The following is a 1,153,433-nucleotide window of genomic DNA, read 5'->3' as shown; positions in this document are numbered from 1 at the left end:
TTGATAAGAAACACACTGTGTCAGATACGTTCCAGCCAGCAGCAGCCCTGACATTTACAATGTATCGTGGAAATGTTCAGCTCAGTATTGGTATTACTGCAAACATTTTTAAACTTTCAATTGTTAACTGGTAGTAATGAGTTCCTTCAATACTACCTCACTCCCACCCCAATACTCTTGCCATTCCTCAATAGGCACAAAACAGTCTGAGGTCACTCAGCACCGAAATGTGACCTTCAATAAACCACCTCACGTTGATGCAGTGATTTGAGCATGAAAACTGTCAAATAAAAATTGAAAGAACTGCGGGTGCTGTAAATCCGGAACGAAAACATTAATCGTTGGCAGCATCTGTGGAGAAAAAATAGAGTTAACGTTTCGGTTCAAATGACCCTTCTTCAGAATCGTCATCCATCCAGGTGGCTATGAACATACTGAACTGCCCTGTGTAGGGTCCGTTCCCTGAATGACCATCCTCATCCAGCTCAGGGTCTGGTCATGAACAATTTCCTACAATGTGAGCACAGGCGAGTAGTCATTCCTACTCACCCCTGCTTTCCAATAATTCAAAATGCGAGCAAGATGCAATAAAATTTCCAAGAGACAGATGCACTAAAATTCCCAGCAAGGTCTTGAACAGCTCTGATGTAAGTATATTATTTCTATTGGAATTTATGAATTTATATAAACTTCTCCCTGTGGTGTAAATTACAATTATTTTTTGGACAGACATCCCGTTGACAATCAGTGCAATGATGTCCCACACCATGATACAAAGTGCATCATGCTATATCAGACTTGACAGATGATCCATATTCTTTTAGCGGTGTGCTCCTGATGATCTACGAATCAACTACTGATTCATTTACAGTTTCCGACTCACCGAATCAGTCAATACTGAACATCAGGCCACCTGGAGAGCACAGCAGCAGGACGTATTTTCTCTCTTTATGGGGCTGGAGATTCTTGATCCAGATTGGAGCCTCAGAGCAGCACAAAAATATCAAAAAACCTAAACCACATTTCAGTCACCACAAACTAACTTGTCTTTCATCAATGAAAACAAAATTCTGTTGTATCACCCAATCTCCACCGTTCTGAGGCCTCTGGGCCAGGTACAATAAAAGAGATTTCACAAAATTGATGGAGTACTGAATTCCATGGTGTAAGACTATGGCCATACAATGAATTGGCCTCAAAACACTTCCAGAGTATTCATCTGCAAAATGTCAGTACTAACAAAATAATAATAACAATAACAAACTGTTTTCCAAATTGATAGCCAAAACTGAAATAACAATCACAAACAAATACATTTGGGAGCACCTTCATATGGAGAGAAAGTGAGGACGACAGAGGCTGGAGAGTCAGAGTCGAAGAGTGTGGCACTGGAAAAGCACAGCAAGTCAGGCAGCAAGAGAGGACTGATGAAGGGCTTATGACTGAAACATCAACTCTTCTGCTCCTTAGATGCTGCTCGACCTGCGGTGTTTTTCCAGCGCCACACTTCTCCATTCTGAATCTCCCTCATCTGCCGTCCTCACTTTCCCTCAGTCACTGTAGACCTTACTGCGAAGCCTCTTCCAAGCAAGCCCACCTTGAAGAAGTTCTCCTGCTTCCTATACAAGTACATTAACAGAGACGATTATTATTTGGAGAACGTGAAATGATAACGGCAACAAAGGGCAAGGTGGTAAACATCCTGATAGACGAAGTTGTATGATCCTCTATGGGAGAGCTGCTGCCACTACACACCAGATCTCAGCATTTGTCCTATTAAAGTCCGCACCACAGTGTTGTGCATTGTTTTACCAATGGCACAACTGGCACGTCTTTTTGACAATCAAATAATTCAAAAATACACATTATAATTGGAACCCTGTACCCAACACTCATCCCAGTGATGTGTCCCTCACAAGTACCAGGTCCCCACACATGCATTGACTGATAAAAAAACACTCAGGATGGTGGAAGCCATCAGTATTGACCCTCAATTATCACTACATAACAACCTTCTGAACCACATATTGTCAACATTGTACTTGTGGTCTTATTTGGAACAAGTTGCCTGAGTGAGCTCCAGCAACAAAATACCTTCACTTCAGGAATAGGAAACACCAGGTATGACTTAGGAGGTGGGTTGTTACGAAACGCATCTGACCGAGAGCAGGCTTTGAATTGCCACAGAGAGAGAGAGTCATTTGCTGCACACATTATAGCAATCGATAGAATCCCGACAGTGTGAAATGAGACCATTTCGCCCAAGTCCACAGCAACCCAGTAAAGAGTAATCCACACAGACCTATTCTCTATACTCCACAGTACCCCTGACTAATGAACCAAACTGACACTACTCCCTGAACAGTGTGGGCAATTTAGCATGCCCAATCCACCTAACCTGCACATCTTTGTGGGAGGAAACTGGAGGACCATGAGGAAACCCACATGGACACGGGGAGAATGTGCAAACGCGCATAAAGGCCGGAATTGAACCTGTGTTCCTGGCGCTGTGAGGCAGCAGTGCAAAATGCTCAATCACCATGTGCCTCAATATAGGGTCTGTGCTCAGCCAAATTTCATCAACCTGGCCTCAGTGTAAACCAATTCTGCACAGTATGGAGAAACAGACAATACTGTACATTACTGAGGAGCCTCCTAACTGAAAAACTATTCGCTTTAAACTCCGTAAGTGAGGACATTATGATTTGGCTCGGGATTTGCCTTGCGAAGTGGAAACAAAATAGTTATCAGGCATACAGTAGAAATGTGGATATTTATATAACTTAATTGGTTAAAAGACTTAATAGGCACACTAACAACGGGAAGGATGATGTTGTACATTTTAAAAATCCTTAGCCTTGGATAATATTTATTGTTTTTTTGTGAAACACTGTCTCCTTTCCGACAGATGACAATCGCTCAGCATTGGAGAATTAGCTCGTAATTGGACATGAGGCAATTCCAGAGACTGTCCTATCTTGTTTGGGGTCTCCACTGGGAAAATATTATCACACTTTCATTATCTTGCAAATCGTTTTTGAACGAAAACACGTTTATTTTAATGCAGTGATATCAATCTTGAGTACTCCAAGGACTGGATTAATCTGATCTTTTTTGGTCTGAAATGTTCATTGCAATTTGTCTTCAAACAACCAGACTTGCATTATTTCACTCACTATCAGTCCCATCAATTTCAAAATATTTTTCGATATTCATTTCAGTGATGACCGTCATTTTGCTGAGTTTATTCAGTCATTCATTTCCTCTTGTTTGTCGAGCTCATTGAGAGCTATTCTACTGCACCCCATTGTCCCACTGCTTTCCTTGTTAATTCAGTTTTCCAACACCATTGGGAAATTCTATCTGTGAATGAGAATTCCAACAGAGAACCTGAAGCTGATATTGACCACAACAATACCTGGAACGTATGCAAAGTTTCTCAAAACAAATACAAGAATCAAGGAAACTAATTCAGAGCCTGCACTGCAGAATTCTAGAATGATAGAATCACATTGAACAGCAGAGACCTTTCGGCCCATTGTGCTTGTCCCACTGAAATGGCACTAAATCTACAGCATTCTCACTTTCCAGCATTTGGCCCATAAACTTGAATGGTATGACTTTTGATGTGTTCATCCAATTAATTTTCTGAGGTTTTGCATTTCAATTGCAGGCCCGTACCACCCTGAAGTTGAGGAGAGTTATCCTCATGTCCCCTCTGACGATTCTGCCTTTCAGCTTAAACCACCCTGTTATTGGCCATTCAACTGATGGAAACATCTCCTTTCCGTTCACTCTATCCATGCCTCGCATAGATACTCTTAACTCTGTTCTAAAGAAAGCAACCTGTGTTCATCTAGACTTCCCCTTCACAGCCGAATTGCTACAGTACAAGCAACATTCTGGTGAACCTGTTTGGTTTCCATTAATGCAATTGCATGCTTCCTGTGGTGCACTGACCAGACTTGCATACAATAGAACACAGAACAGCAGAGTTCCTTCACCCCACAATGTTGTGCCGACCTTTTCTCCTACTCTAAGATAAAACTAACCTATGTACTACTATTACACATGTGCCTATCCAAAAGTCGCTTAAATGTGCCAAATGCACCTCACTCTGCAACACGACCGGCAATGCATTCCATGCACTCACCACTCGCTGTGTAAAATACCTACCTCTCACATCTCCCCGAAACCTTGCTCCAGTCACCTTAATTACTCCAACAGGACCTCCCTGCTCTTATTATCTGTGTTTTGAATTGTGAAGGCACATATCCCATACGCCTTTTTAACTATCCTATTAACCTGTTCTAATACCTTCATAGATCTGGTAACAAGCTTTTCAAGACATTTTTGTTCCTTTGCCCTTCCTAGTGTTGTACCATTCATTGAGTGCTGCCTTGTCTTGCAACGTCTGGCAAAGTGTATCATCTCCAGTTTGTCATGGTTAAATTCTACCTGCCAGTGATCTGCCCATTTGACTAATCTGCCTATTTCTATTTGCAATCTAAGAATATTTTCCTCACTGTCAATCACCTGGTCAATATTTGTGTCATTGTAAACTTACTTATCATCCCCAACCATCCCACCCCCACAACTCACAAACACAATCAGATACACAAACACACGCTGACACACACTGACACACGCGCACTCACATACAAAAACATAGACATACACACATACACACGCGTTCACACATAAACAGGCACACTTTTCGTTATCTGTTATGTATATCTCAAACAATAATGAATCCAACATTCATCCCAGTGATACACCACTGGACACCAGCCTACAATTACATAGCAGCCATCTGCCTCCTCTGACTCAGCCAAATATGGAACCAGTTTGCTAATTACTTCTGGATGCCATGTGCTTTTGCCTGAGTTATCAATCTCCCATGTGGGGCCTTGTCAAAGGCTTTGCTGAAAATCATATAAACAGCATCAGTGGACCTACCCTCATCGACAAACCTGGTCAAACCTTCGAAAAATCCAACCAGATCAGCGAGTCATTTTGTCCCTCTAGTAAAGCCATGCTGACTGATCAAGCCTTGCCTCTCAAAATAGACATTAATTCTCAAGTTTAGAATTTTCTCCATGTATTGGGAATCACTGATCTGTAGTTCCATTTCAATCTCCATCACCCATCTTGAAAAGTGGGAACACATCAGTTGTGCTGATGTCCTCTGACACATCCTGAGTAGCCGAAGGGCAATTAAAGATTTGGTCACAATACTTGTAATTTCCACCATCATTTCCTTGTTTACAACTCCTGCAGACCTCAGGACCTGTTCACTTTTAAGCTTTCCAAACCTACAGTATAGAATAGAATCATTACAGTGTGCAAACAGGACCTTCAGCCCAAAATGTCCATACCAACTCTCTGAAGAGCAACCCATCCATTCTCAACCCCCACCCTCGACAAATGCACCCGACCTACTCAAACCTGAACACCGTGGGCATTTCAGCTTGGCGAATTCACCTCACTAGCACACCTTTGGATTGTGGGAGGAAACCAGAGCACCTGGAGGATCAAGACATTCCAACGTCCTTTAAGACTAAGTGAAAGAAAGAATTCTTAATAAAACACTCATAATGTGGAAGAGTGTCTGAGGTGTTATAAACACACACACATACACACACACACACACACACACTCACATGCAAACAAACACATAGCACATACACCTTACACACGTAAATTATTCTTCAACGTTTCTACTTAGTACATCCCTTTGCACGGATAAACATTTCACTGCGTTCATCCATGATTCCTTCAGGATTCCCACTGAGCAAATATCCATCTCAGTCAGAAGCAAACTTGATGCTCGCACAATTGTTCACAGTTAATTCAATTTAGTATAATTTTGAGCCCCACTTTGTCAACATTCACATTTTCTAGAAACTAAATAACGACAAATTAATTCTACTCTCAATGATAAATACCAATACACAAAACCCTAATTTTTGTTATTGGAACAAAAGCATCACATTCGGGTTCTAAATATTCAGATTCTTCAAATCTGTTATGATGGATTCAGATCAAGTCTTATCATGATTAATTCATCCTGATGAAGGGCTTTCGCCTGAAACATCGATTTTCCTGCATTTCTGATGAGCGGCCTTTTCACAAATGTCAGTTTTCCTTCTCCTCGGATGCTGTTACAGCACCACTTGACTCTAATCTCCAGCATCTGCCGTACTCATCTCCGTCAAGTCTTATCATGACGAATTCCGGAACTTCAGTTGAATAAATAATTGGCATTATGATTGCCGCTCCCTCAATCATAATGTCATATGTCAGAATCCTTTAACACAATTGGTTATACGATTGATGTGAGATGTAGAGAGGCAAGATGATCCTTAGGTTAAGCTTAGCAGCAGGTGTCTCTCTCTGATTGAATAGCTCTCGGAACTCGGGTGATTCCAGGACAAACAGAAAGACAGCTCACGATCCACATCCATGAACACCAACTAGGCACGAAACGACACGACCAGCTATCCTTAGCAGCCACACATGTAGATGACAAGCAACATGAGTTAGACTGGGACAACACTACTATTATAGGCCAAGTCAAACAGAGAACAGCCAGGGAATTCCTACAGGCATGGCACTCATCCACAGATTCAATCAATAAGCACATCGATCTGGACCCAATATATCGACCACTGCGACGGACAGCTGGAACTGACAACCGGAAGCAGCAGATTCAAACCACTACAAATGCCAGAGGAAAGATCACAGAAGCGTTTCTCAGGAGGCTCCCAAGCACTCAGGATGTCACCTAGACAGAGGACGAAACGTCTGCAAAACAAATTCCCAGCTCGGCGAACAGAACCACAACAACGAGCACCCGAGCTACAAATCTTCACACAAACATTGTTGTTGATGTTTTCTCAGCAAAAGAGTCATAGCAAGACTTCTGAAAGTAGAGATCGCTTTACGGACAGAAAGAGAGATTCCTATGCATAGTCTTTGCCGTTTCTTCCTCAGTACACCCTCTAAGTGGTTCAACTTAGTAATATGGCAGCAGGGAAGCGTGTTGTGGGTAAAAGTTAATGGGAATCAATAGGATGTGCCCTGGCCCATATTTGATCTGATGCAATGAAATCATTGGTCCAGGTGTCAATGATAAATATTGCCTGGGAAACACTTTTCTAACTCTATTTCACAATGCTGCTCTGTGCCAAGTTGTTCCAGGACAGTTAAAGCACTGGTATTCATCTGACAATTGGGCAAATTTCCCAAGGTGGGCGGGTTGTTGGAGGGAATCCTGAGGGATGGGATTTACATGTATTGGGAAAGTCAAAGACTGGTTTGGGAGAGTTAGCATGGCTGTTTGTGTGGGAACTCATGTCTCACAAACTTGACTGAGTTTTCTGAAGAAGTCGCAAAGAGGATTGATGAGGGCAGAATGTCGATCTGATTTATATGGACATCAGTAAGGTATTCGACAAGGTTCCACAAGGGAGACTGATTAGCAAGGTTAGATCTCACAGAATACGGGGATAACTAGCCTTTTGGATACAGAGCTGGCTCAAAGGCAGAGGGTGGTGGTGGAGGGTCGTTTTCAGACTGGAGGCCTCTGACCAGCGGTGTGCCACAGAAATTGGTGCTCAGTCCACTACTTTTTGTCATTTACATAAATGACTTGGATTTGTAAATATGAGGCATAGTTAGTAAGTTTGCAGATGACACCAAAATTGAAGGTTTATTTGACACCGAAGATGATTACCTCAGAGTACAACGGGACCATGATCAGATGGGCTAATGGGCTGAGGAGTGGCAAATGGAGCTTAATTTAGAGATATGTGAGGTGTTGCATTTTGGAACAGCAAATCAAAGCAGGATTTATACACTTAATGTTAATCTTCTAGGGAGTGTTGTTGACTAAAGATACCTTGGACTGCAGGTTCATAGTTCCTTGAAAATAGTCACAAGTACACAGGATAGTGAAGAAGGCATTTGGTATGCTTTCTTTTATTGGTCAGAGCATTGCGTATAAGAGTTGGGAAGGCATGTTGTGGCTATAAAGGACATTGGTTAGGCCATTTTTGGAATATTGCATGCAATTCTGGTCTCCTTCTTATCGGAAAGATGTCGCAGAGCTTGCAAGGGATCAGAGAAGATTTACAAGGATGTTGCCAGGGTTGGAGGATTTGAGCTGTAGGGAGAAATTGAATAGGATGTTACTTATTTCCCTGGAACTTCAGAGGTTGAGGGGTAACCTTGTAGATGTTTGTAAAATCATGAGACACATTGCCGGGGTAAATAGACAAAGTCTTTTCCTGGGGTGCGGAGTCCATAACTAGAGGGCATAGGTTTAGGGCCAGCGGGAAAAGAGTTAAAAGAGACCTAAGGGGAAACCTTTTTATGCAGATGGTGGTGGGTGCACGGAATGAGCTGCCAGAGGTACTGGTGGAGGCTGGTACATTCAACAGGCATCTGAATGGATATATGAATAGGAAGGTTTTAGAAGAATATACTGGCCAGGTGCTGAAAAATGGACAGGATTAAGTTGGGATATCTGGACGGCATGGACGACTTGGACTGAAGCGTCTGTTTCAGTGCTGTACTTCTCCATGACTCAAAGTATCAAAGGCAGGAAAACCTCAACCTAACCATTATCACTTTATTTGTCTACTCTCCAGGAGTACCAAAGCAATGGAAAGGATCACTATTAAAAAATACTTGCAAAGCTAGGACACGTTCAAAGGCAATCAGTCAGGTTTCAGCCAGGGCCAGTTGCCTTCCGACCTCATAATAACTTTCGTTGCAGACATGGGAAAAGTGACACATTCCAGAGATGAGGTGAGAGTGACTAACCTTGACACAAAGGTCAAATTTGACTGAAAACTGCATCAAGGAGCATTACCCTTCCTCAGGGTGGTGCCGTTGGCCCAACCACCTTCAGTTGCTTCATGAATCACCTTTGTTCCAAGAGTAGGACACTTGCTAATGAAAATTAACAAAAACGCATAGCACAATTGTGAATCATAAAGTATAGAGATGTACAGCATGGAAACAGAACCTTTAGTCCAACCCGTCCATGCCGACCACATATTCCAGCCCAATCTAGTAACATTTGGTAGAACTTGGCCCATATCCCTCTCAACCCTTCCTATTCAGGTACCCATCCAGATGTCTTTTAAATGTTGTATATGTACCAGTCTCCACTACATATTCTGCCAGCTCATTCTATACATGCACCAACCTCTGCGTGAAAAATTTGCCCCTTTGGTCCGTTTTATATCTTTCCCCTCTCACCTTAAACCTATGCCCTCTATTCTTGCACTTCTTCCACCCCAGGGAAATATCTTGTCTGTTTACACTGCCCATGTCTCTCATGATTTGATAAACTTCTATAACGTCACCCCTTAGTTTCCCATACTCCAGGGAAAGCAGCCCCATCCTTCAGTTCATACCTGGCAACATCCTTGTAATTTTTTTTCTGAACCCTTTCTGGTTTCACAACATTCTTCCCACAGGAAGGAGACAAGAGTTGCACGCAATATTCCAAAAGTGACCTAACCAATGTCCTATCGAGCCACAAGATGACCTCCCAACTCCTGCACTCAATGCTCTGACCACTAACTGAAAGCATACCAAAGGCCTTCTTCACTTTCCTTTCTACCTGCGACTCTACTGTCAAGTACCCCTCAATTCCTGAGGCAGTCCATGTCCAAATTGTGCAAGACCTGGACAATATCCAAGCTTGGGTTGATAAATGGCAAATAATGTTCACGCCACACAAGTACAATATCCATGTCTAGCAAGAGAGAATCTAACTCTTAATCACTGTGTATCAATGGCATTGTCGATATTAAATTCCTTCTTATCAACTAACTGACAGTTACCATTGACTAGAAACTGAACAGGTGCAGTGATACAAATAGTGTGGCTCCAAGAGTTGTTCAGATGCTCGGAATCCTGCAGAGAGTAACTCACCTCCTCAAACCCCCATCTCCCAGAACCTGTCCATCACCTACAAGGTGGGAGCATGACGGATAACTCACCATTTACGTCGATGAGTGCACCCCAACAACACTAAAGAGGACTGACACTCTCCAGTACAAAGCAGCTCCTTGATTGGAACCACGTCCACAAATTCTCATTCTTTCTATCAGTTATGCTTACTGTGCAATCCAACATCTCCTGCAGGTTCTCAGTTTGCTTTGGAAAATATTCTGGGCAGCTTCTTTAATTTCTTTGTCGGCCTCTGGTCTACAGGAAATCACCAACGGGGAGAAGCATGTATGGAGATTCAGTGACTTTGATATAGGGTGGGTGCGTAATGGAGGAACTATAGGGGGATGCAGTTCCGTTTTTTTGCAGAAGCACAAGGAAGTCCCATTAGATAGTGTCCATGGCAGGGGTGCAAAATTAGGAGACTGTACGTTTGCTGAATTAAACATTTGATCTGTGTCAGGCTGATATAAAAAAAAGATGCATAAACCAGACTTCTTTTAATAAACACAACTCATTTGTAATCAAACACAACTTACTTAATGAAGATGTAAGCCTTGATTAAGATTATCATCAGTAATAAAGAAGCATGAATAGTCATCTCTTTATATGATCTCAGACACATACACACACGTATAATAAACCAAAATCAGCAGTTGGTGTCTTTCTGAGGTAAAACAAAGCAATGTTGTCCAATGGATTTCTGTGTTCTTGGAGTGAAAAATAAGACCATATATGGATTTTTGATGTCAACTCGAATTTTGTGTTTTACGTCTTACAGACATTATCCATGATGCATAGAATTCATTGCATGGTCTGGGCAGACTCAACATACTCAGAAATTAGAGTGTTGAGAAGAATTTTCAGACACTCCTTGATAAAGCCATGTAGATTTGTCATTGAACTCAGAAGGTAGCATTTCAGCAAAAAGAAAAAAATGGTTACTCAGCGTCATCACAAGCTACTTGTTCCCCCAAACAAATTTCCGATAGTCACAGAAACACTGTCTAGTCTAGTCCTTATTCAAAGAAACCCAACAGCGTCCTAAAGCAGAGTCTGGCCTTCAGTTCTCTTGGATTTTCCCTGCCATTGGCTCCAGACCTCCCGCCGTTGGGACAGTGTGGTGGTTGGAACAGGCAGCTTCCATCCCAACCCTGACCCATCCTCAAGTGAATCTGCAGCTGGAACATCAAGAGCCTGATGGATAACCCCAACAACAATAAACCAGAATGATACACTGTTGTCATCACCCAGCATTATAACATTGACATCACCACATTGAGTGGGATATGACTGGCAGGAGAAAGGCAACTTAAAGGACAAGATGGCGGGTACACCTTCTTCGGGAAAAGCAAATGCAGAACACTGTCTCTACGGAATCGGGTTCACCAGAACAAAATCGTCAGACGGCCCAAAATATCCTCCTGTTGATGGATGACCTCTTCATGACACTCTGACAAACCCTGGGCCAGAAGCAGTACATCAGAGCCATCAGTGCCTCTGCCCTCAATCTAGACACAATGGAGGAGACAAAAGATTGATTCCACACCAGCCTCAAACTATCGCTATCCCGCTGAAGGAAGTGTTTCTCAAGCAGTGTCTCACAGCCGACTTGATGGTGACGAAGATACCTGAGTCACAGAGTGTCCACAGCATCTGACCTGCCCGAAACCCCTCCCAGTGGGGAGCACGGTGCACAGTTGTTAGCACTGATGTCTCACAGTGCCAGATACCTGGGATCAATTCCTGCCTCTGGCAACTGTCTTTGTGAAGTTTGCTCATTTTCTCCGTGTCTGTGTGGGTTTCCTCCGGGTGCTCTGATTTCCTCCCACAGTACAAAAATGTGCAGGTTAGGTGAATTGGCCATGCTAAATTGCCCCTAGTCTGAGGTGAAGGGGGAAATGTAGGGGAATGGGTCTGGGTGGGTTGCTCTTCGGAGGGTCGGTGTGGACCTGTTGGGCCGAAGGGCATGTTTCCACACTGGAAGTAATCTAATCTAATGGAATCAGTCAGAAGCTGTGTGGATACTCTTGACCTCTCGACTAGGAAACCCTAGGAGTGGTTCTGTGAGAATAAGCTGTAGATCCAGGAAATCCGAGACTGCAAACGTGAGGTATTCCTGAACCGGCAGCTCCACCATAACTCCAGCCAAAGGAAACAAGCGGAGACGCAACAGAAGGCCAAGGTTTAACAAAGAAGCCAGAGACTAAAGAATTGATGTTGGGTGGAGAGAGTCAGCTGGAGATTCACTAACTCCCTGACAGCCACAATGTGTGCGGCTTCTTCAGCGCAATCAAAGCCATCTAGAGCCCGAGTACCCAGGGAGTGACCCCACTGAGAACCAAACATAGAGAGTCCCTTATCAAAGACTGAGAGGTAGTCAGCATTCGCTGGAGAGAGCACTATGAGGGCCTCTTCCACCAATCAAAGCAATCAGCACAAGTATTCCTGACACACAGTACCCATCACCACCTCAGTGAACCTCTAACCCATCCTGACAGCAAAATACTTCCAACAACAGAACACCAGCAAAGCCACCGGCACAGATGGAATCCCCAGTAAAGGACTAAAATATGGTGGACAGTCATTCTTGACATGAATCCACCTCACCATCCTTGTCTGGAATGATGGGAGCATGCTGGGAGATCTAAGAGACGCCAATACTGTTAACATCATCAAGAAAGGTGATAGGTTCGACCGTACAGAGAGATTTCCCCACTGTCCATCATGGGAAAGGTCATCGTGAGAATCCTCCTCACTCCCCCCCCCCCCACCCCCCGCCAGTTGGCTGAAGAGCTCCTCCCGAGTCTCAGTGCAGCTTCCGCAATTCAAGGGGCAAGATGTCCAGAATTATCAGTGTGAACAAACCCAAGCAAAGTGCAGGGAACAGCAGATCACAGAGGAGATCTGCTCTCAAAACAAGACCAAGGGAACTAAGCTCTGTTGATCCTCCAACGTCCACTAAAATAAATAAAAACTTATATTCCTGTATTTTCTTCACCTACACTCAGTAATGCACAAAATATGCTTGGAATCACTCCACTGAGTGGTCTTCCAAAATCCAAACTGAATTCTATCCACATCATTAGGTGTCCCTAACAAATGCAAAAGTACTAGTGCCTGACTTAAGCAGGTACTGCGGTCACCCCGCAAACCACCCTTTGACCAATAGGGATAGCCAAACATATCAAGCAATAGGGTGGTAAATCAATTACTACTTATTCTGTAGCATCACTGCCCCATTGCCATGGAGTTAGCAGGCTCCATAGTGTCACAACAATGTGATACAGTGACCAGGACAAGTGAACGAGACAAATCGCCGATTTAGTTATTCTCCTCCTGCAATTTTTGATTAGCTAAAAATCAATTCCGAAGACTGACTTTCAGATTTTGACAATCAAGATTCAGGCCTCCAGTCTGAGAAACAACCCTCCACAATCAAGATTCCAAAATACAGAGTTAGGAACAGGCTTTAAAGTTAAACAACCGTAAATTGATAAATTGGTTAAACAAGGTTAAGATGAAAAGAGAGGCTTGTAGATCAACTACAGAAGGGAAGACAATGATGCAATAAGAAGGACAAAGCAGCAGAGTACAGTTTGTAAAAAGTCTTATTGTGTTCGCACCCTGAATTATAGATACGCAAGACCAAACTGGCAAATTTGCTCAATCTGTTCAAGGGTGATACGGATGTAAATGCAGTAATATTCTGGGAATAGCCTGAATATGAATGGCTTCTGTTAAAAGATTGAAAGATATGGCTATCTGTCTGATGGAAGTGACAAACAATTGAACAATAATCAAGACGCCCAATTACCTTTTTAGAACCCTATGTTTTTGAAATGTTTTCCTCCGGGAGTCACTGTCAAATTCCAGGCCAACAGTCCGAACCAGTCCAGGGATTTCCCATCTCAAGTGAGGTGAGCGGTGTTTTCTTTATTGGGATGGCCAGAATGGGACCGAACCAAGATGCAAGTTACAGATAAAACATATTATATCCAGCGCCCTTTCGATTCCAAAAGCCATATGCTAGCCCTGATATGGCTGATTGGAATCAGGATACCCACTGAGTGCAGAATGTACCTCATGTACCTCACCGACGACTACTGCTGGGCAATCTTTTCCTGAGTGGATCCTGAAAATGGGGACAGGAATTCCCCAGCACTTCACATTTGAGATTGGGAATAAGGCAGCAAAAACCCCATGCGTCGCCATTGCTTTAACTGTTGAAATGTGGCCAATGTGGAGTAATGAGTCTTTAATGTTACCTCGGAAATGATGTTGGGAATAGACATGCTTTCATCCTATCAAAAGGAAAATCTACTAATATACATTGACTCTTCATTGTGCTTTTAATATGATCCATGATATTCGAGCGTTGTGGGAACATTGAACAGTTTTAACCCGCCAAGTGGCCAGTGTTATGGTAATGCAATTTTTTACATACATTGTGACGATTATCAAGATGTTCAGATCATTCTGATGAAACTGATCCAGATTCAAATGTAGTGGGCAAGTATATGCAGCTTCCAAGCAGGCAGCCTTACACCCAAAACTTTTGATCCACAGCAAAATCCGGTTAGACACTAAAGATGGATATGTTCGACCTGGGTAAGGTGCAGAAATCACATGGGAATGAGACTGTCTGTGCAATGCCAATTCACAATGTTGAGGTTGATTTTTCTTTTGCTTACTGTCTGTAAGGAGGTTTAGTGTTTGCATCGTTTTCCATATTGTTGAGAAATTTGGAAGTAATTTGTAAATTACTACTCCTGAAATAATGCAGGCACTTTATACTACAACATACTACTGACTGAATTATCAAGTGATTTGATTTCATACATGGACACTAAGTGTAAATGTTTTTCTTTTGTGTATGGAGCTTACAAGAATGCACACTGGTTGATTTGATTTATCTTTGGACTGGGCTGTTAGATCTAAGGAGGAGTGTCTGGCTGAGCTATTATTCGATATTTTGTACTGAGTGAGATCGTTTATAATTTTAAGGCTGTACCAATTTCCAAGTTCTAGGGTTAGCTCAATATTAGAAAATTTCAGTGTAGTTTGAAAGCTTTATGTCGTGTTACCATAATTTGGGCACAGCATTTCCCTCCAGCCAATACTCATCACAAACGCTTCAGCTCAAAATCACCACCAGATTTCTACACTTAATTGTAAATGCTCTTAACTACAGCTGTAGATCAGTCCATTTGATTGGCCACAAGGTTAATGTATGTTTTTAAAAAGAATACAAAACATTGCGGAACTAATATGAATTTTAGGTAATGTTGATTTTTTTTTTGGTAGCAAAACTTCGTAGATTATTACCTCTTAGCGAAGCTGGATTTATAAAAATTAGGTTTGCTTAATTCGCCCATGCCGGGGATCCTCCAAATAAAGTAAGAAAATAATGGGTAAGAAAGAAATATGTCGTGCAATGAATAAAATGAATGAGCCTTTTGCCAGTGTGGGCAATATGTTTACTGAAGTGGGCTATTTGAGTTTGATTAATTTGTTACAATGGACACCTCATGACCTCCAGCCTTGTTGGGAAGGACCCTTCCTGGCCTCCTCATCACCCCAACTGCTGCGAAGGTCGCCGAACGTTCTGCCTGGGTTCATCTCCATCATTGCAAGCTCAACAGACAGGCCCCTTACAAGACGGGGGGAGGGGGGGAGTGGGGGGTTTGATAAAAATCGAACTTGCCTTATTGTGTGGACTTGCCATTGTCACCTTTGACGCACAAGAAGGGACAGTTTTCCTGTGCAATCCTGAACACCCAGAGACTGTGTACCATCTATTCCGGGAAGATGTTCTTATGTGCCGAGAGACTGAATGTTACTAAGAATGATGATTGCAGTGGTCAAATGAATCAAAAAGAATGAACAGTTCATTTACAGAACGCGTCTAAATGACCTTTACCTCGTAAAGGTTCTGTGTGCCCGTTTGATTTCATTTGTACTATGGGCAACTCTGGAAAGCCTTGTCTCTTTTCAGATAGATCACGTTATACAAGAGAAAACGTGGTGGGCGGGGGTGGGGGGGGGAATGTTATCCTTCACTAGCAATTTGTTTCTAGAAACCCTTAATAAAATATTTGGAGAGAATGAAGTTACGCCCTTACTTCAACAATAGACTCCCTGAACCGTTTTCGCCTTCCAAATCCTAACATGGATGTATTGAATGGTTCGAAAGTATTTACAGGATTGTGGACTCCCTCCAATAAATCCGTGATATCCGATTCAAATTTCGACACGAGGAAGGGATGCGGGTGTACAGATGGGGATGTGCTTATGTAAGAATGCCTAACATTATCCTGTGCAATGATTAAACGTATCAGTTGTCACGGTTTCCCTGAAGGACCCCGCATCCCATGCGTATGCCTTGAGGAGGAATGTGACTCAATTACCACTGGTATTCAAACCCTTTGTGGGGTGTGTAACAACACCCACCTTCATTATGACACTCCTAATGGCACTAATATTGTCCCTTCTGTTGGATGGGTACAACAATTTTGGGATGTCGACCACGTTTTTTATCAAGAGATCCACCTCATTCAAGTAAATGGTTTCCAGCCTTTATGTTCAGGACCAAACTGTGTTATCATGGATTACCCAGATACTCTGGAAAGTCACAAAGATAGGCCCAACGTTCCCTCCATTATCTATACTAAACCTGTATTATTTAGGAAGGCATCTAACTATTTTATCCTGAATAGAGCGAGTACTCCTCATGCTGTCATATTTGGAGATGCCGATGAACAAAGTTAAAAATCACACAACATCAGGTTATAGTCCAACAAGTTTAATTGGAAGAACACCAGCTTTCGGAATGCTGCTCCTTCATCAGGTGGTTGTGGAGGACACAATTGCCACAGAATTTATAGAATAAGTTTACAGTGTGGTGGAACTGAAATTATACGTTGAAAAATACCTTGATTGTTTGTTGAGTCTTTCATCTTTTCGAATACCATGATAGATTAACTTCTTTCATGTGTAAATCACAAAACAATTTTTAAAAAGTTGCATTCTCAGGTTAACTGTAACAATTGATGTTAGGAAGACAATATGTTCAAGGTGTTAGCCCCGTGTGTTCTCTTTTTGTGCCATAATGTTTAGACTGATTGTAAGCTAAAATGTGAGATGTTAGAGTCTTATATGAATTCATGCAGTTTTTGAGCAAAGTGCAATGTAGCTTTTCAATCCAAATGCACCCTACAAACCTATATGTATTATAGGTGCATGTGGGTCTTTGTGTGTATCTGTCTGGGTAGCGGGTTTGAGAGTGTGAGAGAGAGTATATATATGTGTGTGTACTTGAGTGCAGAGTGCCTTAAGTATGTGAGGTAGTGCATGTGTGAGTGTGGGAGTGTGTGTTTCTGTAGGAATGTGTGTGTTTGTCTGGGAATGGGGGGGGGGGGTTGTGAGTGTCTGTGTGAGAGAGTGTTTATGTGTATGCGTGAGTACAGCGTGGTCTCAGTCTCTGAGAGGATGCATGTGAGTGTGGGAGTATGTGAGACTGTAAGGGTGTGTGTGTGAGTGCCTGTCTGCGTGTCTGTATATATGTGCGACTGTGTGTATGTGTGTGTATCGGAGTGCCTGTGTGTGTGTATATGGTGTCGAGGTGGTCACCTGTAGTGCGACATGACACAATAATTATTGCCAAGAAAACAATTAGGTGCATTCAAGGGGAAATAATTGGTTATCCTTAAAGTGCTTTGACTAAGTAATAATATGATCCTGCTGTGATAATCAGACTCATCATTTGGGTGCTATGTTTTCATTAGATTTCAGTCTTAAAATTGAACTAAACAAGTGAGTGGATTTGTTTCTTGGGCAATCAAGTGTCTATGATAAAAAGATTTATCATCTTCAAGAATGATACTTTGCTGTTAATGATCAATACGATCTTGAAAACATCTGAATAAAATTTCGAGTGTGATCGCACACAATAATGTTAGTAGGGATCATGCTGGACATCCATGTAGATGAACAACTCTGTTTGGACACTGGGATGTTGGACCTGACAGGCACTGGATATTGTTGATAACGGATTCAATGCAAGGTGCTATTTCATCCATCACTTTTCTAAGCCCTTCAATAAGGATCTGCTCCAAAGTGGAGAGTTATGAAGTTTATGTGACATGCTAGTTGTCATCAACATGGACAAACTTACCAGACATGGTCATTGTCAGCTCTGTGCTAGTCCATTGGCCAATCTGCTGCATGCACTTCCCCCTTGTTCAAGGGCGAAACTAAATTGTTTGTTGTGAGGAAATGTTTGCATCACTGTCCAGATCCAGTTTGGGAGCTGTCCTGAGATATTTAGGAGCTGGTCACTCTTTACTGGAGGTGCCAGTGTGATCCAGGAAGACTGTATTACTGTATTTAGATTCCGGCCATTTCAATTATATTTTTGATGGAAATGATCGTGAAAAAATCACGTGTTTACTCATCAAAACATGAATCAGTTTTTGACTGCTGTTATTGAACTGAGCAATAATCAGCTTGTTACTACAGTTATTAAAGTTAGAAATAATTAGAAGTGCATTCTGATTATTGAAGTGAATAATCGCCAACGGAAAAAAAATAGTTTGGTTTGATTTTAAGAGTCTAAGAAATAAAGTGGAGTTAACTCTTTATTGTATAAAACTTAAACCTGACGTGCAGTATATTTGTCACAGATTAGTCCAGCAACAATTGATATTCGTCTCGCTCATGGAATCCCACTTTCCAGACAATATGCCAGACAACACGATGGTCATCTCAGGGCACGTCCTGTCCCACTGGCAGGACAGAGCCAGCAGAGGGAGCAGCCCCGTGGAATACAGTCAAGGTGAGGGGGTTTTGGTTGGGGGGATTTTGATACCATGGAAGTGCTCATATTGATGCCTGTCCCCATGAGGACTCATGGCATCAGGCCATGGGCACGGCCACGGGCACGGAAACATTCTGCTGATTATCAATTACCACATCACTCGAATTTCTTTGTTTGTGCACAACATTGAAGGTGGAAATGACAGAGAAGAGACTCTGTGAAGGAGGCTTCAGTGTCGATTTCCAACACAGGCTCAGTAGCACCACCTACTGACAAAAGTGGGACATGGAAAAACTATTTTCACCAATCTGCCAGCCAAACATTGAAAAGACACTGCATTATGTGGTGTGGCACTGAGTATGTGTTGAATGAGGCAGACTTCAAACAGATCGACCAACTTATAGCAAAGTGTCCATGAAGTTCAGTGGGCCATCTGCAGCATCAGATTAATACATTGGAGCAGGAGAATGAGGGGTGACGTTATTGAGGTGTATAAAACATGAGGGGGAGAGACAGGATGAATTCTTATATCCTTTTTCCCAGGGACGGAGAATTGAACACTGGAGGGCAGATGTTGAAGGTGAGAGGGAAAGATTTAGAAATGACCTGGGGGGGGGGGCAATTGTTTCACACAGAGAGTGAATGGAATGAGTTGCCAGAGACAGTGATTGAGGGAGGTACAATAACAACATTTAAAATTCATTTGAATACGTACAGGGATGGGAAAGGTTTAAAAGTATATGGACCAAATGCAAGCAATTGGAACTAGCATATGGTCAACATTGAGCAGTTTGGGCCGAAGGGCCTTTTTCCAGACTGTATCAGTCTATGACTCTCTGACCAGAAAAAAAAACACAAGCTGAAAGGATGTTCATGGATTGTTGACATGTCCTCTTCATTCACGCGTATGTCATTCTATGAAAAATGCCTCAATGAAATAGTTCCTTGTTTTTCGTAATGATAGGTAACTAAGGACGCCATTGTGGAACTGGGAAAATAATATCTAGTAAAAGGACTGTGGATATTTGAAATCAGAAATCAAAACAGAAGCTGAGTTGGATACAATTGAGAGCGTCTAGTTCCTAAGCAGTGACAATAACCAACAATCTGTTCTGACCACCCACGGAGATGCGATGGTCAAGCAGTCACAATAATGCTCCTTCTTCCTCAGGATGCTTGGGAAATTCGGCATTTCCATAAGGACCCTTACCAACCTTTTCAGATACACTACAGAAAACATTCCATCTGGGAGCATCATGGCTTTGTCCAGACACTTCTCCACCCAGGATTGTAAGGAAGTTGTGGACATGGCACAGACCATCACATAAGCCAACGTCCTGTCCACTGGCTGTACCTGCACTTCTCGTTCCTGGAAAGGCAGACAATATCATCACATATCGCTCCCATTCCAGATATAATCTCTTCCACCCTCTTCCACCAGACAGAAGATGCAAAAGCTTCATTCCACGTACCAACAGGATCAAGACCAGCATCTTCCCTGTTGTTATTTGACTGTGAATAGATTTAAAATTGAGCAATCCAATGTTGATCTTGCGTTTGTATCATCACGTGTTGACGAAACTTTGTCTGCCTCCATTTGTTCAATCACCCTGTTATTTGTACGTCCTTGCATGTTATGATTTGCATGTACCGAGCACGAAACAAAACTTTTCATTGCACTTAGGTACTTGTGCTAATATCAAATCACATCAAATAGCTGCAAAACTTCAGCTGGTCTGGCACCATCTGTGGAGTGAAGTCAGAGATAATGTTACCGATCCATTTATTGAGAAAGTGGAGATGAAACATTAGCTCAGATTTCTCATCTCCCGATGCTGCCAGACCTGCTGAATGTAACAAAGCTGTTGCTTTAATAAGTTGATTTTGTCCATGGGATCTTTTTCAGAGACATTGTAAAAGACCCAGAATCTGGAAAGTGTTAGCTGAAGGGTTTTAGGGTCAGTTTGATTATAGCTAAGAGAGACTGCCTCATGCAACAGGCTTTCAAGTTTTTGAAATTGAAACCCTTGCACAATGAAAGAGGCCCGTTCTCTCAGCTCAGCTTCTCTATGGTTTGTTTTGGATTTTAGCACCAGTGTTTTGAATCTGCTGGACCCACATTTGAAGGTCCAGCCTGGTCCTCTCTCTTTGACTTCTGTCCTGTAAGACCTGGGTTTGATTTCCCTTTTGTGACAAGTTTTATTTATGGGGTGTGTTGCATGTATTGGAACAACATCATTTAATTGGGATAATCTTTTTGGTTTTCGATTATGTTAATTTATTCTGTATTCTGTTCGGTTTTGTTTGTGTTCCATTCAGAATTCTTGGAAATAAAGTTTGTTTTGTTTCGAACTATGTGCTTAGGCCAGATATTTCGCTCTGGAATATCTACTTTACACCTGCTTAAAACAACTAACGAAGTGAGGGTTTGGGCTACCTTCTTGAAATATTTGGATGGCGCTAGCCATTTCCATTACAGAGTGGGGGCTCATCTAGGAATTGTTCCATAGTTCCGATCTGGGATGAAGGTTGTTGGTCTCGAAGGCAGCGAGTGGTAGTTGTTAGTATCTTTTGTTCTGGGTTTAGAATTCGATTGGTTGAAACAGTGTTTGGGATAGCAATGGGTCTTTCAGTTACCAAGAGGTTTCTGGAGGTGGAAAAGATGAACTTGGGGGTTTGCAAAAGGTGATTAAGACCATACCGCTGGAATTAGCAGACAGGATGGGGTGGGAGCTGCCTCCTTCCGTGAGGAAAGCAGAGATAATTACAGCAGGAGCTCAGCATTTACATTAAACGACATCAAAATCTTTAGAGACGGCTAAAATTCAACTGAAAGTGAAGGAGCTCGAGTTAGCGACAATAGACAAGGCAAGGGCAGCAGAAATTATCTAGTTTGAATTATGAATAAAAGTAGAGAAAGGGAAAAAATAAAGAATCGCTTTAGCAGAACAAAAAAGAAAAGGAAAAAGAGAGAAAAGGGAGAAAGAGAGAGAGAAGAGATAGAAAGAGAAAGGGAAGAGAGAGAAAATGAGAAACAGGACAGGAAAGGAAGAAAGAGAGAGAGAGTCCAAACTCCAGAAATTAGAACTGAAACAGGAAAGTCACTTTAAAGGATGGAGATGAAGGCTGAAAATAAACTTATGAGGATTAGCAAACACATGGTAGCCAAAGGCCTGAAACTACTTAAATATATTCACCATTGTCTAAATTTGATGAGAAGGATGTGGAGGCTTTTTTTTTTCAACTCATTTGGAAAGGTGGCTAAATAAATGTGGTGGCCATGTGGATTTATTTGATCCAAACAAAGTTTGTAGATCGGGCGAGTGAGGAATTCATCACACCATCAGAGGAAGCATCTGGGGCTTATGAGGAAGTAAATAAAACCATCTTAATTGCATATAAGCTTGTGCCAGCAACCTACATACAATGTTTCAGGAATCTAATGAGGGACACTGGTCAAATCGATATTCAGTTTGAACGGAAAAATCAATATCATTTCAATAGGTGGATTAGAGCATTAAAAGTAGAGCAAGTCTAGAAAGACAATTATTTTGGAGGCGTTCACTGCTTCCAGAAGTAATAAGAACTCATATTGAATAGCAGAGAATGAAAAATGGCGAGGTTAGCAGCTGCAATGGCTGATGATTATCAGGTGACCATTAATCAAAGTTTGGCTTCCAGAATCAGTTTCAATCAATGACGGGTACAAGCTGGGGAAGAGACAAATTCCCAACGTGGATAGGGAAAGGAAGATCTCAGTGAAGGTCATTCGGATAACTTATCATATGGTAAAAAGGAAACTCTTGTAGGGACAGAGGTGTTAATAAGTTCTGGTGTTTTCTCTGAAGTAAAGTAGGTCACATGAAATCATAGTGTTTTTGGGTTAGGGAAAGTACTGAGAAGCCAGAGGTATGAAAACAGGATAAATCATTGAATTTTGTTGGAGTTGTAATGGAAAGCACAGTGAAGGTTAGAAAGCTGCACCAGAATGTACAAGCTGTTCGAAGTTTGGTTAAGGAGGAAGTGCCAGATCTTCTTAAACCGCATACCTGTGAAGGTGAAATTTATTTTCATAGGCCAGGAGCACCAACTAAAAAGGTTGCAATCTCTGATGTTGAAAGGTTAAGAGTTATGTACCTCTGAATGACTATTGCCAGAAGGGTACTGGTAACAGGAATTCACGGTGAGACAAAAAGTGCTCAAATATGTCAAGTGAGGTTCGAATGCCCAGGGGTCATGTTTGAGTACTGGCTCTCAGTTCCAGGAATAAAATTGGTCCTTGCTAATGATATAACAGATTCATTGAAACACCACTGAAAACTCAGGCAACTGTTGCAGGACACATATCCTGGAATCTTTCCTGACTGAGTGGTAGCAAGGTCAAAAAGTCACCAGTTGAAAAAAGAGACATCGATGTGTGCAGATAAGGAAGTTGAAGTGGATTTAGCAGAGATCCTGTTTGATCTGATGTTTGAGTCAAACCAGGAGCAGATAGATGACAATGCAGACTTCTTTAGGTCAGATAACTTAAATGAGTTACAGCAGAAAGGTGGAAATTTAAAGCAGTTGTATATAAAGGCATACTATGAAATGGAGTCTGGGTGGATCCCTGAATGCAATTACCTTAAAACTCATGCCTTAATGAGGAAATACAGAACATTGCATATTCAGGCAGATGAGAAATGTGCAGAGGTTCATCAAATCGCATTGCTAGTGGGTTATGGGAGAGGAAGTGTTGCAATTGGGAAATAAGCTACCATTTGGGGGCATTTGGAAGTGAGGAAAACACAAGCTAAAATACAAAAACATTTGCACAAGGATGTATTTGAATTTTACCAGATGTGTAATACATGTCAGGTAATTGTAAAACCACAGGCAGTTATAAAACCCACACCTTTAATAACTATTCTTGCTCTTGTGGAAACGTTTAATTGGGTGCATCGGTCCACTAACTCAAACAAAAAGTGGGAATCAGTATTTGTTAACAATAATGGATGTGTCATCTAGATTTCCAGAAGCCATTCCATTACACAATATCACAGCTAAAAGAATTGTAGAGGGATTACTCAAACTTCTCACAAGATACGGACTACTAACAGAGATGCAATCAGATCCAGAGTCAAACATCACATCCAAACTATTCAAGTAGGTTATGGATAGTTTGAGAATAAAACAAGTCAAATCTACTGCATGTCATCCAGAATTGCAGGGAGCGCTACAAAAGTGGCATAAGACATTAAAGACAATGTTGAGGGCTTATACTCAAGACTATCCTAATGATTGGAATAAGAGAAATCCGTTTATGCTTTTTGCAATCAGAGATACACCAAATGGATCAACCAAATTCAGGCCATTGAATTAGTTTTGGGCCATGAAGTGAGAGGACTGTTAAAATTAATGAAAGAGAAACAGGTAAGTCTGAATGTAGAGACCATATATCTGGATTGTATGTGAAATTTTAGGAAGAATTAATTAGAGGTGGGGAGATGGAAGGACAGCATTTAAAGGTATCGCAGCAAATGATGAAAGAGGAAGCAGACAAGAAATCAAAAAATTACAAGTTTGCTATCAGTATTATTGTTACTTCCAGTGATATGTGAACATTTAAAAGCAAGGTTTGGTGAATCCTATCATGTCAAAAGGAGATTGAGTAAAGTGAACGACTTGATAGGGACTCCAGACAGAACGAAATCTCACAGAGTGTGCCATACGAGTATGCTCAAAAGGTATTTTGACAGGGAAGGAAGGCATATTTGACCAAGGTAAAAGCTATCTTGGCTCTCAGCCTTTCGAGTTAATATTAGGAATATCTTGAATTAGGAAATTACAGCTGGGGATAAAGACTGAGATTGTGACATTATAATTTGATGAAATGTAGGGAGATTATCACAGGCTATCACTATATGCTTGAGCTCATTAGCTTATCCTTCCTTGAAAATCAAGATGACAGCTGCACTGTGCTTATTTTTATTTTGAATTATTGCAAAGTTCGGAATGTCAGCAAAGTTGTTTGTATTTTTGTAAAATTATAGACTGACTGTTCAGCTCGAGAGAGTGCTGTGAGACAGTGGAGAATGGGTGACAGCCTCTCCATGAATTCATGAAAAATAAAGCTTCTTGAAACATGACTCAAAGTCTCAGACTCAGTAATTTCCTCGACAGAATCTGGAGTAGTCAGGCAGATTCCCAATTAATTTGTGATCAGAAAAAAAAGCCAAAGTAAAGAAGGAAACCGTGGAAATAGTGGGCGGGGCAGTCTTGGCTGAAATGGGCCTTGGCCTGGTGTTACCCTCACGGACGTGTAGTACAGGGACCATCTCGCATCTGGCAGGTGGCTCCAGCTGGGTCAGACGACTAAACATTTGAGGCAAGTTCGTGGAGAAGACTAAACTTACCAGGGCAGTGAGAGAGACTAAGAACTGGGAGGTACCCAAATGAAATTTGCTCGAGACTTCAAGATCTTGTTGTCAAAAGAGAAACATCAGTGAGCACTTATACTAGATTAGTGCATGTGGGCGCGGTAACAGTTTGTTTCCACTTTTCTTTTCTTGGTGGGTAACGTCTCTTTGTAGATTACTGAAATCGGAAATCGAGCCAGCAGTCAGGGCCTCTCTGAAGAAGAAGGCCAAAAGATGGAAAAGTGAACAGAACAAATACATTTTAAGGTGATAAGATCATGGCAACAGGTAGGAGACCCGATCATTCCACCTGGATTACCGACAGATACAGTGCTCCGTGAAATACAAGGTTCCGGGTATGTGAATCCTTTTTGTCATGATCTTTATGGATAGTGCCAGGGCTGTTGGCGCCTTGGAGGCTCTTTTGACTTAAAGTAAGAAATGGCAAAAAATTACTCTGGAAGGAGGTGGTGATCCCATTTGGAACAAATGTTAAATGATGCATTGATTTGTTAAATGGTTAGAGGTTGCTAAGCATCATATTACAAATTGGCTATCTACAGAGATTCCTTAATCCATCATTGCCAATTTATACATCAACCCTTTGATGTTCTCATTCTCAAGTTCCATAAACAATTCTTGCATGTTATGTTCACTTTAACCCAATACAATTTGATTGGTAATTAATACGATATCATTGCACAACTACCAATCAGAATAGCCTGTTCTCAAGTTTCTTTCTCAATAAGTTGGGTTGAAGCAACATCACATTCAGACTTCAGCAAATTGTCCCCAACAGCGTCATTGTTAATTTAGTGTGTACAACTTGCATGTTGGTTAGAATCAGCCACGATTGCAGGCATACCCTGACTATCCACTGCTTAATGCCTCCTTGTCTGTCTCTAGCACTGTGTTTGAGTCTATCGACAAATGCTGCCTCTACTTACTGGTTTTTATATCTCCTATCTTCACCTGTACAGGTTCAGTTGGCAGTTAGAAAGTTAAATGCAATGTTAGCATTCATTTCAAAACAGCTAGAATACAAAGAGCAGGAATATCCTGCTGAAACGGAATTCTGCTGAGTTAAGTCTGCATTTGGTATTTTGTGAGCAGCTATGGGCCCCAAATCTAAGCAAGGATGTGGTAGAGTTGAAGTTGGGTCGAGAGGAAGTTCACAAGAAAGATCTTGTGAGTTGAAGAGTCTGTGTCTGTAGTCAATGGAATTTAGAAGAATGAGTGGGGATCTGATTGAAAACTAAGGAATACTGAGAGACCTTTAGACAGCGTATGAAGGAGATGTTCCGCTGGAAGGAGCGATTCAGATGCAAGAGCACAGCCTCACATTTAAACGACGATCCCTTTGAAGTGAGGTGAGGAAGAATTTCTTCAGCTAGAGGGTTATGAAACAGTGGAATTCATTGCTGCAGAGGGCTTTGAGCAGTAAGTCATGGTGTGGAAGTCAGAAGGCTACTGATAGATTCTTGATTGGTAAGTGAATCAACATTTAACCGGTGAGGACAAGAGAATGGAGTTGAGAAACATATCGGCCATGATGGAATGGTGGGGCAGACTCTATGGGCTGAACAGCCTGATTGCACTCCAATATCTCCTGGTTTTAACTCTGCGAGGCTCCAAGAAGCAGAGATGGATACAAAGGAGATGAGAGACCGAGGCTGCAAGGGCAAAAACGAGAGATTGCAAGTGAGCGAAGAGTAAAGGAGGGAGCTCCGGCTGGAATTTGGGAGAAAGATGTTTGATGGAAAAGAGGAGCCAAGACAACTGGAAATCAGTGAGACATGAATTTCTTGCAGCTTTGTTTGTAAGGCGCATTTATTCCTCTGGTGCAATACTGGGCGAGGCAAGGAAATGCCTGTTTTCTGATAAGCACTGGATCCGTTATTCAGTTTCAAATGGAGATTGAGATCTGAGATCTCAAGTGTGGAACTGCTATCTGTTCAATGGAAATGCATCCATTGTGATCCCATTCAGTGGAACACATGTTCAGCAGAACAGATTTCTGTGTGCAGAGATATGTTGGACTTTTTAAAGAAAGTATACTGAATTGCTGCCTTCTCTTTTCTGTGTTCTTGTGTAAGGTCAATGCACTGATATGTAAGAGGTAGTTTTTCAAGTGTACGTTATGACCTTGGGTAGTTGTATTTCGAGATATCGATGTATTCTTCCAGAGGTCAGTGTCATCAAATACAACAAGTGAGCTTCCGGCAGGAACTGCACCACTTCACCCAAACATGATTGAAGATCTCGGGGAAAACAAACTGCATCATTCCACAAAGAGTCCTGCCCCTGAATCTGTGAGGCATGGCAGGGTAGTATTTGATCCTGAAGGCGAGCATTCGGAAGCATGACATTCTTATAAGTCTCGAAAGTCTTTCAGCTGCTTTTCTCTTTCATTCACAGATTTTCTACTTCACTTGACCAGCATTATGTTCTTCCTGACTGAGTTTGATTTCAAGATTGAAGCCCTCTGACATGTTCGATTAAATACTCCACAACAGTAGGAGCATGTCTCCTTAGAAGGGTTGCAGACCTTATTCTATTCAGAAGAATCCAACATTTCAAAGTTATTCCATCGCACTAGCTCCAGAAGCATCATCAACATTCAAAATGTTCAGAGGCCTGCTCCTGGCACATTTTCGTCGACTGAATGAGCAATCGGTGTAACTCAGGGTTCAGTTTTTCAATCTCTTGCCCGACTCCTACAATTCTACTATCAAGAACCCGCTGCATTTACGACCTGTGCTGTTTGTAATGAGGTCGGTCAACTGGACATCAGAGTATATGAGCTCCCTGACTGCGGCTGGTAGTCTGAGTTCGTCAGGAAGACCTGGCTGTCATAAATTGCTGAGTGTCAGGGATATTGAGATGCTCAATGCGAGATTCAGGGCGAGGCGATTGTCAAAGGCCAAGCATTTGTGATTAAATGGGTAATTGGTGATCAAACCTTGTTAATGGCACTGCAACCTCGGACCTCTGAGTCTTTACTTTCTACACTTGCCCGTTCACGCCTCTGACCCCATCCCCATGCACCCCCCCCCCTCAAACGTTCTGATGCGGTTCAGTGTCCTTCTTGATGCTGGAGGAACACAATTTAGGCAGCTTCAGGAGGTAATGACAACCTTTTTTGTGTAACTCTTCTGACCTGAAGAAGGTTAACACCCCGAAAAGTCGACTTCTCCACCTCCTGATACTGCCTGGCTTGTTGCATTTTTCCAGCCTCCTGCCTGTCTATTTTAAATTCCAGCATCTGCAGTTTTTTTTATCTAAAGCTCCTTGATTGTTATCGTAATATTTCGCCCTGGACTTGATCAAGTGTGTTTGTTCATTCAGAACTAGTCAGTCAGCTTTTTTCAGTTTCTTGACTGCCATAATCCCATGATAGGAGAAAGTGAGGACTGCAGATGCTTGAGATCAGAGCTAAAAAATGTGTTGCTGGAAAAGTGCAGCAGGTCAGTCAGCATAAAAGGAGCAGGAGAATCGACGTTTCGGGCATAAGCCCTTCTTCAGGAATCCAGCAACACATTTTAAAGCTACAAACCCATGTTAGCATGGCATCGACTTTGGCTTCATAAACATTGGGAAGGGAAAAAAGAGCAGGCACTTGAGAGTCCATTCCCATTTGAGTGCAGCATATATTCATCAGGAAGACAACTGGACAGCAAGGCTTCATTGATGACGGAGTCAAATCCCACTAATCCAGGGCTCTATTCCTCAGATTGAGAAGGATCTTAGAGGATGAAAGTTGTCAAGAGAAAAAAAGGACACTGTTGGAAATTTATGGACAGAAATCCTCTTGTTGCAGTGTGATCTATGATTAAGGTCATCATCTATACATCGAACAATGGCCTGAAATTCTTTCAAGACTGAAATTAAGAAACAATGCCTCAAGTTCTCGGCATTTTAATGCACAGATTATTTCATGCTGACTGACATGAATATGTCCTTTCTCTTTTCATTGCTTCTATGTCCTTCTTGGATTTGACTGTCCCACCTCACATTGCGTCATCAGCAAACGTAATAGTTGTATTGATCATCTCAGTCATTGAGAGAGATTGTAAGTAACTGCATCTCGAGTAATGGTCGTTGCAGTGCCCAATAATGCCAGCATGATAAACTGAAACTTACTTGTTTAATCCTTACTTATTTTCTGTCCAAACTGTTCTATCACATTATCAATCAGCTGTGTTAGGTTTATTCACTATTCATGTCCAGTACACAGAAAATAACGGAGAATAACTCACTCCTATCTCCTGCTCTGTTGCTGTTATGTGTCTCAGAATCAGCCTCTCTCTGCAGGTCCAGTACACTACAGGCAATAGAGAATGAATCATTCTTAATTGTTGCTCTATGGTTTCGTGTGTGTCTCAGAGTAAGCTCTGAAATAATTCTAGGACGGTTTCTTCCTGGTCGGATGATCTGTATTAGTTAGAGCTGATCTAATTCTTGAGGACATCTTTCGCTGAGTTATTTAACTCGTTTAAAGGTTTGCCTTAATTTGTGAAATTATAGAACATAGAACATTACAGCGCAGTACAGGCCATTCAGCCCTCAATGTTGCACCACCTTGTGAAAGCAATCTGAAGACCATCTAACCTAAACTATTTGGGGCAGCATGGTGGCTCAGAGATTACAACTGGTGCTTCACAGAGATGTGGATCTGGGTTCGATTGCAGCCTTGGGTGACTGTCTGTGTGGAATTTGCACATTCTTCCTCTGTCTGCATGGGTTTCCCGCTCTGGTTTCCTCCCACAATCCAAATATTTGGAGGTTCAGTGAATTGACCATGCTAAATTGCTCATAGTATTCAGGGATATGTAGGCTAAGCGTATTTGTCAGAGATACTTGGGGGTAGGGGAATGGGTCTGGATGGGTTACTATTCGGAATGTCGGTGTGGACTTGTTGGGCTGAAGGGCCTGTTAATACTGTAGCGATTCTATTAAAATCGAATTCTAATTCCATTCTCGTCCATGTGTCTATCCAATGACAACTTAAATGTCCCTAAAGGTAGCGAGTCTACCACTGTTGCAAGCAATGCTTTCCAAGCCCCTACTACTCTCTGAGTAAAGTAACTACCTCTGATGTCTGTCGTATATCTTTCATCTCTCAATTTAAAACTATGCCCTCTCGTGCAAGCCATACAATCCTAGAAAAACAGCTCTCACTTTCCACCCAATCTAATCCGTTGATTATCTTATAAATCTCAATTAAACCTCCTCTTAACCTTCTTCTCTCTAACAAAATCAGTCCTTCAACTTTTCCTCATAAGATCTTTCCTCCGTACCAGGAAACATCTGAGTAAGTCTCCTCTGCACCCTTTCCAAAGCTTCCACATTTTTCCTATCATGTGACAACCGGAACTATCCACAATACTCCAAGTGCAGCTGCACCAGACATTTATGCAACTGCAGCTTGACTTATTGGTTTCGGAACTAAATCCCTCTCCCAATAAAAAACTAACATACCATATACTTTATTAACAACCCTATCAAACTGGGTGACAACTTTCAAGGATCCATGTACATGGACACCGAGATCTTTGTGCTCACCTACACTATCAAGAATCTTATCATTAGCCCAGTACTCTGCATTCCTGTTACTTTTTCCACAGTGAATCACCTCACACTTTTCGGCATTAAACTATATTGGATAAATCACTGGATCCTTGCATTGTGAGGAAATCTGTTGAATGTTGGATTTGTAAACACCTACAATGTGTCATCTCAGTAACCAACTCTCATCACTTTATGGCACAGTCTCTATTAAACTGGGAAGCCACATCCCAGTGTTGAGGAGAACAGTTCTCAGAAGGCTACTTAACAATCTGAATTTCATTACCAAATGGTCAAAATCCACGTAAATAAAACGAGATTTCAACGTGGGATGGGTAGCATCATGTATCAGTATCATGGCTGCATTTCCAATATTTTTTATTGACGGATTGAAATTTGTATAAACCAGTAAATCTCATTTCTACAATGGTTCTGTCACAAAGGGAATTAAATCACGGTCGTCACCTGTTTGTTCAGTTTCTTAAATCAAACAATTGAACCACAATATCACTGTCCCGAGGTAATGCCAGAAGGTAGAAATGAAAGCCTTTGTGGAAATATCACCTCGACATTTAGTACAGTAAACTGCCTTTACAAAGAGATTTGTGTGAAAATGCATGTTCCCATTTCAGCAAGAGCAGAGAGAATTTCACACGACCCTTCCAATCGTAGCAACTCCTGATAAGTACCGTAAACCATTGAGTGTGCGCGAATGTGTCTCCGGATTCTTTGCAGTTTGACTCTGCCACTGACAATGAGACATGAGCATTTTATGGCATCCCTCACACAGGAGCAGATAATCTGTGATTTAGTCTCAGATTACAGTAAATCTGCGGAATCCCCATAATCGCAGACTCCACGGGAATTGCCTGGGAAATGAGACTTTCTGCTGTGCAATGCATATCTCTTTACAATCTTCTGGAAATCTCCATTTCAATCAGAGACGAGAGTTTCAACTGAATTAATTAAAGCATCCAGTTTGGATACAAGTGATCTAAACTTTGGTAATTTTCAGTAGAAAGTGCAATAACATTTTAAATGTATTTGGATCTGGTTTTTGAGTAAGTAGCCGCTGGACTTCTCTGCGCATCTTAAGTTAATAGTTAATTTGCAGGTGTTTCTTTAACCACAGCAATTTAAAGAAACTCGTTTCAAACTTGATTGAAGACTGAATGGCTTTCTGCAAAAATAAACTTTCATTTGTTTTCGAAAGATTGCCACCATGTTACTAATAAAGTCTCAAAGCTGTGTTAGAGAATTCTATAATCTGGTGTTAAGGAAAAATCGTCAATTAGAAACCTTTTTCTTTTCCGTTTCAACCTTGGGTCATTCCTTCAGTACTTGGTAGACCTTGGAACTGGGTGGATGCAAAGATCTGTGTTCATGAGAAGTGAATGATAGATTTACCAAGTTGGATGAGTGAAAATTTGGTGTTCACCCCAGACCAGAAGGTTTAGCACTGAAGAAAATAGTGAAGAGATTACTTAAAGCTGAATACAATAAATCTCAGTTGTGTGTTAGCTCCTGGAAGAATTTAGTAGCTCTAGTTAAAAGATGGAAGTCGCAAGTAACTTAACCAAATATTACAAGCAGAGATTACGGGGGCAAGTGTGAGGTCATACACTTTGGTAGGAAGAAGAGAAACATAGACTATTTTCTAACTGGGGAGAAAATTCAGAAACAAAAGTGCAAATGGACTTCAAATTCTTAGTCCAAGTTTCTCTTAAGGTAAACTTGTAGGTTGAGTTGGTAGCTCAGGAGGTAAATACAAGGTTTGTGCAAAGATTTGTAGCTCGGGTGCTCGTTGTTGTGGTTCTGTTCGCCGAGTTAGGAATTTCTGGTGCAGACGTTTCCTCCCCTGTCTAGGTGACATCCTCAGCGTTTGGGAGCCTCATGTGAAGCGCTTCTGTGATCTTTCCTCCCGCATTTGTAGTGGTTTGAATCTGCCGCTTCCGGTTGTCAGTTCCAGCTGTCCACTGCAGTGGTCGGTATATAGGGTCCAGTTCAATGTGCTTCTTGATTGAATCTGTGGATGAGTGCCAAGCCTCTAGGAATACCCTAGCTGTTCTCTGTTTGGCTTGGCCTGTAATAGTAGCGTTGTCCCAGTCGAACTCATGCTGCTTGTCCTCTGTGTGTGTGGTTACGAACGAAAGCTGATCGTGTCGTTTCGTGGCTAGTTAGTTTTCATGGATGCGGATCGGTAGCTGTCTTCCTGTTTGTCCTATGTAGTATTTTGTGCAGTCCTTGCATGGGATTTTGTGCACTACATTGGTTTTGCTCATGCTGGGTATCGGGTCCTTTGTCCTGGTGAGTTGCTGTCTGAGTGTGGCTGTTGGTTTGTGTGCACGAAACACTGAATAGGACAAACAGGAAGACAGCTCCAGATCCGCATCCATGAACACCAACTAGTCACGAAACGACACGACCACCTATCCTTAGTATCCACACACACAGAGGGCAAGCAACATGAGTTCGACTGGGACAACACTACTATTATAGGCCAAGTCAAACAGAGAACAGCCAGGGAATTCCGAGAGACAGGGCACTCATCCACAGATTCAATCAATAAGCACTTTGACCTGGACCCTATATACCGACCACTGCAGTGGACAGCTGGAACTAACAACCGGAAGCGGCAGATTCAAACCACTGCAACTGCCGGAGGAAAGATCACAGAAGCGCTTCACAGGAGGCTCCCAAGCACTGAGGATGTCACCTGGACAGGGGACGAAACGTCTGCACCAGAAATACCCAGCTCGGCGAACAGTACCACAACAGGTAAATACAATGTTGTCATACACATCGCGGGGACTAGAAAATAAAAGCAGTGATGTACGTCTGAGGCTTGAAAAGCCATGGCCAAACCACATTTAGTGTACTGTGAGTAATTTGGGCCTCAGTTCTCAGGATGGATGTACTGGCCACGAAGCAGGTCCAGAGGACTTTTACAAAGGTGATCCCAGGAATGAAAGGGTTAATATAACAATCACGTTTGCGGACTTTGGGACACTTTAGAAAGATGACTAGGTATCTGAATACTAAATGCCCTGTACAGAGTGGACGCCGAGACGATTTTCAATTGGCAGGAGAGACTCGGACCCGAGGGAACAGCCTTCCAGAAAAGGGAAGACACTTTAGTTTGGAGACAAGGAGAAACTTCTTCAGTCAGACAATGGTGAATCTATGGAATTCGTTGCCATGGAAGGCTGCGGAGGACACGTCATTGAGTTTGTTTGAAACAGAGATAGGTAGGTTCTTGGTTCTTGAGGGCTTCAAAGCAGATGAACGTTTTTGTAAAAACTGACCAGCCACGATTGAATGGCTGAGCAGACTTCATGGGCGGAATGGCCTTATTTCTGCTCATATGTGACATGGCCTTATGGCCTTCTGAATTCATACGGATTCTACAATTTTTTTGAATGGACCTGCACCAAGAGTGGTGCATTGTATTGCAGAGAAATGATGGTTTATTTTCAATTGAATGCATGCATTGTCTTGAGTAGGGTTACAAGTACATGATTTTGGATTATTCTAATTTATCAGTTCAGTTTGGTTCTCAAAACAGAATTTGTTGCATTGTGTGGTTATGACTCAGCAGGAGGTCACTTAATTAAAACAAGAACAAATAAGGTTCTGATCCAACAAGCTATTTTCAGTCTGAGATCTAAGTTATTCTGCAATTACATCAGGTGATTTCATGGTTGACGCTTAGCATAAATCCTGAGTAACTGGATCCCACATTCGATCAGAGTGAATTCCTCCAGATTAACGACCTGCCCCAGATCCCGACCAGACATCTGGGATACAATTCCATGTCAGCTCTCCCAACATTACTGCTTGCTCACACTGCACCAGACCCAGAACTAATTCCCTCACTCCCTGCAAAACATGCAACACTGTAACGGTGAGGATAGAATTGCACTGGAAGAAAGTACAGGGGAGACTGACAGGAATGTTCCCAGCACAGGGAAATTGCTGCAGCATTTACAGGAAGGTGAATAGGATTCAGGTTGTTTCTTTTCGATCAGAGGAGGCCGAGGCTACTCGTGATACATGTGTATGGAATAACAAGGCTCTTGGACAGGGACTTGTCACCCCGAATGGATATGGCCATTCATCAGGGAACAGAGACTGAGGGTGATTACTGGAAACACCATCCGGGACACGACAGCAAACCCCTCTCCTGAAAGGATAGTGTTGTGATTTGAATTCGCTGCTCAATGGTGGAGCTCGAGTTGATAACTTGCAAATTATTTAATGGGAGCCAGCATCTGCAACTGAAGAGAAGGAACCTTCACGGCTGTGGAGCAGCTTCTGGAAAGGAGGATTATAATAGGTATCTGAAGCAGACAAGATGGGCTTAGTAATCTCTTTCTCTGTCATAACTTTCCTGCTATTCTGTGCGAAAGAGAAAAGTTGAGAATTGTTCAAGTGAATTCCAGATGGCGATGGCTACCTGAAGAAATGCTTTTACTTCATAATTTTGATAATCCACGAAACAATCTTTCCCGGGAAGGAAAACATAAAGTAAGTTCAGAACATAAGAATTTATGAATTATATCATTAGATATCTACTACCTACCTTGTTTAATTATTGTCATTATATAAAAAAATTACAGAATTGTGAAATCATTTTGCCTCGTTCTCTATATGAACTGCTGGGTATACAGATCATCAGTTTAAATATTAATAGCCCCAACGAGATCAGAGTACAGTAGAGATAGAAAGAGAGAGAGGCTAATTCTTATTATATTATGTTTTACTCCACACAGTCTTGGAGCAGTGACAATCAGTAATTGCACTCCTGAAACGGCCGTTTAGATTACGTTAGTGTGGAAACAGGCCCTTCAGCCCAACAAGTCCACACCGACCCACCGAAGCGTAACCCACACATACCCCTACATTTACCCCTTACCTCACATGACGGGCAATTTCGCATGGCCAATTCACCTGACCTGCACATCTTTGGACTGTGGGAGGAAACCGGAGCACCCGGAGGAAACCCACGCCGACAAGGGGAGAACGTGCAAACTCCACACAGTCAGTCGCCTGAGGCAGGAATTGAACCCGGGTCTCAGGCGCTGTGAGGTAGCAGTGCTAACCACTGTGCCACTGTTTAATGTTGCATTATGTACTTTATTTATAAAATATCAACAGTTACATTCCGAAAGAATTTTAATAAGAATGCAGAGAATGAAAGAAAAGCAACATATTTCCCTGTTTGTGTTTTGCAATCTTTGCTGAGTCAGTGCACGTGCCAAAGTATAACATTTGCTGAATACGTCAAGGAATTGTTGCATTTCCAAACCGTGAGCAGCTCAGTGAGTTAACAGATCCTCAGTTCATCATGACAGAGAGCTCTTAGACAATGGCTTATTCCCTTAATAATGATACAAAATGTTCTCGTCTTTTATCAATCAATCATTCTCCGGCAAACAATTACATGTTCTTTAGTGTATCCACACATGGTTTTTTGCCATAGGTCATCAGAAGCACACCGGGCTGCTCAATGCGTTCTAACAAATATTCCACAGTAGATGAATAACAAAACTTTGTATTTCAATCCCTTTACGAATGAAACCCTCTCTTTTGGTTGCAATGATATAGTCTTGTAAGGGGAGAAAACAGCTAACGTTTTGACGACAGAGACCCTTATTCAGAAGAATCTTTCTGATGAAAAGTGATTCTGGAAAAGAAACATGAACTCAGTTTCTCTTTCGACAGATGCTGTCTTACTTGATTTTCTCCAGGTTTTCTGTTTTGGTTCAATGTTTCCAAATTTACAGCTCTTTGATTTACTTCATTAAGATGTTAACTTCCCACCTGCCTACCAGGAACAATTCTTCGTATTGTGGAAACCTACGGTGCAGAAGTGGTCCATCCAGCTTCTGTTATTAAAGAGACACTAAATATACACCTGTCCCAATTCTCACACGTGGATTCAGAGGCTCGAATGCTAGGAAGCTTTGAGTGATCATCCAAATACTTTTGAATAGGTTGTGAGTTTTCCCACCTCAACTATGCTCTAAAGCAGTGCATTCCTGACGCCCACCACTCTCTGAGTAAACATTGTTTTCTTTAAATCCCATTTAAACATCCCGCTATGCACCTTCCAAACAATGCCACCTTGACGTCATGTCAATTCCCTGAGCCGACGTATTCAAAACCAGGACTGTGCAGCTTCGACATTAGTCAGGATTGGAGCTGTCCTTTTTAGCTTAGTGCGCTGAACCATCCCCACCGACCCATTTAGGTACAAAGATATTGTATTGTTTTCTGGGCTGATGTGGAGAATAATTGTTCAATAATCTCCAATTTCATTTTTACCTTTGTCTCTTACAGTTAATATAGCATTGATTCTGGTTGTCGCACGGAGAAATTGTTGTCTTTCTAACTGTAACATTTGTTGCCTGATGGCCATGGCAACAGCAGATCTACTGTTCATTGTCACTAACATCATACTGATGTGACTCAATATGTATTACCTCAAGGTGCTTCCTGGACCTCGCCCCTGTGGGCCGTGCTCTCTTTGTCTTGGTTTTGCAGCCACAGACTGTTCCACCTGGTTCACTATCCTTTTCTCCTTTGATCGTTTTGTGACCATTTGCTGCCTGAAACTGGAAAGAAACTATTGGACAGAGAAAACATTGGCTGTGGCTGTCGCTACGACTGGGACAAAAAACATTTCCTTTCTATTTTCAGTTTCGACACATGAATGTAATTGACAATGTTCCATGGTATTGCTGGATAAAGTCAAAGTACTTCACTGACCCGAGGTGGCTGGGATTTGAAATGTTTGACAATATTTTAACCCCGTTCATTGCGTTCGTGTTAATTATGTTGATGAACTCTCTGACGGTCAGGCATATTTTAGTGGCCAGTCGAGTCTGGAAGACACTGAGGGGCCAGAGCAAGGGAAAGTCACAAAGACGCAGAGATGGAGAGCCGCAGGAAGTCTGTGAATTCCCACTTGAGCATATCCATCAGCTTTTTACTTCTGTGGTTAGTGTATTGTCTCAACTTCTTGTATGTTAAGGTTAATGGAACTACTCTTGGAAAGGGCAATACATTGCCGTACATCGGATATATGATCAAGGATTTAAGCTGCAGCACAAGTACATTATTGTATGTGGTAACTCTGTCCAGATTCAGAGAGAAGATCAGAAATGCAGTGCAGAAACTGATCTCGGAAATTGTTCACTTAAAGACAGTAAAGCGTCCGAATGCAGTACAGAGACAACCACAGTGTTTACAGTTCAGCAACTTCACACAAACAGGCAGGATTTCATCAGCAGAATCACATGGATCTGAGTATAGCACCAGCAGTGGATCACGCACAGGAACACCCTGTTTTCCGCTAATGGATTCATGGAAACAGAGGTAATTAGCAGCAGTAGGTCATTCAGCCCTTCGAATCTGGGATAGCCTCCATTCAAGTGTCACATCAGATCCACATTCCCATCTGCCCCAGAGGACTAACCTTCTATCGGCCTCTACCTTCAACAAAATTGAAGGACATGACAGTGAAAGCAGGTAAGAAGGCACAAGGTAACTATTCGTGGTGATGTAAGATATATAAAGACTGGAGAATCCTACAGTGTGGAAACAGGCCATTTGGCCCAACAAGTCCTTACTGACTCAAAAGAACATCCTACCCAGGCTCACCCCTCTGCCCTATCCCTGTAACCCTGCATTTCCCGTGGCCAGTCCATCTAACCTGCCCATCTCTGGACAGTGGGAGGAAACCCACATAGTTCTGGGGAAAGTGGTGCACGGAGTTTGCACTTTCTCCCTGTGTCTGCGTGGGTTACTTCAGTGCGCTGGGTTCCCCCCACAGTCTAAAAATGTGCAGTTTAGGTGGATTTGGTCATGCTAAATGGCCTATAGCGTAAGGTGCATTAGTCAGGGGGAAAGGTAGGGAAATGGTTCTGGGTGAGTTGCTCTTTGGAGGGTCGGTGTGGACCTTTTGGGCCGAAGGTCTTGTTTCTACAAATTCGGGAATATAATCTAAACTCCACACTCACAGTCATGCAAGGCCAGACTTAATCCCAGATGGAGCTGTGACACAGTCCAAATCACAGAGCCCCCGTGATAAGAAATAATTGGCTAGCTGAGAGTGATGTGTTCACCTGGAACATAGTGTCTTCACAGAGTGCTTTATGGATCCGTGTTAGTGATCTGCAGGAGCGTTTGCTGCACTTCCCCTGAGGAGAGGATGGTCGGGGCAGAAACAGTCCTGGACAATGATGATTGTAAGACTCTCTGCTTAGCTGGCAATAAAAGACTGCGTGTGCTGTGGATTTTCTCTTCTGAACTGATTAGTTCATGCACCTCTGTTTATTTTTGAAACTCAATTCCTTGAACTCAACGCATGTATAATCCAATCCAGTCGAGGGCTGGTCACAGCTGTTGCCTGGGGAATTCAGTCTCGGGTTTGTCACCGCTGTTTCCCGGGACCATCCAGTCGAGGGTTGGTCACCAGTGTTACCCAGGCAATCCTGTCTAGGTCTGGTCACCGCTGTTTCCCGGGCCATCCAGTCTAGGGTTAGTCATCGCTCTTTCCCGGTCATCCAGTCCAGGACTGGTCACCGCTATTTCCTGAGCCATTCAGTCTCCGGTTGGTCATCGCTGTTTTCAGGGCCATCCAGTCTAGAGTTGGTCACTGCTGTTGCCTGGACCATTCAGTCTAGGTTTGGTCACCATTGCCTGAGCCCATGAAGAGGAGAACCACCTGAAACTGTCCAGCAGCACACAGTTGTGAGACTCAAAATGGCAGGCTCAAGTCGTACTTCAGCCGCTAGGAATGACTGCCTTCGGTTCGAATGTTCCAACCCCGACGACGACTCCACCCCTCTTCAGGCACCGAACTAAACGCCTGGGAGTAAAGACCAATTATCACCCAAACATGACCATTCACACCTGCAGTAATGCCATGCCTGGTGTGGTTGGCTCACTGGCCATCAGCACTATGGCCCACATGTATGGGAAGTCCATGTTTCAGCTTAAGACGAAGCAGGTATTCCATCTGGGTGTGCAGAATGGTCCGTCTGTGGGAAGGACATTGTTCCCCATCGTCGCTTGGAGATCATGGACCAAAGGTATGTGATCTCCAAAGTCTTGCCGTTTATTGGCAGTGAGCTCCCCCTCCCACATCTCTAAACTCTTGGGGAAATGTAGTTGGGTTTGCTGCTACTCCTGCTTGGTGTGAAGGACCCTGCCATCAGACACATGTACTCCTTCTGGAGCCAGGTGTTCACCAGACTAATCCGGGAGCAGGTCACTTCAGGTTAATTCACCATGTCCAGCGAGGGTGTGGCCAACCGTGCATTCAGGACAGCATGCAGCATACGGTGCCACTTGTGCTGCGGCGTGGGGCAGGTTAGGAAGCACTGCCGCACCCAGAAGGCAGCCCTGCCCACACCGGTGATCACAGCTGGCACTGCTGCACCCACTCCCCCTCTGTTGCCTCATGGATGGAATACCATGCTCAGGGCCCCTTTCCCCCCGGAATTGGACCCTCGATCTGGCCCCAGCCCAGTGCAACAATGTCCCTGCGACAGACCCAGCACAGGCCCAGGATCCCTTCCCTCAGCCCCCAATTCCTTGCCTGAACCCCGCCCCAATGTGTCTGCCTCTGTGCTTGATCCTCACCCTGCAACACCTCGCTACGGGGTCCCTGAACCCGAGCCCGAGCCCCATCCCACTCCTCCAAGCCCCAGCTCTGACCTCAGAGAATCTGCGGCTGCAGCCCAATCTCCTGCTGTGTCTCTGGGTCCTGGGCAAGAGGCCGGCCCCCTGACCTGCCCAATCTCACCTGATGACCAAGGGTTGGGAGAGGAAGCGACACGGCTGGCTCTCACTGCCTTCGCCACAGCCCCAGTCTTCCCCCAGCCAACACTCCCCCAACTAGCACTGCCACCTCCCAAACACACATCAGTCACCTGGACTTCAGATGTACAACACTCTTAATGTATCATTAATTTCTCCAGCACTGCTCTGAACTGGTACACCTGCCTTCAATCCCTCCCTTTCAATAGACATTGGCATCCTGAGCATCTTTGGAAATTATTGAATACTCAAATACTAATCACTTACCTTCCCGCCCAGCTATGCGCTCCAACCTCACTTCCGCTGCCCGCTACAGTTAAGTAATTTTGAAACAAACTGTCTTACCTTAGCTGTAGTCTCCCGGGTTCGCTTTTCCTCGGCCGCTGCTCCCACTCAAATGAACGTTGGTGATTAAAGGGTGTGTATTTATACTCACAGTTCTCCTTCCCGGCTGCCCCTCTGTTTGCCGTCACTTCCTCTGCTGCTCCCGCTCTTTTTGTGAAGAGAGAGAAAAAAAAACACCGCTGCCCGCTACAGGTAAGTAATTTTGAAACCTTAGCTGTAGTCTCCCGGGTTCGCTTTTCCTCGGCCGCTGCTCCTGCTCAAATGACCGTTGGAAAAGAACGTCCTGGTGGCGTAGGACATAATTCTGATATAACGAATGGTAGGGCCTTAGGGAGTGTTGCAGAACAGGAGAACCTGGGTGGGTGGTAGTGGGTATACTACATTGTTCTTATTTAATTAATTGGAGGACATTGGGTGAGTATTGTAGAACAAGGGGAACTAGGGGTGTAGTACATAATTCTTACATAATTAGTGGTATGGCCTTGAGTAGTGTTGTAGAACAGGGCGACCTAGGAGGTGTAGGACATAATTCTCACATCATTCTTTACAAAATACAGGCAGTGCCTTGTGTAGTGTTTGTAGAACAGAGGGACCGAGGGGTTGCAGGTCATAATTCTTATATAATAAATGGTAGGTCCTTGTGTAGTGTTGTGGAACAACGAGACTGAGGTGGTGTAGGACATAATTGTTAAGTAATTTTTGGTAGGGCCTTGGGTAGTGTTATAGAACAGGGGAACTTGGGGGTGTATGACACAAATCTTATATAGTTAATGTCAGTGACTTGGGGAGTGTTGCAGGGCACAGCGACCTCAGGGGTGTGGACATAATATTTATGTAATTAATTGTAGGTAGTGGTGTAGAACAGGGGACCTAAGTGGTGTAGGACATAGTTCTTAAAAAAAAATTGGTAGGGCATTTTGCAGGACATAATTCTGAGATAATTAATGTGTTGGCCTTGGGTAGTGTTGCAGAACAGAGGGTTCTGTGGTGTGTAGGACATAATTCTTTATAATTAAGTGTAGGGCCTTGGGGAGTGTTGTCACACAGGGTGACCCTCTGCTGTAGGACATAATTATTTCATAATTAATGGTAGGTCCTTGGGTAGTGTCGTAGAACAGGGCGACGTAGGGGAATAGAACATAATGTTTGTACAATTAACAGTAGGAACTTGAGTCATGTTGGAGAACAAAGCACCAAGGGTGTGAAGGACATATTTCATATATAATTAACGGTGGGGCCTTCAGCAAGTTTGAAGAGCAGGGGGACCTAGGGGGTGTAAGACATAATGTTTACATAATTAATTGTACGAACTTGGATAGTGTTGTAGTACAGGGAAGCGAGGCAATGTAGGATATATTTCTATAATAATTAATTTGTAGTGCTGTCGAAAACACAGACCTAGTGGGTGAACATAATGCTTGCGTAATTAATTGTATGGCCTTGGGTAGTGTTGTAGTCTGGTGGATCGAGGTGGTGCAGGACACAATTCTGATATAATTCATGATAGGGCTTTGGGTTTTGTTGTACAACCAAGGGACCTTGGGTGTGTTGTACTAAATTCTTGGACAATTAATGGCAAAGCTTGGGTCTTCTTTTTGGACGGGGGACCTAAGGATTGTTGGACATGATTCTGATGTAATCAATTTTTAGGACCTTGGTTGGAGTTGTAGAACGGGGGACCTTAGGGTTGTAGGACGTAATTCTGATATAACGAAGGGTAGGGCAGTGGGCAGTATTGCAGACAGGGGACCAAAAGCGTATAGTACACAATTCTTATGGAATTAATGTTAGGGCTTTGGGTAGTGTTGTAGAACAGGGTGACCTCAGAGGTGTAGGGCATAATTCTTATATAATTACTGGTGGCACCTTTGTAGTGCTGTAGAACAGAGGGACATAGGGGGTGTAGGATGAAATTCTTACGTAATTAATGGTAGGACCGTGGGTGGGGCTGTGGAACACATAGATCTAGGGGGTCTGGGACATAATTCTTAAAAAATTAAAAGCAGTGCCTTGTGTAGTGTTGTAGAACAGAGGGGCCTAGTGGTTGTCGGTCATAATTATTACATAATGGAAGGTAAGACATAATTCTTTGTAAATAATTGTGGGGCCTTACGTTGTGTTTTCTAACAGGTGATCCCAAGGTGTGTAGGACATAATTCGAATATACTTAATGGAAGGTCTTGGGTAGTGTTGTAGAACAATGCATCGTCGTGAGTGTAGGGCATGATTCTTATATAATTAATTGTAATGCCTTGAGTAGTGTTGTAGAACCTTGGTGATTGAGGACATAATTCTTATCTAATTAATGGTCGAGCCTGGGTACTGATGTAGAACACATGGACTTTGTGGGTGCAGGACGCATTTATTATATAATTAATGGCAGGGCCTTGCGTAGAACAGGGGTCTTCGTGGGTGTAGGATGTAAATCTTGTGTAATTAATTGTCGTGTCTTGAGTAGTGTTGCAGAACACAGGAACCTCAGGAGTGTAGTACATAATTCTGAGATAATGGATGCGTTGGCATTGGGTAGTGTTGCAGGACAGAAGGTCCTGCGGACATAATTCTTTCTAATTAAGTGTAGGGCGTTGGGTAGTACTGTTAACCAGTGTGACCCAGTGGTGTGGGACATAATTCTTTCATAATTAATCGTCGGTCCTTGGGTAGCATTGTAGAACAGGGCAGCATATGAGTTTAGGACATAATTCTTGTCCAATCAACAGTAGGACCTAGAGTCATGTTGGAGAACAAAGGACCAAGGATGTGAATGGCATATTTCATATATAATTATTGGTAGGGCCTTGGGGAATTTTGAAGAGCAGGGGGACCTAGGGGGTGTAAGACATAATGCTTACATAAATAAGTGTACAGCCTTGGGTAGCGTTGTAGAACAGAGGGACTTAGTGGGTGTAAGACATAATACTTTCGTAATTAATTGTACAAACTTGGATAGTGTGTAGTACGGCGGAGCGAGTGGATGTAGGACATATTTCCATAATAATTAATTCGTAGTGTTGTAGAACACAGAGACCTAGTGGGCGTAAGACATAATGCCTGCGTAATTAATTGTACAGCCTTGGGTAGTGTTGTAGTACGGCGGATCGAGGTGGTGCAGGACACAATTCTGATAGAATGAATGTTAGAGCTTTGGGTTTTGTTGTACAACATAGGGACCTTGATTGTGTTAGACAAAATTCTTGGACAACAATTGGCAAAGCTCGTTCGTGTTGTAGGACGGGGGACCTAGGGGGTTGTAGGACATGATTCTGATGTAATTAATGTTTAGGGCCTTGGCTAAAGTTGTAGAACGGTCGACCTTAGGGATGTAGGACATATTTCTGATATAATTAAAGGGTGCAGACCACAGGGACCTGGAGATATCGGACATAATTCTAATATAACAAAGGGTAGAGCTTTGGGCAGTATTGCAGACGGGGACCAAAGGCGTATAGTACACAATTCTTATATAATTAATGGTTGGTAGGGCCTTGGGTAGTGTTGAAAAACAGAGGGACCTCGGGGGTGTAGGACATAATTCTTATGTAATTAATGGTAGGGCCGCGGGTAGTGTAGTAGAACCTAGGGATCTAGGTGGTTTAGGACATATTTATTATATAATCAATGTTAGGGTCTTGTAAAATTCTTTGTAGAATACTGGGATCAAGGGGTTGTAGGACATACTTTTTACGTAATTAATGTTGGGCCTTGGGTAGTGGAGTATAACGGGGAATCTATGGGACTTTGAACATAATGATTATATAATAAATGGCAGGAGATTTGATAGTGTTGTAAAGCAGAGGGGTCTGTGGGATGTAGGACATATTTATTATATAATTAATGCTAGAGTCTTGGGAAGAATTGTAGAACACATGGATCTAGCGGTTATAGGATATAATTCTTACATAATCAATGATAGAGCCTTGGGTAGGGTTGTCGAACAGAGAGACAATGGGGGTATAGGACGTAATTCCTATATAATCAACGTTAGGGCCTTGGGTAGTGTTATCGAACACAGGGACCGAGGGGTTGTAGGACATAATTTTTACATAAGTAATGGTTGGACCTTGGGTAGTGTTAGAGAACAGATGGACCCAGGGCATATAGTGCACAATTCTTATATAATTAATGGAAGGGCCATTGGTAATGTTGTAGAACTCGGGGACCTCGGATGTGGAGGACATAATTCTTACGTAATTAATGGTAGCGCCTTGGGTAGAGTTGTACAACACAGGGAACTTGGGGATGTAGGACTTAATTATTACAAAATTAAAGATGGGACCTTGGGTAGTGTTGTAAAACAGAGGGACCTATGGGCGGCTCCGACATAATTCTCATATCACAAATGTTAGGCCCTTGGGCAGTGTGGCAGAACAGAGTGGCCAAGTCCATATAATACGCAATTCTTATATAATTAATGGTCGGGCCTTGGGAAGTGTTGTAGAACAGAGGGACATAGGCCTTTCAGGACATAATTCTTGTGTAATTAATGGCAGAGCCTTCGGTAGTTTTGTAGAACACAGGGGGTGTAGGACATAATTCTTACATAATTAATGGGCAGTCCTTGGGTCGTGTTTTGGAGCAGATTATTGTATAATTAAGGGTGGGGTTTGGGTAGTGTTGTAGACAGGGAGATTTTGGAGATACAGTACGTAATTCTTATAGAAATTAATAGTAGGACCTTGGGTTGTGTTGTAGAACACAGGGACCTAGGTAGTCATAATTCTTATATAATTAATGATAGGGCGTTGGGTAATGTTGTAGAATAGGGGGACCTGAGGGTTATCGGAATAATTCTTATATAATTAATTGTCGGACTTTTGGTAGTGTTGTAGAACACAAGGACAGTGGGATGTATAGGAGAAATTCTAAAATACTTAATGATAGGGCTTGGGGTAGTGTTGTAGTACAGGGCGATCTAGGGGATATAGGATACAATCATTATATAATTAATGGGATGGCCTTGGGAAGTGTTGTAGAACAGGGGGACCTCAGAAGGTTCGGACAAAATTCCTCTATAATTAATGATAGACCTTCAGTTGGTGTTGTGGAGCACAGGGACCAAGGGGGCGTAGGACATAATTCTTATATAGCAGGGTCTTGAGTCATATTGTCGAACAGAGGGGCCTGGGGGTTGTAGTAAATAATTCTTAGGTAATTAATGGTAGGGCCTTAGGTAGCGTTGTGGAACAGGGGGACCTACTGGGTGTAGGACATTATTCTTACATAATTAAAAGTAGAACCTGGGTCGTGTTGAACAGAGGGATTTCGGTGTGCAGGACAAAATTCTCAAATAATTAATGGAAGGGTTTAGATTCGATTAGATTACTTACAGTGTGGAAACAGGCCCTTCGGCCTAACAAGTCCACACTGCCCCGCCGAAGTGCACCCACCCATACCCCTACATTTATCCCTTACCTAACACGACAGGCAATTTAGCATGGCCAATTCACCTGACCTACACATCTTTGGACTGTGGGAGGAAACTGGATCACCCGGAGGAAACCCACGCAGACACAGGGAGGACGTGCAAACTCCACAAAGTTAGTCACCTGAGGCGGGAATTGAACCCGGATTTCTGGCACTGTGAGGCGCTTGGGTAGTGTTGTAGAACAGGGGAACCAAGGGGGTTTTGGACATAAATCTTACATAATTAATAATAGAGCCTTGGATAATGTTGTAGAATAGGCGGACTAGGGAGTGTAGGGCATATTTCTTATATAATTAATTATAGGGCCTTGGGTTGTGTTATAGAACAGGGGGACAAATGGGATGAATGACATAAGATTTATGACCGATACTCCAAGTAGTACCTTGAGTTGTGTTGCGGAACACAGGGTCATCGTGGGTGAAAGGCATAATTAATAATAGAGCCTTGGGTAGTGCTGTTGAAAAAAGGGGAACTTGGAGGTGTGTAGGACATGATTTTTATATAAATAATGGCAGGATTTTGGGTTGTGTTGTAGCACAGGGGGACCTGGGGGTGTCGGCATTATTCTTCTTTCATTAAGAGTCGGGCCTTGGGCAGTATTGTAGAATACGGGGGCCCAAGGGAGAGTCGAACATAATTCTTATATAATTAATTGTAGGGCCTCAGGTTGTGTTGTCGAACAGGGAGACCCAGGAGTGTAGGACATAATTCTTAGATAATTAACGGTAGGACCTTGTGTAGTGTTGTAGAACAGAAGGACTTGGGGATTTAGGAGAAAATTCTCAGCTAATTACAATAATCATAGGACCTTGAGTATTGTTGTAGAATACAGGGATCTCAGGGGTGTAGGACATAATTCTTATAGAATTAACTGTAGGGATTTGGGTAGAATTCTAGAACACAGGGACCAAGTGCGTGTAGGACATAATTCTTTCATATTTTATGGTATGGTCTTGAGTAGTGTTGTAGTTCAGAGGACCTTGTAGAATAGGTCATAAATCTTATGTACTTAATGGTAGGGCATGGGTAGTGTTGCAGAATAGAAAGACATAGGGGTTGCAGGACACAATTCTCCTATAATTGAAGGGAGGGCCTTGGGTAGTATTCCTGAAGACAGGGACCTAGGAGGTGCAGGACATAATTCATATATAATTAATGGAACGGCCTGAGCAATGTTGTCGGTATTATAAATAAAAAAGGGATGATCACCTTAGTGGGATTCTAATATAAACGCCCCGAAAGGTCAGTGGGAAATTGAGAAACATATTTGTAAGGAGATCTCAGTTATTTGTAAGAATAGTCGGGTGGTTATGGTAGGGGATTTTAACTTTCCAAACATCGACTGTGGCTGCAATAGTGTTAAGGGATTTTAGGTTCATAGAGATGTACAGCGTGGCAACAGACCCTTCGGTCCAACTCGTCCATGTCGAGCACATAGCACAACCCAATGTCGTCCCACCTGCCAGCACCAGGCCCATATCCCTCCAAACAGTTCCTACTCATATAGCCATTCAAGTACCTTTTAAATGTTGTAATTGTACTAGCCTCCACCACTTCCTCTAGCAGCTCATTCCATACACGTACCACCATCTGCGTGAAAAAGTTGCCCGTTTGGTCTCTTTTTTATCTTTCCCCTCTCACCTCAAACCTATGCCGTCTAGTTCCCCCAGCCAAGGGGAAAAGAAACTTTGTCTATTTATCCTATCCACGCCCCTCATGATTTTATCAATCTCTGTAAGGTCACTCCTCAGCCTGCGATGCTCCAGGGTAAACAGCTCTAGTCTATTCATCATCTCCCTATAGCTAAACTCCTCCAACCCTGGCAACATCCTTGTAAATCTTTTCTGAACACTTTCAAGTTTCCCAACATTTTCTGACAGTAAGGAGACCATAATTGCAAGTAATATTCCTACAGTGGCCTAACCAATGTCCTGTCCAGCCACAACATGACATCCCAATCCTTCACTCAATGCTCTGACGAATAAATGAAAGCTTACCAAACGCCGCCTTCACTATCCTATCTACCTGTGACTCCACGTTCAAGGAACTATTAACTTGCACTCCAAGTTGTCTTTGTTCAGCAACACTCCCTAGGACCTTACCATTAAGTATGTAAGTCCTGCTCAGATTTGATTTCCCAAAATGCAGCACCTCACATTAATCTAAATTAAACTCCACCTGCCACTTCTCAGCCCATTAGCCCATCTGGTCAAGATCCTGTTGTAATCTGAGGTAACCTTCTTCGCTGTCCACTATACCTCCAATTTTGGTGTCATCTTCAAACTTACTAACTGTACCTCTTATGCTCAAATCCAAATCATTTATGTACATGGCAAAAATTAGAGGACCCAGCACCAATCCTTGTGGCACTCCACTCGTCACAGGCCTCCAGTCTGAGAAACAACCCTCCACCATCACCCACTGTCTTCTACGTTTGAGCCAGTTCTGCATCCAAATGGCTAGTTCTCCCTATATTCCATGAGACCTAATCTTGCTAACAAGTCTCCCATTGGTGGACCTTGTCGAACGCCTTACTGAAGTCCGTGTCGATCACATCCACCGCTCTGCCCTCATCGATCCTCTTTGTTATTTCTTCAAAAAACTCCATCAAGATTGTGAGGCATGATTTCACACGGATAAAGCCATGATGACTATCCCTAAACAGTCCATGCCTTCCAAATACATGTACGTCTGTCCCTCAGGATTCCCCCCAACAATCTGCCCACCACTGATGTCAGGCTCACTGGTTTATAGTTCCCTGGCTTGTAATTAACAACTTTCTTTAAAAAGTGGGACCATGTTAGCCAACGTCCAGCCTTTCGGCACCTCACCTGTTACTATTGATGATACAAAGCTCTCAGTAAACGGCCCAGCAATCACTTCCCTGGATTCCCACAGAATTCTAGGATACACCTGATCAAGTCTTGGGGATTTATCCACTTTTAAGCGTTTCAAGACATCCAGCACTTCCTCCTATGTAATATAGACATTTTTCAAGATGTCAACATCTATTTCCCTACATTCTATATATTCCATGTCCTTTTCCACAGTGAATACTGATGCAAAAATGTTTGTTTAGCCTTGCTCCCATTTTTTGCAGCTCCACGCAAAGGCCGCCTTGCTGATCTTTGAGGTGCCCTATTTCCTCCCTCGTTAACCTTTTGTCCTTAATGTATTTGTAAAAACCCTTTGGATTCTCTTTAACTCGATATGCCAAAGCTATCGTATGTCAACGTTTTGCCCTCCTTATTTCTCTCATAAGTATAATCCTACTGTCTTTACACTCGAAGGATTCACTCGATCTCTCCTGTCTATCCCTGACATATGCTTCGATATTTTTCTGAAAGAAACTCTCGATTTCTCTAGTTATCCAGCATTCCGTAGTTCTTGCCTAATACCAACGCAATTGATCATATTCCAAATTAGAACTTCAACTTTGAGATCTGGTCTATCCTTTTCCATCACTAATATCAAACTAATTGAATTATGGTCGCTGGCCCCAGAGCGCTTCCCCACTAACACCTCAGTCACCTGCCCTGCCTTATTTCCCAAGAGCAGGTCAAAATTTGCACCTTCTCTAGTAGGTACATCCACATATTGATCAGAAAACTTTCTTACAAATACTTAACAAATTTCCCTCCTTCGTCTAAACCCTGAAAACTATAGCAGTCCCATAGTGTTTGGAAAGTTAAAATGCCCTCCCATAACCACCTTATTACTCTTACAGATGACTGAAATCTCCTTATACATTTGTCTCTCAATTTGCCACTGACTATTCTGGGTCTATAACACAATCCAAATAAAGTGTCTTATTTCTCAGTTCCATCCTAATAACTTTACTGGATCTATTTCCAGGAATACGCTCCCTCAGTACAGCACTAACACTGTCCATTATCAAAAACGCCACTCCCCCTCCTCTCTTGCCTCCCTTTATTTCCTTCCTATAGTCTTTGTATCCTAGAACATTAAGCTGCCAGTCCTGTCCTTCCCTGAGCCACGTTTCTGTAATTGCTGTGATATCCCAGTCCCATACCCTGAATTCATCTGATTTCACTGTTCGGCCTCTGCATTGAAATTATTGCAGTTTAACTTATCATTCCAGCATTGTTCTCTGCTTTGTCACTGCCTGCCCTGACTGTTTGCTTCTTTTCTCAACTATACCAGTCTCAGTCTGATCCCTTTTCTCAGTATCTCCCTGGTCACACCAACATACCGCATCCCTTACTAGTTTAAATCCTCCCGAGCATCTCTCGCAAAACTTCCTGCCAGTATATTGGTCCCCTTCCAACTCAGGTGGAATCCGTTATTTTTGCACGGGTCACTTCTACCCGAAAAGAGATCCCAATCATCTAAAAATGTGAATTCTAATACCATGGACCAGCTCCTCAGCCATATATTCATCTGTTCTATCCTCCTATTCCTGCCCTCATTAACTTGTAGAACCAGCAGTATTCCAGATATTACTACACCGAAGGACCTCCTTTTTAAAATTCCTACCTAACTTTTGATATTCCCCATTCAGAATCTCATTCTTTTTCCTTCCTATGTCGATCATTCCAATATGTACAACACGACACGAGGCCCTACCATTAATTATCTAAGAATTATGTTCTAAACCCCTGACTCTCCCTGTTGCACAACACAACCTGAGGACTACAACTAATTATATAAGAATTGTGTTCTACACTCCCTGGGTCCCCGTGTTCTATAACATTGGTGATCCTGCTCCCCTTTGAGAACATTCTGCACCCTCTCTGAGACAGCCTTGACTCTCTCACCAGGGAGGCAACGCACTATTCTCATTTTTTGCTGCTGGCCACAGAAACGTCTGTCTGTCCCTCTTCCTCAAGAGCCCCCTAATACAATCGATCTCTTGTGTTAGGGACCCTGATATCCCCCTCATTACTTTCGAGACAGTCTCAATACGAGAAACTTGGTTGTGCGACATTCCCCTGAGAATCGATCCTTCCCAAAATTTTCTGAAACAGCATTCTTGTTTGGGATGTTGAGAGTCACAGAAGACTCCTACACTACCCGTCTACCCCTCCTACCTTTCCTGAGTTAACCCATCTATCTGACTGTATCTGAGATTTTTCGACATTCCCATAATTGCCATCCATCACACCCCCTTGCTTTTGTAAATACCTCATTGCTTTTAACTGTCGCTCCAACCAATGTATTCGATCTGATAAGGACTCATAACCAAAGACATTTATTGCCGATTTAATCCTCAGTAACACGTAAAATACCTTAAAACTCCCACGTCTACAGGACCAGAAAATAGCATTGTCTTATTGCTCGACAAAACACTGCTCCAGGCTAACTTCACGTGTATGGCTTATATTTTTAAAGGTTAATCAAGTAACAGATCTCAAAAAAACACATAATCAAGAACCCACTGCACTCATTCTTGAAGATTTACAGTAAGGCTATAATTAAAACTATTTACTTATTTATTTCAGTGCTGTGACTTCTCCCATAGAGGTTCATTCGAGATCAGTTGTGAATTTCGCTATTTGTTAAGTTTCCCTGGACGTAGTCCGATGTCCATTGATACATGAATTCAAACAGCAAAGGCAGTAGGTGGCTAAAAATATCATTACACAGAGAAACATATAACGAACAGTGTGACAATAATTATGTGTAACTGTCTGACCCGATCTTGGAAATAATGAGATGACGTTTTTGCCCATAAAAAAGTGAGCATTATTGAGATTTAAATTTTCTGAGTAAAATGTTTTATTGATGGAATATCGTCAAATCAGCAATGCAACTACGTATTATTTGCACAATCCTAAATTAGTAGACGTTTTAACCAACACAGAGCGTGGTACATGTATGGAATGAGCCGCCAGAGGAAGTGGTGGAGGGTAATACAATTGCAACATTTAAAAGGAATCTGGATGTGTTTATGAACAGGAAGTGTTTCGAGCAATATGAACTGGGTATTGGCAGGTGGGATGAGATTGGGTTGGGATATCTGGCCGGCATGGACAGGTTGGAGCGAAGGGTCTTTTTGGTGCTGTATATGTCTATGACTATGACTCTATATATTTTTGGAAAAACCTAACTTGATCCAATGAAAGTGTAAGTCCGCCATCTAGTGACTATTTGCTAGTATAGCATCAGCTGAAATAACTGTATGAACCCTTGTAGCTGATTTCATTTCGGAACAGTTCATTGACTGCTTCCCATGGTATATGTGTGTGTATATACATTGTGAATAAAGTTGGTCAATACTGATGGTCTCTTATCGAGATTTCCTTCAACACTCATCAAATAAAAGCTTTTCTTTCTTCTTCCTAATTGTTTGATGTACTTGTCCGATAATTATTTTTTATTTGTATAGGTCAACCAAATTGCCCTGTATCTCAACATTCTCCAGTCTTCTTCAGTTAATGTATATTTTGCTTGTCTTTGATGAATACGAGATGCTGAAATCCATCTGCTGTTTTTGTTTACTCACCTTAGCTATATGTTCCCAATGGAGACTCTTACTGTTCGACTCATTAATTTCCTTCCTGACTCTGTATTAGTGTGAGTACAGTTTGTAATGATGAATGTACCAGCACTGACCTCGAGTTATAGTTTAATGACCTGCAAATGACCCATTTTTCCTCCATATGTTTCTCATCATGACTCAATTCTCGCTCGAAACTCGTGCATTCACCTCATCACCATGTGCTGTGAGAACGGAGTGTAACATTATTTTTAGAATATTCTATAATATCCTTTAGAAAATCAAGTACGCTACATCTGTAGGCCACCCTTAATCCATCCTGTTTGATTTATCCTCCTTGGTTATGGAATAATTGGCCATCATGTTTTGCCTTTCATAAAACACTGTTGGCTTTGCTTCATTTTGAAATATCTTACAACAACCTCCTTAAAAAAGGCAGTGTAGCAATGTTTTCTTTGACGATGACTGTTAGACTGACACAGACAATATTTCATGGTTCTGTTTTCTACTCGGGTTGAGGAGGAGAGTCCATCGTGGTTATCTCAATCAGTGAGAGGCATTGAACCTCAGTCAGTCACAGGGATTGAAGCTATGCTGTTGGCATCACTGTGCATCATAAACCAGCTGAGAAGCTAACCAACCCTCTCTCAGAGGTACAGGTCAGAATAGAATCAAGCTGGCAATTCCAATCCATCTAGGAAATGGAGATGAGGCTGTGCAATTCAGAGGGCTGAACTACTGTTCAGGATTAAAACAGCGATGCTGCTGAATGAAAACAGGTTGTTGTGATGTTTAAACAGTGACAATGAATTGACTGGAGACAGGGTAAACACTATGACGATTATTTCATCCTGAGAAATGAGCAGGCGTACAACTTGAAACAGTGTATTTCGGGAAGGTTTAATTTTCACAAGTGCAATCCTCAGCCACATCAGAATAGGCTATTCTGAGTGAGAATACAAGCGAATATTTATTTAGTTTTAGAAGAAGGTTTTGGTTTCACTTTTCTTAATCAAAACCAATATCATTTCTTCCCTGAATTTGGTTTGTGGAGCTACATAAATACATGGGTTTGTGCAGGAACTCAAATGCATGAGAATGCACCCAGACTCAGTGGCAATATCCATGTTGGAGCTGTGTTATCCCCTCGGTAATACACTGTTGTTGTGAGTTTGCTGGTTAAAAGGTTAACGACTGCTGTTAGCCACAATAGGGCAGTAACACGATGGATTTCCTTCTGCTTTTCATCTCTGGGTCGGTGCTGTTCTCATTGCTGAGATCCCGCAGACCTCTTAGGACTTTGCTGGCCACGAAAATACGCTGGACGGTCAAAGAGTTAAACAGTAATATCAAACCGAAAGGCAGCCATGCAACTAAAATACTTTTCAGCCAAGAGTAGGACTCACCTGCAGGCGATGTATAAAAGGCCATGTTGGAGCGACATCCCCAGGCAACACTGGAGATTATTCGGCTGGGGTCATATGCAAACCAGAAGTGTATGTTCTCCAAAGAAATAAGGGCAGAGAATATGGTTAAAATCACAGTGGCAGTTCTCACTGTACAGTAGTTTGATTTAAACTTCTGACAACAGATTGTTGCAAACCGGTCAATTGTAAAGAAGACAGACAGACGTATCCACACAGACGTATCCAATGTCGCAGGATTAACGCAGAGAATGAACTTACAAGCAACAGTGTAGGAGAGAAATGAATGTGGAAACTGATAATTCAAAATGTGATACACAATGACATTGAAAAGTATCACCAGGATACTGCAGTTGCCATGGCAATCATGCAAGCAAAGAAACATTTAGAAAGTCCAGAATTCCAACAGGAGAGAATGACAATTTTCAGTAGATTTGCTGTAAGAGGGAGAGAGAAGAGAAAAAAATATCACAGGAAATGTTTGGGTCATAGTCAGAGGTGATTTTACATCGAGTTTCCCAAATATTTGTTTTTATAAAGTGGACGAATGCACTGACAATTTGACGACAAAACAAGATTGAAATTTTAATGTCTGTGCTCTTAAAAGAAACTTTATATTTAATTGATAGCAATGTCTAAATCATTTCCAGATAATTGCTAAATATTTCTTGATTACAACGAAATATTTAGTTTGGACACAAACATTGCAATAATGTCCAAGAATTGATTTTGTTTGCACATACCCATCGTGGAGGAACTGCTTGATAAATGTGCATCACCAAGTGTGTTTTCCCCAGTTATTTCTGATGGATAAGCAACTCTGCAATGAGGACTATTCCTGAAATCTGTTACATGAACAACATGAAATTCACTGTCCATGAAGAAAAATAACATTGTCTTACCAAGAACACCAAAGGCTGCAATAGCAGGATCGCAAGTGTTCTTTATATGGAGTATTGTTACCATTCTTTCATGAAGAATGAAAATATTCCCTCACATTCTCTGGCTCCTTGTGAAATTCATCTGAGATCCTTAAATTCAACGCCTTTATACAGCAAGTCATCTCCCTGAGACAAAATGTGACCATACAATAGCTGTGGCAATAGAATTAGTGGCAGTCCTGCAAAAAACAAGGTGTGGCTTTCTATGTCAATGCGGCTGGATCATTAAGGCGATAACTACAAAGCTCAGGCCATGACTTTTCAAATATTAAACTTGGACAAGGGAAGATGAACCCAAAGTGCAGGAGATAGTTCGTGAAGGCTGGATAGGTAATTGCTGTTGTGGAACTGTGCTAGTTAAAGCAAATGTTCAATAAATTATTTAATGATATTGTATGGTCCAAGAATGATAGTGTAATATAATGGCACCGACTTTGTTCCTCACAGTATAATGCATTGTGTAATGTCATTAGCAGTGATGGTAATGCTGACTCAAGATTACTCCTGGTTGGCACCTGCTCATCTTTCTGCAATGCATGAAATCTTGCATTAACGTTAACTTGACGCTAACAGAGCACAGGAAGTACTCTAACATGGTGTAAAGGACAAATAACCCTTACGATGCAGACGTGTGGTGGCACGCGCACCGTTGCACACACAGGCATGCATACAAGCAAACACACACACACACACACACACACACGCACACACACACACCCATGTACACACAGGCATGCACACAAGTATGGACACACACACACGCATGCACACAGAACAGTTTCTAAGGAACTTTGAATTCAAAAGACTATTTGGATTTCTGCAATTCGAGTGTGTCAGATTAACACAGGAAATTCACCCAGCTGGGTCAGGCTCAGGATCCACTTCCCATGTAATGGAAACTGTTCATGTGGACGTTTCGAAACAGGAACCTAACAAAGCAAGATGGAGAGAATCAAACAACGATATTTGCAGTGAATTTACAGAATGCTACCATCCTGTTGGGAATGTTAGAAAGGTGATATCATAGAATCATTGATTAATACCATACAGGAGGGACAATGCTACCCATCAAGTCTCTGCCACCAAAAGCACACTCATCCCTACACTAATCCCAGTTTCCGCAACGGACCGATAGCCTTGAATATACCATGTGCTCATCCAGGTGCTTTTTAAAGGTTGGGAAGTTTCCTATCTCAATTACCCTCTCACACAGTGAATTCCAGATTCCCACCACTCTCTTATAGGAAACTAATCCTCAAACTCACTGTTTTAAATGCTCCTCATTTTAATTTTAACAGTGTACCCGGGGCATTAACCCTTCAGCTAAGGTAATTGACCAAATGGTTGAACAGATGAAGTTGTTGAATTTGGGACAGTGTGTCTCCGCACAAGGATGTGTGGCAGTGTGGAAGAGCATGTGACTACATCTGTGTCAGTGACTGAGTGTGCAAGGACATGAATGAGCATGGCGTGTGTGTGTGTATCTGGGACTGCAGTGCACATTGTGATTTAATGGGAGTGACTGAATATCTGTGAGAGGGCTGTGACTGTGAGGCAGTTTGCTGCAACGTGTGAGAGACTGAGTGATGGAAATTGAGATTGAGAGAGCACGTGGGTGTGCCAGAGTCGGTGTTTCTGTGTGACACAGTGAGAGCAGTGGGTGATTGGTATTGAGTGTCAGAGTGTGTGCGAGTACACAGGAGTCTGTATGTTTTATGAAGTATTACTAGGACAGGGACAGGTTGGGGTTTATAGACAATTACACTGTGGGATCATCGACATTCAGACTTTGCGCTCGGAAGGACACATGCAGGCAAATCGGCACTGACACACATCAACATACTCAGGAAAAAAATTCGAAACATACTCTCTCTCACACACACACAAACAAGCACAAAACAACAGCGTTCAACATCAATCCTATGAATCATAATAATAAACATTCAGATATTGATTTGTTACACAGAAGCACATGGAACTGGAACTGAAGTCGGTCACTTGCTCGCTAGAATCGACTTCACCATTTCAGAAGGTTATAGCTGGTGAGTGTACATTTACGGCTCTGCATTCCCATCTACCCCGAGTAACCTTAGACACTTGTTAGGCAAGGAAATAAATTTACCTGTAACTTATACATATTCATTCTCCCCACCCCGATCACTTTCTGGGACTGTCAGCTCCGACGTTACACAGCCCTAAAAACAAAATTCTTCTCTCTGTCCAAAAAGGGTGCCCCACCCCCACTAATTTTAAAACCATGTCCCCAGTCTGAACTCACCCACAAGTAGAAACATCTATTGCCCATCAACTATGTCAAGATTATTAGAGACATTACACACTTTGATCAGGCCTTCCTTAACTCAACTAAACTCCGGCAGAAACAAGCCCAGACGGTCCACCTATCCCCAAGCACAAGTCACCCATTCAAAGGGATTAATCGATTAAGATCATGAGAGGCGTGAATAATGCTGATAGCCAACAGCTTTTCCACAGGGTAGGAAAGTCTAAGACTAGAGAGCATGGAGAAGTTGGGCCGAAGGGCCTGTTTCCATGTGATCAACCTCCATGACTCAATGACTCTGTGAGGAGCGTGTGGCTCAAGACAATGTGATTGCGAAACAGTGATCTCGGTGGCACCAAATTCCATGTGGCATCAAGCCTCTGGCTTAACCGACCATTAGTCAGGGATAACATTTATCAGGGCAACGAAGCAGGTCTACATATTAGCCTCATCGTCTGCTTTGGTGGTACCCAAACCCAGTTTCCTCACAGGTGGCTCTGTCCTACAAAGTTCAGTACAGCAACATTTACATGGTCACACTGTCCGGCCCAGGTGGAGAGAGCTCGCCATTGCATCTGACCATGTACTGTACCCGTCCTGGGGAAGCTCGAGGCTGAAACTGGCGAGTAACATGCGGGACTCAACGTTAGGGTCATGTACAGTGAGCGGAACACTGTATCTAACCCTGTGTTGTACGTGCCATGGGAGTGCACAATGCTGAAATTGGGTAAAAAGTGGGAGAGACTGAATAGGCTGGGGCTTTTCTCTCTGGAGCGTCAGAGGCTGAAGGATGACCTTATGGAGTATTATAAAGTCATGGTGGGCATGAGGAGGGTGAATAGCCAAGTTCTTCTCCTCAAGTTAGAGGAGCATAAAACTAGAGGACATTGGGTTAAGGTGACAGCGGAAAGATTGAAAAGGGAGCTGAGGAGAAGCGGTTTCATGCAGAGGGTTGTACCTGTATCGGCTGAGCTTCCAGACGAAGTGGTGGGGGCTGGTACAATAACAACATACAAAAGTCTATCGGGATTCCGATGTGAATAGGAAGGGTTTAGAGGGGTATGGGCCAAGTGCTGGCAAATGGGACTCGATCATTTTGAGAGATATGGTCAGCATGGACGAGTTGGACCTAAGGATCTCCTTCCGTATTGGGAGCATTCGATGCTGACCCTCGGGAGAACTGGGGAATATTCTGTCAGGGTAATGTAGATGAAGCTCTACACTGTGTCTAAGCTGTGCTGGACCTTTCGAGGTATAACGTTTTGCTATCAGGAATTAAATATACCAGACAGCAGAAAGCATTTGACTTTTTATTTATCACATTACAATTCATAAATTATCCCGAGCACAAAGAGAAATAGAGTCATGCTCGTCAGCATTGCACAGTGGGTTCACCAGGTCAAAGTTGCGTATTTTTTAAGCCGCTGGAGTGAAACCTGTCGCCGATATTTTTTCCAGGATGTTGTTCACCCTGCTGGCTTTCAAATTCAGTTCCAGCAGGAAGACACTTGACAGTGATCAGAAGCAGGAACCCTGGCTGCTTTCCCCCAGCTCTCTCTCTCTAACCCAGGGGATCACTGGACAGTGATCAGGAGCAGGATGCATGGCTTCTTTCACCCCGATCTCTGTCTCTCGAACCTGGAGGATCACTTCCTGATTTCTTCGTGATTTCGCCTCTGTCACTAACAAAGGAGTCTCTGGGATGTGATCAGGAGAAGGAAATTTGATTCATCTCCAACCTCCATCCCAGAGAATCACTGGACAGTGATCATGAGCATCCTGACTGATTTCCACACTGACTCTAACACAGGAGTCTCTGGACAGTGATCAGGCGCTGGAATCCTGGTTCTTTTACTATCCCTAACTCAATGAATGACTGGACAGTAATCAGGGTCAGTCCAAAGATGTGAAGATTAGGCGGGTTGAACAGTCTACATTTACCGTGGTAGGTGGATTAACCCTGCATCATCCTCAAGAATCCCAAGCTTTGTTTTGTAACTGAGGGTGGATTTTCAATGTCCGTACACATTTCCCATCTGATGCATTATATAAGGCCCAAGGACAGAAAGTCTCTCATGTCCCTTTGTGGCACAACTTTTATCTGTGATTGAAAAGAATATCAATGAATGGACTGAAAAAAGTATCCCGGTCACAGAAAGATGGAAAGGTAGTCTCTTGCTTCTGAAATAAAACAGACTTTGTTGAGAAACCGATAAGGTTAGACAGCATCCAGAGAGAACAGTGTGATAGCAGTGGGCAGGGGAGAGGTTAATGATTGGGTTATTGGCGACTTCAGTCGCACTGACAGAAGTTGGAAAAGTAACCGTTTTTACATCAAGTGCTGAAGAAAGAAATTGATAGTCTGTAATAGAGGGCGGTTGCTGAGATGAAATGACAAAAGGTTTAATGGAATGAAATCCAAATGGATTGGTCATTGGTTCATTCGTGAACTCAAGGAACCAGAAAATTGGAGCAGGAGGAGACCTTCCCATTCAGTCTTTTCAACCAGTCGTATGGTAGTGGCTGATTTTTTTACTTAAAATACTGCCTGCTCCCCATACCCTGTGATTCTTTGAGATACCAGCAATCAGTGTACTCCCACCTGAAATGTACTCAGTGAGAGAACATCCACAATCCCCAGGAACAGAAAAATATCAAAGACCTGGAGACTCTTTGAGAAAATTGCCTTCACTTCATCTGAGTCCCACAGAAACTGTTCCTTATCCTGAGATTGTGATTCAGATTCCCAGAGCATGGGAAGAATTTCTCAGCAGCTGCTGGATGAAGCCTCTGTCCATCAGAACCTGATACATTTTAACTAGATCATTTCTCAATTTTCTGATCCCTGAGAATATGAACCCCCAGCAGTAATCCTGACACCAAATAGGAAAACGGATTTTGCAATCCATTTATGGGTTTGTGGCATTTCTGGTTGGGCAGCATGTTTTGCTCATATATAGTTTATCCTGAGAAGTGTCCATGAACCGCTTCCTGAACTGCTGCTATCCATTTGGTACCGGTCAACCCACAACGGTGGAAGGACACTCCTCTCATTACATACGTGCAATCCAAAAATAAAACATCAACCCCAATTTTATCTTCCGTGCATGTGAAGATCTCGGTGTCACTCGGATCTGCTATCGGTCAAAGGAACATTAGTAATTCGGTCTGGTTCTGCAAGATTTCACACTTCATTCAATCTTGGCCGGGCACAGGTTGTTCAGCAACAGGATAGACACTTCTGTGTTCCTAGGAGAAAGCTGCGTACATAGCTTAAGGCAAAGACGTTTTTTATGCGCTTTTTGAAAAGAATTACAGCCATGGTTACATTGCAAATTCAGACAATCACCAATCAAACGTAATAAAATGATATTATTGACAGCCACTTAGCCGAATGATATTTCCTGGGAACCGACATTGTTTTACACAAACAAGCTTCTTTATCACCCTTTGCACCTGCAATATCAAGGTCAGTTAGGATGGCTTGTAAATGTCTTATCTAGTCTAGTCATTTCTATGCTGTAAAGGAAGCATTGTCAGCTAATCTTTGATTCAGTACTCAGGAATGCAGCTTTTAGCAGGGATAAAAAGCCATTTTAAGTGGTATTGTCAATTGCATTTTGTCATGTTACTTTCATTCAGAAGCCATTTTTTTGTTAGTAAGAGCATGTTTTAAATAGTTGCTCATGACAATGTATTCCTGTATTCATATTTTAGATTCACACATTAACTAATCGTCAATGCATTCTAATAAATTAACACGAAACATTGTGGGCTGCTAACTTCAGGAATAACTTTTAATAACATAACTTATTGAGTGCCTTCTGAAAACCCAACATTTCCCAATTCCCCTTTATCAATTCTGCATGTTATATCTTCCAAGAGCTCGAGCAAATTTTCAAACGTGATTTCCTTTTCCCAAAACTATGTTTTTGATTATGTTACACATTTCTAAATGTCCAGCTCCGTCTTTCTTAAGAAAGAATTCTCACATCAGCAACAGATTTGGGTGAACTGGTCTGCAGTTTCCTGTTTCCTGTCTCTCCTCCACATTGAACAGGGCCGTGATATTAGCAGCTTTCTAATTTGCTGGAGTCCTTCTGGAATCGAGTCAATTCTGGAATATTTCAGCCTAAACCTGGACTGTCTCTGCAGCCACTCCTTTTTAGCCCTTCGAAACAGATGATCAGAGCCTGTTGAGATGGATATCTTCAATCCAATTAGTTGGTCAAATGCTTTGTCCCTCGTGATATGACTTATCATATATTTCCTTAGCACCTTCCTTAACTATAATAGAGGCATCGAATCATACAGCATGGAAACAAGTCCATGCCGAACATCATCCCAAACTAATCTAGTCCCACCTGTCTGCTCCTGGCTCATATTCCTCCGAACCTTTCCTAGTTATGTGCTTGTCTTAGTGTCTTTTAAACATTTGTAACTGTGTCTGCAACCCCCACTTCCTCAGGAAGCTCATTCCACTTACACTAAATAAAGTGCCCTTAAATTTTCTTTTTAGACTTTCATCTTCATAGTATGTCCCCTCGTCTTGTAACCCCATATCATTGGAAAAATACACCCACCAGTAACTAATCTATCCCCCTCATGACTTCATAAAGTTACCATTCAAACTCCAACATTCCAGTGAAAAAGGTATCCGCGGATTCAGTCTTTATAAATCAAACCTTTCATACCCTGCAACACCCTGATAAATCCATTGTGAACCCTGTCTGACTTGATAATGTTCTTCCGATAGCAGTGCGATGAGAACTGGACATGGTACTCCAGAAGTGTCCTCACCAATGTCCTGTACAACCTCAACATGACTTTCCAACCCGTGTACTCAGAGAACTGAGCAGTAAAAGCATGCATGCTAAATGTCTTTTTAACGACTCTCTTTGGGATGTTTACAGCATCCTCCAGGATGAAGACCAATGCAAACTATTGGTTTGTTATTTGTCATTTCCCTGTCCCTCATTATTTATTCCTCATTTTGGTCCTTCAAGCAGCCCACACTTCCTGAGTGACTGTGCCGTTTTTTAAATAATCGGGAGAAGGTCTTGATATTGGTTTGCACCAAAGTATTTTCATAATTATTTTTTTCTTCTTCATCAATTTTTCAGCCTTCCAGTAATGGTTCCTTATTGTAAAAAAAAATTCCCAATGCTCTTACCAATCGTGCGATTTTACTGCATTATGTGCTTTTGTTTATGACTGGATATTATTTCATTTACCACAATAGGTTTATCCTTGTCATTAAATTTTCCTTTTTAACTGAAGTCAAGTTTTAGTGAGCACTATGAAATATTGGCAAAAATGTCTGCCCTTGCTGATCCACCGCCTTCCCTCTTCCTACTATCCCAGCATGCTTTAGACTGCTGTTATAGTGATTACACTTGTCATTGCCTTCATTAAAGTTGAAGACAACTCTGATTCCTGATGAAGGGCTTATGGCCGAAACGCAGATTCTCCTGTTCCTCAGATGCTGCCTGACCTGCTGTGCTTTTCCAGCACAACATCCTTCAAAACTGGTTTGAGAACCAATTTGCTCAACCTCAAACATAATTTGAAATTCTCCTATAATGGAGGTTTGTAGAGGTTTATAAAACTATGACGGGCATGTGTAGCATAATGAAACAAGGTCTTTTTCCTGGGATGGGTGAGTCCAGAACTAGAGGGCATAGGGTTAGGGTGAGAGGGAAAAGATATAAAAGGGACTTAAGGGTGAAAATGTTCACACAGATGGTGGTGCGTGTATGGAATGAACTGCCAGAAGTAGTGGTGGAGGGTGTCACAATTGCAACATTTAAAAGGCATCTGGATCGGTACATGAAAAGGAAAGGTTTAGAGGCATATGGGCCAAGTGCTGAAAATGGAACGAGATTAGTTTGGAATATTTGATCGGTATGGACGAGTTGGACCGAAGGGTCTGTTTCAGTGCTGTACATCTCGATGACTCTGTGACTCTGTACGGAACTGAGATTTTTTTGAAGTCAGGGTGGTGAGTGGTTTGATGTGTAATTGTCAACTGGTGGTTTTCCGTGTATCTACTGTGCTTGCATTCTTGATTACAGTGCCATGGTTCGGAAGCTGCTCTGTACGGAACCTTGGTGAGTTTCCACAGTGCATCTGGTCAGTGGGACACACTGTTGGAGACAGTTTGTGGCAGTGGTGCTGAGCAAGTGCACTGCAAGTTTTTTATCCTTAAATATGGAGACCACATCCAGATGTGGTCTCAAAGTATTTTGGGCAAAATTATTTTTGTTAAGTCCATTTTATTCTGTTAAATAAAAATGCCGAAAACTCCGTGCAGTGGCGCGGAGAGGCCAGCACAGTGTGGCATTGTATCATTTTTAACACAAGACGGTGCAAACGCAGACCGAGGGTGTGTCCCGCCATTCCCTCCATCTCCTTCCATCTTTCTCTGACTGTTTACTCCCTGTCTGCATGTCTTCTGTCTTTTTTCCCACCCCCTCACCTCCTCCCGCGATCAACCGTTGGTGTAAATTTCTTCTGTAATGTCATTCAAAGACTCCATCTTGACTTACTCGCTTTTTGGAAATGATTTCAGAAAGTTGGTTACATGCTGCGGAATCTAAGCTGTTGCACAAACACATTTATTCACTCAGCAACATCAAAGAGCAGGAATGCAATAAAATGGCTGTTTACATGAACTCCCTGTGTTCGGAATAAATAAAACTCTTCACCGAAGCCCACAGAAGGGACCTGTTGTCTCCAAAACGTAAATAAAATTTACAAATTCATTCATGGGATGTTGGTGTTACTGGCTGGGTCAGTGTTTATTGTACGCCCCTAGTTGCCTCCATTGAGAAGGTGAGGGTAAGGTGCTGTGCGAAATACTGCAGTCCATCTCCTGTCGGTCGACCCACAATGTTGTTAAGGAAAGAATCCCAAATTATTGACGAAGTGACACTGAGGAAACTGTGATATATTTCCAAGTCAGGATGTTGAGGGGCTTGTGGGGGGTGGCCATCCCATAAATCTGCTGCGTTTCACCTTCCAGATGGAAGTGATCATGGGTTTAGAAAGTGTTGTCTCAGCATCTGTGGTGAATTTCTGGATTTCTGGAGTACATCATAGAGATGGTACACACTGCTGCTCTTGAGCATCGTGGTGAAGGGAATGAATGGTTGTGGATGTTGGCCGATCAAGAGCTGCTTTGTCCTGGCTGGTGATGAGCTTCTTGAGTGTTGGAGGTACACACATCCAGGAAAATGTGGAGTTTTCCCTCACACTACCTGACAGAGAGTCCTTATCCTAGTGCAGGAAGACAGTTAAACTGGGAATCTGCAGATTCCCTATCTCTGCACAATCCAAAGGAATTGTCCAGCAAAATCGAATTCCATCGTGCGTAATTGCTATTAGATTGGAGCCCTATCTAAGTCTCTATCACAATCAAATCCTTCTGAGGATTCTCATGGAATTAAATAGAACAGTACATCGGAAAATCGGCCGAGGAGTGGCAGATATGGTTTGATTTAGATGTTGCACTTTGGAATGGAAAATCAAGACAGGGTGTCTACACTTAATCACTGGATCATGGGAGGTGTGACTGAAGAAAGAGACATTGGGATCCAGGGTCATAAATAGACAAGAGTCTATTTGAAGGGAGAGTCAGAAATAGACAAGATAGTGAAGAAGGCGTTTGGTCCACTTACCTTTATCAGTCATTGCATTGAGTTTGGAGTGGAACTTTGATTTTGCAGCTGTAAAGTGCAATTGGTTAGGCCACTTTTGGAATATTACGTCCAATTCTGGTCTTCCAGCTATAGGAAAGATGTTGTCAATCTTGAAAGGGAACAGAAAATATTTACCATGATGTTGCTAGGATTGGAGGTCTTGAACGATAGGGAGAACGATCGTCAGAATAGGCCGAGGCATTTTTCCCTGGAGTGTCGGAGGCGGAGATGAGACGTTATAGGGGTTTATAGAATTATGAGGAATGTGGATCGGATAAATAGCCAAGGTCATTTTCCCAGATTAACCAATGAGTGCATCAGTGGCTATTCCAACATTTCATGCCCATCCCTAAAACACCCAGAGGGCATGTTACTGTGTGTCTGGAGTCACATGTAGGCCAACCAGGAAAGGATGGCAGTTTCCTTCCCTGAAAGACATTCGTGATTCAGATGGAATTTACCAACAATTGACAGCAATTTCAGGGTCCATTTTTATATTGCATTGAGATTCCACCATCTGCCGTGGCCAGATTCAAACCCAGGTCCGCAGAACTTTATCTGGTCTCTGGATTAACCATCTAGAAATAATTCCACTAGATCATCACCTCCCCTGCTCCTGACTCATGTTCATTAATGCTGGCCACTCTACTTTCTTTTCCAGAATTAGAAACAGAGGAACAAACACATGAGGGCAGACTCAACAAACAATCAAAAACTCAGTGAAGCCAAGAGGTTAGGATGTTAAGTTGTTCAGCACAGTGTTGATTCCAGCTGCCGTTTCAGAATATTAATTTCTCACGCTGAACTCAGAGAAGGCAGTCCACACATTTATTTCTGCAATCTCCAGACCAAGAACACTATCTTCACTCTTCGCCTAATCGACATATTAAAAGGTTCAGGTGAAACTTTGTGATGCCACCACTGAAAGGTCCAGCCCAAATGGGCTAAATGGCCTTCTTCTGCGATACTGTCTTATGTACTTATGGATTGAAGAGGGGCCACTGTGAGAGAAGCACTGCATCAGACAGAATTCGGTTACTTCATTAATGAATTAAAAGTCTCGCCTTTACAGGGAGCCAAGAACCAATCATTCAGAATAAATATAGAGCAAGGACAACCACAGGCCAAAGTTGAGCAGAACAGTCCTGAGAGTCAAGCTCATAGCTTGGAAATTTAAGTACCGAATGTCACCAGTTAAAGGGATGAACCACTTTACAGAGCTCCTGTCCTGCCACTCCATCCTTGAGACGTTCATTATTGACTGGTCACAATCGAACGCAGGATATTTCTCAAACACTGAATGGACAAGTTGAAGGTGATGGGATGAGATGAGCTTTGGAAATGCTACTGTAACAGTGTGAATTCCAATTTCCAATCACATTCAAACTCAGAAAACAGGGCATGGGAAAAATTCATTGCAGAATTCTCACCATTTGCCTAGTTCCTGTCGTTACCTCACTGTCAGCTCTAAATATATTAATGAGGGTAACAGTCAGGATGGAGGGACTCTCTATCTGCGCCAGTAGCTCTTGTGTTCAAAACGATACAAACCCACCCCCTGCTGGCCTCCCTGTGCAACTACACAATGACCTGAGTGACTCAAAGGAGCAAGGGACTGCATGGTGACGTCACCATAAAATGGCCACCCCCATGGGAAAGGATTGACAAGGAGGAAGCGGGCGGAGGAAAGAGGTGACATGGGCCAGGGCCATGAAGTGAAGCAGAGCGGCTCCCTCTGTCGGAATGAATGAAAACCGGAAGAACTGTGGATGCTGAAAATCAGAAAATAAACAGAAGTTGCTGGAAAATATCAAAGTTAAAAATTACACAACACCAGGTATTAGTCTAACTGGCTTATTTGGAAACACTAGCTTTTGGAGGGCCGCTCCTTCATCAGTCCAGCTCCTGCGCCTCCAAGTCACAGAAAGGATCTGCAAATCTGGCAGCTTCTGTGAAAAGAATTCAGAGTTAACATTTCGGGACCAGTGACCCTTCCTCAGAACTGGGGGAAGCTGGGAAAATGTCACTTTAAATGCAGAGGATAGGGTAGGGGGAGGGAGTAAGAAGTAAACGATGGATGGGGACAGAGCCCAAAGAGAGAGAACAGTTGGATAAAGGAGTGAATAATGAGCTGGCTGGGAGGGTGAATACCTGTTAATGGAGGTTGTTCGTGACTAATAATAGGTAGTGCGTAAAAGCAGACTAAGTGATAACAAGGCCTCGTCGTGTTGAGTAGGGGGATAGGACATGGGAGATTTGAAACCATAAAGCTGTTGAAGATTAGATAACTTACAGTCTGGAAACAGGCCCTTTGACCAAATAAGTTCACACTGGCCCTCCAAAGAGCAACCCACCCAGAACTATTCCACTAACTAATGCACTTAACTCTACAGGCAATTTAGCATGACCAATTCACCGAACATGCACATCTTTGGACTGTGGAAGTAAACCAGAGCGCCCACATGAATCCCACGCAGACACAGGGAGCAAACTCCATACACACAGTTGCCTGAGGCAGGAATTGAACCCGGCTCTCTGGCTCTGTGAGGCAGCTGTGCTAACGACTGCACCACTGTACCGCCCATGAACTCGATCTTGAATCCAAAAGGCTGCAGAGTCCCCAAGCAGAAAATGAGATGTTGTTCTTCCAGTTTGCGCTGAGCTTCGTTGCAACACTGCAGCAAGCCTGAGACAGAGATTTTGGCGAGGGGTGGTAAAGTGGCAGGCAGCTGAAAGCTCAGGATCTTTTTGGAGGCTGAACCTTGATGTTCTGTGAAGCAGTCACTCGGCCTATGCTTCATTTTCCTAATGTAGGAGAGACCATTTTGTGAGCAGCAAATGCAGTATATTGGATTGTGGGAAGTGCAGGCAAATCGCTGCTTCACCTGGAAATCCTGTTTGGGCCTTTCGATACTGGGGAGCGAGGAGGGGAATAGGCACGCGGTGCATCTTCAGCTGTGGCAGGGGAATGTGCTGGTAGGCTGTGGGGGCAGCGAGGGATGCTGGGAATGAAGGGTGGAGCAGGGTATCCCGGAGGGAACGGTGACTGCAGATGGTGGGGAAGGGAGAGGAGGGGAATTTACAGCATCTGCAGTTCTTTCGGAGACAGATAGAGTGGGGGGTTTAACGCCATGTCAATCAATGAATCCCCCAAAACAACAGAGAGACCATTGAACAGAGAAACAGACACAGACAGACACACAAGCACTGATTCACATACTGAGACACACAAAGGCAAACATATCCCTACAGACAGATGGTCAGACAGAGATAGACAGGCACACACAGATAGAGAGTCACTGGGACATACAGGCACACATATGCAGAGCCACAGACAGACACGCTGACACACATGTAGAGATACGCAGAAACACACCCTTCTTCTCTTTTTAATACTGAAGATGTGTTACTGGAAAATCGCAGCAGGTCAGGCAGCATCCAAGGAACAGGAGAATCGACGTTTCGGGCATAAGCCCTTCTTCAGGAATGAGGAAAGTGTGTCCAGCAGGCTGCACACTCCTGAAGAAGGGCTTATGCCCGAAACGTCGATTCTCCTGCTCCTGGGATGCTTCCTGACCAGCTGCGCTTTTCCAGCAACACATTTTGAGCTCTGATCTCCAGCATCTGCAGTCCTCACTTTCTTCTCTATTTAATACCCAATCTCACAATCTCACTTTCTCTCTCGTACAATCTCTCCATTCTCGCTCATGCACAATATCACTCTCTCTCTCGACACCAAAACAGGAGGTGCACTAAACAGTAAAGAGGGATACCTCTGATTACAACATGATCTTGACCAGATGGGCCAATGGCTGAGAAGTGGCAGATGGAGTTTCATTCAGATAAATGCGAGGTGCGGCATTTTGGTAAAGCAAATCTTAGCAGGACTTAATGGTTAGGTACTAGGGAGTGTTGTGGAATAAAGAGACCTTGGAGTGCAGGTTCATAGCTCCGTGAAAGTGGAGTCACAGGTTGATAGGATAGATAATAAGGCATTTGGTATGCTTTACTTTATTGGTCAGAGTATTGAGTACAGGAGTTGGGAGGTCATGTTGCAAATGTACTAACGTTCATTACTTCCTCTGGCAGCTCATTCCATGTACGTAACACCATTTGCGTGAAAAAGTTGCCACTGAAGTCTCTTTTATATATTTCCTCTCTCACTCTAAACCTATGCCCTCTAGTTCTGGACTCCCCCATCCCAGGGAAAAGACTTTGTCGATTTATCATATCCATGCCCCTCATGATTTTATGAACCTCCATAAGGTCTCCTCTCAGCCTCTGTCACTCTAGAGGAAGTAGCCACTGCTTAGTCGACCTCTCCCGATAGCTGAAATACTCCAACCCTGGCAACATTCTTGTAACTTTTTTTCTGAACCTTTTCAAGTTTCACAACATGCTTCCGATAGGAAGGAGACCAGAACTGCATGTAATATTCCAACCGTGGCCTAACCAATGTCCTGAAAAGCCACAACTTGACCTCCCAACTCCTGTACTCAATACTCTGACCAATAAAGGGAACCATACCAAATGCCTTCTTCACTATCCTATCTACCTGAGAACCCACTTTCGAAGAGCTATGAGCCTGCACTATAAGGTCTCTTTTTTTCAGCAACACTCCCTGGGACCTTACCATTAAGTGAAAAAGTCCTGCTAAGATTTGCTTTCCAAAATGCAGCACCTCTCATTGAACTAAATTAAACTCGATCTGCCATTTCTCAGCCCATTGGCCCATCTAATCAAGATCCTGTTCGAAGAACAACACTGCATAAGAATCAAACAATCTACACTTTCAGAGACAGATCTCTGTTGTTGGAATCTTGTCCAGATTCCAACATTAATTGGGCAGTATGCAATTCGCATTGTGAAGCTTAACTTGCTTACTTCTGCATGCAATAAAGTTAAAAAAATTGTTGCAATACTTATAACATAAGAAGCAGAAGCAGGAGTAGGCCATCTGCCCTTCGAGCCTGCTCCACCTTTCAATATGATCATGGCTAATCTTTTCATGGCCTCAGCTCCTCTTAACCGACCTTTAACCATAACCCTCAATTTCTTTCCTGTTCAAAAAGTCATCTACCTTTGTTTTAAACATATTCAATGGGTTCGTCTCAATGGCTTCACTGGGCGATTAATTCCACAGATTCACAATGTTTTTGTTAAAAAATGTCCTCCTGAATTCAGTCCTAAATCTGCTCCCCCTACATGTGAGGCTGTGCCCTCATTCGTAGTTTCACCTGTCAGTGGAATCATCATCACTGCTTCGATCTTATGTATTCCCTTCATAAATTTATATGTTTTTATAAGATCCCCTCATTCTTCTAAATTCCAATGGATATAATGCCAGTTTGCTCAGACTATCCGTCATAAAGCTAATCCCATCACCTCCCGAAACAGCCCAGTGAATCTCCTCTGCACCCTCTCCAGTGCCAGTACATCCTTTCTCAAGTAAGGAGACCAAAACTGCACGCAGTGCCCTATACAGCTGCAACATATCCTCCCTATTTGTAAACTCTATCCCTGTAGCAGTGAAGGACAACATCGAATTTGCTTTCTTCATTACCAGTTTCACCTGCAGACCAACCTCCTGCGATTCATGAGCAAGTACGCCCCTGTATCTTTCCACGGCTGCAACGTTTTACTGTTCAAACAATAGTCCTTTCAACTGTTATTCCTACAAGATGGAAGACTTCATATTTATCAACATTGTACTCTATCTGCTGGACTTTTGGAAACCCACTTCAAGTATCTATATCCCTCTACAAACCTGATTCCCTGTGAGATTTCTGAATATGTAGCCAAATCAAAAAAGAATACTACACTGTATTCATTGCTAGTCATATGCACCTTTAGTGATAGGAGTGACTGCTGAAAGCTGTGATTGGCATGCTAATCGATCGGCTGTTTGTCCGATGTGCAGCTTTGTGAGTGTTACACTCAGTGTTGTATTTGAGCTGCTCTCAGACAGATATATGGAGAGCATTCCTTCCCAGCCCTGAGCTGTGCCTCCTGGTTGGAGGACATGAATTGGAGAGGCATTGTCACAGTAATCAGAGTACCTGACACGACACCTGTGGCCACAGCAATGACAAGGCTGGATCAGGCCATTTTCTTGCCAATGGTTGGCCCAGATTGTCGATAGCCATGCATTCAGTTATGTTACAAAAAGCCAATGAGAGATGAATAAATTCTGACCTTTTGAGATGGTCATTGTCTGGTGCTTGTGAGATGTGAATGTTATTTGTCAATTATAATCCCAAGCTCGATGATAAATTACTGTATATGGACACAGATCTCTTCTTTATCTAAGGTATTGTAAATGTTACTGAACATTGTGCAATCAAAGAAAACATCTCCAATTTGGAGGGAAGGGCGTTGTTAAGGCATTTTCAGATTTTAAAGCCTCGGTTATGAACCTGACAAACGACTGCAGAAATGTCCAATGGTTGAAATGATTGAACTTCAAAAGCTATAACCATCTTCACATGTATTCAGGTTTGTGGGATATAGGTATTACTTCTGCAACTGTACTTGCTTAGGTAAGGTGAATGAACTATCCTACGCCAGTGTATAATTGTTTCAACAAAGAGCTGAGTTAGGTAAAATGTGCATACAAGAATAAAGACTATGCAAACGGATACATAGTTTCTTCTGAGTTAGCTAAAATGTGCATACAAATCTGGAACGTGCCTGCAAACAATGGAAGATGTTACAAACAGATAAATTGAAAAAGAACATCAAGATATTCCAAGCTCAGCAAATTTCCCTCATGTCAGCATTGAAGCGAGCCAAGTCACTTATAAGGGGGAGGGTCGCCCGGCTTGGAGTAGGGGGAGAAGTAAACAAGGGCAGAGCGCAGCTGGGCAGGGGCAGAACACAATAAGGAATATTGATAGGTTTGAAGGTCAATGAGGTAAACGGGGAATTACCGAGAAATAAACTGTTTAAATTGTGGAGTAATTTCTGGATGGGGGTGGGTACTTGCTTAGTCATCCCTTCTTGCAATAAAAGTCTCTGCTTCAGAATTTGGCTCGGACTGAAATTTATTATATTGTGAGCTCTGTTTCTCACAGAATGAAACCAAAGAGACTTTTAATCTCATTGACTCCAGTTTTTCAAACGTTCCTGCTATGACAGGGGGTAAACTCTCCTGTTTAATTTAAACAAGCAAAAATTGAAAAGTTTTATCCTGTACAGGGATCTGTGAAAATCCGACAGGCCAAGAATTATTCAAAGTAAAATTTAACAACTTTATTTCCTGAAGTATAGTAAAGAATAAATAACTAACAAATATTTATAACTCCATCCTCGAACCTATTGCTTACCTTCTCCTTCCACAATAAGCGTCTGAATCAACTCCCAATTAAGACTAAAAAACAACAAAACTTATCTCAAAAGCAGGCAGATTTCGGTTCGCTATCTGGATTTTCTAAAATCTTCTTTTCTTCATTGGAGGGATTTTGCTTCAATGGTTACTGATTGATAAAGGTATCTTTAAGAGAGTTATTTTTCAGGCAGTCTTTTCATATGCTGGTAGATAGGCAATTCTCCTCCTGACTGTTCAATTTTCCCTGGTCTTATATTCCCAAAGCATCAGGTTGTGTCATTGGCTTTTAAGATTATCAATGTACTCATTTCAGAACAATGTGTTGCACGAAAAGAGCAGCAGGTCAGGTAGCATCCAATGAGAATCGACGTTTCAGGCATAAGCCCTTCTTCAGGAATGAGGAAGGTGTGCCAAGCAGGCTAAGATAAAAGGTAGGGAGGAGGGAATTGGGGGAGGGGCGTTGGGAATGCGATAGGTGGAAGGAGGTTAAGGTGAGGGTGATAGGTCAGAGAAGGGGTGGGGGCTGGGAGGTCGGGAAGCAGATTGCAGGTCAAGAAGGCGGTGCTGAGTCCGACTGTTGGGACTGAGATAAGATGGGGGAGGGCAAATGAGGAAGCTGGAGAAATCTGTATTCATCCCTTGTGGTTGGAGGGTTCCTAGGCAGAAGATGAGGTGCTCTTCCTCCAGGCGTCGTGTTGCCATGGGCCTGAATGTCCTTGGCGGAATGGGAGGGGGAGTTAAAATGTTCGACCATGGGGTGGTTGGGTTGGTTGGTGCCGGTGTCGCAGAGGTAACGAACCGGGGCAAGTGATGGGCTTGTTCGTGGGTGAGCATTTTGGCGATGGTAACTACAATTCTGTGACTTTCACCTTGGTTATGGAGAGAGATAGGTGCGTGCAACAGGGTAGGCTTTGCAACTGGGGGAAGGATAAATACGATGCTGCAAGACATGATCTGAGGAGCATAAGTTGGGAGCATAGGCTGTCAGGGAAGGATGTTGTTGAAATGTGGAATTTTTTCAAGGAACCAATACGACGTGTCCTTGATATGTATGTACCTGTCAGGCAGGAAAGAGATGGTCGTGTGAGGGAACCTCGGTTGACGAGGGTGGTTGAATATCTTGTAACCAGGAAGAATGAGGCTTACATAAGTTTGAGGAAACAAGGTTCAGACAGAGCGTTGGGGGGACACAGGATATCCAAGAGGGAGCTGAAGAAAGGGATTAGGAGAGCTAAGAAAAATCTTTGGCGGGTAGGATCAAGGATAACCAATGAGAAACATGAGAATGACGAGAACGAGGGTAGGTCCGATCAAGGAGAGTAGTGGGATACTGTTTATTGCGTCGGAAGAAATAGGAGAGGTCTTGAATGTGTACTTTTCTTCAGTATTTACAAATGAGAAGGACCGTATTGTTGAAGAGGAGAGTATGGAACGGACTGGTAAGCTAGAGGAGATACATGTTAGGAAGGAAGATGTGTTGAGCATTTTGAAAAACTTGAGGATTGACAAGTCCCCCGGGCCTGAAGGGATATATCCTAGCATTATGTGGGAAGCAAGAGAGGAAATTGCAGAGCCGTTGGCAATGATCTTTTGGTCTTCACTGTGAACGGGGTTGTTACCAGGGGATTGGAGAGTGGCGAATGTTGTGCCCCTGTTCAAAAAAGGGAATAAGGATAACCCCAGGAATTACACGCCAGTTAGTCTTACTTCGGTGCTAGGCAAAGTAATGGAAAGGGTAATGTGGGACAGGATCTGTGAGCAGCTTTGTTAATGCTCATTTTCAGTGGAAGCCACACTGTTTTCTCCTGCCGGCCAGTTCTCAATTCCAATGCTATTGAAACTTTCTGCCTAGTTTGAGCTCAGATATTTCAGCTAATGAAAAGAACATTCGTTTCTTTTTGCTCGGAGTCAAAATCCTGATCAGAGTCTGTTCAATTAAATGTCCACGCACGGAGGTGCTGTGTGACTAAGATTATAAATCTATACACTCTCACACAGGGCCTCAGGCCATACGGATTAACAATATCATGTCCAAATTTTATGCCCAGCCTTTCATATATATCTGGTCTACCCACGCATTTGCTACTTCGCCAAATCTGATTTCTCTGAGCACCCACTTCCACTTCTGACTAGCTTTTGAGGGTTGGTGTCCCATTGAGATCTACCGACATTTCATCAGCGTTTTCCTGACTGCATTTAATGTTACTCCACCATTCGTGATTAATTGGTAATTTTAGTCAGGTTTCATGTTCCTTAAAGTTGTTTGTATCATGAGTTTCTATATTATTTTTATCTGATTCTCTCTCTTCCTTTTTGTGTGAGTGAATTCCTTTCGAAGCACATCATGAGCTCAGATGAGAATAAAATCAATTAAAAGCTTGACTTCTGTCAGCGGTTATGTCGATTTTGCTTACAAAGCCTCATCAATGTTGCCTCTGATGAGAGATATCAACACTCAGTTAATCTCATCGCAGAGCTCCATATAGTGTTTGGGATTTAGCGGCCAGCATACCTTTGGGTAGCCACTTGCACAATCCTTACATATACATTATTAACATGGTCAGAGTGGGAATGATGTTGATTGACTTGAGATGTTCATTAATGTAATCTGCATTGAGCTTTCTAATGTTACAGTCAGTTAAAACTATCTAAGTGTGGTTTACATGAATGATTTAGACTTAATTTCAGAGAGATTGTTGGATGCTAAAATGTTGTGGGGTGATAAATAGTGATTACAAGAGGATATAAGCAAGCTGGTTGGATGATTTGATCAGTGGTTCATGGAATTTAATGATGAGCATTGTGGGGGATGCACTTGAGGGAGACAAACAAGTCAAAAGGAAGACAGGGCCAACACAATCGGCTTTTACACAATGGAAAACGGGGATATGGCATAAATTACAAACATTTCCAAATATGGAGGAAAGGCTTGCGCACAGCAGAGAAATGACTTCAAAACAGAATAATACAATAAAGATTTATTAAAACATGAGAGGTAATTTACAAAATTTAATTGAAGACGCAACCAGGAGGATTATTGTTGAATGTTAAACATATTGGTTTTGAAAATGTTTTTCAGAGGAATGCAACTCCACACTGGTAAAAAAAGGTGACAGAACATCACTCAGTGTGACAAAAAGATCTTGAATTTCTTGATTTTGACTCTAAAGGCAGGAAAAGTATTTGTGAACGCAAATAATTAGCAAGAAATTCACTATACAATTAAATTGAAATATGAAACACTATAAAAAGATAATGAGGTTCATTGAATAATAAAATATGCTGTAAACAAAACGATAACTTTAAACAGTTTTGCTGCATCTTCAAATAAATAATAAAGACAAGACGTATTTGTAAAAGAAAAGATAATGTGTGTCTTAGAGGTATATACAGTATTTATCTATTTCAAACATCAGAAGATTGTCTTCATTAAAACCAATTTTTCTGGTCGTGTTTTAACACATCAAGTAATTTAATTCAGGTTTGAAGTGTAGAATCATTTAAACAGTTTTATTTTCTCACTGCATCTGTTGAGCACAAATAGCGTAAACTAATTTGACTCACTCACGATAACAAGAAACACTGGATTCTGCAAAGGTGATAGCTCCTGATAACATTCCAACTGTGATACTGAACGTTTGTTGTCCAGAACCAGCCACACCCATTGCCAAGCTATTTTTGTGCAGCCCAGGAGAAAGTGAGGATTGCATATACTGGAGATCAGAGTCGATGAGTGTGGTGTTGGAAAAGAGCAACTGATCAGGCAGCATCCGAGGAGCAGGAGAGTGGACGTTTCGAACATTAGGGGTGGCTCAAGGTAGTTGAGAGATAAATGAGGAGGTGTAGCTGTGGGGAATGTAGCTGGTAATGTTATAAACGCATGAAGGTGGGGTTTAGGTGATAGGTCTGAGAGGACGATGCAGCAGATAGGTGGGAGGGAAGATGGACTGGTAAGACAGTTCAAGAGGGTGGTGCCAATTTGGAAGGTTGGATCTGGGAGAAGGTGAGAGAAGGGGAAATGAGAAAATTGGTGAAAACCATATTGATCCCGTGTGGTTGGATGCTCGCAAGGTGGAAGATGTGGTGTTCTTCATCCAGGGGTCGGGTGGAAGAGTTTGACCGTAGAGGAGGCCCAGCACTTGCATGTACTTGGTTGAGTGGGAGGGGGAGTTAAATTAGTTGGAGGTTGTTTAGTGCGTGTGTCCCAGAGATGTTCTCTGAAACTTGCCACACATTACCATCCGATCTTCCCAATGTTAAGGAGACCACACTGAGAGCAATGCCTCACCTTCCATCCCGGGACCCTCCATGGGTTCAATGCGGATTTCACCAGTGCCCTCATTTCCCCTTCTCCCATCATATCAGAGATCCAATCGTCCAACTTGGCACCACCTTCTTTACTTAACCGAGCTGTCTATCTTTGGTCTCGCGCATCCGCTTCACCCTCCTCTCCGATCTATCACCTTCACACCTATCTTTGTCCAGCTATCGCATTCCTAACTAACTTTCCCCCATTCCCACCGCCTCCTCCTTACCTCTCAGCTCCCTTGGGCCACTCCCTCGTTCCTGATGAAGAGCTTACGCTCGAAACTTAGACTTCCCTGCTCCATGCATGCTGCCTGACCTCCTGGGCTTTCGCAGCACCACACGCATTCAACTGTTTTATTATGGCTTCAATCTTTGTTCAAACTGGAACATGAAAGTCGCAAATGGCATGCTGTGAATGAAACTCAAGCAGAGAAAAAGATCCTATCACAAATAGGAAAGCATTTACCCAGTAACAACTTGTTGACAAATATTCACGTTGTATTCCATTAAGAACGCTCATATTTTGACCATCTTATCAAACACGAACAATGATTTGATCTCCATCATTTGTTTGAGAATAATGAGACTTTATTTCAAGGCTACATTTGACTGAATTCCAAGTCGAGCAATTTCAAACTGCTTCATCAATGTGTGACCATGCTGCCACTTTAAAAATGTTACTTTATGTCCGGTGGGTTTTTATTTGAAGAAAGAATGTAAAGGCAGAAGCACTGAACTGACTACTGGAGGTGGCATAACTCAAATTTTTATGTTTTTTTTATTTTAAACAATGGAAAGAAAGTGGCAATCTCCAACAGGCCAGGCTTTCTCGTTTCTTTTTGCTGTGGCAGTCAGAAGCTGTTTGGATTCTCAGAAGAGTTGAAGCTTCAGTGAATTATCCCTAGCTGCTACTTACTTTAATATTGTTTCCTTCTGCATTGGATAACTGCATGTGAGAATCTGTATCAACATTTACTGTTTTTTGCCAAGGGGTGTGTTTACGTGATATTACTATATTCGACAATTAATTAGTAACAGATCCTATTGAAGAACATAGAACATAACAGCGCAGTACAGGTCCTTCAGCCCTCGATGTTGCACCGCCCTGTCATACTAATCGGAAGCCCATCCCATCTACACAATTCCATCGACGTCCATATGCCTGACCAATGACGAATTGAATGCACTTAAAGTTGGCGAATCGACTACTTTTTCAGGCAAAGCATTCCAGACCTTTACTACTCTTTGAGTAAAGAAACTACCTCTGACATCTGTTTTAGACCTATCTCCCCTCACTTTAAAGTTGTGTCCCCTCGTGTTTGCCGTTCCCACAGTTGGAATCTTGATGAAGGGCTTTTGCCCGAAACGTCGATTTCGCTGCTCGGTGGATGCTGCCTGAACTGCTGTGCTCTTCCAGCACCACTTATCCAGTGTGAGTCTCTCCCTGTCCATCCTATCTAACCCTCTGATTATCTTGTATGCCTCTATTAAGTCACCTCTCAACCTTCTTCTTTCTAACGAGAACAGCCTCAAGGCTCAACCTTTCCTCGTAAGACCTTCCTTCCATACCAGACAACATCCTAGTAAATCTCCTCTGCACCCTTTCCAAAGCTTTCACATCCTTCTTATAATGCAGTAAACAGAACTGTACACAATACTCCAAATGTGGCCGTACCAGAGCTTTGTACAGCTGCAGCAAAACCTCCTGGTTCCAGAACTCAATCCCTCTATTAATAAAAGGCCAAAACACTGTATGCCTTCTTCACAACCCAATCAGTCTGGCTGGCAATTTCAGGGATCTACATGGACACCGAGATCTCTCTGCTCATCTGCACTTCCAAGAATCTTACCATTAGCCCAGAACTTTACATTCCAATTACTCCAACCAAAGTGTATCACCTCACACTTGTCCACATTAAACTCCATTTGCCAACTTTCAGCCGAGCTCTGCATCCTATCTATGTCTCTTCGCAAACTACTTCGTCACTATACACAACTCCACCGACCTTTGTGTCGTCTGCAAATTTACTAACCCACCCTTCCAAGTCCACATCCAAGTCATTCAGTTAAGTTTTCCATTTATAAATTTAGTCTAGATTCCTATTCCTTTTGTTTGTATTTCAACTGTCGTGTTTAAATAAACGATATTTGCTGAACGTCAGATAGTTTGACGAGTCGCATAACACCTGGAACACAGATCATACCGAATTTGAAAATAAGATAAAATGTAGGGTCTGGGTTATTTCTTAAAACAACTTGAGGGTTTGCTTTGATCTGGTTCATTAAACAAAAATCCCTTCCATCAGAAGTTCAAAACAGGGGTGTTCACTGATCATTGCATGATGGTCATTCGTGAGTCCCACTAATACTGACATAGTCCCTTCTCAACTGAAACAAAACCTGGATAATATTAGGTTGCGCCAACAAATATCAAACAAGGTTAGGTCCACGCCAGCGCCAGCTTTTATACAGATTAATTCAGAAATCTGTTACGTATAATGCGAAACCAACTCCATGAATTTCTTGCGCTTGTGTAACGATAGAAGGAGTGGAATGCAAAGACAAATATTGCCTTCAGTTTTTATCTATTGCATAAACCTATTTATTAGAAATACTAAAACTTAGATTACTGGTACTTAAGCACATGAAAACTTCTACTTTTACTGTTATGTTATTGGAAGAAACAACCTGGATCACACAGCTTATGTTTGACTCTGCTTTCTCTCGTTGTTCTTCTACGGAGACTTTTAAAATCCATTCGTGAGAAGGAAAGTCTCAACACTTTAGTTATGCACAGTGATCATTTACAGTACTCTGCAACCGTGTTACATGCTGTGTGTAAAACCCCATTATAAAACATCAGTTTATGTGTATCTCAATTAGACCAACCATAAAAATTCAATGGACACAGATGAGGTGAGCAATTAATGTTTCTGCAACGAGTAACTGACTTCATGTAGCCCTAAAACCTGTCCATTCTTTCAAGAAAAAGCTCAGATGTATTATAGTCATAGTGTATATAGAACGCAAACAGACTCTTCGATCCGTCCAGTACATATTATTTTTATTCAATAGTGATCACTTGCCTGGATAAGCGCAGATTTAAAAACATTCATAGAACATAGAACACAGAGAAATACAGCGCAGTACAGGCCCATCAGCCCTCGATGTTGCGCCAAACGAAGCCTACCGAACCTACACTCGCCCAATAACCTCCATATGCTTGTCTAATGTCCGCTCAAATGCCCATAAAGAGGGAGAGTCCACCACTGCTACTGGCAGGGCATTACATGAACTCACAACCCGCTGAGTAAAAAATCTATCCCTAACATCTGTCCTATACCTACCACCCCTTAATTTAAAGCTGTATCTCCTAGTAACAGCTGACTCCAGACACGGAAAAAGGTTCTCACTGTCAACCCTATCTAAACCCCTAATCATCTTGTACACCTCTATCAAATCTCCCCTAAACCTTCTTTTCTCCAATGAGAAAAGTCACAAGTGCCTCAGCCATTCATCATACGATCTTCTACCATGCCAGGCAACATCCTGGTAAACCTCCTCTGCACTCGTTCCAGTGCCTCCACATCCTTCCTGTAGTATGGCGACCAAAATTGCACACAATACTCCAGATGAGGCCGCACCAGAGTCTTATACAACTGCAACATGACCTCAGGATTCCGGAACTCAATTCCTCAACCAATAAAGACCAGTACACCATATGCCTTCTTCACAGCACGATTTACCTGGGTGGCAACATTCAAAGATCTGTGTACATGGACACCAAGATCCATCTGCTCATCCACACTACCAAGTAGTCTACCATTTGCCCAGTAATCCATCTTCTTGTTACTCCTACCAAAGTGAATGACTTCACACTGAGCTACATTGAATTCCATTTGGCACCTTACTGCCCAGCTCTGCAACTTATCTATATCCCGCTGTAACCTGCCACATCCTTCTTCGCTGTCCACAACTCCACCGACTTTCGTGTCATCCGCAAACTTGCTCACCCAGCCTTCAAACCACTCCTCCAGGTCATTTATACAAATGACAAACAGCAATGGTCTCAAAACAGATCCTTGTGGAACACCGCTAGTAACTGCGCTCCAAGATGAACCTATACCATCAATTACTACCCTCTGTCTCCTTCCAGCCAGCCAATTCCTCATCCAAACCTCTAATGCACCATCAATGCCATACCTCCGTAGTTTTTGAATTAGCCTGCCATGGGTTACCTTATCGAACGCCTTGCTAAAATCCATATACACCACATCTACTGCTTTACCCTCGTCCACTTCCTTGGTCACCTTCTCAAATAATTGAATAAGGTTTGTGAGGCCCGACCTGCTCTTCACAAAACCATGCTGACTTTCTTTGATCACATTATTCCTATCCAGATGTTCATAAATCCTATCCATTACAATTCTCTCTAAGACTTTGCGCACAACAGAAGTGAGATTGACTGGCCTATAGTTACTCGGGCTATCCCTGCTCCCCTTTTTGAACAAGGGGACCATATTCGCTATCCTCCAGTCTTCTGGCACTGTTCCCGAAGACAACGACGACCTAATAATCAAGGTCAATGGCTCCGCTATCTCCTCCCTAGCTTCCCCGAGGATCCTAGGATAAATGCAATCAGGCCCAGGGGACTTATCTATTTTAATCCTTTCCAGTATTCCCCAGACCTCTTCCCTACTTACCTCAAGGCCATCCATTCTAATCACTTGTGACTCAATATTGACATCAGCAACAGTGTCCTGTTCCTGAGTGAATACTGACGAAAAGTATTGATTTAGTGTCTCACCAATCTCCTCCGCATCCACACACAACTTCCCACTACTATCCTCGACTGGACCGATACCTACCCTAGTCATCCTTTTATTCCTGACATACCTATAAAAGGCCTTTGGGTTTTGCCTAATCCTACCAACTAAGGACTTTTCATGGCCCCTTCTCGCTGCTCTTAGCTCTCTCTTTGGATCCTTCCTGGCTACCTTATAACTCTCAATCGCCCCAACTGAACCTTCACGCCTCATCTTTACATAGGCCACTCTCTTCCCTTTCACAAGGGATTCCAATTCTTTATTAAACCACGGCACCCTCACAAGACCCTTTACTCCCTGCCTGGCTGGTACATACTTATCAAGGACACCCATTAGCTGTTCCTTGAACAATCTCCACATATCATTTGTGTTCTTCCCTTGAAGCCTATTTTTCCAATCCACGCATCGGAAGTCATGCCTCACCGCATCATAATTTCCCTGCCCCCAGCTATAACTGTTGTCCTGCAGTGCACACTTATCCCTCTCCATCACTCGAGTAAAAGTCGCCGAGTTGTGGTCCCTGCCCCCGAAGTGCTCACCTACCTCCAAGTCTAACACCTGGCCTGGTTCATTACCTCGAACCAAATCCAGTATCACCTCACCTCTTGTTGGCCTGTCGACATATTGTGTCAGGACATCCTCCTGCACACATTGGAAAAACACCGACCCATCGAACGAACTCGAGCTATAGCTTTCCCAGTCAATATCTTGGAAGTTAAAGTCCCCCATAACAACCACCCTGCTACTTACACTCTTCTCCTGAATCATCCTCGCAATACTTTCCTCTACATCTCTCGGACTATTAGGCGGCCTGTAGAAAACTCCTAACAGGGTGACCTCACCTTTCCTATTTCTAACCTCTGCCCACACCACCTCAGTTGGCAAGTCTTCCTCCAGCAATCTTTCTACTGCTGCAATACTATCCTTAACAAGCAATGCCACACCTCCCCCTTGTTTACCCCCATCTGTGACCCTACTGAAACATTTAAACCCTGGAAACTGCAACAGCCATTCCTGTCCCTGTTCTACCCACGTCTCTGTAATGGCCACAACATCGAAGTCCCAGGTACCAACCCATGCTGCAAGCTCACCTACCTTATTTCTTCTACTTCTGGCATTGTAGTATACACACTTGAAGCCACCTTCCTTTTTAAAGGCACCCTCCTTCGAGATCGATGCCATGTTCCTAACCTCCCTACACTCAAGGTCCTGTACCCTAAAGCTACAGTCCAGGTTCCCATGCCCCTGCAGTGTTCGTTTAAACCCTTCCAAAGAGCACTAGCAAACCTCCCCCCAAGGATACTGGTGCCCCTCAGGTTCAGGAGTAGACCATCCTGTTTATAGAGGTCCCACCTTCCCCAGAAAGAACCCCAGTTGTCCAGAAACCGGAATCCCTCCCTCCTGCACCATCACTGTAGCCACACACTTAAATCTTCTCTCTCCCTATTCCTCGACTCTCTATCACGTGGCACGGGTAACAAACCAAAGACAACGATTCTTTTCGTTCTAGCTCTGAGCTTCCAACCTAGCTCGCTGAAAGCTTGTGTAACATCCTCACCCCTCTTCCTACCTATGTCGTTGGTGCCAACGTGGACCACGATCTGGGGCTGCTCCCCCTCCCCCTTAAGGACCCGGAAAACACGATCAGAAACATCACGTACCCTTGCACCTGGGAGGCAACATACCAATCGTGAGTCTCTGTCGCCCCTGCAAAACCGCCTATCTGTGCCCCTCACTATTGAGTCCCCAATAACTATTGGTCTACCTTTCTCCGCCCTTCCCTTCTGAGCAACTGGGACAGGCTCCGTGCCAGAGGCCTGAACCTCGTTGCTTACCCCTGGTAAGTCATCCCCCCGACAAGTATCCAAAACGGTATACTCGTTCTTGAGGGGAATGACCGCAGGGGGTCCCTGCACTGGCTGGTTCTTCCCACTGCCCCTCACTGTCACCCATCTCTCTATAACTTTCGGAGTAACTGCTTCCCTAAATCGCTGATCTATGACCACCTCTGCCTCCCGAATGATCCGTAGTTTATCCAGCTCCAGCTCCAGTTCCCTAACACGGTCTTCGAGGAGCTGGAGATGGATGCACTTCTTGCAAGTGTAATCAGGAGGGACACTAATGGCTTCCTTCACCTCATACATGTTGCAAGAGGAACATTGCACTGCCTTCGCTGCCATCCCTCTAAAAGAGAAACTTTAAAAACTAGATCTAAAGAAACAAACAAGTAAAATGCAGCACTTACCTGTTTGTCACAATGGGTCTTATTATTAGGTTAGAGGAGGAGAGCGGGTGGGAGGCTCTACCCCTGTAGTGCCTCGGGTTCCTCGCCTGCGCGCTTTTATAAGAAAAAAACCTACCCAGGTAAGCTAGTGCGACACCAGCTTCCGGGTCCGCGAGGCGCTTAAAAAAACTTTAAATTTTAGCCGTTAAAAAAACAATAACTGGACTATACCGTGACTGACAAAAACACCACCCAGACAGCTGTTACCTGCTCTGCTGAGAGATTGAGCAAGAAGCTCAATCCGATCCAGAGCAAAGCAATTCACGTTGACAGTCATCAAATTTTAAGTATTGTTTCTCTCTGATAACCATAGGCACGGGGCTCATTCTGTAATATGTACAACATGGATTGTAGCAAATTAACCACACTGTTTCAACCACACTTTGTGAGCTTCTACCTGTTATTCTCAGATGGAAAATGGCAATAGACAACTCCACAACAGGCAGTTTTCACCACCAAAACATGCACCATCCTGATTTGGAACTATATCCCTGTTCCTTCACTTATGCTGGATTAAAAACATAGTATGCAATTCTACAACATAGATTGCTGCCTTCAAAACAACAGATCATCACAGCGTTCAGAAGAATAATCAGGAATAAAAATTATATGCTGGCCTTGTTATCGAAGCAGACATTCCTTGAATTAATTGAAAAGAACAAAAGCGTATTGCAATAATAAGAGCCATGCAATATCTGGGTACAAATACACATGAAGCATATTCGCCTTGGTATGTTTTTTTTTATTGTCAGAGGAATCAAGAACATATGTAACAACAGATTCTATTTTGCGTACGTGCTTTATAGAATCAGAGATGTACAACAGGGAAACCTTGTTTTGGTCCAACCCGTCCACGTCCACCAGATATCGGAGCCTAATCTCGTCCCAGCTGTCAGCACCCAGCCCCTATCCCTCCAAACCCTTCCTATACATATACCGATCCATATGCCTTTTACATGTTGTAATTGTACTGGCCTCCACCACTTCCTCTAGTTCTGGACTCCCCCACCCCAGCGAAAAGACCTTGTCTATTTACCCTATCCACACTCCTCATGATTTTATAAATCTCTATAAGGTCATCCCTCAGCCTCTGACACTCCAGGAAAAACAGCCCCAGCCGATTCAGCCTCTCCGTATGGCTGAAAACCTTCAATCGTGGCAACATCCTTGTAAATCCATTCTGAACCCTGCGAATTTTCACAACATCCTTCCATTAGGAAGAAACCAGAATCTCATGCAATGTTGCAAAGATGGCCCAACCAAAGTCCTGATTAGAGTGGTGCTGGAAAAGCACAGCATATCAGGCAGCATCCGAGGAGCAGGAAAATTGACGTTTCCAGCAAAACCCTTCATCAGGAAGCCCTTCATCTTCTCATTCCAGATGAAAGTGTTTTGCCCAAAACGTCAATTTTCCTCTCCTCGGATGCTGCCTGACCTGTGGCTTTTCCAGTATGACTCTAATCTTGACTCTGATCACCAGCATCTGCAGTCCTCACTTTCGCTTAACCAATGTCCTGTACAACAGCAACGTGACCTCCAATGCGTTGTTCAGATTTCATCACATTTATGCAAAACTAAATAATTGGTATGGAAGCAGGTCAGAGGATGTTCAGTCCACCAATTTATGGAATGAAGGGTTAATCTTGGCACAAGAGTTTGAACAAGTTCTATCAAGGTCGATAGCGTTTCAATCTCTGCCTTGAAGACATACAGCGTCCCGGCCTCCACTTCACTCCACGGCAATGAATTCCACAGGCCCACCACGCTCTGGCTGAAGAAATGTCTCCAGATTTGTGTTCTGAATTTACCCCCCTCTAATTCTAAGGCTGTGTCCACGGGTCCTAGTCTCCTCGCCTAACTGAAACAATTTCCTAGCATCCACCCTTTCCAAGCAATGTATTATCTTGTAAGTTTCTATTAGGTCTCCCCTTAATCTTCTAAACTCCAATGAATACATTCCCAGGATCCTCAAACGTTCCTCGTATGTTAGACCTACCATTCCAGGGATCATACGTGTGAATCTCCGCTGAACGCGCTCCAGTGCCAGTATATCCTTCCTGAGGTGTGGGGACCAAAACTGGACCCAGTACCTCAAATGGGGCCTAACCAGAGCTTTATAAAGTCTTAGTAGCACAACTGTGCTTTTATATTCTAACCCTCTTGAGATAAATGACAACATTGCATTCGCTTTCTTAATCACGGACTCAACCTGCATGTTTACCTTAAGAGAATCCTCGACTAGCACTCCCAGATCCCTTTGTACTTTAGCTTTATGAATTTTCTTAGGTTAGAAAGTAGTCCATGCTTGTATTCTTTTTTCCAAAGTGTAAGACCTCGCATTTGCTCACATTGAATTCGATCAGTCATTTCCTGGACCACTCTCGCAAACTGTCTCGATCCTTCTGCAGCCTCCCCACATCCTCAGTACTACCTGTCTGTCCACCTAACTTGGTATCATTGGCAAACTTCGGTAGAATGTCCCCAGTCCCTTCTTCCAGATAATTAATATATAACGTGAACAGCTGCGGCCCCAACACTGATCCCTTCGGGACACCACTTGTCACTGGCTGCCATTCCAAAAAAGAACCTTTTATCCAAACTCTCTGCCTTCTGTCAGACAGCCAATCCTCAATCCATACCATTAGCTCACCTCGAACACCATGGGCCTTCACCTTACTCAGCAGCCTCCCGTGTGGTACCTTATCAAAGGTCTTTTGGAAGTCTAGATAGACCACATTCACTGGGTTTCCCTGGTCTAACCTACTTGTCACTTCTTCAAAGAATTCCTACAGGTTTGTCAGGCACGACCTCCCCTTACTAAATCCATGTTGACTTTTTCTAATCCGACCCTGCTCTTCCAAGAGTTTAGAAACCTCATCCTTAATTATGAATTCTAGAATTTTACCAACAGCGGAGGTTAGGTTAGTTGGCCTATAATTTTCGATCTTTTGTCTTCATCCTTTCTTGAACAAGTGGGTTACAACAGCGATCTTCCAATTATCTGGGAATTTCCGTGACTCCAGTGACTTTTGAAAGATCTCAACGAACGCCTCCGCTATTTCCTCAGCCACTCCCTCAGAACAAGCATAAGAGATACAGTTAGTAAGTTTGTAGATGACAAAAACATTGGAAGTGTCTTGGACAGTGAAGAATGTTACCTCAGATGACAACAGGATCTTGATCAGATGGGCCAATGGGCCGAGAAGTGGCAGATGGAGTTTAATTTAGATAAATGTGAGGTGTTGCATTTTGTGAAAGCAAATCTTGGCAGGACGCATGCACTTGGTGGTAGGTTCCTGGGGAGTGTTGCTGAACAAAGAGACCTTGGAGTGCAGGTTCATGGCTCCTTGAGGGTGGAGTAGCAGGTAGGTGTGATTGTTAAGAACGTGGTTGGTTTGTTTTCTTATGTTGGTCAGAGTATTAAGTACAGGAGTTGGGAGGTCATGTTGCGGCTCTACAGGACATTGGTTAGGCCATTGTTGGAATATTGTTTGCAATTCTGGTTTCCTTCCTATCAAACAGATATTGTGAAATTTGAAAGGGTTCAGAAAAGAATAACAAGGATGTTGCCAGGGTTGGAGGATTGAGCTATGGTGAAAGTCTAAACAGGCTGGGGCTGTTTTCCTGGACCGTCAGAGGCTGAGCTTTTGTAAACCTTATCGAAGTTTACTAAACTATGAGGGCATGGCAGGATAAATAGACAAAGTATTTTCCCTGGGGTGGGGGAGTCCAGAACTAGAGGGCATAGGTTTAGGGTGAGAGGGGAAAGATATAAAAGATACCTAAGGGGCAACTTTTTCACAGAGAGAGCGGTACGTGTATGGAATGAGCTGCCAGAGGAAGTGGTGGAGACGGGTACAATTGCAACATTTACGAGGCATTTGGATTAGTATATGAATAGGTAATGTTTGGAGGGGTACGGGCCGGGTGCTGGCAAGTGGCACTAGATCAGATTGGGATATCTGGTCTGCATGGATGGGTCGTCCGAAGGGTCTGTTTCCATGCTGTACATCTCTATGTCTCTATGACTCTCATGTCCTAATGTCATTCAATCCACATTCCAATGTCTGCAAATTGCTGCATTTGTTGCTCCCTGTAATAACATGGGGACGGCTTTTATTGTTGGAAACTGGTTTGAATCTTTTCCTCTCCAGCTTTTGATGATTTTATTTTTCTATATAGAGTCATGTATATATGTGGATCTATAACGACTTAGGAATACATATCTGATGATCTGAAGAATGCTAATTAAAACCTCAATATTGTAACAGGTTGATTAACTAATTCAAGTGAAGCAATTAATTAGGATGAAATATTCGTATCTATGTAAGCAACTGCGGCTGCACATTCAATAACCTTGATTATACAGAGAGACCATTATTCTACGTTAAGCAACTATCTTCCCAAGTTCTCTAACTACTGTCAGCCATGTTCTGCAACATTAACCATTGGCCGTTTTTTGCTGCTCAAAACACCCTCTAAACATTTCTTATTCATGTTCTTCTCTAAATGTCTTTTAATCCACCACTTCCTTTGGAAGCTCATTCCACACAGAACCATTCGCTGTGTAAGAAAGTTGCCACTCATATTTTATTTAAACCTTCCTCCTCTCACTTTAAAAATACGGCCTCTATTCTGGAAATCACTTACCCGAGGGAAACGACATCTGCCATTAACCTTATCTAAGTGCCCCAGGGTTTTATCAGTCTCAGGAAGGTCATCATCTATGCTCCAATGAGAAAGTTCCAAGCTTATCCAGCTTCTCCTTATTATACAAACTTTCCATTGTCAGCAACATCCTGACAAATCTACACTGAACCCTCTCCAGCTTAATAATACCCTTACTATAACAGGGTGCCCAGAAGCAGACACAGTACTCCAGAAAAGGCATCACCAACATCCTGTACAACCTCAACAGGACATCCCAACTCCTATCCTCAAAACGACTGAGCAACGAAGGGAAGCATGCTAACTGTCTTCTTAACTACCCTGTCTTTTTGTGATGCAAACTTCGAAGAATTATATAACTGAAGCACTCTGCCCTACAACACTACCAAAGGCCCTACTTTTAATTGTGTAAATCTTGCCAAAATGCCATATCCTCATATTTATCCAAATGAAATGCCATTTGCCACTCTTTAGTACATTGACTCAGATCTAGATCACTATGTAATCTTAGATAACCTTTTTCACTCTCCACAATATCACCAATCTTGATGTCATCAGTCAACCGACTAAGCATGTTTTCTATATTCTCAAGTACATAATTTATTAGATGACAAACAAAAGTGGCACCAGTACCAGTCCCAGTGGTCATAGGCCTCTGGTCGGAAAATATCACTCTCCGCCATAATATCAATTTTGTATTCAATTGGAATGCTCATCCATGTGGTCCAACTTTAGTAACTAGTCTACCATGCAGAAATTTGTCAAAGACTTCACAAATGTCCAAGTCAACAATGTCTACCGCTCTGCCCACATCAATCGTCTTGCTTACTTTCACAAAAAACTCAATCAAAATTGTGAGATGCAATTTCCCTCACAAACTAAAGCATGTTGACTATACCTAATCATTCATTGCTTCTCTAAATGTATCCAAATTCTATTTTTCTAAATCATTTCAAACAATCCAACGCCAAAGTCGGACTCACCGGTTTATAATTCACAGGCTTCTCCTGACATCCCTTCTTTAACAAAGGCACAGCATTGACACTCCCTCGTCATATGGCACCTTACTGTATTTATAGATGCAACAAATATTTCTACAAAGAGCCCCACAATTTCCTCCCTAACTACCCACGAAGTCCTGTGCGACACTAGATCAGGTCTCAGAGATTTATCCATTTTTGTATTTTCTATGATTTCCAGCACATTGTTCTGCAACGTGAACTGATCTCAAAACACCATTTTGTCACTGAGTCCTTTAGCCTCCACCTCATTTTCCATCGCAAAATCTGATGCAAAATATTCTTTTAATATCTCTCCATTCTACTGAGATTCAACACAAGGACAACCTTGTTGATCTTTAAGGAGACATACTCTCTCTGTAATTGCATTCATACTCCTCATCAACTTGAGGAATCTCTTAGGATTATCCATAATCTTACTTGCCGATAATATCTTATATTTTTTCCTTGCCTTCCTGATCTCCCTCTCAAGTATGCCCCTATACTGTTCAAGAAATTCATTGAATCCACTTGTTTATAATTAACACATGATTCTTTTTAAAATTCCTGATGAGAATCACAATATCTTGATTTATGCAGTCATAGAGGCAGAGCGATATACAGCACGGAAACAGACCCTTCTGTACAACTCGTCCATGCTGAACAAATAAACCAACCCAATCTCGTTGTACCTGGCAGCACTGGCCCATATGATTCCAAACACGTCCTATTGATGTGCCCATCCATATACCTTTTAAATTTTGCAACAGTACCAGCCTCCACCACTTCCTCTGGAAGCCAATTCATTGCTTATACCACACTCTGCGTGAAAATGCTGCCCCTTAGGTCTCATTTATATCTTTCCCCTCTCACCCTTATCCTATAATCGTTAGTTCTGGACTCCTACACCCCCATCTATGCTCCTCATGATTTTAAAAAAACGTCTATAAGGTTACCCCTCAGTAACCAAACCTCATGGAAAAACTACACCTCGGTTATTCCATCTCTCCCTATAGCTCAAGTTCTCCGGCCCTGGCAGCATCCTTGTACATCTTTTCTGAACCCTTTCAAATTTCACAACATCTTTCGATAGGATGGAGACCAGAACTGTACGCAATATTCCTGAAGTGGCCTAACCAATGTGCTGTACAGCCGCAACACAATCTCTCTATCCTGTATTCAAGATTCTGACCAATAGAGGAGACCGTACCAAATGTCTTTTTCACTATCCTATCTACATGCGACTCTACTTTCATGGAGCTCTGCACCTGCACGCCAAGGTCTCTTTATTCAGCAACACGCCCTAGAACCTTGCCATTAAGTGTATAAGTCCTGCCAACATTTGATTTCCCAAAATGCAACACCTCGCATTTATCTAAGTTAAACTCCATCTGCCACAACTGAGCCCATTCGCTCATCAGATCAAGATCACATTGTAAGCGGAGGCAACCTTCTTCGCTGTCCACTACTCCTTCAATTTTGTTATCATCTACAAACTTCCTATCTATACTTCTTATACCTCACATCCAAATCATTTACATAAGTGATGAACTGTAATGGACCCAGCACCGATCCTTGTGGCTCACCACTGGTCACAGGCTTCCAAACTGAAAAGCAATGCTCCACCACCACTCTTTCTTCCACCTTTGAGCAATTCTGTATCCAAATAGCTAGTTCTCCTTGTATTCCATGAGACCTAACTTTGATAACAAGACTTCCATGGGGAACCTTGTCGAATACCTTTACTGAAGTCCATGTAGATGACGTCAAACACACTGCCCTCATCAATCCTCTTTGTTACCTCTTCAAAAAAATCAATCAAGTTTGTGAGATATGATTTCCCACGCGCAAACCCATGGTGACTATTCCTCATCAGTCGTGCCTTTCCAAATAAGTGTACATCCTGTCCCGCAGGATTCTCTCCAACACTTGCCCACCACCGATGTCAGTCTCACCGATCGATAATTCCCTGGCTTGTCCTTACCACCTTTCTTAAATAGTGGCATCACGTTAACCAACTTCCAGTCTTCTGTCACCACACCTGTGACTATCGATGATGCAAATATCTCAGAAACTGGCCTGGCAATCACTTCCCGAGCTTCCCACAGATTTCTCGGGTACAACTGGTCGGTTCCTGGGGATTTATACACTTTTATGCTTTTTAAGACATCCAGCAGTTCCTCCTCTGTAATATCGACGTTTTTCAACATGGCATGAAATATTTCCTTACGTTGTTTATCTTCCGTGTTCTTTTCCATAGTAATTGTTGATGTGAAATATTCACTTCGTAACTTGCCCCATCTCCTGCGGCTCCACACAAAGGCCACCTTGCTGACCCTTGAGGAGACCGATTCTCTCGTTTGTTATGCTTTGGGTCTTAATGTATTTGTTGAAAAAAACCTTTGGATTTTCCTGAACTCTATTTGCCAAAGTTATCTCATGTCCACTTTTTGCCTTCCTGATGTCTCTCCTGAGTAGACTCCTCCTGCCTTTATACTCTAAGGATTCCCTTGATTTATCCTGTCAATACCTGACATATGCATCCTTCTTTTTCCTTTGTTCTCTTGACCTTCTAGCCTTACATTTCATTCTAACAGAAACATAACGACTCTGAATACTCGTTATCATACTCTTGAAGGCTTTCCACTGGTCAGACTTCCCTTTACCTGTGAACAGTTTACTCCAATCAATTTTTGGTACTACTTCTTTCATACCTTTCAAAGTAACCATGAGACAATTGCCTTGTTTGTGTGCTATGCAGAACATTTGCTGAATCCATTAGGACGGATGCCAGCCTGAGAGGGGTGACTATTCCAGGCAGTGGAGTCTGAAGACCAAAGCCTCCCTCTCAGCGTCTGAGACCAGTTGGAATTGGCCTCAGGAGCCAAGGTAATTCGAGGCAATGATGATGCTCTTTTGGAACTGTGCTGACCGATTCTTTATTCCCTTTACCATCAGGACAGATTACTGGAAGGTGCTGGGAATATGGTTTGAATGGGCCGGTACACAAATTCTTGAGGGAGCGCATTGCCAAATTGAAGCAGAAATAGGCCTTTTGGGAGCACGGATCCCTGTCCATTGAGAGTAAAAACCTGGTCAGCAGGTGTGAGACACTGTGTTATTGGAAGTGGCACAGGTCTAGCCCATCCACCCAAACTGTACTGCTTCAGTAACCAAAGCCATCTTACACTTCATCTGGAGGGCTAAGAAGGAGTGTGTCTGCAGGGACTCCTTACACAAAACTCTCGGTAAAGGGAGTGAAGAACGTACTCAATGTCACCCTCATCTTGGTGGTCACATTTGTGTGTGACAGCATCAAGCCATGTGTCGACCCTTCATATGCAAACACCAAGTGTCACAACCTACTAAGGTTAAACCTGTACCCAGTGCTGTGAAGGATGAGATTGTGCTCTAGGTAGTTGGATCATTCTGTATCATCTGTTCTTCGTGCAGAGATATGTATAGGAAAAGATTTTTGACCACAAGTCCATCAGGGAGTGGTCAGCATATAGCGTCCTCAAGACACTGCCAGAAAAGGAAGGTGGATCCTATTGGTTCGTTCCCTGAACAGACAATAAAGTAATTTGGTAGAATGCCTCATTACCAGAACTTTCCGATAAGCCATTCCAAATAACATTGCTTGGATTGTGGTGAGAAGGGAATGACCTGTCAGATTCTTTGTGTACATCTGGGTCTGCCTACGCCACTGCAAGCTGCCACCAACACAGAGCAGAGAATGAGACTGTCGCACACTGATTCTTGAAGGTGCCTCTGCAAAGGAAGTCTGGAGAAAGATGCAATCGCTTTTGTTGAGGTTTGACCCGAGCAGCTCTGTGATGTTCGACTCTGTGGTCGACAGACTGTTCCCCAGGTTGCACACCGAGACAAACATCAACAGCGTGTGGGAGTCCATCATCTGAGTGAAAAACGCTCGTTGGTCTCCCCAAAACGTTGCTGTCTTCCAGACCAAATGGTAAACCGGGATCTGCAGACTTCCACATTCTAAGGTCAAGAATTATATTGTGAAGAACGCAGGAAAGCTTTTGGCAACTGTCACCAAGGAACAGTGGAGAATGACAACGGTCTGAGGTTAAAAAGGAAAATTTAAATAGGGGATCATTCAGTTACAAGATCCTTCAAATATATAACACTGTAATCGTTACACATGGAAGAAATACCTTCAGTTGTTGTTGGCTGGAGTCCAATTTCAATGTTTGCTTTGTTGCCTTCATATGCTATTGCACAGAGCCAAAATATATCAGTAGCTATGTATATTTGTAGGTTTTTATAAATAAAGTATACTTTTGAAATAAAAATCCATCCATAGATATCAATAAATTTCAGTCCGAGTCAAATTCTGAAGCAGCGATCCTTCTTGAAACATTCTTGCAAGGACGGGTGGCTAACAAGTAGGCCCTTGTTTACTTCTTCCACTACTCTAATTCTGGCACCCCTTACTCTTGTTTGTTGTATTCCTTCTGCGTCTTAGTCCTGGTTCGTTTTGCTGTCTACGTGAAGGTAATCTGCTGAGCTTGCATGACTCTTATTTATTTCCTCTTACTTCCGGTTCATTCCCCTTCTGATGTCCGTTTATATGAACTATCGCTACATCTCTCGGGATTAACTGGGATTCTAGTATTTGTTTTATCAATTCCTCATGTGCTAGTTCTTTTCCTCTGCTATTGATTAGTCCTCTTTTTTGCCAGTTTTTTCCGAAGCTGTGTGTCAATCTAAATGTATAATTGGAGTCTGCGTACACCGTTCTTTCCATATCTTCTAAGGCTCTGAGAGCTCTTTCTCGGGCATAGAGTTCACAAATTTGGTCTGACCAGCCGTTCGGCCGAATGCTTCCCTCTATCCCATCTACTACAGCATGTCCATTTTGTCTCTTACCCTCAATCATCCAAGAAGACCCGTCGATAAACAACCGAGCTTCTGCTTGGAGCGGGATGACCCTTCGGTCACTCCATACTTTCGTCAGATATTCAATAATATCAAGGCAATCGTGTTCGGGATTGCCAAGGGCGCCGCCCTCGCCCCGCCACATGAATGGAGCTGGATTTAAGCAACTATCTGTGACTTACACAAGGTCATTCTTATCTAGTAAAACTGCCTTATATCTCAAGATCCGAGAGCCTATGAGCCATTGTCCTGCTCTCTGACTTAATATGGTCCATACCTGATGTGGGGTGCTTCCACAAAAGTAAGTTTCTGACTTCCCTCTACCAAGAAGGCTGAAGCTGCCACTGCCTGCACGCACTCTGGCCAGGAATGTAGCTTTCCATTCTTTAATTAACAATGAATATAATGCAGTCATGTTTTAAATTAATCATGAATCAGCATGACAGGTCACTGAAAATTTGCGAAGGGATCCTGCCAATTAATTTTGATTCAGGCTAATACAATTAATTTATGACAAATATTAGTAATATAAATAATGATATATAATTAACAATAAATATTTATAATAATAAACAAAGTAATCATTATCTGCAATTCAGTGTGGAACCCCAACAAGTGATTTAAACATTTTACAAACTGTACTCTGCTGCTTTATCCTTCCTATTGCATCATTCCCTTCCCTTCTGTCGTTGATCTCCATGCCTTTATTTTCATTTTAACCTCATTTAACCAATTCCACAATTTACGCTTGTCTAACTTTTAAGCCTGTTCCTAACTCAATCTTACTTGTCATAACCTCAAAGTTAATTTTAGGATTTGAATTTTCAGCTAAGCAAAAATTGCAAGAGGAGAATAAATAAATAGGTGATGGAGCTCATTCACTTCTCTTCGTCATTGAATCACATAGGTCTGACATTATGGAGCTTGCAAACTTCATGAAATGGGACAGTGATACTACAAAAGAAATAATGATTGGTATATCACCCTATTCCTCGATATGTTTGGCTGACCTTATTTTCCAAAGGTTCGAATGCTGGGTGACAGCAGTGCCTGCTTAAGTCAGGCAGTACTCCTATTTCATCGGTAGGGACACCTAATGGAATTCAGCTCGAATTTTGGAGAGAGCGCTGAGTGGAGTGGTATCAAGCATAATTTATGCATTACTGAGTGTGGATACATCTGAAGAAAATTATGGAAAATAAGGAAGTTTTCAATTATTGTTGTGGACATTGGAGGATCAACAGAGCTTAGTTATCATTGTCTTGTTTTGAGAACAGCTCTTCTTTGTGGTAATATATCAATGGTCATTTTGTAACAATATATCTGAGTAACATGCAACCTTGTTGTTTTCTTATTTAATTTATAAGTATATATTTATATATTATATATTATACATAAATTGGGAATTAATTTATTCAGTATTTAATACGTAAAATGCATACAGTTCCCAACTTTGAAATCCACTATAATTACCCAACTTTAGTCCCTTAATTTAAATCCAAAATTAGTTTTCTTTAGTAGTCCTAACCAGTCCTTGCTTAATTGTAATTCTATAGGTCATGAAATAACCGGAGTTGCCTTAAAATTATTTGTCTATTCAAGTTAAAAAAATATTCAAATGCATGAATTATGAACGAACCCAAGATCACAGGTATTAACCATAGGATTTTCCCTTGATTATTTATTACAATCTAATATTGAACTGAAACTTCAACTGTTATTGAGGGAGGGGACTTCCTGAATAAAGCTACGGCTGACACATCATAATCACCAATGAAACACATCAGTCTTAAAATTAAATGGAAACGAATGAGTCTGAATCACAAAAAAGGTCATAATGTTGTTTTCCTCCATATTCAGCTGATTTGAAATCGAATAAGGTTAGCTTTTATGTAAGGATAAAAAAGGTAAGTTAGAAACTGACAGTAAGGCAGTCATGACCTGTAAAAAGAAGAGGAGCTAATATTTTATTTCATAATCACTAAAATTCCATAACCTTAAAAAAAAACATGTTAAATTTCCATAATAGAAATCAGATTCAAAACAGTCCTAGATCTCAAGCTTCAGGAAACAAAGCACAAACATTCAATCCCCAACGAACAAATGTGCATTCGAACCGTATCACAAATGGTTAAACTTTCCATTTGGAAATACAGCTCTTCTTTCTCTCTCTCTCCCGCTCTGTCTCACACACAAACACACACACACCCACCATATCTAACAGACATTTTATGAGCTTTCCGCTAAATCTCCTCTAGAGCCTTCTCGCTCCACTCCTCTATCTTTTGAATCTTTTTCATGATTTAGTTATGAAGTGTATCCTCAGTAGCCCGTCAGCTACTAGCTCTTCCTGGTCCATCCCGGAATACTTTCTCGTAGCATCTCTTAACAAGTATGATGTTTCCAATTCCTCAACATCCTCCCCAATGGACTTTCTGGAAGTACGTTGTCAGGGACCCCACCACCATTTCCATCTCCTTTTTCCCCAGAGGCTATTTCTTTACTCCCATGTGCCAACCCATGTTGAGTTCCTTCGTCAGTCCTCTATTAACTACCAGAACTCAATCCCAGCCACTAAGGCAGTACTTAAAAATCAATTTTCTTGACTTGGTCCGTGCACGGACTTGCCTGGCTTGACGTCTCCTTGTGCCAACTTAAATTTCTCACTTCACAACGATTTCGCCTGGTTCAGATAGACTCACACTGGATCTTGATCAGTCAACCACAAGCGGGAACCCACCGCTGAGGAACACGGAACTGTTCTAAAAGGAAAGTAACATGTCTTCCCGGCTGTCAATGGTGCCTACCCCGCTAGCGATGATGGACATCCCAGACGAGCTGTCAAATTGCGAGGAACGAAGGTCACGTATGAATAAATTTCAGTCCGAGTCAAATTCTGAAGCAGCGAACTTTATTGAAACGTTCTTGCAAGGACAGGTGTATAACAGGTAGGCACACCGATCAGAAAGTTACATCGCAAGTAATGCAGTTTGGCTGAGTCTCTCGGTACTTTCTAGGTTATTTCATTGGCTTAGCATATAACGTGTTAACCCTATCACTATTCCCTATTGTATTCCGCCCCTGCCTCGCTGCGCTCCATCCTTGTTTACATCTCCCACTACTCTAAGACTAGCACACCTTACTCTTGTTTGTTGTATTCCTTATATGTTCGTTCTGCTGCCTATGTGAAGGTAATCTGCTAAACTGGCATGATGCAGTGAACTTTTTCCTTCATACTATCCTTTTTACCGACTTGTCCAAATGATTTGTATAACATGTTCCATTGTTGCTCATCCGAATCGTAACTGACTCCCTTCCTTTGGTTTCTTCTTTGCACGCAAGGCGAGCCAGGTAAGCTCTTTGCAGAAGCAAGTATGCAATTGTGCAAGTTAGCTCAGCTCTTTGCAGAAACAATTATGTAATTTGTTTTCCAGCTGCAGAAGCAACACTAGTTCACCCATATCTCACACCCATTAACAGAACAGTCTCCGCTTTTCTCCTTCTAATCCCACTTTCCCACATTGTACTCCAACCGCCAACTGAACCTTTAGAGAATCCTGAAATTGGACTTACCCCCACCGAGTATCTTTGACTATGTTTCAGGTCTGGCAGCATCTTCTCAGAAAGAGATAAAGCAGAGACAACGTTTTGACTCCGGGGACGGCCATCTTTCGGCACTTTGGAACTTGACACTGGGACACGCAACTCCTTCATCACTTTCACCTCTCTGCCTGTGAGGAGTTTTTATTCTGATCCATATCATTGTGTTTGGCTACCCTCAGAGTCGGCTCTTTTTGTGTTTTAGTTTTCTCCCCGAAAGGGTTGTGTCTCTTTAAAGAGTTTTTTTTTCTCCTGAAGCAGCTGCTAACGGTCACGTGGGGCACGAGGGCGGCCGGAGACCGCCATCTCCCGCGCGCGGGCCCGAGGGGGCGGGGCCCGCAGCAAAAATGGCTGCGGCGGCCGGTCCCAACCAGAAAGAAGCAGCGTTGGATGGAAAGCGGACTGTGTCGGCAAAGTCCTGTTTTTGGAGGTTATGATAGTGGTTAGTGTGGGGAGAGCGGAGAGATTCCTCTCGGGCCCATAGCCCTCTCCCTCAGTGGGTCATCTTGCCGGTAAGTGAGGCCGGGGTCCGTTACCGGTTTTATTTTTTATCTTCCGACTCTCTCTCTCACTCACACCCGAGGATCTTTATTTAAACTGGACGTTATTCTTAAATCATGCATTCTGACTGTCCGGGAATAGTCACTGTCCATATGGCCATTTCTACAGTCGCCAAACCCTTTTCCCACCCCTGGATTGTAACAACAGCTAGTCCCCTCCCTCGCGTTGTCCAACACCAGGGCGACAATAATTGACTCTCCTTCCCTGTCACTGTTAAACATCAGGGCGACAATGATTATTCCGCCATCCTACACACTGTCCAACACCAGTGCGACAATAATTGCCTCTCCCTTCCTCTCACTGACCACCACCAGGGCGACCACGATTGTCGCTCCCTCCCTCACACCATCCAACACCAGGGAGCCTATGATTCGACTACAGCTAAGGTAAGACAGTTTGTTTCAAAATTACTTACCTGCAGCGGGCAGCGGAAGTTAAGTTGGAGCGCATAGCTGGGCAGGAAGGCAAGTGACTAGTATTTGAGTGGGTGTGTTCTAGACCCCAGGTCCTGCTTTCGTAGGGCCTCCCTCCCACCCTCCTCCTCTAACCTAACTTTAAAGTCCACAGGTTATTGACTCAGTGTTCTTGTTTTTGGAGACAGTGTACAGTCATGGCAGCGCAGGCGGTGGAATGTTCCTCCTGCAGGATGTTTGTGGTTGGGGTGACCACCGATACTCCTGCCGACTTCGTGTGCAGGAAATGCAGTCAGATCCTGATCCTCACCGAACGAGTTAGGGAACTGGAACTGGAGCTGGATGAGCTGAGGATTATTCGAGAGGCTGAGAGGGTGATCGATAGCAGCTACAGGGACATAGTTACGCCGGAGAACAGAGGTAGCTGGGTAACAGTTAGAGGATGGGAAGGGGAAGAAGCAGGCAGTGCAGTGTTCCCCTGTGGTCGTTCCCCTAAAAAATAAGTATACAGCTTTGGAAACTGTTGGGGGGTAAAGCCTTTCAGGTGTAAGCTGCAGTGAAGGGGTTTGTGGCTCTGAGATTCAGAAGGGAAAGGGGGAGAAGAGGAGAGCGCTAGTTATAGGGGACTCTCTAGTTAGAGGGACGGACAGGCGGTTCTGTGGACATGGGCGAGACTGTCGGATGGTTTGTTGCCTCCCGGGTGCTAGGGTCCGAGACATCTCGGACCGTGTCTTCAGAATGCTTAAGGGGGAGGGTGTGCAGCCAGAAGTCGTGGTACACATTGGCACCAACGACATAGGTAGGAAGAGGGGTGGGGAGGTCATTCAAGAGCTCAAGGAGTTAGGCTGGAAGCTAAAAGCTAGGACAGACAGAGTCGTCATCTCTGGGTTGTTGCCGGTGCCACGTGACAGTGAGGCAAAGAATAGGGAGAGAGTGCAGTTGAACACGTGGCTGCAAGGATGGTGTAGGAGGGAGGGCTTCAGATATTTGGACAATTGGACTGCATTCTGGGGAAGGTGGGACCTGTATAAACAGGACGGGTTGCACCTGAACCAGAAGGGCACCAATATCCTGGGGGGTAGGTTTGCTAGCACTCTTCGGGGGGGTTTAAACTAATTTGGCAGGGGGATGGGATCTGGACTTGTAGTCCAGCAAGTAAGCTAGCTGTGTGTCAGGATGTCCAAGACTGTAGGGAGGCTGTGGAGAAGGTAGCACTGACAGGAACTACTTGCGGACACAGAGATGGGCCCAAGTACGTATACTTCAATGCAAGGAGTATCAGAAATAAGGTGGGTGAACTTAAGGCGTGGATCGGTACCTGGGACTACGATGTTGTGGCCATCACGGAAACGTGGATAGATGAGGGACAGGAATGGCTGTTGGAGGTTCCTGGTTACAGATGTTTCAGTAAGATTAGGGAGGGTGGTAAAAAAGGAGGGGGTGTGGCATTGCGAATTAGAAATGGTATAACGGCTGCAGAAAGGAAGTTTGAGGGGGATCTGCCTCTGGAGGTAGTATGGGCTGAAGTCAGAAATAGGAAAGGTGCAGTCACCTTGTTGGGTGTTTATTATAGGCCCCCCAATAGCAGCAGAGATGTGGAGAAACAGATTGGGAAACAGATTTTGGAAAGGTGCAGAAGCCACAGGGTCGTAGTCATGGGCGACTTCAACTTCCCAAATATTGATTGGAAGCTCTTTAGATCAAGTAGATTGGATGGGGCGGTGTTTGTGCAGTGTGTCTAGGAAGCTTTTCTAACGCAGTATGTAGATTGTCCAACCAGAGGGGAGGCCATATTGGATTTGGTACTCGGTAATGAACCGGGACAAGTGGTGGGCTTGTTAGTGGGTGAACATTTTGGTGATGGTGACCACAATTCTGTGACTTTCACCTTGGTTATGGAGAGAGATAGGTGCGCACAACAAGGAAGTTTTTACAATTGGGGGAAGGGAAATTACGATGCTGTAAGACAGGATTTGAGGAGCATACGTTGGGAGCATAGGCTGTCAGGGAAGGATGTGGTGGAAATGTGGAACTTGATATGTATGTACCTATCAGGCAGGAAAGAAATGGTCGTGTGAGGGAGCCTTGGTTGACGAGGGAGGTTGAATGTCTAGTAAAGAGGAAGAAGGAGGCTTACATAAGGTTGAGGAAACAAGGTTCAGACAGAGCAGTGGAGGGATACAGGATAACCAGAAGGGACCTGAAGAAAGGGATTAGGAGAGCTAAGAGAGGGCATGAAAAATCCTTGGCGGATAGGATCAAGGATAACCCCAAGCCATTCTATGCGTATGTGAGAAACCTGAGAATGACGAGAACGTGGGTAGATCCGATCAAGGACAGTGCTGGGAGACTGTGTATTGAGTCGGAAGAGATAGGAGAGGTCTTGAACAAGTACTTCTCTTCAGTATTTACGAACGAGAGGGACCGGATTGTTGAAGAGGAGAGTGTGAAACGGACTGATTAGGAAGGAAGATGTGTTGGACATTTTGAACAACTTGAGGATAGACAAGTCCCCCGGACCTGACGGGATATATCCTAGGATTATGTGGGAAGCAAGAGAGGAAATTGCAGTACCGTTGGCAATGATCTTCTCGTCTTCACTGGCAACGGGGGTGGTACCAGGGGACTGGAGAGGAGCGAATGTTGTGCCCCTGTTCAAAAAAGGGAATAGGGATAACCCCGGGAATTACAGGCCAGTTAGTCTTACTTCTGTGGTAGGCAAAGTAATGGAAAGGGTACTGAGGGATAGGATTTACGAGTATCTGGAAAGACACTGCTTGATTAGGGACAGCCAGCACGGATTTGTGAAGGGTAGGTCTTGCCTTACAAGTCTTATTGAATTCTTCGAGGAGGTGAACAAGCATGTGGATGAGGGTAGTGCAGTGGATGTAGTGTACATGGATTTTAGTAAGGCATTTGATAAGGTTCCCCATGGTAGGCTTATACGGAAAGTCAGGAGGCATGGGATAGAGGGAAATTCGGCCAATTGGATAGAAAACTGGCTAACCGGTCGAAGGCAGCGAGTGGTGGTAGATGGTAAATATTCAGCATGGAGTCCAGTTACAAGTGGAGTTCCGCAGGGATCAGTTCTGGGTCCTCTGCTGTTTGTAATTTTTATTAATGACTTAGATGAGGGAGTCGAAGGGTGGGTTAGTAAATTTGCAGATGACACGAAGATAGGTGGAGTTGTGGACAGTGAGGAGGGCTGTTGTCGGATGCAGAGGGACTTAGATATGATGCAGAGCTGGGCTGAGGAGTGGCAGATGGAGTTCAACCCTGCCAAGTGTGAGGTTGTCCATTTTGGAAGAACAAATAAGAATGCGGAATACAGGGTTAATGGTAGGGTTCTTGGTCAGGTGGAGGAACAGAGGGATCTTGGGGTCTATGTACATAGATCTTTGAAGGTTGCCACTCAGGTGGATAGAGTTTGTAAGAAGGCCTATGGAGTATCATCGTTCATTAGCAGAGGGATTGAATTCAAGAGTCGTGAAGTGATGTTGCAGCTGTACAGGACTTTGGTTAGGCCACAGTTGGAGTACTGTGTGCAGTTCTGGTCGCCTCACTTTAGGAAGGATGTGGAGGCTTTGGAGAGGGTGCAGAGAAGATTTACCAGGATGTTGCCTGGAATGGAGAGTAGGTCGTACGACGTTAGGTTGAGAGTTCTCGGCCTTTTCTCGTTGGAACGGCGAAGGATGAGGGGTGACTTGATAGAGGTTTATAAGATGATCAGAGGAATAGATAGAGTAGACAGTCAGAAACTTTTCCCCCGGGTACAACAGAGTGTTACAAGGGGACATAAAGTTAAGGTGAAGGGTGGAAGGTATAGGGGAGATGTCAGGGGTGGGTTCTTTACCCAGAGAGTGGTGGGGGCATGGAATGCGCTGCCCGTGGGAGTGGTAGAGTCAGATTCATTGGCGACCTTTAAGCGGCATTTGGATAGGTACATGGATGGGTGCTTAATCTAGAATAGAAGTTCGGCACAACATCGTGGGCCGGAGGGCCTGTTCTGTGCTGTATTGTTCTGTGTTCTATGTTCTATGATTGTCGCTCCCTCCCTCGCACTATCCAACACCAGGGAGCCTATGATTGTCGCTCCCTCCCTCACACTATCCAACACCAGGGAGCCTATGATTGTCGCTCCCTCCCTCACACTATCTAACACCAGGGAGCCTATGATTGTCTCTCTCTCTCTCCCTCACACTGACCAAAACCAGGACGACAATGATTGTCCCTCCCTTCCTCACGCTGTCCAAACGAAGGGCAATGATGATGCTTCTCTGTAGTCTCCATCTCTCTGATCTGGGATCCTCATTGTTCACTGGGTTAGTGAAAACTACTGGCTGCAAGTGGGAATTGCAGCCACCCTGCAGAAATGCTCAGAGTCTGTCAGGTTCAATGAACAAATACAATCTGGTCTGTACACTGAGCACTCATTTTGTAATATATTCAGATTGAGAAATAAATCAAGATTTTACATAATACAGCATATTGTTTGAATATTTTTGAGTTACAGTTTATTTCTAGCGGCTTCTATCATTGATTTAGGTTCCCAACGGCGGCAGTATCTCACTTTGTGACCGAAAAATATCCCGGTGGTTCAATAGACATTTAAAGAAGGAATGGGAAGCAGTGGCAAAGGAAGATTCCGAGATGGAGAGTGTGACACTGGAAAAGCACAACAGGTCAGGCAGTATCTGAAGAGCATGCCCTTTTTCAGAAAATAATGTCTGAAACGTCGATTCTTCTGCTCTGGGACCTGTTGTGCTTTTCCTGCACCACACTCTGAACTCTGATCTCCAGCACCTGCAGTTCTCACTTTCTCCAAACAGAGGCTTTCCGCATAGCTTCTGATATGCTGAGCAATGCTGCCTGGTTCCACATTGCAATTTCACAGAATAATCATCAGAAAGTGCAAGCAGCAATCTGATGGATCTATTTGATATATTTATGCACTTTTCGGCAGAAATCACCAATAAATCTCACCTTGAGATTTTTCCTTTGAAAATCGCCTGAAAACTTCAATCTTGAGATGGCCAGGAATCAATCCAGGGTCAACTGCTTGGAAGGCAGATATGTTCCCCACTATAAATCATCGCTTTGACAGCAAGCTTCTCAGTATTCCAAAACGCATTTAACTTAACAGTGATCATGACCAATTGAATGGGGCTGAAATAAATACTGAATTAACTGGAAAAGCTCAGCAGTACTGGCAGCATCTGTGAAGTGAAATCAGAGTGAAACTCTTCAATCACCAAACCAGAAATGTTCACTCTGATTTGACTTGTCAGATGCTCCCAGTACTGCGGAGCTTTCCAGCAACTCCTGAGGTTGTCATTGTGTTTTAGATCCTGAATCCCCGCTATCTCAGCATCTACTCTACAAACCCTCTGTTCCTCAGAATCTGATACATACCAATGAAATCTCCTTTCAATTTTTATGTATGTAGTGTCAATATTTTCTTATGCTCAGCGTAGGACCACATACAATACCAATTAGTCATGCTTTTTTAAAATGATTATTAATGTGTTTGGGTCACTGATGGCTGGGACACCGCCTATTTCTCAAACCTAATTGCTGTGTTGAAGGTGACGGCGGGTTACCGGTTTGAACTACTGCAACCAATTTGTGCAGGTGAACGCACCAAGGGAGGGAGTTCCAGGACATTCAATCAATGGCATTGTGGAACCGAGATGTTTTTTTCCAAGCTAAGGTGGTGAGTGGCTTGTCGTGGAATTGTCAACCGGTGGTGCTCTTGTGCATCTGCTGTGCCTGGCGTTCTAGAGTATAGGCCATGGGTCTGGAAGCTGTTGTGTAAGAAACCTTGGTGAATTTCAGCAGTGTATCTTGTCTATGGTACGCACGGCTGCTCCTGAGGTCGGTGATGGAGACAAGGGATGCTTGTGGCTGTGGTGCTGAGCAAGCTGCACTGTAAGTGTATTCCATCTAAATATAGAGAGCAGAACTACTCTCCATCATCTTTAATCCATTTCACAGACGGACACCCAGTGTTTACACAGATCTTTTGTAAAAGCCCGATAATTGTCGAAATGAACATGAGATTTCAACAGATTCAACTCTTCCCTCACAATAGGCTGAGGGACATGACATAACTGTTCCACTTTCTCATCTGTAAAACCTGGGGGTAAGCTGATTGACACAGTTTGTGTTCCAGATGGTTAAACTCAGGGAAGTGTCAGTTGCTGCATACAGGATCCTATATGTATCTGTTTCTTATATGTATGTGTGTCTGCTCAATAGTTTCTGCGTCTGTGTCGATGTGAATCTGTCTAGCTATCTGACTGTCTGCGTCTACGTGCGTGTGTGTATCTGTTAGTATGTATCAGCGTTGTACGAATATTTGTCTCTATGTTTGAGAGTCTCTCTTTGTCAGTATCCCTCTGCAATGGGGTCTCTGCTTTGGTATTTGTATGAATTGAAATTTCTCTGTCCATTTTTCTTGTGTTTAAAGTGATACGACGCTCTTGGTCATGTTGATGTGTCTCTATGTGTTTTCTGTGTGTGCGTGCCCACCTCTGTCTGCAGTGGGGCACAGCTTGTCCTGGAGTGAAGTTTGCTTTGTTAATTAATTTAACGAATTCAATGAATCAATATCTCTGACTCTCTGTCTGTCTCTCTTGTGTTCAAAGTGCTGGCCTCCCCACACCACGACGCAAGCGGCAGATGTTTGTTTCCTGGGGACAAGTTGCTCCTGTCCCTGTTCATTCTGTTATTTCTGACACTCACAATGATCTGAATGATGAAAAGGCGCAAGGAACTGTGCGGTGACGACACGCCAATAGGGCCACCCTCGTGGAGAAGGTTAAAAATAAAACAACACCAAGTTATAGACCAACAGGTTTCATTGAAAGTACACTAGCTTTTGGAGCGCCGCTCCTTCATCAAGTAATAGTGGATTCCAATTAAACCTGTTAGACTATAACCTGGTGTTGTGTAATTTTTAACTTTGTACACCCCAGTCCAACACTGGCATCTCCAAATCCAAACCATGGAGAGTGACCGACAATAAGGAAGCAGGAATAGGCAAGAGGTGACTCAGGCCATTGCAGTGAGGCGAGATAGAGAGACGACTGTCTCAAGGAATAAAACTTTATTAATCGAAATGGCCCATTGCGGCCTCTATTCACCTTTTACCATCCTGTGAGAAGGCAGCAATCATACCCTGAAAAACCAACATGAATTATTTCAACATAGAATATGTATCACTGTGAGGAAACTCAGAAGTATGATAATTTTCAACTTTGTTGTCAACATTATCCAAGGATATGTAGGCTCGGTGGGTGAGACATGGGAAATGTTGGGTTCCAGGGATAGTGTGGACAGGGGATGGGTCTGGGTGAAATGCTGTTCGAAGGGTTTGTGTGGATTCGATGGGCCAAATAGCGCTTCTCTGTCCTGCTAGGATTGTATGATTCTCAAACGAAACGTGTGGTGATGGCAAAGTAGGCTGGTTAGGCAGTATCAGAGAAGCAGCAGAGTCCACATTTCATGCATAAGCCTTTATCTGAAATTACTCCGTGATCCCCATTGCATGATTCCCAGCTGGATGGCTGCTTGGTGATGGAGAGCGGTGCCCACAGCAGGGGCTGAGTTGCCCATACCAGCTGAGTTCAGACTGAAGATCCTGCCTTCTCAACACGGTGGGGTCAGTGTGGTCTCTCTTGGGTCAATGACAGAGACACAATGGAGTCAGTGTCCTCCCCTTACCCTGTGGGAGGGGCAGATGATGCCTTTCCCCAAGTATTCGGACATGCTGCAGGCAGGGCTATGCTCTCGAGTACCATGGGCAGGTCAAGGCTGGTCTCGTCCCATCGAGACAAATGCAAATCTTTGTTTAATTGCTTCTGGGAGTATTATCCTTCTCAAATAATTCTTCAGGTTGAGCAAATCGTCCAAACCCTCCAGGATAGCATTGTCTGTGGTGAGCATGATGGAGATTGGGAGCGGATGAAGGATGCACTGTTTGTGGTCTACACATCACACTGTCCAGCATTAAACAATGTTCTGTACTTCAAAAAAGTCAGACTGTGAGGAAACTAGGGAAGAGATTGCTAGCCCTCTTACGGAGATATTTGTGTCATTATCAGGGATGGGTAAGGTTCGAGAAGATTGGAGGGAGGCTGATGTGGAGACATTATTTAAGAAAGGTGGTAAGGAAAAGCCAGGGAACTATAGACCTGTAAGCATGACATCACTGGTGGGTAAGTTTTAACAAAAAAAGACTTACTTTCTTTTGAAAATGTAAAGAAGGAATTATCTTTCATTGAAAGAGCTTGTGGAGAGGCTGACACAGGTGGACAGTTCTGAAGAGAGTTTATTTTAATCCGGAGCTTGAAAGCTGAATGTTGGATTATTCGAGGAGGAGTCACTTAGTTGGTTTATTCAATTGTGGTTGATTTCTTTTCAACAATCATGCTTTTTTTCTATTTTTTGTGTGTGTCATATTAGATATGTGGGAAAGGAATGTTAACTTATTTTCCTTTATAAGGTGCCACAGTGAGCTCTACTTCGTAACTTAATCCCACTGAGAGCAATCCTGAGAGACTGAGGGTAAATTTAGAGAAGTTATAACACAGCAGCATCAGCCAGATAGATTATTCCCTGTCAGGAAAGGTACGAGAGTTGTTCAGAACTTTCCTGCTGCTATTCTTCTCTCAAGCACATATTTTATTTTGTGTACTATTGAAAGAGAGAGTCTCTCAAAGGAACATAGTGCCCATGTCTGATGATCACTTCTAAGAATAAATCTTGTGTTCAATGGTTTTTTCAAGATTTGAAAGAATCATTGTTATGGGTCACTGCTGTCAGAGGCACAGACAGAGAGTCCGTGGCAGTGAGCATGAACCTTGGACAGTATGTTGTGTTTTTTTTTCTGGTGCCAGTGTGAAAGACGTCTCAAAACGTGTGAAGCATATTGTCAAAGGGGAGAGTAAGAAGCTGGACGTAGTTGTATACGTTGGGAGGAATGGCATGACAAGGAGTGAGTGTAAAAGATTGGGTAGAATGTTAAAATACAAAGCATAAAATGTAGTGATCTCTGGTTTCCTTCCAGCGTCAAGGTCAAATGAGGGAAGGATATAGCAGATAAATCAATGGGTCAACGAGCAGGAATTATGTTTCTTGGATTTTTGGGATCTCTTCTGGGGTAGAAAAAGGATGGCTTTCATCTGAACTGGAAAAGGACCAATATCCTGGCAGGGAGATTTGCTCGTTCTCTTTTTCGAGCCTGTAAACATTTCGAGATTGGGGTGGGGGCTTCCGAAGTAACAGTGAAAATAAACAGAAAGTGAGAATCTGAAATAAAGGTAATTCGAAAAGACAGACAAGAGCCAGTCAGAGAGCAAAGTCACTTTGAATTAAACCACATTTATTTCAATGTGAAAGTCTTACAGATAAGGCTGATGAGCTCAGTACATGGCTGGGATATCATAACTATTACAGAAGCTTGGCTGAGGGAAGGACAGGACTGTCAGTTCAAAGTTCTGTGTTTTGATGTTATTGGAAGGATAAGAAGAGAGGCAAGAGAAGAAAGACCGTGACAATATTGATTTAGGAAAACATCACGAGTATAATTAAATTAGATATTTCTGAGAGAACATTTAGTGAAAATATATGGTTTGTAATGTAACTGAGGCTGAGGTGTGACTTTACAGAGATTTATAAAATCATGAGAGGCATTGATAGGTTAAATAGATAAGGTCTTTTGCTTGGAGTGGGGGATTCCAGAACAAGAGGGCATAGCATAGCGTGAGAAAGGAAATATATAACAGGGACGAAAGGGGCAACGTTTTCACACTGAGGTTAGTGCCTATATGGAATGAGCTGGCAGAGTAAGTGGTGGAGGCTGGTACAACTGCAACATGTAAAAGGCATCTGGATGGGAATATGAATAAGAATGGGTTAGTGGGTTATGGGCCAAGTCCTGGCAAATGGGACTAGATTTGATTATGATATCGTGTTGGTTTGGATGAGTTGAACCGAAGGCTCTATTTCTGTGCTGTACATCTCTATGCAACTATAACTGGACCTGCACGTCACACTTTCTCTGGCAGTCCATTTCAGTCCTCAAAAGGTCTTCACTGATCTATTCTCCCTGATACCTTTTTCAATTCCCTTCAAGACAAAAACTTCTAAATCCATTCTCCATCTATTTTTCACATTTACCTGAATAGTTGAAGGAGTTGAGAAGCAAACAGGTAGAGATCTCAAATATATGTAAGAACAATAAGCTTGTAGCAGTAGAGGATTTCAAATTTCCAAACATTGATTGGGACAGCCATTACTTTAAAGGTTTGGATGGTGAAGAATTTGTAAAATGTGTTCAACAAAATTTTCTTTATCAATATATAAATATTCCAACTGTCGAAGGAACAATTCGTATTCCTGTTGTGGAAGCAGTTTCTTTGACCCAACAAGCCACATCAACCCATGGAAGAGGAACCCATCTCCATATCCCTTCGTTCACACACCTAACCTGCAAACCATCAGAAACTAAGCATGGCCAATCTACCTAACTTGTGCATCTTTGGGCTTTGGGAGAAAGCCCACACAGACATGGGGAGAATACAAACTCTATCACCCAAGGGGGGAATCAAACCCAGACCCTTTCACAGTGAGGTAGCAATGCTAACCTTTAAGCCACCATGCCACCCTATCATCTGTTTGAAAATTAGGCTGGGGAAGTGACTGAAGAGTTAATGGGGGGCACGTTGGGACTAGTGATTATAGCACTGTTAGTTTTGACACAGTTATGGAGAATGATAAGTCTTGCATAAAAGTCAAAGATCTTACTTGGAGTAAGGCACATTTTAAGGGTAAAGCATGAGCGTTGAAAAACTGATTGGAGTAAACAGTCCACAGATAAAAGGACGACTGGCAAATGAGAGGTGTTCAATTGTCTGATAACGAGAGTTCAGAACCATTGCGTGTCTGTTAGAGTGAAAGGCAAGGCTAGTAATATGAGGGAAGAATGGATGAATAAAGATATTAAAGTTCCCGTCACGAGGGATTTAAAAATCAACCGAATCTCTCGAAGAGTGTAAAGAGTGCAGGGGCATTCTTAAAAAGGAACTCAGGAAGGCAAGGAGGGAATGACATAACCTTGGCAGATAGGTTAAATATGATCCAAACAAATTCTTTATGAGCAAGAGAGCAATTTGAGAGAGAGAGAGTAGGACTCGCAAAAGATCAATGAGATTGTCTTTATGTTGAACCTCAGGAGTTGGCAGAGGCATGAAATTAATATTTTGTCAGTTACGACTGCTGAGAAAGAAATGGGGGTTAGTGAACTCCGGGTAATACATATTGATGTTTTGAAAACAGTTCACATGATGGAAGTGGAAATACTGGAGATCTTAAAATACATAAAGGTAACTAAATCTCCAGGAACTAATCAAGTGTATCCTAGAAAGTTGTAGGCTCCCAGTAAAAATACATTAATCACTGGGAAAGATGGGTGAAGTAGCGTAGGACTGGAGGGTGAAAAAGTTTACCTCAGAGTACAAAAGGATCTTGATCAGCCGAGTCAATGAGAATAGGAGTGGCAGATGGTGTTTAATTTAGGTAAATGTGAGACGCTTTCCGTTCTTGTGTCTGCTATAGGAAAGGTATTGTTCAACTTGAAGGGATTCAGGAAAGATTTAAAACGGTGTTGCTGGCATTAGAAGGTTTGAGCTACAGGGAGAGGCTAACTGGGCTGGGGCTGTTTTCCCTGGAGCGTCAGAGGCTGAGGCTGGTAACCTTACAGAAGGTTACAAAATGATGAGGGGCGTGGATAGGGTGAATTGCCAAGGTAATTTTTTCTCAGTAGGAAGGAGTCCAAAATAAAAGGTATCGGTTTAAGATGAAAGGGGCAAGATTAAATAGGGATGGAAGGATAACATTTACACACAGAGAGTGGTGAGAGCACAGAATGATCTACCAGAGGAAGTGGTAGAAGCTGGTACAATTACAACATTTAAAAGGCAACTGGATAGACATGTAAATAGAAAGAATTGAGAGGGATAGGGACCAAATGTTGATAACTGTGACTATATTACATCTGGATATGGGTTTGGTGTGGATGAGTTGGACCAAGAAGTCTGTTTCGATGCTTTACAGTTCTATGTCTCGAGAAACATGCTGAATAAGACCTTTAACTCTAATTTGATATGATAATGTTGACCTATCCAAGGTGATATTTGGTCAGATCGAAATACCTTACTCAAGGAGATAAATTACAAAGAGCATCTTATTCCGGAGAATGAGCTGGGTAATCGGAAGATCTGAGAAGGGGATGTGGACAAGAAGTGGATGCATCTCATTAATACAGGATTATCAGTCCCACAGTCAAAGCCCATCTGAATTCCCCTTCTCACTCCCTTTCCCACATGACTATCCTTGGCTTCCTCTATTACGACAATGAATCAAGCCACAAACTGGAGGAACAACACCTCCTATTCCGCCTGGGACGCTGACAGCCGGAGGACTCAACATTGAGTTCTTCGATTTGAAATAACCTCTGTTCACATCATTCAACTTCCTTTCAAAACCCACCCAACTCCTCAATCCCGGGCTCCCATCCAAGCCCCTCCCCCTTCCTTGCATTCATTTCAGTCACCTACCAGATTCATCCCTCCCATTTACCAATCAGGTCTTTCCCACTACCTGTCTTCACCTGTCTCCACCTCACCAGACTGCCGCGCCAATCACCTTACCTGCAGCTTCCCCCACACCAACCCCTAGTCCTGAACAAGTGTTACATCCAAAATTTTGCCTTCTGATGCTGCCTGGCTTGGTGTGTTCTCCCACTCACCCCCGGTCTTCATGCTTGTATACCTTGTGATTGCTTTTGGCATTCTTACTTGCCATGTCATTCGCTTAATTCTGTGAAATCTATAATTTCTTTAATCATCACACCGTAGGTAACATTTTACCATCAGAATGTCGAACAAATTCATTCAGATGTTACAAGACAAGATTTATACAAGTCCAAGAAAGCGATGAAATCTGCAGTTGATATTGGAACATTTGGAATAAAAGAGTGAGAATGTAAAATTGAGAATTTGGAGGACAACATGTCTGCGTAGATCACTGTGGTCAGTGGATTATCCAGAAATGGGAATTGTTGATAAAACACACCAGGAGTGGGTAAGAATTTGGACGAAGTAAATGTATGCAGTTTACAATCTAGAGGCAGGCCTATAAGATTCCGGGATATAAGGATCCAGTAGTAACAATGGAACTGGTTTCAAAACATCAATATTTATCTCCCTCTGTTCTCTAATCTGCATTCCTTTCTCAACAGTCACAGCAGTTTCATCAAATATGAGCTGAGGTAGGCATGGCTTTAAAAGCTGTGTTGCAGATGGAAATAATAATTCTTAGTGATGATGTGAATCGCCTTTTGAGTTGATCTCAAACACCAATATGAAACAACAAGCAAACAGGGTTCGTCTGAAATCAGTTCCCACTGAGCTCCATGGAGTCAGTAAGAGCCAGAAACTAAATTCACGGAAGCACTGAGGGTGTCAGCTCATGGCTCACATCCAACTGCATTCCCGATCTTTGGATCCCGTCTGTCACCGAGCCCTCTGGGCTGTGGATTCCCCATCAACACAGCAGCAGATTGTTGGAAAGAAACAAATAAAGAAAGGGAGTGATAACAGCATCAGGACGAAGAGGTGGGGGTGGGGCGTGGGGGCAGTTGGACTGGAACAAATACATTTGTCATCCAATACACATTTTTAAAAGTATATTATTTAATCTTTATAAACAGGAAACTTCTCTCTTTTTTTACTTATGTTCCATTATTTACTGCAGCTATTATTGAATCTCAGTTGTTTGGATTTATTTATCATTTGAGCTACTTTTAAAACTGGATATTTCACAGCATACTTTAACTGGTCTCTGAAATTTTTCTGAGTCACCACATAAATACAAGCATTTGTGCAGCAATTGAAGTCTCGCAGCATATATGCGACTTGTTGAAAGAGATAATATGCAGCAGAATCTAAGGAACGAAGCACATGAAAGAAATGTAAAATATACCCCAACCAGAGAAGGATGAAGCTGGCAGATATGGCAAAGAGTAAAATCATAGATTGCTTTCTGCTCTCTGTCTCTGGGTCATTCTCTACGTTTCTCTGACCCCTCAGTCTCTTATGCACCTTAGTGGCCTCAAAGATATGTCTGACAGTCAGAACATTGATAAAGAGAATAAAAACGAATGGCAAAAATGGTGTTAAAAATTGTTCAAAATATTTAAAACATGCGAATTGCTGGCCATATTTATAACTTTTACGAGCAATACAATACACTGGAACATTGTTGATGATCCTCCATGGTCGAAATCGAAAGTAGTTGGGAATGTTCTTGAAACAAAAGAAAATACAGATTGTTGCGAGAATCCTCATTGCAGTTTTCTCTGTACAATACTTTGTTTTAATTTGATGTAAACAAATGATGACAAATCGATCAAAGGAAAAAGCAGCAGTGAACCAGACAGAACAATCAATGGTCAAGCAGGTCAGGGCATTGATAACACAACAAACAGGAGTAATGTCCAGGAAACACCGTGGATAATAATAATGCGCAAATCGATTAAGTACGACTTCAGAAAGAATGAACAAGAGATCAGATATTACCATGGCCACCAGATAGCGAGTGCTGCATGCAGAAAGACCACTCTTGCCTCGAACTAAAAATACAATCACCACGAGACTAACTGTAAAAGAGAGAAAGGAGACATGAAGACTAGAAGTTACTAATCAAACATTCGCAATGCCTGAGCCAGGACTGGAAGCAATAGCTGCAAGATAATTGTTGCTCTGTGTCATATGAAATTTAACGAATCTGTACAACAGCAGCAAACTCTTGTCGAAATGAATCATTTGCACTTTTAAAAGACAGAGGGAAGAACATGATTGTTCACAGAAATATGATCATGTACTCAATGTTATTTTTGAGACTGGCAGTGTTTTATTTCACCTGTCTTATAGGTCACTCTGACTGGCTGGAATTTCCCCTAAGACCACAACATCCACACAAAGACACATGGGATCAGAAAAACAAAGAACAGGAGACACCGAATACAATGTGGATTAACAAATGATTGCCGATTGAGTCTCTCCCTTGTGAATGGAATTGAACATCCTGACAATTTGAAGTCTGAAATTATTCATCAATGAGTCCAACCACCATGATCCAGGGTGGATTCCCACCACAATTCGAAGAACTACTTCAACTTTTGGTATGACTCCCCTCTCATGTCCACAATCCTGGCCCAAATGGAAGCAAAATCCATGCAGCTTTGGTAATTACAACTTTCTGGATTACTAATTACACACTTTACCTGGGATTAAGCAAAGCTTCCTGCCTGATATACAGGCTCATTCGCACAATCCCCTGTCCTAGGTCCTCTCCTTGACAATGGAGATCCCCTTCCCAGATTAGATGCACTCACCGCGACGAGAAATTCCCATAGTTTACCAATCACTCTGCATGGAAATCACCAGAACTGTACCACAGCTTGTTCTAGGAAACCCAGACATTGTCCTATTGATGGCATCAGAGCCTGACTCTCTGGATTCAGGTCAATACCAAAGGTTATGGGAAATGATGTCCAAATGATCTTATTACCACAGTATTAACTGCGATCGAGGTAACGATCTGGGACAATGGGTTCAATGTTTACCATGGCAGATTGTGGAATTTTTGTTAAAAAAATATCTGGACCTCCAATGTCTGATGATGACAATATAATAGTTAGCAGTTGGTGAGGGATAATTAAAAAAAACTCTCCCTCATATGCTTTCAGGAGAGTAATCTGAGATCCAAACCTGGTCTAGATTGATGTGACTCCTGATCCACAACAATCTAGGTAACACTTACCTGCCCTATGGGAAATTAGGAAAGAGTGTTAAGTGTTGGCCTCACCAGCGACACCCACTTCCCTTCAATGAATGAAAGAAAATGGAGGTCCCCAAGCGCAGTCAACTCCCTTGCACAGATGACTGTTCCCTTTTTAGACCATTCTCTGGGATTGGATGTCACCACAGTAAATCCACTGTCACTGAAATGAATCTTCCAGAATTGATCCACTTTTGAAGATAAGAGATCCTGCCCATGATTCAGTACAGTTACCAAGATGAGGGAACAACAACACAAAGATACATAGAACCGAGGCAAAAGGATCTGCCTCTTGGCTTGAGACCAGTAAGAGTTGGGAACCGCGTTGGACTCAGCAAAATAAGTGATGTTATAGATTATCCGCTGGGATTGCTGATGTCCTGAATTTGGTAGAACCTCAACAGCAAGCATCCAACCTTTCAACTTGGACACTTCTCCTGCTCTCTCCTTTACAGGACATTCCAATGGACAGTAATCATTCCTTGGATTCAGAGGTATCCTCATGCAGATTTAGGAATAGTGAGTATTATTAAAGTACTAATGCAATCCGAGTTTAGGGAGCTGGCCCAACTATTCGTCTTTGTGATGGTGTCGGCTTTGTGAACATCTCCATTTCCTGATGTCCTGAAAATCAAAAGTGCTTTAGGGGAAGAGTTGCTATATGTTTTCCACAGCAGCAATGGTAGAATGACAATCGTTTCAAAGTCACAGAGGAATCTAACTTGAAGGCGAGCTTTCATGTGGTGGCGTTTCTATGTAGCTGTTGCCCTTAGAACATAGAACATAGAACATAGAAGAGTACAGCGCAGTAGAGGACCTTTGGCATTCCATGAACTCACGACTCGCTGAGTAAAGAACCTACCCCGAACATCTGTCCTATGGCTACTACCCCTTAATTTAAAGCTATGCCCCCCTTGTGACAGCTGACTCCATACGTGGAAAAAGATTCTCACAGTCATTGTTCTTGCAGATGATGGAGGTCAGAGGCTTGTAAGGTGCTGACAAAAAGAGACTCGGTCTGCAGTTGGTATTCATCTTGTAAGTGATATTCATTGCTGGTCATGCTGTCTTTGGTTGAGGAAGTGAATCCTGAATGTGGTGATTGGCACACCGATCAATCACCTGTTTGTCCTCCACAATATGGAGCTTAATTCTTGCTTTGGGTGCGAGAGTTCCGGGGTTCTTTTCCCAGATGTGACTCCAAACTGCTAAAACACAGCAGTAACCTTCTGCAAATTAAAACAAGCACAGAGATCTGTTCAAGTACGAATGACAGAGAACTCCCCAAATTCCACTATTTAAAATGAAAATAATTTTACTCTGTTTCTCTGAAAGTGAACATTAGACAAGCTCTAAGGTTCTTTTCACTGAATGGTTTGTTTCTATCCCAACTCAAGAACAACATATTATACGAATACAAATCCCTGTTAAAATTACTTCAACTTAATATTCAAAGCCGGACAGTGACTATTGCTGTCGGTGTCGACCTCTTTTCAGCTGTAGATCTCCCTAGGTGGTCTTCGGTCTTTCACTGCAAAGATGTTCATATGAAATATGTACTTTGACAGAGAGTGTTTTGAATGACAGTCTCTCACTGCAATGCACTTTATCAGTCTCTGGTAAACGCTGAAAAATGACTTCTTCCTTATAACCCAAACACCGATTTACCTCATTTCTTCAAGGTTGACATAAACAATAAATTCAAATTCAATTGGTTTTTGTATCCGAGGGCATAGTTTAAACTGCTTGGTTCAATTCAAAGCGTTGTGAAGACGGCCAAATGTTACATATTTTCAACTTTACAGTACATTCTGCGCCTGCTAGTCAGTCACATGACAGATGCCTGCAAACTCTCAGCAAAATACAGCTTTCACACTGAAAACCTCAAAAGAGTGATTGTTGCCTTCAGTGTTGTATTTGAGCTGCAATCGGACAGATACATGAGGAGTGTTCCGTCCCACCCCTGACCTATGATTTCTGGATGGTGGATATGGATTGGAGAGGCAGGCAGGCAGCCTATTATTAAAGTAATCAGAGTGTCTGACATGGTCCTGTGGCCGCAGCAATTTTGTGGCTGGAGCAGGTCATTTTCCTGACAATGGCTGACCCAGGTTGTTGACAGTCTTGCATTCAGTGAAACCAATGGGAGATGGGTAGATTGTCACTGCTTGGAGATTGGTAATTGCCTGGTGTTTGTGGGCTATGAATGTTACTTGTCGATTATTAGCCCAAGCGAAATGTTATCTCACTGGATATGGACACAGACCTTTTCTTTCCCTAATTGTCATAAATGGTCATGAACATTGCACAATCCTGAGAAAGAAACTCTACTTTGGAGTGGAGGGCAATGTTGAGACATTCAGATATTGGATTTTAGATCATGACCCTGAAGAACTCCAGTAAAGATGTATGATGTGTCTGATGATTGTCCACCAACAGCCATAACCATCTTCATCCGTAGTCAGGAACAAACATAAGAGAGTTATAATATCATTGAGTTCAGTTTATTGGAAACACCTTATTGTGAATGTGTTAATAATTTATATGTTCAAGATTACGAATTATGTTTAAACTTTTACTGTAGAAATGGACACATCTCATTGAGAAACATAACCAATCCTTACGTAAAGGATCCTTATGCAAACCTGAGTTTGGTGAACCACAGAGTTCACATGCAGTTGTGTTGGAAGGGCATGGTACTGTACAGAAAACAGGCAATGAGTGACAGAGATTTGGCTCCCTGGAAGAATCCGAATGTTTGTCATTATCAGAATAAATGAGCAATGATCCTAATTCTGGTAATTGGATTAGATTGCCATGTTAGTTTAGAGTTGTGTAGAATAGACATAGAGTATACAGAGTATAGTTATTGAGGGAGAGAGCAACTGAAGTTTTTGAATATGGAAAACATGGTAATGGTGGAATTGTGTATGACAGATAAAATGTTCTGTATTCTGGACTGTTGAATTCGATATATTGATCTTCAACTCCAGTTGTGAACTCGAGTCATAATATTGTAGATTCTGAAGACACATTTTTTTATGTTGAAACAGACATTTTTATTCCTAACACAACAAGTAATTTTTATTTATAGACATTGCTTTAAAACTGACTCGTGGGTGATGCTAATCAAAATCTCTTCCACCCAAGGAGAACATACATCACAAAGTGAAGAGCAGCAATTGCTGGAAGATTAACTGTGCGCAGATTATTAATTACAGATTCACCAATTGTTAATCCAAATATAATGAAATACAGAAGCGAAATTGTGTCAACGTTTCCAGCTCTCTATTCATCTTTATTACCGTACTGACAATAAACAGATATAGTCATGTCTCACTACGCGTCCTAACGTTGCTGGAAGATTAATCATTAACAAAAGTATGATTTGAGTGAACAAAATTTGTCTATTGTACATTTTATTGAATTAACATTGTTGTTCCTTCGTGAAAAATGTCACAACTGTTTGTCTTCAATGGGACGTTTCACTTTGTAAATTTAACATCAAACATATCCAACCAGCTGTGACGATTTTCTCACTTGCAATCTATTTTTATACTTGCAGACTGGAGCGTCGGAGACTGAGGGGTAACCTTATAGAGGTTTACAAAATTGAGGGGCATGGATAGGATAAATAGACAGTCTTTTCCCTGGGATCAGGGAGACCAGAACTAGAGGACATAGGTTTAGGATGAGAGGGGAAATATGTAGAAGAGACTGAAGGGGCAAAGTTTTCACGTGGAGGGTGGTGCGTGCATGGAATGAGTTGCCAGAGCAAGTGGTGGAGGCTGGTACAATTGCAACATTTAAGAGGCATTTCGATGGGTATATGAATAGGAAGAATTTGGACGGATATGGGCCGTGTGCTGGCAGGTGGGACTAGACTGAGTTGGGACATCTGGTCAGCATGGACTGGTTGGATATAAGGGTATTTTTCCATGACTCTATGACTCTATGACTAGAAATCCCCCATAAAGGCGCTGTAGGTTAACACAGTGCAGGTGGACCACAACAGTTCAAGAAAACAGCTCACTGCCACCTTCACAGTGGCAACTGGATCAGGCAATAAATTCTGGACAACCAGCGACACCTCCATCCAACAAATGAATTAAAAACACAGCTGCAGCAGTGGACTGAACAGAAAAAAAGGAATGCCATAGAAATGATGTATTGCATGGTTCGTATTGCTGTGGTCCTAGTTCCCACTGCGGTCCGATATTTCTATTCATTCAGTTCTCCACAAACAGGTATATTCTATCGTCTGATGTACTCCTACTTACACAACCCACTGAGTGGGTTGTTCCTCTCCAGTTAGTAATGGCTTTGAGGTGCCAGTGTTGGACTGTGATGAACAAAGTTAAAAATCACACAACACCAGATTATAAACCATCAGGTTTACTTGGGAGCACGAACATTAAGAGCGCTACTCCTTCATCAGTTGGTTGTGGAGAATATTAATCAGAAACTCCTGCTGAACGAGTAGTTTTCTGAAAGCTAGTGCTGCCACTATTGGAAGCATGTTTGGATGTTGAACTATTACCTCGTGAAGTATGATTTCTCCCTTTGTCTAGTTAGTAGCGCATACTCAGTGTAATTTTCCTTTGAGAGATGTTCCCAGTAACACATGGATACTGGGGTTAGTTCTTCCTCTTTGGCCCGGAACCCATACACGGGAAAAATCTAACTGAGTTCAAATACAGTTCTACAGTGAAAGATATTTACGGTAAAAGTTGCAATTACGTTGCTCTCCTCTTTCAGCTCCACATTTATGACAATGCTGCATTTACACATACACATAGTAAAGCAAGAATACGGGGTCAGTAGGTCATATTTGCTCATTTACCCACATTCAGTACAACGCTGCAATGATGCACCCTCTCAGCAACATGAGATCACAGCAATCAGAGAGTCCAGCCTGAGGTTCATTATCCCCATTCAATCCAATTCCACCATCAGTAACACCTGGAGATCGGGATCAACCGTACACAATATTCCAGTCAATTACTGAATAATGCAGAGAGCCCGGGAGGGACAGACAAAAGTCTTATTTTCTCTCAATTGAGGAATTACACCACAGAGTTAATTTACAAATTGATATCACACATTAGGAACTTGCCCTGCCCCTGACAGTGCCCGTTAAGTCAAGGGTTAAATGTAACCATCATGCACAGCTGCCCACATCAGTAAGTAAGATGCCCTGGGGAGGTAACCACTGAACTTCAAGAGAAGAATAAAAGACTCGAAGAGAGCACAGTACATAATGCTAGTTTTTTTGCAGTGTATTAACTTCTGTCATGATGGCAGTGACACATGTTCTCTGAATCTTTCAGAGTCTTATCGGATAGAAAATTAAATTAATTTGATACCTTGCCACCCAACACTCCATCGACTGCATTTTCCCTCAAGTGAACTATTTTGGAATTGAAGAAACAGGTCATATTGCATCAAAGAGTTTGATCCACTGTGTTTGATGTAAAACGCACTGTGCCAGGTATGTCCCAGCCAGCAGGATTCATGCAGTAGCCCTGACATTTACAATGTGCTGTGGGAATGAAGAGCTCGGTATTATCAATACTGCAAACATTAAAAACCTCCCAGTGCTAGCTGGGAGAAAGTGAGGATTACAGATGCTCGAGATCAGAGTTGAAAAGTGTTTTGCTGGAAAAGCACAGCAACTCGGGCAGCATTCGAGAAGCGAGAGAATCGATGATTCAGGCGTAAGTTCTACGTCTGGAATATGATGGGGAAAGTGGGAGAAAAGCACTGGGAGATAAATAGGAAGTTAGTGGTGAGGCTGGGGGGTGTTGGGGTCAAGGTAGCTGGGAAGGCCACAGGTTGATGAAGGTGGGAAGTGATGGTGAACGGTCGGAGGAGAGGGTGGAGGAGATAGGTGGGAAGGAAGATGGACATGTGGGACAGTTCAAGAGGGCGGTGCCGAGTTGGAGAGTTGGATTTGGGATGAGGTAGAGGGAGAGGAGATGAGGAAACTGGTGAAAACAACGTAGATCCTTTGTGGTTGGAGAGTCCCAAGGAGGAAGATGAGGCATTCTTTCTCGAGACATTGGGTGGCTTGAATTTGTTGCGAGAGGAATCCCAGTATTTGTGCGTCCTTGGTGGATTCCGGGGGGCAGTTGAGGTGTTCGGCCACAGGGCAGTGGGGTTTTTGGGTGCGTGAGCCCAACCATGTTCCATGAAACATTCTGCAAGTTGCTGCCCGGTCTCTCCCTGTAGGGAAGACCACATTGAGAGCAACGGACTCAATAGATGAGGCATTTGGATGTGCAGAATGATCTCTGCAGAATGTGAAAGGCTCCACTGCGGCCCTGGATAGAGGTGAGACGGAAAGTGTGGGCAGAGGTTTTCCATCTGTTAACGTGCAAGGTAACTTGAAATGACTGGAAGGTGGTTTGTTGGGGGCACGAATCTAACAATGAAGTTACAGAGGGAGTGGCCTCTGCAGAATGCTGATCGCGGTGAGGAGCGAAATATATCTGTGGTGGTGAGGTCTGTTTGTAGGTGGCAGAAATGGTGAATGATGATGTGTTGTATCCAGAGGTTGGTGGGGTTGAAGGTGAGGACCGGGGGTTCTATCCTTGTGGTTGGAAGGGGGGAGGTGCCGAAAGTGGAGGAGATGACCTGGCGATAATTGTTGACCACATGAGAGGGAAAATTCCTCGCTGGCGATTTTGATCGCTCAATCATCACAAAACTGTCCGGGGTTACTGAGCATCGAAATATGACCTCCAGAAAACCATCTCGCCTTGATGCAGCGACTTGAACTTCGGGCAACATTTCAGCTGAACAGAAGGAGCTGAACACACTGAGCTGCCCTGTATGGGGTCAGTTCACTCAATGACGAGCCTCAACCAGCACAGGGCCTGGTCACGAACAATCTCCCACAAAGTGACCACAGGTGAACTGGCATTCCCACTCACCCCCGCTGTCCAGTCATACAGAGGGCAAGGAAGATGCGACAACATTTCTAAGATGCAGGTTGGCCCAATATGACCATCGAGATATTGAATTACTTCAATATAAGTACAGTAAGTCACATTATAGATATTTTTGTAAAACTGTCGCTGTGGTGTCAACCACAACCACTGTTTAGACTGGCATCCTGCTTGGCAGTCGATGCATTAATGTCCCATGCCGTGAGGCAAAGAGCATCATGTAAACCAGGTTGGACAGATTCTGATAGCATTATGCTGCTGATGGGCTGTGAATGAATTGGTGACCCTGACACAGTTTGCAAGAGCTTCAGTGCTGAATATCAGGTCAACGGGAGATCACAGCAGCAGGGCTGACTTTCACTCCGTATGGGGCCAAATGTTCTTGATCGTGACGGGACCATTGGAGCAGTACAATATCAAATATCCTAAATCACACATAAGTTATCCCAAATCAACTTGTTCTTCATGAGAGCAAAAGTCCTGTTCTAGCATCTAATCTCCACCGTTTTGAGGCATCTGGACCAGATGCAATAACAATAATTTCATAACGTTGATGGAGAACTGCACTCCGTGGTATAACACTATTTTCTTACAGTGAAAACAATAATCAAATTCATAAATACGTAGCTACATTGGTACCCAAACACTAAATGACAATCCCAAATAAATTCCTATGGCAGCACCTTCACACAGATCTGTATTGTTCAGGGATATCAAAAGATAACAGCAACAAAGGGCAAGGTGGGAACCATTGTGGGAGAGCTACTGCCCCAACACTCCAGAACTCAGCGTTTGTCCAATTGAACTCTGCAATACACTACTGTGCATTTTTTACAAATGCCATAACACACACTTCTTTTTGGGAATCTGATAATTCAACAATAAACATCATAATTAAACCCGGTGCTCAACCCCCGAACCCAGCGATCTGTCCTCACAAACATCACGTCCCCAAACATATCCAGTGTCTGACGAAAACATGCAGGATAGTCAAAGCTATTCATGCTCACCCTCACTGATCACTCCACAACGGACTGCCCAACTCGCCCATTGCCCACCTGTTGTATCTGGGCTCCCATTTGGAGCGAGCTGCCTGCGCAAGATCCACCAACACAATCCCTTCACATCAAGGAATGGGAAGCACCAGGTTCACTAAGGGTTGTTACAAAACCCATCTGAGCAAGAACAGGTTTGGAACTCCCTCAGAGAGAGGGTGGTCTTGCTAAACACTTTCTGGACGAGCCAGGATCGGTGCATTGCAAACCCCATCAGTGTGGACTCAGGGCAAACCCATTCTGCACAGTATAGAGAATCAGGCAACACTGCAGATGACTGAGGAACCTTTTAATCAAACAACTGTTCTCTTTAAATTCAGCAAGTGAGGACAGCATTGCCGGGCATCCATATTTGCCTTGCTAAATGGAAATAATGCAATTATCAGTCATAGAGTGGGAATAATTCTGCTTTAATGCAGAGATTTGTACAACATAAGTTGGCACAGTCCTTACCAGGAACACTGATGACGACAAGACTGCTGTAGTACCATTTAGAGAGCATCATCCTGTCCGTTATTGCTGCTGGCATTCTGTCGGGATTGGAGAAATCTCTCGGAATTGGAGCTGGCATAGCTCCAGAGACTCTATTTTATAGTGTATGATATCTCTACTGGGAAACTGTGATGACACCTTCAATTTTAACAATTATTTTGAACAAACACATTACGACAACAGTTCTATTTCAATAATGTGACAACATTGAGATTTGCCTCTGTAATGAATACCCAAAAGACCGGATTAATCTGATTCTGTTAGGCCTCGGATGTTAGTTGCAACTTGTCTTCAAACAATAATACTTGAGTTATTTCACACAAACTGTCAGTTCCATCAGTATCTCAATATCTTCTGATATTCTTTGCAGTGAATCCTTTCATGTTGCTGAGCTTATTCAGTTATGCACTACCTCATGTTGTAGAGCTACTTGAGAACTGTTGTACTGCAGACTGTTAACCCACTGCTTTCCTTGTAAGTTCAGTTTTACAATACATTTGAAAATTCAATCTGTGAGTGAGCACTTGCTGAAGCTGATACTAACCACAACAACAACTGGAACTTACACATGGTATAATTTTCTCAAAATAACGATGAGAAATAAATGATTTTGCAACCTTAATTGTAAAAACATAGAATGATAGAATCACACTGAAGAGATGAGTTTGCTCATTCCATTGAGTTTGTACCTCCAAAATTCCTCTAAAACTGCACTTTTTTCAATTTCCAATCCTTGGTCAATAGTCGTGAATATGATGACAAGTCCTTTGTAAAGGGTTTGAGGTTTCACACCTCAGTTACCCTCCTGAGCAGTGCAGTGCAGACTCCTACCATCCTCTAGTTGGCATCTTCCCTCGAACCCGACTCCTTTCAGATTCACATTACACCAACTTCTCATTGGCCCTTCAACTGAGGGGAACAACTGCTTTCTATCCACCCGGTGCATGCTCCTCATAGTCTTATATATCCTGACCTCTGCTTGGAAGAAAGCAATGCGACCTTATCCAGCTGCCCTCTTCACAGGTAATGTCTTGCTCCCAAGCAACGTGTAGGTGAATCTCCTTTACACTCCCTCGTAAGGGATCGCATCCTTCCCATTGTGCAGTGACCAGAATTGGACACATGCTCCAGCTGTGACCGAACCAAAGGCCCATACAGCTCCAACAGGGCCAGCCTGCCAATATCGAAATGGAAAGATCAGTGAATGCTGTCAATCAGGAACAAAAAATGGAAATTGCTGGAAACGCTCAGCAGGTCTGGCAGTATGTGGAAATAATCAGATTTCACGTTTCAGGTCTGGAGAGCCTTCCTCAGAATTGATGCTAGCTATGAACTTGCTGGTTGATATTCGGAAGACAGAGTGGGGTCAGCTGGTAAGGAGTAAATTGTAGATAGGAATAGAGCACATAGAGTGAGAAAAACTGTTGAACAGACAAAGGAGATGGTAACAATCAGGCTAGGAGACTGATCAGCTGTTAATAGAGACTGTTAGCATTTAATAATGGGTCGTATGCAATGGTAGGCAATGTGATAACAAGGCCTGGTGTGTGGAGTAGGGGGTGAGGACTTTGGAGAGTTCAGGCCCTAAAGTTATTGTATTCAATATTGAGTCCAGAGGGCAGCAAGGTAACCAAGTGGATGATGAGATGTTGTCGTTCCGGCTTCGCTGGAGCACTGCAGCAAGCCTGAGACAGAAACGTTGGCCAGGGAACAGGGTGGTCTGGTAAAGTGGCAGGCTGCTGGAACCTCAGGGCCTTTTTTTGTGGGCAGAATGCCGTTGTTCTCCGAATCAATCACCCAATCTACGTTTACCCAATGTAGAGGAGACCGCATAATGTGCAGTAGGAAGTGCAGGTAAAATGGTGCTTCACCTGGAATGTAGGTTTGGTCCCTTGAATACTGAGAGGCAGGAGGTAAATGGGGAGGTGTTAGACCTTCGACAATTACAGGGATAGTGCTGTGGAGATCTGGGATGGTGTTGGGAGAGAAGAAAGGATGAACCAATGTGTCCCAGAGGGAACTATCCCTCCAAAAGGCAGACAAGGGAGGTGGGGGAAAATGTGTCTGCTGGTCTCATCTTGCTGAAGGTGATGGAAATGGTGGCTGATGATCTTCTGGACGGCAATTCTGGTGGGTGCTGGTTAAGGAGAAGGAGATCCCTGTCCCTCTTGTAGGAGCGAAGAGAGGGGGTGAGGATGGATGCAAGTACGTGAAATAGGTTGGAAATGGATGAGGGCCTTGTCAACAACGGTGCTGGGTAATCCTTGTTTGAGGAGGAAGGTGGACATTTCGAGGCTTCTTTATTTAAGATGGGCTCATCGGAACATTTGACAGAGATGTAGGAACTGGGAGAATGGAATGGGGTCTCTACAGGACGCAGTGTGTGAGGGTATATAGTCCAGGTAGCTGTGGGAGTCAGTGGGTTCACAGCGGATGTTAGTGACCAGTCTATCTCTAGAAATGGAAACTGAGATATTGAGTAAGTTAAGGGAGGAGTCAGAGATAGTCCAGGTGAAAGAGAGGGATGGGCGTAAATTGGAGGCGAAATTGGTTATCCTTTATAATTCCAGATGAGAGTGGAAATCAGCAGCGATGAGCTGAGTGGCAGCTCTCAGATACATCCTTCTATGTTCTTCTGGACCACGACCAAACCCACAACCCTTTCTCTGATATATTGGCAATATTACCCGCATTGCCTCATTAATTTGCTTATTTAATTAATATATTAATTTGTTGCCAATTTCTATCCTTCTCTCATGTTCCGCTGATATTTTACTGACATTTCTTTTCCTTTATCCCTCTGTTTCAATTTCTAGGGATAGGTTCTACATCAATATTCCGACTCTCACGTTTTCCTTGGATACCCTTCTTTCCATCCTGCTCCCTGTGAGGACTCCATTTCATACTCCCTGTTACTCCACCTCCATGTGTTCTGATGATGTCACCTTCCAACACCGTGAATCCAACATCTGCTCCTTTATCATCAACTGAAGCTCCCCCCCCACCCCTCCTCCTCCACTCTAATTAACTGGGCCCTCACTGAAACACTGAATGAATCAACAGAAAAGGTGATAGAGTTCAGCTGAGAACTTTATAAAATGTGGCACGACGTGGCTGGTAGTTTACTGTCAATAACCAAATCCTCTGAGTAAAACAGCAGAGCAATATGGAAGACATTTCTGAATGTTAAAACAATAGACTAGGCGTGCTTGGGTATTTCTACTCTCAAATACCAATTGGGATATGAAAAGAGTGAAAGGCACTGAGAACACACAATTCTTTAATGGTATTTGAATTACCTCTTCAGCAGGCAAGGGAGAGCCATTCTTGATTTATGAAATCAAGCTTGCCATGTGAATAAATTGCCAGAGAGAGAAACCATTTTCAATTCAGCGACAGTGCATTTACATTTTGCAGAAATACAGCACGACACAAAGACCACAAGTGTAGAGCTCTGATGCTTGGTTTGGACAAATCTTACAAATCTGAGAGATTTTCTGGCGATATCGGACTGGATGCGGATATTTGAAGCAAAAATATTGACAATGGGAGGATCTCAAGGGTGAGATTCCAGAGAAACAGTGTAAGCATGACCCAACAACAGAAATCATTCTACTTTCAGATCTAGAGCCCCAGAGGTATTCCCAAGTATAAGGTGAGAGTAATCAATAAAGTTAAGATATTGAAGATGAAAAGATATCCTAAGCTTATCAAGAGCTTCGTAAACTATGAAAATGAATCCTCTCAAAGTAGTTTCAGATGATTGATGTAAGCCAAAGCACATTCACACACTAATACACATTACAAATTAAATCCCTACCATATTGTCTGATTAATCATTGAGATAGCCCCAATAAGGGGCGAAGCCACATTGGATTTGGTACTGTGTAATGAACTCAGTCAGGTGTTAGATTTGAAGGTAGCTGTGCACTTTGGTGGAAGTGAGCATAGTTCAGTTATGTTACTTTAACAATGGAAAGGGATCGGTATATAGAGCAGGGCAAGAGTTATAGCTGGGGCAAAGGCTGTTATAATGGGATGAGGCAAGATTTAGGATGCATGGTGAGGGGAAGAAAACTGCAGAGGGTGAGCAGAATTGAAACGTGAAGCATATTGAAGGAACAGCTACTGCATATCTTTGATAAATATGCAACTTTCAGGCAGGGAAGAAGTTGTCAATCGACGGAGGTATGGTTTATTAAAGTTGAATCTCTTGTCAAGTGGAAGGAGGAGACGGAAAGGTCCAGGGTTCTTAAGTGTTACAAATTACAGGAGGGACTGAAAGAGAGAACTAAGAAGAGCCAAGAGGGAACATGAGAGTTCTTTGTCAGGTAGGAACAAGTAAAGTTCTAAAATTTTCTCGAGGTATATCAGGAATAAAAGAATGAGTAAAGGAAGAGTGAGATCTGTCAAAGACAATAGTGGGAGGTTGTGCATGGAGTCCAAAGAGATATGAGATGCGCTAAATGGATATTTTTGTCAGTATTCACACAGGAAAGAGATAATGTTATCGAGGAGAATACTGACACACAGGCAATTAGACTAGACAGGATTTAGGTTCACAAGGAGGTGGTGTGAGCAATTCTGGAAAGTGTGAAACTAGAAAAATCCTCTGAGATGGCTGAGATTTATCCTAGGATTGTCTTGTGAAGCTGGAGAGGAGACTGCTGAGCTTTTGGCTTTGATCCTTATGTCATCATTGTCGACAGGAATAGTGCCAAAAGACTGGAGGATAGCAAATATGATCCCCTTGTTCAAGAAGGGGAGGAGAGGGAACACTGGTAATTATATACCTGTGAGCATTACTTCAGTTGTGGGTAAAGTGTTGGAAAGGATTCTAAGTGATAGGAGTTATAATGAACTGGAAAGCAATCATTTGATTAGGGATTTTCAACATGGCTTTGTGAAGTGCAGCTCATGTCTCAAAAAAATTTTGATTTCTTTGAGATGGTGACCAAACAGGTGGATGATGTTAAAGCGGTTGATGTTTGTATTTGGTTTTGAGTAACGCATTTGGTAAGGTTCCCCATAGTAAGTTTTTGCAGAAAATACACAGGCTTGGGATTGAGAGTGATTTAGTGGTTTGGAGCAGAAATTGGCTGACTGAAAAAGACAGAAGGAGGTGTTTGATGGGATATGTTCATCCTAGAGTTCAATTACTGGTGATATACCTCAGGAATCAGTTTTGGGTGCACTTTTGTCATTTTCATATATGACTTGCATGACAATGTTGAAGGATGTGTTACTAAATTTGCCGATGAAACGAAAGTCGGTGGAATTATAGTCAGCTCAGAAGGATGTTGCAGGTTACAGAGGGACATAGATAAGCTGCAGAGCTAGGCTGGGAGTTGAAAATGGAGTTTAATTAGAAACGTGTGTGGTGATTTACTTTGAAGGGAGTAACAGGAATACAGAGTATTTGACGACGATTCTTGGGAGCATAGATGAGCAAAGAGACCTCGGTGTCCATGTAAGTAGATCTCTGAAAGTTGCTACCCAGGTTGGTAGGGTTGTTAAGAAAGCATACGGTGAGTTATTTTTATTGGTAGAGGGATTTAGTTTTGTAGTCATGAGGTCAAATTGCAGCTGTACAAAACTGTAGTGCAGCTGCACTTGGGAGTATTGGGTGCAGTTCTTGTCGCCGCATTATAGGAAGGACATGTAAGTATTGGAAAGAGTGCAGAGGAGATTTTCCAGGATGGTTGGTATGGACGGAAGGTTTTATGTGCAAAGGCTGAGAGATTTAAGGCTGTTTTCGTTAGTGTGGATGTTAAGTGTTAACTTAATAGAGGAATGCATGATGATCAAAGGATTAGATAGGGTGGACAGTTAAAGCCTTTTTTCCTCGGATGGTGATGGCTAGCACATGGGGACATCGCTATAAATTGTAGATGTCTGTGGTAAGTCGATCGCTGGAAATGGAGATGGAGAGGTCCAATAAGGGAAGTGAGGTGTTGGAGATGATCCAAGGGAATTTGAGGTTGGGATAAAAGGTGCTAGCGAAGTGGATAAATGGTTCAACCTCCTCATGGGAGGACGAGGTCGCGCTGAATCAGTCATTGATGTTGCAGATGGACGGGTGGGGGTGATGCCATTGTAACTGCAGAAGATAGACTGTTCCACATACGCGATGAGGAGGCAGGCATAGTCGGTGCCTCTAAGGGTGCCGGTGGCTACCCTTTTGGTTTGGAGGAAATGAAAGGCTTGAAAGGAGAAGTTGTTGATTGTGACGACCAGTTCAGCCTGGTGGCTAAGGGTGTCGGTGAAAGGATACTGGTTTTGACGGCGTGGGAGGATGAAACGGAGAACTTGGAGGGCTTCGTGGGGCCGCAGGGCAGACACATCCTCCTACAGTTCCTTCGACATGATCTCACCTCTCATCAGCAAGCCATCATTTCCCAGATCATCTTATCATCTCAGGGGATCTCCCATCGAATACCTCCAACCTCATAGACCGGAACCCCACACCACACAGTTCTACCTCCTACTGAATATCCACAAGCCCGACTGCCCAGTCAACCCATTGTCTCTGCCTGCGCCTGTCACACTGAACTCATCGCTGCATGCCTTAGTCCAGGAACTCCCCACCTACGTTCGGGACACCACTCACGCCCTGCACCTCCTCCAAGCCGTTTGTTTCCTTGACTTCCAATGCCTTAACTTCACCATGGACAGCAAGTACCTGTACACCTCCATCAGCCAGGGCCAGGACCACTAAGCCCTCGACTTCTTCCTCTCACACCGTTTCAATCAGTACCCTTCCACCAACACGCTCATCTGCCTGGCTGAACTGGTCCTCACCCTCAACAACTTATCCTTCCAATCCTCCCACTTCCTTCAAACACAAATGGGAGCCATGACGAAAACATGGGTCCCAGCTTTGCCTGCCTCTTTGTCAGGTGCATGGAACAGTCCATCTTCTGCAGCTACACCGGCACCAGCCCCACCTGTTCTTCTGCTACATAGATGATTGCATGAGCGCCACCTCGGGCTCCCACGAGCAGGATGAACCATTTCCCAACACATTCCACCCTGATCTTAAATCCACCTGGACCATTTTCGACACGTCGTTCCCCTGCCTGGACTGCCATAGCAACCGAGGCTGCACCTCCTCCCAACCTACCTCTTGGTAAAATACTATTTCTTATTCCCAATCCCTCCGACTCCACCGCATCTGTTTCCGTTATGACCAATTCCTCCTCAGAAAAACCCTGATAGCCCCCTTTTCCAATATCACAAATTCCCTTCTACATGGTCGACGATGCCATCCAGCGCATCTCATTCATTTCCTGCACCTCTTCCTGTGAACCTCACCCCTCCCAACAAAGACAGAAGACCCCCCCGGTCCTCACCTCCCACCTCACCAACCTCCGCATACATCGCATCATCGTCCACCACTTTCGCCACCGATCAACAGACCCCACACTAGTGATATATTTCACTCCCCATTCAGCTTTCCAGAGAGACCATTCCCTCCGTTACTCTCGTCAGATCCACGCCCCAAACAGCCCATACCCCACACCCAGCATATTTCCCTACCACCACAGGAAGCGCAAAACCTGCGCCCACACCATTTCTCTCATCTCCAACCTTCCATATCCAACAGAAATTTATCTGCATCTCTACCAACGTCATCTACTGCATCCGTTGCTCCCAATGTAGGCTTCTCGACATCGGGGAGACAGGAGACCAATTTGCAGATTGTTTCAGGGAATATCTCTGGGACACCTGTACCAACCTACCTACCCCACAGTCCTGTGACTGAACACTTTAACACCACCTTCCACTCCCCCAAGAGCATGCAGCGCCTGGGGCCTCTTGCATTACCAAACCAAAACCACCCAATACCTGGAGGAAGAACGCCTCATCTTCCACATTGGGATTCAGCATCCATATGGGGTCAATGTGAAATTCACCAGTTTCTGTATTTCCCCTCCCCTCACATTATCTCAGTCTCAAGCCTCGAATCCGTACCGCCCTCTTGACCTGTCCATTGTGTTACCCATCTATCCGCTCCACCCTCCTCTCCAACTTATCATCTTCTCCCCCATCTCCACCTACATATCGAACTCTGAGCTACATTCACCCCAGCCACACCCCATTCCCATTTATGTCTCAGTCTCCTCAGCTCACAGCCTCATTCCTGATGAAGGGGTAATGCCCGAAATGACGATTGTCCTGCACCTCGGATGCTGCCTGACCTGCTCTGCTCCATCACCACACTTCGACTGCTGGCTCATCTGTTACATCCAACCCCATTTCAAATTTCCGATTTGATCTGCCGCCAAACCCGCTGATTTCGGCTTGGTTTCCCCATCAACCACATTAGTGTTGTTTAAAGACAGATCGTGAAAAAAAAAACAAGGAGAGGAATGCCGTCAGCCGTCAGAGCACGGTGGATTGAATGGAAAAGCACCAAGTCAAATATGGATGAAATTACATTGTAATAAACAGGTGCAGATTTTTTTCTACAGTTTATGTTAGACTACTTATGTTAGTTTCCAAACAGCACCTTTTAAAAATATTTTTCTCCAGATATATACATTAGAGAATTCTGTGAGCGAGAGGGGCCTGTCACTCTGGGGTGAAGTGAACAATGATTCTTTCCTCCAGATCATTTTGTACCCAGTTCACTTATTGAGAACTGGTGAGTGTATGACTTGTGCATACCAAATTCCTCTTACTGTTTTGCTTTTGTATTGCAGCAGTTTACTGACTGTTGCTCCTTGCTGACAGAACTTTACACTGGTTTTACTCCTGCAGTCTCTTTCATGTTGCCCCTGATATGGAGTCACGCCTTGCCCCTTGGTAAAGGAGTGTTATCATGTTGCAACTCCTCCTTCTCCTTTCTGTCCATTCCCCATGTGGACTCCTCGTTCCATTATCTGCTGCAGCTGATGTTGACTCTCCGTTACTTGGATTTATTCACCAATTGGATTATTTTTATAACTGGATATTTCACTGCATACTTAAACTGGCGTCTGAAACGTTTCTGTGTCATCACATAAATCACCGCATTGGTGCAGCAACCTAGGTTCCTCAGCATATATGCAAGTTGTTCAAAGAGATCAAAACTATCTTTTTTATCACTGGCACCATATAAATAAATATATAATAAACACCAACCAGAGCAGTCTGAAGCTGGCAGATATACCAAGCAGTAAATTCAGAGTTTTTTTTTCTGCTCTCTATCTTTGGGTCATTCTCTTGTTTTCCTAACCCCTCAGTCCCTTTCGCGCCTTATTGGCCTCGAAGATGTGTACAACAGTCAGAACATTGAGAAACAGAACAGAAATGATGGGAGAAGTGGTGTCATAAATGATTCAATGTATCTATAACTCATCCACAGAAAAGAACATAGAGATTATTGGCAGTATTCTCTGTGCAATACTGAGCTTTCATCTGATGAAAACAAATGGCGACAAATCGATCAAAAGAAAATGCGACAATGAACCAGACAAAACAATCAACTGTGAAGTCCGTCAGAGCCCTTTTTGCATGACAAACAGAAGTAATGTCCAGGAAACAGGGTGGATAATAATAGTAAGGAAACTCATCAAGTACCATGTTCACAATGATGTAAAGTAGGTCCGAAATTGCCCTCGCGACCAGTTAGCGAATGGTGAATCTCGAAAGACCAGTCTTGCCTTGAGACAAAAACACAATCGCTGCTAGACTAACTGTAAGAGAGACAATGGAATAAAAGGACGTAAAATTGCTGGTCAATCATTGTCTATGCCTGATAAGTTTTAGCACAAAGATGATTGGTGTTCTGTGTCAAATCACCTGAACCACTACAGTTACTAGTGTCAAATAAACCATTTTCACTTTTAAAAGACGTAGGGAATCAATGAGGGGCAAATACCTCCCTGAAACATGGCTATGTTGTCAATACTTCTTGCGGTCGACAGTAGTTGAATTCACATACTTTATAGATTACTCAGACAGGCTGCAGTTTCCTATAACTCAACAAAATCCAGATAATCACACCTGGGATCTGTAACGTAAAGAATGGAAGACACCTAACACGGACCTTGCCTGCAAAATGTCTGCATTCTGTTGTGGAGACTCGGCACCTTAGATCATCTTCAGAATTGTAAACGCACACCAGATGAGTGACAGTTCTGGGCATTGAATCACTCCATAATATCCAGGAATAGACGCCCTTCACAACGTAAATTAACAAATGATAGGGTATTGAGTCAGAGAGCATGTAATGTTCGGAGGAACCAGGTTTGATGTCTGTTACTGCAGGTGATGAAATGTGAGTTCAATAAAAATATGGATTAAACAGTCTGACTGTGACCATTAAATGGTTGTTTTTTCAGGAAATAAAATAACGTTTCTTCACAAACATGCTTCAGATTGGGTTTTCTTTCATCCAAATGTGGTCTGGCCTACGTGTGACCCCAAATCCACAACAACCTGGTGACTCTGAGGCGCCCTGTGGGCAATTAGGGATGGGTGGTCAATCAGGATCTAGCTAGTGATGCCAACATTCATTGAATGAATAATAGAAAATGGGCTCCCTGCACACATTTAAAGATAAGAGATCCTTCACTTGCTTCAGCATAGTATTATGGAGTAGGAATCACCAACACATCTCCCAGGACCCAGCACAAACAACCCAGACAAAAGAATATGTGTCCTGGCTTTGAGACGAGCAACAGTTCGGAAATTCATTGGATTAGCAAAATGAGACATGACACTGAGTATGCCCGAGTATAGCTGATGCCACGAATTCAGCATGATCTCAGTACCAAGCATCCAACCTTGCACTTTGGGTATTCCTCCTGGTTTCTGCCACACAGGAAACTCCCTTAGACATTAACTGCTCGTACTGGTAGTAATAGAGATTATATTTAAAAGTACTAATTGAATGTAAGCTTTAATGCCCAGGCCAGTATTAATTGCCCAGCTGTAATCGCAATGTTGATGATGATGGAGATCTGCTTTTTCAACAGCTGTATTGCGTGGGGTGCAGGAAAACCTGCATCGGGGGAGAAATGAAAAGTTATTACTCAGATACTGCGATGATGCAATGATGAGTTTCAAAGTTGGAATTAAATCTGTCTTGAAAGGAATGTTGCATGGTGTTTCTGGACCTCTACTGCCTTGATCATGGGCTACGTGTTTGCGAGGTGCTGGTGGTAATCCCAGTTTCCAACCTTTCGGTGGGATTCATTGGTGGTCTTGCTTGTGAGAGAAGGGAGAGAGTGCTGACTGTGGTGATTGACACAGTAATCAACCGACTGTTGGTACTGCTCAATGTGATGCTTCCTGAGGGTTGCACTCATGTGTTGCGATTGATCTGCTATCAGACCAATAGATGGAGAGCATTCAATCTCACCCCTCAGCTATGCTAAATGGTGAACACAGGTCGGAGAGGCAGGCCCCAGTCATCAGAGAGTCTGACACACTCCTGTGACTATATCCCTTGTATGGTTGGCTCAGTCATTTCCACATCCCGTTGTTGCTGTTGTTGCAGCCATTGCTGTCCCTCGCGACATCACTAACCTGAATGCAGCCGATAACATCGCTGATGTCATATGGTCAATGATGTCTGCCTGCACTGACAGTGCCTCCGTTATACATTCCGCGACTGTATTTGCAACCACAACCACCCCCACCCCACCACCACCCCACATGCATTGACATCACTCACCTGACCACCACTGACAGCATCGCAACATCTCTTCCACTCCCTCCATAGATCCCACAGGCACCTCTTCCCACACACCCTCGACTCCCAGGGTGAGCGGTAGTTCTATTGGTAATGTCATCCTTGACCACAACCATGCCCACTCCCGTGAGAGTCTCCAGCCCCACTGACAGCCCAACGGATCCCAGCTCCCATCTTTGCCGTGTTTTTCCACCCTACCAGGTTTCTCTATTTCTTGCAATGAACGGTCAATTCTCAGTAAAGGTCTCACCTTCAATCCCCCTACGCTCCCAGATCAATTAGTTCAACAAGTGTTGCGACATCGAACACTTCTTCCACCGCCCTCTGGACTCTTTTTTCCAGCAGGACTCCCGCCCACACTCTGAGGAACCCTTCCCGACTCCAACACACCCCATCCACCTGGAAACCCTGTGCCAGTCTGTTACCTACCCTCCAATCTCTTTGTTTCCAACTGACACTGAGAAATTGGCAGGCTCAACCTGTCTACCCCATCCCTCAATCCAACCTCTTACCCATGCAACGCGTGGTCCTCCACTCCCTTCACTCCAACTCCAACCTCATCGTCAAACCAGCGGATAAAGGGGGTGTAGTGGTAGTTTGGCACACCCACACCTACACCGCTGAAGCCAGGTGCTTACTTGTGGACACCTTCTCCTACTGCCTCCTCTCCCATGACCTCACCTGGCATCAACAAACCATCATCTCCCCGACCATACACAACCTCATCACCTCAGGGGATCTTCCATCCACAGCCTCATACCCCATGATACATGAACCCCGCACCGCCTGATTCTACCTCCTACCCAAGATCCACAAGCCTGACTGCCCTGATTGATCCATTGTTTCAACTTGCACCTGTCCCATCGAACTCTTCTCCTCTACATTCCTTGACTCCATCCTTTCACCAATAGTCCAGGATCTCCCCACATATGTTCAGGACGTCACCCACACACTCCCATAGTCCATGGTTTTCGTTTCCTTGGCCCTCAACGCCCTTGGACATCCAGTCCCTATATATATGCATCCGACATGATGGAGGTCTCCAAGTCCTCCATTTCTTCCTCTCACGCTGAACCAACCAATACTCTTCCACTGACACTCTCATTTGTTTGATTGAATTGGTCCTCTCCCTCATCAATTTCTCCGTTGAAACCTCCCACTTCCTCCAGACTAAATGGGTAGCCATAATTAATTTCTTTGCACTCTGTACTCACCACTTAAAACACAAAGATAACGTCCTTGCTCTTTTGAGTGCCCTATCCATTCTTCAGTTGCCTCCCTACTGTTAGTGTATTTGGAGAATCTCTTTGGATTACCTTAGCATTATTTGCCAATGCGCTCTTTGCCTTGCTATTTTTTAAAGAATACCCTGCACAGTTTATATTGATTTGGGCATTCAATTGAATCAGGTTGTCTGTGTCAGAAATAAAACTTTCTTTTACTCTTGACTCAATATCTTTATTTATCCATTTATCTATAACCTTACCAACCCTACCCTTCACTTTAACAGGAACAAAATCCCTCAGAATTCGAATAATAATTACTTGAAAGCTCCCACTTGTCTGGTGTCCTGTTACCTGCGAATTTACTGATGTCTAGGTAATGAATCAGAGTAGCCATTTTCTACAGCTTGTCCTGTAGTTAAATATTGATGTAAATTAACACTGTTACTATGCTACTTTCACTTCATGCTAAAAGGTACATTTGGTACTTTCCAATGGGACATTTCACTTTGTAAACTTGTGTTGCAATCTATCCAAACAACGGCAAAGATGTTCCAATTTAAAATCAATCATATTTCCAAACTACATTCATAGATTTGTCAGTGAACAGCTCAGAAAGAGAACTATAATATGAACGATGCATTCCATGGATTCAATGAAATTATGGTTGTAATTACCATTCTGGTCAGATATTCCCTTTCATTCACCTCACCACAAGCAGTTAAACTCTACACCCAGAGATTTTCCTACTTGCATATGGCCACTGAGGTAAAATGTTCCCCTGCAGTTCGTAACCCAAAATTGGTGTGATTTTACTTTGAGATAACTCCCAGTAACACTGGGGAGAGTTATCACTCCTTGGCTGGGAACGCACCCTCGGTAAAATTATATTTGAAAGCTGCTCACTGAATCACAATGCACTGGAATAATCCCACCAGGCTGTTGACGCAAACACAATGTAGTTCTCCAGTGAACGATATTCTTATTAAAACTTGCAATTGGAGTCACTGGTATACTCCTGTTAGTGCTCCACACAATGCTGTTTTTACAGATACCTGCAGACAAGCAAGAATACTGGGTCAGAAAAGTTACCGACACTCAGCGCAATTTTATACTGGCGCATTCTCCCAGAAACATGAGGCCTCAGCAAACACAGGTTCCAGCCTGAGGTTTGTGATTCCCATTCAATACAATTCTACGGACAATAACACCTTCATTCAGAGTGATTCATGGAGATATGGATCAATACTACATAACATTCCAGTCAATCTCTGTATAATGCAGAGTACGAGGGAACTACAGAGAGAGTTTTTTTTTTCCACAGGTGAGGAATTATACCACAGAGTTAGTTTGGAAATGTGAACTCCATGTATTAGTATCATGCATGAGGAACTTGTATGAACCCAGTTATCTGTTCTTGCAAATACCATGTCCCCACACACTCACTAACTGACAGAAACACACAGGATAATCAAAGCTATCGGTACTGACCCTCACTAATCACTCCATAATGACCTCCTTAAGCCACCTGTTGTATCTGGGCTCCCATTTGGAGCGAGCTGCCTAAACAAGATCCACCAACGCAATCCCTTCACATCAAGGAATGGGAAACACCAGGTATCACTAAGAGGAAAGATGTTACAAAACCCATCTGACCAATAACAGGCTTTGAACTCCCACAGAGAGAGTTTGGTCTTTCTGAACACTTTCTAGACGAGCCAAACCCCATCAATGTGGCCTCAGAACAAACCCATTCTGCACAGAGTAGAAAAACAGTCAATGGTGTACATTACTGAGGAACCTCTTAAACAAGCAAGTACAATAATCTAGCATTGGAGTGTGCCTTGCTAAATGAAAATAAAATAATTATCAGTCATAAAGTGGAAATAAGTCTGATTTAAAGCAGAGATTTATACAACTTAAGTTGTGACAACACTCACCAGGAACACCAACAACAGCAAGGAAAGTGTACTATACTTTTTCAACCATTTGCCTTGGAAAATGCATTTTGTTGTTTGTGAAACAACTGCTGTGTTCCTGCTGCTGGCAATCTCACGGAATTGGAGAATTCTCTCGGAGTTGGTGTTGACACAGTTCCACAGATATTAGTTTATACTGTGTGATACCTTCATTTGGAGACTTTGAATGCACCTATAATTTTTAAATTCATTTTGAAAAAATAGATTGTGTTAACAGGTTTGTTTTAATGATGTGACATCATTGAGATTTATGTCTGTCAATGAATACCCCAAAACCTGTCTTAACCTGATCCTATTTGGTCTCAAACGTTAATGCAATTTGCCTCCAAACAACAATGTTTACATTGTTTCATTCACTATTTGACCCATCAATATCGAAATAATTGTTGATATACTTTTCAGTGATGCCCTTCATTTTGCTGATGTTATTCAGTCATTCAATACCTCATGCTGTCGCGCTCATTGAGAGCTGTTCCACTGCAAACTGTTATCCCACTGCTTTTCTTGTTCATTATACAACTCATTTGGGAAATTTTGTCTGTGAAGGAGTATTCAGATACAGAACCTAAATCTATTACTGATCACAACAACAGCTGGAATATTTTCTCAAAACAAATGCAAGGGAAAGAAAAATCTAATTCAGAAACTTACTTTCAGAATTATAGAATGACAGAACCAGGTAGAACACAAGAAGCCTTTCGGCCAATCGTGTTTATCCTCTCAATATTACCTTCAACCTACCCCAAGCCCAATTCCCTGCATTTGGAACAAAGCCTTGAACGTAATGACATATTAAGTGTGCAACTAAGTATTTTTTAAACTTTGTGTGGTTTCCATCTCAATCACCTGCACAGACAGGGCATTTCAGGCCCCTAATATGGGGCCTGGTGAATGTTTCACACTGTCGAATCATCCGTTGTCGAAGCGTCTGCTGGGTCTCACCAATGTACCATACCTAGGGGCAACCATGCCTGCCGGAAATGAGATAGACAACATTGGCCAAGTCACATGAGTACCTGCCATGTACATGGTGGGAAGTGTCCCCACGTGTAATGGCGGTATACTTGTCGACACTCTGACACGTCTTGCAGTGTTGCCATGACCGGGTTGTATGGTGTCATGCTCGATGTTTTCCTGAAGGCTGGGCAGTTTGCTGCGAGCAATGGTTTGTTTGATGTTTGGTGGTTGTTTAAAGGCCAGAAGTGGAGGTGTGGAGAAGGTCTTGGTAAAGTGCTTTTCCTCATCAATAATGCGTTGCAGGCCACGAAGAACATGGTGCACCTTTTTGGCTCCTGGGAAGGACTGGACAACGAAGGGTACCCTGTCAGTTGCAGCACGTGTCTGTCTCCTGAGGAGGTCATTATGGTTTCTCACTGTGGCATGTCAGAACTGGCAATCGATAAGTTGAGCACCATGCCCTGTCATTATGAGAGCGGCCTTGAGCACTTTCAGGTGTCCATCATGTTCGTCCTCATCTGAACAGATCCAGTGTATGCGTAAGGCCTGTCTATAGAGGATGACTGTTTTCATCTTTTTCGGATGGAAGCTAGGGAAGCTCGGCATTGTAAGTCTATCTGTGGGTTTGCAGTCGAGTGAGGTGCTGAGATGGATAGCCTTGATTGAAATGCATGTGTCCAAGAATGAGACAGATACTAAAGAGTAGATCATAGTCTGATGGGAGGATAAAACTCGTTGATAACACGTTGAAGATCCTGTGCAGCAAAGAAGTCTTGTTCGAGCTTGTTCATGAAAATATTGGCATACTGGGGTGCAAATTAGATCCTCATGGCGGTTCTGTGTGTCTGGATGGAGAGCTGGTTGTTAAACATGAAAATGTTGTACTTGATGATGAAGCGGATGAGTTTCAGGATGGTGTTTGGAGATTGGCAGCTATTGGTATTGAGTACAGTACAGTGTGCAGCTTGCATGGAACTTGCAGATGGTGCTGCCTTCATGTGCTTGTTGCGTTTGTTCTTCCAGGCTGTAAAGTCTTTGCTAGATCACGATACACCAAATTCAATAAATATGTGTGCATCATTTCAGTGCATTTTCTATAACATTCACACAGCTTGCACAGTGCATTGCCAGCAGAGTGAGTGGATCCAGTTGTTCTCTGGATGATGTCGAGTTGCAAGTGTTGATGGAACGGCACTGATTCAGACAAGAGGGAAACATTCCATGATATTCTTGGCTTGGACCTTGTAAATGATGGACATGCATTGGACTAACAGTTCAGTGACATTTCTATTAAACACTGTGGCACAGTGGTTAGCACTGCTGCCTCACAGCGCTGGAGACCCGGGTTCAATTCCCGCCTCAGGCGACTGACTGTGTGGAGTTTGCACGTTCTCCCCGTGTCTGCGTGGGTTTCCTCCGGGTGCTCCGGTTTCCTCCCACAGTCCAAAGATGTGCAGGTCAGGTGAATTGGCCATGCTAAATTGCCCATAGTGTTAGGTAAGGGGTAGATGTAGATGTAGGGGTATGGGTGGGTTACGCTTCGGCGGGGCGGTGTGGACTTGTTGGGCCGAAGGGCCTGTTTCCACACTGTAAGTAATCTAATCTAAACCATTATCTCCTAACATCCAGTACCTTAATGACAAAGAGAGAGCCTGAAAAAGTCAAGCATCACGATGAACACAATGTGTAGGTATCATCGGAACTTGCAGTCAAGAGGTTTAGTCTGTGGCGGTAATAGACCAATTGTACATTGAACGTGAAAGTCCTTCTTGCTGAGAAACGCTGCTGATTGCTCTGTGGAAGATTCAACCGATGGATATATGCACGCAGTCAATGGCACACAGCAAATGCTACAGGCCCTGACAAAATACTAACAACAGGACTGAACACATGTCCTCGAGAACTTTTCACACTCCTCGCCAAGCTGTTCCAATACAGCGAGTGCATCTACACCACCATAGAACATAGAACATAGAACAATACAGCACAGAACAGGCCCTTCGGCCCACGATGTTGTGCCGAACTTCTATCCTAGATTAAGCACCCATCCATGTACCTATCCAAATGCCACTTAAAGGTCGCCAATGAATGTGACTCTACCACTCCCTCGGGCAGCGCATTCCATGCCCCCACCACTCTCTGGGTAAAGAACCCACCCCTGACATCTCCCCTATACTTTCCACCCTTCACCTTAAATTTATGTCCCCTTGTAACACTCTGTTGTACCCGGGGAAAAAGTTTCTGACTGTCTACTCTATCTATTCCTCTGATCATCTTATAAACCTCTATCAAGTCACCCCTCATCCTTCGCCGTTCCAACGAGAAAAGGCCGAGAACTCTCAACCTATCCTCGTACGACCTACTCTCCATTCCAGGCAACATCCTGGTAAATCTTCTCTGCACCCTCTCCAAAGCTTCCACATCTTTCCTAAAGTGAGGCGACCAGAACTGCACACAGTACTCCAAATGTGGCCTAACCAAAGTCCTGTACAGCTGCAACATCACCTCACGACTCTTGAATTCAATCCCTCTGCTAATGAACGATAATACTCCATAGGCCTTCTTACAAACTCTATCCACCTGAGTGGCAACCTTCAAAGATCTATGTACATAGACCCCAAGATCCCTCTGTTCCTCCACCTGACCAAGAACCCTACCATTAACCCTGTATTCCGCATTCTTATTTGTTCTTCCAAAATGGACAACCTCACACTTGGCAGGGTTGAACTCCATCTGCCACTCCTCAGCCCAGCTCTGCATCATATCTAAGTCCCTCTGCAGCCGACAACAGCCCTCCTCACTGTCCACAACTCCACCTATTTTTGTATCATCTGCAAATTTACTGACCCACCCTTCGACTCCCTCCTCTAAGTCATTAATAAATGTGGAAAACCACTTCGGTATGCCCAATATGTAAGAAGCAGAACAAATCCAAACCAGATATTTATCACCCCTTCAGTCTGTACTCAATCATCAATAAAGTGATAGAAGGTGTAATTAAGAGTGAGAGCATTATTGGTGACATCACTCGTACTGGCACCTGCTCAGCAAAAACCTGCTCAGGAACACTCATTTTGGGTTTCACCAGGACGACTCAGCTTCTGACCTCATTACAGCTTTGGTTCAAACATGGACAAAAGATCTGAATTCCAGAGGTGAGGGAGAAGTGACAGCCCCCAACATCAAGACCGCATTTGCCTGATTGTGGCATCACAGAGCCTGAACAATACTGGAATCAGTGTGATTCTCTGTTCGTTCGTCATATCTGTGACATAGGACTTTGACTGAGATTGCTGTTAGTCAATCATTTTAGATCCTGGACATCTCTGCAGGGGTTCCTCGGGGGAGTGTCCTTGGGTCAATCATCTTCAACTGCAAAATCAATTACCGTCCCTCTATTAGAAGATCAAAAGTGGGGAGATTCATTAATGACTACATAATGTTCAGTACCATTCATAAATCTTCATGTACTGAAGCAGTCCATATAGAAATTCAGCAAGAACTGGATAATATCCAAGATAGGCTGACAGGTGGCAAGTAAAATTCACACTGGAGAAATGCCAGATAATATCCAACTCCAATGAAAGACTATATTACCACTGCCCCTTCACATTCAACAGTGTCACCCTCTATCAGCACCCTCCAATTTGGCATTGAGCAGAAATTCAACAGGACGCACCATTTAAATACAGTGACTGCAATAGCAGGTCACAGGCTAACATTGCTGCAGGTAACTCATCTCCTGACTCCCAAAGTCTGTCCACCATCTACAAGGCCCCAATCAGGAGTGTGATGGAGTCCTCTTCAATTGCCTGGATGGTTGCAGCTCCAAAAATAAAAGAACCTCAACACCATCCAGGACAAAATATTCTACTTGAATGACACAATCTCCAAAAACACACTCCCTCTCCACCAATATTTAATAGCAACATTACATACCATTGACAAGTTATACCGCAGAAATTTGTCAATGATACGTAGCAAATACCAAACCCAGCACCACTTCCATCTAGAAGGACAGGGGCAGCAGATACATGGGAACACCACAAGCTGCAAGTTCCCTTCCAAGCTACTCGCCATCCTGATTTGGAAATATATCACAATTCCTAAAGTGTCATTGGATCAAAATCCTGGATTTCCCTCCCTAACAAAATGTGGGTCCACCTCCAGCATATGGACTGCAGTGGTTCAAGGTGGCAGCTCAACACCAACCTCTCAAGGGAAACTAAGGACAGGCAATAAATGCAGGTCCAGCCAGCAATACCTTCATCCCACAAATGAATAAAAAGAAAAAGCAACCTGTCCCTGTAATGTAATGATGGCCTTGAGGCCTGCAGCCTAACTTATTACATTTGTGCTAAAACGTATGTATTGGTCAGTGCTCTTAAAATAGTGTTGACAATGTAAAAATCCACATGTTGGGAATTACTACGGAAGTCACCAGTATATTTTTGGAATTAACCTGAGATGCAGAAAGTCATAAATGTCAACCAGCATTTCGTATTTGCCCGTTCCATTGAGCTCAATTTATCCTCCACTGTACCTTGCTATTTAATAATGGCTTCCCTGGAGAGGCATTGTCTGCAGCAACACAGCTGTTCTGATCCAGACAGAAAACCGCTGATGGTGAACCTGTTTAGTCTGTGCACAAAAGGGTCACTGTGTGCTTCTTTGTCCCCTCTTCTATGCTCCTTTCCTATCCGCAGTTGTTGCAGCTTTTAATGGTTAAATTTTCAATCGTATTGTCAGTAATAATAAAAGCAAATGGGAACCCACAGCGGTACAAAGGAAGGATAGGTGCGCAGGAGATGCACTATGAGCAGGATAGCACATGCCTTGGGCAAAATATGGACAGTAGCTGGGTAAACTGAGGGTGGAGGGTGGGGGGATGGAGGCCCCGTGGAATACATAAGACAGTGGAATGCATAAGACAGGTGAATGATAAAACACTGCAATACATCAAATTGACATGCTTTGTATGAAGCTTGTAGGTGTGCATTATTCTGCAGAATTGATAAGACACTTCAGCAATAAGACTTGCTCTCCTTTCGTGTGCATGAAAATAAATGCTCATGTGCCTGTTTCGTGAATTTCTTATTAATTTGTTGAGTTGAGAGATAGGAGCATCTGAAGGAGTCAGCAGTTTCCGATGCCACATCCCCAGAAACATCATTGCATTGAGGCAAGAGTGTTTTAATTTACCACGATTGGTTAGGGCAGAGAGCCACAGCAGGCAGAGATGGATACTAAATAGATAGATAGATAGATAGATAGAGTCATACAGCACAGAAACAGACTCTTTGGTTCAACTTGTCCATGATGACCACATATCTTGAACTGAACTAGCTCCATTTACCTGCCTTTGGCCCATATCCCTTGCAATCTTATACCAGTCCAAATGTCTTTTAAATTTTGTAATTACACCAGCCTCCACCACTTCCTCTGGTAGCTCATTCCATGCATGCACCATCCACTGTGTGAAAAAGTTGCCCTTCAGGTCACTTTTAAATCTCTTCCCTCTCGCCTTAAACCTATGGCCTGTAGTTTTTACTCCACTACCCTTGGAAAATAGACCTTGGCTATTCACCATGATGACCACGTACCTTGAACTGAACAATGCTTCTCATTATTTAAAAAAATAGATATTTGTAAGTTCAGCCCACAGCCTCCAATGCTCCATGGAACAGAAGGACTAGCCTATCCTAATTATTCAAATCCACCATTCCCGGCAACAAACCTTAGAATGATTTTCAATCCCTTTCCAGTTTAACAACATCCTTCCTATAGCAGGGCAACCTATTTAAACAGTGCAAAATGACATCCCAACTCCTTTAATCAGTGCTCTGACTGATTGTTCATCATTTATAGCTAAGATTTGGATGAGTTTGCGTATGCCAACAAAATTGATGGTGTAGTGCAACGTGAAGAAGGTTATCTGAGTGTACAATGAGATTTTTATCAAATGGGCCAATGGATTGAGAAGGGGCAGTGGAGTCTAATTGAGATAAATGCAAGGGGTGCATTTTAATGAGGAAATCACGCAGGGCTTACATCATTAATGGTAGTTTCCTGGGAAATGTTATTGAGCAGAGAGACCTCAGCATGCAAGTTCATGATTCTTGAAAGTGGGATTGCAGGTAGACGGGTTAGCGAAGAAGGCATTTGGCACAATATGCAAAGAATCTGAATGAAGACTTTGGACAGTCCAGGTCATGACAGAACCAAGCAAGTGAGGTGATACAGAGGGAAGAGAGAGACAAAAATCCGAGCAGAGAGGGCACATCCCTCAATAATTACAAAGGGAAGAGATAGGCCAAAGTCAGTCAGAAAACTAGGCTGCGTAGGCAGGAGAAAATATGTCAACCTGGAAAGAAATTAGAAGGACAATTTAAAAATAACTAACAAGGTTAATTGATGCTGATCAAGAAATCAAGACCTCATTGGGGGGCTGGCTAATGTTTGAAGCAAGACACCTCCCCTTGCTGTCCAGCCTGGTTTCTCAATTTGCAGTTGGGACAGACAATAGAAAGAACAAAGGATGAACAGACAACATTTTTCTAAGGAAACATTTTTCTTTAAAAAGCATTCAAATTAAAGGAAATTTGTTAGTTATTGGAATTTTGAAATGTGAATTGATTACAGGAGTTGATACGTTGCTTTTGGAAACCGACGATGCACAAATGTAAAGAAGGAACCGTCAAGTAATGTTAGTGCCTGGAATCAAATAGAAATGTTTCATTTTAAGAATATTGTAAGAATACTTTATTAGATAATAAAAGTTCCCTGAGAATTACGAATAACCCAGAATGGAAGTCATGAAATGATCAATTAGATGAGATGAGGGAAACAACAAATACGTTTTATTTTGTGAACAAGGAATAACTTATCAGACTGTAATTTGGAATTTATACAATTTTAACCTTGTGTAAATATGGTCAGTATAAAAGGGATAACATCTGGATTGGAACAATTAATCGTTTGGGAACTACAATGAGGATAGTAAGAAATATCAGCAAGTTGGATGCACATTCGGGTAATGTGAAGAATAGGTCATTTTTAGTTCTTTTTTTGGGTCGATCAAGCATTTTGATTTAAATGCCGGTAATTAAAAAGTAGGAATAATGTCTATGAGAGTGAAGTAGTCTGGAGGTAGGCAATACCATCAGAAACAGCGAGTAACCATCACAACATCAGTGTGAAAGGATGAAGAAATTACACTGTTAAACCAAATCAAAACTTCGGATCCAGATTACTACACTCAATGTGCTACCATACTCAACAGTCTAACAGTTGATATTACTTAGCATCCTTGTTGTCATTCCCAAACGATTGTTTTTTCCAATCTAATCTTTTTCCCTTATATACTGGACTTATTTGTATGTCATTATAAATGTCTAAACTCCAAATTAATGCGCTCAATTGAATTATTGTCTGATAAATTATTGGGTTGTACATTTTTACCCAGTGGCGCCGGGATGAGGAGAACATCACTTTGGAAGAGACACATCTCGAGCATGAGACAGTAATTAAGGAATTAGAAGAAGCTGCGTTAGGGCCACCAGAGGTTACAGCCATAACTTTTAAAACATATCAGAATGGAACAGGCTTCACGAGTTAGGTAACTGATGAGCAGATGTGGCATAAATAATTGCTTCAGACCTCGAAACAACAAGTAATAGCAGCAGCAATCGAGTTTGAGGAAGTGCAAACTAGAGATCTAAACAGGGATGTGGAAGAGGAGGAAAGAAAACAAAAGCAAAAGAAGAAACAAGGATGACAAAAAGGCACCAACGAGCCCAGTGAAGAGAGGAAAGGTGCCAGCACCATTTGCATTCAGAATGAACTCAGCATCCCAAGAAATACACACCACAGGAGGGAAGCCATGTTGGGGAGGAAGGGCAGATTCTTTTGGGGGACGGAGGTGTAGGAACGGGAAGAGACGTAGAAAAGCACTATGTTGCTGCATGGAATGTGCTCAGTATAACCTGCGAACACCAGTCAAGGTCACACTGTTATACCACCTGCAAACAAAGGAGCCATGGGAACGGTTAGAAATCTGTTTATCAGGACCATCAATTGAGACACAGAAACATTCATTGTTTGGTTACTATTGACCGATATGCAATATGGGTGAAGCCTCTTTCACACGATTCCTTGTTCACCCACACCATCACTCAAGGAATGCTAGAAGAGGTTATCTCATCAATGGTGAATACGATTAGAAATTGATTCAGATCATGATGACGTTTTAAGGATTAACGAGTGATTAAAAGGCAACAAGTAATTAAGAAGGTGAAATAATTTTGATCTTTATTGCTGGGGTGAGAGTGTTAGTGGTGGTGGCTTGGAGCTTACATGAGAGAAATCTGTCAACAACTATGCAGGGCTTGCACGCAGATTAAAATGCCCAGTTTTGTACCTTGTATTTAAGAAAGGAGATATCAGCATTGAAGGCAGTTCAAAAGTTGTTCACGACGCCAACCAGTGGGATCAAGTTGTTTGACGGCAAAATCGATTAGAATTTTATTATTTTATTTGTCAAAAATGATTTAACATTTTATTGAAACACACACGATTTGGGGGATGTGGGAAGGGGCTCAAGACTGTAGATATTAAAAGATATTTCCACTGGTAGGGGAACCTCAAACTCAGGAATTTACTTACTGAATAATTTAAACTAAAGACAAAGGAATTGATTTTCCCAGAGAATAGTGAATGCTTGGAATTGTCCACCCCAGACAGTTGTGGAGTTTAGATCACTGCAAGTTCTAAAGAGGAATTAGATGGATTTTTGAAGTATCAGGAAGTTAGGGGCTATGAGGAGCGAACACCAAAGATGCCCTGGGTCTTGGCAGATCAATATTGATATTATGAGTGATTGGGCCATGAATTGAGAAGCAGAGTGGCCTATTTCTTCTCCTTTTTGCTAAGCAAGCTTATAGATTGTGTAGAAATCAAATCGTTACTGCTGTTGTGCAGCTGGCATCACCAAATCATGTTGCCTGTCACAATGACTGGTAATTGCAAGAATGACCTCATACTCAGAATGGATACTCACTTATGTCGAGGTATCTCCTTATAATGGAAATGTAAACTTTGGGAAATCACTTAATTGCCTGTTAGAGGGTTAATTACTTTTCCACTGCCTTCAAGCATGACCTCCTGTCAGTCGGGCCACCTTCAGTAATATCCACTTCCAAAGTGAAGGCCTTTCCTCCGCACGACCTTTGCAGCCATTTTTACACCAATCCAATCCTCAGCCCACCCCTACATTGGTTAGCCAGTTCAGGGTCAAGTATTCAAACCTTCCAATAATTTATCGCCTTTTTGTTGCTACCATCTGCATTTTGTTATTTTTCCTTTCATACGTTCTATTTCTCACATTCCACTTTGCTTTGTCCTCCCTGTCCATGCTCACTGCCCAAGTACATTTTCTTTTCATTCAGTCAGTGGACTGGGCATTGTTGGCTGGTATTATTACACGATGGTAAACTCTTCTGCTAACTAAACCAAACACACAGAAAGGCTCACCCTGCCTTGTAACCTGTAAAAGAATGAGTGACACAGAACTACCCAAGTTCCACCGTTTAACAAACAAGTCAATTCTATTCTTTAACTCTAAAATGAACATTAAAAAACTATTCATGACTCTAAGCCTCCTTTCTGTTCAAAAATTGTTATCTATCTCCCACTCTGTAACAATATACTGATCCAATAAGGCCCCTGTTAAATTTGTAGCAACTCAAGTTTCAAAACCAGACAGCGGCTGTTGTCTGTGGTATCAATCTTCCTCAGTTTGTAAATCTTTCTGGGCTGTCTCCAGTCTTCTGCTACAAAGATGTTTCCTAGGAAAAGTGTACAGTTGACAGAGAGTGTGATGAATAGCAGTCTTTCAAATGGTGCTCTTTCTGGCTAACAGTCCAAAATGCCTGTTCTTTATACCACAAACATCAGATCATCTCAGTGTTTTGATGCTGTCAAAACGGTAAAATTTAAAATCGATTGGATTTTATTGTCTTTGGGCATAATTTAAACTGACTGGTTAAATTCGAACTGCTGTGAAAACAAGTGGTATCTAGGTTCCAGCCAAAGGTTACATCGTAAGGTTACATCTTTCAATTCTCCAGTACCCTCTGTGCTTGTTAATCAGTCATGTGACAGTTAAAGGTACATTTCACACCTTCAAATTCACAACACTGGCCAGCATTTATTGTCCATTCTTCGATGCCCTTAAGAAAATCTTGGAAATCTACCTTCTTGAACTGCTGCAGTGAACATGTTTTTTGAGCTGCAATGCTGTGAGGGAGGAAATTCGAGGATTCTAATCTGGTGGCAGTGAAGGAATGGCAACAGATTTCCAAGTCAGAGTGTCTTGGAGGGAATTTGTAGGGGTGTTGTGCATGTGTTTCTGCTGGCATTACCATTCTAGGTGGAAGTGGTCATGAATTTCGACGGTACTGCCTCAGGATCTTTGGCGAATTTTGGCTGCTACCGAGCGCTTGTCGTGGTGATGGGAATGGATATTCGTGGGTTTGGTGCTAATCCAGTAGGCTACTTTGACATTGATGCTGTCAAGCCTGAATGATGTTTGAGCTGCACCAACCCAGGCACATATATTACATCACACTTCTGACTTGTGACTTGCACATGGAGTCAGGAGATGAGTTACTCAACGCAGTATTCCTTGCCTCTGAACTGTTCTTGTCGGCACTGTCATTATGTGGCGAATCCAGTTCAGTTTCAGGTCAATACTAATCCCAAATATACTGGAAGTAGAGGATTCAATTATTGAATGTGGTTAGATTGTCTCTTATTGGAGATGTTTATTGCCTAGCATTTATGCATTACAAATGTTTTTTTTTCTGAAAGTGGGTTGCATACCTAGCTTTTTTCAGTTCTGAATAAAGTTAACATCACTAAAACAAAATGTAATATGGTCCTGATTGATATGGATCACAGCGAGAAACCTGGGAGAGTTACAAGAGAATTCTAACGAGGACTATCTTGACACCTGTCTTGCTGAATTTTCCAGGTATGGAGAACAGAGTCTCGCTCGGGAGTGACGAAATGCTTATTACGGGTGATCACTCCTTGTTGTCAGCCTCCTTAACTGCATCAACACGGAACAGCTCTGATCCATTAACAATCTGCTTGTGCCCTTTCAAGCTGCATCTCAGGACGCACCAGAGATTAGCATTGCAATGTTGCTGCAAGGACACTTTATGCTCAGTGACAGGCACCGAGCTGATGGATCAGTCCAGACTAATTCTCAGACTCAAAGTGACTGCCTGCTGTCCGAATGTTTACAGCATCCCTGCCCTGCTTTGCACTGCTTTTTTACACGTTGTCCCTTTAGCCAAAGATACGAAGCTCACAATACTGTTTATTGTTCTGTCATTTACAGAAGTAAAGCAAGGAAATTTGTATCTGTAAAGCAGGGTACTAAATTCCCCTTATCTGCTATGTCAAGGACAAATGTCAGGGGATCTGCGAATGGCATTTCTGCACTGACACTGCTTGTCAGGATATGCACCTACCTTTTAAAGATACACTAAGGATGCCAATCCATTCTCGGACATGTGGGTAGTGGCGGGTGGTGAACTTGGGCTCACGACAAATGAGAGATGCACTATCGGAGCAGGCTAGGTAGTTCATAAGATTGGGATGACAGTGCAAGAACACTCATATGGTCTCAGAGACAGAAACCGTGTATGAAACATGATAAAATTGCCAAAATAAAGAAAGATTCAGCCTGTTACTCTCTTCATACAAGGTCATTAATGAAAAATTTAAAAGTCAATTCTTACAGGCAGGAAGGCCAGGAAATAATCAATTTACCTTTCCCTTGTCTGCAATTTGATACAGATGCAATCATATATTACAGCATTAGATGTCAATATCAGATGTTCTTTTATCGACCAACAGATGTGATATAGCATTTTTTATAGTCTGCCTCACGTCCATTTTCACTGCCACTGTTTGATATTAATAATGTAAAAGATACCCCAATATATAAAATTATAGATAACACTATTCCTGATGACAATGATAATAAACATTGTCAGATATCCAGTTATGACATTGTAAACAGTGCCTCATTCTGTGCTTACTCCAGTCTCTCTATTTTACAATCTGGATTCTGCAGAGCTGCACAGTAATCTCATAACGAATTGCCCAGTTCAGTAGAATTCAGTCTAAACAGAGAGTGTGAGAAAAATGCATTAATAGGCATTGAATTTTCACTAGGAGACTGAAAAACAGGAGCTAGTTTTGGTTTTGGGTTAATTTAAATGCATTATATTTTGATTTTTCTCTTGTTTTGATTGTGGACTGAAATAGGAAAGAAGGTTGGTGTAAAAACAAAAATTGCGGAAGGGATTGCAACAATAAAAAGCAAGTTACCAACACTTATATTTAGCATTTCCACTGATGCTTTGTTAAATCAGTGAGGATGATGACTGCAGATAGGCTGGTCCCACTGGTTGTGTACAATATCAAATTTGGCCGGCAACAAGTAGCTGATTGCTTTGTAGAGTGTGACCAGCTGTGGATGACAAAGCGCACCTCTCTGTCAACAAATGTGTGATTGGTTTCTGGGGAGCTGAACAGCTTGTGGATGTGCATGGCACCAAGTTTTCAGACATCCTGAAGTGTGGGTCGCGGGGTGTGGGGTGGGTCTTTCTGCAGTAGAAAATATTTGAATCTTGGGGAAAGCCAATGTACTTTGCATCACTATTTGTTGTAAGGTATTGCTTTTAATCAGTAAGTCAGGCATTTTATAATTTGTAAATCGTTCATTCAATACTTCCTCCAAGGAAGTGAATTGAGAGAAGAGTGATTGAAGAACGGCAAATCTTGGCAAGTCAAATCATCATCTGCGTGATCTCAACGGAATGGAACCATTTTGTGATCTTCACATTTCTATCTCCTCATCCATAACACCATTTCGTTTTATTAGGTCTGTATGTTTGCAAGTATAGAAGGAGTTTTGTAACATTGTTTGAGTTTTAATTAGCAAAGGGATACATCAACAATTCATAGTTTGTCAAAAGTTTTACTTCTGTTTAGAATCCTTTATATCACCTGCAAACTAGATTAATACACCACCTGAATTAAATTTATTCCTGCACCTTCAACTGAAATCCGCGAGGAGAGTTGCTATTAGCTAACTGCAAACATTCATTGGATATTAAAATACTGGACTTGAATTCACATTAATCATTGGCGACTTTTTAAATAAAAAATATATTTATGACTTTCTTTTCTCATTTTCTCTTCCTGCTTTCTGAATATGAGTGTGTGCGTGTGTGTGTTTACGTGCTTAGGAGATAGTGAGGACTGCAGATGCTGCACACCTTATCTACTCTGTGTGCGCGTGTGCTGCATATGCATTTGATGTGATCTATCGCCCGTTGTCTGTTCGTATAAATCAAACTTTAAAACAAAAATTAATCCCCATGCGTTTTTGAGTGCCTTTAATAAGTTGAACTTGACGGACATAAATTTTGGGCGATACAGCATCGCCCAATTCCAAAAGGAAAATACAGAAGAAAATATATTAAAACGACCTTTGGGACAGACAGAACAGTAAAAAAAACAACTCTCAATTTCTGTTCACGTTGATATCATTCCATAATAATCAGGTTTAACTTCCAGAAGCACTGTGACTGCCACTTTTTCCAAAATTTGCCTCATCTTGAATGTTACAAAATCTGGGAATTTATCAGAATGACACAATTTTCGATGAATTCAACGATAAAATCGCAATTTCTTGAACATAATAACCGTACATCATTTTAATCTTCATAACAATTTCCGGGGGAGTAATATCATTCAATCATTTTAACAGTTGCTATAAAGTCCATTCCACTGGATTTTATTAAAGGAAGAAATTTTATTCTCTGTCATGACATTGTTGAAATATCGCTGTTCTGTTGGTTTGGCGGGAAGGGGAGTTTCCCACTTGATACACTATTCAGCGGGCTACATATTTACTGCAGCTATTGTTATATTTCAAGGGGATTTCTGGGAATTCCCGGCTCGTTGCAGATGCTCAATTATGGGACTCGACTGTTAGAAAATTAAATCAGAGACTATCCCTTGAGTGCAAGATTCGATGATGTGCGAGACAATCAATGACTTTCTGAACTTTGTTCCATACAAATAATTAGACTTGAAAAAGCAATCTTATAGTATTATCTGAATTTAAAATATTGCCCACTCCTTGTAAGACACCAGTGTTTTATTTCTGATGCCATTTTGGTCAACTTCCCTAGTGATCTATGCATCTTAAATTTATGTTCGAAATTATTTCTCGTATTTTTAAAAATATGTTTCACACCATTGATGCTTAACGTACTTGGAATATCTATATTATAATCTTGTCAATAAATACCATATTTTTCCTTTTCATCTCACTGGAGTTTATATTTTATTTATGCAATTTTATAAGGTAAAACTGAAGCAACCCGATTCATATTTTATTTATTACATTAAAAATGAGCGTAAATACTCACACAATTTCCTGTAATCTCTTACAAGTTTTTATGAGGTGGGTGAGAAAGGGGAAGGATTGGTCTGTGAAGGAGTTTCGTGACAGATCCAAATACTTCAAAGTCTTTTGTACTGACAGTAGAGGCAAGGTCCTCGGCACAAGGATCTGTGAGATGATTATAGTGGAGTCTGCGGATCAGAAGGAGCAAAATGAGAAATGAGGGTATTGCAAGGTTTGTGAAGGTTGGAAGCTCAGGTTGAGATTTAGGGTGTAGGTTTGCTCGCAGAGCTGTAGGTTTGAGATCCAGATGTTTCATTACCTGGCTAGGTAACATCATCAGTGGCGACCTCCAAGTGAAGCGAAGGTGTTGTCTCCTTCATTCTATTTATATCTTTCTCCTGGATGGGTTTCCTGGGGTTTGTGGTGATGTCATTTCCAGTTCGTTTTCTGAGGGGGTTATAGATGGCATCTAGATCAATGTGTTTGTTCATGGCGTTGTGGTTGGAGTGCCAGGTCTCCAGGAATTATCTGGCATGCCTTTACTTAGCCTGTCAAAGGATAGATGTGTTGCCCCAGTCTAAATGGTGGCTTTTTTTCATCCCTGTGTCGGGCTACGAGGGAGAGTGCTGTGTCTTTTTTGTGGCTAGCTGGTGTTCGTGTATCCTGGTGGCTAACTTTCTTCCTGTTTGTCCTATGTAGTGTTTGTGGCAGTCCTTGCATGGAATTTTGTAGATGACGTTGGTTTTGTCCATGGGTTGCACTGGGTCTTTTAAGTTTGTTAGTATTTGTTTGAGAGTGTTGGTGGGTTTGTGTGCTACTCGGATTCTGAGGGGTCTTAGTAGTCTGGCTGTCATTTCTGAAACTTCTTTGATGTATGGTAAGGTGCTTAAGCTTCTGGCTGTTTTTGGTTCGCTTGTCGTGGTTTGTTTCTTGAGGAATCTGCGCACTGTATTTTTTCAGTATCCGTTCATCTTGAATAAATTGGTTCTCCTCTGAGTTGCGTAGTTTCTCTGTGCTGCTGTGTGTAGTGGCTCGTTGTGATAGTGTTCTGATACAGCTTCGTCTGTGTGTTTTGGGATGGTTGCTGGTGTAGTTAAGTATTTGGTCAGTGTTTGTCGTCTTTCTGTTTTTGCCTCTGAAAGCGAACAGGAAATGACATCACCACAAACCCCAGGAACCCCATCCAGGAGAAAGATATAAATAGAAAGCAGAAGGCAACAGCTTCGCTTGACTTGGAGGTCGCCACTGATGATGTTACCTAGCCAGGTAACGAAACGTCTGGGTATCAAACCTACACCCTAAATCTGAACATGAGCTACAAACCTTCACAAACCTTGCAGAACTGTTTTAAAAATATTGACTAATGTAAGTATATTCCCTAATTGAGAGATGGAAACTGAACAAGTGACTGAAACATTTCACTGTTAAATCAGACAGATTTTCATATTGCAAAAATGATTCAAATCTGCTTCGGGTTGTATACATTAAAATGATCAGGAGTGTTCTATTATGCGCAATTTTCATTCTGATATTAAATTACAATTTTCTTCCTATTGAGTATGAGATTTTATAAGAATATTCAATATAAACTGGAAATTCATGTATTCAAAATCTAATTTCAGCATATAACACCAGCACAGTTTCCAACTCTGAAATCCATTAAAATTATCTGGTTCGAGACTCTCAATTTAAATCCTAAGTTTGTTTTTCTTAGCGGTTCTCATCAACCATTGTTCATTCCTGTTGTTATCGGCTGCGAAATGACTGCCGCTGCTTGACTGCTCACATTTTTTTTGAGAATGTGGTAAGGTTCATGGTAACAAAATGCTTATTATTAACAAATAATGATTAATCTAAAGGTACAAATTTTAACAATAGCAAATTGGTTGAAAATAATGTTGAGCTGAAACTTCAGTTCTCATTGAGGAAGTGATATTGAATTGGAATAAAACTACAACTGGCACTGCGTACTAACATACGGAAAGTTTATTCAGAGAAAGTGTGTTCAGCCAGTGGATGGTGCGGGTCTGGAAAGTTTGCCTGGGAATATAGTGAGCATAACTTTCAGATACACCCTTCCTTGAAAGTGGTGTTACAGGTAAACAGGGTGGTGAAGGCAGTGTTTGGCACATCAGCCTTCATTGATCAGAGCACCGAACATAGGAGCTGGGATGCCTTGTTGGTAAGGCCACTTTTAAAACAGTGCATACAGTTCGGGACGCCCTGCTTTAGGAATAATATTATTAAAGTAGAAGGGGTTCTGAAAATATTTACGAGGAGGTTACCAGGACTGGCCGGTTTGTGTTACAAGGAGAGGCATGACATGCTGGGACTTTTTCCCTGGGTGATGTGGTGACGGGTGATGTGCTGCCAGGTGATGTGGTGCCAATCAAGCGGGTTGCTTTGCCCTAGTTTGTGTCAAGTTTCTTGAGCGTTATTGGAGCTGCGTCTATCCAATCAAGTGGGGAGTATTCCATTATACTCCTGACTTGTGCCATGGAGATGGTGAATATACTTTGGTGTGTCAGGAGGTGAGTTACTCACCACAGCATCCCTAGTCTCTAACCTCCTCTTGTAGCCACTGCGTTTATGTGGTGAGCCATTTGAATTCTAGTCAATGGTAATCCCAAGGATGTTGACAGTTGGGAATCCCGTGATGCTAATAAAGTTGAATTTCAAGGAGAGTGGTGACAGTGTCTCTTATTGGTGATGGTCATTGCCTGGCATTTGTGTGGCGCAAAGGTTACTTGCCATTTGTCGACACCAGTCTGGATATTGTCCAGGTCTTGTTGCAGTTGAGTACAGACTGCTTCAGTATCTGTCGAGTCACGAATGGTGCTGAAGACATTTACAATCATCAGCGAACATTCCCACTTCTCTCCTTATGACATTGATGATGCAGCTGAAGATTGTTGTGCCTCATGAGCGACTCCTTGGGGTGTTCTGAGGGACTCCTGCAGAGATGTCCTGGAGCTGAGATGACTGACCCTCCACACCCACAACCATCTTCCATTGTGCCAGGTATGACTCTAGCCAGCAGAGTGTTTTCCACCCGATGCCCATTGATTCTAATTTTTCCCGGGCTCCTTGATGCCACAATTTGTCAAATGCAGCTTTGATGTTCAAGGTCTGTCACTCCCACCTCACCTGAGGAATTCAACTCTTTTGTCCATGTTTGAACCAAAGCTGTAATGAGATCAGAAGTTGAGCAGCCCTGGCGGATTCCAAACTGGGCGTCACTGAGCAGGTTATTGCTGAGCAGGTGCTGCGTGATAGCACTGTTGATGATCCCTTCCATCACTTTACTGAAAGGCGGATCTTTTTCTGGAGGTTGCCGATATAGTCCACATCAAGGTAGTGCACGATAAGGTAGGAGGTGTTCCGTACGTGGTACTGGGTTATTGGAGGGAGAGAGAGAGAGACAGAGAGAGAGACAGAGGGAGAGAGTAACAGAGAGTCACAGAACAAAAAAAAACGACAGAGAGAGAGAGATAGGGTTGGGGGGAGGGAGAAAACGAGAGAGAGGGAGAGACAGACCGGCAGTTATACAGTGGAAAAGAGACGAAACAAACAGAGAGGTTAGGGGTAAAGGGAGAGAGTGAGAGAGAGACGGGGAGAGACAGAGAAACAGAGACATGCCGATGGAGAAGGATATCGTGGGAAAGAGAGAAAGGGCGATAGAGAGAGAAAAGAAGGAGGGAGGGAGGGAGAGAGTGAGATAAAAAAAACATAGACACAGATGGAGATAGAGAGAAGGAGCGGGAGACCGGCAGACCAAGAGAGAGTGTGTGTGTTGAATGGTGGGAGGAGGAGGCGGTGAGCAGAGAGGAAGCAGTCCAGAGATAGAGGAGAGAAAAGGACAGGAGGAAGGAGGGTAAGAGTAAGAGTTGCAGAGAGGGAGGGCTGAGGAGAGGGAGGATGGGAACTGAGGGGGGAGAGAGGGAGGGACAGAAGGGTGTAGAGGTGCAGGTAGATGGAGGAAAGAGAGTTGGGGAAAGACAGAGGGCAAGATTCAAAGAGGGAGAGACAAAGTCAGACACAGAGTTTGAAATAGAAACAGAGATAGCAATCATTGGATGCAATGTTAAAATTCACTGAACTCTCACCAACACCCCGTTTTAATACCCCATCATTGAATACCAATCCTCACTCTGCTCCTCCGCTGGCTCTTCTGATGCCGAGCCCATTGGCCTGGAATCCTCTCTCTGGGACAATCAGGCTCCTTCCCTCTCATCATTCCTAATTATCCCCAATCCGACCTTCAGTTCCAACATGGCAACTTCACACTCCCACCAGAATGGGAAGAAATAGAGATTACATTAGAGACAAATCTGTCGAGGCAGACTGATCGCACTGTCTTGTCCTTGAGACAGAGAGAGAGAGAGGTAGAGACCGGGAATGAGAGTCAGAACGAGGGAGAATCTGGGTTTGTCATTACCATCAGTGGTTAGGGATGTTAACTGGGTTAGTGATTACTGACAGTGGACAGGGTTGTTAACCAGGTTCGTGATTGCCATCAGTGGTGAGGGACATTAATTGGATTTGTTTTTACTGTCCGTTTTTCTGGATGTTAACTGGGTTAGTGATTACTGTCCCTGGTTAGGGACGTTAACTGGGTTAGTGATTACCACCAGTGGTTAGAGATGTTAACTGGGTTAGAGTTTACTGTTTGTGGTTCTGGATGTTAACCGGTGGGTGGGGGTGGGGTGGGGTGGGGTGATTACTGTCCGTGGTTAGGGACGTTAACGGGGTTAGTGATTACTTTTGGTGATTAGAGATTTTAATCAGGTTAGTAATTATTGTCAGTGGTTAGGGACGTCAATTGGGTTAGTCATAACTGTTGGTGGTTAGGGATGTTAAACGGGTTAGTGATGACTTAAGGTGGTTAGGGATGCTAACCGGGTTAGCGATTACTGCCGGTTGTTAGGGATGTTTAGCGGGTTGGTGATTACTGTCAGTGGTTAGTGACGTTAACTGTGTTAGTGATTACTGCCGGTGGTTAGGGGTGTTAACCGGGTTAGTGATTACTCTCGAAAGGTAGGGATGCTAAAAGGTTGGTGATTTCTGTCAGTGGTTAGTGATGTTAACTGGGTTGGTGATTACTGTCAGCAGTTAGGGAAATTAGCGGGTTAGCGATTACAGTCAACGGTTCGAGATGTTAACTGGGTTAGTGATTATTGTCAGTGGTTAGGGACATTAACCGGATTAGGGATTACTATTGGTGGTTAGGGATACTGACCAGATTATTGATTAATGTCTGTGGTTGGGGATGCTAACCGGGTTAGTGATTACTGTCAGTGGTAAGGGATGGTAAACGGGTTAGTTATTACTGTCAGTGGTTAGGGACTTTCACCAGGTTAGTGTTTACTGTGGGATCACAATAGGGATGTTAACAGGGTTAGACTAGATTCCCTTCAGATTAGATTACCTACAGTGTGGAAACAGGCCCTTCGACCCAAGAAGACCACAGCGACCCTCCGACGAGTAACCCACCCAAACCCATTTCCACTGACTAAAGCAGCTAACACTATGGGCAATTTAGCATGGCCAATTCACCTAAACCTGCTCATCTTTGCACTGTGGGAGGAAACCGGAGCACCCAAAGGAAACCCACGCAGATGCGGGGAGACTGAGCAAACTCCACACAGTTACTCGAGGCCAGAATCGAACCTGGGTTAGTGATTACTGTCCGTGTTTGTAACCATTTCACTCACGCTCTACCAGACAGTCACTGAACTTTCCTCAGAACTGATGGTAACAAGGCAAATGTTGGTTTATATGTAGATGATAGGGAGGGAGAGTAGTTAAGGGTAAACAATAGATGGGGTTGGAGCCCAAAGATATGGAACAGTTGGACAAGGAAGTTGATAATGAGCTCGCTGGGACAATGAATGCCTATTAATGGAGACTGATAGTAGTTAACAATAGATAGTGTGGAATAGCAGACTATGTGATAAGAAGGCCTGGTATAAGGGGTAGGGGACGAGGAAATGGGAGAGCTCAGGCCCAAAATCTATTGAACTCGATGTTGAGTCCAGAGGGCTGCAGCGTCCCCAAGCTGAAAATGAGGTGTTGTTCTTCTAGTTTTGCTGGAACACCGCAGAATTCCTGAGATGGAGATGTTGGCCAGGGAACAGGGTGGTGTGGTAGGCAATTGGAAGCTCAGGGTCTTTTTCTTGGACAGAAGGTAGATGTTTTCCAAAGCGGTCACCTTTTTGCAGCAGAGAGCGGCGGGAGCCTGGCGGAAGTTCAGGCGGAGAGCAAAGCCGGTCGGGTAGGTAAGTGATTGCTATTAGAGTGGGTGTGTTCTAAACCCCAGGTCCTACAAAGTAGGGTCTCCCTCCCTCCCTCCTCCTCTAACCTAAAATGGAAATGGATTTGAGGTGTTTCCCATCAGCCATGATCCTGTTGAATGGTGGAGCAGGCTCGAGGGGCCGAATGGCCTTGCCTGCTGCTATTTTTATGGACTTAATCCCAAGTTATATTGTCTTACATTTCTCAGTCATTCCTCTCAGGGCAGTGTTTGAAATCCTCTCTTTTTTTATTTTGTTGACCCTTCATTGGACACATTCCTCCTTCTGGAACCAAGCCTGAAACTATTCACAGTCGCCTCGACGGTTTGGAAATGGATTGTGTCGAGTGGATAGTAACATGACAAATACAACCAGGACAGACCATGCTTCACAAACCTCACATGGATTCCAAACATCAAAGTATTGCACAGAAAACATAAAATACAAAGCTCCGAGTTGATGTTGTGAGTCATGTTCTGATGGAATATTGGGGTCGGGAGTTATAAAGGTAGATTGGAGGAGGTGGATACACAGATAGGGCGGTATGTAAGGGCTGGAGATGTTTCCAGAGATAAAGAGGAGTTACTGAGATAAGGAGAGATATAGAGGATGGTGGAGGTGACAGAGATCGAGAAGTGTGCGGGGATGGGAAGAGGTTACAGATATCGAGAGGGTGTAGGTGCTGGAAAAGGATTCAGAGATAGGGAGAGGTTTAGAGGGTTGCTGGAAGTAACAAAGATAGGGAGAGATGTTGAGGCTGGTGGAGGTGACATTGATGAGGAGGACGTAGGGGATGGAGGAGATAATAGAGATAGCGAGCGGTGTAGGGGCTTCAGGAGGTTACAGAGATAGGGGTGGAAAGGCTGGTGGAGGTGACAGAGAACGGGAGAGTGCAGGGTGCTCCGGTTTCCTCCCACAGTCCAAAGATCTGTAGGTTAGGTAAATTGGCCATGTTGAATTGCTCACAGTGTTTAGGGAGTATAGGTTAGGTGCATTAGCCAGGTGTAAATGTAGGGTTGATGGAATGCACCTGGGTGGGTCACTCTATGGAGGGTCAGTGTGGACGTGTTGGGCTGAAGGGCCTGTTTTCACACTGTAGCGATTCTACAATCTATCCTGACGTTCAGTGCAGAAACAATGAAGCAATATTTCCAATGCTGCTCTGAAACTGGACATTTGGTTTGATGTGTTCGGGATTTTATTGAGCAGAATGAGATGTTATCCACTATGCGCCATAATGCTCTGTTCTGCTCGGTTCGATGTTCAGTACCAGAAGTTCAGCAGAAAGAAGTAGCACAAATGCCAGCAGTCACAACCAGTACAAGGGTGCTCCTCACTGACCTCATTTTTCTTTTGAAGGACAGTAAGGTTGTTAGGACGATGTCATTGCTCACAGTATGCCTCTGATGTTTGGCCTCCTGGGGAATTTGTAACAAAACCATTGTGTCGAAGAGAGTTCAATTCAACCAGCACACGTTCTCTATTTCCAGTTGGATCTCTGCATTTATGATGGAAACTCATGGCAATGATGGGGTTGCCTATGGGCTCACACACTTCATTTTGAAGAATTTTGTCAGGATATCAGAAGGTCCGTGCTAAGGGAGTGCCGCACTGTCGGAGGATCAGTATTGATAAAGAGACACACTAATACATTACAGGCTGCAACAAACCCCAGGAGCAGGGTCAGTCCCTCATGGGAGAGTGGGGCTGGGACAAACCACTGAGGGAGAGCTGACACCAACTGAATAGTGAGGATCAGCCCTTCAGTCTGTCCATGTCCCAACTTCATGTTTGTATTTGTCTGACATTTCCCCGGTGCCCTCAATCTCTGGCCTTCTCTCTCTTTGGCCTCTCCCTCTATCTCTCCCTGTGCTTTTGTCTCTCTCTCTCCCTTTTTCTCAATCTCCACTCTCTCCATCTCTCTTTCTCTCTCACCATCACTATCACCCTCTCTCCTTTTCTCTTTCAGACCTGAAAGTGCTGACCCAGTTTTGCACTCCCAAAACGATTTTGTCCTTCAATTCCATTCCTCTCTCAAAATCATTCACTCATTGAAATATTATGCTCCCCGTCAAGATTGCCCTGAGCCCCACTCCCTGGGGCAGAGGAAAATGAGTCTGGAATGACCGGTTTGTGACTGACCGCTTTACTGCACAGCAAGATTCCATTCACAGTGTTACAGAAGATTTATGACAGACATGGAGCCCCTTCTGTCCGTCGTATCTGCCTCTACCCATTGAATGTTCCCAGTCATGTCTGGCTCCTCAGGATTTGACCCTGAATGGCCTCATTGCATTCCCTTCCTGTGGACACAGCTCCTCCCCTGTGTTTTACATTCTGCCTCTTGTGCACGCTCCTCCATCTTAGACAGTGGGGGTAATAGACTGGGAGGGAAAAGACATAGAGAATAGACTGGGGAGGTGGAAGATGATGGGGTAAATAGACATGGCGAATAGACTGGGGGGAATCGACATGGGGAATAGGCTCTGGAGGGGATTAGACATGGGGAATAGATTGGGGAAAGATGATTGGGGGAATAGATATGGGGAATAGACTGGTGGAGGATGATTGGGGAAATAGACATGTGGAATAGACTTGGGGGAGATGATTCGGGAGAATAGACATGGGGAAAAGACTGTTGAGGAAGATGATTGGGGGAAATAGACATGAGGATTAGACTGGTGGGGAAGATGATTGGGGGAATAGATACATGGAATAGACTGGGTGAGGATGATGGGGGAAATTGACATGCAGAATAGGCTTGCGGGGAGATGATTCAGGGAAATAGACATGGGAAATAGACTGTTGGGGAGGATGATTGGGGAAATAGACATGAGGAATTGACTGTTGGGGAAGATGATTTGGGGAATAGATATGTGGAATGGACTGGGGAGGATGATACGGAAATACACATGGTCTGAATCGATGAGGGAAATAGATTTGGAGGGCAATAGGTGGAAGAGAAAACAATGGAGAGGATAGATAAAGGGGAATAGATTGCGCAGAAAGACAATGGGAAAAAAGGGGTAAAACAAAATGAGAATAAGGACATGGGGAAAGGACCGAAATATGCTTGCTTGTGTTTGTGTATGGGTGTCTCTGTGTCGGTGAAGATGTATGTGTTTGTGAGTGTCTGCGTGTATATGTATGTTTGTGTGTCTCTGTGTGTGATCTATGTGTGTTTGTCTGTGTAAGTGTTTCTGTCTGTTTATGTGTCTGCATTTCTGTGGGTGCATGTGTGTCTGTTTCTGTGTATATGTGTGTGCCTCTATCAATGTATGTTTCTGTACCTGAGTGTGTGTGCTTCTGTCTATGCATCTGTGACATTGACTACCGATGTCTATCTGCGGACATGCATGTGTGTATGTTAGTGCATATTAGCGTGTGTCTGACAGTGCATATCTTCGGTTGTGTATATCTGTGTGTGTGTGTGTGTGTGTCTGTTTATCTCTATGTTTTTATCTGAGGAATGGGGGTTCTGCAGAAGAACGTATGCCTGAAACGTCGATTCTCCTGCTTCTCGGATACTGCCTGGCCTGCTGTGTTTTTACCAGCACCACATTTTTCAACAATGGCGGTTTCATGCCAGGATACCCACTGAGACCCAGACAACTCCTAATAGTCACCACATACCTCCTGATTCTCGACTCCCGACTTTGGTCCTGGCATTTTTTTACTTTAATTCATTTCAAAGGGCTTCTCACTTCATGCCTGAATATTAACTCGAAGGGACTGAAGTGAATAGGTTCGGTTGGGCATCTCTAATGGCAAACATTACGAATCATTTATCCAATCATTTGGGTAATCCTGACATGTATGCTCTCAACATGGTCTTCAAGGTCTGAATGCCACATTTCTAAAGGTCCCTTGGCTTCAGAATTTTATGCACTGGAGTTAAAGTGCTGAATACTGAAGCTATCCATAACCTCCTTAAACAGCCTTGCAGTAAAATTTGATCCTTGATACGAGTGAATATTTTTGGGTAGCCCACACCGTGTGAAGAAGGCTACAATCTCCTCTACCACCCTTTTTGCCTTCACACTCCATCATGGAGTTGCCTCTGAAAATGTGGTAGTCACATCCATTATGGTTAACAATATTGGTTCCCACGTTTGGTTCTCGGGAGCAGACAGACAGAATCAATTATGACCCACGTGAAAGGTTCTTCGGTAACGGGAATTGGCAACAAAGCTGCCTGCCTTACCATTTCGCATGTATCACCTGTACAGCAAAAATTAACCGTATCCTGATGCACTCCAGGCCAATAAAAATGTTTTTGTACCTTAGCCTGAGTCGTTCATAAACCTCAGTGACCTCCTACAGGTAGTTCATGTGCTATATGTAACACCTGTGTGTATGCCACTGACAACACAATCTGGTGCACTTCGGACCAGTTCTCCTCTGCACTAACCTGCCATGGTCTCCATTTTGACTGCAGGATTCTATCTTTCAGATAATAACCCTCAGGAATATCCTCTGACTGCTTTTCGGGGTATGCATCTACACACATATCGTTTTTCGTCTTGTCTTCCTGTTGAAAGATTCTGAGCCTTTCAGGAATAAGCAATTCTGTCTGACCCTCTGCCTGTTCAGGTTTTTCCTGCACCATTACAGCAAACAGGGTGTCTACTAACTGAACCTCAACTCCTTCATCTTTCTCTTTAGTTTTTGCTTCATGCTGTGATTTATGATAGTGGTATCTAGCTGCTTAACAGTCTGGGAAAATACCAGGATATGTCTGTTTCAACTGCTCAGTTTCTTTGTCATCCTTGGGCTTCTCCACAACAAGGGACCACCTTGGGCCCAGCCAAATCATTCCCACGAACAAACTGGATTCCTGGAACTAACATTCCGCCAATCACCCACACTGCAACTTCCCCGGTCTTGAGTTAGCATTGCAACCTGACCTTACATAGGGAACGGTTACTTTCTGTCCATTTACAGAGGAATCTCGATTATCCAAACGAGGTGGGTAGGCACTATTTCGCTCAGATAATTGATTATTCGGTTAATTGATGTCCTCTGGGGCTCGGGGTTTTCTGTGAAGTTTTTTACCTGTTCAGGAGACTAGGCACAGCACAACGTGCGTGTGTTCCACAAGCCCCCATTCTAGCTCCCGCCCCCAACCTCTTCCAATCCCCTGACCAGGTTCCCAAACCTATCCGTCCCCAACCCCCAACCACAGCTTCCCCCAAACTCGACCCGCCCCAACATCATCCACCACCCGCGCCCTCTCCCACCCGCACCCCCAAACCTGCACTCCCAACTGTGCGCCCCTGTCCGAACACCGTCCGAACCCTCGCCCCCCGGCCGATGCCCCCAACTCCTGGGCAGATGGACTGGACACCAGCAGTAAGACTGCTGCTCCTTTTGTGGCGTAAGTTTCCAATAGCGCGCACACAGACACACACACACATACACACATATACATTCTACGGCAACTTTTTGGAAGGTTCTATCTCTGCTCTGTACAGGACAATGTTGAAGAGTTTATCTGGAGAAGGGGGTGTTCAGGCTTCACCCATATGTAGACCTCCAGGGAAAGTGTGGGGAAAGAGAGAGAAGGCGGGAGGTCAGTCATTTAGAGACGGTGCCTGGACTCTCCAGAACTGCTCCTGGACGCATTTCAATGAGCCGGGTTTGGTTTTAATCATTGTACCTTGAAACAAAAGATGCGATCAGCTTTAAAACAACTCTTTGACGTAATGTTTCTATTTGGATCTTGAGATCATCTTCTGATAATCGGCGTTCCTGTGTATTCCACAAATTACCACACTCTTGAGTAACAGACCAGGAAGAGTGCAAATTCACTCATCTCTTTCTGGTTAAATTCTGTATCTCTCAAAATTATAACTTCTTGTCGTTGAGCCCTTGTTCTTTCTGAGTAAATTTCACCCCGAGAAGTGAATTCTTAGTAAGAGATCAGGAACTAACTCCATATCCAGTTCCTGCCTGGTCTGTGCACTCTCTTGCAGCTCCTCGGCTCTTCTTGGAGTCCCCTCACTAATTCCACCGGCAGAGTTTCATTTACCACATCTTTTCCCGCAATGCCTTTGTTTAACAACCAGCACTGTGACTCTATGTGTCCAACTTCACCACAGTGTAAACACTGAGGCCTTTCACCTACTTTCCACCCTCTTGGCTTCTGCCTTATCCTGTGGTAAATTCTTACAGTGATCTCTACTCTTGGCTTCATAGTTTTTTTATCTTTCCTTCTTCCAACTTCTCTCCAACATGGATGAAATTCTGGCTAAAAGCTTGTCTTATGCACCAACATGCACTCATCTGCTAATTCTGCTGCCCTTATCACTTTCTGACATTTCAGCCCCTTCATGTGATTTCGTACCATCTGTGGAAGTGAGTTTTTAAACTCCTCATGCAGAATAATCTCTCTTAGATCCTGAAAGGACCTATCGTTTTTTAAAAGCAAGCACCTATCTATCAAAATTACTATGTTATCTTCTTTCAAACTCAACGTAAGTCTGACATGGTTCCTTCTTTTTGTTTCTGAACTGCTGTCTGTATGCTTGTGGTACTAATTCATAAACACTTAAAATTGCCTGCTTGACCTCCTCATAATCTTTCGACCCCCTCATCTGGTATCACGAGCTCTGCCTCTCAGTTTAGTCTGAACTAGCTTTACTCATAAATACTCGGACCGCACCATCTGCCTAGCCAATTTTTCAAGTGAAATAAAAAAGGTCCCAACATCTTTCTCATCAAAACGGGGCAGAGTTTTGACATATCTGTACATATCATGACCTCCTGTTATAATCTCCACCCTGTTAACTTGACTTTGTTGACCAAGTCGCAACTTGTCAAATACAGATTCTCTTTCTTTTTGCTCAGTTAACACCTTCTCTCTCTTTTTCCTCTCTCGCGCTCTCCCTCTTCCTCTCTCCATTTCTCCTTTGCTCAGGTAAGAATCTTCTTTTTCTCTCTTTTGCTTCTCTCTCTTTCTCTTCCTTCTCTCTCTCCCTTTGTTTATATTCTCACTCCATTTTTCTCAATTGTAATTCAAGTTTTTCCATCTCTACTGCGCTTGTCTGTTTCTCTGACACACAAAAGTGTTTGATTAATTCTCTTATAATTTCCACTTTTGTCCTTAGTTAAACCCAAATCTAAGTTCTTTGCTAATTCTAGAAGTATGGCCTTTTTCTTTCCTTCGAAACTTTCTTGGCAAATTTGAGAATCATCTTCAAATCCAAGAGTCCCTTTGGCAATTTTAACAGCCATTTCTCTTAGTTTTAATTTTACTGATTTCAAGTCATCCAACTTAAACAAATTGCCTCACCTATCTTTTATTTAAAGGCCACTAACCCTGCTAGTTTTTAAATCAACTGGCCTTTTTTGTATCTCGAATCTATTCAAATCTGTCGAAATCTCAGAGTGGATCTCTATAAACATTTTCAAATCACGATCGTAAGCCCCCAAACTGTTATGGTATGGAGTAAATCCCTCTGCTAATTTACACTAGCAACACAGAAAACATTTAGCCCATGCTGTAACAAGTTAAAACTCGAAGAACTATCCAACAGTTACTATTTAATTGAAAAAAAAACAACTTTATTCTTTAAGTCTAACAGAAAATAGGAAAACCAACATCTATTCTTAACTCCTGTCTCTTAGACTTATCTTTTACCCCCCACTCTGCAATACTTGTCTAACAAAAATATCCCGATTAAGAGTTACAGTGAAAAAAATCCCGTTTCAAACCCAGTCAGATTTGCCGAATTTCCTTTGTATATTTGCCTCTGTAGATTCCCTCCAGGCCGGCTTCAACGTTCTGCTGTGCAAACTCCTTCCCCAGTTAGGTAACTTTCGAAGAGCTCCTGAGCTAGCAGTCTACATGGCAGTTCTCTCTCAACTGTTCAAAAATGTCTGGTTTTATATCCCAAAACATCAGATCGTTTCAGTGGTTTTAATATTATTAAAATATTAAAATCAAACTTCATTGGAGTTTGGTGACTTGGGGCACAATTCAAACTGACTGGCTGAATTTGATATGATTTTTGTCTCATAGAACCGAGCTGCTCTATTTGTGTCAACCATGTGTTACATTGTTATCTTGTTTAGAACACTTTGTGCTATGTCAGGCAGTTTTGCTAGCTTTTCAACTTTCTGAAAAGCACAGTACCTCTACACTCCCTTCACAACACTTTCGACCATGAAGCCAAATTTGGATCCAGTTGGCTAGCTCTCCTGGATCCCATGAGATTTAACCTTACTCAACAAACTACCCTTGCGATACCTTGTCGAACGTCTTGCTAAAGTCCATGTACAAAATGATTATCGCACTGGCCTCATAGAACTTCTTGGTTGCCACTTCAGAAAATAAAAATAAAAATAAAAAAAAGAAAATAAGAAAAAATTGTTTCAGGAATAAGGAAGAAGGGCTTATGCCCGAAACGTCGATTCTCCTGTTCCTTGGATGCTGCCTGACCTGCTGCACCTTTCCAGCAACACATTTTCAGGACTTTATTTCGGCCAGAGTTGGAGAATTGTGTGCAGTTCTAGTCACTGCACCAGAGGATGGAGGTGATTGGACTGGAGGGAGTGCAAAGGAGATTGTCCCAAATTGTAGTTGAAGTTGTCACAATGCAGATGTGATGAGGGTGGCTTATAAACTGTGGCTGCTTTCTTTAGAGCAGGAATCGGGTTATATAATACGATAAGGGATTTGGACAGTGCGGAGAAACAGTAGTTTTTTTACCCCTTTGTCTAAAGGCCAATAACAAGGCTGGAAAACTTTAAGCTGAAAGGCTTAGGGAAACATGAGGAAAACTCTTCTCACCTCGAGGATGGAAGGGGCCTGCAACACATTGACCGGGAGGGTAGTTGAAATGGGAAACTTTTAAAAAACCTTAAACAGCAACCTTCCTAAAATACTTGATGAACACTTGAAATATCATAACATTCAAGGCAATTGACCATGTCCTAGAAAATGGGACGACTGGAGATTCAGTATAATTTTGGGGGGAACAAACATGATGGGCCGCCCAGCTTCCTCAGTTCTATGTGATTCTGTTATTCTACAATTCTGAAGGGAAGGTTCTGAATTAGTTTCTTTTCTCGTATTTGTCTGAGTGTAATACCAGTTCTTGTTGTGATCAGTATCAGCTTCAAGTTCAGTATTAGAGTACTGGTTCACAGATCGAACTTCCCAAATGAGTTGGAAAACTGAATGAGCAAGAGCAGCAGTGGGATAATAGTGTGTAGTAGAACAGCTCTCAACGAGCTGGGCAGCATGAGGTACTGAATGACTGAGTAACGTCAGCAAAATGAAGAGCTTCACTGAAAGGACTATCAGATCTGAAATAAATACTTATGGTATTGATAACATCTGAAATAATATAAGTATTGTCGTTTGAAGACAAATTGAAATTAACTTTGATGCCTAATAAGTTCAGATTAATCCAGCCTTTGTGGTATTCAATGACAGAGGCAAATCTCAAAGATATCACATCATTATAATAAACCCGTTGACATAATTTGTTTGTCCAAAATGATAGAAAACATTTGACGATATAATTACAGTTTCCCAGTGGAGATGCCATGCAGAATATTTTAAAAAAATCACTGCGTCAGTTCCAATTTTGAGAAAATTCTTCTGGTCCGACAGATTGCCAGCAGCAGGGAGAGGTTGTTTCACAAGTAACAAAATGCATCGTCCAGAACAAAAGGTCGCCAAAGTATACTACACCATCCTTGCTGTTGTTGGTATTCCTGGTAAGTCATGTAATAACGTAAGTTGTATACATCTCTGCATTAAATCAGACTTTTTCCCCTGCATGACACTTAATCATTTTATTTCCATTAACGAGACAAATACTGACGCCAGGTGTCAGTATCCTCACTTACTGAGTTGAAAAAAAAAATGATTAGGCGGTTCCTCTGTATCATTGTATGTTTCTCTATACTGTGCAGAATGGGTTTGCCCTGAGGCCACATCGATGGGATTTGGCTGAGCACTGGCCCTGGCTCGACTAGAAAGTGTTTAGCAACACTTCTCTCTCTGGCAGTTCAAAGCCTGAAATTGGTCTGAAGGGTTTTGTAACAACCCACCTATTTGTGATACCTGGTGTTTCACATTCCTTTATGTTAAGGGATTGTGTTGTTAGATCATGGTCAGGCAGCTCCATCCAAATGGGAACACAGATACAACAGGAGGGCAACGATCGAGTTGAGCAAGTCATTTCAGAGTGATTAGTGAATGTTAGTATGGATAGGTGTAACCATCTTGTCTGTTTCATTCAGTCAACGCACGTGTGGGGGCAAGAGATTTATGAGGACGGATCACTGGGAGGGGGCATTAAGCACAGTGTTCCAATTATGATGCATAATGTTAAATTATTTGACAGTCAAATGATGAGTGAGTTGCGCCATTTGGTAATGTTGGACAGTGTGGTGGTGTGGAGTTTATTCGGAAAAACACTGCGATTTGGAGTACAGTGGTGGCAACTCTCAAGCAGAGGATCAAACAGCTTTGTCCAACAGGATATTTCCCACTTTGCCCTTTGTTGCTGTTACCCTTGATATTCCTGGAACAATATTGGTCAATGTGAAGGGGCTCCCATGTACATTCGTTTGGGATTGTTATTTCGTCTTTGGTTGCCAATTTGATAAGTCTTATTATCATTTTGATTATTGTTATTGTTGTTTTGTTGGTACTGACAGAAGAATCCCCTGGATATTTTTTTTAGATCGATCCACTGTGAGGCCATAGTGTTGTACCATGGAGTGCAGTGCTCTGACAACTTTGTGAAATCTCTGTTTTTTTACCTGGTCCACAGAACTCAGAACGGTGGAAATTGGGTGGTTCAACAGGATTTTTCACTGATGAAAGACTGGTTTGTTTTCACTGATGGAAGACTGATGTGCGATTTAGGATATTTGTCATTGTTGTGTTTCTCGCGATCAAGAACATCCGGCCAAGTTGACTGATAGCTGACTGTTGACTATAATGACTTGCTCAACTCGATCGTTACCCTCCTGTTGTATCTGCGCTCCCATTTGGAGGGAACTGCCTGACCATGATCGATCAACGCAATCCCTAAACATAAAGGAATGGCAAACGCCAGGTAACAACCCAAAGAGATGGGTTGTTACAAAACCCTTCTGACCAATTTCAGGCTTTGACCTCCCAGAGAGAGAGAATGATCTTGCTAAACACTTTCTAGATGAGCCAGGGCCAGTGCTCAGCCAAATCCCATCGATGTGGCCTCAGGGCAAACCCATTCTGCACAGTATAGAGAAACATATAATGATGCACACTACAGAGGAACCACCCTACTCTTGGGATCTTCAGTTGACCTGATGTTTAGTCCTCAGGGACTCAGTGAGTTGAATGACAGACCTGCGTCCCCAGTTGAATCATGTCCATCAGTCGCACACAGCTCAAAGAATATGAATTATGATGTGTGTTGTTGAATTCTTTGATTGTCAAAAAGACATGCGCACTGTTGACCTTGGTGTGCATAATGTTCTTTGCCCCATAGCATGGAGCATCATTGCACCGATTGTCACACGGGATGATTGTTCAAACAGTGATTGTGGTTTACAGGTGGGGTGGTTTATTGGAGATGACATGTCGGTGATGAGTAAACTATTGATGAATGGCAATTGTGTTGAAATGGGAGTGAGTTAGTATTGAAGGGACTTTTTGTTGCCAGCTAGCACTTGGAAGTTTATAAAATGTTTGAAGTAACGGTAGCACTGAGCTGAACATTCCCACAGCAGATTGAAAATGTCTGGGATACATACATATATACAATGGGAATTATCTGACACTGTGCGTTGTACATCGGGGGAGTAGCACTCTGGATCAAACTCTTGATTGCAAAAAGGTCCCCTTTCTTCAAATCCAAATAGTTCCCTTGAGGGAAAAGGTTATTTCTGGAGTGTTGGGTAACTAACATCAAAACGAATTTCATATGGTATCCGACAAGACAATAAGATTCAGAGAACATGACTGCCATAGTGCCAGAGGTTAGTGCAATACAGAAAACTGTGTCAACAACAATACCCCCCCAAAAAACAGATATTTCTGGAAAACGTCAGCAGGTCTGGCAGCATCTGTGTAGAGAAATCAAAGTTAATGTTTCAGATCCAATAATTGAAGCTGAAAGTTTCACTGTGATTTTTCTCCACAGATGCGCCAGGCCTGCTGACCTTTTCCAGAAATTGTTTTTCTGTTTCTGATTTCCAGTATCCACAGTTCTTTCAGTCGTTTTTATTCGAAGAGACAGTGTTCTGAAACATGAACATTCTGTTAGTGGCTGCCCTTGGAGATTTGTCTTATTCTTCTCTCGAAGTTCAGTCTGTACTTCCCCAGAGGATCCTTCTCACTGATGTGGCGTGCTGTGTGATCCACTGCTCTGCATGATGGATTTATCCCTTGATGTACTCAGCACTGTAATGGCGCAGTGTCGACAGTGTGGTGTTGTAAAGGCACAGCAAGTCAGGCAGCATTCGAGGAGCAGCAGAATCGACATCTCAGGCATAAGCCCTTCATCAGGAATGACACTTGTGGGGCGAGGGGGGAGAGAGATAAACGCGAGGTGGTGTGGGGCTGGGGTGTAAGGTAACTGGGAATGCAATAGGTAGATGAAGGTGGGGGTGAAAGTGATAGGTCGGAGAGGAGGGTGGAGCTGATAGGTGGGAAGGAGGATGGACAGTTAGGACAATTAAAGAAGGCAGTGCCAAGTTGGAGAGTTGGGCCTGCGTTAAGGTGGATGTGTGGAAATGGGAAAATTGGGAAATTCAACATTAATTCTAGGCCGTTGGAGGGTCCCAAGGAAGAAGATGAGGCGTTCTTCCTCCAGGCGTCGGGTGATTAGGCTTTGGCAATGGAGGAGGCCCAGGACCGGCATGTCCTTGAGGGAGTGGGAGGGACAGTTCAAGTGTTCAGCCATTGGGCAATGAGGTTGGTTGGTGTTAACTTTCCTGCTTAATTTAAAACCAGCAACACATTAAAGATTTGTCTGTGATCTGTAATATTTCGAAAGGCCAAGATCTATTTAAAGTGAAAATTAATTATTTTATTTCTCAAAGTATAAAAGTGAATAATTAACTGACAGCTATGTACAAATACTTACTCTAACCTATCTTTTACCTCCTCTTCTATAATACTAGTCGGATAAAACTCCCAATTAAGATTTACAAGACAACATTTCTCATCGCAAAACCAGGCAGCTTTCAGTTTATCTATTTGGATCTTTCTGTGTCTTCTTCATAGGAATTTCTACATCAGAGGTTACAGATTGAAAAGGTATTTTTCAGACAGCTATTTTTTCGGGCAGTCTGGTTAAATGCTGGTGGCTTGGCAGTTCTCCTCCCAACTGTTCAATTATCCCAGTCATATACCGCAGAGCATCAGATAGTGTCATTGCGTTTTAAAATTGCTTATATTCTCAATTCAAACTGGATTGGAGTTTGATAATTTTCGTTCTGTAATGTAAACTGATTGGCCGAATTCAAATTTGTTTTTGACTCCAGGCAATGAGCTAATCCAGTTGTTCGATCAAGTATTACCTTACTTAGAAGATTTGGTGTTGTGTCTGGTCGTTCTGCTGCATTTAACCCTCTTAACGTGCACCCACATGTTCATAACAGTTGGTGTGGGAGTCTCAGAGATGTTCTCTGAAATTATCCGCAAATTGGCATCCTATCTCTCCGATGTGGAGGAGACTACATCATGTGTAATTGATACAGCAAATGACATTTGTGGATGTTCAGGTACATTTCTGCCGCAGTGCAATGCTGAGTACGTCAAGTGTTAAATCCATCATGCAGAGCAGTTGATCACACAGCACCCGACATCAATGTGGAGGATCCTCTGAGAAAGTAAAGACTGACCTTCAAGAGAAGTTTAAAAAAATCTCCAAGGGCAGCCAATGACAGAATGTTCATGATTCAGAACACTGTGTCTTCGAAAAAAACTACTGAAAGAACTGTGTATACTGGAAATCAGAAACAGAAACAGCAACTTCTGTCGAAGGATCACTTGGGGCCTTGGACAGAGGTGAGAGGAGAGGTGTGGGTGCAGGTTTGGCACTTCACATCTCTGGGACCTGAACCGACCAATGCCACCACCCCATGGCTGAACACGTCAACTCCCTCTCCCACTCCACAAGCACATGCAGGTCCTGGGCCTCCTCCATTGTCAAACCCTAATAACTGACACCTGGAGGAAGAATGCCTCATCTTCCTGCAATTTTGGATCTTTGAAATTGGATCAAATTTGGAGTTGATCATTTCATATTTGTAACGATGCACTCAGTGTGTTTATATCCAATCCCAGAGAAAGCCAGAAAAAGGGAGCAATGGCTGCAGCAGGGAGTTGGCTGTGCATGAGAAACTCCATTTTTTCTTCATTGAAGGGCTTTGGGTGTCGCTGTGTAGGTCGACATTTGCCACACTTTCCAAATTGCCCAAAGGGCAGGTAAAAGTCAACCTGGTTTTCATGGGTCTGGAGTCGCAAGTAAAGCCGATGAGGTAAGGATGGCACATTGCCCTCCCCAAAGAACATCAGTGAATGAGATGGTTTTTCTTCTGGACAACTGGTAACCGTTTCATCGTAATAATTAGACATATTGAAATTCCGCTATCTGCCATGTGGAATATTTAACCCAGCTCCCCAGATCATTGCCTACCTCTATGAATTAACAGTCTCGTGATAGGTCCATTAGGCCATCGTCCTCCAACATCTTTGGTAATGGTGTGAATCCATAGAGATTTAAGGGTGGCATGGTAGCACAGTCGTTAGCATTGTGGTCATTCAGTATTAAAGACCTGGGTTCGATTCCACCGTGAATGACTGTGAGGAGCTGGCACATTCTCCCCATGCCCGCTTGGACTTCCTTCAGGTGCTCTTATTTCTTCTCGTAATCCAAAGGTGTGCACATAAGATGGGTTTCCCCATAGTGTCCAGGATATTAGGTTAGGTATGGTGTTTAGGATGCTCTTCAGAGGTTTCCTGCTGATTTGATGGGCCGAATGGCCTCTTTCCACACAGTAGGGTTTCTATGATTCTATCACAGAAATAGTCTCTGATAATTGCCATGGAGCATGCTAGTTCGGTGATGGGGATTCACAGCTGCAGTGTGTTTCTGGAATCTGGGAGGGGGATCTCTACTCACAAGGAGAGAAATTTGGGAGCATGAGCCTGGACATCAAGCAGGAAGTTTCACTAAATCCCTGATAAATTGTGCATTGTCTAAAACCAGAAAGTTGCAATGAACAATGCAGCATGGATTCAGGGTTTGTTTGGATCGGGGCTGTGGTGTACGATATTGGACATATGGGAGAGTCCATGTCAAATGTTGCAGTGATTATGATTTTAGTGGGTATGCAGTTTGAGACATGATGCTTGGATTCACTGCTGAATACTTCCATGGTACGGATTGTCAGAATGTTCAATCCTGTCCATGACAGAGTGATTCTTTGCCCGATCATTTGTTCATCCACATTGTGGATAGCATTCATTCCTGTACAGTGTGGAGTGATTCAGTCATTCAGAAAATGGGGATATACAACTCTGGGGACAATCTGAGGAGGGGAGACTGCAAAACCAAAGATAGAAATTTTGCAATTAACGTCAATATTAGGTATCTCCCATTTTTTGTTTTACTGATTCAAGGTGTCATTGTGTGGAATTTGTGGTCTCAGGGAAATCTCCAGCCATTCTGAATAAACAATAAAACAGGTGAAATCAGCGGCTGCCAATTCAAAAAAACATTGTGTCTATGACGCGTTTTTGTTAGTAATCTGCTGTTCATGTTTTTCCCTCTGTCTTTTAAAAGTGCAAGTGATTCATTTAGTGAGAGGTTGCTGTTGTGGTTCAGCCTCTTCAAGTTTCATCTGACATGGAGCAACAATCATCTTTGTGCCATTATTTTAAGTCTGGGCTCAGGCATCAGCGAATATTTAATCAGTAACTTCAAATCTGTTTATTCCTTTTTCTCTATTAGAGTTAGTCTAGTGGTGATTATAATCTTAGCTCGGTGGAAGTGCAATCTTTCGACGTGCACCACTTGCTATCTGGTCGCCATGGCAACATCTGATCTATTGTTCATTGTTTTCGACGTCGTACTTCACCGATTTCCGTATTATTATTATCCACGGTGTTTCCTGAACATCACTCCTGTTTGTAGTGTTATCTATGTTGTGGCCTGCTTGACCATTGATTGTTCTGTCTGGTTCACTGTCGTTTTCTCTTTTGATCGATTTGTCGCCATTTGTTTTCATCAGATAAAAAGTCAGTATTGTACAGAGAAAATTGCAAAGAGAGTTGTTGCAACAATCTGCATTTTCTTTTCTTTAAAGAACATTCCCAACTACTTTCGTTTTGAACCTGAAAAGATTATTAACAATGTGCCATGGTACTGTGATACCAGGTCGAGTTATAATCGTGACCGGTGGGAAAGTTTTCAATACTTTGAACATTTTTTAACACCAATGTTACCATTCACTTTTATTCTCTTTCTCAACATTCTAACTGCCCGACACATCTTCGAGGCCGTGAAGATCCGTAAGGGACTCATGGCTCAGAGAAAAGTAGAGAATGACTCAGAGATAGAGAGCAGAAAGAATTCTGTGATTTTACTCTTTGCCATAACTACCAGCTTCATCCTGTTGTGGTTTCTGTATGTTTTAAAGTTCTTTCAAGCTGGTGATTCCTTGATTTACAGAAACTACCGTCTCTTTAAAGAAGTTGCATATATGTTGCGGAATCTAAGTTGCTGCACAAATGCAATTATTTATGTGGTGACACAGAAAAAAATCAGAGATCAGTTAAAATATGCAGTGAAATATCCAGTCATAAAAATAATTCAATTGATGAGCAAATCCAAGTAACTGACAGCCAACATTAGCTGCAATAGATAATAGAACGAGAAGTCCATGCGAGGCATGGACGGAAGGAGAAGGAGGAGCTGCAACATAACAGTCCTTTCTCATGGGCAATGAATGACTGCATCTGAGGAACCGAGTTAAAGAGATTGCATAAGTAAAGCCAGTGTAAAGTGATGTTAGCAAGGAGCAACAGTTAGTAGAAAGCTGAACACCAACAGCAAAACTGAAAGAGGAGGTATACATGAACGAAAGATACATTCAGCTCAAGCTCAAGCATTCAGTTCTCAGTGGGTGACATAGATACATGAATAAATGAGCTGGAGGAAAGGATTATTGTTCACTACAGGCACAGAGAGAGAAACACACCGACAGAGTCCTCTCCACTCTTCCTCACTGAATTTGCTGATCCATACGTCTCAACAAAAGGAAAAAAAAACTTATTTTCTAAAAAGTAAATCATGCCCTGTAAATATTTTGCAAGTTTATTTTCAGCAGTAACATACTTCATTTCCATCCTATCCGTTGTATTATTGCATTTCTTTATTCCTTCCTTCCGATGAACCAGCTGATGTGTTGGTGGGGAATCCAAGCCCAACCAGAGGGATTTCTGGACTCTCTCTCTGCACCATCCAATGACCCAGCTTCTCCTTACGATTTAAGATGTTCCTGGAAATCTGCATCGTTATATCAGTTACTGCCACGTGACCTAATATCACCTTCAGTGGATCAACATCAGCTCTGTTTAATTTTTCGTGATAAAGGTCTGTTTGAAGCGTATTTGGAGATTATGTTGAGTTAAAGTGGATATTGATGATGCTATCGTGGTGAGTACAACTGCCGTCCAAACAGGTGACCTGTGTTTGATTCCCAGCAATCGCAAGTTATGATTTTGTCATCGATCAAATCGTAACACCCAAAGACAAAAGGAATTTGATCAGGATGACAATATATGCAACTTTCATTCCAAGATAGTAAAATGTTAAGCAGCAACAGACAGAAGGCAATCGGGACCTGCTGCTTTCTCTCACAACTCTCTCCCTTGCTTCCTCCCTCTAATCCCACCAAAATGACTCTGGCTGTGCTCCATCACTGGGGAGGTTTGCCACAGGGAGAGGTAGCTTGCAGCTGACTGGATGAGCTGGGATTTGGGTGGAGAGGGCATCTTTGAGTGACACACCTGGGGCTATTTAAAACAGGTTCTGGCAGCCACGATCGCTTTCGCCATGTTCACTGAGCAGGGAGTGAGTATTTGTGTGGTTCTGTCTCTATGTATGGGGAGTGTTTGTATCTCAATCCTATTTTGAACCTCTAATACCCCATTCCCTCCCTGAACTAGCCCCTCCTAAAGCAAGTCCCTGGAGCAGGGTCAATCCCCGGGGGAAAGAGGGAGTGTGGGAGACCATCGAGAGAGCTTGGACCAAACTGGATGGAGAGTATCATCACGTTAATCTCGTCATGTCTTTCTTTTACTCGTGTTTATCGCTCTCTGAGCTTTCTTCTTTTCTCGCTCTCTCTCTCTCTTATGTTCCACATTTCTCTCTCAATCTTCTCTCTCTCACACTATCTCTCTATCTTTCTTACTGACAGCCTTTCTTTTAATCTTTTTCTGCCCTACTTCTGTTTTCAACTTTGTGGATATTTTTTCATACTCATCCCTTCTTTCTACATGTTTCACTTTCTCTCTCTCTTTTTGCGCACCCCACCCTGGCAAATGTTGCAGTTTCACAAACTTAGCACCTTCCCCTTCCATGATCCCGACCTAATTCCCTTCCCCTGTATGTCTTAACCTCCCTTTAGCCGCCCATTCTGTCGATCCCCAGTTGCACACTCACTGTGTATAAGAGAACCTCTGTGTCTCCAGCCATCCACAACACTCCCCATGCATTGTCCCAGCCCGCTTGATGTGGAGGACAAAGGGAGCATGTGCAGAAATTAATCTGTCATTTGACTGCCTGCTGTAATGTCATAGACACACAGAGTCATAGAGTACAGAAAGAAACCCTTCGGTCCAACCTGTCCACACTAACCATAAACCAATCTAAAAAGTCCCACCTGCCATTGCTTCGTCTGCATCCCAATAACACTTTCCTGTTCATGAACTTATCCAAATGCGCATCTTGGAAAGGAAAATCAGGGCAGGACCTACACATTTAATGAAAAATTCCTGGAGTGTATTGCTGAACAAAGAGACATTGGAGTTCAGGTTAACGTAGAAAGTCGCAGGTCCAGAAGATAGTGAAAAAGGCATTTGTAATGCTTTCCTTTATTTGTCAGAACATCGAGTATAGGAATTAGGAAGTCATGTTGCGGCTGTACAGGACATTGGTGCGACCACTTTTGGAATAGTACGTTCAGTTCCGGTCTCCCCCCATAGCAATGATGTTGGGAAACTTGAAAGGATTCAGAAAGGATTTACAGGGATGTTGTCAGGGTCGAAAAGTTTGATTTTTCAGGAGATGCTGAATAGGCTGGGCGGTTTTCCCTGGAGCATTGGAATTTGATGTGTGACCTTATTGAGGTTTATTAAATCATGATGGGCATGGACAGGTTAAAACAAGAGGGCATTGGCTTACAGTGAGAATTAAAAGATTTGAAAGGGACGTAAAGGGCAACTTGTTCACACAGAGGGTGTTGCATGTATGCCTGAGGAAGTGGTGGAGGATGGTTATATGAATTGGAAGTGTTTAGAGGGATATGGGACAACTTCTGACAAACGGGAAAAGATTTATTTAGGGTATCTAATCAGCATTGAAGAGTTGGACAGCAGGGTGTGTTTTTGTGCTGGACATGTCTGGGACTATCTGCCTTTTAAACGTTGTAACTGTATCTGCAATCATCATTTTCCCTTGCAGTTCTTTCCAACACCCAAATCACTCTCTGGGTAAAAATGGTCCCCCTCATGTCCTTTTTAAATCTTTCTCCTTTCACCTTTAAATATGACCCCTTACTCTGAGCTTCCCCCACCCGATGGATAAGATCGTGTCGTTTACCTTCTCTTTGCACCTCATGGTTATATAAACCTCAATAAGGTCAACCCTCCACCTCCAATGTCCGAGTGAGTAAAGTCCGAGCCTTTCCAGTCTATTTTTACCTCGAAAACCCTCCATTCCGTCAACATCTTGGGAAATATTTCTTGAACCCTCTCCAGTTTAATCCTTCCTGTAACAGGGCAACCAGAATTGCACACATTAATCAAGAAGAGGCCTCCGCACACTCTGCTGGCCTCCATTTCTTTCTCAACAGTAAAAACTGATGCAAAATATTCACCTGACGTTCAACACAAACATGAACTTGCTAGTCTTAAACGGGTCTTGCTCTTTCTGGAGTTGCTGTCTGGCTGGTAATGTCTTTGTAGAACCTGTTTGGATTATCCTTGACCTTCTCTGCCAGGGCTATCCCAAATGAATCTTTGCCTTCCTGATTTCTTTCATAGGAAGGGCCCCATCCTATTTATCGCCTTCAAGAGATCCAGTTTTCCCAATATTCTGTATCTAATATATGATTTTTTTTATTCTTGACGAGAACTTCAATACTTTTATTCATCCATTGTTCCCTAATCTCACCAGCTTTGCCTTTTATTTCAACAGGAGCAACATGTTCTGAACTCTCCTTACCACATTTTTCCAAATGGTGCCGGATTAGGAAAATTATCTTCCCTGTTATTATAACATTAAGATTCTAACATACATTTTAGATCTCAACATATTTTCTACTCGATTACACACTGATTACTGGGGGTCCGGGAGTTCAATCCTATCAAGGTGATCATTTCTTGCTCATTTCTCATTTCAAACCATAGATTTTCACTACATGGTTCTTCAATAATAGCTGCACAAAGTACAGTGGTAATTGAGTATCTGTGATTCCACGTTTAAACACTCGAGACGCCTCAGTTAGATTCTAGACTGTAGTTCACTTCCCAGTACGGGATAATTAGTTGTGATCCACGCTATATATACTCGAATATACTCCAATCTATAACTCACTCCCAGGTACCCGTTACACTGTATATTAAGACCCCTCCTCTCTTCCTCAATCAAAAATGCTATCCCCCTCCTCTCTTGCCTCGCTTTCTATCCTTCATATAAAATATAAAACCCAGAACATTGAGCACCCTGTCTTGTCCTTGCCTGAGCCACGTTTCTGTAATCTCTCTGACAGTCGAGTTCTATGTTGCCAGACAGACTCTGAGTTCATCAGCCTTATCTGTTCAGAAATAAATAGTTAATTTTTTCAGATTTCCATTGGGCTCTGAATTGCTGTTGACTATCTTTTCTAACTAACTTGCTCTTTTCTGATTCAGGACCATCCTCATCTTTCTGTCTATTTTCACTATTACATAGGAAAGCCCCAACCTCCCCCTTCACAAAACAAAGGGTTCACAGCCTCTCGAAATAGAACCCACCAGAATATAGGTCTCTTCGCATTTCAGGTGAAACCCTCCCTTTTTGAACAGGCCGTTTCAGAACCAGAAGATATCCCAATCATCCTAGAAACGGAATCCCTGCAAATTTTCAGCTGTGATTTATCTGCCCTGTTCTCTTCTCATTTGAAATTGGGACCAGTCGTAAATCTCCTCTACTTTTTGTCATTTACATAAATGCTTTGGATTCGAGCACAGGAGGTGCAGTCAGTAAGTTTTCAGATGACACCAAAATAGGAGGTGTAGTGGACAGTGAATAGGGTTACCTGAGATTGCAACAGCATCTTGACCAGATGGGCCAATGGGCTGAGAAGTGGTAGATGGAGTTTAATTCAGATAAGTGCGAGATGCTGCATTTTGGGAAAGCAAATCTTGAATGGACTCTTACACTTAATGGCAAGGTCCTAGGGAGTGTTGCTGAACAAAAAGATCTTGGAGTTTAGGTTCACAGCTCCTTTAACGTGAAGTCGCAGGTAAATAAGATAGTGAAGACGGCGTTTAGTATGCTTTCCTTTATTGGTCAGAGTATTGAGTACAGGAGTTGGGAGGTTATGTTACGGCTGTACAGGACATTGGTTAGGTCAATGTTGGAATATTGCGTGCAATTCTGGTCTCCTTCCTATCAGAAAAATGTTATGAATCTTGGAAGGGTTCAGAAAATAATTACAAGGATGTTGCCAGGGTTGGAGGATTTGAGCTATAGGGAGACGCTGAAAAGGCTGGGGCTGTTTTCCCTGGAGGGTCAGAGGAAGAGGGGTGACCTTATAGTGGTTCACAAAATCATGAGGGGCATGGATAGGGTAAATAAGCAAAGTCTTTTTCCTGGGGTGAGGGAGTCCAGAAGTAGAGGGCATAGGTTTAGGGTGAGAGGGGAAAAAAATAAAAAGGACCTCAGGGGAAACGTTTTTCACACAGACAGTGGTACGGGTATGGAATGAGTTGCCAGAGGAAGTGGTGGAGGCTGGTACAATTGCAACATTTAAGAGTCATTTTGATGGGTTTATGAATAGGAAGGGTTTGGAGGGATATGGGCCGGGTGCTGGCAGGTGGGACTAGATTGGGTTGGGATATCTGGTCGACATGGACGGGTTTTCTGAATGGTCTATTTCCGTGCGGTACATCTCTATGACTCTATGTTCTGTTTCATTTATCTTCGACCCAAGCTCTTACACTCACTCTGCAAAGACCTCACCCTTGCCGTGATGATTTCATTCCTCCCAATGTACACAACAACTTCCAGCTTCCCACTCCCCCCTTTGACAATCTGCATCAATATTTTGCGATGTCCTTCACATTGGCACTAGAAAAGCAACATACTATCCTAGGTTCACATATACTTCAGCGAATTGTCTTCACTGTGCCCCTGACAGGACCATCTCCTGTAACAATTGTTCTTTTGAATCTTGACAAACCGGTTTAACACGGTTCATTTTTGCTGCCCAAGCTCTGACTCCTACTTCTGCTTGCCCCCGAGAGACTTGAATACCTTTGCTAACTTTTATAGGTGCGCCATCGAGAGCATTTTGTCTGGATGTATCCCTCCCTAGTATGGTAACTGTACCATTCAAGATTGGTGACGGTTACAGAGATGATGAACTCGGCCCCCGGATAATCACAAAGCCTAACCTCCCATCTATAAAATCCATCTGCCAGACCTGCTCTCAAGGAAAGGCTGCCAGCATTCTCAAAGATCCATCCCGCCCTGGAAATGTTTTTCTACAACCTCTACGATCAGGAAGAAGATACATAAAGCCTGAACACACGCACCAGCTGGTTTTGAAACAGTTTCTACCCTACTGTTTTTGGAATATTGAAAGGACTCACAAACTCTTTGCATTCGCCTGTCCCTTTGTTTTTTTTTGCCACTGTTTACCTGTTATTTCCTTATCGTTACAACTTAACTCTATGATCTGCCTGTATTGCTTGCAAGATAAAGCTCTTCACTGTGCCTCGGGAATTGAATAAATGAATTCAATTCAGCTTCAATTCAATTCAAAACGGAATATCTGCTTGAGAGAGGAACAGCCACATGAAAACTCCGAACTACCCTGTTACCTATCCAGACAGTCAATTATCTATCTTACTGATCCTGCTGTGTAATCACTTCTGTATATCGACTCTGATGTCGGGGAGCCGGTGTTGGACTGGGGTGGACATGGTTAAAAATCACACAAACCCAGGATATAGTCCAGCAGGCTTAGTTGGAAGCATTAGATTTCGGAACACTGCTTCTTCATCAGGTGGTTGTGGAGTCCGATCATAAGACACAGAATTTATTGCAAAAGGTTACACTGTCATGCAACCGAAATGATATAGAACATAGAACATAGAACATAGAACAATACAGCACAGAACAGGCCCTTCGGCCCACGATGTTGTGCCGAACTTCTATCCTAGATTAAGCACCCATCCATGTACCTATCCAAATGCCGCTTAAAGGTCGCCAATGAATCTGACTCTACCACTCCCACGGGCAGCGCATTCCATGCCCCCACCACTCTCTGGGTGAAGAACCCACCCCTGACATCTCCCCTATACCTTCCACCCTTCACCTTAAATTTATGTCCCCTTGTAACACTCTGTTGTACCCGGGGAAAAAGTTTCTGACTGTCTACTCTATCTATTCCTCTGATCATCTTATAAACCTCTATCAAGTCACCCCTCATCCTTCGCCGTTCCAACGAGAAAAGGCCGAGAACTCTCAACCTATCCTCGTATGACCTACTCTCCATTCCAGGCAACATCCTGGTAAATCTTCTCTGCACCCTCTCCAAAGCTTCCACATCTTTCCTAAAGTGAGGCGACCAGAACTGCACACAGTACTCCAAATGTGGCCTAACCAAAGTCCTGTACAGCTGCAACATCACCTCACGACTCTTGAATTCAATCCCTCTGCTAATACTCCATAGGCCTTCTTACAAACTCTATCCACCTGAGTGGCAACCTTCAAAGATCTATGTACATAGACCCCAAGATCCCTCTGTTCCTCCACCTGACCAAGAACCCTACCATTAACCCTGTATTCCGCATTCTTATTTGTTCTTCCAAAATGGACAACTTCACACTTGGCAGGGTTGAACTCCATCTGCCACTCCTCAGCCCAGCTCTGCATCATATATTGAACAAACCTAGTTGGCTGTTAAGTCTTTCATCTTTTAAAGTTATTTCCAGAATGTGACGTTAAAAAAAACTCTGGGATTTACATATTAATGAACCAAAACCTGCAATCCATTCTAAAATATATTAATTCCAGTCAGTATCTCATTTCTGGGCATCTGCTATTCTATATCTAAAATCCCCTGAAATCAGATTCTAGCCTGGATGTCTCTCCCAAGTCTACATTATTCTATAAATAAATGCTCCAAACCCTTAATTACACAAGTCTCCGAAACTTTCCATTAGATACCAGCTCATATCTCACTCCTGAGTATGTGTGATTCCATGTTGAAACATCATAAACTCTTCAGTTAGATTCCAGTCTGTACCTCACTCCCCGGCATTGGTTAGTCAATTGTGAACCACGTCATACCCTTGACTATACTCCAATCTGTAACATATTCCCTGTGACCTGTTACTCTGAAAATTCATCCCCCCATCTCTCTATTAGATTTCCGACTGAAACTCACTCTGCAGTATATGATGCAAGACATATACTCGCTGAGACCATCGAAGAGATTTCAGTCCCTCATTCAGTAAAAACCAAATTTCTTTACGTATTAGAAGGGGAGCAGAAGCACAGAAAACTATGATTTAATTTCTGCTACATTCTGTTGCTCCAAAAACATTAGTTTGAAGACGTGCAGTGTTTCAATAAGGCAGCTCAATGCCACCTTCTTAGGGCTGAAGAGAATGGCGGATAAATGTTGGGCCCAGCCACTGATGCGCACATCTCGTGAGCCAATGACCATGAACAATCCCTTTACCTTGCTAATCACTTGCTGCTCTTGCAGACTACATCCGCAGATAAAGCAAGGCTTCCTCACTTCCCTAATCCCATGCCTTCGGAATAATCGGCAAACCAGCCTAATACTTCGTGACACAAGCACATTAGATTATTGTGATTTATGAACAAGGATGCAGGAAATAATGTTTAATACAAAGTCCTGGAGTGAAGGGGGACTTGACGCAATATTGCAGGGCCCTAGTAACAGGCAGATAGACTGACACAATCACTCACACAAAGACACACACACGCTCACAGATACACGCACACTCACACACGCACACAGGCACACACAGACACACAAACGTACATCAACGCAGACAAACGTGCACCGGGACCCGCACAGACACACACAGAGATACACACGCTCGCTTCCACAGTTACACAGGGACACAGAATGATAAAATAATGTTGGAATTGTCAAATATTACAGCTCCACTAAACAATCCCTGGGCGTCAGATGAACACAGGACATTCATACACCTGGGTCCGGCTCAAGACTCACCTCCGTCTGACACTGAGAGTCTCCTAGGGGATACAGTAAAGGCAGCTTTATTGTGTATCTAACCCCATTCTGTCCTTTCTGAGAGTGTTTTATGGGGACAGTGTTGGGGATCTTTATTTTGGAGCATTGGAAATTGAGTAGGCCATTCAACCTCTCCATCCTGTTCCATCATTCAATGGGATCATGGCTGATCTGTGGCCTAGCCCCATATTCCTTTCTTTGGCCCATTCCCTCAATACCTTCATTGAATGAAAAAGTATCCATCGCAGATGATCCTGCATCCACTGCTATTTGTGGAAGAGAGCTCCAAATTTCTCTCATCCTTTGTGTAACAAAATGCTTCCTAACATCTCTCCTGAATGCTTTGAGCCCGAATTCTCAGACTTTGTTCCTTCTTGTTCTCGAGTCTGCAGCCAGCAGGAATCGTTTATCTTGATCTAGCCTGTCTCACCCAGTTTATATCTTGAAGGCTTTGATCAGATCACCCACTTACATTCTCAATTCCAGAGCAGCAGGCCTCCTTTGTATAATCTCTCCTCAGAATGTGACCCCTGAAGTCCAGGATCATTCTTGTAAACCTCCTTTATACTCTCTGTTTCTACTCCATTCACTTGCTTGCAATGATGTCCATCTAACAGATTTTCCCATTAGCCCAGTCTATCAATATCCCTTTGTAATTCCAAGGTACCATCTGCACTGTCTTCGCTGCGTAATTTTGTAATTAATCCCGTGCTGTTGCCAACCTGGGAGTGCAAGCCAGGAAATGTAGTGAGAGGTTTACTCTGCATCCTGCCCCATGTTGTACTGTCCTGTGAGTTTTGGATGGGACATTGCAGAGGGTCTTTACTCTCTATCTAACTCGCTGTTGTCCCTGTCCTGTGACTGATAGGAACAGTGTAGAGGGAGATTAACTCTGACTAACACCAAGCTGACCCAGTCCTGGGAGTGGTTGATGGGGACAGTATCGAGGGACCTTTACTCTGTATCTAATTCCATTCTCCCAATCTCCGGGAGATTCAGATAGTGGTAGGATACAGGAGAGGTAGGAGCCTGTTTAGGACACAGGCTCTGTCTCTAACCCAGTGATCGAGCGGCCCTGATTATGTTTGATGGGAACTATATGGGGGAAGTGGCTGATTGAAGCAGTATCTAACCCCACACTGAACACGGCCAAGAATTTGAGAAGTTATAGTGTAGAAAGAGCTTTACTCTGAAACTAACCCATTCTCTATCTGGTCTGGAATTTTAGATCGGACTGGTTAAGGTTTGGGGAGTCTGATGAGTTGGCAGTCAAACTGAAATAATATGAGATGTGAAACGATGCTTGTTGGAGGCAGGATAAATTAAGCTGTCAAATGTTCAACTGGGAGCAGTAACATAGAAAGCTGCTGGTTCATTTCTGTTCTGTTACATATCTCCAAGTTTCAGTTTGGTGATGAAACACTGTCCCTGTGGGCAACGTCTCTAAAGCTGTGTCCTGTCCTACATTATTGCATGATAAACATGTGAATTCTATTTCTAGAGGTTTGGAAATGGAGAAAGCTATTTGAAGGTGATTTAAATGCAAATTCCAGAGCTGTTTACAGTAAATGCCTGAGACAAAGTCACCCTTCAGCAATGTTTCCCTAACTTTGCATGATTCTGAAAGATTCCAATGTACATAAACTGAAACAGCTATCTGTTATTCTGTACACAAACCACCTTAAATTCCTTGATTAGATTCCAGTCTGTAACTCACTCCCGGTCTCTGTTATTCTACATATAATACCCACCTCAAACCCCTCCATAGGATTGCAATATAGAACTCATTCCCGAGTCTCTGTTATTCTACATATAAAAACTACTTCAAAACCATCGATAAGATTCCAATATGCAAATCACTCCCGGGTCTTTGTTATTCTACATATAAAAAACACCTCAAACCCTTTGCTCGAATTCCAATATGCGACTCACTCACATATATCTGTAGCTTTTTCCGTTCACCACCTCAAACCCCTTGATTAGACTCCAGACTATATCTCACTCCCGGGTATCAATTATTCCAGACATAATACACATCAATCCTCTCAATTAGATCTCAGTTTGTAACTCACACTTGTGTGTCTTCTTTTTATAAATAAAGCCCATTCAATCGATTAGATTCTAATCTGTCCCCCACTCACGTATATCAGTTACTCCATATCCAAACATTATCAAAAGCTCGCTTGGATTCCAGTCGGTAAGTCACTCCTGATTATCTGTTATTCCATATATAAACTACCCCAAAAACCACAATTAGATTCCAGTCTGTAACTTATTCCCGGGAATCTGTTATTCTGTACATAATCCACCTTAAAACCTTCAATAGGTTCCATTTTGAAACTGATACACACTCACATATATCTATTAGCCCACATATAAATCACCTCAAAAACATCAATTATATTCTCGACAGTATCTCACTCCTGGGTATCTGTTATTCTACATATTAATGAACACAAGCTCCTCAATCAGATTCCAGTCTGTAACTCACTCCTGGGTATATATTAGTCCATATATAAACCAACCCAACTTCCTCGATCACATTCTATTCGATAACTCATTTCAGGTATCTGTTCTTCAAAATCTAACCAGCTTCAGGCACTTCAATTAGATTCCACTTTGTAACTCACTCCCAGGCATCCATTATCCTATACATAACTCATCTCAAATCCCTCAATTAGTTTCCAGTTTGTATCTCATACTTGTTTATTTAATATAAAAATAAACCGCCGGATTCATCAATTAGATTCCAGTCTGTAAGTCATTCATGTATATTTGTTATTACACATATAAACCAACCCAACCTCCAAAATTAGATTCCAGCGTGTAGCACACTCCTGAGTATCTATTATTCCATATATATAAACCACCCCGAATCCCACAATTAGATTCTAGTCTGTAACTGATTGCTGAGTGTCGGTCACTGTACAAGTAAGCCACTCCAAATGTTCTCAATTAAATTCCAAACTGTTACTCACTCTTGGGTCTGTGGTATTTCATATATAAAGCATGAAAATGTGTTGCTGGAAAAGCACAGCAGGTCAGGCAGCATCCAAGGAACAGGAGAATCGACGTTTCGGGCATCAGCCCTTCTTCAGGAATGAGGAAAGTGTGTCGAGCAGGCTAATATCTGAGTTTTCTCCAGTTTCCTCATTTCCCCTCCCTCCCACCTTATCTCAGACAAATTCCTGGAACTCAGCACCGCCTTCCTAACCTGCAGTCTTCTTCCTGACCTCTCCGCCCCTCACCCGACTCCGGCCTGTCACCCTCACCTTGACCTCCCTCCACCTATCGCATCCCAACGCCCCTCCCCCAAGTCCCTCTAACCTACCTTTTATCTTAGCCTGCTGGACACACTTTCCTCATTCCTGAAGAAGGTCTGATGTCCGAAACATCGATTCTCCTGTTTCTTGGATGCTGCCTGATCTCCTGTGCTTTTCCAGCAACACATTTTCAGCTCTGATCTCCAGCATCTGCAGTCCTCACTTTCTCCATATATAAAGCATTCCGAAAAGCTTAATTAGATTCAAATTTGTAATTCGCTCCCATATCGCTGCGACTCTCTACATGAACCCACCCAAACTCCTGGATTAGATTCCAGTCTGCAACTCACTCCCGGGTATCTGTTATTCTGTCTATAAAGTTCTCAATCAGATTTGAATCTGTAACTCGCTTCCATGCATCTGTCACTCTAAATATAAACTACTCTGCATCCCTCAATACGATTCCTACCTCTAACTCACTCCCATGTTTCTATGTCTCTGCCCAACAACCGCAATGAATCTCTCGATGAGATTCTGGTCTGTAACTCATTCCCTAGAATTTGTTCGTCTCAATATAAACCGCCCTGAACTCTTCGATTATATCCCAGTCTGTAACTCACTCCGAGCTATCTGTCATTCGAGAAAAGAGCACTTCGATAAGACATCACGCTTGGACAATGTTTTACCCACTCACTTACCATCTCGACATTCAAATATCCACCTGCCAAACCATGTCCTTTTTTCAGCGAGTGACTGTCTATCTGTTTCACTCTCCTCTCCCAGAATATCAGTAAATTGCCATATTTATCTGTCAGCTATTTTGAATTGATTCATGGTGTGAGTGGAGGAGATCATTTACTAGGGGACAAAGTGCGAGGGGGACGTTGAAAAGAGATGTGCAAGGCAAGTTCTTCACACGAAGGGCGGTTTGTGTCTGGAACGCGCTGCCAGAGGAGGTAGTGGATGCAGACACAATAGCAGCATTCAGGAAGTACCTGGATGAAGACATGAGTCGGAAGGGAACAGAGGGATTTGGATGAACCATGTGAAGGCAGCTTTAGTATGGAAGGGCAAGGTGTGGCATCGCATACTTGGAGGGCTAAAGGGCATGTTCCTGTGCTGTCGTGCTCTTTGTTCTTATGTTCACAGTTATTTGAAAGTGGAGTTTTGGTAGATTGAATAGTGAAGCAGGTCTTTGGAATGCTTGTCTTTATTGGTTAGTACATTGAGTGTCGGAGTTGGGGGCGTTCATGCTGCTGTTGTACAAGACATTGGTTAGGCCACTGTTGGAATACTGTGTGCAATGTTGGTCTTCCTGCTACAGGAAGGCTGTTGTGAAACTGGAAATGGTTCATAAAAGATTTACAAGGATGTTGCCAGGTTTGGAGAGTTTCAGCTATAGGGATAAGCTGAATCTGCGGTGGCTGTTTTCACTGGAGCATCGGAGGCTGAGGGGTGATTTTATAGAGGTTTATAAAATCATGAAGGTCATGGATAAATTGAATACATAAGTTCTTTTCCCTGGAGTGGGGGAGTCTAGAACTACACAGTATAACTTTAGGGTGAGAGGGGAAAGATATAAAAGGTACCTTAGGGGCAACATGTTCACACAGAGGGTGGTGTGAGCTGCCAGAGAAAATGGTGGAGCCTGGTACAATTACAGCATTTAAAAGTCATTTGCATGGGTACATGAATTTGAAAGGGTTAGAGGGATAGGGGCCCAGCGCTGGCAAATGGGACTGGATTGGGTTACGATATCAGGTTGTCGAGTTAAACTGAAGGGTCTTCTTCTGTGTTGTCCACTTCTGTCTCTGTGACTCTGTGAGTTGTCAGTTGAACAGGACGCTGACTTTTATTTTACATTTCCCCAGAATATTTACCCCTGTAACTTGGTTGATGCTTTGAACAATTCAATCACTGCAGTTTCTTGTGGGCTATCTTTGCAAGTGGGATGACGAAGCAAATCCTTTCCCATCGTCCTGACTGGAGAACAGTCTCTCCCCCGTGTGAACTCACTGGTGTATGCTGAGGTGGGAAGAACACTTGAACCCACCTACCCTGTGACAGCATCTGAATGATCTTTCATGCATGAACAATGGATGGGAAATCAGATCCCCGCTACTGTTAAAGCATTACAGTGTGTGGATCGTGAAAAGGTCAGTGTCAAGTTGCTAATGTGTCAGTTAACACATTCTGCGCAGGTGAATGATCCCCCGCCCATGGCCCCACCCCTGCCACGTCCCGGTGTGAATACGGTTTGATGAGCTGGTTGCCTGAAGCCAGGTCTGCAGTGAGATATTCAGGGTGGCCTCTCCTCAATGTGTACACATTAATGGTGTGTGACTTCCAAAGCACTTTTACTCCATTTCCCATAATTTGGATATTTAAACGCCAACTCCTCAGTGTGAATGTGATCATGTATTAACAGTTGGGATGATTGAGTTTATCCCTTCCCACAGTAAGGAACAGCAATGTGGCACACTGCTTAGCAATGCTGGCTCAAAGCTCGAGGGACCTCGGACCAATTCCAAGCTTGGCTGAAAATATAGAATGTGGGGAATTGGATGGTGACATCTTGCAAAATGGCCGTATGACAGAAGAGGAGGTGCTGGTTGACTTGAAACGCATTCAAGTGGCTATGTGTCCAGGAGTTGATCAGGTGTGCCCTGGAACTTTGTGGGAAGAGTGGGAAGTGCTTTCTGGGGCCCTTGCTGAGATTTATGTTTCATTGATAGTCACAGGTTAGGTGATGGAAGACGCGAGGTTGGCAAACGTGATGTCACTGTTTAAGTAAGGTGGTAAGGACAAGCCAGGGAACTATAGACCAGTGAGACTGACGTCGGTGGTGGGCTAGTTTTTGGAGGGAATCCTGAGGGAAAGTACTTACATCTACTGAGAAAGGCAAGGGCAGATTAGAGATGGTCGACATGGCTTTGTGCTTGGGAAATCATGTCTCACAACCTTAATAGAGTTTTTTGAACAAGTCGGAAAGAGGATGGATAAGGGCAGAGGAGTGGACGTGATCTATTTGGATTTCCGTAAAGTGTTCAGCAAGGCTCCGCATAGGGGAATTGGTTAGCAAGGTTAAATCTCATCGAATATGGTAAAACTAGCCATTTGGATGCATTTGGATTCTGGTCTCATTCCTATCGGAAGGATGTCGTCAAACTTGATAGAGTTCAGAAAAGATTTACAAGGATATTGCCAGGGTTGGAGGATTTGACCTAGAGGAAGAGGCTGAACAGGATGGGGCTGTTTTCCCTGGAGCATCAGAAGCTGAGGGGTGACCTTATAGCCGTTTACAATATTATGAAGGGCATGGATAGGTTAAATACATAAAGTCTGTTCCCTCGGGTATGTGTGTCCAGAACTAGAGGGCATAGGTTTAGGGTGAGAGGAGAAAGATATAAAAGAGACCTAAGAGGCAACTTTTTCACACAGAGGTTGGTATGCGTATGGAATGAACTGCCAGAGGTAGTGGTATAGGCTGTTGCAATTACAACGTTTAAGAGGCATTTGGATGAATATATGAATAGGAAGGGTTTGGAGGAATTTGGGTCGAGTGCTGGCAGGTGGAAGTAGATTGTGTTGGATATCTGGTCGGCATGTACGGGTTGGACCGAAGGGTCTGTTTTCATGCTGTACATCTTTACGACTCTATGCCTCTAACTAGAGATATTAATAGACACTGGCCAGCCAGCAACTCCCAAATCCCATAAATGTATGTTTTTAAGGGAAAAGAAGTTCACCGTAACCAGATGGTGGATGTTACTCTCTCTATTTGTTTGCTTCTTTCTGTGAATCAACTGATGTGTTGGTGGGAGAATCCAAAGCCACCCGAACTGCTCGGTGGGAGACAGAAGCTTAGGAATGTTGTTGGATATGGCATATGATCTTAAGCTTGGGAATGGGGTCGGATGTGGCAGATGATCTGACATCCTCAGCAACTTCATGAAAATGTTTTTTTGACAGCATCTGTGGAGTCAAAGCCGAGTAAATGTTTTGAGTCCAGTGACTCTTCTGATAGAGCTGCCACGTTTTCCCAGAAACTTCTGTTTTTGTGCTGGATGAACCGCGTTTGCTTGTGGCTTCGAATTAGAACCTGAGGTAAATTAAAAAAAAAAGATATTTCCACCATCACCAAGAATCGTTGTTTCTATCTGCAAAACATCTCCTAAATTAATACTGAAAATAAGAAATGCTGGAGATCACAACGGGTCAGACAGCATCCGTGGAGAGCAAGCTCGTGATTCGAGTGTAAATGACTCTTTATCAGAGCTGAAGTGAAGTGTGCAGGGACAGTATTGATGCTCTAGCCTGTGGGGCTGGTGATGTGGGTGTCACTGGAGCATAAATGCTGTCACTCCATACTTCACTTCAGATCTGATGAAGCATCATTTTGACTGGAAATGTTAGCTTGCTCTCTCTCCATGAATGCTGCCCCACCCATTCGTCGGACAGACTTGCTGGCCAGGTCAGGATTTCATATCTTTTCCTAATTTCCCCTAATTCATACCGAGCACAGACCAGGGAAGGATGGCAGATTTCCTCCCCAAAAGGGTATTAGTGAACCAGATGGATTTTTTTGGACAATCAACAATCGTTTCATGACCAATAGATTCCTAATCCTAGTTTTTTTTATGAAGGAAAAAAAAGATTCCACCTCTGTCAGAGCAGGATTTGAATCCATGTCCCCAGAACTTCACTTGGGTCGCTGCATTAATAGTCCCGTGTTAATACCACAATGCCATCAGCTTCCCGTTGTAATAAAGTTTCAAATAGTTTACAGTGTATCAGAGGGGAGGATTTGTAATCAGTAAATTGAAACCAAAGTTCACATCTGGATTTGAGAGAGTCACCCAGTTTATTTTTGTAACCTAAATATCATCGCATTTTGAACATGAAAGGGAAGAGCATGGTTCAGTGCTTTTCAATTCCCTGTTATTCTACCTGCTTCATAACACCTTCCCCTGAAGAAAACAATGCACCATCATGATGAAAAGATGGCTTCATTTCTTTTCCTCGCTAAATCTTCACACTGTCATTGGGAGAAACATAAGTCATTAATGTATTGCTGCGTAAATATAAATATTTGACTATATCAGTTCTATCTTATGTTCACGTTGTCTTTTCATACCGTGATTACTCATCTGCGATGACATTCATCCGACCCACAACAACTTCAATTTGTCGCGTAAAAGCCTGCAACATAAGACTCCAATGAATTAGTCTCACATTTTTTGTTTTTCAATTTGTCCAAAAGTGTGAATGGATTTTGTCCGTGTAAACAACTATCTCCGAAACATTGTTCTGAACGTAAAGATTAAGATGTTGTAAGGCCTGTACAAACTTAATAACTCTTTTAGGATGGTGGAACAGTTTCTCTGGTGTACAGTGAGTTTCTTTGAAAAATACCCAGTTGCCCTTTCAATTCTAACATCATGCACCAACTGGCATCGATTGCAACTTTAAAGGGTTTCAAAAAATTTGGATTAGCTAAAATTAGTGTGGTGGTTAACATGGCTTTTAAATTCTCAAATGCCTCCTGGAGTTGTTTTGTCTGCCAAAATTTCGTGTTCCTCATTCATAAATCTGTCAGTGGTAACTCAAAAATCGAATTACCTCTATCTTCAATGATGGTTGTGGAAATTCCCTGATGGCTTTCTGTTTCACGTTCCTTCGGACAACCTTCCCTGTTCAGTGTTATGTCTTAGAATTTCACCTGTATCTTCACAAATTATGTTTCTTTAAGCTTATATCCGGTTTTTCTCTTGTTATCATTCAAAGAGATCTGCCAACTGTATCATGTGATCTTTCCATGAGGGGTTGAAGGTCACTGCATCATCAAGCGATATGGCACAAATATTTAATCCTGCTTCAACTCTCTTCATGAGTCTTTGGAATGTGGTGGGTGCTTTCTTCATTCCAAAAGACATCACTTTGAATTGATATAGCCCATTTGGGGTTACAAACACAAGTTTATTTCGCTTTCTCTGACAACTTCCATTTTCACTTACTAATAACCACGCAGTAAGTCTAACCTGGCGAGGTAAAGTGGCTTCTCCAATGTTCTCCATACAGTCCTCCAACCTTGGCATTAGAAATGAGTCTGATTTAGTTACAGTGCTGATCTTCTGAGAGTTCACACAAAACTGTTGAGTCTCATCAAGTTTGGGAATTAACAAGATCAGCGAACTCTTCTCACTCTGACTTGGCTTGATGATATCTTCTGGAGTAGAGTGGTGTTGGAAAAGTGCTGCAGTTCAGGCAGCATCCGACGAGCAGGAAAATCAACGTGTCAGGCAAAAACCCTTCATTATCATCTGCAGTGATGGATTTTACATTGATGATGTCTTCGTTGAGCATCACATCCACTTCCTTCTGGACCTGTACAGATTTAAGTGGTGTCGGCCTGTAGGGGTGTTGCATAATTGCAACACCATTCCCTACATTTCTTTCAGGCACAATTGTATTAGTCCTCCCCATTCAATTTTTACATGTGTCCTCATACTCGTGCAACAAACATTTCAACTTAGTTTTTTTTACTGCTGAGAAAGACAGCTCATTATCCTATCCAATTCTTCAAGCTCTTCCTCATTAATTTATTTTGAGACATTATAATCCATGTCATTCTCTGTGGCAGTAAGTAACATATGTTTTTCTGGAGACTTTCCTAACCTTTGGCACATTTTACAGGAAAGGCAAAATTCAACCACACCCTAAAGCATTCTAGGCCATGAGATGTGCTTTTGCACATTAGCCTGAGAGTCTTCCTCACACCTAGATCACCTCCTACTGGATGCCACCTATAATATTTCGGGTCATAGATTCATAGAGATGTATAGCATGGAAACAGACCTTTCAGTCCAGCCCATCCATGCTGACCAGATATCCCAACCCAAACTAGAACCACTGCCAGCACCCGGCCCATACCCCTTCAAATTCTTCCTATTCATTGACATCTAAATGCCTCTTAAATGCCGCAATTGTACCAGCCTCCACCGCATCCTGTGGCAGCTCATTCAATAAACGTGCCATTCTCTGTGAAAAGGTTGCTACTCAGGTCTGTTTTATATCTTTCCCCTCTCACCCTAAACCTATGCCCTTTATTTCTGGAACCGACGACCCCAGGGAAAAAAGTTTGTCAATTTATCCTATCCATGGCGCTCATAATTTTGCAAACCTCTAAAAGGTTTCCCCTCAGCCTCCGGCGCTCCAGGGAAAACAGCCCCAGCCTGTTCAGCCAATCCCTGTAGCTCAGATCCTCCAACACTGGCAACATCCTTGTAAAAATTTTCTAGGCCCTTTCAAGTTCCACAACATCTTTCCGAAAGGAAAGATACCAGAATTGCATGCAATAATCCAACAGTGGTTGAACCAATGTCCTGTACAGACGCAATATGATCTCCCAACTCCTGTACTCAATACTCTGACCAATAAAGGGAAGCATTCTTCACTATCCTATCGACCTGCGATTCCACTTTCCAGTAGCTATGAATCTGCACTCCAAGGTATCTTTGTTCAGCAACACTCCCCGGGATCTTACCATTAACATAGAACATAGAACATAGAACAAAACAGCACAGTACAGGCCCTTCGGCCCACGATGTTGTGCCGAACCTCTAACCTAGATTAAGCACCCATCCATGTACCTATCCAAGTGCCGCTAAAGGTCGCCAATGATTCTGACTCTACCACTCCCACGGGCAGCGCATTCCATGCCCCCACCACTCTCTGGGTAAAGAAGCCACCCCTGACATCTCCCCTATACCTTCCACCCTTCACCTTAAATTTATGTCCCCTTGTAACACTCTGTTGTACCCGGGGAAAAAGTTTCTGACTGTCTACTCTATCTTTTCCTCTGATCATCTTATAAACCACTATCAAGTCACCCCTCATCCTTCGCCGTTCCAACGAGAAAAGGCCGAGAACTCTCAACCTATCCTCGTACGACCTACTCTCCATTCCAGGCTACATCCTGGTAAATCTTCTCTGTACCCTCTCCAAAGCTTCCACATCTTTCCTAAAGTGAGGCGACCAGAACTGCACACAGTACTCCAACTGTGGCCTAACCAAAGTCCTATACAGCTGCAACATCACTTCACGACTCTTGAATTCAATCCCTCTGCTAATGAACGATAATACTCCATAGGCCTTCTTACAAACTCTATCCACCTGAGTGGCAACCTTCAAAGATCTATGTACATAGACCCCAAGATTCCTCTGTATAAGTCTTGCGAAGATTTGTTTTCCCAAACTGCAGCACCTCACATTTATCTGAATTATACTCCATCTGCCACCTCTCAGCCCATTGGTCCATCAGGTCCAGATCCTGTTTTAATCTGAGCTAACCCTCTTCGCTGTCCACTACACCTCCAATTTTGGTGTCATCTGCAAACTTTCTGACTATACCTCTTATGCTTGCATCTAAATCATTTATGTAAATTACAACAAGTAGAGGATCCAGTTCAGATCCTTGTGGCACTTCACTGGTCACAGGCCTCCAGTCTGAAAAACAACCCTCCACCACCACCCTCTGTCTTCTGCCTTTGAGCCAGTTATGTATCCAAATGGCTAGTTCTCCCTGTATTCCATGAGATCTAACCTAGCTAATCAGTCTCCCCTAGGGAACCTTGTCGAACGCCTTACTGAAGTTCATATCGATCACATCTACTGCTCTGCCCTCATCAATCTTACTTGATACTTCTTCAAAAAATCTCAAACAAGTTTGTGAGAGACGATTTCCCATGCACAAAGCCACGTAGACTATCAGGAATCAGTCGTTGCCTTTCCAAGTACATGTACATCCTGTCCATCAGGATTGCCTCCAACAACTTGACCACCACCGATGTCAGGCTCACCAGTCTGTAATTCCCTGGTTTGTCTTTACCACCCTTTTGCCAACCTCCAGTCGTCTGGCACTTCACCTGTGACGATCGATGATACAAATATCTCTGCAAGAGGCCCAGTAATCACTTCTCTAGCTTCCCACAGAGTTCTCGGGTACACCGGATCAGGTCCTGGGGATGTATACACCTTTAACCATTTCAAGACATCCAGCACTTCCTCCTCTGTAATCCGGACATTTTGCAAGATGTCACCATCGATTTCCCTGCAGTCGATATGTTCCATATCCTTTTCCACAGTAAATTCTAATGCAGAATATTCATTTAGTATCTCCCCCATTTTCTGTGGTTCTACACAAAGGACGCCTTGCTGATTTTTGAGTGGCCCTATTCTCTCCCAAGTTACCCTTTTATCCTTAATATATTTGTAAAAGCCCTTTGGATTCTCCTTAATTCTATTTGCCAAAGCTATCTCATATCCCCGTTTTGCCCTCCTGATTTCCCTCTTAAGTATACTACTTTTTTTTATACTCTTCAAAGGATTCACTAGATCTATCCTGTCTACACCTGACATATGCTTCCTTCTGCTTTTTAAACAAACCCTCAATTCCTTTCGTCATCTAGCATTCCCATACCTACCAATCTTCCTTTACACCCTAACAGAAATATACTTTCTCTGGATTCTTATTATGTCGTTCCAGCTGTCCCTTTACCTGCGAACATCTGCCTCCAATCAGCTTTCAAAAGTTCTTGCCTAATACCGTCAAAATTGACCTTTCTCCAATTTAGAACTTCAACTTTTCATCTGGTCTATCCTTTTCGATCACTATTTTAAATCTAATAGAATGATGGTCGCTGGCCCCAAATTGCTCCCCCACTGACACCTCAGTCACCTGACCTGCCTTATTAACCAAGAGTATGTCAGGTTTTGCACCTTCTCTAGTAGGTACACCCACATACTGAATCAGAAAATTGTCTTGTACACACTTAAGAAATTCCTCTCCATCTAAACCTTTAACACTATGGCTGCCCCAGTCGATGTTTGGAAAGTTAAAATCCCCTACCATAACTACCCTATTATTCTTACAGATAGCTGAGATCTCCTTACAAGTTTGTTTCTCAATTTCCCTCTGACTATTGAGGGAGTCTATAATGCAATCCCAATAAGGTGTTCACCTCTTTCTTTTTTCTCAGTTCCACCCAAATAGCTTCCCTGGATGTATTTCCGGGAATATCCTCCCTCAGCACAGCTGTAATGCTCTCCTTTATCAAAAATGTCACTCCCCCTCCTCTCTTGCCTCCCTTTCCATCCCTCCAGTAGCATTTATTTCCTGGAACATTAAGCTGCCAGGCCTGCCCACCCCTGAGCCATGTTTCCATAATAGCTATGATATCCCAGTCCCATGTTCCTAACCATGTCCTGAGTTCATCTGTCTTCCCTGTTAGGCCCTTTGGTTTAAAATAAATGCAGTTTAATTTATTAATCCTACCTTGCCTGCCCTGACTGTTTGACTCACTTCTGTTCTCAGCTGTAGCCCTCTCAGATCGATCTCTTTCCTCACTATCTGCCTGGGTCGCTCCCACCTCCTCTCCCCCACCCCCCGCCAAGCTTACTAGTTTAAATCCTCCCAAGCAGTTCTCGCAAAATTCCCTGCCAGTATATTAGTCCCCTTCCAATTTACGTGCAACCCGTCCTTCCTGTATAGGTCACTTCTACCCCAAAAGAGATTCCAATGATCCAAAAATGTGAATCCTTCTCCCATACACGAGCTCCTCATCCATGCATTCATCTTCTCTATCATCCTATTCCTGCCCTCACTAACTCGTAGCACGTGAGTAATCCAGATAGTACTACCCTTGAGGACCACCTTTTCAAATTTCAGCCAAACTCTCTGTAATCTCCCTTCAGAATCTGAACCTTTTCCCTTCCAATATCGTTGATTCCAATGTGGGCAATGACCTATTGCTGGCCCCTCTCCCCCTTCAGAACATTCTGCACCCTCTCTGAGACATCCTTGATCCTGGCACCAGGGAAACAACAAACCACTCTGCTTTTTCTCTGCTGGCCATAGAAACATTTATCTGTACCTTTGACTACAGAATCCCCTAATACAATTGATCTCTTGGAAGACGATGGACCCCTCGTTGCATTAGAGCCAGTCTCAATACCAGAAACATGGCTGTTCGTGCTCCGTTCCCCTGAGAATCCATCACCCCCGACATTTTCCAAAATAGCATACTTGTTTGAAATGGGTATATCCACAAAAGTCTCCTGCCTGTAAGCTAGCAGCAACACAATCTGGTGCACGGCCACCAGTTTGTCCTCTGAATTTACCTGCTGTGGTTTCCATTTTCACCTGGGGATTCTACCCTTAAGATAATAACCCTCAGGAAAACATTATAATTTCTTTCCTGTATATGTATCATATTAGGGATTTTATTGCCTCATCTTTCCGTTGTAAATCCATTCGCCTTTCAAGACTAAAGACCTCTGCCTGACCCTCTACCTGGTTAGCTTTTTCCTACCCATTTTCCTCATGCGTGGTGTTGGGTAATTGAATCTCAACACCTTCATTTTTCTCTTTAGATTTTTTTTTTTGCTGTAACTTATTACAGTACAGTTTGGAAAAGGTCCAGGATATTTTTCTTTTTAACTCCTCAGTTCACTGGTTTTCTTTGGATTGCCCACCACAAGAGGCATCACTCCCAACTTGGATCCTGCTAGATTATTTCCAAAAACAAACTGTATTCCTGACACTCTGTTAATCACTCCAACTATCACTTTCCCAGTCTTGATTGGCTCTCCAACCTGATCTTACATAGTGGGATAATCATTCCTATCCATCTATTCCAAACATTTTAGGCCTTTTTGTTAATATGTGAGAAAGAGTGCAAATACTTCCACTTCACACGATAAGAGATCGTTCAGATACTGTATCCCTTAAAATTACAACCTCGTTCCCATCTCCCCCGTTCTTCCTGAGTACGTTTTAACCACAGAGGTGGTGTCTTTATAGAGATGAGTCACTAATTCAATACCCAGCCCTCGTCTGTGTACTCTCTTGTCTCTTCATCACTTTCCTTGGGGTTTCCTTTGCTACTTGCACTAATTCTACTGTCTTGTTTTTTTTTGCCACGTATTTTCCCACAATACCTTTCTTCAACAAACTGCACTGGGACTTTTTGTGTCCCACCTTACCACACTGGAAACACTACTTTTTTCACGTGTGACTAGCTAGTTTTAAGTTTGTTGTGGTTCTGTTCTCTGACCTGGGAATTTGTGTTGCAGACGTTTCGTCCCCTGTCTAGGTGACATCCTTAGTGCTTGGGAGCCTCCTGTGAAGTGCTTCTGTGATCTTTCCTCTGGCATTTTCCGGAGGAAGGATCACAGAAGCGCTTCACAGGAGGCTCCCAAGCACTGAGGATGTCACCAAGACAGGGGACGAAACGTCTGCAACACAAATTCCCAGGTCAGAGAACAGAAGCACAACAGCGAGCACCCGAGCTACAAATCTTCTCACCAGTTTTAAGGTGATATTCTTTTCTCTGTTGTGGTAAAGGATCTCCCCTTCTCCCGATTTGTATCCCTCATGGGATTAAATTCCTGTCGGAAACAGAATTTTGCTCTCTGCGCAATGTGTATTCGACTGCTGTCTCTGCAGCTCTTGTCACTTTTGAACATTCTGTTCATCCACATGAATTCTTACCATCTCTGGAATGAGTTTTAAAACTCCTTAAGTGGAATAGCCTCTCTTACAGCCTCACATGACTTGTCTGCTTTAAAGGCCCACACCTATCTATCAAAATTGCTCTGGTAATTCTTTCAAACTCAAAGAAGGAATCAGGTCAGACTTATGGTTCTGGACCTCTGCCTGTACACTTCTGATACCAATCCGTAGACAATTAACATTGTCTGTTTGACATCTGCATCATCCTGTGAGCCCTTATCTGACGGTGCTGCAAACACCTCACTCGCACTGGCCTACCGGCTAAGTCTGAATTAACATTCCCCAAGAGTTCTCTGACCACTCCATCTGCCGAGCGATTTTTAAAAATGAAATAAAGTAGGCTTCGAGAGCTTTCTCATCAAAAGGTGGGAATGTTTTAACCTGTTAGTATGTATCTCTACCTCTCCCTTCGCCTCCCCTTTTGAATTGACTTTCCTGATAAATTTGCAACTTCTGAAGTTCAAACTCTCTTTTTCGTTTGCTAATGTGTAAGAACAGAATGTTGAAGAAGTGTCAAGAGCCTCGCTCTCTTTCTTTCCCCTTTGCTTGTAAGCATAATTCAAACAGTTTCATTTCCCTTTACATTTCTTTTTAATTTGCCTCTAAATCAAGCTGCTTCATTTTAAATTGAATTTTAACTATTGGCAAAGATTCTGATGACTTTTCCAGCACATTAAAATGTCGAGTTATTTCTGTAACAGCTTCTTCTTTCTTCACAGACAACCCCAGCTCCAGCTTGTCTGCCACTTCCAGCAGCTTTTCCCTGCTCACCTTCTGTAAAACTCCCCAAGTTTCCTTTCCCACTCCACCCCCACCAGCGCCCCAGCAAACAAGTAACTGAAAGTGGCATTTCTCTGACTTTTCATCGAATCAACCACAAATAACCGAAATTAAACAGGTATCATCACCTATGGTTTATCTAAATATTAGGACACTAATCCCCAAGTCTCTTTGAATCTGTCCAAATCCATTCAGATCCGTTCAGGTCCTGTAATGAACCAGGCAGATCTCAGAGTTAAATCCCTACCTGGGACCTGAACACACAATTATTTCAAATCCTGGGCGACAAGTGCTCAATTTGTTACAACATGGATGTCGAACCTCTCTGATAATTAAAACGAAAACGCCCAAAAAAGTTCACCACACCAAGATCTCCTAAAACTGTAAGAGAAAGAAACTCCTGATTTTCACGCTTTAAAGAAAAAGTAACAATTCATTTTTCCTAACACTAACAGTGAACACTCGACAAAACTATTAACAGATCTGAACCCCCTTTCTGTTAACTAATTGCGACCTGATCCTGATGATATTAAAAAGTTGCTCTAATAAGACAGTTATTTAACATGAAATCAACTTAATGTCTCAAAGTCCATACACTCTCTCTTATGCTGTCTTCCATCCATCCTTCCGATTCTGCTGTCTTCTCCTTAGATGAGTATCTTACTTGTTTATGTTTTTAATGGAAAAGGTATCTTTGATAGATAGTGCCTTCGGAGATTTCCTTTTGAGAGCCCCTTTCAGGTGACACGCGCTGTCTGTTTTGATGAGCAGTTAGCAAGGACCAACTTCCAAAAATCCCGGTTTGATGTATTCCTAAGGATGCACAAAATTCTTGCAACGTGATTGGTTTCATGCTGTAAACACCATCAGTTTCTAAATACATTTGGCTTTGAATGGCTGAATGTTAATTAATTGGTCAATTAATTGGTCAACTTCAACTTGTTGTCAAAACAACAGCAATCCTCAGTTATCCATTAACAGAGCCAAATGGTTCCGTTTTAGAACAGTCTGTCTTCTGTCACTGCTCACAGTCCCCCTGTTGAAATCTAAGCTTAAAGTTTTGGTGTCGGACTGAGGTATACAAAGTTAAAAATCACACACCACCAGGTTATAGTCCAACAGGTTTAATTGGAAGCACTAGGTTTCAGAGCGTCGCTCCTTCATCTGGTGGTTGTGGAGGACACAATTGTAAGGCACAGAATTGATAACAAAAAGTTTACAGTGTGATTTAACTGAAGCTATACATTGGAAACTGTCTTGATTGCCTGTTGAGTCTTTCGTCTGTAAGGCATTTTATTGAATCAATATTGTCGCTCTGCTACTTTCCCCTTATGAAAAAGACATCTCATCTGTTTATCTCCATCGGGACATTTCAGTTTGTAAACTTATTATCAAAATCGCATTTTGAGTGCGAGCATCAGCGGAGGTCAGACGAACCCGGAAAATTGCAGCTCAGGTAAGGCAGTTTTAAAAAATTACTTATCGGTAGCGGGCAGCGATGTTTTCTCTTTCACAGAAGGAGCGGGAGCAGCGGGAGAAGTGAGGAGGACCAGAGGGGCAGCCGGGAAGGAAAGCAGTGAGTATAAATACTCACCCTTTGACCTGGAGGAGAACTTTGGGATGGTAGTTTGACCACGTATCTACTAGCCTGTCCTTCTAGATGATCAAGATCTTGGTTTTGGATGGTACTGTCTCAGGATGTTTGGTGAATTTCTGAAGTGCATTTTGTAGATGGTACACACTAATTCTGAGCATCAGTGTTTGCGACAGCGGACGCATGCGGATGATACCAATCAAACGGGCTGATTCATCCTGATGGTGTTAAAATTCCTGAATATTGTTGGAGTTGCACCCATCCAGGGAAGTTGGGTTAAATTCCATTGTACTCCTCATTTTTGCTTTATTGATGGTGGACAGGCTTTGGGAATCAGGAATTGAGGAATTTACTGCGGTATTCCTAGACGCTGACCTTCTCTTCCAACCACTGTGTTCATCATGTAAGTGCAACGATTTTCCACTCAATGGTAATCCCCAAGATGTTGATAAGGACGGATTCAGGAATAGTAGCAGTGAATGTCATAGGGTGGATATTAGATTGGTATTGTCATCATTATTGCCTGGCATTTATGTGGCATAAATATAAATTGCTGTAGCCATCACCTCTGGTGGCATTGTGCTTATGATTGCTGCCTTGCAACGCCAGGGACCCAGATTTAATTCTAGCCTTCGAGGACTGTCTGTAGGACTTTAGACATTCTCCCCATGCCTGTGTGGGTTTTCAGCGGATGCTCCAATTTCCTCCCACAGTCCAACTGTGTGCAGTCAATGTGTCGTAGCTTTGATAAATGCAGGATTATGATGGTACAGTGGGGAATTTTGGTGGCATACTCTTTGGAGGGTTAGCGCAGACCTGATAGACTGAATGGCCTCTATCTGCAATGTGGGATTTTATGATCCTTTGATATGATCCAGATTTTGTGAACAAAGTTAAAAAGCACATCACACCAGGTTATAGTCGAACAAGTTTAATTAACAATCATCTGATGAAGGAGCGTCGCTCCGAAAGCTAGTGCGCTTCCAATTAAACCTGTTGGACGATCACCTGGTGTTGTGTGATTTTTAACTGTGTACACCCCAGTCCAACACCGGCATCGCCGAATCAGATTTTGTGACGTATTCTTTAAATCTTAGAAGTCTGATCTGCTCCTAAATGAATTTTGTTTGTGATCTTTCCACCCAGCACTCCAACAAAAGCATTTCATTCTCATGAAATATTTTGGAATTGAAGACACAAGTTGTTATTGCATCAGAGAATCTGATCCACTGTGTTACTCCCTTGATAAGAAACACACTGTGTCAGATGCGTCCCAGCCAGCAGCAGCCCTGACATTTACAATGTATCGTGGAAATGTTCAGCTCAGTATTGGTATTACTGCAAACATTTTTAAACTTTCAATTGTTAACTGGTAGTAATGAGTCCCTTCAATACTACCTCACTCCCACCCCAATACTCTTGCCATTCCTCAATAGGCACAAAACAGTCTGAGGTCACTCAGCACCGAAATGTGACCTTCAATAAACCACCTGACGTTGATGCAGTGATTTGAGCAAGAAAAATGTCAAATAAAATTTGAAAGAACTGCGGGTGCTATAAATCCGGAACGAAAACATTAATCGCTGGCAGCATCTGTGGAGAAAAAATAAAGTTAACTTTTCGGTTCAAATGACCCTTCTTCAGAATCGTCATCCAACCAGGTGGCTATGAACATACTGAACTGCCCTGTGTAGGGTCCGTTCCCCGAATGACCATCCTAATCCAGCTCAGGGTCTGGTCATGAACAATTTCCTACAATGTGAGCACAGGCGAGTAGTCATTCCCACTCACCCCTGCTTTCCAATAATTCAAAATGCGAGCATGATCCAATAAAATTTCCAAGAGACAGATGCACTAAGATTCCCAGCAAGGTCTTGAACAGCTCTGATGTAAGTATATTATTTCTATTGGAATTTATGAATTTATATAAACCTCTCCCTGTGGTGTAAATTACAATTATTATTTGGACAGACATCCCATTGACAATCAGTGCAATGATGTCCCACACCATGATACAAAGTGCATCATGCTATATCAGGCTTGACAGATGATCCATATTCTTTTAGAGGTGTGCTCCTGATGATCTATGAATCAACTACTGATTCATTTACAGTTTCTGACTTACCGAATCAGTCAATACTGAACATCAGGCCAACTGGAGAGCACAGCAGCAGGACGTATTTTCTCTCTTTATGGGGCTGGAGATTCTTGAGCCAGATTGGAGCCTCAGAGCAGCACAACAATATCAAAAAACCTAAACCACATTTCAGTCACCACAAACCAACTTGTCTTTCATCAATGAAAACAAAATCCTGTTGTATCACCCAATCTTCACCGTTCTGAGGCCTCTGGGCCAGGTACAATAAAAGAGATTTCACAAAATTGATGGAGTACTGAATTCCATGGTGTAATACTATAGCCATACAGTGAATTGGCCTCAAAACACTTCCAGAGTATTCATCTGCAAAATGTCAGTACTAACAAAATAATAATAACAATAACAAACTGTTTTCCAAATTGATAGCCAAAACTGAAATAACAATCACAAACAAATACAATTGGGAGCACCTTCACATGAAGAGAAAGTGAGGACTACAGAGGCTGGAGAGTCAGAGTCGAAAAGTGTGGCACTGGAAAAGCACAGCAAGTCAGCCAGCAAGCGAGGACTGATGAATGGCTAATGACTGAAACATCAACTCTTCTGCTCCTTAGATGCTGCTCGACCTGCGGTGTTTTTCCAGCGCCACACTTTCCATTCTGAATCTCCCTCATCTGCCGTCCTCACTTTCCCTCAGTCACTGTAGACCTTACTGCGAATCCTCTTCCAAGCAAGCCCACCTTGAAGATGTTCTCCTGCTTCCAATACAAGCACATTAACAGAGACGATTATTATTTGGAGAACGTGAAATGATAACGGCAACAAAGGGCAAGGTGGTAAACATCCTGATAGACGAAGTTGTATGATCCTCTATGGGAGAGCTGCTGCCACTACACACCAGATCTCAGCATTTGTCCTATTAAAGTCCGCACCACAGTATTGTGCATTGTTTTACCAATGGCACAACTGGCACGTCTTTTTGACAATCAAATAATTCAAAAATACTCATTATAATTGGAACCCTGTACCCAACACTCATCCCAGTGATGTGTCCCTCACAAGTACCAGGTCACCACACATGCATTGACTGATAAAAACACTCAGGATGGTGGAAGCCATCCGTACTGACCCTCACTTATCACTACATAACAACCTTCTCAACCACATGTTGTCAACATTGTACTTGTGGTCTTATTTGGAACAAGTTGCCTGAGTGAGCTCCAGCAACAAAATACCTTCACTTCAGGAATAGGAAACACCACGTATGACTAGGAGGTGGGTTGTTACGAAACGCATCTGACCGATAGCAGGCTTTGAATTGCCACAGAGAGAGAGTCATTTGCTGCACACATTATAGCAATCGATAGAATTCCGACAGTGTGAAATGAGACCATTTCGCCCAAGTCCACAGCAACCCACTAAAGAGTAATCCACACAGACCTATTCTCTATACTCCACATTACCCCTGACTAATGAACCAAACTGACACTACTCCCTGAACAGTGTGGGCAATTTAGCATGCCCAATCCACCTAACCTGCACATCTTTGTGGGAGGAAACTGGAGGACCCTGGGGATCCCACATGGACACGGGGAGAATGTGCAAACGCGCGTAGAGGCTGGAATTGAACCTGGGTCCCTGGCGCTGTGAGGCAGCAGTGCAAAATGCTCAGCCACCATGTGCCTCAATACAGGGTCTGTGCTCAGCCAAATTTCATCAACCTGGCCTCAGTGTAAACCAATTCCGCACAGTATGGAGAAACAGACAAAACTGTGCATTACTGAGGAGCCTGCTAACTGAAAAACTATTCGCTTCAAACTCCGGAAGTGAGGACATTATCATTTGGCTCGGGATTTGCCTTGCTAAGTGGAAACAAAATAGTTATCAGGCATACAGTAGAAAGGTGGATATTTATATAACTTAATTGGTTAAAAGACTTACCAGCCACACTAACAACGGGAAGGATGATGTTGTACATTTTAAAAATCCTTAGCCTTGGATAATATTTCTTGTTTTTTTGTGAAACACTGTCTCCTTTCCCACAGATGACAATCGCTCAGCATTGGAGAATTAGCTCGTAATTGGACATGAGGCAATTCCAGAGACTGTCCTATCTTGTTTGGGCTCTCCACTGGGAAAATTTTATGACACATTCATTATCTTGCAAATCGTTTTTGAACGACAACACGCTTATTTTAATGCAGTGATATCAATCTTGAATACTCCAAGGACTGGATTAATCTGATCTTTTTTGGTCTGAAATGTACATTGCAATTTGTCTTCAAACAACCAGACTTGCATTATTTCACTCACTATCAGTCCCATCAGTTCCAAAATATTTTTCGATATTCATTTCAGTGATGACCGTCATTTTGCTGAGTTTATTCAGTCACTCATTACCTCTTGTTTGTAGAGCTCATTGAGAGCTATTCTACTGCACCCCATTGTTCCACTGCATTCCTTGTTAATTCAGTTTTCGAACTTCATTAGGAATTTCTATCTGTAAATGAGAATTCCAACAGAGAACCTGAAGCTGAAATTGACCACAACAATAGCTGGAGCGTATACAAAGTTTCTCAAAACAAATACAAGAATCAATGAAGCTAATTCAGAGCCTGCACTGCAGAATTCTAGAATGATAGAATCACATTGAACAGCAGAGACCCTTCGGCCCATTGTGCTTGTCCCACTAAAATGACACTAAATCTACAGCATTCTCACTTTCCAGCATTTGGCCCATAAACTTGAATGGTATGATTTTTGATGTTCATCCAATTAATTTTCTGAGTTTTTGCATTTCTATTGCAGGCCCGTACCACCATGAAGTCGAGGAGAGTTATCCTAATGCCCTCTCTGACGATTCTGCCTTTCAGCTTAAACCACCCAAATGCACCTCACTCTACAACACGACCGGCAATGCATTCCATGCACTCACGACTCGCTGTGTAAAATACCTACCTCTCACATCTTCCCGAAACCTTGCTCCAATCACCTAAATTACTCCAACAGAACCTCCCTGCTCTTATTATCTGTGGTTTGAATTGTGAAGGCACATATCCCATACGCCTTCTTCACTACCCTATTAACCTGTTCTAATACATTCATAGGTCTGGTAACAAGCTCCTCAAGACAGTTTTGTTCCTTTGCCCTTCCTAGTGTTGTACCATTCATTGAGTGCTGCCTTGTCTTGCAACGTCTGGCAAAGTTTATCAGGGTTAAATTCTACCTGCCAGTGTTCTGCCCATTTGACTCATCTGCCTATTTCTATTTGCAATCTAAGAATATTTTCCTCACTGTCAATCACCTGGTCAATATTTGTGTCATTGTAAACTTAATTATCATCCCCAACCATCCCACCCCCTACAACCCACAAGCACAATCAGATACACAAATACACGCTGACACACGTGCACGCACACACATGCACACGCACACACACACACACACGCACTCACATACAAACACATAGACACAGACACATACACACGCGTTCACACATAAACAGGCACACTTTTTGTTATCTGTTATGAATATCTCAAACAATAATGAATCCAACATTCATCCCCGTGATATACCACTGGACACCAGCCTACAATTACTTAGCAGCCATCTGCCTCCTCTGACTCAGCCAAATTTGAAACCAATTTGCTAATTACTTCTGGATGCCATGTGCTTTTGCCTGAGTTATCAATCTCCCATGTGGGGCCTTGTCAAAGTCTTTGATGAAAATCATATAAACTGCATCAATGGACCTACCCCCATCGACAAACCTGGTCAACCCTTCGAAAAATCCAACCAGATCTGTGAGTCATTTTGTCCCTCTAGTGAAGTCTTGCCTCTCAAGATATACGTTAATTCTCAAGTTTAGAATTTTCTCCATGCATTGGGAATCACTGATCTGTCGTTCCAGGTTAATCTCCATCACCCATCTTGAAAAGTGGGAACACATCAGCTGTGCTGATGTCCTCTGACACATCCTGAGTAGCTGAAGGGAAATTAAAGGTTTGGTCACAATACTTGTAATTTTCACCATCATTTCCTTGGTTACAACTCCTGCAGACCTCAGGACGTGTTCACTTTTAAGCTTTCCAAACCTACAGTATAGAATAGAATCATTACAGCGTGGAAACAGGCCCTTCAGCTAAAAATGTCCTCCGAAGAGCAACCCATCCATTGTCACTCCCCCACTCTCGACAAATGCACCCGACCTACTCAAACCTGAACACTGTGGGCATTTCAGCTTTGCCAATTCACCAAACTAGCACACCTTTGGATTGTGGGAGGAAACCAGAGCACCTGGAGGATCAAGACATTCTAACGTCCTTTAAAACTAAGTGAAAGAAAGAATTCTTAATAAAACACTCATAATGTGGAAGAGTGTCTGAGGTGTTATAAACACACACACACACACACACTCACATGCAAACACACACACAGCACATACACCTTACACACGTAAATTATTCTTCAACGTTTCTACTTAATACATCCCTTTGCACGGATAAACATTTCACTGCGTTCATCCATGATTCCTTCAGGATTCCCACTGAGCAAATATCCATCTCAATCAGAAGCAAAATTGATGCTTGCACAATTGTTCCCAGTTAATTCAATTTAGTTCAATTTTGAGCCCCACTTTGTAAACATTCACATTTTCTAGAAACTAAATAACGACAAATTAATTCTACTCTCAATGATAAATAGCAATACACAAAACCCTCATTTTTGTTATTGGAACAAAAGTATCACATTTGTTATGATGGATTCAGGTCAAGTCTTATCATGATTAGTTCGTCCTGATGAAGGGCTTTCGCCCAAAACTTCGATATTCCTGCATTTCTGATGAGCGGCCTTTTCACAAATGTCGGTTTTCCTTCTCCTCGGATGCTGTTACAGCACCACTTGACTCTAATCTCCAGCATCTGCAGTACTCATCTCCGTCAAGTCTTATCATGACGAATTCCAGAACTTCAGTTGAATAAATAATTGGCATTGTGGTTGCCACTCCCTCAATCATAATGTCATATGTCAGAATCCTTTAACACAATTGGTTACACGATTGATGTGAGATGTAGAGAGGCAAGATGATCCTTAGGTTAGGCTTAGCAGCAGTTGTCTCTGTCTGACTGAACAGCTCTCGGAACTCGGGTGATTCCAGGACAAATAGAAAGACAGCTAACGATCCACATCCATGAACTCTAACTAGGCACGAAACGACACGACCAGCTATCCTTAGCAGCCACACATGCAGATGACAAGCAACATGAGTTAGACTGGGACAACACTACTATTATAGGCCAAGCCAAACAGAGAACAGCCAGGGAATTCCTACAGGCATGGCACTCATCCACAGATTCAATCAATAAGCACATCGATCTGGACCCAATATATCGACCATTGCGACAGACAGCTGGAACTGACAACCGGAAGCAGCAGATTCAAACCACTACAAATGCCGGAGGAAAGATCACAGAAGCGTTTCTCAGGAGGCTCCCAAGCACTCAAGATGTCACCTCGACAGAGGACGAAACGTCTGCCAAACGAATTCCCACCTCAGCGAACAGAACCACAACAACGAGCACCCGAGCTACAAAACTTCACACAAACATTGTTCTTGATGTTTTCTCAGCAAAAGAGTCATAGCAAGACTTCTGAAAGTAGAGATTGCGTTCGGGATAGAAAGAGAGATTCCTATGCATAGCCTTTGCCGTTTCTTCCTCAGTACTTCCTCTTAGTGGTTTAACTTAGTGATATGGCAGCAGGGAAGCGTGTTGTGGGTAAAAGTTAATGGGAATCAATAGGATGTGCCCTGGCCCATATTTGATCTGATGCAATGAAACCATTGGTCCAGGTGTCAATGATAAATATTGCCTGGGAAACACTTTTCTAACTCTATTTCACAATGCTGCTCTGTGCCAAGTTGTTCCAGGACAGTTAAAGCACTGGTATTCATCTGACAATTGGGCAATTTCCCAAGGTGGGCGGGTTGTTGGAGGGAATCCTGAGGGATGGGATTTACATGTATTGGGAAAGTCAAAGACTGGTTTGGGATAGTTAGCATGGCTGTGTGCGAGGGTAATCATGTCTCACAAACTGGACTGAGTTTTCTGAAGAAGTCAAAAAGAGGATTGATGAGGTCAGAGTGTGGATCTGATCTATATGGACATCAGTAAGGTATTCGACAAGGTTGCACATGGGAGACTGATTAGCAAGGTTAGATCTCACAGAATCCGGGGATAACTAGCCTTTTGGATACAGAGCTGGCTCAAAGGCAGAGGGTGGTGGTGGAGGGTCGTTTTCAGACTGGAGACCTCTGACCAGCGGTGTGCCACAGAAATGAGTGCTCAGTCCACTACTTTTTGTCATTTACATAAATGACTTGGATTTGAAAATATGAGGCATAGTAAGTAAGTTTGCAGATGACACCAAAATTGAAGGTTTATTGGACACCGAAGATGATTAGCTCAGAGTACAACGGGACCATGATCAGATGGGCTAATGGGCTGAGGAGTGGCAAATGGAGCTTAATTTAGAGAAATGTGAGGTGTTGCATTTTGGGACAGCAAATCAAAGCAGGATTTATACACTTAATGTTACTGTTCTAGGGAGTGTTGTTGACTAAAGAGACCTTGGACTGCAGGTTCATAGTTCCTTGAAAATAGTCACAAGTACACAGGATAGTGAAGAAGGCATTTGGTATACTTTATTTTATTGGTCAGAGCATTGTGTATGTGAAGGCATGTTGTGGCTATAAAGGACATTGGTTAGGCCATTTTTGGAATATTGCCTGCAATTCTGGTCTCCTTCTTATAGGAAAGATGTCGCAGAGCTTGCAAGGGATCAGAGAAGATTTACAAGGATGTTGCCAGGGATGGAGGATTTGAGCTGTAGGGAGAAGTTGAATAGGATGTGACTTATTTCCCTGGAACTTCAGAGGTTGAGGGGTAACCTTATAGATGTTTATAAAACATAAGGTGGGGGAGTCCATAACAAGAGGGCATAGTTTTAGGACAAGCGGGGAAAGAATTAAAAGAGACCTAAGGGACAACCTTTTTACGGAGAGGGTGGTGGGTGCACGGAATGAGCTGCCAGAGGTACTGGTGGAGGCTGGTACATTCAACAGGCATCTGAATGGATATATGAATAGGAAGGTTTTAGAAAGATATTCTGGCCAGGTGCTGGAAAATGGACAGGATTAAGTTGGGATATCTGGACGGCATGGACGACTTGCACTGAAACGTCTGTTTCTGTGCTGTACTTCTCTATGACTCTAAGTCTCATAGGCTGGAAAACCTCAACCTAACCATTGTAACCTTATTTGTCTACTTTCCAGGAGTACCAAAGCAATGGAAAGGATCACTATTAAAAAAATACTTGCAAAGCTAGGACACGTTCAAAGGCAATCAGTCAGGTTTCAGCCAGGGCCAGTTGCCTTCCGACCTCATAATAACTTTCGTTGCAGACATGGGAAAAGAGAGGCATTCCAGAGATGAGGTGAGAGTGACTAACCTTGACACAAAGGTCAAATTTGACTGAATATTGCATCAAGGAGCCTTATCCTTCCTCAGGGTAGTGTCGTTGGCCCAACCATCTTCAGTTGCTTCAGTAAGCACCTTTGTTCCAAGAGTAGGACACTCGCTAATGAAAACTAACTAAAACGCACAGCACAATTGTGAATCATAAAGTATAGAGATGTACAGCATGGAAACAGACCCTTTAGTCCAACCCGTCCATGCTGACCACATATTTCAGCCCAATCTAGTACCATTTGGTAGAACTTGGCCCATATCCCTCTCAACACTTCCTATTCAGGTACCCATCCAGATGTCTTTTAAATGTTGTATATGTACCAGTCTCCACTACATATTCTGCCAGCTTATTCTATACATGCGCCAACCTCTGCGTGAAAAATTTGCCCCTTTGGTCCGTTTTATATCTTTCCCCTCTCACCTTAAACCTATGCCCTCTCCTCCTGCACTTCTTCCACCCCAGGGAAATATCTTGTCTGTTTACACTGCCCATGTCTCTCATGATTTTATAAACTTCTATAACTTCACCCCTTAGATTCCCATACTCCAGGGAAAGCAGCCCCATCCTTCAGCTCATATTTGGCAACATCCTTGTAATTTTTTTTCTGAACCCTTTCTGGTTTCACAACTTTCTTCCCACAGGAAGGAGACAAGAGTTGCACGCAATATTCCAAAAGTGACCTAACCAATGTCCTCTAGAGCCAGAAGATGACCTCCAAACTCCTGCACTCAATGCTCTGACCACTCACTGAAAGCATACCAAAGGCCTTCTTCACTATCCTTTCTACATGCGACTTTACTGTGAAGGACCCCTCAATTCCTGAGGCAGTCCATATCGAAATTGTGCAAGACCTGGACAATATCCATGCTTGGGTTGATAAATGGCAAATAATGTTCACGCCACACAAGTACTAATGTCCATGTCTAGCAAGAGAGAATCTAACTCTTAATCACTGTGTATCAATGGCATTGTCGATATTAAATTCCTTCTTATCAACAATCGGACAGTTACGATTGACTAGAAACTCAACAGGTGCAGTGATACAAATAGTGTGGCTCCAAGTGCTGTTCAGATGCTCGGAATCCTGCAGAGAGTAACTCACCTCCTCAAACCCCCATCTCCCAGAATCTGTCCATCACCTACAAGGTGGGAGCATGACGGATAACTCACCATTGACGTCGATAAGTGCACCCCAACAACACTAAAGAGGACTGACACTCTCCAGTACAAAGCGGCTCCTTGATTGGAACCACGTCCAAAAATTCTCATTCTTTCTATCAGTTCTGCTCACTGTGCAATACAACATCTCCTGCCGGTTCTCACTTTGGTTTGGAAAATATTCTGGGCAGCTTCTTTAATTTCTTTGTCGGCCTCTGGTCTGCAGGAACTCACCAACGGGGAGAAGCATGTATGGAGATTCAGTGACTTTGATATAGGGTGGGTGCATAATGGAGGAATTATAGGGGGATGTAGTTCAGTTTTTTTGCAGAAGCACAAGGAAGTGCCATGAGATAGTGTCCATGGCAGGGGTGCAAAAGTAGGAGACTGTACGTTTGCTGAATTAAACATTTGATCTGTGTCAGGCTGAAATAAAAAAAGATGCATAAACCAGACTTCTTTTAATAAACACAACTCATTTGTAATCAAACACAACTTACTTAATGAAGATGTAAGCCTTGATTAAGATTATCATCAGTAATAAAGAAGCATGAATAGTCATCTCTTTATATGATCTCAGACACATACACACACGTATAATTAACCAAAATCAGCAGTTGGTGTCTTTCTGAGGTAAAACAAAGCAATGTTGTCCAATGGATTTCTGTGTTCTTGGAGTGAAAAATGAAATACCATATATGGAGTGTTGATGTCAACTCGAATTTTGTGTTTTACTTCTTACAGACATTATCCATGATGCATAGAATTCATTGCATGGTCTGGGCAGACTCAACATACTCAGAAATTTGAGTGTTGAGAAGAATTTTCAGCTACTCCTTGATAAAGCCAAGTAGATTTGTCATTGAACTCAGAAGGTAGCATTTCAGCAAAAAGAAAAAAATTGGTTGCTCAGCGTCATCACAAGCTACTTGTTCCCCCAAACAAATTTCCGATAGTAACAGAAACACTGTCTGGTCTAGTCCTTATTCAAAGAGACCCAACAGCCTCCTAAACAAGAGTCTGGCCTTCAGTTCTCTTGGATTTTCCCTGCCATTGGCTCCAGACCTCCCTCCGTTGGGACAGTGTGGTGGTTGGAACAGGCAGCTTCCATCCCAACCCTGACCCATCCTCAAGTGAATCTGCAGCTGGAACATCAAGAGCCTGATGGATAACCCCAACAACAATAAACCTGAATGATACACTGTTGCCATCACCCAGCATTATAACATTGACATCACCACCATGATTGGGATATGACTGGCAGGAGAAAGGCAACTTAAAGGACAAGATGGCGGGTACACCTTCTACGGGAAAAGCAAATGCAGAACAATGCCTCTACGGAATCGGGTTCACCAGAACAAACTCGTCAGACGGCCCAAAATATCCTCCTGTTGATAGATGACCTCTTAATGACCCTCTGACAAACCCTGGGCCAGAAGCAGTACATTAGAGCCATCAGTGCCTCTCCCTGAATCTAGACACAATGGAGGAGACAAAAGATTCATTCCACACCAGCCTCAAACTATCGCTATCCCGCTGAAGGAAGTGTTTCTCAAGCAGTGTCTCACAGCCGACTTGATGGTGACGAAGATACCTGAGTCACAGAGTGTCCACAGCATCTGACCTGCCCGAAACCCCTCCCAGTGGGGAGCACGGTACATAGTTGTTAGCACTGATGTCTCACAGTGCCAGATACCTGGGATCAATTCCTGCCTCTGGCAACTGTCTGTATGAAGTTTGCTCATTCTCCCCGTGTCTGTGTGGGTTTCCTCCGGGTGCTCTGGTTTCCTCCCACAGTCAAAAAATGTGCAGGTTAGGTGAATTGGCCATGCTAAATTGCCCGTAGTCTGAGGTGAAGGGGGAAATGTAGGGGAATGGGTCTGGATGGGTTGCTCTTCGGAGGGTCGGTGTGGACCTGTTGGGCCGAAGGGCATGTTTCCACGCTGGAAGTAATCTAATCTAATGGAATCAGTCAGAAGCTGTGTGGATACTCTTGGCCTCTCGACGAGGAAACCCTAGGAGTGGTTCTGTGAGAATAAGCTGTAGATCCAGGAAATCCGAGACTGCAAACGTGAGGTATTCCTGAACCGGCAGCTCCACCATAACTCCAGCCAAAGGAAACAAGCGGAGACGCAACTGAAGGCCAAGGTTTAACAAAGAAGCCAGAGCCTGAAGAATTGATGTTGGATGGAGAGAGTCAGCTGGAGATTCACTAACTCACTGACAGCCACAATGTGTGCAGCTTCTTCAGCGCAATCAAAGCCATCTAGAGCCCGAGTACCCAGGGAGTGACCCCACTGAGAACCAAACATAGAGAGTCCCTTATCAAAGACTGAGAGGTAGTCAGCATTCGCTGGAGAGAGCACTATGAGGGCCTCTTCCACCAATCACAGCAATCAGCACAAGTATTCATGACACACAGTACCCATCACCACCTCAGTGAACCTCTAACCCATCCTGACAGCAAAATACTTCCAACAACAGAACAACAGCAAAGCCACCGGCACAGATGGAATCCCCAGTAAAGGACTAAAATATGGTGGACAGTCATTCTTGACATGAATCCACCTCACCATCCTTGTCTGGAATGATGGGAGCATGCTGGGAGATCTAAGAGACGCCAATACTGTTAACATCATCAAGAAAGGTGATAGGTTCGACCGTACAGAGTGATGTCCCCACTGTCCATCATGAGAAAGGTCATCGTGAGAATCCTCCTCACTCCCCCCCCCCCCACCCGCCAGTTGGCTGAAGAGCTCCTCCAGAGCCTCAGTGCAGCTTCCGCAATTCAGGGGGCAAGATGTCCAGAATTATCAGTGTGAACAAATCCAAGCAAAGTGCAGGGAACAGCAGATCACAAAAGAGATCTGCTCTCAAAACAAGACCAAGAGAACTAAGCTCTGTTGATCCTCCAACGTCCATTAAAATAAATAAAATCTTATTTTCCTGTATTTTCTTCACCGACACTCAGTAATGCACAAAATATGCTTGGCATCACTCCACTGAGTGGTCTTTCCAAAATCCAAACTGAATTCTATCCACATCATTAGGTGTCCCTAACAAATGCAAAAGTACTAGTGCCTGACTTAAGCAGGTACTGCCGTAAACCCGCAAACCACCCTTTGACCAATAGGGACAGCCAAACATATCAAGCAATAGGTTGGTAAATCAATTACTACTTCTTTTGTAGCATCACTGCCCCATTGCCATGGAGTTAGCAGGCTCCATAGTGTCACAACCATGTGATACAGCGACCAGGACAAGTGAACGAGACAAATCGCTGATTTGGTTATTCTCCTCCTGCAATTTTTGATTAGCTAAAAATCAATTCCTCAGACTGACTTTCAGATTATGACAATCAAGATTCCAAAATACAGAGTTAGGAACAGGCTTTAAAGTTAAACAACCATAAATTGATAAATTGGTTAAACAAGGTTAAAATGAAAAGAGAGGCTTGGAGATCAACTGCAGAAGGGAAGACAATGATGCAATAAGAAGGACAAAGCAGCAGAGTACAGTTTGTAAAAAGTCTTATTGTGTTCCCACCCTAAATTTTAGATAATGGTTAATTTATTTATTATTTTAAATTAATATTTTATAACATTTATAATCAATTGTATTAGCCCGAATCAAATTTAACTGGCAGGGTCGCTTGGTTTTATTTCTTTATGCATTGTCAGTGACCTGCCTTATTGCCCCATTGGTAACCTGAAATATGGCTGCATTAATTCATTGTTAATGAAAGAATGGAAAACTATCTTACTGATGAAATTCTGCATGCGATTGGTGGATAGGGATATATATATATAGATGGAACACCCAAAATCAATGGAGGTGACCCTGAATGTGTATGTGTATGTATGTGTATGTGTGTGTGTGTGTGTGTGTGTGTGTGTGTGTATGTGTGTGTTGTGTGTGTGTGTTGTGTGTGTGCATGTATGTATGTATGTATTGGGACATGAGAAAAGAATGCAAGGTCACTAAGGTTGAAGAATATATAAATAAGGGTAAAGCAACAATACGATCAAATAAAGAACTTAGTTTATATTCGGATTCCCGAGCCTATGTCTGGCATCCCGAATCTTTTTGATGATTGGGATTGAGCCCCTAACATCTCCTGATTGTCCCCAGCCTTAATTTTAATCACCAACCTGTTACAAACCTTTCTTTTGCAAATGAAGCATCCAGCCTTCATAGCTGATGTCATGGGGATAAATGTCCTGCGCCATCCTAAACCAGGCCCCATTCCCAGAAACTAGAGATACGTTAATGAAGCATGCCCCTGACCGCAAGACCAAACTGGCAAATATGTTCAATCTGTTCAAGGGTGATACGGATGTAAATGCAGTAATATTCTGGGAGTAGCCTGAATATGAATGGCTTGTGTTAAAAGATTGAAAGATATGGCTATCTGTCTGATGGAAGTGACAAACAATTGAACAATAATCAAGACGCCCAATTACCTTTTCAGAACCCTATGTTTTTGAAATGTTTTCCACCGGGAGTCACTGTCAAATTCCAGGCTAACAGTCCGAACCAGTCCAGGGATTTCCCATCTCAAGTGAGGTGAGCGGTGTTTTCTTTATTGGGATGGCCAGAATGGGACCGAACCAAGATGCAAGTTACAGATAAAACATATTATATCCAGCGCCCTTTCGATTCCAAAAGCCATATGCTAGCCCTGATAAGGCTGATTGGAATCAGGATACCCACTGAGTGCGGAATGTACCTCATGTACCTAACCGACGACCACTGCTGGGCAACCTTTTCCTGCGGGGATCCTGAAAATGGGGACAGGAATTCCCCAGCACTTCACATGTGAGACTGGGAAAAATCAGCAAAAACCCCATGCGTCGCCATTGCTTTAACTGGAGATATGTGGCCAATGTGGAGTAATGAGTCTTTAATGTTACCTCGAAAATGATGTTGGGAATAGACATGCTTTCATCCTATCAAAAGGAAAATCTACTAATATACATTGACTCTTCATTGTGCTTTTAATATGATCCATGATATTCGAGCGTTGTGGGAACATTGAACAGTTTTAACCCGCCAAGGGGCCAGTGTTATAGTAATGCTATTTTTTTACATACAATGTGACGATTATCAAGATGTTCAGCTCATTCTGATGAAACCGATACAGATTCAAATGTAGTGGGCAAGTATATGCAGCTTCCAAGCAGGCAGCCTTACACCCAAAACTTTTGATCCACAGCAAAACCCGGTTAGACACTAAAGATGGATATGTTCGACCTGGGTAAGGTGCAGAAATCACATGGGAATGAGACTGTCTGTGCAATGCCAATTCACAATGTTGAGGTTGATTTTTCTTTTGCTTACTGTCTGTAAGGAGGTTTAGTGTTTGCATCGTGTTCCATATTGCTGAGAACTTTGGAAGTAATTTGTAAATTACAACTCCTGAAATAATGCAGGCACTTTATACTACAACATACGACTGACTGAATTATCAAGTGATTTGATTTCATACATGGACACTAAGTGTAAATGTTTTTGTTTTGTGTATGTAGCTTACAAGAATGTGCACTGGTTGATTTGATTTATCTTTGGACTGGGCTGTTAGATCAAAGGAGGAGTGTCTGGCTAAGCTATTATTCGATATTTTGTACTGAGTGAGATCGTTTATAATTTTAAGGCTGTACCAATTTCCAATTTCTAGGGTTAGCTCAATATTAGAAAATTTCGGTGTAGTTTGAAAGCTTTGTGTCGTGTTACCATAATTTGGGCACAGCATTTCCCTCCAGCCAATATTCATCACAAACGCTGTGCTCAAAATCACCACCAGATTTCTACACTTAATTCTAAGTGCTCTTAACTACAGCTGTAGATCAGTCCATTTGATTGGTATGTTTTTAAAAAGAATACAAAACATTGCGGAACTAATATGAATTTTCGGTAATATTGATTTTTTTTTGGTAGCAAAACTTCGTAGATTATTACCTCTTAGCGAAGCTGGATTTATAAAAATTAGGTTTGCTTAATTCGCCCATGCCGGGGATCCTCCATATAAAGTAAGAAAATAATGGGTAAGAAAGAAATATGTCGTGCAATGAATAAAATGAATGAGCGTTTTGCCAGTGTGGGCAATATGTTTACTGAAGTGGGCTATTTGAGTTTGATTAATTTGTTACAATGGACACCCCAATACCTCCAGCCTTGTTGGGAAGGACCCTTCCTGGTCCTCCTCACCACCCCAACTGCTGCTAAGGTCGCCGAAACGTTCTGCCTGGGTTCATCTCCGTCATTGCAAGCTCAACAGGCGGGCCCCTTACAAGACGGAGGGAGGGGGGGAGTGGGGGGTTTGATAAAAATCGAACTTGCCTTATTGTGTGGACTTGCCATTGTCAGCTTTGACGCACAAGAAGGGACAGTTTTCCTGTGCAATCCTGAACAACCAGAGACTGTGTACCACCTATTCCGGGAAGATGTTCTTATGTGCCAAGAGACTGAATGTTACTAAGAATGATGATTGCAGTGGTCAACTGCATCAAAAAGATTGAACAGTTCATTTACAGAACGTGTTTAAATGGCCTTTACCTTGTAAATGTTCTGTGTGCCAGTTTGATTTCATTTGTACTATGGGCATCCCTGGAAAGCCTTGTCCTTTTTCAGATAGATCACGTAATACAAGAGAAAACGTGGTGGGCGGGGGTGGGGGGGGGAGGTGGGGGTGGGGCGGAATGTTATCCTTCACGAACAATTTGTTTCTAGATACCCATAATAAAAATTTGGAGAGAATGAAGTTACGCCCTTACTTCAACAATAGACTCCTTGAACCGTTTTAGCCTTCCAAATCCTAACATGGAGGTATTGAATGGTTCGAAAGTATTTACAGGATTGTGGACTCCCTCCAATAAATCCGTGATATCCGATTCAAATTTCGACACGAGGAAGGGATGCGGGTGTACAGATGGGGATGTGCTTATGTAAAAGTGCCTAAAGTTATCCTGTGCAATGATTAAACGTATCAGTTGTCACTGCTTCCCTGAAGGACCGCGCATCCCATGCGTATGCCTTGAGGAGGAATGTGACTCAATTACCACTGGTATTCAAACCCTTTGTGGGGTGGTTAACAACATCCACCTTCATTATGACACTCCTAATGGCACTAATATTGTCCCTTCTGTTGGATGGGTACAACAATTTTGGGATGTCGACCACGTTTTTTATCAAGAGATCCACTTCATTCAAGTAAATGGTTTCCAGCCTTTACGTTCAGGACCCAACTTTGTTATCATGGATTACCCAGATACTCTGGAAAGTCACAAAGAAAGGCCCAACGTTCCCTCCATTATCTATACTAAACCTGTATTATTTAGGAAGGCATCTAACTATTTTATCCTGAATAGAGCGAGTACTCCTCACGCTGTCATATTTGGAGATGCCAATGAACAAAGTTAAAAAACACACAACATCAGGTTATAGTCCAACACGTTTAATTGGAAGCACACCGGCTTTCGGAGTGCTGCTCCTTCATCAGGTGGTTGTGGAGGACACAATTGCCAGACACAGAATTTATAGAAGAAGTTTACAGTGTGGTGGAACTGAAATTATAGGTTAAAAAATACCTTGATTGTTTGTTGAGTCTTTCATCTGTTCGAATACCATGATAGAGTAACTTCTTTCATGTGAAAATCACAAAACAATTTTTAGAAGTTGCATTCTCAGGTTAACTGTAACAATTGATGTTAGCGAGACAAAATGTTGAAGGTGTTAGCCCCGTGTGTTCTCTGTTTGTGCCATAATGTTTAGACTGATTGTAAGCTAAAAAGTGAGATGTTAGAGTCTTATATGAATTCAAGCAGTTTTTGAGCAAAGTGCAATGTAGCTTTACAAGTCCAAATTCACCCTACAAACGTATATGTATATATGTGCATGTGCGTCTTTGTGTGTGTCTGTCTGGGTAGGGGGTTAAAGAGTGAGAGAGAGAGTGTATATGTGTGTGTACCTGAGTGCAGAGTGCCTTAAGTATGTGAGGGAGTGCAATTGTGAATGTGGGAGTGTGTGTTTCTGTAGGAGTGTATGTGTTTGTCTGGGAATGGGGGGGTTGTGAGTGTCTGTGTGAGAGAGTGTATATGTGTGTGCGTGAGTGTAGAGTGGTCTAAGTCTCTGAGAGGATGCATGTGAGTGTGGGAGTATGTGAGACTGTAAGGGTGTGTGTATGAGTGCCTGTCTGTGTGTATGTGTATATGTGCGACCGTGTGTATGTGTGTTCATCGGAGTGCCTGTGTGTGTGTATATGGTGTCGAGGTGGTCACCTGTAGTGCGACATGACACAATAATTATTGCCAAGAAAACAATTAGGTGCATTCAAGGGGAAATAATTGGTTATCCTTAAAGTGCTTTGACTAAGTAATAATATGATCCTGCTGTGATAATCAGACTCATCATTTGGGTGCTATGTTTTCATTAGATTTCGGTCTTAAAATTTAACTAAACAAGTGGGCGGATTTGTTTCTTGGGCAATCAAGTGTCTATGATAAAAAGATTTATCATCTTCAAGAATGACACTTTGCTGTTAATGATCAATACGATCTTGAAAACATCTGAATAAAATTTCGAGTGTGAGTCGCACACAATAATGTTAGTAGGGATCATGCTGGACATCCATGTAGATGAACAACTCTGTTTGGACACTGGAATGGTGGACCTGACAGGCACTGGATATTGTTGATAACGAATTCAATGCAGGATGCAATTTCATCCATCATTTTTCTAAGCCCTTCTATAAGGATCTGCTCCAAAGTGGAGAGTTATGAAGCTTATGTGACATACTAGTTGTCATCAACATGGACTAACTTACCAGACACGATCATTGGCAGCTCTATGCTGGTCCATTGGCCAATCTGCTGCATGCACTTCCCCCTTGTTCAAGGTCAAATCTGAATTCTTTGTTGTAAGGAAATGTTTGCATCACTGTCCAGATCCAGTTTGGGAGCTGTCCGGAGATATTTAGGAGCTGGTCACTCTTTACTGGAGGTGCCAGTGTGATCCAGGAAAGCCAATATTACTGTATTTAGATTCCGGCCATTTCAATTATAATTTTGATGGAAATGTTCATGCAAAAATCACGTGATTACTCATTGGAACATGAATCAGTGTTGACTGCTATTATTGAACTGAGCAATAATCAGCTTGTTACTACAGTTATTAAAGTTAGAAATAATTAGAAGTGCATTCTGATCATTGAAGTGAATAATCTCCAACGGAAAAAGAACAGTTTGGTTTGATTTTAAGATTCCAAGAAATAAAGTGGAGTTAACTCTTTATTGAATAAAACTTAAACCTGACGTGCAGTATATTTGTCACAGATTATTCCAGCAACAATTGATGTTAGATTAGCTCATGGAATCCCTTTTTCCAGACAATATCCCAGACAACACTATGGTCATCTCAGGGCACGTCCTGTCCCACTGGCAGGACAGAGGGAGCAGCCCCGTGGAATACAGTCAAGGTGGGGGTTATTTTGTTGGGGGGATTTTGATACCATGGAAGTGCTCATATTGATGCCTGCTCCCATGAGGACTCATGGCATCAGGCCATGGGTACGGCCACGGGCACAGAAACATTCTGCTGATTATCAATTACCACATCACTCGAATTTATTTGTTTGTACACAACATTAAAGGTGCAAATGACAGAGAATAGACTCTGTGTAGGAGGCATCAGTGTTCATTTCCAACACAGGCTCAGTAGCACCACCTACTGACAAAGGTGGGACATTGAAAAAACTATTGTCACCAATCTGCCAGCCGAACATTGAAAAGACACTGCATTATGTGGTGTGGCACTGTGTATGTGTTAAATGAGGCAGACTTCAAACAGATCGACCAACTTATAGCAAAGTGCCCATGAAGTTCAGTGGGCCATCTGCAGCATCAGATTAATACGTTGGAGCAGGAGAATGAGGGGTGACTTTATTGAGGTGTATAAAAACATGAGGGGGAGAGATAGGATGAATGCTTATATCCTTTTTCCCAGGGACGGAGAATTGAAAACTGGAGGGCAGATGTTGAAGGTGAGAGGGGAAAGATTTAGAAATGACCTGGGGGGGCAATGGTTTCACACAGAGAGTGAATGGAATGAGTTGCCAGAGACAGTGATTGAGGGAAGTACAATAACAACATTTAAAATTCATTTGAATACGTACAGGGATGGGAAAGGATTAGAAGTATATGGACCAAATGCAAGCAATTGGAACTAGCACATGGTCAGCATTGCGCAGTTTGGGCCGAAGGGCCTTTTTTCAGACTGTATCAGTCTATGACTCTCTGACCAGAAAAAAAACACAAGCTGAAAAGATGTTCATGGATTGTTGACATGTCCTCTTCATTCACGCGCATGTCATTCTATGAAAAATACATCATTGAAATAGTTCCTTGTTTTTTGTAATGATAGGTAACTAAGGACGCCATTGTGGAACTGGGAAAATAATATCTAGTAAAAGGACTGTGGATATTTGAAATAAGAAATCAAAACAGAAGCTGAGTTGGATACAATTGAGAGCGTCTAGTTCCTAAGCAGTGACAATAACCAACAATCTGTTCTGACCACCCACGGAGATGCGATGGTCAGGCAGGCACATTCTTCCTCTGGATGCTTGGGAAATTCGGCATTTCCATAAGGACACTTACCAATCTTTTCAGATACACTACAGAAAACATTCCATCTGGGAGCGTCATGGCTTTGTCCAGACACTTCTCGACCCAGGAATGTAAGGAAGTTGTGAACAAGGCCCAGACCATCACATAGCCAACGTCCTGTCCACTGGCTGTACCTGCACTTCTCGTTCCTGGAAAGGCAGACAATATCATCACATATCGCTCCCATTCCAGATATAATCTCTTCCACCCTCTTCCACCAGACAGAAGATGCAAAAGCTTCATTCCACGTACCAACAGGTTCAAGACCAGCATCTTCCCTCTTGTTATTTCACTGTGAATAGATTTAACATTTGAGCAATGCAATGTTGATCTTGCTTTTGTACCATCACGTGTTGACGTAACATTGTCTGCCTCCCTTTGTTCAATCACCCTGTTATTTTTACGTCCTTGTATGTTATGATTTGCCTGTACCGAGCACGAAACAAAACTTTTCATTGCACTTAGGTACTTGTGCTAATATCAAGTCACATCAAATCGGTGCAAAACTTCAGCTGGTCTGGCACCATCTGTGGAGTGAAGTCAGAGATAATGTTACCGATCCATTTTCTGAGAAAGTGGACATAAAACATTACCTCAGATTTCTCTCTCCCGATGCTGCCAGACCTGCTGAATGTAACGAAGCTGTTGCTTTAACAATTTGATTTTGTCCTTGGGTTCTTGTTCAGTGACATTGTAAAAGACCCAGACTCCGGAAAGTGTTAGCTGAAGGGTTTTAGGGCCAGTTTGATTATAGCTCAGAGAGAGACTGCCTCATGCAACAGGATTTCAAGTTTTTGAAATTGAATCCCTTGTACAATGAAAGAGGCCCATTCTCTCAGCTCAGCTTCTCTATGATTTGTTTTGGATTTTAGCACCAGTGTTTTGAATCTGCTCGACCCACAGATGAAGGTCCGGCCTGGTCCTCTCTCTCTGACTTCTGTCCTGTAAGACCTGGGTTTGATTTCCCTTTTGTGACAAGGTTTAGTTATGGGGAGTGTTGCATGTATTGGAACAGCATCATTAAATTGGGATAACCTGTTTGGTTTTCGATTATGTTAATTTATTCTGTATTCTGTTCGGTTTTGTTTGTGTTTCATTCAGAATTCTTGGAAATAAAGTTTGTTTTGTTTCAATCTATGTGCTGAGACCAGATATTTCGCTCTGGAATATCTACTTTACACCTGCTTAAAACAACTAAGGAAGTGAGGGTTTGGGCTACCTTCTTGAAATATTTGGATGGCGCTAGCCATTTCCATTACAGAGTGGGGGCTCATCTAGGAATGGTTCCATAGTTCCGATTTGGGATGAGGGTTGTTGGTCTAGAAGGCAGCGAGTGGTAGTTGTTAGTATCTTTTGTTCTGGGTTTTGAACTCGATTGGTTGAAAGAGTGTTTTGGGGGTTTGCAAAAGGTGATAAGACCATACCGCTGGAATTAGCAGACAGGGTGGGATGGGAGCTGCCTCCTTCCGTGAGGAAAGCAGAGATAATTACAACAGGAGCTCAGCATTTACATTAAACGACATCAAAATCTTTAGAGACGGCTAAAATTCAACTAAAAATGAATGAGCTCGAGTCAGAGACAAGAGACAAGGCAAGGGCAGCAGAAATTATATTGTTGGAATTATGAATAAAAGTAGCGAAAAGGGAAAAATAAAGAATCATTTAGCAGAACAAAAAGGAAAAGTAAAAAGAGAGAAAAGGGAGAAAGAGAGAGAGAAGAGATAGAAAGAGAATGGGAAGAGAGAGAAAATGAGAAACAGGAAAGGAAAGGAAGAAAGAGAGAGAAAGTCCAAACTCCAGAAATTAGCACTGAAACAGGAAAGTCACTTTAAAGGATGGAGATGAAGGCTGAAAGTAAACTTAGTGAGGATTAGCAAACACATGGTAGCCAAAGGCCTGAAACTACTTAAATATATTCACCATTGTCTAAATTTGATGAGAAGGATTTGGAGGCTTTTTTTTTCAACTCATTTGGAAAGGTGGCTAAATAAATGTTGTGGCCATGTGGGTTTATTTGATCCAAACAAAGTTTGTAGATCGGGCGAGTGAGGAATTCACCACACCATCAGAGGAAGCATCTGGGGCTTATGAGGAGGTAAATAAAACCATCTTAATTGCATATAAGCTTGTGCCAGCAACCAACATACAATGTTTCAGGAATCTAATGAGGCACACTGGTCAAATCGATATTCAGTTTGAACGGAACAATCAATATCATTTCAAAAGGTGGATTAGAGCATTAAAAATAGTGCAAGACTAGAAAGACAATTATTTTGGAGGCGTTCAACTACTTCCTGAAGTAATAAGGACGCATATGGAATAGCAGAGAATGAAAAATGGCGAGGTTAGCAGCTGAAATGGCTGATGATTATCAGGTGACCATGAATCAAAGTTTGGCTTCCAGAATCAGTTTCAATCAATGACGGGTAGAAACTGGTGAAGAGACAAATTCCTAACGTGGATAGGGAAAGGAAGATCTCAGTGAAGGTCATTCGGATAACTTATCATATGGTAAAAAGGAAACTCTTGTAGGGACAGAGATGTTAATAAGTTCTGGTGTTTTCTCTGAAGTAAAGTAGGTCACATGAAATCATAGTATTGGTGGGTTAGGGAAAGCACTGAGAAGCCAGAGGTATGAAAACAGGATAAATCATTGAATTTTGTTGGAGTTGTAATGGAAAGCACAGTGAAGGTTAGAAAGCTGCACCAGAATGTACAAGCTGGTCGAAGGTTGGTTTAGGAGGAAGTGCCAGATCTTCTTAAACCACATACCTGTGAAGGTGAAATTTATTTTCATAGGCCAGGAGCACCAACTGAAAAGGTTGCAATTTCTGATGTTGAAAGTTTAAGAGTTATGTACCTCTGAATGACTATTGCCAGAAGGGTACTGGTAACAGGATTTCACGGTGAGACAAAATGTGCTCAAATATGTAAAGTGAGGTTCGAATGCCCAGAAAAGAACGAAGGGGTCACGTTGAAGTACTGGCTCTCAGTTCCAGGAACAAAATTTGTCCTTGCTAATAATATAACGGATTCACCGGTACTGTGGTTGAAACACCACTGAAAACTCAGGCAACTGTTGCAGGACACATATCCTGGAATCTTTCCTGACTGAGTGGTAGCAAGGTCAAAAAGTCACCAGTTGAAACAAGAGACATCGATGTGTGCAGATAAGGAAGTTGAAGTGGATTTAGCAGAGATCCTGTTTGATCTGATGTTTGAGTCAAACCAGGAGCAGATAGATGACAATGCAGACTTCTTTAGGTCAGATAACTTAACTGAGTTCAGCAGAAAGATAGAAATTTAAAGCAGTTGTATATAAAGGCATACTACGACATGGAGTTTGGGTGGATCCCTGAATGCTATTACCTTAAAACTCATGCCTTAATGAGGAAATACAGAATATTGCATATTCAGGCAGATGAAAAATGGGCAGAAGTTCATCAAATCGCATTGCTAGTGGGTTATGGGAAGGAAGTGTTGCAATTGGGAAATAAGCTACCATTTGGGGCCATTTGGAAGTGAGGAAAACACAAGCCAAAATACAAAAACGTTTGCACAAGGATGTATTTGAATTTTGCCAGATGTGTAATACATGGCAGCTAATTGTAAAACCACAGGCAGTTATAAAACCCACACCTTTAATAACTATTCTTGCACTTGTGGAAACGTTTAAATGGCTGCATCGGTCCACTAACTCAAACAAAAAGTGGGAATCAGCATTTGTTAACAATACTGGATGTGTCATCTAGATTTCCAGAAGCCATTCCATTACACAATATCACAGCTAAAAGTATTGTAGAGGGATTACTCAAACTTCTCACAAGATACGACTACTAACAGAGATGCAATCAGATCCAGAGTCAAACATCACATCCAAACTATTCAAGTAGGTTATGGATAGTTTGAGAATAAAACAAGTCAAATCTACTGCATGCCATCCAGAATTGCAGGAAGCGCTACAAACGTGGCATCAGACATGAAAGACAATGTTGAGGGCTTATAGTCAAGACTATCCTAATGATTGGAATAAGAGAAATCCGTTTATGCTTTTTGCAATCAGAGATACACCAAATGGATCAACCAAATTCAGGCCATTGAATTAGTTTTGGGCCATGAAGTGAGAGGACTGTTAAAATTAATGAAAGAGAAACTGGTAAGTCTGAATGTAGAGACCATATATCTGGATTGTGTGTGAAATTTTAGGAAGAAGTAATTAGAGGTGGGGAGATGGAAGGACAGCATTTAAAGGTATCGCAGCATACGATGAAAGAGGAAGCAGACAAGAAATCAAAAAATTACAAGTTTGCTATCAGTATTATTGTTACTTCCAGTGATATGTGAACCTTTAAAAGCAAGGTTTGGTGAATCCTATTATGTCAAAAGGAGATTGAGCGAAGTGAACGACTTGATAGGTACTCCAGAAAGAATGAAATCTCACAGAGTATGCCATACGAGTATGCTCAAAAGGTATTTTGACAGGGAAGGAAGGCATATTTGACCAAGGTAAAAGCTATCTTGGCTCTCAGCCTTTCGAGTTAATGTTAGGAATATCTTGAATTAGGAAATTACTGCTGGGGATAAAGACTGAGATTGTGACATTATAATTTGATGAAATGTAGGGAGATTATCACAGGCTATCACTATATGCTTGAGCTCATTATCTTATCCTTCCTTGAAAATCAAGATGACAGATGCACTGTGCTTATTTTTATTTTGAATTATTGCAAAGTTTGGAATGTAAGCAAAGTTGTTTGTATTTTTGTAAAATTATAGACTAACTGTTCAGCTCGAGAGAGTGCTGTGAGACAGTGGAGAATGGGTGATAGCCTCTCCATGAATTCATGAAAAATAAAGCTTCTTGAATCATGACTCAAAGTCTCAGACTAAGTAATTTCCTCGACAGAATCTGGAGTAGTCAGGCAGATTCCCAATTAATTTGTGATCAGAAAAAAAAAGCCAAAGTAAAGAAGGAAACCGTGGAAATAGTGGGCGGGGCAGTCTTGACTGAAATGGTCCTTGGCCTGGTGTTACCCTCACGGACGTGTAGTACAGGGACCATCTCGCATCTGGCAGGTGGCTCCATCTGGGTCAGACGACTAAACATTCGAGGCAAATTCGTGGAGAAGACTAAACTTACCAGGGCAGTGAGAGAGACTAAGAACTGGTAGGTACCCAAATGAAATTTGCTCGAGACTTCAAGATCTTGTTGTCAAAAGAGAAACATCAGTGAGCACGTATACTAGATTAGTGCATGTGGGCGCGGTAACAGTTTGTTTCCACTTTTCTTTTCTTGGTGGGTGACGTCTCTTTTTAGATTACAGAAATCGGAAATCGAGCCAGCAGTCAGGGCCTCTCTGAAGAAGAAGGCCCAAAGATGGAAAAGTGAACAGAACAAATACATTTTAAAGTGTTAAGATCATGGCAACAGATAGGAGACCCAATCGTTCCACCGGGATTACCGACAGATACAGTGCTCCATGAAATACAAGGTTCCGGGTATGTGAATCGTTTTTGTCGGGATCTTTATGGATGGTGCCAGGGCTGTTGGCCCCTTGGAGGCTCTTTTGACTTAAAGTAAGGAATGGCAAAAAATTACTCTTGAAGGAGGTGGTGATCCCATTTGGAACAAATGTTAAATGATGCATTGATTTGTTAAGTGGATAGAGGTTGCTCAGCATCATATGACAAATTGGCTATCTACTGCCAACCTTTTAACAGAGATTCCTCAATCCATCATTGCCAATTTATACATCAACCCTTTGATGTTCTCATTCTCAAGTTCCATAAACAATTCTTGCATGTTATGTTCACTTTAACCCAATACAATTAGATTGGTAATGATTGCACAACTACCAATCAGAATAGCCTGTTCCCAAGTTAATTTCTCAATAAGTTGGGTTGAAGCAACATCACAAGCAGACTTCAGCAAATTGTACCCTACAGCGTCATTGTTAGTTTAGTATGTACAACCTACATGTTGGTTAGAATCAGCCAAGACTGCAGGCATACCCTGACTATCCACTGCTTAATGCATCCTTGTCTGTCTCTAGCACTGTTTTTGAGTCTATAGACAAATGCTACCTTTATTTACTGGTTTTTATATCTCCTATCTTCACCTGTACAGGTCCAGTTGGCAGTTAGAAAGGTAAATGAAATGTTAGCATTCATTTCAAAAAAGCTAGAATACAAACAGCAGGAATGTCCTGCTGAAACTGAATTCTGCTGAGTTAAGGCTGCATTTGGTATTTTGTGAGCAGCTGTGGGCCCCAATTCTAAGCAAGGATGTGGTAGAGTTGAAGGGGGGTCGAGAGAAAGTTCACAAGAAAGATCCCAAGCTTGTCGGAGAGGATCAGTTGAAGAGTCTGTGTCTGTAGTCAATGGAATTTAGACGGATGAGTGGGGATCTGATTGAAAACTAAGGAATACTGAGAGACCTTTAGACAGCGTATGAAGGAGATGTTCCACTGGAAGGAGCGACTCGGATGCAAGAGCACAGCCTCACATTTAAGCGACGATCCTTTTGAAGTGAGGTGAGGAAGAATTTCTTCAGCTAGAGGGTTGTGAAACAGTGGAATTCATTTCTGCAGAGGGCTTTGAGCAGTAAGTCATGGTGTGGAAGTCAGAAGGCTACTGATAGGTTCTTGATTGGTAAGTGAATCAACATTTAAGCGGTGAGGACAAGAGAATGGAGTTGAGAAACATATCGGCCATGATGGAATGGTGGGGCAGACTCTATGGGCTGAACAGCCTGATTGCACTCCAATATCTCCTGGTTTTAACTCTGCGAGGTTCCAAGAAGCAGAGATGGATACAAAGGAGATGAGAGACCGAGGCTGCAATGGCAAAAACGAGAGATTGCAAGTGAGCGAAGAGTAAAGGAGGGAGCTCCTGCTGGAATTTGGGAGAAAGATGTTTGATGGAAAAGAGGAGCCAGGACAACTGGAAATCAGTGAGACATGAATTTCTTGCAGCTTTGTTTGTAAGGCGCATTTGTTCCTGGGGTGCAATACTGGGCGAGGCAAGGAAATGCCTGTTTTCTGATAAGCACTGGATCCGTTATTCAGTTTCAACTGGAGGTTGAGATCTGAGATGTGGTAACAAGTGTGGAAATGCCGGCTTAATATCTTCCGTCTGTTCAATGGAACTGCATCCATCGTGATCCCATTCAGTGGAACACATGTTCAGCAGAACAGATTTCTGTGTGCAGAGGTATGTTGGACTTTTTAAAGAAAGTATACTGAATTGCTGCCTTCTCTTTTCTGTGTTCTTGTGTAAGTTCAATGCACTGATATGTAAGAGGAAGTTTTTCAAGTGTACGTTATGACCTTGTGTAGTTGTATTTCGAGATATCGATGTATTCTTCCAGAGGTCAGTGTCATCAAATACAACAAGTGAGCTTCCGGCAGGAACTGCACCACTTCACCCAAACATGATTGAAGATCTCGGGGAAAACAAACTGCATCATTCCACAAAGAGTCCTGCCCCTGAATCTGTGAGGCATGGCAGGGTTGTATTTGATCCTGAAGGCGAGCATTCGGAAGCATTACATTCTTATAGGTCTCGAAAGTCTTTCAGCTGCTTTTCTCTTTCATTCACAGATTTTCTACTTCACTTGACCAGCATTATTTTCTTCCTGACTGAGTTTGATTTCAAGATTGAAGCCCTCTGACATGTTCGATTAATTACTCCACAACAGTAGGAGCATGTATCCTTAGTAGTGTTGCAGACCTTATTCTATTCAGAAGAATCCAACATTTCAAAGTTATTCCATCGCACTAGCTCCAGAAGCATCATCAACATTCAAAATGTTCAGAGGCCTGCTCCTGGCACATTTTCGTCGCCTGAATGAGCAATCGGTGTAACTCAGGGTTCAGCTTTTCAATCTCTTGCCCGACTCCTACAATTCTACTATCAAGAACCCGCTGCATTTACGACCTGTGCTGTTTGTAATGAGGTCGGTTCACTGGACATCAGAGTATATGAGCTCCCTGACTGCGGCTGGTAGTCTGAGTTAATCAGGAAGACCTGGCTGTCATAAATTGCTGAGTGTCAGGGATATTGAGATGCTCAATGCGAGATTCAGGGCGAGGCTATTGTCAAAGGCCAAGCATTTGTGATTAAATGGGTAATTGGTGACCAAACCTTGTTAATGGCACTGCAGCCTAGGACCTCTGAGTCTTTACTTTCTACACTTGCCCGTTCACGCCTCTGACCCCGTCCCCATGCAACCCCCCCCCCCCCAAACGTTCTGATGCGGTTCAGTGTCCTTCTTGATGCTGGTGGAACACAACAATTTAGGCAGCTTCACGAGGTAAAGTCAAACGTTTTTGTGTAACTCTTCTGACCTGAAGAAGGTTAACACCCAAAAAAGTCGACTTCTCCACCTCCTGATACTGCCTGGCTTGTTGCGTTTTTCCAGCCTCCTGCCTGTCTATTTTAAATTCCAGCATCTGCAGTATTTTTTATCTAAAGCTCCTTGATTGTGATCGTAATATTTCACCCTGGACTTGATCAAGTCTGTTTGTTCATTCAGAACTAGTCAGCCAGCTTTTTTCAATTTCTTGACTGCCATAATCCCATGATAGGAGAAAGTGAGGACTGCAGATGCTGGAGATCAGAGCTTAAAAATGTGTTGCTGGAAAAGCGCAGCAGGTCAGCCAGCATAAAAGGAGCAGGAGAATCGACGTTTCGGGCATAAGCCCTTCTTCAGGAATCCAGCAACACATTTTAAAGCTACAAACCCATGTTAGCATGGCATCGACTTTGGCTTCATAAACATTGGGAAGGAAAAAAAGAGCAGGCACTTGAGAGTCCATTCCCATTTGAGTGAAGCATATATTCATCAGGAAGACAACTGGACAGCAAGGCTTCATTGATGACGGAGTCAAATCCCACAAATCCAGGGCTCTATTCCTCAGATTGAGAAGGATCGGAGAGGATGAAATTTGTCAAGAGAAAAAAAGGACACTGTTGGAAATTTATGGACAGAAATCCTCTTGTTGCAGTGTGATCTATGATTAAGGTCATCATCTATAAATCGAACAATGGCCTGAAATTCGTTCAAGACTGAAATTAAGAAACAATGCCTCAAGTTCTCGGCATTTTAATGCATAGATTATTTCATGCTCACTGACATGAATATGTCCTTTCTCTTTTCGTTGCTTCGATGTCCTGCTTGGATTTTACTGTCCCACCTCACATTGCGTCATCAGCAAACGTAATAGTTGTATTGATCATCTCAGTCATTGATAGAGATTGTAAGTAACTGCATCTTGAGTCATGGTCGTTGCAGTGCCCAATAATGCCAGCATGATAAACTGAAACTTACTTGTTTAATCCTTAATTATTTTCTGTCCAAACTGTTCCATCCCATTATCAATCAGCTGTGTTAAGTTTATTCACTATACATGTCCAGTACACAGAAAATAACGGAGAATAACTCACTCCTGTCTCCTGCTCTGTTGCTGTTATGTGTCTCAGAATCAGCCTCTCTCTGCAGGTCCAGTACACTACAGGCAATAGAGAATGAATCATTCTTAATTGTTGCTCGATGGTTTCGTGTGTGTCTCAGAGTAAGCTCTGAAATAATTCTAGGACGGTTTCATCCTGGTCGGATGACCTGTATTAGTTAGAGCTGATCTAATTCTTGAGGACATCTTTCGCTGAGTTATTTAACTCGTTTAAAGCTTTGCCTTAATTTGTGAAATTATAGAACATAGAACATTACAGCGCAGTACAGGCCATTCAGCCCTCAATGTTGCACCACCTTGTGAAAGCAGTCTGAAGACCATCTAACCTAAACTATTTGGGGCAGCATGGTGGCTCAGAGAATACAACTGGTGCTTCACAGAGATGTGGATCTGGGTTCGATTGCAGCCTTGGGTGACTGTCTGTGTGGAATTTGTACATTCTTCCTCTGTCTGCATGGGTTTCCCGCTCTGGTTTCCTCCCACAATCCAAATATTTGGAGGTTCAGTGAATTGACCATGCTAAATTGCTCATAGTATTCAGGGATATGTAGGCTAAGCGTATTTGTCAGAGATACTTGGGGGTAGGGGAATGGGTCTGGATGGGTTACTATTCGGAATGTCGGTGTGGACTTGTTGGGCTGAAGGGCCTGTTAATACTGTAGCGATTCTAATAAAATCGAATTCTAATTTCATTCTCGTCCATGTGTCTATCCAATGACAACTTAAATGTCCCTAAAGTTAGCGAGTCTACCACTGTTGCAAGCAATGCTTTCCAAGCCCCTATTACTCTCTGAGTAAAGTAACTACCTCTGATGTCTGTCGTATATCTTTCATCCCTCAATTTAAAACTATGCCCTCTCGTGCCAGCCATACCATCCTAGAAAAACAGATCTCACTGTCCACCCAATCTAATCCGTTTATTATCTTATAAATCTCAATTAAACCTCCTCTCAACCTTCTTCTCTCTAACAAAAACAGTCCTTCAACTTTTCCTCATCAGATCTTTCCTCCGTACCAGGAAACATCCGAGTAAGTCTCCTCTGCACCCTTTCCAAAGCTTCCACATTTTTCCTATCATGCGACAGCCGGAACTATCCACAATACTCCAAGTGCAGCTGCACCAGACATTTATGCAACTGCAGCTTGACTGATTGGTTTCGGAAATAAATCCCTCTCCCAATAAAAACTAACATACCATATACTTTATTAACAACCCTATCAAACTGGGTGACAACTTTCAAGGATCCATGTACATGGACACCGAGATCTTTCTGCTCACCTACACTATCAAGAATCTTATCATTAGCCCAGTACTCTGCATTCCTGTTACTTTTTCCACAGTGAATCACCTCACACTTTTCGGCATTAAACTATATTGGATAAATCACTGGATCCTTGCATTGTGAGGAAATCTGTTGAATGTTGGATTTGTAAACACCTACAATGTGTCATCTCAGTAACCAACTCTCATCACTTTATGGCACAGTCTCTATTAAACTGGGAAGCCACATCCCAGTGTTGAGGAGAACAGTTCTCAGAAGGCTACTTAACAATCTGAATTTCATTACCAAATGGTCAAAATCCACGTAAATAAAACGAAATTTCAACGTGGGATGGGTAGCATCATGTATCAGTATCATGGCTGCATTTCCAATATTTTTTATTGACGGATTGAAATTTGTATAAACCTAAAATCTCATTTCTACAATGGTTCTGTCACAAAGGGAATTAAATAACGGTCGTCACCTGTTTGTTCAGTTTCTTAAATCAAACAATTGAACCACAATATCACTGTCCCGAGGTAATGCCAGAAGGTAGAAATGAAAGCCTTTGTGGAAATATCACGTCGACGTTTAGTACAGTAAACTGCCTTTACAAAGAGATTTGTGTGAAAATGCATGTTCCCATTTCAGCAAGAGCAGAGAGAATTTCAACGACCCTTCCAATCGTAGCAACTCCTGATAAGTACCATAAACCATTGAGTGTGCGGGAATGTGTCTCCGGATTCTTTGCAGTTTGACTCTGCCACTGACAATGAGACATGAGCATGTTATGGCATCCCTCACACAGGAGCAGATAATCAGTGATTTAGTCTCAGATTACAGTAAGTCTGCGGAATCCCCATAATCGCAGACTCCACGGGAATTGCCTGGGAAATGGGACTTTCTGCTGTGCAATGCATATCCCTTTACAATCTTCTGGAAATCTCCATTTCAATCAGAGACGAGAGTTTCAATTGAATTAATTAAAGCATCCAGTTTGGATACATGTGATCTAAACTTTGGCAATTTTCAGTTGAAAGTGCAATAACATTTCAAATGTATTTCGATCTTGTTTTTGAGTAAGTAGCCGCTGGACTTCTCTGTGCATCTTAAGTTAATAGTTAAATTGCAGGTGTTTCTTTAACCACAGCAATTTAAAGAAACTCGTTTCAAAATTGATTGAAGACTGAATGGCTTTGTGCAAAAATAAACTTTCATTTGTTTTCGAAAGATTGCCACCCTGATACTAATAAAGTCTCAAAGATGTGTTAGAGAATTCTATAATCTGGTATTAAGGAAAAATCGTCAATTAGAAACCTTTTTCTTTTCCGTTTCAACCTTGGGTCATTCCTTCAGTACTTGGTAGACCTTGGAACTGGGTGGATGCAAAGATCTGTGTTCATGAGAAGTGAATGATAGATTTATCAAGTTGGATGAGTGAAAATTTGGTGTTCACCCCAGACCAGAAGGTTTAGCACTGAAGAAAATAGTGAAGAGATTACTTAAAGCTGAATACAATAAATCTCAGTTGTGTGTTAGCTCCTGGAAGAATTTAGTAGCTCTAGTTAAAAGATGGAAGTCGCAAGTAACTTAACCAAATATTACAAGCAGAGATTACGGGGGCAAGTGTGAGGTCATACACTTTGGTAGGAAGAAGAGAAACATAGACTATTTTCTAACTGGGGAGAAAATTCTGAAACAAAAGTGCAAATGGACTTCAAATTCCTAGTCCAAGTTTCTCTTAAGGTAAACTTGTCGGTTGAGTTGGTAGCTCAGGAGGTAAATACAAAGTTTGTGCAAAGATTTGTAGCTCGAGTGCTCGTTGTTGTGGTTCTGTTCGCCGAGTTAGGAATTTCTGGTGCAGACGTTTCCTCCCCTGTCTAGGTGACATCCTCAGCGTTTGGGAGCCTCATGTGAAGCGCTTCTGTGATCTTTCCTCCCGCATTTGTAGTGGTTTGAATCTGCCGCTTCCGGTTGTCAGTTCCAGCTGTCCACTACAGTGTTTTGTGCAGTCCTTGCATGGGATTTTGTGCACTACATTGGTTTTGCTCATGCTGGGTATCGGGTCCTTTGTCCTGGTGAGTTGCTGTCTGAGTGTGGCTGTTGGTTTGTGTGCACAAAACACTGAATAGGACAAACAGGAAGACAGCTACCGATCCGCATCCATGAACACCAACTAGCCACGAAACGACACGACCACCTATCCTTAGTATCCACACACACAGAGGGCAAGCAACATGAGTTCGACTGGGACAACACTACTGTTATAGGCCAAGTCAAACAGAGAAAAGCCAGGGAATTCCTAGAGCCAGGGCACTCATCCACAGATTCAATCAATAAGCACTTTGACCTGGACCCTATATACCGACCACTGCAGTGGACAGCTGGAACTAACAACCAGAAGCGGCAGATTCAAACCATTGCAACTGCCGGAGGAAAGATCACAGAAGCGCTTCACAGGAGGCTCCCAAGCACTGAGGATGTCAACTGGACAGGGGACGAAACGTCTGCACCAGAAATACCCAGCTCGGCGAACAGAACCACAACAGGTAAATACAATGTTGTCATATACATCGCGGGGACTAGAAAATAAAAGCAGTGATGTACTTCTGAGGCTTGAAAAGCCATGGCCAAACCACATTTAGTGTACTGTGAGTAATTTGGGCCTCAGTTCTCAGGATGGATGTACTGGCTACGAAGCAGGTCCAGAGGACTTTTACAAAGGTGATCCCAGGAATGAAAGGGTTAATATAACAATCACGTTTGCGGACTTTGGGACACGTTAGAAAGATGACTAGGTATCTGAATACTAAATGCCCTGTACAGAGTGGACGCCGAGACGATTTTCAATTGGCAGGAGAGACTCGGACCCGAGGGAACAGCCTTCCAGAAAAGGGAAGACACTTTAGAATGGAGACAAGGAGAAACTTCTTCAGTCAGACAGTGGTGAATCTATGGAATTCGTTGCCATGGAAGGCTGCGGAGGCCACGTCATTGAGTATGTTTGAAACAGAGATAGGTAGGTTCTTGGTTGTTGAGGGCTTCAAAGCAGATGAACGTGTTTGTAAAAACTGACCAGCCACGATTGAATGGCTGAGCAGACTTCATGGGCGGAATGGCCTTATTTCTGCTCATATGTGACATGGTCTTATGGCCTTCTGAATTCAGACGGATTCTACAATTTTTTTGAATGGACCTGCACCAAGAGTGGTGCATTGTATTACAGAGAAATGATGGTTTATTTTCAATTGAATGTATGCATTGTCTTGAGTATCATGGGATAATCCATTTACTTTGTGTACATTGCCGTTGAATCTGGGTTACAAGTACATGATTTTGGATTATTCTAATTTAGCAGTTCAGTTTGGTTCTCAAAACAGAATTTGTTGCATTGTGTGTTTATGACTCAGCAGGAGGCCACTTAATTAAAACAAGAACAAATAAGGTTGTGATCCAACAAGCTATTTTCAGTCTGAGATCTAAGTTGTTCTGCAATTACATCAGGTGATTTCATGGTTGACGCATAGCATAAATCCTGAGTAACTGGATGCCACACTCGATCAGAGTGAATTCCTCCAGATTAACGACCTGCCCCAGATCCCGACCAGACATCTGGGATACAATTCCATGTCAGCTCTCCCAACATTATTGCTTGCTCACACTGCACCAGACCCAGAACTAATTCCCTCACTCCCTGCAAAACATGCAACACTGGAATGACATAAGATACTGTGTAGCTCATAGCTGCAGTTTTCTACACAGTTCTCGTCACCATGTAACGGTGAGGATAGAATTGCACTGGAAGAAAGTACAGGGGAGACTGACAGGAATGTTCCCAGCACAGGGAAATTGCTGCAGCATTTACTGGAAGGTGAATAGGATTCAGGTTGTTTCTTTTCGTTCAGAGGAGGCCGAGGCTGCTCGTGATACATGTGTATGGAAAAGCAAGGCTCTTGGACAGGGACTTGTCACCTCGAATGGATATGGCCATTCATCAGGGAACAGAGACTGAGGGTGATTACTGGAAACACCATCCGGGACACGAGAGCAAACCCCTCGACTTAAAAGAAAATGTTGTGATTTGAATTCGCTGCTCAGTTGAGGAGCTCGAGTTGATAACTTGCAAATTATTTAATGGGAGCCAGCATCTGCAACTGAAGAGAAGGAACCTTCAAGGCTGTGGAGGAGCTTCTGGAAAGGAGGATTATAATAGGTATCTGATGCAGACAAGATGTGCTTAGTAATCTCTTTCTCTGTCATAACTTTCCTGCAATTCTGTGCGAAAGAGAAAAGTTGAGAATTGTTCAAGTGAATTCCAGATGGCGATGGCTACCTGAAGAAATGCTTTTACTTCATAATTTTGATAATCCACAAAACAATCTTTCCCGGGAAGGAAAACATAAAGTAAGTTTAGAACATAAGAATTTATGAATTATATCATTAGATATCTACTACCTACCTTGTTTAATTATTGTGATTATATATAAAAAAATACAGAATTGTGAAATCATGTTGCCTCGTTCTCTATATGAACTGCTGGGTATACAGATCATCAGTTTAAATATTAATAGCCCCAACGAGATCAGAGTACAGTCGAGATAGAAAGAGAAAGACAGAGAGAGAGGCTAATTCTTATTATATTAAGTTTTACTCCACACAGTCCTGGAGCAGTGACAATCAGTAATTGCACTCCTGAAACGGCCGTTTAGATTACGTTACAGTGTGGAAACAGGCCCTTCAGCCCAACAAGTCCACACCGACCCACCGAAGCGTAACCCACACATACCCCTACATTTACCCCTTACCTCACATGAGGGGCAATTTCGCATGGCCAATTCACCTGACCTGCACATCTTTGGACTTTGGGAGGAAACCGGAGCACCCGGAGGAAACCCACGCAGACAAGGGGAGAACGTGCAAAATCCACACAGTCAGTCGCCTGAGGCAGGAATTGAACCCGGGTCTCAGGCGCTGTGAGGTAGCAGTGCTAACCACTGTGCCACTGTTTAATGTTGCATTATGTATTTTATTTATAAAATATCAACAGTTACATTCCGAAAGAACTTTAATAAGAATGCAGAGAATGAAAGAAAAGCAACATATTTCCCTGTTTGTGTTTTGCAATCTTTGCTGAGTCAGTGCACGTGCCAAAGTATAACATTTGCTGAATACGTCAAGGAATTGTTGCATTTCCAAACCGTGAGCAGCTCAGTGAGTTAACAGATCCTCAGTTCATCATGACAGAGAGCTCTTAGACAATGGCTTATTCCCTTCATAATGATACAAAATGTTCAATCCCTTTACGAATGAAACCCTCTCTTTTGGTTGCAATGAAAATAGTCTTGTAAGGGGAGAAAACAGCTAACGTTTTAAGGACAGAGACCCTTCTTCAGAAGAATCTGTTCTGATGAAGAGTGATTCTGGAAAAGAAACATGAACTCAGTTTCTCTTTCCACAGATGCTGTCTTACTTGATTTTCTCCAGGTTTTCTGTTTTGGTTCAATGTTTCCAAATTTACAGCTCTTTGATTTAATTCATTAAGATGTTAACTTCCCACCTGCCTACCAGGAACAATTCTTAGTATTGTGGAAACCTACGGTGCAGAAGTGGTCCATCCAGCTTCTGTTATTAAAGAGACACTAAATATACACCTGTCCCAATTCTCACACGTGGATTCAGAGGCTCGAATGCTAGGAAGCTTTGAGTGATCATCCAAATACTTTTGAATAGGTTGTGAGTTTTCCCACCTCAACTATGCTCTAAAGCAGTGCATTCCTGACGCCCACCACTCTCTGAGTAAACATTGCTTTCTTTAAATCCCATTTAAACATCCCGCTATGCACCTTCCAAACAATGCCACCTTGACGTCATGTCAATTCCCTGAGTCGACTTAGTTAAAACCAGGAATGTGCAGCTTCGAAATTAATCAGGATTGGAGCTGTCCTTTTTAGCTTAGTGCGCTGAACCATCCCCACCGACCCATTTAGGTACTAAGATATTGTATTGTTTTCTGGGCTGATGTGGAGAATAATTGTTCAATAATCTCCAATTTCATTTTTACCTTTGTCTCTTAGTTAATATAGCATTGATTCTGGTTGTCGCACGGAGAAATTGTTGTCTTTCTAACTGTAACATTTGTTGCCTGATGGCCATGGCAACAGCAGATCTACTGTTCATTGTCACTAACATCATACTGATGTGACTCAATATGTATTACTTCTCAAGGTGCTTCCTGGACCTCGCCCCTGTGGGCCGTGCTCTCTTTGTCTTGGTTTTGCAGCCACAGACTGTTCCACCTGGTTCACTATCCTTTTCTCCTTTGATCGTTTTGTGACCATTTGCTGCCTGAAACTGGAAAGAAACTATTGGACAGAGAAAGCTTTGGCTGTGGCTGTAGCTACGACTGGTACAAAAAACATTTCCTTTCTCTTTTCAGTTTCGACACATGAATGTAATTGACATTGTTCCATGGTATTGCTGGATAAAGTCAAAGTACTTCACTGACCCGAGGTGGCTGGGATTTGAAATGTTTGACAATATTTTAACCCCGTTCATTGCGTTCGTGTTAATTATGTTGATGAACTCTCTGATGGTCAGGCATATTTTAGTGGCCAGTCGAGTCTGGAAGACACTGAGGGGCCAGAGCAAGGGAAAGTCACAAAGACGCAGAGATGGAGAGCCGCAGGAAGTCTGTTAATTCCATTCCCACTTCAGCATATCCATCAACTTTATACTTCTGTCGTTAGTGTATTGTCTCAACTTCTTATATGTTATGGTTAATGGAACTACTCTTGGAAAGGGCAATACATTGCCGTACATTGAATATATGATCAAGGATTTAAGCTGCAGCACAAGTACATTATTTTATGTGGTAACTCTGTCCAGATTCAGAGAGAAGATCAGAAATGCAGTGCAGAAACTGATCTCGGAAATTGTTCACTTAAAGACAGTAAAGCGGCCGAATGCAGTACAGAGACAACCACAGTGATTCCAGTTCAGCAACTTCACACAAACAGACAGGGTTTCATCAGCAGAATCACATGTATCTGAGTACAGCACCCAGCAGTGGATCACGCACAGGAACACCCTGTTATCCGCTGATGGATTCATGGAAACAGAGGTCATTAGCAGCAGTAGGTCATTCAGCCCTTCGAATCTGGGATAGCCTCCATTCAAGTGTCACATCAGATCCACATTCCCATCTGCCCCAGAGGACTAACCTTCTATCGGCCTCCACCTTCAACAAAATTGAAGGACATGACAGCGAAAGCAGGTAATAAGGCACAAAGTAACTATTCGTGGTGATGTAAGATATGTAAAGACTGGAGAATCCTACAGTGTGGAAACAGGCCATTTGGCCCAACAAGGTCCTTACTGACTCTCAAAAGAACATCCTACCCAGGCTCACCCCTCTGCTCTATCCCTGTAACCCTGCATTTCCCGTGGCCAGTCCATCTAACCTGCCCATCTGTGGACAGTGGGAGGAAACCCACATACTTCTGGGGAAAGCGGTGCACGGAGTTTGTACCTTCTCCCTGTGTCTGCGTGGGTTCCTTCAGTGCGCTGGGTTCCCCCCACAGTCTAAAGATGTTCAGTTTAGGTGGATTTGGTCATGCTAAATGGCCTATAGCGTTAGGTGCATTAGTCAGGGGGAAAGGTTGGGAAATGGTTCTGGGGGAGTTGCTCTTCAGAGGGTCGGTGTGGACTTTTTGGGCCGAAGGTCTTGTTTCTTCACTTTCGGTAATATAATCTAAACTCCACACTCACAGTCATGCAAGGCCAGACTTAATCCCAGATGGAGCTGTGACACAGTCCGAACCACAGAGCCCCCGTGATAAGAAATAATTGGCTCGCTGTGAGTGATGTGTTCACCTGGAACATAGTGTCTTCACAGAGTGCTTTATGGATCCGTGTTAATGATCTGCAGGAGCGTTTGCTGCACTTCCCCTGAGGAGAGGATAGTCGGGGCAGAAACAGTCCTGGACAATGATGATTGTGAGACTCTCTGCTTAGCTGGCAATAAAAGATTGCGTGTGCTGTGGATTTTCTCTTCGGAACTGATCATTAGTTCATGCACCTCTGTTTATTTTTGAAACTCAATTCCTTGAACTCAACGCATGTATAATCCCATCCAGTCTAGGGCTGGTCACAGCTGTTGCCTGGGGCATTCAATCGCGGGTTTGTCACCGCTGTTTCCCGGGACCATCCAGTCGAGGGTTGGTCACCAGTGTTTCCCAGGCAATCCTGTCTAGGTCTGGTCACCGCTGTTTCCCGGGCCATCCAGTCTAGGGTTAGTCATCGCTCTTTCCCGGTCATCCAGTCCAGGACTGGTCACTGCTATTTCCTGAGCCATTCAGTCTCCGGGTTTTCATCGCTGTTTTCAGTGCCATCCAGTATAGAGTTGGTCACTGCTGTTGCCTGGACCATTCAGTCTAGGTTTGGTCACCATTGCCTGAGCCCCATTAAGAGGAGAACCACCTGAGACTCAAAATGGCAGGCTCAAGTCGTACTTAAGCCTCTAGGAATGACTGCCTTAGGTTCGAATGTTCAAACCCCGACGACGACTCCACCCACCTTCAGGCATCGAACTAAACGCCTGGGAGTAAAGACCAATTATCACCCAAACATGACCATTCAAACCTGCAGTAATGCCATGCCTGGTGTGGTTGGCTCACTGGCTATCATCGCTATGGCCCACATGTATGGGAAGTCCATGTTTCAGCTTAAGACGAAGCAGGTATTCCATCTGGCTCTACAGAATGGTCTGTCTGTGGGAAGGACATTGTTCCCCATCGTCCCTTGGAGATCATGGATCAAACGTATGTGATCTCCAAAGTCCTGCCGTTTATTGGCAGTGAGCTCCCCCTCCCACATCTCTAAACTCTTGGGGAAATGCAGTTGGGTTTGCTGCTACTCCTGCTTGGTGTGAAGGACCCTGCCATCAGACACATGTACCCCTTCTGGAGCCAGGTGTTCACCAGCCTAATCCGGGAGCAGGTCACTTCAGGTTAATTCACCATGTCCAGCGAGGGTGCGGCCAACCGTGCATTCAGGACAGCATGCAGCATACGGTGCCACTTGTGCTGTGGCGTGGGGCAGGTTAGGAAACACTGCCCCCACCCAGAAGGCAACCCTGCCCACACCAGTGATCACGGCTGGCACTGCCGCACCCACTCCCCCTCTGCTGCCCCATGGATGGAACACCAAGCTCAGGGCCCCTCCCCTCCCAGAATTGGGCCCTCGATCCGGCCACACCCCAGTGCAACAATTTCCCTGCGACAGACCCAGCACAAGTCCAGGAAATCTGCCCCCAGCCCCCGATTCCTTGCCTGAACCCCGCCCCAATGTGTCTGCCCCTGTGCTGGATCCTCACCATGCAACACCTGGCTACGGGGTCCCTGAACCCGAGCCCGAGACCTGCCCCACTCCTCCGAGCCCCAGATCTGACCTCAGGGAATCTGCGGCTGCAGCCCTATCTCCTGCAGTAGCTTTGTCTCTGGGTCCTGGGCAAACATCCGGCCCCCTGACCTGCCCAATCTCACCTGATGACCAAGGGGTGGGAGAGGAAGCGACATCGCTGGCTCTCCCTGCCTTCGCCACAGCCCCAGTCTTCCCAGCCAACACTCCCTCCGCAGCACCGCCACCTCCCAAACACACATCAGTGACCTGGACTTCAGATGAACATCACTCTTAATGCATTAGTTCTCATTAATTTCTCCAGCACTGCTCTGAACTGGTACAAATTGCCTTCAATCCCTCTCTTTCAATGGACATTGGCATCCTGAGCATCTCTGGAAAATAATTGAATGGAGCTACAGTGCTGTTGCACGGATGTTCAGATTCGGACTGCTTCTTTCGGTTCTATATGAATGATTTGGACTTGGATTCAGGGGACAGAGCTTCAGGCTTTGCAGATGACATGCCAATTGTCTGTTGGAAGATGCAGGTACTCCAGGGAGACTGACAAAGTTACAGAACTGAAATACTGTGAGATGCGAATTGATGTTATTTATAAAATAGACTGAGGAGACTCAGCACAAACTAACTGGTCAAATGTTAAACCAGGAACAGAAACAGAGAAAGCAGCAGTTTAACTTCTGTTTCATTCCATTTTTCGAAAAGCTCAGTTTGACTCTGGAATTCTGTCAGTACTTCAATGAGGTAGCTTAGTACTACCTTCTCAAGGGCTGATGGGAAATGGGGGATAAATGCTGGACAGCCAATTTAGCTGACATTCTGTTAGTGAATCAAATTAAACACCAATAGGCTTAACATCTGTGGTGGATAATTTACTTGAGAAGATTCTGAGGGATAAAATATCCATGCATTTGGAAAGACAAGGGCTTATTAGGAGTAGTCAGCATGGCTTTCTTCATGGGACATAGTGCTTCACAAATTTGGGACTGTTCTTTGCTGAAGTGACCAGGAAGATTGATGAGTGCAGGCCTGAAGACATGTTCTATATGAATTTCAGAAAGGCTTTTGATAAGATTCCACATGGTAGCTGCTCTGGTGACTAGTTGTGTACCTCAAGGATCGCTGCTGGGCCCGTTATTGTTTGTTATCTATATCAATAATTTGGATGAGAATGTACAAGGCATGATTTGTAAGTTTTCTGATGATACTAAAATAGGTGGTACCATGGACATGAAGGTTATCAGAAATTGCAGGACCTTGATCAGCTGGGCGAGTGGGTTGAGAAATAGAGAATGGAGTCTAATCGAGATAAGTGTGAGGGCTTGCATTTTGGAAAGTCAAATCTAGGTAGGGGTTTCAAACAGAATGGCAGGGCCGTAAGGAATGTAGTAGAACAGAGGGATCTTGGAGTTCAGGTGCACTGTTCTCAGAAAGTATAGTCACAGGTAGTCGGGGCAGTGAGGAGCAATTTTAGTGCAATGGCCTTCATAAGTCAAGACATTGAGTATAGAAGTTGGGAAGTAATGTTGCAGTTGTACAGAATATCGGTGAGGTTGCACTTGGAGTGTTGTGTTGAGTTTTGGGCACCTTGCTATAGGAAGGAACGTATTACATTGGAAACAGTGCAAATAAAAAGTGCAAGGATGTTGCAGGACTCAAATGTCCGAGTTACAGGGAGAGGTTGGACAAGCCAGAACATTTTCCTTTCGAGCATAGGAGACTGAAGGGGGATCTTTTAGAAGTGTGTAAGATTATGAGAAAGATGGAAAGGGTGAACATGCTCATACATTTTGCCCAGGGTTTCGCAGACAGAAAAGGGGGGGGGGGCGTGGATAAATGTGGAAAGGAGCTGAACGAAAGGCAAGAAAGGATATAGAGGGGCAGTAAGTTGTCATGGAAAGTCAAGGGGCGAGAGAGCAGTTAACAGAGAAACAGATGTTTAGACAGGGATAACGTAACTGCGCCTTGTGTCCATTTGCAGCAACGTGCTCAGCTGAGCAGCTGTGACAATACGCATCAAACACGAGGCACAAATTCACACTCACACTCTCCCTCTGCTGGCCACTCTGTCTCTCTCTCTGTCTGAGACACACACACACACACACACACACACACACACACACACACACACACACACACACACACACACACACACACCTGGAACAAAAAGAAGAGCAGTTCGTTGATGCCTGCAGTCAGGGACCGCAACTTACAACCAATCCCGTTAGATGGACACAGGAACTGTATAAATTTATGCTCTCTCAGTCAGTGATGAGAAACTGGTGTATAATGAACACAGTACATCCCCAGGAATAACTATTTGCCAATTGTAACTATGATGTGATCAAGGACAGGTTGACATGGGATGGTTTGAAATGGAATAATCTATTGTTTATTTATTCCAAACAAAATCAAAAGGACAAAACCTTTTAGAACAGAAGTGGGTTGTTCACTCATGGGAAGCGTCTGCAATAGTTCACCAAATGCCCATTGACTGGATGGTGGAGTGGGAGTGGTTATCACTGGACCATTAAGCTCATGTACCGAGGGACCACTTTCGAATCTCATCATGGCGCTGATTAAAATTGAATCATATTCAAAAAGTCTAATGTCAGATGTATAAATGCTGTTGATTACCCCGATCCGTTGGTGGTGGTGAAACAAGGGAATAGCTCCTTCATTAATGCCCTCAGCGAAGAAAATTACCTGGTCTGTTTTTCACGTGACTCCAGATTTATTTCTAAGTGCTCTCTGGAAAATCAGGTTTGTACAGTAAATCTTGGCTTAGAATCCTACGAGCAATTATTGCACATATTAACTGATTGGTTTTAGCTGACAAGAGCCTAAAATCAAAGGAATGGAATTTGGTCTTCAAAGGAATGAGTGACTTTAGTCTGCCCTTCTAAATGCTTGTGAAGTCTGTTTCAGGCGAGATGGGCTCATGTTCAAAAGAAAGGTGTTATTTCACAAATTCGTCAGCAATGCCTAGCTGCACCATGACCAACAACATTTTAACTAAGAACAGGTTAGTTCTCATCCTAAATTGCTTATCTGTGGCACTTTGAGCTGCCTGATGGAAAGAAGCTCCTTACATGATAACACAGACCGTCCTGCAGTCAATAATTACAGAACCACAATACAGACAGAATCTATGATATGCACATGAAGAGCCATTTCACTTCTGAATCAAACAGTAACATACACGGGCTCGCACAGATATACATGCTCAGGTAAATACACACTCAAATGCACAAACATGCAGATCTACACACACGATTGCATACTGACATACGCACTCACATGCACAGATACACGCACAAAGTCTCTCTCTCTCATACACACGCACACACACACAGAGTAACACATGCAGACTCACATAGTCACACGTGGACTCATACATGCAGATACACAGGCAAAAATGTAGACATACACAAATAAACACTCACACACATACTCGCACACTAACAGTTCCACATATACAAACATTGACATGCACAGATTCTGACATAACCACACATACACTCACACAGAACTTTCCAATAATCACCAATTCATTGCTTGGCTGGTGATGAGAAGACCACGACCTGCGAGATCCTTTTTGTATGCCCAGTCAGCCTGTGCCACTGCACCCTGCCCTTGAAGCAGCTGTGGAGGGATAGACAATGTCACACACCTCTTTTCTCAATTGTGTCTTTGCACAGAAAGTCTGGAGAAACATGCAGTGGTTTTTGTCGCAATTCATCCTAAGTAGCTCCACAACACAGGACATGGTGCTCTCCAGTCAGTTCCCTCGAATGCACACCAAGACAAACACTGATTGCGCCTGGAGAACCATCAAATCAAAGAAAGACGTTCTTTGGTCTGCCTGATACTTGTTGGTCTTCCAGAACAAGGAGTTGATCCTGACTGAGTGTTACAGACTAGCACATTCCAAGGATCGGAGATATGTGTTCAGGGACACATTAAAGTTTGAATCAGCTGCCATCAAGGCGCAATGGAAAAAGACCATTGTTTGAGGTCTTCCTGCTAAAGTTAAATGTATATCTGTCGTGTTATTGGACGTTCCCAGTATCTTAATTATATGGAAGTATAATCTGAAAGATGAAAGAGATGCCTTTGATTTCTTTGTTAGATGACCAAACTCCAATGTTTGTTTAGTTGAAATGTTAATGTACAGAACTGAACTGCGTTTGTGACTATGTATATCTATAAAGGTATTAAAATCATGGAGAAATACAGCATGGACACATGCCCTTCAGCACGAACTGATCCACGCTGATGATGGTGACCAGTTAGCTAGTTCTAACTGCCCACATTTGGTCCATATCTCTCTCAGCTTTCCCATCCATGTACCTGTACAAATATTTTTAAATGATGCTATCGTACCTGCAAATTCAAACACTTTCTGCGTGAAGAAGTTGCCCCCTCAGGTCCTTATTAAATCTTTCGCCTCTCACCTTAAGCCTCTGACCTCTACTTTTCAACTCCCATCCCTGGGGAAAAGTCTACATGCATTCGTCCTATCTATGCCTCTCATGATTTTATGGACCTCAATAAGATCATCTCTCATTCTCCTACAATGCAAGAATAAAAGTCTTATCCTGGCCAAACACTTCCTGTAGGTCAGGCCAACTCGGTCTGGCAACATCCTCGTAAATCCTGTTTGCACTCTTTCCAGTTTAATTAGGTCTTTCGTTTAACATGGTGACCAAAACTGTGCACAATTTTCTTGATGAATAAAATATAATTTTGAAATTAAAGGAAAAGTTAGATTGAGAAGACATGGTAACCTCAGCTGATGCAGGAGTTGGACCATACTGTTGGTATCGGATATGCAGCTGTTCAGCTAACTGAGCTAACATATAATTCAAAGAGGGTTTTTGTTGCACAGTGGTAGTGATTCAGTGACTCTGAGCCAGGAGGTGAGGTTTCCATTCTCAATCGTTTCAGTGGTGTAAAATAACATCACTGAACAAGTTGATTAGAAAATCTTGATCAATACAAGGGTACAGCTGTGATTGGAAATTTTTTGGTCAGGTCTGATGAGCTCGGAGTATGTGCAGTGAGTCTCACACTCAGTCGTTTTGTTTTAGTTAAACACCCATCAGGTGACACCGCAGATTTGCATTTTCCCAAGTCCCCACTTAACCTGTCTATCTCCCACTCGATCACCCTCCAACTCCAGGCATATGAAGAAAACATGCCAGGTCTAGTAGTGTCCTCTCTCCCCATGGAAACCAAGATGTTAATTAAAATCAATAACCCTCTCCCTCTGCAACGTGGAAATGATTTGACTTTGCGTATATTTCATGAGACAGAGTGTATACATTAAGGTTTATTTCCACAGCAAATGTGCTCAGATATTCCTGAGTGAACCATCATGTAAGGACATGCATTTTTTAATTGCACATTCTGGAACGTACAATTTTGTTGTGATACACTCTGACCAGTAATACGTAAGAACGAATTCCAAATTTTTAAATGAGACCCAATGGTGGAGCTGGTCAACCATGGGCATGTCCATCTCTTTAGGCAATATCTCAAGGTCAACACTGCAAGGGATGAGACAAACTGCTGTCTATCTGCAAGGAATGCTTTGACGCATGAAACAATTGTGCAATGTGAGAGATTCACAGTCTTTAATGCAGTCTCAAACAAATGGCAGACCAGTGGCTCAGTGGTTAGCCAGACATTCACGTTGGATTCCATCTCTTTCCCCTCAACTCGCATAATCCCTTTCCACTCTATATCCTCTCCCCACCGAATATATTGATTTGTCCTCTTTCAGCATTGTAGTTCCCTTTGCATCAAAGCCTTCTGACAATGTTCCCACAATTAAATTCCCATGTTCCCTTCTGGAGCAGCAGCCCTGATCATCCTTCTTGACTTTTCATGAATGGAGCCCAAGGAGAGATCAAGCTCCATTCTCATGACAAACTTATCAGGACAATGAGCTCCCCAACTGTGTTCCACGACAGGTTACACCTGGATCGAGAAGGCAGACTATGACCCACTGGAAGGCACTGAAGATGTGCAAAACACTTATTCTGATTGTTGTTGACTAGACTGCTCTTTGACCACATCCAAACTGCTGGACAGATATCAGGTACTGCACTTGACTTATTGTACAGGTTGACTGAAGGGAGTCGTCTCAGACGTGAAGCATCAGTTTTTGAAGAATGACCAACTGCTTGTAAAATATACAGCATATTTAGCATTCTGATGCAAAGTCACCAGACTTGAAACGCTAACTATTTTCCCCCTACAGTTACAGCCGAAGATACTTTGACTAAACAGCACAGCAAGACAAAATTTGGTGATCTTTAAGGTTATTCTGAGGGGCCAAAATGCTAAAAGGCAAAGCAATGCAACAGGGAAGCACAAGAGTGAGCATGACGGTATCAACAGAGATGCAGCCTCATCTCGTCTGTGAGCTGGGTACTTGATCTTTTGTGCAAACTGTCCTAGCAGCTTGCTGGTACAAACATGTATTGTCAGAAGGCGGAGGTGGGTACTGCAGATGCTGATGATTAGAGTCAAGATTAGAGTGGTGCTGGAAAAGCACAGCCGGTCAGGCAGCATCCGAGGAACAGGAAAATCTGAAAACTTTTTGCCTGAAACGTCGATTTGCCTGCTCCTCGAACGCTATCTGATTTGCTGTGCTTTCCAGCACCACTCTGATCATGTATTGTAAGAAGGTTTTTGCTTTGCTGCGAAGATGCAGAAAGGTTAGCACATATGAGATGCGACATGTTGCATATCAGTGTCCATACACATGGGGTGCATGTGGCCGTTGCCAATTGACCACACACTGAGATGGCAATGCTGAGTATCCAAGGTAGATGTCCAGAGAAATAAGTGGCGAGCTGGTGTCACAGGGAATCACTAAATTTTGTGTCAAAAGTTTTCGACACCTCGTTTCCATTTGGCAAGTGGTAAAATAGGATACTGTGTATTAATAAGGCAAGGTTAAGTAATAATGAGCATTGTACCGAGCAATAATCCCCAATAGGTCTCTCGCCATTTACGAGTAATAATCTCATCTCATCCCCCAGGAATTTGCTTGGTAAAGGTGACTTGATGGTGTGAGTGGCAAGAAAGGCCTCACTTGACATCGAACGCAATTCTTCCAAATGATATGCTATTGTTGATTTTTATTGGGGTGTTTGGAATCACAAAAACCCAAAACAGGCAGTCAGCAATTTCTAAGTTTTTTTTTCCATTGTTCATTCAGTTTTCAAAGCATCAGATTTTGTATGATGCATCAGTTAACTATAGAGTCACAGAGATGTACAGCACGGACACAGACCCTTTGATTCTAATCACCCATGTCCTCCAGATATCTTAAATTCATCTAGTCCCACTTGCCAGCACTTAGCCCATATACCTCTTAACCCTTCTTATTCATTCACACAACCAGATGCCAGTTAGATGTTGCAATTATACCAGCCTTTACCACTTCTGCTGGCAGCTCATTCCATACACGCACTACACTCTGCGTTAAAAAAGTTGGCCCTTAGGTCCCGTTTAAATCTTTCTCTCTCTCACTGTAAATCTAAGTCCATTGGTTCTGTAACACCACCCCCACCTCGCCACCGCCCCCACCCCCCCCAAGGAATCCCAAGGAAACATGCTTTACCTATTTACACTGTCCATGTCACTAATGATTTTATAAAACATATATAAGTTCACCCCTCAGCCTCCGACACTCCAGGGATAACAGCCCGAGCCAATTCAGCAACTCCCTATAACTCAAACCCTTCAACACTGTCAACATCCATATAAGTTTTTTTCTGAGCCTTTCCAAAAATTTCACAACATCCTTTCCAGAAGAACGAGATAAAGAAAGTGTACAACAGTGACAATTGGCATTAGTACTGATACCAGAGAACACATAAACTGTCAATATGAAATGTTCCAATTTCATTAAAGGATACAGGACAGGACCTGGTTTCGCATGGAGGTGGTAGGGAACTCTTCTCTCGGTCTTCTTCCTCTTCTGGTCCATCTTTCACCTGCCTGGTGAGGACTGCTCAATGAAGATCGCTCTCTGGGAACCAACTGATGAGAGGTGCTGCTGACAAAATCTGCTTGATGAGAACTGTCCTTTGACAGAACCTCCGTCTGCCCCAGTCCTTATTACTGTATTATATTTCCAGGGGCAGCTAACTTACACTGTGTTCTGTTGGCCAATGGCTAGGGGGCAACTGCAGTTGGTTGAAAAGGTGGGTAACGCTCTTTTCGATGTGGACACATATGGGTTTGAAAGCGAGGACCAAAAGGATCCTCTCAGTTTTTTGGGAGGGAAGAGAAGGTGATGGTGACGGCAGAAGTGCAGGAAATGGATGGGACATGGCTAAGGCCCTGTCAATCCCAGCCGGGCCTCATAAAGATCCACTTTTTAAACTTAAATGTGGATTCCACTGCCACCAACCATCTTTGCTTAATTATCATCGCATGGACATAGGTACAATAAAAAAGTTTTGTTTTGTGTGCAGGACAGGCAGATCCTCCCATACCATACAAAGTGTATTAGGGTAACAGAACAGAGGGAAGAATACAATGTCACAGCTGCAGACAGAAGGTGCATTGTGAGTAGGATTAACATTAAATTTAACATTTGAGAGGTTAATTTGGAAGTTTCATAGTAGTAGGGAAGATGTTGTTCTTGAATCTGCACATGTTATGGGGTGGCGTGGTGACTCAGTGGTTAACAAAGCTGCCTCATAGCGTCAGGGACCAAGGTGCAATTCCAGCTTTGGGTGACTGTCTGTATGGAGTTTGCACATTTTCCCCATATCTGCGTGGGTTTCCTCCGGGTGCTCCGGTTTCCTCCCACAGTCCAAAGATGTGCAGGTCAGGTGAATTGGCCATGCTAAATTGCCCGTAGTGTTAGGTAAGGGGTAGATGTAGATGTAGATGTAGATGTAGATGTAGGGGTATGGTTGGGTTACGCTTCGGCGGGGCGGTGTGGACTTGTTGGGCCGAAGGGCCTGTTTCCACGCTGTAACTAATCTAATCTAATCTAATCTAATCTAATCTAATCTAATCTATACAACATCTCTTCTTCCTCAGGCAGCTGAGGGATTTTGGAAAGATGGCAAATACCCTTGCCAACTTTTATAGGTGCGCCATTGAGAGCATCCTGACTTGATGTGTCACTACCTGGTATGGCAACTATGCCATTCAAAATCGAAGGCAGAGAGAGTGGTGAGCTTGGTCCAGACAATCACAAAGGTCAACCTCCTGTCTTTGGCATCCATCTACCAGTCCTGCTGTCAAGGGAAGGCTACCACCATCCATCCCAACCTGGCAACGCTTTTCAACCTCTACCATCGGGAAGAAGGTACAGAAACGTGAACACACGCACCAACCGGTTTCAAAACAGTTTCTACTCTACTGATCTTAAAATACCAATTTGACTCACAAACTCGTAAAATTCGCCTGTATCTGTGTTTTTGTTTTTGCCACTTCTTACCTATTGTTTACTTATCTATGCTACTTAACTGTGTGATCTGATTGCAAAACAAAGCTTTTCACGTGACAATAAATTCAATTCAATTTAATACAATATGTTTTGCCTGATGCAGGCAGGTGGACGATAGTGTAATTGGGACGGGAAGGGTGCTTGTCGATGTCGGTTGCTTTCCTGAGGCAGCGGGAATTTGAATTGGAAGACTTGTTTGTGTGATGGACTGGGCGGTGTTCATGATTCTCTACAGTTTCTTGTCATTTCGGACACAGCAGCAGCCACGGCATGCTGTGTTGCAAACGGATTGGATGCTTTCTATCTGCGTCCAAAGGATCATTGGCTGCTATTTCCACCAGCTCCAGTGAGATACCACCACGTAACAAATATTCCCCTCCCCTGCCTTGTCAGCATCCTGAAGGGACCGTGCCGTCATGGACACCCTGGTCCACTCCGTCTCCACTCCCAACCCACGTCCCATGGCATCTTCCCATACAATTACGGATTTCCCGTTTACCTCGTTCCTTCTCATTGTCCAAGACCCCAGACACCTTCCAGGTGAAGCAGCACGTTGCTCAGGAGAAAGTGAGGACTGCAGATGCTGGAGATCAGAGTCGAGAATGTGGTGCTGGTAAAAGCACAGCATCTCAAACCGCATCAGAGGGGCAGGAAAATCGACGTTTCAGGCGGAGGGCTCTTGCTTGATTCTCCTGCCCCTTGGATGCTGCCTGACCTGCTGTGCTTTTGCAACACCATACTCTATACTCTGCACTTCACTGAACTGAGTTCGTGGTATTCACTGCTCACAATTGGCTCTCCTCTATATCAGGGAGACGGGACACAGACTGTGACACCCCTTTGCAGGGACACCCATGTTTTGGAGGAATGAGGCCAAGCTTTCCGGTTGTGCTGCCACTTACGCACAGCACCGTGTTCCCTGTCCCCAACATTAGATTCAGGGCCTGTGGCAGGGCTCCAGCAGGCTCAGCACAAACTAGAACACAACACAACATGCTCACTTTCCCTGCAGCCTTCAGGGATCAATATCAAGCTCAACAATTTTAAAGGCTCAGCACCTTGTGCAACATCCTTTCCCCGCAGCCCAAGCCATTGTCATGACCTGGGCTGCTTCAGGCACAGCCGGTCCCATTATCAGCTATTCTTTTCTCTGCCTCACAGTGATCTAGCTCTTTCTCTGTTTGACTGCTCATCTATCTCTTCCTGAGCTCCACCTTCACCTTCTGCAGCAGTGACAGCCCTCACCCTCACCCCGCCGATCATCTTCAGCATATATACCAAATTTCTGAATCCGAAATGAGACCTTTGCTTTAACTCCACAGATCCTGCCAAACATGCCGAGTTTCTCGAGCGATTTCTCTTTTCTCCTGCATTCAACTTCAGGAGATGTTCCCAGGGCGGCACCTTCATTCGTATTGGCCATGAACAGGAGACTGACAGACTTCCTGACCAATCGGAAATGGATGTAGAGTAACGCCCCGCCCTGAGGCCTCACACAGAATCTCGAGGCGCGGGCATTGAATGGACACTGCGCGAGCTTGCGGCGGGCATGGCCTCGCACTTGGAAATGAGGAGTTTATTTTTAAAACTTTCCAGCGAACTTGAAAAATCAACTTAAATATTTATCAGCAAACTTTTAATGTGCAGGTATACGGTAGTGAACAGGGAAACTATCCGAGACATGTTACTGCCCAAATAATGTTAGCCCTCGGGCTTAGCGGGAAACAGGACAGGATTAGATACACCCGAGGTTTCTGAGTGAAGTGAGAGGAGAAACTGTGTGACCACGGGCTCAAATATTAAAGTCTCCCCTGGACTGTGAGGAGCGGTCAGGAGACTGGAGGATTGACAGAACAGTCTCCCCAGACAGGGAGGAGGTGTCAGGAGACTGGAGGATTTATATTAAAGTCTTCCCAGGACTGGGAGGAGGCATCAGGAGACTGGAGGATGGACATTACAGTCTCCTCAAGACTGGGAGGAGAGGTCAGTAGACTGGAGGATTGACATAACAGTCTCCCCACGACAGGCAGGAGGTGTCAGGAGACTGGAGATTAACATTGCAGTCTCCCCAAAACTGGGAGGAGGCATCAGGAGACTGGAGGATTGACATTACAAGTCTCCTCCTGTCTGGGAGGAGGGGTCAGGAGACTGGAGGATTAACATTGCAGTCTCCCCAAAACTGGGAGGAGGCATCAGGAGACTGGAGGATTCACATTACAAGTCTCCTCCTGTCTGGGAGGAGGTGTCAGGAGACTGGAGGATTAACATTGCAGTCTCCCCAGGACTGGGAGGAGGAGTCAGGAGACTGGTAGATTGACATTACAGTCTCCTCTGTACTGTGAGGAAGTGTCAGGAGTGTGAGGAACGAAGCTCATGAATTAATAAATTTCAGTCCGATTCAAATTCAATAAAGTGAACTTTATTGAAACGTTCTTGAAAGATGGGTGACTAACATGTAGGCATAGCGATCCAAAAATTACTTCACACTTTATACAGTTTAACACAGTCTCTCTCGGTCATTCCCCGTTGACTTCATTGGCCTAGCATATCACGAGTCAAACCTATCACTATTCCCTATTGTATTCCGTCCCTGCCTATCTGCGCTTCACCCTTGTTTACTTTTCCTGCTACTCTAAGCCTAGAGCCCCTTACTCTTGTTTGCCATATCCCTTATTTGTAACTAACTTGGATCATTCTCGTCCCTATGTAAACTTAATCTGCTGAGCTGGCATGGCTCGGTGACCTTTTCTTCCACCTATCCTCCTTATCTCCTTGTCCGTCTGATTTGCATAACATGTTCCATTGTTGCTCGTCCTAATCTTAACTGACTCCCTTCATAAGGTTTCATCTTTGCGTGCAAGGCGAGCTAGCTCAGCTCTTTGCAGAAGCAATTGTACAATCGTGTAAGTTAGCTCAGTGCTTTTCAGAAGCAATTATGTAAATTTGTCTTCAGCTGCAGAAGCAACACTACTTTAGCCATATCTCACAACTTCCCATTTTTATTAATATTTGTTGTCTTTGCATTTCCCTCATATGTCGCCTCCAAGTTGTGAGCATCGTCCCCGAAATTTAATTTAATTTGGAAACCTCCCCGAGGTCACTCATGCCCCCGTCGTTCACCTTCTCCCCGATTGCGCTTTAGGGGCATTTGTGAGGCCAAATCTATTTCAATCAACCTTTGGGTTAGTCCTTTTGCGCAAGGTATGATACAGCATCCTATTGTGGTCAGTACTCCTGCCATCACGACTAAAGAGGTAAGGACTGAGTCCACCACACCCTTCCACTTTCCAAACCACCACTCCAGCCACCCGGTGAGTGATGTGTTGACTCCTGAGTTTGCGGCTAGTTCTTCCACCAGTGTTGTTAGGGGCCGAATAATAAATCCATCTGGGGCTGTGTTATTTGGAATAAAGGTACAACAGCTCCCTCCTTACAACACACACACACACACACACATTCTTTTTCTGCTAGGATCATATCTTGGGCCATGCTATTCCCGCAGGCCATTTTACTGGTTGCATCAATTTGCTCGGCTGTGCCTTTCATTGTGCCTCTTGTGCAATTAATGAACCTTTGCTGATTACAGAAAACATAATTTATCCAGTCCACATCCTTGTTCACTGTTACCCATCAGAAGAGAGCCGATTCAAAACCTGCTATGATCTGGTAACGAGCCTTGAACTCATCGGGTACCCCTCTTGGAAATACTATAGAGTCCATATATATCCGATTATCAAATGATTTATCCGATAATGATCTCTTACTCCGTCCCCCTTTCTTTGCTGTCTTTTCCTTTTCACATGCCAGGGTGAACGGAATTGCCAATTGCACAATCGCACACATGCCCCTCCAATCTGGAGGTAGTGTGGGTCTCAATATTTTCCCTCCGCACTACCACCACAGGTCAGCTCGGGGAATCCTTAGTGCTGAGTAGTTCCCTCCCTTGTCCGTTTCCGTCACGTAGTCAATTTTGGTACATGATTTCAGCTCCCCCAAGGATCTGGATCGATTTGATCCTCGTCTGTTTACACACGATGTGTGATTTCCAACCACGGCAGAAAACGTGGGGGATTGGGGCGTGGAGGGAGATGTTTTAAAATCTTCCTTCTTTTAGGGAGGGAACAATAATGGAAAAGGCGTACAATTCTCCATGCGGTCTCATCCTGATTCAGGGCTATCATGCATGTCATGCCCCTCCTGTGTCGCTTCCACCGAAGCAGAAAGGGGACAACTTGGGCCATTGGTGGCCCAGAGACACATGCATAACAGTTGCTTTTATTCCGACTTTTCGCAGTGCAGTTTACCCATTCAGCCCAGGCATTTGTATCCCCATATCCTGTTTCTACTTCAAAGGTCTGTTTTAAGTCTTTTACCTCTACAGTTTTGATCACCTTTGCATCAGAGTAAGGGACTTTACTATTCGTTTCTTCTGCTTGGGTTCCGTCTTCCACCTGTTTATCGAAACAACAGCCCAAGAAATCCGTCTGCTTTCATCTCTATCCCGAATGTTTTGTTTAATTGGACCTAATAGGTTTCTCCCCCAAGAAACGCTTTATGTCATAAGGTTTTCTTTATTTTTAAATATATCGGGTTGCACTTTTTATCGGGACAGTCAAGAGCTGGCCCAGAAGGGGCCCCGATGTACTGTGACGAGTGGATTAATCAAGAGATCACCTTCACGGTCTTCCTGCCTCTGCCACCCTTTACATCCTCCATCCCAAAGATATCCTTTGTACTTATTTCTCCGTGACACTGTCGTCCCGTCAACCCTACCACATGCACCCCCCACCCCCCACCATCACCTTTGGGGGCGTTTTCGTAGAACTTAAGATGTATCTCTGAGTTAAAGTGTTGCCTCTGACTTCTTACATTCGCACAATCCACTCAGCTGCAGGCATCCATTTCTATGACTTGTGAATTTGCACTATCACTTAGTAAGACGACCACGCCAGGGTCTGACAGAATCCTACGATTAGAAGAGCAAACATCGTGTACCTACACCTAGACAGGGGACGAAACGTCTGCAACACAAATTCCCAGCTCGGCGAATAGAACCACAACAACGAGCACCCGAGCTACAAATCTTCTCAAAAACTTTGAACTAATAACATTATCAATATATCAGAGAAAGCGTTGTGGGGTTGGGCGTGGTCCAGAGGAACAGAGAAGGAGGCATTTGAGAGATGCCGATCAGTTCATCACTGCTGCTCTCCACTCTCATCTGGAATTGGAAATGGTCATTGATTTCGCCTCCAATTTACACCCAGCCCTCACTTTGACTTGGTCTTTCTCTGACACCTTCCTAACTTCCTCGACATCTCTGTTTCTACTGTCGGAGATAGACTGGTCACTAGCATGCACTATAAACACACAGCTAACTGGACTATATATCCACACACATTGCTTCCTGTAAAGACACCATTCCATTCTCCCAGTTCCTCCATCTCTGTCATATGTTCTGATGAGGCCAACATAAACAAAGAAGCCTCGAAATGTCCACTTTCTTCCCCAAACAAGGATTCCCCAGCACCGTTGTTGACAAGGCCCTCAACCACAACCAACCCATCTCCCGTACTTCCACCCTCACCCCCTTCTCTTTCCTCCGTGGCATAGTTCCCCTTGTCTTTACCTAGCGTCCCACCAGCACTGCCGTCCAGGAGATCATCAGCCACTATTTCTGCCACCTTCAGCAAGATGCCACCAGCAGACACAGATAACCCCTCCTCCTTTTCTGCCTTCTAGAGGGAAATTACCCCCTGGGACACCTTGGTTCACTCTTCCTTCTCTCCCAACAGCCTCCCAGAACTCCACACCACCTTCCCCTGCAATTGCAAAAGGGCTAACAACTGCCCAGTTACCTCCTTCCCCCCACAGTATCCACGGGGACAAACCCACCTTCAAGGTGAAGCAGCATTTTACCTGCACTTCCAAAATCTAGGCCACTGCATTCACTGCTCACTATGTGGTCTCCTCAACATTGGGTTCACACAGACTTTGTGACTGCTTCGGAGAACAACTTCATTCTGCCCACAAAAAAATACCTTGAGATTCTAGCTGCCTGACACTTTACCACACCACCCTATTCCCTGGCCAACATCTCTGTCTGAGGCTTGCAACAGCGTTCCAGCGAAGCCGGAAGAGCACCATTTCATTTTCGACTTGGTTACCCTGTTTCCCTGCGGACTCAATATCGATTTCAATAACTTTAGGGCCTGAACTCTCCAATGTCCTCGCCCCAACTCCATACAACAGACCTTGTTATCACACAGCCTACCATTACACACTACCCATTGTAAAACACTAACAGTCTTCATTAACAGCTATTCAGTCTCCGAGCCTGATTGTTCCCAACTCCATTGTCTATCCATCAGTTCTCATTTTTCTACTTTATTTCCAACTCCCATTTATTCCTTACTCCCTGCCCCACTCTGCCTTCTGTATAAACAGACATGTTCATAACTAGCATCAGTTCTGAGGAAGTATCACCAGACCCGAAATGCTATCTCTGATTATTTATAGATACTGCCTGACCTGCTTAGCTTTCTCAGAAATTTCATTTTTTTCTGTTCCTGATTAACAGCATTCATTGTTCTTTCTATTTCTATATTGGCAGACTGGTTCTGTTGGAGCTGTTGGCCATGTGTTGGCCTTCGATTCATCCACAGCTGGAGTATGTGTCCAGTTCTGGTCATTGCACAATATGAAGAATGCGATCCTATCGGAAGGAGTGTAAAGGATATTCACCCGCACGTTGCTTGGATGCAGCATATAAGCTGTGAAGAGGAAGGCTGGATAAGGTTGTATTGCTTTCTTCCGAGCAGAGATCAGGATATGTAAGACTATGAGGAGCATGTTCAAGTGGATAGAAATCAGTTATTCTCCTCAGTTGAAGGGCCAATGAGAAGGTGGTGTAATGTGCAGTTGAAAGGAGCAGGTTGAGAGTGAAGATGCCACCTAGAGGATGGTAGGAGTCCGCACTACACTGCTCAGGCGGGTAACTGAGGTGCCAATCCTCAAACCCTTTACAAAGGACTTGGATGAGCACAATAAAATGTCATCATATTCACGACTATTGACCAAGTGTTGGAAATTCGGAACGGTGCAGTTTTTATAGGAATTTTGGAGGTGAAAACTGAATGGAATGAGCAAACCCATCTCTTCCGTATGATACTATCATTCTATGGTTTTACAATTAACGTTCCGAATTAGTTTATTTCTCATCTTTATTTTGATAAAATATTATCTCGAGTAAGTTCCAGCTGTTGTTGTGGTCAATATCAGCTTCAGGCAAGTGCTCATTTACAGAAAGAATTTCCCAATGTGTTGTAACACTGAACTGACAAGGAAAGCAGTGGGATAAGTGTGCAGTACAACAGCTCTCAAGGAGATATACCACATAAGGCACTGAATAACTGAATAAACTCAGCAAAATGAAGGGCTTCACTGAAAAGACTATCAGTGGATATTTAGGTACTGATAGGATTGACCATGTGTGTGAAATAACTCAAGTATTATTGTTTGAAGACAAGTTGCAACTAACATTCCTGACCTAACAGAATCATATTAATCCATTCTTTCGGGTAATCATTACAGAGGTAAATCACAATGATATCACATCATTAAAATAAACCTGTTGTCGTAATCTGTTTGTTCAAAATATTTTTTTAAAATTGAAGGTGTAATCACAGTTTCCCAGTGGAGATACCACACAATATAAAATAGATTCTCTGGAGCAGTGTTATCTCCAATTCTGAGAGATTTCTCCAATCCTGACAGAATGCCCGCAGCAGGAACGGAGAGGATGATGCTCTCTAAAGGGTACTACACCAGCCTTGTCATCGTCGGCTTTCCTGGTAAGGCCTGTACAAACTTATGTTGTACTTATTTTTACATTACCTACTGTGTAGAACAGGCCCTTCGTCCCAACCAGTCCACACCGACCCTCCGAAGAGTAACCCACCCAGACCCATTTCCCTTTGATTAACTGACCGAACACTATGGGGCAATTTAGCACAGCCAATTCACATATTTAGACTTTGGGAGGAAACCGGAGCACCCGGAGAAAATCCACCCAGACATAGAGAGAATGTTGAAACTTCACACAGACAGTCAACCGATGCTGGGATCGACTCTGGGACCCTGGTACTGTGAGGCACAATGCTAACCATTGAGCCACTGTGCAGTAGACTTTTGCCCACTCTATGACTGATGACTACTTTATTTCCATTTGGCCAGGCAAATACTGATGCCCCACCGATACTATCCTCACTTGCTGAATTAAAAGTGAACAATTGTTTGATTAGGAGGCTCCTCAGTGATGCGCATTTTTGCCTGTTCCTCTATACTGTGCAGAATGGGTTTGCCCTGAGGCCACACTGATGAGGTTTTGCTGAGCACCGGCCCTGGCTGGTCTAGAAAGTGTTTATCAAGACCATTCTCTCTCTGCGGGAGTTCAAAGCCTACTAATGGACAGATGAGTTTTGTAACAACCCACCACTTTGCGATACCTTTTGTTTTGCATTCCTTGATGTGAAGGGATTGTGTTGGTGGGTCTTGCTCAGGCAGCTCTCTGCAAATAGGAGCTCAGATACTACAGGTGGGCAATGGGTGAGTCGGGCAGGCCGTCATGGGGTGATCAATGAGGGGCAGCATGAATAGCTTTGACCATGCTGTATGTTTTCTTCAGTGACTGGATGTGTTGGGGTCAGGATATTTGTGAGGCCAGATCGCTAGGAGCGGGGTGTTGAGAACAGGGTTCCAATTATGATGTTTATTGTTGAATTATTTTTTTCCCCAAAAAAGGTGTGTATGTTATAGCGTTCGTAAAAAGATGCACAGTACAGAGTTTAATCTGACAAACGCTGAGATCTGGAGTGTTGGGGTAGCAGCTTTCCCACAGAGGATCAAACATCTTTGTCAAACAAGATGTTTCCCTCCTGGCCCTCTGTTGCTGTTATCCTTTGATATTTCTGAATAATACACGTCTGTGTGAAGGTGCTCCCATGGGAATTTATTTGGGATTGTTATTTAGTATTTGGGTACCAATTTAGATATGTATTTATGTTTTTGATTATTGTTTTCAATGTGAGAAAATAGTGTTACACCACGGAGTGCAGTTCTCCATCAATATTGTGAAATTCCTGTTATTGTACCTGGTCCAGATGCCTCAGAACAGTGGAGATTGGGAGGTACTGAAGGGTTTTTCCTCTGATTTAAGACAAATTGGTTTGAGGTGACTGATGTGTGATTTAGGACATTTGATATTGTTCGGCTCCAAGGGTCCAGTCAGAATCAAGAACCTCCAGTGTAAGTCAGCTCTGCTGTTTTGATCTCCCTTTAATTTGCCATTCAGCACTGAGGGGCATGGTGAGCTGGGAATCGTGCCAGGGTCACCAATTCATTCACAGTCCACCAGCAGCACACTGCAATCAGAATCTGTTCACCCTGGTTTACATGGTGCTCTTTGCCTCACGGCATGGGACATTAATGCACCGATTGTCACACGGGATGTCAATCTGAACAGTGATTGTGGTTTACACCACAGGGACAGATTTATAAAGATATTTATAATGCGATTTACTGTACTCATATTGATGCAGTTCAATATCTCACTGGTCGATTTGAGCCAATCTGCATCTTAGAAATGTTGTCACGTCTTCCTTGCCCTCTGAATGTCCAGACAGTGGGGGTAAGTGGGAATGCCTGTTTGCATGTGGTCATTTAGAGGGAAGTTGTTGATGTCTACACCCTGTGCTGGATGGGAATGACCATTCAGGGAACTGACCCCACTCAGGACAGCTCAGTGTGGTCCGCTCCTTCTGCTCAGCTGAAATGCTTCATGTAGTTTAAATTGTGGAATCAAGGTGTGGTGGTTTATTGGAAATCACATTTTGGAGCTCAGTAACCCCGACAGTTTTGTGACGATTGAGGGATCTAAATTGCCAGCTAGCAATTGCCACTCTCATGTGCCCAACAATAATCCCCATCCTATCTCCTCCACTTCCTGCACCTACCCCCTCGAACCCCATCCCTCCAAGTGCAACAATGATAGAATCCCTCTGGTCCTCACTTTCCAGCACACAAACCACTGGATACAACCCATCATCCTCCACCATTTCTGCCACCTATAAACAGTCCACACCACCAGAGATATATTTCTCTCGCGGCTGCGATCAGCATTCTGCAGAGCCCATTCACTCCACTATTCCATTGTTTGGCTGGCGCTACCCACCAATCCACCTTACCTTGCCACCACTACCACCAACTAAGACCTTCAAGGAGCCTTCCACATTCTGCAGAGATTATCCTGCACATCCAAATACTCCATCTACTATGCTCTCGTTATGGTCTCCTCTGCATTGGGGAATCAGGACGCCAAGTCATGGAATGTTTCAGGGAACACGCACCCAATAGCCCCACCGCCTTATGGCCGACCACTTCAACTGCCCCACCCACTCCACCATGGACACACAAGTCCTGGGATTTATACAACCGTTAAATCCAAGCCACCCAATGTCTGGAGAAAGAATCCCTCATCTTTCACCTTGGGACTGTTCAACCACATGGGATGAATGTTGATTTCACCAGTTTCATCATCTCCCCTTCCTCCACCTCATCCCAAGTCCAACTCTTCATTTAACTGCCATCTTGAATTTTCCTACCTGGCCACCCTCTCCTCTGAACTATCACTATCATCTCCCACCAGCATCTACCTATGGCCTTCCCAGCTACCTTACACCCCCTCCACCCCCCCATGGAGCCTTACCCCTATCTTGTTTACAGTAATGTTTGCGGTAAATGTTGCAGTAATGATAACACGGAGCTGTTCATTTCCACAGCACATTGTAACTGTCAGGGTTGCTGCATGAACCCTGCCTTCTTGGACATATCTGGCAGAGTGTCTTTCACGTCAGGGGAGTAACACAGTGGATCAAACTCTTTGATGCGATAATGATCTGTTTCTTCACTTCCAATACAGTTCACTCGAGGGCAAATGCAGTTAATGGGGGCAAGATATCAAAGTAATTTCATTTGCTATCCGGGAAGACTGTGAAAGCTTTAGAGAATGCATGTCACTGCCATAATGCCAGAGGTTAGTACAATGCAAAAAGGCTGACTGTTGTGGAAACTAGCATTTTGTAATGAGCTCTCTTGGAGTCTTTTATTCTTCTCTTGAAGTTCATTGGTTACTTCGCCAGAGCATCTGACTCACTGATGTGGGAAGCTGTGTTTAATGGTTACATTTTACCCTTGATTATTGGGCATTGGCAGGGGCAGGGCAAGTGCCTAATGTGTGACAAAATGTATGCTATTAATATTTTCAAACTAACTCTGTGGTGTAAGTCCTCAATTGAGATAAAATAAGACTTCTGTCTGTAGTTCCTGGGCTCTGCATTTTCCAGGGATTGACTGGAATATTGTGTATTGTTGAGCCCGATTTCCAGGAATCACTCTGAGTGAAGGTGTTACTGAATGTGGAATTGTATTGAATGGGGATCATGAACCTCAGGCTGGACCCGCTGATTGCTGTGGTCTCATGTAACTGGGAGGATGCGTCATTGCAGTGTTGTGTGGGTACCTGAGCAAATATGATCTACTGACTCAGAATGCTTGCTTTTCTGTGTGTGTCTGTAATTGCAGCATTGTGGTAAGTGTGGAGCTATAAGAGGAGATGACTGTAATCGCAAGTTTTATTGGGAATATCTTTCACTGCAAATCTGCATTGTATCAATTAGAACTTATCCGAGTATGTGTTCCTGGCCAAAGACGAACAACTAACCCCAGTATCCATGTCTTACTGGGAGCATCTCTCAAAGGAAAATTACACTGAGTATGAGTTACTAACTGGACAAAGCCAACAATCACATTTCACCAGTTTATAGTCCAACTTCGAAATATGGTTCCTAACAGTGGAAGCACTAGCATTCGGAGTACTGCTCCTTCATCAGGAATTTCTGATTATTGTTTTCCATAACCAACTGATGAAGGAGAAGCGCTCTGAAAGCTACAGCTTCCAAATAAACCTGTTGGACTATAACCTGGTGTTGTGTGATTTTTACTGTGTCCACCACAGTCCAACACTGGCACCTCCAAGTCATTACAAACTAGAGAGAGTCAACCAACCTCTGATGACCGAACTTAACTATTTGTTGATATCTGAATGAAGTGAAATATCTGACTGCATGGGAACTAGGACCACAGCAATATGCACCGTGAAATCCATCACTTCTATGACATTCCTTATTTCTGTTCTGTCCATTAATGCAGCTGTTTTTTAAAATTCATTTGTTGGATGACGGTGTCGCTGATTGGCCAACATTTATTGCCTGTCCAGTTGGTCTTGAGAAAGTGGGAGTGAGCTGTTTTCTTGAACTGATGCGGTCTACCTGCACTGTGTTAAGCTACAGTGCCTTTCGGGGGGCAATTCCAATCAATATAGTTAGTAAATGTAAAAATAGATTGCAAGTGAGAAAATCATCACAGCTGGTTGGATATGTATGGTGCTAAATTTACAATGTGCGACATCCCATTGAAGACAAACAGATTGAACAGTTTTTTTGTTAACTCAAATAATTAGTTTGGTAATGATTAATCTTCCAGCAAGGTTAGGATATGTTGTGGGACATGGCTACATCAATTTATGATCTGCACGTTAATAAAGATGGATATAGAGCGGGTAACGTTTACAAAATTTCGCATCTGGTTATTCATTATATTTGGATTAACAATTGGTGAATTTGTAATTCATAATCTGCGCACAGTTAATTTTCCAGCAATCGCTGCTCTTCTCTTTGTGACGTGGGTCCTCCTTTGGAGGCAGAGGTTTTGATCAGAATCACCCATCAATCAGTTTTAAAGCAAGGTATAAAAATTTTAAAAAAATTGTTGTAATAGAAAGAAAAATGTCTGTTTCAATTTAAAAAAACACTAGCTTCAATACCTGTAATATTATGACTATAGTTAATATCTGCGTTGAAGAGCAATATGTACAATTAGCAGCCAGATTACAGAACATTTAATGTGACGCACAAGACTCCTCCATTTACCATGTTTTCTAACCCTGAATGAATATTCCATATTCATGAACTTCAGTTGCTGTCTCTCTCATTAACTACACTCTATATTCATCTGTGTGCTCTATGTCTACTCAACACAACTCTATATTAAGATGGCTATCAAATCCAGTTACCAGAATTACAATCAATGCTATTCTTTTAGTGAGATAATGACAAACATTTGGACTCTGCCAAGGAGCCTAATCTCTGTCACTCGTTGCTTGTTTTTTTTTGTACCTTCCAGCACAACTGCATGTTAACTCTGTGGTGCACGAAACTCAGGTTTGCGTAAGGATCCTTTATGTAAGGATTGATTATGTTTTTTTTCAATCAGATACGTCCATTTCTCCAGTTAAACATAATTCGTAATCTTAAACATACAAATTATGAACACATTAACAAAGAGGAGTTCGCAATAACCTGAACTCAATGAGATTAAAACTCTCTTAAGTTTCATCCTGACTGCAGGTGAAGATGGTTATGGCTGTTAGAGGAGAATCATCACAGCCATCATACGTCTTTACTGCAATTCTTCAGGGTCATGTCCTTCAATCCAGAATCTGAACGTCTCAACAATGTCCTCCCCTCCAAATTAGAGATGCTTTCTCAGGATTGTGCAATGTTCAGGACCATTTATAGCAATTAGGGAATGACGAGGTCTGTGTCCATATTCAGCATCCAAGGAGCCGGAAAAACTACGTTTCGGGCATAAGCCCTTCTTCAGAAAATCAGGAATTTCCCTGAAGTAGGGCTTAAGCCCGAAACGTCGATTTTCCTGCTCCTTGGATGCTGTCTGACCTGCTGCGCTTTTCCAGCAACACATTTTTCAGCTCTGATCTCCAGCATCTGCAGTCCTCATTTTCTCACTGTTCCATATCCAGTGAGATAACATCTCGCTTGGGCTGATAATTGACAAGTAACATTCACAGCCTGCAAACACGAGACACTGACCATTTCCAAACAGTGAGAACCTACCACTCTGCCAAAGACTTCACTGAATGTATCACAGTCAACAACCTGGGTCGGCCGTTGACAGGAAAATGACCTGCTCCAGCCACTCAAGTGCTGTGGCCACATCAGCAAGTAAGATACTCTGATTACTTTAATAATAAGCTGCCTGCCTCCCACTCCAATCCATGTCCACCATCCAGAAAGCATAGTTCAGGGGTACGATGGAATACTCCTCATGTATCTGGCTGAGTGCAGCTCAAATACAACACTGAGAGCAACACTCACTTATGAAGTTGAAGAAGTGTACTGTACCTTTCAGAGTGAAAGCTGTGTTCCACTGAGAGTGTTCAAGTATCTGTCATATGACTGACTAATAGGCTCAGAGTGTACTGGAAACTTGAAAATATGCAACATTTGGCTGTTTTCGCAACACTTTGAATTGAACCAATCACTTTAAACTATGCCGCAGGATAGTAAAACCCAATTGAATTTGAATTTATTGTTTTTGTTAAACTTGAACAAAAGAGATAATCCAATGTTTCAGTTGAAAAGAAGTGGATATTTATTTAGCGCTAACTAGAGAGTGATAAACTACCATCTAGACAGAGACTGCCATTCAGAACACTTTTCGACAAATTTACCTTTTTCATATGAACGTCTTTGCAGCAAAAGTCCGAGGACTATCCAGGGAGATAGGAGGAGGACACTGACGACAACAGCCACTGTCTGGTTTTGAAAATTAAGTTGATGTAATTTTAACAGGGGCTTTTATTGGTATAGGATATTGTTACACAGTTGGAGGGAGATAACAAATCATTTCGATGAAAGAGGCTTAGAGCTGTGAATAGTTGCTGTCTAATGTTCACCTTTGGAGAAACGGAATAAAATTGATTCTTTTGTCTTTCGTGGAATTTGGGGAGTTCTCTGTCATTCATACTTTAACAGATTTCTGTGTCTTTGGTTTAATTAGCAGAAGGGCTTACCGCCGTATGGTAACAGTTTGGGATTTGAATCCCGGAACTCTGACACCCAAAGCAATAACTGAGCTCCACATTGTGCAGGGCATACAGGTGATTGATCGGTGTGCCAATCACCACATTCAGGATTCACTTCCTAAACCAAAGACTGCATGACCAGCAATAAATATCACTTATAAGATGCAAACCAATAACAGACCAAGTCTCTTTTTGGCAGCACCTCACAAGCCTATGACCTCTAGCATCTGGAAGAACAAGAGCAGCAGCTACATAGAAATGCCACAACATGAAAGCTCGCCTTCAAGCTGGATTTAGTTGTGACTTTTGTCATTCCATCACTGTTGCTGGGAAAACATTCTCCAATTCTTCCCCTAAAACACTGTCGGCTTTCTGTACACCAGGGAAAGTAGATATTCAAAAAGCCAAATTGCTAACACCATCGCAAAGGAAATACAACTGGGCTAGCTCCCAAAGCTCAGATTACATTAATACGTTTAAAAATAATCACTATTCCTAAATCTGCATGAGGATACCACTGAACTAAAGGGATGGTTACTGTCCATTGGAATATCCTCTATGGCAGAGAGCAGGAGAGGTGCCCAAGTGGAATGGCTGGATCCTTCATGCTGCTGAGGTCCTACCAAATTTAGGGCATCAGATATCCCAGCGGATAATCCGTGACATCACTTATTTTACTGAGTCCAACGCATTTCCCAACTCTTGACGGTCTCAAAGCCAGGAGGCAGATCCTTTTGCCTCGGTTCTCTCTGCTTTGTACTGGTCTTTGCTTTGTTGTTTCCTACGTCAGATAACTGCACTGAATCATTGGTAGGATCTCTTACTTTCGAAAATGGATCAATTCTGGGAGATACATTTCAGTGATAGTGGATTTACTGTGGTGATATCCAATCCAGAGAATGGTCTAAAAAGGGAGAAGTCATCTGTGCCAGGGTGTTAGCTGTGCATGGCGACCTCCATTTTCTTTCATTCTTTAAAGGGATGTGGGTGTCTCTGGCTAGGCCAACAATTACCACCCTTCCCTAATTTCCCACAGATCAGGTAAGAGTCAACCAGATTGTTGTGGATCTGGAGTAGCATCTAGGTCAGACTAGGTATGGACCTCAGATTATCCTCCCAAAATGAATGAGATTTTTTTTTCTTTTTCACCCCAACAACTGCTAACTGTTGGATTGTCATAATCAGACATTGGAAGTCCAGTTTTTGTTTAACTGAAGTTCCACAATTTGACATGGTAGACACAAAACCCAGCTCCCCAGTATATTACATGGATCCTCATTAATACTATGGTGATACGATCATTTGGACATCATCTCCCCTAACCTTTAGAATTGGCCTGAATCCAGAGAGTCAGTCTCTGATGCCATCAATAGGATAATGCTTGAGTTTCCAAGAACAAGCTGTGGTACAGTTCTGGTGATTTCCATGCAGAGTGCTATGAAAATTCCTAGTCCCGGTGTTTGCTTCCAATCTGGAAGGGGGTTCTACGTTCACATGGAGAGGAGATTGGGTGTATGAGCCTGAACATCAGGCAGCAAGCTTTGCTTAATCCCAGGTAAAATATGTGATTTGTAAACCGGAAAGTTGCAATGACCGATGCTGCATGGATTCTACTTCCATTTGGGACAGGATTGTGGACATGAGAGGGATGTCATATCAAATGTTAAAATAGTTCTTCCGGATTGTGGTGGGAATCCATCCTGGGACATGTTGGTTTGACTCATTGCTGAATAATTTCATGCTTCAGATGGTCAGGATGTTCAATTCCATACACAAAGTACTCAGTGCCCGATCATTTGTTCATTCACATTGTGGACAACATTCATTTCCTGACACTGTGGAGTTGTTACTGTTTACAGTTACTGTTACTGTTGTTCATACAGTGTGGATATACAACTCTGGAGGCAATCTGAGCTGTGGAGACTCCAAAACCGAATGCAGGAATTTTGCAAACCCTGCCTGAGTTAGGTGTCTCCTATTATTTGTTTCACTGATCCCAGGTGTATTTGCGTGAGTGTTGTGGGAAACTCCAGCCAGTCAGAATGACCTATAAAACAGGTGAAATTAAAGACTGCCAATCTCAAACAAAAAAAAAACACATTGAGTACTTGGTCATATTTCTGTGTTCTGTTCTTCCCTCTGTCTTTTAAAAGTTGAAATGTTTCATTTAGACAAGAGTTTGTGCTGTTGTTCAGATTCTTTAAATTTCATATGACACAGAGCAACAATTATCTTGCCACTATTACTTACAGTCTGGGCTCAGGCGTTGAGAATGTTTCATTAGTAACTTCAAGTCTTCTTGTTTCCTTTCTCTCTCTTACAGTTAGTCTCGTGGTGATTGTATTTTTAGTTCGGGGCAAGAGTGGTCTTTCGACATGCAGCACTCGCTATCTGGTGGCCATGGCAACATCTGATCTATTGTTTATTCTTTCTGAAATCGTACTTAATCGATTTATGTATTATTATTATCCAAGGTGTTTCCTGGACATTACTCCTGTTTGTAGTGTTATCTATGCCCTGACCTGCTTGACCATTGATTGTTCTGTCTGGTTCACTGCTGCTTTTTCCTTTGATCGATTTGTCATCATTTGTTTACATCAAATGAAAACAAAGTATTGTACAGAGAAAACTGCAATGAGGATTCTAGCAACAATCCGTATTTTCTTTTGTTTAAAGAACATTCCCAACTACTTTCGATTTAGGCCTTGGAAGATCATGAACAATGTTCCAGTGTATTGTGTTACTAGTTACAGTTATACATATGGCCAGCAATGGGCATGTTTTAAATATTTTGAACAATTTTTAACACCATTTTTGCCATTCGTTTTTATTCTCTTTATCAACATTCTGACTGTCAGACATATCTTTGAGGCCATTAAGGTGCATAAGAGACTGAGAGGTCAGAGAAACACAAAGAATGACCCAGAGACAGAGAGCAGAAAGAAATCTGTAATTTTACTCTTTGCCATATCTGCCAGCTTCATCCTTCTCTGGTTGGGGTATATTTTACATTTCTTTCGTGTGAGTCGTTTCTTAGATTCTGCTGCATATTATCTCTTTGAACAATTCGCATATATGCTGCGAGACTTCAGTTGCTGCACAAATGCTTGCATTTATGTGGTTACGCAGAAAAATTTCAGAGACCAGTTAAAGTATGCTGTGAAATATCCAGTTATAAAAGTAGCTCAATTGACAAATAAATCCAAATAACTGAGAGTTAACATTAGCTGCCGTAGATAATGGATCATAATTTTAAAAAAATGAGAATGTTCCTGTTTATAAAGATTAAATAATATACTTTTATAATGTGATTTGATGACATATATATTTTCAGCTGTACTTTGTTCACATTCAGTTCCCCCAACTCCCTCGCCCGGAAGCTGCCATCAGTCCCTTTCTTTATTTGTTTCTTTCCACCAATCAGCTGCAGCATTGATGGTGAAAACCACAGCCCAAACAGAGGGGTCTGTGACAGACGGGATCCGAAGCTCGGGAATGCGGTTATGTGAACAATGAGCCAACACCCTCAGTGATTCCAAGAAAATAGTTTGTGACTCTTACTGACTCCATGGAGCTCAGCGGGAACTGACTTTGGATGAACCCTGTTTGCTTATGGTCTCACAATGGTGTTTGAGATCAATTCAAAAGGGCATTCACATCATCAACAAGAATTATTAATTCGATCTGCAACACAGCCATCCCTACCTCAGCTCATAATTGGTTAAACAGCTGTGACTGTTGAGAAAGGAATGCAGATAAGAGAACGCAGGGAAATAAATATTGATGTTTTAAAACCAGTTCCATTGTTATCTCTGCATCCTAATATCCCGCAATCATATCGGCCTGCCTTTGGATTGTAAACTCCACACATTTACTTTGTCCAAATTCTTACCCAATCCTGGCGTGTTTTATCAACAATTCCCATTCCTGGATCATCCACTGACTACAGTGATCTACACGGACATGTTGTACTCCAAATTCTCAATTTTACATTCTTTCTCTTTTATTCCACATGTTCCAATATCATCCGCTGATTTCTTTGCTTTCTTGAACTGGTATGAGTCTTGTCTTGTAATATCTTAATGAACTTGTTAGACATTCTGGTGGTAAATGTTACCATCTAATGTGATGATCAGAGAAATTATATATTTCGCAGAATTAAGTGAAGTGACATGGCAGGTAAGAATGCCAAAACAATAACAAGGTATACAATCGGAGGTGGGGGAGAGGTGGGTGGGAGAACACGCCAAGCCAGGCAGCATCAGGAGGTCGAGAACGCAACATTTTCGGTGTAGCACTTGTTCAGGACTTGTGGTGTGTGTGGGGGAAGCTGCAGATAAAGGTAGTGGGCGGGGCAGTGTGGTGAGTTGGGGACAGGTGAAGACAGGTAGCGGGGAAGACCTTATTGGTCAATGGGAGTTATGAATCTGGTAGATGGCTGAAATGAATGCAAGGGAGGGGCGGGGCTTGGAAGGGAGCCTGTATTGAGGGGTTGGGTGGGTTTGGAAAGGAAGTTGGATGATGGGAACAGAAGATATTTCAAATCGAAGAACTCAATGTTGAGTCCTCCGGCAGTATGCTGCCCAAACGGAACAGGAGGTGTTGTTTCTCCAGTTTGTGACCTGATTCATTGTCGTAATAGAGCAGAAAAAGGATGGTCAGGTGGGAAAGGAAGTGAGGCGGGAATTAAAATGGGCTTTGATTGCGGGACTGACAATCCTGTGTTACTGAGATGCGTCCACTTCTTGTCTGAAACCCCCTCTCAGTTCTTCCGATTACCCAACTCATTCTCTCGAATAAGATGCTGTTTGTAATTTATATCCTTGAGTACGTTATTCTTACCTGACCAAATATCACCTTTGATAGGTCAACATTAACTCTAATGTGATATGATAAAGGTCTTATTATAGCATGATTTTCGAGACATAGAGCTGTAAAGCATGAAAACTTGCTTCTTGGTCCAACTCATCCATACCAAACACATATCCTGATTTAATGTAGTCCCCGTTATCAACATTTGATCGCTATCCCTCTGAATCTTTCTATTTACATGTCTATCCAGATGCATTTTAAATGTTGTAATTGTTCCAGCTTCTACCACTTCTCCTGATAGATCATTCCATTCACTCACCACTCTCTGTGTGAGAATGTTCCCCTTTCGTCCCGTTTTAATCTTCCCCCTTTCAGCTTCAACCTATGCCATTTAGATTTGGACTTCTTTCTACTGTGAAAAAATGCCTTGGCTATTCACCATATCCACACCCCTCATCATTTTATAACCTTTTATAAGGCCACCCTTCAGCCTCTGATGCTCCAGGGGAAAAAGCCCCAGCCTATTTATTCTCTTTTGGAGCTAAAACCCTCTATTGTCAGTAACATCCTTGTAAATCGTTTCTGAATCCCTCCGAGTTGTACATCTTTGCTATAGCAGACACAAGAACTGAAAGCACCTCACATTTACCTAAATTAAAATCCATCTGCCACTCCTGTGCTCATTGGCCCGGCTGATCAAGATCCTGTTGCACTCTGAGGTAACCTTTCTCACCCTCCAGTTCTACGCTACTTCATCCATCTTTATCAGTAATTAATGTATTTCCACTGGGAGCCTAAAATGTTCTGGGACACACTTGATCAGTTCCTGGAGATTTAGTTACCTTTATGTTTTTTAAGATCTCCAGCATTTCCACTTCCATCATGTGAACTGTTTTCAAAGCATCAATATTTATTACCCTGAGTTCACTAACACCCATTTCTTTCTCAGCAGACACAACTGAAAAAAAATATTCATTTAATGCCTCTCCCATCTCCTGAGTTCAACTGAAAGACCATCTCATCGATCTTTTTAGAGTACTACTCTCTCTCAAATTGATCTCTTGCTCTTAAAGTATTTGCATAATGTGTTTGGATTATAGTAAAGCATATCTGACAAGGCTATCTCATTCCCTCTTTGCCTTCCTGAGTTCCTATTTTAAGAATGCCCCACTACACTTCATATTTTTCAAGAGATTCGGTTGATCCTTTTCTTTCCCTCTTAATGAGAAATTTAATATATTTATTCATTCATTGTTCCGTAATCTTACCAGCCTTGCCTTTCACTCTAACGGAAACACAATGGTTCTGAACTCTCGTTATACACAATTGAAAGGCTTCCATTTGTCAGTCGTCCTTTTATCTCAGAACTGTTTACTCCAATCAATTTTTTAAAGCTCATGCCTTATTCCAAGTGAGAACTTTAACTTTTATGCAAGACTTATCCTTTTCCATAACTGTTTCAAAACTATCAGTACTATGATCACGAGTCCCAAAGTGCTCCCCATCAACACTTCAGTCACTTCCCCAGCCTAATTTCCAAACAGATGATAGGTTGGCATGGTGGCTCAGAGGTTAGCATTGCTACCTCAAAGTGAAAGGCTCCGGGTTTGATTCCACCCTTGGGTGAGTTATCCCATTCTCCCTATGTGTGTGTGGGTTTTAGCCCAAAGCCCAAAGATGTGCAAGTTGTGGGGATTGACCATGCTAAATTGCTGATGGTTTGCAGGTTTAGGTGTGCTAACTACAAAATATGGAGATGGGATCCTCTTCCATGGATTGACGTGGACTTGCTGGGTCAAAGAACGTGTTTCCACACAGGAGGAATTGCTCCTTCGCTAGTTGAAACATTTATATATTGATAAAGAAAGCTTTCTTGAACACATTTAACAAATTCTTCACCATCCAATTCTTTAAAATTATGGCAGTCCCAGTCAATGTTTGGACATTTGAAATCTCCTACTATTACAAGCTTATTGTTCTTACATATATTCGAGATGTCTACATGTTTGCTTCTCAATTGCTTCAACTATTCAGGTAAATGTGAAAAATATGAAAAATAGATGGAAAATGGATTTAACACTTGGTATCTTGAAGTGAACTGAAAAAGCTATCAGTTAACCCCTTCTGACTATTGGAATGGACTGCCAGAGAAAGTGGGAAGTGCAGGTGCAGTTATAGTCATAGAATTGTACAGCACAGAAACAGAACCTTCGGTTCAACTCATCCATGCCGACCTGATATCGTAACCTAATCTAGTCCCTTTTGCCAGCACTTGGCTCATAAGAATGGCTCATAACCCTCTAAACCATTCTTATTCATATGCCCATCCAGATGCCTTTTAAGTGGTGTAGTTGTACCAGCCTCCACCACTTCCTCTGGCAGCTCATTCCATACAGGCACTAACGTCTGTGTGAAAACGTTACCCTTTAGGTCCATTTTATATCTTTCCTTTCTCACCCTAAAGCTATTCCCTCTAGTTCTGGACTCCCCCACTCCAGGGAAAAGATCTTGTCTATTTACACTATCCATGCTTCTCATGATTTTATAAACCTCCATAAGGTCACACCTCAGATTCAGTTATCTTACAAGCCATATATTTTCATTCAATGGTCTCTCGGAAATATCTAATCCAATTATACTCGTGATGTTTTCCTTAATCAAAAATGCCACCCGCTTTCCTCTCTTGCCTCTCTTCTTATCCTTCCTGTAATATCTAAAACCCAAAACATTGAAATGACAGTCCTGTCCTTCCCTCAGCAAAGCTTCTGTAATAGTTATGATATCCCAGCCCCAAGTTTCCATCCATGTCCTGAGCTCCTCAGCCTTATCTGTAAGAAGTCATACATTGAAATAAATGTTGTTTAATTCATCAAAATGACTTTGTTGTCTGACTGGCTCTTGTCTGTCTTTTCGAATTACCTTATTTCAAGATTCAGAAGCATCCTCACTTTCTGTTTATTTTCACTGTTACTTAGGAAGCCACCACCCCAATCTCTAAATGTTTACAGGCTCCGAAAATAGAACGAGCAAATCTCCCTGCCAGGATATTGGTCCGTTTCCAGTTCAGATGAAACCCATCCTTTTTCTACCCCAAAAAGACCCTAAAGATTCAAGAAACATAATTCCTGCACGTTGACCCATTGATTTATCTGTTCTAATCTTCCCTCATTTGAACTTGGGGCTGGAAGGAAACCAGAGGTCACTACATTTTGTGGTCTGCATTTTAACCTTCTACCCAATCATTTATACTCACTCTGCAAAGCCTCAACCCTTTCCTTGACAATATCATTCCGCCCAACTTATACAACAACGTCCAGCTTCTTCTTCTCCCATTTGGCAATATGCTTCACACGCTTTGAAACGTCCTTCACCCTGACACTAGAAAAGCAACATACTGTCCAAGGTTCATGCTCACTGCCACAGAATCTCTGTTTGTGCCTCTGAAAGGAGAGTCGCCAAAGCAATGATTCTTTTAAATCTTGACAAAACCATTGAACACAAATTTATTCTTAGAAGTGCTCATCAGACCTTGGCCATTATATTCCTCTGAGAGACTCTCTCTTTCAATAGTACACAAAATAAAATATGCGTTTGAGATAAGAATAGCAGCAGGAGAGTTCTGAACTACTCTCTTACCTTTCCTGACAGTAAATCATCTATCCGACTGATTCTGCTTGTGTAATCCCTTCTCTAAAGTTACTGGTCATCGCACTCAGTTTCTCAGGGTTGCTCTCAGTGGGGTTAAGCTAAGAAGTAGAGCTGTCAATGGCACCTTATATATGAAAATGAGTTTCCATTCCTTTACCACAGATCTAATATGACACACAGAAAAAATAGGAAAAAACATGAATGTTGAAAGGAAATCAAACGCAACTGAACAAACAAAATAAATGACTCCTCATCGAATAATCCAACATTCCGCTTTCAAGCTCCATATTAAAATAAACTCTCTCCAGAGCTGTCCACCTGTGTCATCCTCTCCACAAGCTCTTTCAGTGAAAGATATCTCCTAGTTTACATTTTTTTTAAAAATATTTTTTGTTAAAACTTTCCCACCAGTGATGTCATGCTCACAGGTGTATAGTTCCAGGCTTTTCCTTTCGACCTTTCTTAAATAATGGCACCACATCAGCCTCCCTTCAGTTCTGGAACCTTACCCATGCCTGACAATGACACAAATATCTCAGTAAGAGGGCTAGCAATCTCTTCCCTAGCTTCCTCACAGTCTGACGTATTTGAAGTACAGAGGATTGTTTAATGCTGGACTGTGTGATGTGAAGTCCACAAACAGTACAACCTCCATCCCCTCCCAATCGAAATCATGCCTACCACAGAAAATGCTTATTGGAGGGTTTGGACGATTTGCGAAACGTGGAGAATTCTTTGTGAAGAATAAAACTCCCAGAAGCAATGATCCAAAGATTTGCATTTGTCTCGATGGGACGAGACCAGCCTTGACCTGCCCATGGTACTCGAGAGCATAGCCCTGCCTGCAGCATGTCCGAATCCTTGGGGAAAGGATCATCAGCCCCTACCACAGGGGAAGGGGAGGAGACTGACTCCACTGTTTCTCCGTCATTGACCCAGGGGAGACCACGCTGACACAGGGGAGACCACACTGACCCCACCATGTCTCGGTCACTGTCCCTGGGTACACTGCACTGACCCCACTGAGTCTCTGTCACTGACGCAGGGGAGAGCACACCTAACCCCCACTGTGTCTCTGTCACTGACCCAGGGGAGAGCACACCCAACCCCACTGTGTCTCTGTCATTGTCCCAGGGCAGAGCACATTGCCCCACTGTATCTCTTTTACTGACCCAATCACCATTGTCCTGGAGGTCATTCTCTCATTTGATAGAGACGACTGGTGGTGAATTTAACCTGAGGTTGATAACGCAATATCTTCAGGCTGAACTCAACTGGTATGGGTAACTCAGTCCTTGTTGTGGGCATCGCTGTTTATCACCAAGCAACCATCCAAATGAGAATTATGCAATGGGGATCACGGAGTAATTCCTGATAAAGACTTATGCTCGAATTGTGGACTCTCCTGCTTCTTAGATGCTGCCTAAGCAGCTGTACTCTACCAGCGCCCCGCGTTTCGATTGAGAATCATACAATACTGGCTGGACATATGGAGGCTATTTGGCCCACTGAATCCACACAAACCCTTCGAACAGCATTTCACCCAGACTCATCCCCTCCCCACACTATCCCTGTAATCCTGCATTTCCCATGTCTCACCCGCCGAGCCTGCACATCCTTAGACAATGTCAGCAACAATGTTGAAAGTTGTCATTCTTCTGAGTTTCCTAACAGTGACATATATTCTGTGTTGAAATAATTTATGTTGGTATTTCAGGGGGTGATTGCTGCCTTCTCACAGGATGGTGAAAGGAGAATAGAGGCAGCAATGGGCCATTTCGATTAAATTAGTGTTATTCTTTGAGACAGCGGCTGCTGATTCCTCCTTCTGGCTGACCGATGGAGCCGCTCTCCCTCGACTCACAGGAATGGCCTGAGTCACCTCTTGCCTCTTCCTGCTTCCTTGTTGTCTGTCCTTCTTTATGGGTTGGATTTGAAGTGCTAGACTGGGGTGTGTGCAAAGTTAAAAATCACACAACACCAGGTTACAGGTTTCATTGGAAGCCACCATTACCTGATGAAGGAGCAGCACTCTGAAAGCTAGTGCACTTCTAATTAAATCTGTTGGGCGAAAACCTGGTGATTTTTAAACTTCTCCATGGCGTCACCGCGCAGCCCCTTGCACCTTTGCATCACTCAGGCCATTATGAGACTGTCAAAAATAATGAAAAGGGACAGGAGCAAATTGTCCCAGAAACAAAAATCTTCCGCTTGTGTAGTGGTGAGGGGAGGCCAGCACTGTCTCAAGAGAGACAGACAGAGACAGTAATATTGATTCATTGAATAGTTAAATTAATTAAAAAGCAAACTTCACTCCAGAACAAGCTGTGCCACATTGCTGGCAGGGGTCGGCACACACACAAAACAAGTAGAGACACATCAACATGACCAAGAGCGTCGTATCACTTTATACACAAAAAAAGGACAGAGACATTTCAATTGTTACCAATCCCAAAGTAGTAACCCCATTGCAGAGAAAATGCAGACAAAAGGTGACTCTCACACATAGACATAAATATTAGTACAACGCTGATACATACTAACACATACATAAACACACACACACACACAGACACGCACACAGACACGCACACACAGATAGTCAGAAAACTTAGACAGATTCACATAGACCCAGACGCAGAAATACATACATATAAAAATACACACACATAGGATCCCAAATGCAATAACTGACACTTCCCTGAGTTTAACCATCTGGAACACAAATTATGTCAATCAGCTTACACCCAGCTTTTACAGATGAGAAAATGATGTCCCTCAGCCGATTGTCAGGTAAAAGGTGAATCTGATGAAATATCATGTTCATTTGACAATTAACAGGCTTTTACAAAAGATCTACTACTGGGTGTCCATCTGTGAAATGGATTAATGACGATGGAGAGTAGTTGTGCTCTCTATATTTAGTAGAATACACTTACAGTGCAGCTTGCACAGCACCACAGCCACAAGCATCCCTTGTCTCCATCACCGATGCTCAGGAGCAGCCTTGTGTATCATAGACAAGATACACTGCAGAAATTCACCAAGATTCCTTACACAAAAGAAGTTTATCCAGGATTGATTCCTGGTCATCTTAAGGTTGCAGCTTTAAGGCGATTTTCAAAGGTAAAATCTAAGGTGAGATTTATTGGTGATTTTTGCCGAAAAGTGCATAAATGTGTCAAATCGATCCATCAGATTGCTGCTTGCTCTTCCTGATGATTATTCTGTGAAACTGCAATGTGGAACCAGGCAACATTGCTCAGCATCTCAGAAGCTTTGCAGAAAGCTTCTGTTTGGAGAAAGTAAGAACTGCAGGTTTTGGAGATCCGAGTTCGGAGTGTGGTGTGGAAAAGTACAACAGATCGCAGACCAGGAGAATCTACGTTTCAGACATAATTTCCTGAAAAAGGGGATACTCTTCAGATGTTGCCTGACCTGTTGTGCATTTCCAGTGCCTCACTCTCCATCTCGGAAGTCTTATTTGCCACTGCTTCCCATTCCTTATTTAAATGTTGTTTGTAGCACCGGGATATGTTTTAGGTCAAAATGTGAGCTACTGCTCCCGTTGGGAACCTGAAATTGTGATAGAAGCCGCTGGAAATAAAGTGTAAACAAAAGAGAAAATGCTGGAAAATCTCAGCAGGTCTGGCAGCATCTTTAAGGAGAGAATAGAGCTGACGTTACGAGTCTAACTGACCCTTTGTCAAAGCTGACAAAGCTGATCAGCTTTGACAAAGTGTCAATTATAATCGAAACGTCAGTTCTTTTCTCTCCTTACAGATGTTGCCATACCTACTGAGATTTTCCAGCATTTTCTCTTTAGGTTTCAGATTCCAGCATCCGCAGTAATTTGCTTTTATGGAAACGAAGTGTAACTGGTCAAGCTCAAAAATATCCAAACAATATTCTGTATTATGTACAATCTTGTTTTATTTCTCAATCTGAATATATTACAAAGTAAGTGCTAGTGTATAGACCAGAATCGGTTTGTTCACATGAGCTGATTCATTGACCCTGACGGACACTGAGCATTTCTGCAGAGTGGTTGCAGTTCCCACCTGCGGCCAGTAGTGGTCACTAACCTGCGGAACAATGAACTTCTACGTTCAGAGAGATGGGGACAACAGGCAATCATCATTATTGCCCTGGTGTTGGACAGTGTGAGGGAGGGAGAGTCAATAATTATCGCCCTGGTGTTGGACAGTGTGAGGGAGAGGCAGACAATAATTATTGCCCTGGTGTTGGACAGTGTGAGGGAGGGAGAGACAAAAATTATTGCCCTGGTGTTGGACAGTGTGAGGGAGGGAGAGACAATTATTGTCTCCCTGGTGTTGGACAGTGTGAGGGAGGGAGAGACAATAATTTTTGCCCTTGTGATGGACAGTGTGAGGAAGGGATAAGCAATAATTATCGCTCTGCTGTCGGAAAGTGTGAGGGAGGGGACAGGCTGTTATTGCATTTCCAGGGTTGGGAAAAGTGATTGGAGACGGTAGCAATGGCCAGATGGGCAGTGACTGAAGAGTCAGAATACATTTGCTAAGAGTTATACATATATGTTTTACTTATAAATATATGGCTGGCTGCGAGTGTAAACATACTCGGCATTCGGGCAAAACAAGGTCACATGGGCTCGGACATCCGCGAACGTTAGGAGGCGGAGAATGGAGTCAGATCAACAGCCAATCAGAAGATAATCCCACCTCAGTGATTGCATGACGTTTTTTATTATATAAAAAGACTGGGTCAGGGACAGAAAGGTGTGTAACTTTCTGAACTGATACACCATATAGTTTGTCAGGGACAGAAAGGTCTAGACCCAGAGCTCTGTATGCTTGATCCACTTACTGCTAAAATAAACTAAAAGTGTGAGACCAAATATCTTCTCCTGTTGCTTCATTTAAAGATCACGCAGAAATTGGCTACACACATTGAAGAAAGTAAGTTAGTAGATTGAGCCAGAGTCCGACAGAGTACAGTTCAATTTAGACAAAAGGTTTGTATGAGAGAGGGGAAGATATAAAATAAAATCGGGAACGGTCCCCGGCCTCAGTTAACGGGAAGATGACCCACTGATGGGGAAGGGTATTGGTACCAAGAGAAAACTCTCCGCCTCCCCCCTAGTCATTCAGGAACGGGACTCTGCCGACACAGTCCGCTGTCCCTCCGACGCTGCACCTTTCTGGGTGGGACCGGCTGCTGCTGCCATTTTAGCTCCGGGTTTCCCCCCCCCCCCTCCTCCGTCTATGCGCGCGGGAGGTGGTGGTTTACGGCCGCCGCCATTTCAGCCTAAGGCCACGCTCCCTCAGGCCCCGCGCGCGGGAGATGGCTGTAAACGGCCGCCCTCGTGCCCCACGTGACCGTTAGCAGCTGCTTCAGGGGGAAAACACTTGAAAGAGAAACAACCCTTTTAGGGAGAAAACAAAAACACCAAAGGAGCCGACTCCGAGTGTGGGTGAACACAATCATATGGATCAGAATAAAAACTCCTCACAGACAGAGAGTTGAAAGTGATGAAGGAATTGTATGTCAGAGCATCAAGTCCCAAAGCGCACTGTCCCGAAGGACGGCCGCACCCCGGACTCGAAGCGGTCTCTGCTTTATCTCTCCCTGGGCAGATGCTGCCAGATCTGAAACAAAGTCAAAGATACTCGGTTGGAGTGCGTCCTCGTTCAGGATTCTCTGAAGGTTCAGTTGGAGGGTGGAGTGCAATGTGGGAAAGTGTGTGAGGTTATGCACTGCGATTAGAAGAAGAAAGGCGGAGACTGTTTTATAAATGAGTGAGAAATGGGTAAACTAGTGTTGCTTCTGCAGCTGGAAAACAAACTACATAATTGCTTCTGCAAAGAGCTGAGCTGGCTAGCTTCTGCAAAGAGCTAAGGACTAATAAATAGCAGAAGAAAAGAACTCGCACATGAGGAATTGATAGAACAAATGCTGGAATCCCGACTCCTCCCAAGAGAAAAAGCTAAAGTTCATATCAACGGACATCAGAAGGGGAATGAACTGAAAGTAAGAGGAAATAACCTGGCCGTTGAGGTAGCTTAAAAAGCAGCCTTGGATCCACAAGGAACAGTGATATTCTCCCTAGTACATACAATTCCAGATTTTCAGGGTGCCCCGTTATTTACTGCAAAGGAGGAAAAGAAACTAAAAGATTTAGGGGGCTGCAAAGACAGGGCGCTGGGTGTTAGCCATTGGGAGGGAAATGTTGAATAAAATGATGATGCGAGAAATTATGGCTGTCCTACATCAGGGGAGTGCAAGCAATGTGTGATTTAGTCCTAAGGAAAAGTGGATGTCAAGGGGTATATGCGATAGCCAAACAGATATGTGAGGGACGTATAACATGCAAGAACAGTAATCAAGAAGGTGTAAAGGAAACACGTCCCAGGAGGGAGAGAACCTGGACTAAGACCATTTTAGAGCATCCAGGTATATTCTACCGAATTACCCCGGGTGGGAAGACTGAGGTATATGCTGGTAATAGTTGATCACCTATCTGGATGGGTGGAGGCGTATCCTTTAGCCACTGCCACCGCAAGTGGGGTATCCAAGATAATATTTGAACACATAATCCCCAGATACGGGATAGTGGAGTGTTGGAGTGTTCAGATTCAGAACAGGGAACGCATTTTACATTCAAAGTACTCCAGGGAACAATGAAAGGGTAAGGAATCTTCTGGGAGTTCCACACCCCTTAGCACCCACCTTCATCAGAAATGGTTGGGAGAATGAACCAAACACTCACGAGCAGTTATCTAAATTTGTAATAGAAACCTGAACTCTCTTGGAATAAATGTTTACCTTTAGCTCTTTTGCGTGTGCGAGTGGTCCCAAGGAAATATATAGGGCTGTCCCTATTGTTTGGCGTGAGATATTGTTTGGTGTGCCCTATTTGGGAACGAAAGGGAACTGCCAACCCTGGAGACTAAACATCTGTTCTTAAGGAAGTATATACTGGGCTTGTCCTCTTTGTCTTTCCTCAGGACGCAGAGTTTATTGGCACAGACCCCACCTTTTTGAATTCGCCGTCCATCCGATCTGACCGGGAGATTGGGACCAGTCATATCATGGACTGAGACTAAATTGCAACTGGTCTGGGCGGGGCGGTACCAGGCTCTTTTGACTACTGAAATGGCCATAAGAACGGCGGAAAAAGGCTGGACTCACTACACCCGGATTTAGGGGCTTGTGGAATCTCCGGTTGAGAGAAAAGTCTGGACAACTGAATCGACAAAAGAACCACTTGAACTCAGGCTATAAAGACTTTAAGTAACTGATTATACAGTGGAGATGCGAGCTCGGGATATTTTCTATAGTATGGTATGCTAAGTCTCTCAGTGCTTCAGTACCATTGTAGAATGAGGGTGATGTTTAGGTACACGGTATTCACTCTTCTAACCCTAGGATTTTGTCAGATCCTGGTGTGATCGTCTTACTTAGTAATAGCAGCTCCAGTCTCGTGGATTGCGGAGATGTAAGAAGTCAGAGGCAATACAGTCTATCAGAGACAGATCTTAATATCTACGAAAGAGGCTCCGAAGAGAGGGCACAGGGTGGGGTTGACGGGAAGAAAGCATCTCGGAGAGAGAAGTGTAAGGGATATCTTCGGAATGGAGGATGTAAAGGATGGTGGAGGCAGGAAGAGCGTGAAGATGATCTTTTGATTAATCCGCCCGTTACATTACAGCGGGGGCCCCTTCCGGCCAGCTCTTGACTGTCCCGATAAAAAGAGCAACCCAATATATTTAACAATAAAGAAAACCTGATGGCATGAAGCGGTGTTTTGGGGGAGAAGCCTATCAGGTCCAATTAAACAAAACATTTGGGATAGAGATGAAAGCAGATGAGAAGGATTTCTTGGGTTGTTGCTTCAATATACAGGTGGAAGACGGAACCAGAGCAGAAGAAATTAATAGTAAAGCCCCTCCCAATGACCGAAGGTGGTAAAATTGTAGAGGTAAAAGACTGAAAACAGACCATTGAATTAGAAACAGGACACGGGGATACAAATTCCTGGGTTGAATGGGTAAAGTAAAAGCAATTGCTATGCATGTGCCTCCGGGAGACCAATGGCCCAAGTAGTCCCCTTTCCACTTAAGTGGAAGCGAGACAGGTGGGGCATGACGTGCAATATACCCTGTATCAGGATGAGACCGCATTGAGTACTGAGAATTGTATACTCCTTCTTTTAATGTTCCCTCCCTGAAAGAAGGAAGTTTAACACAAACCCCCCCTCCCATCCCGCGCCACCCCACGTTTTCTGCCATAATCGGAAATCACACACCATCTGTAAACAGACAAGGAACAAATTAGTCCAGACACTTGGGGAGCTGAAATCATGTACAGAAATTGAGTACGTGACGGAAACGGACACAAGAGGGAACTACTCGGCATTAACGATTCCCCGAGCGGATCTGTGGTGGTACTGCAGAGGGAGAATATTGAGACCTACCCTACATTGGAGGGGCATTTGTGTGACCGTGCAATTGCCAATTCCGTTCACCCTAGCATTTGAAAAGGAGATGATAGCAAAGAAAAGGGGATCAGAACTTGCACACGAGGACTAACCCAAAGGCCGATTGAAACAGCTTTGACGTCACAAATGCCACGAAATAGCAGTCGGGGAGAGGATCTCCACCTTTTGAACACGGGGGGATGAGTGACCTCGAGGAGGTTTCCAAATTAAATGAAATCTTGAGGATGATGCTCGCCAACTTGGAGGCGACATATGACGGAAATACAAAGACAAGAAATGTAAATTCAAACAATGGGCTATTGTGAGATGTGGCTAAAGTAGTATTGCTTCTGCAGCTGGAAAACAAATTACATACTTGCTTCTGCAAAGAGCTGAGCTGGCTAGCCTTGTGTGCAAAGATGAAACCAAAGTAAGGGAGTTAGTTCAGGTTAGGACGAGCAACAATAGAACATGTTATACAAATCAGTCAGAGAAGTAGATAAAAAGGATAGTATGAACGAAGAGGTCAGTAAGTCAAGCCAGCTCAGCAGTTTGCCTTCACGTAGGCAGCAAAACGAGCCAGGAATAAGACATACAAGGAATACAACAAACATGAGTAAGGTGTGCCAGACTTAGAGTAGTGGGAGAAGTAAAGACGGGCGGAGCGAAAGTAGGCAGGGGCGGAGTACAATTGGGAATAGTGATAGGTTTGACGCGTTATATGCTAAGCCAATAGAATAAACAGGGAAGTACTGAGAGACTCAGCCAAACTGTATAACTTGGGTTGTAACCTTCTGATTGGTGTACCTTTGTATTAAGCACCCGTCCTTGCAAGAAAGTTTTAATAAAGTTCGCTGCTTCAGAATTTGACTCAGACTGAAATTTATTGATGCATGAGCATCGTTCCACACAATGGAGAAAGGTTTCGAAAACCTGAAACTCAAAGGGACTTGTTGGTCTGTGTTCAGGGCTGTCTTCAGGTTAAACTGCAGCTTCAATTGACAGTAAGGAAGGAATGTGTAATGCTTTTATTTATTTGAGGCGGTTAGAATACAAGAGCAGGAATGAACTGCTCAGGCTGTATAAGGCATTTGGAATATTGTGGACAGTTTTGGGTCCAGTATCTCTGGAAGGATTTTTGTTTCAAAAGTACACTTTCTTCATTAAAATCTACAAACTACATAGCTGCTGAAGCATTTTGGCTCTGTACAATAGAATATGAAGGCAACAAAACATACATTGAAATTGGACTCCAACCAACAACTGAAGATATTTCTTCCTCGTGTAAAGATTATGTTGTCATATATTTGAAGGGTCTGATAACTGAATGATCCCCCATTTAAATTTGCCATTTTGAATTCAGACGGTGGTCATTCTCCACTGTCCCTTGGTGATAATTGCCAAAAGCTTTAGTGCATCCCACACAATGTACTCTTCGATCTTAGAATGAGTCAGTCTGCAAAACTCGATCAACTGTTTGGTCTGGAAGACAGCAATGTTTTAAAGGGACAAACGAGCGTCTTTCACTCAGTTGATGGACTCCCATGCGCTGTTGATGTCTGTCTTGTTGTGCATCCTGGGGAACAGATTGTAGACCAAAGAGTCCTATATCACAAAGCTGCTCGGGACAAGCCTTAACAAAACCCATTGCTTCTTTCTCCAGACTTCCTTTGCAAAGGCACATCCCAGAATCAGTGTGCGACGGTCTCATTCTCTGCCCTGCATTGAGGGCAGCTTGCAGTGGCGCAGGCAGACCCGGATGTACATGAAGAATCTGAGAGGTCGTGCCCTTCTCACCACAAGCCAAGCAATGTTGTTCGGAATGGCTTGTCGGAAAGTTCTGGTAATGAGGCATTCTACCAAATGACTTTACAGTCTGATCAGGGAACGACCCAACAGGATCCACCTTCCTTTTCTGGCAGGGTCTTGAGGACTCTATATACAGATCACTCCCTGATGGACTTGTCGCCAAATGAATTTTTCTTTGCCATTTTTTCACGAAGAACAGATGATACCGAATGATCCAACTACCTAGAACCCAAGCTCATCCTTCACAACACTGGGTACAGGTTTACCTTTAGTACGTTGAGACATTTGGTGTTTGAATATGAAGGGTCTACGCACGGCTCGATGCAGTCACACACAAATGTGTCCACCAGGATGAGGGTGATATTGAGTATATTCTTCACTCCCTTTACCTAGAGTTTTCTATATGGAGTCCCTGCAGACACACTCCTTCTTAGCACTCCAGATGAAGTGGAATGTGGCTTTGGTTACTGAAACAGTACAGTTTGGGTGGATGGGCCAGATCTGTGCCACTTACAATAACTGAGTTCCTCACACCTGCTAACTAGGTTTTTACTCTCAATGGGCAGGGAGTGGTGCTCCTAAAAGGCCAGTTTCTGCCTCAATTTGGCAATGTGCTCCTCTCAAGAACTCATGCACTGGCCCATTCAAACCAGATTCCCAGCACCTTCCAGTAGACTGTCCTGATGGTAAGGGAATAAAGAATCTGTCAGCACAGTTCCCAAAGAACCTCGTTATTGCATCGATTTACATTTGCTCCAGAGGCCAGTTCCAACTGGTCTCAGACGCTCAGGAGTCTTCGTACTGACAAAGGATCGGAGCAGAAAACAATGACGTTGTCCATGTACAGGGAAGCTTTCACCTGCAGATCTCCGCTGCCTGGAATGGTAACCCCTCTCAGGCTGGCATCTTTCCTAATGGACTCAGCAAAAAGGCTCTACACAACACAGAGACAAGGCAATTGGCGTATGGTCACTTTGAAGTGTATGAGACAAGAACTGCCAAAAATTGATTGGAGTAAACTGTTCACAGGTAAAGGGAATCTGATCAGTGAAAAGCCTTCAAGAATATGATAACGAGCATTCAGAGTCATTATGTTTCTGTTCGAATTAAGTGTATGGCTAGAAGGTCAGGAGAACAAAGGGAAAAGAAGGATACATATGTCAGGGATTGACAGGATAAATCAAGTAAATCCTGAGAAGAGTATAAAGGCAGGAGGAGTCTACTTAAGAGAGACATCAGGAAGGCAAAAAGTGGACATGAGATAATTTTGGCATATCGAGTTAACGAGAATTCAAAGGGTTTTTACAAATGCATTAATGACAAAAGGGTAACTCGGGAGAGAGTCGGGCCCCTCAAGGATCAGCAAGGCGGCCTTTCTGTGGAGCTGCAGGAAATACGGCAAGATACGAAATGAATATTTTGCAACAACATTTACTGTGGAAAAGGACATGGAAGGCATAGAACGTAGGGAAATACATTGTGCCGTCTTGAAAAGTGCCTCTATTACAGAGGGGCAAGTGCTGGATGTCTTAAAATGCATAAAAGTGGATATATCCCCAGGACCCGATCAGGTGTACCCTAGAAATCTGTGGCAATCTAGGGAAGTGATTGCTGGGCCCCTTGCTGAGATATTTGCATCATCGATAGTTACAGGTGAGGTGCCAGAAGACTGGACGTTGGCTAACGTGGTGCCACTATTTAAGAAAGGTGGTAAGGACAAGCCAGGGAACAATAGACCAGTAAGCCTGACGCTGGCAGTGGGCAAGTCGTTGGAGGAAATCATGAGGGACAGGATGTACACCTATTTGGAAAGGCAAGGACTGATGAGGGGTAGTCAACATGGGTTTGTGCGTGGGAAATCATAACTCGCAAACTTGATTGAGTTTTTTGAAGAAGTAACAAAGAAGGTTGATGAGGGCAGTGTGGTGGACGTGATCTATATGGACTTCAGTCAGGTATTTGACAAGGTTCCCCATGGGAGAGTCGTTGGCAAAGTTAGGTATCGAGGAATACAAGGAGAACTAGCTATTTGGATACAAAACTGCTCAAAGGTGGAAGCCAGAGAGTGGTGGTGGAGTGTTGATTTTCAGTTTGGAAGCCTGTGACCAGTGGAGTGCCACAAGGAGCGATGCTGAGTCCATTACAGTTCATCACTTATATAAATGATTTGGATGTGAGGTATACAAGGTATACTTAGTAAGTTTGCAGGTGACACCAAAATTGAAGGAGTAGTGGACAGCGAAGAATATTGCCTCTGATTACAATGTGATCTTCATCAGATGGTCCAGTGGGCTCAAGTGTGGCAGGTGGAGTTTAACTCAGGTGCTACATTTTGGGAAAGCAAATCTTAGCAGGACGTATACACTTAATGGTAAGGTCCTAGGGAGTGTTGCTGAACAAAGAGACCTTGGAGTGCAGGTTTATAGCTCCTTGAAAGTCGAATCGCAGGTCGTTTGGACAGTGAAGAAGGCATTTGGTACGCTCTCCTTCATTTGTCAGGATATTGAGTACAGGATAGAGAGGTTGTGCTGTGGCCTGACAGGACATTGGTTAGGCCACTTTAGGAATATTGCCTACAGTGAAACTTGAAAGGGTTCAGAAAAGATGTACAAGGATGTTGCCAGGGTTGGAGAATTTGAGCTATCGGGAGCAATTGAATAAATGAGGGCAGTTTTACCTGGAGTTCTGGTGACTGAGGGGTAACATTTTAGAGGTTTTTAAAATCATGAGGAGCATAGATAGGGGTGTGGGAGTCCAGATCTTGCGATTATAGGTTAAGGGTGAGAGGGAAAATATATAAATGAAACCTAAGGGGCAACATTTTCATGCAGAGGGTGGTATGTGCGTGGAATAGGCTGCCAGGGGAAGTGGTGGAGGCTGGTACAATTGTAACATTGAAAAGGCATCTGGATGGGCATATCAATAGGACGGGTTTGGAGGGATATGGGCCAGTGCTGCCAGGTAGAACGAGATTGGGTTCGGTTATCTGACCAGCATGGATGAGTTGGACCGAAGGGTCTGTTTCCGTGCTGTATATCTCTCTGCCTCTATGACAGTATGAATCAAGATATTTTGGTTCGCATCAGGAATTTCAAAAAAAAGCATCATATGTTAATTATAAACAAGTGGATTCAATGGCTCTTTTGAACAGTATAGGGACATTCTTGAGAGGGATATCAGGAAGGCAATGTGAAAATATAAGATCGTCTTGGTAAATAAGGTGATGGATAATCTTAAGAGATTCCTGAAGTTGATAAGGAGTAAGAATTCAATTACAGAGACAGTACGTCCCCTTAAAGATCAACGAGGTTGTCCTTGTGCTGAATCTCAGGAGATGGGAGAGGTATTAAAAGTATATATTTTGCGTCAGTTTTTGCGATGGAAAAAGAGGTGGAGGCGAGAGAACTCAGCGAAAAAATATGTTTTGAAATCAGTACACATTTCAGAACAATGAGCTGGAGAACATAGAAAATATACAGATAGATAAATCTCTGAGAACTGATCTAGTGTCACACAGGACTTCGTGGGTAGTTAGGAAGGAAATTGTGGGACCCTTTGCGGAAATATTTTTCGCATCTGATAAATACAGGAAGGTGCCATATGACTGGAGAGCGGCGAATGGTGTGCCTTTGTTTAAGAAGTGATGTCAGGAGATGACTGGAAATTATAGACTTGTGAGTCTGACCTTGGCGGTGGATTGTTTGAAATGATTTGGAAAAGTAGGATTTGGCTACATTTGGAGAGGCAAGGAATGATTAAGGATAGCCAACATGGTTTTGTGTGAGGGAAATTGCACCTCACAAATTTGACTGGGTTTTTTTGAGAAAGTAAGCAAGAAGATTGATGGGGGACGATCGGTAGACATTGTTGACTTGGACATTAGTGAAGCCTTAGGCAAAGTTCTGCATGGTAGACTAGTTACTGAAGTTTTACCACATGGATGAGCTTGCCAATTGAACACAAAATTGACATAATGGCGGAGAGTGATGCTGGAGGGTTGTTTATTGGACCGGAGGCCTATGACCAGCAGTGTTCCAATGGATTTCTACTGGTGCCACTTTTGTTTGTCATCTTATAAATTATGTAGATGAGAATATAGAAAACATGGTTACAAGTTTACAGATGACAACAAGATTGGTAATATTGTGGACAGTGAAGAAGGTTATCTAAGATTACATCATGGTCTAGATCTGAGTCAATGTACTAAAAAATGGCAAATGGTATTTCATTTGGATAAATGTGAGGATATGGCATTTTGGCAAGATTTACACAATTAAAAGTAGGGCTTTGTTCGTGTTGTATAACAGAGTGCTTCAGGCACATAATTCTTTGAAGTTTGCATCACATATAGACATTTAGCATGCTTACATTCATTGTTCAGTCGTTTTGAGGATAGGAGTTGGGATGTCCTGTTGAGTTTGTACACATTTTGGGTGAGGCCTTTTCTGGAGTTCTGTGTCTGCTTCTGGGCATCCTGTTATAGGAAGGGTATTATTAAGCTGGAGAGAGTTCAGAGAAGATTTATCAGGATGTTGCTGACAATGATGAGTTTGTGTTATAAGGAGAGGCTGGATAAGCTTGAACCTTTCTCATAGGAGCATAGGTGATGACCTTTCTGAGACTGATTAAAACATTGGGCACTCAGATAAGGTTAATGGCAGATATATGTTCCCTCAGGTGGGTGGTTTCAAGACTAGTGGTCATAGTTTTAAAGTGAGAGGAGGAAGGTTAAAAGAAAATATGAGTGGCAAGTTTCTGACACAGGAAGTGGTTCTGTGTGGAATGAGTTTCCAAAGGAAGTGATGGATTAAATTAGATTTAGAGAAGATCGTGAATAAGAAAGGTTTAGAGGGTGTTTTGAGCAGCACAAAACGGCCAATGGTTAATGTATCAGAACATGGCCTACAGTAGTTAGAGCACTTGGGAAAATATTTGCTGAATGTCGAATATTGGTCTCTCTGTATGATCAAGGTTATAGAATGTGTAGCCGCAGCTGCTTTTATAGATACGAATATTTCATCCTAATTAATTGCTTCACTTGAATTATTTAATCGATCTGTCATATTATTTAGGAATTAGCTAATATTCTTCAGATAATCCAATGTGTATTCTGAAGGAGTTATAGATCCACATATTTACATGATTCTATATAGAAAAATAAAATCATTGAAAGCATGAGGGGAAATAATTCAAACAAGTTTCTAACAACAAAAGCAGTCCCAATATTATTACAGGGAGCAACAAATGCAGCAATTTGCAGACATTGGAATGTGGATTGAATGACATTAAGACACAACTTACAGTCATAGAGACATAGAGATATACAACATGGAAACAAACACTTCGGTCCACCCATGATGCTGACTAGATATTCCAATCCGATCTAGTCTGACCTGCCAGCACCCGGCCCATATTCCTCCAAACCCTTCCTATTCATATACCATTCCTAATGCTTCTTAAATGGTGCATTGGACCAGGCTCCACCACTTCATCTGGCAGCTCATTCCATTCACTTACCACCGTCTGTGTGAAAAAGTCGTCCCTTAGATCTCTTTTATATTACATTAGATTAATTACAGTGTGGAAACAGGCCCTTCGGCCCAACAAGTCCACACGGCCCCGCCGAAGCGCAACCCACCCATACCCCTACATCTACCCCTTACCTAACACTACGGACAATTTAGCATGGCCAATTCACCTGCCCTGCATATCTTTGGACTGCGGGAGGAAACCGGAGCAAACCCACGCAGACACGGGGAGAATGTGCAAACTCCACACAGTCAGTCGCCTGAGGCGGGAATTGAACCCGGGTTTCTGGCACTGTGAGGCAGCAGTGCTAACCACTGTGCCACCGTGCCGCCCAATATCTTTCCCCTCTCACCCTAACCCTATGCCCTCTAGTTCTGGACTCCCCCACCCCATGGAAAATACTTTGTCTATTTATCCTCTTCATGCCCTCATACTTTTGTCAACTTCGATAAGGTTTTGTAAACCTCAGCCTCCAACGCTCCAGGAAAACAGCCCCAGTCTGTTAAGCCTGTCCCCATAGCTCAAATCCTCCAACACTGGCAACATCATTGTAAATCTTTTCTGAACCCTTTCAAGTTTCACAATACCTGTTTGATAGGAAGGAGTCCAGAACTGCATTAATATTCCAACAGTGGCCTAACCACTGTCCTGTACAGCCGCAACATGATCTCCCAATTCTTGTACTCAATACTCTGACCAATAAAGGAAAGCAGACCAAACACGCTCTTCACCATCCCACCAGCGACTCCACGCTCAAGGAGCTGTGAACCTGCACTCCAACGTCTCTTTGTTCAGCAGCACTCCGGAGTACCCTTCCGCCAAGTGTATGTGTTCTAGCAAAATGCAACACCTTACATTTATCTGAATTAAACTCCATCTGTCAATTCTCGCCCAATTGGCTCATCTGGTCAAGATCCTGTTGCAATCTGATGTAAACTTCTTCACTGTCCACTACACTTCCAATTTTGGTGTCATCTGCAAACTTACTAACTGTACCTCTTATGCTCACATCCAAATCATTTACGTAAAGTACAAAAAGGGAGGACCCTTCACCGATCCTTGTGGCACTCCACTGGTCATAGGCCTCCAGGCTGAAAAACAATTCTCCACCACCACCATCGGTCTTCTACTTTTAATCCAGTTCTCTATCCAAGTGGCTAGTTCTCCAATTATTCCATGAGATCTAACCTTGCTAACCGGTTTCCCAGGGGGAAGCTTGTTGGACGCCTTCCTGAAGTCCAGATAGATCACAACTACCGCTCGGCTCTCATCAATCCTCTTCGTTACTTCTTCAAAAACTCAATCAAGTTTGTGACACATGACTTCCCACGCACAAAGCCATGTCGACTATCTCAAATCAGTCATTGCCTTTCCAAATACATGTGCATCCTGTTTCTCAGGATCCCCTGCAACAATTTGCCCACCACTGACGTAAGGTTCACTGGTCTATAGTTCCCTGGCTTGTCCTTACCACCTTTCTTAAACAGTCGCCCCACGTTCGCCAATGTCCAATTTTCCAGCACCTCACCCGAGACTATCGATGATATAAATATCTCAGGAAGAGGCCCAGCAATCACGTCTCTAGATTGCCACAGAGTTGTAGGGTACACCTGATCAGTACCTTGGGATTTTTCCACCTTTATGCATTTCAAGAAATCCAGCACTTCCTCCACTATAATATGGACATTTTGCAAGGTGACACCATCTTCCATATCCTTTTCAACAGCAAAATGCTCATGCAAAATACTCGTTTACTATCCTACCCATTTTTTGAGGCTCCACACAAAGATCGCCTTTCTGATTATATCCCTCGTTATCCTTTCGTCCTTAATGTAATTTTAAAAACACTTTGAATTCTCATTATCTGTATTTGCCAAATCTATTTCATGTCTCCATTTTGCCCTCCTGATTTCTCTCTTAAGTATACTCCGTCGGCCTTTATACTCTTCTAAGAATTCACTCGATCTATCCTGTCTATATCTGGCATATGCTTCCTTCTTTTTCTTAATCAAATCCTCAATTTCTTTAGTCATCCGGCATGCCCTATGCCTACCAGCTTTTCCTTTCACCTTAACACTAATATACTTTCTCTGGATTCTCGTTTTCTCATTTCTGAAGGTTTCCCATTTTCCAGCCGTCCCTTTACCTGCGCACATTTACCCCGAACCAGCTTTTGAAAGAGCTTGCCTAATGCCGTCCAAATTGGGCTTTCCCCAATTTAGAATTTCAACTTTTCAATGTGGTCTATCGTTTTCGATCACTATTTTAAATCTAATAGAATGATGGTCGCTGGCCTCAAAGTGCTCCCCCACCGACACCTCAGTCACCTGCCCTGCCTTATTTCCCAAGAGTAGGTCAAGTTTTGCAGCTTCTCTAGTAGGTATACCGACATACTGAATCAGAAAATGTTCTTGTGTACACTTAACACATTCCTCTCCATCTCAACCCTGAACACTATGGCAATCCCAGTCAATGTTTGGAAAGTTAAAATCCCCACCATAACCACCTTATTATTCTTACAGATGGCTGAGATCTCCTTCCAAGTTTGTTTCTCAATTTCCCTGTGACGATTAGGGGTCTATGATACAATCCCAATAATGTAATCATCCATTTCCTATTTCTCAGTTCCACCCGACTGACTTCCAGGATGTATATCCTGGAATATCCTCCCTGAGCACATCTCTAATGCTATCCCTTATCAAAAACACCACTACCCCACCTCTCTTGTCTCCCTATCTGTAGCATTTGTATCCTGGAGCATTAAACTGCCAGTCCGGCCCATCCTTGTGCCATGTTTCTGTAATTGCTATCATATCCCAGTCCCATGTTTCGAACCATACCCTGAGTTCATCTACCATCCCTGTTCGGCACCTTGCATTTAAATAAATGCAGTTTAATTGATTAGTCCTACCTTATCCCTGCCTGGCCTGACAGTTTGACTCGCTTCTGTTCTCAATTGCACCTGTCTCAGATTGATCGCTTTCTTCACCTTACTAGTTGAAATCCTGCCGAGCAGCTCTAGCAAATGTTCCTGCCAGTGTATTCGACCCCTTCCAATTTAGGTGCAATCTGTACAGTTCACATCGACCCCAAAAGAAATTTCAATGGTCCAAAAATGTGAATCCTTCTCCCATACAGCAGCTCCCCAGCTATGCATTCATCTGCTCTCTCCTCCTGTTCCTGCCTTTACTAGGTCGTAGCACCGGTCGTAATCCAGATATCACTACTCTCAAGGAACTTCTTTTTAAATTCCTGCCTAACTCTCTGTAATCTCCCTTCAGAATCTCAACCAATTTCCTTCCTATGTCGTTGGTTCCAATGTGGACAACGACCTCTTGCTGTCCTCTCTCCCCCGTGAGAACATTCTGCACCCTCTCTGAGACATTCTTAATCCTGGCGCCAGGGAAGCAACACACCATTCTGATTTTTCGCAGATGGCCACAGTAACGTCTGTCTGTACCACTGACTAATTAGAGTGTCCCCTAATACATTTGATTTCTTGGATCCCGACGTATCCCTAGTTGCAGTAGAGCCAGTTTCAATAGCTGAAACTTGGCTGTTCATGCTATGTTCCCCTGAAGTGTTACTATCACTGTATTCTAACAGATGAAAGGCTTAACACGCAATCAGTTCTCCAAATGTTTAATTTCAGTTACATCGCACTGTAAATTCTTGCTTTAAATTCTGGTTTAGGATTGAGCCTTCCATTATCACCTGATGAAGGAGCGTCGCTCCGAAAGCTCGTGTGCTTCCAATTAAACCAGTTTGACTATAACCTGGTGTTGTGTGATTTTTAACTTTGTACACCCCAGTCCAACACCGGCATCTCCAAATTATGTTCCCCTGAGAATCCATCACCGCCTACATTTTCCAAACGTGCATACTTGTTTGAAATGGGTATTGCCACAGAAGGCTACTGCACTAGCTGCCTACCACTCTTACCTTTCCTGGAGTTAACCCATCCATGTGACTGTATCTGAGACTTTCCACCCCTCCTATCACTGCCATCCATCACATACTGTTGCTGTTGCAAATTCCTCATTGCTTCTTACTGTCTCTCCAACCAATCCATTCGATCTGATAAGATTATCAATCAACAGCATTTATTGCAGATATAACCGCAGAGCCCTTAAACTCTCTTTGAACTCCCACATCTGGCAATAAGTGCATATCACTCTACTAAAGGCCATTTTTGCTCCTTCACAATTTACAGACCCAGAAATTAATACCATCTTATTCCTGCCCCAAGTTAAATTAACGGTTATGGCTTATATTTTAAGTTTAATCAAGAGGTATATCTCAAAAGATATGTGATCAAGAAAGCACCCACTCTACTCACTACTGCAGACTTTCTGTAGATCCCACTTAAAAACAATACACTTACCTGCTTCTGTGCTGTGAACTTCACCCAAACAGTTCCTTCAAGATTAATTGTGAATTTCACTGTTTGTTAATTGTACCAGACGCACTCTGATGTCCAGTGATACATGAATTCAAGTATAGTTTGGGATTATGGTTAGCATGGACTGGTTAGACTGGAAGGTCTGTTTCCATGCTTTATGACTGTGTAAGACGTCATGGAGGGTTGTTGGGGCTGCAGAGGTTACAGAGATACGGAAGGGTGCAGGGGATGGAGGAGGTCAGAGTGAAAGGGAGGTTTTAATTTTCTGGAAGATGGTACAGACATTTGGTGTGGTATTATTGCTAGAGGAAGTTACACAGATGGTTCAGGCTGCAGGTCATGTTGGAGGTTACATAGATATGTTCAAGAGTAGGGGAAAGGAGGATGCAGTGCTATGGAGATGCGTATGGACAGGAGGTGGCTACAATGGTTGGGTGGGATGTAGAGTCTTGAGGGTGTTACAGAGATAAGCAGTTTTGTGGAAAAAATAGAGATGGGTGGGTAGCTGAGCTGCAGAAGGTTACAAAGTGGGGAGAGGTGTTTGTGCCCGAGGGAGGTTACAGAGATAGGTAGATGTGTCAGAGCTGTAGTATTTTACAGAAATATAGAGTGGTATAGGAACTAGAGGGTTTTGCAGAAATAGGTTTGTTGGACATGGAGAAGTCACAAGAGATAGGGTGGGATGGTGACTGATGGAAATTCTCATCTCCCTCACAGAACAGCTTTTTGAAGCCGTTGGTGATCACCAATGACTGCTTATTAGTGCCAAATACTGGGTAAAGTCATGCAAAGACACAAAAGATGATGACGATCCCATCACGCATACACCACAATGTCTATGTCTGAAAGAGCTTTCTGCATGCAATATGAACATATTGTAACCTGGTGACAGTGAGGGTTTCAGTAACTCCCTGTTTGATCGCAGTGAGACTCCTTGCACGGGACAGATAAAGTGTGACCTCACAGAACCAATGTGACCTCACCGCGTACATCACAGTGATAGACCTGACATCACAATCAGTTTGTAAACTGGCTTCGTCTGAGACACGAGGCTGCACGAGAAAACACAGGGAAGACAAGATCGCTGCACTGATTGTGTCTCAGGCTGATCTGACTCGGAGTGAGTGTGATCAGAGAGAAGATCAAAACTGCTTCACTTTACAATGAGAGAACACAATGCTATGAAAATAACATCAGCGAGGTGATCAGACAGAACATGGCAAAGCTTAAAATGTTAGCCTAAAAATATTCTTCTGCACTAATTGAGGGTCTGGGTGGAATGGAGAGTTGATATTCGGGAGATTTATTCTGAGGAAGTTTGGAACTTACTTAAACTGGTAGCATATCCGGAACTGATTTTTAATGTGGAATTAAAACATTAATCACAAATGGCACTCTTTTCCGCTGACCTAGGCAATCCCTATATCCCTACTATTGAAGCGCATAACGAGTGGTAAGCACTGGACAATAAAGAACTGGAAATAGGAGAAGAAATTGAGGTGGAAATGGATTGACTAAGGTGGAGCTGGATGTGATTGATTAGCATGGGCGAGGAATTGAAATGAACACAAAGTTATTTTTCTCTCACATTATTCCAAAAACACGCTCAAGTTCATTGATTTGTCTCAGGAATAGATCATCTCGAGCTTTTATTGATTCAGCTTTATCTGACAGCACTAATTGTTGGAAGTTCCGATTCCTATGCTCTTGCTTTCATTGTCCAGAACTAAACTCCAGTTCATATTTTATCTTTGATCAGTCTTCGCAGTGTGATTTCTCCCTCTCTCAATCCTAGAGCCTATCGCCAATCCTTCCTTGCCTGGTCTGTGGGTAAGAGGGCAATTCTCTCTCGATCTGTCTCTCTGTCTTTCTCTCTGTTTCTCCCACCGCTTAATCCTGGATCCACCCCAACAGGGTTCAGACGTCTCTCTGGATAGTAACTTTGAGTGTTAATTTTTGGTTAGCTCTGAAATTCTGCGTGCTTCAGCTTCCAAACTAAAAGACCATAGACGTAAATATCCAAAGATAAAGAGGTCGTTGTCAAGTTCCAGACACACACAGGTACCCATCAACTGATGACATCACACAAACCTAAAGTGAAACTGTGTTGTATTTCTCTCAACATTATTTGATCGAATAATCCCTGTAATCCTGAGATTTATCCATGCCGCTCGTCCACATTCCATCAGAAATAAGAATTTTCTCCAATGCCAAAGTGTTTCACAGAAAATGAAATCTATTAAGTCGTGATGTGTCGTCCCTGTTTCAATGGAGGGAAATGAAAGTTACATTACACACACCGACCTTCCACAGACAGTAATATCGTCAGAACCAGGTCACCTTGTGTTTCTGTGAATCTTCTATTGTGAGGAAGAATCATTGACCACGAAACAATAGGAATATTCCTGACGCCTTTCTTTCTGTCGTGATAGAGATTAGGTTACTTTGAGAGAACAGACGAGGCCCTTGACTGAAATTGCGGAGACAATGAGCTCTGTACCTTAACCAGTCAGTGAATCAGACACTGAGAATTATCCTAATATCGTGCGGTTCTCTTGTACGACTGACCTTCCAACAATACGTCACTCCCTCAGTAATAAAACTGACGAGCAGAGAGCTCGTTCAGCATTGACCTTCCTTTTGTGTCTCACACTGTCAGTACTGCTACGTGAATTGTAGCTTTTATTGTACAATGTGCTGAGTCACAAAGGTGTAGGTGGAGGAATTCAGACAAGAGCTATGTTAGCAACATCTGTGTGCAGCTCAGCTGGATAGGAAGGGAGGAAGAAGAGTGGGCACACAGTACTGACAGTGGGTTCTTTACTTACGGGAACAGGGTGGAGTTTCTACAGCTATAAACATATCTTCAGCATGTCATGATAACCTTCTTGCTGCCGGGGCCAAAAACTAACTGCAGGAAATTCTGCTGGAGCAGGGTCAAAGGACATCACTCCATGTTGGACAAAAAGACCTCAGGCGGAAGGTGGGGATGTGCTCCATGTTAGTTACGAAGACATCAGTAGGAAGGTAGGGATGTACTCGATATTCGTTACAAAGGCCTCAGCAGGAAGATGGGGATGCGGTCCATGTTGGTCACAACGACCTCAGTAGAGAGGCAGGGATGTGGTCCATGTTGATTACAAAGACCTCAGTAGGGAGGCGGGGATATGCTTCAGGTTGGTTAAAAAGACTCTGTCGGAAAGCGTGCATGTGATCCATGATGATCATAAAGACTTCAGTATGAAGGTGGGGTATGAACCATGTTGGTGACAATGACCTGAGGAGGAAGGTGTGGATATGAACCATTTTGGTTATAAATACTTCAGTCCGAAGGCAAGTAGAGGCATTTAGTCCATAAATCAGATTTCAGGCAACTCGCAGTAAAGTTGAAAAGTAGGACCAAGAACATAGTAATCTCAGAATCACTGTCAGCCCCAGGTGTTGATGAGAATAGAAGTGGAATAATTGAATGGATGCACATATGGCTGGAAAACTGGGTCAGGAGGGCAGGCAACATGTTACGGAAGCTTTGGAACTAGTTGTGGAGCACGTTAAACCTCAATAAGATGGACAGTTTACATCTTGGCAGGTCTGGAGTGAACATCCTCACAAAGAGGTTTGTGAGTGATATTGGGGAGGTGACAAATGGGATCGGAAATGGCCTGGGAATGCAAATGGGTTCCTGGCTTCAATGGAAGGCCAAATTCACATTCTGTTCCTCGTGTGATCATTTTGTGGCTCATCCTTTTTAGATCCTAAATTGCTACCAATTGTCACGCTTAAAATTGTTTCTGGGTAGAGGCAATAAAACTGCAGATGCTGGAATCCAAAGTAGTCAGGCAGGAGGCTGGAAGAACACAGCAAGCCAGGCAGCATCGGAAGTTGTGAAAATCGAAGTTTCAGGTGTTGTCGTTCTTCAGGACGGCAGGTGTAGAAGTTGACATTTCAGGTATAACCCTTCTTCAGGACTCTGACTTCTACACCTCCGATCCTGAAGAGGGGTTACACCTGAAACATTGACTTCTCCGCCTTCACATGCTGCCTGGCTTGACGGGTGTTTTTCCATCCTCCTGCCTGTCTACTTACTATTGTTCCTGCCATTATTATCTACCTTTCCGTTTGACTAAGTACAATATTGTTTGTATTTTATTTCTCCATCGTACCAGCTGGTAACATTTGCATCACAGAAGAACTTTGAACACTTTCATGTGAAGTTTCCAAAAGAACATTTACACCAATCCAAAGATGTAAAGAAATGACTGGTTGACAATGGGACACATTGAAGAGACGAATAAACATTTAAAATTGAGAATTTGGTGGAGATTATCCCTCTGTAGGTTATTACGGTCAGTGGATGACCAGGGAATAGGATTTGTTGAGAAAGCAAATCAGGAGGATGGAAGAAATTTGGACAAAATAAATGTATGGAGTTTATAATATAGAACATAGAACATAGAAGAATACAGCGCAGTACAGGCACATCGGCCCTCGATGTTGCACCGATCAAAGCCCACCTAACCTACACTAACCCACTATCCTCCATATACCTATCCAATGCCCGCTTAAATACCCACAAAGAGGGAGAGTCCACCACTGCTACTGGCACGGCATTCCATGAACTTATGATTCGCTGAGTGAAGAACCTACCCCTAACATCAGTCCTAAATCTACCCCCCCCCTTAATTTAAATCTATGCCCCCTGTAATCTTTTGACAGGCTGATGCAGCGCTGGTTACAATTGTCCAGAGGTAACAGTGGAATGAATGACTGATTCACCAATTATGAGCTGACGCAGGGATGGATTTAGGAGCTAGGATAAATTACTGCAGATGCTGGAATCTGGACTGAAAGCAAATAATGCTGGAGGTCACAGTGAGTCAGGCAGATTTCATGGAGAGAGAGCAAGCTAACATTTCGAGTCGAGGTGACTCTTCATCAGAGCTGAAGTGAAGTATGGAGGGACAGCATTTATGCTATAGTAACACCCACATCACAGACTATAGCATAAATAAATACCCTCCACACTTCACTTCAGCTCTGCTAAAGAGTCACTGACATGCGAAGCATTCGCTTGCTCTCCGTTAATGATAACTGACCCATTGTTATCTTCTGCATTTATTGTTTTCAGGATGGGTTCAGGGGCTGTTTTACAGATGGCAACATAATTATTTGTGTTGGTAAAAATATCTTTTTTTTAAATTTTACATCAGGTTCAAACTTGAAGCCACAAGCAAACAGTTTTCATCCCGAGCAAAAAACAGAAGCTGCTGGGAAAACTCAGCAGCTCTAGCAGAAGAGTCACTGGACTCAAAACATTTGCTCTGCTCTGCCTCCACAGTCGCTGTCAAAAATACATTTTCTTGAAGGTACTGAGGATGTTGGATTAACTGCCACATCCGACTCCATTCCCAACATTCGGATCATCTGCCACATCAAACACCATTCCTAAGCTTCTGTCTCCCAACGAGCAGTTTGGTTGGCCTTGGATTCTCCCATCAACACGTCAGCTGATTCATACAAAGAAAATGTGTAACATCATCAATCGGGTTACAATGAACTAAAAACATACATTCATGGGATTTAGAAGCTGCTGGCAGGCCAGCATTTATTTCTTGTACCTAGTTGCCCTTAAGAAGGTGGTGGTGATCTGCCCCCATTAATCGCTGCAGTCCACCTGCTATGGGTTGATCCACAATGCCATTGTGGAGGGAATTCCACGAGTTTGACCCAGGTCAGTGAGGGAACGGTAATCTATTTCCAAGTCAGGATGGTGAGTGACTTGGAGGGCAACCTGCAGGTGTTGGTGTTCCCAAGTATCTGCCGCATATTTCCTTCAAGATGGAAGTGGTCGTGGGTTTGGAAGGTGCTGTGTAAGTATCTTTCGTGAATTTCTGCAGTGCATATTGTTGATGATACACACTGCTGCTACAGAGCGCCGGTGGTGGAGGGATTGAATGTTTGTAGATGTTGTGTCAATCAAGCGGGTTGCTTTGTCCTGGATGGTGTCAAGCTTCTTAAATGTTGTTGGAACTGCACCCAACCAGGCAAGTGGGGAGTATTCCATCAGACCACTGACTTGTTCTTTACAGATGATTGACAGACTTTGCAGCGTCAGGAGGAGAGTTAATCACCATAGTATTCTTAGCCTCTGACTTGCTCTTCAACTGCTGTGTTTATGTGGAGAGTCCGCTGAGTTTGTGGTCAGTTGTAACTCCATATCCCATTGTTGATAGTGGGTCATTCAGTGATGGTAACACGATTCAATGTCAAATGGTGGTGGTTGGATTGTCTCTTACTAGTGATTATCATAACTGGTCATTTGGTGTGGAACAAATGTTCCTTGCTGCTTGTAAGTCGAAGCCTGTATATTGTCCAGATCTCGTTACAATTGAACCTGGGCTGCTTCAGTGTCTGAGGAATCGCGAATTGTGCTGGAACACTGTGCAGTCATCAGCAATTATCCCCAAATTTGAAGTTCTAATGAAGGGAAGGTCATCGATGAATTGATGAAAGAGATAAAGATGGATGGTCCAAGGACAGTACCGTGATGAACCCCCGCAGAGGTGTCCCGGAGCTGAGATGACTGACTTACAACAACCATGACCATCTTCTTCCGTGTCAAGTTCGACTCGAACCACTGGAGAGTTCGTCCCGACACGGATTGATTCCAGTTTTACTAATACTCCTTGATGCCACACTGTGTCGAACGCAGCCTTGATGTCAAGAGTTGGAAGTCTCACTTCACCTCCGAATTTAGCTTTTCGTCCATGTTTGAACCAAGGCTGTAATGTGGTCAGGAGCTGAGTGACCCTGGTGAAACAGAAAGTGGGCGTCAGTGAGGAGATGCTGCTTAATAACATGATGACCACTTCCATCACTTTACTGACAAGAGTAGACTGCTGGGGTGGTAATTGGCCAGATTGGATTTGTTCTGCGTTTTGTGTACGGTACATACCTGGACAAATTTCCATATTGTCAACAGATCTTAATATTGCGACTACACTGGAAGAGCTTGACCTTGGGATTGGCACATTCTGGAGGACATGTCTTAAGTGCTACTTCCAGAATATTATCAGGTGTCATATCCTTTGCAGTATGCAGTGCCTCCAATCGTATATTCATATCACATGGAGTGAATTGGCTTTGCTGAAGGCTGGAATTGCTTCCCTGGTGCCAGGATCAAGGATGTCTGAGACAGGGTGCTGGATGATCTCAAGAGGGAGAGGGGCCAGCAGGAGGTCGTTGTCATCATTGGAACCAACGACAATGGAAGGGAAAATGTTGAGATTCTGAAGGAAGATTGCAGAGAGTGAGGCAGGAATTTAAAAAGGTGGTCCTCGAGAACAGCAATATCTGGATTACTCCTGCTGCTCCAAGCGATTGAGGCCAGGAATAGGAGGATAGAGCAGTTGAATACATGGCTGAGGAGCTGGTATATGGGAGAAGGATTCACATTTTTGGATCATTGGAATCTCTTTTGGGGTAGGAGTGACGTGTAGAAAAAACGGATTGCACATAATTTGGAAGTGGACTAATATACTGGCAGGGAGATTTGCGAGAGCTGCTCTGCAGGATTTAAACTAGTAAGGGTGGTGTGGTGGGACCCGGTGAGATAGTGAGGAAATATATCAATCTGAGACTGGTACAGTTGAGAACAGAAGCGAGTCAAACAGTCAGACCAGGCAGGGACAAAGCAGCGAACCAGGTGGAATGATAAATTAAACTCCATTTATTTAAATGCAAGGGACTTAACGGGGAAGGCAGATGAACTCAGAGCATAGTAAGGAACACGGGAGAGGGGTATCATAGCAATTACAGAAAGGTGGCACAAGGATGGGCAGGACTGGCAGCTTTATGTTCCAGGATACATATGCTACAGGAAGGATAAAAAGGGAGGCAACAGGAAGGGGAATTGGAGTTTTCGATAAGGGATAGCATTACAGCTGTTTCAGTGAGGATATTCTCGGAAATACATCCAGGGAAGTTATTTGGTTGAACTGAGAAATAAGAAATGGATGATTACCTTATTAGGATTGTATTATAGACCGCCTAATATTCAGCAGGAAATTGAGAAACAAATTTGTAAGGAGATATCAGCTATCTGTAAGAATAATACGGTGGTTATGGTAGGGGATATTAATATTCCAAACATAGATTTGGACTGACAAAGTGTTAAGAGTATAGATGCAGAGGAATTTGTTAAGTGTGTACAAGAAAATTTTCTGATTCAGTATGTGGATGTACCTACAAGAGAAGGTGCAAAACTTGACCTACTCTTGGGAAATAGGGCAAGGCAGGTGACTGAGGTGTTAGTGGGGGAGCACTTTGCGGCCAATGACCATAATTCTATTATTTTTTAAATAGTGATGAAATAGGATAGATCAGACGTAAAAGTTGAAGTTCTAAATAGGAGAACGGCCAAGATTGACGGTATTAGGCAGAACTTTCAAAAGCTGATTGGGGGCAGATGTGCGCAGATAAAGAGATGGCTGGAAATTGGGAACCCTTCAGAAATGAGATAACGAGATTCCAGAGAAAATATATTCCTGTTATGGAGAAGGGAAAGGCTGGTAGGAATAGGGAATGCTGGATGACGAAAGAAATTAAAGGTTTGGTGAAGAAAATGAAGGAAGCATATGTCAGGTATAGAAAGGACAGATCTAGTGAATCCTTAGAAGAGTATAAATGCAGTAGGAGTATGCTTAAGAGGGAAATCAGGAGTGCAAAAAGGGGATATGAGATAGCTTTGGCAAATAGAATTAAGGAGTATCCAAAGCGTTTTTACAAATGCATTAAGGACAAAAAGGATAACTAGGAATAGAAAAGGACCCCCCAAAGATCAACTAGGCGCCCTTTGTATGGAGCCACAGAAAATGGGTGAGATACTAAATGAATATCTTGCATCAGTATTTACTGTGGTAAAGGATATGGAAGATATAGACTGTAGGGAAATAGATGGTGACATCTTGCAAAATGTCCAGACTACCGAGGACGAAGTGCTGGATGTCTTGAAATGCATAAATCCCAGGACCTGATCAGGTAAACCCTCGAACTCTGTGGGAAGCTCGGGAGGAGATTGATGTGCCTCTTGCTGAGATATGTTTATCATCGGTAGTCACAAATGAGGTGCTGGAAGACTGGAGATTGGCTAACGTGATTGTTAAGAAGGGTGGTGAGGACAAGCCAGGAAACAATAGACCAGTAAGTCTGATGTCAGTGGTGGGCAAGTTGTTGGAGGGAATCCTGAGGGACAGGCTGTACACTTATTTGGAAAGGCAAGGACTGATTAGAGATAGTCAACATGGCATTGTGCGTGGGAAATCATGCCTCACAAACTTGATTGAGTATTTTGAAGATGTAACAAAGATCATTGATGAGGGCAGAGCGGTAGATGTGATCTACATGGACTTCAGTAAGGCGTTCGAAAAGGTTCCCCATGGGAGATTGGTTAGTAAGATTAGACCTTTTGGAATACAAGGAGAACTTATCGTTTGGACAGAGAACTGGCTCAAAGGTAGAAGACAGAGGGTGGTGGTGGTGGAGGGTTGTTTTTCAGACTGGAGGCCTGTGCCCAGTGGAGTGCCATAAGCATCGCTGAGGGGTCCGCAACATTTCATCATTTATATACTGATTTGGTTGCGAGCATAAGAGGTATAGTAAGTAAATTTGCAGATGACACCAAAATTGGAGGCATGGTGGATAGCGAAGAAGGTTACCTCAGATTACAACAGGATCTTGATCAAATGGGCCAACAGGCTGAGAATTGGCAGATGGAGTTTTAATTCAGATAAATGTGAGTTGTTGCATTTTGGGAAAGCAAACTTTAGCAGGGCTTATACACTTAATGGTAAGGTCCTGAGGAGTGTTGGTGAACAAATATACCTTGGAGTGCAGGTTCATGGCTTCTTGGGTGTGGACTCGCAGGTAGATAGGGTAGTGAAGAAGGCGTTTGGTATGCTTTATTTTATTGGTCAGAATATTGAGTACAGGAGTTGGGAGGTCATGTTACGGTTGTACAAGACATTGGTTAGGCCACTGTTGGAATATTGAGTTCAATTCTGGTCTCCTTCCTATCGGAAAGATGTTGTGAAACTTGAAAGTGTTGAGAAAATAATTACAAGGATGTTGCCCTGGTTGGAGGATTTGAGCTGTAGGGAGAGGCTATACAGGTTGGGGCTGTTTTCCCTGGAGCACCAGAGGCTGAGGGGTGACATTACAGAGGTTTACAAAATTATGAGGGACATAGATAGGATAAATAGACAAGGTCTTTTCCCTGGATTAGGTTCCACCCCCACCCCCCAGGGAATCCAGAGATAGAGGACGGAGGTTGAGGGTGAGAGGGAAAAGATATAAAAGTGACCTGAGGGGTAAGCTTTTCATCCAGAGGGTGGTATGTGTATGTAAAGAGCTGCCAGAGGAAGTGGTGGAGGCTGGTCCAGTTGCAACATTTAAGAAGCATTTGAATGGGTATATGAACAGCAAATGTTTGGAGGGATATGGGCCGAGTGCTGGCAGGTGGGACTAGATTGGCTTGGCGTGTCTAGTCGGCATGGACGAGTTGGACTGAAGGGTTTTTCTGTACTGTACACCTCTATGACTCTGACTTTAATTCACAGTTGGTCATAGGAGGACTCATAATCAGGAAATTGAAAGCAAAGTGGACATCAAGATTTTAAGAGACACCCAGTTTATTATTGTAACCTGAACACCTTCGGGATTTCAACATGGAAGGAAAGAGCATGGTCCAGTGTTGAGAAACCACACACTTTTCTCGACATGGACAAGGTTTTATCTGATCATGTGACCCGTCAAACAAAAATTGGACCAACTATGGGGACCAACTATGGAGCTTGTGAGAATAATGCGATGAGATACAGATCACTATCTGAACTGGAAAATCGTCAAATCAGTCTTGCCATTCTTCTGTTCCAGATCGAATCACAGAATCCATACAGTGCAGAACGAGGCTACTCAGCCCATCCAGACTACACCAACCTTCCAATGATCATCACACTCAGACCTAGCACCCTACCCTATCCCCATAACTCTGGACTTTAACGTGGCCAATCGACCTAACCTGCACATCTTTGAACTGTGGTGGAAGACCGGAGCACCTGGATAAACCCATGCAAACACAGGGAGAACACACATACACCACTCAGTCGGAGAGTCATAGGGATGTACAGCGCAGAAAAAGACCCTTCGGTTCAACTCCTCCATGCCGACCAAATATCCAAAGCAAATGTAGTCCCATTTGCCAGCACTTGGCCCAAATCCCTCCAAACCCTTCCTATTCATACACCCATACAAATGCCTTTTAAATGCTCCAATTATACCAGCCTCCATTGCTTCCTCTGGTAGCTCATTCCTTACATGCCCCATCTTCTGCGTGAAAGTTGCCTCTAGGTCCCTTTGAATGTTTCCCCTCTCACCCTAAACCTATGCCTTCCAGGTCTGGACTCCCCCACCGCAGGGAGAAGATTTTGTCTATTTATCCTAAATCATGCTTCTCATGATTTTATAATCCTATAAAAGGTCACCCCTCAGCCTCTGATGTTCCAGGGATATTAGCCCCTGCCTGTTCAGCCTCCCCTTATAGCTCAAATCCTCCAACTCTGGCAACATCCTTGTTAATCCTTTCTCAAACCTTTCGGGTTTCACAACACCCTTCTGATCGGAAGGAGACCAGAATTGCAAGCATATTACAAAAATTGCAATCCAATGTCCTGGTACAGCCGCAACATGACCTTCCATTTTCTCCACAGAATGTTGGAAAAGGATTCAGTCATTGATACAATTGGCTGGCACATCAGTGAGTTCACACTGATTTTCTAACTCGCCACACACTGAAATACTTTAAAAGTAGCGGGGATCTGAATTCCCATCCATGTGTTCGCACATGAGAGACCATTCAGCTGCTCTCACAGGGTGAATAGGTTCAAGTGTTTTTCCCAGCTCAGTGTACACCAGTGATTTCACACGGGGGAGAGACTGTTCTCCAGTCGGGACGATGGGAAAGGACGTCATCCCACTTGCAAAGATAAAACTCAGTTCGCAAGTAACGACAGTGTTCTCAACATAAGTCCAGTTACATGGGTAAGTGTTCTGATAAATGTCGAATAAACGTCAGCGTCCTGCTCAATTGACATGTCATGTCATAGCATCACAGAGACAGAATTGGACAGCACAGAAGAAGACCCTTCGGTTCAATATAACAAGCAGATATCCCAACCGAGTCTAATCCCATTTGTCAGCACTTCGTCCATATCCTTCTGAAGCCTTCCAACTCATCTGCGCGTTCAAATGCCTTTTCAATGCTGTAATTGTACCAACTTCAACCACCTCTTCTGGCCACTCATTCCATAGATGCACCATCCTCTGCGTGAAAAAGATGTCCCTTATGAACCTTTTAAATCTTTCTGCTCTCACCCTGACTCTCTGCCGTCTAGTTTTGGACTACCCAAGCTCTGGGAAAGGGCCTTGTCTATTTGCCCTATCCATGTCCCTCATGACCTTTTAAACCTCAATAAAGTCACTCCACAGCCGCCTTTGCCTCAGCCTATTCCACCTCTCCGTTTAGCCAAAACTCTCCAAACGTATCAACATCCTTGTAAATCTTTTCTGATTCCTTTCAATTTTCACAAATTCCTTCCTACAGCAGGGAGACCGAAATTGCACACAGTATTCCACACGTAGCCTAACCAATATCCTCTACAACCACAGCATTTTCCCCCTCCTTTCTGAAACTCAATTCACTGACCAATAAAGCCAAGCCTACCAAAGACTTTCTTCACTATCCTAGCTACCTGCAAGTCGACTTCCAAATCACTGTGAATGTAAGAGCAAAGAACAATACAGCACAGGAACAGGCCTCCAATTCTGTGCTGCCATACCTTGCCCTTCCATACTGAAGCTGTCTTCACTTCGAGCATCCAAATCCCTCTATTCCCTTCCTATTCATATATTCGTCCAGGTACTTCCTGAATTCTGCTATTGTGTCTGCTTCCACCACCTCCTCTGGCAGCGCGTTCCAGGCACAAACCACCCCTTGTGTGAAGAACTTGCCTTGCACATCACTTTTAAATGCCCCCCCCACCCCGAACCTCACACTTTGTGCCTGTGTTCCCTGGTAAATGATCCCCTCCACACACACCATGGACCTATGAAAAATGGCTGACAGATGACAATTGCAATTTCCCGATATTCTGGGAGAGGACAGTGAAACACAAACAGACACACACTTACTAAAGGAGAGTGTTTGACAGAAGGATATTTGGATGTAGAGATGGTAAGTGAGTGGGTAAATCAGCCGGAAATCTAATCGGAGTGGTTTGTAGTGTTCTTGTATGAAACAACAGATAACCCAGGAGTGAGTTGCATACTAGATTCTGATCGAGGAGGTTGGGTTGGTTGATATATGTATTAACAGATGCCCACGATTAAGTTATAGACGAGAATCGGATTGAGTAGATTGGGTTGGTTGATATATGGAATAACAGATGCCCAGGAGTGTGTTACGGACTTGAATCTGATTGAGTAGATTGGGGTGGTTTATATATGGAATAACAGATACCCAGGAGTGAGTTACAGACTAGAATCTGATCGAGGAGGTTGGATTTGTTTATATGAGGAATAACAAATACCCAGGCATGAGTTACCGAATAGAATCTGATTGAGCAGATTGTGTTGGTTTATATATTGTTCACCAGATACACAGGAGTGTGTTACAGACTAGAATATAATTGCGGTTTTTGAAGTGGGTTATACACGAGATAACAGATATACGTAAGTCAGTTGCAGATCGGAATCTAATCATTGGATCAAGTGGTTTATTTATATTAAAATAAATCCCAAGTGTGAGTTTCAAAATGGAACCCATTGAAGGGTTTGAGGTGGGTTAAATTTAAAATAACAGATTGCCGGGAATAAGTTACAGACTGGAATCTAATAGAGGACTTTGGGTTGTTTGTATAAGGAAGAACAAATATCCGGGAGTGAATTACAGACCGGAATCTAATCAGGGGGTTCGGAGTGTTTACATATAGAACAACAGATAGTCAGGAGTGAGTTATAGACTGGAATATAAGCAAGCTTTCGATATGGTTTATGTATGGAGTAAGATATATTTGAGTTGGGCTACAGATTAGAATCTAATCGAGTGATCGGGGTTTATTTATTTTAATAGATACCCAAGTGTGAGTTACAAACATATCTAATTGAGGGGGTGAAGGTGGATTACATCTGGAATAATTGATACCTGATAGTGAGATACAGTCTGGAATCCTATCGAAGGGATAGGAAGTTGGTGAACGTCATCAGCCACATATAAATGATGTAAGTTACATATTGGAATCCTGTTGAGGGGTTTGAGGTCGTTTTTAGATATAGAATAACAGAGACCGGAAGTGTGTTACAGACTGGAATCTAATCAAGGGTTTTAAGGTGCTTTGTATATAGAATAACAGATAACTGTTTCAGCTTTTGTACATTGGAACCTTTCAGAAGCTTGCAAAGTAAGGCAAGCATTGCTGAAACATGACATTCTCTCAGACATTTACTGTAAATAGCTTCTGGAATTTGCATTTTAATCACCTTCAAAGACCTGTCTCCATTTCCAATCTCGACAAAGAGAATTCACATGCTTATAATGCAATAATGTGGGACAGGAAACAGCTTTAGAGGCATTGCCCACAGGGACAGTATTTCAGCCCCAAAAAGAAGCTTGGAGATGTGTAACAGAAGAGAAATGAACCAGCAGTTTTCTGTATTCCTGCTTCCAGTTTACATTTGACCCCCTTAAATTATCTTGCCTCCAACAAGCATCTCACATCATTTCAGTTGTCCAGCCAATTCATCAGACTCCCCATTTCTAAACCAGTCCCATCTAAAACTCCAGAGCAGTTAAAGAATGGTTTAATTTCAGAGTAAAACTCTCTCTATACTGTAACTTCTCAAATTCCTGGCTAGGTTCAGTGTGGGGTTAGATACTGATTCAATCACGCACTTCTTCCATCCTCTCCCCATAAAATACACTTAGGACGGTTCCATCACTGGGTTAGATACAGAGTCTGTGTCTCTCGACACTTCCTCCATCTGAATCTCCCAGAGTTTGGCAGAATGGGATTAGATACAGAGTAAACGTCCCTCGATACTGTCTCTATCGACCAGTCCCAGGACAGGGACAGCACTGGGTTAGATAGACTAAAACAGCCTCTGAATTGTTGCTATCAAATACTCCCAGAACAGCAACAGCTTAGAGTTAGATGCAGAATAAAGACTCTTCCACACTGCATCCATCGAACGCTACCAGCACAGGTGCAGCATGGGGCTAGGTCAGAGGAAATCTCCTCGACACTGTTCCTATCAAACACTTCCAGAACAAGGACAACATCGAGTTAGATACAGAGTGAAGACCCACTACATTATTCCCATCCAAAATTCCCAGGACTACAATATGGGGCTGGATGCAGATTAAACACCGCTGAGACGTAGTAGTTTGGCACACCGACCTTTACACCGCTGAGGCTAAATGCCAGCTCACGGACACCTCCTTCTACTGCCCCCTTGACCATGACCCCACCTCCCACCACGAAACCATCATCTCCCAGACCATCCATGACCTCATCTCCTCACGAGATCTCCCATCTACCACCTCCAACCTCATAGTCCCATAACCTCGCACCTCCCGTTTCTACCTCCTGCCCAAAATCCACAAACCTGACTGCCCCGGCCGACCCATTGTCTCAGCCTGCTCCTGCCCCACCGAACTCATCACTGCATACCTCGACACGGTCCTGTCCCCCTTAGTCCAAGAACTCCCCACCTACGTTCGGAACACCACCTACGCCCTCTACCTCCTCCATGATTTTCGTTTCCCAGGTCCGCAACGCCTTATCTTCACCAAGGACATCCAGCCCCTGTACAACTCCATCCCCCATCATGAAGAACTCAAAGCTCTCCGCTTCTTCCTTTTCTGCCGTTCCAACCAATACCCTTCCACTGACACCCTCCTTCGACTGACTGAACTGGTCCTCACCCTGAACAACTTCTCCTTCCAATCCTCCCACTTCCTCCAAACCAAAGGAGTAGCCATGGGCACCCGCATGGGGCTCAGCTATGCCTGCCTTTTCGTAGGGTATGTGGAACAGTCCATCTTCCGCAGCTACACTGGCACCACCCCCCACCTTTTCCTCTGCTACATCGATGACTGTGTTGGCGCTGCCTCGTGCCTCCATGAGGAGGCTGAACAGTTCATCCACTTTACCAACACCTCCCACCCCGAACTCAAATTCACCTGGAACTTCTCAGACTCTTCCCTCCCCTTCCTAGACCTTTCCATTTCTATCTCGGGCGACCGAATCAACACGGACATTTGCTATAAACCGACCGACTCCCACAGCTACCCTAGACTACACCTCCTCCCACCCTGCCCCCTGTAAAAACGCCATCCCATATTCCCAATTCCTTCGTCCCTGCCGCATCTGCTCCCAGGAGGACCAGTTCCAATACCGTACAACCCAGATGGCCTCCTTCTTCAAAGACCACAATTTCCCAGCAGACATGATCGATGATGCCCTGCACCGCATCTCCTCCACTTCCTGCTCCTCCACATTGAGCCCCGCCACTCCAAACGCCACCAGGACAGAACCCCACTGATCCTCATCTACCATCCCACCAACCTCCATATACAGCGTATAATCAGCCGTCATTTCTGCCACCTCCAAACGGACCCCACCACCAGGGATATATTTCCCTCCCCTCCCCTATCAGCATTCCGAAAAGACCACTCCCTCCGTGACTCCCTCGTCAGGTCCACACCCCCCACCAACCCAACCTCCACTCATGGCATCTTCCCCTGCAACCGCAAGAAATGCAAAACTTGCGCCTCCATCTCCCTCCTTATTTCCCTCCAAGGCCCCAAGGGATCCTTCCATATCCGCCACAAATTCTCCTGCACCTCCACACACATCATTTATTACGTCCACTGCACCCGGTGTAGCCTCCTCTATATTGGGGAGACAGGCCGCCTATTTGCGGAACGTTTCAGAGAACACCTTTGGGACACCCGGACCAACCAACCCAACCACCCCGTGGCTCAACATTTCAACTCCCCCTCCCACTCCACCAAGGACATGCAGCTTCTCGGACTCCTCCATCGCCAGTCCATAGCAAACGACAGTTGAAGGAAGAACGTCTCATCTTCCGCCTACGAACCCTCCAACCACAAGGGATGAACTCAGATTTCTCCTGTTTCCTCATTTCCCCTCCCCCCACCTTGTCTCAGTCAAATCCCTCGAACTCAGCAACATCTTCCTAACCTGCAATCTTCTTCCTGACCTCTCCGCACCCACCCCATCTCTGGCCTATCACCCTCACCTTGACCTCCTTCCACCTATCGCATTTCCAACGCCCCTCCCCCAAATCCCTCTTCCCTATCTTTTATCTTAGCCTGCTGGACACACTTTCCTCATTCCTGAAGAAGAGCTCCTGCCCGAAACGTCGATTCTCCTGCTCCTGGATGCTGGCTGACCTGCTGCAATTTTCCAGCAACACATTTTCGGCTCTGATCTCCAGCATCTGCAGTCCTCACTTTCTCCTTAAAGCTCTCTCTACGCTGTTCCAGCCATACACTCCCAGGACAGCAACAGCACGGGTATAGGTACAAAGTGAGGCAGCGTTTTAGACAGTGCAGATGGTACCTTGGAATTAAGGAGCAATATTTATTGACTGGTCTAAGGGAAAACCTATGCCAGTGCAAGCAAGTGAGTGTAGTATAAAGAGGGAGCACAAAGGAGCTTTACAAGAATGACCCTAGACTTCAGCGTTTACATTATGAGGGGAGATTATACAAAGGAGACCTGTTTCCTCTGGAATGGAGAAGGTAAAGGAGTGATCTGATAGAAGCCGTCAAGATATAAACAGGGTGAGACAGGAGAGATCAAGATAAATGATTCGATAACAAGAGGGAACAAAGGGATTCCAGAACGTTCAGGAGAGATGTTCAGAAGAACGTTGAAACACAAAAGATGGGAGAGGTTTGGAACTAACATCCACAAACAGCAGTGGATGCGGGATCATCTGCAATGGATAAATATTTGTTCAGTGAAGGTATTGAGAGATATGGGCCCAAGGAAGGAATATGGGGTTAAGACACAGAACGGCCATGATACAATTGAATGATGGCACAGTATTGAGTGGCCGAACAGTCTACTCCGGTTTCAAAATAAAGATCCCGCTACACTGTCCCCATCGAACACTCTCATGAAATGGACAGAATGGGGTTAGATACACTATAAAGCTGGAATTACTGTATCCCCATCAACTGCCCCCAGAAAGGGACAGCACAGCGTTAGATACAGAGTGAAGCTCCCTCGATGATTCCCAAATCAACAATTTAAAAACGCAGTGTAATCTGATAAAAGATACTGATTTAAACTGACTCTCCATCTTACACACAGACATAACAAAAACAGAACTACTCCATAAATTCAACAGCAAGGTTTTTTTTTTAAATTCCCTCTATTCTGTTCTGATACCATTAGATTGCTGGTTCTGAATATCTACATGGACAGTCGCCTTCATCCCATGATGCTACGTCCTGCTCCCAAACACAGCATCTGATTCCAATCCGGAGTGTGAGACAGGAGCCTGTCAGTGTCAGAGCGAGGTGAGTTTTGAGCCTGACCCAGGTGTGTGAATGTCCTTTTGTTCATCGGACACGCAGGGACTGTTTAGTGGACTTTAATATTTGACAATACCAACATTACTTTGTCATTCCGTGTCCCTGTGTAATTGTGTGACTGAGTGTGTATGTGTGTGCCCGTGTGTGAGTGAGTGTGAGAGAATGTGAGTGTGTGTGTGCACGCGCACGAGAGTTTGTGTGAGAGTGTGCATCTGTGTGTGTGCCTGTGTGTGTATGTGTGCGAGAGTGTGTGTGTGCACGCGCGTCTATGTGTGTGAGAGAGAGTGTGTGCATCTGTGTGTGTTTGTGTCTGTCAGTCTGTCTGGCTGTTACCAGGCCCTACAATATTGAGTCAAGTCATCGTTTACTCCAGGAGTTAAGTATTAAACATTATTTTTGACATCTTTGTTCACAAATCACAGTAACCTAATGTGCTTCTGTCACTAAGTATTAGGCTTGTTTGCCAATTATTTTCAGTGCATGGGACTACGGACGTGAGGAAGAGTGCAGCGAGTAATTTTCTTATTTCAAAAATATACTTAATTCATAAAGATTATATTGATATCTAAAGAATTGGTGTTCCCATTCATATATATACATTGTCTTTCTTTCGATACAAGATCGGCCTTAATCATTCGTATATACAAGTCTGTATATTAACATCCAGGTATTTGGCTGAGGTGGCAGTGGAGCCCAATTACTGGGTTGGCCCCTGTTCTTCGTTGGCAGGCAGAACTTACATGGTAGTGTTTCCCCACCAAGCCTTGGCAGCAGCTGCCCCGAGCTTCAACGCATCCCTCTACACGTAGTCCTGGACCTTGGAATGTGCCAGTCTGCAACACTCAGTCGGGGTCAACTCCTTCAGCTGGAAGAGCAACAGGTTTCGTGCAGATCAAAGAGCGTCTTTGACCGAGTTGATAATCCTCCAGGCACAGTTGATGTTCGTCTCAGTGTGAGTCCAAGGGAACAGTCTGGAGAGCATGGAGTCCCATGTCACGAAGCTTTTCTGAACGAACCTCGACAAGCACCACTGCATTCCTCTCCAGACTTCCCTTGCATAAGCACATTCCAGAAGGAGGTGTGCGACAGCCTCATCCCCTCCACAGCCGCTTCGAGGGCAGTGTGCGGTGGGGCAGAGAGTCCAGGCATGCATAAAGGATCCTACCGGCAGAGCCCTTCTCACCACCAGCCAATCCATATTTTGGTGCTTGTTTGAAATTTCTGGCGATGAGACATTCTGCCAAATGACTTTGACAGACTGCCCAGGGAACCACCTCTCCTTTTCCAAAGGTCTCAAGGACACGACGTGCTGACCACTTCCTGATGGACTTGTGGTCAAAGGTGGTTTTCTTCATAAATGTTTCCACTAAGGACAGGTGATATGGAATGGCTCCACTGCAGTGAAGGCAGGCATATCCTTCACTACACCAGGGACAGGTAGTACCTCAGCACGGAGTGACACTTGGTGATTGCATATCTGGGATTAACACACAGCTTGATGCATTGGGAATGTTTATTTTTTGCCCCGTTGCCCAGATCTTTGTAAATTCGTGTGCCTTTGGACATGGTCCATCTTGATCTCCACATGAAGTGGAAGATGGCCCAGGTGACTGCGGCGGCACAGGTTCTGGGAATAGGTCAGGCCTGTGCTGCATTTCACAACACTGACAGTACCTCACAAATGATGACCAGGTTTTTACTCGCGATGGAGAACAACAGTTTCTCCCATCTGCACAGTTTCTGCCTAACTTTACTGATATGCTACTCCCAAGACTTGGCGGACGTCCCAGCCCCTCCAAACCAAATAACCAGCACCTTCAGTCCTGATAGTGAAAGGGATAGAGGATTGGTCGACCCAGTTCCCGAAAAGCATGGCCTCACTCTTGCCTCGGTTTACCTTGGCCCCAGAGGCCCATTTGAACTGGTCGAAGATGCACCTGAGTCTGTGCAAGCCCAATGGATCTGAGCAGAAAACGGCGACATCATCCATATACATGGAGGCCTTAAACTGTAGGCTCCAAATGCCAGGAGTAATCACCCCTCTCAGAAACGCATCCTGATGGACTCAGCAAATGGTTCTATGCAGCACACACACAAGGCAGGAGAGAGAGGGCAGCTCTGCCTGACTCCAGATCTGACTGGGAGGCTATCTGATTCCCACCCATTGATTGAGACTGCATTGACAATGTTGGTGTAGAGCAGTTGGATCCTATTGCAGATTCCCTCCCTCCCCAAAGCCCATTTTGGACAGAACATCTCTCATGCACGTTTGCGATATCCTGTCAAAGGCTTTCTCCTGGTTCAGGCTGATGAGACCCCCCTGTCCACCCCCCTGTCCTGCACGTAGGCAATTGTATCCCTGAGGAGTCCAAGTCTTTCAGCGATCTTCCTACCCGGTAGAGCACGGTTTTTGTCATGGTGAATATCCAATCCTAGACCAGACCTGACCCATTTAGTGATGACCTTTGAAGAGATTTTGTCATCTACATTTAGTAGCGAAATTGGTTGCCAATTACTAATTTCCTCCCTCTCCTGCTTCTGCTTGTAAATGCTGTTAATGATGCCTTTCCTCATGGTTTCGCTCATGGTACCTGCTAGAAGCATACCGACATATACCTCCACCTGGACCTGGCCAATGAAGTCCCATAGACCAGAGTAGAACTCAATTGGTAATCCTTCGCTTATGGGAGTTTTATTATTTTTGAATTACTCAAGGGCCTTTGTCAGCTCATCCAGAGATAGTGGCTGGTCCAGCCCATCCCGTGTTCTGTCGTCTAAGACCTCCATTATCGAGGACAGGAATGACTGGGAGGCCGCGTTGTCAGTTGGCTTCGAGTCACACAGACTGGCATTGAAGGATTTGATGATACTCATGATGTCAGCATGAGATCACATTATTGAGCCATTTTCTTCCTTTAGGCTGCTGAGCACGGAGCTCTCTTTGAGCACCTTCTGGAAAAAGAAACGTGAGCACTTCTCTTCCTGTTCCGTGGAGCGGACTCTGGACTGTAAGATTATCCTGGACGCCTCCAAGGCAAAAAGCGAGGCTTCCTGGCCCTTCACCTCCTGGAGGCTCTCCGCGACATCGACCCGCATCATTTCCAGCAGGATCAGGTTCTGCATACTTTACTTTAGTTGGGACAGGTTTCTCCACCTCTCTCTTGCCTCCTGAATAACTTTGAGGATGAAGAACATCTTGATGTTCCCTTTAACATTTTCCCACCACTCCGCTGAGACTCAAAGAGGGGCTTCACGGTTCTCCAACCTGTGCAACCCCTCTTGAGCTCCTCAATGTTGCCTGGGGTCAACAACTTTGTGTTCATCTTCCGCGTTCGCTTACCAGCCCACTTCTCGTCCTGTAGGTGACAGTCAGCCAGCAGGAAGCAGTGGTTATAAAAGAACACTGGCTTGACCTCGGTGGATCTGACCGAGAAAGTCGGGACTCAAACAGGTAATCTATCCTTGAGCATATAGACCCGTCTGCCCATGACCAGGTGTATCTACGCTGCACTCTGTCTGCCGGCATGCTGAAGACGTCGTTCAACTTGGCATCTTTTACTGTTTCCATCAGGACTCTGTACGTGGCGTCCAGTTGAATGTCCCAGTTTAGTGTCGATGACGCATTTGAAGTCTCCGGCCAGAATGATCAGCCTGGACATAGCCAGCAACAGTGGAAGCCATTGCAGGACGGCCAACCGTTCACTCATACCGGCTGGTGTAGTCTCAAACGACATTAATTAGTCTCAGAGGAGCATTCCTGGATATGACATCGGTAACAAGGAGGCACCCGCCCACCACCTCCTTAACCTTGGAGATGGTAAAGTTGCCTCTTCGCAATGGATACCCAGGCCGGAGGAATGGTTATCATTGTCCCCCGATCAATCTGACTGCCCATGGGCCTACAAGCTCGACCATCCCCTGTAACTGCTGAGGTATGGTGTTTCACACACCTGCAGGCAATCAGCTTTAAAGTTGGCCAGGAAGGCCAGCGTAGAGGCACATCGTGTACAAGACAATCTCTACACACGTTAATACTGGCAATTTTAACTCCCATTTTATAGTTTATAAAGTTACTACTGTCCGTTTGTCGATGGTCCTGCCCCTGGGATGGCTGTCTGCATCCCCATGGTAAAGCCGAACTGTTAGACCCTCGTGGGCATGAGGTACCTGTCCGCCTCCTCACCGGCGTCATCTCCTCGCTCAGGTGTCATCAGGCCATGACCAGGGTTCGCACAGTCCAGTTCCAGGTAGCTCCTGGTTCTCAGCGGGCGGTGCATGGTCTTTACCAGTCACCTCAGACGGTTCAACGTTTCCTGCTTGGAGGTGCTGTCCTCCTTTCTCCCCACAGCATTCTGCCTCTTTTGGTGATGACCCTCCTTACGGCCATCCTCACCATCTGACGAGCCGCCCATATCCTCCTTGTGCAGCTGCAGTTCCCCCCTTTGCTGGGAGGATTTGGAGACGTGGCAGGTTTTCCTTTTCCTGTTTTTCAAGTTATCCATTCCCGTATCTCCTTTGTTGCCTCCTCCTCCATTGCCTCCATCTGTCCTGTAGGAGCTTGGATCAGCTGCTGTTCCTCTCCGCTGGCTGTCACCTAGTCCACTCCAGTCCGTCTGTCCTTCTGGGTGTCACCAGACTCCATTCCCTTGTTGTCTGGTTGTACCTTGTAGGTCTTTGGGTGTCCACAGCTCACCTTGCCACCTCCAGCCGTCTGTGCGGACTCTCGTCTTGGGCAGGCCTTGAATCTGTGGCCCACTTCTCCGCACAGATTACAGTTCTTGGCCTCTTTGCATTCTTTGTTCGGCTGACCATCCTGCTTGTTGTTCCAACAGATAGTGACCTACAGTCCGCCGCCACGTGGCTTGACCTCCCGCAGATTCAACACAATTTCGGCTGCCCTGTGTATGTCAGGTGACCGCTGCTTCCTCTGATTGCGAAGCTAGAGGTTGGGTGGATGATGTCCTCACTGGCGTCAACCCTCAGTGTTACCTTGACCTGCCGCCTACTGGTCCAGATCAGTGCTTTCTCCCTTGACCTGGCGTACCTTCTTCAGGAATGTGATGACATCGACTGCTGGGACATGGGGGTTTAACATATGAATAGTAACAACCTGATTCCTCTCTGCAGGAAGCACACACAACAGGGCCAGCCACAAGATGAAGAACAGAGACTCTCCTTCCTTCTCTTTGAATACCTTCAGGAGCTGCTCACACTGCTTCACGCTCCAGAAGGACAGGTCAAATTAGCATGCTCCGGAGAAATACTGTATATTTCTGCTGCTTGGAATCCATGCCACTCCAGCAGAATCTTCTTTACACCCACCATCCGATCAACTGACATAGACTCCTCCTCCTTCTTCACAGTCACCCTGAAGATCCACCAAGAACAGGTCAGCACAACTAAATAATCCTCCAACATCCAATCAAAATTCGTCAGTGATCTCTACTAGCTCTGATGATGACACAAACATGAGGACAGCAGATGCTGGAAACCAGAGTTTAGATCAGATTCCTGATGAAGGGCTTTTGCCTGACATGTCCGTTTTCTGGCTCATTGGGTGCTGCCTGACCTGCTGTGCTTTTCCAGTATCACTGTGATCTAAACGCGAGCTCTGATGACTCGCAACTCGACGCCAATTCTTATAAAAACAGGCACTCGATCTTAGCCAAAAGGCCGAGAGGCTGGTCATTGGTAATCGCAAGATGTTAATCGTGGGTAATTTAATGAGTTAAATCTACAACATTACCTTGATTGAACAGAAAGTGGAAAGTTCATACAGATCGCATTTCCTTTGTATGTTCAGGACAATACTGCCCAGAAATAGTCATTTGGTGGAAGTTATTGCAGTGGACGAGAATTCAGCATAGTAACAACCTATTGATTGGCTATTACACATTTGGCTATAGCATTGCATGTGAGCAACCCAACGATAATCATCCAACTTGCAGAGCGAAAACCTTATCTTACACCCTCACCAACAACATTCCTTGGGCAATTTCAAATGGGCGACAAGGCCAAAGGTCAGTGATGTCAACAACCTATGCTGTTCTGACATGGGTTAACTGAAGATATTTGTTTAATAACCGTGATTAATATCAGTCTCCAAACAAACAATGAAGGGTTGCACTCTCATATTAATAAGGGACTACTATCAATGTATTCTTCCATTGCATCAGCAAGAACATCACCTCTGACACGAAAAGAGATCAACAACTAGAAACAGAGAGAGGCAGAGACAGAGAGAGCGAATGTTAACTGCCTGCCTCTCTCTGTCTATGTCTCTCTCTCTCCCTCTCTATCTCCACCTGTGTGCCACTCTTCAAATCTCTCTCAATCTATCTGAATTTCTGTCACACTCTCTCTCTGCCTGCCACTCTCACTCACCCTCTATCTATCTACTTGCCAGTCTCCCTATCTCTTTTGCTCTATGTGCCTACCTCTCTCTCTTTCTCTTTGTCTACCTGCCTGCATCTCTCTCTGTCTCTCTTTTTCCCTCCCTTTGTGCCATTCCCTCTCTCTGACCACCTGTCTGCCACTATCACACTCTCTCTCTCCCTCAGCCTGCCCCTCTTTCTCTTTCTCCACCCTATCTCTCTCTCTACCTCTCTGCTAATCTCTCTCTCAATGCCTCTGCCTACCTGCTTGCTACTCTCTCTGTCTCTGTGTATCTCGCTCTCTCACGACCTGCTTGATCCCCATTTGTTTTTTTCTCACTTTCTCTACCTGCCTGCTACTCTCATTTTATTTGCCTGATTGCCTCCCTCCCTGCCTGCCGCTCTGTGTGTTTGTATGTGTGTGTGTGTGTGTGTGTGTGTGTGTGTGTGTGTGTGTTACCTGCCTGACACTTTCTATTTATCTCTCTATTTCTCTCTCGACAACTGCCTGCCTCTCTCTTTGTCTATCCACCTGCCTGTCCGTCTCTATAAATACCTTCCTCTTTCTCTCTCTCTACCTGCCTGTCATGCTGTCTCTCTCTCTCTCTCTCTTTGTCTCCACATGCCTACCTCTCCCTTTCTCTCTGACTACCTGCTTGTCACTCTCTCTGTCTCTACCTGCCTGCCACACTCTCTCTCTTTCTACTTGCCGACTCTCTCTCAACTGCCTGTTACGCTCTTTCTATGTATGTATATGATTGTCGGCTATGCACACTCTCTCTCTTTACCTGCCTGCCCCTCTCTCTCCCTCCTTCTCCAATTGCCACTCTCACTCTCTATGTCTGTCTCTATCTGTCTGCCACACTCTCTCTCTCTCCACCCGCCTGCATCTCTCTCTCTCTCTGTCTGCCTACCACTCTCTCTCTCTATCTGCCTGCCACACTTTCTCTCTCTCTCTGCCTACCTGCCTGCCACTTTCACTCTCAGTCTCTCTCTCTCTGTTTCTGTCTACCTGCCTGCCAATCTCTCTGTCTCTGTCTACCTGCCTGCCAATCTCTCTCTCTCTTTCTTTCTCTCTCTGTCTACCTGCCTGCCAATCTCTCTCTCTCTTTCTTTCTGTCTCTCTGTCTACCTGCCTGCCAGTCTCTCTCTCTGTCTCCATGTATCTCGCTATCCCTCTACCTGCCTGACCCTATCTCTGTTTTATTTTATTTCTCTCTCTCTCCCTCTCTGCCTGCCACTTTCACTCACTGTCTCTCTACCTCTCCGCCACTCTCTCTCTCTAACTTTCTTTTTTCGTGCCTGTAACTCTCTCTCTCTCTCTGGCTACCTACCTGCCTCTCACTCTCTCTGTCTCTCTCTCTCTCAATCTCCCTGACTCCCTCTCACTCTCACTCTCGCATTCTCTCTCTCCCTCTCTGCCTGCTACTCTCACTCACTGTCTCTCTATCTCCATACCAGTCTGTATCTTTCCCTCTCTCTGTATCTAACTGCCACTCTCTCTTGCTCTCTCTTTCTATCACTCTACCTGCCTACCTCTTTCTCTGTCTCTCTATACATGCTTACCTATCTCTCTACCTCTCTGCCAATCTTTCTCTCTCTAACTTTCTTTCGTCGTGCCTGTAACTGTTTCTCTTTCTCTCCCTCTCAATACCTGCTTGCCACTATTGTTCTCACTCTCTCTCTCTCTCTCCCTGCCCCTCCCTCTCTCTACCTGCCTGCCACTCTCCCTCCCTCTCCCTCCTCTCCTCTCTCCTTTTTTCTCTATCTGCCTGCCACTCTCTCCCCCTCTCTCTCTCTTTCTCTCTACCTTGCATGGTATTTTGTAAATGATATTAGTTTTGCTTGTTGTCTGTGTAGGGTCTTTCAAGTTCATTAGCTACTGTTTTAGTGTGTTGGTCGGTTTGTGGGCTACCATGATGCCAAGAGGTCTGAGTAGTCTGGCAGTCATTTCCAACAACAAACACTACATTAGACAAACAGGCAGAAAACTAGCCACCAGGAAACAAACACCAACTAGCCACAAAAAGAATGACCCTCTCTAACTAGTATCCTTACACTCAGATGAGAAAGGACACCACTTTGACTGGGACAACACATTCATCCCTGGACAAGCCAAACAGAGAAACGCAGAAGAATTCCTTGCAGAATGGCATTCCAACCGGAACTCTATCAACAAACAAATCGAGTTAGATCCCATCTCCTACCCCCTGAGAAAAATATCACAGGAAATGATGTCCCCACAGGAAATGACACCACCAACACAAGGAAACCTGAAGAAACATATAAATAGAAAGCAGGAATTATCAACAGTGCTTCACCCGGAGGCCCACTGAAGAGGTTACCCAGTAGAGCGATGACATGTCTGGAAATGAACCTTCCAGCTCAGTGAGCAAACCTACATCCAGAACGTCAATCTGAACTACAAATCTTCTTAAAGCTCACACTCTCTCTCTTTGTCTACCTGTCGGTTGCTCCCTTTCGATATAGTCATATGTATACCTTCCACTCTCTCTCTATACAAGCCTGCTTCTCTCTCTTTTTAGCAAACCACTTTATCTACCAGCCTCTCTCTCTCTCTCTCTCTTTTTCTGCCTGCCTGTCACTCTCCCTCTCTCTTTCTCGACCTACCTGCCACTCTATTTCACTCTCACTGTCTCCCTGCCTGCCTCTCTCTCTCTCCCTCCCTCCCTCCCTCCCCGCCTCTCTCAACCTCTATACACCTCTAACTACCTGATTCTCTCACTCTCTGTCTGCGACTGTCACTCTCTGTCTCTCTCTGCCTGCCAATCTCTCCCCTGTCTAAATGCCTGCCACACTCCCTCTCCCTGCCTAATCTCTCTCTCTCTTGCTCTCTCCTTCTCAACCTCTGTGCCATTCTCTCTCTTTCTCTATACATGCCCGCCTCTGTTTCTCTCTCTCTCTGTCTCCTCTCTCTCTCCTCTATCGACCTGCCTGCCATCCTTTCTCCCGTCTACCTGCCTGCCCCTCTCACTCACCCTCTCGAACCTGCCTGCCCTTCTCACTCGCCCTCTCTACCTGATTGTCCCTGTGACTCGCCCTCTTTTCCTGCCAGTCCCTCTCACTAGCGCTCTCTAGCTGCCTGTCCCTCTCACTCACCCTCTCTACCTGCCTGCCCCTCTCTCTCCCACTCTATCTGCCTGCCCCTCTCTCTGTCTCAATCTCTCTCTATCTCCATCTTCACCTGCGTGCCACTGTTTATCTCTCTCTATATCTACCTGACTCCCCCTGACACCGCCCTCTCTCTCTCTGCCTGCCACTCTCAATCACTCTGCCTCTCTCTACCTACCTGCCATTCTCTCTCTCTCTCTCTCTCTCTCTCTCTCTTACTCTCTACGGGCCCACGTCTCTCTTTGTCTACCTGCCTGCAACTCGCGCTCTCTTTCTCTCTCTCTATACACCTGCCTGACACACTCTCTCTCTCTCTCTACCTACCTGTCACTATCTCTCTCTCTCCACCTGCCTGCCACTATCTCTTTCTCTTTCTACCTGCCTGCCACTCAATCTCTGTTTCTCTGTCTCTACCTACCTGCCTGCTTCTCTCTCTCTCTCTCTTTCTGCCTGCCACTCTCACTCTCTGTACCTGCCGGCGTCTCTCTCTCTCTCTCTCTCTCTCTCTCTCTCTCTCTCTCTCTCTCTCTCTCTCTCTCTCTCTTTCTCTGTCTCTCTCTCTCTCTCGTAAACTGCCACACTCTCTCTCTGTCTCTCTTGACCTGCCCGGATCTATCTCTCACTCTCTCTCTCTCTACCTGCCTGCCACCCTGTTGTCTATCTATTTCTCTCTACGTGTCTATCTCTCTCTCTTTTTTCTGTCTACCTGCCAGCCACTTCCTCTCTCTCTCTCTCTCTCTCTCTCTCTGTCTCTCCCTGCCACTCTCTTCTCCCTGCCTGCCACTTTCTCTCTACCTGCCTGACACTCACTCTCTCTCTGTCTCCCTGCTTGTCTCTGCCTCTGTCTCTCTCACTCTCTCTCTTTCCATACATGCCATCTGCATCTGCCTCTTTCTCTTTACCTGCCTGCCTCTCTCTTACTGTCTCTCATTCTCTACCTGCCTGCCACTCTCTCTCTTTAACTGCCGGCATCTCTCTCTCTCTCGTCTTACTGCCTGCATCGCTCTCTCACTGTCTTTTGCTCAATACCTGTCTGCCTCTCTCTCTATCTACCTTCCACTATCTCTTTCACTCTCTCTTTGTCTCTCTCCCTGCCTGCCACTCTCCCTCTCTCTTTCTCTCTCCCTCTCTCTCTCTTTCTCTCTACGTGCCCACCTCTCTCTCTGTCTACCTGCTGCAACTCCCTCTCTCTCTCTCTCTCTCTCTCTCTCTCTCTCTCTCTCTCTCTCTCTCTCCACCTGCCTGCCACTATCTCTTTCTCTTTCTACCAGACTGCCACTCAAATCTCTGTTTCTCTCTCTCTACCTACCTGCCTGCTTCTCTCTCTCTCTTCCTGCCTACCACTCTCACTCTCTGTACCTGTCGGCGTCTGTCTCTCTCTCGTAAACTGTCACTCTCTCACCCTCTCTCTCTCTACCTGCCTGCCACCCTGTTTCTCTATCTATTTCTCTCTACGTGCCTGCCACTCTCTTTCTCCCTGCCACTTTCTCTATTTCTGCCTGACACTCACTCTCACTCTCTGTCTACCTGCTTGCCTTTGCCTCTGTCTCTCTCTCTCTCACTCTCTCTCTCCATACATGCATATTTCCCTCTTTCTCTTTACCTGCCTGCCTTTCTCTTGCTGTCTCTCATTCTCTACCTGCCTGTCACTCTCTGTCTTAACTGTCGGCATCTCTCTCTCTCTTCTTTTACCTGCCTCGCTCTCTCAGTCTCTCTTGCTCAATACCAGTCTGCCTCTCTCTCTCTATCTGCCTTCCACTATCTCTCTCACTCTCTCTCGCTGTCTCTCTCCCTGTCTGCCACTCTCTCTCTCTCTCTCTCTCCCTCTCTCTCTCTCTCTCTCTCTCTCTCTCTCTCTCTCTCTCTCTCTCTCTCCCTCTCTCTAACTACCTGCCTGCCCAGGTCTCTCTCTTTTTTGACCTGCATGTCACTTTCTCTCATTCTCTACCTGCTTGCTCTCTCTGTCTGTGTCTACCTGCTTGCCACTCTCTATCTTTCACTCGCACTCTATCTGACTGCCACTCGCTCTGTATGTCTCTCTCTCCACCTGTCTGCCACGTTCTCTCTCTCTCTTGATAACTTCCTGTCCCTTTCTCTCTCTCTCACACACACTACTTCCCTGCCTTTCTCTCTATGCCTACACTCCTGCCCCCACTCTCTCTCTCTAACTGTCTGATTCTCTCTCAATATATATGTATATGTATGTCTGCCACACTCTGTCTTTACCTGCCTAGCTCTCTTTCTCCCTCTCTGCCTGCCTCTCTCTCTCTCTCTTTATTTCTCTCTCTGTCTGTCTGATCTTACCTGCCTGCCACGCTGTGTCTCTATACCTGCGTTCCTCTCACTCTGTTGTCTCTCTGCCTGCCTCTGTCTCTCCCACTCTCTCTCTCTCTCTCTCTCTCTCTCTCTCCATATATGTCTTCCTCCCTCTTTCTCTCTACCTGCCTATCACTATCTCTCTCATTCTCTACATACCCGCGTGCCACGCTCCCTCTTTAACTGCCGGTCTGTCTCTCTGTCTCTCTGTCTCTCTCCCTGCCTGCCACTCTCTCTCTCTGTCTCTCTCTACTGGTGTCTTTCTTCCTCTCTCTCTCTCTCTCTCTCTCTCGTAGACCCTTGGTGGTTGAGGACATAATTCTTATCTAATTAATGGTCGGGCCTTGGGTCCTGTTGTAGAACACAAGGACTTTCTGGGTGCAGGACATAATTATTATTTAATTAATGTAGTGTTGTAGAACAGGGGTCCTCGTGGGTGGAGGATGTAAATCTAATATCATTGATTGTAGTGTCTTGGGTAGTGTTGTAGAACAGAGGGAATTAGTGGATGTAAGGCGTAATGCTTACGTAATTAATTGTACAAACTTAGATAGTGTTGTAGCACAGGGGAGCAGGGGGATGTAGGACATATTTCTATAATAATTAATTAGCAGTCTTGTCGAACACAGAGAATTAGTAGGTATACCGCATTATGCTTGCGTAATTAATTGTACGGCCTTGGGTAGTGTTGTAGTACGGGGGATCAACGTGGTGCAGGACACAATTCTGATATAATTAATGATAGGGCTTTGGGTTTTGCTGTACAAAATAGGGACCTTGGGTATGTTGGACAAAATTCTTGGACAATTAATTGCAAAACTTTGTCGTTTGTAGGACGGGTTACCTGTGGGTTGTAGGACATGATTCTGATGTAATTAATGTTTAGGGCCTTGGGTATTGATGTAGAACGGGGGCCCTCAGGGGTGTAGGACATAATTCTGATTTAATTAAAGGGTACAGGGATCTGGGGATATCTGACATAATTCTAATTGCAGGCAGGGGGACCAATGGCTTATAGTACACAATTCTCATACAATTAATGGTAGGGCCTTGGGTAGTGTAGTAGAAACTAGGGAACTAGGTGGTTTAGGAGATTTTTTATATTTAATGTTAGGGTTTTGGGTGGTGTTGTAGAACACTGGGATCAAGGGGTTGTAGGACATAAGTTTACATAATTGATTGTAGTGCCTTTGATAGAGGAGTATAACAGGGGGACCTATGGGACATAGACCATAATATTTATGTAATTAATGGCAGGAAATTAGGTAGTGTTGTAGAACAGAGGGGCCTTTGGGATGTAGAACATATTTATTATATAATTAATGTTAGGGTCTTGAGAAGAATTGTAGAACACAGGGATCTAGTGGTTATAGAACATAATTCTTACATAATTAATGATAGGGCCTTGGATACGATTGTCTAACAGAAAGACCTTGGGGGTACAGGACGTAATTCTGATATAATTAATGTTAGGACCTTGTGTAGTGTTACAGGGACTGAGGGGTAGTAGGGCATAATGCTTACATAAGTAATGGTTGGACCTTAGGTAGTGTTGGAGAACAGAGGGACCCAGGGCATAGTGCACAATTATTATATAATTAAAGGTAGGGCCATGGGAAATGTTGTAGAACAGGGGGACTTCGGAGGTGGAGGACATAATTCTTATTTAATTAATGATAGGGTCTTGTGTATTGTTGCAGAACAGCGGGACCAAAGGTGTATAGTACACAATTCTTATATAATTAACGGTCGTGCCTTGGGTAGTGTTGTAGAACTGGGGACCTAGGGTTGTAGGATATAATTCTCATGAAATTAATGGTCGGACCAATTAGGTTGTTGAAGTGGGGTCCCCATCTGTGTAGTGCAAAACTCTTATATTATTAATTGTAGGGCATTGGGCCTTGTCATCGACCAGGGGGACCAAGGGGGTGTAGGACATAATTCTTCTATAATCAATGGTCCGGCCTGGGGTCATGTTGCAGTACAGAGGGACCTGCGGTGTGTAAGACATAATTCTTACCAATTAATTGTGGGGCCTTAGGTAGTGTTGGATTACTGGTGCTGGAAGAGCACAGCAGTTCAGGCAGCATCCAACGAGCAGCGAAATCGACGTTTTGGGCAAAAGCCCTTCATCAGGAATAAAGGCAGTGAGCCTGAAGCATGGAGAGATAAGCTAGAGGAGGGTGGGGGTGGGGAGAGAGTAGCATAGAGTACAATGGGTGAGTGGGGGAGGAGATGAAGGTGATAGGTCAAAGAGGAGAGGGTGGAGTGGATAGGTGGAAAAGAAGATAGGCAGGTCGGACAAGTCAAGGAGACAGTAACTGAGCTGGCAGTTTGAAACTAGGATGAGGTGGGGGAAGGGGAAATGAGGAAGCTGTTGAAGTCCACATTGATGCCCTGGGGTTGAAGTTTTCCGAGGCGGAAGATGAGGCCTTCTTCCTCCAGGCGTCTGGTGGTGAGGGAATGGCGGTAAAGGAGGCCCAGGACCTCCATGTCCTTGGCAGAGTGGGAGGGGGAGTTGAAATGTTGGGCCACGGGGCGGTGTGGTTGATTGGTGTGGATGTCCCAGAGATGTTCCCTAAAGCAGGAGGGGCCCAGTCTCCCCAATGTAGAGGAGACCGCATCGGGAGCAACGGATACAATAAATGATATGAGTGGATGTACAAGTAAAACTGTACATTGATGCCCTGGGGTTGAAGTGTTCTGAGGCGGAAGATGAGGCGTTTGTATAACAGAAGGACCTAGGGGGTTTAGGACAAATTTCTCATTTAATTATAGTAATCAAAGGAACTTGGGCATTGTTGTAGAATATAGGGATCTCAGGGGTGTAGGACATAATTCTTATAGAATTAAATGTAGGGATTTGGGTAGAATTCTAGACCACAGGGACATGTATAAACATGTAGGAATAGAGCTGAGTGATGGTCCTGGGAACTTGCAGCTGTTTCCTGTCTTTTTTTGTGAAAAACTGACCCAGTGACAGACCGAAGATCCAGTAGTGCGAAGGGTTGCAGCACATGATATGCAGGATCTCGTTCTCCTCAACGTGTCTGAAAACAGCTGCTGCCACCATCTGATCCTCAAAATACCTGTTGAAATATTCCTTTCGCTTATCCCCAACAAATCCCAGGATTTCAGCCCTGATCTCAGCCTTTTCCAGTAAATGGAGTGCAGCGGGACGGCTGGTCACAAGCACTGAACAGCCTGTACGGAACTTGTGCTGGATTAAACTGCACACAATGTCAGACACTTCACAGCAGCATTCAGGATCCATGCGCATGAACTGTGGCTCTATATTTCTGCGATAAGAGAAATCAATACTGTCTTTGAATTCATCCAATCCATCGAATATAAACAGCAAACCTTCTGGGTTCTTCCAGAGCTCTCCCAGAACATTCCCAAAGTAAGGAGACTGATCCAGTATCAGATTCCTCAGGTTTCTTCTACAGTTAATAGCATTCAAATCCTGAAATTTAAAACTGAAAACAAATTGAAATTCTGGGTATATTTTCCCAGTGGCCCAGTCATAAACAATCTTTTGTACCATTGTTGTTTTTCCGATCACTGGGACTCCACTCAGTGCCGCTGAACACCCAGACTTAGATTTTCTGACAGAAAAGCTGCTATAGGACAATTGATCAGCTCGGATTTTTTTCAGTTCAAGACGGAGATGTTTCTGTCTCCATGCCTCATAGTCTCGGCCTCTCGTCAGCAGTTCATGTTCTACAAGTGTCCGATCTCGAATAGGAGAAATAACTGTTAGCTCGGCGTATTGATCGACCAGCCGGAAAAACAAAACCTTCTCCTTTATTAGGATGATGTTCTTTCTCAGTGTGAGAGTTTGGACACGGAGCATCTCCTTTTGCTTCTGCTGAACATCTTCAATTAGAACAGACAGAAAGTGGTTCTCATTGTCAGTGATATTAACATCAACTCATGAAAACACCATTTGAAAGTGAAGGATAGTGGAGAAAAAAATTCTAATTCTTTTAGTTTTGGTAATTACTGAACATGGAGATTTCCTTCTAATGGTTAATGTGTTATTAGATTAAAAAAAGGAATTGCACTACATCACAAGTAATGTTCCAATTTCGACATAATAAACATGAAAGAAATGTTGTCCAAAAAATTCTAACAGAAGTGGAAAGTTATCTTTATAGGCTAAGACTTATCTCACTCAAAGCAAAAGGGCGAGGTTCACGTAATAAAGATATTTCATATTATGAACATGATCTATGTACAGAGTAGATGGACAGTGGAGAAGCGTTGAGGTATCCATTTGAGAGCGAGAGGACTTTTTTGGGGGGGGGCGCGAGGACGTGGGGGAGAGGGTGGGGTTGAGCCAGTGGGGAGGAAGTGCGAGGGTGGGGGGAGCACACAAGGGTGGGGAGAAAGCAAGGGGGGGCGCGGTACAGAGAGGGGGTAGAGAGAGAAAAGGGGAGAGATGGGATGTGAGTGAGAGTGGAAGCTCTTATTTGTCATTTCTACCACATGCAACGGATACAGTAAAAACTAAGACAGTGTTCCTCCTGGAACGAAGTGCTGCATGGATAGCACAAACTACACAATCGCACACAGTATAAAGTGCATGAGAAGTGTAAATCACACAAGTTACAGTGTAACAGAAGAATGATGCATAATAGACATTTTTCTTGCAGCAATACGGAAGAATTCCAGATTGGAAAGTGTCCGTTTATACTGCATTGAGGAGCCTGTTGGCCTGGTGGGAGAAACAGTTGCACAGTCTGGCCGTAAGAGAATGAATGCTCGGTATCTTCTGCCAGATGGCAGGAGGGAGAAGCGTTTGAGTAAGGAGTGTATGGAATCTTTCACCATGCTCTTATCCTTTTGGATGCTGCGTGTGGTGTAAACGTCTGTAACAGACCTCGATGATCCTCTCAGCTGTCCTCACTATCCGTTGTATGGTCTTACGATCCGAGACTGTGCAATTCCCAAACCCGGCAGTGATGCAGCAGCTCAGGGCACTTTTGGAAATAAAGGTGGTCACCCATCATCCCAGAAGGTAATCCAGGTGAAACATCATTACCACAGAGAGATTTAGAATGCAGGTCTCACTGCAAAAGGAATTGGTCAGAAGAATGCACAGATGAATGCTGATGAACCAATGGGAAGGCTTACAGGTGAGAGAGGGCATGTGAGGAACACTTAAGCCAAATGACCAATTCCATGATGTAAACCTAATGCCAATTCAAGGAGGCAGTGACGTCATGGTATTACAATTAGACTATTAATCCAGACATTCAAGTCATGTTCTGGGAACCTAGTTTCAAATCCCACCAGGGCAGATGATGAAATTCAAATTCAATAAAGAACCTGGAATTAAGAGACTAATGACAACCATGAATCCACTGTTGATTTTTGGGAAAAAAACTCCTCTGGTTCAGTAATGTTCTTCAGGGAAAGAATTCTGTCATCCTTTCCCAATCTGGTCTGTGTGAGAATGTGACCCACAGCAATGTGATTGACTCTTACCTCGTCTCTGGGCAAATGGGGATGGGCTGCAGATACTAGCCAGACTGGAGACGGCCAAGCTCTGAGAGTGAATAAAGAAGTGTTTCAATTTACTTATTTTCACATCTCTGTCCTCTATCAGAAAGACATAACCAAATATATCTAACTGAAAGTGTTGTTATTTTCAAATGCCAGGAGCATGGGACGAGGGTTGAAAGTGTATCAGGATCCAGCCGGGTGTGTACAGGGGTTCACATGGTATTGCAATCCTCTGTCTAAAAGTCATATATAACAGTGATCAGCAGGCTCATTTGATGAAATAATTCAACTCCCACCCACTTACAGCATACAGGAGAAACTGTATCAATTCTTTATAAAACGGCTAAGATTTGAAGGACGATACAATTACTGATAACTGTGTTTCCCAGCTTCTGAGCTTTAGATTATCAGATTATAAAACTCCAAATAAATGGTTAAAATCAAACATTTTGTTTTACAGAAATGAAATACAATGCTTTGAGATTTCCACGTTGGTCATTACCTTTCAGATGACTGGATATTTCGGATATAATTTGGATGGTATCCATATCACGAACTGGATCAGAACCTGTCCAAATTATTTAGATTTCATTAATTCAGATCTGTGTAATGCCACAGCAAAATATAAAATGCTCCAATCTGAAATTAAATAATGTGAGATTTTACTGTTCCTCTATTTCTTTCCGTATTTTATCCAACTTTGGTAACCCATGGCACATTTTTACAATGGCTTCCCACATCACCCTTTGGGCCTGAGGGCCTTTCTCCATCACCAGGTTTTGGAGAAGTTTGGAACCATCTGGGACCGATGGGATTTATCCTCGGATTCTCTGGGAAACTAGGGAGGTGATTGCAGAGCCTTTGGATTTGATCTTTATAAGGTAATTGTCTACAGGAATTGTGTCAGAAGCCTGGAGGATACCAAATGTTGTTTCCTTGTTGAAGAAGGGGATTAGAGACAACCCTGGTAATTATAGACCAGTGAGCCTTACTTCAGTTATGGGTAAAGTATTGGAAAGGATTATCAGAGGTAGGATTTATAATCATCTCGAAAAGAATACATTGATTAGGGATAGTCAACATGGTTTTGTGAAGAGTCGATCTTGCCTCACAAACCTTAATGATTTCTTCAAGTAGGAAGCCAAACAGGTGGATGAGGGTAAAGTGGTTGGTGTGGTGTATATGGGTTTCAGTAAGGTGTTTGATAAGGTTCCCCACAATAGGCTATTGCACAAAATACAGAGGCATGGGATTGAGGGTGATGTAATGGTCTGGATCTGAAATTGGCGAGCTGAAAAATTGATGGTTGATGGGAAATGTTCATCCTGGAGTTTAGTGGTGCTGGAAAAGCACAGCAGGTCAGGCAGCATCCGAGGAGCAGGAAAATCAACGTTTCGGGCAAAATCCCATCATCAGGAATAGAGGCAGGGTGCCTGCAGAGTGGAAAGATAAATGCCATTCTATGCTACTTTCTCCCCACCCCCACCCCTTTCTCATTCATCTCTCCACTCTGCAAGCAACCTGCCTCTATTCCTGATGAAGGGCTTTTGCCCGAAACGTCGATTTTCCTGCTCCTCGGATGCTGCCTGACCTGCTGTGCTTTTCCAGCACCACTATAATCTGCTTTCTAGCATCTGCAACCTTTGTTTTTACCAATGTTCATCCTGGAGTTCAGTTACTACTGGTGTACCAGAGGGATCAATTTTGGGGCCACTGCTGTTGTCATTTTCATAAATGGCCTGGAAGAGGGTGTAAAAGGATGTGTTAGTAAATCTGCGGACGACATAAAGGTCAGAGGAGTTGTGGACAGTGCGGAAAAATGTTGCTGGTTACACAGGGACATAGATAAGCTGCAGGGCTGGGCTGAGAGTGGCAAATGGAGATTAATGCGGAAAAGTGTGGGCTGATTCACTTTGGAAGGAGTAAGAGGAATGCAGACTACTGGTCTAATGCTAAGATTCTTGGTCACATGGATGAGCATAGAGATTTGTGTCCATGTACATTGATCCCAGGTTGACAGGGTTGTTCAGAAGGTATAGGGTGTGTTCGCTTTTATTGGTACAAATCTTTGGTGTGGCCACACTTGAAGTATTGCGTACAATTCTGGTCACCGCCTTATAGGAAGGATATGGAGGCATTGGAAAGGGTTGTGGAGATTTAAGAGGATGTTGCCTGGTATGGAGGGAAAGTCTTATGAGGAAGGGCTGAGGGAATTGAGGCTGTTTCGTTAGAGAGAGGAAGGCTAAAAGGTGACTAGATAAAGATATACAAGATGACGAGATAGGGTGGACAGTGAGAGGCTTTTTCTTCAGGTGGTGATGGCCAGCACAATGGGACATAGCTTCAAATTGAGGGGTGCTAGATATAGGACAGATGTCAGAGGTAGGTTCTTTACTCAGAGTAATAAGGGTGTGGAACACTCTGCCTGCAACAGTAGTAGATTCACCAACTTTAAGGACATTTAAATGGTTATTGGATAAATATAAGAATAGTAATGGAATAATGTAGGTTAGATGGGCTTCAGAATTGATCCATAGGTCAGCGCGACATTAAGGGCCAAAGCGCCTTTACTGTGCTGTTATGTTCAAATTGGAAATGCCAACAGAGTTGGCTAAGCAAGCCACTCAGTTCAAGGACAATTAGAGGGCAGCACGGTGGCTGTGGTTAGCACTGCTGCTCACACCACCAGGGACCTGGGTTCAATACCAGCCTCGGGTGACTGTGTGTTGAGCTTGCACATTCTCCTCTTGTCTGTGTGGGTTTTCTCCAGGTGCTCCAGTTTCCTTCTACATGCTAAATCACCCATAGTGTTCAGGGATCTGTAGGTTATGTGCATTAGTCAGGCCTACGGATTGAAATAATAGGTGGGGGAGTGGGTCTGGGAAAGTTACTCTTCGGAGGGTCAGTGTGGACTTGTTGGGCCAAATGGCCTGTTCCAATGCTCTTGGGATTCTACGATGCTAGAAATGGGCAATAAATGCCAATGATTCCCACACCCTGTGACTGATTCCTTTGCAAATCACAGCGGTCCTCCCCCTTTTCTCTGAAATCACTTCAAGTACCCAAATATCTCCCCCCTGCTCAAGGTCTTAACCTGCATTGTTCTGCCGCATATTCCTTTCCTCAAACAGATCAGTGCAAAGTGATCCAGAAATCATCGACCCTCAAATCTTGTCTATTCCTTCTTGTGCTCAATTAGAATATTCCTTGAGGAAACACAATGCTCTTCCTTTTGGTACTAGGGAGGTGAGAGTTCATGACTTTCTAATCGTCCGAATCTCCTGATTGTAAGATCTCCAACTTTTTGTTTCCTTTTCCTTTGTTCCACTTGCCTCTCACTGATGCCCCACACGGGGTGGTCTCCTTGGTGTCTCATTGTGGTTCAGGGATACCCTGCTATGATTACTACCTCCATCCACCTTCCCGTCCCAATACCAGTTACCAGCTGGGCAGTTCCAATACTGAGGAGCTCCCCCTACCTGTGACCGTAACAGCTTTCAATATAGAGCCAGAGTTGAGTCTGTACTCACATAACTACCACTAAAAAGTGCATTAATCACAATTGTCCCAAATAGTTGAAATGTTATGATATTTCAAGTGCTTGTCCAAATTTCTTTTAAAAGTTATAAGGTTTGCAGCCTATATTACCTGCACGGGTATTACATTCCAGGTTTCCACCACCCTGAGTGAAAAGGTTTCTTTTTCTCAGATTCCCTCTGAATCTCCTGCCCCAACCCAAACTATAACCCCATTGTGACAGAACTTTCAACCCAGGGGAACAACTGCTCTATATTCACCCTGACTATACTCATCATCCTATACACTTCAATCTTTCCCCCTCAATCTTTGCTGTTCTAAACAAAGCAACCCAAGACTGCAAAGACTGCCCTATAGCTTAATTGCTGCATCCCAGGGGATATCCTGGTGAATCTCCTCTGCATTCCCTCTAGTGCGATCACATCCTTCCTGTACTCCAGCGACAGGCTAACCAACACCATTACCTTCTTTCTGGATTAGTGGTGCTGGAAGAGCACAGCAGTTCAGGCAGCATCCAAGGAGCTTCGAAATCGACGTTTCGGGCAAAAGTCCTTCATCAGGAATAAAGGCAATGAGCCTGAAGCGTGGAGAGATAAGCTAGAGGAGGGTGGGGGTGGGGATAAAGTAGCATAGAGTACAATGGGTGAGTGGGGGAGGGGATGAAGGTGATAGGTCAGGGAGGAGAGGGTGGAGTGGACAGGTGGAAAAGGAGATAGGCAGGTAGGACAAGTCAGAGGGACAGTGCTGAGCTGGAAGTTTGGAACTAGGGTGAAGTGGGGGAAGGGGAAATGAGGAAAATGTTGAAGTCCACATTGATGCCCTGGGGTTGAAGTTTTCCGAGGCGGAAGATGAGGCCTTCTTCCTCCAGGCGTCTGGTGGTGAGGGAATGGCGGTAAAGGAGGCCCAGGACCTCCATGTCCTTGGCAGAGTGGGAGGGGGAGTTGAAATGTTGGGCCACGGGGCGGTGTGGTTGATTGGTGTGGATGTCCCAGAGATGTTCCCTAAAGCAGGAGGGGCCCAGTCTCCCCAATGTAGAGGAGACCGCATCGGGAGCAACGGATACAATAAATGATATGAGTGGATGTACAAGTAAAACTGTGATGGATGTGGAAGGCTCCTTTAGGGCCTTGGGATAGAAGTGAGGAAGGAGGTGTGGGCACAAGTTTTACAGTTCCTGCGGTGGCAAGGGAAAGTGCCGGGATGGGAGAGTGGGTTGTAAGGGGGCGTGGACCTGATCAGGTAGTCATGGAGGGAACGGTCTTTGCGGAAGGTGGAAAGGTGCCCTCCAACGCATCTCGTCCACATCCCGCATGTCCGCCCTCAGAACCCACCCCTCCAACCGTAACAAGGCCAGAACGCCTCTGGTGCTCACCTTCCACCCTGTCAACCTTCACATAAACCAAATCATCTGGCGACATTTCCGCCACCTCCAAAAAGACCCCACCACCAGGGATATATTTCCCTCCCCACCCCTTTCCGCCTTCCGCAAAGACTGGGCACCTCCTAGCAGAGCGCTTTAGGGAACATCTCCGGGACACCCGCACCAATCAACCACACCACCCCGTGGCCCAACATTTCAACTTCCCCTCCCACTCTGCCAAGGACATGGAGGTCCTGGGCCTCTTTCACCGCCACTCCCTCACCACCAGACGCCTGGAGGAAGCATGCCACATCTTCCGCCTTGGAACACTTCAACCCCAGGGCATCAATGTGGACTTGAACAGTTTCCTTATTTCCCCTTCCCCCACCTCACCCTAGTTTCAAACTTCCAGCTCAGCACTGTCCCTATGACTTATCCGGACGTGTCCTACCTCACTATCTCCTTTCCTACCTATCCACTCCACCATTTCCTCCCTGACCTATCACCTTCATCCCCTCCCCCACTTACCCATTGTACTCTATGCTACTTTCTCCCCACCCCCACCCTCCTCTAGCTTGTCTCTCCACGCTTCAGGCTCACTGCCTTTATTCATGATGAAGGGCTTTTGCACGAAACGTCGATTTTGCTGCTCCTTGGATGCTGCCTGAACTGCTGTGCTCTTCCAGCACCACTAATCTAGAACCTCCCTCTGATAAAGCCAGGCTGACTGTCCTAAGTTAATGCATGCCTTTCCATGTGAATATTAATTCTCTCCTTTAGTGATGTAAAATTCAGGAGTCTGTATTTTCCTCGTTGATCTTTATCATCCTTCTTGAAAACTGGACCATAGTCGCTATCCTCCATTCCTCAGGCACCTAATCCCCATGGCTGGAGAGGCATTAAAAATTTGTGTCAGAGGCCCTGCAATTTCCTGCCTTGCCTCCGTGAGCAATAGATTTGTCTGTTTTTAATTACCAACATGACAGTTAAGAGTCAATCACATTGGTTTTGGTCTGGAGTCACATAGGCCAGACAAGCTAGGAAGGCAGTTTCCTTCCTAAAGGAGATCAGTGAACCAGATGGGTCTTTCTGACAAATTATAATGTTTCATGGTCACCATTAAGACTGATTTTCAGATTTTTATTGAATTCAAATACCACAAACGGCAACTGCAGGATTCACCCCAGTTACCCATGACATTATCTGGTGTCTCTGGATTAATAGTCGAGCGACAATGCCATTTCCTTATCTGTAACAGTGACAGCTTTCTTGTGCAATCCTGTCAGTCCCACTGATCTCCACAACCTAGTTCCAGATGGCTCCCATCAGCCAAACTCAACATTAATAGCATTAATTGACATACAGTGCAAGGTAAAGCCGGATAACTTCCTGGCACCGAATATTCTGTAGTGCCTTTGGAATTGCTTGCAATGTGGAGAATTGTTAACTGGCTTTAAGGTGGCTGAACACACCACTCAGTTCCCAAAAGAACTATTTTAGACTCATTAAAAACAAAAATTGGATGCATCACCAGACAGTGACTTGGGCACTGGAAATGACAATCAGCTGCCCAATCAACCTGACCTAGTACTCTTCACTCAAAACTCGGAACTAACTGGTCTTCAATTTAGGGACACCCTCCATTCTGCTGCATGGCACTACAACCACATTACGTAGTTTGAACTCAAAACAGACCCAGGAAGTAAAATCTGAGAACCAAGGCTTGTTGTAGACCATGAGCTGAGAGGAACTGCACTAGGCTGAAATCTATCGTGTCACAAAAAGGTAGATCTCTCACACAGATGTGGGACGGACATTCATACAATGAAGAGATTAGGAGACAGCTCAGAAGACAAATGTAGTAAGAAAGCTGTTGAATATGAATCACTAAACTCCATATCAAACAACAGCACAACCCACATATGTGCATTGGCTGACCTCAACTTCAGTCTCACTGGGATCCCTGTCTTCCCGAGGGTCACAAACTGTCTGATTTCATTGGGATCACTATTCTCACTGGGATCTCAATTCTTCCCAGGGTCAATACTGCCTGATCTCACGGAGATCCCCATTCTCCCCAGGGTCTCACACCGTCTGATCTCACTGGGATCTCAGTTCTCCCCGCGTCACGCTATCTGGTTTCACCGGGAACTCTAACCTTCCCGGGTCAGATGCTGTCTGATCTCATTGGTTACAAATCACACAACACCACGTTACAGCGCAACAGGTTAATCTGCAAGTACAAGCTTTCAGAGCTAGCTGATGAAGGAGCAGTGCTCCGAAAGATTGTACTTACAAATAAACCTGTTGGACTATAAACTGGTGTTGTGTGATTTTAACTTTGTCGACCCCAATCCAACACCAGCTCCTTCTCATCATGATCTCATTGGGGCCTCCACCCTCCTGAAAATGGACGGTCAGTACTTATCCCTCCAAACTGCAGTTGGACTTCCCGGACCAGCCTGTGTTTATGATACCTATGTACTGTGAGCGCGTATCCTCACTATAATCCTTCCGGAAACACTCTCAGAGAGAACATTAATCCTATTTCTCACCGTCTCTACGACCCACCCACTGCAGCTCACACCCGCTTCCGGGCCTGCGCACTAGCCTACAGAACGTGGATTAGGCTTTAAGAATGGCATTTTCCGTTTGGCCCATTATATTGCCAATTATTAGTCCTTAGCCAATAGGGGCTAGGGGCCGTCCTTTCCAGTAATATCCCTGAGTCTCCATGATCTGATTGGTCAGTGTTTGAAGGGGCGGGCTGGGTTTGTTTGGCAGTTGGAATGCGGAAGGTATGGGTGGGTCAGGGAATATGTTCTGAGAATGGGCTCCTGGATCCGAAACATTTCATCTGATTTTTCTCCGCAGGTGTTGCCGGATCTACTCAGTTTATTCCGGCAATTTCTGATTTTGTTTCTTGTTTCCAGCGTCTGCAGTTCTTTAGTTGTTTTTGTTGTGGGTTCAGTGGAGTTCACAGTGAGGTAGAGAAAGAGATTGGCTTTGAAATTAGAAAGTGGGAGATGAAATCATCGAGATCTATTTACAGCACAGAAACATGATATTCTGTGCCAGTCATCAAATATCCGTCTCCATTCTCCAGCCCTTGGCCTATAGCTTTCTGTGCTGTGACGCTGCTAATTCATCTAATGGTTTTCAAGTAGTTGTGATGGTTCACACTTCTACCATCCTTCCAGGCAATGAATTCTAGATACTCACTATCCTTCAGGTGAAGGATTTCTCCCTTATATCTCCTGCCCCTGTTTTAAATCACTTGTCATTACTAATGCCCTCCACTCACAGGGAAAAGTTTCTTCCTTTCAATTCAATATCTACCCTTCATGATTTTGTAGACCATAATCTGGTTCTCTCACTGCCTGCTCTGCTCGAACGAAAACAAACTCAAGACTATCTCTTCTCTCTGCAAAGCTGCAACACTTCAGTCTCGGCAACATCCTGGTGAATCTCTTTTTGTCCCCTTCAGTTCAATCCCATCCTTCCTACTGTGTGCCAACCCTTACTGCACACCGTACTCCAGCTGTCACCTAGCCATCGTCTCATGCAGTTCCCTAACCTCCTTGCTATTGTATTCAATGCCTCGTTTCATAAAGATATGTATCCCATATAACTTCTTAACCACCTTGCGTACCTGCCCTGCCGTCCTCAAGGCTCTATGGTCATGCTTCCCAATGTCCCTCTGCTCCTCTGTACTTCCTGAAACATTCCCTTTCCATGTTAGACCTCATAAAATGCAAACTCTCATTTGTTTCAGGGTGAAATTCCATTTGCACTGCTCTGCAGTCTAAGGCTTTTGTCCCCGTTATTTACTACACTAATTGTCACAGAACCTGCAAGTTACTAATCAAGCCATATACAATGTTTGTATCAAAATCATTAGTGTACATAAAAAAATTGGTACTGGGAAAGCACAAGCAACCCGAATTATAGGAACACAGAAATCTTAGAACACACAAGAAATTGAAACTATTCAAAAATTTCAGCAGGCCTGGCGTCATCTGTAATGAGAATCAGAGCTAACATCTCTGGTTCAGTGTCACTGGACTTTTAAAACAAGGATCCCTACTTCACAGGAATCAGTCAAATGATTCTCCTCTGACCTATTTCCAATGCAAGCATAGCATTTTAATAAAGGAAACCAAAACCACATGAATATAGGAGTTGGGAGGTGTTGTTGCAAATGTTTCGGACATTGGTTCGGCTACTATTGGAATACTATGTTCAATTCTGGTCTCCCTGCTATAGGATGGATGTTGTGAAACATGAAAGGGTTTAGACAAGATTTATAAGGATGTTGCCAGAGTTGGACAGTTTGAGCTTTAGAGAGAGACTGGCTATTTAGGCTCGGATTATTTTCCTTGGAGTGCCAGAGCAGAGGAGTGACCGCATAGAGGTTCAAGATAGCATGAGGGGGGATGGACAGGGTGTATAATTAAGGTGTTTTCCTGCAGGGTAGGGGATTCCAGAACTCAACAGCATAGGTTTAAGGTGAGAGTGGAAAGAATTAAAAGGGACCTAAGGGGTAACGTTGTCATGCATAGGATGGCACATGTGGAATGAGCTGCCAGAGGAAGTGGAGGCTGGTATAGCTGTAACATTTGAAAGGCATCTGAGTGGATACGTTGAGTAATATATGGGCCAAGTGCTGGAAAATGGGATAAGATTAATTTAGGATATCCAGTTGGCATGGGTAAGTTGGACTGAAGGGTCTGTTTCCATTCTGTACATCTCTATGACTGTAACTCTTTAGGACCAGGACTGGTTTTTCAAACTATCATATCATCTTTAGGTATTTTTAAAACTTGAGCTCAGCTTCCATAATCAGCCCTGGTGGATTTGAGCCCAGAACATTGCATTGATCTCTGGATTAATAAATCGAGCAATAAGACGAAAGTGAGGACTGCAAATGCGGGAGATCAGAGTTAAGATTACAGTGGTGCTGGAAAAGCACATCAGGTCAGGCGGCAACCGAGGAGCAGGAAATCGATGTTTCAGGCAAAAGCCCTTCATCAGGAACAAGGCAGGGAGCCTCCGGGGTGGAGAGAAAAATGAGAAGAGGTGGTGAAGCAGGGGAGAAGGTAGCTAAGAGTACAATAAATGGATGGAGGTGGGGATGAATGTGATAGGTCGGAGAGGAGGGTGAAGCGGATAGGTGGGAAGGATGATTGGCAGATGATTGGTCATGCTGAGCTGGCAGGTTGGAACTGGGGTCAGGTGGGGGGAGGGGAAATGAGGAAACTGGTGAAATCCACATTGATGCCCTGGGGTTGAAGTGTTCTGAGGCAGAATATGAGGTGTTCTTCCTCCAGGCATAGGAGGAGGCCTAGAACCTACATGTCCTTGGCAGAGTGGGAGGGAGAGTTAAAATGTTCAGCAGATTGGTTGATTCGTGCGGGTATCCCGGAGATATTCCCTAAAGTACTCTGCAAGAAGACGTCTAGTCTCCCCCCTGTAAAGGAGACTGCATTAGGAGCAACGGATACAATAAATGACATTGGTGCATGTGTAGGCGAAACTTTGATGGATGTGGAAGGCTCCTTTGGGTCCTTGGATAGAGATGATGGGGGAGGTGTAGGCGCAGGTTTTGCACTTCTTGTGGTGGCAGCGGAAGGTGCCAGGAGTTGAGGGTGGGTTGTTGGGAGCCATGGACCTGGCCAGGTAGTCATGGAGGGAATGGTCTTTGCAGAAAGTGGAAAAGGGTGGAGAGTCCATTTGTAGGTGGCGGAAATGTCGGAGGATGATGCGGTTTATGTGGAGCTTGGTAGGGTGGAAGGTGAGGACTAGGAGGGTTCTGCCCTTGCTGCGGTTGGAGGAGTGGGGTTTGAGGGCGGAGGTATGGGACGTGGATGAGATGCCTTGGAGAGCATCTTCAACCACGTGGGAAAGGAAATTAAGGTCTTTCAAGAAGGAGGCCATCTGGTGTGTTCTGTGGTGGAACCGGTCCTCCTGGGTGCAGATACAGCGGAGGCGAAGAAATTAGGAATACAGGATAGCATTTTTGCAGGAGGTAGGGTGGGAAGAGGTCTAATCCAGTTAGCTGTGGGAGTTGGTGGGATTGTAAAAAATGTCATTCTTAAGTCAGTCATAATTGATGAAGATAGAGAGGTTCAGGAAAGGGAGGGAGGTGTCAAAGATGGTCCAGGTGAATTGGAGGTCGGGATGGAATGTGTTGGTGAAGTTGATGAACTGCTCAACCTCCTCGCAGGAGCATGAGGTGATGCTAATGCAGTTATCAATGTAGATTAGGAAGAGGTGGGGAGTGGTGCGGTCTAACTACCAAAGATGGACTGTTTACATAGCTGACAAAGAGACAGGCATAGCCGGGGCCCCTGCGGGTGCCCATGGCTAGCCTTTTTATCTGGAGGAAGTGGGAGGATTCAAAGGAGAAATTGTTACGGGTGAGGACCAGTTTAGTCAAATAAATGAGACAGTCAGTGGAAGGATACTGGTGGGGACATCGGGAGAAGACGAAACTGAGGGCTTGGAGGCCCTGGTCCTGGCAGATGGAGGTGTACAGGGATTGGATGTCCATGGTGAAGACGAGGCATTGGAGGCCGGGGAAATGGAAGTCTTGGAGGAGGTGGAGGGTGTGGGTGGTGTCCCGGACGTATGTGGGGAGTTCCTGGTCGAGGGGCGATAGGACGGCATTGAGGTAGGTGGAGATGAGTTCGATGGGGCAGAAGCAGGCTGAGAGAATGGGTCAGCCAGGGTGGTAAGGCGTGTGGAGCTTGGGAAGGAGGTAGAATCGTGCAGTACAGGATTCTCAAACTATGAGGTTGGAATCTGTGAGTGGAAGATCTCCTGAGCTGATGAGGTTGTGTATGGTCTGGAAGATGATAGTTTGGTGATAGGCGGGAGTGGGGTCATGGTCGAGGGTGCGGTAGGTGGAGGTGTCTTTGAGTTGGCGTCTGGCTTCAGCGGAGTAGAGTCAGTGCGCCAAACTACCACTGCAAACCCTTTATCTGCTGGTTTGATGGTGGGGTTGGGATTAGAGCAGAGGCAATGGAGGGCTGCGTATTGTGAGAGTGAAAGGTTGGAGTGGGGGAGGGAGGGAGACAGGTTGAGGCTGTTAATGTCTTAGCAGCAGTTTGAAATGAAGAGATCGAGGGCAGGTAATAGGACAGCACGGGGTGTCTACGTGGATGGAGTGTGTTGGAGGCAGGAAGGAGTCTTTGGAAGGTGGGTTGGAGTCCTGAATGAAAAAGTAAGCTCGGAGGTAGACGCAGTTGAAGAAGTGTTTGACGCCCCAATGTGTATTGAATTCATTGATACGTGGACAGAGGAGGATAAAGGTAAAGCCTTTGCTGAGGACTGATCGTTAGTCCTCAGTGAGGGGGAGGTCTGGTGGGGCTGGGGGGTGGGGGGGGGTGATGTTTAAACCTCGGCAGGGCTCAGAGCTAGGACCTGGTGTAGGTGTGGAGCTTGGAGTTGGGGGGGCGGGGGCAGAGCCTGTAACTGGAGTGGGTGTGATGGTCAGGGAATGGGGGTGGAGTCATTAGCAGGGGTGATGTTCCCCTCAGACTTCTGGGGGCGGGGATGGTGACATTGGGATCCGTGTTGAGTGTGTCTGCAATATGCAGGTGAGTGGTCTTGCTGATGGCGGAATTGGTGGCAATGACTGTAGTGGGGGGTGCAGAAGTCACGGAACACATGACGTCAGCAATGATGTGATGAGTGGAAGTGATGTCACACATAGTGCATGTGAAATCGTTAGGTGCAGACACGGCAGCGATGGGGGTGCAAGTGACATCATCGATTGCCATGGGGATGGTGGCTATACCAGCCTCGCGGCGAATGCCAAACAGTTCCAGAGGCCGGGGAAACCTTCTGGAATGTTTGAGGAGTGCTGATTATGGAGGTGGGAATATAAACATTTGTTGTACTTACACTTTTTGATGTTTGAGATGGTGTAAAAATACTGTTTGTTGAGAGTACGAATTCTTCTTAGGATACAGTACAGAAGAGGTCATTTGCATTTCCGAGAGAGTGTGGCTCTCAGTTGAGGCACAGGTGACTGTATACACGTTAGGATGCGGCGTGTGACTGCGAGTGTGCAGCGGAGGATCCTGAAGGAGAACCATTGTTGTGGTTTTGAATTTGTAGTCTGCACTGGTTGTCCTCTTTGGATCCAAACTGTGTTGGTTTGAATGTAGTCCGGAGTCCATGTGCAATTAGTTGGTTGTGGAGGCAAGCACTGAGGAAGCAGATGTGGCTCTGGTCGCGAGTCTGTTTCAGGGTATGGCTGAAGAGCTTCAGGGCAGAGGAGATGACGTGGGGGTTGCAGTGAGAGACAGACACACTGAGATCTTTGTAGAGAGAGGAGAACTTCTTCAAGTTAGGCATCCTTGCAAGAGGATTTGCCGTAAGGTTAAAATTAACTAGGCGAAAGTGAGGACTGCAGACGCTGGAGTCTGGTGAAGTCCACATTGATGTTCTGTGGTTGAAGGGTTCCGAGGTGGAAGGTGAGGTGTTGGGCCTCCTCCACTGCCACTCCCTTACCATCCAGGACCTGCATGTCCTCAGCAGAGTGGGAGGGAGAGTTGAAATGTTCAGCCACCGTGCTACGAGATTGATTGATGCGTGTGTCCCAGAGATGAAGTGCTCTGCAAGAAGGCGTCCAGTCTCCCCAATGTAATGGAGACCGCATAGGGAGGAACGGATCCAATAAATGACATTTGTGGAAGTGCAGGTGAAACTTTGATGGATGTGGAAGTCTCCTTTGGGGCCTAGAATGGAGGTGAGGTGGGAGGTGTGCGCACAGGTTTTGCAATTCCTGCGGTGGAGCGGATAGGTGAGAGGGAAGATTGGCAGCTAGGACAGGTCATGAGAATGGTGCTGAGCTGGAAGGTTGGAGCTGGGGTACGGTGGGTGGAAGGGAAATGAGGAAACTGTTGATATCCACATTGATGCCCTGGGGGTTGAAGTGTTCCGAGACATGAGATGAGGCATTCTTCCTCCAGGCGTCGCATGGTGAGGGAGTGGCAGTGGAAGAGGCCCAGGACCTGCATGTCCTTGGCAGAGTTGGAGGGGGAGTTGAAATGTTCGGCCACAGGGCGCTGGGGTTGATTGGTGCATGTGTCCCGGAGATGTTCCCTAAAGCGCTCTGCGAGAAGGAGTCCAGTCTGCCCCTCCAGTCTCCTGACACCTCCTCCCAGTCCAGGGGAGACGGTAATGTCAATCCTCCACTCTCCTGATACCTCCTCCCAGTCATAGAGATGTACAGCATGGAAACAGACCCTTCGGTCCAACCCGTCCATGCCGACCAGATATCCGAACCCAATCTAGTCCCACCTGCCAGCACCCGGCCCATATCCCTCAAAACCCTTCCTATTCATATACCCCTTGCCTCTTAAATGTTGCAATTGTACCAGCCTCCACCACATCCTCTGGCAGCTCATTCCATACATGTACCGCCCTCTGCGTGAAAAAGTTGCCTCTTAGGTCTCTTTTACATCTTTGCCCTCTCATCCTAAACCTATGCCCTCTAGTTATGGACTCCCCGGAAAAGACTTTGCCTATTTATCCTATCCATGTCCCTCATAATTTTGTAAACCTCTATAAGGTCACCCCTCAGCCTCCGACGCTCCAGGGAAAACAGTCCCAGCCTCTTCAGCCTGTTCCTGTAGCTCAGATCCTCCAACCCTGGCAACATCCTTGTAAATCTTTTCTGAACCCTTTCAACTTTCACAACATCTTTCCAATAGGCCTTACCAATATCCTGGACAGCCGCAACATGACTTCCCAACTCCTGTACTCAATACTCTGACCAATAAACGAAAGCATACCAAACGCCTTCTTCACGATGTTATCGATCTGCGACTCCACTTTCAAGAAGCTAAGAACCTGCACTCCAAGGTCTCTTTGTTCAGCAACACTCCCTCGGACCTTATCATTAAGTGCATAAGTCCTGCTAAGATTTGCTTTCCCAAAATGCAGAACGTCACATTTATCCAGGGAAGACTGTAATTTTAATCCTCCAGTCTCCTAACAGCTCCTCCCAGTCCAAGGAAAACTTTAATGTCAATCCTCCAGTTTCCAGACACCTCCGCCCTGTCCAGGGGAGACTGTAATGTCAATCCTCCAGTTTCCTGACACCTCCTCCCAGTCCGGGGAGACTGTAATGTCAAACCTCCAGTCTCCTGACACCTCCTCTGTCCAGGGGAGACTATAATATTCGGGCCAGTGGCCCCACAGTTTCTCCTCTCACTTCACTCAGAATTCTCGGACGTGTCTCATCCTGTTCTGGTTTCCCGCTAATCCCGAGGGCCAACACCATTTGGATGGGGTCTTTCACAGAAAGTTTTTTGGAGGGATATGGGCCAAACGCAGCCAAATGGGTCTGGTTCAGGTTAGGAAATCCTGTTCGTGCGAATGGGGTTGGGCCTGTTTCCACACTGTGACTTATTTCACATTTGGTTTGATTCCACTCATTCCGTCCCTTCCCATATCAAACATACATGACTTCTTCCTCAGTATATCTGCACATTTATAGTTTGTTGATTCACATTGAAACTATTTTCACAGCCTCACTAGAAGAGCTGCCAGAGGATGTGGTGGAGGCTGGTACAATTTGTGAGAAACAAAGCTCACTCACTTCAATAATTTCAGTCTGAGACAAGATCTGAATCAGTCGTGTCATTTATTTTACTCTTGCAAGAGGGTGCGATGTCCACTGTCTACAAGGCAGGGACACACACACACACTGAATTCAACTAATACATGATATTTATGTAATTTGGTTCGTTTTTTATCCCATTGCTCCACCCCGTTTACATCTTCCTCTTCTCTTCGACTGGCACCCATTACTCCTGTTTATCTCTTGCCTTATCCAGGCTTGTCTGTGACAAAATGTTTATTTCTGGCCTCACAAGGCCGTTTGACCACATCCCATTGTGGCCCATTGTTAGGTATATCCTTTCTTCACCATTATCTACTCCCTCCATCTGTGCTTTCCCCAATCGTACTGATCCTTATGACCTTTTAATTGGGGTTTGTTCCTGTGTTTCTGTAAAAGTGGGAAACAGATGCTTATAACTACTGCTTGTGCAAACTTATCTGGCTTAACCTACATCCTCACAGCACCTTATCTATTTGTCTGTAACATCTACCATTGTTTTGTAGTCACGTTTCATTCTTGCATACAATTTTAGCTAATACAAAAACAATTATGTATTTCCTCCACATAGTTTGCATTCTTGTTGACTCAGCTCTTAGTGTGAAACAATTACACACTGGTGTGAGTTCATTTACCTTGCACAAGTAATTATAATTGCAGAAGTAACTCTACTTTACCTATATCCCACAAATTGCGACATTTAAGAGGTATTTGTATGGGTATATGAATAGGAAGGGTTTGGAGGGATATGGACCGGGTGCTGGCAGATGGGACTAGATTGGGTTCGGATATGTGGTCGGCATGGACGGGTTGGACCGGAGGGTCTGTTTCCATGCTGTACATCTCTATGACTCTAAGGATTTTAATAAAAACCCTCTCACTCTGTTCCAGGAGAAACCTCACAGATATAGCGTCATTACCCGCCTCGCGGTTACAGATTTAAACGATGACTCAATTACAAGATGATAACCGCCCCGCCTCCCGCGAGCTCGCGCAGATTCGGTTCAACGGCCGCGCCTCGAGACACCGCGTGAGCCCTTAGGGCGGGCCTCAGCTCTACCCCCAGTCCCGATTGGTCAAAGCGTCTGTCGATCATATGATTCCAGCCAATAAGAAATAAGGGCCCACACAGGAATCGACGTTTGGAGGTGAGTGTGGACGGAAAAGGAAATCGCTGGAGGATCTCGGCGGCAGGTTCTGTGGTGATAAATAGAGGTAATTTTTCCCCATCCAGTGTTCCTTCATCAGAGTCGATAGTAACTGGAAAAGGTATAGATAGCGGGTTGAGGGCTGTCACTGCTGTTAGTAGGTGGAGCTGGAGCTCAGGAAGGGAGAGAAGGGCAGTCCGACAGAGAAAGTGCTGGATCACCGTGGGGCAGCGAGAAAGAAAAGCTGATCATGGGGCTGGCTGTGCCTGAAGCGGCCCGTGTCATGGCCAAGGGCCTGGGATCTGAGGAAAGGCCATTGCGGAAGGTGTTCACCCTGTAACGTTGTTCAACTTGATCTTGCTTCCCTGATGCCAGGATCAAGGATATCACCTGAGTGCAGAATATTCTCAAAAGGGCATTGGACCAGTAGGAGGTCACTGTACATGTTGGAACGAATGACTATAGAAAGGAAAAAGGATGATATTCTGAAGGGTGAATATAGAAAGTTAGGCAGGAATTTAAAAAGGAGGTCCACAATGGTAGTAATATCTGAATTACTCCTGGTGTGATGAGCTAGTGAGGGGAGGAATAGGAGAATAGAGCAGATGACTGTGTGGCTGAGGAACTGGTGCAGGAGAGAAGGGTTCACATTTTTGGATCATTAGAATCTCTTCTGGGGTAGGAGTGATATGTATAAGATGGATTGCACCTGAATTGGCAGGGAGATTTGTTAGAGCTGCTCAGGAGGCTTTAAACTAGTAAGGTGGGTGGTTGGGGGGGTGGGGGGGAGGTGGGACCTAGGCGGATAGAGACCTGTCAGTCTGAGGCTCGTGCAGTTTAGAAAAGGTGTAAGTCAAACTGTCAGGGCAGGTAGGAACAAAACAGAGAATGAGGTAGGACTGATAAAAAAAAACTGCATGTATTTCAATGCAAGAGGCCGAATGGTGAAGGCAGATAAACACAGGGCATGGTTAGGAACATAGGACTGGGATATCATAGCAATTACAGAAACATGGCTCAGGGAAGTTATCACTGGAAATATGTCCAGGGAAATTATCTCGGTGGAACTTAGAAGTAAGAAAGGGATGTTCTCCCTTATTGTGATTGTATTTTTGAAAGTATAGCTTTGAGGTGGCCCAGGGAATCCTTTCTGGACTCCACATGTAAGCCTTTCTTGAGTCATCCAGGCGATCGTACTTTTTGGTAGCTTGGAATAAAAATCCTCGTCCAGACAGTCTACTTTAATTTTAAGCTAAACTAACTGGGTTCTAAAAACCCACTTTGTTCTCAAGAACCCTGGCAGGCTACTTTGCTGAACTATTACAGCAGGCTAGCTCTATACAAAAGTTTACAAAAGCACTGCATGTTCTGAACTAGACAGATAACAGTGAACGGCAATAATTCAGGAGAGAAGTTAATTGATAGAGGTTTTTGTTTTGAAGTCAGAATCAAAAACTGCTACAATTTCACAAAGGAACAGCTGTGAATGTTATCACTGTGTCCTGTTTATAAAGATTGCCTGACTGATGTTAAGGCAAATGTTCTTAATTGCCTTACCCTCCCTGCCTGCCCATTTTTTAGTGTGAAGCAAATGTGTTCTATAATTCAAGATTACACTTTAGCCTAAATGTTTAAGGACTCTTCTCACAAGTCATCATTTGGAGGAGCAGAGTTTGAAAGATACTGGATTTCTGCATGAAAGTTCAGGCATGGAGGTATAGGGGTAGCCAAGGGTCAATTAACCAGATTCCTCTCTGGCTTAGGTGAAAAGCAATGTACAGTCTATTGTCATCCGCTTGTGCATGAAATATATATTCCCAGGATAAGACTAAGGACTATCAGTTTGTCCTACACGATCCATCCGCACAGCAACCATAACCAGCAAGTAACACTTCATCTGAACTGGACGATGGTGAGGCAGGTATCTTCCCTGCATCTTGACCTGTTTTGTTGATAACATCTGTGTAGTCCAAATTTCTTTTGAGAAAACATCTATTATAGGCACAACAAGTGCCTCCTACTTTAGCAAGGAGGTAATCTAACATTAGCCGATTCTGAAACGTCATCATTCAGGTTTCCTGTAACTCTTTGTTCACCAGCTTCAAAGTGTGCACAGTTGAGTAGGCAAGTTTTTCGATGTCATATGTAAGGTCGCTTATCTAATCTAGGGACATCTCAGCACCCAAGTCAGGAATAAGACCTCTCAGCAACTAGTACCACCAGGTTTGTTGCTGGAAGCAGTTGTGTAAGTCCTGTTTGTTTTTCTCTACTTTTTTGTTCTGTACTGATTCACATGTTGGTGGACGTTCCATTCATCATCTTCAGGTAGTTCATCATGGGTGGTTTAAAAAGTGGTACGGTGCGTTCTAGGGCACAATATCCGAATCAGTCATTGGTTAAATATGGGTAGGCTTTGTTTTCACAAGGCTAAAAGGAGTTCCAAGAGTACACTTCTGTGAGTGAATGACGAGTCCACTCAGAGCGAGAGCTGAATCTTGTAAATAGTGGGTGCTATCAAACATCTGGTGTCCAAGTGTATTAAATTGAATGGTTTTTCCATCTGAAATGAGGGATTGCATAAGTGGGTGAGTCTTACCCATACACTGTATATTAAAATGATGTAAGAGTCAGCAAATAACATGAGGATCGGGGGTTTAGCATGAATAAAAAAACTATTAATAACAGAAGAATTGGCAGGGCATAGTGTTTTTGGTCTGTCTTCATCTTTACAGCTTGTCTTGTTCATTACAGCAGCTACTGAATAGAAGAAACTTGAAAAGGTATTTCTGTCAGTGGCGGTAGTTTGGATAGGAGAGGATTTCATCGAAAAGATGCAGGTGGTCAGTCTCATGGTAATCTGTGCCTTTTGGCTTTGGTGATTTCAGTACTATGTTGCTCAATGCTGCAATCTGTACGGTTCATTTTGAGGGGAACAGACAAACCTTTCAAAGTAACAGTTTTCGGTTGATGCAATGGATGAGGTTATGGAATTGTGCCATCTTAGGATGACTGGCATAGAAGTGTTGCAAGGATGACAATAAGGTCTCGAGTGATGTTTGGATACCCAATATTGAGCAGCTTAAATGAGTTTCAGCTGGACAGCTGTATTCAGGACTTCCAATGGTTTCATTAATACAGTCACATTGGGGTTCGAGCTGGTCTGAGATATCACAGATGGTTTGGTTACATTTGGGTGCATGTATTTGGGCTGGGTTTTCATTGGATGTCTCTATCGGTACTACGACTGAGGGGGATACAAGCTTGAAATGTCCTTTTTTTTTCTGGACCCATGTTGAATGACCTTTTACTGCAGCTTCAGTTGCCAAATGAACTTCGTAAGGACCTTTCCAGCGGGGCCAAATTTTTCATGATTAAAGTCTCTTTCAATAGTACATAGTCACCAGGGTTAATGTCTTTCAATATTGGAAGTCTTTTTTTCTTCCTTCCCTGGTACTCTGTGGGCTTCTCGGACCTGTTGATACGACTGCGGTGCTTTGGTTAGCTTAATCAGGTAACTGTGCATCTCTACTGCCATGACGTGCCCATCAACAGGGTGTTGAGCAGTTAATGGTGCAGACCAGGGAATCCTCGGCCTTTCCACATATCACATCAGCTGCCGAGAAGCCCGTCTTTTTGTGTCAGCGTTCTCATGCTAGCAAGGGCAATTGCGAGTACTGCAGCCAATGAAGGCCTGTTTTTTTTTTCTCTGCCAACTTGCTTAGCTGACCTTTTTTATGGTACCATTTCTACAATTCCTGCTGCTTGGGGATGGTTGGCACAATGGAATTTTTAAATCCCTTATATTCAGACTTGTACATAGTGCCTTGTTTAGCTCCGCACAGAATTGGGAGCCATGGGAGATTGTTACTGGTGTTTCAAATCTGGCTATGATATCTCTTAGAATTTTGCAAGTAGTTGTTGCTGTGCAGGGATAAGCTTCAATCTATTTACTAAATATATCTATTATCACTAAGCAATACTTGTAATAGTGGTATCTAGGTAATTCTAAAATCTAACTGGATAGTATCAAAAGGTGCACTTGGCAAGGGAGTTTGACCTGGTGGACACTTTACTCCTTTCCCAGGATGATGCTTTTGACAAATTAGGCAATTTGCAGGTGCTTGTTTTGTTTTTTTTCTTGTAAGTGGGGATTCCACCAAGTTTGGACAATTGTCCACCACTCCTTACCAACATGTGTATGAACATAATCAACCAGAATAGGCAGAGGTGCGTTGAGCAGACATATCTTAAAAACGTGTTGCTGGAAAAGCACAGCAGGGCAGGCAGCCTGACCTGCGCTTTTCCAGCAACACATTTTTAAGCATCTGCAGTCCTCACTTTTTTCCAAACAGACATATCTGTCCTACTGGTGTAACACAAAGCTCATTGTAACTAATTACAAAACAACCATGGTTCATCCATCTTTGTTTTTCCTCGCCAGAGTTGACCCCCGATGGGTCCATTTTTGCTGCAGGTCAGGGTGTCAGAAGAGGAAATAGTCTCCCTTTGGTTTCCTATTCATCATTTGAGTAACCGTCTTTTTGCTCAAAAGCTGCTTTCTTAGCAGATGCATCAGTGGCATTGTTGCTTTTAGTGATGATGAAAGCATCAGAGGAGTGAGCAGAACATTTTGATAATTGCCAACTGAGGACATTAGCAACATGAGCAGCATTTGAGGATGAGATAAGCCGTGCTGCTGCTAGACTTGACAAATCATTGGTACATCCAAAGGCATATGGGGGTAAGTATAGACATTAGCTTTCCTTCAAGTATGCCGGCACAGGTGAGAGCAAGGAGTTCAGCTTGTTGGGCTGAACAGGGTGGTTCGACAGAATAAGCTTATTTATGGGACAATTGCATATTCTGGCATGCGTTTGCCCTCCTGGAGGGGTAGCAGAACCATTGACATAAAGTAAAAACAATGACTGCAGATGCTGAAAACCAAATACTGGATTAGTGGTGCTGGAAGAGCACAGCAGTTCAGGCAGCATCCAACGAGCAGCGAAATCGACGTTTCAGGCAAAAGCCCTTCATCAGGAATAAAGGCAGTGAGCCTGAAGCGTGGAGAGATAAGCTAGTGGAGGGTGGGGGTGGGCAGAGAGTAGCATAGAGTACAGTGGGTGAGTGGGGGAGGAGATGAAGGTGATCGGTCAAGGAGGAGAGGGTGGAGTGGATAGGTGGAAAAGAAGATAGGCAGGTCGGACAAGTCCGGACATGTCAAGGAGACAGTTACTGAGCTGGAAGTTTGAAATTAGGATGAGGTGGGGGAAGGGGAAATGAGGAAGCTGTTGAAGTCCACATTGATGCCCTGGGTTTGAAGTGTTCCGAGACGGAAGATGAGGCGTTCTTCCTCCAGGCGTCTGGTGGTGAGGGAGCGGCGGTGAAGGAGGCCCAGGACCTCCATGTCCTCGGCAGAGTGGGAGGGGGAGTTGAAATGTTGGGCCACGGGGCGGTTTGGTTGATTGGTGCAGGTGTCCTAGAGATGTTCCCTAAAGCGCTCTGCTAGGAGGCGCCCAGTCTCCCCAACGTAGAGGAGACCACATCGGGAGCAACGGATACAATAAATGATATTAGTGGATGTGCAGGTGAAACATTGGATGTGGAAGCCTCCTTTAGGGCCTTGGATAGAGGTGTGGGAAGAGGTGTGGGCACAGGTTTTACAGTTCCTGCGGTGGCAGGGCAAAGTGCCAGAATGGGAGGGTGGGTCGTAGGGGGGTGTGAACCTGACCAGGTAGTTACAGAAGGAACGGTCTTTGCGGAAGGCGGAAATGGGTGGAGAGGGAAATAGATCCCTGGTGGTGGGGTCTTTTTGGAGGTGGCGGAAATGTCGGCGGATGATTTGGTTGATGCGAAGGTTTGTAGGGTGGAAGGTGAGCACCGGGGCGTGCTGTCCTTGTTACGGTTGGAGGGGTGGGGTCTGAGGGCGGAGGTGCGGGATGTGGTCGAGATGCGTTGGAGGGCATCTTTAATCACGTGGGAAGGAAAATTGCGGTCTCTAAAGAAGGAGGCCATCTGGTGTGTTCTCTGGTGGAACTGGTCCTCCTGGGAGCAGATAAGGCGGAGGCGGACAAATTGGGAATACGGGATGGTATTTTTGCAAGAGATAGGGTGGGAAGAGGTGTAATCCAGGTAGGTAGCTATGGGAGTCGGTTGGTTTGTAAAATAAAATGTAAGGTCCAGGTTAACAAGAGCCCGATCCGTAAGATTCAGTAACAAGGTCATTCATGAGAACAGTCATTAGGAGGATCATGCAATTCGAGAGGTTCTTCCTGTAGGAATGTAGCTGGGTTAATGTTGGAGCAGTATTTGAAGGAGAGAAACCAATTGTGAAGCAATGAAATCTCATGGTGACTTAGACAAACTGCAGTGAGGTGCTGAGTATGTTTTTAGAGGTAAGCAAGGATACTGCAGAATGTGAGGTACAGATTTCCACATTTTGGTCTAAAGTTATATTAGAGGCAGCTACTACCATTGCATGGATGGCAGGAGAATGCGGGTGCAGGAAGGCATACCCTGAGCAACAGTTTAATGGAATAATGGGCAACAGGGTGCCAAGAGGAGCCATGTTGCTGGGTGTGAACAGCCGTAGCACACGTGTTAAGAATGGAAAAGGGTTTGGTGTAGTAAAGGGGGCATCCTGATGTCCCTGGGGAGGGTGACCAAAAGGTTGCCAGTTGCTTCGACTCTGGCGATCAACCAAGGGCTTCTTTGGGATAGGGCAATTCGTGGACCAATGTCCTGGTTGATTACAGTTGAGGCGAATGTGAGATTTTTTTGGGTGGGGGATGGGGGCAAGGAGAGAGTGGAAGAGGCGGTGAAGAGTAGTGAGTGCATCTATGGGGCGTAAGGAGCATCATGGTCTATTGGGGTGGATACATAGGAGGATCCCAAGGTCAATTGGGATGTTGTGAATACATAGTACTCGTCCTACTGTCCTACCATACTGGATGACAGTGAGGGTTCCGTTTGATAACCTGACTGACCTTGCAGACAGACAGGTCTATTTTGAATCCTGGGTTTAGGTTTAGCCCCTGTAGTTTGGACAAGTGCTGTCTTGACCTTGCCAATGGTAGCCTTACTGTTGGGATCCTTTACTTCTCAGAAGTAAAAACCTCTTAACTGAATTGTGCAACCTTGGGCACCTCGCCAGTGGATGTTGTGCATTTTAATAGCTTTCTGTACCTGATCAGGTAATTTGGTCATACACAGGGCATTAAATTGGGTGAGTAGTTAGTGTCACCAGAGTAAGGGCCATAGCATTCCTTAAACAGGCAAGGAACTCCTTAGCCCCTTTGCCCAAACTGGATGTGCATGTTAAGACTTTGCCCACATCAACTGCATGACGCATTGCTTGATGGAGACAGGTAATAATCCAATCTGATCTATTAGGTTTGGCCTGGTGCTGGACTACAAGCTGCTTGTGATTATTGCGTTGTAAAACTTCGAAGAATTCTGCCCATTTTTAGGGGAAAGTGTGCATTCTGAGGTGAAGTAGGTCTTGGGATGCTGCATTCTAAATGTTCCTAGACCTATTAATGTAATTAACAAATCCCTGTGGTTTTCTTTCCATAATCTGGAGCCTTATTGATAATGTTTGCGAGTTCATGAGGTTTCCATGATTGATGAAGGGCCACAAATTGGGCTTGTCCCAGATTCAGGGCCTGTGGGTTAGGAACTCTTCTGTTTGGGAAATTTCTCTTTTGCCCTCCCACATCAGGGTGAGTCCAAGAACTGATATTCAGGTCCTGAAACTTTGATTGCAATTCATCAATGTCTTTGAGACTTATTAGTTTAGGAGCAGTGGAAATCAAAGGAATCTCTTTAGTGTTTCCTCCACATTTTGAATTTTAATTGTCCTCTGGTGCGGTGGGCTACTGGTTTGTGGTAAGCCGAATTCTTATTTAGCTGAACAGCTGGGGGAAGGGCATGGGCCTCTGCATGTTTGGGAGCAGGGGTGGGGTATAAAGAACACTTTTATTTGTTATCCGTCTGGTCCTGTGCAGCTGCAGTCTTTATTTACTGGTTTCCCTTTTATTTGTTGCCCTTGATATTTCAGCGTAGGTTTTGATTCTGTTTAATTTTCTCCCTAGCCAATTCCAATTCTACTTCACTTTTCGTTCTGTCCAATCTAGTTCAGATCCTTCCTCAGTTAATGGACTAATTCACCTTTTTCATACAGTTTTGTCTCCACGATGGTTGCATGCATTTTTCCATTTTTTTTCCCCTAGCTACCCTTTTTCCACACTGATCTGGCTTTTTATGCTTGCTTTCCTTTTTTTCCCCCAAAATCCCTTATTCAATTTTAATGAGTAGAGTTAAATCATGTGTGCCTCCTCAAGGTCATCCCTTATTCTGTTGAGCAGCTGCAGATGATATTCTCCTTAATTGTTTCTCATAAATAGGATACAGACTTATTATTTCTGTTAGGGGGCATTTGTCTTCTGTCTCATCTAAGGTTACACCCTTAATTATCCTACTTGCGTTAAATCTTCACACAACTACTGATCTTCAGGGGCTCCAACCCAATAAGATTCTGTTTTTAGTACCAATTTAAACAATCTCATTTAGGGTTCCGTCAGGGTACCGTGAGACTGTAATGGGGGAAGAAGAGCACAAGGATGCAGACAGAGAACAATCAAGGTATAATCTTACCTTGTGTGCCCATTGGTCTCTGGTCTGACCCTTGAGTGAAGTACCCCTTTTCCAGTTTCACTCAAACGTATCCCTTGTTGGAACTCTGCTCACAGTGCCAAATTGAGAAAGTATAGATTTGAGACAGCCCAGGGAATCCCTTGTGGACTCAACCTGTAAGCCTCTCTTGATTTGTCCTGGAGATCATACTTTTTGGTAGCCTGGAATCAAAAAACTTCTCAGTCTCATTTAATTTTAGTCACTTACTAATTTTAGTCATTTACTAATAACATCACTGTTAGACCGTAACACTGATCATTATAAGCTAAACTAGCTGGGTTCTAATACTCCAGGAGAGTAGAACATCAGCTCTTCAAGAGCCCAGGCAAGCTACTTTGTTGAACTATCTCAAACAGGCTAGCTTTATACAAAAGCTTACAAAACAAAGCACTATGTTCTGAACTAGACAGCTAACAATGAAGGACAATAATTTGGGAGAGATGTTAATTGATACCAAATTTCTAATCTCGGTCAGAATCAAACACTGTTATGATGTCACAAAGGGACAGCCCCGTGAATATTATCACTCTGTATCCTGTTTATTCAGACTAACTGATGTTAAAGTAAGTGTTCTTAATCGCCTCACCCTCGTTGCCTTTTCTATAATTCAACATTACATTTTAGCCTAAATGTTTTTAAGGACAATTTTTAAGGCTATAGACTTTCTCTCAGTTGGAAAATTGAGAAGGTTGGTAAGGAGATGATTTGAAGGTGGCAAATGTTATTCCTTGTTCAAGCTGGGGAATAGGAATAATACTGGGAATTACAGACCAGTATTAATCTGTGATGGTCAAATTACTGATGAGGATTGAGGCAGGATTTTTGATTACTTTGAATACCATAGTTTCATTAGAGGTAGTCAGTACGGCTTTGTCAGGGGCAGGTCATGTATCACAAGCCTTATGGAATCTTTTGAGAAGGTGACAAAACACATTGATAAAGCTAGACCAGTGAATGCAGTTCATGGATTTTTAACAAGCCATTTCATCAGGTAGGCTTATTCAGAAAGTAAGGAGGCATGGGATACCAGGAAACCTGGCTGTCTGGTTACAGAATTGGCTGGCCCATAGAAGATAAAGGGTCATGGTAGATGGAAAGTATTTAGTGGAGCTCTGTGGCCAGTGGTGTCCCTCATTGGTATATTCTGGGACCTCTGCTCTTCGTGACTTTTGTGAATGATTGGATGAAGTGGAATGGTGGGTTGTCGATGACATGAAGGTTGGTGGAGTGATTGATAGTGTGGAGGTTTTGTTGTAGGTTGCAACATGACATTGACAGGATTCAGAACTGGGCTCTTAAGTGGCAGATGGTGTTCAACCTGGAAAAGTGTGAAGTGATTTATTTTGAAGGTCGAATTTAAATGTAGAAAACCAGGGTTAAAGCAAGGATTCTTGGCAGTTTGGAGGAATAGTGGGATCTTGGAGTCTGTGTCCATAGGTCCCTCAAAGTTGCCACCCAAGTTGATAGGATTGTTAAGAGGGCATCACTAGCAAGGAAATTAAGAGCCAAATAAGGTTATGCTGCAGCTCTGTGGAGCCCAGGTTAGATCACACTGGAATATTGTGTTCAGTTCTGGTCGCCTCATAGGATGTGGAAGCTTCAGAGGGTGCACAGAGGAGATTTACCAGGATGCTCCTGGACTGGAGGATGTGGATATGAAGAAGTGTGGAGAGTTGAGGTGTTCTCATTGGAGCGAAGAAGGGTGAGAGGCGCCTTGATAGAGGTGTACGAAATGATGAGGCGTAGAGTCTGACTTTTCCCAGGGTAGAAATTGCTATCACGAGGGGATATAATTTTCAGGTGATTTGGAGGGGGGGGGGTGGTGCGGCGACGTCAGAGGTCTGTTCTTTACACAAAGTGGGTGCTAGAGTGGACTGCCACAGGTGGTGGTAGAGCCAGATACATTAGAAACATTTTAAGCAACTTGTGAATTGGCACATGAATGATGGGTGAGTAAAGTGAAGAGGGTGTAGGTTAGTTTGTTCTCTTAAAATAAGATAAAAGGTACGAGGCCGAAGGGCCTGTACTGTTCCATGTTCTGTCTCTGTTCCCTGCTGTTTGTGGTAGAGGATTTTAACTTTCCAGGCATAGACTGGGACTGCTGTAGTATTTAAGGGGTTTAGATGGAAAGGAATTTAAGAATGTACAAGAATTTTTTTTTGATTCAGTGTGCAGATGTACCAACGAAGCAGGTCAGGTTTTGCATCTTCTCTTGGGAAAGAAGGCAGGACAAATGACAGTTCAGTGGGGGAGCACTTTGGGGCAAGTAACCATAATTCTATTTGTATTAAAATACTGGGTACAGATAGATCAGATCCAAAAGTTACAGCTCTAAATTGGAGGAAGGTTAATTCTGAAGATAGTAGCAAGAACTTAGTTGATGTGGTGGGGTGGGGGAGTTGGGTAGATGTAAAATAACGGCTAGAAAATGGGAACACTTCAAAAATGAGATGAGAGTCCAGAGACAATGTTCATGTTAGGGTGAAACACAAGGCTGGTTTGTGAAGGGAATGTTGAATGACTGGAGAAATTGAGGTTTTGGTTCAGAAAAAGGAAGCATTTCTCAGGTGTAAAGAACAGAGATCCAGTGAATCCTGAGAAAAGTATACTTGAGGAAAATAAGGAGGGCTAAAAGGGGATAGAAGATAGCTTTGGCAGATAGGGTTCAGGAGGATTCCAAGGGATTTATAAATACATTTTAAGGACAAAAGGGTAACCAGGGAGAGAGTAGGCTGCCTTTATGATCTGTGAGGTGCCCTGTGTGTGGAATTGCAGGAAGTGGGTGGGATATGCAATGAGTATTTTGCATCAGTGTTTACTATGGGGATGGACATGTAAGGTATAGAATGTTGGGAAAGATGGACATTTTTCAAGATGTCACTATTGCAGAGGAGGTGCTGAATGTCTTAAGACACATGAAAGTGGATGAATTCCCAGGACCTGATCAGGTGTATCCTAGAAGTCTCTGGGAAGCTAGGGAAGTGATTGGTGCAGCCCTTGCTGAGATATTTGGGTCATCAGTAGTCACAGATGAGTTGCTGGAAGACTGCAGGTTGGCTAACTTGCTACCACTATGTAAGAAAGCCAGGAACCTATAGACCAGTGAACCTGACATCAGTGGTTAGATTCGATTACTTAGTGTGGAAACAGGCTGTTCAGCCCAATGAGTCCACATCGACCCACTGAAGCACAACCCACCCAGACCCTTTCCCCGTCATTTACCCCTTTACCGAACACTATTGGCAATTTAGAATGGCCAATTCACCTAAACTGCACATTTTTGGACTGTGGGAGGAAACTGGAGCACCCGGCGGAAACCCACGCAGACACTGGGAGAATTTGCAAAATCCACACAGGTCGCCTGAGGTGAGAATTGAATCCAGTTCTCTGGCGCTGTGAGGCAGCAGTGCTAACTACTGTGCGAGCATGCCACCCACTGGTTGGAGGGAATCTGAGGAACAGGATTTGCATCTATTTGCAAAGGCAAGGACTGATTGAAAAAGCCATGTTGACTATCCCAAATGGAAAATCATGTCTTATGAACTTGATTGAGTTTTTTTTGAAGTAATGAATTGGGTTGAGGGCACAGCGGTGGACGTGATCTATCTGGACTTCAGTAAGGCATTCGACAAGGTTCCTGATAGGAGACTGATATAGTATGCAGGGAGAACTAGCCATTTGGATACAACACTGACTCGAAGGTAGAAGGCAGAGGGTGGTGGAGAGTTGCTTTTCAGACTGGAGGTCTGTGACCAGTGGAGTGCTACAAGAATTGATGCTGAATCCACAGCCTTTTCATTCATTATATAAATGATTTTAGATATGAACATAGAAGGTGTAGTTAGTAAGTTTGCAAATGACACGAAATTTGGAGGTGTAGTGGTCAGCAAAGAAGGTTACATCTGAGTACAACAGGATCCTGATCAGAATGGCCAGTTGGCTGAATTGCAGATGGCTTTTAATTTGGATGAAAGTGCAGTGCTGCATTTTGGAAAGGCAAATCAGGGCAGGACTTATACACCTTCATGATAAGGCTGAAAAATGTGGTGCTGGAAAATCACAACAGGTCAGGCAGCATCCAAGGAGCAGGGCAATCCACATTTCAGGAATGTGGGGCATGAAATGAAACTGAGGTAAATGTGGGGGTGGGGGCAAGGTAGCTGGGAAGGTAATAGGTAAATGCACGTGGAGGGGTGATAGTGATAGGTCGGTGAGGTGGAGTGGATCGGTGGGAAGAAAGACTGACAAGTAGGACAGGTCAAGAGGACAGTGCCAAGGATTGGATCTGGGATATGTTGGGAGGAAGGGAGATAAGGGAACTCATGAAGTCAACGTTGATGCTGTAATTAAAGGGTCTCAAGGCATAAGATGATTTCTTCATCCAGTCATTGGATGACTTGGATTTGGCGATGGAGGAAGCCCTGCACATGCATGTCCTTGGCAGAGTGGGAGGGGGAGTTGTTTGGTGCATGTCCCAGAGATATTCCCTGACCTGTTCCATGAATTGGTGTCCTGTCTCTCCAATGTAGAGGAGACCTCATCAAGAGCAACTGACAGATGTGTTTGGATGTGCAGGAAAATCTCTGCAGGATGTGAAAAGATTCTTTGCAGCTTTGGACAGAGGTGAGGGTGGACATTTGAGGTGCTGGTTTTACAACTCTTGCAGTGGCAAGGGAAGGTGGAGGGTGTGGACTTAACGAGGAAGTCACGGAGGGAACAGGCCCTACGGAACACAGGTAGGGGTGGGGAGGGAAACATATCTCTGGTGTTGGGGTCTGATTGTCTGGAGATTAGTGGGGTGAAAGATGAGGACCAGGGTGGTTCTGTCCTTGTTGCACTTGGAGGGGTGGGGTTCAAGGGCAGAAGTGCGGGAAGTGTAGGAGATGTGTTGGTTGGCATTGTCAAACATGTGGGAGGGGAAATTTCAATCCTAGAAATAGGAGGCCATCTGGGATGTCCTGGAGTGGAACTGTTCCCCTTGGAAGCAGATATGGCGGAGGTGGAGGAATTGGGTGTTTGGGATCACCTTTTTACAGGAAGAAGAGTAGAAGATGGTGTGGGAGTATGTGGATCTTTTATCAGGATGAAGAATAGCAGAGGTCTGTTGCAGGTCTGTGTGGCCCTGAGCTGGGGCAGGGCTGACTGCAGGAAGAATAGGTGGCAGTGCATTACTTAGTAGTCAGGTCATGGGGAAATTTGCTGAAAAAAGACATTGGCATCCAGGTTCATACTTCCTTCAAAGTGGAATCGCAAGTAGATGGGATAGTGAAGGGGAACAAAGAGGCAATATCTTTTTTATATGTAAAAGTTGGTGCATATACGGAATGAGCTGCCAGAGGAAGGCTGGCACGATTACAACATTTAGATGGGTAAGTGAATAGGATTTGTTTAGAGGGATATGGGCCAAGCGCTGACAAATTAATTTTAGAATATCTCGTCAGCATGGACGAGTTGGACTGACAGGACGGTTTCTGTGCTGTAAATTTTTGACTTTAATTAGGGAATAGTTAGTGAATCTGTTAATTTTGTTCCTTGTTGGAGTTAGAGAAACGAAATCTTATGAAGTGAGTATCCGGGAATTCCATTTCATTTAACTATTCCTTTTGCAGACAGATTGGGTTTCAGAGAGAGGTTGTATCCCTTGTCAAGCTTCTTTATTAGATTATGATGTCAAGTGAGCTTCAGAGTTTCTGGTTTAATTATCAGAGGGGTGTTGACCTCTACAAAAAGTAGGAGTCCCAAAAAGCAGATTGCCTGGTCTGACTCATTGCCCTGGTGTCGAGGAAAACAAATTGTGAGCAGTGAATACAGTAAACTCGCTTGAAGTGCTACTTCATCTGGAAGGTCTCTGCGGCTTTGGATAGGAAGGAGGAAAATGGGCAGTCTAGAATTGCAAGGGAAAGTGGTTTGGGAGTGGAGGAGTGGACAATGGGGTCCCTGCAGAATGCACACAAGGGAGGGAAGGGGAATATGTGTAGTGGCATCCTGCTGGAAATGGCAAAGCTTCCTTTGAATACAGACAGAATGCATCCTATCACAAGGCAACAAGGAATGACAGTGTCGTGAGCACAGCCCAGTCCACCACGCAAACAAGATTTCCAACCATTGACTCCATCTGTCCTTCCTGCTGCCTTGGGAAAGCAACTAACATAATCCAGACCTCTCCCACCAGGCAGAAGATATAAAACTTGTGTGTAGATTCAAGAACCGCTTCCCCACTATTAGAACAGAGCATAGAACATTGCAGTACAGACACTTCAGCCCTTGATGTTGCACTGACCTGGGGAACCAGTCTGAAGCCTATCTATCCCACACTATTCCATTTTTATCCATATGTTTATCCAATGACCATTTAAATGCTCTTACATTTGAGTCTACTCCTGTTGCAGGTAGTGCATGTCACGCCCCTACTACTAAGTAAGGAAACTACTTCTGACAGCTGTCTTATATTTAGCACCTCTCTATTTAAAGCTGTATCCTGTCATTTTAGCCATCACCATCTGAGGAAGAAGGCTCTCGCTGTCCACCCTATAATATCTTCTGATTATCTTCTGTCACAATTAAGTCACCTCTCAAACTTCTCTAGCAAAAACAGCCTCAAGTTCCTCCAGCCTTTCCTCATAAGACTTTCCTTCCATACCAGGAAACCTCCTAGTAAATCTCCTGTGAACCCTTTCCAAAGCTTCCACATCCTTCCTATAATGAAGTGACTAGAACTGTATGCAGTACTCCAACTGTGGCCACATCAGAGTTTTATACAGCTGCAACATGTCCTCGTGGCTGCGAAACTCAATACCTCAGCCAATAAAAGCTAACATCCCATATGCCGCCTTAAAAACCCTATCACCCTGGGTGGCAACTTTCAGGGATCTATGTTTATGGACACCGATCTCTCTGCTCACCTACACTGCCTAGAATCCTTAATCCTGTTGCTTCTTCCAGACTGAACCACCTCACACTTTTCTACATTAAGCTCCTCTCAGCCCAGCTCTGCAACTTATCTATGTCCCGCTGTAACTTGCAACATCCTTCAGTGCTATCTACAACTCCACTGACCTTGGTGGTATCCGCAAAGTTACTAACGCATCCTTCTATGCCCTCATCTAGGTCACATATAAAAATGACATATGCTAGTGAACCTAAAACAGATCCTGGTGATAAACCACTAGTAACTGAACTCCAGGATGAACATTTCCCATCAACTGCCACCCTCTGTGTTTCAGCTATCCAATTTCTGATCCAAACCACTAACATACCCTCAATTCCATGCCCCTGTACTTTGTGCAATAGCCTACCGTGGGGAACCATATCTGACACCTTGCGGAAGATTATGTACACTACATCAACCACATTTCTTTCTTCTGCCTGTTTGGTCACTATCTCTATGAACTCTAAGGTTTGTGTGGCACGACTGACCCTTTACAAAACCATGTTGACTATCCCTAATCAACCTAATCCTTTCTAGATGGTTACAAATCCTATCTCTTATAACCTTTTTCCAACACTTTACCACAACCGGAGTAAGGCTCACTGCTCTATAATTACCAGGGTTGGCTCTACTCGCCTTCTCGAACAAGGGGACAACATTTGCTATCCGCCAGTCGTCTGGAGCTATTCCAGAAGGCAATGACAAAAGGTTCAAAGGCAAAGGCTCTGCAATCTCTTCCCTGGCTTCCCAGATAATCCTCTAAATCGCATCTGGCCCAGGGGTCTTATCTATTTTCTCACTTTCCAGAATTGTTAACACTGCCTCCTCGTGAACTTCATATCCATCTGATCATGTCTGAGTTTCTCTTGTTCCCACATAACCTCCTATCTGCCCCCCTAACTATGCAGACCCAATGATAAAGCTCTGCTCCTCTCCCTCCTTCCATTCTGAGCAACAGGGGCAGACTCTGTGCCAGGGACCTGTACCCCATGACTTATTCCTAGTAAGTCATTCCCCCAACATTATCCAAAACAGTATACCCATTGAGGGGCATGGCCACAGGGGATCCCTGCACTATCCTTTTCCATCCCCTGACTGTAACCCACCTGCCTTTTTTGTACCGAAGGTGACTATCTCCTGTAAAACTTCTCAATAACCTGCCTCCAAATGATTTGAAGATTATTAGATATATTATTTGATTTCTGAATGGACCATTGAATTTAATTTGAATTTAAATCTCACTCTCTGCAGTAATAACATTGTATTATTTTCTTTGCACTATACAAAGTGCATTAGGTAATACAACAATTTGCCAGTACTGCGGGCAAATAGAACGTTTCACTGTATCTAGGTATGTGACAATAATCCAATCAAAGATGCTGGTGGGTAGAAATTGAAGACTGGTGGAATCCTCACTAGGATTGATCAGGTCCTGAGCCATGTCCCATTCATTCCCCACACTTCTGCCCTCACCACCCACTTCTATTCCCTCCCACCACACTGACATGATCCCTTTTTGTTCCTCACTTTCCATCCCACAAGCAGTTTCATCCAAAGGATTATATAAGCTGCTATTTCTCATAGTTTCAATGCAGTTGCACCATAGCCACTGGCCAAAAGAGTTCAGATAATTGATTAACATAGTGTAATCTACATGCCCCTGGAGATATAATTTTATTGGGGCAGAGAAGTTCTGAGGATAGTTCTCAGCAAGCAGATCTTGTAGAAAGCCAATCTCACTAGCCTGTCACTCATTAGAGCAGTCTTCATTGAGCAGTCCTCATCAGGCAGGTGAAAGATGGACCAGAAGAAGCAGAGGAAGGTAAAGGGAAGAGTTTGCTACCGTCTCCATGAGAGCAGGAGCAACTCCACCAATTTAATAAAATTAAAACATTTTGTGCTGTCGGTCTGTTTGTCCTCTGGTATCAGTCAATGATCCCAATTGTCACTGTTATATACTTTATTTATCTAATTTACTAATGTGATATACCGAAACTGATGTTTATTTGCAAACTCAATAAACCATGAGAAAATTACTTATGCTGACTGCTGTTTGTTTTCTTTAACAGCTCTGTAGCCAAGGGAACTTTCTTCCTCCTCACAATAATATGCTGGCTGTGGGCTGCCAGCCTGGAGTCAGTTGACTGCCCTTAATTTGGTAATTGATCGTGAACCTCAAAGAAATGTCAATGGTAGTGAATCATTTGGAAGAATTGTTTTCGATGTGAAGTGAGGCCTTTCTTGCCATTGAGATCTCAGGTCAAATTTACCAAGCAAATTAGAACATAGAACATAGAACAATACAGCACAGAACAGGCCCTTTGGCCATGATGTTGTGCCGAACTTCTAACCGAGATTAAGCACCCATCCATGTACCTATCCAAATGCCGCTTAAAGGTCTCCAATGATTCTGACTCTACCACTCCCACGGGCAGCGCATTCCATGCCCCCACCACTCTCTGGGTAAAGAGCCCACCCCTGACATCTCCCCTATACTTTCCACCCTTCACCTTAAATTGTGACACTCTGTTGTACCCGGGGAAAACGTTTCTGACAGTATACTCTATCTATTCCTCTGATCATATAAACCTCTATTAAGTCACCTCTCATCCTTCGCCGTTCCAACGAGAAAAGGCCGAGAACTCTCAACCTATCCTCGTACGACCTACTCTCCATTCCAGGCAACATCCTGGTAAATCTTCTCTGCACCCTCTCCAAAGCTTCCACATCTTTCCTAAAGTGAGGCGACCAGAACTGCACACAGTACTCCAACTGTGGCCGAACCAAAGTCCTGTACAGCTGCAACATCACTTCACGACTCTTGAATTCAATCCCTCTGCTAATGAACGATAATACTCCATAGGCCTTCTTACAAACTCTATCCACCTGAGTGTCAACCTTCATGATCTATGTACATAGACCCCAAGATCCCTCTGTTCCTCCACCTGACTAAGAATCCTACCATTAACCCTGTATTCTGCATTCTTATTTGTTCTTCCAAAATGGACAAACTCACACTTGGCAGGGTTGAACTCCATCTGCCACTCCTCAGCCCAGCTCTGCATCATATCTAAGTCCCTTTGCAAACGACAAATGCCCTCCTCATTGTCCACAACTCCACCTATCTTCGTATCATCTGCAAATTTACTGACCCACCCTTCGACTCCCTCATCTAAGTCATTAATAAAAATTACAAACAGCAGAGGACCCAGAACTGATCCCTGTGGAACTCCACTTGTAACTGGGCTCCATCTACCACCACTCTCTGCCTTCGACCGGTTAGCCAGTTTTCTATCCAATTGGCCAAATTTCCCTCTATCCCATGCCTCCTGACTTTCCGCATAAGCCTACCATGGGGAACCTTATCAAATGCCTTACTAAAATCCATATACACTACATCCACTGCTCTACCCTCATCCACATGCTTGGTCACCTTGAAGAATTCAATAAGACTTGTAAGGCAAGACCTACCCTTCACAAATCCGTGCTGGCTGTCCCTAATCAAGCAGTGTCTTTCCAGACACTCATAAATCCGATCCCTCAGTACCCTTTCCACTACTTTGCCTTCCACAGAAGTAAGACTAACTGGCCTGTAATTCCCGGCATTATCCCTATTCCCTTTTTTGAACAGGGGCACAACATTCTCTACTCTCCAGTCCCCTGGTACCACCCCCGTTGCCAGTGAAGACGAGAAGATCATTGCCAACGTTAACATTGCCAACATTCTGGAGGTTAACATGAGATTATTACTAGTAAATGGCTCATTACTGCTTATCTCGCCTCACTAATATAGATTCCTATTCTACCAATTGCCAAAAAGCAATGAGGTGGTGAGAATGTGCAACACAAAAATGAGAATCTGTGACACTAGCTTGCTGCTTGCTCTTCCAGACATCTATCTTGGACAGGTGACATTAACACCACGGTCTGCCCCATGGGTGACAGCCACATGCACCCTATGTCTGTCGACACTGGAATTCAACATGTAACGTTTGACAAATGCCAAAATTATACTTTGTTAAATCACAGCAATTGCTTTATTACCACACTTGTCTGCACTGCCACAGTCTCAGGATAATTTGTCCAAAAGAATACAGCTCATGGACTGGACTAGGCCGCATTGCAGGCAGCTCAGTTAATATCTTGGTTCAGACTGTTGTACCCCCTGGTGTCTCACGATGCCTTTTTGTACTTTTTTGCCTCTGGGCTAAGACCTCTTTTGGAAGGACCACAATATCACAGATAAGAATAGAATCCCTATAGTATAGAAATAAGCCATTCAGTCCGTCAAGTCCACACTGACCCTCCAAAGGCTATCCCATCTTGTCCCTTCAGCCCTACATTCCTATGGCTAATCCACTTGCACATCCATGGATACAATGGGTGATTTACCATGACCAATCCACCTAACCTGTACAACTTTCAACAGTGGGAGAAGACACAGCACCTGGAAGAAACCTACAAGGGCACTAGGCGAATGGGCAAACTCCACACAGTCACCTGAGTTTGGATTTGAGCCTGAGTCCCTGGTGCTGTGAGGCAGCAATACGAATGATAGGGTAGCACAGTGGCTCAGTTTTGTTGTCTTGCAATGCTGTTTAGTGAAAACACAAAGCTAAGCAGCTTCCGCAGTACCTGCATAAGTAAAAAGGATTTAATGTTTCAAGTTGTGTGACTCTTAATGCCCAACATGCCACATGTTTCACACAGTTGATCTTGTCTCAAAATCTAATAAGTAGGCCTCAGTCAAGTCTGGGGTGATAGCCTTCAGTCAAGTTGTACAGTAGGTCAATGGCAGTATATGATAACTACCCAGCAGTTTGGATGTGGTCAGACAGCTGCATGGCCATCAACAGTCCGGATGAGGGAATTGCACCTCTTCAGTGCCAAGAGCTGGTCATGGACTGCTGTCTGAGTCCAGGTGCAACTTGTCATGGGAAAGCAGTCAGGGCACTCTTTGTCTGGCTAAGTCTCTCAGGACAATGGAGCCTGCTCTATTCTGGGGCCCTAGCCACTAAAAGCCAAGAAGGGCTAATCAGGGACTGCTGCTGCTGGAGGGAACATGAGAAGTTTAACTGTCGGATTGGAGTCCTACAAGACAGGGAAACAAGAACTTACAATACTAAAAGGGAAGAATTCAATACATAAGGTCAGGAGCTGATACTGAATGGAAAGGGATCACACAAGGTGGGGGAAAAGAGGGAAGAGGTTATTGACTTGAATAACACCCTGGCTTCCAAGGGGCGATAGTACACAGCTAGGTGTGGTATGTTTCCTTTGGCTGAGGCTGGGATGCTGGGTTGGTAAAGTGCACAGTTGAAGATTTAGATGCAAACATTGGGGAGGACTTAGGGAAATGCAAAGCTTGCAGTGTCACCTGGTAGAGGTTTAACCAAGACAAATACACTAAGTCTGAAACTCACTGCATATCAACCACGACAAAGAAATCCTAACCACAATTGTACCCTTGCATTAAGAGAAAATTCCTAATCACTTACCCATAAATACATCATTGAAGTGATTGGGTCATAGCATCAGAAGAGTTCCACAGCACAGAGACAGGCCTTTTGGTGCAAACTGGTCCCTGCTGACCAAAATGTCTGTCCATGCAAACCGCATTTTTTTCTTCACTTGGCCCATATCCTTCTAACTCTCTCTATTTATTTCTCCAAATGACATTTAAATGTTAATGTATCTGACTCAACCACATCTGCTGGCAGTGCTTTCCATATGCGCACCACCTTCTGTGTATATAAAGGAAAAAGTTGCCCTACAGCTTCCCTCTTATTTTTTCCCCTCTAAACTTAACCTGATGCCCTTTAGTCCCTGATTTCCTAACCTTGGGGGGGAAAAAAGACTGAGTGAATTCGCCTTATTCGTGCCGTTCATGAAATTGTACACCTCTATAAGCGCAGCCCGTTTTCCCCCCACCTTGTCGACAGTTTCCTATGCTCTGAGCTTGTCCAACCTGTCCCTACAACTCAGATCATTGAATCCAGGCAACATCCTTGTAAATTTCTTCCCCTCTTACTCCAGTTTAATAACATCCTTCCTATTACAATGTGACCAAAACTGAACACAATATTCATAGTGCGGTCTCACCAACGGCCTATATAACTGCAACATAACTTCCATCTTGTATGCTCAATGCCCTGACTGATGAAGGCCAGTGTGCCAACAGTCTCCTTCACTGCCCAGTCTAGCTGCAACTTCACTTTTAGAGAACCATGCACCTGAACTCCTTAAGGACTACCATTTGCCATGAAACTCCTACCTTGATTTGACTTTCCAAAAATGCAAGGCCTCTAACTTACCTATATTAAACTCCATTTGCAATTTCTTAGCCTACTTGCCTAGGTGATCAAGGTCCTTCTGCAATTTCTGATAATGTTCCTCACTGTCCACAATACTACCAATTTTAGCATCATGAGCAAACTTACTGATTATGACTTGTACATTCTCAGTCAATTTACTGATATCGATAACAGCACTCCACTAGACACAGGCCTGTAGTCCAACAAGCATGCTTCCACTACTACCCTCAGCTTCCTACCATCGAGCCAACTTTGCATCCAATTTGCTTGCCCTGGATTCTGTGTTCTAACCTTCCAGAGCACCATGTCATGTGGAACCTTTATTGAAATGCATATAGAGTCCATCTACCACCCTGCCCTCGTCAACCTTTCAGGTCACTTCATTAAAGAACACCCAACAAATTTGTGAGGCATGACCTCCCACGCACAAAGCCATGTTGACTACTCCTAATCAAACCAAATGTCTTTCCAAATATATGCCTTATTTCTCAGAATCCTCTCAAGTAACTTACCCACCACACATGTTAATCGTATTGGTCTATAGTTCCCAGGTTTTTTTTTGCAGCCCTTGAATAATGGCACAATATTCGCTGCCCTCCAGACTTCCTGGACCTCACCTGTGGCTGACAATGAAGCAGAAATTTCAGCCAGAGCCCCCGGAAATTTTTTCTCTAGCATCTTGCAGCATTCTTGGACATGTTTGGTCAGGACCCGGAGATTTATCCACCTTCATACATTTTAATACATACAACACCTCTTCTGCTGTATATGGGCTGGTCTTGAAATCACACCTCCTGGCTCAGAGTTTGTGACACTACCACTGTGCCACAACAGCCCTCCTTGTATAGATCAATTTGCTGCACAACTTTATTTGTTCAATTCCTGCACCACTTGAGGTTCCTTTAAATGGTCCAATTTCTCAACCTAACATTTTTCTTTATCCGCACCATACTTCATACATAACATATCTTTCTACATACATAATCACTGAAGCAATTCAGTTCTGTACAGTAGCATTTAAGAAAGATAGATGAACAAAGGTGGTGGAGTGTCATTTTCGATTAGGGATAACATTGCGTTGCACTTATGGAGGTTATTTGGGGAGTGCATCCAGTGAAGTGTTTTGGGTTGAATTGAGAAATTAAAAAAAGGATGATCACCTTATTGAGATTGTACTGCAGGTCCCCCAACAGTTAACAAACCAAATTTGTAACGAGGTTTCAGTTATCTGTAAGAATAATAGGGGAGTAAAGACTGGGATTTCTAAAATAATAAGGGCTGAGATGGAGAGCAATTTGTTAAGTGTATACAAGAAAATGTTTTTATCTTGTATGCTGATGTATCTATTAGAGAACGAGGAAAACTTGACCTTCTCTTAAGAAATAAGGCCGGGCAAGTGACTGAGGTGTCAGTCCAGGAGCACTTTGGGGCCAGGAATCATAATTCTATCAGTTTTAAAATAATTAGGGGAAAGGTAGTGTTATGGACCAGGCCAGACACCTTCAATACGTTTTAATAAGGTAGCCCAGATCCTAACAGTTTTTGTTGTTTTCGGCAGATGAAAGGTGGATATTCCAGGTACGACACAGCTTGTCAAACCACTTGAAGCAAAACAAAATTTATCTAAATAGTATGAATGAAACACAAACAAACGAAAACAAAATTTTGAGTGACACCTTATTTGAAAACCTAACCAATTCTATCATAACTTAACAAATCTCTTCCAATCCTTGCAACAACCCATAAACACACCCTTTGGCGAAACGTCAATTCAAACATAAGTTCTTAGAGGCAAAAGAACTTTCAGAGAGTAGTCAGCCAGGGATCATTTGCTGATGCATGGAACCTCTTTTCACTGGAGCTACCTCTCTAGTTCACAAGCGACAATTAAACTAGGGAAGAAAACTGAACTGGGAGTGCTGAGGAAATTACTTAGTCTGAGACTGAGTTTTGTGTGAAGACGCTTTATTTTTCGTGAATTCATGGAGAAGCTCCCACAGTCTTCAATGTCTCACGGCACTCTCCCGAGCTGAATAGTCAACCTATATTTTTACAATGTCACAAAAACTTTGCCTGTTTTAGTTAGACCACTCAAGTAATGTTGAGTACAATAATGCAAGATAGTCAAAAGCACAATGCAGCTACTCCCTTTGTTCCCGATGTTGCTCAAGACAGAGAGATTAACCAGCTGAAGATACATCCTCTGTATTTCATCAAAATATAATTCTGCAACCTCAGTCTTTTTCTCCGGCAGTATTTTTCCACTACAGCTGCGAGCCCGAGAGCCAGGTCACATTTAACCTTTGTCAAGTATCCCATCATGCAGCAGTATGCCAAGTTCTTACTACTTCTATAATTCACTCTTTGTTGGTCTTCCACATCAGCACCGAAGTTTAAGATATCAGCTCATCCAATAAAGGGGACACACATTCTTCTGGAAAAGGACACTACTTATAGACATCTGTTCATTGTCGTTGGGTATGGTCTAATACATAATCACCAGTTTTGGAGCGGAAATGTGGTAGAACAAACTGTGTACAACAGTAACCTGTAATTCTACATATGAGGTAATGTATGAGGTGTATGGTAGTAAAGGTGAGGAATCTAGTGACGAAGGAGGCAAAAAGATCATCAGAATCCAAAGTCTCTTGATTTCCTTGTGAATGTGAGTCACCAAATCAGAGACATTTTTAAAGTTGTAAGTAGCTACAGCATTCCTGCCCAATAAAAGCACAAATCCTTTTGGATAATTGACAGTCCAAAACCAAGCAGTTCTGAAGGGCCACTGTTCTAACTGCAATGAGTTCAGCATTGATCTCAGTCGGGCCTCAGGCGGTATCATTGGCTACAGTTTCCAATACTGTTTTTAATTTGCTCAATTCTTGGGAATGCAGATAGATTCCAAAAGACGGAGAAAACATCCTAACCCAGGTAAGGAATCTGGTGAGGGACCTCTTGGGCTTCAGGGATGAAGGTAACTCATCCAAACTGTGATGTGAGGGACTACATATCTCCTATCACACACCCTCTCAAATGTGAGGCAAGTCACGGATAGGCCGTAAGACCACAAGTAAAATAGGTGCCATTGCAAGAGGATCAGTTGGAATCTCCGCCCCTCCACAACCTGGGACCCGAGTCTTTATACAGGGAGCAATTAAACAAAGAGTTACCCTGGCTCGCCAAGGTTTGAATACGTTCAATCCAGGGGATAATAAAAGAACATTGACTAGATCCCATATAAGTGCCAGTAGAGATGTTCCTGTGTCATGTGGACTACAAGGAAAGGGGGCATATGGGATCTGTTGTAGTCGGATTGCTACCAATCTTGGAATCAGGCCAGAATGTACCTTGCTGACCTCTACTCCAGCACATCCTCGGAGTTATCAGGTTCGCCTAAAGAGTTTTGGTGTATAAGCCTTTCAGCAACTTCTGGCCAGCAAAAAGATGCATGCCACAAAGGGATACCTACCTGAGAATGGATACATACCCAACAGGCACTTTCTTTTCCTGCCATATAATCATTTTGATCGGCCAGATACGTAAAGGTATATTGATCGTCTTAGTCGCTTTATTCCCATAATATAGGGGAAGCCGTGTTTCTGAGCCATACTGTCCGGCTTCTGAGGCTTCTCTGAAGGTTGAACCCAAGACTCCAGGCACTAGTGCAAATGGTTCTGCCCAGGTGTTCGACACAGGGAAAAATACACTCTGCCTCCCACACCACGTATTGACAAACCTGATGTGTCACACGAGAATTGTCAGTGATCTCTGTATGGGATCAGGAGTAATTAAAATCGCATCTCTGTCTGACAGGTGACTGCGACCTGCCCCTTCCTTGCATGCAAACTTGCTAGAAGACACTTTTAGTTTCCATATCTTCCTCTGTAGCGGATTCCTTGCAGGTTGTGATCTCCCATACGTCCTTGAGAAGAGCTACAAGAGAATCCTGGAAAATCTCCCAGACAGAGGAGGCTTAACTTACAAGAAACAGCGTTGCAAAGCATCTGATACTCTTTTAGACCCCTTATTGCAGTGGAGGAAAGATAGTTAAATCTTCCCAGACCCAGACCCATGCCTTGCATATTCTGAGTAAAAACAACTTTAAAGTGTGATGCACATCGTATGATGTTAACATTGCATAACTGATGGGTACTTTTGGCATGCCCACTATAAGGCCATATATCTCGAGTTTCAGTCGTTTCCAGGCTGAGGAGGCCTAGGAATTGCATCCATACAACACCAGGTTATAGTCTAACCGGTTTAGTTGGAAGCACGAGTTTTTGGTGCACTGCTCCTTCATCAGGTCGCTAGTGGGAGAAGATCATAAGACACAGAATTTATAGCTAAAAATCATTGTGTCATGCAACTGATACAATATATTGACCAAATCTAGATTGCTTTTAAGTCTTTCATCTTTTAGAATGGTTTGCAGGTTTCAAATAATATGTAAATCCCAGTACTTATTTCAAGTCACATTCCCGAGATTACCTAAGGTAATATTAAAAAAAAAGACATCTCAGCTCAGACAGTGCATTAAAGGTGTGAGGTTTGAGTCTCTCTGTATTCCAATCTTGAGTCAGACTGGTTCTGTTTCCAAAGTAGGAATTTATAAAATGACACATGGATTTGCTGCTTGCATTGACCGCCTGCAGATTTTGTGCTTTTTGAACAAAATAAAACGTATCTGCAAAATACAATTCTGCAAATGCAAATTCACCCCAGCATGCATGTGAGGAAAAGAGAGAGTGTTTGTGATTATGTTTCGGAGAGAGTGTGAGTATGTGTGTGTGAGTATATGCATGTGATAAATCTGTTGGAAGATAACCTGGTGTTGTGTGATTTTTAACTCTATCCATCCCAATCTAACACCGGCACCTCCTCATCACATCCACAGGGTTGTCATCAGCATATTGCAACACAGCACTGCCACAAGGCAGAGAGAGCTGAGACAGATCCCTTCGCATCACTGCATAAACTGCCAGGCTTTCCATATCGCACTGCAGAAGACAGGTTCAGGTGAATTATTGGCTCCTGTACGTGAAGGCAAAGAGTTCCTGGATATCCTCATGTGTGGGAATAGAACAAAACATTGAACAAACGTCTATGACAGCGCAGCAAGCTGAATCCAAGCGTAACAAGCAAAAGATGACATTGGTATAAGGGATGATCTTTGCCATAGGAATAATAATCTGATTTACGGCATGCAAATGCGGAACAAAATGCTACTCATTGTTCCTGCCCAGTTTAGGAACAGGTAAAAATGGGAGTTTTACAGGAAGGTTTAGTAAGACGCAACACTCCCTGAGCGAGCAGAGCACCAGTAACAGGCCGAATACCTATATGCTCGTCAGGGTACAATCTATATTGTCGAACACAAGGGAAGACCGTGGCGGGACAGACAGTAACATGATTCAGCAGATCAGAAAGCACCAACCCCACATGATTTTTGTGGAGACCCCACGGGGAAAAGTGGACGGCTGCTAGGAGCGTTGGGGGAAAATCGTCGTGAGGTGGAGGTGGCTGATATCGGAGAAAAAACACGGACCAATAGGCAGACGAGTGTGTGCGTGTGAGATGTAACCGGTCTCATCAGAGAATACAATAATCCAAAGGTTCCCACAAAGTGTCTCCTTTAGTGGTTGGAGACAGTTTCAGTACCCATCAGAAGTTCCACAGAGGGGGGTGCAGATGAAATAGTCACGCCAGAGACAACTAAAACCATAACATGCTTCCCCTGAACATCAATTTCCTTCATTGGGTCTGCAAAGGGAGAGGAAGATAGCTGGATCAAGGCACCCTGTACTGATAATACCTCATGGCACCGTTGTTGTATAGTCTGGAAGGGATCGGTGAGTGTAAAAGTTGGGGAAGGCACAGAGGGCTGAATCTCTGCAGTTTACAGGAGGAGCAGCCAACTGCACCCAACAATCCCTAGCCCAATAACCCTTCTGACCACACCAAATTGCAAATAGACGGTAACAGTCCCTGCCCTCCAGTCTAACTGAGGTGGGAATATCTTCGGGTCCTTTTGTTATAAGTTTGGCGATATTGGACAAACTAGATTTGGGACCCTCAGACCTCTTATTGAATTGACCTTCTCGGTCCATATATGTGAGGGAGGTAACTCCAGCCTCCCAATTTTGCTGTGGCCAGGTGAGGTTGGTAAAGTTGAAAGCCTGAGCTATCTGGGGCTTAATACAATTTAGCACAGTCTATACCACCAAAGGATAATTTCCTTCCAGACGCACTACTGTGGATTATTCCCACGTGCCCTTAAAATGGGTGACAACATCAACAAGGGGTTCCCCTTTCTTTTGAATGTATCACGTGACCTCCCGAAAGTCCAATGCTGCTTGGCCCTATTTGAGATGGCCTGCATAGCTCGGCTCTGGAGACACTTATCCCGGGGGATGTTTCCCGGACCGGCGGCTACTCTGTGGGTTCCTCGATCCAATCCCCATTTTTGCGGCAGGGACTGAAAAGGAATCCTGAACAGCCACCCAGGAGGTGCCACATGCAACTTTGAGTCAGAGTGGAACATCCCCGGGTAAGGGGTCATAAATCTGGCAGATTTGGACCATCCAGTTATGAAAGGGGATAGGTTTCTTCTGTGGGTTCGGAGCTCCATTGGTCATACTTCAAACCTCAAAGGGGACCAAGGCTTCAGGACAGCTAAATCACTGACAATCAGTCAGGGTAGTTGGGTGAAAGGAGGGGTGGAACTAGAAGGTTCATTTGCATCCGAGGTGGTGGAAAGCATCCCAGATGCCATATTTAGATGATGCATTTTAGTCTAACTGCCAGATCTATCATAGGGGTTGGGTAGAATCATGTGGGGCTGTGGGCAGGCCAGTAGTATGGTCTACATCCTGGCAATATGAAGGGTGAAGAGGCTGGGCCTGCTGTTCTCACGCAGAGGGCCAGGAGGATGTTCTCCATAACTGCATCCTCCTGAGATTCAAGCCACATGTGGATACAGCTCCATCAAGGCACTGGAAGGTGCCTCCTTCTGTACACCAACATTTTCCTTCCATTTAGATTTGAGAGGTTGATGACTTTTAGCAACCTCTAACTGTTTAACAAAAGGATGCATTATATAACATTTGTTCCAAGTGGGATCACTACCTCCTTGCTGAGTAATTTATTGCCATTCCTTAACTGAAGTCAAAAGAGCCTCTATAGGGCAACGGTCCTGTCACCATCCATAAAGATCACGAAAGATTCTTTTCTGCTTCCTGTTTTATCCCCAGCTCTATTTAGTCATTTCTAAAATTTAACATATAGTCCAAATATATGGTCTCTAAATTCCGACTTACCAGTTTCTCCTTAACTAATTTTAACAGTCCTCTCACTTCATGACGCAAAACTAATTCAATAGCCTGAGTTTGGTTGATCCATTTGATGCATCGCTGATTGCAAAAAGTACAAAACGATTTCCCTTATCCCAATTATATTGATGATCTTGACTATAAGCACTCAACATGATCTTAAATGTCTGATGACATTTTTCCAATGCTCCCTGTAATTCTGGATGATACACAGTAGACTTGAATTGTTTTATTCCCAAGCTATCCATAGCCTCCTTAAATAGTTTGGATGTGATGTTTGACCCTTGATCTGATTGTAGCTCTGTTAGTAGTCTGTATCTTGTGAAAAGTTTGAGTAATCCCTCTACAATCCTTTTAGCTGTGATATTGTGCAATGGAATGGCATCTGGAAATCTAGTCCACACAACCATTATTGTTACCAAATGTTGAATTCCATTTTTTGTTTGAGGTAGTGGACCTATGCAATTTACTCTTGTAAATGGCTCTGGAAATGCAGGAAGAGGTATTAAAGGTTTTATTACTGCCTGTGGTTTTACAATTACCTGACATGTATTACATATCTGGCAAAATTCAACTACATCCTTGTGCAGTCCAGGCCAGTAAAAATGTTTTTGTTTTTCGGCTTATGTTTTCCGCACTCCTAAATTACCCCCAAATGGTAACTCATGTCCCAATCGCAACACTTCTTTCCCATATCCCACTGGCAATATGATTTGATGAATTTCTGCCCATTTCTCATCTGCATGGATATGTGATATTTTCCATTTCCTCATTAAGACATGAGTTTTAAAGTAATAACACTCAGGGACTCCTTTTTATGGTATGTCTTGTGATACAACTGCTTTAAATTTTCATCTTTCTGTTGTAATTCAGTTAATTTATCTGACCTAAAGAAGTCTGCATTGTCATCTATCTGCTCCTGCTTTGTCTCAACCATCTCATCAAACAGGATCTCTGCTAAATCCACTTCAAGTTTCTTATCTGTACTCATTGATCTCTCTTGTTTCAAATGGTGACTTTGGGACCTTGTTACCACACTGTCAGGAAAAATTCCAGGATATGTGTCCTGCAACAATTCAGTTGCCTGAGTTCCTACTGGCTTTTCAACCATACTACTGGTGAATCGGTTATATCATTAGCAAGGGCAAATTTTATTCCTGGAGCCGAGAGCCAGTACTCCAACCATGCCCTCTTCACTCTTCTGTTTCCACTCTAATCTGACTTTACATAATTGAGCGCTTTTTGTCTCACCGTGAATTCCCGTTACTAGTACCTTTTCTGGCAATAGTCCTTCAGAGGTACATATCTCCTCATCCAACCTACTTGTCCATTCTGGTGCAGCTTTCTAGCTTTCCATTACCACTGCAACAAAATTCACTGGTTTATCCTGCTTTCCTATCTCGGGCTTCCCAGTGCTTTCCCTAACCCACCAACACTGATTTCATGTGGCCTACTTCATTACAGTGAAAACACTGGAGCTCCAGGTGGCATGGTGGCACAGTGGTTAGCACTGCTGCCTCACAGTGCCAGAGACCCGGGTTCAATTCTCACCTCAGGCGACTCTCGATGTGGAGTTTGCACATTCTCCCCATGTCTGTGTGGGTATGCTCTGGTTTCCTCCCCGCAATCCAAAAATGTGCAGGCTAGGTGAATTGGCCATGCTAAATTGCTCGTAGTATTAGGTGAAGGAGTAAGTGTAGGGGGGTGGCGGGTCGGTGTGGACTTGTTGGGCCGAAGGGCCTGTTTCCACACTGGCAGATGGTTTCCATTTAATCTAAACAACTTCTCTGTCCCCTTCCAGGGTTTTCTTTTTACCCTGTTGTAGGTTATCCTTATAATCTTCACTGAGATTTACCTTTCGCTATCCACATGAGGATTTCTCTTTTACCCAGTTTCTATCCCTCATTGATTGAAACTGATTCTCGAAGCCAAACTTTAATTTATGGACAACTCATAATCATCAGCCACTTCAGCTTCTAATCTTGCCATTTTAACTCTCTGCTCTTCCACATCAGTTCTTGTTACTTCAGGAAGTAATGAACTCCTCCAAAATAGTTGTCTTTCTAGGCTTGCTCTACCTTTAATGCCCTTATCCACCTATCGAAGTGAATATTGTGTGTTTCTTTCAAACTCAATGTAGGATTGACCAGGGTCCCTCATTAGATTCCTGAAATGTTGTATGTAGGCTGCTGGCATAAGCTCATATGCTCTTAAGATGGCTTTATTCTCCTTCTCATACTCCCCAGATACCTCCTCTGATAGTGATGCGATTATCTCACTAACACAACCTACATATTGTGTTTGAATCAACAAAACCCACATGGTCACTGGCCACCACATTTGTTTAGAAACCTTTTCAAATAAGATGAAAAGTGCTTCCTCATCCTTCTCATCAAATGTTGTGATATAACAGGGAAATTCAAGGGATGTGGTAATTGATAATCAGCAGAATGTTTCTGTGCCTGTATTTAACTTGATGCCATGAGGCTTCATGGGGGCAGGCATCAATGCACACTTCCAGGGTATGCTCCCCCTGCCCCCCGCTTCCCCCACCCTTGACTGTATACCACGGGGCTGATGCATCGACTGACTCTGTCTTGCCAGTGGGACAGGACCTGCCCTGAGATTGTCGTAGTGTTGTCTGAGACATTTTTGGAAAAGTGAGTCTGACTATGTTCGATTGTTGCTAGATTAGTCTGTGAGAAATATATGCCGGTTTATTTCCTGCAGTATTCCTAGGTTGTGGCCTGCCTTGTCACCACTGTATTTAAATGGAAAGTCCAGCTCAGTTTCTGGTCAATGATAATCTCAAGATGGTAATAGTTGAGGAATCAGCAACGGTAACCCCATTGAATATCAAAGGACGATTGTTGGATTCTCTGTTGTTAGACTTGATCATTGTCTGGCACTTTTGTGTCATGTATGCTATTTTCCACTTTTCATTCCAAGCCTGCATATTGTCCAAGTCTGACTACATTTGGATATGGAGTGCTTCAGTATCTGAGTAGTCACATATGCTGCTGAACACAGTGTAATCATTTGCTAATATCCCCATGTCTGACTTTATGATGGAAGGAAGTCCATTGATGAAATTACTGAATGTGGTCAGGCCTAAGACACTCCTTTGAGGAACTCCTGCAGAGATGCCCTGCAGCTGTGAAGACTGACCTCAAAGAACCACAACTTTCTCCTTTTCTGCCAGGGATAACTCCACCCAGTGGAGAGTTTCCCCTGTTTTACATTGCCTCCAGTTTTGTTCAGTTTCCGCGAAGCCACACCAGGCCAAATGCAGCTCTATTGTTAAGTACAATCAGCCTCTCCCCAGCTCTGGAATTCAGCTCATTTTGTCCATGTTTGGACTAAGACTGAAATGAAGTCAGGAGCTGAGTGGTGTCACTGAGCAGGTTGTTGGTCTGTTGGTGCTGCTTCATAGCACTGTTGATTAAGCTTTCATTCACATTTTCATAATCGATATCATATTGATGGGGTGGGAATTCGCCAGGTTGGCTTTGTCGTGTTATTTACACACAGCACATACCTGGGCACATTTCCACTCTCTCAGGAAGATGTCAGTGCTGAGCTGAACAGGAACTGCTTGCCCAGGGGTACAGCATGTTCTGAAGCACATGTCATCTCTCCCTTTGCTGGCATGTTGTCAAGGCCCCAGCCTTCACTCACTAGAGGAGGTCAAGATAGATCAACCCATCAGCATTTGTGTCTGAAGAATTTTGTGATGGGTTCAGCTTTATATTTGCATTGATTTACTGGGCTCTCCCATTGGTGACCATTGCAGAAATATGTGGACACACCTCTTGCTTAATTGTTCATCATCATTCATGATTGGATGTGACAGGACTGCAGGGCTTAGATCTAATAGGTTGGTTGTAGAATTACTTAGTTCTGTCTGTCACATCCTGCTCATGCATGTGGTGGATGTGTTGGTGAAGACTACAGCTTGGAAGTCATTGTGAAAAAGGTGGAGAATGATGACAGAATTCTGTGGGCATCCATATTTGAGGAAGACTTCCCATAATCCCTCACGGTACACAAAGTCGAAGGCTTGAAGATCGAAGAAGGCCATGTACAGAGTGTGCTGCTGTTCACTGCACTCTGCTTGGATTAGTCACACACTGACAATCCTTGCCACTCTGCCTCTTGATGGACAGAAGCTGCACTGAGACTCAGGAGGAGCTCTTCAGCCACTGGGAGGAGGAACAGAGGAGGATTCTCACGATGACCTTTCCTATGGTGGATCATGGGAAATCTCTCTGTACGGTCGGACCTGTCTCTTTTCTTGAAGATGTTCTCAGTAATGGCATTTCTTAGATTTCCCAGCATGTTCCCCTCATTCCAGAAAAGGATGGTGAGGTGGATTCATCTCAAGAATGATTCTCTGCAATATTTTGGTTCTTCACTAGGGATTCCATCTGTGCCAGTGACTTTGTTGTTGTTCAGTTTGTGGAGGTGATTTTGCCCTCAGGGTGGTTTGGAGGTTTGCTGAGATGGCAGTCGACAGTGTATTGTGGGATGGTGTCAGGAACACTCGTGCTGAAGGCTGTGAATTGAAGGAGGATGCCCTCGAAGTGCCCTCTCCAGCGAGTGCTGACTGCCTCTCAGACTTTGATGAGGGACTCGCTATGTTTGGCTGTCAGTGGGGCCACTCCCTCGGTACTCGGGCTGTAGATGGCTTTGATTACGCTGAAGAAGCCGCACATATTGTGGCAGTCAGTGAGTCACCACTGATTCTCCTGCTGGCTCTCTCTAACCACCATCTATTCTTTAGATCCCGGCTTCTTTGTTACCCCTTGACCTTTAGTTGCATCCGCACTTGTTTCCTTTAGCTGGAGTCATGATGGAGCTGCAGGTTCAGGAATACCTCACTTTTGCAGTCTCGGAGATCCTTGATCTCCTGCTTATTCTCACTGAGCCAGTCCTGGGGTTTCCTGGTGGAGAGGTCAAGGGTCTCCACACAGCTGCTGACTGGGGAGGTGTTCAGGATGGACCAGATGCTGTGGGCACTCTGTGACTCAGGTATCTTGGTCATCATCAGGTCGGCTGTGAGGCACTGCCTGAGAAACACTTCCTTCTCCAGGATAGTGATAGTTCAAGGCTGGTGTGGAATGAGTCTTTTGTCTCCTCCATTGTGTCTAGATTAAGGGCAGAGGCACTGACAGCTGTGATATACTGCTTCTGGCCCAGGGTGTGTCAGAGCGTCAGGAGGAGCTAATTTTCCTCACAGGGGGATTTGTTGGGGCGTCTGACTGGTATGTTTGTTATGGTGAAGGCGATCGCACAGAGATGGTGTTCTGTGTTTGCTTTTCCTGAAGAAGATGTTACAGCCATCGAGTCCTTTAAGTTACCTTTCTCCTGCCAGTCATATCCTACTCACAGTGGTGATGTCAATGTTGTAATACTGGGTGATGGCAGCAGTGTATCATTCAGGTCTATTGGTATTGGTGTTATCCATCAAGTTCCTGATGTTCCAGCTCCCAGATTCATTGGGATGGAAGCTGCCTGTATGTGGATTCCTTTAATGTGGAGTGGTCACTGCACACCAACTACCACATGTTCCCAATGGAGGGAGGTCTGGAGCCAGTGGCAGGGAATATCTGAGAGAACTGAAGACCAGACTCTGCTTTAGAACCCTGTTGGGCTTGTTGGAACAGGGTCTATACAGAGAGCGCTTCTGTTATCTCCAATTAATGGAGGGACAATTAGCCTGTGGTGAAACTGAACAGCTGATTTTTCCTGTTTCTGAAGTATTCTCTTTTGAGTTCAGGGGCGAATTTATTTGAGCTTCTTATGGAGTGTCTGAAAGAGCTCTGGGTAATAGGAAATGGGAAGAGGACAGGAAGCAAGTTATTCTCGACAGGATCCCCAGCATCTGAACTGCTCTTGGAAACACAGGATTTGTTTGGCTGCACCTGTTCAGTTTCTGATCAATGGGAACTGTCGGGAAATTCATCTCGATAATATCATTAAAACACAAGGATGTTCATTGAGATGGTCAGTGACTGGTACTCCCCTGTCATGAGCATTGTCCATGTCTTGCACCATTTGGACATGGGCTGCTTCAGGAATTGAGGAGCTTCAAATGGTGCTGTTCATTTTGTAACCATTAGTGAATGTCCTATTTCGAACCTTCTGATGGAACAAGGAAGCAACTGAAGATGGTTCAGTCAAGAACACTGTCCTGAGGAAGGGCTGGGATCCTTGATGCCATATTCAGTCAAATGTGACTTTTAAGTCAAGCGCAGTCACTCTCACTTCACCTCTGGAGTTCCTCTCCCTTTTCCATGTCTGCACCAAAGTGTTAATGCGGTCAGGAGGCAACTGGCTCTGGGTGAAACTACACTGACAGCCTTTGAGCATGCATTGCTGGATAGTGTTCCTTTCAACCACTTTGGTAATCATGGAGCATCGATAGGTTAGGGGACAAATGGTTAGGATGAGGTTTTCCTGCTGTTGATACATGAGGACATGCTTGGGAAATTTGTCCCATTGTCAGATTGATCCCAAATTTGTATTGACTCCTGCCCAATAAAGGTTTATTACCTCAGATCGAATGTCGGCAAGGTCACCTCCTATTGATTCCCAATGATTTCCACCTTCATCATACCTCGCTGTGACACATCTCTTTTCCATGTTCAGTACCACTGAGAGGGAGCACTGAGGGACAAACAGCAAATAATATGCACAGTAGTCTTTCTTTTTCTCTCTCTCTCTCACACATACACCCGCTCTCTCTCTCATTCTCTCTCTCACTCTGTCTTTCTGACACTCTCTCGTTCTCTCATTTTTTTTCTCTCTCTTTCTCTCTCGCTCTCTAACTCTCATTCACTCTCTCGTCCTCTCCACACACATGATTATCATTTCCAGTCTCTTATTTTCAAAGGATCAGTCCTGAGATACGAGTGCCACTGAATTTAATATTATAGTTGAATTTATCACAGCACACAGCAAGAATAAGTTATGGAATATCAAAGGTATTTCAAATATTGAGGAAGCCTCAAATGAAGGGGCTGAACCTGTCTTAAATAACGACCATAACCAAATTCCCAAAATGTATCAGGAGCACTTTTCCTGTTCAATTTTGGAGACGCATTTTCTCAAATAGATGTGGAACTTGGAACCATATGGACCAGTTACAAACACTGTTGCCATTTCCTCTGCTCTTTTCTTTAATATTGCTTGTGTGACTCTGAAATCTCAGTTTTCATTAAATGTCATTTGACATACGCTCTGGTGAATATTTCCTGGATTTTGACAGAGGGACACAAAAGGAATCGCCCTGGTTTCAGAGGACTGTTCTCTCATAAGATGGAAAACTGGTGGGGGGTTTAATTGAAGGATCACTTCGCCTCTCTCCACCTCACACCAGCCGTCCAGTCAACTAAGCTAACTGAATCTAACTTATGACATCATGTTTCTGTGTGGGTGTCTCTGTGTGTGTGTATGTGTGTGTGTGTGGCTGTGTATGTATGTGTGAGTGTATGTGTGCGTGTGTGTGTGCGTGCATGCACGCATTATTTGCAGATTTACCCCACAAAGGCAACCGCAGTCTTACTGTTGGTGTCCAGTCTGGCTGTACCGGAGGAGGGGTGCATGAAGCGGGGGTGGGCCGTGGGGCGCGGGGAATGGAGGGCAGGGGAGATGGGGCGTGGCGGAGCGGACAGGGCTGGGTGCAGGCGGGGTCTTGCGTGGAGTGTGCTTTTGCCCAGTCTCCTGAACAGGGAGCAGACTTCACAGAAAACTCCGAGCCCTGGAAGAAATCAATTAACCAAATAGTCAATTATCCAATCGCAATATATGCCAGTCCATCTCATTCGGATAATTAAGGTTTCTCTGAATTTGAATATGAGGCATTTTGGTGGCGGGCTTCCTGGTTAATTTTGGAAAAGTAAATCTGAGCAGGACTTAGACACTTAATGTTGCTGAACAAAGGGACCTTGGAGTGCAGGTTCATTGCTCCTTGAAAGTAGAGTCGCAGGTAGAGAGCAGAGTGAGAAGGCATTTGGTCTGCTTTCCTTTATTGCTCATATTATTGAGTACAGGAATTGGGAAGACATGTTACGGCTGTACTGGACATTGGTTAGGCCACTTTTGGAATATTGTGTGCAATTCTGGTTTCCTTGCTAATGGAAGGATGTTGTAAAACTTGAAAGGTTTCAGGAAATATTTACAAGGCTTTTGGCATGGTTGGAGGATTTGAGCTACAGGGACTGAAAATGAGCATTGTTATGTGCACAGAAGACAGTGTTTCACAAACTTGACCGAGTTTTTCAACGACGTAACAAAAAGATTGATGAGGGCACAGGAGTAGATTTTGTTTGCATGGACTTTTGTCAAGCCAAGGTTTCGCATGGTGGCATTATTGATAAAGGTAGATCACATGGGATTCAGGATGTGCTTGCCAATTGGCCTTATGATTGGAGGCAGAGGGCTGTGGTGGAGGATTATTTTTTGGACAGGAGGCCTGTGACCAGGGGTGCACAGCAAGAATCGATGCTGGGTGCACTGCATTTTGTTGCTTAATTAAATGATTTTGATATAAAGGTAGGACGTACGTTTGGTAAGTTAGCAGTAAGCTTGCTTCCAGTCCATGATGGTGGTGGAGTAAGGCTCCTGTGCTGGAGCTCGTCGGCTCCAACCACTTTTATTTCCTATTTTGTCCCCCTCTTTTACCTATTATTTGACTTACTCACTTTGTCCTGAGCTTGGACAGCATTGGCGATGGTGAGAGCCCAGTACATGGACTGTGAGTGGACCTAGGAATTGGACCAAAAGTTGTATTGAGCTAGGCCCAGGGTGCTGACCAGGAACCAGCCCAGCGTGGAGGAGAGAGGGCCCAGAAAGAGAGAGTGGGCCCAGCGCGGAGGACAGTGGACCCGCCATGAAGGAGAGTGGTCCCAGTGCAAAGGAGAGTGGACCCGCCGTGAAGGAGTGCGGGCTTACCATGTCGGAGAGTGGGCCCAGCACGGAGTAGCATGGGCCCACTGCAGAGGAGAGTGGTCCCAGTGCAGAGAAGAGTGGGTCCAGTGTGGAGGAGAATGGGCTCAGTGCAGAGGAGAATGGGGTCAGAGCAGAGAAGTTTGGGCCCAGCGTGGAAGAGAGTGTGCCCATCATGAAGCAATATAGGCCCAGCCTGATCGAAAATGGGCTCAGCGCGGAAGAGAATAAGCCACCTGTGAAGAAGAGTGCGCCCAGCTTGGAGGAGAATGGGCCCAGCACAGAGACGACTGGGCCAAGCACGGAAGAGAGTGGGCCAAGGGCCCAGCACGGAGGAGAGTGGAGCAAGTGTGGACCTCAAGTGAGCCCCTTCTTACACAACTGGACGTAGGCAAAAGATGGCTCCTGAGGATCAGCAACTTTGATGTTGGTTGGGGCTGGCACTGGTGGTGATGAAGCAGTGACAGATATGCATCACTGCAACATCAATGAGGTGGGCCAATGGCGAAAGACGAGAATCTGGCATTGCTTGATCTGACACAGATGGTGGTGAGGTTGTGGCAGAGGAGTGTCTGACTGCAGCAAAGATGGCGTCTGAGTGACTTCAATGTTGGTTAGGTCCGTCGTAGACAGTGGTGATAGTGTGATGGTGGTGCAGGTGTCGTTGGTGAGTTGGCCCAACATTGATGGCTGATGAATGGTATATAGAATTTGATTTAGACAGATGTCAGGTGCTGGGTTTTGGAAAGGCAAATCAGGGCAGAACATATCCACTTTAAGGAGCACTTTAAATAGGAGAAGGAGCCGGATAATCAGACAGAGTTTAATGGGAACACCAGATGTTTAAACAGCTCAGTGACACCGGATTGTTCCCAACTGTCAGTCTAACTGTTGTTACTGAAGAAGGGTTACACCCAAAGCATCAACTTCTCCACCTCCTGATGCTGCCTGGCTTGCTGTGTTCTTCCAGTCTCCTGCCTGTGTACTTTGGATTCCAGCATCTGCAGGTTTTTTTTGTCTCTTCCTGCTGTCTCTGGCATTCTTATTTGCCACTTCATATTTGATTTAATTCTATGAAGTCAGTCATTTCTTTTGCCATCTGGTAACATTTATATCGCAGTAGAACACTTTCATTGACATTTTCCAAAACAAGATTTTCACCAGTCCAAGAAAGCAAATGAATCAGTGGATGATCTTGGAACATTTTGAATAGACAGATAGGAATATAACATCGAGAATCGAGAGGACAACTTGTCTGTGGTCAGTGGATGGTCAGGGAATGGGATTTGTTGGGAATGCAAGCCAGGAAGGTGGAAGGTATTTGCACAAAGTAAATGTATGGAGTTTATAATCTGGTGTCAGGCCGATAGGGGCCTTATAATTCAAGGGGACAGAGGGAACAATGGAATAAATGGATATTTCACCTATTATGAGCTGGGGAAAGGATGGATCTTGGAGCCATTTTCCAGATGGGAACAATAATTCTTGGTGACGATGCAAATATCTTTTTGCATTTGTGTCAGGCTCTAATATGAAGCCATAGGCAAATAGGGTTCATCCAGAGTCAGTTCCCACAGTCAGCTCATTACATGCAGTAAGAGCCAGAAAGCATTTTTATAGAAGCGCTGAGGATGCTGGCTCATTTTTCACATCCGACCCCATTCCGAGATTCGGATCATATCTGCCACCAAACCGTCAGACTGCATCTTGGATTCCCCTATCAACACAGCAGCTGATTGGTGGAAAGAATCAAGTAAAGAAAGGGAGTAATATCAGCATCTGGCCAGGAGGAAACTGAATGGAAACAGACAAAGGGAAGTGTTACTGACTAAAAGAAACTTCTCATTCCTTTTAACTTTTGTCCAAATGTGTGGATCAGAGAATTCCGCGAGGAAGAGCAGGCAGGAAACTGTGATTGCTGTTCCCTCTCTGGCCTGCAGTGAATGATGGTACCTTCCTCCAGATCATTTATTCCAGTTCACTCTCATTGCTTGGAATGAGTACTTCTGATCACCTCTGATTCCTCTTTCGCTTATGTTTTGTTGTTCAGCTTTCTCCTAACTGTTGCTCCTTGCTAACAGCTCTTTACTCTGGCTTTGCTCCTCCAGTCTCTTTCATTTTGCTCCTCAGATGGAGTAAGTCCTTGCCCATTCGGAAAGGAATGTTATCATGTTGCTACTCCTCCTTCTCCTTTCAGTCCATTCCTCAAGTGGACACCTGGTTCACGTAGACATCTGCTGAATCTCATGTTGGCTTTCAGTTACTCGGATGTATTCATCAAATGATTTTTATAACTGGATATTTCAGTGTACACTTAAACTAGTTTCTGAATTTCTTCTGGGTGGTCACATTTGTGCAGCAACTTAAGTTCCGCCGCATATATGCAACTTGTACAAAGAGTTCAAAAGCAGCAAGATTGAAGGAATACCCAGCATTAAAGAAAGATAAAATATATACCGACCAGAGAAGTATGAAGCTGGCTGATATGGAGAAGAGTAAAGTCACAGATGTCTTTCTGCTCTCTACCACTGTGTCATTCTCTGTTTTTCTCTGACCCCTCAGACCCTTACGCACCTCGAAGATGTGTCTGACAGTCAGAATGTTGATAAAGAGAAAAAAAAAGTGAATGGCAACATTGTTGTTAAAAATGTTCAAAGTATTTAAAACTTGTTCACCATGTGACATTATAATAACTGTAGCTGCTATAACAGTACCATGGAACATTGTCAATTATCATTGGCGGTTCATATCGAAACTGGTTGGGAATGTTTTTTTAACAAAAACAAAAAGCAGATTGTTGTTAGAATTTTTGTTACAGTTTTCTCTGTGCAATACTTAGTTTTCATCTGATGAAAACAAATGGCAACAAATTGGTCAAAAGGAAAAAGCAGCAGTGAACCAGACAAAACAATCGATTGCCATGAAGTTCAGGATAAAGGTAACATGACAAACAGGACAATTTCCAAGAAACATGGTGGATAATAAAGGAAACCAAACCAATCAACTATGATTTCAAAAATAATGAAGAGTAGACCAGATGCTGCCATGGCAACAAGGTAGCGAGTGGTGCATTTGAAAAGATCACACTTGCCCCTGGATAAGAATACAATCGTCATGAGCCAAACTGTTAGGGAGAGAAGTGGGGGAAAAAGAGACTTGAAGTTACTGATCAAACATTCTCTGTGCCTTGGCGCAGACTGTAAGTGATGGCTTTTCATAAAAAAAGATGATTGTTGCTCCATGCCATATCACATCAAAGAATCAGAAATACAACATTAAAGCCATTCAAAATGAATCAGTGATAAAGAAGAACATTTACTACAATAATACCAGGAATGAAGAATTTTAGATCCATTAAATATTAGAGAGATTGAGCGTATTTTCTTTGGTGCATACAGGATTAAGAATCAGCAGGCCAAAAGGGGACATGAGATAGCTTTGGCAAATAAGAGTAAGGAGAATCTGAAATTTGGAGGTGCTGGTGTTGGACTGGGGTGTACAAAGTTAGAAATCACACAATACCAGGTTTTAGTCCAACAGGTTTAATTGGAAGCACTAGCTTTCGGAGTGCCGCTCCTACATCAGGTGGTTGTGAAGGACATAAATGTGAGACACAGAATTTATAGCAAATGTTTACAGTGTGATGTAACTGAAATTATACATTGAACTTTTTGTTGAGTCTTTCATCTGTTAGAATGACCATGGTAGTTTTTTTTCTTTCATATGTAAATAATAAAACGTTTTTTAAAAGTTACAGATAATATGTTGAAGGTGTTAGCTCCCTGTGTTCTGTTGTCTGTGCCATAATGTTTAGACTGATTCTAATCTAAAAAGTGAGTTAACAGGGTCTTACACGGATTCATGCAGTTTTTGAGCAAAGTACAATATAACTCTGCAAGTACAAATTCACCCCACATGTGGGCATGTGGGTTTTTTTTGTGTGTGTGCGTGTGTTGAAAATGTTTTGCTGGAAAAGCGCAGCAGGTCAGGCAGCATGCAAGGAGCAGGAGAATCGACGTTTCGGGCATGAGCCCTTCTTCAGGAATGTGTGTGTGTGTGTGTCTGGGGTAGAGTGTTGTGAGTGTGAGAGAGAGTGCATATGTATGTGAGTGTAAAGTGTCTAAGTCTGAGAGGATGCTCGTGTGAGTGTGTATGTCTGTCGGAGTGTGTGTGTGTGTGTGTGTCTGGCATGAGGGATTGTGAGTGTCTGTGAGACCGCGTATATTTATATGTGTGTGAGTGTAAAGTGGTCTAAGTCTGTGAGAGGATGCATGTGTGAGTGTGTGAGTGTGTGTACACTGGATCTGTTCAGATGAGGAGGAAAGTGACGGGCACGTGGAAGTACTCAGAGATGCCCTCATAAGAGTGGGATATGATGCTCAAATCATCAACCGCCAGTTCCGATGTGCCACAGCAAGGAACTGTAATGACCTGCTCAGGCATGTATATGGTAAAGAGAAAAATTCCAGAACTAAAGGACATAGGTTTAGGGTGAGAGAGAAAATATTTAACAGTGTTCTAAGGGGCTGCTCTTTCCCACAGAGTGCATCTTAAGGGGCTACTCTTTCCCATACAGTGCATGTATGGAATGAGCTGCCAGAGGAAGTGCTGGAGGCTGGTACAATTCCAGTATTAAAAAGGCATTTCAATGGGTATATGAATAGGAGGGGTTCAAAGGGATATGGGCCAAGTGCTGACAAATGTGTCTAAGTTAGATTAGGATATCTGGTCGGCATGGATGAGTTGGACCGAGGGGTCTGTTTCCATGCTGTACATTTCTATGACTCTACGCCTCTAAGTGACCTTTACTAAAGTATCCAAAATTAGGAGCAATTTTGGCAGGGTAATGATTGATATTTTCAATAATTGGTATTCAGTAACTAATGATTAGACTTTCAAGATTGTCAACAAAATGGCTTGGAGTGAGATGAGCAAAAATGCCAGTATGAAACCCATTGCAATTGGAAGCACTTCAACATTTACCATGGGTATCTCTCCATCTTTCCGAGACGGTACACCACAGCTATGACTCAAATAAAATCTGAATCCATGCAGCACAGGTCATTGCTACTTTCTGGTTTAAAAATCAGGCACTATATCTGGGATTAAGCAAATGTTGCTGCCTGATGTCCAGGCTTCCGCTTCCAAGCTCCTCCCCTTGTGATCGGAGATTTGGTTTTCAGCATCTGCAGTCATTGTTTTTATCTTTACTCTGTTCTAAATGGCCTACCCCTTTTTTTTTAATCAGACCAAGCTAGGTATTATCTTGCTGTACATGGGCAGAGACCTGTTCATTACCTAATGAGTCAGAAATGGTGATGCACATTGAGTGATCATGAGCAAATTTCTCCACTTCGGAAATGACAGTGGAGGGAAAGACATTGGTGAGGCAGATGCAGGTTTTCGGACTGATCACATAATCATGAAGAATTCCTGTGCAATGACTGAGATGGCTGACCTCACAACAATAACCAATTATTGGCTGCTGAGTCATTGCCGGCTTGCTTTCTGGGAGTGGGCCTTGCAATCAGCGCGGGTGAGAAGGGTATTGTGGAAGAACCTGATGTTCAGGAACGGTCAGTCCAAAAGTAGTATTAGAGTTGTGTTCCATCCCTCCTTCCTCAAGTAATGAGAAAAAGTCGAATGCTCTCGGTCAGATCCACCGACATCAAGCCAGTGGTCTTTTCTGACCACTGCATCCTGCTGGCCGACTGTCACCGACAGGAAGAGCAGTGGGCTGGTAAGGGAACGTGGAAGCTGAAGACAAAGCTGTTGACCAAAGGAAATATTGAGGAGCTCAAGAGGGACTACGCAGGTTGGAGAACCATGAAGCCCCTCTTTGAGTCCCCAGTGGACAGGTGGGAAACTGTAAAAGGGAACATCAAGAGGTTTTTCATCCTCAAAGGTGTTCAGGAGGCGAGAGAGAGGTGGGGAAAACTGTCCCAGCTCCAGGAAAGTATGCAGAACCTGCTCCTGCTGCAGATGATGGGGTCGATGTCACGGAGGACCTGAAGGAGGGGAAGGGCCAGCAAACCTCGCTCTTTGCCTCGGAGGTCTCCAAGATAATTTTCCGCTGCAGGGTCTGCTCAGTGTAGTAGGACGAGACATGCTCACATTTCTTCTTACAGAATGTGCACAAAGAGAGCTCCATGCTCAGCAGCCTGAAGGAAGAAGATGGCTAAATAACGTCATCTCAGGCTGACATCATGAGGATCAGCAAATCCTTCTATGCCAATCTGTCTGACGCGAAGCCAACCAACAGCATTCCTGTCCTCTATTATGGAGGTCTTAGACGACAAAACATGGGACAGGCTGGACCAGCCACTATGTCTGGATGAGTTGACCAAGGCCTTCGAGTCCCTCAAAAAGAATAAAACTCCCGGAAGCAACGGCTTACCGGTCAAGCTCTATTCTGCTCTGTGGGACTTAATTGGCAGGAGGTGTATGTCAGTATTCTTCGGGCAGGTACTATGAGTGAATCCATGAGAAAAGGCAACATCGCCCTCATCTACAAGCGGAAGAGGGAGAGGGAGGAACTCAGAAATTGGAGACCAATCTCACTATTGAACGCGGATTACAAGATTTTGTCAAAGGTAATCGCCAACCAGGTCAGGTCAGCTCTGGGGTCGGTGATTCACCCTGACCTGTGCTGTACCGGACAGGAAGATCACTGAGAGTCTCGCACTCCTCAGGGATACAATTGTCTACGTGCAGGACAGAGGGTTGGACACCTGCCTGATCAGCCTGGACCAGGAGAAAGCCTTTGACAGGATATCACATACGTATCTGAGAGATGGGCTTTGGGGAGGGAACTTGCAATTGGATCAGACTTTTCTGCACTAACCATGTCAGTGAAGTCTCAATCAATGGTTGGGAATCAGATAGCTTCCCAGTCAGATCTGGAGTCAGGCAGGGCTGCCCTCTCTCTTCTGTCTTGCTTGTGTCCTGCATAGAGCCGTTTGCCGAGTCCATCAGGAAGGATGTGAGCCTGAGAGCCGTGACTATTACTGGCAGCAATGGCCTGCAGGTTAACGCCTCCCTGTACATGGATGACGTCGACGTTTTCTGCTCAGATCTGCTGTCGGTGCACAGATTCATATGCAAGTGTGACCAGTTCGAATGGGCCTCGGAGGCAAGGTCAACTGAGGGAAGAACGAGGACATGCTCTTCAGGAACTGGGACGACCAATCCTTGATCCCCTTCATCGTCAGGACCAACCACCTGAAGGTGCTGGGTATTTGGTTCGGGGGGCATGCGCCAAGATTTGGGAGAAGCGTATCAGCAAAGTGAAGCAGAAACTGGGCAGATGGATGCTACGGTCGCTCTCCAACGTGGGGAAAAAAGCCCGGTCAACAGGTGTGAGGCACTGTCATTGCTGTTATACGTGGCACAGGTCTGGCCTATTCCCAGAACCTGTGCCGCTGCAGTCACCCGAGCCATCTTCCAATGTATATGGAGATCAAAGATGGACCGGGTCCGAAGTAACTCGATGTATAAAGATCTGGGCAACGGGGGAAAAAAACGCTTCCAATGCCACCCTCACCCTGATGGCCACCTTTGTGTGTGGCTGCATCAAGCTGTGCGTGGATCTCCAGTACGCAAACACTAAGTGTCACAACGTACTGAGGTTCTACCTGTCCTCTGTATTGCAAAGGATGGGCCTGGCCTCGCTGCCACGGAACGCTCCGAGTAGTTGAACTGTTCCGTATCACTTGTCCTTCGTGGAGAAGTTTATAAAGAAAAACACCTTTGACCACAAGTCCATCAGGCAGTGGTCAGCACGTAGTGCCCTTGAGACCCTTTGGGAAAAGGAGAGGGCAGATCCTATTGAGCGGTTCCCTGAGCAGACTGTCAAAGCCATTTGGCAGAATGCCTTATCACCAGAACTTTTCAACAAGCACCAAGACATGGCTTGACTGTTGGTGAGTAGGGCTCTGCCTGTGAGATCCTTTATGGGATCACTGAGGGGGGTGGGGGGGAGGAGACTATCACAGACCTTCTTCTGGAATGTGCCTATGCAGAATAAGTCTGGAGAAAAATGCAGTGGTGTTTGTCGAGCTTCATCCCAAGCAGCGCCAAGACCCGGGACTCCATGGTCTATGGTCTGTTTCCTGGGACACACAGCGAGACGAACATCAACTGTGCCTGGAGTATCATCAACTCTGTGAAGGACGCTCTCTGGGTGGACTGAAACCTGTTGAACGTCCAGCTGAAGGAGTTGACCCCAACTGAGTGTTGCAGACTGGCACATTCCAAGGTCCAGGACGACGTGTTCAGGGATGTGCTGAAGCTTGTGGCAGCTGCCGCTAAGGCGCGATGGGGAAAGACCACAATGTAACATCTGCCTGCCTAAGCACAGGATGCCGATGAAGTAAGGGAGCTCCGCTGACCCCCCCAGCTAAATATGTGCATAGTAATCAAACAGACCTAAGATGCCCTCCAACGCATCTCGTCATTAAAGATGCCCTCCAACACATCTCATCCACATCCTGAACCTCCTCCGTCAGACGCCACCCCTACAACCATAACAAGGACAGAACGCCCCTGGTGCTCACCTTCCACCCTACCAACCTTCGCATAAACCATATCATCCGCCGACATTTCCGCCACCTCCAAACAGACCCCACCACCAGGGATATATTTCCCTCCCCACCCTTTTCTGCCTTCTGCAAACACCGTTCCCTTTGTTATTACCTGGTCAGGTCCACGTGCCCCGACAACCCACCCTCCCATCCTGGCATCTTTCCCTGCCACCGCAGGAATTGCAAAACCTGTGCCCACACCTCCTCCCTCACCTCTATCCAAGCCTTCCACATCCATCAAAGTTTTACCTGCACATCCATCAATATCATTTATTGTATCTGTTGCTCCCGATGCGGTCTCCTCTACACCGGGGAGAACGGACCTCTCCTATCAGAGCATTTTAGGGAACATCTCCGGGACACCCGCACCAATCAACCACACCGCCCTGTGGCCCAAGATTTCACCTCCCCCTCTGCCAAGGACATGGAGTCCTGGGCCTCCTTCACCGCCGCTCCCTCACCACCAGACGCCTGGAGGAAGAACGCTTCATCTTCTGCCTCGGAACACCTCTACCCCAGGGCATCAATGTAGACTTCAACAGTTTCCTCATTTCCTCTTCTCCCACCTCACCCCAGTTCCAAACTTCCAGTTCAGCACTGTCCCCATGACTTGTCCTACCTGCCTATCTTCTTTTCCACCTATCCACTCCACCCTCCCCCCCAACCTATTACCTTTATCTCCTCCCCCACTCACCTATTGTACTCTTTGCTACTTTCTCCCCACCCCCACCCTCCTCTCACTTATCTCTCCACCCTATAGGCTCTCTGCCTGTATATGCCCAAAACGTTGATTTTACTGCTCAACGGATGCTGCCTGAACTGCTGTGTTCTTCCAGCACCACTAATCCAGAATCTGGTTTCCAGCATCTGCAGTCATTGTTTGATACCTATATGAATGATTACTCTGGCTCTGTTTGCAAAGAAATGAAATGTTTAAGTATGTATGGCATGACCAATTGTACAGATCATCAAAATATTTTATGAATAATGTATATTTTTGAAATTAAAAACAATGAGAAAAAGTTGAAGAGTTCAGTTTCAGAGCAGAGGAAGCCGAACATTCTGAGAGGAATGTTGACAGTGAGAGTCCCACCAGGTAAAGTAGGCTGGATGAAACAGCTTCTGGAAACTGTTTGTGAGTAACAGTTAAGTTTTGAGAAATTGATATCAGAGCAGAGAGCATGAGCAGCTTCACTTTTGTAGTTAAAACATTTGACATTGTAAAGATTAAATAGCTTAACAGGGTAAAACATGGCAGGAGAGGTACAAATTGGAGTTTTCTCCTCTTGCTTGTTGTGAGATACCAGGCACAGTTCTCGTGCCCTGAACCTGGATGCGTGCAAGAAGTGTCTCCAGCTGCAGCTCCTGGAAGCCTGAGTTTCAGAATTGGAGCGGAGTCTGGTGATACTCTGGAGCAGTCGTGAGGTGGAGAGTATGGTGGATAGCACATATAGAGAGGTGGTCACAGCGCAAGAAGAGAATGGGTGATCACCAGGAAGAGCAGGAGGGTGAAGCAGTCAGTGCAGGAATCTCCTGTGGCTATTCACCTGCAAAGCAGATATAGTGTGTTCGACACTGTTCAGTGGAATGCCTTATTAGGGGATAAGAGCAGCAAATTCTGCTGCAGAACGAGGGCAAAATAGGCATAGAAATGCTATAGCCATAGCTGATACAATTGTAAAGGGAATAGATAGGCATTTCTGTTGCCAGGATGGTGTGTTGCCTTCCTGGTGCTCGGGTGCTGGATGTCTTGGAGCAGATGCAAGACATTCTGGAGAGGAAGGGTGATCAGGAAGTGGCCATCATACATGTCTGTACGATCGACGTAGGGAAAAGAAGGTCCTGAAAGCACAATATAGAGAACTAGGAAGAAAGTTGAAATGTAGGACCTCACAGGTAGTTTTCTCAGGATTACATTCAGCGTCACAAGCAAGTCAGAGCAGAAACAGTACGATATATAGGATGAACAAATGGTTGAAAGGATGGCGTGATGGGGGGGGAGGTGGGAGGTGTTGCGCAGTTCTTTTTTGAGTGAGAAGTGAGGGTCAGCACAGATGATTTCTACCGCCTTGTGGGTTTTCAAAAGTCAGAGGATGTGTGGGAACATGACATTTGTGAGGACAATTTGCTCGGGTGGGTGATGAGCACAAGGTTCTAAGTAAAACATACATTGCCAAACTTATTTGATTGTCAAAAAGACGTGTAACTTGTGCCACTTATCAAATGATGCACAGTGCTGTGGTGCAGTGTTTAATTGGACAAATGCTGAGATCTGAAGTGTAGTGGCAGCAGCTCTCCTACAGAGGATTAAATAACTTGGTCCACTGCTGGTCTATAATGAACTACGCAACACCTCCCCTCTCCCCCCCGCCCCCCCACACACACATACCTCCACTGCCCACCTGTTGTATCTGGGCCCCCATTTGGAGACAGCTGCCTGAGCAAGACCCACCAACACAATCCCTTCATATCAAGGAATGGGAAACACCAGGTATCAGTAAGAGGCGGGTTGTTACAAAACCCATCTGACCAATAGCAAGCTCTGAACTACCAGAATGAGAGAGTGGTCTTGCTAAACACTTTCTCGACCAGACAGGGCCAGTGCTCAGCCAAACTTCATCAATGCAAATCCATTCTGCACAGTATAGAAAAACAGACAATGCTGCAGATTACTCAGGAGCTTCTGAATCAACAAACTATTCACTTGAAACTCAAGTTACAAGACTTACCAGGAACAACAACAGATGCAAGTGTGGTGTGGTATGATTTTACAATTTGCATTGGAAGAGACATTTTATTGTTTGTTAAACACTTTTCCCTTTCTGTTGCTGGCAAACTGTCTGAATCGGAGAATTCACTCAGATTGGAGCTGGCAGGTCCAGAGATTTTATTTTATATTGTGTGGTATATCCACCGAGAAATTGAGATTACACCTTCAATATTTCATTCATTTTGAGCAAACAGGTTATGACAACAGGTCTATTTAAGGAGGAATACCCAAGACACTGGATTAATCTGATCATATTAGGTCATAGATGTTAATTGCAGCTTGTCTTCAAACAACAATGCTTGCATTATTTCACACACTTTCAATCCCATCAACATCTAAATATCTTTTCATATTCTTTTCGGTGATGATTTTCATTTTAGTGAGGTTATTCAGACTTTCAATTTCTCATATTTTAGGGCTCCTTGGGAGCTATTCTTACTAAACACTGCTATAAAACTGCCTTTCTTTGTTAATTCAGTTATACATTTGGTAGATTCAGTTATACATTTGAATGAGCACTATGACACAGAGTCTTGAGAAAATAATGAGCACAACAACAGCTGGAACGTACGCTGTGTAATATTTTCTCAAAACAAAGAAAAAGGGAATTCAGGACCTTAACCTCAGAATCTTAGAATGATGGCACCATACAGGACCAAGGTGATGTATTGATCCATACAGTTTGGACCTCCCCAATTACACTAAAGTTGCACAAGTCTCATTTCCAAACACTTTGTCTGTAGCCTTAAATGTTATGACAAGTCAAATGCTAATGAATAATTTTGAAACATTTTGTGGTATTCCCACCTCAGCTACCCTCCCAGGCAGTGCAGTGCAGACCCCCATCATCCTCTGGGTAGTATTTCCCTTCCAAACGTCCTCCCTTTCAGCTTAAAGTTATTCCACTTTGTTATTGGCCATTTGACTCAGGGCAACAGCTGCTTTCTATCCAAGCCACCCATTCCTTTTGTAGTCTTATCCCCCCAATCTCTGCTGTAAAGAAAGCAACCCAAGCTTATCCAGCCTCCCTCTTCACAGCTCCCTTGGTCCATGCCAACCAACATTCTGGTGGATCTCCTTTGCACTCCCTCCAGGACAATCACATCCTTCCTGCTTTTGAACTTTCCAGTGAGCAAACCTACATTCAGAACGTCAACCTGAGCTACAAGTCTTCTGAAAGCTCACAAACATCCTTCCTAAGCTGCAGGCACCTGAACTGCACACAATATTCCAATTGTGGCCTAAACAATGTCCTCATTGTTTTGGGATTTTAAGGGGTGACCAAGAAAGACGATCAGGGCAGTGTAGTAGTCATTGTCTACGTGGACTTTAGCAAAGCCTTTGACAAAGTATCTCTTCGTATGCTGTTGAGTAAGGATAAATCTCACTGGATCCAGGGAGAGCCAGCCAACTGGATACAAAATTGGCTTGATAGTGGATGACAGAGGGTGTTGGCAGAGCAATGTTTTACAGGCTGGAGCCCTGTGACCAGCTCTGTGTCACAGGGATCAGTGCTCGGTCCACTGTTATTTGTTATTTATATAAACGATATGGATGAGAATAATTTAAGAGGCTTAGTACGTTTGCGGTAGGCACTAAGATTGGTTGTAAGTGGGGAGTGCAGGAGACCATCTGGAAATACAGCAAGATCTTGAATAACTGAACTAGTCGGCTTAGGATTGGTTGATGGATATTAATTTAGATAAATGTGTTGCACTTGGTGGGTCAAAACAGGACAGTATTTACACAGACGATGGCAGGGCCCTGAGTACTGTTGTAGAAATCAGTCAGAGCAGTGAGTATAGGAGTTGAGAAATCTTGTTGCAGCTGTACATGATGCTGGTGAGGCCATATTTGGAGTACTGCATGCAGTTCTGGTCACCCAATTATAGAAAGGATATTATTAAACTGGAAATCATGCAGAGAAGATTTACTAGGATAAGAGACGTAGAGGTGATGTTATTGAGGTGGACAAAGTTAAACATCACATAGTGGGTGGCATGGTGGCACAGTGGCACAGTGGTTAGCACTGCTACCTCACAGCACCAGAGACCTGGGTTCAATTCCCACCTCAGGTGACTGACTGTGTGGAGTTTGCACATTCTCCCAGGTGCCCTGGTTTCCTCCCACAGTCCAAAAATGTGCAGGTGAGGTGAATTGGCCATGCTAAATTGCCCGTAGTGTTAGGTAAAGGGATAAATGTAGGGGAATGGGTCTGGGTGGGTGGCGGGTCAGTGTGACTTGTTGGGCCGAAGGGCCTGTTTCCACACTGTAAGTAATCTTAAAAAAAATACAAGGTTATAGTCCCACCAGTCTATTTGAAAGTACAAGCATTTGGAGCACTGCTCTTTCATCACGGAGCTAGTGGAGTAGGACACAGAATTTATAAGTAAAAGGTCCAAGCGTCATACAACTGATGCAATGTAATAGACAAATCTAGGTGGTTGTTAAGTCTTTAATCGTTTGGAATGGGGATGCAGATTTTGATTGATTAATATGTAAATACCAGAAATATCTTCAAGTCACAGCCTGAGATAACTGAAGGTTTATCAGTGGATTTAAAAAGGTAGCATCTCAGCTCAGACAATGCATTAAAGGTGTGAGGTGAGAGTCAGTCTGTATCCCAGCCTGGAGTCAGGCTAGTTTTATTTACAAAGTAAGAATTTTTAAAACGTTGACTGACTGCCTACAGATTGTGTGCTTTTTGAACAAAATAGAATTTGTCTGCAAATACAAATTCACTCCATAGATTTACACATGTCTGTGTGTACGTATGTATGTGCATGAGGGAGATAGAAAGTGTGCACGGGCATGTAAGGGAGAGAGAGTGTTTGTTAGTGCGCATGTGACATGATATGAGGTAAACTCCTCTGCCAATTTAAACCATACAAAAAGCTGACCTCGCCTTTAGCTAAATACATTTATTGTAATCTGCTAAATTTCGGGTGTAAAGAACAGTCTCAGATCTCACTATTTAAAGTAAAATTAATGATTTTATTCCTTAAGTCCAAAAGAAAACATGAGACAGCAACTTTTTACAAGTCCTTTCTCTTAAACCTAACTTTTACCTTCCCCTCTACAATACTAGTCCGAAAAAAACTCCGATCAAGATTTATAAAAACACACTTTATTATTTCAAAACCAGGAAGCTTTCGGTTCTTCTCTGGAGATCCTTGTTTTCTTTTCTTCTTCAGTATTCTGCTTCCCAGGTCTTTGATAGGTAAAGGGACCTTTCCGAGAGCAGGTCTTTCTGTAAGCAGTCTCATGTTAGTGCTGGCTGCTTTTTGTGCTCTGGCTAACGTTTCAAAATGTCTGATATTTACACCCCAAAGCATCAGATCATATCATTGGTTCAGTGTTGTCAAAACCTTATTTTCAAAGTCGATTGGATTTTGCAATTTGAGGCTATAGTTTAAACTGATTGGCGAAATTTGAATTTGTTGTGTACCATGACTACTAAGCTCCAGCTAATTGTTTCAATCCAGTGATACAATTTAAAATCATTCAGAACACTTTGTACCAGCCAGTTATTTCAGCTCCCTAAAAGATACAGTACATATTTATAACTTCATAACGTAAGTGACAGCTTGTTAGGTCACACAGACTGTCTGTTCTTTCCTGGGGATTCTAGCCAAAAAGGCTGATACTCTTGGATTATGACCACAAAATGTCTGCTAGACTAACCAGTTGTCTGTTTTAAAATGATTGCTGCTTTATGCTTTTAGCTAAATACCTTTTTTGTCAGGAATAATACATTTTAATCCTTCAACTATTTTGTCCTTTTTGTAATCATTATACTATTCTATCTTTAATTACTGGCCTAGTAGACAGTTTTAATCTTCCACAACTATAATAGCTAAAATGGTGCAAGAACTGGGGATTTGGAATTTGGGGTGGGGGGGAGGCAGTTGTAATTTGGGGTGGGATGGTAAAAGAGAAGAAGCAAAAGATGAGGATGTAAATGACAGGATCCTCACTAACTGTTATTGGAAAGCAGTCAAAATGACAGAAAATGGTGACCGAGGTTTTAGAAAGTATGGTTCTCTGTCATGTCCCCAGCACTGTTTACAGGGTGCATGGTTATTGTCAGATTCTGAATGAATTCTGTCTGGTTTCCCATCATTAACTCGACTGTGGCAAGTTACTCTCAGCTTGAAAGTACCTTGTTTTAGCAAACAGACCTGGAGTCAAGTGACTCATTCATTGGATCTACAGAAATTCAGATCCAGCCCAGTTTCAGTTTTAAGACACACGGAAGTGTCCTCTGGCTGTTGGTGCGATGGGCTCTTCCACTCAGGGGACTGTTATATCCTGGGATCTCTCCATTAAATAAAAACTCACGGTGTCTGTCGTTGATGAGCAACTTTTATGAACATGATAAATCTCCAATACACCAACAGGACATCACAGAGAAAGCTTGTGGTGCAGGGCTGGAGGAGGATGCAGAAATAGAGAGGAGTGGAGTGCTGGAGGAGGTTACAGAGAGGGGAAGAGGTGTAGGGGCTGTGAGAGGTTAAAGAGATAGAGTAGGATGGAGAGCTAGACGAGATTACAGAGATTAGCAAATGTCAGTGCAATGATAGGGTAGTGTTTTGGGGCAGAATGATGTCACAGAAGTATGTAGAGGTGTGTGCCCTGAAGTAGGTGACAGAGATTGGGAGAGGGTGTAGGGGCTGGAGGAGGTTAGACAGATAGGGAGAGTTGTAGGGGCTGGAGGAGATTATACAGATGGGAGGGAGTGGTGATTTATGTTAATTCTCAGCTCCTTCACAGAGCAGCTTCTTCCAACCACTGGTGATCATGACTGAGTGGACAATAATGACAAATGTTTATTGAGTATTGAATTAGAATTACAATCATTGTCATATGTACTCATGTATAGGAATAAATAGGTACAAAGAAAGTGTAAAAAGTCACCATTCTTGATGCCATCTTGGTTACAAAATCAGAATTTAAAAAAAAAACAGCAGTAGAAATGACAGAAGGCCAAAGGTAAGAAAAGGTTTCAAAGTCAAAGTCATATCTCCGTAAAGGTGTTTGGATCCACTAATACAGGCACCCGACTTAACATGGCTTGGAGTCTGGGTCAGTCTTTGAGTCTCCCATCAATCACCAGAAGGAGCCACGTTCACCAGGTCAGACCCTGCAGGAGGCTGCAGCCATTCCCCACACCCCTCACTGCCATGCTGATGCCACTGAGTAACCCACAGGAAAAGGCTTACCAAGAGAAAGTGCAAATAATCATTGCAATCCCATCACTGCACAACATCTCGATGTCTGGAAGAGCTTTGTGCATTCTGGAATATGAACACATTGTAACCTGATGACAGTGAGGGTTTCAATAACTCCCTGTTTGATCACAGTGAGGGCCTTTGTACTGGGCAGGTCAAAGTTTGACCTCACAGAACCAGTGTAATCTCACCATGTACACCACAGAGAGAGACCTGACATCACAATCGGTTTGTAAACTGGCTTCCAGGTAAAGGTAAGGTCACTGCAATGACTGTGTCTCAGGCTGATCTCTCTGGGAGTGAGTGTGATCAGAGAGAAGATCAAAACAGCTTCACTTTACACAGCACAATGCTGTGAAAAGACAATCAGTGACGTGATTAGACAGAAGGTTTGAAAGGTTAATCTAAAATCCTTCCTCTTGCACTGACTGACGGTCTGGGGGCATGAAAAATTAATGCTCAGAGATTTATTCTGTGGATGTTTAGAACTTATTTAAACTGAGAAGATATCCAGAACTGAGTCTGAAACTTCTCCTCCTCTCCTCACCAATCCCAACATTTCTGAACAATGAGATAGGGAGGGATGAAGTTGCTGTAAGAGCTTCCAGCGATAGGGAGGGGAGTACCTAGTGGATACAGAGATAGGGAAAGTTTTGAGATTGGAGAAGATAATAGTGATATGGAGTGGGTTACCTGCCGTGTCCCTACAGGGATCTGTGGATTTATATCACAAATACCAACTGATCTTCACTACCTTCCATGGTATTATTGTTCACAAAGTCATCCTTGTTAGTCTTCACTATTTACCAAGTTAAATTCCATTTACCATTGACCAATCTGTTGATATTCTCTTCCAGTTTACATCCTCCTTCTCATTCATGACCACCCGACCAATTTTCATGTCATATGCAAACACCTTAACCATATCACCTGCACTTATTTCCAAATCCTGAAAATCCACCATAAATAGCAAAGGCCTCTGCACCACGGTCTGTGCAATCCCACTGAAAACAGATTTCATGTCATAGAAACATCTTTCGACCATCTTCCTCTGTTCCTGCCTCTCAGCCTATTTTACCATTTTGCCTTGCATATCATGGGCGTTTACTTGAGCAGTCTTCAATGAAGGAATTTATCAAAAGTTTGTTAAAACCCATGTGCGTTAAATCAAATGCATCAACAATTTTTGTTTCCTCTTCGTGTTTGTCAAATACAACCTTCCCTCCATATTTTGTTGCTGCTATCATCACAAAACATGTGATTTGACCTGTATTATTTCTGATAACTTCCCCGTCACTGTGGTTACCCTGGTTAGGCTCTACATTCTTGATCTACGACTTCTTCCATTACACATAGAATCATAGAGTCCCGACAGTGAAGAAAGAGGTCATTTGGCCCATCGAGTCCGCGCAGACCCTAGCCTGCACATTCCTGGACATTCGACTGTGGCCAATCCAACTCACCTGCATATCTTCAGACAATGAGAGGAAACCAGAACACACAGAGGAAACCTATGCAGACATTGGGAGACTGTGAAAACTCCACACAGACAGTGTCCCATGGTTGGAATTGAATCCAGGTCCTGAGCACTGTGAGGCAGCAGTGCAAACTACTGAGCCACAGTACCACCCCGATTTGCTGTTATATCTGGATAATATTCACCTGTGGAAAGAGCACTTCAACTGTGGAAAGAGAAGATTTGAAAATGGCCTGTCATTTTAATTCTCTGACTTGCCCTTATGCTGACATTTCTCATCTTGATATACTGCACTGTTCTAGTGATGCTCAACGTAGATTTCAGAAACAGTCTACCACCTTGCAATTTTACAGCCTCTGGATCAAAACTGGGTTCAACAATTCGGGCAGCTTTCTGGCAATTCTGGCAATTCTGGCAACAATTCTGACTCTTGTCTCCATTTGTTCCCATTTCTTTGTTTGTTTCTGTTTGATTCCCTTCAATCAGCAGCCCATCTGCCCCAGGCACATCCTCAGTTTCTCTGGACCTTTTCTTGCCCCATCACAATTCCCTTTGACCCAGGAGACTCACTCTTCTTTAAGTCAATCCCTCCTGTCTCCACCCTTGATCATAAACCTTCCTTTTGACATTTTGACACCCAGCCATTCCTCAATCCTGTTACATCTCCAACTGTTCTTTGTTCTAATGAAAGCTTACAGTCTCCAAGCATTAACTCTGTTCCTCTTGTCACATGCTGCCTGATCAGGCGGACTTTATTCAAACAGATTCTCATTTCACTGCAGTTCAGTCTGCAGGATACAATGCACATGGACAACTGGCCCACCTGAACTATTTTAGAAAATGAAGCTGAGCCAGATAAATGAGTTATCAGACAAAATCTTTCAACGGCAATAAGCATTTGAGAAATACCTGAGAAAATGTTGCCAAACTTACAATTCACCATCTGTATTCCTTGACCTAGTTAGAATTTCCAACAGCAGCAAACTGATCAGGAGAAAACAGTGAACCTTTTGAAATACATAATCACCATTGAAATGTGTTTATCTGCATAACATTTCCGAGGTAGAGCGTTCCCAGTTTCTCTGCTTTTTAAAGAGGTGTCTCGCCTAATGGCACATATCAGAACTCTCCTCAGGGGACACTGCCTGTCGGTGAATAGCTGAATATACTCATAAAATCAGATGGAATACGTGCAAATAAACACAATGAAAAGCTCAAGCTTTCATCACCACTGAAGAAAGCTGGACGTGGGTTGAAACCAGGAGCTTTTGAGATTGCATAATGCTCCGAATGTCTGAGTGGGTGGGAGCAGGGGACAGGAGATGTCATGATGCAAAAGACAAAGTCACTTGTAATTAATACAAACCAAGGAACCACAGATATGTGCCCGGATGAGTTTGTGATTGTCAGTCTGCATCCCTGTCTCTGAAGGCAACAAGAAGGAAGATGACCTTCAGTTATTTTTGGACATGACTTTATTCCATTTGTGTCATCTAATGTTGATCATATAATTGCACAGCTCTTTGGAGGAAGGGGCATCATGCTGGACACATTCTTAATTCAATCACAGAATGGCTTACCCAGCTGTTGTATATGGCTCTTCAAGTAAGCATAAACACCCACTGTGCGTCTGGATTCACACCTATATTTTCATTGAAGTCATCTATATATATCACAAACAGCAGAGCTCCCAGTATGGATCCCTGGGCAGCACTACTCGTTAGGGACCTTCAGCCAGAATAACAACCTTCCAACATTATCTCTGCCTTTTATGGGCATGCTAATTCTGAATCCACATGGCCACACTACTGTCGATCTGACACATCTTAAAATTTTGGATGAGCCTACCATGAGAAACCTTGTTGTAAGCCTTACTAAAATCCATGTAGAAAAGCTCCACTACTCTAACCTCTTCGACCACCGTTGTCACCTCCCCGAAAAATTCAATTACATTAGTAAGGCATAATCTACCTCGCACAAAGCCATGCTGACTGTTCCTAATTATGGCATGCTTTTCCAAATGTGCATAAATCCTATCCCTAAGAATTCTCTCCAATACCTTCCCAACAACTCATGTGAGACTCACTAGGCTATATATTCCTGAATTGTCCCTATTTTTCTTCTTAAATAGATGATCAATATTATCTGATTTCCAGTCCTCCGCGACCTCTCCATTGGCTAGTGAGGATACACAGATTTTGTCCAACACCCCAGCGATCACCTCTCTTGCCTCTCACTCTACTATTGGGTCCTTAGGATGTCTACACCCTACTGATCTTTGAGAGATCCCTTACTTCTTATGTGATCTCAAAATGCCCTCGCACATCAGCACGCTCCACACAAATCTCACTATCTTCCGTATTCTTTTCCTGGGTGAATATTGATGCAAAGTACTCACTTAGGATCTCACCCACATCTTCTGCGAAGGACAAGTTGCCTCCTTTATCCTTGAGTCGTTCTACCTTCTCCCGAGTTATCCTCTGATTTTTAATGTTTCATAGAATGCCTTGGGGTTCTCTTTAACACAACTTGCCAAAGTAATTTAAAGGTCCCTCTTTGCTCTCTGGACACAGTATTTCAAAAGAGGCCTCACCAATGTCCTCAAAGAATTTGACAAAGAAGACTAGCATGTTAAATATCTTTTAAACCACCGTGTTTAGCTGTGATGTAAACTTTAATTTTGGATGTGCACCCCCTCGATCCCTCTGTTCTGCAATACTACACAAGGCCCTACCATTTATTATATAAGAATTGTGTCCTACACCCCCTCGGACCCCCTGTTCTGCAACGCGACCCAATGTCCGACCATAAATTTCATAAGTCCTAACCTTGTTTATTGTACCAAAACAAAATACCTCACCTTTATCTAGATTGAATTCCATCTGCCATTTTTCAGTCCATTGACCCATTTGATCAAGACCCCTTTGTCATCTTAGAAAACCTTCTTTACTGCCTACTTTGCCACCAATATTGATGTCGTCTGCAAGCTCACTAACAAATGACTTTTGTATTATCAGCCAACTCATTGATGTAAATGACAAACAAAAGAGGACCCAGAATTGATCCCTGTAATACTCCACTGGTCACAGGCCTCCGGTCCAAAAAGCAATCCACCCACAACCACTACCTGCCTCCTGTCATTAAACCAATTATGTATCCAATTGTTAAGCTCATCCTGAATCCCGTGTTGCAATTTTACTAATTAGTCTAGCGTCCTGAACCTGACCAAAGGGTTTATGCATGTCAGGGAAACAGCATCTACTGCTCTAACTTCATCAATCTTCGTTGGTAATTTTCTCAAAAAGTTCAATAAAACAAAGTTATGAGATGCAATTTTACTTGTACAAAACGAGGATGACTATCCTTAATCTATTTTTGCCTCTCTAAATGTCCATAAATTCTATCTTATAAAATAACTCCACAGGTTTACCCAAGATTGAAGTCAGACTCACAGGTCTATGGTTCCCCAATTTCCCCTTACCATCGTTCTTAGACAAAGATACAACACTAATCACCTTCCAGTTGTCAGGTACCTCACCCCTAGATATATTTAATGCTAACATTTCTGCTTGGGGATCTGTAGTTTCCTCCCTTACTTCCCATCATATTCTCGGATACATTCGATCAGGCCGCGGAGATTTATCCATCTTTGTATTCTCTGAGATCTCCCGAACGTACTGTTCAGTTATCTGAAATGTATTTTAAACATGAAATTTTAATTTTCTGTTTTCTCTAGCCACCATTTCTTTCTCCACAGTAAAATCTGATGCAAAATATTCATTTAGTGTCTCTCCCATCTCCTGGGGTTCAACACAAAGATGACCTCCTCGATCTTTAAGGAGCCTTACCCTTTCTCCAGTTAACCTCTTGCTCTTCATGTTTTTGTAGAATCTCTTTGGATTATCCACAACCTTGCCTTGTATTGGCGGATAAGGTTACTAGGGAACACTGTATTTTCCCTAGTAAACTTGTCAGAAATATGTTTTCTATTTACAGTATTAAGGTGTTCCTTATTCATTAATCTTGAAATATATTCTTTTAAGAACAAAACAACCTGCTTGATTTGCACCACATTTCAGAATCTTCTACATCCTCAAGCACTGACATTTAGTAGCAGCAGTGTGCACTATCTACAGATGTAATGCGGAAATTCAGCAAAGATTCTCGGACAGAACATCCCACGACCACTTTCAATTTGAACGACAGCAGAGGCAGATACATGGGAACACCACCACCTGTAGGTTTCCCTCCAAGCGACTCACTATTTTTACATGAAAATATATCGTACTTCCTTCAGTGTTGCTGGGTCAGAATCCTGGAATTTTCTATAGATATACCTCCAGCATACGGACTGCAGCAGTTCAAGAAGGCAGCTTATTAGCACCTTCTCAAGTGGCAACTAGTTGGGTAATAAATGCTGGCCCAACCAATGACACCCACATCACACAACGAAATAAGGCCTAGATCCAGTTTTCAAAAGCCTCCAAGATCCTTTCTGGATCTTCTTGTGCGTCAATAGAGAACGTGGATATATTAATTCTGTGAAGGTTCTTTTGCTATTGACAAGTAATCATTTCAGAACTCACTTCTTGCAATCATTTGTCATCTGAGCTGAAATCAAAACTGCATATTTTTAAAAGCTCTAATTTAGTAAAAATATCATTAGCTGTCCACTCCATATCTAATTGCCTCATATTTCATGTCAGGGATCTTTGCTGTTACATTTAAAATGTTTACAATATATTGTTTAACTATTTCTTCTCATATATTCTATTTTCTGTTTTCTGATGTTTGCATGTGAAAAACGTTGGGTTATGAACTGTAACCTTGCCATTTGGGGGGGCGTGGTGGCTCAGTGGTTAACACTGCTACCTCACAGTACCAGGAATCCGGGTTCACTTCCTGCGTTGGATTATTTCCTGTGTGGAGTTTGCACATTCTCTCTATGTCTGCATGAGTAACCTAAGGGTTCTCTGGTTTCCTCCCATAGTAGAAAGATGTGCAGATCAGGCAATTTGGCCATTCTAAATTGCCCAGAGTATGAGGTGCATTAGTCAGAGAGAAATGGTTCTGGGCGAGTTCCTCTTCAAAAGGTTGGTGTGGACTTGTTGGGATGAAGGACCTGTTTCCATAGTGTAGGGAAACTAATCTAATCATCTCAGAACTGAAGGTTTGTAATTGGCCATTTCAAACCCGAGCTGATGTTTGTACCAAATAAGGAATGATGATGCCTCACAGGTTTCACTCTACTTCCCTGCCGTATTGGAAAGAGGAAATGGTAAAACCATTCACACGATACAGGTAAGGCTTGTTATCGTCAAAATAACTTATTACCGTTTAGGTATCTATATGTTCTTTGAAGAGAGATTGATAGCCATGCTATGAGGAACATTAAACTAACATTCTTTCAAAAAGAATGAACAGTACACTGTCAGTTCTATTTTTCTATGGGAAGAGAGAAGTTCATTGCCATAGTAGAGGACTGTAATCTTCAACATTGCTTGTGTTTGCAAGCTAAAGATTTGGAATTTGTATTATTTTGAAAGAAGTTATATTGTAAGCAGAATTAAATTATCTCTGTCTGCTGTATTAACAGAAATTGATAATGCTCAATATCCAAATTCTTTGTTGTCTAGTTGATTTTCCTTACAAATGGCCTGTGTTTCTAAACATGCATTTTTCCTTCACAAGGTATTTGCACCTGAAATGGCAATGGTTATGTGATCCCACGGAGCATAAGATTTATACGTGGGAACTGTGGTATTGAAGAATCTACCAGAATCAAAATTACATCAATTTGTTACATATAAACATTCTATTCACAGACTCAAAAATCTCTTGGCCAGTATCAGACTATTCAGTGCCAATCAGATTTCATCAGCACTTCATGCTTTGAATGACCTGGGTAAAATGGAACGTGAGAACTCTATATCCTTGGGACCAATTTGAGGATATTTAAATGATTTCATCAGCATGTCTCTTTAAGGCATTCTTCCTGCCAAAGTGCATGACATTATACTTTCCTGCATGATATTCCATTTGACAAGCTTTTGTTCAATCGCGTAACCTGTTTATATATCTCACACACTCTTTGTGTCATTGTATTTGACAAGCTTTTGTTCAATCGTGTAACCTGTTTATATAGAAAATATGTTTTCTATTTACAGTATTAAGGTGTTCCTTATTCATTAATCTTGAAATATATTCTTTTAAGAACAAAAAAACCTGCTTGATTAGCACCACATTTCAGAATCTTCTACTTCCTCAAGCACTGACATTTAGTAGCAGCAGTGTGCACTATCTACAGATGTACTGCGGAAATTCAGCAAAGATTCTCGGACAGAACATCCCACGACCACTTTCAATTTGAACAACAGCAGAGGCAGATACATGGGAACACCACCACCTGCAGGTTTCCCTCCAAGCGACTCACTATTTTTACATGAAAATATATCGTACTTCCTTCAGTGTTGCTGGGTCAGAATCCTGGAATTTTCTATAGATATACCTCCAGCATACGGACTGCAGCAGTTCAAGAAGGCAGCTTATTAGCACCTTCTCAAGTGGCAACTAGATGGGTAATAAATGCTGGCCCAACCAATGACACCCACATCACACAACGCAATAAGGCCTAGATCTAGTTTTCAAAAGCCTCCTAGATCCTTTCTGGATCTTCTTGTGCGTCAATAAAAATACGGGGTAGACCATTTAGGACAGAGATGAGGAGAAACTACTTCACCCAGAGAGTGGTGGCTGTGTGGAATGCTCTGCCCCAGAGGGCAGTGGAGGTACCAGTCTCTGGATTCATTTAAGAAAGAATTGGATAGAGCTCTTAAAGATAGTGGAGTCAAGGGGTATGGAGATAAGGCTGGAACAGGCTACTGATTAGGAATGATCAGCCATGATCATATTGAATGGCGGTGCAGGCTCGAAGGGCTGAATGGCCTACTCCTGCATCTATTGTCTATTGACTATTGTCTATAATAGAGAACGTGGATATATTAATTCTGTGAAGGCTCGTTTGCTATTGACAAGTAATCATTTCAGAACTCTCTTCTTGCAATCATTTGTCATCTGAGCTGAAATCAAAACTGCATATTTTTAAAAGCTTTAATTTAGTAAAAATATCATTAGCTGTCCCCTCCATATCTAATTGCCTCATATTTCTTGTCAGGGATCTTTGCTTTTACATTTAAAATGTTTACAATATATTGTTTAACTATTTCTTCTCATATATTCTATTTTCTGATTTTCTGATGTTTGCATGTGAAAAACGTTGGGTTATGAACTGTAACCTTGCCATTTGGGGGGGCGTGGTGGCTAAGTGGTTAACACTGCTACCTCACAGTATCAGGAATCCGGGTTCAATTCCTGCGTTATTATTTTCTGTGTGGAGTTTGCACATTCTCTCTATGTCTGCATGAGTAACCTAAGGGTTCTCTGGTTTCCTCCCATAGTAGAAAGATGTGCAGATCAGGCAATTTGGCCATTCTAAATTGCCCAGAGTATGAGGTGCATTACTGAGAGAGAAATGGTTCTGGGCGAGTTACTCTTCAAAGGATTGGTGTGGACTTGTTGGGATGAAGGACCTGTTTCCATAGTGTAGGGAATCTAATCTAATCATCTCAGAACTGAAGGTTTGTAATTGGCCATTTCAACCCCGAGCTGATGTTTGTACCAAATAAGGAATGATGATGCCTCACAGGTTTCACTCTACTTCCCTGCCGTATTGGAAAGAGGAAATGGTGAAACCATTCACACGATATAGGTAAGGCTTGTTATCGTCAAAATAACTTATTACCGTTTAGGTATCTATATGTTCTTTGAAGAGAGATTGATAGCCATGCTATGAGGAACATTAAACTATCATTCTTTCAAAAAGAATGAACAGTACACTGTCAGTTCTATTGTTCTATGGGAAGAGAGAAGTTCATTGCCATAGTAGAGGACTGTAATCTTCAACATTGCTTGTGTTTGCAAGTTAAAGATTTGGAATTTATATTAGTTTGAAAAGATTATATTGTAAGCAGAAATAAATTATCTCTGTCTGCTGTATTAACAGAAATTGATAATGCTCAATATCCAAATTCTTTGTTGTCTAGTTGATTTTCCTTACAAATGGCCTATGTTTCTAACCATGCATTTACCTTCACAAGTATTTGCACCTGAAATGGCAATGGTTATCTGATCCCACGGAGCATAAGATTTTTCATGGGAACTGTGGTATTGAAGAATCTACCAGAATCAAAATTACATCAATTTGTTACATATAAACATTCTATTCACAGACTCAAAAATCTCTTGGCCAGTATTTGGCTATTCAGTGCCAATCAGATTTCATCAGCACTTCATGCTTCGAATGACCTGGGTAAAATGGAACGTGAGACCTCTAAATCCTTGGGCCCAATTTGAGGATATTTAGATGATTTCATCAACATGTCTCTTTAAGGCATTCTTCCTGCCAAAGTGCATGACATTATACTTTCCTGCATGATATTCTATTTGACAAGCTTTTGTTCAATCGCGTAACCTGTTTATATATCTCACACACTCTTTGTGTCATTCCCACCAGTTGCCTATCAACATATTCTTGTTCCATTTTCAAATTAGTATGGAATGTTTTCACTTCTCGAATTCAAGTCATTGATGTGTGTTGTAAATAAATGTGGTTCCAGCTACCCTATTAATCTGCCCTGCCTGCTGCTTTCAGGGAACTTTGGTCAACCTCCCCTAGATCCCTATCTTCCTCGAAGCATCCTAGTGTCCTATCACTCATTAAGAACTACAATATTGACTACGCAGCATCTGCAGATCATGTGTTTCTCCCCATCACCATCTCTCTCTTTTCCCTCACTTGCTTCTCCCTCCCTTTCTATTTCACTTTTACTCTCTTTCTCTTTCTCTCCACCCTTCCCTCATTCAGAGTCAAAGAGGGAGAGACAGACAGTGACTGGAACATGACCTATCAGATCCTCAATACAATGAACTATAGTGGCTGCCCCAGACCATTTCATTTCACAGTTAAATTCTTCACATTCCCTGAACCACAAACATTATCAAGAAAATAAATTCAGGTCTTTACATGTTTGGAATTTATCATTTCATCTCTGATGTTGTTGCTTATCAGGCCACGTAATATTGTCAAATAAGGACAACACCTGCTTCACCTGGGTGTTATTTCTGGTTAAAATCACTGAGTGCACTGAGTGGAGGAAACACCAATCTGGCGAATCCTCAACCAGGCCTTCTGCACTTGGATGTTCAAATTGCAGTTTTCAATTTCCTCAGCAGGATGGGAGCAGGGGGCATGGCCTACCCCTGCAATTATCTTTCCTGTTGTCCTTTTCGAGGTTCATAAAATCATGAGGGGTATTCAGAGGGTGAATAGCCAAGGTCTTTTCGCCAGATGGAGGAGTCCACAACCAGTGGACATAGGTTTAGGGTGAGAGGGGAGACAATTAAAAGGAACCTAAGGGGCAACATTTTCATGCAGAGTGTGGTACATGTATGGAATGATATCCAGAGGAAGTGGTGATCTGGTTTGGTAAATGAATAGGAAGGGTTTGGAGGGATATGGGCCAGATACTGGCAAACGGGACTTGATTAGTTTAGAATACCTGTTAGGTGCCTGCAATTTGGACTGAACGGTCTGCTTCCATTCCATATAACTCTATGACTGTAAACACAGAATTATACACCTACAACTAAAAAAACACAGAGAATACAATGACTTGCCACTGATGCACTCAATGCTGTAAAAAATATATAATTTCTCGTTAACTTTTATGGGACAGTAAGTTTAATTCAACGTTGACAATATACCAGTTGTAAAGTTAATCAGTTAGTATAAGTATAGCATAATCTTTCAGGTACCTCTCAAGAATTACATTTAAATCGGGTCTTGGCAATAAAAGGGTGAGGGTTTGGTGGGGTGTGGCGTAATGGTGCTATCACTAGACTATTAATCTAGAAACTGAAGTAATTTTCTGGGGACCTGGGTTTGAATCTCACCAATTGGAATTCAAACTCAACAAAACATCTGGAATTAAGAGTCTAACAATGATTGTTCGAGGGAAACATCAGTTTGGTTCATTAATGCTCTTGCAGGATGGAAGCATAGTTCTTACCTGCCCTGGCCTACATGTGACTCCAAATGCACAGCATTGTGGTTGACTCTTAGCTGCCTCTGGGCAATTAGGGATGGGAAATAAATAATCATAAAAGCCAGTGTCGCCCATATACCGTTGATGAATGAAAAAAGGCACCGGTCATTCATCCCCTCGAGCCTGTTCCATCAATCATGGCAGATCTGTGGCCTTTGGTGCACATCCCTTTAATCCCCTGCATAACAAAAACTTATCTATCTCCAATTTAATATTAACAACTGACTCAGCATCCACTGCCATTGTGGAAGAGATTTCCAAGCATCGATCACTCTTTGTGTGGAGAAATGCTTCCTACTATCTCTCCAGTCCTCACTTAGTCTGGCCCCAACTTTCGGTCAATGGCCCCTCCTCCTAGAATCCCCAACCAGTGTAAATAGTTTATCTTTATCAACCTTGTCTTTTCATTTGGGTATTGTTGATTCAAGCAAAGTAGGATGTGAGAGCTGGTGAGGTGTTTGCCTCACATTCAGAGCAGGTATCTGGGGAGTATGAAGAGGTGAAAAATGCCATCTTCGGTGCTCATGAGCTAGTACCAGAAGCCTACAGACAACATTTCAAGAATCAAAGGAGGGACCTGGCCAAATGTGCATTGAGTTTGAAAGGATCAAACGAAGTAATTTTGATAGGTAGATAACAGCATTATTAGAGTCCCTACAGTGTGGAAACATGCCCTTCGGACCAACAAGTCCACACAAATGCTCCGAAGAGTAACCCACCCAGTCCCATTTCCCTCTGATTAATGCACCTGACACTATGACCAATTCACCTGACCTGCACATCTTTGCATTGTGGGGGGAAACTAGAGCACCCGGAGGAAACCCACACAGACACGGGGAGAATGTGCAAACTCCACACAGACAGCCGCCCAAGGCTGGAATTGAACCTGGGACCCTGGTACTGTGAGGAGTTCAAAAATTCACTTCCTGAAGTACTGAGAATGTATGTGGAGGAACAGAGAGTTAAAGACCACAAAATGACCAGTTGAAATTGCTGATGGTTATGAGGTGGTTCATGAATCAAAGATTGGCTTCCAATGGCAATTTCAACCTGTGAGAGATCGAAGTTAGGGAAAAGAGAAATCCTGAGGTGGTAAGGGAACATTAGATCTCGTTTAAAATAGTGAAGAGTGTTTTCCACAGGATAAACAGGAAACCCTTGAGGGAGAAAGAGAATTAAAAAGCTCAGGTGTTTTCACTGTAACAAAGTAGACCACATGAAGTCACAGTATTGGTGTGTTAGAGAAAAAAAACACTGGGTAGACAGCTGTGGGAAAACAAGATAGACCAATGAGTTTTGTTGAAGTGGTAAAAGGAAGATATAGTGGAAACTAAAAAGCAGCAAAAGAATGTCAGGAGTTCATTGAGAAGCAAGTGCCAGATCTATTTAAGGAATTTACTTTTGTGGGTAAGGTTGGATCATGTCGGCCAGGAGGAGCAGTTAAAAAAATTAAAATTTGAAGGGATACAGAAGCATGTCAATCTTTGGTGGGAGATCAGGAGATAATTCAGAAGGAGTATTGCAAAAGGTGGCAATATGTGGAATTCATAGTGAGAATAGCAGTGTTGCATTATGTCAACTGAGGTTGGACAGTCCAGTGAAAAGTGGTGAAGTAGTGTCAGTACTTATCCTTGTTAATGACATAGCTGGATCATGGGTGAGTGTGATGCCTACTGACTTGTTAATGAAGAAATGGAGGACATCGCATATTCAAGCAGATGCGAAATGGGAAGAAGATCATTAATTGTATTGCTGGTAGGTTATAGAACGGAACTGTCTCAGGTTACACTTGAATTACTAGCAGGAGGTCTATTATTAGCTTGGAGTTCATAAGGATATTGAATTTTGCCAGCATGTCATATCTAACTAGAAAACCTTAGGTAGTGATAAATCCAGGACCCTTAATACCCATTCCCAGATTTGAGGAACATTTGGCAATGGTCTTACTTGATTGTGTAGGACCTCTGACTAAAACAAAAAGTGGGAGTCAGAATTGGATGAGTGTAATGGATGAGTCCACGAGATTTCCAGCAACAAATCAAAAATTCACAATGTCGTCAGTGGAGATAGATTCCAGCGGTCGGTGAAGCTTTAAAGGCAAGGATAGTGGACCTTATCAAATCGAAAGGAAATTGTGTGAGGCAAGCTATTTAATAAGAATGCGAGACAGAAATAAATCTCATAAAATGTGGCATGTGAATACGCTCCAAAGTTTTTTTAGGAGTGTCTGAGATACAAAAATAATTTCAGACAAATGCAGCAATACCTCATCTAACACCACCCTATCAGAATCCTCACTAATAGTGACCCATAAAATGTCTTCCCTTTTAATAATTTGGAAATTCTATCCATTTCCCCAAATTCTGTTTTACTGTGGATGATACAATGCAAGTGAAACAAGTCATCCAATCAGATCACGGCTGATCTGTGGCCCAACTCCATATTCTTGCCTTTTGCCCGTATGCCTTAATAACTTTACTCACTAAAAATGTTATCTGCAGTTATATTATGGCAGGAACAACTTGGCATTTAAGCTTACCATTATAAATTCGGAGAACCTGAACTTCAGACTCCCCAGTTAGTGTCAGCCAAATGTAGGTTCAAAGATACAGACATGACACTAAAACATTTGTAATCAATTGTTTGTGACAGTCTATTGGAAGAATTGCTTTAAAGATATCGGATCAGACTTCTCGGCATTTTGGCTCAGAAAATGTGTAATTCCTGAGGACCAGAGGAAGACTTTCTGCTCGAGTGCTGCAGGTTCGACGCAGCGGACATGTGCGGGCAGGGGAGAAACTACAGGGATCGTGTTGTGAGTCATCAGAGCTGCTGGAGATCATCGCTGGATCGTGATTGGACGTTGGAGGATCGTTTGGTTGTGCTGACCTGTTCTTGGTGGCTTCGGCCTAACGCCAATTCCGGTACCAGCCAACCTCAGAGCTATGCCCTCAGCAGCTGCTCACAGCCCAGGCCAGGGCATTCACAACACAGTCAGGGTGACTGTGACGAAGGTAGAGGTTGATCAGACGGTGATCGTGAAGACGATTTTGCTGGAATGCTGTGGGCTGCCTGCCGAATTTCCCTGAAGCAGGCTATTTTGACGTGGCCTTCAGGAGCGTGAAAAATTGCGATCAACTCCTGAAGGTCTTCAAGGAGAAGGAAATGCAACCTCTGTTCTCCATCTTGTCGGCGGTCCTGGTGTGCATGCGCTTCCTGCGCAGTGGAGTCGGGTTGTAACAATCCATATGTACAATCCCCACGTCCCAGAAGTGGATGTCCTGACCTTCCTGTGAAGATACGTCCGGGTTGAGGGAGAAAGCACTGATGTGGTCGACCCTTTTGGGATCAGGACTAGCAAACGACAGGTCAGGGTAACCCTGAGAGTTGATGTCAGTGGGAACATCCTCCACCCACCCTCCAGCTTTGCCATCGGAGGAAGCAGAGGTTACCTGACATACTCAGGGCAGCTGAAGGTGTGCCGAACCTGTGGGAGGTCAGGACACTGGCGGCGGATTGCAAGGTGACCATCTGTCGAAACTGCAAGCAGGAAGGCCACCCGACCAACGAATGTAAGGAGGCCAAGAACTGTAATCTGTGCGGAGAAGCAGGCTACATATACAACACCTGCCCAAGACGAGGAGCTGCCACCGACGCACAGATGGCTGGAGGTCGCAACACGAGCCATGGACCGCATCAGACCAACAAGGTACCGCAAAACAGCACGGGAACGGTGTCTGGAGGCACCCAGAAGGAAGAGCAGGCGGTCGCGGAGCAGACGGCAGACAGCGGGGAGATGCAGCAGCCGATCCAAGCTCCTTCAAGACAGACAGAGGAAATGGAAGAGGAGGGAAGAAAGGAGGCAAAAGATTGGATTACTGTCAAAAGCAGGAGAGGAAACCTCACAAGGCCCCCAAAGCCACCTGGCAAACGGGGAAGCGACACCTACACGACGAAGATACAGGCAGCTCTTCTGACAGTGAGGACAGGCGCAAGGAGGATCGTCACCAGAGGAAAAGACAGATCGCCGTGGAGAAAAAGGAGGGCAGCACCGCCCCAACAGGAAAAGACAACCCCTCTGAGGGGATGGGTAAAGGCCTCCCACTACCTGGTGAGAACCAAGAGGTACCCACTGGCCCACAGCTCCAGGAAACTGGGAGCAGCGGTCCTGTGACAGCCCCGCTGTCAGTTGGAGAACTGGACTGTGCGGACCCTGGGCCCCACCCGGAGACACCAGAGCGGGGAAATGGTCCCAGCATGGAGCCGGACAGCTACCTCAGCCCTGGGAGGGTCCAGCAGTTGGCCGTCACCACGGGAATGCGCACAGTTACCCCAGAGAGGCAAGACCAGCAGCAAATGAAGCATCCAAGGAGCAAATGGACACTGGTAACCTCGTAAACTGTTAAAATGGGGATAAGAATTGCCAGCATCAATGTGCGTAGCATCAAATCGGCTATACGATGTGTTTCTATGATGGCCTTCCTGGCCAACGTTAAAGCTGACTTCCTGTTTCTGCAGGAGTGTGGGATACCATACCTCAGCAACTGCAGGAGATGGTTGAGCTTGGGGGCCCATGGGCCGTCAGTTTGGTTGGAGAGGCAACAATTGCCACGCCTCAACCTGGGTGTTCTGTCGTAAGGAGGCAACTTCACCATCTCCGAGGTCAAGGATGCCTCCTCGTCACTGACATCATGTACAGAAATGTTCCCCTGAGACTGATCATTGTGTACGCCCCAGTGGGTAAGAATGAACGGTTGGCCGTCCTGCAGCAGCTTCCACTGTTGCTGGCTACGTCCAGGCCAGTCTTTCTGGCCGGAGACTTCAACGGTATCATTAATGCAGATGGACGATCCGGTGGGGGGGGGGGGGGGGGACAGTAAACTGGATGCCACGTCCACAGCACTGATGGACACAGTAAAAGATACCAAGCTGCACAACGTCTTCAGCACCCCTGCAGACGGAGCACAGTGCAGATACACCTGGTCACGGACAGACGGGTCTATCCGCTCAAGGATAGATTACCTGTTTGTAGCCCGAACGCTCTCGGTCAGATCCACCGACGTCAAGCCAGTGTTTTTCTCTGACCACTGCCTCCTGTTGGCTGACTGTCACCTACAGGACGAGCAGCGGGCTGATAAGGGCTCGTAAGGGAACGTGGAAGCTGAACACAAAGCTGTTGACCCCGAGAAACATGGAGGAGCTCAAGAGGGCCTACGAAGTTTGGAGAACCGTGAGGCCGCTCTTTGAGTCCCAGCGGACTGATGGGAAACAGTAAAAGGGAACATCAAGAGGTTCTTCATTGTCAAAGGTGTTCAGGAGGCGAGAGAGAGGCAGGGAAAACTGTCCCAGCTCGAGGAAAGTATGCAGAACCTTCTCCTGCTGCAGACGATGGGGGTCGCTGTCAAGGAGGACCTCAAGGAGCGAAGGGCCAACAAGCCTCACTCTTTGCCTCAGAGGCCTCCAAGATAATCTTCCGGTACAGGGTCCGCTCCGTGGAGCAGGACGAAACGTGCTCACGTTTCTTCTTCCAGAAGATGCACAAAGAGAGCTCTGTGCTCAGCAGCCTGAAGGAAGAAGATGGCTTGATAACGTCATCTCAGGCTGACGTCATGAGGATCACCAAATCCTTCTATGCCAGTCTGTATGACGCGAAGCCAACCGACAGCACAGCCTCCGAGTCGTTTCTGTCCTCTATCACGGAGGTGTTAGATAACAGAACACGGGATGGGCTGGACCAGCCGCTATCTCTGGATGAGCTGACCAAGGCCCTCGAGTCCTTTGAAAAGAATAAAACTCCCGGAAGCGACGGCTTACCGGTCGAGCTCTGTTCTGCTGTGTGGGACTTGATTGTCCAGGACCTGCAGGAGGTGTATGTCAGTATGCTTCGGGCAGGTACCATGAGTGGTATCATCATCACCCTCATCTACAAGCGGAAGAGGGAGAGGGAAGAACTCAAAAATTGGAGACCAATCTCACTGTTGAATGTGGATTACAAAATGATGTCAAAGGTAATCGCCAACCAGGTCAGTTCAGCTCTGGGTCAGTGATTCGCGCTGACCAAACCTGTGCTGCACCAGGCAGGAAGATCGCTGACAGTCTCACACTCCTCAGGGACACGATCGCCTACGTGCAGGACAGAGGGTTAGCCACCTGCCCGATCAGCCTGGACCCAGGAGAAAGACTTTGACAGGATATCACACAGGTATATGAGAGATGTTCTCTCCAAAATGGGCTTTGAGGAGGGAATCTGCAATTGGATCAGACTGCTCTACACCAACATTGTCAGTGCAGTCTCAATCAATCGGTGGGAATCTGATAGCTTCCCGGTCAGATGTGGAGACAGGCAGGGCTGCCCTCTCTCTCCTGCCTTGTTTGTGTACTGCATAGAGCCATTTGCCGAGTCCATCAGGAAGCATGCGAGCCTGAAAGGGGTGACTATTCCTGGCAGTGGGGGCCTGCAGGTTAAGGCCTCCCTGTACATGGATGACGTCTCCGTTTTCTGGTCGGATCCGCTGTTCGTGCGCAGACTCATGTGCATATGTGACTACTTCGAATGGGCCTCAGGGGCAAGGTCAACCAAGGCAAGAACGAGGCAATGCTCTTTGGGAACTGGGCCGACCAACCCTCGATCCCCTTCACCGTCAGGACCGACCACCTGAAGGTGCTGGGCATTTGGTTCGGGGGGTGGGCTGGGGCGTGTGCCAAGTCTTGGGAGGAGCGTATCAGCAAAGTGAGGCAGAAACTGGGCAGATGGAAACTACGGTCGCTCTCCATCGTGGGAAAAAATCCGTTCATCAGGTGTGAGGCACTGTCATTGCTGTTATACGTGGCACAAGTCTGGCCAATTCCCAGAACCTGTGCCGCTGCAGTCACCGGGGCCATTTTCCAATTTATATTGAGGTCAAAAATGGACCGGGTCCGAAGGGAGTCGCTGTACAAAGATCTGGGCAACGGGGGAAAAAATACACCCAATTCCACTCTCATCCTGATGGCCACCTTTGTGTGTGGCTGCATCAAGCTGTGCATGGATCCCCGGTATGCAAACACCAAGTGTCACTACGTACTGAGATTCTACCTGTCCCCAGCGTTGTGAAGGATGGGCCTGGCCTCGCTGCCGCAGAACGCTCCGAGTAGTTGGACCGTTCCATATTACCTGTCCTTTGTGAGGAGTTTATGAAGAAAAACACCTTTGACCACAAGTCCATCAGGAAGTGGTCAGCACATAGTGACCTTGAGACCCTTTGGCAAAAGGAGAGGGCGGATCCTGTCGAGCGGCTCCATGAGCAGACTGTCAAACTGATTTCGCAGAATATCTCATCGTCAGAACTTTCCAACAAGCATCAAGACATGGCTTTGCCCGTGGTGAGATCCTTTATGCATGCTTGAACTCTCTGCCGCACTGCACACTGCCCTCAAAGCAGTTGCAAGGGGGACAAGACACCTCCTTCTGGAATGTGCCTACGCAAAGAAAGTCTGGAGAGGAATGCAGTGGTTTTTGTCGAGGTTTGCCTTGCATTTCTTGCAGTTGCAGGGAAAGGTGCCGGGAGTGGAGGTTAAGTTGGTGGGGGGTGTGAACCTGGCGAGGGAATCATGGAGGGAGTGGTGTTTTCGGAACGCTGATATGGGAGGGCAGGGAAATATATCCCTGGTGGTGGGGTCCCCTCCCCTACCGGCATTCTGAAAAGAACCTCTCCCCTATCAGCATTCTGAAAAGACCACCTCCAAACACACCCCACCACCAGGGATATATTTATCTCCCCTCCACTTTCAGCGTTCCAAAAAGGACCACTCCCTCCTTTAATCCCTAGTCAGGTCCACACCCTCCACCAACCCAACCTCCACTCCTGGCACCTTCCCCTGCAATCGCTAGAAATGCAAACCTTGCGCCCACACCTCCCCCCTTACTTCCCTCCAAGGCCCCAAGCGATCCTTCCATATCCGCCACAAATTCATCTGCACTTCCACACACATCATTTACTGCATCTGCTGCACCCAATACGGCCTCCTCTATATTGGGGAGACAGGCCGCCTACTTGCGGAACGTTTCAGAGAACACCTCTGGGACACCGGGAAAAAGCAACCCAACCACCCCGTGGCTCAACACTTCAACTCCCCCTCCCACTCTACCAAGGGCATGCAGGTCCTTGGACTGCTCCATCGGCAGACCATAGCAACGCGACAGCTGGAGGAAGAGCGTCTCATCTTCCTCCTAGGAACCCTCCAACCACAAGGGATGAACTCAGATTTCTCCAGTTTCCTCATTCCCCTACACCCACCTTATCTCAGTCCCAACCCTCGAACTCAGCACCACCTTCCTAACCTTTAAATCTTCTTCCTGACCTCTCCGCGCTCACACCCACTCCGGCCTATCACCCTCACCTTAACCTCCTTCCACCTATTGCATTTCCAACGCCTCTCCCCCAGGTCCCTCCTCCCTACCTTTTATCTTAGCCCGCTTGGCACACTTTCTTCATTCCTGAGGAAGGGCTCACACCCGAAACATCGATTCTCCTGCTCCTTGGATGCTGCCTGACCTGCTGCGCTTTTCCAGCTACACGTTTTCAGTTCTGATCTCCAGCATCTGCAGTCCTCGCTTTCTCCTTGCAAGAAGATGACGCCTGGTTCACCAGCCGATAAAAGTTGAAAGATATTGCACGTGGGATGTGCTCTCCAAAATGGGCTTTGGTTGGGGGGATTTCACAATTGGATCCAACTGCTCTACAGCAACACTGTTTCTGCAGTATCACACAATGGATAGGAATCAGAAAGGCAGGCAGGACTGCCGATTCTTTCCTGCCGTGTTTGGGTACTGGATGGAACCTTTCTCCTGAGTCCATCAGGAAAGGTGTGAGCCTGAGTGGAGTGACTATTCCCGGCATCGTATGGCTGCAGGTCCAAAGTTTCCTGTCCATGGACAACGCTGACGTCTTCTGTTCAGATCTACCTTCATTGTGCAGACTCATGAACATCTGTGATCATTCGACTGGCCTTAGGAGCCAAGGTAAATCGAGGCAAGAAAGAGACCGTGTTTTTTTTGGGAACTGCGCCAACTGATACTTTATTTCCTTCATCATCAGGACAGATTACCTGAAGGAGCTGGGAATATGATTCAGAGGGACTTGGGGATGCATAAAATCTTTGAAGGAGCCTACTGCCAAAGTGAAGCAGAGACTGGACTTTTGGGAGAACTAATCCCTCTCTATTACGGGGAAAATCTTGGTCACCAGGTGTAAGGCACTCTATCTGTATTGTTGTAGATGGCACAGATATGGCCTATCCTGCAAAACTGTGCTGTTTCAGTGACCCGAGCCATCCTCCACTTCATCTGAATATTGAATTGAATATCTTTTGTTGTCATGTTCAATAAAACATTGAGTAAAAACTATGTACCACTGCTCGTACATAAACCCCATATACATTAACGTGGAATAAAGTATAAAAAGACAACTTAAAGAGAATCCCTGTCCTTCTCCACAGCTGCAGCCAACCACTGTCAGAGTCCCGCTCTGGGATTCCCAGCACACTCCACTTCACAGAGAGGGGGTTCCGCTCTGGGTTTCCTAGCCCACTCAATGTCACAGAGAGGGTCCCGCTCTGGGTTTCCCAGCCCACTCCATGTCACAGAGAAGGTCCCACTCTGGGATTCCCAGTCCACTCCATGTTACAGAGAGAGGGTCCTGCTCTGAGTTTCCCAGCCCATGCCATGCCTCAGAGAGAGTCTGTGCTGATCTGATGGTCTAAGATGGAGTGTGTGAGCAGGGACTCCATGTACAAACTCTGGATGGCTGTGGGGCATGGGGGTTTACTAGGAATGTATCCAATGTTACCCTCATCCTGATGACCAACTTTGTGTGTGGCTGCATCACGCTGTGCGTCGACCATCTGTACGTAAACACCAAGTGTCAAGTAAAACCCCCTGAGAGAAAGAACAGGAAATGACATCACCACAATAAACTATGTCACCAAACCAAGGAAACCTAAACACATAAATCAAAAGTGGGCCATTACACCAGTGCTTCATCTGGAGGCTCACTGATGATGTTACCTGGTATGGTGTCGCAGCATCTGAAAATGAGCCTTCCACCTCAGTGAGCTAACCTACACCCAGATCCAAGTGTCATCACATACTAAGCTTTTACCTATCCCTGGTATTGGGAAGGATGGGACTGACCTCGTTGCCATGGAATACTCAAAATCTTTAGATCATTTTGTATCACCTTTGTTCTTCATGAGATATTTGCAAATAAAGACAACTTATTTTAGAGGCCCAATCCATCATGAAGTGTACAGCATGAGGTGTACTTGAGACACTTCAGGAAAAGAAGAGGGTGGATCCCACTGTGTGGTTCCCTGAGCAGTCTGTCAAAGTCATTTGGCAGAATACCTCATCTCTATAACGTTTCAACAAGCACCAAGACTTTGCTTCATTGGTGGTGAGAAGGGCACTTCCTGTGAAATCCTTCTTGTGTGCCCAGTTAGCCTGGGCATCACACCCTGCCCTTGGAGCAGCCTGTGGGAAGCTGGGCACTGTCACACAACTCCTTCTGGAATTTTCTTTCGCAAAGGAAGTCTGGAGAAATATGCAGTGAGTTTTGATGAGATTCAGCCAGAGCAGCTCCATTAGGCAGGACTCTGACTTCCCCAGTCTGTTCCCCTGGACACACACTGAGCCAAACATTGACTGCTCCTGGAGGACCGTCACCTCCATGAACGATGCTCTTTGGTCTGCCCAAAGCTTGTAGGCCTTCCAGAACGAGGAGTTGAACCTGACCAAGTGTTATAGACTGGTACATTCCATGGTCCAGGACTACGTGCTGAGGGTCGCACTAAAGCTTGGGGCAGCGGCCGCCAAGGTGCAGTGGGGAAAGTCCCACTGTCTGAGGCCTTCCTGCTGAAGGTAAATTAGGGTCATTCAGTAATATGATGCTCCTAGTGCCTGAAATATAACATTTGTATTGTTTCTTTAAAGGAGCCATGATGTGGAGGTGCTGGTGTTGGACTGGGGTGGACAAAGTTAAAAATCACATAACACCCCGGTTAGAGTCGAACAGGTTTAATTGGAAACATTAGCTTTCAGAGTGTAGCTCCTTACCTGACGAAGGAGCAGCACTCTGAAAGCTAGCTCTTCCAAATAAACCTGTTGGACTTTTACTTAGTGTTGTGTGATTTTTAACTGCATAAGAGAAGTCTTTTTTTTAAAGAATCAAAATCCAATATTTTTATTTGTTTACTTGATATGCATCTGTAAAGGACTGAACTGTGTGACTATGTAAATATACAAATGAAATTTATAAGGTCTATCTTTGAAATTAAAAATAATGAATGAATACTGGGAAATTGGTATGACATTGAGAGGTGATTATTGCAAGTCTACAGCTGAAATTGTTTTGCTGGAAAAGCTCAGCAGGTCAGGCAGCATCCAAGGAACATGAGAATCGACGTTTCGGGCATAAGCCCTTCTTCAGGAAATAGGAAAGTGTGTCCAGCAGGCTAAGATAAAAGGTAGGGAGGAGGGACTTAGGGGAGGGACGTTGGAAATGCGATAGATGGAAGGATGTCAAGGTGAGGGTGATAGGCCGGAGTAGGGTGGGGGCGGAGAGGTCAGGAAGAAGATTGCAAGTTAGGAAGGCGGTGCTGAGTTCGAGGGATTTGACTGAGACAAGGTGGGGGGAGGGGAAATGAGGAAACTGGAGAAATCTGATTTCATCCCTTGTGGTTGGAGGGTTCCTAGGCAGAAGATGAGGCGCTCTTCCTCCAGGCGTCGTGTTGCTATGGTCACACTTTCCTCATTCCTGAAGAAGGGCTTTAGGCCTAAACGTCGATTCTCCTGTACCTTGGATGCTGCCTGACCTGCTGCGCTTTTCCAGCAACACATTTTCAGCTCTGATCTCCTGCAGCTGCAGTCCTCAATTTCTCCTATCTACAGACAATTGCAGCAACAAACTGAAATAATAACATATATAAAGGCGGGAGTAATAGCATTTCAATTACTTTTAAAGATTGTTGTTATTTGAATACAGCCTCCAATTTCTATGAGATAAATTGTAGAATTGGAATTGTTGTGGAGCTTTCCAACAAAAGCCAAGATTAATGGTTGATGTTGTTTCCCTATGATATGGGATATCAAGGCTAGTGGGTATATTCTTAAATTGACAAGAAAAGCTTTAAAAAGACGTGAGGGCCATTTGTTTTTACCCAGAGAGTGGTTTGTGTGTGGAACGAAATGCCAGAGGAAGAGGTGGACATGAGTGAAGGGTGGCAGCAGGTTGGAATTCTGCTTGGTGAAGGAGAATTGATACGAGAAGATTTGGTGAGTTTTGGAGTAAGTGAATGGCATCAGAGACAGAGTTGGGAAGTTCAGTCACCGATCAGCCACGGTCACACTGAATGGAGAACAACGATTCCTCAGCCATGGGCATATTTTTAACCTGAGAAGAGAAAGATTTCCCAGACACATGAGAGGCAATATTTTATGCAGAGGCTGGTTGATGAGTGGAATAAACTCAAGTGGAAGTGGTGGATGCAAGTACAATTACAATGTCTAAAAGACATTTTTAAGTGCATGAATAAGAAATGTTTACAGGGGTATGGGATTAGTTCAGTTTGGGATTGTGTTCAGAATGGTTGGATGAAAAGGGTTGTGCCTGTGCTGTCCTAGTCAATGATTCAACAGTAAACACATTCTCTCATAACCAGAATAATGTTGCTTGCTTTTTGGTGTTATTCTTTAATGAGCAATTACGCAACCTCTATCCCCTGGCGTAGCTGTCACAGTGTATAAATTATCGGCTCTGCCAAATCAGTGGATCTGAGTTTAATGCAAAGAGACTTGCCACAGGGCCAAGGGAAGGATTATATCATACAGATAATGCATTATTCAACTGAAACCATACTGAAAATTTACAACAACATTCTTGCTGCAATTGGTGTTCCTGGTAAGTATCTCTGTTGCTGATGAAGATGTAAAAATGTGTGTGTGTAAGTTACTTTTATAAAATTCTGTGAGTGTAAATGTGACATATTGACCAAAGGGTCACCTTTGCACACCCTGCTGAGAAGTGAGACTGCATCTGCAGTACTGTGAGAAGTACCGTAAACACTCCTTTAAGGAAAGACACCACTTCATTGGAGGCAGTTCAGAGAAGTTTCACAAGGATGATCCCCGGTTCGGAGGGATTGTCTCACTGGCAAAGGTGAAACAGGTTGGGACTCAATGTACTGGTGTTTTGAAGAATGAGAGGGGATCACATTGGATTCTTATGGGACTTGACAGGATAAACACCAAAATGATGTTTCCCTTCATGGGAGAGTCAAGGACTAGAGGGCACAGTGCCAGGTAAAAAGGGCGCCAATTGAAGACTGAGATGAGGAGGATTTTATTATGTGAGTTGGATCTCCTTGCCGTGGAAAGCAAGATTCTTTGTGCATATTTAAGGCTGAATTAGATAGACTGTTGACAAGTCAGGGAATCAAGGTTTACGGGAAAAACACATAGAAGTGAACATGATGAATATTGGTTCTGGATTAGTGGTGCTGGAAGAGCACAGCAGTTCAGGTAGCATCCGAGAAGCAGTAAAATCGATGTTTCGGGCAAAAGCCCTTCATCAGGAATGCAGGCAGAGAGCCTGAAACGTGGAGAGATAAGTGAGAGGAAGGTAGGGGTGGGGAGAAAGTAGCATAGAGTACAATAGGTGAGTGGGGGAGGGGATGAAGGTGATAGGTCGGGGTGAGGGTGGAGTGGATAGGTGGAAAAGAAGATAGGCTGGTAGGAAAAGTCATGGGGACAGTGCTGAGCTGGAAGTTTGGAACTGCAGTGACGTGGGGGAAGGGGAAATGAGGAAACTGTTGAAGTCCACATTGATGCCCTGGGGTTGAAGTGTTCCAAGGTGGAAGATGAGGCATTCTTCCTCCAGGCATCTGGTGGTGAGGGAGCAGTGGTGAAGGAGGCCCAGGACATTCATGTCCTTGGCAGAATGGGAGGGAGAGTTGAAATGTTGGGCCACAGGGCCATGATGAATATTGGACTAAGTGAATAGCAGAGCAGCTTGAATGGCCAACTCCTGTTTGTATTTGTTATGGACAATTATCTCTTGTGGTACTCTCAACTATATTTGGACTTGATTTGATTTGGCTCATTCATGTAGGAGAGCCTCTTTAAAACAATGGCTCTGGACTGGAAATGGTAGACTGTGTGCAGGGATCTTGTTGTAAAGAATAGCTGTGCAGATGCTGAGTGTAGACACTGGGGTGTCCCCATCAAAACATTGTTGGTGTGGGAACCTTGTGGAGTCCTAGTGATGTTGCCTTCTGTATTTATCTTTGTGCCAGTCTTATTCAGCCACCTTGCTACAGCTGGCAGTATGATGACTGGTTTTGTAACATTCCCTTTCATCATCTCAATCTGGAGAACTTCATCAATTTTCCTTCAAGGTTCCACCACTTGCCTTCATTCAATGGACCTTCTTTACTACTTCCGTCACATGTTCAATTTCTCAAATTCCATTTCAGCAACATCTTATAAAAATTCTCAGGCTCCCACAGCGATCTTGTTTCCCACCTCGTCCCCATTCCTTTGTACCGTTGACGTTATTTTCCCCACCAGTGCTTCTGAAATATTCTCAGCCCCTTCCTCATACTCAGCTCTTGGTCGTAGCCATTCACATTTTTACATTACATATCCAAGATTTATGGCCCTCAGGACTCGGCTATTATCTATGGCACTGGTGGTATGTTCTGAATACATTACTAGCTCGTTGTTAATGCCTGTTGCCCCATGATTGCCTGGTCTCAATGGATGTTGAGTGTTAAAAGGTGATGAACAGGTGAGCTTTAGAAAATCATGAAAGACATTGATAACGTGAAGAGCAAAGTTGTTTTTTTTCCGTACGTGGGTTTCATAATTAGTGGACATCATTTCAAGGTGTGTGAAGAAAGATTTAAAAGCGAGCTGAAGGATAAAACTGTTCCACACAGGTGGTTCATCTGTGGAATTTACAGATGTTAAGAGGTGGTGGTAGATGCAGGGACAGTTGCAACTTTTAAAAGAGATTTGGATAAGTACATGAATATGAAAGATTTGGCAGGATATGGGTTAAATGAAGGCAAATGGGACTATTTTAGTTTTGGAAACTTGGGTTGGCATGGACTAGTTGGACTGAAGGGTCTGCTTCTATGCTGTATGTGTCTATGATTCTTTGTCTCTATGGCTCAGTTGGATAGTTCTGAATGTCTTTGTAGTAGTAGGAACTAATGGAAATAGCTTGGAAACATACGTTCAGTCAGAGAATTCCAGTCTCATTGATATATTTCCTTCTGAACCAATTGCTGTTAAAATATGTGAATCTACAAGCCTCCATCAACTCAATTAAATGTGTAAATTGCAGTGCTGGAATTGGACAGAGGTCAATGATGAGTTTTCTTTCAAATTCCAACTTCTGTCTTCACTCCAGTCAACTCGTTTTTTTGCTAAAGTGCTGAGTTTATTTTCTGAGTGAGGCCATATGATATTCATTCATTCATGTCATTCATTTCAAGTCATTGTCTGTTTCTCTCTCTTTTTCTCAGTTAATTTGGTGGCAATTGTGATCTTATCCAGTGCAAAGTGTGGACTGTCCAACTGCACCACACATTACCTGGTGGCCATGGCAGTGGCAGATCTGTTGTTCATTATGACTGATGTAATCCTGTGGAAGATTATTTTTTATTATAACCCATGGTGTTTCCTGTACCTTACCGCCGTGTGCCGAGTCATTAATGTGTTGCGCCATGCAGCTACAGACTGTTCTGTCTGGCTCACTGTCACTTTCACCTTCGATCGATTTGTGGCCATTTGCTGCCAGAAACTAAAAACAAAATACTGCACTGAGAAGATGGCATCTGTAATTCTTGCAACGACGTGCATTCTGCTCTGTTCGAAAAGTATTCCATTCTACTTTCCACTTGAACCTGCAAAGATCATTGACAAGACTGAATGGTTTTGTTTTGTAACACCAAGGTATTACACCGAAGCTGGATGGGTAGGATTTGACTGGTTTGACACAGTTCTAACCCCACTGCTACCATTCATTTTGATTCTGTTGCTTAATGCTCTGACTGTCAGACACATTTTAGTGTCTAGCCGCATCCGTAAGGGATTGAAAGGTCAGAACAAGAAAGAGAACCACAGTGACCCAGAAATGGAGAGCAGAAGGAAGTCTGTGATATTGTTATTCACCATATCTGCCAGTTTCATACTTCTATGGATAGTATATGTTTTACATTTCTTGTATTATCGCATTATGGGCAGAAATGGCAGAGATTATAACAATTCTGAATACGTATTTAGTAAAGTTGGAGATACTCTTCAACATTTAAGCTGCTGCACAAATACATTTGTTTATGGAGCGACTCAGTCCAAGTTTAGAAAGCAACTTAAGATCATGATGAAATATCCAGTTACATCAATTATTAAATTAATGAGTGCACCAAACAACTGACAGCAGCATTGACTTATGGAGGATCTCCTCTCCTTATGTTAGATCACAGGCTCATCGAGATGTACAACACGGAAACACATCCTTTGGTCATCAATCTGGGATATCTGGTCGGCATGGACAGGTTGGACCGAATGGTCTGTTGCCATGCTGTACAACTCTATTACTCTATAACTCTATAATCAAGTCAACCAGATATCCAAATCTACTCTAGGCCCATATCCCTCCAAACCCATCCTATTCATGTCCCCATCCAGATCCCCTTTAAATGCTGTAACTGTAGCAGCCTCAATCACTTCCTCTGGCAGCTCACTCCATACCCGCACCACCCTCTGTGTGAAAAGTTGCCCCTTCAGTCCCTTTTAAATCTTTCCCTTCTCACTTTAAATCTATGATGTCTAGTTTTGGACTCCCCACCGCAGGGCCATTCACCCTATCTGTTCTTGGTACGACAGGAAGGTGAACTTCTCTGTTAATTAAACAAAACACCCAGAAAAACTCATCTCACCTCATAATCTGTTAAAATATGAGTGACAGAGAACTTCCAAATTCCACTCTTCAAAGAAAATAGCATCAGTTTATTTTCTAAATCTAAAAGTGAATGTTAAACAACTATTCATAAAAATAAAGCCTTCCTTTCTCTTAACTGCTTACTTACCTGCCTCCAACTCTATAACAATATGCTGTTCCAACAAGAGACCTTTTAAAATTACTTCAAGTTCATTTAAGACCTCACAGTCTATGTCTCCTCTGTCTTCACTCTTCCAGCTGAAGGTCTTCCTCGGTCATCATCTTTCGCTTTACTACAAGGATGGTTTACATGAAAAAGTACCCTTGATAGGGAGTGTTTTCTAATTTCTTGGCGAGCACGATGTTAGATTGGCAGTTATCTCTCTGGCTCTACTGCAGTTGCCCTCTGACCATTTTTAAAAATGTCCATATTCTTGAATCCCCAACATCAGATTGTCCCGTTGGATCGATGTTCGCAAAACAATAAATTCAAACTTGATTGGGTTTTGGTTCCTGGGGCATAATTTAAACTGATTGGTTGAATTCAAATTGTTGTCAAAACAGCAACTAAGAATCAGGTATTCATTTCACTGTCAAAAGTTACATATTTTCAATTTTCCAATAGACTGTGGAATTGCCATCTAATCATATCACACAGGTGTTTGTAATGTCTCAGTTCAGAACAGCACTCTCTCTCTCTGTTAAAGACACATTACATGCCTTGAACATCATAATACCTCCGTCCTTAAGAAAAGTGAACCATCATAATGAAAAGATGACTTCATTTTTTTCCCTTATTCTTTATTCCATTATTATGAAATAAATCTAAGTTATACTTTTCATATTAATTTTTGCACACATATACAACATTGGAATCAGTGAAATCTTACCTCAACTTGTTCCATTAAATATGCAAAAATGCATCTACTATCACATTTTAATGAACTGCAACAGTGGGAAGTATGGTGGCTCAGTAGTTTACACTGCTGCCTCACAGCATTAGGGACCCAGGTCCAATTCCAGCTTCGGGTGACTGTCCTTATGGAGTTTGCACATTCTCCCCGTGTCTGCATGGGTTTCCTCCGGGTGGTCCGGTTTCCTCCCACGGTCCAAAGATGTGCCGATCAGATGAGTTGGCCATGCTAAGTTGTCCATAGTGCTAGGTGCATTAGTCAGAGGGAAACGCGTTTGGGTGGGTTACTCTTCAGAGGGTTTGTGTGGACTGGTTGGGCCGAAGGGCCTGTTTCCACATTGCAGGGAATCTAATCTAATGAAACATGTACAATTTGGAAATTACAAGTCTGTAACATAAGACTCAAGGGTATTTCAAGTACATTAGCTGCTATACAGACAAGAAGCAAAACTAATGTCATTTACAAAATACCGTGCAAGGACTGTAACAAACATTACATTGGACAAACAGGCAGAAAACTAACACCAGGATACATGAACACAAACTAACCACAAAACCGTATGACCCTCTCTCACTAGTATCCTTACATACAGATAAGGAAGGACACCACTTCAACTGGGATATCACATCTATCCTGGGACAAGCCAAACAGAGACACACACAAGAACTCCTAGAAACATGACATTCCGACCAGAATTCTATCAACACAATCATTAAGTTAGACCCCAACTACTACCCCCTGAGAAAAAGAACCAGAAATAACATCACCACAGGAAATGATATCACCAACCCAAAGAAACTCAAACTTGAATAATCAATAGTGCCTTGCCCACAGGCCCACTGAAGATGTTACCTAGTAGGGTGACGAAATGTTCTATAAGATCACCCTCATTTTTTTTAATTCAAATGAACATAATCCCAGTCAACTCAGTCTCTCCTATAAGTCAACCCCCTTGGCTACAGAATCAACCTAGTGAACCTCCTCTGCACCCCCTCCAATGCCAGTACATCCTTTCTTAAGTAAAGATACCAAAGGTGCACACAGTACTCCAGGTGTGGCCTCACCAGCACCAGCTGTAACACTAACTGCGTTTTTCAAATCAACCCCTTTAGCAATGAATTCCATCTGCCTTCCTCATTACTTGTATCTGCAGACCAACCTTCTGTGATTCATGCACAAGGACACCCAGGTCCCTCTGCAAATCAGCATTCCCCAATGCTTTATCATCAAATAATTATCCTTTTTACTGTTCATCCTATCAAAATGTATGACTTCACATTTACTAACATTGTATTCCATCTGCCAGTCCTTAGCCCACTCACTCAATGTATCTGTGTTCCTCTGCAAAGTTCACAGCCCTCTGCACACTTTTCTCTGCCACTCATCTTAGTGTCATCTGCAACCTTTGACACCCTACATGTGCCCCCCAACTCCAAGTCGTCCGTATAAATTGTAAATAATTGCGGTCCCAACACTAATCCCTGAGGCACACTACTAGTCACTGATTGCCAGCCAGAATAACACTCATTTATCCCCATTCTTTGCTTCCTGTTAGTCCACCAATCCTCCACCAATACTCTTCCCCTAACACCATGCATCCTTATCTTATGCAACAGCCTCATGTGTGACATCAAAGGCCTTTTGGAAAACTAGATACACCATATCTACTGGGTCCCCGTTGTCCACGTTGCTTGAAAAGTCTTCAAAGAATTCCAAAAGATTTGTCAAGCCTGACTTGTCCTTTATGAACCCATGCTGCATCTGCACAATGGGACAATTTCTTTATGGATGCCCTGTTATTTTTCCCTTGATATTAGACTCAAGCGTCCTCTCCACTACAGAGGTAACTGGTGTATAATTCCCCATCTTTTGTCTACCTCCCTTTTTTAAAAGTGTTGTCACATTTGTTATTTCCCAATCTGCTGGGCCTGCCCCAGAGACCAGCAAATTTTGGAAAATTATCACCCAGTCCACCTGCTATTTCTCCCGCCATCTCTTTTAAAACCCTGGGATGCATTCCATCAGGGCCAGGAGACTTCTCTATCCTTAGCTCCATGAGCTTGCCCAACATTAGCTCTTCTGTAATAAGCATTGTTTCCAGGTCCTCATCTACCTGAAGGCCGATACAGAATATCTGTGCAATGCTTCAGTCATTTCATATCCCATAACCAACCGCCCCTTCTCATCCTCTAAAGGACCAACATTTACTTCAGCCACTCTTCTTTGTTTTATATGCTGTTATGGACTCAGCCAGACCACTCAAAAAATTCTTAAGCAGGCAGCCCAGACCATAGCTTTGCAATTTGTTTCGGTAAGTATACAGTGAAAATTACCCAGATTAAGTTAGCGAAGTTGACAACCAGGTTTTAAAACAGACAAAGATTTATTCACAAAATTGCACAATGAAAGACAGAACAGAATAAAGAACCCCTACAGAACTCAGTCTATCCAAACTAGACTTAATTCTGCTGTTCTGAATATACACAATAGTCCAAATAAGCAAACTTCTGGGAAACTCAGTTAAAAAAAAATGGAACAGATGCCTACCGGTTGAAGTTAGAAGGGCAGAGAGAGAATTTGTTTCCACACAGCTCACTGTTGAACTCCCAACTAGTTCTGGACTGAACTAAACTGCTCAGCTAGAAAGCAGACAACTCCCCTTTCATTATACAGGTCACATGTAAAACATAACCACTTTGGCCTGAAGTCACATCTGTTTACATATAAACAAAAAGTCCTCTCAATGCCCTTTAATCTATGTACCAAACCAGTCCAATCGGCACCAAGAGTGGTTTATGACCCCTCTGAAAAAGAACCAATGACATCGTCTCCTTGAGAAAAGGAACAGCTTTAGAAAAAATGAAACTAGCTTCGTGACAATAATTATAGAAACTGTTGCTATTTGTCTTTATATTCTGTGCTCGTTTTTTCTTACGCCCTATTGTACTTTTCTTTATAGCTCTTTTTGTGGATTGCTGTTGACCTTTAAAGTTATCCCAATCTCGCAGTTTCCTGCTGTTGTTAGCCACTTTGTATGTTGTCTCTTTCATTTTGACCGTCTCCCTTACTTTCTTAGACACCCATGACAGATTACTTCTCTTTTTACAGTCCTTCCTTTTCTCTGGGATATACTTTTGCTGAGCACTTTGAAAAATTACTTTGAAAGTTCTCCACTGCTTAAAAAATGTCCCACCATAACGTCTGTTTCCAGTCTACTTTAGCCAGGTTCTCCCTCATCCCATTATACTCTCCCTTGTTTCAGCACAAGACCCTGATATTCGATTTTATCTTCACACTCTCCGGCTGTATTCTAAATTCAACCTTACTGTGATCGCTCCTTTCAAGAGGATCCCTAACTATGAGGTCATTATTTACTCCTGCCTCATTACACAGGACCAAATCTAGGATAACTTTCTCCCTCATCAGTTCCATTACATACTGTTCAAGAAAACTATCACGGATACACTCAACAAACCCCTCCTCAAGGCTACCCTGACCAACTGGTTCGACAAATCGACAAGTAGATTAAAATCCCCCATGATAATTTCTGTATCATTTTTACAGGCATTATTTATTTCTTTGTTTATTACCTGCCCCAATGTGATGTTATTATTTGGTGACCTATGGATTCAATCTCATTCTGCATAGAACCTGTATCATCACTCAGCACTGCCCTGATGTTGTTCTTGAATATCAGAGCTACACCTCCTCCCTTATCTTCCTGTCTATTCTTCCGAATAGTCTGATATTCCTGGATATTTAACTGCCAGTCATGACCATCCTGTGACCATGTCTCCGTAATGGCAACTAAATCATATTCGTTCATGATGATTTGTGCCGTTAACTCATTGACTTTGTTACGAATGCTATGAGCATTCAGGTAAAGTGCCCTTATGCTAGCTTTCTTACCCTCATAAGTCACAATATTTCCTGAATTATCCTTCCTTTTTAATTCTTTCATAGTCTGCCTTGAACTTAAACTCTCCTGCACACATGCTAACTTGCTGCTTACCTATTAATTTATCATCATACTTCCTGTCGTTTTCCCTTTCCCTTCCCCCGACTCACATGTTTAGAGCCTAGTGACCACCCTGTTTATCCTTTACACTAGAACACTGGTTTCAGATTTGTTCAGGTGGTGACCATCCCATCAGTATAGATCCCCTGGTCCCAAAACTGTTGCCAATGCCCATGAAATGAACATCTGGGATGCTCGTGAGTGGAATGTCTCCTCGTCCGACCAGATATGGCAGAGGTGGAGGGTCCTAAATTTATCTAGTCCCATTTGCAGCATTTGGCCTATATCCCACAAAACCCTTCCTATTCACATACCCATTTATATAAATTTTAATTTTCATAATTGTACCATCCTCCACCACTTCCTCTGGAAGCCTATTCCATACACGCACCACCCTCTATGTGAATGATTGAGCAACATTCCCCCTCCCCAAGCGCCCCGCCCCCCAATTCCATTTGAAATCATTCCCCTCTCACCTTAAAACTTTGCCCTGTAGTTTTGGAATCCCCCACCCTGGGGAAAAGACCTTAGCTATTCATGCTGTCTATGTCAGTCATGTTTTATAAATCTTTACAAGATCTCCCCATAACCTCTATTGCTCCAGGGAAAACAGCCCCAGCCTGTTCATCCTCTCCCTATAGCTTAGATCCTCCAAACTGACAATCTTTTCTGAACCCTTTCATGTTTCACAGCATCTTTCCTATAAAAGGGAGACAAGAATTTTATATTTATCGACCTGGTTAACATCTTGAAGACCTCGATTAGATCGCCCCTTAACCTTCTAAATTCTAGAGAATGAAAGCCCAAAGGTTTAATCTCTCATTCACCTAATCTATCAACATTGTGTTGTCATTTTATACTGTCATCAATGTTTACAATACTGCCTGATTTTATGTAGTGAGCAAATTGGGATGTTTGACGTTTTATACCATTTTGTTCGTAAATACTGTGAATAATTTGTTCCCCAACACTATTCCCCATGGGACACCATGGTCCAATTTGAGTACTTACCCAATAATCCATCTGTTACCTACTACTCAGCCAATTTTCTGTCTATGCCAGTAATTTGTCCTCAATTCTAGAGGCTTCCACCATAACTAACAGTATCTTGTGTGGGACCTTATCAAAATCCCTTGGGGATACCGCAAACAGGGGGAGCTGGAAGGGAATGGGCGGGCGTTCAGCTGCCGTCCTGAAGATATAGGGGTGGGGGGGGGGTGTGGAACTGATGTCCTGGCTTTAGGAGCAGCTCCCAGGAAGGTGAGCATGGTCATCCACAACCAATACCTAGAGCTACAAATACAGGATTTGTGGCCTAACTGCAGCTACAAAGAGAGGAGCTTGTGGTTTAGGCTGTGATCTTTGAGACCCACGATGCAAGGCTGAATCCCAAATTAAGGCCAGGGCTTTTCTTTTATTTTGAGGGTAACACTGAACAAGAAAAGCATAAACCTGGAGTGAGCTGGAAGCTCGCCAGACTGCGTGTTTAAAAATCACAGGCCTCATTCCTGATCAGGGCTTTTGCCTGAAATGTCGATTTTCATGCTCCTCGGATGCTGCCTGACCTGCTGTGCTTTTCTAGCTCCACTCTAATCTAGACTCTATCTTTTTAAAGACCAGAACCACAGCCTGAGGCTTTGCTGTCAAATCTAGAACCAGAAAGCCTACCCAAGGCTTTGCTGTTGGGTTTGCAACTCTAGAACAGGCTTTTGGGCCTAAACTGGGAGTGGCATTCCGACTAGCAAAAGACAGACAATTACAGCCCTCCAGGCTTTGCAGCCTACATGGAGTTGTACAAATTAGAGGACTCAGAAAGTAGCTTGAGCCTGAACTAGGAGAGGCAACCTCCAGAATTTGAGGCCTAAAAGTGAAGGAGAGGGCCCAGACTGTGAAATTTAATTTGGGCCCAGATCCTCAGACCTGGCAGCTGAATTCTGCAGTCTAGAGCCAGTTAACGGCCGAACAGCAGCAGACCAGCCTGGTGTGGAGACCTCATGAACAGCTCAAATGTAGTCACCAAGCCAAACTGAGCGGCATGGTAGAGCAGTGGTTAGCACTACTGCATCAGAGCACCAAGGTCCCAGGTTCGATTCCAGCCTCGGGTGACTGTCTGTGTGGAGTTTGCACATTCTCCGTGTGTCTGCGTGGCTGTCCTCCCGCAGTCCAAAAGTGTGTGCGTTAGGTAAATTGCCCGTAGTGTTAGGTGGATTAATTAGAGGGAAATGGCTTTGGTGGGTTACTCTTTGGAGGGTTGATGTAGACTAGTTGGGCTGAAGGGGCTGCTTCCACACTGTAGGGAATCTAATCTAAGATGGGGGCAGTAGGAGTTGTTCATGATGTTCAGCAGAGTTAAACTCTATGATCTCGTATAAATGTCAACCCATCATTTTTGGCCAAAAAGCCTTGTATTTTCCATATACCTCGTGTAAAAGCCAACTCTACTATATTGCATTATCAATATCTTGGGCAGCACGGTGGCACAGTGTTTAGCACTGCTGCCTCACAGCACCAGAGACGCGGGTTCAATTCCCGCCTCAGGTGACTGACTGTGTGGAGTTTGCACATTCTCCCCATGTATGCGTGGGTTTCCTCCGGGTGCTCCGGTTTCCTCCCACAGTCCAAAGATGTGCAGGTCAGGTGAATTGGCCATGCAAAATTGCCCGTAGTGTTAGGTAAGGGGTAGATGTAGGGGTATGAGTGGGTTGCGCTTTGGCGGGCAGTATGGACTTGTTGGGCCGAAGGGCCTGTTTCCTCACTGTCAGTAATCTAATCTTACTGCATGGTCCCATTCACCCCTTAAATGAAATCGCATACATTCATTCATTCATTCATAATGGTAACTCTACTCATCGCTGTTTGTTTGCTATTTTGCGTCTCCATTCATTCATTTTATTCATTCATTCATTCATTCATTCACAACTCTACTTCGCCCATTTGGTTTCCGACAGCGCACGCTGATTCATTCAGACTAGTATGGAGTCTATCATACTTATGGCTCTGTTCAGTAAACATGCTAAGGTTAACATCGCTAAAAAGTTAATCATTTGGATTGTGCCATTATAGCTGAATAAAAGTGAGATATATTAACTACAAAAATCTTTAATTCTCTGACAAATTTGCTAACAATGCTGAGGTTATTAACATATGAGAGTAAATGGGAGGGAAATGGGAGAATTTAGCAGGAAAGTTTAATGGATGTTTCATTGTAAGCATGCCATATACGTTCATCCTGGTATGTATAAATAAAATTCACTACCAGTAATTCACTCTTGTTTCTTGTGCCTTTATCAGGTAATTACCTTGACTGTAATTCATTGCGTTTTCCTTCTGTGGCTGGAATGAGTTGTGCAATCAAATAGACTTCTGCTAATAATACAGTATTTCGCACTGCAGCATGAATTTCAGCCCCTCAAAACTAATACCCATGTCTTACCTGAATCTCTTTAACAATAGTCTAAAAATATCGACTTTTCATGAGTATATAAGGTAATATTTTAGAGAAAAAGAATGCACCAGATAAGGAAGCAAAAATAAACACCAAATAATCTACAAGGTACATTATTTTTTACCACAGGTCTTTGAGGCTGAACCACCAGAGAGATGGTCTCAGGATAACAGATCCATACACGCAGGGAGATGGTCTCAGGATAACTGATCCAGACAAACAAAATGCAGAAAATTTATTACAGACAGTTGATTGAGAGGAAAGCACATTTCCAAACTATAATCGACATCTGAAAGGGATAGAATGGGATTAGATGCAGGGTAAAGCTCCCTCAACATCAACCTCATCAAACACTCCCAGGACAGGAAACACACAGGATTAAATGTAGCGGAAATCTATCTCAACACTGACCCATCAAACAGTCCAGGTTGGAGACAGCACGCGTAGAGATGCAGAGTAATGCTCCTTCTACATTCTCTTTATCAAATACTCTCCGTACAGAGACTGCACAGGGTTAGACACTGTAAAGCTATCTCTACACTATCACCACCAAACACATCCAGGACAGGGACAGTATGGGGTTAGAAAGAGAGTTTCTCCTTATCCCTCCTTACTTAAGTCCTATCCTGAGCTTGGATGTCATTGGCAGCAGTGAGAGCCCAGCAGGAACCTTGTGAAGGCCAAGTGCAGAGGAGAGTGGACACAGCTCAGAGAAATATGAGCCCAGCACAAAGGAGAGTGGGCCCAGCGACAAGGACAGTGGGTACAGCGGAGGGGAGAGTGTGCCCAGCACAGGGGACAGTAGGCCCAGTGGAAAGGAGAGTGGGCCCAATACAGGGGAGAGAGGGCCCTGTGCAGGGGAGAATGGGGCCAGTGCAAGGGAGAAATTGGCCCAGTGCAGAGGAGGGTGGGCCAATTGCAGGGGAGAGTGGGCCCAGTGCAGGGGAGAGTGGGCCCAGTGCAGGGGAGAGTGAACCTAGTGAAGGGGAGAGTCGGCCCAGTGCAGAGGACAGTGGGCCCAGCGATGAGGACAGTGGGCCCAGTGCAGGGGAGAGTGTGCCCAGCAGAGGGGTGAGTGGGCCCAGCACAGGAGAGAGTGGGCGCAGCACAGTGAGAGTGAGCCCAGAGAAGAGGAGAGTGGGCGCAGCACAGGGGAGAGTGGGCCCAGTGCAGGAGAGAGTGGGCCCAGCACAGGGGAGAGTGGGCCCAGCGTCGGAGAAAGTAGGGCCAGTGCAGATGACAGTGGGCCCCACACAGGGGAGAGTGGGCCCAGCACTAGAGAGAGTGGGCCCAGCACAGGGGAGAGTGGGCCCAGCGGAGAAGAGACTGGGCCTAGCACAGGGGTATTGGGCCGAACGCAGGGTAGAGTGGGGCCAGCGCAGATGATAGTGGGCCCTGTACAGTGGACAGAGGGCCAGCACAGGGAGACGACCCAGTGTAGGGTAGAGTGGGGTGAGCACAGAGTAGAGTGGGCCCAGCGGAAAGGACATTGGGCCCAGTGGGGGGACAGTGGGCCCCGCACAAGGGAGATTGTTCCCAGTGCAGAGGAGAGTGGGCCCAGTGCAGAGGAGAGTGGGTCCAGCGAAGGGGAGAGTGGACCCAACGCAGGGGAGAGTGGGGCCAATGCAGAGGGGAGTGGGACCAAGTGCGAGGGAAAGTGGGCCCAGTGCAGAAGAGTGTGGGTCCAACGCAGGAGAGAATGGGCCAAGTGCAGAGGAGAGTGGGCCCAGCGCAAGGGAGACTGGGCCCAATGCAGGGAAGAGTGAGCTCAGTGCAGATGACAGTGGGCCAGTGCAGAGGAGAGTTGGCCATTGCAGGGGCGAGTGAGCTCAGTGCTGAGGAGAGTGAGCTCAGTGCAGAGGACAGTGGGCCCAACCCAGTGGAAAGTAGGCCCAGCACAAGGGAGAGTGGACCCAGCAGAGGGGAGAGTGGGCCCAGCGCAGGGGAGAGTGGGCCAAACCGGGAGAGTGGGCCCAATGCAGGGGAGATTGGGCCCTGTGCAGGGGAGACTAAGCCCCGTGCAGAGGAGACTGAGCCCAGTGCAGTCAAAAGTGGGCCCATCACATAGGACAGTGGGTCCAGGGCGCAAGGGATAGTGGCCCAGTTCAGAGAAGAGTGGGCCCAATGCAGGGGAGAGTGGGCCCAGCGCAGAGCAGAGTGGGTTCAGGGCAAGGGAGAGTTACCCAGTGTTAGGAAGAGTAACCCAGTGAAGTGGAAAGTGGGCCCAGTGCAAGCTACTGTGGCCTTGCATGAGGGATAGTAGGCACAGTGAAGAGGAGTGTGGGCCAAGTACAAGGGACAGAGGGCTCAGTGCAGAAGAGAGTGTGCGCAACGCAAGGGAGAGTGGCCCAGTGTGACGGAGAGAGGCCCAGTGCAGACAAGAGTGGGTGCAGTGAAGCAGAAAGTGGGTTGTGCAGTCGGGAGAGTGGGCCCTGCTTAAGGGAAAATGGGCTCAGTGAAGAGGACATTGGGCCCAGCACAAGAGACAGTGGGCCCAGTGCAGAAGACAGTGAGGGTCAAGCAAACAGGAGAGTAAGTAAAGTGCAAAGGAGAGTCAGCCCAGTGCGGTAGAGAGGGGTCAAGCACAGAGGAGAGTGAGCCCAGTGCAGAGGAGAGTGGTCCCAGTGCAGAAGACACTGGACCCCATGCAGAAGAGAGTCCAGAGCAGATGAGTGTGAGTGCAGTGCAGAGGAGAGTGGCCCCAGTGCAGAGGAGAGTGAGTCCAGTGCAGAGGAGAGTGAGCACAGTGCAGAGGAGCGTGGGCCCATTGCAGGGGAGAGTGGGTCCAGTGAAGTGGAGAGTGGAACCCAAACACATTCAGTGCAGAAGATTGTAAACCAAGCACAGGATGGTGTTTCCCCAGTAAGGAGGGGCGTACACCCAGCACAGGGGAGAGTGGACCCATTGAGGAGGATGATTGACCCAGCACAAGGGAGTACAGACCCAGTGAGCGACCTCATGTTTCCCCAATGAGGACTTTGTCTGCGACCTGACTTACTTTTCCAGGTGAGCACAGGAAGTGCCATCAGAGTTGGTGGCTGCCACATCAACGCAGGTGCCTTTGCTGAGGTAGGCCCAGCGGTGAAAGATGACACATGAGTATCGGTGACTTTGTTGTTGGTTTGGTCTTGTGTGGATGGAGGTGAAGTGAGATAGGGGATGGTAACACTGGCATCATGGAAGATGTGCTGGCTCAGGACTGATGGACTCTCTTTAAACTAAAGCTTTCCTTCATTGCCTTATTCTTTAATTATTCAGAATGGTACAGAGACAAGACAACAGATGAAAGCTTTTTACTGTATTTTCCAGCCCCTCCGAACCAAATACCCAGCACCTTCAGGTGGTCAGTCCTGACGGTGAAGGGGATCGAGGGTTGGTTGGCCCAGTTCCGAAAGAGCATGGCCTCGCTCTTGCCTCGGTTGACCTTGGCCCCCGAGGCCCGTTCGAACTGGTCACATATGCACATGAGTCTATGCACAGACAGCGGATCCGAGCAGAAAACGGCGATATCGTCCATGTACAGGGAGGCCTTAACCTGCAGGCCCCTACTGCCAGGAGTAGGCACTCTTCTCAGGCTTGCATCCTTCCTGATGGATTTGGCAAATGGCTCTATGCAACACACAAACAAGGCAGGAGAGAGAGGGCAGCCCTGCCTGACTCCAGGTCTGACCCGGAAGCTATCTGATTCCCACCCATTAATTGAGACTGCACTGACAATTTTGGTGTAGAGCAGTCTGATCCAATTACCGATTCCATTCCCAAAGTCCAATTTGGTAGGACATCACTCATATACCTGTGTGAAATCCTATCAAAGGCTTTTTCCTGTTCCAGGCTGATGAGGCAGGTGTCCACCCCCATGTCCTGCACTTATGCATTTGTATCTCTGAGGAGTGCGAGATTCTCAGCGATCTTCCTGCACGGTTCAGCACAGTTTTGGTCAGGGTGGATCACCGATCCCAGAGCAGACCTGATCCGGTTGGCGATGAACTTTGACAGGATTTTGTAGTCTGTGTTTAACAGTGAGATTGGTCTCCAATTTCTAATTTCCTCCCTCTCCCCCTTCTGCTTGTAGATGAGGGTGATGATGCCTTTCCTCATGGATTCACTCATGGTATCTGCCCGAAGCATACTGACATACACCTCCTGCAGGTCCTGGCCAATCAAGTCCCAAAGAGCAGAATAGATGTCGACCGGTAAGCCATGGCTTCTGGGAGTTTTATTCTTTTCAAAGGTCTCGAGGGCCTTGGTCAGCTCGACCAGAGATAGCGGCTGGTCCAGCCCATCCGTGTTCTGTTGTCTAACACATTCGTGATAGAGGACAGCAACAACTGGGAGGCTGCGCTGTTGGTTGGCTTCAAGTCATTCAGATTGGCATAGAAGGATTTGCTGATCCTCATGACGTCAGCCTGTGATGACATTACAGACCCATCTTCTTCCTTCAGGCTACTGAGCACGGAGCTCTCTTTGTGCACCTTCTGGAAGAAGAAACGTCAGCACGTCTCGTCCTGCTCCACTGAGCGGACCCTGGACCGGAAGATTATCTTGGAGGCCTCCGAGGCAAAGAGTGAGGCTTGCTGGCCCTTCACATCCTGGAGGTCCTCCGTGACATCGACCCCCATCGTCTGCAGCAGAAGCAGGTTCTGCATACTTTCCGAGAGTTGGGACAGTTTTCCCTGCTTTTCTCACGCCTCCTGAACACCTTTGAGGATGACAAACCTCTTGATATTCCCTTTTACTGTTTCCCACCAGTCCGCTGGGGACTCAAACAGGGGCTTCACAGTCCGCCAATCTACTTAGTCTCTCTTGAGCTCCTCAATGTCAACAGCTTAGTGTTCAGCTTCCACATTCCCTTCCCAGCCTGTTGCTTGTCTTGTAGGTGACAGTCAGCCAGCAGGAGGCAGTGGTCAGACAAGAACACCAGTTTAACGTTGGTGGATCTGACCAAGAGCTTTTGGGACACAAACAGGTAATCTATCCTTGAGCAGATAGGCCAGTCTGCCCGTGACCAGGTGTATCTACGCTGCGCTCCGTCTACAGGGGTGCTGAAGACGTCATGCAGCTTGGCATATTTGACCATTTCCATCAGTATTCTGGATGTGACGTCCAGTTTACTGTCCCCTCAGCCGGATAATCAATCTGCATCAATGTTACAGTTGAAGTGTCCGGCCGGAATGATCAGCGTAGATGTAGCCAGCAAAATGGAAGCTGCTACAGGATGGCCAACTGTTCACTCTTACCCGTTGGGGTGTACACAGTAATCCGTCTCAAGGGACCATTTCTGCACATCTCATCAACAATGAGGAGGCTCCTGCCCACCATCTCCTTCACCACGGAGATGGTGAAGGTGCCTCCTTGCAACCGGATAGTCAGGCTTCAGGCGCGGCTATCGCCCACCCCACCCCCCGACCAAACTGACGGCCCATGGGCCCACGAGCTTGAACATCCCTGTAGCTGCTGAGGTGTGGTATCCCACATTCCTGCAGAAACAGGTCATTAGATTTAACGTTGGCCAGGAAGGCCAGCATAGAGACACATCGAATAGCTGATTTAATGCTACGCCCATTAATACTGGAAATTTTTATCCCCATTTAACATTTCATGAGGTTAGCAGTGTCCATTTCCTGTTGGTCTAGCCTCTCTGGGTAGCTAACTGCATTCCTGTGGTAAACACAAACTGCTGGACACTCGCAGGACTGAGGTTGCTGTCCGGTTCCACGCTGCGGACATTTCCCCACTCTGGTGTCTTTGGGCCGGGACCAGGGTTTGCACATTCCAGTTCTCTGTCTGACAGCAGGGGTGTAATAGGACAACTGCTCCCAGTTACCTAGAGCTGTGGGTCGGTGGGTACCTCCTAGTTCTCACTGGATGGGGGGTGAACATAGAATATAGAACATAGAACAATACAGCACAGAAAAGGCCCTTCGGCCCATGATGTTGTGCCGAACATTTGTCCTAGGTTAAGCACCCATCCATGTACCTATCCAATTGCCGCTTAAAGGTCACCAATGATTCTGATTCTGCCACTCCCATAGGCAGCGCATTCCATGCCCCCACCACTCTCTGGGTAAAGAACCTACCCCTGACATCCCCCCTATATCTTCCACCCTTCACCTGAAAATTATGTCCCCTTGTAAAACTCTGTTGCACCCGGGGAAAATGTCTCTGACTGTCTACTCTATCTATTCCCCGATTATCTTATAAACCTCTACCAAGTCACCCCTCATTCTTCGCCGTTCCAATGAGAAAAGACCATGCACTCTCAACCTATCCTCGTATGACCTATTCTTCATTCCAGGCAACATCCTGGTAAATCTCCTCTGCACCCTCTCCAAAGCTTCCACATCTTTCCTCAAATGAGGCAACCAGAACTGCACACAGTACTCCACATATGGCCTTACCAAGGTCCTGTACAGCTGCAACATCACCTCACGACTCTTGAATTCAGTCCCTCTGCTTATGAACGATAATACACCATAGGCCTTCTTACAAGCACTATCCACCTGACTGGCAACTTTCAAAGAGCTATGAACATAGACCCCAAGATCCCTCTGCTCCTCCACATTACTAAGAACCCTACCGTTAACCTTGTATTCCGCATTCTTATTTGTCCTTCCAAAATGGACAACCTCACACTTGACAGGGGTGAACTCCATCTGCCACTCCTCAGCCCAGCTCTGCATCATATCTAAGTCCCTTTGCAGCCGACAACAGCCATCCTCACTATCAACAACTCCACCAATCTTCGTATCATCTGCAAATTTACTGACCCGCCCTTCGACTCCCTCTTACAAGTCATTAATAAACACAACAAACAGCAGAGGACCCAGAACTGATCCCTGCGGAACTCCACTTGTAACGAGGTTCCAGGCTAAATATTTACCATTTACCACCACTCTCTGACTTCGTCCGGTTAGCCAGTTCTCTATCCAACTGGCCAAATTTCCCAACATTCTGCATAAACCTACCATGGGGAACCTTATCAAATGCCTTACTAAAATCCATGTACACTACATCCAATGCTCTACCCTCATCCACATGCTTGGTCACCTCCTCAAAGAATTCAATGAGACTTGTAAGGCAAGAACTACCCCTCACAAATCCGTGCTGGCTGTCCCTAATCAAGCAGTGGCTTTCCAGATACTCATAAATCCTATCCCTCAGTACCCTTTCTATTACTTTGCCTAGCACCGAAGTAAGACTAACTTGACTGTAATTCCCGGGGTTATCCCTGTTCCCTTTACCAGCCCCCTCAGAGGGATTATCTTTTCCTGCCTGGGCGGTGCTGCCCTCCCTTACCCCCGTAGCCCTCTGCCTCTTCCTCTGGTGACGACCCTCCTTGAGCCATCCTCACCATCTGACGAGCTGGCTGTATCCTCATTGTGTAGGTGTCATTTCCCCCTTTGCTGGATGGCTTTGAGGGCCTGTCAAGGTTTCCTCTTCCTGGTTTTTACAGGATTCCATTCCTCTGCCTCTTCGGTTTGGTCCTCCTCCATTTCCTCCGTCTGTCCTGTGGGAGCTTGGATCAGCTGCTGCACCTCCCCGCTGGCTGCCGTCTGCACCGGTCCATCCTTCTGGGCGCCCCCAGCCACCATTCCCTTGCTGGTTTGTGGTACCTTGCTGGCCATTTGCGGTCCACGGCTCGGATTGCTACCTCCGTGCGTCGCTGGCGACCCCACGTCTTGGGCAGGCCTTATACACATGGCCCGCCTGTCTGCACAGATTACAGTTCTTGGCCTTTTATATTCTTTGGTTGGGTGATCCCCCTTCTTGTAGTTTCGACAGATGGTCACCTTACAATCCGCCTCCATGTGGCCTGACCGCCCGCAGGTTCAACACACTTTTGACTACCCTGCATACATCAGGTACCCCCTGCTTCCTTCGATGGCAAAGCTGGAGGGTGGGTGGAGGATGTTCCCACTGGCATCGATCCTCAGTGTTATCCTGACCTGCCATTAGCTGATCCAGATCCCAAAAGGATCGACCACATCGGTGCTTTCTCCCTCAACCTGGACATATATTCTCAGGAAGGTCAGGACATCCCCGCTGCTGGGACGTGGAGGTTGTACATATGAATCGTACCCACCCAACTCCTCTGTGGAGGAAGCACACACACTGGGACTGCCGATAAAATGGAGAACAGAGGTTCCCCTTCCTTCTTTTGGAAGACCTTCAGGAGCTGCTCACACTGCTTCACACTCCTGAAGGTCACATCGAAATAGCCTGCCCCAGGGAAATACTGCAGTGGGTACACATTTTTTTATTCAAAAATATACTTTATTCATAAAATTATTTGGATCTCTATACAATTGATCATGCCATTCTTGTGCACACATTACATTGTTTTACATACAGGCATCGAAACTCATTTTTCCTATATACCAGTCTGTACATTCACTATCCAGCTCTTCTGCTGAGGTGTCAGTGGAGCCCAGATGACTGGGTGGGCCCCGTATTCTTCTTAGGCAGGCAGATGTTACATTGTGGTCTTTCCCCACAGCGCCTTGGCGGCAGCTTCCCCAAGCTTCAGCACATCCCTCAACACGTAGTCCTGGACCTTGGAATGTGCCAGTCTGCAACACTCAGTCGGGGTCATCTCCTTCAGCTGGAAGATCAACAGGTTTCAGACAGACCAAAGAGTGTCCTTCACCGAGTTGATGATCCTCTAGGCACAGTTGGTGTTCGTCTCAGTGTGGTTCCCGGGGAACAGACCATAGAGCATGGAGTCCCGTGTCACAGTGCTGCTCGGGACGAAACTCGACAAACATCACTGCATTCCTCTCCAGACTTCCATTGTGTAGGCACATTCCAGAAGGAGGTGTGTGACAGTTTCGTTCCCCCCACAGCCGCTCCCTGAGCACTGATCCTCCAAATGTGTTGCACTCCCTCAGTACTGACCCTCTGAGAGTGCAGTAATCCCTCAGTACTGCACCTCCGACAGTGCAGGATTCCATCAGTCCTGACGTTCTGACAATGCAGCAATCCCTCATTACTGACCCTCCCACAGTGCAGCACTCCCCCAGTACTGACCCTCTGACAGTGCAGCACTCCCTCAGTACTGACCCTCTGACAGTGCAGCACTCACTCAGGACTGTCCCTAAGACAGTGATGCACTCCCTCAGTACTGACCCTCTGACAGTGCAGCACTCCCTCAGTACTGCTCGTCTGACAGTGCGGCACTCCCTCAGTATTGACCTTCTGACAGTGCTGGATTAGTGGTGCTGGAAGAGCACAGCAGTTCAGGCAGCATCCAACGAGCAGTGAAATCGACGTTTCGGGCAAAAGCCCTTCATCAGGAATAAACGTCGATTTCGCTGCTCGTTGGATGCTGCCTGAACTACTGTGCTCTTCCAGCACCACTAATCCAGTATTTGGTTTCCAGCATCTGCACTCATTGTTTTTACCTTCTGACAGTGCAGCAGTCGCTCAGTACTGACCCTCTGGCATGGCAGCAATCCCTCAGTACTGACACTCTGACAGTGCAGCACTCCCTCAGCACTGAAACTCTGATACTGCAGTGCTCCCTCAGTACTGACCCTTTACATTGCAGCACTCCGTCAGCACTGACCCTCTGACAGTGAGTATGTTCCACACTAACGCTGATTTTTTTTTTCTTTCTTTCTATTGTGATGTTTCCAGGTTAATGCATCGGTTGCGTTATGGCAGAGGAGTCCTCTACGTGTTTGTCACGATATCTCATATCGTTCAAAGTTAAAAATCATATTACACCAGGTTATAGTCCAGCAGGTTTAATTGTAAGCACTAGCTTTCAGACCGCTGCTCCTTCATCAGTTGGACTCTCCAAATCATATCGTCCACAACTGGTAACTGGAATGAATTACTTCATCAAGGTATGTAAACAGAATCCACCTAATTTCCTCTGACAGTTTTATCCACATAGAATGTACCCACAGCTCTTTCTAAAGACCAGGCACATTACACACTGCCATGTCCATTCCAACCCTGGACCCTGGTCTGCAATTCGATGAGTATCTGACTGGTGCTGAACTCCCCTTTTTGTACTGACCCAGCAGGATGTTATTGTTCCTGCTTGTAGCATTCCTGCCTTTGTGATCTGCTGTCACACTCAATCCCATTCATTTCTCTCATCCTGTCCTTCCACATTTACCCAGCATACCGGGTGACATTGGCCTTCCCACTCTGTCTGGGACAATCCCGCTTCCTGCTGTCCTCTATGCTGCCTTCTCTGGAGCTTTCCAATCTAATCAAATGGACAATCTCCTGACATCCTGACCACAACCATCCCCCTCGTGATGCAAATTGATATCTCAATCCATTAATATCTCATCGCTGTCTGTATCCTCCTTTGTCGAATATCCCTTTATTCGGAAAACTCCCTCGGCTCAGCGTTTGAAAATGATTGCCCCTTGCTGCATTCTCTCTCTCTCGGAGCTCAATCGATAAATGTCCCAAGTCACTAGGCCGACATGGTTTGGGATAGATTTGATCAGGGATTTCTGTAACGGCCCCCGTGAAGGACAAGGGAGATAGTTTGAAATGCAGGAGTTCAGAGATTATGGGGGGTTGCATGGACTGTTTAAAGTTATTGAGATAGGAAGTGTTGAACTGACTGGAAGAGATTACAGAGATAGGAAGGATGTAGGAGCTAGACGTGGTTACGAGATAGGGAGTGGGTAGAGCTGAACGAGGTTAGAGATAGGGAGGGATGTAGGGGCTGGAGGAGGTTACAGAGATAGGGACATGTGTGGTTGCTGGAAGGCGTAACAGAGATAGGGAGGGGTGTAGGGGCTGGAGGAGTTTGCAGTGGTAGGGAGGGGCATAGGGGCTGAAGGTGTTTACAGAGATAGGGAGGGGTGTCGGGACTGGAGAAGGTTTCAGAAATAGGGAGGGATGTAGGGGCTGGAAGAGGTTACGGAGATAGGGTGGGGTGGAGGGGCTGGAGGGGGTTTCAGAGATAGGGAAGGATGTAGGGGCTGGAGGGGGTTACAGAGATAGGGAGGGGTCTTGGGGCTGGAGGGGGTTACAGAGGTAAGGAAGGGTGTAGGGGTTGGACGAGGTTACGGAGATATGGAGGGATGTAGAGGCTGTAGGAGGTTACAGAGCTAGGGAGGGGTGTATGGGCTGTTGAAGGTTACGGAGATAGGGAGTGGTGTATTTGTGTACAGAGGAGTATAATAAGGGGCTGAGTACACAGCCTTGGTTGCTCCCTGTTAAATCCCTCTCCTTGGGATTTGCATATTAAAAAACCAAAACAAGCAAACCCCTTTTAAAAGATGAAAGACTGGGTTTATCATTTCTGCAGTTTGACACTGTAATCTTTTGCTGTAAATTCTGTGTCTTATGGTCCTGCTCCACAACCATCTGATGAAGGAGCAGCGCTCTGAAAGCCAGTGCTTCCAAATAAACCTGCTGGACGATAACTTGGGGTTGTGTGATTTTTAACTTTGCCCACCCCAGTCCAACACCGGCTCCTCCAAATCAAGGAGGAATGTATCTGTGTGTCTTACTTTGCTCTGTTTCAGTCTGTATACTGTTACGTTGTTTAGGCCTTGCCACACGCAAAAGGAGTCAGTATGGTAGGTTTGGGCCTTGAACCTGGTCAGAACGTGTCTTGGCATCAATGGTTTGTTTGCAGAGGTCATATTTGGATTTTCTGAATCAGGCCGGGTTCTCTGATGTGAATGCTGCAAGCCTAGTCTTCAGCAGGGAGTGGATTTCCACCTAGGGTTTGGGCACTCTTTGGCATGTAGTCCTCCAGCCAGTCGCTAATGAAGTCCGAGACGGTAGTGGGTGCAATCATCAAGGTTTTCTGCTGAGTTTGTAAATGTGGTCCAGTCCACTGATTCCAGGAGTAGCCCGTTCACTGGCTCAGACCAGCACTGGATCAGATTCATTCGGGTTGAGCACAGGACGCTCAGAAATAAGCCTCGCTCCAGCAGAGTGAAAATACCCCACTGAGCAGGCAGGTCAGTGACTGGACTCGAGCCCCAGGGAAAGCGAGTGGAAACTCCTCAGTTCAATGTTCAATTCAAGACAGTCTGTTTCAGTACAGTGTCTGGAATCTGGGCGTGGAATCATAGCAGAGCGTGGTCTTTTGGAGGCAGAGACAGAAATCTGCTGAACATTTCCAGATTCTCATGTTGTCTGATGCCACCAACATTGGTTGTTATGCTTCGGCTTTGTGCAGGGTTCCAGGGAAGGGGGATGGCTCTCAAACTGCAAAGCTTATTCGTGTAAAGGATTCGAAGATGGACGGTGATGGGAGAGACATTCCAATGTGTTGAACACTTTATTGTTCACGCTGCCTTGCCTTGGAACTGTTTATTGTGTATGTCCTTGCCTTCAGAATTCCAAACCAGCAGCATTCTGTGAATTAGTTCAGACTACGAAACAGTTCTCTGGTAACTGTATGCTGCAATAGCATGTGTCAGTGTACACACCTCATTCTTCAGATTACAATCTCAGCCAAAGTGTGGATGCTGGGATTTAATTGAAGAGATTTCATTTCTCTGCATGAATCCACCTGAAGGGAAATGGAATATAGAGAGTCCATGAGCTTTCAGTTAGTCTTTCTCCAACTCACGTCTCATGGTTTGTGGGATGTGATTTTGAGGAACTGCAGGAGACAAACCATGATGCAGGAATTCATTCCAGGCCCCAATTATTTCATCAGAGCTACCGTTCTGATACAGCAGAACGACAATAACGCTGATCTTCTGAAAGTGCAATACAGCCTCAATACGGACCCTCCGACAATGCAGCACTCCTACTGCGCTAATATTCTGACTATGCAATACATCCTCAATACTGATCCTTTGGCACTGCAGCACTCCTTCAGCACTGACCTCCTAACTGTGTAAAACAGCCTCAATACTGACTCTCCGACAATGCAGCACTCCCTCTGCACTAATATTCTGACTGTGCAATACATCCTTAATACTGATCCTTTGACACTGCAGCACTCCTTCAGCACTGACCTTTTAACTGTGTAAAACAGCCTCGATACTGACTCTCCGACAATGCAGCACTCTCTCTGCAGTGACATTCAGTCTGTGCAATACATCCTCAATACTGACTCGCCGACAGAGCAGCACTCCCTCAGCGCCGAACTTCTGACCGTGTAACACATCCTCAATACTGACCCTCTGACAATGCAGCATTCTCTCAGTATTGATGTTCTGACTGTCCAATACATCCTCAATACTGACGATCCGACAATGCAGCAACCCTCCTGAGGATGTATTCATACTGTGCAATATATCCTCAATACTGACGCTCCAACAATGCAGCACACCCTCAGCACTGACCTGCTGACTGCGTGAAACATCCTCAATACTGACCTTCGACAATGCAGCACTCCCTCAGCACTGACCTGACAGTGCAATACATCCTCAATACTGACGCTCCGATAATGCAGCACATCATCAGCACTGACTTTCTGACTGTGTGAAACATCCTTAATACTGACCTACGACAATGCAGCAATCCCTCTGCATACCTTCTGACTTTGCAATATATCCTCAATACTAACGCTCTGAAAATGCAACACTCCGTCACCACAGACTTACTGACTGTGCAATATATCCTAAAATCCGATCCTCCGACAACGCATTACTCCCTCAGCACTGATATTCTGACTGTGCAATACATCCTCATTACTGACCATCCGACAATGCAGCACTCCCTCAGCACTGACCTTCCAACTGTGCAATAAATCCTTAACACTGACACTCCGACAACGCAGCACTCCCTCAGCACTGACCGGCTGACTGAGCAATACATTCTCAATGCGGACCCTACAATGATGCAGTACTCCCTCAGCACTGACCATCTTACTGTGGACAAACCCTCAATGCTGACCCTCCATCATGCAGCACACCATCAGCACTGATCTTCGGACTGTGCAATACATCCTCAATACAGACCCTCCGACAATGCAGCACTCCCTCAGCACGGACCTTCTGAATATGCAATATATCCTCAATACTCGCCTTTGACAATGGAACGCTCCCTCAAAACACACCTTCTGATTATGCAATACATCTGTAATACTGACCCTCCAATAATGCTGCACTCCGTCACCACTGACTTACTGACTGCAATACATTCTCAATAATGATCCTCTGACAACGCACTACTCCCTCAGTACTGAATGTCTGACTGTTAAATACATCCCCAACACTGAAGATCCGACAGTGCAGATCTCCCTCGGCACTGACATTCTGATTTTGCAATGCATCCGACAATGTAGCACTCCCTCCGCAGTGACCTCCTGACTGTACAATAAATCCTCAACACTGACCCTCTAACAATGCAGCACTCCGTCAGTCAGCACTGACCTTCTAACTCTGAAATGCTTGCTCGATACTGGCCGCAGACACAGCAGCACTCCCTCAGAACTGACCTTCTGACTGTGCAATAAATCGTCAACACTGACCTCTGACAATGGAGCACTCACTCAGCACTGACTTTCTGACTGTACAATACATGTTCAATACAGACATTATGACAATCCATTATTCCCTCAGCACTGAACTTCTGACTGTGTAACACACACTCAATAATATTACTCTGACAATGCAGCACTCCCTCAGCACTGACCTTCTGATGTGCAATACATCCTCAATACAGATACTATGACAATGCAGCAGCCCTTCAGCACTGACCATCTCACTGCGTGATACATCCTTAATACTGACACTCCGATAATGCAGCAATCCCTCAGCACAGACCTTCTGAATGTGCAATACATCCGCATTACTGACCCTCCGGCAATGCTGCACTCTGTCACCACTGACTTACTGACTGTGCAATAAATTAGCAAAGCTGATCCTCCGACAATGCATCACTCCTACATCAATGGCCTTCTGACTATGCAATACATCTTCAATACTGACCATCCGACAATGCAGCCCTCCCGCAGGGTTGACATTCTGACAGTGTATTACGTTATCAATACCGACCCTTTGACAATGGAGCACTCACTCAGCACTGACTTTCTGACTCTGCAATACATTCTCACTACTGACCCACCGACACAGCAGCACTCCCTCTGCACTGACGTTCTTACTGTGCAACACACACTCAGTGCTGACCCTCAGAAAATGCAGCACTGCCTCAGCACTGATCTTCTGACAGTGAAACACACCCTCGATATTGATACTCCGACAATACAGCACTCCCTCATGATGATCTGACAATGGAGATCTCCCTCAGCACTGACCTTCTGATTTTGCAATACATCCTCAGTAGTGACACTCCGACAATGCAGCACTCCCTCAGCACTGACTTTCTGACTGTGCCATACACCCTCAACACGTACCCTCCAACAATGCAGCACTCCCTCAGCATGGACATTCTGAATTTGCAATATATCCTCAATAATCACCTTCAGCAATGCAACCCTCCCTCAGCACACACCTACTGAATGTGCAATACATTCCGCAATACTGACCCTCCAATGATGCTGCACTCCGTCACCATTGACTTACTGACTGCGCAATACATCCTCAATACTGATATTCTGGCAACGCACTACTCACTCAGTAGTGAACTTCTGACTGTGCAATTCATCCCCAACACTGACACTGCGACAATGCCGCACTACCTCAGCACTGATATTCCGACTGTGCAATACATCCTCTTTACAGACCCTCCGACAATGCAGCTTTCCCCCAGAATGTGCAATACATCACCAAAACTGTTGATCTGACAATGGAGATCTCCCTCAGCACTGACCTTCTGATTTTGCAATACATCCTCAGTATTGACACTCCGACAATGCAGCACTCCCTCAGTACTGACCTTCTGAGTGTGTAGCATACACTCATGACTGATGATCTAACAATGCAGCACTCCCTCAGCACTGAACTACTGACTGTGCAATAGAATACATACTCATTACTAGTCCTTCGACAATGCAGTACTTCCTCAGTACTGAACTTCTGACAGTGCAATTCATCCCCAACACTGACACTTCGACAATGCTGCACTACCTCAGCACTGATATTCCGACTGTGCAATACATCCTCTTTACAGACCATCCGACAATGCAGCTTTCCCTCAGAACTGACCATCTAACTGTGCAACACATACTTATTACTGACAGTCAGACAATGCAGCACTCCCTCAGCACTGCCGTTCTGACTGTGCAATAAATACTCAACACTGACAATCTGACAATGCAGTACTCCCTGAGCAATGATCTTCTGACAGTGCAATTCATTCTCAATACTGACCCTCCGACAATGTACCACTCCCTCAGCGCTGACCTTCTGATAGTTCAATTCATTCTCAATACTGACCCTCCGACAATGTAGCACTCCCTCAGCACTGACCTTCTGACAGTGCAATACACCCTCAATACTGACCCTCCGACAAAGCAGCACACCCTCAGCCCTGACCTTCTGATTGTGCAATACATCCACAGTGCTAACGCTCTGACAATGCAGCACTCTGTCACCACCAGATTACTGACAGTGCAATACATCCTGAACACTGACATTCTAACAATGCAGCACTCCGTCAGCACTGACGTTCTGACTGTGCACTAAACCCTCAACACGTACCCTCCATCAATGCAGCACTCCTTCAGCACCAACCTTCTGAATTTGCAATACATCCTCAATACTGGCCTTTGACAATGCAGCATTCCCTCAAAACACACCTCCTGATGGTGCAACACATCTGTAATACTAACCCTCCAATAATGCTGCACTCCGTCACCACTGACTGACTGACTGTGCAATCCATCCTCAATACTGATCCACTGACAATGCACTATTCCCTCAGTACTGAATGTCTGACTGTTAAATACATCTCCAACACTGAAGATCCGACAGTGCAGATCACCCTCGGCACTGTCCTTTTGATTTTTGCAATGCAACCTCAGCATTGACACTCTGACATTCTAGCATGCCTCAGCAGTGAACTTCTGACTGTACATAAATCCCCAACACTGACCCTCTGACAATGCAGCACTCCCTCAGCATTGACCTTCGTTCATTGCAATACATCCCCAACACTGACGAATCGACAATGCAGATCTCCCTCAGCACTGACCTTCTGACTGTGCAATACATTTTCAACACTGACCCTCTGACAATGCAGCACTCCCTCAGCACTGACCTACTAGCTCTGCAATACTTGCTCAATACTTATCCGCTGACACAGAACTGACCTTCTGACTGTGCAATTAATTATCAACACTGACCTCTGACAATGGAGCATTCACTCAGCACTGACTTCCTGACTGTACAATACATGCTCAACACAGACATTATGACAACGCATTACTCCCTCAACACTGAGCTTCTGAGTGTGTAACACACACTCAATAATGATACTATGACAATGCAGCACTCCCACAGAACTGATTTTCTGACTGCAATAAACACTCAAGACTTACCCTCTGATAATGCAGCACACCCTCATAACTGACCTTCTTAGTGTGCAATACATACTCAATACTGACCGTCCGACAAAGCAGCATACCCTCAGCACTGTTCTCCTGACAGTGCAATAAATCCTCAATACTGACACTCCGACAATGCAGTACTCCCTCAGCACTGACCATCTGACTGTGCACTAAACCCTCAACACGTACCTTCCAACAATGCAGCACTCCCTCAGCACCAACCTTCTGAATTTGCAATATATCCTCCATACTGACCTTCAACAATGCAGCATTCCCTCAAAATGCATCTTCTGATTGTGCAATGCATCTGTAATACTGACCCTCCAATGATGCTGCACTCCGTAACCACTGACTTACTGACTGTGCAATCCATCCTCAATACTGATCCACTGACAATGCACTATTCCCTCAGTACTGAATGTCTGACTGTTAAATACATCTCCAACACTGAAGATCCGACAGTGCAGATCACCCTCGGCACTGTCTTTTTGATTTTTGCAACGCAACCTCAGCATTGACACTCTGACATTCTAGCACTGCCTCAGCAGTGAACTTCTGACTATACAATGCATCCGCAACACTGAAGATCCAACAGTGCAGATCTCCCTCAGCACTGATGTTCTGATTTTGCAATACATCCTCAGCACTGACACTCCGACAATGCAGCACTCCTTCAGCAGTGACCTTCTAAGTATGCAATACTTGCTCAATACTGACCCGCAGACACAGCAGCACTCCCTCAGAACTGACCTGACTGTGCAATAAGTCATCAACACGGACCACTGACAATGGAGCACTAACTGCAATCAATTCTCAATACTGACCCTCCGACAATGTAGCACTCCCTCAGCACTGACATTCTGACTGTACAATACATGCTCAATACTGACGTTATGACAATGCAGGACTCCTTCAGCACTGAGTTTCTGAGTATGTAACACACACTCAACACTGACGCTCTGACAATGTAGCACTCCCTCAGCACTGACCATCTGACAGTGCAATAAATTTTCAATACTGACCCTCTGATAATGCAGCACTCCCTCAGCACTGACTTTCGGCCTGTGCAATACATCCTCAATACTGATCCTCCGACAATGCAGTACTCCCTCAACACTGACCTACTGGCTTTGCAATAAATTTTCAATACTGACACTCTGACAATGCAGCACTCCCCCAGCACTGACCTTCTGACAGTGCAATACATCCTAAATACTGACCCTCCAACAATGCAGCACTCCCTCAGCACTTACCTTCTGACAGTGCAATAGATCCTCAGTACTGATCCCCCATACATTGCTTTGCTGAGGGAGTGCACCACTGTTGCAGGATCAAACCTGATGGGGTGTTGCTCTGTCTTGTCAGTACTGAGGGAGTTTTAATCTGTCCGAGTGTCAGTGCTGAAGGTGTGTTGCTCTAGTCAGAGTGTCAGTACTGAGGGGGGGGGGTGTGGAGTGGGGGTTACCCTGTTGGAATGTCAGTACTGAGGGGGTGTTGCACAGTCCGAGTGTCAGTAATGAGGGGGATGTTGCGCTTTTGGAGTATCAGTACTTAGGGGATGTTACTCTTTTGGAATATCAGTGCTAGTGGGTGTTGCTCTGTCGGAGTGTCAGCACTCGGGGGATGTTGCTCTTTTGCAGCATCAGTACTGAGGGGATGTTACTCTGTTGGAAAATCAGTACTGAGGGAGTGTTGCTGTGTTGGAGTGTCAGTACATAGGGACTGTTGCTGTGTCGGATTGTCAGCATTCAGGGGGATGTTGCTCTGTTGGAGTATCAGTACTGAGGGGATGTTACACTGTTGGAGGTTGGGAACTGAGTGGGTATTGCTCTGTCGGAGTGCCAGCACTCGGGGGATGTTGGTCTTTTGGAGTATCAGTACTGAGGGAATGTTACTCTTTCGGAGTGCCAGTACTGAGCGGGTGTCGCTGTGTCGGAGTGCCGGTACAGAGGTGATGTTACTCTGTCAGAGTGTCATTATTGAGGGGGTGTCACTCGGTCGGAATGTCAGTACAGAGGGGATGTTACTCTGTTGGAGTGTCAGTACTTAAGGGGTGTTGCTGTTTTGGAGTGTCAGTACTGAGGGGGTGTTACGCTGTCAGCTTCTCAGCACTGAGGGGATGTTACTCTGTTGGAGTGTCAGTACTGAGTTGATGTTACTCTGTTGGAGTGTCAGTAGAGAGGGGGTATTACTCTATCGGATTGTCAGTACTGAGGGGCTGTTACTCTTGTGGAGTGTCAGTACTGAAGTGGTGTTGCTGTGGTGGAGTCTCAGTATTGAGGGGGTGTTACTCTGTCGGAATGTCAGTACTGAGGGTGTGTTAATCTGTCAGAGTGTCAGTACTGAGGGCGTTGTTGCTTTGTTGGAATGTCAGTACTGAGGGGGTGTTGTGTTGGAGTGTCAGTACTGAGGGGCTGTTACTCTGTCGTAGTGTCTGTTCTGAGGGAGTGTTACTCTGTCAGAGTGTCAGTACTGAGGCGATGTTACTCTGTCAGCAGGCCAGTACTGATGGGGTGTTGATGAATCAGAGTGTCAGTACTGAGGGGGTGTTACTCTGTCGGAGTGTCAGTACTGAGGGCGGTGTTGCTGTGTTGGAGTGTAACGACTGAGATGGTGTTACTCTGTTGGAATGTCAGTACTGAAAGGGGTGTTGCTGTTTTGGGGTGTCAGCACTCAGGGGGATGTTAGCCTGTCCGGGTGTCAGTACTGAGCGGGTGATACTCTGTCGGAGTGTCTGTACTGAGGGCGGTGTTGCTGTGTTTGAGTGTCAGTACTGAGGTGGTGTTACTATGTTGGAGTGTCAGTACTGAAAGGGGTGTTGCTGTTTTGGAGTGTCAGCACTCAGGGAGAGGTTACTCTGTCGGGGTGTCAGTACAGAGGGGATGTTACTCTGTCGGAGTGCCAGACTGAGGGTGCATTATCTGTTGGAGTGTCAGTACTGAAGATGGGGTTTGCTGTGTCGGAATGCCAATACTGAGGGGGTGTTGCTGTATCAGCGTGTCAGCACTGAAGGGCTGTTACTCTGCCGGAATGTCAGTACTGAGGGGGTGTTACTCTGTCGGAATGTCAGTACTGAGGGGGTGTTACTCTGTTGGAGTGTCAGTACCGAAGGGTTGTTGCTGTGTCGGAATGTCAGTGCTGAGAGGGATGTTGCTGTGTCAGTGTGTCAGTAGTGAGGGGGTGTTACTCTGTCAGTGTGTTAACACTGAGGGGGTGTTACTCTGTTGGAGTGTCAATACTGAGGGGGAGTTACTCTGTCGGATTGTCAGTACTGAGGGGGTGTTACTCTGTTCGAGTGACAGTACTGAGGCGGTAGTACTCTGTCGGATTGTCAGTACTGAGGGCGGTGTTGCTGTGTTGGAGTGTCACGACTGAGATGGTGTTACTCGGTTGGAGTGTCAGTAATGAAAGGGGTGTTGCTGTTTTGGGGTGTCAGCACACAGGGGGATGTTAGTCTCTCGGGGTTTCAGTACTGAGGGGATGTTACTCTGCCGGAGTGTCAGTTCTGAGGGGGTGTTACTCTGTTGGATGGTCAGTACTGAGGGGGTGTTACTCTGTCGGAGTGTCTTTACGAGGGTGGTGTGGCTGTGTTTGAGTGTCGGTAGTGAGGTGGTGTTACTCTGTTGGAGTGTCAGTATTGAAAGGGATGTTGCTGTTTTGAAGTGTCAGCACTAAGGGGGATGTTACTCTGTCGGGGTGTCAGTACCGAAGGGGTGTTGCTGTGTCGAAATGCCAGTACTGAGAAGGATGTTGCTGTGTCAGTGTGTCAGTAGTGAGGGGGTGTTACTCTGTCAGTGTGTTAGCACTGAGGGCGTGTTACTCTGTTGGAGTGTCAGTAGTGAGGGGAGTGTTGCTGTGTTCGAGTGTCAGTACTGAGTGGCTGTTACTCTGTCAGAGAGTCAGTACTGAGGGGGGTGTTGCTGTGTCAGCGTGTCAGCACTGCGGGGGTATTAATCTGTTGGAGTGTCAGTACTGAAGGGGTGTTGCAGTGTTGCAGTGTCAATATTGAGGGGGTGTTACTCTGTTGGAGTGTCAGTACTGATGGAGTGTTACTCTGTTGAGTGTCAGAAGTGAAGGGAGTCTTACTCTGTTGGAGTGTCAGTACTGAAGGGGTGTTGCTGTGTTGGAGTTTCAGCACTCATGGGGTGTTGCTCTGTCGGAGTGCCAGCACTGAGATGGTTGTTGCTCTGTCAGTGTGTCAGTACCGAGGGTTGTTCTCTGTCTGAGTGTCAGTACTGAGGGGGTGTTACTCTGTCCGAGTGTCAGTAGAGAGGGAGCATTACTCTATCGGATTGTCAGTACTGAGGGGCTGTTACTCTTGTGGAGTGTCAGTACTGAAGTGGTGTTGCTGTGGTGGAGTCTCAGTATTGAGGGGGTTTTAATCTGTCAGAGTGTCAGTACTGAGGGTGGTGTTGCTGTGTTGGAATGTCAGTACTGAGTGTGTATTAGTTTGTCGAATTGTTAGTAGTGATGGGGTGTTGTTGTGTTGGAGTGTCAGTACTGAGGGGGTGTGACTCTGTCGTAGTGTCAGTACTGAGGGCGGTGTTGCTGTGTTGGAGTGTCACTACTGAGATGGTGTTAATCTGTTGGAGTGTCAGTACTGAAAGGGGTGTGGCTGTTTTGGAGTGTCAGCACTCCGGGGGATGTTACTCTCTCGAGGTGTCAGTACTGAGGGGATGTTACTCTGTCAGAGTGTCAGTACTGAGGTGGTGTTACTCTGTTGGAGGGTCAGTACTGAGGGGGTGTTACTCTGTTGGAGTGTCAGTACTGAAGGGGTGTTGCTGTGTTGGATTGTCAGCACTCATGGGGTGTTGCTCTGTCGGAGTGCCAGCACTGAGATGGTTGTTGCTCTGTCAGTGTGTCAGTACTGAGGGTTGTTCTCTGTCTGAGTGTCAGTACTGAGGGGGTGTTACTCTGTTGGAGTGTCAGTAGAGAGGGAGCATTACTCTATCGGATTGCCAGTACTGAGGGGCTGTTACTCTTGTGGAGTGTCAGTACTGAAGGTGTGTTGCGGGGATGGTGTGTCAGTACTGAGTTGATGTTACTCTGTCCGAGTGTCAGTAGAGAGGTCGTATTACTCTATCGGATTGTCAGTACTGAGGGGCTGTTACTCTTCTGGAGTGTCAGTACTGAAGTGGTGTTGCTGTGGTGGAGTCTCAGTATTGAGGGGGCTTTAATCTGTCTGAATGTCAGTACTGAGTGTGTGTTTCTCTGTCAGAGTGTCAGTACTGAGGGTGGTGTTGCTTTGTTGGAATGTCAGTACTGAGATGGTGTTAGTTTGTCGGATTGTTAGTACTGAGGGGGTGTTGCTGTGTTGGAGTGTCACTACTGAGATGGTGTTAATCTGTTGGAGTGTCAGTACTGAAAGGGGTGTGGCTGTTTTGGAGTGTCCGCACTCAGGGGGATGTTACTCTCTCGAGGTGTCAGTACTGAGGGGATGTTACTCTGTCGGAGTGTCAGTACTGAGGGGATGTTACTCTGTCAGAGTGTCAGTACTGAGGGCGTTGTTGCTGTGTTGGAATGTCAGTACTGAGATGGTGTTGTTTTGGAGTGTCTGTTCTGAGGAGTGTTACTCTGTCAGAGTGTCAGTACTGAAGGCATGTTACTCTGTTGGAGTGTCAGTACTGAGGGGGTGTTACTCCGTTGTAGTGTCAGAACTGAGGGTGTGTTACTATGTTGGAGCGTCAGAACTGAAGGGGTGTTGCTGTGTTGGAGTGTCAGCACTCATGGGGTGTTGCTGTGTCGGAGTGCCAGCACTGAGGTGGTTGTTGCTGTTTCAGTGTGTCAGTACTGAGGGTTGTTACTCTGTCTGAGTGTCAGTACTGAGGGGGTGTTACTCTGTCCGAGTGTCAGTAGAGAGGGAGCATTACTCTATCGGATTGTCAGTACTGAGGGGCTGTTACTCTTGTGGAGTGTCAGTACTGAAGTGGTGTTGCTGTGGTGGAGTCTCAGTATTGAGGGTGCTTTACTCTGTCTGAATGTCAGTTCTGAGTGTGTGTTGCTTTGTCAGAGTGTCAGTACTGAGGGTGGTGTTGCTGTGTTGGAATGTCATTGCTGAGTGTGAGTTAGTTTGTCGAATTGTTAGTAGTGAGGGGGTGTTGTTGTGTTGGAGTGTCAGTACTGAGGGGGTGTTACTCTGTCGTAGTGTCGGTTCTGAGGGAGTGTTACTCTGTCAGAGTGTCAGTACTGAGGCGATGTTACTCTGTCAGCAGGCCAGTACTGATGGGGTGTTGATGAATCAGAGTGTCAGTACTGACGGGGTGGTACTCTGTCGGAGTGTCGGTACTGAGTGCGGTGTTGCTGTGTTGGAGTGTCACTACTGAGATGGTGTTAATCTGTTGGAGTGTCAGTACTGAAAGGGGTGTTGCTGTTTTGGAGTGTCAGCACTCAGGGGGATGTTACTCTGTCGAGGTGTCAGTACTGAGTGGATGTTACTCTGTCGGAATCTCAGTACTGAGGTGGTGTTACTCTGTTGCAAGGTCAGTACTGAGGGGGTGTTACTCTGTCGGACTGTCAGTACTGAGGTGGTGTTGCTGTTTTTGAGTGTTAGTACTGAGGTGGTGTTCCTGTATTGGAGTGTCAGTACTGAAAGGGGTGTTGCTGTTTTGGAGTGTCAGCACACAGGGGGAAGTTACTCTGTCGGAGCGTCAGTACTTAGGGGGTGTTACTCTGTTGGAGTGTCAATACTCAAGGTGTGTTGCTGTGTCGGAATGCCAGTACTGAGAGCGATGTTGCTGTGTCAGTGTGTCATTAGTGAGGGGTGTTCCTCTGTCAGTGTGTTAGCACTGAGGGGGTGTTACTCTGTTGGAGTGTCAGTAGTGAGGGGGGTGTTGCTGTGTTCGAGTGTCAGTACTGAGTGGCTGTTACTCTGTCAGAGAGTCAGTACGGGGGGGGGGGTGTTGCTATGTCAGCGTGTCAGCACTGAGGGGGTATTATTCTGTTGGAGTGTCAGTACTTAAGGGTTGTTGCTGTGTTGGAGTGTCAATACTGATGGGGTATTTCTCTGTCGGTTTGTCAGTGCTGAGGGGGTGTTACTCTGTTGGAGTGTCAGTACTGAGGGAGTGTTACTCTGTTGGAGTGCCAGTACTGAGGGAGTGTTACTCGGTTGGAGTTTCAGTACTGACGGAGTGTTACTATGTTGGAGTGTCAGTACTGAAGGGGTGTTGCTGTGTTGGATTGTCAGCACTCAGGGGTTTTTGCTCTGTCGGAATGCAAGTACTGTGGTTGTTGTTGCTGTGTCAGTGTGTCAGTACTGAGGGTTGTTACACTGTCGGACTGTCAGTACTGAGGGGGTGTTACTCTGTTGGAGTGTCAGTACCGAAGGGGTGTTGCTGTGTCGGAATACCAGTACTGGGAGGGGTATTGCTGTGTCAGTGTGTTAGTAGTGAAGGGGTGTTACTCTGTCAGTGAGTTAGCACGGAGGGGGTGTTACTCTGTTGGAGTTTCAGTAGTGAGGGTGGTCTTGCTGTGTTTGCGTGTCAGTACTGAGGGGCTGTTACTCTGTCAGAGAGTCAGTACTGAAGGGGTGTTGCTGTGTCAGCACTCAGGGGTTATTACTCTGGCGGAGTGCCAGTATTGAGGGGGGTGTTGCTGTGTTGGAGTGTGAATACTGAGGGGATGTTACCTGTCGGAGTGTCAGTACTGAGGGGGTGTTACTCTGTTGGAGTGTCAGTACTGAGGGAGTGTTACTCTGTTGGAGTGTCAGTACTGTTTCGGAATGCCAGTACTGAGGGGGGTGTTGCTGTGTCAGCGTGTCAGCACTGAGGGTGTGTTACACTTTCGGAGTGTCAGTACTGAGGGGGTGTTACTCTGTTGGAGTGTCAGTACTGAGGGAGTGTTACTCTGTCGGAGTGCCAGTACTGAGGTGGTTGTTGCTGTGTCCGTGAATGAGTACTGAGGGTTGTTACTCTGTCTGAGTGTCAGTACTGAGGGGGTGTTAATCTGTTGGAGTGTCAGTACTGAAGGTGTGTTGCGGGGTTGGAGTGCCAGTACTGAGATGCTGTTACTCTGTCCGAGTGTCAGTAATGAGGGGGATTTTGCTCTTTTGGAGTATCAGTACTGAGGGGATGTTACTCTTTTGGAGTGTCAGTACTGAGTGGGTGTTGCTCTGTCGGAGTGTCAGCACTCAGGGGGATATTGCTCTTTTGGAGTATCAGTAATGAGGGGATGTTACTCTGTTGGAGGGTCAGTACTGAGGGAGTGTTGCTGTGTTGGAGTGTCAGTACTTAGGGACAGTTGCTGTGTCGGATTGTAAGCATTCAGGGGGATGTTGCTCTGTAGGAGTATCAGTACTGAGGGGATGTTACACGTTGGAGTGCCAGTACTGAGTGGATATTGCTCTGTCGCTGTGTGAGCACACAGGGGGTGTTGCTCTTTTGGAGTATCAGTACTGAGGGAATGTTACTCTGTTGGAGTGTCAGTACAGTCGGAGTGTTTTTCTGTCGGAGTGCCAGTACTGAGTCAATGTTACTCTGTCAGCGTGCCAATACTGAGCGGGTGTCGCTGTGTCAGAGTGCCAGTACAGAGGTGATGTTAATCTGTTAGAGTGTCAGTATTGAGGGGGTGTCACTCGGTCGGAATGCCAGTACAGAGGGGATGTTACTCTGTTGGATTGTCAGTACTTAAGGGGTGTTGCTGTTTTGGAGTGTCAGTACTGAGGGTCTGTTACTCTGTCAGCTTGTCAGCACTGAGAGGATGTTACTCTATCAGAGTGTCAGTACTGAGGGGGTGTTACTGTGTCAGTGTGTCAATACTGAGGGGGTGTTACGCTGTCAGCTTGTCAGCACTGAGGGGATGTTACTCTGTTGGAGTGTCAGTACTGAGTTGATGTTACTCTTTCCGAGTGTCAGTAGAGAGGGGGTATTACTCTATCGGATTGTCAGTACAGAGGGGCTGTTACTCTTGTGGAGTGTCAGTACTGAAGTGGTGTTTCTGTGGTGGAGTCTCAGTATTGAGGGGATGATACTTTGTTGGAATGTCAGTACTGAGGGTGTGTTACTCTGTCAGAGTGTCAGTACTGAGGGCGGTGTTGCTGTGTTGGAATGTCAGTACTGAGTGTGTGTTAGTTTGTCGGATTGTCAGTACTGAGGGGGTGTTGTTGTGTTGGAGTGTCAGAACTGAGGGGGTGTTACTCTGTCGTAGTGTCAGTTCTGAAGGAGTGTTACTCTGTCAGAGTGTCAGTACTGAGGCGATGTTACTCTGTCAGCATGCCAGTACTGATGGGGTGTTGATGAATCAGAGTGTCAGTACTGACGGGGTGGTACTCTGTCGGAGTGTCAGTACTGAGGGCGGTTTTGCTGTGTTGGAGTGTCGATACTGAGGTCGTGCTACTCCGTTGGAGTGTCAATACTGAAAAGAGTGTTGCTGTTTTGGAGTGTCAGCACTCAGGGGTTTGTTAGTCTGTCGGGGTGGCAGTACTGAAGGGATCTTAATCTTTCGGAGTCAGCTTGTCAGCTTGTCAGTCCTGAGGGGGCGTTACTCTGTTGTAGTGTCAGTACTGATGGGATGTCCCTCTGTCGCAGTGTCTGTACTGAGGGCGGTGTTGCAGAGTTGGAGTGTCAGTACTGAGGTGGTGTTGCTGTGTTGGAGTGTCAGTACTGAGGTGGTGTTACTCTGTCGGAGTGGCAGTATTGAGGTCGTGTTACTCTGTTTGAGTGTCAGCACGGAAGGGGTGTTGCTGTGTTGGAATGCCAGTACTGAGGGGGGTGTTGCTGTGTCAGCGTGTCAGCACTGAGGGGGTGTTACTCTGTCGGAGTGTCAGTACTGAGGGTGTGTTACTCTGTCGGAGTGGCACTATTCAGGTGGTGTTACTCTGTTGGAGTGTCAGTAATGAAAGGGGTATTGCTGTTTTGGAGTCTAAGCATTCAAGGGGATGTTACTCTGTCGGGGTGTCAGTACTGAGGGGATGTTACTATGTCGTAGTTTCAGTACTGACGGGGTGTTACTGTGTCGGAATGCCAGTACTGAGAGTAGTGTTGCTGTATCAATGTGTCAGTAGTGAGGGGGTGTTACACTGTCAGTATGTTAGCACTGAGGGGGTGTTACTCTGTTGGAGTGTCAGTAGTGAGGGGGTATTGCTGTGTTTGAGTGTCAGTACTGGGGGGCTGTTACTCTGTCAGAGAGTCAGTACTGAAGGGGTGTTGTGTCAGCACTCAGGGGTTATTACTCTGGCGGAGTGCCAGTACTGAGGGGGGTGTTGCTGTGTCAGCGTGTCAGCACTGAGGGGGTATTACTCTGTTGGAGTGTCAGTACTGAAAGGGTGTTGCTGTGTTGAATTGTCAAGACTGACGGGGTGTTACTCTGTCTGATTGTCCGCACTGGGGGGGGTGTTACTCTGTTGGAATGTCAGTAGTGAGGGGGGTGTTGCTGAGTTTGAGTGTCAGTACTGAGGGGCCGTTACTGTGTCAGGGAGTCAGTACCTATGGTGTGTTGCTGTGTCAGCACTCAGGGGATATTACTCTGGCGGAGTGCCAGTACTGAAACGGTGTTGCTGTGTTGAATTGTCAATACTGATGGGGTGTTACTCTGTCGGAATGTCAGTACTGAGGGGGTGTTACTCTGTTGGAGTGTCAGTCCTGAGGGAGTGTTACTATGTTTGAGTACCAGTACTGAAGGGGTACTTCCGTGTCGGAGTGTCAGCACTCAGGGGGTGTTACTCTGTCGGAGTGCCAGTACTGTGGTGTTTGTTGCTGTGTCTGAGTGTCAGTACTGAGGGGGTGTTTCTCTGTTGGAGTGTCAGTACTGAAGGTGTGTTGCTGGGTTGGAGTGGCAGTACTGAGAGGGTGTAACTCTGTCGGAGTGTCAGTACTGAGGGGCTGTTTCTCTTTGAGCGTGTCAGCACTGAGGGCTAATTACTCTGTCGAAGTGTTAGTATTGAGGGGGTGTTGCTGTGTCGGTGTGACAGTACGGAGGGAGTGTTAATCTGTCGGAGTGCCAATACTGAGGCGTGATTCTCTGTTGGAGTGTCAGTACTGAGGGGGTGTTACTCTTTTGGAGTATCAGTACTGAAGGAGTGTTACTCTGTCGGAGTGCCAGTACGTAGGGGGAGTTGCTGTGTTGGAGTGTCAGTACTGAGGGAGTGTTTCTCTGTTGGAGTGTCAGTATTGCGGGGTTTTACTCTGTCGGTGTGTCAGTACTGAAGGGGTGTTGCTGTGTCAGTACTGACGGGCTGTTACTCTGTCAGTGTGTCTGTACTGAGGGGTGTTACTCTGTCAATGTGTCAGTACTGACGGCGTGATACTCTGTCAGTGTGTCAGTACTGAGGGCGTGTTACTCTGTCAGTGTGTCAGTACTGACTGGCTGTTACTCTGTCAGTGTGTCAGTACTGAGGGGTGTTAGTCTGTCAGTATGTCAGTACTGCGGAGTGTTACTCTGTCAGTGTGTCAGTACTGAGGGGTGTTACTCTGTCAATGTGTCAGTACTGATGGCATGTTACTCTGTCAGTGTGTCAGTACTGACTGGCTGTTACTCTGTCAGTGTGTCAATACTGAGGGCGTGATACTGTGTCAGTGTGTCAGTACTGAGGGCGTAATACTCTGTCGGAGAGTCAGTACTGAGGGGCTATTATTCTGTCAATGTGTCAGTTCTGAGGGGCTGTTACGGTGGCACAGTGGTTAGCACTGCTGCCTCAATTCCCGCCTCAGGCGACTGTCTGTGTGGAGTTTGCACGTTCTCCCCGTGTCTGCGTGGGTTTCCTGCGGGTGCTCCGGTTTCCTTCCACAGTCCAAAGATGTGCAGGTCAGGTGAATTGGCCATGCTTCATTGCCCGTGGTGTTAGGTCAGGGGTAGATGTAGATGTAGGGGTATGGGTGGGTTATGCTTCGGCGGGGCGGTATGGACTTGTTTGGCCGAAGGGCCTGTTTCCACACTGTAAGTAATCTAAATCTACTCTGTCGGTGTGTCAGTGCTGAAGGGGTGTTGCTGTGTCAGTACTGAGGGCGTGTTACTCTGTCAGTGCGTCAGTACTGAGGGGCTGTTATTCTGTCAGTGTGTCAGTACCGAGGGGTGTTACTCTGTCAGAATGTCAGTACTGAGGGGTGTTACTCTGTGAACAGCCAAAAACTACACACGGCACCAAAGTTAATCCAAGATTGCTCACGCCAGTCGTGTCTTCAATCCTCATCATGAAGATCACAGGAAATGACAAGCTGAAGGTGGCATGAAAAGAAGGGAGGAAATTTTGCAATCACAGAGAGAAGGAAGGAGAGAATGGGGCAAATACAAACAGGAACCAGCACTCCCACATCCCCCATTTCCAGGTGACAGGAACAAACAAACTGGACCCTGGACCCTGGTCTGCAATTCGATGACTATCTGACTGTGTGCTGAACTCCCCTTTTCTACTGACCCAGCAGGATGTTATTGTTCCTGCTTGTAGCTATTCCTGCCTTTGTGATCTGCTGTCACACTCAGTCCCATTCGTCTCTCTCGTCCTGCCCTTCCACATTTATCCAGCATGCCGTGTGACATTGGCCTTCCCACTCTGTCTGGGACAACCCCTCTTCCTGCTGCCCTCCATGTTGCCTTCTCTGGAGCTTTCCAATCTGATCAAATGGACAATCTCCTGACATCCTGACCATAACCATCCCCCTCGTGATCCTAATTCATGTCTCAATCCAACCTACACTTCATCGTTCTCTGCTTCAAAAGACGTATTGTATTCTTCTGTGATGAATATCTAATCTCGCTTCATTGGGAAAACTCCCTCAGGTCAGTGTTTGGAAATGATGCCCCCTGCTGCATTCCTTCTCTCTCAGTGCTCAATGAATAAATGTCCCAATTCACTAGACTGACAATGTTTGGGATTGATTTGACCAGAGATTTCTGTAATGGCTCCAGTCAAGGATAAGGGAGATAGTTTGAAATGTAGAAGCTCAGAGATAACGGGGGTAGTTGTATGGATTGGAGATGGTTACAAAGATGGAGTGTGTTTTCTGGGTTTGAGGAGGTAGAGACTTTGGGAGGATTATAGACTCAGATTGAATGGAAACGGAGCTTTTGGTCCAACCAGACCACACTGAACATAATCCCAAAATGAACTAGTGCCACCTCCGTGCTCATGGCCCATATCCCATGTACCAATCCAAATGACCTTTAAACGTTGTGACTGTGCTTGGACCCACCACTACCTTGGAAGTTAATTCCACACCCAAATTCCACTCTGTGTAAAAAATGTTGCCTCTCATGCCCTTTTCAAAGCTCTCTCCTCTCAGCTTGAAATGAAGCCCCCTCATCTTGGAATCCCCCATCCTTGGGGAACGTTACCTACAATTCACCTTAGCTATACCACTCACGATTTTATACACCTCTGGAAGGTCACCTCTCAATGTCCTATGCTCAAGTGAAAAAAGTCCGAGCGTTTCCTGCAAATTTTCATAATTCAACACTTTCATCACCACCAACACCCTGCTAAATCTCTCCCAAATGCTCTTCAGCTGAATCATATCCTTCCTGTAACATGGCAAGCGGAACTGGATACAGGAATCTAGTGGAGATTTCACCAACGTCCTGAACAACCTCAACACTAGGTTCCGACTCCTGTACTCGAAGGTCTGAGTAATAAAGACAAGCATAGCTAATCATTTTCTTCCCCACCCTGTGCTGTAAAGAACGAAGAGTTATGTTCATGAATCTCTCGGTCTCTCTGTTCTACAACACTACCCAAGGCCCACCATTGATTGAATAATTGGGCTGTATCATATTACAGAGATAGAGAGGGTTTTGGGAACTGGATGAGGCGAGTGAGATAAAGAAGGCTGTTGGAGCTAGAGGAGGTTACAGAGATAAGAAGGGGGCAAGGAATCAGACGTGGTTACAGGGATCTAGATATTGTAGGGCCTGGAGGAGGTGAGATGCACCAAGAGTTGCCGGGGCAGGAGGAGGTTACAGAGATAGTGAGGGGTGTAGGGGCTAGAGGGGATTAGAGATACGGAGGGGTGTAGGGCTAGAGGGGATTACAGAGATAGGGAGGGGTGTAGGAGCTGGAAGAGGTTAGAGATAGGGAGCAGGATAGGAGCTGGAGGGTGTGACAGAGAAACGGAAGGGTGTATGGGCTGGACGGGGTTACATACATAGAGAGGGGTATAGGAGCTGGAGGAGGTTACAAAGATAGGGAAAGGTGTAGGTGCTGGCGTAGGTTTTAGAGATAGGGAGGAGTGTAGGGGCTGGAGGGGGTGACAGATATAGGGAGTGGTGTAGGGGCTAGAGGGGGTTACAGAGATAGAGAAGGGTGTAGGAGCTGGAGGAGGTTACAGAGATAGGGAGCAGGGAGGGAGTTGGAGGGGGTTACAGAGATAGGGAGGGTGTAGGAGCTGGAGGGGGTACAGAGATAGGGAGGGGTGTAGGAGCTGGAGGGTGTTACAGAGATAGGGAGATGGGTAGGAGCTGGAGGGGGTTACAGAGAGGGAGGAGTGTAAGGACTGGAGGGGGTTACAGAGATAGAGAGGGGTGTAGGGACTGGAGGAGGTTACAGAGATAGGAAGGGGATTAGGGTCTGTCGGGGATTACAGAGATAGAGAGGGGTGTAGGGACTGGAGGAGGTTACAGAGATAGGAAGGGGAATAGGGTCTGTATGGGATTACAGAGATAGGGAGGGGTATAGGGACTGGAGGAGGTTAAAGAGATAGGGAGCTGTATAGGCGCTGAAGGCGGTTACAGAGATGGGGGGGTGGGTAGGAGCTGGAGTGGTTAATAGAGATAGGGAAGGGGTTACAGAGATAGGAAAGAGTCTAGGGCCTGAAGGGAGTTACAGAGATAGGAAATGGTGTAGAGCCTGGAGGGGGCTACAGAGATAGGGAGGGGTGTAGGTACTGGACGGGGTGACAGTGATACGGAGGGGTATAGGCTGTTGAGGGTTGTTACAGTGATGGGGATGTGGGTAGGAGCTGGTGGGGTTAACCGAGATAGGGAGGGAGTTACAGAGATAGGAAAGTGTGTAGGGGCTGAAGGGAGTTACGGAGATAGGAAATGGTGTAGAGCCTGGAGGGGGTTACAGAGATAGGGAGGGGTGTAGGTGCTGGAGGAGGTGACAGTGGTAGGGAGGGGTTTAGGAGCTGGAGAAGGTTACGGAGAAAAGGGAGGGATGTACTCTGTCGGAGTGTCAGTACTGAGGGGGTTACAGAGATAGGGAAGGATGTAGGGGCTGAAGGAGGCTACAGATTTAGAGAGGGGTGTAGGGGCTCGAGGATGTTGCTGAGATAGGGAGGGGTGTAGGAGCTGGAGGGGTTTACAGTGATAGAGAGAGGTGTATGGGCTGGAGGGGGTTCCAGAGATAGCGAGGGTTGTAGGGGCTGGAGGGTTTTACAGAAATAGGGAGGGTGAGTAGGAGCTGGAGGGTTTAACAGAGATAGGGAGGGGTGTAGTGGCTGAAGGGGGTTACTGAGATAGGAGGGGAGTAGTGGCTGAAGGGGATGACAGAGGAAGGGAGGCGTGTAGGGGCTGGAAGAGTTTACAGAGATAGGAAGGGGAATACGGTCTGTAAGGGGTTACAGAGATACGGAGTGTTGTCGGGACTGGAGGGGGTTACAGTGATAGGGAGGTGTATAGGCGCTGGAGGGGGTTACAGAGATAGGGGGGTGGGTAGGAGCTGGAGTGGTTAACAGAGATAGGGAAGGGGTTACAGAGATAGGAAAGGGTCTAGGGCCTGATTGATGAGGGCAGAGCGGTAGGTGTGATCTATATGGACTTCAGTAAGGCATTCGTCTTTGTTTCCCATGGGAGACGAGTTAGCAAGGTTAGATCTCACGGAATACAGGGAGAACTAGCCATTTGGATACAGAACTGACTCAAAGGTAGAAGACAGAGGGTGGTGGTGGAGGGTTGTTTGCCAGACTGGAGGCCTGTGACCACTGGAGTGTCACAAGGATCAGTGCTGGGTCCCCTACTTTTTGTCATTTGTCATGATTTGGATGTGAGCATATGAGGTACAGTTAGTAAGCTTGCAGATGTCACCAAAATTGGAGGCGTAGTGGACAGTAAAGAAGGTTACCTCAGATTACAACAGGATCTTGATCAGATGTACCAATGAGCTGAGGAGTGGCAGGTGGAGATTAAGTTCGATAAATGTGAGGTGCTGCATTTTGGGAAAGCAAATTGTAGCAGAACTTATACACTTACTGGTAAGTGCTTAGAGAGTATTGCTGAACAAAGAGACTTTGGAGTGCAGGTTCATAGCTCCTTAAAAGTATAGTTGTAAGTAGACAGGATAGTGAAGAAGGCGTTTAGTATGCTTTCCTTTATCGGTCAGAGTATTGAGTACAGGAGTTGGGAGGTCATGTTGCTGACATTGGTTAGGCCACTGTTGGAATATTGCATGCAATTCTGGTCTCCTTCCAATTGGAAGGATGCTGTGAAATTTGAACGGGTTCAGAAAAGACTTACAAGGACGTTGCCAGGGTTGGGGTATTTGAGCTATAAGGAGAGGTGAAATAGGCTGGGGCTGTTTTCCCTGGAGTGTCGGATGCTGATGGTTAACCTTAGGTTAGGAAATCTGTTCGGCATGGACGCGTCGGACTGAAGGGTCTGTTTCCATGCAGTACATCTCTATGACTCTATGACTATGACATCAACCACTTTACCCTCATCCACCTGCTTGGTCACCTTCTCAAAGAAGTCAATAAGGTTTGTGAGGCACGACCCATCCGTCACTAAACAGTTTTGACTGTCCCTCAACAACTTATTCCTTTCTAGATGATTATGAATCCTATTTCTGATAACATTTTCCAACACTTTGACCTTACAGAGCTTTATAAAATTATGAGTGGCATGGATAGGATAAATGGCCAAAGTCTTTTCCCTTGGGTTGGGTAGTCCAGAACTGGAGGGCATAGGTTTATGGTGAGAGAGGAAAGATATAAAAGGGACGTAAGGGTTGTACGGGTATGGAATGAGCTGCCAGAGGATGTGGTGGAGGCTCGTACAATTGCAACATTTAAAAGGCATCTGGATGGGTATCTGAATAGGAAGCGTTTGGAGAGATATGGGCTGGGTGCTGGCAGTTGGGACTAGATTGGTATGGGATATTTGGTCGGCATGGACAAGTTGGGCCAAAGGGTCTGTTTCCGTGCTGTACATCTCTATGACTTTATGATTCCATAATGACCCTCCGACAGTGTAGTACTCCCTCAGTACTGACCCTCTCACAGTGCAGCACACCCTCAGTGCTGACCCTCCGAAAGTGTGGCACTCTCTCAGTAGTGACCCTCTGACAGTGTCATGCTCCCTCAGTACTGACCCTCTGACAGTGTTTTGCTCACTCAGTACTGACCCTCTGACAGGCGGCACTCCCTCAGTACTGACCCTCCGTCATTGCGGTAATCCCTCAGTACTACTCTCTAACAGTGTGTTGCGCCCTTAGTACGAACCACCTGACAGTGCGGTGTTCCCTCAGTACTGACCCTCTGACAGTGCAGTGCTCCCTCAGTACTAACCCTCCGTCAGTGCGTTGCTCCCTCAGTACTAACCCTCTGACATTGCATTGCTCCCTCAGTACTAACCCTCGGACAGTGCGTTTCTCCCTTAGTACTAACCATCTGACAGTGTGCTGCTCCCTCAGTACTGACTCTCTGACAGTGTGGTATTCTCTCAGTACTCACTCTTGGACCATGCGTTGCTCCCTTAGTACTGACCGTCTAATACTGTGGTGCTCCCTCAGTAATGACTCTTCGACAGTGTAGCACTCCCTCAGTACTGACCCTCTGACAGCGCAGTACTCCCTCAGTACTGACTCTCTGACAGTGCGGCACTCCCTCAGTACTAACCTTCCCCAGTGCAGCACATCCTCACAACTGACTCTCTGACAGTGCAGCAATTCCTCAGTACCTACTCTCTGACAGTGCAGCACTCCCTCAGTACTGACCCTTCGTCAGTATGGCACACCGTCAGTACTGACCCTCTGTCAGAGCAGCTCTCCCTTATTACTCACCCTCTGACAGTGTATTGCTCGCTTAGTACTAACCATCTGACAGTGGGCTGCTACCTCAGTACTGATTCTCTGACAGTGCGGTGCTTCCTCAGTACTCACTATCGGACATTGCGGCACTCCCTCAGTGCTGACTCTCTGACAATGCTGACTCTCTGACTTTACGACAGTGTGGTTCTCCCTCAGTACTGACGCTCTGACAGTGTAGTCCTCCCTCAGTACTGAGCCTCTGACAGTGCGGTTATCCCTCAGTGCTGAACGTCTAACAGTGCGTTGCTCCCTTAGTACTAACCATCTGACAGTGTGCTGATCCCTCAGTACTGACTCTCTGGCAGTGCTTTGCTTCCTCAGGACTGACCCTCCAACACTGTGGCGCTCCCTCAGTACTGACTCTCTGACAGTGTAGCACTCCCTCAGTACTGACTCTCCGACAGTGTAGCACACCCTCACTACTGACTCTCTGACAGTGTGGCACGCCCTCAGTACTGACCGTCCGTCAGTGTGGCTCTCCCTCAGTACTGACCTTCCGTCAGTGCAGCACCTCCCTCAGTACTAGCCATCTGATAGTGTGTTGGTCTCTTAGTACTAACCATCTGACAGTGTGCTGCTCCCTCAGTACTGACTGTCTGACAGTGCGGTACTCCCTCAGTACTCACTCTCAGACAGTGCGACACTGCCTCACTACTGACCCTCTGACAGTGCATTGCTCCCTGAGTACTGCGTATCTGACAGTGCGGTGCTCCTTCAGGACTGACCCTCCGACAGTGCAGTGCTTCCTCAGCACTGACACTCTGATAGTGCAGAACCCCCTCAGTATTGACCTTCTGACAGTGTGCTGCTACCTCAGTACTGACCGTCCAGCCATATGGCACTCCCTCAGCACTGACCCTCCGACACTGTGGTGATTACATTACATTACAGTGTGGAAACAGGCCCTTCGCCCCAACAAGTCCACACTGACCCGCCAAAGCGCAACCCACCCACACCCCTACATCTACCCCTTACCTAACACTACGGGCAATTTATCATGGCCAATTCACCTGACCTCCACATCTTTGGACTGTGGGAGGAAACCCACACAGACACGGGGAGAACGTGCCTGAGGCTCGGTCAGTACTGACTCTCTGACAGTGTGACACTCTCTCAGTACTGACCTTCTGACAGTGCAGCTCTCCCTCAGTACTGACCATCTGACAGTGTAGTCCTAACTCAGTACTGACCATCTGACAGTGTAGTCCTCCCTCAATACTGACCCTCTGACAGTGCGGTGAGCCCTCAGTGCTGACCCTCTGACAGTGCATTGCTCTCTCAGTACTAATTCTCTGACAGTGCGTTGCTCCCTTAGTACTTACCATCTGACAGTGTGCTGCTTCCTCAGTTGACTCTCTGACAGTTGGTGCTCCCTCAGTACTCACTCTTGGACAGTGCGTTGCTCCCTCAGTACTGACCCTCTGACACTGTGGTGCTCCCTCAGTACTGACTCTCCGACAGTGTAGCACTGCCTCAGTACTGACCATCTGACAGTACAGCACACCCTCAGTATTGACTCTCTGACAGTGCGGCAATCCCTCAGTTCTGACCGTGCAGCACTCCCTCAGTTCTGACCCTCCGTTAGTGTGGCACTCCCTCACTACTGACCCTCTGACAGTGTAGTCCTCCCTCAGTGCTGACCCTCTGACAGTGTGGTGATCCCTCAGTAATGACCCTCTGACAGTATAGTCCTCCCTCAGTACTGACCCTCCGACAGTGTAGTACTGCCTCAGTACTGACTCTCTGACAGTGCGGCACTCCCTTAATACTGATACTTATCATGGCTTTTTGCATGGGAAAACATCTCTCATTAACTTAATTGAGGTTTTTGAAGAGGTGACAAAGAAGATTTATGAAAGCAGACCAGTAGACATTGTCGACATGGACTTCAGCAAGGTGGATGATAATATTCCGCATTGGGTGTTAGAGGCTGAGGGGTGATCTTATAAACGTTTATAAAATCATGAGCAGCATGGATAGTGTGAATAATAGAGGTCTTTTCCCGAGCGTAGGGGAGTCCAAAAGAAGAGGTCATATGTTTAATTTGAGAGAAGATAGCTTTTAAAGGGACTGGAGGGGCAACTTCTTTCATGCAGAGGGTGGTGTGTGTATGGAATGAGTTGCCAGAGGAAGTGGTGCAGGCGGTTGCAATTATAACATTTGAAGGGTATCTGAATGGATATCTATGTGGCCCAGTGCTGGCAAACGGGACTAGATTTATCGAGGTTATCTGGTTGATGCCCGGCAATTTAAGCAAAGAGTCTGTTACCGTGCTATACTACTCCATAAGTCTATAAATCTTGATTTGCAATTCCAAGGTGGCAAATTACAATTTGAATATTTGGAGTCGAAGCCAAATCATTTGTGGTTGATTTACCCGATCGAACTTCAGGTCCACCACGGTTTTGTTCATTTCAATTTGCCGGTGGGCAGTTTCATGGTTTGGAGATCAGAGTTCACATAATACAAGGCAAGTGGATTTGTCTAAGGATTTCCGTTCAGAAGAGTGATCTAATATTTCCTTACACTGATATTACGCGACCAGAATTAGAACCTGTTTCAATTGTTTGTCTTGGTTTGCCTTGTGGAGAGGCAGGAATTGTTTGCATTGTTAACAGTTCCGTTTGTTTAGACCAGAGATTGGGTCAACACAAGCTGTAGGCTCATTAACACTGCAGGACGGTGGTAGGTGTTTTTTTTTAACGAAGTGCTACATTTCATCAAGGTTTGTATGTAAACCCAACCACCTTCATCGAGTGGTTACTATTGGCTGCGCACTGCCTGAGGAGATACTGGAGTCACATTCATTCATAGCTTTCAGGAGAAAATCAAATAATTATCTATAGAGAGATTTGCAGGGCATGCATCGGGTAAAGCCTGGGGAGTTGTCCTAGGGCAGGAGCCCATACAGAGAGCTGATGCAGACAACGAGAGGCTGCAGTGTCTCCCTCTGTGCTGCACCATTCTCTGTGTCCAACGCTGTCCCAGTGGGTTGCGACAATCTCACTGACGCTCTGTCAGTCGCATAACCGGCTTGTTCGTGACATGCCTCAGCTCCAGCGCATCTGATTGGTACATTACTGATCATCTACATTCAATATCAAACAAGTTCACAGAAATTATTAAAAGAAGCTACTTGGATAAACGGATCGTTCACTCTGGTTAGAAAGTCTGGAAGGACGAGGCAGCAGAGAAACTGTCAGTTGTGATCTATTGGTCTTTGATCACAGTCAGGCTAATAGAAAATATAGGAAGCGGCTGGGACTTGAGGCAGTCTGGGGGAATTGAGGTGTAGGTCATGTGGAGATGTGTTTTTGTTAGTTTACTGGGAAAATATTGCCCTTTGGCTTCGAATATGTGTAGTTCCTGAGGGCTAGAGGAAGAGGTTCTGCTGGAATGCTGCAGGTTTGAGGCAGTGGACGTGTCCTGGCAGGGGATAAACTACGGGGATTGGGTTGTGAGTCGTCGAAACTACTGGAGATCATCGCTGGATTGTGATTGGACGTTGAGGATCGTTTGGATGTGCTGACCTGCTCTTGGTGGATCTTCATGCTGGCTTCGGCCTAATGCCAATTCAGGTACCAGCCAACCTCAGAGCTATGGCCTCAGCAGTTGCTTACAGCCCAGGCCAGGGCATTCGCAATACAATCAGGGTAACTGTGAAGAAGGTGGAGGAGCACACACCAGTCGATCGGACGGTTTTTGTCAAGAAGATTTTGCTGGAGCGCTGTGGGTTTGAAGCAGCAGATGTGTACTGCCTGCAGGATTTACCAGGGGCAGGCTATTTCAACATGACCTTAAGGAGCGTGAAGAATTATGAGCAGCTCCTGAAGTTCTTCAAGGAGAAAGAAGGGGAACCTCTGTTCACCATCTTGTCAGCTGTCCAGTCCCTTCCTGCACAGAGTCGTCGGGTTGTTACGATCCATATGTACAACCCTCACGTCCAAGCAGCAGATATCCTGACCTTCCTGAGAAGATACATCCTGGTCGATGGAGAAAGCACTGATGTGGTCGATTCTTTCGGGAACAGGACCAGCAAACGACAGGTCAAGGTAACCAGTGGGAACATCCTCCACCCACCCTCCAGCTTTGCCATCGGAGGATTGGAGCTTACCTGACATACGCAGTGCAGCCAAAAGTGTGCCAAACCTGTGGGAGGTCAGGCCACATGGCGGCAGATTGTAAGGTGACCGTCTGTTGAAACTGCAACCAGGAAGGCCACCCGACCAAGGAATGTAAGGAGGCCAAGAACAGTAATCTGTGCAGAGAAGCGGGCTACATGTGCAACGCCTGCCGAAGACGAGCGGCCGCCACCTACGCACAGATGGCCGCAGGTGGCAACACGAGCCGAGGACCGCATCAGACCAGCAAGGCACCACAAACGGCACGTGAACGGTATCAGGAGGCACCCAGAAGGAAGGGCAGGCTGTAGTGGAGCAGATGGCAGACAGCAGGGAGGTGCAGCAGCCGATCCAAGCTCCTTCAAGACAGACAGAGGAAGTGGAAGAGGAGGGATCAATGGAGGCAGAGGATTGGATTACTGTCAGAAGCAGGATGAGGAAACCTTCAAGGCCCCCAAAGCCACTCAGCAATGGGGGAAGCAACACCTACACGACGAGGATACAGGCAGCTCTTCCGACGGTGAGGACGGGCACAAGGAGGTCGTCACCAGAGGAAGAGACAGTGCTCTGCGGGGAAAAAGGAGGGAAAAAGCACTGCAAAAACAGGAAAAGACGATCATTCTGAGGGGATGGGTAAAGACCTCCCCTCACCCAGTGAGAACCAAGAGGTACCCACCAGCCCACAGCTCCATGTAGCTGGGAGCAGCGGTCCTGTGACAGCCCCATTGTCGGATGGAGAAATGGCCTGTGCAGAACCTGGGTCCGTCCCAAAGACACCAGAGCAGGGAAATGGCCCCAACGTGGAGCCGGGCAGCTACCTCAGCCGTAGGAGGGTCCAGCAGTTTGCTGTCACCACGGGGATGCACACAGCTACCCCAGAGGGGCAAGACCAACAGCAAATGAACATTGGGAACCTCATAAACTGTTAAAATGGGAATAAGAGTTGCCAGCATCAATGTGCGTAGCATGAAATCGGCTACGTGATGTGTTTCTACGATGGCCTTCCTGGCCAACATTAAAGCCGACGTCCTGTTCCTGCAGGAGTGTTGGATACCGCACCTCAGCAGCTACAGGAGATGGTCGAGTTTGTGGGCCCATGGGCCGTCAGTTTGATTGGGAGAAAACGATAGCCCGCCTCCAGCCTGGGTTTCCTGTTGCGGGGAGGCAGCTTCACCATCTCCGATGTTAAGGAGGTGGTGAGCAGGTGCCTACTTGTCACTGACATCATGTACAGAAATGCTCCCCTGAGACTGATTAATGTGTACGCCCGAGTGGGTAAGAGGAACGGTTGGCCGTCCTGCAGCAGCTTCCTCTGTTGCTGGCTACGTCCAGACCGGTCATTCTTGCATTAGACTTCAACTGGGGGAGGGGGGGGGGGGTGACAATAAACTGAACGCCACCTTCAGAGACCTGATGGAAACGGTAAAAGATGGCAAGCTGCACAAAGTCTTCAGCACCCCTGCAGATGGAGCGCAGCGGAGATACACCTGGTCACGGACAGACGGGTCTATCCGCTCAAGGATAGATTAACTGTTTGTGTCTCGAATGCTCTCGGTCAGATCCACCATCATCAAGCCGGTGTTCTTCTCTGACCACTGCCTCCTGCTGGTCAACTGTCACCTACTGGACGAGCAGCGGGCGGGCAAGGGAACGTGTAAGCTGAACACAAAGCTGTTGACCCCAGGAAACATTGGGGAGCTCAAGAGGGCCTACGCAGGTTGGAGAACCGTGAAGCCGCTCTTTGAGTCCCCAGCGGACTGGTGGGAAACAGTAAAAGGGAACATCAAGAGGTTCTTCATCCTCAAAGGTGTTCAGGAGGCAAGACAGAGGCAGGGAAAACTGTCCCAGCTCTAGGAAAGTATGCAGAACCTGCTCTTGCTGCAGACGATGGGAGTCGATATCACAGAGGACCTCAAGGATGTGAAGGGCCAGCAAGCCTCACTCGTTGTCTCAGGGGCCTCCAAGATAATCTTCCGATCCAGGGTCCGCTCCGTGGAGCAAGGCGAGACGTGCTGACGTTTCTTCCTCCAGAAGGTGCACAAAGAGAGCTCTGTGCTCAGCAGCCTGAAGGAAGAAGATGGCTTGATAACGTCATCTCAGGCTGACGTCATGAGGATCAGCAAATCCTTCTATGCCAGTCTGTATGACGCGAAGCCAACCGACAGCGTGGCCTCCCAGTCGTTCCTGTCCTCGATCATGGAGGTCTTAGACGACAGAACACGCGAGAGTCTGGACCAGCCGCTATTTTTGGACGAGCTGACCAAGGCCCTTCGAAAAGAATAGAACTCCTAGAAGCGATGGCTTACCGGTTGAGCTCTGTTCTGCTCTGTGGGACTTGATTGGCCAGGACCTGCTCGAATTGTATGTTAGTGTACTTCGGGCAGCTACCATGAACGAATCCATGAGGAACGGCATCATCACCCTCATTTACAAGCGGAAGAGGGAGAGTGAGGAACTCAGAAATTGGAGACCAATCTCACTGTTGAATGCGGATTACAAAATTCTGTCAAATGTAATAGCCAACCAGGCCAGGACTGCTCTGGGGTCGGTGATTCACCCTGACCAAACCTGTGCTGTACCAGGCAGGAAGATCACTGAGAGTCTCGCACTCCTCAGGGATACGATTGCCTACGCGCAGGACAGAGGGTTGGACACCTGCCTCATCAGCCTGGGCCAGGAGAAATCCCTGTGTGATATCCTGTCATACGCTATGAGAGATGTTCTCTCCCAAATGGGCTTTGGGGATGGAATCTGCAATTGGATCAGACTGCTCTACACCAACATTTTCAGTGTAGTCTCAATGAATGGGTGGGAATCAGTTAGCTTCCCAGTCAGATCTGGAGTCAGGCAGGGCTGCCCTCTCTCTCCGGCCTTGTTTGTTTGCAGCATAGACCCATTGGCCGAATCAATCAGGAATGTTGCGAGCCTGAGGGGGGTGACTATTCTGGCAGCGGGGGCCTGAAGGTTAAGGCCTCCCTGTACATGGATGACGTCGCCTTTTTCTGCTCAGATCCGCTGTCTGTGCGCAGACTCGTGTGCATATGTGACCGGTTCGAACCGGCCTGGGCGGCCAAGGTCAACCGAGGCAAGACCGAGGCCATGATCTTCAGGAACTGGGCCGAACAATCCTCGATCCCCTTCACCTTCAGGACCAACCACCTGAAGGTGCTGGGTATTTGGTTCGGGGGGGGGGGGGGGACGGGGAGGGGGGCTGGCGCGTGTGCCAAGTCTTGGGAGGAGTGTATCAGCAAAGTGAGGCAGAAACTGGGCAAATGGAAGCTACGGTCGCTCTCCTTCGTGGGAAAAAACCTGGTCATCACCTGGGAGGCACTGTCATTGTTCTTATATGTGGCACAGGTCTGGCCTATTTCCAGAACCAGTGCCGCTGCAGTCACCCGGGCCATCTTCCAATTTATATGGAGGGCAAAGGCAGACCTTGTCCGATGCGACTCGATGTATGAAAATCTGGGCAACGGCGGAAAAAAAATGCACCTAATGTCACCCTGCTGGCCACCTTTGTGTGTGGCTGCATCAAGCTGTGTGTGGATCCCCGGTACGCACACACCAAGTGTCACTATGTACTGAGGCTCTACCTGTCCCTGGCATTGCGAAGGATGGACCTGGACTCACTGCTGCAGAATGCTCCGTTTAATTGGACTGTTCCCTATCACCTGTCTTTCGTGGAAAAGTTTGTGAAGAAAAATACCTTTGACCACAAGTCCATCAGGAAGTGGTCAGCACGTTATGTCCTTGAGACCCTTCGGGAAAAGGAGAGGGCAGATCCTATCGAGTTCCCTGAGCAGACTGTCAAAGTCATTTGGCAGAATGCCTCATCGCCAGAACTTTCCAACAAGCACCAGGACATGGCGTGGCTGGTGGTGAGAAGGGCTCTGCCTGTGAGATCCTTTATGCATACCCAGACTCTGCTGCACCGCACAATGCCCTGGAAGCAGCTGCGGGGGGGGGGGGGGGGGACGAGACAGTTACACGCCTCCTTCTGGAATGTGCCTATGCAGAAGAAGTCTGAAGAATTCAGTGGTGTTTGTCGAAATTTGCCCCGAGCAGCTCCGTGACACAGGACTCAATGCTCTGTGGTCTGTTCCATGGGACGCACACCAAAACGAACATCAACTGTGCTTGGAGCATCGTCAACTCGGTGAAGGACGCTCTCTGGGCCGTCTGATACCTGTTGATCTTCCAGCTGAAGTAGTTGACCCTGACTGAGTGTTGCAGACTGGCACATTCCAAGGTCCATGACTCCGTGTTGAGGGACGCGCTGAAGCTTGGGGCAGCTGCCGCGAATGTGCAGTGGTGAAAGACCACCATGTAACATCTGCCTGTCGGAGAAGAACAGGGGCCCCACAAAGTCATTTGGGCTCTGCTGACACCTCAGCTAAATATATGGCTATATGATTGATAAACATACAGACCTGTATATATATATGAATGATAAATTCTGATCTCTGTATGCAAATATTTACGTATGTATGGCATGACCAGCTGTACAGGCCACAAAAATATTTTTATGAATAAAGTATATTTTTGAATTTAAAAAAAAAGCTGAACCACGTGCTATGTCTAGACGAGCCGACCATGGCCCTTGAGTCCTTAAAAAATAATGAAACTGCTGGAAGAGATGAATTACTAGTGGAGCTCTTTTTTTTTCTTATTTCTCTTTTTTCTTTTTTTTTCCAATTCTCAAGATAGGCAAACACCCGAGTGGCCAGTGACAAGCAGTGGCCCTTCACATCGAAGCATCTCCTGTCTTTTTTTTAACCCCCACACTAAAACCTAACTGCGGTAGTGCTTATTTTTTTCCCCAGCACCCATGGTGTGTGTGTGCAGGTGTGGGACACAGTGAAAGACACAAGGTGCAGGAATCTTTATTCAATTTCCACCACCAGGAAGATAGGAAAACACCCGAGTGGCCAGTGACAAAAACAGACATTTGGCGAGAATTGAACACGCAATTTTGGCAGCTTATGCACTGCCATTCTGTCATGCAAGTACAGTAAACTAACTAATTGCACCACTGGACCTGCCACTGGTGGAACTCTATTCTGTGGGGCTTGATTGGCCAGGACTTGTTGGATGTGTATGTCAGTGTGCTTCGGGCAGGTACCATGAGTGAATCCATGAGGAAAGGCATCATCACCCTCATCTACAAGTGGAGTTTGAAGGGGGAGGAAATAAGAAATTGGAGACCAATCTCACTATTGAATCCGAATTACGAAATTTTGTCAAAGGTTATCGCCAACCGGGTCAAGTCAGGTCTGCTCTGGGGTCAGTTATTCACCCTGACCAAACCTGTGCTGCACCAGGCAGGAAGATCGCTGAGAGTCTCACACTCGTCAGGGATACGATCGCCTATGTGCAGAACAGAGGGTTGGACACCAACCTCATCAGCCTGGACCCAGGAGAAAGCCTTTGACAGGATATCACACACGTATATGAGAGATGTTCTTTCCAAAATGGGCTTAGGGGAGGGAATCTGCAATTGTATCAGACTGCTCTACACCAACATTGTCAGTGCAGTCTTAATCAATGAGTGGGAATCAGATAGCTTCCCAGTCAGATCTGGAGACAGGCAGGGCTGCCCTCTCTCTCTCCTGCCTTGTCTGTGTGCTGCATAGAGCCATTTGCCGAGTCCTTCAGGAAGGATGCGAGCCTGAGAGTGGTGACTGGCAGCGGGGGCCTACAAGTTAAGGCCTCCCTGTACATGGATGACGTTGCTGTTTTCTGCTCGGATCCACTGTCTGTGCACAGACTCATGTGCATATGTGATCAGTTCAAACTGGCCTCAGGGGCCAAGGTCAATCGAGGCAAGAGCGAGGGCATGCTCTTTGGGAACTGAGGTGAACAATCCTCGATCCCCTTCACCGTCAGGGCCGACCACCTGAAGGTTCTGGGTAGTTGGTTTGGATGGACTGGGGCATGCACGAAGTCTTGGGGGAGTGGATCAGAAAAGTGAGGCAGAAACTGGGCAGATGGAATCTACGGTCGCTCTCCATTGCGGGAAGAAACCTGGTCATCAGGTGTGAGGCACTGTGATTGCTGTTATATGTGGCACAAGTCTGGCCTATTCACAGAAACTGTGCAGTTGCAGTCACCCAGGCCATCTTCCAATTTATATGGAGATCAAAGATGGACCTGACTCGATGTATAAAGCTTTTGGCAACGGGGTAAAAAACACACCCAATGCCACCCTCACACTATGGCCTCCTTTGTGTGTGGCTGCATCAAGTTGCATTAAGCTGTGCATGGATCCCCGGTACGCAAACACCAAGTGTCACTACTTACTGGTGTTGCGAAGGATGGCCTGGCCTCGCTGCCACAGAACTCTCCAATTAGTTGTACCATTCCGTATCACCTGTCCTGTGTGGAGAAGTTTATGAAAAAAAATCCCTTTGACCACAAATCCATCAGGAAGTGGTCTGCATGTAGTGTCCTTGAGACCCTTTGGGAATAGGAGAGGGCGGATCCTATCGAGCAGTTCCCTGGGCAGACTGTCAAAGTCATTTGGCAGAGTGCCTCATCGCCAGAACATTCCAACAAGCACCAAAACAAGGTCCAGGACTACATGTTGAGGGCTGTGCTGAAGCTTGGGACAGCTGCCACCAAGGCTGAGAGTGGAATGACCACTGTGTAACATATGCCTGCCAAAGAACAGGAGGCCCACCCAATCACTTTGTCTCCACTGACGCCTCAGCAGAAGAGCTGGATAGTAAATGTACAGACTTGTATATAGGAAAAATAAATTTCGATGTCTGTATGTAAAGCAATGTAATGTGTGCACAAGAATAGCATGACCAATTGTATGGAGATCCAAATAATTTTATGAATAAAGTATATTTTTGAATTTAAAAAAAGTGTACTGCTTGTAGTATTTCCCTGGGGCAGGCTACTTCGATGTGACCTTCAGGAACGTGAAGAATTGTGAGCAGTTCCTGAAGGTCTTCCAGGAGAAGGAAGGGGAACCTCTGTTCTCCATCTTGTCGGTGGTCCCATTGTGTGTGCTTCCTGCACAGAAGGGTCTGATGGTTATGATTCATATGTACAACCCCCATGTCCCAGCAGCTGATGTCCTGACCTTCCTGGGAAGATATGTCCAACTCAAGGGAGAAAGCACTGATGTGGTCGACCCTTTCGGGATTTGGACCAGTAATCGGCAGGTCTGGGTAACCCTGAGGGTCGATGAAAACGGGAACATCCTCCACCCACCCTCCAACTTCGCAATTCGAGGGAGCAGGGGCTTTCTGACATATGCATGACAGCCGAATGTGTGCTGAATCTGCGGGACGTTGGGACACATGGCGACAGATTGCAAGGAACTGCAAGCAGGAGGGTCACCTGACCAAGGAAAGTCAGGAAGCAAAGAGCCTAACCTGTGTGGAGAGGTGTGCCACATGTACAAGACCTGCCCAAGACGGTGGCGGGTGGGGGGGGGGGTGGTGGAGGCATTTAAGCACAGTTGGCTGGAGGTGGCAATGTGAGCCGTGGACCAGCAAGGTCCACCCAAGCATCAGGGAAACAGAGTCTGGTCGCACATTGAAAGAAGGAGTGGAGGAGGAGGCAGCCAGCGGAGAGACACAGCAGCTGATCTTAGCTCTAGCTGGGCAGATGGAAGCAATGAAGGAGGACGTAATCGAGGAGACAGAGGAGTGGATACGTGTTAAAACAGGGAAAGAAAATCCTGCCAGGTCCCCCAAGCCTCCCATCAAAGGGGGAAATGTCAGCTGTACAAGGAATGTACGGGCAGCTCTTTGGATGGTGAAGACGGGTGCAAGGAGGGTCAACACCAGAAGAAGATTCTGACTCGGCTCAATGACACCAGAGCGGGCAAATGATCCCAGTGATGAACTGGACAGCTACTTCAGTCCTGTGAAGTCCCAGCAGTTCGCAATTACCATCGGGATGCAGACAGCCACCCCAGAGACAGGACAGTCAAATGGAAAATGGTAATCCCATAAACCGGGGGTTGAAGAAGGTTCCTTTGCTTTAGTATAACAGGGGGCCCACTCAGAAGGAGGGTTCCGCTGACGCCTCAGCTCCACGCCAAGAGAATGGATGGTTAACATACGATGTGAATACGATAACTGTAAATACGATTGACTCAATCTGATCTCTGTAATGTTAAGACATGCAATGTATATATATAAACGGCATGACCAATTGTAAAGGTACCAAGGATTTATTTCTATGAATAAAGAATATTTTGAAATTTAAAAGATGTGTAGTTCCTGAGGAAACACTGGGCAGGAAGATCACTGACAGTCTCGCACTCCTCAGGGATATGATCACCTACGTGCAGGACAGGGGATTGGACACCTGTCTCATCAGCCTGGACCAGGAGAAAGTCTTTGACATAGGGATATGAGAAATGTTCTCTCCAAAATGGGCTTTGGGGAGGAAATCTGTAATTGGATCAGACTGCTGTACACCAACATTGTCAGTGCAGTCTCAATCAATGGGTGGGAATCAGATAGATTCCCAGTCAGATCGGGAGACAGGCAGGGCTGCCCTCTCTCTCCTGCCTAGTTTGGGTGCTGCATACAGCCATTTGCCGAGTCCATCAGGAAGGATGCGAGCCTGAGCAGGTTGACTACTCCTAGCAGCAGAGGCCTACAGGTTAAGGCCTCCCTGTAGAGTCATAGAGTCATAAAGGTGTACAGCATGGAAACAGACCCTTCGGTCCAACCCGTCCATGCCGACCAGATATCCCCACCCAATCTAATCCCACCTGCCAGCACCCTGTCCATATCAATCCAAATCCTTCCTATTCATATTGCCATCCAAATACCTCTTAAATGTTGCACCTGTACCAGCCTCCACCACATCCTCTGGCAGCTCATTCCATACACATACCACCCTGTGCATGAAAAAGTTGCCCCTTAGGCCTCTTTTATATCTTTCCCCTCTCACCCTAAACCTATGCCCTCTCGGTCTGGTCTCCCAGACCCCAGGGAAAAGACTTTGCCTATTTATCCTATTCATGCCCTTCATAATTTTGTAAACCTCTATAAGGTCACCCCTCAGCCTCCGACGCTCCAGGGAAAACAGCCCCAGCCTGTCCAATCTCTCCCTGTAGCTCAGATCCTCCACCCCTGGCAACATCCTTGTAAATCTTTTCTGAACCCTTTCAAGTTTCACAACATCTTTCCAATAGGAAGGAGACCAGAATTGCATGCAATATTCCAACAGTGGCCTAACCAATGTCCTATACAGCCACAACATGACCTCCCAACTCCTATACTCAATACTCTGACAAATAAAGGAAAGCATTCCAAACGCCTTCTTCACGATATTATCTACCTCTGACTCCACTTCCAATGAGCTATGAACCTGCACTCCAAGGTCTCTTTGTTCAGCAACACTTCCTAGGACCTTACCATCTTACCATTTTACCTTAAGATTTGCTTTCCCAAAATGCACCTCGCATTTATCTGAATTAAATACCATCTGCCACTTCTTAGCCCATTGGCCCATCTGGTCAAGATCCTGTTGTAAGCTGAGGTAACACTCTTCGCTGTCCACTGCACCTCCAATTTTCCATCATGTACATGGATGACATCGCTGTTTTCTGCTTGGATCCGCTGTCCGTGCAGAGTCTCATGTGCTCCAACGGGTCTCGGGGGCCAAGGTCAACCAAGGCAAGAGCGAGGCTATGGTCTTTGGGAACTGGACCGACCAATCCTCAATCCGCTTCATCGTCAGGACCGACCACCTGAAGGTGCTGGGTATTTGATTCGGAGGGGCTGGGGTGTGTGCCAAATCTTGCGGGAGCGTATCAAGCAAGTGATTCAGAAACTGCACAGGTGGATGTTACAGTTGCTCTCCATCATGGATAAAAACCTGGTCATCAGCTGTGAGGCACTGTCAGTGTTGTTATATGTGGCACATGTCTAGCCTATTCCCAGAATTTGTGCTGCTGCAGTCACCCGACTCACCTTCTATTTTGTATGGAGATCACAGTTGGCCAGGGTCTGAAGGGACTCAATTTATAAAGATCTGGGCAATGGGGGAGAAAACACACCAAATGCCACACTCACCCTGATGGCCACCTTTGTGTGTGGCTGCATAAAGCTGTTCGTGGATCCCCAGTACGCAAACACAAAGTGTCACTATGTACTGTGGTACTACCTCTCCCTGGTGTTGTGAAGGATGGGACTGGCCTCGCTGCCATTGAACCCTCCGAATAGTTGGACCATTCCATATCACCTGTCCTTCGTGGAGAAGTTTATGAAGAATAACACCTTTGACCACAAGTCCATCAGGAAGTGGTCAGCACATAGTGTCCTTGAGACCCTTCGGGAAAAGGAGAGGGCGGATCCTATCGAACAGTTCCCTGAGCAGACTGTCAAAGTTATTTGGCAGAGTGCCTCATCGCCAGAACTTTCCAACAAGCACCAAGACATGGTGTGGCTGGTGGTGAGTTCCTTTATGTATGCTCGGACTCTCAGCTGCACCGCACACTGCCCTAGAAGCGTCTGCAGGGGGAACGAGACTGTCACACACCTCCTTCTGGTATGTGCCTGTGCAGAAGTCTGGAGAGGAATGCAGTGGTATTTGTTGAGGTTCGTCCCAAGCAGCTACGTGACGTGGGACTCCATGCTCTACGGGTCCGTTCCCCGGGACGCACATCGAGACGAACATCAACTTTGCCTGGAGGATCATCAACTCGGTGAAGGACGCTCTCTGGTCTGTCCGAAACCTGTTGATCTTCCAGCTGAAGGAGCTGATCCCAACAGAATGTTGCAGACTGGCACATACCAAGGTTCAGGATAACGTGTTGAGGGATGCGCTGAAGCTTGAGGCAGCTGCCGCCAAGGTGCTGTGGGGAAAGAACACCGTGTAAAATCTGCCTGCCAAAGAACAGTGGGCCCTCTCAGTAAGTGGGCTCCGCTGATTCCTCAGCTAAATATAGTGATGCTCAATGTGCAGACTTGCATATATGAATGATTACTCAATCTCTGTATGCAAAGAAATGGAATTTATACATTTGTATGGCATGACCAATTGTAGAGTTCATCAAAATATTTTTTATGAATAAAGTATATTTTTGAAATTAAAAAAATCTCATCCATGCATAACAAGTTATGATCAAGGCTTTTCACTTTGGTTGCTAATCGTACCTCATTTTTGGACAGGCAGAAATAATTGAGATCTCTCATTAAAAGAAAGACAGTATCATAAAATCAAGATGAAAGTGTTATGTCTTTGTTTTATTATTAATTGGATGAGGATGCAAAGACTCAAGTTCTTCGTGGTGCCTGAATGCTCAGTTGGGTTGCTGCCAGTAATGACCACCAACAATTAGTTATTCAGCCAGGGTGTAAGCTGAATATGATGACACGTGCATGAGATACACAAATCTAAAGGATCAAGGAAAATCTGAAAGCTTTCTATCGTTTTACCAAGATTAAAGGAATGACTAGACTAAGATTAGCACCAATCAATTTTAGGCTTGGGAATTTGTGCTTGGAGTCTGAAGAGATAGGAGAAGTGGTAAATGGATACTTTTCAGGAGTATTCACACTGGAAAAAGACAATGTTGTTGAGAAGAATGCTGAGATATAGGCTCCTAGACTAGACGGGACTGAGTTTCACAGGAGGAGATGTTAGCAATTCTGGAAAATGTGAAAATAGATAAATCCCATGGGCTGGATGGAATTTATCCTAGGATTCTCTGGGAAGCCAGGGAAGAAATTGCAGATCTTTTGGCTTTTATCTTTATGTCTTCATGGTCTATAGGAATGGTGGCAGAAGACTGGAGGATAGCAAATGTTGTTCCTTGTTCAAGAATGGGAGTAGAGGCAACCCTGGTAATTATAGAACCGTGAGCATTACTTTGGTTGTGGGTAAAGTGTTGGAAATGTTAGAAGAGATAGATTTATAATCATCTAGAGAGGAATACTTTGATTAGGGATAATCAACATGGTTTTGTGAAGATTAGATGATTCACTTTGGAATGAGCAACAGAAATAAAGAGTACTGGGCAAATGGTAAGATTCTTGGCAGTGCAGGCAAGCAGAGAGGTCTCGGTGTCCATGTACATAAATCCCTGAAAGTTGCAGCCCAGGTAAGAAGGGTTGTTAAGAAGGCATGCGGTGTGTCAGCTTTTGTTTATAGAGGAATTGAGTTTCAGAGCTACAAGGTCATGATGCAGCTGTACCAAACTCTGATACAGCTGCACTTGGAGTATTGTATCCAGTTCTGATCACTGCATTATAGGAAGGATGTGGAAACTTTGCAAAGGGTTCAAAGGCGATTTACTAGGAAGTTTCCTGGTATGGAGGGGAGTTCTTATGAAGAAAGGGACTTGAGGCTGTTTTTTTTCCTTAGAGACGAGAAGGTTGAGAGGTGAATTAGTTGATATATATAAGATAATCAGAATTGGTTACATAGGGCGGACAGTGAGAGCCTTTTTCCTCAGATGGTGATGGCTAGCACGAGGGGACATAGCTTTAAATTGAGGGGTGATAAATTTAGGACAGATGTCAAATGTAGTTTCTTTACACTAAGAGTATGAAGGACATGCAATGGCCTGCCTGCAACTTGTCGTCAACTTGCCAACTTTAGGGACATTCAATTGATCATTGGATAAACATATGGATGAAAATGTAATAGTGTACAATAGACAGTCTTCAGATTGGTTCTACAGCTCGGCGCAACTTCGAGGCTTGAAGGGTCTGTCCTGTGCAGTAACGTTCTATGTTCTAGATATGAACATAGAATGATTTGTTAGACAGGATATCAAAGAAAGAGGAGGTCATTGCTGGTGTGGTAATAATGTTCAGGGAAGTCATTTGATGTCGGTGTCTCTTTAATGATACTGCAATCTGATCCTTGAACTTGTCAATCTTATTCGTTACTCATTAAATACTTGAGGTTTTTGATCAGGTTTATGACGAACGATCATCAGTCAGACGTAATACATGATCCATTACATGACAGCGTGTTTTTATATGCTTACGTGGATCTACTTACCATCAACGCGTCTGGAACATGGAGTGATTCAATTAATGTTAATGTTTGATTGTGATCATAAAATTGAAAAGTGGTCAACAATGTGAATTTATCCACTGAACCATTTTGGAAAGATCTCAGATAATAATCGCCTATACATATAAGTACCTTTGTGAAGCAAGGTTCAGGGAATCTTTATGCCACCAATCCGATTCTTGTCCTATGAGAGTAGTGAAAAATGAGGAGAGCACTATTTTTAAAGATCTTTTCTGCTTTAATGACTCTGAACATTATTGCTCAACCGGTACAACCCATATTCGACATGACAGGTATAAGTCTGCATGTTGTTGAACATCTATTGATTTGTTTATTTGATTTCAACTGTTTATTGCCTTTGCAATTTGTAATAAATGTTTATGTTTTGTGAAGCTTTCAGAAATGATTCTATTCTTTAAATTGTGGATTGCATGATTATTTGGAAGTTATCTGTGTTGCTAATATAGTGGAAAATAGAAACGCATGAAGCTAAGTAATCCAGATTTGAAGGCATATTTGCTGAAACATAAACACCACAAATAGTCTATTTTCATTGAACTTCCAGACGGTGTATGTTTTGATTGTGCTTTTGCAAAGAGTAAGTAAAACATTCATTAACAAACTGGGTGTGTTAACAGATCTTAACTGGAACATACACTTTGAATACTGTTCAATACCATTGAACTACTGCTGTCGATTCAGATCTGGAAAGGTGTTATATCATTAATCCATTTTCCCCAAACTCGCTGTCCCGTCTCAAGGTGAAAGACAGAGGCATAGGATCGATGATATGCGTCTTTATGGAAATGCCAAGAGCCAGCGTTTCACCTCATGTAGCCAAGGAATGTGGAAAATACACCGGATACATGTTTTTCTTTTTTTCTTTAAGTTCAGTTTATGAGTAATCGAGCCAACTGCAGGGGAACGGATAGGATACGATATACAGGAATCATACCTGGCTCTCTGCAGCCTAGATTTGTCAATTCGGGTTCAATTTTGTGAATCACTCTGAACCATAATAACCAGGAATTGTCCAATAGTCACGTTCGTTGTCTATGAGACTATGTAGTATATAAACAATTTTAGTGATTCTAATAGAATAAGTGTGCATCTCGAAAGTATATTTATTGTCCGTGCGAGTTGTCGCACAATTGTCTTGACAAAAAAGTCTCTACAAAATTTGCAGTGATTTTTTTTTCTCTCAGAGAAAGAAAATCCGCTAGAGCTGAGTTCTGGAACAGAGTAAGTCTGTCTAGAAGGAGCGAGGAAGCAGGGAGTATCCAGCAACGAGATTGTGAATTCTTTCAATTTCAATGCTATTGCATAGTTCAATGTAATACTGAAAGATTTAGTTTCGTGTTTTAATTGTTCTCCCTCAATGGGTGAAACACATTCCATTAATTATCACTTCGTTTGTTAACACAGAATTCTGCAAGAAAATCGGAAAATGAGTATGTCGTGGTGGAGAATGTCACGTCGGAGAAACACATACCCCATTTGTACTCTGCAATCATTTTCTGTGGTGCTGCAAACCATGATCACAGAAATCTCCCAAACACTTGCTCTCTTATTTTTCATGAAATAAGCATTCAATCCTTGGAATTAGACTACGGTTATTAATTTAGAGAGTAAGGTCCCAGAACATATATATGTAGCAGTGTTCAAAAAATAAAACCTAATACTGAAACCACTATCAAATATCAATGTCTTTATTTTCAATGCATTGAATATGTTCGGGGTCAACATGCTTTGGACATGTAAATGTTGAGCCACTCAGATTTATGTTGATATTCTTCTGTTGATGTTTATAAGAAGCATCGTGTCGAGTCGGATTTCGTTCTAACTCCTGCAGAGACAAAGTAGCAATTCAATGTTTAACAATTTAAACTGATTGGCTGAATTCAAGTCTATTTTTTCGCTTCCAGGAAAGCAGCTACTTCAGTAGATGGAGCACATGTTATATGTCTCTTATGGAGAGCAATGCCTTCTAAGTTTGGCAAAAAATACGGATAATGAAGGCAAAGGAAAGTGATTCTTGGTAATGACACCACATGTTCAATATATTGCTGTGAAGATGTCGGTGAACTATACCTTTTAAAAGAGTTAAAAGCAAATAGTGTTAGCATCAGGTGCTCTCCATAAGAGACATATGACTGTGCTCCAGCTACGAGAGTAGCTGTTTGCTTGGAAATGAACAAATAGACTCGAATTCAGCCAATCAGTTTAAATTATACCCTGAAAAATACCAAATTCGAATCAATTTTGAATTGAGTATATTGACAATCTTAAAAGTCAATGGCACAATTTGGTGATTTGTGGGTATAAGTCTGGGGGAAATTTGAAAATTTGGGAGGAGAACTGCCAAGCCCCAGCATGGAAAAGACTGCCTCAGAAATATCTCTTTTAAAAGTACCTTTTTCTATTCGTAATCTGTGAAGCAGAATCCCTAAGAAGAGGTAAAAAGGACACAAGAAGTCCCAAGAAGAATAACTGAAAGCTACCTGTTTTTGAGATAAGAAGCCTTGTTTTGTAAATCTGAATTGAGAGTTTTATCTGCTGGGATATTTCAGATCGCCAAATCTATTCAAATCTGTCGAAAGTTGAGAGTTTTATTGAACTATTATTATAGAAGTGAAGTTAACAGATAGGTTAGAGTAAGCAATTATTAATTGCTTAGAAGTAGTTAGCTAATTATTCTCTGTTATACTTTAAGAAATAAAGTTGTTAATTTTTACAATAAATAGTTCTTGGCCGCTCATTTTCTTTTACAGATTACTGCATAGGGCAAGTCTTTTTTTGGGGTTGCTGGAGTTAAATTAAGCATGGCGGTTTCCCCTGTGTCATAACAATGAGGGTCACGGGTCTATGATCTGAAATGGGTTTGGACAGATTTGGATAGATTTGGGGATATGAAATATCCCAGCAGATTTAAGCACTTGCAGGTTAATATTCTAGATGTTTAAATAAAACCGAGGTGAGACAATTTGTTTAATTTCAGTGACTTGTGGTTGGCAAAATTAAAAATGAGAGAAATGCTGAAGAGGTTCCAGGATTTGAAGATTATTTTCAAATTTACCACAGAAGTTTAGAAGGAAAGAAAAGAAAAGCGATAATTTTTTAATGAGCAAATAAGTTAGGTTTGGGTTTAACCAAGGCCAAAAGTGAAGCTGAAATTGTGAGTGAGTTACTCAAACACTGGGTAGAGTGCAGTTGAGGTAGAACAAATTCAAATTAAAAATTGAGGAAGAGTTAGAAGATAAACATAAGGAGAGAGAAAAAGAAAAAGAGTGAGAAGAAAGAGGAAAAGAGAGAGAAGAGAGGGAGAGAGTAAGAGAAAGAGAGAGAGAGAAGAATGAGAGAGAGGAGAAAGAGAGAGAGCGAAGTTTCTTAACTGAGCAAAGAGAGTGAGAAGAATGGGAGAGTCAACAAGAGAATGAATTTAAACTTGAGAAGCTGTAACTTAGTCAGCAAAGTCAAGATAACAGGATGGACATTAAAAGCGAAGGTAGTGATCTATATATACATCTGCCACAATTTGATGAGAAAGATGTTGAAGCCTTCTTTATTCCATTTGAACATTTGGCAAGGTAGATGGAGTGGTCCGAGGATTTATCTTAGGAATTCTGCTTCACAGATTACTGATCAAAAAAGGTACTTAAAAAAAAGGTATTTCTCAGGTGACCTTGGTATTTCTCAGGTGGTCTTTTACATTCTGGGCGCTTGGCAGTTCTCCTCCCAACAGTTCAATTTTGCCCTGGACTTATAAAGCCAAAGCTTGCCAATATATTTAATTCGAACTTGATTCAAATTTGGTATTTTTTGGAGTATAATTTTAACTGATTGGCTGAATTCGAGTTTTTGCCTTTCATTTCCAGAAAAACAGCTACACCGGTAGGTGGAACTCATGTTACATTGTCTAGGAACATGCTAGTTCAGACTAAATTTGTGGGCAGAATTAGTGAGATATTTGCCACACTGTCAAATGAGGTGTCAAAGGATTATGAAGAGATTTAAAGATTATTTTGAGTGCTTATGAATTGGTGCCAGAAGAATAAAGACAGCGGTTCAGAATCACAAAAATGGATCCAGGTCAGACCTATGCTGAGTTCGAAAGAATTTGATCGATGTATACTTTGCAAGGGCTGCAGGGTGGCTCTGTAGTCCACAATGCGGCCTCACGACACCAGTGACCAGGGTTCAATTCCAGCATCAGGCTACCATCTGGAGCATGCACATTCTCTCCGTATCTGCATGGGTTTCCTCCAGGTACTCGAGTTTCCTCCCACAGTCCAAATATGTGCAGATTAAGTGAATTAGCCCTTAGAAACTGCCCATAGTGTTCACGAATGAGTAGGTTAGGGGTAAATGTAGAGTAATGCGAAATCTGTTTGGGTGGGATACATTTTGGAGGGGTAGTGTGGCCTGTTTTCACATTGTAGGGATTCTACGAAAAAATGTAAGAATTTTGAGGCTCCAAGACAGATTATTCTGATGGAGGAGTTGAAAAACTCTCTTCCGGAGATGGTTAGAATTCACGTGGAGGAACAAAAAGTTCAGGAGGTAAGAAGGGTGGCACCATTGGTAGATGAGTGCATGTTGGTGCATAAGACAAGCTTCTTGCCGGAATTACATTCTGTGTCAGCTAGAAATGGGGAGAAGGTGCGATCCTACACTTCTAAACCAAGAGTAGAGAGCACTGGACAAGAGGCTGGACAGGATGTGAAAGGCCTCAGGGTGTTCTCACTGCAATGGAGTGGGATACAGAAAATTACAGTGCTGGTGATTTCAGAAGTGCCCTGGGAAATGTGTTTTCACTGCCAGAAGGTGGTACATGTGAAAACACAGTGTTGATTATTAAAGAAAGGTACGGTGGCAAAAGATATGCAAAAGAATTTAAGCATTAGTGAAGGTAGTAAAGGAGACCACAAGAAGAACTGAGAAGCTGCAGGGTCTTCCGATCTCTCCGCCCCCACCCCCACTCCGGCCTAAGCCCTCACCTTAACTTCCTTCCACCTATCGTATCCCCAACACCTCCCTTCCCCAAGTCTCTCCCTCACTACCTTTTATCTTAGCCTGCTTGGCACACCCTCCTCATTCCTGAAGAAGGGCTTATACCAGAAACGTCGATTCTCCCGCTCATTGGATGCTGCCTGACCTGCTGCGCTTTTCCAGCAACACATTTTTCAGCCCCAATAGCATAACTCAAAGCACAAAGTGAAAAGTAAAGAAAAAGCTGAAGGAGTTGAGGTTAAGTTAGTGGACACTCTGTTTGACATCAAGGTGCAGGGAAAACCTGGACAGGCAGCGGGTCAAACAGAAATGTTTAGTCTTGAAAGGCGAATGGGCTCACAGCAGCAAGACTATACACACACACACACACACACACACACACACACACACACACACACATGGATGCGTACTCTGAAAAGGAGGCAAGAATAATCTGAAGGCTTATTATCTGAAAGATAGAATCCTCCGGCAGAAATGGAGACTATGGCGGATTAGTGCAGAGGAGAAATGGGCTGAGGTGCACCAGATTGTGTTGCCAGTTGCATCCAGACACGAAGTATTATGGGTAGCACATTAACGACCTGTAGGTCACCGAGGGGTACACAAGGGAGAGGCTAAGGTACAAACATATTTTTATTGGCCTGGAATGCCCAAGGGTGTGGTTACCTTTTGCCATACATGTCATTCATGCCAAACGGTAAGTATGCCACAAGCAGTAATAAAACCAGCAGCTTTGTTGCTAATTCCCTCATTTGAAGAACCTTTTGCATGGGTTATAAGTGATTGTGTAGGTCCCCTCCCAAGAACTAAAAGTGGCAACCAGTACTTGTGAACCATAATGTATGTGTCTCCCGGATGTCCGGAGCTAATTCCATTATGGAGTATCAAAGCAAAAGAAAGGGTGGGAGATGAGTTAGTAGTTTTGTTCACATGGTATGGGCAACCCAGAGAGATTCAGTCAGACCAAGGGCCAAATTTTAATGCCAGGCTGTTTAAGGCAGTTATGGATAGCTCATGTATACAGTACTTTAAATCTAATGTGTTTCATCCTGAATCCAATGGAGCTTTGCAAAAGTGTCATCAGACCTTGAAGACCATGTTGAGAACATACTGTCAGGATTACCCAAATCATTGAGCTAAAGGTATCCCATTCGTAATGTTTGCCCTAACAGATGCCCCAAATGAATCTACTTGGTTCATTTCCTTCAAATAAATACTCGGTTATGAAGTGACAGATCCTTTGAAAGTAATTAAAGAAAAATTGACAGGGCCAAAGTTGGAGGTTTCACACCTGTATTATATATCAGACGTGAGGGAGACATTAAACTGAGTAGGTGAGTTAGCTAAATAACATCTAAGGATGGCACAGTATTGAATGAAGCAGGTGGCAGATAAAAGCTATGAAACTCATATGTTTTCCCAAGTGGATACCGTGTTAGTACTATTACCAGTGATAGGAGATCCCTTCAAAGCCAGGCTTAGTAGTCCCTATCAAATTGAGAGAAAAAACAATTGAGCCAGGGGGACTAACTAGTAAAGATGCAGACCGAAAACAAAAGATATCGAATGCGTCGTGTGAACATGTTGAAACCGTATTATATGAGAGAAAGAACTGGAGAAGCAGATGTTTGTTACTGCCACACAGTTCACGGAAACAAATCCAGCTGATGTGGATTTTGAGGTACCTCAAAATAGATAAAAAATTGAAGAATTCCTTTTGGAGTCGGATAGCTGAGTAAGCTATTCGTATGCAGAGCATAAAACACAGTTGAAAGATTTGTTACTGCAACATATGGACTTATGTAAAGGGAGGACTAATGCCATTGTACATCAAGTTAATGTAGGAAATACTGTTCTGATAAAACCACACTCTTTCGGCTTAATATTTTCAAAGCCAGATAGGTCCAGAAGGTGGTGAACGCCATGCTTGACGAAGACATCATCGAAACAAGCCAGAGTGAGTATAGTTCACCGATCATCTTTGTTCCCAAACCGGATGTGACTTAATTTTCAGAATATTAACATTGCTCAAAATCAAACTCATCTCTAATTACTAGATTGGAGGGCTCTATCGAGAAAGTCGACAGAGGATGGGCATTGAACTGCCACTTTTTTACATTTTGAAGAAGATCAACATTCACCAGAGGAAATACTCTGCAATTGAAAAGGAACTATTGAGTTTTGTACTGACCTTACAACATTTTAATATGTATGTCATGAACAATGTGTCGGAAACAGTTGTGAGCACTCAGCACAATCTGCTTACATTCTTAGAATGTCTTAAGGATTAGAATATGAGACTATCCTATTGGAGTCGTATGTTACGGACTTTTAGTTTAAAAATCATGCATGTTGCAGGTCAGAAGAATGTAATCACAGATGTGTTATCGCAGATTTAACTGATAGACTTTAGATGAGATTTGTCTTTACTTAATGTTATATATATATATATATAGGAAGAAGTTAAGGTAAACTGATATTAAAGTTATCTGTATGTCAACTTAATGTGTTTAAAAAGTAGCGAAAAATAAAGCCATGCTGGTTCTTTTTTTTTTCTTAATGAGGAAGGTGTTAAAAAGATGTGGGTGAACTATACCTTTTAGGAGACTTAAAAGCTCGCATTCTAAGTACCAAGCATTCTCATTATGACACAATGTAACATGTGCTCCAAATACTGGTGTAGCTGGTTGCCTGGAAAAGAAGGAAAAGATTTGAATTCGGCCAATCAGTTTTAAATTAAACCCCGAAAAATATCAAATTCAAATCAAGTTTGAATTGAGTATGTTGACGATCTTAAAAGCCAATAATACAATCTGATGCTTTGGGGGTATAGGACCTGGGTGGGGGGGGGGGGGAATGAACAGTTAGGGCGGCACGGTGGCACAGTGGTTAGCACTGCTGCCTCACAGCGCCAGAAACCCGGGTTCAATTCCTGCCTCAGGCGACGGACTGTGTGGAGTTTGCACTTTCTCCCCATGTCTGCGTGGGTTTCCTCCGGGTGCTCCGGTTTCCTCCCACAATCCAAAGATGTGCAGGTCAGGTGAATTGGCCAGCCTAAATTGTCCGTAGTGTCGGTAAGGGGTAGGGGAATGGGTGGGTTGCGCTTCGGCGGGGCGGTGTGGACTTGTTGGGCCGAAGGGCCTGTTTCCACACTGTAAGTAATCTAAAAAAAAAGCTGCCAAACCCCAGCATGTCAAAGACTGCCTGAAAAATGCTCTCCTAAAAGTAACTTGTTTTCGCTCAGTAACCTGGAAGCAGAATCCTTAAGAAAAAGAAAAGAAGAAACGGGAAGATCTAAAAATGAAGAACTGAAAGCTATCTGGTTTTGCGATAAGAAGTCTTGTTTTGTAAATCTTAATTGGGCATTTTATTGGACTAGTATTATAGAAGGGAATGTAACAGATTGGTTAGAGAAAGGAGTTTTAAATAGTTGTTAGTTCATTGTAGCTATTGCGAATTTTTGAGACACCTTACAACAGGAAGGATGTTCAAAGCATGGAGTCAGAGTCAGTGAGTCACACAGCACGGAAACGCAAACTTCAGTCAAAACAGTGCATGCCAAACATTATCCCAAAGTAAACTAGCTCCACTTGCCTGCTCCTGGCCAATATGCTAGTGATGTACTAATCCAACTGTCATTTAAACATTGTAATTGTGCCCACATTCTCCTCTTCCTGAAGAGTTCCATTCCATTTTTGAACCACCCTCTGTGCAAACAAATATTGCCCCTCATGTTTTTTAAAATCTTTTTTCTTAATTTTTAAACTACGTTCAGAAGACAAGGCTGATGCTTTAAGTACAGGTCTCCAAATGTCTCCAACGATTAGCAACCATGCTCATATTCATCATTACTACCTGTTTCTAATTAATTCAAACACTCTGGTGTATTTATATCTTGGGCAGTATTATAGGCTTAATCCAATTTTAATTCTGAGGGGTTAAAGCATTGAGTGATTCTGAGGGGTTATAGAAAATCGAAAGCAGTCATAAACCAGTACAAATAGTCAATGTATCAGATACGAGCTGTGGAAAGAGAAAGTAAATTGATGTTTTATGATCACTTAACTTTGACTGTTTACGAGCTGTAGGCTTCTGAAAATAAGTAACAAATCTGCACTAATTACTGAGTGATGCTAAATTACCGGATTTTACCCAGGAAAATGAATCGGGCGATAATAATCATCAACTTATAAAGGAGAAACTCACGACTGTTGCCCAGGATGACTGAGGGAAATTGGAGAGGGTTGAGGAACAGTTTACCAGGATGTTGTCAGAATGAGGGTATTTTGGTCAAATCAAGTGGCTGGGAAATGTTTCGCTGGACAGAAGGAGGCTGAGGCGTGCCCTTACTGAAAGCTATAAAATCATGACGAGCAGAGGTAACGGGTCTCGGAAAAAGTGGAGGAGTTAAAAACCAGATGTGAGAGGAGAAATACTTAAAAGTAAGCCTTGGGGTAACAGTTTCACACAGCGAGTGTTTCACATATGGAATGAGCTGCTGGATGCAGATAGTGGTTGATGCAGATAGAGTTACAATATCTAAATGATATTTGAATAGGTACTTGAAACGGAAAGGTTTAGAGGGATATTCGCTGAGTGCAGGCAAGTGAGACTAGCTGGGTTTGAGAAACTTGGCCGTCAAGGACGAATTGGACCAGTGGGTGAATTTTCAAGCCGTATTTTCATACAGCTCCATGACAGTAAAGCAGTTAGTTAAATGAGTGGACAGGGACCGTTTTTAAGCCCTAAATACAGCACTTCATTTCCAAAGTCTTCGGTGAGTAGCGCCATTAATTGGAGGGATTATGGGCAAATGCGTAGAATCCAGCTACCAAGAGTGGACAACCTTTCAAGCTACATGCATAGGCAATGAGGAAAATACACTAGATATTTACTCTTTGTTCGAATATGATTGTGATGTCAACTTTCAAAGAGATATAAACAACATCAGTTAGAAAATGATCTGCTCTCACTTTTTCAGGATCTGCCTAATTCAGTTGTTGATTTATGGGAAATGTTGTGAATCAATCACTTAATCAAAAAATTCTAATTTTTGTTTGAAGTACAGGACCCACCCAATCAATTAAGACTCTTGCATAAGGTTCCTCAAATACAGGAACAGGTATTAAAGGTTCTGGATGTAGGTTTGCTTGCTGAGCTGGAAGGTTCATTTTCAGACAGTTCACCACCCTACGAGCTAATATCTTCAGTGGGCCTTAGGCGAAGCACTGCTGATAAGTCCTGCTTTCTATTTATATGTTTGGCATTCTTTGGAATGGTGATGTCATTTCCTGTGGTGATGTCATTGCCTGCGGTGAAGTCACTTCCCATTCTTTTTCTCCAGTGTTGGTAGATCTTGTCTAATTCGATGTGCTTGTTGATAGAGTTCTGGTTGGAATGCCATGCTTCTAGAAATTATCGTGCATGTCTCTGTTTGGCCTTTCCTAGGATGGATCTGTCGTCCCAGTCAAAGTGGTGTCCTTCCTCATCCGCATGTAACGATACACGTGAGAAAAGATCATGTCTTTTTGTAGCTAGTTGCTGTTCATGTACCCTGGTGTCTAGTTTTCTGCCTGTTTGTCCAATGTCGTGTCTGTTACAGTCCTTGCATAGTATGTTATGAATGACATTCGTTTTGCCCGTTGTCTGTATAGAGTCTTTCAGCTGCTGTTTTAGAGTGTTGCTGGGTTTGTCAAGAGGTTTGAGTAGTTTGACAGTCATTTCTGAGATATCTTTGATATCTGGGAGAGTCGCTAAGGTTTCTGGGTGTGTTTTTTTCTGTTTGTTTGGGTTTGTTGCTGAGAAATTGGCAGACTGTGTTCATTGAGTACCCATTCTATTTTAATACACCGCAAAGGTGATTTCCTCTGCTCTGCTTGGTTACTTTCTGCTGCAGTGTGTGTTGGCTCATTGAAATAATGTTCTGATGCAACTTCGTTTTTGGATGTTTGCATGTTTGCTCTGTAGTTCAATATTTGGACCGTATGTGTTGTTTTCCTGGTTTGAAGTTCCCCACTGGCTGTTCGCTCTACTGTGACGTCTAGAAAATGACATCACCACAGGAAATGACATCACCAACCCAAAGAAGCCCAAATATATAAATAGAAAACAGGACTTATCAGCAGTGCTTCACCTGAGGTGCACTGAAGATGTTACCTAGTATGGTGATAAAATGTCTGGAAATGGTCCTTCTAGCTCAACGAGTAAACCTATACCCAGAACCTCAACCTGAGCTACAAATCTTCTCAAAACCCACTAAGATATTAAAGGTATTAAAGTGTGCTTTTCCTGCCTGTGGTTTTCCAAATACTTGACATGTATGACACATTTCTGGCAAAGGTCAACTACATCCTTGTGCAGTTCACACCAGTAAAAATGTCTTCGTGTTTTAGTTTGTGTTTTCCTCACTCCTAAATTAACTTCACGTGGCAGCTCATACATCACTTCCAATATCTCCTTTCTATACCACAGTGGCAATACGATTTGATGAATTCCTGTCCATTTCTCATCAACCTGAAAATGTGATGGTCTTCGTTTCCTCATTAAGACATCATTTTTTAAAGTTATAACATCCAGGGATATACTCAAATTCCAATCCTCTGCATGCCTTTTTGATACAAGTGCTTTTAAAAATCTCACCTTTCTGCTGTAACGCACTTTACCTAGCTAAGCTAAAGATATCTGCATTGTCATCTTTTTGCTTCTGTTTTGTCTCAACCATCTGTTCAAACAGAGTTTTTGCAAAAGTCACTTCAGCTGTCTTTTCTGTACTCATTGATTTCTCCTGATTCAGCTGGTCACTTTGTGACATCTTTACCTCGTTACCACTGGACTGACCTTCAAGATTCATCTCCATTCTTTTGTATATGTCTCTCATACGAGCTCAAATTCCATAGAGATGACTTTCTTCACTCCACAGAAATCTCCTCGGATAGTGACGCAAATACCTCATTAGCTCTACCTCTAAGTATTGTTTGGATCAACAAAACACACATGGTCACTGGCCACTGCAATTGTTTATCCACATTTTCAATTGAAATGAAAAAAGACTTCCACATCCTTCTCATCAAATTTAAGCAATGTTTGAACATACTAAGATAGTTTCTCACCAGGCTTTTGAATACCAGAGTTTTGCTCATCCTCACTCTCTTCCTCACTAGACTGACCTGCAAATTTCATCTCCATCCTTTTAAGCTGAATTTCCTTTCTAAGTGTCATTTCCTGAAGTGCAAACGCGATCTTTCTTTCTCTCTCTTCCACGCAAGACCTTCATTCTTATTCTTTCTCTCCTGCTTTTAGTCAGAGCTCAAACTATTTCAATGCTTCTGCCCGTCCATTACCTCTTGCCTCTAACTCAAGTTGCTTCATTTGCAATTGCATTCTACCCATCTCGATAGATCCTGATGCCGTTTCCAGCAAATTTACATGCTGATCTATTGCTTAAATCATGTTATCTTTCCTCAGGACAGGAAGGAGTTCTATCTCCAGCTTGTCTGCTAATTTCCACAGCTTGCCCTTAACCAGCATTGTTAAACACCAATGTCACTCCTTCCATCTCCAGAAAATCCTTTGGAACCCAAACAGCTGTTGCTATCCCAAGCTCCGTTTAGCTAACCAAATCAACACCCAGCATAAAGCCACATAGTACACGCTGCCTCCTCGTCAAAACAATTCGAACACCAAATCCTAATTCGAATCTACAAACACATCCCACAAAGATCCCCCAACTGGTTATGGACCAGGCCCAAGCTCTCAACACATTTTTAAGCTGGTATCCCAGACCCTAACTTGGCTATTTGATTTACTTAAGTGTATAGTGAATATTCCTGGAGACAATTAGTTGGTCAGACTACTGAGTTTTAAACCAAACAGAATTGATTCAAAATATTATGGAACAAAAGACAAAGAACAGAAAATAGAATACCAAAACGTATCCTGTCTTATAATAATGATGTTCTAAAATACTTGCAAAAATCCCTACAAATATTCCTTGGCACAAAAGGTAACTATGTAACGAAGGCTGACAGGCTTGAAATTAGAAAGAGAGAGAGAGAGAGAGACTCCAGGCTGAGCTTGCTTCCAGCAGCCTTGTTTCCCTCCACACTGCTGCATTCAAATTGCGGTAGGGAAAAAAAAAACTGAGCTGACAGAATTGGCCACTCCCCTTTCATTACAGAAGATTTATTTTCCCCCAAAACTTGAAAGCATTCTGCCTGAGGTAGTATCTGTTATCTGTTAACAAATTCGCTCCAAAACCCTTCACATCAGGTGTTTCGGAACGTGAGCAATTTTTAGATTAGATTAAATTACTTCCAGTAAAGAAACAGGCCCTTCGGCCCAACAAGTCCACACCGACCCGCCGAAGCGCACCCACCCCTCTATATTTACCCCTGCACCCAACAATACAGGCAATTTAGCACGGCCAATTCACCTAACCTGCACATTTTTGGACTATGGGAGGAAACCGGAGCACCTGGAGGAAACACTCGCAGACACGCGGAGAACGTGTAAACTCCACACAGTCAGTCGGCTGATGCGGGAATTGAATCCGGATCTCTGGCGCTGTTAGGCAGCAGTGCTGACCACTCTGCCACTATACCGCCCACAAATTTATAACCTGTCTGAAAATAAAAACGCAAGGACAACATAATCTTGTTAGAAGGAGCAGCCTTGTCACAATTCTATTGTTTTAGGCTTGTGCATATATTTGGAGTTACCTTGCTGACTTAATAAGATTCCTTATATGACGTCTTTCATGACTTTTGCAGAAAACTTTTAACTCTCAAATAACGCTTTATTTTTTAAATCGATAAAAAACTTCACCTCTTCTGTTGCAAGGTTGTGTCAGACAGTGACACACAATTCTTGTCACAATGCTAGTTCTAAGTTTCTCTTTGCAATTATATTTGACATTCGATTAGATTTCCTACATTGTGGAAACAGGCCCTTCAGCCCAACCAGTCCACACAGACCCTCCGAAGATTAACCCATCCCGACCCATTCCCCTCTGACTAATGCACCTAACATTGTGGGCAATTTAGCTTGGCCAATTCACTTGACCAGCACATCGTTGGACTGTGGAAGGAAACTAAAGCACCCAGAAGAAAACGACGCAGACACAGGGAGAATGTGCAAACTCCACACAGGCAGTTGCCCGAGACATGAATCGAACTTAGGACGCCGGTGCTGTGAGGCAGCATTGCTAACCACTGAGCCACCATGCTGCTGCAATGATTTTTAGCCAAGCCAATTTTGAAATCTAACTGGGACAGGGCTACAAAATCACTTCGACTACGGATATCCTCTGAAATGCTTTCCAGCACAACGCTGTATTCAAAGAATGCACTCATGACAATAGAGGCAGCCATTGTCATAGATTCGTAGAGACATACCGCAAGAAAACAGATCGTTCGCTGAAATTCAACCATGCCATCCAGCAATCCCAACCCAACTTAGTCACACCTGGCAGCACCCAGCACAAATCCCTCCAACCTTTCCATTTCATATACCATCCAGATGCTTTTCCAATGTTGCAATCATACTACACTCCATCACTTCCTCTGGCAGCTCATTCTATACATGCACCACCCTCTGCGTGAAAGGATTGCCCCTTAGGCCTCTTTTATATCATTCCCCTCTCACCCTAAACCTATGCCCTCTAGTTCTGGACTCCCCTACCCCAGGGAAGAGACGATGCCTATTTATCCTATCCGTGCTCATCATGATTTTGTAAACCTATATAAGGTCACCCCTCAGCCTCCGACGCTCCAGGGAAAACAGTCCCCGCCTGTTCAGTCTCTCCCTATAGCTAAAATCCTCCCACTATAGTAAAGTATTGTAAATCTTTTCTGAACCCTTTCAAGTTTCACAACACCCTTCTGATAGGAAAGAGACCAGAATTGCATGCAATATTTTGAAAGTTGCCGAACCAATATCCTGAACAACCGTAACTCTTGTACTCAATACTCTGAACAATAAAGGAAAGGATACCAAATGCCTTCTTCATTATCCTATCAATCTGCGACTCCACTTTCAAGGAGGCATGAACCTGCACTCCAAGTTCTCTTTGTTCAGCAACACTCCCTCGGACCTTACCGTTAAGCGTGTAAGTCCTGCTAAGATTTGCTTTCCCAAAATGCAGCACCTCACATTTATCTAAATTAATCTCCAGCCGCCACTTCTTAGCGCATTGGCCCTTCAATCAACATCCCATTGTAATCTGAGATAACCTTCTTTGCTGTCCACTACATCTCCAATTTTGGCGTCAGCTGCAAACTTACTAACTATACCTCTTATGTTCACACCCAAATGATTTATATAAATGATGAATAGCTATGGGACCAGCATTGATCCTTGTGGCACTAAACTGGTCACAGCCCTCCAGTCTGAAAAGCAAACCTCCACCACCACCACACTCTGTCTTCTACCTTGGAGCTATTTCTGTATCTAAATGGCTAGTCTACTGGTCAGTGAGAAGCAGATTTCGAATATGCATCATTGATTTCTTTTATAATTAATTCATCGGCTGGGCCAACATTCATTGCAGATCCCAAGTTATGAGTCAACCACATTGCTGTTGGTCAAAGCAAGAGCTATGTGAAAGAGGTTGTCTCGTGCTGAATCTCTCTACTGTCTCTCTGACATCTCTCCTGTAAGACTTAGTGCTTCATTTTACATTTGTTTTAGCCAAGGGGTGCTTTTGGGGATTGTCACAAGTATTTGGAACAGCATCGTTAAGGTGGGATAATCCGTTGGGTATGTAAGCAGTTAAGTTATTCTATATTCCGTTCTCTTTTGTTAATTTTCATTCAGTAATCTAATGAAGAAATTCTGCTTTGTTTAAAACTAAGTGGTTGAGTCAGATGCATCTCTCCTGGAATATCCACCCTACACCTACTTATAACAACTCACAAAGTTAAGGTTGGGGCTACTGTTTTGAAGAGTTTTGAGGGGGTCTGGCCTTTTTTCCATAAAAGATTGGGGGCTCCTTGCGGCATTTTTTCAATAGTTCCAAATTATGACTAGGGTTGTTTGACTCAAAGGCAATGGGTGAAAAGTGTTAGCGTTTTTTGTTCTGGCTGATGAATTCGGTTAGTTTAAACAGTGCTTGGGATAGCAATGGCTCTTTCACTATGAGCTTTCTAAGGGTGGGAGAAGTGAAATTGTGGGGTTTGCAAAAGGTGAGGAAAACCAAGTTGTTGGAATTAGCAGACAACCTGGAGTTGGAGCTGTCTCCTTCCGTGAGAAAATGCGAGAAAATTACAGCAATGGCTCAGCATTTAAATTGTTTCATAAAAACCTTCAGAAACTTTGTGTTGATGTCTAATATCCAATTGAAAATGAAGGAGCTTGAGTTCAAGGAAAGGGCAGCTACAATAAACTGTTTAAATTGCAATTAAAAGCAGAGAAAAGAGAGAGTGAATGGAGAGAGAAAGGGAACGATAAGAAAGAATGAACGAGAGGGAGTTTGATCTTCAGAAATTGGCACTCAGACAGAAAATTCAATTTAAAAGGATGTAGATAAAGGCTGGAGGTGAGTTGAGTGAGGAAGAGTGATTATGAGCAAATATATGGCAGCCAAAAGCCTGGTGAGGATCTGTTTCAATACATTCGCACATTGCCGGAATTTGATGAGAAGGATTTGGAAGCCTTTTTCATCTAATTTGCAAAGGTAGCTAAACAAATGGTAAATGACCATATTGGTTTTGTAGATCCACAAAAATTTGTAGATAGACCTAGTGAGGTATTCACATTACTGTCAGAGGAGGTATCGGGGAGAATGAGGAGGTGAAGAGAGCCATCACAAATGCTTGTGCCAAACTCCTACAGGCAATGTTTTAAAGATCTAAGGAGGAACCCTGGTAAAACCTGAATTGAGTTTGAAAGGATTGAATAAAGTAATTTTGATAGGTTGATAAGAGCATTAAAATAGAGCCATGCTATGTCACCCTGAGAGAAACAATTAGTTTGGCGATGTAGAAAATGTCACTTCCTGAAGTAGTGAAAACTTGTGTGGAAGAGCAGAGAGTTAAAAAAAAACAAGATTAACAGTTCAAATGGCTGATGATTATGAGTTAGTCCATGATTCTAAGTGTGACTTACAAAATCAATTTCAGTCCGTGAGGGAAAGAAACTAGGAAAAAGAGAAATCCACACTTGGAAAAGGGAAAATTGATCTTGGTGAAGATCGCAAGGATAAACTAACACAGGTTAAAAAGGAAACCCTTGAAGGGGAAAGAGAAGATAAAAAAAAAACCTTTGGTATTTTTCCTGCATTAAAGTAGGGCACATGAAATCACAGTGTTCGTAGGTCAGGAAAAGAACTCTGAAGCCAAATAGGGTGGAATTGTGTAGAGTAGATTTTATTTGTCATTTCTACTATATACAACTATTTAGAAAAAACACGAGACAGCGTTCCTCCAGGACCAAAGTACTATATAGACAATACAAAGTAAGCATTGTTATAAAGGGCAGAATAAAGTGCATAAGAAGTGCAAAACACGCAGATTGCAGTGTAATAAAAGAATGATAATTGATAGACATTGTTCTAGCAGCAATTTGAAGTCTTGCAAAGATTATCTGACAGAAAAGAGTCTGCTCATGCAGTGTTAAGTAGCCTGATGGCTTGGGGGAAGAAACTGTTGCACAGTCTGGCTGTGAGAGACTGAATGTTCTGGTGTCTTCTGCCACATGTAGAATTTTTTTGAGTGAGGGGTGTGTGGGTCTTGCACAATTCTCTTAGCATCTCGGATGCAGCGTGCGGTATAAATGTCTGCAGTGGAAGGGAGAGAGACCCTGATGATCTTCTCAGGTGTCCTCACTATCCCTTGTAGGGTCTTAGGATCTGATTCGGCGCAATTCCCAAACCAACCAGTGACGCAGCAGATACGTGTACTCTCAGTGAAGCCTCTGTGGAATGTGGTAAGGGTGGGGGTGTGGGAGGTTGGCTTTCCTCAGCCTGTGCAGAATGTAGAGATGCTGCTGGGTTTTCTTGGCTTGGAGCTGATGTTGAGAGACCAGGTGAGATTCTCTGCAAAGGTGGACATCAATTAATTTGGCGCTCTTCACAATTTCCAAGGGGGAGCCACTAATTTCCAGTGGCGAGTGGCCGTTCCGTGCCCTCCTGAAGTCAACAGTCATCTCTTTTGGTTTGTCCACAATAAGCGACTGGTTGTTGGTTCTGCCCCAGTCTGCTAGCCGCTACACCTCCTCTCTATATGCTGACTCGTCATTCCTGCTGATGAGACCAATTACAGTCGTGTCATCAGCGAATCAGATGTAGGAAAATGCGGTTAAGACAGCGAATTTTGTTGGAGTGATAACAAAATGAACAATGGAGAGGAGAAGGTTGCAACAGAATGTCCAACCTGGTCAGAGGTTGATTAATGAGGACGTGCCAGGTCTTCTTAAATCCAACAAAAGTAAAGTTTACTTGCATAGGCCAGGAACAGCAGGTAAAGTGATTACAATATTATGAGAAACAGGATCCTATCAGTCTTTGATTTAAATGATGAGGAAATATCTACCTCTGAATGACAATGCCAGGAAAGGTGTTTGTAAATGTAATTCAGGGTGAGACATGAAACGCTGAATCATGTAGAGTGAGGTTAGAGTGTCCAGTGAAGGGTGGAGAAGGCGTGGGCGTAGTAGTGGACAAATTCTCAAAGTCAAGAATACAATTTGTCCTTGATAACGATATAGCTGGTTCGCAGAGAGGTGCAATGTCGACTGTGGTTGCAAAGCCGATGGAAACTCAGGTAACTGAAATATTGCAGGACACTTAATCTGTTTTTTTTTTCTGGACTGTGTGATAATAATGTAAAAGGTAGCAGTTGAAACAGGGAAGATCAAAGAGTATGAAAGAAAATGTTTAAGTGGATTTTGCAGTGTCCCTGTTTGATCAGGTAATGGAGACAAAATAGGAGCAGAGAGATGACAAAGCAGATATCTTTACCTCATATAAATTTACTCGAGTTACAGCAGAAAGATGAAAATGTAAAGCAATTGTATCAAAATGCATACACAGACTATGAATCAGAATGCATCACTGACTGCTACCAACTTAAATAATGATGTCAAAATGAGGAAATGGAGACGATCACATATTCAGGCAGATGAGAAATAGGCAGAAGTCCATCAAGATGTATTGACAGTGGGTTATGGGAATAAGGTACTGTGAGTGGCGCATGAACTACCAGGATGGGGGTTATTAAGGGGTGGGAAAAACCTAAAGCTAAAATCCAAAAATTTTTGTATTGGCATGGACTGAATCATGATCTAGTTGAATTTTGCCAGACATGTTATACATTTCAGCTAAGTGGAAAAACACAGACAGGAATAAAACTCACAGCTATAGTACCTATTCCTGCATTTGAGGATACTTTTGGAACTTAATTAATTGTCTAAGACTCCTGCATAAAACAAAAAATGTAAATCAGTAGTTGTTTACAATAGTGGATGTGTCTGCTAGATTTCCAGAGGCCATTTCATTATGAAATATCGCAACTAAACGGATTGTAGCGGGATTACTCAAACTTTTCACCAGATATGGATTACCCACAGAGGTAATCCATATCTGGTCAAAGTGTCAGACTTCACATCAAAATTATTCAAGTGAAATTCTAGACAGCTTAGAAATAAAACAATTCAAATCTACTGAGTACCATCTAGAGTCGCATGGAACGCTAGAACGGTGGCATCAGACGTTAAAACCACATTGAGGACTTTGAGTCAAGACCATCCAGATGAACGGGGTAAGTGTATTCCTTCTATACGTTTTGTGATCAGAGATATACAAAATGAGTTGACTGAATTGAATTTTCATTAGTGTTTGGGCATGAAATGAGAGAACCACTGAAATTAATTCAAGAGAAATTAATAAGTCCTAATTGACAGACCAACTATTTGGAATATGTGTCAAATTTTCGGTAATGATTAAATAGAGCAGGGGAGTTGGGTAGACTGCTTTTAAAAGTAATACAGCATCCGATGAAAGAGGAAGCAGACAAGAAATCAAAAACTTGCAATACTTCGAACAAAGTGCCAGTGTTACTTCCAGTGATAAGTGAACCTTGAAAAGCAAGGTTTAGTGAAAGTTATCAAGTGGAAAGGATATTGGTTAAGGTGAAATATTTGATAAGGACATCAGACAGAATGAATTCCCACAGTGTGTATCATGTGTATATGCTCAGAAGGTATTTTGACAGGGAAGGAAAGCCAAAGGAGACTATGCTATTGGTTACAGGACAGACTGAAGAACCAAAGTTCAGAGGTTTCGGAATTGAACATTCCTCAAACTAAATTTGACAATGAGAAAGTTGTCAACAATTGGGACAAATTGTTGTCACCTTCTAGAGGAAATTGAAATGATCTGAAATAGTTATTATTATTCCATGGGGCGATATTTGGAAATAAGTTAGGAAGTACGAAGCTAATTATGCATGATGTAGATCTCGGAGATGCTGTTCCGATTAAGAAAGATACTTATTGGCTTAATCCTCTGAAGTTTGCACAGGTTCAAATGGAAATTCAACGCATGCTCCATAGTTAGAGTGAGTTGGAATGACTGCAGTTCACCCAACATAATGGTGCTGAAACCAGATGGAACTCAACTGTTTTTTTATGGACTATCGCAAATTCATTGCCTTTAAAACATTGAGCATATCCAAGTCCACATTTGGAAGACTGTCCAATCTGATCTTACTCAGGGGATTGCAAATTTCTGTCCATCGTTTTCACAAATTACCACTCACTCGGATAACACGTTTTTCCGTGATGCGTTCATCTCTTGTTATTATAGACTGAGTAGATCCTGTATCTCTCAAAGTTATGATTTTTGTCCCTTCCCGCCTTGTTCGTTCTGAGTAAACTTTATTCACAGATGTGAAGTCTTTATGGAAATCAGGCACAAATTCCATACCCAGCCCATGCCTCAGCTGTGCACTCTCCTGCAGCTCCTCGAATTATCTTGCAGTTGCCTTTATGACTTTAACTAATGCGACTGGCTTAGCTTCTTTTGCCACATCTTTTACCACAGTGCCTTTCTTTACCGACCAGCACTGCGACTTTATGTGTTCCACTTTAACACTGTGGAAACACCCGAGGCCTTTCACCTCCTTTTCTCTCTCTTGGACTTATTTTTAAACCTGTGTTAAGCTATTACCAGTGTTCTCTGCTCTTTGCTTTGCAGTGTAGGATCTCCTTCTCCCAATTTCTATCCCCCACAGGATGTCAGAAGCTAAACTTTGCCTTATGCACCAATGTATTTTTATCTGCTATTTCTGTCTCTTTTCTCACGTTTTGAAGTTTCTGTGAATCCACATGAATTCTTCTCATCGCTGGAGGTAAGGTTTTGCACTCCTCCAGCAGAATAATGTCTCTCCGAGCATCGTAGGTCTTATCTATTTTTGAGGACCGCAACCATCTATCAAAATTACAATGTTTAAATCTTTTGAACCAACATAAGACTTACCTGATTCCTTCTATATGTTTCTAAACCACTGTATATATACTTCTGGTACCATTCATAAGCAGTTAAAATAGCCTGTTTTACATCTTCATTATCTCTTGACACCCTCATCTGACAGTGCTACAAATACCTCACTAGCTCTGCCTAACAGCTTAGTCTGAATTAGCTTTACCTACAACTTCTCTGACAACTCCAACTGACTAACCAATCTTTCAAATAAAATAAAGAAGACTTCGACATCTTTCTCATCAAAATGTGACAGTGCTTTTAAGTATTGTATAATTCGCTACCTTCTCTCTTGTTAACTTGACTTTTGTGATTAATTCGCAACTTCTGAAGTTCAAATTCTGTCTCCCTTCCCCTTTCTTCTCTCTCTCTTTCTCTCTCCCTTTCTTTTGTCTTTCTTTGCTTAGCTCAGAACCTTCTTTCTCTTTCTTCACTTTCAGTATCTTTATCCTTCAATTCCATTTTAGTCAATTGTAATTGAAGTTTTTCTAACCTTAATGCACTTGACTTTTTCTCTGACACACCTTACTGCTTGACTAACTACCTTACAATTCAATTTTCACTTTATTTCCTTAGTTAAATCCAATTCTAACCTCTGTTAATTCTAAAAGTATAGCATTTTTCTGTCTTTCTAAACTTTCTTGCCAAATGATCCTCAATCCCCAGAATCTCTTTCGAAATTTTAAGAGCCATTCTTCTCACTGTTAAGTTAACCAACCACCAGAAAGCAAAATTAAAGAAATTATCTCACCTACTTTTTATTTTAAGATTGAGGACACTAATCAGGAAGTGCTCAGGTGTGCTGGGATCTTTCACACCCCAAGCCACAGACTAGATTACCTAGAGTATGGAAACAGGACCTTTGGCCCAACCAGTCCACACCAATCCTTTAAAGACTAACCCACCCTCACCCTAAATTTGTCTCTAAAACTATGAGCAATTTAGCATGGTCAGTGCACCACGGCCACACATTTGTAAGGCGAGAATGTGCAAACTTCCGACAGACAGCTGCCCAAGATGGGTATTGAACCCAGCTCCATGGCATTATGAGATAACAGCGCTAACAACTGAGCCACTGTGCCACCCAACCCATTGCATGTTTCTGACTTGTCCAAATCACAGACCTGATCCACCAGACTGTTATCCCACTGCAGGGAACCCTCCTGCTCATTAAACCAAACACGCAGAAAAGCTCACCTTGCCTCCTAATCTGTTAACATATGAGTGACAGAGAACTTTCAAATTCCACTAGATAAAGGAAAAAAGATAATTTATTTTTTCGCTCCCTAAGTGAAAATGGAACAACTGTTTACAGCTCTGAGCCTCCTTTCAATCAGTTTGTTTCAAACATCAAATATCGTCCAGTAAAGTAATTTCAGTTTTCTTGGGTCTCTTGAGGATGACCACGAATTGCACGACGAGTCTGATGTGCAAGATATCTCCAACTTATGTTGTGTATGGAATGCCATAATACAAAAATGAATCACAGGCTTTGTATCTTGTCACCAAGTATTTATTAAAACGCATTGAATGCTGTCTTTCTGAATTAGGATTTCTTTACAGTTGCTATAATTTAAATCTCTGTAACTATCTACAACTCCTGATTTTTAAAATTTATCTCTGTGCAAATTATATGTTTCTCCAGATAATTCTCATTATATCCTCCAGTTATACCTCTGCTTATTTGAACATTGAACTTCCACACCTGTCGCCCATCCATAAATATTCAGATATCAATTAAGACGCCATCACATTACTGGTGGTATCCAGTCGTATGTATATCAGACAAGGATCGTACCTGCCGTCCCTCAAGGACATTAATGTGCAAGATGGACTTCTCCCCAAAATCGACAACTCTTTGAGTAATAATCACTAAGCTATCAAATCCTGATTGTCATTGATCTCAGATCCCACTATCTGCTTTGGCAGTTTTCAAACCCGTGTTCCCAGAACATTAAATGGAATGTTAATACTATTCATCTACCACTTCCGCTGAGATTTATTATGAAGTATTATGTGTTCTTGTGCATTTCCAACCAAAATTCAGAAGATATTGGGTCATTTATGAATCAGTTTTGTAGGTTTGTCGAGGCATGGGAAGGAAGCAGTGTGGAACAAATGATGGCAAAAAGACTAGCTGAATAATTGATCTGAATTCAGGTCAAGGAAAACGTGAGTGCCTGACTGTTTTGAACAGGTTGGACCTCGTGAGAGGTACAGCAAAGACAAAGATATGAAGAATTCAACATGGCAGTGAGTGTGAGTGTTTGAGTAGGTGCAAGAATGTCAGTTAGAGAGCACAACACACAATTGTATCGTTTACTCTGCCATAAGGCAGAAATTCAGCGAGGAAGGGTGGAAGGTTGGAGCTACAACAAGCAGACTTGTTATCTCTGGTTTGTTACCCATGCCACGTGCGAGCGAGGAGAGGAATAAAGAGAGAGAGAGGATTTGAACATGTGGATTTGTTTTGTGTTCACTGTTGTTTCTCATTTTTATAAATGATCTGGATGAAGACAGAGAAAAATGGATTAGTAGATTTGCAAATTGCACTTGGATCGGTGGAGTTCTGGATGGTGCCAAAAGATGTTACAGGTTGAAGAGGGACACATATAATCTAAGTGTTTAGAATAGCAGCAGAAATAAAGATTACTGGGATAATGGTAACATTCTTGGCATTTTACTTGAACAGAGAGATCTCGGTGTCCATGTACATAGATCCCGAAAAGTTGGCACCAGGTAGATACGTTCGTGAAAAGGTCAAACCGTGTGTGAGATTTTAGTGGTCAAGTGATTGAGTTTCGGCACCATGAGTTCACTATACAGCTGTACAAAACTCTGATGTGGCCGCACTTGGAGTATTGCGTACAGTTTTGGTCACTGCATTATAGGAAGGATATGAAAGATTTGGAAAAGATTCAGAAGTAATTTACCAGTATGTTGCCTGCTATGGCGGGAAGGTCTTGTGAGGAAAGGTTGAGGGCTTGAGGCTGTTTTCGTTAGCGAGAAGAAGGTTGAGAGGTGACTTAATTGAGACATATAAGATAATCAGAAGATTAGATAGGGTGGGCAGTGAGAGCCATTTTTCTCAGATGGTGATGGTCACCACGAGGGGACATAGCTTTAAATTGAGGGGTGATAGATATAGGACAGATGTCAGAGGTAGTTTCTTCACTCAGAGAGTAGTAGGGGTGTGGAATTCCCTGCCTGTAACATTAGTATACTCACTAACTTTAAGGGCATTCCAATGTTCATTGATATAGATATGGATGAAAATGAGATACAGTAGGCTTCAGATTGTTTCCAAAGGTCAGTGTTGCGCTCTAATGTTCTCTGTTCTGAGGTGATTGACAGAGGTGAAAGGAAATGGTATCTTTGCTGAACTACAATCCGCAAACTCGGGTATGTTTCTGTGACCTGAGCTCGAACCCTGTCACAACAGATTATGAAGTTTGAGTACATTGTATGTCAAGAAGCAGGAGTGTCATGAAAAAAGATGCAATTACTGCCTTTTATTGAAGGAAACAAAAAAACTTAGACATTGAGTTAATTACTTGTCCTTCAGTGATGCCCTGTCCTAGTATGGACATCATGGGATTCGAGACCCTTTGCAATGGAGTTCACTCATAATTGATGACAATAACAGAATCACAGTCAACACTATCAGAAAAAAAAATCGCGGTCTGAAACCAAAAGTGAAACCAAATTGATGATGTTGGATCCTCCACAAAAGTGAATAGTCAACAAAACCCTGTCAAAACTACAAAATCACTTTGTTAGAGTCTGGTGGGCATTGGCAAACTTTGTATGCTCTCTGATGGGGTATATTTGGAACAGTCTGACAGAATTACATTGATGAAATCATAAATGACAGGCAGAGTTCCATATGTGATCATGTGGCGGCTCATCAGCAGGACACATCCTGTAGATATGGCAACATAGGGCAGCATTGGAGCCAACTAATTACCATGGTAGTTTTCGATATTTACTGCAGACATCATGAACTCACCTGCTATCATATCAAACATGGGAAATGGAGTGCTGATAACGGCATACCTCCCACCCATCTTTGCCCCTCACCTTAGCAAGTCTCAAGAATCAGTGAGTGGTGAGAAATTACTGATGCTAGGGAAAGCGCAGCAGAATGCGATACCATTGCGTCCTTCACTGTCTCCCATAAACAAGCAGCAACTGGTGAAGTGACAAGAAACAGGAAGAAAGTCACGGCCTTATCCTCACCAAACAGTCTACCACAAATTCACATTTCCCTCGATGGGAAAAGTCCAATGTTCACGGTAAAAGTATCTTACGACATGTTATATGTGGTACATTTTTTCTGCTTAAGAGAATAGATTTTGAACAGGTCTAACAACATATGTCTAGGCATCCAGGAAGCTCCATCAGCCATCATCAGCAACTTCTCAGTACTCCATCAGAATCTGTAGTCTGATGGGCAATCTTCACCTGACGCTATAATTTTCCAACAAGCCTTCATTTAAACCTGGAACAAAGAATCACCCCAGAATGCATCCTGGTAACATTATTTAGCATACCTTCCAATGAGGTGCCAGCCTGATAAAGTGAAAGAACAAGACCATATGCTTGTCAAATAGTCTAAGCAATTTTTTTAATGGCATACTGAGCTCAGTGATTCCAGAACCAATGGATCAGATCTAACATTAAGCATCCATTCCCAAAAGCTGTGGAATTGAATATATTGTAAACTGGTTCAGGATGCTTCCCAGTTCTTAAACCTGAAGGAGCACAATACAATAATGCACAAGCTAACCCTATGGAAGTTGCAAAAATGTTCAGGAAGAAGTGGTGAATGATGTCTTATCCGGGCCTCTGCCAAAGATCCTAGCTTCAGAGGTACCTGTTTTCTGCCAATTCTAATGACTGAACATGAAATAATGAAACCTCTATTTTCACTGGATACTAGACACGTTGTTGGATGTGAATTCAGTTCAGCAACTTTTGTGAGCACATATGTTTCTGAACGTTCCGCAAACACAGAAAGGCTGTCCAAACAGCTTTGACAAAGAGTCAGTTAGACTCGAAACTTCAGCTCTTTCCCCTCCTTACAGATGCAGTCAGACCTGCTTAAAATTTTCCAGCATTTTCTCTTTTGGAGTCTGAACATATATATGACTCCTGCACCTGCAAATATTGTAGAGAAATGCCCCTACGTGTACTGTACATGGGCTGGTCAGATAAATTGTCCATATTGACGGGGATATGCTGTCAATATTGATTAATGATCATAAGCGCGGAGTTACACGGATACGATAATGAGTTGGGTGCATGAGGGGTTGTTTTCAGAGGATCAGTGTAGACTCTCTCTGCACTGTTGCAATTCTATGATTACATATTTGTCTGAATGTCGTATGAATGTTCAAAACATAATGGTAGAGCACAACTGTGTGAATATATAATGTGGCGATGTGAATTAGATAAACGATGTAGCTGTGTCAATGTGGCACTCGATTGTTCATACTATTTATCAACAGCTTTCGTAATGTGATATGGTGTCGTGTATCTAAATTTGCTCATGACAAAATCTCAAGGAGTATTGTAAGACAGTGCAGAGTGGTTAGCACTGCTGCTTCACAGTGCCAGAGACCCGGGTTCACTTCCCATCTCAGGCGACTGTCTGTGTGGAGTTTGCACATTCTCCCATGTCTGCGTGGGTTTCCTATGGTGCTCTGGTTTCCTCCCACAGTCCAAAGATGTGCAGGTTAAGTGAATTGGCCATGCCAAATTGCCTGTAGTGTTAGGTGAAGGGGTCTGGGTGGGCTGCTCTTCGGAGGGTCGGTGTGGACTCATTGGGCTGAAGGGCCTGTTTCCACAATGCAAGTCGTCTAATCTAATCATAATGGGACGTTGATAGACTGGATGAATGCCAAGTGAAACTCAATACAAGCAAGTGTGAGGTTACCATCTTAAACTAAAGGAAAATAGATTAAGGTATTTGCTAGAAGGCTTGAAGTTGAATACAATAGGTGTCCAAGTAACGTTGGAATTCAAGTGCTTAGATCTTTAAATCGTCATGATCGAGAGTGGAAAATCACCAAGAAGCAGAATGGAATGAGATTTTTTTTTTGTCTGGAGGACTGCAGTATCAGGATGTAGAGGTTACGCTGCATCATTATAAAACCCTTTTTTGGAATGCCAGTTTTATTACTATGAGAGCTCTGGGCACTATGTATTCGAAAGGATACACTAGTCTTGAGAGGCAGTACAATGTAGGTTTGCAAGAGTAATACTTGGATTCCAGTTGCTAAGTTATGAGGAAAGCGTAAACAACTTAATCCTGTTTTCCAAAGGATGTGCAAGGTTATGGAGTGAGCTGATTGAAGTATTCATGATATTGGAAGGAAAATACAGGGCAAATAACAGTAAAATATTTCCATTGGCTGGAAATCCTAAAGCTCTGCGTAATAGTCTAAAATATAGAATCAGACCATTCAGGAGACGTGTTAGGAAGCACTTCGATGTGCAAAAAGTTTTCGATGTTTGGAATACTTCTATAAGTGACAGATGATTATAGATTAGTTCTTCGTTTTAAATCTGAGATTGGACATGTTCTTTTATCAAGTGAAAACGTTAAGGTAGAATACATATACATAGAGCTAGGCCACACATCATCCATTATCTCATTTAAAGGCAGAACTTAATCATCAGTTGCATTAATGAAACACATTACAGGGATGAATGGTGAAACTAGAAGAAGGGTGCGAACGATAAAGCAGTGGTGAGGGTGTGAAATAATATTTGGTCACTTGGTGTGAATTATTCAACATATAACCATCAGATGGAAACAAAAGCTGCAATTGTGATACACACTGTCTAACCAGCTCTGCCACGTATTCGAAACATACCTGTTTTGCTAACCTTAGCTCGAATTATGTGCTTTACCCCGATACAAGTTGAGACATTTGTGATTAGAAATCAATCTATGTCAAACTTGAATGTTCATAATGTCTTAGCAACCGAACATGTCCATCAGTCGTGAAGAGAAATCTCCAAATTGTTTACGTAAGAGGTTTCTCCTCATCTCTGCTTAAATGATATCCTATTCTGAGGCAGTGACCTCTGCTTCTGAGACCTCCCACGAAAGAAAATGACATCCCAATAAGTGACTTGCTCATCTCAACAAAGCTTTTCTGTGCTTCATTCGGAATGCCACCCATTCTACTGGATTTAAGCAAAAACACGTCTAAACTGCTGTGCTTATTAGACATTATGTTCATGCTGGATTAAACACAAATAATCTTTTGTAGGCTTTCCTCCAATGTTACTCTTTTTAAATAGAAAACAGCTTACAATTCTCCATATTTGGACTGATTCGTGCCTTGGATAGTGATCCATGCTTTCTGTATTTTTAGATTTCATACTCTACGAAATAAACGGCAGTTTTGCATTTGCCTTTTCTATTATGCAACGAAGTTAGATGGTAACTTTTACTCTTGACACTGAATGAAGACATCCACAGACAATCCTCACTATTCACTACCCACGAACCGTGACATTCAGTTTCCTGCATTCCTTTTGGATTTGCATAATGTTTGGTTCCTCTGTGTTGTCTGTCAAAGAGCAGAACTTCTCATACTTCCTCATTAGTTTCCATATGTCAAATTTGGACAATTTTTTTAACCTGAAAATACCACTTCATCAAGTACGCTAGTTATAGCACTACTGCCTAGTGTTTGCCTTTCGAAAGTGTCAGTTATATCCCAATTTTTGTCTTCTATCACTTTGACCATGACATTTGACATGGTTTTATTTCTTAAGAAGAGGGCTGTTACTACTGGTACAGGAATGTCTGTTGGAACCAGCTTGACACAGACCTCACACAATTCTTTAGTTTTGCGTTCTCGCAGGTCACATTGTGGATGTACAGGAAGGCTAGGTCACTTTTGGAATACATGTGCAATTTCTGGTCCACATGTTACAGAAAAGATATTGTTACATTTCAAAGTGTACCGAAATGATTTTCAAGAATATTAGCAGGGTTGGCAGGTTTCCGCTACAGGGTGGGGCTGAATGGACTATTTTTACTGGAGAATTGAAAACTAATCGGTGACATTACAGAGGTCTATAAGGTCATGAGGGGACATGGATCGGGTGAATAGACAAGGTCTTTTCCACAAAATGAGTGAACAAAAACTACAAGGTTTAGGTTTAAGGTGAGAAGGGCAAGATTTAAGAGATCCAAAGAGGATCTTTTTGCAGGCCAGAGGATGGTGCATGTATGTAATGGTGTAGACTGGCACATTGACAAAATTTAAAAGGCATCTGGAGGGATATACGCATGACCGGGGCAAATTCCGATATAGAAGACAAGATTAGTTTAGTATGCAGTTCGGCATAAATGCATTGGACTGAATGGTCTGTTTGTATGTTTATACATCTCTACGAATTTATCAGTCAGTGTTAACAGGTGGATGAGACCTCACTTGATGCGTAAAGTTGTGGGTTGTGTGGTTGTGGCGTGTGGAAGGTTGTGTCTACTTCAGTATTATTGCCCAAGTACTATGTCTACTTTTAAAGAACAGAGATTGTCTTAAAGTCAGAGAGTCGTAGAGATGTAAAGCATGCAAACAGACCCTTCAGTCCAACCCGTCCATGCCGAGCAGGTATCCCAACCCAATCTCGTTCCACCTGCCAGCACCCGGCCCATATCTTCCAAACTCTTTCTATTCATATACCCATCCAAATGCCTCTTAAATGTTGCAATTGTAACGGCCTCCACCACTTCCTCTGGCAGCTCATTCCATACCTATATCACCCTCTGAGTGAGAAAGTTGCCCCTTGAGTCTCTTTTATATCGTTCCCCTCTCACCCTAAATCTATGCCATCTAGTTCTGGACTCCCGACCCCAGGGAAAAGACTTTGCCTATTGATTTTAATCATGCCGCTCATAATTTTGTAAACCTCTATAAGGTCACCCCTCAGCCTCTGATGCTGCAGGGAAAACAGCTCCAGCCTGTTCAGCCTCTCCCTATTAATGCAAGATAATGTTTCAGGGCCAGATGTTTTCAGGGAATGTTGCATCTTGCAGGATAAAACAATATTTTTCAATCAGAAGTTATTGGATTTATTATTGTATTAGATATTTTCAATCAAAATTACATTATTCCAATTCGTCTTTCTTATCTGTGTATTTTAACAGTAGGAATAAAATGTGTTTTGCTTATAAAGTTGTGCAGTGATTTTGAATCTTGGACGTTACACATCCCTTTAAGTTAAAAATCTTTAGGGTCCAGGGCATCTCCTTAACGCATTTCAAAAGAGGTTGTTTTGTTCCAGAACAAGCTGGGGACTTTGTCGGATCCCCAGAAAGATGTTGTGAAACTTGAAAGGGTTCAGAAAAGATTAACAAGGATGTTGCCAGGGTTGGAAGATCTGAGCTATAGGGAGAGGCTGACCAGGCTGGGGCTGTTTTCCCTGGAGCATCGGAGGCTGAGGGGTGACCTTATGGAGGTTTACAAAATTATGAGGGGCATGGATACGATAAATAGACAAAGTATTTCCTTGGGTTGGGGAGTCCAGAACTAGAGGGCATTCATTTAGGGTGAGAGGCACAAGATATAAAAGAGACCCAAGGGCAACTTTTTCACACAGAGAGTGGTACGTGTATGGAATGAGCTGCCAGAGGAAATGGTGGAGGCTGGTACAGTTGCAACATTTCAAAGGAATTTGGATGGGTATATGAATAGGAAGGGTTTGGAGGGATATGGGTCAGGTGCTGGTAGGTGGGACTAGATTGAGTTGGGATATCTGGTCGGTATGGATAGATTGGACCGAAGGGTCTGTTCCATGCTGTACACCTTTGCGACTCTATATTCTCTCATTCCAGTTTTGGTTTAGGATTATCGGATTCAAAAGTTTTGAGTGGAGGTGGTAGTTTCTTCGTCTGTTGAAATTGATCAAAATGGCTTTGTTTGCTCACAATCAAATTGAAATTGCCTGCATTTGATCACAATGTGCTTTGTGACATAATATCTCTTTCAGCCTCTGACATTTTCCTGCCTGTGTTAGAAAATCAATCCGAGTAGTTTACAGAAATTGCATAAGGCACAGTTTCTGAAATTGGTAGACGAGTTGGAGTTGAAATTATGTTTGTCCATCCGCATTAGCTCATAATTTACAATTGCCAAAGGTACACTTGGAATTCTTGGATATTGTAAAAATTCAATTACAAATGAAGCAACTTTAGCATAAAAGGAAAAAAATGGATTAGCTTGAATCACGATTGAAAGCAGAAGAAAGAAAAAAACGAACGAGAGGTTTTGAACTTCGGAAAGTGGATCTGAAAAGTGAAGTCCATTTAAAATGGCGGAGATCGAGGTGAAGGAAAGAGCAATGATGAGGACAGTGGCAGAGAGAAATACCCAGAGTCAAAGGCCTGGCAGAACTCTATTGCCACAATTTGATGAGAAGGACATTGAAGACGTTTCCATTTCATTTGAAAATGTGCCTGAACATTTGAAATGGCCGGTAGCTTTTTGGGTATTGCTGATCCAAACAAAGTTTGTATGTAGAACAGGCAGCATCCGAGGAGCAGGAAAATCGACATTTCAGGCAAAAGCCCTTCATCAGGAATAGAGGCATGGTGCCTGCAGAGTGGAGAGATAAATGGTAGGGGGTGGGGGTGGCGAGAAAATAGCATACAGTACAATAGGTGAATGGGGTGGGGATGGAGGTGATAGGTCAGAGAGGAGGGTGGGATAAGGTAGCAAAGATTTGCTGCCTTCCCCCACCCTCCTCTCTGACCGATTCACCTCCATCCCACCCCCATTCACCTATTGTACACGATACTATTTCTCTTCACCCCCACCCCGTCTCATTTATCTCTCTACTCTGCAGGCACCCTGCCTCTATTCATGATGAAGGGCTTTTGCCCGAAACGTCGATTTTCTTGCTCCTCGGATGCTGCCTGACCGGCTGTGATTTTCCAGCACCACTATAATCTAGACTTTGGTTTGCAGCCCTTGTAGGTAGAATAAGCGAGGTATTTGCATCACAGTTGAAACAGATATCGGGGGAGAATGCTAAGTTAATAAAAGTCATCCTCATTGCATATGAACTAGTACTTTTTTTTAATCTCAGGAGGTTAAAACTTACATAGAGTTTTAACAATCAAACACGATTCTGCATTTATGTGTATCAATAGGTTGATGACGAAGTATTTTAAAGGTTTTTCCACTAATCCCTTTCGATACGTTTCATATTAACTCAGAATCAACGCACATAGACCTTTTGTTTTTGTTTAGAAAGATTGAATTTGTATTTCTAACATAGCAACCTTCCTCATTATTCTACAGGTTTTGCTGTTGGAATATAATCTTCTTTGTTAGTCATTTCTAACTCCAGGACAATACGTTGGTTACATGGGAATAGAGAAAGTCATGGTTTTGGGATTATGTACTCGTAAATTGACTTCACAACAGCAAATGCTGTCTTTAGCGATTTTTCTCACATGAATGCACAGACATGACAAGAAGGGACAAGAATAGTGTGAGTGAATAGCTTGTGTGTAGCTACAATTACATTCAAGAATACCTCCATGATTTAAGATAAAATAAATGATCTTTTTTTATTGAAGGTCGGAAAGAAATGCCAATTTCGATTCTTACAATTAACCTTGTTTTCCTCTGTCCACAAATGCGGTTAGAACTGATAATTGTCTTCACTTAATTGATATTTTCTCCGAGCAATTCGTTCAGTCTGCTCATCCTGCAATACCAGAGGAATTCCCTTTCACCATCAACGGCTCATAATTATATCAGTGAAAAAATATACTTGATGCATTACTGCAATTTCCGAAGGATTCGTCAGCAGTTCCTCCCAAATTGACGATTTTAACACTAATTACGACAAGGTGTATGCATAAGCCACGCTGTTCTCATTTCTATCGAAGATAAAGATCATCCTGAATTGCAAATGAAGCAGGAGAAATATATTTCTCTGAAAATTAAGGTTAGTGTAAATTAGTTTTGAAAAGTAATTATTCTGACTTGACGAAAAGATTTCAGTGAGAAATATCGAGAAACCTAAGTGTAAAAGTTAATAGCAGCCCAGCAAAAACCTTAATTTTATTTTGTACCGAATCCCAAATATACTTTTTCTATTCGTTGGGACGTTGGAGTTCAACTCTTTAAATAAGAACCCTCCCGTTTTTCGGATATTACGTCTACATTCGGGGCAGGCCACAATCCTGAGAATATTCTGAAACCTGTTTCACAAACACGTGGGCCAGGGAATGAGCGATGGAACTCTATGGTTGATTAATTTTGAAGTCAGTGAATATATACCGAATCTCTAGCACCAATACGTTAGACATTTTGTTCTCAGAGACAAGTCAGGCACAAATTGTGGTTTTGACCTTCGTAAGACTGACATAAAAGTATGATAACTATGGTGAACTCTTTAAATTCGTTGAGCTATTAACAAATAAGCGTCTTGAAAAGCTTAAATGAATAGTTAATGGAGTATACACGATGAATTTGCAAAAGAAAAAATATTGTGAAATATGAGAAAAAAAATGTTCTTGTAGAAATATCATTTAGGTTTATGCAAAGGGTGGAGGTCAGGAAAAATGCTGGAGGTAAGGAAAAACTGAGTTATCTGAGAGCCTCAGGATGTTCAAACCGACAGACAGTCATCAGTGTGGGAACATTTTCCAGTGTTACAATAAAACATCTATTTATAGTTGAGCTGGAAAGAATGGAACAAACACTTATCATACTTCAAACTGAGCTCAGGGCCCACGGCAACAATACCAATGTAAATTAATAAATTGCCATTTTATGACAACTCGGCCATTATTGCTGCTCAAAAATTCGCTTGACACCACGTTGATCCTTTTCCCTACCACCTAGCCGCACGTTCGTGCAACGACTTACTGGCTTCTCCTGAGCATAGAAAGGAATTTGGTTACGAGAGTTTAACCTTCACAACTAAAACTTCTCCAGGCTAATCAACCATTGTTTATTCCGGAAGTTGACATGCAATCACTTCATTTTGGTTTTGACAGCAATGTACTTGTGTCTATTCTCTTGCTGGTCCTTTCATTGTGATTCCCAGAATTCTAGAATTTCGTTCATAATGATGAGAGGCAATTCTCTGAAATGAAAGCATCAAACGGGGAAGAACAGCTTTGAATAAAAGAAATCGTTGGGCCACTGTGGGTTCAAAGTTTGCACCAGCTGAGGTGGCCACACAGTGGCAGAGACCAGTGGATGACTGTCTCTGTGGAATTTGCATAGTCTCTATGTGTTTCCGTGGGTTTTGTCTGTGTGCCCCAGTTTCTTCCCACAGTCCAAAGATTTTCAGATTAAGAAGATTGGTCATGCAAAATTGTCGACAGGGACCAGTGATGTGCAAGGTAGGCAGATTAATCATGTGAAATGCAGGCTGATAGGGACAGGGAGGCTCGGGCAGTCATGTGATTCGATGAGCTGAATGGCTTCCTTCCATACATAATGTTCCGAAGGTTGTCCGACAGGTTGTCCTAAATTCTAAATATTGCGACATTGCTAGATCAGCATTGATTTAGTAAATGACAGAGTAGTCTCGACAGGCTATTTGGTCTAATCCTGCTTCTATTGCTATGTTGTGAGATGTCAATTACGTGGAACATAGGCAGAAACTTTGGGACTCTTTGAGTCAAGTTTCAATTCCTACAACGTCAAATTATTTTCCTACTTATCAGTGAAGTTCGGAAATTATGCAGAGTAAACTCCAGAGACCATGACAAAAAGGTCTTTTCTCCAAACAAGAGTAAGTGAGGTAACCATTCAGGAAGAATCAGACAGTGGCTGGCCATCATCAGCAGCGGATAATCTGTCTTTACATAACATGAGAGCAGATTTGAAAAATGTTAAATAAAGTGATAAACACAAAATCCGGTTCAAAGTTTGGGAGAAGATTTGTAGCTCGGGTGGTCGTTGTGGTTCTGTTCGCCGAGCTGGGAATTTGTGTTGCAGACGTTTCGTCCACTGTCTAGGTGACATCCTCAGTGCTTGGGAGCCTCCTGTGTTGCGCTTCTGTGATCTTTCTCCGGCATTTGTAGTGGTTTGAATCTGCCGCTTCCGGTTGTCAGTTCCAGCTGTCCGTTGCAGTGGTCGACCTGGATCCAATGTACCGAACACTGCAACGGACAGCTGGAACTGACAACCGGAAACGGCAGATTCAAACCACGACAAATGCCAGAGGAAAGATCACAGAAGCGCTTCACAGGAGGCTCCCAAGCACTGAGGATGTCACCTAGACAGTGGAGGAAACGTCTGCAACACAAATTCCCAGCTCGGCGAACAGAACGACAACAACAAATTCCAATTGTTCTTTTTTTTATGACCGATATCCACGGTGCCCTCCAGGGTGGGAGACTAACATATTTGGCTTCCCTGGATGGGCCCTTGATAAGAAGTGACTGGTAAGTCCTCCGAAGCCAAATCACCAGTCTGCTGCCCTTCGTGTTCAGCTGAAGCCATAGTAAAGAAGTCAAATGCCCCACATGAACACCAGGATTTGAGTAACCAGTGACATGGACCGTTAGGGGCTTGAGAGTAGAAGTCTCATCGAATCCCAAAAAAAATTGGGCAGATATCGATAACGAATACAATGGTAATGTCAAACAGTCATCCATGTGAAAGGGGCTTAGTGAAGTAACTACTGGAAATAGGAAAGACTGGAAATAACTTGACAGTGCGAAACTGGGTCCCAGGGAAGCAATGCCAATTGGTTTAAGTATATGGAAATGCGTGGAAGAGAATGGGATGAAAGGAATGTTGAGAAAAAGATGAGAAACCGTTGCAATAGGGTGCCTGATATGGGGTTATCAAGAATTTGAGGAAGTGAGAAAAAAAGACAAAGGGAATTTAATAATATATATATATATATGTATATATCAGCATTGGGAAGCCAAAAATATGGGGACAAGTCATGAGATTAATCAATAGTGTTAATGATTTACAGGGACAGAGAAATACAGATCTAATGCATATGATTCTATTCCAGTTGCAGTGTGTAAAGGTAGCTCGAGGGAGGCAGTAAAGTAAGAGAGTAACAGGTATCCACGAGGGAAGAGGGTGAATGGAAACGGCAGCATTGAGAAACCCGACAGGATGGAAACAGGCCCTTCAAGCCCACACCGAACCTCCAAAGCCCATTGCTCTACATTTGCACCTGACTGATCCACCTAACCTACACATCCCTGAACACCATGGGAAATTTCATATGGCCAATTCACCTAAACATGCACAGCTTTAGAATTTGGAATGAAACCGGAGCACCAGGAGAAAACTCACGCAGACAAGGGGAGAATGAGCAAACGCCAGACAGTCACCCGAGGCTGGAAGCAAATGTTCGTGCCTAGTGCTGGGAAGCAACAGTGCTAATCACTGAGCCAGCATGCTGCTGCAGTGCATTCACTTAAAAACCACCATAACTGCACTGTCATATACAAAAAAAAATCATTTACAGTGAAAAATGTGCAATCTATCCTTTTGGGTCGGGCCCAACAGAGGAAGATGGTGACAGCGATATAGACCGGACAGGCTTGGTGGGCGATGCAGTCAGTACAGGCCTGAAGCCAATTTCTTCAGGGAACCCAACTACCCACTGGTATATGATGAGCACTCAGAGCCAAAAGTCACTGACCCCATGAATCTGATCACAACCATGAGGATTGTGGTGCAGCTAGTAAATAATGCAAATGAGACACTGGCATGGCGAACCTGCTCCTGATGACATATGCTATCCCTTATGGTGTACAATAATTAAAAGAAATAGGTCATGATACGGGAAAATGGAAACCTGGAGACAATCCAAGGGAATTGTCATGAACAATCACTAGGAAAGGATAGCATACAGATTAGACGATGATGAAAAATGGAATTTATTTTTGTATTTACTGTAACGTGTACTGAAGTAGAGTGAAAATGTTTGTTTAAGAGCAGTACAGACAGGTAATTATAAGGAATGGTGTACATACAGATTGTCGAGACTTAGATAGGGATATGAAAGTTAGATTGCACAGTGCCTGCATGAGGCAAGATCAACACTCGTAGGATCGATATTATTTGAAGTGAGAGAATCCAGTCATCAGTTGAAAAATGGCCAAGGTGTAGCTGTTCCTGCGTGTGTGTGTGTGTGTTTATGCTTCTCCATCCAATGCCTGACTGAAGAGATTATAAGAGATCATTCCTGGGGGGCGATGGGTCTTTGCTGATGTCGGCAGCCTTTCCATGGCAGTGAGACCTGTAAATAGAGACCATGGATGGAAGGTTGGCTTCCGTGATGGCCTGGGCTGTGCACATCACCTTGTATCGTTTCTTCCGGTCCTGGGGAAAGCGTTTGCCATGCCAGGTCGCAATGCACCAGGATAATATACTTTCAAAGCTGCACCTATATGAGTTTTGAAGGCTCTTAGACATGCTAAAGTGCCTGAAGGAAAAGAGGCCTTGTTGTGCCTTCTTGGTTGTTGCATCTATGTTTGAACTCCAGGACAGATTGTCAGTTATCATTACTTTAAGCTCTTGATATATCTACTCCGCACGACCCAAGACACAGTGACAGGACAGAGGGACTAACGAGAGCTTAAAGAAGATCTAATGAATACAGTGGCTGTGAACAGGGGCGATCTGCTGGCTGACCGCCAAATGTGACACCAAAGAGAGTGGGAACATTCAACAGCCTTTACATTCAGATCATGGGCAGTGTTTCAGGGGACCTTTGGAACTGCATTATGTTGAGCAATTTTTAATGACGAAATGAACAGCTCTTGCAATCCCTCGTACTGGGGAATCAAGGAAGGCGCTGGATCAACCTACTGGTCACACTCAGACACAGTCAGAGATCCTGAAGAGAATGACTCCAGCTTGGGAAACATTCGATTAACCATAGAGGCAGAGTCATGACGCTCAAAGAAAAGATAACATGTGGAGAAATAAAGGACTACCCCCAAAAGTATCATCACCACGATCAGAGGGTGAAGATCTGGTTGGGGGAGAGGGTGCAAATGTTTGTCAGAAAAGTATCGAGTTTAGATTAGATTCACTACAGTATGGAAACAGGTCCTTCAATCCAAGAACTTCACGCCAATGCTCTGAAGAGTAACCCACCCGGACTCATTGCCCTACATTTACCCCTGACAATGCACCTATCACTACAGGCGAATTAGCATGGCCAATTCATCTGGTCTGCACTTCTTTGGTCTGTGGGAGGAAACCCACATAACGAATGTACAAACTCCACACAGTCACTGAGGCAAGAATCGAACCCATGTCTCTGGCGCTTTGAGGCAATAGTTCTAACCACTGGGTTACTGTGCGGCACTATATGTAAATGCTCCAATTGTGAGGGGAGGCATTCAGTGCAAAACTGTCGTCACCCTCGCTAAACGAGAAAAGGGAAAGCATACTTTATGAGACGCCACAAGGACAAAAACCCCAGAATAGCGTCCAGGAGCAAGAACCATCAATGGGACTTTTTCCTCAACCCCAATGACAATCTGAGGCGATGGTATAAACATTACACTGTATTTAATATTGAATATATGTGACAATAAATTATGAGGTCAATATTTGAGGGTAATTTCTCCGTCTGTAATTCTCCATTCAGTGGCATCCCACCAGTGTCAGTGTTTGGGCCCTTGCTTATTTTATAGAAAGCTTTTTGACTTGAATGTCGGAGAGTTTACAAGTAAATTCGGATTGATGCATAGATTGGCATAATGGTAAATAATGAGGACTGTTTTGGATTTCGGAAACTTGCAGAGGGTCTCGTCAGTAGTACAGATCATTGACAAGTTGAATTCAAACATGATCGATGTTGGTGATCCAAAAGGGCAGCAAAACAACAATCCAAGGGAGCACATTATGAATGTCAAGACCCTGAGAAGCACAGAGGATGGGAGGCATTTTGATGTGCAATTGTCACTGGGCAGGTGGATAAAGTTGCAAAGAAGACAGATATTATATTTACTTATATTGCCCGAGGCGTAGAGTTCAAGGGATGGGAGATGACACGAAACATGTTTTATCATCATAGAAGGCATTATGTCCACAAACATCACTGCTTGGTCTGGCAAATGCTCTGGCAAGACCGCAAGAAACTACAGATATTTGGGAACATAGTCACTTCATCAAACAAACCAGCTTTCCATTCATTGATGTTATCGTTAATTTCTCCTGCTTTGGGAAAGCAGCCAGTATAGTCAAAAATCCCTGCCTCAGCTGTTGTAATCTCTTCCACGCTCTTCTGTCAGGTATTAGATAGCAAATGCTGAAAACACATAACAACAGAACAAGAATAACTCTTCCCAACTATTATTAGTGTTTTGAACGGCCCTCTCAATCATTAAAGATGATGTTTCCTTGCACCTTCTCTGCACGTATCGTACTATATTCTATCCTATTACCCTGATAAACGTATGTATTTCATGACCTGACTTGATATCAGGCAAAGTAGTACTTTTCACTATATCACTACGTGTGACAAGAACAAATTAAATCAAATCAAATCAAAATGTATAAAATGATGTGTTAAACCACAGCTAGAGTTTTGCTCTGCAGTTCTGGAATCCACAGAAAAGGAGGGATGTGATTGCACAGGCTAGGGAAGAAATTACAGAGCCCCTTGCAGTGATCTTTGATTCATTTTTAGCCATAGGTGAAGTTCTGGAAAGCTGGATGGTGGCTACTTTTGCTCCATCTTTTTAAGTAAGGTAGCAAAAATGCCAGATACCTACAGGCCAGTGAGCCTGGCATCATGGTAGGCAAGTTGATGAAGAGGATACTCAAGGACAGGATAAAATCACTTCTTGATAACCAAAGTCTGACGAGGAATAGTCAGCATGAATTTGTGCATGGAAAGTCCTGTCTGACAAATTTTGGAGTTTTTCTAAGACATAGCCTAGAGCATGAATGGCAGTAAGTTGGTGTGGATCCTGTGAAAATCGGAGAGGTCCTAAATGAATATTTCTCATCTGCTTTCACTCAGAAACAGGAGAGTATTGAAGAGGAGAAGACTGGGATACGGGCTATTTGACTTGAAAGGATTGAGGTTATTAAGGAGGAGGAGTTATCAGTTATAGAGTCAAAGAGATGTATAGCACGGAAACAGACCATTCGGTCCAAACAGTCCAGATATCCCAACCCAATCGAGTCCCACCTACCAGCACCTGACCTACATCACTCCAAACCCTTCCTCTCAGTACAGGAGTTGGGAGATGATGTTGTGGCTGTACAGGACATTGGTTAGGCCACTGTTGGAATATTGCATGCAATTCTGGGGCTGCAATTTGAGCATCATGCATACTGGAATTCTTAGTAAGTTCTGCAAATTGATATATAATAAGGAAGAACAGCTACCCAAAGATAAGTAGAGTGTACAATAAAGGTAAGTAATACTGGAAGTTAAAATGCAGGGATGACTGACAAGATCTTTATCCTTCAAGAAAATATATCACCTTCTCGGCATTGCTTGCATGGAATCCCGTTGCCGGTTCTAACCGGGAATGCTGTAATCACGAAGGCTTCACATGAACACTGTGACACCACAGGATTGAAGTTAAAGAATCAGAATCACATGCATTTCACTCAGTCCCAAGGGGTCAATCCTAAATCAGTAACTGGGATTTCAAGTCTAAATCTTTTTTTTAAACGTAAAGTGAGGAAGATTAACGTAGAAATAAACAACGGGCATTTTTGGTTACACCGAGAGAGGTTTTTGCGTGTAATGAACTTGCAGATGAAATGATGGATGAGGGTACTTTTACAATTTAAAAAAAAAACTTTTAAATAAGTGCATTAATAACAGTTTTTGGAGGGACATTGACCAAGTTCATTCACATGGGAGTTGTTTAGTTTGTGATAATGGGCAGCATGGACTGGTTTTTTTACGTGCTGTATCATTCTCTGACTCTATGAGTCGACGAGTTCTGTGCTTTTATTTTTGCACACTCAGCTGACAAAGATAACGTCTGACTTCCTACGTCTCTGTGTGAAGAAATAATCAAGAACTCTGCCCAGCTGAAATACCACCAAAGGACAATTCAAATTAACTTCCTGGCATCTAACGAATCAATAATGCTTGTTAAGATTTTCAAAATGGCAACCAAAAGCAAAAGCAAAGTTTAAAATTTCTGTTTTAACTGAATGAAGGATAGACATCAGGCTCTGCAATAAAAAAGAAACAATTCATAGAATTGCCTACAATGCGGAAAAGGCCATTTGGCCTGACAAGTGCACAGCAGCACTCCAAAAACACCCATAAATTAATTTATTTTAGGCATATTGTGTTGAACTCATCATACAACATTAAAATTAGCTCCCTCCTTAGAGTGAAGGTTGTTCATCAGTTATTTATATTACTGTGTTGTTAAATCTATGTGCATGTGAGTAAATGCTTCTTTCTGTGGAGGATAACTTGAATATTGACAAGGGCTCTTTGACAAAATTCGCTTTCATTCTGTCTTCATTTTTCTGAAAAATAGCACATCAGATTTTGGATTTTAATAGAAGGAATATATTGCACTGTAATATGCAAGGTACAACTAATTCACTACTACCTGTGACACAATGGCTCAGTTGTTAGCATTGCTGCTTTACTGTGCCAGGGACTCAGGTTCGATTCCAGCCTTGGGCGACTGTCTGATGTGGAGTTTGCACATTCTCCCTGTGTCTGCATGGGTTTCCTTTGGGTGCTCCGGTTTCCTCCGATAGTCCAAAGATGTGCAGGTCAGGTGAATTGGCCATTCTAAATTGCCCATAGTGCTCGGTGCATTAGTTAGAGGGAATAGGGTCTGGGTGGGTTACTCTTCGAAGGGTCGATGCTGACTTGTTGGGCCGCAGGGCCTTTTTCCATATTGTAGGGAAGCTAATCTAAATGTTTCAGTAACTGCAAGGATAATGTGAAGATATCTTCTTGATCACAGTTTCTAAAATCTAGGAGATTTGCATTCTAACTGGGCTGGGAGTGTTCCTTGCTTTGAGATTGCTTTACTCCAATGCAGCCCTGCATTGGAACTATTCCAAATTACTTTTTCTTTCCCGTTGGAATTTTGTTCTATTTTTCGGATGTGTTGCAAATCATTTGGATACCCAATCGAGGAGTTATGGCACAGACTTCATCTATTCACGACACAATGTCACCAAGACAAACAAAATACTTGAAATGCTTTTGAACACTTTTCGTTTCAGATATAGGATTTTCCCACTTTACCAGCACGCTTGTTAGTAAATAAAAATACTATTAATAACAAATTGAAATTGCTTAGATGTATCAACATCAGCTGTCCGCAGGAATCGTATTATTATGATTGATTTTTCTTGTCAGGATGTGACCAATTCCATGGGTACATATTAGACTATTACTTGTGCCCTGACATTGGTGTTGATCGCTACCATTCATTCATTTAGAGGGCATGCATACAATGTTTCCAACTGACACATTTTTGCTCTGATGATAATTAAGAGAAAAACCTTATTCAACATGGTTCAACTGAGCAGTGCACATGGCAAAAATACATGATGAATGAAATTCGATCAAGAGCAGTGTAAGGTTACAAATTTGCAAAGCTCACAGGGCAAACAAATAACAAATATATGCAAGGTTTATTTAACACAGTTAAAAATCACACAACACCAGGTTATAATCAAACAGGATTAATTGGAAGCACACTAGCTTTCGGAGCGACGCTCCTTCATCAGGTGATTGGCCCCTGACAATCACCTGATGAAGGAGTGTCACTCTGAAAGCTAGTGTGCTTCCAATTAAACCTGTTGGACTATAACCTGGTGTTGTGTTTTTTTTTACTTTGTACACCCCAGTCCAACACCGGCATCTCCGAATCATGACTCTTATTTAACACGGCATCGGGTGCTGTGAGATGGATGTCAACAGATCCTTGAATGATTATAGAGTCACAGAGATGTACAGCACGGAAACAGGCCCTTCGATCTAACTCGTCCATGCCAACAAGATATCCCAACCCAATCTAGTCTCAACTGCCAGCACCCATGATAGATGACTGTAGAGATGCATCGTAAGAATTAACTAATATTTAGCCTTAATCATTCAAGTTTCACTCTTGGAGTACTTGTGTTTGTTGAACTTCTGTAAATATTTTTTGAGGTTAAGTTCTGGTTCCACAATTAAGACTCTCTGTTACATTTAGATGCATCATCATGTTTCTCAAAAGGTTAAATTTAGAATGGATATGTCCATTCAAATTTCGGCATGAAGCTTAATGTGAGTCACAGTTCAAGATACAGTTACCAAAACTGTAACGTTGGGCTTTCATTTAACCGAGACGATAGGTAGTCAATTCAACTAAGTGTGACTGCGGATCAGATGAAGATAGAGTTTGAGATAAACACTCATTAATGGCAACCTCAGCCAGTTTGGAAAAAAAAAACTCACGCAGTCTGTTTCATTCCATCATGATCCAACCATCTAGCTAACTGAGGTAAACCACACCCCAAACAGTGATCAAAATAATTGCGTAGGACTCCAATGTGTAATTTATGAAGCAGTACATTTCTGTTTATAAAATGATGTTTTGAAGTCAGGAGAACACACCACTGTCCAAGAGGACATGCCAATAGCAGCATCACTTTCAGCTGTTAAATGTGTTGCAAATCTTATGATGTTGCAACATAATGAGACATGTAGTCTGAAATAACAAGTAGAAGCAGAATATGTCTGAGAGAGCCATGTAATCACAAAAGGTCAAATCAACTTCTGAAGATGTGCCATTTTGAAAAGTTGAAAGTTGATGTGCAGGTGGAAGCACAAACTGCATGAGCTAAGTCAGAATAAGAGAAGTATTTGGAAACGTCTTCAGTGAATTTATCTGATGATCATATACCATATTAATGGGAGTAGTGTTCAGTTTGAATATAAGCACGTGGAAAAACAATATCACTTCTGCAAATGCTTAAGGAAATGGATTTATGAAGAGCAGGGCAATATTCTGTTCTTGGTTATGGAAAACGGACAAATGACACCCATCCCAAGAAAACCTACAGTTAACAGAGAAAACACAGCAGCATAACGGTTAAATACGCAGATATCCTGCTCGTGTCAGTGCATAAAATATAGAACATAAAACAGTACAGTTCAGTACAGGCCAGCCATTGCTGTGTCTGCCTTTTATCCAACTCGAAGTTCAAACTAAAATGCATACTGTTCATTTGCTGTAATACATGGGCCTTTCCTAACGAGGTTCATCATGTGTCTAACTCTAATACAACTGCTGACAGTGCATTCCACGCACCCACGATTCGTTGCCTAAAGAAACTAACTCTTACATCTCCCAAAACCTTCCTTCAATCACCTTAACATTATGTCCCCACATGGTAGCAATTTCCACCATGGGAAAAACATCTCAGGCAATCCACTTTATTTTTAACTCTCATCATCCTGTACACCTCAATCAAGTCACTTCTCATCCTTCTTCGCTGCAATGAGAAAACCCCTAGCTCCTTCAACCTTTCTTCATAAGACACGTCCTCTGCTCCTGAAGAAGAGCTTATGCCCGAAACGTCAACTCTCCTGCTCCTTTGATGCTGCCTGACCTGCTGCGCTTTTCCAACAACACATTTTTAAACGTCCTCTGCTCCAGGCAACATCCTGGTAAATCTCCTCCGCACCCTTTCTACAGATTCCACATCTTTCCTATAATCAGTCGACAAGAACTGAACTCAATATTCCAAGTGTGGTCTAATCAGGGCTTTATAGAACTGCCACATAATCTTGTGGCTCTTCCAACTCAATCCTTCTGATTATGAAAGCAAGCACACCATATACCTTCTTAATTACCCTATCAACTCGCGTGACAACATTGAGGAACATATGGATGTGCACCCCAAGATCGTTCTGTTGCTCATCACTGCCGAGAATACTGCCTTTAATCCTCTAATCTGCATTCACGTTCGATCTTCCAAAATGAGTTACTTCACACCTTTCCGGGTTGAAAAGCATCTGCGACTTCTCAGCCCAGATCTGCAGTCTGTCAGTGTCTCACCGCAAACTACAACAGCCCTCCACACGATCCACAACTCCACCAAACTTACTAATCCACCCTTCCACTTTCACATCCAAGTTATTTATAAAAATCAGAGAACAAGAGAACAGATCTCTGCATAACACCACTGATCATCGATTTCCAAGCTCTAAACTTTCCATGTACTCCTACACGCTGTCTTCTATGGGCCTGCTAATTCTCTATCCAGACAGGCAAATTTCCCTGCATTCCATATTTCCTTTGATTCTAAATGACAATCTAATGGGGAAACCTGTTAAACATCTTACTGAAATACACGTATACAACATCCACTGCTTTACCTTCATCAATTGGTTCTGACATATCCTCAAAGAATTTAGTAAGGCTTGTGAGACATGATGCACTTGTCACAAAGCCATTCTGACTCTCTCTAATCAATCCATTCTTTTCCATGTAATAATAAATCCTGTCTCTCAGAACCCTGTCAAATAATTTGACCAACACTTACTTAAAACTGTTTGGTCTGTAAATCTCAAGAATATCCCTATTCACTTTCTTGAACAAGGGAATAATATTTGCCACCCTCCACCATCTGGTATTGCTCCAGTGGACAGTGAGGACACAAAGGCCTTAGCCAAAGGTGCATCAATGTCTTCCCTCGCTTCCCTGGGAATATCACGTCTGGCAGGGGATTTACCTGTCCTCATATTTTTTTTAAATTTCCAGTACGCCCACCTTCTTAACATCAAATTGTTCGAGAATATCAGCCAGTTTCACACTGTCCTCACAATCGACGATGTCACTCTCAATAGTGAATATTAACCAACGTATTCTTTATGGATCTCCCCGACCTCCTCCAACTCCAGGGACAAATTCCCTCCTCTATCACTGATCTGGAGAAACCTCACTCTGGCCATCTTTTTTCCTTGTGAAAGCATAGAACATTTTTAGGTTTTTCTTAATAACATTCATCAACACTTTTTCATGCCCTTTTCTAGCTCTCCTAAGTCCATTCCTCAAATCCTTCCTGGCTACCTTGTAACTGTCTAGGGCCTCTGACTGATCTTTTCTTGCTCAACCTTAAGTAAACCGTCTTCTTCCTCTTGATGAGATGTTCCACATGCATTGCCACCCAAGGTTCCTACATGCTGTGATCCCTTCCTGGCCTCAGTGGGAGAAATGTATCCAGCACTCGCAGCAAGTGTTCCCTGAACAACCTCGATGTTTCTGCCGTGCATTCCCCTGAGAATATCTGTTCCCACTTAATATTCCACAGTTCCTGTCTAATAACATTGTAATTCCCCCTCCCCTAATTAAACACTTTGCTATCCCTTCTGCTCCTGTCCCTCTCCAGGATTATAGAAAATTTCAAGGAGTTGTGGTCACTGCGACCAAATGCTCTCCCACCCAGAGATCTGACTCCTGGGACCTGGTTCGTTGCCAAGCATCAAATCCAGTAGCGTTTCACCTCCAGTCAGCCTTTCTCCATGTTGAGTCAAGAATCCGTCTGGACACACTGTCAAAATCTGCTCATACAATTTTTTTTTGCACTAAGTAAGTTCCAATCAATATTAGAGAAGTCGAAGTCATTAACGAAAACAACCCTGTTACTTCCACACCTTTCCAAACTCTGACTCCTAAACTGCTCATCCGTGCCTCAGGTGCTGTTATGCAATCTAGAGAAAACTACCAATAAAGTGACTGCTCTTTTCCTGCTTCAGACTTCCGCCCATACTGACACTGTAGACAATCTCTCCTTCACGACCTCACTTTCTGCGGCTCTGATACTATCCCTGATTAGTAATGCCACCCCCACCCCCCACCTCTTTTACATGAATCTCTATTCCTTTTGAAACATCTAAACCCTGGAACATCCAACAACCATTCCCTCCCTTATGTTGCTGGAAAAGTGCAGCAGTTCAGTCAGCCTCCAAGGAGCAGGATAATCGACGTTTTGAGCATAAGCCCTTCTTCAGGAATGAGGAAGTTGTGCCAAGCAGTCTAAGATAAAAGGTAGGGAGGATGGACTTGGGAGAGGGGCGTTGGGAATGCGATAGGTGGAAGGAGGTTAAGGTGAGGGTGATAGGCCGGATAGGGTTTGGGGGCGGAGAGTTCGGGATGAAGATTGCAGGTCAAGAAGGCGGTGCTGAATCCGAGGGTTGGGACTGAGATCAGGTGAGGGGAGGGGAAATGAGGAAGCTGGAGAAATCTGCATTCATCCCTTGTGGTTGGAGGGTTCCTAGGCGGAAGATGAGGCGCTGTTCCTCCAGGCGTCGTGTTGCCATGGTCTGGCGATGGAGAGTCCAAGAACCTGCATGACCTTGGTGGAGTGGGAGGGGGAGTTAAAGTGTTCCGCCATGGGCGGTTGGGTTGGTTGGTGCAGGTGTCCGAGGATCTTACAGAAATCAACCATTAGCATTGTAAGAGATTGATCAAATAATACAAGTGGGATCAACCAAATTAGACATAATATAAAATGTTCTAATCTATGTCTCATATATAAATGCTGGCACGGTGACTCAGTGATTAGGACTGATGCCTAACAGCACCAGGGATCAGGATTCAAATCCAGTCACGTGCACCTGTCTGTGTCACGTTAGCACATTCTCCTTGTGTCCATGCAAGTTTCCCCCGGATGGTACAGTTTCTTCCCCCAGTCCAAAGAAGTGCAGGTTAGGTGAATTGGCCATGTTAAATTGCCGATATTGTTCAGGGATGCGGAGGTGAGGTGCATTGTTCGACGGGAAATATAGGGCAATAGGGTAGGGGGGTGTGTCTGGGTGGTTCACTCTTGGTAGGATTGGTATGGACTTGTTGGGCCGAAGGGCTTGTTTCCACACTGCAATAAATCTATAAGCTACATTTGCATGTTCTATTTCAGTTCTGTACTCTTGGGCCCACAGAGCTACTTTTGTTCTACTTGTGACTAATACATTAATCAAATATTTCCCAAGCTTTCTAACGACTGTCAGCCATGTCCTGCTGCATCAGACGGGGAGTCCTCGGCCATTTTGTGCTACTTTATCATGAGCTGCTAGAACAGAATATTTAATCGAATATGCCTCGAATCACGTTCTTCTTTCGAAGATTGCTGAATCATTTGAAATTACTTGTGCACAGGACTGTGAAATTTCTGCCATGGAGAAAAGCAGAGAAATGAGAGTTCAATGTTTTGTATTCATAACCAATTATTTAAGCATCCCATCAAATGTTCCGTGGCAAGAATTAATTGAAATTTACATAATGGCATTAAATCCGGAATTGAAACTTCAATTTCATGATTCAATAATTGATTGGCTTCATATTAAATAGTTTCTATCCTTCGTGTACAAAACAATGCATACGATCTGACCTACATGCGAGTTAACACTGTTAAGTTTCGAAGCATGCAGCTCATTGCAGTGTGAAAGCAAGAATGGGCAAAAGGATTCAGGGACACATCCATCCATAAAATAATCCTGCTTTTGACTTGCTCCACCGTGATTTATTCAGTGACTTTGAACACATTCACACTTCATGTAACAAATAGAACCAACTATGAGAGGAATACATAAATATTATACTAATGGGGGGAATCCCTATTTTTACAGAAACAAATATGTTAATAATCAACATCTTTCTATGGATTCCCTGTGTCTCCTGTTGAAATCTACTGACTTCGTCTCCGTTGTATTTCTGTACAGCAGTAACATTAATTAATAGCTGAAATACACTTGGCTCTGAATCACCAAAAACTGGGCGATATATTTGGCCACAGGGACTATCCTAATTCGTGTGAGAATTGCTTTCAAATCTTTCCTTCTAATGGATAAATCTCCGCTGCCTGTCACCCACTGCAAAAGCCGTCCATGGTGCTACCTATTTTGCAGTACTCGCCTGAGAGTTACAAAGTCGAGAGTGTGGTGCTGGAAAAACACCACAGGTCAGGCAGCATCCGAGGAGCAGGAGAGTCGACATTTTGGGCATCAGCTGTTCATCAGGAAATGAAGGGCTTATGCCAAAAACATCGATTCTCCTGCTCCTCGCATGCTGCCTGACCTGCTCTGCTTTTCCAGCACTACACTCCTGACTCTGATCTCCAGCATCTCCAGCCCTCACTTTCTCCGTGGAGTTTCATAGGAAAAATTATATGGAGCAAATATCATGTGACTACTAAAGAACTGACACTGCTATTTTTTTACACAGACTCCAGGACAATATCATTGTCCAATGCGCTCTACATCTGATGAGTTACATTGATCTGAAAGTCAGCACCAATGATCCTCTGAATACCTCAAAGCATCACCTGACATGAGCATTGACTTTTGTTTGTTCATGTTCCTAGTATAGTGTGTAAAGAAATTATGTTTGCCCAGCTGCATCACCCGTGGAACACGCACTTTACATTTGCCTTTAAGATAAAGTAAAGTTAGTTTCTATGCGACCTTCTTGAAATATGTTAAGGGGGTCTGGCCTGCCCCATAACTCTTTTAAATGTTGTGAATGTACTCACCTCAGCAACTCTTGCTGTTTGCTCATTCCATATCTGTCCCACGCTCTGTGGTTCAAAAAAAAGAATTGAGCTTGTGGTTCTCTTTCGTTCTGTCCTCTCTAACCTTAAACTCATGCCCTCTAGTCCTTGATATCCCAACCCTGGAGAAATAGGCTGAATGCCTCTTATGATCTTATACGCTTCTGTAAGATCCCCCTTCACTCCCCCAGGTTCTAAATAAAAAAAAAACACCTTGTCCACCTCTCCCATCACTCAGACCCTTGAGTTCTGGCAAGTTCCTTGCAAATTTATTTCTTTCTTTCATATAGTATTATTCAATAGAGAAATAGTATTGAGCCGAAATAAAATGAAACAACTGTGGATAGTGGAAATCAGAAACAAAAACACAAATTGTTGACTAAAACCCGGTAGAACCATTTTTGAAGAAGGATCACTGGATCCAAAACGTTAATTCTGCTTTCTCTACACAGTTGGTAGCCGTGCTGTGGGGAGGCAGTGTTGGACTGGTGTGGACAAAGTTAAAAAAACTACGACACAACGTGTTATAGTCCAACAGGTTTATTTGGAAGTACTTGTTTTCAGAGCGCTGTTCTTTCATCAGGAAGCTCAACAATAAGACACAGAATTGATAGCAAAAGATCACAGTCTCATGCAACTAAAACGATGTATTCTACAAACCTCGATTGCTGTTTAGTATTTCAACATTAAAAAAAATGTTTTCGGCCTGAATTTGTCTCAGAGTGTTGACATGAATACCACTATTACATTTAGGGATACCACCCAGAAGTTACGTGACAGGTACTGTTGGCAATTTCATGTGCTGCAGGAGAGGATGCCCCGGGGAATGGTGCATTGGCGAGATCAAGCAGATGCTATGACAACGAATGGCGAGACACCATGCAACAATCACCAGACAACGGTGATCAGGGGAATTTGGCCTCGGACCTTTCGGTGCCCATCCCCCTAAGGTGGACTTCAGGATATGCAACAATGCAAAGTGGCTCAGCAGAGACTGACAGCCAAGTTCAGTACTCATGAGGATGGCCTCAGACGGGACCTACGATTCATGTAACACTATAAGTGACCCCACTGCACTATACACTCTCACACGCATACAAACTCGCTTACATACTCACACACTTACAGATAACCTCTCTCATGCACACACTTTCTCATACGCACACACCCGCATCCATGTGCACACCTGTGATAGGCTTATATTCCAACACACTCACACACACACACTTTACCAATAATGCACACACGCAAACACATACTCTCTGACGCGCACTCACGCCCACATGCGCACACTCAGTCTCATGCAGGCACATATGCGTCTAATCCTACGAGGTGAATTTGCACTTTCAGAATTATATTTGCAGGTACATTCGATTTGCTCAAAAAGCACACAATCAGTCAATACAGGCAGTCAATTGATGTAATATTTTATAAGTTCCACTTTGGAAATAAAAACAGTCTTACTCAAGATTGGGATATAAGCAGACTCTAACCTCACACCTTTAATGCATTGTCTGAGCTGAGATATCACCTTTTTTTTATAAAACCTTACATTATCTCGAGAGTGTGATTTAAAAGATGTCTGGGATTTACATATGAATGAACCGAAACCTGCAACACATTCGAAAAGATGAAAGACTTGGAAACAATCTAGGTTTGTTCAATATATCATTTCCGTTGCATGACATTGTAATCTGTTGCTATAAATTCTGTGTCTCGTGGTGATGCTCCACAGCTACTTGAGAAAGGAACAGCGCTCCAAATGTTACTGCATTCAAATAAACCTGTTGGATTATAACCTGGTGTTGTGTTTATTTTTAACTTTGCACACAGATGCTGGTAGTCTGCTGAGTGTTTAGCAATTCTTGATCATACTGAGATAGATGTACACCCTTTTAATTAATCGCTTTGTGGTGAATAAAACAATTATAAAATTTTGTTGCATTTTGTGCACCATCGTTTGCAATAAACGTTTACTTAATTTCGGATGATTAATCGTGCTCATACCAACCATTACATACAAACAACAAACTCATTCCATTGAACGTAAAAACAACATCAAACATAACTTTTGCTAATTTTGACAGGAAAACCTACATGATTGGTAGACACCTCGGAACTTTTTTTTGTCATTTCATTTCATACTTCTAGCTGCTGAAGTACTGCTGTTCTTCGAGTCGTTTTAACACGAAACATGAGCCTCCTCTCCCTCCCCGGATGTTGAAAACCCGTTGTGATTTCCAGCATTTTTTCTTTTCAGTTTATAAATTAGCAGGGTCTGGGCTGGATGCAGGAGCTGGCTCTCTGTCAAATTGCGGCTCCCTGTGCCCCTTCTTTCTCGATCAGCGCATCCCAGTTCCTGACTTGTGAAGACCAGACATAATTTGTGATTTGATTAATCCAGGATATTTCATCCACACGTTTTGTAAAACATGCCGTTTGAACATTGCTCTTCAATATTTCAGCTCTTAAAAGTGCACGTGGTTCTCTTTAGCTTTCATCAACAGCTGCGATGAAAAAGAAAGTCAAGCTTCTCTTGTGCTGGAATTGCAACTACCATCTGTCAAGGACTATGTGGTATTGCATTCTCATGTTAAAAATGTGTCTCCATAAGGCGTCCAGCAAAAGGAAGAGGAATTACAGAAAAGGAATCTGAGAAAGGAATGCAAACAATCTCAAGGCCAAGGACCGACTGCCCTCATGTAAACATTTGTTAACGATATGGTTATGTGGTTTGAGGATTGGTCTCATCAATCAAGCGACCTTCTGCAGATCACATGATCTGTGACACAGAATTCTCTGTGTTGCCAAGCAACCTGAAGGACAGAATGCGAACGACAGCAATGAGAGGAATCGATGATAGTTTAAACTAATGAAACCTGTTGTTTGTACAGCTCTGCAAGAGGAGCTGATCACAAGCCATGCTTCTAGATTTCAAATTTGTGTGACTATATCCGGTTATGAGAGCGATACAGTATATTTCTGTTGGTACCCAGAGTAACCAAGCAGGCAGACTGATTCTTTGTCTGACGGATGGAAAGATGTAATGTCACATGAAAGATGTAATGACACAGATAAAGGCAAATGTTAAGACTTTGTGAGTCCATTCAGTATTCTAACAATGGCGGAGTAGAAATACTTTCAAAACCGGCTTGTGTGCGTGTTCAGGCGTCTGTTCTGATGGTAGAGGTTGTAGAAAAAGATTGCCAAGGTGGGATTCATCTTTGAGGCTTTGAGAATGCTGGTGGCTTTCCCTTGACAGCGGGCCTGGTAGATGGATTCTATAGATGGAAGGCTGGCTTTTGTGATTGTCCGGGCCCAGTTCACCACTCTCTGTAACCATCTCCGATTTTGAATGGCACGGTTGCCATACCAGGTCGTGATACATCCAGACAGAGTACTCGCAATGGCTCACCCATAAAAGTCCACAAGGCTATTCACCGTCATGCCAAATTTCCTCAGAAAGCTGAGGAACAAGAGACATTCTTGGGCCTTTGTAACCAGCGTGTCCACATGAAGAGCCCAAGAAAGCTTGTTGTGGGTAATCACTCCCAGGAGCTTGACTCTGTTCACTCGTTCCACCTCTGTGTTGTTAATGTGTTGCTGAACACATTAATATCTTGCTGAAAGTCAATAATGAGTTCATTGGTTTTTTTGCTGGCATGGAGAGCTAGGTTGTTCTCAGTGCACCATTCTTCCAGGTCTTCCACCTTTCATCTGTAATCTGTTTCGCTTCCATTTGATTCTATCGACTATGGTAGTGTCATCAGCGAACATGTAAGTGGCATTAGTCTAGTATTTGGTGACGCACTCAGTGAGTACAGTAGGGGGCTGAATACGTAGCCCTGGGGGCTCCAGTGTTGAGTATTAATGAGGATGAAATATTGTCCCTAATCTTGACTGAATGCCTGCACGTCAGGAAAATGACGATCCAGTTGCAGAGAGTGGGGCTGAGTCTGTGGTCACTAAGTTTAGTCATCAGTCTCGAGTGTTGAAGGCTGAAATGTAATCAATTAGTCGGATTCTTACATAGCTGTTTTTGCTGTCAAGATGTTCTCAGGAGGAGTGAAGGACAAGTGATATGGCATCTAACACGTATCTTTTGGCCCAATAGGAAAACTAGAATAGGTCAGCATTCTAAGAGTAGTGGGGAGGCTGGAGTTGATTACTGCCGTGACCAGCCTTTCAAAGCACTTCATGACCACTGAAGTTAGGACCACTGGGCAGTAGTCATTCAGACATGCTCCATGAGCTTTCTTCGGCACAGGGATGATGTTGGCCCGCTTTAAACAGGCAGGGACAATGGGCTACTGCAGGGAGAGGTTGAAGATGACAAAGAATTCAGGGATATACACTGCAATAAGCAGAAAAAATAATATATGTGACATGGAGCTTCAGTGGATTATCTTGTGTATCGTGGGGGCAATAACTGAATGCGGAATCTCGGTTTTATTCTGATATGAAAGAAAGGTCTCAAAAAAACCTGGAACTGTGCTTGATATCTGCCATTGCGGAGGATATCTGAAGGCAGTGAGCAGGTCTGCATACATACAAATACCCAATATATGATCATATACACTCCAGGACATAATGTGACGATGTTGTCAGTTTGAAAAGAGTATTTTGTTCTTGTCTTTTTTTTTGAGAGTTCTAAAGGCTGAGGTTTTGAAGGCTGTAGGTTAGTAATGGACGGGAGTGGCCAGTTCTCTCACTTCATGTTTCTTTCTGTTTTCGTTTTAGCTGCAGCGGTCACAGGTTTTGTGAGTCCACAAGAGTTGCAAGCTTCAGTACATAATTCGTCTGACTTTCTTCAGCGGGTTGTCTCTGGATGCTGCTCCTGCCTGTCTGAAAGAATCTGTTACTGAATTTACCTTTTTGCTAAAGAGTGCATTTATGGCATGTTATTGTTTTGGGATATGGAATTAATGATAGTTAATGCACAGTTCGGAAAGGTGTTCCAATTCTTAAGTTATTCCGAATTTCACTTTCTTTTGTTCGTATTTCAACTGTAGTATTTAAATAAATTGTTTTGCTTAAAGCCGACTGGTTTGACTGCTGCTTCAAACCTGGAACACGTATTCCACATTTGTCTTTAAAATAAGAAAATGTTAGGGGCTAAGCTATCTTCTTAAATTATTTTGAGGGAGTCTGGCCTGGTCCACAACAATAAAGGAAGTGTACCTTGAAAAATATATTGTTGGTCCTCTTCCAAAATTGTTTGCATCTTGGAGCAGTTGCTACAAACTGCAGCATTACAAATGAAACTCTATTAAGTAAAAGGAAACTAAAGAGAGAGAGAGAGAGAGAGATGAACATAGAATTACTTAAAACAGTACATCATTAGTTAAAAAAAACACTATTATAAAGCATTTGATAATGCGATGCCGGGAAATTACTAACAAGATGATGCAAAGTCAGAAAAGGATAATTAAACAGAAATGATTCACTATTTGACTGAATTAATTTCACCAACCTCATCGAGTTTTCAGAGGATACATTCATGAAAATATATAAGGGAGAACAAGTGCATTTGGTGTATTTGGATATCAAGAAGTTTTCTGATAATGTCTCGTGTACAAGGTTAGTAGGCAATATTAAAGACCACGAGATTCGAGCTAAAATACCCAGAAGAAATGAGAAATAGCTGAAAAACCAGAAGAGAGAGAGGTAACGTTTTTTTGAGAGTGGGCAAATATTAACGCTTGGCCTTCAAATTTTCTAGATGTAAATATTTCTAAAAATAACTTGTAGATAAGAACCAAGTATAATATTTTTAAGTTTGCAGAAGATACAAGCTAGTTGGAATTGTTACTTATGCTTGGAGTTTTTGAGCGACCAGGAAAAAGTGCGTGTTAAATATATGCAGAATTTGTCTTGTAGCATTGATTAACGTGAAGTTATTCCTTTTGGTGTGCAATGAACAAACAGAAAGAAAATTCATTATTTTAATGGTTGGGTTTTATTAAATGTGCGTGTACATTGCAATCTGCATGCATTTTTACAGCAATTAATGCAAGTACATATGCTTGTGCAACAAGTCGGAAGACAAATTGTTCATGGAACTTCATTGTAAAATGATGCGAATTCATGACATTTTGGAAACCTGAATAAGTTGGCACATCCTGCTAGACCCGCCATTCTTTCTCCGTTCTGATGAAGTTTTGCAAAAACAAAACAATTTTGTTTTTCCTTCGCAAAACATTTCTGAGTGCACCTGTGCGCGCAGTGAAGAACATAATCCACAGATAGGTCGATTAGGAGTGAGACTAAGTCTGCAGTCAGCCTGTTCCGTTAACTGCCTCGAGGAGCAGAAGGATAAAAATGGAATAGTTCGAGAAAATGAGATGGTCTGATAACATCTGTGGAGAGAAATGAGCGTCAATATTTTGGACGAGTGACGTTCCTTCAGAGCAAGTTATTTAGAGTTTGATGTAACAGAAGCCCGTCCTGCTTTTTGCGGATTGTTTGAAAGTGTTAGTCATCGACGTTTTCTTTGTCAGTTTATATTGTTGTTCCTCAGGTGAAAATCCATGTTTTCATCGCAATTGTGTACCTCACACATTTAAGCAGAAATTTAAAATAATCTTTTGATTCTGTGCAGAGGTCAGACACTACAGAATTGCAAAGTATTTGCTAAATGCGTGAAGATTAAAAGACATTTTAAGTATTTGTGGAAAGAGCAGGTAGTAGAAGCGTTTATGTGCATCAGCATACATGGACTCTTGAATGAAATATATTATTTAATTGTTATCTGCACAGTTAATGTATGCACTTTTGGAATGCTTATTACCATGTCATTACAGAGGAAAATAATGTCTATCACTGGGTTTGGCTCTGCCTGCAGCTTGTTCTTGACATCTCAATTCCGAATCAACTGCTCTTCAGGTGTATTTGTCTTTCCCTTTCATTAGATTGGAAGCTGTTGAATCATACGATCCCTACAATGTGGAACTCAGCCATTAGTCCCACAAGTCCACCCCGACCCTCCGAAGAGTAACCCAGCCAGAGTCATTCCCCTACACTATTACTTTACATATATCCCTAAATAATGCAGCTAACGTCCATATCCCTGAATAGTATAGGGAATTTAGCACCGTGCCACTCATATTTCATCCATCTCAGAAAATGTATCAATTGAATTTATTGCATACTATTTTAAGAACACCATGCTTGAGAGAGAAATGCATTATAATCGACACATCAATGCAATTTTCTTTCCCGCATGAATAACTCTATTCAATTATTCTCAGTTTGAGGAGTCTCATACTTTTATCTTAGACATACAATTGCATAAACGAGTTGTAATAAAAGCATGCAGAAAGAAAAGATCTAAATTTCACAAACTTTCGGAAGGATAAATTACCAATTACAAAAGCCCAACATCAATTACATGCCTACGCCTGTTTGCTCAAGTAATTACCTAATTGCAGATATTTTGTAATGCTTCTGTATCATTTAAGATTCATCCCAGGTGTAAATATGATGCAATCTACGCACTAGAATACCGTTGTGGATTCATAGAGATCGAGACAACTGTCCTTTACCCCATTGTGTCTCGACCAGTGAAAAGCAACCACCGCACTATTCTAATCCATTTTTCAGAACTTGGAATATCACCTTGCCGTTCATTCACATATAAGTGTAGTTTATCATTTCTGATAAGTATTTTTTTCACCTTTAAAAATGGATTCGCCCGTAATCCGACAGATAATGCATATATACTATCCAATTCTTGCAACAGTTGGTGTTCCAGGTAAGTGTTGTTCCTATTTATAACACTAAGGTATTAGTGGAACTATTCTCTTGGTAAAATAGTTTTATTTCATAGTTTTGATGCACGGGTATGAAGAAAAAGAAGACTGAAGGGAGTTTCTCTCGAATAGTAGATGACAAATACTGGGACAACGTTTGAAGAAGCAAAGAGCTACTTTAATTGATCACTGTATTTCTAATGTAATCAATGTTACAAATTGAATGGATGTGTATTTCCTGCGGAACTCCTGATTTCAGCACTTTTTTGTACCCCCCCCCTCCCCCCACCCCCCCCAAAAAAAAACGTTGTTCCGATTGGACGTTAATTTGTTTATCTGTTACGAATTCTCATTTGAAACGATCTGACACCCCCAAAAAGACCTTGCCTTTTGCTTATTTGTTTTTTTCTGTGAGAATACAGAAATCTAAATTGCCCATAATCCTGCACCAATCCTGCAGCATGCTTCTGGCGTATTGTCTTCTCTCAATGTTTAACTACACCAGCAAATCAACCAGTGGATGCGTTTGTCAAAATCAATATTTTTGTCGATGATGTCTTTCTGATGCATGCAATTTATATTTCATTTGCTCCAGACAAAGAGTCGTGTCCACATCCTGAAATATATGGTTGCAGAGACCGTTTTGTGTGAAGTTCAAGGATTTTCATGGGGGTACTTATCTCTATGGGAGCAGGGTGCAGAACTTGGGCAACCTTCAGCCTGCCATGTTAAGTGATTGTGAAATTGAAATGTGTTGTTTTTTATGTGCGTGTCCAACAATAGTTGCATATCAGCGTTCAGCAATTTTCTGATTAAAGAATGCAATCATGCTTAACTTTGAAGCGGAATAGATCGTTCTGTTGGTTAAGATTAACTAACATCAACCTATTATTATTGAAATGGTCTGGATAAAGAAAAACTCAATGTTTCAGACCGAAACAAAAAAGTCATTGTGTCCCCATGCCTGTTCTACCATTCACTAAGATCATGGCTGATCTGACGTCCAAAAAGCACTTTTCTGCATTTCTGCCTGACTTCTTCACTCCCTTAATTATCAAGACTCTACCTATATCAGATTAATGGACCACATGAGTCTCGAGTTACAAACAAGTTCTTTTAATATTTTTGATTTTCAGTTCTTGCATGTCAGAATTATTCAGCAATGTGTATTCACAAAGAGAGATGTTTAAAAGTTCAATCTTGGATATAATCGAGTAAACTTTGAATGAAAACTACACGAAATGTTATTCTAAAGTATTTGTTTAACCACCTGATGCAAAGAGAATTACTAACGGATTGGATGTTGCTGTTTGTTGCAGCTAATTTGATCACCATCCTCATTCTCTCTCGTGGAAAGTGTGGCCTCTCCAAATGTATAACCCATAATCTCCTAGCAATGGCTGCAGCTGATCTATTGGTGCTGATATTCGAAGGGATTTTGTATCAGATTAAGGAAGCGTACTTTCCAAATTCTTTTCTGAACTACACACCTATATGTAGTCTCAATCTGGCTCTGCTTTATGTGTCCATTGATTGCTCTGTCTGGCTAACTGTGGCGTTCACCTTTGATCGATTCATTGCTATCTGTTCTCAATCACTCCGAACAAAGTACTGTACGCCAAGAAATGCAGCTGTTGTCTTAACAGTTGTGTGTGTTCTAAGTGTTCTGGAAAATGCTCCAATCTATTTTATATATGAACCTCGGGAAGTCGTTGACAACGTACCATGGTCTTGCTATGTCAAATCAAGCTTCTACGTCTTAACAATTTGGGCAGCATTTTTCTGGTTTGAAGCAATTTTGACCCCATCTGCACCGTTTGTGCTGATCCTTCTGCTCAATGCTATGACCATCAGGCACATTGTGCTCTCCAATAGAGTGAGAAGTGAACTCAGAGGAGTGAAAAGTCACACTGATCCAGAAATAGTGAACCGGCGGAAGTCTATCATTTTACTGCTCGTTATATCTGGTACTTTCATAACGTTATGGATGGTATTTTTCATATGTTTCTTGTATGTTCATTTTACTGACGCTCAATTTTTAGAAGCAAATTATGAAGATCCATTCACCATTGCCGAACAATCTGGTTATATGCTTAGGTGTTTAAGTTCATGTGCAAACACAGTTATATATGCAGTATCACAACGCAGATTCCGAGATGAATTGAAAAGTTTGATTAAGCAACCCGCCTATATCATTACCAAATTATTGAAGTATTGCTTTACAGTATGAAACCCAATGTTCATCCTTGTGGAATAACAATAGTTTCTCAATTGTTCATGATGCACTTGTATCTCTAGAAGAAGTGACGACTGTCAGTCGGCTTCAAGATCTGCAATGACATAATACAATATTCAATATGATATTTGGTTTCTGACAATCTAACAGATTTGCATCTCCTTCACTTTGGCCTTGACGATATGTCCTAGAATGGAGTTTCATCAGTAACAAGATATCTCAGTTCCTTAACATACTATCAACCAGACCTAAATAAATTGTAAGACTGCAGCTGGGCAGCACGCTGGCTCAATGTTTAGCACTACACCGCGCAGCGGCTGGAACCCAAGTTCGATTCCTGCTTCCAATAATCTGTGGAGTTTGCACATTCTCTGTGTGCATGGGCTTGTACTAGTTTGCTTCCACAGTCCAAGATATTTGCAATTGAGGTGAACTGGCCGTGCAAAATTGTCTCTAGTGTTTGGGGATGTCTGAATGAGATGCATTAATCAGACGAACTGAAAGGATAATTGAGTTGGAGAATGGTTTCTGGTTGGGTTGGCGTGAACTTGGGCGGAAGCACCTGTTTCCAACTGTAAGGATTCTATGATGAAAGTATTAAACACTTCATTGAGTATTTGTAAATAACTCTGATGAACATTGCCATCAGTACTTTGCTTATAATGCCCCACCTGACCAAAATGTACATCTACAGTAATGTCATATTTTTGCACTTGGCTCATATCGTTCTAATACTTTACTGTCCATGCATTTGTCCAATTGTAGTTTAAATGTTCTTAATATACCCACCTCAACCCACTGACAGCTCATTTTATACGTGTAGCATCTTCTGTACAAAAAAAGTTAACCTTCAGGGCCTCTTATATTATTTCCCCTCTTACCTCAAAATGATGCCCTCTCCTCCGTGATTCCCCAACCCTGGGAAAAAGACTAAGTGCATTCACCCTATCCACGCCTGTCATGATTTTATACACTTCTATTAGATTTCCATCAGTCTCCCATGCTCTAAATGAAAAAGTACGAAATTGTTGAAACTCTCCCTCATCCTCAGACACTTCAATTCAGGCAATACCAATGTAAATTTCATCTGCACTCATTCCAGTTTTTTTTCCCTGTAACAAGGTGACCAAAAGTGAACACAATGCTTCAAATGCAACTTCATCAACGTCTTGTACAGTTACAATTTAATTTCCCAACTTCGAAACTCAGTGCACTGACTGATGAAGCCCAGTGTGCCAAATGCCTTCACTGCCCTCTGTAACTTTGACTCCACTATAAGACAACTGTGAACCTCAACTCCAATATCCCTCAGTTCCATGACATTCCATAAGACCCACCAATTCACCATGCTGACCTTGATTAGAATTTCCAAAATGCAAGATCTCACTTATCCACATTAAATTCCAATTGATTTTTTTCTACTGTGCCCTTCCCCCATTGATCGAGATCCTGCTGCAATTTCAGATCCCGTTTCTCCTTTGCTAGCTTACTGTCATGAGTAAAATTAAAGCAAAACATCTATTCATACTTTTGCAGTCTTTCTATAAGTATTTGCGGTAGAGAATTCTCGATCTCTGAGAAAAAACATTCCTCTGCTTGAAGCATTTAAATGGGCGTCCTCCTGTTCTGTGGCGATGTCCAAACTATCAAAACTCTGCACCACCACTCCACCAACCTCCCACCCCCCCACCCCCACCACACACCCCAATACAGAATCGTAGAGTCCAACTGCACAGAGACAGGCCTTTTGCTCAACCTGGTCCATGCCAAAATGTGCATTGACGCTAACTTCATATCTTTCTGCAGTGCATTCCTGTATTCCCTTTTTTCATCTAGGGATTCCCTTGATCTCAACTGCCCTATATCTGAGACATACCGTTTTTATTTTCTGGTCAAAGCCTCAACATCACTTGTCATCCAGGGTTCCCTATTTTGCCAACCTTGCCTTTAACCTTCCCACGAACATATCGACCCTGAACTCATGCTGTTTCACTTTGAACAGCCTCCCACTTGCCAGATGTCCGTTGGCCTGCAAACAAACTACTCAAATCGACCCCTGCAAACCCCTTCATAATTCTGTCAAACTTTTGCCTTGCCCCAAATTAAAACGTGAACATTTGGATGAGTTCTGTCATCTCCATAACTACTTTAAAATTAATAGAACTATGGTCCCTGGTCAAAACGTGCTCCCCCATTACCATCTTAGTCAACTGCCCTACACTATTTACCAAGAGTTGATCGAATTTTGTCCCTTCCCGATTAGGATATTCTATATACTTGTTGAGGAAAATTTCCTGAATGCATTTAACACCCCATCGAAGCCCTTACAGCTCTGGACGTCCCAGTCTGTGTTAGGGAAATCCCCGATTATGATAAGTCTTCTCAGTCTTCCTTTAATTCCCATAATTCCAATCATATCACATCACATTCGTATTTCTTAGCTCCACCCACGAGGCGTCACCAGATGATCCTTCAGTTATTTCATCTCTGTTTACAGCTGTGATATGTGCCTTTGTCAAGAATGCAACTCTCCCTCCATTCCTTCTACAACCTCTGTCCTGCCAAAAGCACCTGTACCCTGGTACATTAAGCTGCCAATCTTGTCCCTCCCTTAGTTATGTTTATGTAATGGCTATAATATTCTAGTTCCAACTTCACTTCCACAAGCTGAATTCATCTACCTTTTCAATCAGCCCACTTGCTTTGAAAATAAATGAATTTTGATTCTGTAGGCATTCCTTGCAACCTTTCGTGTTCCAGCTTGACCAATCTTGTCATCATACTATTTCTGATTACTGAGCCTCACACTTGCCTCCCTACTGTTGAGGATCCCAATGGCCTTGCCAGTCTAGTCTAAACCCTTACTCGCAGCATCACAATACCTGGCCGCCAAGATATTGTACTCTCTCCAGTTGATGTGCATCTTGTCCCTCTTGAACAGGTCACCTCGTCTGAAGAAAATAATCCAATGATCTAAAAATCTGAATCACTTCCCCCTCACCAATTCTGCAGCCACGTATTCATCAGCCATATCCTCCTTTCTTACCCTCTCATGCACTGCGGAAAGCATGTTCTTGCCTCCTAACCGTGAAGTTCTGGCCTCAGTATGGACTTGGACGCACGGCCTCAGAGATCCTTTGGCCTAGCATGTAAGTCTCTCGATAGCCTGGAAAGGTGATCGCCTAACCTGGTTCAGTGGCCTCTCAGCCTGACAAGGACAGAGTGGTGCGACACTGCGTGAACTGGAGGCTGAGATGCTGGCATTTACAACTTTGGTAGAAATGGTATTTTGAATATTTTGTAGGCTCCATAGAAAACACTTTACTGAAGTCCATGTATATAACATCTATCGCTCTTCCCTTATCAATTAACTTTGTCACATCTTCAAAGAATTATATGATTATGGTAAAACATGACCTTCCCTGCACAAAAGCATGTGGGCTATCATGATTTGATAATCCTCGAAAGGTGAACCCTTAGTCTCGATGAAAGCAGATGCCTATTGATCTCTCCCTGTAGATCAAACATTCTGCTTGTGGAAACATCCTTGTCAATCTTTTCTGCACTTTTAAGTGTAACAACTTATTTCATACAGCAGGAAGACCAAACCCGAAAGTAATATTCTCAAGACGGCCTCACCAATGTCCCAAGACAACTGTAAAATGACTCCACAACTCCCATTCACCAGTATTTTCTTCCAAATGGGAGTAAATCTTCTATGCATTCAGCTCTGTGTGTGGGTGTTGGGATGAAGCATGAGAACATTATTTCAATGAGCCAGCACACACTGCAGCACAGAGGAGCTACGGAGAACAGAGAAAAATCATCTCTCCGTTTGTATTCAAAAAGGACGGGTACCCAATGAACACAGTCCACCTTTTTCTCAGTAACAATTCTGATCAAGCAGATAAAACATGTCCAGAAACCCAACTCCTCCACATCAAAGACATCTCGGAAATGATTGCCAGACTACTAAGACCCCTTGGCTGCATGGTAGCCCACAAACCACCAATACACTTAAACAGCAGCTCATGAACTTGAAAGACCCTATACACGCAACAAGCAAAACTAATGTCATTTACAAAATACCGTGCAAGAACTGTAATTTTAATTATAATAATAACTGTAACAACAAAAACTATAATAAACACTACTTTGAACAAATAGGCAGAAAAATCGCCATCATGATACATCAACATCAACTAGCCACGAAAAGAGATGACTCACTGTCACCAGTATCTTTATATATAGATGAGGAAGGACACCACTTCGGCTGGGACAACACTAGGACAAGCCAAACAGGGTCACACACTAGAATTCGTGGAAGCATGGCTTTCCAACTGGAACTCTATCAACAAACACATTGACTTGGACCCGATTTACCACCCATTGAGAAAAGGACAGGAAATGACATCACCACTGAAAATGACATCACCACAGCAAAATGGCATCACCAATCCAAGGAAACCTAAACACATAAGTAAAAAGTGATCCATACCACCAGTGCTTCACTGGAGGCTCACTGAGGATGTTATCAAGATTGGTGACAAAACATCCGAAAACAAACCTTTCAGTTCAGCGAGCCAACTCACATCCAGAACCTCAAACTGAGCTACAAATTTTGTGAAAACTCGTTAAAGGAAAGTTTTAACTCACGGACATAGTCAGAATTGAAGGAATAAACAGAGAGCTGGTTATTCACAATATGTTATGTGATATGAAATCCAAAATAGCGATCATTATGAAAACAGTTCGTGAACATAACCACTTTCAGGTATAAAAATTCAACTTTATTAATGTCCGATGCAATGCTGAAAACATCATATGTTCTGGAAAATATCAGTAGTGTATTGAAAAAAAGTTCCTACAAAACAGCTCACTTAATTACTTTGAGATTGCAAATTCTTCAGAGGAATTGTGAACAAACAAGGAGAAATAAGGTTATAAAACAGCAAGGCAATCCTTATACATTCAGCAAATGGTCTTAGTGGAAATTTATCACGGTTAAAAAATTGATTAATTGACATGCATGACTAAAGCAGTCGGACGATAATTGTAACTAGAATTTTCAGGTAATGGAGGACATCAACAATAAAGGAGAAGATGACTTAAAATAAAGTGTTGAAATGCACAAGGAAATGTGAAAGGAAAAGAAAAAGATCCCAAAAATGTATTTATACAGCAACAAAAATGGAAGCAAGCAAAAGTGAGGCCTGCAGATGCTGGAAATCAGAGTCTGGATTAGAGTGGTGCTGGAAAAGCACAGCAGGTCAGACAGCATCCGATGAGCAGGAAAATCCAGAGGAGATGACTAAAAATGGAAACAGCTCTTTCTCCTGTGCACATATAGTCCATGTATACATCTGGGAAATAAACCATTTGATCCAACTCGTCTTTGCCAACCAGATATCTGGAACTGCTCGAGTATTATTTGCCAAAATTTTGCCCACACCCCTCTGAACACTGAACAATTTTGCCTACTTGTACCATCTCCTCCGCCAGCCTGTTTTGTACATGCCCCACCCCTTAAATGAAAATGTTGCCCCTCAGCTCCTTTTTAAATCTTTCCCATCTCAACTTAAACCAATGCCCTCTAGTTTTGGATTCATCTACCCTAGGAAAAAAGACCTTGTATATTCACCATAATCATGCTTCTCATGATTTGATAATCCTCGAAAGGTGAACCCTTAGTCTCGATGAAAGCAGATGTCTATTGATCTCTCCCTGTAGATCAAACATTCCGCTTGTGGAAACATCCTTGTCAATCTTTTCTGCACTTTTAAGTGTAACAACTTATTTCATACAGCAGGAAGACCAAACCCGAAAGTAATATTCTCAAGACGGCCTCACCAATGTCCCAAGACAACTGTAAAATGACTCCACAACTCCCATTCACCAGTCTGTCAATAAGTAACTCCACATTCAAGGAATCATGCATCTGCACCCTGAAGTCTCTTTGTTTGGCAACACTCCACAGGGCCCTCCCTATATTTACTTATCTACTAAAATGCAATACCTCTCATTTATCTAAATTAATCACCATCTGCCATTCCAATCTTTAAAAAAAAACTGCCAGTCTTTGCCCCATTGTCCATCTAATCAAGGCCCTGTAGTTCTCTGAGACAAGCTTCGCTCGCCACTACAACACCATTTTTTGTGTCATGTGCAAAATTACAAACCATACCGTCCGTCCCCAACAGCCCCTCCTCATCCCGCGACATTACATCAGCATTTACAAACTTAGACCGGCCACAAATACTTGATCCAAACCGCTAGTAACTGACATTGAGTCTTTAAGAAAATCCACTCTCACCACTGTCTATCTCCGACCATCAATCCACATGAAAGTAATCTGAAAAAAAAAACAACTTGCAAATACTGAGGGAAATAAACATTGGGACATTGCATTGTACTAATTTTAACAACCTGGAAAATAAGTATAAATATCAATATATTGAACTCAATGTTGTTAATCCAAAATAGATGTTAAAGTGGGAGAGATAGCAAAGACAAATGCAATGCCACCAAACACCTTCCAGATCATAGCAAGGCTTTGTCATACAAGAGAGACAATTGTGGTGGTTAATGAGGAAGATGACATTTTTTTAAAATGACGAGGGCCACACATTAGTTGAGGGGTAAAGTTGAGGAGAACCCTTCATAGTCACGTCAGCTAAGGGGTAATTGAACCCACCCTACTGGCTTCAGTATGTATCGCAAGACAATGGCCAAGTAAACTGTTTTATCCACGTGCAAAGAATAAATAAGGAGAAACCAAATTGGGGCAATTTTTTTTATTTTTGTATTGATCAAGCTTTGACATTTAAAAATTTAAGGTGTGTTCCTTCACCTTGCCCGTTAGCTTTACATCTGTATGTTGAGTTTACAGTAATAACTAAAATGTTACATGAGTTACCTGCAGGTCCCTTGTCCTAAAATTGGCAAAACAGAAGGCAAAGTTGATTAAGGAGGCAAATGGGATGGTTGCCTTCAGTCGGACAGAGTACAAGTACCAGAGTTGGTAAACCATGTTGCAGCTTTACAAAACCTTCATCGAACGGCATTTGTATATTAAGTGCAGTTCTGGTGGCCATACTAACAAAATGAAGTCGAATCTTTGAAGAGAGGGCAGAAGGGTATCGAGGGCATTGGCAAAGAAAAACGCTTAAAAAGATGAGGATTGTTTGTACTGGAAAGACAGCGGCTCAGAGGAGACCTGATAGAGGTCGACAAAATTATGAGAGTCACAGATATAGAGGCGTATCAGAGGCCTTTGCCCGGGATTAAAGTTTCAATTACAATGTGACACAGGTTCAAGGTGAAAAGGGTTAAGAAGCAAATAAGGACAGAAGGGTTGGAATTTGGCATTGTTCGGGCTTGATGATTGACACCGGCTTGGATGGCCAAAGGGCCGGTACATGTGCTATACCACGTTTTATTCTTCTGTTCTTTTAATAAATTCTTATTTAATTCGTGAATGTAGAGGAAGACATTACTACATTAAGTTTCGGTCATTCATAGAGTTATAAGGTCATAGAGTGCACAAAATGGAAACAGACTCTTTGGTCCCCGTCCATGCCGACCACATATCCCAACCCAATCTCATTCCACCTGCCAGCACCCGGCCCATATCCCTCAACCCTTCCTATTCATATACCCATACAAATGCCTCTTAAATGCTGCAATTGTATCAGCCTCCAACACTTCCTCTGGCAGCTCATTCCATACACGAACCCCCCTCTGTGTGAAAAGGTTGCCCCTTATGTCTCTTTTATATCTTACCCCTCTCACTCTAAACCGATGGCCACGAGTTCTAGAATCCCCGACCCCAGGGAAAGACTTTGTCTATTTACCCTATCCATGCCCCTCATAAATTTGTGAATCTCTATAAGGTCACCCCTCAACCTTTGACGTTCCAGGGAAAACAGCCCCAGCCTGTTCATCCTCTCCCATAGCTCAAATCCTCCAACCATGGCAGCATCCTTGTAAATCTTTTCTGAACCCTTTCAAGTTTCACAACATATTTCCGATAGAAAGGAGACCAGAATTGCACGCAATATTCCAACAGTGGCCGAACCAATGTCCTGTACAGCCGCAACATGACCTCCCAACTTATGTACTCAATCTTCTGACCAATAAAATAAAGCATACCAGCTGGGACAATATTTCCTACATACAGTATAAATATACCCATGTATGCAAATTGCTTAATTCTGTCCCATATGTTTCTAAGCCTTAATTTTGTGTAACTATTGCTTTTACACACTTAACTTAGAGTTCAGGTGCATGGTTCTCTGTTGGTGGAGCCACAGGTAGAGAGGTCAATGACTGGCCTGCATCAATCAGGGCATTGAGTGTCGAAATCGGGAAGTGATTTTGCAGTTCTACAGGATTTTGGTGAGGCCACACTTGGAATCTTATGTTCACTGTAGGTTACCTTGCTATAGGAAGGATGGTATTTAACTGAAAAGAGCACAAAGGAAACTTACGAGGATGTTGCCAGGACTCAAGAATCTGAATGAGAAGGGGAGATTGGATAAGCTAGGACATTTTCCTATCGAGTGTAAGAGACTGAGGAGGCATCTTATAAAAGTATGTAACATCATGAGAGGCAGGGATAGGATAAATGCACTCAGTCTTTGGGCAGTTGACAACTACAGGGCATCAGTTTAAGGTTACAATAGAAAGAATTAAATAGAACAATTAGTAAATCTTCTTTGCAAAGAGAGTGCTACGTATATGGAGTGAACAGTCAGTAGAAGTTGTTCAGGTGGGTAAATTAACAACATGCAAAAGGCATTTCGATAAATACATGAATAGGAAAGATTTAGATGAATATCGGCTAAAGACAAGAAAATAGTGTCAGTGTAGGTGGTCATTTTGGTCAGCACGGACCAGTTCCTGACCAAAGGTCTTGTCTCCATGCTTTCGGACTCTATAACCCTATGACTTCGTGTCGTTTCCAAGGTCAACTGGAGCATTTGAATATTTGACAAGTAGGTTTTCCTGTTCATATGAGCTTATTACCATTTATTGTTGGTTATTTAAAGGGGTGCACAACAGTTATGTGAACTAACATGAAATGGTCCAATCAGCAGTTGCGAAATACCGGGGAAAATCTCTATGCAAACTGAAGAATGTTGATGCATTTTATGGCGATTAATTCTTATCTATTCATTTGAAATATCATCGCTAATTGTGGCAAAGGAGACAGAAGTAAAATTTCAGAGTAAGTGAGTTTTGAGAAGATTTGTAGCTCAAGTTGAGATTCTGGATTTATGTTTGTTCACTAAGTGGCAAGGTTCATTTTCAGACATTTCATCACCATACTAGGTAACATCTTCAGTGAGCCTCTGTGCGAGATGTTGTTGATGAATCCTACTTTCTCTTTATATGATTAGCTTTCTTTGGGTTGGTGATGTTGGAATGACATCACCACAGGAAATGACATCACCAACGCAAAGAAACCCAAACATAAAAATAGAAAGCAGGAAATCATCAGCAATGCTTTGTGCAAAAGCTCACTGAAGATGTTACCTAGTATGGTGATGAAACGTCTGAAAATGAACCTTCCAGCTCAGTGAGCAGACCGACATCCAGAACCTCGAGTGGAGATATCTCTCCACTCCTGAGTCTTCCAAGCTCATTCCTGATGAAGGGCTTTTGTCCGAAACGTCGATTTTCCTGCTCCTCGGATGCTGCCTGACCTGATGTGTATTTCCAGCACCACTCTCGTCTTGACTCCAAACTCCAGCATCTGCAGTCCACACTTCTGCCATGGTGATGAAATGACAGAGTAATTTATCTGCAGTCCATATCTATTCTCAGTCTCACTCTGGTCACCTTGTCTTTTTCGGGGAAGCACAACAACAACAAAATCATCAATGCACTTTGGAAAACATGAAGAACAGTTCCAGGTATATTTATGTCACAATTACTTACAGATTACACAAGAAGCATAATCTATTAAAATGTGGAATATTCAAGGTTTTGTTGTGGTTTGCAAAGGAAGGGATCATGTGTTATTTAAATCAAACTACAAACTTGAAACCTGTATGCAGGGACCCAAGGTAGTTGATGACAACAAAATGAACAATTAAATATTAAGTAGCTTGCAAAAAATTTGGAAAATGAGGGAGCAATGTGAGTGATGTTGTTAAGCTGCTCGTCCTATTTGTAAACGTCTAAAGTATTTGAAAACTTTGCTGGCCTGTATCTGGATTACATCACTTCGTTCAGCATTCAAATATTTATTAAACATTGCGAAGTCCACTATGCATTGCAGATGATCAGACAGCTGGTCTTCCACACAGAACAAAGTTACTGAGGGAATGGAATAGTGATCACACCTATGGGTTGCCACGCATGTGAGTGAAATACGGAGAATGTATGCAACAGAAGATTGGCGAGGTCCTCAATGAATATTTGTCCACTGTTTTCAATATATAGAAAGATTTGGGAGCATGTGGACGCGAGTGGTGAAGTCTCAGCTACAGTCTATATAACAATAGACGGCGTGTTGGATGTAGATGGATAAATCTTTTGCTCCTGAGCAGATGAAATCAGGAAACCTGCACAAGGCTAGAGATGAAAGGAGATGCGTTAGCACTGGACGATACTTTTGCATCATCCTTGCCACGGGTGACGTCGCTGGTTGCAAACAATCACCTGGGAACTTTCCATGACTAAGTCTAACATCTTTGGTGGGGAAGCCATTTGAGAAGATTCTGAGACATCAAATTTACATGCATTTGGGCAGATAGGGTTTCATAAGACGTTAGTCAACATGGATTTGAGCATGAGAAAACATGCTTCACAAAATTGTGTGAATTGTGTTGATGTAGAAATCAGTAAGGTTGACAAATGCAGGGTGGTAGATGTAGTTTCTATGTATTCAGCAGGAGCTTTGATCAGTTTCTACATGATAGACCAATTTCTAAGGTCTACACGATAGACCAATTTCAGATGGAAACCGGTTGTTGTCGCGGGGTGGGGGGTAGTTTTGATCCATTTTTGCTTGGTAGGGGAAAGCAGAGGGTAATAGTGGAAGGCTGCTTGTCAGAATAGAAGCCTTTGACAAGGGGTGTGCATCAGGTGTCAGTGCTGAGTCCATTGCTGTTTGTTGTTTATGTCAATTATATAGATGAAAAATTTGCAGTGTGGAAGATTATCAGGAATTGCAGCAGGTCCTTGATCAGCTGAGGACGTGGGCCGAGAAATCACAAATGGTGAATAATATAGGTAAGTGTGAGGTCTTGCATTTTGGAAATTCGACTCAAAGTAGGAGCTTCATGGTGAATGATAGGGACTTATGGAGTGTAGTGGAACGGAGGACTTTGGAATTCAGGTGCATGGTTTTCTGAAAGTAGAGTCAGAGGTAGACAGGGCAGTGAAAAAGGCTTTTGACAATCTTACCTTCATCAGACATTGAGCATTCAAGTTGGGAAGTTATGATGCAATTGTACAGGATGTCGGGAAATTGAACTTGAAGTATTGAGTTGTTTGGTCTCCTTTCTGTAAGAAGGATGTTATTAAACAGGAAAGAGTGCAAGAGAAATTTACAACGAACTTGCCAGGACTCAACGGTCTGAGTGATGGGAGAGGTTGGAAAAGCTGGGACTATTATTCTTCAGAGCCTGGGAGACTGAGGAGGGATATTACAGATGTGTCTAAGATTAAATGAGGCTTGGACAGGGTGAATACAGTCAGCCTTTTTATCCAGGGTTGGAATATCGAGGACGAGAAGGCATGAGTTTAAGTTTACAGAAGACAGAATAAAGGGAACCTCAGATTCAATTTTTTTTTTCACACACAGTATGGGACACATATGGAAAGAGCAACCAGTGGGAGTTGTTGAAGTGAGTACGTTCACATTTAAAAGCGTTATGGATCAGGCTAGACCCTGTCAAAAATATTTCAAGAAGGTAGCATAGAAACAAACTTGACTTTATCTGAAAGGCAGTTCTAAGGTGGGTGGTATTCCACGGGTGATGCAGCTGGACAAACCCCTCTGCTTTAAACAAACAGAATTTCTTTACACATTACACTTGGAACACGAACAAACAAAAACAGAATTTGGAATGACATAACTCATTTGAAAACCTCACCAACCCTATCGCAACTTCATTCAGCTGTTCGAATTCCCCAACATGCTATACACTCACCCCTTAGCAAAATGTAAATTCAAATGCAGGTTCGTACAGGCCAGCGGACGCAACGTTCAAAGAGAGTTCAGAGAGGAAGCCAGGCAAGTACCGCCTTTTCAAGCATGAAACCTCTTATTTCTGCAGTTGCTTTACTGCTACCATTAGTTTTCTCTGACTGCTTGCTAAAACTAAAACCAAAGAAGAAAGATGTCCTGAACGGTGAGAACGGGATACTCCAACTTAATGTTTGAAGAAGTATTTGCTGACAAATGGGAAACTCTGACTTTATGACCCCTTCTGGAAAAAAAAACAAAAACAGCATAACCTTGTTCAAGAGGCATCATCATCACACCACCCCCTTAAAAACTACCACAATATACAAACATGGCTTCATTTTCAAATCACTTCATCTTACACTGTTATTACATGACAATTCATATGCATTATAACTATGCACACATGCTTTACGAATTCTATTTCAGTGTGTTTACTCCTGTCAGCGAACACGCCTATTTCTCATTCAAGTCTCGAAATTGTGTTGGTCATCACGTTGTCTCACCCTGCTACGTACACAATATTCAAATTGAATAGCTACAATAATAAGCTCCATGCAAACTGTATGGAACTGTATGGAACTCTTGTCCTTACATGTTCACATGCTTTTAAATGTTCACCTATCGCTAGCAGTAATGCTACCACTCTATTTCCTTTTGCAAAATTGCAAGATTTTGATTTCTTGTCTGCTTACTGTTTCATTGTATGCTGTGACATGTTTAAATATGGTCTAGCTAACTTCCCTACTCTATTTACCGGTTCCCTAAAATTTGACACATAGTTCAAATATCTGGTCTCTGAATTCTGACAGAACAATTTCTTCTTAATCAATTTTAATGGTCATGACCAAAAGCGAATTCAAATGGACTGAATTTGGTCCATTCATTTCATGCATCTCTGATTGCAAAAAGTATAAACAGAACTCCTTTATCCTAATCATCTGGGTAGTCTTGACTATGAGCCCTCAACATGGCTTTTAATGTCTGATGCCACCTTTTGGGCGTTCCCTGCAATTCTGGAAGGTACTTAGTGGATTTGCATTGTTTTATTCTTAACTTGCTTGAATTATTTTAATGTAAATATTGATCTTTATCTGATTACATTTCTGTGGGTAGCCCATATCTAATGAAAAATTTGAGTAACTATTCTCCAATCCTTTTTGTTTAGGTATTGCAAATTGGAATGGCCTCTAAAAATCGAGTGGACACATTCATTGTTGATACCAAATACTGATTCCCACTTTTTGTTTTAGGTAGGGGTGTGACAAGATCACTTAAGATGCCTCTAAAAGGTTCCTGAAATGCAGGGATAAGTATTAAAGGATCAGACTTTGATTAATACTGCCTGTGATTTTGTTTTCAATTTCCTGACGTGTATGACATGTCTCGCAAAGTTAATTACATCCTTCTGCAGTCCAGACCAGCAAAAATTATTTGATGTTTTAGCTTGTGTTTTCCTTACACATAAATGATCCATTATGGTATTTTATGAACGATCTGCAGCGCCTTCCTCTCTATATCCTACAGGAAATACGAATTGATGAACTTGCATCCATTTCTCATTTGCCTGAATATGTGATGGTCTCCTTTACCTAATTGAGATATACAAGCTCTACAGTGTGGAAACAGGCCCTTCAGCCCAACAAGTCCATACCGACTCTCCAAAGAATAATCCACCCAGACCCAATCCCCCGATTGTATCATTACCCCTGACTAATGCCCTGAACCTTTATGTCCCTGACCACTATGGGCAACTTTAGCACAGCCCATTCACCTATCCTGCACATATTTGGACTGTGGGAGGAAACTGGAGAACCCGCAGGAAAGCCACGCAGACATGGGGACATGGTGCAAACTCCACATAGAAAGTCGGCCGAGGCAGGAGACGAACTTGGTCTCTGAGCCACTGTGCTGCCTTCATCATTTTTAAAATAATAGCGCTGGGGGATACACTCTGAATTCTACTTCAGTATTTTTTTAATGCAATTGCTTCAGCTTTTTTGCCTTTCTGTTGTAAATCGGTTATTTTTTTCTGAGTGACAGATATTCACTTTGTCCTCCACCTGTTAGACTCTTGTCCCAATCGTTTGAACAAACGTAGCCTCTGGTAATTCAACTTCACCTTCTTATCAGTACTCTTTGATCTCCCTTCCTGTTTAAGGTGATGACTTTGTGATCTTTTTAGAACATTGTCAAGAAAAATCCCAGGATACTCTTCCTGTAGTTCCTCAGTTACCTGAACGTCCACTGGCTCTTCAACCAACAGTAAGTCACACAGCAACATGTGTCCCAGCGATAAGAAAGGACAAATTGTATTCGAGAGTTAAAAGATTAGTTTACTTACAGTGTGGAAGCAGGCCCTTCGGCCCAACAAGTCCACACCGACCCGCAACACACCCACACCCCTAACCTAACACTATGGGCAATTGAGCATGGCCAATTCACCTGACCTACACGTTTTTTGAACTGTGGGAGGGAACCCACGCAGACACGGGGAGAATGTGCAAACTCCACACAGCCTGTCGCCTGAGGCAGGAATCGAAACTGGGTCTTTGGCGCTGTGAGGCAGCAGTGCTAACCACTGTGCCACCGTGTCACCCTTTAACTTTCCCAGTTTTCTCCACTTTTCACGAGACACTCTAACCAGTGATGGGACCAGATGGAGTACAAGACTGAGCAATTCGAGCATATGCAGATCAACTAGCAGAGTTCTTCTCGAACATCTTTAACCTCTCCCTGCTTCAGGTCACTGCACCTGCCTGTGCCTAAGAAGATTCATGAAGCATGTATCAATGATTAATGCCCAGTGGCCCTAACTTTGGTGGTCATGAAGTGCTTTGAATGACTGGTCATGGCATTCATCAACTCCAGCCTCCCCACTACTCTTGACCTACTCCAATTTGCCTATCAGACCAACAGATCCATGTCAGATGCCATATCACCTGCCCTTCACTCCTCCCGAGAACATTTTGACACCATGACCAGCTATGTAAGAATCCTACTCATTGACTACAGTTCAGCCTTTAACACTATTATCCCCTCGAGACTGATTACTAAACTTAATGATCTCAGACCAAGCCCCACTCTCTACAACTGGATCCTTTGTATACTGACTCTCAGGCCACAATCAGTGAACATTGGGGACAATATTTAATCCTCAATAATACTCAAAACTGGAGCCCTCCAGGTGTGCATACTCAGTCCCTTATTATACTTACTGTACACCTATGACCATGTCTCCAAATACCAGACTACTGCCATTTACAAGTTCACTGATGACACCGCCATAGGGAGGTGGAAGACCTGGAAAAATGGTGCACTGGGAACGACCTCAATGCCTGCAAAACCAAAGAACTCATCATTGACTTGCGGCAGGAATTTCTCATGATCCCTACTCATTAACAACACAGAGGTGGAATGAGTGGCGAGTGTCAATCGCCTGGGAGTGGTCATCCACAGCAGGCTTTCTTGGACTTATCATGTGGACGCACTGGTTACTAAAGCCCAATAATGTCTCTTCTTCCTCAGGCAGATGAGGACATTTGGCATGACGGCAAATACTCTTGCCAACTTTTATCGGTGCGCCATTGAGAGCATTCTATCTGGATGTATCATTGCCTGGAATGGCAACTGTACATTCAACGTTGGAGATGGTTACAGAGAGTGGTGAACTTGGCCCAAACAATACAAAGGCTAACCTCCCATATAGAATCTATCTACCTGGCCCACTGTCAAAGAAAGGCCGACAGCATTCTCAAAGATTCATCCTGACCTGGCAATGTTTTTTTACAACCTCTACCATCGGGAGAACATACAAAAACCAGAATACATGCACCAGCCAGTTTTGTAAATGTTTCTACCCGACTGTTGTTAGAATACTGAATGGAATCACAAACTCTTCAAATTCGCCTGCATCTGTATTTTTGTTTTTGCTGCTGTTTACCTATTATTTACTATCTATGCTACTTAACTCTGTGATCTGCCGGTATTGCTCGCAAGACAAAACTTTTCACTATGCCTCGGTATACATGAAAATAAATTCAATTCAATTCAATTCACTTAACCTCACTCTACACAATCGAGCACTTCATGTCTCACCATGAATTGCACATACTGGCACTCTTTCTGGCAATACTTCTTCTGAAGTACAATGATCTCATCTTTCAACATCAAAGATTGTCATTACCTTGTATCTCTTAATATTGTAATGTCTTTACCTACTGCTCCTGAACTATACGAGTAAACCTTGCCTTCACAAGTATCTGGCTTAAAAAGATCTCGCACTTCCTCCTGAATCACCCTCCGACCAAGTTGTCCATTCAGGTGCAGCTTTTTAGCTTCCACAGTGCTTTCTTTACAAATTCCAACACAATTCACTGGCTTACCCTGTTTTCCTACACCTGTTTCCCAATTTTTTTTCTAACCCACCAACGTTGTGATTTCACCTGACAAAAAGTGTGATGCTGGGTAAGCACTTCCGGTCAGGCAGCATCCGAGGAGAAGGAGGGTTATGTTTCGGGATTAATCGTTTCATCAGGTATGTCACATGGTCTACTTTATGGAAGTGAAACACCAGGGCTTTCAAACTTCTCTTTCCCTTTAATGGCTTTCACCATTCAGCCTATGGTAAGTTATTTTTATCACCGAGATCTACTTGTCCCTTACCACGTGAGGACTTCTGTTTTCCCCAATTTTTTTCCCTCATGGATCTAAATCCATATTGAAACAAGATCTTTCATATTTGAACCAACTCGTAATCGTCAGCCATTGCACCTGCTCCTTCCTTGCCATCTTAACTCTCTGCTCTTCCACATGAGGTCTCATTCCTTCAGAAAGTGAATTTTTGAACTCTTCCAAAATGACTGTCTCCGAGTGTGATATGTCTGTTCTATTGGGTTGTTGAGAAGGTGTATGGTGCGTGAGCTTTTATTAGTAGAAAATTTGTGTTTCGGAGCCATGAGGTCATGTTACATCTGCACAAAACTCTGGTGTGGCCCCAACTGAAGTATTTCATACAGTTCTGGTCGGCACATTACAGGACGATATAGAAGCTTTGTAAAGGGTTTAAAGGAGATTTACAAGGATCTTTACTGGAATGCAGTGAAAGTTTGATGAGGAAAGGCTGAGGGAAATGAGGATGTTATTGTTAGAGACAATAAGGTTGGGAGGTGACTTAGTTGAGACATGTACGATGATCAGAAGATAAGATGCAGTGTACAGTGAGCTGTTTTTCCTCGTTTGCTGATGGCGAGCATGAGGAGACATAGCTTTAATTTGAGGGGTGATAGATATAGAACAGATGTCAGAAGTAGATGCTTTACTCAGAGAGTAGGAAGAGTGTGGAACTCCCTGCCTGCAACAGTAAAGGACTCGCTAACTTTAAGGGCATTTAAATCAGCATTGGGTGAGCATATGGATGAAAATGTAATCATGTAAGTTACAGGGGTTTCAGATCAGTTTCACAGTTCGTCGCAACATCGAGGGCAGAAGGGCCTGCACTGCCCTGGAATGTTCTACGTTCTATGCTCTATTTTAGATCATTATCCACGTATCAAAATTACTTTGCTTGATCCATTCAAACTGAATGCTTGTTTGACTAGACTTCCTGCTTAGATTTCTGAAACGTTGTGTGTCGGCATAAGCTTATGTGCATTCAAGATGGCCTTCTTCACTGTTTCATGCACCCGAGATATCTCCTCTGTTTTTGATATAAATACCTCTCCAGCATGACTCACCAATTTTGTATGGATCACCAAAACACAAATGGTCACTGACCAATTCGTTTATTTAGCCACCTTCATAAATGACATCAAAAATGCTTCTACGTCCTTCTTATGAAGTTTGAACCCTTGCTCTTTCTCCCTTTCCTCTCTCCCATTTTCGCTCTCTTATATCTCTTTCTCCTTTTCTTCACTCTTCTTACAAATGGACCTTTGGAATTTATTGCCTTGGAGTGCAGTGGCGACCAGGAATTCACTGTAAGTGTCTTCAAGGCAGAGATTGATAAAGTCTTGATCTCACAAGGAAATATGGGCCACGGGGAGCGTGTTGGTAAATGGATTTGAAATGCCTATCAGCCATGATTTAATGACGGAGTGACATCGATGGGCTGAATGGCCTTACTTCTTCTGCGATATCTTATAGTCTTATGGAAACTGTGGGGAACCCACTGCTCATGAAAACAACACCCAGAAAAGCTCATCTCGCCTCGTCATCTGCTAAAGTATGAGTGCACGACAATTCCCAAATTCCACTACTTAAAGAAAAGAAAAGTCAATTTATACTTTAACTTGGAAAGTGGGCATTAAACAATAACTATTCGCAACACTCAGCCTCCTTTCTCTTAACTGTTCTTTTTTTATCTGTCTTCAACTCTACAACAATATACTGATCCCATAAAAACACGTCTTAAAATTACATCAACTTAATCTTAAAACCACATAGTGGCCGTCGCCTATGATGTCCTCCTTCTTTCTGCTGAATATCTCCATGGGCCATCTTTTGCTTTTGATTGCAAAAAATTGTAACTTTGATAGAGAGTGTAATAAATGGCAGTCTCTTTCTAGATCGCAGTTACTCTCTGTCTAACTTGCAACATGCCTGCTTCTTTATATCCCTAATATCAGATCGCTTCACTTTTCGAGGTTGACAAAAACAATAAATTGAAACTCGAATGGATTATAGTATACCGGGGCATAATTCAGACGGATTGGTTAGATTCGAATTGTGGTTAAAACAACTGATGTATCTGGATAACAGCCAAATGTTACATATTTTCAATTTTTCAGCGCACTCTGAGACGACTAGTCAGTCACATGATAGATACCTGCAAGGTATTCATGCAAAACAACATAAAGGTACACGCCTTCCAACTTGATTACCTCTCTTTCTCTTTTTGCTTTGTTACATCAATTCTATCTTTTTTTTGCCATAGCGATTTGTTCTTTTTCTCTTTCCTCTGCTTTTAATCGTAATTGAAACTTTCATTTCATTTTCTCTACCTTTTATCTTTTGCTTCCAAATCAAGCTTCTTCATTTTCAATTCATTTTGTGCCATTTTCAAATATTCTGGTGGTGTTTCCAGCAAATTGAAAAGCAGAGCTGTTGTTGTAATTACCTCTCATTTTCTCTTGGATGAAGTCCTGTCCTCCTTCAACTTGACTGAAAATTCTAGTGGCTTTGTCTTCTTTACTTGTTGTAAAGCTCCCAAAGTTACTTCTTCCACCCTGTAAAAACTCCTGGTGACTGAAAGAGCCACGACTGCACCAAGCACTGTTTCAACCAACTAAAACCAACACCCGGAGTATAAGACACTAACACCTCTCACTCGCCGCCTTTGTTCCCAAAACTGTAATCACAATTTGGAACTATAGAATAAATGCCACCAAGAACCACGAATCTGTTATGGACCAGGGAAGATCCCCTCCAAATATTTCAAGAAGGCAGCTTCGATACTAATTTTATTTGAGTGGCAGATATCAGGTGGATATTCCAGAAGTGATGCAGCTGGTCAAACCACTCTGCTTAAAGTGAACAGAAGTTGTTGACATACAACACTTGAAACACAAATAAAACAAAAACGGAATTCAGGAAAACAACTCATTTGACAAACTAACCACTCTGTCACAATGTCGTGAAGCTGTTCTAATTCCCACAACATCCAATTACAGATGCCTTAGCAAAAGTAAATTCAAACGCAGGTTCTTATAGGCAGGAGGGAACAATTTTCAGAGAGAAACCCAGTCAGGAACCCTCGCTTGAAGCATGGAGCCACTTTTCACTGTACCTGCTTCTATCCTCGCAGTAGGTTTCTTGACTACCTGCAAAAACTAAAAATAAACTACAAAAGCTCTTGAAATAGGAGAACTGGTCACTTCCCTTTTCATTGCTCAAAGTAAGCATTTCCAGGCAAATCGACATTTCTGCCTTTACAACCTCTTCTGGAAAATAAACAAGGGAAATAACCTTCTTAAAGGGGCGGCATTATCTCAAAAGACATTTGGATAAATGCATGAATTGTAAATATTTGAAGGATATGAATCATGCCCAGGGAGATTGGTTCAGAGTGGATGGACATTTTGTTTGGCATGTATCAGTTTGTGCTGAGGGGCCTGTCTCGGTGCTGGCGGACTTTTTGTCTCTAATAAATTACTCATTTTTTTGTTCATATGATTGTAAAACGCTGTGGAGGATCAGAACAACTTCCAAATTGTAAAATAAACTTTGCAATGCTCAAGTCAAATTTTAATTAAGGCACGTATCCAACGACGAAGTCCTTGACAATGTGATGATGGAGATGGAGTATTTGAAGATTATTCCCTCCGTTGAAATGAAGACTGCTGATGACTAGCTTTTTCATCAAACTTTTGAACATAAACCAGATTGCTTATGGAGGTGACAAATGATGGATCTTCAATCTGAGTATTCCCTGAGGTGGATGAGTCCAGAACAAGAGTAATAGGTTTTGATGAGACGTTAAAGATTTATGACGAAACTAAGGGACAACCTTCTCGTGCAGAGCATGGTGCGTGTATGGGATAAGCTGCCAGAGGAAATTATGGATGATAGCACAGTTAGGCATTTAAAGGGCATCTGGAAGGGTATATAGTCATCATGAGGGGGGATAATTTTAAGGTGATTTGAGGAAGGTTTAGAGGAGATGTGAGAGGTATGTTCTTTGTACAGAGAGTGGTGGGTGCGCAGATGCACTGCCATCATTGGTACGAGAGTCAGATATATTAGGAACATTTAAGTGGCTCTTAGGAAGGCACACGGAGGATAGTAAAATGTAGGGTATGTAGGTTAGTTTGATCTTAGCGTAGAATAAAAGATCAGCACAACATCGAGGGGCAAAGGGTCTGCACTGTGCTGTACTGTTCTATCTTTAATGTTCTATGAAACATATTGGCATCCATGCATTTGTCACGTAAAAATCGATAAGTTTAAATCTTAGAGGTGAAAATGTCATCAAAATAGACTTTTTTGTATCTTTTGCAAGCCATGTGGACAATGGAAACGGATTTGGGAACTGTTCATCCCTTTCTTCATCTCTCACTCCATAACGTTGTTTAAAGTCAGAAGACAATCAGCACAGATTCAGCAACTTGCAGGGAGTGATGACCTGGTGGTATTATCCCTGAATCCCTTTCTTCTTCGATCACTGTGATTGCTGTCTCGGTTTGTTCAACATATCATTATAATTGCATGCCAATGCAACCTTTTGCTATACATTCTGCGTCTTATGGACCTACTCCACAGCTACCTCATGAAGGAGCTGCGCTGCAAAAGCTACTGCTTTCAAATAAACCTGTTGAATTATAAACTGGTATTGTGTGACTTTTAACTTTTTAAAAATGCTAACAACGGATGGAGAATAATATATTTTCTTCTTGGGACAAATGATATATAGTTTAGCTGAATAGAAACATTACAAATTTAGTGTAGGTAGGAAAAAATACTGTTTTAAAAGCATTTGCTGATAGTGAATGAATAAATAACCACTGACACACAGCCTTTAGCAACACGGATGTTGGAGAAGCAGAAAATGAATTGTTCATAGGACAGCCAATGAGCTCGAGCATTTTGTCATCGGAGGTGATGGAAGATGAGGCAGCTAATTATTTCAAATGAAAACATGATAAACCCCGTAGTATATCACAGAGGTGGAGATTAGGCGATTGCTTTGCACATCAACTCTGTTCTGTCCGCAAAAAAAAGACTTTGAGCTTCTAGTTGCTTTTCACTTTCTCGTACCGCCTTGTCAACTTCTCTGTGTCATTCCTTCTCCAGTGCTCCATTCAACCTGTGCACAAACTGGAAGGGTATCATGTAGTTTTCTGCTTAGTCACCTTGCAGTTTTTGGTCTCACAACCGAGTTCAACAATTTAACGCTTAACCTTGCTATCACAAACAACCCATTGTCTGCCGTTAGTGGTCTCCGTTCAAAAAAAATTTAATTTCTTCCGCTGACATTTGTCCATTCGTTTGTCAGCGCAATTGCTTAAAGAACTTAACATTTGCACACCAGCAGCCACCATATAAAAAGTAATTGGAATGCATTACTGAACTTCTCAAATTCCAATCAGTTATATAAACATATTCCCATCTATGTCATTTTTAAACACTTAAAAACAACGTTTCAGACAATGAAACGGATTCTGAGCACTGTCAGAAAAGCCACTGTTTACGTATCTGAAGAAATTGAAACGAAATTTCAATTAAGTTTAAACATTCTACACCATCAAAAATGCTTCCAGTGCTCATCATACCATGCTGTCTTGGAGAAAGTGAGATCTGCAGATGCTGGAGATCAGAGTCTAGAATGTGTTGCTGGAAAAGCACAGCAGGTCAGGCAACATCGGAGGAGCAGGAGAATCGACGTTTTGGGCCAGAGCACTTCATCAGGAATCCAGTTGTCTTCCAAACCAATGTATGCTTCAACTGCAGTGTCGCGAAATTCTGTGCGTAATATACCCCACGTCCAATTGGAACATAACCATCCCAGTAGACCATTTCTTCAATTTGTGTTGTTGTATCACAATCCCAAACACACATTTTTCATTATTGAACACGTCTACCATACCAAACACTTTATCCAGACTGCAAGATCGAACTCCACAGAAAAACGTCATAATCCCATCCAATGAAGACCATGATAATCACCAAAACTGTTCCCTTAAACACTGAATATTTCCCTGCCAGGAAACTGTGTCACCTTGCCAAAAAACAAGACGTCTCCACGAGTGAACCACTTTTGTTAATCACCAAACACTTTTCCTACGCCGTTCAACCTTTCAGCCTCACCTCTTGACTCTTTTCACCGTGCACCAGACCGCTTTGCCATCCCCAAATCCCCTCGATATCATTGATTAAATCCCCAATCCACAAGATAAATGTTCACCCATTAACTCAGCTCTCCATCACAGGAAGCATTTTATCAACCTTCGATACCCATTTGCTGAACTTGGATACAACTTCCCATCCCATGAAAGCGTTGTAGCCCAGAAACAAATTCATGGAACCCCTTCCATCGCCCTCTATAATGTGACCAAATAAAATTTCATAAAACTGCAACATGTCTTGTCATGTTTTGAGACTCAATTCCCTTTAAATCTAACAACCTGCTGTGGTCAGATGATGAGGCCATGTCCCTAATGTATTCCAGGATTTCTCCTTTCCTCCTCGAATGACATTTCCATTATTTCATCATTACAATGCAGAGGACAACTGATTTTCCAGAATATTCTTCGTTTCAATTAAGGAAAGTCTAAATACAAGTTTTATATATCTTTATGATAATTATATCACTTTTTACACAATCCCTACATTTTTGGAAATGACATTCCGCCCTCAAAATCACTCCAAAGGACATCCCACCGTGGGGCAACACCTTAGATTTCCTATGAACAATGCACTTATCTACATATGCGTGGGTACCACAGGCAATTTATCATGGTTAATCCAACTAACTTTCACTTTTATTTAGCATACTTTATACTACATTCTACATGATTCCTATTTACATTCAGTTTCATTTCCGCAGGTACCCTGACTCATAAACTATACATTTATATGGAATCGAGTATTGTATTTGAATAATTCTAATGCATCGCCTAATAGCATATCACGTTGGTCGTGTATATGCAGTAACGACGGGAACAGTGATACTAAACCATTGTAAGATTAGATTATGCCACTTGAAATTAGATCCTCTCAATTCACATTTTGGATTACTTATAAAAGCCTCGCTATGAGCCATTCACATCTCGACTGTAAGGCTCAGGAATTCAAAGCACAGTACTTAAAAACATGATCTGAAAATAGAACGGAAATAAAACAACTATAAATGTGCTAGTGTTTGAAAGTCTGAGTACACATCAGCAATAATGATACTGGTGTAGGGCCAAATTACTGTCTCGTGCTCAACTTTTCTTAGCATCTCGTATTACGACTACCACATTTTTACACCTGTATCCCTACATGATTTTTCCCATATATCAAAACTTCCTTTCTCAGTGAAAGCTTTTTCAGTTAGCTTAGAGTCATAGAGTCAAAGAGGGCTACTGCACGGAGATCCCGTCTGGTCCACAACAATAAAATGTCCATTCATGCAAACTTCATTTCCCTACACTTAGCCCACATCCTTCTAATCCTTTCTTACCCATGTATTTGCCCAAATAACTTTTAAATGTAGTTAATCTACCTCCACAATCATTTCCACTGGCGGCTCATTCCACACGCATGGCAGGAAGCAGTCGGTAAAATTGGCAGGATGCTTGTTGGACTGAAGGTCTGTGACGAGTCGAGTGCCTTGCTGGTCGGTACTCGACCCGTTACTGTTTGTTATCTATATCAATAACTTGGTTGAGAATGTACAAGGCATGATTGGTAAGTTTGCTGATGACATTAAAATAGGGCGTATCGTGGAGAGTAAGGGAGGTTATCACAAATTGCTATACGACCTTGATCAGCTGGGGAAGTGGGCTGAGACGCGGCAAATGGAGTTTAACCTAGAAAAGTGTGAGGTTTTGAATATTGGAAAGTCAATTCAAGATAGGAGTTCCAAATAAATGGTAAGGCCTTAAGGAGTGTAGTAGAATGAAGGGATCTTAGAGTTCAGGTTGACAGTTCTCTGAAAGTGGAGTTAGGTGAGCAGGTAGTGAAGAAGGCTTCTGGCACACTGGCCTTCATCGGTCAGGGCATTAAGGATAGAAGTTTGGAAGTTGCATTGCAGATATATATAACATTGGCGAGGCCACACTTGAAGCATTCTGTTCAGTTTTTGTCACTTTGTTATCAGAAGGATGTGGTGAAACTTACAAGGATTGCCTTACAAGTGTATGAAATATGTGTGTCTAGCCACAGTCTTACCAGACCATATGGGCAGCTCTCATATTAGCGAGAAGCGACTGATGGTGATTTAACCGGTGGGCCACCAAACCTCTGGCGAAGAAAGAGGTACATGGTAACGTCAAACCGGTGGTGGGAATTAAACTCATGCTGTTGGCATCACACTGCTCTGAAAATAAAACAACTGAGTTATCTAATTCCTGATGTATGAAATGTAAGGACAGGTTGGAAGAGCTAGGACCTTTCTTCAATTGAGCTTCGGAGACTGATGGGGCAACCTTTCAATGTGTATGAGATCAAGAAAAGCATGGATACGTTGAATTCACTCAGTCATTTTCCCATCGTTGGGGAATCGAGGACTAGATGGCATTAGTTTGAGGTTTGGGGGAAAGAATAAAAAGTAACTTGGGGGTAACGTTTTTACACAGGAGGCGATACGCATTTGGAAGTAGCTGACAGAGAAAATGATTGAGGCAAGTTCATCCATTACTCTTTAAAAGCATTTAGACAAATGCATAGATAAGAAAGGAATAGAAGGATATGGGTCAAGTGTAGGTTAATGTGGTTAGCGAGGACGAGCATTTTTTGGTTCATGTGGACCAGTTTGGGTCAAAGTGCAGTAGGTCTCAGAGTGTCAATATCTCTAAGAGATGAACCACTGTTCATCTCAACTTCTGTCCTCACCTGATCCGTGATGGTACTCAGTTGAACTGACCGACAACATCTCTATTTAATGACAATGCAGCCCTATGATACTCGAGGACTCTGATCACTTTAACTGTGACTCACGTCAATAATTCATGTCGTGGTTTGCATAGCCATGTTTGTTATAAGTTTAACAATTTGAGGATAATGGGCGTGTCTGTTGGAGACAGTTTTCATTGTGAAGACATGGACTTTGCCTCAATAAAATGTCTTATGGAACTGCAACAAACACATCCCACTCCAGAGTTTAAGCTTGAATGAGTGAAATATTAGAGATATTGGCAAATATTAGTTAACTCTTCTGTAGCATTGCTTCTGCAGTCCATAAGCATTTAAGGATCTGTTGACATGCACAATACAAGCATATGTTTGCCATTCCTTTTCCCTGGGAGCTTTGCAAATTCTTCAACTTACGATTCTCGGGATTGAATTATATTCGGTTTACCGATTTCCCCTGTCCAGTTGAATGATGCCAGTTGTAGAATTGCACTTTCTATTTGACTGGCATAGAATCATACGAACCCAATCATTTGGTCCATTGAATCAACACCAATATTCTGATGAGCATCTCTCACACACCCAGACTCCTAGAAACCTAAATTTCCCATGGCCCATCCACTGAACATGTGGACTCTCAGAGGAAACCGGAGCACTCGGAGGAATCTCGCATAGACATGGGGAGAAGTTGCAAACTCCACAAAGACAGTCGCCTGTGGGTTGAATCAAATCTGGGTCCCTTGCGCTGTGATGCAGCAGTATCAAGCACTGAGTGACCAGGCCGTCCATATCATCATGTCAACATTTGTGTCACTTGAAAACGTCTCCCAACTCGATGGTTCCGGCCAGACAAAAGATATTTGGTACATCTCGTCAATTTCCAATGGTTTTGGATAGGATTTGTATTTACGGGCAAGCCTGGAGGTAAAAGGTGGAAATATTCCCTATCTTTATAAAAAATCAACATGTCTAAAGCAGTTTTGTTGCATTTCTGATTGTGTTTACGTAAGAAAAGTGGTTTGTTCCTTTTTTTTGAACTCACGCAAAATACAGGATGAAACCGCAGTGGAAAAATGGTTTTGAATAATTCCAAACCAGGGCAAGTTCCTGCATTTGGAGCAAAGCAGTCTCTACCTTCAACAATGAACACACCCATCAGATTTAGAAAGAAACTCCCGCTCGCAATGATCTAAAATCATGTGTTTAGAACAGTTTTCAAAAACAGCAACGCTGTGAAAGGGGCAAGCTTACTCTGTAATTTGCATGGGAGTATCTAAGCAGTATTAAACAAACAGAAAAGGAACAGAAACAAAACTGTAGAATATCTGCTGAAGGTGAAAACATCAAGCGAATAACCGCATAAGTTAATAGTGAAGCAGCACTAACTCATATTAGAGCTCATGCGACCCTCTTCAAAAAATTAATAGCAGTGTGTTTATGGCTTGGGTTGGGAAGAAAGTTAATTTCCCCTATGTATTGCACATTAAAACGTTAAATAAAACTTCCGTACAGAAGTAAGTTTCTCTTGCATCTTCACGAAATAAACTCCCAAGTGAAATAAAATAAATAATTTCAGTAACGTTTACCCTGCACCGTCCAAATACACTTTACCGGACAGTTTTGACTACTGCCTTTAATGACAGGAAATGGTTTATTTTGTTTTCCGTCTGTTTGTAGATTTCAGGCACCGTTCGTTCAAAAGTAAAAGAAATGTTTATTAAGAGAGTTTTGACGAAGAAATATATAGCCCTCTTGAGCTGCAAAATAAAACTGACAGAGCGAATCATATTTCTGGCTTTGGGCAAAGGAATACTGTGAGGTAATTTCAAAGTGCTGTCCTTGTTAGAAAACAACTGAGAGTTGAAGAAATAAAGATTTGATTGAAGTTAATGAACTTTTCGACTTGAGTAAGAAACAATACAAAGTATAGGCTTGAACATTTCAGAGTCAGTGATATTTTCTAGCCTAAAATAGGTTTCAAATTAAAGTTCTGAGAATCTTCAAAAAATATAATAAACTTGTTCTATTTTGCATAGGTTGTATTGAGTCATCGTACCGCATGACAATTAGTGAACTCATTAGAGTGAAAATAGTTTAGTTCAGTCGCTCTTTCGTTGAAGTGTGCATAATATCTATGTCCACATCACGGAACTGACACTCTCCAGAGAGGAAAGCTTAAGCATTATAGGGACTCATCGACAATTTGCTCTCATTGCGTTCTCATTCTCGTGGAATACACGCATGAGATTTTGGTTGTTAATTGGAGAAATGCGATACCCAGTTATATACCAAATAGACCTAATTTACTATCCTGTTCTTGCAGCCATCGGCATTCCGGGTAAGGCCCTGGAAAGAAATAACAGTGTTTATGTCAGATTTTAAATGTTTACTGATAATTGTTGTCTTTTGTTTTTCGTCAATGTTCTTTTTTTCAACGTTTCACAGAAAAATAGTTGCTAACTTCAAAGCTTTACTGTTTAGAATTGTGAGATGTCTAACAATTGTATTGACGCTGGAGCAGAAACAATAAACTATGCTTGCATGATACATGATCAAGAAATTGTGTTGAACTTTCATTATCGATCAGCTAGTTTGATTTCATATGATTTCCCATTTGTATCATATTTTACTGCAGTACTTAGAAGTCATTTGATTGACATTTTGTTTGCTTTTTTGGTTCCTTGAAGAGAACATGCCTTCTCTAAGCAACATTCTATCATCCACATGATTTCCCAACAGTATTTTATCCAACCAACAGTAAAGCATGTATTGGATAAAGGAAACTTTGTGCTTTGATGTTTCCAAAGAAGCGAACTTTGTTTGTTTAACATGAAACATTTTGATCATGTGAGGACATCTTCTGCACAGCTTCTGAAATCCAGATGATCAAGCGCTGCAGATGGGAATAGAATCAGATGCAAGTTGCCATCCAAGTTGTTTTCATTCACAATTGCTTAGTCAAAATTCAGGCAACTTCTGTGAAACGGAACTGTCTACGTCACTTCATGCAGTGCAATGCAATTGTTTAATAAGACAGCTCACCAACTCGTTCACCTGCGCACGATGGAATGGCTCACAAATCATGGTCTTGCAGGAAACACGATGTCACTTATTTTTTTTTTTACAAAATCAGACATTTAAGGATTACCTTTACACAGTCTTGGTGTAGTCAATGTCGTCCCAATTTGTGAGGTGCACATGATCAGATTATATAATTGCATAAAAGTTGACCTTGTTGACCTCAAACTAAAAAAGCAATGCTGATGAAATAGACCGTAAAAGAATGTCAAAGTATAGGCATAGAAATAATTATAGCACATGAGAAACAAGTTTCATGAGAATTACAATAGACTGCTCACAAAAAAGCTTCAAATTATGCTGTATTCTAGTAGTGTCCAAGGCCTTCTTTACACTAATTGAAGTTAATATGGTTTGAATTCACATACTGTGTAATTTTTACATTCTCCTCTGGAACCCTTTCATCAAACACTGTGCAATGCTGGTTTTGATTTATTTATCCCAGTACAATTTAATATAAACAACTTCTTTGCAATTTGTGCAACTTTTGAATCAATTTTCATTTCGCAAAATAGCAAATTATTTCACTGCTTGTCAACAATCTTCAAACATTCAATATTTTATTTTATCTTAAGCTGCGTGCATTTTCAGAAAAAAAGTGTTGAATGGACTTCAAGTCAATAATATACGTCTTGTTTCTTACAGTTAATCTAATTGCAATTCTGATCCTGATTCGAGGCAAATGCGGTCTTTCAAAATGCATCACGGAATATCTGGTGGCTATGGCAGTGGCTGACCTCACAGTAGTAATTATCCATGTTATATTGCACCGAATAAATATCATGTACCTCTCAATTGGTTTCTTTTTTCTAACTCCTGTGTGCTCTATAAATACTGTTGCATATATAGTTGCAGTAGACTGTTCTGTCTGGTTTACAGTTGCATTCACTTTTGATCGCTTTGTTGCTATCTGCTGTCATAAAATGCAAACAAAATACTGTGCAATGAAAACAGCCAGAGTGCTCATTGTCTCTGTCTTTGTTTTAAGCTGTCTGAGGACTGTGCCCTTTTACTACATGAATGAACCTGCCATTATAATCGACAACGTGCCGTGGTACTGTGTTGTGACAGCTGACTATCTCAATTCCCGTCTGTGGAAAGCATTTGAATGGATTGACAGCATCATTACCCCTCTCTTACCAATCCTTTCAATATTCCTGTTCAATGTTCTAACCGTCAGACATATTATCATGGCAAATAGAGTGCGCAGGGCACTGCAAAAGGTCAGTACTGACCACAGAGATGCAGAGATGAGGAATCGGAGAAAATCTATGATTTTACTTTTCAGCATTTCAGCCAACTTTATCTTATTATGGATGCTGAATGTTGTGCATTCTTTAAAGTGGCCAGTGTTAAATTTCTTTTACACGGACATATATTACAGCAGCCCGATATATATAGTGCAACAGGTTGGTTTTATGTTGCAACTTCTCAGTTCCTGCACAAACACTTGTATTAATGGACTGACACAGAAGAAATTCAGGGAAGAGCTCAAGAATGGGTTAACGTATGTGTTTGCACAGACGGGCATGTTAATTAAAAAATGATAACTAAAATTCCCTGGAGCTGGTTTGAACATTGCATCTTTTAAAAACTCTTGAAACCATTTCTGGATGATTGAATTAAAACTAAATGTTAAGCTTTTTTTAAAAGAAAGAGAGGTATTCAATTATACGCAGGAAATATATTACAAATAGATATTAGTTTCCCATAAGTAATGGCACAGGACGCAAAAATTCTTAACATTCACGTAACATGAAAAGTGATGACCCAAGATTGACAATTAGAACTAAAATACTTCATGATGATAAATAGTATGAATGATATATTAAAAGTGGTATGCAAAATGAATGATGTCGCTTGGAGGGTGCTGTCCTGCTTTGTTCGACAAATGAATTCATTTCTTTTCAAAAGCAAAAGAACATAACTGAAATGTTAAAACTGCAAAAAAGGTAACCTTGTCAAAAATAGGCGAACATGGACTTAAATGATATAAAGGAGCATGTATGCATTCGGAATACATTTTGTTAAGAACGCCCAAAATTTGTCACCTCATTCCACACGTCCACTCAAGTGGTTCACCGAAAATAAATTCACTGAACAGCCGAACTGTGAGTGATGTATATGTTGCCGTTTCATTTTCTTTCTTGAATAATCTCATTTCCCTCGGGACATTCGTACTTTTAAAATCGCCACACTTTGGCAATAACTGTGTTTGATTTTAATTCTTCTGTGCTCCACTTTCCCGTAGCCCTGCATTCTCTTGCTTGTTTTCCTCAACAAGTGTGTAAATTACTATACTTGAAATTGTCAAGAACCATCCTTCTGATTTATTTATCACAGCTTCACTTCAACATGATCGCAAACCAATTCTAAACTTCTCAAATGAAAGCCCTGAACAGTTTGTTTTCTTTTTGTCTCACCATTTTCTCTGATTCTGTTGTGTACCTACGAGAGAAGGTGCAAAACTTGACCTATTCTTGAGAAATAAGGCAGCGTAGGTGACTGAGGTGTCAGTGGGGGAGCGCTTTGGGACCAGCGACCATAATTCTATTCGTTTTTAAATAGTGATGGGAAAGGATAGACCAGATTTAAAATGTTGAAATTCGAAATTGGAAAAAGGCCAATTTTGACAGTATTAGAAAGAATTTTCGAAAGCTGATTGGGGGAAAATATTCGCAGGTAAAGGATCAGCTGGAACATGGGAAGCCTTCAGGAATGAGATAACGAGAATCCAGAGAAAGTATATTCCTGTTAGGGTGAAAGGAAAGGTTGGTAGGTATAGAGAATGCTGGATGACTAAAGAAATTGAGTTAAGCAAAAGAAGGAAGCATATGTCAGGTCTAGACAGGATAGATCAAATGAATCCTTCGAAGAGTATAAAGGGAAAAGGAGTATATTTAAGAGGGAAATCAGGAGGGCTAAAAGGGGACATGAGATAACTTTGGCAAATAGAATAAAGGAGAATCCAAAGGGTTTTTACAAATACGTAAAGGACAAAAGGATATCTAGGGAGAGATAGGTCCCCTCAAAGATCAGCAAAGCAGCCTTTGTGTGGAGCTGCAGAAAATGGGGGAGATAGTAAACAAGTATTTAGCACCAGTAATTATTGAGGAAAAGGACATGAAAGATATAGAATGTAGCGAAACAGATGGTGACATCTTGATAAATGTCCATATTGCAGAGGAGGAAGTGCTGGATGTCGTGAAATACATAAAAGTGGATAAATCCCCAGGACCTGATCTGGTGTACCTTAAAATTCTGTGGGAAACTAAGGAAATGATTGTTGGGCCTCTTATTGAAATATTTTTATCATTGATAGTCACAGGTAAGGTGCCAGAAATCTGAAGTTGGCTAACGTGGTGCCACTGTTGAAGAAAGATGCTAAGGTCAAGCCAGGGAACTATAGACCAGTAAGCCATATGTCAATGGTGGGTAATTTGTTGGACGGAACTCTGAGGGAGAGCATGTACATGTATTTGGAAAGGCAAGGACTGATTAGGGTAATAAACATGGCTTTGTGTGAGGGAAATCATGTCTCACAAACTTGATTGAGATTTTGGAAGATGTAACAAAGAGGATTGGAGCTGGCTCAATGGTAGAAGACAGAGGGTGGTGGTGAATGGTTGTTTTTCAGACTGGAGGCCTGTGACAAGTGGAGTGCTACAAGGAATTTGTGCTGGGTTCACTTCTTTTCATCATTAACAAAAGTGAGTTTGATGTGAGCATAAGAAGTACAGTTAATAAGTTTTCAGATGACACCAACATTGGATGTGAGGGGGTCCTCAAGAAGGTGACCTCAGATTACAATGGGATCTTGATCCGTATGACAAATGGGCTGACAAGTGTCAGGTGGAGTTTAATTAAAATAAATGCGAGGTGCAGCACTTTGGGAAAGCAAATATTAGCAGGACTTATATACTTCATGGAAAGGTCCGAGGGAGTGTTGCTGAACAAAGAGACCTGGAAATGCAAACTCATAGCTCCTTGAAAGTTCAGTCGCAGGTAGATAGGATAGTGAAGAAGGCGTTTGGTATGCTTTCGTTTATCGGTCAGATTATTGAGTACAGGAGTTGGGAGGTCATGCTTTACAGGACATGGACCAGTATTGGAAAATTATGTGCAATTTCCCATCGCAATGATGTTGCAAAACTTGAAAGGGTTCAGAAAAGATTTACAAGGATGTTGCTAGGGTTGGAGGATTTGAGCTATCGGGAGATGTTGAAGAAGCTGGAGCTATCGTCCCTGGGGCGTCAGAGGCTGAGGGGTGACCATATAGAGGTTTACAAAATCATGAGGTGCATGGATTGGATAAATAATCAAAGTCTTTTCCCTGGGGTGTGGGAGTCCAGGATGACAGGGCCTAGGCTAAGGGTGAGAAGGGCAAAATATAAAAGAGACCTAAGCGGCAATGTTTTCACACAGAAGGTGGTACGTGTATGGATTCAGCTGCCACAGGAAGTGGTGCAGGCTACTACAATTACCACATTTAAAAGGCATTTGGATGGGTATATGAACAGGAAGGGTTTGGAGGGATATGGGCCGGGTGCTGGCAGGTGTGGCTAGTTTGGGGTATCTACTCGGCATGGGCGAGTTGGTCTAAATGGTCAGTTTCTGTGCTGTACATCGCTCTGACTCTATTACTCAATTACTTCTTCATTCCATCTATTTTAATTTCAACTTTTGTATGTCATTAACATTTTGTCAGCTTTAAATTATCTGATTGTCATGCAATATCCTTATCTCTTAATATAATTGCATTATTGATACTAACATTCTTACGTAAATTTGGTCAAATAGATTCAGTTTTTCTTTTGTTAGTGTTTCCTCAAACGTCATTTCCGCACATGTCAAGTAATAAAATCACCAAACTGACATTGAATCTTATTTACCTCTCTTAATCCATGTAACATCACACCAGCTTGAAAATGTGTGCACTTTGAGGTTCTTATAATTGCTAGCTCCTCCCCAGACAAACAAAAGAAATCAATCAATCCCGTTACCCTTTTGTCCAGCTCCTCTATGCTGTGTTCTCTAACTCTTGTATCCTTTGACAGGTTGGACTATTCCATTCTTCGTCGATGCTTTCAAACTATTCTCCGACTCTGTGTAAATGCTGAGGTTGCTTTTGCTATTCATCATTGCCTGGTAATATCCATGAGCTTTAAGATAATTTTAAAGGGAAGAAAACGATTACTTCTCAACAATGCATTCTATGGGTAGGCATGGTGGTTCAGTAGTTTTCACAGCTACTTCACAGCATCCAGAAGTGGGGTTTCTTGGAACACAGAACATTGAAAGTTACCGCACAGAACAGGCTATTTGGCTCTCAATGTTGCGCCAACCTGTGTAATTAATCTGATGTCCATCTAACCCACATAATTCCATTGTTATCCATAAGTTAAATGGATACATTTGCCAGTGCCTGTAATGTCGGCCAGTCTACTACTTTTGCAAATAGTCCGTTCCACTCCCCTACTACATTCTGAGTGAAGAAATTACCCGTGATAGCTATCCAAAATCTATCACCCCTCAATTTAACGCTATGTCCCCTCGGGTAGGCCATCACCATCCAAGGAAAAAGGCTTTCACTGTCCACGCTATCTCAACCTCTGATTATCTGATATATCTTGGTTGAGTCACCTCTGAACCTTCTTCTCTCCAACAAAAACATCCTCATTTCCATCAGACTTTCCTCATAAGACCTTCCTTCTATACAAGGCAGCATCCTCGTGAATCTCCTCAGACCACTTTCCAAAGCTTCCACATCCTTCCTGCAATGTGGTGACCAGAAATGCATGAAATCCTCCTTGTGCAGCCTTACTAGTGTCTCGTACAGCTGAAGCATGTACACAAACTTGTGACTCCGAAACCCAAACACCCCCACCCCCCATCCCCAGAGATAACCATCAACACACCATATGCCATCTTAAATACACTATCAACCTGGGTAGCAACTTCCAAGGATCTATGCACCAAGACACGGAGATCTCTTTGTTTAGCTACACTACCAAGAATTTTACCGTTAGCCTCGTACTCTGCATTCCTGTTATTTCTTCTGAAGTGAACTACCTCACACTTTTTGGCGTTAAACTCCATTTGAAAAATCTCAGTCCAGCTCTGCAACATATTTATGCCCCTCTGTAACCCAAAGCATTTTTCGGCACTTTCCACAACGCAGCCTACTAAATTTCATTCACAAATTTACTAACCCGTCCTTTTATGCTCATATCCGAAAAAAATTATTTTAAAAATGCGACAGCAATTGCCCAAACCAGACTATTGCGGCACGCCACTCATAACTGAGCACCAGGACAAAAATTTCCCATCAAACACCGTCCTCTGTCTTCTTTCAGTTGACGAATTTCTGATACAAACCGCTAAACCACCGTCAATTCTGAAACTCCATCTTTTGTGCAATAGCCTACAGTGTGGAACCTTATTAAATGCCTTACTAAAGTCCATATACACCACATCAACTGTTTTATACTCATCCACCTGTTGTGCCAGCTTTTCAAAGAACTCAATAAAGTTCATGAGGTATAGCCTACTTTTTTTAAAACTGTATTGACTATGCCTTATTAAATTATTCCTTTCCAGATGATTATAAATCCTGTCTCAGATTGCCGTTTTCAACACCTCACCCACAACCGAAGTAAGGCTCACTGGCCTATATTTGTTAAGGTAGCGCCCAATCCTCTTCTTAAACAAAAGAACAACGTCTTTTGCTATCCTCCAGTCATCTGGCAATACTCCTGTAGAAAATGATGACAAAAAGATTGAAGCCAAACGCTCTAAAATCTCCTCCCTGGCTTCCCAGAGAATCTGAGAATAAATCCCATCCTGCCTAGGGATCTTATCTGTTTTTTCATCTTCCAAAATTGATAAAACCTCCTCTTTGTCAATGTCAATCCTATCTAACCTTGTAGTCCATGTTTCTGAATTACCACTAACATTCCCTTTTCCAATGCGAATCCTGACAAAATGTATTCATTCAGCTCTTCCCCATGACCTCAGATTGCACACACAACTTTCCACTCCTGTCTTTGATTGGCACTAATTTTTCTCTCATCAATCTTTTATCCCTGATATACCTATTGAAGACATTCGGGCTCTCCTTAATTCTATCTGCTCCAACTTTTCATGTCCCCGCCTGGCTCTTCTTAGCCCTCTCTTTAGATATTTTCTGGCTCACCTAAAACACGCTAGCTCCCTACCTTGACCCTCACATAAGCCTTGGTCTTCTTCTGAACAAGAGCTTCAACTTCTTTCCTAAATCATGGCTCCCCCACTCGACAACTTCCTCCCTGCCCGATAATTATATTCTTATCAAGGACCTGGAGAAGATGTTCCTTGAATGAGTGAATTGTGGTCACTCTCGCCAAAGTGCTCACATCCTCCAAATCTAACACCTGTTGGGTTCATTCCCCAGTATCAAATCCAATATGATACCTCCCCTTGTTGACTACGCTGGACACTGTGTCAGAAAACCCTCTTGTACACATTGAACGAAAAGTCACCCATCAATACTCCTTAAACTGTAGCATTCCCAGTCCTGTTGCTCTCGCTCCTTCTGAGATTCTTTTTTGCAATCATTTCCTCTACATTCCTGGAACTATTCAAAGACCGGTAGAAAACTGTCAAAATGGCAAGCTCTCCTTTCTTGTTTCTAACCTCAGCCCAAACTACCTCTGTGGATAAGTCCTCAGACATTTCTTTACATGTGATAACACTAACCTTGATTCACAATGCCACACTATCCATCCCGCACCCCACCACCCCGCCACCCCCCCTCCGTGAGGCGCTCTCTTTCCCACAAATCCTCTTATCTCACCCCGAACTATGGAGTCCCCAATGACTAAACCTCTGTTCCTCTTTCCCCTTCCCCTCTGTGCAGCAGTGACAGATTCTGCTCCAGAAACCTGAATCCAATTGCTTGCCGCGAGTAAGTTGCTTCACTCACCCCCACTCCCCCCGCCCCCCACGCCCAAATACTCTAAACAAAATAGCATGCTTGCTTATCAGGCCGTCAACATGTCAGTTAAAAGACGGAGCAGCCCGATGATACACGATGTCTCTTGCCACGTTACCTTTAACTGTGGCTCATAACAGTCATTCATGTCGAGGTTTGCAAAGCCTGTTTGCTTTATGTTAGATATCGCCTATAACGATATCTAACACACTCTTCTCGAGAAGTTAAGCTTCATGAGCGCAGGAAAATGTTAATTAATTCGCCTGCAGAGTCTCTTCTGCAGTCCATGAGCATGGAAGGATCCGTTCACATGCATAATACCAGCATATGTTTGCCATTCCTTTCACCTGGATGCTTTGCAAATTCATCAACGTCTGCCTCTTGGGTTTGAATGCCATTCGGTGTGCAGACTTCCCTTATTATACCAGTCGCTCTGAGGATGGAATTAAACCCGGGTCTCTTGCACTGTGATGCGGAAGTACCAAGCACTGAGTGACCACGCTGCCCATATAATCGTGCCAATATTTGTCTCACCTGCAAACATTTTAACTTCTCACAACCCGACGCTTCCCGCCAGAGAGCAGATATGTGATTCATCGAGCCAATTTCCACACGTTTCGGGTATGATTTTTATACACTTGTAAGCCTGCAGATAAAATGTGGGAATATTTTTTTTTCAATACAAAACATGAATAAAGTATTTTTGCTATACTGTGATGTTGATTAAATATACAGTGTGATTTGTTCTTCCTTTGGAAGTTCCAACTTAATTGAAACTCACTCAAAATACAGAATAAAAGCTCAGCGGAAAAAGATGGTTTTGTATAATTCCAAGCTGAGGCAACTTCCTGCATTTGGAGAAAAGCAGTCACAACTTCAACAAGGAACAAGCCCAACCCCGTTAGAATGAAGCTCCCGATCCCAATGCTTTAACATCATGTATTCAGAACAGTTTTGGAAACATGTAACTCCGGGAAAGTTTTCTCTATAATTTGTGTGGGTCATTAAAACTAAAGGAAAGGAAATAAAATAGCTGTTAAGCTCTCTGCTGAAGTTGAAGCCATCAAGTAATAACCGCACAAGCTACGATTGAAGCAGCACTAGTTGCCATATTAAAGGCCCTGCGACTTTATTCCAGAAATCAATAGCAGTGTGAGTGTAGTTTGTGTTAGGAATAAAGTTAATTTCATTTTTGTATTGCGTATAAAAGCTGTAAATCGTGGTAAACATCAGTACAGAATCAGGTTTCTCTTGTAGTTTTACAGAATAAAGTCTGACATGAAACCAAATAAATAAATTCAGTAAAGTTTACCGTGCAGCACCGAAATGAACATCATTGGACAGTTTGAGTACTGCGGAGAAAGTGAGGACTGCAGATGTTGGAGATCACAGGCAAGTAGAGAGTCTTTTTGGAAAAGCAAAGCGGGTCAGGCAGCATCCGAGGAGCAGGAAAATCGACGTTTCGAGCAAAATCCCTTCATCAAGTACTGCCTCTAATGAAAGGAAATGCTTTATTTTGCATTCTGTCTGATTGGTGATTTCAGGCAACATTCTCTTCAACAAACACAAGACAAAATCCTACAAAAGCTCAAAATCTGAAACAGCAGAGTGAAAGCTGGCGAAAATTACACAGGTCAGGCAACCTGTGTGGGAAGTGTATCGAGAATGTTTCAAAACGTCTTCAGAACTGAGCTCAAAAAAATAAGCTGGAAAACAATTTCGAACTGTTAATCGGTTTCGCCATGTGTGACAAAGTGTGCACTTAAGGTCAAATAAGTGAATAAAGGGACATGCTCCTTGTTTATTGGCTGAACATTCTGCTCTTGCTTTTTGCTGGCCAATTCCTCATCGAATAGAAGACAACCTGTTTCGATTTACATACAAAAGAGTTTGAATATTAAGTAAATTGGAAGTTTTAGCGTGTTCTATGAATTGATGCATAATAAGAAGAACAGCTGACAAATGATTAGTAAAACGTATCAGGAGTGTAAGCAATACTGGAATTTAATATTCACAGATGACTGACAACGATTGTTTCGCTTCACAAAAACATGTCATCCTCTCCGATTCCTTGCATTGATTCCTTCCACGGGATTGGGAAGCAGGCTATTTAAACGTCAGTCAATTAATTCTGTGGGAATGAAAAAATTGGAATAACATGCATTTCCCTCAGACGCAAGGCCTACATTGAATTTCAATAATTCAATGACTGTTTTGCTTTGAATTTTGTACGCCCAGTTAGTACATGTAACATCTGTTTCTGTTTACGTCGCAAACATCTGTCTGCCTGAGTCTGAAAAAAACCGCAATGAACCAGCTCACGTGAAGCAATGGCAAAGAACGGTTCTGTTCCCTCCATGCTATCTGGCTGATCGACAATGCTTTTCTAACATTTTTGAAGTGGTAATTAAAACGAAAAACAGAGTTTACTAAGAGAGTTTTGACTAAGAAATATATCGCTATCATGATCTGCAAAAGACAAATGGCATCGTGAATATTATCTCTGGCTTTGGCTTTTGATTGTTGTGAGGTAATTTGAAAGTGCTGTTCTCTTTCGAAAACATCTGAGAGTTGAAAAAATAAAGGTTTGATTAAAGCTTAATAATTTTTGGACTTGAATAAGAAATAATAGCATGCTTGCGTGTGTTGCAGTGGCTCAGTAGTTTGCTCTGCAGCCTCACAGATTCAATTCCCGCCTCGGGCGACTGCCTGTGTGGCGTTTGCACATTCTCTGAGTGCTCCGGTTTCCTCCCACAGTCCAAAGACATGAAGGTCCGCTGAATTGGCCGTGTTAAACTACCCATTTGTTCGAGTGAAATGGGTCTGCGTGGGTTACTTTTCGCGGGGGCTCGGTGTGGAACCCTAGGCCGAAGGGTCGGTTTCCACACTGTAGAAAATCTAACCATAGGCAAGGACTTTTGAGGATCAGTGATTTTTTAAGCCTCAAATATATTTCAATTCCAACTTCAGAGAAACTTCAAAAACTACGAATTGTTCTGTTTTGTACAGCTTGTATTGAACTCATCATACTGCCCAAAGATCCGCTAATTCATTGGAGTGAAGACAGTTTATTAATTCCGTCATTTTTCATTGAAGCGCGCATAATATCTCGGTGCATATGACCTAACTGACACTCTCCAGAGAGGAAAGCTTATGCATTAATAGCGATACATCGACAAGTTATTCTCATTGTGCCTTCATTCTGCTGGAACACGCACATCAGAGTTTGGATGTTAATTGGGGAAATGTTTTACCCAATTATATACCAAATAGACCGAATTTACTACCCCGTTCTTGCAGCCATCAGTATTCCAGGTAAGACACAGGAACGAAACTAAAACAAATAATGTGTGAATGTTATGTCATATTTTGACTGTTCACTGTGAACAGTTGTGTTTTGGTTTTCGCCAATGATTGTTTTTTCCTCCAGCTCAATCTTTTTCTTACGCTATTGCAGGGAGGTTGCTCTATGGCACCGTGGTGGACATTGTTGCCTCACAGTACGAGGGAACCGGGTTCAATTCCAATCTCAACCAACTGCGGTCGTGGAGTTTGCACATACACCCCATGTTTGGGCGTACTCTGAGTGTCCCGTTTATCTCCCACCGTCCAAAGATTTGCAGATCAGGTGAATTGGCCTTGCTAAATTACCCATAGTGCGCACGGATGTGAAGGTGGGGAGTTTTTGACAGGGGTAAATATAGGGTAGGTGGAATATCTCCGGGTGGGTTAGTGTCAGTGTGCACTTGGGCTGAAGGATCCGTTTCGACACTATAGCGATTCAGCAACAAAAAGTCACAACATTCAAAGCTTCACTGTTCAAAATTATAAGGTGTTTAACAATAATTTACTGACTTCAGAGCAGAAACTAGACGTTGTGTTTGCACGATCCATGGTCAAGAAATTATATTTAACTTTTATTATGGATAATCTAATTTTATTTGATATAATTTCCTAATTATATAATATTTTATTGCAGTGCTTAGAAGTCATTTGATTGACATTTTGTTTGCTTTTATGGTTGGCTGAAGAGGACATGCCTTCTCTGAGTAGCATTCTGTCAACTGTGTGACTTCCCTACAGTATTTTGCCGAGCAATAGTAAAGCACATATTCTATAAAGAAAACTCTGTACTTTGGTATTATCAAAGAAAATCGAATCAAACTTTGTTAGTTACACCTGAAATATTTCAGGAACTATATTGATCCAATGAGGGCACCTTCTTTTGCACAGCTTGTAGAATCCAGATGAACAAGCACAACAGATCGGAATCGAATCAGTTGCAAGTTGCCATCCAAGTTGTTTTCATTCCCAGTGGCTGAGTCAAAATTCAGGAAACTTCCGTGAAGCAGAACTGTCTACTTCGCTTCAAGCAATGCAATGGTTTAGTAAGACAGCTCGTCAACAAGTTCACCTGGGCACAGAGGAATGACTTGTAAATGCTGTTCTTGCCAGAAACACGGCGTCACATGTCTGATTTTATTTATTTTTACAAAGTAAGGTATCTTATGCATAACTTGAGGTTGTCTTAGTGGAGTCAATGGCCTCCCATCAAAGAGGATAATCCTATATTATTAGATTATTTAATTGCATTAAATGTGACTTTATATTAATACAAATTAACAAACAATGCTGATGAATTAAACTGTGACAGAATGTCAAAGTAGAAGCAGAGACGTAATTACAGGAGATGAGAAAAATCTTCATGATACATACAGTAGACTTCTCTCAAAAGAAAGAATGCTTCACTTTGTGCAGTAAAAGGGGGCCCAAGGACTTTTATTGCAATTATTAAAGATGTTAAGCTTTGAATTCACATATTGTTAAATTCAGACAGTCTCCTTTGAAACGCTTGCTTCAGAAACTGCGTAAAGTTGATGTTGATTTCTTTTTCCCAGCGCAACTTCATTGCATTATGTGCAACTCTAGGAATCAATTTTCATTTCTGACAATGTCAAATTATTTCCCTGCTATTTAACAATAGTCAACCATTCAATATTATCTTTTATCTTCATGCATGAGTGTTCTCAGAAAGAAATGTGCAATGGAGAGCAATTCAAAAATATGTTTCTTGTTCTTACAGTTAATCTGGTTGCAATTTTGATCCTGATTCGAGGCAAATGCGGTCTTTCAAAATGCATCACGGAATATCTGGTGGCTATGGCAGTGGCTGATCTCACAGTCGTAATTATCCACGTTATATTGCACCGAATTAATATCATGTATCTCTCAATTAAATTCCTGTTCCTAACTCCTGTGTGTTCTATAAATACTGTTGCATACATAGTTGCAGTAGACTGTTCTGTCTGGTTTACAGTTGCATTCACTTTTGATCGCTTTGTTGCTATCTGCTGTCATAAAATGCAAACAAAATACTGCACAATGAAAACAGCCGGAGTGGTCATTGTCTCTGTCTTTGTTTTAAGCTGCCTGAGGACTGTCCCCTTTTACTACATGAATGAAGCTGCGATTATAATCGACAACGTATTGTGTTGTGACAGCTGACTATCTCAATTCCCGCCTGTGGAAAGCATTTGAATGGATTGACAGCATCATTACCCCTCTCTTACCAATCCTTTTAATATTACTCTTCAATATTCTAACCGTCAGATATATTATCATGGCAAATAGAGTTCGCAGGGCACTGCAAAGGGTCAGTGACGACCACAGAGATGCAGAGATGAGGAATCGGAGAAAATCTATGATTTTACTTTTCAGCATTTCTGCCAACTTTATCTTTTTATGGATGTTGTATCTTGTGCATTCTTTAAAGTGGCCAGTGTTAAATTTCTTTTACACGGACATATATTACAACAGCCCGATATATATAGTGCAACAGGTTGGTTTTATGTTGCAACTTCTCAGTTCCTGCACAAATACTTGTATTTATGGACTGACACAGAAGAGATTCAGGGAAGAGCTCAAGAATGGGTTAAAGTATGTGTTTACACTGAAAGGCATGTTAATTAATAAATGGTAACTACAATTCCCTGGATCTGGTTTGCATATTGTATACTTAGTTTGAACTCTTGAAATCTATTGAATTAAAACGAAATGTTCACTTTATTTGAAAGGGGAGGTGTTCAATTATTTGCAGGAAATGCATTATGAATCGGTATTGATTTGCAGTAAGTAATGCAGCAGGACGCAAAAATTCTTCACACTCACGTAACATGAAAAATATTGACCCAAGATTGACAATTGTATTTAAAACACTTCAGGAAGATAAATAGTATGAATGACACATTAAGCAGTGGTATGCCAAATGAATAATGTGACTTGGAGGGTGCTGTCGTGCTTTGGTCAGCAAATGCAACGAGCAAAAGAACATAATTGAAATGTTTAAACTGCAGAAAAGGTAACCTTGCCAAAAACAGGCTAATGTGGAATCAAATGAATTAAGGAACATATATACATTCGTGATGCGTTTTGTTCTGAACGCCTTTTATTTGTCAGATCATTCCACACGTCCACGCAAGTTGTTCACCTAAAATAAATTTACTGAACTGCCGAATGATCTGACCTATATGTTGCAGTTTCGTTTTCCTTTTTGAATTTTCTCGTTCCCCAGGGACATTCCGGCTTTCAAAACCGCTGCACTTTGGCGATAGCCGTGTTTGGTTTTAATGCCTCTCTGCTCCACTTTCCAGTCGCCCTGCTTGTTTTCCTCAAAAATTGTGTGAGGTATTATACCTGAAATTATCAAGAAACAACCTCCGGATTCATTTCTCCAAGCTTTGCTTCGAAATGAAAGCAGGCTGATTCCAACCATCCCAGATGAAAGCCCGAAACAATTTTGTTTTCATTTACCCTCAGCATTTTCTCCGACTTCTACATTCCATCTACTTTAATGTCAACTTGTGTATGTCATTAGAACTTTCCCAACTTTAATCGTCTGATCGACATGCAATGCTTTCATCATTCATAAGAGACCTTGCATTGTTGAACCTTTCGTTCTTACATAAATTTGGTCAATTCCATTCTGTTCTTTTGTTCGTGTTTCCTCAAATGTCGGTTTGCAAATGTCAAATAATGAAATCAACAAACTAACATCGAACCTCACATTCCTCTCTAAATCCAATTAACAGGACATCAGGTTGAATATATATATTGCGGTCTTATAACAGTTAGCTCCTATCTAGTTAAACAAAGTAAATCATTCAATCCCGTTAGCCTGTGTTCAGCTCATCTATGTTATAGTCTTCAATCTCTGTACCCTTTGGCATAGTGGACCATTCTATTCTTCGTCAATGAGTTTGAACTGTTCTCCAGCTCTGTGTAAAATTTGATTCTTGCTTTTGAATCGTTGCTGGGTGATTTCCATGAGCTTTAAAATATATTTTAAATGAAGAAAGCAATTAATTTACAACAATACAATCTATGGGCATGCATGGTTCGCGCTGCGACTTCACGGCGTCCGGAACTCCGGTTCCATTCCACTTTGGGTGACTGCTCTGGTTTCCTCTCGCAGTCCAGAATTGTGAAGATGAGTGGCCACGCCAAATTGTACGTAACATGCAAAGATGTGTTGCTTTGATTCAGCAATTGAAGTGCTACAGGGATGGTATGCTTTGGGTATGGCTGCTCCTCGGAGTGTTGGTGCAGTCTCGGTGGGCTAAACTTTCTCTTTCTGCATGGAATACTTCACACATGGCATTAAATAATTCTCAACATCACCCAGTCTGTATGTGACATTGCTCAAAAAGCTATGAATATTAATTCTGCCTAATATCCGAAGATATGTTATTATTACCGTCACTTTACTCCCTTAGTCACCAAGAATTGTATTAGACCCGTATTGCTCTCTAAACTGGATAGACCATGTGTCTAACTCTTGGGGTCAAATGCTTTGCCAACAGCAATGTTATCTCTCATTTCTATCAATTGGAAAAGTATGTTTTGAAGTTCTTCATCAGGGCAGCAAGTCCATGCCACTCTCCATCCTACCAATTGCAAATGACATAATCCGAACTCCCTATTTATTTCTGTACCAAGAGATCATGTCACGGGTTCCAATAAATATCAGTGATTTTTCGTTTTCAGAGGATCTCGTCTTATACCAAGCAGTGGTTGTGTCATCATTATTTTTATGACACTCCGACAATCGGTACTTGTGTGCGGTTTAGCAATAATCCAGATGATACCGGCTGATGCTTGTTTTAATGCTCTGGAACAAAGATGAACAGAAAATACAAAATTAATCCGACCAAGCAGCATTTCTCATCATTGTAAGGCATTTAAATGGAGAATTGAGCCATGAAATGGTATGGAACACCAAGAACTGATGTATAGAATCAATGAGTGAATTTGGTTATTGTTTGTCCTCTCAGTGATGTATATCCATTTATCAACCAGATTCAAATATTGTGTAGCTGTTTCTGGACGTAATGAGAATTTTGATCTTCATTGATGAGATGTGATTAGTACTTGAAGTAGCAAACAGTGGTACAGTACTGTATAGATACCTTGTCTCCGTTTTCACAGCTGAAGACACCAGTAGCATATCAAATGGTCAAGACAGTCACAGAAGAGAGGTTCGTGTAGTGTTTATCAGTAAGGAGAAAGTCCTGGGGAAAGTGGAAGTTCTGAATGTGGATAAATCAGCTCGACAAAATGGATTTCAGAGGAAGATGGCTGAAGGGTTTAAAAGGCATGGTTGAAAAAAAATTTAGGTATGTCTGAAATCAGGGAGAATCCCAGTGCACAGGCAATTAGCAAATGATTCACCATTCTGAAGAAATTAAGGAGGCAGAAGACAGGAAACTATACATGGTATATGCCTCACTGGTCATTTGGAAGATTTTAGTGGATATTATTAAGGATGAGGTGCTTGGAAGTTTGGGTCTACTCTTTTTTGTCAGGTATATAAAAGATTAAAATATGAATGTGGGAGATACAGCTAATAAATTTGCAGATGACACCAAAATTGTAAGTGCAGTGGACAGGGAAGAATGTTGCCTCACAAGACAACAGGGCTTTGTTTAGATGGACTGATAAATCGAGGAGTAGCAAATGGTGTTAAACCAAAATAAATGCAAAATGTACATTTTGGTCAGGCCAATCATGACAATATTTATAAACTGGGGATTGTATTTCAACAAACACCTTGGCGTGCAAGTTCCTAGTTCTTTGAAAGTGGTAGAGACTGTTACAACGAGAACATTTATAAGTCATCTGGATTAGTATTGGAATATGAATGGTTCAGAGGGATATGGGTCAAATGCTGGCAAATGGGACTAGATTTAGTTAGGATATCTGGGCAATATGGATACGCTGGACTGAAGGGTCTGCTTCTGTGTTATGAATCTCTGAGCCTAAATCTACGGGAATTATTTGAGGAGGTAATAAGCAAGTTAGACAAAGGAGAGCTGGTGAATGTGATCTGTCTGGAATTCCAGAAGACCTTTGACAAAGTACCACACTTGCAGTGGATGAAAAAGATGACAGCCTATTGTGTTAGGGTAACGTACTGGCATGGGTGGCATACTGACTGCCGGGAAGCGGGTAGATAGTAGATATAACACTTTTTTTTCAGAAGGGCAGTCAGTGACTAGTGGATTTCTACTGAAGTCTGTTTGGACCACAACAATTCACATTATGCATTAACAATCTGGAGAAAGGAACTGGGGGCATTGTTGTTAAATTTGCAAATGACATAAAGATAGACTGTGGGGCAGGTAGTGTTGACTAAGTGGGAAGAAACTAGGGGATTGAAAATTTGCAATACAATGAATTGACAATTTCTAATACAATATGGGAAAATGTGAGATTATGTACTTTAGTGGGAAGAATAAAGATAGAGACTATTTTCTAATGGGTAAGGCTTTCGGGAATTTGAGGCAGAAAGGTATGACCTTCGGGTCAATAAGTAATTTGAGTTGGCAGTTAGGCAAGCAAGTGCAATGTTGGCATTCATTTGAAGATAGCTATTATACAAGAGCAAAAATGTGTTGCTGGGACTATATATAAGATTAAGGTCAGGCAACATATGGAATGTTGAAATATCCAAAGAAGGATATGTTGATCTTGGAAGGGGCACAGAGGAGGTTTACAAAAATGAAGGGCATGTCATATGAAGAGTGATGAGGGCTCTGGATCTGCAGTCAATAGAGTTTAGAATAATGACGAGAATCTCCCAGAAGACCTGAAAACCCTGAAAAGTATGCATGCGGAGAAGTTGATTCCAATTGTCAAAGGTGGGTGAACTTAAGGCGTGGATCGGTACTTGGGACTACGATGTTGTGGCCATCATGGAAACATTGATAAAAGAGGGCCAGCAATGGTTGTTGGAGGTTCCTGGTTACAGATGTTTCAGTAAGATTAGGGAGGGTGGTAAAAAAAAGTAGGGGATGTGGCGTTGCTAATTAGAAATGGTTTAACAGCTGCAGAACGGCAGTTCGAGGGGGATCTGCCTTTGGAGGTAGCATGGGCTGAAGTCAGAAATAGGAAAGGAGCAGTGACCTAATTGGTTGTTTACTATAGGCCCCCCAATAGCAGCAGAGATGTAGAGAAACAGATTGGGAAACAGAATTTGGAAAGCCACAGGGTAGTAGTCATGGGCGATTTCAACTTCCCAAATGTTGATTGGAAGCTTTTTAGATCAAGTAGATTGGAAGGGGCGGTGTTTTTGCAGTGTGCCCAGGAAGCTTTCTAACTCAGTATGTAGATTGTCCGACCAGAGGGGAGGCCATATTGGATTTGGTACTTGGTAATGAACGGAGACAAGTGATGGGCTTGTTTGTGGGTGAGCATTTTGGTGATGGTGACCACAATTCTATGACTTTCACCTTGGTTATGGAGAGAGACAGGTGCGTGCAACAGGGTAGGTGTTACAATTGGGGGAAGGGTAAACACGATGCTGCAAGACAGAATCTGAGGAGCATAAGTTGGGAGTGTAGGCTGTCAGGGAAGGATGTCGTTGAAATGTGGAACTTTTTCAAGGAACAGATACGACGTGTCCTTGATATGTATGTAGCTGTCAGGCAGGAAAGAGATGGTCGTGTGAGGTTGTCAAGGGAGGTTGAATGTCTTGTAAAGAGGAAAAAGGAGGCTTACATAAGGTTGAGGAAACAAGGTTCAGACAGAGTGTTGGACGGATACAGGATAGCCAGGAGGGAGCTGAAGAAAGGGATTAGGAGAGCTAAGAGAGGGCATGAAAAATCTTTGGCGGGTAGGATCAAGGATAACCCCAAGGCCTTTCACGCGTATGTGAGAAACATGAGAATGACGAAAACGAGGGTAGGTCTGATCAAGGACAGTAGTGGGAGACTGTGTATTGAGACGGAAGAGATAGGAGAGGTCTTGAATGAGTACTTTTCTTCAGTATTTACAAGTGAGAGGGACCGTATTGTGGAAGAGGAGAGTATGAAACGGACTGGTAAGCTAGAGGAGATACTTGTGAGGAAGGAAGATATGTTGGGCATTTTGAAAAAATTGAGGATAGACAACTCCCCCGGGCCTGACGGGTTATATCCTTGGATTATGTGGGAAGCAAGAGAGGAAACTGCAGAGCCGTTGGCAATGATCTTTACGTCTTCACTGTCAACGGGGGTGATACCAGGGGACTGGAGAGTGGCGAATGTTGTGCCCCGCTTCAAAAAAGGGAATAGGGATTACCCGGGGAATTACAGGCCAGTTTGTCTTATTCTGTGGTAGGCAAAATAATGGAAAGGGTACTGAGGGATAGATTTATGAGTATCTGGAAAGACACTGCTTGATTAGGGACAGCCAGCACGGATTTGTGAGGGGTAGGTCTTGCCTTACAAGTCTTATTGAATTCTTCGAGGAGGTGACCAAGCATGTGGATGAGGGTAGAGCAGTGGATGAAGTGTACATGGATTTTAGTAAGGCATTTGATAAGGTTCCCCATGGGAGGATTATGCGGAAAGTTGGGAAATTTGGCCAGTTGGAGAGAGAACTGGCTAACCGGTCGAAGTCAGAGAGTGGTGGTAGATGGTAAATATTCAGCCTGGAGACCAGAAACAAGTGGAGTTCCGCAGGGATCAGTTCTGGGTCCTCTGCTGTATGTAATTTTTATTAATCACTTGGAAGAGGGAGTCGTAGGGTGGATTAGTAAATTTGCAGACGATACAAAGATTGGTGGAGTTGTGGATAGTGAGGAGGGCTGTTGTCGGCTGCAAAGGGACTTAAATTTGATGCAGAGCTTGGCTGAGGATTGGCAGATGGAGTTCAACCTGTCAAGTGTGATTTTGTCCATTTTGGACGGATTCCATTTTTGGAATACAGGGTTTATGGTAGGGTTCGTGGTAAGGTGGAGGAGCAGAGGGATCTTGGGATCTATGTTCATAGATCTTTGAAAGTTGCCACTCAGGTGGATAGAGCTTGTAAGAAGGCCTATGGTGTATTAGCGTTCACTGGCAGAAGGATTGAATTCAAGGGTCGTGAGGAGATGTAACAGCTGCATAGGACCTTGGTAAGGTCACATTTGGAGTACTGTGTGCAGCTCTGGTCGTCTCATTTTTGGAAAGATGTGGAAATTTTGGAAAGGATGCAGTGGAGATGTACCAGGATGTTTTCTGGAATGGAGAATAGGTCATACGAGGATAGGTTGAGAGTGCTAGGCCTTTTCTCATTGGAACAGTGAAGGATGAGGGGTGACTTGATAGAGGTTTATAAGATAATCAGGGGAATAGATAGAGTAGACAGTCAGAGACTTTTTCCCCGGGTACAACTGAGTGTTACAAGGGTTCATAAATTTAAGGTGAAGGGTGGAAGGTATGGGGGGATGTCAGGGGTAGGTTCTTTACCCAGAGAGTGGTGGGGGCATGGAATGCACTGCCTTGGGAGTGGCAGAGTCAGAATCATTGGTTACCTTTAAGCGCCAATTGGATAGGTACATGGATAGGTGCCTAAGCTAGGACAAATGTTCGGCACAGCATCGTGGGCTGAAGGGCCTGTTCTGTGCTGTATTGATCTAAGTTCTCTGTTCTAGATTGGATCCGAGGGCACAGCCTCTTCAGGAAAGGATGATACTCAGAAGTGAGTTGAGGAAGAATTCCTTAGTCAGGGAGAGGTGAATCTGTGAAACTCATTGCTGTGGTTGGCTATGGAAGACAATCATTGAGTGTTCTTAAGGTAGAGATGATACGGGAGAAAGTGAGGACTGCCGATGTTGGAGATCAGATTCGACAATGTGGTACTGGGAAAGTAGACATCAGACAGCATCCAAAGATCAGGAGAATCAACATTTTGGGCATAAGCCCTTCGACAGGAATTCCTGATGATGGACGTATGCCCAAAACATCAATTCTCCTGTTCTTTGGATGCTGTCTGACCTGCTGTGCTTTTCCAGCACCACACTCTCGATAGAGATGATACCTTTTTTTGGTGAATAAGGAGATCAAGCTTAAAGAGTGAAGGCGTGGGTTAAATAAAATTGTGTTGAGAGAAAGATCAATATTGATTGTTTCGTGAATGATTGTTTGGTTCGAATGCCTAATTCTACTCTGTCATGCTGTCCTGTCTCCTTTCCAATGCAGTTTAAGTGTGAATGTTTCTACTTCGGCCTTTTCATGAAGTGATGGACATTGATGTTGCAATCAAGGGTTGACTTTTCCTAAGAATATAATCGAAGAAACATGTGCTGCAATTACCCATTAATGAGATGATTCACCTGCAACAAGCACAAACATAGTTGTTGGTGTTCAGCACACATGCCAAAAGATTGTGAAATTTTATTTGTTTTCTGAATTCGAAATTAATTCCATTTAATTAAGATTTACGAAGGCACATCTTGTGACTGGATGCAATCAGAAATGCAGGGGAGGCGATGTCCTCACGGTATTATCACTGAACTGTTATCCCAGGTTTTGCTTTGAGACCCCAAGTGGAAATTTTGCCATGGGTGGAATGTGAATGCAATGCAAGTCTGGATTTAAAATTCTAAAAATAACCACGTGTCAATTGTCAGAACAAAACTATCCTGGGTATTTAAGAAACCGGTGCCTTGATGTTGTGTGATAATATGACACTCACATCTCTTATGGTTGATTTTTAACTGGTCTCTGGTTATTTGGGTGTGGACAATAAATGCTAGCCGAGCCAGTGCATAATCCTGTAAATGATTGTTTGAAAAAGCTCAGATGTTTTCATAAAATCAATATGAATTATTACCCTCTTTATTTAAAAATTTGGACATAAGATCTTATGCAGAAGCAGGCCTTTCAAGACACATCGAAGTTTCCAACCTTCAATCTGATAATGACTAGCCTGATCATCATTAACAGTATTTTGCCTTGAACCTCTGCCTTAAGAGAGCAACTACTCATGCTGTCCAATGCAAGACTCTCCGATAAGTGGAGACAACTTTTTCTCATCTATCCTGTCAGCCCCTCTAAGATTCGGACATGTTTCAAAAATGTCTGCTGTCTTTCTCCTAAACTGCAACAAGTAAAAAAAAGACTAATCTAACCAATCCTCCTAAAAATAAAAACCCTCCAACGTCAAGAACTAACCAAGCAAATATTCTATGGACTGCTTCGAACACATGTACGTTAGATATTGGAACAAGACATATTCACAATATTTTAGACAAAGTCATAATATAGTAGACAAAGCAATATGCATCACTTTCTGCACGGTCACTGCAGCAATCAAACTGCATTTGGTTTTCTGCACTTGTTCGATTACGCGTGTAGCATTTTATATGCTTTTATCTGCTTCTTCTTTCACTGTAACTCAGAAAGATTGACAAAAATAAAACAAACCAAATCAAAATTATAGTCTGAATAGTCATGTGTATATCTTTAACAAGACCTCCCTATTTTTTGATGTAAAATCCAACATTCTCTTTGTCTTCCACTGAGTATGAATGCAATCTTTTTGTGATCTATTCACGATGAAATAATGTTCAGTTTTTTTTGCACTTCATCGCATCTTATATTTGACCTACTAAGTTATTGCACATTGCTTTATCCTATCTAGATCCATGTGTGGACACGTTGTGTCATCTTACTACTCGCATTCCAAACGATTTTTGTGTGCAATTGCAAACTTTGCAATAGTATATTTCATGTAGCATCTAATTCATTAACATGTGGTAAATAATGATGACCTGGGCACAGATTCGTGTAGTCTTTCATGATTATACACACCCTTCTCCTACATTATTTTGAGGAGACGAAATTTCACTACTCATCAAGTCTTCATTTGATGCACGAATGTGCACTTGTCTGTTACATTTTGCTGATAGCTTGCAGGAAAAAAACCTAAGTGCCATAATAATGCCACTTATTTTAGCTGTAATCAAGTAAATTATTTCTATTAACTGTCCAGAATACCATCCTGCACTCGAGCTGTAAGGATTTGTCATAGATATTAATAGCACCACGTCATTTATGTCATAGAACATAGAACATAGAACAGTGCAGCACAGAACAGGCCCTTCAGCCCATGATGTTGTGCCGACCACTGATCCTCATGTATGCACCCTCAAATTTCTGTGACCATATGCAATTCCAGTAGTGTCTTAAATGTCCCCAATGACCTTGATTCCACAAATGCTGCTGGCAACGCTCTCTGTGCAAAGAACCCGCCTCTGACATCTCCTCTAAACTTTCCTCCAACCAGCTTAAAAGTATGACCCCTCGTGTTAGTCATTTCTGCCCTGCTAAATAGTCTCTGGCTATCGACTCTATCTATGCCTCTCATTACCTTGTATACCTCAATTAGGTCCCCTCTCCACCTCCATTTCTCGAATGAAAAAAGTCCGAGTTCAGTCAACCTCTCCTCATAAGATAAGCCCTCCAGTCCAGGAAGCATCCTGGTAAACCTGCTCTGAACCCTCTCCAAAGCATCCACATCTTTCCTATAATAGGGCGACCGGAACTGGACGCAGTATTCCAAGTGTGGTCTAACCAAAATTTTATAGAGCTGCAACAAGATCTCATGACTCTTAAACTCATCCCTCTGTTAATGAAAGCCAAAACACCATATGCTTTTTTAATAACCCTGTCCGCTTGGGTGGCCATTTTAAGGGATCTATGTACCTGCACGCCGAAATCCCTCTGTTCCTCCACACTGCGAAGAATCCTATCCTTAATCCTGTACTCAGTTTTCAAATTTGACCTTCCAAAATGCATCACCTCGCATTTATCCAGGTTGAACTCCATCTGCCACCTCTCAGCCCATCTCTGCATCCTGTCAATGTCCCGCTGCAGCCTACAACAGCCCTCTATACTGTCAATGACACCTCCAACCTTTGTGTCATCTGCAAACTTTGCTAACTCTCCTAAAATCAAGTACCCGCGAGTATTTGAAACTATACCCTGCAATATCGGGCTTCTCAGCAGTAACGATGTCAATTTCTAATTGTTATATTTCAGCTTGATCGTTGTTACATTCATGAGGGTTTTTTTGTGAGCTACATGAGTGCGCACAGAAGACAAAGAGCACAGTTAACGTTGTCTGTTCGGCACATGTTGAGAAACAGACAAATTTACCCATAGAGTGGTAATGATATTGCAAACCATGCACCTACATTTTGATTTGTAACCTAATCATCCCGATCTTTGCCAGGCCTCACATGGAGAAATGAGCACTGAATGGAAATAGGCAGAAGCACAGCTTTATGAAAATATATGATAGACTTCCGTGAAGGAACAAATAATTATTTAAAAAAGCAAAATATGAGAGATAAAACTGTTATTAAAATTAGAAGCTTATAGAATATATATTTATGAAGGAAAACAATGACAAGAAGAATGAGATCTGAGCAGGAAAAGGGACATGAAATGGAGTCATAGAATCATAGTGTCTGACAGCACGGACACAGGCCCTTTGGCACAAATTGGTCCATGCCGACCAAAATGTCCATCCACGCTAACCCCATTTCCCTGCACTTGGCCCATATCCTTCTAAATCTTTCTTCTCCATGTATTTGGCCAAATGTATTTTAAATGTTTTTCACATACCTGACTTAACCAGGTCTGCTGGCAGCCCATTCCATGTGCGTACCATCCTCTGTGTAAAAGCGTTGCCCCTCAGGTTCCCTTTTATTCTTTGCCCTCTAACTTTAAACTGATGCCCTCTCGTCCTCAATTCCCCAACCCTAGGAAAAAGACGAAGTGCACTCACCCTATCCATGCCTCTCATGATCTCTGTCAGTCCCCTGAGTCTCCTACACGCTAAAGGAAAAAAAATCATAGCTTGTCCAACCTCTTCCCATTGAGGCCAGGAAACATCCTTAAAAACTTCTTCTGCACTCTTTCGAGTTTAATAACATTCTTCCTATAACAAGGTAAAGAAAATTGAACACCATACTCCAAGTGCGGCCTCACCCACTTTCTATCTAATTGCAACATAACTTCCTAACTGGTAAGGATTTTATTTTTGGAGAAGTGCATCTAAAAGAAACAACAGTGTGTGAGAATGTTTATGTGAGTTTTTTTTGACAATTCCCATCAATGCAGCCTGTCTTAATTTTGAATGTTTATAGTGAGAACAAAGTCAACTTTGAAATGCATACCTATGCAGATCAACAATGAAGAAGTCGCAGTATACTAGCATGGTTGCAGTATGCTGATAGACAATCAGTTGGACTTGAAAATTGTTTACATGTCATACAGGTCCTTTCTGAAATCGCTTATTCACATGAAATAATTTGCCTGCATAACACAAAGCACCTGCAATGGATCGCTCATTGAAGGGAAGCGAAACGAACCAACGCGTCATAAACTGAGCTGTAAATGTGTTGCTGGAAAAACGCAGCAGGTCAGGCAGCATCCAAGGAGCAGGAGAATCGACGTTTTGGGCATGAGCCCTTGTTCAGGAATGAGGAAAGTGTGTCCAGCAGGCTAAGATAAAAGGGAGGGAGGAGGGACTTGGGGGAGGGGTGTTGGAAATGCGATAGGTGGAAGGAGGTCAAGGTGAGGGTGATAGGCCGGAGTGGGGGTGGGGGTGGAGAGGTCAGGAAGAAGATTGCAGGTTAGGAAGGCGGTGTTGAGTTCAAGGGATTTGACTGAGACAAGATGGGGGAGGTGAAATGAGGAAACTAGAGAAATCTGAATTCATCCCTAGTGGTTGGAGGGTTCCGAGGTGGAAGATGAGGCGCTTTTCCTCCAGCCGTCGTGTTGCTATGGTCTGGCAATGGAGGAATCCAAGGACCTGCATGTCCTTGGTGGAGTGGGAGGGGGAGTTGAAGTGTTGAGCCACAGGGTTGCTGGGATGGTCAGTCCGGGTGTCCTAGAGGTGTTCTCTGTAGGCGGCCTGTCTCCCCAATATACAGGAGGCCACATCAGGTGCAGCGGATGCAATGAATGATGTGTGTGGAGGTGCAGGGGAATTTGTGATGGATATGGAAGGATCCTTTGGGGACTTGGAGGGAAGTAAGGGGTGAGGGGTGGGCACAAGTTTTGCATTTCTTGCGTTTGCAGGGGAAGGTGCTGGGAGTGGAGGTTGTGTTGGTGGGGGGTGTGGACCTGACGAGGGAGTCACGGTGGGAGTGGTCTTTTTGGAACGCTGATGGGGAGGGGAGGGAAATATATCCCTGGTGGTGGGGTCCGTTTAGAGGTGGCGGAAATGACGGTGGATGATACACTGTATATGGAGGTTGGTGGGGTGGTAGGTGAGGACCAGTGGGGTTCTGTCCTGGTGGCAGTTGGAGCGGCGAGGCTCAAGGGCGGAGGAGCGAGAAATGGAGGAGATGCAGTGGAGAGCATCGTCGATCACGTCTGGGGGGAAATTACGGTCTTTGAAGAACCAATAAGGTAAAACCAATTTATCTTATGATTTTATGATCTGAAGTGGTGTCATTGATCATGTGAAAGAAACTGATAGCTGTCAAAAGAAATATCCAGAAGGAAGAAATGTGCTTAGTGGCAAAGAATGAACAGGCATTCTTGATTCATAGAATGGTCAGGAAATTTTAGTTAACATGCAAAGAAAGCATGCGCACAGCTACTGAAAGGATGGGGTTATGAAAGGGCCGAGGCAATATCTACAAATGGTGAGGGACTGTTTTCAAACAGTTTTGTAACTGTGGCGTACATATTATGTTACTATTCGATGAAAGAATAAAAACTCTTTATCAGACTTCTCAGAATTCCTCCACTCCAATCATTTTAAGATGAATAACATCATCTCTGAAATGTATTTAATTTATGGAAGTATGACGTTATACATACGCTGGACCAAGTGGTGCAACTTTGCATCTTATACAACTACAATGCTACCTTCTCTTTCAGATCACATTGAATAGACTATTTCTGTGATCTTTTACAATGGTTACAAAGCACGGTGGCTCAGTGGTTAACACTGCTACCGCCCAGCAGCAACGCCCCACGTTCAATTCCAACCTTGGAGTTTGCATATTCTCCCCGGGTCTGTGTGGGTTTCCCCCCACAGTCCAAAGGTGTTCAGGTTAGGTGAATTGGCCAGGCAAAGTTGCCCATCGTGTGAGGTGCATTAGCTAGATGGGAAAGGGTTACCATTCGGACAGTTGGCGTGGGCTTGTGGGGCTGAATGGCCTGTTTCCAAACTGTAGAGAATCTTATCAAAGATCATCCTGCATCAACAGTGTAATAATTTCCCATATTCATTCATGCCACCATAATGTTTTAATAACTGCTTTCACGACCTTTACAGAACAAGTGTACCAAGAACATATAAACAACAGCTCACATTTTCAGCAAGACATTCCAGATCGAAATATTGTACAATCAGGTCTTTCTGAACTTCCATCAGTGTAGTGTTATCTTACAGCTGCCACAACAGAACAGTCATGAGGGTCATCTTCATTCCGGACATAATGATGAAAGGGAGGATGAAGAAGTGTTGAAAATGAATAAGACCATCGATGCGTAGAGATAGGCGTCCTCTATTCATTGTCAGCATACAGAAGCTGAGGATTTTGTGATCTTCTGTCATTTAAATGATGGCAACTAGCTCTAAACTTGATCATGATCCTAGGCTGTTCGAGAGATCACACACAGAGAATTGTGCAAAATGTTTAGTTTAGATTCCCTACAGTGTGGAAACGGGTGCTTTGGTCCAACCAGTCCACACCGACCCTCCGAAGAGTAACCCACCCAGACCCATTTCCCTCTGACTAATGCACCTAACACTATAGGCAATTTAGCATGGCCAATTCACCTGCCTTGCTGGAAGAAACCCATGGAGACACGTGAAGAATGCCAACACTGGTAGCTTAAAATTGTTCAAAGTGTGAAGAGTATGGCTTTATTTTTTGGATGCAAAGATGGTGCCGGTGAGGAAATTTGAAATCTTTATTTTTTTCAGAAAGGAAGTGAAATAGAAACTATGTGTGTTCTCACATTTATTTTCTTTATTTTAGAAAATGTCCTCAATTGAATCCTACAAGAATATCAGAAAAACAGCTTTGGTGAGACATTGAGTGCTATGTGCAATTCTGGTCCGACATTTCAGGAAGGAATGCATTGCAGTGGAGGAGATGCACTGGAGATTCAGTAGGATACTTCCTGGGATGGAAAATGTAAGTTCTGAGGAAAGTTGGCAGAGGGTTGTGTTGAGCAGAGAAAAAGATGAGGGATGAAGAGATCGATATATCCAAGATGATAGACAGAATAGATAAGGAGTAGTTGTTCCCATTAATTGAAGGGTTAGTCACACTGCTCCAATGTAAAGGACTGAAGGTTTACAGGATGTGATGAAAACATTTTTAACCTGAAGCAAGTGACGGTCTGCAATGATCTGTCTGGAAGAGTGACAGAGGTGAGCTGTGTCACGTCTTTTAAAAAGAAACTGAACGAACAATTGGAATATTGTAGCATCCAAGGCTGTGAACCCAGTGCTGGCAAATGGGATTGGGCTGCAGGACTGATCCTGCCGGAGAGTCTCTTGTTCAACGCGCCTTTTTTACATTGCATGATTCTATGTTTCTAACTTTTAAGGAACGCATAGACGAGCGTGGGGATTGCCAGCAAAATGTTAAATTTCAAATAAAAAGTAATGTGTTTTGAAGGCAAAAGATTTGTTCATAAAGAAGCGCTGGTGGTGTATGAAGATGCTGTTAATTTTATTATAGACGTAAAAGAGGAACACAGTTGAAGATATTGGAGATGTGCGTTCAAATTTCACAATGACAGATGACCAAATTTAATAAGAATAAAATTCTTGAAAAAACTGTTGGAATATTTCATGCATTTCTGGTCTCCTTCCTATTGGAAAGATGTTGCGAAACTTGAAAGTGTTCAGAAAAGATTTACAAGGATGTTGCCAGGGTTGACTGATTTGAGCATTGGGAAAAGTTGAATAGACTGGGACTGTTCTCCCTGAAGGTTAGGAGGCTGAGGGGTGGCCTTATAGAGGTTTATAAAATCATGAGCAGCATGGGTAGATAAATAGAAAATGTCTTACCCTGAGGTGGTGAAGTCCAGAACTAGAGGGCATAGGATTAGGGTGAGAGGGAAAAGATATAAAAGAGACCCAAGGGGCAACTTTTTCACACAGGGTGTGATGCGTGTATGAAAAGAGCTGCCAGAGGAAATTGTGGAGGCTAATACAATTGCAGCATTTAAAAGACATCTGGATTGGTATATGAATAGGAAAGAGTTTGGAGGGATGTGGGCCAGGTGCTGGCAGGTGGGACTAGGTTGGGTTGGGATATCTGGTCAGCTTGGATGAGTTTGGCTGAAGGGTCTGTTTCCATGCTGTATATCTCTATGACTCTCCCCCAATCACAGCCTAGTCACTGGTATTGTTTTTTCTTCAGAAGAAAATCCCTGTTTGATGAGCATCCTTTAGCCAAGGTTATGTAGTTTGCTTACCAGGTCTCACTGACATGTGACAGCTGACACCCAGTAATGGGTTTCCTCCGGGTGCTCCGGTTTCCTTCCACAGTCCAAATAGGTGCAGGTGAGGTCACTTGGCCATGCTAAATTGCCCGTAGTGTTAGGTGAAGTGGCAGTTGTAGGTGAATGGATCTTGGTGCGTTGCTCTTCGGAGGGTCGGTGTGGACTTGTTGGGCCAAAGGGCCTGTTTCCACACTGTAAATAATCTAATCTAATCTATAAATAGCAAAGGGTATATGCAGATCGGAGAACTCTGTTGAATAAAAACTTTGGCATGTACAATCGAGTTTAACTGGTATCAATGTTCAAATAACAAGATTATGGCCTTCACTGAGGATCTTGCATGGCATTCATAGGGATGCACCTGTGTTTATTTCTATAATCACTTCTTCAGTGTCTGGAACTGACAGCATGGGAATTGTTTGTTCATGCAAAATGGCTTATCCTGTAATTTACCAGATAGAACACATTTCGAAGGCATCTCTTGCAGCCACTTACATTCCTCACAAAAGAGTGAGAAGAAGCAATTATCAATGTCCCAGTGTTCATATCATATATCCCTCTGCATAGTTTCCTAATTTTCAGTGTCGTTTCCTTACTGTAGATAATACTTGATTTTTGTTTGAAATCATAAGTTACTTTTTAATGTTCTTCACGGAAGTAATTTTGTATACAGCACTTCATTGTTTCGACAGTGATTTTTGTTTTCTGCTTGGGCCTTTTCATGACATTATAAGTGTCACGTTTCCGTGCAAAATCATCAAGCAGATTTCGCTTTTGATGCAGTTGGTTTGTCCTTCTTTTGGCAAATGGGCATGGGCAGAAAGTGTTGACATTGAATGGAGTATCAAAGTTTTATCAACAAGTGAAAGAAAATCAAACTGCGCTCACCAATTTGCCTTCTGCAAATGCATCAGTCCAGTTTTGCATTTTTAATAGTATCTGCTAGACAGTTTTTGAGATCACGCCATCACTTCCTGACAATAAGGATTCCACCACATTTAGCAACATTATCCTGCTAAATGGGGAATATTAATAGCAGGTCATCCAACCCAATATACCTGAAGAACTGAAGGCCATTCGTAGTAGCAGACTGAGCTACAATCCATGTTACCAAAGCAAATTCAAAGGATTTGCTCATGATGAAGGAAAGAACAGGAAAATGAAAGTGTGAAAGGGGGTGTTCTCTACTGAGTGTAAATCAAGTAAATGCACCAAGGCACTGCTGTAGTGTTGATGAAGAGCAGGGACAGGGGATGTGTTGCAACACAGTCATGAATCCTTCTGTTCATCAAACCAATCACCCAGACAGGCTCACTTTACCTCATAATCTGTTCAAATGTGAGTGAAAGAGAATTGCTAAACTCTACTCTTTAAAGAAAATAATACCAATGTATTGTTTAACTCTAAAAGTGAATGTTAAACAACAGCTGTTAGAAACGTTAAGCCCCCTTTTCTCTGAACGGTTTTTATTTGCCTCCAATTATCTAACAATATAATGTTAAAATAAAAACCCTTATGAAAATTGCATCAACTTAATTGCAAAGCTATACAGCGGCTGTCATCTCCAGTGTCTGTTTTTCTTTCATCTGAAGATCTCCCTGGGTCATCTTCTTTGCTTTTTTTTTGTGATGCTGTTTCATATGAAAAAGCTACCTTTGATAGGGAATGGTTTTGCATGGTAGTCTTTCTCGATGGCAGTTACTCTGTTGATAACAGTTGCTCTCTTGATAGCAGTAAATTTCTGTCTAACTTTCAAAATGCCTGCTTTTTCTCTCCCCCAAATATCAGATCATTTCATTGTTTCGGGTTTGGTAAAAACAATAAATTCAAACTCATTTGTGTTTGACAATCCTGGGGCATAATTTAAACTGATTGGTTAAATTCGAATTTTTGACAAAACAGCAACAAACTCGGGTATCTATTTTACAGGCAAATGCTACATATTTTCAATTTTCCTGTACACTCTGAGACTGTTTGCTAGTCATGACAGGTGTTTGTAAGGTATCAGTGCAAAGCAGCATTCACTTGTTCTTAATGGCACTGTACACGCCTTCAAATGCATGATCACGCCCCCTTAAAAAAAACTTGATAATGAAAAGGTAGCTTCTTCTTTTTAAATTTTAACCCCATTACAATGAAATATATGGGGCATTCACATAGTTTCTGCATATATAACTTTGGTATCAATCTTATACATACTTTGTTCATCACATCCGTAATAATGCATCTGTATCACATTTTTACAAACTGTAAGATGTATAGTTTGCAAGTTGAATATGAATACATAAAGACTCCAATGAAATAATCTCACATTCTTGTCTTCAAATCTTTCCAAGAACATTAAGAGGATTGTGATCCAGGCACACAACTGACTCTGACACATTGTTTGCCATATAAACTTGAAGATGTTGTAAGGCCAGTAGCAAACACAATAATTTATTTTGAATGGTAGAGTATTTTCACTGGTTGGTGTTGAGCTTCTTTTAAAAGTAGACAAATTGGCCATTCAATTCTATCATTGTCTTCCTGTAGCAATAGAGCTCCAATTCCTATATGGCTAGCATCGATTGCAACTTTGAAGAGTTAGTTTTCTGAAAAAAATTGGTGCAGCTAAAACTGGTGCAGTGGTTAATACTGATTTGAAATTGTGATATGCCTCCTGGTATTCTTCTGTTCACCAAAAGTTTGTATTATTTTTCAGTAAGTCCGATAGCGGTGCCACTACATGCTGAAGTTTGGAACAAACTTCCAGTAGAATCCGATAATGTCCCAAAAATCAAAGCATATCATTCTTTGAGGATGGTGGTGGAAATTCCTCAATGAACTTCACTTAGGTGTTCTTTCGGTTCAACCAAGGAACATAACTGTTGTATGTCCCAAGAACATCATCTCTGCCATCGCAAATTTTGTTTTCTTTAATTTTATGAGCAGTTTTATTACTCTTAATCATTCAAAGAGCTCTGTCAACTCGTCCATGTGATTATTCCATGACTCACTAAAGGTCAATATATTATCCAGATAGACTGCACAGTTTGTTAACCAAGCGACAACTCTGTTCATGAGTCTTTGGAATGTGGTGCATATGTTCTTCATTCAAAAGCACATCACTTTGAATTGATACAACCCATTTGTACAAACACAGAAACATTTTTCGCTTTATCTGATAAAAGTACTTTGCATTAACTGCGCAGTAACTCCAAATTTGTGATATAACTGGTTTGTCCATAACTCTCTATACCATCATCCAGTCTTGCTATTGGTTATGAGTCTGATTTTGTTATGGTCCATACCTTCCAATTGTCCACATAGAATTGTTGAGACCCGTCATGTCTGTGAACTAACTCGATCAGAGAACCCCACTCGCTTTGACTCAGTACGGTGATATCTTCATTGAGCATCACATGCACTTCTTCTGGACCTGTGCAGCTTTGAAAGGATTAATCCTGTCGGAGTGTTGTTTTATGTGAACAACATTCCTTACTTCTACCTCATGCACAATATCATTAGTACTCCCCATCTAATTCCTGCATATGTCCTCATGCTGCTGTACCAATCGTTTCAACTGGGTTCTCTACTCCTGAGACAGATAGTTCATTAACCTATCCAGGTTTTCAAGGACCTCCTCATTGCTTAACATATTTTAGAGCATATCAAACTCCACAACATCTGGATTTGATTCCTCACTCTAGGGGACAGAAACTTACTCCTGTTTCTCCAATTCACTGTCTCTGTTATGGTAAAGTTTCAACATACTTGCATAACATTTCCAATACAGTTTCTTTTTCTCTCTGTCATCTTAATGAGATAATTTACATGACTAAACCTTTTCTTTATTTGATAGGGACCAGTAAACCTGGCTTTCCAGAATCTCCTACCACTGTTAGCAATAGTAATATATCATCCACATTGCAAATCGTCCGAATTTTATAATTTTTATCTGCCACCTGCTTCAATCTATGCTGTGCCCTCTTCAGGTGCCGTTTAGCCAACTCACTGATTTAATCTCTCCCTCACCTCCAATACATAATCCAAGTGTGAGATCTATGACTTTTGACCTGTCAACTTCTCTTTAATTAATTTCAAAGACCCTTCCAGCTCATGTCCAAACATTAACTCCAAGGAAGTGAACTGACTATGTTCAGTGGGGGCATCTCTAATGGCAAATCATACAAATGGGATACCTTTATCCCAATCATTCATGTAATCCTGATAGTACGCTCTTAACATAGTCTTCAAGGACTGATACCACCTTTCCAAGTCTCCCTGGGGTTCAGGATTGCACACACTTGATTTAAAGTGCTGTTTGCTGAAGCTATCCATGACGCCCTTAAACAGTCTAGCAGAAAAGTTAGGCCTGAGATCTGATTAAATCTCTCAGGTAGCTCATACCATGGAAAATAAAATCTACTAACTCCTCCAGAAATCTGGTAGACACATCATTATGATTAACAAGTACTGGTTCCCACTTTTTGATTTAGGGAGGTGACCTACGCAGTCAATCGAAACTCATGTGAAAGGTTCTTTAATGTGGGAATTGGCACCAAAGATGCTGGTTTTCACACTGCCTGTGGCTTACCTACTATTTGCAATGCATTGCATGTACGGCAAAAGGTAACCACACCCTTGTGCATTCCAGGCCAATACAGATGAATTTTTTTTACCTTATTCTGAGTCTTCCTCACACCTACGTGTCCCCCATTGGTAATTCATGTTCTATACATGCCTCCTTCCGTGTCAATGCAACTGTCAATGCAATCTGGTGCATGTCTGCCCATTTTTCCTCTGCACATGATACACACATGTGTGCACACACAAACATGCACGTACACACACACACACGCACACAAACACACACACACCATCTTTCATTTTATTTTTGGTCTTTTGTTAGACCATTAGCCGTTTAGCCTTTCAGGACTAAGGACTTTTCCCTGATCCTCTGCTTATTCAGGTTTATCCTGAACAATTGCATCGAAAAAGGTGTCTGCTCACTGAATCTCAAATCCTTCATCTTTCTGTTTGGTTTTTGTCCCGTGCTGTGACGTATGATAGTGGGATCTTGATAGTATACAGAATGGAAAAATTCCAGGGCAATTTTCTTTTAACTCCTCAGGTCTTTGATTTTATTTGAGCTTCTCAACAAGGGGTGTCACTCCCACTCTTTGATCCTGCTAAATATTTCCCAAGAACAAACTGTATTCCTGGAACTGATGGTCTGTCAATCACTCCAACTGGAGTTACTTCCAGGAATGCTAAATTTCTGTCCCTCTGTCCCACAAATTAGCACTCCTAAAAACGGTTCAGAAATAGTACAATTGTGTTTGTCTCTTAATATTGGTGACTGATCAGATCCTGTATCTCTCAAAATTATAACTTCTTTCCCTCATCCCTGATCTTTCTGGGTCAGCTGAAGCCACAGAGTTGAAGTCTGTATAGAGATCAGGTATTAACTCCATACCCAGCCCCTGCCACGGCTGTGCACTCTCCTACAGTTTTCTTTACTACTTTCACTCATGCCATTGGCTTAGCCTCTTTTACCCCGTCTTTTCCCACAATGCCCTACTTTAACAATCAGTATTGTGACTTTATGTGTGTCCCACTTTACCACAGTAGAAAGATTTGAGGCCTTCACCTCCCTGCCCACCCTCTTGGGCTTTTTTTTTAACCTGTAGCAAACTATCACGAGTATGTTCAACTCTTGATTTTGCAGTGTAGTGTCACCCTATCTTTGAGTTTCTATCCCTCACAGGATGAAATTCTTACAGGAAGCTAAACTTTGCCCTGATGCACCAGTGCATATTCATCTGCCATTTCAGCCACTTGTCTCAGTTATTGAACTTTAATACATCCACATGAATTCTTATCATCACTGCAAGAGCATTTAAAATCCTCCAGCAGAATAATCTCTCTTAGAACCTCACAGGTCTTAATTATTTTTAAGGCCGCCTTTCAAAATTACTATGTTTAATTCGTTCAAATTTAAAATATGAATGATGTGGTTCCTTCTCCATGTTTCTGAACCACAGTATTTACACTGCTGGTGCTAATTCATAAGCACTCAAAATAGCCTGTTTGACATCTGTAGAATCTCTTGACCCCTCATCTGTCAGCACTGCAAATACCTCACGATCTCTGCTATTATCAGCTTAGTCTGAATTGTCATTACCCGCAAGTTCCCTGACCGATCCAACTGCCTAGCCAATTTTTCAAATGATATAAAGAAGGCTTTGGCACCTTTCTCATCAAAATGTGCAAATGTTTTAACATATTTGCAAATGTCACGACCTTCAGTTCCATCCTGTTGACTTGACTTTCCTGACTAACTCACAGCTTCTGAAGTTCAAATTCTCTCTGCCTTTCTCTTTCTCTCCTCTCTCTTTGCTCAGTTAAGAAACTTCTCTCTCTTTCTTTTTTTCTCTTTTTTCTTCGCTCTCTCTGTTTCTCTTTCCTCTCTGTCTCTTTCTCCTTCTCTCTCTCACTTTCATCTTTATTTTTGTCCAAAGTTAGACCCAATTCTAACCTATTTGCTAACTCTACAATTATATTTTTCTCCTGTCTTGCAAAACATTCTTGTCAAAGTTGGGAAACATCTTCAAATCCCAGAAGCTCATCAGCAATTTTGAGAAACATTTCTCTCACTTTTAATTTAACCAACCACAAATAATCACAATTAAACATAACCTCTCACCCCTGCTTTATTGAAAAATCTAGGACACGAATTGGCAAGATGTTTAAATCTGCTGGAATCTTTCATATCCCTAAGCTGTTCAAATCTGACCAAATCTCAGACTGGATCTATCTAAACCTTTCCAAATCACGAATCTCAGCTCCTGACTGTTATAACATGGCAGCGAACACTTCTATTAATTAAACCAATTGCCCAGAAAGTCTCACCTCACCTCAAACTCTGTTAAAATGAATGATAGAGAATTCCCAAATGCCACTATTTAAAGAAATTAATATCAATTTATTCAATGACTCTTAAAATGATCATTAAACAACAATTATTCATTACTCTGAGCACCACCCCCTTTCTCTTAACTATGTGTTATCTGCCTGCAATTCTATAGAAATACACTATTCCAATAAAAACCGTTCTAAAACTTAAATCAATTTAATTTCAAATCCGTAGACCTGCTGGCATCACTGGGATCTTTCTTTCTCTCATCTAAATGTCTCCCTGGGTCATCTTTGTTCCTGTTACTATGAAGTCGTTTCATATGAAAAACTACCTTTGATAGAATGTTTTGAATGGCAGTCTTTCGCGATGTCAGTTACTCTCACGATGACAGTTGCTCTCTCAATGGCAGTTTCTTTCTTTCTGACTTTCAAAATGCTTGTTTTTGTTTTCTTATAACACAAATATTCATCATCTCATTGGTTCGACCTTGGCAAAAAACAACAATTTCAAACTTGATTGTGTTTTCGTATCCTGGGGCATAATGAAATGGGGTGTGTTAAATTTGAATTGTTGTAAAAATAACAACCAACTTAGGTATCTATTTCACAAACAACATGTTTTTAATTTTCAAGGAGACTCTGAGATTGTGAGCTAGTCATATGACAGGTGTTTGTAAGCTCTCCATGCAAAATAACATACCGTCTCTCTTAAAGGCACAGTGTAAACCATCAATTTCTCAACATCAGAAAAATGGAAATAAAAGATCATGGTCTGAATTTGGGGCATTTAATTTTGATACGTTGAGCCTGCAGAGTGAAATGGAAAATGAAGGGTTTCTTCAGACCATCCAGTTTGCCATACAGCAATTTGAAACACTGTTAAAAGAGACTGGACAGAAATATTTGCATGGGAGCAAGGCAATGTAATGAATTGGTGGTTTATCGAACAAGTTCATGACAAGCTTGTTTGAAACATCGCCAAAGAGCTGTGCTCCAGATATGAGGAGAGAGTGACTATCCATCACAACAACGCCACGATTGGCAGTAAACTAAATCAAGAACTCTGCAACAAATTCGAGTCGATCTGACAATAAGACAGGTGCAAAAGCAAGCATTCAGCCTGTCACGTCTGTTTTTCAATTTAGTGTGGTCATAGATGTTGCCAGAATTCTCGACTGCAATTTCCCGCCATTCCCCGTAACAACTGATTCAATTACTAAATTAGTATCTCTTTATCTCAGTCTTCATTGCACTGGATCATCTGGCTTACACAGGCCCCTTGTGTAAATAGATATCCACAGATTATCTACACTCTGTGAGAAGAAACTCCTCTCATCTTTGTCCTAAATGATTGAACCCCCATTCTAATAATTTAACCTTTCGTTATACAACCTTTCATGATCTCAATCTTTCCATAACTAATTTTTCAACATCCAAAATTTATTGCATGTTTCAATAAAATTCAAACTGGATTACATTTTGCTCATTTTACTAAACTCTACTTCGTGCAGATCCACTGACTCAATCTCTCCTTATCAGGCAGTGTTCCTTCTCATTAGTACATTATCTGAATTTAATTTGATTCTGTTCATTTAAGAAGCAACTAATTTCGAACAACACAAGTACAAACATCAAGTGTAACTATTTGATCTTTTATATTGGAAGGCAGAACCAGACAAGAATTAGCCCCTGTCCTCCCCAGGACTGAGGAATTCATGCAAACTTTTATTGGGGACACTAATGTCTCAGACCCCTTTTACTCCACTTGAACAGTTCCTCAGGTTAAAAAAATACCTGAAATAAGAAAAAGAGTAATGCACTTCTAACTATAGAGATGCCATTAGAGAGAAACATACACAATGGGTTTTCACAAAAATGTTTTATGCGTTCACACAGTTTCATTTCATGAAAGATCTGAAATCTCTTTCTAATGGGTTTCTCAAATCCGACTCAATTTTGATGATGTAATTCTCCCCAGACTTGATGCAATCATGTAAATAGCTCAAAGTCTTATACTATACAACAGAAACAGATATTGTCAGGGAAGTGCACGACAGATTAGATTTCCTACAATGTGCCTAAACAAGTCCACACCAGCCCTCCAAAGATTAACCTGCCCGGACCCATTTCCCTCTGATTAATGCACCTCATGCTATGAGAAATTCAGCCAGGCCAATTTACCTGACCTACACATCTTACGAGGGTGGGAGGAAACTGGAGCATTGGCAGAAAATCTACACAAAAACAGGGAGAATGTGCAAACTCCACACAGACAACCACACAAGGCTGGAATCAAATCTGAGTCCCTGGATGTGTAAGGATGCAGAACTCATCACTGAATCACCATGCCATCCCAAATGCAGAGGTTGCTTGGGGAACGCTTGCTGCAAGTCAAAGAGTCATACATGGAAACAAGTCCTTCAGTCCAACTCGTCCATGCCAAACATAAATCCCAAACCAATCTAGTCTCACTTGCCAGCAACCAGCCCTCCAAACCCACCCTATTCATATACCCACCCAGATGTCTTTTAAATGTTGCAATTGTACGAGCCTCCACCACTTCCTCTGGCAGCTCCTTCCATACACGTGCCACCCTCTGAGTGAAAAAGTTGCCTCTTAGGTCTCTTTTATATCTTTCCCCTCGCACCCTAAACCTATGCCCTCTAGTTCTGGACTTCTCCATCCTAGGGAAAAGACTTTGTCCATTTATGTCCCATCCCTCATGGTTTCATAAATCTCCAAAAGGTCACCCCTCAGCCTCTGATGCTTCAGGGAAAACAGCCCTACCCTTTTCAATTCACCCTTTCGCTCAAATCCTCCAAACCTGGCAACATACTTGGAAATCTTTTCTGAATCCTTTCAAGTTTCACAACATCTTTCCAATAGGAAAGAGACCAGAATTGTACGCAATATTCCAACAGTGGTCTAACCAATCACCTGTACAACCGTAACCTGACCTCCCGACTCCTGTACTCAATACTCTGACAGACCAAACACCTTCTTCACTATCCTATCTACCTGCGATTCCACTTTCAAGGAGATATGAACTTGCACTTCAAGGTCTCTTTATTTAGCAACACTCCCGAGGACCTTACCATTAAGTGTATAAGTCCTGTTAATAGTTCCTTTCCCAAAGTGCAGCGCCTCGCATGTATCTGACTTAAACTGCATCTGCCACTTCTCAGTCCATTGGCCCATCTGATCAAAATCTTGTAATCTGAGGTAACCTTCTTCGCTGTCACTATTCCTCCAATTTTGGTGTCACCTGCAAACTTACTAACTATACCTCAATTTATATAAATGATGAAAGGTAGTGGATCCAGCACCGATCCTTGTTGCACTCCACTGGTCACAGGTCTCCAGTCTGAAAAACAACCCTCCACCACTACCCTCTGTCTTCTATTTTTGAGCCAGTTCCGTATCCAAATGGCTAGTTCTCCCAGTATTCCATGAGATCCAACCTCGCTACCAGTCTCCCATGGGGAACCTTGTCAAATGCCTTACTGAAGGATCACGTCCACCACTCTGCCCTCATCAAGCTTCTTTGTTGCTTCTTCAAAAATCTCAATCAAGTTTGAGAGACATGATTTACCATGCACAAAGCCATGTTGAATATCTGTAATCAGTCCTTGCCTTTCCAAATACATGTGCATTCTGTCCCTCCGGATTCCCTCCAAAAACTTTCCCATCACCAATATCAGGCTCACTGGTTTATAGTTCCCTGGCTTGTCCTTACCAGCTTTCTTAAACAGTGGCACCCTGTAAGCCAACCTCCAGTCTTGCAGCACCTCACCTGTGATTATTAATGATACAAAAAGCGGCCCAACAATCATTTCCCTAGCTTCCCACAGAGTCCTCAGGTACACCTAATCATGTCCTGGGGATTTATCTACTTTTATGTGTTCCAAGACATCCAGCACTTCCTCTTCTGTAATAAGGACATTTTTAAAGATGTCACCATCTATTTCCCTACATTCTAATCTTCCATGTCCTTTTCCACAGGAAATACTGCTGCAAAATACTCATTTTGTATCTCCCCAATTTCCTACAGCACCACACAAAGGTTGCTTTGGTGATCTTTGAGGGGCCCTATTCTCTCCCTCGTTATACTTTTGTCCTGCTGAAGAGGTTTGTCCCACTGAGAGAAGAAATGGAGGGGAGGGTGAAGGAACTTTGGATTACAAGAGATGTAAAACATCTAGTCAAGAGAAAGAAAGAAAATTGCTGAAGTTAAGCAAGTAAGAATCAGACAGGGCTCTAGAAGTTTACAAAATAGCCAGGAAGGAACTGAAGAATGGACTTTGGAGAGATAGACAAGGGCATGATAAGCCTTGGAGTGAAGGATTGAGGGAAACAAAAGGGTATTTTCAACTTATGTGAGAAACAAAAGAATGACCAGAGTGAGGGTAGCACTGGTATGGGATAGTGGAGGGACTGTATGCCTGGGATTGGAGGAGGTAGGGAAGGTCCTAAATGAATATTTTGCTTCAGTTTTCACTAGTGAGAGGGGCCTTGACGCTTATGGGGACAACATGAAACAGTCTGATATGCTCAAACAGGTTGATGTTAAGAAGGAGGATGTGCTGCAAATGTTAGAAGACATTAGAATAGGTAAGTTCCCTGGGCCAAATGGGATATATGCAAGGTTTCCATGGGATGTAAGGGAGGTGATTGCTCCGAATGTGGCAATAATCTTTGCATCTTTAATATCCATTGGAGGTTGGCAAATGTTATTCACTTGTTCAAAATAGTGAATGGGGATAACACTGGCAGTAAGAGAAAATCAGTCCGTGGTGGACAAATTATTGGAGACAATTCTGGGAGACCGGATTTATAATTATTTGAAACAACATAGTTTGATTAAAGCCAGCCAACATGGTTTTGTAAGGGGCAAGTCATGCCTCACCAGCCTTACTGAATTCTTTGAGGATGTGACAAAACACAATGATGAAGTTACAGCAGTGAATTCATTGTATATGGATTTCAGTAAGGCGTTTGATAAGGTTTCCCCATGGTAGACTCATTCAGAAACAAAGGAGGCATGGGATGTAGGAAAATTTGTTTGTCTGGGTACAGAACTGGCTGACTCACAGAAGACATAGTAGGTAAAAACTTTTCAGCCAGGAGCTCAGTGACCAGTGTGGTTGTGCAGGGGTCTGTTGTGGCAACTCTGTCCTTTGTCAGTTTTAAAAGTGACTTGAATGAGGAAGTGGAAGGGTAGGATAGTAATTTTGCCAATGACACGAAGGTTGGTGGAATTATGCATTGCATGGAGAGCTGATGTAGTTTGCAACAAGACATTGACAGAATGAAGAGCTGGGCTGAGAAATGGCCGATGGTGTCCACATGGAAAACTGTGAAATGATTCACTTTGGAATATCGATTTTTTTTTTGTAGTGTTCGAATAACAGAGGGATTTTGGAGTCCGCGTTCATGTATCCTACAAAGTTGTCACCAAAATTGATAGGATTGTTAAGAAGGCATATGCTGTGTTGATTTTCATTAGCAGGGGTATTCAGTTTCAGAGCCCTGAGGTTATGCTGCAGCTTGATAAAGCACTGGTTAGACAACACTTGGAATAGTGTGCTCAGTTCTGTTCACCTCATGGTGGCAGGGTGCGGAGGCTTTAGCAAGGGTGCACAGAAGATTAACCAGGATGTTCCCTGGACTGAAATGCATGCCTTATGAAGAACGTTTGGTGGAGCCACGGGTTTTGCCATTGGAGTGAAGGAGGAAGAGAAGGGACTTGTTAGAGGTGTACAAGATAATAATTGGAGGAGTGGATAGTTAGAGACTTTTTTTTACGTCAGTGGAAATGACTATCATAAGTGGGCATAAATTTAAGGTGATCAGAGGAAGGTTTAGGGGAGATATCAGATCTGGATTCTTTACACAGAGAGTGGTGGTTGCGTGGAGTGTACTACCAGCAGTGGTAGTAGAACTGAATACATTAGGGACACATATGGAACTCTTGGATTGGCACATGGATAATAGTAAAATGAAGGATATGTAAATTAGTTTCATCTTACAGGAGAATATCAGGTCGTCACAATTTAGAGGGCTAATCGGCCTTTCCTGTTCTATATTCTGTGTTCTATGTTTTAACATTTTTTTCTTTTTTTAAAGTTAACTATTATGAAAACAGTTTTCTCTCTCAACTCCTTTGCAGTGCCTTGGTTATCAAAAATCTCCTTGCTCATCAAGATATCAAAATCATGGCTTGTCATTGTCCAGTGGTTGTATCTTTAGAAACTATTATTCATGGCATTCAACCACACTTCTTTGCATGTTAGTTACTCTGTATGTTTGAAAATGTAATTTTGCAAAAGTGAACTGTGCTATCATTTGGAATGTGAACTTACATCACTCACTCTGCATTTCACTACACCTTTTCAAACAGTGTGGCTGCCCATATGTGTGCAACAAAGGAAAGTACTCTTGCACTACATCACATTAATTCTTTGAAAGATGACCAGAACTTTCAAATGTATCTGTTAAAATCACCACGACAGATACTTCCAGAGAAAATGTGATATATTACATATGTAAACAAAGTTTCCAGAAATCCACTTGCACATGATATTACACACATAACATTTCGAACCAGGCTTGTTACTGTATGTCATTCCATGACTTTTGCTTCTACTTTTATTTTCATTTTTCTCATATAATTCAGGCAACGCAGGAATCTAATGCTTTCTCATTTTTTGGCCTTGTTTTTAGAATTAAAAATCTGTTAATATCCAGAGCTTAACATGTTTAGTGTATCTAATTATTGATTCAGATATATAAACATTACTGTATATATAATCCACAGTTGTACTTGGAACTATAAATTCACAAGTAACTTTTCCCCAATTTTCAATATTCATTTTATCAATTATTGACATAAATTTTCATTCAAATTATGAATTATGTGACCATTCATTTAGGACATGTTACATCATCATTTCGACTCATTAATGTTTATGAATAGTTACTAATTCTAAAATCATTCTTAAGACCTCCAGATTCCCACAGGTCAAGATTTTAATCTATCTAATTTCAAAACCTCTTTTTGTTATCTGAATTTGAGTTTTGTAATTATGCAAACATATATTCCTTTCATTCAGAAACATCTCAAATTTCCAGGTCATTCTTGATATGGTGAATCTGATTGTTATCCAAAAAAACATGTGGATTATTGTAAACGTTCGTCCATTTTAACACTGCTACTGCGGACACATTATTTTCCAATTCGTGTTTTCAAGAAGCATCAAATGCATTAATTTTATTTGATGTTGAGCAGAGCCACTAAGGAGTATATTATGCAGCATTCAAATTACTGGAGTAATGAAAGTTTATTGAGTCACAATGTTCCATCAAAAATAACTAATGTTTATGGCCAAATTACCTAATACACTGAACCCATGGGGAGGGTCCTCTCTGCTATTAATAAGAATTCTAATTGCAAGTATGAACATCTAGATAATTTGAGTACAGCACCTAGCAGAATACAAGTTAGGTTTAGTCGAGCAATGGAATATCCTATAATTTATCAGATCGATCTCATCTACTATCCTGTTCTTGCAGTAATCGGCATTCCTGGTAAGACTGAAACCAAAACAATAAATGTTGAATATCACTGTAAGTTTTCATGTTACGTCCACTTTCTCTGCTCAGTTCTCACAGTCATGTGTAAATTTATGTTTAGTGCTTTAAATGTTTTTGAAGTGAAGTAATGTATCCCTTGAGTGAGCACCACAAAATTCAAATAGAATCCCCACAGCTTGGTTCAGAAGGAAATTTCTCAGTTTAGTTGATACTGGCCTCTGTACAAAATTATGTTCAATGAATGGAGTCATTAAAAATGTTGTACATTGTTTATTAATTTAAGTATTTAGTATAATTTCCATTTCAAATCTACTACCTCTAAAGGTGAGTATCACAGCATCAATCAGAGATGAAATTACTAACAGTGAGGCTTTAAAAGGAGAATGGTGACATAATTGGGGTTGGAATATAGGCTCCCAAAAAGTCAACGGGAATTAGGAGAACCAGTATGCAGGGAGACTTGCAGAAGTAATAGTGTTGTCAAATTAGGGATTTTAATTGTCCTAACATAGACTGTGACATCCTAGAGCGTTAAGGGCTGAGATGGAGTGGAATTTGTTAAGTGCACTTAGAAAAGTTTCATCAAGCAGAATACAGAGGAAACTCTCCGGAAGGGGCGAAACTCGACCTACTCGTGGGAAATAGGGCAGGGCAGATGACTGAAGTGACAATGGGAGAGCACTTTTGGACCAGTTATCATTGTTCTAGAATTTCAAAATAATTATTGACTGGGACTAAACTGGTCCACAGTTTCAAGTTCCAAACTGTTGCAAGGTGAGCTTTCATGGAATTAGACAGGAGCTTGGCGAGTTCTTCGATGAAGTGACCAAGAAGGCTGATGATGGTACGGTGATAGACATAGCTTATGTGGATTTCAGTAAGGCCTTTGATAAGGTTCCACATGGTTGGCTGCTCTGGAAGGTTAGATCGCATGGAATCCAAGGGGAGCTGGCAAATCCAATACACCGTTGGGTCAATGGTAGGAAATGGAGAGGAAATGTGGGTGGCACGGTGGCACAGTGGTTAGCACTGCTGCCTCACAGCGCCAGAGACCCGGGTTCAATTCCCGCCTCAGGCGACTGACTGTGTGGAGTTTGCACGTTCTCCCCGTGTCTGCGTGGGTTTCCTCCGGGTGCTCCGGTTTCCTCCCACAGTCCAAAGATGTGCAGGTCAGGTGGATTGGCCCTGCTAAATTGCCCGTAGTGTTAGGTAAGGGGTAGATGTAGGGGTATGGGTGGGTTGCGCTTCAGCAGGGCGGTGTGGACTTGTTGGGCCGAAGGGCCTGTTTCCACACTGTAAGTAATCTAATCTAATCTAATAGTGGAAGTACGCTTGTCAGACAGGTGGCCTGTGAATAGGAGAGAGCATTAGGTTTTGGTGCTTGAGCCATGAATGTTATCTATACCACTGATTTGGATGAGAATGTACAAATCATGATTAGTATGTTTGCAGATGACACTAAAATAGGCAGTATCTAAGACAGAGTGAAAGCTTATCAGAAATTGCTGTAACATCTTGAACAGCTGGGGAAGTGGTCTGAGAAATGGCAAATGAAGATTAATATGGATACATGCGAGCTATTGGTTTTTGGAAAATTAAATCAAGGTTGGAAATTCATGGTGAATGGTAGGGCTGTGAGGAGTGTTGTATAACAGTACTATCTTGGAGTTTATTTGCATGGTTCTCTGAAAGTGGAGTTACAAGTTGACAGAGCAGTTAAGAAGGGTTTTGGCTCGGTGGCCTTCATTAGTCAAGACATTGAGTATTGAAGTTGGTAAGTTATATTGCCAATTTACAGGACATTGTAGAGGCTGCATTTGAAGTATTGTGCTAAATTTTGACCACCTTGCTATAGGAAGTTTGTTAGTAAACTGTAAAGAGTGCAAATGAAACTTTCAAGGTTTTTGCCAGGATTCAAGCGTCTGAGTTATACGGACAGTTTGGGAAAGCTTGATTTTCTTTTATTTCTAGTAAAGGAGACTGAGGGGGGATAGTACAGAAGTATATAAGATCATGAGAGGTAAGGATAGAGTGAATACACACGTCTTTTTTCCGAGTTTTGGGGAATTGAGAATTAGAGGGCATCAGTTTAAATTTAGAAGGAAAAGAATAAAAGGAAACCAGAGGAACAATTTATTTTACACAGAGGATGGTACACATATGAAATGAGCTGCCAGAGGAAATAGTTGAAGTGGGTATATTAAATACTTTTAAAAAGCATTTGGACAAATATACACAGCAAATGTTTAGATAGGTATGGGCCAAGTGTAGGGAAATATGGTTCATGCAGATTGACATTTTGCTCGGCATGGACCAGTTTGGAGCAAAGCCTCTTTCTCCCTTCTCTAAGACTCTGAGACTCTGTGAGTAGAATACCTATTTGGATGTAGATTGTCCTTATATTTAACTAAATGTGAAATTTTGGTATGTATTCTGAAGCAGTGTTATCAAGCTGCCTTCTTTCTCTGGCTGAGCATTATAGATAATTAAAAACATTTTGTACAAAGCACAATAATAATATTTATAACATGTGGAAATGCTGCAAGTGAAATGCTTAAAATTGATAATTTATATCAAAACATAGATGTCCTGGATATTGCCTCGTGTCTTCAAATTTGTGCTTCCTTAAATGATGCGAATTCCAGCATTTGGTAACATCAGATGATAGCATGTTTCCAGCAATACTTTGCTCCAATCTCATGCACTGTAACAAATTTCCAAATTATAACTGTTCTGTGTCAGAAATATATGCCAATTGGCGTTCCATGTTGTACAGGGTGTAATTGTGCATGCAATAGAACAGTCTTGAGTATGTTGGGTCAGAATGATTTCCTGAAGAAGGGTTCATGTCCGAAATGTCGATTCTCCTGCTCCTCGGATGCTGCCTGACTGCTGTGCTTTTTCCAGCAACACATTTTTAAGCTCAGAACATAAACAGGATTGAATTACGTTTACAGATTTTAAGAGACATTTTCCACAGGAAGGAACAACTGTTTTTCATGGAGCAAAATGATCAAGTAGCAGGAAATGTATTATTTGCAATCTCAATACTAGTTTCTGTGAACTGTATTTGTACTCGAGCTCACCTGCATCTGTGCCTCATTCATGCAAATTAATGATAGTTCAGAATTATACGATCAGCATTGCAATGGTTTCTGAAAACAATTGTGGTTGTCTTTTTTTGATATATATGCTACTTTTTGAAACAATACCATTTTTTTGTCGACAGTTAACTTGTCTGCTGTTCTGATCCTATCCCGAGGGAGATGCGGTTTGTCTAAGTGCATCACTCAATATCTCTTAGCCATGGCAGTGGCAGATCTGGCTGTGGTTATCATCCATGTGATATTGCACCGCATTAATATCATGTACTTGACCATTAGATTCCTTTTTCTGACCCCGGTGTGCATTGTAAATTTTGTTGGGTATAAAATAGCAGTAGACTGCTCTGTCTGGTTAACTGTAGCATTTACTTCCGAACGTTTTGTAGCAATTTGCTTTCAGAATATTCAATCAAAATACTGTACAAAGAAAACATCCACAGTGGTTATCATCACAATATTTGTGCTGAGCTGTCTGAGGACCATCCCCTTTTACTATATGTTTGAACCAGTATTCACAATCAATAATGTAGCATGGCATTGTGTGGTCACAAACGTTTATATCACTTCTCACTTGTGGAGGGTATTTGAATGGATTGACAGCATCATAACTCCTCTTCTTCCAATTCTATTAATTTTATCATTCAATGCTCTAACCATAAGGCACATTATATTGGCTAACAACATCCGCAAAACGCTCCACAGGAACAATGAGTTTAAGAATGATGCAGAGCTGAAAAACCAGAGAAAATCCATGATTTTACTTTTCACTATTTCAGCCAATTTCATTGTGTTATGGATGATGCACGTTGTGCACTCCGTAAAGTGGCCAGTGTTGAATTTCTTTTACACAGACAAATACTTCAGCAATCAGATATATGTTGTACAACAGGTTGGATACATGTTACAACTTCTCAGTTGCTGTACCAATATCTATGTATTAACGCAGAGAAAATTCAGAGAGGTGATGAAGAGTGATGTGAAATATCTATTTACACTGAATGGGAAATTATGTCAACAGCACTAAAACAATGTCACAATGTTATTTCTCACTGGCTTAGTTTACTTTCACACTCTTATATGGATTAATCTGAAATCTACCCATAGAGTGTTTGTGCATGTGTATAAGTGTATGTGTGTATGTACTGTATGGACGTTTGATTCATAATTTACATCCTTTCATTTCTGCCACTGCCTGCTTACTATCTTTTCTGCTAATCTATGCACCAGTCCGTGTTTCAATTTAATTCCTTTTATATAAGTAAAACACAGATGTTTTCAACATATGTATCTCACTCTTGAGCTGAGTATTAAAGTCTATCATACAACATCCAACTTAGAACACAGAACAGTACAGCACAGTTCAGGCCCATTGGCCCAGAATATTGTGCCGAGCATTTATCTTAATCTAAGATCAACCTAACCTAAATATCCCACAATTTACTGCCATCCATATGCTTGTCCAGCAGTCACTTAAATATCCCTAATCCCTCTAATTCCTACCACCGCTGACACTGCATTCCACACATTCACCACTCTCTGCATAAATAACCTATCTCTGACATCTTCCTTCTACCTTGCTCCAATTACCTTCAAATTATGACCCCTTCTGACAACCATTTCTGCCCTGGGGAAAAGTCTCTGCTTATCTATTCTACCTAAGCATCTCATTACCTTGTAAACCTATCTTCCTTCTTCTCTCATGTGTTAAAAGCCCAAGGTCACTCAGCTTCTCTTCATAAGACAAGTCCTCCAATCCAGGCAGCATCCTGATAAATCTCCTCTGCACCTGCATCCTTCCCATAATGAGATGACCAGAACTGAACACAATATTCTAAGTATGGTCTAAATAGGATTTGATAGAACTGCAGCAAAAGCTCGCAACTCTGAAACTCAATCCCCTGTTAATGAAAGGCAAAACACCATACACCTTCTTAACAATGCTCTCAACTGGGCGGCAACTTTGTAAGATGGACACCAAGATCCTACTGCCATGAGTCCTGTCATTCAACCTGTATTCGGCATTCAAACTCGACTTTCCAAAATGAATCTCTTAACATTTATTGGTTGAACTCCATCTGCCACTTCTCTGACCAGCTCTACATCCTGTCAATGTCATGTTATAGCCTGCAATCGCTCTCAACACTATCTATAACGCATCTAACCTTTGTGTCATCGGCAAACTTACTAACACGCCCTTCCATTTCTTTATTCAAATCCATTATAAAAACTACAACTAGTAAAACCCAAGAAAAGATACCTGCAGGACACCACTGGTCACACACCTCCAGGCAGAAGACTTTCCCTTCACTACGACATGCTGTCTTCTTTCAGCTAGCCAATTCTGTATACAGACAGCCAAATTTCCCTGTATCCCACAGCTCCTATCTTTCTGAATTAGCCTACTGTGGGGAACCTTATCAAATGCCATACTGAAAACCATGTCCATCACATTCACTGCTGGGCCTTCAACAGCTTACCTCGTCATGTCCTCAAGAACTCAATAAGGCCTGTGAAGCATGCCCCTCACAAAGCCATGCTGATTCTCGTTTATCAAACTAGTCATAAATCCCATCTCTCAGTATCCTTTCCAGTATCTATCTTACCACAGGTTTAAGACTGACTGGTCTGAACTTCCCTGGGATTTCCCTAGTCCCTTTCCGGAACAGAGGAACAACATTCGCCTCCCTCCAGTCATCTTTTACTAATTACATAGAGAGTGAGGATGCAAAGATCATCACCAGAGGTGCATCAATCTCATTCCTCACTTCCCATAGTGTCATTGGATCTATCTGGTCCAGTCCTGGGGACTTGTCTATCTTGATGCTTCCCCGAATTTCCAGCACATCCACTTTCTTAATGTTAATCTGTTCAAGCCTGTTAACCTGCTCCATGGTGCTCTCATTAGCAACAAGGTCCCTCTTTCCAGTTAGCATTGAAGCAAAACACTTAGTTAGGGCCTCCCCTAACTCTTCAGACTCCAGGCACAAGTTTCCTCCACTATTCCTAAGCACTACCCTCTCTCTGATCATTCTCTTAGTCCTAAGGGTAGAATGCCTTTGGGTTTTCCCTAATCCTTCCTGTTAAGGCTTTATCATGCCCCCTCTTCATTCTCCTCAGTCCACTTTGAGTTCTTTTCTAGTTACCCTGTAATCCTCCAAAGCCAAGTCAGATCCTTGCTATTCCCACCTTAAGTAAGCTTCCTTTTAACAGTTTTTTTGATTAGATTAGATTCCCTACAGAGTGGAAACAGGCCCTTCGGCCCAACCAGTCCACACTGACCCTCCAAAGAGTACCCCACCCAAACCCATTTCCCCTTAACTAATGCACCTAACACTACGCGCAATTTAGCACGGCCAATTCACCTGACCTGCACATCTTGGGATTGTGGGAGGAAACTGGAGCACCCAGAGGAAACCCACGCAGACACGGGGAGAATGTGCAAACTCCACACAGGCAGTCAACCGAGGCTGGGATCGAACCTGGGACACTGGTGCTGTGAGGCTGTAGTGCTAACCACTGTGCCGCCCTACTACCCACTAAGCCACCGTGCCATTCTTGTCATTCAAAACTCCTTCACCTTACCATTCCTTGCCTGTCTCAGTGGGGCAAAATTATCTAACACACGCAACTAGTACTCCTTCAATAGCCTCCACATTTCTGTTGTGTTTTTCATGTAGTACAATTATTCCCAATATGTACTCCACTGCTCCTGTCTAATGCCAGTACAATTTCCCCTCCTCCAATTAAATACCTACACATACTGGCTGTTCTTATCACTCTCCATATCTATGGTAAAGGTGAGGCAGTTGCGGTCACTGTCACTGAAATGGTCTCCCACCAAGAGATCTGTACCTTCCCTGGCTTTTTTGCCTAGCACCAAATCCAATATGGCCTCCCTCAGTCGGTTGATCCACATATTGAGTCAGGAATCCTTCCTGGACGCACCTGACACAATCAGCTCCATCCAGACCATCTGCACTATGGAGGTTCTAATCAATATTGGGAAATTTGAGGTCACTAATAACAACAACTCTGTCACATCTGCACCTTTCCAAGATCGGCTGCCCAATCTGTTCTTTCATCTCTCTGCTGCTATTGTCGGGTCTATAGAAAACACCAAACAAAGTGAATGCTCCTTTCCTGTAACTGACTTCCACCCACACTGTCTCAGTCGATAACCCCTCCTCAACAACCTTCTTTTCTGCAGCTGTGATGCACTCTCTAATTAACAATGCTACTCCACCCCCTCTTTTACCCCACTTCCTGTTCTTTTTAAAAGATCTAAACCCTGGGACATTCAGCAACTGTTCCTGCCCCTGTGAAATCCATGACTCTGTTATGATCACAACATCATAGTTCCAAGTACTGATCTATGGCCTAAGTACATCAGTCTTATTTAGAACATAATAGAACATAGAACAACATAGAACAGAGAAGAATACAGCACAGTACAGGCCCTTTGGCCCTCGATGTTGCACTGATCCAAGCCCACCTAACCTAAACTAATCCACTATCCTCCATATGCCTATCCAATGCCCGTTTAAATGCCCATAAAGAGGGAGGTTCAACCACTGCTACTTGCAGGGAATTCCATGAACTCACGACTCGCTGAGTAAAGAATCTACCCCTAACATCTGTCCTATACCTACCACCCCTTAATTTAAAGCTATGTCCACTCGTAATAGCTGAATCCATACGTGGAAAAATGTTCTCATGGTCAACCCTATCAAAACCCCTAATCATCTTGTACACCTCTATCAAGTCAACCCTAAACCTTATTTTCTCCAATGAAAACAGTTCCAAGTGCCTCAGCCTTTCCTCATACGATCTTCCTACCATACCACGCAACATCCTGGTAAACCTCCACTGCACCCGTTCCAGTTCCTCCGCATCCTTCCTATAGTATGGTGACCAAAACTGCACACAATACCCCTGATGCGGCTGCACCAGAGTCTTATGCAACTGCAACATGACCTCAGGACTCCAGGACTCAATTCCTCTACGAATAAAAGCCAGGACGCCATATGCCTTCTTCACCGCACTATTTACCGGGGTGGCAACTTTCAGAGATCTGTGTACATGGACACCAAGATCCCTCTGCTCATCCACACTACCAAGAATCCGACCATTAGCCCAGTGATCCATCTTCTTGTTACTCCTACCAAAGTGAATGACTTCACACTTCGCTACTTTGAACTCCATTTGCCACCTTTTTTGCCCAGCTCTGCAGCTTATCTATAACCCGCTGTAGCCTGACACAGCCTTCCTCACTGTCAACAACTCCACCGACTTTCGTATCATCCGCAAACTTGCTCACCCAACCTTCTAGCCCCTCCTCCACGTCATTTATAAAAATGACAAACAGCAAAGGTCCCAAAACAGATCCTTGTGGAACGCCGCTCGTACCTGCGCTCCAAGATGAACCTTTACCATCAACTACTACCCTCTGTCTTCTTCCAGCCAGCCAATTCCTAATCCAAACCTCCAACTCACCCTCAATGCCATACCTCCGTATTTTTTGCAGTAGCCTACCATGGGGAACCTTATCAAACGCCTTACTAAAATCCATATACACCACATCTACCGCTTTACCCTCGTCCACCTCCTTAGTCACTTTCTCAAAGAATTTAATAAGGTTTGTGAGGCACGACCTGCCCTTCACAAAGCCATGTTGACTATCCTTGATCACATTATTCCTATCCAGATGTTCATAAATGCTATCCCTTACAATTCTCTCTAAGACTTTGCCCACAACAGAAGTGAGACTCACCGGCCTATAGTTACTCGGATTATCCCTACTCCCCTTCTTGAACAAGGTAACCACATTTGCGATCCTCCAGTCTTCTGGCACTATTCCTGTAGACAACGAGGACATAAAAATTAAGGCCAATGGCTCTGCAATCTCTTCCCTTGCTTCCCAGAGAATCCTAGGGTAAATGCCATCAGGCCCAGGGGACTTATCTATTTTCACCCTTTCCAGAATTTCCAACACCTCTTCCCTACATACCTCAAAGCCGTCCATTCTAATTACTTGTGACTCAGTATTCACATCGGCAACAATGTCCTGTTCCTGAGTGAATACTGATGAAAGGTTTTCATTCAGTATCTCCCCAATCTCTTTCAATTCCTTATTAAACCACGGCTCTCTCACACGACCCTTTCCTCCCTGCCTGACAGGTACATACTTATCAAGGACACTCAACTGTTGCTCCTTGAACAAGCTCCACATATCAATTACGCCCTTGCCTTGAAGCCTACTTTTCCAAGCCACGGATTCTCAGTCTTGCCTCACCGCATCATAATTTCCCTGCCCCCAGCTATAACTCTTGCCCTGCAGTGCACACTTATGCCTCTCCATCACTAGAGTAAAAGTCACGGAATTGTGGTCACTGTCCCCAAAGTGCTCACCTACCTCTAATTCTAACACCTGGCCCGGTTCGTTACCCAGAACCAAATCCAGTATGGCCTCACCTGTTGTTGGCCTGTCTACATATTGTGTCAGGAAACCCTCCTGCATACATTGGACAAACACTGACCCATCTCACGAACTCGAGCGAAAGTTTCCCAATCAATATTAGGAAAGTTAAAGACCCCATAACAACCACCTTATTACTTTCACTCTTCTCCTGAATCATCCTCGTAATCTTTTCTTCTACGTTTCTAGGACAATTAGGAGGCCTGTAGAAAGCTCCTAACAGGGTGGCTTCATGTTTCCTATTCCTAAACTCAGCCCAAACTACCTCAGATGGCGAGTCGTCCTCCATCGTCCTTTCCACGCTGTAATACTATCTTTGACAAGCAATGCCACACCTCCCCCTCTTTTACCACCATCTCTGACCCTACTACAACATTTAAACCCTGGAACCTGCAACAGCCAATCCTGTCCCTGTTCTAGCCATGTCTCCGAAATAGCCACAACATCGAAATCACAGGTATCAACCCACGCTGCAAGTTCACCTACCTTATTTCGTATACTTCTTGTATTGAAGTATACACACTTCAAGCCACTTTCCTGTTTACAGGCACCCTCTTTTGAGATTGATGCCATGTTCCTAACCTCGCTACACTCCAGGTCCTGCACCCTAAAGCTACACTCTAGGTTGCCATGCCCCTGCAAAGTTAGTTTAACCACCCCCCCCCACCTCCAAGAGCACTAGCAAACCTCCCGCCAAGGATACTGGTGCCCCTCAGGTTCAGGTATAGACCATCCTGTTTATTGAGGTCCCACCTTCCCCAGAAAGAACCCCAGTTATCCAGATACCGGAATCCCTCCCTCCTGCACCATCCCTGTAGCCACGCATTTAACTGTTCTCTCTCCTTATTGCTCGACTCTTTATCACGTGGCACGGTTAACAAACCAGAGACAACAACTCTGTTTGTTCTAACTCGGACCTTCCAACCTAGCTCCCTGAAAGCCTGCCTAACATCATCAGCCCTCCTCCTACCTATGTCGTTGGTGCCAATGTGGACCACGACTTCGGGCTGCTCCCCCTCCCCCTTAAGGACCCGGAAATCACGATCAGAGACGCCATGTACCCTTGCACCTGGGAGGCAACATACCAAACCTGAGTCTCTCTCGCCCCCACAAAACCGCCTATCTGTGCCGCGAACTATCGAGTCCCCAATTACTATTGCTCTGCTCTTCTCCACCCTTCCCTTCTGAGCAACGGGGACATCCTCCGTGCCGGAGGCCTGAACCCCATTGCTTACCGCTGGTAAGTCTTCCCCCCCACAAGTATCCATTTCTTACATTGCATTGAAACAGATACAGTTTAACCCGTCTCTTTGCCCTTACAACTGCGTATCTTTCCTGACAGACTCTCTATATTCTACTTCTGCCCATTCAACAACTATCCTCTCCACTGATCTGTAGCTCTGGTTCCCATTTCCCTGCCAAACTAGTTTAAACCCTCCCAAAAGTTTCGAGCAAATTTCCCATGCAAGACATTTGTTTCCCCCCACAGGTTCCACTTTCCTCAGATGATCTACATATCTGAAGCCCTGTAGCCACGTGTTTATCTGCACTCGCTCCCTGTTCCTCACCTCACGAGCACGTGGCACTGGTAGCAATCCTAAACTTATTACTTTGCTCCTCCTGTGTTTTATCGACCAACCTACCTTCCTGAAATCACGTTTTAGATTCTCATCCCTTTTCTTTGCTATGTCATTGGTGCCAATGTACACCACAACTTTTGGCTGCTCACCCTCCTACTTCAGAATCTTGTAGACTCGATCAGAGACATCCCGGACCCTGGTACATGGGAGGCAACATACCTTGCAGGAGTCCCACTCATGACCACAGAATCTCCTGCTCGTTCCTCTAACTATTGATTCTCCTACCACTCCTATCCTCCCCCCTTCACTTTAGAGCTTCATGGCAAGGCTCAGTGCCGGAGACCTGACCACTATGGCTTTCCTCTTGTAGGCTGTCCTCCCAAAAGGCCTGTTCCTTTTCTGTCCACTGACTGTAGCCCATTTACAGTTTTCCTGTACCTGAGGTGTGACTACTACCCTTTGATTTCTCACAATTATCCTCTCAGCCTTCCGAATGATCCAAAGTTCATCCAGCTCCAGCTCTAGTTCACTGAAGTGGTCTCCGAGGAGCCAAAGTTGAAGTCAGTGGGATCACGAGTTCTCACCCTTACATGGCATACATGACATCTAGACAGATGCATTAGTGGACAGGTAGCAAAGGGATACAGATACTTAGAAAATCGGGGACAGGTTTAGATAGAGGATCTGGATCGGTGCACGCTTGGAGGGCCAACAGGGAGTGCTCCTGTGTAGTAAGGTTATTTGTTCTTTTACCTCCCACATTCTACAGGAGAAGAATGTAACTGCCCTAACACCCATTCCCACTGTTCTGAACTCCCAAAGAGACTATTGAAAATAAAAACAATAACCTTTCTGAATCAGCACACAGAACCTCTTTTTTCCATTAGAGAAGGATGGGTGGGAGACACTACTGAAGTAATGTTTCAGATAAAACAACCATCCAAATCCCCAAACACCCAAGTCCCGTGTCTGCTCCTGCTCAGCATGCACTCTGCCTATTCAACAGTTAAGTAACTAAAGGATTGATTAACCTACCTGGCAACCCCCTGGTCCTCGCTATCACCATACCAGCTGCTGCTGCAAAAGTGTTGTGATCACTTCTTCAACGGGATCTTTTAAACTGCGGCAATTTTGTTAAGCGTGCCTCATTACCACACCCAAGATATGCTGTCCCTTTTTCGGTTCCATGACATATCACTCCAGGAAACTATCCCGGACAATGCTATGAAATCATATTCTGAATCATTTTTGCATTTTTTGTCTTTTTAATGTTCGCTTTGTTTTGGAACTCTTTGTTTCTTTTTCCTGAATCACACTGCTTACTTTTTCACTCCATTAACAGTCTACTTTATACCCACCCAAACCACACCAGAATGTTGACGAGAATATATATGATTCCTGAAGAAGGGCTTATGCCCGAAACATCGATTCTCCTGCTCCTTGGATACTGCCTGACCTGCTGCACTTTTCCAGCAACACATTTTTCAGCTCTGATCTCCAGCATCTGTAGTCCTCGCTTTCTCCTAGAATATAAAGTCACAGTTATAAGGAGAGGCTGGATAGTCTGGGGCTGTTTTCCTTGGACAAGAGGATGTTGAGTTGGGATCTGATTGAGATATACAAAATTATTAAAGTTATTGGTCGTGTAGGTCTTGAGAATCACTTCTGCATTACAGAAATGTCCAAAACATTCCTCTTTAGTCTTAGAGCAGTTGAGATGGCAGTTAGGGGAGTGACATGGTCCACCTGTGGAATTTGGAGCTCAGGGAGACTTCTATCATATCTATGACTGCATCTGTGGGAAGTCCACCCAGCTCCAGCTCCTGGGAGACTGTGCGAGGGAGCTGGAGCTGGAAGCTCTTGGGATCATGTGAGATGCTGAGTGCGTGATAGGCAAGAGTTTTATTGAGATGGTCACACCTAAGATGCAGATAAAGAGTAGCTGGGTGAGCATCAGGAAATGCACACAGGGAGTAGGCAGAGAGTGAAGGAATCTGCAATGACCATTCCCTGCATAACGAGGTACATGGTTTTGGATATTGCTTGGAGTGGAGAGTAACCATTCAGGGAAAACAGCTGCAGTCAGGTCGATGGTACCACAACTGGCTGTGGGGCAAAGCAGGAAAGGGTAGAGGTAAACAAGACATTCGTGAAAAGACATTCGGTAGTTACGGGGAGAGACAGGAGATTCTGTGGCTGTAAACGGGAATCCAGGATGTTGTGTAGCCTCCCAGATGCCAAAGTACAACATATCTTGAAGCAGCTGCAGAATATTTTCAAGGGGGTGAACGAGCAACCAGAAGTCATTGTGTATGTTGGCACTAATGACATAGGTAGAAATAGGGATGTAATACTGCGGAGTGATTATAGAGAGTTAGGAAAAATATTCAAAACCAGTACCTCAAAGACGCTCATCGCCAGATTACTTCCAGTGTCACGTGCTGGTGAGGATACACAGAGGAAATTCATTTTCCAAGATCATTGGGATCATTTCTGGGGCAAACGATCCCAATCATCGAGGAATCTGAATCAAGAGAAACACATTGCACTTGAACTGGAGAGGGACCAATATCCTGCCCGGCAGATTCGCTGGTGCTTCAAGAGATGTTTAAACTATATTGGTGAGCAGGTGAGATCCTCAATAACAGGGAGGCAAGTGGGAGGCTGGAAGGAAATATAGTAATCAGGAAAACCAAGTTGAAGAGACTGTCAGTCTGGAACATGACAGGAAGCGAGGAATGCCTCTTGGACTAAATTAGGTCCATTTCAATTCAAGAGGGCTGACAGGTCCGGCCAATATACTCAGGACGTGGATACATACAAGGAACTGATATATTGTATCCTTTGCAGAAACATAGCTAAGACAGGGACAGGAATGGCTGCTTAATGTGCTCGGGTATATGTGTTTTAGGTAGGAAGAGGTGGAGAAAAGAGGGACAAGGAGTTCTATTTTTGATTAAGAGGAGAATCACGGAAGTAGTCAGAGATTAAATAGCAGAAGCATCATCCAGTGAGACATTGTGGGTGGAGCTAAGAAATAAGAATGCGTTGGTGACATTATTGGGCTTGTACTATAGGACACAAATAGTCAACAGGAATTAGAGGAAAAAATATACAGCGGGACTGGAAAGATTTGCAGGAGTAGTTGGTTTGTCATAGTCGACAATTTATATGTCCCTAAAATAGACTGGGACAGCCACAGCTTTAAGGGCTGAACTGAGATGGAATTTATTGAGTGCGTTCAGGAAAGGTGAGGGTCCTACTCATAAAAGGGCAAAACTTGACGTATTCTTGGGAAACAGGGCAGACAGGTGACTCAGGTGACACTGGGTGAGCACTTTGCAAAGAGTAACCATAGTTCTATGAAATATAATATAGTTAGGGAGAAGAACAAAACTGGTCCACAGGTTCAATTTCTAAATTTGGCAAGGTGAAGTTTCTTGGAATGACAGAAGAGCTTTCAGAGGTTGATAGGAATAGCTTGTTTGCAGGCTAAGGGTTCTCCAATAACTGGAAGGCCTTTAAAAGTATGATAATTAGAGTTCAAGGTCTATATTTAGATTTAGATTTCTTCACAGTGTGGAAACAGGCCCTTTGGCCCAACAAGTCCACACCGACCCGCAACCCACCCATTCCCCTACATTTACCCCTTACCAAACACTACGGACAATTTAGCATGGCCAATTCACCTGACCTACACATCTTTGGTCTGTGGGAGGAAACCGGAGCAACGGATGAAACCCACGCAGACACGGGGAGAATGTGCAAACTCCACACAGTCAGTCGCCTGAGGCAGGAATTGAACTCAGGTCTCTGGCGCTGTGGGGCAGCAGTGCTAATCACTGTGCCACCGTGCCGTCCATATGTTCCTGTGAGGATGAGGAGAAAGGTTGGCAGCAGTATAGATCCCTGGATGACAAGAGATATTGAGGCTTTGACCAGGAAAACGAAGGAGGCATGGCTCAGGAACAGGCAGATCAGGGACAGACAGACAGAATCAAAGTGGACATGTATGTGTGGAACAGCAGGAGATGGCAAAGTTCATCATGAACATTTCTCATCTGCGATCATGGTGGAGAAAGATGTGAAGAGTTTGGAATTTAAGGAAACCCCAGACATATATCAGGGATGCAGCAGTTTACTGAGGAATAAAATCAAGAGGGCTTAAAGGGGCCATGAGATAGAATTGGCTGAGATGATCAGGGCGAATCCACAGAAATTCATTGAGCATATTAAAGGAAAAAGAATGACGAGAGGGAGAATAGGACAGGTCAAGAATCAAAGTGGACACGTATGTGTGGAACAGCAGGAGATGGCAAAGTTCATCATGAACATTTCTCATCTGCGATCATGGTGAAGAATGGTGCGAAGACTTCGGAACTTAAGGAATTTAGTGGTGATGTTTTGGGGATAATCCATATCACAGTGGAGGAGGTGCTGGACATTTTAGAATGCATGGAAGTGCATAAATCTCCCGATCCTGGCCAGGTATATCAAAGAACACTGCAAGAGGCTAGAGAAGACATACCGGGGGCATGGGTTAATATTGTTGCATCATTGGTAGCCACATATGTGATCCCGGAAAACTGGAGGGTAGTGACTGTTGCACTGTTATTCAAGAAGGTCTTCAAAGAAAAACCTGGGAACTATAGACCAGTAACTTACTTGAGAAGATTTTGAGAAATCAGATGTTCAGGCATTTGGGAAGAAAGCATAGTTAGCATGGCTTTGTGCATGGGAGACCATGCCTTACAAGCGTGTTAGAGTTCTTTCATGCAGTGAAACTTGTCAGGGGCAGGATGGTAGACACAGTATACATGGATTTCAGTAAATCCTTTGATAAGATTCCACATGGTACGTTACTCTGGAAGGTGAGACCACTTGGTGATCTTGTAAATTGGATCCACAATTGGGTTGATGGCAGGAAAGAGAGAGGAAAAAGTGGAAGGATGCTTGTTGGACTGGAGACCTGTGAGTAGTGGTGTGCCTCAGAGCTCGGGGCTGAACCCATTGCTGTTTGTTATCTACGTCAGTGATTTGGATGCGAATGCACAAGGCATGACTGGTACATTTGCAGATGGCGCTAAAGTCGGCAGCATCATGGACAATGAGGAAGGTTGTCAGAAATTGCAGCAGGATCTGGATCTGCTGAGGAAGTAGGCCGACAAATGGCAAATGGAGTTTAATATAGATCGGTATGAGGTCTTGCATTTTGGAAACTCAACTCAAAGTAGGAGTTTCATAGATTATTGGAGTGCAATGGAACAGAGGGACATTGGAGTTTAAGTGAACAGATCTCTGAAAATGGAATCACAGGTAGGCGGGGCAGCGAAGAAGGCTTTTGGCACATTGGTGTCATCAGTCAAAGCACTGAGTATACAAGGTGGGAAGTTATGTTGCAGTTGTACAGGACTTTGGTCAGGCCATTGTGTTCAGTTTTGATCACCTTGATATGGGAAGGATGTTTTAAACTGGAAAGAGTGGAGAAGATTTTAGTGAATTCTGCCAGGACTCAATGGTTGGTGCTATAGGGTAAGGTTGGATCAGCTAAGACATTTTGTTTAGACCAGAGAAGGCTGATGGGCGTGGGGTGGTGGGGGATGGGGGGGGGGGGGGTAGTCAGACATAAATGTATACAATCAGGATAGTCTTTTTCCCAGGGTTGCAGAATCGAGGAATAGAGGACATCAATTTATTTTAGAGGGAATAGAATAAAAGGGAATCAGAAAGGCAATGTTTTTTACTCAGTTGGTGATATGCATATGGAGTGAGCTGCCAGCAGAAGTGGTTGAGGTCAGTACACTAACAACACTTAAATGTCGTTTGGAAAAATACATGGTTAAGAAAGGCTTAGAAGGATATGGGCCTAGTGAAGGGAAATGGGTTTAGTGTGGATGGACATTTTGGTCAGTGTAGATCATTTTGGGCGGAAGGGCCTCTCGCCATGTTGTTGGACTCACTCTCCAAAAGGTGTGTAAGAGTAATACGGTGCAGAATGGTAGCTTGGTGGTTAGCACTGATGCCTCACAGCGCCAGGGTCCCAGGTTTGATTTCATCCTCGGGCGGCTGTCTGTGTGGAGATTTCACATTCGCCCCTTGTCTGCATGGGTTTCCTTCGGGTTCCTCCGACAATCCAAAGACATGCAGGTCCAGTGAATTGGCCATGCTAAATTGCCCCATTGTGTTAGGTGCATTAGTCAGGCGTAAGTATAGGGTAGGGGAATGGGTCCGGGTAGGTGACTCTTTGGAGGACTTGTTGGGCCGAAGGGCCTATTTCCATACTGTGGAGATTCTTAATTATCAATTAATTTTATGAGAGGATTTCAATCCTCCCAGCATACATTGGAATCATCATAATGTTAAGTGATTCGACAAGGTGGGTTTCGTGAAACATATTCAGGCGTTTTTCGTATCAATATGGAGAAAGCCATCAAGGGATGGTGCAGTGCTGGACCTGGTTATGGGGAAAGGAGTCAGACAAGTGTTAGATGTGGCAGAGGGGACCACTTTAGCTAGAGAGACAACAATATCGTATGGTTCAATTTTGTTCTAGAAAATGAAAAGGATGGCCTGAAAAAGCTGGCTTTGCTTTATGGAAAAAAAAATAATTAAAATCAAGAAGAACTACATGCAGTAGGCTGGGAACAGCTCCTTGCAGGAAAGTCTACTGTGGTGCAATGGTGGCGGCATTCAAACACACGCTCAAGAGAGTATGGTTCCAATGTGTACCCTTTAGCAACAAAGTTCGGAGCAACAAGTTCACACAAGGCCCAAACAAAGCAATACAGCTGGGGCCCGAGAGGAATACTAGAAGTGCAGGAGTAAACCTCAGAAGACAATTAGAAGGGAAAAACGGGATACGACAATGGACTTGTGAACAGAGAAAAGGAGAATCATAAGAATCATAAATGCTTTAAATGGAAGAGGGTTAGCCAAGGACAATTTAGGGCCCGTCAGGATCTAAAATATCAAGCTGTGTGTGGAATCACAGGATTCTGTGTGTTGAATGAATATTTCTCTTCAGTCTTCACTCTGGAAATGTGGAACATAGGTACAGACATCAGGAAAAGGGATTGTGAGGAACATTCAGAATTTGATGTCGGAAATGACGAGACCTTAGAGGCTCTGTCAGGATAAAAAAACAGACAAATATCCTAATCCAGATGAATTGCAAGCCAGGCTGCTGCAGGAGGTGAAGTAGTAAATTGTAGGCGCTCTGGCACAAAGTTTTAATTCTTCTCAAGCTGTGGGAAAAGTGCCAGAGGACTGGAGGATGGTAAATATGCATCCACCTTTTACAGGGTCGAACAGGTATTTAGTGCTCATATTCACAGTGGAAGATGCAAATAATGTGAATAATTGATGGTGAACATGTTATGGCGGATGAGGACCAAGAAATGATCTTCACTGAAGAGGTAGTGCTGGACAAGCAAATGGGCTAAAGGGAGCAAATCACCTGGTGCTGATGGATGCATCCCATGGACAAAGGCATCCCAGGGAAAAGAGAAAATGTGCTTGAGGCATTTTCCCAAATTTTGTTGGACTCTGGGGTGGTTCTGGCCGATCGGAAAACATCAAACATGATGCACCCATTTAAGAAAGAAGTTTGACAAAAAGTGGGTAACCATAGGCCTGTTAGCTTAACTTTTGTATTGGGGAAAATGCACGAATCTGTCAACAAGGAAGAAATACCGAAACATCTCGATAGAAATTTTCCATTTGGGCAAATGCAACACGAGTTCATGAAAGGCAGGTCATGTTCAAATAATTTACTGGAATTCTTTGAGAACATTACTAACATGGTGAACACCGGGAAACCAGGAGATTGTGTGCACCTGGATTTTCAGAAGGCATGTTTCAAAGTGCTGCACAGAGGCTACTGCATGAGATAAGGAACGTGGAATTATGGGTAATGTATTAGCATAGATGGAGGATTGGTTAACTAGCTGAAAGTAAATGGGTGCTTTTCTGGTTGGCAATCTAGTGGTGTCCCTCAGGGATCAGTGTTGGGACTGCAACTGTTTGGAAGTTACATATATGATTTGGAATTGGGGATCAAGTGTAATGTATCAAATTTGGCAGGATATTAAGATGAGTGGTAGAGCAAGGTAGAACACTGAAGGTCTGCAAAGGATGTAAATTGCTTAAATGCGTAGGCAAATGTCTGGCAGATGGAGTAAACTGTTGGTAAATGTGAGGACGTCCAGTTTGGTAAAAATAACAGCAAAGTGCACTGTTATTTCAACAGTAAAAATTGCAGCATGTTGCATGCAAAGGGACCTGGAAGTACTTCTGCATGAATCAAATATTTGGCTTGTAGGTACAGCAGGTAAATCAGAAAGCAAAAAGGCTTTTTTTTATTATTCATAGAATCCCTACATTGTGGACACAGGCCAACTGGACCAACATGAAAGAAACAAGGTGAGGGAGTTTTGGATAAATGGCAGGACACTGGGTAGCTGACAGGAAGAGAGGGACCTGAGACGAATTATTCTCAGATCCCTGAGGTTGGGAGAGCAGATGAATATGAGAATTTCCCCTTTGTATTGCACATTAAAACGTTAAATAAAGGTAAACGTCCGTACAGAAGTAAGTTTCTCTTGTATCTTCAAGACAAAAAGTCCCACGTGAAATAAAATAAATAATTTCAGGAACGTTAACCCTGTACCGTCCAAATACACGTTACCGGACAGTTTTGACTACTGCCTACAATGACATGAAATGGTTTATTTTGTTGTCCGTCTGTTTGGGGATTTCAGGCCGCGTTCTTCAAAAGTAAAAGAAATGTTTATTAAGATAGTTTTGACGAAGAACTATATAGCCCTCTTGAGTTGCAAAACAAAAATGACAGAGCGAATCATCTTTCTGGCTTTGGGCAAAGGAATACTGTGAGGTAATTTCAAAGTGCTGTCCTAGTTAGAAAACAACTGAGAGTTGAAGAAATAAAGATTTGATTGAAGTTAATCAACTTTTCGTCATGAGTAAGAAACAATACAAAGTATAAGCTTGATCATTTCAGAGTCAGTGATATTTTCTAGCCTAAAATAGGTTTCAATTTAAAGTTCTGAGAATCTTCAAAAAATATAATAAACTTGTTCTGTTTTGCATAGGTTGTATTGAGTCATCGTACCGCATGACAATTAGCGAACTCATTAGAGTGAAAATAGTTTAGTTCAGTCGCTCTTTCGATGAAGTGTGCATAATATCTATGGCCACATCACGTAACTGACACTCTCCAGAGAGGAAAGCTTAAGCATTATAGGGACTCATCGACAAGTTGCTCTCATTGCGTTCTCATTCTCCTGGAATACACGCGTGAGATTTCGGTTGTTAATTGGAGAAATGCAATACCCAGTTATATACCAAATAGACCTAATTTACTATCCTGTTCTTGCAGTCATCGGCATTCCGGGTAAGGCCCTGGAAAGAAATAACAGTGTTTATGTCAGATTTTAACCGTTTACTGCTAATTGTTGTCTTTTGTTTTTCGTCAATGTACTTTTTTTCAGCGTTTCAAAGAAAAATAGTCGCAAAATTCAAAGCTTTACTGTTTAGAATTGTGAGATGTCAAACAATTGTATTGATGCTGGAGCAGAAACAAGAAACTATGCTTGTATGATCCATGATCAAGAAATTGTGTTGAACTTTTATTATCGATCAGCTAGTTTGATTTCATATAATTTCGCATGTATATCATATTTTACTGCAGTACTTAGAAGTCGTTTGATTGACATTTTGTTTGCTTTTATGGTTCCTTGAAGAGAAACATGCCTTCTCAAAGCAACATTCTATCATCCACATGATTTCCCAACAGCATTTTATCCAAGCAACAATAAAGTACGTATTGGATTAAGAAAACTTTGTGCTTTGGCATTACTAAAGAACCGAACTTTATTTGTTTCACATGAAATATATTGATCATGTGAGGACACCTTCTTCTGCACAGCTTCTAAAATCCAGATGATCAAGCGCAGAATCAGATGCAAGTTGCCATCCAAGTTGTTTTCATTCACAGTTGCTTAGTCAAAGTTCAGGCAACTTCCGTGAAATGGAACTGTCTGCATCACTTCATGCAGTGCAATGCAATTGTTTAATAAGTCAGCACACCAACTCGTTCACCTGCGAACGAAGGAATGGCTCACAAATCATGGTCTTGCAGGAAACACTGTGTCGCATAAGTGATTTTATTCTTTTACAACTTCAGTCTGTTAAGGCTTACCTCTACGCAGTCTTGGTGTCGGCAATGTCATCCCAATTTGTGAGGCGGACATGATCAGATTACATAATTGCATAAAAGTTGACCTTGTTGAACTCAAACTAAAAAACAATGCTGATGAAATAAACCGTAAAAGAATAGGCAAACAAGTAATTGCAGGATATGAGAAACAAGTTTCATGAGAAATACAATAGACTGCTCGCAAAAAAGCTTCAAATTATGCTGTTTTCCAGTAGTGTCCCAGGGCTTCTTTACACTTATTGAAGTTAATATGATTTGGATTCACATACTGTGTAATTTATACATTCTCCTCTGGAACCCTTTCTTCAAACACTGTGCAATGCTGCTTTTGATTTCTTTTTCACAGTACAATTTTACATAAACAATTTCTTTGCAACTTGTGCAACTCTTGAACAAATTTTCATTTTGTACAATACGAAATTATTTCGCTGCTTGTCAACAATCTTCAAACATGCAATATTTTATTTTAACTTAATGTGCGTGCATTTTCAGAAAGAAATGTGGAATGGACTTCAAGTCAATAATATTCGTCTTGTTTCTGACAGTTTATCTAATTGCAATTCTGATCCTGCTTCGAGGCAAATGCGGTCTTTCAAAATGCATCACAGAATATCTGGTGGCTATGGCAGTGGCTGACCTCACAGTAGTAATTATCCATGTTCTATTGCACCGAATTAATATCATGTACCTCTCAATTAGTTTCCTGTTTCTAACTCCTGTGTGCTCTATAAATACTGTTGCATCTATAGTTGCAGTAGACTGTTCTGTCTGGTTTACAGTTGCATTCACTTTTGATCGCTTTGTTGCTTTCTGCTGTCATCAAATGCAAACAAAATAGTGCACAATGAAAACAGCCGGAGTGGTCATTGTCTCTGTCTTTCTTTTAAGCTGTCTGAGGACGGTCCCCTTTTACTACGTGCACGAACCTGCCATTATAATCGACAACGTGCCGTGGTATTGTGTTGTGACAGCTGACTATGTCAATTCCCGTCTGTGGAAAGCATTTGAATGGATTGACAGTGTCATTACCCCTCTCTTAGCAATCCTTTTAATATTACTGTTCAATGTTCTAACCGTCAGACATATTGTCATGGCAAATAGAGTACGCAGGGCATTGCAAAAGGTCAGTAATGACCACAGAGATGCAGAGATGAGGAATCGGAGAAAATCTATGATTTTACTTTTCAGCATTTCTGCCAACTTTATCTTATTATGGATGCTGTATGTTGTGCATTCTTTAAAGTGGCCAGTGTTAAATTTCTTTTACACGGACATATATTACAGCAGCCCGATATATATAGTGCAACAGGTTGGTTTTATGTTGCAACTTCTCAGTTCCTGCACAAATACTTGTATTTATGGACTGACGCAGAGGAAATTCAGGATAGAGCTCAAGAATGGGTTAAAGTTTGTGTTTACAATGAAAGGAATGTTAATTAATAAATGGTAAGTAAAATTCCCTGGACCTGGTTTGAACATTGCATCTTTCAAAAACTCTTGAAATCATTTCTGAATGATTGAATTAAAACTAAAAGTTAAGCTTTTTTTTCAAGAAAGAAAGGTGTTCAATTATGTGTGGGAAATATATTACAAATAGATATTAGTTTGCCATAAGTAATGGCACAGGACGCAAAAATTCTTAACATTCACGTAACATGAAAAATGTTGACCTAAGATTGACAATTGGAACGAAAACACTTCCTGAAGATAAATAGTATGAATGATATATTAAGCACTTGGAGGATGCTGTCCTGTTTTGGTCAACAAATGCAATGATTTCTTTTCAAAAGCAAAAGAACACAACTGAAATTTTAAACCTGCAAAAAAGGTAACCTTGTCAAAAATAGGCAAACATGGACTTAAATGATGTAAAGGAGCATATATGCATTCGGAATACATTTTGTTAAGGACGTCCCATATTTGTCAGCTCATTCCACACGTCCACGCAAGTCAATCACCTAAAATAAATTCACTGAACAGCCAACCTGTGACTGATGTCTACGTTGCCGTTTCATTTTCTTTCTTGTATAATCTCATTTCCCTCGGGACATTCGTGCTTTTAAAATCGCCACACTTTGGCAATACCTGTGTTTGGTTTTAATGCCTCTCTGCACCACTTTCCCGTTGCCCTGCATTCTCTTGCTTGTTTTCCTCAACAAGTGTGTAAATTACTATACTTGAAATTGTCAAGAACCATCCTTCTGATTTATTTATCACAGCTTCACTTCAACATGATCGCAAACCAATTCTAAACTTCTCAAATGAAAGCCCTGAACAGTTTGATTTCTTTTTGTCTCACCATTTTTTCTGATTCTGTGGCTGTAACTACGAGAGAAGGTGCAAAACTTGACCTATTCTTGAGAAATAAGGCAGCGTAGGTGACTGAGGTGTCCGTGGGGGAGCACTTTGGGGCCAGCGACCATAATTGTATTCGTTTTAAAATAGTGATGGGAAAGGATAGACCAGATTTTAAAATTTTAAATTCTAAATTGGAGAAAGGCCAATTTTGACAGGATTAGAAAGAATTTTCGAAAGCTGATTGGGGGCAAATATTCACAGATAATGGATTAGCTGGAACATGGGGAGCCTTCAGGAATGAGATAACGAGAGTCCAGAGAAAGTATATTCCTGTTAGGGTGAAAGGAAAGACTGGTAGGTATAGAGAATGCTGGATGACTAAAGTAATTGAGTTAAGCATAAGAAGGAAGCATATGTCAGGTATAGACAGGATAGATCAATTGAATCCTTAGAAGAGTATAAAGGCAGTAGGAGTATAGTTAAGAGGGAAATCAGGAGGGCAAAAAGGGGACATGAGATAACTTTGGCAAATAGAGTAAAGGAGAATCCAAAGGATTTTTACAAATACGTAAAGGAAAAAAGGATAACTAGGGAGAGATAGGTCCCCTCAAAGATCAGCAAAGTAGCCTTTGTGTGGAGCTGCAGAAAATGGGGGAGATAGTAAACAAGTATTTTGCATCAGTATTTACTGAGGAAAAGAACATGAAAGATATAGAATGTAGCAAAACAGATGGTGACATCTTGATAAATGTCCATATGACAGAGGAGGAAGTGCTGGATGTCGTGAAATGCATAAAAGTGGATAAATCCCCAGGACCTGATCTGGTGTACCTTAAAATTCGGTGGGAACTAAGGAAAAGATTGTTGGGCCTCTTATTGAAGTATTTGTATCATTGATAGTCACAGGTGAGGTGCCAGAAAAGTGGAGGTTGGCTAACGTGGTGCCACTGTTGAAGACAGGTGGTAAGGTCAAGCCAGGGAACTATAGACCAGAAAGCCTGATGTCAATGGTGGCAATTTGTTGGACAGAATTCTGAGGGAAAGGATGTACATGTATTTGGAAAGGCAAGGACTGATTAGGGATAGTCAACATGGCTTTGTGTGAGGGAAATCATGTCTCGCAAACTTAATTGAGATTTTGGAAGATGTAACAAAGAGGATTGGAGCTGGCTCAATGGTAGAAGACAGAGGATGGTGGTGAATGGTTGTTTTTCAGACTTTAGGCCTGTGACCAGTGGAGTGCTACAATGAATTTGTGATGGGTTCACTACTTTTCATCATTTACATAAGCGAGTTTGATGTGAGCATAAGAAATACAGTTAATAAGTTTGCAGATGACACCAACATTGGATGTGATGTGGACAGTGAAGAAGGTTATCTTAGATTACAATGGGATCTTGATCCGATTGGCAAATGGGCTGACAAGTGTCAGGTGGAGTTTAATTAAAATAAATGCGAGGTACGGCATTTTGGAAAGCAAGTCTTAGCAGGACATATATACTTTATGGTAAATTCCGAGGGAGTGTGGCTGAACAAAGAGACCTGGAAGTGCAAGCGCATAGCTCCTTGAAAGTTGAGTCGCAGGTAGATAGGATAGTGAAGAAGGCGTTTTGTATGCTTTCATTTATCGGTCAGATTATTGAGTACAGGAGTTGGGAGGTCACGCTTTACAGGACATAGACGAGTATTGCAAAAATTATGTGCAATTTCCCATCGGAAAGATGTTGCAAAACTTGACGGGGTTCAGAAAGGATTTACAAGGATGTTGTCAGGGTTGGAGGATTTGAGCTCTCGGGAGATGTTGAAGAGGCTGGAGCTATTTTCCCTGGGGCGTCGGAGGCTGAGGGGTGACGTTATAGAGGTTTACAAAATCATGAGGTGCATGGATCGGATAAAAAAATCAAAGTCTTTTCCCTGGGGTGGGGGAGTCCAGAACGACAGGGCCTAGGTTTAGGGTGAGAGGGGAAAAATATAAAAGAGACCAAAGGGGCAACGTTTTCACACCGAAGGTGGTACGTGTATGGAATGAGCTGCCACTAGGACGTGGTGCAAGCTACTACAATTACAACATTTAAAAGGCATTTGGATGGGTATATGAACAGGAAGGGTTTGGAGGGATATGGGCCGGGTGCTGGCAGGTGTGGTTAGGTTGGGGTATCTGCTCGGCATGGGCGAGTTGGTCCAAATAGTCAGTTTCTGTGCTGTACATCTCTATGACTCTATTACTCAATTACTTCTTCACTCCATATACTTTAATTTCAACTTGTGTATGTCATTAAAATTCTGTCAGCTTTAAATTCTCTGACTGTCATGCAATATCCTTATCATTCTTAATATAATTCCATTATTGATACTAACATTCTTACGTAAATTTGGTCAATTACATTCAGTTTTTCTTTTGTTCGTGTTTGCTCAAACGTCATTTCCGCACATATCAAGTAATAAAATCACCAAACTGACACTGAAACTTACTTACCTCTCTTATTCCATGTAACATCAAACCAGCTTGAAAATGTGTGCACTTTGAGGTTCTTCTTGCTGTTAGCTCCTCTCCAAACAAACAAAATAAATCAATCAATCCCGTTACCCTGATGCCCAGCTCCTCTATGCTGTGATCTCTAACTCTTGCACCCTTTGACAGGTTGGACTATTCCATTCTTCGTCAATGCTTTCAAACTGTTCTCCAACTCTGCGTAAATGCTGACGCTTGCTTTTGCTATTCATCATTGCCTGGTAATGTCCATGAGGTTTAAGATAATTTTTAAGGGAAGAAAACAATTAATTTTCAACAATGCATTCTGCTGGTAGGCATGGTGGTTCAGTAGTTTGCACAGCTACTTCACAGCATCCAGACGTCGGGTTTCATAGAACACAGAACATTGGAAGTTACAGCGCAGAACAGGCTCTTTGGCTCTCAATGTTGCCCCAACCTGTGTAATTAATCTGATGTCCATCTCACCCACATCATTCCATTATTATCCATAAGTTAAATGGATACATTTGCAAGTGCCTGTAATGTCGGCCGTTCTACTACTTTTGCAAATAGTCCGTTCCACACCCCTACTACATTCTGAGTGAAGAAATTACCCATGATATCTATCCAAAATCTATCACCCCTCAATTTAAAGCTATGTCCCCTCGGGTAGGCCATCATCATCCAAGGAAAAAGGCTCTCACTGTCCACGCTATCTAAACCTCTGATTATCTTATATATCTTGGTTGAGTCACCTCTCAAACTTCTTCTCTACAATAAAAACATCCTCATTTCCATCAGTCTTTCCTCATAAGACCTTCCTTTGATACAAGGCAGCATCCTCGTGAATCTCCTCTGAACACATGGCAAAGCTTCCACATCCTTCCTACAATGTGGTGACCAGAAATGCATGAAATACTCCTTGTGCAGCCTTACCAGTGTCTTGTACAGCTGAAGCATGTACGAGAAGCTTGTGACTCCGACACTCAACCACTTCCCCCACCCCACCCATCCCCAGAGATAAACATCAACACACCCTATGCCATCTTAAAAACACTATCAACCTGGGTAGCAACTTCCAAGGATCTATGCACCAAGACACGGAGATCTCTTTGTTTATCGACACTGCCAAGAATTTTACCATTAGCCAAGTACTCTGCATTCCTGGTATTTGTTCTGAAGTGAACTACCTCACACATTTTGGCGTTTCCCCAAAACAGACCATTGCGGCACGCCACACATAACTGAGCACCAGGACAAAAATTTCCCATCAACCACCATCCTCTGTCTTCTTTCAGTTGACGACTTTCTCATGAAAACCGCTAAACCTCCATCAATCCAGAAACTCCATATTTTGTGCAATAGCCTACAGTGTGGAACCTTATCAAACGCCTTACTAAAGTCCATATACACCACATCAACTGTTTTATACTCATCCACCTGTTGTGCCACCTTTTCAAAGAACTCAATAAAGTTAATAAGGTGTGGCCTACTCTTCCAAAACTGGATTGACAATGCCTAATGGAAGTATTCCTTTCCAGATGATTATAAATCATCTCTCTGATAACCGTTTTCAACACCTTAACCACAACCGAAGTAAGGCATACTGGCCTATAATTACTAGGGTAGCGCCCAATCCTCTTCTTCAACAAAAGAACTACGTTTTTTGCTCTCCTCCAGTCTTCAGGCACTACTCCTGTTGAAAATGATGACAAAAAGATTGAAGCTAAAGCCTCTAAAATCTCCTCACTGGCTTCCCAGAGAATCTGAGACAAAATCCCATCCTGCCCAGGGGTCTTATCTATTTCTTCATCTTCAAAAATTGATAAAACCTCTTCTTTGTCAATGTCAATCTTATCTAATCTTGTAGCCCATGTCTCTGTATTACCACTAACATTGCCTTTTCCAATGCGAATCCTGACAAAATGTATTCATTCAGCTCTTCCGCATGACCTCAGATTGCAAACACAACTTTCCACTACTGTCTTTGAGGATTTGTGGGAATTGGCCCTAATCTTTCTCTCGTCAATCTTTTATCCCTGATATACCTATTGAAGGCTCTGCTTAATTCTATCTGCTCCAACTTTTCATGTCCCCTTTGGCTCTTCTTAGCACTCTCTTTAGATAATTTCTGGCTCACCTACAAAACGCCAGCTCCCTACCCTGACCTTCACATAAGCCTTGGTCTTCTTCTGGACAAGAGCTTCAACTTCTTTACTAAATCATGGCTCCCTTACACGACAACTACCTCCCTCCCCGATAATTATATTCTTATCAAGGACCTGGAGTAGTTGTTCCTTGAATGAGTTCGACATTTCAAGTGTATCCATCCCCTGCAGTTTCCTTCCTCAATCTGTGCATCGTAAATCTTGCCTAAATCACATCATAATTGCCTTTCCCCCAGTTATACCACTTCCCGGTGGGATGTATCTATCCCTGCCCATTTCATTTGGGAACTTAAGTGAATTATGGTCACTCTCGCCAAAGTGCTCAACTACCTTCAAATCTAACACCTGGTGGGTTCATTCCCCAGTATCAAATCCAATATGATACCTCCCCTTGTTGACTACTCTGCACACTGCTTCAGAAAACCCTCTTGTACACATTGAATGAAAACTGCCCCATCAAAACTCCTTAAACTGTAGCATTCCCAGTCCTGTTGCTCTCGCTCCTATTGAGATTCTTTTTTTCTATCATTTCCTCTACATTCCTGGAAGAATTCAAAGACCGGTAGAAAACTGTCAAAAGGGCAAGCTCTCCTTTCCTGTTTCTAACCTCAGCCCAAACTACCTCTGTGGATCAGACATTACTTTAGCTGTAATAACACTACCCTTGATTAACAATGCCACACTATCCATCCCGCACACCACCCCCCCCCCCCTCTCCGTGAGGCGCTCTCTTTCCCACAAATCCTCTTATCTCACCCCTCACTATGGAGTCCCCAATGACTAAACCTCTGTTCCTCTGTCCCCTTCCCCTCTGTGCAGCAGTGACAGATTCTGCTCCAGAAACCTGAATCCAATTGCTTACCGGCAATAAGTTGCTCCACTCACCCCCACCCCCGCTCCCCCGCACACCCAAATACTCTAAACAAAATAGCATGCTTGCTTATCAGGCCGTCAACATGTCAGTTTAAAGATGGAGCAGCCCGATGATACACGATGTCTCTGGCCACGTTACCTTTAACTGTGGCTCATATCCGTCATTCATGTCGAGGTTTGCAAAGCCATGTTTGCTTTAAATTAATCTACTGAGGAATATGGTACTGCCTGTTGTATACAGTCGTCATTGTGAAGAGAGGACTTCGCCTCCAACAATATCTAACACACTCTTCTCTCGAAGTAAAGCTTCATGAGTGTAGGAAAATGTTAATTAATTCGCCTGCAGAGTCTGTTCTGCAGTTCATAAGCATGGAAGGATCGGTTCACATGCATAATACCAGCATATGTTTGCCATTCCTTTCCCCGGATGCTTTGCAAATTCATAAACGTCTGCCTCTTGGGTTTGAATGCCATTCAGTGTGCAGACTTCCCTTGTTATAACAGTCACTGTGAGGATTGAATTAAACCCGGGTCTCTTGCACTGTGATGCGGAAGGAGCAAGCACTGAGTGACCACGCTGCCCATATTATCGTGCCAATATTTGTCTCACCTGCAAACATTTTAACTTCTCACAACCCGACGCTTCCCGCCAGAGAGCAGATATGTGTCTCATGTAGCCAATTTCCACACGTTTCGGGTATGATTTTTATATACTCGTAAGCCTGCAGATAAAATGTGGGAATAATATTTTTTTCAATACAAAACATGAATAAAGTCTTTTTGCTATACTGTGATGTTGATTCATTATGAAATGTGATTTGTTCCTCCTTTGGACGTTCCAACCTAATTGCAACTCACTCAAAATACAGAATAAAAGCTCAGCGGAAAAAGATGGTTTTGTATAATTCCAAGCTGAGGCAACTTCCTGCATTTGGAGAAAAGCAGTCACAACTTCAACCAGGAGCATTCCCAACCCCGTTAGAATGAAGCTCCCGATCGCAATGCTTTAAAATCATGTATTCAGAACAGTTTTGGAAATATGTAACTCCGGGAAAATTTTCTCAATAATTTGTATGGGTCATTAAAAGTAAAGGAAAGGAAGTAAAATAGCTGTTAGGCTATCTGCTGAAGTTGAAGGCATCAAGTAATAACCGCACAAGCTAAGGTTGAAGCAGCACTAGTTGTCATATTAAAGGCCGTGCGACTTTATTCCAGAAATCAATTGCAGTGTGAGTGTAGTTTGTGTTAGGAATAAAGTTAATTTCATTTTTGTATTGCGCATGAAAGCTGTAAATTGTGGTGAACTTCAGTACAGAATCAGGTTTCTCTTGTAGTTTTACAGAATAAAGTCTGACATGAAACCAAATAAATAAATTCAGTAAAGTTTACTGTGCAGCACCTAAATGAACATCATTGGACAGTTTGAGCACTGCGGAGAAAGTGAGGACTGCAGATGTTGGAGATCAGAGGCAAGTATAAAGTGTTGTTGGAAAAGCAAAGCGGGTCAGACAGCATCCGAGGAGCAGGAAAATCGACGTTTCGAGCAAAATCCCTTCATCAAGTACTGCCTCTAATGAAAGGAAATGCTTTATTTTGCATTCTGTCTGATTGGTGATTTCAGGCAACATTCTCTTCAACAAACACAAGACAAAATCCTACAAAAGCTCAAAATCTGAAACAACAGAGGGAAATCTGACGAAAATTACGCAGGTCAGGCAACCTGTGTGGGAAGTGTATTGAGAATGTTACAAAACTTCTTCAGAACTGAGCTCAAAAAAATACGCAGGAAAACAATTTCCAACTGTTAATCCATTTCGCCATGTGTGACGAAGTGTGCACTTAAGGTCAAATAAGTGAATATAGGGACATGTTCCTTGTTTATTGGCTGAACATTCTGCTCTTGCTTTTTGCTGGCCAATTCCTCATCGAACAGAAGACAAACTGTTTCGATTTACATGCAAAAGAGTTTGAATATTAAGTAAATTGGAAGTTTTAAATTGTGCTATGAATTGATGCATAAGAGTGAAGAACAGCTGACAAATGATTAGTAAAACGTATCAGGAGTGTAAGCAATACTAGAATTTACTATGCACAGATGACTGACAACGATCTTTTCGCTTCACAAAAACATGTCATCCTCTCTGACTCCTTGCAGTGAATCCTTCCACGGGATTGGGGAGCAGGCTATTTAAACTTCAGTCAATTAATTATGTGGGAATGGAAAAATTAGAATAACATGCATTTCACTAAGACGCAAGGCCTACATTGACTTTCAATAATTCAATGACTGTTTTGCTTTGAATTTTGTACGCCCAGTTAGTACATGTAACATCTGTTTCTGTTTACGTAGCAAACATCTGTCTACCTGAGTCTGAAAAAAACCCCAATGAACCAGCTCACGTGAAGCATTGGCAAAGAACTGTTCTGTTACCTCCATGCTATCTGGCTGATCGACAATGCTTTTCTAACATTTTTGAAGTGGTAATTAAAACTAAAAACTAAGTTTACTAAGCGAGTTTTGACGAAGAAATATATAGCCATCATGATCTGCTGAAGACAAATGGCAGAGCGATTATTATCTCTGGCTTTGGCTTTTGATTGTTGTGAGGGAATTTGAAAGTGCTGTTCTCTTTCGAAAACATCTGAGAGTTGAAAAAATGAAGGTTTGATTAAAGCTTAATAACTTTTGGACTTGAATAAGAAATAATAGCATGCTTGCGTGTCCTGCAGTGGTTAAGCAGTTTGCTTTGCAGCTTCACAGCACTAGGGTACCAGGTTCAATTCCCGCTTCGGGCGACTGCCTGTGTGGCGTTTGCACATTCTTTGGGTGCTCTGGTATCCTCCCGCAGTCCAAAGGTTTGCCTGTCCGCTGAATTGACCCGATTAACGTACCCATTTGCAAGAGTGAAATGGGTCTGCATGGGTTACTTTTCGCGGGTGCTCGGTGTGGTGCCCTGGGCCGAAGGGTCTATTTCAACACTGGAGAAAATCTAACCATAGGCTAGGACTTTTGAGGATCAGTGATTTTTTTTAATCCTCAAATATATATCAATTCCAACTTCTGAGAAACTTCAGAAACTATGAATTGTTCTGTTTTGCACAGCTTTTCTTGAACTCATCATACTGCCCAAAGGTCCACTAATTCGTTAGAGTGAAGACAGTTTATTAATTCCGTCGTTTTTCATTGAAGCGCGTATAATATCTCGGTGCATATGACCTAACTGACACTCTCCAGAGAGGAAAGCTTATGCATTAATAGCGACACATCGACAAGCTGTTATCATTGTGCTTTCATTCTGCGGGAACACGTACATCAGAGTTTGGTTGTTAATTGGGGAAATGTTTTACCCAGTTATATACCAAATAGACCTAATTTACTACCCCGTTCTTGCAGCCATCAGTATTCCAGGTAAGACACAGGAACAAACTAAAACAAATAATGTGTGAATGTTATGTCACATTTTGACTGTTCACTGTGAACTGTTGTGGTTTGGTTTTTGCCAATGATTTTTTTTTCGTCCAGCTCAATCTTTTTCTTACGCTTTTGCAGGGAGGTTGCTCTATGGCTCCGTGGTGGACATTGTTGCCTCATAGTACGATGGATCCGGGTTCAATTCCTATCTCAAGCAAATGCGGTCGTGGAGTTCGCACATACACCCCATGTTTGGGCGTACTCTGAGTGTCCCGTTTATCTCCCACCGTCCAAATATTTGCAGATCAGGTGAATTGGCCATGCTAAATTACCCATAGTGCGCACGGATGTGTAGGTGGGGAGTTTTTGTCAGGGGTAAATATAGGGTAGGTGGAATATGTCCGGGTGAGTTAGAGTCAGTGTGGACTTGGGCTGAAGGATCCGTTTCGACACTATAGCGATTCAGCAACAAAAAGTCAGAACATTCAAAGCTTCACTGTTCAAAATTATAAGGTATTTAACAATAATTGTTACTGATTCCAGAGCAGAAACCAGATGTTGTGTTTGCACGATCCATGGTCAAGAAATTATATTTAACTTTTATTGTCGATAATCTAATTTTATTTCATATAAATTCCTATTTATATAATATTTTATTGCAGTGCTTAGAAGTCATTTGATTGACATTTTGTTTGCTTTTATGGTTGGCTGAAGAGAACATGCCTTCTCTGAGCAGCATTCTATCAACTGTGTGACTTCCCTACAGTATTGTGCCGAGCAATAGTAAAGCATATATTCTATAAAGAAAACTTTGTACTTTGGTATTATCAAAGAGAATCGAATCAAACTTTGTTTCACGAACTATATTGATCATGTGAGGACACCTTCTTTTGCACAGCTTCTAGAGTCCAGAAGAATAAGCACAACAGATCGGATAAAATCAGTTGCAAGTTGCCATCCAAGTTGTTTTCATTCCCAGTGGCTTAATCAAAATTCAGGAAACTTCCGTGAAGCACATCTGTCTACTTCTTTTCAAGCAGTGCAATGGTTTAGTAAGACAGCTCGCCAACAAGTTCACTTGGGCACCGAGGAATGACTTGTAAATGCTGTTCTTGCCAGAAACACGGTGTCACATGTCTGATTTTATTTATTTTAACAAAGTAAGGTATTTTATGCATAACTTGAGGCTGTCTTAGTGGAGTCAATGGCCTGCCATTGAGGAGGAGAATCCTATATTATTAGATTATTTAATTGCATTAAATGTGACTTTGTCGTCATACAAATTAACAAACAATGCTGATGAATTAAAGTGTAACCGAATGTCAAAGTAGAAGCAGAGACGTAATTACAGGAGATGAGAAAAATCTTCATGATACATACAGTAGACTTGTCGCAAAAGAAAGAATGCTTCACTTTGTGCAGTAAAAGGGGGCCCAAGGACTTTTTTTGCAAATATTAAAGATGATAAGCTTTGAATTCACATATTGTTAAACTCAGACAGTCTCCTTTGAAACACTTGCTTCAGAAACTGCGTAAAGTTGATGTTGATTTCTTTTTCCCAGCGCAACTTCATTGCATTATGTGCAACTCTAGGAATCAATTTTCATTTCTGACAATGTCAAATTATTTCCCTGCTTATTAACAATAGTCAACCATTCAATATTGTCTTTTATCTTAATGCATGAGTGTTCTCAGAAAGAAATGTGCAATGGAGAGCAAGTCAATAATATGTTTCTTGTTCTTACAGTTAATCTGGTTGCAATTTTGATCCTGATTCGAGGCAAATGCGGTCTTTCAAAATGGATCACGGAATATCTGTTGGCTATGGCAGTGGCTGATCTCACAGCAGTAATTATCCATGTTATATTGCACCGAATTAATATCATGTACCTCTCAATTAAGTTCCTGTTCCTAACTCCTGTGTGTTCTATAAATACTGTTGCATAAATAGTTGCAGTGGACTGTTCTGTCTGGTTTGCAGTTGCATTCACTTTTGATCGCTTTGTTGCTATCTGCTGTCATAACATACAAACAAAATACTGCACAATGAAAACAGCTGGAGTGGTCATTGTCTCTGTCTTTGTTTAAAGCTGCCTGAGGACTGTCCCCTTTTACTACATGAATGAAGCTGCCATTATAATCGAGAACGTGCCGTGGTATTGTGTTGTGACAGCTGACTATCTCAATTCCCGCCTGTGGAAAGCATTTGAATGGATTGACAGCGTCATTACCCCTCTCTTACCAATCCTTTTCATATTACTGTTCAATGTTCTAACCGTCAGACATATTATCATGGCAAATAGAGTGCGCAGGGCACTGCAAAAGGTCAGTGACGACCACAGATATGCAGAGATGAGGAATCGGAGAAAATCTATGATTTTACTTTTCAGCATTTCTGCCAACTTTATCTTATTATGGATGTTGTATCTTGTGCATTCTTTAAAGTGGCCAGTGTTAAATTTCTTTTACACGGACATATATTACAGCAGCCCGAAATATACAGTGCAACAGGTTGGTTTTATGTTGCAACTTCTCAGTTCCTGCACAAACACTTGCATCTATGGACTGACACAGAAGAAATTCAGAGAAGAGCTCAAGAATGGGTTAAAGTATGTGTTTACACTGAAAGGCATGTTAATTCATAAATGGTAACTACAATTCCCTGGATCTGGTTTGCATATTGTATACTTAGTTTGAACTCTTGATATTATTTGAATTCAAACTAAATGTTCACTTTTTTTTGAAAGAGAGGTGTTCAATTATTTGCAGGAAATGCATTATAAATGGGTATTGATTTGCAGTAAGTAATGCTGAAGGACGCAAAAATTCTTGACACTCACGTAACATGAAAAATATTGACGCAAGATTGACAATTGTAATTAAAACACTTCGGGAAGATAAATACTATGAATGACATATTAAGCAGTGGTGTCCAAATGAATAATGTCACTTGGAGGGTGCTGTCGTGCTTTGGTCGGCAAATGCAACGATATCTTTCCCAAAGCAAGAGAACATTATTGAAATGTTTAAACTGCAGAAAAGGTAACCTTGCCAAAAACAGGCTAACATGGAATTAAATGAATTAAAGGAACATTTATACATCCGTGATGCATTTTGTTCTGAACGCCTTTTTTTTGTCAGATCATTCCACACGTCCACGCAAGTTGTTCACCTAAAATAAATTCACTGAACTGCCGAATGATCTGATCTATATGTTGCAGTTTCGTTTTCCTTTTTTGAATTTTCTCGTTCCCCAGCGACATTCCTGCTTTCAAAACTGCCACGCTTTGGCGATAGCCGTGTTTGGTTTAAATGCCTCTCTGCTCCTCTTTCCCGTCGCCCTGCTTGTTTTCCTCAAAAGATGTGTGAGGTATTATACCTGAAATTATCAAGAAACAACCTCTGGATTCATTTCTCCAAGCTTTGCTTCGAAATGAAAGCAGGCTGATTCCAACCATCCCAGATGAAAGCCCGAAACAGTTTTGTTTTCATTTACCCTCAGCATTTTTTCCGACTTCTACATTCCATCTAATTTAATTTCAACTTGTGTATGTCATTCGAACTTTCCCAACTTTAATCGCCTGATCGACATGCAATGCTTTCATCATTCAGAAGAGACCTTGCATTATTGAACCTTTCGTTCTTACATAAATTTGGTCAATTCCATTCTGTTCTTTTCTTCATGTTTCCTCAAATGTCGGTTTGCACATGTCAAATAATGAATTCAACAAACTAACATCGAACCTCACATTCCTCTCTAAATCCAATTAACAGGACATCAGGTTGAATATATATATATTATATATATATTATATATTATATATATATGTATATTGCGGTCTTATAACTGTTAGCTCCTATCTAGTTAAACAAAGTAAATCATTCAATCCCGTGAGCCTGTGTTCAGCTCATCTATGTTTTAGCCTGCAATCTCTGTACCCTTTGGCATAGTGGACCATTCTATTCTTCGTCAATGTGTTTGAACTGTTCTCCAGCTCTGTGTAAAATTTGATTCTTGCTTTTGAATCGTTGCTGGGTGATTTCCATGAGTTTTAAAATATATTTTAAATGAAGAAAGCAATTAATTTACAACAATACAATCTATGGGCATGCATGGTTCGCACTGCGAATTCACAGCGTCTGGAACACCGGTTCCATTCCACTTTGGGTGACTCCTCTGGTTTCCTCTCGCAGTCCAAAGTTGTGAAGATGATTGGCCACGCCATATTGTACGTAACATGCAAAGATGTGTAGCTTTGAATCAGCAATTGAAGTGCTACTGGGATGGTATGAGTCTGCTTCGGGTATGGCTGCCCTTCGGATTGTTGGTGCAGTCTCGGTGGGCTAAACTTTCTCTTCACACATGGCATTAAAAATTCTCAACATCACCCCGTCTATATGTGACATTGCTCAAAAAGCTACGAATATTAATTCTGCCTAATATCCGAAGATATGTTTTTATTACCGTCACTTTACTCTCTCAGTCACCAAGAATTGTATTCGACCCGTATTTCTCTCTCTCAACTGGATAGAACATGAGTCCCAGAACATGAACTCTTGGGGTAAAATGCTTTGCCAACAGCAATGTGAAATCTCATTTCTATCAATTCGAAAAGCATGATTTGAAGTTCTTCATCAGGGCAGCAATTCCATGCTCCTCTCCATCCTACCAAACACAAATGACATAATCAGAACTCCCTATTTATTTCTGTACCAATAGATCATGACACAGGTTCCAATAAATATCAGTGATTTTGCGTTTTCAGAGGATCTTGTCTTATACCAAGCAGTGGTTGTGTCATCATTATTTTTATGACACTCCGACAGTCGGTATTTGTGTGCGGTTTAGCATTAATCCAGATGATACCGGCTGATGTTTGTTTTAATGCTCTGGAACAAAGATGAACAGAAAATACAAAATTAATCCGACCAAGTTGCATTTCTCAACATTGTAAGGCATTTAAATGGAGAATTGAGCCATGAAATGGTATTGAACACCAAGAAGTGATGTATAGAATCAATGAGTGAATTTGGTTATTGTTTGACCTCTCAGTGATGTATATTCATTTATCAACCAGATTCAAATATTGTAACGACGCGAGAAGGTGCAAAACTTGACCTATTATTGAGAAATAAGGCAGCGAAGGTGACTGAGGTGTCAGTGGGGGAGCACTTTGAGGCCAGCGACTATAATTCTATTCATTTTGAAATAGTGATGGAAAAGGATAGACCAGATTTAAAAAGTTGAAATTCTAAATTGGAGAAACGCCAATTTTGACAGTACTAGAAAGCATTTTCGAAAGCTGATTGGCGGCAAACATTCACAGGTAAAAGATCAGCTGGAAAATTGGAAGCCTTCAGGAATGAGATAACGAGAGTCCAGAGAAAGTATAATCCTGTTCGGGTGAAAGGAAAGGCTGGTAGATATAGAGAATGCCGAATGACTAAAGAAATTGAGTTAAGCAAAAGAAGGAAGCATATGTCAGGTATAGACAGGATAGATCAAATGAATCCTTCGAAGAGTATAAAGGCAAGAGGAGTATACTTAAGAGGGAAATCAGGAGGGCTAAAAGGGGACATGAGATACATTTGGCAAATAGAATAAAGGGGAATCTAAAGGGTTTTTTTAAAATACGTAAAGGACAAAAGGATAACTAGGGAGAGATAGGTCCCCTCAAAGATGAGCAAAGCAGCTTTTGTGTGGAGATGTAGAAAATGGGGGAGATAGTAAACAAGAATTTAGCATCAGTAATTATTGAGGAAAAGGACATGAAAGATATAGAATGTAGCGAAACAGATGGTGACACCTTGATAAATGTCCATATTACAGAGGAGGAAGTGATGGATGTCGAGAAATGCATAAAAGTGGATAAATCCCCAGCGCCTGATCTGGTGTACCTTAAAATTCTGTGGGAAACTGAGGAAATGGCTGTTGGGCCTCTTATTGAAATATTTGTATCATTGATAGTCACAGGTGAGGTGCTCGCAAACTGGAATTGGCTAATGTGGTGCCACTGTTGAAGAAAGATGGTAAGATCAAGCCAGGGAACTATAGACCAGTAAGCCTGATGTCAATGGTGTGTAATTTGTTGGACGGAATTCTGAGGGAGAGGATGTACATGTATTTGGAAAGGCAAGGACTGATTAGGGATCGTCAACATGGCTTTGTGTGAGGGAAATCATGTCTCACAAACATGATTGAGATTTTGGAAGATGTAACAAAGAGGATTGGAACTGGCTCAATGGCAGAAGACAGAGGGTGGTGGTGAATGGTTGTTTTTCAGACTGGAGGCCCGTGACTAGTGGAGTACTACGAGGAATTTGTGCTGGGTTCACTAATTTTCATCATGAACATAAGTGAGTTCGATGTGAGCAGAAGAAGTGCAGTTAATAAGTTTGCAGATGACACCAACATTGGATGTGATGTGGACAGTGGAGAAGGTTATCTTAGATTACAATGGGATCTTGATCCGATTGGCAAATGGGCTGACAAGTGTCAGGTGGAGTTTAATTAAAATAAATGCGAGGTGCTGCATTTTGGGAAGGCATGTCTGAGCAGGACTTATGTACTTAATGGAAAATTCCTCGGGAGTGTTGCTGAATAAAGAGACCTGGAAGTGCAAGCGCATAGCTCCTTGAAAGGTGAGTCAAAGGTAGATATGATAGTGAAGAAGGCGTTTAGTATGCTTTCTTTTATCGGTCAGATTATTGAGTGCAGGAGTTGGGAGGTCACGCTTTACAGGACATAGACCAGTATTGGAAAATGATGTGCAATTTCCCATCGGAATGATGTTGGAAAACTTGAAAGGGTTCAGAAAAGACTTACAAGCTTGTTGCCAGGATTGGAGGATTTGAGCTATAGGGAGACGTTGAAGAGGCTGGAACTATTTTTCCTGGGGCGTTGGAGGCTGAGGGGTGACCTTATCGTGGTTTACAAAATCACGAGGTGCATGGATCGGATAAACAATCAAAGTCTTTTCCCTGGGGTGGGGGAGTCCAGAACGACAGGCCTAGGTTTAGGGTGAGAGGGGAAAAATATAAAAGAGACATAACGGGCAACGTTTTCACACCGAAGGTGGGACGTTTATGGAATGAGCTGCCACTAGAAAGTGGTGCATGCTACTACAATTACAACATTTAAAAGGCATTTGGATGGGTATATGAACAGGAAGGGTTTGGAGGGATATGCGCCGGGTGCTGGAAGGTGTGGCTAGGTTTGGGAATCTACTCGGCATGGGCGAGCTGGTCCAAATTGACAGTCTCTGTGCTGTACATCTCTATGAATCTATAACTCAATTACTTCTTCACTCCATCTATTTTAATTTCAACTTGTGTATGTCATTAAAATTTTGTCAGCTTTAAATTATCTGATTGTCATGCAATATCCTTATCAGTCTTAATATAATTGCATAATTGATACTAACATTCTTACGTAAATTAGGTCAATTACGTTCAGTTTTTCTTTTGTTCGTGTTTGCTCAAACGTCATTTCCGCACATATCAAGTAATAAAATCACCAAACTGACACTGATTCTTACTTACCTCTCTTAATCCATGTAACATCAAACCAGCTTGAAGATGTGTGCACTTTGAGGTTCTTATAGCTGTTAGCTCCTCCCCAGACAAACAAAATAAATCAATCAATCCCGTTACCCTTATGTCCATCTCCCCTATGCTGTGTTCTCTAACTCTTGTACCCTTTGACACGTTGGACGATTCCATTCTTCGTCAATGCTTTCAAAATGTTCTCCAACTCTGTGTAAATGCTGACGAAAGCTTTTGCTATTCATCATTGCCTGGTAGTGTCCATGAGGTTTAAGATAATTTTTAAGGGAAGAAAACAATTTGTTTTCAACAATGCATTCTACTGGTATGCATGGTTGTTCAGTAGTTTGCACAGCTACTTCACAGCATCCAGACGTCGGGTTTCATAGAACACAGAACATTGAAAGTTACAGCGCAGAACAAGCTCATTGGCTCTCAATGTTGCGCCAATCTGTGTAATTAATCTGATGTCCATCGAACCCACATCATTCCATTATTATCCATAAGATAATTGTGTACATTTGCCAGTGCCTGTAATGTCGGCCAGTCTACTACTTTTGCAAATCGTCCGTTCCACACCCCTACTACATTCTGAATCAAGAAATTTCCCGTGATATTTATCCAAAATCTATCACCCCTCAATTTAAAGCTATGTCCCCTCGGGTAGGCCATCACCATCCAAGGAAAAAGGCTCTCACTGTTCACGCTATCTAAACCTCTGATTATCTTATATATCTTGGTTGAGTCACCTCTCAACCTTCTTCTCTACAATAAAAACTTCCTCGTTTCCATCAGTCTTTCCTCATAAGACCTTCCTTCTATACAAGGCAGCATCCTCGTGAATCTCCTCTGAACACATTCCAAAGCTTCCACATCCTCCCTACAATGTGGTGACCAGAAATGCATGAAATCCTCCTTGTGCAGCCTTACCAGTGTCTTGTACAGCTGAAGCATGTACAAGATGCTTGTGACTCCGAAACTCAACTCCCCCCACCCACCCCATCCCCAGAAATAAACATCAACACACCATATGCCATCTTTTTGTATTAGATTAGATTAGATTACTTACAGTGTGGAAACAGGCCCTTCGGCCCAACAAGTCCAAACCGTCCCGCCGAAGCGCAACACACGCATACCCCTACATATACCCCTTACCTAACACTACGGGCAATTTAGCATGGCCAATTCACCTGACCTGCACATCTTTGGACTGTGGGAGGAAACCGGACCACCCAGAGGAAACCCACGCAGACACGGGGAGAATGTGCAAACTCAGTTGCCTGAGGCGGGAACTTAACCCGGGTCTCTGGCGATGTGAGGCAGCAGTGCTAACCGCTGTGCCACCGTGCCGCCCATCTTAAAAACACTATCAACCTGGTTAGCAACTTCCAAGGATCTATGCACCAAGACACGGAGATCTCTTTGTTTATATACACTTCCAAGAATTTTCCCAGTAGCCCAGTACTCTGCATTCCTGTTATTTCTTCTGAAGTGAACTCCGTCACACTTTTTGGCATTAAACTCCATTTGAAAAATCTCAGTCTAGCTCTGCAACATATTTATGCCCCTCTGTAACCCAAAGCATTTTTCTGCACTTTTCACAACGCTGTCTACAAAATTTCATTCGTACAATTACTAACCCGTCCTTTTATGCTCAAATCCAAATCATTCATTAAAAAAAATGCGACAGCAACTGCCCCAAAATGGACCATTGCGGCACGCCACTTATAACTGAGCACCAGGACAAAGATTTCCCATCAACCACCATCCTCTGTCTTCTTTCAGTTGACGAATTTCTGATCCAAACCGCTAAACCACCATCGATTCAGAAACTCGATATTTTGTGCCACAGACTACAGTGTGGAGCCGTATCAAACGCCTTCCTAAAGTTCATATGCACCACATCAACTGTTTTATACTCATCCACCTGTTGTGCTACCTTTTCAAAGAACTCAATAAAGTTAGTGAGTTATGGCCTACCCTTCGCAAAACTGTATTGACTATGCCTAATTAAATTATTCCTTTCCAGATGATTATAAATCCTATCTCTGATAACCGTTTTCAACACCTTACCCACAACCGAAGTAAGGCTCACTGGCCTGTAATGACTAGGGTAGCACCCAACCGTCTTCTTAAACAAAAGAACAACGTCATTTGCTATCCTCCAGCCTTCTGGCACTACTCCTGTTGAAAATGATGACAAAAAGATTGAAGCCAAAGGCTCTAAAATCTCCTCCGTGGCTTCCCAGAGAATCTGATGATAAATCCCATTCTGCCTAGGGGTCTTATCCATTTATTGATCTTCCAAAATTGATAAAACCTCCTCTTTGTCAATGTCAATCTTATCTAATCTTGTAGCCCATGTCTCTGTATTATCACTGACATTCCCTTTTCCAATGCGAATCCTGACAAAATGTATTCATTCAGCTCTTCCCCATGACCTCAGATTGCACACACAATTTTCCACTACTGTCTTTGATTGGCCCTAAACTTTCTCTCGTCAATCTTTTATCCCTGATATACCAATTGAAGGCCTTAGGTTTTTCCTTAATTCTATCTGCTCCAACTTTTCATGTCCCCTCCTGGCTCTTCTTAGCCCTCTATTTAGGTATTTACTGACTCACCTAAAACACGCCAGCTCCCTACCCTGACCCTCACATAAGCCTTCGTCTCCTTCTGGACAAGAGCTTCAAATTCTTTCCTAAATCATGGCTCCCTCACTCGACAACTTCCTACTGCCCGATAATTATATTCTTATCAAGGACCTGGAGTAGTTGTTCCTTGAATGAGTTCGACATTTCAAGTGTATTCATCCCCTGCAGTTTCCATTCTCATCCCGTGCATCGTAAATCTTGCCTAAATCACATCATAATGGCCTTTCCCCCAGTTATACCACTTTCCCGGTGGGATGTACCTATCCCTGCCCATTTCTATTGGGAACTTAAGTGAATTATGGTCACTCTCGCCAAAGTGCTTACTTACCTCCAAATCTCACACCTGGTGGGTTCATTCCCAAGTACCAAATCCAATATGATACCTCCCCTTGTTGACTACTCTTCACACTGCGTCAGAAAACCTTCTTGTACACATTGAACGAAAACTGACCCATCAAAACTCCTTAAACTGTAGCATTCCTTGTCCTGTTGCTCTCGCTCCTATTGAGATTCTTTTTTGCTATCATTTCCTCTACATTCCTGGAACTATTCAAAGACCGGTAGAAAACTGTCAAAAGGGCAAGCTCTCCTTTCCTGTTTCTAACCTCAGCCCAAACCACCTCTGTGGATAAGTCCACAGACCTTACATCAGTTGTAATACCACTACCATTGATTAACAATGCCACACGATCCATCCAGCACCCCACCACCCCCCTCCTTTTACCAGCATCTCTGTTCTGGCTGAAACATCTAAATCCCACAATCTGCAACGGACATTCCTGACCGTCCTCTAGCCACGTCTCTGCAATGACCACAACATCGAACTCCCAGGTACCATCCCATACTGCAAGGTTACCCATCTTCATCTGGATGTTTCTGGCATTGAAGCACATACATTTCACAACAACATCCTGGTGGTCAGTGCTCTCTCCCAACCTTGCAAACCCATCATTGATCTCACTACCCATTTCTGTACTCTGAATTACAATGCAGGTTCCCATCGCCCTGCTGCATTATTTGAACACAACTACACCCCAATGAGCATTAGAAAATCACCGCCTGACACCCCCCCCCCCCGGATGTTGTTAGTCCTCTGCTTCAGGTAAAGACCATCCTGTTTGTAAGTCCCAACTTCCACAGAAAGAGGTCCACTTATCCTAGAATCCAAAACCCTTCCTCCTGCGCCATCCCTTAACCCATGTTTGTATTCAGCATGTTCTCTCCCTATTCCTCGCTTCACTAGCACGTGGCAAGGGCCACAAACCAGAGAGAACATCTCTGTTTGTTGCATCGCTAAGCTTCCAACCCAGCTCCCTGAATTCCTGCCTTAGATCCCCACCTTTCTTCCTACCTATGCCGTTGTTGCCTATGTCGACCACGACTTGGGGCTGCTCCCCCTCCCCCTCAAGGTTCCAGAAATCATGATAAGAGTCATCACGAAGCCTGGCAGCTGGGAGACAACAAACCAATCTTGAGGCGCTCTCTTTCCCACAAATCCTCTTATCTGACCACGAACTCTGGAGTCCCCAATGACTAAACCTCTGTTCCCTGTCCCCTTCCCCCTCTGAGCAGCAGTGACAGATTCTGCTCCAGAAACCTGGGTCCAATCGCTTCCCGCCAGTAAGTTGCTCCACTCCCACCCCCTTCCCCCCCAAAAATACTCCAAACAACATAGCATACTTGCTTATCAGGCCGTCAACATGTCAGTTTAAAGACGGAGCAGCCCTATGATACACAACGTTCTCTGGCCACGTGGCTCATATCAGTCATTCATGTCGAGGTTTGCAAATCCATGTTTGCTTTAAACTTAACCTACTGAGGAATATGGTACCGCCTGTTGTATACAGTCTTCATTGCGAAGAGAGGACTTCGCCTCGAAGAATATCTAACACACTCTTCTCTCGAAGATAAGCTTCATGAGTGTAGGAAAATGTTAATTAATTCGCCTGCAGAGTCTCTTCTGCAGTCCATGAGCATGGAAGGATCCGTTGACATGCACAATACGAGCATATGTTTGCCATTCCTTTCCCCTGGATGCTTTGCAACTTCATAAACGTCTGCCTCTTGGGTTTGAATGCCATTCAGTGTGCAGACTTCCCTTGTTATACCAGTCGCTCTAAGGATAGAATTAAACCCAGGTCCCTTGCACTGTGATGCAGAAGTACCAAGCAATGAGTGACCACGCTGCCCATATCATCGTGCCAATACTTGTCTCACCTGCAAACATTTTAGCTTCTCAGAACCCGTCGCTTCCCGCCAGAGAGCAGATATGTGATTCATCTAGCCAATTTCCACACGTTTCGGGTATGATTTTTATATACTCGTAAGCCTGCAGATAAAATGTGGGAATAATATTTTTGTTCAATACAAAACATGAATAAAGCATTTTTGCTATATTGTGATATTGATTAATTATGAAGTGTGATTTGTTCCTCCTTTGGAAGTTCCAACTTAATTGCAACTCACTCAGAATACAGAATAAAAGCTCAGCGGAAAAAGATGGTTTTGTATAATTCCAAGCTGAGGCAACTTCCTGATCTGCAGAAAAGCAGTCACAACTTCAACAAGGAGCATTCCCAACCCCGTTAGAATGAAGCTCCCGATTGCAATGCTTTAAAATCATGTATTCAGAACAGTTTTGGAAATATGTAACTCCGGGAAAGTTTTCTCTATAATTTCTGTGGGTCATTAAAAATAAAGGAAAATAAATAAAAGAGCGGTAGACTATCTGCTGAAGTTGAAGTCATCAAGTAATAACCACACAAGCTAAGATTGAAGCAGGACTAGTTGTCATATTAAAGGCCCTGCGACTTTATTCCAGAAATCAATAACAGTGTGAGTGTAGTTTGTGTTAGGAATAATGTTAATTTCATTTTTGTATTGCGCATTAAACTTCAAACCGAGGTGAACTTCAGTACAGAATCAGGTTTCTCTTGTAGTTTTACAGAATAAAGTCTGACTTGAAACCAAATAAATAAATTCAGTAAAGTTTACCGTGCAGCATCGAAATGAACATCATTGGACAGTTTGAGCACTGCGGAGAAAGTGAGGACTGCAGATGTTGGAGATCAGAGGCAAGTATAGAGTGTTGTTGGAAAAGCAAAGAGGGTCAGGCAGCATCCGAGGAGCAGGAAAATCGACGTGTCCAGCAAAATCCCTTCATCATGTACTGCCTCTAATGAAAGGAAATGCTTTATTTTGCATTCTGTCTGACTTGTGATTTCAGGCAACATTCTCTTCAACAAACACAACACAAAATCCTACAAAAGCTCAAAATCTGAAACAGCAGTGGGAAATCTGGCGAAAAGTACGCAAGTCAGGCAACCTGTGTGGGAAGTGTATCGAGAATGTTACTAAACTTGTTCAGAACTGTGCTCAAAAAAATACGCTTCAAAACAATGTCGAACTGTTCATCCATTTCACCATGTGTGACGAAGTGTGCACTTAAGGTCAAATAAGTGAATATAGGGACATGTTCCTTCTTTATTGGCTGAACATTCTGCTCTTGCATTTTGATGGCCAATTCCTCATCGAATAGAAGACAACCTGTTTCGATTTACATGCAAAATGGTTTTAGTGTGTTCTATGAATTGATGCATAAGAGTGAAGAACAGCTGACAAATGATTAGTAAAACGTATCAGGAGTGTAAGCAATACTGGAATTTAATATTCACAGATGACTGACAACGATTGTTTCGCTTCACAAAAACATGTCATCCTCTCCGACTCCTTGCATTGATTCCTTCCACGGGATTGGGAAGCAGGCTATTTAAACGTCAGTCAATTAATTATGTCGGAATGGAAAAATTAGAATAACATGCATTTCACTAAGACGCAAGGCCTGCATTGACTTTCAAATAATTCAATGACTGTTTTGCTTTGAATTTTGTACGCCCAGTTAGTACAGGTAACATCAGATTTTCTTTATGTAGCAAATATCTGTCTACATGAGTCTGAAAAAATCCCCAATGAACCAGCTCACGTGAAGCATTCGCAAAGTCAGGTTCTGTTCCCTCCATGCTATCTGGGTGATCGACAATGCTTTTCTAACATTTTGAAATGGTAATTAAAACTAAAAACAGTTTACTAAGAGAGTTTTGACTAAGAAATATATAGCCATCATGATCTGCAAAAGACAAATGGCAGAGCGAATATTATCTCGGGCTTTGGCTTTTGAATGTTGTGAGGTAATTTGAAAGTGCTGTTCTCTTTCGAGAACATCTGAGTGTTGAAGAAATAAAGATTTGATGCAAGCGTAATAATTTTTGGACTTGGATAAGAAATAATACCATATCTCTTCTTCCTCAAGCTGATGTGGAAATTTGGCATGACGGCAAATATTCTTCCCAACTGCACCATCGAGAGCATTCTGTCTGGATGTATCACTACCTGGAATGGCAACTGTATATTCAAGATTGGAGACGGTGACAGAGAGTGGAGAACTCTGCCCAAACAATACAAAGGCTAACCTCCCATCTATAGAACCTATATACCTGGCCCACTGTCAAGGAAAGGCCGCCAGCATTCTCAAAGATTCATCCTGACCTGGCAATGTTTTTCTACAACCTCTACCTTCGAGGAGAACGTACAAAAGCCTGAACACGTGCACCAGCCGGTTTTGTAACAGTTTCTACTCTACTGTTGTTAGAATACTGAATGGACTCACAAACTCTTCACATTCGCCTGCATCTGTATTTTTGTTTTTGCTGCTGTTTACCTATTATTAACTATCTATGCTACTTAACTATGTGTTCTGCCTGTATTGCTCGTGAGACAAATCTTTTCACTGTGCCTCCGTATACATGAAAATAAATTCAATTCAATTCAATTCAATTAACCTCACTCTACACAATTGGGCACTTCTTGTCTCACGATGAATTGCATATACTGGCACTCTTTCTGGCAATACTTCTTCTGAAGTACAATGATCTCATCTTTCAACATCAAAGATTGTCATTATCCTGTATCTCTTAATATTGTAACGTCTTTACCTACTGATCCTGACCTATACAAGTAAACCTTGACTTACAAGAATATGGCTTAAAAAGATCTGCACTTCCTCCGTAACCACCCTCCGATCACTTGCAGCTTTTTAGGTTCCACCGTGCTTTCCTTTCCCATTCCAACGCAATTCAATGGCTTACCCCGTTTTCCTACACTTGTCTTCCCATTGTTTTTTTCTGACCCAACAAAGCTGTGATTTCATCTGACCAAAAGTGTGATGCTGGGTAAGCACATCCGGTCAGGCAGCATCCGAGGAGAAGTAGAGTCATGTTTCGGGATTAATCCCTTCATCAGGTATGTCACATAGTCTACTTTATCGCAGTGAAAACACCAGGGTTTTCAAACTTCTCTTTCCCCTTATTGGGGTTCACCATTCAGTCCATGTTAAGTTATTCTTATCACCGAGATCTACCTGTCCCTTACCATGTGAGGACTTCTGTTTTCCCCAATTTTTTCCCCTCATGGATCGAAATCCATGTTGGAACAAGTTCTTTCATATTTGAACCAACTCGTAATCGTCAGCCATTTCACCTGCTCGTCTCCTGCCATCTTAACTCTCTGCTCTTCCACATGAGGTCTCATTCCTTCAGAAAGTGAATTTTATGAACTCTTCCAAAATGACTGTCTCTGAGTGTGATATGTCTGCTCTATTGGGTTGTTGAGAAGGTGTATGGTGTGTTAGATTTTATTGGTAGAAGAATTGAGCTTCGGAGCCATGAGGTCATGCTACATCTGCACAAAACTCTGGTGTGGCCGCAATTGAAGTATCTCATACAGTACTGGTCGGCACATTACAGGAGGATATAGAAGCTTTGGAAAGGGTGTAAAGGAGATATACAAGGATCTTTCCTAAAATGCAGTGAAGGTTTCATGAGGAAAGGCTGAGGGACATGAGAATGTTTTTGTTAGAGACAAGAAGGTTGGGAGGTGACTTAGTTGAGACATATACAATGATCAGGGGATTAGATACGTTGTACAGTGAGAGCACTTTTCCTCGTTAGGTGATGGCGAGCATCAAGGGACATAGCTTTAAATTGGGGGGGGTGATAGATATCGAAGAGATGTCTTTACTCAAAGAGTAGGAAGAGTGTGGAACTCCCTGCCTGCAACAGTAAAGGACTCGCTAACTTTAAGGGCATTTAAATCATTGTTGGGTAAGCATATGGATGAAATGTAATCATATAAGTTACAGGGGTTTCAGATCAGTTTCACAGTTCGTCACAACATCGAGGGCAGAAGGGCCTGCACTGCTCTGTAATGTTCTACGTTCTATGCTATATTTTAGGCCATTATCCACATATCAAAATTACTTTTTTTGATCGCTTCAATCTGAATGCTTGTTTGACTAGAGTTCCTGCTTAGATTTCTGAAACGTTGTGTGTAGGCATAAGCTCATGTGCATTCAAGATGGCCTTCTTCACTGTTTCATGCGCCTGAGATATCTCCACTGTTTTTGATATAAATGTCTCCCAAGTTTGACCCACAAATTTTGTTTGGATCCCAAAAACCCAAATGGTCACTGGCCAATTCATTTATTTAGCTACCTCCATAAATGACATGAAAAATGCTTCTTCGTCCTTCTTATGCAGTTCGAACCCTTGCTCGTTCTCCCTTTCGTCTCTCTTTTTCGCTCTCTTATATCTCTTTCTCCATTTCTTCACTCTTGTTACAAATGGACATGTGAAATTTATTGCCTTAGAGTGCAGTGGAGGCCAGGAATTCACTGCAAATTTCTTCAAGGCAGAGATTGATAAGGTCTTGATCTCACAAGGAAACATGTACCACGGCGAGCGTGTGGGTAAATGGATTTGAAATGCCTCTCAGCCATGATTTAATCGCAGAGTGGACTCGATGGGCTGAATGGCCTTACTTCTTCTGCTATACCTTATGGTCTTGTGGACACTGTGGGGAACCCACTGCTAATGAAAACAACACCCAGAAAAGTTCTTCTCGCCTTGTCATTAGCTAGAGCATGAATGCCTGCCTATTCCCAAATTCCACTTCTGAAAGAAAAAAAAATCCATTCACACTTTAACTCGGAAAGTGGACATTAAGCAATAACTATTCGCAGCTCTAAACCTCCTTTCACTTAACTGCTTGTTATCTGTCTTCAACTCGACAACAATATACTGATCCCAGAAAAACACCTCTTAAAATTACATCAACTTAATCTTAAAACCACATAGTGGCTGTCGCCTGTGATGTCCTCCTTCTTTCTGCTGAATATCTCCATGGGTCGTCTTTTGCTTTTGACTGCAAAGACATTTCATGTGAAAATTGTACCTTTGATAGAAAGTGTAATGAATACCAGTCTCTTTCTCGATCGCAGTTACTCTCTGTCTAACTTGCAAAATGCCTGCTTCTTTAAACCCCTAATATCAGATCGCTTCACTGGTTCGAGGTTGACAAAAACAATAAATTGAAACTCGAATGGATTATTGTATACCGGGGCATAATTCAGACGGATTGGTTAGATTCGAATTGTGGTTAAAACAACTGATGTATCTAGATAACAGCCAACTGTTACATATTTTTAATTTTCCAGCGCACTCTGAGACTGCTTGTCAGTCACATGATAGATACCTGCAAGCTGTTCATGCATTACAACATTCACGCTTCATAAAGGTACACTCCTTCAACTTGATAACCTCTCTTTCTCTTTTTGCTTTGTTACATCAATTTTATCTTTTTTTTTGCCAGAGTGATTTGTTCTTGTTCTCTTTCCTCTGCATTTAATCGGAATTGAAACTTTCATTTCATTTTCTCTACCATTTATCTTTTGCTTCTAATTCAAGCTACTTCATTTTCAATTCAATTTGTGCCGTTCCTAAATATTCTGGTGGTGTTTCCAGCAAATTGAAATGCCGAGCTATTGTTGTAATTCCCTTTCATTTTCTCTTGGATGAAGTACTCCACTGCTTCAGCTTGACTGCCAATTCTAGTGGCTTTGTCTTACTTACATGTTTCAAAGCTCCCAAAGTTACTTCTTCCACCCTGTAAAAGCTCCTGGTGACTGAAAGAGCCACGACTGCACCAAGCACTGTTTCAACCAACTAAAATCAACACCCGGAGAATAAGACACTAACACCTCTCACTCGCCACCTTTGTTCCCAAAACTGTAATCACAATTTGGAACGATAGAATAAATGCCACCAAGAACCACGAATCTGTTATGGACCAGGCCAGATCCCCTCCAAATATTTCAAGAAGGTAGCTTCGATACTAATTTTATTTGAGTGGCAGATATCAGGTGGATATTCCACAAGTGATGCAGCTGGTCAAACCACTCTGCTTAAAGTGAACAGAAGTTATTGACATACAACACTTCAAACACAAATAAAACAAAAACGAAATTCAGGAAAACAACTCATTTGACAAACTAAACGCTCTATCACAATGTAGTGAAGCTGTTCCAATTCCTACAACATCCAATAACAGATGCCTTAGCAAAAGTAAATTCAAACGCAGGTTCTTATAGGCAGGAGGGAACAATTTTCAGAGAGAAACCCAGTCAGGAACCCTCGCCTGAAGCATGGAACCTCTTTTCACTGTACCTGCTTCTATCCTCCAGTAGGTTTCTTGACTACCTGCAAAAACTAAAAATAAACCACAAAAGCTCCTGAAATAGGAGAACTGGTCACTTCCCTTTTCATTGCTCAAAGTAAGCATTTCCAGGCAAATCGACACTTCTGCCTTTACAACCTCTTCTGGAAAATAAACAAGGGAAATAACCTTCTTAAAGGGGAGGCATTATCTCAAAAAACATTTGGATAAATGCATGAATTGTAAATATTTGAAGGATATGAATCATGCCCAGGGAGATTGGTTCAGATTGGATGGACATTTTGTTTGGCATGTATCAGTTTGTGCTGAGGGGCCTGTCTCGGTGCTGGCGGACTATTTGTCTCTAATAAATTTGTCATTTTTTTTGTTCATATGATTGTAAAACGCTGTGGAGGATCAGAACAACTTCCAAATTGTAAAATAAACTTTGCAATGCTCAAGTCAAATTTTAATTAAGGCACGTATCCAACGACGAAGTCCTTGACAATGTGATGATGGAGGTGGAGTATTTGAAGATTAATCCCTCCGTTGAAATGAAGACTACTGATGCCTAGCTTTTTCATCAAACTTTTGAACATAAACCAGATTGCCTATGGAGATAACAAATGATGGATCTTCAATCTGAGTATTCCCTGAGGTGGATGAGTCCAGAACAGGAGTAATAGGTTTTGATGAGACGTTAAAGATTTATGACGAAACTAAGGGACAACCATCTCGTGCAGAGCATGGTGCGTGTATGGGATAACCTGCCAGAGGAAATTATGGATGATAGCACAGTTAGGCATTTAAAGGGCATCTGGAAGGGTATATAGTCATCATAGAACATAGAACATAGAACATAGAACAATACAGCGCAGTACAGGCCCTTCGGCCCTCGATGTTGCGCCGATCAAAGCCCACCTAACCTACACTAACCCACTATCCTCCATATACCTATCCAATGCCCGCTTAAATACCCATAAAGAGGGAGAGTCCACTACTGCTACTGGCAGGGCATTCCATGATCCTACGACTCGCTGAGTGAAGAACCTACCCCTAACATCAGTCCTATATCTACCCCCCCTTAATTTAAAGCTATGCCCCCTTGTAATAGCTGACTCCATACGTGGAAAAAGGTTTTCACTGTCAACCCTATCTAACCCCCTAATCATCTTGTACACCTCTATCAAATCACCCCTAAACCTTCTTTTCTCCAAAGAAAACAACCCCAAGTGCCTCAGCCTTTCCTCATAGGATCTTCCTACCATACCAGGCAACATCCTGGTAAACTTCCTCTGCACCCGTTCCAGTGCCTCCACATCCTTCCTATGGTATGGCGACCAAAACTGCACACAATATTCCAGATGCGGCCGCACCAGAGTCTTATACCACTGCAGCATGACCTCAGGACTCCGGAACTCCATTCCTCTACCAATAAAAGCCAGTACGCTATAAGCCTTCTTCACTGCACTATTTACCTGGGTGGCAACTTTCAGAGATCGGTGTACATGGACACCAAGATCCCTCTGCTCTTCCACACTACCAAGTAGTCTACCATTAGCCCAGTAATCCATCTTTTTATTACTCTTACCAAAGTGAATCACTTCACACTTAGCTACATTGAACTCCATTTGCCACCTTTCTGCCCAGCTCTGCAGCTTCTCTATATCCCGCTGTAACCTGCCATATCCTTCCTCACTGTCTACAACTCCTCCGACTTTCGTATCATCCGCAAACTTGCTCACCCAACCTTCTAACCCTTCCTCCAGGTCATTTATAAAAATGACAAACAGCAATGGTAACAAAACAGATCCTTGCGGAACACCACTAGTGACAGCACTCATGAGGGGGTATAATTTTAATGAGATTTGAGGAAGGTTTCGAGGAGATGTGAGAGGTATGTTCTTTGTACAGAGAGTGGTGGGTGCGCAGATGCACTGCCATCATTGGTACGAGAGTCAGATATATTCGGAACATTTAAGTGGCTCTTAGGTAGGCACACGGAGGATAGTAAAATGTAGGGTATGTAGGTTAGTTTGATCTTAGCGTAGAATAAAAGATCAGCACAACATCGAGGGGCAAAAAGTCTGCACTGTGCTGTACTGTTCTATCTTTAATGTTGTATGAAACATATTGGTATCCATGCATTGGTCACGTAAAAATCGATAAGTTTAAATCTTAGAGGTGAAAATGTCATCAAAATAGAGTTTTTTGTATCTTTTTCAAGCCATGTGGACAATGGAAACCGATTTAGGAACTGTTCATCCCTTTCTTCATCTCTGAATGCATAACGTTGTTTAAAGTCAGAAGACAATCAGCACAGATTCAGCAACTTGCAAGAAGTGATGACCTGGTGGTATTATTCCTGAATCACTTTCTTCTTCGAACACTGTGATTGCTGTCTCGGTTTGTTCAACATATCATTATAATTGCATGCCAATGCAACCTTTTGCTATACATTCTGCGTCTTATGGACCTACTAAACAGCTACCTCATGAAGGAGCAGCGCTGCAAAAGCTACTGCTTTCAAATAAACCTGTTGAATTATAAACTGGTATTGTGTGACTTTTAACTTTTTAAAAATGCTAACAACGGATGGAGAATAATATATTTTCTTCTTGGGACAAATGATATATAGTTTAGCTGAATAGAAACATTTCGAATTTAGTGTAGGTAGGAAAAAAATACTGTTTTAAAAGCATTTGCTGACAGTGAATGAATAAATAACCACTGACACACAGCCTTTAGCAACACGGATGTTGGAGAAGCAGAAAATGAATTGTTCATAGGACAGCCAATGAGCTCGAGCATTTTGTCATCGGAGGTGATGGAAGATGAGGCAGCTAATTATTTCAAATGAAAACATGATAAACCCCGTAGTATATCACAGAGGTGGAGATTAGGCGATTGCTTTGCACATCAACTCTGTTCTGTCCGCAAAAAAAAGACTTTGAGCTTCAAGTTGCTTTTCACTTTCTCGTACCGCCTTGTCAACTTCTCTGTCTCATTCCTTCTCCAGTGCTCCATTCAACCTCTGCACAAACTGGAAGGGTATCATGTAGTTTTCTGCTTAGTCACCTTGCAGTTATTGGTCTCACAACCGAGTTCAAAATTTAACGCTTAACCTTGCTATCACAAACAACCCATTATCTGCCGTTAGTGGTCTCTGTTCAAAACTTTTTCAATCTCTTCCGCTGACATTTGTCCATTCGTTTGTCAGCGCAATTGCTTAAAGAACTTAACATTTGCACACCAGCAGCCACCATATAGAAAGTAATTGGAATGCATTGCTGAACTTCTCAAATTCCAATCAGTTATATAAACATATTCCCATCTATGTCATTTTAAACACTTAAAAACAACGTTTCAGACAACGAAACGGATTCTGAGCACTGTCAAAAAAGCCACTGTTTTCATATCTGAAGAAATTGAAACCAAATTTCAATTAAGTTTAAACATTCTACACCATCAAAAATGCTTCCAGTGCTCATCATACCATGCTGTCTTGGAGAAAGTGAGATCTGCAGATGCTGGAGATCAGAGTCTAGAATGTGTTGCTGGAAAAGCACAGCAGGTCAGGCAACATCGGAGGAGCAGGAGAATCGACTTTTTGGGCCAGAGCACTTCATCAGGAATCCTGTTGTCTTCCAAACCAATGTATGCTTCAACTGCAGTGTCGCGAAATTCTGTGCGTAATATACCCCACGTCCAATTGGAACATAACCATCCCAGTAGACCATTTCTTCAATTTGTGTTGTTGTATCACAATCCCAAACACACATTTTTCATTATTGAACACGTCTACCATACCAAACACTTTATCCATACTGCAAGATCGAACTCCACAGAAAAACGTCATAATCCCATCCAAGAAGACCATGATAATCACCAAAACTGTTCCCTTAAACACTGAATATTTCCCTGCCAGGAAACTGTGTCACCTTGCCAAAAATCAAGACGTCTCCACGAGTGAACCACTTTTGTTAATCACCAAACACTTTTCCTACGCCGTTCAACCTTTCAGCCTCACCTCTTGACTCTTTTCAACGTGCATCAGACCGCTTTGCCATCCCCAAATCCCCTCGATATCATTGATTAATCCCCAATCCACAAGATAAATGTTCACCCATTAACTCAGCTCTCCATCACAGGAAGCATTTTATCAACCTTCGATACCCATTTGCTGAACTCGGATACAACTTCCCATCCCATGAAAGCGTTGTAGCCCAGAAGAAAATTCATGGAACCCCTTCCATCGCCCTCTATAATGTGACCAAATAAAATTTCATAAAACTGCAAAATGTCTTGTCATGTTTCGAGACTCAATTCCCTTTAAATCTTACAACCTGCTATGGTCAGATGATGAGGCCATGTCCCTAATGTATTCCAGGATTTCTCCTTTCCTCCTCGAATGACATTTCCATTATTTCATCATTACAATGCAGAGGACAACTGATTTTCCAGAATATTCTTCGTTTCAATTAAGGAAATTCTAAATACAAGTTTTATATATCTTTAGGATCATTATATCACTTTTTACACAATCCCTACATTGTTGGAAATGACATTCCGCCCTCAAAATCACTCCAAAGGACATCCCACCGTGGGGCAACACCTTAGATTTCCTATGAACAATGCACTTATCTACATATGCGTGGGTACCACAGGCAATTTATCATGGTTAATCCAACTAACTTTCACTTTTATTTAGCATACTTTATACTACATTCTACATGATTCCTATTGACATTCGGTTTCATTTCCGCAGGTACCCTGACTCATAAACTATACATTTATATGGAATCGAGTATTGTATTTGAATAATTCTAATGCATCGCCTAATAGCATATCACGTTGGTCGTGTATATGCAGTAACGACGGGAACAGTGATACTAAACCATTGTAAGATTAGATTATGCCACTTGAAATTAGATCCTCTCAATTCACATTTTGGATTACTTATAAAAGCCTCGCTATGAGCCATTCACATCTCGACTGTAAGGCTCAGGAATTCAAAGCACAGTACTTAAAAACATGATCTGAAAATAGAACGGAAATAAAACAACTATAAATGTGCTAGTGTTTGAAAGTCTGAGTACACATCAGCAATAATGATGTTGGTGTAGGGCCAAATTACTGTCTCGTGCTCAACTTTTCTTAGCATCTCGTATTACGACTACCACATTTTTACACCTGTCTTCCTCCATGATTTTTCCCATATATCAAAACTTCCTTTCTCAGTGAAAGCTTTTTCAGTTAGCTTAGAGTCACAGAGTCAAAGAGGGCTACTGCACGGAGATCCCGTCTGGTCCACAACAATAAACTGTCCATTCACGCAAACTCCATTTCCCTACACTTAGCCCACATCCTTCTAATCCTTTCTTACCCATGTATTTGCCCAAATAAATTTTAAATGTAGTTAATCGACCTCCACAATCATTTCCACTGGCAGCTCATTCCACACGCAAGGCAGGAATCAGTCGGTAAAATTGGCAGGATGCTTGTTGGACTGAAGGTCTGTGACGAGTAGAGTGCCTTGCTGGTCGGTACTCGACCCGTTCCTGTTTGTTATCTATGTCAATAACTTGGTTGAGAATGTACAAGGCATGATTGGTAAGTTTGCTGATGACATTAAAATAGGGCGTATCGTGGAGAGTACGGGAGGTTATCACAAATTGCTATACGACCTTGATCAGCTGTGGAAGTGGGCTGAGAGGTGGCAAATGCAGTTTAACCTAGAAAAGTGTGAGGTTTTGAATTTTGGAAAGTCAATTCAAGATAGGAGTTCCAAATAAATGGTAAGACCTTAAGGAGTGTAGGAGAAAGAAGGGATCTTAGAGTTCAGGTTGACAGTTCTCTGAAAGTGGAGTCACAGGTGAACAGGTAGTGAAGAAGGCTTCTGGCACACTGGCCTTCATCGGTCAGGGCATTAAGGATAGAAGTTTAGAAGTTGCATTGCAGGTATATATAAAATTGGCGAGGCCACACTTGAAGCATTCTGTTCAGTTGCTGTCACTTTGTTATCAGAAGGATGTGGTGAAACTTACAAGGATTGCCTTACAAGCGTACGAATTATGTATGTCTAGCCACAGTCTTACCAGACCATATGGTCAGCTCTCATATTAGCGAGAAGCGACTGATGGTGATTTAACCGGTGGGCCACCAAACCTCTGGCGAAGAAAGAGGTACATGGTAACGTCAAACCGGTGGTGGGAATTAAACTCATGCTGTTGGCATCACACTGCTCTGAAAATAAAACAACTGAGTTATCTAATTCCTGATGTATGAAATGTAAGGACAGGTTGGAAGAGCTAGGACCTTTCTTCAATTGAGCTTCGGAGACTGATGGGGCAACCTTTCAAGGGGTATGAGATCAAGAAAAGCATGGATACGTTGAATTCACTCAGTCTTTTTCCCATGGTTGGGGAATCGAGGAATAGAGGGCATTAGTTTGAGGTATGGGAGAAAGAATGAAAAGTAACGTGGGGGGAAACGTTTTTACACAGGACGCAATACGCATTTGGAAGGAGCTGACAGCATAAATGGTTGAGGCAAGTTCATTCATTACTCTTGAAAAGCATTTCGACAAATGCATAGATCAGAAAGGAATAGAAGGATATGGGTCAAGTGTAGGTTAATGTGGTTAGCGAGGACGAGCATTTTTTGGTTCATGTGGACCAGTTTGGGTCAAAGTGCAGTCGGCCACAGAGTGTCAATATCTCTAAGAGATATTGTTCATCTCAACTTCTGTCCTCACCTGATGCGTGATGGCACTCAGTTGAACTGACCGACAACATCTCTATTTAATGACAGAGCAGCCCTATGATACTCGAGGACTCTGATCACTTTAACTGTGACTCACGTCAATCATTCATGTCGTGGTTTGCATAGCCATGTTTGTTATAAGTTTAAACAATTTGAAGATAATGTGCGTGTCTGTTGGAGACAGTCTTCATTGTAAAGACATGGACTTTGCCTCAATAAAATGTCTTATGGAACTGCAACAAACACATCCCACTCCAGAGTTTCAGCTTCAATGAGTGAAATATTAGAGATATTGGCAAATATTAGTTAACTCTTCTGTAGCATTGCTTCTGCTGTCCATAAGCATTTAAGGATCTGTTGACATGCACAATACAAGCATATGTTTTCCATTCCTTGTCCCTGTGAGCTTTGCAAATTCTTAAACTTACGATTCTCGGGATTGAATTATATTCAGTTTCCAGATTTCCACTGTCCAGTTGAATGATGCCAGTTGTAGAATTGCACTTTCTATTTGACTGGCATAGAATCATACGAATCCAATCATTTGGTCCATTGAATCAACACCAATATTCTGATGAGCATCTCTCACACACCCAGACTCCTAGAACCCTAAATTTCCCATGGCCCATCCACTGAACATGTGGTCTCTCAGAGGAAACCGGAGCACTCGGAGGAATCTCGCATAGACATGGGGAGTGGTTGGAAACTCCACAAAGACAGTCGCCTGTGGGTGGAATCAAATCTGGGTCCCTTGTGCTGTGATGCAGCAGTATCAAGCACTGAGTGACCAGGCCGTCCATATCATCATGTCAACATTTGTGTCACTTGAAATCGTCTCCCAACTCGATGGTTCCGGCCAGACAAAATACATTTGGTACATCTCGTCAATTTCCAATGGTTTTGGATAGGATTTGTATTTACTGGCAAGCCTGTAGGTAAAAGGTGGAAGTACTTCCTTTCTTTAAAAAAAGTTAACATGTATAAAGCAGTTTTGTTGCATTTCTGATGGTGTTTACGTAAGAAAAGTGGTTTGTTCATTTTTTAAAAATCAAGCAAAATACAGGATGAAACCACAGTGGAAAAATGGTTTTGAATAATTCCAAATCAGGGCAAGTTCCTGCATTTGGAGCAAAGCAGTCTCTACCTTCAACAATGAACAGACCCAGCAGATTTAGAAAGAAACTCCCGCTCACAATGATCTAAAATCATGTGTTTAGAACAGTTTTTCAAAAACAGCAACGCTGGGAAAGGTGCAAGTTTACTCTGTAATTTGCATGGGAGTGTCTAAGCAGCATTAAACAGAAAGAAAAGGAACAGAAACAAAACTGTGGAATATCTGCTGAAGGTGAAAACATCAAGTTAATAACCGCATCAGTTAATAGTAAAGCAGAACTAACTCATATTAAAGCCCTATTCAAAAAAATAATAGCAGTGTGTTTATGGCTTGGGTTGGGAAGAAAATTTATTTCTCCTTTGCATTGCACATTAAAACGTTAAATAAAGGTAAACTTCCGTACAGAAGTAAGTTTCCCTTGTATCTTCACGAAATAAACTCCCACGTGAAATAAAATAAATAATTTCAGTAACGTTAACCCTGTACCGTCCAAATACACTTTACCGGACAGTTTTAACTACTGCCTTTAATGACAGGAAATGGTTTATTTTGTTTTCCGTCTGTTTGGAAATTTCAGGCAGCGTTCGTTCAAAAGTAAAAGAAATGTTTATTAAAAGAGTTTTGGCGAAGAAATATGTAGCCCTCTTGAGCTGCAAAAGAAAACTGACAGAGCGAATCATATTTCTAGCTTTGGGCAAAGGAATACTGTGAGGTAATTTCAAAGTGCTCTCCTAGTTAGAAAACACCTGAGAGTTGAAGAAATAAAGATTTGATTGAAGTTCATGAACTTTTCGACTTGAGTAAGAAACAATACAAAGGATAGGCTTGAACATTTCAGAGTCAGTGATATTTTCTAGCCGAAAATAGGTTTCAATTTAAAGTTCTGAGAATCTTCAAAAAATATAATAAACTTGTTCTGTTTTGCATAGGTTGTATTGAGTCATCGTACCGCATGACAATTAGCGAACTCGTTAGAGTGAAAATAGTTTAGTTCCGTCGCTCTTTCGATGAAGTGTGCATAATATCTATGTCCACATCACGTAACTTACGCTCTCCAGAGAGGAAGGCATAGGCAGTATAGGGACTCATCGACAAGTTGCTCTCATTGCGTCCGCATTCTCCTGGAATACACGCGTGAGATTTTGATTGTTAATCAGAGAAATGCAATACCCAGTTATATACCAAATAGACCTAATTTACTATCCTGTTCTTGCAGCCATCGGCATTCCGGGTAAGGCCCTGGAAAGAAATAACAGTCTTTATGTCAGATTTTAACCGTTTACTGCTAATTGTTGTCTTTTGTTTTTCGTCAATGTACTTTTTTTCAACGTTTCACAGAAAAATAGTCGCAAAATTCAAAGCTTTACTGTTTTGAATTGTGAGATGTCAAACAATTGTATTGACGCTGGAGCAGAAACAAGAAACTATGCTTGTATGATACATGATCAATAAATTGTGTTGAACTTTTATTATTGATCAGCTAGTTTGATTTCATATAATTTCGTATTTATATCATATTTTACTGCAGTACTTAGAAGTCGTTTGATTGACATTTTGTTTGCTTTTATGGTTCCTTGAAAAGAAACATGCCTTCTCAAATCAACATTCTATTATCCACATGATTTCCCAACAGTATTTTATCAAAGCAACAGTAAAGAACGTATTGGATAAAGAAAACTTTGTACTTTGGTATTACTAAAGAAGCGAACTTTATTTGTTTCACATGAAATATCTTGATCATGTGAGGACACCTTCTTCTGCACAGCTTCTAAAATCCAGATGATCAAGCGCAGCAGATGGGAATAGAGTCAGATGCAAGTTGCCATCCAAGTTGTTTTCATTCACAGTTGCTTAGTCAAAATTCAGGCAACTTCCGTGAAATGGAACTGTCTACATCACTTCATGCAGTGCAATGCAATTGTTTAATAAGACAGCTCACCAACTCATTGACCTGCGCACTAAGGAATGGCTAACAAATCATGGTCTTGCAGAAAACACTGTGTCGCATAAGTGATTTTATTCTTTTACAAATTCAGACATTTAAGGCTTACCTCTACGCAGTCTTGGTGTCGGCAATGTCGTCCCAATTTGTGAGGCGGACATGATCAGATTATATAATTGCATAAAAGTTGACCTTGTTGACCTCAAACTAAAAAACAATGCTGATGAAATCAACCGTAAAAGAATAGGCATAGAAGTAATTACAGGATATGAGAAACAAGTTTCATGAGAAATACAATAGACTGCTCGCAAAAAAGCTTCAAATTCTGCTGTATTCCAGTAGTGTCCAAGGGCTTCTTTAGACTTATTGAAGTTAATATGGTTTGAATTCAGATACTGTGTAATTTACACATTCTCCTCTGGAATCCTTTCTTCAAACACTGTGCAATGCTGGTTTTGATTTCTTTTTCACAGTACAATTTAACATAAACAACTTTTTTGCAATTTGTGCCACTTGTGAACCAATTTTCATTTTGAACAATAGCAAATTATTTCGCTGCTTGTCAACAATCTTCAAGCATTCAATATTTTATTTTAACTTAATGTGCATGCATTTTCAGAAAAAAATGTGAAATGGACTTCAAGTCAATAATATACGTCTTGTTTCTTACAGTTAATCTGGTTGCAATTTTGATCCTGATTCGAGGCAAATGCGGTCTTTCAAAATGCATCACGGAATATCTGGTGGCTGTGGCAGTGGCTGACCTCACAGTAGTAATTATCCATGTTCTATTGCACCGAATTAATATCATGTACCTCTCAATTAGTTTCCTGTTTCTAACTCCTGTGTGCTCTATAAATACTGTTGAATCTACAGTTGCAGTAGACTGTTCTGTCTGGTTTACAGTTGCATTCACTTTTGATCGCGTTGTTGCTATCTGCTGTCATAAAATGCAAACAAAATACTGCACAATGAAAACAGCCGGAGTGGTCATTGTCTCTGTCTTTGTTTTAAGCTGTCTGAGGACGGTCCCCTTTTACTACATGCACGAACCTGCCATTATAATCGACAACGTGCCGTGGGATTGTGTTGTGACAGCTGACGATCTCAATTCCCGCCTGTGGAAAGCATTTGAATGGATTGACAGTGTCATAATCCCTCTCGTACCAATCCTTTTAATTTTACTGCTCAATATTCTAACCGTCAGACATATTGTCATGGCAAATAGAGTACGCAGGGTACTGCAAAATGTCAGTAATGACCACAGAGATGCAGAGATGAGGAATCGGAGAAAATGTATGATTTTACTTTTCAGAATTTCTGCCAACTTTATCTTATTATGGATGCTGTATGTTGTTCATTCTTTAAAGTGGCCAGTGTTAAAAATCTTTTACATGGACATATATTACAGCAGCCCGATATATACTGTGCAACAGGTTGGTTTTATGTTGCAACTTCTCAGTTCCTGAACAAACACTTGTATTTATGGACTGACACAGAGGAAATTCTGGGAAGAGCTCAAGAATGGGTTAAAGTTTGTGTTTACAATGAAAGGCATGTTAATTAATAAATGGTATCTAAAATTCACTGGACATGGTTTGAACATTGCATCTTTTAAAAACTCTTGAAATCATTTTTGGATGATTGAATTAAAACTAAATGTTAAGCTTTTTTTCCAGAAAGATAGGTGTTCAATTGTGTGTGGGAAATATATTACAAATAGATATTAGTTTGCCATAAGTACTGGCACAGGACGCAAAAATTCTTAACATTCACCTAACATGAAAAATGTTGACCTAAGATTGACAATTGGAACTAAAGCACTTCATGAAGATAAATAGTATGAATGAATGATATATTAAGCACTTGGAGGATGCTGTCCTGTTTTGGTCAACAAATGCAATGATTTCTTTTCAAAAGCAAAAGAACATAACTGAAATTTTAAACCTGCAAAAAAGGTAACCTTGTCAAAAATAGGCAAACATGGACTTAAATGATGTAAAGGAGCATGTATGCATTCGGAATACATTTTGTTAAGAATGCCCTGTATTTGTCAGCTCATTCCACACGTCCACGCAAGTGATTCACCTAAAATAAATTCACTGAAGAGCCGAACTGTGACGGATGTATACGTTGTCGTTTCATTTTCTTTCTTGAATAATCTCATTTCCCTCGGGACATTCGTGCTTTTAAATCGCCACACTTTGGCAATAACTGTGTTTGGTTTTAATGCCTCTCTGCTCCACTTTCCCGTTGCCCTGCATTCTCTTGCTTGTTTTCCTCAACAAAAGCGTAAATTACTGTACTTGAAATTGTCAAGATCCATCCTTCTGATTTATTTATCACAGCTTCACTTCAACATGATCGCAAACCAATCCAAACTTCTCAAATGAAAGCCCTGAACAGTTTGTTTTCTTTTTGTCTCACCATTTTCTCTGATTCTGTGGCTGTAACTACGAGAGAAGGTGCAAAACTTGAACTATTCTTGAGAAATAAGGCAGCGTAGGTGTTTGAGGTGGCAGTGGGGGAGCATTTCGGAGCCAGCGACTATAATTCTATTCGTTATAAAATAGTGATGGAAAAGGATAGACCAGATTTAAAAAGTTGAAATTCTAAATTGGAGAATGGTCAATTTTGACAGTATTAGAAAGAATTTTCGAAAGCTGATTGGGGGCAAATATTCACAGGTAATCAGCTGGAAAATGGGAAGCCTTCAGGAATGAGATAACGAGAGTCCAGAGAAAGTATATTCATGTTAGGGTGAAAGGAAAGACTGGTAGGTAATCAGAATGCTGGATGACTAAAGAAACTGAGCAAAAGAAGGAAGCATATGTCAGGTATAGACAGGATAGATCAAATGAATCCTTCGAAGAGTATAAAGGCAAGAGGAGTATACTTAAGAGGGAAATCCGGAGAGCTAAAAGGGGACATGAGATAACTTTGGCAAATAGAATAAAGGAGAATCCAAAGGGTTTTTACAAATACGTAAAGGACAAAAGGATATCTAGTGAGAGATAGGACCCCTCAAACATCAGCAAAGCAGCCTTTGTGTGGAGCTGCAGAAAATGGGGGAGATAGTAAACAAGGATTTAGCATCAGTAATTATTGAGGAAAAGGGCATGAAAGATATAGAATGTAGTGAAACAGATGGTGACATCTTGATAAATGTCCATATTTACAGAGGAGGAAGTGCTGGATGTCGAGAAATGCATAAAAGTGGATAATTCCCCAGGACGTGATCTGGTGTACCTTAAAATTCGGTGGGAAACTAAGGAAATGATTGTTGGGCCTTTTATTGAAGTATTTGCATCATTGATAGTCACAGGTGAGGTGCCAGAAAACTGGAGTTGGCTAACTTGGAGACACTGTTGAAGAAAGATGGTAAGGTCAAGCCAGGGAACTAGAGACCAGTAAGCCTGATGTCAATGGTGGGTAATTTGTTGGACGAAAATCTGAGGGAGAGGATGTACATGTAATAGGAAAGGCAAGGACTCATTAGGGATAGTCAACATGGCTTTGTGTGAGGGAAATCATGTCTCACACACTTGATTGAGATTTTGGAAGATGTAACAAAGAGGATTGGAACTGACTCAATGGTAGAAGACAGAGGGTGGTGCTGAATGGTTGTTTTTCAGACTGGAGACCTGTGACTAGTGGAGTGCTCCAAGGGATTTGTGCTGGGTTCACTACATTTCATCATTTACATAAGTGAGATTGATGTGAACATAAGAAGTGCAGTTAATAAGTTTGCAGATGACACCAACATTGGATGTGATGGTGTCCTCAAGAATGTAACCTCAGATTACAATGGGACCTTGATCCGATTGGCAAATGGGCTGACAAGTGTCAGGTGGAGTTTAATTAAAATAAATGCGAAGTGCTGCATTTTGGGAAAGCAAGTCCGAGGTAGGCATGGTGGTTCAGTCATTTGCACAGCTCCTTCACGGCATCCAGAAGTGGGGTTTCATAGAACACAGAACATTGAAAGTTACACCGCAGAACAGGCGATTTGGCTCTCAATGTTGCGCCAACTTGTGTAATTAATCTGATGTCCATCTCACCCACATCATTCCATTATTATCCATAAGTTAAAGGGATACATTTGCCAGTGCCTGTAATGTCAGCCAATCTACTACTTTTGCAAATAGACCGTTCCACATCCCTCCTCCATTCTGAGTGAAGAAATTACTCGTTATATCTATCCAAAATCTATCACCCCTCAATTTAAAGCTTTGTCCCCTCCGGTAGGCCATCACCATCCAATGAAAAAGGCTCTCACTGTCCACGCTATCTGAACCTCTGATTATCTTATATATCTTGATTGAGTCACCTCTCAACCTTCTTCTCTACAATAAAAACATCCTCATTTCCATCAGCCTTTCCTCATAAGACCTTTCTTCTATCCAAGGCAGCATCCTCGTGAATCTCCTCTGAAAACTTTCCAAAGCTTACACATCCTCCCTACAATGTGGTGACCAGAAATGCATGAAATCCTCCTTGTGCAGCCTTACTAGTGTCTCGTACAGCTGAAGCATGTACGAGAAGCTTGTGACTCCGACACTCAACCACTTCCCCCACCCCACCCATCCCCAGAGATAAACATCAACACACCCTATGCCATCTTAAAAACACTATCAACCTGGGTGGCAACTTCCAATGATCTATGCACCAAGACACGGAGATCTCTTTGTTTATCGACACTGCCAAGAATTTTACCATGAGCCTAGTACTCTGCATTCCTGTTATTTCTTCTAAAGTGAACTACCTCACACATTTTGGCTTTTGCCCAAAACAGACCATTGCGGCACGCCACTCATAACTGAGCACCAGGACAAAAATTTCCCATCAACCACCATCCTCTGTCTTCTTTCATTTGACGAATTTCTGATCCAAACCGGTAAACCACCGTCAATCCAGAAACTCCATATTTTGTGCAATAGCCTACAGTGTGGAACCGTATCAAACGCCTCACTAAAGTCCATATACACCACATCAACTGTTTTATACTCATCCACCTGTTGTGCCACCTTTTCAAAGAACTCAATAAAGTTAATGAGGTTTAGCCTACTCTTCGCAAAACTGTATTATCTATGCCTAATGGAATTATTCCTTTCCAGATGATTATAAATCCTGTCTGTGATAACCGTTTTCAACACCTTACCCACAACCGAAGTAAGTCTCACTGGCCTATAATTGCTAAGGTAGCGCCCAATCCTCTTCTTCAACAAAAGAACGACGTCTTTTGCTGTCCTCCAGTCTTCTGGCACTACTGCTGTAGAAAATGATGACAAAACGATTGAAGCCAAACGCTCTAAAATCTCCTCCCTGGCTTCCCAGAGAATCTGAGAATAAATCCCATCCTGCCGAGGGGTCTTATCTATTTTTTTCATCTGCCAAAATTGATAAAACCTCCTCTTTGTCAATGTCAACCCTATCCAACCTTGTAGCCCATGTCTCTGTATTCCCACTAACATTCCCTTTTCCAATGCGGATTCATTCAGCACTTCCCCATGACCTCAGATTGCCTAAATCACATCATAATTGCCTTTCCCCTAGTTGTACCACTTTCCCGGTGGGATGTACCTATCCCTGTCCATTTCTATTGGGAACTTAAATCAATTATGGTTACTCTCGCCAAAGTGCTCACCTTCCTCCAAATCTAGCACCTGGTGGGTTCATTCCCCAGTATCAAATGATACCTCCCCTTGTTGACCACTCTGCACACTGTATCAGAAAACTCTCTCGTACACATTGAACGAAAATTGACCCATCAAAACTACTTAAACTACAGCATTCCCAGTCCTGTTGCTCTCGCTCCGACTGAGATTCTTTTTTTGCTATCATTTCCTCTACATTCCTGGAACAATTCAAAGACCGGTAGAAAACTGTCAAAAGGGCAAGAAAACTGTCAAAAGGGCAAGCTCTCCTTTCCTGTTTCTGACCTCAGCCCAAATTATCTCTGTGGATAAGTCCTCAGACCTTACTTCAGCTGTAATAACACTGCCCTTGATTAACAATGACGCACTATCAATCCAGCACTCCACCACCCACCCCTTCGTGAGGCGCTCTCTTTCCCATAAATCCACTTATCTGACCCCGAACTATGGAGTCCCCAATGACTAAACCTCTGTTCCTCTGTCCCCTTCCCCTCTAAGCAGCAGTGACAGATTCTGCTCCAGAAACCTGAATCCAATTGCTTACCACCAGTAAGTTGCTCCACTCACCCCCACTCCCGCCCCCCCACACCCCCAAATACTCCAAACAACACAGCACACTTGCTTATCAGGCCGTCAACATGTCAGTTTAATGACGGAGCAGCCCGATGATACACGATGTCTCTGTCCACGTTACCTTTAACTGTGGCTCATATCAGTCATTCATGTCGAGGTTTGCAGAGCCATGTTTGCTTTAAACTTAACCTACTGAGGAATATGGTCCCGCCTGTTGTATACAGTCTTCATTGTGAAGAGAGGACATCGCCTCTGACAATATCTAACACACTCTTCTCCAAAAGTTAAGCTTCATGAGTGTAGGAAAATGTTAATTAATTCGCCTGCAGAGTCTCTTCTGCAGTCCATGAGCATGGAAGGATCCGTTGACATGCACAATACGAGCATATGTTTGCCATTCCTTTCCCCTGGATACTTTGCAAATTCATCAACGTCTGCCTCTTGGGTTTGAATGCCATTCAGTGTGCAGACTTCCCTGTTTATACCAGTCGCTCTGAGGATGGAATTAAACCCAGGTCCCTTGCACTGTGATGCGGAAGTTTAAAGCACTGAGTGACCACGCTGCCCATATCATCGTGCCAATATTTGTCTCATCTGCAAACATTTTAACTTCTCACAACCCGACGCTTCCCGCTAGAGAGCAGATATGTGACTCATGTAGCCAATTTCCACACGTTTCGGCTCTGATTTTTATATATTCGTAAGCCTGCAGATAAAATGTGGGAATAATATTTTTGTTCAATACAAAACATGAATAAAGTCTTTTTGCTATACTGTGATGTTGATTATTTATGAAGTGTGATTTGTTCCTCCTTTGGAAGTTCCAACTTAATTGCAACTCACTCAAAATACAGAATAAAAGCTCAACGGATAAAGATGGTTTTTTATAATTCCAAGCTGAGGCAACTTCCTCCATCTGCAGAAAAGCAGTCACAACTTCAACAAGGAGCATTCCCAACCCCATTAGAATGAAGCTCCCGATCGCAATGCTTTAAAATCATGTATTCAGAACAGTTTTGGAAATATGTAACTCCGGGAAAGTTTTCTCGAAAATTTGTGTGGGTCATTAAAAATAAAGGAAAGGAAATAAGATAGCTGTTAGGCTATCTGCTGTACTTGAAGGCATCAAGTAATAACCGCACAAGCTAAGATTGAAGCGGCACTAGTTGTCGTATTAAAGGCCCTGCGACTTTATTCCAGAAATCAATTGCAGTGTGAGTGTAGTTTATGTTAGGAATAAAGTTAATTTCATTTTTGTATTGCGCATTTAAACTGTAAATCGAGGTGAACTTCAGTACAGAATCAGGTTTCTCTTGTGGTTTTACAGAATAAAGTCTGACATGAAACCAAATAAATAAATTCAGTAAAGTTTACCGTGCAGCATCGAAATGAACATCATTGGACAGTTTGAGCACTGCGGAGAAAGTGAGGACTGCAGATGTTGGAGATCAGAGGCAATTATAGAGTGTTGTTGGAAAAGCAAAGCGGGTCAGGCAGCATCCGAGGAGCAGGAAAATCGACGTTTCGAGCAAAATCCCTTCATCAAGTACTGCCTCTAATGAAAGGAAATGCTTTATTTTGCATTCTGTCTGATTGGTGATTTCAGGCAACATTCTCTTCAACAAACACAAGACAAAATCCTACAAAAGCTCAAAATCTGAAACAGCACAGGGAAATCTGGCGAAAATTACGCAGGTCAGGCAGCCTGTGTGTGAAGTGTATCGAGAATGTTGCAAAATCTCTTCAGAACTGAGCCTATAAAAGTACGCTTGAAAACAATGTCGAACTGTTAAACCATTTCGCCATGCGTGACAAAGTGTGCACTTAAGGTCAAATAAGTGAATATAGGGACATGTTCCTTGTTTATTTGCTGAACATTCTGCTATTGCTTTTTGCTGGCCAATTCCTCATCGAATAGAAGACAACCTGTTTCGATTTACATGCAAAAAAGTTTGAATATTAAGTATATTGGAAGTTCAAGCGTGTTCTATGAATTGATGCATAAGAGTGAAGAACAGTGACAAATGATTAGTAAAACGTATCAGGAGTGTAAGCAATACTGGAATTTAATATTCACAGATGACTGACAACGATTGTTTCGCTTCACAAAAACATGTCATCCTCTCCGACTCCTTGCATTGAATCCTTGCACGGGATTGGGAAGCAGGCTATTTAAACGTCAGTCAATTAATTATGTCGGAATGAAAAAATTAGAATAACATGCATTTCACTAAGACGCAAGGCCTACATTGACTTTCAGCAATTCAATGACTGTTTTGCTTTGAATTTTGTACGCCCAGTTATTACAGGTAACATCTGTTTCTATCTACGAAGCAAACATCTATCTACCTTCGTCTGAAAAAAAAACCCCAATGAACCAGCTCACGTGAAGCATTAGCAAAGAACGGTTCTGTTCCCTCCATGCTATCTGGCTGATCGACAATGCTTTTCTCACATTTTTGAAGTGGTAATTAAAACTAAAAACAGAGTTTACTAAGCGAGTTTTGACTAAGAAATATATCGCCATCATGATCTGCAAAAGACAAATGGCAGAGCGAATATTATCTCTGGCTTTGGCTTTTGATTGTTGTGAGGGAATGTGAAAGTGCTGTTCTCTTTCGAAAACATCTGAGAGTTGAAAAAATAAAGTTTTGATTAATTTTTGGACTTGAATACGAAATAATAGCATGCTTGCGTGTGTTGCAGTGGCTCAGCAGTTTGCTCTGCAGCCTCACAGATTCAATTCCCGCCTCGGGCGACTGCCTGTGTGGCGTTTGCACATTCTCTGGGTGCTCCGGTTTTCTCCCACAGTCCAAAGACATGCAGGTCCGCTGAATTGGCCGTGTTAACCTACCCATTTGTAAGAGTGAAATGGGTCTGCGTGGGTTACTTTTCTCGGGGGCTCGGTGCGGAACCCTGGGCCGAAGTGTTTGTTTCCACACTGTAGAAAATCTAACCATAGGCTTGGACTTTTGAGGATCAGTGATTTTTTTTATCCTCAAATATATTTCAATTCCAACTTCTGAGAAACTTCAAAAACTATGAATTGTTCTGTTTTGCACAGCATGTATTGAACTAATCAAAATGCCGAAAGGTCCGCTAATTCATTGGAGTGAAGACAGTTTATTATTTCCGTCGTTTTTCATTGAAGCGCGCATAATGTCTCGGTGCATATGACCTCACTGACACTCTCCAGAGAGGAAAGCTTACGCATTAATAGCGACACATCGACAAGTTGTTATCATTGTGCCTTCATTCTGCTGGAACACGCACATCAGAGTTTGGTTGTTAATTGGGGAAATGTTTTACCCAGTTATATACCAAGTAGACCAAATTTACTACCCCGTTCTTGCAGCCATCAGTATTCCAGGTAAGACACAGGAACGAAACTAAAACAAATAATGTGTGAATGTTACGTCATATTTTGACTGTTCACTGTGAACAGTTGTGTTTTGGTTTTCGCCAATGATTTTTTTTTTCCTGAAGCTCAATCTTTTTCTTACGCTTTTGCAGGGAGGTTGCTCTATGGCTCCGTGGTATACATTGTTGCCTCACAGTACGATGGACCCGGGTTCAATTCCATTCTCAACCAACTGCGGTCGTGGAGTTCGCACATACACCCCATGTTTGGGCGTACTCTGAGTGTCCCGTTTATCTCCCACCGTCCAAAGATTTGCAGATCAGGTGAATTGGCCATGCTAAATTACCCATAGTGCGCACGGATGTGTCGGTGGGGAGTTTTTGTCAGGGGTAAAGAAGGGTAGGTGGAATATGTCCGGGTGGGTTAGTGTCAGTGTGCACTTGGGCTGAAGGATCCGTTTCTACACTATAGCGATTCAGCAACAAAAAGTCACAACATTCAAAGCTTCACTGTTCAAAATTCTAAGGTGTTTAACAATAATTTACTGAATCCAGAGCAGAAACTACACGTTATGTTTGCACGATCGATGGTCAAGAAATTATATTTAACTTTTATTATCGATAATCTAATTTTATTTGATATAATTTCCAAATTATATAATATTTTATTGCAGTGCTTTGAAGTCATTTGATTGACATTTTGTTTGCTTTTATGGTTGGCTGAAGAGAACATGCCTTCTCTGAGTAGCATTCTATCAACTGTGTGACTTCCCTGCAGTATTTTGCCGAGCAATAGTAAAGCACATATTCCAGAAAGAAAACTCTGTACTTTGGTATTATCAAAGAGAATCGAATCAAACTTTCTAACATCTAAATATTTCATGAACTATATTGATCATGTGAGGGCACCTTCTTTTGCACAGCTTCTAGAATCCAGATGAACAAGCACAACAGATCGGAATAGAATCAGTTGCAAGTTGCCATCCAAGTTGTTTTCATTCCCAGTGGCTTAGTCAAAATTCAGGAAACTTCCGTGAAGCAGAACTGTCTACTTAGCTTCAAGCAATGCAATGGTTTAGTTCGACAGCCCGCCAACAAGTTCACCTGGGCACGGAGGAATGACTTGTAAATGCTGTTCTTGCCAGAAACACGACGTCACATGTCTGATTTTATTTATTTTTACAAAGTAAGGCATTTTATGCATAACTTGAGGCTGTCTTAGTGGAGTCAATGGCCTCCCATTAAAGAGGATAATCCTATATTATTAGATTGTTTAATTGCATTAAATGTGACTTTATATTAATACAAATTAACAAACAATGCTGATGAATGAAACTGTAACAGAATGTCAAAGCAGAAGCAGAGACGTAATTACAGGAGATGAGAAAAATCTTCATGATTCATGAAGTAGACTTCTCCCAGAAGAAAGAATACTTCACTTTGTGCAGTAAAACGGGGCCAAGGACATTTTTTGCAATTCTTAAAGATGATAAGATTTGAATTCACATATTGTTAAACTCAGACAGTCTCCTTTGAAACGCTTGCTTCAGAAACTGCGTAAAGTTGATGTTGATTTCTTTTTCCCAACGCAACTTCATTGCATTGTATTCAACTCTAGGATTCAATTTTCATTTCTGACAATGTCAAATTATTTCCCTGCTTATTAACAATAGTCAACCATTCAATATTGTCTTTTATCTTAATGCATGAGTGTTCCAGAAAGAAATGTGCAATGGACAGCAAGTCAATAATATGTTTCTTGTTCTTACAGTTAATCTGGTTGCAATTTTGATCCTGATTCGAGGCAAATGAGGTCTTTCAAAATACATCACGGAATATCTGGTGGCTATGGCAGTGGCTGATCTCACAGTCGTTATTATCCACGTTATATTGCACCGAATTAATATCATGTATCTCTCAATTAAATTCCTGTTCCTAACTCCTGTGTGTTCTATAAATACTGTTGCATACATAGTTGCAGTGGACTGTTCTGTCTGGTTTGCAGTTGCATTCACTTTTGATCGCTTTGTTGCTATCTGCTGTCATAAAATGCAAACAAAATACTGCACAATGAAAATATCCGGAGTCGTCATTGTCTCTGTCTTTGTTTCAAGCTGCCTGAGGACTGTCCCCTTTTACTACATGAATGAACCTGCCATTATAATCGACAACGTGCCGTGGTATTGTGTTGTGACAGCTGACTATCTCAATTCCCGCCTGTGGAAAGCATTTGAATCGATTGACAGCATCATTACCCCTCTCTTACCAAGCCTTTTAATATTACTGTTCAATGTTCTAACCGTCAGACATATTATCATGGCAAATAGAGAGCGCAGGGCACTGCAAAAGGTCAGTGACGACAACAGAGATGCAGAGATGAGTAATCGGAGAAAACCTATGATTTTAATTTTCAGCATTTCTGCCAACTTTATCTTCTTATGGATGCTGTATGTTGTGCATTCTTTAAAGTGGCCAGTGTTAAATTTCTTTTGCACTGACATATATTACAGCAGCCCGATATATATAGTGCAACAGATTGGTTTTATGTTGCAACTTCTCAGTTCCTGCACAAACTCTTGTAGTTACGGACTGACACAGAGGAAATTCAGGGAGGATCTCAAGAATGGGTTAAAGTATGTGTTTACACTGAAAGGCATGTTAATTAATAAATGGTAACTACAATTCCCTGGATCTGGTTTGCATATTGTATACTTAGTTTGAACTCTTGATATTATTAGAATTAAAACTAAATGTTCACTTTTTTTTGAAAGAGAGTTGCTCAATTATTTGCAGGAAATGCATTATGAATGGGTATTGATTTGCAGTAAGTAATGCTGCAGGACACAAAAATTCTTGACACTCTCGTAACATGAAACATATTGACCCAGGATTGACAATTGTAATTAAAACACTTCGGGAAGATAAATACTAGGAATGACATATTAAGCAGTGGTATGCCAAATGAATAATGTCACTTGGAGGGTGTTCTCGTGCTTTGTTCAGCAAATGCAACGAATTCTTTCCCAAAGCAAGAGAACATTATTGAAATGTTTAAAGTTAACCTTGCCAAAAACAGGCTAATATGGAAAAGGTAACCTTGCCAAAAACAGGCTAATATGAAATTAAATGATTTAAAGGAACATTTATACATTCGTGATGCATTTTGTTCTGAACGCCTTTTATTCGTCAGATCATTCCACACGTCCACGCAAGTTGTTCACCTAAAATAAATTTCCTGGACTGCCGAATGATCTGATCTATATGTTGCAGTTTCGCTTTCCTTTTTGAATTTTCTCATTCCCCAGGGACATGCCTGCTTTCAAAACCGCCACACTTTGGCGATAGCCGTGTTTGGTTTTAATGACTCTCTGCTCCGCTTTCCCGTCGCCCTGCTTGATTTCCTCAAAAAAATGTGTGAGGTATTATACCTGAAATTATCAAGAAACAAACTCCGGATTCATTTCTCCAAGATTTGCTTCGAAATGAAAGCAGGCTGATTCCAACCATCCCAGATGAAAGCCCGAAACAGTTTTGTTTTCATTTACCCTCAGCATGTTCTCCGACTTCTACATTCCATCTACTTTAATGTCAACTTGTGTATGTCATTAGAACTTTCCCAACTTTAATCGTCTGATCGACATGCAATGCTTTCATCATTCAGAAGAGACCTTGCATTGTTGAACCTTTCGTTCTTACATAAATTTGGTCAATTCCATTCGATTCTTTTGTTCGTGTTTCCTCAAATGTCCGTTTGTACATGTCAAGTAATGAAGTCAACAAACTAACATCGAACCTCACATTCCTCTCTAAATCCAATTAACAGGACATCAGGTTGAATATATATATATAGATATATATATTGTGGTCTTATAACAGTTAGCTCCTATCTAGTTAAACAAAGTAAATCATTCAATCCCGTTAGCCTGCGTTCAGCTCATCTATGTTATAGTCTGCAATCTCTGTCGCCTTTGGCATAGTGGACCATTGTATTCTTCGTTAATGAGATTGAACTGTTCTCCAGCTCCGTGTAAAATTTGATTCTTGCTTTTGAATCGTTGCTGAGTGATTTCCATGAGCTTTAAAATATATTTTAAATCAAGAATGCAATTAATTTACAACAATACAATCTATGGGCATGCATGGTTCGCGCTGCTACTTCACGGCGTCCGGAACACCGGTTCCATTCCACTTTGGTTGACTGCTCTGGTTTCCTCTCGCAGTCCAGAATTGTGAAGATGAGTGGTCACGCCAAATTGTACGTAACATGCAAAGATGTGTTGCTTTGATTCAGCAATTGAAGTGCTACAGGATGGTATGCTTCGGATATGGCTGCTCTTCGGAGTGTTGGTGCAGTCTCGGTGGGCTGAACTTTCTCTTCACACATGGCATTAAATAATTCTCAACATCTCCCCGTCTGTATGTGACCTTGCTCAAATATTAATTCTGCCTAATATCCGAAGATATGTTATTATTACCGTCACTTTACTCTCTCAGTCACCAAGAATTGTATTAAATCCGTATTGCTCTCTAAACTGGATAGACCATGTGTCTAAATCTTGGGGTCAAATGCTTTGCCAACAGCAACGTTACATCTCATTTCTATCAATTCGAAAAGTATGATTTGAAGTTCTTCATCAGGGCAGCAATTCCATGCCACTCTCCATCCTACCAATTGCAAATGACATCATCAAAACTCCCTATTTATTTCTGTACCAGGAGATCATGTCACGGTTTCCAATAAATATCAGTGATTTTGCGTTTTCAGAGGATCTCGTCTTATACCAAGCAGTGGTTGTGTCATCATTATTTTTATGAGACTCCGACAATCGGCACTTGTGTGCGGTTTAGCAATAATACAGATGATACCAGCTGATGCTTGTTTTAAAACTCTGGAACAAAGATGACAATAAAATACAAAATTAATCCGACTAAGCAGCATTTCTCATCATTGTAAGGCATTTAAAAGGAGAATTGAGCCATGAAATGGTATGGAACACCAAGAAGTGATGTATAGAATCAATGAGTGAATTTGGTTATTGTTTGTCCTCTCAGTGATGTATATCCACTTATCAACCAGATTCAAATATTGTAACTACGAGAGAAGGTGCAAAACTTAACCTATTCTTGAGAAATAAGGCAGCGTAGGTGACTGAGGTGTCAGTGGGGGAGCACTTTGAGGCCAGCGACCATAATTCTATTCGTTTTAAAAGAGTGATGGAAAAGGATAGACCAGATTTAAAAAGTTGAAATTCTAAATTGGAGAAAGGCCAATTTTGACATTATTAGAAAGAATTTTCGAAAGCTGATTGGGGGCAAATATTCACAGGTAAAGGATCAGTTGGAAAATGGGAAGACTTCAGGAATGAAAGGAAAGGCTGGTAGGTACAGAGAATGCTGGATGACTAAAGAAATTGAGTTAAGCAAAAGAAGGAAGCATACATCGGCTATAGACAGGATAGATCAAATGAATCCTTCGAAGAGTATAAAGGCAAGAGGAGTATACTTAAGAGGGAAATCAGGAGGACTAAAAGGGGACATGAGATACATTTGGAAAATAGAATAAAGGAGAATCTAAAGGTATTTTACAAATACGTAAAGGACAAAAGGATAACTAGGGAGAGATAGGTCCCCTCAAAGATCAGCAAAGCAGCCTTTGTGTGGAGCTGCAGAAAATGGGGGAGATAGTAAACAAGTATTTAGCATCAGTAATTATTGAGGAAAAGGACATGAAAGATATAGAATGTAGCAAAACAGATGGTGACACCTTGATAAATGTCCATATGACAGAGGAGGAAGCGCTGGATGTCGTGAAATGCATAAAAGTGGATAAATCCCCAGGACCTGATCTGGTGTACCTTAAAATTCTGTGGCAAACTAAGGAAATGATTGTTGGGCCTCTTATTGAAATATTTGTATCATTGATAGTCACAGCTGAGGTGCCCGAAAACTGGAGTTGGCTAACGTGGTGCCACTGTTGAAGAAAGATGGTGAGGTCAAGCCAGGGAACTATAGACCAGTAAGCTTGATGTCAATGGTGGGCAATTTGTTGGACGGAATTCAGAGGGAGAGGATGTACATGTATTTGGAAAGGCAAGGACTGATTTGGGATAGTCAACATGGCTTTGTGTGAGGGAAATCATGTCTCACAAAATTGATTGAGATTTTGGAAGATGTAACAAAGAGGATTGGAGCTGGCTCAATGGTAGAAGACAGAGGGTGGTGGTGAATGGTTGTTTTTCAGACTGGAGGCCTGTGACCAGTGGAGTGCTGGGTTCACTAATTTTCATCATTTACATAAGTGAGTTCGATGTGAGCATAAGAAGTACAGTTAATAAGTTTGCAGATGACACCAACATTGGATGTGATGTGGACAGTGAAGAAGGTGATCTTAGATTACAATGGGATCTTGATCCGATTGACAAATGGGCTGACAAGTGTCAGGTGGAGTTTAATTAAAATAAATGCGAGGTGCTGCATTTTGGGAAAGCACGTCTTAGCAGGACACCACTGATCATCGATTTCCAAGCTCTAAACTTTCCATGTACTCCTCCACGCTGTCTTCTGTGGGCCTGCTAATTCTCTATCCAGACAGGCAAATTTCCCTGCATTCCATATTTCCTTTGATTCTCAATAAGAATCCAATGGGCAAACCTGTTGAACATCTTACTGAAATACACGTACACAACATCCACTGCTCGACCTTCACCAATTGGTTCTGTCATATCCTCAAAGAATTTAGTAAAGCTTGTGAGACATGATGCACTTGTCGCAAAGCCATTCTGACTCACTCTAATCAATCCATGCTTTTCCAAGTAATAATAAATCCTGCCTCTCAGAACCCTGTCAAATAATTTGACCAACACTTACTTAAAACTGTTTGGTCTGTAAATCACAGGAATATCCCAATTCACTTTCTTGAACAAGGGAATAATATTTGCCACCCTCCACCATCTGGTATTGCTCCAGAGGACAGTGAGGACACAAAGGTCATAGCCAAAGGTGCATCAATGTCTTCCCTCGCTTCCCTGGGAATATTACGTCTGGCAGGGGATTTACCTGTCCTCATTTTTTTTTCAAAATTTCCAGTACGTCCACCTTCTTAACATCAAATTGTTCGAGAATATCAGACTGTTTCACACTGTCCTCACAAACGACGATGTCACTCTCAATAGTGAATACTAACCAAAGTATTCTTTATGGATCTCCCCTACCTCCTCCAACTCCAGGGACAAATTTCCTCCTCTATCACTGATCTGGAGAAACCTCTCTCTGGCCATCTTTTATCCTTGTGTAAGCATAGAACATTTTTAGGTTTTTCTTAATAACATTCATCAAAGCTTTTTCATTCCCTTTTCGAGCTCTCCTAAGTCCATTCCTCAAGTCCTTCCTGGCTACCTTGTAACTGCCTAGGGCCTCTGACTGATCTTTTCTTGCTCAACCTTAAGTAAGCCGTCTTCTTCCTCTTGATGACTGCTCTTTTCCTGCTTCAGACTTCCGCCCATACTGACACTGTCGACAATCTCTCCTTGATGACTTCCCTTTCTGCGGCTCTGAAACGATCCCTGATTAGTAATGCCACCATCCCCACACCTCTTTTACATCAATCTCTATTCGTTTTGAAACATCTAAACCCTGGAACATCCAACAACCATTCCCTCCCTTATGTTGCTGGAAAAGTGCAGCAGTTCAGTCAGCCTCCAAGGAGCAGGATAATCGACGTTTTGAGCATAAGCCCTTCTTCAGGAATGCGGAAGGTGTGCCAAGCAGTCTAAGATAAAAGGTAGTGAGGACGGACTTGGGACAGGGGCATTGGGAATACGATAGGTGGAAGGAGGTTAAGGTGAGGATGATAGGCCGGATAGGGGTTGGGGCGGAGAGGTCGGGATGAAGATTGCAGGTCAAGAAGGCGGTGCTGAGTCCGAGGGTTGGGACTGAGATAAGGTGGGGGGAGGGGAAATCAGGAAGCTGGAGAAATCTGTATTCATCCCTTGTGGTTGGAGGGTTCCTAGGCGGAAGATGAGGCGCTGTTCCTCCAGGCGTCGTGTTGCCATGATTTGGTGATGGAGAGTCCAAGGACCTGCATGTCCTTCGCATGGTGGGAGGGGGAGTTAAAGTGTTCTGCCATGGGGCGGGTGGGTTGGTTGGTGCAGGTGTCCGAGGACCTTACAGAAATCAACCATTCGCATTGTAAGAGATTGATCAAATAATAAAAGTGGGATCAAAAAATTTAGACATAATATAAAATGTTCTTATCTATGTCTCATATATAAATACTGGCACGGTGACTCAGTGATTAGGACTGATGCCTCACAGCACAAGGGATCAGGATTCAAATCCAGTCACGTGCACCTGTCTGTGTCACGTTAGCACATTCTCCTTGTGTCCACGCAAGTTTCCCCCGGGTTGTCCAGTTTCCTCCCACAGTCCAAAGACGTGCAGGTTAGGTGAATTGGCCATGCTAAATTGCCGATATTGTTCAGGGATGCGTAGGTGAGGTGCATTGTTCGACGGGAAATATCGGACAATAGGGTAGGGGGTTGTGTCTGGGTGGTTCACTCTTGGTAGGATTGGTATGGACTTGTTGGGCCAAAGGGCTTGTTTCCACACTGCAAATCTATAAGCTACATTTGCATGTTCTCTTTCAGTTCTGTACTCTTGGGCCCGCTGAGCTACTTTTGTTCTACTTGTGACTAATACATTAATCAAATATTTCCCAAGCTTTCTAACGACTGTCAGCCATGTCCTGCTGCATCAGACGGGGAGACCTCGGACATTTTGTGCTGCTTTATCATGAGCTGCTAGAACAGAATAGTTAATCTAATATGCCTCTTTCGAAGATTGCTGAATCATTTGAAATTACTTGTGCACAGGACTGTGAAATTTCTGCCATGGAGAAAAGCAGAGAAATGAGAGTTCAATGTTTTGTATTCATAACCAATTATTTAAGCATCCCATCAAATGTTCCGTGGCAAGAATTAATTGAAATTTACATTATGGCATTCAATCCGGAATTGAAACTTCAATTTCATGATTCAATAATTGATTGGCTTCATATTAAATAGTTTCTATCCTTCGTGTACAAAACAATGCATACAATCTGACCTACATGCGAGTTTACACTGTTAAGTTTCGAAGCATGCAGCTCATTGCAGTGTGAAAGCAAGAATGGTCAAAAGGATTCAGGGACACATCCATCCATAAAACAATTCTGCTTTTGACTTGCTCCACCATGATTTATTCGGTGACTTTGAACACATTCACACTTCATGTAACAAATAGAACCAACTATGAGAGCAATACATAAATATTATACTAATGAGGGTGGATCCCTATTTTTACAGAAACAAATATGTTAATAATCAACATCTTTCTATGGATTTCCTGTGTCTCCTGTTGAAATCTACTGACTTCGTCTCCGTTGTATTTCAGTACAGCAGTAACATTATTTAATAGCTGAAATCCACTTGCCTCTGAATCACCAAAAATTGGGCGACATATTTGGCCACAGGGAATATCCTCATTCGTGTGAGAATTGCTTTCAAATCTTACCTTCTCATGGATAAATCTCGGCTGCCTGTCACCCACTGCAAAAGCCATCCACGGTGCTACCTATTTTGCACGTACTCGCCTGAGAGTTACAAAGTCGAGAGTGTAGTGCTGGAAAAACACCACATGTCAGGCAGCATCCGAGGAGCAGGAGAGTCGACATTTTGGGCATAAGCTTTTCATCAGGAAATGAAGGGCTTATGCCAAAAAACATCGATTCTCCTGCTCCTCGCATGCTGCCTGACCTGCTGTGCTTTTCCAGCACTACACTCCTGACTCTGATCTCCAGCATCTGCAGCCCTCACTTTCTCCGTGGAGTTTCATAGGAAAAATTATCTGGAACAAATATCATGTGACTACTAAAGAACTGACACTGCTATTTTTTTATACAGACTCCAGGACAATATCATTGTCCAATGCGCTCTACATCTGATGAGTTACATTGATCTGAAAGTCAGCACCAATGATCCTCTGAATACCTCAAAGCATCACCTGACATGAGCATTGACTTTTGTTTGTTCATGTTCCTAGTATAGTGTGTAAAGAAAGTATGTTTGTCCAGCTGCATCACCCGTGGAACACGCACTTTACACCTGCCTTTAAGATAAAGTAAAGTTAGTTTCTATGCGACCTTCTTGAAATATGTTAAGGGGGTCTGGCCTGCCCCATAACTCTTTTAACTGTTGTGAATGTACTCACCTCAGCAACTCTTGCTGTTTGCTCATTCCATATCTGTCCCACGCTCTGTGGTTCAAAAAAAAGAATTAAGCTTGTGGTTCTCTTTCGTTCTGTCCTCTCTAACCTTAAACTCATGCCCTCTAGTCCTTGATATTCCAACCCTGGAGAAATAGGCTGAATGCATTTACCCTGACCATGCCTCTTATGATCTTATACGCTTCGGTAAGATACCCCTTCACTCCCCCAGGTTCGAAATAAAAAAAAACACCTTGTCCATCTTTCCCATCACTCAGTCCCTTGAGTTCTGGCAAGTTCCTTGCAAATTTATTTCTTTCTTTCACATAGTATTATTCAATACAGAAATAGCATTGAGCCGAAAGAAAATGAAACAACTGTGGATAGTGGAAATCAGAAACAAAAACACAAATTGTTGAATAAAACCCGGTAGAACATTTCTGAAGAAGGATCACTGGATCCAAAATGTTAATTCTGCCTTCTCTACACAGATGGTAGCCGTGCTGTGGAGGAGGCACTGTTGGACTGGTGTGGACAAAGTTAAAAAAGTACGCAACAACGGGTTATATTCCAACAGGTTTATTTGGAAGTACTTGTTTTCAGAGCGCTGTTCTTTATTCAGGTAGCTGAACAATAAGACACAGAATTGATAGCAAAGATCACAGTCTCATGCAACTAAAACGATGTATTGTACAAACCTCGATTGGTGTTAAGTATTTCATCATTAAAAAAAAATGTTTTCGGCCCGAATTTGTCTCAGAGTGTTGACATGAATACCACTATTACATTTAGGGATAGCACCCAGAAGTTACGTGACAGGTACTGTTGGCTATTTCATATGCTGCAGGAGAGGATGCCCCGGGGCATGGTGCATTGGCGAGATCAAGCAGATGCTATGACAACGAATGGCTAGACATCATGCAACAATCACCAGACAACGGTGATCAGGGGAATTTGGCCTCGGACCTTTCGGTGCCCATCCAACCTAAGGTGGACTTCAGGATATGCAACAATGCAAAGTGGCTAAGCAGAGACTGACAGCCAAGTTCAGTACTCATTAGGATGGCCTCAGACGGGACCTACGATTCATGTAACACTATAAGTGACCCCACTGCACTATGCACTCTCACACGCATACAAACTCGCTTACATACTCACACACTTACAGATAACCTCTCTCATGCACACACTTTCACATACGCACACACCCGCATCCATGTGCACACCTGTGATAGGCTTATATTCCAACACACTCACACACACACACTTTACCAATAATGCACACACGCAAACACATACTCTCTGACGCGCACTCACACCCACATGCGCACACTCCGTCTCATGCAGGCACATATGCGTCTAATCCTACGAGGTGAATTTGCAGTTTCAGAATTATATTTGCAGGTACATTCGATTTGCTCAAAAAGCACACAATCAGTCAATACAGGCAGTCAATTGATGTAATATTTTATAAGTTCCACTTTGGAAATAAAAACAGTCTTACTCAAGATTGGGATATAAGCAGACTCTAACCTCACATCTTTAATGCATTGTCTGAGCTGAGATATCACCTTTTTTTTATAAAACCTTACATTATCTCGAGAGTGTGATTTAAAAGAAGTCTGGATTTACATGTGAATGAACCGAAACCTGCAACACATTCGAAAAGATGAAAGTCTTGGAAACAATCTAGGTTTGTTCAATACATCATTTCAGTTGCATGACATTGTAATCTGTTGCTATAAATTCTGTGTCTCGTTGTGATGCTCCACAGCTACTTGAGAAAGGAACAGCGCTCCAAATGTCGCTGCATTGAAATAAACCTGTTGGATTATAACCTGGTGTTGTGTTTATTTTTAACTTTGCACACAGATGCTGGTAGTCTGCTGAGTGTTTAGCAATTCTGGATCATACTGAGATAGATGTGCACCCTTTTAATTAATCGCTTTGTGGTGAATAAAACAATTATAACATTTTGTTGCATTTTGTGCACCACCGTTTGCAATAAACGTTTACTTAATTTCGGATGATTAATCGTGCTCATAACAACCATTACAAACAAACAACAAACTCATTCCATTGAACGTAAAAACAACATCAAACATAACTTTTGCTAATTTTGACAGGAAAACCTACATGATCGGTAGACATTTCGGAACATTTTTTTGTCATTTCATTTCATACTTCTAGCTGCTGAAGTACTGCTGTTCTTCGAGTCGTTTTAACACGAAACAAGAGCTTGCTCTCCGTCCCCGGATATTGCGTCACCCGTTGTGATTTCCAGCATTTTTTCTTTTCAGTTTATAAATTAGCAGGGTCTGGGCTGGATGCAGAAGCTGGCTCTATGTCACTTTGCAGATCCCTGTGCCCCTTCTTTCTCGATCAGCGCATCCCAGTTCCTGACTTGTGAAGACCAGACATGATTTGTGATTTGATTAATCCAGGATATTTCATCCACACATTTTGTAAAACACGCCGTTTGAACATTGCTCTTCAATATTTCAGCTCTTAATAGTGCACGTGGTTCTCTTTAGCTTTCATCAATAGCTGCGATGAAAAAGATAGTCAAGCTTCTCTTGTGCTGGAATTGCAACTACCATCTGTCAAGGACTATGTGGTATTGCATTCTCATGTTAAAAATGTGTCTCCATAAGGCGTCCAACAAAAGGAAGAGGAATTAAAGGAAAGGAATCTGAGAAAGGAATGCAAATAATCTCAAGGCCAAGGACCGACTGCCCTCATGTAAACATTTGTTAACGATATGGTTATGTGGTTTGAGGATTGGTCTCATCAATCAAGCGACCTTCTGCAGATCACATGATCTGTGACACAGAATTCTCTGTGTTGCCAAGCAACCTGAAGGACAGAATGCGAACGACAGCAATGAGTGGAATCGATGATAGTTTAACCTAATGAAACCTGTTGTTTGTACAGCTGTGCAAGAGGAGCTGATCACAAGCCATGGTTCTAGATTTCAAATTTGTGTGACTATATCCAGTTATGAGAGCGATAAGGTATATTTGTGTTGGTACCCAGAGTAACCAAGCAGGCAGACTGATTCTTTGTGTGACAGATGGAAAGATGTAATGTCACATGAAAGATGTAATGACACAGATAAAGGCAAATGTTAAGAGTTTGTGAGTCCATTCATTATTCTAACAATGGCAGAGTAGAAATAGTTTCAAAACCGGCTTGTGTGCGTGTTCAGGCGTCTGTTCTGATGGTAGAGGTTGTAGAAAAAGATTGCCAAGGTGGGATTCATCTTTGAGGCTTGGAGAATGCTGGTGGCTTTCCCTTGACAGCGGGCCTGGTAGATGGATTCTATAGATGGAAGGCTGGCTTTTGTGATTGTCTGGGCCCAGTTCACCACTCTCTGTAACCATCTCCAATTTTGAATGGCACGGTTGCCATACCAGGTCGTGATACATCAAGACAGAGTGCTCGCAATGGCTCACCCATAAAAGTCCACAAGGCTATTCACCGTCATGCCAAATTTCCTCAGATGCCTGAGGAACAAGAGACATTGTTGGGCCTTTGTAACCAGCGTGTCCACATGAAGAGCCCAAGAAAGCTTGTTGTGGGTAATCACATGTTAATGTGTAGGCGAACATTATTAATATCTTGCCAAAAGTCAATAATGAGTTCATTGTTTTTTTTGCTGGCATGGAGAGCTAGGCTGTTCTCAGTGCACCATTCTTCCAGTTCTTCCACTTTTCATCTGTAATCTGTTTCGCTTCCATTTGATTCTATCGACTATGGTAGTGTCATCAGCGAATATGTAAGTGGCATTAGTCTAGTATTTGGTGACGCACTCAGTGAGTACAGTAGGGGGCTGAGTACGCAGCCCTGGGGGCTCCCGTGTTGAGTGTTAATGAGGATGAAATATTGTCCCTAATCTTGACTGATTGCCTGCAGGTCAGGAAAATGACGATCCAGTTGCAGAGAATGGGGCTGAGTCTGTGATCACTAAGTTTAGTCATCAGTCTCGAGTGTTGAAGGCTGAAATGTAGTCAATTAGGAGGATTCTTACATAGCTGTTTTTGGTGTCAAGATGTTCTCAGGAGGAGTGAAGGACAAGTGATATGGCATCTAACATGTATCTTTTGGCCCAATAGGTAAATTAGAATAGGTCAGCATTCTAAGAGTAGTGGGGAGGCTGGAGTTGATTACTGCCGTGACCAGCCTTTCAAAGCACTTCATGACCACTGAAGTTAGGACCACTGGGCAGTAGTCATTCAGACATGCTCCATGAGGCTTCTTCGGCACAGGGATGATGTTGGCCCTCTTTAAACAGGCAGGGACAATGGGCTACTGCAGGGAGAGGTTGAAGATGACAAAGAATTCAGGGATATAGAACATAGAACATAGAACATAGAAGAATACAGCGCAGTACAGGTCCTTCGGCCCTCGATGTTGCGCCGATCAAAGCCCACCTAACCTACACTAACCCACTATCCTCCATATACCTATCCAATGCCCGCTTAAATACCCATAAAGAGGGAGAGTCCACTACTGCTACTGGCAGGGCATTCCATGAACTTACGACTCGCTGAGTGAAGAACCTACCCCTAACATCAGTCCTATATCTACCCCCCCTTAATTTAAAGCTATGCCCCCTTGTCATAGCTGACTCCATACATGGAAAAAGGTTCTCACTGTCAACCCTATCTAACCTCCTAATCATCTTGTACACCTCTATCAAATCACCCCTAAACCTTCTTTTCTCCAATGAAAACAACCCCAAGTGCCTCAGCCTTTCCTCATAGGATCTTCCTACCATACCAGGCAACATCCTGGTAAACCTCCTCTGCACCCGTTCCAGTGCCTCCACATCCTTCCTATAGTATGGCGACCAAAACTGCACACAATACTCCAGATGCGGCCGCACCAGAGTCTTATACAACTGCAGCATGACCTCAGGACTCTGGAAATCAATTCCTCTACCAATAAAAGCCAGTACGCCATATGCCTTCTTCACTGCACTATTTACCTGGGTGGCAACTTTCAGAGATCTGTGTACATGGACACCAAGATCCCTCTGCTCTTCCACACTACCAAGTAGTCTACCATTAGCCCAGTAATCCATCTTTTTATTACTCTTACCAAAGTGAATCACTTCACACTTAGCTACATTGAACTCCATTTGCCACCTTTCTGCCCAGCTCTGCAGCTTCTCTATATCCCGCTGTAACCTGCCATATCCTTCCTCACTGTCTACAACTCCTCCGACTTTCGTATCATCCGCAAACTTGCTCACCCAACCTTCTAACCCTTCCTCCAGGTCATTTATAAAAATGACGAACAGCAATGGTCCCAAAACAGATCCTTGCGGAACACCGCTAGTGACGGCACTCCAAGATGAACCTTTGCCATCAACTACTACCCTCTGTCTTCTTCCAGAGAGCCAATTCCTAATCCAAACCTCCAACTCACCCTCAATGCCATATCTCTGTATTTTCTGCAGTAGCCTACCATGGGGGACCTTATCAAACGCCTTACTAAAATCCATATATACCACATCTACCGCTTTCCCCTCATCTACCTCCTTAGTCACCTTCTCAAAGAATTCAATAAGGTTTGTGAGGCACGACCTGCCCTTCACAAAACCATGCTGACTCCCCTTGATCACATTATTCCTATCCAAATGTTCATAAATCCTATCCCTTACAATTCTCTCTAAGACTTTGCCCACAACAGAAGTGAGACTCACTGGCCTATAGTTACTCGGATTATCCCTACTCCTCTTCTTGAACATGGGAACCACGTTTGCTAGCCTCCAGTCCTCTGGCACTACTCCTGTCGACAAAAAGGACACAAAAATCAAGGCCAATGGCTCTGCAATCTCCTCCCTTGCTTCCCAGAGAATCCTAGGATAAATGCCATCAGGCCCAGGGGACTTATCTATTTTCACCCTTGCCAGAATTTCCAACACCTCTTCTCTACATATCTCAATATCTCTACTTATTCGTGCCTCAGTATTCATATCGACAACAATGTCCTGTTCCTGAGTGAATACTGACGAAAAGTATTCATTCAGCGCCTCCCCAATCTCTTCAGCCTCCACACGCAACTTCCCATTACTATCCTTGATTGGACCTATTCCTTCCCTAGTCATTCTTTTATTCCTAACATACCTATAGAAAGCCTTAGGGTTTTCCCTAATCCTACCCACTAAGGACCTTTCATGTCCCCTCCTTGCTGCTCTTAGCTCTCTCTTCAGGTCCTTCCGGGCTACCTTATAACTCTCAATCGCCCCTATTGAACCTTCACGCCTCATCTTTACAAAGGCCGCCCTCTTCCATTTAACAAGGGATTCCAACTCCTTATTAAACCATGGCTCCCTCACACGACCCTTTCCTCCCTGCCTGATAGGTACGTACTTATCAAGGACACTCAATAGTTGCTCCTTGAACAAGTTCCACATATCAATTACGCTCTTGCCTTGGAATCTACTTTTCCAATCCACACATCCTAAATCATGCCTCAACGCATCATAATTTCCCTGCCCCCAGCTATAACTCTTGCCCTGTAGTACACACTTATCCCTCTCCATCACTAGAGTAAAAATCACCGAATTGTGGTCACTGTCCCCAAAGTGCTCAGCTACCTCTAGTTCTAATACCTGGTCTGGTTCGTTACCCAGAACCAAATCCAGTCTGGCCTCACCTCTTGTTGGCTTATCTACATATTGTGTCAGGAAACTCTCCTGCACACATTGCACAAACACTGACCCATCTAACGAACTTAAGCTATAGCTTTCCCAATCAATATCAGGAAAGTTAAAGTCTCCCATAACAATCACCCTATTACTGTCACTCTTCTCCTGAATCATCTTCGCAATCCTTTCTTCAACGATTCTAGGACTATTAGGAGGCCTGTAAAAGACTCCTAACAGGGTGACCTCACCTCTCCTATTCCTAACCTCAACCCAAACTACCTCAGATGACAAATCTTCGTCCATCTTCCTTTCCACCGCTGTAATACTATCTTTGAAAAGCAAAGCCACACCCCCCCCCTCTTTTACCCCCACCTCTGACCCTACTAAAACATTTAAACCCTGGAACCTGCAACAGCCAATCCTGTCCCTGATCTAGCCACGTCTCCGTAATAGCCACAACATCGAAGTCCCAGGTACCAACCCACGCTGCGAGTTCACCTACCTTATTTCGTATACTTCTGGCATTAAAGTATACACACTTCAAGCCACTCTTCTGTTTACAAGCACCCTCTGTATACACTGCAATAAGCAGAAAAAATAATATATGTGACATGGAGCTTCAGTGGATTATCTTGTGTATCGTGGAGGCAATAACTGAATGCAGAATCTCGGTTTTATTCTGATGTAAAAGAAAGGTCTCAAAAAAACCTGTAACTGTACTTGATATCTGCCATTGTGGAGGATATCTCAAGGCAGTGAGCAGGTCTGCATACATATAAATACCCAATATCTGATAATGTACACACCAGAACATAATGTGACGATGTTGTCACTTCGAAAAGATTATTTTGTTCTTGTCTTTTTTTTTGAGAGTTCTAAGGGCTGAGATTTTGAAGGCTGTAGGTTAGTAATGGAGGGGAGTGGCCAGTTCTCTCAGTTCAGGTTTCTTTATGTTTTCGTCTTAGCTGCAGCGGTCACAGGTTTTGTGAGTCCACAAGAGTTGCAAGCTTCAGTACATAATTGGTCTGACTTTCTTCAGCAGTCTGTCTCTAGATGCTGCTCCTGCCTGTCTGAAAGAATCTGTTACTGAATTTACCTTTTTGCTAAAGAGTGCATTTATGGCATGTTATTGTTTTGGGATATGGAATTAATAATAGTTAATGCACAGTTCGGAAAGGTGTTCCAATTCTTAAGTTATTCCGAATTTCACTTTCTTTTGTTCGTATTTCAACTGTAGTATTTAAATAAGTTGTTTTGCTTAAAGCCGACTGGTTTGACTGCTGCTTCAAACCTGGAACACGTATTCCACATTTGTCTTTAAAATAAGAAAATGTTAGGGTCTAAGCTATCTTCTTAAATGATTTTGAGGGAGTCTCGCCTGGTCCACAACAATAAAGGAAGTGTACCTTGAAAAATACATTGTTGGCCCTCTTCGAAAATTGTATGCATCTTGGAGCAGTTGCTACAAACTGCAGCATAACAAATGAAACTCCATTAAGTAAAAGGAAACTAAAGAGAGAGAGAGAGAGATGAACATAGAATTACTTAGAATTAGTTTAAAAAAAACACTATTATAAAGCATTTGATAATGGGATGCCGGGAAATTACTAACAAGATGATGCAAAGTCAGAAAAGGATAATTAAACAGAAATGATTCACTATTTGATTGAATTAATTTCACCAATCTAATAGAGTTTTCAGAGGATACATTCATGAAAATATATAAGGGAGAACAAGTGCATTTGGTGTATTTGGATATCAAGAAGTTTTCTGATAATGGCTCGCGTACAAGGTTAGTAGGCAATATTAAAGACCACGAGATTCGGGCTAAAATACCCAGAAGAAATAAGAAATAGCTGAAAAACCAGAAGAGAGAGAGGTAACTTTTTTTGAGAGTGGGCAAATATTAACGCTTGGCCTTCAAATTTTCTAGATGTAAATATTTCTAAAAATAACTTGTAGATAAGAACCAAGTATAATATTTTCAAGTTTGCAGAAGACACAAGCTAGTTAGAATAGTTACTTATGCTTGGAGTTTTTAGAGCGACCAGGAAAAAGTGCGTGTTAAATATATGCAGAATTTGTCTTGTAGCATTGATTAACGTGAAGTTATTCCTTTTGGTGTGCAATGAACAAACAGAAAGAAAATTCATTATTTGGATGGTTGGGTTTTATTAAATGTGCGTGTACATTGCAATCTGCATGCATTTTTACAGCAATTAATGCAAGTACATATGCTTGTGCAACAAGTCGGAAGACAAATTGTTCATGGAACTTCATTGTAAAATGATGCGAATTCATGACATTTTGGAAACCTGAATAAGTTGCACATCCTGCTAGGCCCGCCATTGTTTCTCCGTTCTGATGAAGTTTTGCAAAAACAAAACAATTTTGTTTTTCCTTCGCAAAACATTTCTGAGTGCACCTGTGCGTGCAGTGAAGAACATAACCCACAGATAGGTCGATTAGGAGTGAGACTAAGTCTGCAGTCAGTCTGTTCCGTTAACTGCCTCGAGGAGCAGAAGGATAAAAATGGAATAGTTGGAGAAAATGAGATGGTCTGATAACATCTGTGGAGAGAAATGAACGTCAATATTTTGGACTAGTGACGTTCCGTCAGAGCAAGTTCTTTAGAGTTTGATGTAACAGAAGCCCGTCCTGCTTTTTGCGGATTGTTTGAAAGTGTTAGTCATCGAAACCTTGTCCCCAACGTTTTCTTTGTCAGTTTATATTGTTGTTCCTCAAGTGAAATTCCATGTTTTCATCGCAATTGTGTACCTCACACATTTAAGCTGAAATTTTAAAATAATCTTTTGATTCTGTGCAGAGGTCAGACACTACAGAATTGCAAAGTATTTGCTAAATGCGTGAAGATTAAAAGACATTTTAAGTATTTGTGGAAAGAGCAGGTAGTAGAAGGGTTTATATGCATCAGCATACATGGACTCTTGAATGAAATATATTATTTAATTGTTATCTGCACAGTTAATGTATGCACTTTTGGAATGCTTATTACCATGTCATTACAGAGGAAAATAATGTCTATCACTGGGTTTGGCTCTGCCTGCAGCTTGTTCTTGACATCTCAATTCCGAATCAACTGCTCTCCAGGTGTATTTGTCTTTCCCTTTCATTAGATTGGAAGCTGTACGATCCCTACAATGTGGAACTCAGCCGTTAGTCCTACAAGTCCACCCCGACCCTCCGAAGAGTAACCCAGCCAGAGTCATTCCCCTACACTATTACTTTACATATGTCCCTAAATAATGCAGCTAACGTACATATCCCTGAATAGTATAGGGAATTTAGCACCGTGCCACTCATATTTCATTCATCTCAGAAAATGTATCAATTGAATTTATTGCATACTATTTTAAGAACACCATGCTTGTGAGAGAAATGCATTATAATCGACACATCAATGCAATTTTCTTTCCCGCATGAATAACTCTATTCAATTATTCTCAGTTTGAGGAGTCTCATACTTTTATCTTAGACATAAAAATTGCATAAATGAGTTGTTTCCAAAGCATGCATAAAGAAAAGATCTAAATTTCACAACCTTTCGGCACGATAAATTACCAATTACAAAAACCCAACATCAATTACATGCCTACGCCTGTTTGCTCAAGTAATTCCCTAATTGCAGATATTTTGTAATGCTTCTGTATCATTTAAGCTTCATCCCAGGTATAAATATGATGCAATCTACACACCAGAATACCGTTGTGGATTCATAGAGATCGAGACATCTGTCCTTTAGCCCATTGTGTCTCGACCAGTGAAAAGCAACCACCGCACTATTCTAATCCATTTTTCAGAACTTGGAATATCACCTTGCCGTTCATTAACATATAAGTGTAGTTTATCATTTCTGATAAGTATTTTTTTCACCTTTAAAAATGGATTCGCCCGTAATCCGACAGATAATGCATATATACTATCCAATTCTTGCAACAGTTGGTGTTCCAGGTAAGTGTTGTTTCTATTTATAACACTAAGGTATTAGTGGAACTATTCTCTTGGTAAAATAGTTTTATTTCATAGTTTTGATGCACGGGTATGAAGAAAAAGAAGACTGAAGGGAGTTTCACTCGAATAGTAGATGACAAATACTGGGACAACGTTTGAAGAAGCAAAGAGCTACTTTAATTGATCACTGTATTTCTAATGTAACCAATGTTACAAGTGGAATGGATGTGTATTTCCTGCGGAACTCCTGATTTCAGCACTTTTTTGTACCCCCCCTCTTCCCCCCCCCCCAAAAAAAAATACGTTGTTCCGATTGGACGTTAATTTGTTTATCTGTTACGAATTTTCATTTGAAACGATCTGAAACCCCCCAAAAAGACCTTGCCTTTTGCTTATTTGTTTTTTTTCTGTGAGAATACAGAAATCTAAATTGCCCATAATCCTGCACAAATCCTGCAGCATGCTTGTGGCGAATTGTGTTCTCTCAATGTTAAACTACACCAGCAAATCAACCAGTGGATGTGTTTGTCAAAATCAATATTTTTGTCGATGATGTCTTTCTGATGCATGGTAAGTTATATTTCATTTGCCCCAGACAAAAAGTCGTGTCCACATCCTGAACTATATGGTTGCAGAGACGGTTTTGTGTGAAGTTCAAGGATTTTCATGGGGGTACTTATCTCTATGGGAGCAGGGTGTAGAACTTGGGCAACTTTCAGCCTGCCATGTTAAGTGATTGTGAAATTGAAATGTGTTGCTTTTTAGGTGCGTGTCCAACAATAGTTGCATATCAGCGTTCAGCAATTTTCCGATGAAAGAATGCAATCATGCTTAACTTTGAAACAGAATTGATCGTTCTGTTGGTTAACATCAACTAACATCAACCTATTCTTATTGAAATGGTCTGGATAAAGAAAACTCAATGTTTCAGACCGAATTAAAAAAGCCATTGGGTCCCCATGCCTGTTCTGCCATTCACTAAGATCATGGCTGATCTGACGTCCAACAGGCACTTTTCTGCATTTCTGCCTGACTTCTTCACTCCCTTAATTATCAAGAATCTACCTATATCAGATTAATGGTCCACATGAGTCTCGAGTTACAAACAGGTTCTTTTAATATTATTGATTTTCAGTTCTTGCATGTCAGAATTAATCAGCAATGTGTATTCACAAAGACAGTTGTTTTAAAGGTCAATCTTGAATATAATCGAGTAAACTTTGAGTGAAAACTACACGAAATGTTATTCTAAAATATTTGTTTAACCACCTGATGCAAAGAGAATTACTAACGGATTGGATGTTGCTGTTTGTTGCAGCTAATTTGATCACCATTCTCATTCTCTCTCGTGGAAAGTGCGACCTCTCCAAGTGTATAACCAGTTATCTCCTAGCAATGGCTGTAGCTGATCTATTGGTGCTTATATTCGAAGTGATTTTGTATCAGATTAAAGAAGCGTACTTTCCAAATTCTTTTCTGAACTACACACCTATATGCAGTCTCAATCTGGCTCTGCTTTATGTGTCCATTGATTGCTCTGTCTGGCTAACTGTGGCTTTCACCTTTGATCGATTCATTGCTATTTGTTCTCAATCACTCCGAACAAAGTACTGTACGCCAAGAAATGCAGCTGTTGTCTTAACAGTTGTGTGTGTTCTAAGTGTTCTGGAAAATGCTCCAATCTATTTTATATATGAACCTCGGGAAGTCGTTGACAACGTACCATGGTCTTGCTATGTCAAATCAAGCTTCTACGTCTTAACAATTTGGGCAGCATTTTTCTGGTTTGAAACAATTTTGACCCCATCTGCACCGTTTGTGCTGATCCTTCTGCTCAATGCTATGACCATCAGGCACATTGTGCTCTCCAATAGAGTGAGAAGTGAACTCAGAGGAGTGAAAAGTCACACTGATCCAGAAATAGTGAACCGGCGGAAGTCTATCATTTTACTGCTCGTTATATCTGGTACTTTCATAACGTTATGGATGGTATTTTTCATATGTTTCTTGTATGTTCATTTTACTGACGCTCAATTTTTAGAAGCAAATTATGAAGATCCATTCACCATTGCCGAACAATCTGGTTATATGCTTAGGTGTTTAAGTTCATGTGCAAACACAGTTATATATGCAGTATCTCAACGCAGATTCCGAGATGAATTGAAAAGTTTGATTAAGCAACCTGCCTATGTCATTACCAAATTATTGAAGTATTGCTTTACAGTATGAAACCCAATGTTCATCCTTGTGGAATAACAATAGTTTCTCAATTGTTCATGATGCACTTGTATCTCTAGAAGAAGTGACGACTGTCAGTCGGCTTCAAGATCTGCAATGACGTAATACAATATTCAACATAACATTTGGTTTCTGACAATCTAAAAGATTTGCGTCTCGTTTACTTTGGCCTTGACGATATGTCCTGGAATGGAGTTTCATCAGGAACAAGATATCTCGGTTCCTTACCATACTATCAACCAGACCTAAATAAATTGTAAGACTGCAGCTGGGCAGCACGCTGGCTCAGTGGTTAGTACGACACCGCGCAGCGGCTGGAACCCAAGTTCGATTCCCGCTTCCAATAATCTGTGGAGTTTGCACTTTCTCTGTGTGCATGGGCTTGTACTAGTTTGCTTCCACAGTCCAAGATATTTGCAATTTAGGTGAACTGGCCATGCAAAATTGTCTCTCGTGTTTGGGGATGTCTGAATGAGATGCATTAATCAGACGAACTGAAAGGATAATTGAGTTGGAGAATGGTTTCTGGTTGGGTTGGTGTGAACTTGGGCGGAAGCACCTGTTTCCACGCTGTAAGGATTCTATGATGAAACTATTAGACACTTCATTGAGTATTTGTAAATAACTCTGATGAATATTGCCATCAGTACTTTGCTTATAATGCCCCACCTGACCAAAATGTACATCTACAGTAATTTCATATTTTTGCAATTGGCTCATATCGTTCTAATACTTTCCTGTCCATGCATTTGTCCAATTGCAGTTTAAACGTTCTTAATATACCCACCTCAACCCACTGACAGCTCATTTTATACGTGTAGCATCTTCTGTACAAAAAAAGTTAACCTTCAGGGCCTCTTATATTATTTCCCCACTTACCTCAAAATGATGCCCTCTCCTCCGTGATTCCCCAACCCTGGGAAAAAGACTAAGTGCATTCACCCTATCCACGCCTGTCATGATTTTATACACTTCTATTAGATTTCCATCAGTCTCCCATGCTCTAAATGAAAAAGTACGAAATTGTTCAAACTCTCCCTCATCCTCAGACACTTAAATTCAGGCAATACCAATGTAAATTTCATCTGCACTCTTTCCAGTTTTTTTTCCCTGTGACAAGGTGACCAAAAGTGAACACAATGCTTCAAATGCAGCTTCATCAATGTCTTGTACAGTTACAATTTAATTTCCCAACTTCTAAACTCAGTGCACTGACTGATGAAGCCCAGTGTGCCAAATGCCTTCACTGCCCTCTGTAACTTTGACTCCACTATAAGACAACTGTGAACCTCAACTCCAATATCCCTCAGTTCCATTACATTCCATAAGACCCACCAATTCACCATGCTGACCTTGATTTGAATTTCCAAAATGCAAGATCTCACTTATCCACATTAAATTCCAATTGATTTTTTTCTACTGTGCCCTTCCCCCATTGATCGAGATCCTGCTGCAATTTCAGATCACGTTTCTCCTTTGCTAGCTTACTGTCATCAGCAAAATTAAAGCAAAACATGTATTCATACTTTTGCAGTCTTTCTATAAGTTATTGCGGTAGAGAATTCTCGATCTCTGAGCAAAAACATTCCTCTGCTTGAAGGCTTTAAATGGGCGTCCTCCTGTTCTGTGGCGATGTCCAAACTATCAAAACTCTGCACCACCACCCCACCAACCTCAGCGCGCTCCCCCCCCCCCACCCCACCACCACACACCCCAATATAGAGTCGTAGAGTCCAACGGCACAGAGACAGGCCTTTGGCTCAACCTGGCCCATGCCAAAATGTGCATCCACACTAACTTCATATCTTTCTGCAGTGCATTCCTGTATTCCCTTTTTTCATCTCGGGATTCCCTTGATCTCAACTGCCCTATATCTGAGACATACCGTTTTTATTTTCTGGTCAAAGCCTCAACATCACTTGTCATCCAGGGTTCCCTATTCTTGCCAACCTTTCGTTTAACCCTCCCAGGAACATATCGACCCTGAACTCATGCTGTTTCACTTTGAACAGCCTCCCATTTGCCAGAGGTCCGTTGGCCTTCAAACAAACCACTCAAATCGACCGCTGCAAACTCCTTCATAATTCTATCAAACGTTTGCCTTGCCCCATATTAAAACGTGAACATTTGGATGAGTTCTGTCATCTCCATAACTACTTTAAAATTAATAGAACAATGGTCCCTGGTCAAAACGTGCTCCCCCATTACCATCTTAGTCAACTGCCCGACACTATTTCCCAAGAGTTGATCGAATTTTGTCCCTTCCCGATTAGGATATTCTATATACATGTTGAGGAAAATTTCCTGAATGCATTTAACAACCCATCTAAGCCGTTACAGCTCTGGACGTCCCAGTCTATGTTCGGAAAATCCCCGATTATGATAAGTCTCCTCAGTGTTCCTTTAATTTCCATATTTCCAATAATGTCATGTCACATTCGTATTTCTTAGCTCCACCCACGAAGCGTCACCAGATGATCCTTCAGTTATTTCATCTCTGTTTACAGCTGTGATATGTGTCTTAGTCAAGAATGCAACTCTCCCTCCATTCCTTCTACAACCTCTGTCCTGCCTAAAGCACCTGTACCCTGGTAGATTAAGCTGCCAATCTTGTCCCTCCCTTAGTTATGTTTATGTAATGGCTATAATATTCTAGTTCCAACTTCACCTCCACACGTTGAATTCATCGACATTTTCCATCAGCCCACTTGCTTTGAAAATAAATGAAATTTAATTCTGTAGGCATTCCTTGCAACCTGTCGTGTTCCAGCCTGACCCATCTTGTCATCATACTATTTCTGATTACTGAGCATCACACTTGCCTCCCTGCTGTTGAGGATCCCAATGCCCCTGCCAGTCTAGTCTAAACCCTTACTCGCAGCATCACAATACCTGGCCGCCAAGATATTCTACTCTCTCCAGTTGATGTGCATCTTGTCCCTCTTGAACAGGACACCTCGTCTGAAGAAAATAATCCAATTATCTAAAAATCTGAATCGATTCCCCCTCACCAATTCTGCAGCCACGTATTCATCAGCCATATCCTCCTTTCTTACCCTCTCAAGCACTGCGGAAAGCATGTTCTTGCCTCCTAACCGTGAAGTTCTGGCCTCAGTATGGACTTGGACGCACGGCCTCAGAGATCCTTTGGCCTAGCATGTAAGTCTCTCGATAGCCTGGAAAGGTGATCTTCCAACCTGGTGCAGTGGCCTTTCAGCCTGACACGGACACAGTGGTGCGACACTGCGTGAACTGGAGGCTGAGATGCTGGCATTTACAACTTTGGAAGAAATGGAATTTTGAATATTTTGTAGGCTCCATAGAAAACAATTTACTGAAGTCCATGTATATAACATCTATCACTCTTCCCTTATCAATTAACTTTGTCACATCTTCAAAGAATTGTATGATTATGGTAAAACATGACCTTCCCTGCACAAAAGCATGTGGGCTATCACTGATAGGCGTATTTTCTTCCAAATGGGAATAAATCTTCTATGCATTCAGCTCTGTATGCGGGTGTTGGGATGAAGCATGAGAACATTATTTCAATGAGCCAGCACACACTGCAGCACAGAGGAGCTACGGAGAATAGAGAAAAATCATCTAAAAATTTGTATTCAAAAAGGACGGGTACCCAATGAACACAGTCCACCTTTTTCTCAGTAACAATTCTGAACAAGCAGATAAAACATGTCCAGAAACCCTAGCCACTCTCCTCTACATCAAAGACATCTCGGAAATGATTGCCAGACTACTAAGACCGCTTGGCAGCATGGTAGCCCACAAACCACCAATACACTAAAACAGCAGCTAATGAACTTGAAAGACCCTACACACGCAACAAGCAAAACTAATGTCATTTACAAAATACCGTGCAAGAACTGTAATTTTAATAATAATAATAACTGTAACAACAAAAACTATAACAAACACTACTTTGGACAAATAGGCAGAAAACTAGCCATCAGTATACATCAACATCAACTAGCCACGAAAAGAGACGACTCACTGTCACCAGTATCTTTATATATAGATGAGGAAGGACACCACTTCGGCTGGGACAACATTAGGACAAGCCAAACAGGGCCACGCACTAGAATTCCTAGAAGCATGGCTTTCCAACTGGAACTCTATCAACAAACACGTTGACTTGGACCCGATTTACCACCCATTGAGAAAAGGACAGGAAATGACATCACCACTGAAAATAACATCACCACAGCAAATGGCATCACCAATCCAAGGAAACCGAAACACATAAGTAAAAAGTGATCCATACCACCAGTGCTTCACAGGTGGCTCACTGAGGATGTTACCCAGATTGGTGACAAAACATCCGAAAACAAACCTTCCAGTTCAGCGACCCAACTCACATCCAGAATCTCAAACTGAGCTACAAATCTTCTCAAAGCTCGTTAAAGGGATGTTTTAACTCACGGACATAGTCAGAATTGAAGGAATAAACAGAGAGCTGGTTATTCACAATATGTTATGTGATATGAAATCCAAAATAGCGATCATTATGAAAGCAGTTCGTGAACATAACCACTTTCAGGTATAAAAAATCAACTTTATGAATGTCCGATGCAATGCTGAAAACATCATATGTTCCAGAAAATATCAGTAGTGAATTGAAAAAGAAGTTCCTACAAAACAGCTCACTTAATTGCTTTGAGACTGCAAATTCTTCAGAGGAATTGTGAACAAATAAGGAGAAATAAGGTTATAAAACAGCAAGGCAATCCTGATATATTCAGCAAATGGTCTTAGTGGAAATTTATCACGGTTACCAAATTGATTAATTGACATGCATGAATAAAGCAGGAGGACGATAATTGTAACTAAAATTTTCAGGTAATGGAGGACATCAAAAATAAAGGAGAAGATGACTTAAAATAAAGTGTTGAAATGCACAAGGAAAAGAAAAAGATCCCAAAAATGTATTTATACAACAACAAAAATGGTAGCAAGCAAAAGTGAGGCCTACAGATGCTGGAAATCAGAGTCTAGATTAGAGTGGTGCTGGAAAAGCACAGCAGGTCATGCATCATCCGATGAGCAGGAAAATCCAGAGGAGATGACTAAAAATGGAAACAGCTCTTTCTCCTGTGCACATATAATCTATGTATACATCTGGGAAACAGACCCTTTGATCCAACTCGTCTATGCCAACCAGATATCTGAAACTGCTCGAGTATTATTTGCCAACATTTTGCCCACACCCCTCTGAACACTGAACAATTTTGCCTACATGTACCATCTCCTCCGCCGGCCTGTTTTGTACATGCCCCACCCCTTAAATGAAAATGTTGCCCCTCAGCTCCTTTTTAAGTCCTTTCCATCTCAACTTAAACCAATGCCCTCTAGTTTTGGATTCATCTACCCTAGGAAAAAAGACCTTGAATATTCACCATAATCATGCCTGTCATGATTTGATAATCCTCGTTCAGGTGAACCCTTAGTCTCAATGAAAGCATATGCCTATTGATCTCTCCCTGAAGCTCAAACATTCCACTTGTGGAAACATCCTTGTCAATCTTTTCTGCGCTTTTAAGTGTAACAACTTATTTCATACAGCAGGAAGACCAAACCCGAAAGTAATATTCTCAAGACGGCCTCACCAATGCCCCAAGACAACTGTAAAATGACTCCACAAATTCCATTCACCAGTCTGTCAATAAGTAACTCCACATTCAAGGAATCATGCATCTGCACCCTGAAGTCTCTTTGTTTGGCAACACTCCACAGGGCCCTCCCTATATTTACTTATCTACTAAAATGCAATACCTCTCATTTATCTAAATTAATCACATTCTGCCATTCCAATCTTAAAAAAACAACTGCCAGTCTTTGCCTCATTGTCCATCTAACCAAGGCCCTGTAGTTCTCTGAGAAAAGCTTCGCTCACCACAACAACACCATTTTTTAAGTCATGTGCAAAATTACAAACCATACCGTCCGTCCCCACGAGCACCCCCCCCCACCCCCCCCCCCACCCCTCATCCCACGACATTACATCAGCATTTACAAACTTAGACCGGCCACAAATACTTGATCCAAACCGCTGGTAACTGACATTGAATCTTTAAAAAAATCCACTGTCTATCTCCTACCATCAATCCACAGGAAAGTAATCTGAAAAAAACAACTTGCAAATACTGAGGGAAAGAAACACCAGAATCATTGGGACATTGCATTGTACTAATTTTAACAACCTGGAAAATAAGTATAAATATCAATATATTAAACTCAATGTTGTTAACCCAAAATAGATGTAAAAGTGGGAGAGATAGCAAAGACAAATGCAATGCCACCAAACACGTTCCAGATCATAGCAAGGCTTTGTCATACAAGAGAGGCAATTGTGGTGGTTAATGAGGAAGATGACATTTTTTAAAATGACGACGGCCACACATCAGGTGAGGGGTAAAGTTGAGGAGAACCCTTCATAGTCACGTCAGCTAAGGGGTAATTGAACCCACCCTACTGGCTTCAGTATGTATTGCAAGACAATGGCCAAGTAAACTGTTTTATCCACGTGCAAAGAATAAATAAGGAGAAACCAAATTGGGGCACTTTTGTTTATTTCTGTATTGATCAAGCTTTGACATTTTTAAAAAATTAAGGTGTGTTCCTTCACCTTGCCTGTCAGTTTAAATCTGTATGTTGAGTTTACAGTAATAACTAAAATGTTACATGAGTTACCTGCAGGTCCCTTGTCCTAAAATTGGCAAAACAGAAGGCAAAGTTGATTAAGGAGGCAAATGGGATGATTGCCTTCAGTGGGACAGAGTACAAGTACCAGAGTTGGTACACCATGTTGCAGCTTTACAAAACCTTCATCGAACGGCATTTGTATATTAAGTGCAGTTCTGGTGGCCATACTAACAAAATGAAGTCGAATCTTTGAAGAGAGGGGAGAAGGGTTTCTATGGCATTGGCAAAGAAGAACGCTTAAAAAGATGAGGATTGTTTGTACTGGAAAGACAGCGGCTCAGAGGAGACCTGATAGAGGTCTACAAAATTATGAGAGTCACAGATAGAGTGGTGTATCAGAGGCCTTTCCCCGGGATTAAAGTTTCAATTACAATGTGACACAGGTTCAAGGTGAAAAGGATTAAGAAGCAAATAAGGACAGAAGGGTTGGAATTTAGCATTGTTAGGGCTGGATGATTGACATCGGCTTGGATGGCCAAAGGGCTATACTACGTTTTGATCTTCTGTTCTTTTAATAAAATCTTATTTAATTCGTGAATGTAGAGGAAGACATTACTACATGAAGTTTCGGTCATTCATAGAGTTATAAGGTCATAGAGTGTACAGAATGGAAACAGACCCTTTGGTCCCCGTCCATGCCGACCAAATATCCCAACCCAATCTCATTCCAACCTGCCAGCACCGGACCCATATCCCCCCAAACCCTTCCTATTCATATGCCCATACAAATGCCACTTAAATGTTGCAATTGTATCAGCCTCCAACACTTCCTCTGGCAGCTCATTCCATGCACGTACCCCCCTCTGTGTGAAAAGGTTGCCCCTTATGTCTCTTTTATATCTTACCCGTCTCACTCTAAACCGATGGCCACTAGTTCTGCACTCCCCGACCCCAGGGAAAGACTTTGTCTACTTACCCTATCCATGCCCCTCATAAATTTGTGAATCTCTATAAGGTCACCCCTCAACCTTTGACGTTCCAGGGAAAACAGCCCCAGCCTGTTCATCCTCTCCCATAGCTCAAATCCTCCAACCCTGGCAACATCCTTGTAAATCTTTTCTGAACCCTTTGAAGTTTCACAACATATTTCTGATAGAAAGGAGACCAGAATTGCACGCAATATTCCAACAGTGGCCTAACCAATGTCCTGTACAGCCGCAACATGACCTCCCAACTTCTGTACTCAATATTCTGACCAATAAAGCATACCAGCTGGGACAATATTTCCTACATACTGTATAAATATACCCATGCATGCAAATTGCTCAATTCCATCCCATATGTTTCTAAGCCTTAATATTGTGTAGTTATTGCTGTTACAAACTTAACTTAGAGTTCAGGTGCATGTTTCCCTGTTGGTGGAGCCACACGAAGAGAGGTCAATGAGAGGGCTTTTGGCACACTGGCCTGCATCAATCAGGGCTTTGAGTGTCGAAATAGGGAAGTGGTTTTGCAGTTCTACAGGAGTTTGGTGAGGCCACACTTGGAATCTTATGTTCACTGTAGGTTACCTTGCTATAGGAAGGATGGTATTTAACTGGAAAGAGCACAAAGGAAACTTACGAGAATGTTGCCAGGACTCAAGAATCTGAATGAGAAGGGGAGATTGGATAAGCTAGGACATTTTCCTATCGAGTGTAAGAGACTGAGGAGGCATCTTATAAAAGTATGTAACATCATGAGAGGCAGGGATAGGATAAATGCACTCAGTCTTTGGGCAGTTGACAACTGCAGGGCATCAGTTTAAGGTTACAATAGAAAGAATGAACTCGAACAATTAGTAAATCTTCTTTACAAATTGGGTGCGACGTATATGGAGTGAACAGTCAGTAGAAGTTGGTCAGGTGGGTAAATTAACAACATTCAAAAGGCATTTCGATAAATACATGAATAGGAAAGATTTAGATGAATATCGGCTAAAGACAAGAAAATAGTGTCAGTGTGGGTGGTCATTTTGGTCAGCACGGACCAGGACCTGATCAAAGGTATTCTCTCCATGCTATAGGACTCTATAACCCTATGACTTAGTGTAGTTTCCAAGGTCAACTGGAGCATTTGAATATTTTACAAGTAGTTTTTCCTGTTCAGATGAGCTTATTACCATTTATTGTTGGATATTTGAAGGGGTGCACAACAGTTATGTGAAATAACATGAAATGGTCCAATCACCAACTGCGAAATACCGGGGAAAATCTCTATGCAAACTGAAGAATGTTGATGCATTTTATGGCGATTAATTCTTATCTATTCATATGAAATATCATCGCTAATTGTGGCAAAGGAGACAGAAGTAAAATTTCGGAGTAAGTGAGTTTTGAGACGATTTGTAGCTCAGGTTGAGATTCTGGATTTATGTTTGCTCAATCAGCGGCAAGGTTCATTTTCAGACATTTCATCACCATAGTAGGTAACATCTTCAGTGAGCCTCTGGGCGAAATATTGTTGATTATTCCTGCTTTCTCTTTATATGTTTGGCTTTCTTTGGGTTGGTGATGTTGGAATGACATCACCACAGGAAATGACATCGCCAACTCAAAGAAAAGCAAACATAAAAATAGAAAGCAGGATATCATCAGCAATGCTTTGTGCAAAAGCTCATTGAAGATGTTACCTAGTATGGTGATGAAACGTCTGAAAGTGAATCTTCCAGCTCAGTGAGCAAACCGAAATCCAGAACCTCGAGTGGAGATATCTCTCCACTCCTGAGTCTTCCAAGCTCATTCCTGATGAAGAGCTTTTGTCCGAAACGTCGATTTTCCTGCTCCTCGGATGCTGCCTGACCTGATGTGCATTTCCAGCACCACTCTCGTCTTGACTCCAAACTCCAGCATCTGCAGTCCACACTTCTGCCATGGTGATGAAATGACAGAGTAACTTATCTGCAGTCCATATATATTCTCAGTCTCACTCTGGTCACCTTGTCTTTTTCGAGGAAGCACAACAACAACAAAATCATCAATGCACTTTGGAAAACATGAAGAACAGCTCCGGGGTATATTTATGTCATAATTACTTACAGATTACACAAGAAGCATAATCTATTAAAATGTGGAATATTCAAGGTTTTGTTGTGGTTTGCAAAGGAAGGGATCATGTGTTCTTTAAATCAAACTACAAACTTGAAACCTGTATGCAGGGACCCAAGGTAGTTGATGACAACAAGATAAAAAATTAAATATTAAGTAGCTTGCAAAAAATTTGGAAATATCGGGAGCAATGAGAGTGATGTTGTTAAGCTCCTCGTCCTCTTTGTAAACGTCTTAAGTATTTAAAAACTTTGCTGTCCTGTATCTGGATTACATCAATACGTTCAGAATTCAAATATTTATTAAACATTGCGAAGTCCACTATGCATTGCAGATGATCAGACAGCTGGTCTTCCACACAGAACAAAGTTACTGAGGGAATGGGATAGTGATCACACCTATGGGTTGCCACGCATATGAGAGAAATACGGAGAATGTATGCAACAGAAGATTGGCGAGGTCCTCAATGAATATTTGTCCACTGTTTTCAACGTATAGAAAGATTTGGGAACATGTGGATGTTAGTGGTGAAGTCTCAGCTACAGTCTATATAACAATAGAGGAGATGTTGGATCTATTAAAGTGTGTGAAGATGGATAAATCTCTTGCGCCTGAACAGATGAAATCAGGAAACCTGCACAAGGCGAGAGATGAAATTGCGTTAGCACTGGACGATAGTTTTGCATTATCCTTGCCATGGGTGACGTCGCTGTTTGCAAAGAATCACCTGGGAACTTTCCATTGCTAAGTCTAACATCTTTGGTGGGTAAGCCATTTGAGAAGATTCTGAGACATCAGATTTACATGCATTTGGGCAGATAGGGTTTCATAAGAAGTTAGTCAACATGGATTTGAGCAAGAGAAAACATGCTTCACAAAGTTGTGTGAATTGCGTTGATGTAGAAATCAGGAAGGTTGACAAATGCAGGGCGGTAGACGTAGTTTCTATGTATTCAGCAGGACCTTTGATCAGGTTCGACATGATAGACCAATTTCGAATTTCTACATGAAAGACCAATTTCAGATGGAAACCGGCTGTTGTGGGGCGGGGGGTAGTTTTGATACATTTTTGGCTTGGTAGGGGAAAGCAGAGGGTAAAGGTGGAAGGCTGCTTGTCAGAATAGAAGCCTTTGACAAGGGGTGTGCATCAGGTGTCAGTGCTGGGTCCATTGCTGTTTGTTGTTTATGTCAATTATTTAGATGAAAAGTTTGCAGTGTGGAAGATTATCAGGAATTGCAGCAGGTCCTTGATCAGCTGACGAAGTGGGCCAAGAAATCAAAAATGGAGAATAATATAGGTAAGTGTGAGGTCTTGCATTTTGGAAATTCGACTCAAAGTAGGAGCTTCATGGTGAATGATCGGGACTTTTGGAGTGTAGTGGAATGGAGCCCTTTGGAATTCAGGTGCATGGTTCTTTGAAAGAGGAGTCAGAGGTAGACAGCGCAGTGAAAAAGGCTTTTGACACTCTTACCTTCATCAGACATTGAGCATTCAAGTTGGGAAGTTATGATGCAATTGTACAGGATGTCGGCAAATTGAACTTGAATTATTGAGTTTTTTGGTCTCCTTTCTGTAAGAAGGATGTTATTAAACCGGAAAGAGTGCAAGAGAAATTTACAAGGAACTTGCCAGAACTCAACGGTCTGAGTGATGGGAGAGGTTGGAAAAGCTGGGACCATTTTTCTTCAGACCCTGGGAGACTGAGGGGGGATATTACAGAAGTGTACAAGATTAAATGAGGCTTGGACAGGGTGAATGCATTCAGCCTTTTTATCCAGGGTTGGAAGATCGAGGACGAGAGGGCACGAGTTTAAGGTTAGAGTGGACAGAATAAAGGGAACCTCAGATTCAATTCTTTTTTTCACACACAGTATGGGACACATATAGAAGGAGCAACCAGTGGGCGTTGTTGAAGTGAGTAGGTTCACATTTAAAAGCGTTGTGGATCAGGCCAGACCCCCTCAAAAATATTTCAAGAAGGTAGCATAGAAACAAACTTGACTTTATCTGAAAGGCAGTTCTAAGGTGGGTGGTATTCCACGGGTGATGCAGCTGGACAAACCCCTCTGCTTTAAACAAACCGAATTTCTTTACACATTACACTTGGAGCACGAACAAACAAAAACAGAATTTGGAATGACTTAACTCATTTGAAAACCTAACCAACTCTATCGCAAATTCATTCAGCTGTTCCAATTCCGGCAACATGCTATACACTCTCCCTTTAGCAAAATGTAAATTCAAATGCAGGTTCGTACAGGTCTGTGGACGCAACGTTCAAAGAGAGTGAAGAGAGGAATCCAGGCAAGTACCGCCTTTTGAAGCATGAAACCTCTTATTTCTGCAGTTGCTTTACTGCTACCATTAGTTTTCTCTGACTGCTTGCTAAAACTAAAACCAAAGAAGAAAGAAGTCCTGAACTGTGAGAAAGGGATACTCCAATTTAATGTTTGAAGAAGTATTTCCTGACAAATGGGAAACTCTGCCTTTATGACCCCTTCTGGAAAAAAAAACAAAAACAGCATAACCTTGTTCAAGAGGCAGCATCATCACACCACCCCCTTAAAAACTACCAGCAATATACAAACATGGCTTCATTTTCAAATCACTTTATCTTACACTGTTATTACATGACAATTCATATGCATTATAACCATGCACACATGCTCTACGAATTCTATTTCAGTGTGTTTACTCCTGTCAGCGAACACCTCTATTTCTCATACAAGTCTCGAAATTGTGTTGGTCATCACGTTGTCTCACCCTGCTACGTACACAATATTCGAATTGAAAGGCTACAATAATAAGCTCCATGCAAACTGTATGGAACTCTTGTCCTTACATTTCTCCAAAAACTTTGAATGGGTTGTGATCAGTGCACATGATTGCCACAGATACATTACAGGCAACATAAATGTTGAAATGTTTAATGCCAACAGCAAGGTCAATGTCTCCTTATTAACTGCCGAATATTTCTGTTGCTGAATGTTCAATTTCCTGGAGAAATGCACCATAGATCATTTTACCTTGTTGTCATCTTCCTGTAAGACAGCAGCATGGATACTCACATGACGTGCATCGGCAACAACTTGAATGTTTACGTAATTAGGTGTGACTAAGACTGAGGCAGTGGTTAGCACAACTTTCAGCTTGTCAAAAGCCTTTTGACAGTCTGTCGTCCACTGAAACTTCTTGCTTTTCTTTAGTAATTCAGTAAGTGGAACAGCCACTTTGCTGAACTCTGAAATGAACTTTTTGCCAACTTTAGAGGGTTAAGTCTAGAAGGATGCTACTTGACCTGAAATACATTTTCTGTGTCGTGCATCATGCGTAATTAGATTAGTATTTCCCAGCTTATTTTCTCGTTTCTACCTACTCGACAAAAAAAAAATTCTTGCAGCTCATTTTGATTTTCCTCTGTATGTTAACACAATAATTTATCACAATTTTTGAAAACTTGCTCATTGTCCATTTTAATTTAAGGACGGATCGATTCAGGATCCTCGGAACCTCGTCATTCACTCTGTATTGCATCCATTGACGCATTCTCCTTTTGCTTTATTTTCATACTGAATACCTTTTTGGGCATATTCGCAAGACAGACTCTGTGAGATTTTTTTTTCTGTCTGGGTCCTTATAAAAGAGAACAGGCTCACTCAACCTCCCTTTGACTTGCTACACTTTGCTTTTAAATGTTCACCTATCACTAGAAGTAATGCTACCACTCTATTTCCTTTTGCAAAATTGCAAGATTTTGATTTCTTGTCTGCTTCCTGTTTCATTGTATGCTGTGAAATGTTTAAATATGGTCTAGCTAACTTCGCTACTCTATTTACCAGTTCCCTAAAATTTGACACATAGTTCAAATATCTGGTCTCTGAATTCTGACAGAACAATTTCTTCTTAATCAATTTTAATGGTCATGACCAAAAGCTAATTCAAATGGACTGAATTTGGTCTATTCATTTCATGCATCTCTGATGGCAAAAAGTACAAACAGAACTCCTTTATCCTAACCATCTGGGTAGACGTGACTATGAGCCCTTAACATGGTTTTTAACGTCTGATGCCATCTTTTGAGCGTTCCCTGCAATTCTGGAAGGTACTTAGTGGATTTGCATTGTTTTATTCTTAACTTGCTTGAATAATTTTGATGTAAATATTGATCTTTATCTGATTGCATTTCTGTGGGTAGTCCACATCTAGTGAAAAATTTGAGTAACTTTTCTACAATCCTTTTTGTTTAGGTGTTGCAAATTGGAATGGCCTCTAAACATCGATTGGACACATTCATTGTTGATACTAAATACTGATTCCCACTTTTTGTTTTAGGTAGGGGTGTGACAAAATCAATTTAGATGCCTCTAAAAGGTTCCTGAAATGTAGGGATAAGGATTAAAGGATCAGACTTTGATTAATACTGCCTGTGATTTTTTTTTTCAATTTCCTGACGTATATGACATGTCTCGCAAAGTGAATTACATGCTTCTGCAGTCCAGACCAGCAAAAATTATATTATGTTTTAGCTTGTGTTTTTCTTACATATAAATGATCTCTTACTGGTATTTCATGAACTATCTGCAGCCCCTTCCTCCATATATCCTACAGGAAATACAAATTGGTGAACTTGCATCCATTTCTCATTTGCCTGAATATGTGATGGTCTCCTTTACCTAACTGAGATATAGAAACTCTGCAGTGTGAAAACAGGCCCTTCAGCCCAACAAGTCCATACCGACTCTCCAAAGAATAATCCACAGAGACCCAATCCCCCGATTGTATCTTTACCCCTGACTAATGCCCTGAACCTTTATGTCCCTGACCACTATGGGCAATTTTAGCACAGCCCATTCACCTATCCTGCACATATTTGGACTGTGGGAGGAAACTGGAGAACCCGCAGGAAAGCCACGCAGACATGGGGACATGGTGCAAACTCCACATAGAAAGTCGACCGAGGCAAGAGACGAACTTGGTCTCTGAGCCACTGTGCTGCCTTCATCATTTTTAAAATAATAACGCTGGGGGATATCTCTGAATTCTACTTCAGTTTTTTTTTAATGCAATTGCTTCAGCTTTTTTGCTTTTCTGTTGTAAATCAGTTATTTTTTCTGAGTGACAGATATTCACTTTGTCCTCCGCCTGTTCGACTCTTGTCCCAATCGTTTGAACAAACATAGCCTCTGGTAATTCAACTTCACCTTCTTATCAGTACTCTTTGATCTCCCTTCCTGTTTCAGGTGATGACTTTATGATCTTGTTAGAACACTGTCAAGAAAAATCCCAGGATATGCTTCCTGTAGTTCCTCAGTTATCTGAACGTCCACTGGCTCTTCAACCAACAGTAAATCACACAGCAACATATGTCCCAGCTATAAGAAAGGACAAATTGTATTCGAGAGTTGAAAGATTAGACGACTTACAGTGTGGAAATAGGCCCTTCGGCCCAACAAGTCCACACCAACCCGCAACCCACCCACACCCCTAACCTAACACAATGGGCAATTTAGCATGGCCAACTCACCTGACCTGCACATTTTTTGGACGGTGGGAGGGGACCCACGCAGACACGGGGAGAATGTGCAAACTCCACACAAACAGTCGCCTGAGGTAGGAATTGAACCGGGGTCTCTGGCGCTGTGAGGCAGCAGTGCTAACCACTGTGCCACCGTGTCACCAATTAGCTTTCCCAGTTTTCTCCACTTTTCACGAGACACTCTAACCAGTGATGGGACCAGATGGAGTACAAGACTGAGCAATTAGAGCATATGCAGATCAACTAGCAGAGTTCTTCTCGAACATCTTTAAAATCTCCCTGCATCAGGTCACTGCACCTGCCTGTTTCAAAAGGGACAAAATCATCCCTGTGCCTAAGAAGATTCATGCAGCATGTGTTGGCTTTCTTGGACTCATCATGTGGACGCACTGGTTACTCCGGCCCAATAATGTCTCTTCCTCCTCAGGCAGATGAGGACATTTGGCATGACGGCAAATACTCTTACCAACTTTTATAGGTGCGCCATCGAGAGCATTCTGTCTGGATGTGTCACTGCCTGGAATGGCAACTGTAGATGGTTACAGAGAGTGGTGAACTTGGCCCAAACAATACAAAGGCTAACCTCCCATATAGAATCTATCTACCTGGCCCACTGTCAAGGAAAGGCCGACAGCATTCTCAAAGATTCATCCTGACCTGGCAATTTTTTTACAACCTCTACCATCGGGAGAACATACAAAAACCTGAACACATACACCAGCCAGTTTTGTAACAGTTTCTACCATACTGTTGTTGGAATACTGAATGGAATCACAAACTCTTCAAATTCGCCTGCATCTGTATTTTTGTTTTTGCTGCTGTTTACCTATTATTTACTATCTGTGCTACTTAACTCTGTGATCTGCCGGTATTGCTCGCAAGACAAAACTTTTCACTATGCCTCGGTATGCATGCAAATAAATTCAATTCAATTCAATTCAATTAACCTCACTCTACACAATGAAGCACTTCTTGTCTCACCATGAATTGCATGTACTGACACTCTTTCTGGCAATACTTCTTCTGAAGTACAATGATCTCATCTTTCAACATCAAAGATTGTCATTACCTTGTATCTCTTAATATTGTAATGTCTTTTCCTAATGCTCCTGACCTATACGAGTAAACCTTGCCTTCACAAGTATATGGCTTAAAAAGATCTCGCACTTCCTCCTTAACCACCCTCCGACCAGGTTGTCCATTCAGGTGCAGCTTTTTAGCTTCCACAGTGCTTTCCTTTCAAATTCCAACACAATTCACTGGCTTACCCTGTTTTCCTACACCTGTTTCCCAATTTTTTTTCTAACCCACCAACGTTGTGATTTCATCTGACAAAAAGTGTGATGCTGGGTAAGCACATCCGGTCAGGCAGCATCCGAGGAGAAGGAGAGTCATGTTTCGGGATTAATCGCTTCATCAGGTATGTCACATTGTCTACCTTATTACAGTGAAACACCAGGGCTTTCAAACTTGTCTTTCCCTTTAATGGCGTTCACCTTTCAGCCGATGGTAAGTTATTTTTATCACCAAGATCTACTTGTCCCTTACTACGTGAGGACTTCTGTTTTCCCCAATTTTTTTCCCTCATGGATCGAAATCCATATTGAAACAAGATCTTTCACATTTGAACGAACTCGCAATCATCAGCCATTTCACCTGCTCGTCCCCTGCCATCTTAACTCTCTGCTCTTCCACATGAGGTCTCATTCCTTCAGAAAGTGAATTTTTGAATTCTTCCAAAATGACTGTCTCTGAGTGTGATATGTCTGTTCTATTGGGTTGTTGAGAAGGTGTATAGTGCGGGAGCTTTCATTCGTAGAAAAATTGAGTTTCGAAGCCGTGAGGTCATGTTACATCTGCACAAAACTCTGGTGTGGCCACAACTGAAGTATTTCATACAGGACGATATGGAAGCTTTGGAAAGGGTGCAAAGGAGATTTACAAGGATCTTTATTGGAATGCAGTGAAAGTTTGATGAGGAAAGGTGAGGGACATGAGGATGTTTTTGTTCGAGACACTAAGGTTGGGAGGTGATGGAGTTGAGACATATACGATGATCAGAAGATTAGATACGGTGTACAGTGAGAGTTTTTTTTCCTCGTTTGGTGATGGCGAGCATGAGGAGACATAGCTTTAATTTGAGGGGTGATAGATATAGAACAGATGTCAGAAGTAGATTCTTTACTCAGAGAGTAGGAAGAGTGTGGAACTCCCTGCCTGCAACAGTAGTAGACTCGCTTACTTTAAGGGCATTAAAATCAGCATTGGGTGAGCATATGGATGAAAATGTAATCATGTAAGTTACAGGGGTTTCAGATGAGTTTCACAGTTCGTCGCAACATCGAGGGCCGAAGGGCCTGCACTGCTCTGTAATGTTCCACGTTCTATGCTCTATTTTAGATCATTATCCACGTATCAAAATTACTTTGCTTGATCGCTTCAAACTGAATGCTTGTTTGACTAGACTTCCTGCTCAGATTTCTGAAACGTTGTGTGTAGGCATAAGCTCATGTGCATTCAAGATGGCCTGATTCACTGTTTCATGCGCCTGAGATATCTCCTCTGTTTTTAATATAAATACCTCTCCAGCTTGACTCACCAATTTTGTATGGATCACCAAAACACAAATGGTCACTGGCCAATTCATTTATTTAGCCACCTTCATAAATGACATCAAAAATGCTTCTACGTCCTTCTTATGAAGTTTGAACACTTGCACTTTCTCCCTTTCCTCTCTCGCATTTTCACTCTCTTATATCTCTTTCTCCTTTTCTTCACTCTTGTTACAAATGGACCTGTGGAATTTATTGCCTTGGAGTGCAGTGGAGACCAGGAATTCACTGTAAATGTCTTCAAGGCAGAGATTGATAAAGTCTTGATCTCACAAGGAAATATGGGCCACGGGGAGCGTGTGGGTAAATGGATTTGAAATGCCTATCAGCCATGATTTAATGACGGAGTGGACTCGATGGGCCGAATGGCCTTACTTCTTCTGGTATACCTTATGGTCTTATGGAAACTGTGGGGAACCCACTGCTAATGAAAACAACACCCAGAAAAGCTCATCTCGCCTCGTCATCTGCTAAATTATGAGTGCACGACAATTCCCAAATTCCACTACTTAAAGAAAAGAAAAGTCAATTTATACTTTAACTTGGAAAGTGGGCATTAAACAATAACTATTCGCAACACTAAGCCTCCTTTCTCTTAACTGTTTTTTTTTATCTGTCTTCAACTCTACAACAATATACTGATCCCATAAAAACACGTCTTAAAATTACATCAACTTAATCTTAAAACCACATCGTGGCTGTCGCCTATGATGTCCTCCTTCTTTCTGCTGAATATCTCCATGGGTCGTCTTTTGCTTTTGATTGCAAAGACATTTCATGTGAAAATTGTAACTTTGATAGAGAGTGTAATGAATGGCAGTCTCTTTCTAGATCGCAGTTACTCTCTGTCTAACTTGCAAAATGCCTGCTTCTTTATACCCCTAATATCAGATCGCTTCACTGGTTCGAGGTTGACAAAAACAATAAATTGAAACTTGAATGGATTACAGTATACCGGGGCATAATTCAGACGGATTGGTTAGATTCGAATTGTGGTTAAAACAACTGATGTATCTAGATAACAGCCAAATGTTACATATTTTCAATTTTCCAGCGCACTCTGAGACGACTAGTCAGTCACATGATAGATACCTGCAAGGTATTCATGTAAAACAACATAAAGGTACACGCCTTCCAACTTGATTCCTCTCTTTCTCTTTTTGCTTTATTACATTAATTCTATCTTTTTTAGCCATAGCGATTTGTTCTTTTTCTCTTTCCTCTGCATTAAATCGTAATTGAAACTTTCATTTCATTTTCTCTACCTTTTATCTTTTGCTTCCAAATCAAGCTACTTCATTTTCAATTCATTTTGTGCCATTTCCAATAATTCTGGAGGTGTTTCCAGCAAATTGAAATGCTGAGCTATTGTTGTAATTCCCTCTCATTTTCTCTTGGATGAAGTCCTCTCCTCCTTCAACTTGACTGAAAATTCTAGTGGCTTTGTCTTGTTTCCTTGTTGTAAAGCTCCCAAAGTTACTTCTTCCACCCTGTAAAAACTCCTGGTGACTGAAAGAGCCACGACTGCACCAAGCACTGTTTCAACCAACTAAAATCAACACCCGGAGTATAAGACACTAACACCTCTCACTCGCCGCCTTTGTTCCCAAAACTGTAATCACAATATGGAACGATAGAATAAATGCCACCAAGAACCACGAATCTGTTATGGACCAGGCCAGATCCCCTCCAAATATTTCAAGAAGGTAGCTTCGATACTAATTTTATTTGAGTGGCAGATATCAGGTGGATATTCCACAAGTGATGCAGCTGGTCAAACCACTCTGCTGAAAGTGAACAGAAGTTATTGACATACAACACTTCAAACACAAATAAAACAAAAACGGAATTCAGGAAAACAACTCATTTGACAAACTAAACGCTCTATCACAATGTAGTGAAGCTGTTCCAATTCCTACAACATCCAATAACAGATGCCTTAGCAAAAGTAAATTCAAACGCAGGTTCTTATTGGCAGGAGGGAACAATTTTCAGAGAGAAACCCAGTCAGGAACCCTCGCTTGAAGCATGGAACCTCTTTTCACTGTACCTGCTTCTATCTTCGCAGTAGGTTTCTTGACTACCTGGAAAAACTAAAAATAAACGACAAAAGCTCCTGAAATAGGAGAACTGGTCACTTCCCTTTTCATTGCTCAAAGTAAGCATTTCCAGGCAAATCGACACTTCTGCCTTTACAACCTCTTCTGGAAAATAAACAAGGGAAATAACCTTCTTAAAGGGGAGGCATTATCTCAAAAGACATTTGGATAAATGCATGAATTGTAAATATTTGAAGGATATGAATCATGCCCAGGGAGATTGGTTCAGATTGGATGGACATTTTGTTTGGCATGAATCAGTTTGTGCTGAGGGGCCTGTCTCGGTGCTGGCGGACTTTTTGTCTCTAATAAATTTGTCATTTTTTTGTTCATATGATTGTAAAACGCTGTGGAGGATCAGAACAACTTCCAAATTGTAAAATAAACTTTGCAATGCTCAAGTCAAATTTTAATTAAGGCACGTATCCAACGACAAAGTCCTTGACAATGTGATGACGGAGATGGAGTATTTGAAGATTATTCCCTCCGTTGAAATGAAGACTACTGATGCCGAGCTTTTTCATCAAACTTTTGAACATAAACCAGATTGCCTATGGAGATGACAAATGATGGATCTTCAATCTGAGTATTCCCTGAGGTGGATGAGTCCAGAACAGGAGTAATAGGTTTTGATGAGACGTTAAAGATTTATGACGAAACTAAGGGACAACCTTCTCGTGCAGAGCATGGTGCGTGTATGGGATAAGCTGCCAGAGGAAATTATGTATGATAGCACAGTTAGGCATTTAAAGGGCATCTGGAAGGGTATATAGTCATCATGAGGGGGTATAATTTTAAGGTGATTTGAGGAAGGTTCAGAGGAGATGTGAGAGGTATGTTCTTTGTACAGAGAGTGGTGGGTGCGCAGATGCACTGCCATCATTGGTACGAGAGTCAGATATATTAGGAACATTTAAGTGGCTCTTAGGTAGGCACACAGAGGATAGTAAAATATAGGTTATGTAGGTTAGTTTGATCTTAGCGTAGAATAAAAGATCAGCACAACATCGAGGGCCAAAAAGTCTGCACTGTGCTGTACTGTTCTATCTTTAATGTTCTATGAAACATATTGGTATCCATGCATTTGTCACGTAAAAATCGATAAGTTTAAATCTTAGAGGTGAAAATGTCATCAAAATAGACTTTTTTGTAACTTTTTCAACCCATGTGGACAATGGAAACGGATTTGGGAACTGTTCATCCCTTTCTTCATCTCTCACTCCATAACGTTGTTTAAAGTCAGAAGACAATCAGCGCAGATTCAGCAACTTGCAGGAAGTGATGACCTGGTGGTATTATCCCTGAATCCCTTTCTTCTTCGATCACTGTGATTGCTGTCTCGGTTTGTTCAACATATCATTATAATTGCATGCCAATGCAACCTTTTGCTATACATTCTGCGTCTTATGGACCTACTCCACAGCTACCTCATGAAGGAGCAGCGCTGCAAAAGCTACTGCTTTCAAATAAACCTGTTGAATTATAAACTGGTATTGTGTGACTTTTAACTTTTTAAAAATGCTAACAACGGATGGAGAATAATATATTTTCTTCTTGGGACAAATGATATATAGTTTAGCTGAATTTAGTGTAGGTAGGAAAAAATACTGTTTTAAAAGCATTTGCTGATAGTGAATGAATAAATAACCACTGACACACAGCCTTTAGCAACACGGATGTTGGAGAAGCAGAAAATGAATTGTTCATAGGACAGCCAATGAGCTCGAGCATTTTGTCATCGGAGGTGATGGAAGATGAGGCAGCTAATTATTTCAAATGAAAACATGATAAACCCCGTAGTATATCACAGAGGTGGAGATTAGGCGATTGCTTTGCACATCAACTCTGTTCTGTCCGCAAAAAAAAGACTTTGAGCTTCTAGTTGCTTTTCACTTTCTCGTACCGCCTTGTCAACTTCTCTGTGTCATTCCTTCACCAGTGCTCCATTCAACCTGTGCACAAACTGGAAGGGTATCATGTAGTTTTCTGCTTAGTCACCTTGCAGTTTTTGGTCTCACAACCGAGTTCAACAATTTAACGCTTAACCTTGTTATCACAAACAACCCATTGTCTGCCGTTAGTGGTCTCCGTTCAAAAAAAATTTAATTTCTTCCGCTGACATTTGTCCATTCATTTGTCAGCGCAATTGCTTAAAGAACTTAACATTTGCACACCAGCAGCCACCATATAGAAATTAATTGGAATGCATTACTGAACTTCTCAAATTCCAATCAGTTATATAAACATATTCCCATCTATGTCATTTTTAAACACTTAAAAACAACGTTTCAGACAATGAAACGGATTCTGAGCACTGTCAGAAAAGCCACTGTTTACGTATCTGAAGAAATTGAAACGAAATTTCAATTAAGTTTAAACATTCTACACCATCAAAAATGCTTCCAGTGCTCATCATACCATGCTGTCTTGGAGAAAGTGAGATCTGCAGATGCTGGAGATCAGAGTCTAGAATGTGTTGCTGGAAAAGCACAGCAGGTCAGGCAACATCGGAGGAGCAGGAGAATCGACGTTTTGGGCCAGAGCACTTCATCAGGAATCCTGTTATCTTCCAAACCAATGTATGCTTCAACTGCAGTGTCGCGAAATTCTGTGCGTAATATACCCCACGTCCAATTGGAACATAACCATCCCAGTAGACCATTTCTTCAATTTGTGTTGTTGTATCACAATCCCAAACACACATTTTTCATTATTGAACACGTCTACCATACCAAACACTTTATCCAGACTGCAAGATCGAACTCCACAGAAAAACGTCATAATCCCATCCAATGAAGACCAAGATAATCACCAAAACTGTTCCCTTAAACACTGAATATTTCCCTGCCAGGAAACTGTGTCACCTTGCCAAAAAACAAGACGTCTCCACGAGTGAACCACTTTTGTTAATCACCAAACACTTTTCCTACGCCGTTCAACCTTTCAGCCTCACCTCTTGACTCTTTTCACCGTGCACCAGACCGCTTTGCCATCCCCAAATCCCCTCGATATCATTGATTAAATCCCCAATCCACAAGATAAATGTTCACCCATTAACTCAGCTCTCCATCACAGGAAGCATTTTATCAACCTTCGATACCCATTTGCTGAACTTGGATACAGCTTCCCATCCCATGAAAGCGTTGTAGCCCAGAAACAAATTCATGGAACCCCTTCCATCGCCCTCTATAATGTGACCAAATAAAATTTCATAAAACTGCAACATGTCTTGTCATGTTTTGAGACTCAATTCCCTTTAAATCTAACAACCTGCTATGGTCAGATGATGAGGCCATGTCCCTAATGTATTCCAGGATTTCTCCTTTCCTCCTCGAATGACATTTCCATTATTTCATCATTACAATGCAGAGGACAACTGATTTTCCAGAATATTCTTCGTTTCAATTAAGGAAAGTCTAAATACAAGTTTTATATATCTTTAGGATCATTATATCACTTTTTACACAATCCCTACATTGTTGGAAATGACATTCCGCCCTCAAAATCACTCCAAAGGACATCCCACCGTGGGGCAACACCTTAGATTTCCTATGAACAATGCACTTATCTACATATGCGTGGGTACTACAGGCAATTTATCATGGTTAATCCAACTAACTTTCACTTTTATTTAGCATACTTTATACTACATTCTACATGATTCCTATTGACATTCGGTTTCATTTCCGCATGTACCCTGACTCATAAACTATACATTTATATGGAATCGAGTATTGTATTTGAATAATTCTAATGCATCGCCTAATAGCATATCACGTTGGTCGTGTATATGCAGTAACGACGGGAACAGTGATACTAAACCATTGTAAGATTAGATTATGCCACTTGAAATTAGATCCTCTCAATTCACATTTTGGATTACTTATAAAAGCCTCGCTATGAGCCATTCACATCTCGACTGTAAGGCTCAGGAATTCAAAGCACAGTACTTAAAAACATGATCTGAAAATAGAACGGAAATAAAACAACTATAAATGTGCTAGTGTTTGAAAGTCTGAGTACACATCAGCAATAATGATGTTGGTGTAGGGCCAAATTACTGTCTCGTGCTCAACTTTTCTTAGCATCTCGTATTACGACTACCACATTTTTACACCTGTCTTCCTCCATGATTTTTCCCATATATCAAAACTTCCTTTCTCAGTGAAAGCTTTTTCATTTAGCTTAGAGTCACAGAGTCAAAGAGGGCTACTGCACGGAGATCCCGTCTGGTCCACAACAATAAACTGCCCATTCATGCAAACTCCATTTCCCTACACTTAGCCCACATCCTTCTAATCCTTTCTTACCCATGTATTTGCCCAAATAACTTTTAAATGTAGTTAATCTACCTCCACAATCATATCCACTGGCAGCTCATTCCACACGCATGGCAGGAAGCAGTCGGTAAAATTGGCAGGATGCTTGTTGGACTGAAGGTCTGTGACGAGTAGAGTGCCTTGCTGGTCGGTACTCGACCCGTTCCTGTTTGTTATCTATATCAATAACTTGGTTGAGAATGTACAAGGCATGATTGGTAAGTTTGCTGATGACATTAAAATAGGGCGTATCGTGGAGAGTAAGGGAGGTTATCACAAATTGCTATACGACCTTGATCAGCTGGGGAAGTGGGCTGAGACGTGGCAAATGGAGTTTAACCTAGAAAAGTGTGAGGTTTTGAATATTGGAAAGTCAATTCAAGATAGGAGTTCCAAATAAATGGTAAGGCCTTAAGGAGTGTAGTAGAATGAAGGGATCTTAGAGTTCAGGTTGACAGTTCTCTGAAAGTGGAGTCACAGGTGAGCAGGTAGTGAAGAAGGCTTCTGGCACACTGGCCTTCATCGGTCAGGGCATTAAGGATAGAAGTTTGGAAGTTGCATTGCAGATATATATAACATTGGCGAGGCCACACTTGAAGCATTCTGTTCAGTTTTTGTCACTTTGTTATCAGAAGGATTGGTGAAACTTACAAGAATTGCCTTACAAGTGTATGAAATATGTGTGTCTAGCCACAGTCTTACCAGACCATATGGGCAGCTCTCATATTAGCGAGAAGCGACTGATGGTGATTTAACCGGTGGGCCACCAAACCTCTGGCGAAGAAAGAGGTACATGGTAACGTCAAACCGGTGGTGGGAATTAAACTCATGCTGTTGGCATCACACTGCTCTGAAAATAAAACAACTGAGTTATCTAATTCCTGATGTATGAAATGTAAGGACAGGTTGGAAGAGCTAGGACCTTTCTTCAATTGAGCTTCGGAGACTGATGGGGCAACCTTTCAATGTGTATGAGATCAAGAAAAGCATGGATACGTTGAATTCTCTCAGTCATTTTCCCATCGTTGGGGAATCGAGGACTAGATGGCATTAGTTTGAGGTTTGGGGGAAAGAATAAAAAGTAACTTGGGGGTAACGTTTTTACACAGGAGGCGATACGCATTTGGAAGTAGCTGACAGAGAAAATGATTGAGGCAAGTTCATCCATTACTCTTTAAAAGCATTTAGACAAATGCATAGATAAGAAAGGAATAGAAGGATATGGGTCAAGTGTAGGTTAATGTGGTTAGCGAGGACGAGCATTTTTTGGTTCATGTGGACCAGTTTGGGTCAAAGTGCAGTAGGTCTCAGAGTGTCAATATCTCTAAGAGATGAACCACTGTTCATCTCAACTTCTGTCCTCACCTGATCCCTGATGGCACTCAGTTGAACTGACCGACAACATCTCTATTTAATGACAATGCAGCCCTATGATACTCGAGGACTCTGATCACTTTAACTGTGACTCACGTCAATCATTCATGTCGTGGTTTGCATAGCCATGTTTGTTACAAGTTTAACAATTTGAGGATAATGGGCGTGTCTGTTGGAGACAGTTTTCATTGTGAAGACATGGACTTTGCCTCAATAAAATGTCTTATGGAACTGCAACAAACACATCCCACTCCAGAGTTTAAGCTTCAATGAGTGAAATATTAGAGATATTGGCAAATATTAGTTAACTCTTCTGTAGCATTGCTTCTGCAGTCCATAAGCATTTAAGGATCTGTTGACATGCACAATACAAGCATATGTTTGCCATTCCTTTTCCCTGGGAGCTTTGCAAATTCTTCAATTTACGATTCTCGGGATTGAATTATATTCGGTTTACCGATTTCCCCTGGCCAGTTGAATGATGCCAGTTGTAGAATTGCACTTTCTATTTGACTGGCATAGAATCATACGAACCCAATCATTTGGTCCATTGAATCAACACCAATATTCTGATGAGCATCTCTCACACACCCAGACTCATAGAAACCTAAATTTCCCATGGCCCATCCACTGAACATGTGGACTCTCAGAGGAAACCGGAGCACTCGGAGGAATCTCGCATAGACATGGGGAGAAGTTGCAAACTCCACAAAGACAGTCGCCTGTGGGTTGAATCAAATCTGGGTCCCTTGCGCTGTGATGCAGCAGTATCAAGCACTGAGTGACCAGGCCGTCCATATCATCATGTCAACATTTGTGTCACTTGAAAACGTCTCCCAACTCGATGGTTCCGGCCAGACAAAAGATATTTGGTACATCTCGTCAATTTCCAATGGTTTTGGATAGGATTTGTATTTATGGGCAAGCCTGGAGGTAAAAGGTGGAAATAGTCCCTATCTTTATAAAAAATCAACATGTCTAAAGCAGTTTTGTTGCATTTCTGATGGTGTTTACGTAAGAAAAGTGGTTTGTTCCTTTTTTTTGAACTCACGCAAAATACAGGATGAAACCGCAGTGGAAAAATGGTTTTGAATAATTCCAAACCAGGGCAAGTTCCTGCATTTGGAGCAAAGCAGTCTCTACCTTCAACAATGAACACACCCATCAGATTCAGAAAGAAACTCCCGCTCGCAATGATCTAAAATCATGTATTTAGAACAGTTTTCAAAAACAGCAACGCTGTGAAAGGGGCAAGCTTACTCTGTAATTTGCATGGGAGTATCTAAGCAGTATTAAACAATCAGAAAAGGAACAGAAAAAAAACTGTAGAATATCTGCTGAAGGTGAAAACATCAAGCGAATAACCGCATAAGTTAATAGTGAAGTAGCACTAACTCATATTAGAGCTCATGCGACTCTCTTCAAAAAATTAATAGCAGTGTGTTTATGGCTTGGGTTGGGAAGAAAGTTAATTTCACCTTTGTATTGCACATTAAAACGTTAAATAAAAGTAAACTTCTGTACAGAAGTAAGTTTCTCTTGCATCTTCACGAAATAAACTCCCAAGTGAAATAAAATAAATAATTTCAGTAACGTTTACCCTGCACCGTCCAAATACACTTTACCGGACAGTTTTGACTACTGCCTTTAATGACAGGAAATGGTTTATTTTGTTTTCCGTCTGTTTGTAGATTTCAGGCACCGTTCGTTCAAAAGTAAAAGAAATGTTTATTAAGAGAGTTTTGACGAAGAAATATATAGCCCTCTTGAGCTGCAAAATAAAACTGACAGAGCGAATCATATTTCTGGCTTTGGGCAAAGGAATACTGTGAGGTAATTTCAAAGTGCTGTCCTTGTTAGAAAACAACTGAGAGTTGAAGAAATAAAGATTTGATTGAAGTTAATGAACTTTTCGACTTGAGTAAGAAACAATACAAAGTATAGGCTTGAACATTTCAGAGTCAGTGATATTTTCTAGCCTAAAATAGGTTTCAAATTAAAGTTCTGAGAATCTTCAAAAAATATAATAAACTTGTTCTATTTTGCATAGGTTGTATTGAGTCATCGTACCGCATGACAATTAGTGAACTCATTAGAGTGAAAATAGTTTAGTTCAGTCGCTCTTTCGTTGAAGTGTGCATAATATCTATGTCCACATCACGGAACTGACACTCTCCAGAGAGGAAAGCTTAAGCATTATAGGGACTCATCGACAATTTGCTCTCATTGCGATCTCATTCTCATGGATTACACGCATGAGATTTTGGTTGTTAATTGGAGAAATGCGATACCCAGTTATATACCAAATAGACCTAATTTACTATCCTGTTCTTGCAGCCATCGGCATTCCGGGTAAGGCCCTGGAAAGAAATAACAGTGTTTATGTCAGATTTTAACTGTTTACTGATAATTGTTGTCTTTTGTTTTTCGTCAATGTTCTTTTTTTCAACGTTTCACAGAAAAATAGTCGCTAACTTCAAAGCTTTACTGTTTAGAATTGTGAGATGTCTAACAATTGTATTGACGCTGGAGCAGAAACAAGAAACTATGCTTGCATGATACATGATCAAGAAATTGTGTTGAACTTTCATTATCGATCAGCTAGTTTGGTTTCATATGATTTCCAATTTGTATCATATTTTACTGCAGTACTTAGAAGTCATTTGATTGACATTTTGTTTGCTTTTTTGGTTCCTTGAAGAGAACATGCCTTCTCTAAGCAACATTCTATCATCCACATGATTTCCCAACAGTATTTTATCCAACCAACAGTAAAGCATGTATTGGATAAAGGAAACTTTGTGCTTTGATGTTTCCAAAGAAGCGAACTTTGTTTGTTTAACATGAAACATTTTGATCATTTGAGGACATCTTCTGCACAGCTTCTGAAATCCAGATGATCAAGCGCTGCAGATGGGAATAGAATCAGATGCAAGTTGCCATCCAAGTTGTTTTCATTCACAATTGCTTAGTCAAAATTCAGGCAACTTCTGTGAAACGGAACTGTCTACGTCACTTCATGCAGTGCAATGCAATTGTTTAATAAGACAGCTCACCAACTCGTTCACCTGCGCACGATGGAATGGCTCACAAATCATGGTCTTGCAGGAAACACTATGTCGCATAATTTTTTTTTTACAAAATCAGACATTTAAGGATTACCTTTACACAGTCTTGGTGTAGTCAATGTCGTCCCAATTTGTGAGGTGTACATGATCAGATTATATAATTGCATAAAAGTTGACCTTGTTGACCTCAAACTAAAAAAGCAATGCTGATGAAATAGACCGTAAAAGAATGTCAAAGTATAGGCATAGAAATAATTATAGCACATGAGAAACAAGTTTCATGAGAATTACAATAGACTGCTCACAAAAAAGCTTCAAATTATGCTGTATTCTAGTAGTGTCCAAGGCCTTCTTTACACTAATTGAAGTTAATATGGTTTGAATTCACATACTGTGTAATTTTTACATTCTCCTCTGGAACCCTTTCTTCAAACACTGTGCAATGCTGGTTTTGATTTATTTATCCCAGTACAATTTAATATAAACAACTTCTTTGCAATTTGTGCAACTTTTGAATCAATTTTCATTTCGCAAAATAGCAATTTATTTCACTGCTTGTCAACAATCTTCAAACATTCAATATTTTATTTTATCTTAAGCTGCGTGCATTTTCAGAAAAAAAGTGTTGAATGGACTTCAAGTCAATAATATACGTCTTGTTTCTTACAGTTAATCTAATTGCAATTCTGATCCTGATTCGAGGCAAATGCGGTCTTTCAAAATGCATCACGGAATATCTGGTGGCTATGGCAGTGGCTGACCTCACAGTAGTAATTATCCATGTTATATTGCACCGAATAAATATCATGTACCTCTCAATTGGTTTCTTTTTTCTAACTCCTGTGTGCTCTATAAATACTGTTGCATATATATTTGCAGTAGACTGTTCTGTCTGGTTTACAGTTGCATTCACTTTTGATCGCTTTGTTGCTATCTGCTGTCATAAAATGCAAACAAAATACTGTGCAATGAAAACAGCCAGAGTGCTCATTGTCTCTGTCTTTGTTTTAAGCTGTCTGAGGACTGTGCCCTTTTACTACATGAATGAACCTGCCATTCTCATCGACAACGTGCCGTGGTATTGTGTTGTGACAGCTGACTCTCTCAATTCCCGTCTGTGGAAAGCATTTGAATGGATTGACAGCATCATTACCCCTCTCTTACCAATCCTTTTAATATTCCTGTTCAATGTTCTAACCGTCAGACATATTATCATGGCAAATAGAGTGCGCAGGGCACTGCAAAAGGTCAGTACTGACCACAGAGATGCAGAGATGAGGAATCGGAGAAAATCTATGATTTTACTTTTCAGCATTTCAGCCAACTTTATCTTATTATGGATGCTGAATGTTGTGCATTCTTTAAAGTGGCCAGTGTTAAATTTCTTTTACACGGACATATATTACAGCAGCCCGATATATATAGTGCAACAGGTTGGTTTTATGTTGCAACTTCTCAGTTCCTGCACAAACACTTGTATTAATGGACTGACACAGAAGAAATTCAGGGAAGAGCTCAAGAATGGGTTAACGTATGTGTTTGCACAGACGGGCATGTTAATTAAAAAATGATAACTAAAATTCCCTGGAGCTGGTTTGAACATTGCATCTTTTAAAAACTCTTGAAACCATTTCTGGATGATTGAATTAAAACTAAATGTTAAGCTTTTTTTAAAAGAAAGAGAGGTATTCAATTATACGCAGGAAATATATTACAAATAGATATTAGTTTCCCATAAGTAATGGCACAGGACGCAAAAATTCTTAACATTCACGTAACATGAAAAGTGATGACCCAAGATTGACAATTAGAACTAAAATACTTCATGATGATAAATAGTATGAATGATATATTAAAAGTGGTATGCAAAATGAATGATGTCGCTTGGAGGGTGCTGTCCTGCTTTGTTCGACAAATGAATTCATTTCTTTTCAAAAGCAAAAGAACATAACTGAAATGTTAAAACTGCAAAAAAGGTAACCTTGTCAAAAATAGGCGAACATGGACTTAAATGATATAAAGGAGCATGTATGCATTCGGAATACATTTTGTTAAGAACGCCCAAAATTTGTCACCTCATTCCACACGTCCACTCAAGTGGTTCACCGAAAATAAATTCACTGAACAGCCGAACTGTGAGTGATGTATATGTTGCCGTTTCATTTTCTTTCTTGAATAATCTCATTTCCCTCGGGACATTCGTACTTTTAAAATCGCCACACTTTGGCAATAACTGTGTTTGATTTTAATGCCTCTGTGCTCCACTTTCCCGTAGCCCTGCATTCTCTTGCTTGTTTTCCTCAACAAGTGTGTAAATTACTATACTTGAAATTGTCAAGAACCATCCTTCTGATTTATTTATCACAGCTTCACTTCAACATGATCGCAAACCAATTCTAAACTTCTCAAATGAAAGCCCTGAACAGTTTGTTTTCTTTTTGTCTCACCATTTTCTCTGATTCTGTTGTGTACCTACGAGAGAAGGTGCAAAACTTGACCTATTCTTGAGAAATAAGGCAGCGTAGGTGACTGAGGTGTCAGTGGGGGAGCGCTTTGGGACCAGCGACCATAATTCTATTCGTTTTTAAATAGTGATGGGAAAGGATAGACCAGATTTAAAATGTTGAAATTCGAAATTGGAAAAAGGCCAATTTTGACAGTATTAGAAAGAATTTTCGAAAGCTGATTGGGGGAAAATATTCGCAGGTAAAGGATCAGCTGGAACATGGGAAGCCTTCAGGAATGAGATAACGAGAATCCAGAGAAAGTATATTCCTGTTAGGGTGAAAGGAAAGGTTGGTAGGTATAGAGAATGCTGGATGACTAAAGAAATTGAGTTAAGCAAAAGAAGGAAGCATATGTCAGGTCTAGACAGGATAGATCAAATGAATCCTTCGAAGAGTATAAAGGGAAAAGGAGTATATTTAAGAGGGAAATCAGGAGGGCTAAAAGGGGACATGAGATAACTTTGGCAAATAGAATCAAGGAGAATCCAAAGGGTTTTTACAAATACGTAAAGGACAAAAGGATATCTAGGGAGAGATAGGTCCCCTCAAAGATCAGCAAAGCAGCCTTTGTGTGGAGCTGCAGAAAATAGGGGAGATAGTAAACAAGTATTTAGCACCAGTAATTATTGAGGAAAAGGACATGAAAGATATAGAATGTAGCGAAACAGATGGTGACATCTTGATAAATGTCCATATTACAGAGGAGGAAGTGCTGGATGTCGTGAAATACATAAAAGTGGATAAATCCCCAGGACCTGATCTGGTGTACCTTAAAATTCTGTGGGAAACTAAGGAAATGATTGTTGGGCCTCTTATTGAAATATTTTTATCATTGATAGTCACAGGTGAGGTGCCAGAAATCTGAAGTTGGCTAACGTGGTGCCACTGTTGAAGAAAGATGCTAAGGTCAAGCCAGGGAACTATAGACCAGTAAGCCATATGTCAATGGTGGGTAATTTGTTGGACGGAACTCTGAGGGAGAGCATGTACATGTATTTGGAAAGGCAAGGACTGATTAGGGTAATAAACATGGCTTTGTGTGAGGGAAATCATGTCTCACAAACTTGATTGAGATTTTGGAAGATGTAACAAAGAGGATTGGAGCTGGCTCAATGGTAGAAGACAGAGGGTGGTGGTGAATGGTTGTTTTTCAGACTGGAGGCCTGTGACAAGTGGAGTGCTACAAGGAATTTGTGCTGGGTTCACTTCTTTTCATCATTAACAAAAGTGAGTTTGATGTGAGTATAAGAAGTACAGTTAATAAGTTTTCAGATGACACCAACATTGGATGTGAGGGGGTCCTCAAGAAGGTGACCTCAGATTACAATGGGATCTTGATCCGTATGACAAATGGGCTGACAAGTGTCAGGTGGAGTTTAATTAAAATAAATGCGAGGTGAAGCACTTTGGGAAAGCAAATATTAGCAGGACTTATATACTTCATGGAAAGGTCCGAGGGAGTGTTGCTGAACAAAGAGACCTGGAAATGCAAACTCATAGCTCCTTGAAAGTTCAGTCGCAGGTAGATAGGATAGTGAAGAAGGCGTTTGGTATGCTTTCGTTTATCGGTCAGATTATTGAGTACAGGAGTTGGGAGGTCATGCTTTACAGGACATGGACCAGTATTGGAAAATTATGTGCAATTTCCCATCGGAATGATGTTGCAAAACTTGAAAGGGTTCAGAAAAGATTTACAAGGATGTTGCTAGGGTTGGAGGATTTGAGCTATCGGGAGATGTTGAAGAAGCTGGAGCTATCGTCCCTGGGGCGTCAGAGGCTGAGGGGTGACCATATAGAGGTTTACAAAATCATGAGGTGCATGGATTGGATAAATAATCAAAGTCTTTTCCCTGGGGTGTGGGAGTCCAGGATGACAGGGCCTAGGCTAAGGGTGAGAAGGGCAAAATATAAAAGAGACCTAAGCGGCAATGTTTTCACACAGAAGGTGGTACGTGTATGGATTCAGCTGCCACAGGAAGTGGTGCAGGCTACTACAATTACAACATTTAAAAGGCATTTGGATGGGTATATGAACAGGAAGGGTTTGGAGGGATATGGGCCGGGTGCTGGCAGGTGTGGCTAGTTTGGGGTATCTACTCGGCATGGGCGAGTTGGTCTAAATGGTCAGTTTCTGTACTGTACGTCGCTCTGACTCTATTACTCAATTACTTCTTCATTCCATCTATTTTAATTTCAACTTTTGTATGTCATTAACATTTTGTCAGCTTTAAATTATCTGATTGTCATGCAATATCCTTATCTCTTAATATAATTGCATTATTGATACTAACATTCTTACGTAAATTTGGTCAAATAGATTCAGTTTTTCTTTTGTTAGTGTTTCCTCAAACGTCATTTCCGCACATGTCAAGTAATAAAATCACCAAACTGACATTGAATCTTATTTACCTCTCTTAATCCATGTAACATCACACCAGCTTGAAAATGTGTGCACTTTGAGGTTCTTATAATTGCTAGCTCCTCCCCAGACAAACAAAAGAAATCAATCAATCCCGTTACCCTTTTGTCCAGCTCCTCTATGCTGTGTTCTCTAACTCTTGTATCCTTTGACAGGTTGGACTATTCCATTCTTCGTCGATGCTTTCAAACTATTCTCCGACTCTGTGTAAATGCTGAGGTTGCTTTTGCTATTCATCATTGCCTGGTAATATCCATGAGCTTTAAGATAATTTTAAAGGGAAGAAAACGATTACTTCTCAACAATGCATTCTATGGGTAGGCATGGTGGTTCAGTAGTTTTCACAGCTACTTCACAGCATCCAGAAGTGGGGTTTCTTGGAACACAGAACATTGAAAGTTACCGCACAGAACAGGCTATTTGGCTCTCAATGTTGCGCCAACCTGTGTAATTAATCTGATGTCCATCTAACCCACATAATTCCATTGTTATCCATAAGTTAAATGGATACATTTGCCAGTGCCTGTAATGTCGGCCAGTCTACTACTTTTGCAAATAGTCCGTTCCACACCCCTACTACATTCTGAGTGAAGAAATTACCCGTGATAGCTATCCAAAATCTATCACCCCTCAATTTAACGCTATGTCCCCTCGGGTAGGCCATCACCATCCAAGGAAAAAGGCTTTCACTGTCCACGCTATCTCAACCTCTGATTATCTGATATATCTTGGTTGAGTCACCTCTGAACCTTCTTCTCTCCAACAAAAACATCCTCATTTCCATCAGACTTTCCTCATAAGACCTTCCTTCTATACAAGGCAGCATCCTCGTGAATCTCCGCAGACCACTTTCCAAAGCTTCCACATCCTTCCTGCAATGTGGTGACCAGAAATGCATGAAATCCTCCTTGTGCAGCCTTACTAGTGTCTCGTACAGCTGAAGCATGTACACAAACTTGTGACTCCGAAACCCAAACACCCCCACCCCCCATCCCCAGAGATAACCATCAACACACCATATGCCATCTTAAATACACTATCAACCTGGGTAGCAACTTCCAAGGATCTATGCACCAAGACACGGAGATCTCTTTGTTTAGCTACACTACCAAGAATTTTACCGTTAGCCTCGTACTCTGCATTCCTGTTATTTCTTCTGAAGTGAACTACCTCACATTTTTTGGCGTTAAACTCCATTTGAAAAATCTCAGTCCAGCTCTGCAACATATTTATGCCCCTCTGTAACCCAAAGCATTTTTCGGCACTTTCCACAACGCAGCCTACTAAATTTCATTCACAAATTTACTAACCCGTCCTTTTATGCTCATATCCGAAAAAAATTATTTTAAAAATGCGACAGCAATTGCCCAAAACAGACCATTGCGGCACGCCACTCATAACTGAGCACCAGGACAAAAATTTCCCATCAAACACCGTCTTCTGTCTTCTTTCAGTTGACGAATTTCTGATCCAAACCGCTAAACCACCGTCAATTCTGAAACTCCATCTTTTGTGCAATAGCCTACAGTGTGGAACCTTATTAAATGCCTTACTAAAGTCCATATACACCACATCAACTGTTTTATACTCATCCACCTGTTGTGCCAGCTTTTCAAAGAACTCAATAAAGTTCATGAGGTATAGCCTACTTTTTTTAAAACTGTATTGACTATGCCTTATTAAATTATTCCTTTCCAGATGATTATAAATCCTGTCTCAGATTGCCGTTTTCAACACCTCACCCACAACCGAAGTAAGGCTCACTGGCCTATATTTGTTAAGGTAGCGCCCAATCCTCTTCTTAAACAAAAGAACAACGTCTTTTGCTATCCTCCAGTCATCTGGCAATACTCCTGTAGAAAATGATGACAAAAAGATTGAAGCCAAACGCTCTAAAATCTCCTCCCTGGCTTCCCAGAGAATCTGAGAATAAATCCCATCCTGCCTAGGGATCTTATCTGTTTTTTCATTTTCCAAAATTGATAAAACCTCCTCTTTGTCAATGTCAATCCTATCTAACCTTGTAGTCCATGTTTCTGAATTACCACTAACATTCCCTTTTCCAATGCGAATCCTGACAAAATGTATTCATTCAGCTCTTCCCCATGACCTCAGATTGCACACACAACTTTCCACTCCTGTCTTTGATTGGCACTAATTTTTCTCTCATCAATCTTTTATCCCTGATATACCTATTGAAGACATTCGGGCTCTCCTTAATTCTATCTGCTCCAACTTTTCATGTCCCCGCCTGGCTCTTCTTAGCCCTCTCTTTAGATATTTTCTGGCTCACCTAAAACACGCTAGCTCCCTACCCTGACCCTCACATAAGCCTTGGTCTTCTTCTGAACAAGAGCTTCAACTTCTTTCCTAAATCATGGCTCCCCCACTCGACAACTTCCTCCCTGCCCGATAATTATATTCTTATCAAGGACCTGGAGAAGATGTTCCTTGAATGAGTGAATTGTGGTCACTCTCGCCAAAGTGCTCACATCCTCCAAATCTAACACCTGTTGGGTTCATTCCCCAGTATCAAATCCAATATGATACCTCCCCTTGTTGACTACGCTGGACACTGTGTCAGAAAACCCTCTTGTACACATTGAACGAAAAGTCACCCATCAATACTCCTTAAACTGTAGCATTCCCAGTCCTGTTGCTCTCGCTCCTTCTGAGATTCTTTTTTGCAATCATTTCCTCTACATTCCTGGAACTATTCAAAGACCGGTAGAAAACTGTCAAAATGGCAAGCTCTCCTTTCTTGTTTCTAACCTCAGCCCAAACTACCTCTGTGGATAAGTCCTCAGACATTTCTTTACATGTGATAACACTAACCTTGATTCACAATGCCACACTATCCATCCCGCACCCCACCACCCCGCCACCCCCCCTCCGTGAGGCGCTCTCTTTCCCACAAATCCTCTTATCTCACCCCGAACTATGGAGTCCCCAATGACTAAACCTCTGTTCCTCTTTCCCCTTCCCCTCTGTGCAGCAGTGACAGATTCTGCTCCAGAAACCTGAATCCAATTGCTTGCCGCGAGTAAGTTGCTTCACTCACCCCCACTCCCCCCGCCCCCTACGCCCAAATACTCTAAACAAAATAGCATGCTTGCTTATCAGGCCGTCAACATGTCAGTTAAAAGACGGAGCAGCCCGATGATACACGATGTCTCTTGCCACGTTACCTTTAACTGTGGCTCATAACAGTCATTCATGTCGAGGTTTGCAAAGCCTGTTTGCTTTATGTTAGATATCGCCTATAACGATATCTAACACACTCTTCTCGAGAAGTTAAGCTTCATGAGCGCAGGAAAATGTTAATTAATTCGCCTGCAGAGTCTCTTCTGCAGTCCATGAGCATGGAAGGATCCGTTCACATGCATAATACCAGCATATGTTTGCCATTCCTTTCACCTGGATGCTTTGCAAATTCATCAACGTCTGCCTCTTGGGTTTGAATGCCATTCGGTGTGCAGACTTCCCTTATTATACCAGTCGCTCTGAGGATGGAATTAAACCCGGGTCTCTTGCACTGTGATGCGGAAGTACCAAGCACTGAGTGACCACGCTGCCCATATAATCGTGCCAATATTTGTCTCACCTGCAAACATTTTAACTTCTCACAACCCGACGCTTCCCGCCAGAGAGCAGATATGTGATTCATCGAGCCAATTTCCACACGTTTCGGGTATGATTTTTATACACTTGTAAGCCTGCAGATAAAATGTGGGAATATTTTTTTTTCAATACAAAACATGAATAAAGTATTTTTGCTATACTGTGATGTTGATTAAATATACAGTGTGATTTGTTCTTCCTTTGGAAGTTCCAACTTAATTGAAACTCACTCAAAATACAGAATAAAAGCTCAGCGGAAAAAGATGGTTTTGTATAATTCCAAGCTGAGGCAACTTCCTGCATTTGGAGAAAAGCAGTCACAACTTCAACAAGGAACAAGCCCAACCCCGTTAGAATGAAGCTCCCGATCCCAATGCTTTAACATCATGTATTCAGGACAGTTTTGGAAACATGTAACTCCGGGAAAGTTTTCTCTATAATTTGTGTGGGTCATTAAAACTAAAGGAAAGGAAATAAAATAGCTGTTAAGGTCTCTGCTGAAGTTGAAGCCATCAAGTAATAACCGCACAAGCTACGATTGAAGCAGCACTAGTTGCCATATTAAAGGCCCTGCGACTTTATTCCAGAAATCAATAGCAGTGTGAGTGTAGTTTGTGTTAGGAATAAAGTTAATTTCATTTTTGTATTGCGTATAAAAGCTGTAAATCGTGGTAAACTTCAGTACAGAATCAGGTTTCTCTTGTAGTTTTACAGAATAAAGTCTGACATGAAACCAAATAAATAAATTCAGTAAAGTTTACCGTGCAGCACCGAAATGAACATCATTGGACAGTTTGAGTACTGCGGAGAAAGTGAGGACTGCAGATGTTGGAGATCACAGGCAAGTAGAGAGTCTTTTTGGAAAAGCAAAGCGGGTCAGGCAGCATCCGAGGAGCAGGAAAATCGACGTTTCGAGCAAAATCCCTTCATCAAGTACTGCCTCTAATGAAAGGAAATGCTTTATTTTGCATTCTGTCTGATTGGTGATTTCAGGCAACATTCTCTTCAACAAACACAAGACAAAATCCTACAAAAGCTCAAAATCTGAAACAGCAGAGTGAAAGCTGGCGAAAATTACACAGGTCAGGCAACCTGTGTGGGAAGTGTATCGAGAATGTTTCAAAACGTCTTCAGAACTGAGCTCAAAAAAATAAGCTGGAAAACAATTTCGAACTGTTAATCGGTTTCGCCATGTGTGACAAAGTGTGCACTTAAGGTCAAATAAGTGAATAAAGGGACATGCTCCTTGTTTATTGGCTGAACATTCTGCTCTTGCTTTTTGCTGGCCAATTCCTCATCGAATAGAAGACAACCTGTTTCGATTTACATACAAAAGAGTTTGAATATTAAGTAAATTGGAAGTTTTAGCGTGTTCTATGAATTGATGCATAATAAGAAGAACAGCTGACAAATGATTAGTAAAACGTATCAGGAGTGTAAGCAATACTGGAATTTAATATTCACAGATGACTGACAACGATTGTTTCGCTTCACAAAAACATGTCATCCTCTCCGATTCCTTGCATTGATTCCTTCCACGGGATTGGGAAGCAGGCTATTTAAACGTCAGTCAATTAATTCTGTGGGAATGAAAAAATTGGAATAACATGCATTTCCCTCAGACGCAAGGCCTACATTGAATTTCAATAATTCAATGACTGTTTTGCTTTGAATTTTGTACGCCCAGTTAGTACATGTAACATCTGTTTCTGTTTACGTAGCAAACATCTGTCTGCCTGAGTCTGAAAAAAACCGCAATGAACCAGCTCACGTGAAGCAATGGCAAAGAACGGTTCTGTTCCCTCCATGCTATCTGGCTGATCGACAATGCTTTTCTAACATTTTTGAAGTGGTAATTAAAACGAAAAACAGAGTTTACTAAGAGAGTTTTGACTAAGAAATATATCGCCATCATGATCTGCAAAAGACAAATGGCATCGTGAATATTATCTCTGGCTTTGGCTTTTGATTGTTGTGAGGTAATTTGAAAGTACTGTTCTCTTTCGAAAACATCTGAGAGTTGAAAAAATAAAGGTTTGATTAAAGCTTAATAATTTTTGGACTTGAATAAGAAATAATAGCATGCTTGCGTGTGTTGCAGTGGCTCAGTAGTTTGCTCTGCAGCCTCACAGATTCAATTCCCGCCTCGGGCGACTGCCTGTGTGGCGTTTGCACATTCTCTGAGTGCTCCGGTTTCCTCCCACAGTCCAAAGACATGAAGGTCCGCTGAATTGGCCGTGTTAAACTACCCATTTGTTCGAGTGAAATGGGTCTGCGTGGGTTACTTTTCGCGGGGGCTCGGTGTGGAACCCTAGGCCGAAGGGTCTGTTTCCACACTGTAGAAAATCTAACCATAGGCAGGGACTTTTGAGGATCAGTGATTTTTTAAGCCTCAAATATATTTCAATTCCAACTTCAGAGAAACTTCAAAAACTACGAATTGTTCTGTTTTGTACAGCTTGTATTGAACTCATCATACTGCCCAAAGATCCGCTAATTCATTGGAGTGAAGACAGTTTATTAATTCCGTCATTTTTCATTGAAGCGCGCATAATATCTCGGTGCATATGACCTAACTGACACTCTCCAGAGAGGAAAGCTTATGCATTAATAGCGATACATCGACAAGTTATTCTCATTGTGCCTTCATTCTGCTGGAACACGCACATCAGAGTTTGGATGTTAATTGGGGAAATGTTTTACCCAATTATATACCAAATAGACCGAATTTACTACCCCGTTCTTGCAGCCATCAGTATTCCAGGTAAGACACAGGAACGAAACTAAAACAAATAATGTGTGAATGTTATGTCATATTTTGACTGTTCACTGTGAACAGTTGTGTTTTGGTTTTCGCCAATGATTTTTTTTTCCTCCAGCTCAATCTTTTTCTTACGCTATTGCAGGGAGGTTGCTCTATGGCACCGTGGTGGACATTGTTGCCTCACAGTACGAGGGAACCAGGTTCAATTCCACTCTCAACCAACTGCGGTCGTGGAGTTTGCACATACACCCCATGTTTGGGCGTACTCTGAGTGTCCCGTTTATCTCCCACCGTCCAAAGATTTGCAGATCAGGTGAATTGGCCTTGCTAAATTACCCATAGTGCGCACGGATGTGAAGGTGGGGAGTTTTTGACAGGGGTAAATATAGGGTAGGTGGAATATCTCCGGGTGGGTTAGTGTCAGTGTGCACTTGGGCTGAAGGATCCGTTTCGACACTATAGCGATTCAGCAACAAAAAGTCACAACATTCAAAGCTTCACTGTTCAAAATTATAAGGTGTTTAACAATAATTTACTGACTTCAGAGCAGAAACTAGACGTTGTGTTTGCACGATCCATGGTCAAGAAATTATATTTAACTTTTATTATCGATAATCTAATTTTATTTGATATAATTTCCTAATTATATAATATTTTATTGCAGTGCTTAGAAGTCATTTGATTGACATTTTGTTTGCTTTTATGGTTGGCTGAAGAGGACATGCCTTCTCTGAGTAGCATTCTGTCAACTGTGTGACTTCCCTACAGTATTTTGCCGAGCAATAGTAAAGCACATATTCTATAAAGAAAACTCTGTACTTTGGTATTATCAAAGAAAATCGAATCAAACTTTGTTAGTTACACCTGAAATATTTCAGGAACTATATTGATCCAATGAGGGCACCTTCTTTTGCACAGCTTGTAGAATCCAGATGAACAAGCACAACAGATCGGAATCGAATCAGTTGCAAGTTGCCATCCAAGTTGTTTTCATTCCCAGTGGCTTAGTCAAAATTCAGGAAACTTCCGTGAAGCAGAACTGTCTACTTCGCTTCAAGCAATGCAATGGTTTAGTAAGACAGCTCGTCAACAAGTTCACCTGGGCACGGAGGAATGACTTGTAAATGCTGTTCTTGCCAGAAACACGGCGTCACATGTCTGATTTTATTTATTTTTACAAAGTAAGGTATCTTATGCATAACTTGAGGTTGTCTTAGTGGAGTCAATGGCCTCCCATCAAAGAGGATAATCCTATATTATTAGATTATTTAATTGCATTAAATGTGACTTTATATTAATACAAATTAACAAACAATGCTGATGAATTAAACTGTGACAGAATGTCAAAGTAGAAGCAGAGACGTAATTACAGGAGATGAGAAAAATCTTCATGATACATACAGTAGACTTCTCTCAAAAGAAAGAATGCTTCACTTTGTGCAGTAAAAGGGGGCCCAAGGACTTTTATTGCAATTATTAAAGATGTTAAGCTTTGAATTCACATATTGTTAAATTCAGACAGTCTCCTTTGAAACGCTTGCTTCAGAAACTGCGTAAAGTTGATGTTGATTTCTTTTTCCCAGCGCAACTTCATTGCATTATGTGCAACTCTAGGAATCAATTTTCATTTCTGACAATGTCAAATTATTTCCCTGCTATTTAACAATAGTCAACCATTCAATATTATCTTTTATCTTCATGCATGAGTGTTCTCAGAAAGAAATGTGCAATGGAGAGCAATTCAAAAATATGTTTCTTGTTCTTACAGTTAATCTGGTTGCAATTTTGATCCTGATTCGAGGCAAATGCGGTCTTTCAAAATGCATCACGGAATATCTGGTGGCTATGGCAGTGGCTGATCTCACAGTCGTAATTATCCACGTTATATTGCACCGAATTAATATCATGTATCTCTCAATTAAATTCCTGTTCCTAACTCCTGTGTGTTCTACAAATACTGTTGCATACATAGTTGCAGTAGACTGTTCTGTCTGGTTTACAGTTGCATTCACTTTTGATCGCTTTGTTGCTATCTGCTGTCATAAAATGCAAACAAAATACTGCACAATGAAAACAGCCGGAGTGGTCATTGTCTCTGTCTTTGTTTTAAGCTGCCTGAGGACTGTCCCCTTTTACTACATGAATGAAGCTGCGATTATAATCGACAACGTATTGTGTTGTGACAGCTGACTATCTCAATTCCCGCCTGTGGAAAGCATTTGAATGGATTGACAGCATCATTACCCCTCTCTTACCAATCCTTTTAATATTACTCTTCAATATTCTAACCGTCAGATATATTATCATGGCAAATAGAGTTCGCAGGGCACTGCAAAGGGTCAGTGACGACCACAGAGATGCAGAGATGAGGAATCGGAGAAAATCTATGATTTTACTTTTCAGCATTTCTGCCAACTTTATCTTTTTATGGATGTTGTATCTTGTGCATTCTTTAAAGTGGCCAGTGTTAAATTTCTTTTACACGGACATATATTACAACAGCCCGATATATATAGTGCAACAGGTTGGTTTTATGTTGCAACTTCTCAGTTCCTGCACAAATACTTGTATTTATGGACTGACACAGAAGAGATTCAGGGAAGTGCTCAAGAATGGGTTAAAGTATGTGTTTACACTGAAAGGCATGTTAATTAATAAATGGTAACTACAATTCCCTGGATCTGGTTTGCATATTGTATACTTAGTTTGAACTCTTGAAATCTATTGAATTAAAACGAAATGTTCACTTTATTTGAAAGGGGAGGTGTTCAATTATTTGCAGGAAATGCATTATGAATCGGTATTGATTTGCAGTAAGTAATGCAGCAGGACGCAAAAATTCTTCACACTCACGTAACATGAAAAATATTGACCCAAGATTGACAATTGTATTTAAAACACTTCAGGAAGATAAATAGTATGAATGACACATTTAGCAGTGGTATGCCAAATGAATAATGTGACTTGGAGGGTGCTGTCGTGCTTTGGTCAGCAAATGCAACGAGCAAAAGAACATAATTGAAATGTTTAAACTGCAGAAAAGGTAACCTTGCCAAAAACAGGCTAATGTGGAATCAAATGAATTAAGGAACATAAAGACATTCGTGATGCGTTTTGTTCTGAACGCCTTTTATTTGTCAGATCATTCCACACGTCCACGCAAGTTGTTCACCTAAAATAAATTTACTGAACTGCCGAATGATCTGACCTATATGTTGCAGTTTCGTTTTCCTTTTTGAATTTTCTCGTTCCCCAGGGACATTCCGGCTTTCAAAACCGCTGCACTTTGGCGATAGCCGTGTTTGGTTTTAATGCCTCTCTGCTCCACTTTCCAGTCGCCCTGCTTGTTTTCCTCAAAAATTGTGTGAGGTATTATACCTGAAATTATCAAGAAACAACCTCCGGATTCATTTCTCCAAGCTTTGCTTCGAAATGAAAGCAGGCTGATTCCAACCATCCCAGATGAAAGCCCGAAACAATTTTGTTTTCATTTACCCTCAGCATTTTCTCCGACTTCTACATTCCATCTACTTTAATTTCAACTTGTGTATGTCATGAGAACTTTCCCAACTTTAATCGTCTGATCGACATGCAATGCTTTCATCATTCATAAGAGACCTTGCATTGTTGAACCTTTCGTTCTTACATAAATTTGGTCAATTCCATTCTGTTCTTTTGTTCGTGTTTCCTCAAATGTCGGTTTGCAAATGTCAAATAATGAAATCAACAAACTAACATCGAACCTCACATTCCTCTCTAAATCCAATTAACAGGACATCAGGTTGAATATATATATTGCGGTCTTATAACAGTTAGCTCCTATCTAGTTAAACAAAGTAAATCATTCAATCCCGTTAGCCTGTGTTCAGCTCATCTATGTTATAGTCTTCAATCTCTGTACCCTTTGGCATAGTGGACCATTCTATTCTTCGTCAATGAGTTTGAACTGTTCTCCAGCTCTGTGTAAAATTTGATTCTTGCTTTTGAATCGTTGCTGGGTGATTTCCATGAGCTTTAAAATATATTTTAAATGAAGAAAGCAATTAATTTACAACAATACAATCTATGGGCATGCATGGTTCGCGCTGCGACTTCACGGCGTCCGGAACTCCGGTTCCATTCCACTTTGGGTGACTGCTCTGGTTTCCTCTCGCAGTCCAGAATTGTGAAGATGAGTGGCCACGCCAAATTGTACGTAACATGCAAAGATGTGTTGCTTTGATTCAGCAATTGAAGTGCTACAGGGATGGTATGCTTCGGGTATGGCTGCTCTTCGGAGTGTTGGTGCAGTCTCGGTGGGCTAAACTTTCTCTTTCTGCATGGAATACTTCACACATGGCATTAAATAATTCTCAACATCACCCAGTCTGTTTGTGACATTGCTCAAAAAGCTATGAATATTAATTCTGCCTAATATCCGAAGATATGTTATTATTACCGTCACTTTACTCCCTTAGTCACCAAGAATTGTATTAGACCCGTATTGCTCTCTAAACTGGATAGACCATGTGTCTAACTCTTGGGGTCAAATGCTTTGCCAACAGCAATGTTATCTCTCATTTCTATCAATTGGAAAAGTATGTTTTGAAGTTCTTCATCAGGGCAGCAAGTCCATGCCACTCTCCATCCTACCAATTGCAAATGACATAATCCGAACTCCCTATTTATTTCTGTACCAAGAGATCATGTCACGGGTTCCAATAAATATCAGTGATTTTTCGTTTTCAGAGGATCTCGTCTTATACCAAGCAGTGGTTGTGTCATCATTATTTTTATGACACTCCGACAATCGGTACTTGTGTGCGGTTTAGCAATAATCCAGATGATACCGGCTGATGCTTGTTTTAATGCTCTGGAACAAAGATGAACAGAAAATACAAAATTAATCCGACCAAGCAGCATTTCTCATCATTGTAAGGCATTTAAATGGAGAATTGAGCCATGAAATGGTATGGAACACCAAGAAGTGATGTATAGAATCAATGAGTGAATTTGGTTATTGTTTGTCCTCTCAGTGATGTATATCCATTTATCAACCAGATTCAAATATTGTGTAGCTGTTTCTGGACGTAATGAGAATTTTGATCTTCATTGATGAGATGTGATTAGTACTTGAAGTAGCAAACAGTGGTACAGTACTGTATAGATACCTTGTCTCCGTTTTCACAGCTGAAGACACCAGTAGCATATCAAATGGTCAAGACAGTCACAGAAGAGAGGTTCGTGTAGTGTTTATCAGTAAGGAGAAAGTCCTGGGGAAAGTGGAAGTTCTGAATGTGGATAAATCAGCTCGACAAAATGGATTTCAGAGGAAGATGGCTGAAGGGTTTAAAAGGCATGGTTGAAAAAAAATTTAGGTATGTCTGAAATCAGGGAGAATCCCAGTGCACAGGCAATTAGCAAATGATTCACCATTCTGAAGAAATTAAGGAGGCAGAAGACAGGAAACTATACATGGTATATGCCTCACTGGTCATTTGGAAGATTTTAGTGGATATTATTAAGGATGAGGTGCTTGGAAGTTTGGGTCTACTCTTTTTTGTCAGGTATATAAAAGATTAAAATATGAATGTGGGAGATACAGCTAATAAATTTGCAGATGACACCAAAATTGTAAGTGCAGTGGACAGGGAAGAATGTTGCCTCACAAGACAACAGGGCTTTGTTTAGATGGACTGATAAATCGAGGAGTAGCAAATGGTGTTAAACCAAAATAAATGCAAAATGTACATTTTGGTCAGGCCAATCATGACAATATTTATAAACTGGGGATTGTATTTCAACAAACACCTTGGCGTGCAAGTTCCTAGTTCTTTGAAAGTGGTAGAGACTGTTACAACGAGAACATTTATAAGTCATCTGGATTAGTATTGGAATATGAATGGTTCAGAGGGATATGGGTCAAATGCTGGCAAATGGGACTAGATTTAGTTAGGATATCTGGGCAATATGGATACGCTGGACTGAAGGGTCTGCTTCTGTGTTATGAATCTCTGAGCCTAAATCTACGGGAATTCTTTGAGGAGGTAATAAGCAAGTTAGACAAAGGAGAGCTGGTGAATGTGATCTGTCTGGAATTCCAGAAGACCTTTGACAAAGTACCACACTTGCAGTGGATGAAAAAGATGACAGCCTATTGTGTTAGGGTAACGTACTGGCATGGGTGGCATACTGACTGTCGGGAAGCGGGTAGATAGTAGATATAACACTTTTTTTTCAGAAGGGCAGTCAGTGACTAGTGGATTTCTACTGAAGTCTGTTTGGACCACAACAATTCACATTATGCATTAACAATCTGGAGAAAGGAACTGGGGGCATTGTTGTTAAATTTGCAAATGACATAAAGATAGACTGTGGGGCAGGTAGTGTTGACTAAGTGGGAAGAAACTAGGGGATTGAAAATTTGCAATACAATGAATTGACAATTTCTAATACAATATGGGAAAATGTGAGATTATGTACTTTAGTGGGAAGAATAAAGATAGAGACTATTTTCTAATGGGTAAGGCTTTCGGGAATTTGAGGCAGAAAGGTATGACCTTCGGGTCAATAAGTAATTTGAGTTGGCAGTTAGGCAAGCAAGTGCAATGTTGGCATTCATTTGAAGATAGCTATTATACAAGAGCAAAAATGTGTTGCTGGGACTATATATAAGATTAAGGTCAGGCAACATGTGGAATGTTGAAATATCCAAAGAAGGATATGTTGATCTTGGAAGGGGCACAGAGGAGGTTTACAAAAATGAAGGGCATGTCATATGAAGAGTGATGAGGGCTCTGGATCTGCAGTCAATAGAGTTTAGAATAATGACGAGAATCTCCCAGAAGACCTGAAAACCCTGAAAAGTATGCATGCGGAGAAGTTGATTCCAATTGTCAAAGGTGGGTGAACTTAAGGCGTGGATCGGTACTTGGGACTACGATGTTGTGGCCATCATGGAAACATTGATAAAAGAGGGCCAGCAATGGTTGTTGGAGGTTCCTGGTTACAGATGTTTCAGTAAGATTAGGGAGGGTGGTAAAAAAAAAGTAGGGGATGTGGCGTTGCTAATTAGAAATGGTTTAACAGCTGCAGAACGGCAGTTCGAGGGGGATCTGCCTTTGGAGGTAGCATGGGCTGAAGTCAGAAATAGGAAAGGAGCAGTGACCTAATTGGTTGTTTACTATAGGCCCCCCAATAGCAGCAGAGATGTAGAGAAACAGATTGGGAAACAGAATTTGGAAAGCCACAGGGTAGTAGTCATGGGCGATTTCAACTTCCCAAATGTTGATTGGAAGCTTTTTAGATCAAGTAGATTGGAAGGGGCGGTGTTTTTGCAGTGTGCCCAGGAAGCTTTCTAACTCAGTATGTAGATTGTCCGACCAGAGGGGAGGCCATATTGGATTTGGTACTTGGTAATGAACGGAGACAAGTGATGGGCTTGTTTGTGGGTGAGCATTTTGGTGATGGTGACCACAATTCTATGACTTTCACCTTGGTTATGGAGAGAGACAGGTGCGTGCAACAGGGTAGGTGTTACAATTGGGGGAAGGGTAAACACGATGCTGCAAGACAGAATCTGAGGAGCATAAGTTGGGAGTGTAGGCTGTCAGGGAAGGATGTCGTTGAAATGTGGAACTTTTTCAAGGAACAGATACGACGTGTCCTTGATATGTATGTAGCTGTCAGGCAGGAAAGAGATGGTCGTGTGAGGGAACCTTGGTTGTCAAGGGAGGTTGAATGTCTTGTAAAGAGGAAAAAGGAGGCTTACATAAGGTTGAGGAAACAAGGTTCAGACAGAGTGTTGGACGGATACAGGATAGCCAGGAGGGAGCTGAAGAAAGGGATTAGGAGAGCTAAGAGAGGGCATGAAAAATCTTTGGCGGGTAGGATCAAGGATAACCCCAAGGCCTTTCACGCGTATGTGAGAAACATGAGAATGACGAAAACGAGGGTAGGTCTGATCAAGGACAGTAGTGGGAGACTGTGTATTGAGACGGAAGAGATAGGAGAGGTCTTGAATGAGTACTTTTCTTCAGTATTTACAAGTGAGAGGGACCGTATTGTGGAAGAGGAGAGTATGAAACGGACTGGTAAGCTAGAGGAGATACTTGTGAGGAAGGAAGATATGTTGGGCATTTTGAAAAAATTGAGGATAGACAACTCCCCCGGGCCTGACGGGTTATATCCTTGGATTATGTGGGAAGCAAGAGAGGAAACTGCAGAGCCGTTGGCAATGATCTTTACGTCTTCACTGTCAACGGGGGTGATACCAGGGGACTGGAGAGTGGCGAATGTTGTGCCCCGCTTCAAAAAAGGGAATAGGGATTACCCGGGGAATTACAGGCCAGTTTGTCTTATTCTGTGGTAGGCAAAATAATGGAAAGGGTACTGAGGGATAGATTTATGAGTATCTGGAAAGACACTGCTTGATTAGGGACAGCCAGCACGGATTTGTGAGGGGTAGGTCTTGCCTTACAAGTCTTATTGAATTCTTCGAGGAGGTGACCAAGCATGTGGATGAGGGTAGAGCAGTGGATGAAGTGTACATGGATTTTAGTAAGGCATTTGATAAGGTTCCCCATGGGAGGATTATGCGGAAAGTTGGGAAATTTGGCCAGTTGGAGAGAGAACTGGCTAACCGGTCGAAGTCAGAGAGTGGTGGTAGATGGTAAATATTCAGCCTGGAGACCAGAAACAAGTGGAGTTCCGCAGGGATCAGTTCTGGGTCCTCTGCTGTATGTAATTTTTATTAATCACTTGGAAGAGGGAGTCGTAGGGTGGATTAGTAAATTTGCAGACGATACAAAGATTGGTGGAGTTGTGGATAGTGAGGAGGGCTGTTGTCGGCTGCAAAGGGACTTAAATTTGATGCAGAGCTTGGCTGAGGATTGGCAGATGGAGTTCAACCTGTCAAGTGTGATTTTGTCCATTTTGGACGGATTCCATTTTTGGAATACAGGGTTTATGGTAGGGTTCGTGGTAAGGTGGAGGAGCAGAGGGATCTTGGGATCTATGTTCATAGATCTTTGAAAGTTGCCACTCAGGTGGATAGAGCTTGTAAGAAGGCCTATGGTGTATTAGCGTTCACTGGCAGAAGGATTGAATTCAAGGGTCGTGAGGAGATGTAACAGCTGCATAGGACCTTGGTAAGGTCACATTTGGAGTACTGTGTGCAGCTCTGGTCGTCTCATTTTTGGAAAGATGTGGAAATTTTGGAAAGGATGCAGTGGAGATGTACCAGGATGTTTTCTGGAATGGAGAATAGGTCATACGAGGATAGGTTGAGAGTGCTAGGCCTTTTCTCATTGGAACAGTGAAGGATGAGGGGTGACTTGATAGAGGTTTATAAGATAATCAGGGGAATAGATAGAGTAGACAGTCAGAGACTTTTTCCCCGGGTACAACTGAGTGTTACAAGGGTTCATAAATTTAAGGTGAAGGGTGGAAGGTATGGGGGGATGTCAGGGGTAGGTTCTTTACCCAGAGAGTGGTGGGGGCATGGAATGCACTGCCTTGGGAGTGGCAGAGTCAGAATCATTGGTTACCTTTAAGCGCCAATTGGATAGGTACATGGATAGGTGCCTAAGCTAGGACAAATGTTCGGCACAGCATCGTGGGCTGAAGGGCCTGTTCTGTGCTGTATTGATCTAAGTTCTCTGTTCTAGATTGGATCCGAGGGCACAGCCTCTTCAGGAAAGGATGATACTCAGAAGTGAGTTGAGGAAGAATTCCTTAGTCAGGGAGAGGTGAATCTGTGAAACTCATTGCTGTGGTTGGCTATGGAAGACAATCATTGAGTGTTCTTAAGGTAGAGATGATACGGGAGAAAGTGAGGACTGCCGATGTTGGAGATCAGATTCGACAATGTGGTACTGGGAAAGTAGACATCAGACAGCATCCAAAGATCAGGAGAATCAACATTTTGGGCATAAGCCCTTCGACAGGAATTCCTGATGATGGACGTATGCCCAAAACATCAATTCTCCTGTTCTTTGGATGCTGTCTGACCTGCTGTGCTTTTCCAGCACCACACTCTCGATAGAGATGATACCTTTTTTGGTGAATAAGGAGATCAAGCTTAAAGAGTGAAGGCGTGGGTTAAATAAAATTGTGTTGAGAGAAAGATCAATATTGATTGTTTCGTGAATGATTGTTTGGTTCGAATGCCTAATTCTACTCTGTCATGCTGTCCTGTCTCCTTTCCAATGCAGTTTAAGTGTGAATGTTTCTACTTCGGCCTTTTCATGAAGTGATGGACATTGATGTTGCAATCAAGGGTTGACTTTTCCTAAGAATATAATCGAAGAAACATGTGCTGCAATTACCCATTAATGAGATGATTCACCTGCAACAAGCACAAACATAGTTGTTGGTGTTCAGCACACATGCCAAAAGATTGTGAAATTTTATTTGTTTTCTGAATTCGAAATTAATTCCATTTAATTAAGATTTACGAAGGCACATCTTGTGACTGGATGCAATCAGAAATGCAGGGGAGGCGATGTCCTCACGGTATTATCACTGAACTGTTATCCCAGGTTTTGCTTTGAGACCCCAAGTGGAAATTTTGCCATGGGTGGAATGTGAATGCAATGCAAGTCTGGATTTAAAATTCTAAAAATAACCACGTGTCAATTGTCAGAACAAAACTATCCTGGGTATTTAAGAAACCGGTGCCTTGATGTTGTGTGATAATATGACACTCACATCTCTTATGGTTGATTTTTAACTGGTCTCTGGTTATTTGGGTGTGGACAATAAATGCTAGCCGAGCCAGTGCATAATCCTGTAAATGATTGTTTGAAAAAGCTCAGATGTTTTCATAAAATCAATATGAATTATTACCCTCTTTATTTAAAAATTTGGACATAAGATCTTATGCAGAAGCAGGCCTTTCAAGACACTTCGAAGTTTCCAACCTTCAATCTGATAATGACTAGCCTGATCATCATTAACAGTATTTTGCCTTGAACCTCTGCCTTAAGAGAGCAACTACTCATGCTGTCCAATGCAAGACTCTCCGATAAGTGGAGACAACTTTTTCTCATCTATCCTGTCAGCCCCTCTAAGATTCGGACATGTTTCAAAAATGTCTGCTGTCTTTCTCCTAAACTGCAACAAGTAAAAAAAAGACTAATCTAACCAATCCTCCTAAAAATAAAAACCCTCCAACGTCAAGAACTAACCAAGCAAATATTCTATGGACTGCTTCGAACACATGTACGTTAGATATTGGAACAAGACATATTCACAATATTTTAGACAAAGTCATAATATAGTAGACAAAGCAATATGCATCACTTTCTGCACGGTCACTGCAGCAATCAAACTGCATTTGGTTTTCTGCACTTGTTCGATTACGCGTGTAGCATTTTATATGCTTTTATCTGCTTCTTCTTTCACTGTAACTCAGAAAGATTGACAAAAATAAAACAAACCAAATCAAAATTATAGTCTGAATAGTCATGTGTATATCTTTAACAAGACCTCCCTATTTTTTGATGTAAAATCCAACATTCTCTTTGTCTTCCACTGAGTATGAATGCAATCTTTTTGTGATCTATTCACGATGAAATAATGTTCAGTTTTTTTTGCACTTCATCGCATCTTATATTTGACCTACTAAGTTATTGCACATTGCTTTATCCTATCTAGATCCATGTGTGGACACGTTGTGTCATCTTACTACTCGCATTCCAAACGATTTTTGTGTGCAATTGCAAACTTTGCAATAGTATATTTCATGTAGCATCTAATTCATTAACATGTGGTAAATAATGATGACCTGGGCACAGATTCGTGTAGTCTTTCATGATTATACACACCCTTCTCCTACATTATTTTGAGGAGACGAAATTTCACTACTCATCAAGTCTTCATTTGATGCACGAATGTGCACTTGTCTGTTACATTTTGCTGATAGCTTGCAGAAAAAAAACTAAGTGCCATAATAATGCCACTTATTTTAGCTGAAATCAAGTAAATTATTTCTATTAACTGTCCAGAATACCATCCTGCACTCGAGCTGTAAGGATGTGTCATAGATATTAATAGCACCACGTCATTTATGTCATAGAACATAGAACATAGAACAGTGCAGCACAGAACAGGCCCTTCAGCCCATGATGTTGTGCCGACCACTGATCCTCATGTATGCACCCTCAAATTTCTGTGACCATATGCAATTCCAGTAGTGTCTTAAATGTCCCCAATGACCTTGATTCCACAAATGCTGCTGGCAACGCTCTCTGTGCAAAGAACCCGCCTCTGACATCTCCTCTAAACTTTCCTCCAACCAGCTTAAAAGTATGACCCCTCGTGTTAGTCATTTCTGCCCTGCTAAATAGTCTCTGGCTATCGACTCTATCTATGCCTCTCATTACCTTGTATACCTCAATTAGGTCCCCTCTCCACCTCCATTTCTCGAATGAAAAAAGTCCGAGTTCAGTCAACCTCTCCTCATAAGATAAGCCCTCCAGTCCAGGAAGCATCCTGGTAAACCTGCTCTGAACCCTCTCCAAAGCATCCACATCTTTCCTATAATAGGGCGACCAGAACTGGACGCAGTATTCCAAGTGTGGTCTAACCAAAATTTTATAGAGCTGCAACAAGATCTCATGACTCTTAAACTCATCCCTCTGTTAATGAAAGCCAAAACACCATATGCTTTTTTAATAACCCTGTCCGCTTGGGTGGCCATTTTAAGGGATCTATGTACCTGCACACCGAAATCCCTCTGTTCCTCCACACTGCCAAGAATCCTATCCTTAATCCTGTACTCAGTTTTCAAATTTGACCTTCCAAAATGCATCACCTCGCATTTATCCAGGTTGAACTCCATCTGCCACCTCTCAGCTCATCTCTGCATCCTGTCAATGTCCCGCTGCAGCCTACAACAGCCCTCTATACTGTCAATGACACCTCCAACCTTTGTGTCATCTGCAAACTTTGCTAACTCTCCTAAAATCAAGTACCCGCGAGTATTTGAAACTATACCCTGCAATATCGGGCTTCTCAGCAGTAACGATGTCAATTTCTAATTGTTATATTTCAGCTTGATCGTTGTTACATTCATGAGGGTTTTTTTGTGAGCTACATGAGTGCGCACAGAAGACAAAGAGCACAGTTAACGTTGTCTGTTCGGCACATGTTGAGAAACAGACAAATTTACCCATAGAGTGGTAATGATATTGCAAACCATGCACCTACATTTTGATTTGTAACCTAATCATCCCGATCTTTGCCAGGCCTCACATGGAGAAATGAGCACTGAATGGAAATAGGCAGAAGCACAGCTTTATGAAAATATATGATAGACTTCCGTGAAGGAACAAATAATTATTTAAAAAAGCAAAATATGAGAGATAAAACTGTTATTAAAATTAGAAGCTTATAGAATATATATTTATGAAGGAAAACAATGACAAGAAGAATGAGATCTGAGCAGGAAAAGGGACATGAAATGGAGTCATAGAATCATAGTGTCTGACAGCACGGACACAGGCCCTTTGGCACAAATTGGTCCATGCCGACCAAAATGTCCATCCACGCTAACCCCATTTCCCTGCACTTGGCCCATATCCTTCTAAATCTTTCTTCTCCATGTATTTGGCCAAATGTATTTTAAATGTTTTTCACATACCTGACTTAACCAGGTCTGCTGGCAGCCCATTCCATGTGCGTACCATCCTCTGTGTAAAAGCGTTGCCCCTCAGGTTCCCTTTTATTCTTTGCCCTCTAACTTTAAACTGATGCCCTCTCGTCCTCAATTCCCCAACCCTAGGAAAAAGACGAAGTGCACTCACCCTATCCATGCCTCTCATGATCTCTGTCAGTCCCCTGAGTCTCCTACACGCTAAAGGAAAAAAAATCATAGCTTGTCCAACCTCTTCCAATTGAGGCCAGGAAACATCCTTAAAAACTTCTTCTGCACTCTTTCGAGTTTAATAACATTCTTCCTATAACAAGGTAAAGAAAATTGAACACCATACTCCAAGTGCGGCCTCACCCACTTTCTATCTAATTGCAACATAACTTCCTAACTGGTAAGGATTTTATTTTTGGAGAAGTGCATCTAAAAGAAACAACAGTGTGTGAGAATGTTTATGTGAGTTTTTTTTGACAATTCCCGTCAATGCAGCCTGTCTTAATTTTGAATGTTTATAGTGAGAACAAAGTCAACTTTGAAATGCATACCTATGCAGATCAACAATGAAGAAGTCGCAGTATACTAGCATGGTTGCAGTATGCTGATAGACAATCAGTTGGACTTGAAAATTGTTTACATGTCATACAGGTCCTTTCTGAAATCGCTTATTCACATGAAATAATTTGCCTGCATAACACAAAGCACCTGCAATGGATCGCTCATTGAAGGGAAGCGAAACGAACCAACGCGTCATAAACTGAGCTGTAAATGTGTTGCTGGAAAAACGCAGCAGGTCAGGCAGCATCCAAGGAGCAGGAGAATCGACGTTTTGGACATGAGCCCTTGTTCAGGAATGAGGAAAGTGTGTCCAGCAGGCTAAGATAAAAGGTAGGGAGGAGGGACTTGGGGGAGGGGTGTTGGAAATGCGATAGGTGGAAGGAGGTCAAGGTGAGGGTGATAGGCCGGAGTGGGGGTGGGGGTGGAGAGGTCAGGAAGAAGATTGCAGGTTAGGAAGGCGGTGTTGAGTTCAAGGGATTTGACTGAGACAAGATGGGGGAGGTGAAATGAGGAAACTAGAGAAATCTGAATTCATCCCTAGTGGTTGGAGGGTTCCGAGGTGGAAGATGAGGCGCTTTTCCTCCAGCCGTCGTGTTGCTATGGTCTGACGATGGAGGAATCCAAGGACCTGCATGTCCTTGGTGGAGTGGGAGGGGGAGTTGAAGTGTTGAGCCACAGGGTTGCTGGGATGGTCAGTCCGGGTGTCCTAGAGGTGTTCTCTGTAGGCGGCCTGTCTCCCCAATATACAGGAGGCCACATCAGGTGCAGCGGATGCAATGAATGATGTGTGTGGAGGTGCAGGGGAATTTGTGATGGATATGGAAGGATCCTTTGGGGCCTTGGAGGGAAGTAAGGGGTGAGGGGTGGGCACAAGTTTTGCATTTCTTGCGTTTGCAGGGGAAGGTGCTGGGAGTGGAGGTTGTGTTGGTGGGGGGTGTGGACCTGACGAGGGAGTCACGGTGGGAGTGGTCTTTTTGGAACGCTGATGGGGAGGGGAGGGAAATATATCCCTGGTGGTGGGGTCCGTTTGGAGGTGGCGGAAATGACGGTGGATGATACACTGTATATGGAGGTTGGTGGGGTGGTAGGTGAGGACCAGTGGGGTTCTGTCCTGGTGGCAGTTGGAGCGGCGAGGCTCAAGGGCGGAGGAGCGAGAAATGGAGGAGATGCAGTGGAGAGCATCGTCGATCACGTCTGGGGGGAAATTACGGTCTTTGAAGAACCAATAAGGTAAAACCAATTTATCTTATGATTTTATGATCTGAAGTGGTGTCATTGATCATGTGAAAGAAACTGATAGCTGTCAAAAGAAATATCCAGAAGGAAGAAATGTGCTTAGTGGCAAAGAATGAACAGGCATTCTTGATTCATAGAATGGTCAGGAAATTTTAGTTAACATGCAAAGAAAGCATGCGCACAGCTACTGAAAGGATGGGGTTATGAAAGGGCCGAGGCAATATCTACAAATGGTGAGGGACTGTTTTCAAACAGTTTTGTAACTGTGGCGTACATATTATGTTACTATTCGATGAAAGAATAAAAACTCTTTATCAGACTTCTCAGAATTCCTCCACTCCAATCATTTTAAGATGAATAACATCATCTCTGAAATGTATTTAATTTATGGAAGTATGACGTTATACATACGCTGGACCAAGTGGTGCAACTTTGCATCTTATACAACTACAATGCTACCTTCTCTTTCAGATCACATTGAATAGACTATTTCTGTGATCTTTTACAATGGTTACAAAGCACGGTGGCTCAGTGGTTAACACTGCTACCGCCCAGCAGCAACGCCCCACGTTCAATTCCAACCTTGGAGTTTGCATATTCTCCCCGGGTCTGTGTGGGTTTCCCCCCACAGTCCAAAGGTGTTCAGGTTAGGTGAATTGGCCAGGCAAAGTTGCCCATCGTGTGAGGTGCATTAGCTAGATGGGAAAGGGTTACCATTCGGACAGTTGGCGTGGGCTTGTGGGGCTGAATGGCCTGTTTCCAAACTGTAGAGAATCTTATCAAAGATCATCCTGCATCAACAGTGTAATAATTTCCCATATTCATTCATGCCACCATAATGTTTTAATAACTGCTTTCACGACCTTTACAGAACAAGTGTACCAAGAACATATAAACAACAGCTCACATTTTCAGCAAGACATTCCAGATCGAAATATTGTACAATCAGGTCTTTCTGAACTTCCATCAGTGTAGTGTTATCTTACAGCTGCCACAACAGAACAGTCATGAGGGTCATCTTCATTCCGGACATAATGATGAAAGGGAGGATGAAGAAGTGTTGAAAATGAATAAGACCATCGATGCGTAGAGATAGGCGTCCTCTATTCATTGTCAGCATACAGAAGCTGAGGATTTTGTGATCTTCTGTCATTTAAATGATGGCAACTAGCTCTAAACTTGATCATGATCCTAGGCTGTTCGAGAGATCACACACAGAGAATTGTGCAAAATGTTTAGTTTAGATTCCCTACAGTGTGGAAACGGGTGCTTTGGTCCAACCAGTCCACACCGACCCTCCGAAGAGTAACCCACCCAGACCCATTTCCCTCTGACTAATGCACCTAACACTATAGGCAATTCAGCATGGCCAATTCACCTGCCTTGCTGGAAGAAACCCATGGAGACACGTGAAGAATGCCAACACTGGTAGCTTAAAATTGTTCAAAGTGTGAAGAGTATGGCTTTATTTTTTGGATGCAAAGATGGTGCCGGTGAGGAAATTTGAAATCTTTACTTTTTTCAGAAAGGAAGTGAAATAGAAACTATGTGTGTTCTCACATTTATTTTCTTTATTTTAGAAAATGTCCTCAATTGAATCCTACAAGAATATCAGAAAAACAGCTTTGGTGAGACATTGAGTGCTATGTGCAATTCTGGTCCGACATTTCAGGAAGGAATGCATTGCAGTGGAGGAGATGCACTGGAGATTCAGTAGGATACTTCCTGGGATGGAAAATGTAAGTTCTGAGGAAAGTTGGCAGAGGGTTGTGTTGAGCAGAGAAAAAGATGAGGGATGAAGAGATCGATATATCCAAGATGATAGACAGAATAGATAAGGAGTAGTTGTTCCCATTAATTGAAGGGTTAGTCACACTGCTCCAATGTAAAGGACTGAAGGTTTACAGGATGTGATGAAAACATTTTTAACCTGAAGCAAGTGACGGTCTGCAATGATCTGTCTGGAAGAGTGACAGAGGTGAGCTGTGTCACGTCTTTTAAAAAGAAACTGAACGAACAATTGGAATATTGTAGCATCCAAGGCTGTGAACCCAGTGCTGGCAAATGGGATTGGGCTGCAGGACTGATCCTGCCGGAGAGTCTCTTGTTCAACGCGCCTTTTTTACATTGCATGATTCTATGTTTCTAACTTTTAAGGAACGCATAGACGAGCGTGGGGATTGCCAGCAAAATGTTAAATTTCAAATAAAAAGTAATGTGTTTTGAAGGCAAAAGATTTGTTCATAAAGAAGCGCTGGTGGTGTATGAAGATGCTGTTAATTTTATTATAGACGTAAAAGAGGAACACAGTTGAAGATATTGGAGATGTGCGTTCAAATTTCACAATGACAGATGACCAAATTTAATAAGAATAAAATTCTTGAAAAAACTGTTGGAATATTTCATGCATTTCTGGTCTCCTTCCTATTGGAAAGATGTTGCGAAACTTGAAAGTGTTCAGAAAAGATTTACAAGGATGTTGCCAGGGTTGACTGATTTGAGCATTGGGAAAAGTTGAATAGACTGGGACTGTTCTCCCTGAAGGTTAGGAGGCTGAGGGGTGGCCTTATAGAGGTTTATAAAATCATGAGCAGCATGGGTAGATAAATAGAAAATGTCTTACCCTGAGGTGGTGAAGTCCAGAACTAGAGGGCATAGGATTAGGGTGAGAGGGAAAAGATATAAAAGAGACCCAAGGGGCAACTTTTTCACACAGGGTGTGATGCGTGTATGAAAAGAGCTGCCAGAGGAAATTGTGGAGGCTAATACAATTGCAGCATTTAAAAGACATCTGGATTGGTATATGAATAGGAAAGAGTTTGGAGGGATGTGGGCCAGGTGCTGGCAGGTGGGACCAGGTTGGGTTGGGATATCTGGTCAGCTTGGATGAGTTTGGCTGAAGGGTCTGTTTCCATGCTGTATATCTCTATGACTCTCCCCCAATCACAGCCGAGTCACTGGTATTGTTTTTTCTTCAGAAGAAAATCCCTGTTTGATGAGCATCCTTTAGCCAAGGTTATGTAGTTTGCTTACCAGGTCTCACTGACATGTGACAGCTGACACCCAGTAATGGGTTTCCTCCGGGTGCTCCGGTTTCCTTCCACAGTCCAAATAGGTGCAGGTGAGGTCACTTGGCCATGCTAAATTGCCCGTAGTGTTAGGTGAAGTGGCAGTTGTAGGTGAATGGATCTTGGTGCGTTGCTCTTCGGAGGGTCGGTGTGGACTTGTTGGGCCAAAGGGCCTGTTTCCACACTGTAAATAATCTAATCTAATCTATAAATAGCAAAGGGTATATGCAGATCGGAGAACTCTGTTGAATAAAAACTTTGGCATGTACAATCGAGTTTAACTGGTATCAATGTTCAAATAACAAGATTATGGCCTTCACTGAGGATCTTGCATGGCATTCATAGGGATGCACCTGTGTTTATTTCTATAATCACTTCTTCAGTATCTGGAACTGACAGCATGGGAATTGTTTGTTCATGCAAAATGGCTTATCCTGTAATTTACCAGATAGAACACATTTCGAAGGCATCTCTTGCAGCCACTTACATTCCTCACAAAAGAGTGAGAAGAAGCAATTATCAATGTCCCAGTGTTCATATCATATATCCCTCTGCATAGTTTCCTAATTTTCAGTGTCGTTTCCTTACTGTAGATAATACTTGATTTTTGTTTGAAATCATAAGTTACTTTTTAATGTTCTTCACGGAAGTAATTTTGTATACAGCACTTCATTGTTTCGACAGTGATTTTTGTTTTCTGCTTGGGCCTTTTCATGACATTATAAGTGTCACGTTTCCGTGCAAAATCATCAAGCAGATTTCGCTTTTGATGCAGTTGGTTTGTCCTTCTTTTGGCAAATGGGCATGGGCAGAAAGTGTTGACATTGAATGGAGTATCAAAGTTTTATCAACAAGTGAAAGAAAATCAAACTGCGCTCACCAATTTGCCTTCTGCAAATGCATCAGTCCAGTTTTGCATTTTTAATAGTATCTGCTAGACAGTTTTTGAGATCACGCCATCACTTCCTGACAATAAGGATTCCACCACATTTAGCAACATTATCCTGCTAAATGGGGAATATTAATAGCAGGTCATCCAACCCAATATACCTGAAGAACTGAAGGCCATTCGTAGTAGCAGACTGAGCTACAATCCATGTTACCAAAGCAAATTCAAAGGATTTGCTCATGATGAAGGAAAGAACAGGAAAATGAAAGTGTGAAAGGGGGTGTTCTCTACTGAGTGTAAATCAAGTAAATGCACCAAGGCACTGCTGTAGTGTTGATGAAGAGCAGGGACAGGGGATGTGTTGCAACACAGTCATGAATCCTTCTGTTCATCAAACCAATCACCCAGACAGGCTCACTTTACCTCATAATCTGTTCAAATGTGAGTGAAAGAGAATTGCTAAACTCTACTCTTTAAAGAAAATAATACCAATGTATTGTTTAACTCTAAAAGTGAATGTTAAACAACAGCTGTTAGAAACGTTAAGCCCCCTTTTCTCTGAACGGTTTTTATTTGCCTCCAATTATCTAACAATATAATGTTAAAATAAAAACCCTTATGAAAATTGCATCAACTTAATTGCAAAGCTATACAGCGGCTGTCATCTCCAGTGTCTGTTTTTCTTTCATCTGAAGATCTCCCTGGGTCATCTTCTTTGCTTTTTTTTTTGTGATGCTGTTTCATATGAAAAAGCTACCTTTGATAGGGAATGGTTTTGCATGGTAGTCTTTCTCGATGGCAGTTACTCTGTTGATAACAGTTGCTCTCTTGATAGCAGTAAATTTCTGTCTAACTTTCAAAATGCCTGCTTTTTCTCTCCCCCAAATATCAGATCATTTCATTGTTTCGGGTTTGGTAAAAACAATAAATTCAAACTCATTTGTGTTTGACAATCCTGGGGCATAATTTAAACTGATTGGTTAAATTCGAATTTTTGACAAAACAGCAACAAACTCGGGTATCTATTTTACAGGCAAATGCTACATATTTTCAATTTTCCTGTACACGCTGAGACTGTTTGCTAGTCATGACAGGTGTTTGTAAGGTATCAGTGCAAAGCAGCATTCACTTGTTCTTAAAGGCACTGTACACGCCTTCAAATGCATGATCACGCCCCCTTAAAAAAAACTTGATAATGAAAAGGTAGCTTCTTCTTTTTAAATTTTAACCCCATTACAATGAAATATATGGGGCATTCACATAGTTTCTGCATATATAACTTTGGTATCAATCTTATACATACTTTGTTCATCACATCCGTAATAATGCATCTGTATCACATTTTTACAAACTGTAAGATGTATAGTTTGCAAGTTGAATATGAATACATAAAGACTCCAATGAAATAATCTCACATTCTTGTCTTCAAATCTTTCCAAGAACATTAAGAGGATTGTGATCCAGGCACACAACTGACTCTGACACATTGTTTGCCATATAAACTTGAAGATGTTGTAAGGCCAGTAGCAAACACAATAATTTATTTTGAATGGTAGAGTATTTTCACTGGTTGGTGTTGAGCTTCTTTTAAAAGTAGACAAATTGGCCATTCAATTCTATCATTGTCTTCCTGTAGCAATAGAGCTCCAATTCCTATATGGCTAGCATCGATTGCAACTTTGAAGAGTTAGTTTTCTGAAAAAAATTGGTGCAGCTAAAACTGGTGCAGTGGTTAATACTGATTTGAAATTGTGATATGCCTCCTGGTATTCTTCTGTTCACCAAAAGTTTGTATTATTTTTCAGTAAGTCCGATAGCGGTGCCACTACATGCTGAAGTTTGGAACAAACTTCCAGTAGAATCCGATAATGTCCCAAAAATCAAAGCATATCATTCTTTGAGGATGGTGGTGGAAATTCCTCAATGAACTTCACTTAGGTGTTCTTTCGGTTCAACCAAGGAACATAACTGTTGTATGTCCCAAGAACATCATCTCTGCCATCGCAAATTTTGTTTTCTTTAATTTTATGAGCAGTTTTATTACTCTTAATCATTCAAAGAGCTCTGTCAACTCGTCCATGTGATTATTCCATGACTCACTAAAGGTCAATATATTATCCAGATAGACTGCACAGTTTGTTAACCAAGCGACAACTCTGTTCATGAGTCTTTGGAATGTGGTGCATATGTTCTTCATTCAAAAACACATCACTTTGAATTGATACAACCCATTTGTACAAACACAGAAACATTTTTCGCTTTATCTGATAAAAGTACTTTGCATTAACTGCGCAGTAACTCCAAATTTGTGATATAACTGGTTTGTCCATAACTCTCTATACCATCATCCAGTCTTGCTATTGGTTATGAGTCTGATTTTGTTATGGTCCATACCTTCCAATTGTCCACATAGAATTGTTGAGACCCGTCATGTCTGTGAACTAACTCGATCAGAGAACCCCACTCGCTTTGACTCAGTACGGTGATATCTTCATTGAGCATCACATGCACTTCTTCTGGACCTGTGCAGCTTTGAAAGGATTAATCCTGTCGGAGTGTTGTTTTATGTGAACAACATTCCTTACTTCTACCTCATGCACAATATCATTAGTACTCCCCATCTAATTCCTGCATATGTCCTCATGCTGCTGTACCAATCGTTTCAACTGGGTTCTCTACTCCTGAGACAGATAGTTCATTAACCTATCCAGGTTTTCAAGGACCTCCTCATTGCTTAACATATTTTAGAGCACATCAAACTCCACAACATCTGGATTTGATTCCTCACTCTAGGGGACAGAAACTTACTCCTGTTTCTCCAATTCACTGTCTCTGTTATGGTAAAGTTTCAACATACTTGCATAACATTTCCAATACAGTTTCTTTTTCTCTCTGTCATCTTAATGAGATAATTTACATGACTAAACCTTTTCTTTATTTGATAGGGACCAGTAAACCTGGCTTTCCAGAATCTCCTACCACTGTTAGCAATAGTAATATATCATCCACATTGCAAAACGTCCGAATTTTATAATTTTTATCTGCCACCTGCTTCAATCTATGCTGTGCCCTCTTCAGGTGCCGTTTAGCCAACTCACTGATTTAATCTCTCCCTCACCTCCAATACATAATCCAAGTGTGAGATCTATGACTTTTGACCTGTCAACTTCTCTTTAATTAATTTCAAAGACCCTTCCAGCTCATGTCCAAACATTAACTCCAAGGAAGTGAACTGACTATGTTCAGTGGGGGCATCTCTAATGGCAAATCATACAAATGGGATACCTTTATCCCAATCATTCATGTAATCCTGATAGTACGCTCTTAACATAGTCTTCAAGGACTGATACCACCTTTCCAAGTCTCCCTGGGGTTCAGGATTGCACACACTTGATTTAAAGTGCTGTTTGCTGAAGCTATCCATGACGCCCTTAAACAGTCTAGCAGAAAAGTTAGGCCTGAGATCTGATTAAATCTCTCAGGTAGCTCATACCATGGAAAATAAAATCTACTAACTCCTCCAGAAATCTGGTAGACACATCATTATGATTAACAAGTACTGGTTCCCACTTTTTGATTTAGGGAGGTGACCTACGCAGTCAATCGAAACTCATGTGAAAGGTTCTTTAATGTGGGAATTGGCACCAAAGATGCTGGTTTTCACACTGCCTGTGGCTTACCTACTATTTGCAATGCATGGCATGTACGGCAAAAGGTAACCACACCCTTGTGCATTCCAGGCCAATACAGATGTATTTTTTTTTACCTTATTCTGAGTCTTCCTCACACCTACGTGTCCCCCATTGGTAATTCATGTTCTATACATGCCTCCTTCCGTGTCAATGCAACTGTCAATGCAATCTGGTGCATGTCTGCCCATTTTTCCTCTGCACATGGTACACACATGTGTGCACACACAAACATGCACGTACACACACACACACGCACACAAACACACACACACCATCTTTCATTTTATTTTTGGTCTTTTGTTAGACCATTAGCCGTTTAGCCTTTCAGGACTAAGGACTTTTCCCTGATCCTCTGCTTATTCAGGTTTATCCTGAACAATTGCATCGAAAAAGGTGTCTGCTCACTGAATCTCAAATCCTTCATCTTTCTGTTTGGTTTTTGTCCCGTGCTGTGACGTATGATAGTGGGATCTTGATAGTATACAGAATGGAAAAATTCCAGGGCAATTTTCTTTTAACTCCTCAGGTCTTTGATTTTATTTGAGCTTCTCAACAAGGGGTGTCACTCCCACTCTTAGATCCTGCTAAATATTTCCCAAGATCAAACTGTATTCCTGGAACTGATGGTCTGTCAATCACTCCAACTGGAGTTACTTCCAGGAATGCTAAATTTCTGTCCCTCTGTCCCACAAATTAGCACTCCTAAAAACGGTTCAGAAATAGTACAATTGTGTTTGTCTCTTAATATTGGTGACTGATCAGATCCTGTATCTCTCAAAATTATAACTTCTTTCCCTCATCCCTGATCTTTCTGGGTCAGCTGAAGCCACAGAGTTGAAGTCTTTATAGAGATCAGGTATTAACTCCATACCCAGCCCCTGCCACGGCTGTGCACTCTCCTACAGTTTTCTTTACTACTTTCACTCATGCCATTGGCTTAGCCTCTTTTACCCCGTCTTTTCCCACAATGCCCTACTTTAACAATCAGTATTGTGACTTTATGTGTGTCCCACTTTACCACAGTAGAATGATTTGAGGCCTTCACCTCCCTGCCCACCCTCTTGGGCTTTTTTTTTAACCTGTGGCAAACTATCACGAGTATGTTCAACTCTTGATTTTGCAGTGTAGTGTCACCCTATCTTTGAGTTTCTATCCCTCACAGGATGAAATTCTTACAGGAAGCTAAACTTTGCCCTGATGCACCAGTGCATATTCATCTGCCATTTCAGCCACTTGTCTCAGTTATTGAACTTTAATACAGCCACATGAATTCTTATCATCACTGCAAGAGCATTTAAAATCCTCCAGCAGAATAATCTCTCTTAGAACCTCACAGGTCTTAATTATTTTTAAGGCCGCCTTTCAAAATTACTATGTTTAATTCGTTCAAATTTAAAATATGAATGATGTGGTTCCTTCTCCATGTTTCTGAACCACAGTATTTACACTGCTGGTGCTAATTCATAAGCACTCAAAATAGCCTGTTTGACATCAGTAGAATCTCTTGACCCCTCATCTGTCAGCACTGCAAATACCTCACGATCTCTGCTATTATCAGCTTAGTCTGAACTGTCATTACCCGCAAGTTCCCTGACCGATCCAACTGCCTAGCCAATTTTTCAAATGATATAAAGAAGGCTTTGGCACCTTTCTCATCAAAATGTGCAAATGTTTTAACATATTTGCAAATGTCACGACCTTCAGTTCCATCCTGTTGACTTGACTTTCCTGACTAACTCACAGCTTCTGAAGTTCAAATTCTCTCTGCCTTTCTCTTTCTCTCCTCTCTCTTTGCTCAGTTAAGAAACTTCTCTCTCTTTCTTTTTTTCTCTTTTTTCTTCGCTCTCTCTGTTTCTCTTTCCTCTCTGTCTCTTTCTCCTTCTCTCTCTCACTTTCATCTTTATTTTTGTCCAAAGTTAGACCCAATTCTAACCTATTTGCTAACTCTACAATTATATCTTTCTCCTGTCTTGCAAAACATTCTTGTCAAAGTTGGGAAACATCTTCAAATCCCAGAAGCTCATCAGCAATTTTGAGAAACATTTCTCTCACTTTTAATTTAACCAACCACAAATAATCACAATTAAACATAACCTCTCACCCCTGCTTTATTGAAAAATCTAGGACACGAATTGGCAAGATGTTTAAATCTGCTGGAATCTTTCATATCCCTAAGCTGTTCAAATCTGACCAAATCTCAGACTGGATCTATCTAAACCTTTCCAAATCACGAATCTCAGCTCCTGACTGTTATAACATGGCAGCGAACACTTCTATTAATTAAACCAATTGCCCAGAAAGTCTCACCTCACCTCAAACTCTGTTAAAATGAATGATAGAGAATTCCCAAATGCCACTATTTAAAGAAATTAATATCAATTTATTCAATGACTCTTAAAATGATCATTAAACAACAATTATTCATTACTCTGAGCACCACCCCCTTTCTCTTAACTATGTGTTATCTGCCTGCAATTCTATAGAAATACACTATTCCAATAAAAACCGTTCTAAAACTTAAATCAATTTAATTTCAAATCCGTAGACCTGCTGGCATCACTGGGATCTTTCTTTCTCTCATCTAAATGTCTCCCTGGGTCATCTTTTTTCCTGTTACTATGAAGTCGTTTCATATGAAAAACTACCTTTGATAGAATGTTTTGAATGGCAGTCTTTCGCGATGTCAGTTACTCTCACGATGACAGTTGCTCTCTCAATGGCAGTTTCTTTCTTTCTGACTTTCAAAATGCTTGTTTCTGTTTTCTTATAACACAAATATTCATCATCTCATTGGTTCGACCTTGGCAAAAAACAACAATTTCAAACTTGATTGTGTTTTCGTATCCTGGGGCATAATGAAATGGGGTGTGTTAAATTTGAATTGTTGTAAAAATAACAACCAACTTAGGTATCTATTTCACAAACAACATGTTTTTAATTTTCAAGGAGACTCTGAGATTGTGAGCTAGTCATATGACAGGTGTTTGTAAGCTCTCCATGCAAAATAACATACCGTCTCTCTTAAAGGCACAGTGTAAACCATCAATTTCTCAACATCAGAAAAATGGAAATAAAAGATCATGGTCTGAATTTGGGGCATTTAATTTTGATACGTTGAGCCTGCAGAGTGAAATGGAAAATGAAGGGTTTCTTCAGACCATCCAGTTTGCCATACAGCAATTTGAAACACTGTTAAAAGAGACTGGACAGAAATATTTGCATGGGAGCAAGGCAATGTAATGAATTGGTGGTTTATCGAACAAGTTCATGACAAGCTTGTTTGAAACATCGCCAAAGAGCTGTGCTCCAGATATGAGGAGAGAGTGACTATCCATCACAACAACGCCACGATTGGCAGTAAACTAAATCAAGAACTCTGCAACAAATTCGAGTCGATCTGACAATAAGACAGGTGCAAAAGCAAGCATTCAGCCTGTCACGTCTGTTTTTCAATTTAGTGTGGTCATAGATGTTGCCAGAATTCTCGACTGCAATTTCCCGCCATTCCCCGTAACAACTGATTCAATTACTAAATTAGTATCTCTTTATCTCAGTCTTCATTGCACTGGATCATCTGGCTTACACAGGCCCCTTGTGTAAATAGATATCCACAGATTATCTACACTCTGTGAGAAGAAACTCCTCTCATCTTTGTCCTAAATGATTGAACCCCCATTCTAATAATTTAACCTTTCGTTATACAACCTTTCATGATCTCAATCTTTCCATAACTAATTTTTCAACATCCAAAATTTATTGCATGTTTCAATAAAATTCAAACTGGATTACATTTTGCTCATTTTACTAAACTCTACTTCGTGCAGATCCACTGACTCAATCTCTCCTTATCAGGCAGTGTTCCTTCTCATTAGTACATTATCTGAATTTAATTTGATTCTGTTCATTTAAGAAGCAACTAATTTCGAACAACACAAGTACAAACATCAAGTGTAACTATTTGATCTTTTATATTGGAAGGCAGAACCAGACAAGAATTAGCCCCTGTCCTCCCCAGGTCTGAGGAATTCATGCAAACTTTTGTTGGGGACACTAATGTCTCAGACCCCTTTTACTCCACTTGAACAGTTCCTCAGGTTAAAAAAATACCTGAAATAAGAAAAAGAGTAATGCACTTCTAACTATAGAGATGCCATTAGAGAGAAACATACACAATGGGTTTTCACAAAAATGTTTTATGCGTTCACACAGTTTCATTTCATGAAAGATCTGAAATCTCTTTCTAATGGGTTCTCAAATCCGACTCAATTTTGATGATGTAATTCTCCCCAGACTTGATGCAATCATGTAAATAGCTCAAAGTCTTATACTATACAACAGAAACAGATATTGTCAGGGAAGTGCACGACAGATTAGATTTCCTACAATGTGCCTAAACAAGTCCACACCAGCCCTCCAAAGATTAACCTGCCCGGACCCATTTCCCTCTGATTAATGCACCTCATGCTATGAGAAATTCAGCCAGGCCAATTTACCTGACCTACACATCTTACGAGGGTGGGAGGAAACTGGAGCATTGGCAGAAAATCTACACAAAAACAGGGAGAATGTGCAAACTCCACACAGACAACCACACAAGGCTGGAATCAAATCTGAGTCCCTGGATGTGTAAGGATGCAGAACTCATCACTGAATCACCATGCCATCCCAAATGCAGAGGTTGCTTGGGGAACGCTTGCTGCAAGTCAAAGAGTCATACATGGAAACAAGTCCTTCAGTCCAACTCGTCCATGCCAAACATAAATCCCAAACCAATCTAGTCTCACTTGCCAGCAACCAGCCCTCCAAACCCACCCTATTCATATACCCACCCAGATGTCTTTTAAATGTTGCAATTGTACGAGCCTCCACCACTTCTTCTGGCAGCTCCTTCCATACACGTGCCACCCTCTGAGTGAAAAAGTTGCCTCTTAGGTCTCTTTTATATCTTTCCCCTCGCACCCTAAACCTATGCCCTCTAGTTCTGGACTTCTCCATCCTAGGGAAAAGACTTTGTCCATTTATGTCCCATCCCTCATGGTTTCATAAATCTCCAAAAGGTCACCCCTCAGCCTCTGATGCTTCAGGGAAAACAGCCCTACCCTTTTCAATTCACCCTATAGCTCAAATCCTCCAAACCTGGCAACATACTTGGAAATCTTTTCTGAATCCTTTCAAGTTTCACAACATCTTTCCAATAGGAAAGAGACCAGAATTGTACGCAATATTCCAACAGTGGTCTAACCAATCACCTGTACAACCGTAACCTGACCTCCCGACTCCTGTACTCAATACTCTGACATACCAAACACCTTCTTCACTATCCTATCTACCTGCGATTCCACTTTCAAGGAGATATGAACTTGCACTTCAAGGTCTCTTTATTTAGCAACACTCCCGAGGACCTTACCATTAAGTGTATAAGTCCTGTTAATAGTTCCTTTCCCAAAGTGCAGCGCCTCGCATGTATCTGACTTAAACTGCATCTGCCACTTCTCAGTCCATTGGCCCATCTGATCAAAATCTTGTAATCTGAGGTAACCTTCTTCGCTGTCACTATTCCTCCAATTTTGGTGTCACCTGCAAACTTACTAACTATACCTCAATTTATATAAATGATGAAAGGTAGTGGATCCAGCACCGATCCTTGTTGCACTCCACTGGTCACAGGTCTCCAGTCTGAAAAACAACCCTCCACCACTACCCTCTGTCTTCTATTTTTGAGCCAGTTCCGTATCCAAATGGCTAGTTCTCCCAGTATTCCATGAGATCCAACCTCGCTACCAGTCTCCCATGGGGAACCTTGTCAAATGCCTTACTGAAGGATCACGTCCACCACTCTGCCCTCATCAAGCTTCTTTGTTGCTTCTTCAAAAATCTCAATCAAGTTTGAGAGACATGATTTACCATGCACAAAGCCATGTTGAATATCTGTAATCAGTCCTTGCCTTTCCAAATACATGTGCATTCTGTCCCTCCGGATTCCCTCCAAAAACTTTCCCATCACCAATGTCAGGCTCACTGGTATATAGTTCCCTGGCTTGTCCTTACCAGCTTTCTTAAACAGTGGCATCCTGTAAGCCAACCTCCAGTCTTGCAGCACCTCACCTGTGATTATTAATGATACAAAAAGCGGCCCAACAATCATTTCCCTAGCTTCCCACAGAGTCCTCAGGTACACCTAATCATGTCCTGGGGATTTATCTACTTTTATGTGTTCCAAGACATCCAGCACTTCCTCTTCTGTAATAAGGACATTTTTAAAGATGTCACCATCTATTTCCCTACATTCTAATCTTCCATGTCCTTTTCCACAGGAAATACTGCTGCAAAATACTCATTTTGTATCTCCCCAATTTCCTACAGCACCACACAAAGGTTGCTTTGGTGATCTTTGAGGGGCCCTATTCTCTCCCTCGTTATACTTTTGTCCTGCTGAAGAGGTTTGTCCCACTGAGAGAAGAAATGGAGGGGAGGGTGAAGGAACTTTGGATTACAAGAGATGTAAAACATCTAGTCAAGAGAAAGAAAGAAAATTGCTGAAGTTAAGCAAGTAAGAATCAGACAGGGCTCTAGAAGTTTACAAAATAGCCAGGAAGGAACTGAAGAATGGACTTTGGAGAGATAGACAAGGGCATGATAAGCCTTGGAGTGAAGGATTGAGGGAAACAAAAGGGTATTTTCAACTTATGTGAGAAACAAAAGAATGACCAGAGTGAGGGTAGCACTGGTATGGGATAGTGGAGGGACTGTATGCCTGGGATTGGAGGAGGTAGGGAAGGTCCTAAATGAATATTTTGCTTCAGTTTTCACTAGTGAGAGGGGCCTTGACGCTTATGGGGACAACATGAAACAGTCTGATATGCTCAAACAGGTTGATGTTAAGAAGGAGGATGTGCTGCAAATGTTAGAAGACATTAGAATAGGTAAGTTCCCTGGGCCAAATGGGATATATGCAAGGTTTCCATGGGATGTAAGGGAGGTGATTGCTGCGAATTTGGCAATAATCTTTGCATCTTTAATATCCATTGGAGGTTGGCAAATGTTATTCACTTGTTCAAAATAGTGAATGGGGATAACACTGGCAGTAAGAGAAAATCAGTCCGTGGTGGACAAATTATTGGAGACAATTCTGGGAGACCGGATTTATAATTATTTGAAACAACATAGTTTGATTAAAGCCAGCCAACATGGTTTTGTAAGGGGCAAGTCATGCCTCACCAGCCTTACTGAATTCTTTGAGGATGTGACAAAACACAATGATGAAGTTACAGCAGTGAATTCATTGTATATGGATTTCAGTAAGGCGTTTGATAAGGTTTCCCCATGGTAGACTCATTCAGAAACAAAGGAGGCATGGGATGTAGGAAAATTTGGTTGTCTGGGTACAGAACTGGCTGACTCACAGAAGACATAGTAGGTAAAAACTTTTCAGCCAGGAGCTCAGTGACCAGTGTGGTTGTGCAGGGGTCTGTTGTGGCAACTCTGTCCTTTGTCAGTTTTAAAAGTGACTTGAATGAGGAAGTGGAAGGGTAGGATAGTAATTTTGCCAATGACACGAAGGTTGGTGGAATTATGCATTGCATGGAGAGCTGATGTAGTTTGCAACAAGACATTGACAGGATGCAGAGCTGGGCTGAGAAATGGCCAATGGTGTCCACATGGAAAACTGTGAAATGATTCACTTTGGAATATCGATTTTTTTTTGTAGTGTTCGAATAACAGAGGGATTTTGGAGTCCGCGTTCATGTATCCTACAAAGTTGTCACCAAAATTGATAGGATTGTTAAGAAGGCATATGCTGTGTTGATTTTCATTAGCAGGGGTATTCAGTTTCAGAGCCCTGAGGTTATGCTGCAGCTTGATAAAGCACTGGTTAGACAACACTTGGAATAGTGTGCTCAGTTCTGTTCACCTCATGGTGGCAGGGTGCGGAGGCTTTAGCAAGGGTGCACAGAAGATTAACCAGGATGTTCCCTGGACTGAAATGCATGCCTTATGAAGAACGTTTGGTGGAGCCACGGGTTTTGCCATTGGAGTGAAGGAGGAAGAGAAGGGACTTGTTAGAGGTGTACAAGATAATAATTGGAGGAGTGGATAGTTAGAGACTTTTTTTTACGTCAGTGGAAATGACTATCATAAGTGGGCATAAATTTAAGGTGATCAGAGGAAGGTTTAGGGGAGATATCAGATCTGGATTCTTTACACAGAGAGTGGTGGTTGCGTGGAGTGTACTACCAGCAGTGGTAGTAGAACTGAATACATTAGGGACACATATGGAACTCTTGGATTGGCACATGGATAATAGTAAAATGAAGGATATGTAAATTAGTTTCATCTTACAGGAGAATATCAGGTCGTCACAATTTAGAGGGCTAATCGGCCTTTCCTGTTCTATATTCTGTGTTCTATGTTTTAACATTTTTTTCTTTTTTTAAAGTTAACTATTATGAAAACAGTTTTCTCTCTCAACTCCTTTGCAGTGCCTTGGTTATCAAAAATCTCCTTGCTCATCAAGATATCAAAATCATGGCTTGTCATTGTCCAGTGGTTGTATCTTTAGAAACTATTATTCATGGCATTCAACCACACTTCTTTGCATGTTAGTTACTCTGTATGTTTGAAAATGTAATTTTGCAAAAGTGAACTGTGCTATCATTTGGAATGTGAACTTACATCACTCACTCTGCATTTCACTACACCTTTTCAAACAGTGTGGCTGCCCATATGTGTGCAACAAAGGAAAGTACTCTTGCACTACATCACATTAATTCTTTGAAAGATGACCAGAACTTTCAAATGTATCTGTTAAAATCACCACGACAGATACTTCCAGAGAAAATGTGATATATTACATATGTAAACAAAGTTTCCAGAAATCCACTTGCACATGATATTACACACATAACATTTCGAACCAGGCTTGTTACTGTATGTCATTCCATGACTTTTGCTTCTACTTTTATTTTCATTTTTCTCATATAATTCAGGCAACGCAGGAATCTAATGCTTTCTCATTTTTTGGCCTTGTTTTTAGAATTAAAAATCTGTTAATATCCAGAGCTTAACATGTTTAGTGTATCTAATTATTGATTCAGATATATAAACATTACTGTATATATAATCCACAGTTGTACTTGGAACTATAAATTCACAAGTAACTTTTCCCCAATTTTCAATATTCATTTTATCAATTATTGACATAAATTTTCATTCAAATTATGAATTATGTGACCATTCATTTAGGACATGTTACATCATCATTTCGACTCATTAATGTTTATGAATAGTTACTAATTCTAAAATCATTCTTAAGACCTCCAGATTCCCACAGGTCAAGATTTTAATCTATCTAATTTCAAAACCTCTTTTTGTTATCTGAATTTGAGTTTTGTAATTATGCAAACATATATTCCTTTCATTCAGAAACATCTCAAATTTCCAGGTCATTCTTGATATGGTGAATCTGATTGTTATCCAAAAAAACATGTGGATTATTGTAAACGTTCGTCCATTTTAACACTGCTACTGCGGACACATTATTTTCCAATTCGTGTTTTCAAGAAGCATCAAATGCATTAATTTTATTTGATGTTGAGCAGAGCCACTAAGGAGTATATTATGCAGCATTCAAATTACTGGAGTAATGAAGGTTTATTAAGTCACAATGTTCCATCAAAAATAACTAATGTTTATGGCCAAATTACCTAATACACTGAACCCATGGGGAGGGTCCTCTCTGCTATTAATAAGAATTCTAATTGCAAGTATGAACATCTAGATAATTTGAGTACAGCACCTAGCAGAATACAAGTTAGGTTTAGTCGAGCAATGGAATATCCTATAATTTATCAGATCGATCTCATCTACTATCCTGTTCTTGCAGTAATCGGCATTCCTGGTAAGACTGAAACCAAAACAATAAATGTTGAATATCACTGTAAGTTTTCATGTTACGTCCACTTTCTCTGCTCAGTTCTCACAGTCATGTGTAAATTTATGTTTAGTGCTTTAAATGTTTTTGAAGTGAAGTAATGTATCCCTTGAGTGAGCACCACAAAATTCAAATAGAATCCCCACAGCTTGGTTCAGAAGGAAATTTCTCAGTTTAGTTGATACTGGCCTCTGTACAAAATTATGTTCAATGAATGGAGTCATTAAAAATGTTGTACATTGTTTATTAATTTAAGTATTTAGTATAATTTCCATTTCAAATCTACTACCTCTAAAGGTGAGTATCACAGCATCAATCAGAGATGAAATTACTAACAGTGAGGCTTTAAAAGGAGAATGGTGACATAATTGGGGTTGGAATATAGGCTCCCAAAAAGTCAACGGGAATTAGGAGAACCAGTATGCAGGGAGACTTGCAGAAGTAATAGTGTTGTCAAATTAGGGATTTTAATTGTCCTAACATAGACTGTGACATCCTAGAGCGTTAAGGGCTGAGATGGAGTGGAATTTGTTAAGTGCACTTAGAAAAGTTTCATCAAGCAGAATACAGAGGAAACTCTCCGGAAGGGGCGAAACTCGACCTACTCGTGGGAAATAGGGCAGGGCAGATGACTGAAGTGACAATGGGAGAGCACTTTGGGACCAGTTATCATTGTTCTAGAATTTCAAAATAATTATTGACTGGGACTAAACTGGTCCACAGTTTCAAGTTCCAAACTGTTGCAAGGTGAGCTTTCATGGAATTAGACAGGAGCTTGGCGAGTTCTTCGATGAAGTGACCAAGAAGGCTGATGATGGTACGGTGATAGACATAGCTTATGTGGATTTCAGTAAGGCCTTTGATAAGGTTCCACATGGTTGGCTGCTCTGGAAGGTTAGATCGCATGGAATCCAAGGGGAGCTGGCAAATCCAATACACCGTTGGGTCAATGGTAGGAAATGGAGAGGAATAGTGGAAGTACGCTTGTCAGACAGGTGGCCTGTGAATAGGAGAGAGCATTAGGTTTTGGTGCTTGAGCCATGAATGTTATCTATACCACTGATTTGGATGAGAATGTACAAATCATGATTAGTATGTTTGCAGATGACACTAAAATAGGCAGTATCTAAGACAGAGTGAAAGCTTATCAGAAATTGCTGTAACATCTTGAACAGCTGGGGAAGTGGTCTGAGAAATGGCAAATGAAGATTAATATGGATACATGCGAGCTATTGGTTTTTGGAAAATTAAATCAAGGTTGGAAATTCATGGTGAATGGTAGGGCTGTGAGGAGTGTTGTATAACAGTACTATCTTGGAGTTTATTTGCATGGTTCTCTGAAAGTGGAGTTACAAGTTGACAGAGCAGTTAAGAAGGGTTTTGGCTCGGTGGCCTTCATTAGTCAAGACATTGAGTATTGAAGTTGGTAAGTTATATTGCCAATTTACAGGACATTGTAGAGGCTGCATTTGAAGTATTGTGCTAAATTTTGACCACCTTGCTATAGGAAGTTTGTTAGTAAACTGTAAAGAGTGCAAATGAAACTTTCAAGGTTTTTGCCAGGATTCAAGCGTCTGAGTTATACGGACAGTTTGGGAAAGCTTGATTTTCTTTTATTTCTAGTAAAGGAGACTGAGGGGGGATAGTACAGAAGTATATAAGATCATGAGAGGTAAGGATAGAGTGAATACACACGTCTTTTTTCCGAGTTTTGGGGAATTGAGAATTAGAGGGCATCAGTTTAAATTTAGAAGGAAAAGAATAAAAGGAAACCAGAGGAACAATTTATTTTACACAGAGGATGGTACACATATGAAATGAGCTGCCAGAGGAAATAGTTGAAGTGGGTATATTAAATACTTTTAAAAAGCATTTGGACAAATATACACAGCAAATGTTTAGATAGGTATGGGCCAAGTGTAGGGAAATATGGTTCATGCAGATTGACATTTTGCTCGGCATGGACCAGTTTGGAGCAAAGCCTCTTTCTCCCTTCTCTAAGACTCTGAGACTCTGTGAGTAGAATACCTATTTGGATGTAGATTGTCCTTATATTTAACTAAATGTGAAATTTTGGTATGTATTCTGAAGCAGTGTTATCAAGCTGCCTTCTTTCTCTGGCTGAGCATTATAGATAATTAAAAACATTTTGTACAGAGCACAATAATAATATTTATAACATGTGGAAATGCTGCAAGTGAAATGCTTAAAATTGATAATTTATATCAAAACATCGATGTCCTGGATATTGCCTCGTGTCTTCAAATTTGTGCTTCCTTAAATGATGCGAATTCCAGCATTTGGTAACATCAGATGATAGCATGTTTCCAGCAATACTTTGCTCCAATCTCATGCACTGTAACAAATTTCCAAATTATAACTGTTCTGTGTCAGAAAGATATGCCAATTGGCGTTCCATGTTGTACAGGGTGTAATTGTGCATGCAATAGAACAGTCTTGAGTATGTTGGGTCAGAATGATTTCCTGAAGAAGGGTTCATGTCCGAAATGTCGATTCTCCTGCTCCTCGGATGCTGCCTGACTGCTGTGCTTTTTCCAGCAACACATTTTTAAGCTCAGAACATAAACAGGATTGAATTACGTTTACAGATTTTTAGAGACATTTTCCACAGGAAGGAACAACTGTTTTTCATGGAGCAAAATGATCAAGTAGCAGGAAATGTATTATTTGCAATCTCAATACTAGTTTCTGTGAACTGTATTTGTACTCGAGCTCACCTGCATCTGTGCCTCATTCATGCAAATTAATGATAGTTCAGAATTATACGATCAGCATTACAATGGTTTCTGAAAACAATTGTGGTTGTCTTTTTTTGATATATATGCTACTTTTTGAAACAATACCATTTTTTTGTCGACAGTTAACTTGTCTGCTGTTCTGATCCTATCCCGAGGGAGATGCGGTTTGTCTAAGTGCATCACTCAATATCTCTTAGCCATGGCAGTGGCAGATCTGGCTGTGGTTATCATCCATGTGATATTGCACCGCATTAATATCATGTACTTGACCATTAGATTCCTTTTTCTGACCCCGGTGTGCATTGTAAATTTTGTTGGGTATAAAATAGCAGTAGACTGCTCTGTCTGGTTAACTGTAGCATTTACTTCCGAACGTTTTGTAGCAATTTGCTTTCAGAATATTCAATCAAAATACTGTACAAAGAAAACATCCACAGTGGTTATCATCACAATATTTGTGCTGAGCTGTCTGAGGACCATCCCCTTTTACTATATGTTTGAACCAGTATTCACAATCAATAATGTAGCATGGCATTGTGTGGTCACAAACGTTTATATCACTTCTCACTTGTGGAGGGTATTTGAATGGATTGACAGCATCATAACTCCTCTTCTTCCAATTCTATTAATTTTATCATTCAATGCTCTAACCATAAGGCACATTATATTGGCTAACAACATCCGCAAAACGCTCCACAGGAACAATGAGTTTAAGAATGATGCAGAGCTGAAAAACCAGAGAAAATCCATGATTTTACTTTTCACTATTTCAGCCAATTTCATTGTGTTATGGATGATGCACGTTGTGCACTCCGTAAAGTGGCCAGTGTTGAATTTCTTTTACACAGACAAATACTTCAGCAATCAGATATATGTTGTACAACAGGTTGGATACATGTTACAACTTCTCAGTTGCTGTACCAATATCTATGTATTAACGCAGAGAAAATTCAGAGAGGTGATGAAGAGTGATGTGAAATATCTATTTACACTGAATGGGAAATTATGTCAACAGCACTAAAACAATGTCACAATGTTATTTCTCACTGGCTTAGTTTACTTTCACACTCTTATATGGATTAATCTGAAATCTACCCATAGAGTGTTTGTGCATGTGTATAAGTGTATGTGTGTATGTACTGTATGGACGTTTGATTCATAATTTACATCCTTTCATTTCTGCCACTGCCTGCTTACTATCTTTTCTGCTAATCTATGCACCAGTCCGTGTTTCAATTTAATTCCTTTTATATAAGTAAAACACAGATGTTTTCAACATATGTATCTCACTCTTGAGCTGAGTATTAAAGTCTATCATACAACATCCAACTTAGAACACAGAACAGTACAGCACAGTTCAGGCCCATTGGCCCAGAATATTGTGCCGAGCATTTATCTTAATCTAAGATCAACCTAACCTAAATATCCCACAATTTACTGCCATCCATATGCTTGTCCAGCAGTCACTTAAATATCCCTAATCCCTCTAATTCCTACCACCGCTGACACTGCATTCCACACATTCACCACTCTCTGCATAAATAACCTATCTCTGACATCTTCCTTATACCTTGCTCCAATTACCTTCAAATTATGACCCCTTCTGACAACCATTTCTGCCCTGGGGAAAAGTCTCTGCTTATCTATTCTACCTAAGCATCTCATTACCTTGTAAACCTATCTTCCTTCTTCTCTCATGTGTTAAAAGCCCAAGGTCACTCAGCTTCTCTTCATAAGACAAGTCCTCCAATCCAGGCAGCATCCTGATAAATCTCCTCTGCACCTGCATCCTTCCCATAATGAGATGACCAGAACTGAACACAATATTCTAAGTATGGTCTAAATATGATTTGATAGAACTGCAGCAAAAGCTCGCAACTCTGAAGCTCAATCCCCTGTTAATGAAAGGCAAAACACCATACACCTTCTTAACAATGCTCTCAACTGGGCGGCAACTTTGTAAGATGGACACCAAGATCCTACTGCCAAGAGTCCTGTCATTCAACCTGTATTCGGCATTCAAACTCGACTTTCCAAAATGAATCTCTTAACATTTATTGGTTGAACTCCATCTGCCACTTCTCTGACCAGCTCTACATCCTGTCAATGTCATGTTATAGCCTGCAATCGCTCTCAACACTATCTATAACGCATCTAACCTTTGTGTCATCGGCAAACTTACTAACACGCCCTTCCATTTCTTTATTCAAATCCATTATAAAAACTACAACTAGTAAAACCCAAGAAAAGATACCTGCAGGACACCACTGGTCACACACCTCCAGGCAGAAGACTTTCCCTTCACTACGACATGCTGTCTTCTTTCAGCTAGCCAATTCTGTATACAGACAGCCAAATTTCCCTGTATCCCACAGCTCCTATCTTTCTGAATTAGCCTACTGTGGGGAACCTTATCAAATGCCATACTGAAAACCATGTCCATCACATTCACTGCTGGGCCTTCAACAGCTTACCTCGTCATGTCCTCAAGAACTCAATAAGGCCTGTGAAGCATGCCCCTCACAAAGCCATGCTGATTCTCGTTTATCAAACTAGTCATAAATCCCATCTCTCAGTATCCTTTCCAGTATCTATCTTACCACAGGTTTAAGACTGACTGGTCTGAACTTCCCTGGGATTTCCCTAGTCCCTTTCCGGAACAGAGGAACAACATTCGCCTCCCTCCAGTCATCTTTTACTAATTACACAGAGAGTGAGGATGCAAAGATCATCACCAGAGGTGCATCAATCTCATTCCTCACTTCCCATAGTGTCATTGGATCTATCTGGTCCAGTCCTGGGGACTTGTCTATCTTGATGCTTCCCCGAATTTCCAGCACATCCACTTTCTTAATGTTAATCTGTTCAAGCCTGTTAACCTGCTCCATGGTGCTCTCATTAGCAACAAGTTCCCTCTTTCCAGTTAGCATTGAAGCAAAACACTTAGTTAGGGCCTCCCCTAACTCTTCAGACTCCAGGCACAAGTTTCCTCCACTATTCCTAAGCACTACCCTCTCTCTGATCATTCTCTTAGTCCTAAGGGTAGAATGCCTTTGGGTTTTCCCTAATCCTTCCTGTTAAGGCTTTATCATGCCCCCTCCTCATTCTCCTCAGTCCACTTTGAGTTCTTTTCTAGTTACCCTGTAATCCTCCAAAGCCAAGTCAGATCCTTGCTATTCCCACCTTAAGTAAGCTTCCTTTTAACAGTTTTTTTGATTAGATTAGATTCCCTACAGAGTGGAAACAGGCCCTTCGGCCCAACCAGTCCACACTGACCCTCCAAAGAGTACCCCACCCAAACCCATTTCCCCTTAACTAATGCACCTAACACTACGCGCAATTTAGCACGGCCAATTCACCTGACCTGCACATCTTGGGATTGTGGGAGGAAACTGGAGCACCCAGAGGAAACCCACGCAGACACGGGGAGAATGTGCAAACTCCACACAGGCAGTCAACCGAGGCTGGGATCGAACCTGGGACACTGGTGCTGTGAGGCTGTAGTGCTAACCACTGTGCCGCCCTACTACCCACTAAGCCACCGTGCCATTCTTGTCATTCAAAACTCCTTCACCTTACCATTCCTTGCCTGTCTCAGTGGGGCAAAATTATCTAACACACGCAACTAGTACTCCTTCAATAGCCTCCACATTTCTGTTGTGTTTTTCATGTAGTACAATTATTCCCAATATGTACTCCACTGCTCCTGTCTAATGCCAGTACAATTTCCCCTCCTCCAATTAAATACCTACACATACTGGCTGTTCTTATCACTCTCCATATCTATGGTAAAGGTGAGGCAGTTGCGGTCACTGTCACTGAAATGGTCTCCCACCAAGAGATCTGTACCTTCCCTGGCTTTTTTGCCTAGCACCAAATCCAATATGGCCTCCCTCAGTCGGTTGATCCACATATTGAGTCAGGAATCCTTCCTGGACGCACCTGACACAATCAGCTCCATCCAGACCATCTGCACTATGGAGGTTCTAATCAATATTGGGAAATTTGAGGTCACTAATAACAACAACTCTGTCACATCTGCACCTTTCCAAGATCGGCTGCCCAATCTGTTCTTTCATCTCTCTGCTGCTATTGTCGGGTCTATAGAAAACACCAAACAAAGTGAATGCTCCTTTCCTGTAACTGACTTCCACCCACACTGTCTCAGTCGATAACCCCTCCTCAACAACCTTCTTTTCTGCAGCTGTGATGCACTCTCTAATTAACAATGCTACTCCACCCCCTCTTTTACCCCACTTCCTGTTCTTTTTAAAAGATCTAAACCCTGGGACATTCAGCAACTGTTCCTGCCCCTGTGAAATCCATGACTCTGTTATGATCACAACATCATAGTTCCAAGTACTGATCTATGGCCTAAGTACATCAGTCTTATTTAGAACATAATAGAACATAGAACAACATAGAACAGAGAAGAATACAGCACAGTACAGGCCCTTTGGCCCTCGATGTTGCACTGATCCAAGCCCACCTAACCTAAACTAATCCACTATCCTCCATATGCCTATCCAATGCCCGTTTAAATGCCCATAAAGAGGGAGGTTCAACCACTGCTACTTGCAGGGCATTCCATGAACTCACGACTCGCTGAGTAAAGAATCTACCCCTAACATCTGTCCTATACCTACCACCCCTTAATTTAAAGCTATGTCCACTGAATCCATACGTGGAAAAATGTTCTCATGGTCAACCCTATCAAAACCCCTAATCATCTTGTACACCTCTATCAAGTCAACCCTAAACCTTATTTTCTCCAATGAAAACAGTTCCAAGTGCCTCAGCCTTTCCTCATACGATCTTCCTACCATACCACGCAACATCCTGGTAAACCTCCACTGCACCCGTTCCAGTTCCTCCGCATCCTTCCTATAGTATGGTGACCAAAACTGCACACAATACCCCTGATGCGGCTGCACCAGAGTCTTATGCAACTGCAACATGACCTCAGGACTCCAGAACTCAATTCCTCTACGAATAAAAGCCAGGACGCCATATGCCTTCTTCACCGCACTATTTACCGGGGTGGCAACTTTCAGAGATCTGTGTACATGGACACCAAGATCCCTCTGCTCATCCACACTACCAAGAATCCGACCATTAGCCCAGTGATCCATCTTCTTGTTACTCCTACCAAAGTGAATGACTTCACACTTCGCTACTTTGAACTCCATTTGCCACCTTTTTTGCCCAGCTCTGCAGCTTATCTATAACCCGCTGTAGCCTGACACAGCCTTCCTCACTGTCAACAACTCCACCGACTTTCGTATCATCCGCAAACTTGCTCACCCAACCTTCTAGCCCCTCCTCCAGGTCATTTATAAAAATGACAAACAGCAAAGGTCCCAAAACAGATCCTTGTGGAACGCCGCTCGTACCTGCGCTCCAAGATGAACCTTTACCATCAACTACTACCCTCTGTCTTCTTCCAGCCAGCCAATTCCTAATCCAAACCTCCAACTCACCCTCAATGCCATACCTCCGTATTTTTTGCAGTAGCCTACCATGGGGAACCTTATCAAACGCCTTACTAAAATCCATATACACCACATCTACCGCTTTACCCTCGTCCACCTCCTTAGTCACTTTCTCAAAGAATTTAATAAGGTTTGTGAGGCACGACCTGCCCTTCACAAAGCCATGTTGACTATCCTTGATCACATTATTCCTATCCAGATGTTCATAAATGCTATCCCTTACAATTCTCTCTTAGACTTTGCCCACAACAGAAGTGAGACTCACCGGCCTATAGTTACTCGGATTATCCCTACTCCCCTTCTTGAACAAGGTAACCACATTTGCGATCCTCCAGTCTTCTGGCACTATTCCTGTAGACAACGAGGACATAAAAATCAAGGCCAATGGCTCTGCAATCTCTTCCCTTGCTTCCCAGAGAATCCTAGGGTAAATGCCATCAGGCCCAGGGGACTTATCTATTTTCACCCTTTCCAGAATTTCCAACACCTCTTCCCTACATACCTCAAAGCCGTCCATTCTAATTACTTGTGACTCAGTATTCACATCGGCAACAATGTCCTGTTCCTGAGTGAATACTGATGAAAGGTTTTCATTCAGTATCTCCCCAATCTCTTTCAATTCCTTATTAAACCACGGCTCTCTCACACGACCCTTTCCTCCCTGCCTGACAGGTACATACTTATCAAGGACACTCAACTGTTGCTCCTTGAACAAGCTCCACATATCAATTACGCCCTTGCCTTGAAGCCTACTTTTCCAAGCCACGGATTCTAAGTCTTGCCTCACCGCATCATAATTTCCCTGCCCCCAGCTATAACTCTTGCCCTGCAGTGCACACTTATGCCTCTCCATCACTAGAGTAAAAGTCACGGAATTGTGGTCACTGTCCCCAAAGTGCTCACCTACCTCTAATTCTAACACCTGGCCCGGTTCGTTACCCAGAACCAAATCCAGTATGGCCTCACCTGTTGTTGGCCTGTCTACATATTGTGTCAGGAAACCCTCCTGCATACATTGGACAAACACTGACCCATCTCACGAACTCGAGCGAAAGTTTCCCAATCAATATTAGGAAAGTTAAAGACCCCATAACAACCACCTTATTACTTTCACTCTTCTCCTGAATCATCCTCGTAATCTTTTCTTCTACGTTTCTAGGACAATTAGGAGGCCTGTAGAAAGCTCCTAACAGGGTCGCTTCATGTTTCCTATTCCTAAACTCAGCCCAAACTACCTCAGATGGCGAGTCGTCCTCCATCGTCCTTTCCACGCTGTAATACTATCTTTGACAAGCAATGCCACACCTCCCCCTCTTTTACCACCATCTCTGACCCTACTACAACATTTAAACCCTGGAACCTGCAACAGCCAATCCTGTCCCTGTTCTAGCCATGTCTCCGAAATAGCCACAACATCGAAATCACAGGTATCAACCCACGCTGCAAGTTCACCTACCTTATTTCGTATACTTCTTGTATTGAAGTATACACACTTCAAGCCACTTTCCTGTTTACAGGCACCCTCTTTTGAGATTGATGCCATGTTCCTAACCTCGCTACACTCCAGGTCCTGCACCCTAAAGCTACACTCTAGGTTGCCATGCCCCTGCAAAGTTAGTTTAACCACCCCCCCCCCCCCCCACCTCCAAGAGCACTAGCAAACCTCCCGCCAAGGATACTGGTGCCCCTCAGGTTCAGGTATAGACCATCCTGTTTATTGAGGTCCCACCTTCCCCAGAAAGAACCCCAGTTATCCAGATACCGGAATCCCTCCCTCCTGCACCATCCCTGTAGCCACGCATTTAACTGTTCTCTCTCCTTATTGCTCGACTCTTTATCACGTGGCACGGTTAACAAACCAGAGACAACAACTCTGTTTGTTCTAACTCGGACCTTCCAACCTAGCTCCCTGAAAGCCTGCCTAACATCATCAGCCCTCCTCCTACCTATGTCGTTGGTGCCAATGTGGACCACGACTTCGGGCTGCTCCCCCTCCCCCTTAAGGACCCGGAAATCACGATCAGAGACGCCATGTACCCTTGCACCTGGGAGGCAACATACCAAACCTGAGTCTCTCTCGCCCCCACAAAACCGCCTATCTGTGCCGCGAACTATCGAGTCCCCAATTACTATTGCTCTGCTCTTCTCCACCCTTCCCTTCTGAGCAACGGGGACATCCTCCGTGCCGGAGGCCTGAACCCCATTGCTTACCGCTGGTAAGTCTTCCCCCCCACAAGTATCCATTTCTTACATTGCATTGAAACAGATACAGTTTAACCCGTCTCTTTGCCCTTACAACTGCGTATCTTTCCTGACAGACTCTCTATATTCTACTTCTGCCCATTCAACAACTATCCTCTCCACTGATCTGTAGCTCTGGTTCCCATTTCCCTGCCAAACTAGTTTAAACCCTCCCAAAAGTTTCGAGCAAATTTCCCATGCAAGACATTTGTTTCCCCCCACAGGTTCCACTTTCCTCAGATGATCTACATATCTGAAGCCCTGTAGCCACGTGTTTATCTGCACTCGCTCCCTGTTCCTCACCTCACGAGCACGTGGCACTGGTAGCAATCCTAAACTTATTACTTTGCTCCTCCTGTGTTTTATCGACCAACCTACCTTCCTGAAATCACGTTTTAGATTCTCATCCCTTTTCTTTGCTATGTCATTGGTGCCAATGTACACCACAACTTTTGGCTGCTCACCCTCCTACTTCAGAATCTTGTAGACTCGATCAGAGACATCCCGGACCCTGGTACATGGGAGGCAACATACCTTGCAGGAGTCCCACTCATGACCACAGAATCTCCTGCTCGTTCCTCTAACTATTGATTCTCCTACCACTCCTATCCTCCCCCCTTCACTTTAGAGCTTCATGGCAAGGCTCAGTGCCGGAGACCTGACCACTATGACTTTCCTCTTGTAGGCTGTCCTCCCAAAAGGCCTGTTCCTTTTCTGTCCACTGACTGTAGCCCATTTACAGTTTTCCTGTACCTGAGGTGTGACTACTACCCTGTGATTTCTCACAATTATCCTCTCAGCCTTCCGAATGATCCAAAGTTCATCCAGCTCCAGCTCTAGTTCACTGAAGTGGTCTCCGAGGAGCCAAAGTTGAAGTCAGTGGGACCACGAGTTCTCACCCTTACATGGCATACATGACATCTAGACAGATGCATTAGTGGACAGGTAGCAAAGGGATACAGATACTTAGAAAATCGGGGACAGGTTTAGATAGAGGATCTGGATCGGTGCACGCTTGGAGGGCCAACAGGGAGTGCTCCTGTGTAGTAAGGTTATTTGTTCTTTTACCTCCCACATTCTACAGGAGAAGAATGTAACTGCCCTAACACCCATTCCCACTGTTCTGAACTCCCAAAGAGACTATTGAAAATAAAAACAATAACCTTTCTGAATCAGCACACAGAACCTCTTTTTTCCATTAGAGAAGGATGGGTGGGAGACACTACTGAAGTAATGTTTCAGATAAAACAACCATCCAAATCCCCAAACACCCAAGTCCCGTGTCTGCTCCTGCTCAGCATGCACTCTGCCTATTCAACAGTTAAGTAACTAAAGGATTGATTAACCTACCTGGCAACCCCCTGGTCCTCGCTATCACCATACCAGCTGCTGCTGCAAAAGTGTTGTGATCACTTCTTCAACGGGATCTTTTAAACTGCGGCAATTTTGTTAAGCGTGCCTCATTACCACACCCAAGATATGCTGTCCCTTTTTCGGTTCCATGACATATCACTCCAGGAAACTATCCCGGACAATGCTATGAAATCATATTCTGAATCATTTTTGCATTTTTTGTCTTTTTAATGTTCGCTTTGTTTTGGAACTCTTTGTTTCTTTTTCCTGAATCACACTGCTTACTTTTTCACTCCATTAACAGTCTACTTTATACCCACCCAAACCACACCAGAATGTTGACGAGAATATATATGATTCCTGAAGAAGGGCTTATGCCCGAAACATCGATTCTCCTGCTCCTTGGATACTGCCTGACCTGCTGCACTTTTCCAGCAACACATTTTTCAGCTCTGATCTCCAGCATCTGTAGTCCTCGCTTTCTCCTAGAATATAAAGTCACAGTTATAAGGAGAGGCTGGATAGTCTGGGGCTGTTTTCCTTGGACAAGAGGATGTTGAGTTGGGATCTGATTGAGATATACAAAATTATTAAAGTTATTGGTCGTGTAGGTCTTGAGAATCACTTCTGCATTACAGAAATGTCCAAAACATTCCTCTTTAGTCTTAGAGCAGTTGAGATGGCAGTTAGGGGAGTGACATGGTCCACCTGTGGAATTTGGAGCTCAGGGAGACTTCTATCATATCTATGACTGCATCTGTGGGAAGTCCACCCAGCTCCAGCTCCTGGGAGACTGTGCGAGGGAGCTGGAGCTGGAAGCTCTTGGGATCATGTGAGATGCTGAGTGCGTGATAGGCAAGAGTTTTATTGAGATGGTCACACCTAAGATGCAGATAAAGAGTAGCTGGGTGAGCATCAGGAAATGCACACAGGGAGTAGGCAGAGAGTGAAGGAATCTGCAATGACCATTCCCTGCATAACGAGGTACATGGTTTTGGATATTGCTTGGAGTGGAGAGTAACCATTCAGGGAAAACAGCTGCAGTCAGGTCGATGGTACCACAACTGGCTGTGGGGCAAAGCAGGAAAGGGTAGAGGTAAACAAGACATTCGTGAAAAGACATTCGGTAGTTACGGGGAGAGACAGGAGATTCTGTGGCTGTAAACGGGAATCCAGGATGTTGTGTAGCCTCCCAGATGCCAAAGTACAACATATCTTGAAGCAGCTGCAGAATATTTTCAAGGGGGTGAACGAGCAACCAGAAGTCATTGTGTATGTTGGCACTAATGACATAGGTAGAAATAGGGATGTAATACTGCGGAGTGATTATAGAGAGTTAGGAAAAATATTCAAAACCAGTACCTCAAAGACGCTCATCGCCAGATTACTTCCAGTGTCACGTGCTGGTGAGGATACACAGAGGAAATTCATTTTCCAAGATCATTGGGATCATTTCTGGGGCAAACGATCCCAATCATCGAGGAATCTGAATCAAGAGAAACACATTGCACTTGAACTGGAGAGGGACCAATATCCTGCCCGGCAGATTCGCTGGTGCTTCAAGAGATGTTTAAACTATATTGGTGAGCAGGTGAGATCCTCAATAACAGGGAGGCAAGTGGGAGGCTGGAAGGAAATATAGTAATCAGGAAAACCAAGTTGAAGAGACTGTCAGTCTGGAACATGACAGGAAGCGAGGAATGCCTCTTGGACTAAATTAGGTCCATTTCAATTCAAGAGGGCTGACAGGTCCGGCCAATATACTCAGGACGTGGATACATACAAGGAACTGATATATTGTATCCTTTGCAGAAACATAGCTAAGACAGGGACAGGAATGGCTGCTTAATGTGCTCGGGTATATGTGTTTTAGGTAGGAAGAGGTGGAGAAAAGAGGGACAAGGAGTTCTATTTTTGATTAAGAGGAGAATCACGGAAGTAGTCAGAGATTAAATAGCAGAAGCATCATCCAGTGAGACATTGTGGGTGGAGCTAAGAAATAAGAATGCGTTGGTGACATTATTGGGCTTGTACTATAGGACACAAATAGTCAACAGGAATTAGAGGAAAAAATATACAGCGGGACTGGAAAGATTTGCAGGAGTAGTTGGTTTGTCATAGTCGACAATTTATATGTCCCTAAAATAGACTGGGACAGCCACAGCTTTAAGGGCTGAACTGAGATGGAATTTATTGAGTGCGTTCAGGAAAGGTGAGGGTCCTACTCATAAAAGGGCAAAACTTGACGTATTCTTGGGAAACAGGGCAGACAGGTGACTCAGGTGACACTGGGTGAGCACTTTGCAAAGAGTAACCATAGTTCTATGAAATATAATATAGTTAGGGAGAAGAACAAAACTGGTCCACAGGTTCAATTTCTAAATTTGGCAAGGTGAAGTTTCTTGGAATGACAGAAGAGCTTTCAGAGGTTGATAGGAATAGCTTGTTTGCAGGCTAAGGGTTCTCCAATAACTGGAAGGCCTTTAAAAGTATGATAATTAGAGTTCAAGGTCTATATTTAGATTTAGATTTCTTCACAGTGTGGAAACAGGCCCTTTGGCCCAACAAGTCCACACCGACCCGCAACCCACCCATTCCCCTACATTTACCCCTTACCAAACACTACGGACAATTTAGCATGGCCAATTCACCTGACCTACACATCTTTGGTCTGTGGGAGGAAACCGGAGCAACGGATGAAACCCACGCAGACACGGGGAGAATGTGCAAACTCCACACAGTCAGTCGCCTGAGGCAGGAATTGAACTCAGGTCTCTGGCGCTGTGGGGCAGCAGTGCTAATCACTGTGCCACCGTGCCGTCCATATGTTCCTGTGAGGATGAGGAGAAAGGTTGGCAGCAGTATAGATCCCTGGATGACAAGAGATATTGAGGCTTTGACCAGGAAAACGAAGGAGGCATGGCTCAGGAACAGGCAGATCAGGGACAGACAGACAGAATCAAAGTGGACATGTATGTGTGGAACAGCAGGAGATGGCAAAGTTCATCATGAACATTTCTCATCTGCGATCATGGTGGAGAAAGATGTGAAGAGTTTGGAATTTAAGGAAACCCCAGACATATATCAGGGATGCAGCAGTTTACTGAGGAATAAAATCAAGAGGGCTTAAAGGGGCCATGAGATAGAATTGGCTGAGATGATCAGGGCGAATCCACAGAAATTCATTGAGCATATTAAAGGAAAAAGAATGACGAGAGGGAGAATAGGACAGGTCAAGAATCAAAATGGACACGTATGTGTGGAACAGCAGGAGATGGCAAAGTTCATCATGAACATTTCTCATCTGCGATCATGGTGAAGAATGGTGCGAAGACTTCGGAACTTAAGGAATTTAGTGGTGATGTTTTGGGGATAATCCATATCACAGTGGAGGAGGTGCTGGACATTTTAGAGTGCATGGAAGTGCATAAATCTCCTGATCCTGGCCAGGTATATCAAAGAACACTGCAAGAGGCTAGAGAAGACATACCGGGGGCATGGGTTAATATTGTTGCATCATTGGTAGCCACATATGTGATCCCGGAAAACTGGAGGGTAGTGACTGTTGCACTGTTATTCAAGAAGGTCTTCAAAGAAAAACCTGGGAACTATAGACCAGTAACTTACTTGAGAAGATTTTGAGAAATCAGATGTTCAGGCATTTGGGAAGAAAGCATAGTTAGCATGGCTTTGTGCATGGGAGACCATGCCTTACAAGCGTGTTAGAGTTCTTTCATGCAGTGAAACTTGTCAGGGGCAGGATGGTAGACACAGTATACATGGATTTCAGTAAATCCTTTGATAAGATTCCACATGGTACGTTACTCTGGAAGGTGAGACCACTTGGTGATCTTGTAAATTGGATCCACAATTGGGTTGATGGCAGGAAAGAGAGAGGAAAAAGTGGAAGGATGCTTGTTGGACTGGAGACCTGTGAGTAGTGGTGTGCCTCAGAGCTCGGGGCTGAACCCATTGCTGTTTGTTATCTACGTCAGTGATTTGGATGCGAATGCACAAGGCATGACTGGTACATTTGCAGATGGCGCTAAAGTCGGCAGCATCATGGACAATGAGGAAGGTTGTCAGAAATTGCAGCAGGATCTGGATCTGCTGAGGAAGTAGGCCGACAAATGGCAAATGGAGTTTAATATAGATCGGTATGAGGTCTTGCATTTTGGAAAGTCAACTCAAAGTAGGAGTTTCATAGATTAATGGAGTGCAATGGAACAGAGGGACATTGGAGTTTAAGTGAACAGATCTCTGAAAATGGAATCACAGGTAGGCGGGGCAGCGAAGAAGGCTTTTGGCACATTGGTGTCATCAGTCAAAGCACTGAGTATACAAGGTGGGAAGTTATGTTGCAGTTGTACAGGACTTTGGTCAGGCCATTGTGTTCAGTTTTGATCACCTTGATATGGGAAGGATGTTTTAAACTGGAAAGAGTGGAGAAGTTTTTAGTGAATTCTGCCAGGACTCAATGGTTGGTGCTATAGGGTAAGGTTGGATCAGCTAAGACATTTTGTTTAGACCAGAGAAGGCTGATGGGCGTGGGGTGGTGGGGGATGGGGGGGGGGGTAGTCAGACATAAATGTATACAATCAGGATAGTCTTTTTCCCAGGGTTGCAGAATCGAGGAATAGAGGGCATCAATTTATTTTAGAGGGAATAGAATAAAAGGGAATCAGAAAGGCAATGTTTTTTACTCAGATGGTGATATGCATATGGAGTGAGCTGCCAGCAGAAGTGGTTGAGGTCAGTACACTAACAACACTTAAATGTCGTTTGGAAAAATACATGGTTAAGAAAGGCTTAGAAGGATATGGGCCTAGTGAAGGGAAATGGGTTTAGTGTGGATGGACATTTTGGTCAGTGTAGATCATTTTGGGCGGAAGGGCCTCTCGCCATGTTGTTGGACTCACTCTCCAAAAGGTGTGTAAGAGTAATACGGTGCAGAATGGTAGCTTGGTGGTTAGCACTGATACCTCACAGCGCCAGGGTCCTAGGTTTGATTCCATCCTCGGGCGGCTGTCTGTGTGGAGATTTCACATTCGCCCCTTGTCTGCATGGGTTTCCTTCGGGTTCCTCCGACAATCCAAAGACATGCAGGTCCAGTGAATTGGCCATGCTAAATTGCCCCATTGTGTTAGGTGCATTAGTCAGGCGTAAGTATAGGGTAGGGGAATGGGTCCGGGTAGGTGACTCTTTGGAGGACTTGTTGGGCCGAAGGGCCTATTTCCATACTGTGGAGATTCTTAATTATCAATTAATTTTATGAGAGGATTTCAATCCTCCCAGCATACATTGGAATCATCATAATGTTAAGTGATTCGACAAGGTGGGTTTCGTGAAACATATTCAGGAGTTTTTCGTATCAATATGGAGAAAGCCATCAAGGGATGGTGCAGTGCTGGACCTGGTTATGGGGAAAGGAGTCAGACAAGTGTTAGATGTGGCAGAGGGGACCACTTTAGCTAGAGAGACAACAATATCGTATGGTTCAATTTTGTTCTAGAAAATGAAAAGGATGGCCTGAAAAAGCTGGCTTTGCTTTATGGAAAAAAAAATAATTAAAATCAAGAAGAACTACATGCAGTAGGCTGGGAACAGCTCCTTGCAGGAAAGTCTACTGTGGTGCAATGGTGGCGGCATTCAAACACACGCTCAAGAGAGTATGGTTCCAATGTGTACCCTTTAGCAACAAAGTTCGGAGCAACAAGTTCACACAAGGCCCAAACAAAGCAATACAGCTGGGGCCCGAGAGGAATACTAGAAGTGCAGGAGTAAACCTCAGAAGACAATTAGAAGGGAAAAACGGGATACGACAATGGACTTGTGAACAGAGAAAAGGAGAATCATAAGAATCATAAATGCTTTAAATGGAAGAGGGTTAGCCAAGGACAATTTAGGGCCCGTCAGGATCTAAAATATCAAGCTGTGTGTGGAATCACAGGATTCTGTGTGTTGAATGAATATTTCTCTTCAGTCTTCACTCTGGAAATGTGGAACATAGGTACAGACATCAGGAAAAGGGATTGTGAGGAACATTCAGAATTTGATGTCGGAAATGACGAGACCTTAGAGGCTCTGTCAGGATAAAAAAACAGACAAATCTCCTAATCCAGATGAATTGCAAGCCAGGCTGCTGCAGGAGGTGAAGTAGTAAATTGTAGGCGCTCTGGCACAAAGTTTTAATTCTTCTCAAGCTGTGGGGAAAGTGCCAGAGGACTGGAGGATGGTAAATATGCATCCACCTTTTACAGGGTCGAACAGGTATTTAGTGCTCATATTCACAGTGGAAGATGCAAATAATGTGAATAATTGATGGTGAACATGTTATGGCGGATGAGGACCAAGAAATGATCTTCACTGAAGAGGTAGTGCTGGACAAGCAAATGGGCTAAAGGGAGCAAATCACCTGGTGCTGATGGATGCATCCCATGGACAAAGGCATCCCAGGGAAAAGAGAAAATGTGCTTGAGGCATTTTCCCAAACTTTGTTGGACTCTGGGGTGGTTCTGGCCGATCGGAAAACATCAAACATGATGCACCCATTTAAGAAAGAAGTTTGACAAAAAGTGGGTAACCATAGGCCTGTTAGCTTAACTTTAGTATTGGGGAAAATGCACGAATCTGTCAACAAGGAAGAAATACCGAAACATCTCGATAGAAATTTTCCGTTTGGGCAAATGCAACACGAGTTCATGAAAGGCAGGTCATGTTCAAATAATTTACTGGAATTCTTTGAGAACATTACTAACATGGTGAACACCGGGAAACCAGGAGATTGTGTGCACCTGGATTTTCAGAAGGCATGTTTCAAAGTGCTGCACAGAGGCTACTGCATGAGATAAGGAACGTGGAATTATGGGTAATGTATTAGCATAGATGGAGGATTGGTTAACTAGCTGAAAGTAAATGGGTGCTTTTCTGGTTGGCAATCTAGTGGTGTCCCTCAGGGATCAGTGTTGGGACTGCAACTGTTTGGAAGTTACATATATGATTTGGAATTGGGGATCAAGTGTAATGTATCAAATTTGGCAGGATATTAAGATGAGTAGTAGAGCAAGGTAGAACACTGAAGGTCTGCAAAGGATGTAAATTGCTTAAATGCGTAGGCAAATGTCTGGCAGATGGAGTAAACTGTTGGTAAATGTGAGGACGTCCAGTTTGGTAAAAATAACAGCAAAGTGCACTGTTATTTCAACAGTAAAAATTGCAGCATGTTGCATGCAAAGGGACCTGGAAGTACTTCTGCATGAATCAAATATTTGGCTTGTAGGTACAGCAGGTAAATCAGAAAGCAAAAAGGCTTTTTTTTATTATTCATAGAATCCCTACATTGTGGACACAGGCCAACTGGACCAACATGAAAGAAACAAGGTGAGGGAGTTTTGGATAAATGGCAGGACACTGGGTAGCTGACAGGAAGAGAGGGACCTGAGACGAATTATTCTCAGATCCCTGAGGTTGGGAGAGCAGATGAATATGAGAATTTCCCCTTTGTATTGCACATTAAAACGTTAAATAAAGGTAAACGTCCGTACAGAAGTAAGTTTCTCTTGTATCTTCAAGACAAAAAGTCCCACGTGAAATAAAATAAATAATTTCAGGAACGTTAACCCTGTACTGTCCAAATACACGTTACCGGACAGTTTTGACTACTGCCTACAATGACATGAAATGGTTTATTTTGTTGTCCGTCTGTTTGGGGATTTCAGGCCGCGTTCTTCAAAAGTAAAAGAAATGTTTATTAAGATAGTTTTGACGAAGAACTATATAGCCCTCTTGAGTTGCAAAACAAAAATGACAGAGCGAATCATCTTTCTGGCTTTGGGCAAAGGAATACTGTGAGGTAATTTCAAAGTGCTGTCCTAGTTAGAAAACAACTGAGAGTTGAAGAAATAAAGATTTGATTGAAGTTAATCAACTTTTCGTCATGAGTAAGAAACAATACAAAGTATAAGCTTGATCATTTCAGAGTCAGTGATATTTTCTAGCCTAAAATAGGTTTCAATTTAAAGTTCTGAGAATCTTCAAAAAATATAATAAACTTGTTCTGTTTTGCATAGGTTGTATTGAGTCATCGTACCGCATGACAATTAGCGAACTCATTAGAGTGAAAATAGTTTAGTTCAGTCGCTCTTTCGATGAAGTGTGCATAATATCTATGTCCACATCACGTAACTGACACTCTCCAGAGAGGAAAGCTTAAGCATTATAGGGACTCATCGACAAGTTGCTCTCATTGCGTTCTCATTCTCCTGGAATACACGCGTGAGATTTCGGTTGTTAATTGGAGAAATGCAATACCCAGTTATATACCAAATAGACCTAATTTACTATCCTGTTCTTGCAGTCATCGGCATTCCGGGTAAGGCCCTGGAAAGAAATAACAGTGTTTATGTCAGTTTTAACCGTTTACTGCTAATTGTTGTCTTTTGTTTTTCGTCAATGTACTTTTTTTCAGCGTTTCAAAGAAAAATAGTCGCAAAATTCAAAGCTTTACTGTTTAGAATTGTGAGATGTCAAACAATTGTATTGATGCTGGAGCAGAAACAAGAAACTATGCTTGTATGATCCATGATCAAGAAATTGTGTTGAACTTTTATTATCGATCAGCTAGTTTGATTTCATATAATTTCGTATTTATATCATATTTTACTGCAGTACTTAGAAGTCGTTTGATTGACATTTTGTTTGCTTTTATGGTTCCTTGAAGAGAAACATGCCTTCTCAAAGCAACATTCTATCATCCACATGATTTCCCAACAGCATTTTATCCAAGCAACAATAAAGTACGTATTGGATTAAGAAAACTTTGTGCTTTGGCATTACTAAAGAACCGAACTTTATTTGTTTCACATGAAATATATTGATCATGTGAGGACACCTTCTTCTGCACAGCTTCTAAAATCCAGATGATCAAGCGCAGAATCAGATGCAAGTTGCCATCCAAGTTGTTTTCATTCACAGTTGCTTAGTCAAAGTTCAGGCAACTTCCGTGAAATGGAACTGTCTGCATCACTTCATGCAGTGCAATGCAATTGTTTAATAAGTCAGCACACCAACTCGTTCACCTGCGAACGAAGGAATGGCTCACAAATCATGGTCTTGCAGGAAACACTGTGTCGCATAAGTCATTTTATTCTTTTACAACTTCAGTCTGTTAAGGCTTACCTCTACGCAGTCTTGGTGTCGGCAATGTCATCCCAATTTGTGAGGCGGACATGATCAGATTACATAATTGCATAAAAGTTGACCTTGTTGAACTCAAACTAAAAAACAATGCTGATGAAATAAACCGTAAAAGAATAGGCAAACAAGTAATTGCAGGATATGAGAAACAAGTTTCATGAGAAATACAATAGACTGCTCGCAAAAAAGCTTCAAATTATGCTGTTTTCCAGTAGTGTCCCAGGGCTTCTTTACACTTATTGAAGTTAATATGATTTGGATTCACATACTGTGTAATTTATACATTCTCCTCTGGAACCCTTTCTTCAAACACTGTGCAATGCTGCTTTTGATTTCTTTTTCACAGTACAATTTTACATAAACAATTTCTTTGCAACTTGTGCAACTTTTGAACAAATTTTCATTTTGTACAATACGAAATTATTTCGCTGCTTGTCAACAATCTTCAAACATGCAATATTTTATTTTAACTTAATGTGCGTGCATTTTCAGAAAGAAATGTGGAATGGACTTCAAGTCAATAATATTCGTCTTGTTTCTGACAGTTTATCGAATTGCAATTCTGATCCTGCTTCGAGGCAAATGCGGTCTTTCAAAATGCATCACAGAATATCTGGTGGCTATGGCAGTGGCTGACCTCACAGTAGTAATTATCCATGTTCTATTGCACCGAATTAATATCATGTACCTCTCAATTAGTTTCCTGTTTCTAACTCCTGTGTGCTCTATAAATACTGTTGCATCTATAGTTGCAGTAGACTGTTCTGTCTGGTTTACAGTTGCATTCATTTTGATCGCTTTGTTGCTTTCTGCTGTCATCAAATGCAAACAAAATACTGCACAATGAAAACAGCCGGAGTGGTCATTGTCTCTGTCTTTCTTTTAAGCTGTCTGAGGACGGTCCCCTTTTACTACATGCACGAACCTGCCATTATAATCGACAACGTGCCGTGGTATTGTGTTGTGACAGCTGACTATGTCAATTCCCGTCTGTGGAAAGCATTTGAATGGATTGACAGTGTCATTACCCCTCTCTTAGCAATCCTTTTAATATTACTGTTCAATGTTCTAACCGTCAGACATATTGTCATGGCAAATAGAGTACGCAGGGCATTGCAAAAGGTCAGTAATGACCACAGAGATGCAGAGATGAGGAATCGGAGAAAATCTATGATTTTACTTTTCAGCATTTCTGCCAACTTTATCTTATTATGGATGCTGTATGTTGTGCATTCTTTAAAGTGGCCAGTGTTAAATTTCTTTTACACGGACATATATTACAGCAGCCCGATATATATAGTGCAACAGGTTGGTTTTATGTTGCAACTTCTCAGTTCCTGCACAAATACTTGTATTTATGGACTGACGCAGAGGAAATTCAGGATAGAGCTCAAGAATGGGTTAAAGTTTGTGTTTACAATGAAAGGAATGTTAATTAATAAATGGTAAGTAAAATTCCCTGGACCTGGTTTGAACATTGCATCTTTCAAAAACTCTTGAAATCATTTCTGAATGATTGAATTAAAACTAAAAGTTAAGCTTTTTTTTCAAGAAAGAAAGGTGTTCAATTATGTGTGGGAAATATATTACAAATAGATATTAGTTTGCCATAAGTAATGGCACAGGACGCAAAAATTCTTAACATTCACGTAACATGAAAAATGTTGACCTAAGATTGACAATTGGAACGAAAACACTTCCTGAAGATAAATAGTATGAATGATATATTAAGCACTTGGAGGATGCTGTCCTGTTTTGGTCAACAAATGCAATGATTTCTTTTCAAAAGCAAAAGAACACAACTGAAATTTTAAACCTGCAAAAAAGGTAACCTTGTCAAAAATAGGCAAACATGGACTTAAATGATGTAAAGGAGCATATATGCATTCGGAATACATTTTGTTAAGGACGTCCCATATTTGTCAGCTCATTCCACACGTCCACGCAAGTCAATCACCTAAAATAAATTCACTGAACAGCCAACCTGTGACTGATGTCTACGTTGCCGTTTCATTTTCTTTCTTGTATAATCTCATTTCCCTCGGGACATTCGTGCTTTTAAAATCGCCACACTTTGGCAATACCTGTGTTTGGTTTTAATGCCTCTCTGCTCCACTTTCCCGTTGCCCTGCATTCTCTTGCTTGTTTTCCTCAACAAGTGTGTAAATTACTATACTTGAAATTGTCAAGAACCATCCTTCTGATTTATTTATCACAGCTTCACTTCAACATGATCACAAACCAATTCTAAACTTCTCAAATGAAAGCCCTGAACAGTTTGATTTCTTTTTGTCTCACCATTTTTTCTGATTCTGTGGCTGTAACTACGAGAGAAGGTGCAAAACTTGACCTATTCTTGAGAAATAAGGCAGCGTAGGTGACTGAGGTGTCCGTGGGGGAGCACTTTGGGGCCAGCGACCATAATTGTATTCGATTTAAAATAGTGATGGGAAAGGATAGACCAGATTTTAAAATTTTAAATTCTAAATTGGAGAAAGGCCAATTTTGACAGGATTAGAAAGAATTTTCGAAAGCTGATTGGGGGCAAATATTCACAGATAAAGGATCAGCTGGAACATGGGGAGCCTTCAGGAATGAGATAACGAGAGTCCAGAGAAAGTATATTCCTGTTAGGGTGAAAGGAAAGACTGGTAGGTATAGAGAATGCTGGATGACTAAAGTAATTGAGTTAAGCATAAGAAGGAAGCATATGTCAGGTATAGACAGGATAGATCAATTGAATCCTTAGAAGAGTATAAAGGCAGTAGGAGTATAGTTAAGAGGGAAATCAGGAGGGCAAAAAGGGGACATGAGATAACTTTGGCAAATAGAGTAAAGGAGAATCCAAAGGATTTTTACAAATACGTAAAGGAAAAAAGGATAACTAGGGAGAGATAGGTCCCCTCAAAGATCAGCAAAGTAGCCTTTGTGTGGAGCTGCAGAAAATGGGGGAGATAGTAAACAAGTATTTTGCATCAGTATTTACTGAGGAAAAGAACATGAAAGATATAGAATGTAGCAAAACAGATGGTGACATCTTGATAAATGTCCATATGACAGAGGAGGAAGTGCTGGATGTCGTGAAATGCATAAAAGTGGATAAATCCCCAGGACCTGATCTGGTGTACCTTAAAATTCGGTGGGAACTAAGGAAAAGATTGTTGGGCCTCTTATTGAAGTATTTGTATCATTGATAGTCACAGGTGAGGTGCCAGAAAAGTGGAGGTTGGCTAACGTGGTGCCACTGTTGAAGACAGGTGGTAAGGTCAAGCCAGGGAACTATAGACCAGAAAGCCTGATGTCAATGGTGGCAATTTGTTGGACAGAATTCTGAGGGAAAGGATGTACATGTATTTGGAAAGGCAAGGACTGATTAGGGATAGTCAACATGGCTTTGTGTGAGGGAAATCATGTCTCGCAAACTTGATTGAGATTTTGGAAGATGTAACAAAGAGGATTGGAGCTGGCTCAATGGTAGAAGACAGAGGATGGTGGTGAATGGTTGTTTTTCAGACTTTAGGCCTGTGACCAGTGGAGTGCTACAATGAATTTGTGATGGGTTCACTACTTTTCATCATTTACATAAGCGAGTTTGATGTGAGCATAAGAAATACAGTTAATAAGTTTGCAGATGACACCAACATTGGATGTGATGTGGACAGTGAAGAAGGTTATCTTAGATTACAATGGGATCTTGATCCGATTGGCAAATGGGCTGACAAGTGTCAGGTGGAGTTTAATTAAAATAAATGCGAGGTACGGCATTTTGGAAAGCAAGTCTTAGCAGGACATATATACTTTATGGTAAATTCCGAGGGAGTGTGGCTGAACAAAGAGACCTGGAAGTGCAAGCGCATAGCTCCTTGAAAGTTGAGTCGCAGGTAGATAGGATAGTGAAGAAGGCGTTTTGTATGCTTTCTTTTATCGGTCAGATTATTGAGTACAGGAGTTGGGAGGTCACGCTTTACAGGACATAGACGAGTATTGCAAAAATTATGTGCAATTTCCCATCGGAAAGATGTTGCAAAACTTGAAGGGGTTCAGAAAGGATTTACAAGGATGTTGTCAGGGTTGGAGGATTTGAGCTCTCGGGAGATGTTGAAGAGGCTGGAGCTATTTTCCCTGGGGCGTCGGAGGCTGAGGGGTGACGTTATAGAGGTTTACAAAATCATGAGGTGCATGGATCGGATAAAAAAATCAAAGTCTTTTCCCTGGGGTGGGGGAGTCCAGAACGACAGGGCTTAGGTTTAGGGTGAGAGGGGAAAAATATAAAAGAGACCAAAGGGGCAACGTTTTCACACCGAAGGTGGTACGTGTATGGAATGAGCTGCCACTAGAAAGTGGTGCAAGCTACTACAATTACAACATTTAAAAGGCATTTGGATGGGTATATGAACAGGAAGGGTTTGGAGGGATATGGGCCGGGTGCTGGCAGGTGTGGTTAGGTTGGGGTATCTGCTCGGCATGGGCGAGTTGGTCCAAATAGTCAGTTTCTGTGCTGTACATCTCTATGACTCTATTACTCAATTACTTCTTCACTCCATATACTTTAATTTCAACTTGTGTATGTCATTAAAATTCTGTCAGCTTTAAATTCTCTGACTGTCATGCAATATCCTTATCATTCTTAATATAATTCCATTATTGATACTAACATTCTTACGTAAATTTGGTCAATTACATTCAGTTTTTCTTTTGTTCGTGTTTCCTCAAACGTCATTTCCGCACATATCAAGTAATAAAATCACCTAACTGACACTGAAACTTACTTACCTCTCTTATTCCATGTAACATCAAACCAGCTTGAAAATGTGTGCACTTTGAGGTTCTTCTTGCTGTTAGCTCCTCTCCAAACAAACAAAATAAATCAATCAATCCCGTTACCCTGATGCCCAGCTCCTCTATGCTGTGATCTCTAACTCTTGCACCCTTTGACAGGTTGGACTATTCCATTCTTCGTCAATGCTTTCAAACTGTTCTCCAACTCTGCGTAAATGCTGACGCTTGCTTTTGCTATTCATCATTGCCTGGTAATGTCCATGAGGTTTAAGATAATTTTTAAGGGAAGAAAACAATTAATTTTCAACAATGCATTCTGCTGGTAGGCATGGTGGTTCAGTAGTTTGCACAGCTACTTCACAGCATCCAGACGTCGGGTTTCATAGAACACAGAACATTGGAAGTTACAGCGCAGAACAGGCTCTTTGGCTCTCAATGTTGCCCCAACCTGTGTAATTAATCTGATGTCCATCTCACCCACATCATTCCATTATTATCCATAAGTTAAATGGATACATTTGCAAGTGCCTGTAATGTCGGCCGTTCTACGACTTTTGCAAATAGTCCTTTCCACACCCCTACTACATTCTGAGTGAAGAAATTACCCATGATATCTATCCAAAATCTATCACCCCTCAATTTAAAGCTATGTCCCCTCGGGTAGGCCATCATCATCCAAGGAAAAAGGCTCTCACTGTCCACGCTATCTAAACCTCTGATTATCTTATATATCTTGGTTGAGTCACCTCTCAAACTTCTTCTCTACAATAAAAACATCCTCATTTCCATCAGTCTTTCCTCATAAGACCTTCCTTTGATACAAGGCAGCATCCTCGTGAATCTCCTCTGAACACATGGCAAAGCTTCCACATCCTTCCTACAATGTGGTGACCAGAAATGCATGAAATACTCCTTGTGCAGCCTTACCAGTGTCTTGTACAGCTGAAGCATGTACAAGAAGCTTGTGACTCCGACACTCAACCACTTCCCCCACCCCACCCATCCCCAGAGATAAACATCAACACACCCTATGCCATCTTAAAAACACTATCAACCTGGGTAGCAACTTCCAAGGATCTATGCACCAAGACACGGAGATCTCTTTGTTTATCGACACTGCCAAGAATTTTACCATTAGCCAAGTACTCTGCATTCCTGGTATTTGTTCTGAAGTGAACTACCTCACACATTTTGGCGTTTCCCCAAAACAGACCATTGCGGCACGCCACACATAACTGAGCACCAGGACAAAAATTTCCCATCAACCACCATCCTCTGTCTTCTTTCAGTTGACGACTTTCTCATGAAAACCGCTAAACCTCCATCAATCCAGAAACTCCATATTTTGTGCAATAGCCTACAGTGTGGAACCTTATCAAACGCCTTACTAAAGTCCATATACACCACATCAACTGTTTTATACTCATCCACCTGTTGTGCCACCTTTTCAAAGAACTCAATAAAGTTAATAAGGTGTGGCCTACTCTTCCAAAACTGGATTGACAATGCCTAATGGAAGTATTCCTTTCCAGATGATTATAAATCATCTCTCTGATAACCGTTTTCAACACCTTAACCACAACCGAAGTAAGGCATACTGGCCTATAATTACTAGGGTAGCGCCCAATCCTCTTCTTCAACAAAAGAACTACGTTTTTTGCTCTCCTCCAGTCTTCAGGCACTACTCCTGTTGAAAATGATGACAAAAAGATTGAAGCTAAAGCCTCTAAAATCTCCTCACTGGCTTCCCAGAGAATCTGAGACAAAATCCCATCCTGCCCAGGGGTCTTATCTATTTCTTCATCTTCAAAAATTGATAAAACCTCTTCTTTGTCAATGTCAATGCGATCTAATCTTGTAGCCCATGTCTCTGTATTACCACTAACATTGCCTTTTCCAATGCGAATCCTGACAAAATGTATTCATTCAGCTCTTCCGCATGACCTCAGATTGCAAACACAACTTTCCACTACTGTCTTTGAGGATTTGTGGGAATTGGCCCTAATCTTTCTCTCGTCAATCTTTTATCCCTGATATACCTATTGAAGGCTCTGCTTAATTCTATCTGCTCCAACTTTTCATGTCCCCTTTGGCTCTTCTTAGCACTCTCTTTAGATAATTTCTGGCTCACCTACAAAACGCCAGCTCCCTACCCTGACCCTCACATAAGCCTTGGTCTTCTTCTGGACAAGAGCTTCAACTTCTTTACTAAATCATGGCTCCCTTACACGACAACTACCTCCCTCCCCGATAATTATATTCTTATCAAGGACCTGGAGTAGTTGTTCCTTGAATGAGTTCGACATTTCAAGTGTATCCATCCCCTGCAGTTTCCTTCCTCAATCTGTGCATCGTAAATCTTGCCTAAATCACATCATAATTGCCTTTCCCCCAGTTATACCACTTCCCGGTGGGATGTATCTATCCCTGCCCATTTCATTTGGGAACTTAAGTGAATTATGGTCACTCTCGCCAAAGTGCTCAACTACCTTCAAATCTAACACCTGGTGGGTTCATTCCCCAGTATCAAATCCAATATGATACCTCCCCTTGTTGACTACTCTGCACACTGCTTCAGAAAACCCTCTTGTACACATTGAATGAAAACTGCCCCATCAAAACTCCTTAAACTGTAGCATTCCCAGTCCTGTTGCTCTCGCTCCTATTGAGATTCTTTTTTTCTATCATTTCCTCTACATTCCTGGAAGAATTCAAAGACCGGTAGAAAACTGTCAAAAGGGCAAGCTCTCCTTTCCATTTTCTAACCTCAGCCCAAACTACCTCTGTGGATCAGACATTACTTTAGCTGTAATAACACTACCCTTGATTAACAATGCCACACTATCCATCCCGCACACCACCCCCCCCCCTCTCCGTGAGGCGCTCTCTTTCCCACAAATCCTCTTATCTCACCCCTCACTATGGAGTCCCCAATGACTAAACCTCTGTTCCTCTGTCCCCTTCCCCTCTGTGCAGCAGTGACAGATTCTGCTCCAGAAACCTGAATCCAATTGCTTACCGGCAATAAGTTGCTCCACTCACCCCCACCCCCGCTCCCCCGCACACCCAAATACTCTAAACAAAATAGCATGCTTGCTTATCAGGCCGTCAACATGTCAGTTTAAAGATGGAGCAGCCCGATGATACACGATGTCTCTGGCCACGTTACCTTTAACTGTGGCTCATATCCGTCATTCATGTCGAGGTTTGCAAAGCCATGTTTGCTTTAAATTAATCTACTGAGGAATATGGTACTGCCTGTTGTATACAGTCGTCATTGTGAAGAGAGGACTTCGCCTCCAACAATATCTAACACACTCTTCTCTCGAAGTAAAGCTTCATGAGTGTAGGAAAATGTTAATTAATTCGCCTGCAGAGTCTGTTCTGCAGTCTATAAGCATGGAAGGATCGGTTCACATGCATAATACCAGCATATGTTTGCCATTCCTTTCCCCGGATGCTTTGCAAATTCATAAACGTCTGCCTCTTGGGTTTGAATGCCATTCAGTGTGCAGACTTCCCTTGTTATAACAGTCACTGTGAGGATTGAATTAAACCCGGGTCTCTTGCACTGTGATGCGGAAGGAGCAAGCACTGAGTGACCACGCTGCCCATATTATCGTGCCAATATTTGTCTCACCTGCAAACATTTTAACTTCTCACAACCCGACGCTTCCCGCCAGAGAGCAGATATGTGTCTCATGTAGCCAATTTCCACACGTTTCGGGTATGATTTTTATATACTCGTAAGCCTGCAGATAAAATGTGGGAATAATATTTTTTTCAATACAAAACATGAATAAAGTCTTTTTGCTATACTGTGATGTTGATTCATTATGAAATGTGATTTGTTCCTCCTTTGGACGTTCCAACCTAATTGCAACTCACTCAAAATACAGAATAAAAGCTCAGCGGAAAAAGATGGTTTTGTATAATTCCAAGCTGAGGCAACTTCCTGCATTTGGAGAAAAGCAGTCACAACTTCAACCAGGAGCATTCCCAACCCCGTTAGAATGAAGCTCCCGATCGCAATGCTTTAAAATCATGTATTCAGAACAGTTTTGGAAATATGTAACTCCGGGAAAATTTTCTCTATAATTTGTATGGGTCATTAAAAGTAAAGGAAAGGAAGTAAAATAGCTGTTAGGCTATCTGCTGAAGTTGAAGGCATCAAGTAATAACCGCACAAGCTAAGGTTGAAGCAGCACTAGTTGTCATATTAAAGGCCGTGCGACTTTATTCCAGAAATCAATTGCAGTGTGAGTGTAGTTTGTGTTAGGAATAAAGTTAATTTCATTTTTGTATTGCGCATGAAAGCTGTAAATTGTGGTGAACTTCAGTACAGAATCAGGTTTCTCTTGTAGTTTTACAGAATAAAGTCTGACATGAAACCAAATAAATAAATTCAGTAAAGTTTACCGTGCAGCACCTAAATGAACATCATTGGACAGTTTGAGCACTGCGGAGAAAGTGAGGACTGCAGATGTTGGAGATCAGAGGCAAGTATAAAGTGTTGTTGGAAAAGCAAAGCGGGTCAGACAGCATCCGAGGAGCAGGAAAATCGACGTTTCGAGCAAAATCCCTTCATCAAGTACTGCCTCTAATGAAAGGAAATGCTTTATTTTGCATTCTGTCTGATTGGTGATTTCAGGCAACATTCTCTTCAACAAACACAAGACAAAATCCTACAAAAGCTCAAAATCTGAAACAACAGAGGGAAATCTGACGAAAATTACGCAGGTCAGGCAACCTGTGTGGGAAGTGTATTGAGAATGTTACAAAACTTCTTCATAACTGAGCTCAAAAAAATACGCAGGAAAACAATTTCCAACTGTTAATCCATTTCGCCATGTGTGACGAAGTGTGCACTTAAGGTCATATTAGTGAATATAGGGACATGTTCCTTGTTTATTGGCTGAACATTCTGCTCTTGCTTTTTGCTGGCCAATTCCTCATCGAATAGAAGACAAACTGTTTCGATTTACATGCAAAAGAGTTTGAATATTAAGTAAATTGGAAGTTTTAAATTGTGCTATGAATTGATGCATAAGAGTGAAGAACAGCTGACAAATGATTAGTAAAACGTATCAGGAGTGTAAGCAATACTAGAATTTACTATGCACAGATGACTGACAACGATCTTTTCGCTTCACAAAAACATGTCATCCTCTCTGACTCCTTGCAGTGAATCCTTCCACGGGATTGGGGAGCAGGCTATTTAAACTTCAGTCAATTAATTATGTGGGAATGGAAAAATTAGAATAACATGCATTTCACTAAGACGCAAGGCCTACATTGACTTTCAATAATTCAATGACTGTTTTGCTTTGAATTTTGTACGCCCAGTTAGTACATGTAACATCTGTTTCTGTTTACGTAGCAAACATCTGTCTACCTGAGTCTGAAAAAAACCCCAATGAACCAGCTCACGTGAAGCATTGGCAAAGAACTGTTCTGTTACCTCCATGCTATCTGGCTGATCGACAATGCTTTTCTAACATTTTTGAAGTGGTAATTAAAACTAAAAACTAAGTTTACTAAGCGAGTTTTGACGAAGAAATATATAGCCATCATGATCTGCTGAAGACAAATGGCAGAGCGATTATTATCTCTGGCTTTGGCTTTTGATTGTTGTGAGGGAATTTGAAAGTGCTGTTCTCTTTCGAAAACATCTGAGAGTTGAAAAAATGAAGGTTTGATTAAAGCTTAATAACTTTTGGACTTGAATAAGAAATAATAGCATGCTTGCGTGTCCTGCAGTGGTTAAGCAGTTTGCTTTGCAGCTTCACAGCACTAGGGTACCAGGTTCAATTCCCGCTTCGGGCGACTGCCTGTGTGGCGTTTGCACATTCTTTGGGTGCTCTGGTATCCTCCCGCAGTCCAAAGGTTTGCTTGTCCGCTGAATTGACCCGATTAACGTACCCATTTGCAAGAGTGAAATGGGTCTGCATGGGTTACTTTTCGCGGGTGCTCGGTGTGGTGCCCTGGGCCGAAGGGTCTATTTCCACACTGGAGAAAATCTAACCATAGGCTAGGACTTTTGAGGATCAGTGATTTTTTTTAATCCTCAAATATATATCAATTCCAACTTCTGAGAAACTTCAGAAACTATGAATTGTTCTGTTTTGCACAGCTTTTCTTGAACTCATCATACTGCCCAAAGGTCCACTAATTCGTTAGAGTGAAGACAGTTTATTAATTCCGTCGTTTTTCATTGAAGCACGCATAATATCTCGGTGCATATGACCTAACTGACACTCTCCAGAGAGGAAAGCTCATGCATTAATAGCGACACATCGACAAGTTGTTATCATTGTGCTTTCATTCTGCGGGAACACGTACATCAGAGTTTGGTTGTTAATTGGGGAAATGTTTTACCCAGTTATATACCAAATAGACCTAATTTACTACCCCGTTCTTGCAGCCATCAGTATTCCAGGTAAGACACAGGAACAAACTAAAACAAATAATGTGTGAATGTTATGTCATATTTTGACTGTTCACTGTGAACTGTTGTGGTTTGGTTTTTGCCAATGATTTTTTTTTCCTCCAGCTCAATCTTTTTCTTACGCTTTTGCAGGGAGGTTGCTCTATGGCTCCGTGGTGGACATTGTTGCCTCATAGTACGATGGATCCGGGTTCAATTCCTATCTCAAGCAAATGCGGTCGTGGAGTTCGCACATACACCCCATGTTTGGGCGTACTCTGAGTGTCCCGTTTATCTCCCACCGTCCAAAGATTTGCAGATCAGGTGAATTGGCCATGCTAAATTACCCATAGTGCGCACGGATGTGTAGGTGGGGAGTTTTTGTCAGGGGTAAATATAGGGTAGGTGGAATATGTCCGGGTGGGTTAGAGTCAGTGTGGACTTGGGCTGAAGGATCCGTTTCGACACTATAGCGATTCAGCAACAAAAAGTCACAACATTCAAAGCTTCACTGTTCAAAATTATAAGGTATTTAACAATAATTGTTACTGATTCCAGAGCAGAAACCAGATGTTGTGTTTGCACGATCCATGGTCAAGAAATTATATTTAACTTTTATTATCGATAATCTAATTTTATTTCATATAAATTCCTATTTATATAATATTTTATTGCAGTGCTTAGAAGTCATTTGATTGACATTTTGTTTGCTTTTATGGTTGGCTGAAGAGAACATGCCTTCTCTGAGCAGCATTCTATCAACTGTGTGACTTCCCTACAGTATTGTGCCGAGCAATAGTAAAGCATATATTCTATAAAGAAAACTTTGTACTTTGGTATTATCAAAGAGAATCGAATCAAACTTTGTTTCACGAACTATATTGATCATGTGAGGACACCTTCTTTTGCACAGCTTCTAGAGTCCAGAAGAATAAGCACAACAGATCGGATAAAATCAGTTGCAAGTTGCCATCCAAGTTGTTTTCATTCCCAGTGGCTTAATCAAAATTCAGGAAACTTCCGTGAAGCACATCTGTCTACTTCTTTTCAAGCAGTGCAATGGTTTAGTAAGACAGCTCGCCAACAAGTTCACTTGGGCACCGAGGAATGACTTGTAAATGCTGTTCTTGCCAGAAACACGGTGTCACATGTCTGATTTTATTTATTTTTACAAAGTAAGGTATTTTATGCATAACTTGAGGCTGTCTTAGTGGAGTCAATGGCCTGCCATTGAGGAGGAGAATCCTATATTATTAGATTATTTAATTGCAATAAATGTGACTTTGTCGTCATACAAATTAACAAACAATGCTGATGAATTAAAGTGTAACCGAATGTCAAAGTAGAAGCAGAGACGTAATTACAGGAGATGAGAAAAATCTTCATGATACATACAGTAGACTTGTCGCAAAAGAAAGAATGCTTCACTTTGTGCAGTAAAAGGGGGCCCAAGGACTTTTTTTGCAAATATTAAAGATGATAAGCTTTGAATTCACATATTGTTAAACTCAGACAGTCTCCTTTGAAACACTTGCTTCAGAAACTGCGTAAAGTTGATGTTGATTTCTTTTTCCCAGCGCAACTTCATTGCATTATGTGCAACTCTAGGAATCAATTTTCATTTCTGACAATGTCAAATTATTTCCCTGCTTATTAACAATAGTCAACCATTCAATATTGTCTTTTATCTTAATGCATGAGTGTTCTCAGAAAGAAATGTGCAATGGAGAGCAAGTCAATAATATGTTTCTTGTTCTTACAGTTAATCTGGTTGCAATTTTGATCCTGATTCGAGGCAAATGCGGTCTTTCAAAATGGATCACGGAATATCTGTTGGCTATGGCAGTGGCTGATCTCACAGCAGTAATTATCCATGTTATATTGCACCGAATTAATATCATGTACCTCTCAATTAAGTTCCTGTTCCTAACTCCTGTGTGTTCTATAAATACTGTTGCATAAATAGTTGCAGTGGACTGTTCTGTCTGGTTTGCAGTTGCATTCACTTTTGATCGCTTTGTTACTATCTGCTGTCATAACATACAAACAAAATACTGCACAATGAAAACAGCTGGAGTGGTCATTGTCTCTGTCTTTGTTTAAAGCTGCCTGAGGACTGTCCCCTTTTACTACATGAATGAAGCTGCCATTATAATCGAGAACGTGCCGTGGTATTGTGTTGTGACAGCTGACTATCTCAATTCCCGCCTGTGGAAAGCATTTGAATGGATTGACAGCGTCATTACCCCTCTCTTACCAATCCTTTTTATATTAATGTTCAATGTTCTAACCGTCAGACATATTATCATGGCAAATAGAGTGCGCAGGGCACTGCAAAAGGTCAGTGACGACCACAGATATGCAGAGATGAGGAATCGGAGAAAATGTATGATTTTACTTTTCAGCATTTCTGCCAACTTTATCTTATTATGGATGTTGTATCTTGTGCATTCTTTAAAGTGGCCAGTGTTAAATTTCTTTTACACGGACATATATTACAGCAGCCCGAAATATACAGTGCAACAGGTTGGTTTTATGTTGCAACTTCTCAGTTCCTGCACAAACACTTGCATCTATGGACTGACACAGAAGAAATTCAGAGAAGAGCTCAAGAATGGGTTAAAGTATGTGTTTACACTGAAAGGCATGTTAATTCATAAATGGTAACTACAATTCCCTGGATCTGGTTTGCATATTGTATACTTAGTTTGAACTCTTGATATTATTTGAATTAAAACTAAATGTTCACTTTTTTTTTGAAAGAGAGGTGTTCAATTATTTGCAGGAAATGCATTATAAATGGGTATTGATTTGCAGTAAGTAATGCTGAAGGACGCAAAAATTCTTGACACTCACGTAACATGAAAAATATTGACGCAAGATTGACAATTGTAATTAAAACACTTCGGGAAGATAAATACTATGAATGACATATTAAGCAGTGGTTTCCAAATGAATAATGTCACTTGGAGGGTGCTGTCGTGCTTTGGTCGGCAAATGCAACGATATCTTTCCCAAAGCAAGAGAACATTATTGAAATGTTTAAACTGCAGAAAAGGTAACCTTGCCAAAAACAGGCTAACATGGAATTAAATGAATTAAAGGAACATTTATACATCCGTGATGCATTTTGTTCTGAACGCCTTTTTTTTGTCAGATCATTCCACACGTCCACGCAAGTTGTTCACCTAAAATAAATTCACTGAACTGCCGAATGATCTGATCTATATGTTGCAGTTTCGTTTTCCTTTTTTGAATTTTCTCGTTCCCCAGCGACATTCCTGCTTTCAAAACTGGCACGCTTTGGCGATAGCCGTGTTTGGTTTAAATGCCTCTCTGCTCCTCTTTCCCGTCGCCCTGCTTGTTTTCCTCAAAAGATGTGTGAGGTATTATACCTGAAATTATCAAGAAACAACCTCTGGATTCATTTCTCCAAGCTTTGCTTCGAAATGAAAGCAGGCTGATTCCAACCATCCCAGATGAAAGCCCGAAACAGTTTTGTTTTCATTTACACTCAGCATTTTTTCCGACTTCTACATTCCATCTAATTTAATTTCAACTTGTGTATGTCATTCGAACTTTCCCAACTTTAATCGCCTGATCGACATGCAATGCTTTCATCATTCAGAAGAGACCTTGCATTATTGAACCTTTCGTTCTTACATAAATTTGGTCAATTCCATTCTGTTCTTTTCTTCATGTTTCCTCAAATGTCGGTTTGCACATGTCAAATAATGAATTCAACAAACTAACATCGAACCTCACATTCCTCTCTAAATCCAATTAACAGGACATCAGGTTGAATATATATATATTATATATATATAATATATTATATATATATGTATATTGCGGTCTTATAACTGTTAGCTCCTATCTCGTTCAACAAAGTAAATCATTCAATCCCGTGAGCCTGTGTTCAGCTCATCTATGTTTTAGCCTGCAATCTCTGTACCCTTTGGCATAGTGGACCATTCTATTCTTCGTCAATGAGTTTGAACTGTTCTCCAGCTCTGTGTAAAATTTGATTCTTGATTTTGAATCGTTGCTGGGTGATTTCCATGAGCTTTAAAATATATTTTAAATGAAGAAAGCAATTAATTTACAACAATACAATCTATGGGCATGCATGGTTCGCACTGCGAATTCACAGCGTCTGGAACACCGGTTCCATTCCACTTTGGGTGACTGCTCTGGTTTCCTCTCGCAGTCCAAAGTTGTGAAGATGATTGGCCACGCCATATTGTACGTAACATGCAAAGATGTGTAGCTTTGAATCAGCAATTGAAGTGCTACTGGGATGGTATGAGTCTGCTTCGGGTATGGCTGCCCTTCGGATTGTTGGTGCAGTCTCGGTGGGCTAAACTTTCTCTTCACACATGGCATTAAAAATTCTCAACATCACCCCGTCTATATGTGACATTGCTCAAAAAGCTATGAATATTAATTCTGCCTAATATCCGAAGATATGTTTTTATTACCGTCACTTTACTCTCTCAGTCACCAAGAATTGTATTAACCCGTATTTCTCTCTCTCAACTGGATAGAAAATGAGTCCCAGAACATGAACTCTTGGGGTAAAATGCTTTGCCAACAGCAATGTGAAATCTCATTTCTATCAATTCGAAAAGCATGATTTGAAGTTCTTCATCAGGGCAGCAATTCCATGCTCCTCTCCATCCTACCAAACACAAATGACATAATCAGAACTCCCTATTTATTTCTGTACCAAGAGATCATGACACAGGTTCCAATAAATATCAGTGATTTTGCGTTTTCAGAGGATCTCGTCTTATACCAAGCAGTGGTTGTGTCATCATTATTTTTATGACACTCCGACAGTCGGTATTTGTGTGCGGTTTAGCATTAATCCAGATGATACTGGCTGATGTTTGTTTTAATGCTCTGGAACAAAGATGAACAGAAAATACAAAATTAATCCGACCAAGTTGCATTTCTCAACATTGTAAGGCATTTAAATGGAGAATTGAGCCATGAAATGGTATTGAACACCAAGAAGTGATGTATAGAATCAATGAGTGAATTTGGTTATTGTTTGACCTCTCAGTGATGTATATTCATTTATCAACCAGATTCAAATATTGTAACGACGCGAGAAGGTGCAAAACTTGACCTATTATTGAGAAATAAGGCAGCGAAGGTGACTGAGGTGTCAGTGGGGGAGCACTTTGAGGCCAGCGACTATAATTCTATTCATTTTGAAATAGTGATGGAAAAGGATAGACCAGATTTAAAAAGTTGAAATTCTAAATTGGAGAAACGCCAATTTTGACAGTACTAGAAAGCATTTTCGAAAGCTGATTGGCGGCAAACATTCACAGGTAAAGGATCAGCTGGAAAATTGGAAGCCTTCAGGAATGAGATAACGAGAGTCCAGAGAAAGTATAATCCTGTTCGGGTGAAAGGAAAGGCTGGTAGATATAGAGAATGCCGAATGACTAAAGAAATTGAGTTAAGCAAAAGAAGGAAGCATATGTCAGGTATAGACAGGATAGATCAAATGAATCCTTCGAAGAGTATAAAGGCAAGAGGAGTATACTTAAGAGGGAAATCAGGAGGGCTAAAAGGGGACATGAGATACATTTGGCAAATAGAATAAAGGAGAATCTAAAGGGTTTTTTTAAAATACGTAAAGGACAAAAGGATAACTAGGGAGAGATAGGTCCCCTCAAAGATGAGCAAAGCAGCTTTTGTGTGGAGATGTAGAAAATGGGGGAGATAGTAAACAAGAATTTAGCATCAGTAATTATTGAGGAAAAGGACATGAAAGATATAGAATGTAGCGAAACAGATGGTGACACCTTGATAAATGTCCATATTACAGAGGAGGAAGTGATGGATGTCGAGAAATGCATAAAAGTGGATAAATCCCCAGCGCCTGATCTGGTGTACCTTAAAATTCTGTGGGAAACTGAGGAAATGGCTGTTGGGCCTCTTATTGAAATATTTGTATCATTGATAGTTACAGGTGAGGTGCTCGCAAACTGGAGTTGGCTAATGTGGTGCCACTGTTGAAGAAAGATGGTAAGATCAAGCCAGGGAACTATAGACCAGTAAGCCTGATGTCAATGGTGTGTAATTTGTTGGACGGAATTCTGAGGGAGTGGATGTACATGTATTTGGAAAGGCAAGGACTGATTAGGGATCGTCAACATGGCTTTGTGTGAGGGAAATCATGTCTCACAAACATGATTGAGATTTTGGAAGATGTAACATAGAGGATTGGAACTGGCTCAATGGCAGAAGACAGAGGGTGGTGGTGAATGGTTGTTTTTCAGACTGGAGGCCCGTGACTAGTGGAGTACTACGAGGAATTTGTGCTAGGTTCACTAATTTTCATCATGAACATAAGTGAGTTCGATGTGAGCAGAAGAAGTGCAGTTAATAAGTTTGCAGATGACACCAACATTGGATGTGATGTGGACAGTGGAGAAGGTTATCTTAGATTACAATGGGATCTTGATCCGATTGGCAAATGGGCTGACAAGTGTCAGGTGGAGTTTAATTAAAATAAATGCGAGGTGCTGCATTTTGGGAAGGCATGTCTGAGCAGGACTTATGTACTTAATTGAAAATTCCTCGGGAGTGTTGCTGAATAAAGAGACCTGGAAGTGCAAGCGCATAGCTCCTTGAAAGGTGAGTCAAAGGTAGATATGATAGTGAAGAAGGCGTTTAGTATGCTTTCTTTTATCGGTCAGATTATTGAGTGCAGGAGTTGGGAGGTCACGCTTTACAGGACATAGACCAGTATTGGAAAATGATGTGCAATTTCCCATCGGAATGATGTTGGAAAACTTGAAAGGGTTCAGAAAAGACTTACAAGCTTGTTGCCAGGATTGGAGGATTTGAGCTATAGGGAGACGTTGAAGAGGCTGGAACTATTTTTCCTGGGGCGTTGGAGGCTGAGGGGTGACCTTATCGAGGTTTACAAAATCACGAGGTGCATGGATCGGATAAACAATCAAAGTCTTTTCCGTGGGGTGGGGGAGTCCAGAACGACAGGCCTAGGTTTAGGGTGAGAGGGGAAAAATATAAAAGAGACATAACGGGCAACGTTTTCACACCGAAGGTGGGACGTTTATGGAATGAGCTGCCACTAGAAAGTGGTGCATGCTACTACAATTACAACATTTAAAAGGCATTTGGATGGGTATATGAACAGGAAGGGTTTGGAGGGATATGCGCCGGGTGCTGGAAGGTGTGGCTAGGTTTGGGAATCTACTCGGCATGGGCGAGCTGGTCCAAATTGACAGTCTCTGTGCTGTACATCTCTATGAATCTATAACTCAATTACTTCTTCACTCCATCTATTTTAATTTCAACTTGTGTATGTCATTAAAATTTTGTCAGCTTTAAATTATCTGATTGTCATGCAATATCCTTATCAGTCTTAATATAATTGCATAATTGATACTAACATTCTTACGTAAATTAGGTCAATTACGTTCAGTTTTTCTTTTGTTCGTGTTTGCTCAAACGTCATTTCCGCACATATCAAGTAATAAAATCACCAAACTGACACTGATTCTTACTTACCTCTCTTAATCCATGTAACATCAAACCAGCTTGAAGATGTGTGCACTTTGAGGTTCTTATAGCTGTTAGCTCCTCCCCAGACAAACAAAATAAATCAATCAATCCCGTTACCCTTATGTCCATCTCCCCTATGCTGTGTTCTCTAACTCTTGTACCCTTTGACACGTTGGACGATTCCATTCTTCGTCAATGCTTTCAAAATGTTCTCCAACTCTGTGTAAATGCTGACGCTTGCTTTTGCTATTCATCATTGCCTGGTAGTGTCCATGAGGTTTAAGATAATTTTTAAGGGAAGAAAACAATTTGTTTTCAACAATGCATTCTACTGGTATGCATGGTTGTTCAGTAGTTTGCACAGCTACTTCACAGCATCCAGACGTCGGGTTTCATAGAACACAGAACATTGAAAGTTACAGCGCAGAACAAGCTCATTGGCTCTCAATGTTGCGCCAATCTGTGTAATTAATCTGATGTCCATCGAACCCACATCATTCCATTATTATCCATAAGATAATTGTGTACATTTGCCAGTGCCTGTAATGTCGGCCAGTCTACTACTTTTGCAAATCGTCCGGTTCCACACCCCTACTACATTCTGAATCAAGAAATTACCCGTGATATTTATCCAAAATCTATCACCCCTCAATTTAAAGCTATGTCCCCTCGGGTAGGCCATCACCATCCAAGGAAAAAGGCTCTCACTGTTCACGCTATCTAAACCTCTGATTATCTTATATATCTTGGTTGAGTCACCTCTCAACCTTCTTCTCTACAATAAAAACTTCCTCGTTTCCATCAGTCTTTCCTCATAAGACCTTCCTTCTATACAAGGCAGCATCCTCGTGAATCTCCTCTGAACACATGGCAAAGCTTCCACATCCTCCCTACAATGTGGTGACCAGAAATGCATGAAATCCTCCTTGTGCAGCCTTACCAGTGTCTTGTACAGCTGAAGCATGTCCAAGATGCTTGTGACTCCGAAACTCAACTCCCCCCACCCACCCCATCCCCAGAAATAAACATCAACACACCATATGCCATCTTTTTTTATTAGATTAGATTAGATTACTTACAGTGTGGAAACAGGCCCTTCGGCCCAACAAGTCCAAACCGTCCCGCCGAAGCACAACACACGCATACCCCTACATATCCCCCTTACCTAACACTACGGGCAATTTAGCATGGCCAATTCACCTGACCTGCACATCTTTGGACTGTGGGAGGAAACCGGACCACCCAGAGGAAACCCACGCAGACACGGGGAGAATGTGCAAACTCAGTTGCCTGAGGCGGGAACTTAACCCGGGTCTCTGGCGATGTGAGGCAGCAGTGCTAACCGCTGTGCCACCGTGCCGCCCATCTTAAAAACACTATCAACCTGGTTAGCAACTTCCAAGGATCTATGCACCAAGACACGGAGATCTCTTTGTTTATCTACACTTCCAAGAATTTTCCCAGTAGCCCAGTACTCTGCATTCCTGTTATTTCTTCTGAAGTGAACTCCGTCACACTTAAGACCATAAGACCATAAGACATAGGAGTGGAAGTAAGGCCATTCGGCCCATCGAGTCCACTCCGCCATTCAATCATGGCTGATGCGCATTTCAGCTCCACTTGCCAGCGTTCTCCCCGTAGCCCTTAATTCCTCTAGACAACAAGAACCTATCAATCTCGGCCTTGAAGACATTTAGCGTCCCGGCTTCCACTGCACTCAGTGGCAATGAATTCCACAGGCCCACCACTCTCTGGCTGAAGAAATGTCTCCGCATTTCCGTTCTGAAATTACCCCCTCTAATTCTAAGGCTGTGTCCACGGGTCCTAGTCTCCTCGCCTAACAGAAACAATTTTCTAGCATCCACCTTTTCAAAGCCATGTATTATTTTGTACGTCTCTATTAGATCTCCCCTTAATCTTCTAAACTCCAACGAATACAATCCCAGTATCCTCAGCCGTTCCTCATATGCTAGACCTGTCATTCCAGGGATCATCCGTGTGAATCTCCGCTGGACACGTTCCAGTGCCAGTATGTCCTTCCTGAGGTGTGGGGACCAAAACTGGACACAGTACTCCAAATGGGGCCTAACCAGAGCTTTATAAAGTCTTAGTAGTACATCTCTGCTTTTATATTCCAACCCTCTTGAGATAAGAGACAACATTGCATTCGCTTTCTTAATCACAGACTCAACCTGCATGTTTACCTTTAGAGAATCCTCGACTAGCACTCCCAGATCCCTTTGTGCTTTGGCTTTATTAAGTTTCTCACCATTTAGAAAGTAGTCCATTCCTATATTCTTTTTGCCAAAGTGCAAGACCTCGCACTTGCTCACGTTAAATTCCATCAGCCATTTCCTGGACCACTCTCCCAACCTGTCTAGATCCTTCTGTAGCCTCCCCACTTCCTCAGTACTACCTGCCTGTCTACCTAACTTTGTATCATCGGCAAACTTCGCTAGAATGCCCCCGGTTCCCTCATCCAAATCATTAATATATAATGCGAACAGCTGTGGCCCCAGCACCGAACCCTGCGGGACACCGCTCGTCACTTTTTGGCATTAAACTCCATTTGAAAAATCTCAGTCTAGCTCTGCAACATATTTATGCACCTCTGTAACCCAAAGCATTTTTCTGCACTTTCCACAACGCTGCCTACAAAATTTCATTCGTACAATTACTAACCCGTCCTTTTATGCTCAAATCCAAATCATTCATTAAAAGAAATGCGACAGCAACTGCCCCAAAATGGACCATTGCGGCACGCCACTTATAACTGAGCACCAGGACAAAAATTTCCCATCAACCACCATCCTCTGTCTTCTTTCAGTTGACGAATTTCTGATCCAAACCGCTAAACCACCATCGATTCAGAAACTCCATATTTTGTGCCACAGACTACAGTGTGGAACCGTATCAAACGCCTTCCTAAAGTTCATATGCACCACATCAACTGTTTTATACTCATCCACCTGTTGTGCTACCTTTTCAAAGAACTCAATAAAGTTAGTGAGTTATGGCCTACCCTTCGCAAAACTGTATTGACTATGCCTAATTAAATTATTCCTTTCCAGATGATTATAAATCCTATCTCTGATAACCGTTTTCAACACCTTACCCACAACCGAAGTAAGGCTCACTGGCCTGTAATGACTAGGGTAGCACCCAACCGTCTTCTTAAACAAAAGAACAACGTCATTTGCTATCCTCCAGCCTTCTGGCACTACTCCTGTTGAAAATGATGACAAAAAGATTGAAGCCAAAGGCTCTAAAATCTCCTCCGTGGCTCCCCAGAGAATCTGATGATAAATCCCATTCTGCCTAGGGGTCTTATCCATTTATTGATCTTCCAAAATTGATAAAACCTCCTCTTTGTCAATGTCAATCTTATCTAATCTTGTAGCCCATGTCTCTGTATTACCACTGACATTCCCTTTTCCAATGCGAATCCTGACAAAATGTATTCATTCAGCTCTTCCCCATGACCTCAGATTGCACACACAATTTTCCACTACTGTCTTTGATTGGCCCTAAACTTTCTCTCGTCAATCTTTTATCCCTGAAATACCAATTGAAGGCCTTAGGTTTTTCCTTAATTCTAACTGCTCCAACTTTTCATGTCCCCTCCTGGCTCTTCTTAGCCCTCTATTTAGGTATTTAATGACTCACCTAAAACACGCCAGCTCCCTACCCTGACCCTCACATAAGCCTTCGTCTCCTTCTGGACAAGAGCTTCAACTTCTTTACTAAATCATGGCTCCCTCACTCGACAACTTCCTACTGCCCGATAATTATATTCTTATCAAGGACCTGGAGTAGTTGTTCCTTGAATGAGTTCGACATTTCAAGTGTATTCATCCCCTGCAGTTTCCATTCTCATCCCGTGCATCGTAAATCTTGCCTAAATCACATCATAATGGCCTTTCCCCCAGTTATACCACTTTCCCGGTGGGATGTACCTATCCCTGCCCATTTCTATTGGGAACTTAAGTGAATTATGGTCACTCTCGCCAAAGTGCTTACTTACCTCCAAATCTCACACCTGGTGGGTTCATTCCCAAGTACCAAATCCAATATGATACCTCCCCTTGTTGACTACTCTTCACACTGCGTCAGAAAACCTTCTTGTACACATTGAACGAAAACTGACCCATCAAAACTCCTTAAACTGTAGCATTCCTTGTCCTGTTGCTCTCGCTCCTATTGAGATTCTTTTTTGCTATTATTTCCTCTACATTCCTGGAACTATTCAAAGACCGGTAGAAAACTGTCAAAAGGGCAAGCTCTCCTTTCCTGTTTCTAACCTCAGCCCAAACCACCTCTGTGGATAAGTCCACAGACCTTACATCAGTTGTAATACCACTACCATTGATTAACAATGCCACACGATCCATCCAGCACCCCACCACCCCCCTCCTTTTACCAGCATCTCTGTTCTGGCTGAAACATCTAAATCCCACAATCTGCAACGGACATTCCTGACCGTCCTCTAGCCACGTCTCTGCAATGACCACAACATCGAACTCCCAGGTACCATCCCATACTGCAAGGTTACCCATCTTCATCTGGATGTTTCTGGCATTGAAGCACATACATTTCACAACAACATCCTGGTGGTCAGTGCTTTCTCCCAACCTTGCAAACCCATCATTGATCTCACTACCCATTTCTGTACTCTGAAATACAATGCAGTTTCCCATCGCCCTGCTGCATTATTTGAACACAACTACACCCCAATGAGCATTAGAAAATCACCGCCTGACACCCCCCCCCACCCCCCCCCCCCGGATGTTGTTAGTCCTCTGCTTCAGGTAAAGACCATCCTGTTTGTAAGTCCCAACTTCCACAGAAAGAGGTCCACTTATCCTAGAATCCAAAACCCTTCCTCCTGCGCCATCCCTTAACCCATGTTTGTATTCAGCATGTTCTCTCCCTATTCCTCGCTTCACTAGCACGTGGCAAGGGCCACAAACCAGAGAGAACATCTCTGTTTGTTGCATCGCTAAGCTTCCAACCCAGCTCCCTGAATTCCTGCCTTAGATCCCCACCTTTCTTCCTACCTATGACGTTGTTGCCTATGTCGACCACGACTTGGGGCTGCTCCCCCTCCCCCTCAAGGTTCCCGAAATCATGATAAGAGTCATCACGAAGCCTGGCAGCTGGGAGACAACAAACCAATCTTGAGGCGCTCTCTTTCCCACAAATCCTCTTATCTGACCACGAACTCTGGAGTCCCCAATGACTAAACCTCTGTTCCCTGTCCCCTTCCCCCTCTGAGCAGCAGTGACAGATTCTGCTCCAGAAACCTGGGTCCAATCGCTTCCCGCCAGTAAGTTGCTCCACTCCCACCCCCTTCCCCCCCAAAAATACTCCAAACAACATAGCATACTTGCTTATCAGGCCGTCATCATGTCAGTTTAAAGACGGAGCAGCCCTATGATACACAACGTTCTCTGGCCACGGTACCTTTAACTGTGGCTCATATCAGTCATTCATGTCGAGGTTTGCAAATCCATGTTTGCTTTAAACTTAACCTACTGAGGAATATGGTACCGCCTGTTGTATACAGTCTTCATTGCGAAGAGAGGACTTCGCCTCGAAGAATATCTAACACACTCTTCTCTCGAAGATAAGCTTCATGAGTGTAGGAAAATGTTAATTAATTCGCCTGCAGAGTCTCTTCTGCAGTCCATGAGCATGGAAGGATCCGTTGACATGCACAATACGAGCATATGTTTGCCATTCCTTTCCCCTGGATGCTTTGCAACTTCATAAACGTCTGCCTCTTGGGTTTGAATGCCATTCAGTGTGCAGACTTCCCTTGTTATACCAGTCGCTCTAAGGATAGAATTAAACCCAGGTCCCTTGCACTGTGATGCAGAAGTACCAAGCAATGAGTGACCACGCTGCCCATATCATCGTGCCAATACTTGTCTCACCTGCAAACATTTTAGCTTCTCAGAACCCGTCGCTTCCCGCCAGAGAGCAGATATGTGATTCATCTAGCCAATTTCCACACGTTTCGGGTATGATTTTTATATACTCGTAAGCCTGCAGATAAAATGTGGGAATAATATTTTTGTTCAATACAAAACATGAATAAAGCATTTTTGCTATATTGTGATATTGATTAATTATGAAGTGTGATTTGTTCCTCCTTTGGAAGTTCCAACTTAATTGCAACTCACTCAGAATACAGAATAAAAGCTCAGCGGAAAAAGATGGTTTTGTATAATTCCAAGCTGAGGCAACTTCCTGATCTGCAGAAAAGCAGTCACAACTTCAACAAGGAGCATTCCCAACCCCGTTAGAATGAAGCTCCCGATTGCAATGCTTTAAAATCATGTATTCAGAACAGTTTTGGAAATATGTAACTCCGGGAAAGTTTTCTCTATAATTTCTGTGGGTCATTAAAAATAAAGGAAAAGAAATAAAAGAGCGGTAGACTATCTGCTGAAGTTGAAGTCATCAAGTAATAACCACACAAGCTAAGATTGAAGCAGGACTAGTTGTCATATTAAAGGCCCTGCGACTTTATTCCAGAAATCAATAACAGTGTGAGTGTAGTTTGTGTTAGGAATAATGTTAATTTCATTTTTGTATTGCGCATTAAACTTCAAATCGAGGTGAACTTCAGTACAGAATCAGGTTTCTCTTGTAGTTTTACAGAATAAAGTCTGACTTGAAACCAAATAAATAAATTCAGTAAAGTTTACCGTGCAGCATCGAAATGAACATCATTGGACAGTTTGAGCACTGCGGAGAAAGTGAGGACTGCAGATGTTGGAGATCAGAGGCAAGTATAGAGTGTTGTTGGAAAAGCAAAGAGGGTCAGGCAGCATCCGAGGAGCAGGAAAATCGACGTGTCCAGCAAAATCCCTTCATCATGTACTGCCTCTAATGAAAGGAAATGCTTTATTTTGCATTCTGTCTGACTGGTGATTTCAGGCAACATTCTCTTCAACAAACACAACACAAAATCCTACAAAAGCTCAAAATCTGAAACAGCAGTGGGAAATCTGGCGAAAAGTACGCAAGTCAGGCAACCTGTGTGGGAAGTGTATCGAGAATGTCACTAAACTTGTTCAGAACTGTGCTCAAAAAAATACGCTTCAAAACAATGTCGAACTGTTAATCCATTTCACCATGTGTGACGAAGTGTGCACTTAAGGTCAAATAAGTGAATATAGGGACATGTTCCTTCTTTATTGGCTGAACATTCTGCTCTTGCATTTTGATGGCCAATTCCTCATCGAATAGAAGACAACCTGTTTCGATTTACATGCAAAATGGTTTTAGTGTGTTCTATGAATTGATGCATAAGAGTGAAGAACAGCTGACAAATGATTAGTAAAACGTATCAGGAGTGTAAGCAATACTGGAATTTAATATTCACAGATGACTGACAACGATTGTTTCGCTTCACAAAAACATGTCATCCTCTCCGACTCCTTGCATTGATTCCTTCCACGGGATTGGGAAGCAGGCTATTTAAACGTCAGTCAATTAATTATGTCGGAATGGAAAAATTAGAATAACATGCATTTCACTAAGACGCAAGGCCTACATTGACTTTCAAATAATTCAATGACTGTTTTGCTTTGAATTTTGTACGCCCAGTTAGTACAGGTAACATCAGATTTTCTTTATGTAGCAAATATCTGTCTACATGAGTCTGAAAAAATCCCCAATGAACCAGCTCACGTGAAGCATTCGCAAAGTAAGGTTCTGTTCCCTCCATGCTATCTGGGTGATCGACAATGCTTTTCTAACATTTTGAAATGGTAATTAAAACTAAAAACAGTTTACTAAGAGAGTTTTGACTAAGAAATATATAGCCATCATGATCTGCAAAAGACAAATGGCAGAGCGAATATTATCTCGGGCTTTGGCTTTTGAATGTTGTGAGGTAATTTGAAAGTGCTGTTCTCTTTCGAGAACATCTGAGTGTTGAAGAAATAAAGATTTGATGCAAGCGTAATAATCTTTGGACTTGGATAAGAAATAATACCATATCTCTTCTTCCTCAAGCTGATGTGGAAATTTGGCATGACGGCAAATATTCTTCCCAACTGCACCATCGAGAGCATTTTGTCTGGATGTATCACTACCTGGAATGGCAACTGTATATTCAAGATTGGAGACGGTGACAGAGAGTGGAGAACTCTGCCCAAACAATACAAAGGCTAACCTCCCATCTATAGAACCTATATACCTGGCCCACTGTCAAGGAAAGGCCGCCAGCATTCTCAAAGATTTATCCTGACCTGGCAATGTTTTTCTACAACCTCTACCTTCGAGGAGAACGTACAAAAGCCTGAACACGTGCACCAGCCGGTTTTGTAACAGTTTCTACCCTACTGTTGTTAGAATACTGAATGGACTCACAAACTCTTCACATTCGCCTGCATCTGTATTTTTGTTTTTGCTGCTGTTTACCTATTATTAACTATCTATGCTACTTAACTATGTGTTCTGCCTGTATTGCTCGTGAGACAAATCTTTTCACTGTGCCTCGGTATACATGAAAATAAATTCAATTCAATTCAATTCAATTAACCTCACTCTACACAATTGGGCACTTCTTGTCTCACTATGAATTGCATATACTGGCACTCTTTCTGGCAATACTTCTTCTGAAGTACAATGATCTCATCTTTCAACATCAAAGATTGTCATTATCCTGTATCTCTTAATATTGTAACGTCTTTACCTACTGATCCTGACCTATACAAGTAAACCTTGACTTACAAGAATATGGCTTAAAAAGATCTGCACTTCCTCCGTAACCACCCTCCGATCACTTGCAGCTTTTTAGCTTCCACCTTGCTTTCCTTTCCCATTCCAACGCAATTCAATGGCTTACCCCGTTTTCCTACACTTGTCTTCCCATTGTTTTTTTCTGACCCAACAAAGCTGTGATTTCATCTGACCAAAAGTGTGATGCTGGGTAAGCACATCCGGTCAGGCAGCATCCGAGGAGAAGTAGAGTCATGTTTCGGGATTAATCCCTTCATCAGGTATGTCACATAGTCTACTTTATCGCAGTGAAAACACCAGGGTTTTCAAACTTCTCTTTCCCCTTATTGGGGTTCACCATTCAGTCCATGGTAAGTTATTCTTATCACCGAGATCTACCTGTCCCTTACCATGTGAGGACTTCTGTTTTCCCCAATTTTTTCCCCTCATGGATCGAAATCCATGTTGGAACAAGTTCTTTCATATTTGAACCAACTCGTAATCGTCAGCCATTTCACCTGCTCGTCTCCTGCCATCTTAACTCTCTGCTCTTCCACATGAGGTCTCATTCCTTCAGAAAGTGAATTTTATGAACTCTTCCAAAATGACTGTCTCTGAGTGTGATATGTCTGCTCTATTGGGTTGTTGAGAAGGTGTATGGTGTGTTAGATTTTATTGGTAGAAGAATTGAGCTTCGGAGCCATGAGGTCATGCGACATCTGCACAAAACTCTGGTGTGGCCGCAATTGAAGTATCTCATACAGTACTGGTCGGCACATTACAGGAGGATATAGAAGCTTTGGAAAGGGTGTAAAGGAGATATACAAGGATCTTTCCTAAAATGCAGTGAAGGTTTCATGAGGAAAGGCTGAGGGACATGAGAATGTTTTTGTTAGAGACAAGAAGGTTGGGAGGTGACTTAGTTGAGACATATACAATGATCAGGGGATTAGATACGTTGTACAGTGAGAGCACTTTTCCTCGTTAGGTGATGGCGAGCATCAAGGGACATAGCTTTAAATTGGGGGGGGGTGATAGATATCGAAGAGATGTCTTTACTCAAAGAGTAGGAAGAGTGTGGAACTCCCTGCCTGCAACAGTAAAGGACTCGCTAACTTTAAGGGCATTTAAATCATTGTTGGGTAAGCATATGGATGAAATGTAATCATATAAGTTACAGGGGTTTCAGATCAGTTTCACAGTTCGTCACAACATCGAGGGCAGAAGGGCCTGCACTGCTCTGTAATGTTCTACGTTCTATGCTATATTTTAGGCCATTATCCACATATCAAAATTACTTTTTTTGATCGCTTCAATCTGAATGCTTGTTTGACTAGAGTTCCTGCTTAGATTTCTGAAACGTTGTGTGTAGGCATAAGCTCATGTGCATTCAAGATGGCCTTCTTCACTGTTTCATGCGCCTGAGATATCTCCACTGTTTTTGATATAAATGTCTCCCAAGTTTGACCCACAAATTTTGTTTGGATCCCAAAAACCCAAATGGTCACTGGCCAATTCATTTATTTAGCTACCTCCATAAATGACATGAAAAATGCTTCTTCGTCCTTCTTATGCAGTTCGAACCCTTGCTCGTTCTCCCTTTCGTCTCTCTTTTTCGCTCTCTTATATCTCTTTCTCCATTTCTTCACTCTTGTTACAAATGGACATGTGAAATTTATTGCCTTAGAGTGCAGTGGAGGCCAGGAATTCACTGCAAATTTCTTCAAGGCAGAGATTGATAAGGTCTTGATCTCACAAGGAAACATGTACCACGGCGAGCGTGTGGGTAAATGGATTTGAAATGCCTCTCAGCCATGATTTAATCGCAGAGTGGACTCGATGGGCTGAATGGCCTTACTTCTTCTGCTATACCTTATGGTCTTGTGGACACTGTGGGGAACCCACTGCTAATGAAAACAACACCCAGAAAAGTTCTTCTCGCCTTGTCATTAGCTAGAGCATGAATGCCTGCCTATTCCCAAATTCCACTTCTGAAAGAAAAAAAAATCCATTCACACTTTAACTCGGAAAGTGGACATTAAGCAATAACTATTCGCAGCTCTAAACCTCCTTTCACTTAACTGCTTGTTATCTGTCTTCAACTCGACAACAATATACTGATCCCAGAAAAACACCTCTTAAAATTACATCAACTTAATCTTAAAACCACATAGTGGCTGTCGCCTGTGATGTCCTCCTTCTTTCTGCTGAATATCTCCATGGGTCGTCTTTTGCTTTTGACTGCAAAGACATTTCATGTGAAAATTGTACCTTTGATAGAAAGTGTAATGAATAGCAGTCTCTTTCTCGATCGCAGTTACTCTCTGTCTAACTTGCAAAATGCCTGCTTCTTTAAACCCCTAATATCAGATCGCTTCACTGGTTCGAGGTTGACAAAAACAATAAATTGAAACTCGAATGGATTATTGTATACCGGGGCATAATTCAGACGGATTGGTTAGATTCGAATTGTGGTTAAAACAACTGATGTATCCAGATAACAGCCAACTGTTACATATTTTTAATTTTCCAGCGCACTCTGAGACTGCTTGTCAGTCACATGATAGATACCTGCAAGCTGTTCATGCATTACAACATTCACGCTTCATAAAGGTACACTCCTTCAACTTGATAACCTCTCTTTCTCTTTTTGCTTTGTTACATCAATTTTATCTTTTTTTTTGCCAGAGTGATTTGTTCTTGTTCTCTTTCCTCTGCATTTAAACGGAATTGAAACTTTCATTTCATTTTCTCTACCATTTATCTTTTGCTTCTAATTCAAGCTACTTCATTTTCAATTCAATTTGTGCCATTCCTAAATAGTCTGGTGGTGTTTCCAGCAAATTGAAATGCCGAGCTATTGTTGTAATTCCCTTTCATTTTCTCTTGGATGAAGTACTCCACTGCTTCAGCTTGACTGCCAATTCTAGTGGCTTTGTCTTACTTACTTGTTGCAAAGCTCCCAAAGTTACTTCTTCCACCCTGTAAAAGCTCCTGGTGACTGAAAGAGCCACGACTGCACCAAGCACTGTTTCAACCAACTAAAATCAACACCCGGAGAATAAGACACTAACACCTCTCACTCGCCGCCTTTGTTCCCAAAACTGTAATCACAATTTGGAACGATAGAATAAATGCCACCAAGAACCACGAATCTGTTATGGACCATGCCAGATCCCCTCCAAATATTTCAAGAAGGTAGCTTCGATACTAATTTTATTTGAGTGGCAGATATCAGGTGGATATTCCACAAGTGATGCAGCTGGTCAAACCACTCTGCTGAAAGTGAACAGAAGTTATTGACATACAACACTTCAAACACAAATAAAACAAAAACGAAATTCAGGAAAACAACTCATTTGACAAACTAAACGCTCTATCACAATGTAGTGAAGCTGTTCCAATTCCTACAACATCCATTAACAGATGCCTTAGCAAAAGTAAATTCAAACGCAGGTTCTTATAGGCAGGAGGGAACAATTTTCAGAGAGAAACCCAGTCAGGAACCCTCGCCTGAAGCATGGAACCTCTTTTCACTGTACCTGCTTCTATCCTCCAGTAGGTTTCTTGACTACCTGCAAAAACTAAAAATAAACTACAAAAGCTCCTGAAATAGGAGAACTGGTCACTTCCCTTTTCATTGCTCAAAGTAAGCATTTCCAGGCAAATCGACACTTCTGCCTTTACAACCTCTTCTGGAAAATAAACAAGGGAAATAACCTTCTTAAAGGGGAGGCATTATCTCAAAAAACATTTGGATAAATGCATGAATTGTAAATATTTGAAGGATATGAATCATGCCCAGGGAGATTGGTTCAGATTGGATGGACATTTTGTTTGGCATGTATCAGTTTGTGCTGAGGGGCCTGTCTCGGTGCTGGCGGACTATTTGTCTCTAATAAATTTGTCATTTTTTTTGTTCATATGATTGTAAAACGCTGTGGAGGATCAGAACAACTTCCAAATTGTAAAATAAACTTTGCAATGCTCAAGTCAAATTTTAATTAAGGCACGTATCCAACGACGAAGTCCTTGACAATGTGATGATGGAGGTGCAGTATTTGAAGATTAATCCCTCCGTTGAAATGAAGACTACTGATGCCTAGCTTTTTCATCAAACTTTTGAACATAAACCAGATTGCCTATGGAGATAACAAATGATGGATCTTCAATCTGAGTATTCTCTGAGGTGGATGAGTCCAGAAGAGGAGTAATAGGTTTTGATGAGACGTTAAAGATTTATGACGAAACTAAGGGACAACCTTCTCGTGCAGAGCATGGTGCGTGTATGGGATAACCTGCCAGAGGAAATTATGGATGTTAGCACAGTTCGGCATTTAAAGGGCATCTGGAAGGGTATATAGTCATCATAGAACATAGAACATAGAACATAGAACAATACAGCGCAGTACAGGCCCTTCGGCCCTCGATGTTGCGCCGATCAAAGCCCACCTAACCTACACTAACCCACTATCCTCCATATACCTATCCAATGCCCGCTTAAATACCCATAAAGAGGGAGAGTCCACTACTGCTACTGGCAGGGCATTCCATGATCCTACGACTCGCTGAGTGAAGAACCTACCCCTAACATCAGTCCTATATCTACCCCCCATTAATTTAAAGCTATGCCCCCTTGTAATAGCTGACTCCATACGTGGAAAAAGGTTCTCACTGTCAACCCTATCTAACCCCCTAATCATCTTGTACACCTCTATCAAATCACCCCTAAACCTTCTGTTCTCCAAAGAAAACAACCCCAAGTGCCTCAGCCTTTCCTCATAGGATCTTCCTACCATACCAGGCAACATCCTGGTAAACTTCCTCTGCACCCGTTCCAGTGCCTCCACATCCTTCCTATAGTATGGCGACCAAAACTGCACACAATATTCCAGATGCGGCCGCACCAGAGTCTTATACAACTGCAGCATGACCTCAGGACTCCGGAACTCTATTCCTCTACCAATAAAAGCCAGTACGCTATAAGCCTTCTTCACTGCACTATTTACCTCGGTGGCAACTTTCAGAGATCTGTGTACATGGACACCAAGATCCCTCTGCTCTTCCACACTACCAAGTAGTCTACCATTAGCCCAGTAATCCATCTTTTTATTACTCTTACCAAAGTGAATCACTTCACACTTAGCTACATTGAACTCCATTTGCCACCTTTCTGCCCAGCTCTGCAGCTTCTCTATATCCCGCTGTAACCTGCCATAATCTTCCTCACTGTTTACAACTCCTCCTACTTTCGTATCATCCGCAAACTTGCTCACCCAACCTTCTAACCCTTCCTCCAGGTCATTTATAAAAATGACAAACAGCAATGGTCCCAAAACAGATCCTTGCGGAACACCACTAGTGACAGCACTCATGAGGGGGTATAATTTTAAGGTGATTTGAGGAAGGTTTAGAGGAGATGTGAGAGGTATGTTCTTTGTACAGAGAGTGGTGGGTGCGCAGATGCACTGCCATCATTGGTACGAGAGTCAGATATATTCGGAACATTTAAGTGGCTCTTAGGTAGGCACACGGAGGATAATAAAATGTAGGGTATGTAGGTTAGTTTGATCTTAGCGTAGAATAAAAGATCAGCACAACATCGAATGCCAAAAAGTCTGCACTGCGCTGTACTGTTCTATCTTTAATGTTGTATGAAACATATTGGTATCCATGCATTGGTCACGTAAAAATCGATAAGTTTAAATCTTAGAGGTGAAAATGTCATCAAAATAGAGTTTTTTGTATCTTTTTCAAGCCATGTGGACAATGGAAACCGATTTAGGAACTGTTCATCCCTTTCTTCATCTCTGAATGCATAACGTTGTTTAAAGTCAGAAGACAATCAGCACAGATTCAGCAACTTGCAAGAAGTGATGACCTGGTGGTATTATCCCTGAATCCCTTTCTTCTTCGATCACTGTGATTGCTGTCTCGGTTTGTTCAACATATCATTATAATTGCATGCCAATGCAACCTTTTGCTATACATTCTGCGTCTTATGGACCTACTACACAGCTACCTCATGAAGGAGCAGCGCTGCAAAAGCTACTGCTTTCAAATAAACCTGTTGAATTATAAACTGGTATTGTGTGAATTTAACTTTTTAAAAATGCTAACAACGGATGGAGAATAATATATTTTCTTCTTGGGACAAATGATATATAGTTTAGCTGAATAGAAACATTTCGAATTTAGTGTAGGTAGGAAAAAAATACTGTTTTAAAAGCATTTGCTGATAGTGAATGAATAAATAACCACTGACACACAGCCTTAAGCAACACGGATGTTGGAGAAGCAGAAAATGAATTGTTCATAGGACAGCCAATGAGCTCGAGCATTTTGTCATCGGAGGTGATGGAAGATGAGGCAGCTAATTATTTCAAATGAAAACATGATAAACCCCGTAGTATATCACAGAGGTGGAGATTAGGCGATTGCTTTGCACATCAACTCTGTTCTGTCCGCAAAAAAAAGACTTTGAGCTTCTCGTTGCTTTTCACTTTCTCGTACCGCCTTGTCAACTTCTCTGTGTCATTCCTTCTCCAGTGCTCCATTCAACCTGTGCACAAACTGGAAGGGTATCATGTAGTTTTCTGCTTAGTCACCTTGCAGTTATTGGTCTCACAACCGAGTTCAACAATTTAACGCTTAACCTTGCTATCACAAACAACCCATTATCTGCCGTTAGTGGTCTCTGTTAAAAACTTTTTCAATCTCTTCCGCTGACATTTGTCCATTCATTTGTCAGCGCAATTGCTTAAAGAACTTAACATTTGCACACCAGCAGCCACCATATAGAAAGTAATTGGAATGCATTGCTGAACTTCTCAAATTCCAATCAGTTATATAAACATATTCCCATCTATGTCATTTTAAACACTTAAAAACAACGTTTCAGACAATGAAACGGATTCTGAGCACTGTCAAAAAAGCCACTGTTTTCATATCTGAAGAAATTGAAACCAAATTTCAATTAAGTTTAAACATTCTACACCATCAAAAATGCTTCCAGTGCTCATCATACCATGCTGTCTTGGAGAAAGTGAGATCTGCAGATGCTGGAGATCAGAGTCTAGAATGTGTTGCTGGAAAAGCACAGCAGGTCAGGCAACATCGGAGGAGCAGGAGAATCGACTTTTTGGGCCAGAGCACTTCATCAGGAATCCTGTTGTCTTCCAAACCAATGTATGCTTCAACTGCAGTGTCGCGAAATTCTGTGCGTAATATACCCCACGTCCAATTGGAACATAACCATCCCAGTCGACCATTTCTTCAATTTGTGTTGTTGTATCACAATCCCAAACACACATTTTTCATTATTGAACACGTCTACCATACCAAACACTTTATCCATACTGCAAGATCGAACTCCACAGAAAAACGTCATAATCCCATCCAATGAAGACCATGATAATCACCAAAACTGTTCCCTTAAACACTGAATATTTCCCTGCCAGGAAACTGTGTCACCTTGCCAAAAATCAAGACGTCTCCACGAGTGAACCACTTTTGTTTATCACCAAACACTTTTCCTACGCCGTTCAACCTTTCAGCCTCACCTCTTGACTCTTTTCAACGTGCATCAGACCGCTTTGCCATCCCCAAATCCCCTCGATATCATTGATTAATCCCCAATCCACAAGATAAATGTTCACCCATTAACTCAGCTCTCCATCACAGGAAGCATTTTATCAACCTTCGATACCCATTTGCTGAACTCGGATACAACTTCCCATCCCATGAAAGCGTTGTAGCCCAGAAGAAAATTCATGGAACCCCTTCCATCGCCCTCTATAATGTGACCAAATAAAATTTCATAAAACTGCAACATGTCTTGTCATGTTTCGAGACTCAATTCCCTTTAAATCTAACAACCTGCTATGGTCAGATGATGAGGCCATGTCCCTAATGTATTCCAGGATTTCTCCTTTCCTCCTCGAATGACATTTCCATTATTTCATCATTACAATGCAGAGGACAACTGATTTTCCAGAATATTCTTCGTTTCAATTAAGGAAATTCTAAATACAAGTTTTATATATCTTTAGGATCATTATATCACTTTTTACACAATCCCTACATTGTTGGAAATGACATTCCGCCCTCAAAATCACTCCAAAGGACATCCCACCGTGGGGCAACACCTTAGATTTCCTATGAACAATGCACTTATCTACATATGCGTGGGTACTACAGGCAATTTATCATGGTTAATCCAACTAACTTTCACTTTTATTTAGCATACTTTATACTACATTCTACATGATTCCTATTGACATTCGGTTTCATTTCCGCAGGTACCCTGACTCATAAACTATACATTTATATGGAATCGAGTATTGTATTTGAATAATTCTAATGCATCGCCTAATAGCATATCACGTTGGTCGTGTATATGCAGTAACGACGGGAACAGTGATACTAAACCATTGTAAGATTAGATTATGCCACTTGAAATTAGATCCTCTCAATTCACATTTTGGATTACTTATAAAAGCCTCGCTATGAGCCATTCACATCTCGACTGTAAGGCTCAGGAATTCAAAGCACAGTACTTAAAACCATGATCTGAAAATAGAACGGAAATTAAACAACTATAAATGTGCTAGTGTTTGAAAGTCTGAGTACACATCAGCAATAATGATGTTGGTGTAGGGCCAAATTACTGTCTCGTGCTCAACTTTTCTTAGCATCTCGTATTACGACTACCACATTTTTACACCTGTCTTCCTCCATGATTTTTCCCATATATCAAAACTTCCTTTCTCAGTGAAAGCTTTTTCAGTTAGCTTAGAGTCACAGAGTCAAAGAGGGCTACTGCACGGAGATCCCGTCTGGTCCACAACAATAAACTGTCCATTCACGCAAACTCCATTTCCCTACACTTAGCCCACATCCTTCTAAACCTTTCTTACCCATGTATTTGCCCAAATAACTTTTAAATGTAGTTAATCGACCTCCACAATCATTTCCACTGGCAGCTCATTCCACACGCAAGGCAGGAATCAGTCGGTAAAATTGGCAGGATGCTTGTTGGACTGAAGGTCTGTGACGAGTAGAGTGCCTTGCTGGTCGGTACTCGACCCGTTCCTGTTTGTTATCTATGTCAATAACTTGGTTGAGAATGTACAAGGCATGATTGGTAAGTTTGCTGATGACATTAAAATAGGGCGTATCGTGGAGAGTACGGGAGGTTATCACAAATTGCTATACGACCTTGATCAGCTGAGGAAGTGGGCTGAGAGGTGGCAAATGCAGTTTAACCTAGAAAAGTGTGAGGTTTTGAATTTTGGAAAGTCAATTCAAGATAGGAGTTCCAAATAAATGGTAAGACCTTAAGGAGTGTAGTAGAAAGAAGGGATCTTAGAGTTCAGGTTGACAGTTCTCTGAAAGTGGAGTCACAGGTGAACAGGTAGTGAAGAAGGCTTCTGGCACACTGGCCTTCATCGGTCAGGGCATTAAGGATAGAAGTTTGGAAGTTGCATTGCAGGTATATATAACATTGGCGAGGCCACACTTGAAGCATTCTGTTCAGTTGCTGTCACTTTGTTATCAGAAGGATGTGGTGAAACTTACAAGGATTGCCTTACAAGCGTATGAATTATGTGTGTCTAGCCACAGTCTTACCAGACCATATGGTCAGCTCTCATATTAGCGAGAAGCGACTGATGGTGATTTAACCGGTGGGCCACCAAACCTCTGGCGAAGAAAGAGGTACATGGTAACGTCAAACCGGTGGTGGGAATTAAACTCATGCTGTTGGCATCACACTGCTCTGAAAATAAAACAACTGAGTTATCTAATTCCTGATGTATGAAATGTAAGGACAGGTTGGAAGAGCTAGGACCTTTCTTCAATTGAGCTTCGGAGACTGATGGGGCAACCTTTCAAGGGGTATGAGATCAAGAAAAGCATGGATACGTTGAATTCACTCAGTCTTTTTCCCATGGTTGGGGAATCGAGGAATAGAGGGCATTAGTTTGAGGTATGGGAGAAAGAATGAAAAGTAACGTGGGGGGAAACGTTTTTACACAGGACGCAATACGCATTTGGAAGGAGCTGACAGCATAAATGGTTGAGGCAAGTTCATTCATTACTCTTGAAAAGCATTTCGACAAATGCATAGATCAGAAAGGAATAGAAGGATATGGGTCAAGTGTAGGTTAATGTGGTTAGCGAGGACGAGCATTTTTTGGTTCATGTGGACCAGTTTGGGTCAAAGTGCAGTCGGCCACAGAGTGTCAATATCTCTAAGAGATGAACCACTGTTCATCTCAACTTCTGTCCTCACCTGATGCGTGATGGCACTCAGTTGAACTGACCGACAACATCTCTATTTAATGACAGAGCAGCCCTATGATACTCGAGGACTCTGATCACTTTAACTGTGACTCACGTCAATCATTCATGTCGTGGTTTGCATAGCCATGTTTGTTATAAGTTTAAACAATTTGAGGATAATGGGCGTGTCTGTTGGAGACAGTCTTCATTGTAAAGACATGGACTTTGCCTCAATAAAATGTCTTATGGAACTGCAACAAACACATCCCACTCCAGAGTTTCAGCTTCAATGAGTGAAATATTAGAGATATTGGCAAATATTAGTTAACTCTTCTGTAGCATTGCTTCTGCTGTCCATAAGCATTTAAGGATCTGTTGACATGCACAATACAAGCATATGTTTTCCATTCCTTGTCCCTGGGAGCTTTGCAAATTCTTAAACTTACGATTCTCGGGATTGAATTATATTCAGTTTCCAGATTTCCACTGTCCAGTTGAATGATGCCAGTTGTAGAATTGCATTTTCTATTTGACTGGCATAGAATCATACGAATCCAATCATTTGGTCCATTGAATCAACACCAATATTCTGATGAGCATCTCTCACACACCCAGACTCCTAGAACCCTAAATTTCCCATGGCCCATCCACTGAACATGTGGACTCTCAGAGGAAACCGGAGCACTCGGAGGAATCTCGCATAGACATGGGGAGTAGTTGGAAACTCCACAAAGACAGTCGCCTGTGGGTGAAATCAAATCTGGGTCCCTTGTGCTGTGATGCAGCAGTATCAAGCACTGAGTGACCAGGCCGTCCATATCATCATGTCAACATTTGTGTCACTTGAAATCGTCTCCCAACTCGATGGTTCCGGCCAGACAAAATACATTTGGTACATCTCGTCAATTTCCAATGGTTTTGGATAGGATTTGTATTTACTGGCAAGCCTGTAGGTAAAAGGTGGAAGTACTTCCTTTCTTTAAAAAAAGTTAACATGTATAAAGCAGTTTTGTTGCATTTCTGATGGTGTTTACGTAAGAAAAGTGGTTTGTTCATTTTTTTAAAATCAAGCAAAATACAGGATGAAACCACAGTGGAAAAATGGTTTTGAATAATTCCAAATCAGGGCAAGTTCCTGCATTTGGAGCAAAGCAGTCTCTACCTTCAACAATGAACACACCCAGCAGATTTAGAAAGAAACTCCCGATCGCAATGTTCTAAAATCATGTATTTAGAACAGTTTTTCAAAAACAGCAACGCTGGGAAAGGTGCAAGTTTACTCTGTAATTTGCATGGGAGTGTCTAAGCAGCATTAAACAGAAAGAAAAGGAACAGAAACAAAACTGTGGAATATCTGCTGAAGGTGAAAACATCAAGTTAATAACCGCATCATTTAATAGTGAAGCAGAACTAACTCATATTAAAGCCCTATTCAAAAAAATAATAGCAGTGTGTTTATGGCTTGGGTTGGGAAGAAAATTTATTTCTCCTTTGCATTGCACATTAAAACGTTTCTAAATAAAGGTAAACTTCCGTACAGAAGTAAGTTTCCCTTGTATCTTCACGAAATAAACTCCCACGTGAAATAAAATAAATAATTTCAGTAACGTTAACCCTGTACCGTCCAAATACACTTTACCGGACAGTTTTAACTACTGCCTTTAATGACAGGAAATGGTTTATTTTGTTTTCCGTCTGTTTGGAGATTTCAGGCAGCGTTCGTTCAAAAGTAAAAGAAATGTTTATTAAAAGAGTTTTGGCGAAGAAATATGTAGCCCTCTTGAGCTGCAAAAGAAAACTGACAGAGCGAATCATATTTCTAGCTTTGGGCAAAGGAATACTGTGAGGTAATTTCAAAGTGCTCTCCTAGTTAGAAAACACCTGAGAGTTGAAGAAATAAAGATTTGATTGAAGTTCATGAACTTTTCGACTTGAGTAAGAAACAATACAAAGCATAGGCTTGAACATTTCAGAGTCAGTGATATTTTCTAGCCGAAAATATGTTTCAATTTAAAGTTCTGAGAATCTTCAAAAAATAGAATAAACTTGTTCTGTTTTGCATAGGTTGTATTGAGTCATCGTACCGCATGACAATTAGCGAACTCGTTAGAGTGAAAATAGTTTAGTTCCGTCGCTCTTTCGATGAAGTGTGCATAATATCTATGTCTACATCACGTAACTTACGCTCTCCAGAGAGGAAGGCATAGGCAGTATAGGGACTCATCGACAAGTTGCTCTCATTGCGTCCGCATTCTCCTGGAATACACGCGTGAGATGTTGATTGTTAATCAGAGAAATGCAATACCCAGTTATATACCAAATAGACCTAATTTACTATCCTGTTCTTGCAGCCATCGGCATTCCGGGTAAGGCCCTGGAAAGAAATAACAGTCTTTATGTCAGATTTTAACCGTTTACTGCTAATTGTTGTCTTTTGTTTTTCGTCAATGTACTTTTTTTCAACGTTTCACAGCAAAATAGTCGCAAAATTCAAAGCTTTACTGTTTTGAATTGTGAGATGTCAAACAATTGTATTGACGCTGGAGCAGAAACAAGAAACTATGCTTGTATGATACATGATCAATAAATTGTGTTGAACTTTTATTATTGATCAGCTAGTTTGATTTCATATAATTTCGTATTTATATCATATTTTACTGCAGTACTTAGAAGTCGTTTGATTGACATTTTGTTTGCTTTTATGGTTCCTTGAAAAGAAACATGCCTTCTCAAATCAACATTCTATTATCCACATGATTTCCCAACAGTATTTTATCAAAGCAACAGTAAACAACGTATTGGATAAAGAAAACTTTGTACTTTGGTATTACTAAAGAAGCGAACTTTATTTGTTTCACATGAAATATCTTGATCATGTGAGGACACCTTCTTCTGCACAGCTTCTAAAATCCAGATGATCAAGCGCAGCAGATGGGAATAGAGTCAGATGCAAGTTGCCATCCAAGTTGTTTTCATTCACAGTTGCTTAGTCAAAATTCAGGCAACTTCCGTGAAATGGAACTGTCTACATCACTTCATGCAGTGCAATGCAATTGTTTAATAAGACAGCTCACCAACTCATTGACCTGCGCACTAAGGAATGGCTAACAAATCATGGTATTGCAGAAAACACTGTGTCGCATAAGTGATTTTATTCTTTTACAAATTCAGACATTTAAGGCTTACCTCTACGCAGTCTTGGTGTCGGCAATGTCGTCCCAATTTGTGAGGCGGACATGATCAGATTATATAATTGCATAAAAGTTGACCTTGTTGACCTCAAACTAAAAAACAATGCTGATGAAATCAACCGTAAAAGAATAGGCATAGAAGTAATTACAGGATATGAGAAACAAGTTTCATGAGAAATACAATAGACTGCTCGCAAAAAAGCTTCAAATTCTGCTGTATTCCAGTAGTGTCCAAGGGCTTCTTTAGACTTATTGAAGTTAATATGGTTTGGATTCAGATACTGTGTAATTTACACATTCTCCTCTGGAATCCTTTCTTCAAACACTGTGCAATGCTGGTTTTGATTTCTTTTTCACAGTACAATTTAACATAAACAACTTTTTTGCAATTTGTGCAACTTGTGAACCAATTTTCATTTTGAACAATAGCAAATTATTTCGCTGCTTGTCAACAATCTTCAAGCATTCAATATTTTATTTTAACTTAATGTGCATGCATTTTCAGAAAAAAATGTGGAATGGACTTCAAGTCAATAATATACGTCTTGTTTCTTACAGTTAATCTGGTTGCAATTTTGATCCTGATTCGAGGCAAATGCGGTCTTTCAAAATGCATCACAGAATATCTGGTGGCTGTGGCAGTGGCTGACCTCACAGTAGTAATTATCCATGTTCTATTGCACCGAATTAATATCATGTACCTCTCAATTAGTTTCCTGTTTCTAACTCCTGTGTGCTCTCTAAATACTGTTGAATCTACAGTTGCAGTAGACTGTTCTGTCTGGTTTACAGTTGCATTCACTTTTGTCGCGCTGTTGCTATCTGCTGTCATAAAATGCAAACAAAATACTGCACAATGAAAACAGCCGGAGTGGTCATTGTCTCTGTCTTTGTTTTAAGCTGTCTGAGGACGGTCCCCTTTTACTACATGCACGAACCTGCCATTATAATCGACAACGTGCCGTGGGATTGTGTTGTGACAGCTGACGATCTCAATTCCCGCCTGTGGAAAGCATTTGAATGGATTGACAGTGTCATAATCCCTCTCGTACCAATCCTTTTAATATTACTGCTCAATATTCTAACCGTCAGACATATTGTCATGGCAAATAGAGTACGCAGGGTACTGCAAAATGTCAGTAATGACCACAGAGATGCAGAGATGAGGAATCGGAGAAAATCTATGATTTTACTTTTCAGCATTTCTGCCAACTTTATCTTATTATGGATGCTGTATGTTGTTCATTCTTTAAAGTGGCCAGTGTTAAAAATCTTTTACATGGACATATATTACAGCAGCCCGATATATATAGTGCAACAGGTTGGTTTTATGTTCCAACTTCTCAGTTCCTGAACAAACACTTGTATTTATGGACTGACACAGAGGAAATTCTGGGAAGAGCTCAAGAATGGGTTAAAGTTTGTGTTTACAATGAAAGGCATGTTAATTAATAAATGGTATCTAAAATTCACTGGACATGGTTTGAACATTGCATCTTTTAAAAACTCTTGAAATCATTTTTGGATGATTGAATTAAAACTAAATGTTAAGCTTTTTTTCCAGAAAGATAGGTGTTCAATTGTGTGTGGGAAATATATTACAAATAGATATTAGTTTGCCATAAGTACTGGCACAGGACGCAAAAATTCTTAACATTCACCTAACATGAAAAATGTTGACCTAAGATTGACAATTGGAACTAAAGCACTTCATGAAGATAAATAGTATGAATGATATATTAAGCACTTGGAGGATGCTGTCCTGTTTTGGTCAACAAATGCAATGATTTCTTTTCAAAAGCAAAAGAACATAACTGAAATTTTAAACCTGCAAAAAAGGTAACCTTGTCAAAAATAGGCAAACATGGACTTAAATGATGTAAAGGAGCATGTATGCATTCGGAATACATTTTGTTAAGAATGCCCTGTATTTGTCAGCTCATTCCACACGTCCACGCAAGTGATTCACCTAAAATAAATTCACTGAAGAGCCGAACTGTGACGGATGTATACGTTGCCGTTTCATTTTCTTTCTTGAATAATCTCATTTCCCTCGGGACATTCGTGCTTTAAAATCGCCACACTTTGGCAATAACTGTGTTTGGTTTTAATGCCTCTCTGCTCCACTTTCCCGTTGCCCTGCATTCTCTTGCTTGTTTTCCTCAACAAATGCGTAAATTACTGTACTTGAAATTGTCAAGATCCATCCTTCTGATTTATTTATCACAGTTTCACTTCAACATGATCGCAAACCAATTCCAAACTTCTCAAATGAAAGCCCTGAACAGTTTGTTTTCTTTTTGTCTCACCATTTTCTCTGATTCTGTGGCTGTAACTACGAGAGAAGGTGCAAAACTTGAACTATTCTTGAGAAATAAGGCAGCGTAGGTGTTTGAGGTTGCAGTGGGGGAGCACTTCGGAGCCAGCGACTATAATTCTATTCGTTATAAAATAGTGATGGAAAAGGATAGACCAGATTTAAAAAGTCGAAATTCTAAATTGGAGAATGGTCAATTTTGACAGTATTAGAAAGAATTTTCGAAAGCTGATTGGGGGCAAATATTCACAGGTAATCAGCTGGAAAATGGGAAGCCTTCAGGAATGAGATAACGAGAGTCCAGAGAAAGTATATTCCTGTTAGGGTGAAAGGAAAGACTGGTAAGTAATCAGAATGCTGGATGACTAAAGAAACTGAGCAAAAGAAGGAAGCATATGTCAGGTATAGACAGGATAGATCAAATGAATCCTTCGAAGAGTATAAAGGCAAGAGGAGTATACTTAAGAGGGAAATCCGGAGGGCTAAAAGGGGACATGAGATAACTTTGGCAAATAGAATAAAGGAGAATCCAAAGGGTTTTTACAAATACGTAAAGGACAAAAGGATATCTAGTGAGAGATAGGACCCCTCAAACATCAGCAAAGCAGCCTTTGTGTGGAGCTGCAGAAAATGAGGGAGATAGTAAACAAGGATTTAGCATCAGTAATTATTGAGGAAAAGGGCATGAAAGATATTGAATGTAGTGAAACAGATGGTGACATCTTGATAAATGTCCATATTTACAGAGAAGGAAGTGCTGGATGTCGAGAAATGCATAAAAGTGGATAATTCCCCAGGACGTGATCTGGTGTACCTTAAAATTCGGTGGGAAACTAAGGAAATGATTGTTGGGCCTCTTATTGAAGTATTTGCATCATTGATAGTCACAGGTGAGGTGCCAGAAAACTGGAGTTGGCTAACTTGGTGCCACTGTTGAAGAAAGATGGTAAGGTCAAGCCAGGGAACTAGAGACCAGTAAGCCTGATGTCAATGGTGGGTAATTTGTTGGACGGAAGTCTGAGGGAGAGGATGTTCATGTAATAGGAAAGGCAAGGACTCATTAGGGATAGTCAACATGGCTTTGTGTGAGGGAAATCATGTCTCACAAACTTGATTGAGATTTTGGTAGATGTTACAAAGAGGATTGGAACTGACGCAATGGTAGAAGACAGAGGGTGGTGCTGAATGATTGTTTTTCAGACTGGAGACCTGTGACTTGTGGAGTGCTACAAGGGATTTGTGCTGGGTTCACTACTTTTCATCATTTACATATGTGAGATTGATGTGAACATAAGAAGTGCAGTTAATAAGTTTGCAAATGACACCAACATTGGATGTGATGGTGTCCTCATGAATGTAACCTCAGATTACAATGGGACCTTGATCCGATTGGCAAATGGGCTGACAAGTGTCAGGTGGAGTTTAATTAAAATAAGTGCGAAGTGCTGCATTTTGGGAAAGCAAGTCCGAGGTAGGCATGGTGGTTCAGTCATTTGCACAGCTCCTTCACGGCATCCAGAAGTGGGGTTTCATAGAACACAGAACATTGAAAGTTACACCGCAGAACAGGCGATTTGGCTCTCAATGTTGCGCCAACTTGTGTAATTAATCTGATGTCCATCTCACCCACATCATTCCATTATTATCCATAAGTTAAAGGGATACATTTGCCAGTGCCTGTAATGTCAGCCAATCTACTACTTTTGCAAATAGACCGTTCCACATCCCTCCTCCATTCTGAGTGAAGAAATTACTCGTTATATCTATCCAAAATCTATCACCCCTCAATTTAAAGCTTTGTCCCCTCGGGTAGGCCATCACCATCCAATGAAAAAGGCTCTCACTGTCCACGCTATCTAAACCTCTGATTATCTTATATATCTTGGTTGAGTCACCTCTCAACCTTCTTCTCTACAATAAAAACATCCTCATTTCCATCAGCCTTTCCTGATAAGACCTTTCTTCTATCCAAGGCAGCATCCTCGTGAATCTCCTCTGAACACTTTCCAAAGCTTACACATCCTTCCTACAATGTGGTGACCAGAAATGCATGAAATCCTCCTTGTGCAGCCTTACTAGTGTCTCGTACAGCTGAAGCATGTACAAGAAGCTTGTGACTCCGACACTAGCCACACACCCCCCCCCCCACCCCCCACCCCACCAATCCCCAGAGATAAACATCAACACACCATATGCCATCTTAAAAACACTATCAACCTGGGTGGCAACTTCCAATGATCTATGCACCAAGACACGGAGATCTCTTTGTTTATCGACACTGCCAAGAATTTTACCATGAGCCTAGTACTCTGCATTCCTGTTATTTCTTCGAAAGTGAACTACCTCACACATTTTGGCTTTTGCCCAAAACAGACCATTGCGGCACGCCACTCATAACTGAGCACCAGGACAAAAATTTCCCATCAACCACCATCCTCTGTCTTCTTTCATTTGACGAATTTCTGATCCAAACCGGTAAACCACCGTCAATCCAGAAACTCCATATTTTGTGCAATAGCCTACAGTGTGGAACCGTATCAAACGCCTTACTAAAGTCCATATACACCACATCAACTGTTTTATACTCATCCACCTGTTGTGCCACCTTTTCAAAGAACTCAATAAATTTAATGAGGTTTAGCCTACTCTTCGCAAAACTGTATTATCTATGCCGAATGGAATTATTCCTTTCCAGATGATTATAAATCCTGTCTGTGATAACCGTTTTCAACACCTTACCCACAACCGAAGTAAGTCTCACTGGCCTATAATTGCTAAGGTAGCGCCCAATCCTCTTCTTCAACAAAAGAACGACGTCTTTTGCTGTCCTCCAGTCTTCTGGCACTACTGCTGTAGAAAATGATGACAAAACGATTGAAGCCAAACGCTCTAAAATCTCCTCCCTGGCTTCCCAGAGAATCTGAGAATAAATCCCATCCTGCCGAGGGGTCTTATCTATTTTTTCATCTGCCAAAATTGATAAAACCTCCTCTTTGTCAATGTCAACCCTATCCAACCTTGTAGCCCATGTCTCTGTATTCCCACTAACATTCCCTTTTCCAATGCGGATTCATTCAGCACTTCCCCATGACCTCAGATTGCCTAAATCACATCATAATTGCCTTTCCCCTAGTTGTACCACTTTCCCGGTGGGATGTACCTATCCCTGTCCATTTCTATTGGGAACTTAAATCAATTATGGTTACTCTCGCCAAAGTGCTCACCTTCCTCCAAATCTAGCACCTGGTGGGTTCATTCCCCAGTATCAAATGATACCTCCCCTTGTTGACCACTCTGCACACTGTATCAGAAAACTCTCTCGTACACATTGAACGAAAATTGACCCATCAAAACTACTTAAACTACAGCATTCCCAGTCCTGTTGCTCTCGCTCCGACTGAGATTCTTGTTTTGCTATCATTTCCTCTACATTCCTGGAACAATTCAAAGACCGGTAGAAAACTGTCAAAAGGGCAAGCTCTCCTTTCCTGTTTCTGACCTCAGCCCAAATTATCTCTGTGGATAAGTCCTCAGACCTTACTTCAGCTGTAATAACACTGCCCTTGATTAACAATGACGCGCTATCAATCCAGCACTCCACCACCCACCCCTTCGTGAGGCGCTCTCTTTCCCACAAATCCACTTATCTGACCCCGAACTATGGAGTCCCCAATGACTAAACCTCTGTTCCTCTGTCCCCTTCCCCTCTAAGCAGCAGTGACAGATTCTGCTCCAGAAACCTGAATCCAATTGCTTACCACCAGTAAGTTGCTCCACTCACCCCCACTCCCGCCCCCCCACACCCCCAAATACTCCAAACAACACAGCATACTTGCTTATCAGGCCGTCAACATGTCAGTTTAATGACGGAGCAGCCCGATGATACACGATGTCTCTGTCCACGTTACCTTTAACTGTGGCTCATATCAGTCATTCATGTCGAGGTTTGCAGAGCCATGTTTGCTTTAAACTTAACCTACTGAGGAATATGGTCCCGCCTGTTGTATACAGTCTTCATTGTGAAGAGAGGACATCGCCTCTGACAATATCTAACACACTCTTCTCCAAAAGTTAAGCTTCATGAGTGTAGGAAAATGTTAATTAATTCGCCTGCAGAGTCTCTTCTGCAGTCCATGAGCATGGAAGGATCCGTTGACATGCACAATACGAGCATATGTTTGCCATTCCTTTCCCCTGGATGCTTTGCAAATTCATCAACGTCTGCCTCTTGGGTTTGAATGTCATTCAGTGTGCAGACTTCCCTGTTTATACCAGTCGCTTTGAGGATGGAATTAAACCCAGGTCCCTTGCACTGTGATGCGGAAGTACCAAGCACTGAGTGACCACGCTGCCCATATCATCGTGCCAATGTTTGTCTCATCTGCAAACATTTTAACTTCTCACAACCCGACGCTTCCCGCTAGAGAGCAGATATGTGACTCATGTAGCCAATTTCCACACGTTTCGGCTCTGATTTTTATATATTCGTAAGCCTGCAGATAAAATGTGGGAATAATATTTTTGTTCAATACAAAACATGAATAAAGTCTTTTTGCTATACTGTGATGTTGATTATTTATGAAGTGTGATTTGTTCCTCCTTTGGAAGTTCCAACTTAATTGCAACTCACTCAAAATACAGTTTAAAAGCTCAACGGATAAAGATGGTTTTTTATAATTCCAAGCTGAGGCAACTTCCTCCATCTGCAGAAAAGCAGTCACAACTTCAACAAGGAGCATTCCCAACCCCGTTAGAATGAAGCTCCCGATCGCAATGCTTTAAAATCATGTATTCAGAACAGTTTTGGAAATATGTAACTCCGGGAAAGTTTTCTCGAAAATTTGTGTGGGTCATTAAAAATAAAGGAAAGGAAATAAGATAGCTGTTAGGCTATCTGCTGTACTTGAAGGCATCAAGTAATAACCGCACAAGCTAAGATTGAAGCGGCACTAGTTGTCGTATTAAAGGCCCTGCGACTTTATTCCAGAAATCAATTGCAGTGTGTGTGTAGTTTATGTTAGGAATAAAGTTAATTTCATTTTTGTATTGCGCATTTAAACTGTAAATCGAGGTGAACTTCAGTACAGAATCAGGTTTCTCTTGTAGTTTTACAGAATAAAGTCTGACATGAAACCAAATAAATAAATTCAGTAAAGTTTACCGTGCAGCATCGAAATGAACATCATTGGACAGTTTGAGCACTTCGGAGAAAGTGAGGACTGCAGATGTTGGAGATCAGAGGCAATTATAGAGTGTTGTTGGAAAAGCAAAGCGGGTCAGACAGCATCCGAGGAGCAGGAAAATCGACGTTTCGAGCAAAATCCCTTCATCAAGTACTGCCTCTAATGAAAGGAAATGCTTTATTTTGCATTCTGTCTGATTGGTGATTTCAGGCAACATTCTCTTCAACAAACACAAGACAAAATCCTACAAAAGCTCAAAATCTGAAACAGCACAGGGAAATCTGGCGAAAATTACGCAGGTCAGGCAGCCTGTGTGTGAAGTGTATCGAGAATGTTGCAAAATCTCTTCAGAACTGAGCCTATAAAAGTACGCTTGAAAACAATGTCGAACTGTTAAACCATTTCGCCATGCGTGACAAAGTGTGCACTTAAGGTCAAATAAGTGAATATAGGGACATGTTCCTTGTTTATTTGCTGAACATTCTGCTATTGCTTTTTGCTGGCCAATTCCTCATCGAATAGAAGACAACCTGTTTCGATTTACATGCAAAAAAGTTTGAATATTAAGTATATTGGAAGTTCAAGCGTGTTCTGTGAATTGATGCATAAGAGTGAAGAACAGTGACAAATGATTAGTAAAACGTATCAGTAGTGTAAGCAATACTGGAATTTAATATTCACAGATGACTGACAACGATTGTTTCGCTTCACAAAAACATGTCATCCTCTCCGACTCCTTGCATTGAATCCTTGCACGGGATTGGGAAGCAGGCTATTTAAACGTCAGTCAATTAATTATGTCGGAATGAAAAAATTAGAATAACATGCATTTCACTAAGACGCAAGGCCTACATTGACTTTCAGCAATTCAATGACTGTTTTGCTTTGAATTTTGTACGCCCAGTTATTCCAGGTAACATCTGTTTCTATCTACGAAGCAAACATCTATCTACCTTCGTCTGAAAAAAAACCCCAATGAACCAGCTCACGTGAAGCATTAGCAAAGAACGGTTCTGTTACCTCCATGCTATCTGGCTGATCGACAATGCTTTTCTCACATTTTTGAAGTGGTAATTAAAACTAAAAACAGAGTTTACTAAGCGAGTTTTGACTAAGAAATATATCGCCATCATGATCTGCAAAAGACAAATGGCAGAGCGAATATTATCTCTGGCTTTGGCTTTTGATTGTTGTGAGGGAATTTGAAAGTGCTGTTCTCTTTCAAAAACATCTGAGAGTTGAAAAAATAAAGTTTTGATTAATTTTTGGACTTGAATACGAAATAATAGCATGCTTGCGTGTGTTGCAGTGGCTTAGCAGTTTGCTCTGCAGCCTCACAGATTCAATTCCCGCCTCGGGCGACTGGCTGTGTGGCGTTTGCACATTCTCTGGGTGCTCCGGTTTTCTCCCACAGTCCAAAGACATGCAGGTCCGCTGAATTGGCCGTGTTAACCTACCCATTTGTAAGAGTGAAATGGGTCTGCGTGGGTTACTTTTCTCGGGGGCTCGGTGCGGAACCCTGGACCGAAGTGTTTGTTTCCACACTGTAGAAAATCTAACCATAGGCTTGGACTTTTGAGGATCAGTGATTTTTTTTATCCTCAAATATATTTCAATTCCAACTTCTGAGAAACTTCAAAAACTATGAATTGTTCTGTTTTGCACAGCATGTATTGAACTAATCAAAATGCCGAAAGGTCCGCTAATTCATTGGAGTGAAGACAGTTTATTATTTCCGTCGTTTTTCATTGAAGCGCGCATAATGTCTCGGTGCATATGACCTCACTGACACTCTCCAGAGAGGAAAGCTTACGCATTAATAGCGACACATCGACAAGTTGTTATCATTGTGCCTTCATTCTGCTGGAACACGCACATCAGAGTTTGGTTGTTAATTGGGGAAATGTTTTACCCAGTTATATACCAAGTAGACCAAATTTACTACCCCGTTCTTGCAGCCATCAGTATTCCAGGTAAGACACAGGAACGAAACTAAAACAAATAATGTGTGAATGTTACGTCATATTTTGACTGTTCACTGTGAACAGTTGTGTTTTGGTTTTCGCCAATGATTTTTTTTTCCTGAAGCTCAATCTTTTTCTTACGCTTTTGCAGGGAGGTTGCTCTATGGCTCCGTGGTATACATTGTTGCCTCACAGTACGATGGACCCGGGTTCAATTCCATTCTCAACCAACTGCGGTCGTGGAGTTCGCACATACACCCCATGTTTGGGCGTACTCTGAGTGTCCCGTTTATCTCCCACCGTCCAAAGATTTGCAGATCAGGTGAATTGGCCATGCTAAATTACCCATAGTGCGCACGGATGTGTCGGTGGGGAGTTTTTGTCAGGGGTAAAGAAGGGAAGGTGGAATATGTCCGGGTGGGTTAGTGTCAGTGTGCACTTGGGCTGAAGGATCCGTTTCTACACTATAGCGATTCAGCAACAAAAAGTCACAACATTCAAAGCTTCACTGTTCAAAATTCTAAGGTGTTTAACAATAATTTACTGAATCCAGAGCAGAAACTACACGTTGTGTTTGCACGATCGATGGTCAAGAAATTATATTTAACTTTTATTATCGATAATCTAATTTTATTTGATATAATTTCCAAATTATATAATATTTTATTGCAGTGCTTTGAAGTCATTTGATTGACATTTTGTTTGCTTTTATGGTTGGCTGAAGAGAACATGCCTTCTCTGAGTAGCATTCTATCAACTGTGTGACTTCCCTACAGTATTTTGCCGAGCAATAGTAAAGCACATATTCCAGAAAGAAAACTCTGTACTTTGGTATTATCAAAGAGAATCGAATCAAACTTTCTAACATCTAAATATTTCATGAACTATATTGATCATGTGAGGGCACCTTATTTTGCACAGCTTCTAGAATCCAGATGAACAAGCACAACAGATCGGAATAGAATCAGTTGCAAGTTGCCATCCAAGTTGTTTTCATTCCCAGTGGCTTAGTCAAAATTCAGGAAACTTCCGTGAAGCAGAACTGTCTACTTAGCTTCAAGCAATGCAATGGTTTAGTTCGACAGCTCGCCAACAAGTTCACCTGGGCACGGAGGAATGACTTGTAAATGCTGTTCTTGCCAGAAACACGACGTCACATGTCTGATTTTATTTATTTTTACAAAGTAAGGCATTTTATGCATAACTTGAGGCTGTCTTAGTGGAGTCAATGGCCTCCCATTAAAGAGGATAATCCTATATTATAAGATTGTTTAATTGCATTAAATGTGACTTTATATTTATACAAATTAACAAACAATGCTGATGAATGAAACTGTAACAGAATGTCAAAGCAGAAGCAGAGACGTAATTACAGGAGATGAGAAAAATCTTCATGATTCATGAAGTAGACTTCTCTCAGAAGAAAGAATACTTCACTTTGTGCAGTAAAACGGGGCCAAGGACATTTTTTGCAATTCTTAAAGATGATAAGATTTGAATTCACATATTGTTAAACTCAGACAGTCTCCTTTGAAACGCTTGCTTCAGAAACTGCGTAAAGTTGATGTTGATTTCTTTTTCCCAACGCAACTTCATTGCATTGTGCTCAACTCTCGGATTCAATTTTCATTTCTGACAATGTCAAATTATTTCCCTGCTTATTAACAATAGTCAACCATTCAATATTGTCTTTTATCTTAATGCATGAGTGTTCCAGAAAGAAATGTGCAATGGACAGCAAGTCAATAATATGTTTCTTGTTCTTACAGTTAATCTGGTTGCAATTTTGATCCTGATTCGAGGCAAATGAGGTCTTTCAAAATGCATCACGGAATATCTGGTGGCTATGGCAGTGGCTGATCTCACAGTCGTAATTATCCACGTTATATTGCACCGAATTAATATCATGTATCTCTCAAATAAATTCCTGTTCCTAACTCCTGTGTGTTCTATAAATACTGTTGCATACATAGTTGCAGTGGACTGTTCTGTCTGGTTTGCAGTTGCATTCACTTTTGATCGCTTTGTTGCTATCTGCTGTCATAAAATGCAAACAAAATACTGCACAATGAAAACATCCGGAGTCGTCATTGTCTCTGTCTTTGTTTCAAGCTGCCTGAGGACTGTCCCCTTTTACTACATGAATGAACCTGCCATTATAATCGACAACGTGCCGTGGTATTGTGTTGTGACAGCTGACTATCTCAATTCCCGCCTGTGGAAAGCATTTGAATGGATTGACAGCATCATTACCCCTCTCTTACCAAGCCTTTTAATATTAATGTTCAATGTTCTAACCGTCAGACATATTATCATGGCAAATAGAGAGCGCAGGGCACTGCAAAAGGTCAGTGACGACAACAGAGATGCAGAGATGAGGAATCGGAGAAAACCTATGAATTTAATTTTCAGCATTTCTGCCAACTTTATCTTCTTATGGATGCTGTATGTTGTGCATTCTTTAAAGTGGCCAGTGTTAAATTTCTTTTGCACTGACATATATTACAGCAGCCCGATATATATAGTGCAACAGATTGGTTTTATGTTGCAACTTCTCAGTTCCTGCACAAACTCTTGTAGTTACGGACTGACACAGAGGAAATTCAGGGAGGATCTCAAGAATGGGTTAAAGTATGTGTTTACACTGAAAGGCATGTTAATTAATAAATGGTAACTACAATTCCCTGGATCTGGTTTGCATATTGTATACTTAGTTTGAACTCTTGATATTATTAGAATTAAAACTAAATGTTCACTTTTTTTTGAAAGAGAGTTGCTCAATTATTTGCAGGAAATGCATTATGAATGGGTATTGATTTGCAGTAAGTAATGCTGCAGGACGCAAAAATTCTTGACACTCTCGTAACATGAAACATATTGACCCAGGATTGACAATTGTAATTAAAACACTTCGGGAAGATAAATACTATGAATGACATATTAAGCAGTGGTATGCCAAATGAATAATGTCACTTGGAGGGTGTTCTCGTGCTTTGTTCAGCAAATGCAACGAATTCTTTCCCAAAGCAAGAGAACATTATTGAAATGTTTAAAGTTAACCTTGCCAAAAACAGGCTAATATGGAAAAGGTAACCTTGCCAAAAACAGGCTAATATGAAATTAAATGATTTAAAGGAACATTTATACATTCGTGATGCATTTTGTTCTGAACGCCTTTTATTCGTCAGATCATTCCACACGTCCACGCAAGTTGTTCACCTAAAATAAATTTCCTGGACTGCCGAATGATCTGATCTATATGTTGCAGTTTCGCTTTCCTTTTTGAATTTTCTCATTCCCCAGGGACATGCCTGCTTTCAAAACCGCCACACTTTGGCGATAGCCGTGTTTGGTTTTAATGACTCTCTGCTCCTCTTTCCCGTCGCCCTGCTTGATTTCCTCAAAGAATGTGTGAGGTATTATACCTGAAATTATCAAGAAACAAACTCCGGATTCATTTCTCCAAGATATGCTTCGAAATGAAAGCAGGCTGATTCCAACCATCCCAGATGAAAGCCCGAAACAGTTTTGTTTTCATTTACCCTCAGCATGTTCTCCGACTTCTACATTCCATCTACTTTAATGTCAACTTGTGTATGTCATTAGAACTTTCCCAACTTTAATCGTCTGATCGACATGCAATGCTTTCATCATTCATAAGAGACCTTGCATTGTTGAACCTTTCGTTCTTACATAAATTTGGTCAATTCCATTCGATTCTTTTGTTCGTGTTTCCTCAAATGTCCGTTTGTACATGTCAAGTAATGAAGTCAACAAACTAACATCGAACCTCACATTCCTCTCTAAATCTAATTAACAGGACATCAGGTTGAATATATATATATATCGATATATATATTGTGGTCTTATAACAGTTAGCTCCTATCTAGTTAAACAAAGTAAATCATTCAATCCCGTTAGCCTGCGTTCAGCTCATCTATGTTATAGTCTGCAATCTCTGTCGCCTTTGGCATAGTGGACCATTGTATTCTTCGTTAATGAGATTGAACTGTTCTCCAGCTCCGTGTAAAATTTGATTCTTGCTTTTGAATCGTTGCTGAGTGATTTCCATGAGCTTTAAAATATATTTTAAATCAAGAATGCAATTAATTTACAACAATACAATCTATGGGCATGCATGGTTCGCGCTGCTACTTCACGGCGTCCGGAACACCGGTTCCATTCCACTTTGGTTGACTGCTCTGGTTTCCTCTCGCAGTCCAGAATTGTGAAGATGAGTGGTCACGCCAAATTGTACGTAACATGCAAAGATGTGTTGCTTTGATTCAGCAATTGAAGTGCTACAGGATGGTATGCTTCGGATATGGCTGCTCTTCGGAGTGTTGGTGCAGTCTCGGTGGGCTGAACTTTCTCTTCACACATGGCATTAAATAATTCTCAACATCTCCCCGTCTGTATGTGACCTTGCTCAAAAAGCTATGAATATTAATTCTGCCTAATATCCGAAGATATGTTATTATTACCGTCACTTTACTCTCTCAGTCACCAACAATTGTATTAAATCCGTATTGCTCTCTAAACTGGATAGACCATGTGTCTACCTCTTGGGGTCAAATGCTTTGCCAACAGCAACGTTACATCTCATTTCTATCAATTCGAAAAGTATGATTTGAAGTTCTTCATCAGGGCAGCAATTCCATGCCACTCTCCATCCTACCAATTGCAAATGACATCATCAAAACTCCCTATTTATTTCTGTACCAGGAGATCATGTCACGGTTTCCAATAAATATCAGTGATTTTGCGTTTTCAGAGGATCTCGTCTTATACCAAGCAGTGGTTGTGTCATCATTATTTTTATGACACTCCGACAGTCGGCACTTCTGTGCGGTTTAGCAATAATACAGATGATACTTTCTGATGCTTGTTTTAAAACTCTGGAACAATGACAATAAAATACAAAATTAATCCGACTAAGCAGCATTTCTCATCATTGTAAGGCATTTAAAAGGAGAATTGAGCCATGAAATGGTATGGAACACCAAGAAGTGATGTATAGAATCAATGAGTGAATTTGGTTATTGTTTGTCCTCTCAGTGATGTATATCCACTTATCAACCAGATTCAAATATTGTAACTACGAGAGAAGGTGCAAAACTTAACCTATTCTTGAGAAATAAGGCAGCATAGGTGACTGAGGTGTGAGTGGGGGAGCACTTTGAGGCCAGCGACCATAATTCTATTCGTTTTAAAAGAGTGATGGAAAAGGATAGACCAGATTTAAAAAGTTGAAATTCTAAATTGGAGAAAGGCCAATTTTGACATTATTAGAAAGAATTTTCGAAAGCTGATTGGGGGCAAATATTCACAGGTAAAGGATCAGTTGGAAAATGGGAAGACTTCAGGAATGAGATAACGAGAGTTCAGAGAAAGTATAATCCTGTTCGGGTGAAAGGAAAGGCTGGTAGGTACAGAGAATGCTGGATGACTAAAGAAATTGAGTTAAGCAAAAGAAGGAAGCATACATCGGCTATAGACAGGATAGATCAAATGAATCCTTGGAAGAGTATAAAGGCAAGAGGAGTATACTTAAGAGGGAAATCAGGAGGACTAAAAGGGGACATGAGGTACATTTGGAAAATAGAATAAAGGAGAATCTAAAGGTATTTTACAAATACGTAAAGGACAAAAGGATAACTAGGGAGAGATAGGTCCCCTCAAAGATCAGCAAAGCAGCCTTTGTGTGGAGCTGCAGAAAATGGGGGAGATAGTAAACAAGTATTTAGCATCAGTAATTATTGAGGAAAAGGACATGAAAGATATAGAATGTAGCAAAACAGATGGTGACACCTTGATAAATGTCCATATGACAGAGGAGGAAGCGCTGGATGTCGTGAAATGCATAAAAGTGGATAAATCCCCAGGACCTGATCTGGTGTACCTTAAAATTCTGTGGCAAACTAAGGAAATGATTGTTGGGCCTCTTATTGAAATATTTGTATCATTGATAGTCACAGCTGAGGTGCCCGAAAACTGGAGTTGGCTAACGTGGTGCCACTGTTGAAGAAAGATGGTGAGGTCAAGCCAGGGAACTATAGACCAGTAAGCTTGATGTCAATGGTGGGCAATTTGTTGGACGGAATTCAGAGGGAGAGGATGTACATGTATTTGGAATGGCAAGGACTGATTTGGGATAGTCAACATGGCTTTGTGTGAGGGAAATCATGTCTCACAAACTTGATTGAGATTTTGGAAGATGTAACAAAGAGGATTGGAGCTGGCTCAATGGCAGAAGACAGAGGGTGGTGGTGAATGGTTGTTTTTCAGACTGGAGGCCTGTGACCAGTGGAGTGCTGGGTTCACTAATTTTCATCATTTACATAAGTGAGTTCGATGTGGGCATAAGAAGTACAGTTAATAAGTTTGCAGATGACACCAACATTGGATGTGATGTGGACAGTGAAGAAGGTGATCTTAGATTACAATGGGATCTTGATCCGATTGACAAATGGGCTGACAAGTGTCAGGTGGAGTTTAATTAAAATAAATGCGAGGTGCTGCATTTTGGGAAAGCACGTCTTAGCAGGACACCACTGATCATCGATTTCCAAGCTCTAAACTTTCCATGTACTCCTACACGCTGTCTTCTGTGGGCCTGCTAATTCTCTATCCAGACAGGCAAATTTCCCTGCATTCCATATTTCCTTTGATTCTCAATATGAATCCAATGGGCAAACCTGTTGAACATCTTACTGAAATACACGTATACAACATCCACTGCTCTACCTTCACCAATTGGTTCTGTCATATCCTCAAAGAATTTCGTAAAGCTTGTGAGACATGATGCACTTGTCGCAAAGCCATTCTGACTCACTCTAATCAATCCATGCTTTTCCAAGCAATAATAAATCCTGCCTCTCAGAACCCTGTCAAATAATTTGACCAACACTTACTTAAAACTGTTTGGTCTGTAAATCACAGGAATATCCCAATTCACTTTCTTGAACAAGGGAATAATATTTGCCACCCTCCACCATCTGGTATTGCTCCAGAGGACAGTGAGGACACAAAGGTCATAGCCAAAGGTGCATCAATGTCTTCCCTCGCTTCGCTGGGAATATCAAGTCTGGCAGGGGATTTACCTGTCCTCATATTTTTTTCAAAATTTCCAGTACGTCCACCTTCTTAACATCAAATTGTTCGAGAATATCAGACTGTTTCACACTGTCCTCACAAACGACGATGTCACTCTCAATAGTGAATACTAACCAAAGTATTCTTTATGGATCTCCCCTACCTCCTCCAGCTCCAGGGACAAATTTCCTCCTCTATCACTGATCTGGAGAAACCTCTCTCTGGCCATCTTTTATCCTTGTGTAAGCATAGAACATTTTTAGGTTTTTCTTAATAACATTCATCAAAGCTTTTTCATGCCCTTTTCGAGCTCTCCTAAGTCCATTCCTCAAGTCCTTCCTGGCTACCTTGTAACTGTCTAGGGCCTCTGACTGATCTTTTCTTGCTCAACCTTAAGTAAGCCGTCTTCTTCCTCTTGATGAGATGTTCCACATGCATTGCCACCCAAGGTTCCTACATGCTGTGATCCCTTCCTGGCCTCAGTGGGAGAAATGTATCCAGCACTCGCAGCAAGTGTTCTGTGAACAACCTCGATGGTTCTGCCATGTATTCCCCTGAGAATATCTGTTCCCACTTAATATTCCACAGTTCCTGTCTAATAACATTGTAATTCCCCCTCCCCTAATTAAACACTTTGCCATCCCTTCATCTCCTGTCCCTCTCCAGGATTATAGTAAATGTCAAGGAATTGTGGTCACTGCGACCAAATGCTCTCCCACCAAGAGATCTGACTCCTGGGACTTGGTTCGTTGCCAAGCACCAAATCCAGTAGCGTTTCACCTCCAGTCAGCCTTTCTCCATGTTGAGTCAAGAATCCGTTGTGGACACACTGTCAAAATCTGCTCATACAGCCTTTTTTTTGCACTAAGTAATTTCCAATCAATATTAGAGAAGTCGAAGTCATGAACGAAAACAACCCTGTTACTTACACACCTTTCCAAACTCTGACTCGTATACAGCCCATCCGTGCCTCAGTTGCTGTTATGCAATCTAGAGAAAACTCCCAATAAAGTGACTGCTCTTTTCCTGCTTCAGACTTCCGCCCATACTGACACTGTCGACAATCTCTCCTTGACGACTTCCCTTTCTGCGGCTCTGAAACGATCCCTGATTAGTAATGCCACCATCCCCACACCTCTTTTACATCAATCTCTATTCGTTTTGAAACATCTAAACCCTGGAACATCCAACAACCATTATGTTGCTGGAAAAGTGCAGCAGTTCAGTCAGCCTCCAAGGAGCAGGATAATCGACGTTTTGAGCATAAGCCCTTCTTCAGGAATGCGGAAGGTGTGCCAAGCAGTCTAAGATAAAAGGTAGTGAGGACGGACTTGGGACAGGGGCATTGGGAATGCGATAGGTGGAAGGAGGTTAAGGTGAGGATGATAGGCCGGATAGGGGTTGGGGGCGGAGAGGTCGGGATGAAGATTGCAGGTCAAGAAGGCGGTGCTGAGTCCGAGGGTTGGGACTGAGATAAGGTGGGGGGAGGGGAAATCAGGAAGCTGGAGAAATCTGTATTCATCCCTTGTGGTTGGAGGGTTCCTAGGCGGAAGATGAGGCGCTGTTCCTCCAGGCGTCGTGTTGCCATGATTTGGTGATGGAGAGTCCAAGGACCTGCATGTCCTTGGCAGGGTGGGAGGGGGAGTTAAAGTGTTCTGCCATGGGGCGGTTGGGTTGGTTGGTGCAGGTGTCCGAGGACCTTACAGAAATCAACCATTCGCATTGTAAGAGATTGATCAAATAATAAAAGTGGGATCAAAAAATTTAGACATAATATAAAATGTTCTTATCTATGTCTCATATATAAATGCTGGCACGGTGACTCAGTGATTAGGACTGATGCCTCACAGCACAAGGGATCAGGATTCAAATCCAGTCACGTGCACCTGTCTGTGTCACGTTAGCACATTCTCCTTGTGTCCACGCAAGTTTCCCCCGGGTGGTCCAGTTTCCTCTCACAGTCCAAAGACGTGCAGGTTAGGTGAATTGGCCATGCTAAATTGCCGATATTGTTCAGGGATGCGTAGGTGAGGTGCATTGTTCGACAGGAAATATCGGACAATAGGGTAGGGGGTTGTGTCTGGGTGGTTCACTCTTGGTAGGATTGGTATGGACTTGTTGGCCATGGTATGGGCCCACTGAGCTACTTTTGTTCTACTTGTGACTAATACATTAATCAAATATTTCCCAAGCTTTCTAACGACTGCCAGCCATGTCCTGCTGCATCAGACGGGGAGACCTCGGACATTTTGTGCTGCTTTATCATGAGCTGCTAGAACAGAATAGTTAATCTAATATGCCTCTTTCGAAGATTGCTGAATCATTTGAAATTACTTGTGCACAGGACTGTGAAATTTCTGCCATGGAGAAAAGCAGAGAAATGAGAGTTCAATGTTTTGTATTCATAACCAATTATTTAAGCATCCCATCAAATGTTCCGTGGCAAGAATTAATTGAAATTTACATTATGGCATTAAATCCGGAATTGAAACTTCAATTTCATGATTCAATAATTGATTGGCTTCATATTAAATAGTTTCTATCCTTCGTGTACAAAACAATGCATACAATCTGACCTACATGCGAGTTTACACTGTTAAGTTTCGAAGCATGCAGCTCATTGCAGTGTGAAAGCAAGAATGGGCAAAAGGATTCAGGGACACATCCATCCATAAAACAATTCTGCTTTTGACTTGCTCCACCATGATTTATTCGGTGACTTTGAACACATTCACACTTCATGTAACAAATAGAACCAACTATGAGAGCAATACATAAATATTATACTAATGAGGGTGGATCCCTATTTTTACAGAAACAAATATGTTAATAATCAACATCTTTCTATGGATTCCCTGTGTCTCCTGTTGAAATCTACTGACTTCGTCACCGTTGTATTTCAGTACAGCAGTAACATTATTTAATAGCTGAAATCCACTTGCCTCTGAATCACCAAAAACTGGGCGACATATTTGGCTACAGGGAATATCCTAATTCGTGTGAGAATTGCTTTCAAATCTTACCTTCTAATGGATAAATCTCGGCTGCCTGTCACCCACTGCAAAAGCCATCCACGGTGCTACCTATTTTGCACGTACTCGCCTGAGAGTTACAAAGTCGAGAGTGTAGTGCTGGAAAAACACCACATGTCAGGCAGCATCCGAGGAGCAGGAGAGTCGACATTTTGGGCATAAGCTTTTCATCAGGAAATGAAGGGCTTATGCCAAAAACATCGATTCTCCTGCTCCTCGCATGCTGCCTGACCTGCTCTGCTTTTCCAGCACTACACTCCTGACTCTGATCTCCAGCATCTGCAGCCCTCACTTTCTCCGTGGAGTTTCATAGGAAAAATTATATGGAACAAATATCATGTGACTACTAAAGAACTGACACTGCTATTTTTTTATACAGACTCCAGGACAATATCATTGTCCAATGCGCTCTACATCTGATGAGTTACATTGATCTGAAAGTCAGCACCAATGATCCTCTGAATACCTCAAAGCATCACCTGACATGAGCATTGACTTTTGTTTGTTCATGTTCCTAGTATAGTGTGTAAATAAAGTATGTTTGTCCAGCTGCATCACCCGTGGAACACGCACTTTACACCTGCCTTTAAGATAAAGTAAAGTTAGTTTCTATGCGACCTTCTTGAAATAAGTTAAGGGGGTCTGGCCTGCCCCATAACTCTTTTAAATGTTGTGAATGTACTCACCTCAGCAACTCTTGCTGTTTGCTCATTCCATATCTGTCCCACGCTCTGTGGTTCAAAAAAAAAGAATTGAGCTTGTGATTCTCTTTCGTTCTGTCCTCTCTAACCTTAAACTCATGCCCTCTAGTCCTTGATATTCCAACCCTGGAGAAATAGGCTGAATGCCTCTTATGATCTTATACGCTTCTGTAAGATCCCCCTTCACTCCCCCAGGTTCTAAATAAAAAAAAAAACACCTTGTCCACCTCTCCCATCACTCAGACCCTTGAGTTCTGGCAAGTTCCTTGCAAATTTATTTCTTTCTTTCATATAGTATTATTCAATAGAGAAATAGTATTGAGCCGAAATAAAATGAAACAACTGTGGATAGTGGAAATCAGAAACAAAAACACAAATTGTTGACTAAAACCCGGTAGAACCATTTTTGAAGAAGGATCACTGGATCCAAAACGTTAATTCTGCTTTCTCTACACAGTTGGTAGCCGTGCTGTGGGGAGGCAGTGTTGGACTGGTGTGGACAAAGTTAAAAAAACTACGACACAACGTGTTATAGTCCAACAGGTTTATTTGGAAGTACTTGTTTTCAGAGCGCTGTTCTTTCATCAGGAAGCTGAACAATAAGACACAGAATTGATAGCAAAAGATCACAGTCTCATGCAACTAAAACGATGTATTCTACAAACCTCGATTGCTGTTTAGTATTTCAACATTAAAAAAAATGTTTTCGGCCTGAATTTGTCTCAGAGTGTTGACATGAATACCACTATTACATTTAGGGATACCACCCAGAAGTTACGTGACAGGTACTGTTGGCAATTTCATATGCTGCAGGAGAGGATGCCCCGGGGCATGGTGCATTGGCGAGATCAAGCAGATGCTATGACAACGAATGGCGAGACACCATGCAACAATCACCAGACAACGGTGATCAGGGGAATTTGGCCTCGGACCTTTCGGTGCCCATCCCCCTAAGGTGGACTTCAGGATATGCAACAATGCAAAGTGGCTCAGCAGAGACTGACAGCCAAGTTCAGTACTCATGAGGATGGCCTCAGACGGGACCTACGATTCATGTAACAGTATAAGTGACCCCACTGCACTATACACTCTCACACGCATACAAACTTGCTTACATACTCACACACTTACAGATAACCTCTCTCATGCACACACTTTCTCATACGCACACACCCGCATCCATGTGCACACCTGTGATAGGCTTATATTCCAACACACTCACACACACACACTTTACCAATAATGCACACACGCAAACACAAACTCTCTGACGCGCACTCACGCCCACATGCGCACACTCAGTCTCATGCAGGCACATATGCGTCTAATCCTACGAGGTGAATTTGCACTTTCAGAATTATATTTGCAGGTACATTCGATTTGCTCAAAAAGCACACAATCAGTCAATACAGGCAGTCAATTGATGTAATATTTTATAAGTTCCACTTTGGAAATAAAAACAGTCTTACTCAAGATTGGGATATAAGCAGACTCTAACCTCACACCTTTAATGCATTGTCTGAGCTGAGATATCACCTTTTTTTTATAAAACCTTACATTATCTCGAGAGTGTGATTTAAAAGATGTCTGGGATTTACATATGAATGAACCGAAACCTGCAACACATTCGAAAAGATGAAAGACTTGGAAACAATCTAGGTTTGTTCAATATATCATTTCCGTTGCATGACATTGTAATCTGTTGCTATAAATTCTGTGTCTCGTGGTGATGCTCCACAGCTACTTGAGAAAGGAACAGCGCTCCAAATGTTACTGCATTCAAATAAACCTGTTGGATTATAACCTGGTGTTGTGTTTATTTTTAACTTTGCACACAGATGCTGGTAGTCTGCTGAGTGTTTAGCAATTCTTGATCATACTGAGATAGATGTACACCCTTTTAATTAATCGCTTTGTGGTGAATAAAACAATTATAAAATTTTGTTGCATTTTGTGCACCATCGTTTGCAATAAACGTTTACTTAATTTCGGATGATTAATCGTGCTCATACCAACCATTACATACAAACAACAAACTCATTCCATTGAACGTAAAAACAACATCAAACATAACTTTTGCTAATTTTGACAGGAAAACCTACATGATTGGTAGACACCTCGGAACTTTTTTTTGTCATTTCATTTCATACTTCTAGCTGCTGAAGTACTGCTGTTCTTCGAGTCGTTTTAACACGAAACATGAGCCTCCTCTCCCTCCCCGGATGTTGAAAACCCGTTGTGATTTCCAGCATTTTTTCTTTTCAGTTTATAAATTAGCAGGGTCTGGGCTGGATGCAGGAGCTGGCTCTCTGTCAAATTGCGGCTCCCTGTGCCCCTTCTTTCTCGATCAGCGCATCCCAGTTCCTGACTTGTGAAGACCAGACATAATTTGTGATTTGATTAATCCAGGATATTTCATCCACACGTTTTGTAAAACATGCCGTTTGAACATTGCTCTTCAATATTTCAGCTCTTAAAAGTGCACGTGGTTCTCTTTAGCTTTCATCAACAGCTGCGATGAAAAAGAAAGTCAAGCTTCTCTTGTGCTGGAATTGCAACTACCATCTGTCAAGGACTATGTGGTATTGCATTCTCATGTTAAAAATGTGTCTCCATAAGGCGTCCAGCAAAAGGAAGAGGAATTACAGAAAAGGAATCTGAGAAAGGAATGCAAACAATCTCAAGGCCAAGGACCGACTGCCCTCATGTAAACATTTGTTAACGATATGGTTATGTGGTTTGAGGATTGGTCTCATCAATCAAGCGACCTTCTGCAGATCACATGATCTGTGACACAGAATTCTCTGTGTTGCCAAGCAACCTGAAGGACAGAATGCGAACGACAGCAATGAGAGGAATCGATGATAGTTTAAACTAATGAAACCTGTTGTTTGTACAGCTCTGCAAGAGGAGCTGATCACAAGCCATGCTTCTAGATTTCAAATTTGTGTGACTATATCCGGTTATGAGAGCGATACAGTATATTTCTGTTGGTACCCAGAGTAACCAAGCAGGCAGACTGATTCTTTGTCTGACGGATGGAAAGATGTAATGTCACATGAAAGATGTAATGACACAGATAAAGGCAAATGTTAAGACTTTGTGAGTCCATTCAGTATTCTAACAATGGCGGAGTAGAAATACTTTCAAAACCGGCTTGTGTGCGTGTTCAGGCGTCTGTTCTGATGGTAGAGGTTGTAGAAAAAGATTGCCAAGGTGGGATTCATCTTTGAGGCTTTGAGAATGCTGGTGGCTTTCCCTTGACAGCGGGCCTGGTAGATGGATTCTATAGATGGAAGGCTGGCTTTTGTGATTGTCCGGGCCCAGTTCACCACTCTCTGTAACCATCTCCGATTTTGAATGGCACGGTTGCCATACCAGGTCGTGATACATCCAGACAGAGTACTCGCAATGGCTCACCCATAAAAGTCCACAAGGCTATTCACCGTCATGCCAAATTTCCTCAGAAAGCTGAGGAACAAGAGACATTCTTGGGCCTTTGTAACCAGCGTGTCCACATGAAGAGCCCAAGAAAGCTTGTTGTGGGTAATCACTCCCAGGAGCTTGACTCTGTTCACTCGTTCCACCTCTGTGTTGTTAATGTGTTGCTGAACACATTAATATCTTGCTGAAAGTCAATAATGAGTTCATTGGTTTTTTTGCTGGCATGGAGAGCTAGGTTGTTCTCAGTGCACCATTCTTCCAGGTCTTCCACCTTTCATCTGTAATCTGTTTCGCTTCCATTTGATTCTATCGACTATGGTAGTGTCATCAGCGAACATGTAAGTGGCATTAGTCTAGTATTTGGTGACGCACTCAGTGAGTACAGTAGGGGGCTGAGTACGTAGCCCTGGGGGCTCCAGTGTTGAGTGTTAATGAGGATGAAATATTGTCCCTAATCTTGACTGAATGACGATCCAGTTGCAGAGAGTGGGGCTGAGTCTGTGGTCACTAAGTTTAGTCATCAGTCTCGAGTGTTGAAGGCTGAAATGTAATCAATTAGTCGGATTCTTACATAGCTGTTTTTGCTGTCAAGATGTTCTCAGGAGGAGTGAAGGACAAGTGATATGGCATCTAACACGTATCTTTTGGCCCAATAGGAAAACTAGAATAGGTCAGCATTCTAAGAGTAGTGGGGAGGCTGGAGTTGATTACTGCCGTGACCAGCCTTTCAAAGCACTTCATGACCACTGAAGTTAGGACCACTGGGCAGTAGTCATTCAGACATGCTCCATGAGCTTTCTTCGGCACAGGGATGATGTTGGCCCGCTTTAAACAGGCAGGGACAATGGGCTACTGCAGGGAGAGGTTGAAGATGACAAACAATTCAGGGATATACACTGCAATAAGCAGAAAAAATAATATATGTGACATGGAGCTTCAGTGGATTATCTTGTGTATCGTGGGGGCAATAACTGAATGCGGAATCTCGGTTTTATTCTGATATGAAAGAAAGGTCTCAAAAAAACCTGGAACTGTGCTTGATATCTGCCATTGCGGAGGATATCTGAAGGCAGTGAGCAGGTCTGCATACATACAAATACCCAATATATGATCATATACACTCCAGGACATAATGTGACGATGTTGTCAGTTTGAAAAGAGTATTTTGTTCTTGTCTTTTTTTTTGAGAGTTCTAAAGGCTGAGGTTTTGAAGGCTGTAGGTTAGTAATGGACGGGAGTGGCCAGTTCTCTCACTTCATGTTTCTTTCTGTTTTCGTTTTAGCTGCAGCGGTCACAGGTTTTGTGAGTCCACAAGAGTTGCAAGCTTCAGTACATAATTCGTCTGACTTTCTTCAGCGGGTTGTCTCTGGATGCTGCTCCTGCCTGTCTGAAAGAATCTGTTACTGAATTTACCTTTTTGCTAAAGAGTGCATTTATGGCATGTTATTGTTTTGGGATATGGAATTAATGATAGTTAATGCACAGTTCGGAAAGGTGTTCCAATTCTTAAGTTATTCCGAATTTCACTTTCTTTTGTTCGTATTTCAACTGTAGTATTTAAATAAATTGTTTTGCTTAAAGCCGACTGGTTTGACTGCTGCTTCAAACCTGGAACACGTATTCCACATTTGTCTTTAAAATAAGAAAATGTTAGGGGCTAAGCTATCTTCTTAAATTATTTTGAGGGAGTCTGGCCTGGTCCACAACAATAAAGGAAGTGTACCTTGAAAAATATATTGTTGGTCCTCTTCCAAAATTGTTTGCATCTTGCAGCAGTTGCTACAAACTGCAGCATTACAAATGAAACTCTATTAAGTAAAAGGAAACTAAAGAGAGAGAGAGAGAGAGAGATGAACATAGAATTACTTAAAACAGTACATCATTAGTTAAAAAAAACACTATTATAAAGCATTTGATAATGCGATGCCGGGAAATTACTAACAAGATGATGCAAAGTCAGAAAAGGATAATTAAACAGAAATGATTCACTATTTGACTGAATTAATTTCACCAACCTCATCGAGTTTTCAGAGGATACATTCATGAAAATATATAAGGGAGAACAAGTGCATTTGGTGTATTTGGATATCAAGAAGTTTTCTGATAATGTCTCGTGTACAAGGTTAGTAGGCAATATTAAAGACCACGAGATTCGAGCTAAAATACCCAGAAGAAATGAGAAATAGCTGAAAAACCAGAAGAGAGAGAGGTAACGTTTTTTTGAGAGTGGGCAAATATTAACGCTTGGCCTTCAAATTTTCTAGATGTAAATATTTCTAAAAATAACTTGTAGATAAGAACCAAGTATAATATTTTTAAGTTTGCAGAAGATACAAGCTAGTTGGAATTGTTACTTATGCTTGGAGTTTTTGAGCGACCAGGAAAAAGTGCGTGTTAAATATATGCAGAATTTGTCTTGTAGCATTGATTAACGTGAAGTTATTCCTTTTGGTGTGCAATGAACAAACAGAAAGAAAATTCATTATTTTAATGGTTGGGTTTTATTAAATGTGCGTGTACATTGCAATCTGCATGCATTTTTACAGCAATTAATGCAAGTACATATGCTTGTGCAACAAGTCGGAAGACAAATTGTTCATGGAACTTCATTGTAAAATGATGCGAATTCATGACATTTTGGAAACCTGAATAAGTTGGCACATCCTGCTAGACCCGCCATTCTTTCTCCGTTCTGATGAAGTTTTGCAAAAACAAAACAATTTTGTTTTTCCTTCGCAAAACATTTCTGAGTGCACCTGTGCGCGCAGTGAAGAACATAATCCACAGATAGGTCGATTAGGAGTGAGACTAAGTCTGCAGTCAGCCTGTTCCGTTAACTGCCTCGAGGAGCAGAAGGATAAAAATGGAATAGTTCGAGAAAATGAGATGGTCTGATAACATCTGTGGAGAGAAATGAGCGTCAATATTTTGGACGAGTGACGTTCCTTCAGAGCAAGTTATTTAGAGTTTGATGTAACAGAAGCCCGTCCTGCTTTTTGCGGATTGTTTGAAAGTGTTAGTCATCGACGTTTTCTTTGTCAGTTTATATTGTTGTTCCTCAGGTGAAAATCCATGTTTTCATCGCAATTGTGTACCTCACACATTTAAGCAGAAATTTAAAATAATCTTTTGATTCTGTGCAGAGGTCAGACACTACAGAATTGCAAAGTATTTGCTAAATGCGTGAAGATTAAAAGACATTTTAAGTATTTGTGGAAAGAGCAGGTAGTAGAAGCGTTTATGTGCATCAGCATACATGGACTCTTGAATGAAATATATTATTTAATTGTTATCTGCACAGTTAATGTATGCACTTTTGGAATGCTTATTACCATGTCATTACAGAGGAAAATAATGTCTATCACTGGGTTTGGCTCTGCCTGCAGCTTGTTCTTGACATCTCAATTCCGAATCAACTGCTCTTCAGGTGTATTTGTCTTTCCCTTTCATTAGATTGGAAGCTGTTGAATCATACGATCCCTACAATGTGGAACTCAGCCATTAGTCCCACAAGTCCACCCCGACCCTCCGAAGAGTAACCCAGCCAGAGTCATTCCCCTACACTATTACTTTACATATGTCCCTAAATAATGCAGCTAACGTCCATATCCCTGAATAGTATAGGGAATTTAGCACCGTGCCACTCATATTTCATCCATCTCAGAAAATGTATCAATTGAATTTATTGCATACTATTTTAAGAACACCATGCTTGAGAGAGAAATGCATTATAATCGACACATCAATGCAATTTTCTTTCCCGCATGAATAACTCTATTCAATTATTCTCAGTTTGAGGAGTCTCATACTTTTATCTTAGACATACAATTGCATAAACGAGTTGTTTCCAAAGCATGCAGAAAGAAAAGATCTAAATTTCACAAACTTTCGGAAGGATAAATTACCAATTACAAAAACCCAACATCAATTACATGCCTACGCCTGTTTGCTCAAGTAATTACCTAATTGCAGATATTTTGTAATGCTTCTGTATCATTTAAGATTCATCCCAGGTGTAAATATGATGCAATCTACGCACTAGAATACCGTTGTGGATTCATAGAGATCGAGACAACTGTCCTTTACCCCATTGTGTCTCGACCAGTGAAAAGCAACCACCGCACTATTCTAATCCATTTTTCAGAACTTGGAATATCACCTTGCCGTTCATTAACATATAAGTGTAGTTTATCATTTCTGATAAGTATTTTTTTCACCTTTAAAAATGGATTCGCCCGTAATCCGACAGATAATGCATATATACTATCCAATTCTTGCAACAGTTGGTGTTCCAGGTAAGTGTTGTTCCTATTTATAACACTAAGGTATTAGTGGAACTATTCTCTTGGTAAAATAGTTTTATTTCATAGTTTTGATGCACGGGTATGAAGAAAAAGAAGACTGAAGGGAGTTTCTCTCGAATAGTAGATGACAAATACTGGGACAACGTTTGAAGAAGCAAAGAGCTACTTTAATTGATCACTGTATTTCTAATGTAATCAATGTTACAAATTGAATGGATGTGTATTTCCTGCGGAACTCCTGATTTCAGCACTTTTTTGTACACCCCCCTCCCCCCACCCCCCCCCCCCCAAAAAAAAAACGTTGTTCCGATTGGACGTTAATTTGTTTATCTGTTACGAATTCTCATTTGAAACGATCTGACACCCCCAAAAAGACCTTGCCTTTTGCTTATTTGTTTTTTTCTGTGAGAATACAGAAATCTAAATTGCCCATAATCCTGCACCAATCCTGCAGCATGCTTCTGGCGTATTGTCTTCTCTCAATGTTTAACTACACCAGCAAATCAACCAGTGGATGCGTTTGTCAAAATCAATATTTTTGTCGATGATGTCTTTCTGATGCATGCAATTTATATTTCATTTGCTCCAGACAAAGAGTCGTGTCCACATCCTGAAATATATGGTTGCAGAGACCGTTTTGTGTGAAGTTCAAGGATTTTCATGGGGGTACTTATCTCTATGGGAGCAGGGTGCAGAACTTGGGCAACCTTCAGCCTGCCATGTTAAGTGATTGTGAAATTGAAATGTGTTGTTTTTTATGTGCGTGTCCAACAATAGTTGCATATCAGCGTTCAGCAATTTTCTGATTAAAGAATGCAATCATGCTTAACTTTGAAGCGGAATAGATCGTTCTGTTGGTTAAGATTAACTAACATCAACCTATTATTATTGAAATGGTCTGGATAAAGAAAAACTCAATGTTTCAGACCGAAACAAAAAAGTCATTGTGTCCCCATGCCTGTTCTACCATTCACTAAGATCATGGCTGATCTGACGTCCAAAAAGCACTTTTCTGCATTTCTGCCTGACTTCTTCACTCCCTTAATTATCAAGACTCTACCTATATCAGATTAATGGACCACATGAGTCTCGAGTTACAAACAAGTTATTTTAATATTTTTGATTTTCAGTTCTTGCATGTCAGAATTATTCAGCAATGTGTATTCACAAAGAGAGATGTTTAAAAGTTCAATCTTGGATATAATCGAGTAAACTTTGAATGAAAACTACACGAAATGTTATTCTAAAGTATTTGTTTAACCACCTGATGCAAAGAGAATTACTAACGGATTGGATGTTGCTGTTTGTTGCAGCTAATTTGATCACCATCCTCATTCTCTCTCGTGGAAAGTGTGGCCTCTCCAAATGTATAACCCATAATCTCCTAGCAATGGCTGCAGCTGATCTATTGGTGCTGATATTCGAAGGGATTTTGTATCAGATTAAGGAAGCGTACTTTCCAAATTCTTTTCTGAACTACACACCTATATGTAGTCTCAATCTGGCTCTGCTTTATGTGTCCATTGATTGCTCTGTCTGGCTAACTGTGGCGTTCACCTTCGATCGATTCATTGCTATCTGTTCTCAATCACTCCGAACAAAGTACTGTACGCCAAGAAATGCAGCTGTTGTCTTAACAGTTGTGTGTGTTCTAAGTGTTCTGGAAAATGCTCCAATCTATTTTATATATGAACCTCGGGAAGTCGTTGACAACGTACCATGGTCTTGCTATGTCAAATCAAGCTTCTACGTCTTAACAATTTGGGCAGCATTTTTCTGGTTTGAAGCAATTTTGACCCCATCTGCACCGTTTGTGCTGATCCTTCTGCTCAATGCTATGACCATCAGGCACATTGTGCTCTCCAATAGAGTGAGAAGTGAACTCAGAGGAGTGAAAAGTCACACTGATCCAGAAATAGTGAACCGGCGGAAGTCTATCATTTTACTGCTCGTTATATCTGGTACTTTCATAACGTTATGGATGGTATTTTTCATATGTTTCTTGTATGTTCATTTTACTGACGCTCAATTTTTAGAAGCAAATTATGAAGATCCATTCACCATTGCCGAACAATCTGGTTATATGCTTAGGTGTTTAAGTTCATGTGCAAACACAGTTATATATGCAGTATCACAACGCAGATTCCGAGATGAATTGAAAAGTTTGATTAAGCAACCCACCTATATCATTACCAAATTATTGAAGTATTGCTTTACAGTATGAAACCCAATGTTCATCCTTGTGGAATAACAATAGTTTCTCAATTGTTCATGATGCACTTGTATCTCTAGAAGAAGTGACGACTGTCAGTCGGCTTCAAGATCTGCAATGACATAATACAATATTCAATATGATATTTGGTTTCTGACAATCTAACAGATTTGCATCTCCTTCACTTTGGCCTTGACGATATGTCCTAGAATGGAGTTTCATCAGTAACAAGATATCTCAGTTCCTTAACATACTATCAACCAGACCTAAATAAATTGTAAGACTGCAGCTGGGCAGCACGCTGGCTCAATGTTTAGCACTACACCGCGCAGCGGCTGGAACCCAAGTTCGATTCCTGCTTCCAATAATCTGTGGAGTTTGCACATTCTCTGTGTGCATGGGCTTGTACTAGTTTGCTTCCACAGTCCAAGATATTTGCAATTGAGGTGAACTGGCCGTGCAAAATTGTCTCTAGTGTTTGGGGATGTCTGAATGAGATGCATTAATCAGACGAACTGAAAGGATAATTGAGTTGGAGAATGGTTTCTGGTTGGGTTGGCGTGAACTTGGGCGGAAGCACCTGTTTCCAACTGTAAGGATTCTATGATGAAAGTATTAAACACTTCATTGAGTATTTGTAAATAACTCTGATGAACATTGCCATCAGTACTTTGCTTATAATGCCCCACCTGACCAAAATGTACATCTACAGTAATGTCATATTTTTGCACTTGGCTCATATCGTTCTAATACTTTACTGTCCATGCATTTGTCCAATTGTAGTTTAAATGTTCTTAATATACCCACCTCAACCCACTGACAGCTCATTTTATACGTGTAGCATCTTCTGTACAAAAAAAGTTAACCTTCAGGGCCTCTTATATTATTTCCCCTCTTACCTCAAAATGATGCCCTCTCCTCCGTGATTCCCCAACCCTGGGAAAAAGACTAAGTGCATTCACCCTATCCACGCCTGTCATGATTTTATACACTTCTATTAGATTTCCATCAGTCTCCCATGCTCTAAATGAAAAAGTACGAAATTGTTGAAACTCTCCCTCATCCTCAGACACTTCAATTCAGGCAATACCAATGTAAATTTCATCTGCACTCATTCCAGTTTTTTTTCCCTGTAACAAGGTGACCAAAAGTGAACACAATGCTTCAAATGCAACTTCATCAACGTCTTGTACAGTTACAATTTAATTTCCCAACTTCGAAACTCAGTGCACTGACTGATGAAGCCCAGTGTGCCAAATGCCTTCACTGCCCTCTGTAACTTTGACTCCACTATAAGACAACTGTGAACCTCAACTCCAATATCCCTCAGTTCCATGACATTCCATAAGACCCACCAATTCACCATGCTGACCTTGATTAGAATTTCCAAAATGCAAGATCTCACTTATCCACATTAAATTCCAATTGATTTTTTTCTACTGTGCCCTTCCCCCATTGATCGAGATCCTGCTGCAATTTCAGATCCCGTTTCTCCTTTGCTAGCTTACTGTCATGAGCAAAATTAAAGCAAAACATCTATTCATACTTTTGCAGTCTTTCTATAAGTATTTGCGGTAGAGAATTCTCGATCTCTGAGAAAAAACATTCCTCTGCTTGAAGCATTTAAATGGGCGTCCTCCTGTTCTGTGGCGATGTCCAAACTATCAAAACTCTGCACCACCACTCCACCAACCTCCCACCCCCCCACCCCCACCACACACCCCAATACAGAATCGTAGAGTCCAACTGCACAGAGACAGGCCTTTTGCTCAACCTGGTCCATGCCAAAATGTGCATTGACGCTAACATCATATCTTTCTGCAGTGCATTCCTGTATTCCCTTTTTTCATCTAGGGATTCCCTTGATCTCAACTGCCCTATATCTGAGACATACCGTTTTTATTTTCTGGTCAAAGCCTCAACATCACTTGTCATCCAGGGTTCCCTATTTTGCCAACCTTGCCTTTAACCTTCCCACGAACATATCGACCCTGAACTCATGCTGTTTCACTTTGAACAGCCTCCCACTTGCCAGATGTCCGTTGGCCTGCAAACAAACTACTCAAATCGACCCCTGCAAACTCCTTCATAATTCTATCAAACTTTTGCCTTGCCCCAATTTAAAACTTGAACATTTGGATGAGTTCTGTCATCTCCATAACTACTTTAAAATTAATAGAACTATGGTCCCTGGTCAAAACGTGCTCCCCCATTACCATCTTAGTCAACTGCCCTACACTATTTACCAAGAGTTGATCGAATTTTGTCCCTTCCCGATTAGGATATTCTATATACTTGTTGAGGAAAATTTCCTGAATGCATTTAACACCCCATCTAAGCCCTTACAGCTCTGGACGTCCCAGTCTGTGTTAGGGAAATCCCCGATTATGATAAGTCTTCTCAGTCTTCCTTTAATTCCCATAATTCCAATCATATCACATCACATTCGTATTTCTTAGCTCCACCCACGAAGCGTCACCAGATGATCCTTCAGTTATTTCATCTCTGTTTACAGCTGTGATATGTGCCTTTGTTAAGAATCCAACTCTCCCTCCATTCCTTCTACAACCTCTGTCCTGCCAAAAGCACCTGTACCCTGGTACATTAAGCTGCCAATCTTGTCCCTCCCTTAGTTATGTTTATGTAATGGCTATAATATTCTAGTTCCAACTTCACTTCCACAAGCTGAATTCATCTACCTTTTCAATCAGCCCACTTGCTTTGAAAATAAATGAATTTTGATTCTGTAAGCATTCCTTGCAACCTTTCGTGTTCCAGCTTGACCAATCTTGTCATCATACTATTTCTGATTACTGAGCCTCACACTTGCCTCCCTACTGTTGAGGATCCCAATGGCCTTGCCAGTCTAGTCTAAACCCGTACTCGCAGCATCACAATACCTGGCCGCCAAGATATTGTACTCTCTCCAGTTGATGTGCATTTTGTCCCTCTTGAACAGGTCACCTCGTCTGAAGAAAATAATCCAATGATCTAAAAATCTGAATCACTTCCCCCTCACCAATTCTGCAGCCACGTATTCATCAGCCATATCCTCCTTTCTTACCCTCTCATGCACTGCGGAAAGCATGTTCTTGCCTCCTAACCGTGAAGTTCTGGCCTCAGTATGGACTTGGACGCACGGCCTCAGAGATCCTTTGGCCTAGCATGTAAGTCTCTCGATAGCCTGGAAAGGTGATCGCCTAACCTGGTTCAGTGGCCTCTCAGCCTGACAAGGACAGAGTGGTGCGACACTGCGTGAACTGGAGGCTGAGATGCTGGCATTTACAACTTTGGTAGAAATGGTATTTTGAATATTTTGTAGGCTCCATAGAAAACACTTTACTGAAGTCCATGTATATAACATCTATCGCTCTTCCCTTATCAATTAACTTTGTCACATCTTCAAAGAATTATATGATTATGGTAAAACATGACCTTCCCTGCACAAAAGCATGTGGGCTATCATGATTTGATAATCCTCGAAAGGTGAACCCTTAGTCTCGATGAAAGCAGATGCCTATTGATCTCTCCCTGTAGATCAAACATTCTGCTTGTGGAAACATCCTTGTCAATCTTTTCTGCACTTTTAAGTGTAACAACTTATTTCATACAGCAGGAAGACCAAACCCGAAAGTAATATTCTCAAGACGGCCTCACCAATGTCCCAAGACAACTGTAAAATGACTCCACAACTCCCATTCACCAGTATTTTCTTCCAAATGGGAGTAAATCTTCTATGCATTCAGCTCTGTGTGTGGGTGTTGGGATGAAGCATGAGAACATTATTTTAATGAGCCAGCACACACTGCAGCACAGAGGAGCTACGGAGAACAGAGAAAAATCATCTCTCCGTTTGTATTCAAAAAGGACGGGTACCCAATGAACACAGTCCACCTTTTTCTCAGTAACAATTCTGATCAAGCAGATAAAACATGTCCAGAAACCCAACTCCTCCACATCAAAGACATCTCGGAAATGATTGCCAGACTACTAAGACCCCTTGGCTGCATGGTAGCCCACAAACCACCAATACACTTAAACAGCAGCTCATGAACTTGAAAGACCCTATACACGCAACAAGCAAAACTAATGTCATTTACAAAATACCGTGCAAGAACTGTAATTTTAATTATAATAATAACTGTAACAACAAAAACTATAATAAACACTACTTTGAACAAATAGGCAGAAAAATCGCCATCATGATACATCAACATCAACTAGCCACGAAAAGAGATGACTCACTGTCACCAGTATCTTTATATATAGATGAGGAAGGACACCACTTCGGCTGGGACAACACTAGGACAAGCCAAACAGGGTCACACACTAGAATTCGTGGAAGCATGGCTTTCCAACTGGAACTCTATCAACAAACACATTGACTTGGACCCGATTTACCACCCATTGAGAAAAGGACAGGAAATGACATCACCACTGAAAATGACATCACCACAGCAAAATGGCATCACCAATCCAAGGAAACCTAAACACATAAGTAAAAAGTGATCCATACCACCAGTGCTTCACTGGAGGCTCACTGAGGATGTTATCAAGATTGGTGACAAAACATCCGAAAACAAACCTTTCAGTTCAGCGAGCCAACTCACATCCAGAACCTCAAACTGAGCTACAAATTTTGTCAAAACTCGTTAAAGGAAAGTTTTAACTCACGGACATAGTCAGAATTGAAGGAATAAACAGAGAGCTGGTTATTCACAATATGTTATGTGATATGAAATCCAAAATAGCGATCATTATGAAAACAGTTCGTGAACATAACCACTTTCAGGTATAAAAATTCAACTTTATTAATGTCCGATGCAATGCTGAAAACATCATATGTTCTGGAAAATATCAGTAGTGTATTGAAAAAAAGTTCCTACAAAACAGCTCACTTAATTACTTTGAGATTGCAAATTCTTCAGAGGAATTGTGAACAAACAAGGAGAAATAAGGTTATAAAACAGCAAGGCAATCCTTATACATTCAGCAAATGGTCTTAGTGGAAATTTATCACGGTTAAAAAATTGATTAATTGACATGCATGACTAAAGCAGTCGGACGATAATTGTAACTAGAATTTTCAGGTAATGGAGGACATCAACAATAAAGGAGAAGATGACTTAAAATAAAGTGTTGAAATGCACAAGGAAATGTGAAAGGAAAAGAAAAAGATCCCAAAAATGTATTTATACAGCAACAAAAATGGAAGCAAGCAAAAGTGAGGCCTGCAGATGCTGGAAATCAGAGTCTGGATTAGAGTGGTGCTGGAAAAGCACAGCAGGTCAGACAGCATCCGATGAGCAGGAAAATCCAGAGGAGATGACTAAAAATGGAAACAGCTCTTTCTCCTGTGCACATATAGTCCATGTATACATCTGGGAAATAAACCATTTGATCCAACTCGTCTTTGCCAACCAGATATCTGGAACTGCTCGAGTATTATTTGCCAAAATTTTGCCCACACCCCTCTGAACACTGAACAATTTTGCCTACTTGTACCATCTCCTCCGCCAGTCTGTTTTGTACATGCCCCACCCCTTAAATGAAAATGTTGCCCCTCAGCTCCTTTTTAAATCTTTCCCATCTCAACTTAAACCAATGCCCTCTAGTTTTGGATTCATCTACCCTAGGAAAAAAGACCTTGTATATTCACCATAATCATGCTTCTCATGATTTGATAATCCTCGAAAGGTGAACCCTTAGTCTCGATGAAAGCAGATGTCTATTGATCTCTCCCTGTAGATCAAACATTCCGCTTGTGGAAACATCCTTGTCAATCTTTTCTGCACTTTTAAGTGTAACAACTTATTTCATACAGCAGGAAGACCAAACCCGAAAGTAATATTCTCAAGACGGCCTCACCAATGTCCCAAGACAACTGTAAAATGACTCCACAACTCCCATTCACCAGTCTGTCAATAAGTAACTCCACATTCAAGGAATCATGCATCTGCACCCTGAAGTCTCTTTGTTTGGCAACACTCCACAGGGCCCTCCCTATATTTACTTATCTACTAAAATGCAATACCTCTCATTTATCTAAATTAATCACCATCTGCCATTCCAATCTTTAAAAAAAAACTGCCAGTCTTTGCCCCATTGTCCATCTAATCAAGGCCCTGTAGTTCTCTGAGACAAGCTTCGCTCGCCACTACAACACCATTTTTTGTGTCATGTGCAAAATTACAAACCATACCGTCCGTCCCCAACAGCCCCTCCTCATCCCGCGACATTACATCAGCATTTACAAACTTAGACCGGCCACAAATACTTGATCCAAACCGCTGGTAACTGACATTGAGTCTTTAAAAAAATCCACTCTCACCACTGTCTATCTCCGACCATCAATCCACATGAAAGTAATCTGAAAAAAAAAACAACTTGCAAATACTGAGGGAAATAAACATTGGGACATTGCATTGTACTAATTTTAACAACCTGGAAAATAAGTATAAATATCAATATATTGAACTCAATGTTGTTAATCCAAAATAGATGTTAAAGTGGGAGAGATAGCAAAGACAAATGCAATGCCACCAAACACCTTCCAGATCATAGCAAGGCTTTGTCATACAAGAGAGACAATTGTGGTGGTTAATGAGGAAGATGACATTTTTTTAAAATGACGAGGGCCACACATTAGTTGAGGGGTAAAGTTGAGGAGAACCCTTCATAGTCACGTCAGCTAAGGGGTAATTGAACCCACCCTACTGGCTTCAGTATGTATCGCAAGACAATGGCCAAGTAAACTGTTTTATCCACGTGCAAAGAATAAATAAGGAGAAACCAAATTGGGGCAATTTTTTTTATTTTTGTATTGATCAAGCTTTGACATTTAAAAATTTAAGGTGTGTTCCTTCACCTTGCCCGTTAGCTTTACATCTGTATGTTGAGTTTACAGTAATAACTAAAATGTTACATGAGTTACCTGCAGGTCCCTTGTCCTAAAATTGGCAAAACAGAAGGCAAAGTTGATTAAGGAGGCAAATGGGATGGTTGCCTTCAGTCGGACAGAGTACAAGTACCAGAGTTGGTAAACCATGTTGCAGCTTTACAAAACCTTCATCGAACGGCATTTGTATATTAAGTGCAGTTCTGGTGGCCATACTAACAAAATGAAGTCGAATCTTTGAAGAGAGGGCAGAAGGGTATCGAGGGCATTGGCAAAGAAAAACGCTTAAAAAGATGAGGATTGTTTGTACTGGAAAGACAGCGGCTCAGAGGAGACCTGATAGAGGTCGACAAAATTATGAGAGTCACAGATATAGAGGCGTATCAGAGGCCTTTGCCCGGGATTAAAGTTTCAATTACAATGTGACACAGGTTCAAGGTGAAAAGGGTTAAGAAGCAAATAAGGACAGAAGGGTTGGAATTTGGCATTGTTCGGGCTTGATGATTGACACCGGCTTGGATGGCCAAAGGGCCGGTACGTGTGCTATACCACGTTTTATTCTTCTGTTCTTTTAATAAATTCTTATTTAATTCGTGAATGTAGAGGAAGACATTACTACATTAAGTTTCGGTCATTCATAGAGTTATAAGGTCATAGAGTGCACAAAATGGAAACAAACTCTTTGGTCCCCGTCCATGCCGACCACATATCCCAACCCAATCTCATTCCACCTGCCAGCACCCGGCCCATATCCCTCCAAACCCTTCCTATTCATATACCCATACAAATGCCTCTTAAATGCTGCAATTGTATCAGCCTCCAACACTTCCTCTGGCAGCTCATTCCATACACGAACCCCCCTCTGTGTGAAAAGGTTGCCCCTTATGTCTCTTTTATATCTTACCCCTCTCACTCTAAACCGATGGCCACGAGTTCTAGAATCCCCGACCCCAGGGAAAGACTTTGTCTATTTACCCTATCCATGCCCCTCATAAATTTGTGAATCTCTATAAGGTCACCCCTCAACCTTTGACGTTCCAGGGAAAACAGCCCCAGCCTGTTCATCCTCTCCCATAGCTCAAATCCTCCAACCATGGCAGCATCCTTGTAAATCTTTTCTGAACCCTTTCAAGTTTCACAACATATTTCCGATAGAAAGGAGACCAGAATTGCACGCAATATTCCAACAGTGGCCGAACCAATGTCCTGTACAGCCGCAACATGACCTCCCAACTTATGTACTCAATCTTCTGACCAATAAAATAAAGCATACCAGCTGGGACAATATTTCCTACATACAGTATAAATATACCCATGTATGCAAATTGCTTAATTCTGTCCCATATGTTTCTAAGCCTTAATTTTGTGTAACTATTGCTTTTACACACTTAACTTAGAGTTCAGGTGCATGGTTCTCTGTTGGTGGAGCCACAGGTAGAGAGGTCAATGACTGGCCTGCATCAATCAGGGCATTGAGTGTCGAAATCGGGAAGTGATTTTGCAGTTCTACAGGATTTTGGTGAGGCCACACTTGGAATCTTATGTTCACTGTAGGTTACCTTGCTATAGGAAGGATGGTATTTAACTGGAAAGAGCACAAAGGAAACTTACGAGAATGTTGCCAGGACTCAAGAATCTGAATGAGAAGGGGAGATTGGATAAGCTAGGACATTTTCCTATCGAGTGTAAGAGACTGAGGAGGCATCTTATAAAAGTATGTAACATCATGAGAGGCAGGGATAGGATAAATGCACTCAGTCTTTGGGCAGTTGACAACTACAGGGCATCAGTTTAAGGTTACAATAGAAAGAATTAAATAGAACAATTAGTAAATCTTCTTTGCAAAGAGAGTGCTACGTATATGGAGTGAACAGTCAGTAGAAGTTGTTCAGGTGGGTAAATTAACAACATGCAAAAGGCATTTCGATAAATACATGAATAGGAAAGATTTAGATGAATATCGGCTAAAGACAAGAAAATAGTGTCAGTGTAGGTGGTCATTTTGGTCAGCACGGACCAGTTCCTGACCAAAGGTCTTGTCTCCATGCTTTCGGACTCTATAACCCTATGACTTCGTGTCGTTTCCAAGGTCAACTGGAGCATTTGAATATTTGACAAGTAGGTTTTCCTGTTCAGATGAGCTTATTACCATTTATTGTTGGTTATTTAAAGGGGTGCACAACAGTTATGTGAACTAATATGAAATGGTCCAATCAGCAGTTGCGAAATACCGGGGAAAATCTCTATGCAAACTGAAGAATGTTGATGCATTTTATGGCGATTAATTCTTATCTATTCATTTGAAATATCATCGCTAATTGTGGCAAAGGAGACAGAAGTAAAATTTCAGAGTAAGTGAGTTTTGAGAAGATTTGTAGCTCAAGTTGAGATTCTGGATTTACGTTTGTTCACTAAGTGGCAAGGTTCATTTTCAGACATTTCATCACCATACTAGGTAACATCTTCAGTGAGCCTCTGTGCGAGATGTTGTTGATGAATCCTGCTTTCTCTTTATATGATTAGCTTTCTTTGGGTTGGTGATGTTGGAATGACATCACCACAGGAAATGACATCACCAACGCAAAGAAACCCAAACATAAAAATAGAAAGCAGGAAATCATCAGCAATGCTTTGTGCAAAAGCTCACTGAAGATGTTACCTAGTATGGTGATGAAACGTCTGAAAATGAACCTTCCAGCTCAGTGAGCAGACCGACATCCAGAACCTCGAGTGGAGATATCTCTCCACTCCTGAGTCTTCCAAGCTCATTCCTGATGAAGGGCTTTTGTCCGAAACGTCGATTTTCCTGCTCCTCGGATGCTGCCTGACCTGATGTGTATTTCCAGCACCACTCTCGTCTTGACTCCAAACTCCAGCATCTGCAGTCCACACTTCTGCCATGGTGATGAAATGACAGAGTAATTTATCTGCAGTCCATATCTATTCTCAGTCTCACTCTGGTCACCTTGTCTTTTTCGGGGAAGCACAACAACAACAAAATCATCAATGCACTTTGGAAAACATGAAGAACAGTTCCAGGTATATTTATGTCACAATTACTTACAGATTACACAAGAAGCATAATCTATTAAAATGTGGAATATTCAAGGTTTTGTTGTGGTTTGCAAAGGAAGGGATCATGTGTTATTTAAATCAAACTACAAACTTGAAACCTGTATGCAGGGACCCAAGGTAGTTGATGACAACAAAATGAACAATTAAATATTAAGTAGCTTGCAAAAAATTTGGAAAATGAGGGAGCAATGTGAGTGATGTTGTTAAGCTGCTCGTCCTATTTGTAAACGTCTAAAGTATTTGAAAACTTTGCTGGCCTGTATCTGGATTACATCACTTCGTTCAGCATTCAAATATTTATTAAACATTGCGAAGTCCACTATGCATTGCAGATGATCAGACAGCTGGTCTTCCACACAGAACAAAGTTACTGAGGGAATGGAATAGTGATCACACCTATGGGTTGCCACGCATGTGAGTGAAATACGGAGAATGTATGCAACAGAAGATTGGCGAGGTCCTCAATGAATATTTGTCCACTGTTTTCAATATATAGAAAGATTTGGGAGCATGTGGACGCGAGTGGTGAAGTCTCAGCTACAGTCTATATAACAATAGACGGCGTGTTGGATGTAGATGGATAAATCTTTTGCTCCTGAGCAGATGAAATCAGGAAACCTGCACAAGGCTAGAGATGAAAGGAGATGCGTTAGCACTGGACGATACTTTTGCATCATCCTTGCCACGGGTGACGTCGCTGGTTGCAAACAATCACCTGGGAACTTTCCATGACTAAGTCTAACATCTTTGGTGGGGAAGCCATTTGAGAAGATTCTGAGACATCAAATTTACATGCATTTGGGCAGATAGGGTTTCATAAGACGTTAGTCAACATGGATTTGAGCATGAGAAAACATGCTTCACAAAATTGTGTGAATTGTGTTGATGTAGAAATCAGGAAGGTTGACAAATGCAGGGTGGTAGATGTAGTTTCTATGTATTCAGCAGGAGCTTTGATCAGTTTCTACATGATAGACCAATTTCTAAGGTCTACACGATAGACCAATTTCAGATGGAAACCGGTTGATGTCGCGGGGTGGGGGGTAGTTTTGATCCATTTTTGCTTGGTAGGGGAAAGCAGAGGGTAATAGTGGAAGGCTGCTTGTCAGAATAGAAGCCTTTGACAAGGGGTGTGCATCAGGTGTCAGTGCTGAGTCCATTGCTGTTTGTTGTTTATGTCAATTATTTAGATGAAAAATTTGCAGTGTGGAAGATTATCAGGAATTGCAGCAGGTCCTTGATCAGCTGAGGACGTGGGCCGAGAAATCACAAATGGTGAATAATATAGGTAAGTGTGAGGTCTTGCATTTTGGAAATTCGACTCAAAGTAGGAGCTTCATGGTGAATGATAGGGACTTATGGAGTGTAGTGGAACGGAGGACTTTGGAATTCAGGTGCATGGTTTTCTGAAAGTAGAGTCAGAGGTAGACAGGGCAGTGAAAAAGGCTTTTGACAATCTTACCTTCATCAGACATTGAGCATTCAAGTTGGGAAGTTATGATGCAATTGTACAGGATGTCGGGAAATTGAACTTGAAGTATTGAGTTGTTTGGTCTCCTTTCTGTAAGAAGGATGTTATTAAACAGGAAAGAGTGCAAGAGAAATTTACAACGAACTTGCCAGGACTCAACGGTCTGAGTGATGGGAGAGGTTGGAAAAGCTGGGACTATTATTCTTCAGAGCCTGGGAGACTGAGGAGGGATATTACAGATGTGTATAAGATTAAATGAGGCTTGGACAGGGTGAATACAGTCAGCCTTTTTATCCAGGGTTGGAATATCGAGGACGAGAAGGCATGAGTTTAAGTTTACAGAAGACAGAATAAAGGGAACCTCAGATTCAATTTTTTTTTTTCACACACAGTATGGGACACATATGGAAAGAGCAACCAGTGGGAGTTGTTGAAGTGAGTACGTTCACATTTAAAAGCGTTATGGATCAGGCTAGACCCTGTCAAAAATATTTCAAGAAGGTAGCATAGAAACAAACTTGACTTTATCTGAAAGGCAGTTCTAAGGTGGGTGGTATTCCACGGGTGATGCAGCTGGACAAACCCCTCTGCTTTAAACAAACAGAATTTCTTTACACATTACACTTGGAACACGAACAAACAAAAACAGAATTTGGAATGACATAACTCATTTGAAAACCTCACCAACCCTATCGCAACTTCATTCAGCTGTTCGAATTCCCCAACATGCTGTACACTCACCCCTTAGCAAAATGTAAATTCAAATGCAGGTTCGTACAGGCCAGCGGACGCAACGTTCAAAGAGAGTTCAGAGAGGAAGCCAGGCAAGTACCGCCTTTTCAAGCATGAAACCTCTTATTTCTGCAGTTGCTTTACTGCTACCATTAGTTTTCTCTGACTGCTTGCTAAAACTAAAACCAAAGAAGAAAGATGTCCTGAACGGTGAGAACGGGATACTCCAACTTAATGTTTGAAGAAGTATTTGCTGACAAATGGGAAACTCTGACTTTATGACCCCTTCTGGAAAAAAAAACAAAAACATCATAACCTTGTTCAAGAGGCATCATCATCACACCACCCCCTTAAAAACTACCACAATATACAAACATGGCTTCATTTTCAAATCACTTCATCTTACACTGTTATTACATGACAATTCATATGCATTATAACTATGCACACATGCTTTACGAATTCTATTTCAGTGTTTTCACTCCTGTCAGCGAACACGCCTATTTCTCATTCAAGTCTCGAATTGTGTTGGTCATCACGTTGTCTCACCCTGCTACGTACACAATATTCAAATTGAATAGCTACAATAATAAGCTCCATGCAAACTGTATGGAACTGTATGGAACTCTTGTCCTTACATGTTCACATGCTTTTAAATGTTCACCTATCGCTAGCAGTAATGCTACCACTCTATTTCCTTTTGCAAAATTGCAAGATTTTGATTTCTTGTCTGCTTCCTGTTTCATTGTATGCTGTGACATGTTTAAATATGGTCTAGCTAACTTCCCTACTCTATTTACCGGTTCCCTAAAATTTGACACATAGTTCAAATATCTGGTCTCTGAATTCTGACAGAACAATTTCTTCTTAATCAATTTTAATGGTCATGACCAAAAGCGAATTCAAATGGACTGAATTTGGTCCATTCATTTCATGCATCTCTGATTGCAAAAAGTATAAACAGAACTCCTTTATCCTAATCATCTGGGTAGTCTTGACTATGAGCCCTCAACATGGCTTTTAATGTCTGATGCCACCTTTTGGGCGTTCCCTGCAATTCTGGAAGGTACTTAGTGGATTTGCATTGTTTTATTCTTAACTTGCTTGAATTATTTTAATGTAAATATTGATCTTTATCTGATTACATTTCTGTGGGTAGCCCATATCTAATGAAAAATTTGAGTAACTATTCTCCAATCCTTTTTGTTTAGGTATTGCAAATTGGAATGGCCTCTAAAAATCGAGTGGACACATTCATTGTTGATACCAAATACTGATTCCCACTTTTTGTTTTAGGTAGGGGTGTGACAAGATCACTTAAGATGCCTCTAAAAGGTTCCTGAAATGCAGGGATAAGTATTAAAGGATCAGACTTTGATTAATACTGCCTGTGATTTTGTTTTCAATTTCCTGACGTGTATGACATGTCTCGCAAAGTTAATTACATCCTTCTGCAGTCCAGACCAGCAAAAATTATTTGATGTTTTAGCTTGTGTTTTCCTTACACATAAATGATCCATTATGGTATTTTATGAACGATCTGCAGCGCCTTCCTCTCTATATCCTACAGGAAATACGAATTGATGAACTTGCATCCATTTCTCATTTGCCTGAATATGTGATGGTCTCCTTTACCTAATTGAGATATACAAGCTCTACAGTGTGGAAACAGGCCCTTCAGCCCAACAAGTCCATACCGACTCTCCAAAGAATAATCCACCCAGACCCAATCCCCCGATTGTATCATTACCCCTGACTAATGCCCTGAACCTTTATGTCCCTGACCACTATGGGCAACTTTAGCACAGCCCATTCACCTATCCTGCACATATTTGGACTGTGGGAGGAAACTGGAGAACCCGCAGGAAAGCCACGCAGACATGGGGACATGGTGCAAACTCCACATAGAAAGTCGGCCGAGGCAGGAGACGAACTTGGTCTCTGAGCCACTGTGCTGCCTTCATCATTTTTAAAATAATAGCGCTGGGGGATACACTCTGAATTCTACTTCAGTATTTTTTTAATGCAATTGCTTCAGCTTTTTTGCCTTTCTGTTGTAAATCGGTTATTTTTTTCTGAGTGACAGATATTCACTTTGTCCTCCACCTGTTAGACTCTTGTCCCAATCGTTTGAACAAACGTAGCCTCTGGTAATTCAACTTCACCTTCTTATCAGTACTCTTTGATCTCCCTTCCTGTTTAAGGTGATGACTTTGTGATCTTTTTAGAACATTGTCAAGAAAAATCCCAGGATACTCTTCCTGTAGTTCCTCAGTTACCTGAACGTCCACTGGCTCTTCAACCAACAGTAAATCACACAGCAACATGTGTCCCAGCGATAAGAAAGGACAAATTGTATTCGAGAGTTGAAAGATTAGTTTACTTACAGTGTGGAAGCAGGCCCTTCGGCCCAACAAGTCCACACCGACCCGCAACCCACCCACACCCCTAACCTAACACTATGGGCAATTGAGCATGGCCAATTCACCTGACCTACACGTTTTTTGAACTGTGGGAGGGAACCCACGCAGACACGGGGAGAATGTGCAAACTCCACACAGCCTGTCGCCTGAGGCAGGAATCGAAACTGGGTCTTTGGCGCTGTGAGGCAGCAGTGCTAACCACTGTGCCACCGTGTCACCCTTTAACTTTCCCAGTTTTCTCCACTTTTCACGAGACACTCTAACCAGTGATGGGACCAGATGGAGTACAAGACTGAGCAATTCGAGCATATGCAGATCAACTAGCAGAGTTCTTCTCGAACATCTTTAACCTCTCCCTGCTTCAGGTCACTGCACCTGCCTGTGCCTAAGAAGATTCATGAAGCATGTATCAATGATTAATGCCCAGTGGCCCTAACTTTGGTGGTCATGAAGTGCTTTGAATGACTGGTCATGGCATTCATCAACTCCAGCCTCCCCACTACTCTTGACCTACTCCAATTTGCCTATCAGACCAACAGATCCATGTCAGATGCCATATCACCTGCCCTTCACTCCTCCCGAGAACATTTTGACACCATGACCAGCTATGTAAGAATCCTACTCATTGACTTCAGTTCAGCCTTTAACACTATTATCCCCTCGAGACTGATTACTAAACTTAATGATCTCAGACCAAGCCCCACTCTCTACAACTGGATCCTTTGTATACTGACTCTCAGGCCACAATCAGTGAACATTGGGGACAATATTTAATCCTCAATAATACTCAAAACTGGAGCCCTCCAGGTGTGCATACTCAGTCCCTTATTATACTTACTGTACACCTATGACCATGTCTCCAAATACCAGACTACTGCCATTTACAAGTTCACTGATGACACCGCCATAGGGAGGTGGAAGACCTGGAAAAATGGTGCACTGGGAACGACCTCAATGCCTGCAAAACCAAAGAACTCATCATTGACTTGCGGCAGGAATTTCTCATGATCCCTACTCATTAACAACACAGAGGTGGAATGAGTGGCGAGTGTCAATCGCCTGGGAGTGGTCATCCACAGCAGGCTTTCTTGGACTTATCATGTGGACGCACTGGTTACTAAAGCCCAATAATGTCTCTTCTTCCTCAGGCAGATGAGGACATTTGGCATGACGGCAAATACTCTTGCCAACTTTTATCGGTGCGCCATTGAGAGCATTCTATCTGGATGTATCATTGCCTGGAATGGCAACTGTACATTCAACGTTGGAGATGGTTACAGAGAGTGGTGAACTTGGCCCAAACAATACAAAGGCTAACCTCCCATATAGAATCTATCTACCTGGCCCACTGTCAAAGAAAGGCCGACAGCATTCTCAAAGATTCATCCTGACCTGGCAATGTTTTTTTACAACCTCTACCATCGGGAGAACATACAAAAACCAGAATACATGCACCAGCCAGTTTTGTAAATGTTTCTACCCGACTGTTGTTAGAATACTGAATGGAATCACAAACTCTTCAAATTCGCCTGCATCTGTATTTTTGTTTTTGCTGCTGTTTACCTATTATTTACTATCTATGCTACTTAACTCTGTGATCTGCCGGTATTGCTCGCAAGACAAAACTTTTCACAATGCCTCGGTATACATGAAAATAAATTCAATTCAATTCAATTCACTTAACCTCACTCTACACAATCGAGCACTTCTTGTCTCACCATGAATTGCACATACTGGCACTCTTTCTGGCAATACTTCTTCTGAAGTACAATGATCTCATCTTTCAACATCAAAGATTGTCATTACCTTGTATCTCTTAATATTGTAATGTCTTTACCTACTGCTCCTGAACTATACGAGTAAACCTTGCCTTCACAAGTATCTGGCTTAAAAAGATCTCGCACTTCCTCCTGAATCACCCTCCGACCAAGTTGTCCATTCAGGTGCAGCTTTTTAGCTTCCACAGTGCTTTCTTTACAAATTCCAACACAATTCACTGGCTTACCCTGTTTTCCTACACCTGTTTCCCAATTTTTTTTCTAACCCACCAACGTTGTGATTTCACCTGACAAAAAGTGTGATGCTGGGTAAGCACTTCCGGTCAGGCAGCATCCGAGGAGAAGGAGAGTTATGTTTCGGGATTAATCGCTTCATCAGGTATGTCACATGGTCTACTTTATGGCGGTGAAACACCAGGGCTTTCAAACTTCTCTTTCCCTTTAATGGCTTTCACCATTCAGCCTATGGTAAGTTATTTTTATCACCGAGATCTACTTGTCCCTTACCACGTGAGGACTTCTGTTTTCCCCAATTTTTTTCCCTCATGGATCTAAATCCATATTGAAACAAGATCTTTCATATTTGAACCAACTCGTAATCGTCAGCCATTGCACCTGCTCCTTCCTTGCCATCTTAACTCTCTGCTCTTCCACATGAGGTCTCATTCCTTCAGAAAGTGAATTTTTGAACTCTTCCAAAATGACTGTCTCCGAGTGTGATATGTCTGTTGTATTGGGTTGTTGAGAAGGTGTATGGTGCGTGAGCTTTTATTTGTAGAAAAATTGAGTTTCGGAGCCATGAGGTCATGTTACATCTGCACAAAACTCTGGTGTGGCCCCAACTGAAGTATTTCATACAGTTCTGGTCAGCACATTACAGGACGATATAGAAGCTTTGTAAAGGGTGTAAAGGAGATTTACAAGGATCTTTACTGGAATGCAGTGAAAGTTTGATGAGGAAAGGCTGAGGGAAATGAGGATGTTATTGTTAGAGACAATAAGGTTGGGAGGTGACTTAGTTGAGACATGTACGATGATCAGAAGATAAGATGCAGTGTACAGTGAGCTGTTTTTCCTCGTTTGCTGATGGCGAGCATGAGGAGACATAGCTTTAATTTGAGGGGTGATAGATATAGAACAGATGTCAGAAGTAGATGCTTTACTCAGAGAGTAGGAAGAGTGTGGAACTCCCTGCCTGCAACAGTAAAGGACTCGCTAACTTTAAGGGCATTTAAATCAGCATTGAGTGAGCATATGGATGAAAATGTAATCATGTAAGTTACAGGGGTTTCAGATCAGTTTCACAGTTCGTCGCAACATCGAGGGCAGAAGGGCCTGCACTGCCCTGGAATGTTCTACGTTCTATGCTCTATTTTAGATCATTATCCACGTATCAAAATTACTTTGCTTGATCCATTCAAACTGAATGCTTGTTTGACTAGACTTCCTGCTTAGATTTCTGAAACGTTGTGTGTCGGCATAAGCTTATGTGCATTCAAGATGGCCTTCTTCACTGTTTCATGCACCCGAGATATCTCCTCTGTTTTTGATATAAATACCTCTCCAGCATGACTCACCAATTTTGTATGGATCACCAAAACACAAATGGTCACTGACCAATTCGTTTATTTAGCCACCTTCATAAATGACATCAAAAATGCTTCTACGTCCTTCTTATGAAGTTTGAACCCTTGCTCTTTCTCCCTTTCCTCTCTCGCATTTTCGCTCTCTTATATCTCTTTCTCCTTTTCTTCACTCTTCTTACAAATGGACCTTTGGAATTTATTGCCTTGGAGTGCAGTGGCGACCAGGAATTCACTGTAAATGTCTTCAAGGCAGAGATTGATAAAGTCTTGATCTCACAAGGAAATATGGGCCACGGGGAGCGTGTTGGTAAATGGATTTGAAATGCCTATCAGCCATGATTTAATGACGGAGTGACATCGATGGGCTGAATGGCCTTACTTCTTCTGCGATATCTTATAGTCTTATGGAAACTGTGGGGAACCCACTGCTCATGAAAACAACACCCAGAAAAGCTCATCTCGCCTCGTCATCTGCTAAAGTATGAGTGCACGACAATTCCCAAATTCCACTACTTAAAGAAAAGAAAAGTCAATTTATACTTTAACTTGGAAAGTGGGCATTAAACAATAACTATTCGCAACACTAAGCCTCCTTTCTCTTAACTGTTCTTTTTTTATCTGTCTTAAACTCTACAACAATATACTGATCCCATAAAAACACGTCTTAAAATTACATCAACTTAATCTTAAAACCACATAGTGGCCGTCACCTATGATGTCCTCCTTCTTTCTGCTGAATATCTCCATGGGCCATCTTTTGCTTTTGATTGCAAAAAATTGTAACTTTGATAGAGAGTGTAATAAATGGCAGTCTCTTTCTAGATCGCAGTTACTCTCTGTCTAACTTGCAACATGCCTGCTTCTTTATACCCCTAATATCAGATCGCTTCACTTTTCGAGGTTGACAAATACAATAAATTGAAACTCGAATGGATTATAGTATACCGGGGCATAATTCAGACGGATTGGTTAGATTCGAATTGTGGTTAAAACAACTGATGTATCTGGATAACAGCCAAATGTTACATATTTTCAATTTTCCAGCGCACTCTGAGACGACTAGTCAGTCACATGATAGATACCTGCAAGGTATTCATGCAAAACAACATAAAGGTACACGCCTTCCAACTTGATTACCTCTCTTTCTCTTTTTGCTTTGTTACATCAATTCTATCTTTTTTTTGCCATAGCGATTTGTTCTTTTTCTCTTTCCTCTGCTTTTAATCGTAATTGAAACTTTCATTTCATTTTCTCTACCTTTTATCTTTTGCTTCCAAATCAAGCTTCTTCATTTTCAATTCATTTTGTGCCATTTTCAAATATTCTGGTGGTGTTTCCAGCAAATTGAAAAGCAGAGCTGTTGTTGTAATTACCTCTCATTTTCTCTTGGATGAAGTCCTGTCCTCCTTCAACTTGACTGAAAATTCTAGTGGCTTTGTCTTCTTTACTTGTTGTAAAGCTCCCAAAGTTACTTCTTCCACCCTGTAAAAACTCCTGGTGACTGAAAGAGCCACGACTGCACCAAGCACTGTTTCAACCAACTAAAACCAACACCAGGAGTATAAGACACTAACACCTCTCACTCGCCGCCTTTGTTCCCAAAACTGTAATCACAATTTGGAACTATAGAATAAATGCCACCAAGAACCACGAATCTGTTATGGACCAGGGAAGATCCCCTCCAAATATTTCAAGAAGGCAGCTTCGATACTAATTTTGTTTGAGTGGCAGATATCAGGTGGATATTCCAGAAGTGATGCAGCTGGTCAAACCACTCTGCTTAAAGTGAACAGAAGTTGTTGACATACAACACTTGAAACACAAATAAAACAAAAACGGAATTCAGGAAAACAACTCATTTGACAAACTAACCACTCTATCACAATGTAGTGAAGCTGTTCCAATTCCCACAACATCCAATTACAGATGCCTTAGCAAAAGTAAATTCAAACGCAGGTTCTTATAGGCAGGAGGGAACAATTTTCAGAGAGAAACCCAGTCAGGAACCCTCGCTTGAAGCATGGAGCCACTTTTCACTGTACCTGCTTCTATCCTCGCAGTAGGTTTCTTGACTACCTGCAAAAACTAAAAATAAACTACAAAAGCTCTTGAAATAGGAGAACTGGTCACTTCCCTTTTCATTGCTCAAAGTAAGCATTTCCAGGCAAATCGACATTTCTGACTTTACAACCTCTTCTGGAAAATAAACAAGGGAAATAACCTTCTTAAAGGGGCGGCATTATCTCAAAAGACATTTGGATAAATGCATGAATTGTAAATATTTGAAGGATATGAATCATGCCCAGGGAGATTGGTTCAGAGTGGATGGACATTTTGTTTGGCATGTATCAGTTTGTGCTGAGGGGCCTGTCTCGGTGCTGGCGGACATTTTGTCTCTAATAAATTACTCATTTTTTTGTTCATATGATTGTAAAACGCTGTGGAGGATCAGAACAACTTCCAAATTGTAAAATAAACTTTGCAATGCTCAAGTCAAATTTTAATTAAGGCACGTATCCAACGACGAAGTCCTTGACAATGTGATGATGGAGATGGAGTATTTGAAGATTATTCCCTCCGTTGAAATGAAGACTGCTGATGACTAGCTTTTTCAGTAATATCCACTTCCAAATTGAAGGCCTTTCCTCCGCACCACCTTTGCAGCCATTTTTACACCAATCCAATCCTCAGCCCACCTCTAAATTGGTTACCCAGTTCAGGGTCATGTATTCAAACCTTCCAATATTTTATCGCCTTTTTTGTTTCCGACTATCTGCATTTTGTTATTTTTCCTTTCATACGTTCTATTTCTCACATTCCACTTTGCTTTGTCCTCCCTGTCCATGCTCACTGCCCAAGTACATTTTCTTTTCATTCAGTCAGTGGACTGGGCATTGTTGGCTGGTATTATTACACGATGGAAAACTCTTCTGCTTACTAAACCAAACACACAGAAAGGCTCACCCTGCGTTGTAACCTGTAAAAGAATGAGTGACACAGAACTACCCAAGTTCCACGGTTTAACAAACAAGTCAATTCCATTCTTTAACTCTAAAATGAACATTAAACAACTATTCATGACTCCAAGCCTGCTTTCTGTTTAAAAATTTGTTATCTATCTCCCACTCTGTAACAATATACTGATCCAATAAGGTCCCTGTTAAATTTGTAGCAACTCAAGTTTCAAAACCAGACAGCGGCTGTTGTCTGTGGTATCAATCTTCCTTAGTTTGTAAATCTTTCTGGGCTGTCTCCAGTCTTCTGCTACAACGATATTTCCTAGGAAAAGGGTACCTTTCACAGAGAGTGTGATGAATAGCAGTCTTTCAAATGGTGCTCTTTCTGGCTAACAGTCCCAAATGAACATCAGATCATCTCAATGGTTTGATGTTGTCAAAACGGTAAAATTTTAAATCGATTGGGTTTTATTATCTTAGGGCATAATTTAAACTGACTGGTGAAATTCGAACTGCTGTGAAAACAAGTGGTATCTCGGTTGCAGCCAAAGGTTACATCGTAAGGTTACATCTTTCAATTCTCCAGTACACACTGTGCTTGTTAGTCAGTCACGTGACAGGTTAAAGGTAGATTACACACCTTCAAATTCACAACACTGGCCATCATTTATTGTCCATTCTTCGATGCCCTGAAGAAAATCTTGTAAATCTACCTTCTTGAACTGCTGCAGTCAACATGTTTTTTGACCTGCAATGCTGTGAGGGAGGAAATTCTAGGATTCTTATCTGGTGGCAGTGAAGGAATGGCAACAGATTTCCAAGTCAGAGTGTCTTGGAGGGAATTTGTAGGGGTGTTGTGCATGTGTTTCTGCTGGCATTACCATTCTAGGTGGCAGTGGTCATGAATTTCCAAGGTACTGCCTCAGGATCTTTGGTGAATTTCGGCATTGCATCTTTGAGATAATACACTCTGCTGCTACTGAGCGCTTGCCGTGGTGGTGGGAAAGGATATTTGTGGGTTTGGTACTAATCCAGTAGGCTACTTTGACATTGATGCTGTCAAGCCTGAATGTTGTTAGAGCTGCACCAACCCAGGCACATATATTACATCACACTTCTGACTTGTGCCTTGCACATGGAGTCAGGAGATGAGTTACTCAACGCAGTTTTCCTTGCCTCTGAACTGTTCTTGTAGGCACTGTCATTATGTAGCAAATCCAGTTCAGTTTCGGGTCAATACTAATCCCAAATATATTGGAAGCAGAGGATTCAATGATTGAATGTGGTTAGATTGTCTCTTATTGGAGATGTTTATTGCCTAACATTTATGCATTACAAATGTTAAGTTAACATCACTAAAACAAAATGTAATATGGCCCTGATTGATTTGGATCACAGCGAGAAACCTGGGAGAGTTACAAGAGAATCCTAACGACGAATTCACCTGACTTGCTGAATTTTCCAGGTATGGAGAACAGATTCTCGCTCGGGAGTGACGAAATGATTATTAAGGGTGATCACTCCTTGTTGTCTGCCTCCTTAACTGCATCAACACGGAACAGCTCTGATCCATTAACAATCTGCTTGTGCCCTTTCAAGCTGCATCTCAGGACGCACCAGAGATTAGCATTGCAATGTTGCTGCAAGGACACTTTGTGCTCAGTGACAGGCACCGAGCTGATGGATCAGTCCAGACTAATTCTCAGACTCAAAGTGACTGCGTGCTGTCCGAATGTTTACAGCATCCCTGCCCCTGCTTTGCACTGCTTTTTTGCACTTTGTCCCTTTAGCCAAAGATACTAAGCTCACAATACTGTTTATTGTTCTGTCATTTACAGAAGTAGAGCAAGGAAATTTGTATCTGTAAACCAGGGTACTAAATTCCCCTTATCTGCTATATCAAGGACAAATGTCAGGGGATGTGCAAAAGGCATTTCTGCACTGACACTGCTTGTCAGGGTGTGCACCTACCTTTTAAAGATACACTAAGGATGCCAGTCCATTCTAGGACATGTGGGTAGTGGCGGGTGGTGAACGTGGGCTCACGACAAATGAGAGTGGCACTATTGGAGCAGGCTAGGTAGTTTATAAGATTGGGATGACAGTGCAAGAAGCCTCATAAGGTCTCAGAGACAGAAACCGTGTATGAAACATGATAAAATTGCCAAAATAAAGAAAGATTCAGCCTGTTACTCTCTTCATACTAGGTCGTTAATCAAAAATTTAAAAGTCAATTCTTCCAGGCAGAAAGGCCATGAAATAATAAATTTACCTTTCCATTGTCTGCAATTTGATACAGATGCAATCATATATTAGAGCATTCGATGTCAATATTAGAGGTTCTTTTATCGACCAACAGATGTGATATAGCATTTTTTATAGTCTGCCTCACGTCCATTTTCACTGCCACTGTTTGATATTAATAATGTAAAAGATACCCAAATATATAAAATTATAGATAACACTATTCCTGATGACAATGATTATAAACAATGTCAGATATCCAGTTATGACATTGTAAACAGTGCCTCATTCTGGACTTACTCCAGTCTCTCTATTTTACAATCTGGATTCTGCAGAGCTGCACAGTAATCTCACTAACGAATTGCCCAGTTCAGTGGAATTCAGTCTAAACAGAGAGTGTGAGAAAATTGCATTAATAGGCATTGAATTTTCACTAGGAGGCTGAAAAACAGGAGCTAGTTTTGGTTTTAGGTTAATTTATTCCATTATATTTTGATTTGTCTCTTGTTTTGATTGCGGACTGAAATAGGAAAGAAGGTTGGTGTAAAAACAAAAATTGCGGAAGGGATTGCAACAATAAAAAGCAAGTTACCAACACTTATATTTAGCATTTCCACTTATGCTTTGTTAAATCAGTGAGGATGATGACTGCAGACAGGCTGGTCCCACTGGTTGTGTACAATATCAAATTTGGCTGGCAACAAGTAGCTGATTGCTTTGTAGAGTGTTACCAGCTGTGGATAACAAAGCGCACCTCTCTGTCAACAAATGTGTGATTGGTTTCTACGGAGCCGAACAGCTTGGGGATGTGCATGGCACCAAGTTTTCAGACATCTTGAAGTGTGGGTCGCGGGGTGTGGGGTGGGTCTTTCTGCAGTAGAAAATATTTGAATCTTGGGGAAAGGCAATGTACTTTGCATTACTATTTGTTGTAAGGTATTGCTTTTAATCAGTAAGTCAGGCATTTTATAATTTCTAAATCGTTCATTCAATGCTTCCTCCAAGGAAGTGAATTGAGAGAAGAGTGATTGAAGAACAGCAAATCTTGGAAAGTCAAATCATCATCTGCGTGATCTCAATGGAACGGAACCATTTTGTGATCTTCACATTCCTATCTCCTCATCCATAACACCATTTCATTTTATTAGGTCTGTATGTTTGCAAGTATAGAAGGAGTTGTGTATCATTGTTTGAGTTTTAATTAGCAAAGGGATACATCAACAGTTCATAGTTTGTCAAAAGTTTTACTTCTGGTTAGAATACTTTATATCACCTGCAAACTAGATTAATACACCACCTGAATTAATTTTATTGCTGCACCTTAAACTGTAATCCACGAGGAGAGTTGCTATTAGCTAACTGCAAACATTCATTGGATATTAATATACTGGACTTGAATTCACATTAATCATTGGCGACGTTTTAAATAAAAAAAGTATATTTAAGACTTTCTTTCCTCATTTTCTCTTCCTGCTTTCTGAATATGAGTGTGTGCGTGTGTGTGTTTACGTGCTTAGGAAATAGTGAGGACTGCAGATGCTGAACACCTTATCTACTCTGTGTGCGCGTGTGCTGCACATGCATTTGATGTGATCTATCGCCCGTTGCCTGTTCGTATAAATCAAACTTTTTTTAAAAATTTAATCCCCATGCGTTTTTGAGTGCCTTTCAAAAGTTGAACTTGACGGACATAAATTTTGGGCGATACAGCATAGCCCAATTCCAAAAGGAAAATACAGAAGAAAATACATTAAAACCACCTTTGTGACAGACAGAACAGTTAAAAAACAACTCTCTCTTTCTGTTCACGTTAATATCATTCCATAATAATCAGGTTTAACTTCCAGAAGCACTGTGACTGCCACGATTTCCAAAATTTGCCTCATTTTGGATGTTACTAAATCTGGGAATTTATCAGAATGACACAATTTTCGATGAATTAAACGATAAAATCGCAATTTCTTGAACTTAATAACCGTACATCATGTTAATCTTCATATTAGTTCCGGGTGAGTAATATCATTAAACCATTTTAACAGTTGCTATAAAGTCCATTCCAATGGATTTTATACAAGGAAGAAATTTTATTCTCTGTCATGACATTGTTGAAATATCGCTGTTCTGTTGGTTTGGAGGGAAGGGGAGTTTCCCACTTGATACACGATTCAGCGGGCTGCATATTTACTGCAGCTATTGTTATATTTCAAGGGGATTTCTGGGAATTCCCGGCTCGTTGCAGATGCTCAATTATGGGACTCGACTGTTAGAAAATTAAATCAGAGACTGTCCCTTGAGTGCAAGATTCGATGATGTGCTAGCCAATCAATGACTTTCTGAACTTTGTTTCACACAAATAATTAGACTTGAAAAAGTAATCTTATGGTATTATCTCAATTTAAAATACCACCCACTCCTTGTAAGACACCAGTGTTTTATTTCTGATGCCATTTTGGTCAACTTCCCTAGTGATCTATGCATCTTAAATTTATGTTCGAAATTATTTCTCCTATTTTTAAAAATATTTTTTCACACCATTGATGCTTAAAATACTTGGAATATCTATATTATAATCTTGTCAATAAATACCATATTTTTCCTTTTCATCTCACTGGAGTTTATATTTTATTGATGCAATCTTATAAGGCTAAAACTGAAGCAACCCTATTCATATTTTATTTATTACTTTAAAAATGAGCGTAAATACTCACAATCTCCTGTAAACTCTTACAAGTTTTTTATGAGGTGGGTTTGAAAGGGGAATGATTGGTCTGTGAAGGAGTTTCGTGACAGATCCAAATACTTCAAAGTGTGTTTTGTACTGACAGTAGAGGCAAGATCCTCGGCACAAGGATCTGTGAGATGATTATAGCGAAGTCTGCGGATCAGAAGGAGCAAAATGAGAAATGAGGGTATTGCAAGGTTTGTGAAGGTTGGAAGCTCAGGTTGAGATTTAGGGTGTAGGTTTGCTCGCAGAGCTGGAGGTTTGAGATCCAGACGTTTAATTACCTGGCTAGGTAACATCATCAGTGGTGACCTCCAAGTGAAGCGAAGGTGTTGTCTCCTGCATTCTATTTATATCTTTCTCCTGGATGGGTTTCCTGGGGTTTGTGGTGATGTCATTTCCAGTTCGTTTTCTGAGGGGGTTATAGATGGCATCTAGATCTATGTGTTTGTTTATGGCGTTGTGGCTGGAGTGGCAGGTCTCCAGGAATTATCTGGCATGCCTTTGCTTAGCCTGTCAAAGGATAGATGTGTTGCCCCAGTCTAAATGGTAGCTTTTTTTCATCCCTGTGTCGGGCTACGAGGAAAATTGCCGTGTCTTTTTTGTGGCTAGCTGGTGTTCGTGTATCCTGGTGGCTAACTTTCTTCCTGTTTGTCCTATGTATTGTTTGTGGCAGTCCTTGCATGGAATTTTGTAGATGATGTTGGTTTTGTCCATGGGTTGCACTGGGTCTTTTAAGTTTGTTAGTATTTGTTTGAGAGTGTTGGTGGGTTTGTGTGCTACTCGGATTCTGAGGGGTCTTAGTAGTCTGGCTGTCATTTCTGAAACTTCTTTGATGTATGGTAAGGTGCTTAAGCTTCTGGCTGTTTTTGGTCCGCTTGTCGTGGTTTGGTTCTTGAGGAATTTGCGCACTGTACTTTTTGAGTATCCGTTCTTCTTGAATACATTGGTTCTCCTCTGAGTTGCGTAGTTTCTCTGTGTCGCTGTGTGTGGTGGCTCGTTGCAATAGTGTTCTGATACAGCTTCGTTTGTGTGTTTTGGGATGGTTGCTGGTGTAGTTAAGTATTTGGTCAGTGTTTGTCGTCTTTCTGTATTTGCCTCAGAAAACGAACAGGAAATGACATCACCACAAACCCCAGGAACCCCATCCAGGAAAAAGACATAAATAGAAAGCAGAAGGCAACAGCTTCGCTTCACTTGGAGGTCGCCACTGATGATGTTACCTAACCAGGTAACGAAACGTCTGGGTATCAAACCTATAGCACAGCGAGCAAACTACACCCTAAATCTGAACATGAGCTACAAACCTTCACAAACCTTGCAGAAATGTTTTAAAAATATTGACTAATATAAGTATATTCCCTAATTGAGAGATGGAAACTGAACAAGTGGCTGAAACATATCACTGTTAATTCAGACAGATTTTCATATCGCAAAAATGATTCAAATCTGCTTAGGGTTGTATACATTAAAATGATCAGGAGTGTTCTATTATGCGCAATTTTCATTCTGATATTAAATTACAATTTTCTTCCTATTGAGTATGAGATTTGATAAGAATTTTCAATATAAACTGGAAATTCATGTATTAAAAATCAAATTTCATGATATAACACCAGCACAGTTTCCAACTCTGAAATCCATTAAAATTATCTGGTTCGAGACTCTCAATTTAAATCCTAAGTTTGTTTTTCTTAGCGGTTCTAATCAACCATTGTTCATTCCTCTTGTTATAGGCTGCGAAATGACTGCCGCTGCTTGTCGACTCATTTTTTTTTGAGAATGTGGTAAGGTTCATGGTAACAAAATGCTTATTATGTACAAATAATGATTAATCTAAAGACACAAATTTTAACAATAGCAAATTGGTTGAAAATAATGTTGAGCTGAAACTTCAGTTCTCATTGAGGAAGGGATATTGAACTGGAATAAAACTACAACTGGCACTGCGTACTCACATACGGAAAGTTTACTCAGAGAAAGTGTTTTCAGCCAGTGGGTGGTGCGGGTCTGGAATGTTTGCCTGGGCGGATAGTGAGCGTAACTTTCAGATACACCCTTCCTTGAAAGTGGTGTTACAGGTAGACAGGGCGGTGAAGGCAGTGTTTGGCACATCAGCCTTCATTGATCAGAGCACCGAACATAGGAGTTGGGATGCCTTGTTGGTAATGCCACTTTTAAAACAGTGCATACAGTTCGGGACGCCCTGCTTTAAGAATAATATTATTAAAGTAGAAGGGATTCTGAAAATATTTACGAGGAGGTTACCAGGACTGGCCGGTTTGAGTTACAAGGAGAGGCATGACATGCTGGGACTTTTTCCCTGGGTGATGTGGTGACTGGTGATGTGCTGCCAGGTGATGTGGTGCCAATCAAGCGGGTTGCTTTGCCCTAGTTTGTGTCAAGCTTCTTGAGCATTATTGGAGCTGCGTCTATCCAATCAAGTGGGGAGTATTCCATTATACTCCTGACTTGTGCCATGGAGATGGTGAATAGACTTTGCTGTGTCAGGAGGTGAGTTACTCACCACAGCATCCCTAGTCTCTAACCTCCTCTTGTAGCCACTGCATTTATATGGTGAGTCATTTGAATTCTAGTCAATGGTAATCCCAAGGATGTTGACAGTGGGGAATCCCGTGATGGTAATAAAGTTGAATTTCAAGGGCAGTGGTGACAGTGTCTCTGAGTGGAGTACAAAGTAGGGTCTCCCTCATTCCCTCCTCCTCTAACCTAAAATGGAAATGGATGTGAGGTATTTCGCATCAGCCATGATCCTGTTGAATGGTGGAGCAGGCTCGAGGGGCCGAATGGCCTTGCCTGCTGCTATTTTTTTATGGACTTAATCCCAAGTTATATTGTCTTACTTTTCTCAGTCATTTCTCTCAGGGCAGTGTTTGAAATCCTCTCTTTTTTATTTTGTTGACCCTTCAATGGACACATTCCTCCTTCTGGAACCAAGCCTGAAACTATTCACAGTCTCCTCGGCGGTTTGGTATTGGATTGTTTCGAGTGGACAGTAACATGACAAATGCAACCAGGGACAGACCATGCTTCACAAACCTCACATGGATTCCAAACATCAAAGTATCGCACAGAAAACATAAAATGCAAAGCTCCTAGTTGATGTTGTGAGTCATGTTCTGATGGAATATTGGGGTCGCGAGTTGTAAAGGTAGATTGGAGGAGGTGGATACACAGATAGGGCGGTATGTAAGGGATGGAGATGTTTCCAGAGATAAAGAGGAGTTACTGAGATAAGGAGAGATATAGAGGATGGTGGAGGTGACAGAGATCGAGAATTGTGCGGGGATGGGAAGAGGTTACAGATATCGAGAGGGTGTAGGTGCTGGAAAAGGATTCAGAGATAGGGAGAGGTTTAGAGGGTTGCTGGAAGTAACATAGATAGGGAGGGATGTTGAGGCTGGTGGAGATGACATTGATGAGGAGGACGTAGGGGATGGAGGAGGTAATAGAGATAGCGAGGGGTGTAGGGGCTTCAAGAGGTTACAGAGATAGGGGTGGAAAGGCTGGTGGAGGTGACAGAGAACGGGAGAGTGCAGGGTGCTCCGGTTTCCTCCCACAGTCCAACGATGTGTAGGTTAGGTAAATTGGCCATGTTGAATTGCTCACAGTGTTTAGGGAGTATAGGTTAGGTGCATTAGCCAGGTGTAAATGTAGGGTTGATGGAATGCACCTGGGTGGGTCACTCTATGGAGGGTCAGTGTGGACTTGTTGGGCTGAAGGGCCTGTTTTCACACTGTAGCGATTCTACAATCTATCCTGACGTTCAGTGCAGAAACAATGAAGCAATATTTCCAATGCTGCTCTGCAACTGGACATTTGGTTTGATGTGTTCGGGATTTTATTGAGCAGAATGAGATGTTATCCATTATGCGCCATAATGCTCTGTTCTGCTCGGTTCGATGTTCAATACTAGAAGGTCAGCAGAAAGAAGTAGCCCAAATGCCAGCAGTCACAACCAGTACAAGGGTGCTCCTCACTGACCTCATTTTTCTTTTGAAGGACAGTGAGGTTGTTAAGAGGATGTCATTGCTCACAGTATGCCTCTGATGTTTGGCCTCCTGGGGAATTAGTAACAAAACCATTGTGTCTAAGAGAGTTCAATTCAACCAGCACACGTTCTCTATTTTCAGTTGGATCTCTGCATTTATGATGGAAACTCATGGCAATGATGGGGTTGCCTATGGGCTCACACACTTCATTTTGAAGAATTTTGTCAGGATATCAGAAGGTCCGTGCTAAGGGAGTGCCGCCCTGTCGGAGGATCAGTATTGATAAAGAGACACACTAATACATTACAGGCTGCAACAAACCCCAGGAGCAGGGTCAATCCCTCATGGGAGAGTGGGGCTGGGACAAACCACTGAGGGAGAGCTGGCACCAACTGAATAGTGAGGATCAGCCCTTCAGTCTGTCCATGTCCCAACTTCATGTTTGTCTTTGTCTGACATTTCCCCAGTGCCCTCAATCTCTGGCCTTCTCTCTCTCTGGCCTCTCCCTCTATCTCTCCCTGTGCTTTTGTCTCTCTCCCTCCCTTTTTTCTCAATCTCCACTCTCTCCATCTCTCTTTCTCTCTCACTATCACTATCACCCTCTCTCCTTTTCTCTTTCAGACCTGAAAGTGCTGACCCAGTTTTGCACTCCCAAAACGATTTTGTCCTTCAATTCCATTCCTCTCTCAAATTCATTCCCTCATTCAAATATTATGCTCCCCGTCAAGATTGCCCTGAGCCCCACTCCCTGGTGCAGAGGAAAATGAGTCTGGAATGACCGGTCTGTGACTGACCACTTCACTGCACAGCAAGATCCCATTCACAGAGTTACAGAAGATTTATGACAGACATGGAGCCCCTTCTGTCCGTCGTATCTGCCTCTACCCATTGAATGTTCCCAGTCATGTCTGGCTCCTCAGGATTTGACCCTGAATGGCCTTATTGCATCCCCTTCCTGTGGACACAGCTCCTCCCCTGTGTTTTACATTCTGCCTCTTGTTCACGCTCCTCCATCTTAGACAGTGGGGGTAATAGACTGGGAGGGAAAAGACATAGAGAATAGACTGGGGAGGTGGAAGATGATGGGGTAAATAGACATGGCGAATAGACTGGGGGGAATCGACATGAGGAATAGCCTCGGGAGGGGATTAGACATGGGGAATAGACTGGGGAAAGATGATTGGGGGAATAGATATGCGGAATAGACTGGTGGAGGATGATTTAGGAAATAGACATGTGGAATAGACTTGGGGGGAGATGATTCGGGGGAATAGACATGGGGAATAGACTGTTGAGGAAGATGATTGGGGGAAATAGACATGAGGAATAGACTGGTGGAAAGATGATTGGGGGAATCGACACATGGAATAGACTGGGGGAGGATGATGGGGGAAATCGACATGCAGAATAGGCTTGCGGGGAGATGATTCAGGGAAATAGACATGGGAAATAGACTGTTGGGGAGGATAATTGGGCAAACAGACATGAGGAATTGACTGTTGGGGAAGATGATTTGGGGAATAGATATGTGGAATGGACTGGGGAGGATGATAGGGAAATACACATGGTCTAAATCGATGAGGGAAATAGATTTGGGGGGCAATAGGTGGAAGAGAAAACAATGGAGAGTATAGATAAGGGGGAATAGATTGCGCAGAAAGACAATGGAAAAAAAGGGGTAAAACAAAATGAGAATAAGGACATGGGGAAAGGACAGGAATATGCTTGCTTGTGTGTGTGTATGGGTGTCTCTTTGTCGGTGAAGATGTATGTGTTTGTGAGTGTTGTGCGTGTATATGTATGTTTGTGTGTCTCTGTGTGTGATCTATGTGTGTTTGTCTGTGTAAGTGTTTCTGTCTGTTTATGAGTCTGCATTTCTGTGGGTGCATGTGTGTCTGTTTCTGTGTATATGTGTGTGCCTCTATCAATGTATGTTTCTGTACCTGAGTGTGTGTGCTTCTGTCTATGCATCTGTGACATTGACTACCGATGTATATCTGTGGACAGGCATGTGTGTATGTTAGTGCATATTAGCGTGTGTCTGACAGTGCATATCTTCGCTTGTGTATATCTGTGTGTGTGTCTGTTTATCTCGATGTGTTTATCTGAGGAATGGGGGTTCTGCAGAAGAACTTATGCCTGAAACGTCGATTCTCCTGCTTCTCGGATACTGCCTGGCCTGCTGTGTTTTTACCAGCACCACATTTTTCAACAATGGCGGTTTCATGCCAGGATACCCACTGAGACCCAGACAGCTCCTAATAGTCACCGCACACCTCCTGATTCTCGACTCCCGACTTTGGTCCTGGCATTTTTTTACTTTAATTCATTTCAAAGGGCTTCTCACTTCATGCCTGAACATTAACTCGACGGGACTGAAGTGAAAAGTTCGGTTGGGCATCTCTAATGGCAAACATTACGATTCATTTATCCAATCATTTGGGTAATCCTGACATGTATGCTCTCAACATGGTCTTCAAGGTCTGAATGCCACATTTCTAAAGGTCCCTTGGATTCAGAATGGTATACACTGGAGTTAAAGTGCTGAATACTGAAGCTATCCATAACCTCCTTAAACAGCCTTGCAGTAAAATTTGACCCTTTATACGAGTGAATATTTTTGGGTTGCCCATACCGTGTGAAGAAGGCTACAATCTCCTCTACTACCTTTTTTGCCTTCACACTCCATCATGGAGTTGCCTCTGAAAATGTGGTAGTCACATCCATTATGGTTAACAAGTATTGGTTCCCACGTTTGGTTCTCGGGAGCAGACATACAAAATCAATTATGACGCACGTGAAAGGTTCTTCGAATACGGGAATTGGCAACAAAGCTGCCTGCCTTACCATTTGGCATGTATCACCTGTACAGCAAAAATGAACCGTATCCTGATGCACTCCAGGCCAATAAAAATGTTTTTGTACCTTAGCCTGAGTCGTTCTTAAACCTCAGTGACCTCCAACAGGTAGTTCATGTGCTACATGTAACACCTGTGTGTATGCCACTGACAACACAATCTGGTGCACTTCGGACCAGTTCTCCACTGCACTAACCTGCCATGGTCTCCACTTTGACTGCAGGATTCTATCTTTCAGGTAATAACCCTCAGGAATATCCACTGCCTGCTTTTCGGGGTATGCATCGTTTTTCGTCTTGTTTTCCTGTTGAAAGATTCTGAGCCTTTCAGGACTAAACAATTCTGTCTGACCCTCTGCCTGTTCAGGTTTTTCCTGCACCATTACAGCAAACAGGGTGTCCACTAACTGAACCTCAACTCCTTCATCTTTCTCTTTAGTTTTTGCTTCATGCTGTGATTTATGATAGTGGTATCCAGCTGCTTAACAGTCTGGGAAAATACCAGGATATGTCTGTTTCAACTGCTCAGTTTCTTGGTCATCCTTGGGCTTCTCCACAACAAGGGACCACCTTGGACCCAGCCAAATCATTCCCACGAACAAACTGGATTCCTGGAACTAACATTCCGCCAATCACTCACACTGCAACTTCCCCGGTCTTGAGTTAGCATTGCAACCTGACCTTACATAGGGAACGGTTACTTTCTGTCCATTTACAGAGGAATCTCGATTATCCAAACGAGGTGGGTGGGCACTATTTCGCTCAGATAATTGATTATTCGGTTAATTGATGTCCTCTAGCGCTCGGGGTTTTCTGTGAAGTTTTTTACCTGATCAGGAGACGAGGCACAGCACAACGTGCGTGTGTTCCACCATCCCCCATTTTAGCTCCCGCCCCCAACGTCATCCAATCCCCTGACCAGCTCCTCAAACCTATCCATCCCCAACCCCCAACCACAGCTCCCCCAAACTAGACCCGCCCCAACCTCATCCACCACTCGCGCCCTCTCCCACCCGCACCCCCAACCCTGCACTCCCAACTGTGCGCCCCTGTCCGACCACCGTCCGAACCCTCGCCCCCCGGCCGACACCCCCAACTCCTGGGCACATAGACTGGACACCAGCAGTAAGACTGCTGCTCCTTTTTATGGCGTAAGTTTCCAAAAGTGCGCACACAGACACACACACATACACACATATACATTCTACTGCAACTTTTTGGAAGGTTCTATCTCTGCTCTGTACAGGACAATGTTGAAGAGGTTATCTGGAGAAGGGGGTGTTCAGGCTTCACCCATATGTAGACCTGCAGGGAAAGTGTGGGGAAAGAGAGAGAAGGCGGGAGGTCAGTCATTTAGAGACGGTGTCTGGACTCTCCAGAACTGCTCCTGGACGCATATCAATAAGCCGGGTTCGGTTTTAATCATTGTACCTTTAAACAAAAGATGCGATTAGCTGTAAAACAGCTCTTTGACGTAATGTTTCTATTTGGATCTTGAGATCATCTTCTGATAATCGGCGTTCCTGTGTATTCCACAAATTACCACACTCTTGGGTAACAGACCAGGAAGAGCGCAAATTCACTCATCTCTTTCTGGTTAAATTCTGTATCTCTCAAAATTATAACTTCTTGTCGTTGAGCCCTTGTTCTTTATGAGTAAATTTCACCCCGAGAAGTGAATTCTTAGTAAGAGATCAGGAACAAACTGCATATCCAGTTCCTACCTGGTCTGTGCACTCTCTTGCAGCTCCTCGGCTCTTCTTGGAGTCCCCTCACTTATTCCACCGGCAGAGTTTCTTTTACCACATCTTTTCCCGCAATGCCTTTGTTTCACAACCAGCACTGCGACTCTATGTGTCCCACTTCACCACAGTGTAAACACTGAGGCCTTTCACCTACTTTCCACCCTCTTGGCTTCTGCCTTATCGTGTGGTAAATTCTGACAGTGATCTCTACTCTTGGCTTCATAGTTTTTTTTATCTTTCCTTCTTCCAACTTCTCTCCCTCATGGATGAAATTCTGGCTAAAAGCTTGTCTTATGCACCAACATACACTCATCTGCTAATTCTGCTGCCCTTCTCACTTCCTGACATTTCAGTCCCTTCATGTGATTTCGTACCATCTGTGGAAGTGAGTTTTTAAACTCCTCATGCAGAATAATCTCTCTTAGATCCTGAAAGGACCTATCGTTTTTTAAAAGCACGCACCTATCTATCAAAATTACTATGTTATATTTTTTCAAACTCAACATAAGTCTGACATGGTTCCTTCTTTTTGTTTCTGAACTGCTGTCTGTATGCTTGTGGTACTAATTCATAAACACTTAAAATTGCCTGCTTGAACTCCTCATAATCTTTCCACCCCCTCATCTGGTATCACTAGCTCTGCCTCCCAGTTTCGTCTGAAATCGCGTTACTCATAAATACCCGGACTACACCATCTGCCTAGCCAATTTTTCAAGTGAAATAAAAAAGGTCCCAACATCTTTCTCATTATAACGGGGCAGAGTTTTGACATATCTGTACATATCATGACCTCCTGTTATAATCTCCACCCTGTTAACTTGACTTTGTTGACCAAGTCGCAACTTGTCAAATACAGATTCTCTTTCTTTTTGCTCAGTTAACACCTTCTCTCTCTTTTTCCTCTCTCGCTCTCTCCCTCTTCCTCTCTCCATTTCTCCTTTGCTCAGGTAAGAATCTTCTTTTTCTCTCTTTTGCTTCTCTCTCTTTCTCTTCCTTCTCTCTCTCCCTTTGTTTATATTCTCACTCCATTTTTCTCAATTGTAATTCAAGTTTTTCCATCTCTACTGCGCTTGTCTGTTTCTCTGACACACAAATGTGTTTGAGTAATTCTCTTGTAATTTCCACTTTACTTTTGTCCTTAGTTAAACCCAAATCTAAGTTCTTTGCTAATTCCAGAAGTATGGCCTTTTTCTTTCCTTCGAAAGTTTTTTGGCAAATTTGAGAATCATCTTCAAATCCAAGAGTCTCTTTGGCAATTTTAACAGCCATTTCTCTTAGTTTTAATTTTACTGATTTCAAGTCACCCAACTGAAACAAATTGCCTCACCTATCTTTTATTTAAAGGACACTAACCTGCTAGTTTTTAAATCAACTGGCCTTTTTTCTATCTCGAATCTATTCAAATCTGTCGGAATCACAGAGTGGATCTCTATAAACATTTTCAAATCACGATCGTAAGCCCCCAAACTGTTGTGGTATGGAGTAAATCCCTCTGCTAATTTACACTAGCAACACAGAAAACATTTAGCCCATGCTGTAACAAGTTAAAACTCGAAGAACTATCCAAGATGTCACTATTTAATTGAAAAAAAAACAACTTTATTCTTTAAGTCCAACAGAAAATAGGAAAACCCTCATCTATTCCTAACTCCTGTCTCTTCGACTTGTCTTTTACCTCCCACTCTGCAATACTTGTCTAACAATAAAATCCCGATTAAGATTTACAGTGAAAAATCCCGTTTCAAACCAGGTCAGATTTGCCGAATCTCCTTTGTATATTTGCCTCTGTAGATTCTCTCCAGACCGGCTTCAACGTTCTGCTGTGCAAACTCCTTCCCCAGTCAGGTAGCTTTCGAAGAGCTCCTGAGCTAGCAGTCTACATGGCAGTTCTCTCTCAACTGTTCAAAAATGTCTGGTTTTATATCCCAAAATATCAGATCGTTTCATTGGTTTTAATATTATTGAAATATTAAAATCAAACTTCTTTGGAGTTTGGTGACTTGGGGCACAATTTAAACTGACTGGCTGAATTTGAATTGATTTTTGTCTCATAGAACCGAGTTGGTCTATTTGTGTCAACGATGTGTGACATTGTTATCTTGCTTAGAACATTTTTTGCTGTGTCAGGCAGTTTTGCTAGCTTTTCAACTTTCTGAAAAGCACAGTACGTCTACACTCCCTTCACAACGCTTTCGACCATGAAGCCAAATTTGGATCCAGTTGGCTAGCTCTCCTGGATCCCATGAGATTTAACCTTACTCAACAAACTACCCTTGCGATACCTTGTCGAACGTCTTGCTAAAGTCCATGTACAAAATGGCTATCACACTGCCCTCATAGAACTTCTTGGTTACCACTTCAGAAAACTGAATCAATCAGGACTTTATTTCTAGGAGAACGTGAGGACTGCAGATGCTGGCGATCAGAGCTGAAAATGTGTTGCTGGAAAAGCGCAGCAGGTCAGGCAGCATCCAAGGAATAGTAGAATCGATGATTCAGGCATAAGCCCTTCTTCAGGAATGAGGAAGAAGGGCCTATGCCCGAAACGTCGATTCTCCTGTTCCTTGGATGCTGCCTGACCTGCTGCGCTTTTCCAGCAACACATTTTCAGGACTTTATTTCGGCCAGAGTTGGAGAATTGTGTGCAGTTCTGGTCACTGCACCAGAGGATGGAGGTGATTGGACTGGAGGGAGTGCAAAGGAGATTGTCCCATAAATGTTGTTGAAGGTGTCACAATGCAGATGTGATGAGGGTGACTTATAAACTGTGGCTGCTTTCTTTCGAGCAGGAATCGGGTTATATAATACGATAAGGGATTTGGACAGTGCGGAGAAACAGTAGTTTTTTTCCCCCTTTGTCTAAAGGCCAATAACAAGGCTGGAAAACTTTAAGCTGAAAGGCTTAGGGAAACATGAGGAATACTCGTCTCACCTCGAGGATGGAAGGGGCCTGCAACACACTGACCGGGAGGGTAGTTGAAATGGGAAACTTTTAAAAAACCTTAAACAGCAACCTTCCGAAAATACTTGATGAACACTTGAAATATCATAACATTCAAGGCAATTGATCATGTGCTAGAAAATGGGACGACTGGAGATTCAGTATAATTTTGGGGGGAACAAACATGATGGGCCGCCCAGCTTCCTCAGTTCTCTGTGATTCTGTTATTCTACAATTCTGAAGGGAAGGTTCTGAATTAGTTTATTTTCTCGTATTTGTCTGAGTGTAAGTTCCAGTTCTTGTGATCAGTATCAGCTTCAAGTTCAGTATTAGAGTACTGGTTCACAGATCGAACTTCCCAAATAAGTTGGAAAACTGAATGGGCAAGCGCAGCAGTGGGATAATGGTGTGTAGTAGAACAGCTCTCAACGAGCTAGGCAGCATGAGGTACTGAATGACTGAGTAACGTCAGCAAAATGAAGTGCTTCACTGAAAGGACTATCAGATCTGAAATAAATACTTATGGCATTGATAGCATCTGAAATAATATAAGTATTGTCGTTTGAAGACAAATTGAAATTAAAATTGATGCCTAATAAGTTCAGATTAATCCAGCCTTTGGGGTATTCAATGACAGAGGCAAATCTCAAAGATATCACATCATTAAAATAAATAATTTGTTTGTCCAAAATGATAGAAAACATTTGACGATATAATTACAGTTTCCCAGTGGAGATGCCATGCAGAATATAAAAACAAAATCACTGCGTCAGTTCCAATTTTGAGAAAATTCTTCTGGTCCGACAGATTGCAAGCAGCAGGGAGAGGTGTTTCACAAACAACAAAATGCATCGTACAGAACAAAAGGTCGCCAAAGTATACTACACCATCCTTGCTGTTGTTGGTATTCCTGGTAAGTCATGTAATAACATAAGTTGTATGCATCTCTGCATTAAATCAGACTTTTTCCCCTGCATGACACTTAATCATTTTATTTCCATTAACGAGACAAATACTGACGCCAGGTGTCAGTATCCGCACTTACTGAGTTGAAAAAAAATATTTTGTTTAGGAGGTTCCTCTGTATCATTGTATGTTTCTCTATACTGTGCAGAATGGATTTGCCCTGAGGCCACATCGATGGGATTTGGCTGAGCACTGGCCCTGGCTCGACGAGAAAGTGTTTAGCAACACTTCTCTCTCTGGCAGTTCAAAGCCTGAAATTGGTCTGAAGGGTTTTGTAACAACCCACCTATTTGTGATACCTGGTGTTTCCCATTCCTTTATGTTAAGGGATTGTGTTGTTAGATCATGGTCAGGCAGATCACTCCAAATGTGAGCACAGATACAACAGGAGGGCAACGATCGAATTGAGCAAGTCATTTCAGAGTGATAAATGAATGTTAGCATGGATATCTGTAACCATCTTGTCTGTTTCATTCAGTCAACGCATGTGTGGGGGCAAGAAATTTGTGAGGATGGATCACTGGGAGGGGGCATTAAGCACAGGGTTCCAATTATGATGCGTAATGTTAAATTATTTGACATTAAAATGATGAGTGAGTTGCGCCATTTGGTAATGTTGGACAGTGTGGTGGTGTGGAGTTTATTAGGAAAAACACTGCGATTTGGAGTACAGTGGTGGCAACTCTCACGCAGAGGATCAAACAGCTTGGTCCAAAACGATATTTCCCACTTTGCCCTTTGTTGCTGTTACCCTTGATATTCCTGGATCAATACTGGTCAATGCGAAGGGGCTCCCATGTATATTCGTTTGGGATTGTTATTTCGTCTTTGGTTGCCAGTTTGATAAGTCTTATTATCATTTTGATTATTGTTATTGTTGTTTTGTTGGTACTGACAGAGGAATCCTCTGGATATATTTTTTTAGATCGATCCACTGTGAGTCCATAGTGTTGTACCATGGAGTGCAGTGCTCTGACAACTTTGTGAAATCTCTGTTTTTTTACCTGGTCCACAGAACTCAGAACGGTGGAAATTGGGTGGTCCAACAGGATTTTTCACTGATGAAAGACTGGTTTGTTTTCACTGATGAAAGACTGATGTGCGATTTAGGATATTTGTCATTGTGTTTATCGCGATAAAGAACATCCGGCCAAGTTGACTGATAGCTGACTGTTGACTAAAATGACTTGCTCAACTCGATCGTTGCCCTCCTGTTGTATCCGCGCTCCCATTTGGAGCGAGCTGCCTGACCATGATCTAACAACGCAATCCCTTCACATAAAGGAATGGCAAACGCCAGGTATCACAACGAGGTTTGTTATTACAAAACCCTTCTGACCAATTTCAGGCTTTGAACTCCCAGAGAGAGAGAGTATGATCTTGCTAAACACTTTCTAGACGAGCCAGGGCCAGTGCGAACCCATTCTGCACAGTAAAGAGAAACATACAACGATGTACACTACAGAGGATCAACCCTGTTGTTGGAATCTTCAGTTGACCTGATGTTTAGTCCTCAGGGACTCAGTGAGTTGTATGACATACCTGCGTCCCCAGTTGAATCATGTCCATCAGTAGCACACAGCGCAAAGAATATGAATTATGATGTGTGTTGTTGAATTCTTTGACTGTCAAAAAGACATGCGCACTGTTGACCTTGGTGTGCATAATGTTCTTTGCCCCATAGCATGGAGCATCATTGGACCGATTGTCACACGGGATGATTGTTCAAACAGTGATTGTGGTTTACAGGTGGGGTGGTTTATTGGAGATGACATGTCGGTGATGAGTAAACTATTGACGAATGGAAATTGTGTTGAAATGGGAGTGAGTTAGTATTGAAGGGACTTTTTGTTGCCAGCTAGCACTTCGAAGTTTATAAAATGTTTGAAGTAACGGTAGCACTGAGCTGAACATTCCCACAGCAGATGGGAAATGTCAGGGATACTTCATCAATACTATTGCCTGGGAATTATCTGACATCTGTGCGTTTTACATCGGGGAAGTAGCACTCTGGATCAAACTCTTGAATGCAAAAAGATCCCCTTTCTTCAATTCCAAATAGTTCCCTTGAGGGAAAAGGTTATTTCTGGAGTGTTGGGTAATTATCATCAAAACGAATTTCATATCGTATCCGACAAGACAATAAGATTCATGGAACATGACGCCATAGTGCCAGAGGTTAGTGCATTACAGAAAACTGTGTCAACAACAATCCCCCCCAAAAAACAGATATTGCTGGAAAACGTCAGCAGGTCTGGCAGCATCTGTGGAGAGAAATCAGAGTTAATGTTTCAGATCCAATAGTTGTAGCTGAAAGGTTCACTGTGATTTTTCTCCACAGACGCGCCAGGCCTGCAGGCCTTTTCCAGAAATTGCTGTTTCTGTTTCTGATTTCCAGTTCTTTCCGTAGTTTTTTTTTCGAAGGGAGAGTGTTCTGAAACATGAACATTCTGTTATTGGCTGCCCTTGGAGATTTGTCTTATTCTTCTCTCGAAGTTCAGTCTTTAATTCCCCAGAGGATCCTTCTCACTGATGTGGAGTGCTGTGTGATCCACTGCTCTGCATGATGGATTTAACCCTTGACGTACTTAGCACTATACAGGGGCAGTGTCAACAGTGTGGTGTTGTAAAGGCACAGCAAGTCAGGCAGCATTCCAGGAGCAGCAGAATCGACATTTCAGGCATATGCCCTTCATCAGGAATGACGCTTGTGGGGCGAGGGGGCAGAGAGATAAACGCGAGGTGGGGTGGGGCTGGGGTATAAGGTATCTGGGAATGCAATAGGTAGATGAAGGTGGGGGTGAAAGTGATAGGTCGGAGAGGAGTGTGGAGCTGATAGGTGGGAAGGAAGATCGACAGTTAGGACAGTAAAAGAAGGCAGTGCCAAGTTGGAGAGTTGGGCCTGCGTTAAGGTGGTTGTAGGGAAATGGGAAAATTGGGAAATTCAACATTAATTCTAGGCCTTTGGAGGGTCCCAAGGCAGAAGATGAGGCGTTCTTCCTCCAGGCGTCGGGTGATTAGGGTTTGGCAATGGAAGACGATTGAATGGAGCTGAAAGGGGAGATCAACGTAATTGCAACTTTTATCGTAAATATCTTTCACTTCAGAACTGTATTGGAACTCAGTTAGATTTTTCCCGTGTATGGGTTCCGGGCCAAAGAGGAAGAACTAACCCCAGTATCCATGTGTTACGGGGAACAGCTCTCAAAGGAAAATTACACTGAGTATGCGCTACTAACTAGACAAAGGGAGAAATCATACTTCACTTGGTAATAGTCCAACATCCAAATATGCTTCAAAATAGTGGCAGCACTAGCTTTCAGAAAACTACTCGTTCAGCAGGAGTTTCTGATTAATATTCTCCACAAGCAACTGATAAAGGAGCAGCGCTCTTAATGTTCGTGCTCCCAAGTAAACCCGTTGGATTATAATCTGGTGTTGTGTGATTTTTAACTTTGTTCATCACAGTCCAACACTGGCACCTCAAAGCCATTACTAACTGGAGAGGAACAACCCACTCAGTGGCCTTGTGTAAGTAGGAGTACATCAGACGGTAGAATTTACCTGTTTGTGGAGAACTGAATGGTTTAAAATATCGGACTGCAGTGGGAACTAGGACCACAGCAATACGAACCATGCAATACATCATTTCTATTACATTCCTTTTTTTCTCTTCTGTTCACTGCTGCAGCTGTGTTTTTAATTCATTTGTTGGATGGAGGTGTCGCTGGTTGGCCAGAATTTATTGCCTGTTCCAGTTGCCCTTGAGAAGGTGGTAGTGAGCTGTTTTCTTGAACTGCTGTGGTCCACCTGCACTGTGTTAACCTACAGCGCCTTTATGGGGGGATTTCCAGTCATAGAGTCATAGAGATGCACAGCATGGAAAAAGACCCGTATATCCAAACAGTCCATGCCGACCAGATGTCCCAACTCAATCTAGTCCCACCTGCCAGCACCCGGCCCATATGCCTCCAAACCCTTCCTATTCATATACCCATCTAAATGCCTCTTAAATGTTGCAATTGTACCAGTCTCCACCACTTCCTCTGGCAGCTCATTCCATACACGCACCACCCTCTGCGTGAAAACTTTGCCCCTTCAGTCACTTCTACATATTTCCCCTCTCACCCTAAACCTATGTCCTCTAGTTCTGGTCTCCCCGATCCCAGGGAAAAGACTTTGTCTATTTATCCTATCCATGCCCCTCAATTTTGTAAACCTCAGTCTCCGACGCTCCAGTATGAATGTATAAAAATAGATTGCAAGTGAGAAAATCGTCACAGCTGGTTGGATATGTTTGATGTTAAATTTACAAAGTGAAACATCCCATTGAAGACAAACAGTTTTGACATTTTTCACGAAGGAACAATAATGTTAATTCAATAAAATGTACAATAGACAAATTTTGTTCACTCAAATAATACTTTAGGTAATGATTAATCTTCCAGCAACGTTAGGACGCGTAGTGAGACATGACTATATCTATTTATTATCAGTACGTTAATAAAGATGGATATAGAGCTGGAAACGTTGACACAATTTCACTTCTGTATTTCATTATATTTGGATTAACAATTGGTGAATCTGTAATTCATAATGTGCTCACAGTTAATCTTCCAGCAATTGCTGCTCTTCACTTTGTGATGTATGTTCTCCTTGGGTGGAAGAGATTTTGATTAGCATCACCCACGAGTCAGCTTTAAAGCAATGTATATAAGTAAAAATTACTTGTTGTATGAGGAATAAAAATGTCTGTTTCAACATAAAAAATATGTCTTCAGAATCTACAATATTATGACTCGGGTTCACAACTGGAGTTGAAGATCAATACATCGAATTACACAGTACAGAATACAGAACATTTTATCTGTCATACACAACTCCACCGTTACCATGTTTTCCATATTCAAAAACTTCAGTTGCTCTCTCCCTCATTAACTATACTCTGTATACTCTATGTCTATTCTACACAACTCTAAACTAACATGGCAAACTAATCCAATTACCAGAATTAGGATCATTGCTCTTTTATTCTGATAATGACAAACATTTGGATTGTGCCAGGGAGCCAAATCTCTGTCACTCATTGCTTGTTTTCTGTACAGTACCATGACCTTCCAACACAACTGCATGTTAACTCCGTGGTTCACCAAACTCAGGTTTGCATAAGGATCCTTTACGTAAGGATTGATTATGTTTCTCAATGAGATGTGTCCATTTCTACAGTAAAAGTTTAAACATAATTCGTAATCTTGAACATATAAATGATTAATACATTCACAATAAGGTGTTTCCAATAAACTGAACTCAATGATATTATAACTCTCTTAAGTTTCATCCTGACTACGGATGAAGATGTTTATGGCTGTTGATGGACAATCATCACAGACATCACACATCTTTACTGGAGTTCTTCAGGGTCATGTCCTACAATCCAATATCTGAATGTCTCAACATTGCTCTCCACTCCAAAGTAGAGTTGCTTTCTCAGGATTGTGCAATGTTCATGGCCATTTATGACAATTAGGGAAAGAAAATCTTTGAATTGAACCAAGCAGTTTAAACTATGCCCTCGGATACAAAAACCAATTGAAGTTGAATTTATTGTTTATGTCAACCTTGAAGAAATGAGATCAATCGGTGTTTGGGTTAAAAGGAAGAAGTCATTTTTCAGCGTTTACCAGAGACTGATAAAGTACATTCCAGTGAGAGACTGTCATTTAAAACACTCTCTTTCAAAGGTACAGATTTGATATGAACATCTTTGCAGTGAAAGACCGAAGACCACCTAGGGAGATCTACAGCTGAAAAGAGGACGACACCGACAGCAATAGCCACTGTCCGGCTTTGAATATTAAGTTGAAGTAATTTTAACAGGGATTTGTATTAGTATAATATATTGTTCTTGAGTTGGGATAGAAACAAACCATTCAGAGAAAAGAGGCTTAGCGCCTGTCTAATGTTCACTTTCAGATAAACAGAGTAAAATTATTTTCATTTAAAATAGTGGAATTTGGGGAGTTCTCTGTCATTCGGACTTGAACAGATTTCTGTGCTTGTTTTAATTTGCAGAAGGTTACTGCTGTGTTGTAGCAGATTGGGGGCACATCTGGGAAAAGAACCCCGGAACTCTCGCACACAAAGCAAGAATTAAGCTCCATATTGTGCAGGACAAACAGGTGATTGATCGGTGTGCCAATCACCACATTCAGGATTCACTTCCTCAACCAAAGACAGCATGACCAGCAATGAATATCACTTACAAGATGAATACCAACAGCAGACCGAGTCTCTTTTTGTCAGCACCTCACAAGCCTCTGACCTCCATCATCTGCAAGAACAATGACCGTGAGAACCTTTTTCCACGTATGGAGTCAGCTATCACAAGGGGGCACAGCTTTAAATTAAGGGGTAGTAGGTATAGGACAGATGTTCGAGGTAGGTTCTTTACTCAGCGAGTCGTGAGTTCATGGAATGCCCTGCCAATAGCAGTGGTGGACTCTCCCTCTTTCTGGGCATTTAAGCCGGAATTGGATAGGCATATGGAGGATAGTGGGCTAGTGTAGGTTCGGTGGGCTTGGATCGGTGCAACATCGAGGGCCAAAGGGCCTGTACTGCGCTGTATTCTTCTATGTTCTGTGTTCTAAGGACAACAGCAACATAGAAACGCCACCACATGAAAGCTCGCCATCAAGTTAGATTTCTCTGTGACTTTGAAACTATTGTCATTCTATCATTATTGCTGTGGAAAACATATCGCAACTCTTCCCCTAAAGCACTTTTGATTTTCTGGACATCAGGGAATGGAGATGTTCACAAAGCCGAAACCATCACAAAGACGAATACAGTTGGGCCAGCTCCCTAAACTCGGATTGCATTAGTACCTTTAAAAATACTCACTATTCCTAAATCTGCATGAGGATACCTCTGAATCCAAGGAATGATTACTGTCCATTGGAATGTCCTGTATAGGAGAGAGCAGGAGAAGTGTCCAAGTAGAAAGGTTGGATGCTTGCTGTTGAGGTTCTACCAAATTCAGGACATCAGCAATCCTTTCGGATAATCTATAACATCACTTATTTTGCTGAGTTCAACGCGGTTCCCAACTCTTGCTGGTCTCAAGCCAAGAGGCAGATCCTTTTGCCTCGGTTCTATGTATCTTCGTGTTGTTGTTCCCTCATCTTGGTAACTGTACTGAATCATGGGCAGGATCTCTTATCTTCAAAAGTGGATCAATTCTGGAAGATTCATTTCAGTGAAAGTGGATTTACTGTGGTGACATCCAGTCCCAGAGAATGGTCTAAAAAGTGAGCAGTCATCTGTGCCAGGGAGTTGGCTGCGCATGGGGGCCTCCATTTTCTTTCATTCATTGAAGGGAAGTGGGTGTCGCTGGTGAGGCCAACACTTACCACTCTTTCCTAATTTCCCATAGGGCAGGTAAGTGTTAACTAGATTGTTGTGGATCTGGAGTCACATCAAACTAGATCAGGTTTGGATCTCAGATTACTCTCCTGAAAGCATATGAGGGAGAGTTTTTTAAAAAAAATTATCCCTCACCAGCTGCTAACTATTATATTGTCATCATCAGACATTGGAATTTCAGATATTTTTTTAACAAAAATTCCACAATCTGCCATGGTAAACATTGAACCCATTGTCCCACATTGTTACCTCGATCGCAGTTAATACTATGGTAATAAGATCATTTGGACATCATTTCCCCTCACCTTTGGTATTGACCTGAATCCAGAGAGTCAGTCTCTGATGCCATCAATCGGACAATGTCTGAGTTTCCTAGAACAAGCTGTGGTACAGTTCTGGTGATTTCCATGCAGAGTGATTGGTAAACAATGGGAATTTCTCGTCGTGGCGAGTGCTTCAAATCTGGGAAGGCGATCTCCATTGACAAGGAGAGGACCGAGGACTGGGGCTTGTGCGAATGAGCCTGGACATCAGGCAGGAAGCTTTGCTTAATCCCAGGTAAAGTATGTGACTTGTAATCCAGAAAGTTGTCTTTCCCAAAGCTGCATGGATTTTGCTTCCATTTGGGCCAGGATTGTGGACATGAGAGGGGCGTCATACCAAAAGTTGAAGTAGTTCTTCGAATTGTGGTAGGAATCCACCCTGGAACATGGTGGTTGGACTCATTGATGAATAATTTCATACTTCAAATTGTCAGGATGTTCAATTCCATTCACAAGGGAGGGACTCAATGCGCAATCATTTGTTAATCCACATTGTGTTAGGTGTCTCCTGTTCTTTGTTTTTCTGATCCCATGTGTCTTTGTGTGGATGTTGTGGTCTTAGGGGAAATTCCAGCCAGTCAGAGTGACCTATAAGACAGGTGAACTAAAACACTGCCAGTCTCAAAAATAACATTGATTTCACGATCATATTTCTGTGAACAATCATGTTCTTCCCTCTGTCTTTTAAAAGTGCAAACGATTCATTTCGACAAGAGTTTGCTGCTGTTGTACAGATTCTTTAAATTTCATATGACACAGAGCAACAATTATCTTGCAGCTATTGCTTACAGTCCTGGCTCAGGCATTGCAAATGTTTGATTAGTAACTTCAAGTCTTCTTGTCTCCTTTCTCTCTCTTACAGTTAGTCTCGTGGTGATTGTATTTTTAGTTCGAGGCAAGAGTGGTCTTTCTACATGCAGCACTCGCTATCTGGTGGCCATGGTAATATCTGATCTATTGTTCGTTCTTTCTGATATCGTACTTAATCGATTTGCGCATTATTATTATCCACGGTGTTTCCTGGACATTACTCCTGTTTGTAGTGTTATCTATGCCCTGACCTGCTTGACCATTGATTGTTCTGTCTGGTTCACTGCTGCTTTTTCCTTTGATCGATTTGTCATCATTTGTTTACATCAAATTAAAACAAAGTATTGTACAGAGAAAACTGCAATGAGGATTCTAGCAACAATCTGTATTTTCTTTTGTTTCAAGAACATTCCCAACTACTTTCGATTTAGACCTTGGAAGATAATGAACAATGTTCCAGTGTATTGTGTTACTAGTTATAGTTATACATATGGCCAGCAATTCGCATGTTTTAAATATTTTGAACAAATTTTAACACCACTTTTGCCATTCATTTTTATTCTCTTTATCAACATTCTGACTGTCAGACCTATCTTTGAGGCCACTAAGGTGCACAAGAGACTGAGGGGTCAGAGAAACGCAGAGAATGACCCAGAGACAGAGAGCAGAAAGAAATCTGTGATTTTACTCTTTGCCATATCTGCCAGCTTCATCCTTCTCTGGTTGGGGTATATTTTACATTTCTTTCGTTTGCTTCGTTCCTTAGATTCTGCTGCGTATGATTTCTTTGAACAAGTCGCATATATGCTGCGAGACTTCAATTGCTGCACAAATGCTTGTATTTATGTGGTGACTCAGAAAAATTTCAGAGATCAGTTAAAGTATGCTGTGAAATATCCAATTATAAAAGTAGCTCAAATGATAAATAAATCCAAACAACTAAGATTAGCTGCAGTAAATAATGGAACATAAGTAAAAAAAGAGAGAAGTTTTCTGTTTATAAAGCTTAAATAATTTATTTTAAAAAATGTGTATTGAATGACAAATATATTTGTTCCCGTCCAGCTGCCCCCTCGCCCCACCCCCACCTCTTCGTCCTGATGCTGTTATCACTCCCTTTCTTTATTTGTTTCTTTCCAACAATCTGCTGCTGTGTTGATGGGGAAATCCACAGCCCAGAGGGCTCGGTGACAGACGGGATCCAAAGATCGGGAATGCAGTTGAATGTGAGCAATGAGCTGACACCCTCAGTGCTTCCGTTAAAATAGTTTATGGCTCTCACTGACTCGATGGAGCTCAGTGGGAACTGATTTCAGACGAACCCTGTTTGCTTGTGGTTTCATATTGGTGCTTGAGATCAACTCAAAAGGCGATTCACAGCATCACTAAGAATTATTATTTCCATCTGCAACACAGCTCTTAAAGCCATGCCGACCTCACCTCATATTTGCTGAAACTGCTGTGACTGTTGAGAAAGGAATGCAGATTAGAGAACAGAGGGAGATAAATATTGATGTTTTGAAACTAGTTCGATTGTTACGACTGGATCCTTATATCCCGGAATCGTATAGGCTGCCTCTAGAATTTAAACTCCATATATTTAATTCATCCGAATTCTTACCCACTCCTGGTGTGTTTTATCAGCAATTCCCATTTCTGGATAATCCACTGACCACAGTGATCTACGCAGACATGTTGTCCTCCAAATTCTCAATTTTACATTCTCACTCTTTTATTCCAAATGTTCAATATCAACTGCTGATTTCTTCTCTTTCTTGGACTTGTATAAATCTTGTCTTGTAACATCTGAATGAATTTGTTCGACATTCTGATGTTAAAATGTTACCGACGGTGTGATGATTAAAGAAAGTATAGATTTCACAGAATTAAGTGAAATGACATGGCAAGTAAGAATGCCAAAAGCAATCACAAGGTATACAAGCATGAAGACCGGGGGTGAGTGGGAGAACACACCAAGTCAGGCAGCATCAGAAGGCAAAACTTTGGATGTAACACTTGTTCAGGACTGGGGGTTGGTGTGGGGGAAGCTGCAGGTAAGGTGATGGGCGCGGCAGTAAGGTGAGGTGGGGACAGGTGAAGACAGGTAGTGGGTAAGACCTGATTGGTAAATGGGAGGGATGAATCTGGTAGGTGACTGAAATGAATGCAAGGGAGGGGGAGGGGCTTGGAAGGGAGCCCGGGATTGAGGAGGTGGGTGGGTTTTGAAAGGAAGTTGGATGATGGGAACAGAGGTTATTTCAAATCGAAGAACTCAGTGTTGAGTCCTCCGGCTGTCAGCTTCCCAGGCGGAATAGGAGGTGTTGTTCTCCAGTTTGTGGCTTGATTCATTGTCGTAATAGAGGAAGCCAAGGATGGTCATGTGGGAAAGGGAGTGAGAAGGGGAATTCAGATGGGCTTTGACTGTGGGACTGATAATCCTGTGTGAATGAGATGCATCCACTTCTTGTCCACATCCCCTTCTCAGTTCTTCCGATTACCCAGCTCATTCTCCCGAAGAAGATGCTCTTTGTAATTTATCTCCTTGAGTAAGGTATTTCGATCTGACCAAATATCACCTTTGATAGGTCAACATTATGATATCAAATTAGAGTTAAAGGTCTTATTCAGCATGTTTCTCGAGACATAGAACTGTAAAGCATGGAAACAGACTTCTTGGTCCAACTCATCCACACCAAACCCATATCCTGATGTAATATAGTCAAAGTTATCAACATTTGGTCCCTATCCCTCTCAATCCTTTCTATTTACATGTCTATCCAGTAGCCTTTTAAATGTAATTGTACCAGCTTCGACCACTTCCTCTGGTAGATCATTCCATGCTCTCACCACTCTCTGTGTGTAAATGTTAACCTTCCATCCCTATTTAATCTTGCCCCTTTCATCTTAAACCTATGCCTTTTATTTTGGACTCCTTCCTACTGAGAAAAAATTACCTTGGCAATTCACCCTATCCACGCCCCTCTTCATTGTGTAACCTTCTGTAAGGTTACCAGCCTCAGCCCTCTGACGCTCCAGGGAAAACAGCCCCAGCGCAGTTAGCCTCTCCCTGTAGCTCAAACCTTCTAATGCCAGCAACACCCTTTTAAATCTTTCCTGAATCCCTTCAAGTTGAACAATACCTTTCTTATAGCAGACACAAGAACGGAAAGCGTCTCACATTTACCTAAATTAAACACCATCTGCCACTCCTATGCTCATTGACTCGGCTGATCAAGATCCTTTTGTACTCTGAGGTAAACGTTTTCACCCTCCAGTCCTATGCTACTTCACCCATCTTTCCCAGTGATTAATGTATTTCTACTGGGAGCCTACATTTTTCTAGGTTACACTTGATTAGTTCCTGGAGATTTCGTTACCTTTATGTATTTTAAGACCTCCAGCATTTCCGCTTCCATCATGTGAACTGTTTTCAAAACATCAATATTTATTACCCGGAGCTCACTAACCCCCATTTCTTTCTCAGCAGTCGTAACTGACAAAATATTAATTTCATGCCTCTGCCATCTCCTGAGGTTCAACATAAAAACAATCTCATTGATCTTTTGCGAGTCCTACTCTCTCACTCAAATTGCTCTCTTTCTCTTAAAGAATTTGTTTGGATCATATTTAACCTATCTGCCAAGGTTATCTCATTCCCTCTTTGCCTTCCTGAGTTCCTTTTTAAGAATGCCCCTACACTCTTTAAACTCTTCGAGAGATTCGGTTGATTTTTATATCCCTCGTGATGGGAACTTTAATATCCATCCATTCTTCCCTCATATTACTAGAATTGCCTTTCACTCTAACAGATACACAATGGTTCTGAACTCTCGTTATCAGACAATTGAACACCTCTCATTTGCCAGTCGTCCCTTTACTCCACTCAGTTTTTCAACGCTCATGCTTTACCCTTAAAATGTGCCTTACTCCAAGTAAGATCTTTGACTTTTATGCAAGACTTATCATTTTCCATAACTGTGTCAAAACTAACAGTCCACTAGTCCCAAAGTGCCCCCCCCCCCCCCCCATTAACTCTTCAGTCACTTCCCCAGCCTAATTTTCAAACAGATGATAGGGTGGCATGGTGGCTTAAAGGTTAGCATTGCGACCTCACTGTGAAAGGGTCTGGGTTTGATTCCACCCTTGGGTGATAGAGTTTGCATTCTCCCCATGTCTGTGTGGGCTTTCTCCCAAAGGCCATAGATGCACAAGTTAGGTAGATTGGCCATGCTTAGTTTCTGATTGTTTGCAGGTTAGGTGTGTTAACTACGGGATATGGAGATGGGATCCTCTTCCATGGGTTGATGTGGCTTGTTGGGTCAAAGAACCTCTATCCACAACAGGAATAGGAATTGTTCCTTCGACAGTTGGAACATTTATATATTAATAAAGAAAATTTTCTTGAACACATTTAACAAATTCTTCACCATCCAAACCTTTAAAGTTATGGCTGTCCCAATCAATGTTTGGAAATTTGAAATCCCCTACAGCTACAAGCTTATTGTTCTTACATATATTTGAGATCTCTACCTGTTTGCTTCTCAATTCCTTCAACTATTCATGTAAATGTGAAAAATAGATAGAGAACTTTTAGATTTAGAACTTTTTTGTCTTGAAGGGATTCAAACAGGTGTCAGGGAGAATAGACCTTTTGACAACTGGAATGGACTGCCAGAGAACGCGAGACGTGCAGGTACAGTTATAGATGCATAGAGATGTACAGCAAAGAAATAGAGCCTTCGGTTCAACTCATCCCAACCAACACAATATCATAATCTAATCTAGTCCCATTTGCCAGGACTTGGCCCATAACCCACTAAACCATTCTTATTCATATTCCCATCCAGATGCCTTTTACATGTTGCAGTTGTACCAGCCTCCACCACTTCCTCTGGCAGCTTATTCCATATAGGCACTAACCGCAGTATGAAAACGTAGCCCCTTACGTCCCTGTTATACATTTCCTTTCTCACGCTATGCTATGCCCTCTAGTTCTGGAATCCCCCAGTCCAAGCAAAAGACCTTATCTATTTAACCTATCAATGCCTCTCATGATTTTATAAATCTCTGTAGTCACACCTCAGCCTCAGTTACATTACAAACCATATATTTTCACTAAATGTTCTCTCAGAAATATCTAATTTAATTATACTCGTGATGTTTTCCTTAATCAAAATTGTCACGCTCTTTCTTCTCTTGCCTCTCTTCTTATCCTTCCAATAACATCAAAACACAGAACTTTGAACTGACAGTCCTGTCCTTCCCTCAGCCAAGCTTCTGTAATAATTATGATATCCCAGCCATGTACTGAGCTCATCAGCGTTATCTGTAAGACTTTTACATTGAAATAAATGTGGTCTAATTCAAAGTGACTTTGCTCTCTGACTGGCTCTTGTCTGTCTTTGCGAAATAACTTTATTTCAGATTCTCACTTTCTGTTTATTTTCACTGTTACTTAGGAAGCCCCCACCCCAATCTCGAAATGTTTACAGGCTCTCAAAATAGAATGAGCAAATCTCCCTTCCAGGATATTGGTCCTTTTCCAGTTCAGATGAAAGCCATCCTTTTTCTACCCCAGAAGATATCCCAAAAATCCAAGAAACATAATTCCTGCTCCATGACCCATTGATTTATCTGCTATATCCTTCCCTCATTTGACCTTGCGGCTGGAAAGAAACCAGAGATCACTACATTTTATGCTTTGTATTTTAACCTTCTACCCAATCATTTTCACTCACTCTGCAAAGCATTAACCCTTTCCTTGTCATGCCATTCCTCCCAACGTATACAACTACGTCCATCTTCTTACTCTCCCCTTTGACAATACGCTTCACACGTTTTGAGACGTCCTTCACACTGGCACCAGAAAAAAAAACACAACATACTGTCCAAGGTTCATGCTCACTGCCACAGACTCTCTGTCTTTGCCTCTGACAGCAGAGACCCATAACAATGATTCTTTTAAATCTTGACAAAACCATTGAACACAAGATTTATTCTTAGAAGTGGTCATCAGACATGGGCACTATGTTCCTCTGAGAGACTCTCTCTTTCAATAGTACATAAAATTAAATATGTGCTTGAGAGAAGAATAGCAGCAGGAAAGTTCTGAACTACTCTCGTACCTTTCCTGACAGGGAATAATCTATCTGACTGATGCTGCTGTGTTATAACTTCTCTAAATTTACCCTTAGTCTCTCAGGATTGCTCTCAGTGGGATTAAGTTACGAAGTAGAGCTCACTATGGCACCTTATATGGGAAAATAAGTTTACATTCCTTTCCCACATATCTAATATGACACACACAAAAAATAGAAAAAAAACATGATTGTTGAAAAGAAATCAACCACAATTGAATAAACTAACTAAGTGACTCCTCCTCGAATAATCCAACATTCAGTTTTCAAACTCCGGATTAAAATAAACTCTCTTCAGAACTGTCCACCTGTGTCAGCCTCTCCACAAGCTCTTTCAAGGAAAGATAATTCCTCCTTGACATTTTCAAAAGAAAGTAAGCCTTTTTTTGTTAAAACTTACCCACCAGTGATGTCATGCTTACAGGTCTATAGTTCCCTGGCTTTTCCTTACCACCTTTCTTTAATAATGTCTCCACATCAGCCTCCCTCCAATCTTCTGGAACCTTACCCATTCCCTGATAATGACACAAATATCTCCGTAAGAGGGCTAGCAATCTCTTCCCTAGTTTCCTCACAGTCTGACTGTTTTGAAGTACAGAACATTGTTTAATGCTGGACAGTGAGATGTGAAGACCACAAACAGTGCATCCTCCAGCCCCTCCCAATCTCCATCATGCTCACCACAGACAATGCTATACCGGAGGATTTGGACGGATTGATAAACCTGAAGAATTATTTGAGAAGAATAAAACTCCCAGAAGCAATTCAACAAAGATTTGCATTTGTCTCGATGGGACGAGACCAGCCTTGACCTGCCCATGGTACTCGAGAGCATAGCCCTGCCTGCAGTATGTCCGAATACTTGGGGAAAGGCATCATCAGCCCCTCCCACAGGGGAAGGGGGAGGAGACTGACTCCATTGTGTCTCTGTCATTGCCCCAAGAGAGACCACACTGACCCCACCGTGTTGAGAAGGCAGGATCTTCAGTCTGAACTCAGCTGGTATGGGCAACTCAGCCCCTGCTGTGGGCATCGCTCTCCATCACCAAGCAGCCATCCAGCTGAGAATCATGCAATGGGGATCACGGAGTAATTTCAGATAAAGGCTTATGCTTGAAATGTGGACTCTGCTGCTTCTCAGATACTGACTAACCAGCCTACTTTGCCATCAGCACACGTTTCGTTTGAGAATCAAAAAATCCTAGCAGGACAGAGAAGCGCTATTTGGCCCATCGAATCCACACAAACCCTTCGAACAGCATTTCACCCAGACCCATCCACTGTCCACACTATCCCTGTAACCCAACATTTCCCATGTCTCACCCACCGAGCTTACATATCCTTGGACAATGTTGACAACAAAGTTGAAAATTCTCATACTTCTGAGTTTCCTAACAGTGATACATATTCTATGTTGAAATAATTCATGTTGGTTTTTCAGGGTTTGATTGCTGCCTTCTCACAAGATGGTAAAAGGTGAATAGAGGCCGCAATGGGCCATTTCGATTAATAAAGTTTTATTCCTTGAGACAGTCACTCTATCTCGCCTCACTGCAATGGCCTGACTTATTGTCGGTCACTCTCCCTGGGTTGGATTTGGAGATGCCGGTGTTGGACTGGGGTGCACAAAGTTAAAAATTACACAACACCAGGTTATAGTCCAACAGGTTTAATGGGAATCCATTATTACTTGATGAAGGAGCGGCGCTCCAAAAGCTAGTGTACTTCCAATTAAACCTGTTGGTCTATAACTTGGTGTTGTTTTATTTTTAACCATCTCCACGAGGGTGGCCATATTGGCGTGGCATCACCGCACAGTTCCTTGAGCCTTTTCATCATTCAGATCATTGTGAGAGTGTCAGAAATAACAGAATGAACAGGAACAGGGGCAACCTGTCCCCAGGAAACAAAAATCTGCCGCTTGTGTCGTGGTGTGGGGAGGCCAGCACTTTGAACACAAGAGAGACGGACAGAGAGTCAGAGATATTGATTCATTGAATTCGTTAAATTAATTCACAAAGCAAACTTCATTCCAGGACAAGCTGTGCCCCACTGCAGACAGAGGTGGGCACGCACACACACAAAACACATAGAGACACATCAACATGACCAAGAGCGTCGTATCACTTTAAACACAAGAAAAATGAACAGAGACATTTCAATTGATACAAATCCCAAAGTAGAGACCCCAATGCAGAGGTATACTGACATTGAGACTCTCAAACATAGACACAAATATTCGTACAACGCTGATACATACTAACAGATAAACACACGCACGTAGACGCAGACAGTCAGATAGCTAGACAGATTCACATCGACACAGACGCAGAAACTATTGAGCATACACACATACATATAAGAAACACATACATATAGGATCCTGGATGCAGCAACTCACACTTCCCTGAGTTTAACCATCTGGAACACAAACTGTGTCAATCAGCTTACCCCCAGGTTTTACAGATGAGAAAGTGGAACAGTTATGTCATGTCCCTCAGCCTATTGTGAGGGAAGAGTTGAATCTGTTGAAATCTCATGTTCATTTAGACAATTAACGGGCTTTTACAAAAGATCTGTGTAAACACTGGGTGTCCGTCTGTGAAATGGATTAAAGGTGATGGAGAGTCGTTCCGCTCTCTATATTTAGATAGAGTACACTTACAGTGCAGCTTGCTCAGCACCACAGCCACAAGCATCCCTTGTCTCCATCACCGACCTCAGGAGCAGCCGTGCGTACCATAGACAAGATTCACTGCAGAAATTCACCAAGGGTTCTTACAAAAACGCTTCCAGACCCACATTTCGGGTTTGGTGATTGAAGAGTTTCACTCTGATTTCACTTCACAGATGCTGCCAGTACTGCTGAACTTTTCCAGTGAATTCAGTATTTATTTCAGCCCCATTCAATTGGTCATGATCACTGTTAAGTTAAATGCGTTTTGGAATACTGGGAAGCTTGCTGTCAAAGCGATGATTTATAGTGGGGAACATACCTGCCTTCCAAGCAGTTGACCCTGGATTGATCCTGGCTATCTCAAGATTGAATTTTTCAGGTGATTTTCAAAGGAAAAATCTCAAGGTGAGATTTATTGGTGATTTCTGCCGACAAGTACATAAATATATCAAATAGATCCATCAGATTGCTGCTTGCACTTTCTGATGATTATTCTGTGAAATTGCAATGTGGAACCAGGCAACATTGCTCAGCATATCAGAAGCTATGCGGAAAGCCTCTGTTTGGAGAAAGTGAGAACTGCAGGTGCTGGAGATCAAAGTTCAGAGTGTGGTACAGGAAAAGCACAACAGGTCCCAGAGCAGAAGAATCGACGTTTCAGACATTATTTTCTGAAAAAGGGCATGCTCTTCAGATACTGCCTGACCTGTTGTGCTTTTCCAGTTCCACACTCTCCATCTCGGAATCTTCCTTTGCCACTGCTTCCCATTCCTTATTTAAATGTCTATTGCAGCACCGGGATATTTTTAGGTCAAAAAGTGAGATAATGCTCCCGTTGGGAACTGAAATCAATGATAGAAGCCGCTAGAAATAAACTGTAACTCAAAAATATTCAAACAATATGCTGTATTATGTAAAATTTTGTTTTATTTCTCAAACTGTATATATTACAAAATGAGTGCTCAGTGTACAGACCAGAATGTTTTTGTTCATTGACCCTGACAGACTCTGAGCATTTCTGCAGGGTGGCTGCAGTTCCCACTTGCGGCCAGTAGTTGTCACTAACCCAGGGAACAATGAGCATCCCAGATCAGAGAGATGGAGACTACAGAGAAGCATCCTCATTGCCCTTCTGTTGGACAGCGTGAGGAAGGGAGAGATAATCATTGTCGCCCTGGTTTTGGTCAGTGTGAGGAAGAGAGAGACAATCATAGGCTCCCTGGTGTTAGATAGTGTGAGGGAGGGAGCGACAATCATAGGCTCCCTGGTGTTGGATAGTGTGAGGGAGGGAGCGACAATCATAGGCTCCCTGGTGTTGGATAGTGTGAGGGAGAGAGCGACAATCATAGGCTCCCTGGTGTTGGATGGTGTGAGGGAGGGAGCGACAATCGTGGTCGCCCTGGTGGTGGTCAGTGAGAGGAAGGGAGAGGCAATTATTGTCGCATTGGTGTTGGACAGTGTGGAGGATGGCGGAAAAATCATTGTCGCCCTGATGTTTAACATTGACAGGGAAGGAGAGACAATTATTGTCGCCCTGGTGTTGGACAGTGCGAGGGAGGGGACCAGCTGTTGTTACAATCCAGGGGTGGGAAAAGGGATTGGCGACTGTAGAAATGGTCATATGGACAGTGACTATACCAGGACAGTCAGAATGCATTATTTAAGAATAACTTCCAGTTTAAATAAAGATCCTCGGGTGTGAGTGAGAGAGAGAGTGGGAAGATAAAAAATAAAACCGGTAACGGATCCCGACGTCACTTTCCGGCAAGATGACCCACTGAGGGAGAGGGCTATGGGACCGAGAGGAATCTCTCCGCTCTCCCCACACTAATCACTATCATGACCTCCAGGAACAGGACTTTGCCGACACAGTTCGCTTTCCATCCAACGCTGCTTCTTTCTGGGTGGGACCGGCCGCCGAAGCCATTTTAGCTGCGGGCCCCGACCCTCGGGCCCCGCGCGCGGGAGATGGCGGTCTCTGGCCGCCCTCGTGCCCCACGTGACCGTTAGCAGCTGCTTCAGGGGGAAAAAAATCTCTTTAAAGAGAAACAACCCTTTCGGTGAGAAAACTAAAACACAAAAGGAGCCGACTCCGAGGGTGGCCAAACACAATGATATGGATCAGAATAAAAACTCCTCACAGGCAGAGAGGTGAAAGTGATGAAGGAGTTGTGTGTCCCGGTGACAAGTTCCAAAATGCCAAAAGATTGCCGTCCCCGGAGTCAAAACGTTGTCTCTGCTTTATCTCTTTCTGAGAAGATGCTGCCAGACCTGAAACACAGTCAAAGATACTCGGTGGGGGTAAGTCCAATTTCAGGATTCTCTAAAGGTTCAGTTGGCGGTTGGAGTACAATGTGGGAAAGTGTGTGAAGTTATGCACTGGGATTAGAAGGAGAAAGGCGGAGACTGTTCTGTAAATGGGTGTGAGATATGGGTGAACTAGTGTTGCTTCTGCAGCTGGAAACCAAATTACATAATTGTTTCTGCAAGGAGCTGAGCTAAATTGCACAATTGCATACTTGCTTCTGCAAAGAGCTCAGCTGGCTAGCCTTGCGTGCAAAGAAGAAACCAAAGGAAGGGAGTCAGTTAAGATTAGGATGAGGAACAATACAACATGTTATACAAATCAGGTGGACAAGTAGGTAAAAAAGATAGTATGAAGGAAAAAGCTCACTGAATCATGCCAGTTTAGCAGATTACCTTCACATAGGCAGCAGAATGAACATATAAGGAATACAACAAACAAGAGTAAGGTGTGCCAGACTTAGAGTAGTGGGAGATGTAAACAAGGGTGGAGCGCAGCGAGGCAGCGGCGGAATACAATAGGGAATAGTGATAGGGTTAACACGTTATATGCTAAGCCAATGAAATAACCTAGAAAGTACCGAGAGACTCAGCCAAACTGTATTACTTAGGATGTAACTTTCTGATCGGTGTGCCTACTTGTTATACACCTGACCTTGCAAGAACGTTTCAATAAAGTTCGCTGCTTCAGAATTTGACTCGGACTGAAATTTATTCATACGTGACCTTCGTTCCTCGCAATTTGATGGCTCGTCTGGGATGTCCATCATCGCCAGCGGGGTAGGCACCATTGACAGCCGGGAAGACATGTTACTTTCCTTTTAGAACAGTTCCGTGTTCCTCAGCGGTGGGTTCCCGCTTCTGGTTGACTGATCAAGATCCAGTGTGAGTCTATCTGAACCAGGCGAAAGGGTTGTGAGGTGAGAAATTTAAGTCGGCACAAGGAGACGTCAAGCCAGGCAAGTCCGTGCACGGACCAAGTCAAGAGAATTGATGTTTAAGTACTGCCTTAGTGGCTGGGATTGAGTTCCGGCAGTTAATAGGGGACTGACGAAGGAACTCAACATGGGTTATGCCGGGAGTAAAGAAATAGCCTCTGGGGAAAAAGGAGATGGAAATGGTGGCGGGGTCCCTGACAACGTACTTCCAGAAAGTCCATTGGGGAGGATGTTGAGGAATTGGAAACGTCATACTTGTTAAGAGATTCTACGAGAAAGTATTCCGGGATGGACCAGGAAGAGCTAGTAGCTGACAGGCTACTGAGGATACACTTCACAACTAAATCATGAAAAATATTCAAAAGATAGAGGAGTGGAGCGAGAAGCCTCGAGAGGAGATTTTGCAGAAAGCTCATAAAGTGTCTGTGAGATATGGTGGGTGTGTGTGTGTTTGTGTGTGAGACAGAGCGGGAGAGAGAGAGAAAGAAGAGTTTTATTTCCAATAGAAAGTTTAACCGTTTGTGATACGGTTCGAATGCACTTTTGTTCGTTGGTGATTGAATGTTTGTATTTTGTTTCCTGAAGCTTGATCACCAGGAATGTTTTGAATCTGATTTCTATTATGGAAATTTAACATATTTTATTTTAAGGTTATGGAATTTTAGTGATTATGAAATAAAATATTAGCTCCTCTTCTTTTTGCAGGTCATGACTGCCTTACTGTCAGTTTCTTACTAACATTTTTTACCCTTACATAAAAGCTAACCTTATTCGATTTCAAATCAGCTGAATATGGAGGAAAACAACATTATGACCTTTTTTGTGATTCAGACTCATTCGTTTCCATTTAATTTTAAGACTGATGTGTTTCATTGGTGATTATGATGTTTCAGCCATAGCTTTATTCAGTAAGTCCCCTCCTCAATAACAGTTGAAGTTTCAGTTCAATATTAGATTGTAATAAATAATCAAGGGAAAATCCTACCTGTGATCTTGGGTTCGTTCATAATTCATGCATTTGAATATTTTTTCAACTTGAAGAGACAAATAATTTTAAGGCAACTCCGGTTATTTCATGACCTATAGAATTACAATTGAGCAAGGACTGGTCAGGACTACGAAAGAAAACTAATTTTGGATTTAAATTAAGGGACCAAAGTTGGGTAATTATAGTGGATTTCAAAGTTGGGAACTGTATGCATTTTACATATTGAATACTGAATAAATTAATTCCCAATTTCTGTATAATATATAATATATAAATATATACTTATAAATTAAATAAGAAAACAAAAAGGTTGCATGTTACTCAGATATATTGTTACAAAATGACCATTGATATATTACCACAAAGAAGATCTGTTCTCAAAACAAGACAATGATAACTAAGCTCTGTTGATCCTCCAATGTCCACAAAAACTATTGAAAACTTTCTTATTTTCCATAATTTTCTTCAGATGTATCCACACTCAGTAATGCATAAATTATGCTTGAGACCACTCCACTCAGCGCTCTTTCCAAAATTCGAGCTGAATTCCATTAGGTGTCCCTGCCGATGAAAAAGGAGTACTGCCTGACTTAAGCAGGCACTGCTGTCACCCAGCATTCCAACCTTTGGAAAATAAGGTCAGCCAAACATATCGAGGAATAGGGTGATATACCAATCATTATTTCTTTTGTAGCATCACTGTCCCATTTCATGATGTTGGCAAGCTCCATAATGTCAGACCTATGTGATACAATGACGAAGAGAAGTGAATGAGCTAAATCACCGATTTAGAACATAGAACATAGAACATAGAACAATACATCACAGAACAGGCCCTTCGGTCCACGATGTTGCGCCGAAATTCTAACCTAGATTAAGCACCCATCCATGTACGTATCCAAATGCTGCTTAAAGGTCGCCAATGATTCTGACTCTACCACTCCCACGGGCAGCGCATTCCATGCCCCCACCACTCTCTGGGTAAAGAACCCACCCCTGACATCTCCCCTATTCCTTCCACCCATCACCTTAAATTTATGTCCCCTTGTAACACTCTGTTGTACCCGGGGAAAAAGTTTCTGACTGTCTACTCTATCTATTCCTCTGATCATCTTATAAACCTCTATCAAGTCACCCCTCATCCTTCGCCGTTCCAACGAGAAAAGGCCGAGAACTCTCAACCTATCCTCGTACGACCTACTCTCCATTCCAGGCAACATCCTGGTAAATCTTCTCTGCACCCTCTCCAAAGCTTCCACATCTTTCCTCAAGTGAGGCGAACAGAACTGCACACAGTACTCCAACTGTGGCTTAACCAAAGTCCTGTACAGCTGCAACATCACTTCACGACTCTTGAATTCAATCCCTCTGCTAATGAACGATAATAATCCATAGGCCTTCCTACAAACTCTATCCACCTGAGTGGCAACCTTCAAAGATCTATGTAGATAGACCCCAAGATCCCTCTGTTCCTCCACCTGACTAAGAACCCTACCATTAACCCTGTATTCCGCATTCTTTTTTGTTCTTCCAAAATGCACAACCTCACACTTGGCAGGGTTGAACTCCATCTGCCACTCCTCAGCCCAGCTATGCATCATATCTAAGTCCCTTTGCAAACGATAAAAGCCCTCCTCACTGTCCACAACTTTATTTATTCTCCTCTTGCAATTTTTGATAATCTGAAAATTCAAATCGTAAAATTAACTTTGAGAATATGACAAGTAAGATTAGATTAGGAACAGGCTTAAAAGTTAGACAAGCGTAAATTGTGGAATTGGTTAAATGAGGTTAAAATGAAAATAAAGGCAAGGAGATCAACGACAGAAGGGAAGGGAATGATGCAATAGGAAGGATAAAGCAGCAGAGTACAGTTTGTGAAATGTTTAAATCACTTGTTGGGGTTCCACACTGAATTGCAGATAATGATTACCTTGTTTATTATTATAAATATTTATTGTTAATTATATATTATTATTAATATTACTAATATTTGTAATAAATTAATTGTATTAGTCTGAATCAAAATTAATTGGCAGGATCCCTTCGCAAATTCTCAGTGACCTGTCATGCTGATTCATGATTAATTTAAAGCATGACTGCATTATATTCATTGTTAATTAAAGAATGGAAAGCTACATTACTGGCCAGAGTGCGTGCAGGCAGTGGCAGCAACAGCCTTCTTGGTACAGGGAAGTCAGAAACTTACTTTTGGAGGAGCACCCCACATCAGGTACAGACCATATTAAGTCAGAGAGCAGGACAATGGCTCAAAGGCTCTAGGATCTTGAGATATAAGGCAATTTTAAGAGATAAGAATGACCTTGTGTTAGTCACAGATAGTTGCTTAAATCCAGATCCATTCATGTGGCGGGGCGAGGGGGGCGCCCTTGGCAATCCCGAACACGATTGCCTTGATATTATTGAATATCAGACTGGAGGGACCTAAGGGACATCCCGCTCCATGCAGAAGCTCGGTTGTTTATCGACGGGTCTTCTTGGATGATTGAGGGTAAGAGACAAAATGGACATGCTGTAGTCGATGGGATAGAGGGAAGCATTCGGCCTAACGGCTGGTCAGACCAAATTTGTGAACTCTATGCCCGAGAAAGAGCTCTCAGAGCCTTAGAAGATATGGAAAGAACGGTGTACACCGACTCCAAATATACATTTAGATTGACACACAGCTTCGGAAAAAACTGGCAAAAAGGAGGACTAATCAATAGCAGAGGAATAGAACTAGCACATGAGGAATTGATAAAACAAATACTAGAATCCGTGTTAATCCCGAGAGATAAAGCGAAAGTTCATATTAACGGACATCAGAAGGGGAATGTACCGGAAGTAAGAGGAAATAAATAAGAGTCATGCAAGCTCAGCAGATTACCTTCACGTTGACAGCAAAACGAGCCAGGACTAAGACGCATAAGGAATACAACAAACAAGAGTAAGGGGTGCCAGACTTAGAGTAGTGGAAGAAGTAAACAAGGGCCTACTTGTTAGCCACCCGTCCTTGCAAGAATGTTTCAAGAAGGATCGCTGCTTCAGAATTTGACTCGGACTGAAATTTATTGATATGTGAACTTCGTCCCTAACTGGGGACAGATTTCAGAATTCTGAAACTCAAAGGGACTTGTTCGTCCCTGCTCAGGATTGTCTTCAGGTTAAACTGCAGCTTTGGTTGGCAGCAAGGAAGGAAAGAGCAATGTTAGTGTTTATTTGAGGAGGTTAGAATACAAGAACAGGAATGTACTGTTCAGGCTGTATAAACCATTTGGAATATTGTGGGCAGTTTTGGTTCCCATATCTATGGATGGATTTTTATTTCAAAAGTATTCTTTATTTATAAAACCCTACAAATATACATAGCTACTGAAATATTTTGGCTCTGTGCAATAGCATATGAAGGCAACAAAGCAAACATTGAAATTGGACTCCAGCCAACAACAACTGAAGGTATTTCTTCCATGCGTAAAGATTACAGTGTTATATATTTGAAGGATCTTGTAACTGAATGATCCCCTATTTAAATTTTCCATTTTAAGCTCAGACCGTTGTCATTCTCCACTGTTCCTTGGTGACAGTTGCCAAAAGCTTTCGTGCATCCTTCACAATATAATTCTCGACCTTAGAATGTGTAAGTCTGCAGAACCCGGTTAACCTTTTGGTCTGGAAGACAGCAACGTTTTGGGGAGACCAACGAGCGTCTTTCACTCAGATGATGGACTCCCACACGCTGTTGATGTTTGTCTCGGTGTGCAACCTGGGGAATAGTCTGTAGACCAGAGTCCTACATCACAGAGCTGCTCGGGGCAAAGCTCAACAAAAGCCATTGCATCTTTCTCCAGACTTCCTTTGCAGAGGCACCTCCAAGAATCAGTGTGCGACAGTCTCATTCTCTGCTCTGTGTTGGTGGCAGCTTGCAGTGGCGCAGACAGACCCAGATGTACATAAAGAATCTGACAGGTCGTGCCCTTCTCACCACAAACCAAGCAATGTTATTTGGAATGGCTTATCGGAAAGTTCTGGTAATGAGGCATTCTACCAAATTACTTTATTGTCTGCTCAGTGAACGAACCAATAGGATCCACCTTCCTTTTCTGGCAGGGTCTTAAGGACGCTATATGCTGACCACTCCCTGATGGACTTGTGGTCAAAAATATTTTTCTATACATATTTTTGCACGAAGAACAGATGATACAGAATGATCCAACTACCTAGAGCACAATCTCATCCTTCACAGCACTGGGTACAGGTTTAACCTTAGTAGGTTGTGACACTTGGTGTTTGCATATGAAGGGTCGACACATGGCTTGATGCTGTCACACACAAATGTGACCACCAAGATGAGGGTGACATTGAGTACGTTCTTCACTTCCTTTACCGAGAGTTTTGTATATGGAGTCCCTGCAGACACACTCCTTCTTAGCCCTACAGATGAAGTGTAAGATGGCTTTGGTTACTGAAGCAGTACAGTTTGGGTGGATGGGCTAGACCTGTGCCACTTCCAATAACACAGTGTCTCTCACCTGCTGACCAGGTTTTTACTCTCAATGGACAGGGGGCGGTGCGCCCAAAAGGCCAATTGCTGCTTCAATTTGGCAATGCGCTCCCTCAAGAATTTGTACACCGGACCAATCAAACCATATTCCCAGCATCTTCCAGTAATCTGTCCTGATGGTAAAGGGAATAAAGAATCGGTCAGCACAGTTCCAAAAGAGCATCATCATTGCCTCGAATTACCTTGGCTCCTGAGGCCAATTCCAACTGGTCTCAGACGCTGAGGAGTCTACGTACTGACAAAGGATCGGAATGAAAACAGTGACGTTGTCCATGTACAGGGAGGCTTTGGTCTTCAGACTCCACTGCCTGGAATAGTCACCCCTGTCAGGCTGGCATCCGTCCTAATGGATTCAGCAAATGTTCTGCATAGCACACAAACAAGGCAATTGTCTCATGGTTACTTTGAAAGGTATGAAAGAAGTCGTGCCAAAAATTGATTGGAGTAAACTGTTCACAGGTAAAGGGAAGTCTGATCATTGGAAAGCATTCAAGAGTATGATAACGAGTATTCAGAGTCGTTATGTTTCTGTTAGAATAAAATGTAAGGCTAGAAGGTCAAGAGAACAAAGGAAAAAGAAGGATGCATATGTCAGGTATTGACAGGATAAATCAAGGGAATCCTTAGAATATAAAGGCAGGAGGAGTCTACTCAGGAGAGACATCAGGAAGGCAAAAAGTGGACATGAGATAACTTTGGCAAATAGAGTTCAGGAAAATCCAAAGGTTTGTTTCAACAAATACATTAAGACCCAAAGCATAACAAACGAGAGAATCGGGCTCCTCAAGGGTCAGCAAGGTGGCCTTTGTGTGGAGCCGCAGGAGATGGGGCAAGTTACGAAGTGAATATTTCACATCAACAATTACTGTGGAAAAGGACACGGAAGATAAACAACGTAAGGAAATATTTCATGCCATGTTGAAAAACGTCGATATTACAGAGGAGGAACTGCTGGATATCTTAAAAAGCATAAAAGTGTATAAATCCCCAGGAACCGACCAGTTGTACCCGAGAAATCTGTGGGAAGCTCGGCAAGTGATTGCCAGGCCCGTTTCTGAGATATTTGCATCATCGATAGTCACAGGTGTGGTGACAGAAGACTGGAAGTTGGTTAACGTGATGCCACTATTTAAGAAAGGTGGTAAGGACAAGCCAGGGAATTATAGATCGGTGAGACTGACATCGGTGGTGGGCAATTGTTGGAGAGAATCCTGCGGGACAGGATGTACACTTATTTGGAAAGGCAGGACTGATGAGGAATAGTCACCATGGGTTTGCGCGTGGGAAATCATATCTCATAAACTTGATTGATTTTTTGAAGAGGTAACAAAGAGGATTGATGAGAGCAGTGTGTTCGACGTGATCTATATGGACTTCAGTAAAGGTATTCGACAAGGTTCCCCATGGAAGTCTTGTTATCAAAGTTAGGTCTCATGGAATACAAGGAGAACTAGCTATTTGGATACAGAATTGCTCAAAGGTGGAAGACAGAGTGGTGGTGGAGCATTGCCTTTCAGTTTGGAAGCCTGTGACCAGTGGTGAGCCACAAGGATCGGTGCTGGGTCCATTACAGTTCATCACTTATATAAATGATTTGGATGCGAGGTATAAAAAGTATAGATAGGAAGTTTGTAGATGATAACAAAATTGAAGGAGTAGTGGACAGCGAAGAAGGTTGCCTCCGCTTACAATGTGATCTTGATCTGATGAGCGAATGGGCTCAGTTGTGGCAGATGGAGTTTAACTTAGATAAATGCAAGGTGTTGCATTTTGGGAAATCAAATGTTGGCAGGACTTATACACTTTATGGCAAGGTTCTAGGGCGTGTTTCTGAATAAAGAGACCTTGGCGTGCAGGTGTAGAGCTCCTTGAAAGTATAGTCGCATGTGGATACGATAGTGAAAAAGACATTTGGAATGCTCTGCTCGATTGGTCAGAATCTTGAATACAGGATAGAGAGATTGTGTTGCGGCTGTACAGCACATTTGTTAGGCCACTTTAGGAATATTGCGTACAGTTCTGGTCTCCTTCCTATCGGAAAGAAGTTGTGAAATTTGAAAGGGTTCAGAAAAGATGTACAAGGATGCTGCCAGGGTTGGAGAACTTGAGCTATCGGGAGAGATGGAATAAACGAGGTGTAGTTTTTCCATGAGGTTTGGTTACTGAGGGGTAACCTTATAGACGTTTTTTTAAAGTCATGAGGAGCATAGATGGGGGTGTAGGAGTCCAGAACTAACGATTATCGGATAAGGGTGAAAGGGGAAAGATATAAATGAGACCTAAGGGGCAACATTTTCACGCAGAGGGTGGTATGTGCATGGAATTGACTTCCAGAGGAAGTGGTGGAGGCTGGTACTATTGCAAAATTTAAAAGGCATCTGGATGGGCACATCAATAGGACGGGTTTGGAATAATATGGGCCAGTGCTGCCAGGTAGAACGAGATTGGGTTGGTTTATTTGGTCAGCATGGACGAGTTGGACAGAAGGGTCTGTTTCCGTGCTGTGTATCGCTCTGCCTCTCTGACTGCATAAATCAAGATATTGTGAATCTCATCAGGAATTTTAAAAATAATCATGTGTTAATTAAAAACAAGTGGATTCAATGAATTTCTTGAACAGTATAGGGGCATACTTGAGAGGGAGATCAGGAAGGCAAGGAGAAAATATAAGATATTATCGGCAAGTAAGATTATGGATAATCCTCAGAGATTCCTCAAGTTGATGAGGAGTATGAATGTAATTCCAGAGAGAGTATGTCTCCTTAAAGATCAACAAGGTTGTCCTTGTGTTGAATCTCAGTAGAATGGAGAGATATTAAAAGAATATTTTGCATCAGCTTTTGCGATGGAAAAGGAGGTGGAGGCTAGAGAACTCAGTGACAAAATGGTGTTTTGAGATCAGTTCACGTTGCAGAACAATGTGCTGGAGATCATAGAAAATACAAAACTGGATAAATCTCTGAGACCTGATCTAGTGTCGCGCAGGACTTCGTCGGTAGTTAGGAAGGAAATTGTGGGGCTCTTTGTAGAAATATTTGTTGCATCTATAAATACAGTATGGTGCCATATGACGAGGGAGTGGCAATGCTATGCCTTTGTTAAAGAAGGGATGTCAGGAGAAGCCTGTGAATTATAAACCTGTTAGTCGGACTTTGGCGTTGGATTATTTGAAATGATTTGGAAAAATAGGATTTGGATACATTTGGAGAGGCAATGAATGATTAGGTATAGTCAACATGCTTTAGTTTGTGAGGGAAATTGCATCTCACAATTTTGATTGAGTTTTTTGTGAAAGTAAGCAAGACGATTGATGAGGGCAGAGCGGTAGACATTGTTGACTTGGACATTTGTGAAATAGAACATAGGACATAGAACATTACAACGCAGTACAGGCCCTTCGGCCCTCGATGTTGCGCCGATCAAAGCACCCCTAACCTACACTAAGCCACTATCCTGCACATACCTATCCAATGCCCGCTTAAATACCCATAAAGAGGGAGAGTCCACTACTGCTACTGGCAGGGCATTCCATGAACTTACGACTCGCTGAGTGAAGAACCTACCCCTAACATCAGTCCTATATCTACCCCCCCTTAATTTAAAGCTATGCCCCCTTGTAATAGCTGACTCCATACGTGGAAAAAGGTTCTCACTGTCAACCCGATCTAACCCCCTAATCATCTTGTACACCTCTATCAAATCTTTGACAAAGTTCTGCATGGTAGACGAGTTACTAAAGTTGGACCACATGGATGAGCATTCCAACTGAATACAAAATTGACATTATGGCGGAGAGTGATAGCAGAGGGATTTTTTCCGACCGGAGGCCTATGACCACTGGGACTGGTAATGGTGCCACTTTTGTTTGTCATTTTATAAATTATGTACTTGAGAATATAGAAAACATGCTTAGTAAGTTGACTGATGACATCAAGATTGCTGATATTGTGGAGAGTGAAGAAGGTTATCGAAGATTACATAGTAATCTAGATCTGAGTCAATGTACTAAAGAGTGGCAAATGGCATTTCATTTGGATAAATATGAAGATATGGCATTTTGGCAAGATTTACACAATTAAAAGTAGGGCCTTTGGTCGTGTTGTAGGGCAGAGTGCTGCAGGTATATAATTCTTCGAAGTTTGCATCACAAAAAGACAGGGTATTTAAGAAGACAGGTAGCATGCTTGCCTTCATTGCTCAGTCGTTTTGAGGATAGGAGTTGGGATGTTTTGTTGAGGTTGCACAGGATGTTGGTGAGGCCTTTTCTGGAGTACTGTGTCTGCTTCTGGGCAGCCTGTTATAGGAAGGGTATTATTAAGCTGGAGAGAGTTCAGTGTAGATTTGTCAGGATGTTGCTGACAATGGAAAGTTTGTATTATACGGAGAAGCTGGATAAGCTTGGAGCTTTCTCATTGCAGCATAGGTGATGACCTTACTGAGACTGATAAAACCATGGGGCACTTAGCTAAGGTTAATGGCAGATGTCGTTTCCATCGGGTGAGTGACTTCAAGAATAGAGGCCGAATTTTTATGTGAGAGGAGGAAGGTTTAAAGAAAATATGAGTCGCAACTTTCTTACACAGCGAATGGTTCTGTGTGGAATGAGCTTCCAAAGGAAGTAGTGGATTAAAAGACATTTAGAGAAGAACATGAACAAGAAATGTTTAGAGGGTGTTTTGAGTAACAAATAAGGGCCAATGGTTAATGTTGCAGAACTTGGCTGACAGTAGTTAGAGAACTTGGGAAGATAGTTGCATAATGGAGAATCATGGTCTCTCTGTATAATCAAGGTTATAGAATGTGCAGCCGCAGTTGCTTACATAGATACGAATATTTCATACTAATTATTTGCTTCACTTGAATTAGTTCATCAATCTGTTACAATATTGAGGTTTAATTAGCATTCTTCAGATAATCAGATATGTATTCCTAAGTCGTTATAGATCCACAGATATACATGACTCTACGTAGAAAAATAAAATCATTAAAAGCTGGAGCGGAAAAGATTCAAACCAGTTTCTAACAATAAAGTCCGTCCCCATGTTATTACAGGGAGCAACAAATACAGCAATTTGCAGACATTGGAATATGGATTGAATGACATTAGGACATTAGAGTCATAGAGACATAGAGATGTACAGCATGGAAACAGACCGTTCGGACCACCCATCCATGCAGACCAGATATCCCAATCTGATCTAGTCCCACTTGCCAGCACCCGGCCCGTACCCCTCCAAACATTTCCTATTCATATACTAATCCAATGGCCTCGTAAATGTTGCAATTGTACCAGTCTCCACCACTTTCTTTGGCAGCTCATTCCATACACGTACCGCTCTCTCTGTGAAAAGGTTGCACCTTAGGTATCTTTTATATCTTTCCCCTCTCACCATAAACCTACGCCCTCTAGTTCTGGACTCCCCCACCCCAGGGAAAATACTTTGTTTATTTATCCTGCCATGCCCTCATAGTTTTGTAAACTTCGATATGGTTTACAAAAGCTCAGCCTCTGACGGTCCAGGAAAACAGCCCAGCCTGTTTAGACTCTCCCCATAGCTCAAATCCTCCAACCCTGGCAACATCCTTGTAATTCTTTTCTGAACCCTTTCAAATTTCACGATATCTGTTTGATAGGAAGGAAACCAGAATTGCAAACAATATTCCAACAATAGCCTAACGAATGTCCTGTACAGCCGCAACATGACCTCCCAACTCCTATACTTAATAATCTGACCAACAAAAGAAAACAAACCAACCACGTTCTTAACGATCCCACCTACCTGCTACTCCAGATTCAAGGAGCCATGAATCTGTACTCCAAGGTCTCTTTGTTCAGCAACACTCCCTAGGAACCTACCACCAAGTGCATACGTCCTGCCGAGATTTGCTTTCACAAAATGCCACACCTCGCATTTATCTAAATTAAACTCCATCTGTCACTTCTCGGCCCATTGACCCATCTGATCAAGATCCTTTTGTAATCTGAGGTAACATTCCTCACTGTCCAAGACACTTCCAATGTTTTTGTCATCTACAAACTTACTAACTGTATCTCTTATGCTTGTTCTGAGGGAGTGGCTGAGGAAAGAGCGGAGGCGTTCGTTGAGATCTTTCAAAAGTCACTGGAGTCACGGAAATTCCCAGATAATTGGAAGATCGCTGTTGTAAGCCACTTGTTCAAGAAAGGATCAAGACAAAAGATGGAAAATTATAGGCCAACTCGCTTAACATTGGTTGTTGGTAAAATTCTAGAATTCATAATTAAGGATGAGGATTACAAACTCTTGGAGGAGCAGGGTCGAATTGGAACAAGTCCACATGGATTTAGTAAGGGGAGGTCGTGCCTGAAAAAGATGTTGGAATTCTTTGAAGAAGTGACAAGTAGGTTAGACCAGGAAAACCCAGTGGATGTGGTCTATCTCGACTTCCAAAAGACTTTGATAAGGTGCCACATGGGAGACTGCTGAGTAAGGTGAAGGCCCATGGTGTTCGAGGTGAGCTAATGGTATGGATTGAGGATTGGCTGTCTGACAGAAGGCAGAGAGTTTGAATAAAAGGTTCTTTTTTGGAATGCCAGCCAGTGACAAGTGGTGTTGGGGCCGCAGCTGTTCACGTAATATATTAATTATCTGGAAGAAGGGACTGGGGACATTCTAGCGAAGTTTGCCAATGATACCAAGTTAGGTGGACAGACAGGTCGGACTGAGGATGTGGGGAGGCTGCAGAAGGATCGAGACAGTTTTGGAGAGTGGTCCAGGAAATGACTGATCGAATTCAATGTAAGCAAATGCGAGGTCTTACACTTTGGAAAAAAAGAATACAAGCATGGACTACTTTCTAACCGGTAAGAAAATTCATAAAGCTAATGGACAAGGGGATCTGGGAGTGCTAGTCGAGGATTCTCGAAAGGTAAACATGCAGGTTGAGTCCGTGATTAAGACATGTTGTCATTTATCTCAAGAGGGTTGGAATATAAAAACACAGTTGTGCTACTGAGACTTTATAAAGCTCTGGTTAGGCCCCATTTGAGGTACTGGGTCCAGTGTTGGTCCGCACACCTCAGAAAGGATATACTAGCACTGGAGCGCGTCCAGCGGAGATTCACATGTATGATCCCTGGCATGGTAGGTCTAACATACGAGGAACGGCTGAGGATCCTGGGAATGTATTCATTGGAGTTTAGAAGATTAACGGGAGATCTAATAGAAACTTACAAGATAATTCATTGCTTGGAAAGGGTGGACGCTAGGAAATTGTTTCAGTTAGGCGAGGAGACTAGGACCCGTGGACACAGACTTAGAATTAGAGAGGGTAAATTCAGAACAGAAATGTGGAGAATATCTTCAACCAGAACATGGTGGGCCTGTGGAATTCATTGCCGTGGAGTGAAGTCGAGGCCGGGACACTATATGTCTTCAAGGCAGAGATTGATCAATTCTTGATGTCACAAGAAATTCAGGGATACGGGAAGAATGCGCGTAAGTGGAGTTGAAATGGCCATCAGCCATGGTAGAAAGGTGGAGTGGACTCGATGGGCCGAATGGCCTTACTTCGACTCCTATGTCTTATGGTCTTATGGTCTTATGTTATTCTCTATAAGAGGATGAATGAGGTGAAAACACTTCCTGTTCGTACTTTACCTCCCCAGTTTGGGAAAACGCATTTACTTATCCAGCAGCCAATTCCATTTAGGGTTGTGTAAGCTTAAACAAAATCATATCTAATTCCTGTAAACGCTATCGACCTTGATAGAACTTGTTCAAACTCTTGTGCCAAGGTAAACCCTTCATTCCATAAATTGGTGGACTGAACTTCCTCTGACCTGCTTCCATACCAATTATTTAGTTTAAATGTGATGAAATCTGAACAACGCATGGGAGGTCACGTTGCTGTTGTACAGGACATTGGTTAAGCGAAAGTGAGGACTGCAGATGCTGGTGATCAGAGTCAAGATTAGCGTCGTACTGGAAAAGCCACAGTTCAGGCAGCATCCGAGGAGGAGGAAAATTGACGTTTTGGGCAAAACACTTTCATCTGGAATGAGAAGATGAAGGGCTTCCTGTTGAAGGGTTTTGCTGGAAGCGTCAATTTTCCTGCTCCTCGGATGCTGTCTGACATGCTGTGCTTTTCCAGCACCACGCTAATCAGGACATTGGTTGGGCCATCTTTGCAACATTGCATGAGATTCTGGTGAGATTCTGGTTTCTTCCTAATGGAAGGATGTTGTGAAAATTAGCAGGGTTCAGAATGGATTTACAAGGATGTTGCCACGATTGAAGGTTTTCAGCCATACGGAGAGGCTGAATAGGCTGGGGCTGTTTTTCCTGGAGTGTCAGAGGCTGAGGGATGACCTTATAGAAATTTATAAAATCAGAAGGAGTGTGGACAGGGTAAATAGACAAGGTCTTTTCGCTGGGGTGGGGGCGTCCAGAACTAGAGGAAGTGGTGGAGTCCAGTACAATTACAACATGTAAAAGGAATATGGATAGGTATATGTATAGGAAGGGTTTGGAGGGATAGGGGCTGGGTGCTGGCAGCTGGGACTAGATTAGGTTACGATATCTGGTGGACGTGGACGGGTTGGACCGAAACAAGGTTTCCCTGTTGTACATCTCTGATTCTATGAAGCACGTACGCAAAGTAGAATCTGTTGTTACATTTGTTCTTGATTCCTCTGACAAGAAACAACAACATACCAAGGCTAATACGCTTCATGTGTATTTGTAACCAGATATTGCATGGCTTCTTATTATTGCAATAGGCTTTTGTTCTTTTTAATTTATTTAAGGAATATCTGCTTCGATAACAAGGCCAGCATGTAATATTTATTCCTGATTAGTCTTCTAACAATGTGATGATCTGTTGTTTTGAAGGCAGCAATCTATGTGGTAGAATTGCATACTATGTTTTTAATCCAGCAGAAGTGAAGGAACCGGGATATAGTTCCATATCAGGATGGTGCATGTTTTGGTGGTAAAAACTGTCTGTTGTGGAGTTGTCTATTGCCATTTTCTATTTGGACATAACAGGTAGAAGCTCACAAAGTGTTTTTGAAACAGTATGGTAAATTGCCACAATGCATGTTGTACATATTACAGAATGAGTCCGGGCCTATGGTTGTCAGAGAGAACCAATACTTAAAATTTGATGACTGTCAAGTGAATTGCTTTGCTCTCGATAGGATTGAGCTTCTTGAATGTTTTTAAATCTGCGCTTATCCAGGCAAGTGATCACTATTGAATAAAAATAACATGTACTGGTCGGATCGAAGAGTCTGTTTGCGTTCTATATACAATATGACTATAATACATCTGAGCTTTGTCTTGAAAGAATGGACAGGTTTTAGGGCTGCATGAAGTGAGTTACTCATTGCAGAAACATTAATTGCTCACCTAATCTGTGTCCATTGAATTTTTATGGTTGGTCTAATTGAGATACACATAAACTGATGTTTTATAATGGTGTTTTACACACAGCATGTAACACGGTTACAGAGTACTGTAAATGATCACTGTGCATAACTAAAGTGTTGAGACTTTCCTTCTCACGAATGGATTTTAAAAGTCTCCGTAGAAGAACAACTAGAGAAAGCAGAGTCAAACTTAAGCTGTGTGATCCAAGTTGTTTCTTCCAATAACATAACAGTAAAAGTAGAAGTTTGCATGTGCTTAAGTACCAGTAATCTAATGTTTAGTGTTTCTAATAATTAATTTTATGCAATAAATAAAAACTGAAGACAATACTTGTCTTTGCTTTCTACTCCTTCTATCGTTACACAAGCGCAAGAAATTCATGGAGTTGGTATCGCATTATACGTAACAGAGTTCTGAATTGATCTGTATAAATGCTGGCGCTGGCGTGGACCAAACCTTGTTTGATATTTGTTGGCGCAACCTAATATTATCCAGGTTTTGTTTCAGTTGAGAAGGGACTATGTCAGTATTAGTGGACTCACAAATGACCATCATGCAATTATCAGTGAACACCCCTGTTTTGAACTTCTGATGGAAGGGATTTTTTTTTAAAATGAACCAGATCAAAGCAAACCCTCTCAAGTTGATTTTAGAAAGAACCCAGACCCTACATTTTATCTTATTTTCAGATTAGGTATGATCTGTGTTCCAGGTGTTATGCGACTCGTCAAACTATCTGACGTTCAGCAAATATAGTGTATTTAAACACGACAGTTAAAATACAAACAAAAGGAATATGAATCTAGACTAAATGTATAAATGGAAAACTTAACTGAATGACTTGGATGCGGGCTTGGAAGGGTGGGTTAGTAAATTTGCAGATGACACAAAGGTCGGTGGAGTTGTGTATCGCGACGAAATAGTTTGCAAAGAGACATAGATAGGATGCAGAGCTCGGCTGAAAGGTGGCAAATGGAGTTTAATGTGGACAAGTGTGAGGTGATACACTTTGGTTGGAGTAATTGGAATGTAAAGTACTGGGCTAATGGTAAGATTCTTGGAAGTGCAGATGAGCAGAGAGATCTCGGTGTCCATGTAGATCCCTGAAATTGTCACCGAGACTGATCGGGTTGTGAAGAAGGCATACGGTGTTTGGGCCTTTTATTAATAGAGGGATTGAGTTCCGGAACCAGGAGGTTATGCTGCAGCTGTACAAAGCTCTGGTACGACCACATTTGGAGTATTGTGTACAGTTCTGGTTACTGCATTATAAGAAGGATGTGAAAGTTTTGAAAAGGGTGCAGAGGAGATTTACTAGGATGTTGCCTGTTATGGAAGTAATGTCATACGAGGAAAGGTTGAGGGCCTTGAGGCTGTTCTCGTTAGAAAGAAGAAGGTTGAGAGGTGACTTAATAGAGACATACAAGATAATCAGAGGGTTAGATTGGATGGACAAGGAGAGCCTTATTCCAACTATGGGAACAGCAAACACGAGGGGACACAACTTTAAAGTGAGGGGAGATAGGTATAAAACAGATGTCAGAGGTAGTTTCTTTACTCAATGAGGAGTAAGGGTACGGAATGCTTTGCCTGCAATGGTAGTCGATTCGCCAACTTTAAGTGCATTCAATTCGTCATTGGACAGGCATATGGACGTACATGGAATTGTGTAGATGGGATGGGCTTCCGATTAGTATGACAGGGCGGCGCAACATCGAGGGCCGAAGGGCCTGTACTGCGCTGTTATGTTCTATGTTCTTTAATAGGATCTGTTACTAATTAATTGTTCCAATATAGTAACATCACGTAAACACACCCCTTGGCAAAAAACAGTAAATGTTGATACAGATTCTCATATGCAGTTATCCAGTGCAGAAGGAAACAATATCAGAGTAAGTCGCAGCTTCACCTCTTCTGAGACTCCAAACAGCTTCTGACTGCCACAGCGAAAAGAAACTAGAAAGCCTGGCCTGTCGGAGATTGCCACTTTCTTTCCATTGTTTAAAATAAAAAAAAATATAAATTTGAGTTATGCCACCTACAGTCGTCAGTTCAGTGCTTCTGCCTTTGCCCTCTTTCTTCAAATAAAAACCCACCAGGCATAAAGTAACATTTTTAAAGTGACAGCATGGTCACACACTGATGAAGCAGTTTGAAATTGCTCGACTTGGAATTCAGTCAAATGTTGCCTTGAAATAAAGACTAATTATTCTCAAACAAAAGATGGAGATCAAATCATTGTTCATGTTTGATAATTTTGTCAAAATATGAGCGTTCTTAATGGAATACAACGAGAATATTTGTCAAGAAGTTGTTACTGGGTAAATGCTTTCCTATTTGTGATAGGATCTTTTTCTCTGCTTGATTTTCATTCACAGCATGCCATTTGCGACTTTCATGTTCCAGTTGTAACAAAGATTGGAACCATAATAAAATAGTTGAAGGCGTGTGCTGCTGCAAAACCCAGGAGGTCAGGCAGCATGCAAGGAGCAGGGAAGTCGAGGTTTCGAGCGTAAGCTCTTCATCAGGAATGAGGGAGTTGCCCAAGGGAGCTGAGAGGTAAGTCGGAGGCGGTGGGAATGGGGGAAAGTTAGCTAGAAATGCGACAGTTGGACGAAGATAGGTGTGAAGGTGATAGATCGGAGAGGAGGGAGGAGCAGATAGGCGAGACCGAAGATAGACAGCTCGGTTAAGTCAAGAAGGTGGTGCCAAGTTGGAAGATTGGATCTCTGATATGATGGGAGAAGGAGAAATGAGGGCACTGGTGAAATCCGCATTGAACCCATGGAGGGTCCCGAGATGGAAGGTGAGGCGTTGCTCTCAGTGTGGTCTCCTTAACATTGGGAAGATCGGATGGTAATGTGTGGCAAGTTTCAGAGAACATCTCTGGGTCACACGCACGAAACAACCTCCAACTAATTTAACTCCCCCTCCCACTCCACCAAGTCCTTGCAAGTCTGGGCCTCCTCTACAGTCAAACTCTAGCCACCCGACCCCTGGATGAAGAACACCACATCTTCCACCTTGGGAGCCTCCAACCACACGGGATCAATATGGATTTCACCAGTTTCCTCATTTCCCCTTCTCTCACCTTCTCCCAGATCCAACCTTCCAACTTGGCACCACCCTCTTGAACTGTCTTACCAGTCCATCTTCCCTTCCACCTATCTGCTGCATCGTCCTCTCAGACCTATCACCTAAACCCCACCTTCATCCGTTTATGGCATTCCCAGCTACATTCCCCACAGCTACACCTCTTCCTTTATCTCTCAACTACCTTGGGCCACACCTAATGTTCGAAACGTCCACTCTCCTGCTTCTCGGATGCTGCCTGATCAGTTGCTCTTTTCCAACACCACACACATCGACTCTGATCTCCAGTCTATGCAATCCTCAGTTTCTCCTGGGCTGTACAAAAATAGCTTGGCAATGTGTGTGGCTGGTTCTGGACAACAAACCTTCAGTATCACAGTTGGAATGTTGTCAGGAGCTATCACCTTTGCGGAATCCAGTGTTTCTTGACATCGTGAGTAAGTCAAATTAGTTTACGCTATTTGTGCTCAACAGATGCAGTGAGAAAATAAAAGTGTTTAAATGATTCTACACTTCAAACCTGAATTAAATTACTTGATGTGTTAAAACACGACCAGAAAAATTGGTTTTAATGAAGACAATCTTCTGATGTATGAAATAGACTAATCCTGTATATACCTCTAAGACACACATGATCTTTTCTTTTACAAATATGCCTTGTCTTTATTATTTATTTCAAGATGCAGCAAAACTGTTTACAGTTATCATTTTGTTTACAGCATATTTTATTATACAATGAACCTCATCATCTTTTTATAGTGTTTCATATTTCAATTTAATTGCATAGTGAATTTCTTGCTAATTATTTGCGTTCACCAATATTTTTCCTGCCTTTAGAGTCAAAACCAAGAAATTCACGATCTTTTAGTCACACTGAGTGATGTTCTGTCACCTTTTCTTACCAATGTGGAGTTGCATTCCTCTGAAAAACATTTTCAAAACCAATATGTTTAACATTCAACAATAATCCTCCTAGTTGCGTCTTCAATTAAATTTTGTAAATTACCTCTCATGTTTTAATAAATCTTTATTGTATTATTTTGTTTTGAAGTCTTTTCTCTGCTGTGCGCAAGCCTTTCCTCCATATTTGGAAATGTTTGTAATTTATGCCATATCCCCGTTTTCCATTGTGTAAAAGCCGATTGTGTTGGCCCTGCTCACAGCTTTGTTAATGCTCATTTTCAGTTGAAGCCATACTGTTTTCTCCTGCCGGCCAGCTCTCAATTCCAATGCTATTGAAACTTTCTGCCTAGTTTGAGCTCAGATATTTCAGCTAATGAAAAGAACATTCGTTTCTTTTTGCTCCTAGTCAAAATCCTGATCAGAGTCTGTTCAATTAAATATCCATGCACGGAGGTGCTGTGTGACTAAGATTATAAATCTATACACTCTCACACAGGGCCTCAGGCCATACGGATTAATAATATCATGTCCAAATTTTATGCCCAGCCTTTCATATGTATCTGGTCTACCCACGCATTTGCTACTTCGCCAAATATGATTTCTCTGAGCACCCACTTCCAGTTCTGACGAGCTTTTGAGGGTTGGTTTTCCATTGAGATATACCTACATTTCAACAGCGTTTTCCTGACCGCATTTAATGTTACTCCACCATTCGTGATTAATTGGTAATTTTAGTCAGGTTTCATGTTCCTTAAAGTTGTTTGTATCATGAGTTTCTATATGATTTTTATCCGATACTCTCTCTTCCTTTTTGTGTGAGTGAATTCCTTTCTAAGCACATCATGAGCTCAGGTGAGAATAAAATCAATTCAAAGCTTTTCTTCTGTCAGCGGTTATGTCGATTTTGCTTACAAAGCCTCATCAGTGTTGCCTCTGATGAGAGACATCAATACTCAGTCAATCTCATCGCACAGCTCCATATACTGTTTGGGATTTAGTGGCCAGCATACCTTTGGGTAGCCACTTGCACAATCCTTACATATACATTATTAACATGGTCAGAGTGGGAATGATGTTGACTGAATTGAGATGTTCATTAATGTAATCTGCAATGAGCTTTCTAATGTTACAGTCAATTAAAAACTATCTAAGTGTGTTATACATGAATGATTTAGACTTAATTTCAGTGAGATTGTTGGATGCTAAAATGTTGTGGGGTGATAAATAGTGATTACAAGAGGATATAAGCAAGCTGGTTGGATGATTTGATCAGTGGCTCATGGAATGTAATGCTGAGCCTTGTGGGGGATGCACTTGAGGGAGACAAACAAGTCAAAAGGAAGACACAATGGCAGGACTTCGCAAGAACCAAGGATCAGAAATGATTTGGACTGGCATAAAATGGTGGTTCAGCCACTGCTAAGGAATTGTGTGCAGACATGAAATCCACATGAAGTTATTGCAATGGAAATGGAACAGAGAAGTTTTCCCAGAATTTTTTTTTTGTGGTGGAGATTTTCCGTTGTGAAATGAGATGGTATAAAGGGATTGTTTTCCTTGGAGTGAAGGACAATGTGACAGTACACAAATGAGATGCGTAAAATGCTGAACGGTATCGATAAGGTAGACAGGAAGAATGTTTCTCCCAATTGGTGGAGGAATCAGTGCCAAGGAGGTATAGATTCAATGTGACTGAGAAGGAATGTTCAAGGTGATGCGAATGTTATTTTTATTTAGAGTGTGGTGGGAATCTGGAATGCCTGGTTTGTGAGGGTGGTGAAAGCAGAAATTTTCATAGCATTTAAGAAATAATTACACGTCTAATTGTGATGTCAAGATGTTCAAGTCTATGGATCAAGTGCTGGAAAACGGTAATAGAAGTTAGGTTCTTGTATTTTTGTTCACCGGGTGGCTAATTGGTCTTTTATCCATGTGCTGCACACATCTATGATTCTATGATCGAGTAAATATACCTCCTGATTGCATCCTTGTTTAAAGCAAGCTATGGTGTACATTTTCATTTCGTCTGTCATCACTAAGTTGCGGGAATTATTATAGTTGCAAATTAAATCTTACATTACTGTTCCATGCAGGCTGAAATATCTGCACCTCTCATTCTCTGAAGCATTCTATAATTGATATTTTCTGGAACATTGCAAGACTGATGTCATTTCGAAAACAAGTAATCCGTTATTCGAACAAAAGGAAGATGACAACATAGGGAGAGACCCGGGTGCAGGAAATTGGAAATAGCTGAACACACTTCAGACTGAGCCCTTCCAAGAGCAAACACGTAATGCTTGGACTTTTTGCATTTTACCAATAATCAAGTTTCTCTCTCTGTGCAGTCCTGAATAATGCTGAACACTGTGAAAATGTCAGCAAATTCACAGTTCGCCAGTCTCGATCCAACTGGCCAAATTTCCCACTATCCCATGCCTCCTGACTTTCTGCATAAGCCGATCACGGGGAACCTTATCAAATGCCTTTACTAAAACCCATGTACCCTACATCCACTGCTCTACCCTCAACCACATGTTTGGTCACCTCCTCAAAGACTTCAATAAGCCTTGTCAGGCAAAGATCTACCCCTCACAAATCCGTGCTGGCTGTCCCTAATCAAGCAGTGTCATTCCAGATGCTCATAAATCCTATCCCTCAGTACCTTTTCCATTAATTTGCCTAGCACCGAAGTAAGACTAACTGGCGTGTAATTCCTGGGGTTATCCCTATTCCCTTTTTTGAACAGGTGCACAACATTCGCCACTCTCCAATCCCCTGGTCACACCCCCGTTGACAGTGCAGACGAAAAGTTCATTGCCAACGGCTCTGCAATTTCCTCTCTTGCTTCCCATATATTCCTAGGATATATCCCTTCAGGCCCGGTACACTTGTCTATCCTCAAGTTTTTCGAAATGCTCAACAACTCTTCCATCCTAACATGTATCTCCTCTAGCTTATCAGTCCGTTCCATACGCTCCTCTTCAACAACACGGTTCTTCTCATTTGTAAATACTGAAGAAAAGTACACATTCAAGACCTCTCCTATCTCTTCCGACTCAATACACAGTATCCCACTACTCTCCTTGATCGGACCTATCCTCGTTCTCGTCATTCTCATGTTTCTCATTGGTTATCCTTTATCCTACCAGCCAAAGATTTTTCTTAGCTCTCCTAATCCCTTTCTTCAGCTCCCTCCTGGATATCCTGTGTCCCCCCAACGCTCTGTCTGAACCTTGTTTCCTCAAACTTATGTAAGCCTCATTGTTCCTGTTTAGAAGACATTCAACCACCCTCGTCAACCGAGGTTCCTTCACACGACCATCTCTTTCCTGCCTGACAGGTACATACATATCAAGGGCACGTCGTATTTGTTCCTTGAAAAAATTCCACATTTCAACGACATCCTTCCCTGACAGCCTCTGCTCCCAACTTGTGCTCCTCAGATCCTATCTTGCAGCATCGTATTTCTCCTTCCCCCAGTTGTAAAGCCTACACTGTTGCACGCACCTATTATCTCTCTCAGTCACCAAGGTGAAAGTCACATAATTGTAGTCACCATCACCAAAATGCTCACCCACTAACAAGCCCATCACTTGCCCCGGTTCGTTACCTCTGCGACACCGGCACAAACCAACCGAACCACCCCATGGTCGAACATTTTAACTCCCTCTCCCATTCCTCCAAGGACATGCAGGCCCATGGCAACACGATGCCTAGAGGAAGAGCACCTCATCTTCTGCCTAGGAACCCTCCAACCACAAGGGATGAATGCAGATTTCTCCAGCTTCCTCATTTCCCCTCCCCCATCTTATCTCAGTCCCAAAAGTCGGACTCATCACCGCCTTCTTGACCTGCAATCTGCTTCCCGACCTCCCTGCCCCCACCCGTTCTCTGGTCTATCACCCTCACATTAACCTCCTTCCACCTATCGCATTCCCAACGCCCCTCCCCCAAGTCCCTCCTCCCTACCTTTTATCTTAGCCTGCTTGGCACACCTTCCTCATTCCTGAAGAAGGGCTTATGCCTGAAACTTCGATTCTCCTGCTCATTGGATGCTGCCTGACCTGCTGCGTTTTCCTGCAACACATTTTTCTGAAATGAGTATATTGATAATCTTAAAAGCCAATTACACAACCTGATGCTTTGGGCATATAAGACCAGGGAAAATTAAACAGTCAGGAGGAGAATTGCCTATCTACCAGAATATGAAAAGACTGTCTGAAAAATGGCTCTCTTAAAGGTATCTTTATCAATCAGTAACCATTCAAGCAGAATCCCTCCAATGAAGAAAAGAAGATTGTTGAAGATCCAGATAGAGAACCGAAATCTGTCTGCTTTTGAGATAAGTTTTGTTGATTTTTAGTCTTAATTGGGAGTTGCATCAGACGCTTATTGTGGAAGGGGAAGGTAAGCAATAGGTTCGAGGATGGAGTTATAAATATTTGTTAGTTATTTATTCTTTACTATACTTCCGGAAATAAAGTTGTTAAATTTTACTTTGAATAACTCTTGGCCTGTCGGATTTTCACAGATCCCTGTACAGGATAAAACTTTTCAATTTTTGCTTGTTTAAATTTAACAGGAGAGTTTACCCCCTGTCATAGCAGGAACCTTTGAAAAACTGGAGTCAATGAGATTAGAACTCTCTTTGCTTTCATCCTGTGAGAAACAGAGCTCACAATATAATAAATTTCAGTCCGAGCCAAATTCTGAAGCAGAGAGTTTTATTGCAAGAAGGGATGACTAAGCAAGTACCCACCCCCATCCAGAAATTACTCCACAATTTAAACAGTTTAATTCTCGGTTATTCCCCGTTTACCTCATTGACCTTCAAACCGATCAATATTCCTTATTGTGTTCTGCCCCTGCTCAGCTGCGCTCTGCCCATACTTACTTCTCCCCTACTCCAAGCCGGGCGACCCTCCCCCTATAAGCGACTTGGCTCGCTTAAATGCTGACATGATGGAAATTTGCTGAGCTTGTAATATCTTGATGTTCTTTTTCAATTTATCTATCTGTAACATCTTCCATTGTTTGCAGGCACGTTCCAGATTTGTATGCACATTTTAGCTAACTCAGAAGAAACTATGTATCCCTTTGCATAGTCTTTATTCTTGTATGCACATTTTACCTAACTCAGCTCTTTGTTGAAACAATTATTAACTGGCGTAGGATAGTTCATTCACCTTACATAAGCAAGTACAGTTGCAGAAGTAACACCTATATCCCACAATCCTGAATAAATGTGAAGATGGTTATAGCGATTGAAGATCAATCATTTCAACCATTGGACATCTCTGCAGTAGTTTGTCAGGTTCATAACCGAGGCTTTAAAATCTGAAAATGCCTTAACAACGCCCTTCCCTACATCAGATACTGGTTTGTAGGCTTCAGTTCTGAATTTAACACTATCATTCCTCACACATGTTCGGAAAGATGAGTTTGCTGGGCCTAAAAACCTTCGTCTGCAATTGGATACTTCACTTCCTGACTAGAAGACCTCAGTCAGTCTCGTTTGGGAACAACATCTCCAAGCCAGTCACAGTGAGCGTGGGGAAGCTCCAGGGCTGTGTGCTCAGTTCACTGCAGTTCACCCTGCGAACACACAACTGTGGAGCAATGTACAGTGCGAATCACGTCATAACGTTCGCTGGTGAGACGACCATGGTGGGTCTCATCAGCAGGAACGATGAGTCAGCAACACAGAGGAGGTGCAGCAGCTAATAGGCTGTTGCAGAGCCAACAAACTGTCTCTGAACGTGGACAAAACAAAAGAGATGGTTGTTGACTGCAGGATGGCAAGGAGCGATCACTCTCCACTGGACACCGACAGTACCCCCATCGAGATCGTGAAGAGCACCAAATGTCTTTGCATCCACCTGGTGAAGAATCTCACATGGTCCCTCAACATCAGCTCAACACAAAAGAAAGCACAGTATTGTCTCTACTTTCTGCGCAGGCTGAGGATGGCCACCTCCCAGCGCACCCCTGTCCTCACCACATTCTACAAAGTGTTCATCGAGAGTGCCCTGAGCTGTTGTATCACGGTCTGGTTCGGGAATTGCAATGTCTCAGATTTTAGGACCCACAACGGAGAGTGCAGACAGCTGAGAGGATCGTCGGGGTTTCCCTTGCCTCCGTTACAAACATTTACACCACACGCTGCATCCAAAAGGCTTAGAGCATTGTGGAAGACCCCATACACTCCTCACTCAAACATTTCTCCCTCCTGCCACCTGGAAGAAGATGCCTGAGCATTTCAGTCTCTCATGGCTCTCCGGTCTACAGAGTCTCCGGTTACTTCTCTACCTGGAGTCCTGCCTGACCTTTGATCACAGATCTCTTATTGCTCACTATTCTGCTCACCTGCTCAATACTATGTCAGTCATGACAAGTGAAAAATATCCATTTAATACCACTGCCATATCCTTAGCTTCAGTGAACAGCTTATCCTGCTTGACTCTATTGTCCACTAATCGTTAATGATTGAAACATTAATATATATTTAAAATTGAATGCTAATAGATCACCATTTCCCACAGGATTTATCCCACATTCAGTGATGGATTCAAATGAACAGTGACCATAAGCGGGAGGTCAGTGATGGGTCTGAATGAAGGATTCCTGCCCGGAATGTCGATTTTCCGGCTCCTTGGATGCTGCCTGACCTGCTGTGCTTTTCCAGCAACACTCTAATCTAGTACTCACTTTCGGCCAATGGGGAATAAATGCTGATCTCAGCAGCAATGCACACATTCAGTGTGTGCAAAGATTCACATTTCAATCAGTGAGTGAAATGTTCTTGTTTGTAAAGGACAGCTCCTACCCGACAGTACAGAACGACAGCTCTCAGGCATATTTTCACACTTAAAATAAACTTTCCCGAAGCAGTATTGGTTGAAATATTTTGTGACCTTGGGGTGTGGCCCATGGTGTTTGAGTGAACAGTGTTATTGCTGGCAGATTCCAGATTCTGTTTTTGTTATTTCAGTACGATGTACTGGGCAGCAACGTTCCCTCATAACTGGGATTGTACTTGTAATTCGTTGTTCATTTACAGAAATTTGAAAAACAGGAACAAAGATGACGAATTCTGTCACCTCGATCTCCCCAAGGAGCTTCACACAGTATAAGGTAGCATATCTGGGAATGCATCAGCTCAGAGTTTCAAACGACGAGCTTGTCAGCTGCCTGAACGGACAGATCACCTCACATCGAAAAATGCATCGACCAATTCAACACGTAGAGAAGGCGTTCTACACCTTTGTTGCTTCTATTGGCATCCCTGGTATGGTTTTATGACAATTGATCTTGTTTTAATCTGCTGCTGATCTGCTCTCTGGTTTTATCTTTTGAACAATAATGTCTGTAGCTCACTGACTGGTAAGCCTTATCCAGAGGCGGGAACAGTGACAGCAATTCACTGAGCAGCAGTCTTGGTACAGTTCTCCGCTGAGAGAGAGTGCCAACATCACTCTGGCTGCAGCATTCTCTGATCTCAGTGTTCTGTCATCTGTTCCGGTTTCATACGGTGTGAGGTATGAGTTCTGACAAAGGTTCACTGGAACCAGAGCATTTGCTCTGATTTCTCTGCCACATTTCCTACCCACCCTCCTCGGTTTCTCCAACAATTTCTGTTTCATTTCACAAATCTCTCCAGTTTTCTATCGAAATGAAAAGGTTAAAGAGTGATTTTAGTGAAGTCCAACAAGATATTCACAAGGTAAAGATGAACTCTATCCAGCGGTTTGTGATTCTAGAACGAGGGACCTGAGTCTGTGAATTCAGATGAGAACGATCCAGCGCAATGTTCGGAAGCACTTTGACATCCACAGGGTGGGAAATGTTTGGAAGTCTCTTCCACAAACAGCAGTGGATGCTTGATCAGTTGTGAATTTTAAATCTCAGATTGGCTTTATTTTGAGATGCCAAGGAATTGTGGGAGATGTGCCCAAATTTGATTTGTAAAGTTTCGTCTAAGTATGATGATACCTGGAAATTCTCTCTTTCTTACTGTCTCCATTCAGTCGATTAAAGTCTTGATAGATTTCCCTCCGGATCCCTGCACGTTGAGGTTCTTGTGATGTATGGATGTGTTGATTTTCAGTGTAAGTATCACAACTGTCCTAAAGCTCTCACATTGTCACTAAGGGAGCCCTGCATGCTCTGTTCCGCTGTACTTGTGGAAGACACATGAAGTAGTTTTATTTCAAATCTTATGCAGGACCTTATGATCTGTTTCCTTGTCCAGTTGTGGCTCCGATCAGGATTTGGGTCCAATCCAAACAGCAGGGGATGGCCTGATCCAGGGAGAAGGGGAGAGTTTGATTTGTTAACAGTCCCATCGCCAGTCCTGAGACTGAGTTGCGGGTGAAGTTTCTAATAGGGTTGTGCACATGCTAGAGTTGGAGCTGAGTACTGGAAGAATCTATTACACTCAGACAAATGTATCAACCGCAACCAAATATAATCACAGACTTCCTTCTGCTCTCCTAGGAGGGACTGTGAGCTCAGTTTCTGTTCAAGCTCCATAATCTCTGGCGTGATTACGCTGGATTACAATCCTGGGTGGATGTGAAAGTCTTAAAATTCAGTCTCACTCAACACCGAACCACTTCCACACACACAGTGTGGCAGGTTTTGCTGGGAAAATCTTATTGTTACTCTCTGGAAAATACAGGGGGGAATTGTGATCTGTAATTCACCACATTTTCCCCGATTTGTCTCCCACAGTTAATTTGCTGTCAATTGTTATCCTTGCTCGTGGAAAGTGCGGTGTTACCCCTTGCACGACACGCTACCTGTTGGTTTTGGCAGCTGCTGATCTGATGGTCATTATCACTAATATTAAACTTTGGAGATTTTCCACTTCCTATTACAAGCGGTCTTTCCTGGACATCACTCCTGTGTGTATTGTTGCTGAGCTCCTGTTATGTACAACCAGGGATTGCAGTGTCTGGTTCACTGTCACTTTTTCTTTTGATCGATTTGTGACAATTTGTTGTCAGAAGCTGAAAACAAACTATTGCACTGAGAAAACTGCAACTGTGGTTCGAGCAACAACCTGCACCCTGTTCTGTTTAGAAAACATCCCATTCTATTTTCAATATCAGCCCTGGAAGATAATCATCAAAGTACCATTCTACTGTGTAACAAAATTAAGCTACTATACTGAGACTTGGTGGGTGGTATTAGATTGGTTTGATACGGTTTTGACCCCTTTACTGCCATTCACATTAATTCTGTTGCTCAATGCTTTGACAGTCAGACACATTTTAATGACCAGTCGAGTCCGGAAGAAGCTGAAGGGTGAGAGCAAAGGAGAGAATCACAGAGACCCAGAGATGGAGAGCAGAAAGAAGGCTGTGATTTTACTGTTGACCATCTCTGGGAGCTTCATCCTCCTATGGTTAATCGATGTTGTGAGTTTCTTATATTATATCATTGAAGGAATCTATCCTTACAGTTATTCGGGTTCTCTGAGTCACTTTAGGAAAGTTGGTTACATGCTGCGGAACCTAAGTTGTTGCACAAACACATTTATTTATGCAGCAACATTGCCCCGATTCAGAGAAAAGATCAGTAACACAGTAAAATATCTGGTTTCACGATTTCCTTGTGTTATACATAAATAAAGCTCCTCAGCGAAGCTGACAGGAAGGTTCTATTCTTTCAAGACCATGAAATTATTTCTCAAAATATTTCCACTCGTCGGATTTGGGAACTACCCCCTCACCCAGCATTTATTACCCATCCCTTGTTGCCCCTTTAGAAGGTTGTGGTGAGATGCCTTCTTGAATCGCTGCAGTCTATATGCTGTAGATTGACCCACAATGCCCTGGGGAAGGGAATTCCAGGATTTTGACCCAGCAAGCGTGAAGGAATGGCGAAATAATTCCAAGTTAAGATGGTAAGAGGCTTGGAAGGGAACTTGCATGGGGTCATGTTCCCAGGTCTCGATTCCCCTTCTCCTTCTAGATAGTAATGGTTGTGGGTTTTAAAGTGGTGTCTCAGGATCTTTGCTGAATTTCAGCAGTGTTTCTTGAAGATTATACACATTGCTGTAACTAACTATCATTGATGAAGAGAGTGGATAACTGTGGATGTGGTACCAATCAAGCGGGCTGGTCATCCGAGATGGTGTCAAACTTCTTGAGTATTGTTGGAGTTGCCTCCATTCAGGCCAGGGAGTATTCCATCACACTCATGACAGAGAGTCCTTATACCAGTGCAGAGAGAGACTTAAGTTGGAACCTACATCTTCTCCATTGTAGAACAATCCAAATGAAATTTTCAGAGAATTGCAACTACCTACTTGGTAATTCCTATCAGCTTGCAACCCTCTGGACACCTCCATAAAAATCAAATCTGTTGGAGGGTTCTGATGAAATTAAATAGAATAGTTAATGAGGCAATGTTCCCTATTAAACACATGGTCTCACTCCTCAAAGACAATTCAACGGTTGCCATACAAATGTCACAATCAGCCGACTATAAGTTGTTTCAATGTGAGAAATTGTGGCAAGTGATTACAGATGTTATCAGATCCTCACCCACAACAAACAAATGACAATAAATGTCTGAACTCCCTATTTTTCAGCCCAATTCCAATAGTTTCTCTTCCAATACAGACAAATCATAGGTTTACTGTCCAGGTTTGCAATGTCAAAACAGTACAACTAACCTTTTGTTGCAAGTGTTGCAAACCCACCCTTAGCTGGCCTGCCCAAGCCACTTCACATGAGGTGGTGGAGAGTGATTATCCTCAAAGATTCAGTCAGAGAAAGAGGGCAGCAGTTCAGAGCACCCTCCAAACGGGCAGTAACATCAACACCTACACAGACACACAATCACAGACAAGACACCCATACAATTCACGCTGTCTGCTCCCAACATGTGTCAGTGAGAGCTACCTGAATTTAGTTGCAGTGTAACCTCTGTTGAATATGTATATTGCCAGGAATATAAGACAAACTGTTTCCACACTGCAGAGAGAGCAAACTTTTATCCACTAAATGTGTTCCACACTGAGGGACCTCAGTACATTGCAACTCTTTCCACACCACCATTGCAGGCGTGTGTATGTGTGTCAGTGTAGGTATCTGTCTAACAATTTTCTCCCATTGTTTTTCTCCGCTATCTATTCCCCCCATATCTTTTGTTTCATTCATGTGTAGGGCTTGAGCGTTGCTGGCTGGCCTACATTGATAGCACACCCCTATTTGGCCTTGAGAATGTGGTGGAGACCTGCCTTCTTGAATTGCTGCAGTCCACTTGCTGTGGGTTGGCCCGCAATGCTGGTAGGTAGGGAATTCCAGCATTTTGACACATTGACTGTGAAGGAAAGGCAGTATATTTCCAAGTCAAGGTAGCGAGTGGCTTGTAGTGGGACTTTCAGGGGGTGGTGGCCCTCCACCAATGCACCCATACGTTCTGTTCATATTTATTTAACACCATCATCTTCCCCTGCCCAAGTCAATTCTGCCCATGTCTATTTAACCACTACATCTTGCCACCGCACCCCACAGACTATTCTGCCCATGTCTATTTTACCACATCATCTTCCCCTCCCCCAGTCTATTCTGCCCATAGTCTATTTAACCACATCCTTGCCCCCTCCCCCAGTCTATTCTGCCCATGTCTTTAAACCCATCATCTTCTCCCCAGTCTATTCCCCATGTCAACTCCTCTATCAAATTCCTCCAGTCTATGCCCCATGTCTATTCCCCATCATACTCCCCAGTCTATTCCCAATGTCTACTCCCCCAACCATCTTCCCCCAGTCTATTCACCATGTCTATTCCCCCATCATCTTCCCCAGTACATTCCCCATGTCTATTCCCCCATCATTTTCCTCTCGTCTATTCTCCATGTCTATTGCCCCATCATCTCCCCCCCCAGTCTATTCGGCCCCTTGCTACTTAACCACATCATCTTTCCCTCCCCCAGTCTATTCTGCCCATGTCTATTCTTCCATCATCATCCCCCCAGTCGATTTCCCATGTCTGCTCCCCCAACCATCTCCCCCCTGTCTATTCCATATGCCTATTTAATAACATCATCATCCCCCAGTCTATTCCTCATGTCTACTCCCATCATCTCCCCCCAGATTATTCTCCATGTCTATTCTCCATCATCTTCCCCCAGTATATTCCCCATGTATACTCCCCCAACCATCTTCCCCCAGGCTATTCTCCATGTCAAATCCCCATCATCTTCCCCCAGTCTATTCCCCATGTCTATTTAACCACATCATATTTCCCCATGTCTACTCCCCCGTCACCTTCCCCCCAGTCTTTTCCCCATGACTATTTCCCCACCATCTTTCCCCAGTCTATTTCCCATATCTATTTCCCACATCATCTCCCCCCAGTCTATTCCCTATGTTTACTCCCCATTATCCCCCTCTCACTCTATTCCCCATGTCAATTCCCCAAAGTCCATTCCCAACGTCTGCTTCCCACAATCTATTCCTCATGTCTGCTCCCCTTCATCTTCCCCCAAGCCTATTCCCCATCATCTCTCCCCCAGTCTATTCCCCATGTTTATTCACCCAGTCTATTTCCCCCCATTGTATTACCCATGTCTACTCACCCTATCAACTCCCCCAGTCTATTTCCCATGTCTATTTTCCACCATTGTATCACCCATGTCTTCTCACCCCATCATCTCCCAAACCCACCCTCCCCCCAGCTGATTCCCCATGTCTATTTCCCCAGCCAATGTATTATCCATACTGTCTGAGATGGATGGGGGAGAGCACTAGAGTCAGAGTGTGAAACACGGTGGAGGAGTTGGGTCCACAGGAAGGAGATGCAATGAGGCCCTTCAGGGCAATTCCTGAGGAGCCAGACAGGACTAGGATCCTTTCATGGGTGGGGCAGTGTGCACGGACTGAAAGGACTCCATCGTTGTCATAAATCTTATGTAATTCTGGGATTAAGATCTTGCTGTGCAGTAAAGCAATTAATCCCAGGTCAGTCTGTCACGAATCATTTACATCTGCCCCAGGGAGTGGAGATCAGGGCAATATTGGGGTCAGCGAAATACTTGTGGGTGCACATTTGGTGAAGCAAATATTTGTGTGGGCAAAATATTTGAAGGAGGGCATGAATTTGGGAGGGGAGTGGAATTACAGGACAAAATAGTTTTCGAAGTGCAAAACTAGGTCAGCATTTTCAGGTCTGAAAGAGAGAAAGAGAGAGGGAGATAGTGATGGTGAGAGAGAAAGAGGGAGAGAGAGTAATGACACAGAGAGATAGATGGAGAGAGTGGAGACTGAGAAATGGAGGGGGAGAGAAAGATACAGAGAGACAGAGAGAAAGAGAGAGTGTGGGGAGAGAAGGCCAGAGAGAGAGAAGGTCATAGAGTGAGAGCACAAGGCAAAAGTCAGGCAAAGACAATCGTGAAGTTGGGACATGGACAGACTGAAGGGCTGATACTCACTGTTCAGTTGGTGCTAGGACTCTCGATGGTTTCTCCCACTCCCACTCTCCCATGAGGGACTGACGTCGATCCTGGGGTTTGATTCAGCCTGGGAATGTGCCAGTGTGTCTTTCCCTCAATACTGACCCTCCGACAGTGCGGCACACCCTCAGCGCCGATATTCTGATAGCCTGACAATATCCTCATAATGAAGTGAGTGAGCACGGAGGTAACATCATTATAAATGCAGAGATCCAATTAGATAATGAGAGCATGTGCTGATTGAATTGGCCACTCTTAAACATAATAGTTATGTTGCAAATTCCCCAGGAGGCCGTTCTTCAGAGGCAAATTGTTAGCAATGACATCTTCCTAACAGTATCGTTGTGTTTCAAAAGGCAAGTGAGGTCAGTGAGGAGCACGCTTCTACTGGTTGTGACTGCTGGTATCTGGGCTCCTTCTTTTCTGCTGAGCATCCAGTATTGAACATAGAACCGAGCAAAACAGAGCATTATGGCACATGATGTATACCATCTCATACTGCTCAATGTAATCCAGAACATCTCAAGCCAACTGTCCAGCTGCAGAGCAGCACTGGTAATATTGCTTCATTTTGTCTGCACTGAACGTCAGGATAGATTGTAGAATCCCTACAGTGTGAAAACAGGCCCTTCAGCCCAACAAGTCCACACTGACCTTCCGAAGAGTAACTTATCCAGACCCATTCCCCCGACCCTACCTGACTAATGCACCTATTCGATACATGCTTGAACACTGTGGGCATTTTAGCATGGCCAATTCGCCTAACCTGCATGTCTTTGGACTGTGGGATAAAAACGGAGCAGCTGGAGGAAGCACAGATAGACACGAGTAGAATGTGCAAACTCCACACAGACAGTCACCCAAGCCTAGAATTGAACCTGGGGCCTTGGCGCTGTGAGGCAGCAGTGCTATCCACTGAAGCTTACCCGAATTCCAAAGCTAATGTGAAAAATGTTGTAAGTATCCTACTTAAGGAGATTATTCCACACTTTGGTATTCCCCTTTGTTTGTCTTCTGGCAATAGTACTCATTTTATTGGTGATATTAATGAGGAATTGCGCTCTCAATTTGGCATCAGAGGTCAACTTAATTGTGCTTATCGCCCACAGGCTTCAGGTCTTGTGGAGTGTTGCCATTAGACTCTGAAACCTAAACTTGTGAAATTAACTTCTCAGACTGGCCTTTCCTGGGTTAAACTATTACCTCTGGTTCTGGTTCATCTACGCTGCACTCCTGCTGGGAGAACTCGCTTATGGTTGAGCCTTTTGCACACCTTGGAATAACATCACTGCTCCTGTCCACTTCCACCGCATGGCGGATGATATGTCCACCTATGTTCTCTCCTTAACTAAAATTTTGCGATTACATGCTGCTCATGAAAATCTCCCCTCCCTTGAAGGAGTTCACACTATTGAGCCAGGCTCCTTTGTCATAATCAAACATTGGACACGCCGTGGACTTCCAACCTCGATGGGAAGGACCCTTTCAGGTCTTCCTCACAACTCCAACTGCTGTCAAAGTGGCTGGGCGGTCTGCATGGGTTCACAACCATCCTTGTAAGGTCATTAGAGATGTATCTAAGAAAGGGGAGATGACAGATATGATGGAGATGATGAGAATGAATCGGAAGATGATGGAGATAATTAGAATGTAAGAGAACTGAGGAAGGAGTCAGTACCAGACTATTAGATCATAGCTGACTTTTCGAATTGTAATTTTACTTCTGTTTTAGATATCCTAAGCCTTGCTGCAGAAATGAGTACGAGGATCAGAGACACTTGCATCCTGATATGTGGACTTGCCTTGGCCACAAGAAGGGATCATCTATCTGTGTGATTCTGACAATAAGAGACTGCATGCCTCTGTCAGGATGATGTTCTTGTATGCCAAGAGACTCCTTTGATGTATGGAACAGTACACAAGATGAATGCCATAGTGGTCAACTACATCAACAAGATCGAACAATCCATTTACACAACAAGCCCCGATGGTCTTTACCTTGTCAAGGTGCTATATGCCAGTTTGCTTTTAGTTGTACTGCGAGAAACCCTGGTAATCCTTGCCCCCATTCAAATAGAACATAACAAAAAAGAGAAGAAGGGGAGATATCATCTTTCACTAATAATTTGTTTCTCGAAAACCATAATCGGATATTTGGCGAGGATGAAGTTGCTAGTTACGCACCTACCTCAGCAAAAGACTCCCTGACCTCTTTTATCCTCCCTAATCCGACCATGGGGATATAGAATGGGTCTAAAGCATTTACAGGACGAAATATTCCTTTTAACTATGATCTATCCTCACCTACTATGGACTTCCTCCAGTAAATCTGGGACAATCTATCCAAATTGCTATCATGGAAAGGAATGGGGTTGCACAAATGTAAAAGGACCTAGAACTATCCCCTGTACTATGATTAAATGTATCAGTTGTCGCTGCTTCCCTGAAGGAGCTTGCATCCCATGCGAATGCCTGAACAAGGAATGTGTCTCTACTACCACTGGTATTCAAATCCTTTGTTGGGTTGGTAACAACACCCACCTTCATTCTGAAACTCCTAACGGCAACAATGTCTTCTAAATTATAAACTTGGTGTAACCATTCTGGCATAATAACCACGTCTCTTATTGAGGGACCCACTTCATTCAACTGAACAATTATCATCCTCTATGTCTGGGTTCAAACTATGTAGCCATGGACTATCCACACACTCCAGGAAGTCACAAAGACTGGCCTGATTCTTATTGGGAAGGTCCCTCGTTATCTAAAGTGAAACGGGTTTTTGTTTTAGTTTTTGTTTTTGTTTTGTGGGCGGGACAGTGGCACAGTGGTTAGCACTGCTGCCTCACAGCGCCAGAGACCCGGGTTCATTTCCCGCCTCAAGCGACTGTCTGTGTGGAGTTTGCACGTTCTCCCCGTGTCTGCGTTGGTTTCCTCCGGGTGCTCCGGTTTCCTCCCACAGTCCAAAGATGTGCAGGTCATGCTAAATTGCCCGTAGTGTTAGGTAAGAGGTAGATGTAGGGGTGTGGGTGGGTTGCGCTTCAGCGGGGCGGTGTGGACTTGTTGGGCCGAAGGGCCTGTTTCCATACTGTAAGTAATCTAATCTAATCTAACAACCTTGTCTTGAATACGGCACGCACTCTTCGTGCTGGAGCTGTAGGAACACGCTTTCCAACTGCTATTCCCTGTCCAGTTACGGAGAAACGAGATTCGAATTCCACTGTTAAACGTTCAGTCTCCCCTGAGTTTTGCGCAGAAGGGAAGAATCCAAAAGTTCTATCAAACAGCAAAACTCACTGTTTGGGATATGCAGCTCTTAGTGATTTTTTTTTCTTCTGTAGGAGGATCTCAAGGAGTTATGAGCCAATGAACCCGGAATTATCTAATTTGTAGTCCCAACCTCTTGAGTAATGAAACAACTGCTGCCCTATCAGAAATTAGGGACATGCTTTCTGAATTATGCCTATTTTCGCAACAAAACGGTTTTGGCCTCGATTACATACTTGTGAAGGAAGGTGGAGTTTGTGCTATCGTCAAAGGTAGATGCATCATGGAAGTCACTGACTTCCTTGAAAATATTACTAGGCATAATGATAACATCCATATCTTTGTCAGTCAAATGAATGAAAGTGCAGGATGGAGAGATTGGTGTTTTGGTTCATGGTGCAACTGGCTGGTCAAGATCGCCATTGTTTTAGTTGGTCTTTTTCTTTGTCTTGATATTGGTAAGTGTATTAATACTAAAATATTAGCTTCTATTTTCAACACTGGTTCCACCCAGAAGCTGCTTCTTCTCCACTTAGATCAAGATGAGGAAGCACCATTGCCTGTCCCGGTCCATCCCCGGAGGAGAGGGAAGTATGACAGTCTTTGGCTGATATTGAGTTGGATTAATTTGATCCATGCTTTCTCATTTATGGTGTAGTCAGAAATGATCAAAGGTGGAGAGATGAGGAATTAAAATTTTAATTTAGGCTGTTGTCTGCAGCAACAGGTATATGTCGCCTTTTGGCTTCAGGTAATGATTTAACACTGTGAACCTATCGTTCTGCTTTGCTGAGTTAGCTGGATTTCACGATAAAACAGATGAAAGATTCTTCATAAAATGAATGATAAGACATTAATTGACTACTCAAACTAAGCTTGAACTGCCAGTATGAGATGATGATCTATGTAAGACAAAACCATTTCACAGGAAATATCCATTGAATTAGCCTACTGTCAACATGTCACATTATTACATTTGATTGGTCTTTTCTTGCAGTTAAGGGCGTGTTGTCTCTTAAAAACATTTGAACAATGTTTAGTTTTCCAATGTAATATCGCAGTTTTCTCCTTAGAACACAGAAGGTGTTAACGTCTGTGCTGCTGGATAAACCTTGCCCGACATCGTAATAAACTGGTTTAAACTGACTGCTTGCTTTAAACAGCCTGTACTCCTGTTGAATCTTTTGAACGATCACCAAACCGAAAGTCCTCTCTTTGAGGGGTGAGGGGGCGGGGGTCCAGATCTTCAGAAGGTACAATGTCAGTGGAAAAACTGTGTGTAATATCAGAAATACTGCTCAAAGAAACATCCCACTTTGCAGAGGGAGCACAACATTTCTCCAGATGAGCATGTTCCACAGTGAGGGGCCTTAACCAAATTGCAACCGTCTCCACACTGGACTTCTGTGTACAATCACGTATATGTGTGTCAATCTGTGTGTCGTCAGTCTGTGTGTGTGTGTGTGCCTGTGGAGTAGGTGAGTGCTGCAGATTACAGTCGAAACGTTTGGTGCTGGAAAAGCACAGCTCTTGATGCAGCATCCGATGAGGAGGAAAGTCGATGTTTTGAGCAAAGGCTCTTCATGATGAAAAGCTTGAGCTTGAAACGTCGTCTCTCCTGGGCCACGGATGCAACCTGTCTGGATGTGCTTTTTCAGAACCACACTTTTCGACTGTGTGTGTATATGTGTGTGTGTGTGTGTGTGTGGATAACGCTGTCAGTTTGGATTATGCTGTGAGCTGCTGTCTCTCTCTCTCTCTCTCTCTCTGACTGAATCTTTGACGGAATTAATCCTCCATAGCACCATATGTAGAGGCATGGGGAGGACAGTGGAGAGTAGCGTTGGATCATTTTTAACTGCAGAGATATTTCTTGCATGGTTTTGAACATTCACAGCATGACAACAAATACGTGTTTGTGGGCTGTAGCAGCACATTGGAATTTGTAAACTTAATGTTAAAAATTAGGGAGCCTAACATTTGTTGTCATACATAAGTTTTAATTATTCATAACACAATGAATTCATGCAACTCGATGTTTTACTGTGTTATTGAAGTTCTCTCTGACTCTCGAACAATTTTGTTGCATAAATGAATATTTGATGGGTGAGTTCTGATAGCATCGCATAATCTGCCACAATTTCTTACATTGAAACAGCTCATAGTTGGCTGTTTATGTCATTAGTATGGGGTCTGTTGGAGTATATTGAGAAATGAGACCAAGTATTTTGTAATCAAACATTTTCGAATAACTACTGTATTTAGTTTCCCAAGAACTCTCTGAAGGATTTGGTTTGGATGGAGACTTATAGTGGGTTGTAAGCCGACAGGAATCATCTGGCAGGAGATTCCATTTCCCCGGACAACTCCTTTTGGATTATGCTGCAATGGGGAATCCACAGGTTCCCAGCTCAACTCACTCCCTGCATTAGGATCAGGATGCCCTGTCAGAAATGTGACAGAATACCCCCCACTTGCCCCGGATGGGTGCAGCACCAACACTCACTCAGGAAGCACGAGTCTATCCAGGGCAAAGCAGCTGCTTGATTGGCAGCACACCCACAAACATCCACTCCCTCCACCTTCGACACTCAGGGGCAGCATTGTTTATCATCGACAAGATGCACTGCAGAAATTTATCAAAGATCCTCAGCCAGCACCTTCCAAACCCATCGGGAGGGCAAGAGCAGCTGATACACTTCTATGCAAGTTCCCCGTCAAGCCTCTCACCATTCTGAGTTGGAAATGTATCACCATTCCTTCTCTGTCACTGGGTCAAAATCCTTCAATTCCCTCCCTCAGGGCATTGTGGACTGCAATGGTTCAAGAAGGCAGCTCACCAAAATCTTCTCAAGGGGCAACTCGGGACGTGTAACAGATGCTGGCACAGCCACCAATGCTCACATCCCATGAGTGACTGTTTTAAAAAAAAGCAATTCATGCTCGGAAAACAATAGGACTCTCTTGTGGTGTTCACTGTGGAGGTTTACTTAGTTATAACACAATGAATTCATGTAACCAGGTATCTTACTGCATTACTGATCTTCGCTCTGAACCCAGACAATGTTGCTACATAAATAAATGTGTTTGTGCAACAACTTGGGTTCCGCAGCATGTAGCCAAGTTTCCTAAAGTGACTCAGAGAACCCGAATAACTGTCAGGAAGATTCCTTGAATGATATAATATAAGAAACTCAGAACATCGATTAACCACAGGAGGATGAATAGCCCACACATGGTCAACAGCAAAATCATAGCCTTCCTTCTGCTCTCCATCTCTGGGTCTCTGTGATTCTCTCCTTTGCTCTCACCCTTCAGCCTTTTCCGGACTAGACTGGTCACTAAAATGTGTCTGACTGTCAGAGCGTGATTTGTGAACCAAAGCAGCAATTGCTGAATAAACTGAGGACGATGGGCAGGAAATGTGGGAGAGAACTCAGTAAATACTTTGTCCAGTGACACTTCGACAGAACTCATACCTCATACCCTCACACCGTATGAAACCGGAACAGATGACAGAACACTGAGCTCAGAGAATGCTGCAGCATCAGTGACATTGGGAGTCTGTCAGTGGAGATTTGTACCGAGAATGCAGCTCAGTAAATTGCTGTCACTGTTCTGGTGTCTGGATAAGGCTGACCCGTCAGTGAGCTGGAGACATTATTGTTCAAAAGGTAAAACCAGAGAGCAGATCAGCAGCAGATCTCAGAAGTTCAATTCTCATAAAGCTTTACCAGGAACGCCAATACAAGCCAGGACAGTGTAGAATACTTTCTTCACGTGTTGAATTGGTAGATGCATTTTTCTGTGCGAGGTGATCTGTGTATTCGGGCAGCTGACAAGCTCGTTGTTTGAAACTCTGAACTGATGCATTCCCAGAGACGCTGCCTGAAATGGAGTGGAAGCTCCTTGGGGAAAATAAGGTCACAGCTTTGTTGCTATTTTTGAAATTTCAGAAAATGAACAAATTAATTACAATAATGAGATTAATCCCCAATTATGAAAGAGTGTTGCTGCTCATCAATTGGAACGAAATGACAAAAACAGAATCTGGAATCTGCCAGCAATAACACTGTCCACTCAAACACCAAGGGCCTCATCCCCAGGTCAGAAAATATTTTAACTGATGCTGCATTGTCACACTTCATTCCAGTGTGAAAATTTGTCTCTGAACTGTTCTTCTGTACTCTAGGTAGGAGCTGCCCTTTTTAAACAAGAACATTTCACTTACTTTTTGAATTGTGAATCTTCTCACAGACTGAATCTGTGCATTACTGCTGAGGTCAGCATTTATTCCCCATTCCGAGGATTTGGAGGCACATGAAAGACACGGAGGATAACACACTGGCTTTCCTGAGGGGACTCAGTGAATAAGATATGTTTCCAACAATGAGACATTACTGACCTCACTCTTACTGACACTGTCCAACCCGATACATCAATGATCTCTCTGATCTTATTGTCACTTTCTATCCCCACTCTTTCTCATCTTTTCCTGTTTGTAAAGTCAATGTCAGTGCTATGCCATCATAAAATGGCTGCCGTGAACAAATCTAAAATGGTTGACTGACTGACACATTCGGACTCCATTGTCCCAGCTTTGTACCTCACAGTTTGTACATGATCACCTTTCAGTCTCCTGTAGATGGAATACAGTGAGATAGGAAGCGATGTCAGACTGAAAGCGATGGGGCAATAGATACTAAATGGTATAATGTTAACCTGTGGGCTGGAACAGAGAAAGCTTCAGTTATGGATCTGGAATTCTGTCAACACAGGAGATGGAAGATTTGTCAAAAACTTTTGTTCAAACTTGTTCACACTGTCACATTTCTGTGATTTGTGTACAAGGATCCACAAAATTGTGTTTGATATTTAAGAAGTACTGTACTAAATGAGTTCTTGACCCTAATGTCACACACACGCACACACTGACGAGAATCAAAGAGGGTGGTGCAGGAAAATTCCAGCCGGTCAGGCAGTATCCGAGGACCAGGAAATTCGACATTTCGAGCAAAAGGTCTTCGTAACCACATTCCTGATGAAGAGCTTATGCTCGAAACATCGACTCTCCAGCTCCTCCGATCCTGCCTGACCGGCTGTGCTTTTCCAGCACCACCCTCTTTTGACTCTGATCTGCAGCATTAGGAGTCCCCACTTGCTCCACACACTGTGGCTATGGTGTTATTTTAAAAAGGTTACTTCCTTCTGGGTATTTGGGAAGAGAGGTTGAAAAGGCAGAGGTACCAAAGAGTCCAGGGTGCTAAAAGCTAAAAGCTAAAACAGTTGAACAATTGAAGGGGAGTAGCTAATTCTCTCAGTTCAGGGTTTCTCGTCTTTTTTTTAATAACTGCAGCAGGTAAAGGATGTTCTGAGTTCCAGAATGGTTGCAAGCTTCAGTAAATGATTCCTGACTGACTCTCTCTGAAATCTCTCTGGATATTATTCCCTCCTGCGTTTGAATCTGTGTTTGAATTTACCTTTTTTTGGCAGGCAGTGTGTGTATGGGATGTTGCTGGAATGGAATAGTTAATTAGCAAAGTATCAGGTTGGTTAACTTTTTCAATAATTAAGTTGTTCTAAATTAGACTCTTTTTTGTTCATGTTTCAATGGTCGGGTTTAAATAAATTGTGTTTTGCTTAAAGCCGAGTGCTTTGACCAGCTGTATCAGACCGAGAACATCCACTTCACATCTGCCTTTAAAATAAGAAAACGTTAGGGTCTAGGCTACCTTCTTCAATTACGTGGAGAGTTCTGGCCTCGTCCATAACAGCTTGGAGGCTCTTGTTGGGATCTTGCAATACATCCAGTTGGTGTTTAGCGTTTATGGACTCAAAGGCAGCGAGTGGCAGGTGTTAATGTCATTTGTTCCGTTCTCTGAAACAATCCATAAGTTGGCATCCTATCTCCCCGATGTTGAAGAGACTGCATAGAGTGTAATGGATACAGTTGATGATGTGTGTGGAAGTACATCTCTTGGAAGCTTGCAGATCATTTCAGAGAGCTTGTCTGGGGCATGCACATCAACCAACCCCATTGCCCCATGACTGTTCCTCCCATTCTGTCAAAGACATGTAGGGCCTTGGCCTCCTACATTACCAAACCTTACCACCCAATCCCTGGAGAATTAACACCTCATCTTCCATCTTCGGAACCCGCAACTACACTTGATCAATGTGTATTTCACCATATTCCTCATTCCCCCTCCCCCCACCATATCCCAGTCCCAAGCCTCCAACCCTGCACCAGCCCCTAGACCGGTCCTACCTGTGTCCATCTTCCTTCCCAACTATCCACTCCACTGTCCCATTCAATAGATCACTTACACACCCACATTCATCTGCCAACCACATTATCAGTTACCTTCCACCCATCCCATCTCTCAGACCCTCTGGCCTACTCGCCTTAATCCTGATGAAGGGCTTATGCCTGAAATATTGATTATCCTGATCCCTGATGCTGCGTGACCTGCTGTGCTTTTCCAGAACCACTCTCTGCTCTGATAACCAATATCTACAGTCCTCACTCTCTCCCAGAATCCGACAGACAATGTTTCAGGAATCACAGGAGGGACCCTGGTCGTACATACATTGAACTTGAAAGGATCAAAAAAAGTAATTTTGAGAGATGAACATGGGCATTAAAAATCGATCAAACATATGATACTCTTAGAGAGTGGATTATTTTGGAGGAATTCGTGGCAGATCAGAGAGTTAAAATGGCAGGGTTAGCAGCTGAAATGGCTGATGATTATGAGTTTTTCATAAATCAAAGTGTGGCTTCCGACATCAATTTCAATCCATGAGGGATAGAATTGGGGAAAGAGAAATCTTCAGGTGGGAAGGGAAAAGTCGATCTCAGGGAGGATAATAAAGACAGCTTAGCACAGAGTAAAAAGGAAACCCGTGAAAGAGAATTTAAAAAAAAAACTCCACCGCAAGAAAATAGGCCGCATGTAGTCACAGCGTTGATGGGAAGACTTTGTTAAAGCGGTAAAAGAACGCACAGTGGAGGTCTAAAAACTGCATCAGAATCCCCAACCTGGCTGGAAGGTAGGAGAGAAAAAAAGCCAGATCTTCCACAGCAAGATGCTATGAAACTTCGAATTTTCACCAGAGGGTTGCAGCCTGAGGGATGACCTTATGTCGGTTTATAAAATCCTGAGGGGCATGGATCGGTTGATTAGACAAGGTCCTTTCCCTGGAGTGGTGGAGTCTAAATTTAGGGTGCATCGGATGAAGGTGAGATGAGAAAGCTATAAAAGGGACTGAAGGGGTAACCTTTTCACGTGGGAGTTTGCATGTGGAATGAACTGCCAGAGGAAGATATCATTACAGCATTTAAAAGGCATCTGGATAGGAAGGGGTGAGGGGGACATGGGTCAAATGCTAGCAAATGGGACGAGTGTTATGTGGGATATCTGGTCGCACGGACAAGTTGGACCGAATGTTCTGTTTAGAACATAGAACATAGAACAATACAGCACAGAACAGACCCTTCGGCCCACGATGTTGTGCCGAACTTCTAACCTAGATTAAGCACCCATCCATGTACCTATCCAAATGCCGCTTAAAGGTCACCAATGATTCTGACTCTACCACTCCCACGGGCAGCGCATTCCATGCCCCCACCACTCTCTGGGTAAAGAACCGACCCCTGATATCTCCCCTATACTTTCCACCCTTCACCTTAAATTTATGTCCCCTTGTAACACTCTGTTGTACCCGGGGAAAAAGTTTCTGAATGTCTACTCTATCTATTTCTCTGATCATCTTCTAAACCTCTATCAAGTCACCCCTCATCCTTCGCCGTTCCAACGAGAAAAGGCCGAGAACTCTCAACCTATCCACGTACGACCTATTCTCCATTCCAGGCAACATCCTGGTAAATCTTCTCTGCAACCTCTCCAAAGCTTCCACATCTTTCCTAAAGTGAGGCGACCAGAACTGCACACAGTTCTCCAACTGTGGCCTAACCAAAGTCCTGTACAGCTGCAACATCACTTCACGACTCTTGAATTCAATCCCTCAACTAATGAACGATAATACTCCATAGACCTTCTTACAAACTCTATCCACCTGAGTGGCAACTTTCAAAGATCCATGTACACAGACCCCAAGATCTCTCTGTTCCTCCACCTGACTAAGGACCCTGTATTCCGCATTCTTATTTGTTCTTCCAAAATGGACAACCTCACACTTGGCAGGGTTGAACTCCATCTGCCACTCCTCAGCCCAGCTCTGCATCATATCTAAGTCCCTCTGCAAACGACAAATGCCCTCCTCACTGTCCACAACTCCACCTATCTTCGTATCATCTGCGAATTTACTGACCCACCCTGCGACCCCCTCATCTAAGTTATTAATAAAAATTACAAACAGCAGAGGACCCAGAACTGATCCCTGTGGAACTCCACTTGTAACTGGACTCCATGCTGAATATTTACCATCTACCACCACTCTCTGACTTCGACCGGTTAGCCAGTTTTCTATCCAATTGGCCAAATTTCCCTCTATCCCATGCCTCCTGACTTTCCGCATAAGCCTACCATGGGGAACCTTATCAAATGCCTTACTAAAATCCATGTACACTACATCCACTGCTCTACCCTCATCCACATTCTTGGTCAACTCCTCGAAGAATTCAATAAGACTTGTAAGGCAAGACCTACCCTTCACAAATCCGTGCTGGCTGTCCCTAATCAAGCAGTGTCTTTCCAGATACTCGTAAATCCTATCCCTCAGTACCCTTTCCATTACTTTGCCTACCACAGAAGTAAGACTAACTGGCCTGTAATTCCCGGGGTTATCCCTATTACCTTTTTTGAACAGGGGCACAACATTCGCTACTCTCCAGTCCCCTGGTACCACCTCCGTTGCCAGTAAAGCCGAGAAGATCATTGCCAACGGTACTGCAATTTCCTCTCTTGCTTCCCACATAATCCGAGGATATATCCCGTCAGGCCCGGGGGACTTGTCTATCCTCAAGTTGTTCAAAATGTCCAACACATCTTCCTTCCTAACAGGTATCTCTTCTAGCTTATCAGTCCGTTTCACACTCTCCTCTTCAACAATACGGTCCCTCTCGTTCGTAAATACTGAAGAGAAGTACTTGTTCAAGACCTCTCCTATCTCTTCCGACTCAATACACAGTCTCCCACTACTGTCCTTGATCGGACCTACACTCGTTTTCGTCATTCTCAGGTTTCTCACATACGCATAAAATGCCTTGGGTTTATCCTTGATCCTATCCGCCAAGGATTTTTCATGCCCTCTCTTAGCTCTCCTAATCCCTTTCTTCAGGTCCCTTCTGGCTATCCTGTATCCCTCCACTGCTCTGTCTGAACCCTGTTTCCTCAACCTTATGTAAGCCTCCTTCTTCCTCTTTACTAGACATTCAACCTCCCTCGTCAACCAAGGCTCCCTCACACGACCATTTCTTTCCTGCCTGATAGGTACATACATATCAAGGACACGTCGTATCTGCTCCTTGAAAAAGTTCCACATTTCCACCACATCCTTCCCTGACAGCCTCTGCTCCTCAAATCCTGTCTTACAGCATCGAAATTTCCCTTCCCCCAATTGTAAAATCTACCTTGTGCGCACCTAACTCTCTCCGTAACCAAGGTGAAAGTCACAGAATTGTGGTCACCATCACCAAAATGTTCACCCACTAACAAGCCCACCACTTGTCCCGGTTCGTTACCGAGAACCAAATCCAATATGGCCTCCCCTCTGGTTGGACAATCTACATACTGCGTTAGAAAAGCTTCCTGGACACATTGCACAAACACCGTCCCATCCAATCTACTTGATCTAAAGAGCTTCCAATCAATATGTGGGAAGTTGAAGTCGCCCATGACTACGACCTTGTGGCTTCTGCACCTTTCCAAAATCTGTTTCCTAATCTGTTTCTCCACATCTCTGCTGCTATTGGGGGGCCTATAGTAAACACCCAACAAGGTGACTGCACCTTTCCTATTTCTGACTTCAGCCCATACTACCTCCAGAGGCAGATCCCCCTCAAACTTCCTTTCTGCAGCCGTTATACCATTTCTAATTAGCAATGCCACCCCCGCTCCTTTTTTACCACCCACCCTACGATGATGTGATGGCCACAACATCGTAGTCTCAGGTACTGATCCACGCCTTAAGTTCACCCACCTTATTTCTGATACTCCTTGGGTTGAAGTATACGCACTTGAGCCCATCTCTGTGTCCGCAAGTAGTCCCTGTCAGTGCTACCTTCTCCACAGCCTCCCTACAGTCTTGTGCATCCTGACACACAGCTAGCTTACTTGCTGGACTACAAGTCCGGATCCCACCCCCCTGCCAAATTCGTTTAAACCCCCCCCGAAGAGTGCTAGCAAACCTACCCCCCAGGATATTGGTGCCCTTCTGGTTCAGGTGCAACCCGTCCTGTTTGTACAGGTCCCACCTTCCCCAGAATGCAGTCCAATTGTCCAAATATCTGAAGACCTCCCTCTTACACCATCCTTGCAGCCACGTGTTCAACTGCACTCTCTCCCTATTCTTTGCCTCACTGTCACGTGGCACCGGCAACAACCAGAGATGATGACTCTGTCTGTCCGAGCCATAAGCTTCCAGCCTAACTCCGAGCTCTTGAATGACCTCCCCACTCCTCTTCCTACCTATGTCGTTGGTGCCAATGTGTACCACGACTTCTGGCTGCACACCCTCCCCCTTAAGGATTCTGAAGACACGGTCCGAGACGTCTCGGACCCTAGCACCCGGGAGGCAACAAACCATTCGAGAGTCTCACCCATGTCCACAGAACCGCCTGTCCGTCCCTCTAACTAGAGAGTCTCCTATAACTAGCGCTCTCCTCCTCTCCCCCTTTCCCTTCTGAGTCTCAGAGCCACAGACCCATTCACTGCAGCTTACACCTGCAAGGCTGTCTCCCCCCCCCCCCAACAGTTTCCAAAGCTGTATACTTATTTTTGAGGGGAACGGCCATAGGGGAACCCTGCACTGCCTGCTTCTTCCCCTTCCCACCTCTAACTGTTACCCAGCTACCTCTGTTCTCCGGCGTAACTATGTCCCTGTAGCTTCTATCAATCACCCCCTCAGCCTCTCGAATAATCCTCAGTTCATCCAACTACAGTTCCAGTTCCCTAACTCGTTCGGTGAGGAGCAGGATCTGGCTGCATTTCCTGCAGACGAAGTCAGCAGGAGTATCGGTGGTCACCCCTACCTCAAACATCATGCAGGAGGAACATTCCACCGCCTGCGCTGCCATGACTGTACACTATGTCTCCAAAAAAAAGAACACTGAGTCACTTACCTGTGGACTTTAAAGTTAGGTTAGAGGAGGCCCTACGAGAGTCGGACCTGGGGTCTAGAACACACCCACTCAAAAACTAATCACTTACCTTCCCGCCCAGCTATGTGCTCCAACCTCACTTCCGCCCAGCTCACGCGGCTGCTCCCACTGAAATGACCGTTGGTGATGAAAGGGTGAGTATTTATACTCACTGTTCTCCTTCCCGGCTGCCCCTCTGTTTGCCGTCACTTCGTCGGCTGCTCCCGATCTTTCTCTGAAGAGAGAGAAAAAAAACACAGCTGCCCGCTACAGGTAAGTAATTTTAAAACAAGCTGTCTTACTTTGGCTGTAGTCTCCCTGGTTCACTTTTCCTCGGTCGCTGCTCCGACTCAAATCAAACAGGGAGGATGTGCAAAATCCACACATATAGTCACCCAACGATGGAATCGAACCTGAAACCCTGGTGCTATGAGGCAGCAGTGCTAACCAGTGCGCTACTGTGCTACCCCGTGCTGTTTCTGTGCTGGAGATCTCAATGACTCTATAACTGAATGTACTCAGTGTCCTGACACCCACTGCACTCTGTGGAAGTGAATTCCACAGATTCATGATCACTTGGGAAGTAATTCCTCCTCATCTCTGTTTTTTATATCTGCCACCCCCTTATACAAAACTATATCGTCTCGTTCAAGATTGTTCCATAAAGGAAAGCCTTCTCCCTACCATGTCAAACTTTTTGTGCAATCTGTGGAGACAGTGATGGAAAATGACAATTAAACAGTTACTTTACATGAGTCTCTATTGTGAAAAATACAACATCCACACCTGTACTCTGGAGGAGGCAATGGCCGAGTGGTGTTATCGTTGGACTGTTAATCTAGAGACCCAGAGAATGTTCTGAGGACTTGTGTTTGAATCCCACCACAGTGGGCGGTGGAATTTGAATTCAATAAATTATCTGAAATTTCAAATCTAATCATGAAAATGAGTTCATTGTTGGGAACAACCTCCCACAATAAAGACTGATGTTTGGTGTTCAAGTAACTTATCAAGGAATGGATGAGTTCCTTGAACTCGTCTTTAAGTCGGCCCCTCCTGCCTTGATTCGGCCAATCAATGTCCCCGCTGCCATTCCATTCTGACATGTGTCAGATATTTCTCATTGATCCCCTGTGCCACGGTCACATTATTATTGAGTGGCATGGAGACTCCTCCCACCAGTGACTTCTTCACCTTACTGATTAAGTTTTGGGGATTCAACAGTCCAAAAATCCAATGATAATGACTTATCATAATGTTTTAGAGAATTGGGAATTCAACGGTTAAAACTCCCTCTGATAGTGTCTTCCGATGATGGTTGACCATGTACCTGTCCTTTGACAGGCTGAGACGGGAAATCACAGCGGGTGTCTGGCTATCTCAGAATTGTAGGAATTTTATGGAGCCATACCTGTGTTTGCTCCCAGTCCTTGGGTGAAGCTTATTGTTTCCTTTGATAAGACTGTCTGCCCCGACTATAGATCTTACTGACTGCATCATTTCCTATCAATATATTTCTTTACCTATTTACAAGAATATGTGAATACCAACAATGACAACACTTCAGGATCCTTCTCGGTACTTCCTTACCTATTCACACAAGATGATGTGCATAATCCAATAACAGGCTCATGTGAACAATTCAGTCCTTTTCACAGGAAGATAGCAATCTCGAGTCAATGGAAGGCTGAGAAATTCCTGGTTTGATCATGCAATAGCGAAAAACCATGCGATGTTAAGAAATTCGGATGAGTCGTACCAAGCGCAGTAGAAAACTTACTGCTTGCATGTAATGTTCAGAGATTCATCGAGGGGGTGCCACCACAAGGCTACGAAACTCCTCTGGTGTCACCCAGAATCTCTCGACTGCTATCCATAAATAAAGATTTGTTTCTCTTTAAACTTGAAAGTTGTGTTATCTGGAATTTAAAGTCCAATTACTATTCTTGATCTCCACCCGAATGGATTCAATATTTTGCTCCTTACATCATACATCAACTCTCCCAATCACCTTACTATCACCCTTAATTAAGAGCATGACCCTCAGCTTCTTCCACACTCCTGCCTATCCTTCTGAATTACATGATACCTTTGGATATTTAATCCCCTATCATCAGCACCCAGCAACAACTTCTCTGTAATGACAAGTAAATCCTACCCCTTTGTAATGATTTCCACATCATTTTCATCGCCTTTGTTTCGAATACTGAATTTGGAATTCATCCTGTTAATGAATAAAGGAAACAAACACTACCATCCACTGCTTGTGTCCCACCTTAATAAAGAACACAATTAAAATTGTCAGACATAACCTGTCCTTGGAGAAAGTGAGGGCTGGAGATGCTGGAGAGTCAGAGTCTCAAAATGTGACAATAGAAAAATACAGAGTGTTAGGCAGCATCTGAGGAGAATTTCGGGCATAAACCCTGCATCAGAAATGTTGACTGTCCAGCAATTTTTTTTTTAACTGCATAATTAACTTATCTTGTACTATGGCCTCCATCAGCTTTCTTGACTGTTGATGTCAGATCAACAGGTCTGTAGTTTATTTGATTATCCATTTTCCTTTTCTTGAACAACGGCTTCACTTTGCAATCTTCCAGAACCTAGGACGAACCCTGTGTTCAGAGAAACCTGGAAAATGTCTGTCATCAAATGCCTGCAAATGTCTCCCTGACATCCCTCAGCAATGGGATGGATGGGTCTCATCGGGACTCGGAGGCTTCTCGACGTGGAAAGCTGATGTTTGTTGTTCAAATAACTTCTTCTTCATTGTTCCCTGTACTGCTCAGATGCTCAACGCTCACTCAGTAAAGACAGAAGTGAAATATTCATTTAGTAACTCTACCGTACAACTTACTGCCCAGGAACAGGCCCGTCGGCCCTCCAAACCTGAGCCAATCCAAATCGACTGTCGAAACCTGTTGCCCAAATCCTTAGCATCTGTATCCCTCTGCTCCCCACTTTCTCATGCATCTGTCCAGAGGCATTTTAAATGAGTCTACCTGCCTGCCTGTACTACCACTGCTGTCAACGCATTCCAGGCACCTACAACCCTCTGTGTAAAGTATTTGACGCATGTATCATCCTTAAACTTTTCTGCTCTCACCTTGGAAGTGTTACCTCTCGTTATTGAATCCTTCACCCTGGGAAAAACCCTCTATCTATCCTGTCTATACCAATCAGACTTCAATCAGACCCCCTCAATCTCTTTTTTTCTAATGAAAAGAAACCTTCCCTCTCTTTATAGCTAGAACCTTTCATACCAGTCAATATCCTCATAAACCTTCTCTTCATCCTCTCCAAAGTGTCCACACCCTTTTGGTAATGTGGCGACCATAACTGTACACAGTATTTGAAATGCAGCCAAACAATCCTCGGCTGCGTTTTGTGAGCAATCTGCTGTTCATGTTCTTCCCTGTCTCTTTTAAAAGTGTAAATGATTCAATTAGAGAGAGTTTTCTGCTGTGGTTCAGATTTTTAAAACTTTGTATGACATCGAGCAGCCATTATCTTTGCCATTATTTACGTCTGGGCTCAGGCATCAGAGAATGTTTAATCAGTAATTTCAACTCTTTCTCTCTCTCTTACAGTTTGTCTCGTGGTGACTGTCGTCTTAGCTTGGTGGACATGTGGTCTTTCTACATGCATCAATCACTATCTGGTGGCCATGGTAAAATCTGATCTCCTGTTCAATGCTTTTGAAGTCGTACTTGACCGATTTTCATATTATTATTTTCCACGGTATTTCTTGGACATCACTCCTGTTTGTAATGTTGTCTTTGCGCTGGTGCACTTGACCATTGAGTGCTCTCTCTGGTTCACTGCTTTTGTTTCTTTTGATATATTGTCGCCATTTGTTTTTATCAGATGAAATCTCAGTATTACACAGAGAAAACTGCAAAGAGGGCGGTAGCAACAATCTGCATTTTCTTTTCTTTGAAGGACATTTCTAACTACTTTTGATATACACATGAAAAAGACTGGTAACAATGTTCCATGATACTGTTACACCAAGGACAGTTATTATGGTGACCGGTGGGAAAGTTTTCAATAGCTTGAACATTTATTAACAGTAATGTTACCATTTACTTTTATTCTCTTTCTCAACATTCTGACTGCCAGACACATCTTCGAGGCTGTGAAGATGTATAAGAGATTCAGAGCTCAGGGTAAAATAGAGAATGACCCAGAGATAGACAGCAGAATGAAGTCTGTGACTTTTCTCTTTGTCATTACCACCAGCTTCATCCTGTTGTGGTTGATGCGTGTCTTAATGTTCTTTTAAACTGGTTATTCCTTGGATTCCGCTGAATCACTTTTGAGAAGTCACATATATGCTGCTGAACCTCAGTTGCTGCACAAATGTGGTGACACTGAAAAAAATCAGAGACCATTTAAAGTGTGCAGTGAAATATCCAGTTCTACAAATAATTGAATTGGTAAATAAATCCAAGAAACTGAGAGCCAACATAAGACATAGCAGATAATGGGAAGAGGAATCCTCGTAGGCATGGTCTGAAGGAGAAATAGAAATACCACCGTGACAACACTCATTTTCCAATGGGCAAGGAATGACTCCATCTGAGGATCAAAACGAAAGAGACTACAGGAACAAAGCCAGTGTAAAGTACTGCTAGCAAGGAGCAACAGTTAGTAGAAAGCTGAACAACAAAAGCAAAACCGAAAGAGGAGTTCGACATGCACGAAAGATATATTCATCACAAGCAATCAGTTCTCAGTCGGTGACACGGATACATAAATAAATGGGCTGGAGGAAAGGATCATTGTTCACTACAGGCCCAGAGTAGGAAACGCAGCGACAGAGTCCTCTCCACTCTTCCTCACTGAATTCACTGATCCACACATCTCGACAAAAGGAAACAGTTTCAGCCCTACTGTTGTCCTCTGGCATTTCTTCCATGTTTAAAGATGATGCAAATATTTCTGCTGGGGGCCCTGCAATTTTCTCCTCAACATCCCACCATGTCCGGGGACACACTGGATCAGGTCCTAGAGATTTATCTACCTTTAGCACTTTCTCTTCTGTGAAGTAATCTCTGCTTTCAAGTCATCAGTATTTGTTTCCCTGAGTCCTCTAGCCTCTATTTCTTTCTCAACAATATAAACTGATGCGAAATATTCGTCTCCTGAGGATCAACACAAAGATAACCTTGTTAATCTTAAGTGGTCTTGCTCTCTCTGAGTTGCTGTCTGGATCTTAATGTCTTTGTAGAATCTTTTTGAAATATCCTGAACATTATCTGCCAGAGCTATCTCATATCACGTTTTGTCTTCCTGATTCCTTTCATAAGAATGCTCCAATACTCTTTATAGCCTTCAAGAGATTCAGTTGTTCCCTATTGTCTTTATCAAATATATGATTCATTTTAGTCTTGACTAGAACTTCATCCATTGATCCTAGTCTTACCAGCCTTGCCTTTCAATCTAACAGGAGCAACAACCTCTGAACTGACCTTAGCACACTTTTCTAAATGGCGCCGGATTAGGAAAATTAAACTCCCCTGCTATTACAATGTTATAATTCTTTCATACATCTGAGATCTCAACATATGGGAGTGGGGGGCATTTAGTACAATCCCATCAAGGTGATCAAGCCTTTCTTATTTCCCATTTCAAACCATAGATTTTCACTAAATTGTCCCTCAGTAATAGCTACACAAATCACAGTGTCTGTGATACCATGGTGAATCACCCTAATCCCCTCAGTAAGATTCCAGTCTGTAGTTCACTTCCCAGTATTGGTTAATAAATTATGAATCACACCATACAGCTTGAATATACTCCAGTCTGTAACTCACACCCTGGTACCCGTTATTCTGTATATTAAGCCCTCTCCTCTCTTCCTCAATCAAAAATGCTACCCCCCTCCTCTCTTGCATCTCTTTCTATCCTTCTTATAACATTTAAAACCCAGAACACTGAGCAGTCTGTCTTATCCTTGCCTCAGCCCCGTTTCTGTAATCGCTCTGACAGGTGAGTTCAAAGTTGTCATACATACCCTGTGTTCATTTGCCTTATCTGTATATAAATAAATGCAGTTTAATTCTTCAGAGTTCCTTTGGGGTCTGAATTGCTGCTGTCTACCTTTTCTAATTAACTTACTCTTTTCTGATTCAGAACCATCCTTATCCTTTTGTCTATTTTCACTGTTACATAGGAAAGCCCCACCGTCCCCCCTCCCTAAAACAAAGGGTTCACAACCTCTCGAAATAGAACCCACCAGGATATAGGTCTTTTCCCATTTCAGGTGAAGTCCTTCCTTTTCCAACAGGCCTTTTCTGTCCCAGAACAGATCCCAATGATCCTAGAAACAGAATTACTACACATTGTACCACCTCTTCAGCCAGTGACCTATCTGCCCCGTTCTACCCTCATTTGAAACTGGGGCCGCAGCTAAACCAGATATTACTACTTGTGATGTTCTGTTTCTTTAATCTTCTGTCGAAGCTCTTATACTCACTCTGCAAAGCCCCAACATTTGCCCTGATGATGTCATTCCTTCCAATGTACACAACAATTTCTGGCTTCTCTCTCTCCCCTTTGACAATCCGCTCCAAATGTTTTGAGATGTCATCCACCCTGGCACCAGAAAAGCAACATACAATCCTAGGTTCACGCATACTGCTGCTTTGGTCTCCTGGAAGAAGTTTTTTTTTTAAGTCTTGACAAAGCTGTTTAACATGATTCATTCTTGGTGCCCAAGATCTGACTCCCACTTCTGCTTTGCTCTGAGATACTTGAATACCCTTGCCAACTTTTATAGGTGCACCATCGAGAGCATTCCGTCTGGATGTATGGCAACTGTACCATTCAAGATTGGATACGGTTACAGAGAGTGGTGAACTCGGCCCGGACAATCGCAAAGACAAACCTCCCATCTATAGAATCCATCTACGAGGGTCGCCATAAAGGAAAAGCTTCCAGCATTCTCGAAGATCTATCCCATACTGGCAATGCTTTCCTCCAAACTCTACCATCAGGGATAAGGTACAGAAGCCTGAACACACGCACCAGCTGGTTTTGAAACAGTTTATACCGTACTGTTGTTAGACTACTGCTGAAAATATGTTGCTGGAAAAGCGCAGCAGGTCAGGCAGCATCCAAGGAGCATTAGAATCGACGTTTCAGGCATGAGCCCTTCTTCAGGCTCATGCCCGAAACGTCGATTCTCCTGCTCCTTGGATGCTGCCTGACCTGCTGCGCTTTTCCAGCAACACATTTTAAGCTCTGATCACCAGCATCTGCAGTCCTCACTTTCTCCTGTTGTTAGAATACTGAATGGACTCACAACCTCTTCACATTCGCCTGTCCCTGTGTTTTTGTTTTTTGCTGCTGTTTACCTATTATTTACTTGTGTATGCTACTTAACTCGGTGATCTGCCTTTATTGCTCGCAAGACAAAGCTATTCACTGTGCCTCGGTACATGTGACAATAAATAAAATCAATTCAAATTCAATGCAATTCAATTCAAACCAGAATGTCTGTTTGAGAGAGGAATAGACACACAAGAACTCTAAACTACCTTCTTACCTTTCCAGCATGAAGTTAGTTTGAGTAAATCTCCCTCTGCACTGTTCCCATCAAACACTCCCAGAACTGGGACAGCACAGAGTTAGATACAGATTAAAGACCCGTCTATACTGACCCCATCGAACATTAGCAGGACAGGGGCAACATGGGGCTGGATACAGAGGAAATCTCCCTTTACACTGTTCCTGACATACAGTCCCAGGACAACAACAGCACAGGATTAGGTACAAAGTTCGGCAGCGTTATAAACAGTACCGATGGTGCCGTGAAATTTAAAAAAAGGGACATTGATTGACTGGGCTAAGGGGAAAATCTCTGTCAGTGCAAGCAAGTGTGGAGTTCAAAGAGAGAGCATAAAGGAGCTTTCCAAGAATGTTCCTGGACTTCAGGGGCTACACTCTGAGGAACAATTATGCAACGGAGGCCTGTTTCCTCAAGAATGGGGAAGGCAAAAGGATGATCTGATAAAAGCCTTCAAGATATAAACAGGGTGAGACAGGCTAGATTAAGATAAATGATTCCTGCTGGTTGCAGATTCGGGAACAAGAGGGAGAAAAGTCTGAGAATTAGGGCCCAGAGCTTTTAGGAGAGATGTTAGGAAACACTTTGATACATAAAGGATTGGAGAGGTTTGGAACTCTCTTCCACAAACAGCAGTGGATGCTGGATCGTCTGCGATGGATAAATACTTGTTCAGTGAAGGTATTGAGGTAATGGGCCAAAGCATGGAATATGGGGTTAGGCCACAGATCGGCCATGATCCGATTAAATGATGGGACAGAATTGAGAGGCTGAATGGTCTTCTCCTGTTCCAATGCTGCAAAATAAACATCCCGCGACACTGTGCCCATTAAACACACTCAGGAAAGGGATACGATGGGTTTAGGTACACAATAAAGCTGCCTTTACTGCATCCCCATCAACCACTCCCAGATTGCGGAAAGCACAAGGTTAGATGCAGTGTGAAGCTCCCTCGATGACATCTGAATCAAAACTTGAAAAGGCAGGTATAGTCTGACAAGAGATGCTGATTTAAACAGACAATCTATTCTCCCCATCTTACACACAGACACACAGACCAAAGAATGGATCTACTCCACAAATTCAACACCAAGGTCTTTGTTTGATGTTTTCTGTTCTGCTCTGATCCCATTAGCTTGTTGGTTCTGAACATCTACAAGAACAGTCGTCCTAATGCCATGGTGCCATGTCCTGCTCCCAAACACAGCATCTGATTCCAATCCGGAGTGTGAGACAAGAGCCTCTCAGAGATAGAGGAAGATGAGTATTGAGCCTGACGCAGGTGTGTCAATGTCGTGTTTCCATCTTACACCCAGGGATTGATTATAGAGCTTTAATATTTGACAATCTCAGCATTATTTTGTCATTTCGTGTTCCCGTGTAACTGCGTGAGACAGTGTTTGTGTTTGTGTATGTGCACGTGCACACGCATATGTCTGTGTGTGAGAGGGAGAGAGAGTGTGTGTGTGTGAGTGTCTGTATGTGAGCGTGCATATGTCTGTGTGCGAGAGGGAGAGAGAGCGTGTGTGTGAGAGAGTGCATCTGTGTGTGTGTGGGTGTGTGCGCGCGTGCGTCTGTGTGTGTGTGTGTGTGTGTGCTCACGCGCGCACGTGTGCGTGTCTGTCTGTCTGTCTGCCTTTTACCTGGGCCTTGCAATATTGAGTCAAGTCTTTCTTCACTCCAGGACTTAGGTATTAAAAATTATTTTCTGCATTCTTGTTGACAAATCACAACAATCTTAGGTGCTTGTTTCACCAGGTATGAGGCTGGTTTGCTGAATATTTTCAGCGCATGGGATGAGGGAAGTGAGGAAGAGTGCAGCGAGTGATTAACAAGACAAGTTGTTCAATTTCATTGGTTCACGGGATGTTATCATCACTGGCTTGACCCATTCCCGTCAGCACTTGACAAGGTGGCAGTGAGCTGACTTATTGTAACACTGCACATTATCAAACTAATATTTTTTGAAGAAACAGAATGTGGTAAAATTTAAATTCTAGCTTTCTGTGTTCCTACCGCCAATTTAATATTCAACCGTTTAGTTAGGGACTGGAATTTAATCGATGGTTTCAGCGAGCTTATGCATTATATCATACGGCAGAGTGAGTTTAAGTCTGAAATCTAATTGAGGGATTGGGAGATTAATATACAGAGTAACAGGTACCAGGGAATAAGTTACAGACAGGAGTATAGTCGAGATTCACAATTGATTAACCAAATATGGGGAGTGAGAGACAGTTTGGAAACAAGTGAGGAGCTGAGGGTGTTTGCATATGGAATCACAGATACTCAGGAGTGAGATATGGGCTGGAATTTAATGGAGAGTTTCGGATACTGGTGTTATGGGGACAGGATGGGGAAAGTGGGTGACTGAATCAGTATCTAAACCAACACACAAACCCGGCCTGCTAATTTGAGAAGTCGCAGTGTACAGAGAGCTTTACTTTGAAACTAACCCATTCTCGATCTGCTCTGGCTAGGTGGAACTGATTTAGAAATGGGGAATCTGATGAATTGGCAGTCAAATTGAATTAATGCGAGATGATAAGTGATGCTTGTTGGAGGCAAGATAAATTAAGCCGTCAAATGTTAAACTGGGAGCAGGGAACCAAAAAGCTTCAGGTTCATTTCTGTTCTGTTACACATCTCCAATTTTCAGGTTGGGGCTGAAATACTGTTCCTGTGGGCATTGTCTCCAATGCTGTTTCCTGTCCCATGTTAATACATCATAAAAACGCGAATTTCCTTTGCAGAGGTAGGAAATGGAGAGAGCTCTTTGAAGATGATTAAAATGCAAATTCCAGAAGCTTTTTGCAGTAAATGCCTGAGACAATGTCACATTCCAGTAATGTTTTCCTTACTTTGCAAGCTTCTGAAAGGTTCCAGTGTACAAAAACCGAAACAGCTGTTATTCTCTATACAACCCACCTTAAAAGCCTTGATTAGATTCCACTCTGTAACTCACTCCCGGTGTCTGCAATTCTTCATATAAAAACCACTTCAAACCCCTCGAACGGATTCCAATATGAAACTCACTCCCGGGTCTCTTTTGTTCTACGTATAAAAACCATCCCTGACTCCTCGATAGGAGTCCAGTAATATCGTGGGTGTACGACATAATTCTTAAATAATTAATTGTAGTGCCTTGGGTAGTGTTGTAGAACCTTGGGGGTTTCGGGCATAATTCCTATCTAATTAACGATTGGGCCTTGGTTACTGTTGTCGAACACAAGGACTTTGTGGGTCCAGGAAATAATTATTATATTGTTAACGGCAGTGCCTTGTGTAGTGTTGTACAACAGGGACCTCGTGGGTGTCAGATGTAAATTAATTAATTGTAGCGCTTTTGGTTGTATTGCAGAACACAGGGACCTCACGAGTGTAGGACATAATGCTTACATAATAAATGGTCGGACCTTGGGTAGTGTTGTAGAACAGAAAGACCGAGGGGGAGTAGAACATATTTCTTACATAGTTAATGGTGGGGCATTGGGTAGTGATGTGGAGCCGGGGGACCTCAGGGATAGAGTACATAATTCTTATGGAATTAATACTAGGACTTTGGGTGGTGTTGCAGAGCACAGGGACCGAGAGTGTGTAGGACATAATTCTCATATAATTAATGGTAGGGTCTTGGATCGTGTGTCAAACAGGGGACTGTGTGGTGTAGCTTATATGTAACTTATATAACTAATAGTAGGGCCTTGGGCAGTGTTACAGGACGGAGGACCTAGGGGATGGAGGGCTTAGTTCTTAATTCTATTTAATGGTAGAGCCTTGGGTAGTGCTGTCGAACAGAGAGACCTTGAGGCTGGACGACATAATTCTTAGATAATTAATATTACGGCCTTGGGTAGAGTTGCTGAGCACAGGGACCAAGGGATTGTAGAACATAATACTTATATTATTAATGGTAGGGCCATGGGTAATGTTGTCGAACGCAGAGGCTAAGGGGGCATAGGACACAATTCTTACGTAATTATTGTGAGAGCCATGGATAGTGTTGCAGAACACAGACCAAGGGGGCATAGGGCATAATTCTCACGCAACCGTTGCTTGGCCCTTAGCTCGTTTGTCGAACAGGGATCCTCGTGGTTGCAGAGCATAAATCTTATAGTGTTGATTGCAGGGCCTTGGTTTGTGTTGCAGCACAGGGGGATCGAGGGGGTGTAGGACATAATTCTGAGATAATTAATGTGTTGGCTTTGGGTGTTGTTGTAGTACAGAGAGACATTGGGCTTGTAACATATAATTCTTATGTAATTAATGCTAAGACTTTGGGTACAGTTATACAACTCAGCGACCGAGAGGGGTTGGACATAATTCTGATATAATTACTGATGGGTCGAGTGTTGTGTTGTCGAACAGAACGTCCTGGTGGCGTAGGACATAATTCTGATATAACGAATGTTAGGGCCTTAGTCAGTGTTGCAGAACATGAGAACCTGGGTGGGTGGTAGTGGGTATAGTACATTATTCTTATTTAATTAATTGGAGGACATTGGGTGCGTATTGTAGAACAAGGGGAACGAGGGGTGTAGTACATAATTATTACATAATTAGTGGTATGGCCTTGGGTAGTGTTGTAGAACAGGGCGACCTAGGAGGTGTAGGACATTATTCTCACATAATTCTTTAAAAAATACAGGCAGTGCCTTGCGTAGTGTTTGTAGAACAGAGGGACCTAGGGGTTGCAGGTCATAATTCTTATATAATAAATGGTAGGTCCTTGGGTAGTGTTGTGGAACAACGAGACTGCGGTGATGTAGGACATAATTGTTAAGTGATTTTTGGTAGGGCCTTGGGTAGTGTTCTCGATCAGGGGAACTTGGGGGTGTATGACACAAATCTTATATACTTAATGTCAGTGACTTGGGGAGTGTTGCAGGACACAGCGACCTCAGGGGTGTGGACATAATATTTATATAATTAATTGTAGGTCGTGGTGTAGAACAGGGGACCTAAGGGGTGCAGGACATAGTTCTTAAAAAAAAATTGGTAGGGCATTTTGCAGGACATAATTCTGAGATAATTAATGTGTTGGCATTGGGTAGTGTTGCAGAACAGAGGGTTCTGTGGTGTGTAGGACATAATTCTTTATAATTATGTGTAGGCCCTTGGGTAGTGTTGTCACACAGGGTGGCCCTCTGCTGTGGGACATAATTATTTCATAATTAATGGTAGGTCCTTGGGTAGTGTCGTAGAAAAGGGCGACGTAGGGGAATAGGACATAATTTTTGTACAATTAACAGTAGGAACTTGAGTCATGTTGGAGAACAAAGCACCAAGGGTGTGAAGGACATATTTCATATATATTTAACGGTAGGGCCTTGAGACAGTTTGAAGAGCAGGGGGACCTAGGGGGTGTAAGACATAATGCTTATTTAATTAATTGTAGGGCCTTGGGTAGTGTTGTAGAATAGAGGGACTCAGTGGGTGTAAGACATCATGTTTACATAATTAATTGTACGAACTTGGATAGTGTTGTAGCACAGGGAAGCGAGGCAATGTAGGATATATTTCTATAATAATTAGTTTGTAGTGCTGTCGAAAACACAGACCGAGTGGGTGTACGACATAATGCTTGCGTAATTAATTGTATGGCCTTGGGTAGTGTTGTAGTCTTTTGGATCGAGGTGGTGCAGGACACAATTCTGATATAATTTATGATCGGGCTTTGGGTTTTGTTGTACAACCGAGGGACCTTGGGTGTGTTGTACTAAATTCTTGGACAATTAATGGCAAAGCTTGGGTCTTCTTGTAGGACGGGGGACCTAAGGATTGTAGGACATGATTCTGATGTAATCAATATTTAGGTACTTGGTTAGAGTTGTAGAACGGGGGACCTTAGGATTGTAGGACGTAATTCTGATATAATTAAAGTGTGCAGAACACAGGGACCTGTGGATGTCGGACATAATTTTGATATAACGAAGGGTGGGGCATTGGGCAGTATTGCAGACAGGGGACCAAAAGCGTATAGTACACAATTCTTATGGAATTAATGTTAGGGCATTGGGTAGTGTTGTAGAACAGGGTGACCTCAGAGGTGTAGGGCATAATTCTTATATAATTAATGGTGGCGCCTTTGTCGTGCTGTAGAACAGAGGGACACAGGGGGTGCAGGATGTAATTCTTTCGTAATTAATGGTAGGACCGTGGGTGGTGCTGTAGATCACATAGATCTAGGGGGCCTGCGACATAATTCTTAAAAAATTAAAAGCAGTGCCTTGTGTAGTGTTGTAGAACAGAGTGGCCTAGTGGATGTAGGTCATAATTATTACATAATGGAAGGTAAGACATAATTCTTTGTAAATAATTGTGGGGCCTTACGTTGTGTTTTCTAACAGGTCATCCCAAGGTGTGTAGGACATAATTCTTATGTACTTAATGGAAGGCCTTGGGTAGTGTTGTAGAACAATGCATCGTCGTGAGTGTAGGACATGATTCTTACATAATTAATTGTAATGCCTTGAGTAGTGTTGTAGAACCTTGGTGATTGAGGACATAATTCTTATCTAATTAATGGTCGAGCCTGGGTACTGATGTAGAACACATGGAATTTGTGGGTGCAGGACGCATTTATTATACAATTAATGGCAGGGCCTTGTGTCGTGCTGTAGAACAGGGGTCTTCATGGGTGTAGGATGTAAATCTGATATAATTAATTGTAGTGTCTTGAGTAGTGTTGCAGAACACAGGAACCTCACGAGTGTAGTACATATTTATGAGATAATGGATGCGTTGGCATTGGGTAGTGTTGCAGGACAGAAGGTCCTGCGGACATAATTCTTTCTAATTAAGTGTAGGGCGTTGGGTAGTATTGTTAACCAGGGTGACCCAGTGATGTGGGACATAATTCTTTCATAATTAGTGGTCGGTCCTTGGGTAATATTGTAGAACAGGGCATCATATGAGTTTAGGACATAATTCTTGTACAGTCAACAGTCAACAGTCAACAGTCAACAGTAGGACATTGAGTCATGTTGGAGATCAAAGGACCAAGGATGTGAATGACATATTTCATATATAATTATTGGTAGGGCATTGGCGAATTTTGAGGAGCAGGGCGACCTAGGGGGTGTAAGACATAATGCTTACATAATTAAGTGTACGGCCTTGGGTAGCATTGTAGAACAGAGGGACTTAGTGGGTGTAAGACATAATACTTTCGTAATTAATTGTACAAACTTGGATAGTCCCTCTGTTCTACAATGCTACCCAAGGCCGTACACTTAATTATGTAAGCATTATGTCTTACACCCCCTAGGTCCCCCTGCTCCTCAAAATTCGCCAATGCCCTACCAATAATTATATATGAAGTACAGCGGAGCGAGGGGATGTAGGACATATTTCCATAATAATTAATTAGTAGTGTTGTAGAACACAGAGACCTAGTGGGCGTAAGACATAATGCCGCCGTAATTAATTGTACAGCTTTGGGTAGTGTTGCAGTACGGCGGATCGAGGTGGTGCAGGACACAATTCTGATAGAATTAATGTTAGAGATTTGGGTTTTGTTGTACAACATAGGGACCTTGGTTGTGTTAGATAAAATTCTTGGACAACAATTGGCAAAGCTCGGTCGTGTTGTAGGACGGGGGACCGAGGGGGTAGTAGGACATGATTCTGATGTAATTAATGTTGAGGGCCTTGGCTAAAGTTGTAGAACGGTGGACCTTAGGGATGTAGGACATATTTCTGATATAATTAAAGGGTGCAGAACACAGGGACCTGGAGATGTCGGGCATAATTCTGATATAACAAAGGGTAGACCTTTGGGCAGTATTGCAGACGGGGGACCAAAGGCGTATCGTACACAATTCTTATATAATTAATGGTTGGTAGGGCCTTGGGTAGTGTTGAAAAACAGAGGGACCTCGGGGGCGTAGGACATAATTCTTATGTCATTAATGGTAGGGCCGCGGGTAGTGTAGTAGAACCTAGGGATCTAGGTGGTTTAGGACATACTTATTATATAATTAATGTTAGGGTCTTGCAAAATTCTTTGCAGAATACTGGGAGCAAGGGGTTGTAGGACATACTTTTTACGTAATTAATGGTAGGGCCTTGGGTAGTGGAGTATAACGGGGAATCTATGGGACTTAGAAGATAATGATTATGTAATAAATGGCAGGAGATTTGATAATGTTGGAAAGCAGAGGGGTCTGTGGGATGTAGGACATCTTTATTATATAATTAATGCCAGAGTCTTGGGAAGAATTGTAGAACACATGGATCTAGCGGTTATAGGATATAATTCTTACATAATCAATGATAGAGCCTTGGGTAGGATTGTCGAACAGAGAGACCATGGGGGTATAGGACGTAATTCCTATATCATCAACGTTAGGGCCTTGGGTAGTATTATCGAACACAGGGACCGAGGGGTTGGAGGACATAATTCTTACATAAGTAATGGTTGGGCCTTGGGTAGTGTTAGAGAACAGATGGACCCAGGGCATATAGTGCACAATTGTTATATAATTAATGGTAGGGACATTGGTAATGTTGTAGAACTCGGGGACCTCGGATGTGGAGGACGTAATTCTTACGCAATTAATGGTAGCGCCTTGGGTAGTGTTGTACAACACAGGGAACTTGGGGATGTAGGACTTAATTATTATATAATTAAAGATGGGACCTTGGGTAGTGTTGTAAAACAGAGGGACCTATGGGCGGCTACGACATAATTCTCATATCACAAATGGTAGGCCCTTGGGCAGTGCGGCAGAACAGAGTGGCCAAGTCCATATAATACACAATTCTTGTATAATTAATGGTAGGGCCTTGGGAAGTGTTGTAGAACAGAGGGACATACGCCTTGCAGGGCATAATTCTTGTGTAATTAATGGCAGAACCTTGGGTAGTTTTGTTGAACACAGGGGGTGTTGGACATAATTCTTACATAATTAATGGGCAGTCCTTGGGTCGTGTTTTGGAACAGATTATTTTATAATTAAGGGTGGGTTTTGGGTAGTGTTGTAGACAGGGAGAGTTTGGAGATACAGTACGTAATTCTTATATAAATTAATAGTAGGACCTTGGGTTGTGTTGTAGAACACAGGGAGCTAGGTAGTCATAATTCTTATATAATTAATGATAGGGCGTTGGGTAATGTCATAGAATAGGGGGACCTGAGGGTTATAGGAAAAATTCTTAGATAATTAATTGTCGGACTTTTGGTAGTGTTGCAGAACACAAGGACAGTGGGTTGTCTCGGAGAAATTCGTAAATAATTAATGATAGGGCTTTGGATAGTGTTGTAGTACAGGGCGAACTAGGGGATATAGGACACAATCATTACATAATTAATGGGAAGGCCTTGGGAAGTGTTGTAGAACAGGGGGACTTCAGAAGTTTCGGACAAAATTCTTCTATAATTAATGATAGAGCTTTAGTTGGTGTTGTGGAGCACAGGGACCAAGGGGGCGTAGGACATAATTCTAATATAGCAGGGCCTTGAGTCATGTTGTAGAACAGAGGTGCCTGGGGGTTGTAGTAAATAATTCGTAGGTAATTAATTGTAGGGCCTTAGGTAGCGTTGTGGAACAAGGGGACCGACTGTGTGTAGGACATTATTCTTACATAATTAAAAGTAGAACCTGGGTATTTTTGAACAGAGGGATTTCGGCGTGCAGGACATAATTCTCACATAATTAATGGAAGGGTTTAGATTAGATTAGATTACTTACAGTGTGGAAACAGGCCCTTCGGCCCAACAAGTCCACACTACCCCGCCGAAGTGCACCCACCCATGCCCCTACATTTATCCCTTACCTAATACGACAGGTCATTTAGCATGGCCAATTCACCTGACCTACACATCTTTGGACTGTGGGAGGAAACTGGAACACCCGGAGGAAACCCACGCAGACACAGGGAGGACGTGCAAACTCCACACAGTTAGTCACCTGAGGCGGGAATTGAAACCGGGTCTCTGGCGCTGTGAAGCGCTTGGGTAGTGTTGTAGAACAGGGTAACCGAGGGGGTTTTGGACATAACTCTTACATAATTAATTATAGAGCCTTGGATAATGTTGTGGAATTGGCGGACTAGCGAGTGTAGGGCATAATTCTTATCTGATTAATTATAGGGCCTTGGGTTGTGTGAAAGAACAGGGGGACAAATGGGGTGAATGACATAAGATTTATGACCGATACTCCAATGTGTGCCTTGAGTAGTGTTGCGGAACACAGGGTCATCGAGGGTGCAAGGCATAATTAATAATAGAGCCTTGCGTAGTGCTGAAGAACAAGGGGAACTTGGAGGTGAGTAGGACATGATTCTTATATAAATAATGGCAGGATTTTGGGTTGTGTTGTACCACAGGGGGACCTGGGGGTGACGGCATTATTCTTCTTTCATTAATAGTAGGGCCTTGGGCAGTATTGTAGAATACGGGGGCCCAAGGGAGAATAGAACATAACTCTTATATAATTAATTGTAGGGCCTCATGTTGTGTTGTCGAACAGGGAGACCCAGGAGTGTAGGACATAAGTCTTAGATAATTAACGGTAGGACCTTGTGTAGTGTTGTAGAACAGAAGGACTTGGGGATTTAGGAGAAATCTCTCAGCTAATTACAATAATCATAGGACCTTGAGTATTGTTGTAGAATACAGGGATCTCAGGGGTGTAGGACATAATTCTTATAGAATTAACTGTAGCGATTTGGGTAGAATTCTCGAACACAGGGACCAAGTGCGTGTAGGACATAATTCTTGCATATTTTATGGTAGGGCCTTGAGTAGTGTTGTAGTTCAGAGGACCTCGGAGTATAAGTCATAAATCTTATGGACTTAATGGTCGGGCATGGGTAGTGTTGCAGAACAGAAAGACATAGGGGTTGTCGGACACAATTCTCCTATAATTGAAGGGAGGCCCTTGGGTATTATTCCTGAAGACAGGGACCTAGGAGGTGCAGGACATAATTCATATATAATTAATGGAACGGCCTGAGCATTGTTTACATATTATAAATAAGAAAGGGATGATCACCTTACTGGGATTCTAATATAAACGCCCCGCAAAGTCAGTAGGAAATTGAGAAACATATTTGTAAGGAGATATCAGTTATTTCTAAGAATAGTAGGGTGGTTATGGTAGGGGATTTTAACTTTCCAAACATCGACTGTGGCTGCAATAGTGTTCAGGGATTTTAGGGTCATAGAGATGTACAGCGTGGCAACAGACCCTTCGGTCCAACTCGTCCATGTCGACCAGATAGCACAACCCAATGTCGTCCCACCTGCCAGCACCAGGCCCATATCCCTCCAAACAGTTCCTACTCATATAGCCATTCAAGTACCTTTTAAATGTTGTAATTGTACTAGCCTCCACCACTTCCTCTGGCAGCTCATTCCATACACGTACCACCATCTGCTTGAAAAAGTTGCCCGTTTGGTCTCTTTTTTATCTTTGCCCTCTCACCTCAAATCTATGCCGTCTAGTTCCCCCAGCCAAGGGAAAAAGAAACTTTGTCTATTTATCCTATCCATGCCCCTCATGATTTTATCAATCTCTGTAAGATCACTCCTCAGCCTGCGATGCTCCAGGGTAAACAGCTCTAGTCTATTTATCCTCTCCCAACAGCTGAACTCCTCCAACCCTGGCAACATCCTTGTAAATCTTTTCTGAATCCTTTCAAGTTTCACAACATTTTCTGATAGGAAGGAGACCATGATTGCACGTAATATTCCAACAGTGGCCGAACCAATGTCCTGTACAGCCACAACATGACATCCCAATCCTTCATTCAATACTCTGACGAATAAGTGAAAGCTTACCAAACGCCTTCTTCACTATCCTATCTACCTGTGACTCCACGTTCAAGGAACTATTAACTTGCACTCCAAGTTGTCTTTGTTCAGCAACACTCCCGAGGACCTTACCATTAAGTATGTAAGTCCTGCTCAGATTTGATTTCCCAAAATGCAGCACCTCACATTAATCTAAATTAAACTCCACCTACCACTTCTCAGCCCATTGGCCCATCTGGTCAAGATCCTGTTGTAATCTGAGGTAACCTTCTTCGCTGTCCACTATACCACCAATTTTGGTGTCATCTTCAAAATTACTAACTGTACCTCTTATGCTCAAATCCAAATCATTTATGTATATGACAAAAATTAGAGGACCCAGCACCAATCCTTGTGGCACTCCACTCGTCACAGGCCTCCAGTCTGAGAAACAACCCTCCACCATCACCCACTGTCTTCTACGTTTGAGCCAGTTCTGCATCCAAATGGCGAGTTCTCCCTTATTCCATGAGACCTAATCTTGCTAACCAGTCTCCCATTGGGGGACCTTGTCGAACGCCTTACTGAAGTCCGTGTAGATCACATCCACCGCTCTGCCCTCATCAATCCTCTTTGTTATTTCTTCAAAAAACTCCATCAAGATTGTGAGGCATGATTTCACACGCATAAAGCCATGATGACTATCCCTAAACAGTCCATGCCTTTCCAAATACACGTACGTCTATCCCTCAGGATTCCCCCCAACAATATGCCCACCACTGATGTCAGGCTCACTGGTCTATAGTTCCCTGGCTTGTAATTGCCAACTTTCTTAAAAAGTGGCACCATGTTAGCCAACGTCCAGCCTTCCGGCACCTCACCTGTTACGATTGATGATACGAAGCTCTCAGTAAACGGCCCAGCAATCACTTCCCTGGATTCCCACAGAATTCTAGGATACACCTGATCAAGTCTTGGGGATTTATCCACTTTTTAGCGTTTCAAAACATCCAGCACATCCTCCTATGTAATATAGACATTTTTCAAGATGTCATCATCTATTTCCCTACATTCTATATATTCCATGGCCTTTTCCACAGTGAATACTGATGCAAAAATGTTTGTTTAGCATTTCTCCCATTTTTTGCAGCTCCACACTAAGGCCGCCTTGCTGATCTTTGAGGTGCCCGATTTCCTCCCTCGTTAACCTTTTGTCCTTAATGTATTTCTAAAAACCCTTTGGATTCTCTTTAACTCGATATGCCAAAGCTATCGTATGTCAACGTGTTGTCCTCCTGATTTCTCTCTTAAGTACACTCCTACAGCCTTTACACTCTTCGGATTCACTCGATCTCTCCTGTCTATCCCTGACATATGCTTCCTTATTTTTCTGAAAGAAACTCTCGATTTCTCTAGTCATCCAGCATTCCGTCGTTCTTGCCTAATACCAACGCAATTGACCATATTCCAAATTAGAACTTCAACTTTGAGATCTGCTCTATCCTTTTCCATCACTAATATCAAACTAATTGAATTATGTTCGCTGGCACCAGAGCGCTTCCCCACTAACACCTCAGTCACCTGCCCTGCCTTATTTCCCAAGAGCAGGTAAAAATGTGCACCTTCTCTAGTAGGTACATCCACATATTGAATCAGAAAACTTTCTTGCAAATACTTAACAAATTTCTCTCCTTCATCAAAACCCTTAAAACTATGGCAGTCCCATAGTGTTTGGAAAGTTAAAATTCCCTCCCATAACCAACTTATTGCTCTTACAGATGACTGAAATCTCCTTATACATTTGTCTCTCAATTTGCAACTGACTATTCTGGGTCTATAACATAATCCAAATAAAGTGTCTTATTTCTCAGTTCCACCCAAATAACTTTGCTGGATCTATTTTCAGGAATACGCTGCCTCAGTACAGTAGTAACGCTATCCATTATCAAAAACGCCACTCCCCCTCCTCTCTTGCCTCCCTTTATTTCCTTCCTATAGTCTTTGTATCCTAGATCAGTGAGCTGCCAGTCCCGTCCTTCCCTGAGCCACGTTTCTGTAATTGCTATGATATCCCAGTCCCATACCCTGAATTCATCTGCTTTCACTGTTCGGCCTCTGCATTGAAATTATTGCAGTTTAATTTATCATTCCAGCATTGGTCTCTGCATTGTCACTGCTTGCCCTGACTGTTTGCTTCTTTTCTCAACTATACCAGTCTCAGACTGATCCCTTTCCTCAGTATCTCCCTGGTCCCACCAATATACCGCACCCTTTACTAGTTTAAATCCTCCCGAGCATCTCTCGCAAAACTTCCTGCCAGTATATTGGTCCCCTTCCAATTCAGGTGCAATCCGTTATTTTTGCACGGGTCACTTCTACCCGAAAAGAGATCCCAATAATCTAAAAATGTGAATTCTAATACCATGGACCGGCTCCTCAGCCACATATTCATCTGTTCTATCCTCCTATTCCTGCCCTCATGAACTTGGAGAACCGGTAGTATTCCAGATATTACTACACTGAAGGACCTCCTTTTTAAAATTCCTACCTAACTTTTGATATTTCCCCTTCAGAATCTCATTCTTTTTCCTGCCCATGTCGTTCATTCCAATATGTACAACACTACACGAGACCCTACGATTAATTATCTAACAATTATGTTCTAAACCCCTGAGTCTCCCTGTTGCATAACACAAGCTGAGGACTACAACTAATTATATAAGAATTATGTTCTACACTTCCTGGGTCCCTGTGTTCTATAACATTGGTGATCCTGCTCCCCTTTGAGAACATTCTGCACTCTCTCTGAGACAGCCTTGACTCTGTCACCAGGGAGGCAACGCGCTATTCTCATTTTTCACTGCTGGCCACAGAAACGTCTGTCTGTCCCTCTTCCTCAAGAGCCCCCTAATACAATCGATGTCTTGTGTTAGGGACCCTGATGTACCCCTCATTACTTTAGAGACAGTCTCAATACTAGAAATGTGTTTGTGTGACATTCCCCTGAGAATCGATCCTTCCCAAAATTTTCTGAAACAGCATTCTTGTTTGAGATGTGGAGAGTCACAGAAGACTCCTACACTACCCGTCTACCCCTCCTACCTTTCCTGAGTTAACCCATCTATCTGACTGTATCTGAGATTTTTCGACCTTCCCATAATTGCCATCCATCACACCCCCTTGCTCTTGTAAATACCTCATTGCTTTTAACTGTCGCTCCAACAAATGTATTCGATCTGACAAGGACTCATAACCAAAGACATTTATTGCCGATTTAATCCTCAGTAAAACGTAAAGTACCCTCAAACTCCCACGTCTTCAGGCCCAGAAAATAGCATTGTCTTATTGATCGACAAAACACTGCTCCAGGCGAAATTCATGTGTATGGCTTATATTTTTAAAGGTTCATCAAGTAACAGATCTCAATAAAACACATAATCAAGAACCCACTGCACTCACTCTTGAAGATTTACAGTAAGGCTATAATTCAAACTATTTACTTATTTATTTCAGTGCTGTGACTTTTCCCATACAGGTTCATTCGAGATCAGTTGTGAATTTCGCAATTTGTTAAGTTTCCCTGGACGCAGTCCGATGTCCAGTGATACATGAATTCAAACAGCAAAGGCAGTAGATGGCTAAACATATCATTACACAGAGAAACTTATAACGAACAGTGTGACAATAATTATGTGTAACTGTCTGACCCGATCTTGGAAATAAAGAGATGACGTTTTTGCCCATAAAAAAGTGAGCATTATTGAGAATTAAGTTTTCTGAGTAAAATGTTTTATTGATGGAATATCGTCAAATCAGCAATGGAACTACATATTATTTGCACAATCCTAAATTAATAGACGTTTTAACCAACACAGAGCGTGGTACATGTATGGAATGAGCTGCCAGAGGAAGTGGTGGAGGGTAATACAATTACAACATTTAAAAGGAATCTGGATGAGTTTATGAACAGGAAGTGTTTGGAGCGATATGAACTGGGTATTGGCAGGTGGGATTAGATTGGGTTGGGATATCTGGCTGGCATGGACAGGTTGGAGCGAAGAGTCTATTTGGTGCTGTAAATGCCTATGACTATGACTCTATCTCTTTTTGGAAAAACCTAACTTGATCCAATGAACGTGTAAGTACGCCATCTAGTGACTATTTTCGACTATTGCATCAGCTGAAATAACTATATTAACCCTTGTCGCCGATTTCATTTCGGAACAGTTCATTGACTGCTTCCCATGGTATATGTGTGTGGAAATACATTGTGAATAAAGTTGGTCAATACCGATGGTCTCTTATCGAGATTTCCTTCAACACTCATCAAATAAAAGCTTTTCTTTCTTCTTCCTAATTGTTTGATGTACTTGTCCGATAATTATTTTTTATTTGTATAGGTCACCCAGATTGCCCTGTATCTCAACGTTCTCCAGACCTCTTCAGTGAATGTATATTTTGCTTGTCCTTGATGAATACGAGATGCTGACCTTCATCTGCTGTTTTTATTTACTCACCTTAACTATATGTTCCCAAAGGAGACTCTTACTGTTCGACTCATTAATTTCCTTCCTGACTCTGTATTAGTGTGAGTACAGTTTGTAATGATGAATGTACCAGCACTGACCTCGAGTTATAGTTTAATGACCTGGAAATGACCTATTTTTCCTCCATCTGTTTCTCATCATGACTCAATTCTCGCTCGAAACTAGTACATTCACCTTATCACCATGTGCTGTGAAAACGGAGTGTAACATTATTTTTAGAATATTCTATGATGTCCTTTAGAAATTCAAGTACACTACACTGGGCGGCACGGTGGCACAGTGGTTAGCACTGCTGCCTCACAGCGCCTGAGACCCGGGTTCAATTCCCGCCTCAGGCGACTGACTGTGTGGAGTTTGCACGTTCTCCCCGTGTCTGCGTGGGTTTCCTCCGGGTGCTCCGGTTTCCTCCCACAGTCACAAAGATGTGCAGGCCAGGTGAATTGGCCATGCTAAATTGCCCGTAGTGTTAGGTAAGGGGTTGATGTAGATGTAGATGTAGGGGTATGGGTGGGTTACGCTTCGGCGGGGCGGTGTGGACTTGTTGGGCCGAAGGGCCTGTTTCCACACTGTAAGTAATCTAATCTAATCTAATCTAATCTGTAGGCCACCCTTAATCCATCCTGTTTGATTTATCCTCCTTGGTTATGGAATAATTGGCCATCATGTTTTGCCTTTCATAAAACACTTTTGGCTTTGCTTCATTTTGAAATATCTTATAACAACCTCCTTAAGAAAGGCAGTGTAGCAATGTTGTCTTTGACGATGACTGTTAGACTGACACAGACAATATTTCCTGGTTCTGTTTTCTACTCGGGTTGAGGAGGAGAGTCCTTCCTGGTTATCTTAATCAGTGAGAGGCATTGAACCTCAGTCAGTCACAGGGATTGAAGCTGTGCTGTTGGCATCACTGTGCATCATAAACCAGCTGACCAGCGAGCCAACCCTCTCTCACAGGTGCAGGTCATAATAGATTCAAGCTGGCACTCCCATCCATCTGGGAAATGGAGGTAAGGCTGTGCAATTCAGAGGGCTGAACTACTGTTCAGGATTAAAACAGCGATGCTGCTGAATGAAAACAGGTTGTTGTGATGTTTAAACAGTGACAATGAATTGACTGGACACAGGGTAAACACTATGAAGATTATTTCATCCTGAGAAATGAGCAGGCGTCCAACTTGAAACAGTGTATTTTGAGAACGTTTAATTTCGACAAGTGCAATCCTCAGCCACATCAGACTAGGCTATTCTGAGTGAGAATACAAGCGGATATTTATTTAGTTTGGGAAGAAGGTTTTGGTTTCACTTTTCTTAACCAAAACCAATATCAAAACGAAAGGATATATCATCATCTTCATCATCTCTTCCCTGAATTTGGTTTGTGTAGCTACATAAATACATGGGTTTGTGCAGGAAATCAAATGCATGAGAATGCACCCAGACTCAGTGGCAATATATGTTGGAGCTGTGTTATCCCCTCGGTAATACGCTGTTGTTGTTAGTTTGCTGGTTAAAACGTTAACGACTGCTGTTACCCACAATAGGGCAGTAACACTATGGATTTCCTTCTGCTTTTCATCTCTGGGTCGGTGCTATTCTCATTGCTGAGATCCCGCAGTCCTCTGAGGACTTTGCTGGCCACTAAAATACGCTGGACGGTCAAAGAGTTAAACAGTAATATCAAACCGAAAGGCAGCCATGCAACTAAAATACTTTTCAGCCAAGAGTAGGCCTCACCTGCAGGCGATGTATAAAAGGCCATGTTGGAGCGACAGCTCCAGGCAACACTGTAAATTATTCGGCTGGGGTCATATTCAAACCAGAAGTGTATGTTCTCCAAAGAAATAAGGGCTGAGAATATGGTTAAAATGACAGTGGCAGTTCTCACTGTACAGTAGTTTGATTTAAACTTCTGACAACAGATTGTTGCAAACCGGTCAATTGTAAAGAAGACAGTGAACCACACAGACGTATCCAATGTCGCAGGATTAACGCAGAGAATGAATTTACAAGCAACAGTGTAGGAGAGAGATGAATGTGGAAACTGATAATTCAAAATGTGATACACAATGACATTGAAAAATATCACCAGGAAATCTGCAGTTGCCATGGCAATCATGCAAGCAAAGAAACATTTAGAAAGTCCAGAATTCCCACAGGAGAGAATGACAATGGTCAGTAGATTTGCTGTAAGAGGGAGAGAGAAGAGAAAGAAATATCACAAGAAATGTTTGGGTCATAGTCAGAGGTGATTTTACATCGAGTTTCCCAAATATTTGTTTTTATAAAGTAGACCAATGCACGAACAATTTGAGGACAAAACAAGATTGAAATTTTAATGTCTGTGCTCTTTCAAGAAACTTAATATTTCATTGATAGCAATGTCTAAATCATTTCCAGATAATTGCTAAATATTTCTTGATTACAACGAAATATTTAGTTTGGACACAAACATTGCAATAATCTCCAAGAATTGATTTTGTTTGCGCATACTCATCCTGGGGGAGCTGCTTGATAAATGTGCATCACCAAGTCTGTTTTCCCCAGTTCCTTCTGATGGATAAGCAACACTGCAATGAGTACTATTCCTGAAATCTGTTACATGAACAACATAACATTCACTGTCCATGAAGAAAAATAACATTGTCTTATCAAGAACACCAAAGGCTGCAATAGCAGGATAGCAAATGTTCTTTATATGGAGTATTGTTACCATTCTTTCATGAAGAATGAAAATATTCCCTCACATTCTCTGGCTCCTTGTGAAATCCATCTGAGATCCTTAATTTCAACGCCTTTATACAGCAAGTCATCTCCCTGAGAGTAAATGTGACCATACAATAGCTGTGCCAAAACAATTCGTGGCAGTCCTGCAACAAACAAGGTGTGGCTTTCTATGTCAATGCGGCTGGTTCATTAAGGCGCTAACTATAAAGCTCAGGCCATGACTTTTCAAATATTAAACCTGGACAAGGGAAGATGAACCCAAAGTGCAGGGGATAGTTAGTGAAGGCTGGATAGGTAATTGCTGTTGTGGAATTCTGCTAATTAAAGCAAATGTTCAATAAATTATTTAATAATATTGTTTAGACCAAGAATGCTAGTGTAATATAATGGTACCGACTTTGTTCCTCACAGTATAATATATTGTGTAATGTCATTAGCAGTGATGGTAATGCTGACTTAAAATTACTCCTGGTTGGCACCTGCTCATCTTCCTGCAATGCATGAAATCTTGCATTAACGTTAACTTGACGCTAACAGAGCACAGGAAGTACTCTAACATGGTGTAAAGGACAAATAACCCTCGTGATGCAGACGTGTGGTGGCATGCGCACCCTTGTACACACAGGCATGCATACAAGCAACTACACACACACACACACACACACCCTTGTACACACAGGCATGCGCATAAGCATGGACACACACACACACATGCACACAGAACAGTTTCTGAGGATCTTTGAATTCAAAAGACTATTTGGATTTTTGCAATTCGAGTTTGTCAGATTAACACAGGAAATTCACCCAGCTGGGTCAGGCTCAGGATCCACTTCCCATGTAATGGAAACTGTTTATATGGACGTTTGGAAACAGGAACCTCACAAAGCAAGATGGAGAGAATCAAACAACGATATTTGCAGTGAATTTACAGAATGCTTCCATCCTGTTGGGAATGTTAGAAAGGTGATATCATAGAATCATTGATTAATACCGTACCGGAGAGACCATTCTACCCATCAAGTCTCTGCCACCAAAAGCACACTGATCCCTACACTAATGTAAGTTTCCACACTAGGCCGATAGCCTTGAATATACCATGTGCTCATCCAGGTGCTTTTTAAAGGTTGGGAAGTTTCCTATCTCAATTACCCTCTCGGACAGTGAATTCCAGGTTCCCACCACTCTCTTATCGGAAACTTATCCTCAAACTCACTGTTTTAAATGCTCCTCATTTTAATTTTAACAGTGAACCCGGGGCATTATCCCTTCAGCTAAGGTAATTGACCATATGGTTGAACAGATGAAGTTGTTGAATTTGGGACAGTGTGTCTCCGCACAAGGATGTGTGACAGTGTGGAAGAGCATGTGACTACATCTGTGTCAGTGACTGAGTGTGCAAGGACATGAATGAGCATGGCGTGTGTGTGTGTATCTGGGACTGCAGTGCACATTGTGATTTAATGGGAGTGACTGAATATGTGTGAGGGGCTGTGACTGTGAGGCAGTTTGCTGCAACGTGTGAGAGACTGAGTGATGGAAATTGAGTTTGAGAGCGCATGTGGGTGTGCCAGAGTCGGTGCCCCTGTGTGATACAGTGAGAGATGTGGGTGATTGGTATTGAGTGTGAGAGTGTGTGCGAGTGCACAGGAGTCTGTATGTTTTATGAAGTATTACTAGGACAGTGACAGATTGGGGTTTATAGACAGTTACACTGTGGGATCATCGACATTCAGACTTTGCGCTCGGAAGGACACATGCAGGCAGACAGGCACTGACTCACGTCAACATACTCAGGAACACAATTAGAAACATACTCTCTCACACACACACAAACAAGCACAAAACAACAGCGTTCAACATCAATCTTATGAATCATAATAATAAACATTCAGATATTGATTTGTTACACAGAAGCACCTGGAACTGGAACTGAAGTAGATCACTTGCTCGCTAGAATCGACTTCACCATTTCAGAAGGTTACTGCTGGTGAGTGTACATTTACGGCTCTGCATTCCCATCTACCCCGAGTAACTTTAGGCACTTGTTATGCAAGGAAATAAATTTACCTGTAACTTATACATATTCATTCTCCCCACCCCTATCACTTTCTGGGACTGTCAGCTCCCAAGTTACACAGCCCTAAAAACAAAATTCTTATCTCGGTCCAAAAAGGGTGCCCCCCCAACTAATTTTAAAACCATGTCCCCAGTCTGAACTCACCCACAAGGAGAAACATACATTACCCGTCAACTATGTCAAGATTATTAGAGACATTACACACTTTGATCAGGCCATCCTTAACTCATCTAAACTCAGGCAGAAACAAGCCCAGTCTGTCCACCTATCCCCACAGCACAGGTCACCCATTCAAAGGGATTAATCGATTAAGATCATGAGAGGCATGAATAATGCTGATAGCCAACAGCTTTTCCACAGGGTAGGAAAGTCTAAGACTAGAGGGCATGGAGAAGTTGGGCCAAAGAGCCTGTTTCCATGCTATCAACTTCCATGACTCAATGACTCAAGACAATGAATCAAGACAATTTGATTGCCAATCAGTGACCAGGTGCCACCAAATTCCCTGTGGCATCAAGCCTCTGGCTTAACGGACCATTAGACAGGGATATCATTTATCAGGGCAACGAAACAGGACTACACATTAGCCTCATCGTCTGCTTTGGTGGGGCTCAAACCCAGTTTCCACACAGGTGGCTCTGTCCTACAACGTTCAGTACAGCAACATCCACATGGTCACACTGTCCGGGCCAGGTGGAGAGAGCTCGCCATTGCATCTAACCATGTACTGGACCCGTCCTGGGGAAGCTCGAGGCTGAAACTGGCAAGTAACATGCGGGACTCACTGTTAGGGTCATGTACAGGGAGCGGAACCCTGTATTTAACCCTGTGTTGTACGTGCCATGGGAGTGCACAATGCTGAAATTGGGTATAAAGTGGGAGAGACTGAATAGGCTGGGGCTTTTCTCTCTGGAGCGTCAGAGGCTGAAGGCTGACCTTATGGAGTATTATAAAGTCATGGTGGGCATGAGGAGGGTGAATAGCCAAGTTCTTCTCCTCAAGGTAGAGGAGCACAAAACTAGAGGACATAGGGTTAAGGTGACAGTGGAAAGATTGAAAAGGGAGCTGAGGAGAAGCGGTTTCATGCAGAGGGTTGTACCTGTATAGGCTGAGCTTCCAGAGGAAGTGGTGGGGGCTGGTACAATAACAACATACAAAAGTCCATCGGGATTCCGATGTGAATAGGAAGGGTTTAGAGGGATATGGGCCAAGTGCTGGCAAATGGGACCCGATCATTTTCAGAGATCTGGTCAGCATGGACGAGTTGGACCTAAGGATCTCCTTCCGTATTGGGAGCATTCGATGCTGACCCTCGGGAGAACTGGGGAATATTCTGTCAGGGTAATGTAGATGAAGCTCTACACTGTGTCTAAGCTGGGCTGGACCTTTCGAGGTATAATGTTTTGCTATCAGAAATTCAATATACCAGACAGCAGAGAGCATTTGACTTTTTATTTATCACATTACAATACATATATTATCCCGAGCACAAAGAGAAACAGAGTTATGCTCGTCAGCATTGCACAGTGGGTTCACCAGGTCAAAGTTGCGTATTCTTTAAGCCGCTGAAGTGAAACCTGTCGCTGATATTTTTTCCAGGATGCTGTTCACCCTGCTGGCTTTCAAATTCAGTTCCAGCAGGAAGACACTTGACAGTGATCAGGAGCAGGAACCCTGGCTGCTTTCCCCCAGCTGTCTCTCTCTCTCTAACCCAGGGGATCACTGGACAGTGCTCAGGAGCAGGAAGCCTGGCTTCTTTCCCCCCGATCTCTGTCTATCGAACTTAGCGGATCACTGGACAGTGATCAAAAGATCTTCCTGATTTCGCCTCTGTCACTAACACGGGAGTCTCTGGGATGTGATCAGGAGTAGGAACTTTGATTCATCTCCTCCCTCCATCCCAGAGAATCACTGGACAGTGATCATGAGCACCCTGACTGATTTCCACCCTGTCTCTAACACAGGAGTCTCTGGACAGTGACCTGCAGCTGGAACCCTGGTTCTTCTTCTATCCCTAACCCAATGAATGACTGGACAGTAATCAGGGTCAGTCCAAAGATGTGAATATTAGGCGGGTTGAATAGGCTACATTTACCGTAGTAGGTGGATTAGCCCTGCATCATCCTCAAGAATCCTTAGCTTTGTTTTTTGACTGAGGGTGGATTTTCACTGTCCGTACACATGTCCCATCTGATGCATTATATAAGGGCCAAGGACAGAAAGTCTCTCATGTCCCTTTGTGGCACAACTTTTATCTGTCATTGAAAAGAATATCAATGAATGGACTGGAAAAAGTATCCCGGTCACAGAAAGATGGAAAGGTAGTCTCTTGCATCTGAAGTAAAACAGACCATGTTGAGAAACCGACAAGGTTAGACAGCATCCAGAGAGAACAGTGTGATAGCAGTGGGCAGGGGAATGATTAATGATTGGGTTATGGGCGACTTCAGTCGCAATGACAGAAGTTAGAAAAGTAACCGTTTCTACATCAAGTGCTAAAGAAAGAAATCGATAATCTGTAATAGAGGGAGGTTGCTGAGATGAAATGACAAAAGGTTTAATGGAATCAAATCCAAATGGATTGGTCATTGGTTCATTTGTGAACTCAAGGAACCAGAAAACTGGAGCAGGAGGAGACCTGCCCATTCAGTCTTTTCAACCAGTCGTATGGTAGTGGCTGATTTTTTAACTAAAAATCCGGCCTCCTCCCCATACCCTGTGATTCTCTGAGATAACAGCAATCGGTGTACTCCCACCTGAATGTACTCAGTGAGAGAACATCCACACTCCCCAGGAACAGAAAAATATCAAAGACCTGGAGACTCTTTGTGAAAATTGCCTTCACTTCATCTGAGTCCCACAGAAGCTGTTCCTTATCCTGAGATTGTGTTTCAGATTCCCAGAGCATGGGAAGAATTTCTCAGCAGCTGCTGGATGAAGCCTCTGTCTATCAGAACCTGATACATTTTAACCAGATAATTTCTCAGTTTTCTGATCCCTGAGAATATGAACCCCCAGCAGTAACCCTGACACCAAATAGGGAAACGGATTTTGTAATCCATTCATGGGTTTGTGGCATTTCTGGTTGGGCAGCATTTTTTGCTCATATAGTTTATCCTGAGAAGGGTCCATGAACTGCTTCCTGAACTGCTGCTGTCCATTTGGTGCAGGTCAACCCACAACAATGGAAGGACACTGCTCTAATTACATATGTGCAATCCAAAAATAAAACATCAACCCCAATTTTATCTTCCGTGCATGTGAAGATCCGACCCACGTTAAGTGTCTTTCGGTTCTGCTATCGGTCAAAAGAACATTAGTAATTCGGTCTGGTTCTGCAAGATTTCACACTTCATTCAATCTTGGCCGGGCACAGGTTGTCCAGCAACACAGAGGTTAGACACTTCTGTGTTCCTAGGAGAAAACTGCGTACATAGCTTAAGACAAAGACGTTTGTATGCCCTTTTTGAAAAGAATTACAGCCATGGTTACAGAGCAAATTCAAACAATCACCAATCAAACTTAATAAAATGATATTATTGACAGCCACTTAGCCGAATGATATTTCCTGGGAACCAACATTGTTTTACACAAACAAGCTTCTTTATCACCCTTTGCACCTGCAATTGCAAGGTCAGTTAGGATGGTTTGTAATGTCTTATCTAGTCTAGTTATTTCTATGCTGCAAAGGGAGCATTGTCTTCTAATCTTTGATTCAGTACTCAGGAATGCAGCTTTTAGCAGGGATAAAAAGCCATTTTAAGTGGTATTGTCAATTGCATTTTGTCATGTTACTTTCATTCTGAAGCCATTTTGTTGTTAGTAAGAGCATGTTTTAAATGGTTGCTCATGACAATGTATTCCTGTATTCATATTTTAGATTCTCACATTAACTAATCCTCAATGCATTCTAATAAATTAACCCCAAAAATTGTGGGCTGCTAACTTCAGGAATAACTTTTAATAACGTAACTTATTGAGTGCCTTCTGAAAACCCAACATTTCCCAATTCCCCTTTATCAATTCTGCGTGTTATATCCTCCAAGAGCTCTAGCAAATTTTCAAACGTGACTTCCTTTTCCCAAAGCTATGTTTTTGATTATGTTACACTTTTCTAAATGTCCAGCTCCGTCTTCCTTATGAAAGAATTCTCACATCAGCAGCAGATTTGGGTGAACTGGTCTACAGTTTCCTGTTTCCTGTCTCTCCTCCACCTTGAACAGGGCCGTGATATTAGCAGCTTTCTAATTTGCTGGAGTCCTTCTGGAAACGAGTCAATTCTGGAATATTTCAGCCTATGCCTGGACTGTCTCTGCAGCCACTCCTTTTTAGCCCTTTCGAAACAGATGATCAGAGCCTGGTAAGATGGATATCTTCAGTCTAATTAGTTGGTTAAATGCTTTGTCCCTCGTGATATGACTTATCAGATATTTCCTTAGCACCTTCCTTAACTATAATAGAGGCATCGAATCATACAGCATGGAAACAAGTCCATGCCGAACATCATCCCAAACTAATCTAGTCCCACCTGTCTACTCCTGGCTCATTTTCCTCCGAACCTTTCCTCGTGATGTGCTTTTCTAAGTGTCTTTTAAACATTTGTAACTGTGTCTGCACCCCCCACTTCCTCAGGAAGCTCATTGCACTTACACTAAATGAAGTGCCCTTAAGTTTTCTTTTTAATCTTTCATCTTCAAAGTATGTCTCCTCGTCTTGTAATCCCATATCATTGAAAAAATACACCCACCAGAAACTAATCTATCCCCCTCATGACTTCATAAAGTCACCTTTCAAACTCCGACATTCCAGTGAAAAAGGTCTCCGCGGATTCAGTCTTTATAAATCAAACCTTTCATACCCTGCAACAGCCTGATGAATTCATTGTGAACCCTCTCTGACTTGATAATGTTCTTCCTATAGCAGTGCGATGAAAACTGGACATGGTACTCAAGAAGTGTCCTCACCAATGTCCTGTACAACCTCAACATGACTTTCCAACCCGTATACTCAGAGAACTAAGCAGCAAAAGCATGCATGCGAAATGTCCTTTTAACGACTCTCTTTGGGATGTTTACAGCATCCTCCAGCGTGAAGACCAATGCAAACTATTGGTTTGTTATTTGTCATTTCCCTGTCCCTCATTATTAATTGCTCATTTTGGTCCTTCAAGCAGCCCACACTTCCTGAGTTACTGTGCCGTTTTTTTAAAAAATCGGGAGAAGCTCTTGATATTGGTTTGCACCAAAGTATTTTCATAATTAATTTTTTGTTCTTTATCAATTTTTCAGCCTTCCAGTACTGGTTCCTAATTGTAAAAAAAAATTCCCAATCCTCTTACCAATCATGAGATTTTACTGCATTATGTGCTTTTGTTTATGATTGGATATTATTTCATTAACCACAAGAGGTTTATCTTTGTCATTAAATTTTCCTTTTTAACTGAAGTCAAGTTTTAGTGAGCACTATGAAATATTGGCAAAAATGTCTGCCCCTGCTGATCCACCGCCTTCCCTCTTCCTACTATCCCAGCATGCTTTAGACTGCTGTTATCGTGATTACTCTTGTCATTGCCTTCATTAAAGTTGAGGACAACTCTGATTCCTGATGAAAGGCCGAAAGGCTGATTCTCCTGTTCCTCAGATGCTGCCTGACCTGCTGTGCTTTTCCAGCACTACACCCTTCAACATTGGTTTGAGACCCAATTTGCTCAACCTCAAACATAATTTGAAAGTCTCCGATAATGGAGGTTTGTAGAGGTTAATAAAACTATGACTGGCATGTATAGCATAATGAAACAAGGTCTTTTTCCTGGGGTGGGTGAGTCCAGAACTAGAGGGCATAGGTTTAGGATGAGAGGGAAAAGATAGAAAAGGGACTTAAGGGTGAAAATTTTCACGCAGATAGTGGTGCGTGTATGGAATGAACTGCCACATGTAGTGATGGAGGATGGCACAATTGCAACATTTAAAAGGCATCTGGATCGGTATATGAAAAGGAAAGGTTTAGAGGGATATGGGCCAAGTGCTGAAAATGGAACTAGATTAGATTGGAATATTTGATCGGTATGGACGAGTTGGACCGAAGGGTCTGTTTCAGTGCTGTACATCTCGATGACTCTGTGACTCTGTATGGAACTGAGATGTTTTTGAAGTCAGGGTGGTGAGTTGTTTGATGTGTAATTGTCAACTGGTGGTTTTCCGTGTATCTACTGTGCTTGCATTCTTGATGACAGTGCCATGGTTCGGAAGCTGCTCTGTACGGAACCTTGGTGAGTTTCCGCAGTGCGTTTGGTCAGTGGGACACACGGTTGGAGACAGTTTGTGGCAGTGGTGCTGAGCAAGTGCACTGCAAGTATTTTATCCCTAAATATGGAGAGCACAACGGATCCAGATGTAGTCTCAAAGTTTTTTGGGCAAAATTACTTTTGTTAAGTCCATTTACTTCTGTTAAATAAAAATACAGAAAACTGCGTGCAGTGGCGCGGAGATGCCAGCCCAGGGTGGCATTGTATCATTTTGAACACAAAACGGTGCAAACACAGACCAAGGGTGTGCCCCGCCATTCCCTCCATCTCCCTCCATCTTTCTCTGACTCTTTGCTCCCTGTCTGCATGTCTTCTGTCTTTTTTCCCACTCCCTCACCTCCTTCCGCGGTCAACCGTTGGTGTAAATTTCTTCTATGATGTTATTCAAAGACTCCATCTTGACTTACTCGCTTTTTGTAAATGATTTCAGATAGTTGGTTACATGCTGCGGAACCTAAGCTGTTGCACAAACACATTTATTTACTCAGCAACATCGAAGAACAGGAATGCAATAAAATGGCTGTTTACACGAATTCCCTGTGTTCGGAACAAATAAAACACTTCACTGAAGCCCACAGAAGGGATCTGTTGTCTCCAAACCGTAAATAAACTTTACAAATTCATTCATGGGATGTTGGTGTCACTGGCTGGGTCAGTGTTTATTGTACGCCCCTCGTTGCCTCCATTGGGAAGGTGAGGGTGAGGTGCTTTCCTGAACTGCTGCAGTCCATCTCCTGTCGGTCGACCCACAATGTTGTTAAAGAAAGAATCCCAAATTATTGACCCAGTGACACTGAGGAAACAGTGATATATTTGCAAGTCAGGATGTTGAGAGGCTTGTGGGGGGTGGCGATCCCATGAATCTGCTGCGTTTCTCCTTCCAGATGGAAGTGATCGATGGTTTAGAAAGTGTTGTCTCAGCATCTGTGGTGAATTTCTGGATTTCTGGAGTGCATCATCGAGATGGCACAAACTGCTGCTATTGAGCATCGTGGTGAAGGGAGTTAATGGTTGTGGATGTTGGCCGATCAAGGACTGCTTTGTCCTAGCTGGTGTTTAGATTCTTGAGTGTTGGAGGTACACCCATCCAGGCAAATCTGGAGTGTTCCCTCACACTACCTGACAGAAAGTCCTTATCCCAGTGCAGGAAGAGAGTTAAAATGGGAATCTGCAGATTCCCTATCTCTGCACAATCCAAAGGAATTGTCCAGCAAAATGGAATTTCCTCCTGCGTAATTGCTATCAGCTTGGAGCCCTATCTAAGTCTCTATCACAATCAAATCCTTCTGAGGGTTCTCATGGAATTAAATAGAACAGTTCATCCGAAAATGGGCCGAGGAGTGGCAGATATAGTTCAATTTAGATGTTGCTCTTTGGAATTGAAAATCAAGACAGGTTGTATACACTTAATCATTGGATCATGGGAGGTGTGACTGAAGAAAGAGACATTGGGGTCCAGGGTCATAAATAGACAAGATTCTATTTGAAGGGAGAGTCAGAAAAATAACAAGATAGTGAAGAAGGCGTTTGGTTCACTTACCTTTATCAGTCATTGCATTGGGTTAGGAGTTGAGCTATGATTTTGCAACTGTAAAGGGCATTCGTTAGGCCACTTTTGGAATATTACGTCCAATTCTGGTCTCCTTGCTATCGGAAAGATGTTGTCAAACTTGAAAGGGAACAGAAAATATTTACCATGATGTTGCTAGGATTGGAGGTCTTGAACGATAGGGAGAACGATTGTCAGAATAGGCCGAGTGTCGGAGGCGGAGATGTGACGTTATAGGGGTTTATAGAATTATGAGGAATGTGGATCAGATAAATAGCCAAGGTCATTTTCCCAGATTAAGCAATGAGTGCATCAGGTGCTATTCCAACGTTATATGCCCATCCCTAAATCACCCAGAGGGCATGTTACTGTGTGTCTGGAGTCACATGTAGGCCAACCAGGAAAGGATGACAGTTTCCTTCCCTGAAGGACATTCGTGATTCAGATAGGATTTGCCAACAATTGACAGCAGATTCAGGGCCCATTTTTACATTGCATTGAAATTCCACCATCTGCCGTGGCCAGATTCAAACCCAGGTCCGCAGAACATTATCTGGTCTCTGGATTAACCATCTAGAAATAATGCCACTAGGTCATCACCTCCCCTGCTCCTGAGTCATGTCCATTTATGTTGGCTACTCTACTTTCTTTCTCAGAATTAGAAACAGAGGAACAAACACATGAGGGCAGACTCAACAAACAATCAAAAACTCAGTGAAGCCAAGAGGTTAGGATGTTAAGTTGTTCAGCACAGTGTTGATTCCAGCTGGCGTGTCAGAATATTAATTCCTCACACAGAACTCAGAGAAGGCAGTCCACACATTTATTTCTGCAATCTCCAGACCAATAACACTATCCTCACTGTTCGCCTAATCGACATATTAAAAAGTTCAGGTGAAACTTTGTGATGCCATCACTGAAACGTCCAGCCCAAATGGGCTAAATGGCCTTCTTCTGCGATACTGTCTTATGGACTTATGGATTGAAGAGGGGCCACTGTGAGAGAAACACTGCATCAGACAGAATTCGGTTACTTCATTAATTAATTAAAAGTCTCGCCTTTACAGGGAGCCAAGAACCAATCATTCAGATTAAATATAGAGCAAGGACAACAACAGGCCAAAGGTGAGCAGAACAGTCCTGAGAGTCAAGCTCATAGCTTGGAAATTTAAGTACCGAATGTCACCAGTTAAAGGGATGAACCACTTTACAGAGCTCCTGTCCTGCCACTCCATCATTTAGACGTTTATTATTGACTGGTCACAATCGAACGCAGGATATTTCTCAAACACTAAATGGACAAGTTAAAGGTGATGTGATGAGATGAGCTTTGGAAATGCTACTGTAACAGTGTGAATTCCAATTTCCAATCACATTCAAACTCAGAAAACAGGGCATGGGAGAAATTCATTGCAGAATTCTCACCATTTGCCTAGTTCCTGTCGTTACCTCACTGTCAGCTCTAAATATATTAATGAGGGTAACAGTCAGGATGGAGGGACTCTCTCTCTGCGCCTGTAGCTCTTGTGTTTAAAGTGATACAAATTCACCCCCTGCTGGCCTCCCTGTGCAACTACACAATGACCTGAGTGACTCAAAGGTGCAAGGGGCTTCATGGTGAGGTCACCATAAAATGGCCACCCCCATGGTAAAGGGTTGACAAGGAGGAAGCGGGAGGAGGCAAGAGCTGTCATGGGCCAGGGCCATGAAGCGAAGCAGAGCGGCTCCCTCTGTCGGAATGAATGAAAACCGGAAGAACTGTGGATGCTGTAAATCAGAAAATAAACAGAAGTTGCTAAAAGTTAAAAATTACACAACACCAGGTTTTAGTCTAACTGGCTTATTTGGAAGCACTAGCTTTTGGAGCGCCGCTCCTTCATCAGTCCAGCTCCTGCGCCTCCAAGTCATAGAAAAGATCTGCAAATCTGGCAGCTTCTGTGAAAAGAATTCAGAGTTAACATTTCGGGACCAGTGACCCTTCCTCAGAACTGGGGGAAGCTGGGAAAATGTCACTTTAAATGCAGAGGATAGGGTAGGGGGAGGGAGTAAGAAGTAAACGATGGATGGGGATAGAGCCCAAAGAGAGAGAACAGTTGGATAAAGGAGTGAATAATGAGCTGGCTGGGAGGGTGAATACCTGTTAATGGAGGCTATTCGTGACTAGCCATTGGTAGTGCGTATTTGCAGAGTAGGTGATAACAAGGCCTGGTCGTGTTGAGTAGGGGGATAGGACATGGGAGATTTGAGACCGTAAAGATGTTGAAGATTAGATAACTTACAGTGTGGAAACAGGCCCTTTGGCCCAACAAGTCTGCACCGGCCCTCCAAAGAGCAACCCACCCAGAACCATTCCACTAACTAATGCAACTAACACTACAGGCAATTTAGCATGGCCAATTCACCGAGCCTGCACATCTTTGGACTGTGGAAGGAAACCAGAGCGCCCAGTTGAATGCAACGCAGACACAGGGAGCAAACTCCATACAGACAGTTCCCTGAGGCAGGAATTGAACCCGGATCCCTGCCGCTGTGAGGCAGCAGTGCTAACGACTGCACCACTGTACCGCCCATGAACTCGATCTTGAATCCAAAAGGCTGCAGAGTCCCCAAGCAGAAAATGAGATGTTGTTCTTCCAGTTTGCGCTGAGCTTCTTTGCAACACTGCAGCAAGCCTAAGACAGAGATTTTGGCAGGGGTGGTAAAGTGGCAGGCAGCTGAAAACTCAGGATCTTTTTGAAGTCTGAACATTGATGTTCTGTGAAGCAGTCACTCGGCCTATGGTTCATTTTCCTAATGTAGGAGAGACCATTTTGTGAGCAGCGAATGCAGTCGATTGGATTGTGGGAAGGGCAGGTAAACCGCTGCTTCGCCTGGAAATTCTGTTTGGGCCTTCAGATACTGGGGAGGGAGGAGGGGAATAGGCACGTGGTGCATCTTCAGCTGTTGCAGGGGAATGTGCTGGTAGGCTGTGAGGGCAGCGAGGGGTTCTGGGAATGAAGAGTGGATCAGGGTGTCCCGGAGGGAACGGTCACTGCAGATGGTGGGGAAGGGAGAGGAGGTGAATTTACAGCATCTGCAGTTCTTTCGGAGACAGATAGAGTGGAGGGTTTAACGCCATGTCAATCAATGAATTCCCCAAAACAACAGAGAGACCATTGAACAGAGATACAGACACAGACAGACGCACAAGCACTGATTCACATACTGAGACACACAAAGGCAAACATATCCCTACAGACAGATGGTCAGACAGAGATAGATAGACACACACAGATAGAGAGTCACTGGTACATACAGGCACACATATGCAGTGCCACAGACAGACACGCTGACACACAGGCAGAGATACGCAGAAACACACCCTTCTTCTCTTTTTACCACTGAAAATGTGTTGCTAGAAAAGCGCAGCAGGTCAGGGAGCATCCAAGGAACAGGAGAATCGACGTTTCGCGCAGAAGCCCTTCTTCAGGAATGAGGAAAGTGTGTCCAGCAGGCTGGACACTCCTGAAAAAGGGCTTATGCTCGAAACGTCGATTCTCCTGCTCCTTGGATGCTGCCTGACCTGCTGCGCATTTCCAGCAACACATTTTCAGCTCTGATCTCCAGCATCTGCAGTCCTCACTTTCTTCTCTTTTTAATACCCAATCTCACAATCTCACTTTCTCTCTCGTACAATCTCTCCATTCTCGCTCATGCACAATATCACTCTCTCTCTCGACACCAAAACAGGAGGTGCACTAAACAGTAAAGAGGGATACCACTGATTACAACATGATCTTGACCAGATGGGCCAATGGCTGAGAAGTGGCAGATGGAGTTTCATTCAGATAAATGCGAGGTGCGGCATTTTGGGAAAACAAATCTTAGCAGGACTTAATGGTCAGGTCCTAGGGAGTGTTGTGGAACAAAGAGACCTTGGAGTGCAGGCTCATAGCTCCGTGAAAGTGGATTCTCAGGTAGATAGGATAGTGAAGAAGGCATTTGGTATGCTTTCCTATATTGGTCAGCGTATTGAGTACAGGAGTTGGGAGGTCATGATGCAAATGTACTAACGTTCATTACTTCCTCTGGCAGCTCATTCCATATACGTAACACCATTTGCGTGAAAAAGTTGCCACTGAAGTCTCTTTCATATATTTCCTCTCTCACTCTAAACCTATGCCCTCTCGTTCTGGACTCCCCCATCCCAGGGAAAAGACTTTGTCGATTTATTCTATCCATGCCCCTCATGATTTTATGAACCTCCATAAGGTCTCCTCTCAGCCTCTGTCACTCCAGAGGAAGTAGCCACTGCTTAGTCGACCTCTCCCGATAGCTGAAATCCTCCAACCCTGGCAACATTCTTGTAACTTGTTTTCTAAACCTTTTCAAGTTTCACAACATGCTTCCGATAGGAAGGAGAACAAAACTGCACGCAATATTCCAACAGTAGCCTAACCAATGTCCTGAACAGCCACAACTTGACCTCCCAACTCCTGTACTCAATACTCTGACCAATAAAGGGAACCATACCAAATGCCTTCTTCACAATCCTGTCCACCTGAGAATCCACTTTCGAAGAGCTATGAGCCTCCACTATCAGGTCTCTTTTTTTCAGCAACACTCCCTGGGACCTTACAATTAAGTGTATAAGTCCTGCTAAGATTTGCTTTCCAAAATGCAGCACCTCTCATTGAACTAAATTAAACTCTATCTGCCATTTCTCAGCCCATTGGCCCATCTGATCAAGATCCTGTTCGAAGAACAACACTGCATAAGAATCAAACACTCTACACTTTCAGAGACAGATCTCTGTTGTCGGAATCTTGTCCAGATTCCAACATTAATTGGGCAGTATGCAATTCGCATTGTGAAGCTTAACTTGCTTATTTAGGACGCCTTATTTCTGCATGTTTAAAAAGTTTAAAAAATTGTTGCAACACTTATAACATAAGAAGCAGAAGCAGAAGTAGGCCATCTGCCCTTCGAGCCTGCTCCACCTTTCAATACGATCATGGCTAATCTTTTCATGGCCTCAGCTCCTCTTAACCACCCTTTAACCATAACCCTCAATTTCTTTCCTGTTCAAAAAAACCATCTACCTTTGTTTTAAACATATTCAATGGGGTCGTCTCAATGGCGTCACCGGGCTAGGAATTCCACAGATTCACAATTATTTTGTTGAAAAATGTCCTCCTGAATTCAGTCCTAAATCTGCTCCCCCTACATGTGAGGATGTGCCCTCATTCGTAGTTTCACCTGTCAGTGGAAACATCCTCACTGCTTCGATCTTATGTCTTCCCTTCATAAATTTATATGTTTTTATAAGATCCCCTCATTCTTCTAAATTCCAATGAATATAATGCCAGTTTGCTCAGACTATCCGTCATAAGCCAAACCCATCACCTCCGGAAACAGCCCAGTGAATCTCCTCTGCACCCTCTCCAGTGCCAATATATCCTTTCTCAAGTAAGGAGACCAAAACTGCACGCAGTGCCCTGTACATCTGCAACATATCCTCTCTATTTGTAAACTCTATCCCTGTAGCAGTGAAGGACAACATCGAATTTGCTTTCTTAATTACTAGTTTCACCTGCAGACCAACCTCCTGCGATTCATGCACAATCACGCTTCTGTATCTTAGCACGGCTGCAACGTTTTACTGTTCAATTAATAGACCTTTTAACTGTTATTCCTACAAGATGGAAGACTTCATATTTATCAACATTGCACTCTATCTGCTGGACGTTTGGAAACCCACTTCAAGTATCTATACCCCTCTACAAACCTGATTCCCTGTGAGATTTCTGAATATGTAGCCAAATTAAAAAGAATACCACACTGTATTCATTGCTAGTCATATGCACCTTTCGTGATAGGAGTGAGTGCTGAATGCTGTGATTGGCATGCTAATCAATCGGCTGTTTGTCTGATGTGCAGCTTTGTGAGTGTTGCACTCAGTGTTGTATTTGAGTTGCTCTCAGACAGATATATGGAGAGCATTGTTTTCCAGCCCTGAGCTGTGCTTCCTGGTTGGAGGACATGAATTGGAGAGGCATTGTCACAGTAGTCAGCGTACCTGACACGACACCTGTGGCCACAGCAATTAAAAGGCTGGATCAGGCCATTTTCTTGCCAATGGTTGGCCCAGATTGTCGATAGCCATGCTATCAGTTATGGTGATGTTACAATTACCCTCAGGGAGATGAGTAAATTCTCACCTTTTGAGATGGTCATTGCCTGGTGCTTGTGAGATGTGAATGTTATTTGTCAATTATAATCCTAAGCTCGATGCTATCTTACTGGATATGGGCCCAGATTTCTTCTTTATCTAAGGTATTGTAAATGGTGCTGAACATTGTGCAATCAAAGAAAGCATCTCCAATTTGGAGGGAAGGGCGTTGTTAAGGCATGTTCAGATTTGAAAGCCTCGGTTATGAACCTGACAAACTACTGCAGAAATGTCCAATGTTTCAAATGATTGACCTTCAATAGCTATAACCATCTTCACATGTATTCAGGATTGTGGGATATTGGTGTTACTTCTGCAACTGTACTTGCTTAGGTAAGGTGAATGAACTATCCTACACCAGTTTATAATTGTTTCAAAAATGAGCTGAGTTAGGTAAAATGTGCATACAAGAATAAAGACTATGCAAAGAGATACATAGTTTCTTCTGAGTTAGCTAAAATGTGCATACAAATCTGGAACGTGCCTGCAAAAAATTGAAGATGTTACAAATAGATAAATTGAAAAAGAACAGCAAGATATTCCAAGCTCAGCAAATTTCCCTCATGTCAGCATTGAAGCGAGCCAAGTCACTTATAGGGGGGAGGGTCGCCCGGCTTGGAGTAGGGGGAGAAGTAAACAAGGGCAGAGCGCAGCTGGGCAGGCGCAGAACACAATAAGAAATATTGATAGGTTTGAATGTCAATGAGGTAAACGGGGAATTACCGAGAATTAAACTGTTTAAATTGTGGAGTAATTTCTGGATGGGGGTGGGTACTTGCTTAGTCATCCCTTTATTATATTGTGAGCTCTGTTTCTCACAGGATGAAACCAAAGAGAGTTTTAATCTCATTGACTCCAGTTTTTCAAACGTTCCTGCTGTGACAGGGGGTAAACTCTCCTGCTTAATTTAAACAAGCAAAAATTGAAAAGTTTTATCCTGTACAGGGATCTGTGAAAATCCGACAGGCCAAGAATTATTCAAAGTAAAACTTAACAACTTTATTTCCTGAAGTATAATAAAGAATAATTAACTAACAAAAATATTTATAACTCTGTCCTCGAACCTATTGCTTACCTTCCCCTTCCACAATAAGAGTCTGATGCAACTCCCAATTAAGACTAAAAAACAACAAAACTTATCTCAAAACCAGGCAGATTTCGGTTCTCTATCTGGATCTTTTACAATCTTCTTTTCTTCATCGGAGGGATTCTGCTTCAATGGTTACTGATTGATAAAGGCACCTTTAAGAGAGCCATTTTTCAGGCAGTCTTTTCATTTGCTGGTGGATAGGCAATTCTCCTCCTGACTGTTCAATTTTACCTGGTCTTATATGCCCAAAGCATCAGGTTATGTCATTGGCTGTTAAGATTATCAATATACTCAATTCAGAAAAATGTGTTGCAGGAAAAGCGCAGCAGGTCAGGCAGCATCCAATGAGCAGGAGAATCGACGTTTCAGGCATCAGCCCTTCTTCAGGAACAAGGAAGGTGTGCCAAGCAGGCTAAGATAGAACATAGAACATAGAAAAATGCAGCGCAGTGCAGGCCTTTCGGCCCTCGATGTTGCGCCGACCGAAGCCTACCTAAACTATACTAGCCCAATAATCTCCATATGCTTGTCCAATGCCCGCTTAAATTACCATAAAGAGGGAGAGTCCACCACTGCTACTGGCAGGGCATTCCATGAACTCACAACCCGCTGAGTAAAATGTCTACCCCTAACATCTGTCCTATACCTACCACCCCTTAATTTAAAGCTGTGTCCCCTAGTAACAGCTGACTTCATTAGCGGAAAAAGGTTCTCACTGTCAACCCTATCTAAACCCCTAATCATCTTGTATACCTCTATCAAATCTCCCCTAAACCTTCTTTTCTCCAATGAGAAAAGCCCCAAGTGCCTCAGCCTTTCCTCATACGATCTTCCTACCATGCCACGCAACATCCTGGTAAACCTCCTCTGCACTCGTTCCAATGCCTCCACATTCTTCCTATAGTATGGCGACCAAAACTGCTCACAATATTCCAGATGAGGCCGCACCAGAGACTTATACAACTGCAACATGACCTCAGGAATCCGGAACTCAATTCCTCAACCAATAAAGCCCAGTACACCATATGCCTTCTTCACAGCACTATTTACCTGGGTGGCAACTTTCAAAGATCTGTGTAAATGGACACCAATATCCCTCTGCTCATCCACACTACCAAGTAGTCTACCATTAGCCCATCTTCTTGTTTCTCCTACCAAAGTGAATGACTTCACACTAAGCTACATTGAATTCCATTTGCCACCTGTCTGCCCAGCTCTGCAACTTATCTATATCCTGCTGTATCCTGCCACATCCTTCTTCGCTGTGCACAACTCCACCGACTTTCGTGTCCTCCGCAAACATGCTCACCCAGCCTTCAACCCCTCCTCCAGGTCATTTATAAAAATGACAAACAGCAATAGTGCCAAAACAGATCCTTGTGGAACACCGCTAGTAACTGCACTCCAAGATGAACCTATACCATCAACTACTACCCCCTGTCTCCTTCCAGTCAGCCAATTCCTAATCCAAGCCTCTAATGCACCCTCAATGCCATACCTCCGTAATTTTTGCAGTAGCCTACCATGGGGTACCTTATCGATCGCCTTGCTAAAATCCATATACACCACATCTACTGCTTTACCCTCGTCCACTTCCTTGGTCACTTTCTCAAAGAACTCAGTAAGGTTTGTGAGGCACGACCTGCCCTTCACAAAACCATGCTGACTTTCCTTGATCACATTTTTCGTTTCCAGATGTTCATACATCCTATCCCTTACAATTCTCTCTAAGACTTTGCCCACAACAGAAGTGAGACTCGCTGGCCTATAGTTACTCGAGCTATCACTGCTCCCCTTCTTGAACAAGGGGACCACATTCGCTATCCTCCAGTCTTCTGGCACTATTCCCGTAGACAACGACGACATAAAAATCATGGCCAATGGCTCCGCTATCTCCTTCCTAGCTTCCTAGAGGATTCTAGGATAAATGCCATCGGGCCCAGGGGACTTATCTATTTTCATCCTTTCCAGTATTCTCCAGACCTCTTCCCTACTTACCTCAAGGCCATCCATTCTCATCACTTGTGACTCAATATTCACATCAGCAACAGTGTCCTGTTCCTGAGTGAATACTGACGAAAAGTATTGATTTGGTGTCTCTCCAATCTCCTCCGCCTCCACGCACAACTTCCCACTACTATCCTTGACTGGACCGATACATACCCTAGTCATCCTTTTATTCCTGCCATACCTATAGAAAGCCTTTGGGTTTTCCCTAATCCTACGAACTAAGGACTTTTCATGTCCCCTTCTCGCTGCTCTAAGCTCTCTCTTTGGATCCTTCCTGGCTACCTTATAAATCTCAATCACCCCATCTGAACCTTCACACCTCATCTTTACACAGGCCGCCCTCTTCCCTTTCACAAGGGATTCCAATTCCTTATTCAACCACGGCTCCCTCACAAGACCCTTTACTCCCTGCCTGACTGGTACATACTTATCAAGGACACCCATTAGCTGTTCCTTGAACAATCTCCACTTATCATTTGTGTTCTTCCCTTGAAGCCTATTTTTCCAATCCACGCATCCCAAGTCATGCCTCACCGCATCATAGTTTCCCTGTCCCCAGCTATAACTGTTGCCCTGCAGTGCACACTTATCCCTCTCCATCACTAGAGTAAAAGTCACCGAGATGTGGTCACTGCCCCCTAAGTGCTCACCTATCTCCAAGAATAACACCTGGCCTGATTCATTACCTAGAACCAAATCCAGTATCGCCTCACCTCTTGTTGGCCTGTCTACATACTGTGTTAGGAAACCCTCCTGCACACATTGGACAAACACCGACCCATCGAACGAACTCGAGCTATAGCTTTCCCAGTCAATATCTGGGAAGTAAAAGTCCCCGGTAACAACCACCCTTCTACTTTCACACTTCTCCTGAATCATCATCGCAATACTTTCCTCTACTTCCCTCGGACTATTAGGAGGCCCGTAGAAAACTCCAAACAGGGTGACCTCACCTTTCCTATTTCTAACCTCCGCCCAAACTACCTCAGATTGCATATCTTCCTCCATCACCCTGTCTACTGCTATAATGCTATCCTTGACAAGCAATGCCACACCTCCCCCTCTTTTACCGCCATCTCTGACCCTACTAAAACATTTAAACCCTGGAAGCTGCAACAGCCATTCCTGTCCCTGTTCTACCCACGTCTCTGTAATGGCCACAACATCGAAGTCCCAGGTACCAACCCATGCTGCAAGCACATCTACATTATTTCTTATACTTCTGGCATTGAAGTATATACACTTCAAGCCATCTTCCTGTTTACAGGCACCCTCTTTCGAGATCGATGCCATGTCAAAAGGTAGGGAGGAGGGACTTGTGGGAGGGGCGTTGGGAATACGATTGGTGGAAGGAGGTTAAGTTAAGGGTGATAGGCCAGAGAAGGGGTGGGGGCAGGTAGGTCGGGAAGCAGATTGCATGTCAAGAAGGCGGTGCTGAGTCCGACTGTAAGGACTGAGATAAGATGGTGGAGGGGAAATGTTGAAGCTGGAGAAATCTGCATTCATCCCTTGTGGTTGGAGGGTTCCTAGGTGGAAGATGAGGTGCTCTTCGTCCATGCGTCTTGTGGCCATGTACCTGCATGTCCTTGGCGGAGTGAGAGGGGGAGTTAAAATGTTCGACCATGGGGTGGTTGGTTTGGTTGGTGCCTGTGTCACAGAGTTAGCGAACCGGGGCAAGTGATGGGCTTGTTAGTGGGTGAGCATTTTGGTGATGGTGACTGCAATTCTGTGACTTTCACCTTGGTTATGGAGAGAGATAGGTGCGTGCAACAGGGGAGGCTTTACAACTGGGGGACGGATAAATACGATGCTGTAAGACAGGATCTGAGGAGCATAAGTTGGTAGCATAGGCTGTCAGGGAAGGATGTCGTTGAAATGTGGATTTTTTTCATGGAACAAATACGACGTGTCCTTGATATGTATGTACCTGTCAGGCAGGAAAGCGATGGGCGTGTGAGGGAACCTCGGTTGACGAGGGTGGTTGAATGTATTGTAAACAGGAAGAATGAGGCTTACATAAGGTTGAGGAAACAAGGTTCAGACAGGGCATCGGGGGGACACAGGATAGCCAGGAGGGTGCTAAAGAAAGGGATTAGAAAAGCTAAGAAAAATCTTTGGCGGGTCGGATCAAGGATAACCAAAATACCTATTATGCGTATGTGAGAAACATGAGAATGACGAGAACGAGGGTAGGTCCGATCAAGGACAGTAGTTGGATACTGTGTATTGAGTCGGAAGATATAGGAGAGGTCTTGAATGTGTACTTTTCTTCAGTATTTACAAATGAGAAGGACCGTTTTTGTTGAAGAGGAGAGTATGGAACGGACTGGTAAGCTAGAGGAGATACATGTTAGGAAGGAAGACATGTTGAGCATTTTGAAAAACTTGATGATAGACAAGTCATCTGGGCCTGAAGGGATATATCCTAGGATTATCTGGGAAGCAAGAGAGGAAATTGCAGAGCCGTTGGCAATGATCTTTTCGTCTTCACTGTCAACAGGGGTGTTACCAGGGTACTGGAGAGTGGCAAATGTTGTGCCCCTGTTCAAACAAGGGAATAGGGATATCCCCAGGAATTACATGCCAGTTAGTCTTACTTCGGTGCTCGGCAAAGTAACGAAAAGGGTACTGAGGGATAGGATTTCTGAGCATCGGGAAAGACACGGCTTGATTAGGAACAGCCAGCACGGATTTGTGAGGGGTAGGTCTTGCCTTACAAGTCTTATTGAAGTCTTTGAGGAGGTGACCAAGCATGTGGATGACGGTAGAGCAGTGGATGTAGTGTACATGGGTTTTAGTAAGGCATTTGATAAGGTTCCCCGTGGTAGGCTTATGCGGAAAGTCAGGAGGCATGGGATAGTGGGAAGTTTGTCCAGTTGGATAGAGATCTGGCTGACCGGTCGAAGTCAGAGAGTGGTGGTTGATGGTAAATATTCATCCTGGAGCCCAGTTACAAGTGGAGTTCCCCAGGGATCAGTTCTGGGTTCTCTGTAGTTTGTAATTTTTATTAATGACTTGGAAGAGGGAGCCGAAGGGTGGGTCAGTAAAATTGCAGACGATACGAAGATTGGTGGAGTTGTGGATAGTGAGGAGGGCTATTGTAGGCTGTAAAGCGACTTAGATATGATGCAGAGCAGGGCTGAGGAGTAGCAGATGGAGTTCAACCCTGTCAAGTGTGAGGTTGTCCATTTTGGAAGGACAAATAAGAATGCAGAATATAGGGTTAACGGTAGGGTTCCTACTAAGGTGGAGGAAAAGAGGGAACTTGATGTCTATGTTCATAGCTCTTTGGAAGTTGCCACTCAGGTGGATAGAGCTTGTAAGAAGGCCTATGGTGTATTAGAGTTCATTAGCAGATGGATTGAATTCAAGAGTCGCGAGTTGATGTTGCCACTGTACAGGACCGTGGTAAGGCCACATTTGGAGTACTGTGTGCAGTTCTGCTCGCCTCTTTTTAGGAAAGATGTGGAAGATTTGGAGAGGGGGCAGAGGAGATTTACCATGATGTTGTCTGGAATGTATAATAGGTCGTACGAGGATAGGTTGAGAGTGCTAGGCTTTTTCTCATTGGAATGGCGATGGATGAGGGGTGACTTGATAAAGGTTTAGAAGATGATCAGGGGAATAGATAAAGTATCTGGATTAGTGGTGCTGGAAGAGCACAGCAGTTCAGGCAGCATCCAAATAGCTTCGAAATCGACGTTTCGGGCAAAAGCCCTTCATCAGGAAAGATAAAGTAGACTGTCAGAGACTTTTCCCCCGTGTACAACAGGCTATTACAAGGGGACATAAATTTAAGGTGAAGGGTGGAAAGTACAGGGGAGGTCAGGGGTAGGTTCCTTACCCAGAGAGTGGTGGGGGCATGGAATGCGCTGCCTGTGGAAGTGGCAGAGTCAGAATCATTGATGACGTTTCAGCGGCAAATGGATAGGTACATGGATAGGTGCTTACGCTCGGACAAATGTTCAGCACAACATCGTAGGCCGAAGGGCCAGTTCTGTGCTGTATTGTTCTATGTTCTACGTTTTCTCTGAAACGTTCCACAAGTAGGTGGCCTGTCTCCCCAATGCAGAGGAGCCCACATCGGGTGTAGCGGATGCATTAAATGATGTGTGTGGAGGTTCAGATGAATTTGTGATGGATATGGAAGGATCCCTTGGGGCCTTGATGGGAAGTGAGGGGGAGGTGTGGGCGCAAGTTTTGCATTTCTTGCAGTTGCAGGGGAAGGTGCCGGGAGTGGAGGTTGGTTTGGTGCGTGGTGTGGAAGTGACATGGGAGTCATGGAGGGTGTGGTCTTTCTGGAACACTGGTAGGGGAGAGGAGGGAAATGTATCCTTGGTGGTGGGGTCTGTTTGGAGGTGGCGGAAATGACAAAGGATGATACGATGTGTCTGGAGGTTGATATGTTGGTAGGTGAGGACCAGTGGGGTCTGCCCTGGTTCTGATTGAAGGGGCGGGGTTCAACAGCGGAGGATCGGGAAGTGGAGGAGATGCAGTGGAGACCTTACTCATTTCGCCGCCCCTCCCACCTTATCTAAGTCCCAACCCTCGGACTTCGCTCGGACTTTGAAAATGTGATAGTTGTTTGAGGTCCATCAACGCGCCTCTGGTCTTCTCTGCAAGAGTGCCTTTGTGTAGACGCTTTTGTTTAAATTAAACAGCACGGAAATGTCATGACATATGAGTGATACTTGAATTGGGAACTTACAGCTCCGAGGTAAAGGCACTACCACTTTGCCAAAAGAACCCTTAGACGTTTTTCCGCGTAATGTGTTCAGCCTAACAATATTCAATTGCTTCACCTATGTCTTTTGCTCTGAAATAAGTGCATTTTCTGACATTTTCACAGTGTCCAGCATTATTCAGGACTGCACAGAGAGAGAAACCTGATTATTGGTAAAATGCAAGAAGTCCAAACATTACGTGTTTGCTCCTGGAAGGGCTCAGTCTGAAGTGTGTTCAGCTATTTCCATTTTGCTGCTCCCTGGTCTCTCTCGATGTTGTCATCTTCCTTTTGTTCGAATAACGGATTACTTGTGTTCGAAATGACATCAGACTTGCAATGTTCCAGGAAATATCACTTATAGAATGCTTCAGAGAATGTCAGGTGCAGATATTTCTGACTGCATGGAACAGCAAAGTAAGATTTAATTTGCAACTATAATAATTCCCGCAACTTAGTGATGACAGACTAAATGAAAATGTGCACCATAGATTGCTTTAAACAAGGATGCAATAAAGAGGTATATTTACTCAATCATAGAATCATAGATGTATGTAGCACATGGATAAAAGACCAATTAGCCACCCGGTGAACAAAAATACAAGAACCTAACTTCTATTACCGTTTTCCAGCACTTGATCCATAGACATGAACATCTTGGCATCACAATTGGACGTGTAAGTATTTCTTAAATGCTATGAAAATTTCTGCTTTCAACACACTCACAAACCAGGCATTCCAGATTCCCACCATACTCTAAATGAAAATAACATTCGCATCACCTTGAAAATTCCTTCTCAGTCACATTGAATCTATACCTACTTGGCACTGAGTCCTCCACCAATTGGGACAAACATTCTTCCTGTCTACCTTATCGATACCTTTCAGCATTTTACGCATCTCATTTGTGTACTGTCACATTGTCCTTCACTCCAAGGAAAACCATCCCTCTTTATACCATCTCATTTCACAACGGAAAATCTCCACCACAAAAAAAAATTCTGGGAAATCTTCTCTGTTCCATTTCCATTGCAATAACTTCATGTGGATTTCATGTCTGCACACAATTCCTTAGCTGTGGCTGAACCACCATTTTATGCCAGTCCAAATCATTTCTGATCCTTGGTTCTTGCGAAGTCCTGCCATCGTGTCTTTCTTTTGAATTGTTTGTCTCTCTCAAGTGCATCCCCCACAATGCTCAGCATTAAATTCCATGAGCCACTGATCAAATCATCCAACCAGCTTGTTTATATCCTCTTGTAATCACTATTTATCACCCCACAACATTTTAGCATCCAACAATCACTCTGAAATTAAGTCTAAATCATTCATGTATAACACACTAAGATAGTTTTTAACTGACTGTAACATTAGAAAGCTCATTGCAGATTACATTAAAGAACATCTCAATTCCGTCAACATCATTCCCACTCTGACCATGTTAATAATGTATATGTAAGGATTATGCAAGTAGCTACCCAAAGGTATGCTGGCCACTAAATCCCAAACACTATATGGAGCTCTGCGATCAGATTAACTGAGTATTGATGTCTTTCATCAGAGGCAACACTGATGAGGCTGTGTAAGCAAAATCGACATAACCGTTGACAGAAGTAAAGCTTTTAATTGATTTCATTCTCATCTGAGCTCATGATGTGCTTAGAACGGAATTCACTCACACAAAAAGGAAGAGAATGAGATAAAAATCATATAAAAACTCATGATACAAACAACTTTAAGGAACATGAAACCTGACTAAAATTACCAATTAATCACGAATGGTGGAGTAACATTAAATGCGGTCAGGAAAACGCTGTTGAAATGTAGGTATATCTCAATGGAAAACCAACCCTCAAAAGCTCGTCAGAACTGGAAGTGGGTGCTCAGAGAAATCAGATTTGGCGAAGTAGCAAATGCGTGGGTAGACCAGATACATATGAAAGGCTGGGCATAAAATTTGGATATGATATTGTTAATCCATATGGCCTGAGGCCCTGTGTGCGAGTGTATAGATTTATAATCTTAGTCACACAGCACCTCCGTGCGTGGACATTTAATTGAACAGACTCTGATCAGGATTTTGACTCGGAGCAAAAAGAAATGAATGTTCTTTTCATTAGCTGAAATATCTGAGCTCAAACTAGGCAGAAAGTTTCAATAGCATTGGAATTGAGAGCTGGCCGGCAGGAGAAAACAGTATGGCTTCCACTGAAAATGAGCATTAACAAAGCTGTGAGCAGGGCCAACACAATCGGCTTTTACACAATGGAAAATGGGGATATGGCATAAATTACAAACATTTCCAAATATGGAGGAAAGGCTTGCGCACAGCAGAGAAAAGACTTCAAAACAAAATAATTCAATAAAGATTTATTAAAACATGAGAGTTAATTTACAAAATTTAATTGAAGACGCAACCAGGAGGATTATTGTTGAATGTTAAACTTATTGGTTTTGAAAATGTTTTTCAGAGGAATGCAACTCCACATTGGTAAAAAAAGGTGACAGAACATCACTCAGTGTGACAAAAAGATCATGAATTTCTTTGCTTTGACTCTAAATGCAGGAAAATTATTTGTGAACGCAAATAATTAGCAAGAAATTTACTATACAATTAAATTGAATAATGAAACACTATAAAAGAGGATGAGGTTCATTGCATAATAAAATATGCTGTAAACAAAATGATAACTGTAAACAGTTTTGCTGCATCTTGAAATAAATAATAAAGACAAGACATATTTGTAAAAGAGAAGATAATGTGTGTCTTAGAGGTATATACAGGATTAGTCTATTTCAAACATCAGAAGATTGTCTTCATTAAAACCAATTTTTCTGGTCGTGTTTTAACACATCAAGTAATTTAATTCAGGTTTGAAGTGTAGAATCATTTAAACAGTTTTATTTTCTCACTGCATCTGTTGAGTACAAATAGCGTAAACTAATTTGACTCACTCACGATATCAAGAAACACTGGATTCTGCAAAGGTGATAGCTCCTGATAACATTCCAACTGTGGTACTGAAGGTTTGTTGTCCAGAACCAGCCACACCCATTGCCAAGCTATTTTTGTACAGCCCAGGAGAAAGTGAGGATTGCATATACTGGAGCTCAGAGTCGATGAGTGTGGTGTTGGAAAAGAGCAACTGATCAGGCAGCATCCGAGGAGCAGGAGAGTGGACGTTTCGAACATTAGGGGTGGCCCAAGGTAGTTGAGAGATAAATGAAGAGGTGTAGCTGTGGGGAATGTAGCTGGGAATGCGATAAATGGATGAAGGTGGGGTTTAGGTGATAGGTCTGAGAGGACGATGCAGCAGATAGGTGGGAGGGAAGATGGACTGGTAAGCCAGTTCAAGAGGGTGGTGCCAAGTTGGAAGGTTGGATCTGGGAGAAGGTGAGAGAAGGGGAAATGAGAAAATTGGTGAAAACCATATTGATCCCGTGTGGTTGGAGGCTCGCAAGGTGGAAGATGTGGTGTTCTTCATCCAGGGGTCGGGTGGAAGAGATTGACCGTAGAGGAGGTCCAGCACTTGCATGTACTTGGTGGAGTGGGGGGGGGGAGTTAAATTAGTTGGAGGTTGTTTAGTGCGTGTGTCCCAGAGATGTTCTCTGAAACTTGCCACACATTACCATCCGATCTTCCCAATGTTAAGGAGACCACACTGAGAGCAATGCCTCACCTTCCATCTCGGGACCCTCCATGGGTTCAATGCGGATTTCACCAGTGCCCTCATTTCCCCTTCTCCCATCATATCAGAGATCCAATCGTCCAACTTGGCACCACCTTCTTTACTTAACCGAACTGTCTATCTTCGGTCTCGCGCATCCGCTTCACCCTCCTCTCCGATCTTGCACCTTCACACCTATCTTTGTCCAGCTATCGCATTCCTAACTAACTTTCCCCCATTCCCACCGCCTCCTCCTTACCTCTAAGCTCCCTTGGGCCACTCCCTCGTTCCTGATGAAGAGCTTACGCTCGAAACTTCGACTTCCCTGCTCCATGCATGCTGCCTGACCTCCTGGGTTTTCGCAGCACCACACGCATTCAACTATTTTATTATGGTTCCAATCTTTGTTCCAACTGGAACATGAAAGTCGCAAATGGCATGCTGTGAATGAAAATCAAGCAGAGAAAAAGATCCTATCACAAATAGGAAAGCATTTACCCAGTAACAACTTGTTGACAAATATTCACGTTGTATTCCATTAAGAACGCTCATATTTTGACAATCTTATCAAACACGAACAATGATTTGATCTCCATCATTTGTTTGAGAATAATTAGTCTTTATTTCAAGGCTACATTTGACTGAATTCCAAGTCGAGCAATTTCAAACTGCTTCATCAATGTGTGACCATGCTGTCACTTTAAAAATGTTACTTTATGCCCGGTGGGTTTTTATTTGAAGAAAGAATGTAAAGGCAGAAGCACTGAACTGACGACTGGAGGTGGCATAACTCAAATTTGTATGGTTTTTTTTAAATTTTAAACAGTGGAAAGAAAGTGGCAATCTCCAACAGGCCAGGCTTTCTAGTTTCTTTTAGCTGTGGCAGTCAGAAGCTGTTTGGATTCTCAGAAGAGTTGAAGCTTCAGTGTATTATCCCTAGCTGCTACTTACTCTAATATTGTTTCCTTCTGCATTGGATAACTGCATGTGAGAATCTGTAACAACATTTACTGTTTTTTGCCAAGGGGTGTGTTTACGTGATATTACTACATTGGAAAAATTAATTAGTAACAGATCCTATTAAAGAACATAGAACATAACAGCGCAGTACAGGTCCTTCAGCACTCGATGTTGCACCGCCCTGTCATACTAATCGGAAGCCCATCCCATCTACACAATTCCATCGACGTCCATATGCCTGACCAATGACGAATTGAATGCACTTAAAGTTGGCGAATCGACTACTTTTGCAGGCAAAGCATTCCATACCTTTACTCCTCTTTGAGTAAAGAAACTACCTCTGACATCTGTTTTAGACCTATCTCCCCTCACTTTAAAGTTGTGTCCCCTCGTGTTTGCCGTTCCCATAGTTGGAATCTTGATGAAGGGCTTTTGCCCGAAACGTCGATTTCGCTGCTCGGTGGATGCTGCCTGAACTGCTGTGCTCTTCCAGCACCACTTATCCAGTATGAGGCTCTCCCTGTCCATCCTATCTAACCCTCTGATTATCTTGTATGCCTCTATTAAGTCACCTCTCAACCTTCCTCTTTCTAACGAGAACAGCCTCAAGGCCCTCAACCTTTCCTCGTAAGACCTTCCTTCCATACCAGACAACATCCTAGTAAATCTCCTCTGCACCCTTTCCAAAGCTTTCACATCCTTCTTATAATGCAGTAAACAGAACTGTACACAATACTCCAAATGTGGCCGTACCAGAGCATTGTACAGCTGCAGCATAACCTCCTGGTTCCAGAACTCACTCCCTCTATTAATAAAAGGCCAAAACACTGTATGCCTTCTTCACAACCCGATCAGTCTGGGTGGCAATTTCAGGGATCTACATGGACACCGAGATCTCTCTGCTCATCTGCACTTCCAAGAATCTTACCATTAGCCCAGTACTTTACATTCCAACCAAAGTGTATCACCTCACACTTGTCCACATTAAACTCCATTTGCCAACTTTCAGCCGAGCTCTGCATCCTATCTATGTCTCTTCGCAAACTACTTCGTCACTATACACAACTCCACCGACCTTTGTGTCGTCTGCAAATTTACTAACCCACCCTTCCAAGCCCACATCCAAGTCATTCAGTTAAGTTTTCCATTTATACATTTAGTCTAGATTCCTATTCCTTTTGTTTGTATTTCAACTGTCGTGTTTAAATAAACTATATTTGCTGAACGTCAGATAGTTTGACGAGTCGCATGACACCTGGAACACAGATCATACCGAAATTGAAAATAAGATAAAATTTAGGGTCTGGGTTATTTCTTAAAACAACTTGAGGGTTTGCTTTGATCTGGTTCATTAAACAAAAATCCCTTCCATCAGAAGTTCAAAACAGGGGTGTTCACTGATAATTGCATGATGGTCATTTGTGAGTCCACTAATACTGACATAGTCCCTTCTCAACTGAAACAAAACCTGCATAATATTAGGTTGCGCCAACAAATATCAAACAAGGTTAGGTCCACGCCAGCGCCAGCTTTTATACAGATTAATTCAGAACTCTGTTACGTATAATGCGAAACCAACTCCATGAATTTCTTGCGCTTGTGTAACGTTAGAAGGAGTAGAATGCAAAGACAAGTATTGTCTTCAGTTTTTATCTATTGCATAAACCTATTTATTAGAAATACTAAAACTTAGATTACTGGTACTTAAGCACATGAAAACTTCTACTTTTACTGTTATTGTTATTGGAAGAAACAACCTGGATCACACAGCTTAAGTTTGACTCTGCTTTCTCTCGTTGTTCTTCTACGGAGACTTTTAAAATCCATTCGTGAGAAGGAAAGTCTCAACACTTTAGTTATGCACAGTGATCATTTACAGTACTCTGTAACCGTGTTACATGCTGTGTGTAAAACACCATTATAAAACATCAGTTTATGTGTATCTCAATTAGACCAACCATAAAAATTCAATGGACACAGATTAGGTGAGCAATTAATGTTTCTGCCATGAGTAACTCACTTCATGTCCATTCTTTCAAGAAAAAGCTCAGATGTATTATAGTCATAGTGTATATAGAACGCAAACAGACTCTTCGATCCGACCAGTCCATGTTATTTCTATTCAATAGTGAGCACTTGCCTGGATAAGCGCAGATTTAAAAACATTCATAGAACATAGAACACAGAGAAATACAGCGCAGTACAGGCCCTTCAGCCCTCGATGTTGCGCCGAACGAAGCCTACCTAACCTACACTAGCCCAATAACCTCCATATGCTTGTCTAATGTCCGCTCAAATGCCCATAAAGAGGGAGAGTCCACCACTGCTACTGGCAGGGCATGACATGAACACACAAGCCGCTGAGTAAAAAATCTATCCCTGACATCTGTCCTATACCTACCACCCCTTAATTTAAAGCTGTATCTCCTAGTAACAGCTGACTCCAGACACGGAAAAAGGTTCTCACTGTCAACCCTATCTAAACCCCTAATCATCTTGTACACCTCTATCAAATCTCCCCTAAACCTTCTTTTCTCCAATGAGAAAAGTCACAGGTGCCTCAGCCGTTCATCATACGATCTTCCTACCATGCCAGGCAACATCCTGGTAAACCTCCTCTGCACTCGTTCCAATGCCTCCACATCCTTCCTGTAGTATGGCGACCAAAATTGCACACAATACTCCAGATGTGGCCGCACCAGAGTCTTATACAACTGCAACATGACCTCAGGATTCCGGAACTCAATTCCTCAACCAATAAAGCCCAGTACACCATATGCCTTCTTCACAGCACTATTTACCTGGATGGCAACTTTCAAAGATCTGTGTACATGGACACCAAGATCCCTCTGCTCATCCACACTACCAAGTAGTCTACCATTTGCCCAGTAATCCATCTTCTTGTTACTCCTACCAAAGTGTATGACTTAACACTGAGCTACATTGAATTCCATTTGCCACCTTACTGCCCAGCTCTGCAACTTATCTATATCCCGCTGTAACCTGCCACATCCTTCTTCGCTGTCCACAACTCCACCGACTTTCGTGTCATCCGCAACCTTGCTCACCCAGCCTTCAAACCACTCCTCCAGGTCATTTATATAAATGACAAACAGCAATGGTCTCAAAACAGATCCTTGTGGAACACCGCTAGTAACTGCGCTCCAAAATGAACCTATACCATCAATTACTACCCTCTGTCTCCTTCCAGCCAGCCAATTCCTAATCCAAACCTCTAATGCACCATCAATGCCATACCTCCGTAGTTTTTGAATTAGCCTGCCATGGGGTACATTATCGAACGCCTTGCTAAAATCCATATGCACCACATCTACTGCTTTACCCTCGTCCACTTCCTTGGTCACCTTCTCAAATAATTCAATAAGGTTTGTGAGGCCAGACCTGCCCTTCACAAAACCATGCTGACTTTCCTTGATCACATTATTCCTATCCAGATGTTCATAAATCCTATCCCTTACAATTCTCTCTAAGACTTTGCGCACAACAGAAGTGAGACGAACTGGCCTATAGTTACTCGGGCTATCCCTGCTCCCCTTCTTGAACAAGGGGACCATATTCGCTATCCTCCAGTCTTCTGGCACTGTTCCCGAAGACAACGACGACCAAATAATCAAGGTCAATGGCTCCGCTATCTCCTCCCTAGCTTCCCAGAGGATCCTAGGATAAATGCCATCAGGCCTAGGGGACTTATCTATTTTAATCCTTTCCAGTATTCCCCAGACCTCTTCCCTTCGTACCTCAAGGCCATCCATTCTAATCACTTGTGACTCAATATTCACATCAGCAACAGTGTCCTGTTCCTGAGTGAATACTGACGAAAAGTATTGATTTCTTGTCTCACCAATCTCCTCCGCCTCCACACACAACTTCCCACTACTATCCTCGACTGGACCGATACCTACCCTAGTCATCCTCTCATTCCTGACATACCTATAGAAGGCCTTTGGGTTTTGCCTAATCCTACCAACTAAGAACTTTTCATGACCCCTTCTCGCTGCTCTAAGCTCTCTCTATGGATCCTTCCTGGCTGCCTTATAACTCTCAATCGCCCCAACTGAACCTTCACGCCTCATCTTTACATAGGCCGCTCTCTTCCCTTTCACAAGGGATTCCAATTCTTTATTAAACCACGGCTCCCTCAAGACCCTTTACTCCCTGCCTGGCTGGTACATACTTATCAAGGACACCCATTAGCTGTTCCTTGAACAATCTCCACATATCATTTGTGTTCTTCCCTTGAAGCCTATTTTTCCAATCCATGCATCGTAAGTCATGCCTCACCGCATCATAATTTCCCTGCCCCCAGCTATAACTGTTGTCCTGCAGTGCACACTTATCCCTCTCCATCACTAGAGTAAAAGTCACCGAGTTGTGGTCACTGCCCCCGAAGTGCTCACCTACCTCCAAGTCTAACACCTGGCCTGGTTCGTTACCTCGAACGAAATCCAGTATCACCTCACCTCTTGTTGGCCTGTCGACATATTGTGTCAGGAAATCCTCCTGCACACATTGGAAAAACACCGACCCATCGAACGAAATCGAGCTATAGCTTTCCCAGTCAATATCTTGGAAGTTAAAGTCCCCCATAACAACCACCCTGCTACTTACACTCTTCTCCTGAATCATCCTCGCAATACTTTCCTCTACATCTCTCGGACTATTAGGAGGCCTGTAGAAAACTCCTAACAGGGTGACCTCACCTTTCCTATTTCTAACCTCTGCCCACACCACCTCAGTTGGCAAGTCTTCCTCCATCACTCTTTCTACTGCTGCAATACTATCCTTAACAAACAATGCCACACCTCCCCCTTGTTTACCCCCATCTGTGACCCTACTAAAACATTTAAACCCTGGAAACTGCAACAGCCATTCCTGTCCCTGTTCTACCCACGTCTCTGTAATGGCCACAACATCGAAGTCCCAGGTACCAACCCATGCTGCAAGCTCACCTACCTTATTTCTTATACTTCTGGCATTGAAGTATACACACTTGAAGCCACCTTCCTTTTTAAAGGCACCCTCCTTCGAGATCGATGCCATGTTCCTAACCTCCCTACAATCAAGGTCCTGTACCCTAAAGCTACAGTCCAGGTTCCCATGCCCCTGCAGTGTTCGTTTAAACCCTCCCAAAGAGCACTAGCAAACCTCCCCCCAAGGATACTGGTGCCCCTCAGGTTCAGGTGTAGACCATCCTGTTTATAGAGGTCCCACCTTCCCCAGAAAGAACCCCAGTTGTCCAGAAACCGGAATCCCTCCCTCCTGCACCATCACTGTAGCCACACATTTAAATCTTCTCTCTCCCTATTCCTCGACTCTCTATCGCTTGGCACGGGTAACAAACCAAAGACAACGATTCTTTTCGTTCTAGCTCTGAGCTTCCAACCTAGCTCCCCGAAAGCTTGTGTAACATCCTCACCCCTCTTCCTACCTATGTCGTTGGTGCCAACGTGGACCACGATCTGGGGCTGCTCCCCCTCCCCCTTAAGGACCCGGAAAACACGATCAGAAACATCACGTACCCTTGCACCTGGGAGGCAACATACCAATCGTGAGTCTCTGTCGCCCCTGCAAAACCGCCTATCTGTGCCCCTCACTATTGAGTCCCCAATAACTATTGGTCTACCTTTCTCCGCCCTTCCCTTCTGAGCAACTGGGACAGGCTCCGTGCCAGAGGCCTGAACCTCGTTGCTTACCCCTGATAAGTCATCCCCCCGACAAGTATCCAAAACGGTATACTTGTTCTTGAGGGGAATGACCGCAGGGGGTCTCTGCACTGGCTGCTTCTTCCCACTCCCCCTCACTGTCACCCATCTCTCTATAACTTTCGGAGTAACTGCTTCCCTAAAGCTCTGAACTATGACCACCTCTGCCTCCCGAATGATCCGTAGTTTATCCAGCTCCAGCTCCAGTTCCCTAACACGGTCTTCGAGGAGCTGGAGATGGATGCACTTCTTGCAAGTGTAATCAGGAGGGACACTAATGGCTTCCCTCACCTCATACATGTTGCAAGAGGAACATTGCACTGCCTTCACTGCCATCCCTCTAAAAGAGAAACTTTAAAAACGAGATCTAAAGAAACAAACAAGTAAAATGCAGTACTGACCTGCTTGTCACAATGGGTCTTATTATTAGGTTAGAGGAGGAGAGCGGGTGGGAGGCTCTACCCCTGTAGTGCCTCGGGTTCCTCGCCTGCGCGCTTTTATAAGAAAAAAACCTTCCCAGGTAAGCTAGCGCGACACCAGCTTCCGGGTCCGCGAGGCGCTTAAAAAACTTTAAATTTTAGCCGTTAAAAAAACAATAACTGGACGATACCGTGACTGACAAAAACACCACCCAGACAGCTGTTACCTGCTCCGCTGAGAGAGTGAGCAAGAAGCTCAATCCTATCCAGAGCAAAGCAATTCACTTGACAGTCATCAAATTTTAAGTATTGTTTCTCTCTGATAACCATAGGCACGGGGCTCATTCTGTAATATGTACAACATGCATTGTGGCAATTTGCCATACTGTTTCAACAACACTTTGTGAGCTTCTACCTGTTATTCTCAGATGGAAAATGGCAATAGACAACTCCACAACAGGCAGTTTTCACCACCAAAACATGCACCATCCTGATTTGGAACTATATCCCTGTTCCTTCACTAATGCTGGATTAAAAACATAGTATGCAATTCTACAACATAGATTGCTGCCTTCAAAACAACAGATCATCACAGCGTTCAGAAGACTAATCAGGAATAAAAATTACATGCTGGCCTTGTTATCGAAGTAGACATTCCTTGAATTAATTGAAAAGAAAAATGCGTATTGCAATAATAAGAAGCCATGCAATATCTGGGTACAAATACACATGAAGCATATTCGCCTTGGTATGTTGTTTTTTATTGTCAGAGGAATCAAGAACAAATGTAACAACAGATTCTATTTTGCGTACATGCTTTATAGAATCAGAGATGTACAACAGGGAAACCTTGTTTCGGTCCAACCCGTCCACGTCCACCAGATATCGTAGCCTAATCTAGTCCCAGCTGTCAGCACCCAGCGCTTATCCCTTCAACCCCTTCCTATACATATACCGATCCATATGCCTTTTACATGTTGTAATTGTACTGGCCTCCACCACTTCCTCTAGTTCTGGACTCCCCCACCCCAGCGAAAAGACCTTGTCTATTTACCCTATCCACACTCCTCATGATTTTATAAATCTCTATCAGGTCATCCCTCAGCCTCTGACACTCCAGGAAAAACAGCCCCAGCCTATTCAGCCTCTCCGTATGGCTGAAAACCTTCAATCGTGGCAACATCCTTGTAAATCCTTTCTGAACCCTGCTAATTTTCACAACATCCTTCCATTAGGAAGAAACCAGAATTTCATGCAATGTTGCAAAGATGGCCCAACCAAAGTCCTGATTAGAGTGGTGCTGGAAAAGCACAGCATATCAGGCAGCATCCGAGGAGCAGGAAAATTGACGTTTCCAGCAAAACCCTTCATCAGGAAGCCCTTCATCTTCTCATTCCAGATGAAAGTGTTTTGCCCAAAACGTCAATTTTCCTCTCCTCGGATGCTGCCTGACCTGTGGCTTTTCCAGTACGACTCTAATCTTGACTCTGATCACCAGCATCTGCAGTCCTCACTTTCGCTTAACCAATGTCCTGTACAACAGCAACGTGACCTCCCATACGTTGTTCAGATTTCATCACATTTATGCAAAATTAAATAATTGGTATGGAAGCAGGTCAGAGGATGTTCAGTCCACCAATTTATGGAATGAAGGGTTAATCTTGGCACAAGAGTTTGAACAAGTTCTATCAAGGTCGATAGCGTTTCAATCTCTGCCTTGAAGACATATAACGTCCCGGCCTCCACTTCACTCCACGGCAATGAACTCCACAGGCCCATCACGCTCTGGCTGAAGAAATGACTCCACATTTGTGTTCTGAATTTACCACCCTCTAATTCTAAGGCTGTGTCCACGGGTCCTAGTCTCCTCGCCTAACTGAAACAATTTCCTAGCATCCACCCTTTCCAAGCAATGTATTATCTTGTAAGTTTCTATTAGATCTCCCCTTAATCTTCTAAACTCCAATGAATACATTCCCAGGATCCTCAGCCGTTCCTCGTATGTTAGACCTACCATTCCAGGTATCATACGTGTGAATCTCCGCTGTACGCGCTCCAGTGCCAGTATATCCTTCCTGAGGTGTGGGGACCAAAACTGGACCCAGTACCTCAAATGGGGCCTAACCAGAGTTTATAAAGTCTTAGTAGCACAACTGTGCTTTTATATTCTAACCCTCTTGAGATAAATGACAACATTGCATTCGCTTTCTTAATCACGGACTCAACCTGCATGTTTACCTTAAGAGAATCCTCGACTAGCACTCCCAGATCCCTTTGTACTTTAGCTTTATGAATTTTCTTAGGTTAGAAAGTAGTCCATGCTTGTATTCTTTTTTCCAAAGTGTAAGACCTCGCATTTGCTCACATTGAATTCGATCAGTCATTTCCTGGACCACTCTCGCAAACTGTCTCGATCCTTCTGCAGCCTCCCCACATCCTCAGTACTACCTGTCTGTCCACCTAACTTGGTATCATTGGCAAACTTCGCTAGAATGTCCCCAGTCCCTTCTTCCAGATAATTAATATATAACGTGAACAGCTGCGGCCCCAACACTGATCCCTTCGGGACACCACTTGTCACTGGCTGCCATTCCAAAAAAGAACCTTTTATCCAAACTCTCTGCCTTCTGTCAGACAGCCAATCCTCAATCCATACCATTAGCTCACCTCGAACACCATGGGCCTTCACCTTACTCAGCAGCCTCCCGTGTGGTACCTTATCAAAGGTCTTTTGTAAGTCTAGATAGACCACATTCAGTGGGTTTCCCTGATCTAACCTACTTGTCACTTCTTCAAAGAATTCCAACAGGTTTGTAAGGCACGACCTCCCCTTACTAAATCCATGTTGACTTATTCTAATCCGACCCTGCTCTTCCAAGAGTTTAGAAACCTCATCCTAAATTATGAATTCTAGAATTTTACCAACAGCGGAGGTTAGGCTAGTTGGCCTATAATTTTCGATCATTTGTCTTGATCCTTTCTTGAACAAGTGGGTTACAACAGCGATCTTCCAATCATCTGGGAATTTCCGTGACTCCAGTGACTTTTGAAAGATCTCAACGAACGCCTCCGCTATTTCCTCAGCCACTCCCTCAGAACAAGCATAAGAGATACAGTTAGTAAGTTTGTAGATGACAAAAACATTGGAAGTGTCTTGGACAGTGAAGAATGTTAACTCAGATTACAACAGGAGCTTGATCAGATGGGTCAATGGGCCGAGAAGTGGCAGATGGAGTTTAATTTAGATAAATGTGAGGTGTTGCATTTTGTGAAAGCAAATCTTGGCAGGACGCATGCTCTTGGTGGTAGGTTCCTGAGTGTTGCTGCACAAGAGACCTTGGAGTGCAGGTTCATGGCTCCTTGAGGGAGGAGTAGCAGGTAGGTGTGATTGTTAAGAACATGGTTGGTTTGTTTTCTTATGTTGGTCAGAGTATTAAGTACAGGAGTTGGGAGGTCATGTTGTGCCTCTACAGGACATTGGTTAGGCCATTGTTGGAATATTGTTTGCAATTCTGGTTTCCTTCCTATCAAACAGATATTGTGAAATTTGAAAGGGTTCAGAAAAGAATTACAAGGATGTTGCCAGGGTTGGAGGATTGAGCTATGGGGAGAGTCTAAACAGGCTGGGGCTGTTTTCCTGGACCGTCAGAGGCTGAGCTTTTGTAAACCTCATCGAAGTTTACAAAACTATGAGGGCATGGCAGGATAAATAGACAAAGTATTTTCCCTGGGGTGGGGGAGTCCAGAACTAGAGGGCATAGGTTTAGGGTGAGAGGGGAAAGATATAAAAGATACATAAGGGGCAACTTTTTCACAGAGAGAGCGGTACGTGTATGGAATGAGCTGCCAGAGGAAGTGGTGGAGACTGATACAATTGCAACATTTACGAGGCATTTGGATTAGTATATGAATAGGAAATGTTTGGAGGGGTACGGGCCGGGTGCTGGCAAGTGGGACTAGATCAGATTGGGATATCTGGTCTGCATGGATGGGTGGTCCGAAGGGTCTGTTTCCATGCTGTACATCTCTATGTCTCTATGACTCTAATGTCCTAATGTCATTCAATCCACATTCCAATGTCTGCAAATTGCTGCATTTGTTGCTCCCTGTAATAACATGGGGACGGCCTTTATTGTTGGAAACTGGTTTGAATCTTTTCCTCTCCACCTTTTAATGATTTTATTTTTCTATATAGAGTCATGTATATATGTGGATCTATAACGACTTCGGAATACATATCTGATTATCTGAAGAATGCGAATTAAAACCTCAATATTGTAACAGGTTGATTAACTAATTCAAGTGAAGCAATTAATTAGTATGAAATATTCCTATCTATGTAAGCAACTGCGGCTGCACATTCTATAACCTTGATTATACAGAGAGACCATTATTCTACATTAAGCAACTATCTTCCCAAGTTCTCTAACTACTGTCAGCCATGTTCTGCAACATTAACCATTGGCCGTTTTTTGCTGCTCAAAACACCCTCTAAACATTTCTTATTCATGTTCTTCTCTAAATGTCTTTTAATCCACTACTTCCTTTGGAAGCTCATTCCACACAGAACCATTCGCTGTGTAAGAAAGTTGCCACTCATATTTTATTTAAACCTTCCTCCGCTCACTTTAAAAATACGGCCTCTATTCTTGAAATCACTTACCCGAGGGAAACGACATCTGCCATTAACCTTATCTAATTGCCCCAGGGTTTTATCAGTCTCAGTAAGGTGATCATCTATGCTCCAATGAGAAAGTTCCAAGCTTATCCAGCTTCTCCTTATAATACAAACTTTCCATTGTCAGCAACATCCTGACAAATCTACACTGAACCCTCTCCAGCTTAATAATACCCTTCCTATAACAGGGTGCCCAGAAGCAGACACAGTACTCCAGAAAAGGCATCACCAACATCCTGTACAACCTCAACAGGACATCCCAACTCCTATCCTCAAAACGACTGAGCAACGAAGGCAAGCATGCTAACTGTCTTCTTGACTACCCTGTCTTTTTGTAATGCAAATTTCGAAGAATTATATACCTGAAGCACTCTGCCCTACAACACTACCAAAGGCCCTACTTTTAATTGTGTAAATCTTGCCAAAATGCCATATCCTCATATTTATTCAAATGAAATGCCATTTGCCACTCTTTAGTACATTGACTCAGATCTAGATCACTATGTAATCTTAGATAACCTTCTTCACTCGCCACAATATCACCAATCTTGATGTCATCAGTCAACCTACTAAGCATGTTTTCTATATTCTCAAGTACATAATTTATTAGATGACAAACAAAAGTGGCACCAGTACCAGTCCCAGTGGTCATAGGCCTCTGGACGGAAAATATCACTCTACGCCATAATATCAATTTTGTATTCAATTGGAATGCTCTTCCATGTGGTCCAACTTTAGTAACTAGTCTACCATGCAGAACTTTGTCAAATACTTCACAAATGTCCAAGTCAACAATGTCTACCGCTCTGCCCTCATCAATCGTCTTGCTTACTTTCACAAAAAACTCAATCAAAATTGTGAGATGCAATTTCCCTCACAAACTAAAGCATGTTGACTATACCTAATCATTCATTGCCTCTCTAAATGTATCCAAATTCTATTTTTCCAAATCATTTCAAACAATCCAACGCCAAAGTCGGACTCACAGGTTTATAATTCACAGGCTTCTCCTGACATCACTTCTTTAACAAAGGCATAGCATTGCCACTCCCTCGTCATATGGCACCATACTGTATTTATAGATGCAACAAATATTTCTACAAAGAGCCCCACAATTTCCTCCCTAACTACCCACGAAGTCCTGCGCGACACTAGATCAGGTCTCAGAGATTTATCCAGTTTTGTATTTTCTATGATCTCCAGCACATTGTTCTGCAACGTGAACTGATCTCAAATCACCATTTTGTCACTGAGTTCTCTAGCCTCCACCTCCTTTTCCATCGCAAAAGCTGATGCAAAATATTCTTTTAATATCTCTCCATTCTACTGAGATTCAACACAAGGACAACCTTGTTGATCTTTAAGGAGACATACTCTCTCTGGAATTACATTCATACTCCTCATCAACTTGAGGAATCTCTGAGGATTATCCATAATCTTATTTGCCGATAATATCTTATATTTTCTCCTTGCCTTCCTGATCTCCCTCTCAAGTATGCCCCTATACTGTTCAAGAAATTCATTGAATCCACTTGTTTATAATTAACACATGATTCTTTTTAAAATTCCTGATGAGAATCACAATATCTTGATTTATGCAGTCATAGAGGCAGAGCGATACACAGCACGGAAACAGACCCTTCTGTCCAACTCGTCCATGCTGACCAAATAAACCAACCCAATCTCGTTCTACCTGGCAGCACTGGCCCATATGATTCCAAACCCGTCCTATTGATGTGCCCATCCAGATGCCTTTTAAATTTTGCAATAGTACCAGCCTCCACCACTTCCTCTGGAAGCCAATTCATTGCTTATACCACACTCTGCGTGAAAATGCTGCCCCTTAGGTCTCATTTATATCTTTCCCCTCTCACCCTTATCCTATAATCGTTAGTTCTGGACTCCTACACCCCCATCTATGCTCCTCATGATTTTAAAAAAACGTCAATAAGGTTACCTCTCAGTAACCAAAGCTCATGGAAAAACTACACCTCGTTTATTCCATCTCTCCCGATAGCTCAAGTTCTCCAACCCTGGCAGCATCCTTGTACATCTTATCTGAACCCTTTCAAATTTCACAACATCATTCGATAGGAAGGAGACCAGAACTGTACGCAATATTCCTGAAGTGGCCTAACCAATGTGCTGTACAGCCGCAACACAATCTCTCTATCCTGTATTCAAGATTCTGACCAATAGAGGAGAGCGTACCAAATGTCTTTTTCACTATCCTATCTACATGCGACTCTACTTTCAAGGAGCTCTACACCTGCACGCCAAGGTCTCTTTATTCAGCAACACGCCCTAGAACCTTGCCATTAAGTGTAAAAGTCCTGCCAACATTTGATTTCCCAAAATGCAACACTTCGCATTTATCTAAGTTAAACTCCATCTGCCACAACTGAGCCCATTCGCTCATCAGATCAAGATCACATTGTAAGCGGAGGCAACCTTCTTCGCTGTCCACTACTCCTTCAATTTTGTTATCATCCACAAACTTCCTATCTATACTTCTTATACCTCACATCCAAATCATTTATATCAGTGATGAACTGTCATGGACCTAGCACCGATCCTTGTGGTTCTCCACTGGTCACAGGCTTCCAAACTGAAAAGCAATGCTCCACCACCACTCTGTCTTCCACGTTTGAGCAATTCTGTATCCAAATAGCTAGTTCTCCTTGTATTCCATGAGTCCTAACTTTGATAACAAGACTTCCATGGGGAACCTTGTCGAATACCTTTACTGAAGTCCATGTAGATCACGTCTAACACACTGCCCTCATCAATCCTCTTTGTTACCTCTTCAAAAAAATCAATCAAGTTCGTGAGATATGATTTCCCACGCGCAAACCCATGGTGACTATTCCTCATCAGTCCCGCCTTTCCAAATAAGTGTACATCCTGTCCCGCAGGATTCTCTCCAACACTTGCCCACCACCGATGTCAGTCTCACCGATCTATAATTCCCTGGCTTGTCCTTACCAACTTTCTTAAATAGTGGCATCACGTTAACCAACTTCCAGTCTTCTGTCACCACACCTGTGACTATCGATGATGCAAATATCTCAGAAACGGGCCTGGCAATCACTTGCCTAGCTTCCCACAGATTTCTCGGGTACAACTGGTCGGTACCTGGGGATTTATACACTTTTATGCTTTTTAAGACATCCAGCAGTTCCTCCTCTGTAATATCGACGTTTTTCAAGATGGCATGAAATATTTCCTTACGTTGTTTATCTTCCGTGTCCTTTTCCACAGTAATTGTTGATGTGAAATATTCACTTCGTAACTTGCCCCATCTCCTGCGGCTCCACACAAAGGCCACCTTGCTGATCCTTGAGGAGTCCGATTCTCTCGTTTGTTATGCTTTGGTTCTTAATGTATTTGTTGAAAAAAACTTTTGGATTTTCCTGAACTCTATTTGCCAAAGTTATCTCATGTCTACTTTTTTGCCTTCCTGATGTCTCTCTTAAGTAGACTCCTCCTGCCATTATACTCTAAGGATTCCCTTGATTTATCCTGTCAATACCTGACATATGCATCCTTCTTTTTCCTTTGTTCTCTTGACCTTCTAGCCACCCGTCCTTGCAAGAATGTTTCAAGAAGGATCGCTGCTTCAGAATTTGACTCGGACTGAAATTTATTTCAGAAAGTTACGCCCACTAAGGGTGGCTAACAAGTAGGCCCTTGTTTACTTCTTCCACGACTCTAAGTCTGGCACCCCTTACTCTTGTTTGTTGTATTCCTTATGCGTCTTCGTCCTGGCTCGTTTTACTGTCTACGTGAAGGTAATCTGCTGAGCTTGCATGACTCTTATTTATTTCCTCTTACTTCCGGTTCATTTTATGAGGTGGGTTTGAATGGGGAATGATTGGTCTGTGAAGGAGTTTCGTGACAGATACAAATACTTCAAAGTGTGTTTTGTACTGACAGTAGAGGCAAGATCCTCGGCACAAGGATCTGTGAGATGATTATAGCGAAGTCTGCGGATCAGAAGGAGCAAAATGAGAAATGAGGGTATTGCAAGGTTTGTGAAGGTTGGAAGCTCAGGTTGAGATTTAGGGTGTAGGTTTGCTCGCAGAGCTGGAGGTTTGAGATCCAGACGTTTAATTACCTGGCTAGGTAACATCATCAGTGGTGACCTCCAAGTGAAGCGAAGGTGTTGTCTCCTGCATTCTATTTATATCTTTCTCCTGGATGGGTTTCCTGGGGTTTGTGGTGATGTCATTTCCAGTTCGTTTTCTGAGGGGGTTATAGATGGCATCTAGATCTATGTGTTTGTTTATGGCGTTGTGGCTGGAGTGGCAGGTCTCCAGGAATTATCTGGCATGCCTTTGCTTAGCCTGTCAAAGGATAGATGTGTTGCCCCAGTCTAAATGGTAGCTTTTTTTCATCCCTGTGTCGGGCTACGAGGGAGAGTGCCGTGTCTTTTTTGTGGCTAGCTGGTGTTCGTGTATCCTGGTGGCTAACTTTCTTCCTGTTTGTCCTATGCATTGTTTGTGGCAGTCCTTGCATGGAATTTTGTAGATGACGTTGGTTTTGTCCATGGGTTGCACTGGGTCTTTTAAGTTTGTTAGTATTTGTTTGAGAGTGTTGGTGGGTTTGTGTGCTACTCGGATTCTGAGGGGTCTTAGTAGTCTGGCTGTCATTTCTGAAACTTCTTTGATGTATGGTAAGGTGCTTCAGCTTCTGGCTGTTTTTGGTCCGCTTGTCGTGGTTTGGTTCTTGAGGAAACTGCGCACTGTATTTTTTGAGTATCCGTTCTTCTTGAATACATTGGTTCTCCTCTGAGTTGCGTAGTTTCTCTGTGTCGCTGTGTGTGGTGGCTCGTTGCAATAGTGTTCTGATACAGCTTCGTTTGTGTGTTTTGGGATGGTTGCTGGTGTAGTTAAGTATTTGGTCAGTGTTTGTCGTCTTTCTGTATATGCCTCAGAAAACGAACAGGAAATGACATCACCACAAACCCCAGGAACCCCATCCAGGAAAAAAGACATAAATAGAAAGCAGAAGGCAACAGCTTCGCTTCACTTGGAGGTCGCCACTGATGATGTTACCTAACCAGGTAACGAAACGTCTGGGTATCAAACCTATAGCACAGCGAGCAAACTACACCCTAAATCTGAACATGAGCTACAAACCTTCACAAACCTTGCAGAAATGTTTTAAAAATATTGACTAATATAAGTATATTCCCTAATTGAGTGATGGAAACTGAACAAGTGGCTGAAACATTTCACTGTTAATTCAGACAGATTTTCATATCGCAAAAATGATTCAAATCTGCTTAGGGTTGTATACATTAAAATGATCAGGAGTGTTCTATTATGCACAATTTTCCTTCTGATATTAAATTACAATTTTCTTCCTATTGAGTATGAGATTTGATAAGAATTTTCAATATAAACTGGAAATTCATGTATTCAAAATCTAATTTCATCATATAACACCAGCACAGTTTCCAACTCTGAAATCCATTAAAATTATCTGGTTCGCGACTCTCAATTTAAATCCTAAATTTGTTTTTCTTAGCGGTTCTAATCAACCATTGTTCATTCCTATTGTTATCGGCTGCGAAATGACTGCCGCTGCTTGTCGACTCATTTTTTTTTGAGAATGTGGTAAGGTTCATGGTAACAAAATGGTTATTATGTACAAATAATGATTAATCTAAAGACACAAATTTTAACAATAGCAAATTGGTTGAAAATAATGTTGAGCTGAAACTTCAGTTCTCATTGAGGAAGGGATATTGAACTGGAATAAAACTACAACTGGCACTGCGTACTCACATACGGAAAGTTTACTCAGAGAAAGTGTTTTCAGCCAGTGGGTGGTGCGGGTCTGGAATGTTTGCCTGGGCGGATAGTGAGCGTAACTTTCAGATACACCCTTCCTTGAAAGTGGTGTTACAGGTAGACAGGGCGGTGAAGGCAGTGTTTGGCACATCATCCTTCATTGATCAGAGCACCGAACATAGGAGTTGGGATGCCTTGTTGGTAATGCCACTTTTAAAACAGTGCATACAGTTCGGGACGCCCTGCTTTAGGAATAATATTATTAAAGTAGAAGGGATTCTGAAAATATTTACGAGGAGGTTACCAGGACTGGCCGGTTTGAGTCACAAGGAGAGGCATGACATGCTGGGACTTTTCCCTGGGTGATGTGGTGACGGGTGATGTGCTGCCAGGTGATGTGGTGCCAATCAAGCGGGTTGCTTTGCCCTAGTTTGTGTCAAGCTTCTTGAGCATTATTGGAGCTGCGTCTATCCAATCAAGTGGGGAGTATTCCATTATACTCCTGACTTGTGCCATGGAGATGGTGAATAGACTTTGCTGTGTCAGGAGGTGAGTTACTCACCACAGCATCCCTAGTCTCTAACCTCTTCTTGTAGCCACTGCATTTATGTGGTGAGTCATTTGAATTCTAGTCAATGGTAATCCCAAGGATGTTGACAGTGGGGAATCCCGTGATGGTAATAAAGTTGAATTTCAAGGGCAGTGGTGACAATGTCTCTTAGTGGTGATGGTCATTGCCTGGTATTTGTGTGGCGCGAAGGTTACTTGCCATTTGTCGACACCAGTCTGGATATTGTCCAGGTCTTGTTGCAGTTGAGTACAGACTGCTTCAGTATCTGACGAGTCACGAATGGTGCTGAAGACAGTTACAATCATCAGCGAATATTCCCACTTCTCTCCTGATGACATTGATGATGCAGCTGAAGATTGTTGTGCCCCATGAGCGACTCCTTGTGGTGTTCTGAGGGACTCCTGCAGAGATGTCCTGGAGCTGAGATGACTGACCCTCCACACCCACAACCATCTTCCATTGTGCCAGGTATGACTCTAGCCAGCAGAGTGTTTTCCACCCGATGCCCATTGATTCTAATTTTTACCGGGCTCCTTGATGCCACAATTTGTCAAATGCAGCTTTGTTGTTCAAGGTCTGTCACTCCCACCTCACCTGAGGAATTGAACTCTTTTGTCCATGTTTGAACCAAAGCTGTAATGAGATCAGGATCTGAGCAGCCCTGGCGGATTCCAAACTGGGCGTCACTGAGCAGGTTATTGCTGAGCAGGTGCTGCGTGATAGCACTGTTGATGATCCCTTCCAGCACTTTACTGAAAGGCGGATCTTTTTCTGGAGGTTGCCGATATAGTCCACATCAAGGTAGTCCACGATAAGGTAGGAGGTTTTCCGTACGTGGTACTGGGTTATTGGAGGGAGAGAGAGAGACAGAGAGAGAGACAGAGAGTGAGAGTAACAGAGAGTCACAGAAAAAAAAACGATAGAGAGAGAGAGAGATATGGTTGGGGGTGGGAGAAAACGAGAGAGAGGGAGAGACAGACCGGCAGTTATACAGTGGAAAAGAGACGAAACAGAGAGGTTAGGGGTAAAGGGAGAGAGTGAGAGAGAGACGGGGAGAGACAGAGAAACAGAGACATGCCGATGGAGAAGGATATAGTGGGAACGAGAGCAAGGGCGATAGACAGAGAAAGAGAAGAAGGGAGGGTGGGAGAGAGAGAGATAAAAAAAACATAGACACAAATGTAGATAGAGAGAAGGAGCGGGAGACCGGCAGACCGAGAAAGTATGTGTGTTGAATGATGGGAGGAGGAGGCGGTGAGCAGAGAGGAAGCAGTCCAGAGATAGAGGAGAGAAAAGGACAGGAGGAAGGAGGGTAAGAGTAAGAGTTGCAGAGAGGGAGGGCTGAGGAGAGGGAGGATGGGAACTGAGGGGGGAGAGAGGGAGGGACAGAGGTGTGTAGAGGTGCAGGTAGATGGAGGAAAGAGAGTTGGGGAAAGACAGAGGGCAAGATTCAGAGAGGTAGAGACAAAGTCAGACACAGAGTTTGAAATAGAAACAGAGATGCAATGTTAAAATTCACTGAACTCTCACCAACACCCCGTTTTACTACCCCATCATCGAATACCAATCCTCACTCTGCTCCTCCGCTGGCTCTTCTGATGCCGAGCCCATTGGCCTGGAATCCTCTCTCTGGGACAATCAGGCTCCTTCCCTCTCATCATTCCTAATTATCCCCAATCCGACCTTCAGTTCCAACATGGCAATTTCACACACCAACCAGAATGGGAAGAAATAGAGATTATATTAGAGACAAATCTGTAGAGGCAGACTGATCGTATTATCTTGTCCTTGAGACAGAGAGAGAGAGTTAGACACCGGGAATGAGAGTCAGAACGAGGGAGAATCTGGGTTTGTCATTACCATCAGTGGTTAGGGATGTTAACTGGGTTAGTGATAACTGTCAGTGGACAGGGTTGTTAACCAGGTTCGTGATTGCCATCAGTGGTTAGGGACATTAAATGGATTTGTTTTTACTGTCCGTGTTTCTGGATGTTCACTGGGTTAGTGATTACTGTCCCTGGTTAGGGACGTTAACTGGGTTAGTGATTACCACCAGTGGTTAGAGATGTTAACTGGGTTAGAGTTTACTGTTTGTGGTTCTGGATGTTAACCGGGGGGTGGGGGGGTGGGGGGATGGGAGATTACTGTCCGTGGTTAGGGACGTTAACGGGGTTAGTGATTACTTTTGGTGATTAGAGATTTTAATCAGGTTAGTGATTATTGTCAGTGGTTAGGGACGTCAATTGGGTTAGTGATAACTGTTGGTGGTTCGGGATGTTAAACGGGTTAGTGATGACTTAAGGTGGTTAGGGATGCTAACCGGGTTAGTGATTACTGCCGGTTGTTAGGGATGTTTAGCGGGTTGGTGATTACTCTCAGTGGTTAGTGACGTTAACTGTGTTAGTGATTACTGCCGGTGGTTAGGGATGTTAACCGGGTTAGTGATTACTCTCGAAAGGTAGGGATGCTAACTAGGTTGGTGATTTTTGTCAGTGATTAGGGATGTTAACTGGGTTGGTGATTACTGTCAGCAGTTAGGGAAATTAGCGGGTTAGCGATTACAGTCAACGGTTAGAGATGTTAACTGGGTTAGTGATTATTGTCAGTGGCTAGGGACATTAACTGGATTAGGGATTACTATTGGTGGTTAGGGATACTGACCAGATTATTGATTAATGTCTGTGGTTGGGGATGCTAACCGGGTTGGTGATTACTGTCAGTGGTTAGGGACGTTAACTGGTTTAGTGATTATTGTCAGTGGCAAGGGATGGTAAACGGGTTAGTTATTACTGTCAGTAGTTAGGGACTTTCACCAGGTTAGTGTTTACTGTGGGATCACAATAGGGATGTTAACAGGGTTAGACTAGATTCCCTTCAGATTAGATTCCCTACAGTGTGGAAACAGGCCCTTCGACCAAAGAAGACCACAGTGATCCTCCGACGAGTAACCCACCCAAACCCATTTCCACTGACTAAAGCAGCTAACACTATGGGCAATTTAGCATGGCCAATTCACCTAAACCTGCTCATCTTTGCACTGTGGGAGGAAACCGGAGCACCCGAAGGAAACCCACGCAGACACGGGGAGAATGAGCAAAATCCACACAGTTACTCGAGGCAAGAATCGAACCTGGGTTACTGATTACTGTCCGTGGTTGTAACCATTTCATTCACGCTCTACCAGACAGTCACTGAACTTTCCTCTGAACTGATGGTAACAAGGCAAATGTTGGTTTATATGTAGATGATAGGGAGGGAGAGTGGTTAAGGGTAAACAATAGATGGGGTTGGAGCCCAAAGACATGGAACAGTTGGACAAGGAAGTTGATAATGAGCTCGCTGGGACAATGAATGCCTATTAATGGAGACTGATAGTAGTTAACAATAGATAGTGTGGAATAGCAGACTATGTGATAAGAAGGCCTGGTGTATGGAGTAGGCGACGAGGAAATGGGAGAGCTCAGGCCCAAAATCTATTGAACTCGATGTTGAGTCCAGAGGGCTGCAGGGTCCCCAAGCTGAAAATGAGGTGTTGTTCTTCTAGCTTTGCTGGAACACCGCAGAAATCCTGAGATGGAGATGTTGGCCAGGGAACAGGGTGGTGTGGTAGGCAATTGGAAGCTCAGGGTCTTTTTCTTGGACAGAAGGTAGATGTTTTCCAAAGCGGTCACCTTTTTGCAGCAGAGAGCGGCGGGAGCTGGGCGGAAGTTCAGGCGGAGCGCAAAGCCGGTCGGGAAGGTAAGTGATTACTATTAGAGTGGGTGTGTTCTAAACCCCAGGTCCTACAAAGTAGGGTCTCCCTCATTCCCTCCTCCTCTAACCTAAAATGGAAATGGATGTGAGGTATTTCGCATCAGCCATGATCCTGTTGAATGGTGGAGCAGGCTCGAGGGGCCGAATGGCCTTGCCTGCTGCTTTTTTTTATGGACTTAATCCCAAGTTATATTGTCTTACTTTTCTCCGTCATTTCTCTCAAGGCAGTGTTTGAAATCCTCTCTTTTTTATTTTGTTGACCCTTCATTGGACACATTCCTCCTTCTGGAACCAAGCCTGAAACTATTCACAGTCTCCTCGACGGTTTGGAAATGGATTGTTTCGAGTGGACAGTAACATGACAAATACAACCAGGGACAGACCATGCTTCACAAACCTCACATGGATTCCAAACATCAAAGTATCGCACAGAAAACATAAAATGCAAAGCTCCTAGTTGATGTTGTGAGTCATGTTCTGATGGAATATTGGGGTCGCGAGTTGTAAAGGTAGATTGGAGGAGGTGGATACACAGAGAGGGCGGGATGGAAGGGATGGATATGTTTCCAGAGATAAAGAGGAGTTACTGAGATAAGGAGAGATATAGAGGATGGTGGAGGTGACAGAGATCGAGAATTGTGCGGGGATGGGAAGAGGTTACAGATATTGAGAGGGTGTAGGTGCTAGAAAAGGATTCAGAGATAGGGAGAGGTTTAGAGGGTTGCTGGAAGTAACATAGATAGGGAGGGATGTTGAGGCTGGTGGAGGTGACATTGATGAGGAGGACGTAGGGGATGGAGGAGATAATAGAGATAGCGAGGGGTGTAGGGGCTTCAAGAGGTTACAGAGATAGGGGTGGAAAGGCTGGTGGAGGTGACAGAGAACGGGAGAGTGCAGGGTGCTCCGGTTTCCTCCCACAGTCCAACGATGTGTAGGTTAGGTAAATTGGCCATGTTGAATTGCTCACAGTGTTTAGGGAGTATAGGTTAGGTGCATTAGCCAGGTGTAAATGTAGGGTTGATGGAATGCACCTAGGTGGGTCACTCTATGGAGGATCAGTGTGGACTTGTTGGGCTGAAGGGCCTGTTTTCACACTGTAGCGATTCTACAATCTATCCTGACGTTCAGTGCAGAAACAATGAAGCAATATTTCCAATGCTGCTCTGCAACTGGACATTTGGTTTGATGTGTTCGGGATTTTATTGAGCAGAATGAGATGATATCCACTATGTGCCATAATGCTCTGTTCTGCTCGGTTCGATGTTCAATACTGGAAGGTCAGCAGAAAGAAGTAGCCCAAATGCCAGCAGTCACCACCAGTACAAGGGTGCTCCTCACTGACCTCATTTTTCTTTTGAAGGATAGTGAGGTTGTTAGGAAGATGTCATTGCTCACAGTATGCCTCTGATGTTTGGCCTCCTGGGGAATTTGTAACAAAACCATTGTGTCTAAGAGAGTTCAATTCAACCAGCACACGTTCTCTATTTTCAGTTGGATCTCTGCATTTATGATGGAAACTCATGGCAATGATGGGGTTGCCTATGGGCTCACAATATTTTGAAGAATTTTGTCAGGATATCAGAAGGTCCGTGCTAAGGGAGTGCCGCACTGTCGGAGGATCAGTATTGAGAAAGAGACACACTAATACATTACAGGCTGCAACAAACCCCAGGAGCAGGGTCAATCCCTCATGGGAGAGTGGGGCTGGGACAAACCACTGAGGGAGAGCTGGCACCAACTGAATAGTGAGGATCAGCCCTTCAGTCTGTCCATGTCCCAGCATCATGTTTGTCTTTGTCTGACATTTCCCCGGTGCCCTCAATCTCTGGCCTTCTCTCTCTCTGGCCTCTCCCTCTATCTCTCCCTGTGCTTTTGTCTCTCTCCCTCCCTTTTTCTCAATCTCCACTCTCTCCATCTCTCTTTCTCTCTCACCATCACTATCACCCTCTCTCCTTTTCTCTTTCAGACCTGAAAGTGCTGACCCAGTTTTGCACTCCCAAAACGATTTTGTCCTTCAATTCCATTCCTCTCTCAAATTCATTCCCTCATTCAAATATTATGCTCCCCGTCAAGATTGCCCTGAGCCCCACTCCCTGGGGCAGAGGAAAATGAGTCTGGAATGACCGGTCTGTAACTGACCACTTCACTGGACAGCAAGATCCCATTCTCAGAGTTACAGAAGATTTATGACAGACATGGAGCCCCTTCTGTCCGTCGTATCTGCCTCTACCCATTGAATGTTCCCAGTCATGTCTGGCTCCTCAGGATTTGACCCTGAATGGCCTTATTGCATCCCCTTCCTGTGGACACAGCTCCTCCCCTGTGTTTTACATTCTGCCTCTTGTTCACGCTCCTCCATCTTAGACAGTGGGGGTAATAGACTGGGAGGGAAAAGACATAGAGAATAGACTGGGGAGGTGGAAGATGATGGGGTAAATAGACATGGCGAATAGACTGGGGGGAATCGACATGGGGAATAGGCTCGGGAGGGGATTAGACATGGGGAATAGACCGGGGAAAGATGATTGGGGGAATAGATATGCGGAATAGACTGGTGGAGGATGATTGGGGAAATAGACATGTGGAATACACTTGGGGGGAGATGATTCGGGGGAATAGACATGGGGAATAGACTGTTGAGGAAGATGATTGGGGGAAATAGACATGAGGAATAGACTGGTGGAAAGATGATTGGGGGAATCGACACATGGAATAGACTGGGGGAGGATGATGGGGGAATCCACATGCAGAATAGGCTTGCGGGGAGATGATTCAGGGAAATAGACATGGGAAATAGACTGTTGGGGAGGATAATTGGGGAAATTGACATGAGGAATTGACTGTTGGGGAAGATGATTTGGGGAATAGATATGTGGAATGGACTGGGGAGGATGATAGGGAAATACACATGGTCTAAATCGATGAGGGAAATAGATTTGGGGGCAATAGGTGGAGGAGAAAACAATGGAGAGTATAGATAAGGGGGAATAGATTGCGCAGAAAGACAATGGGAAAAAAGGGGTAAAACAAAATGAGAATAAGGACATGGGGAAAGGACAGGAATATGCTTGCTTGTGTGTGTGTATGGGTGTCTCTTTGTCGGTGAAGATGTATGTGTTTGTGAGTGTCTGCGTGTATATGTATGTTTGTGTGTCTCTGTGTGTGATCTATGTGTGTTTGTCTGTGTAAGTGTTTCTGTCTGTTTATGTGTCTGCATTTCTGTGGGTGCATGTGTGTCTGTTTCTGTGTATATGTGTGTGCCTCTATCAATGTATGTTTCTGTACCTGAGTGTGTGTGCTTCTGTCTATGCATCTGTGACATTGACTACCGATGTATATCTGTGTACATGCATGTGTGTATGTTAGTGCATATTAGCGTGTGTCTGACAGTGCATATCTTCGCTTGTGTATATCTGTGTGTGTGTCTGTTTATCTCTATGTGTTTATCTGAGGAATGGGGGTTCTGCAGAAGAACTTATGCCTGAAACGTCGATTCTCCTGCTTCTCGGATACTGCCTGGCCTGCTGTGTCTTTACCAGCACCACATTTTTCAACAATGGCGGTTTCATGCCAGGATACCCACTGAGACCCAGACAGCTCCTAATAGTCACCGCACACCTCCTGATTCTCGACTCCCGACTTTGGTCCTGGCATTTTTTTACTTTAATTCATTTCAAAGGGCTTCTCACTTCATGCCTGAACATTAACTCGAAGGGACTGAAGTGATAGGTTCGGTTGGGCATCTCTAATGGCAAACATTACGAATCATTTATCCAATCATTTGGGTAATCCTGACATGTATGCTCTCAACATGGTCTTCAAGGTCTGAATGCCACATTTCGAAAGGTCCCTTGGATTCAGAATGGTATACACTGGAGTTAAAGTGCTGAATACTGAAGCTATCCATAACCTACTTAAACAGCCTTGCAGTAAAATTTGACCCTTGATACGAGTGAATATTTTTGGGTAGCCCATACCGTGTGAAGAAGGCTACAATCTCCTCTACCACCCTTTTTGCCTTCACACTCCATCATGGAGTTGCCTCTGAAAATGTGGTCGTCACATCCATTATGGTTAACAAGTATTGGTTCCCACGTTTGGTTCTCGGGAGCAGACATACAGAATCAATTATGACCCACGTGAAAGGTTCTTCGGATACGGGAATTGGCAACAAAGCTGCCTGCCTTACCATTTGGCATGTATCACCTATACAGCAAAAATGAACCGTATCCTGATGCACTCCAGGCCAATAAAAATGTTTTTGTACCTTAGCCTGAGTCGTTCTTATTCCTCAGTGACCATCTACAGGTAGTTCATGTGCTACATGTAACACCTGTGTGTTTGCCACTGACAACACAATCTGGTGCACTTCGGACCAGTTCTCCTCTGCACTAACCTGCCATGGTCTCCACTTTGACTGCAGGATTCTATCTTTCAGATAATAACCCTCAGGAATATCCACTGCCTGCTTTTCGGGGTATGCATTCACACACATATCGTTTTTCGTCTTGTCTTCCTGTTGAAAGATTCTGAGCCTTTCAGGACTAAACAATTCTGTCTGACCCTCTGCCTGTTCAGGTTTTTCCTGCACCATTACAGCAAACAGGGTGTCCACTAACTGAACCTCAACTCCTTCATCTTTCTCTTTAGTTTTTGCTTCATGCTGTGATTTATGATAGTGGTATCCAGCTGCTTAACAGTCTGGGAAAATACCAGGATATGTCTGTTTCAACTGCTCAGTTTCTTGGTCATCCTTGGGCTTCTCCACAACAAGGGACCACCGTGAACCCAGCCAAATCATTCCCAAGAACAAACTGGATTCCTGGAACTGACACTCCGCCAATCACTCACACTGCAACTTCCCCCGTCTTGAGTTAGTACTGCAACCTGATCTTACATAGGGAACGCTTACTTTCTGTCCATTTACAGTCGAATCTCGATTATCCAAACGAGGTGGGTGGGCACTATTTCGCTCAGATAATTGATTATTCGGTTAATTGATGTCCTCTGGGGCTCGGGGTTTTCTGTGAAGAGTTTTAACTGTTCAGGAGACTAGGCACAGCACAACGTGCGTGTGTTCCACCAGCCCCCAATCTAGCTCCCGCCCCCAAACCCTTCCAATCCCCTGACCTGGCCCCCAAACCTATCTGTCCCCAACCCCCAACCACAGCTCCCCAAAACTCGACCCGCCCCAACCTCATCCACCACCCGCGCACTCTCCCACCCGCACCCCCAACCCTGCACTCCCAACTGTGCGCCCCTGTCCGACCACCGTCCGAACCTCCGCCTCCCGGCCGACACCCCCAACTCCTGGGCAGATGGACTGGACACCAGCAGTAGGACTGCTGCTCCTTTTGTGGCGTAAGTTTCCAATAGTACGCACACAGACACACACACACACACACACATACACACTTATACATTCTACTGCAACTTTTTGGAAGGTTCCATCTCTGCCCTGTACAGGACAATGTTGAAGAGGTTATCTGCAGAAGGGGGTGTTCAGGCTTCACCCATATGTAGACCTCCACGGAAAGTGTGGGGAAAGAGAGAGAAGGCGGGAGGTCAGTCATTTAGAGACGGTGCCTGGACTCTCCAGAACAGCTCCTGGACGCATTTCAATGAGCTGGATTCGGTTTTAATCATTGTACGTTTAAACAAAAGATGCAATTAGCTTTAAAACAGGTCTTTGACGTAATGTTTCTATTTGGATCTTGAGATCATCTTCTGATAATCAGCGTTCCTCTGTATTCCACAAATTACCACACTCTTGGGTAACAGACCAGGAAGAGTGCAAATTCAATCATCTCTTTCTGGTTAAATTCTGTATCTCTCAAAATTATAACTTCTTGTCGTTGACCCCTTGTTCTTTCTGAGTAAATTTCACCCCTAGAAGTGAATTCTTAGTAAGAGATCAGGTACTAACTCCATATCCAGTTCCTGCCTGGTCTGTGCACTCTCTTGCAGCTCCTTGGCTCTTCTTGGATTCCCCTCACTAATGCCACCGGCAGAGTTTCGTTTACCACATCTTTTCCCGCAATGCCTTTCTTTAACAACCAGCACTGTGACTCTATGTGTCTCACTTCACCACAGAGTAAACACTGAGGCCTTTCACCTACTTTCCACCCACTTGGCTTCTGCCTTATCCTGTGGTAAATTCTTACAGTGATCTCTACTCTTGGCTTCATAATTTTTTTATCTTTCCTTCTTACAACTCCTCTCCCTCATGGATGAAATTCTGGCTAAAAGCTTGTCTTATGCACCAACATGCACTCATCTGCTAATTCTGCTGCCCTTCTCACTTCCTGACATTTCAGTCCCTTCATGTGATTTCGTACCATCTGTGGAAGTGAGTTTTTAAACTCCTCATGCAGAACAATCTCTCTTAGATCCTGAGAGGACCTATCGTTTTTTAAAAGCACGCACCTATCTATCAAAATTACTATGTTATCTTCTTTCAAACTCAACATAAGTCTGACATCGTTCCTTCTTTTTGTTTCTGAACTGCTGTCTGTATGCTTGTGGTACTAATTCATAAACACTTAAAATTGCCTGCTTGAACTCCTCATAATCTTTCGACCCCCTCATCTGGTATCACTAGCTCTGCCTCTCAGTTTAGTCTGAACTAGCTTTACTCATAAATACTCGGACCGCACCATCTGCCTAGCCAATTTTTCAAGTGAAATAAAGAAGGTCCCAACATCTTTCTCATCAAAACGGGGCAGAGTTTTGACATATCTGTACATATCATGACCTCCTGTTATAATCTCCATCCTGTTAACTTGACTTTGTTGACCAAGTCGCAACTTGTCAAATACAGATTCTCTTTCTTTTTGCTCAGTTAACACCTTCTCTCTCTTTTTCCTCTCTCGCTCTCTCCCTCTTCCTCTCTCCATTTCTCCTTTGCTCAGGTAAGAATCTTCTTTTTCTCTCTTTTGCTTCTCTCTCTTTCTCTTCCTTCTCTCTCTCCCTTTGTTTATATTCTCACTCCATTTTTCTCAATTGTAATTCAAGTTTTTCCATCTCTACTGCGCTTGTCTGTTTCTCTGACACACAAAAGTGTTTGAGTAATTCTCTTATAATTTCCACTTTACTTTTGTCCTTAGTTAAACCCAAATCTTACTTCTTTGCTAATTCCAGAAGTATGGCCTTTTTCTTTCCTTCGAAACTTTCTTGGCAAATTTGAGAATCATCTTCAAATCCAAGAGTCTCTTTGGCAATTTTAACAGCCATTTCTCTTAGTTTTAATTTTACTGATTTCAAGTCACCCAACTTAAACAAATTGCCTCACCTATCTTTTATTTAAAGGACACTAACCTGCTAGTTTTTAAATCAACTGGCCTTTTTTGTATCTCGAATCTATTCAAATCTGTCCAAATCTCAGAGTGTATCTCTATAAACATTTTCAAATCACGATCGTAAGCCCCCAAACTGTTATGGTATGGAGTAAATCCCTCTGCTAATTTACACTAGCAACACAGAAAATATTTAGCCCATGCTGTAACAAGTTAAAACTCGAAGAACTATCCCAGATGTCACTATTTAATTGAAAAAAAAAACAACTTTATTCTTTCTGTCCAACAGAAAATAGGAAAACCCTTATCTATTCCTCACTCCTGTCTCTTAGAGTTATCTTTTACCTCCCACTCTGCAATACTTGTCTAACAAAAAAATCCCGATTAAGATTTACAGTGAAAAAATCCCGTTTCAAACCCAGTCAGATTTGCGGAATTTCCTTTGTATATTTGCCTCTGTAGATTCCCTCCAGGCCGGCTTCAACGTTCTGCTGTGCAAACACCTTCCCCAGTCAGGTAACTTTCGAAGAGCTCCTGAGCTAGCAGTCTACATGGCAGTTCTCTCTCAACTGTTCAAAAATGTCTGGTTTTATATCCCAAAACATCAGATCGTTTCATTGGTTTTAATATTGTTAAAATATTAAAATCAAACTTCATTGGAGTTTGGTGACTTGGGGCACAAGTTAAACTGACTGGCTGAATTTGAATTGATTTTTGTCTCATAGAACCGAGTTGCTCTATTTGTGTCAACCATGTGTTACATTGTTATCTTGTGTAGAACACTTTGTGCTGTGTCAGGCAGTTTTGCTAGCTTTTCAACTTTCTGAAAAGCACAGTACCTCTACAGTCCATTCACAACACTTTCGACCATGAAGCCAAATTTGGATCCAGTTGGCTAGCTCTCCTGGATCCCATGAGATTTAACCTTACTCAACAAATTACCCTTGCGATACCTTGTAGAACGTCTTGCTAAAGTCCATGTACAAAATGGCTATCGCACTGCCCTCATAGAACTTCTTGGTTACCACTTCAAAAAACTGAATCAATCAGGACTTTATTTCGAGGAGAACGTGAGGACTGCAGATGCTGGAGATCAGAGCTGAAAATGTGTTGCTGGAAAAGCGCAGCAGGTCAGGCACCATCTAAGGAATAGTAGAATCGATGTTTCAGGCATAAGCCCTTCTTCAGGAATGAGGAAGAATGGCGTATGCCCGAAACGTCGATTCTCCTGTTCCTTGGATGCTGCCTGACCTGCTGTGCTTTCCAGCAACACATTTTCAGGACTTTATTTCGGCCAGAGTTGGAGAATTGTGTGCAGTTCTGGTCACTGCACCAGAGGATGGAGGTGATTGGACTGGAGGGAGTGCAAAGGAGATTGTCCCAAAAATGTTGTTGAAGGTGTCACAATGCAGATGTGATGAGGGTGGCTTATAAACTCTGGCTGCTTTCTTTAGAGCAGGAATCGGGTTATATAATACGATAAGGGATTTGGACAGTGCAGAGAAACAGTAGTTTTTTTTCCCCTTTGTCTAAAGGCCAATAACAAGGCTGGAAAACTTCAAGCTGAAAGGCTCAGGGAAACATGAGGAAAACTCTTCTCACCTCGAGGATGGAAGGGGCCTGCAACACACTGACCGGGAGGGTAGTTGAAATGGGAAATTTTAAAAAACCTTAAACAGCAACCTTCCTAAAATACTTGATGAACACTTGAAATATCATAACATTCAAGGCAATTGACCATGTGCTAGAAAATGGGACGACTGGAGATTCAGTATAATTTTGGGGGGAACAAACATGATGGGCCGCCCAGCTTCCTCAGTTCTATCTGATTCTGTTATTCTACAATTCTGAAGGGAAGGTTCTGAATTAGTTTCTTTTCTCGTATTTGTCTGAGTGTAAGTTCCAGTTCTTGCTGTGATCAGTATCAGCATCAAGTTCAGTATTAGAGTGCTGGTTCACAGATCAAACTTCCTAAATGAGTTGGAAAACTGAATGAGCAAGAGCAGCAGTGGGATAATAGTGTGCAGTAGAACAGCTCTCAACGAGCTGGGCAGCATGAGGTACTGAATGACTGAGTAACGTCAGCAAAATGAAGAGCTTCACTGAAAGGACTATCAGATCTGAAATAAATACTTATGGCATTGATAGCATCTGAAATAATATAAGTATTGTCGTTTGAGGACAAATTGAAATTAACTTTGATGCCTAATAAATTCAGATTAATCCTTCTTTTGGGGTATTCAATGACAGAGGCAAATCTCAAAGATATCACATCATTATAATAAACCCGTTGACATAATTTGTTTGTCCAAAATGATAGAAAACATTTGATGATATAATTACATTTTCCCAGTGGAGATGCCATGCAGAATATAAAAAAAAATCACTGCGTCAGTTCCAATTTTGAGAAAATTCTTCTGGCCCGACAGATTGCCAGCAGCAGGAAGAGGTTGTTTCACAAACAACAAAATGCATCGTCCAGAACAAAAGGTCGCCAAAGTATACTACACCATCCTTGCTGTTGTTGGTATTCCTGGTAAGTCATGTAATAACTTAAGTTGTATACATCTCTGCATTAAATCAGACTTTTTCGACTGCATGTCACTTAATCATTTTATTTCCATTAACGAGACAAATACTGACGCCAGTTGTCAGTATCCTCACTTACTGAGTTGAAAAAAAAATTGATTAGGCGGTTCCTCTGTATCATTGTATGTTTCTCTATACTGTGCAGAATTGGTTTGCCCTGAGGCCACATCGATGGGATTTGGCTGAGCACTGGCCCTGGCTCGACGAGAAAGTGTTTAGCAACACTTCTCTCTCTGGCAGTTCAAAGCCTGAAATTGGTCTGAAGGGTTTTGTAACAACCCATCTATTTGTGATACCTGGTGTTTCCCATTCCTTTATGTTAAGGGATTGTGTTGTTAGATCATAGTCAGGCAGCTCCCTCCAAATGGGAACACAGATACAACAGGAGGGCAACGATCGAGTTGAGCAAGTCATTTCAGAGTGATTAGTGAATGTTAGCATGGATAGGTGTAACCATCTTGTCTGTTTCATTCAGTCAACGCACGCGTGGGGGCAAGAGATTTGTGAGGAAGGATCACTGGGAGGGGGCATTAAGCACAGTGTTCCAATTATGATGCGTAATGTTAAATTATTTGACAGTCAAATGATGAGTGAGTTGCGCCATTTGGTAATGTTGGACAGTGTGGTGGTGTGGAGTTTATGAGGAAAAACACTGCGATTTGGAGTACAGTGGTGGCAACACTCAAGCAGAGGATCAAACAGCTTTGTCCAACAGGATATTTCCCACTTTGGCCTTTGTTGCTGTTACCCTTGATATTCCTGGAACAATATTGGTCAATGTGAAGGGGCTCCCATGTACATTCGTTTGGGATTGTTATTTCGTCTGTGGTTGCCAATTTGATAAGTCTTATTATCATTTTGATTATTGTTATTGTTATTTTGTTGGTACTGACAGAAGAATCCTCTGGATATTTTTTTTTAGATCGATCCACTGTGAGGCCATAGTGTTATACCATGGAGTGCAGTGTTCTGACAACTTTGTGAAATCTCTGTTTTTTTACCTGGTCCACAGAACTCAGAACGGTGGAAATTGGGTGGTTCAACAGGATTTTTCACTGATGAATGACTGGTTTGTTTTCACTAATGAAAGACTGATGTGCGATTTAGGATATTTGTCATTGTTGTGTTTATCGCGATCAAGAACATCCGGCCAATTTGACTGATAGCTGACTGTTGACTATAATGACTTGCTTAACTCGATCGTTACCCTCCTGTTGTATCTGCGCTCCCATTCGGAGGGAACTGCCTGACCATGATCTAACAACGCAATCCCTTAACATAAAGGAATGGCAAACGCCAGGTAACAACCCACAGAGGTGGGTTGTTACAAAACCCTTCTGACCAATTTCAGGCTTTGACCTCCCAGAGAGAGAGAATGATCTTGCTAAACACTTTCTAGATGAGCCAGGGCCAGTGCTCAGCCAAATCCCATCGATGTGGCCTCAGGGCAAACCCATTCTGCACAGTATAGAGAAACATATAATGATGCACACTACAGAGGAACAACCCTGTTGTTGGGATCTTCAGTTGACATGATGTTTAGTCCGAAGGGACTCAGTGAGTTGAATGACAGACCTGCGTCCCCAGTTGAATCATGTCCATCAGTAGCACACAGCTCAAAGAATATGAATTATGATGTGTGTTGTTGAATTCTTTGATTGTCATAAAGACATGCGCACTGTTGACCTTGGTGTGCATAATATTCTTTGCCCCATAGCATGGAGCATCATTGCACCGATTGTCACACGGGATGATTGTTCAAACAGTGATTGTGGTTTACAGGTGGGGTGGTTTATTGGAGATGACATGTAGGTGATGAGTAAACTATTGATGAATGGCAATTGTGTTGAAATGGGAGTGAGTTAGTATTGAAGGGACTTATTGTTGCCAGCTAGCACTTGGAAGTTTATAAAATGTTTCAAGTAACAGTAGCACTGAGCTGAACATTCCCACGGCAGATTGAAAATCTCAGGGATACATACATACATACAATGGGAATTATCTGACACTGTGCGTTTTACATCGGGGGAGTAGCACTCTTGATCAAACTCTTGAATGCAAAAAGATCCCCTTTCTTCAATTCCAAATAGTTCCCTTGAGGGAAAAGGTTATTTCTGGAGTGTTGGGTAACTAACATCAAAACGAATTTCATATGGTATCCAACAAGACAATAAGATTCAGAGAACATGACTGCCATAGTGCCAGAGGTTAGTGTATTACAGAAAACTGTGAACATCAGTTCCCCCCAAAAAAACAGATATTGCTGGAAAACGTCAGCAGGTCTGGCAGCATCTGTGGAGAGAAATCAGAGTTAATGTTTCAGATCCAATAATTGTAGCTGAAAGGTTCACTGTGATTTTTCTCCACAGACGCGCCAGGCCTGCTGACCTTTTCCAGAAATTGTTTTACTGTTTCTGATTTCCAGTATCCACAGTTCTTTCAGTAGTTTTTATTCGAAGAGACAGTGTTATGAAACATGAACATTCTGTTATTGGCTGCCCTTGGAGATTTGTCTTATTCTTCTCTCGAAGTTCAGTCTTTACTTCCCCAGAGGATCCTTCTCACTGATGTGGCGTGCTGTGTGATCCACTGCTCTGCATGATGGATTTATCCCTTGACGTACTCAGCACTGTAATGGCGCAGTGTCGACAGTGTGGTGTTTTAAAGGCACAGCAAGTCAGGCAGCATTCGAGGAGCAGCAGAATCGACATTTCAGGCATCAGCCCTTCATCAGGAATGACGCTTGTGGGGCGAGGGGGTAGAGAGATAAACGCGAGGTGGTGTGGGGCTGGGGTGTAAGGTAACTGGGAATGCAATAGGTAGATGAAGGTGGGGGTGAAAGTGATAGGTCGGAGAGGAGGGTGGAGCTGATAGGTGGGAAGGAGGATGGACAGTTAGGACAGTTAAAGAAGGCAGTGCCAAGTTGGAGAGTTGGGCCTGCATTAAGTTGGATGTGGGGAAATGGGAAAATTGGGAAATTCAACATTAATTCTAGGCCGTTGGAGGGTCCCAAGGCAGAAGGTGAGACGTTCTTCCTCCAGGCATCGGGTGATTAGGCTTTGGCAATGGAGGAGGCTCAGGACTGGCATGTGCTTTGGGGAGTGGGAGGGAGAGTTCAAGTGTTCAGCCATGGGGCAATGAGGTTGGTTGGTGTTAACTTTCCTGCTTAATTTAAAACCAGAAACACATTAAAGATTTGTCTGTGATCTGTAAAATTTCGAAAGGCCAAGATCTATTTAAAGTGAAAATTAACTATTTTATTTCTCAAAGTATAGAAGTGAATAATTAACTGACAACAATGTACAAATACTTACTCTAACCTATCTTTTACCTCCTCTTCTATAATTCTCGTCGGATAAAACTCCCAATTAAGATTTACAAGACAACATTTCTCATCGCAAAACCAGGCAGCTTTCAGTTTATCTATTTGGATATTGCTGTGTCTTCTTTTCCTCTTCATAGGAATTTCTACATCAGAGGTTACAGATTGAAAAGGAATGTTTCAGACAGCTGTTTTTTCGGGCAGTCTGGTTAAATGCTGGTGGCTTGGCAGTTCTCCTCCCAACTGTTCAATTATCCCAGTCATATACCCCAGAGCATCAGATAGTGTCATTGGGTTTTAAAATTGCTTATATTCTCAATTCAAACTGGATTGGAGTTTGACAATTTTCGTTCTGTAATGTAAACTGATTGGCCGAATTCAAATTTTTTTGTGACTCCAGGCAATGAGCTAATCCAGTTGTTCGATCAAGTATTACCTTACTGAGAACATTTGGTGCTGTGTCTGGTAGTTCTGCTGCATTTAACCCTCTTAACGTGCACCCACATGTTCATAACAGTTGGTGTGGGAGTCTCAGAGATGTTCTCTGAAATTATCCGCAAATTGGCATCCTGCCTCTCCAATGTGGAGGAGACTACATCATGTGTAATTGATACAGCAAATGACATTTGTGGATGTACAGGTACATTTCTGCCGCAGTGCAATGCTGAGTACGTCAAGGGTTAAATCCATCATGCAGAGCAGTTGATCACACAGCACCCGACATCAATGTGGAGGATCCTCTGGGAAAGTAAAGACTGAACTTCAAGAGAAGTATAAAAAAAACTCCAAGGGCAGCCAATGACAGAATGTTCATGTTACAGAACACTGTCTCTTCGAAAAAACTACTGAAAGAACTGTGGATACTGGAAATCAGAAACAGAAACAGCAACTTCTGTCGAAGGATCACTTGGGGCCTTGGACAGATGTGAAAGTAGAGGTGTGGGTGCAGGTTTGGCACTTCACATCTCTGGGACCTGAACCGACCAATGCCACCACCCCATGGCTGAACACGTCAACTCACTCTCCCACTCCACAAGCCCTTGCAGGTCCTGGGCCTCCTCCATTGTCAAACCCTAACAACTGACACCTGGAGGAAGAATGCCTCATCTTCCTGCAATTTTGGATCTTTGAAATTGGATCAAATTTGGAGTTGATCATTTCATATTTGTAACGATGCACTCGGTGTGTTTATATCCAATCCCAGAGAAAGCCAGAAAAAGGGAGCAATGGCTGCAGCAGGGAGTTGGCTGTGCATGAGAAACTCCATTTTGTATTCATTGAAGGGCTTTGGGTGTCGCTGTGTAGGTCGACATTTGCCACACTTTCTAAATTGCCCAAAGGGCAGGTAAAAGTCAACCTGGTTTTCATGGGTCTGGAGTCGCAAGTAAAGCCGATGAGGTAAGGATGGCACATTGCCCTCCCCAAAGAACATCAGTGAATGAGATGGTTTTTCTTCTGGACAACTGGTAACCGTTTCATCGTAATAATTAGACATATTGAAATTCCCCTATCTGCCATGTGGAATATTTAACCCAGCTCCCCAGATCATTGCCTACCTCTATGAATTAACAGTCTCGTGATAGGTCCATTAGGCCATCGTCCTCCAACATCTTTGGTAATGGTGTGAATCCATAGAGATTTAAGGGTGACATGGTAGCACAGTCGTTAGCATTGTGGTCATTCAGTGTCAAAGGCCTGGGTTCGATTCCACCCGTGAATGACTGTGAGGAGCTGGCACATTCTCCCCATGTCTGCGCGGACTTCCTTCAGGAGCTCTTGTTTCTTCTCGCAATCAAAAGGTGTGCACATAAGATGGGTTTCCCCATAGTGTCCAGGATATTAGGTTCGGGATGTTGTGTTTAGGATGCTCTCAGAGGTTTCCTGCTTAATGGATGGGCCGAATGGCCTCTTTCCGCACAGTAGGGTTTCTATGATTCTATCACAGAAATAGTCTCTAATAATTGCCATGGAGCATGCTAGTTAGGTGATGGGGATTCACAGCTGCAGTGTGTTTTTGGAATCTGGGAGGGGGATCTCTACTCACAAGGAGAGAAATTTGGGAGCATGAGCCTGGACATCAAGCAGGAAGTTTCACTTAATCCCTGATAAATTGTGCATTGTCGAAAACCAGAAAGTTGCAATGAACAATGCAGCATGGATTCAGGGTTTGTCTGGGTCGGGGCTGTGGTATACGATATTGGACATATGGGAGAGTCCATGTCAAATGTTGCAGTGATTATGATTTTAGTGGGTATGCAGTTTGAGACATGATGCTTGGATTCACTGCTGAGTACTTCCATGGTACAGATTGTCAGAGTGTTCAATCCTGTCCATGACAGAGTGATTCTTTGCCCGATCATTTGTTCATCCACATTGTGGATAGCATTCATTCCTGGACAGTGTGGAGTGATTCAGTCATTCAGAAAATGGGGATATACAACTCTGGGGACAATCTGAGGAGGGGAGACTGCAAAACCAAAGATAGAAATTTTGCAATCAACGTCAATATTAGGTATCTCCCATTTTTTGTTTTACTGATTCAAGGTGTCATTGTGTGGAATTTGTGGTCTCAGGGAAATCTCCAGCCATTCTGAATAACCAATAAAACAGGTGAAATCAGCCGCTGCCAATCCAAAAAAACATTGTGTCTATGACGCGTTTTTGTTAGTAATCTGCTGTTCATGTTTTTCCCTCTGTCTTTTAAAAGTGCAAATGATTCAATTAGTGAGAGGTTGCTGTTGTGGTTCAGCCTCTTCAAGTTTCATCTGACATGGAGCAACAATCATTTTTGTGCCATTATTTTAAGTCTGGGCTCAGGCATCAGCGAATATTTAATCAGTAACTTCAAATCTGTTTATTCCGTTCTCTCTCTTACAGTTAGTCTAGTCGTGATTCTAATCTTAGCTCGGTGGAAGTGCAATCTTTCTACGTGCACCACTTGCTATCTGGTCGCCATGGCAACATCTGATCTATTGTTCATTGTTTTCGACGTCGTACTTCACCGATTTCCGTATTATTATTATCCACGGTGTTTCCTGAACATCACTCCTGTTTGTAGTGTGAACTATGTTGTGGCCTGCTTGACCATTGATTGTTCTGTCTGGTTCACTGTCGTTTTTACTTTTGATCGATTTGTTGCCATTTGTTTTCATCAGATAAAAAGTCAGTATTGTACAGAGAAAATTGCAAAGAGAGTTGTTGCAACAATCTGCATTTTCTTTTCTTTAAAGAACATTCCCAACTACTTTCGTTTTGAACCTGAAAAGATTATTAACAATGTGCCATGGTACTGTGATACCAGGTCGAGTTATAATCGTGACCGGTGGGAAAGTTTTCAGTACTTTGAACATTTTTTGACACCAATGTTACCATTCACTTTTATTCTCTTTCTCAACATTCTGACTGCCCGACACATCTTCGAGGCCGTGAAGATCCGTAAGGGACTCAGGGCTCAGAAAAAAGTAGAGAATGACTCAGAGATAGAGAGCAGAAAGAATTCTGTGATTTTACTCTTTGCCATAACTACCAGCTTCATTCTGTTGTGGTTTCTGTATGTTTTAAAGTTCTTTCAAGCTGGTGATTCCTTGATTTACAGAGACTACCGTCTCTTTAAAGAAGTTGCATATATGTTGCGGAATCTAAGTTGCTGCACAAATGCAATTATTTATGTGGTGACACAGAAAAAAATCAGAGATCAGTTAAGAAATGCAGTGAAATATCCAGTCATAAAAATAATTCAATTGATGAGCAAATCCAAGTAACTGACAGCCAACATTAGCTGCAGTAGATAATCCAACGAGGAGTCCATGTGACACATGGATGGAAGGAAAAGGTGGAGCAGCAACATAACAGTCCTTTCTCATGGGCAATGAATGACAGCATCTGAGGAACAGAGTTAAAGAGACTGCATGAGTAAAGCCAGTGTAAAGTGATGTTAGCAAGGATCAACAGTTAGTAGAAAGCTGAACACCAACAGCAAAACTGAAAGAGGAGTTAGACATGTACGAAAGATACATTCATCTCAAGCAATCAGTTCTCAGTGGGTGACACAGATACATGTATAAATGAGCTGGAGGAAAGGATCATTGTTCACTACAAGCACAGAGAGAGAAACACACCGACAGAGTCCTCTCCACTCTTCCTCACTGAATTCGCTGATCCATACGTCTCAACGAAAGGAAAAAAAAGCTTCTGTTCTAAAAAGTAAATCATGCCCTGTAAATATTTTGTGTCTTCTGATTGCAAGTTTATTTTCAGCAGTAACATACTTCATTTCCATCCAATCCCTTGTATTATTGCATTTCTTTATTCCTTCCTTCCGATGAACCATCTGATGGGTTGATGGGAATCCAAGCCCAACCAGAGGGATTTCTGGACTCTCTCTCTGCACCATCCAATGACCCAGCTTCTCCTTACGATTTTTGATGTTCCTGGAAATCTGCATCGTTATATCAGTTACTGCCACGTGACCTAATATCACCTTCAGTGGGTCAACATCAGCTCTGTTTAATTTTTCATGATAAAGGTCTGTTTGAAGCGAATTTGGAGATTATGTTGAGTTAAAGTGGATATTGATGATGCTATCGTGGTGAGTACAACTGCCGTCCAGACAGGTGACCTGTGTTTGATTCCCGGCAATCGCAAGTTCTGATTTTGTCATCGATCAAATCGTAAAACCCAAAGACAAAAGGAATTTGATCAGGATGACAATATATGCAACTTTCATTCCAAGACAGTAAAATGTTAAGCAGCAACAGACAGAAGGCAATCTGGACCTGTTGCTTTCTCTCACACCTATCTCCCTTGCTTCCTCCCTCTAATCCCACCAAAATGACTCTGGTTGTGCTCCATCACTGGGGAGGTTTTCCACAGCGAGAGGGAGCTTGGAGCTGACTGGATGAGCTGGGATTTCGGTGGAGAGGGCATCTTTGAGTGACACACCTGGGGGCATTTTAAACAGGTTCTGGAAGCTACTGTCGCTTTCGCCATGTTCACTGAGCAGGGAGTGTGCATTTGTATTGTTCTGTCTCTATGTGTGGGTAGTGTTTGTATCTCAATCCTAGTTTAAACCTCTAATACCCCATTCGCTCCCTGAACTAGCCCTTCCTTAAGCAAGTACCTGGAGCAGGGTCTACCCCAGTGGGAAAGAGGGAGCGTGGGAGACCATCGAGAGAGCTGGGACCAAACTGGATGGAGAGTATCATCACGTTAATCTAGTCATGTCTTTCTTTTCCTCGTGTTTATCGCTCTCTGAGCTTTCTTCTTTTCTCGCTCTCTCTCTCTTACTTTCCACATTTCTCTCTCAATATTCTCTCACACACACTATCTCTCTATCTTTCTTAAAACAGCCTTTCTTTTCATCGTTTTCTGCCCTACTTCTGCATTCAACTTTGTGGATATTTTTTCACACTCTTCCCTTCTTTCTTCATGTTTCACTTTCTCTCTCTCTTTTTGCGCACCCACCCTGGCACATGTTGCAGTTTCACAAACTTAGCACCTTCCCCTTCCATGATCCAGGCCGAATTTCCTTCCCCTGTGTGTCTTAATCTCTCTTGAGCCGCTCATTCTGTCGTTCCCCAGTTGCACACTCACTGTGTATAAGAGAACCTCTGTGTCTCCAGCCATCCGCAACACTCCCCATGCATTGTCCCAGTCCGCTTGGGGTGGAGGACAAAGGGAGCATGTGCAGAAATTAATCTGTCATTTGACTGCCTGCTGTAATGTCATAGACTCACAGAGTCAGAAAGCACAGAAACAAACCCTTCGGTCCAACCTGTCCACACCAACCATAAACCAAACTAAAAAGTCCCACCAGCCTGTGCTTGGTCTGCATCCCAATAATCCTTTCCTGTTCATGAACTTATCCAAATGCGCATCTTGGAAAGGAAAATCAGGGCAGGACCTACACATTTAATTAAGTCCTGGAGAGTGTTGCTGAACAAAGAGACATTGGAGTTCAGGTTCATGTAGAAAGTCGCAGGTCCATAAGATAGTGAAGAAGGCATTTGTAATGCTTTCCTTTATTTGTCAGAACATCGAGTATATGAATTAGGAGGTCATGTTGCGGCTGTACAGGACATTGGTGCGGCCACTTTTGGAACAGTACGTTCAGTTCTGGTCTCCCCCCATAGAAATGATGTTGGGAAACTTGAAAGGGTTCAGAAAGGATTTACAGGGATGTTGTCAGTGTCGATGAGTTTGAGCTTCAGGAGATGCTGAATAGGCTGGGCTGTTTTCCCTGGGGCATTGGAATTTGATGGGTGACCTTATTGAGGTTTATTAACTCATGATGGGCATGGACAGGTTAAAACAAGAGGGCATTGGCTTACAGTGAGAATTAAAAGATTTGAAAGGGACCTAAAGGGCAACTTGTTCACACAGAGGGTGTTGCATGTATGCCTGGGGAAGTGGTGGAGGATGGTTATATGAATGGGAAGTGTTTAGAGGGATATGGGACAACGTCTGACAAACGGGAAAAGATTTATTTAGGGTATCTAATAAGCATTGAAAGTTGGACAGCAGGGTGTGTTTTTGTGCTGTACATGTCTGGGACTATCTGCCTTTTAAACGTTGTAACTGCATCTGCAATCATCATTTTCCCTTGCAGTTCTTTCCAACACCCAAATCACTCTCTGGGTAAAAATGGTCCACCTCATGTCCTTTTTAAATCTTTCTCCTTTCACCTTTAAATATGACCCCTTACTCTGAGGTTCCCCCACCCGATGGGTAAGATCATGTCGTTTACCTTCTCTTTGCACCTCATGGTTGTATAAACCGCAATAAGGTCAACCCTCCCCCTTCAATGTCCGAGTGAGTAAAGTCCGAGCCTTTCCAGTCTATTTTTACCTCGAAAACCCTCCATTCCGTCAACATCTTGGGAAATATTTCTTGAACCCTCTCCAGTTTAATCCTTCCTGTAACAGGGCAACCAGAATTGTGCACATTAATCCAGAAGAGGCCTCCGCACACTCTGCTGGCCTCCATTTCTTTCTCAACAGTAAAAACTGATGCAAAATATTCATCTGAAGTTCAACACAAAGATAATCTTGCTAGTTTTCAACGGGTCTCGCTCTTTCTGGAGTTGCTGTCTGGCTGGTAATGTCTTTGTCGAACCTGTTTGGATTATCCTTGACCTTCTCTGCCAGGGCTATCTCAAATGAATCTTTGCCTTCCTGATTTCTTTCATAGGAAGGCCCCCATCCTCCTTATCGCCTTCAAGAGATCCAGTTTTCCCAATATTCTGTATCTAATATATGATTTTTTTTTTATTCTTGATGAGAACTTCAATACTTTTATTCATCCATTGTTCCCTAATCTCACCAGCTTTGCCTTTTATTTCAACAGGAGCAACATGCTCTGAACTCTCCTTACCACACTTTTCCAAATGGTGCCGGATTAGGAAAATTATATTCCCTGTTATTATAACATTATTATTCTAACATACATTTTAGATCTCAACATATTTTCTACTCGATTACCCACTGATTACTGGGGGTCCGGGAGTTCAATCCTATCAAGGTGGTCATTTCATGCTCATTTCTCATTTCAAACCATAGATTTTCACGACATGGTTCTTCAATAATAGCTGCACAAAGTACAGTGGTAATTGAGTATCTGTGATTCCATGTTTAAACACTCGAGACGCCTCAGTTAGATTCTAGACTGCAGTTCACTTCCCAGTACGGGATAATTAGATGTGATCCACACTATATATACTCGAATATACTCCAATGTATAACTCACTCCCCGGTATCCGTTACACTGTATATTAAGACCCCTCCTCTCTTCCTCAATCAATAATGCTATCCCCCTCCTCTCTTGCCTCGCTTTCTATCCTTCATATAACATATAAAACCCAGAACATTGAGCAGCCTGTCTTGTCCTTGCCTCAGCCAAGTTTCTGTAATCTCTCTGACAGTCGAGTTCTATGTTGCCAGACAGACTCTGAGTTCATCAGCCGTATCTGTTCAGAAATAAATAGTTAATTTTTCAGATTTCCATTGCGCTCTGAATTGCTGTTCACGATATTTTCTAACTAACTTGCTCTTTTCTGATTCAGAACCATCCTCATCTTTCTGTCTATGTTCACTATTACATAGGAAAGCCCCAACCTCCCCCTTCACAAAACAAAGGGTTCACAGCCTCTCGAAATAGAACCCACCAGAATATCGGTCTCTTCGCATTTCAGGTGAAACCCTCCCTTTTTGAACAGGCCGTTTCAGTACCGGAAGATATCCCAATCATCCTCGAAATGGAATCCCTGCAAATTTTCAGCTGTGATTTATCTGCCCTGTTCTCTTCTAATTTGAAATTGGGACCAGTCGTAAATCTCCTCTACTTTTTGTCATTTACATAAATGCTTTGGATTCGAGCACAGGAGGTACAGTCAATAAGTTTTCAGATGACACCAAAATAGGAGGTGTAGTGGACAGTGAATAGGGTTACCTGAGATTGCAACAGCATCTTGACCAGATGGGCCAATGGGCTGAGAAGTGGTAGATGGAGTTTAATTCAGATAAGTGCGAGATGCTCCATTTTGGGAAAGCAAATCTTAAATGGACTTATACACTTAATGGCAAGGTCCTAGGGAGTGTTGCTGAACAAAAAGATCTTGGAGTTTCGGTTCACAGCTCCTTTAACGTGAAGTCGCAGGTAGATAAGATAGTGTAGACGGCGTTTAGTATGCTTTCCTTTATTGGTCAGAGTATTGAGTACAGGAGTTGGGAGGTTATGTTACGGCTGTACAGGACATTGGTTAGGTCACTGTTGGAATATTGCGTGCAATTCTGGTCTCCTTCCTATCAGAAAAATGTTATGAATCTTGGAAGGGTTCAGAAAATAATTACAAGGATGTTGCCAGGGTTGGAGGATTTGAGCTATAGGGAGACGCTGAAAAGTCTGGGGCTGTTTTCCCTGGAGGGTCAGAGGAAGAGGGGTGACCTTATAGTGGTTCACAAAATCATGAGGGGCATGGATAGGGTAAATAGGCAAAGTCTTTATCCTGGGGTGAGGGAGTCCAGAAGTAGAGGGCATAGGTTTAGGGTGAGAGGGGAAAGAAATGAAAAGGACCTCAGGGGAAACGTTATTCACACAGACGGTGGTACGGGTATGGAATGAGTTGCCAGAGGAAGTAGTGGAGGCTGGTACAATTGCAACATTTAAGAGGCATTTTGATGGGTTTATGAATAGGAAGGGTTTGGAGGGATATGGGCCGGGTGCTGGCAGGTGGGACTAGATTGGGTTGGGATATCTGGTCGACATGGACGGGTTTGACTGAATGGTCTATTTCCGTGCTGTACATCTCTATGACTCTATGTTCTATTTCATTTATTTTCGACCCAAGCTCTTACACTCACTCTGCAAAGCCCTCACCCTTGCCGTGATGATGTCATTCCTCCCAATGTACACAAGAACTTCCAGCTTCCCACTCCCCCCTTTGACAATCTGCATCAATATTTTGCGATGTCCTTCACCGTGGCACCAGAAAAGCAACATACTATCCTAGGTTCACATATACTTCTGCGAAATGTCTTCACTGTGCCCCTGACAGGGCCGTCTCCTGTAACAATTGTTCTTTTGAATCTTGACAAACCGGTTTAACACGGTTCATTTTTGCTGCCCAAGCTCTGACTCCTCTTTCTGCTTGCCCCCGAGAGACTTGAATACCTTTGCTAACTTTTATAGGTGCGCCATCGAGAGCATTTTGTCTGGATGTATCCCTACCTAGTATGGTAACTGTACCATTCAAGATTGGTGACGGTTACAGAGATGATGAACTCGGCCCCCGGATAATCACAAAGGCTAACCTCCCATCTATAAAATCCATCTACCAGACCTGCTGTCAAGGAAAGGCTGCCAGCATTCTCAAAGATCCATCCCGCCCTGGCAATGTTTTTCTACAACCTCTACGATCAGGAAGAAGGTACATAAGCCTGAATACACGCACCAGCTGGTTTTGAAACAGTTTCTACCCTACTGTTGTTGGAATATTGAAAGGACTCACAAACTCTTTGCATTCGCCTGTCTCTTTGGTTTATTTTTGCTACTGTTTACCTGTTATTTACTTATCGTTACAACTTAACTCTTTAATCTGCCTGTATTGCTTGCAAGATAAAGCTCTTCACTGTGCCTCGGGAATTGAATAAATGAATTCAATTCAGCTTCAATTCAATTCAAAACGGAATATCTGCTTGAGAGAGCAACGGCCACATGAAAACTCCGAACTACCCTGTTACCTATCCAGATAGTCAATTATCTATCTAACTGATCCTGCTGTGTAATCGCTTCTGTATATCTACTCTGATGTCGGGGTGCCGGTGTTGGACTGGGGTGGACATGGTTAAAAATCACACAACCCAGGATCTCGTCCAGCAGGCTTAGTTGGAAGCATTAGCTTTCGGAACACTGCTTCTTCATCAGGTGGTTGTGGAGTACGATCATAAGACACAGAATTTATTGCAAAAGGTTACACTGTCATGCAACCGAAATGATATATTGAACAATCCTAGTTGGCTGTTAAGTCTTTCATCTTTTAAAGTTATTTCAAGAATGTGACGTTAAAAAGAAACTCTGGGATTTACATATCAATGAACCAAAACCTGCAATCCATTCTAAAAGATATTCATTCCAGTCAGTATCTCATTTCTGGGCATCTACTATTCTATATCTAAAATCCCCTGAAATCAGATTCTAGCCTGGATGTCTCTCCCGAGTCTACATTATTCTGTAAATAAATGCTCCAAACACTTAATAACACGAGTCTCCGAAACTGTCCATTAGATTCCAGCCCATATCTCACTCCTGAGTATGTGTGATTCCATGTCGAAACATCAAAAACTCCTGTTAGATTCCAGTCTGTACCTCACTCCCCGGCATTGGTTAGTCAATTGTGAACCACGTCATACCCTTGCCTATACTCCTATCTGCAACATATTCCCTGTGACCTGTTACTCTGTATATTAATCCCCCCATCTCTCAATTAGATTTATGACTGAAACTCACTCTGCACCATCGAAGAGATTTCAGTCCCTAACTCAGTATAAACCAATTTTTTTTTACGTATTAGAAGGGGAGCAGAAGCACAGAAGACTATGATTTAATTTCTGCTACATTCTGTTGCTCTAAAAATATTAGTTTGAAGACGTGCAGTGTTTCAATAAGGCAGCTCAATACCACCTTCTCAGGGCTAAAGGGAATAGCGGATAAATGTTGGGCCCAGCCACTGATGCACACATCCCGTGAGCCAATGAACATGAACAATCCCTTCACCTTGCTAATCACTTGCTGCTCTTGCGGACTGCATCTGCAGACGAAGCAAGGCTTCCTCACTTCCCTAATCCCATGCCCTCGGAATAATCGGCAAACCAGCCTAATACTTTGTGACACAAGCACATTAGAGTATTGTGATTTATGAACAAGGATGCAGGAAATAATGTTTAATACTAAGTCCTGGAGTGAAGGGGGACTTAACGCAATATTGCAGAGCCCTAGTAACAGGCACATATACTGACACAATCACTCACACACAGACACACACACGCTCACAGATACACGCACACTCTCTCACACACACACAGGCACATACAGACACACAAACGTACATCAACGCAGACATACCTGCACCAGGACCCGCACAGACACACACAGACATACACACGCTCGCTTCCGCAGTTACACAGGGACACAGAATGATAAAATAATGTTGGCATTGTCAAATATTAAAGCTTCACTAAACAATCCCTGGGCGTCAGATGAACACAGGACATTCATACACCTGGGTCCGGCTCAAGACTCACCTCCGTCTGACACTGAGTGTCAGTGAGAAAGGAGGAGAAAGTGAGGACTGCAGACTGAAGAAGGGCTTATACCTGAAACGTCGATTCTCCTGTTCCTTTGATGCTGCCTGACCTGCTGCGCTTTTCCAACAACACATTTTCAGCTCTGAGAGTCTCCTATCTCACACGCCGGATTGGAATCAGATGCAGTGTTTGGGAGCAGGATGTGGCACCATGGGATTAGGACGTCAATCCATGTGGATGTTCAGAATCAGCAATCTCACGGAATCAGAACAGAACAGAGGGAATCAAACAAAGGCGTTGGTGTTGAATTTGTGGAGTAGTTTAGTTCTTGTGTATCTGTGTGTAAACTGGGAAGAGTAGAGAATCAGCTTAAATCAGTATTTTCCAGACGATTATTCCTGCTTTTTAAATTTTTGATTTGGATAACATCGAGGGATATTCACTCTGTATCTAACACTGTGGTGTCCGTTCCTGGGGGTGGTCGATGGGGATACAGTAAAGGCAGCTTTATTGTGTATCTAACCCCATCCTGTACCTTTCTGAGAGTGTTTGATGGGGACAGCGTTGGGGATCTTTATTTTGGAGCATTGGAAATGGAGTAGGCCATTCAACCTCTCTATCCTGTTCCATCATTCAATGGGATCATGGCTGATCTGTGGCCTAGCCCCATATTCCTTTCTTTGGCCCATTCCATCAATAACTTCACTAAGTGAAAAAGTATCCATCACAGATGATCCAGCATCCACTGCTGTTTGTGGAAGAGAGTTCCAAATTTCTCTCATCCTTTGTGCAACAAAATGCTTCCAAACATCTCTCCTGAATGCTTTGGACCCGAATTCTCAGACTTTGTTCCTTCTTGTTCTCGAGTCTGCAGCCAGCAGGAATCGTTTATCTTGATCTAGCCTGTCTCACCCAGTTTATATCTTGAAGGCTTTGATCAGATCACCCCCTTACCTTCTCGATTCCAGAGCAGCAGGCCTCCTTTGTTTAATCTCTCCTCAGAATGTGACCCCTGAAGTCCAGGATCATTCTTGTAAACCTCCTTTATACTCTCTGTTTCTACTCCACTCACTTGCTTGCAATGATGTCCATCTAACAGATTTTCCCATTAGCCCAGTCTATCAAAGTCCCTTTGTAATTCCAAGGTACCATCTGCTCTGTCTACGTTGCCTAACTTTGTACTTAATCCCGTGCTGTTGCCATCCTGGGAGTGGATGCCAGGAAATGTAGTGAGAGAGGTTTACTCTGCATCCTTCCCCATGTTGTACTGTCCGGTGAGTTTTGGATGGGACATTGTACAGGGGTCTTTACTCTCTATCAAACTCGCTGTTGTCCCTGTCCTGTGAATGATAGGAACAGTGTAGAGGGAGATTAACTCTGACTAACACCAAGCTGACCCAGTCCTGGGAGTGGTTGATGGGGACAGTATCGAGGGATCTTTACTCTGTATCTAATTCCATTCTCCCAATCTCCGGGATTTTCAGATGGAGGGAGTGTTTGGGACACAGACTCTGTATCTAACCCAGTGATCGAGCGGCCCTGATTATGTTTGATTGGAACAATATGGGGGAAGTGGCTGATTGAAGCAGTATCTAACCCCACACTGAACACGGCCAAGAATTTGAAAAGTTATAGTGTAGAGAGAGCTTTACTCTGAAACTAACCCATTCTCTATCTTGTCTGGAATTTTAGATCGGACTGGTTAAGGTTTGTGGAGTCTGATGAGTTGGCAGTCAAACTGAAATAATATGAGATGTGAAACGATGCTTGTTGGAGGCAGGATAAATTAAGCGGTCAAATGTTCAACTGGGAGTAGGAACATAGAAAGCTGCTGGTTCATTTCAGTTCTGTTACATATCTCCAAGTTTCAGTTTGGTGATGAAACACTGTCCCTGTGGGCAACGTCTCTAAAGCTGTTTCCTGTCCTACATTATTGCATGATAAACATGTGAATACTATTTGTAGAGGTTTGGAAATGGAGAAAGCTCTTTGAAGGTGATTAAAATGCAGATTCCAGAGCTGTTTACAGTAAATGCCTGAGACAAAGTCACCCTTCAGCAATGTTTCCCTGACTTTGCATGATTCTGAAAGATTCAAATGTACATAAACTGAAACAGCTATCTGTTATTCTGGACACAAACCACCTTAAATTCCTTGATTAGATTCCAGTCTGTAACTCACTCCCGGTCTCTGTTATTCTACATATAAAACCCACCTCAAACCCCTCGATCGGATTGCAATATAGAACTCATTCCCGATTCTCTGTTATTCTACATATAAAAACTACTTCAAAACCATCGATAGGATTCCAATATGCAAATCACTCCCGGGTCTTTGTTATTCTACATATAAAAAACACCTCAAACCCTTCGCTCGAATTCCAATATGCAACTCACTCACATATATCTGTGGCTTTTTACGTTCGACATCTCAAACCCCTTCATTAGACTCCAGACTATATCTCACTCCCGGGTATCAATTATTCCAGACATAATACACATCAATCCCCTCAATTAGATCTCAGTTTGTAACTCACACTTGGGTGTCTTCTTTTTATAAATAAAGCCCATTCAATCGATTAGATTCTAATCTGTCCCCCACTCACGTATATCAGTTACTCCATACCCAAACATTATCAAAACCTCGCTTGGATTCCAGTCGGTAAGTCACTCCTGATTATCTGTTATTCCATATATAAACTCCCCCAAAAAACCACAATTAGATTCCAGTCTGTAACTTATTCCCGGGAATCTGTTATTCTGTACATAACTCATCTTAAAACCTTCAATATATTCCATTTTGAAACTGATACACACTCACATATATCTGTTAGCCCACATATAAATCACCTCAAAAACATCAATTATATTCTCAACAGTATCTCACTCCTGGGTATCTGTTATTCTACATATCAATGAACACAAGCTCCTCAATCAGATTCCAGTCTGTAACTCACTCCTGGGTATCTGTTAGTCCATATATAAACCAACCCAACCTCCTCGATCACATTCTAGTCGATAACTCATTTCAGGTATCTGTTCTTCAAAATCTAACTAGCTTCAGGCATTTCAATTAGATTCCACTTTGTAACTCACTCCCAGGCATCTATTATTCTATACATAACTCACCTCAAATCCCTCAATTAGTTTCCAGTTTGTAACACATACTTGTTTATTTAATATAAAAATAAACCGCCCGATTCATCAATTAGATTCCAGTCTGTAACTCATTCATGTATATTTGTTATTACACATATAATCCAACCCGACCTCCAAAATTAGATTCCAGCGTGTAGCACACGCCTGAGTATCTATTATTCCGTTTATATAAACCATCCCGAATCCCACAATTAGATTCTAGTCTGTAACTGATTGCTGAGTGTCAGTCACTCTCCAAGCAAGCCACTCCAAATGTTCTCAATTAAATTCCAAACTGTTACTCACTCTTGGGTCTGTGCTATTCCATATATAAAGCATGAAAATGTGTTGCTGGAAAAGCACAGCAGGTCAGGCAGCATCCAAGGAACAGGAGAATCGACGTTTCGGGCATCAGCCCTTCTTCAGGAATGAGGAAAGTGTATCCAGCAGGTTAAGATCTGAGTATTCTCCAGTTTCCTCATTTCCCCTCCCCCCACCTTATCTCAGTCAAATTCCTGGAACTCAGCACCGCCTTCCTAACCTGCAATCTTCTTCCTGACCTCTTCGCCCCCCACCCCACTCCGGCCTGTCACCCTCACCTTGACCTCCCTCCACCTATCGCAATCCCAACGCCCCTCCCCCAAGTCCCTCCTCCCTACCTTTTATCTTAACCTGCTGGACACACTTTCCTCATTCCTGAAGAAGGTCTGATGCCCGAAACGTCGATTCTCCTGTTCCTTGGATGCTGCCTGATCTCCTGTGCTTTTCCAGCAACACATTTTCAGCTCTGATCTCCAGCATGTGCAGTCCTCACTTTGTCCATATATAAAGCATTCCGAAAAGCTGAATCAGATTCAAATTTGTAATTCGCTCCCATATCGCTGCGACTCTCTACATGAACCCTCCCAAACTCCTGGATTAGATTCCAGTCTGCAACTCACTCCCGGGTATCTGTTATTCTGTCTATAAAGTTCTCAATCAGATTTGAATCTGTAACTCGCTTCCATGCATCTGTCACTCTAAATATAAACTACTCTGCATCCCTCAATACGATTCCTACCTCTAACTCACTTCCATGTTTCTTTGTCTCTGCCCAACAACCGCAATGAATCTCTCGATGAGATTCTGGTCTGTAACTCATTCCCTAGAATTTGTTCGTCTCAATATAAACCGCCCTGAACTCTTCGATTATATCCCAGTCTGTAACTCACTCCGAGCTATCTGTCATTCGATATAAGAGCACTTCGATAAGACATCACGCTTGGACAATGTTTTACCCACTCACTTACCATCTCGACATCCAAATATCCACCTGCCAAACCATGTCCTTTTTTCAGCGAGTGACTGTCTATCTGTTTCACTCTCCTCTCCCAGAATATCAGTAAATTGCCATATTCACCTGTCCGCTATTTTGAATTGGTTCATGGTGTGAGTAAAATCATTTACTAGTGGACAAAGTGCGAGGGGGACGTTTAAAAGAGATGTGCAAGGCAAGTTCTTCACACGAAGGGCGGTTTGTGTCTGGAACGCGCTGCCAGAGGAGGTAGTGGATGCAGACACAATAGCAGCATTCAGGAAGTACCTGGATGAAGACATGAGTAGGAAGGGAATAGAGGGATTTGGATGAACCATGTGAAGGCAGCTTTAGTATGGAAGGGCAAGGTGTGGCATCGCATACTTGGAGGGCCAAAGGGCATGTTCCTGTGCTGTCTTGCTCTTTGTTCTTATGTTCACAGTTATTTGAAATTGGAGTTTTAGTAGATTGAATGGTGAAGAAGGTCTTTGGTATGCTTGACTTTATTGGTCAGTGCATTGAGTGTAGGAGTTGGGGGTGTTCATGCTGCTGCTCTACAAGACATTGGTTAGGCCACTGTTGGAATACTGTGTGCAATTTCGGTCTTCCTGCGACAGGAAGGCTGTTGTGAAACTGGAAATGGTTAATAAAAGATTTACAAGGATGTTGCCAGGTTTGGAGAGTTTCAGCTATAGGAATAAGCTGAATCGGCTGTGGCTGTTTTCCGTGGAGCATCGGAGGCTGAGGGGTGATTTTATAGAGGTTTATAAAATCATGAAGGGCATGGATAAATTAAATTAATAAGGTCTTTTCCCTGTAGTGGGGGAGTCTAGAACTACACAGTATAACTTTAGGGTGAGAGGGGAAAGATATAAAAGGTACCTTAGGGGCAGCATGTTCACACAGAGGGTGGTGCATATGTGGAATGGGCTGCCAGAGAAAGTGGTGGAGCCTGGTACAATTACAGCATTTAAAAGGCATTTGGATGGGTACATGAATTTGAAAGGGTTAGAGGGATAGGGGCCCAGTGCTGGCAAATGGGACTGGGTTGGGTTACGATATCAGGTTGTCGAGTTAAACTGAAGGGTCTTCTTCTGTGTTGTCCACTTCTGTCTCTGTGACTCTGTGAGTTGTCAGTTGAACAGGACGCTGACTTTTATTTTACATTTACCCAGAATATTTACCCCTGTAACTTGGTTGATGCTTTGAACAATTCAATCACTGCAGTTTCTTGTGGGCTATCTTTGCAAGTGGGATGACGAAGCAAATCCGTTCCCATCGTCCTGATTGGAGAACAGTCTCTCCCCCGTGTGAACTCACTGGTGTATGCTGAGGTGGGAAGAACACTTGAACCCACCTACCCTGTGACAGCATCTGAATGATCTTTCATGCATGAACAATGGATGGGAAATCAGATCCCCGCTACTGTTAAAGCATTACAGTGTGTGGATCATGAAAAGGTCAGTGTCAAGTTGCTAATGTGTCAGTTAACACATTCTGCGGAGGTGAATGGTCCCCCGCCCATGGCCTCGCCTGTGCCACGCCCCGGTGTGAATACGGTTTGATGAGCTGGTTGCCTGAAGCCAGGTCTGTATTGAGAACATCAGGGTGGACTCTCCTCAATGTGTACACATTAATGGTGTGTGACTTCCAAAGCACTTTTACTCCATTTCGCATAATTTGGATATTTAAACGCCAACTCCTCAGTGTGAATGTGATCATGTATTAACAGTTGGGATGATTGAGTGAATCCCTTCCCACAGTCAGGAACAGCAATGTGGCACACTGCTTAGCAATGCTGGCTCAAAGCTCGAGGGACCTCGGACTAATTCCAAGCTTGGCTGAAAATATAGAATGTGGGGAATTGGATGGTGACATCTTGAAAAATGTCCATATGACAGAAGAGGAGGTGCTGGTTGACTTGAAACGCATTCAAGTGGATATGTGCCCAGGAGTTGATCAGGTGTGCCCTGGAACTTTGTGGGAAGAGTGGGAAGTGCTTTCTGGGGCCCTTGCTGAGATATATGTTTCATTGATAGTCACAGGTTAGGTGATGGAAGACGGGAGGTTGGCAAACGTGATATTACTGTTTAAGTAAGGTGGTAAGGACAAGCCAGGGAACTATAAACCAGTGAGACTGACGTCGGTGGTGGGCTAGTTGTTGGAGGGAATCCTGAGGGAAAGGACTTACATCTACTGAGAAAGGCAAGGGCAGATTAGAGATAGTCGACATGGCTTTGTGCTTGGGAAATCATGTCTCACAACCTTAATAGAGTTTTTTGAACAAGTCGCAAAGAGGATGGATAAGGGCAGAGGAGTGGACGTGATCTATTTGGATTTCAGTAAAGTGTTCAGCAAGGCTCCGCATGGGGGAATTGGTTAGCAAGGTTAGATCTCATGGTATATAGTAAAACTAGCCATTTGGATGCATTTGGATTCTGGTCTCCTTCCTATCGGAAGGATGTTGTCAAACTTGATAGAGTTCAGAAAAGATTTACAAGGATATTGCCAGGGTTGGAGGATTTGACCTCGAGTATGAGCTTGAACAGGATAGGGCTGTTTTCCATGGAGCATCGGAGGCTGAGGGGTGACCTTATAGCCGTTTACAAAATTATGAAGGGCATGGATAGGTTAAATAGATAAAGTCTGTTCCCTCGGGTCTGTGTGTCCAGAACTAGAGGGCATAGGTTTAGGGTGAGAGGAGAAAGATATAAAAGAGACCTAAGGGGCAAATCTTTCACACAGAGGTTGGTATGCGTATGGAATGAACTGCCAGAGGAAGTGGTGGAGGCTGTTGCAATTACAACGTTTAAAAGGCATTTGGATGAAGAGATGAATAGGAAGGGTTTGGAAGAATTTGGTTCGAGTGCTGGCAGGTGGCTCTAGATTGTGTTGGGATATCTGGTCGGCATGTACGGGTTGGACCGAAGAGTCTGTTTTCATGCTGTACATCTTTACGACTCTATGCCTCTAACTAGGGGTATTAATAGACACTGGCCAGCTAGCAACTCCCGAATCCCATAAATGTAAGTTTTTAAGGGAAAAGAAGTTCACCGTAACCTGATGGTGGATGTTACTCTCTTTATTTGTTTGCTTCTTTCTGTGAATCAACTGATGTGTTGGTGGGAGAATCCAAGGCCAACCGAACTGCTCAGTGGGATACAGAAGCTTAGGAATCGTGTTGGATATGGCAGATGATCTAAAGCTTGGGAATGGGGTCGGATGTGGCAGATGATCTGACATCCTCAGCAACTTCATGAAAATGTTTTTTTGACAGCATCTGTGGAGTCAAAGCCGAGTAAATGTTTTGAGTCCAGTGACTCTTCTGATAGAGCTGCCACGTTTTCCCAGAAACTTCTGTTTTTGTGCTGGATGAACCGGGTTTGCTTGTGGCTTCGAATTTGAACCTGAGGTAAATTTTAAAAAAAAAGATATTTCCACCATCACCAAGAATCGTTGTTTCTATCTGCAAAACATCTCCTAAATCCATACTGAACAGAAGAAATGCTGGAGATCACAACGGGTCAGACAGCATCCGTGGAGAGCAAGCAAATGATTCGAGTGTAAATGACTCTTTATCAGAGCTGAAGTGAAGTGCGCAGGGACTGTATTGATGCTCTAGCCTGTGGGGCTGGTGATGTGGGTGTCACTGGAGCATAAATGTTGTCACTCCATACTTCACTTCAGATCTGACGAAGCATCATTTTGACTGGAAATGTTAGCTTGCTCTCTCTCCATGAATGCTGCCCGACCCATTCGTCGGACAGACTTGCTGGCCAGATCAGGATTTCATACCTTTTCCTCATTTCCCCTAATTCATACCGAGCACAGACCAGGGAAGGATGGTAGATTTCCTCCCCAAAAGGGTATTAGTGAACCAGATGGATTTTTTTTGACAATCAGCAATCGTTTCATGACCAATAGATTCTTAATCCCAGTTTTTTTTAGAAAGAAAAAAATAGATTCCACCTCTGTCAGAGCAGGATTTGAATCCATGTCCCCAGAACTTCACCTGGGTCGCTGCATTAATAGTCCCGTGTTAATACCACAATACCATCAGCTTCCAGTTATAATAAAGTTTCAAATAGTTTACAGTGTATCAGAGGGGAGGATTTGTAATCAGGAAATTGAAACCAAAGTTCACATCTGGATTTGAGAGAGTCATCCAGTTTATTGTTGTAACCTAAATATCATCGCATTTTGAACATGAAAGGGAAGAGCATGGTTCAGTGCTTTTCAATTCCCTGTTATTCTACCTGCTTCATAACACCTTCCCCTGAAGAAAACAATGCACCATCATGATGAAAAGATAGCTTCATTTCTTTTCCTCTCGAAATCTTCACACTGTCATTGCGAGAAACATAAGTCATTAATGTATTGCTGCTAAAATATGAATATTTGACTATATCAGTGCTATCTTATGTTCACGTTGTCTTTTCAGACCGTGATTACGCATCTGCGATGACATTTATCCGACCCACAACAACTTCAATTTGTCGCGTAAAAGCCTGCAACATAACACTCCAATGAATTAGTCTCACATTTTTTGTTTTTCAATGTGTCCAAAAGTGTGAATGGATTTTGTCCGTGTAAACAACTATCTCCGAAACATTGTTCTGAACGTAAAGATTAAGATGTTGTAAGGCCTGTACAAACTTAATAACTCTTTTACGATGGTGGATCAGTTTCTCTGGTGTACAGTGAGTTTCTTTGAAAAATACCCAGTTGCCCTTTCAATTCCAACATCACAGCACCAACTGGCATCGATTGCAACTTTAAAGGGTTTCAAAAAATTTGGATTAGCTAAAATTGGTGTGGTGGTTAACATGACTTTTAAATTCTCAAATGCCTCCTGGAGTTGTTTTGTCTGCCAAAAGTTCGTGTTCCTCATTCATAAATCTGTCAGTGGTAACTCAAAAATCGAATCACCTCTGCATTCAATGATGGTTGTGGAAATTCCCTGATGGCTTTCTGTTTCACTTTCCTTGGGACAACCTTCCCTGTTCAGTGTTATGTCTTAGAATTGCACCTGTATCTTCACAAATTATGTTTCTTTAAGCTTATATCCGGTTTTTCTCTTGTGATCATTCAAAGAGATCTGCCAACTGTATCATGTGATCTTTCCATGAGGGGTTGAAGATCACTACACCATCAAGCGATATGGCACAAATATTTAATCCTGCTGCAACTGTCTTCATGAGTCTTTGGAATGTGGTGGGTGCTTTCTTCATTCCAAAAGACATCACTTTGAATTGATATAGCCCATTTGGGGTTACAAACACAAGTTTATTTCGCTTTCTCTGACAACTTCCATTTTCACTTACTAATAACCACGCAGTACGTCCAACCTGGCGAGGTAAAGTGGCTTCTCCAATGTTTTCCATACAGTCCTCCAAACTTGGTATTGGATATGAGTTTGATTTAGTTATAGTGCTGATCTTCTGAGAGTTCACACAAAACTGTTGAGTCTCATCAACTTTGGGAATTAACAAGATCAGCGAACTCTTCTCACTCTGACTTGGCTTGATGATATCTTCTGGAGTAGAGTGGTGTTGGAAAAGTGCTGCAGTTCAGGCAGCATCCGACAAGCAGGAAAATCAACGTGTCAGGCAAAATCCCTTCATTATCATCTGCAGTCATGGATTTTACATTGATGATGTCTTTGTTGAGCATCACATCCACTTCCTTCTGGACCTGTGCTGATTTAAGTGGTGTAGGCCTGTAGGGGTGTTGCATAATTGGAACAGCATTCCCTACTTTTCTTTCAGGCACAATAGTGTTAGTCCTCCCCATTCAAATTTTACATGTGTACTCATACTCCTGCAACAAACCTTTCAACTTATTTTTTTTTACTGCTGAGAAAGACAGCTCATTATCCTATCCAATTCTTCAAGCTCTTCCTCATTAATTTATTTTGAGACATTATAATCCATGTCATTCTCTGTGGCAGTAATTAACATATGTTTTTCTGGAGACTTTCCTAACCTTTGGCACATTTTACAGGAAAGGCAAAATTCAACCACACCCTAAAGCAGTCGAGGCCATGAGATGTGCTTTTGCACATTAGCCTAAGAGTCTTCCTCACACCTAGATCACCTCCTACTGGCAATACAGATGCCACTCATAATATTTAGAGTCATAGATTCATAGAGATGTATAGCATGGAAACAGACTTTTCGGTCCAGCTTGTCCATGCTGACCAGATATCCCAACCCAATCTAGTCCCACTGCCAGCACCCGGCCCATACCCCTTCAAATTCTTCCTATTCATTTACATCTAAATGCCTCTTAAATGCCGCAATTATACCAGCCTCCACCGCAGCCTCTGGCAGCTCATTCAATAAACGTGCCACTCTCTGTGAAAAGGTTGCCACTTAGGTCTGTTTTACATCTTTCCCCTCTCACCCTAAACCTATGCCCTTTATTTCTGGACTCGACGACCCCAGGGAAAAAAGTTTGTCAATTTATCCTATCCATGACGCTCATAATTTTGTTAACCTCTATAAGGTTTCCCCTCAGCCTCCGACGCTCCAGGGAAAACAGCCCCAGCCTGTTCAGCCACTCCCTGCAGCTCAGATCCTCCAACAATGGCAACTTCCTTGTAAAAATTTTCTGGGCCCTTTCAAATTCCACAACATCTTTCTAAAAGGAATGATACCAGAATTGCACGCAATAATCCAACAGTGGTTGAACCAATATCCTGTACAGCCGCAATATGATCTCTCAACTCCTGTACTCAATACTCTGACCAATAAAGGAAAGCATTCTTCACTATCCTATCTACCTGCGATTCCACTTTCCAGGAGCTATGAACCTGCACTGCAAGGTATCGTTGTTCAGCAACACTCCCTGGGATCTTACCATTAAGTGTATAAGTCTTGCGAAGATTGGTTTTCCCAAACTGCAGCACCTCACATTTATCTGAATTATACTCCATCTGCCACCTCTCAGCCCATTGGTCCATCAGGTCCAGATCCTGTTGTAATCTGAGCTAACCCTCTTCGCTGTCCACTACACCTCCAATTTTGGTGTCATCTGCAAACTTACTGACTCTACCTCTTATGCTTGCATCTAAATCATTTATGTAAATTACAACAAGTAGAGGATCCAGTTCAGATCCTTGTGGCACTCCACTGGTCACAGGCCTCCAGTCTGAAAAACAACCCTCCACCACCACCTTCTGTCTTCTACCTTTGAGCCAGTTATGTATCCAAATGGCTAGTTCTCCCTGTATTCCATGAGATCTAACCTTGCTCATCAGTTTCCCCTAGGGAACCTTGTCGAACGCCTTACTGAAGTTCATATCGATCACATCTACTGCTCTGCCCTCATCAATCTTATTTGTTACTTCTTCAAAAAAACTCAATCAAGTTTGTGAGACACGATTTCCCATGCACAAAGCCACGTAGACTATCAAGAATCAGTCGTTGCCTTTCCAAGTACATGTACATCCTGTCCATCAGGATTGCCTCCAACAACTTGACCACCACCGATGTCAGACTCACCGGTCTGTAGTTCCCTGGCTTGTCTTTACCACCCTTTTGCCAACATCCAGTCGTCTGGCACCTCACCTATGACTATCGATGATACAAATACCTCAGCAAGAGGCCCGGTATCACTTCTCCAGCTTCCCACAGAGTTCTCGAGAACACCTGATCAGGTCCTGGGGATTTATACACCTTTAACCATTTCAAGACATCCAGCACTTCCTCCTCTGTAATCTGGACATTTTGCAAGATGTCACCATCGATTTCCCTACAATCTATATGTTCCATATTCTTTTCCACTGTGAATACTGATGCAGAATATTCATTTAGTATCTCCCCCATTTACTGTGGTTCCACACAAAGGACGCCTTGCTGATCTTTGAGGGGCCCTATTCTCTCCCAAGTTACCCTTTTATCCTTAATATATTTGTAAAAGCCCTTTGGATTCTCCTTAATTCTATTTGCCAAAGCTATGTCATATCCCCGTTTTGCCCTCCTGATTTCCCTCTCAAGTATACTACTTTTTTTTATACTCTTCAAAGGATTCACTAGATCTATCCTGTCTACACCTGACATATGCTTCCTTCTGCTTTTTAAACAAACCCTCAATTCCTTTCGTCATCTAGCATTCCCATACCTACCAATCTTCCTTTACACCCTAACAGAAATATACTTTCTCTGGATTCTTATTATGTCGTTCCAGATGTCCCTTTACCTGCGAACATCTGCCTCCAATCAGCTTTCAAAAGTTCTTGCCTAATACCGTCAAAATTGACCTTTCTCCAATTTAGAACTTCAACTTTTCATCTGGTCTATCCTTTTCGATCACTATTTTAAATCTAATAGAATGATGGTCGCTGGCCCCAAATTGCTCCCCCACTGACACCTCAGTCACCTGACCTGCCTTATTAACCAAGAGTATGTCAGGTTTTGCACCTTCTCTAGTAGGTACACCCACATACTGAATCAGAAAATTGTCTTGTACACACTTAAGAAATTCCTCTCCATCTAAACCTCTAACACTATGGCAGTCCCAGTCGATGTTTGGAAAGTTAAAATCCCTACCATAACTACCCTATTATTCTTACAGATAGCTGAGATCTCCTTACAAGTTTGTTTCTCAATTTCCCTCTGACTATTGAGGGAGTCTATAATGCAATCCCAATAAGGTGTTCACCTCTTTCTTTTTTCTCAGTTCCACCCAAATAGCTTCCCTGGATGTATTTCCGGGAATATCCTCCCTCAGCACAGCTGTAATGCTCTCCTTTATCAAAAATGTCACTCCCCCTCCTCTCTTGCCTCCCTTTCCATCCCTCCAGTAGCATTTATTTCCTGGAACATTAAGCTGCCAGGCCTGCCCACCCCTGAGCCATGTTTCCATAATAGCTATGATATCCCAGTCCCATGTTCCTAACCATGTCCTGAGTTCATCTGTCTTCCCTGTTAGGCCCTTTGGTTTAAAATAAATGCAGTTTAATTTATTAATCCTACCTTGCCTGCCCTGACTGTTTGACTCACTTCTGTTCTCAGCTGTAGCCGTCTCAGATCGATCTCTTTCCTTACTATCTGCCTGGGTCGCTCCCACCTCCTCTCCCCCACCCACCGCCAAGCTTACTAGTTTAAATCCTCCCAAGCAGTTCTCGCAAAATTCCTTGCCAGTATATTAGTCCCCTTCCAATTTACGTGCAACCCGTCCTTCCTGTATAGGTCACTTCTACCCCAAAAGAGATTCCAATGATCCAAAAATGTGAATCCTTCTCCCATACACGAGCTCCTCATCCATGCATTCATCTTCTCTATCATCCTATTCCTGCCCTCACTAACTCGTAGCACGTGAGTAATCCAGATAGTACTACCCTTGAGGACCACCTTTTTAAATTTCAGCCAAACTCTCTGTAATCTCCCTTCAGAATCTGAACCTTTTCCCTTCCAATATCGTTGATTCCAATGTGGGCAATGACCTCTTGCTGGCCCCTCTCCCCCTTCAGAACATTCTGCACCCTCTCTGAGACATCCTTGATCCTGGCACCAGGGAAACAACAAACCACTCTGCTTTTTCTCTGCTGGCCATAGAAACATTTATCTGTACCTTTGACTACAGAATCCTCTAATACAATTGATCTCTTGGAAGACGATGGACCCCTCGTTGCATTAGAGCCAGTCTCAATACCAGAAACATGGCTGTTCGTGCTACGTTCCCCTGAGAATCCATCACCCCCGACATTTTCCAAAACAGCATACTTGTTTGAAATGGGTATATCCACAAAAGTCTCCTGCCTGTAAGCTAGCAGCAACACAATCTGGTGCACGGCCACCAGTTTGTCCTCTGAATTTACCTGCTGTGGTTTCCATTTTCACCTTAGGATTCTACCCTTAAGATAAATAACCCTCAGGAAAACATTATAATTTCTTTCCTGTATATGTATCATATTAGGGATTTTATTGCCTCATCTTTCCATTGTAAATCCATTCGCCTTTCAAGACTAAAGACCTCTGCCTGACCCTCTACCTGTTTAGCTTTTTCCTACCCATTTTCCTCATGCGTGGTGTTGGGTAATTGAATCTCAACACCTTCATTTTTCTCTTTAGATTTTTTTTTGCTGTAACTTATTACAGTACAGTTTGGAAAAGGTCCAGGATATTTTTCTTTTTAACTCCTCAGTTCACTGGTTTTCTTTGGATTGCCCACCACAAGAGGCATCACTCCCACCTTGGATCCTGCTAGATTATTTCCAAAAACAAACTGTATTCCTGACACTCTGTTAATCACTCCAACTATCACTTTCCCAGTCTTGATTGGCTCTCCAACCTGATCTTACATAGTGGGATAATCATTCCTATCCATCTATTCCAAAAATTTTCGGCCTTTTTGTTAATATGTGAGAAAGAGTGCAAATACTTCCACTTCACACGATTAGAGATCGTTCAGATACTGTATCCCTTAAAATTACAACCTCGTTCCCATCTCCCCCGTTCTTCCTGAGTAAGTTTTAACCCAGAGGTGGTGTCTTTATAGAGATGAGTCACTAATTCAATACCCAGCCCTCGTCTGTGTACTCTCTTGTCTCTTTGTCACTTTCCTTGGGGTTTCCTTTGCTACTTGCACTAATTCTACTGTCTTGTTTTTTTTTTTGCCACGTATTTTCCCACAATACCTTTCTTCAACAAACTGCACTGGGACTTTGTGTGTCCCACCTTACCACACTACTTTTTTCACATGTGACTAGCTAGTTTTAAGGTTGTTGTGGTTCTGTTCGCCGAGCTGGGAATTTGTGTTGCAGACGTTTCGTCCCCTGTCTAGGTGACATCCTTAGTGCTTGGGAGCCTCCTGTGAAGTGCTTCTGTGATCTTTCCTCTGGCATTTTCCGGTGGAAGGATCACAGAAGCGCTTCACAGGAGGCTCCCAAGCACTGAGGATGTCACCAAGACAGGGGACGAAACGTCTGCAACACAAATTCCCAGGTCAGAGAACAGAAGCACAACAGCAAGCACCCGAGCTACAAATCTTCTCACCAGTTAAAAGGTGATATTCTTTTCTTTGTTGTGGTAAAGGATCTCCCCTTCTCCCGATTTGTATCCCTCATGGAATTAAATTCCTGTCGGAAACAGAATTTTGCTCTCAGTGCCATTAATATTCGACTGCTGTCTCTGCAGCTCTTGTCACTTTTGAACATTCTGTTCATCCACATGAATTCTTACCATCTCTGGAATAAGTTTTTAAACTCCTTAAGTGGAATAGCCTCTCTTACAGCCTCACATGACTTGTCTGCTTTAAAGGCCCACACCCATCTATCAAAATTGCTCTGGTAATTCTTTCAAACTCAAAGAAGGAATCAGGTCAGACTTATGGTTCTGGACCTCTGCCTGTACACTTCTGATACCAATCCGTAGACAATTAACATTGTCTGTTTGACATCTGCATAATCCTGTGAGCCCTTATCTGACGGTGCTGCAAACACCTCACTCGCACTGGCCTACCGGCTAAGTCTGAATTAACATTCCCCAAGAGTTCTCTGACCACTCCATCTGCCTAGCCACTTTTAAAAATGAAATAAAGTAGGCTTCGAGAGCTTTCTCATCATAAGGTGGGAATGTTTTAACCTGTTAGTATGTATCTCTACCTCTCCCTTCGCCTCCCCTTTTGAATTGACTTTCCTGATAAATTTGCAACTTCTGAAGTTCAAACTCTCTTTTTCGTTTTGCTTATGTGTAAGAACAGAATGTTGAAGAAGTGACAAGAGCTTCTCTCTCTTTCTTTCCCCTTTGCTTATAAACATAATTCAAACAGTTTTATTTCCCTTTACATTTCTTTTTAATTTGCCTCTAAATCAAGCTGCTTCATTTTAAATTGAATTTTAACCGTTGGCAAAGATTCTGATGACTTTTCCAGCACATTAAAATGTCGAGTTATTTCTGTAACAGCTTCTTCTTTCTTCACAGACAACCCCAGCTCCAGCTTGTCTGCCACTTCCAGCAGCTTTTCCCTGCTCACCTTCTGTAAAACTCCCCAAGTTTCCTTTCCCTCCCCACCCCCACCAGCGCCCCAGCAAACAAGTAACTGAAAGTGGCATTTCTCTGACTTTTCATCGAATCAACCACAAATAACCGAAATTAAACAGGTATCATCACCTATGGTTTATCTAAATATTAGGACACTAATCCCCAAGTCTCTTTGAATCTGTCCAAATCCATTCAGATCCGTTCAGGTCCTGTAATGAACCAGGCAGATCTCAGAGTTAAACCCCTACCTGGGACCTGAACACACAATTATTTCAAATCCTGGGCGACAAGTGCTCAATTTGTTACAACATGGATGTCGAACCTCTCTGATAATTAAAACGAAAACGCCCAAAAAAGTTCACCACACCAAGATCTCCGAAAACTGTAAGTGAAAGAAACTCCTGATTTTCACGGTTTAAAGAAAAAGTAACAATTCATTTTTCCTAACACTAACAGTGAACACTCGACAAAACTATTAACAAATCTGAACCCCCTTTCCGTTAACTAATTGCTACCTGATCCTGATGATATTAAAAAGCTGCTCTAATAATACAGTTATTTAACATGAAATCAACTTAATGTCTCAAAGTCCATACACTCTCTCTTATGCTGTCTTCCATCCATCCTTCCGATTCTGCTGTCTTCTCCTTAGATGAGTATCTTATTTGTTTATGTTTTTAATGGAAAAGGTATCTTTGATAGATAGTGCCTTCTGAGATTTCCTTTTGAGAGCCCCTTTCAGGTGACACGTGCTGTCTGTTTTGATGAGCAGTTAGCAAGGACCAACTTCCAAAAATCCCTGTTTGATGTATTCCTAATGATGCACAAAATTCTTGCAACGTGATTGGTTTCATGCTGTAAACACCATCAGTTTCTAAATTCATTTGGCTTTGAATGGCTGAATGTTAATTAATTGGTCAATTAATTGGTCAACTTCAACTTGTTGTCAAAACAACAGCAATCCTCAGTTATCCATTAACAGAGCCAAATGGTTCCGTTTTAGAACAGTCTCTCTTCTGTCACTGCTCACAGTCCCCCTGTTGAAATCTAAGCTTAAAGTTTTGGTGTCGGACTGAGGTGTACAAAGTTAAAAATCACACACCACCAGGTTATCGTCCAACAGGTTTAATTGGAAGCACTAGGTTTCGGAGCGCCGCTCCTTCATCTGGTGGTTGTGGAGGACACAATTGTAAGGCACAGACTTGATAACAAAAAGTTTACAGTGTTATTTAACTGAAGTTATACATTGGAAACTGTCCTGATTGTCTGTTGAGTCTTTCGTCTGTAAGGCATTTTATTGAATCAATATTGTAGCTCTGCTACTTTCCCTTTATGAAAAAGACATCACATCTGTTTATCTCCATCGGGACATTTCAGTTTGTAAACTTATTATCAAAATCGCATTTTGAGTGCGAGCATCAGCGGAGGTCAGACGAACCCGGAAAATTGCAGCTAAGGTAAGGCAGTTTTAAAAAATTACTTATCGGTAGCGGGCAGCGATGTTTTCTCTTTCACAGAAGGAGCGGGAGAAGCGGGAGAAGTGAGGAGGACCAGAGGGGCAGCCGGGAAGGAAAGCAGTGAGTATAAATACTCATCCTTTGACTTGGAGGAGAACTTTGGGATGGTAGTTTGTCCACGTATCTACTAGCCTGTCCTTCTAGATGATCAAGATCTTGGTTTTGGATGGTACTGTCTCAGGATGTTTGGTGAATTTCTGCAGTGCATTTTGTAGATGGTACACACTAATCCTGAGCATCAGTGTTTGCGACAGCGGACGCATGCGGATGTGATACCAATCAAACGGGCTGATTCATCCTGATGGTGTTAAAATTCCTGAGTATTGTTGGAGTTGCACCCATCCAGGGAAGTTGGGTTAAATTCCATTGTACTCCTCATTTTTGCTTTATTGATGGTGGACAGGCTTTGGGAATCAGGAATTGAGGTATTCACTGCGGTATTCCTAGACGCTGACCTTCTCTTCCAACCACTGTGTTCATCATGTAAGTCCAACGATTTTCCACTCAATGGTAATCCCCAAGATGTTGATAAGGACGGATTCAGGAATAGTAGCAGTGAATGTCATAGGGTGGATATTAGATTGGTATTGTCATCATTATTGCCTGGCATTTATGTGGCATGAATATAAATTGCCGTAGCCATCACCTCTGGTGGCATTGTGCTTATCATTGCTGCCTTGCAACGCCAGGGACCCAGATTTAATTCTAGCCTTCGAGGACTGTCTGTAGGACTTTAGACATTCTCCCCATGCCTGTGTGGGTTTTCAGCGGATGCTCCAATTTCCTCCCACAGTCCAAATATGTGCAGTCAATGTGTCGTAGCTTTGATAAATGCAGGATTACGGTGGTACAGTGGGGAATTTTGGTGGCATACTCTTTGGAGGGTTAGCGCAGACCTGATAGACTGAATGGCCTCTATCTGCAATGTGGGATTTTATGATCCTTTGATATGATCCAGATTTTGTGAACAAAGTTAAAAAGCACACAACACCAGGTTATAGTCGAACAAGTTTAATTAACAATCACCTGATGAAGGAGCGTCGCTCCGAAAGCTCGTGCGCTTCCAATTAAACCTGTTGGACTATCACCTGGTGTTGTGTGATTTTTAACTGTGTACACCCCAGTCCAACACCGGCATCGCCGAATCAGATTTTGTGACGTATTCTTTAAATCTTAGAAGTCTGATCTGCTCCTAAATGAATTTTGTTTGTGATCTTTCCACCCAGCACTCCAACAAAAGCATTTCCTTCTTATGAAATATTTTGGAATTGAAGACACAAGTTGTTATTGCATCAGAGAATCTGATCCACTGTGTTACTCCCTTGATAAGAAACACACTGTGTCAGATACGTCCCAGCCAGCAGCAGCCCTGACATTTACAATGTATCGTGGAAATGTTCAGCTCAGTATTGGTATTACTGCAAACATTTTTAAACTTTCAATTGTTAACTGGTAGTAATGAGTCCCTTCAATACTACCTCACTCCCACCCCAATACTCTTGCCATTCCTCAATAGGCACAAAACAGTCTGAGGTCACTCAGCACCTAAATGTGACCTTCAATAAACCACCTGACGTTGATGCAGTGATTTGAGCATGAAAAATGTCAAATAAAAATTGAAAGAACTGCGGGTGCTATAAATCCGGAACGAAAACATTAATCACTGGCAGCATCTGTGGAGAAAAAATAGAGTTAACGTTTCGGTTCAAATGACCCTTCTTCAGAATCGTCATCCAACCAGGTGGCTATGAACATACTGAACTGCCCTGTGTAGGGTCCGTTCCCCGAATGACCATCCTCATCCAGCTCAGGGTCTGGTCATGAACAATTTCCTACAATGTGAGCACAGGCGAGTAGTCATTCCCACTCACCCCTGCTTTCCAATAATTCAAAATGCGAGCATGATGCAATAAAATTTCCAAGAGACAGATGCACTAAAATTCCCAGCAAGGTCTTGAACAGCTCTGATGTAAGTATATTATTTCTATTGGAATTTATGAATTTATATAAACCTCTCCCTGTGGTGTAAATTACAATTATTATTTGGACAGACATCCCGTTGGCAATCAGTGCAATGATGTCCCACACCATGATACAAAGTGCATCATGCTATATCAGACTTGACAGATGATCCATATTCTTTTAGCGGTGTGCTCCTGATGATCTATGAATCAACTACTGATTCATTTACAGTTTCTGACTTACCGAATCATTCAATACTGAACATCAGGCCAACTAGAGAGCACAGCAGCAGGACGGATTTTCTCTCTTTATGGGGCTGGAGATTCTTGATCCAGATTGGAGCCTCAGAGCAGCACAACAATATCAAAAAACCTAAACCACATTTCAGTCACCACAAACCAACTTGTCTTTCATCAATGAAAACAAAATCCTGTTGTATCACCCAATCTCCACCGTTCTGAGGCCTCTGGGCCAGGTACAATAAAACAGATTTCACAAAATTGATGGAGTACTGAATTCCATGGTGTAATACTATAGCCATACAGTGAATTGGCCTCAAAACACTTCCAGAGTATTCATCTGCAAAATGTCAGTACTAACAAAATAATAATAACAATAACAAACTGTTTTCCAAATTGATAGCCAAAACTGAAATAACAATCACAAACAAATACAATTGGGAGCACCTTCACATGAAGAGAAAGTGAGGACTACAGAGGCTGGAGAGTCAGAGTCGAAAAGTGTGGCACTGGAAAAGCACAGCAAGTCAGCCAGCAAGCGAGGACTGATGAATGGCTAATGACTGAAACATCAACTCTTCTGCTCCTTCGATGCTGCTCGACCTGCGGTGTTTTTCCAGCGCCACACTTTCCATTCTGAATCTCCCTCATCTGCCGTCCTCACTTTCCCTCAGTCACTGTAGACCTTACTGCGAAGCCTCTTCCAAGCAAGACCACCTTGAAGATGTTCTCCTGCTTCCTATACAAGCACATTAACAGAGACAATTATTATTTGGAGAACGTGAAATGATAACGGCAACAAAGGGCAAGGTGGCAAACATCCTGATAGACGAAGTTGTATGATCCTCTATGGGAGAGCTGCTGCCACTACACACCAGATCTCAGCATTTGTCCTATTAAAGTCCGCACCACAGTGTTGTGCATTGTTTTACCAATGGCACAACTGGCACGTCTTTTTGACAATCAAATAATTCAAAAATACACATTATGATTGGAACCCTGTACCCAACACTCATCCCAGTGATGTGTCCCTCACAAGTACCAGGTCCCCACACATGCATTGACTGATAAAAACACTCAGGATGGTGGAAGCCATCCGTACTGACCCTCACTTATCACTACATAACAACCTTCTCAACCACATATTGTCAACATTGTACTTGTGGTCTTATTTGGAACAAGTTGCCTGAGTGAGCTCCAGCAACAAAATACCTTCACTTCATGAATAGGAAACACCACGTATGACTAGGAGGTGGCTTGTTACGAAACGCATCTGACCGATAGCAGGCTTTGAATTGCTACAGAGAGAGAGTCATTTGCTGCACACATTATAGCAATCGATAGAATTCCGACAGTGTGAAATGAGACCATTTCGCCCAAGACCACAGCAACCCACTAAAGAGTAATCCACACAGACCGATTCTCTATACTCCACATTACCCCTGACTAATGAACCAAACTGACACTACTCCCTGAACAGTGTGGGCAATTTAGCATGCCCAATCCACCTAACCTGCACATCTTTGTGGGAGGAAACTGGAGGACCCTGAGGAAACCCACATGGACACGGGGAGAATGTGCAAACGCGCGTAGAGGCTGGAATTGAACCTGGGTCCCTGGCGCTGTGAGGCAGCAGTGCAAAATGCTCAGCCACCATGTGCCTCAATACAGGGTCTGTGCTCAGCCAAATTTCATCAACCTGGCCTCAGTGTAAACCAATTCTGCACAGTATGGAGAAACAGACAATACTGTACATTACTGAGGAGCCTCCTAACTGAAAAACTATTCGCTTCAAACTCCATAAGTGAGGACACTATGATTTGGCTTGGGATTTGCCTTGCTAAGTGGAAACAAAATAGTTATCAGGCATACAGTAGAAATGTGGATATTTATATAACTTAATTGGTTAAAAGACTTACCAGCCACACTAACAACGGGAAGGATGATGTTGTACATTTTAAAAATCCTTAGCCTTGGATAATATTTATTGTTTTTTTTGTGAAACACTGTCTCCTTTCCTACAGATGACAATCGCTCAGCATTGGAGAATTAGCTCGTAATTGGACATGAGGCAATTCCAGAGACTGTCCTATCTTGTTTGGGCTCTCCACTGGGAAAATATTATGACACTTTCATTATCTTGCAAATCGTTTTTGAACGGTAACACGTTTATTTTAATGCAGTGATATCAATCTTGAATACTCCAAGGACTGGATTAATCTGATCTTTTTTGGTCTGAAATGTTCATTGCAATTTGTCTTCAAACAACCAGACTTGCATTATTTCACTCACTATCAGTCCCATCAATTTCAAAATATTTTTCGATATTCATTTCAGTGATGACCGTCATTTTGCTGAGTTTATTCAGTCATTCATTACCTCTTGTTTGTAGAGCTCCTTGAGAGCTATTCTACTGCACCCCATTGTCCCACTGCATTCCTTGTTAATTCAGTTTTCCAACTCCATTGGGAAATTCTATCTGTGAATGAGAATTCCAACAGAGAACCTGAAGCTGATATTGACTACAACAATAGCTGGAGCGTACACAAAGTTTCTCAAAACAAATACAAGAATCAATGAAACTAATTCAGAGCCTGCACTGCAGAATTCTAGAATGATAGAATCACATTGAACAGCAGAGACCCATCGGCCCATTGTGCTTGTCCCACTAAAATTACACTAAATCTACAGCATTCTTACTTTCCAGCATTTGGCCCATAAACTTGAATGGTATGACTTTTGATGTTCATCCAATTAATTTTCTGAGTTTTTGCATTTCTATTGCAGGCCCGTACCACCATGAAGTCGAGGAGAGTTATCCTAATGTCCTCTCTGACGATTCTGCCTTTCAGCTTAAACCACACTGTTATTGGCCATTCAACTAATGGAAACATCTCCTTTCCGTTCACTCTATCCATGCCTCGCACAGATGCTCTTAACTCTGCTCTGAAGAAAACAACCTGTGTTCATCTAGACTTCCCCTTCACAGACGAATTGCTACAGTACAAGCAACATTCTGGTGAACCTGCTTGGTTTCCATTAATGCAATTGCATCCTTCCTGTGGTGCACTGACCAGACTTGCATACAATAGAACACAGAACAGCAGAGTCGCTTCACCCCACAATGTTCTGCCGACCTTTTCTACTACTCTAAGATAAAACTAACCTACATATTACTATCACACATGTGCCTAGCCAAAAGTCGCTTAAATGTGCTAAATGCACCTCACTCTACAACACGACCGGCAATGCATTCCATGCACTCACCACTCGCTGTGTAAAATACCTACCTCTCACATCTCCCCGAAACCTTGCTCCAATCACCTAAATTACTCCAACAGGACCTCCCTGCTCTTATTATCTGTGGTTTGAATTGTGAAGGCACATATCCCATACGCCTTCTTTACTACCGTATTAACCTGTTCTAATACCTTCATAGGTCTGGTAACAAGCTCCTCAAGACATTTTTGTTCCTTTGCCCTTCCTAGTGTTGTACCATTCATTGAGTGCTGCCTTGTCTTGCAACGTCTGGCAAAGTGTATCATCTCCAGGTTTATCATGGTTAAATTCTACCTGCCAGTGTTCTGCCCATTTGACTAATCTGCCTATTTCTATTTGCAATCTAAGAATATTTTCCTCACTGTCAATCACCTGGTCAATATTTGTGTCATTGTAAACTTAATTATCATCCCCAACCATCCCACCCCCTACAACTCACAAGCACAATCAGATACACAAATACACGCTGACACACGCTGACACACGTGCACGCACACACATGCACACGCACACGCACACACACACGCACTCACATACAAACACATAGACATAGACACATACACACGCGTTCACACATAAACAGGCACACTTCTTGTTATCTGTTATGAATATCTCAAACAATAATGAATCCAACATTCATCCCAGTGATTTTCCACTGGACACCAGCCTACAATTACATAGCAGCCATCTGCCTCCTCTGACTCAGCCAAATTTGAAACCAATTTGCTAATTACTTCTGGATGCCATGTGCTTTTGCCTGAGTTATCAATCTCCCATGTGGGGCCTTGTCAAAGGCTTTGATGAAAATCATATAAACTGCATTAGTGGACCTACCCCCATCGACAAACCTGGTCAACCCTTCGAAAAATCCAAGCAGATCTGTGAGTCATTTTGTCCCTCTAGTGAAGCCTTGCCTCTCAAAATAGACGTTAATTCTCAAGTTTAGAATTTTCTCCATGCATTGGGAATCACTGATCTGTCGTTCCAGGTTAATCTCCATCACCCATCTTGAAAAGTGGGAACACATCAGCTGTGCTGATGTCCTCTGACACATCCTGAGTAGCTGAAGGGAAATTAAAGGTTTGGTCACAATACTTGTAATTTTCACCATCATTTCCTTGGTTACAACTCCTGCAGACCACAGGACGTGTTCACTTTTAAGCTTTCCAAACCTACAGTATAGAATAGAATCATTACAGCGTGGAAACAGGCCCTTCAGCTAAAAATGTCCTCCGAAGAGCAACCCATCCATTGTCACTCCCCCACCCTCGACAAATGCACCCGACCTACTCAAACCTGAACACTGTGGGCATTTCAGCTTGGCCAATTCACCAAACTAGCACACCTTTGGATTGTGGGAGGAAACCAGAGCACCTGGAGGATCAAGACATTCTAACGTCCTTTAAAACTAAGTGAAAGAAAGAATTCTTAATAAAACACTCATAATGTGGAAGAGTGTCTGAGGTGTTATAAACACACACATACACACACACACACACACACACACACACTCACATGCAAACACACACACAGCACATACACCTTACACACGTAAATTATTCTTCAAAGTTTCTACTTAATACATCCCTTTGCACGGATAAACATTTCACTGCGTTCATCCATGATTCCTTCAGGATTCCCACTGAGCAAATATCCATCTCAATCAGAAGCAAAATTGATGCTTGCACAATTGTTCACAGTCAATTCAATTTAGTTCAACTTTGAGCCCCACTTTGTCAACATTCACATTTTCTAGAAACTAAATAACGACAAATTAATTCTACTCTCAATGATAAATAGCAATACACAAAACCCTAATTTTTGTTATTGGAACAAAAGTATCACATTTGTTATGATGGATTCAGGTCAAGTCTTATCATGATTAGTTCGTCCTGATGAAGGGCTTTCGCCGAAAACTTCGATATTCCTGCATTTCTGATGAGCGGCCTTTTCACAAATGTCAGTTTTCCTTCTCCTCGGATGCTGTTGCAGCACCACTTGACTCTAATCTCCAGCATCTGCAGTACTCATCTCCGTCAAGTCTTATCATGACGAATTCCAGAACTTCAGTTGAATAAATAATTGGCATTGTGGTTGCCGCTCCCTCAATCATAATGTCATATGTCAGAATCCGTTAACACAATTGGTTATGCGATTGATGTGAGATGTAGAGAGGCAAGATGATCCTTAGGTTAGGCTTAGCAGCAGTTGTCTCTCTCTGACTGAACAGCTCTCGGAACTCGGGTGATTCCAGGACAAATAGAAAGACAGCTAACGATCCACATCCATGAACACCAACTAGGCACGAAACAACACGACCAGCTATCCTTAGCAGCCACACATACAGATGACAAGCAACATGAGTTAGACTGGGACAACACTACTATTATAGGCCAAGCCAAACAGAGAACAGCCAGGGAATTCCTACAGGCATGGCACTCATCCACAGATTCAATCAATAAGCACATCGATCTGGACCCAATATATCGACCATTGCGACAGACAGCTGGAACTGACAACCGGAAGCAGCAGATTCAAACCACTACAAATGCCGGAGGAAAGATCACAGAAGCGTTTCTCAGGAGGCTCCCAAGCACTCAAGATGTCACCTAGACAGAGGACGAAACGTCTGCAAAACGAATTCCCAGCTCAGCGAACGGAACCACAACAACGAGCAACCGAGCTACAAAACTTCACACAAACATTGTTCTTGATGTTTTCTCAGCAAAAGAGTCATAGCAAGACTTCTGAAAGTAGAGATTGCGTTAGGGATAGAAAGAGAGATTCCTATGCATATCCTTTGCCGTTTCTTACTCAGTACTTCCTCTTAGTGGTTTAACTTAGTGATATGGCAGCAGGGAAGCGTGTTGTGGGTAAAAGTTAATGGGAATCAATAGGATGTGCCCTGGCCCATATTTGATCTGATGCAATGAAACCATTGGTCCAGGTGTCAATGATAAATATTGCCTGGGAAACACTTTTCTAACTCTATTTCACAATGCTGCTCTGTGCCAAGTTGTTCCAGGACAGTTAAAGCACTGGTATTCATCTGACAATTGGGCAATTTCCCAAGGTGGCGGGTTGTTGGAGGGAATCCTGAGGGATGGGATTTACATGTATTGGGAAAGTCAAAGACTGGTTTGGGATAGTTAGCATGGCTGTGTGCGAGGGTAATCATGTCTCACAAACTGGACTGAGTTTTCTGAAGAAGTCACAAAGAGGATTGATGAGGTCAGAGTGTGGATCTGATCTATATGGACATCAGTAAGGTATTCGACAAGGTTCCACATGGGAGACTGATTAGCAAGGATAGATCTCACAGAATACGGGGATAACTAGCCTTTTGGATACAGAGCTGGCTCAAAGGCTGAGGGTGGTGGTGGAGGGTCGTTTTCAGACTGGAGACCTCTGACCAGCGGTGTGCCACAGAAATGAGTGCTCAGTCCACTACTTTTTGTCATTTACATAAATGACTTGGATTTGAAAATATGAGGCATAGTAAGTAAGTTTGCAGATGACACCAAAATTGAAGGTTTATTGGACACCGAAGATGATTAGCTCAGAGTACAACGGGACCATGATCAGATGGGCTCATGGGCTGAGGAGTGGCAAATGGAGCTTAATTTAGAGAAATGTGAGGTGTTGCATGTTGGGACAGCAAATCAAAGCAGGATTTATACACTTAATGTTACTTTTCTAGGGAGAGTTGTTGACTAAAGAGACCTTGGACTGCAGGTTCATAGTTCCTTGAAAATAGTCACAAGTACACAGGATAGTGAAGAAGGCATTTGGTATGCTTTCTTTTATTGGTCAGAGCATTGTGTATGGGAAGGCATGTTGTGGCTATAAAGGACATTGGTTAGGCCATTTTTGGAATATTGCCTGCAATTCTGGTCTCCTTCTTATAGGAAAGATGTCGCAGAGCTTGCAAGGGATAAGAGAAGATTTACAAGGATGTTGCCAGGGATGGAGGATTTGAGCTGTAGGGAGAAGTTGAATAGGATGTGACTTATTTCCCTGGAACTTCAGAGGTTGAGGGGTAACCTTATAGATGTTTTATAAAACATGAGGTGGGGGAGTCCATAACAAGAGGGCATAGTTTTAGGGCAAGCGGGGAAAGAATGAAAAGTGACCTAAGGGACAACCTTTTTACGCAGAGGGTGGTGGGTGCACGGAATGAGCTGCCAGAGGTACTGATGGAGGCTGGTACATTCAACAGGCATCTGAATGGATATATGAATAGGAAGGTTTTAGAAAAATATTCTGGCCAGGTGCTGGAAAATGGACAGGATTAAGTTGGGATATCTGGACGGCATGGACGACTTGCACTGAAACGTCTGTTTCTGTGCTGTAATTCTCTATGACTCTAAGTATCATAGGCTGGAAAACCTCAACCTAACCATTGTAACCTTATTTGTCTACTCTCCAGGAGTACCAAAGCAATGGAAAGGATCACTATTAAAAAAATACTTGCAAAGCTAGGACACGTTAAAAGGCAATCAGTCAGGTTTCAGCCAGGGCCAGTTGCCTTCCGACCTCATAATAACTTTCGTTGCAGACATGGGAAAAGAGAGGCATTACAGAGATGAGGTGAGAGTGACTAACCTTGACAAAAAGGTCAAATTTGACTGAATATTGCATCAAGGAGCCTTACCCTTCCTCAGGGTAGTGTCGTTGGCCCAACCATCTTCAGTTGCTTCAGTAATCACCTTTGTTCCAAGAGTAGGACACTCGCTAATGAAAACTAACTAAAACGCACAGCACAATTGTGAATCATAAAGTATAGAGATGTACAACATGAAAACAGACCCTTTAGTCCAACCCGTCCATGCTGACAACATATTCCAGCCCAATCTAGTACCATTTGGTAGAACTTGGCCCATATCCCTCTCAACCCTTCCTATTCAGGTACCCATCCAGATGTCTTTTAAATGTTGTATATGTACCAGTCTCCACTACATATTCTGCCAGCTTATTCTATACATGCATCAACCTCTGCGTGAAAAGTTTGCCCCTTTGGTCCGTTTTATATCTTTCGCCTCTCACCTTAAACCTATTCCCTCTACTCCTGCACTTCTTCCACCCCAGGGAAATATCTTGTCTGTTTACACTGGCCATGTCTCTCATGATTTGATAAACTTCTATAACGTCACCCCTTAGATTCCCATACTCAAGTGAAAGAAGCCCCATCCTTCAGCTCATACCTGGCAACATCCTTGTAATTTTTTTTCTGAAACCTTTCTGGTTTCACAACATTCTTCCCACAGGAAGGAGACAAGAGTTGCACGCAGTATTCCAAAAGTGACCTAACCAATGTCCTATAGAGCCAGAAGATGACCACCCAACTCCTGCACTCAATGCTCTGACCACTAACTGAAAGCATACCAAAGGCCTTCTTCACTATCCTTTCTACATGCGACTTTACTGTCAAGGACCCCTCAATTCCTGAGGCAGTCCATATCTAAATTGTGCAAGACCTGGACAATATCCAAGCTTGGGTTGATAAATGGCAAATAATGTTCAAATAATAAAGTACAATGTCCATGTCTAGCAAGAGAGAATCTAACTCTTAATCACTGTGTATCAATGGCATTGTCGATATTAAATTCCTTCTTATCAACAATCGGACAGTTACCATTGACTAGAAACTCAACAGGTGCAGTGATACAAATAGTGTGGCTCCAAGAGCTGTTCAGATGCTCGGAATCCTGCAGAGAGTAACTCACCTCCTCAAACCCCCATCTCCCAGAATCTGTCCATCACCTACAAGGTGGGAGCATGACGGATAACTCACCATTGACGTCGATAAGTGCACCCCAACAACACTAAAGAGGACTGACATTCTCCAGTACAAAGCAGCTCCTTGATTGGAACCACGTCCACAAATTCTCATTCTTTCTATCAGTTCTGCTCACTGTGCAATACAACATCTCCTGCAGGTTCTCACTTTGCTTTGGAAAATATTCTGGGCAGCTTCTTTAATTTCTTTGTCGGCCTCTGGTCTGCAGGCACTCACCAACGGGGAGAAGCATGTATGGAGATTCAGTGACTTTGATATAGGGTGGGTGCGTAATGGAGGAACTATAGGGGGATGTAGTTCAGTTTTTTTTTTGCAGAAGCACAAGGAAGTGCCATTAGATAGTGTCCATGGCAGGGGTGCAAAATTAGGAGACTGTACTTTTGCTGAATTAAACATTCGATCTGTGTCAGGCTGAAATAAAAAAAGATGCATAAACCAGACTTCGTTTAATAAACACAACTCATTTGTAATCAAACACAACTTACTTAATGAAGATGTAAGCCTTGATTAAGATCATCATCAGTAATAAAGAAGCATGAATAGTCATCTCTTTATATGATCTCAGACACATACACACACGTATAATAAACCAAAATCAGCAGTTTGTGTCTTTCTGAGGTAAAACAAAGCAATGTTGTCCAATGGATTTCTGTGTTCTTGGAGTGAAAAATAAAAGACCATATATGGAGTGTTGATGTCAACTCGAATTTTGTGTTTTACTTCTTACAGACATTATCCATGATGCATAGAATTCATTGCATGGTCTGGGCAGACTCAACATAGTCAGAAATTAGAGTGTTGAGAAGAATTTTCAGATACTCCTTGATAAAGCCAAGTAGATTTGTCATTGAACTCAGAAGGTAGCATTTCAGCAAAAAGAAAAAATTGGTTACTCAGCGTCATCACAAGTTACTTGTTCCCCCAAACAAATTTCCGATAGTAACAGAAACACTGTCTAGTCTAGTCCTTATTCAAAGAAACCCAACAGCCTCCTAAAGCAGAGTCTGGCCTTCAGTTCTCTTGGATTTTCCCTGCCATTGGCTCCAGACCTCCCTCCGTTGGGACAGTGTGGTGGTTGGAACAGGCAGCTTCCATCCCAACCCTGACCCATCCTCAAGTGAATCTGCAGCTGGGACATCAAGAGCCTGATGGATAACCCCAACAACAATAAACCTGAATGATACACTGTTGCCATCACCCAGCATTATAACATTGACATCACCACCATGAGTGGGATATGACTGGCAGGAGAAAGGCAACTTAAAGGACAAGATGGCGGGTACACCTTCTTCGGGAAAAGCAAATGCAGAACACTGTCTCTACGGGATCGGGTTCACCAGAACAAACTCGTCAGACGGCCCAAAATATCCTCCTGTTGAGAGATGACCTCTTCATGACCCTCTGACAAATCCTGGGCCAGAAGCAGTACATCAGAGCCATCAGTGCCTCTGCCCTGAATCTAGACACAATGGAGGAGACAAAAGATTCATTCCACACCAGCCTCAAACTATCGCTATCCCGCTGAAGGAAGTGTTTCTCAAGCAGTGTCTCACAGCCGACTTGATGGTGACGAAGATACCTGAGTCACAGAGTGTCCACAGCATCTGACCTGCCCGAAACCCCTCCCAGTGGGGAGCACGGTGCACAGTTGTTAGCACTGATGTCTCACAGTGCCAGATACCTGGCATCAATTCCTGCCTCTGGCAACTGTCTGTGTGAATTTTGCTCATTCTCCCCGTGTCTGTGTGGGTTTCCTCCGGGTGCTCTGGTTTCCTCCCACAGTCGAAAAATGTGCAGGTTAGGTGAATTGGCCATGCTAAATTGCCCCTAGTCTGAGGTGAAGGGGGAAATGTAGGGGAATGGGTCTGGGTGGGTTGCTCTTCGGAGGGTCGGTGTGGACCTGTTGGGCCGAAGGGCATGTTTCCACACTGGAGGTAATCTAATCTAATGGTGTCAGTCAGAAGCTGTGTGGATACTCTTGGCCTCTCGACTAGGAAACCCTAGGAGTGGTTCTGTGAGAATAAGCTGTAGATCCAGGAAATCCGAGACTGCAAACGTGAGGTATTCCTGAACCGGCAGCTGCACCATAACTCCAGCCAAAGGAAACAAGCGGAGACGCAACTGAAGGCCAAGGTTAAACAAAGAAGCCAGAGCCTAAAGAATTGATGTTGGGTGGAGAGAGTCAGCTGGAGATTCACTAACTCACTGTCAGCCACAATGTGTGCAGCTTCTTCAGCGCAATCAAAGCCATCTAGAGCCCGAGTACCCAGGGAGTGACCCCACTGAGAACCAAACATAGAGAGTCCCTTATCAAAGACTAAGAGGTGGTCAGCATTCGCTGGAGAGAGCACTATGAGGGCCTCTTCCACCAATCACAGCAATCAGCACAAGTATTCATGACACACAATACCCATCACCACCTCAGTGAACCTCTAACCCATCCTGACAGCAAAATACTTCCAACAACAGAACAACAGCAAAGCCACCGGCACAGATGGAATCCCCAGTGAAACACTAAAATATGGTCGACAGTCATTCTTGACATGAATCCACCTCACCATCCTTGTCTGGAATGATGGGAGCATGCTGGGAGATCGAAGAGACGCCAATACTGTGAACATCATCAAGAAAGGTGATAGGTTCGACCGTACAGAAAGACTTCCCCACTGTCCATCATGGGAAAGGTCATCGTGAGAATCCTCCTCACCCCCCCCCCCCCCCGCCGCCAGTTGGCTGAAGAGCTCCTCCCGACTCTCCTCCCGACTCTCAGTGCAGCTTCCGCAATTCAAGGGGCAAGAAGTCCAGAATTATCAGTGTGAACAAATCCAAGCAAAGTGCAGGGAACAGCAGATCACAGAGGAGATCTGCTCTCAAAACAAGACCAAGAGAACTAAGCTCTGTTGATCCTCCAACGTCCACTAAAATAATTAAAAACTTATTTTCCTGTATTTTCTTCAGCTACACTCAGTAAGGCACAAAATATGCTTGGCATCACTCCACTGAGTGGTCTTCCAAAATCCAACCTGAATTTTATCCACATCATTAGGTGTCCCTAACAAATGCAAAAGTACTAGTACCTGACTTAAGCAGGTACTGCCGTCACCCCGCAAACCACCCTTTGACCAATAGGGACAGCCAAACATATCAAGCAATAGGGTGGTAAATCAATTACTACTTATTTTGTCGCATCACTGCCCCATTGCCATGGAGTTAGCAGGCTCCATAGTGTCACAACAATGTGATACAGTGATCAGGACAAGCGACCGAGACAAATCGCCGATTTAGTTATTCTCCTCCTGCAATTACTGATTAGCTAAAAATCAATTCCTAAGACTGACTTTCAGATTATGACAATCAAGATTCCAAAATACAGAGTTAGGAACAGGCTTTAAAGTTAAATAACCGTAAATTGATAAATTGGTTAAACAAGGTTAAAATGAAAAGAGAGGCTTGGAGATCAACAACAGAAGGGAAGACAATGATGCAATTAGAAGGACAAAGCAGCAGAGTACAGTTTGTAAAAAGTCTTATTGTGTTCCCACCCTGAATTATAGATACGCAAGACCAAACTGGCAAATTTGCTCAATCTGTTCAAGGGTGATACGGATGTAAATGCAGTAATATTCTGGGAGTCGCCTGAATATGAATGGCTTCTGTTAAAAGATTGACAGATCTGGCTATCTGTCTGATGGAAGTGACAAACAATTGAACAATAATCAAGACGCCCAGTTATCTTTTCAGAACCCTATGTTTTTGAAATGTTTTCCACCGGGAGTCACTGTCAAATTCCAGGCCAACAGTCCGAACCAGTCCAGGGATTTCCCATCTCAAGTGAGGTGAGCGGTGTTTTCTTTATTGGGATGGCCAGAATGGGACCGAACCAAGATGCAAGTTACAGATAAAACATATTATATCCACTGCCCTTTCGATTCCAAAAGCCATATGCTAGCCCTGATATGGCTGATTGGAATCAGGATACCCACTGAGTGCGGAATGTACCTCATGTACCTAACCGACGACCACTGCTGGGCAAACTTTTCCTGAGGGGATCCTGAAAATGGGGACAGGAATTCCCCAGCACTTCACATTTGAGACTGGGAATAAGGCAGCAAAAAACACATGCGTCGCCATTGCTTTAACTGTTGAAATGTGGCCAATGTGGAGTAATGAGTCTTTAATGTTACCTCGGAAATGATGTTGGGAATAGACATGCTTTCATCCTATCAAAAGGAAAATTTACTAATATACATTGACTCTTCATTGTGCTTTTAATATGATCCATGATATTCGAGCGTTGTGGGAACATTGAACAGTTTTAACCCGCCAAGTGGCCAGTGTTATAGTAATGCTATTTTTTACATACAATGTGACGATTATCAAGATGTTCAGCTCATTCTGATGAAACTGATACAGATTCAAATGTAGTGGGCAAGTATATGCAGCTTCCAAGCAGGCAGCCTTACACCCAAAACTTTTGATCCACAGCAAAACCCGGTGAGACACTAAAGATGGATAAGTTCGACCTGAGTAAGGTGCAGAAATCACATGGGAATGAGACTGTCTGTGCAATGCCAATTCACAATGTTGAGGTTGATTTTTCTTTTGCTTACTGTCTGTAAGGAGGTTTAGTGTTTGCATCGTTTTCCATATTGTTGAGAAATTTGGAAGTAATTTGTAAATTACCACTCCTGAAATAATGCAGGCACTTTATACTACAACATACTACTGACTGAATTATCAAGTGATTTGATTTCATACATGGACACTAAGTGTAAATGTTTTTGTTTTGTGTATGGAGCTTACAAGAATGCGCACTGGTTGATTTGATTTTTCTTTGGACTGGGCTGTTAGATCTAAGAAGGAGTGTCTGGCTGAGCTATTATTAGATATTTTATACTGAGTGAGATCATTTATAATTTTAAGGCTGTACCAATTTCCAATTTCTAGGGTTAGCTCAATATTAGAAAATTTCAGTGTAGTTTGAAAGCTTTGTGTCGTGTTACCATAATTTGGGCACAGCATTTCCCTCCAGCCAATGCTCATCACAAACGTTTCAGCTCAAAATCACCACCAGATTTCTACACTTAATTGTAAATGCTCTTAACTACAGCTGTAGATCAGTCCATTTGATTGGCCACAAGGTTAATGTATGTTTTTAAAAAGAATACAAAACATTGCGGAACTAATATGAATTTTAGGTAATATTGATTTTTTTTTGGAAGCAAAACTTCGTAGATTATTACCTCTTTGCGAAGCTGGATTTATAAAAATTAGGTTTGCTTAATTTGCCAATGCCGGGGCTCCTCCATATAAAGTTGGAAAATAATGGGTAAGAAAGAAATATGTCGTGCAATGCATAAAATGAAGGAGCCTTTTGCCAGTGTGGGCAATATGTTTACTGAAGTGGGCTATTTGAGTTTGATTAATTTGTTACAATGGACACCCCATGACCTCCAGACTTGTTGGGAAGGACCCTTCCTGGTCCTCCTCACCACCCCAACTGCTGCTAAGGTCGCCGAACGTTCTGCCTGGGTTCATCTCCATCATTGCAAGCTCAACAGACGGGCCCCTTACAAGACGGGGGGAGGGGGGGAGTGGGGGGGTTTGATTAAAATCGAACTTGCCTTATTGTGTGGACTTGCCATTGTCAGCTTTGACGCACAAGAAGGGACAGTTTTCCTGTGCAATCCTGAACAACCAGAGACTGTGTACCATCTATTCCGGGAAGATGTTCTTATGTGCCGAGAGACTGAATGTTACTAAGAATGATGATTGCAGTGGTCAACTGCATCAAAAAGATTGAACAGTTCATTTACAGAACACGTCTAAATGGCCTTTACCTTGTAAAGGTTCTGTGTGCCAGTTTGATTTCATTTGTACTATGGGCATCCCTGGAAAGCCTTGTCCCTTTTCCGATAGATCACGTAATACCAGAGAAAACGTGATGGGCGGGGGGGAGGGGGGGGGGGTGGGAGTGGGTGGGAATGTTATCCTTCACTAAAAATTTGTTTCTAGAAACCCATAATAAAATATTTGGAGAGAATGAAGTTACGCCCTTACTTCAACAATAGACTCCCTGAACCGTTTTAGCCTTCCAAATCCTAACATGGAGGTATTGAATGGTTCGAAAGTATTTACAGGACTGTGGACTCCCTCCAAAAAATCCGTGATATCCGATTCAAATTTCGACACGAGGAAGGGATGCGGGTGTACAGATGGGGATGTGCTTATGTCAGAGTGCCTAAAATTATCCTGTGCAATGATTAAATATATCAGTTGTCACGGCTTCCCTGAAGGACCCCGCATCCCATGTGTATGCCTTGAGGAGGAATGTGAGTCAATTGCCACTGGGATTCAAACCCTTTGTGGGGTGGGTAACAACACCCACCTTCATTATAACACTCCTAATAGCACTAATATTGTCCCTTCTGTTGGATGTGTACAACAATTTTGGGACATCGACCACGTTTTTTATCAAGAGATCCACCTCATTCAAGTAAATGGTTTCCAGCCTTTACGTTCAGGACCAAACTATGTTATCATGGATTACCCAGATACTCTGGAAAGTCACAAAGATAGGCCCAACGTTCCCTCCATTATCTATACTAAACCTGTATTTTTTAGGAAGGCATCTAACTATTTTATCCTGAGTAGAGCGAGTACTCCTCATGCTGTCATATTTGGAGATGCCAATGAACAAAGTTAAAAATCACACAACATCAGGTTATAATCCAACAAGTTTAATTGGAAGCACACCAGCTTTCGGAATGCTGCTCCTTCATCAGGTGGTTGTGGAGGACACAATTGCCACAGAATTTATGGAAAAAGTTTACAGTGTGGTGTAACTGAAATTATACGTTGAAAAATACCTTGATTGTTTGTTGAGTCTTTCATCTTTTCGAATACCATGATAGATTAACTTCTTTCATGTGTAAATCACAAAACAATTTTAAAAAAGTTGCATTCTCAGGTTAACTGTAACAATTGATTTTAGGGAGACAATATGTCCAAGGTGTTAGCCCCGTGTGTTCTCTTTTTGTGCCATAATGTTTAGACTGATTGCAAGCTAAAAAGTGAGATGTTAGAGTCTTATATGAATTCATGCAGTTTTTGAGCAAAGTGCAATGTAGCATTTCAATCCAAATGCACCCGTCAACCCTATATGTATATATGTGCATGTGGGTCTTTGTGTGTGTCTGTCTGGGTAGGGGGTTTGAGAGTGTGAGAGAGAATATATATGTGTGTGTACTTGAGTGCAGAGTGCCTTAAGTATGTGAGGTAGTGCATGTGTGAGTGTGGGAGTGTGTGTTTCTGTAGGAGTGTGTGTGTTTGTCTGGGAATGGGGGAGTTTGTGAGTGTCTGTGTGAGAGAGTGTATATGTGCGTGCGTGAGTGTAGCGTGGTCTAAGTCTCTGAGAGGATGCATGTGAGTGTGGGAGTATGTGAGACTGTAAGGGTGTGTGTGTGAGTGCCTGACTGCGTGTCTGTGTATATGTGCGACCGTGTGTATGTGTGTGTATCGGAGTGCCTGTGTGTGTGTATATGGTGTCGAGGTGGTCACCTGTAGTGCGACATGACGCAATAATTATTGCCAAGAAAACAATTAGGTGCATTCAAGGGGAAATAATTGGTTATCCTTAAAGTGCTTTGACTAAGTAATAATATGATCCTGCTGTGATAATCAGACTCATCATTTGGGTGCTATGTTTTCATTAGATTTCAGTCTTAAAATTGAACTAAACAAGTGAGTGGATTTGTTTCTTGGGCAATCAAGTGGCTATGTTAAAAAGATTTATCATCTTCAAGAATGATACTTTGCTGTTAATGATCAATATGATGTTGAAAACATCTGAATAAAATTTCGAGTGTGATCGCACACAATAATGTTAGTAGGGATCATGCTGGACATCCATGTAGATGAACAACTACATGGGCGGCACGGTGGCACAGCGGTTAGCACTGCTGCCTCACAGCGCCAGAGACCCGGGTTCCATTCCCGCCTCAGGCGACTGACTGTGTGGAGTTTGCACGTTCTCCCCGTGTCTGCGTGGGTTTCCTCCGGGAAATCCGGTTTCCTCCCACAGTCCAAAGATGTGCAGGTCAGGTGAATTAGCCATGCTAAATTACACCGTAGTGTTAGGTAAGGGGTAGATATAGGGGTTTGGGTGGGTTGCGCTTCGGCGGGGCGGTGTGGACTTGTTGGGCCGAAGGGCCTATTTCCACACTGTAAGTACTCTAATCTAATCTAAACTTTGTTTGGACACTGGGATGTTGGACCTGACAGGCATTGGATATTGTTGATAACGGATTCAATGCAAGGTGCTATTTCATCCATCACTTTTCTAAGCCCTTCAATAAGGATCTGCTCCAAAGTGGAGAGTTATGAAGTTTATGTGACATACTAGTTGTCATCAACATGGACAAACCTACCAGACATGGTCATTGTCAGCTCTGTGCTAGTCCATTGGCCAATCTGCTGCATGCACTTCCCCCTTGTTCAAGGGCAAATCTAAATTGTTTGTTGTGAGGATATGTTTGCATCACTGTCCAGATCCAGTTTGGGAGCTGTCCGGAGATAGTTAGGAGCTGGTCACTCTTTAATGGAGGTGCCAGTGTGATCCATAAAGACTGTATTACTGTATTTAGATTCCGGCCATTTCAATTATGTTTTTGATGGAAATTATCGTGCAAAAATCACGTGTTTACTCATCGGAACATGAATCAGTTGTTGACTGCTGTTATTGAACTGAGCAATAATCAGCTTGTTACTACAGTTATTAAAGTTAGAAGTAATTAGAAGTGCATTCATATTATTGAAGTGAATAATCTCCAACGGAAAAAAAAATAGTTTGGTTTGATTTTAAGAGTCTAAGAAATAAAGTGGAGTTAACTCTTTATTGTATAAAACTTAAACCTTACGTGCAGTATATTTGTCACAGATTAGTCCAGCAACAATTGATATTAGTCTCGCTCATGGAATCCCACTTTCCAGACAATATCCCAGACAACACGATGGTCATCTCAGGGCACGTCCTGTCCCACTGGCAGGACAGAGCCAGCAGAGGGAGCAGCCCCGTGGAATACAGTCAAGGTGGGGTGGGGGGGGGGGGGTAATGGTTGGGGGGATTTTGATACCATGGAAGTGCTCATATTGATGACTGTCCCCATGAGGACTCATGGCATCAGGCCATGGGTACGGCCACAGGCACAGAAACATTCTGCTGATTATCAATTACCACATCACTCGAATTTCATTGTTTGTACACAACATTGAAGGTGGAAATGACAGAGAATAGACTCTGTGCAGGAGGCTTCATTGTCCATTTCCAACACAGGCTCAGTACCACCACCTACTGACAAAGGTGGGACATGGAAAAACTATTGTCACCAATCTGCCAGCCAAACATTGAAAAGACACTGCATTATGTGGTGTGGCACTGTGTATGTGTTAAATGAGGCAGACTTCAAACAGATCGACCAACTTATAGCAAAGTGTCCATGAAGTTCAGTGGGCCATCTGTAGCATCAGATTAATACGTTGGAGCAGGAGAATGAGGGGTGACTTTCTTGAGGTGTATAAAAACATGAGGGGGAGAGATAGGATGAATTCTTATATCCTTTTTCCCAGGGACGGAGAATTGAAAACTAGAGGGCAGATGTTGAGGTGAGAGGGGAAAGATTTAGAAATGACCTGGGGGGGGGGGGGGGGTGGCAATGGTTTCACACAGAGAGTGAATGGAATGAGTTGCCAGAGACAGTGATTGAGGGAGGTACAATAACAACATTTAAAATTCATTTGAATACGTACAGGGATGGGAAAGGTTTAAAAGTATATGGACCAAATGCAAGCAATTGGAACTAGCACATGGTCAGCATTGAGCAGTTTGGGCCGAAGGGCCTTTTTCCAGACTGTATCAGTCTATGACTCTCTGACTAGAAAAAAAACATAAGCTGAAAGGATGTTCATGGATTGTTGACATGTCCTCTTCATTCACGCGCATGTCATTCTATGAAAAATGCATCATTGAAATAGTTCCTTGTTTTTCGTAATGATAGGTAACTAACAACGCCATTGTGGAACTGGGATAATAATATCTAGTAAAAGGACTGTGGATATTTGATATCAGAAATCAAAACAGAAGCTGAATTGGATACAATTGAGAGCGTCTGGTTCCTTTGCAGTGACAATAACCAACAATCTGTTCTGACCACCCACGGAGATGCGATGGTCAAGCAGGCACAATAATGCTCCTTCTTCCTCAGGATGCTTGGGAAATTCGGCATTTCCATAAGGATACTTACCAACCTTTTCAGATACACTACAGAAAACATTAGATCAGGGAGCATCATGGCTTTTTCCAGACACTTCTCCACCTAGGACTTTAAGGAAGTTGTGAACAAGGCCTAGACCATCACATAAGCCTACGTCCTGTCCACTGGCTGTACCTGCACTTCTCGTTCCTGGAAAGGCAGACAATATCATCACATATCGCTTCCATTCCAGATATAATCTCTTCCACCTTCTTCCACCAGACAGAAGATGCAAAAGCTTCATTCCACGTACCAACAGGTTCCAGACCAGCATCTTCCCTCTTGTTATTTGACTTTGAATAGATTTAAAATTTGAGCAATCCAATGTTGTTCTTGTTTTTGTACCATCCCGTGTTGACGTAACTTTGTCTACCTCTCTTTGTTTAATCACCCTGTTATTTGTATGTTATAATTTTCCTGTACCGAGCACGAAACAAAACTTTTCATTGCTCTTAGGTACTTGTGCTAATATCAAATCACATCAAATAGCTGCAAAAATTCAGCTGGTCTGGCACCATTTGTGGAGTGAAGTCAGAGATAATGTTACTGATCCATTTTCTGAGAAAGTGGAGATGAAACATTAGCTCAGATTTCTCTCTCCCGATGCTGCCAGACCTACTGAATGGAATGAAGCTGTTGCTTTAACAAGTTGATTTTTTCCTTGGGTTCTTTTTCAGAGACATTGTAAAAGACCCAGACTCCGGAAAGTATTAGCTGAAGGGTTTTAGGGCCAGTTTGATTATAACTAAGAGAGACTGCCTCATGCAACAGGCTTTCAAGTTTTTGAAATTGAAACCCTTGTACAATGAAAGAGGCCCGTTCTCTCAGCTCAGCTTCTCTATGGTTTGTTTTGGATTTTAGCACCAGTGTTTTGAATCTGCTGGACCCACAGATGAAGGTCCGGCCTGGTCCTCTCTCTCTGACTTCTGTCCTGTAAGACCTGGGTTTGATTTTCCCTTTGGTGACAAGATTTATTTATGGGGTGTGTTGCATGTATTGGAACAGCATCATTAATTTGGGATAATCTGTTTGGTTTTCGATTATTTTAATTTATTTTGTATTCTGTTCGGTTTTGTTTGTGTTTCATTCAGAATTCTTGGAAATAAAGTTTGTTTTGTTTCAAACTATGTGCTTAGGCCAGATATTTCGCTCTGGAATATCTACTTTACACCTGCTTAAAACAACTAAGGAAGTGAGGGTTTGGGCTACCTTCTTGAAATATTTGGATGGTGCTAGCCATTTCCATTACAGAGTGGGGGCTCATCTAGGAATTGTTCCAGAGTTCCGATTTGGGATGAGGGTTGTTGGTCTCGAAGGCAGCGAGTGGTAGTTGTTAGTATCTTTTGTTCTGGGTTTTGAACTCGATTGGTTGAAACAGTGTTTGGGATAGCAATGGGTCTTTCAGTTACCAAGAGGTTTCTGGAGGTGGAAAAGGTGACCTTGGGGTTTGCAAAAGGTGATTAAGACCATACCGCTGGAACTAGCAGACAGGATGGGGTGGGAGCTGTCTCCTTCCGTGAGGAAAGCAGAGATAATTACAGCAGGAGCTCAGCATTTACATGACACGACATCAAAATCTTTAGAGACGGCTAAAATTCAACTGAAAATGAAGGATCTCGAGTTAGAGACAAGAGACAAGGCAAGGACAGCAGAAATTATATAGTGTGAATTATGAATAAAAGTAGTGGAAAGGGAAAAAATAAAGAATCGCTTTCGCAGAACAAAAAGGAAAAGAAAAAAGAAAGAAAAGGGAGAAAGAGAGAGAGAAGAGATAGAAAGATAAAGGGAAGAGAGAGAAAATGAGAGACAGAAAAGGAAAGGAAGAAAGAGAGAGAGAGTACAAACTCCAGAAATTAGCACTGAAACAGGAAAGTCACTTTAAATGATGGAGATGAAGGCTGAAAGTAAACTTAGTGAGGATTAGCAAACACATGGTAGCCAAAGGCCTGAAACTACTTAAATATATTCACCATTGTCTAAATTTGATGAGAAGGATGTGGAGTCTTTTCTTTTCAATCATTTGGAAAGGTGGCTAAATAAATGTGGTGGCCATGTGGGTTTATTTGATCCAAACAAAGTTTGTAGGTCGGGCGAGTGAGGAATTCACCACACCATCAGAGGAAGCATCTGGGGTTTATGAGGAGGTAAATAAAACCATCTTAATTGCATATAAGCTTGTGCCAGCAACCTACATACAATGTTTTAGGAATCTAATGAGGGACACTAGTCAAATCGATATTCAGTTTGAACGGAACAATCAATATCATTTCAATAGGTGGATTAGGGCATTAAAAATAGAGCAAGTCTTGAAAGACAATTATTTTGGAGGCGTTCACTCCTTCCTGAAGTAATAAGAACTCGTATGGAATAGCAGAGAATGAAACATGGCGAGGTTAGCAGCTGAAATGGCTGATGATTATCAGGTGACCATGAATCAAAGTTTGGCTTCCAGAATCAGTTTCAATCAATGACGGATAGAAACTGGGGAAGAGACAAATTCACAACGTGGATAGGGAAAGGAAGACCTCAGTGAAGGTCATTCGGAAAACTTATCATATGGTAAAAAGGAAACAGAGATGTTAATAAGTTCTGGTGTTTTTATCTGAAGTAAAGTAAGTCACATGAAATCATAGTGTTGGTGGGTTAGGGAAAGCACTGAGAAGCCAGAGGTATGAAAACAGGATAAATCATTGAATATTGTTGGAGTTGTAATGGAAAGCACAGTGAAGGTTAGAAAGCTGCACCAGAATGTACAAGCTGGTCGAAGGTTGGTTAAGGAGGAAGTGCCAGATAGTCTTAAACCGCATACCTGTGAAGGTGAAATTTATTTTCATAGGCCAGGAGCACCAACTAAAAAGGTTGCAATCTCTGATGTTGAAAGTTTAAGAGTTATGTACCTCTGAATGACTATTGCCAGAAGGGCACTAGTAACAGGAATTCACGGTGAGACAAAAAGTGCTGAAATATGTAAAGTGAGGTTCGAATGCCCAGAAAAGAGCGAAGGTATCATGTTGGAGTACTGGCTCTCAGTTCCAGGAATAAAATTTGTCCTTGCTAATGATATAACAGATTCACCGGTACTGTGGTTGAAACACCACTGAAAACTCAGGCAACTGTTGCAGGGCACATATCCTGGAATCTTTCCTGACTGAGTGGTAGCAAGGTCACAAAGTCACCAGTTGAAACAAGAGACATCGATGTGTACAGATAAGGAAGTTGAAGTGGATTTAGCAGAGATCCTGTTTGATCTGATATTTGAGACAAACCAGGAGCAGATAGATGACAATGCAGACTTCTTTAGGTCAGATAACGTAACTGAGTTACAGCAGAAAGATGGAAATGTAAAGCAGTTGTATATAAAGGCATACTATGAAATGGAATCTGTGTGTATCCCTGAATGCTATTACCTTAAAACTCATGCCTTAATGAGGAAATACAGAACATTGCATATTCAGGCAGATGAGAAATGGGCAGAAGTTTATCAAATCGCATTGCTAGTGGGTTATGGGAAGGATGGTTGCAATTGGGAAATAAGCTACCATTTGGGGGCATTTGGAAGTGAGGAAAACACAAACTAAAATACAAAAACATTTGCACAAGGATGTATTTGAATTTTGCCAGATGTGTAATACATGTCAGGTAATTGTAAAACCACAGGCAGTAGTAAAACCACAGGCAGTAATAAAACCCGCACCTTTAATAACTATTCTTGCACTTGTGGAAACATTTAATTGGCTGCATCGGTCCACTAACTCAAACAAAAAGTGGGAATCAGTATTTGTTAACAATAATGGATGTGTCGTCTAGATTTCCAGAAGCCATTCCATTACACAATATCACAGCTAAAAGAATTGTAGAGGGATTACTCAAACTTTTCACAAGATACGGACTACTAACAGAGATGCAATCAGATCCAGGGTCAAACATCACATCCAAACTATTCAAGTAGGTTATGGATAGTTGGAAAATAAAACAAGTGAAATCTACTGCATCTCATCCAGAATTGCAGGGAGCGCTACAAAAGTGGCATCAGATATTAAAGACAATGTTGAGGGCTTACAATCAAGACTATCCTAAAGATTGGAATAAGAGAAATCCGTTTATGCTTTTTGCAATCAGAGATACACCAAATGGATCAACCAAATACAGGCAATTGAATTAGTTTTGGGCCATGAAGTGAGAGGACTGTTAAAATTAATGAAAGAGAAACTGGTAAGTCTGAATGTAGAGACCATATATCTGGATTGTGTGTGAAATGTTAGGAAGAATTAATTAGATGTGGGGAGATGGAAGGACAGCATTTAAAGGTATTGCAGCATACGATGAAAGAGGAAGCAGACAAGAAATCAAAAAATTACAAGTTTGCTATCAGTATTGTTACTTCCAGTGATATGTGAACGTTTAAAAGCAAGGTTTGGTGAATCCTATCATGTCAAAAGGAGATTGAGTAAAGTGAACGACTTGATAGGGACTCCAGACAGAACGAAATCTCACAGAGTATGCCATACGATTATGCTCAAAAGGTATTTTGACAGGGAAAGAAGGCATATGATTCATGGCATGCTTGACCAAGGTAAAAGCTATCTTGGCTCTCAGCCTTTCGAGTTAATATTAGGAATATCTTGAATTAGGAAATTACTGCTGGGGATAAAGACTGAGATTGTGACATTATAATTTGATGAAATGTAGGGAGATTATCACAGGCTATCACGATCTGCTTGAGCTCATTAGCTTATCCTTCCTTGAAAATCAAGATGAAAGCTGCACTGTGCTTATTTCTATTTTGAATTATTGTAAAGTGCGGAATGAAAGCAAAGTTGCTTGTATCATTGTAAAATTATAGACTGACTGTTCAGCTCGAGGGAGTGCTGTGAGACAGTGGAGAATGGGTGATAGCCTCTCCATGAATTCATGAAAAATAAAGCTTCTTGAAACATGACTCAAAGTCTCAGACTAAGTAATTTCCTCGACAGAATCTGAAGTAGTCAGGCAGATTCCCAATTAGTTTGTGATCAGAAAAAAAAAGCCAAAGGAAAGAAGGAAACCGTGGAAATAGTGGGCGGGGCAGTCTTGGCTGAAATGGGCCTTGGTCTGGTGTTACCCTCATGGACGTGTAGTACAGGGACCATCTCGCATCTGGCAGTTGGCTCCAGCTGGGTCACGCGACTAAACAGTTGAGGCAAGTTCGTGGAGAAGACTAAACTTACCAGGTCAGTGAGAGAGACTAAGAACTGGTCGGTACCCAAACGAAATTTGCTCGAGACTTCGAGATCTTTTTGTCAGAAGAGAAACATCAGTGAGCACTTATACTGGATTAGTGCATGTGGGTGCGGTAACAGTTTGTTTCCACTTTTCTTTTCTTGGTGAGTGACGTCTCTTTGTAGATGACAGAAATCGGAAATCGAGCCAGCAGTCAGGGCTCTCTGAAGAAGAAGGCCCAAAGATGGAAAAGTGAACAGAACAAATATATTTTAAGGTAATAAGATCATGGCAACAGGTAGGAGACCCGATCATTCCACCGGGAATACCGACAGATACAGTGCTCCATGAAATACAAGGTTCCGCGTGTGTGAATCCTTTTTGTCATGACCTTTATGGATGGTGCCAGGGCTGTTGGCCTCTTGGAGGCTCTTTTGACTTAAAGTAAGGAATGGCAAAAAATTACTCTGGAAGGGGGTAGTGATCCCATTTGGAAGAAATGTTAAATGATGCATTGATTTGTTAAATGGTTAGAGGTTGCTACGCATCTAATTACAAATTGGCTATCTACTACCAACCTTTTTACAGAGATTCCTCAATCCATCTTGCCAATTTATACATCAACCCTTTGATGTTCTCATTCTCAAGTTCCATAAACAATTCTTGCATGTTATGTTCACTTTAACCCAATACAATTAGATTGGTAATTAATACGAGATCATTGCACAACTACCAATCAGAATAGCCTGTTCTCAAGTTTCTTTCTCAATAAGTTGGGTTGAAGCAACATCACATGCAAACTTCAGCAAATTGTCCCCTACAGCGTCATTGTTAGTTTAGTGTGTACAACCTACATGTTGGTTAGAATCAGCCATGATTGCAGGCATACCCTGACTATCCACTGCTTAATGCCTCCTTGTCTGTCTCTAGCACTGTTTTTGAGTCTATAGACAAATACTACCTTTATTCACTGGTTTTTATATCTCCTATCTTCACCGGTACAGGTTCAGTTGGCAGTTAGAAAGGTAAATGCAATGTTAGCATTCATTTCAAAACAGCTGGAATACAAAGAGCAGGAATGTCCTGCTGAAACTGAATTCTGCTGAGTTAAGGCTGCATTTGGTATATTGTGAGCAGCTGTGGGCCCCAAATCTAATGTGGTAGAGTTGAAGTGGGGTCGAGAGGAAGTTCATAAGAAAGATATTGTGAGTTGAAGAGTCTGTGTCTGTCGTCAATGGAATTTAGAAGCATGAGTGGGGATCTGATTGAAAACTAAGGAATACTGAGAGACCTTTCGACAGCGTATGAAGGAGATGTTCCACTGGAAGGAGCGACTCGGATGCAAGAGCACAGCCTCACATTTAAGCGACGATCCTTTTGAAGTGAGGTGAGGAAGAATTTCTTCAGCTAGAGGGTTGTGAAACTGTGGAATTCATTGCTGCAGAGGGCTTTGAGCAGTAAGTCATGGTGTGTATGTCAGACGGCTACTGATAGGTTCTTGATTGGTAAGTGAATCAACATTTAAGCGGTGAAGACAAGAGAATGGAATTGAGAAACATATCGGCCATGATGGAATGGTGGGGCAGACTCGATGGGCTGAACTGCCGGATCCCACTCCAATATCTCCTGGTTTTAACTCTGTGAGGTTCCAAGAAGCAGAGATGGATACAAAGGAGATGAGAGACCGAGGCTGCAAGGGCAAAAACGAGAGATTGCAAGTGAGCGAAAAGTAAAGGAGGCTCCGGCTGGAATTTGGGAGAAAGATGTTTGATGGAAAAGAGGAGCCAGGACAACTGGAAATCAGTGAGACATGAATTTCTTGCAGCTTTGTTTGCAAGGTGCATTTGTTCCTGGGGTGCAATACTGGGAGAGGCAAGGGAATGCCTGTTTTCTGATAAGCACTGGATCCGTTATTCAGTTTCAACTGGATATTGAGATCTGAGATGTGGTAACAAGTGTGGAACTGCCGGGTTAATATCTTCCATTTGTTCAATGGAAATGCATTCATTGTGATTCCATTCAGTGGAACACATGTTCAGCAGAACCGATTTCTGTGTGCAGAGGTATATTGGACTTTTTAAAGAAAGTATACTGAATTGCTGCCTCCTCTTTTCTGTGTTCTTGTGTAAGTTCAATGCACTGATATGTAAGAGGAAGCTTTTCAAGTGTGCGTTATGACCTTGGGTAGTTGTATTTCGAGATATCTATGTATTCTTCCAGAGGTCAGTGTCATCAAATACAACAAGTGAGCTTCCGGCAGGAACTGCACCACTTCACCCAAACATGATTGAAGATCTCGGGGAAAACAAACTGCATCACTCCACAAAGAGGCCTGCCCCTGAATCTGTGAGGCATGTCAGGGTAGTATTTGATCCTGAAGGCGAGCATTCGGAAGCATTACATTCTTCTAGGTCTCGAAAGTCTTTCAGCTGCTTTTCTCTTTCATTCACAGATTTTCTCCTTCACTTGACCAGCATTATTTTCTTCCTGACTGTGTTTGTTTTCAAGATTGAAGCCCTCTGACAGGTTCGATTAAATACTCCAAAACAGTAGGAGCATGTCTCCTTAGAAGGGTTGCAGACCTTATTCTATTCAGAAGAATCCAACGTTTCAAAGTTATTCCATCGCACTAGCTCCAGAAGCATCATCAATATTCAAAATGTTCAGAGGCCTGCTCCTGGCACATTTTCGTCGCCTGAATGAGCAATCGGAGTAACTCAGGGTTCAGCTTTTCAATCTCTTGCCCGACTCCTATAATTCTACTATCAAGAACACGCTGCATTTACGACCTGTGCTGTTTGTAATGAGGTCGGTCAACTGGACATCAGAGTATATGAGCTCCCTGACTGCGGCTGGTATCTGAGTTAATCAGGAAGACCTGGCTCTCATAAATTGCTGAGTGTCAGGGATATTGAGATGCTCAATGCGAGATTCAGGGCGAGGCTATTGTCAAAGGCCAAGCATTTGTGATTAAATGGGTAATTGGTGATCAAACCTTGTGAATGGCACTGCAACCTCGGACCTCTGAGTCTTTACTTTCTACACTTGCCCGTTCACGCCTCTGACCCCATCCCCATGCAATCCCCCCCCCCCCCTCAAACGTTCTGATGCGGTTCAGTGTCCTTCTTGATGCTGGAGGAACACAACAATTTAGGCAGCTTCAGGAGGTAAAGTCAACCTTTTTTGTGTAACTCTTCTGACCTGAAGAAGGTTAACACCCCGAAAAGTCAACTTCTCCACCTCCTGATACTGCCTGGCTTGTTGCGTTTTTCCAGCCTCCTGCCTGTCTATTTTAAATTCCAGCATCTGCAGTTTTTATTTTATCTAAAGCTCCTTGATTGTTATCGTAATATTTCACCCTGGACTTGATCAAGTCTGTTTGTTCATTCAGAACTAGTCAGTCAGCTTTTTTCAGTTTCTTGACTGCCATAATCCCATGATAGGAGAAAGTGAGGACTGCAGATGCTTGAGATCAGAGCTTAAAAATGTGTTGCTGGAAAAGCGCAGCATAAAAGTAATGTTTTGTGCAGTCCTTGCATGGGATTTTGTGCACTACATTGATTTTGCTCATGCTGGGTATCGGGTCCTTTGTCCTGGTGAGTTGCTGTCTGAGTGTGGCTGTTGGTTTGTGTGCACAAAACACTGAATAGGACAAACAGGAAGACAGCTACCGATCCGCATCCATGAACACCAACGAGCCACGAAACGACACGACCACCTATCCTTAGTATCCACACACACAGAGGGCAAGCAACATGAGTTCGACTGGGACAACAGTACTATGAAAGGCCAAGTCAAACAGAGAACAGCCAGGGAATTCCTAGAGACAGGGCACTCATCCACAGATTCAATCAATAAGCACTTTGACCTGGACCCTATATACCGACCACTGCAGTGGACAGCTGGAACTAACAACTGGAAGCGGCAGATTCAAACCACTGCAACTGCCGGAGGAAAGATCACAGAAGCGCTTCACAGGAGGCTCCCAAGCACTGAGGATGTCACCTAGACAGGGGACGAAACGTCTGCACCAGAAATACCCAGCTCGGCGAACAGAACCACAACAGGTAAATACAATGTTGTCATATACATCGCGGGGACTAGAAAATAAAAGCAGTGATGTACTTCTGAGGCTTGAAAAGCCATGGCCAAACCACATTTAGTGTACTGTGAGTAATTTGGGCCTCAGTTCTCAGGATGAATGTACTGGCTACGAAGCAGGTCCAGAGGACTTTTACAAAGGTGATCCCAGGAATGAAAGGGTTAATATAACAATCACGTTTGCGGAATTTGGGACACTTTAGAAAGATGATTAGGTATCTGAATACTAAATGCCCTGTACAGAGTGGACGCTGAGACGATTTTCAATTGGCAGGAGAGACTCGGACCCGAGGGAACAGCCTTCCAGAAAAGGGAAGACACTTTAGAATGGAGACAAGGAGAAACTTCTTCAGTCAGACAGTGGTGAATCTATGGAATTCGTTGCCATGGAAGGCTGCGGAGGCCACGTCATTGAGTATGTTTGAAACAGAGATAGGTAGGTTCTTGGTTGTTGAGGGCTTCAAAGCAGATGAACGTGTTTGTAAAAACTGACCCGCCACGATTGAATGGCTGAGCAGACTACATGGGCGGAATGGCCTTATTTCTGCTCATATGTGACATGGTCTTATGGCCTTCTGAATTTAGACCGATTCTACAATTTTTTTGAATGGACCTGCACCAAGAGTGGTGCATTGTATTACAGAGAAATGATGGTTTATGTTCAATTAAATGTATGCATTGTCTTGAGTATCATGGGATAATACATTTACTTTGGGTTCATTGCCGTTGAATCTTGGTTACAAGTACATGATTTTGGATTATTCTAATTTATCAGTTCAGTTTGGTTCTCAAAACAGAATTTGTTGCATTGTGTGTTTATGACTCAGCAGGAGGTCACTTAATTAAAACAAGAACAAATAAGGTTGTGATCCAACAAGCTATTTTCAGTCTGAGATCTAAGTTGTTCTGCAATTACATCAGGTGATTTCAGGGTTGACGCATAGCATAAATCCTGAGAAACTGGATCCCACATTCGATCAGAGTGAATTCCTCCAGATTAACGACCTGCCCCAGATCCCGACCAGACATCTGGGATACAATTCCATGTCAGCTCTCCCAACATTACTGCACCAGACCCAGAACTAATTCCCTCACTCCCTGCAAAACATGCAACACTGGAACGACATAAGATACCGTGTAGCTCATAGCTGCAGTTATCTACACAGTTCTCGTCATCATGTAACGGTGAGGATAGAATTGCACTGGAAAAAAGTACAGGGGAGACTGACAGGAATGTTCCCAGCACAGGGAAATTGCTGCAGCATTTACAGGAAGGTGAATAGGATTCAGGTTGTTTCTTTTCGATCAGAGGAGGCAGAGGCTGCTCGTGATACATGTGTATGGAATAACAAGGCTCTTGGACAGGGACTTGTCACCCCGAATGGATATGGCCATTCATCAGGGAACAGAGACTGAGGGTGATTACTGGAAACACCATCCAGGACACGAGAGCAAACCCCTCTCCTTAAAAGATAATGTTGTGATTTGAATTCGCTGCTCAATGGTGGAGCTCGAGTTGATAACTTGCAAATTATTTAATGGGAGCCAGCATCTGCAACTGAAGAGAAGGAACCTTCAAGGCTGTGGAGCAGCTTCTGGAAAGGAGGATTATAACAGGTATCTGATGCAGACAAGATGGGCTTAGTAATCTCTTTCTCTGTCATAACTTTCCTGCAATTCTGTGTGAAAGAGAAAAGTTGAGAATTGTTCAAGTGAATTCCAGATGGCGATGGCTACCTGGAGAAATGCTTTTACTTCATAATTTTGATAATCCACAAAACAATCTTTCCCGGGAAGGAAAACATAAACTAAGTTTAGAATATAAGAATTTATGATTTGTATCATTAGATATCTACTACCTACCTTGTTTAATTATTATCATTATATAAAAAAAATACAGAATTGTGAAATCATGTTGCCTCGTTCTCTATACGAACTGCTGGGTATACAGATCATCAGTTTAAATATTAATAGCCCCAACGAGATCAGAGTACAGTAGAGATAGAAAGAGAGAGAGGCTAATTCGTATTATATTATGTTTTACTCCACACAGTCCTGGAGCAGTGACAATCAGTAATTGCACTCCTGAAACGGCCGTTTAGATTACGTTACAGTGTGGAAACAGGCCCTTCAGCCCAACAAGTCCACACCGACCCACCGAAGCGTAACCCACACATACCCCTACATTTACCCCTTACCTAACATTACGGGCAATTTCGCATGGCCAATTCACCTGACCTGCACATCTTTGGACTGTGGGAGGAAACCGGAACACCCGGAGGAAACCCACGCAGACAAGGGGAGAACGTGCAAACTCCACACAGTCAGTCGCCTGAGGCAGGAATTAAACCCGGGTCTCAGGCGCTGTGAGGCAGCAGTGCTAACCACTGTGCCACTGTTTAATGTTGCATTATGTACTTTATTTATAAAATATCAACAGTTACATTCCGAAAGAATTTTAATAAGAATGCAGAGAATGAAAGAAAAGCAACATATTTCCCTGTTTGTGTTTTGCAATCTTTGCTGAGTCAGTGCACGTGCCAAAGTATAACATTTGCTGAATACGTCAAGGAATTGTTGCATTTCCAAACCGTGAGCAGCTCAGTGAGTTAACAGATCCTCAGTTCATCATGACAGAGAGCTCTTAGACAATGGTTTATTCCCTTCATAATGACACAAAATGTTCTCGTCTTTTTTCAATCATTCTCCGGCAAACAATTACATGTTCTTTAGTGTATCCACACATGTTTTTTTGCCATAGGTCATCAGAACCACACCGGGCTGCTCAGTGCGTTCTAACAAATATTCCATAGTAGATGAATATCAAATCTTTGTATTTCAATCCCTTTACGAATGAAACCCTCTCTTTTGGTTGCAATGATATAGTCTTGTAAGGGGAGAAAACAGCTAACGTTTTGAGGACAGAGACCCTTCTTCAGAAGAATCTGTTCTGATGAAGAGTGATTCTGGAAAAGAAACATGAACTCAGTTTCTCTCTCCACAGATGCTGTCTTACTTGCTGATTTTCTCCAGGTTTTCTGTTTTGGTTCAATGTTTCCAAATTTACAGCTCCTTGATTTAATTCATTAAGATGTTAACTTCCCAACCTGCCTACCAGGAACAATTCTTAGTATTGTGGAAACCTACGGTGCAGAAGTGGTCCATCCAGCTTCTGCGATTAAAGAGACACTATGTATACACCTGTCCCAACTCTCACACGTGGATTCAGAGCCTCGAATGCTCGGAAGCTTTGAGTGATCATCCAAATACTTTTGAATAGGTTGTGAGTTTTCCCACCTCAACTATGCTCTAAAGCAGTGCATTCCTGACGCCCACCACTCTGAGTAAACATTGCTTTCTTTAAATCCCATTTAAACATCCCGCTATTCACCTTCCAAGCAATGCCACCTTGACGTGATGTCAATTCCTTGAGCCGACTTAGTTAAAACCAGGAATGTGCAGCTTCGAAATTAGTCAGGATTGGAGCTGTCCTTTTTAGCTTAGTGCGCTGAACCATCCCCACCGACCCATTTAGGTACAAAGATATTGTATTGTTTTCTGTGCTGATGTGGAGAATAATTGTTCAATAATCTCCAATTTCATTTTTACCTTTGTCTCTTGCAGTTAATATAGCATTGATTCTGGTTGTCGCACGGGGAAATTGTTGTCTTTCTAACTGTAACATTCGTTGCCTGATGGCCATGGCAACAGCAGATCTACTGTTTATTGTCACTAACATCATACTGATGTGACTCAATATGTGTTACTTCTCAAGGTGCTTCCTGGATATCGCCCCTGTGGGCCGTGCTCTCTTTGTCTTGGTTTTGCAGCCACAGACTGTTCCACCTGGTTCACTATCCTTTTCTCCTTTGATCGTTTTGTGACCATTTGGTGCCTGAAACTGGAAAGAAACTATTGGACAGAGAAAGCATTGGCTGTGGCTGTAGCTACGACTGGTACAAAAAAATTTTCCTTTCTATTTTCAGTTTCGACACATGAATGTAATTGACAATGTTCCATGGTATTGCTGGATAAAGTCAAAGTACTTCACTGACCCTAGGATGGCTGGGATTTGAAATGTTTGACAATATTTTAACCCCGTTCATTGCGTTCGTGTTAATTATGTTGATGAACTCTCTGACAGTCAGGCATATTTTAGTGGCCAGTCGAGTCTGGAAGACACTGAGGGGCCAGAGCAAGGGAAAGTCACAAAGACGCAGGGATGGAGAGCCGCAGGAAGTCTGTGAATTCCCACTTCAGCATATCCATCAGCTTTATACTTCTATGGTTAGTGTATTGTCTCAACTTCTTATATGTTAAGGTTAATGGAACTATTCTTGGAAAGGGCAATACATTGCCTTACATCGGATATATGATCAAGGATTTAAGCTGCAGCACAAGGACATTATTTTATGTGGTAACTCTGTCCAGATTCAGAGAGAAGATCAGAAATGGAGTGCAGAAACTGATCTCGGAAATTGTTCACTTAAAGACAGTCAAGCGGCCGAATGCAGTACAGAGACAACCACAGTGTTTCCAGTTCAGCAACTTCATACAAACAGGCAGGATTTCATCATCAGAATCACATGGATCTGAGTATAGCACCCAGCAGTGGATCACGCACAGGAACACCCTGTTATCCGTTGATGGATTCATGGAAACAAAGGTAATTAACAGCAGTAGCCGATTCAGCCCTTCGAATCTGGTCTAGCCTCCATTCAAGTGTCACATCAGATCCACATTCCCATCTGCCCCAGAGGACTAATCTTCTATCGGCCTCCACCTTCAACAAAATTGAAGGACATGACAGCGAAAGCAGGTAAGAAGGCACAAGGTAACTATTAGTGGTGATGTAATATATAAAAAGACTGGAGAATCCTACAGTGTGGAAACAGGCCATTTGTCCCAACAAGTCCTTACTGACTCTCAAAAGAACATCCTACCCAGGCTCACCCCTCTGCCCTATCCCTGTAGCCCTGCATTTCGCGTGGCCAGTCCATCTAACCTGCCCATCTGTGGACAGTGGGAGGAAACCCACATAGTTCTGAGGAAAACGGTGCACGGAGTTTGCACCTTCTCCCTGTGTCTGCGTGGGTTCCTTCAGTGCGCTGGGTTCCCCCCCACAGTCTAAAGATGTGCAGTTTAGGTAGATTTGGTCATGATAAATGGCCTATAGTGTTAGGTGCATTAGTCAGGGGGAAAGGTAGGGAAATGTTTCTGGGTGAGTTGCTCTTTGGAGGGTCGGTGTGGACTTGTTCGGTCGAAGGTCTTGTTTCTACACTTTCGGGAATATAATCTAAAATCCACACTCACAGTAATGCAAGGCCAGACTTAATCCCAGATGGATCTGTGACACAGTCCAAACCACAGAGCCCCCGTGATAAGAAATAATTGGCTAGCTGTGAGTGATGTGTTCACCTGGAACATAGTGTCTTCACAGAGTGCTTTATGGATCCGTGTTCGTGATCTGCAGGAGCGTTTGCTGCACTTCCCCTGAGGAGAGGATGGTCGGGGCAGAAACAGTCCTGGACAATGATGATTGTGAGACTCTCTCTGCTTACCTGGCAATAAAAGACTGCATGTGCTGGTGATTTTCTCTTCTGAACAGATCATTAGTTCATGCACCTCTGTTTATTTTTGAAACAGTTCCTTGAACTCAACGCATGCATAATCCCATCCAGTCTAGGGCTGGTCACAGCTGTTGCCTGGCGCATTCAATCTCGGGTTGGTCACCAGTGTTTCCCGGGCCATCCTGTCTAGGTTTAGTCATCGCTCTTTCCCGGGCATCCAGTCGAGGGCTGGTCACCACTATTTCCTGAGCCATTCAGTCTCCGGTTGGTCATCGCTGTTTTCAGAGCCATCCAGTCTAGAGTTGGTCACCGCTGTTGCCTGGACCATTCAGTCTAGGTTTGGTCACCATTGCCTGAACCCCATGAAGAGGAGAACCACCCGAGACTGTCCAGCAGCACACAATTGCGAGACTCAAAATGGCAGGCTCAAGTCGTACTTAAGCCGGTTGGAATGACTGCCTTAGGTTCGAATGTTCCAACCCCGACGACGACCCCAGCCCCCTTCAGGCACCGAACTAAACGCCTGGGAGTAAAGACCAATTATCACCCAAGCATGACCATTGACACCTGCAGTTAAGGCCATGCCTGGTGTGGTTGTCTCACTGGCCATCATCGCTATGGCCCACATGTATGGGAAGTCCATGTTTCAGTTTAAGACGAAGCAGGTGTTCCATCTGGCTGTGAAGAATGGTCTGTCTGTGGGAAGGACATTCTTCCCCATCGTCCCTTGGAGATCATGGTCCAAACTTATGTGATCTCCAAAGTCCTGCCGTTTATTGGCAGTGAGCTCCCCCTCCCACATCTCTAAACACTAGGGGAAATGCAGTTGGGTGTGCTGCCACTCCTGCTTGGTTTGAAGGACCCTGCCATAAGACATATGTACTCCTACTGGAGCCAGGTGTTCACCAGCCTAATCCGGGAGCAGGTCACTTCAGGTTCATTCATCATGTCCAGCGAGGGTGTGGCCAACCGTGCATTCAGGACAGCATGCGGCATATGGTGCCACTTGTGCTGCGGCGTGGGGCAGGTTAGGAAGCACTGCCCCACCCAGAAGGCAGCCCTGCCCACACCAGTGATCATGGCTGGCACTGCCGCACCCACTCCCCCTCTGCTGCCCCATGGATGGAACACCATGCTCAGGGACCCTTTCCCCCCGGAATTGGACCCTCGATCTGGCCCCACCCCAGTGCAACAATGTCCCTGCGAAAGACTCAGCACAGGCCCAGGAACCATACCCCCATCCCCCAATTCCTTGCCTGAACCCCGCCCCAATGTGTCTCCCTCTGTGCTGGATCCTCACCCTGCAACACCTGGCTACGGGGACCCTGAACCCGAGCCCGAGCCCTGTCCCACTCCTTTGAGCCCCAGCTCTGACCTCAGGGAATCTGCGGCTGCAGCCCTATCTCCTGCAGTAGCTGTGTCTCTGGGTCCTGGGCAAGAAGCTGGCCCCCTGACCTGCCCAATCGCACCTGATGACCAAGTGGTTGGAGTAGAAGCGACACGGCTGGCTCTCCCTACCTTCGCCACAGCCCCAGTCTTCCCCCAGCCAACACTCCCCCCACTAGCACCGCCACCTCCCAAACACACATCAGTCACCTGGACTTCAGATGAACAACACTCTTAATGTATTAGTTCTCATTAATTTCTCCAGCACTGCTCTGAACTGGTACAAATTGCCTTCAATCCGTCCCTTTCAATAGACATTGGCATCCTGAGCATCTCTGGAAATTATTGAATGGAGCTACACAGTGCTATTGCACGGATGTTCAGATTCGGACTGCTTTTTTCGGTTCTATATGAATGTATTGGACTTGGATTCAGGGGACAGAGCTTCAGGCTTTGCAGATGACATGCCAATTGTCTTTTGGAAGACGCAGGTAGTCCAGGGAGACAAAGTTACAGAACTGAAATACTGTGAGATGCGAATTGATATTATTTATAAAATAGACTGAGGAGACTTAGCACAAACTAACTGGTTAAATGTTAAACCAGGAGCAGAAACAGAGAAAGCAGCAGTTTAATTTCTGCTACATTCCATTTTTCCAAAAGCTCAGTTTGACTCTGGAATTCTGTCAGTACTTCAATGAGGTAGCTCAGTACTACCTTCTCAAGGGCCGATGGGAAATGGGGGATAAATGCTGGACAGCCAATTTAGCTGACATCCTGTTAGTGAATGAAATTAAACACCAATAAGCTTAACTTCTGTGGTGGATAATTTACTTGAGAAGATTCTGAGGGATAAAATATCCATGCATTTGGAAAGACAAGGGCTGATAAGGAGTCGTCAGCATGGCTTTCTTCATGGGACATTGTGCTTAACAAATTTGGGACAGTTCTTTGCTGAAGTGACCAGGAAGGTTGATAAGTGCAGGGCTGTAGATGTGTTCTATATGAATTTCAGTAAGGCTTTTGATGAGATTCCAGATGGTAAGCTGCTCTGGAGCGTTAAATCGCATGTAATCCGTGGAGCTGACAAGTTGGTTACACAATTGGTTTGACAGTAGGGAGCAGAGGGTAATAGTGGAAGGATGCTTGTTGGACTGGAGCCCTGTGACTAGTGGTGTACCTCAAGGATCGCTGCTGGGCCCGTTATTGTTTGTTATCTGTATCAATAATTTGGATGAGAATGTACAAGGCATGATTTGTAAGTTTGCTGATGATACTAAAATAGGTGGTACCATGGACATGAAGGTTATCAGAAATTGCAGGACCTTGATCAGCTGGGCGAGTGGGTTGAGAAATAGAGAATGGAGTCTAATCGAGATAAGTGTGAGGGCTTGCATTTCGGAAAGTCAAATCTCGGTAGGAGTTTCAAACAGAATGGCAGGGCCGTAAGGAGTGTATTAGAACAGAGGGATCTTGGAGTTCAGGTGCACTGTTTTTAGAAAGTACAGTCACAGGTCGACAGGGCAGCGGGGAGCGATTTTAGTGCAATGACATTCATCAGACAAGACATTGAGTATAGAAGTTAGGAAGTAATGTTGCAGTTGTACAGAATATCGGTGAGTTGCACTTGGAGTGTTGTGTTGAGTTTTGGTCACCTTGCTATAGGAAGGAAGGTATTACATTGGAAACAGTGCAAAAAAAAAGTGCAAGAATGTGGCAGGACTCAAATGTCCGAGTTACAGGGAGAGGTTGGACAAGCCAGAACATTTTTCTTTCGTGCATAGGAGACTGAAGGGGGACTTTTAGAAGTGTGTAAGATTATGAGAAGGATGGAAAGGGTAAACACGCTCATACATTTTGCCCAGGGTTTCCCAGACAGAAAGGGGGGGAGGATAAATGTGGAAAGGAGCTGAAAGAAAGGCAAGAAAGGATATAGAGGGGCAGTAAGGTGTCGTGGAAAGTCAAGGGAGAGAGAGCCGTTAACAGAGAAACAGAGATGTTTAGACAGGGATAACGTAACTGCGCCTTGTGTCCATTTGCAGCAACGTGCTCAGCTGAGCAGCTGTGACAATACGCATCAAACACGAGGCACAAATTCACACTCACTCTCTCCCTCTGCTGGCCACTCTGTCTCTCTCTCTGTCTGAGACGCACACACACACACACACACACACACACACCCAAACACACACACACACACACACACACACACACACACACACACACACACACACACACACACACACACACACATGCGCGCACGCGCGCACACACACGCGCACACACACCTGGAACAAAAAGAAGAGCAGTTCATTGATGCCTGCAGTCAGGGACCGCAACTTACAACCAATCCCGTTAGATGGACACAGGAACTGTAAAGATGAATGCTCTCTCAGTCAGTGATGACAAACTGGTGTATAATGAACACAGGACATCCCCAGGAAGAACTATTTGCCAA

General features: G+C 42.7%; 2 protein-coding genes across 2 annotated transcripts; both read left to right on the top strand.

Moving 5' to 3' along the window:
- The first annotated feature begins 554,894 nt into the window (after nucleotides 1-554,894).
- LOC140455608 (probable G-protein coupled receptor 139) lies at nucleotides 554,895-555,728 on the top strand. The gene has a single exon (XM_072550523.1). The coding sequence runs from the start codon at nucleotides 554,895-554,897 to the stop codon at nucleotides 555,726-555,728; it is 834 nt and encodes a 277-aa protein (XP_072406624.1).
- Nucleotides 555,729-887,210: 331,482 nt separating this feature from the next.
- Nucleotides 887,211-888,044, top strand: LOC140455607 (probable G-protein coupled receptor 139). The gene has a single exon (XM_072550522.1). It carries the CDS (start codon nucleotides 887,211-887,213, stop codon nucleotides 888,042-888,044), a length of 834 nt encoding a protein of 277 aa, XP_072406623.1.
- Nucleotides 888,045-1,153,433: the final 265,389 nt, after the last annotated feature.

This window comes from Chiloscyllium punctatum, chromosome 30, assembly GCF_047496795.1.
Source record: "Chiloscyllium punctatum isolate Juve2018m chromosome 30, sChiPun1.3, whole genome shotgun sequence".
NCBI classification, from domain to species: domain Eukaryota; kingdom Metazoa; phylum Chordata; class Chondrichthyes; order Orectolobiformes; family Hemiscylliidae; genus Chiloscyllium; species Chiloscyllium punctatum.
The sequence above is the reverse complement of the archived record's forward strand: the minus strand, read 5'-3'. Positions and strand labels throughout refer to the sequence as shown.

What these genes read in the sequence shown, in the direction of transcription:
- LOC140455608 (XM_072550523.1), top strand. Translation starts at nt 554,895, where the DNA reads ATGGCTGCAGCTGATCTATTGGTGCTGATATTCGAAGGGATTTTGTAT.
- LOC140455607 (XM_072550522.1), top strand. Translation starts at nt 887,211, where the DNA reads ATGGCTGCAGCTGATCTATTGGTGCTGATATTCGAAGGGATTTTGTAT.